We start from the raw sequence: 1153433 nt of genomic DNA, 5'->3' as shown, positions 1-1153433 counted from the left end.
TTTCCATCTTAATAAATCTTCTAAAAATCTGTTTACTTTTTTTTGTTAAATATGGCATTAGTGGTGGCTCATTTGAATTATCAATTCCATTTTCATTTAACGGGGAATTTATTCCTATATTTTCTAAGCCATTTTTCGATAAATTAATATTTTCGAGTTCATTGTTTTTTATTTCTTTTTCTAGCATATTATTCAATTTTGAAAAAAACTTTTGAATTGTATATATATATGTTTTTTTGTTCGAAATGAGATTTAACAAATTTGTTAAATTTTTTATATTAGACAGTATAATATCTTTACTGAATGTAAAAGTGCTAGATAATAAAAATTTTAGGAGTACCTTCAACAAACTTTTATCGCTATCATATGCGCATGCTAAGCAAAGATTAAATAATTGTTTTTGATCTTCATATTCAATTCTACAATTTTTTATTAACAAGTACAATATGTGTACTGCAATTTTTTTGCAATTAATATCTTCTACTAATAATCCTGGTGTTATATGTAAAAACAAATTTTTTATATTCGCTTTTCCTATATGTATTATATTTTCAAATAAAGCTTTTCTACTTGTTTTGCCAGTGAATGTTTTATTAATAAAAAATAACCATTTCATTATAATTGGTAAGATTGAAAAAAATATGTCATAACTATAACTACTATCAATTTCTTTGCATTCTTTTAAATACATAGTTAAATTGTTTATATATGTATATATTTTTTTAATATATTTATTAGTATTATAATTAGAAATATTGTCAAAGAATATTAATATATTTTCTTTTTTCATCATCTCTGGTAAATTTTCTTCATGTAGTATTTGCCCAACAAAGATATTATTAAATATATTCATTTCATTATTATTTATCATAGATCCTGTATTATTTTCATTAATTGCATTTCCATCGTTCCAGTTTTCTCTTGTATCATTTTGATCTCTGTTTTGCATTAACTCTTCTTGTTCCTTTCTTTTATTTAAAATTATATTTCCAAAATAACGAAATAATTCTGAAACTCCTTCAAATATTAAAAATTTAGCGAATTTGAATTTCTCAATTTTTAATTTCATATCTTTAGTGATTTTTTTTTTTCTTAAATTTTTTATTTTTTTATCCCGTTTCGTTTTTGTTTTTCTTTCTGCTTTCTTAATTCCACTTTTTACTTTATTTCCCTTCGATTTTGTTGTTTTTAGTTCGTTATTTATTTTGTCATCTTTGTTGATTTTCCCTTGTGTTAAGAAGCTTTGATTATTTTCTCCGTGTAGCATAAAAGTATTACTTTGTATGTTTGGATAAATGCTGTTGCTATTGCTAGTAGAATTTTCATCTTCTGCATTGTACCCAGTTAAAGAAGAGCTATTATGAAGCCCACTTTGAAACTCATTTTGATTAATTTCAGAACACAATGTGTTATCAAAATAATTGACGTTGTTACTGTTATTCGTTTGGGGAAACCCGTGTATAGAGGCACTATTATCAACATTTCCCAAAGTATGCCCATCATTTTCTAATACAGTAAAGCCAGATAACTGATTACTTAATATATCATTAATTGCACACATAGCTTTTTTGTAATAAATAGAACATATTTTCAATTGGTCAAAGGTAAAAAATGGAATAACTATTTTTATAACATTTAATATACTTATTAATGAAAAAATATCTTTTTCAATACCATTTTGCAATATTTGTTCTAATACTACTAATATATCATTAAAATTAAAACTTGAAGAAAAATGTAAACATAAATATATAAGGCTTGAAAATGATTCTAATACATTTTGAGTATTTTCTTGAGCAACGAAATTATTTGATGGTGTGAATTTTTCCTGATAAGTTGATGTTAAGAATGTTATAAATCTTGGTATGAAAATTTTTAATAAATTATCTGATATATGATTTAAAAAATAATTATTTTTTTGTAAATTTATATTTGTATATTTATATTTCACATTACTAATATTTTTGCTTATATTTTTCATATTTAACAAAATATTTTGTCCTTCTCCATTTTTTTGTTTCTGATTTGATTTTATAGTAGAGGTATAAAAATTTGTTAAAAAATTTATAAACAATGATAATAATGTATAGTCATTGCAATTTGTAAATTTTGTAGCTAATATATATATATCTTCAATTTGAGTAGATATAAAATAATATAAATTTATACAATCATTTAATGTCCTAGAAAAATGTATTAATACATTTTTAATATAACTTAAAAATAGCTCTTTCTTTATACTATGATTTGGTTCTTTTTCATATAAATTAATATAACACATTAATAGGGGATAAAAAAAATTCATTAAAAATTTAAAATTGCCTCCATAATACAACTTGTTTGAATCTTTTAACATTCTATTTAAAATAAATATATCTCTATATATTAGCTCATTATATGTAAAAAAATAACTTTCTTCTAAATAAAAACCCAATCCAATAACACGATATGATGTTGATAAGCAGCTTACTAAAGAATTTATATAACCTTTGTTTGTGTTACTTAAAATCAAATCTTTATATTCATTTGAGAAATGTAAATCATTAATTTTTAATATTGAAATATAATTATTTATATAATTTGTTATATGCATCTCTTTTTGGTTAGCATTGATGCCTAGATTATCATCTTTACTTGCATTCAAATTAATGAAGGTACTACTTTTTTCGTTTAATTTATCACCATCATCTTTTTTTGTATATTCATCTGATATTATTAACATATATAAACTCCACATTCTTGTAAAAATATTTTCATATATATTTTTGTGTTTTGTATTAAAATTTTCACAAAATTTATAAAATTCTTCATTCATATCATTTTTTTTTTTATACAAATAGATTATAACATTTTCATAATATACCATAACTTGTTCAAGCGATAAAAAAATTAATGGATGTATCACAAAATTTTCAATGGTTAATAATTTATTTAATAATTGAAAACTGTTGAAAATAATATAATAGGAATATTCATATTCTGAAATTTTTATAAAATCTTGAGAAAAATATAACAAAACTATATGCTTATGGATGTCGTTTATTTTGCTAAACAGATTATAAAATGTAATAAATATATCATGTGTTGACACATTTATATTATCCTTTATTTCTTTCATATTCTTTTCAATATTTAAATCAACTTTATCATAAAATGTTTTAATAATATTATTTATTTCATCTTTGTTATTTTTTATTTTTTCATGTATAGAACTTCCGATCATTATACCATCCTTATTCCCTTTCTCATTGCATAGAAAATCCAAAACACTAGGTTCATTCAAATTTATAGCCGATTCGTTATTAAAATTTTCATATTCTCTTTCTCCCATCTGATTTACAAATTCTTCATTATTCATGTTTTGGTCTCCTATGAAATTTCCTATATAATTACCGTTAGCGTCGTAATGATATTGTTGGTCAATAGCATGAGCATTTTCTTCATTTATGTGGGTTCCATTATTATTTAATAAATTTTTTGTGTCATTTTGGGTGTTTGATAAAACAGAATCTACATTAAAATTACAACTTTCATGTAAATTTTTTAATATACTAAATAAAAGTATCATATATTTTGCTTTTATCAAAGAATGTATTTTTTTTTTTGAAAAAAAAGTATACTTATTTTTAAAAAATACTAATATCCAACGTAAAACAAAATAGTTAAATATTAAATAATTATCATCATAATTATTATAATTAAGTTTTAAATTTATTAATCCTGTTATTAATTCAAAAAGTATATTTAAAAAATTTTCATGATCTATATTTGTAAAAATTGTCGATTCATTTTTATTTCCTTCCTTTGAATTTCCATCGATTTCTTCGTTATCATATGGGTTGCTTGCTCTTTCATATTCCTTTTGATATATATTAAAAAGAGAACAAAAATAAAATAAATATTTTATTTTATACTTATATGGAATAATGTGCATTATTGATTTTATAATTTTCATTAATTTATATAAAACATCAAAATTTTTATTCATTTTAGTAACAGCTTTTAAATTTTGATATATATAATTTAAAAAATTCTTAGACTGATATTTTGAACATATATGTACATCTTCATCATTTTGACTTTTTATATTTTCAGCAGAAAATCCTAATTCTTCTACTTTCATTAATATATTTTCATGATCTATACATTTTTTTAAAACATCATAAAGTATTTTATAATTAATTTTTTGTAATGTCTCATCATTATCAAAATATAAGCAACTTTTTATTATATCTATTTCCAATATTTCGCTTTTATTAAAAAATAATTTATCTTTCAAATCTTGGGATTCTTTTTCATACATATCATAATCATGTTTATTCACCTTACTTTTGTTATCGTTTAAGTATTTTACAATTATACTTGTAATATAGTTACTTGGAAAAACAGTACTCTTACTTTCTTCACTAATCCCAGCCTGCTTCTTAATAAGAAGCTTTGCTCTACGGGTTCTCCTAAATCTTTTCTTGGGGCATTTTTTGAATTTTTCCATTTAATAAAACTGTTTTATATAAAAAATCAATATATTTGTTTGCCGTTGTATTTCTACTTTAAGCGTATTTTATGCTATAATTTTTGACTTAAGTTTTAATGGCTTCAAGTCTCATAATTTATTTTATCCTGTTCTTTTTTTTTCTTTCGTTTGATACTAATATTTTATTAGGCGCAATCACAGGGACATGCCTTTGAATTAACCACCTTTAAAGGGGTAAATAAATGGATATAGAACATATATTTATTTATGAATTTAATTATGCATTTCACTATAAGTTATATACTTATAAATACTTTATTATAGTTTGAAAAATATTTTAATTATTCTCATGTTAGCTGAATATAGTAAACTGAAAAAAAAATGCAATCAGTTATTATATTCATAATATGTATCACAAAATCTCCAATTTTTAATAGGCAAGCCACAAATTATTTCAAATATATATATACATAAATGCATTATTGAATCATATAATTATGCATTATAGATGTATAAAATTTCCAATGAAAAAATTGAATAAAATTAAATAAAAATATAATAATCAAATAATAATAATTATAAATAAAATAAAAATTATATAGCAGGGAAAAATATAGAATAGTGTATTATTGCTTTGGTATCTATTTTTTGTCGTTGTAAATTTATACGTAATGCATATTTACAAAAATATATTGCAATAAATATATTTATATTTTGCGGCCATTTATTTGTTTGTTCAATTGTATATTTCCATTATTTTATTTATATTAAAAATTCATTTTTATTTTATTATAATTTTATGTTCAACTATTTGGGTTTATTTTATTATTATTAACTATATATACTTAAAAATATAAAAAAATATAAAATGGCCCATTTAAAAAGCCATTATATATAAAACCAGAACGAACAAGAAACGTAAAAAAATATATACATATTATTTTACATACAAATATTGTAACAGTAATGCAGAATATTGATAAGTGGTATATAATATAATATTTCACCATGATATGAACAAAAAGCATATGCAACTTTTTAATATAATAAATATACCATTATATAGTACCTATAATTTGGTGTATGCATATGAAAAAATGATGTTATTATTGGGTATATGAGAATTTTATAGTTTTATTTATATTTATGACCATTTAAAAATCTTATTGTGATATTTCTAATTGTTTGTAAATGCAGGTTATATGACAAGTTTTCTTTAATTGTTTGTGTCACCTTTTAAACGAAAAAAATGTTACCTCAACATAACCGCTATTTATTTTACCAACATAATTCTCATTACATATAAATACTTAGGCAGAATTTATACCATTTCAATTTTTATAAAAGTACCTTAAATATGTCTTTACAATGGTGTAAAAATTTATTAACATTTTCGTGTATCCCGAGGTCGATCAAAAGATTTAGACCCAATTTTTTTTTGATGTGTTTACTATATTTTAAAAGGAAACACTATATATTATTAATAAAAAATAGGTAAAATTCTCTCTATATATATTTAAAAAAAATTAGTAAAACAACCTTATATCAAGCGAGAAATGCCATAGGTTCACTCACTCTCACATGATAAATCCGCTATATAATTTATAATTATTTATTTTCCCACTATATAAACGCCTAATTAGTATTTTCCTTTTTATATTTTCATGTGTGAATTATGAATAGACATAAAAATTGAGGATATTAAACGAATGTCGGTATACATGTTTTTTTTTAGTTAAACCATTGGATTTTTAAAATTTATAAATTGTGCCTTTAAAAATGGGGTATTAAAACAATTTATTTTTTTTCTTATTTATACTTTTCCTTAAGGCAGTTATTTGCTTGCTTTGATTATTTGCGCTTTAAAGATACAAGTATTTTGTGGTTATTTCTTAGCAGCACTATTTGCATATTCATATTGACTAAAGTGTCAAAATATATCTTATAATATAAGAATGAATAAATAAACGTTTTTTCCATTTTTTCATATTTTGTGTAATATAATTTTTTTTATACAAAATAAGTTCATAAAGATATAGTAAAAAGGCATTAGTACCCTATTTTTATATTTAGGTATAAGGGTTTTATAAAATATGGGCAAATTTTTTATGATTGCTTAGTCTTTTTTAAAGCACAATAATTATATAGTTAATTGCTTATTGTGTGATATATACTATAATTACTATATAAAAATTCTTAAAAAATTGCAATTTTTCTTTTTTTTATACTTCATGGTATCATCAAAAAAATAAAATTATATATATTTCGTTATTCTCATACACATAAAAAATTAAATTTTTTAATTTATTCCATTTTTTTAATTTTTTGTTACCCTTACATGGGCCATTATTTGCTAGTTCAGCATTTCATTCCCTAGTTTTCTAGTTACACCTTTTTTACTTTTATATTCACAAAAAGTATCAATAATTTAAAACATAAATATATACATATACATGGTTAATTTCTCCATTTCATACCTCCAAAAAATCAAATAAATATATATGCATAATATAGCTATAACTTTTCATATACATTCCTACACATATTTTATTATAAAAAAACGATGAAACTATATGGAAAAATACAGTTCCTACTGCCTGTACTTTACCTTTTTGCAAAATATGCAAGTGGCTTATATGCAAATGTGAAAGAAATTAAAACAGTAGATTCCCTTAACGAATTTGATGAATTACTAAATTCTCAAAAAAAATGCCTCGTTCAATTTTATGCTACATGGTGTCGAGTTTCCAGAGGATTCTCTAACGATTTCATAAATATAGCAAAAACAGTTAAAGATGATATATTAGTTGTAGCTGTAAAAAACGAAGATATAATAAATAAATATAAAATTCAGACATACCCAAATATACAACTATTTTTTACCAATGATAAAAAAGAAAAGCATATTGAACAATTTGATGGAAATTATAAAATAAAAGATGTTGTTTCATTTATATATGACAATATTAAAAATTATCGTTTAAAAGAATTAAATATTGATGTTGGTAAAAAGGATAATTCAAATAAAAAAAATAAAAAAAGTAAAAATAGTGGTAAAGTAATTACATTAAATGATTCTAATTTTGATCAAAATGTTTTAAAAGATGATGATAATGTATGGTTCGTTTTTTTCTATGCCCCATGGTGTGGACATAGTAAACCTATACATCCAATGTTTGATGAGCTAGCTAAAAAAACATCACATTTAAAAAATGCAAGAATAGCTAAAATTGATGCAACTGTTGAACATAGAACAGCACAAACTTACGAAATAAAGCATTACCCTTCTTTCCGTTTATTCCCATCAGGAAATAAAAAACCACAAACTGCTATAGATTATAATGAGTCTAGAACTGTTAATGATCTTTATCAATTTTTTTTAAAATATTATAAAGAAAAAAAAGAAATACTACAATTAACATCTCAAAGTGTTTTTGATGAACATTGTGAAAATGATGTTTGCCTTTTAGCTATATTACCAAGTAAAGAAGATCTTGAACCAAGTTCTTTAAAATCTTATATTCAAATATTAACCAGTGTAATAAAAGATGTTAACCATCTTCCTGTTACCCTAATGTGGACACACGCAGGAGACCAATTAGATATAGTTCAAAAATTAAATCTAACATTCGGATTTCCAACTGTTATTGCTATTAGTTTTTCAAAAAATGTTTATTCAATTTTAAAAGGAAATTATTCTGAACAATCAATCAAAAATTTCGTTATACAAATGATGACAGGAAAATCATCAGTCGACAATTTGGTTCCATTTAAAGTTAATAATGTACCAAAGGTTGATCTCAATAATATGAATGAGCATAATTCAGAATTATAAAAAATGTTTCGAAATTATTATGCAATATGCATAAAAAAGCATATTCTAAATTTTTTTATTCGATCAGAAAAATATTTACAATTATACACTCCGTACATTATAAATATAAAGACAGGCATATAACCCAATCATCAATTTCATTCAAAAATGTTTACAATTGTTTTTTTTTATGTATATATATACCCAATCGTTTTTTATAGTCATTACGTAATTTATTACATTTCCTACTAGATACGCATATACAAATTTATATATTTTTTATGCGTCCAGTTTTTTTAATAATTATTTGCAAACAAAACGAACAAATTTTCAACTTAATATGTGCAAAAAAACCCTTATACTATAAAGCATAAAGTTTGTTAAAACCTTCCTTTTATAAAACATTTTTTGAATATATATATATTTTAATTTAATTATTAATTTTATAATTTAATATTAGTTTGGTTAAAAAATACATACAGATAAATATTTTTAAATCTTTATATATATTTTTAAAATTAAATATATAAATATTATTTTAAAATATGCAAAAAAAAAAAAAAATTGGGATTGAAACTAATTATACATATGTGGGATACATATTATATATATGCACTCATCACCATTTAGGCGATATGCCTATATACCCAAAAAACTACCCATAACAATGGTGTATCTTCATAAATTTTATAATCTATAGCAAATTTTGTATATGCATATCTTTTCTTCAGCTTATTTTATTGTTTGTAATATGGGAAATACAGCGCAGCGTTGTATTTTCCAATGTTGCGACATCGCAAACCTTTAGATATGTCTCTTTATATATACTGTTTTTTTTCTTATCTTTTTATGCATTATCTTTGTTTTCCTCAGCTTTATTTTCTGTTGTGTTTTGTTCTTGTGAACCTTGTTGAGCATTATTTTTGTACATTTCTTGTGAAATTGCCCATGATTTTTCTTGTAATTGTTTAGTTGCATCTTTAATTGAATCTAAATCATCTGAAGTTAATTTTTCTCTTAATGCTGAAATTTTTTGTTTTAGTTCTTCTTTGTCAGAGTCTGATATTTTATCTTTAAAATCATCAAGTTGTTTTTCTGAGCTATAAATTAATGTTTCTGCTTCATTTTTTGAATCAGTTAAATTTTTTTTATGTTGATCTTTTTCTCTATTTAATTCGGCTTCTTGAACCATTTTTTCGATTTCTTCTTTACTCAAACCACCACTACTTTGGATAGTTATTTGTTGTTTTTTATTTGTCATTTTATCGATAGCTGAAATATTAATAATTGCATTTGCATCTACATCAAATGTGACTTCAATTTGTGGAACACCTCTTGGGGCTGGTGGTATACCAACCAAATCAAATGAACCTAGCATTTTATTGTCACAGGCCATTTCTCTTTCTCCTTGAAATACTTTGATACTGACTTGAGTTTGATTATCTGCTGCAGTTGAAAATACTTGAGATTTTTTGGTTGGGATAGTTGTATTTCTATTAATTAATTTTGTAAAAACACCACCTAATGTTTCAATACCTAAAGATAAAGGTATAACATCTAATAATAATAAATCTTTTATTTCTCCTTTCAATACACCACCCTGTATAGCAGCACCTAATGCTACTGCTTCATCGGGATTAACACTTTTTGATGGACTATTTTGGAAAATTTCTTTTACTGTATCTGATACTTTTGGCATTCTTGTCATACCTCCAACTAATATAATTTCATTTATTTCATCTTTTTTAATATTTGCATCTTTTATACATTTTTCACATGGTTCAATAGTTCCCTTTAATAAATCGTGGCATAATTCTTCTAATTTAGCTCTTGTTAATTTTATTTGTAAATGTTTGGGTCCTGTTTGATTAGCAGTAATAAAAGGTAAATTAATTTCTGTTTGTGTTTTACTTGATAGTTCAATTTTAGCAGTTTCAGCTGCTTCTCTTAATCTTTGTAAAGCTAATTTATCACTTTTTAAATCTATATTTTCTTTTTTTTTAAATTCATCAATAAAATATTCTAATATTCTTTGATCAAAATCTTCTCCTCCTAAAGAGGTATTTCCATTTGTGGCTTTTACCTCAAAAACACCTCCTAATATTTCTAAAATTGAAACATCAAATGTACCTCCTCCTAAGTCATAAACAGCTATGACTTTACCATCACTTTTTTCTAAACCAAAAGCTAAAGCAGCTGCAGTTGGTTCATTAATAATTCTTAAAACATCTAGACCTGCAATTTTACCAGCATCTTTTGTGGCTTGCCTTTGTGAATCATTAAAATATGCAGGTACAGTAATAACTGCTTGATGTACTTTTCTTCCTAAGTAATTTTCAGCAGTTTCTTTCATTTTTTCTAAAACACATGCACCAATTTGACTAGGTGAATATTTTTTCCCTTGTGCTTCTATCCATGCATCACCATTTGGAGCTCTAACTATTTTATAAGGTAAATTTTTTTGTTCCTTTTTTGTGGCATCTTCATCAAATTTTCTACCGATAAATCTTTTTGTTGCATAAACTGTATTTTCTGGATTTGTAATTGCTTGTCTTTTTGCAACTATACCAACTAATCTTTGATTATCATTAGTAAATGCTACAACGGATGGTGTTGTTCGAAAACCTTCTGCATTTTCAATAACCTTTCCTTGCTTTCCTTCCATAATAGCGACACAACTATTTGTTGTACCGAGATCGATACCAATAATGTCGCCAGATGCTCTATTATGGTTCACTTTGCTTGTACATAATTCACGTATTCTATTTTTTAATGGATTTCTTTTTAGGCATGTTTCAACGATTTTTGAGAGACCATTTTTATGAAAGGCAGCCATTTTTACGATAATCTACTACAAAAAAAAAAAAAATTATATATTAAATAATTTTCATATATAAAGTATGAGCATATATTTCATATCACTATCATTTACACAAACATAATTATATATATGCTCATTCGTGTCTCTAAGCACATATATCACATTCATAGAAAGTTTGTGATAAATTCAGTGACCAAAACAATATCCCACACAAATATATAACAAAGGAATATACTTGGACATAAAAAAAATGAAATAAAAAAATATAAGTACAATCTTTATATAATAGGATATAATTTAACACATAAAATTTCCACTTAAAATTTTATATAACCAAGATTAACAATACATAGGCAATTTTCATTTGTGTAAAAAATAATATAATATATATATGTATAAATTTGGAGGGAATCATATATAATGCTTTATATATAATAAATCTATAAATTTATGTAAGCTTACACTTAAAGGTTTTTCTGCAGTTTTACAATAATCACTATTCCAATTTTATTTTAATTTGACAATTGTTAACTCTTTAAGTTTAATTTTATTGCATAATATATAATGCAAATAACATATAATAATTATACAATAACTATTTTTAATTAATTATTTTTTTTTTTGTTTTTTTAATTTTATTTGTTATTTATATATTTTTTTTTTATCTTCTTATCTTATTCATTTATATTCGAATTTATAATATCCTGGTGTTTCCTTTCAATATATATATCGCATATGTAGAAAAAATACCATCGGATTATATAGGAAAAAAATTAATATTTAAAAGTGGTATTAATTAAAAAAAATACGTAAAAAGGTATACATATATACCCAAGCATATAATAAATTGCTTTAAAAAAAAAAAAAAAATAACACATATATGCAAATTATTTCCATATATATATTTTCCAAAATATATACCGTCATTGCAAATTTCGTATTATATATATAATAACATAAAAGTTAAAAAATTACAAAAACATATAAAATATTTTCTACATAAATATGTAAATTAAAACATATTCATATTTTTATTCCAAATTATATATTAAATATAATTTATATATAATATTGAGGATGTATGGTAAAATTGGCCGCATGCTAACCCATTACTAATATGTGGATAATACATATTTTTTTTGATATATAAAAATAAAAAGGTATGCATAAAAAAATTAGCACCAGCAAATAATGCATATATGTATTTATAATGTAAGTGTATTCAAATGAATTAGAATATTCGACATCAAATATGTAGATATATTTTGTTGGTGTATGCAAATTTGTAATTCGTTCATATTAAATAAACAATATACCGGTCGAATATATAAAAATACAAAGTTTATTCAATTACTATATTTCCAAAAAAAAATTCTATTTACTTTATAAAACATCAAATTTATAAATTTTATTCATTTATTATTTTTGGGTCTTAACAATTTTAATCCTTTCACTTTGTATTTTAAAAAATAAAAACAAAAAAGGAAATCATTTTCAAAATAAACAATTGCACATTATGTAATTGTGTTTGTTTGATAGCCCAACAACAACCCCCATATAAATTCTTCCAACTAATGCTATTGCATATATATGAATAAAAGAAAAGATGGAGTGCAAATAAAAAAATAATTAAAATATAATATATATATCATTACATATGAATGAAAAAAATATAGATAAAATATGAAATATATAGCCTACAAGTATGCTTACACATATATTACATGTGTTAAAAGGATAAGGTTATAAATACATATATTGCAATTGTTAACAAGTTCCGTGTTTACTTTGTTTTATTCAACTTGAAATCGAAAAAAGCATTATAACTATCTCTATATGTTTAATTCTTATGTAGCAAATGGAAATATATCCTGACTAGCGAAATATAGCATATATTCATTTTTAGCGTCTTTTTTTGGGTATCCCAAACTTAAAAAAATATACATAAAAATAGAAAAATTCTTATTGTTTATAAAAATTTATAATTACCCATTAAATAAAGCACTATTCCATAAATATATTAGTTTATTCTATATTTGAATATAAATTAGTATAGAAATTGCTAATAAAAAAAATAATAAAGCGTAACATCGCAATTTTCGCTAAATATATGACACAAACCAATATATTTTTTTCGTCGAAATAATTGTCTTTACAATTAAAAAACGTTTTTAAAGTAATCCGTGTTTTTATAAAATAATAACATACTTTAACACATGCTATTGTGCACGGAAAAATAAACATAAAAATGACATGAACAAATAAATTGGAAAATTATGATATAAAAAATTTGTAGAAATTGTGAAAGTAGCACATATATAATATACACACAAACAACGTGTTAAAGTTAATTATCTAAAAAAAAAATAAGTAATAATAAATTAAATGCGAATTAAAGCTGCCCAATGTTTTGGTGCTTAAAAATCGCAAAAATTTTGTGAAATCTACGAAATAAAATTTCTTTGTAGGAATTATTTGATATAATATATAGAGCATCATTTTGACACTGCAACTAAAAAAAATAATAATAATACATGGTAATAACATATTTATAAATTATTATCACAAAATATGTAAGAAATGGACAGATACATTATCTAACCAATTTTAACCCCTGAATCAGTTTTCATTTCTTTTCTAAATGTAAAAAGAATGTTTTTCCAAGTAATTCCAAATTCATGTTGTTTTTCATAATCTCGCTCATTTTATCATAAAAAGTGTCGATATAATAAAGTGTCCTTTTATCATTATTACTATTAAAAGTTATTTCTTTTTGTAAAATAATTTTCATATTTTTTGTAACATGCATTTTGTATTTATCCTTTGAAGACATAATTTTCATATTTTCATAAGATATTCTATAAAGTTTTACAATACCTTTTTTGTTTTTAAACATATCATATTCTGTATCTTCTATCACTTTCGATTTTATTAAATAATGCACATTTTTGTCTTTATTATCTAATGAAAGCATTAATCCTAAATTTATTATATCATCATCAATTGGAACAATTTCTTGATCCCCATATTTTGAATATGCTAAAATTACTTTAAAATAAATTATTGAATCATAATAATATGACAAAGGTAAATGTTGTATATCTCCCTTTGAAAAATACGAAACATAAAAATTAAAATCAATACCATACATAAGCGTATCTTTACGCTGTGAATGATATACAGTATAAAATTTTAATCGTCGAAAAAATATAGATTCTTCTTTATGTTTTTGCACTAAAAAATTATTAAAAAATTGATATTCTATATCATTATTTAAAAATTGTTGTAAATGAAATTTTTTTAAATCATCAACAAGTTTGGAATTTGGCAATTTAAACACTTCGTCTTTAAATACACCCAAATATATAAATACTGTTTTTTTATTTAATTTTTCTTTATCGATATTATTATTAATATAGTTTTTCATACATGAATAATAATTACCCGCTGAACATATATTTGCTTCATTTAACTGCAAATTTAATGTTTCAAAATATGGATAAATAAAGGTTTCTATATTAACACCTTTTGATTTTATTATCAGATAATCATTTCCATAAAAATTATTATAAAAAAAATTATTGCTTGAACCATTATTTTTATTTTTTTGATATATATCTAAAATATCATAAATATAATACATATCTGGTATTGCATAAAATATATTGTCTTTAATATTTTTTAATTCTTCTTTAAAATTTAAAATATTTACATCATTGTTTTGGATTTCTAATTCATTTTTATCTATTTCATATATATCGATATTCTCATCATTTTTATTATGTGTATATCCTTTTTTATGCTCAGTATACATATTGTATAATTGTTTAATAATAGGGGTTCTCCACAAATATTTTAAATTTGAACTATGTAACATTGAAAAATTTAATTTGTTCTTTTCAATGGTTTCATTTTCATCCATCTCATCCTCTACATTGTCACCATCATCCTGCCCCTCTACCGTATCACTACTTTCTCCACTCACATATAAGTTCTCATCAGTTTCATCTAATTTGTCTTCGGCTCCATCTGATTGGTCTCCGGTTTCATCTGATTGTTCTTTAGCCTCTTCTAAATTCTCGCTAGTTTCTTCTAATTGCTTGTCAGCCTCCTCTAAATTTTCGCTAGTTTCTTCTAATTTCTTGTCAACCTCCTCTAAATTTTCGCTATTTTCTTCTAATTTCTTGTCAACCTCCTCTAAATTTTCGCTATTTTCTTCTAATTTCTTGTCAGCCTCCTCTAAATTTTCACCACTTTTTTCTAATTGTTTATTAGCCTCTTCCGAATGCTCACTACTTTCTTTTAGTTGTTCACCACTTTTTTCTAATTGCTCACCACTTTCATCGGCCAAATTGTTTTTTTTCGCCATATCAGCAGAAAATATATTCTTTTTATCGGTGTCTAATTCAACATTGGATACAGGTTTTGTTTGATTTGCTTGCAATTGTTCAGTACTATTTGAATTGCTTCCACCCTCATGTTTTGGGGCATCAATCATTTTTGTGTTAATTTTATTCGATTCATCCGATTTTTCGTAATTTTCTAATTCATCTGAAAATTCATCATCTGGAAAATCATCATCTAGTATATCTGAAACTTCATTCTGGACTATTTCTTTAATTGCACTTTCAAGTTCATACATAATTTTATTTTTTAGTGCCATTTTCAAATCAGTTAATGAGACTTCTGTAGGTTCGTTTTTTTGATCATTCGTGGGTTTTACTGAAGGGGTATTCATTTTTATTTCCAACTCATTTGGCTCATTTTGTAAGCTAGCTTTTATTTCTTTTTCTGAATCTATGATTCGATTCTCTTGTTTCGCATCTAATACATTTTCAGATTTTTCATTTTTTTCAATTGGAATAAGTTTATTGGTACGATCCTCTATAGTATCTACATAATTGTGAGTATTCACATTTTGTGAATCAAAGTTTTTTTCAAAAGAACATAAATAATTGTCGAAGTTAAAAATAAAATTATTAAAAAGGTTTTTAATACTATGTATAAAGTTAATAATATTTGATTTAAAACTAAAATCCTTATCAATAGTATTAATACGATTTTCTACATGACTTGAATCTTTTTGTATTTCATTATATATATCATTATATGAAATATTATTATGATTTTGAAATGTTTTTTCTTTTATCCAAGTACCATTTCCCAACATTTCATTATTAAGAATTATATCGTCTATTATTTTTTCAAAATTGTTTTTATTGATATGTTTAAAATTAGAATTTTTATCGATTTTAGAAGATTTTAATACCTCTTCATATTTTGATGTCTCAATAATATCTAAATCAGTAAAATTAAAATTCGTTCCAAATTTAATATGCTCTTGAAACATTTCCAATTGGTCATTATGTCCTTTCGTATTATTTTCATAAGTAATATCATTTAAATTAAATTCGAGATATTCTTCATTATATAAAAAAACTATATCTACATCATCGGAATATTTACTATTAAGAAAATGGATGATAGACAAAATAGTTTTATTTGGATTTTGAAAGGCTAGATATTTACTTATATCAATAAAAGATATATAATCATTCTTTAATTCTTCTTTTGATTTATCAAAAACTTCATTAATATTATCTAAATTAAAATCAATATTTGATTTTATTTTTTTTAAATTATGTATGCATTTCTTATTTTCATATATGATCCATTCTTTGAATGCATTCAAATTTTTATTTATTAAAAAGTCGATTTTCTCATTTGTTTTATTTATATCTGAAGCAACATATAAAATACTTAAAACTATTTTTTTATGCATTTTTGTTAATATTTTAACGTTTTTTTCCATATATTTTTCTAATTTTTTCATATGTTCCTTTGTCTGTTTATGTAAATAGACATACTCAATCAATGCGTCTTTTATTATTATATTTAATTCATCACCATATTGCATAAGCAAATTATGAAAGCTATATGAATTATTAGAATTTTTTAAATTATTAAGAAGTTCTTCAAAATGTTTAACAAATGGTAAAGCTCTTCTCGATTTGCTTGTCATCGTACTATTAATCATATTTTTTGAATCTATAACATTCTCAAAAAAATAAAATATTTCATTATTTAATTCATTCAATCCTTTTAACAAATTAGCTAGCTCATTTAAATTATGTTTTAACACATTTATTTCTTTGAAATGCGTAGAATAAAATGTACTATCAATTTTGTTAGCAATTTGGGTTATATCATTTTCCATATAATCTATGCAGTCTTTCCCATTTTCAACTTCACTTGAGCCTGAACAGAGGGGAAACGATTAAAACGGTTGGGAAATGAATGAAAATAATTGGAAAATGAAAAATAAAAGAATACGAGACGAGCGAATGGGTAAAACAGAATGCTTACACAAACACCACTTAAGCATATGCAGAATAAAGCATTCACACATGATTTGTAAAAATAAATGAACTATATATAGTCTTACAATATTCCGTAAAAGAATGATATGTTAATTTGTATTTATTACTATCAATGTTATACTCTTTAATTTTCATATTTTGTATTTCACTATCATCTTCCATTTCAATATCATCCATACTATTCTTAAACATCTTTTCAATTATTTTCATAATTCCATTTACATTAAAATTATTATGTATTACATCCATCAAGCTTTTATTTAACAAGTTGTTTGAATTCTGAAATGGTATATCATCATTTTTACAAAAAAAAAATAATTGGGTATATAATACCACCAAACTAGTTATCCTCATTTTGCCCAACATATAAAAAACCTAAGAATTTCTCAATATACATAGTGCAATGTTTGCACACAAATATGTATACTAGATCTATACATATATATTAATAATCACCATGGATAAGTTAAATACATTTTTCGAAAAGTTCTTGTTATATATTCTTTAAGAAATCAGGGATTTGAGATTAAGGCCTTAAGCTTCATTTTTTCACAAAAACAATATTAAACTTTTTAAAAATCCACAAAAAAATTAAAAAAATTAACACACATGTAAAAAAAGAAAAATTAAGTGTAAATATCCATATATTGTATAAAAGTTAATAACTTCATAATTTTTTTATATTTCTAATTGTTATAAACATTCTGATGAATAATTTTTTCACTTTCTTAAAGAGTTACTATGGCATGGCTTGCAAATTTTATTACACATGTCCATATATGCATTCTAATATGCTTATGTTGGTATATATAAATACATATATCGAGAAAATATCTTAAAAATAGAAAAGTAAAAAAAAATGTTGATATTGATAATATTGTTATAAATTTATGCGGAATCTTCTCTTCGCGTGAATTACAAATTTTTATGATTCCAGCATATTTATCCCTTCAAAAAATTGGAATAAAAGCATAGTATATAAATTAATTAATAAATAATATTTTTTACACAATATATATATTTTTTTTCAAAATAAAAATACAGTTTTTTCGTTTTTTCCACTTCGTACCTTTTAAAAACAAATAATGGATATTATGTGTAATATGGGAAATTTATAAAAGAAAGACGACAGGAAATGAATAATATAAGAGACTAGAATAATGCAAATACATTATTAAAATGAAAAAAGATAAAAATAATACATCATATTAATAAGGCTGGCATATTAATATAAATGACTTTTTCATAAAAATTATGGCGCATTAAGGAAATCCATTTTTCATCGCTAATTTTAAGGGATGCCTTAAATTTGGTCAAATCCCAATAATCGATTTATTTTCAATATTTATTTAACAAAAAAGTTGATAAAGCGAAAGACATCTTTAAAAAGTTGCCATATAGTAGCATATGCAATATTCAAGATATGAATTGCATAACTCATATGTTCATATCAACACAAACAATTGAATATAAATATAACTAAATTGAAAACGTAAAATATGTAGACTGTTACCAAAATTTACATACACATGTATATATGCATAAAAACGAATAAACAATATTTTCTTAAATTATTTTGTCCTCTCTATGTTTGTTATACATTCAAGGTGATATGTGTGTGGAAACATATCAACAAATACTAAGTTTTTTATTTTAAAACATTCATTCATAAATAAAAGATTTGTTACATTATTTATCAATGTTGAAGGATTACAAGAAACATAAATAATTTGATTAATAGGATGTATTGAGCTTAATGTGTTGAGGACACTTTGAGCTAATCCACTTCTTGGTGGATCAACGATAACTATTATATTACAATTTTGTTGAGATATATTTTTAATTTCACCAGCAAATAATTCTTCTACTCTACCTTTTATAAATTTATAATTTTTTATTTTATTTATTTGAGCGTTTTTATTAGCACTGATAATACTTTCTTCACATATATCAATACCAACAATATGTGTATCTTCATGTTTCAATGCATTTGCAATACAAATACTTATTGTTCCTGTTCCACAACATAAATCAAAAATATAGTTTTTCATATTTTTATTTATATTTACATAATCTATAACTTTTTTATATAATATTTCACAACTTGTATGATTAACTTGAAAAAAACATGATGGTGTTATTAAAAATTTATTTCCTAAAATCGTTTCTTCTAAATGTTCTACACCCCATAAATGTTCATTTTGTGACTGATCTGTTGAATCATTTGAATTACCATGTTCTTGTAAATAAAGAGATACTACTTTAAACCCACTAAATTCCATAAATGATTCATCCTTTTTTTTTGTTAATCTATTTATAAGTAATCTTTTTATGTCTCTTTTTTTTTTCTGATCTAAGGAATAAGTTTGGACCGTGATCATCAATTCCTTCTTGCTGTTCAGGCGAATTACCAACAATCTCCAAATGCCTGAAAAAGTAAAGTAAACAATAATAAGCAATAAAAGAAAAGAAAAGAAAACATATATTAACACACATGCTCAATTATTTGCATGACCACTCATGTATTATTTCCAACAGAATTGGACTTACCTGTTTTATAAACCCTATCGAATACTGGATAATTCGAATCTTTAATTATACTTTTCATTTCTTTAACAACTTCTTTCATGCATGAATGAATATGAATACAATCATCAATACTTTTAACTATAGGATTTAAAAAATAGCATTGTTTTTGTTTCTTATTTCGAAGCTTAGTTTGATGAGATTCATTAACTGGTGAAGGATTATTACTTATATTGTTCTCACTAAAATTACAATTATTTTCATCATTAGTTTCATTCATATTTGTTTTAACTTTTCCTACTACAAAACCTATTTCGACATTATTATTCTCGTCATATGATATTGTAAATTCACATTTATTTCGATACCCATTAATATTTTTTTCAGGTGGATATAATGGATTATCAATTTGAAAATTATATTTGTTAACCCTTTCTTCTAAAGAATAATCATTAAATGTTTGCATATCATTATATTCGTCATTTTCTTGGGTCCCATTATTTGTTTTATTCATATCAGATTCATTTTCGGTTGGTATATTTAAATCTAATTCTCCAAAAATCAAATTTTGTCTCATCCATTTATTTCTTAAATTATTTAATATTTGATCTTTGCACTTTTTTAAAAATGTGTTTTTTATTTTAATTTGGTCTTCATATTTATATTTATATAAAGGTGTAACATAGTTTTCTATACTTTTCACTTTTTCTTTTTTGTTTAATTTCATAATAGTTTGTAAATCTAATAAGGCAGTTGACTTATCTTCCTTCTCCTTTTCAGTCTTATCACAATTTAGTTGGCTCTCTATTATTTTTTGTCTCTTTTGGTTAGTATCATTATTATTTTTCATATTTTCATGATTTTTTTTTATCAATTCTAAACTGTCTTCCTTTTTTCCCTCCTTATTGGCATCATTATTTGTAGCTTCATTTGAGTTATCCTTGTCTGTTTGATCAAATTTTCTTTTTTGACAAAATTTTGAATTTTTATTAATTTTAATAATCGAGAGGTTATCATTAGGATAGATTCTTTTATTTTCTATCAATTTTTCAAATGTTTTTAATTCAGTTGGAGTTTTAAATCGTATATAAGCTAACGGTTTATTACGTGGAATATATGTATCATAAAAAGGGGCTTTAATATTACTTTTAAGCCATTTATCGAAACTTTTTTTATTCATATATTTTAATGCATAACTAAAAATACTTAAAACATTACTATTTATTAATTTCGTATGATTTCTATTATCTTTAGGTTTGTAAAAATAATTATCTAATGATAGATATGCATTATTATTACTAGTCCGTACAATATTTCGGGTACCCATATTTAAAAGTGCTTCTTTAATATCTTCTATTTTCTCTGCCATCTTGTCTATCCCTTTTACTTTTCTTAATATATATACTGATTTGAAACTTTTTGGAAAATTATAATATATACAATTACACTCTTTTTCAAAATATAAAGAAATTAAAACTGCTAGCACCAGTGAAAATATTCTCATTCATAAGGATCATAAAAAAACATGAAAATATATGTATTATTTATATAATATACAATAACATGTATGTGTATTTATAGCTAAGTAAATATTAATTATTTCAACAAGTATATCTTATTTTACAACATGTAAATATTTGGTCATGTCTTATGAAATACAAGCTAATACTACTTTTCAAACCTAACAAATAAAATACGTAAACATTGAAATTAAAAATTTTAAATAGTCACATAATCCAAGCTATTTAAACAAAAAATATATTTTTCAATATAATAATGAATAAACAAAATCGTGATAAGAGATTAAGTATGTGTATACATACGTATGTATATATCCTTATAACTTTATTGGCATTGTAAACAAGCCATATGTTAAAGAAATTAATATGTATATAATAAAAAAGGGTTAAACAATGTAACATATATTAAATAAAATGAATATATTGATAAAGGAAAATAACAAGCCAAAATATTAATAAAATAAAACAATATGACAAAAATTATGTACTTAATAAAAAAAAAAAAAAAACAAAAAATAAAAATATGTATTATATTTATTCTTTATAATTATATATATTTACACGCTGTTCTGAGCATATAATAAAATGATGAAAGAAAATACATTTTATACATTCTTAAATAAATTAAAAAATATATAAACCCTCATATAATAACATACAACATGACAATAAATGATATTTTTCACAAATATTTATTATACATAAATATATCCATTTTTTATCATTAATATGTTGGAATTATCACATTCATATTATTATTTTTTTTAATAATATATACTAGCAGTTTTAGTTTTTTTTTTGGGGGTATGTGGAAAATTGGGCTAGCGTTTTTATTCAGATTATGCCTTTTAATAGTATTAATAAAAAATGTGATTTTATTGGGATATCTATAAATATGTTTATTTTTTTATATCATTTTTTATGTTATGTATTATAACAAATTTTTATTTTTCCATATCAACAGATATTTCTCACTTGTGTTACATAACATTTAGATTATATATACTCTCTTTTATCAGTATATTAAAAATTTTGAATATTTAATAGTTCGAAAAAGTTATTTTTTTTTATTAAAACATAGTTATTACTAATAAAATCAAACATATATATTTAAAATGAAAAAAAAACAAGTACAACATAATACTAAATGTATAGAATATAAACATTTGTGTGTATTTTTTTGATGTTGCAACTTTTTATATGTTAGAGCATAATTTTTTTAGCCTTATCTTTTTTTTGGGTATCGTTTATGGGAGTCTTGACTTTCAATGCTATAACGCCTACTATATTTATTGGGCCGTTTTTTACCATCCTTTGATCTACCACCTCTTTCGCTCCTACTACTGCTGCTTCGTTCGCTGCTACTACTTTCACCACGTTTGCTTTTACTACTATCACTCTGTTCGCTCCGGCTACTTTCGCCTCGTTCGCTACTACTACTACTGCTTCGATCAATCCGGCCCCTTCTGTTTCGTTCGCTTCTACTACTACTACTGCTACTTCGATCAATTCGTCCCCTTCTATTTCGCTCTCTTATACTACTGTCACTTCGTTCACTGCTACTACTTCCACTTCGGCCGCCTCTCCTCTGATTTCTCTTGCTCCTGCTTATTTCCCTTTCTTCACTTCGTCTATTCACATGCCCCCTTCTTTCCATTCTCCTTTCCTCACCCCTCTGATATTCCCCAGGTTCATTTCTCTTAAATTTTTTATATCTGGAATGTTCGCCCTTTATGATAATTTTCTCCCCATCATATTTACTATTTTTACACGTAACTTGAATATCGAAATTTTCAAATTTTTTTTTTGTATTAAAATTGTTATCTCTATATTTATGCTGATGCAATGGTTGATATTCTATATGAATTTTTCTTCCATATAAAAAAGAATCATTTTTTTTGATAATGTTAGCAGATGTATTTTTATCATATACTTCTATTATGGCTTGTTTCAAGAATTTTTTTTTTTTCGATTTATTAAGATCATCTTTATTATTTTCATCTTCAACACCCTCTTCTTTATTTATAATCGGAACATTGTACATGTGCATATTTTTAATTTCCCCACAATCTTTAAAGAAGTCTAAAATATCATTTTCATTGCATTTATAATAAATATTTGAAACTTTTAACTTTAATAAATTTTTATTTTTCAAAGGGTGTTCTATTTCTTCATTGATTACTTTTAATTTTTTTTGAGCTTCATTTTTTTTATTATCAAGATATGATAAAACTTTATCAATATGTATATTAATTTTATATGTCCTTTTAGACACACCTAAAATAATAACATCATTATTTTCAATTTTATATTTTTCATTTATTTTTATAACATTATTATTTAATTTTGTTCTAGACTTAGATCCAACATCTATTAAATAAAGATGAAAATCTTTTGAAAAATATAAAATACAATGAAATCTTGAAATAGATGGGTTCAAACAAATAATATCATTATTAGAATTCTTTCCAAATGATATAAATTCTTTTGATGTAAAAGTATAATTTTGTATTTTCTCTTCCGTTTTTATATAATCATTTATATTTTCCATTTTTTTTGTGTATATTTCATCAGTTTGAATATTATCAATTACAGTTCTTTCAAGATATTTTTCTTCGATAACAATATCAGCAATTAAATTTTTGTCTGTTTGTAAATTACAATTAGTTAATACCCATGAATATATTTCATTATTATTTATTATGTCATTTCTTATATTCATATATATTCTACCTAAATTATTTTGTCCTTTTCTTTCAAAAACTCCAAAATAATATATATCTTTAATCATATTTTTATTTTCTATCTTATCAAATTCTTCACTCTTTACCTTATATATTATTTCTCTTTTTTCTGTGCTTCCTAAATTTTCTCGAATTTTTTGATACCTACGGAATTTGTCTCTTTGTATCATCTCCATCCACATTAATTTGTGTTTATTCCATTCAGGGTTCTGTAAAAAAGTAAAAATAAATAAGATAATAAACAAATTTAGAAACAAAAAAAGAGAAAGTAGTATAGTCCTATCGAACCATAATACATATTTATATTTCCATTATATGTACACGTGCATACCTCTCCTAAATAGACCGAAATAGCTATCAAATCTTCAATCGCTAATCCATTTATAACATCAGTTATTGCATTCAAAGCCTTTCGATTCGAACTTGATAATTCATTTTGGTTGTAATAAAGTGCTCGTTTATTTTCAAACAGTTCTATAGATTTTTTTGCATGAATCACTTTTAAATAATCATGATTGGATATGCTATTTCCTGTATTTTGTAAATAATTATTTTTTATATTTTCTAAAGGTTCATACTGATTTCGTAAGAAAAAGTAACAATGATATGGAGATATAAAACTAAAATCATCAAATATTATTTCGCATATATAATGGAAATTTAAATAGTTATAGTCTCCATTAAAAATATCAATTGATGTGAATATACACTCTTCTTTATATTCACTTTCTTCAGGCATATTATATTCAACCATATTTTTTTTCATTTTGTTTTATAAATCATATATATATTATGGTTCTCTTCTTTCTGCCCGTCCTTTCTTTTTTTGTACTATTGTCATTCTTGGCTAAATTCTAAATCATTATTTTGTATTTATATCTTTCCGCTTGTGAATAATATTATTTTTTCTCCCTTTATGTTTATTTTTTTATTTCTACTATCATACCTCACTACTATAATTATTATCATACATACATATATATATTGTGATGTATTAATTTTATTTTTCTTTCCCCAATAGAATTACGTAACACATTTTATATGATGCCCATCTATATGCTATACATATCTTTCTCTTTTTTATTTTTTTCAATTTGAAACTGTTTACTTTTTTTTTTAAATAAATTTTCTTAGACATATAACAATATTTTATTCGGGATATATGCAAAAAAAAAAAAAAATTCCTTCAATTTTTGCAATATTTTTTGTAATGCATTAATCAATGGAACCAATTAAAGTTTGAAAAAAAAAAATAAAATTAATTTGCATTTTCATCATTATTATATGTATATGGAAACATTTAATTAACTTCCCATTTTCATATTTAAATGTATATAACAAAGAATGAAAAGTATAAAAAAGGGGGACGCTATCATATAGTTAGCTAAGATTGTTGGTACTAGTTGTAAGTTCTTATATATTACAAAAAAAAAATATATATACGATTGTTTTTGTATATATTATGTATTGAAATGAGTTAAAAAATAATATTTAAATATATTAGAAGGTATTATAAAGGTGATAATATATAGTATCACACATATTTTTCTCATTTTCTATAGCCTATATATATGCCCGTTATACGTTTCATGAATGTTAAGGCTAACCAAGTTGGGATTGTCCCTATCTAATAATGATAGTATAATAAAAGGGTATCGTATGAAAATTCCAGATATAATAAAGCTATTAAAAAAAAATAGAGACATAAATAAGGAAGAAATAGATAATATAAATGTGCAAATAATTAATACCATAAACAATATTAACCCACAAAAAATTATTAATAATATAATATTTTACAATAAAAGGGAAAAACAAGATTTGAATTTTTTAAAAAAAAAAATATTATTCAATCATTTATTACTTCGCGAAATAGTAAACCATAATAACAATATTACAACGGATAATAATAATGCTAATTTTCAATTATATGAATCTAAAGATGATGTAGAAAATGGAATAAGCATCAATGAGGATGAGACAAATGAAAAACAGCCTAACCTTATTAATGCGACAAAAAATATATATGGCCGATATAAAAGAAAAACCATTTTAAAGCAACGAGGGGGAAACAATATTATTGAAAAAGGAGAAAACATCTCTTTTAATAATCTTACTAGCCATTTGAATGGAGAACAAAAACAAGAAGATGAAATGCATGGGTCATATAAATTACTTATTCATAATGATGAAGGAAAAAGGCTGAACTTTTCATTATTTGAATTAACAAATAACTATAAAAGTTTTATATTAGATAATATTTTAATAAACATTTGTTCTTATATATATAATTATAAAATATTAAACGAAATAAATACAAACGAAAATAATAGGCATGAGTTAGTTTCGGTTTTATTAATATCAAATGTGTTTCGTCATTTTTTTGAATTAAGATTTGGATATACATATATTACACATTTTTTAAGTGGCCTAAGTCTATATAGAATTAAAAAAGACATAAGTAATGATAATATAAACTTTAAAACAATCGATGAATATATAACAAATCCAAAAGAGGGTACTGAACAAGTTTTCGAAAAGGAGTATGATATTCCTTATATTCTTGATTATCTTGGAAAATATGGAAAAACCATCGAACAAAATTGCACAAATGGCGACCAAACCAATTTAGTTAATCAAAATTTTTTAGAAAATAATCACAACTCGTATATATACAAATTTGAGGATGATAATTATAAAAAAAAAAAATATATAATTAACACAAAAGACAACATTTTAATACAATATAATATAGATGAATCATATTTACATCATTTTTTAAATATATTAGCAAATAAATATAATATAAATAAAATGAGTTTTAGTGACCTTTGTCAGCTAATGCATATGTATACAATGTCCAACTATTTTGTAATTAATTTTTTTTCTTCTTTTCCAATCTTATTTTTAAAAAATAAAGCAGACAAAAATATTAATACACTTATCATGTCTCTTAATTCTTGTATTTTTTTCTTAAAAGGGAAATCATATATAAATGCCAATAACCCATTCCATATTTATATAAAAACAGAAAATGATTGCGAACAAATAAATAACCAAAATTTACACATAGATCAATTAAAGGAAAAAATATATTCTTTAGTAGAACAAATAATAAATTATTTATATATTAATAAAGAAATTATGAATAATAATCATCTTTTACAAATTTTAGAAATACTTTCATATATTAATTATAATAAAACACTTTTTTCTTATATCTTTAAAAAAATAAATAATAGTCTTTGCCTTTTAGACAAATATCAAATTTTTTTTTTTCTCAATTCCCTTTCCAATTACGATATAGTATATAACCAAACAAAAAATAAAATTTACAAGGAGACGATAAGAAATATAGATCACTATTCAAGCAAAGAAATTAGGCAGTTGGAAAAGTACCTACAAGTAAAATATTAATTCAGTTTGACATCCACATGAGCACAGTAGCTACTAAATATTCGTATATGCTATTGTTTATTTTATATTTTATTTGTTTTTTTATATTTTTTTGTGAGAGGTACAGCCTGTACCACTTATATAATTTGAATTAAGTTGGGTGTCTTTATTTGTATAATTCGAATTAAAAATTTATATGCACACACAAATATATAAAATATAATATATGAACATTTTCACATAAAAATAATTGCGAATGATACGCGATCATTTTTTTGCGGTGAAGCGATAATTTGGCTTCATGTCAAATATTTTTATAAACTTAAAAAAATAAATTTTTGAATTTTTAGGATTTGAAACGTCTTTACTATTTTCACTTTCAATTTTAAAGTTTTCAATATGGTCCACATTTTTACGTCGATTATTATTAGTTGAACTAAAAGTATTGTCACTATTATTCTTGTCGGTATTACACGTTTCTGAATGAACTTCTTTTATATTTAAATCCTTTTCTTTATCTCCAAAAGGACTTTTCAAATTTTCTTTAAATATATATTCTTTTAAGTAAGCATTAAAATTTTGTATATTGTAGATATTTACATTTTCATCTACTATTATATAATAAGGATATGGTAAGGCACTTTCAAACATGCTTCTCATTTCGTCCTAAAAAAAACACACACAATGATACGCTGTTTATATAAGTATCCATTAAATATGGAAAATTCACTCGATTGTCAGATTAGGTTGCACATTTTTGGAATTTCTTTATTTTTTATTTGCACTTACCTTATTTATAAAATTAAGAATTATCCTAAATTGTGAAAAATCATCAACAAATAAATATAGAGGAGAATTATGAAGCATAATGGAGTATATATTTTTAAAAATATTATGAAGGTATTCTTCATTGAATATTTTTTTTTGTTTAATTAAATAAAAAAAAGAACTTTTAATTAGCTCATCATTTATAATATTACTTAAATTTTTAATATGACTTATCAATATTTTTAAGTTTGGAAACATTTTCATATTATTTAAGTCCATTTTATAGGATACTAAACTGTAATAAAATTGCATGAACGCGTCATAATAATTAGTTGAATACAATATATGATAATCATTTAAATCATATAAACATATTTTAGACAAATAAACAGGGTTCATATTATAATATAAATTGCTTGTTCTATATGTATTGTCTAAGTTTGATTCTGAATCGTCTATATATATATCCCCAGTTTCAACACCATGCCCTTTCTTTTCTATGTTTTTGTTTATTTTGTATGAGTAAATATTTTTTATATTATAATAATTTTCATAATGCAATACATCCTTATTTTTTTTTAAATTATTTAAATTGCCAAAATACCAATCATATATATTTGGAAAAATTGTTTTTTTTTTTTTATAAAATTTTAATGAGGTAAATAATATTCCCGGATTTTTTATATGAACAAAATATGTACCTTTTGATTTTTGATAATAATATTCTCTAATGTAATAATTAAACAATTTTCTTATTTCACTATAATTTGTATTCATTTTTTATGGTTAAAGACTAACATATATAATAGGCCATGCTTAGTATATACTCTCTAATTTGGAAAACTTGTATTTATTTTCATTTATATGCGCCATCCAAGCAATTAAATATGTCAGTTCTGTCCTTTCTATAACACATCTCTATAGTTGATGTCACTTTCTCTTTTTAGTTTTTCAAAAATGTGAATGGACGTATTGGAGCAATACCAAAAGAATTGTCAATTTAAATAGCTTCTTGTACTTTTCATAAAAATATAATCATTTTTCCAGTATATATATCATTATCTTACAATAATTTTATTATAAGTATAAACTATATGTCAATATTTCATGTACTTGTAAATAGCCATTTTTCATATTCGATATCATTAATTATTAAACACATTAGCGTCTTTGTAATGTGTGTAAAAGAATAACACTTTTATTTTTTGAAAACAAGTCGCTAGCTATATAAGCCCCATATTATAGAAATGCCTTTCTATTTGATGTATTATAATGTATTAGATATGTTCTAGCATGCAATGCTGTATTATTAATATTCTATATCTCCTTTTTAACAATTTTTTGGATTTGAATTTAATACCATTGCATAATGCATACTTTTATATAATAACCATCTTACAAAATTAGTATATATGATTAATATTTACATATATAAAAGTAGCAATTTATAGTATAAAGTAATATAACATATCGATTAATAGAAATGCTTGCCAACTTTAAAAAACTGGTGAAATAGCAAACATGGCATTTTAAATAATGCGTAAAGCTTAAAAAAATATTATTGAAAAAATGCCCAAAACAACATGGGTAATTATATAAAAAAAGTACTACTATTATAATTAAAAAAAGTGTTAAAGTTTTTTTTTTTTTTTTTTTTTTAAATAATAATTTCTCTCTATATGCATATAATGATAATGTAACACTACAAAAACATTCCTAAAAAATATATACATACAAATTGAATTATCTTATATTATCTTCTAATTAAAACAAATATCACATAAGAGATATCGAATATCAGTTCAACCAAAAAAAAAAAAAAAAAAAAATATTTATGTGTATATTGCTTATTAATAGAGCAAAATATAACACACTATAATTAATTCAAATTAATTAAAATATATTATATAATAAGACATAAACAAAAAAAACAATAATAATGATATATACTATTTTGTAGTTAAAATATTATAAATATACTTTAAGCACACAGGTAAAAACAATACAATTTGATATAAGCTGTTTTTGTATATATAGTAATAATGCATGCTAGTTTAACAATGCTATTACATATCTAAATTAATCATTTTTAATTCTCATTTTAATTATTTTGACATTATTGTCAATATGTTTATGTTTAATTTATTTGAATTTTTAGATCTTCAAAAATGTTAATTAATTCGTTTAAGTAAAAAAATATTCTGTCTGTTAATATATATACTCAATATTACCTGACTATTTAATATTTTATTTAATTATTAATAATTAATTATTTAGCTATTAAAACGGTTCATTATTTAATTATAATTACTTAATTATTTAATGGCTATATTTTTTAATAGTATGGTTTTTCCATCAAAACTGGTGTTGTGTGTGATGCTCTTTTATCTTCACCCCAAAATGACACTTCTGGGTCTAGCATTTCATCTTTTCTGCTTTGGGCTTTACCATAGGTATCTGCTTGTCCCATTTTATCATAATCGTCACCTGGTTTGTTACTCTTAAAGAAATAAAATATTAATAGAGAGGCTAATATAGCTCCAGTAGCAATCAAAATTATAATAATTAACATTCTCTGATTTATTGGACTTTCATATTCACTTTTAAACTCTTCTTTTATTTCAACCTCATTATTCTCAGATATAAATTGTCTTTTCTCTACACAATTACATACAAAAAAATTACAACTGCTTTGAGTCAATTGTGTAGGTTCACATGGACACTTTAAACTCTCTTTGTCATCTGAAATAAATATCCTAGGAAATTGAATGGTACCATTTCCATTATTGTTTCGGTTCACGTTCATGACTTTAATTTCTTCGGCGATTTTCTTTTTATATATATCACAAGGGAAACTTTCTTGGGAAGCTTCTTCTAAACTTGATAAAGCCGTTGTTGCGACAAAATTCTTATCATTAATTAAACATGTTGGTTTTTTATTGAAAATGTAACATTTTTTTTCTTTTTTATCATAATTTGCCCAGTTATATCCCTTTCCTTTACTTTTAACTTGATCTGCTCTATATGACCCTATTGGTAATAAAGCTTCACCTATAAGTTTACCATTCCTATCTACAATTCCTCGTCGAATTTTGGCAGTATCCTCTAGATGTTTTTCATATTGTTTAGGTTGATCAGAAGCACTTTCGTCAAAAACAATTTTACTACAGTCTGATAAGGAATTGCTGTCACGAACTTCTTTCTTTTGATATTCTGAGCAATAACCATCAACCCAAACTCCAAATTTAGCATTTTGTATACTTTTATTAGGGCAACTGGTTTCCCAATCTTCACGCAAATTTTTAGTTAAATAGGATAAATTTTTATATTCGTCTTTTTTTTCTGGTGTAAAACAAAATGGTTGATTCTCATTGTCTTCCTCATTGCTACAATATCTTGGACCCATATTTTCTTGTGCTGCTACATACAAAATGTAACAAGTTTGATTACTTTTGTCATAAACAGCGGGATGCCTATATGCTGTATTGACATTTGTACCTGGAACATAAAATGAGGCATGTTTTGCACACAATGACATATCATTTAATGCTAATATTTCTTTATGGTCTTTATACATTAGTTTGAGATTGGCAATTGTTATAGGAGAAATGTTTACATCTGTTTGAGGAAATGCTAATCCTCCTTCTCTTACTTTCTGATTACCAGTAGCTACTCGTGTTAAAAATGAAACCTTAGAATTTTGAATAGTTATACCTTTTCCCATAACTGGACATTTACCTGAAGGTATTCTATAATCTTGATTTTCCACACGTGCATCTTCACCTAAGTCGACTCTTATACCAGAACCATGCACCTTTTCTATATCATATTTTTCCATGAACTTTTCCCATGGATTAATTAGTTTATGACTTCTTTCAGTATTTTCCTTTGGAATTAAATCAAATTTAACGTCACCATTTTCTGAAATAATATTATCTGTACCTTCGGAACAATTACCCAAGTTTATTAGATAAAGAGAGCACAAAATTACAATATAATATATTTCTTTCATTTTTATAGCTATTATTTTATTAATATTTTTAATTTACAAATTATAAAATAGAATAATGTTTTTTAAAAATTTAATTTATAAAACAATTACCATACAATACTTATATACACACACTTATATAATTATATAACCTTCGTCTATGAGTAAAATGTGTAAAATCACTTTTAATTATTTCCAATTAAAAAAACAATAAAAAATAAAAATGAAAATTATTATAAAATTACAATAAAATTATAATTTAAATTAATTTTTTGTTGTACACACATTATATTATACTCATAAAAATTATATATTTATAGATTTGTTCTCCGTTTTATTGCTAAATAACAATGTGTAGAAGTACGTTTTTTCCCCTTTTTTTCCCTTATTTTTCCTTTTTTTTTTCATGTGCACTAAAAAAAAAGCACAATTTTGAGTAAAAAAAAAACAAAATATATGTAAAAAATAAAAATTATATTATTTTTATTTTACAACTGTTGCATGCATAATCAAATATAAAAATAGCTATTTTATAAAAAAAAAAAAAAATAAGTTCCACACACCATTGAAATTAAGCTATTTGGATCCACAAGCACATATATATTATTATATGGCTAGCTGTGAAATAAAAAAAAAAAAATCAAGTGTGTCAAATCCGATTTATGAATTTTATTTTCCATATTTTCTCTTTTTATATATATAAAATTATTTTTAAAACCGGAAAAAAATAAATTTATATTAAGAATAAATTCATAGCAATATAAATAAACCCAAGATAATGCTCACACAAACACCGCTTGCCTTTTTTGTGTAAAGAAAATCAGTACTTAAATATTATTTAAGGGCAAGCATGCAATATATATACACATATTGCCCCAATTTTTAGTCTTATTTAATTATACTACGGTTTTAGCTCTTTTACATATATTAAATATTTATAGTATATAATTATTAAAATTTTCCCTCTATTTTAAATGTGCTGATGTTATTTTTTTTAGTGTGTGTTACAAAAAAGTGCCTAAATATATTGGTGTTCCCTTAACTCTCTTTTTTAATTTCAAAACACAAAAGAGAAAAAATAGTACTAATAAAATGAAAAAATGAAACAAACAATTATAATTAAAATAATTTACCATTTCATTTATTTTAATTTTGTTATTAAAAAATATAAAAAAATCATGGAAATGTTTTACAAAACATAATGAAAAATTAAGTTAATGTTTTCTGTCTACATTACAACCACAATTTTGGCAAATGATTAAGCATTTTGTGAATATTATAAATTAAATAATTTTCAAACACTTTAAACTCGCTATATAAATTGTACACTTAAATAAAAAAAAATATATATAGTATAATTTATTCAAAAAATATAAGAAATGCCATTATAGTTATACAAATACGCTATTTAGCGCAATTAAATTGTCTTTAATTTTTTAAAACAAATAAGGAAATGCATTAATATGTTATTTTGGTTCAATGGGGGTATGTAATTATGCAAATAGCGTATTTATGGAAAATATGTACCATACAACCATATATATACATATGTGTGTGTATGCATTTTATCATATTTCCCTTAAAAAAATTGTAAAATATATAGCTAGCTATATAATAGTTGAAAATGATATATTTTGGGGTTTGCATTTGTTTATAGAATTGCTCATAGAGGTATATACAGTTAAAGTGTGAATGGGTAAAAAACATACTTCACCATGAAATGTATGTTAACACCTTTGTGAATGAAATAGTGCATAAATTATTTGCCATACCAATTTAGTCTTCAATTCGTCGCATAAATTTATGTTTTTTCATTCTCATATAATAAAGTATAGACAAAATTAAAGAAAAAATAGATATTATAATAAAAATAATTCCGATTAGATTATTATTAATGTAAAAATTTGCTTCTGTAATAATAATTGCCTTAGCTTCAGCAGTTCTAAAATTGTTTTCAATATAAATATAAAATGGAAATGAAATAGGACCATCTAATTTTCCATATAATCTTTTAATATAACGAAATGGAGATGGTATCATCCAATTAATAAAATGACTATTTTCCATAGCATTTCCTGCTATATTATATTTTAATGCCTGAGGTAAAATAAGTAACTTTTCATTTGCTACAATATTTTCATGTAATGCCTCTGATTGAGTTGTTCTATCCATCCAAAAATATACTTTGTCTTTATATAAGTCAATGGTTTCAGGATGAGGGTTTTTAAAAAATTTTCTAAAATATTTTATAGTAATATCTTCTACTCTCTCCTTTAATGGTAATGGATCTGGAAATGGTGCATCCTCAGGTTCTTTATCATAAAATATATAATTATCTGTAAAAACATGCCAAGGTAATACTCCACATGGATGTAATATTTTATTTATTCGATCTTTAAAGTAAGTAATTAAAGGATAACAATGATTTAGATAATCTTTAGATACAAATATTTTTCCTCCTAATTGTTTTGTATTAAAACTTTTCATAAAACTATAATGGTTTTGTTGTACCCCATATATTTCATAATGCACATTTATCTCTCCTTTTAATTCTTTTAAATTTTCGTGCCCTTTACAATGTTCTGGTGTTACTTTAATAATCGAATATTTTGTATATGGCTGAGTTTTATATTCATATGGAATTTTGCATTCTATATATTGTGAGCTTAAATATAATATTGCTATACCAACTGATAAATTTAAAATAAATAAAAATATAAAAAATACTATTGACGTTGAGTATTTATACACAAATACAGGGCCAAATACTTTTTCCATTCGATACCATTGTACAAATTTATTTATTTTTTTTAAAAAATTTGATGATTTCTTATAAAATAGTTCATTATTATTGAATTTTTTATCCATTATTTTTGTTCCCATTCTACTGCTTTTCATTTTTTCTATATATTTTTTTCAACAAGTATTACCATTTATCAGATCACTCATAAGCATTTGTGCAATTATACAAATATTTACACAGGAATAAATACATGTATATATAAAATTAACAAATTGCTATTTGTGCGATTGATATGACAATGTGTTTTTATCAAAATTGGATCCTATATTAGTAGGATAGTTTAAAAACAAATTTTAGTTGTCAAAAAAAGGGAATTCCAACATTTTGATTAATGAGTGTGCATTTTTATGTTCTCTACGTAATTTCTCTCTTTATTTGAATAAGATATTCACAATTTTATGTTTATCATATTTTATTTATGTTACATAAAAAATGATTGCTAACATAACTATATATTATTTGCATGGCTATACATTTGGTTGTCTTTTTTAATTTTTGTTTATCACCCCACTCTTAGAATAATATATTTTTTTAATTTGTTTATTTACACGTTAGTAATGTAATAATATATTTTTTTTACAAAAATATACTTATAATTAGAAATTTTAAATACACACAAATGAAAAAACACATGAATAAAATAAAAAAAAAAATTGTTAAAGTTGTTTGCAGCAATGTTCAACTTGTTCGATCTAACAAAAAATGGCATATTTCACATATGCATTTCATTCTGTATAATTACTATAGTTGTATTTAAAATTATTTCTCCATTTCTTAACAATTTCGTATAATGTAAAACCACAAAGGAAAATTTACATATATGTAAAAAAAATATGGCGCATACATATTATTTATTCGCCAACTTTAATGATTTATTTTTATTATATATTTTGGTATCCTTATAATATTTTGAAAATATTATATATCCTTTAAAGTATTCATTAAAATTGTATTTTTTTTTCTATAAAAATAATTTACGATTGTTTTATTAATGCAGATATGTATATGGACAAAATAGCTATGCATAAAACATATTTTATTTTATAATTTTTTTTATCATACAACATTTTGTTCTTTGGTAAAATAAAAAAGATATAACATGCAGCTATATAAATTAGGAGAAAATATTTTATAAAAAATAATTTATATTGTATATTTTCCCATAATTTTATGAGGCTAAGAAAATGGAATATATCTCAAAATTGAGATAAACTTTAGCTTTAACCATTTTTCTCACAATAAGACAAAATATAGCCCATCATATTAATTCATACATGTAACTATATTGAAAAATAAAAACAAATCGTAATAAATTTAAAAGTATATATACAAATGGTAATGCTGAATACCCTATTTTAACACCCCAAAAGAGAAAAATTTTCAAATGATTTTAAATTATTAGTATTTATATTTATACATAAGCATGGCAATGTCTTGGTTGGATAGTACTCATCCAATACAATAGCTCGTATCATTTCATAGAATTGCTTAATCACATTTCTTTTCCATTTTTTATAACATAAAGCGGGTATGTAAATGATAGGGGAGTATTATATCTTATACTGTATAGATAATATTTCAAAAATATATAACATTAATGTCTTTTAACTTTTAAGTAATTATTTATGTATGCAATAGGTGAACATGCCTTTTGTTCGATAAGTTAAATTTATTTGATATAAGAGCCTAGCATAATAAATTAAAATATGCATATTTGGGATCTTTGGATACACATCATTTTTAGCTTAATGATATGCCAATAATCTTATTGTTTCAATTTTTATTATATTAATAATAATGATATAATGTGTAAATAATTTATTCATATTTCATTGAAAATTTTGTTAATATTTATTTGATGCTCTTTATTGGTTATAAATAATTTCCTTAAAATAGGTGCACTCACTAAACATGTGTGTAACCTTACTTTTTTGTAAAATATGTAAATATTTATTTCCAATTTTATTCATTTATTTCCTAACCGGGTATTGTATAATTGGATATTAAAAAGATCAGTCAATAACTTTTACACAATTGGCATTAGTATTATTAATTAAAGGTTTATTTCCATGAAATAAAGTATTTTGTATGCTTAGCTATTTTTATATAGGGTTACATATATATATTTAAGGAGATACCCAAAAATAAAAAAAAATAATTTGACAACCATAAACAAATTTTTGTTTACAATTATGAATTTTCAGTTATTATAATTATTATTTATTCATATATTTGATTTAATGAATTTTTTTATTTTTTATTTTTTCTCCACACCTTAAGTGGGATACTTGTAATTTATCAGGTTTATTTATCTTTTTTTCTTTTTTTATTAAATAAACCCTAAAGCATGCATTTGTATTTATTTATCTCACAGACTTATCCTTTTATTTATAATTTCTCTATTGTTACATTTACATATTTTGTCAATTTTTCAAGCATACATGGATATTCACACACATATAACCATCACACCAACTAATACCTCTAATGAGTATTTACATAATGTATATGTATATATTTTTATTTTGTTTTATTTAACAAATGTACAACTAATAAAATATGATAATATTTTCAAAGCATTCTTGGAGATATAATCAAATCTTCAATAACCATTTTTTTGTTCTAACATATTCGCCGCTATATATTTAATACAAACATATGCAATACATAATTGTATATTTTTAAAAAGGCGTCCATATATTTTACATTTTCACTGCTATTTTGTTTGCTTTCATTTGTTTATTTTTTTTTTTTTTTTGGTGTACCCACTTTTATTTGGTGATATTTTTTTACAACCTCATCCTTGTTCTTGCATAAAAGAACAAAGGAGAGGCAACAAAATTAGAGAAGAAACAAATCAGCACTATTCAGGCCATATTATTACTGATATATCAGAATGGAAAACTTTTTTACAAAAAAAGTTAAAGATGTATTTTCATTGATTAAGTCAGGAGATAATAAAGAAAAAATTTTAAGCACAACCGAAAATACTATTAATGACAAAAGTAAGGATACAAATTTAACTGAAATTTCAACATGTGAAACAAAAGTAGAACCTAATAATAATAATAATAACAATACAATTATTAGCTCCAAAAATGAATTTGAAAATCCAAAGAAAAAAGATCACGTTTTAGAAGAAAATAAAGAAGATCAAAATTTACATAAAAAACGAAAATTAACAAAGTTACATCATAAAGAAAATACAAATCGTATTGATAATTATATCGATATAAAAAGGGCTAACGATGATGTTACAAGTTCCACTATTTTAAAAAGTTCTTCAAAAAATGAATCCACATCTATAGACAACAATACAACAACTCAGGCACCTGCAATTGCCTCACCTACTATGGGCACACCAAGTATATGTAAATTTTTAGTAATAAAAAAAAATAATACTGAAAATGTTGATAACAAAAAAGAGGGTACAAAAAATGACAAACTTAATAATTCAGAAGAAACGGATGATGTAGAAATAATAAGTATTACACCTAATACATCTAGAATTGGAAATGAAAAAAAAAAAAAAAATAAAATAAATTCTATTGATAAAAGTTTAGACGAAAAAGAAATTACATCAAAAAAACGAAAATCTAACAGCATAACAAATAATGAAAAAGACAATAATAATATAATAAAAAATCATATAAATAATAAAAAAGTAAATAGAATTGATGAAATGTTTAAAAATCTAATTATGGAACAAAATGAAAAAAAAGAAAAATTAGCTCAAGCACAAAAAGATCATCAAACAGTATCACAAAATGATGATACAATTGTTAATACTGTTGAAGAAAAACAACAAAATAATGACAATACAAATAGCACTGCTTTAGATGACGGAAACAATTCCCATGCTACTAAAATTGAAACTAATCAAACAGTTGAGCATGCTGAAAAGCGAGTAAATGAACAAATTGATGAACAAATTAATGAACACAAAATTGTAGACATTTTAGAAAATAGTCAGATGGATGCTGACAATTGTATAAATAGTTTGTCATCTATTAAGGAAGACAATGGTACTATATCATTTTCAACGGTGCACAATGAAAAAGGTGACGAAAATAAAAGGGAAGCTATAAATATGTATGATGATATAAAAGAAGGCGAAGATAATAATATTGATATTTTAAGTTTTCCCAAAGAAATAAATAAAGAATGTTTTGAAAATAATGTTGAAGAAAGTGGCATAAAAGAAGTTGAAAATATGATAAATACCGAAAGTTTAAAATTCCCTGATTTTGCAATAGATCAAAGTATGAAACTAATTGATGAAACAAACAAATTTTTTAGCATGTACAACTTGAGCCTTAAAATTGAACGTCTACCAATAAATCTATCTAGTGATATGAAAATATTAATTGAAAAAAAAAAATGTATATCCAATTTAATTAAAGAGTATAAAGAGGAATTAAAGCAGAGACAAATTTATGAAAGCCAACAAAATCTTGAAGAAATTGAAACAAATAAAGAGAAAAATGAAAATACCAATTCAAATGACATAACAAATGAACAAAAGTTATCTTCAGAATTGTGCAATGAAAATAATAAAATAAATGAAAACCACTTAGACACAAAAGAAGGTGAGACTATTGCTGACAACAATGAAGCACATAATGTAGAGGATGGAGAAAATAATAATTCAACTGTCAATAAACCGAATAAAGCGAAAGCAAATAACAATAATAATGATGGGAAGAAAAAAAAACTACCAAAAAAAATATCAAGCAAAGCAGAACATATATATGGTTATGATGACTTGTCATATTTAAATGATACAGACAAGGAACATGTTGAAAAGGAACATCAAAACTTTTTAAATATATTAAACCAAATTAGCAAAAACAAATTAGATGATAAAAATGAAGATAGTAACAAACCAGAAGTGGAAAACACTTCCAACAATATTAACGAAAATAATAATATAACTTTCGAAAATAAAGACGAATATTTAAAAAGTTTAATCAAAGAACTAGCCAGTAACAATGATGAGAAGGAAAATTATATGAAATGCAAACAAATAGAAAATGAAGAATCACGATTTGAAAAATTAAAAGAATTAATTATAGATATGAAAATAAAAGAAAAAAAAATAGATGTAATTTTATCAAGTAATGAAAATGTTTTTAAATATTTTAATCTATATAGACAACGCTTTTTTTTACATGAAAAAATGTTAACTAATTGGAGTTATGTTGAAAATTCGATAAATAAAAAAAATGATGTTAGAAATAGAAACTTACCATTTCAATTATTAGAATTAGATAATACCTTATTAGAAAATGTACAAAATTGCTATGATGATATTTTGTCAGATAATTTCTCCGGTATTATGTTAACATTAAATACTAAATCATTTGAAACAAATGCTGATAATAATTCTATTTATTTATCTAAAATTATTTGTGGATGTTTAATTGAATATATAGATCAATCTGAGTTAAATATAAAATGTATATGGTCCCATCCCTTGCTTAATGCTAAATCTACATACTCCATTTTATCTGCATTTTTACCTCGAGTCATTTTAGAAGCATTCCTTAATAACCCTACATCTGTCACTACTTTGGGTAAGACTACTAGCATATTAGATGCTGAAAATCATAAAATTGAAAAAACAGAAATGATAAACGATAAAAATAATATTGAAGACAATATGATAGAAGAAAGAAAAGAAAAGAGAAAAAATAGCTTTTACAACAGATTGAACAAACTCAAAGACTCCAAAAATAATCCCAACGAAACAAATGATTCTATAAATAATGAACAAACACAATATTTGAAAAAATTTGCTTTATATGAATATCCAGCAATGTATTATTTAAACTTTAACAAGGAATGCGCATTAGTGATGAATAACATTTCAGATAATAATAAAACCCTTAATGATCAAACTGAAAAAGAATGCACACAAAATCAACAAAATAACAATTATTCTTATCCAACATATGATGAAAACAACGAAATAATTGATACAAAAAATTCAGATAAATTTTTATATATAATATTTAGTGATATAGATATATTCCCAAGACAATGTTATTTATTATTTTGTTCATACAAATATATGTGCCTAAATATGCATTATGAGACTGATACATGTTATATGCACTCTGATTTAGATTTAAAAAATATACAAAAAGAAAATATAGGCAAAAATACTTATCTTTCAAATATTTGCCCTTGTGCCGAAACCAAAGAGGACCCATCAAATGGCGAAGACGCATGTGAGCGCATCATAGGTAAGTAAATACATACACGTACATGCATATATATAGACATACATAACAATTCTTGAACACACACTAATTTCTTTACATTTTATTCCTTTACTTACTTTTTCATTTCGTTTGTCCCTGTTTTTGTAGGATGCACCGAACTGTACATGTATTTTATGCTTCCAAAAAAAGAAGAGAGAGAGAAACTTGGTTTACTAAAAAGAAATGGATGGAGAGATTTAATTCCAAATACCTTTGAAGAAGATATTAATGAAAATATTTCCAATCTTTTAAAAATAAGAACAAATGTAATAAACCTACCTAACCATATTAATATACAAAATAAAATGTATGAAAAAGGTTATACATCAACTTATATAAACAAATACGAATGGTGTGGACTCAAAATAAAAGATATACGAAATGCAATGAACGAAGACTTTAATTATGAATCTCCAAAGAAGAAATAACCCACCATATAAATATATACAAATGGAGCTAGCTTATTTATATGAATTACTATTTACACATTACATAGTCATATGCCTAATGAAAACTTAAAAAATTATTCTATATTTTATATGACCATATTCAATTTGGGTATGGGAAAGGCGTGCAGGTCCTTCTTTATGCCTTGCTTCCTTTATTTTTTCACATTTTTATTTTGTTTATTTACCTCTTTAATAACTCTAAAATAGTATAAACTTTTTAAGTTAACAAAAATAAGTTAATGTTATGATTTATGCAATTTGCTAATTGCCATAAAAGGATAAGAAACAAATTCATACTAATTGACAAACATTTCATAAATACACAAAAAAATGATAAAAAAATAGGGAGGAAAATAGTATACAAAATACTGAGAAAAAATGTGCTTTGTCGTTCAGAACGACACAGACACGTATGCATGATGTAGACATCGATTTAAAAAAAAAGTTCGATTTGGTCAATGAGTATAAGTCTTCATTCTGTTATACTCTTCAACATCATTAACAGCCATTTGTTTTATTTTTTTGTATTTTTCTTGATTTCTTCTAATTCGCTCTTGTTCTTCTCTGGCCTTCAATCCAATGATATAGCTATTCTCCTTTCTCAACTGAAAAAAATAAAAATAAAATGATAAATTATATGATAAAAAAAGTAAAAAATATAAAAATTTATTAACACATTTATAACTTACCTCATTGTAGTCAAGCTTTCGTTGTTGTCTCATTTTTTTTCTCATCGATTTCATTTCTGCAAGTTTAGTTTGGTAGTTTTGCATAAAAAGGAAATCCTTTGGATTTTTGTTGTTAGCATATTTGGGTGTAAATTGTGGTATACCATTTTTATAAGTATTTTTATATATAATTGGTTTAATATCAAATGTTTTTGAATATTCAATTATTTTATATATATATAATAAATAGGCAAAATATTTCTCTGAATTTTTATTAAAATTATTTAATATATTATTTGGTATAATATCTTCAGGTACACACATTTTATTAAATTGCACATTTTGTAATTCCTCCAAAATATTTAAATAATTAATTTGGGTGTTAGTAAATAGAAAACTTAAATAATTAATATATAAATAAAACAAATTAGGAATAACAATATGCTCCATTAATATATATATATTAATATCATTCTCTATATTTTTTTTTAAAAAATAAATTAAACTATTAAACGTGCTAAATGATAAGCTATAATACAAATTAATATGATCACCGTCTTTTTCACCACCTTCTTCCTCCGATCTGTTTGACACTATGTTAAATAACAGAGTATTCAAAATTCGAAAACACAAGTATAAATAGGTATGACTGTGTTTTTTACTATTTTCTATAATTATATTATATATGTTTAATAAAATTATTGCATTTTTCAATTTTTTTTTTTTATCATATATACCAAGGTTATTTATTATAGCTCCAGTTTCTTTTTTTTTTTTTTTTTTTTCTTTCTTTACTATCTCATTTTCTTGTTCATTCGTTTCGTTGTCATATTCGACTTTTTCCTCCTCTTCTACAAAAGAAAATGGCTGGTAGGAAAATATTTTGCCCAATTTTTTTACGCATTCTTCAATTTTAATGTTACTAGCATAAGTAATATCACTAAGTATGTAGTCATAATTATTTGATGCCTTATCATGATTTATATTATTATTTTTATCATATAAATAATTATAAAATATAAATTCAACTAATTCTATTACATAGGAAATAATAGGAATAGTCTCATTGTTTTCTTCTAATGTGTTATCCTTATTTATGTAAGACAATTTTTTCAAAAGTTCATCATCCTCTATATAATTTACATTCGTTTGAGAAATCGTATTTTCTTCGTCCTCCTTTTGAGTATCTTCATTTTTATTTTCACAATTTCCACCATTTTCTATATCCAACTTATTGGGCCCTTCCTTTTCATCTTGCAAGTCATAATTTTGTTGGCTTCCCCTATGAAGTGAACTATCTGATGTTTCAGTTCGAGCTATAGGGTAAATTATGAGAGCAAGTAAAATTACAGAAAAATGAATATCATATATTTCGCTACACCTTTCATACTGATCAAATATTGAATTAAATAATTCAACACTTTCTAATATTCTTGAGTATACATAAACATCATATTCTTTCTCTTTATTGTCTTTGTTTAATTCTACATATTCTTGTAACACATATAATTTTTTTTTATAAAATTTCGTTGTTTTTATTTTTCTCTGAATTTTACAAAATAAAATTAATAATAAAAAAGACATATATAAATATAATTCTGTTTTCATTGAACGAGAATAATCTAAAATTACTTCCTTATAATTTTGTATAAAATAATGGAACTTTAAATTAAAATTTAAACATTTCCATATATTTAATATACAATAATCCATTAAAGAGAAAAAAAAAGAAACATGATGTATGTTCATATTTTTTTTCCCTACATGTTTCCAATTATATTTATTACTATTTTTACATATGTTAATAAAATATATCCTATATAATAATTTTTTTTGGATACTAAAATCATGTGGCTCAAGCAATGATATAATATCCTTTAATTCATATTTTTTCTTTTCTATAGAAATAAATAATGGTATCTTTTTTTCTTCTTCTTCAGTATTATTTATAAAATAATTATACAATTCATTATTTCCATTTGTCATAAAATTTTCTAAAATACTATTTACTTTATCTTTTTCATCAGTTATTATAATTTCTTCACTATTTAATTTGTTTGAATTATCATATTCCATAAATATTTCTTCAATTACTTCATTATCACTTTCGTCTGAATTCCACCACATTTTTGAACTATTATCACATCGTAGTTTTTCAAAGTATTCGCATTTTGCTCTCTCTTTGAAACGACTCCTCTTCCCCCCTTCCGATTCGTCACTACCATCACTACTACCACTATAATCACTGTCATCACTACCGTCAATATCATCCATGTCATCGCTAACATCAATGCCATCACTACCATCGCCGATATCGCTATTATCAGTAGAATCTACATCGCTTGCACTATTTGCTCGTTTTATAGCATCACGTTTTTTATTTCTCTGATTCGCATTTTCCCACGCGTCAAAGTCGTTACTTTTACTATCACGAGAACCTAATTTGATTTTATTAGCATTTTCTGTGTTTTTTTTAAACTTCCCTTCATTATTATTTATTTTATTTTTTTTTTTTTTGGAAATTCCATCACCCATTAAAGGGTCGTCTTTATTATTTAATGATAACACATTTCTTTTTATATAATCAAAATGTTCATCAAATTCTTTTAGTTTTTCTTTTATTTCATATTTTTTAATTTGCATTAATTTACGTGCTTCGATTTTTTCTTGAATTGTATTACTCATAGAATTGTTATATTTCCTTTTTCCTTTTGAATTAGATTTTGAATTAAAATTGTCCATATAGGAATCATCATCAGTATCTCCAACATCATTTATACTTATATGTTTATCCTTAATATATGGATCATCATTTAAATTAAACATATTTTTTTTTGCATGTTTTTTATTTTTTCTTTTATCAATAAATTTATTCGTTTTTTTTTCATTTTTATAATAACTTAAAATATCTCTATATCGTTCACTTTGGTCTTTTCGTTCATAAACTTTCCCTTTATGATTCTTAACTTTTATAACATTCCTCTTCCGATTAGTCTGTGTTTTTTTTGCATCAAATATATTATGACCCATCTTGATATATCGCTTATACCTTTATATCTTTTCCTTTTCCCCTTCTTATTTACTATAAAATGATATAATTTCTTATACTCTTTTAGTTGTATAAATTAATTATACAAAATTTCATTGCCATTTTATTTTCACAATATAACAAAATAAACCTTCAAAAAAATGTTTCCAAAAAAAAAAGAACAAAATTAATTAGTATTAAAAATTATTACTTTTTTTTTATGAACATATAATACTTTTTTTAATTAAAATTAAAGAGAAAAAAAAAATATATTTCATCATTTTGTATCATATAAATATAACATACAAATTTTCTACAGAAATATGCGCAGTAAATAGCCTTATATCATCATCATTATTTTTTTTTATTTTTACACGATAATTAATTATATATTATGCATATACAATATAAAAAGAATTACATATAAATTGTTAATAAATTTTACGCTGTTTTATTATGATTTTTGTAATTTCATTTATAATATCCAAAAAATAAAAGTTACATATTTTACATGATCTATTGTATTTATTATCATTTTTAAGTATCAAAAATAGCTAAGAGTAGTATTGTTCTGTTTTATTTACTGCAATCAGGTCCCCCTTTCGGTTTAAATATTTATAATTAAAACATACATTTGGAGGTTAAAAAAGAAAATACCATTTATTTTGTAGATATAATTAACAAAATAATAGTAACAACAGTGATAGAAATATCAATAATTTTTTTTTTTATTCTCAAAGGTTTTATAGTTTTCTTAACAAATATATATTCGTTTTAAAATTGTATGCATTACAAAAAAAATATTTGGGCACAATGTAAACTCAAAAAATATGATTGGTGTATATCTTTTTAATAAAGTATATATATATGCAATAAAAAAACATAAAATAAACTATATATGAACAAATTTACATAATGCCCCAATGAACTATTTTAATCAAGAAAAAATTTTAATTGTTTCATATGTTGTCGGCAGTTCATATATAAATCATTATCAGTGTCTGTATATATCTCCTTGTATATATAAAGGATGGGGGGGGTGAGTGGGAAAAATTTTCATATGCGTTCCTACATTTGTATTGATTCCCTTAATAATCTCACTTACCATAGGTTGGGACATATTTGGTATTTATATTTATTATTTTATTTAATGTTTAGCATCATTTGTTTATTTGGCTTTGTCTCAACATGTCTGGCCTTCGATTTGCTTGAAAAGGAAAAATATATATATACTCTTCAGCATTTCCTTGCCATGTATTATATAATAAGCAGAAATTAGTAATTGCAAATATACTGATATATATAACAGTAATGTTGTTAATTTCTATATTATTATATTTTATGTTCTTTCCCAATTAAAAAATGATGGCCTTATCTCAATCTTATGATCCCATTGAGTATTAATAGCATAATTAAAGCAAATAAGGTTAAAAATAACAACCCGCACACGCAACAACACATTTTGTTTAAAAAAATATTATAACTGTGAATAATAATCTTTGGACTATATTTTAACAATCCTTTTAAACTTAAATATTTTCAAGTAGCCTCTTAGTACTTTTTTGTCTTTATGCTAACTCAAAAATGTAATATATATATATATTTACAAAAATTGTATTATATTTTGTTTTTTGTAAATCTGGTCTTTAACATTTCATATAAACAAATTTTCAATATATTTTTTTTGTTTTTTTAAGGCTATAAAAATATTGTATATTAATTTGCATAAATTTTATTTTTGTGGTGTTACATATTTTAAATTATTATAATTTTCGAAGGACATGCATATTTATATAGTATACAGTTTTTTAATAGTTTTTTTCAGTGTATAAATATTACAATATGTGCAACGCGTATTTTTTTTTTTCTTGCCTTGCTAGCAATTATTGTATATTTGTTCTGAATTGTTCATACATATAACATATAAAAAAAAAAAAGTATTTTTTATAATATTTATTATTAATCCATATATTCAATACAAATGTGTATATATACATTATGTTTATAATAACAAATGAATTGTGTATTTTGTAAAATAAGAAATAATTTATAAGCTTATTTAAAATTTCGAAATGTTTTGTTACTGAATAATATAACAAAAAAACAAAAAAAATTAAAATAACTATAAAAAATAAAATATGTTTATAAATCGATATAATAAAGCATTCAAGTCTGAACATTGCAGCTGTATATGAAATTATTTATAACAATTGATTGGTGCTCGATTTTTATTAAAAACACCAAAAATGTAAAAACATATGACATAAAAAAATTAATAAACATTTTAAAGGTTAATCTTAAGGGAATATAAATATATCATTATAACCATTTGAAAATATTAATATATATGTTTTTTTTTTTATTAACACTATTAAAAAAAAAATAGCTATTTTATATATTTTTACTAGCTATTAATACAAAATTATTTTAACAAATAAATAGCTGTCTATAGTTGTGGATATATATTCCCCTCTTATAATTTATTACACATGTATACAAACATTTGTTATGACCTCAAATAATGAAATAATATAAAGAGATAAAATTTAGCATACAACATATACCAATATTACTTATTTTCACCATTTTTAATGCCGTCTAAATCTTTCATTTTATTTTTTTCTTCTATACAATTAATTTCATTTTGTTGTCTCTCTTTTTCTTCTTTTGCTTCTTCTTCTTCGCACATTTTTTTATATTCAGACATGCTTAATATTTCATTTTCGTTTATATCATTTGTTAATAATTCCATAATCCATCCATCCGTTTCAGAGCTTTCATTCATCAAATTAATGTTATCTACTATTTTTTTATTTATATCGATAATTTTACCGCTAACAGGAGTATATACATCACCCACACTTTTAACACTTTCAATTGTTGCTATGCAATCTCCTTTTTTTACATAATCATTTATGCTATTTATTATATCTATATAAACTATTTCTCCTAGCTTTTCAGTCCCATAATTACTTATTCCTATCTTACATTTTATATTTTTATTTTTTAATTCTTTTAAGTTTTCGCCTTCATTTATATTTATGTATTCATGAGTTTTTGTATAATATGTTGTGAAATGTTTATGCCCGATTTTCGAATAGAACAAATTATTATATCGCTTACAGGATACTTGTTTTCTTAGAGTTCTTAAATTTTGTAATAGCATTGTTTAAAAAGGTTATGATATGTAAAATGAAATAAGAAATGAAATAAAAAAAAACGGAATAAAAACGAAATAATTTAAATAAAATATATAGGTAAATATTTAAAAAAACTATCAACAAAAAAAATATTATTTAAATGCATTTACTAAAAATTTAATGCGTATAATAGAAAAGGTGTATAAGCATATATTTAAATGAGTATAAACATAAAATTTTATGTTTAGCTTTTTTCTTGTATTCCCATTGAAAATTCCCAACACTATAACCATGAATATAATTTTTTAAAAAAACGTCATATATTACTATTATTACTATTTCTACAGTCATTTTATTTATTTTTTTAATTTCCACGCTTATATTAGTAAACTTTATATTTTTGGTTTGTTCGGTTCGTGCTCATATCATAAATGTATTCACATGTATGCTATACATAATGATATAAAGATGAGGTGAAAAAAAGGTTGTTCATGCGAAGAATATACAAAATCAATGTCTTTGGTTGAAACGTTTTAAAAATATCTCATTGTTAATGATAGTATGGATTAAAAAATTATATATAATTATAAGTTTTTAAAGATTGGGTTTATACATATAAAAAAAATAGGATATTAAAGTGTAAAGCTAAAAAAATAATAAATAATAACATGGGAAATAACATGGTACGTAGTCGCATAAAGATCTTTTCTAATATGCAAAAAATCTATATCATAGATATTTTTAATAAAAAAAAATTATATTTCTAAAGCACCATTATCATGTGCTGTTATTACAATTAATGGAGAAATTACTTTATCATATAATTGGCAGAAAATTATACTACCAACAATTGGTGCTACTAATGGGACCCAAAAATAGCAACTGTCTCGAGTAAAGGCTTCAAATCCATATGCTATAGCAGAAAGAAATCTTGCACCTAAATCTCTTGAAGGGTTTAAAGCAAATCCAGTGTTACCACCAAAACTTATACCAATACATATTATAGCTAATCCAACAACTGAACTAACTTTTAAAACATGAAATTTTCCACACACATTTTCATCTGTAACAGCTAATATTACAAGAAGTAATATGCCTGTTAATATTAATTCATGCATAAAAGCACTTGCTATGTTAACATTTGCATTTTTTCCAGTTTCCCATACAAATTGAGGGATAGTTCCATTCGAAACAAATCCATAGTATAGCCCATATACAGAGGAAGTTGCTGCGAAAGCTCCAAGTAGTTGCCCTGCAAAATATAGTGGTATTTGCTTGTAGTTAAATTTTTTGATAGTTGATAAACCGACGGTAACAGCTAGATTTAAATGGGCACCACTTAATTTTGCTGATACTAAAATTCCAAAAAATACTCCTAATCCCCATCCAATACATAATCTTAACCAATCGTTTTGAATTGGGACAGCAAAATGATTAGCTGTTGTACCTTCTCCGAGAAACATTAAAACAAATGTTCCTATAAATTCCCCAAGGAAATTTTTAACATATTCATTACCAAATGTTACTTTCATTTTTTGATTAATATTTTATTTAAAAAAAAAAAAAATATATAAATAATAATTCTTTAAAAATGTATGAAAAATGTGCACTTAAATATAAGTAGTGTCTGTGAAAAACATAATAATTATGCAAAATGTGCCAAAAAAATTAAATTAATATAAAAATAGTGTTTTTAAAATTTTATATGAAAAAAATAAAAAAAATAAATATAAAGATATGCATCCTTATTTATATCGTTTTAAAAGTTGGGGGAAACATAAAATATTTCCTTTCCTTTTTTTATACTTTCAGCGGTGTACATATACTAATGCTTAGAAAATAATATTTAAAAGAAGTTTCATTATATAAAAATTGTGTGTTTTCTTATTATTGTCTATACAATATTTAGGCCAGTCGAAAAATCATTAAAAAAAAATGCATACATTGCACCATACATTGATCTTTACAGTTTTATCGTCTTTCCTTTTAATATGCAAATTTCAAATAGAATAAAATTATCCCGAATAGGGAAACTAAAAAATGAAAATAAAAAGTAATAAGCAATAAAAAGCAATAAATAAGCAAAAATAAATAATGTAATAAATAAAATAATTCCCCCTTTGAGTCATTTAAAATTTTAAGTAATCAATTCAAATGAAATTTTCTACGAAAATGTGCATATATGGAATACATAAAAAAATATTGTAAAAAATTATTATCATCATTTGAATGGGTACGAACTTATTTGTGATAACTAATGAATATTTCATTTTGTATTCCGTATAAAAGATATGCCCAATTCAAAAGTTCACTTATAATTTTATTTTCATTATTTTTTGGGGGGCCTATTAAAGGGTTATGTAAATAGGTAACATTTACCAACTTGGCATGTATTAAATTGTGGGTAAAGGAAAATAAAAAAATGAAATACTATAATTTTGAATTATTTCACATATATATACAATTTTTTGCAACGGATTTAGAATTGAAATTGGGTTATGCGTTAGGGTATATATTATGCAATTTTTGTGCTTCCTACTTTTTATTGTATATTTTTTTTATGCGGTAACTCCATATTTCTTCTGTAAACGACCACATATATTTCTTCTAATAATTAATCCAAGTGGTTTTTTCTTGCTTCGAGTTTTAAAACCATCTCTGCATTTACCCCAAAGAGAGCATTTTGGTCGCTTAGTATGTTTTTTACTAGTTCCACCACCATGTGGATGTTTAGATGGATTCATAGCGACACCCCTAACTACAGGTCTTTTGCCTAACCATCTATTAACTCCTGCTTTTCCTAAAATTCTCATATGCCTTTCTAAATTTGCTACTTGACCAATAGTAGCCCAACATTCTAAAGGGAATTTTCGAATTTCTGTTGATTTTAATTTAATTGTTGCATATAAAGAATCTTTACTTAAAACAGTGGCATATGTACCTGCTGCTCTAATTAATTGTCCCCCCGCACCTGGTCGCATTTCAATATTATGTATTAAACTTCCTACGGGTATATTTTTTAAAGGTAATGCATTTCCAGGATGAATATTTGCATATCTACTTGCAATTACTTTATCTCCTGGTCTTAATAACAAAGGAGCTAATATATATGATAATACACCATCTTCATATTGAATTAATGCTATATGTGCACTTCTTGTTGGATCATATTCTATTCTTAAAACTGTACTATATATATCTTTTCTTGATCTTTTAAAATCTATAAATCTTAATCTTTGTACATGCCCACCACCTCGATGACGTGTTGTAATTTTTCCTACATCATTTCTTCCAGAGTGTTTTATTTTTGGGCATGATAATTTTTTTATTACTCTTCCTTTATATAATACCAATGGATTATCCTCTAATAATTTTTCAAGTCTTTGTTGTTTTGACATAGTGAATGGGGATAGTACATCCGGTTTTATTTCCCTTTTCGGGAAAAAAGTTTCAAAATCAATATATTCTGGCACATTCTTTTTAATATTATAAGAATATAAATTTGAAAAATATCTTCTAAACAATGAACTATTTTTTAATCCATCAACTAGTCTCTTATTCATTGTAGCAGTATAGGCATATTATTTATATATATATCCATATATGGGCTTAGCAAACTTTTCAAACACATTCACAATATTTATCCTTCGCCATTATTTCATATATAGGGACTTCAAAATAAAGAAAAATCAATTAAATTTGAAAAAAAAATAAAAAAATATATAAAAAAATTAAAAAAAATATAAAAAAAAACATAACTGATTTAGTGTTATTTTATTTTCTCACACTCGGTGATAGTATATTTGCATATGTATACAATTTTTTTTTTAAAATAGGAGAACAAAAAAAAATAAAAAAATATAAAAAAATGGATAACCAATCGAAGGAGAAAAAATAAAATTATGAACATATCATATAAAATAAAAGAATAGTATTTTCCTAATTTTTTATAAATACAATTTATGGAGGCTAGTCATATTTGTTTTTTCCATATTCCATTTACTGTATAAGAAAAAACATATATGATTATTACCTATTTTAAGGTTGAATGCCATATAAGATTTTCGAGATATGGCAAATCGTACTGATATTAATGTTATTAAAACATTTGGATCTAATCCACAATACTTAATTTCTAATATTATAAGAAACAAAATATATGACAGTCCATACTGGAAGGAAAAATGCTTTGCTTTAACCTGTACGTTCATAAATATGCATTATTATTGCACAGATTAATTATGTTGAAACTATGTGTTTGTTCATTCTCATTGAAAATTTTGGATAATCTTTCTTAAAATTTTGTAAATATGATATATACATATATTTTATTTTTTTTATTTTCTTTCCTTTCTTTTGTACAGCCGAATCAATAATTGACCAAGCAGTGAGTCTAAAATATGTTGGAGGAACATATGGAGGGAATCGAAAACCAACCCGTTTTCTATGTTTAGTTTTAAAATTATTACAACTACAACCTGATAAAGATATTATATATGAATTTATAAAGAATGAAGAATTCATTTATTTGAGAGCTTTAGGTATATTTTATTTACGATTAGTTGGTAAAGGTATAGAAATTTATAAAAATATAGAACCAATATTATTTGACTATAGAAAAATTAGATTAAGGTTACAAGATGGATCATTTCAAAAAATATATATGGATGTATTTGCTGATAATTGTTTAGTTTTTAATAATTTTTTGGATGTTGATTTCCCAGCCTTAACTAAAAGAATTGTATTAGAAGAAAATAATTTATTAGAAAAAATCAATTTAGATTATTATAAAGAATTATTAGATATATCATCAGGAAATGAACTCTTTATGAATGACAAAAAAAATAAAATAAGTCTTTACAATAAAAAATCAAAAAGAGAGAAAAGTTATGATAGCAATAGTTCTACTAGCCAAAGTTCAGAACTACGTTATTCTAAACGAAAAAAAAAACATAGAGACGATAAAAAATGGTATGAAAAAAAAAAGAAAAGACGAACAGATTATACTGACAAAGATTATCATAAAAAAAAATCACACTCCTCTAGTGATGACCACTCTAGAAGTGATAGCTCAAAATCGTATGAACATGAGAAACGTCGAAAAAAAAGTAAAAAACATAAAAAATATGAAAAAAAATATAGCGACGATACCGATTATGAAGATAAAAAACGCGGTAAAAGAAAGAGCGAAAAAAAGAGCAAAAAAGAGAAAAAACATAAACATGAAAAAAGCAAAAATAATTTATCTGATGCTCCGGAGAAGAATAGCGAAGAAATGTCTATCGAGCGATGGAATAAAATACGAGAAGAACTTGGATTGAAGCCCCTTAAATAAGCCTCTCCAAGCTTTACAAACATCCGAAAAAACACAAGCAATGTCCATGCACATGCTCACTTATTTATCTAACTATTTATCTATCTATTTATTTATCTATTATTTTGTTTTGCCCCCATTTCACCCTTGTTTTATTATTTTTTAGTAAACTCTTTATAATTAAATAAAAATCATTTTTTGTATTCATATGAAAATTGATGATAAAGTATAACGAGTTACCTTTTATAAAATTTGTCTATACTTATGTTGGTAAGGTCGTGTCTACATTTTCAAAATATGAATGTGGGTAGTAGGGTTCTCTTTTGTTTTTTCCCCAAATGGAGCTAGCTAATTGTGAAAAAGTTGACAAATGGCTAGCTCATAATGCCTTGAAGGTCGTTCCGATTAAGTCTAATATATATTTTTCATAATCGTCTTTATTCATGTTAGTAAAACTTTTATCATTAATATTAGGATTATTTTCATTTTCTCGTTTTAATGATGTTATAAAACTATCATTTTTGATATGTTTTTTTATATGTTTCCAAACATAAAACGGCATAATCTTTTCACAAGGCAAAATTTCTTCGAAAAAAAATATATATCTTGTATATAAATAATTTATAGGTTTTTTTTTTTTTATTTGAATATCATTAATATTCCATATGTGTGTTAAGGGAAAAACAAATGTCGACAAATTTTTAGGGTTTATAAAAGGGACTACTGAAAATAAGCATATAATTATTATCAATATTATTGATACTATATATTGTATAAGCATCCCGAAGTTGTATTTATATTTTTTGTTTGTCTTATCCATTAAGTTTTGGTTAGCATATTTATCTTCCTTATTTATAAGATCATTTAAATTGGTATTCTCTCCAGTTTTTAAATTATTATTTATTCGTAAATGGTTTGATGATGTGTTTGAATATTTTTTTCCAGATTTTAGAAAAGGTTGGATTTTGCTCTTTTCATGATGTTGATTAGAAATAAAAATATCATGAATATTACATATCGAATTTGATGAAAAAATAAAAATTAAAAAAAACGGAATTAAATATTTAACTATTAAACACCATGTAATATTAAGTTTTTGAAAAGGATGGTATAAAAACATTGTCTTTTTTTCTCCCAAATTATAAGTACGTTTTTTTCCATATAATATATTATTTAATTTTTTTCTAAATATGTCAATATTAAATAAGTATAAAAAATATAGTCTTGTCTTGAATTTTGTATTCCCCTTATTTCTCCACACAACAATAAAAAGGCTAAGAAATAAAAATGATATAATTAAAAAGGAAAAAAACAAAAGTGAAAAATAAAAAAACTTATAATTAACAATCTTATTTGGATTACTATGCAAATATATAATAACAGGAATAAACAAAGATATAGAACAAAACAAAAAAAAAAGACAAGCATATTCTAATATGTTTATCCTTATCAAACTTTTTATGCTATCAAAATTGTATATCCATGTTACACATATTAGTTGTAAAAAAACTACAAAAAAATAAATATAATTTGATATAACGCTGTCTATTAATAAATTAATATTATGGCAAATTGGAAATAAAATAATAAACAAAATAATAAAAAAATATATAATAATTATAAATATACTAAGAATTTTTTTTTTATAATTTATAAATTGCTTACTCTCTTTTAAAATTAATACAATTCCTTTTAAATGTATAGAACAAGATATAAGTAATAATAATAAAGACGACAAAAAATATGTAAAGGTCATAATATTTGGTAACGCCATTTTTGATAAAGCTGTAAAATATATTATTTTATTTTTTATAACTCTTTTGTCTTTTTTAAACATATCTTCAAACGAATTATAATTAATTGGTAGCATCTTTAAGCCCATAAGTAAATTATTTAATTCTATACTATCATATTTATTTCCATATTTTAATATAACAGATATACATAAATAATAATATCCAAAATGTATTATTACACCAATAAAAGACCCGAATATAACATAAGGAGAAAATAATAATATATTATCTCCTATGTTTGTATAGGATGAAAATGTATAATTTATTCCTGTAGAGCAATTAATAGAAATTAATACAATGCTTATTATTTTACCAATAAAATTTATATTTATATAAAGTAAATTTTCTTCTCCCCAAAATATACTCCTATCACTATCACCAGTGTTCATACTATTTTGTATGTTACTCCTCCCATTTGGATGTAGACAAATTTTGCTATACATTTGTATCATTTGAAAAATACAATTTGTTATAAAAAATAAAAAGGAATATTGTAAAAATTTGTTACATATCATTTCTTCGATTCTCAATAAAATATATAATACTAACATAATTGATAATAAATATATGGTTTTCCAACAAAAGCATATATCTTTAGAAAAAAAATAAATGCCTTCTAATATTCCTATTGATTTACATTCCATTTGTTGTGCATTAAAAAGTACAGGATTATTCTGTGCATATAAATATGGAAATATATAATATTCTTTCTTTATTTTATTTTGAGCATTTAAATTTATTATTCCTTTATAAACTTTTTTTTTAACAGCAGACTTTGAAGATATTGCTACCCATCTACATCTTTCATCTTGAATACACACATGCTCCGTTTGTATTTTTTCACAATGATTCATTTGCCAAGGGAAAGGATTCTTTAATGAATTTCTAATTACTGTAACGGTATCTACACTTCTATATATATTTTTTGATAATACATTAAATGTTATTATTAAAGTAATTATACCAATGCCTGTATATTTTTTTTTTAAAAAACTAAAAGCATTTACTACAGAGGATTGTGATATTTGCCCAAGTGAAAATTCGATTTGTAATAATGGCAATCCAATAAGTATATAACAAATTATAATAAGTAAAATAAGTAGAAAAAAATCAAAATTTGTTTTTATCTCAGATAAATCTAAATAACAATGGCTACTTAATGAGGCACCAATACATGAAAACATAAATGAAAATAAGGTATTCCATTTATCTTTATTATCAATTCGTTTCTGATTAAAATTTATTATTTCATTTTTTATTACTTTTTTAAAATATATTTCTATTTCTTCAGAGCATAACCTTTTTATGCTTCTCCGTCTGTAACTTAGATGCTCTGCCTTTGTCAAACTGGGCTCGTTTATACCATTACTTTCATTTTGCACACCGATTTCATCCTTCGCTTCATAAGGCATTACGGAATAATACTCTGCATTTGAAGGCCCATTCGCACTCCTGATATTTATCTCCGTATGCTTTGATGATATACCATTGTCTTTCATCAATTTCTCGGGTTTAGTCGCTCCGTAAATATGTTCATCATATTTTATTCTGTCTAATCGCACTTCCCCTGTCATTTCTTCATCTTCCATTTTTGAGGACCCTTCAGTTTGATCACTTCCATCTTTATCTCTCACCAAGTTGTTATAAAAATTGTAATACATTTCAACAGAGGGATCATTTTGTGACTCAGCCAAATTATTTAACATATAAAAATAATGATTATTATGTACGTTCTTTATTTCATTTTTTGAAACATTTTCATAATTTAAAAAGTAAATATTTAAATTAGACATAAAAGAAATTTCATTTTTATCAGTAAAAAAGTCACGAAGTAAAAAAAAGGATTTTTTAATTCCCTTGGGAAAGTATTTTTTCTCATTATTTTCTTCATTTCTTATCAGTTCATAATTATTATAAAATTTATTATGCGTATTTAGCTTTCCCAAATTATAATCGTTTGTAATGCTCTTTTGCTTTTTACCTGTTTGGTCATTTGAATTTTTTTTTTTTTTTAATCTGTCTGCTATATCACTATTATCATCTGTACTCATTGTTAATAACATATTTTTATTTCTATATTTATTTAATATTAATTTTTTTATTTTATGGTAAGCCCTTTCTTTATATTTCTCTTTATCCTCTTTTATATCGCCATCACATTGTGCTATCAAATAAGTTGCTACTTCTTCAATATCATTCGAATCATTTGGTTTTTTTAAAACAAAAGGAAATTCATCTACATCATTATTGTCTTCTTCTAATTCAAAATTGTTATCATATAATAGAAAATTATAATATTTTAAAAAATCATTTTTAGATATATAACTACTTCTTCTTATTTGGTCATAATCACAATTATTATAAGAATTCAAACTTAATCTACTTATATATTCTTGATAAATATCACTATAAGAAAAGTTTATACACATGTTATATAAATAGCTTTTTAAATCATTGGATCCTTTTATATATGGTGAATTCCATTTATTCATTTTTTTTTTTTTTTTTTCATGGGAAAATTCATTTGTACCATTTTCATTCTCTTTTTGGGATATTTTTTTATGCATGTTCAGAATTTTTCTTTAATTAATTATTATATAAATATGTGTGCATATCACAAATTTCATTTTTTGTAAAAAGTTGACACACCATTCCTAGTTATATATTATACCATGTCTTTAATATATCTTACAAAATGGTTGCAATGACCAATAGCTTCTTCTTCTTATGTTTGGTTAAATATATGTATACACAACTCTGCTATTTATTTTCCCAATTTATACGAAATTATGAAAAATAGTCTAAATTTAATGTCTGACAATTATTTTATAATATGTCTTATGAAGAAAATTTTTGACCAATTCAGACATGATTATACTTTATTCATTTTTGTGTCTCATTTTTTACTTTACGATTTTTATTTATTTTTTTCACAAACAATATTTTTAATTTCTATATATTTATAGGTAAAAGATTGGCGAAAAAAATATAAAATATTAGAGCATGCATCAATGGAATTAATTTATTACACACCTTTCATAATAATAGCCCATAAAAAAGTATGCATATAATTATGCCGCTTTACTGACTCTACAAATTATTTTGGTTACCGTTTTAAGAGTTTTAATTATGTTAGCTTATTTATTCTAATTATATATAAAAACACGAACAGAATTAAATCTAAATTTTATCACGTTTAAATTTATAGGAATAATAATTTATATGATATGTGCACAAAAAGAACAAAAAATATGTATAGTATATTTCTTGTGAGCATTAGACAGGTAGAACTAATTTGTATATGATTGAGCAAAGAAATATTTATTTATATGTTCCCATTTTTATATTTAAAAAGTTATAAAATTTTTATAGTAGTTCTTATATTACTATTGAATTTTGGTACTTTTACACCCCAATCAATTTTTTCTTATTTTTCTTTTTTTGTTACTTATACAAAAAAGAACAAATTTCGTGTGTTGCTAATTAGTATGCACATTTTTTTGTTCTTATATGGGGTTGTTTTTTATGTCATTTTGTATATCAGGTTTTATATGCCTTTATTTTTAAATACATTTTTATGTTTTCAATAATGAATTTTTTAGTGTAACTTTATTTGCTATTATGAGAGGAAAGAAGAAAAAATGGAATATATGGAAAACATTCATATTTTCAATATGGATAACCATTTTACAGAAACATATTTTATGAAAGCAAAAAATTATAGTCTATATAGTTGGGAAAATATGATAAATAAATATATAAACACATAAATTATGATTATAATAAAATTTTCCTTTATCCTACTCAACTTCATTGATATTTTACATGAACCTTATTACAGAAAATAGATATATCATATTTTGGCTTGCTGTTTTTTTTTCTCTCATATTTTCTAGCCATTATTTTATATTTCATATTTTGTATAAAATTGCTTAAAAATTTTATGTCCATATGCTTTGGTTACATGACCATGACATAATAAATAGGAATTTTTCAAACTTTTGGCTAGCACAAAAAAAAAATTTTACTACTAATAACCAATTAAACAAATCCAATGGCTAGCTCAAGAATTGCTTAATTAGTCATGGTACATTTCAATATATTCACATATATATACATGTGTATGCCCTTTTACAACATATATAGCCATATTTAATACTTATGCATACGCATATTTTTATGTAAGTTTTGTTCTTTTGTATTGGCAACTTCACACCACAGTGTTCTATAATATAATATTTACTTTGTTATTATTTTATTTATTTTTTTTTTATTTGTTTTATTTTTTTTATCATATTCATGTATCATAATTCTTTTTAAATTGTGTTTAATATTTTCCATGATTTACATTGAAACAAAGATTATATACTTTACAGTTTTATCAATGATAAAGGATTTTTATTTTGAATTTTTTTTTTGAAAACCCACAAATAAATTCACAAATAGAACATTTAAAAAATATGGAAGAAATTAAAACTACGCCCTATTCAAAAGTTAATAAAAATAATATAAAGTGTAACAAAACAAAAGGAATGTTATATTATGTGCCAATACGCGGCAAAATCAAAAAATGCCCCGAAAGAAGGATGGAAAATAATCCCATATTAAGTACTGAACATGATAAAACGGAACAAATAAATGATATTTCATTAAAAGAAGGTGTAGATAAATATATATTAATAATTCATGAAAAAGACATAAAAATAAAAAATAATTTAGTTAAAAAAAAACAATATGCATATTATCCACCTAAAAAGGAATCCTTAACATTTAAGCGTATAGGCATTGGGCAAAATATAAAAAAACACACATACCCGAAAAATGGTGAAAAAAAATGCTTTCCATATTTCAAACAAAAAATAGAGAAGGAACAAAATAATTTTATTCCATCTTTTGACAAAAAAAAAAAAAAAAAAGAAAAGAAAAATAGCGAAAAATATAGCGAAAAAAATAACGAAAAAAATAACGAAAAAAATAGTGAAAAAAATAGCGAAGATAATAATGATAGCAGTTTGAAATCTATTAATTATAGATATGACTTATTTGATAATATTCTTAGAAAAATAAAAAGAAAAAAAATTAAATTAAAAGAAAAAGCAATAAATGAAAAGTACACTCTTAAAGAAAATAGAAAGATTCTCAAAAAAAACGAATCACAAGAAATTCAAACAGACGAAGCAATAAGTGTGAATGATAATAGAAACCACATTATTTGTAAATGCGATTTGGTAGATATATGTAATGAAAATATTTCATACTATGGAGAAAATGAATGCATGAGTAATAGATGGTTATTGGAAAGAGACTATACAAATGAAATATATAGACCTAGTAAAAAAAATTATGAATTAAATATCGATAATAAACATTATAGGGAATTAAAACAAGCGCATTGTGCACACTGTGAAAACTGCAAAAACTGTGAAAGCAATGCACTAAAGTATAGTAAACAAAAAGAAGGCATAATGTATATTAAAATTGATAATAACTTTTTCAATAGTAACAAGAGCAGTGAATTGGAGGGGTCCCCATATGTCAAATTCGATAGATATAATAAAAATGGGAAAAACGCCTCTACCTCCAGATTAAATAAATTTTTTTTTATTTTTTGTAATGGCTGTTTGGTTGTATTCTTAGGAGTAAGCAATAATATTTGTGGACGAATGAGAAATAGAATACTAAAAAATTTTGATAGTCTAACAGCATCCTATAATGCCATCGCATATGTAATAATATATTCATTTTTGTGTATTTTATGTATTAAATCGAAACATATTCGAAAAGAACATTGGCTATATATATACCCATGTTTAAAAAATTATTTCTTTAAAGAAATTCCGTCAAACAAAAAAAAACAAAATGAAAGTATCGAATTTTTAAAAAATGATGAAATAGGACATGAAAGAAATTATTTAGTTGAAATAAAAAGTAATGAAAAAATAAAAAAAACAAAAAAAATTATGAATTTTTTTCACAATAATAAAAAAAATACAATACATGATGATTTCTCTATGGAAAATATGAACGATTATAATTCGGAAAGTTCAAATCCTAATTTATCACAAAAACATCAAAATGTGTTTCTAAGACTTGTACCTAAAAATGGGTATAACCAAATGCATGATGATTTCATAAGTGATAATAATAATAGTAGTAGTAGTGATGATGAACCAAATAAATATGTTGAAAAAAAATATGCTGAAAAAAAATATGAAAACATTATAAATAAAGATACTAATTGTGAAATGTGTCCTACCTGTAATTCTGTCATCAAAATGAAAGAGAAAACATATAAAGACAATAAAAAAGATAAGATATACAACAAAACTAAGCAATGCACATTTTCCAAAGATGAAATGAAGTATCTTTTACAAAACGAGGAATATAGAAAGGATGGAAACAATATATACAAAATTGATAATGAGAAATATTTAAAGAAAGATGAAAATAATAATTGGTATAATATAATAAAATATCAATGGGCAAATATGGGAGCATATAAATATGTTGTTATTGTATCAATCCTTGATATAATCTCTAATACACTTTATTTTGTATCTCAGCTAGCTATTCCGTTAACTATATTATTATTATTAAATCAATTAAATTTTATATTTTCTATTATTTTATCTTATTTAATTTTAAAAAGAAAATATAATAGACATCATGGAATATCAGTCATAATTGTTTTAACTGGATTCCTTTTTTTTTATGTACCATATATATATAATGATAATACAAATTTTCTTCAAAAAAAAATATTAACAAATTATTATATAAATTCAAATTCTTTTATAAATCCAAATCATTTTAATATATTTGGTTCTAGAAAATTCGACATAAATAATGAATCTGATGATTCCTTGAATTTCCCTCCATTTGGTTTGATAAGCTCAATCATGCTTTGTATATTTTCTATTGTATTAACATCTTATGGAGGAATATTAAGAGAAATTTTTTTTTGTGAATATGTAAAACAAAGAAAAGAACGAACCAAATTAATGGATAATCAAACGAATTTAGAGGAAAACGATTTATATGTTCATGGCATAAAAGAATTGGATCATGATGGAAAAAGAAAAAAATGCAAATATTGCAATAATACGAAAAGAGACGAACTAATCGAATATGAACTACCACAAAATAATGCACAGGACATAAATAGGATGATTGGCAATAGAGAGAATGCTAAATATGAATATGCTGCAAAAAATGTACGTGAATCACGAACATTAAAAAAGATGAGTGTTATATTATTATCATTTAATATTGCTCTTATACAGATATTATTATTACCTATAATTTCTTATTTTCAATTTTTATTTAACCCAAGTAATAATATATCCTACTTATTATATATTAAGGATAGTCTTCAATGCTTTGCTGGGAATACAACAGAAAATAATGAGAATTGCAAATTTTCACTTTTAATTTATTTTATATATATAATTGTAAATGTTTTATTTAATTTAAGTGTTTCGTATTTTTATAGTAACTATTCATCAGCAGAATGTTTTTTAATTTTAAAATCTTCAACACCTCTTACCTTAGTAGTTCTTTATTTTTACGATTTCCCATTTATATCAGATAGTGACAAATATTTTTCAGTTTATTTCCTTATTAGCATATTTATTGTTTTTACTGGAGTCAGCTATTTTTTTTATCAAAACATTGCAACAGAAAAGGAAGAAATCAAACCAGAAAAAAAATAATAATTCATTTTTAATTTCTTATAATATAAAATCAAAGAAACAGACTTAATAAACATTCCATTTGAATTGCAATCTATTTTGTATATTCAACTTTTTTAATACTGCTTTTTTTTTGTTTTAATTATATAAAATTTATACAACCATTAGGCATGTATTACTTCCTTATGCTTATCACAATTTTTCAAGGATGTGTAAATATGCATCTACATATAATGTAACATATACTTATGTACATTTTCTATAATGCCATGATAATTCCTTGTGAATGCCTTGGGGTACTTTCCCAATGGCATTCACTTAATTAGTGTGCATGCTTATGTCATTTTAATTTTTATTTATTTTTTTGTTTCAATTCGATTTAGTGGTATACAAAAGTTTATACTTGTGAACCTTATGAAGGCATGAAAGCTTGAAAAAGTTGAAAAAGTTGAAAAAGTTGAAAAAGTTGAAAAGGTTGAAAAGGTTGAAAACGTTGAAAACGTTTGAAAAATTGGAAAAAGCGTGAACAGTTTGAAAAGTAAAATTTACACTTAAAAAAATTCAAACTGTGTAGAAAAATGAAATGATAAAACATATTTAAAATAGCTTATGCTGAGGAAGTAGAGTAGTCTAATTTGTTTGAAACTATGATAGGTAACCAAATGGTTCTGTACATATAAGAACATAATTTTATGGCTTACTAACCTTATGGAATACTTATGATATCTTCATATTGCGCTAAATCATATTGTTCAATAAGTTTGGTAAGGGATTTTTTAATATTAATTTCTGAATGATATTTTCTAAGGTTATTAAAAATATCTTCTTGATTTGCATACTTTTCATTCGTTGTATGTAAATATTTTATAATATCTGAATCTACTTCATCCATTTGATTATAATAGGAATCTAAATTAATGTGTGACCATGGTTTTTCTTGGTTATTTATACCATTTGATAAATTCATATTTTTTAATTTTAATAATTTTAAATAACAATATATAATATCTGATGTAAAATATGAAAAATAAGAGACCCAATCATCAACTTTATTTATATATGATATACTAATTTGGACTTGTTCCGTTTTACTTTCAGGAGAATAAACACCCCCTACTATTTTAACATGATCATTAACTTTTAAATTTTCTATATGATTTTTAATTTTATCATTTTTTGCATCTTTATTATATTTAGCTTCTATAGTACCAGTATAATCACATATTTCAAAAATAATTGCACTAGCTAATTCTTTAACATTAGTTATTTTACCGAATACAATAATCCCACTTATTTGAAAATCATGAATTTCAAAATTTTCACTATGCATCATTTTATTTAATAATAATTTAATTGTTATAGGTGCACAAAGTTCTTTAGGCAGTTCTTTTTCTTCATCGATTTTACCACTCCCTCTTCCGATTTCATTGGACCCAGTTTTACTTACCTCTTCTACTTCTTCCTTGTCTGTCGATCTATTCCCTTGCTCAAAGAATGAATCGTTTCCAAACCCAAAGTTCATATCCATTTTGCTTACTCCTTTGTTTGTTTGAAAAGTTGAAATATACGCACACTCAGTATGTTTCGTTAGCTCGTGTATGCATATGTATGTATACGTATGTATATGTATATGTATATATTATGCCCAGCTTGTGATAGCCTTTGCAATATGATTAATGCTATACTGACTTTCTCTTTATCAAAGAGAGCTTTGCATTATTAAGCTTGGTATTGTCCTTATATTTTATTTCATCAAATATATAAATGCCAAAATGTATTATTATTATGTGTGTGTTTTATTTTTGGAAGATCCCTAAAATCGTATACCTTTTACTGATTAATTAATTTTAGCCTCGTTTTTTATTTACTTCGTTACTACAAATAATTTTGTTTCTATTTTTTTTTTTAATATCAAATGTGTTAAGTACTGTTGCGAATAATTTACAAATATTTTTTATATGCATGTATAAAATGAATGTGCATATAATAATGAAAACAAAAATTATAAATTATTACATTATTATATGCATACCTAAAAAATATGAGAAAACAAAACAGCTCGTAATGCGTATGCACAATTGCCCTTATTTATTCATTCCTTAAATCCCTATTTAAAAAAATTTTTTTTTTTTTACAAAATTTGGAACTTATTTATTCCCCTTCATCAATTATATATTTTTTTTTTTTTGAAAAGACGATATATGAGAAAAAGCAATTCGGTAATATTATATTATTACACTTGTTGAAAATTTTAAATATTATTATTGGCTTATTACATAATCCTTTATATGATGTGTATATTATTCCTTTGTAATAAATCGGCTTTATTTTTTTTTTTTTTTTTTTTTTTTTTTTTGTAAATATGTCTCAGTTTCACAAGGTACTAAATTTAATACACACAATTGGCCAAGGCCAAATAAATATGCGAAATGTAGGAAAAAAAGACATTATTTTTTTATTTTTTTATTTTTTTATTTTTTAGCTATCAACTATTTTATTCTCTTTCAAAAGGAAGTATAGAACATCAAATTATCCTTGTTAATATTTCTATTCATAGAGATATGTTTTTTTTTTTTTTTTCTCTTGTTTTCATTATAAGCCAGTTTGACATAAAGGGGGGACCCTATTCAAGCCATTTTAAGTTGGCTTTTAAAATAAATACACATGATTAAATAATGTGATATATTGTTAAAACGAAACAATAGGTTTATTGTCTTTCATTTGTTTTCTCTTTTTAAAATTGTTAATAAGGTTAATCCAAATAATGGAAAAACGAATAAAAACGTATGCCCACAAAATATATAACTGTTAATAGGAAAAAGGATTTATAACAATTGTTTTATTGTATCGCTTTCGGAAAATTATCAATTATATAAAATGTTCTACCTCTGTTTATGTGCAATACTACTATATTGCAATTAATAAATATATTTATTTATGTATTTATTTTGTACTATGTAAAGATAAAATGTGTAATGATATAGCAAAAGTTATAGGATGGGATATACTCCTGTTTTGTAGTACACATGAGAAAATAACAAAATATATAAACCCTTTTAAAATATTGTGTAACCATATTTTTATTATATTATATTATTTTTTATTTTCCAAAAATTTTAAGTAACATAAATGCATAGTAAAAATAATGAACCACCAGTTTGATAAATAGAAAGTTATGCATACCCCTATATAGCATGTACATATATATAGGTTTACTTTTTATATAAAAAATAATAATGTGCCAGTTCTGTTTTATATGCTATTTCATTGAGTATGGAGAAGGTACGAAATAAATAAATGAAAAAACTTATGTACATAAAAAATATATTACAAATAAAACTATTTTATATGAATTAAGAATATTTATATATATAATAACATTATATTATGCATATACAAATTCCACCGTTTTTTTTTGAATTGGGTACACGAGGAATATATAAATATATATGTACATGTACAGTAAGCATATTTTTCAAATCTAAAAATAAATTCCTAACTGTATACTTCAAAAATATAATAACCACGTATACTTCAAATTAATATAAATTAACATATATAGAATATAGGTGTTAAAATTAATATATGTAAAAAATTAAAAAAATTAAAATATATATAATATTATATTGATAATCATATAGGAATATTTATTGTGTTAATAGTTATACATTATTTTTGTACTGTGTTTAAATTATAAAAATTTATAAGAAAAAAAAAAATTCAAATTCTTATGTATTTGCTATTCAGTATAAAAAACATAAAACATTGTATGCCTTAAAACTGTAAATATAACATACATAGATATAGCATACATTTTTTAAAAATAATAAACAAACATAAATATATTCTCTCATTATTTGTATGTATTTAATACAAGTGACTAAAACAAAAACAAATAAATCGATCCTCATCAAAAGAAATTAATATTTTACGTACTAAGGTATATACCTTTTTAAATAACCAGATAATCATTTGGTATTGTAAATAAGAGGAAAAATGTCTTTAAGTATTTATGGAAATCGTGAAAATGGCCAAGATGTAAGAACAGCAAATGGTAAGTACCTCCCAAAAAGCGAATCATTTTTGCATTCATAGTGTGCATGTGCATTTTTTCCATCCTTCGTGCTAAGCATGTTTTCAATTTTCACTTCTCACTTCCCCTACACATGTCAATCAATTCCTCCCCCTTTAGTGACTGCGGTTCAAGCTCTTTCAAATATTTTAAAGTCAAGTCTAGGACCCCAAGGGTTAGATAAAATGCTAGTAGATAATATCGGTGATGTTACTATAACAAATGATGGAGCAACCATTTTAAAACAATTAGAGATTCAACATCCAGCCGCCAAAATATTAGTCAATTTATCTGAATTACAAGATCAAGAAGTAGGAGATGGTACAACATCAGTAGTATTATTAGCATCTGAATTATTAAGAAGAGGAAATGAACTTATAAAAATGGATATACATCCAACTACTGTTATTTGTGGTTATAAACTAGCCATGAAAGAATCTGTAAAATATATAAAAGAAAAATTAAGTGAAAGAGTCACAAATTTAGGAAAAGATGTTATAATAAATATAGCAAAAACAACTTTATCATCTAAATTTATTAGTTATGAATCAGAATATTTTGCTAAAATGGTTGCTAACGCTATTCAATCAGTAAAAATTATTAACGATGCAGGTAAAACAAAATATCCTGTCTCATCAGTTAATATAATAAAAGTCCATGGTTTAAGTTCTTTAGATTCAAAATTAATAGATGGTTATGCAATTATGAGTGGAAGAGCTTCTCAAGCAATGCCCTCAGCTATAAAAAATGCAAAAATTGCTTTCTTAGATTTTCCATTAAAACAATATAGATTGCATCTAGGTGTTCAGGTAAATATAAATGATCCAAATGAATTAGAAAAAATCAGACAAAGAGAAAAAGATATAACAAAAGAAAGAGTTAATAAAATTTTAGAGTCAGGTGCAAATGTTATATTAACAACACAAGGAATAGATGATATGCCATTAAAATATTTTGTCGAAGCTGGAGCAATAGCAGTAAGAAGAGTAAAGAAAGATGATTTAAAAAGAATAGCCAAATTAACAAATGGGCAAATACGTTTAACATTATCATCTATTGATGGAACAGAAAAATTTGAACCCGCATCTTTAGGATATTGTGATGAAGTATATGAAGAAAAAGTTGGTGATTGGGATGTTATGTTTTTTAAAGGATGTAGAAATTCTAAATCGAATACTATATTATTAAGAGGTGCAAATGATTTTGTTTTAGATGAAATGGAAAGATCTATACATGATGCATTATGTTCAGTTAGTAGAGCATTAGAAAGTAATTATGTAGTTGTAGGAGGTGGATGTGTCGAAGTTGCATTATCTGTATATTTAGAAGATTTTGCAAAAACATTAGGTTCTAGAGAACAGCTAGCTATTGCAGAATTTGCAGAATCATTGCTAGTGATCCCTAAAATATTAGCATTAAATGCTTCTTACGATTCAATTGATTTAGTTTGTAAATTAAGAGCCTATCATACTAAATCTCAAGTTATGAATACTGATGATCCTAAAGATTATAGATGGTATGGTTTAGATTTAGTAAATGGAAAAGTTGTAAATAATTTAAAAAATGGAGTTTTAGAAGCTATGATTAGCAAAATAAAATCAATTAGATTTGCTACAGAGGCAACAATTACAATATTAAGAATTGATGATTTGATTAAGTTGGTTCCTGAAGAACCTAAACAAGAAGAACCTTAAACAAGGCTAAGTAAACTGCCAAAATATGTTCTCATATAATGTGTGTGTGGATTTATTTACATTTAAATATGGATAGGCTTATTATTATTCACTATTTTATTTCCCTTTAACTGCATTGATAGCAAAATAATAGTAGACAATGTTGGGAGCTGTTGTGCCCATTCCTTTCCTATTCGTATGCACAGTGCATATATATTATGTATATTGTATGAACGGTACATATAATTTTATGCACATTGCATGAACGTACATATAATTTAGCAGACAATAATATTCACACACATTTCACAATGCCTGATGCACCCATTATTGCAAAAAATACTTATGCACATGCATACATATTTATGTACACATATTTATACAGTTTATTTTCCTTTTAAAATTAAAAGATATCTTAATTCTAATTAAATCTTTTATTTTTTATATCATTTTTTTTATTTTTTTAACTAGTACACAATAAACTCATATAATTAATTAATCTCATAATTTCTACTATAAAATTATAAATTAAGAGGTACCAAAAAATTAAAAACACATTAAAATGTTTCACTACATATGAAAATATAAATATAGATTTATATGCACATGCATATATATTTGTATTTCTTTCTTAAATAGCTAGCTATTTTTTTAATAATTTTTACAAAAAAAAAAAAAATAGAAATAAATATGGGTGTGTACAAATATTTATAAGGACACAATTAATTAGCTTTTTATTATTATATCGTTTGATGAAATTTAAACGTTATTTTGCAATTTGTATCCAAAATTAAAATAAAAAATAAAAACAACATTCTAATTTTCTACTTAATTGATGAAGCTATCACATAACAGTTTTGTTAATAATTTAACGGGTTGTGAATATTATTAAAAAAAATATAATTAAAATTTTATTGTTCTAGTAGTGATAAATTGCAGACAAGAACGAAAATATGTAACAACTGTGTTTACAAAAATTATAACATTAGACAACTAAAAAATGGTTTAATATAAAATAGCTAAATATGTCACAAAATGAAAAATATGTATTAGCTTTATAATGATTAATTTTGGGAAATAAGCCCAAGCATGTATATATATAATATGCATGATTTAAGTGTGTGGATTTCGAATTTTATTTCTTTCTGGCGAATTTTAACTTTTTTTTTTTTAAGTTAATTATTCGGTTCACTATCTACTCTAACAAATTTCTCAATAGTTTTATTTTAATCCCTATTTTTTATATGTTGAAGTTTTAAGAACATACAAAATAAAGATAATAATTATATTTAAGAGTCGTTATTATATTTTTTTTACAATATGGTTGAAAATTTTACTGGTTTAAGCTTATGTCTTTCAAATTGTAGAACATTTTTTTTAAACTCGCCAAATAAACATTATGATAAATAAGTTTTTGATCTAAAAAGAAAAAAAAATATGACCATCTATATTTGTCTATATATTTGTCTATATATTTTTATTTTACAATAATATTTTGTACATAATTTATGCACATTTTTAATCTTGTCTATAAAATGGTATAGATATATACTATTTTTTTGTTTATAATTTTATTTATATATTTGTTTAATTTCTCTTACTCATAATTCGGAAAATATTTATTTTTCTTTTCCAACTTAATTTATGCTTTCAAATTTTATACTAATTTGTTTATATTACGATCTTATTTTTAATGGAGTTTTCAAAAGTAGAACCAAATGATAATGATGAACTGAAAAAAGAAGAACTTATAAATAATATAAATAGTTTTTTTGAAAAAGTTCATTTTGATAATAATATAAATAAATTAGATCGATTAAAAATATATAGTCTATCAACAGAGACAGATTCACGTAAATACTCTAGACAATTACAATGTGATAATACTTTGGGACAACAAAATGAAAATATTTTAGAACAACAGAGTGAGGATAGGCATGTGAAATTGGCATCTCCATTGCCATATATAAATGCCGATGAAACAATAAACAATTGTAAATTTAAAAATGTATTAATCAATAAACAAACAAGCAATACAGATAATAATATAACTAATTCAGCAATGTATATAAACAATAATTGGGTTAAAACAAATGAATCTAAAAATGGCTATATCAATCATGATAGTGTATTTGCAAAAAATGTACCAGACACATCTAATGAAATAGAAAAAAAATTAAAAAGTATTGCATTTATTAAAAATTTAAATAAATATAATTACGAATTTAATGAAAATAATATTCTTAATAAATCAGGTAATACATTTAAAATGGGTTCTGAATCAAAATATAATAATATCAATTATGATCATGAAAATGTTTCAAAAAGTGTAGATGCAATATCATTCTATAATAATTCACAAGAAATAGCCAAAGCATTTCAACCTACTAATTTGTCATATACAATAAATGAGGATGCTCAAAAAAAATCTGAAAAATGTCTAAATCAATCTAATACCTTATTAAATAATTTAAATGAAAAAAATGAAATATGTGATAATAATTTTGGCGAGTTTTTTACCCGAAATATGAATCAAAGCTTCAATCAAAAACATGAATATATTTTTAATAATAATTATGACAATGTTTTATATGGCAATGATGAGGTAAATAAAGAATTAGAAACAGGTAGCCAATTCAATTGGAAAAAAGACGAGGCATCGATAAAAGAGAATAACAGAAACGAACTAAATGAAGACCTAAATGAATATTTAGAAAATGTGGTAGGACAAAGTTATTTTTATAATTTAAAAAAAAATAAAATTGTATGTATTGATGAACAAGAGCATGATGCTATTATTAGTTTTGAAAATGATAAAAATGAATCTAGTTTGTCATATAATTTTAGTAACAATCCTATGAGTCAAAGTTTTACGAGTAACACTATTCATAATAATAAACAGGTTCAAGATATAGATGTAAAGGATATAAACATAAATATGGATCTTTTGAAAACGATTTTGTCATCAGAATATAAAAACATGGACAACTTGTTTGGCCAGTGTAATTATGATTCACACAATTCTGAAAATAATACGAATTCAGAAATGTTTGCATCTAAACAAGATGTAAACAACAAAATATATGATGAACAAGCATTTCCAAAGTCAAAAAAAAGTCTTATAGAACAACAATATCTAGAAAATTTGATTTTCAATGAACTAATGAAATATGCAGAAATAGAAAAAGACGAAATAACGGAAAGTGAAATTTCCAAGATGAATAATGAACATAATCAATTCACATCTTTAAATATAAGACCTAGTGAACCTAAAAATGATTCTATTATTACATTGTCAAACGAAAGAGATAACAAAAATGGGTTAGATAGTGAATCAGAAAATTGTAACCTTTTTTTGGAATATAATGAAAGAAATGTTAGGCAAACCCGATTTGAAAGTAGCTTAAGAAATGACAGTGAAAAAGTAGAGTGGCAAAACAATGAGCGATTTAACATATTTTGTAATATTAATGAAACAGACGAACAAAATTTTATAAGTGGTAAAAAACAAAATGAATCCAATTATTATGATATGATGAAAGATAAAAATTATTCTTATAATATGGATAATCCAGAAATGTACGAAAGTATGCAAAAAGCATGGACAAAAAATATAGAAAACCAAGTTGGAGATAAATCATTTATATGTAATAATTATATAAATGATATAAATACAGAAATAGGTAATGATAATATATATATCCCTGAAAATAAAGTAGCCAAATTTACTTTAATAGTAAATGTTCCACCAAATACTACTCGAAAAGATTTAATGGCTGTTTTCAGTAAATATGGAAATGTTAACTTAACTATGGTTGTTTGTGATAAACAATCAAGACATCCTAATAAAGAATGGACTGCAACTTCCGGATATGCATTTGTGCGTTTTTCAACAAACATTGAAGCACAAAGAACATTAAATGCTGCAATTTCAGGACATATACGTATTAAAGGAAGTAGAGTTAGAGCTACTTGGGCAAAAAAAGATTCCTATTCAAAAAAAAAAAAAGAATTTAATTTAAAAATTCCATGTTCAGTAGTTATTACTAATGCAGAAGGATTTATATGTTGTATTTGTAGAAATTATTTATCTTATGATCCTATATTATTTCCATGTTGTTATATATCTTCATGTACAGATTGTTTTCAAAATTACATTATAAAAGAAATGAATCAGCAAAATATTAGATGCCCTAATTGTTCATTATTCATTATAGATCCTATTATTAAACTTGATCAAAATTCAAAAGGCATTTTAACTTTGCTATATAAAATATATTATAATATTAAAGTAAAATGTGTATATGATCATTGTAAATGGATTGGTTTTCACCACCAATACTTTTCTCATATATTTACTTGTAACTTTAGCGCAATTCAGTAATTTTTAAATTAAACCATTATTAATGAAGATAGGCTAACTCATATTCCCCTACATTTCTGTGCATAAGCAAAAAAAGGAAAGAACACCAATTAGATAGCCATAAAAAGAGATATATTAAAATCAAATTATTATAATGTTACATACATTTTATTTACACATATCAATATGTAGACAATTGATGAGAATGGTATCCACTTTATTTTTTATATTAACAGAAGGCTTAAAAATTTAACAACTATTTTTTTCTATGCTCAAAATATTTTTTTAATTAAAAGCTAGCTATTTGTTATGCTAGCCAATTTTTTTTTTTTTTTGACTAGCCATAAAATGGAATAATATAATAAAAATTTTATTTGTCTACCTATTTGGCACACACATATGTTTTTTTTCATGCCATTTTTTATGGTACTTTTTATTTGATACATAATTTGCATACTAGTATATATAAACATACTTACATATTTTAGTGTATAGAACAAAGTTATAAAATAAAAAGCTTTAAATGTAAAATGGATCTTTATTATAATAGAAAAATAAAATATTAAATTTTAACACATATTTTGATGCTTTATATATTTTTGGACAAACTAGAATAAAAAAAAAAAAATTAAAAATATAAACAGCTTTTTTATTGTTAAGAAAAAAAATAAAATTTATTAAAATTTAATAAGCATATATTTTTTGGGGGGGAAGAATATTAAAATTGATTTGTCACATCAATTACGAGAACATACGATCTTACAAAAAAAAATAAACCACATTTTTACGTTTTTTATCTCAAAACTACTTATCAAAAATTGTTTGAGTGTATTATCCTTCAAAATAGCCGCAATCAAGAGGTAAAGGAAAGGAAATAAAAAGAAATAAAAGAAAATATAGCGAAACGCAGCAAATATAACCAAATAATAATGTATAATAACTGGCAAATAACGGCTTAGTTTCTATTTGAATTTATATCACTTAAGAGCAAATCGATAGCTCTTTCGATATTTCCTTTTGCTGCAACCAGTGATTTTATGCATTTGTTTGTGTCTGTAAATCCCATTAATTCTAATGAAGTTAATTGTTCTTGATATAATGCAATAAGACGTTCTTGTTCATCTTGTTTATTCAAATTATTGGAAGCAGTAGCTTTATCCTTTGCTTCATTATTTAAATCGGTGTTACCATCTTCCTGCTGTTTTGTATTCACTTCACTATTTTGATCGGCATGTTGAGGTTCTGCATGATTTTGTATATCAGCAGATGATTTTTCTTCCTTCTTTCCCTCATTTATATTAACATTTTTTATGACTGAGTCAGGAGAATTATTGTCATTATTACTAACATGTTTATTCGGCACATTTACACCATGATTAAATAATGAATTCAATCTATTATTTTGGAAATTCAACATATTCAAACTATTTAACATATCATTTCCTAAATTAACATTATTTCCATTATTATTCATGTTCATATTTTTATTTAAATTTGACATCATTTGGCTAAACATGTTTAATACATTTGCGTTTGCATTTGTATTTCCATTATTCGAGTTTTGACCCATCAAACTGTTAAATAAGTTGGCATTAAAAAGGGGGTTACTCATTTGAGGATTACTCAGTTGAGAATTATTCAGTTGAGAATTATTCAGTTGAGAATTATTTCCCAGCAAGCTATTCATAGAATTTGGATTGAAGAAATTTCCATTATTTCCAAAAATGTTCATAGCATTATTATCGGAGTTTTTATTCGTTTCATTATTTTTTTTATTATTTGTTGGTAATGAACTTTTGGGGGCGGTACCATTTGGATTATTTCCAATTCCATTTACAGGATTTTTATATTTTAATAGCATATCAAAAAGATTGTTTCGAAAAAGATCACTACTTGGGATTTTCCCATTAGCAATTCCATTTTTTTCATTCGTATTATTAACTGGAAGTACCTTACCCTTGGCTCCCTTATATTTATTTCCCATTTTAGTAATTGGAATAATTTCATCATTGTCATTAAACATATTACTATCAGGGAGTAAATATTTATTTAAACTATTTTCCATATTTATATTTTTTTGAGAGTTATTTTCTTTAGAAGCCCATGGATTTGGAAATGCTTCTGTAGTAGGAGGAGAAGAAGAATTTAAATCATATTCTTTAATTGTGTTTTGATTTTTTTCATTAGGCATTTCTACAGATGCATACATAGGCTCTTGTATATTATGATACATTCTTCTTAATGTATTAAAACCACCTGGTATAGCTTCAATATTACTTATAGCTCGATCCGTATTTCTCATAAGTTCTTTCATAAGGGATGGATTTTTAATCATTTCAAAAGATTGTTTTAAAGTTTGTGAATCATTTAACATATGATTTAGTTCTGAATTTTTTTCTCTTAATTTTTGAAGTTGCTTATTTGAATTCATTATTGATTTAAGAAAATCACTATTATCAAACATTGATGAAATTAATTTTGATATATTATCATTTTGTCCCATCTTTCCTAAATCATTATATTCATCTCCTATAGTACTTAATTGTGAACTTGTTATACCAGAATCTAATGCAATATCATTTTCATTTCTTTTTTTATTTAATTTTATTGCATATAATATATCATTAAACTTTATATTATATTTTGACAATACTTCCATATCTTTAAGCAATCTTCCTCTATATATAATTCGATAATCATTATTATCATTTATTATCTCTTTTAAACTATTTTTTAATTTTTTTATAGTTATGTTTTTTTCGATTTTACATTTATAAACATTATTATTAGAGTTATTTGTTTTTATTCGAACATAAATATAGGATCCCGAATCAGGTTCTCCTCTATTACATCCTTGAGAATTCCCAGCCTTTTCATCCTTTACAATATGACTATTCATTAAATTATTTTTATTATTATGGGTAGATGTGGTAGACTCCCTTCTCAAGCTCTCATCAATGTCTTTAGCATCGCTTTGTTTACTTTCTTCGCATTTTGCAGATTCATTTTCAGTTTGCTTATTTACATGATCCGTAGTACTGTCCTTTCCATTGGTATCTGGAAAAGGCTCTTTTGAATTCATATAAGATTTATTTTTTGCATTATTATTTTGGTTGTTATTATCTGTTTTTATATCATTTTTATAATTACTGTCAGATATATAATAATCCTCCTCTTCCTCCTCTTCATCTGAATGATCAGAATTATTTATAACATAGTTGTATTCACTAAGATTAATTTTTTCATAATCAATAATCTTCTCTTGCGATTCCTTACCGCTCGATGGTCCTAACATATTGCAGTGAATTTTATTATTCCTCTCTGCTTTTTCTCGCTTTATAATATTTTACTTTTTATTTCGCTTTTTCTATGCTATCTCTCGCAATATAGCTATTTATCAATTAGTATGCTATTTTATATTTTTTCCCACGATTTCGTATTTTTTCTTACGATTTTTCTGCTATATTCTCCCTATTTTAAGCTAGCACTATTTCTAATTATTTTTTTTTTTTTTTTTCGTATATTCATCTACTTAATTTTTTTTGTTTAATTTTTTCGCTGAATTAATATGCTTATTAAACGCCTTCTCGACTTTTTTCTTTTCCTACTGTTAATTCTAATTGTTTCATATTAAAAGAAATTTTCACAAATTTATATACATACATTAATATTATATGCATATCCATATATATACTACTTATTAATATATTTATGCCGTGTATATATTGTACATGCGTATATTACACATACCATTGTACATATGAATTTAAACAAACATGAGCATAATAACAATTTTGGAAATTACAAAAAAAATTATTTGAAAAAAATATTTATAAAAAAAAACGAAATAAGCATATTTTTTCTCATAATTTTTTATGATTTATAAAATAATCATGTCAGTTTGTAAATAACTAAAAAATATAATATACTATATATATAATAAATAATTAATTAAAATGAATATATAATGCATTATGTATATACCTACAATTCCGCATTATTATATAGCGTTATAATACAAACGCGCATACGCACATATTAATACGTAAGTAATGACGAATATTAATAAATGTTATTACCTCATTCTATGAGTTTCTTTTTTTATTTCATGAGTTTGATGTCCTGAATGGTACATAAGTTTCATTTATTCGTATGGAATACTATATACATGTATTATTTATATACAATATATTTTCTCTCCCCTTCTTAATTATATATAGCATATGTGAAAGGGACTTAAAATGGGAATACAAAAATTGTATAAGCTTGTGTGTTGTTAAAAGGCTTTTAAAAGTATTATGCTTTTTTTAATAGCAAATATAGCAATCTTTTTCATTTTCAAGCAAAATCATATTTAAAATTGTGTAATGTATAATTCAATGGTATATTATATAAAATTTTTTTGTGTGTGAATTTGTATGAAATATATATTTAAGGATAATATATAAATACATTACATATGTATGTATATATTTTTTCTTTACTATCATTAAATACGATGTTTTTAATTTCTACAAACGGGAAAAATAAATCATCATAAACATGTTATAAAGGTAAATTTTGTGCCTTAAAAAAATTGGATGAAATATATAATTATTCATTATATTATTTTTTTTTATAATAAAACTTAATATGAAACAAATAATAAAAGGAAACCACATGTATATATACATTACACGCCAAATGAAAATAAATGGTTACTTACTCATTGATACTAAAAATGTAAATATATGCACATATGCAATGTTTAATGATATTTATGTAGTGTATTATATAAGTATGTTTACGTAAGAATATATAATATATATATTTGTTGAATATTTCACATTTATCAATTACAATAAGGGACATAGTATGCCTAAGAAAGCCATGTTTTTTATAAAAAGTTCATAAAAAGAAAACAAATATAAACAATAAGTGAAAATCAGGAAATATAAAATACATATATAAGTTAATGCAGAAAATATTATTCTTATCCAATTTGTCCTAACCTTTATTTCCACACACATTGCTAGCTATTATTATTTTTTTTTTATTAAAAAGATGAAAGCTAATTGCATAATAAAATTATTAACATGTAAGGTAAAAATATAGATATATTTTTAACAAGCCAAAATTGACACTCCTTTTGATTATTTTTTATTTATATTTATGGCTTTTTGTTCATGTAAAAAAGGAAATAAAAATAATATTTTAAAAGGTTTATATAATACATAAAATTTTTTAATCTTCAATTTTTTGTTTCGTCTTTCCAAATGTGTGCATTCCCTGTCTTTACAACTTTTCCTTGAAATTTTATCATGGTACTTGTGCTGTGAATTATATATATTTATTTGTTTAGGGCATTCTTTTATAATTAAAATGGGTAGCATATGTGTACCATGGTCTATGCTATTGATAGCAATCTCTCAATTTATTGTCATGCTAATATTAATGAATAATAAAATTTCCTATATAATGTACCAATTTTGAAGGGAATATATATATGTCTTTTTTTTTTAATTTCTACGTCCTTAGTGTTACAATAATGGATTGTTCTTGATCGACCATGAGGGAATTAAGTTTTTTTAATTGTGCAAGTGGGTACAATTTTGAAAGATAAAACTGTAAAAAAATGCATATAAAATAAATAAAACTCATTCTCATTATTTTTTCATAATAGCTATTTCTTATAAAGTTTTATTTTAAAAAAAAACTTTTTTAAGGTCTTTGCTCAATTTTCAATTTTAAGTAAAAATTTCATTCCACTTGTATATTACTAGTATAGGGTAGCAGAACTGTTCTTCAATAATTTGAAACACTAAAATTGTTTTAATACAAGTTCTAAAATATCACATATTTGCATATATATAATCACTAATATATTTATATTACACTACCATGGAAAAATAAGACGTTCATAAATATTAATAGACAAAGAACACACATATGTAAGCATGTCTTACCGTATATATATTTATTTACTATACTGTAACTATAAAACAATATAATAAAATGAGTATTTATTATGCCATTCATATTATTATGATCCTTTTGATGGAAGGGTATATATGCTCGATGAAAAATTATAGCAACGAAAGGAATTTTTTTACACCTAATTTTTATAAAAATATATTTACAAAAATATTTCATAAGGATGATTACCATTTTTTTCGTTTAGTTTTTATGAAGATTTTGGTCTCTTCACATTTTTTAAATAAAAATGTAACGATAGATGTTGCCGTAAAAAAACTAGAAAATATGATTTTCGGAATAAACCAAAAAAATAATGAAACCTATTCAAGCATATATGAGGAAATAAAAAAAATATCATTGATAGAATATAAACAAATATATGAAAAAAATGAGATAGATATAAAAATTGCGAATGAAATTGAAAAAGAGGTAGCCAAAGAAGTTGCATACAATATTGAATTACAAAATAAAAAAAATCAAGATAAAAAAAACGAGCCAAATCTTCAAATAAATAATACTTACCGAAAAAAAAGAGATATGCTATCATTTATTCCTTTTAGCAAAATAAAACATTTTTATTATAATTATCATCAATACGCCATTCACATATTTCTAGAAGTATTGTACATATCAATAATAGCTAGCTATCAGCCTTTAGATAATGCCACCAAAAAACAAATGATCTTAATGATATATGAAAATACAGTAATCCAATGGCTAATTATAAATAATATCCGAAAAATAATGAAACATAAATTATCCATAAATACAGGCAGTATATTATTATATATAACATTAGATAGAAAAAATGATGCAAAAGTTAGTCAAGAAGACATTTATAATATTTATATAGACTTAATGAATATTTTAAAAAGATTTTTTTATGGGATGCTTCCACAAGAAATAGGCCATAAAGATTTATCTTATATTTTTAATGAATCTACAAAATTGTATATTCCTGAATTAAAGATTTTAGGGTATAGAACTATAGATGAAAATAAATTGGATATATCAATGGATAAAGTATTAATTGGTGCGTCAACTAATAATGAAGAAGATGATAAAGTTAGAATAAATTATGGAAAAAGACAGGACAATAAGAAGATTGATGGTGATTTCCATGCGAAATTTTTTGAAAAAAAAGAAAATCAAAATAAAATAATGATTCAAATTTTTATAAGTACTCCACATAAAAAAGATGGCGTAATAGAAGATCAATTATATGATTGCTATTTTACAATTGAAGATGTGTATTATATTATAATGGATAATATAATTAATAAACTTCAATTTTCATTAACATATAAACTAGCCACTTTTTATATGGCTAGATATATATTTGGTGATTCAGAAAACCCAATATTAAATAACGAGGAAACAAAATATGAAGAAGTATCTATGCATATTTTTTTAAAACTTAAATTTCCAATAAATTTTACATTTAAAAACATTAAAAAATATGTATTAAAAAATATAAAAAACATTAGCAAATTATATTCTATACTTATTTATGGTGCATGTGTTAAAAATCCAATTACAGAAATCATAGATATCGTTGGCCAATTCGGAGAAGGAATTGATAATAACTTGATACATAATGTTATAATTAATATGGGTACAGGCGAAATTGTTGTACATATAAAAGTATATTCAGAAAGTAATAGTACTATCGATGATGTCAATCATAATGACTTTCCTCCAAAAAGTCACAACAAAGATGATAAAAAGAAACTCACTTTTGCAAATGCACAAGAAGTACATGATTTACTAAATAAATCAAATTATTTTGATATTATATATCATATAATTGATAGAACTAAAGGAAAACAAAAATTAATCGACTGTGCAACTTGTAGACATTACAAATATCATTACACCGTTTTATTCATTGCAGGTATTATACCATCTTTAATAATTTTATTGACATTTTATATAATATGCTATTGTAAAATAAAAAAATGTAAAAATTCAAAACATATTTGTTCAAACAAACTTGCATATATATACCCTAAATTATTTTATGTCAAAACTGCTTCAAATAAATACAAAAGATTAAGTAAAAAACATATTGAAATTATGCTCTTAAGACAAAAAAAAAATAATAATATGCACACAACAACTAGCCATAAACAAATTTTAAAAAAAAAAAAAAATAGTAAAAGCCCTTAACGAATTCTCAACATTATATAGATATTAACTTATTTGCATGAACAAGGGATAAATACGTTAATATATATTGAGCCCTAATTTGAAAACAACAAAAAATACAAAATAAAAATTTTTAGAAGATAAATATAAAGTGATAAATATGAATATATTTATACATATCTAGCATAATGGATTGGTTGTAATGGGAAAATTTTGTATTTTTCTCTTGTGTATTTTTTTTCTATTTTCCTTTACCCCATTTCATTACACACACAAAATGTTTTAAAAGATAAAAGAGGGATATCCACATTGTTATATGTATTTATAGGACGAATGATGTTAATAAATTTAAATATATTATTGTATTGATACATATGTATAATATATATTTTCCTTTCTATGGAAATGTGTGGATAAATAGTGAATGTTGTGTTTTATACATAGCAATATTTTTATTATTGTCATATAAAATAACATTTTTTTTTAATATTAGCATGAACAGGTCATAATTTTTCACATATTAAATATTCTGTTCATAATTTTTATTCGTTCGAATAGCTACTATTCATATGATGATAAATAAAATACACACTCATGTATATGACAATTTTAGTAATATCTCCTTATAATTTTATTTGTTATCATTTAAAAAATTTACCTTCTTTTTTGTTGTCATTTTATTTTTTTATTTCCTTTTCTTGTTCTTTACCATAAGATTAATTTTTGCATATGTAAAAGTTGAATTGTGGCCATTAGTATTTTTTATTTTCCCATTTATATATGTACATTTGTAGTATTTTTTTTTTCTTTTGTATATATTATATATTTTCATTTATGCATATTACTTTTTTCCATAATTATTATTTATTTTATGTTATTTATTATTTTTTTTACGAAAATGTCTTGTTTTCCGTAAAAACATATTGAAAATAATTCTACATAAAAAAGTTATTTTATTGCATTCCTTTTTGTGAAGCAATTAATAAAAAGGGTAATTATATTTGATCAAATCCAGGGGTGAGAAATAGGCGAATATGAGCATTACAGAAAAGTTACACACTCAGACATAGGCTAATAAATTAATAGATGAATATGCATATATATAATATAAGTGCGTGTGCATATGCCTATTATTGTATTCGTAACAATAAATATATATATCTTCATGTGAAGTATTTTCTCACAATTGGAAGTAGATTGATAAACAAAATATACATGTACATCCCCATGCGCATATACATTTGAATTAAAACGTATAATGAGCAGGGGGTGACGAAAAAACAGGTAAAATATGTTGGGCAGCAAATATTTAAACTTAAAGCTTTTCAGCGAAAAAAAGGATTCCTTAACAAGTATATCCTCTGAAAATACTACACAAAAAAACAATAAAACACAATTTGAGAACATGCAAACTAATGATAATATAAATCAAGATCAAAGAAAACTATATAGTAGAGATAAAAGAATTATACATGAAGGATGGCTAAATAAATGGACTAATATAATAGGGAATTATAGACCTAGGTATTTTGTTTTAGAAAATGGAATTTTAAGATATTCAATTGATAAATATTTACCAACAAAAGAAACTTTTGTTCTATCTCATTGTAAAATAAGAGTATGTCCTGGTGACCCTTTACATTTTGAGATCGATACAATTGAGCAAGGGATATTATATTTAAAAGCAAATTTTCCAGAAGATAAACACAAATGGTATATCTCTTTTAAAAGGGCTCAACTCAATTATGCACAAGGAAGTTATGCCCACAATAAAAAACAAAGTTATATTCATCTTAATAATTTAAATACTTCAACAAATTCTGAATTTTTAAAAAATATAATTAAAAATACTAATGAATATAGGAAAAGACAGTCAATAAGTTATGTTTTGAAAAGCAATGAATATGCAGATTCCCCCAATTTAGCATTACGCAATGAAAAGGTAAAGGAAATAAACCCTACACTAACAAATTTAGGAACAATGAATGAAGAAGGTATCGATGATGCTATTAGTGGTAATAGCCATAGGAGTGATACTAATGTGGGGGGAGATCAAAGTGAAATAAAGGGGCAATCAATTCAAGGAAACGATTCTGAGTTTTGCATACCTAATTGTGAAACACAAGAAATAAAAATAGATAAAGTAAAGGAAAATGGTGGGGGGGAAATAAAAAATAAAATGAAGGATAGAATAAAAAATATTGAAGATGTATTTATAAATTCAACTGATTTTGAAGATAAAAATCCAACACTTTGTCTCATGGAAAATATTGTTACTTTAAGAGAAATAATTAGAGATTTAATAGAATATTCAGAATATGATAAAGCTAAATTAATTTTAAAAAAAATAAAATCAAAAAATAATTTAAAAGGGAATGATAATGGCATATCTATTTTATTATATAAATTATATTCTTCAATTGAATATATAGATATTGTTGTTGAAAAATATATTAACTGTTCAGAAATTTTATTAAAAGAAGAAAATATGCAATCAAAAGTTATGAACAAGTCATTAAAAATACTGGCTAAAGAAAATTATTTTCTTGAAAAGTCAAAAGATATTCAAAAAAATATTAACAATTCAAAAGAAAAAGGAGAGAAAAAAAAAATTCAAACATTATTTTTTGAAAATAATCAAGAAACTGAAGATGAAATAAACCAAAATGACGACAACGATTTATTCTTTGATTGTGATGATGACGATTCTTGCAACGATGAACATAATGACATTATAAACACATATACGCAAAAAAATAGTTGTAAATATGATAATGGCATAGTTGATAATAGCGCTAGTTTAGAAAGCACAAATATGGAAGACATAACTATCGAAGATAACCAAATTGATGAAAACGAAGATAACGAAGAACAGAATGAGAATGACAAAGCAATATGCTATGATAGCGAAAAATCGATTAATAGGGGGGAAGATGAAAAGGGCATACCACTTCAAGATGATAACGACAAAAATGAACAATTTGAAGTAAACAGGAAAGATAATTTGATATCGAAAATTGAAGAATGCTATTTAATCGATAAATGCGAATCGACCAAAATGGAAAATAATATGAGTAGTAGTGATGATGAGAGTAACGATACAAATATGTTAGTAAATATGTGTAATAGAAAAAATAAGAAATCATTAGATTTTAGGAATATAGATATATATACAGATAAAAGTATTAAGAGACGAACAAAACTGCCTAGCCCAAGAACAGATATAAAAATAAGTATGTGGGCTTTATTAAAAGATTGTATTGGAAAAGATTTATCACGTATTGGTATGCCGATCTATTTAAATGAACCTTCATCATTTCTTCAAAGGTTAGCTGAAGATTTTCAATATATATATTTATTAAAACATGCATCAAATCAAATTGAAAGTACTAGTAGATTAGCATTTGTAACTGCATTTACAATATCACCATATGCTTCAGTAATAGGTCGAACCTTTAAACCGTTTAATCCACTATTAGGGGAAACATATGAATTAACACACAGAAATTTTTATTTTATTTCTGAACAAGTTGTTCATCATCCTCCTATTACTGCATATCATTGTCATAATGAATATATGGAAAATTTTGCTAGTATTATAGTCAATGTACAAATATTGGGAAAATCAGTTGAAGTTGTTACACCAGGATATAGCCACCTTTTACTAAAATACAAAAAAAAAAATTCAGTTCCAACTCCCGATATAGCTACTACTAGATCGTCTAGTCTAGCTGATAATAAAGTTTTAGAAAAAAATGGTGGAGAAAAGCTAAGCCAGAATATTAACATTGATGAAAATAAAGAAGTAGACTCGAAAGCAGTTAGGGAAAAGGCAATGCCAGACAGTTTATTTCCTGTAGGCATTGAGGAAAATCAAAATGAAAACACATTCAATTTTAACATCTCTAAGAATAGTAAAGAGATGAATGATAAAAAGGAAGAAAGTAGTGGCATTGAAGAATATGGGACAGAGCATTATACTTATCAACGAGCTAATATGATTATTCATAATATAATATTCGGGAAGATATGGGTAGAATTGTATGGAAATATATTAATAAGAAATCATAATAATGGTGATTTTTCAATTGTTAGTTATTTAAAAAAAGGATGGTTTGATAATGAAATACATAAAATAAGAGGAATAGTATGTGATAGATTTAAAAATGTAATATTTTTTATTTATGGAAAATGGTCACAAGAAATATATATTGCTTATGTAAAAAATTTAAAAAAACAAAACTATGATACATATTTTTTTAATGAAGATGGAACAGAAAATTCACAGCATTTTAATAGAAATAATTTAAATGAATTTATTAATAATTTTGATTGGAAATTTTATGAAGATAATATAAATAATTTAAATAGCATATGTGTTTGGAAAGTACAACCAAAACCAAAAAACAATGAACTTTATTATGGTTTTAATAATATGACTATGGAATTAAATGAAATTTCACCTGAATATGACAGGTCAAAAGGGGCTTCAATAGCTTGTACTGATAGCCGATTTAGACCTGACCAAAGAAATTATGAAAATGGAAATATTGAAACTGCTATGAATGAAAAACATCGATTGGAAAATAAACAACGAATGAATGCAAAAAAATTTACAAAAAATAATCCATATAAACCTAAATGGTTTAACAAAAATAAAGACCCTATTTATAAGGACAAGGAAATGTACCTATTTAATAACACATATTGGGAAACCAAGAAAAATAACAGCTTTCCCGATACCCCCGATATATTTTAGAGATCACCATTGGCACATATATTTGTTCATAAATTTATATGCACATATTATTACATGAGTGTGCAAGAAAGAAGTTATGCCTATGTAGGCATCGAACTGTTTTTGTATTCTTGCACTTGTCATATTGCATGCACATTTGCTATATGCTTGATATAAGTTCCTCATATTTATTATTTTACCAAGATATCCAAAAGTGTTAAAAATAGACAAACTTATTATGTGAGCTAGCTTCAACTTTTATGGCTAGCTAAAATGTGTTAAAAAAAAAAAAAAAAATAAATGAATAAGCTAGTGAACAAATAATGATACCAAATCGGCAAGACCCTTGAATTAAGCAACAATAAACATGCAACGGCATATTTATCCTCATGTAAATTTGTTATAAACACATATTTGATTAACGCATTATTTTAATATATTTATATATATTAATTTTTTTTTTAAAATGCTTTATAATAATTTTTTAAGTATATCATTTTTATTATTGGCATTTTTACGACCATAATAATGGGGGTATTTGTGATATTTTTACATGCATATGTATGTTTCAAAAAAATATATATATGTATATAACAAAATAATATAATTTATAATTTTTTTATATAATTTAATTTCCTTGTGAATAATTAAGACTTCATTTTTTATTCAGCATTATGTTTATTCTTTTTTTTTGTCTACTTAATGAAATTTTTTTGTAAGCCATAAAAATATATATATTGTTATACGATGTTGTATTTAAGGAAAATACACAAAAACAATATATATGGCATTTAATTTGTATTATATAATTTTTTTAACAAATGAAATATATATTAAAAAAAAATAAACAACATGCCCTCACATTTGGATCTTCATATTATTAAATAAGATATAAATTAAAAATTTTTTCAATTTAAACAAAAATGGAAACAGACAATAGTGAAAGCTATATTTTATTTGAAGGAGAACATGAGTATAAATTATATAAAAAAAAAAAGACATAATTTGTAATGTATATCTTATATATGTATTTATGTCCCATTTTATTTTTTTCTCCATAATTTATATTATAGTATTTTCTTAAATTTTTCAATGTAGTATAAAGTATGATCAATTTGGATACGATGGGTTTGACGAAAGAGCATCAGACACAAACTCGCCATATATTCAAGCACATAACAATTTAAATGAAAAGGGCCATATGAAGAAACTGGCTCTAGGCAATAATATAGGCTTTAATCAAGATACATTGGTAATGAAAAAATGTATTTATATACTGTTTCATAAAAAAAAATTGGCATTCGTTGTCTATATGTTTGTTTCCATTTTTATCCCCTCTTATATTGTCATTTTCATTTTTTAAAATACAGAAAAAAATACAAAAATATGGTCACCATTATCTTGACTCAGTAAGCACATTTTATAATCATTTTTGTTTTCATTATTAGCATCAATTATACTTTTTTAATTTTACTATTTTTATATTCTTTGTACAGAAATATAACGATCTGAATTTGGCTAGCTCCATTCACCAACTACATAGCGACTTAAATATTATTAGACACGTTCGAAAAAAAAAAATTATAAGCATGCTTGTATATGTATATACTTATTTTTAAGCATATAAAGCCACAAACAATATTCTCAATATTAATAAAGTATATATCTTTTAATATTACTAAACCTTTTTAATTTTATTAAAATTTTTATAGCACAAGGGGAAATATAATTCAAACAACGAAGAAGATGAAAGACGTAATAAAATTCCTATGCTTTGGATTCACAATTACAAAACAATTTATTCCATACAAGAATACTAATAGAATAACATAAAGAAAAATATAAGCATCATGCAAATCTTATCGTATAGTTTCCATTTTTTTCATATTATTTATAGAGATTACTCAAATAGCATATGGGTCAATGTAAATAAGAACCTTATAAATAATATGATATAAAAAAAGTTGAAGACATTATCAAATGACCTTCTTAAAATTATTTATCATTGTGAAAAGTAGATTACACTACTTTTACTGTTTTGTTTTATATAATTTTTTAATTGTAGTTCAATTTTTTTATTGTAATTTAATTTTTTGTTACTATACAATTTTACATATTCTTGATAATTTTTTGTTGACGCTTTCAAAATATAAAACTAATTTTTTAATTTTTACGCATTCTTTTTGCTTTTAATTATATATTATAATTTTATAAAAAAGGGAATAATTCTTAAAATAGCATATGCAGTGTTACCCTTTTGTTAAGCCAGTGTAGCAAGCTATATTTAACTATAATATTTAGGAAACCATATAAAAGGCTTTTTTATTGTATTTTTGTCATTCTTTACTTTCTCTTTTTCTCTTTTATAAATAATGTACCACGCACACATATGCACATTTTCCAATAACAATTTAAATTGCCAACACATAAATTAATAATCAAATAAATTGTAAAAAGACAAAGTGCTAGACTAATACAACTGTGTAACTTATACATATATTTGGTGACTAATAAAAAGCTTTCTCTTTTAACACTATATTTCTACATTAACAATAATAAAATAAAAATAAAATTTTAAGCTATATAGCTAATAATGGTGAGTTTTTTTTTTAGTCTATCTCATGTTAATAATATTATTTCTTGTTCATAAAATATTTATACATATTCCATACATGCAAAGTATGTAGGATATTTTTTAGCCTAAAGTGTGTGCAATATAGAGAAAATAATACATTAAATGAAAATATATTTTATATCAGAAATACTTAAAAAAATGAATTCCTAAAAATAGTTCTATATAAAAGAAAAAAAATAGTTTATATTTATTATTTAATAATTATTCATTTTTCCTTGAATATTATAATTTTTACTGTCTTATATAAAAACCTATGATATGCTTATTATTATATGAAAGAATATATCTACATACGTATATTTTATATGTGCATATATTGTTATAAACCTGTCTGTTAATATTTTTAAAACCAAAACCTGTCTTATTCATTTTTTTTTTACCCTTATAAAAGCTACCTACTATATAAAGATAAATATTTTTTTCATTTTTTTTGTAACAAGCTAAAATGTGTGTGTGTTTTTTTTCTTTTTTCTTCCAAATTGTTCAATTATTTTAATATATATCAATTGTTAATCATTAATAAATATTTATTTATGAATTTATATTTTGCTTAGGATTTATTTTGTTGCAATTTTTTTTCCTACATTAAAATTGTATTTTGCAAAGCTTGTAGTTGAATTTGTTACTAATATAAATTATTTATTTAAATAAGAAAAAAATATATATATTTGTATATATACACATGGCAATTGTTGATATATCATTTTATTCTTAGCTTTGTTTATCACAAGTATTTTCATACACTTGTATGTAAATAAAGATATAATAATAAATTATATTGCTGTTTTTCAAATTGCTGAGTTAATTTTTTGCGTTTTTTCATTCTTACGCAATTGCTATTTTTGTGATTTCTTTTTGATTTATTTCTATACAAATATATAATCAATATGGACGGTTCATATAATATGGGAAGTGCTCTAAATTCGTCTAGGCTTGTGGAAGATCCTCAATACAATATAAGTGCAAACAATTTTGGATACAGTAGCATGAATAACAATTATTTAATGAATGGAACAGGATTGGCAAATGGCTATAATAATAATGAGTATGGTATGGACGGAGAAAAATATAAAGCAGATATAATGGAACAATACAAATTAGAGCAATCCTTAAACCGTTATAATAATACAATACCAATACATAGTGTTATGCAAACACGTCCAACTGATGGTATGAATATGCAAGGAATGCAAACCCATTTAGATACTGCTGGGCTTGAAAATTATCGAAATTTAATTAATTATAATAATACTCAGCATAATATTCAAGCTAATCAAATCCCATATGATATAGAAGGCTACAATAACAACAGTATTAGCATTAATAATGGTGAGGGTATGTATATGAATCCAAATACTTCTGATATGTTTCCTACCGATTATATTAACAATTTACCTGGCCCAGATACAGAAACAATGTTATATTCAAATAGTTTTAATTTTCCAAACACAGATTATAACACAAGTATGCTTAATAATAACAATTATTATGGAAATTCACAATATCCTATGCCTATATTTGAAAATATGAATAACCCAAAAATGTATATGCAACATATGGATCAAAACCAAAACATTGATTCTGCAATGCCTAAAATGGGCCATGCATGTAGCATTAGAAAAATGCCTATAGTAAATAAAAGAAGAAGTAAACAAAAAAAATTCTTTCCTTGTTGTTAAAAATAAAATTCCTTTTGGATATTTTATTTTTTGCATAACCATAAAAGGAATAGCAAACAATAGTTTATCATTCATGAGAATTTTGTATCTATGTTTGTATTACTCATATTGAGAAATATTCTTTTCTTTTCATTGTTAAAAAATTTTAATTCCAATATGTATTTATCTTAGTATTGTTTTATTTTTTATTTCATTCTGCCCCGTTTGCCCATATTTTGTCTATTATAGTTCATACCCCATATTACACACCATATTATGGCTGGTACTATTTATATAAATATATATATACCCATTTTGTATTCCCTTTTTAACATAAAAAAAAGGTGTTAATAAATTAAGCGTAAAAAAATTGTGCACATTTTATATTTTTTAAAACTCGCAATTAATTGTTTGGTCGGATTATTCTCCTACATTTATTTCGCTACCTATGTGTTATATGGCTAGCTACATGTAGGAAATGTCTATCTCATTCATTCATAGAATAGAGCTAGTCATATATTATAATGTAATATCTAGTTATATATGTGTATATATGTATTAGTAGCTTTTATATACGCATTTTATTATGAAGAAAATGGGAAAGGCATAAGTTTCGAGTGGTAAAATTAGTAACTATAGGGAATGCCACTATTTTATCATAATATATTATAAATCTTTATATTGAGCAAATAGCATGATCTCTTTTTTATGCTTTAGCCGTTGTAGAAAACGAGTTTCATATTTAAATAAAATGAAAATGCTGAATTATAAAAAGGGAAAATAAAAAATAAAATAAATATGTTAGTAATAAATGAATAAATAACCGAATGTATAATAAAATAAGGGCAAGAAAATTTAGTCACCCATCAATGCTGTAAAAAAAATTCCAACATCATATTTATAAAATAATAGGTGATCAATTTATGCCTTTCAAATTTTCTTATTTCTTCATAATTTTTTTTAATAATTTATTTTTTTGGATTATTTCAATTTTTTGTGATTATATATTTTTATTTTTTAATATTTTAAAAATTGTAAGTTTTTTTTAAACTCTATCCTTTGGTTTTATAAAAAGGAGTACAAAAAATTTTCAGATTTATATATGCATAATGCAAGCATGTATTTTTATCTATATGAATAGTGCTAGTACAAACGAGTAAGTAAGCTATAATGGTATTTCTCATTGTGGGAGGCCTACTTAAGTAGTATATACTATACATATATACTATATGTATGCATGTATATGGATATAGTACTAGCCACTCTTTTGCAATTCCCTCCATGTGTGGAATCGAATCTAGCCTGCTTTAAGAATGAGCAAAATGGTGATACGCAAATAAAATTTATAAAGTGTGAAGAAAATATGCACACATATTTATGAATAATATAATAACGAAAACTATTAGACCTAGACGAAATGAATTATGAAATATTTAATAGTAGGAAAAGAAGTTGTTGCAAAAAATGTCCGAGCGAAAAAAAGAAATTTTATATATTTTAATAGGATAAACAGTTTTAGTAATACGGGGGATATCAAAAATGATAGTATATTTGATTTGATTGCAAAAAAAAAAAAAATAAATAATATACCATGGGACCAGAATACATTTATAAAAAACGAAGAAAGAAATGGGGTTTGTAAAAATGAAAAAAGAAAATATATAGAGTGTGATATAAAAAATATTGACGAGATAAGACAAGAAACAGATAATATGATTAAGAAAGGAGTAGATAGTTGTTTAGAATATTCAGAAGACGATATTTATAATAATAAGGTGTATATTTTAAGATATGCAAAACATTTAAATGAAAATGATGATATATATAAATATCGATTTATTACAAAATATATAATTAAAAATATAACAAGATATTATGATAATGAAATATTATTTATATTAAAAATATTTGCAAAAAAAAAATATAAAAATCTAATTTTTTTACAATGTACAAGTGAATATTTTTATTGGTTATGTAAATTAAATAAAGGCAATAAAAAAAATATATCCTATTACTTATATTATTGTTCCCTTTTAAATTATATACCAACTTTAAAATATGTAGAAGAATATATAAAAATATTTGACAATTTCATATCTCTAATTAATTTAAATAAGCAAGCTGAAGAAATAACATCCAACAGTTCACACATTTCTCTTAATCCATATTTCAAAAAATTTTCAACTACTACTACACAATTTGTATATGAACGAATGGTTGAAGATGAAACAGACACTTATCATAAAGACGTAAAATATATTATATATGTTGTATATTTTTTAAATAAAGCAAATATAAAAAATGAAATATACAATAGGTTGTTAGACATGTGTTGTTATTATGCTGCCCATTTGACATTACATAAAAGTTTTTTATTATTAAATATGGTTATTGTAAATATAGAGAATAATATTTATAACTTTTCAAATATAATTAAAAATATTCATAAAAATATAGAAAGACATATAAATGTAATGGATCAATCTTATTTTATAAAATATATAAATATATTATTATATAATAATATAAAAATTGAAACTACTTTTTTTTTATTTATTAAAAAATATATGGAAATATATCAAGCCGATTTATCAGCTAAATCTGTACTAGCTATTTTAAAAATAAAAAAAAAAAAAAATTTTAAAGACACAAATATTTTAAAAAGTATTTTAAATATTGTTATTAAATCTTTTTATCAATATACTTATGATAATATATTATACATTATAAAAGTATTAACATTTTTCAAACATTTTGATGAAATATTTTTTAATTTTATTTTTGATAAATATATTCAAATAAATTATTTAAGTCCCTACCCAAAACAAAATGTGTGTGCAACTCCCTATCAGTCACAACCAAGTACATATCCTAGTTCGGAAAAAGCATACTCACAAATAGGTGGCAAAATTAATTCAACTTTTGATCATAAAAATGAAAACTATTCCAAATCAAATACTTCAAATAAAATTGTAAATCCTCAAAAGGTGTCGTATGACCAGTCAGGAGATACCTACACAGCACTTCAAAACAAAAATGGAAAAAAAATAAACAGCTTGTCACATTTACCACTACATTTAGATATCCAAGAAACGAGACTAAAAATAAATCCTTTAGATATTGTTAATAATGAAATAGTGAGTCACAATAAAATGAAAAATAATATATTATTCAATTTTGAATATATAGACATGTATATAACCCTATTTATATATATGGGTAAGTGTTATTATCGTGATATTATTAAATTAAATGAATTGTCTAGAAGAATTAAATTTTATTTGCTTTATTCAAAAAGGTCTAAGCATAATAATCAGTTGGAAAAAAATGATGTACCAATTTTTAAAAAAAAAGAAAATCAATATATTGGGTTTTTTCAAATCATCGACAAAATTAAAGAGCATACAAATTCAAATTTAAAACTTGTAGACGAAACAAAAGGATCGATTTCATTGCCTATCATACGTAAGGAAAAAACTATTAAATTGTCTCGTCAATCTTCTAAAACAGTCACCAAACATTTGGCACAATGTAATGAACTAACAAAAGAAAAAACTAAAGGATGCCTCCATTTTAGTTATAGCGAAATAGAAAAAAATCGTTTGGAAAATTTAAAAAAAAAAAAAAATAATAATAATGAGATCACCAATAAACCAATGTCTAATACGAAATATATGAACGTACAATGCTTTAAAGAAAGTAAAATTAGTAAACAAAATGAAGTTAATCATGACTTAACGAACGAATTATATAATAATAAGAAGAAAAAGAAAAATATGTGGAACGATTTTATATTAAAATATTTTTATGGTTTTCATCCTGCCTTTATCCGTCTTCACAATAGAAAGATGTTCAACAAGCACTTCAATGGTAATCATTATTTTGTTTTATATCGTATTTTGTTGTATATCATATTTTGTTTTTACTTCCCACTATTTATGCTTCCTTATTATTCGTTTCCTAATCATGCTTATTTTTCTTTTCCATTTTATAGAACTGTATAAAAGTGAAAAATATACAGACAAATCGGTTTGTCCTGGTGTCGCTAAAAATGATAGTAAAAAAAATATGCGAAATAAAAGAGGTGTAACTATGAAGAAATATAAAAAAATAAAAATTTTTAAAGGTGTATGCATGTTAAAATATAAAAATATATTTAAAAATAAATCAAATATTATATCGAATTATATAAATAAAATGTATGAATGCAAACCTGAAGATTCACAAAAATATACAGGGATACTTGATATGATTTCAAAGCCTGATCAAATTCATGTCGATGATTTTATGTTTATGAATAATCAAAATGAACATAATGAATTTAATAATATGTCCATATATAAAAGAAAAATAATAAACAAGTACAACAGTCTTATTTATAATAGTGTTAAAAATGTACGTAAAGAATATTTAGAAAATAAAGTTGAAAATGGCATAGCATATGATAGTGAATACATAAATTATAGTAAAAATTATATAATTAAATGGATCTACAGATATATCAACAATTCAATAATTTTTAATGAGCATAAACAAATTGAAATAAAAGATAAAGATATTCAAAACGTGGCTACCTATTTGTCTAAGCATTACACTGAAAAGTTTCTACATACCAATACGAATGCTAATGAAAAAATAAAAATAAGTTTAAAAAATATTTCTTTATTTTCATCTTCTTTAACAAGTCTATATTTTTATGATAAAGACTTTCTTGATGTAATAATAAACGAAGTTTTATTTTTGATTGACACATTTTGTAGTTTACAAAAAGAGGAATGCCAAATAAAAAAGTCAGAGCGAATTATCAATGATGCGAATGCTATTAATGAGGCAAACGGATATGTAAGCCATTTTGTGGATACTTATAAATTTTTAATAATATGTTTGCAAACAAATAATTTTATAAAAAACATTTTAGAGGCAGATCAACGATATCAAACATTGGAAAAGTTGATAAAAATTTATATACATACTTATTATACTTACAATTTAAACGATGTTGTGAATATTTGTAGGTATAATATAGATACCATTTATATAAGTGACAATACTAAAAATGATGAGCATTGTATTAATAATATGAACAGCAATAATTATAAATATAAAGATGGATTATCAGATTTAGTTCATTTTTATACAACGTATTTTGATGTGTCCATATTTGCTAGCTCTTTTTATCTCTTTAGTAAGCTATTATTTATAAGTATTCATAATAATTATTATAAACAATTTAGTAAAATATATGGTAATTGTTTAAATAATTTTGCGTATAAAATATCGGAAGCATATTTGAGCCATCTACACATTACACAAGTTAACAATTTAAAGGATACATCATCAAGCCAATTGCCACTACAATCTTATTCGTATAATAATAAATTGGATGCTTATTTTACATGCATTAATTTTTATATTACTTTTGTGGCGCACCAATTTTGGAATTTAAAGGGGCACAGAAAAGAGGAGTTAAGGAGTTCCACTTCACAAATAGGGCACAGTCATTATAACCAAATAAACGAGTCTAGTTTTGGCAGACAAAATATGAATGATCATATAATTACTAATGCCACAACATTTGACAACAATCCTAATGACCTAGAACATGATAAAAGCAAAAACGAAGAAAAAAAATGGTTAAATTTGGCTGAACGAAAGAACAGACATGAGACCCGTGAATTTTTCGAAATTAAGAATGCTCCTCATACATATAAAACATTAAATATTTTTTTTAAATATATAAAATTTGTAAGGAATAATAATTTTTTAAGCGACCCCAATACTTGCAACAAATATTTTTATCACGTTATTCAATTTTATTATCTTTTTAAAACCAAATTTAGAAAAATGAAAATAGATTATATAAATGAACAAAATTATTATGAAATATTTCCTTTATTTTTTATAAAAATTTTGAATAAAAAAAATATCAAAGATATATCAATTAGTCAATTATTTTTTTTGGAGAATGATCCAAAAAAATGTTTACCAAATCAAGATAACTATTTTAAAAATGAATTTATTTACAATTATTTCTATACCTTTTTTTTCAGAGAAAAAGAATAATTACACTATTATAGAGAGGATATATTGTCACTTTGTGGGATATACATATTACATTTTAATAAGCCAATAATTGGGAATACAAAATGGGTTACACCTTTTTATTGAGCTACTCTTTAACTCTTAAAAATGGATTTATTTAAAATTATTTTCAATCTCAAAATCTATATTTTTGTTATCCACATTTTTTACACACATAATTATTTTTATACAAATTTTACATTTCTTTTTTTTTTTATTATGAAAAAAAAGTAAAACAAAATAGCTAGATTTTTTTTTTATTTTGGCTAGTTTTTTTTTTGCTATTTTTTTTGGCTGTTTTTTTGGCTTTTTTTTGTTTTAAAAAATTAACGCTTTTAACCTGATTGCTGATTGCTTATTATTCGTTTTTTCGATTTTTTGTTTTTACAGTTTTATTTGTATGTACACATAAAAATGAAGTATAAGGAATGTGTACAGAATACGCAATTTATATATCTGCTAACTTGTTCGAACTATTGAAATCAAACTAAAATTTAGTAAAATATTTTGTGGAAGAAAAGGATGAAAGGAAAAGTACATATAGTATATCCCAATTGATAAAAAAAAGATGGAATGTTTTTTATTTGACAGTTTTACTTTACCTACAATAAATACATTTATAATTTTAGACATTATAATTAAAGTTTTAAAAAAAAAGGAAAAAGGAAAATGGAGAGAGGGGAAAAAAATACTTTACTTGGGAAATAAAATATTAATAGACACATTTCCACCAAACTATAATTTTATTTTAAACTTTTTAAATGTTTTAATAGAAGACCAAAACAAAACAAGTGATTATATAAATAATAATGTGTGTAAAAATGATGATAGTTGTGAAAATAAATCTATTTGGGATGTTAAAAAAGTAAAAGATTACAAAAGGGGGGATATAAAAGAGACTAATTATTTTAATGTAAAAGGAAATTTGCATATAACTATGAAGGAATTAAAAAACATCCTAAAAAATATACATATAAAATATGTTGATAATGAAATACATTTATCCAATTTGTTATATAAATTAAATAAAGATAAAAAATATAATTTAATAATTATTAATTTAGCTTTTTTTTATTTTAAAGATAAGGTTAAGCTTAATTCCTTTATACAAGGGATGTCCCATTTTACAACAAATTTTACACCTACCAATAAAAACAATATAACTAATTTAGGAAATACAAATAGTTTTAATTTTTCTCTTACATCCAAACAAACTCATATAGACTCTTTCCTTCAAAAGGAAATATGTGATGATCAATTTTTAAAAAACATTATGAACATACATTTTCAATATTCTTTTTTTGTTAATTTTTTTGAGCATTTAAATTCTGTTGATAATTTTTTCGTTCTTTCAAAAAAAAAAAAATCTAAAAACGAGTGGCTAGCACCCCAAATGAATGACACGAATATAAAGAATGACAAAAATGAAATAAACAACAATATTACTTTCTCTTGTAGTAGCAGCAGTAGCAATAATGAACAAAGGGAAGACAGGATAAAGGAGGTTGATCCACTTTACTATGAAAGCAATTTGATTAATCATAATAAACTAGTATCATGCAGAAAACGAAGCTATACAGAAAATATATCAATAAATATGGAAAAAAAAAAAATGAAAAAAAATTTATATATATTTGATATGTTTCCAAAATCGGAATCCTATAAAAAAATGTATATGAATATGATTTCTCTTTACTTTAATTATATCTATTTAATATCTTGATGTTGATCTTATCGAATGTTGGAATGTGGACAAGTTTGTGTTTGCTACCCTTTTAGAATAATTTATTTGGTGCAATCATAATAAGGGATTAGTATGTGTGCAAATGTAGTACATGTTATTGCATCACATTCTGTAACTGATTGTATTTTTTTTTTTTTGTTGCATTTTTTTCATAAGTTTTTTTCTTCTTTCTTCATGAGCCCTTATTTTATTTCGTCCTATATCTTGTAAAAACAAAACACATTCATTATAAGTTTTTAAATATTCTTTCTTGGCAATTTCATTTCTTAACTTAACCTTTTCTTCCTCTATCTGTGCTTTGTTTGATTGCTCGTATTTAATCTGAAGTTAAAAAATGATGAGCCATATTTTCAATGCACACACATATATAAATAATGCTTAGTATATTTTTTTTCTTACTATTATTTCTTTTTTTTGTTGAATAATCACAATGGAAATATCCACCTTTTTTTTTATTTCTTCTAACTCTTTTATTTTTTTTATTTTCTCTTTTTCATAATATTCTACCAAGCTATCATGAATATTTTGCAACTTAAAAAAATGATAAAATATGATGTGTATTTTTTGAAAATTTTGCAACTTGAAAAATGTTAATAATAAGCATTTTTATTATCCACTTACATTATCATTCCTTTTGTTGAGAAACATTTTAATGTATTCGTTAATATCATAATATGTCTTTAGTTCATTTTCCATATTATCTTTTGAGGTTTGAGTTGAGCCATGTTTAAATTTTATGTCCATATTGAAATTTGAAACATTTGCCTGAACATACTCTTTTTTATATATATAATAAAGCATAGACTTTACAAAAAATATTTTTTTCTTTTTTTCAACTTGTTCTATTTTCTCATGAATTTTTATTTTTTTATTGTTTGTATTCTCTATTAGTTCTTCTATTTGTTTTTTTAAAATATTAATGATTTGCTTTTTGTGGTACACATTTTGATTTAGCTGCATAGAGAGTAAAGCAATGTTGTTATATCACAATTATCATTTTTTTTTTTTTTTTTTTTTTTTTGTATTACATTCAAAAGAAGGTTTTCATCATTCTTAAATATGCTTAGTTCGTTCAAAACAGATATAAAATCTAGTTTTTTAATTTTCTTAAAAATTTTTAAAAGTAGATGACCATCTTCTATTATTTTGTCTCTATTATCCTGCACAAAAATATAGCAAAAATGGAATATATATACATATGATAAAAATGTTGCGAATATTTTGGGGGCATAGTTATGTGGTTAAAATGGTGTAACAGTTCAAACAAAAATTTTAGACAAAGTAAATGGGTTTAAATTATTGAGGCGGCATGAAATAGAGGAACAATATTTTCTTATATACATTTTAAATACATATAAATATGTCATGCGTGTGTATGCTCATATATATATTTCTCTTTTTATATGCATAACCTTTATGTTTCTATCGACAGGGGAATTTTGACATAATATCTCGTTTGTTTCGCTTATAGAATTAATGTATTCTTGAATTTTGTCTTTTATATGATTATAGTCATTTTCATTTTCGCATAACTCAATTTGATCTTGCAACGAGTTAAATCTAAAAGCAGTTTTTTATTTGTGTTTTAAAAATATTAATAAGGTAAAAATGTATGAGCATATATTTTTAATATTTATGTTTTTTAAGCATCACTATATTTTAGGTATATACACAACCATACTACATATATAAAAATGATTAAAGTTCGAATTTACATTTCCTTTCTTTTTTTTTCAGTAGACAAATGATCAATATTATTGGTTAAATACACATGTAAGATATTTGTTTTTTTTTTTAGTATTTCTTTTAATATATGAAGAATAAATTTAATTTTTCTTATTGCTTCTGTGCATAATATATCTAAAATTATTCTATTTATATTGTTTATTTCAAAATTAGTTTCCTTTTCTAAATTATTATTATTCCCTTTTATTTCCATTTTCCATAAAAATGTGTATAATAGCTATAAACCCATACATAAGCTAAACAAGGACATGTACATAAATATGTTAATACAATACTACCAGTTATTGACAATACTTATAATAATCGTTGAAATAATACATAAAAACAATTTTTTATGAATGTAAAGCATTATTAATGCTTATTTATTTGTCTCTATATATAGATATGTTTTTTTTTTTTTTAATTCAAAGTGTGATATATAATGGATGGAAAAAAGACAAGAGTAAAGGCTATTTTAAAATTGAAGCTGATTAAATAAATAGACTAAGGAAAAGACAAAAAATCAAAATAACCCCATAGGAATGAAGAAAAAAAAATAACAATAAATAAAATATCAAAAAAGTATTAACAGCAATAATTATAATGAATAATTTATGAGCATGCAATATATTTTAATAACAAAAATATATAGCTAGCTATTATATATATTGTACATATTTAAAACACGCGAAAAGTGTGTTTATTTCGTGTGAAAAAAGGGGAACATTACATTTCGCCTTTGCTTATTTTAATCAACCAAACCGGAAAATATTGAGAGTAAAGAAAATAAAAATGTATAAAGCCATTTTGGTTTATTATGACAATGTCCATTGTGAATTGGAATAATATAAATATTATTTTATTAAGTCAAAGAGGTTAAGCATAGGAATGCAAAGAAACACATTTATCTTATACTAATTAAAATCGAGAAAACGAAAAGTAAATTACAAAGAAACAAAATAGTAGTAATGAACAGAAAGGGGATAAAATGAAAATACATGTGAATATATATTAATAAAATTATTAATTAGGGCCAATATAAAAAAATTCATATTATTGTATTTTTTTCATATAATAAAAATAACAGTTATAGTTACATTGTTATATTTCCCCTTTATATTATAAAATGTGTTGTATTTTATTTGGGCATTTGGCGTTTATTTTTTTATTAATTTTTTTTTAATTATATTCAGCGTGCTTTTTTTATTATATTTTTTTTTTTGTGAATATTTTTTATGAACAAGTCAGAATTTTTCATTTTATACTCCATTTTTTGTAATTATGAAAAATTTGTAATTTTAATATATGTATGTATATAAACTGAGAAAACACACAAATGTATATCATCATCCCTATGTAATATTTTTATATTGTTATACATATTTTAGAATGCAGGAAAAAATATATAATAACCCCAAAAGGGATAATAAATAAAATATATCGAGTAAAAAAGATATAAGGGAAAAATACGTATAAGAAATAGCTTTAAAAGAATGATTAAAATTATAATAGGAATAATATTTTATTATTTATTGTATTGTTTTTATGGGATTTATGAACACATAAAAACACCAATATATAATTATTCAGAAATTAAAAATAAATATATAAGTAATAAAAATGGGGATATACCAAGTCAATATTATATGTACAAGCCATTTAAAAATGAAATAAAAAAAAATGATAAGCTCGATTACCATTTTTATTTATCATTGATAGAACATATCGACTTAAATAAGTATATAAATGGAAAACATATTAAAAAGGATAAACGCTACATCAATGTATATAACCTTACCGACGTTAAATACAACTGGGATGATCTGCAAGTGCAAAAAAATGATATAAATAGAAACAAGCAAACCATAAAAAAAAATACAGCTCCAAATGATAGTAGCTATATTAGTGGTATATGGCCATTTTCTTCAGACACAAAATATCCATCAGTCGATATTGTATTACCTAAAATACTAATTAATAAAAATAAAAATATTTATTTACACATTATAACATATTTAAATGGGGAATTGTATAGACACGGATGCATTACCAAATTGATAGCAAAAATTGAGAAGCCCCAATATGATTACACCACCAAAATAAAAAAAAAAAAAAATTTGTGGAAATGGCTAGTTGATAAGGGTGAAGTATCCGAGGAATTAAATCAAAAGGAAGACGAAGACAAAATTGATGATAACCAAAAATATAATAAAGCATTATTACATATTCCTAACAAAATTAAGTTTGGACCAATAATAGAATATAATGATATAAATATTAATAAAATTAGTGTTTTCTCAAATATTTTTTTAGATAGATCAACACAGAAATATTTTCTTCCAACCCATTTTAACGATGATATAGAATTTAGTAATGAATATATAATCATAAATAATTCTAAAATTAATCAAGAAAAAAATAATAATTTATCAGCTTATATTATTAGAATAGAATTTGAGCCAATAAGTTATAGTCATTCTAACTTATTGAACATAATATTATTTAATATAAAATATTTAAAAAAAAAATACAACATAATTTCTTATGATATTGATAGTTTGGCTATCTATTTATTTGAAAATATTTCCATATATATTTATATAATTTTAATTATTATTATTATAACAATAAGCATAATAAATATAATAATTTTTTTATATGATATAAAAAGTTGGAATATTTTAAATTCATTATATTTATTTTACCCTGATACAATATTATTAAAAATAATCTGTTCTATCTTTATTTTATTATATTTAAATAATAATTATGAAAATAATAATAGCAAAATAATTATGATATTTTATTTAATAGACATTGTAATGTGTGTGTGGAAATTTATTATAAAATATGAAGTCAAATTTTTACAAGATTATCCATATATAATTATGAACAAGGCTAATGTAAAGAAAAAAGATAATGCATTAAAACATATTGAAATTGTTATAAAAAGAAAAATTCAAACTATTATAATTTTAATTAGTCTTTTATTCTTTATATATAATATATTTTATAAAAAATACGATTCCTTTTATTCATTTTTTATATTAACAATTGGAGAATGCTCATATATTTTTAACTTTATGTTTATGTGTCAAAATATTATAGCAAATTATTTAACAAGAACAGTCCCACATCTATCACTTATCTATATTTTTCCATTATTTTTAAATGTAATAACAGATGACATATTTGCACTTTTACTTCGTATGCCAACGATACACAAGCTTAATGCCTTTGCAGACGATTTTGTTTTTTTTGTTTTTTGTCTGCAATTATGTTTATATAAAAAAGTTACAAAGAGCAATATGGTTATAGAAAAAGTGGAAAGTACTTCGAACGAATCCAAAAAGGTCAAGTGAATACCCTCCAAAAATGCAAGAAAATGCAAGAAAATGCAAACAGATACACAACCAATCGATAGTGGCAAGCTGCTAACATAGTCTACAATACAAGCCCATGGATGTAGACCTTTATAGTCATTTGTCAACTTAAATATTTCAATGCATATTTTTATTATATATTTTTTTTTGTTTTTTATAAATGTTGGTGCATTGAAATAATTTATTTGCCTTCCTATACATGAATACATATTTATGGAACTCTCTACATATAGGAGAGTTTTTTTGTCAAATAAATTAGTTGTAAAACGGTATGATTATAAAGTTTATTGAAAATGCACATTTTTTTTTTGTATAAATTTTAGTATGCATAAAACATTGCATATGCACTAGTTTTTTCCTCTTATGGCATTTTTTCGCCAACTCTATTTAATTTTAAAATTTTTTTTTAATTTAATTCTCTAATAAGTTAAAATTCTTTTTTGTGTAAGCTTGGCTTACTTCCTCTGAGCATTTTCACCTTCCCTTTTGAAAGCCAGAAAGGGGTACAAAAAATGTATCACCAAAATAATAAGACTATATATTTGTCATAATAAAACAATATTTAATATAAGCCTATAAGATATAATTTCATTTTTTGCATTACTCAATGAAATCTTCATATATTTTCTCTTTACCATATATACGTGTAAATTTATAAAAAAAATTGTAACAATAATAATGATGGTAACGACTACCGTATTATTTTATTATAAAAATTAAAAAATAAATTTAAATAATTATATATAGAACTGTTATTTGTTGTATAAAATAAACACATATATATCTCGTATAAAATAAACACATATATATCTCGTATAAAATAAACAAAAATATATACCATGCATACCAATTTTGAAAACATACCTAAAGGGCCAAAAATAATTTAAAATTATAATTATGTAGAAAAAACGAAAGAGAAAATTTACATATTCCTACGTTTGAGAAACTTTGCAAAGGTATTATTATTTTTTCATTATTTTTTCATTATTTTTATTATTTTATAGAGAGCTTTTATTTGCTTAATCTTTCTAGTGCCATTTTAGTTTTACAATTCTTCATTCAAAAAAAAAGGAATATGGTTGACAACTGTTTATATGTTTATAACTTAACGAAGAATACAAGTGTAGAACATTTAAAAGAAATATTTATGAATTTTGGAAAATTAGTTGATGTAAACTATGTATCAAATGATGATAATTTAGATAAAGAAGAAAATGATAATTTAGTTTATGCTAAAATTGAGTTTGAAAATCCCGATGATGCAAAAACTGCAATAGAATATATGGACGGGGGTCAAATCGATGGAAAAACTATATCAGTAAAACATGAACATGAAAAAACTCAAAAAAAAAATAATATTAATAAAAAAGTTAGTAGTGATGACAATGATATAAAAAGTAAAGAAAGAAATGATGAAGACAGTTATAAATCTAGCGGCTCACGCTCTATTTCATCCAATAATTCAGAAACCAAATCAAATACGTCACAAATGAAAAAAAAAAAATAAAAGCAATAAAAAACAAAAAAAATAAAAATTATCTCGATTTTGTATTTATAATTAAAATAAGAATGGTAATGTCAAAAAAATGAAAACAAGATGGTACAAGAGGTTATCCTTCAAAAGGGTAAATAAATATAACTAATGGAACAATAAAAATATAGCAGCCACTAAAATTTGTATAAAACATTTTTCATGCTATGTCATAAGATCATTACTTCTTTCGAAGCAACAACGATTATTTCATTTTATAAATAATACATCCCCACATTCCTCAAGCATTGATGTTGTTTTATCATATTCTCTTCCTTTTTTGTGTAAACCCTACTTTTGATTATTTAATAAGTATATCAACTGTATATGGGGTGTTATAAATTTTGTGCTCGTTCATAATTTTTTTCTCAAATTTTTTAGTAATACCTTGAAGAACTTTTAAAATTTGTAACTGAAAAAATAGCAGAATAATATTGCATCATTATTTCATATATAATAATTTAAAAAAAACAACAAATATAATGCACAATACGCATATGAGAATATCCATTTTTGATATATAATCAATAGTTATTCCATAATGTGTGTGCATTTTTCTCTCTTTTTTGCATGAACATGTAAGGTAATTTTTAAGTTTTTTTTTTTACCTGAAAGGTGCATGATTGGCTATATTTGTCCAAATCCATAAGGGACAGATTAATAAAATAATTTATCTTTTGCAATTGATTCAAATATAGAGAATTAAAAATGTATTCCGGATTTTTAATAAAATAAGTTATGTACATAATAGAAATTTGCAACATTCCTATATAATTATTTTCTGAATTGTTCAGAATATTTTTCAAAATAGCTTTAAATATAATGATGAGATGGTTAGCTATTAAATGATTATATTTTTGAAAAAAATCATTTTTATACAATTCTAAATGATATAAAAATTTGATATATTCAATTAGTAATTCCGAGATTGTAGATATTTTTATTTGTTCACTCAGTTTAATTTTTAATAATTTTCCCAATGTGGTTATTGTATCCTTATGATTTATTTCTGGTGTTAAAAATTTTAAAGATTTAATTATATGTATAATATCATTTATAGTTAAATTGTTGTAATATAAATTTATATAGTTCATAAAGTTGTAAAGAAGTCTTGTCTTTTCGCCCTTAATTATTTTCAGTATATTTGTTACGTCTTTTATGTGTGATGAAATATTTTTATTTATTATAGCATGCTCATAATTTTGTAAAAAGTTAACCATAAGATAAGTATTAAATGGGGTATAAAAACTCTGAGCAAATCCTGTATACCAACAGTGTATGTTTTTTTTTAGTATATGATTAAGATCTAGATAATAATTAAAAAATGAAAGACAATAATTATATTTTACAAAATTTATAAAATAGTCATAATTTACTTTCATTGATTTGGGGTTACTCTGAAAATTGGAATATAATTTGTTATGCAATTTGTCAAATATATTATTTAAATTAAAATTCGAAAAAAATACTAACGAATTTGAATTATTTCTCTTTTCTTTTACAAATTTTGTTAAAACATAAACAGAATTAAGTATATAATATATTTTGCATTGATCAAAATGCTTGTTAATTAGCTTGTATAAAATATGTATCCTACCGATATCGTTATTTGAATAGTTATGTTTATAATAGGTATTATTATTTCCATTTTCAACATACTTTATATTGTCTATTCTACTTTGTATATACTCCTCTGGCTTGCTGTTTTTTTGTTTATTTTCTTTCCATTTTATGTATTCTTCCTGCTCCATTGTTGGGTGCACCTTTAAAGACTTTGCTTCTAATTTGTGATAATTAAACTTGCTTATAATAATATAAGGGATATTTTTTCTAAAAATATTTGTTCGAGCATTTTTCATAATATAATTATTTAACAACATATACGTATTTGCATTAAAATTCATGAACGATAAGTAGTAAAAGCACATGATATATTCTTCCATAGCTTGTTCATTTTGTTTTTGTTTTATTCGGTCTTCATATATTCCTTTTTCATTTAATTTTAAAGCATATTTAATTAACATATTTTGTATTGTATTTAAAAATTTACTTTTAGGTGTATTGCATAAATTTTCAAACAAATCCGAATTTCTGTTCTCAAAAAGTAACTTAAGTATAGACTTTATTTCATTAATAGTAAATTTATTTTGATTTATATTTAAACAATTTTCAAAAAATGTTAATATATTTTTGTCTAATAATGTGTTAGCATATATTTTACAAAATCCTTTAAATATTGTACAAAAATCAAGGGCATTCATTTTTTTTATTTCATCATTATTATATAATGAATAAAAATATAAACATTTTTTTAGATTATTTATACATGGCTTCAAATTGTTTAAAATATGAAAATACTTTTCATCGTTCATAATATCGTTTTTTATTTCATAAGTATCTATTTTCTTAGTTGTATTTGTATGTTCATTAGTATAAATACATTGTGGGTAAATATTTCCTAAACTTTTTATTTTTTTAATATTAACAAAGCAATCATAAAATTGAAAAATCATTCCTATTTCTTGAATGGTAAAATATGTTCTTACATTGTTTGTGTAATTAAATTTGTTATTTTTCATTTCATTTTTTCGAACTAGTTCCTTTAGATTAACCTGTTCTATATTTTCCGATTGTTTGGTGCAATTATTTTTGTCTTGATACTTTATTTCCTTTCTACCTTTCTCATTTATTAATAATTGTGCATGATCTTTTGTTTTTATAGTAAGCAGTTGAAAATGGCTATAACATTGTATTAATGTTTCATACACAATTTCTATTGATACATCACCGGATATGATAATTCTTTGTAAAGTAAACAATAATAATGCTATTAATTTTGCTTCAATATTCTCATTAAAATTAATTTTTTTTAAATATTTTTCATATATATTTGCTTTTTCTTGTTTGCTCAAGTTCATTTTATGAAAAAAACAGCTCGATCTTATGGTAGACAGCTGGCTTATTATTAAAATGATTTCACTAGTCTTTACATTTTCAAGGTTTATATAATAATATAATAAATTATAAATATTATCTTCCATTAATTTTGGTACTTCATTAAAATTGGGGCTTAAATTATTAACATTATTTATAGGAAATTTGTCTTGAAGATTTTTTTCTTCACCCTTATATGGCATAGTAGTTACATTTGCCTTCCCATTGTTGTATGTTTGTTCGGGATTATTATTTTTATGACTAGTTTGTGTAAAATCATTATAAAGGGGATAATTTTTTATAACCCCTTCATTTTGTATAACTAAAAACGACAATATTAAATTATACACATCATATGAGTTACAATTAGCTTTTATTTTCGATTTTGTTAATTCGCATAACATATATATAAGTTCTTGATTTTCGATTTTTTTATGTATTACATATTTTAGTATAAGACATATTCCATATAAATCTATATGTTCATCATTTTTTAATTTTTTAATAAATGAATTAATTATTACATAATCAAAAGTTTTATTATTTTTTACCTTCAAATTTATTAAATAATTTATGCACACACATAATTTTATAAGTGATATATTCTCAACATTATGTTTAATATATTTAATTATCAAATCGGAAATTATATCATTTTTATATTTATTTTTACTATATGCTTGAAGTAATTTTATCACATTTTGAATATTTATTTCATTTTTTATTCTTCTTGAATCTTTTAAAACATTTATTATATCATTTTCATGTTCTATAAGCAAATTTTTTGTTATTACTTTTTTCCCTTCCAAAATTTTCCCTATTTTTTGTTTTTCGCTAGCACAATAAAAACGACATGACTTGTACAGGTGATTATATAATTCGTAATTCCTCCTTTGGCTATTCAATAGGCATTTCATCAATAAAGTGTTAGTTACATACATACATATCTATATAAATATACTGCTTCCTCTCATTTATTTATTTTGTTTATTTTTCCTGGTTATCATGAAAACGAAAAACAACGCCTTTTTCGAAAATTTTATTAACTTATTTTATTTTATATATATTTTTTTAAGCGAATAGTACCTATGATATATTTTTACATTTTTTTTTTTGAATAATAAATTAGCTAGCTATTATTTTTTTGAAAATATATAAACAATTTTTTGTATCATTATCAAGTTTATTCCCGATACATGTTATGCATAGTGTATATGCTTTCTCTTGTAGTAAGAAATAGCAGACATTTTTTTTTAATTGTTAAATTGAGAGTTTATTTAATTAAATTAAAAGGCAACGAAAAAAAATATGCATATATAGAAAAACACTAAATAAAATATAAAGCGTTATGAAACAAAAATAAAGCACAATAATGTATTGGAAATAGGTTTTATAGTATTGGAAAATATATAAATAATTTGCCTTTTAATTTTTTGCTAGCTTATTATTGCTTTGCTGCTTTAACATTCGCTTTCTTCAACCTCGTCGATCTTTTTAATCAATGTTTCAGAATATCCAGGTGTGTAATAATTTATTATATCTTCAGGAAAAGAATCGTTAATACTATTTATTTCTAATTCGAATTCCTTGGAATCTTCACAATTTTTTATTTCCTAAATAAGAGGGAAAATTCATTGTTTAATATTCTCGCATAAGATGCATATTTAAAATAAAAATTAAAAGTATAGTGATCATAAAGATTAGCCTACGATTTGGTTGCATACAATAAATTTGCATTCCGTAAATAATGCATATAAACTAAGATATAGAGATGCATTTTTGTTAGAAAAATTGTTTCAATATTCTATTTTTATTTAAAAATTACAACTAGCGATTTGTTTTATTTTACTTGCAAATATTTTAAGCATCCTGACTTAATAAATGATTTTTTATAGGATGGATTTTTTGGTAATATTTTTGAAAATTGGAAAATAGAATATTTAGCGATTTTTAAGGGTGATTTTAGAAATACAGGATGTAAAGCTTCAAGATCCGTAACTTTTTGTATTACACCTTTTAATGCGATTTTCACTTTTTTTTTTAAATCATCGGATGAATCATTTGAATTGTATAAATTAACTAAAATAATTAATATATTTTCGTCTGCAAGTTTTTTGGCATGTTCAGTGGAATGCTTTCCGATATTTCCAACAGTCCACACACATGCACTTTTTATAAAATCTTCTGTTTCTTCAATCATCGATTTTTTTAAAATAGGTATAGTATTAGATAGAATAATATTTAAACTTAGTGACTCTGAAAATGATGATATAAAACCAAGACATAATATTGCTGGTAATTTTATATTATCTTTAGATGATTGTTCTATACATTCACATAAAAGAGGTAAAGCGCCTGCACGTACAATAATTTTACATATATCTTCATTATGTTTACTCATTTCTTTTAAGCAATTTGCACAATTTTTTCTAACTATATCATCATTATCTTTTAATAAATAAAGGATTTTAGGAAATATATCATTTTCAATCATTAATTCGGTTAGCTCTTCTTTATGTTTAGCTATTTGTGATAAACAGTTACATGCATTTTTTTTTATATAGATATCATTATTATCCAAAAATTTGATTAAGTTTGGTAATACATTATTATCGACAACATTTTTTGCAATTTCATCAGATTGTTTACATAACTCAGATAACATATTTAAAGAGCTCTTTATTAAATTATTATCCTTTTCTTGTAAACATAATATTAACAAAGGTATAATACCTTTATTAACAACATTATTAGACAATTCCAAATCATTTTTTATGATTGCACATAATGCATTAATACATGATTGTTTTACTCTTAAGTCATATTCATCTAAACAGTCCATTAAATAATCGATACAATTTTCTTCAGCAACCATATTAGCTAGCTTTGAATTATGATTAGCCAAACATTTTAATGTATATGCACAATTTTTTCTATAATTTTTATTTTCATGTTTTAAACAATATATTAAATGTGGTAATACATCATTTTGTAAAATTGTTAAAGCTACTTCTTCAGAATAGCTAGCTAGTTTCGCTAGTATTACTGTTGCATTTTGTTGAACTATAGGAACTTTATCTAATATTAATGGACGAAGTAAATTTATTATATCTGTATTTACTAATAATTCAATATTATGTGGTTTTAAGCATAAATCAGAGACGCTTTGCGTAAACTGTATTCTTGACTTATTATAATCGTCAAATATTTGATGTATAATTTTACTCATTTTTTTTTTTTTTTTTATTAACAGTCATAAATTTTTTTCCTTTTTTATGGAATATTTCTATTTTATTTCTTAACGTTCATAAATATTTTTGTTCTACAAAATGTGTGTTATTAATTAAAATATATATAAATATATTTTTTTCATTACTTTTCCAATTTTTCATTTAAACGACATTTTTATACCCATTGATTATTTTCCGCATATATGTGTGTTTTTACGAAATAGTGAGAAAATTAATAATAAAAATATTTAAAAAAATGGAATATTAAGAGTGTGAAAGAAAAATAAAAAGATATCATATAATATATTTTACAAAATATATTTATTTTGTTTTAGTTTATAAAAACGTTTTTAATAAGAATTCCTATTATATTATAACCCTTTTAATTTTCATTTTTCCAAAAATAATAGTTTATATGTGTAATATTATTATTTGAAAATCCGTTTGAGACGTTATTACACACTTTCTCTTTTAATTATGGGCTATTGTCTACTTTACAATTTTGCAAAAAGGTGAAGGAAAAAAGAAAAAATAATGATAATATAGAAATAATACCAGATTAATAATATATCATAAGAGTAGTAATAATGGAAAATGAGAGATAAAATAATCCTAACAAAGGAAAGACAGTAAAAATGAGAATAATAATGATAATCCCTTTTTAAGAATAATAAAAAATATGTCTACTGTTAAAATGATGCTTTATTTTTTTCCTATCTCAAAGGATTACCGTTTATAGCTTTATAAAAAAAACATATATATTTTTATATACACATAAGTAATAAATAGGTATATTTATTTACTAGGGTTTGAAATATTTTTCCTTCGTTCCTTTGTACATACAATAAATATTCCTCCTTACTATTGCATAAATTATATTACTTCCCGTTAAAATAATTTACACTATTTTAAAGGTACACACTAAACCTGCGTGTAATATGTAAATATACATGCATTACAAATGGATTACGAAATTTTTCTTTAATATTTTAATAAGGAAAATAAAGAATACTTATGAATATAACTACATTTTCTCTAGCATTTGAATTTTTGTTTTAAAACAAATTAAATTTTTTTCAAAATGTGTAGCATATAAGTATATTGCATATTATTTATATATCACTGAACAATCACATTTGTATTCAAAAATAATTTTTATTTTCTTGCATTTGTAAAATTATGCAACATAAAAATATTTTTACACTCCTATTTTAAGTATCCTTTTTAAAGCATCAGAATATGCCCAAATAAAAGCAGAGTATACATTACATATTTATTGTATGCATTTTCCTTTTTTTCTTTTATTTTTTTTTATAATTTTATCATTAAAAATATGAAATTTGAAAAATATTATTCTTAGGAAAGCAATTACAATTATTACAAATCGAATCATTTGTATTGCTTATTCATTTTTCATTTTAAACTTACGTAAATATCAAATTTATGTAAAAAAAATTATAATTAAAAAATATTTTTTAAAATGTAAATAATTTATTTCAAATATGAATGTAATAGCACATGCTATATAAATCAGGTGTGTATTATGCATGTACATAAATAGTATGCATATCAGAATGTAAGTATATCCACATGTGTATCCTTTAAATATATTTAAGTCTGCTTTAATACTTTATATATATTTTATGTTTTCAAAAATAGGTGAAATTCTCAATTATTATCATAAATATATGATTGCATTTGCATGTACGTACATATATATATTTTTTACGAAATTATTTAAGCATAACATTTTCATTTCTTAATTCATTTTTTTACTATTCATATAATTTAGCACACGCATGTGCATTCAACAGTTACTCATGAACTATTCATAATTTGAATCTTCATCAAATCAGATAATCCATGATTTATTTAATTCCATTTTTATAATCGATTTTGCATATTAATAGAGGCTAACAAAAATATAGTACCCATTACACATAATTATTTTAGCTTGCTGAAAAAGAATGGAAGAGCTAGCTAAATGATAAGCAGAGAAAAAAATCGTTTTATACACACATCGCTACTTTGATTTACTTTTTATTTGTTACGCCTACTTGTGTAATGCTCGAGCCTAAGCAAAAAACATACAAAAATCGAAAGGATGGCAAAAACGGATAAGAAACAGTTTGATGACTCCTCACGGAGTGATGAAGACTATAAATATGAAGGGAGTGTAGATACAGAAGAAAATAATAAAATAAATAGATTAAAGATAAATTCTGAAAAGGTGTTAGATCAAGATTTCAACAATTTTATTAATAATGAATTTTTAGATATTTCAGTATCACCTTCATTAGATTTATCACACAGTCATCTTATGAGTATTAAGCATGGAAAGGATAGCAACAATTTAAACGATCTTAATTTAACTGATAAAAAATATGAAAGTGTAAAAGGAAATGATCAAAGTGAAAACAGTGAAGGATACAGTACGGATGCTTCAAATAATGAAGTCACAAAAAAAAAACATTTAAATAGTGCGTATCAAAAAGAGATATCAAAAACGGGTGTGGAAAAAAGTTGTAACGAAACAAGTGTAATAGAAACGGGTGAAGAAAATCAATCAGCAATTGTGGCTGCACCAAATAGTATAAGCTATGATAAAAAATATAATAATGATTATACAAATATATCTAAAGTAAATGATTTATCATTAGGAAATAATTATTTAAGTAATAGTATGGCATCAAGTATGATGACATCAAAAGAAACAGAATTATGTTTTATAAAATATTTAACCGTTTGTAATTTTAAAAGTTATGAAGGTGAAAATATTATCGGACCCTTTTCAAAATTCACAGCAATAATTGGACCTAATGGATCAGGGAAATCAAATATTATGGATTGTATCTGTTTTGTTTTAGGTATAGATAATAAATATTTAAGAATAAAGAATTTAAGAAAACTTATATATCATAAAGAAAATGAAAAAATAGAAAATATAGCAAAAAGAATATGTTATGTTAAACTAATTATTGAAAGTAATAGTAAAGAAACTGTAGAATTAAAAAGAACTTTAAATTATAGAGGTGTTACAAATTTTTATATTAACGACAGATTAGTAAATAAAGATGAATACACACAATTTTTAAGAAGAAATAGGATTGAAACGAAAACAAAAACGTGTCTAATATTTCAAGGAGATATTGAAGAAATTATAAATAAAAAACCAACAGAATTATCTAAACTTTTTGAATACATAAGTGGATCAAATGAATATGAACAAATCTATGAAGACATTAAAGAAAGACTTAAAGAAAAACAAATTGCTTGTAAAAATTATTTAAATGAAAAAAAAAAAATCGAACAAGAAATAAAAATACATAAAATGCAAATGAATGAAAATATAGAACATAATAAACTTAAAGAAAGTTATGATAATGATATAAAAAATTTATATCTATTTAGATTATATCATTTTTTAAAAAAAAAAGATTTTTTTAAAGAACAGCTAGCTATTTTTAAAGATCAAAAAATGGAATTCGAACAAGAGGTCTTAAGTAAAAATAAAGATACAGCAAATGATTTAGAACGAAAAAAAATTGAAAAAAAAAAAGAATTTTTAAAAATTGATGAACAGATAAAAAATAAAAAAATAATTTTAAATGATTTGAAAATAGAAATAAATGAAATACATGAAAAAAGAAAATTTTGTCAAGACAATTTAAATAAAATTATAGCAAATGAAAAATTAAAACAAGCTATGCAAACTCATTGTACTAAATTTATAGATGATCTCAATGAAAGATTAGAAGAACAAAATAAAAAATTAGAAAACGAATATAAAAATAAATTAAAGATATTCCTTAAACTGTTTAACAAAACCGATCAAATAAAAAAATTTGTAAAAGAAAAAAATAAAAAAATTTATGACAACCTAATTAAGGAAGAACAATGTGTAAAGGGAAATAAAAAATTCGATTTTGAAAAATATAACAATGATGAAGAGTACATAACTAATCTAAATATAATTAGATATATAGAAAACTTAGATGAATATAAAAAGAATAAAGAAGATTATTTATATCTATGTGCTAACAGTAACATCAATATTAATAATTATACAAACCTGTGTTCTAACTTAAAGAAAGACATAAAGGAATTACAAGAAGAGTGTGACAATATTAATAGAAAAAAACAAAAGGAACTTATCGATTTAGAAGCAGAAAAATTTGCATATGATGAAATATCGGAACGAATAAAAAAGCTAACTAGCTTAATTGAACAAGATAAAAATAAGATTGAAGAAAATAAAATAAAGTTAAAAGAATGGAACTTAAATATTTTAGGAAAAGAAAAACAAATTGAAAATTTAGAAGAAGAAATTAATGTATTAAATATACATAAAAAAGAATTATTATTTGTTGATAAAAAAAAAGAACTTATAAAAAATTTAAAAAATATATTTGGACAAGATGAAATATATGATGAAATATCAAACTTATATGAAGTAACAAATCCAACATATTATACTGCTATAAATAATATAATACATAAATATAATAATTTTTTATTAGTTAAAAATTTAGAAACATGTACAAAATGTATACAATATCTTAAAAATAATAAAATGCATAAAATGGATTTTATACCTTTTGAAAATTTTATAAAAATTATTGAAAAAAATAAAAAAAGACATGGTATAAATGGAAATGTAGAAGAAAATGAATATCTATATGAAGACAATCAAAATAGATATTCAGGAGATAAACAATATTCTGATTTAAGTAAGATAGAAAAAATAATAAATAGTTTTAAAAAAAAAAATATTGTTCTTGCAAATAATTGCTTAGTATGTGATGAAAATTATAAGTTACTATTTGATTACCTTATTGGTGAAGACACATTAATTATTGAAAATTTTGAAGACGCTGAACAAATTAAAAGAAAGTTTCCACAAATAAATGTAAATATGGTTACACTAAATGGGCATATAATATCTAAACATAATAATTTAATTATAGATATATGTTCGAAATATTCAGATCATGAAAAGTATAATAATAACAAGTTAAGTATCAGTATATATAATAAACTCTTAAATCAAAAAGAGGAATGTAGAAATGCAATTAACGATTTAAATAAAAATATCATTGAAACTAATGAATTAATCAATAAACACACTAATGAATATGAACTAAATAAAAAAAAATATTCAAGCATAATTGTAAAAAAAAATATTTTTGAAAAAGAAATAGAAGCAAAAAATATGCTGATATGTACATATGAAAATAAAATTGATAAAATACAAAATGGTGAACTAAAAAATAAAAGAAATTTACTAAGCACCTATGATGATGAACTAATTCAAGAACGAAGTAGTTTATCTTCTTATCAACAAAAATCATTTGAATCTTTAAACACAAAATTAAATGTATCAAATGTCTATGAACTTGTTGAACATAGTAATAATGAATTGGAAAAGGTAGATGAACATATAATGCGAATTAAAAATAATATAAAAAAATTAAATGATGATATAAACGAATTGATGGACAAAAAAAATGAAATGAATTTATTTAATAAAAAAGAAAATAAGCAAAATGAAGATGTCACACAAGAATTAGAAACATTACAAAAGGAAGAAGAAACAAATAATAAAAAGATGGAAGAAATTCAAGTCCATATTGAAGAATTAGAAAATATTAAAAAATATATACATAAAAATATTAATACTATAAATCAAGAATTAAATGAGTTACGAGATAATATTAATTCAAGTTTTGAAAAACATGAATATATTGAAAATAAAATACAAAATTCTAAAAAAAAAATGCAAATATATAGGCAATTCATTAGAGATTTACTAAATGAATGTGACATAAATAATATAAATATTTTCGAAACGAATGTTATGCTAAAAAATAAGGAAAGCGATTATGATGGTCAATCGGAAGGACATTCAAATAAACAAAAAAAGCGAGCAGACAAAAGAAAAAGACATAACAAGTCGAGACGAAAAAGTAAACTCTTAGAGGATGCTGAGTATAGTGATGACCATAACAAATCAGACAGCGAAAGCGAACGCATGAGTAGTAGTGATGATACAGATGAATCCGATGATGCATCTAATTTTGATAACATTTCTTTTGATTTGATCCCAGAGGAATTAAAACGATTAGAAAATGAAAATGATATAAATAATGAAAGCGAAAGGTTAGAAAATGAAATTGAAAAAAAAAAAAGATTTTTAAAAATAAGAAATGTAAATAATAATGCTGAAAAGGAATATGATAAATTATTAACAAAATTAAAAATAGTTGATACAAATTTAAATGAAGGAAGAAAAGAATGTAATTTATTTGAACGAAATTTTAGAATACTACAAAAAAAAAGGTCATATAAATTTTTACATTGTTTTAATTATATTAAAAATATTATAGATAATGTATATAATAATTTAACATATAATACAAAACATCATGTAGGAGGTCAAGCATTTTTAGATTTATGTAATTACAATGAATTTAATAAAGATGATGAACCTTTTTATTGTGGAATTAAATATAATAATATGCCACCTATGAAACGATATTTTGAAATATCGGAACTTAGTGGTGGTGAAAAAAGTATTAGTGCATTAGCATTAATATTCTCGATCCAAAAATATATCAATAATTCTTTTATTATTCTTGATGAAGTAGATGCAAATATGGATCCCATAAAAATTAACTCCCTAACTAGATACCTTAACTCTATCAATAGTCAGGTTATTGTTATCTCATTGAAAGATAAATTCTTCAGTAAAAGTCAAACCCTTGTTGGTGTTTACAAAAATAAAAATAAAAAATGTTCAAAGACCATCACTCTTGACATTAGCAAGTACCGCCAAGATGCCCCCTCGACCAACTAGGCCCCTCTCATTCCATTTGCATTTTTTTCAAATTTTTTTTTCAAATTTTTTTTCAAATTTTTTTCCAAATTTTTCCACCTTCACAACTAGTACGACTTAAACCCCCTGAGATTCAACGGGCTGTTGTTAAAAAATAGGATGGCATGTTTTTCTATGGTTATGGACTGATTTACATATTTGACTAAATAAGTATTCTTCATTCCTTCCCCCATAAGATATCGTATTCTGTAGAAAAACAAGTATATATTAGGAATATGTAAATAAAAATGCAAGTTCAAATTTGGGTATATATAAGTATTGGTTCTGTTTATAATTACCGGACTAAGTCAATTAATAATTTTATTTTTTTTCCAACTCGTTTTTTCTCTTTATTTGCACAAGAGGCATATCTGTAATTTGTGAAAAAGGTTGAAAATGATGATAATTAGTAATGTGTCTGTTAATAAAAAATGAAAAACTTTTATTTTTATCTTACCCTGATATATGATGAATAATATGCTGAAAATATTTTATGTCCATTTTGAGGTCCTTTAAATATTGTATTCCTAAAATTTGATCAACATCACATCTGCATTATAAGAAAAATATAAAGTAAGTTAAGAAATGCTTTTAAAAACAAAAAATGATCATCTACTTCTTTTGATTTTACACTTACCTGTGATGGCAACATGTGGATATGATAAAGTAATTCTCTGTACAATCACTTTTTATATTATTTATTAGCATCCTGGAAAATGTGCAGAAGTAATGAAATATGGAAGTGTAGCAAAATTTTATTTATTTTTTTTTTTTTTTTTTTTTTTTTTTGTCAAACCTTAGAGCTAAATCAGTTCCATTCCCACACAAATGCTTTGTTAAAAATGAAACTTTTTGACATTCAAAATTTTTTAAAAAAAATTTCATATTATCATATACTCTGAAAATAGAAGAGAGAAAACGATTTTACATTCATGTCGATGCATATATTGTATCATACATGGCTATTCACACCGATCTAATTATGTATATTTTTTGGTTTTTTTTCAAACCTGAAAATGTTGTTATTGCCTTGCGAAAGAAATGAAAACAATTTTCGAACATGAACATCAAAGTATTGTTCTACAAAATGAAGGTTTTTTATTAAAATGTTGTCTGAAGGTATGAAATCAGTTTTAGTAGCAGATCCTGTTCTTTCTTCATTTCTTATGTCATCAATTTTTGTCTGATCATTTTCCACAAATCCCAAACTAGCACTCTTTTTATAGACACCATTGTAATAGTAGTATTGAATGATATCTGGAACTATGTATCGATTTTCTTGTTTTTGTTTTTGGTTTTTATTTTTTAAAAAATTTAAAAGTTGAAATAAATTAAAATCACCAACATCTGATTTTACTCTTAAAATATTTTGAATACTATTTTCCATTTCCATAAAAATTCCTTTCTTTTCTTTTTTGTTTCTATATGATTCCCTTTCTATGATCAAAATTTTGCATCTACTTCGTTTGGGGTCTTGAGAATGGGGCCCACCAGGCGTGTCGCAATTAGCTTCGCAGCTACCTGGTTGACCAGTTTCGTTATCCATTTTTGAAGTAGAATCAAGAAGGCTTTGACAGTCTTTCTTAAAATATAATTCTAAAATATCGACTAAGTTGTTCATAATAAAATGGACCCATCGTGTTGTACTGCCTTTGCCTGCCCCTAACTCGATAAACAAATTTGTTTGAATATTTTCCTGATTATATAATATGTTTTTTTTATTAATTAGAGATTCAAAATGGTTGTAAAATGATTTATTAAAATAAAGAAAGATAAATACCATGTTTATATTTTGTATATCATGTTTATTTATATTCTTCAAAAGGAAATGAATAGATTTATGTAAAGATGAGTCTTCTTCTTTTGTTCGTCCAAATAAATTATCATTTTTAACTCTCTTTTGGATACATGTTTTACAACATAAATATATGGTTAAATAAATAATTAAACTAAATATTTCATCTTTGTTGTAGACCCTATTATGATCTGTTACATTGTCAGATGCAAATGTATCTTCTTTTTCGCCTGAACAGAATATAGTTGTGTCTATGAAATCTACAATACTTTTACATATTTCATAATTATGAATGTTTTCTATGCATTTTAAACTTAATATGGGTTGTAAATAGGACTTTGGAACGTCGCATTGTTTGCCGCATTTTGTGTCTGACTCATCATTGTGACTTAAAGTTGGGCCTCGTGTTTGTTCGATTTGGCTATTCACATTTTCAATATAATCGTTTACAAACTTTTCTATATATTCTAAACTTAAATTATAGGAATTATTTAAATTTTCCGGATTTAATTTTTTTTTAATTTTTTTTAAAGATTCATTATCTTCTAATTTTGCCACTAATGTTTTATTACCATATTTTAAAAACCATTTTAATAATATTTTATATTTTAATTTTATAAATAATTCATAAGTATTTATATTTATATCTTTCTTTATAAGTATGTCTAATATCGTATCATTGAAAAGTTTGTAATATTCATATAGTATATTTTCTATTTCTGTATATAATATAAAGTTTTTTTCTTCATTTTCATTAATCTTTTTTGTTAAGGCATATATACTATCATTTATATGAGGAAAATAGAATGGGTTATAGTGATAATATAAATTTTTTAAGAACAGTGGGCATTTTTTAAGGTGTTTAACTATCTCCTTGTTATTCCTTATTTCCTTTGTAAAAGAATTATTTTCAAGAGGGCATATGCATTGCATTCTCTTTTCTGATCTATCTTGCAACACTGAAAGTAGAATGAGTGTATATGAAAATATGTAGATCTATATCCATATGCTATAGGCCTTTACTTTTTTTTTTCATCCCCAATTCATTTGAAAATACACTATCCAATATGCTAAATTGAGAGGAGAAAAAAAATAAAAATAGCACTATGATAAGATAGTAATAAATTTGGGAAAATTGAAATATTTTGTGATTATATTTTTAAAAAAGGTTTATTCAAAAATGATAGAAATAGAGTTGTAAAAAATAAAAAATACTGATGTTTAAACAATTATATTAAAAAAAATATAGCTAGCTAAAATAGCGAAAAAAAAAAAAAAAAAAAAAAAAATTAAGCAATATATGCAAAACAAATATATTTGTTGTGGATATTTTCCACGTCATATTTATTTTTTATTTTCTTGAGTTAGTGACATTTTAATTTCCTTATTCAGTGTTTCAAAGTAATTTACCAACTTATTCATACTCTCACTTGTGTTTTTGTTTATTTTAAAATTGTTATTACAAATTTCTTCATAATGGCGCACATCCTGTTCAACAAAAAATAATTATAAAATGAAAATTTTCCTTTATAGGCATATACATATAACAAAAGAATTATTTTGCCATAATTAAGTACAAATTATCACTATACAAGCACAACCATATGCTGCTACATGCTTTCTCTTTTTATTATTTGTGTAACATAGAAAAATAAAATGCATTATGAGCATGCTTACCAAAAATAACTGTCTCTGTATTTTTTCCTCATACGGTATGTCACCACTCTGCATGTTAAAAACAAAAAAAAAAATATGACATGTAAATATATTAAAATAATGGATAGTTATAGGGCACACAAAAAATGGCATTTATTGGTATTACATTTATGGCATCATATAAGTTCAACTTTAGGATTTTTTTATTTTCCTCACAAATTTTGACATCAATTATTGTCTTAATCTGAAAAAAAAAAATATTATATTATGAACGTATTCATTTTATGTAATAATTTTCAAACAAACGAACGATAGACTGATAGTAAAAAATGAAAAACAATCGAATACTTTTTTATTATACCTTTTCAAGATAATCTATATTTATTTTGTCAACGATTTTTGATATAATATCTTCAATTATGACCTTTAAATGGATTAAAAAAATATATATATCAAATTAAGTACAATATCAGTATTTTGAACCGACACAACATGTTTGAAAATGTAGAATGGCAAATGCGATTTCGTAAAACATATACACACACAGTTATGTACAATTTTAATATTACATTCTCAATTGTGTCGTTGTAAAAACTTTTGAAGGATACTAAGGGAAGAACAATCTTGTCAATATTATCGCTTGCCTTTTCAGGGGCCTATAAACAAGAAAAAATCAAAAAAATTATAAAAAATTAGGCATAAATACTGGTTAGCTTATCATATGTAATATGCTATATGAGATATGCTGTAAAGAAATTGATTTTTTTATGATACCCGCTTATTTGTCATTTTGTAAATAGGTAAGAGTGAATGTAAGTAAACTAAAAAGCTTGAACAGATTTCAAACATTTTATTAATAAAGAATTCTTGAAAATATTCTTGTGTATTTTCAATAATTTTTGATAATGTTAATAAAAATCCATTTATACAATTTATATCATTACTAATTTTTTTACTATTATTTTTTTTATATATATATAAATCTTGTTTAATTTTTTTTTTTCTTTTTTTTAAAATATTTTTATTATCATAACCCAATTTATGCAAAATATCTATATTATTCAAATGTTCTTTGTCTAGCTCTGAACAATCAATACCTCCATCACTTTCACTACTACTATCGTTACATTCATTCATTATGATGCTCAATTGTTTGTCTTTTAATTTATTTTCATCGAATGAGCTTATCAGTTTATGTCCTTTATTTAATTTGTTTTCTTTGTTACCATTTTCAACTTTATTCAATGAATCTACATTTTTGATATTCTCATTTTTATTATCTAAGGGGGGGGATAAGTCTTCAAAATTGTCATCCTCATAATACGCATTTGAATAGTCAGATAAAATTTTTGTGAATATCCAAATAGATATATCCCCAATATTAGACGGTACATAAAATTTATTGCTTTCATCAATAAAGCTACTTATTTCACAATCTGTTTTGAGCATATTTCTGAGAGATAAAAAATCGGATAAAAAAAAACCTATACTATTATATGTTAATGTTGGACTCCAATTTGGTCTATTAAACTTATCAGATCCTAATAAAATTTCAGTGGTATTGCTCCCAATTTTACAATTTGAATTGTTTAAAAATGATATGAAGGTTTTCACATTGTTAATATACGATTTAAAGTGATTAAGAATAAAATGTAAATAACTTTTTAAAGAAAATGATATATAATATTTATCTGTAAATAATATTTTAAAAATTTTAATCAAATTAATAGTTTCTTTTAGCCAATAAAACTTATTATCAAATTTATACTTTTTATCAAATAAAATAATATTTTTAAAGCTTCCATTGATTTTATTTTCTAATATATTTAATATATATTTTTCATATGTTTCTCTTTCAAAATTTGTTAAAAAATCATTTATCACCTTTTCAAGCATGAACTGTTCATATTTATTTCTCTCATTTTTTATATTGTTTAAAAAATTTAATGTTTTTATATAATTTTCAATAAACAAATCACAATATCTTAATAAAAATATATCATTGAAATGGATTTTTATAATGTCTAGTATTTTTTCTACAATTCCTTTTCTGAAAAAGTTTATACTTTGATCTATTTCATCAATTCGATTTCCTATTTCATTAACAAACTTGTTATCAATAATATTACTTTTTACGTATGCCAAAAATTCATCATATGTAGAAAAATCCTGAAAATTGAAAGTGAATATGCCGATGTTAAATATGATATGTGTGTGTGTAAAAATTTTATTATTTTTGCCAACTAGCCATTATTGTTAGTAAAAAAAAAAAAATAGCTATAAAAAACGAAACAAATAAAAAAAAATTATTAACATGCAAGGAAAAAAGAAATTCTATAAACTTACTGGGCGAACAAAAAATATATCCTGGAATTGGCGAATAAAAATATCAAAAGAATTCAGCAAATAGTATGAACTTAATATGTGATTAATGGATTGATTAAAAAAAAAGTCCTCTTGAAAATTTTGAATTATTCCATTTTTTGCGATTTTAAAAAAGACAAAAGAAAGTTGTTCTAACAACTTCACAATTTGATTATTAGCATTTATCAAATAATTGTTTAAATATTGAAAAGAATAATTTTGAGTTATATTTACTATTTTATCTGGGCAATTGGATAAGGTTCCATATTTTTGAATTAGTATATTCATATCATCTAGTGTGTTAGCTATTTTTATTATTCGTTTATAATTATTGTATAGCATTGCTTTAATTTTCCAAATCCCTTTTGCTAAATTTATTATTTTTTCGCTAAGGTAATAAATCATATAAGAATGATTATTTTTTTCATTTTTTAATAAATTATTATTAATTTCATCTTTACTCTGTTCTATACCCCTTTTTAAGTTAAGAAGTTGTGTATATAAGTCTAGCTTTTCAAAAGTATATATACATGCTTGTAGCTTATTTAATAATTGTTCGATTTCTATATTGTATTTTAATATGTGTCTAATATAAAATATATTTATTTTATTCATAAATATATTATTCCTATTTTTATTTATTTTATTTATTTCGTTTAATAATTTTTTTACATACATATTTGATATATTTATTTCTTTTTTTAAAACAGGAATAATACTTTCAATATTATGTAAATGTGAAGGTAATAACATAAATTCTTGGCTATTATTATTTAAAATTTTTATTACATCATTGTTAATAGTTTTTTTCATTATTTCTAAATCATTTTTTATTTCTTCTATAGGTTTATATTTACAACATTGTATTACATAACTCATTGAATTACTCATAATCTTTACAATATTTTCACTTTTACTCAATTCATTTTTTGTGTAAATTCGATATTCTGGAACCAATTCATTTTCTTCATTTTCATTCTTCACCTTTATATCTTCTTTTTCCGTAGCCATGGTGGTAAATACTTGTACAGACATTATAAATATTTACATAATTTTTTATCACAAAAAGAGCTTCTTAGGTTTTTTACTTCCCTAATTATGCTTGTGCAGGAATATTCTTCTTTTCTTCTTTCCCTTCTTCTTTATGGGCACTGTTTTATGCACATGTAGTTACCTTTCCCTATCTTTAGCCGATGCTTGAATTTTTGGAAAAATAGGGAAAGTTTTTTATTTTAATCAAAAAAAGTACGGAAAAAAAAAAATAACTTATGTGAGGGAACAAAAAAAAAATATATCGAAAACGATATGAACGGTCAGGTATTTTTCATTCTAGTCGTTCGTATATTACATCATATATATTTGACAAAATTGACTTATAAATATATCAAAATATGATGATTGGTGTTTTAATTTTTCCTATAACTATGTAGTATATATGCATAAATATGTGAATATATTTTTTTTCTTTTATCCGTTACTTTTTATCAAAACATACGTGTGCTTTTTTAAAAATACAATACCTTTGGCTTTTTTGAAAAAAAAAATATAAAATAAAAATATGAATTGTACATATACAAACATTTGCAAAATCGCTATTTCATATATTGTAATTATGCCAATAAAATGTTTAAAAATAAAAAATTAAAATTAATTTAATTTGTTAAGGATGTTTTTAAGGAATAAAGTAAGGATAAATAAACATAAGAAATAGTGTATATGTGTACTTAATAATAAAGTGAGAGAAAAAAAATGAAAAAAATATAAGAATATAAAATAATAATTAATAAGAAAAAAAAAATTTATAAAATGCGCAATGCATATTTGTGAAAAAATTGTTTCAACAAAAGATCTTTTTCATAACAAATGCATATGCACAATTTAAAGAATAAACTAGTGGAAAAAAAAATAGAGTATTTACATCCAAACAGTTGTTAGTGAAAATCTACATTGTCCTTTTACAGTTCCACAAACATAGTTTTACATTGTTGTATATATTTATACATACTACCCTATTGTCACGGATTGTATATTTTTCAATATACGTATAAGTTTGATATAGGTTTTTTTTGGTGGTTAGGTAAAATAGTTAAGTGTGCTTTTCTTTTTTGATAAAACTGAAGTAATACCTTCAATAAAGTCTTCATGATCTATTTCAGTTGCACCTCTTCTTAAAGCTATCATTCCTGCTTCAACACAAACGGCTTTTAATTGTGCACCATTAAAATCGTCAGTAGATCTAGCCAATTCTTCAAAATTAACATCTTTATGTACATTCATTTTTCTTGAATGTATTTGTAAAATTCTAGCTCTTGATTCTTCATTTGGGTGTGGTAATTCTATTTTTCTATCTAATCTTCCTGATCTTAATAAAGCAGGATCTAATGTATCTGGCCTATTAGTAGCTGCAATAACTTTAACTGTTTCATCAGTACTAAAACCATCTAATTGATTTAGAAGTTCAAGCATAGTTCTTTGTACTTCTCTATCACCTGATAATTCACTATCAAATCTTTTTGTTCCAATAGCATCTAATTCATCGATAAAAATAATAGCTGGTGCTTTTTCTTTAGCTAGATTAAAAGCATCTCTTACCATTTTTGCGCCATCACCAATAAACATTTGAACTAATTGTGGGCCAGCTAATTTTAAAAAAGTTGCATTTGTTTGTGATGCACAAGCTCTTGCTAATAAAGTTTTTCCTGTACCTGGTGGTCCATGCATTAATACTCCCTTAGGAGGTTTTATTCCGATTTTTTCAAATTTTTCTTTATGTAACATAGGTAAAACAATGGCTTCTACTAAGTCTTCAATTTGTTTATCTAACCCACCAATATCTGAATAATCTTCGGTAGGTTTTTCTATAACTTCCATAGCTTTAACTCTATTATCATACTCAGGAGGTAATTTATCAATAATTAAATAACTATCTTTATTTACTCCAACTAAATCTCCAGGCTTTAATTCAGATGCTTCAATAAGACCAGGTACAGGTAAAAATATAGTTTGCCTTGTTGAAGTTTTAATTACCATACACTTCCCTCTTTTCTCATCATCAATGTCACGAAAACCCTCTTCAGGTGTACTTTTTGATTTATTTCCATATATAGTATTATTTGTACTATTAGGATTATCATATAAATCATATTCATCTTTGGGTTCTTGTTCATCTTCATCATCTTGTAAGTCTAAAGATTCAACCACATTAGCAACTAGATATGGAAGCATTTTATTTAAATGTATTTTTTCAACATTATCTTTTATTTTTTCTTGTATATTTTTATATTCATTTTTTAATCTTGTATGTTCATTTTTTAATATTTTTATTTCAGTATCTATTAAACTAATTCGGGTTCTTATTTCGGGATTTGATAATACTTCTATTTCTTCTACATTTACCTGCTCATTTTCAAAAATATTTTCTACGTTCATTTTTTGTGATCAAAATTTTGTTGATTTTAAAAAAGAGAATTGGAAGTTAAAGGGTGAGAAATGTTTTCTCTAAAACATCAATATTTTTTATAAAAAAAAAATTTAACTTTATCATAGAAAATGAAGTAAGTCCCCTTATAATATATCGTACATTGAACGTGTGTAATATTATTTATGTCAATGATTGAAAATTAATTGGAAAAGTAAATGAGAAAAGGTAAAACTTGGGTTTGGAAATAAACTTAAATAATCGCCACGTATTTTTGCTTGTTTGTAAAGATTGTATATTAGAGAAATAAATGCATATACTAGAAAAAATAGCTAATTAGGAATGACTTGGAAAATCATAGTAGCCAAATTTTCTTCACATTATGACTTGTTCATATAATTTTTATTTTAAAATATTCTCATCAATTATGTGAACAAATGGCTAGCTGAAAAAAAAAAAGTTTGAAAATGTGGAATGAGAAAAATGAAACAAGTGAAGAAATACTATTCTTAAATTTGTATAAAATAATTTATACAAATAATAATTATAATAATGGAAATAAAAATAATAGAAAATATATGATATACAAAAAAAAAATAAAAGGAAATTATTTCACAAAAAATAATGATAATTTAAAATAATTATTTTTTGAAATCCTTACCAGTTTTGTAAATATGTGTATATATTTATGTTGTAACAAATATATAATCACTTGGCTCTTTCTACTTTATACAAAATATATCATAAAAAAATGAAATGATTGTATAATCTTATATATATTTATATCAAAATGTTACTACACAAATGCTATTAAGCTTGTATTACAATATATAAATATATATTATATATTATGGCGCATGAACATATGCGGAATATTGTGTATGTATAATAATATTGTAGATATATACACATGTAAATGGTAATATATTGTTTTAATGAATAGTTCCAAAACTATAAAATATTTGCATATATTTTTTTATTCCTTCTAATTTTTTATTTTAATTGTTCTGCTATATTTCAATGGTAAGCAATTAAAAAAAAAAAAAAAATATAAGATAGTAAAATAGTAAGCATATATACGTAAATAAATATATGACATAAACCCTTTTATTAATGACGCATATTTAAATAAAAAAATTTTGGGGAGACTTTTTTCGATTTTTCTTTTATAATTTCCGAATATTTATATATTTTTTTCAAAATAAAAATGCACACAGGAAATAAAGTACTTGTATACAAACGTGCATAAATTTATCTCTAAAACCAGTTTAATTATTGTCAAACATTTTAACCGAACACAAAAATATAAAAAGTACAATACTATTTCTATAATAGTTAAAACGTTCTATATATACCTTCTCATAACTCATATGAATATACTTATTTTTTATACCTTAGGACAAAATTTATACCATTAAAAATTATGTATTAAAAAATGGGATACCTCAAACGGTATTAAATATTTATATGCTTTCCCTTTTTTTAGTATATACATATAATGTTGTATTTTTTTATTAATAATGGTAAAAGGAATTTATAATCAGTTATCAGTTTAATTGCATGTTTTTTTTTTTTTTTTAATTATAGAAAAGAAAACATAGTTAACATACATATGCATAAAAAATGTGTACATACGTACATATATGTCAACGTATTACACATGTATAAATATGCATTATAAGTATAACTAAAGTTAAACTAAACTTTTATCACAACATATATATTACAATGTAATTAATTCTTTTCCTTTAGCAACATAGAAACTCAAAAACTTTATATCTACACAATATATAATACATAAATCCGGTATGCTTGTAATTGTCCCTATTCATGTGTTTTTACCAATTCATAACCATCTCTATAATAAATAAAATTACTTCCTATACCTAAAAATTTTTAAATTAAAAAATATAAAATATGGCATAAGCATTGATAAATTATTATAAAATTATATAAATATATAAAAAACATTTTTGTGATATGACAAAATTTTTTGTGTCAGACATCTAAGTGAAGGCTACGTGAAAAAACTTCATAGAGTTGTTTAACTCTCAACTGCGAACATTGAGAAATTTTATCATCATTCACAAAAAATTTATTAGCTTTGCAAAAGGGAAGCGCAATGGGTCGACCCAATATGAATATGTATACATATGGATGTCCATTGTGCTTCTCTTTTACAAGCGTATTAATTTGGTTTAAGAAATAGTGTACATAAATAGGTGCATATGCATGTATGCTTTGTCTGTCAGACATCTAAGTGAAGGCTACGTGAAAAAAACTTCATAGAGTTGTTTAACTCTCAACTGCGAACATTGAGAAATTTTATCATCATTCAGAGGTAGCATAATTCTCAGCATATGCATATATATACAGATTGGGGGAGATATAAAAATGTACTTACATTTGTTGAGATGATCCAATAGGGTATGTATTATATGCATTTTTTGTCTATCTAACTAATCAGTAATATTTTAATCAAACATTCCAAATCCCATGAAGCCATCTTCCTCGTCTTCTTCCTCTTCTTCCTTTTTAGCTTCTTCTTTTTTGGGTTCATCTTTTGGAGCACTTGAAGCGGCAGCTGGTGCAGCAGCATAAGCTTGTGGGTTTTCAACCATATCTTTTATTTTTTGCATCATTGGGAATGTGTAATCTGTATCTATGACCAAAGCTACGATATTCTTAAAGGCTTCAACAAATACATGAGGATAGGAAGCTTCTGTGATTATACCAACAGATCTAGATAATGCAGCTACATTAGCTACACCTTTTGAAAATTTTGCTAAAATATCTTCTTCGGTTATATCTAAAACTTTTGCATCATAAATGACACCATCATCATATACTGTTCTAACATCAACACCATATGAAAATGGTTTCATATTAAATTTTTGTAAAAGTGTAGCGGAAGATGCTGTTACTTTTTCCCCTTGTTTAATCAAATGTACATTTTCTTGTATTTCAATTTGTCCTTTAACAATTTTTGTTGATATACCAAGAGACTGAAAAAAGGAGGTATGTGATGGATCCATACCTGTTGGTCCAGGGGGAATAAAAACATCAATTGGGGCGATAACACCTAATCTAGCTGGTGCAGGTGATTTGTTTTGAAGAATTATACTTCTAACTTCAGATAAATCATCTTTACAAAAAACAAAACCCATATTTAATTTTACTAATGGTAATAATTTTTCTATTTGAGGTACTGCTTGTAAGTTCTTTTTGAGTGCTGTTCTTATTCTTGTGTTTTTTCCCATTAAAATTGTTGCCTTTCCTCTCAAACTTTGGCGAACACTAGCCATCTGATCTGATCCGACATTGTCTACATGAACAATTAATATTTTATTGTATTGTTGGATCAAGGAACTCAATTTGTCCATATAAATTTGTTTCTTTTGTGCCTTCGATAACTTTGCCATTTTGCTATATTATTTGGTGTATAAGATTCAAGGAGGTATGAGATAAATTCTTGTTTTATATATTATAAAAATTAAATATTTTACAATTGTAAATGTAAAAATTCTATTTCTGATTTTATGGAGACTGGCAGTACAACTAATGTCTGACAATCAATTTAACCTGCGAAAAAAAATAGCAAAATAGGTTATATTAAAAGTATCTATAATTTATGAACAGTCATGTAAATATGCGAAATACAAGCCAAAATATGCATCCATATATATTCTCTCAATTTGTACTAATATGCATTGCACACAAATGTAGGAAGGCCCCATTAAATTGGCACATATCAGTGCATGCTATAATCCATATAAGTATTATGAAAATGTAACATAACTCAATACTACTCAACTATTTTTATTAGTAAATGTAGTATGTAATATTATGTACAATTCAGAAAATTATAGCAAATTATAGAATAAAAAATGGAAGCTTATTTAATATTATTGCTTGTTCAGGCAAAATCGGCATAAAAAACATAAAGATAAGAACGGCTTATAAAATAAAAATTGTTAATAATGTATTAAAAATAAAATAAATTTCTTATTAAGTATTTTTTTCGCCAAAAAAATATATAAATATGTAAACATAAATTTAAAATAATTAGTATGCTTGTTAAACAAATATGAGCAGGTGGGAAATAAATTTTATTAACTTTTTGTATGAACAGAGAGGATAAATGTTGTGTCACAACACTTAACAATTCTGATACAAACATTATATAAATAAATATTATTATGAAGAATAAATATTGGCAAAAAAATATATGTAATAAAGGAAGTATGCAAGTGTATATGTCTACAGAGTTGCTTATATGGATATATGTATGGGGATATATATGTTGGTATGACTTGTATATGTATATATGCTTGCGTAATATATACTATATACAATCTATACACAACAAAGAACAAATATATTACATAAAATATAATGTAACATGGTTTATTCAAAAAACAGATATAACATGAAAGTTGATAAATTCAAATTTTTTATTTTTTATTCTCTTACCATAAATTAAATGCTTGAATTTAAAAAGGATAAAATTTCCAAAAATGGAAAAAAAAATAAAATAAATTATGTTTATAAAAAATAAATAAAAATAAAAATTAAATATAAATTTAAATTAAAATTAAATATATTTATTTGAAAAAAAGAAAGAAAAATACGATACACTTTAAAATTCACTTTATTTGTTTTTCTTTTTAATTTATAGATTGGTCATATATTTTTTTTTACGCTATATAGCTTGTAGTGGAAAAAGGGGACCCCCCTTATATATAATTCTTAACGTAGCTTTTATATTTTAAGGGACTATATTATAATAATTAATACATATTCATTATTATATATTTTTTTTATATATATTATGTTACATACAGCTTATAAAGAATTACGAAAAAAAAAAGAAAGCGGATCGCTCATTATTATATATATTACTCACCACAAATAGTAGTATTCCTTTTGCATATATTATTATTTATATTGTACATATGCCTATTCGCTAGCACAATTTTTTCTTATAATATATCAAGCATACCCAAAAAAATATAAATAATATATTATAGCGGCGGCCCCAAATTAGTATACTTACTTAAGCATGCACAGGTTTATTTTTCCATATCAATTTTCAAATATATACGCCCACCAGTTATATATATTAACATTGTAATATACTATGCATATTTTACATATCATAATATAACATATTATTATTATTATATAATATAATATCGGCTTGACTTATAAGTATATTATATGGAACGATATGAGCTGCAGATAGGTGAAAAAAAAAATTCTCAATTTTATGCTTTAATATTTATTAGTATAAATAAATAACAATAATACATTTTCCAATAATATTTTAAATATATTTTTTCTTAAAAAATTTATAAATATAAATTGCAAATTTTATTATTTTATATAATAATAAAAATATATATAGTAATCCTTATTTAGGTTAAATTAATCCAAATTAAATTTAATTATATTTCCAAATTAAGATTAATTATATTTCCAAATAAATTTGTACAAAATGCCAAAACAAATTCACGATATTCGTAAATTTTTGAAGATAAGCAAAAAACCTGATACCACTGCTGTTATTATTGTAAAGAAGAAAAATAAAACAAAGAAAAATAAAATAATAACAAAATTAAAGTTAAGAACAAAAAAATGTTTATATACTATGGTTTTTAATGATCGTACTAAAGCCGAAAGAATTGAGAGCTCTTTATTACCAACTCTTAAAAGAATTTACTACCCACAAAAAAAAAAGTAAAGCCAGTTAAAAAATAAAAAAGGATATACCAATCCATAGGAAATAGAATTAAATCATGTACAAGCTCACTTGGCATGCATTATATAGTTATAACAACAGTATGCCATTTTGATAATGGTACTAGGAAAGCAAGCCATAAAATATGATAAGAAAAATACGAAGATAAATCAGGACAAAACTGGCTTGCTCAATACAAATTACAATCCGGAAAATACAAGGAACATAAAATTATATAATAAAACAATGGCTATATTATTTTCATTGTTTATGTATATATAATTAGTACTACAATTTTAGTGTTAACAATTTTTCCTTTCTCAAATTGAGAATTGAAAACTATTACATCAAATATATACGAATATAAAAGCTGTATGCACACTTAATGAAATTTTATTTTTAACTGATTTTTTTTTTCTTTACATTTTGAACAATGGGAAACGTTTTTGAAATATCATGTTGCATAATAATTAATAAAAACTGATAACATAATTATTATAATTTATTTTTTTTAATAAAAAGGTGTATATAAAGAAAAGGGGGCCTATTAGCTGCGTTATGCGTATCCTTTTTTATAGGCACGACCCTAAAAATAATGTTAATATGTTTATATATATGCTTATGCATATTCCCTTTTCTAAGCAACGGTGCCCTCCCTCCTAAATGAAAATTACTAGGATTGAAAATGGTATACAATTTTCTTTAACCCAATTTAAATCATATACATGTTTTGTTCTGGTAAAAGGTTATATCATTCCCTCATACAGTGGGCGCACGTAACCATATAATGTGCATATGCATGTGTGTAGTTCGAAATAGGTGTATAGAGTCAGGGTGTTATTAGCTAGTCATGCTCACTAGTTCGCTACTTTTTTAAAGGGTAATAAAAATTAACAAAATACACATAACTTACATTTTTAGAAATGTAAAAATATATTTTGTAATTCCAAAATGGATAACAAACTTTGCATACTCCATTTAATATAATTGTTCAAAAAAAAAATAAATAATATATTCTATGTATATAAGTTAAAGATATAATCTAAAATATTTTTTTCTTTATTTGCATTTTTGTTTTTTATTTATACCATTGAAAGGGATAAAATTTTTGTGAATCGAACTGAGCATAGATAGCACATACAGGTAATATATTATACACACGTGTATAGGGTATATAATAAAAATATCAGTGATGCTCGAAAGTAAGAGAATAGTGATGCTTGAATGTAAGAGAATAGTGATACTAAGCAAGAGAATTTTATTTTAACTTTGCAAATAGAGGGTCTGAAAATAATAAAATGGAAATGCATAACAAGAGCGAATTTTATAAAAAAATATATACATGTATTGAAGAATGCATTCCAAATTATGTAGTAGAGAACAGTGTCCAATTTGAATCAACTGTTGAAGTGTTTTATGGTAATAGTGGGTTTAGAGGTAAATATAAAAATAAGAGATGCGATTTAATTAATGTTTTAAATAAAAGTGGAATCATATTAGGACTACTATTTATTAAGTATAATTATGAGTTAGCAAAAAAATACAACCTTCTTGAATCAGAATCTGGAATAGATAACATTATTGATATTGTAAATAAAAATAAAATTAAATGGATGAACGTAGGAATTATTATCACTGCATCTCATAACCCAGCTGATGAAAATGGTATAAAAATTGTTGATAAAAACGGAAGACAAATAAATGAAATATATGAAAATTATTTAACTGAACTTTCTAATAAACATTTGAAATATATAAAAGAGAATAAACATAATAATTGTAAAATTGAAGATGTTATTAATAATATAATTGATATGATTGTTCATATATTTTTAAAAGAAATTCAAATTAATCTTTACGATGATAAAATATATAATCAAATAAAAAAGCTAGATCATATTATATATTACTCGAATATATATAATCAATTGTTTAAAGCAAATATATGCATAGGTTTTGACACACGTAATAGTGGACCGCACCTAAACAATATAATTATAAATTCATTGAACTCTTTAAATATTTCAAGATGTATAAATAATATGTGTTATATAACAACACCATCTATGCATTCCCTTGTCTATATTTTTAATTCCGAATTTGAAAATGATTTGATTCATAATATTTTTTCTCAACTAACGAAAAATAAAGTTTGTAAAATGAAAACAGATCTAGATTACCTTACTTCATACAATTTAAAAGAGCTGAAAAATGTTAAGGATCTTTATTTCAATTTATCTGAACGATACAACATCGAAATTGATGATACAAATGGTAGAAGTGATTCAAACATTTTAGCTTATAATAGTGATCAGTTTTATTTTGATTATTTTATTTATTTATTTAATAATTTGTATAATTATATAAACAATATTTATGATAACATTTTAATAAAAAATTGTAAAGAAGAAATTATATTTACAGATTGTTCAAATGGTATTACAAGTTTAAAAATCGACCTGTTTAATGATGTATTTACAATTTTAAAAAAAAAAATATGGAAATTTAATTCGTTACAAAATGATAATGATGTCCTAAATTTTGAATGTGGTGCAGAATATGTTTATAATAAAAGAAAAGTTCCATCAAATATGCCAATCAATTATTGTAGTAATTCAAAATGCTGTGCATTTGATGGTGATGCAGATAGAATAATTTATTTTTTTTCTAAATATGATAATTTCGAAAATGAAATTGAAATTTTAGATGGACCGAAAATAGTTTGCTTATTGTTTAAATGTATAATAAAAATATTATCTAACATATGTATAAAAACAGAAAAACAAAATGAAGAAATGAAAAAAATTGATATAAATATTATACACACTGCATATGTAAATTTTGCCTTTATACATTATATAAATAATGTAATAAAAAATATAAGTACAGAGATCCCTATTTTTAATTATATTAATATTAATATAATATGCACAAAAACTGGTATGAAAAATCTTGATTATATAGCTCGAAAATCTTCCATAGGTATATTATTTGAATCGAATGGACATGGTTCTATATATGCGGATTCATCGAATTTAGATGCATGGGCAAAACAATGGGATATTCAAAAAGATCCATATTTTATTGCATTAAAAAAATATTTACTTTTTTTTAATCAAACAACGGGAGATGCTATAGTTGATTTTATAGCTATTGAATTATCTTTAACTTTTCTAAATTTAAGCATAAACGAATGGAATCTATTTTATACTCCTATTCCTTCATTATATATAAATATAGAATGTCCTAGATGCATATTAAACAAGATTATACCACATCCACAACATGAATTATACTTGATAGAACCCAAAGGTTTACAAAATAAAATTGATGAAATTGTAAAAGAAATAGATATAAAATATGGAAGATGTTTTATTAGACCCTCAGGAACTGAAAATTTAATTCGAATATATGCAGAAGCAGAAACGATAAAACAAATGAACGAAATTCTTCATAAAGTTCGAGAAGCAGTAATTGACTATATTAATCATAGTTGAACCTTAACTTCTGCAAATGCAATAAACTTAAATAGGATAAAAAATATTCCTATTAAATGGTAGCATAAAAGAATATGCTTTCCATTTCCCTACCATTTTCAACGTTGCATATTTTCATTTTTTATTTATTTCAAAACAGTTTACATCCTTTATGATTGTATAGTAATTCCCTTGTGAGGATAAAACCATATGGCGAATTTTCCAATAGCCAACGTTATGCAAATTTAATGAATTCGTTAGCTATTTATTTTTTCGGTTGCAATAAATAGATGTAATAAAAAAAAATTAAAAGAATCTGCACATTGTATAATATTAATAAAAATATTAAACAGCACTACATAAACATAAACATATCAACCTATAAAAAAATTAATATGTAAATAGAGATAAATATATGCATATAAACATAAACATATCTAAAAATAAATACGTGCACACGGAATTAAATATGCACACGTAAAATATTCATAACAAATCGCGCTGTAACATACACGTAATATTTTAGTCAAATTCAAAAATTAATATTTAACTTCGAATATATTTTATTATAACATATAAATCAAAATCACGTCACATAATATCACGTGTTTAATTATACAAATGTGAGAATAAAAGCAAAGATCTAATAAATAAAATAGCATATTCATTTTCTGGTTGCTATTTTTATGAATCCAAATCTTCATCTCCATACTTGACTTTGTCGCCTTTATATTTTATGATAAGACCAAGGATAATTGCTATTATCGCATTAATAATAATAAATCCAATAATAAGTAAATTAATATAAGTAAAATCATAATTTACACTTTTGGCCCAGTCAAGTAATAAGATACGAGCAAATGATACAACACCACAAACAAAATTTAATAATCCAATTAATGTTGATTGATATTTTGAACTAAATGTATATGATATAAATGTCCATATCTGTCCGTTTGCACAAGCTGAATATAAAACATTTGAAATAACTGAGATCCAGTGTGCAACATTTGATTTAAAAAAACTAAATCCATACATAAATAAAGCAAATGTTAATTCATAAATTATGATAATCATTACACCAAATTTATCTGATAAATTTCCTAATATAATACAAGGAATTACAGAAAATGGTAAGATATATCCAAGCAAATCATTCTTCTCTTTTGATAATATATTTTCAACAACACTATAATAAAATGTATTATATATTGCATTTAAAGGTCCATATATCCATAAACATAAGAAATGGCTACACGTAAGTATATTTAATAAATCTCTGAAATATTTTGACTTTAAAAATCCACAATTTTTATTACTTTTAATATTCATTAATTCACTTTTTTTTGGTGTATTTTTATAACTGATTATTTGTTTGTTGCTATGGGAATCGGAATTTCCATTTTCAAGACGATCTCTTAAAACAAATTCTTTTGCATTATAATAATTATCAAACTCATATTGCCTATAATATCTAGATTTTGGGAAAAAGAATATTGATAAAATAAAGAAAAAGCCAACACTTATACCCATATAACATAACATAAAGGTTTTGAAATTAAAATTATATCGTGTTATAATTATATCTAAAATTGTCATTACTCCTGGTGATAACGATCCAGCACCTGATATTATATTAACTATTAAATTCTCATTTCCTGGAAATAAACCCGATGCATTTAATGTTGCAAATGATCCTAAATCAATACTTGCGGCCATTAGTACTCCACCTACAACATATGCATCAAATTTTTCTCCTGACATAACTAATAGTATCCATCCAATCAAATTTAATATATGACCTAATAGCATACTAAGTCGAGAACCTAAGTAATCAACTATTAATCCATTGAAAAATGAAAATGCAAAATATCCAGATGATCCAAATATAAAAATTGTTTGAACTGCTTTATCTTGATCTTCACATACATATCTTTTACCAGGAATTCTATCATATCCCCCACTTGAATTTTTAGGGCATTTCCATATATATGCATCATCTCTAAATAATAAGTTTGATAAATTTGGCCATCCAAAAAACAAACGATTTGTTAATACAAGTAACAAGACATATAAAAATAACACAATATTTCTGCTTATATTATATGGAGTAGTTTGTTTTGATGATTCCCTTATTTCATCTTTTCTTAAAAGTTCGTCTAATGACGATGGCATGTCATATCCTGTCATTTTCGATACGCTTAATATTCGATAATAATATTATTATAAATTATATTATTGCTATTATTATTAACACATCCTCTGTGATATTCAAATTTTATAATAAAATATGCACAGTTTATCTTACCAATACAGTTTTGTATGATAAGCCATGTATTTTTTTCAACAAATATTTTTCCTTTTGTCTCTTATTTAAAATGTTACTATTATTATGTGTGTATCAAAATATATGTATCAAATGTTTTTTTTTTTTTTTTTTTTTTTTATTTTTTTGTATTTTTTGTGTTTTTTATTTTATTATTTTTTTTTTTTTTTTTTAATTGCTTACATATATACATGCATCATATATATGTTAATACAACGAAATATAAAATGCAATTATGCGTTTATATACGGACATAAATCATAACGAATTATTTTTTATTATTTTTAATTTGCCATGTTTATATGTAACAATATTTCCCATTTAATCATTTATTTATAATATATATATATATTTAATAATTTTTATCAAATTTTAATATTTTGCTTTTTTACATTTTATGTATTTAATTCTAGTTATACATTTTGGTGTTGCTTTACAGATATTTTTTTTTACTTAATATTTATTATCTCGCCCTATTTTAATACGAATAATAAATAACGGTATATTTTTATATACTATGTTTTACAATATGCACTTTATTATGTAGTAGTACAGTAAAATGTCCTTTTAATTAAAGAGGGGCAAACAAATAAATTTTTAATATTTTCCACAAAATAAAAATTGTAAAAATATTATAAATGCAAATATTGCTAATAATAATAATTATAAATAACTTTTAAGCCATTTAAATTTGTTAAATTTAAGTAATTATTTAATGGAGGTTATAGAAAAAGCATTTATTGGTGTGTTATTCAAAATGGCAATAAATTTCACTTATTTTTTAACGCTTTATACTATTCAATATTAATGTTGTTACAAAATATTATATATAATAATATATTATAATATCTTTTAATATACAATGGTAATAAAACTCATAAGTGTTATTATATTTGCCTAGAAATTGGCATTATAAATCAATAGTTGCTTTTTCTCAATAATGATTATATATAAGAATAGCAATAAAAATGTACTTATATAGATATAAAAAAATAGGTTAAGGTAAAATGAATGTTCAAGCTATGCAATTATCCAATAGTAAATAAGTACACAATATTTATATTATCAACATATAATAAAATATATAAGTGACTTTATATAATATAATCACAAAACATGTTTTAAACTACTTATTTAATTATATGTATAAATTATATATCACTTTTTAAGAATATACAAATATACACAACACTGTTATTATACTTGTTTTCCAACTTTGGCACAAATTATTATAAAAAGTATTTATAATATAAAAATATAGAGAGATTGTAATTGTTCATTATATATATTATTTATATGTTTATTCTCCAAATATTATTTATATTAAATTATTTGTATAAAATGGTAATTAAAAAATATTTACATACATATTAATATTTAAAAAAATTATGTACAGCAATAATTTATGTATAGCTATATATTATTATGTTGCCAAATGTGTAGCAATGTTAATAATGTTAATAGCTATAATGAATAAAATACCTTAACAAGGAATGAATATGTTCATAAAAAAAAAAAAATTTATAAAATTATTGAATATTTAAATATAAAAAAAAAAAATTAGCTATTTGTGTGTGCAATTTATATAAATAATGAAATATAGTCATCACCAAAATGAGCTAGCCATATTTAGTAGGCATGCAAATATATGTTCTATACTTTTTTATTAATAGCTTGTTATTCTTTCTTAAGATTAAAAATGTGAGGCTTGTATTTTTTTAATTTGATTGAAAGGTATATCATAATAAATATACACCTTCAAATGGTAGTTATAAGAGATACACAAAAAAAAGGAAAGCAAACAAATTATTATGCCACTCTACAAAAAAAATATTTAAAAATATAAATTTATAAAATCATTGTAACAAATATTATAAACATACTAATATTTGAAAGAAATATTAAAAATAAATATAATTTGGAAGGAAGAAAAGGAGCGAACATGCTATTCATCCTTATTATGTTTTTCAAAAAAAAATTGTTAATTTTATGCATTAGTATTAAGACAATGTCTATATCTAATAATTAAGCACACTGGGGTGAGCTGCTCGTTTTTATTAGAAACTATATTTTATTTTATCCGACGGTAATAATGCATTGCTTAAATATGTGTATATGTATTTACAGACATCATTTTCAATATTCTATGAACTATTTTAATGAATTCATTTTTGGCTTAATATTTCGGTAACTAGCAAATAAATAATAAAGAAAACACTGTGAGTGCAATTATATGAATCCTTATGATTTTCCTCATTTGATTTACAAGTAAAATTTGTAAAGAAATTTAAAAGATTCGATTTATCGCTTTCACATGTTATAGCTAAATCTGTATTTTCGATTTTGTTTAAACAAAATCTTTTAATTACTTGGAGGTTTGAAGCTACATCCATATCTAATGCTTGTAATGAATCTAACAAAATAAGTAAATAAGCTAGCCATAGGAATAAGCATAAATTTCCTTCATTTTCTAAATTTATATATTGAGTAATTAAGTCAATATAATAAATTATTTGCAAATAATTAATACCGTATATATATAAATGAATACATAACGGTTTTGATAAAAAAATGGAAATTAAGTTTTCATTTTTTTGCAAACATTCCAATATAGGGCAATTTGATGTTAAATATTTTGATGAGTTAATTATTCTTCTATTATATTTTTTATGAATATAATTTCTTAAGTCATATAAGTATTGTACAACTGCATTTTTCCATTTTATATTATATCCCTTAATAAAATGAGTTTCTTTTAATTCGCCATTTTCTGTATACATGTCTATAATATTATATATGTTATGAGGCTTATTGTTATTTTTATTTTCATCTGTTTTTATGTTCTTTGCAACAACTGTGCTTGGTAATAAGCTCCGTTCTTTTTCCATATTTTTCATAAACTCAATTATCAATCTATTTTGTTCATCATTTACATCACTTCCATAAATTTCCTCAAGGTTAAATGCTTCGCTTTGCAGTGAGGAATCGTGATTATTCATTTTGGCTTATTTTTTTTTAGCTGACATTAAATGCATGTTCGAATGTTTAGTATTGCTATATCCTTTATATATACCAATTTCTAGATATGTATTTTCGTTGTAATTTTTGAATATTTAAGTGGAATTTTAATAAAAGTCATATAACTTATGCCCCAATTTTTTTTATTATTTATATAATTTTTATAAAAATATAAAAAATTAGTAAATCGATAAGCAACTCTTTTTTTATATTCACATATCTTATCCTCTTAAAATTGCATATAATATTTTATACCGTAAATATATTATGTACACATATCTACAAATTTAAATATGCATATACTGCAAAATTTATAATAGTGTGTTTTTTAGTATAACTTAAATTGGGGATACACATATATGCAATAAAAATTATTTTATAACTTTTGATATTTGAAAAATGTTTATATATAATTTTTAAAGAAATGATATACATTCTTGTGTAAGAAAATTAATTTATTAAATTTTACTTATAGCCTTTACTTGGTTAAACCAAAGGAAAATATGTATATACGTTAATTTACTATGTGTCATTTTTAATTATATATAACCTATTAAATATAGAATAATTGGAAAAAAAAATATTTATTGATATATGATATTCAAAATATGTGCTTAGTTTGATATCTTAATATGTAATAACCCTATAATTTATAATTATGGGTTTTTGTTATAACAATTATAAGGCTATAAATTTATATATAATTTTACACAACCTACATGTATGCATGAATATGTGTGTACTATATATGATCTGTTGTTAATACGTTTTTTTTGTTTTTTTTCCAGAAAATGGCTTTAAAAAATTTTAAGATATGCATTTCGTTATGCCGTTAGCACCGTATATGTTAATCCATTACTTTGACCTGTATTTGTTTTGTTTTTATTTTTTTATTAGTGTAAAAGTTAAAATGTAATGTGTAATACACATTTATAGGTACCCATTGAATGGGCATATTTTATAAAAATGATATTTGGTGTAAGATTAATATAGTAAAATATAGCATTCCGTAAGATTTATTTATTTTTCTACATGATTTTCGGATATGAATTTATTTCACCACCATAAAATGTGTAAGCAATACGGTATTTCTCCATTCTATTTACTATTATTATTATTGTTTTATTTATTTTAACGCTTGGGTGACAATGTATATGTGCATTATAATGGTTGTTACACATGTTGTGGCACATACATAAATATGTGTGTGTGCAATATATTCATTTTTTTAGTAGGTTAAAAATAATATTAAATATTCTATTTGATAATAATGTAAATACAACACGATACTTATGTTCTTAGGCACTCTTTATAGTATATCCATTTTATTGTCATATATTTTTGTTTTTCCAATTACACAAATAAATTTTATATTATATAGTTGCATATAATTGTATGCATTTAAGTTTATAATAAGTGTGTATAAATATACATGCGCAATATTACATATATTGTAAATTTTTCGCTTGTATCATACTTATTTATATAAATTATAGATTTTATTATTTTTTGCAATCTAATAAATGAATATATAACCATTTTTCTCACTGGCTTGTGGAAATTTATTTTTCTTTAATGATAAAAAATGAATGATAACTCAAACAATTGTATATATTGCTATATTAACAAAAAAAAAAAATGGAATTTTTATATAAATTTAAGAGACGTTACTGATCTGAAGGAGCTTGATGAATTATTAAATGAAGAAGAAAATTGTTATAACAATAATGAAAAAAATAATAATAATAAAAACAATATAAATATTATAAACGAACAAAATTTATTAGGGGAAGTAATAAAAGCATATATATTTTGTAACCATCCAAAAATAAAACGAACTTGTAATTTATGTTTAATGTCATGGATATCGACGAGACAATGTTGGTTTGATTGTGATGAACTTTTATTAAATAAATATTTTGAAGAATTATTAGAGCCTTTAATATTTATATGTAAAGTATTAAAAGAAAAAGTTATATATCATTTTTATCAAATACCAAAAAAACTATATATAGTATTTACAAATAAATTTAAGATATATCTAAAATTATACAAGAATAAAGAAATTATTATGAGTCTTATATCATCAGCATCAGATATATTTCATTCAAAAATGAATTATTCTCAATGGTAGTTATTCATTTAGTCTTTTGTACTCCCACCAGAAACAACCAAATACTCATACTTGTATAATATACTTCGTATATTTGAAAGATGGCAATATATATTGAGCTAGCGTTTTTTTTGTTTACCACGTTGGGGCGAAGTTAATTTCCTGACCTATCATTCGTTGATTCAATGATTTACTGATTATTAAAATTTAAGACACACCCCATTTTTATTTTTCAGATTTTTTTGTTTACATTATTTTTTATATAATAATAAGCTAATTCAATGTATATTTTCCTTAACTATAGATATACTAGCCATTTACATGTGCGCGAATATGTATTTGTGGTTAGTCTAGTCTGGCTCTATCTTTTGCATAGCTGTATTGTTTTATTCAATTGCTCACGCTTTTTATCGTGTAATATTATTTGTTGATTTTCATATCTGTTCGCTTTAAATATTCAGAATTGTATGCCCCTATTCCCAATAAAAATAATAAAGATAAGAGTAAACGAATTTTATTTATTTTTTTAATTTTTATGCATACTTATATAATTTCTGTCTTTGCATATATGCCTCTATATATATTTGTACTATACAGACATCCACTTTTCTATTGATATTGTCATTTATCATTTATATTACATATATAGAGAGATATTTATATATGCACAATATCATATCTACATGTGTGCATGTTTTTATAGGGATTTTCGTTTTCCTTTCTTTTTTTTTATGGGCATATTTATAATGATTATTCTTCAAATTTTATAATTATTTTTTCTAAGAATTTTAAAAGTTTGTTTTATATAAACCTTGAAAATATTCAATTCAAATGATATTCCTTTTGTTTACCTTTTTAATAAAATGCTGATCTATATGTATGCAGTAAGCATCCCGTATGCATAAATATTTTCAAACTATATACAATAATAAATTTGAAAGTTTTTACGCGCCTTTATTTGTTTTTTCTTATTTTATTTTGTTTTTATAACTTTTAATTTCGCATTCTTTTTAATACCCTAAATAGTTTACACACATGTCTACAACGTTGTTATAATGCATCCTGATCACATGAAATATTTAATCAATTTATCCTTATGTTTCGTAGGAATGTTTTTTTTTAATTATAAATATGATGTAAAAAAAATATTTCATAATATAGGAAGCATACAAAACGGTATAAAGTTAAATGCGCAAAAGATGGGAAGAAATTGGGAATTTTTTTTTCACGACTAAATGAAAAAAAAAAAAAAAAAAAAAAAAATTATGCACATTTCATTTAGCTAGTAGTAGCATTGGGAAATATTTCTCCATTTTTATTTAAACTCAGGATATAATTTATTTGCTTTTTTAGAAATGCTATAATTTTCCAACATAATAATATTTATTCATTTATTTTTTTGATTAACTTTACTAACTCCTAAAAATTTTTTAAAAAAAGACTGTTTTGGTTTTTTAATGTCGTCTTTATCATGATCCATTTCATTATAATTATTTTTTTCGGGTGCTTCAAATGCTATATCCTCTTTAGCAGATTGGTGTGAATTTTTCATTTTTTTAAGACTCCATATTAGTGAAAACCCTTTTTTGGGTAGATCATAATTTTGAGAAATAGAAGTCTTTTTATATTTTTCATTTCCCTTTGTTCGATTTTTTCCATTTTTTTTCCTTTCAATTTTATCATAACTATTGATACTTTTTCGACTACTACAACTGTTACTTATAGGTCCATGTTTTATTATATTTTTTTTTTTTTTAATTTGTTTTGAAATTTTAGTCTTATTATTATCTTTTGAAGGGGATATATTTTCTTCATAATAATTGCTATTTTTTTTATCTTCAAATATGTCTCTATTTTTTTTTATAAATTCTAAATTTATATTTGTTCTTAAATTTTTTTCCTTTTTAAAATTTTGGTCTTTATCATTATTACTTTTTTCATTACTTTCTGACTTATGATATTTTGAAAAATTTACTAAATTAGATTTATCATCCATTTTGTTTTTATTTAAAATATTATTATAAAATTCCTTTTCCTTATTCATGTTTATATTTGGTCCTTTCTCGTTCTCTTGTCTTTTTTCCATTTCAATTGAACTAGTCGATTTGCTAGTATTACTATCTGTACTTTGACTATGGTTTTTATTGTTCCTCGCTTTTCTATCTTCCTTATCAAACGAATTTAGTGAATCGCTTTTTGTAGACATATCAACACTTGTACTATAGGAGGATGTGTGTGATAAATTATTATTTTTTTTTTCCATCCCATCTTTTTCTTTCTTTTGATCCTTATCAAGATCTTTTTTGTTACTCTTTATATTGGCTCCTGCATTGGTATTATCTTTATTTCGTTTTCTTTTCTTCAGTTCGTCTGCCCAAATGTTTTCCTTTTCGTTAGACGATTCTTCAGATTGCTTTTCTACTACCTTATTTTTGTCCGTTGTTTTTTTTTTCATCCTTTTTTTCATCAATGTTTGGCTTCGTTTTTTTTTGTGTGCATTTTTTTTATTATTATAGATATTACTTAAGGCAGAAGAAGACAAGTTGTTTAGAAAATTATCAATAATGTTATAATTGTTATGGAAAAGCATGTTTGATTTTTTTTTTTTTTTTTTTTTTTTAGCCTTTTCTTTTAGATTATTGTCTATCATTTCATCGCTATATTCCATAATTTTATCCGCATCCATTTGAGCATTTTCATTAGTCATACCATTTTCAGTAGAATAGATCCAGTTTTGTAATTCACCATTTTTCCATTTTCCTAATTTAACAATAATATTATTTGATGCATAAGAAAATAATGGATGTTGCACATTTATATCACTTTCGTTTATATAGCTTAAATTTATCGAATTTAAATAATTTTTTAAATTTTCAATATCTTCAAAATCATTTTCATTTTGTTCATAATGTAAAGGAACCGTTGTTTGGCTTTCATCATCATGTGTGTATTTAGTATTTTCTAAATTGGAAACAACTCGAACTTGCTTCATAGTCTCACCATTTTTTATGTTTTTTTTTTGTTTATTTATTAACTCGTCTTTGTTTAATTTATCTTCAGGGCTTAACCAAAAGAAAGAATTAGAAATCTGTATATTATCTCCAGACAGATTTTCAATTATATATTCATTGGTTGCAGAAGATATATGTGTATTTATTTTTCGATAAAATTCAAAATTGTACTTAAAATTATTTAATTTTTTTATCCTAAGAAATTCAAAATATGATGAGCATAGCTCATAATAATTAATATGTAATAATGTAAGTAAAAAATAATAAAAATTATAATTATGGCAATTATTTTCAATTTTTTGAAGTAGTTGATTAATTTGTCCAGTATGTAAAAATTCTTCTTTTTTAATATTTAATAAAAAATATTTTTTAATTTTTTGTGTACATTTAAAAAAAAGGAAAAAAGGATTATTTATATAATTTTCATAATTTTTAAAATGTTTTATTATAATAAATATACCATGTCCATGTTGTTTATTATTATCCCAGTTTCCAAAATAAATTCGCCCATCATTCCATTTGTATATTCCTATCCCTTGTTTATTGTTGTTGTTGTGGTTACCTAAATATTGTCTTTTGTCTAACCAAAATATTTCACATTTTCCATGTAAACAATTATATTTCCATTTACTTATATATATTTTATTTTTATTTAAAAAATATATACCTCTTTTATTAAAAAAATTATTTTTTATATGTCCTATATAAATAGATTCATTTTTCCATATAAAAGCTCCAAACCCATTTTTTTCGCCTTTAATATAATTTCCTAAAAATATATAATTATTATTAACATATTCTATACCTTTTTTATTTTGCTTATCATTTAACCAAAGACCTTTATAAAATGTTCCATCAGGATGTATAAATATTCCATATCTATTTGCTTTCCCATACTTCCAATATCCTATATATTTACTTTTAGAATAATGTATATATAAACCAAATCCTGTTATTTTGTCATCATCAAATTCACCTATATATATACACTGATCAGGTGTTATAATAATACCTAAGCCATTCTTTTCGTTGTTTTCATTTATTTCACCGATATAGATTACACCTGTATCTATATACATAATATATGTACTATAATTCATAATTATATATTTTAAAAAAATTAAACTTGTTGAATTTTTTTCATTAAAAAATAATAAAAAATCAGACTCATATTCTTTTATATAATTTAATATTCTTTTTACATTAACTATGCAATCTGTTGATTCATTTTCCTTTACTTCTTCTCCCTGATCAGTTCTACTTTTTTTATTTTCATAACGATAGAAATAATTATCTTCTTCGTTTTCTTCTGTTATATTTGTTTCTATTCCTTCTAAACCCATCGATTGAAATCCATGAGTTTTCAAATATTCTTCATCTTGTAGACATTTATATTTTTCATTACTAATTTCTATACAGCTACATTTGTTTCCCATTTTTTTTTTTTAAACTTTATGAAAATATGATCATATATTTTGTATTGAAAAATATGTTAATATATTGACTTCCTATTATGAAGCTAAAAATAGGGGGGATACCATATATCCTTAAAATTTTTTTTTTTATTTATTCACGTTGACACATTTAATAAAATAATTATAGAGTATACATGTTGACAAAAAAAAATGGAAAAATATATATATTTTATCATTTGTATACAATTTTGATAAAATTCATAAATCTTAGAAAATTTTATAAAATAGTTGAGACCTAAACGATTTGTCTTATCATCAATTGGCTCGATTTGGTCAGAACTTTATATCACTGTCTTACTACAAATATGTTAATGGGAAAATATGATAAATGAATAAATTAATATATATATATGGCTTGCTCCACAAAAAATGGTGAGAAATTTGTTGTGTTTGCATATGTTATTGCAAACAAAGCAACAGAGGGAAAATACTGAAGGAAGGATAAAAAAAAAATGAAAAAAAACGAAAAAACAGAAAAAACATTTTTCTCAGTGTCAATAAAGTTTTTATAATATTTTATTTTTAAATATTAAAAAAATAAACATAGGAAAGGGAAAACAAAATTTTTAATAATTTTCAATGTTTCCACTTTCTTTGAATAGTTCACACGTCTACTTAAAAAATTGTGCATTAAAAAAAATGGATAACAAATTTTTACACACATATGTAAATATATGTATATATAAAAAAGGAGTGTGTATGCTTAACTAAAAATATAGATTTATATTTAATTTCGGGTAAAACAAAATTGTATACCTATAATACAAAAAAAATACATGTATATATATAGATCAGTTTTTTTGTATATCTCATACTAATTTTTTAAAGCATAATAAGGTAACCCTAAATTTTATTTTCTTCCTTTTCCACACTTTGCTTACATTATTCGAAAAATTCAGAAATAATTGTTTTTTTTTCATTCACACTTTTCTTATAATGCTCAACTATGTTTTCACAAAACGAGTTGTGCATGAAGTCCTATAAAAATCGAGCAAATGGCAACAAAAATGTGATAAGTAAATGTGACAAGTAAATGTGACAAGTAAATGTGATAAGTAAATGCGAAAAATAAAAAAGGGATGGCATACCTTGATATCCTTTAATTTTATCCACACATGCTCATGTCCTATATTTTCATTTTCCTACGAATAAAAAATAAACATGTTTATACAAATTTGCAACATAAATTGGAAAATTAAAAAGGGAGCAAAATAAATAGGTGTATTATGTTTTATATTTACCGAATTGTGAACAACACAAGTATAAATATACGTATCATATATCAAATGGGAAAATACGTGTTTAAAATTTCCAACCTATAAAAAGTTAAAAAAAAAATAAAACGATAAAGTTGAAAAATTTGCATAGAGTTTTAAACTGGTACCCTGTAAGATAGTATAAAAATGGAAGATAAAAAAAATAGATTTAACAAAATATTACGTATATAAAGGAATCCGATTTAGTATTATTTAAGCTAAGCTTCGTTAGTAAACTATTTAAGTGCTGAAAAATAAAAAAGATGGAAATATTCATAAAGTGCTTCTAATTCGAAATAGACATGAATATTGATGCATATATAGTATAACAATAATAGGTATGCATTTCTTTTCTTCAAACTTATGTAAAAAAAATTCTAAAAAAATGGCTTATTAAATGTATAAGATTTGTATATGTATTACCATGTTGTATGTTTCTGGTGTGCAATCCTCTATAAGTATAAATGGAAACAAATAATGCATCAAAAATAGATTTGAATCTGTATTTTTAACCATCAAATAATTATAGTTATCTAATTGTTCTTTATTTTGATTTTCTTTAATAGTAGCATTATAGGTGTCACTTTTTTTTATTATCAAAACGAGGCAAATTTTATTTTTTTTTGTTTTTAATCGAGCTAAAGGAACAAGCTTAATATCTACATTTCTGTCCTTAACACATAATGTGCAATTATTTGGATGTTCCAAATTGGATTCCTGATCTATTTCAAATGTGAGCTTAATTTTTTCATTAATTTTTCCGTTAATTTTTCCGTTAATTTTTTCGTTAATTTTTCTACGTTTATTTTTGATGTTTTTATTATTTTCTTTTGAATAAATAAGGCAATACTTATTCAATGGGCATATTGAGCATTGAGGAGATGAATTACATATACTTGATCCTAAATCCATTAAAGCTTGATTGAAATCTGAATAATTACATGTATCTGTACATAATATATTACTTACCTCTTCACAATGTTGAGATAAAATAGTAGAACCATAATAATTTATAGTATCTGTAATTCGAGAAAATATTCTAATAATATTAGTATCAACACATATATCTTTTGAATTATATAAATGTATAGAAATTGCTTTAGCTGTATAATTTCCAATCCCTGGCAATTCTTTTAATAATTTTAAATCATTAGGAAAAATTCCATCATATTTATTTACAACTACTTTACAACAATCTAATAAATTTTTAGCTCGATTGTAATATCCTAAGCCTTTCCATTCTGTTAATATATCATCTAAATTACTTTTTACCAAATCAAATATCGTTGGCCATTTATTCATCCATTTTAAATAAAAGTTTAATACTGTAGCTACTTTTGTTTGTTGTAACATTACTTCACTAATGTATATTTGATATCCTCTCAATTTGAGTTTTTCTACTTCGTCATTTGGGTCTACCAATTTAGGAGCATTTTCAAACTTTAAAATATTAGTGTCCAAACAGTTTGCAGTTTGCATCTGTTCATTTTTTACAGACTCCTCTACTTCTTCAATGGTATTCGTAATTTTCGTAGTTAAAATGGTGTGACCATTTTTGTTGGCTACAACATTTTCATTTTTTGTATCCGTTTTATCATCTAATTTAGTATTGTCTCGTGCTTTGAGAAAAAAGTTTCGAATATCACCATCTTTATTTATTTGACTTTTTATATTTATATTTGTTGTATATGGTGGTTGATCATTTCTCCATGGCAATCTTCTTCGATGCTTATAATACCATTCTAATAAATTTTTTTTTAAAATAAAACTATTTTTTTTAATCAGTTTATAATGATATTCATATGCTTCATCTTGTGTAATATCTTTATCTTCTGTTTTTATTTTTTGTTCGATTTGTTTATTTTTTTCTCCGTTTTTCTTTCTCTTTTTATCATTTGCCTCCTTACCATTTTGATCAACACTCTTCTTCAGTTTCGAATTGCTTTCGAGGTGACCCATTATAGCAGAAAAGATAGTTGGAAAAAAATGGGTTTTAATTTTTACACTTATTTATATCATGCGCCCATATGTGTATGCGTATGTTTATGCATATGTTTATGCATTATTTGGTTGATCGTTTGTTTCGTTCCTATTTAGTAATTGCTTACTATTTAGCTATCATTGTGTTTCCTATGATTTATTTAATGACCTACTGGCTTATTGCCATTCAAAAAAATGGAATCTCTAAAAGAGCTTATTTAAATTCCCGATAATTTAAACATATTTTTAAAGCATTTCATAGAAGCATAATACACAAGGAAAACATTTTAAATGCCATTTTTTTTTTTTTTTTTTTTTCGAACAAGTTATGAATTTATACCTTTTTGTGCACATTTAATTTTAGAATAATATGAGAAAAGAATGGATACCAAATTGGGATATTTTTCTTTTTTTTTGAATAAAATAAAAAAGTGTTTTATAGTTTTATTTTATTTTTCGATTATAATAAAATACAAAAATGTGAAATAATTGAAAAAAAAACAAAAGCCTTTCAAATGTCTTTTTTCTAACAAGCTTATTTTATATGCTATTTTTCAACAACTTTTTTTACTGTGTATTTTATAGGCACTTATGCAGAATAAATGGATGTATAACCAAATGTGAAGATTGAAAATGGGAGGAAATATTTTTGCATATTTCTGCATATTTCTGCATAGTTCTGCATATTTTTGTATATTAATATTTTTTGGTCTGTCCTCTATAAAAATATGATCCTTATAAATATGCAATAAAACGATGGAAATTATAATATTGTTAAGAGTCAAAATTTATTTCCAATTTTTAATTCAAAGAATATGAAAAATATATATTTATCATTTTATATTTATAAATGGTTTGGTTGTATTTTGTATTTTTTTTTTTTTTTCGTATATTGCCTATTTGATGGGGTTTCGATTTTTCGCCTTTTCCATATGAAAAAAAAATATTGTAGGCATATAATATGTATGTAATTATATATATATTAGAATTTTTATATAAAAAAAATAAAATATATTAACAAGGTTATATACAATTTCTGTATATATAAATTATTTTGGTATAATATAAATATAACCCATTTGAATATATTTCTACAATTATAGTATTGGCATAATATTATTTTTGAAGTTTTTTTTTTCTCTTTATATATTACGAAAAAATATCTTCAACAAATATTTGACATTTTATCAATTTTTATGCATACCATATTTGGCATATTTAAAATAAAATAAAAAATAAAAAATAAGCAAATAAGAAATATATATTGTTGTGACCTGAAGTGATAGTGTTGCTACAAATATTTTAATTGCGTAGTAGTTGTTATCAATGCCTTTGTTGTGGCATCTTTTCGATTAACATGCTACATTTTTTTTTCTTGTTTTTGATAATAAGTCTACCGTTGTATGATATGTAGAGAAAAACATTCATTGTCAATTTTTCAATTATAGACTTATAACAAAAAGGGATATAATATTTTAACAATATAGTGTATATATCCATACTGAAACACGCATATGTTTATACTCATGCATTTTAGAAACTTCAACTTTATTTAAAATATATCAATTATAAATGGATAACGAAGATAACAAATCGAACGAATCGGGTGACATCGAGATTGTGGAAAACGAACATAAAGAGAAATCATTTCCACTTTTTGAAAACGACAATTTTGAAATAAATAAAAGTGATGAAGAGTATGAGCTTGAAGAGGACAGTGAGGTAGATGAAGAAGATGAAGAAGAAGAGGAAGATGACGAAGACGTAGCCAATGATGAGGCTGAGTTATCCAGCAATATGTCCTATGATGATATGAACAGTAATGATGAAGAAGAAGAAGAAGAGGACGACGAAGAAGGGGAAGGGGAAGAAAACGAAGAAGAAGGCAATGCAGAAAATGATGATGCAGCAACGGAAAACCAATTAATAGATGTGGGAAAAAAAACGAAAAATATTGTTGGTACAAAAAAGAAATATTTAAATAAAAAAGAAAATATATCTTATGATGGTTTAGGTATATATAAAAATGGTGAAATGATGAATAATGATGATATTGAAGATCGAATAAAATATTTATTATTATTATTGAGTGATCCAGAAAAAATGAATAATCAAAATTTAATAAAATTAGAAAAACGAGAAATAATTAAAGAAATACTTTATTATTATTCTTACTATTATGAATATACAAAAGAAATGATAAAATATTTATACTACATATTTGATATAAAAGAATTATACTTATTTTTAGAAATTAATAATATGCCTAAAGAAATACATTTAAGAACTAATACATTAAAAATAACTAGAACAAATTTATTAAAAATATTAAAAAATAAAAATATAGCAATACAAGATGGATCTACTTGGAATAATGTCGATATAACATTAACGGATACAAGTTCAAATGTCGGATCCTTAAATGAATATCTATATGGATATTATATTATACAATCTTCTTCATCTTTAATTCCCGTCTTAGAATTAAATATAAAAGAAAATGAATTGGTATTAGACATGTGTGCAGCACCTGGAGGGAAATGCACATATATATGTACAATCAAAAAAAATAAAGGAATAGTATATGCCAATGATATTAATAAAATGAGATGTAAGGCTATTGAAGCACATGCTGCAAGAATGGGAATAAATAATTTAATTATTACATCTTTTGATTCTTTAAAAATTAACAAATATTTTAAATTTAAATTTGATAAAATATTATTAGATGCGCCTTGTAGTGGTACTGGTGTTGTAAATAAAAATAAAACTGCAAGACGAAAAACAATTAAAGAAATAAGAGATCTAGCTCAAAAACAAAGAAAATTATTAAATAATGCCATTGATATTGTTAAAAATGGAGGTATTGTTATATATTCAACTTGTAGTATAACTGTTGAAGAGAATGAACAAGTTATTAATTATATTTTAAAAAAAAGAGATGTGAATTTGTTACCAACTGATATAAATATAGGAGACCCAGGAATTATTCATTATAGAAAAAAACAATTTTCATCAAAAATTGCTCTATGTAAAAGAATATATTTACATAAACATAATCATGACAATTTCTTTGTCGCAAAACTTGTGAAACGCTCAGATGCTAAGTTAGGGCAAAAAGGGGACGAAAAAAATATAAAATCTGCAAAAGCAAAGAAAAATAATAACAAAAATTCCAACGAACAAAATAAGGATGATAATAATGAAGGAAAGAAAAACCTACATAATAACAAAATGGGAAAAAAAAATAAACACCAGAACAAAAAAAAAAATAAAGCCTTTCAAAATAAGGGAAAAGGAGAAGGAAATATGAGCAATGATCAGAAAAAAGTTCTCAAAAAAGGCTTTAAACAAAATAATGAAAAAAAAAATTTTAAAAAAAATAAAAATAAATTTAACGGGAATAATAAGGGGGGTGGTAAAAATTTCAAAAAAGGGTTTAAGCAACGTTAAAAAAAAAAAGCTGGAAAAAAATTCACTAATGGAAAATCCACAAAATACGCTGAAAAAAAATTAACACCCATATAAAGAAAGATAAAATGAAATAGAAAAAATATACTCGGTTAAAAAATAGTGTGGCTTCAAGGAAGTATAGGGAAAACAGAACAATAATATACCAAAACACACACCAATTTGACACACAAAATAATACACATTTACACAATTATCAAACATAAAAAATGATATATATAATTATATATATTAAATATGTTTAAAAATACCAATTTTTAGCTTTAATTTTCTCCTTAAAAAAATTTGCTTCATTAATTTTTAAGTCTTAGCATATTGCAACTTAAAATAGTAATTAACTGTTTAAAATATTGTATATGCATATATTATATATAATATTTTCCTTTTTATTTTATTATTTTTTAAAACCCAATAAATTTTTAACAAACAAATTAAATATAATTTGCGCTTATTCGTCAAAAAATGTTAATAAAATATTAACAAAAATTTGCATGTAAATTTTTATATAAATAAAATAATTTTTAGTAATATTTTTGAGCATATACTTTTTTTTCCTTTGTATATATGCTTACAAAATTTGCATGTTATTTGTGTATACAAGTCTTAATCAAAATTAAAATATATTTGTATCGATAAAAATATTATACTTATGTGTATATAATGAAATAACACAAATGGGGTTATAGGGAAAATATAAACAAGTTTGACAACTTATATAAATAAATTAACCTTTTTAATTATTAAAACTATTAAATATGTATTTGCATCTCATAAATGATTTCTATAGACTTAAAAGAACGATAAGCAATTCTCTATCTGTACATGTATAAGCATACTTATTTGTGTATATTCATTTTCTTTCATTTATGATTTAACTTAAACAATATAAAGAGAAACAATACGTAACTTCTTTTTTTCATATATTAATAATTAATTTGAAAATATATAAAAAAATATAAAAAAAAACATACCAATGTTATGCTAACATATTTGTTATACAAGTAGGCATAATTATATAATTATCTTTATAAACACAAAATAGACAACGTAAAATATATTTCATATTTCTGTAAGACTATTATTCAAATATTTTTCTTTGCCCATTTCCCATTCGTAATTTAATTGCTTTAGTTTGTCATCATATTTGCACTTGTTTGGTATTAAAAAATAGAAGAACATCCGTTAGACTCGTTGCTAAATTATATTTTTATTTATATCAACTATTGGGAACAATATAAAATGATGTGAAAAAAAAATTATAAAATTTTTAAACATCAACAACTCAAATAAATGAACTAAAATTCCAAGCATTTCGTCGATCATTTTTATATCGAATATTAGTAGAACCATCAGAAATATGGATAGACAGAAAAATATAAAAAGGGATCAAGAACAAGTAAATTTCAACAAAAATGACGAAACTATTGATCAAAGCGGGAAGCCAAAATTTATCAATATAAAAAACAAAAGACAAACCGTACAAATTTTTAATAGGTATAATTTGAATTATAAAAGTAAAGAAGAATCTGGCGATGTAAAGAAATACAGTATATTAAACAATTGTAAAAAGAAAGGTGAAGAAGATGCTAATAATAAAAATATGTTTGAAAATATTTTGAAAGTTCCTATTAGAAATGTTGATGGTTCTTCATGTGATGAAATAAAACCGAATGTAAATTTTCCAAAAGAAATTCCATACCCTCAAAATGACGCATATTCTAAAAAATGCTATGATACTTATTTAATGAATAAACAAAAATGTGCTACAAATTTTTTAAAGAAAAACAGTTTTCATACTATTTCAGGTGAAAATATTTTACACAATTTTAAAAATAAACCCCTCGACTTTTTAGTCTCTAAAGAAAATCAAAGGAAACAAAAAAAAGACCAAGTAAATAACCAAATTGAAGAAAAAATGGATAATAAAAAACAAAATAATACTGTTTCAAGAATTAAAAAAATAACACCACATCATTATTATAATTATGTAAGCAAACTTTGTAAATATAATACCATAAATGGTAAAAATAAATTAAAAAGAAGACCAACTAAATTAAAATTAACACATTCGAAGGGTGCTAGAATGAGGCTAGCAAAGACAGAATTAGCTAAAGCTATGTTAGCAAAAAAAAAAGCTGAAAAAAAGAAACTTGCAAAAATGTATGTAAATAATAATAATGTTTTTATAAAATATTTAAAAATATACAAAAATAGATATAATAAAAATATAGTCTCAAATATAAGCAATTTAGATATAATATCAAAAAGGGATATATTAAGTTTACCTGATAAACCAGTATATTTATACGAGTTAGATAATTATCGATTTAAATTAAATAAAAATATAGACACACCAGCATTAAAAGTAGAAAATGAGGATATTAATTTTCTTTTTAAATATAAAAATACATGGCTTGAATTATTTTTTTATAATAATTACACTAGTAAAGAAATATTATATAATTATATTATAATTCGATTAAACTTTGAGTTAATGATTCAAGAAATAAAAGACATTGTAATTATGGATATAAATACTAAACACTTTAACTACCCCTATATATATAATGCATATTTAATACCTCCTATAAATGTGCATGACATTGATAATTCTTTGAGAATCCAAAAAGTTACAAGTGACTATTCTTTTATCAACAATGGTTCTTGGGCATTTTTACGAAAAAAAAAAAAAAAAAAACATATAAATAAAAAAAATCATGTTGAAAATAGTAGCGGTGAAAAAAATGTTCCTCATCTTTTACATATGACAAGAAATAAATATTATATTAATCACAATTTTTGGTCACGCTTAAAAAATAATATAAATCCATCTAGAAACGATAATATTCGAAGTAACAACAATTTTGATAGTTTATCGACTATGCATAGTTTCAATATGAATTTTTCAAATAATACACACAATTTTATAAAAGAAGATGAAAAAGCAAAAAATGAGAATAAGGAAATTTTCCAATGCACAGAAAATCAAGCTACATTTCTTAGTAATTTCCAATCAGACACAGGTAAAGAGAAAAATACAGTTTCCGATGCTGATAATAAATCCTTGTCAAATTATAACACATTCGTTTTTAGAAATGATAATAAAACTAAATTATACAATGACAATAGTTTGATTGATCCTTCCAATATATACATAACTTTTACTAATAGTAAAATAGAACCGTTTTTCCCTTATATGTGTGATAATATATTTTTTCTTTTTTATTACTACAATAATTATCTGAAAATGTTTATAAAAACGATGCTCGAAAATGATAAAAAGAAAAAACTTCTCATGGCACATCAACATATTCAAAACATAAGAGAAAAAAATAAACAAAATAATGGAAACAAAAAAGAAAGCAATCAGCAAAATTCTAACAAGACAGAGTTAAACACAATAATAGAAAAAACAAATGATCAAGAAAATAAATATCATTTAAAATTGCCAATAGTTCTAAATAAAAATAATGAATTGCCAACTAAAAATATATCAACAGTAAAAGGAGAAATAACAACTACTCCTATAAAAATAACAAATTATACATTTATGAATAATTTAAAAATAAAAAATTCTATTAATGATAAAATGTATAATTCAATATTTAATAAAATAGTAAAAAAAAATTCAGAAAAAATTAAAAAAGAACTATCGAAAGAAAATGTTGAAATTCCTATATATCTATGGGTAATATTTGGGGGGAAAGATATGAAATCGATGGATTCATTAAATATGGTTTATAAAATGCTACGATATGCTACTGAAATACCTCCAGGAGAATATGAAAAATATATAAGAAAATTGAAAAAAAAAAAAATTAAAATTAATTGTAATACTAATACAGATTATAATCATTTATATTCTGGACATAATTATTATTATAACGAAAAAAATAAAAAAAAAGTTAATTTGAAAGAATACAATTTTAATAGTAATAAAACTTCAAATTCGAATAAAATAAAATCAGAAAGTAACAATTTTTTATTTCTTGAAAAGCTCAACTGTTGTAGTTGTAATGATAGACAGGCAAAAATTTATGGAAACCACGCCAGGACCACGATATGGAAAAATGATAAACAGAGTGGTGAGCAAAATAAGAAAGAAAGTACACAAAAAAATAATGAAAATTGTGCATATGGATTATCTAATGCACGGATCCAAAAGAAACAAAAAAAACGCACTCTCCCTGAATTGAGTAAAGACCTTTTTCCTGATAATTATTTGTATAATACATCTTCAGAAATATATAAACGAATTGTTGACTATTATAATAATTATAATAAAAAGTATAGTAAATATGGGCCTAATAATTATAAAGAATTTTTAGAATTTTATAATAAAGAAAATATTGAAAGCAACTGCATAAGAGTTGAAGAAAAAAAAACATATTCTAAAGGAGCTATTCCAACAAAAGGTAATACTATCAATACATATAATAAAGAAAATGAACAACATTTAAAAAGCAATACACAAAATGAAACATTATATAGTAACTTAAGTGAAAATATTTATTCTAAAAATATAAGAACGAATGATGATAAATTACCTAAATATTTTGTATCAAATATGTATGATGAAATGCAAAATGAAGATAAATATTATTGCACAAATTTATGGGATCCCCAAAAAGGGGAAACAAACAATACATCCGATAAACATAGCGGCAATATAAATACTGTATCTGACCCCACAAATATTAATAATATAATAGATAGTGAGAACAAAGAACAGATTATGCATGAGGGGAAAGACAAGAAGGAAAATAATTATAACCATCCAGATTCCAAAACATACGATTTATTTTTAGAAGCAAATGATAGCGAATCTAGTGATCAAGAGTCAGATAATAATTTATACAATTTTATATCTTACCATATGCAAGGACGAAATCCATCTTTTGAAATAAAAGACGAAAAAATTAAAAGTAATAAATTAAATTATACAGATATTTATGGCCCAGTTATTTATCGTAGCATTTCCAGAGATTGTCAAGATGAAAAAAAACAAAAGACCTATCATAATGATAATAATAGAAATCAAAAAAATAAATTGAATCATAATAATAAAAAAGAAAAGAGAAAAGCAAGATATTCATTTTTACTATTAGATTATCCAAGTTACTATAATAGTACAGGTCATCCATCTCCACTAACATTTAAGACATCTGCTTTTTGTGCTTTAAAAGAAGCAATCAAAGAAATAAGAAAGGAAAACAAAAATGCAAGTATATCAATAAATACTCTTGGATATTCCTTAGGATGTTGTGTCAGTCTGCAATTAATACTTGATATAGCTAAAAGCTTATACAATGATTTTTATCAAGATATTTATAAAATTCCGTATAATAAAAAAGAAAAAGAACCAATTAAAGAAATAAAAGAACATAGTAAATTATCTATCAAATTAAATAATAATACAAATAAAATAAATGAATATATATATGATTCGAAGAAAATTCTTACATTTGAAAATGTTTTATTTTTGCAAAAAGAAGAAAAATATTACTCAAGCAATGATATATTTCAACAAGACAATAAAGAAAAAATTAAAAATATAAAAATAGACGGTGAAAAAAAAGAAAACCGTAATAAATTACACTTATTAGAATCATTTTTAACTGACAAAAATGAACAGACTCACATTAATGATAATGCATCGACAACTTTTGAAACTACCAATTGCTATGATAGCAAACCAAAAGTAAAAACCTGCTTTTACAAGCATATTATAAATAACCCAAATCAAGCCAATAAAATGAATGCATTAAAATTAGAGAAAAATAAAACGGATATAGAAAGGCTTAATAAGAATGGAAAGGTTTACTTAGATGTGACAAAAAAAAATGAAAACAAAAATAATGGTGTCCAAAATTATGAAATACAAACAAAATCTTCTCTTAGATTAAATGTAAAGGAAATGAATATGCGTGAAGAAATTGTAAAAGAAAAAAAACAAATTGATAATCTCAAAATAACAGTAGATAAAGTTATTTTAGTTGCACCATTTACAAATACTCAAAAATTAGTAAAAGGTATATTAAACAATAGTATGCTATTTTTATTAAGTTCATTTATTATGAACAAAAAATGTCAGTATGTTCATTGGGATAATATAATGGTTTTAAAAGAATTATTTAAAATAATAAATGATTTTAAAAAAAATAAATATTTATATGATATATTTTATAATTTTCAAATAGATTATATACATGGTGAGAAGGACACATTAGTTCCTTATAACATGAGTTTAATTTTATATAAATTAACAAATGATTTAATTATAAAATATTCAATGTTTAATATAAAAACATTTTTGTATCTATTTAAAGAGGATTGCCATTCATCAATTTTAAATTCTCAAACAGAAAATAACATTTTGCAAATCATTTTTAAACCTTTTAGACTTCACCCATTTAGCACTACATCTATACATAAATTTCATTTTGATCTTTATAAAGATTTATATTTATTGAAGACTGTCTATCTTCAATACATATCCCGTGTTACCTCTAATTTGAGATCCATATAGTGTTTTTTATTTCTCTATAATGTTATTTTTCCGATATTTTTATTGACATATTTCATATTTTTCCTTTTTCAAAATATATTTATTATTATTATTTTTTTTTTTCGTAAAATTTGTTATAAAAAGAATGGGCTAAAATTTAGCACCATTTAAATCATGTACACATATGTGCATTATGAATTGAAGATTTGTATACCTTCATAGGATTTATGTTAATATATAAACATTGCTTTATCAAAAAAAAAAAATGAAACAATGAAAAAATAAAGAATGAAAAGAGACGAAACGAGGAAATGCGTAATAGCAAAAAAGCGTTTCCCTATATATGTAAAGTCATTTAAAAAAAATTACATGTCAATTACTCTTGATAACTTTTGTATTCTGTTTAGTAAAATGTCACCCTATAAAAAAAAATATAAAATTAATTTGGTAGCAATAAGTAAATAACTTTAAAATCGGTTTTGTAAACACTGCATATGAGCACAAGATAAAAAAGTTTAGAAACATATTAGCACAAAGTAAAAATGTACACACATACATATATATATATATATATATATATATATATAATATATGCATAGCACTATGGCGTGTGGAATAACCTTTTTTATGGTGTCTTGGTAGACCGTATTTCTTTCATTTGGTTGGTTGCTCTCAATGGAATCATTAACTTTGTCGATTTTACAATTTAATTTTCCATTTGCAATAAAAGATGAGATTTCCTTTTCGATAAAATCTTCACTTACTCCAAAAGCATATGCCATATTTTTAAGGGTAACACTTTTAAAGGGTTCTAAAAATTGTTTATATGCTCTAACTCTTGTATTTCTAATAAAATATCTATAGTGTCTTCCTAAATATCTATCTTTCTTAACTCTTAATGCTATTTTTATTGTTTTTTCCATAAATGTACGATAATCGCAATGATAAAATGAATAAATATAATTGTATAAATCTTCATCGGAACTTGTAACTTGTAAAATAACAGAACTGTTTAATATATTTTTATCTAATACAGTCCTTTCCTCGGTCATCTACGTAAAAGTATATGAAAAAAATTAAAAAAAAATTATATATTTTAATAATTTTACAACAATTTGAATCACAACATATATGTAGCTTATAAACTGGGGGCATAATTCAGTTAAAAATAGTGGATCCACGTAAACATCCTCAGGATGAAGCGTTATGCGTGTTATTTATGCATTTGTTCGTTTTATTTTTTATGAATATTACTATTCCCAAAATAATCACATAGAATATAATTGATTCGTAGGATATTATTTCAGTAGCTGTAAATGTAGATGCTGCATCTATTAATATTTTGGAAGCTTCTGGGAATTTTCGAATCATAATATAATTTAGTGCTTCATAAATTTTAAGTTTATTTTTTCTTTCCCAGTCTCCTCCCTTTTCCATTTGGGCTCGTGCCTTCTCCAAATATTTCTTTGTACTATTTATATCATTAAAAAAAATGCTTATTCTTATAATTGTAAGTAAAATATCCAGCTTGACACCAATACCAATCCCTTTTTCGTATACCGCTTCATATTCCTTAAAAGAGTTTTCCTTGAAAATATAGTAACAAAGCAATATATGTATGTTAGTAATAAATATGAAATTACTATGTGTGCCATATTTATAAAAGCTAAGGGAATATATACGTATATATTTAACACTAAACTGTGCACACATAATATGCACATTAGATGTATATAGAGCAAATGTTGAAAAATGGATTCATGCATTTATTTGATTTTTAAATGTAATTTCTCTTACCTTATCTCCTATTTTGCAATAAAAATTTGCTTTAAGCAATATATCATTTTTTGTATCAACATAATCGAAATTTTCAGATGCCTCTTGAATTTTGTTTTCTATTTCTTTTATTTCTTCATCTGCTTTTTGTTTTAAAGTGTTATAAAGTTCCTGATCCATATCTAAATTTAATTCTCCACATACATAGCTATAATATGGATACATGTTATTTTTCTTTATTTCTTCAAGTAATTTATTTAATGCTTCATTTCTTTCATCTATTGATAAATGTGATAATTGTAAAGTATAAAACAAATCTGCCAAATAAAAATTTGGATATTTTTGTTTACATTCTTCGCTGCTATCTTCTTTAAATTCTTCCATCTTGTATTATCTTTGTGTGATAGTGTGTTTATTTTATAACCTCAGTTTAGTATTACTATGTAATAAGATATTTAAAAAATTTATATAATATATATAAGGTAAGCAAAGATTAGGCTTATTAATTTTCTGTTTGCTTTTAGTTGGCTTTTCCTTTTTTCATCATACTTATATAATTTTATTATTATTTATATTTTTCCATATTTTTTTTTAACTTTTTTTTTTTTTTATAAAAAATCCCAGTGCTTATATAAAATCCTGGCTTCATTATTTGTGCTGCATACTATGGATAAACTTTACGCCAACTCTCATAAAGGGTAAATAAAATATATTAGCAGATATTTTATACACTACATATGTAAATATATAAACTTATAAATACACATAAAGAAACATATACATATCTCAATTTTTTATATTTATTAAAAAGAGGATATATAAATTTTAATTTTTTTTTTACAAAATATTTATATATATGATTTTTTATAGTTTATAAATTTTAGGGCGAATTATAACTTCGAAAATATGTGTTATGATCTACATGCATGCTTATATTTTTTTTATTGTAGCTTTCTTAATTTTATAAAGTTTTCTATTTATCCATTTTTTAAGGGCATAAACCTGAAGATGGTTATTTAAACAACCTCATGCATATAATACACATTTTCATATGCTTATCCATTCATTCTATTTCTAACATTTTCAATCTGGATCGTGTTTCAAAGCTATATCTTATTTCTTCACTATTTAAAATATATGAATTCGTTCGTCTTTTATAATGAGCGGGTTTTAACCTTAATATAAGTACATGAAGTTTTAGAGGAAGGCCATTTCTTAAATCAAAGCCCCTACAATGTTCAATAGGTGTGTATATATAACACCTAAAGGAAACACTAATCTATTTTAAAAGTTCTGTAATCCTAACCATAGGTTTTCAGTTATAACTATATAAGCACTTGCTTAGCATTTATAAGTGCAATACCACATTAATATATATGCTAATACTATTTTTATGTGTAATGGAAGTTTACAAAGTCTATATATTTAGGATGTATAATGAAAAAAAAAAATTAAAATACTCTAATAGGTTATGAAAAAATGCATTGTATGCAAATATATGAAACACTATAACAAATTGATGGGCATAAAAAACTTTTTAACTTCATTAAAGTTGCTATCTAAGTTATATCAAACTTTGGTATAGTAAAATTAAAATTATCTTTTGTGAATGCATAATTTGTTGAAGTTGTCCTGCATGTTCCATTTGTATAGGTTTATAAAGAATGGTTAAGTATGAAACGTCGTCAGCATTTAGATGTTGTAATTTTGCAGTTGGTTTTATATGATGAACCATATTTTGAGAAATTCCTTGCACTACCAAATCTAGTAGAGATGGGCAATAAAGAAATAATGCAACCTCTTAATCATTTTGAAAACAAATAGCGAACTAAACAAACTAAATTCACCTATGTGTGATATACAAATTTAGTATTAGTAAATGTATTATATATTAAATTTTCAGAATGATTATTGTTATGATAATTTGGTGTTTTGCTACCCTCAATCATCACATAAAGAAACAAAATTGTATTTTATTATTATATGTATTTTGTACATAATTTATAAACCCTTTAAGAATATTTAAATATGAAACCAAATTTACAGTCACATTTTTTGGGGGGAATATGCCGATTCGACCCCCAAAAAATATATACGAGCAACGACTGTTAAAACTGATATTTATATTTAGCACATATTCTGTGCTGGTGATTATTAGAAAAAAATCACGGTGATTAATTTCGTTAAGCATATTATATGCATATACAGATCAGTTATTACAATAAAAAAAATTAAAATAGTATTTTAAGAAATATGGACGTATATTTATATAATATATACGATATGTAATCGAGCTAAAAATGTATGCAATATATATTTTTACATTCATGTATAAAAATTTCACAAAATCATTAAAATAAAAACCTATTATTACTTATTCATAAGCATGTATATATTATGTAATTACTTCCTTCTATGAAATACTATTAAAAAAATGAATCATATTAAAAAAAAAATACGATACATGTATTATCAACTACGTATTATATGTATACAAGAAACATGTAAAAATGCAACGCATATAATTTGCTCACGATGAATGAATTAGTACTAATACAAAAGTGCGGAATATGTTAATTTATTATTGAATTATCTTAATTAGTTTTATCTTGATCGATGTCATCGATGGATTTATTTGGGATGACGTTATTATCTAAATCGAATAATTCTTCTGGGGTCATAGCTTTATGAGATTGATCAGAATTAAGATGAGAAACGATATCTAAAGAATTTATCGATCCCATTAATCCTGGTTTACTTAAAGCAGATAATAACATACCAGTAGCTTCCTCTGGGTTTTCAAAAAATTTAGCCATCTCAGACATTCTACTATTTAATTTTTCATGGATCATTTCTGGAGATAATTCATTATTTTTTTGATCATGTCTTAAAAAATTGCTTTTATGGGAATTGCAAGCAATTGAACTATAATGTTTATTCATTTTAGCTACGCATTGACCCATATATTCATTTTCATTATCTTTTAATGTAGTACATATTCCAACCATATTTAAATTTGTATTTTTCATAAATATTTCTAAAGCTTTTTCTTTATTCATATTCTTATAATATTCTTCATTTGCTGCTTCTCCGACTTCATCATTTCCATTTTTATTATGTATTATAATTTGTTGTGATGATATAATCATATTTTTTCTTAATTTGTCATTATTAGGTTCGTTATTGTTAGCTTTAGATAAATCGGAATTTTGATTTCTTCCATTTCTTAATAGGTTAAGTTCATTTTTATCATAATCGATTTCTACTCCATTATTCGTTGGAATTTTATTTCCATTACAGGAATTTTTATGGAAAAATGAAGGCCTTATTGAACCAAAATATTTTACTCCCATATCTTGAAAATGTTCTGGTAATTTTGTCATATCTATTTCCTTTTTAGCATTCTCATCTAAATTAAGCATTAACAATGATTTGTAGTCCTTTATAGCATCTTCTATTATTGTTTTATTTTCGTCACGGAATAATTTGCGAATTGCGCTATGCTCGTCATTAATTTCAATATCAAATTTACTAAAATAGCATTTATGTACATCATTTGAAATTGAAAATTTAAAATTTTCTTCGGGTTTTTGTAAAACTGCATTAATTGTATCTATATAGCTATCATTGTTTGCTCCTGAATAATATACAGCATTCATATGACTTATTTCATCAGGAATGTCAATAACTTCATTTCCTGCTTTAGCTTTAATAGCGTATGCAGGGATAAGGGATAAGAAAATTGCTAATGCTACCTTAATCATCATTTTTAAATAATATGCATATAAAAAATTTTAAATTATATTAATTTATGTTAAATTTGTTTATATATATATATGTAATATATATTCTTATAAAAACTTAAAACTTAAATTTATCTAAAATTGTAGTTATTAAATAAAGAAAATATTTTTTTTAATTTATATATATTTTTTTTAATTTTTTTTATTTTATTTATTTTTAATTATTAAATTATATTCATTTTTTAATTTTTGCAAGTGCGAATTGCTATAAATTATTTAATTTAATATAAATGCAAATTATAAAAATAAATATATGGCTTATATTTTTTAATTATATTTGTATAAATATTATTATAGTATAGATAATAATTGGCATTTATAAATAATCGATATTATTTGAGTGCACCTAAAATTAGTACATACAATAATATTCACTTATAACATTTTTAAAAATTATAAGTACAGTCCTAGCAATATAACATTATAAGTAGTATATATAATATAATATAACATGTCGTCAATGTTCATAATTATTTATATTAATTAGTAATATGGTCGTTATATGATAAATAAGGGTATATACATATAGATTATTGGGCATATTTGCCTTTAATGGTGTTTTACAATTAATTTATGAAAAATAAAAATCCATTTGTCATGGCGAATGCCATATAACACATAATTAGTTATGTTCAATCGAATTAACGTAAAAAAAATAAAAAAAAAAGGGTGATAACTTTGCATGCAAATACACTGTTCATCTATGTATTAATAATACTATAAATATATAGAGAATCTTAGCATGCTATATTTTTTTAATATTTAGAAATATAAATAAAATTATTCATATATATATCTTAATATACCTTCACATAAAAAAAATATATAATTGAAATATAAATTATTAATACTTTATACTTTTTCTAAAATCGAAATTTATATACATACACACATGTTAGTATTTATTGTAGTTTAATTTTAAAATGATTATACTGTGTCATTACTATTTTGATTGGCAGTCTTTAAAAATATTAAGTACAGTACAGTGACTTCAAATAAGAAATTATATTAAACACACTGAAAATGTTATAAAATAAAATAAATACACATACAATACTTAGTCATTATTGCTAACTATAAAAATGAATAAACTTTTATATGAAAATGGTATTTATTATTTTATTATATAAAACTTTGATACAGACATAAATGATGTGTCTGAAAATGTTATGTTAATTAAAGAGATTGGTAAAGATGTGTTGGGGAAAGGAAGGTAATTATATATATTATGAATAAAAAAATAATAAGTAAAAAAAATTAACGAAGCATATATTTATATAATATGAAAATAAATCATATTTTTCGAGCATGATAAATTGTTATCTCAAACTGAAGCATATGAAATAGGAACTAAATAAAAACAAAAACATAAATATAAGTAAAAAATAATGAAAAAAAACTTACATATCTCTGTTTTTAATATTGAAACGTATTGTATTAAAGAAATGATGGAATAAAAACTTATCAAAAGATTTTATTTAGTGCCTCTTTCAATTACGATAAATGTGTAAAATCAATAAAATTTGAAATTTCATCTAGTTAATCAAACCAACTAAATAATTGTCAAGATTTTGATTTTTAGTCATAAATGCATAATCTTTATGCCCATACTTAATATTTTTCATTTTTTTATTTTTGTATCATCTTATTCTCAAAATAGTAAAAAGATATTTCTTGGAAATAAAAAAAAAACTTTAATTTTAATGTAAACAAAAAAGGAAAATAAAGAAGTGCTCTTTTTTTATTTTTTGGGCTTTAATTATTTTTTTAGTGATATATTAATAAGACCATAAGCACGAACAGTTGGGCTTATCCTTTTTAATGCTACTTTATATTTAATCTCATAAAAAATATATGTGGCAAATTATGTTCCCCGAATTGATATATAATAGTTGATTCTGTTCTAAAAAATTGACAAAAAAAATAAAAAAATACGATAACCTTGCATATACACTGTATTTTTATCTTTGATTAATGAGTAAAAATATGAGAGTACATTTACACACTTCGGTGCTAGGAAATATAATAATACAACTACTAAGTTCCTAAATAAAATAATTAATTTTTTATTGGAATTAAAATAAAAAAATTATTATTATTATTATTATTATTTTATTATTCTAGTTGAATATGTTCATATAAATATAATTCATTTTTCTTAAAAAAAAGTGAAATATTATTAGAGATATAACAAATACACACATATTAAATATATTCGTCTTATATAAAAATTAATGCATTAAGTCTTTTTTCTAATATTATAAAATAATTGTAAATAATAATTACTGTTTTTTTAGCATAAACCTTTAGATTGGTATATATATTAAACTTAGTATTTTTAGGACTGGTTATTTAGAAAAATGATGAAAATTATATTCTCACTTTTCATATTATCAATTTCTGCAAATGTTAAGGCTGCAAGTTATCAAAGTGGAAATCCTAATAAACCACAATTGATTTCATATGATTCGGTAGCTCACCCAACTGCATTATTTGAATACCCGGAGACAAAACATTATAAATATTTAGATTTAATTAATGATGTTTTAAGCAAACAATCAGAAAATACAAGATATGCATTTGAAGGTGGTAATTATCATATGGTTTTAACAGACTTTGATATATCCATAGATAATGAGCCTCATTATGTGAACGAACATTTTTCTAAAAAAGGAACTGAAATAATAAAAGAAGGAACAGCATTTTTTATAGCTTATTTAAAGGAGAAACTTAAATATATATCTTCACACTATATGTATAAATATGATTTTGAAAACAACTATGCTTCCGATTTAATGGAGTTTGCTCATGATCTAAAAGCTATAGTATATGATAGATTTGCATACGAGTATAAACACAACTTTGTAAAATTCAGACATGAGCCTGAAGATAAAAAGCTCAGAGAGAAGGCAAGGGATTTTTTTGTAGCGCTTATGAAAAATTCAGCTGTGAGAATTCAAGGTTATTTCATCAAAACACGAACGGATGAAAGTTTTATGTACTTAAGCCAAGATGCTAGTCTTTATTTCACTGTCGCTATAGCTCCATTTCGTGTAAATGCTACTTATGATTTTGGATTTCCAGAATTTGAAGTTGTTCACGATGGCTCACCACCTTTAAAAAAATTACGATCTTATAACTACAAATAGATTAATGATTTATCCTATAATTAATATTTTTATTTACTTTTTAATATTTAACATTTCCAAATTGCAATGGAACTCTACTGATAAAAAAAAATTTTAATTAAAATTCGTTTTATACTTTTTATTATAAAATTTTTTAAAATTCATATAAATAAGTACATATATTATGACTGTACAAATTGGGTATATATTGTTGTACATAACATAACATATATACTTATCTTGGTGTGTAGAGTTTGTGCTTTTAAAACGTTTTTGCTTTGCATTGATAATATAAACAAACAATATTAATATATATTACTGTCTTGGATTGTATTATACATAAAAAATATATAATAATAAATAGACATCATCTTATGAATTTCCAATTTTCTTTAAAACATAAGAGGCATGATGATTTTCATAACTGTAATATTTCAAATTACCAAATTCTTTGAACCATAATTTTGGGGTTTATTTTGATATGTCTGTATTAGTTTTAGAGCAGCACAATAATCATAAGGAAATAAAAAAAAATGCACAAATAGGCATCAATATAACATAATTATTTATATAATATTAATGTATGACCGTTAGGTGATAATAGGCATATAGCGTATAAATTATTGGGTATATTGTCTTTTGGTGCTGCTTTCCAATTAATTTATGAAAAATAAAAATTAAATTTCACGTTGATGCAATTAATGCGTAATTAGTTATGCCCAGTCAAATTACTGTAAAAATAAATGACCAAAAAAAATAAAAATAATAAAATAATAATAAAAATAAAAAAAATAAAAACGGGCAAAATGCGACAATTTTGCATGAAAGTTAATTTTTTCATATATATTAATAATAACTATAAGTATGTGTGTATATATATAATAGAATATTTTTATGCATATGTTAACAATTATAGTAATACAACTATAGTGTTGTTAAATAAAATAATAGATTTTTATTAATATTAAAACAGGAATAATTATTTTAATTGTATGTTTATTTTATTATTCAAATTGAAATATGTTTATATAAATTCTAATACATTTTTCTTTAAAAAAAAAATAAATGTATTAAGCTTTTTTTTAACATTATAAAATAAAATGATTAACTCTAATAAATCTTATTATTTTTTTTTGGGTATAAACCTATAAATATGTGTATATATTAAAGTTTGTATTTTTAGGAGTTCTTATTTATGAAAATGATGAATATTATATTATCATTTTTCTTATTAGTAATTTTTTCAAATGTTAAGGCTGCGACTTTTCAAAATGCAAATAATAACAATACAAAATTGATTGGATATAATCCAATATCTCAACCAACTGTAACATTCACAATTTATAAAGAAAAGCATATTCCATATTTAGATGCAATTAATGATGTTTTTCGTAATGAATCGGAAAATACAAAATATGCATTTCAAGGTGGCAATTATCATTGGATTATAACAGACTTTGATATATCTATAGATAATTCGTCTCGGCATTTGAAAAAACATTTTTCTAGTAATAGAATTGAAGCAATACAAGCAGGCACAACATTTTTTATAGCTTATATAAAGAAGAAGTTTAAAGATGTAATTTCACGATGCATGTATAAATATGATTTTGAAAGCAACTGTCCTGACGATTTAAAGGATTTTGCTAATAATCTAAAGGCTTCGATATATGATAGATTTGAGTACGAGTTTACACACGGCTTAATAAAATATGAAAGCGAACCAAAGGATGTAAAGGTCAAAAAGAGTGCAAAGAAAATTTTTAAAGCGCTTGTACCAAATTCAGATATGGCGATGAACGGCCATTTTATTAAAATAATATGGGATAGTGAGAATAATCGTTTAACCCATAATATTAGCATTTATTTCAGTATGAATATAAATAAAAATAATGCAAATGCTACTTGTTATTATAAATCTCCTAAATCTGAAATTGCTGAATCATTTGTTAAATCTTTAAGAAAACACGATTTATTATCACAAATGTATTAATTCTTACCATAATTTAAAATTTTATTAAAATATATTTTTAAAGTAAATGAAAAATCAGTATATGTTTGTTATGTTTGCTTTAAAAAATTGCTTATAAACAGCTATATTTCATAATAACATTTTTTTTTAAACCTTAAATAATATAGTTTTACTATTTAATCTGTTTGATTATTTTTGCGAATTATTTGTTATTATCTGCATAGCAGGGTGAGAAAACCCTATTTGTGTAGCATGAAAATTTTTTGCATAGACATATAAAAAAAAACTTTAATTAAAATTTGTTTAAGATTTTTTTTAGAAACATTTTTAAATTTGCACAAATATTTATATAAATAAGTAATATATTATAACTGTATAAAATAGTATATAGGGTTGTACATAGCACATATATTTATCTTTGTGGGGAGAAGGTTATGATTTCAAAATGTTTTTACTTTATATTGACAACGCACGACGAAAAATATTAATATATATTACTGTCTTGAATAGTATTATATATAAAAAAATATAATAATAAAATAAACATAAATTTATGAATTTTCAATATTCTTAAAACAATTGCTGCCAATTTAAATACGACAAAATGATTTCCATAACTGTAATATTTCAAATTACCAAACTCTTTGAATTATAATTTTTTTGTTAGTTTTGGCATGTTTGTATCAGTTTTAGAGTAGAATAATAGTAGGAAAAGAAAAAGTGAAAAGAAAAAAATGCATAAATATCAATGTGCATAATTATTTATATTATATTAATGCATAGCCGTTAGATTATAATAGGTATATAACATATAAATTATTGGCCGTTTTGGCTTTTGGTGTTGCTTTAAAATTAATTTATGAAAAATAAAAATTCATTTTTCACGATGATGTCATATAATACATATTTAGCTGTGCTCGATCAAATTAGCGTAAAAAAAACGAATAAAATGTGATAGCTTTGCATGCAGGTTCATTTTTTCACCTATGTATTAATACACACCTACGAATCTGCTAAATAAACCAATTGATTTTTATTAATATTAAAATAGGAAAAATCATTCTGATTATATGTTTCTTTTATTACTCAAATTGAAACATTATTATATAAATTATAATATATTTACCTTATATAAAAATAAATCCATTAAGCCTTTTTTTTTAATATTATAAAATCAAATCAAATAATTAATTGTAAGAATAAATCTTATTATTTTTTTTTTAATATAAACCTTTAGATAGGTATATATATATTAAACTTAGCATTTTTAGGGGTGCTTATTTTTTTTATTTATGAAAATGATGAATATTATATTATCACTTTTCATATTAGTGGTTTCTGCAAATGTTAAGGGTGCATCCTTTCAAAGTGCAAATAATAGCAGCCCAAAATTGGTTATACGCAATCCAGTAACGCAGCCAACTGTAACATTCACAAATGGTAAGCAAAAGTACTTTCCATATTTAGATACCATTAATGATGTTTTTCGTGATGAATCAGAAAATATAAAATATGCATTTGAAAGTGGCGATTATCGTTGGGTTATTACAGACTTTGATATATCCATAAATAATCGTTCTCCATATTTGAAAAAAAAATTTTCTACTACTAAAATTGAAGGGTTATTAAAAGGTACAACATACTTTCTATCTTATATAAATGAAAAAATTAAATGTTTAGTTACACAACACATGAAGAAATATGATTTTGAAAACAACTATGATGGGAGTTCAAAGAAATTAGCTAATGATTTAAAAGCTTTGATATATGATCAATTCGACAACAATTTTAAAAATAACTTAATAAAATACGAAAGAGAACCAAAAAATGAAAAACTCAAAAAGAAGGCAAAGAAATTTTTTAAAGCGCTTGTACAAAATTCAGATATGAAGATTAAAGGTTATTTTGTTAAAATAAGAAAGGATCAAAAGGGTACCCGTTTAACCCCAAATGTTAGTCGTTATTTCAATGTAAATATAAATATAAATAAAGGAAATGCTACTCATGATTTTTTACACCCTAAATCTAATGTTGGTAAACCAGTTGCTAAACCTTTAAGAAAACCATAATTTTGTTGTCTCAAATATATTAATTCTTACCCAATTTGTAACATTTTTTTATGTAAAATTTAAAGTTTTATTAAAATATATTTTTAGAAGTAAATAAAAAATAAATGCGAGGTTGTTGTATTTGCTTTAGAAATTGCATAACAACAGCTATATTTCATAACCTTTTGTAAAAAACTTTTAACAATATATATAGTTTACTATTTAATTTGTTTGATTATTTTTACGGGTTATATGTTATTATCTACACAACGGGGTGAGAAAACCCAATTTTTTAAAATGCATTTTTTTTGCATAGACATATAAAAAAAACTTTAATTCAAATTTGTTTTATATTTTTTTGGGAAACGTTTTTAAAATTGTATAAATGTTTATATAAATAAGACATTATTATAACTGTGCAAATCTAGTATATATGGTTGTACATAGCATAGCATATATACTTATCTTGGTGTGCAAATTTGTATGCTTTCAAAAGGGTTTTATTTTATATTGGCAATATAAAAGAAAAATATTAATATATATTACTGTCTGACATAGTATTATATATATATAATATAATAATAAATAACAATATCTTATGAATTTCTAATTTTCTTTAAAGCAAAGGCAACATAATGTTTTTAGAACTATAATACTTCATTATTACCAAATTCTTTGAATTCCAATTTTTTGTTTTATTTTAACCTGTTTGTATCACCTTAAAGTGCCATAATAATAGGGAAATAAAAAAATAAAATAATGCATAAATGGATATAAATGTGACATAATTATTTATATTATATTAATATATTGTCGTTATATGATAATAGGCATATAACATATAAATTATTGGGTACATTCCCCTTTTGATGTTGTTTTACAATTAATTTATAAAAAAATAATAATTCATTTTTCACTCTGGTGTTATATAATACATATTTAGTTATGCCCAATAAAATTATCGTAATAAAAAAAAGCGAACAAAATGTGATAACTTTGCATGCGGGTTCATTTTTTCATCTGTGTATTAATAATACGACTACGAAGTTTCCAAATTAAATAATCAATTTTTATTAATATTAAAGTAGGATAAATTATTCTAATTATATTTTTATTTTATTATTAAACTGAAGTATGCTCATATAAATTCAAATACATTTTTCTTAAAAAATAAATGTATTAATACTTTTTTTAATATTATAAAATAAAATAAAATAATTGTAAATAATATTACCAATTTTTTTAATACAACCTTTAGATAGGTATATATATTAAATTCGTATTTTAAGATTGCATATTTTATTATTTATGAAAATGATGAATATTATATTATCATTTTTCATACTAGCAATTTTTTCAAATGTTAGAGCTGCAACTTTTCAAGATGCAAATAATAGCAGATCACAATCAATTGGATATATTTCGCTAGCTGGTCCATTTGTAACATTATCAAAATTTGATGAAAGCTTTATTCAATTTTTAGATGAAATTAATAAATTTATACCTGAACAACCGGAAGATATAAAATATGCATATGAAGGTGGCAAATATCATTGGGTTATTACAGACTTTGATATATACATAGATAACTCTTCTCCATATTTGAGCAGATCCATTTCTAAAAATAGAATTGAAGTATTAAGAATAGGCACAATTTATTTTATAAATTATATAAAGGCGAATATTAAACATTTATTTTCACGAAACATGCATAAATATGATTTTGAAAACAACTATGATGACAATTTAAATATATTATCTAATGATTTAAAAAATTTTATATATGATAAATTCGATACGAAATTTGAACAAGACCTAATAAAATACGAAAACGAACCCGAAAAGAAAAGGCTCCGTGATAGTGCAAAGCAAATTTTTTACACGCTTGTACATAATTCAGAAATAAAGATTCAAGGTTATTTTATTAAAATAAGTGAGGATGGAAACTATGCGCATTTAAGTCAAAATAAAAGCCTTTACTTCCGTATCATCATAAATGAAAAGAATGTAAGTGTTACTCATGATTTAAAAATTCCTATCCCTAACTTTGTTAAATTAGTTGCTAATATTTCAGGAAAACCATAATTTGATTTCCACAAACTTATTAATGCTTATCTAATTTATAATATTTTTTAAGTAAAATTTAATGTTTTAATAAAATATATTTTTACGAATAAATGAAAAATCAGTATATGCCTCTTGTGTTTGCTTTAAAAAATTGCTTATAGACACCTATATTTAATAATATATTTTTTTAAAAAGCTTAAACAATATATATAGTTTTACTATTTATTTGCTTTATATATTTTTTTATAAACATTTTTAAATTCGAATAAATGCTTATATAAATATGTACATTTATTATAACTGTGCAAATCTAGTATATATGGTTATACATAACATAGCATGTATACATATTTCTATATGTAGAAATGCATGCTTTCAAAAAGTTTTTATTTGATATTGATAATATCCAACGAAAAATATTAATATATATTACTGTCTTAGATAGTATTATATATAAAAAAATATAATAATAAATAACAAAATCTTATGAATTTCTAATTTTCTTTAAAACGCAGGCAACGTAATGTTTTTAATAACTATAATACTTCATTATTACAAAATTCTTTGAATTACAATTTTTTGTTTTATTTTAACCTGTCTGCATCACCTTAAAGTACCATAATAATAGGGAAATAAAAAAATAAATAAATGCATAATGGATATCGATGTAACATTTATTTATATTAATTTATTGTCGTTAGATGATAATAGCCATATAACATATAGATTATTGTGTGCATTCCCCTTTTGATGTTGTTTTACAATCAATTTATAAAAAATATAAATTCATTTTTCATTCTGGTGTTATATAATACATATTTAGTTATACCCAATAAAATTATCGTAAAAAAAGCGATAACTTTGCATATATACAGTATTTATCTATATATTAATAATACTTATAAATATATATAGAATGTATTATGCATATGTTAGCAATATATAATAATACAACTACAAAGTTGCTAAATAAAATATAAATTTTTATTAATATTAAAATAGGAGAAATTATTCTAATTATATGTTTATTTGATTATGCAAATTGAAGTATGTTTATATAAATTCTAATACATTTTTCTAATAAAAATAAAGACATTAGGCTTTTTTCAATATTATAAAATACAATAATTGTAAATAATTATTATTAATTTTTTAATATAACCTTTAGATATGTATATATATTAAAATTATTACTTTTAGGAGTGCTTATTTTATTATTTATGAAAACGATGAATATTATATTATCATTTTTCATGCTAGTAATTTTTTCAAATGTTAAGGCTGCAACTCTTCAAGATGCAAATAATAACAGTACAAAATTGATTGGATATAATCCAGTAGATCACCCAACTGTAACATTCACAAATTGTAAATAAAAGTATATTCCATATTTAGATGCAATTAATGATATTTTTCGTAATGAATCGGAAAAAACAAAATATGCATTTCAAGGCGGCAATTATCATTGGGTTATAACAGACTTTGATATATCTATAGATAATTCTTCTCGGCATTTGAAAAAATATTTTTCTAGTAATAGAATTGAAGCAATACAAGCAGGCACAACATTTTTTATAGCTTATATAAAGAAGAAGTTTAAAGATGTAATTTCACGATGCATGTATAAATATGATTTTGAAAGCAACTGTCCTGACGATTTAAAGGATTTTGCTAATAATCTAAAGGCTTCGATATATGATAGATTTGAGTACGAGTTTACACACGGCTTAATAAAATATGAAAGCGAACCAAAGGATGCAAAGGTCAAAAAGAGGGCAAAGAAACATTTTGAAGCTATTGTACAAAATTCAGATATGAAGATGAAAGGGCATTTTATTAAAGTCATATGGGATAATGAGAATAAGTGTTTAACCCACAATGTTAGTTTTTATTTCAATATAAATATAAATAAAAATAATGCAAATGCTACTTATGATTTTGAATTTCCTAAATCTGAAATTGTTGAACAAGTTGTTAAGACTTTAAGAAAACGTAATTTTGTTGCCATTGATTTATTAATGGTTCCCGAATTTTAAAATTTTATTAAAATAAATTTTTAGCAGTAAATAAAAAATCGATACGAATTTGTTGTATATGCATTAAAAAATGGTTATAGACAGATATATTTCTTAACAATATTGTAAAAAAGTTTTTTACGATATATATAGTTTTGTCATTTAATTTATTTGCCAATTTTTAAGACCAATATGCTATTGTCTATACAACAGAATGATAAAACCCTATTTGTGTAACATGAAAATTTTTTACGTAGACATAAAAAAACTTTAGTTAAAATTTGTTTTGTATTTTTTTAGAAGACATTTTAAAATTGATATAATTGTTTATATAAATAAGTTCATATATAATAACTGCCTAAACCTAGTATATATGGTTGGATATACTATATATACTTATTTTGGGGTTTTCAAAATGCTTTTACTTTATATTGGCAATATACGACGAAAAATATGAATATATAATATTATCCCAAGACAGTAACATATATTAAAATATATAAAAATAAAATAAACATAATTTTATCATTTAAATTTCCTTTAAAACAAAAACGGCATAATAATTTTAATAACTGTAATATTTCAAATTACCAAATTCTTTGAATTATAAATTTTTGTTAGCTTTGATATGCCTGCATCAGTCTCAGAACAGAATAATAATATCAGAAACAGAAAAAAAAGTCACAAATAGATGCCAATGTATATAATTATTTATATTAAATTAATGTATTGCCGTTAGATAATAATAGGTATATAACATATAGATTATTTGGCGTTTTTCCGTTTGGTGTTGTTTTAAAATTAATTTACGAAAAATAAAAATTCATTTTTCATGCTGATGTCATATAATAAATATTTAGTTATGCTTAATCAAATTATCGTAATAAAAAAAAGCGAACAAAAAATGATAACTTTGCATGCAGGTTCATTTTTTCATCTATGTATTAATATCACAACCACGAATCTGCTAAATAAAATAATCAATTTTTATTAATATTAAAGTAGGATAAATTATTCTAATTATATTTTTATTTTATTATGCAAATTGAAGTATGTTTATATAAATTCTAATACATTTTTCTAATAAAAATAAAGACATTAGGCTTTTTTCAATATTATAAAATACAATAATTGTAAATAATTATTATTAATTTTTTAATATAACCTTTAATATGTATATATATTAAAATTGTATTTTTAGGAGTGCTTATTTTATTATTTATGAAAATGATAAATATTATATTATCATTTTTCATATTAGTGATTTTTTCAAATGTTAAGGCTGCAACTTTTCAAGATGCAAATAATAACAACCCACAGCCGATTGCATATGCTTCGGTAGCTCACCCAAATATAAAATTATACAAGTTTGAGAAGGAATATCGTGAATATTTAGATACAATTGATTATATTTTAAATTATGAATCAGAAAATACAAATTATGCTTATCAAGGCGATAATTATCATTGGGTTATTACAGACTTTGATATGCTCATAAATAATAATACTCGGAATTTTTATGATATATTTATTTCTAATAAAGCTAGAGTGATAATAAACAGTACAATTCATTTTATATCTTATATAAAGGAGAGTATTAAATGTTTAGTTACACAACACATGAAGAAATATGATTTTGAAAACAACTATGATGATAATTTAAAGAAATTAGCTAATGATTTAAAAGGTTTGATATATGATAAATTCGATAATGATTCAAAAGGTTTGATATATGATAAATTAATGACTGATTTAAAAGGTTTGATATATGATAAATTTGGTAATGATTTAAGAGGCTTGGTACATGAGAACCCACGCAATCATTTTAAATGTATCTTAGTATATCTCTTAAAATGTTTCAAACGAAAAACCTCAAATGAAGAGTCCCCGGATAAGGAAAAAGAAAAGTTCCGGAATAAGACAAAAGAATTTTTTAAAGTGCTTCTGGATAATTCAAATATTATGATTAGAGGCTATTTTATTAAAATAAGAAAGGATGGAAACTATACGGATTTATGTCAAAATGAAAGTCTTTATTTCAAGATTAGTATAGGTAGAGATGATACAACTGCTACTCATGATTTAAAAGTTCCTACCCCTAATGTTGCTAAATTAATGGCGCAAATTTCAAGAAAATCATAATTTTATTGCCACAAATTTATTAATGATTATCCAATTTGTAATATTTTTTCAAGTAAAATTTAATGTTTTATTAAAAAATGTTTTTAGTGTAAATGAAAAATCAGTACAAGTTTGTTGTGCTTGCTTTAAAAAGCTGTTTGTCAATAGCTATATTTCTTAACAATATTGTAAAAAACTTTTTTACAATATATATAGTTTTACTATTTATTTTTTTGGCTTATTTTTACGAATTTTATGTTATTATCTATATAACAGGGCGAGACACCCCTATTTGTGTAATATGCAGATTTTTTTGCATAGACATAAAAAGAAATTTTAATTCAAATTTGTTTTATATTTTTTTTATAAACGTTTTTAAATTCGAATAAATGTTTGTATAAATAAGGCATATATTATAACTGTACAAATTTAGTATATATGGTTGCACATAGCACATATACTTGGTGTGGAAAAGTTTATGATTTCAAAATGTTTTTACTTATATTGACAGTATAAACGAAAAATATTAATACATATTACTGTCTTGGAATATTATTACATAAAAAAATATAAGAAAAAAATAAATATAATTTTATAAATTTTTAATTTTCTTTAAAAAATATCAGCAAAATGTTTTCCATAACTTTAATATTTCATATTACCAAATTCTTTGAATTATAATTTTTTGTTTGATTTTCGCATGTCTGTATCAGTTTTAGAGTAGGATAATAATATGAAAAGAAAAAAGGAAAAAATAAATAAGACAAAAAATCCATAAATATTGATGTAGCATAATTTTTATATTATATTAATGTATGGCCGTTAAATTATAATAGATATATAACATATATATTGTTGGGTGTGTTTCCTTTTGTTGTTTTAAAATTAATTTATGAAAAATATATTTATATTTTTCATTCTGATGCCATATAATAATAGATGTTTAGTTATCTTACCCAAATTATTGTAAAAAAAAAACGATAAAGTTGTATACATCTGTATTTATCTATATATTAATAATACCTATAAATATATTTATACATATGCTAGCAATGTATAATAATAAAACTATGACGTTGCTAAATAAAGTGATTGATTTTTATTGATATTAAAATAGGAAAAATTATTCTAATTATATGTTTATTTTATTATTAAAATTGAAATATTTTATATAAATTTTAATACATTTTTCTTAAAAAAAAATAAATGCATTAATACTTTTTTTAATATAGCCTTTAAATAAGTGTAATATTAAAATTCATATTTTTAGGGCTGTTTATTTTATTATTTATAAAAATGCTGAATATTATATTATCATTTTTCATACTAGTAATTTTTTCAAATGTTAAGTCGGCAACTCTTCAAGATGCAAACAATAACAGCCCCAAGCCGATTGGATATGTTTCGGTAACACACCCAACTGCGAAATTCACACATCGTGAAACAATATATACTGAATATTTAGATATAATTAATAACATTTTTCGTGATGAATCAAAAAATTTAAAATATGAATATCAAGGTGGAAATTGCCATTGGGTTATTACAGACTTTGATGTGTCCCTAAATAATTCTTCTCAAAGTTTGAAAGCAAAATTTTATAAAAAAGGTAAGGCAGGATTAATCAAAGGTTCAGCATATTTTATAGCATATATAAAGGATAATATTAAATCTTTAATTTCACAGCACTTGCATAAATATGACTTCCATAGCAACTATCATGAGGTAAAAACATTAGCTAAAGATTTAAAAGGTTTGATATATGATGAATTTGACCAAAATTTAAAACAAGACTTAATAAAATACGAAACAGGATTAACCAATGAAAAGTACCATAAGAAGGCAAAAAATGTTCTTAAAGCGCTTGTAAATAATTCATCGATGAATATTAAAGGTTATTTTGTTAAAATAAGAGAGGATGGTAACTATATGAATTTAAACCAAGATATGAACATTTATTTCGATGTAAATATAAGTAAAAATGATGTACGTGCTATTTATAAATTTGAATTTCTTAAGAAAGGTGTTGATAGAGTAGTCGCTAATCTTATAAGTAGCACATAATTTGATTGTCTCAAATATATTATTGCTTACCCTAATTTAAGTTTTATTAAAATATTTTTTTAGTGTAAATGAAAAATCAATGCGAGTTTGCTGTGTTTGCTCTAAAAATTGCTTATCAGCAGACATATTTCATAACAATTTTGTCAAAACCTTTTAACAATATATATAGCTTTACTATTTAATTTTTTGGCTTATTTTTACGAATTTTATGTTATTATTTACACAAAACAATGTGAAAAACCCTATTTTTTAATATGCATTTTTTTGCATAGGCATATAAAACAAAACTTTAATTAAAATTAGCTTTATATTTTTAAAAAAATTTGTTTAAATTTGCATAAATGTTTATATAAATAAGCACATATATTATAACTGTACAAATCTCTATATATGATTGGACACCACATATACTTATTTTTGCTTGTATAAATTTATGCTTTCAAAATGTTTCTACTTTATATTGACAACATACGACGAAATTTATTAATATAAATTACTGTCTGACATGGTATTATATATAAAAAAAATATAATAATAAATACACAGTCTTATGCATTTCTAATTTTCTTTAAAACAAGAATGGCAGAATTATTTTCATAACAGTAATATTTCAAATTACCAAATTCTTTGTATTATAATTTTTTCTTTGGTTTTGGCATGTCTTGATCAGTTTTAGAGAATCATAATAATCATAGGGGAAGAAAAAAGGAAATAAAAAAAAATAAAAAAATACATAAATACCAATGTAGATATTTATTAATATTATATTAATATATGGTCGTTAAATAATAAATGTATATAACATATATATTATTGGGCATATTCCCCTTTTGATGTTATTTTCCAATTTATTTATGAAAAATAAAAATTAATTTTTCATGCTGGTGTCATATAATACATGCTTAGCTAGGTTCAACCAAATTAATGTAAAAAAATGATATCATTCCATATATACTGTATTTATCTACGTATTAATAATACCTACAAATATTTTTAGAATATGTTTATATACCTGTTAGCAATGTCTAATAATAAAACTACGACGTTGCTAAATGTAGTGATTGTTTTTTATTGGTATTAAAATAGGAAAAATTATTATTCTCATATTTTATTATTCAAACTGAAACATATTCATATAAATTCTAATTATTTCCCTTATATTAAAATAAATGCATTAAGACTTTTTTCAATATTATAAAATAAAATATTGTAAATTATTACTAATTTTTATAATATAAATCTTTAGATATGTATATATATTAAACCTTGTATTTTTAGAATTCCTTATTTTACTATTTATGAAAATGATGAATATTATATTATCATTTTTCATACTAGTAGTTTTTTCAAATGTTAAGGCTGCAAGTTTTCAAGGTACAAATAATAGCAGTCCCAAACCGATTGCATATTATTCGATAGCTCAAGCAACTATACTATTTGCAAATAATACAAACAGCCATATCCTCCATTTAAAATCAGTTAATGATATTTTAGGTGATGAATCGAAAAATATAAAATATACGTTTGAAGGTAACAATTATCATTTATTATAACAGATTTTGATATATTCATAGATAATGATAACCGATATTTTAAAAAAATGATTTCTAAAAATAGAACTAGCGAATTATAAATAGGTACAAGTTATTTTGTAACTTATATAAATGCAAACATTAACCATTTATTTTCAAAATACATCGATAAATATGATTTTGAAAACAAATATGATGACAATTTAAGGAAATTAGCTAAAGATTTAAAAACTTTGATATATGATCCATTCAAAAAAAGATTTGGACAAGGCTTAATAAAATACGAAAACGAACCATAAGATGATCAGCTCAATAAGAGGGCAAAGAAACTTTTTAATGTGCTTATGCAAATTTTAGATATGAAGATTAAAGGGTATTTTATTAAAATGAGAAAGGATGGAACAGATATAGATTTATGTAAAAATAAAAGTTTTTATTTCAATATAAATATAAATAAAAATGATGCAGATGTTACTCATGAGTTTACATTTCCTACCCCATATATTGCTAAATTAGTTTCTAAACCTATAGGAAAATCATAATTTTATTTTCACAAATATATTAATGCTTACCCTAATTTAAGTTTTATTAAAACACGTTTTTAGAGTATATGAGAAATCAGTGAGATTTTGTTGTATTTGTTTTAAAAATTGCTTATCAATAACTATATTTCATAACAAGTTTGTATACAACTTTTAACAATATATATAGTTTTACTATTTAATTTGTTTGATTATTTTTAAGAATTATATGTTATTATCTACACAGAAGGATGAGGAAACCATATTTGTGTATTATGTAATTTTTTTGCATAGACATATAAAAAAAAATTTAATTAAAATCAGCTTTATATTTTTTTTTAGAAAAGTTTTTAAAATTCACATAGATAAGTGTATATATTATAACTGTACAAACCTAATATATATATTGCTGTACATAACATAGAATATATACTTATCTTGGTGTGTAGAAGCATATTCTTTCAAAAAGTTTTTACTTTATATTGACAATATACAACGAAAAATATTAATATATATTACTGTCTTGAATAGTATTATATATATAAAAAATATAATAATATAATAAACATAATCTTATGTATTCCCAATGTTCTTTAAAACATATGCTACCAATTTAAATGCGTCAAAATTATTTTCTTAACAGTAACGCATCAAATTATTAAATTCTTTGAATATAATTTTTTCTTTGGTTTTGGCATGTCTTGATCAGTTTTAGAGAATCATAATAATCATAGGAAAATAAAAAAATAAAATAAAAAAAAAATAAAAAAATACATAAATGTCAATGTAGATATTTATTAATATTTATTATATTAATATATGTTCATTAAATGATAATATGCATATAACATATATTATTGGAAGAGTATGACTTTTGATGTTGTTTTAAAATTAACTTATGAAAAATTAAAATATATTTTTCATTCTAATGCTATTAATACAAATTTAGTTATACTCAATAAAACTAGCGTAAAAAAACGATAATATTGCAATACACTGCATTTATCTATGTATTAATAATATAATAAAAAATATATATATAATATATTTATGAACATGTTAACAATGCATAATAATAAAACTAAGACGTTTCTAAAAAAAGTGATTAATTTTTATTGATATTAAAATAGAAAAAATATTATAATTATATTTTTATTTTATTATTCAAGCTGAAATATGTTTATATATATTATAATTATTTGACTTATATTAAAATAAATGTATTAAAACTTTTTTCAATATTATAAAATAAAATATTGTGAATTATTATTACCTTTTTTATATAAACCTTTAATATTATGTATATATATTAAAATTCGCATTTTTAGGATTTCTTATTTTATTACATATGAAAATGATGAATATTATACTGTCATTTTTTATATTAGTAGTTTTTTCAAATGTTAAGGGCGCAACTTTTCAAGATGAAAATAATAACAGCCCACAGCCGATTGCATATGCTTCGGTAGCTCAACCAATTGTAACATTCAAGCATAATGATAAAAATCATACTGAATATTTAGATATAATTAATAATATTTTTCGGGATGAATCAAAAAATATAAAATATGCTTATCAATTTAACAATCATCACTGGATTATTACAGACTTTGATATATCCATAGATAATTCTGATCGAAATTTGAAAAGAAAATTATCTAATAAAAAAATTGAAGGATTCATAAAAGGTTCAGCATATTTTATAGCTTATATAAAGGATAATATTATATATTTAATTTCACAGCATATGCATAAATATGACTTTGAAAAAAAGTTTTATGAGGATTCAAAGAAATTAGCTAAAAAATTAAAAGTTTTGATATATGATGAATTTGACTATGATTTAAAACAAGACTTAATAAAATACGAAAGAGGACCAGAAAATGAAAAGTACCATAAGATGGCAAAAGAATTTCTTGAAGTGCTTGTAAATAATTCATCTATGAGGATTAAAGGTTATTTTATTAAAATAAGAGAGGATGGGAACTATATGGATTTATGTGAAAAGTGTCATATTTATTTCGATATACATATAAATAAAAAATCTGAAATTTCTGATTGTTATTATAAATCTCTTAAACCTGAAGTTGCTGAATTAGTTGTTAATCTTACAAGAAAACCATAATTTTATTGTCGCAAATATATTAATGCTTAACTAATTTAAAGTTTTATTAAAATGCGTTTTTAGAGTAAAAGAAAAATCAATGAGAGTTTGGTCTATTCGCTTTAAAAAATAGCTTATCAACAGATATATTTCATAACCATTTTGTAAAAAATTTTTAACATATATAGTTTTACTATTTATTTTGTTTTATTATTTTTAAGAATTTTATGTTGTCTATATAACAGGATGAGAAACATCTATTTTTTAATATCCAAAATTTTTGGTATAGACATATAAAAAAAACTTTAATTATAGTTTGTTTTATATTTGTTTATAGGAAAGTTTTAAAAATTTATATAAATGTTTATTTAAATAAGACATATATTATAACTGTGCAAATCTAGTATATATGATCACATATAATAGCATATATACTTATCTTGCTGTGTAGAAGTTTGTGTTTTCAAAAGGCTTTTACTTTATGCTGACAATATAAACGAAAAATATTAATATATATTACTGTCTTGGAATAGTATTACATATAAAAAAATATAATAATAAAATAAACATAGTTTTATACATTTCTAATTTTCTTTAAAAATATCAGCAAAATGATTTTCATAACAATAATACTTCATATTACCAAATTCTTTGAATTATATTTTTTTGTTTGATTTTCATATGTCTGTACCAGTTTTAGAGCAACGTAATAATTATAGTGAAAGGAAGAATGGAAAAAAAAGTAAAATGAAGAAATACATATATATCAATGTATATATATATATATATATTATATTAATATATGGCCGTTAAATGATAATATGCATGCAACATAGATTATTGGGCAGGCATGACTTTTGATGTTTTACAATTAATTTATAAAAAATAAAAATTTATTTTTCATTCTGATGCCATATAATACATTATTTAGTTATGCTCAGTAAAAATAACGTAAAAAAACGATAAATTTGCATATATGCTATATTATCTATGTATTAATAATACCTATAAATATATTTATAATATATTTATGCATATGCTAGCAATATATACTAATAAAATAACGGCGTTTCAAAGAAAAATAATATTTTTTTATTAATATTAAAATAGGAAAATTATTCTAATTATATTTTTATTTCATTATTCAAAATGAAGTATGTTTATATAAATTTTAATACATTTTTCTTAAAAAAATAAATGCATTAAGACTTTTTTTCAATATTATAAAATAAAATAATTGTAAATAACAATTATTAATTTTTATAATATAAATCTTTAGATAGGTATATATATTAAACTTAGTGCTTTTAGAAATGGTTATTTATGAAAATGATGAATATTATAGTATCATTTTTCATACTAGCAATTTTTTCAAATGTTAAGGCTTCAATTTTTCACGATGAAAATGATAGCAGGCCACAATCAATTGCATATGCTTCGGTAGCTCAACCAATTGTAACATTCTCACATGATGATAAAAATCATACTGAATATTTAGATATAATTAATAATATTTTTCGGGATGAATCAAAAAATATAAAATATGCTTATCAATTTAGCAATCATCACTGGGTTATTACAGACTTTGATATATCTATAGATAATTCTGATCGAAATTTGAAAAGAAAATTTTCTAATAAAAAAATTGAAGGATTCATAAAAGGTTCAGCATATTTTATAGCTTATATAAAGGATAATATTAAATATTTAATTTCACAGCACATGCATAAATATGACTTTGAAAGAAACTATTATGATGATTCAAGGAAATTAGCTAAAAAATTAAAAGTTTTGATATATGATGAATTTGACCATGATTTAAAAAATGACATAATAAAATACGAAACAGGACCAGAAAATGAAAAGTACCATAAGATGGCAAAAGAAATTCTTGAAGTACTTGTAAATAATTCGTCTATGAATATTAAAGGTTATTTTATTAAAATAAGAGAAGATGAAAGCTATATGGATTTATGTGAAAATGATCATGTTTATTTCGATATATATATAAATAAAAATTATGAAAATTATGATTGTTATTATAAATCTCTTAAACCTGAAGTTGCTGAATTAGTTGTTAATCTTACAAGAAAACCATAATTTTATTGTCACAAATATATTAATAATTGCTCCTATAAATAATATTTTCAATTTGCATTTTAAATTGAATATTTTCAAAATGCAATGGAGATTTACTGATAATTTTTTTTTTAATTAAGTTGAGAATTAATAAGAATGGATAAAGAATGCAAATGTTCTTTATGGATTTTGTATTTTATACATATTAAGTGCTTACTATAATTTGAAATTTTTTTTATGTAAAATTTAAAGTTTTATTAAAATATTTTTATAGTAAATGAAAAATCAGTACATGTTTATCGTATTTGTTTTAAAAAATTGCTTATCAGCAGATATATTTCATAAGATTTTGCAAACAACTTTCAACAATATATATATAGTTTACTATTTAATTTGTTTGATTATTTTTACAGGTTATATGTTATTATCTATATAATAGGGCGAGAAAGCCTATTTTGGTAATATGGAAAATTTATTGCATAGACATATAAAAAAAACTTTAGTTAAAATTCGTTTTATATTTTTTTATAGAAACGTTTTTAAAATTCATATAAATGCTTATGTAAAAATGGCATATATTATAACTGTGCAAATTTAGTATATATGGTTGCACATAACATATATACTTATTTTTATTTTTAAAACTTTGTGCTTTCAAAAGGTTTTTACTTTTTATATTCATAATATACATCGAAAAATATAATATATATTATTATATTGAATAGTATTATATATAAAAAATATAATAATATAATAAACACAAATTTATCATTTCAATTTTCTTTAAGACAAAAACGACAAAATGATTTACATATTGTAATACTTTAAATTACCCAACTCTTTGGATTATAATTTTTTGTTTGATTTTCACATGTCTGTACCAGTTTTATAGCAGCGTAATAATCATAGGGAAATGAAAAAGGACAATAAAAAATACATAAATAAATACCCACATTGATATATATTTATATTATATTATATTATATTATATTAATATATTGTCATTATATGATAATAGGCTTATAACATATATATTATTGACCATATTTGCCTTTTAATGTTGTTTTACAATTAATTTATGAAAAATAAAAATTAATTTTTCACGCTGATACCATATTATAATAATACATATTTAGCTATGCTTAATAAATTAGCGTAAAAAAAAAACGAATAAAATATGATAGCTTTGCATGCAGGCTCATTTTTCATCATATATTAATAATGCCTATAAATATATATAGAATATATTTATACATATGTTAGCAATATATAATAATAAAATGATGGCGTTTCAAAGAAAAGTAATATTTTTTTATTGATATTAAAATAGGAGAAATTATTCTAATTATATGGTTATTTTATTATTCAAATTGAAATATGGTTATATAAATTTTAATTCATTTTTCTTAAAAAAAAAAATAAATGTATTAAGACTTTTTTTTAATATTATAAAATAAAATAATTTTAAATGATTATTATTACTTTTTTTAATATAAACCGTTAATATGTATACATATTAAACTTGGTATTTTTAGAATTCCTTATTTTATTGCATATGAAAATGATGAATATTATATTATCATTTTTCATATTAGTGATTTTTTCAAATGTTAAGGCGGCAAGTTTTCAAAGGGCAAGTAGTAGCAACCCCAAATCGATTGGACTTATTTCGGTAAACCAACCAATAGTAACAGTAACAAAATATAGTCCAAACTATCATCAAATTTTAGATGAAATTAATGGATTTTTAGGTAAACAATCGGAAGACATAAAATGTGCATATGAAGGTACCAATTACCATTGGGTTATATCAAACTTTGTTATAACCATAAATAACTCTTCTCCATATTTAAGTAAATCTATTCCTAAAAATAAAACTGAAGAATTACAAATAGGCTCAAGTTATTTTATAACATATATAAATGCAAACATTAACCATTTATTTTCAAAATACATGCATAAATATGATTTTGAAAGCAACTATGATGAAAATTTAAATGTATTAGCTAATGATTTAAAAACTTTGATATATGATCCCTTCGACAAGAATTTTAAAGGAGGCTTAATCAAATACACGAATGAACCAGAAAATAAAAAGCTCCGTGATAGTGCAAAGAAAACTTTTTATGAGCTTGTACATAATTCAGAAATAGAGATTGAAGGCTATTTTATTAAAGTAACTAAAGATGGAAACTATGAGCACTTAAAACAAAATAAAAGTCTTTATTTCAATATTAGACTAAGTGAAAAGAATGCAAATTTTAAGTATGAATTAAAAATTCCTATCCCTAGCGTTGTTAAATTAGTTAATAGCATTTCAGGAAAATCATAAGTTTATTGCCACAAGCTTATTAATGCTTATCCAATTTGTAATATTTTTTTAAGTAAAATTTAATGTTTTAATAAAATATATTTTTACGAATAAATGAAAAATCGGTGCAAGCTTACCGTATTTGCTTTAAAAAATTGATTATAAACACTTATATTTAATAATCATTTTTTTAAAAAGCCTTAAATAGCATATATAGTTTTACTATTTATTTGTTTTATATTTTTTTTTATAAACGTTTTTAAATTCGAATAAATGTTTATATAAATATGTAGATAATTATAGCTACGCATTCCTAGTATATATGGTGTACATAGCGTAGAATAAATACTTTTTTTGGTGTACATAGCGTAGAATAAATACTTTTTTTGGTGTACATAGCGTAGAATAAATACTTTTTTTGGTGTATGGAAGCGCTTGTTTCAAAATGTTTTTATTTTGTATTAACAATATAAACAAAACATGTTAATATATGTTATTGTCTGACATAGTAATATATATATACAGCAATATAATAAACATCATTTTATGAATTTCTAATTTTCTTTAAAACAAAATCGGCAGAATAATTTCCATAGCTATATTACTTCAAATTATCAAATTTTGGGAGTTCTAATTTTTTGGTTAATATGAGCATGTCTATATCAGTTTTAGAGCAGCATAATAATAGGGAAATAAAAAAAGCATAAATACACATCAATGTAACATAATTATTTATATTATATTATATTAATATATGGTCATTAAATGATAATAGGTATACAACATGTAGATTATTGTGTGTATTCCCCTTTTGATGCTGTTTTCCAATTTACTTATGAAAAATAAAAATGAATTTTTCATGATGGTGTCATATAATACATGTTTAGCTAGGTTCAACCAAATTAATGTAAAAAACGATATTATTCCATATATACTGTATTTATCTATGTATTAATAATACCTACAAATATTTTTAGAATATGTTTATACATCTGTTAGCAATGTCTAATAATAAAACTACGAAGTTTCTAAATAAGATAATTGATTTTTATTAATATTAAAATAGAAAAAATTATTCTAATTATATGTTTATTTTATTATGCAAATGGAAGCATGTTTATATATATTCTAATACATTTTTCGTAAAAAAAATAAATGCATTAAGACTTTTTTTTCAATATTATAAAATACGATAATTGTAAATAATTACTATTAATTATTTTAATATAAATCTTTAGATAGGTATATATATTAAACTTAGTGCTTTTAGAAATGCTTATTTATGAAAATGATGAATATTATAGTATCATATTTCATGTTGGTGATTTCTGCAAATGTTAGGGCTGCAACTTTTCAAGATGCAAATAATAAAAGTCCCAAAACGATTGAATATGATTCAGTATCTCAAGCAACTGTAACATTCACAAATCATAAAGAAAAGTATTTTCCATATTTAGATGCAATTAATGATATTTTATGTGAACAATCGAAAAATATAAGTTATGGATTTGAAGGCAACAATTATCATTTATTATAACAGATTTTGATATATTCATAGATAATGATCATCGATATTTTAAAAAACTATTTCTAAAAATAGAATTAGAGAATTGCATACAGACACAACATATTTAATATCTTATATAAAGGATGATATTAAATATTTAGACACACGATAATTGGATAAATATGATTTGAATATAGTTTTGATGCCGATTTAAAGGAATTCGCTAATGATTTAAAAGCTGCCATGTGTAATCAATTTGAACAAGAATTTTAAAACGGCTTAATGAAATATGAAAATAGCCCAGAAAATGATAACTCAATAAGAGGCCAAAGAAACTTTTTAAAGTGCTTGTAGAAAATTCAAATATAAAAATTCAAAGTTATTGTATTAAAATAAGAAATGGTAAAGATTATATGCATTTAAGACAAAAAAAAGTCTTTATTTCAATATAGATATAAATAAACAGAATGCAAATGTTACTCATGACTTTCCATTTCCTAAACCTGAAACGGTTCAATTAATTTCTAAACCTCTAAGAAAACTGTAGATTTATTCACAAATATATTAATATTTACCTAAGTTTAAAATATTTTCAATTTATTTTTTAACACTAAGTATTTCCAAAATACAGAGGAACTTTACTGATAATAAAATTTTTAATTAATATTTGTTTTATATTTTTTTTTTAGAAACATTTTTAAATTCGAATAAATCTTTATATAAATAAGACATATATTATAATGGTGCAAATCTAGTATATATGGTTGTACATAACATATATACTTATTTTTATTTTTAGAACTTTGTGCTTTCAAAAGGTTTTTACTTTATATTCACAATATACAGCGAAAAATATAATATATATTATTATCTTGAATAGTATTATATATTAAAAAAAATGTAAAAATATAATAAGCATAATTTTATGCATTTCTAATTTTCTTTAAAAAAAATAGGTAGAGTGATTTTCATAACTATAATACTTCATATTACCAAAATTTTTGAATTATAATTTTTTGTTTGATTTTCACATGTCTGAATCAGTTTTAGAGCAGTATAATAATATGTAAATAAAAAAATAAATAAAATAATGCATAAATGGATATAAATGTGACATAATTATTTATATTATATTAATATATAGCCGTTAAATGATAATAGGTATATAACATGTGGATTATTGGGCATAATTCCCTTTTGATGTTGTTTTACAATTAATTTATAAAAAATAAAAATTTATTTTTCATTCTGATATCATATAATACATATTTAGTTATGTTCTACCAAATTATTGTAAAAAAAATGTTAACTTTGCATGCAGGTTCATTTTTTCATCTGTGTATTAATAATACGACTACGAAGTTGCCAAATTAAATAATCAATTTTTATTAATATTAAAGTAGGAGAAAATATTCTAATTATATTTTTATTTTATTATTCAAAATGAAGTATGCTTATATAAATTCAAATACATTTTTCTTAAAAAATAAATGTATTAATACTTTTTTTAATATTATAAAATAAAATAAAATAATTGTAAATAATATTACCAATTTTTTTAATACAACCTTTAGATAGGTATATATATTAAATTCGTATTTTAAGATTGCATATTTTATTATTTATGAAAATGATGAATATTATATTATCATTTTTCATACTAGCAATTTTTTCAAATGTTAGAGCTGCAACTTTTCAAGATGCAAATAATAGCAGATCACAATCAATTGGATATATTTCGCTAGCTGGTCCATTTGTAACATTATCAAAATTTGATGAAAGCTTTATTCAATTTTTAGATGGAATTAATAAATTTATACGTGAACAACCGGAAGATATAAAATATGCATATGAAGGTGGCAAATATCATTGGGTTATTACAGACTTTGATATATACATAGATAACTCTTCTCCATATTTGAACAGAACTATTTCTAAAAATAGAATTGAAGTATTAAAAATAGGCACAATTTATTTTATAAATTATATAAAGGCGAATATTAAACATTTATTTTCACGAAACATGCATAAATATGATTTTGAAAACAATTATGATGACAATTTAAATATATTATCTAATGATTTAAAAAATTTTATATATGATAAATTCGATACGAAATTTGAACAAGACCTAATAAAATACGAAAACGAACCCGAAAAGGAAAGGCTCCGTGATAGTGCAAAGCAAATTTTTTATACGCTTGTACATAATTCAAAAATAGAGATCGAAGGCTATTTTATTAAAATAAGTGAGGATGGAAACTATGCGCATTTAAGTCAAAATAAAAGCCTTTACTTCCGTATCATCATAAATGAAAAGAATGTAAATGTTACTCATGATTTAAAAATTCCTATCCCTAACGTTGTTAAATTAGTTGCTAATATTTCAGGAAAACCATAATTTGATTTCCACAAACTTATTAATGCTTATCTAATTTATAATATTTTTTAAGTAAAATTTAATGTTTTAATAAAATATATTTTTACGAATAAATGAAAAATCAGTATATGCCTCTTGTGTTTGCTTTAAAAAATTGCTTATAGACAGGTACATTTCTCACCAATTTTGTAAAAAACTTTTAACAACATATATAGTTTTACCATTTATTTGTTTTACATTTTTTCTTATAAACGCTTTTAAATTCGAATAAATGTTTATATAAATAAGTGTATATATTATAGATACACATGCCTAGTATATATGGTATACATAACATAGTATATATACTTATTTCGATGTGTAGAAGTGTATGCTTTCAAAAGGTTTTTACTTTATATTGACAATATAAAAGAAAATTATTAATATATATTACTGTCTGACATAGTATTATATATTAAATAAATATAATAATATAATAAGCATAATTTTATGCATTTCCTATTTTCTATAAAACGAAAACGGTAGAATGATTTTCATAGGTATAATCTTCAATTTTTCAAATTTTTGGGGTTCTAATTCTTTGGTTTATTTGGGCATACCCGTATCAGTTTTAGAGTAGAATAATAGGGAAATAAAAAAAGCATAATACCCATCAATGTAACATAATTTTTTATATTATATTAATCTATGATTGTTAGATTATAATAGGTATATAACATATAGATTATTGGATGGGTATGCCTTTTGATGTTGTTTTACAATTATTAACTATGGCACCATATAATAGATATTTAGTTATTCTAAACCAAATTATTGTAAAAAAACGACAGCATTGCATGTACACTATTTATATATATATTAATAATACCTATAAATATATTTAGAATATATTTATACATATGCTAGCAATATATAATAATATAACTACGAAACTGCTAAATAAAATAATCAATTTTTATTAACATTAAAATAGAAATAATTGTTCTAATTATATGTTTATTTTATTATTCAAATTAAACATGTTTATATAAATTCTAATATATTTGTCTTACATAAAAATAAATGTATTAGGCCTTTTTCTTAATATTATTAAATAAACGATTAATTCTAACAATAAATCCATCTTATTAATTTTTTTAATATAAATCTTTAGGTAGGTATATATATTAAACTTAGTATTTTTAGGATTGTTTGCTTATGAAATGATGAACATTATATTATCATTTTTCATACTAGTAATATTTGCAAATGTTAAAGCTGCAACATTCCAGAGTGCTAATAATAGCAATCCCAAATCGATTGGATTTATTTCGGTACCGCAACCAATTCCAAAATTTATACATACTAAAGAAAAGCATAATCAACATTTAAATTAATTAATGATACTTTATGTGAACAATCGGCAAATACAAAATATATATATAAAGATGACAATTATAATTTCGCTATAAAAGATTTTTATATATCCATAGATAATGATTGTCGATATTTGAAAAAAAAAATTTCTAAAAATTGAACTAAATCATTATAAACAGGCATAAGACATTTTATAGCTTATATAAAGGAGAAGTTTAAAGATGTAGTTTTGTGACACATGTTTAAATATGATTTTGAAAACAACCATCCTGTAGATTTAATGGATTTTGCTCATAATATAAAAGCTTCAGTATATGATAGATTTTAGTACGAGTTTACACATTGCTTAATAAAATATGAAAGCGAATCAAAGGATGCAAAGGTCAAAAAGAGGGCAAAGAAAAAATTTGAAACGCTTGTACAAAATTCAGATATGAAGATGAAAGGGTATTTTATTAAAATAATATGGGATAGTGAGAATAGATGTTTAATCCACAATGTTAGTCTTTATTTCAATATAAATAATGCAAATGCTGATTATACTTTTGAACTTCCTAAATCTGAAGTTGGTGAATTTTTTGCTAAACTTTTAAGAAAACCATAAGTTTATGCCACATATATATTAATGCTTACCCTAATTTATTTTTTTATTAAAATATGTTTTTACGAGGAAATGAAAAATCTTTGCAAGTTTATTGTATTTGCTTTAAAAAATAGCTAATCGACAGCTATATTTCATAACACCATTTTTTTTAAACCTTAAATAATATATATAGTTTTACTATTTATTTGTTTTATATTTTTTTTAGAAATGTTTTTAAAATACATATAAATAAGTTCATATATTATAACTGCCTAAACCTAATATATATGGCTGGACATAGTATATATACTTATTTGGGGGTTTTCAAAATGCTTTTACTTTATATTGGAAACATACGACGAAAAATATTAATATATATTACTGTGTTTGGATAGTATTATATGCTAAAAAAAATATAATAATAAAATAAACATAATTTTATGCATTTTCAATTTTCTTAAAAACAAATGTTGGCAATCTAAATGCAGCAAAGTGTTTTTGATAACTGTAATACTTCAAATTACCAAAATCTTTGGATTATAATTTTTTTGTTAGTTTTAACTTGTCTGTATCAATTTTAGAGTAGCATAATAATAGGTAAATAAAAAAAGAAAATAAAAAAAATACATTAATAGGCACCAATGCAACATAATTATTTATATTATATTAATGTATGGTTGTTAAAATATAATAGGTATATAACATATAAATTATTTGGCGTTTTTCCATTTGTTGTTTTAAAATTAATTTATGAAAATAAATTTTTATTTTTCATTTTTATTCCATATAATAATAGATGTTTAGTTATCTTAGCCAAATTATTGTAAAAAAAAACGATAACATTGCATGTACAATGTATTTATCTATGTATTAATAATATAATCAAAATGTATTAGAATATGTTTATACATATGTTAGAAATATCTAATAATACAACTGCGACGTTTCTACGAAAAATAATAGATTTTTATTAATATTAAAATAGGAAAAAATTTTCTAATTATATATTTATTTTATTATTCAAATTGAAATATGTTTATATATATTCTAATTATTTGCCTTATATTAAAATCAATGCATTAAAACTTTTTTCAATATTATAAAATAAAATATTGTAAATTATTATTAATTTTTTTAATATAAACCTTTAGATATATATATATATATATTAAAATTTGCATTTTTAGGATTGCTTATTTTATTATTTATAAATATGCGGAATATTATATTATCATTTTTCATGCTAGTAATTTTTTCAAATGTTAAGGCTGCAACTCTTCAAGATGCAAATAATAACAGTACAAAATTGATTGCGTATAATCCAGTAGACCACCCAACTGTAACATTCGAACATGATGAAAAGGAGCATATTCAACATTTAGATATAATTAATTGTATTTTAAATTATGAATCAGAAAATACAAAATATGCCTATCAATGCAATAATTATCATTGGGTTATTACCGACTTTGATATATCCATAAATAATTCTACTCGATGTTTTAAAAAAAAAATTTTTTATAATAAAAAGGAAGGGTTAATAAAAGGTACATCACATTTTATATCTTATATAAAGGAGAAGATTAAATGTTTAGTTACACAACACATACATAAATATGATTTTGAAAATAACTATGATGACAATTTAAAGAAATTAGCTAATGATTTAAAAGCTTTGATATATGATAAATTCGACTATGATTTAAGACAAGGCTTAATATGCTCCGAAGGCGAAACTGCAAATAAAAAATTCCACAATCAGGCGAAAGAATTTTTTAAAGCGCTTGTACATAATTCAAATATGATGATTAAAGGGTATTTTATTAAAATAGGAAAGGATGGAAACTATACTGATTCATGCCAAAATAAAAGTCTTTATTTCAATATCAGTATATGTAGAAATAATGCAAATGCTAATTATGATTTTAAACCCCCTAAGGCTTAAGTTGCTGAATTAGTTTCTAAACCTTTAAAAAAATCAAAAGTTTATGACCACAAATTTATTAATGCTTATCCAATTTGTAATCTTTTTTTAAGTAAAATTTAATGTTTTATTAAAATATGTTTTTAGAGTATATGAAAAATCAGTAGATGTTTATCATATTTGCTTTAAAAAGCTGTTTATCAATAGCTATATTTCTTAACAATATTGTAAAAAACTTTTTTACAACATATATAGTTTTACTATTTAATTTTTTTGATTATTTTTACGAATTTTATGTTATTATCTGCATAACAGGGCGAGGAAGCCCTAATTGTGTAATATGTGAAATTTCTTGGATAGACATAAAAAAAATTTTAATTCAAATTTGTTTTATGTTTTTTTTTATAAACGTTTTTAAATTCGAATAAATGCTTATGTAAATAAGACATATATTATAACTGCATATATCTAGTATACATAATGTACATAGCATATATACTTATTTCGATGTGTAGAAATGTATGTTTTTAAAAGGCTTTTATTTGATATTGATAATATACACCGAAAAACCTCAACACGCATTAGCGTCTTTGCATAGTATTATATATAAAAAATATATAATAAGAAATAAAAATAATTTTATGCATTTTCAATTTTCTTTAAAACAAAAGTATCAGAATATTTTCATAACTGTAATATTTCATATTACCAAATTCTTTGAATCATAATTTTTTGTTTGGTTTTAACATATCTGTATCAGTTTTAGAGCATCATAATAGTCATAGGGAAAGAAAAAAGGAAAATAAAAAATACATAAATATCTACATTGATATTTATATATATTATATTAATATATGGCTGTTATGTTATAATAGGTATATAGCATATAAAATATTGGGGATACTTCCCTTTTGATGTTGTTTTACAATTAATTTATAAAAAATAAAAATATTTTTTCACTCTTATGCATATAATACATAATTAAATGTACCCAATCAAATTAACGTAAAAATAAATAAACAAAAAAAAAAAATAAAACGAACAAAATGTGATAAATTTGTATGCAAATTCATTTTTACATCATATATTAATAATACTTATAAATATATATAGAATATATTTATGCATATGTTAGCAATATATAATAATAAAACTACGACATTGCTAAGTATAATAATAAATTTTATTTTAATATTAAAATAGGAGAAATTATTCTAATTATATTTTTATTTTATTATTAAACTGAAGTATGCTTATATAAATTTTAATACATTTTTCTTAAAAAAAAATAAATGTATTAAGACTTTTTTTTTTAATATTATAAAATAAAATAATTGTAAATAATTATTACAAATTTTTATAATATAAACCTTTAGATAGGTATATATATTAAACTTAGTGCTTTTAGAAATGCTTATTTATGAAAATTATGAATATTATATTTTCATTTTTCATACTAGCAATTTTTTCAAATGTTAAGGCTGCAAGCTTTCAAGACGCAAACAATAACACTCCCAAACCGGTTGGATATATTTCAGTAGTTCAACCAACTGTAACATTTGAACATGATGAAAAAAATCACACTGAATATTTAGATATAATTAATAATATTGTTCGCGAGGAATCACAAAATATAAAATATGGATATAAAAATGGCAATTATCATTGGGTTATTACAGACTTTGATATATCCATAAATAATTCTGATCGAAATTTGAAAAGAAAATTATCTAATAAAAAAATTGAAGGATTAATAAAAGGCTCCGCATATTTTATAGCTTATATAAAGGATAATATTATATATTTAATTTCACAATATATACATAAATATAATTTTGAAACCCGCTTTCTTGAAGGTTTAAATGAATTAAGTAAAGATTTAAAAACTTTGATATATGATGAATTTGACCGAGATTTAAAACAAGACTTAATAAAATACGAAATAGGACCAGAAAATGAAAAGTACCATAAGATGGCAAAAGAATTTCTTGAAGTACTTGTAAATAATTCATCTATGAAGATTAAAGGTTATTTTATTAAAATAAAAGAAGATGGAAACTATACGGATTTATGCGATTATAATAATCTTTATTTCGATATATATATAAATAAAAATAAATCGTGTTATACTTATGATTTAAAATATCCTAATCCGGAAGTTGCTGAATTAGTTACTAACCTTACAAGAAAACAATAATTTTTTGTCCCAAACATATTAATGGTTGCCTCTATAATTAATATTTTTAAAATGCAATGGAGTCTACTGATAGAATTTTTTGTTAATTAAGTTGAGAATTAATAAGAACGGATAAAAAATAGAAATGCTCTATATGCATTTTGTATTGTATACATATTAGATATTTACCCTAATTTGTAATCTTTTTTTAAGTAAAATTTAAAGTTTTATTAAAAAATATTTTTAAAGTAAATGAAAAATCAGTACAAGTTTATCGTATTTGCTTTAAAAAAATGCTTATAGACACTATATTTCATAATACCATTTTTTTTAAACCTTAAATAATATATATAGTTTTACTATTTAATTTTTTGGCTTATTTTTACGAATTTTATGTTATTATCTATATAACAGGGTGAGAAAACCTTACTTGTGTAATATGTGAAATTTCTTGGATAGACATAAAAAAAACTTTAATTCAAATTTGTTTTATGTTTTTTTATAGGAAAGTTTTTAAAACTCATAAATGTTTATGTAAATAAGACATACATTATAACTGCCTAAACCTAGTATATATGATTGGACATAGTATATATACTTATTTTTGTGTTTTCAAAAGGTTTTTACTTTATTTAACAATATATAACGAAAAATATTAATATATATTACTGTCTTGGAACAGTATTATATATATCTATAAATACAACAACATAATAAACATAATTTTATGCATTTTCAATTTTCTTTAAAACAAAAGTATCATAATGATTTTCATAGCTTTAATACTCCCAATTATCAACTTCATTAAATTATAATTTTTTCTTTGGTTTTGGTATATCTTTATCAGCTTTAGAGCATCATAATAATCATAGGGAAACAAAAAATATCAGTAAAAAATGCATAAATATCAATGTAGATATTTATTTATATTATATCATATTATATTAATATATGATCGTTATATTATAATAGGAGTATTTGCTTTTTGATGTTGTTTCACAATTAACTTATGAAATATAAAAATATTTTTTTAATTCTGATGCCATATAATACATATTTAGTTTTGTTCAACCAAATTATTGTAAAAGAATGATAACATTAGATATATATTATATTTATCTATATATCAACAATATAGTAAAATATATAGAATGTACTTATGCATATGTTAGCAATTTATAATAATAAAACCACGACGCTTCTAAGTAAAATAATAAATTTTATTAATATTAAAATTGAAAAAATTGTTCTAATTATATTTTTATTTTATTATTCAAATTGAAATATGTTTATATAAATTTTAATTCATTTTTCTTAAAAAAAAAAAAATAAATATATTAAGACTTTTTTTAATATTATAAAATAAAATGTTGTAAATTATTATTAATTTTTTTAATATAAATCTTTAGATAGGTATATATATTAAACTTAGTACTTTTAGGATTGTTTATTTTATTATTTATGAAAATGCGGAATATTATATTTTCATTTTTCATACTAGCAATTTTTTCAAATGTTAAGGCTGCAACTTTTCAAGATGCAAATGATAACAACCCACAGTCGATTGCGTACGCTTCGGTAGCTCAACCAATTGTAACATTCGAACATGATGAACAAAATCATACTGAATATTTAGATATAATTAATAATATTTTTCATGATAAATCAGAAAATATAAAATACGCTTATCAATGTAACGATCATCACTGGGTTATTACAGACTTTGATATATCCATAGATAATTCTTCTCGAAATTTGAAAAGAAAATTATCTGAAAAAGGTAAAGAAGGATTAATAAACGGTTCAACATATTTTATAGCTTATATAAAGGATATTATTAAATATTTAATTTCACAGCACATGCATAAATATGACTTTGAAAACTACTATCATGAGGATTTAAAGATATTATCTAAAGATTTAAAAGTTTTAATATATGATGAATTTGATCAAGTTTTAAAAAATGACTTAATAAAATACGAAACAGGATCAGAAAATGAAAAGTACCATCAGATGGCAAAAGAATTTCTTGAAGTGCTTGTAAATAATTCATCTATGAGGATTAAAGGTTGTTTTATTAAAATAAGAAAAGATGGAAACTATATGGATTTAAATAAAAATGATAATCTTTATTTCGATATATATATAGATAAAATTTATGCAAAATTTGATTATATTTTTAAATCCCTTAAACCTGAAGTTGCTGAATTACTTACTAATCTTACAACAAATGCATAATTTTATTGTCACAAATATGTTAATTATTACACCCTAATTTGAAAAATTTTTTTAAGTAAAATTTAAAGTTTTATTAAAATATGTTTTTAGAATAAATAAAAAATCATTACAAATTTATCGCGTTTGTTTTAAAAAATTGCTTATTAACAGTTATATTTCATAACAATTTTGTAAAAAACTTTTAACAATATATATAGTTTTACTATTTAATTTGTTTTATATTTAAAAATTTTTTTTTTTTAAAATTCATATAAATGTTTATATAAATAAGTAATATATTGTAACTGTACAAATATAATATATAGGGCTCTATATAGCATATATACTTATTTTGGTGTTTATAATTTTTTGGTCTCAAAAGGTTTTTACTTTATATTGGCAATACACAACGAAAAATATTAATATATATTACTGTCTTGCATAGTATTATAGATTAAAAAAATATAATAATAAATAAACATAATTTTATACATTTCCAATTCCCTTTAAAAGAAAAATGGCCAAATGGTTTACTTAACTGTAATATTTTAAATTATCAAATTATTTGGTTTCAAATTTTTTGTTTGGTTTTCACATGGTTGTATCAGTTTTAGAACAGCATAATAATAGAGAAATAAAAAAGGAAAAGAAAAAAATGCATAAATATAAATGTAGATATTTATTTATGCTATATCATGTTATATTAATATATGGTCGTTATATGATAATAAGGGTACAACATATAGATTAATCGGAATACTTGCTTTTTGATGTTGCTTTACAATTAACATATGAAAAATAAAAATTCAATTTTCACACTGATACCATATAATACATATTTAGTTATGCCCAATAAAATTATCGTAAAAAAAAAGTGATAACTTGCATATGCACTGTATTTATCTATATATTAATAATATCTATAAATATATGTATGCATATGCTAGTAATATATAATAATAAAACTACTAAGTTGCTAAATAAAATAATCAATTTTTATTAATATTAAAATAGGAAAAAATTATTATTCTTATATGATTATTTTATTATTCAAACTGAAATATGCTCATATAAATTCTAATACATTTTTCTTAAAAAAAAATCAATGCATTAAGACATTTTTTAGTATTATAAAATAAAATAATTGTATATAATGATTAATAATTTTTTTAATATAAACCTTTAATATGTATATATATTAAAATTCGCATTTTTAGGATTGTTTATTTATGAAAATGTGGAACATTATATTATCATTTTTCATACTAGCAATTTTTTCAAATGTTAAAGCCGCAACCTTTCAAGATGCAAATGATAACAACCCACATTCGATTGCATATGCTTCGGTAGCTCAACCAATTGTAATATTCGAACGTCGTGATAAAAATCATACTGAATATTTAGATATAATTAATAATATTTTTCGGGATGAATCAGAAAATATAAAATACGCTTATCAATGTAACAATCACCATTGGGTTATTACAGACTTTGATATATACATAGATAATTCTTCTCGAAGTTTGAAAAAAAAATTAACTGAAAAAGGTAAAGAAGGATTCATAAAAGGTTCAGCATATTTTATAGCTTATATAAAGGATAATATTATATATTTAATTTCACAGCATATGCATAAATATGACTTTGAAAGAAACTATTATAACGATTTAAAGTTATTAGGTAAAGATTTAAAAACTTTGATATATGATGAATTTGACAATGATTTAAAACAAGACTTAATAAAATACGAAATAGGACCCGAAAATGAAAAGTACCATAAGATGGCAAAAGAATTTCTTGAAGTACTTGTAAATAATTCGTCTATGAGGTTTAAAGGTTATTTTATTAAAATAAGAGAAGATGGAAACTATATGGATGCATGTAAAACGGATCATATTTATTTCGATATAAATATAAATAAAAATTATGCAAAATTTGATTATAGATATAAATATCTTAAACCTGAGGTTACTGAATTCCTTACTAATCTTACACCAAATGCATAATTTTTTGTCACAAATATATGAATGCTTAACCCATTTAAAGCTTTATTAAAATACGTTTTTAGAGTAAATGAAAAATCAGTACATGCTTATCGTATTTGTTTTAAAAAATTTCTTATAAACAGCTATATTTCATAGCATTTTGTAAAAAACTTTTAACAATATGTATGGTTTATTATTTAATTTGTTTTATGATTTTTGCGAATTTTATGTTATTATCTACACAAAGCAGGGCGAGAAAACCCTATTTGTGTAATATGCAAATTTTTTGCATAGACATATAAAAGAAAACTTTAATTAAAATTTGTTTTATATTTTTTAAAAAATTTTTAATTCATATAAATATTTATATAAACAAGTGCATGTGTTACAAATGCCTAAACCTAGTATATATGGTTGTATATGGCGCATATACTTATTTTTGTGTAGAGAAGGTTATGATTCAAAATGTTTTTACTTTATATTGACAATATAAACGAAAAATATTAATATATATTACTGTCTTAAATAGTATCATATATTAAAAAAATAAAATAAGCATAACATTATCATTTCAATTTTCTTTAAAACAAAAGTAGCAGAATGATTTTCATAGCTGTAATATTTAAAATTACTAAATTCTTTGAATTATGATTTTTGATTTGGTTATCACATGTTCGTATCAGTTTTAGAGTAGCATAATAATAGGGAAATAAAAAAAATAAAAATATGCATAAATGAATATAAATGTAATATAATTATTTATATTATATTAATACGTGGCCGTTATATGATAATAGCCATATAACATATAAATTATTGGGCATATTTGCCTTTTAATGTTGTTTTACAATAAATTTAAAAAAAAATAAAAATTCATTTTTCACATTGATACAATATAATATATATTTAGTTATGCCCAATAAAATTATCATAAAAAAAGGCGATAACATGCATATATTATACTGTATCTATCTATATATTAATAATACCTATAAATATATTTATATATATTTATGCATATGCTAGAAATATATAATAATAAAACTACGACGCTGCTAAGTAAAATAAAAAATTTTTTATTATATTAAAATTGGAAAAATCGTTCTAATTATATACTTATTTTATTATTCAAATTGAAATATGTTCATATAAATTTTAATTCATTTTTCTTAAAAAAAAATAAATGCATTAAGACTTTTTTTGGTATTATAAAATAAGATAATTGTAGATAATTATTATTACCTTTTTTATATAAACCTTTAATATTATGTATATATATTAAAATTATTATTTTTAGGATTGCTTATTATATTATTTATGAAAATGATAAATATTATATTGCCATTTTTCATATTAGTAATTTTTTCAAATGTTAAGGCCGCAAGTTTCCAAAGTGCAAGTAGTAGTAGCAACCCCAAATCGATTGGACTTGTTTCAGTATATCCACCATTTGCAAAATTCTCAAAATTTAATCAAAAATATATTCCATGTCTAGACGAAATTAATAAATTTTTACGTGACCCGGAAATTACAAAATATAGATATGAAGGTAGCAATTATCATTGGATTATTACTGACTATAGGATATCCATAGATAACGCTTCTCCATATTTAAGTAAATCTATTTCTAAAAATAAAACTGAAGAATTAAAAATAGGCGCAAGTTATTTTATGACTTATATAAATGCAAACATTAACCATTTATTTTCAAAATACATGCATAAATATGATTTTGAAAGCAGCTATGATGACAATTTAAATATATTTGCTAAAGATTTAAAAACTTTGATATATGATTCATTCGAAAAAAATTTTAAAGAGGACTTAATAAGATACGAAAACGAACCAAAAAAGAAAAAGCTCCGTGATAGTGCAAAGCAAACTTTTTATGAACTTATGCATAATTCAGAAATAGAGATTCAAGGTTATTTTATTAAAATAAGTAAGGATGGAAACTATGAACATTTAAGTCAAAATAAAAGTCTTTATTTCGATATCAGTATAAATAAAAATGGTACAGATGCTAAGTATGAATTAAAAATTCCTATCAGATATGCTGTTGATTTAGTTTCTAAACATTAAAAAAATAATAATTTTATTGTCACAAATATATTAATGCTTAACCAATTTAAAGTTTTATTAAAGTGTATTTTTAGGAGTAAATAAAAAGTCAATGATAGTTTTTTGTATTTGCTTTAAAAGATTGCTTATTAATAGTTATATTTCATAACATTTTGTAAAAAACTTTTAACAATATATATAGTTTTGCTATTTAATTTGTTTGATTATTTTTAAGAATTACATGTTCTTATCTACACAAAACAGTGTGAGAAACCCTATTTTTTAATATGCATTTTTTTTTGTGTAGACATATAAAAAAAACTTTAATTAAAATTAGCTTTATATTTTTTTATAGAAAAGTTTTTAAAATTGCATAAATGTTTATATAAATAAGACATTATTATAGCGCACAAATCTAGTATATATGACTGTACATAGCGTAGAATATATACTTATTTTGGTGGTGGAAGTGTATGCTTTCAAAAGGTTTTTACTTTATATTGACAATATATAACGAAAAATATTAATATATATTAGTGTCTTGGCATAATAGTATTATATATAAAAAAATATAATAATAAATAAACATAATTTTATCATTCTAATTCCCTTTAAAAGAAAAATGGCATAATGGTTTACTTAACTGTAATATTTTAAATTATCAAATTATTTGGTTTCAAATTTTTTGTTTGGTTTTCACATGGTTGTATCAGTTTTAGAACAGCATAATAATAAAGGAAGAAAGCAGAACAATAAAAAATATATAAGTACCAATGTAGATATTTATTTGCATTTATTACATTAATATATGTTCATTAAATAATAATATGTATATAACATATATTAATGGAAGAGTATGACTTTTGACGTTGTTTTACAATTAATTTATAAAAAATAAAAATTTATTTTTCATTCTAATGCTATTAATACATATTTAGTTATTCTCAGTAAAAATAGCGTAAAAAAACGATAATATTGCGATACACTGCATTTATCTATGTATTAATAATATAATAAAAAAATATACATAATGTATTTATGAGCATGCTAGCAATGCATAATAATACAACTACAGTGTTGCTAAATATAGTGATTAATTTTTATTAATATTAAAATAGGAAAATTTATTATTATTATTACTATTATTACTATTATTATTATATGCTTATTTTATTATTCAAATTGAAGTATGCTTATGTAAATTTTACTTATTTGCCTTATATTAAAATAAATGCATTAAGACTTTTTTTAATATTATAAAATAAATTAATTTTAAATAATTATTACCTTTTTAATATAAACCTTTAGATATATATATATATTAAAATTAGCATTTTTAGAATTTCTTATTTTATTATTTATAAAAATGTGGAGTATTATATTATCATTTTTTATACTAGTAACTTTTTCAAATGTTAAGGCTGCAACCTTTCAAGATGAAAACAATAACAATCACAAACCGATTGCATATGCTTCGGTAGCTCAGCCAACTATAGCATTCGAACATGTCGAAAAAAACCATGTTCCATATCTTCAAATAGTTCATGATACTGTTCGTGATGGATCAAAAAATATAAAATATACATATGAAGGTGGCAATTATCATTGTATTATTACAGACTTCGATATATACATAGATAATTCTTCTCAAAGTTTGAAAATAAAATTAACTGAAAATGGTAAAGAAGGATTAATAAAAGGTTCATCATATTTTATAGCTTATATAAAGGATATTATTAAATATCTAATTTCACAGCACATGCATAAATATGACTTTGAAGAAAAATTTTGTGCCAATATATGGAAATTAACTAAAGATTTAAAAGATTTGATTTATGATAAATTTAACCAAAAATTAGAACAAGACTTAATAAAATACGAAACAGGACCAGAAAATGAAAAGTTCCATAAGATGGCAAAAGAATATCTTGAATTGCTTGTAAATAATTCAGCTTTGAATTTTAAAGGTTATTTTATTAAAACAAAAAATGATGGAAACTATACGGATTTATGTAAAAATAAAAGTTTTTATTTTAATATACTTATAAGTAAAGATGTTTCAAAATATGATAATGGTTTAAAATTTCTTGAGCCTGACGTTGCTGAATCAGTTGCTAATCTTATGAGTAACCCATAACTTTATTGTCACAAATATATTAATGCTTAACCAATTTAAAGTTTTATTAAAGTGTATTTTTAGGAATAAATAAAAAGTCAATGAGAGTTTGTTGTATTTGCTTTAAAAATTGCATATAAACATCCATACTTCATAACAATTATGTAAAAAACTTTTAACAATATATATAGTTTTACTATTTAATTTGTTTGATTATTTTTACGATTTTATCTTATTTTTTACACAAAACGGTGTGAGAAAACCCTATTTTTTAATATGCAAATTTTTTTGCATAGACATATAAAAAAAAACTTTAATTAAAATTTGTTTTATATTTTAAAAAAATTTTTTTTTTAAAATTCATATAAATGTTTATATAAATAAGTAATATATTGTAACTGTACAAATATAGTATATAGGGCTCTATATAGCATATATACTTGTCGTGGTGTGTAGAGTTTGTGCTTTCAAAATGTTTTTACTTTATATTGACAATATACAACGAAAAATATTAGTATATATTACTGTCTTGAATCGTATTATATATTAAAAAAATATAATAAAATAAACATAAATTTATGAATTTTCAATATTCTTAAAACAATTGCTGCCAATTTAAATACGACAAAATGATTTCCATAACTGTAATATTTCAAATTATCAAACTCTTTGAATTATAATTTTTTGTTTGGTTATGACATGCCTATATTAGTTTTAGGCCAGCATAATAATAGGGAAAGAAAAAAGAACAATAAAAAATATATAAGTACCAATGTAGATATTTATTTGCATTTATTACATTAATATATGTTCATTAAATGATAATATGCATATAACATATATTATTGGAAGAGTATGACTTTTGATGTTGTTTTAAAATTAACTTATGAAAAATTAAAATATATTTTTCATTCTGATGCCACATAATATATATTTAGTTATCCTCAGTAAAACTAGCGTAAAAAAACGATAATATTGCAATACATTGTATTTATCTATATATTAATAATATCTATAAATATATTTAGAATATATTTACATATATGTTAGCAATATATAATAATGCAACTACGATGTTGCTAAATATAGTGATTAATTTTTATTGATATTAAAATAGGAAAAATTATTCTAATTATATGTTTATTTTATTATTCAAATTGAAGTATGCTTATGCATATTTTAATTATTTCCTTACATAAAAATAAACACAAGCCTTTTTTTAATATTATAAAATAATTGTAAATAAAAATAATTATTTTTTTAATATAAGCCTTTAAATATGTATATATACTAAACTCGTATTTTAAGATTGCATATTTTATTATTTATGAAAATGATGAATATTATATTATCATTTTTCATACTAGTAATTTTTTCAAATGTTAAGGCTGCAACTTTTCAAGGTGCAAATAATAGAAGACCACAGTTGATTAGATATATTTCAGTAGCTCAACCAACTGCAACATTCTCACATTGTGAAAAAAGGGATAATAAATATTTATATATAATTAATAATATTGTTCATGATGAATCAGAAAACATAAAATATGCATATGAAGGTAGTAAGTACCACTGGATTATTACAGACTTTGATATATCCATAGATAATTCTTCTCGACTCTTGAAAAAAAAATTATCTAAAAAAGGTCACGAAGGATTAATAAAAGGTTCAGAATATTTTATAGCTTATATAAAGGATAATATTAAATATTTAGTTTCACAATATATGCATAAATATAATTTTAAAAAAAGGCCTTATGCCACTATAAGGAAATTAACTAAAGATTTAAAAGCCATGATATATGATGAATTTGACAAAAAATTAAAACTAGACTTAATAAAATACGAACTAAGACCAGAAGATAGAGAGTTTCATGAGAAGGCAAAAAAGACTTTTAAAGCGCTTGTAAATAATTCAGCTATAAATTTTAAAGGTTATTTTATTAAAACAAGAGATGAAGACTATACGGATTTATGTAAACATAAATGTCTTTATTTCGATATAAATATAAGTAAAAATGATGGAAGTTGTGATCACGATTTAAAATTTCTTGAGCCTGACGTTGCTGAATCAATTGCTAATCGTATACAAAATCCATAATTTTACTGTCACAAATATGTTAATTTGTACCCTAACTTTTAATTTTATTAAAATTTGTTTTTAGTTTAAATGAAAACTCAATGCGAGTTTTCTGTGTTTGTTTTAAAAATTGCTTACCAGCAGACATATTTCATAACAATTTTGTCAAAAACTTTTAACAATATGTATAGTTTATTATTTAATTTGTTTTATTATTTTTACGAATTACATGTTATTATCTACACAAAATTGTGTGAGAAACCCTATTTTTTAATATGCATTTTTTTTTGCGTAGGCATATAAAAAAACTTTAATTAAAATTAGCTTTATATTTTTTTATAGAAAAGTTTTTAAAATTCACATAAATGTTTACATAAATAAGTGCATATATTATAACTGTACAAATCTAGTATATATGGTGTACATAACATAGCATATATACTTATCTTGGTGTGTAGAAATGTAGGCTTTCAAAAGGTTTTTACTTTATATTGACAATATATAACGAAAAATATTAATATATATTAGTGTCTTGGCATAATAGTATTATATATAAAAAAATATAATAATAAATAAACATATTTTTATGCATTTTCAATTTCCTTTAAAACAAATGCGGGCAATTTAAATGCGGCAGAATGATTTTCATAACTGTAATACTTCAAAGTACCAAAATCTTTGGATTCTATTTTTTTGGTTGGTTTTGACATATCCGTATCAGTTTTAGAGCAGCATAATAATCCTAGGGAAAGAAAAAAGGATAATAAAAAATATGTAAATATATATCAATTCACAAAACACTTAGTATAATTAATTATGCTGTTTTAATTTATTAAAAGGAATCAAACAAAAGAAATGCATATAATCGAATAAAATTATTGTGTTTTTTTTTTGTAAAACATAGTTTACCTATGCATCCACATGGATACGTGGGAATACTAATATTTGCATATTCAACTTTTTTAAACAATTTTTTTGCATATCCAATCATGCTTTTTATTGTTCCAACGTGTATCCACATAGACTCGCACTATTATTCGGGGAAGGGGGAATTATTAAAAAAAGAAAAGAAAAGAAAAAAACGAATTAGTAATAGAAAATTTAAAATGTATTATACATTACGTAGAAATAAAAATCGACGCGAAATATGTATAATGCACAACTAAGAAACAATAGGAATAAATTTGAATACCTGAGATACGCAAAATCCATTTGGTTTTAAAGCATTATATAACTTTTCATAAAAGTTTTGATTAAATAAACTTTCAGCTGGTCCGATAGGGTCTGAACTATCTACAATTATAACATCATAAGTATTAGTTACATTTTCCAAAAATTTACTAGCATCCTCAATAAATACATTTACTCTTTTATCATCATAGCCACTACTTATATCTTTAAAATATTTTTTTGAAACATCAATAACCATTTCATCAATCTCACAAATATCTATATTTTCGATATGTTTATATTTACATAGTTCTCTGATTACACCACCATCTCCTCCTCCAACGACCAGAACATTCTTTGCATCCTTTCCTACATTCATAGGAATATGTGCCATCATTTCATGGTATGCAAATTCATCTTTTTCAGTGAGTTGTATAACACCATCTAAAATTAGTACTCTTCCATATGTTGTACTGTCGAACACGATAACATTCTATAAAAATAGCAATGGGCAATAAAAATAAGTGATAAGGCAAAATACATCATTTCGTAAAGTATGCATTAACCAAATTAACTACACTTTCAATGCGTAAACAAGTATGCAATACATATATGCATATAGTCATAAAACATAAAAAATGCGAAATAAATCATACCTGAAACTTTGACTTTCCTTGGTATAAAATTTTTTTAATCTCCAAACTAAATGATTGGCCGGGCCACATTAAAGAAAATTCACTAAACCATTTTTTTGAAAATAAAAAATGCCTAAGGCTTAAACCTTTTTTCATCTGATATAATGCTAAAGAGCATAGACCTCCAACCAAAACAATTGACAATGCAACTTTATTATTTGTCATGAGCTTATCCATTTTGTTTGTTTTTGTTTTTTTTTTTAATACTATTTGTATATTTTCTTTTTTTAATATTTTTAATATTCCTTACGCTATAATATTTGAATAAAAAACAAATTAATAAAAAAAATCAAATAAATAAAAAATATAATATATATTATTGTATGCAAATACTTATGTTTCCATTATATTGATTTATTCCACTATTACAGTAATATCACCAATCTAAAAAAATAATTACTTCTATATATATGGATGTTATATTTTAATTACATAACTTTATATCTAAAAATATATATAAAATTAGTATGGTTCTTTTAAAAAAAATATCTTTTATTTATTTAATTATAACATAATATTTTATGCCTTAATATTTTATAACATAAATATTATTATATGCATATTTAATATTTTTTTTTATTGTTTTTCCCCCATGCATATAGCATTAAAATTTGCCTGCATACGAATGAAAAATATGGCACTGTTATTTTTATAGCGATTTTTTTTCTATAATATATTTTTTTTTTCGTAATTTTTGCTTGCATATATATATCCCTTACCATAATATTATATATGTATTAATTTTCATATAATACATTTCCAAAAATTATTTTTATTTATTTGTTTTTTAATAAAAGTAATAAAGAAAAAAAATAAAACAGTGGCATTCTTATATTTAGTAGCACCATTTACTATTATATATTTTTTTTCTTTTGTTCAGAAATATTTATGTATTTATTTTGAAATGACCACAATTTATGTCGTTATATTTTTATGATTTGTTAAACATATGATGGCACAATATTATATAAATGAAAAAGATGAGACTTTTATCCTTTTTTATAACTTCATATATTTATGTTATTGTTTTTTTTTTATATATAAAATGGAAAATTTAGCATCCTTAAAAATAATAACAAATCGATACTATGGTGATTTTCTTATATCATTCGAAAAAAACATATATATGAATTATGTAAAAAATAATGTTTATAATTTAGGGATAACACAAAATTATATGCAGACATGTATGCATATATGGATAGAACAAATATTAAAATACAGTACTTAAAAAAAGTGTGAAAAAAATAAATACAACTATGTTGTGCATATACGTATAATATAGTACATAATTTATTATTTTACAAAAATCATATTTATAATATGAATTAGTCTGGAATATATAATTTACTCTTAACTTTATACATATATTAAACGGTATACTATTATAAAGAATTATGGAGCATGCCATATTTTTTACTTATCCTTTAATTCGCTTTTATATTATTTTGTTTGTCTCAACGGGAAGCTTAATTTCTAACCCTTTGTTGCGATTCCCCCATAACACTGAAAAAAAAGAAACAGATATTAGATATGCATGTATACATAATTAAATATATACACGATGACATCATATACAAAGGAAAAAAAACAACTTTTTGTGATGCCAAAATTTATGATGCAATGGAGTAAATGTATTTTTCAAAATAATAATTTTATGTTCCCATAAATTATTAACATGAAATTATTTATTTGATTTGTTCTAACCAGCTTTTATATGATCTTTGCTATTCTTTCCTTTTATTTCCTTTTTTGGGATTTCTATAACATATTTTGATTTATCATCATCTTTTGAATCTTTAATATATTTTATTTTAACGGGAATTTTATTATTTTCGTTTTTTGAAACACTTTTGTTATTTTCTTGGCTATACTTTAAATGGTCTAAATGCCCAGTGCTAATAATGTTCGTTGGAACTTCATTAAAAGTCACTTCTGTCTTAAAATTACTAAATTGCATACCTGTGTTTATAAAGATGTATGGATATATATGTATTTTTTTTATAGTAAAGGATATTTTTGTGTAAAAATTGTTTCATTATTTTTTCTTTTTATTTGTATTTTTTTACCTGGAAAATTAGTTGCTTGATTTGGAGTCAGAGATTTTTTTACTATTGTTGTTTGGAAATGTTTTGGGGTTCTAGATTTAAAACTTTTTTGTATATTATTTGTAATATTACTTAAAACATCATAAAGTTTGCATCCATTTGGATGTTCTTGCTCGATTTGACCAGTGCCTTGTTTAAATCGATTTTTATATTTATCGGATAATGTTGTATAATATGGGATTTGTTTAATATTTGTCTCTTTAGGAGGTAAATAAATATTTAGATTTTGTAATTGGAAGGGAGATAATATATTTCCATTTATGTTATTAAAATTGTAAATATCTTTTACAAAATTATTTATGTTCATATCATTATATTTTTTTATACTATAAGACCATTGTTCTATTGTAGTTATTTGAGTTAACAATTGAACTTGTCTTAATCTTTGTATTAATGCACTTACCCATATTTTATTTCTTTTTTCATTTCCTAAAACCCAACATGATGATACTATCATCTCAAAAATATCTCTTATTTTAGATATCTTCACATTTTTTTCATTTAAATATTTATTTAACGATACCATGCACCCACTAAATATTTCTATGCACATGGAATTTAAAAATGCATCGGTTTCTTCTCGCACCCATATAGATTTTTCCTTTCCTTCAATGTTTACGTCCTAAAAAACGTAAAAAAAAATGTTAATAAATTATATGCATATATGCATGTGCAATTCTATGAATTCGTAGTAATGCATTATAAATTTGTTTGTGCAACTAAGAAGGAAAAAAATACTAGGTCATAAAAATTAGCACGCGAATGCATATTTATCGATTTTGCTTACATCAGCTAAAAGGGAAAAATAGTCATTGGCAAAGATACGAATAATATGTAATCCTGTTAGATGTGAATTTTTAATATACAGATTGTGATGACTAAAACATTCAGCTATTCTAGGTAATATATAATCAAACTGATAACCAAAATATTCTTGCAAGTCTTGTAATAATTCATTTTCTTCTTCTATGTCTGAAATTTTTAATTTTTGAGAATAATATATATGCTCTATTAAAACTGGCATCCATGAAAAAATATTTCCTCCACTAAATTTAACTGAATATGCTATACATGCTTTAACATATTTTATAATAGAATTTTTATTATTAAAAAATAGAGGTGTATATAAATAAGAATATCCAAATAAATATAAACTATTTTTATATATTATACGATTTTTTCTTTTTTGAACATATAAATAATGATAAACGACATCTTTGATTGGTGTAAGACTTTTATGTAAATCTTGAACAATTTCTTTATCTTTTTCATAATTGTATTTATTAAAAAAATGTAATTCACTATATAATTCTAAAATTCTACTTCCTAATACAATCAACTTTTCATAATATCCTACACCCCCATTTGTTATATCCGTAAAACATGTATTTAAAGATTCTGTATCTATCTTTTTACAATTTTTAAATCCAAACCAATTATATAAATCTGTATATATATTACAAAAAATATTAGGACATGCAGATATCGGTGTATTATTACAATAATTATCTTGCTCTTGGAAATGTTTTTTCCTTTCGTTTATTAAATTTTCCGTAACCCTTTTAATTTCATCTTTATATTCTTTATCATTTTCTTTTTCGTTATATTCACAGCCGTCTACGTGTCTTATATTCATTTTCCTGTTCTGACGATTTCAATATGCATAAGATAAGTAACAAATATAATAGTCAAATTATTTAGTTATATTAAAATGTGTATATTTCAAGCTGATGCTTCAAACAAAAACAAACAACAAACGTATATCATACGAAATCAGACGGAAAAATTCGTGCACTTATAAATACTGTTATACAAACTGTAGGAATGAAATCCAATATATATATATAACGTATAAATTATGAATTATATATATCCAAATACATATATGTATGCATTTACACATTGACAAATAAAAACTAAAAATTATGTTGATGCATTTCGGAATTAATTAATTTTTATAGACGGGGGTTTTTGTGTATTTTATTAAAAATACCACCAAACAAAAAAAAAAAAATAATAAAACGGTATAATATATATCAAATAAAATATAAAATCTGCAATTATTTGTTGCATATATTAAATTTTTCTAAATGTGTAATTTTAAAACATTTGTTATTATTTGTATTCCATTTAAACATATAATATTTTGAGTGTAGTATTTTTCATTAACTTTACATGATACTATATATAAATAATATCGTGATTATTTAATTTTTCCAACTTTTAAAGAACAAAATAAATATAAAAAAATTAAGGAATGTGTATATTTATAACATTGCTATTTAAATATATGTATGCAGATAAATATATTATGATGCCCATTTAATTGTTTTTTGTAACTATGCAATATATTTGATTTATACTAAAAAATATTATATTATATGCATAAAAAAAATACCCGCATTTTAATACTAATTTAGAATAGTGCATGAATAGCACAACTAATTATTATACAAATGTGGATTAAAATATATATTTAAATTTGTATTTCCTGAAAAATATAATATTAAAATGGGCATATATATGCAGTTTTTGTTTTCTATTTTTGTATGTCTATAAATATAAACATATATATATAGTTATTTTTTTTATACCTTTAAAAAAATATTTATCATATAAATTATGCTCAAAGAATGCGTCTTTCTACTCTTTAATGAAAATTACGAAAAAAGAAGAAACTAAACAAATCAACATATCAAAAAAATGATAACAAAAAGGCAATTATGCTATTCGTTGATAATAATGAAGTATATGCTATAAATTTGATAAAATGTAAAGTATAAAACAGGTTAATGCATATATTCCAATGTGCACACACAAATTAGTTTAATACAAATAGTGTAAGAAAAAGTAAAATAAAAAATAACAAAATCAAAAATGTTATCATATAATATATATCAAAATATTTAAAATTAAAGCCTATATCAGTGAAATAAATTTCATAACTATTATGCACATCGTCGTTGTTGTAATAACTTCGATCATGATATAAACTTTCCATATTTAAATATATTTGACTTTTTATATGACCACATATACCTAAATAACCAAAGCATGCATGCTCGGAATGAACACTATCATGATTGTTGTTGGAATCATTTGTATTATTAAGCTTGCTAATAAAAAATTTTGGAAACAACATACTTGAATCGTAAAAAATAATATTTTGATCATGTAAAAATGATGATACATTAAATTTTGAATTATTTATTGAGGGGTGTGACATTAAATTTTTTGTTTTTAAATAATTCAATATATTTTGTAATGAAAATAATTTCAAATTTTTATATATTTCTTTTGATTGCATTTGATGGATGTTTTCCATATAATCAAAAAAATTATAAGTAAATCTGTCTACCGTTGAAACACTTAAATATTTACTTGAGAAAAAGCTATAGCTGTTTTCATTTCTATCCGATGATGACAATAAAAAAACATTCTTTATTTTATTTTGGTTTATAAATGCTAGTATGTCATCATAAAAACTATAACCTTGACATGTGTCGATTACTACAAAAATGTTTTTATATATATTTTTTATAAGTAATTCTTGAATATATAAATTAAATTCAGAAGAACTTAAAATGTTAAATTCTTGAATTTTTAAAAAATTTATTCCACCATGCCCTGTAATATAAATAAATAAATTCTTTTCATTATATTCGTTAGTATATAATCTATTTTTAGAAGGTGTAAAACTGTTGTACCTATGTCTTATAATTTTTCTTAATTGTTCATCATTTATATTATCATTTTTATAATCGATATTTAATTTATTATATAAATTTTCTTCCATATTTTTATTAAGATATTCATTTGGAAATTTTTCATATTTTTTAAAAATTGTACCTTCTATAATATTTCTACAATTGCAAGCTTGATCAAATGGTACCATAAGTAAAATATTTTTATCTATAATATCTCCATTATTTTTTAAATATTTATATGCAATTAATAAATTAGCTGTATGTCTGTAATTAAAATAATGTCTTGATGTACTTAATGCTATAACATTACTATTAATATAATTATTTTTTTTTAATTCTTTTAATAATATTTCGTTTACATATTTTTTATTATTACTATTTTTTATTTCATCATATTTACTTTTCATATTTTTTATGTCTACACCCGAAAAATAAATTGATCCAATTACACATTTTATTGCTACCAATAAATATATAACTATCCCTATTTTTAGTTCCATTTTAGAAAGTATAATAATGTATTACCTTTTTTTCCGTCTTGTTTTTTTTCTCATATTATTGTATATGTAACTCCTTTCTTATCGTCTTTTTTTTACATGTGTTTTGTCAATTTGTATTTCTTCCAATTTCTTTTTATGGCCTTTTAGAAAATTGTCCTTAAGTTATTAATTTGAATACCTTATAAGGAATAAATAAATGCTTATTAAAATTTTTTACATAAATGCATGAACCATAATTAGATATGTCACACTCGTATATTTTATTTTTTGCATTATTTTGTCAACACAAATAATAGATAAAAAAAGCAAACATAAAAAATAAAACAAGAATTAATAACGATATAATATTAATTTTCAATTAAAGGGCGTCATTGTAATTTACTTTAACGTGTGGGAAATAAAAAGTGTAATAAAATTTTTAGTATGCTCAAAATTATATATTTACGAATATTCAAAAATTTTCATAACATGTTCCAAGCCACATTTTTTTTTTTCGTTCACATAAAAGATTGATAAAAATATATTAGCTGCATTTTTTTTATTAATTTAAGGTTTGTAAAATATAAAAATATATTGAATATATTCCAATTATTATAAAGTTTTAGCTATGTAAAGAATAAAATAATCATATATTCTATATATCTTTAACCGAAAATTGTAATTATAATAAAGGCTTTATTAATAATACAATGTTTAATTCGTAAATGCTTGACCAAACTAAGTTCGTTTTTTGTCCTTCTTATTTTTAACTTTTTCTACGAAACATTGAAATGGGAAATAATGTACGAGCCCACATTATAAATGTTACAAAATAAATGAAATAAAATTCAAAAGTTATATTATCAAATAGTAAAAGAAAATAACAATTTTTTAATTGAATAATTAAGTATTTACTACACCCATTAATGGGTTGCCTTTTAATTATTCTTCATATATTTACATACACATTTTCACTTGCACACACATATGTATATAATATATAGCATATACCCCAGCTGCTAATCAAATATAGAAACACCTCTGTTTTATATAGCAACAAAGGAAAAAACAATTTATAAGAAAGAATGGAAATAAATATATATATATTGTTAAATGATCATGAATAGTACTAGAATTTCTTTTTTTTTCTTTTTTAAACATTAACAATATTCCAAATACAACTGTATTATTATGAATTGGAATAAAACAAATTTTAGGTTATTTAAAAAATACCTATAGCAGACATATATATCTTTATATTTTTTTATGATAAGGCTAAAAATACACATATAATGTGATATCACTATTTTCGTTATTTTTTGAAAAATGTTTACATATTCAAAATAGCTAATGTGTAATATATGTAAGCAATTTAATAAAGTCAAACTCATTGCTTTTTCAATATAAACTACAAGAAACATTTTATAATTTATTTTATTTAAATTTTTTTTTTCATTTTTTTCCCTTATACCCTAAATATAGTTATATCATGATGGCAACTAGCGAATAGAAAAGCTAAAAAACCTTAATGCTCAATCTATTGTTTACTTTGTATTTACTATAAGATTATTTTTCTTTTATATATATATACCCTTGTTTATCAAGCATATTAAAGGAATAAAATATTTCTATTATGTTTTTGAATTCGCTATTTCCAAGTACTTTGAAACAAGCAATTATACACATCTATTTATTCCTATATATGTATGGCATAATAATTCTCTCGTTTATGTACTTTTTTTATTTATTATATTTTTTTTCATGAACCATAATTTAACAAATTACACTATCTACGATTTTGCAATCTTAATGTATATACCTATAATAACGTAGGCGTACAGTTATTTAATTATATAATGCATGAATATAAAAAGGTCATTGCTTTATCGCGTATTTTTACAAAATTTATAAATTATAAATAATTTATAAATAAAAAAAACTAAATATAATACACTTTAAAACGAAGAAACAAAATATGCATATCTTAAAAAAATTGGCTATCATATATGTGTAATATTTGACGTTCCAATAAATGCAAAGAAAAAAATAATATATAATATTGTACACATATGCATAAATAAAATAAATACAATGATTCCGATAAAACAAATAACGAGCTATACATTATAAATAGAAAATAAATGATATACATATAAAAAAAAAAGTAAAAAAAAAAATATATATACACGTGTATAAGTATACAAGAATTATGCATCTACATATATGCATGGATCTTTGATTTATTTATACATTTTTTAGGTAAACAAATAATGTAAGATATATGCAGATAATATACTAAAATTAATATTTGATCATTTGTTTTGTGTACATAATAATTAACATACTTTATATTAATACGTATACATAAGGTATGAAAGCATAGTATACACACAATACATATAGGGGTATACATAGATGCACATACATATGCGTATAGGGTAAATAAAAAGTAAAAAAAAAGCATGGATAAAGAAAATAACGAAAATTCAAAGGAAAAAACCAAAACATTCTTAAATTTATTTAAAAAGAAGAAAAAAAAAAACGTAGCTGAAAATGAGAAAAATGAAAATAAAGAAAACCTTAACAATGAAACGAGTGAAAATGTGACAGACAGTTTGAATACAAATTCTAAAGAACTTGGAAAAAATCATAATGAAAATAAAGAAAATAATACGAACGTTGTAAATAAAAATTCTGGATCTGGTGTAGAACATTCTAATAATATGAATGAAAGTTGGAATACCGATAAAAACAGTGAAATTCCCTCTTCACCAACTTGTGCAAAATCAAACTTAACTCATAATAAATCTATCGAACAAAAGGAAACAAAAAAAAATGCAAACAATGATAAAAAGAAAAAGAATGCAAAAAATGATAAAAATAAAATCAATGAAAAAATAGGTAATTCTTCTGATCCAAGTAATATTGCTCCAGGGGAAAGTGAAGAACAATCGTCATGTATCGAATATAATAATATTGAAAAAAATCAAAATAAAAAAAAAACAAAAGGAAAAGGAAAAAATGATAAGAATGAACAAAATTCAAATTCAGAAACCAATACAATAAAAGATAACAATATCAAACATATGAAAAATAATCCAAATCAGACACATTCGGAAAATAGAAATAATAAGAATAAACAAAAAAATGAAAATGAAAATAATCAAAATAATAATGATGATCATAAAAATAAGCAAGATAAAATTGCAGACAAACCTGAAAATTCTAATACTATAAGCAATGAAAATACAAAGGGAAAAAAAAATAAAAAATCTGCAAAAACAAACGAACATAATTTAAACTCATCATTAAGTGCGAGCCCTACGAGTAATAACGATTATAATTATACGAAAAATAAAAATGAAATAGTAAATACAAACGTGAATAAAAAAGTCGAAAATACAAAAGGGAATAATGATAAAAATATAAAGAAAAAAGAATCAAATAAAACAAATATCGAAAAAAATAATAACAAAGAAAATGGCATAAAAATTGCAAATGTGCAGAAAGAAGCAGGTGGTAGACAAACCTCAGAAAAAGAAACACATACAGAAAAGAAAACGAAAAAAAAAAATAATAATGAAAATAAAATAAATATTTCTTCAAATAGTGTAGAAACAAACGGAAAAAAAGAAAATACCTCTGATATAGAAAATAATGACGATCTACCATTGGAAGAAATATTGTACGAAACAACAGAAAGATCAAAAATATATAATAGAAATAATTATGGTATTTTAGGTATACTAAAATCAATAAAAGCAAATGATTCTCATTTAAATAAACTATCTTTAGGAACCGATTTAACAACACTAGGATTAAATTTAAATTCTCCAGATTTTATCTTCCCTTCATTTACATCCCCTATATCAGATAATCCAACTATGAAAGATGATTATTTTGTAAGACCTGAATCATATATGAATACTCAATTTCAAGTCCGTTTATCTTTATTATTAAAATTACAAACAGAAACATTATTCTATATTTTTTATAATTTACCAAGAGATATTTTACAAGTTTATGCAGCTTCTGAATTATACATAAGAAAATGGTTATATCATATTAGATATAAAAAATGGTTTACTCCTAATACTACTAATAATTTAACACAAATAGAAAAATGTTCATCTTGGATTTATTTCGATCCAAGTACATGGTCAAAAAAGAATTATAATAATTTTTTAAATCCAAAAGATATAATGAATGTTGATGAAATAACAAAATCTATTGAAGAAATAATTAAAATACAATCTTACTATAATAATATTCAGCAAAATAATTCAACTAATATTCCACCTGCTTATGAACCACAACCCAACAATATAAATATTCCTAATTCACCTTAATAAAAAAATATAAAAAAAAATCTCCAATAGAGAGTCCTAATATCCAAAGGACATGCTACTATAGCCTAATCATATTTTGTCTTTAAATCGGATTATATATTATGCATACCTATGCATGTGCATATATCAAAAATACATTGTTATATGTATGTTATAGATGATCAAAATAGCTAGTCCTTAAAATAAAAATTATTGTGGAAAACCACATTCGTTTTGTTGCCATTTTTATAGTTATTTTTTATTATGAAAATCCGTTTTGATAATTTTTAATTGTCTTATGGAATATGCACATGTGTGTGCATTTTATTTCATGTTTGATTTTCCCCTCTTTCATTATGTAGAAGTTTATCTTTTGTTCGTTATTTTTTTCTTTTTTCTTTTATCAAGTGTTCATTTATATTATGACTTGGAAGAAGAATAAGCGCATATACATGTACAATAGTATACGTGTAAGAATTGTGTATATGGGTTATTATACCTGAAATAAATACGTCAATTTTTCATTATATTATATATATTTTTTGCGCCTTTCTTTCCATAAAAAATGAAAAAAATAAACATCCCGTTTTTATGTAAAAAAATATTTATATCCTATACAAAATTAACGTATTTTATCATACAACCCATTTTTGCTTATTGCGTAAAATAAAATGGGTGGTGAATCTATAAAATATACTGACATAGAGTATAACCAACCGAATTTAATTTCATTTTTTATATGCCCATTTTGAATTTCCACTGCTATTAATATAGAAAAATGAACCTATTCATACTTTTGAGAACGAAGTGACAATCGATTATCAAACAAATTCACATGGGTGTTCATGTGATAATAACATCATGCTATCTCAAGTATGTATATGACAAATATTAATGTGTTTAAATAAATGCAAATATGGGTTTAACAAATTGTTAAAATATCAAGAAAAAATTAATAATAGTAATAATAATAATGATGATGGTGGGAAAATGCAAATAATGTGAAAACGAAAAATATGATGAACAAACAAGTGGATTATCAAACTTATAAAAATTACAGAGAGATAGAAATCCCATCTTTCCATATTAAAATGTGTAGACACACAATTTTAAGAATAATTAGACTTTTTTAAGAAGCACAAAAAAACGATAATTCATTACTTACCAATCATATTTGGATATATTGTTAGAGCTGCAATATGGGATTGGGCCCGTTATTTTTTTTTTTTGGAATATGTGTTTTAGATATGAATATGAATAAATAGAAACATGATCATCAGACCAAATAAATTTAACATTGTATGCGCCTAATTTGATTATTTCTTTTACATATATATTATGATTAAAAATATATTTTTTTAGATTTTTTTTTTTTTGTGTATTATTTTTTTTTAAATTTGTGCATATATCACAAGCACATTTTAAACGTATATCCTTACAATTACAAGTTAATACATCATCTGAAAAAACATATTTATTTTGAATTGAATCAAAACTTAATTGAATATAATATTTATTATAAAGTTGTATAGATGGTAAATTTAAGGTATGATTATATTTTATAATTGAAATTTCTCTTGTAGCATTTTCAAATATCTCTTCGAGTTTTTCAATTAAATAATGTTTCTCAAAGGAAAGTATAAATGGAAATTTACGATCATTTTCTTTATCTTTATTTTCTATATTATCACAATCAGTATTGAAATATACATTTTTTGGAACAAGGGGATGAAATGGGAATTCATATATTTTACTTATTTTTTTTTGTAAAGATTTAATATCACAATTGTTGAAAATATAATGTTTTTTATCACAATTATCACAAATAAAATAATTCATGTTTATAATTAAACAGATAATAGGAATATTAAAGTAGTTAGACATATTTATTCCTTTCTCGGCATCATTAATAGATAAATCATTTGGGGTAGTAACCATAATAATACCATCAATGCGTTCAGATTCAAATAAATTTAAATGTATATCACTAGTACCTGGAGGCATATCAATAATTAGATAATCTAATACTCCCCAATTTACATTATGAACAAATTCATTAATTAATTCATTTAATATTGGTCCTCTAAAAGAAGCGAAACCCAACTTTTGTTTATCTTTTATATATGCATATGACATCAATTTTACATCTTTATATATCAATGGTTCGATTAATGGTATTGCAAATTCTTCTTCATCATCTTCTCTATAATCATCTCTCTCTTCTTTTTGACTATCGGCAATACCATTTTTTTTGCCTTCACTTTCAATTTCTTCATTTGTATAGGATTCAAATAAACCGCTATATATTTTATTATTATTTTTTTTTTCACCATTATGATTACAATTACTATTCGTTGAAATTAAATCTTCATCGTGGTTGTCTTCTACTAGCTTGGCATTGCTCATATTTTTCATCCCATTCTTTGTTGTATCAAAAAAATAATTTTCCTGATAACTTTCTTTTTTTAAAAAAGTATGATTTTTATCTTCGTTTATTATATCGTTTACTTTTTCCTGTTCATAAAATATTTTACTATTCACACCATTTTTTTTTTTTTTATGAATTTTAAATTTAGCATATGTATGATCAAAGGGTAGCAGTGTTGGTAAACTTGGGCCATTAATATCAGCATCTAAAAGTCCAACCGTTGCTCCTTGTTTTTTTAAATAATAAGCAAAATTAACAGAAAAAAATGATTTCCCTACTCCCCCTTTACAACTATATATCAATATAATATTTTCAATTTTCTTTATATTTTTCTTTCGATCATTTTCGGTAAAACTAAAAAATGTAATGTTAATATTTATATCTTCGATCCAATCATATGCATTAAGTTTTTGTTTACACTCTGATACTAATTCATCTTTGACAGGACAAGCAGGGGTTGTCAAATTTAAATCAAATTCGACATTATATTTTCCATTTTTATTTTCTTTTATTTTTAAATTACGAACAAAATTTAGTTCTACTATATTCCTTTTTAGGTCTGGATCATTTATTTCTTTTAAGCAATCTAAAATTAATTCCTTTTTTTTTTTTATTTTTTCTATATCTTTTCCATATACAAATTCTTCATCAATTATGTCGCTATCCATTTTAATCAAATACACTACAAACAAATAAAGATGCCTAAATATTTACCCCTAATATTGAACACGTATATATATATTATTTTCTTCTAGCATATTGTTAGCTATATTATATAACGAAAGGATTTGAATCAATCATAAAAAAAAAACGAGATATGCTTATTCTTTTTTTCTCAAATTAACATTGCAGAAATTTCGTGTTCTTCTCCAGAACATAATATATAAGTGTATTTACCCCATGCTATTTATTCAGTTGTATAAAATTTGAGGGTTTATATATATTCGTTTGCATATTCAAATATGTATATATAATTTTATTATTTGTTATGCTATTATGTTTTTTTTTTTTTTTTTTTTTTTGAAATGATATGCAATATGAATAAATTTTTCGTAACAAACATGGAATTAATTCATTACTAATTGGGTAATATTTTTACCACGACTCTAAAAAATAATATTGAATTAAATAGCTATTACTATAAAGAACAGGATACACAAAACAACATATGGCATATTTATGATATACATAGCCATTTCTCTAAAATTAATTATATAAACAAAAGAAAAGTTAAAAAATTCACAATATTATCATATTCCCATACAAAATGTAATTATTTATATATATAAAGGGTCACACTTTAAATATTTTTTCGAACTTTTTTGAAATGATAACTATAATTCGATTGATATTTTAAACTATGTGTGCTTGCTCAATTGAAGTGTAAATCGAAATTCAAAATAAAATTGCATATTTATATTTCACTATATAATAAAAAAAAATTATATATATAAAAGGAAAGTATGGAAAAAGAAACAGTAGCAGATGAAGCCGATAGCGGCTTAGAGTTTTTTAGAAGTGTAAGAATAAGCATGTATAATATGATAAAGTGAAAAATTATAAAGTACATTATTTTTGTTTTATAACAAACTGTTCATATTTCCAACCCATCCAGTGTCTCTAAATTATGCATATATACATATAACACACCCACATAATTATTTACCTCCCCCAAACAGATGTATGATAAGTATAGAGATGCATTCCTTGAACATATAGGCGAACTTGTATTAGAGGATCACATAAAACAACACATTTTAAAATATTACAAAGTGTTATTTGATTATAATTGTTTAGGTATGATTCGCTTTGAATGTGTGTATATGACCGTATGATTATATATCTGTAGAGAGGCATGATAAATATAGTTACAAAAATGCTTCCCGTTTTTATTTTATCAGGGGGCAAAAATAATAGAGGCATTTTAGTTATATTAATTTATGAGTATGTGAAAAATAGAGACATTAATAATTCAGAGTGGGAAAAAGCAGCATGTTTAGGTTAATACTTATAATTTTTAAATACAGCAAATTAACTATTTTAGAAACTTTTCAATATTTTCTTTTTCTTATTTGTTTTTTATTCAGCTTGGTGTATAGAAATATTACAAGCATCTTTCTTAGTTGCTGATGATATTATGGATAAAGGAGAAACCAGGAGAAATAAACATTGCTGGTATGGAAAATTATTACATATTTTACAGCATAAGTTTATTTTTTCATTTTATATATTCGTTCCTATTTTTGTTTGGGTTATAGGTACCTTTTAAAAGATGTTGAGACAAAAAACGCAGTAAATGATTGCCTTCTTTTGTCGAATGCCATCTACAAGTAAGCATAGATCGAATTCGAGTATATACAAAGTGGTTGCACAATATCAATTGGAAATACTAACCCACCCTTTGATAAATAATATTTTTATTTTTGATTGTTTACAGAATTATTGAAATATACTTAGGAAATGATGCATGCTATAATAATATAATTGCAGCATTTAGAGATACAGTTTTAAAAACAATAATTGGCCAACACCTTGATACGAATATATTTTCTAATAAATATGCAGACCCAAACAATGGGGTTGACATAAATAATATTACCGTTCCAGAGCAAGCTGCGATAAATACCAAGATGATCAATTTTGACGTTTACAAAAATGTCGTTGTTCATAAAACTGCATATTATTCTTTTTTTTTGCCAATTTCCTGTGGTTAGATAAGCAATGGCTTTAAATATTCATAAAAAATAGTTAGAAAACAATATAACTACATAACATATACTCCTGAATTTTATAATTATTATCTACAATAGGTATGCACTTATCTGGAATTGCGATGGATAACTTACTATACAAAAAGATTGAAGACATTTCTATTATGATGGGGGAATATTTCCAAGTTTGTTTTTATTCTTATAATTTTTTTTTATATTAATTTGTTCATATTTTTTTTACACTTTTAATAAAATTTCCCCTTATTTTATAGGCACATGATGACTACTTGGATGTTTATGAAGATTTCACCCAAACGGGAAAAATAGGATCGGACATTCAAAACAATAAATTAACTTGGCTATTAGTAAAGGTGTGCATGCAAATGTATACATATATAATTACATGAATTTGATTTTTCTATTAAACGAGCAATTCTTATTTCTTTTTTTTTGCAAAACATATTTTCCCCTTTCCAGGCCTTCGAATTATGTTCCGAATCGGATAAGGAAAAAATAATAAAAAATTATGGAAAAAATAATGTAGCAAGTGTTAAAATTATTGATAGTATATATGAGAAATATAATATTAAAGAGCACTACAATAAATATGAACAAGCCCAAAAGGAAAAAATAATAAAGTAAAAAAATGAAAGAAAAAAAAAAAATAGCTTACAAAATGTTTATATTAACTCATTTGTATTTATATATAATATTTATGTGTATATACATTTGGTCATAAATTGCGTAAATCTGTATATATATACCCTCTTGTGGCGTGTGCAATTATTTTTTCAATAAACACATTTACTTGTTTATTTTTTTGCCTATTTACTTATTTATCATTTTCTATTTCCATTTTTAGCGCTATAAGCAAGCTACAGCATGAAGGTATATATGATATAAAGCTAGCCAAATCAATTTTCTACACACCCCGACTGTTGTTTTGTATCTTTATATATGTATATATTTTTTTTGTTTTTTTTATACAGGCATAGAGTATGTACTAAAGTACATAATGGATATATTATTTACAGGTGCATAATTTTTTTATTTTTTTTTTAATCCTATATTATCCATCATTTTATATTTCAATAGATTGTGATGGGAAAAATGGAAATTTAGTGTATTTACATTAAATTGTGTGTATGATACATAAATGTAAGACTTGTATGCACACATATATAATTGGCACTATACATATAATTTTTTTTACATAAAAAATTTATTATATAAAAATACTAATCTATAAATTTGTGTAATTTCTATATTTTACCTTTATTTTTTTTATTACATTTATAAGCATACACCTTATATTATTATACATGTGTTTTATATTTTTTTCACAATCTATTCATTTATACAATAAAAAACATTATATTTTTGTATGCTACAAAATATAAAATAAAACATTTTTTTAATTAGTTTAACATTATGCAAAATAAGACATACAAATGAAAAATTTAAAAATTCAATCGGCATAGTGTATGTGTATGCTTATGCATTGATCTATCCCAGTTTTAGTTTGAAATACATGTTTAATTTGTTTCTGTCTTGTTTAGATATGTTTTTACATATCAATTAGGCATGAACCCCTTTTAAGGTAGTTACTTCTCAATTATTATGTATTAATAATTATTCAGGAAGATAAAGTTGCCGACTTGTTTTTATGCCTGTTTTTTCTTCCCTGTTCTTAAGTGGTATATTTATTCCGTATAAAATATAGCATTTCCAGATTCAGCTAAAGAAATAATGGACATAGAAAATGCGCAGATACATTTAAGTGAACTACAAGAAGAAAGACGAAGACATAAAATAGCATTACCAAGTATTCTAAAAAATAAAATAATAATAAAAGAAAATGATATAATCTTAAATAATAATGAAAAGGGGTTAGAAAAGTATTTTCCTAATATAATTAAAAACCCTTTAATAACATTGGAAATTGATAATACAAGTTTGGAAAATCATAATGAACTACGTTGGTATCAAACAATGTCAACAAATATATCGGATCCGATTTCTAAAGGCAATAGTACATCAAACTCATTTATTAAAGAAATGATAAATATATATAATGATGATGATATAATAAAACTAGGAATTTTATTTGTTGGTTTACAAGCCCCAGGGGGGCATAATGTTATATGTGGGACTTTAGATTGTTTAAAAAAAAAAAATAAAAAAAATATATTATATGGTTTTATAAATGGGTTTGAAGGAATTAATGAATATAATTTTATGGAATTAAAAAACGAATACATAAGTATGTTTAGAAATAGTGGTGGTTTTGATATGATAAATAAAGGTGTTAATAATATGGAAGAAAATCATGTAAATATAAAAAGATGTTTTAAAATATGTAGACATTTAGATCTAAACGGTTTAATAATAGTTGGGGGTACAAACACTAATAAAGAAGTAGCTATATTATCTGAATATTTTGAGTTTGTTCATAATTCTGTAAAAACAAATAATAACAATTTAGACACCTTTACAAAGAATGAAGTAGATATATCATCTATAACTAACCCATGTAATATTCCAAATGACAATACAAATAAATTATCTTCATCCATATTTATAGAAAATCAAAATAATGAATATATAGATCATCAAGATAGTACATATACTATTGTAAGTGATATAAGTGATGAAGAAGTTAAAAAAAAACATCCTAAAAAAATTAGACGAACTAAAAAAAAAACACAAATAATTAGTATACCGAAAAGTATACATAATGAAATAGAAAACGAACTAATTGAATGTTCCTTAGGTTTTGATACAACCATTTTTACTACATGTCAATATATAAGTTATTTAATGTCATATATACAAACATATAAAAAAGGATATCATTTTGTTAAAGTCGTTGGTAATAAATCAAGTCATATAGCTTTAGAATGTTTTCTTCAAACAAAAGCTAATATTGTTTTAATATCAGAAGAAATAAAAAAAAAAAAAATGACATTAAATGATTTGGTAAATTTTATTACTGATTCTATAAAAATAAGATATAAAAATGGAGAGAAGAAATATGGTATTATAATAATTCCTGAAGGTATTTTAAAAAATATTCAAGACATTAAAAAATTAGTAAATTTGTTTTTACATTTTAAAACAGAATTCATTAAAAATGAAAATAACAAAGATTGCAATTCTAATTTAGAATATATTTATTCCCCTTCTTCCAAAATTATAAACACATTTAAAACTTATATTCATACTAATATGGATAAAGAAAATTTAAATCTTTTTCAATCTTTTCCTTTATTTTTTCAAAACCAATTTTTAGTAGAAATTCTTTCAAACAATTTTCAAGTAAGTCTTTACAAAAAAATGAAAATTAAGTTCTGTCTTTATTTCGTTTGTTTTATGCATGTGTTGTTCATTTGTGGGAGCCACTTGTGTTTTGTTTTGCTTGTGAGGGGTTCACCAAGTTAGTTCACCATCCGTGGAAAGTGAACTCATTTTTAAAAATTTATAAATTCAAATAATTTTATGTTTTTTTTTTTTTTTTTTTTTTTCTTTTTCCCTTTTCGACCTGCTTAGTACACCAACCTGGGGGTTGAAGAGCTATTGGCCTTTTTAGTTAAAAACCAAATTGATGACAAAATTGAAGAGGTTGAATTTGTGACTCATTGCTATGGAAATGAAGTTACAAGTGCATTACCAACAAATTTTGACTGTGCTTATAGTTATATACTAGGATTCGGATGTGTCGAAATGGTGATAAATAAATATAATGGATATATGTGTGCTGTGACAAATTTGAAACATATACTTTCTAATGTAAACAAGATTAAAATTGTTGGAATTCCAATTTACAAGTTTGTTAAAGTTGTAAAGGAAGGAAAAAAAGAAAAGACAAGTTGTTGTGAACATTATGAATATAATAAATTTTTTATGGAAAAACAAAATATAGAAATAAAAACAAAAACAAAAAAAGTAAACCTCAATGATGAATACTTCTTAAAGTATAAAGATTTGAGACAAAGATATTTGGAAAATGATGACTATCGAATATTAAGTGGGATACAATATAATTATTACGCAAAAGATGAACATGAAAAGTTATTTTCTTATTACAAGTCAGGAAATAAAATATCCACTAATGATAATATATTAATCTATAAATCTAAAATGGAAAATGAAATATGCAACAAAATAAATTTTACAATAACTGGTATACATAATGATATAGAAAATTATGATAAAACAGATGAAATAAATATTCATAATTTTAATAAAAACAATGAACAAACATTTAATTGTAATTATTATAAACATTTAAATAGTTTATCAAAAATTGAAAATATATTAACAAAAGGTGTCATAAAATTTAATACAAATTTAATAAGACATAATACAACTATTGATGTTATAGAGAACAATTTTGGAAATAAAATAAATTGTGATACCTTTAATTATATTAACAAAATAACTGATTTTTATATCATAGCTGAAAATTCAATAAACACAAAAATGATATCAAAAGGGATGCCAAAAAATATAACAAACAAATATCCTAATAATTATAGTTACACAAATCGAAATGATAATATTTATCAACCTTTTTGTAAAAGTGTTGGCGTTGTTATGCTATCTCATGTAGTTCCAGGAGTGAATAATATTTTAGTTGGATTACATCAACGACTATCTATTAATAATTTAAAATTAATTGGTTTTATAAAAGGAATAAAAGGATTGTTAAATAATGAAATATGCATAATAAATGATAATAATATAAAGAGTTCAATAAATTTAGGTGGGTTCCCATTATTAGGAAGTCAACCATCTTACAATACAACTGAGAATGAAGTTGCACATATTTATAATCTCTTTAAATCAGATAATATAGATAAAATTATAAAGACATGTGAAAATAATAAAATAATTAATTTAGTTTTTATTGGTGATGAAAAAGTTATATCAACTATGAATATACTTAATGAAATATTTATAAAAAAAAATATTAATATAAAAATAATAACAGTTCCTATATCTATTTATAACAGTTATGATAAAAATTTAATTGAATGTAGTATAGGATATCATACAACAGTTCATATCATTAGCAACATAGTTAGTAACATACAACGCTGTTCTATTAATTTAAATAAATATTATTATATTGTTAAAATACCAGCCAATATATCCTCTTCCTTATTATTATCTATTCAATTGGAAACTCATTGTAATATATGTTGTATTGGTGAACCAGTAGTAGTAGGTCATCTTATAAATTTATTTACCATAATTGAATACATGTCTTTAGTTATTATCGAGCGAATAAATAGGAAGAAAAATTATGGAGTTATTTTGTTAACGTCAAATTTGTTATTTTGTATTAAAGAATTTGATGACTTATGCAAAGATGTTGATAATAATGTGAAAACGGAAATGGAAGTCGCACAGATTGTGAACCAGGAGCTTGTTTCTGATCAGTAATCCGAAAAATAAAATGCAATTATATTCTCTTTGACTAGTTCTGCATGAACTGTGTGCATGTTTATTTTTCACTTCTTACACCTTTCACTTCTTACATTTTTCACTTACACTTTTCACTTCCCCCAATTTGCAGACTCGAAAAGCTGCTGACCAAAGAGAGCATCGAGGTGCTTAAGATCTGCACCAAATCAGTTAAAGAAAAATTGTTGATAAAAGAGAAACGGTTAAATGAAGATATAGATTCAGATTTTGAAATATTACTAATAAATGAAATTAAAAAATATATAAAAAATATAATGGATAAAAATAAAAATAATAATTTAATATATTCCTATAAAAATCATATGAATAATTTAACAAATACAATAACAGAAAAGAATATTAAAATATATAGTGATATTAATTATTTATTTTATTTTAATACAATAGTTAAAAATATTGACAAAGAAATTAATTGTTCTATACCTACACATTTTGATAATTCATTGGCTTTTTCACATGGCTTGTTAGCAGGAATAGCTGTCGAAAATAATTTGGTTAATTATGTAACATCCGTTAGGCAGTTAAGCTTGAGCAAACAAAATTGGAGCAGCTCATTGTACCCCGGGTTTTACTTTATAAACAATCAAAACGACTTGGAGAAGTTCAAAAAGGTAGCAAAAGCTGGCCCACAAAAAAATATACATATGTATATATATTGTGTATGTACGTGTAAATATATATGCACCTGCACATGCACGCGTTTGCTTATTCCCCTTTAGTACCACTACGTTTCCCCTGTCCCCATATCAATGAAGTCATGCCAAATGGTAACGATCAAGTACAATGCAAATATGGTAAAGCCAAAAATTGACAAAAATGAAAATGTAGATAAAAAATTATGATCATAGCATGTCTAGTTAATCCATATAAAATGGGCATGTACATATATATGTATATATTTTTGTTTTTTTTTGTTGCAGTGGGCTTACAACGATAGTTACATATATGTAGGTCCAGTTCAGTATGACACAAACTTGGATACCCCTGGATACACATACATGTTTTGAGAGACACTAGTGTGTGTACATATATAAATAATGATTGGATATATTTTATTATTATTTTATTTTTTTCGAAAATTCATTTTACAATTAAAATTACAAAACATTGAAAAACTTAACATTTAATACGACCATCATATTTTATGTATTTACATCATCATATATATATTTTTTTTAATTTAAATAAAAAATAATAAAATATTCCAAAATATTATAAATTAAAAAAATAAAAATACAAAAAATTAAAAGTAAATATTTATTAACATAATAATGATAAGACATAAATATGATTGCTAAAAATTAAGGAATGAAAAAAAAAATCCTGATTTTATAAATTATATATAATAATTTAAAATAATCAAAATCAGTTTTTTTATATAATAATACATAATCTTTGTATTATGCATTATATATAGCTATTTTAAAATATATGTTTATGTCTGAATTATATAAATAAGCAAAATCGTTGTTGTGTTTGTTTACAAGTTGTATATACACGACATTTTTTATATGATGATGTTTGGCTAGCTTGTGGAATAGGTCATACTCCATATCCATTCGGCATGTTCAATAGGTTCCAAAATTATATGCACAATTAATTATGCCCTATTCATTTCTTCCTAATACTTTTTGGTCATATTATTTTTTTTTTGGAGAAGGTAAATTAACACCTAGTACTCTATTTAGTTTTTGAATAATCATATTATTTGGTATTGCCTTACCATTTTCATATTCTTTAATAACACTTTCAGGTTCATTGACAAGTCTTGCTAATTGGACTTGTGTTAATTTTTTAGCCATTCTAGCTTGTTGTAAAGCTCTTGAAAAAGCAGGTGTAACTCTATCGATTTTAAAATTTTCCGTCTCTTGTTCAATTTTCGCTTTATTTTCTATTATTAAATTTCCTTTACATGATTTATTTTTACCTCCTAAGAATTTTTTTTCCACTTCAACATCCATACCTAATTTACGAGCCTCGTCAATATTCTTTGGTTTCGTTTTTTTGTCATTTTTGGTCCATATAACTGGCTTAAGATCTTGGTGTTGCATTTTGATGTGTTACTTATAATATGACTTATAGTATATATGAAATAATAAATGTGAATGAGATATGAGTATATCAAATTATATCAGTAATGTTTATAAGTAGGAATTTTATAACTTTAATTTTTGATGGTACTTATTTATATTTTGTCACTTTTTATATTTACATATGTTTATAAATTAATATGACAGTTTTATAAAATATTTATTGAAAATAAGAAATCTGAAAATGTGAAAAAAAAATTTTAAAAGAAAATATTTTATATGCATATTATTAATTCGTGGTTATTTTATTTTTTTAAAATTATATTATTCCTTATCACAACATGGTGAAATTATATGCAAAACGAAAATTGCCAGTATATTATATACAATATATTTTTTATTACACTTTATGTTTTTTTTTTTCAATTTTTCCCGTATTTAGTTTGATTTATTTTGTGAAATTTTATTTCATATATAATTGTAGTACCTTTGTGAATATAAAAATGAATAACCATCGTTTTATTCATATAATTTTCCACAGTACTTGAAAGAACTTTAACTTAATTTTTTATAGCACATGCATTCTTTTATATAATAATATTAATAATTCATAAGTATATTTATATATCTCCTACATTTTGATTTCCTATTAAGCATGCCAATTGTGTTATATATATAATATAGAAGGTTTATCACGTTTATTTCGTATTATTTCGTTTATTTCGTACTATTTCATATTATGCTGCTACAAGCACAGTAACGTATGTACTATCGCAGGTGGCTAACATATGTATGCAAACGTGTAGAAAATATTTCTTTACTAATTTAATATATAACATTAATTTTCATTCTATTACTTAACATTTTGTTTATTTAAAAAATAAACGTAAAACTAAAAAAAAAATTATATAGACAAAAAATTATTTTTTGTTTGCTGTTACTTTGATTTTTGTATTATATTTTATATGGCATAATGGCATGTGATATAGAAAAAATTGAAGATAACGAAAAGGAAAAACCCAATATAGTTATCCAACTAAATACCTTAGGACTTGACGAGCTAGTCTCATTAACTTTAAAATTGGAAGAGGTTTGTTAATTAAATAACAATAAAGTATATCTACATTGTCATACTGTTTTAGTTTCTAATATTGCTAACTAGCATTTTATATATTAGGTCTCATAATTTCATTGCTACTCCTAACTTATTACACATAAGTGTGTGCATACGTTTTTCTTAAAAATTGATATATCAACTTATTAGAATGAATGCGTATTTCCCCATCTTTTAGGAATGGAAATTGATAAAAAAAAATTATACCATCTTAGAAGGTGCTATAGTAACTTATGATAAATGCAAAAATTCAGTAAAACAATTAAACCCTTCAAAATATAAAAGCAAAAATTATAATCCATTTATGAATGAATTAGAAAAATCAGATTTAATAAAATTGACTAATGAAAATACAACCACTGATAATAAAACTGAACAGGCGGAAAAAACTGAACAAGCTGATACAGAAAAAAAAAACGAACCTCTGGATATTCATATCCCATTGACATCTCTAGTATACATACCAGGTAAAACAAAATAGCCATAAAAAATTGGGAAAAAACTATATAAAAAAAATGTGACTAGCCATTTTGTGAAATATTCCATTTTTATATCTGTCTACAACATGCACTATTAATAGTATCATGTAGATTAGCCATTTTTGAGAAATTGATTTCATTTATTCTTCTGTTTTTGTGCCTTAATTTTTGAAGGAAAAATTGTTGATACGGAAAACTTTCTAGTACACATGGGTACAAATTATTATGTTCAAAGAAATTCTGATCAAACAATAGAATATTTTGATAATAAAATAAAAAAATTAAATGAAAAAATAAAAAAAATTAAAGTTACATTGATAGAAAAAAGAAATGAAATAGAATTATGTAAGCACTATATTCAGATTAAAAGAGGACAACAAATGAATGAAGCAAATCAAAATTCCCAAACTGCATCCGTACGAAGTACAGCTTAGCTTCGCCATAAAAAATGCAGACATATATAGCATATATTTTATCAACCCAATAAATAATCAGCTTGCAAATATGTTAATGCATTTGAAGAAAATTTTCATAAATGCCGTTACTATCATTTTATATTTTTTGCAATTTTAGTAAAATTTTATTTTATTATAATTTTTTTTACACGTTTCTATATATACAATATGGTTACTTTATTTTTTTAATTAAAAATTAAAAAGGTTTATATATTTTTGTATATACGCATTACACCTCCTATGTGTATGCCCACATATACAATTTTAAAAAAAACTCTCATCAAAATTTATTTTTATACAATTTTTATGAGTTAAAAGTTTAACAGATTTATGATAATCATATTGTTTGTAGTTATTATTAAAGAAAAAAACATGGACATACAAGTCACAAACAAACAGATAAAATAAATTTACAAGCATGACAATTTTTCACATAAGTGAATTATTTATTATGCACATATTCTTTTATAAGTTGATATTTTAAAAATGTATTACAAAAAAAAAGTATTACCTATTTCCGAAAAAGTGAAATTATTGATCTGGCTTTAGTGTAGCCATATGAACCTATTATGTGTCTATACCATATTTTTAGTGTAAGATATATTTTTTATAAGATTTATATTTTCAATTATTATGGATTTTAATATAAGGGGATATTTATTTTGGATAATCAAATTTTCATAAGTAGCTAATATACGATTAGACAAATCATGACAATATAATGCTATACTAGTAAATGCATGAATTAATGACATCCAAAATTTTAATTCAGTAAAATTATTTTTTGAAAAAAATGAATTTAATGTTATATAATAATCTTCAATTTTGTCATATGTAATTTTCATACGTTCTAAATTATGGGCTATAATATCTAATATATATCTACTTATTAAATAATAATAATTCGATTTACTTTTTAATAAATTTATAAATTCATTTTTTAAAATTAATAATAATCTGTAGTTATTTTGTATTATATTATTTAAACCTTTTAACAACTCTTTTATACAATCCTTACTTAACATGTCAAGAACTTCTGAACAGCTTAATTTATATAAAACTAGTTTTGCAATCTGGTATATCCATTCGTTTTTTTTGCTCCATAAAATTGTTTCAAAATAGACCCTAAAATATATGTTCATATTTTTTACGATTTCTTTAACCTTTATTTTGTTTTTTACGTCTCTGAAAAGGGAAAGAAAAAATATAAATAAAGGACAGATAAATATAGTAACAATTGCAGCCAAATATGCATTTCATAGTTTAAATGTAAATTCAACATATAAAGAGAAAATATTTTTTACTTGGAAATATTAGCATGGTCTAACTCTTGAATAGCCGTTTTCTCACCCCCTATAATGTAGCAAGCATTTACAAACATGATTAAGATTTATACTTTGAACATGATGCATACACACATTTTTAATTTATTATATCATCTTGAAATAATTTATTTACCTTCTTCCTTCCCTTTGAGGTGGTTATAAATTGTGTCCTTTTTGTGCCCATGCTTGAGGGATATAATATTGTAAGCATTTTCCTATAATATTTCACAAAAAAATATATAAGAAACAATATGTATATCCTATTTCCCCATCGTTATATGATGGAAAATTGTTATACTAATTCACATACTGATGTAGTTTCACACATCCATGCATTTTTTTTTGCTTTTCATTTTTTTACCATATTTTCAGTATTGATCAATAAGGGGATATATAGGAGAAAAGAAAAAACATCTTTATAATTATTATCATATATTAAATGTGGTAATATATAAACTAAATCATTTTTAAATATTCTATAGTGATAAAAATATATTTTCAAAATTATAGAGCAATATTTGTCAAAAAAAAATGTCTTGGACTTAAGTATATTAATATTTTTCATTATAAAATCAAAAAATGAGATTGCTATTAAATAATTTTTATATTCTTTAGATAATAGTATATATAAATAATTAGACGCTTTAAAAAATTGGTCTTCCGTTGAAAATAATAAAACAAATTCTACCATTGGAATCACTATACTTGTATTCATATGCTTGAGTAATTTTTTTTTGATATTGATTATTAAATTAAAAGAATCATTTATAAATATTTTATTAAAGCAACATATATTAATTAAAATTGATATACAGTTAATTAAGAAACAAGAAATATAACTTTTATTTATACTGTTTGGAATAATTTTTTTTTTTTTTTGGGGTGATGTTACTAATATATCTTCCTCAAAATATTCCACCATATATTTTATATAAAAAAAAATACCTTTTAAAAAATTTTCATTATAATGATCTTTTATTTCATATATTACAATTTTCCCTTTTTCCATATCATAATAAATATTTTCATTTTTTAAAATATCCATTTGATTATTTTTTTGTTCATCTTCATCTTCTTCACTTTTGGCTATGTCTAAAATATTATTTTTATTTATATTTTTTTCATTTAATTTTATATCTTCGTTAATTATATTGTTTTCAAGATCATTAAAATATGTATGAAAAATATTTTTACATAATGAATAATGAATTAATGTACTAATGTAATCATTTTTTTCGGTGTCCATTTTATTCTTTACACGTATCAAAGTTGTTTCATTATTTTTTGTATTCCTAAAAAAGTTATGAAATAAAGTTTATTGTTATGCGCTTAGACTAATATAAATAGTATCTTTATGCATTGTAGAAAAATATCATGTTTTGAGCGGCATTTCATTAAAGCTTTTAAGGGGTTAGAACGATGAACATATAGACATATATGATTTATATATGTGTAGAATATGGAGCAATGCATTTACAGCAACTTATTTCATCTCTATATTATTTTTGTTCCTTTATTTATTGGTTTTATTTTTTACAACTTTTATTTTTACCTTTCCCTGATTAATGTGATGTAATCCTGTTTTATCAAATCGGATATGATAGAAAAAAAGAGGGCACTCATATGTTTTTCAACATTTATGGAATTATTTTCGTTGGCTAAAAATATTGTGAAATTATCCTTCACAAGAGCAACAATTTTGTTTTTTGCCCCATTTCTATTAATTAAAATATAGTGATAAAAAATATGCTTTAAAGTTTCTATTTTTGTTGTAAAATTGTTTGAATTAAGTAACAATAATGATATATAAACATTTTTATGCGGATTTTTTGAATTTTTCAAGATGGATAAGAATGTGTTAGTTAAGCTTTTTTCTTCATAATGTAATGGTAATATATAAAAAAACATAGATGAATTATATCCTTTCCATATGTCGGGGTAGCATGAAAACAACTTATTCGTTTTGCTATCAATCAGTTTGATTAAATTAATCATTAATATTTTTTCTCCATTATGAGTGTGGTTTTCGCTATCTACATGAACCAGCAATAGTCGTAAAAGGGAGTTAATTTGGTCTTTTATACTCTACAAAATGTGTGCAAAAAATAATACAAATAAAAAAATAATATATATATGCTTCGTTAGTTTCGCTTTCTTATATAAAACATTCCACCATCAAGTATGAAATTCAATATAATAATGGGCATTGAAATAATGCTTCATTATTATTATCTTATCCATGCTAAAAATACGAATATGCGAACAAATATACACAGAATGAGCATACATGTGCTCATATAAAAGTATAAATAAAAAATTAGGTACAAATTACATGATTGTTCATGTAAAAAAAGATACATTTAGCTAGCTATTTTTTTAATACCCCATTTTATAATTTCATAAAATGGAACCTACGTATGTGCACACATTAGGCAACATTAAAATATTTTTTTTTTTAACTTAGTAGCTAGCTAATTTAAAAAATACGAAATAAATTATGACATGGTCATATAATATACATTATATGTGAATTTAATTTTTTCCTTTTTCTTATAGTATACTTTTAAAAAGTTCCCAACATCATCAGTCATATGGAACATGAAAACTAAATAAAGTTCTCTTAATAACTTCAAAAGATTTTCTCTCGATTCATCTTTTCCAAAAGTTTGTAATTCTAACAATTTTCTTAATTCATATATTTTTTCTTTTATATCCATTAAAAAAAACACAAGGATAAAAAACAAAAACAAACACAAAAACAAAAGTTATTAAATTAAAATGCAGTGAAGTAAAACAGGGAAGTAATGATAAAATTAAAGCTGTTCATATAGTCGTATATACACACATTATATATAAACATTTTATTTCATTAATATAAATAATCCTTTATTTTTGCTTAATTGAATTTATTTTACAAATATTATGCAGTAATACATATATTTTTTTTTTTGCAATGCATTCATTATTATAGGGTATAAACAATGCTGCAAATAAAGGGGCTATTTTTTCCCTCCCTTTGTACGCATTATTTTTTTTGCTATATATAATGCATCAAAATGTATGCATAACATAATTTATCCTATATGCTTATTTTTTTAAGCAACAAAATGTATAATATTTTATATTCAACAAAAAGGATTTCCTTTTTTTTTTTTTTTTTTTATCATGTGCACAATCCCAATTATGTACTATACTTTTTTTTTCATTACACAAATAATACAGCATATGTAGTTACAAATTTTTGTAAATCTTCTTTAGTAATAATTTTTTGAAGAAATTGGTATTTATTTGTTCGTTCCCTTGTTTTCATTTTATTTTATATTTATTTGTTTATTGTAGTTTATTTGTTATACATTATTATGCTGCCAAACTTTCATTGCCTTGTGCTTGTTCTTCCTCCTGATTACCATTTTCCCTCTCTATATATAAGCATGTTTTTTTGTCTGCATCCTTTTTCTCATCACATGAAAAGGATTTATCTTCTTTTTGGCCATCCTCTGTGGACATGCATATTTTTTTTCTTTCAATAAAAAGCTTATCGAATTCCTTTTCATCAAATAATTGAGAGGAAAGTCTAATTCGGAAGTTTTTCTTCTCAAGGGTATTCATATCTGATTTCATTTTATTTATATTAGCATTTGACATATTATCTGTCATTTCATTTGGATCTTTATTTACATTATTAAAAATATTGTTTATGTTAGTATTGTTTGGATCATCTTTATTTGCAATATTTTTTTCATTTAACTCCCATAATTCTTTCCATTTTTCTTTCCTTTTTTTTTCTTCATCGAGCCAAAAGTTTTCGAAATTTTTAAAATGAATATTGTATGACTTGTTAAATGTTACAAATAATTTTTCTTTGCATTTCATTAGTATTTGTCCATAGCCTTTGCATCCCTACAATAAGATCGTAGAAAATAAACAAAAATATGAAAACGATAAAAATGGAAATATCATCATGAATAGGCTAATACAAATATGCAGACAGACGAATGGGCATTTCCCAAACTACCCAATGACAGTTTGGAAAGTATATATTCAAAAAGTCAAACAAATGGAATAAGTAATAATTTACAAAGACGATTAAAAAATGTATTTTATTGCGTACCTTCAAAAATTCCTCAAAGGATTTCTTCTTATTTTCATTTAAAAATTCAGATAATATTTTTTCTACTTTTCTCATAGATGAAAAGTATTTTTTATTTGTTTTTTCTTTAATACTTATTAAGGTATTTTTTTTTAATTCATCAAATTCGATGAGTTCTCTTCTTCTGTTAAGTTCTTCAATCATTTCATCTAATGCCAATGATAGGCAATTGTTGAATGTGTTCTTTTCATTCATCGGGTTATTTAGATAGTAATAAATCTGAATAAAGATAAAAAAAAGATTATCATGAAATGTGTGACACAAAAAATTCATATATGCATGCATACGTGACAAGATTATATCGTGCGTGACAAACCTGTGGAGGGGCTATGGTATTCTCAGAAATGCTGTAAACTTCATTTTTGTACTTATTGTATAATGTATTTTTTTTTTCTAAATAAAAAGCTATTTTTTCTTTATTAAAATTGTTGAAATTCCAAAAGCTGTGAGCATTTTTTATATCTTGCCAATATTCTGTAAAATAAAAAAAAAAAACATAAAAATATGTATACACACATATGGGTAATATTTCCCACAATTTATAATAAATCAAAACGTGGTGAGCATATTGATGTAAAGGACTACCTGAATGGTGGGAGTTTGTTTCCGAATTGATAAGGTTAGCCACAAAGCAAGTGGGAACTACCATTTCATTGTAACTACTATTACAATAAATTTGTTCCTTTTGATCAATAATATTAAATAATAAAAATTGTTCGTCCGTTTCAGATATCATATTATTAATATAATATTTATACATTAAGTCTGCATCATTTTCTTCAAAGTCCATTAGTTTTATTTTATTTTTATGAAAAAAGAAAAGTTCTTTATCATTTATACATTGACTTTCTGTAGTAAGATCTTGTTCTTCTTTTGTAAAAGCAGATATTAAAAAATATAAAGTAACTTTTCTTTTTTCAAAATTTTCCATTATTTGAGAATTATTTAAAATTTGAGTATGCTCATTAATAATAATAACTACATCAAAATTGTTTGCATCATTATTTACAGTCTCAATAATCATATCTATATTTTTTGCAAAAACAATGGAAATATCAGTTAAGGAATGAAGATATAATAACATTTTTATTAACTTTTCTAATTTATCTTCCCCAAAATAACAAATAAGTATTTTCTTTTTTAAAAATGAAATTTTTTTAATAATATTTTTAAGTAAATCAAATTTTTCTGATATATTAAAATCTTTTAAATTAAAGCATTCTTCGTCTAGCAAAAGTAAAGGATGAATACATGTGCTATCTTTATTAGCTTCTTCAACGTTGTCATAAATTATTTTTTGAATTCCGCTCATGTAGGTGATGAGGAAGCATCGCCTAAACTCCCCCCGCTTTTCGCCATCCACAGCACTTGCACCATTTGCAACATTTGCAGCATTTGCGACTTTGGTTTTTTCTCGGTGAAATATGAAAAACTTGGTTATAAAATTTTTCATGATGGCGCTCAAAACCCTTTTGTCTTCTTCATCAACATAGGCTGTCTCAAATTTGTTTGCAATCGAACTGTCGATTGGAATAACACTTAATAAGAATAATGCCAAGATAAAATTCCAATTATCGGGAACATCATTTAGTATAATAATTTTTTTTTGAAAATTTAAAAATCGAAGATCATTTAAAACATTTATTTGATTTAATATATTAAAATGACAAATATCTAATATTATATTTTCACAAGGTATATGTAAAGTTTTAGGAACAAAATCTATACATATAATAAGATTACTATCTAAGCTAGTTACTTTATTTTCAATCATATTTTCTTCATTATTATAAATAGAAATATGCTTGAAAGAATAAAATAAATCTTTCCATTTATTTATATTTAATATAGATGTTATTATTACTAAATTATCATTTTCTTTTAATTTATCTTTAATTATATATGCTACTTTTAATTTACGAGAATTATTTTTTTCACTATTTATAATAAGTAAATAATTCTTTTCATATAAAAATTGGATATATTTTATTGACACATCAAATTGAAATTTTTTCATCTCATGCTCATTTTCTGGTAACTCCTCGTTATACATTTTTATGTAGTCACCAGATTTGTTATCTAAATTGTTAGAGACTTGAGAAGTGGTTTCATCATTTTCGTCAGTTTCAATTTGCTTGTATTCCAAATAGTTAAGATATATATCCATTTTCTTTCTGATATCTGCAAATTTATCTTCAGTAACATTGAAAACCCTTTTTCGGGTTTCATGAGTTTGTTTGATTTGCCTCATGTAGGCATTATAATGATCATTGTATAAATTAAAAAGCTGATTAAACAATGACTTTTTTGCATCGATGAAACTAATTTTACCTTGATGTTTTTCTTCGATACAATTATTATTTATAACATTATAATTATTTTCAAAAAATCGAGTTATAAATATATTATATCTTAATTTTATTTGAGCTTTATATAATAAAACTTTTTTAATTTCCATCAATAATGTCTTATTAATAGTTTCTAATAAATTATTATTTTCAATATTTTTGTAAATGTAATAAAATATATATCTAATATATTTATTTCGATATATTAAATCTCGAACATTTAATATTTCCTTTGATAATATATCTATAAATTGAAAATATTGATATGGTAAATTCTTAATTAAATTAAAACCATAATTTAAATGATCATTATTATTTAATCTATTATTATTTCTCATTGCTTCTAAATAATTAAATATTTCATTATATACTTGATCATAAAAGAAAAAATCAAAAGGCTCAATAATATATTCATAATAATTTATATCAATCATATTTTCTATATTCAGAAAATTCGGATTTAATTTTTCTACAACTTTTTCATTCATTTCAAAATTTATAATATTTTCATTTATGCTATTATTAAGATTTCCTTGATTCAAATTGTTTTCCAACTCTTCATTTTTGACATCGCCATTTTCTTCTTTAACTTCATCACCTTCCGTTTTTATTTCAGTAGGAACTTCATTTGCTTTATCGTCATCACAAACTGTGCTTTCTCTTTGGCCATCCACACTAGCGCATTTTTCACTACTATCCTGTTTGATCTCTTCATTGTCGTCGTTACACATTTTCATTGCAACTTCGCCAGGACAGTCTGCACTCGAAACTTGGGCATGCTCATTCACATTAACTGATTCGTCTTCAGGATGACAATTTTGGAAATTATAATTTGCAATGTCTTGGAAAAGAAAAGCATTCCATTCCATTGGTGAAAAAATACAAATATATTTTAAAATTATAAAATTTATATATACTAATAAATTATGTAAATAATCAACTTTTTTTATTGAATGATTAAAATAAAAATTGTTGATATGTGTTTGTGTTTTTTTTAAAGGTTTATAATATAAATTGGATTTATTTTTTAATAAATTTTCTATATATTTTTTTTTTTCAAAATGGGATGCAATATTTTTTGTAGTTGTATAATTTTCCATTTCGTCTTTTGAACTATCAAAATTTGTTTCATCATATTTATAATCTTTACTTTCTTTTTTATCAAAATTATTATTAAATTGTGTGAACAAATCATTTTTGTATTCCCTATTTTTAACAAAATCCATATATAAATCAACTTGTTTATTAAGTTTTTTTAATTCTGTATCATCAAATAAATATGCTTGTTTATTTTTTATTTTTCCTTTTGCTTTTACTTTTTTCCTTTGTGTATTTTTCATATATTTAAATATATATAACAATGCCCTAACTCGTTTGTCATCCATATTTTTTTTTTTTTTACTAGAATTGTAAAGTAGTTCTAATATATTATAATAATTATTAACATAATTATCAGATTCATCAAAAGGCGCTTGAATATATGCATGAATACTATCATTCATTTCATTCTCTTTAATTGTTGTTATGTTATCTTCATATTTTTCATTTCTTTCTCTTGTTTCATATATTTCATCTATATTTTTAAGATATCTAAAAACAAAATGATTTTTTAAATCTTCTTCACTAATATTTTCTAAAGGGTTTTTCCTAAACCCTTTTCCACCCCCTTTGTTATTTGGATTGGTTATACCCATCCCTCTGTTTAATTGACCTTGCCCTATATTTTCAGCTTTATTAAAAGAATTATGACTGGTCATATTGCTGATATTCGAATTTTGTGTATTATTAAATTGGGGTGACATATAATTATTTCCATTATAATTTTCGTTTTTCCCAATTTTATTTGCATATGTTTGCATATTATTATATAAATTATTTGAATTTTCATTTTTTAAATTTGATATATCATTCGGGTTTTCATTTTTGGTAGTGCCACACCCATCTGCATTATTGCCTGCCGGGGTGATCCCATTTTCTGTATTGTTTATATCATATTCAATATAATTATTATGCATATTATTCATATTATAATTATTATTATTCTTTTTTAAAGTCATTAAATTGTATGTCCCCTTATTATTATCGTTACTACCTCCATTTAGTGTTTCATTTTGATCATATTCCATTTTTCTTTGATTATAATTCAGTGCATCATTAGTAAATGTGTTATTTCCATTTTCATACGAAGCATTACTTTGATTTCCTTCTCTGTTTGGTATATTATATACATCATTTTCATTATTGAAGGTTACATTTTTTTTTTTTTTCAAATTTATATTATAATTAAAATTGTTGTTTTCTTTATACCCATTTTTATCATCATTTATTAAATTATTTCGAAAATTAAGATAATTTTTTGGATCAGAATTTTCATTACCATTTGGTATGCCCCCATGCTGTAAATTCATATCTGATCCTGCATTATTATTCCCTTGGAATTTTACAAAATCTGTTTTTCCATCATGTAATGAAGGATTATAAAAATTGATGCCTTCATTAAAATCGTTTCGATTGTTATTGCCATTTGCTGTAACGTTGTCTATAGAATTATTTTCATTATTCATTTTTCTCATACTTGGATTATTCATATTTTCGTAACCCATATATGCATTATTATTTTGATCAGTATTATTATTTATATATCCTTTATTATTATCAAAATTGTTTCCATACAAATTTGTTTTATCTCTTGAAATGTTACTTTTATTGTCATTATGAATATTATTTATTTGAGAATAGTAAAAGGAGTTATTCGTCCCATTTGGATTATTGTTTGTTTCATTTTCATGACCCATATAGATACCATTTTTACTTCCAAAATTGTTAAAGTTGATTAACGATTCTTTATATTCAGTGTTTGGATTCATTTCTGCATTATAACTATTGCTATTTATTAAATAATTTTGGTTATTTAAATTGTGACCGTCTTGACTTGTGCATTCGTCTTTGCTATCATTCATATTGTGCACATATATACTTATACTTTATTATTTATGCCCACCTTCCAAAGGATTTTTCACAATTTGCCACAATCGGCACACCTTTGCTATATAGTTTGCCTTTGGTTTTGTTGATCTGTTTCACTAAATTGTGTCTGTTCCGCTTTTGTATTATGATCACGACATATATTCGTCAGCAATTCTCATAATTTGCTTTTCTTTTTGTCGTTGGTATACAAAAGGAAACGTTAAAAATACAAGAGCACACAATTAAACTACTTGAGATACAAAGGCTGGCCATAAATCTATTTGTATAGAAAAAAGAAACATGTATTATACCAATAAAATGTTAACTAAATCATAAGGTTGTTTAAAAAAAAATGGAAATTAAAAAGGAATATATATATATATGTATACACCTTGTATGTAGCTATGGTTAAACATAATTCATATCTACATTTCTAAAAGGTTTCTTAAAAAAAGTAACCAATATTTATCATCATTAAATATGTTATTAACAAATGTATTAATGTAAAATGCCATACATATATGTGTATTTTTAAACTTATTCAAAATATTTCCTTTGAATAATCATTGGTTTTTTTAAAAAAAAAAAAATAATAATAAAAAATAATAAAATCAAAATTCAATAGGAAACATAAAAGCATAAAATATACTTTTACATATTTAACAAAATTTTCCCATTTAAATCCGAATTTTATTTTACTATTATTATTAATATTATATGTGGTATTTTTTTATTTTTTCACATTTTTCATATTTTACATGTAAAATGTTATAACCTTACCATCATTGAATATACAGAAAATAAAGGTATGAAAACAATCTAGTTTTTTTTACAATATATAAGGAATAATATTCGTATGTATATATATATAATATATATAATGCATATTATGTATAATAATATATATGGGAACAAAATTTTGAAACTTGAAAATTTTCATTATTGCCTACTGGTTAATATATAGTGGAAAAAATGTAGGGACGTCAATTGGAATTTTTTACTGCAATACATGGTGGATACATTTCTTAAAAAAAATAAATATACTGCATAAATCTTACTAAAATTTTGAATTTAACTAAAAACTAATTACACAACTTTTATAAAGAATTTGTAATTTATCATTTATATATATATCTTTAAAATTTATTTTTTCTTTTATATTATTATTTATATTATTCCTGTTTTTTTTAATACCCAAACCAGGATGGTATATATATAACCTTAATTATTTTGCATAATAATAATATGCACACAATAGAGAAAAATATATAAATATTCTTTTTGTAACTATTTTTTTTTGTCTCATATATTTTTCTTTTACAACTCGGTTTTCCATTTATTTTTCCAAGATTTTAAATTCAAAAAAAAAAAAAAAAAAACATTATATATTATTTGTTTAAACACATTTGTTTAGTAAAGATTTTAAATTAAAAAAAAAAACTACAAAGTTTTATGTGCAATTTTTTTCTAAATTTTGTTTTAAAAAAATGATATTTGAATGTCTATGTTTTTGTTAATTTTTTTGGGGAATTACAACAAATTTCTATAATTATAACTGTCTTTATAATGTCTGTTAATTCGAAAATTTTATATAAAGAAAAAATATTAACCTAATTAACTGATGAAATATTTATTTTTTTTTTTGAAATTTTTTGTTTAATTTGTAACAATTTTCATAATGTGGGACTTAATAAATTATAACGTCAATACAAATAATGAAAATGCTGAAAATGGCGAAAAAAAAAATGATGATGAAAATGTAAAACAAAATGAAACTCTGAATATCAATTTAGTTGAGAATGCAGTTGACATAACGAATACATTGTATGAACAGGTACCCTTTATTTTATGAAAATACACAATTCAAAACTGTCATGTTTTATTTATAAATCATCACCTTTATCGCTATGCGTAGACATGTTATGCTGCTTATTTTTTTGCCATTGTTAGGTGCGCAACAATAATACTGCCTTTTGGAGCATGTTAGGATATGAAGTAAAAAAAAAAAAAAAATTATCAAATAATTTATGCACACTTTGGCTAGCCAAATTGTTAAATATATAAAATGATGTTGTCTCAATGTGGTTACTTTTTTTGAAAAAATATACGACATGGATTGTTCCTTTTTGAATGTGGATAGACAAAAATGTTTTCACCGATATGAATGAAATAATCAAACATAATTTCATTTATTTTTTTAGGAGAATCCAAATCAGATAGAACCCAGTATACAAAATCAAGAGGACGAGCCATACACAGAAACAATACAAGATGAAGGAGACAATAAAAAGGAAAGTAATCACGAACCGATTGATGATACACAAAATGATTCTATAGAAGAAATGGAAAGATTATTAGAAGAAAATGCAAAAGCAAAAATAGAAAAAAAAAAAAAAAAACGTGATAAAAAAACAGAAAAATCGTCAAAAAATAAGTTAGATACAAACAATATATTTGAATCAGATAATGGAATTAACAAATCTCCGTTTTTTAGTGACATCAGTTCGTATGCCAACTACTACACAAGTGGTGATGAGCATGGTGACAATAAAGCAAAACATAATAATGATGGGATTGTCGATAAAGAAAACTCAAATGAATCAAACGAATCAAACAACTCAGAGGATGATGAAAATGATGCAACACCTACTCCTGATGCAGTGTCAAATGATTGGTTTTTTTCAAAAATAAAAGAAATAATAGAACCCAATATAAACCAAGAAACGATAAATCAATTATTAACTAATAATTATAATAGCTTTAGCGAAGCAAATACAGGAATATATGGATTGATAGATAAAGTAATACGCACAAATAATAGTAATACAAATTATGAAAATATGAACTTAATAAATAAACAATCACATCATGGAAATATTTATGATCATTACAATTCTATGGATGTATCACCAAATGATAATTATAATTTTATTAATTATTCTATATACTGTATTAATAAAGAACTATCAGCAAATGTTGAAATGGAGGCTATTAAGATGATGAAAATATATGCACACACATTTAATAAATTTAAAAAAGATATAAATTATAAAGATGATCTATATAAAGACTTATTAAATGAAGCAGAAGAACAATCCACTATTATTTTAAAAAATAATAGAAAAAAAAGAATTTTAAAAATCGATTTTCTTAACTTAGCAAATATGAATAGTGAAAATTATAATAATATAATAGAGTCTCAAAATGTACAGACACCTAAAATCAAGCTAGAAGACATTTTTAAAATCAGCGTAAATTAAGTCATCACGCTTTTTTCCAGCAATGCCAAAACCGCATTCAACATATTCATGAACCCTCCTTACTTTCCAACTGCTCAGCATAAGTAAGCAGTACAAGCATTCGCATTCATGTCTGCCCCTCTCTGTGTTATTATTTTTTCGTAAGTTTTTGTTTTTTTGTATATAACACCAAATAATTTTAATTGAAAATTGTATAAATTAAAAAATATATCATTCCTTTTTACTTTTCTCAAATTTGTGACTACGGAATAGAAAAATGACACAGGATTATATGAACTTGCTTATACGTTGTTACATTAAAAAAAAACTTAAAACATTTGTATTTGTTTATTCTTATAAATATAAACATAATTTGAAATTTTAAAATTGTAATAAAATTATGAAAAAAAAAAAATATATTTTTCTTTCATGATTAATAGGAATAACACTCCTATACTATTTTTATATTTATACAAATTTTTAAATTAAAAAAAAAAAATACATAATATATGCATAACGAAATATTATGCGGACGGGTTTAAAAAATTTGCATTCATTCTTATTTTTATTATATAGGCGTATATTTTTTGTTTAGTAAAATTATACTATATTTAAAATATAAAATAAGTTTGAATTAAAATAAATTTAATAACATATATTTTTATAGTTCTACAATTTAAGCGCATATTTCCTGTAAGTATTTATAATACAATTTGAAAAAAAAAGCAAAATAAAAATATGTAATAAACAAAATAAAGCAAAGCATTTTTACCTTTGCGAAATAATTCGTACGTAAAGTACGTATGGAGAAAGTTGATATAAATCATATGATTAATATATGTATAAAATGGTATTATTATGCTGCTTATTTAAAAACAATAAAATAAATAATGCTTGAAAATATTTCCAACATATTTTTATAATTATCCAAAGGACGCCCCATTGTTTGATTATTTTAAACATTGGTATTTGTTTGATACTTCAAAATATATATATGCATATACTATGCTTATATAGGCGTACATACATATGTACTATGGATTTATGCATATTTCTCAAATGGCCGTTCTAACGAAAAAGGAAAATATTCCCGAATGGGAATCGAATAATTTTAATAAAACGGTTGACTGTGGGATAAATAACTGGTATAGTAATAAGTCAGTACGATTTATGAAAGCCAACTCACATGATGTTTTTATATATTATATAAAAGCTGTAAATATTAACTACATAATTAATTATGTAATTTTGAAAACCATATGGAATATAACCCAAATAAATTTCTCAATAAAATTAAACAATACTAACATTCACACATGCTTACAAAAAGATAAGCAAACAAATATATGTCTTGTATGCCATAATTATATACAAAATAATATAAACAATTTACATTATTATAATCTATTTTTTTCGGAATTTTACAACATTACTAATATATATAATCATAATTTTCATATACATAATGAGTGTTTAAAAAATTTACTTCATTTATATATCTCATTTGTATATTTATACAATATAGCGAAAAACGGTAATTTATTAAATGGGGTTATAGCTAATTCGCTAGATCATGTGAAAATAAAAAAAGCAGAAATATTACCTGCACAGGCAAGGAAAAAAAAAGACATTATTGCCTTCGCTATAATCGGATTTTTAAGTGGTAATAAAAGTAGCCATAAAAGTGAAGAAAATAAGGAAAACAACAACGACAAAAATGATGGCAAAAATGAAACTTGCTCTAACAACGGTAGAGAAAGTAAGAGATCCGGAACCGGGGATGGAAATGGGGGCGAAGGAAATGGAGAAGGAAGTGAAAACGATGAAAATGATGACAACGCGAATGATGATGACAATTCGAGTGATACGGATGAAGAGGAAGATGAACAAAAGAAGGGAAAGAAAGTGGAAAGTCCCAATGCCAATCATAATGCAAAGGATGCAATTTCCAAAAACAAAACAAGAGGAGTACGAAATAAAAAAAAAAAAAAAAAAAGCGAAGACGAAGAAGAATATATTTCTAATTATCAAAATGAAGGTGATGTTCGAAGTATGAAAAGAAAAAGAAAAAAAAAACAACTGGGAGATGGTGAATATATTATTGATGATATGCTTGAATCAAATTATGAAAGTGATGGAGATGAACTTGTTAATGAAAATAATTTGCCAAAAGAAAGTGATGATGAATATTTATATGATCAAGAATTAAAAATATATACAGATGAAGATATTGTAGAAGAAGATCAAATTTTAAAGGATGAGGTTTATAGTGGTGATTCAGAATTTCTGGAAGATGATTATACATCTGGACGTAAAAGAAAAAAAAGAAAAACAAAAAAAACTTTAAAAAAAGAAAAAAAAATTATTATTAAAAATGGAAAAAATATTTCTGATGAAAATAAAACAGCCATTACAACGAATCAAAATATTTCAAATGATAAAAAAATAGCTAGTCAGGTTGAAGAAAAAGGTAATGTACCTTCAACAGTTGAAATGTCAAACATAGTAAGCGAAGAAAATGAAATGATAAGAATTGAACCAGGTGATAAAACAATATATTTAAGCAATGAAGATATGAAAAAGTATGCCAAAGTAATTAACAAAATTAAACAAAGCTTAGATAAAGAAAATATAAAAGTAGATACATATTCTATTAGTAAAAATATTGTAGAAAATGTTATAAGGAAATATAAAAATAAATTAGATATAAAAATGAAATTATTTTCTATTTGTAGTAACTTATTAAGAAATGATAATTCAGAATTGAGAAAAAAAATATTAAATGGAGTTATACATTCTAGTGATTTAGCAAATATGGATGCATCTGATTTAGCTCCTATAAGTTTACAAAATAAAAGAAAAGAACATGAAAAAAAATATTTTTATGAAAGCATTTATTTACGTGAAAATTATATAAATATTAAAAACACTAAAAATAATGAAGAGGAATATTATCAACCTAATATATTATATGATGACAAACTTAAACAAAATGATGAGCACTCTAATAAAAGAAATAATAGCACAAGTAGAAGTCGAAGTAATTCTAGTAATAGAAGCAGTAATGCATCTAATTTTGATAAAATCGATAAAACAAATGAACCTTATAATGATAAAAAAAATGTCTTAATAGAAACTGCTGATAAAAATAATAGTGGCGAAAACAATGAAGCATTTTCTCAACAAATTATTAATAATTTATCAAATGTTAAGGAGAAAAAAAAAAAAAAATCAAAAGATGAAGAAGATGATAATAATACTTATATAATACCCTCAATAGAAAAATATGCCCTTGAAAATACTTATGAAAATTTGAAAGCTGCTTATAAAAATATGCCAAAATATGCTTCTTCCCCTATTTTAACATTTTTAGATAATTCATATAATAGGGTCATTTCAATAATAGAAGCAAGTAAAAATGAAGAATTATAAAATATTATTTAATTCGCGAATTCGTTTTTAATTTTTGCTCATCGTATTCTCATGTTTTTGTCTTTCTTTACATATTCACACGATGTTTATTTTTTCGGAAATTTTCGACAATTTTCGCCCTTTTTTATGTACATGCGCACATCCATGTTTATTACATGAGCCATTTATCAGGGAATCATTTTTCCACTTCTAGATATCCCACATATTTATGATGAAATTCGTAAATATATATGTGGCCTGTACATTTTTTACTATTTGTATATACATTTTTTATACGTCATTGTTAATTTAGGTAACCAATAATTTCTATTTTTTTTTGTCTTATTTATGCACCCCTACACACATAAAATAATTTAACAATATTTTTTTTATAATAATAACTATATTCTTAAAAGCTATACTAAATATATTTTTTATATATTCAATATATATATGCAATATCACATCTACGTATATACAGACATGTATGTAGACATGGATTATTGTGTGAGCAACTAAAATTTGATTTATTATTAAGTTATTGTTGTATTTACCATTATATGTATATTTGGTGAAATAGAAAAAGGGGAGCATTAATTTTTCTTCCTTTTCCTTTTCTTTTTCTTCGTTTTTTTGTCATCCCATTTAGTGTCTATATTTTTGTAAAAGACATTTTTAAGAGTATACGGAATATTTCGTTCTTGATGGACTATGAAAATCAAATTATTTTAAATTCTCAAATTCAAATAAAAAATAAACAGGAAGAAAATGGGATAGAATATGAAGAGATTGGTAAAGTAGGGGGTGAAGAAAATTGTGATCCTCCAATAAATTGGCCTCCCAAAAAATTCGGAAAAATTGTAAATACAACTGCACATCAAGAATCAATAAATGGAAATAAAAATTGTTTAGAAATTGAAAAAAAATTAATAAATAACGAATTTGCAAGTACTGATATATCCAAAGAAAATAACATAACGAATAATGATGCAAAAAAGGAATACATAAATGATTATAGTAATAATGATAATATAGTAAATGATCCCTCCTTTGATATAAGTATCCATGCTATAAATAAAAGCCTAAGCAATGTTAAGAAATACATAAGCAATCTTAAAAAAATTATTAATAATTATTATGAATCAGATTGTGAAAACTTATCTAATGATTTAAAAAGTGAATGCAGTAGCATTGTTAAAACGGTGAGTAATTTTGGAGGAGAATTTTCCGACGAAAAAAATTGCTCCGAGAATATAGACAGAACAAATATTGAATTATTAATTCAAGCTGCAATTAATAAAAAAAAAGACAACAAAAAATTTACAACATTAGATATTATTGATGAATGCTTATCTATAGGAGAAATTTATAATAAAAAAAATAAACAAAAAATTAGCGATATTATTCGTAATATAAATATTGCACCAGATAAACAAAATTTATTATATTCCCAACATTCTGGAGATATAAATTCTAAATTTTGCAGTGTAAGAAACGTGTCACTTTTAAATAACAAAACGAATATTAAAAATTCGCTACATATAAATGAATTAGATTTTCAAAAATGTGCTGAAGATATTTCAAGGTCGTCAAATATTATGTCGACTTTGCATACAGACAAAAGTAATAACAATTCTCTGAATAAACATGGGGAAAAAAATATTGATATGATCCCCGATTCGTTTAACCCTATAAATTATAATTTATCAAAAAATAAAAACGATTTAATTATTGAAAAAAATACAACATCAATTTTACCTGAATATTTATGTACAGGCAAGCTAAAAAAAAATGCACACATTTTTTACAAAATATATACATGCACAAGTCATATAAATTTGCACATTTTCTCTTTTTTAGGCACAAATGAAAAGGATGAAAATTGTAGTGAGTCAACAAAAAAACATTTGAGTTGTCAGCAGTCAGAAATATGTGAAAATTATAAAATTACGGGTAATTATTTAGCGAATTGCTACTACTATAGTTATTCAATTTTTAAAAATGTATTATGCAATTAGACAAAATTTACACTTTTAACAAATAAAGGTAAATAACTTAGGTGGTACTACAAGTTTGATGTTGTTTAATTTAGGCATATTTTTTTTTTTTGAATATTATGCAAATTTTTACCTGACCGTTCAGAATAAAAATTCAAAAAACAACAATAAAATAAAAAAAATACACACATATATAAATCCTATATTTCAGATTATCTGCAAAAAATTAAGAGATTTATGCAAATTGGAAAAGGAGACTTATCATATGATAATACAGGAATGTCTTTAAAAAGAAAAAAAAAAATGGAAACCTTGTTAAAAACTAAAAAAAGAATTAATTATTTTGTATTACATATATTATTATTTTTTTCTTATGTCATATTTGGGTTTTCATTTATATTTATGAAACGAATTATTTATAAAATATTTTTCGATCAAGATTTGTAATACTAATTTTTTTTTTTCGTTCTATTTATTTAACATATTATTTGTGGAATTGTAAGAAATTTTTATAATCAAATTATTCTTAAATAACTTATATCAAACTTATTTACCTAAAATAAACATTTTCAATCTATCATTATTTTATTACACCATTTCTCTCTTATATATATACATACATACTTATGTGTGTATATTTCATATTCTCACTTTTTGTGTAAAAGACATTGAGTTAGCTATTCAGATCAAATAGCTGTATAAAGATTGAGAATGTATACTTATCCATTTTAAAAAAAGAGTTTCATAAAATAGTAGGATATAATGTTTTTAATATAAATTATCGTTTATATTATTAATTTATAATAAAAATATAAATAATATATAAATGAAATTGCGGATCCAAAATATATACCGCATGTCTATAAATATAACGCTATATAAGTATTTATCATATTGTTTAAAAAATAGTAAAATAAAAAATTCATAACGAATGTGACATGAGAATATAATCATTATAAAAGTGATACATGTAAACTATGCAAAAGTAAAAAAAAAATAACTAATATAAATTAAAAACTAAATATAAAAATAAATATCTCTTTATAAAAAATAAATCATCAAAATATTTGAGTTCGATTTATGGAAGAATTGGGTCTGCAAAAGATGTGGCATTCTCGCATGTTCCTCCATATTTTTCTGTAATCAAATAAAAAGAAAAATATGAAATGTATAAAAATTAAAAAAATTAAAAATAAAACGTTTTAAATATACGATTTATGTGATCAGCTAATTTTTTTTATTTTTGTCTTACTCTCTAACTGGTCTGCGTCAACTTGGTTAAGCAATTTTTTCTAAAAAAAAAATAAAAATATGTATAACAACATTGGAAATATATTATTTATTTCGTATTAAAAATGATTTGTTAACTTCTCATGTATTTTAGTAATATAAATTTTCTTACATCAATTTCTGCAGAGGTGATGGAAATTTTTTGTTGGGTGTTATACTGAAAAAGGGAAAAAATTACGAAAAAGTAAATACATATGCATGTACATATTTATAATAAATGGTCATAGATTTTTCTGTAGCATTCTTAATATATATATTACTGGTATAATAGATTTAAGCATATGCCACATTCCGGATATAAAGAAAGGTGCGCTTAAAACAAGCATTTTTGACAATCTCGATCTATAGTTGCACTAAAATAAAAGGAAAAAAAAATGTTTTATATACATATTGTACATACATATATCTAACTATTTATAATTATCATATTTGTGGATTACGCTTAAGCTTTGGGATATCTCCTTTAATGTTGATACAGGGATATTTAAAACACTGCATGAAGATAAATCTATGATGACTCGCCATTGTTCGATCTTTCCCTCAACAAATAAATTTGCTATAGCAAATTCTATATAAAAATAATAAGCAATAACGGTATGTTATATATGAACGTGTCAAATTTTAAAAAATATATTTATGTGTGTGTCCATGTGTTGATAATTGAAGTATTACCCATCCAGTAATAGGCCACCTTTAAAACGTCCTTCTGAAAAGTTGAAAATGGGATAGAATTAAAAAGCAGCATATAATCATTTTTTACGCAGCCATTTTTTACGCAGCAATTTTTTACGCAGCAATTTTTTACGCAGCAATTTTGTATGCAGCAATTTTTTACGCAGCAATTTTTGGCGTTACCGTATTGACAGTGATGAAGCGTTTGCAGTTGATGACAATGATTGGGTGCATGCTTTTGTCTCGTCCGTGAATGTAAATATATCCATTGTTCTGTGAGAAATGACAAAAGGATAAATATGTATATACATGCAAACTGTTAAATATGGGCAAGCTTGCAAAATTATTATTATTACTATAATATCCTTAATATCTTCGCGCTTTATTGGAAGATTCTCCTCCCTCCACTTCAAATGTCTAAGGATGTCAACGTAGCATTTGTCATAAACAAACTCGTTTCTGCAATCGAAAAGGTAGAGAAATGATTAATCGGTAGAAATTGTCAGAAAATTTAGAAATGTTTTTATCACTTTGTTTGCATTTTCCACTGTTTTCCACTTGTTATGATTAACTAACCCTTGGAGAAATCGTAGCACATAATTGTCGTCATTGAAAAGTGTTTTTTGAAATATGTCATCATATGATCGTTGAGGATATGGGCCTTTGGATTGTTTAGCTAACTCAATTTCTTTATCAATTGCACTACGCACATAATCTTTAAGCCCTTGAACTTTTTCGATTTCAAATGGATCTAGCTTTTGCTTACAAAATATATATCTTACGGACTTTTCGCCAGTTTTGTGATACTAAAAATTTGTGTTAAAAATTGGATTAAATCATGTATAACATTTTAGAAATATAAACAAAGAAAGTAAATGATTGGGAACTACATAAGAATTATCATCTTTCTAAAATGGTAACAAAAGACTTATAAACATATTGATATATTATGAATTTGGGAAATCCTTACATATTTTATTTCATCTGGAGTAGGGTTATATGCTAAGACTTTTTCAGTTAAGTATTTATTGGTATCTTCGTCAGACATTTTCTCAATTTTAGGTGAAAAAATAACAGAGTTATGTATACAAAAGCTTAACTTTTTATTCTTAAAAATCTATAAAAATATAAGTTTGCTTAAATAAAAGCATGGACAGATATATTACCTTCCTTAATATCTATTATAAAATATAGATGCAAATATATGTAGATATAGCCATGATATTTTTACTATTTATTGCATATGCATGTGTAATAGTATTATATAATATTTGAAGCGATATAATAATTATTATTATATTCAAAACAATTATAACCCAATATTTTTATTCCTTCAAATTATTCATAAAAATTTATTTTCTCTCAAATAAAAAACATATATTAAAAATGCATATTATAAATGTTTTTCTATTATACTTTTTTTTTTCTTTTTTCAGATTTTTTTATTAATATGAATTTTTTTTAGAATTGCATTTTTGCGATTCTCGGGCTTAAAATATATAAGATATTATGCTATAACACCGTGTTTTTTTTTATGCATATATAATATGCATATGTAATGTATATGTATATGCTTATTATACGTATATTATTATATATTATATTAACAGTTCTGGTACAAATTAAATATTTTAGTGAAAGCTAAATGCTTACTTACATGCATTTTTTTTTTTTTAATTATAAAATATCATCACTAGTTTAGAAAAAAAATAAGAGACTTCAATTTTGTCATAAATAAATATTTTATTTTACGATTTTAAGAAAATATTTATTTATGTAAACAATAAAAAATTATTTTAAAATATCTCACTAATTATTATCTTTATTTGTAATATATGCAATAATTAAGAAATGGAAAATTATATATATATGGGGAAAATCCATTTTTATCTTTATCATTTTGCAATTAACTACATCATACTACATCATATTTTATGAAAATTTTTCAAGTAAATTGACGTTCTTATCAACATTCGAATGCTGATAATGTAGAGAGACAAACAGGAATTTGTATTTTATACCATCGTCGAAAAAACAACAATTCCTTTATATTAGGAAGTGTAAGAAAAAAAATAATATTTTTAGGAAGCTACAAAACAACGTAACATAATTAGTTGATCATGTGAAAATTGAAGGTTATGAAATTTGTAAAAAAAAACGCATAATTAATAATCAGCCAAAAAATAAAAGGGCATAGAAGTTATGCCATTTAATACACTTTATAAAATGACGTGAAGTTTTATTTATCTTATAAAAAACAATTCTTTATAGCATTTGCTAAGTTTCAAATTTTTCTATTTATTTTTTCTTTTTTGTTTCCATCTCATATTCTGGCTCTGGCTTATTCACAAAAGAATAAGCTGTATGAAACACAAGAACTACTGTAAATACGATCTACAAAAAAAGTAGTAGTAGTAGTATTAAATTAGTAAGCATATATAAATAATAAAAACTTTTAAAAAAAAATTATTCAAAATTTTTACCATAATAATTCCACATATAAATCCTATGAATGATTTAATATCTGTTCGAAATGATTTGTCTATAATATATTTTATTTGTTTCTTGATTTTTATCAAAAGTCTGTATAAGAAATGAAAAGTTGTGTGCATGTAGGGAATATGAAAATGTACCGTAAATATAGGGAGCAGTATTAAATTATTAAAATGTGTATAAATAATACATATCCATTTTAGTGAACTCCTCCATTTTAGGTTTAATTCGTTTGTTCTCTATATCCTCTGCAAAAAAATAAAAAATAAATAATATAGTCTTATATCTTTTAATCCTTACATTTTATTAGCTGTACATTATTTTTATATTACTTACCTATTATGTTTTGCACATGATCAATGTTGAAATAGTCTTCGAAGTAATACTCCTATTAAAAAATATGTAAACATATAAAAACCCGTAACATAAAAAGGGTGCTATCAATATAAAGACAAAACTTACACGAGGGTTCTTGCTAAATACAAGTATTTGAGGATATCTTTTTGAGTCTACACCATACAATTCTAAATTCTTTTTTAGGAATGAAAAAATAAAAAAAATAATTTACAACTAATATGCATGTACAGGCATGCTACCAAATGGCTGTACATATTTCTACATGACATTTTTACAGGCACATTTTGTGTAATATTTTATTTTATCGATATTTTTTTCCTTTTTTGTGATTACTTCTTCGTAATATTTTCCATCTATATAGGCAAATATATATTCCTTCAAATTTATGTTCCTTAAAAAAAAATAACAATTTATTCATTTATGGAAAAATATAAGAAATGTGGAAAAGCGCCGACTTTCGAAATTGTGAAATCTTTAAATTGGCATACCTTTTAGCATGTTGAGTAAATTGATAAATATATTTATCAGGTTCATTTTGAAAGTCAATTAAAAGTAATATCAAATTATTTCCTGGAATAATAATATAAATTAGTGAGCATCCAATTTTAGAGAATAATAAAAAATATGCACACACATACATATTAGGAACTTGCATTACCACTACTCCTTATGCTAAAAAAAGTATGGTGATCTATTTTGCTTACTATGGGAAACCTATTTTTATTAACAAAATGTTTTAACTCTTCAAAATTCTGAACAAAATTATATATTATAACAATCATTATTAATTATATACAATATATTAAACTAAATTAATTATATACTTTTTTCTCACCATTTGATTTATGTTCGAAACAAAATTATCATGCGCACCCTGGACATGCAAACTGTTATTTTTGATACCTAACTTGGTGCATAATTCCTAAATATAGAAAATACAACAAAATATGCACACACACATTTTTTTACATATCTATATATATTAGATAGTAGAGATATTCGACTTTATTAAATTCTTTATTTTCTATATAACTTGATTCTTAATGTTGAGAAAATAGTTTTCTTCGAAATACAGTTTAGCAACCTTGATTAAATTTTCCTAATATATTTTTTAATGTAATTAAAAATAAAACAATATTTTTATATGCTTAAAAATTATTGCTTGTTAATATAATTATTTATATTTTTTTTTTATTTTTTTTTTTACATTTAAATTTTCTGAACATGTCAGAAATAAAATGTCTTTTGTTTTGTAGTTGGCTAGTTCCTCTTCAGAATATATGCCATGAAATATTGGGCTATTTTAAAAGAGAGTATAAAAAAATGGGGAAAATGTATATATGGAAAGAAAGCGAATTATATGTTTAAATGGGTAAGTATGGAAATATATATTTTTTTTTTAATTATGTTTACGTGGTTGTGTAATATAGCCATTTTTTTAAAATCGGCTCGTTATTTATATCATTTGAAAAGGTTGAAATTAGTTCGTTTCCTTTAAATCTGGAGTAATAAAATGAGAAAACAAATAAAGGGGAAAAAATAGACAATACAATTATAAGCATATTCAATTAGTTGTTTATTTATTTACAGTTTTAATTGAGGGACGCTTGAAACTTTGTATTTATCGCATATAGCTCGTCCATTTGTGTCTTCACAATTTACCTAAAAAATGTTACAATTTTCAATAATATCATGATTAAGTATAATGCCACATAAAGGGGATGCTATTTATATAAAGGGGATGCTATTTATATAAAGGGGATGCTATTTATATAAAGGGGATGCTATTTATATAAAGGGGATGCTATTTATATAAAGGGGAAGTAATGGCGAATTCCTCATGTTTTAAACTTACTTCTCCAAAGTATACTTTTCTTTTATTATCATTTTGAATATCATATCTTAAATTTATGATTTTATTCCAAATACGTTTGCAATGTGTACATTGAGGTGCATAGCTTCATTAAGAGTAGGCAAAATAAGAATGTGGAAAAATGAAAGCAATACATTTTATAGAACATGACAACGCCTCTTAGCACGAAGGTTAATGTATATGCAAACATATTTATCACAAACAAATAAATAGCTTGAAATATAAAGACAAACAAGCATGATTGTACAAATAGATTATGTTTCATGTTTTATTTAGGATTACAATTTGATAAGCCAATATTCGTTTAATTCAAACACACTTTGAATATTATCGGAGGTAACTTTTAGTATGTCATTTTGGGGATAAGAATATTTTGCATTAATGTTACACACAAAAAAATATAAAAATATATAAACAAAAAAAATATATATCATTTTATAGGTAATATCATTATATAATAGATTTTTCTATTTTGTTTTTATTATTTTAACAGCTAATTTTAAAAAAGGGAAATATAAGAACAAAAAAATTATGGATAATATAAAGGCTTATTTTGCCATAAAATAATTCCCTTAAATTGTGATGAAAATAGGTAAATAAGAAAGTAGTATAACAAAAAATTTTTGTATTTTTTTCCTTTTTCATTAACAATATTGGTGTGTTTATTTAGTGTATTAATTTAAAAAAATATATACATAGTATTATATATATAATCTAGTTATAGATTGCATAATAACACAAATAAAGATTAGAAAATACAAAAAAAACTTAAAAAGTAAATAAATAAACAAATGATAATTAACTAAAAAATAATTACACAAATATAAAAGGATAATAAATATTAAAAAAAATTATAAAATTAAATTAATGAAAAATTTAATTTAGTAATGTGTTGCAATTTGGGTTTTTCATTTTTTTTTATAGTTGTTTATGTTCAGACTTATACCGCTGACTTATCTACGTGTTTATCTACTGATTTATCTACTGACTTATCTACTGACTTATCTACTGATGTATCTCTTGCTTACTTCCATTTTAAGGCAAGCCTTTTCTAAATATTAACATTATTCAAAAACCTATATAATTTGCTCCTTTCTTTTAGGCATAAAATATTTTGATCATTATTGGGGCCTTTCTTTATGGTACCACTTACGATTTTATATTTTAACATATATTTTATAGTATTCTATAAAAAGGAAAAATAATTAAACTCACTATTTGAATGCTAACATGTTATATGAAATATGTTTATTTATAAAATGTGTATTCTTTTATTCTATACATTACTTTTTTAAAGACATACCTTTAAATTTATGTGAAAAATACGAAAAATAAATTGATCTTCATTTGGGAAATTAACATAATCATTAATATTGCAACAAAAACTATCATATAATTTTTTAAATATATTTAAATTAAATTTTTTGTTTCTTTTCTTTCTCATCCATAATACGTTATTTTTGTCAAAAGGGTCTATAACACCAACCACCTAAAAAACCGAACAAAATCGAGAATGATAAATATGGAAAACATTCTTACTGTTACACAGAATGAACACGCCACTTATGTTGCTTTCCAATTTTGTGCATACCTTATGTTTATACATTTTGTTACTATCCTTGTTTGTCAACAATGTATGATACCCAAACTGTACAACACTACAAACTTTTCGAGATAATCCAAATTGAATATTAAATAAAAACATGAACACGGCAAAAAATATAAATATCCGTTTCACCATTTTGCCTACATTGGTACTATGAGAAATGCTATGTAATAAGTAGGTACATAAATGGAATTGCTAATAATAATGCATATTCATGTTATTTTATTTGGCCGACTGTAAAACATCATCGATTTACTTTTTGGCTTGATTAAATAGTTATGTAATATGCTCTCCAATCTAGCTATGCATATGCTTATATAAATCCATTTATTTATCACAATTAAGCAACACATTCGAGTGATACTTATTAGGTATAAATATAAAACAAATGGATAAGTATATTTTTCTTCATACTTTAATATCTGATATAAAAATATGTAACCTTCAAGCTGTTTGCTTTTCGTCTTTTTTTCTCTCCCAATTTATTATTCCCTATAATAATATACTATCCTAAATTGATAAACTTACACAAAATTAGTGGCATCTAATTTGGTATAATAAATTATTGTTCATATATTGTAAAGGATTATTTTGTATAACCATAATATTTATAATATAAATTTTATTATAATTATCATCATATTATTTTTATATGTTTATGTTTTCATTTATATTTTTTAAATATACCTTTCGGAAAATCTTTTTTTTTTCAATTATTTATAATATACCAAGTTAATATGTTATACAATAATATATGACTATCCTTTGTCATTTTATTTTCCATTTATTTGCAATTAAAGGAAACAAAATTGTTACCATTTGGGTATGTATACATATGCAATAATATTTATACGCCCACAATCCATGCCCGTAGAAGGCACAATTTTTTTTTGATACACGCATATACGGAAATAATTTTTTCGAATTATAAGCATGCTTATGTTTTATTTAATTTATTTTATATATTTATTGTTTTTACAAAATAGCCAAATTTTTAACTTATCCACAAAAAATTAACTTAAAACATTTTCTATGCATATGTTATTAACATATTTATGTGAATATTTTTTATGAACAAATAGATGGTTTATAAATGTTACTCTCTACTGTTGTTTAATCTGATTAGTCATAATTCAACATCTCAATATATACAATAACCATATATATATATGTATATATTTTGGGGGTTACCTTGTTGATTGTATCGATTTTAAGTGTTATATTATTAAAATTTTTCTTTATATATTTTGCATGATTGCTTTAAAAAGTTGAAAATTCCAATTTGCCAACATATTTATTTGTTTTAACTCATGAATCTTTTCCTAATATATGCTGGAATAAAGTATGTTCATATAAAATTTGTTTAACTATTATTTACTTTTATATATAAAAATTTACTGAAGGGGAAAAATAATAAGTGCCAAAACAAATGCAGCTGCAACATTCACTATAGCAAGACATACATAAAGGGGATAAGCACGTATTAAAAATAAAGCATCAGAAAAACATCAGGAAAGCAACAGGAAAACAACAGGAAGAACAAAGCTTGTATTTATTCACCTTGTTAATGATTCCTTTAAGTGATACCTAACTTTGACATACTCTCTTTTTTCGATCAGTGCATGTAAATAAAATTAAACAGAATATATAGCAAATATGCATGTTTATTTATTCTAATCAAAAAATGAAAAAACATAAAACCCCATGTAAAAAATTCTATCGCCAAAGAGCACATTGCAATCCACTTTCAGACAGTTATATAAAATATCCACTAAACGATAAGTATGTGGATTGGGGAATTCACTACCCATCCTATTTCGGGGGCGTAGAAAATGCAGAAAAGAGTGCAGAAACGAGTGCAGAAAAGAATGCAGAAAAGAATGCAGAAAAGAATGCAGACAAAGATTCCAAGGCAGAAAACAAAGACAACGCACAAAGTAACGAAACTAATGCTGAACAGGATACACTATATCTAAACACAAATAAATATCCAATATGCTATGAAAATAAAATACAAGTTAAGCCAAATAATTTTGAAGTAAACTTTTTAGATATAGGGTGTGGTTATGGCGGATTACTTTTTGAGTTAAGTAAAGTTTTTGATAATAAACTAATATTAGGTTTAGAAATACGAGATAAAATAACTAATTATGTTGGAGAAAAAATTAATACTTATAGAAAAAATGATTTTCCAAATTATAATAATATAGCAGTTATAAGAACAAATGCAATGAAATTTTTACCTAATTATATTAAAAAAAATCAAATTGAAAAAATGTTTTTTTGTTTTCCTGATCCACATTTTAAAAAACCAAATTGGAGAAGAAGAATAATAACTATAGAAAGTTTATCATTATATTATCATTTGTTACAAAAAAACGGTTTAATATATTTTATAACAGATGTTTTTACTTTATATTTATGGGTTAAATTTTGTTTTAACAGATATCAAAAATTTAAAATCCTTTCTGAAGAAGAATATAAAAATGATATCTGTATAAAATTGATACATGAAAAATCCGAAGAATCAAAGCGGGTTAAATCACAAAATAAAAATATGTATTTTTGTGTTGCACAAAAAATTTAAATTCCATTATAAATAATACAATATCCATATTACTAATTAAAAAATATTAAGATATTTTTACTTTATTTGCCGCTACTTTATTTGTATTCTTATTTAGACTTTTTATGTGTCCACCTTTTTTAATATACCTACATTTTTTCTTTCATTTTAACTCAATAATAAATTCATAAGTTTTGAAAAAATAAGCTTATAAAGAAATAAAATATTTTTTGTACGAAAAAAATACATGAAAATATGTGAAAATATAGAAAAAACTATTTGCAGCCCCACGAAGGAATGCTGAGGGTATATGTGCATGCATATATAAATATGGGCATATATTTATCTACAAAATATAATCTTTAACATGATGGAGTATCCGGCTTAAACGATTCCAAATGGTTCTCTACTTTGTGTACTAGCTACTTTATACCCTCCAATAAGTTATATTTGCTCGCACAAACTTAAAAAAACAATCATTTTGATCATAAAATGAATATGAAATAAGATAGTTGCAAAAAATTAAAACTTCGAGTTATCTCTATGTTGATCTTTTCGTAAAGGGTATAATTTTTGGTTGTGTGGGTCCTTATGAATTATTCCACACAAACTACAATCGGTGTATACTCCGTTGTTTATTGATTGAACATCTTCTTGTCCTATAAAATGAAAAAGACAAATATATGTGCATCAATTAGTAATAACCATGGACAAAAAATAAATAACTATATATGTACATTTGTGTATTTATTCACATTTTTGTATGTATACACAAATTAAGGAATTACCTATTTTATCACATTTTATAGATCGAAGGGGGTGTTTTCCAGGGCTAACTCCTTTATGAGAATAACAGGATCTCATTTTAAAAATAATAAAATATAAGAAAATTAACAAAAAATGCTTTTAAAAAATTTTAAAAAAAATTATAAACAGTTTAAAATAAAAGTTTTATTGTTACAGAAAAAGAGAAATATAAACAATTTTAAAATTATAAAGAATTGTACTTAAGAAGAATTAACAAATTTTACTTATTGTTACAAAATATAAACTTGTATTAATATTAAAAAATAAAATATATATTTAAATGGTATATAATTTTATTTTTTTATTTGTGTCTTTTTTTATATATATATTCGTAAAAAACTCTCAAAATAGCTAACAACAAGCTTAAATGGAAAGCAGACACTACATTTTGCCTGATTTGTTCATACGATAAAATAAAGTTTTCCGGCTAGCAGTCATGTAAAAATATTCGAAAAAAATATAGTACATATTATAATTTAAATATTTTGTGTTTGGATAGTTCCCATAATTTAACACCACAACAGTTGCTATTACACAAGTTTACACATATTATTTTGATTTCTCCCTTTTTTTATATTTTCGAAATTTTTATTTTTTCCAAAAAATGGTAATAGGCACATGCAACTATGCTGTTGTTACATTTTTAAATATAACTAAAATGAATTTTTTTTTTTTAATATAAAAAATAAATATTGCTTGTTCAGGCATTTTAATTCGTTGTTTATTTAACATACTTATTGATAATAATTTTTCGTTAAAAATGGTCATTGCTAAAAGGGGGTTATAATACAACGAAAGACAGATTATGTGTATATATAAATTCGTGTAACATGCTAAAATGTTCTTTTCATAATCCATTTTGGTGACTCAAATTTTAGTTAAATAATGTATAACCATATTGATTTTTTGTGAAATTAGCTAATATATATATAGACATTGGTGTAAGCCCATTTTAAATTTACAATGGTTTATCGATATTTTAGTTCATATTGAAAAATATATTTTTATATGGAAAACACAAAGCAGTTATAGAGATTCCTATATGCAATTTAGCCAATTTTACAGCATAGGAAAAAAAATAAAACTATTACACAAATAAATAACTTGAGATATTTCAATATAAATAACATTATCATTTATTTTGTTTGCCTTATTTTTAATGAGAATCATTACAAGGGGGCTGGAAAATGTTTACCATTGATTTTGATATAATACATATATTGATATATCTCAAAAGATTTTAACCAGGCTTTTCAATTTACCTCAAATTATTATATACATATGTATATATATCATTTTTATTTAATAGATAGCCCTTACGTTATTTACCCCTTCACTAAGGGATATTTACACTTTTTATAGAAAAGAAGTACCAATTAGTATGACAAAATAAAATGATATAAAGAGAATGTGATATTTCTTAAATTGAAAACTTTAAGAATAATATTTTTACATTACACATAGACATTAAAATGCGCAGATAATTTTTCATAACTTCGTTATATCATAACATCGATTTTGCCAAAACAATTTTGGCAATAAAAAAAATGTCATGTATATGAAGATGAAAATTATTGCTTTATTTGGCTAGTTCATAAATTTTTTTTAATATATGTGTAAATAGTTCCAATGCAATTAAATAAATACACATCTGAAATAATTTTAATATTTCCTTAATGTATAAAAGAGAGAAAACGAGAAAAAAGTATTATGCATACTCTCTTGCATTAAAAAAAAAAAAAAAAAATATAAACATAAGATACTCGTGCAATAGTATAAATATTTGCATTTAATACTAGGAAGGGGACTAGTAAAAGCTTAAATAATGTGATATTAAGTGTACAGAGTTTTATTTTATTATTATTTTTTGAGCTTCATTAAATATAATTTTTTTACGCAAAATAGCACAAGTATGATTTACTAAATAATTGAAAACAAAAAATATTTTCAAACTATTGATATATTAAAATTATATAGGTGTAAGAATTTATATATATACACATATAGATGTTCAAAAATAGTGTAAAAACGTATCAGTAAAAAATTAGCTAGCCAAAGAAATTTATTTCCAATAGATACAGAAACAGCTTTCCACATTAGTGTGTGCCCTTAATTTATTTACATATATAAAGACGAACAAAATGCATTTAAAAATTATGTGCTTGAGTGATGAGGTCCGGGAAATGTACAAGAACCATAAAACTCACCATGAAGGAGATAGTGGATTAGATGTTTTCATTATCAAGGATGAAGTATTAAAACCTAAAACAACTACATTTGTTAAACTTGGTATAAAAGCAACAGCATTACAATATAAATGTAATTATTACTATAAATCAGATAAAAATGATTCGAATAATAATAATAAAGAACCCGAAATTGTAAATACAAGTTTTTTATTATTTCCACGAAGTAGTATATCAAAAACACCTTTACGACTAGCCAATTCTATAGGATTAATAGATGCTGGATATAGAGGTGAAATTATATTAGCTCTTGATAATACAAGTGATCAGGAATATACAATTAAAAAAAACGATAAGTTAGCTCAAATCGTATCATTTTCTGGTGAACCATTATCCTTTGAGTTAGTTACAGAATTAGATGAAACCTCAAGAGGTGAAGGTGGATTTGGTTCCACATCCAATAAATAATTTACCCCCACCATATGCATATGTATAAATATATGAGAGGACAATACCCTATTTCATCCCTATATAAACTTACATACAAAATATTCTACGAATATATGGATATATACTTACATGGATATTTATATATATGTGTAATGACCCCCTTTTTATGCTACTTTCTTTTTTAAAGCGTGTATGTAATAATTTTCCAAAATAAATAGAATGAATAAACTTATAATTAAATATATAAAACTTAAAAATACGAAAAAAAAAATTACTTTAAAAATAAATATATAAATAGTTGTACATTTTGGAAATCGCACAAAGCAAATATTATTTTTTCCGCATATATATTGAATGCCGGAATTGTATAAACCAATTTGTTTAGCTATATATATAACGCATTAATTTTTGTACCCCTCCCATATTATAGTATAATATTTATATATGGACAGGTTAAAAATTGATTGTAAATATTTATATGCATAAAAAAGTAATTTTTTTACATTTATATAAAAATATAAATGTATATAGTTGTTAAGTTATCAAATTTGGGAAGATGGTTATTACTGTTATTTTTTTGTTGTAATTTATTTTAATCAGGTGTTTTACATTCTTTGGTGTGGTTATATATATGTTAATTTTTTTTTTTTCTCCGTTTTCCCCTAATTTTTTAGACTCTATTTAATTTTTCTAAATTTTGGGAAAACATTAAATTCGTATATATATAGATGGGGTTCCATTACCTAAATTAATTTACGAAAATTTTTAATATCAATTAAAAATTGTTTTATTATAAACACTGGTTATGCACATATTAAGTACAAATGAAAGAACAAATCGGGAAATGGGAGCGGATATATTTAATATTATATATATGCAATTGCCGTAAAAAAAAAAAAAATATATATATATATATAATATTTATTGAGCAAAATTTTTATACTATATAATATTGTAATAAATGTTATTATTAATTTGGTAGGTAAATGGTATAATAAAGGTGTAAAAAAATCTATTAATAAAATAAAAAAAAAAAATATATATAAATCATATACTTTGTTTATAGTAATATATCTAATTATTTTAAGAAAATGTATTTTGAAATTTAGCATGTACCCATTGGGAAAAAACACCAATTCTATTTAACTATGAATAGAATGTTTTTTCGTTTTTTTTAATAATGTAAAAAATGCATATTCGAATAGATAGTACTATATATTGTATACACAACTAGTATATGCATGCACATCGTTGAAGTGTTATAAACATTTAAAAGTATATGAAATTTTATTTGTTTTTTATTTGTTTTTACCATTGCCTATAACCTGTTCATCCATTTTGTATTTAAAAATAAATTATAATAAAATAAAAAGGCAACCCATACATTATTTATAGAATTGTAATTATATATAACTGTTGTTTTATTTAATATATGCAATAACAATAGTAACCATAGAAATAGTAATAATAATATCCACACCCAGTAAACACGTCTAATAACAATATTTATTTTGGAATTCTTACCAATTGTAAGAATCAAAATAAATATAAGGAGACACTAAATAATGTGGGATCAGTTACGAGATTTAGAAAATTCACAAATGGAAAACACTAATAGTAATAATAAAAAAAATTATAAACAGCTTAGAATTATGCATAGTTTAATGCATTAGTATTTATATATTACACTGCTATTTGCTTGATTAATTTTGTTATATTGTTTTATTATTTATTTTCCTTTTTTAATAACCTTACTTGTGCAGGACAAGCAACTCCAAGCAGCCATGGAAGGTACCGAAGTTTTATTTACATATTTCTAGCAATGATACTATCCTTCGGTTTGATCATTTCGTATTATGCCTTATCTGAAGAGCGTAAGCAAACGCACTATATATATTACACATACTTTTTTGAGACATTTATATATGAATTTACTATTTTCCATTCAAACGAACATAGTATGAATGCTAGTTCATGCAAATTGGTAAATATATTAACAAACTCACTATTGTTCATATTTTTTTTAGCGGAAGATTTCGAGCTAAATTGTGACGATTTAAATACTAAATGTGTAGACTATAAATATCCCCATTTTAAGCGTAAGTTTTATTATGAAAATTTTATAATAGACAGTTTCATCATTTTTATGAACTGCCTTTCTTTATATATCATATATTCATGCAATTATGCCCATTATGTTACAACTATTTTATAATTTTTTTTTTTTTTTTTTTTTTTTTTTTTTTTTTTTTTGATCGTTATACAGCTAGCCGATTAGCAATTGTTGATGTTCATCCTGAAAATAATAATGTTATCTTGAGAAGTAATATGCCCTTATTTAATGGTAAATAAAAAAATAACACTAAATAAATATGTCTTAATTTTAATAAGATAATTTTTATGTATATCCATTTAACTATTTGTAATAATTTAATATATTTACTTATTTTTTTAGGTGCATTCTCGGAGGAAATGCTTAGAAAAGAAATTAAACGTCTTATGGAAAGCTCAGGATTAGCATATGATGATAAAATGAGTCTTAATATCATATCCTTTTTAAGAAACACTTCATATGTAATTAATAAAAATTAAGACACAATAATTTACCTATATAATTTAGTCTACTTTCATTTTAATAAATATAAAATATATTTCTTTCATATGATCATAATTTTTTAAAAATTTTTAGGAGGGTTGTTGTTATACTATTGAAAGATGCAGTGTAAAAAGTGACATGATCACGAATTATCCTATATTAGGAACTAGTATAAACCCATATGACGTTGATCCTAAAGTAAGAATTTCAAAATTTATATAGATTGTTATAATTATGAGCTAGCTATGTTTGCTATATTAACATTGTTTATTTGTGCTGTAGCACGCTATGAAAATTTTGGTGGTGATGTTGTTCCTTCATTTTTTTGCTTCTTCATTTGTCACTTATTACTTCTTTCAATTTTAGATCCGAAATAAAGAGCTAGCTACATTAAACTGGGACAGTGATAACTTAATAGAAAGAGTAACCGAGTTAAACAATAAATTTAATGCTGTGAAAAATACAATTTTTCTCGTTCATTGTAGACACGGTAGAGATAGAACTGGTGAATTTGTTGCAGCATATAGAATGCTTATAAAAAGAGATAAATTTATTGATGTTATAAAAGCAAATGAACAAATGGGTATAGGTAATACCAATGTTTATATTGAAATGGAAAAATGGTTATGTTTGTATTTGGAAAAAGTTATGGGATTTCCCGACGTAGGGTGCTTTGATCTTAAATATGATAAACAACAACATCCAAAAAAATGAAAAAATGCACACCCCGTATATAAGCATATATGGTAGTGCACTACAGTCGTATCAATATTGAGCATGAACAGATTTATTACATAATATAACACCCTAAGATGTTATTTATTTAATCATAGCAACAGAATTCATCATATTTTTAATAGTATTTTATAAATAATATATTTTGGGAATATAAATATATATTAATATCATAATGATAAATATATATTTATATATGATCCGACTTTTATTGTTGCTCCCTTTTGAAGTCTATTTTAAAATAACAAAGAACAGTGGCTGTTTTGATAACCATCTTTTTGTGGATTTCCCTTTTTTAAATTGCCATAAATAAATATATATACATTTGAAATGATAAAATATGCATAAAATTATAATGGATATGCACAGGTCATGTTTTTATATATCATCTTATTATGTATTGTTTTAATATATTCTTTTTATTGTTTTTATAAACACTAGCTTAATTTAATATGAGCATAGTCATTTCCCTTTTCCTATTATTTGATAATTATGTATGTACGGTTTTATAATTTGTATTTATAACCTACCATATACTAACCTCATTTACTATGTATTATTCTTTATTACATTTTGTTCTTTCCTTTATTATATTTGACAAATCGACAAATAATTGTATATAACTATTTGAAGTACAATTATTAATACTTAACTGAAATATATTTCAATTTTTTATTTACTATTATATGGATAACCCATTTTACTATCCTTATTGTAACTATTTGGTTTAGCTGTCGTTATTTTATTTTTTTTTTTTTTTATGGTATCCCTTTTAATATTGGATATATCAAATCACATATTTAATAACAAAAATATGAATGAAAATTGTATTTTTTCTATTTAATTAATTTTTATACCATTATATGGTATATATGATTATCTATTTGTTTAGTGTAGCATATTAATAATTTTTTTTTTTTTTTTTTTGCATACCTCTAAGGGGTAATTTAACAAATACATACAAATAACGGGAATAAAAAAAATATTAATTATATATACATGTAGCAAATAATATTTTACTAAACTTACACAAATGATAATATATATAGATAGGAAAAAAAAATAATTTAAAAGAATATTTTACATATTAATGATCTTGTGATATCTCCAATTTTGTTACTATATATACAAAATAGAAAAGATTATTTAAGTTAAGAAATAAATATATAAACCCTTTTATAGGCAACTATTTCTTTTCCTTTTCTTTCTTTTTTCCTTTCTTTCTTTCTCTTTCTTTTTCTTTTTTATTCTCCGTAAGCTATGTCATCGGTAAGAGGAAAAAAAAAGAAATGATATGCCATTTTAAATAGCTGTATATATATAAATAATTTTACATATTGTTATTCTATAGAGAATTACACCTCTTAACCCTAAACCATTTCTAAATAGTTTGGTTGGCAATCGAGTTATCATAAAATTAAAATGGGGAATGGAATATAAAGGTATAATTAAAAAAAGTGCATATTACGCCGTTTGTATATATCATCCAAAATTCTCAATACATATTGTAGTTTATTGTGAATGCTTAAAAAAGTCTTTTTATTATTTATGTTTCATAACAAAAAGAAATGCACACATATGTATACATTTTCAATTGTTTGTAAATGCTACTTTAGGAAATCTTAAATCATTTGATGCTTATATGAATATAAGACTAACAAGTGCCGAAGAATGGATACGAGGGGAATATAAGGGAACATTGGGAGAGATATTTTTAAGGTAATGCCTAGTAAAAACAAAAGAGAAAATCATACCTATCCCGTTTTTTACTTTAACCAATTTGCTTTCCACCTTTTTAACTGATTTATTTTTTTCTCCCTTGGCAGGTGCAACAACGTTTTGTATATTAGGGAAGATAACGAAACGGAGCAATCCGAAGATTGAAAACCATTTCATTTACAAAATGAATGTTTTTAATAATGTAGATATGCATTCTCATTTTTTTTGTTTTAATTAATTTTTAATGGTGTGCAATAAAGTTATATTTATTTTTTCAAAACATCCCTACTTAAAACTTTAAATTTTGAAAATGTTTAATTTTTTTTAAAACTATAAAACTTTGAAAATATTCTATTTTTCTTCAACATTCTTACATTCAATTAAGGGCATATTACAGAAATATGCATTGCTTATATTTAACGTAAATTAATTTTTTTATGAAAGACTTTATGCGTTAAGGTCTTAATAAATGTGCCACCCTTTTAAATGTGGTGTTGCACACACATACATATATATATAGATAGATAGGTACACAATACAGATATATTATTGTCTTTTTACAAATAGTTGTAAATTTTTAATTAAACATAAAAATAGGATAAAGTTGATGATATTCCATTTGGTTGTTTATCATTAGTAGCATACAAACAAAATATATTTTCATATAAAATAAAAGCAAAAAAGATACGTAACAAAGAAGGGAAACGGCAACTAACGAGCTAATCAAGTTGATAAATATGTGATAAATTTTATGGAAGTAAATAAATAACATTGTAGACATAACCAAATAAATCAAAATGAATAAAAATTAATAACAAAAAAATATTGAATAATATCACAATAAATATATCTCAATTTGTTTTCTTTCGCATTTAATTTATCCCTCCTTTCTTACATGCACATATTAAATTTATTATGAACAAGTCAGAAAAAAATGTTGATAAATGATCTTAAAATATTTATCATTATTTTTTTTTTTGTCTTTGTGTGTGCATATATTAGGTAAGCATATTTCGTATTAAGGACGTCAAATTTGCTTAAAAAATGTATGCAAACAACTGAGGAAAATATAATTATATTTATTAATATACTTTAAAAAATATATACGAATTTAACAAAATTTTTTAAAGGATATATATTAATATATTTTTTTAAAAAAGGGTTATTAATTATTGCATTTAATTTTTTTTTTATTGTCTTATTTTTTTTCATTTTAGCTACCACTTTTGGTCATCGTTGAACTTGAAAAACTTGACGAACGTGATGAACTATCAGTTTGTCTTCTTCTTTTTTCTGTTCTATATTTGAATTTATTTTTGTCTGTTTCTTTTTTATATTGCTTATTATTTTTTTTTTTTCGAGTCGAACTATTATATCCCCTTGATGACTCTGAAGAAATACTACGTGATAAGCTATCTAGCGAATTATTTGATATGGTTTTATTATTTTTTTTTTTTTTACAATTTGATGATTTACCAATTTTATTTTTATTACTATGACGGTGATTTTGTTCATAATTTTTTTTTGAAAAATTTGAATCACTGTCTGATGAAAAATCTTTTTTTTGTTGTTTCTTTTTATGTTTATTCCCACTTTTTTTTATCTTGTTTTCTCCTTTTTCTTGGCTCATTTTCGATTTATAATTGTCTTCATTTTCACTTCCAATTTTACTAAGGTTACTTAAATTGGATTGGTCTCGGTCGTTAGGAGGTGCATTATTATTACTGTTATTTTTTGATAGATCAACTTTTTCTTCGTTATTTTCGTCTTTTAAATTGGGATTATTAAGACTATCCTTTTCGCTCTCCTCCTTTAAATCATTTTTATTATCTTCACATGGTTCACTACTCGATGATGAGTAATCTTTAATTCTTCGTTTTTTATTTAAATTTCTATCTTTATATGTATTTTTACACTTTCTTGTGTCTATATGTGTATCTGTAGAGGAACAATTACTATTACCACTTTGTTTGGAGAGTGACTTACTATTTTTACTCGAGCAATTTTTATATTTTGTTTTCCGTTTATTTTGTTTATCATCGTGTTCTAAATACTTTTCAATAGGTTCATATTCATTATCACCATTATTATTGCTACTATTTTTTGATATTATATTGTTTGAGCAACTACTTTTAAAAGTGCTATTGAATAATGTATCTCCACAAGTTTCTTCATTTCCTTTTACTTTTTTTGATGTCTCATCTTTTTCTTTGGAATTATTCTCATATAATTCGTGACTATTTGACGAATCGGAATTTTCACATTTTTTTTTATTGACTAAATTATGCCGCTCTGTTGAAACGTTGCTACTTTTTGAGGTATCACTTGAATTTTTTTTTTTTTTTTTCATGCCTTTTTCATTTTTCTCGATTTCTTTATCAGATTTATCACTGAAACAACTTTTGAATGAATGCTTTTTTGCATATTTTTTTGTCTTATTATAATTATGTTTATTTTTGTTCATAAAATTTACATTTTTATCTTTACCTCGAGATTTTTTAATATCGCTATTATTAGTGCCTCTCGAATTTTCAGAACTTAGTGTGTTATAATTACTTGATGTATCCCTATCTGCTCCTTTCTTTACCTTTCCCTTTTTAGTATACATATATTTATTTTTCTTTTTCTCATAACTATCACTAGTACTATATGACTTGCTTATGCTTTGACTAGATGTTTCATAAGAGGAATATGTAGAGGAATAGGAGCCACTATGACTAGATAAGCTTCTAGAACTTCTTTTATAATATTTTAATTTCTTTCCCTTTCGATTATATCTGTCTCGGCTTCTGTCCCTGCTTCGATCTCTGCTTCTACCTATTGATGGATACCTTGAAACGCGCCGCCGTTTTTCTCGGATATTATTTTCATACTTATGGCTTCTATATTTAGACTCGTTTAAATTATTATGGTATTTTTTCATAGTGTCCGGTGATTTTCTTCTGTTTTGAGCTACAATTATTCTTATTTCTTTTCCATCAATTTTTGAATTATTTAAAATATTTAATGCTTCTTTTGCATGTTTTGGATCATAATATTCAACGAACCCAAACCCTCGAGGTCTTCTCGTATAATGATCAAGAGGTAAATAAACATCTCGTATTTTTCCAAAATGCTCAAATATTTTTCTAACTTTATCTGGGCTTGTTTCAAAACTTAAATTCCTTATCAATAAACTGCAACCATTTTCAACCATTTTTTTCTTCTTATTGTTTAAGAGGGTATTCAAAAATCGGCGTTAAAACAAGACTTTTATTTTCACTAAAAAAGGAAATGAATATTTGAAAATATGTGTCTTTATTCTAATTAGTTGCTTTTATTTTGGGCCACCGTTACTCTACGGTCATCAACAATGTTTGTATTTTTTGGGAAGGCAAAGGGAAAGCTTACTAACCACTTCCACATGCACACATAACATGTATATATAATATATTTATTTATAAATGTATAAACTTAGTACGCCTTAATAAAAAGGAAAAAAATACTCGCTTCAAAAGTGGAACGCTATTTTTAAAAAAGACACCAATAATAATTTGTCAAGTCTATGCTTGTTCATATTTTTATATTGAAACAAAAAAATTGCTAGAATATTATGACGTGTTAATAAAAAAAACTGCAAAATATTATGACGTGTTAATAAAAAACTGCAAAATATTATGACGTGTTAATAAAGAAATTGCAAAATATTATGACTTGCTAATGCGAAAAGGGGTCCTTATAAAATGTAATGACAACTTTGTATTCTCTCTTTCTCTTGTTTTACACTTTTTCCCATATATCTCCTTTTTCATTTTGCTTGTATTAGCAAAAAAGGAGGTAAAAAAGATACAACACAACAAGGAAAAAATTGTATTTTATTTTAATGTGTATTCTAAATTCATTTTACATAAATAGCTAAAAAAATTAATATAAAGAAAAATATTTTATATGCATATTATTAAATGTAAATAGCTATTTGAATTAGCTTGAATAAAAAGTGTGCAAATAACTTAGCATACACAAATAAATAGGTATGTACGTGTAAAAAATTATTATTTTATAGGATTCTATAAATTGGATGTTTCAACCTGATGTATTTTTTCCTCATAAAATGTACACAAAAATATGTAGCATTTTTTTGTGTAAAATATAAATATACAAAATAAAATTTAATTGGATTCATCTAAGTTGGGTAAATATAAATAATACCACTTTAATTTGACATTTTTTTTTTTCATTATATATATATTATTCGGAATGCTTAAAAAAAATATTAGTCTTTTTTATGTATACCCGGTGACTGTATTACTATATATGCGGGAATATTTATTATAGTACCAAAAAAACAGTGTATATATTCATATAGCATATATATAATACACTTGCATTATCAAAAAATTTATAAATTTTTTGTTACTTGTGTTAAAACATGATTTATATCGGATTAAATAATTTGTACGAAATAAAAAACGCTTTTAATCACACATAAGAGACTTAAAACTGTCCTTTTACTTTTTTACTTCACAATATGTATATAATATATATAATATATATATATTGGTTTTTTTTTTCCATAGCCTATGCTTGTGTATTACCTACACTTTTCAGTTAAATTTTTATTTTATTTTAATATTCCCATTTTAAGAAAAAATAAAAAAGTACAGATATGTATGCATATATACAATAATGGCATATATGTCTAGATAGGTATATCACAATTACAATTAAACAATATGTAAATATGATAAATTAAAATAGTTTCGCTAAATTATTTATATGCTTATTTATGACTGTCCCTATAATGCAAAAATTTAGTTCTACCAATTTTAAGTTTTCTTTTTATGCCTTTTTGTGTTTTTTTTTGAATAAATGATATTACAAAATAATAAGGAAACATAAAAAAATACAATTGACAATGCTCATTTTGAGAATATAATTGGTGAGTCTTTTTATTTTTGCCTATTATCATTATATTGATATATTATTTTATTTACAATACGATAAAATAATCTCAAAATTGTAAATATAATTTTTATAAAGAAATAATATACTTTTTTATGAACAAACTTTTATCATATTTCTCTTTTTTATATAAAATTGTTGGTAAATATTGGAAAGAATATTTCACAAAACGGTTAAATTTTGTTACACCATTTTTAGGAAAACAAAAATATAAGGAACATATAAACTATACATTTTTGCATTCCCTTTATTCATTATAAATTTTTAAAGACATTTTTATTTATAAAAAAAAAGTTAATTAAAATGGACAGCTTACATACGTGTGTGGGTATGTATATATTAAAAAATTTATTTTCATAATGTGCCAAATTTTATTCTTTTATTCATTACTACCTGTTTACAACGCTATTGTAATTTTCCACAAAACGTCCCACAATTTATGTCATTTTTTATCCTCCTCCATTAAATATCCGAGAAAAAAAACAGCGTACTAATAATGTGACTTAATTGGTATATAGACAATTTAATTTTTATTGTATAACCAATTATTAGCAAACAGGCGTATACATATTTTACTATTTTACATATTTTCAGACATTTTTGAGAATATTCATTTTTATTAATCTATATATGTGTTTACTGTTGTTTGGTATAAATTATTATTTATATGTAAAACAAATTAGGTAGCAAAATTAAAAAAAAAAAAAAAGACAGACAAATAAAAAATTATGCAAGGGGTGCATATTTATTTAAATTAAAATATATACATTTTGAATAATAGAGATTTAAGTATGTGTATATATAAACGTTGTTAATGTCTACATAAAAAAAGACGTTGTTGAAAAAAAGAAAACACACACACATGTATGGATGTATATATTATTACATGTCCAATTAACATGTAGAATAAAAATAATTAAAATTTATATAAAAATATATTTATGTTGGATATAATTTATTTTTTCTTTTTCATTTTCATTTTTTGTATACCGTTGAAGAAAACATAGAACATGTTCTTTAACAACACTTTTACAATATATAGACAATATATTAAAATTCAAATCAAAATAATATGTTTTTTAATTAAGTTGTCATATTAAATAAATATCAAATATGATATATTTTTATATGTAGATAATATATTATAATTATTTGTTAGTTTTTTATATGCTTTCATTTTAATTTAAAGATTTGTTAGTTAATAACTTAATGCCCTCAAAAATCAAAAAAACACAAAAAAATAAAAAATAAAAAAAAAATAATAAAAAAATAAACCCAATTAGCATTATATATAAAATATGTTTAAACAATTTTCTTGTAATTTATGAACACATACACGTTTGTATATATAACATATATACTTACATACACAATTGTATGCGTATTTATTTACATAGACATATAGAAACGTGTTTGTGAATATAGTTCGACAATCTAAGAACTTGATAAACTTTTTATATCTAATAATAAAAATTAAAAAACTATTTCTTAATTTTTTTTATATTGATAATTACGCTCTATGCTTTATATGCATTAGCAAAAAATTGTACGAAAGATAATTTTATATTTTTTTATATACACTAAGTAAATATTTTAAATATTTAAGTAAGGATATGCACATTCTCATATTATGTATGTATATGTGCATGTTAAACAGCTTTGCTCGTAGTTACACACACACATATTACGACTACATGTTGCTATTCAATTTTTATGCAAATTTTTATTCTATTTTTTAGATTAATACGAAATGATAAGGGGCACACAAAATATACAAATTAAAAAACCTATTGGCAACGAGTTGCTTGTACATATTTGAAAAAAAAAAAAAATATAAATATATATTTAGATGAAATATAGAAACTTGTATTTACAAATGTAATAAATTTTAATTCATTTTTTTTAGATGGGAATTAAAAAAATGGAGAATGAATTAAAAAAGAGAAATGAGGAATTTGAAGAATTGAGCAATAATTATAGAGAAATATATGTAAAAAAAAATATGCATAAAAAATAGCCAATACATTTTTGCACACACATATAAGCATTACATAAATACGTTTGAATAAATACGATTGATTAAACGTGTTTGGTTTATAGGGCCTATATGTTATGACAAAGAAAAACTTAGATGAATCGTCAAATGTAACCTTAAAAAATGATAATACAATTATATTAAACAGATACAACATTATGCTTGTGCATACTTATTTTTTAAAAGCAAACATAAAATATGCCGTTTTTCCGTTTTTTTAGAACTTTCAAGGAGAGGTTTGCAAACTGGAATCTGTGATAAAAGGAAAAGATAATGAATACATGAACCTAAAGGTGAGCCCCAATTTGTTACACTCTGTCTCATTTCGGCACTCCCTATTGTTCCTCATTTCATATGCATTCAACCCTTACAACGACATATTTACTTTCTCATTTTATCGACCATTTTGGTGTTTAGGCAAATTTCCAAGAAGTGTTGGAGGAAAAAAATAAACTTGAAGAAGACATCGATGAATATGAAAAGGCCATTTATGAGATTAACGAAAATTTGGCATCTCTAAAGGAAGCACATATGGTAAATAAAATTGCTCAAGCTATTCGATACATACTTGTAGTTATTTTTTTATAGTGTACAATTTATTTTTCAATCCTTTTGTGCTGTATTTATTATAGGAAGAATTAAAAGAAATCCAAGAAGAAATCTCCAATCTTTATTTAGAAATTGAAAAGTCAAAGGTAAAAAAAGAAAACGTATTCTCAAAACATGCTATATCTATGTAATATATTTGAATAATTTCACATGCATATACTCTGACCCTTTTCAGGACCAATTAGACACCATGCAAGAGGAATGTGAAGACCTAAGAAAGCTTAATCATGTAATATTATAAAAAATACTTATATTCTTAAATAATATATTACAGTGAATACTATTAAATCCGTTCTGCATATATAATTGTATTTTTTTGTAGGACAAAAGTAACACAATCGATTCACTAAGTAAAGAAATTGAAGCCCTTAAGGTAAAATAATTTTAAAAATAACCTCTAATTATATTTTTGTGTGCCTTTTACAATGTTTTGGATTTGCAAAATATATATATATGCATGACCATATTTCATAATTAAATTTTCTACATTATAGGAAGAGAAAAAACAACGTGAGGATGAAATGGAATTAATCATATCTTATCAAAACAAAGTAAAAATGGAAATGGAATATATGAATAACGAAAAAGATAAATTAAAGGAAGATGAAAACAAATTTTTAATGGAAAAAAAACATTTTGAAATATATAAACAACAATTAGAAGATGAGAAAAAAAAGATCGAACAAAAAAATGAAGAATTAGGAAAAGAAAAAGATAGACAAGAAAACAACATGAAAAATATTATAATCAAGTATACCAACTTACAAAAAAAAGTAGACGATCTCTCAGAGGACAATTCGGTATTTAAATTTATGAACAGCAATAAAAATGTTGAAAAAATTATGAACGTACATATTTTTTTTCATAACTAGCTAAAGTATATTTAATTAAAAATGCACACACAATAACTACTATCCTAATTTTACAAAATTTTGCAGAATAAGGATACATGTATAAAGGAAAACCAAAATAAAATAAACTTGTTGAATGATGAAAACAATGTGCTTAAGGTTAAATAAATTTAAAAAAATTGTAAAGCAACAATCATATGAATTATAATTTTATAAAATAAATATAATTAAATTACATTTTTTTAACAGAATGAAGTCACAACTCTAAACTCTAAAATGCAAGAATTAAAAGTATGACAATAAATGAGTTAATTTAAAAAATCTATCATTCTTATATATACATAATAATATAGACATATTTTTTTTTTTAACTTTTTTTATGAACAGAATGAGCTAGATAGCGAACAAAAAAAAAATACAGAATTGATGGTAATACATATTATTTATATCATTTGAAATGTGTAAAATTGGGTTAAGCAAATAAATAAGTGTAATTATTACTACTTCATTTTACACCTTTTTTAATGTTAGGAAAATGTTGATAACAAAACCAATGAAGTGTCTCAAAGGGATTCTATTATACAAGTCTGCAATTTAAAAAAATATTCCTCATATAAGTTTCATAATTGTATTTTTTTTATTTTTAAAAATGTTGTTCATATTTTTTTTTCAGATTTTATATAGTAAATTGAAAGAACAGGAAAACGAAAACCTTATGTTTCAGGTAAAATCAATAAATATTTTATACAAATGCACATTCATTTTATTGTCTTATTTATTCTGTACAACTCAGTAGGATATATGAAGTTTCAACATCATTCTATGGCTATATACCTACCTTTTGTCATTTTTATTTTTCCTTTTTTTTCACAGAATGAAAATATATCTTTGAAAAATCATAGTAAAAAATTGAATACAATTATAGAAAATAGGAAAAAGGAAATGGATCAGATTGAAAATGGCTTATGCGATGTGAGAAATAAAAAAGTGTCAAACGATTGTATGTGCATATATTTATAGAGTTTGTATTTATATTATATATTTTTTTATTTTTTTTTTCAGAAACTAACCAAATCAATAATTAAAAGAAAAATAAGGGACAAAGATGACTTATGCTTTGAAGGACATCCCCAATCAATGCTCTTGAAAATTGTAAAAAAAATGCAGATAATGCTACTCATATGCATTCATGATCTTGTTCATGCATTTGCTATTCATATATTTTTTATCTTTTCATTAGTTATGGGATGGCTATGTAGACATATGCAAAAATGTATTACGATCGAGGGACACCTATTTATTTACTCAAAACAGAAATCACAAATTTATTTGCGTTTATGACACAGATTTGGTAAGACTTAAAAGGGAGAGAAACCAACCAAGCATTTTTTATTACCTGCATAAAGCATAACATAATGTACATGCTTATATTCTGTTCAATTTTTTTTTATTTTTTCTCGATTTTCAGTTTTTGGACATTACCCAAGAAAGCAAGAACAAATGGTATGCATTTTAAAAAGGGTTAAAATTAGGCGCACTGATTTGTGGGCATTATATGTTTTAATTTTTTTTCATTTTTCCAACTTTTTTCATCTTTCCACCTTTTTTCATTTTGGTCGTTTTTTCTTTACTTCCCCAGCTCGATCTCATACAAAAGCGAAACGCGAGGTATTTTTTTTGTAAATGATGATGAAAACAAAAACATGATTTATGTCGGTCCATTTAGTAAGTATAGTGGATATAATGTATCAGCATGTAAAAAAGGTAACAATTTAGAATTAACAAGTAAGGCTAAAAATAGTTACATATTTGAAGAGATGTGCACAACAAAGAAGGGAACCAAATTAATTTTGATAAAAGAAAAAGAGAGTGGCAAATATTTTGGTGGATTACATAATAATTTTTATTTTGAAAAACAAAAACAAAAACAAAATGGTGTCGATAAGTCATATTATAATGATGCAGTAAATAAACTAATTGGCTACATGTCTAACGATAAGGAAGAGAATGCAAGTATGGTGCTAAAGAAATGCAATAGTGAAGTTAAAATTGAAGAAGGCAGTGAGCACGCTGAGCAGGTTGAAAATACTGAGAAGGTTGAAACGGTTGAGAAGGCTGACGAGGGTGAGAAGGTTGACGAAGGTGAGAAGGCTGACGAGGGTGAGAAGGCTGACGGGACCAACGAAGTGAATGACGAAAGCAAAGAATCAGATAACAAAATAGAAGATGAAAATGTTCATAAATACAATATAGCTAAAGATATGTTACTATTATCAAATAGTAATTGTAATAGTACAACCGACAATGATAGTAATGGATATTTTGAAATAAATAATAAATTTGGTTGTCAAGAGGGATGTAAAAATGATGAAGAGTTTGATGAAAATAATTCAAGTTTAAAAAAATATATAGGAAATAATAATTTATATAATTATACAAATATATCAATGCATAAATGTTATATTGCTGATACTCCATGTTTTAATAATACAATTTTAACATTAACTGAAAATAAAGATGAAGCAATATTATTCGAAGTTTTTAATTACGAACAAATTGTTGAGCATGATTCAATTAAATATGCATCAGAATGTATTTTACAATTTCTTTTAAATTTTAAAAAAACAAGTTCCCAAGATTTATCAACAGTATGTAGTAACAAAAATTCAAACTTCATATCATTGAATGATGAAGACTGGAACATTCTTCCAGCATATATGTAACTATGCAACTTATTACATAATGACATATTTTTTAATCTGAAAATAAAATGTGAAACTGTTTAGACTGATTTAGTAAGTAGTGATATTTATCACATTCCCAATTATGTCAGTAATTTCAGATTTTTAAAAAAATAAAAAAATTGTAACAAAATAGAAGACTAAATGAACTTGGCATTTTATTGATATCTTTGATTTTGTTGGATTTGCCATTTAATTTTTTTAAAAATTCTTAACATGTTTTTTACAACTTTTTTTATATTTTTTCGCCGTTTTTTACATTTGTTCATTTGTTCATTTGTTCTTTTATTTTTACATTTTTATTTTGCATTTTTTACATTTTTATTTTTACATTTGTTCATTTTATTTTTACATTTTTAATGCGCTTGGCTTGCCTTTTTAATATGATATGTTTTGTTAGATCGGTTAGAATTTCTTTTTAATTTATTGTTGCATTGTTTATTGTGTTTTATGTAGTCTTAAAATTATTTTGTAATTTTCTTAAATAAATTTTATTATAATTATTTATATATATTTTCGTAATTGTATTTTATAAAAATATAGCAAACTTTAAAATTTAATTTATTTTGTATTATTAAGGGGTATGCATAGATATATGCTAGTTTAATTTTTTAGCTTATTAAAATTTGGATAATTTTTAATAAATTTTAAAATATTGAGCTTTTTACAGCTTTTGTTTTGATACATTTCTGATTTTACGAAAGACCATGCTATGAAAAATTAAATATTTTTACATTTCTTCTTAACATTATTAGGTATGATGATATATTCAAATTTTAGACTTTTTTTATGGGACTAAGGATTGATAAGATTCAATTCTAATAATAATAATAATAATAATAATAATTTAATTTTTATTTGAAAATAAAATATGCATTATCAAAATTAGCTATTAAATAATGTAAAGAAAATATTGTTTACATATTTCATATTATCAAACAATATTATATAATATATATAAATCAATGTTTTACAATAATGGCATTAAATACTTTGAATGATGGATTGCCAATAGCGAATGCAAATATAACTCCTATGTTTAATGAAGTACAAAATGATTCATATGATTTGGATTTTATAAATGAAGATAGTTACAATGATGATTGGAGAAAACCACTACCCTATGATTTATTTAACAAATTGGGAGATCTTGATGATATGGAACGAGCAGTTCTTGAAGTAACTGATGGAGACTATAAAGTAGAAAAACATCATGTTTATACTGTCGATGGTTATAAATTAAATTTATATCATATTGTAGAATCAGATAAAAATTATACACCATTAAAAAAAAAAATTCCTAAGAAAGGGGTATTTTGTATAGGCCATGGTTTGATGGAATCCTCTATAAATGCAATATCAGGGGGATATAATTCGCTGCCTTTTAAATTATTTTTTAAAAATTATGATATTTGGTTATGTAATAATAGGGGAAATTATTTAACAGAATATGTTGGAAAAAAATATGCCATGAAAAAAAATTTAGAACAATATACAATTCAGGACTTGCGCGATATTGGGTTTGATGAAAATGCATATTCTGAAAGCTCGGAATATGAGGTGGGTCGTTTAAAAAAAAAAAAAAAAAAAAAATTAAAAAAAAATGATGGCAAATCAAAGAAAAATAATCAAGACCAACCTAACCTAACGGAAAATAAATCTCATAAGAATAAAAAAGAAACTAGCAATACTAATTTGCAACAAAAAACAACACAAAATTGTCAAAGTAATGAGAATGACAAAGAACCCATAATTGGTGAGACTTCTAAAAGTGGAATCAAAAAACAGGACAACTTAGCTAGTAGTGCAGAAGAAAATGTTGAAAATGCTGAAAATGTTGAAAATGTTGAAAATGACGAAGTGACAAATTTAGAGAGTATGTTAGAAAATAATAATTTATTTGACTCATGCGATATAGATATTAAAAAAATTTATGAGCTAGCTGGTATAACAGAAGAAGATTTAAAATATCTTGATGATATGAAAAAAAAAGATATTGAAGAAAATATTAATGAAACAGATGAATGGACATTTGAAGATATGGGTAAAAAGGATATACCTGCAATAATTAAATATATAAAAACAAAAACAAAACAAGATAAAATAAAATATATTGGATTATCACAAGGATCTATGTCATTTTTGGTTGGAGCTTGTGTAAACCCTTATGTTAATAATAGTATAGACCGTTGCTATTTAATGTCATTACCTATTATTTTATGGAAAAAATCAGATATATTTTTTGCCTTAAAAGTATTTATAAACCTATCAAAACATTTTAAAACGATAGTAAAATTAAGAAAGTATGCTATGGATCATATTCCAAAAAAATTACATAAACGTTGCATAATTGATTTATCTCATTATATAACTTCAAATGTTTTAAAATTTGTTCGAAATGATCCATATAATAAAGATGTATATTATTTAAATACTCCAAGCGGGTCAAATTCTGATGCTAATATGCAAAAATGGTTATCATCCTTCAATAAAGACGAACCAGTAACAGACATTTTTGAAAAAAATAATAAACAATGTACAATTCCTATATGTCTTATATATGGTGATAAAGATTGTATTGTTGATGCAAGTTCCTCTATCGAATATATGCAACAGATTTTTCAAAATAACGAATTGAAAATTATTAAAAATTCCGAATGGTCTCATTTAGATCCAATGGCTGCAGATACTGATGATATCATTTTTTCTCATATTATGAAAGATATGAAAAATGACAACTCTCAAAAAAAAAAAAAATTTTAAAAATGACCTTATTCAGGTGTATGCACAGGTTTATTTATTGTTATATATCTAGCCAATTGCTATATATACATGTTTAGTTAATCTATGTTTCAGTATTTAAAATTTGTTTATAATTGTTTTCAAAGTTTTCAATGTTTCTAAAGTTTGTTTACCTGCATTTCTACACATTTTGGTCAATGCTCCAATGTTTATTCGCATCATTTGCTTATTGAAATGAAAGACAGGAAACAAACAAAGGAATAATAATAAATTTTGTTATAACATTTTAACTATTTTTAATTTTGTGTCTATTTCCATTTATGCATATAATATTTGTTCTACATTTTTTTTCGTTTGAATTTTTATATATAAATTTTTTTTGATATTTCATGCCATTTGCATGATCAATATAAAAACTTAATATTTTCATTTAATTTAAATAATTTAATTTATATTTTATGTTAAAAAGTTATAAAACAAATAACGAAGTTTTAATATATAACACATGCGTATGCATAAAAGCAAACTTTTCGTTGCTTCTTATGAAACATATTTGCACAAGCACGTTAAAAATTTGGGTAAATAAATGAATTAGGGATAGTTGGATATGCTTTTCGTTTGTTAGAGCATCCAATCCCATTTCAAAATAAATTTTCAAAAAAAAAAAAAAAAAAAATGAAAAATTATGACCATTATGGTGAGTTGGTTCAATTTTTACCTTAACTGTGCATGTTTAGGATAATTATTAAAATAAAAGGTACATATTTGAAACTTTGAATTTAGTGCTATAATTATTGCATCATCTTGATAATTGCTTAATGTTATATTATGATCCTTATTTATGGGAGCAAAGTCTATAGCTACAATTGGTTTATCGTGTGACAAATAAAATTTTTTTTTTTTTTGTAAATAATTTTGGCTAAATTTATATAAATAATTTTTCTGAACAAGACAGGTATTATCACAATTATGGTCACTATTTTTTTGATCGCTAGAATTTTTAATTCTTTTAGTTATACCTACTGCTAACATTTTTGAGGAATGCTTATCAAATTTTACATATTCAATTATTCCATTAAATTTTTTTTCATGTACTAAATGAAATTGACTTAAAGAATAAATAAAAAGTGTATCAAAAGAATAGTAACACATATATATATTATTTTCAACATCAAATATTTCTATCCCTTTATATAAATTAAATACATAATCGTTTAATAATGTATACATAGGATGATTAATTACTGCTAGTGTTTTTAAATTTATGCTATCCCATATAGATATCAAAGTATCATGGCATATACATAAAATGCTTCCATCGTTACTTATATCTCCGTCCAGAATTGGAGTATTTTTATAATTTATATTTTTCACAACTGTTAAAGTATCGTATTTTTCTTCGTCTTCTTCATTATCTAGTTTATCCTTTGATATATCATTTTTATTTTCAACAGCTTTACTATTAATAGTGCTATTTTCACCCATATCTGTTTTATTTTCTGTACATTTCATAAAGTATGCTAAATTAACGCTATCTATTTCATGTGTTTCAACTTCAAAATTTTTATATACATCATCTCCTAAAATTTTTTCGGATTTTTCTAAACACCAATATGATATATTTCCATCGGAGCCTAATAATATAAATATACTTAAAGCTGGATGGGCAATTATTTTTTTATATTTTTCAGCATTATTTTGGTTGACACTTGGTTGTGTTTTCTCTTTTTCATCATTTTCTGCTTCCTTTCCATCTTTACTGCCTTCCTCACCTTTTTGTTCGCCAATAAAATTTGAAATGTTATCAGCTTCTTTGTTAATCGTATATTGATACATGTCGAAATAGTCGAAGTTTTTTACATGGATCCAAAATCGAATAGTGTAGGCAGTATGAATTAGATTCTGATCAATTGCATCTAGAACCCCATAAATATAATGATTCCTTTTTTCAATAGTCATAATAATATCTCTTGTATGATTAATGGCATATAAATTTAATTCTATGTCATTTACTTTTTCTGCATCTGTTCTACTCTTATATATTATATTTAATGGACATAAATTTTTGAAATGTTTATTTTTTTCTACATTATATAATTGTAAATGTGTGAAGGAAGTTAAGAAACAAAAGATTAGCCCATCATTGGATCCACAAAAATAAGATAATTGAAAATTATGATATAAATTATTTTCTATATTTGCATTATTATATATACTTTTTTCTAATTCCTTTTGTACTAACTCAAATGTTATTACATCCTTTTTTATCATATCATTATTTACATCTTCTGGATTGTTGCACAAAGTATCAGCTTCTTTCTTATCGATACTGTTACTTCGTTGATTATCATTTTCTTCAATTTCACCGATCATATTATAATCTGTTGTTTCATTATTTAGCATATCTAAATTGCCATTTTGTATTGGACTATTTTTATTTTTAACATTGCCATGATAATTAAATTGATCAAATAGTTGAGCTCCGAAAATAGAGAAGGATCTTTTTATATTTATAACTATATCTAGATTATTATAAAATAGACGTGCTAATTTTAATGGCATAGATAAACCATTATATTTATAAAAAAATAAACGTTTATTATAATTAATAAAATATATTGAATTGTTTAAAGAATTACAAATAAGTATATTTTTTTTTCTATTTAAATATATATAATAACAAGGAGAACCTAAATGTGAAATAAATTCTAAGCTCCCATTACTTTTGTGATATATCAATATAACTCCTTCTTCACCTGTTGATATAATTCTACTGTTGTCTGTTGTTATATTATAAACAGAATGGCTATGCCATTTATATTTTACACATTGAATTTCTTGTTTATTAATCATTTTGTGCATACACGTTCCTAAATTAATATAAGGAATGTTTTTTATAAAATTGTTGTTATTTTCTAAGTTTTTAAATTCGTTATCATATTCTTGATCATTTTCTTGCATCTTTAAAGTTTCGCTACTTATATAATCTGCTTCAAATACAGGAAAATAAGGTGACATATTTGAAAATGTTTTTATATGTTTTAATAAATTTTTTGGATTCATTTGTTGAAACGTGTTTGTAGATGATTCGTTTTGTTTGTGCTGATTTTTTGGATGGTCTTCAGAATTTATCGAAATAATTTCACCAAAATTTAGGATGTATATATACCCATTGACAAAACCAACACATAGAGAGTTGTCGTCATCACATATTTTAATAGCGGATATATAATTATTATAATACATAATATTGTACCAACTTTTTGTTATATCATATATTATTATTAAATTATTATTTGCTAAGACTAATTTAGTTAATCCTTTATTCATATCTATCATTGAAAAATATAAATATTTTATTTTTAAAATCGGTTTTAATTTTAATTGCATTGTGGTTGCTTTTTTATTTATTCTTTTTCGTTTTTTATTTTTTTGACTATAATTTGAAACTTCTTTATTTTCTTCTGTTTCTTTATTATCATATTGATTTTCCAAAATTTTAGATAACTCATTAGGGTATGTACTAGCATCATATTCATTTTCAAAGTCGGATTCATAATTATATATGATATGACTAGGTACCGAGTCATCTCTTTGTTCGTCTGGTTGTTGTGTATTTTCACTTTGGTGGCTATTCTTATTTTGTTGATTAAAATTGTAAAGATCATCTTCATATTCAAAGGCAAATCTTAGTAGGAAAAAATTTGCATATAATTTTTTTTCTACATATTCCCAGGTAGCTAAACAGAGCTCACCATTTTTTCCAAAACTATTAATATAAAATAAATTATTTATAATAAACTTTTTAACAAAATGAAAAGTTTCATTTGTAATTTGATATACATATATATAATTATCAAAACCTTTTAATACTAAATATTCTTCATGTGATCTTCTATCATAAAAATAAAACATTCGATCTATAGAAAATGATGTTACAATTATTTTTTTTTTTTTTTTTTTTAAATCTATACATATTATACTTTTTTCTGTACAAAAATATGTTACATTATATTTACTTAATATTGGTATATTTTTTATCATATTTCCTCCAAAATTTAATTCTAATAATTCTAAATCTTTTACAAAACTATTATTTTTTAATATCAATTCCTTTTGTATATTACTTATATTTTCATCTTGTAATAATTTAATCTCTTCTTTGTTTAAGTCTTCCATGTATATTTTCCCCTGGTCATTTCTTTCCCCCACTGATACCCATTTTGAAATGTTTTCATTTGTTTCACACATTATTTTTTTGTATTTTCCGGAACAGATATTCCGTTAGTAGTGAAGACAAAGAGTATGTACCTGTATAGATATCTATATATATCTATGGGCTCATTTACTTTTATTCCTATCTAGAAATAACGTGTTATAACCAATTGTATATATACGACCAGGATATCTTAGCCCGTATCGTGCTTACTTCTTAAACTTAATAATGAAAAAAATTATGTAGATAAATATGTAAAAAAAAATAATGATGTAGTATATAATAAAAAAATAAATATAGGAGCCTATATATTGTTATCCAGGCTAAATATTCATTTTCCTATCTACTATGGATAAGTTATAAAAAAAACAAATTTTATTGTTATACTATTGTAGTTATAAAAATTAAAAGTTATATGCCTTTTGCATCAGCAGGACAAAGTAACTTTTTCCAAACAATTAAAAATGGTTCTATACAAATCCATCATATGCTATATCATGATTTTGTATTTTCTTTTTCCCATTTTTTTTTTTTTTTTATATTTTATTTATGTATGATTATTTTATCATTTTCTATATTTCAGTTAATAATTCATGTAATATATTAATTTTTTTTTAAAGGATATATAAATTTATCTACATAAATAATGGTTGAAAAAAAATAATATATAATTTACAGTTGTTTTGATATATTATATGTTCCGTTGAAGCATATAGTATTATTATATAGGATATTTTACTCGGGTTGAGGAATGTAATATATTTTATATGCATATATGTATAATATGACAAAAAGGAAAAAAAATAATAAAAAAAAATATATTTAATATAATAGTAACTACTAAATATATTACTTTTGTTCTAAATTAATTGTATAAATTTATGTTACATTTTCAAAAGTTTTTTTTTTTTTTTTTTATTTCCATATGGAATTTTTTAAAATAGCTAGCTACTTTGTTAAAATAAAATTAGGTAACTTATTTATTTGAAAACTTGTTAATTGTTTATGATGTTTTTATAAACACAAAAAAAAAATAATAATATTATAAGAAATACATATATATATATGGGCATTTCTTTTAATACATTTGTTACGACAATACTCGAAAAAATTAAAAATAAAATGGATACATAAAAAAATAAAATAAAAAACAAAACCAACTATTTACATATCATTCGATCAACAGTCGTTATACAATCGGATGAAATTTGTTTTGTTCAAAAAGGAATATATAGGAAGTTAAAATAATTATATAGATATAATGTTGGTCTATATAGATTTTGGAATGTGTATATAGAGAGAGAAATTTAGTATGCCCCTCTAGTTTTACTTCCTAAATGAAAAAATCGGCGGGTAAATATTTTTAATTATATTGAAATATATTGTTATAAAACAAAATCACCTAATATATTCAATATTATTTTTTTTTCTAAAAATAAAATAATCTAGGATATGTCAATAAAATTTTCTGTTTTTAATTTATATATCAAACTTATTATATAGACATAATTGTCTTCATGGAATTTGTTAAAATGTTCATTGCCAATGGTGCCTATAAATATGTAGGAAAATTGTAAATTAAATAAATTATGCATACATATATGCATTACAGCTAGCCATATGCCTTATTATTTAATATTCTAATTTGTTTACACAAAAGGGAATAAGCATATGCATATAGAACTATATTAAATCTTACATTATTATTTTTATTTTTGTCTGGATGAACTTTCAAAGCTAAACTATAATAATTTTTTTTTGCTATTTTTTTAATCTCTTCTTTTGTGGATGTAGAATTTTGGAAATACTTGCTTATCTGGTCATAATTATAAGAAAAAAAATGAAATGTATTAATCATATGTGCGTTATAGTCAATATATTATATATACCGATAGTAACAATATAGAAATTTGTTAATATGCATAAAAGTACTTGCAAAACTTCCCAGGGGTTGTTGGCATTCCTTATAATTCTGTCAACTGAAATAGAATGAAACAAACATATACATGTATTGTTATTATTCCTAGAATTGATTAAACAGGTGCACACAAAATTTTAATTCACGAATTCAATTTTGGGCATATATTTACCGTCACCAGAATAGCTAGATTGTTCATTTTTTTTTGTGTCTGGAATAGCTAAATGAAAAAAAAAAAAAATATAGCCAAAAGTCAAAAAAAAAAAAAATACAGCCAAAAATAAAAAAAAAACATAATTTTTTAATAATCTTATAATTATCATGAGCACACATGTAGATATATTTTGTATGTTTTTAATTACCCCCATGAGAATTAAATAAGCAATATATCTTGGCTTGTAAGAATATATTTTTTTGTTTTTCCATAGTATCCAATTCTTTTAAACGAAAAAACTCTGTTGAATAATTTTTAACACTTTTATTTCGACACTCAAATAAACAATAATCGTTGGGACACCATAAATTATGGGCAATATGAAATAAGGATATATGAAACATATGGTGTTTACTGCATTTATATGTAAATGTAATATTTTGTATTTCAGGATTGATAAAATTTATATTAATTAATTTTCCTTTATATTTCATTCCATGGGATATGATTAATTTTAAAAATTTTTTACAAGGTTTACAATAGTTATTTAACAAATCATTATCAAATTTTTTAAAACAAAAATTTTCAATATCTTTTTCATCTACACAAAATAAACATTTATAATATTTAAAATATAACATTTTCGTTTTTTCATTTTCTTTTTTTTGTATATTAGATAGACTAGTATCATAATCTAAATTCATTTTATATACTTCTTCTGCATTATATATTTTATTAAAAAATTTTGTTTTAAATCCATTATTTTTTAATATGTTTTGATGATTGTTTGAGACATTTTTTATTCGATTTATTGTCCTTCTCATAACGTAACTAACATTGGAAGTGTGACAAGTACCATCACATGTATTTCTAACATTGTTGTTAGTTTGATTTGTTGTGTTTGTTAATCCTGTTTGGCTTTTTTTTGATATTGGTATGTTCTTAATTTTTACTGAACTTTCATTATCTGGTTTTATGAAGTCTTTTTTTTTTTTTCCATTCATATTTTTTTCATTGGAACTATCAACCTTTGTTAAGTCAATTATAGTATCATATAAATTTATTTTACATGAACGTATTTCATTATTATTTTTTTTATTGTTAGTTAGTATTTCATTGTTTTGGCATTTTGTAGGTCCCTGATTTATAACCATTTTATTAGCAATCAATCTTTACTATGCTTTATGAGAATAAAAAATGATAATATGATTAGACATATTTTTTATATTCCATAAATTTGTATAAACATTTTCTTCATTTTGTTTATTATTTTTTGTAATATTATAATTTTGTTATTTATAGGATTATTTGGAAAAAAAAATTATATATTATCATTCTTTTTTTTGGAAAATTTAAAAATATTTTTTAGGTAAAGGCAAATATTTTGAGCTTGCTATGTTTATACGAGTTTGACTCAGTTATTCTCTATACTAATACTGTAATTGTAATTAAATTATTTTATCATTTAAAATTTAGGTATCATAAAATAATAAAAAAAATAATTTTCTTAATAAATATATTGCATATAATGCTTAGGTCATTTTTATTTTTTTTTTTTGCAATCAAATTATTTTTTTAAAGCTAAGCTTAATAATTTTTTTTTGCATCCACTGTGCATATATCTACCCACTAGGGTTTAATGATCATTAAATCGAATAAGTATATATACATAATAATTATATATGTATATTATATTTTATTTTTTCTAACTTTTTAGTTATATACCGATTTTAATAAAACATGTGTTGTTCAAATTTTAATATTTTTCCTTTTTCATTTTATTTCTACTCCCAATGTATGCACATTTATCATTCCTATACTTGCATTTGTTAGTTTACTTTTCGAATGCTTATCACAAAATGCAGTTTTACTTATTTACAAAATTATAGCTTTATAGAATGACCAGCTGATAAAAATATGTAAATTTTTATCACTAGAAATGAATGCTTCAAAAGTAAAATTCGCAAAGCAACTTTGAAAAGAATGAAAAAATATATTCCCACATATATATTTAAAAGCCAGTTACCAACTTATAAGCAACAAAATTTTAAATAGTTTGCCTTTTTAACCTATGCAATGTTCATATATTATGTTGTTCCTTTTTTTAAACAAGCTTGTATGATAAACATGTAAAATAGTGGAGGTCTAAAGAATGGTTACCATATAAAATGCTACTAAATATGTAAATATTTTTTCTTATTAAGCATTTCCAAGCTTGTTTATGTTTGATATTTTATTATTATTAAAATATAAATTTATGAAAAAAATTGAAAATTATAGACCTATATGAGTATAATAAATAAAGAATAAAAGGACAATAGTTTTTTTTTTTTTTAATTTATATAAAATATTTTCCTTTGGTTAGTTGCTTGTGTGTATTTATATATAGGGACCCGTAAATATATACATAATATATGAAAAACTTTTAAGGTATAATTTCATATATTTATATTAAGTTAGTAAATTGTATATTTGGTAAGTAGACAACAAAGGGGTTGTTACCTCAAACTATTTTTTATTTTTATTTTTTTGTAAAAATTTAAGGAGGGAAAAAATGCATATAAAAAATTTATTTTAAAAATATAATTATTATTTGTAATAATTAAAAAAGGTGATTTATAAAAATTAATATTACTAAGAAATTTTATTAAAAAAATATATAAATTAAAAAAGTATTATATAAAATATATATATTAAAAATAATAGGGGCCTATAAGGTATTATATTAAATTTATTATATCCCCCTAGTACACTTAAAAGTAGTGATGTTATTATATATATGGAATATTTTTTATTTGGCTATTTTTTAGTATACTAAAAATTTATATATGCATTTATGTATGACGAAAAATGATAAAATAAGGCAATATCAATAATATATTATTTTTCTTATCACATATATATATAACAAACAATTCCAACGTTATATTTGCTAAGCCCTGGGGGGAAAAAAATAAAAATGCCTTCTTAAGAAAAAGGTGCTAAGGCAAGAACGAAGTGGAAATGTAACACGCATATAAAAATAATGGATATGCATGAAAATGTTAATAATAATATATAAATATTATTAATAAATTATAGGGTATAATATTTTGATATAAGTGCCACCTACTTATTAAACTTAAAAATTATGCATACATTATTATCCATAAAAAATTGAAATATGCCTATATATTTTTTAATATATACATGTATGTATATCATTTTTTTTGAGTAAATTATATTAAGAATAATTAATATATACTATATAGTATATTTTAAAAAAATCCATAATTCGGGTTTTAAATATAAAAGAAAAAATATGCATATTATTATAAAAACAAAAACACATAATTTATGGAGTTGGTAATTGGAATATTTAAAAATAATATTTTTTTAAATACAAAAAAAAAATAAGAAAATATAAGAAATATATATATTTATAAAATATTAATAGAATAAAATTCTATAAGCATTAATACTTAAAATAAATAATTTTGTAATATTATTTTATAAAATAAAATTTTCAAAATGTCATTACAAGTAATTGATCAAAACGATTTTCACCATATATTAAGAGTTTTAAATACAAATGTTGATGGAAAAGAAAAAGTAACAATAGCATTAACTGCTATTAAAGGTATTGGAAAAAGAATTGCCAATGTCATTTGCAAACAAGCCAATGTTGACCCAACAAAAAGAGCTGGAGAATTAACAACTGAGGAAATCAATAATGTAAGTTTAACCAAGCTAATAATTGATAATATCCTTTGTATTGAAATATTATGTGCTTATTTTATTGTACATATACATTATATGCTTAAATATATTTTTTTATGACATGTAGCTATGTTCATGCTTAAAAAGCCATTATTTGCTAATTTACCTAACTTGTTCATATTTGTTTTTACCATTTGTAGATTGTTCATATAATGAGCTCCCCATCTCAATTTAAAATCCCAGATTGGTTTTTAAACAGGAGAAGAGATATTAAGGATGGAAAGAATTTACATGTCATAGCTAACCAACTTGATTCTTACTTACGTGAGGATTTAGAAAGAATGAAAAAAATTCGATTACATAGAGGTTTACGTCACCATTGGGGATTAAGAGTTCGTGGTCAACACACCAAAACTACAGGAAGAAGAGGAAGAACTGTTGGTGTTGCTAAGAAGAAAGGAGCATAAATATAATAGACATATTTATACTTTTTCTTATATAGTTTATTTTAATATTATATCTTTTTTTTACTCGCATTTTTTCCATTTTCCGAGAATATCATGTATAGTTATGCACAATAAATATATTTTGTTTATTTTCATTATTTTTATGAACAATTCATGCAAATGTTAATAATAGAATAAGCTATCTAAGGATAAAGAAATAACTGAAAAGAATAACTTTAAAAAAAATTACATTTTTAATTAAAATTATGAGTATATACTAAAACTAATTATTACATTTTTTATTTTTCTACTTGAAAATGTATATTATATAATTTCTTTCAAATTTATATTCTAAAATAATTTTCTCTACAAAAAAATGTATTCTCCAAATCGGTAAAGTTCTTTCTTCATAAACCTATTTAGTATCATCTTATGTTTTTTTCCCCTTTTAATATTTACAATAATTTCTAAATTTTAAAAACTTTATTGTTCTGACTTGTTCATAATTATTATTAAATATTATGAACAAAAAGTAAAATAAGCTAATTTACTGAAAATAGGAGTTATGTTTTATTACTTGTACAGGCATTTATTGTACCTTAGCTTACATGCATGAAAAAAATTGCCAAATGAAGTATGGCACTAATTTTTTTTATAAAAGCAATAAACTGATGAGATCGAAACAGGGATAAGAATAAATCATAGAAAGTTTTCATTAAAAGGGCAAAGAGAGATAAATAAAAATAAATAAAGCAATAACAGTGTCAACTATTTGAATAAAATATGAGTAACACTTTTATAATATTAATAATAAAACTATGATAATATATTCGATTTTCGTCTTACTATTAAATTTTTGTTTTTTATTTTCTTTACTTTTTTACAGTTTTGTTTTATTTTAATACAATTATAAGTGGGTATATGTATGAAATAATTTTTTTGTAGAAATATATCCTTTTTCATATTTTCATGCACACACATATTTTTTTAGCATGGTCTATTTTGATATTTCATTATGATATATTTATTTTTTGTCCTATTGTACCTCAAACCATATATTGAAGAATAATCTATTTGTCATTATAAATATAGTTGCAATATATTGAATAAATACAAAGCAGTGTGTAATTTGTTTTGTTTTATGGAGACACAATTTTAAGCAAACAAAAATTATATAAAAAATAATATTAATAGTTCTACAACAATGTTGATCGTTGTATTATTAGTCTGCTTTGCAAAATAAACGCCAAAAATCGGTGCATAGACTTTTTCTCTTTTCGTTAAGCTACTACTATATTTGCATAATATATGTATACTCCTTACTAGCTTTATGTCACTAAGATGGATATAAATAAACGTGAAGAATGTTCTGACGAATTGGAAAAAATGCAAAAATGCAATGAAGAAAATGGGGAAATACTAAAACACTGTTACAACGAATTTAAGATAGATATATCTTTTTTTTTAAAACTACATGAACAGAAAATAAATATTTATAAATTAAAAAGTGATTATGTTAATTTAATTTCGGAAACGTATGTAAAAAAAATAAAAGTAGAATATAAATACAAAGACATAAATAATTTGGATATAATTGAATTTTACTATCCATATAGGAATACTAGTTTTATAGAAATTAATAAAAGTTCATTTGATATTGACAAAATGTGTGTAATGCCCCGAGAAAAGGAACAAGAGGAAACTATCAAAAAAACAAATAGCTATAATAAAAAATATCAAGGAGTACTTTTAAACTTTAATACATTAGAAGAATTCTTAAATGCAAATAAAATAAAACATGTTGAGAACTCAATGAATGATATAAAAATGTATGCAGTATATGAAAATAATGAAAATAATAAAAAAGCGTGTATATATGATAATTCTTTTTGGGAATATAAAGAAGGTGAATTAAACTTTTTTGAAAAAATAAACAAGTATCTAATATTAAGTTATTTTGATTTAAAAAAATGTATATGTTATTATAGTATAGCAAATCCAGTGATCAAGCCAGTAGAAAACTTTAAAGAAATAGCACCATCAAAAAGGTTGCATATATATATAGACACAGAAAATGCATATTTAAATAATGATACAAACGAAATTAACGTTATAGACACAATATATTTATCTCAAAAATTTGATAACTGTTTTAATAATCATAAACTGTTTGTAAAGTCAAGAGTATTCTTGTTACTCCGATGTAAAATTCCCAAAAATGGTGATTCAAAAAATGAAAATTATTATGACAAGTTCATGCAAAATGCTCATGAAGTTTTGTCAAATAGCCAAAGTGAAGAAGACAACGAATTTTATAAAATAAACAGTTTTAAAAATTTATATGAATATATTTTTTATGACAATACAGGCAAAGAAAATAGTTTAAATAATGACCAAAAAAATAAACGTATTTCACATTATAATATATTAAGGGAAAATTTGAATTTAGTAGTGTTGCCAATTAGCTGTTTAACTGAATTAAAAAAAGAAATAAATATATCAGAAAATAAGATTTTAAAAAGTGTAAAGAAAGAACTTTTTGATATATATATATGTATGATTGATCCTAATTATGTATGTAATTCATTAAATTGGGATGCTCGAAATTTATTATATTTTTTAACAATCAAATATGAATTATACAATTTTAATATTAACTTATTAGCATTTAGAGATATAGGAATGTTAGGTGATAATATAATATATTCATTTAACGACAATAAAAAATTCATTTTTAAATGTCCTATATTTTCAAAAGAATTTCAAACTAATAGTAATAATACTCAAACTTTATTCACAGACATTTCAAACATTTTAGGAATAAATTATGATTTAGTGGACACACTTAATTGTTCAGAAAAAAGTAAAATATTTAATTCCGGGTTAATAAAAAAGTGTAATTATTCCAATAACAACCTTAACAAGTCAGGCGATACAAATTTTGGTGAAGGGCAAAATAAGCTGATCAAATTCTTTTTAAACTCATCAATGTTTAATATAAAAATTGTGGGATCTTCCGATTTTTTTAAGACCAATAAAAATGTTGAAAATAGCAAACACAGCAATTTTCAAGATTGTGAAAATAGGAGGCATGGCAATTTTCAAAATTGTGAACTAATAGGAGGGTGGAAAAAATATGTCGAGAAAAGAAATAACAAAACAAAAGAAAGTACAATATATATTATAAATTTAAATAATTTTTTAAATAAAAATACAATACAAAGAATATCACTTGAATTAAATATAAAATTAATAAGATGGAGGATTTTAAAAAATTTTAAATTTGAAAAGATTCATAATTTAAAGATATTAATAATTGGGTTAGGTACATTAGGTTGTTCTGTTGCTAGAACATGTGTAGCATGGGGAATAAAAAATTTTACTTTTATTGATAATTCACGTGTTTCTTATTCAAATGTTAGTAGGCAATGTTTATTTACTTTAGATGATGCTGAGTCTTGTAGTAATACAGGAGAATATAAAAGTGTGGCTGCTAAAAATAACTTATTAAAAATATCACCAGATTTAAATATTACTAGCAAAATAATGGATATACCTATGCCAGGTCATTTAAATTATTTAAAAAATGAAAACCTTTATAAAACAGTAGAAGAATTGGACAATTTGATTGACAATCATGATGTTGTGTTTTTACTAACAGATTCAAAAGAATCGAGATACTTCCCATCTCTACTAATAGCTGAAAAGAATTACAATTGCTTGAAAAAGTATGCGAAATTAACGACTCCTTGCAATAGTAACATTAATGATGCATGCAAACTGGATGAAGATAACACAATGCAGTTCCCAGATAACATAACATATAGCAATTATATGTGTATACTGAATGAGAGTATAGAAAATAAAAATGGGAATGATAAACAAATTTTTAATAAAAAAAACGAATTCATTGATCAAAGAAACATATTTTATAGTAATATATTATCAAAAATAAATCAGATAGATAAAATGCCACCTTTAGGTATATCAGTAGCATTAGGGTTTGATTCTTTTCAAGTTATAAGACATCCATATTTATATTTTAAATCCGCTTGCTACTTTTGTAATGATATGAATTCACCAACTGATTCAGTAAGTTATAGAACATTAGATGAAAAATGTACTGTCACTAGACCTGGGATTAGTTCAATAAGTAGTAGTATAGCAACAGAATTATTAATATCTTTAACACAACATCCATTACAATTCTCTGCTCCACATATTGAAAGTGATCAATACATTTGTTTTGATTCAAAAGGTGATAATTTAAAACATAAGAATGTAGAAACATCAAATTCATTTGTTTCATGTTTAGGAGCTACACCACATATTATCACTTTTAATTTATCAAACTTATCAATGCGAAAGCTTTATTCCGACGCTTTCGATAAATGTGTTTGTTGCTCAGAACATGTTATTTTAAAGTATCAGGAAAACAAACCCGAGTTTATCAAAAAGGTGAGTATTCCCTAGGCGGAATGCCAATCTGCTTATTCATTTTTACACTATTATATTTTTTTACTTTTTCATTTTTCCATTTCCTTCCCCCTTTAGGTGATTAGCGAAAGTCTCGTGCTCGAGCAGATAACCAACATGGGGATGCTCAAGCAAGCCGATGAAGGGGACGTGATCATTTTGGATTAACCTCCTATAGGAAGTTCAAATTTTGTGTCCCCAAGAAATTGGATGAGGCATACTGTCAAACCGATTCTCATGCAATAAGCAAGATTCTTTGTTTTTTCGTTTTTTTCAAAATTTTTCAAAATTTTTCAATTTTTTTCAACTTTTTCAACTTTTTCAACTTTTTCAACTTTTTCAACGTTTTCAACGTTTTCAACTTTTTCAACCTTTTCAACTTTTTTCAACCTTTTCAACTTTTTTCAACCTTTTCAACTTTTTTCTATAAGTATTAGCATAGGGGTGGGAATATATTCCTACCGCTGTAAACAAGATAGATTGTGATTTTTCGTAAAATAAAAAAATGGGTACAACAGTAAAAAAAAAACAAATGTGTTAAAACATGGCACATTTGATAATTTTATAAAATTTTATTTATTTTTATTTTATTATTTTTACTAACATTCGGAGTAATATTATGTGCATATGGGTATTTAAAAAAAAAAAAAAATATAATTTATATATGGCTAAAAGGGAAAAACCTCTTATTATATTATGTTTAAAAAAAAAAATGCAAATATTTTTGTAGTTAAATGGTAATATATTTTGTTAAGTCTACCTACGCAACAGTTGAAATGTGAGAAAATAGCTTTTGCTTCGTTTTATTCGTTTTATTTGCTATATGTTCTTTATTTATTTAGTACTACGTACTGTTTCCATTTTGTTGGATTGTAAATGAAAGTGGCTGGATGAGGCTGATAATTATGTCCCTTTGCATTTGCATATCGAACATACTTTTTTCTAACTTAAATAATTTGCTGTTCGTAAAATCTATAAAAAAAAATAAAAATATATATTCAAACGGTTTAAGAAGAAAAAGTATAAAATTTTATAATTTTAATAACTTATCACCGAACATACGTCCCTACAATTATATAGGCGAAGTACGTTTCCCTACTTCATATAAAAACAGAAAAAGTTCAACAAAGAAATATCACACATCTTCAAGTTTAAACTTGGAAAAAAAACAAGATCCTAACAAATCGTGTAATCAAAAAAAAACTTATATATTTTCTGTTGATAATCAAAAGATGAGCACACTAACCTTTGATGACAGTAACTTGGAAACTCTAAAAAAAAATTTTGTAATTAAAGAGAGTCCGGATTTTATTAAATATAGGTTAGATAAATTTAACGAGTTAAAAGAAAAGAAAAAAAAGGAATTAGAAAAAATTATAGAGAATGATCCAAATTATTATAAAGAAATAAATATTGAATTATTAGATGGATCTATTAAAATTGGGCAAAAAAATGTAACAACACCATATCAAATTGCATCTCAAATTTCAAAAAAATTATCTGAAAATTCGATAGTTGCTAAGGTCATTTATTTAGATGATGTTAATTTAAATTTGTGTGATATTGAAGATGAAGAATCAGAAGAAAAACATGAAGAAACATCACAAGAAGGTATTTTATGGGATTTAAATGTTCCCTTAATAGGAAATTGTAAAATAAATTTTCTTGGAATTGATACCCCTGAAGGGAAAAAAGTATTTTGGCATTCGTCAGCACATATATTAGGTAGTAGTTTAGAAAAAATATATGGAGGTTATTTAACTATTGGGCCTGCTTTAAATGAAGGATTCTATTATGATATCTATTTAGGAAATAATTCAATTGTTAGTGATGATTATACAAAAATTGAAAATGAATATAACAAATTAGTTAAAGAAAATGTTGAATTTGAAAAAATGGTATGTACTAAAGAAGAAGTACTAGAACTATTTAAATATAATCCATTTAAAATTGAATTAATTAAATCTAAGATTCGAAATGATAATGAAAAAACTTCTGTTTATAAATGTGGAAATTTTATTGATTTATGCTTAGGACCTCATATAAAAAATACGGGTAAATCGAAAGCATTTCAAGTTTTAAAAAATTCATCAGCTTATTGGTTAGGAGATAAAAACAATGATAGTTTACAAAGAGTTTATGGTATTTCATTTCAAAAAAAAACAGAATTAACTGATTATATAAAATTTATTGAAGAAGCTAAAAAAAGAGATCATAGAAATGTTGGAAAAAATTTAAATTTATTTTTTTTTGAAAAAGAAACATCACCAGGTTCAGGATTTTGGTTTACACATGGAGCTAAAATATATAACAAGTTAATTGAATTTATGAGAAAGGAATATAGAATAAGAAAATATGAAGAAGTTATAACTCCAAATATATTTAGTTGTGATTTATGGAAAACATCAGGACATTATCAAAACTATAAAAATTGTATGTTTATATTTAATATTGAAAATAAAGAATGGGGAATGAAACCAATGAATTGTCCAGGACATTGTCTCATATTTAAACAATTGAATGCATCTTATAAATCTTTACCAATTAGATTAGCTGACTTTGGAGTTTTACATCGAAATGAAATAACTGGATCGTTGAGTGGCTTGACTAGAGTTAGAAGATTTCAACAAGATGATGCCCATATTTTTTGCTCTCTTGATCATATAAAAACAGAAGTAATAAATGTTTTACAATTTATTTTTTATGTTTATAATTTATTTGGTTTTAAATATGATTTATATTTATCAACACGACCTCCTAAATATATCGGAGATATTAATACATGGAATTTTGCGGAACAATCATTAAAAGAAGCATTAGAATTGGCAAATGTAAAATGGAAGTTAAATGAAGGGGATGGAGCTTTTTATGGCCCTAAAATTGATATTGTTCTTAGAGACAGCTTAAATAGAACCCATCAATGTGGAACAGTTCAATTAGATTTTCAATTACCAATACGATTTAATTTGCAATATAAAAATAAAGAATATGGAGTAGGTCAAGAAACGGATTCGAATCTAGTTAATCAGTCTAACAAAGATGCAAATGAAAAAAAAGAAGATTCAACAATGGGAAATGCTGGTAATAATGATGAGCAAAATAAATTAGATGGTGAAAATGCAGGAAATAACCAACCAGGTGGAGAATTGAAAAAAGGATTTGATCGACCAATAATAATACATCGAGCTATTTTAGGATCTGTTGAAAGATTTGTAGCTATATTAGTAGAACATACATCTGGAAAATTTCCATTTTGGTTAAGTCCAAGACAAGCTATTGTTTTACCAATAAGTGACAAATTCAATGAATATGCAAAATATATACATGATGTATTAACAAATAATTTATTTGATGTTGATGTTGATATATCAGTAAATACTTTAAACAAAAAAATAAGAGAAGCACAACTAAAACAATATAATTTTATTTTAGTTGTTGGAGAAAAAGAATTATCTACAAATACAGTTACAGTTAGAGATCGTGATAATCCAAATGATCAAAAAGTTTATACTATACAAGAATTAGTAAACAATTTTAAAAAAATGCTTGATATTAATTCAGTTAAACTTAATGAAATACCTCCATTTATTCAAAAATAAAATTATTTTTTACACTACCCAATTGTGTTATTAAGTCTTATTACTAATTTCGTGTATTCTTACTTTTTCCTATATTTATTTTAAATACGTTTTCTTTGAACTCCCATTTTGTTTTGACACAATTTGGAAAATGTTCTTATTCCTTTTCATTAACTTTAAAATATTTTTAAATGAGTCTGAATGCTCATCGCTTTTAGGGCGGCTGCCCGATACTAGTTAATCGTGAATAATGAAAAAAACAAAAAAATGATAAAAAATTCAAGGTAAAAAATGGGAAGCAAAAAAAAAAAGGTGACAAATTGGAAGCAAAAAATACAAGGTGGCAAATTGCTAGCTATTCTACACCATCCATTTCATATATTTTTATTTCTTGTTCTATTTGGTCACTATATGTACAACTAAGATATTTCATGTTATAATACATATGACCCATTTTAGAAAATTTATCAACATTTAATTTAATATTATTTTTTTTATGATAATTTAACATTTTTAAAAGAAAATCTTTTCTTTTTAACCACTGGCCATGGGATTCCCATTCTCGTCTTGTGTTGGCTTCAACAAGTATTGCCTGTTCATCCTCGCTAATATTTTCGTTAGTTGTATTTATTTCGTGTTCTGTCTTCATGAAATAGAATATGATGTGAATATATATATCTTTTATTATTTGTGTATGGAATATAGCTAAGCTGATTTTGCTATTTGTAAATATATGACCATATATTATATTAGGCTATATTTATTCTGACTTGTGCATATTAAATATGGTTTTTTTTAATTACAATTTAAAAGGTTTATTTTTTGGCTAGTCATTAAGCAGCACAAAAATATGTACTATAACAATATAAACGTATTTTTCTATATATTATAATTGAGCTATATGCAATTTCTTTTTCTTTTTTGTTATTTTTATTATTTAACAATGATTGTTACGATGATATAAATTTCGTTATGTTGCAAAATTATACGTTTTTTTCCATATAATTTGGCATTAAATATGTTAACTATTTTATTTATTATAACAAAAATATTTCCTAAAAATATATGACCATATGATAGCTAGCTAAATTAATTTATTAATTGTTCATACATTTTTAATCCGTTTTTTTTTCTCTTTTTTTAATAGGGGAATATGTAGTGCCCAGATTGGAGAAAAAAATAAAAATAACACAAACCTTTATACAATTATATAGAACCAGAAATTTAAATAAAATAAAATAAAATAAAAGTAATTTCCCCTATTCAAATGGTGAACTAACATTAAAAGTAAATAAAAAAAAAATAAAGGTGTTTAGCTCTCTTTAAGGCATAAAGCTTGGAAAATATTGACCATCTTATATTTTTTTTACAATCTTTTGGATATAACTAAATATATATTTATGCCGATAGGTACATATTTATTATATAAAAAGTGTGGTACAAATTTAGCATTTTTTAAGAATATTATATATGAAGTTTTCAATTTTTAAATACCTAAAGGAAGTTTTTTTTTACCATGTGAATAACTTCTTACTCTTTTCCCCAGTGAGCTTATTTAAGCCCATGCTCCTTTATGGTGATAACAATATTAAAGAATAAAAGAAAAGTGTAATAAGAATAAAAACAATGATGAATTTCCTTTTAGTCTATGGTATATATAATAAGCATGGATATATACTTATATTAAATGTGCGTGAAATATATATGTAAAATAGTTACAGATTCTATTAATACATACCAAAGAAAGAAAAATGGCACATTAAGGGTGCACACTAATTTCTTTTTTCTTTTCTTGATAATAAAAAATGATTAACCTAATTATGCTTATACAACGAAAAAAATAAATAATAAAATAAATAATGTTAAGCACAATATATAATTTATGAAATTTAGTTAATCATATCTTTTGGTGATTATTTTTTTTTTTTGCCACTAATTATTGCCATTGAAAATGCTTATGCCCAATATTTCATATAAAGGAGAGTCGTTCAATACATATGTGTGTGCTATTCATTTTTATTAGATAATGTATTAAAACTTCTTTTTTCATTTTAATATGTGTAAAAAAAAATATAAGGAAAAGCTTAATAAAAATAAAATAAGTTAACCTAGAATTACACCTAATTTTAAATAGTAAGAACAATTTGTATATGTTTTTATAACTTGAATATACGAATTCTTATCTCTTTATTCCAAATGGGGATACTACGAAATGTGTTAATATAATTTTTGTATAAAAGTTAATAGATTGTTTATATCTTAATTTTTTTATTTATACATTTTTTAATTATTGTTTTTTTATCTCTCGAAGGCTTTAGCATAATATATCAAAATTTGATATATGAAAAAAGTCAACCAGCTTTCGTATCATTTTTTAGTTTTATAAAGTTTTATATTTAATTAGGGTACATGATAAATCGTTGAATGTATGAACAAAAAAAACACTAAATACATAAATAAAATATAAAACGAATTGACAATAAATTTATACCTGATTTGTATAGAGAATACCATATTGTTACTATTGTTTAGACAAATAAGATCTAATGAAATAATAAAAAATATTTTTGCACACATAATATTTTTTGAATAAAAAAAAAAAATGATACATAGTAAAATTTTCACTATACTTTAGAAATAATGTATAAATTATAATAAATTTGTTCATAATATATATTAAAGTAATAAAAAATAGCTATTTGTGAACAAATTTATGAACAGCAAGGTAAAATTGTATATTTTTTAATCTGCCTAGCTAATTTTATAGCTTGTTATAAAAAAAAAAAATACGTGTATTAATTTACACACAATTGGCTACCCTCTAAAAGTTAAAATAGTAATCAAAAAATAATATAAGCAAAATGGACATGTTTAGTACAGCACCTGATGATCTAAACCATGATGAAATAAGAAACGAAACTTTGAAAGATGACTTAAAAGAAAACGAATTTAAAAGTGAAGACATAAACAATGAAATAAATATAAAAAAGGATGTAACTGATTTGGAAAAGGAAAATAACATTACCCCATCAGTAATTGAGCAAGTTAAAAATGATTTAAAAATGAATATTGTTGAAAATGAAAAAAATATAGGACTACCAAATGGGGAAAATCATGAAAATCATGAAAATAGTCAAAATTTGCAAAATCCACAAAATCCTGAAAATTTAAATGAGCAAATGAAAAGCCCAAGAATAGCATTAAACATGGATGTAAATAACCAAAATACTATTTCATCAAAAGGGTTTTTATCTCCCCCTGCTTTTCATATAACTGAAATTATGCATAATGAAAAATGTTTAAAAAAAACAAAAGGACATATAACAGTCGAAATAAATGGGGATATATGTGTATATGGTGGTATGGAACAAAATGTCTGTATTGACAATTTTGTTAGATATGTACCAGGAATTAATTTATTTGAAAAAATGAGATTAAATTCAGAGGATATACCTTATAGGGCTTTTCATTCTGGTAATGTTATAACTGAAGATAATAAAAAATATATTGTTGTATTTGGTGGTATAAATGTTCAAAATAGTATTACTGATGAAACATATAAATTTGATTTTCAAGCAAGGAAATGGGAAAATATTAAAAATGAATATAGGCCATCTCCAAGATATAAGCATTCTTCTTTTAGTTTCGATGATGTATTATATATTCATGGTGGTTTAGACGTAGAAAATCAATTGCTATCCGATTTATGGTGTCTCTCAAAAAATACATGGACTCAAGTTAAACAAGTTGGTCCCAAACCAGAGGCAAGATATGGACATAGTTTAATGCTCGCTCCATATGAAAAAACAAAAATTGCTTTCTTATTTGGTGGAAACAAACAAGGTTTCAATAGTGCCTTATCCGATGTTTGGATGTTTAATATTAATACTAATATGTGGAAGGAGTTACGACAGTTTTCTGGTTCAAAGCCTTGCGCACGATGGGGGTAATAATAAGCATCCCATGAATGGGCCAATCATATATATTTACACATATGAATGTACATATACACTCATTTATGTATTTTATTATTTTTTCTATTTACAGTCATTCCGCAGCTTTGATTGACAACGAATGGATGGTAATATATGGTGGTTTCACCAATGGATGGATCGAAAATTATGCCTTATCAGGTAAAATAAATGCACACATAAATGGTGAAAGCTAATGTTTTAATTGTCTTAGTACATAAAATATAATTTTTTCTTATTTTCTCTATATATATTTTACTTTATTTTATTTCCCCCCTTTTTTAAGATATGTATGCAATGAATATATACAATTTCTCATGGTACGAAATTGATATAAGTTCTTCAAAAGTATTTAATCGAGGATATTTTGGATCACTTTGTTTATTACCCTATAAAAAATCTTTACACGTTTTTGGAGGAACTGATGGTTCAAATGAATGTTCTGATGTATTCAGTATGTCACCTCTTGCCACGTATGCTTCATATAAAGCATTAACCGGAAGAATTGAACAATTACACACTAAGATTAAACACATTGATGAAAATGGAAATGAAAATGGTAATGAAAATGATAATGCAAATATTAATTTAGCAGAATTTGAATCAAAATTTTCCGAACTAAAAAATGAGGTTAATAATATAAACAATATGATGAGGGCCTTTGAATCGAAATTTGCAGGTAATTTTTAAAGCTATTTTTTTCAAAAAAATTGCTATATGTATGCATTCACATGTACACGTTCATAAAAAAAAGTACAATAACTATTTTGGCTAGTTGAGTATGCAAATATGTTGCGAATTTGTATACTCTCACTTTAGTGTGATTTAAAAGTTTCAAGAGATTATTCTGTGTATGGTCTTATGAAATATTTACTTAATGTTTATTATTTTTTCTCTTTTGCAGCTCTTGAAAAGTTAAACGAGCAATGTGGAAAACTCCTTTCAAAAAATATAAGTTCGGAAGCTTTGGAAAAATTAGAAAAGCGTATAATGAAATTGGAGTCTTCCAATGCCCTAATGAAACATGATAGTATATAAACCCATACGTGTGCAATGACCTCATAATTCATTTCAAGAATATATATACATATATATTAGCTTGACTAGCTATTTTGAGGTTTTATTTTTATTTTATTTTTTTTTGGGGGTTATTCTTAATATTTTTACTTTTAAAACTAATATAATGTATATCTTTAATTTTTTTTTTGTTGGATATTAATTTAATCCGTTGTAAAATGAAACATACAAATAATTCCCATGTAACAAAAACTGTTGTAAAATACTACTAAGAATGTATTTACCTATTTAATCGTTTATTTACGAATATTATTATTGATTATTTTAGCTACCCAAATTTTTATTATAATATATTTTTATTATATACAATTTATTTTATTCTTTACACACACACATAATATTTTCCCCTCTTAAGAATAGTCCCAAGCTAACGATCTATTCTGTTATTGTGTTACTATGATATGCACTTGTTCGCTTTTTTAAATTATTAAATATAAATAAATTATTTTTATCATATATATAAGCTATATATTTTTAATGGTAGTGTTAATTTTAAATATATTTCTTTTTTTTTGTATTTGAAGTGTAGAATAAATTTATAGTAAATTATAAATAATATATATCATATGTATATAATGCGAATATTTCGTATTGTATGTTCTCCTAAATAATGGTACAGGGTGCATACACTATTCTATTTCCCCTTTACAATAATAATATAAAAATAAAAAAAATTAATAAAAAATAAAATAGTACTTAATTTATGTATTATACATATAATATGTATATGCATACATTTTTATGTTTCCCCATAAAATTTACTTTTTCTCGTTATTTGTATCGCCGTCTTTTAGATATATATATAATCCCCCCATGTTTATTATACAATGCTTTCATAAGACAATTGTAATTTAAAAAGAATGCTGAAGAAAAATGACAACTAATAAATTTTTAACCACAAAAACTGAAAATTCGTATATTTCGAAATTTACACACAATGCCATAATATTCGGAGAAAATTTATTGAATACAATTTCTAATGGTTTTATAAACAATTATGAACCGTTATATAACAATCAAGATAATCATATAGAAAATATATCCTTTTGTTCTGAAGTTTTACCTTTTTATTGTAAATCTGAAATAATTCATAACGAAAACATTTTTAATTCTCGATTTGGGCATTCATGTATATTACATAAAAATAATGTTTACATATATGGGGGCAATCAGTATGCTAGCAATTGTAACCAAAATTTAATTCGATTCAGCATTGGTACGTTTCTTAAAAAATGGAAAATACTTCTTCTTCTTCTTCTTCTTCTTATTATTATTATTATTATTTGTTTTTCAATTTATGATAACCCTTTGAGCAATCGTGAAATAGTTATTGCTATATTTGTGAGTACAGTTATTATCACAATTGTGAATATATACATGTGTCTATATTATTTTTTTGAATTTTTGCAGACACTCATATTTTTAAAGTATTAGAAGAACATAATAAACCTAAATTAAGATATTATGCCACATTAGATTTAATATATTCATCTGAAGACAAAGAGGAATGTTTATTTCTCTTTGGGGGGAAAGCAGGAAAATATATTACAAACACTACATTTATGTATAATATAAATAATAAAACATGGAATAAAATAGATACCAAATATTCTCCTCCCCCTGTTTTTGGTCATGTGTCATTCAAATATAAGAACATCATATTTATACATGGGGGTAAGAAACAAATTCAAAAAACGACCAAAACTTAAAATATAATAATTTCATTTATTTTTTAACAAATATTGTCTTTGTGAAATATTTAACTATTACATATTTTTTTTTTTTCAGGGAATATGGGAAATCTACAAATAAATAGTGATATTTGGAATTATTTCGATCAAGAGAAAAGATGGGTAAAAATTATAAGTAAAGATGAATATTATAATCAAAAAGTTTGTAAACCAAGTGCTCGATTTTTTCATTCATGTGCTCTTTGTGTATCCAATCAAGGGAATGATATAAATTTATATATTTTTGGGGGGTTAAATAATAAAAATAAATGTGTGGATGATATATTTTGGTCTTATTCCCTTAATAATGGAAAATGGCGTGAGATAAAAAATTCATTTGGAAAAATTCCTGCACAAAGATTTGGGTATATAAACAAAAATTGTCTATTTTAATATGCAGCTTATTTACTTCATTTATTTTTGTATATGCATACCCAGTTACTTACTATAGAAATATTTTTTTTTTTTTAGTCATAGCTCGATTTTGTTAAACTCTAGATGGTTTTTGCTTTTTGGGGGATACAACTATTCTTGGCATTCCAGATTGGATCTATTGGGTATGAAAAAAAAAATTTAACTTATACAACCATCTTATTTGTTTTAATACTTTCACATTTTATTAAACACGTTTTCTTTTTATTTTTCAAGATATATGTGCGTATGATATAAACTTAAATGTATGGTCAACTTTAAATGTGTATGGGTTGCCTTTAGTTTCCCATCACTTTTATGGGCATATAACACAAGTTGATGATAGTGGATATTTTTTTATTTTTGGAGGGTTACGAGATAATAAGCCATCATGCAAAGTATATAAATATACACCCCTAATAATCACTCCAGATTTCAAGTAAAAAAAAACATGCATTGTTCATAACTATTCATAACATGAATAATATATATATGTCATGGACATACAATGATATGCTTTTTTCCCTGAATTGTTAATATTATTTTTATTTATTTTTTTTTGTAGAAACCTTATCAACAAAATTGACGAAATAAACAAGAAAGTTAACTATTTAGAAAATAATCCAATTTGCTCAATAAACAAAACATATGTGAAAGAAATAAATGAAATGCAAAATTATTTAAAAGGGATAAGTTTTACAATTGCAAGATATATACAACTTATAGACGACTTAAATGATAAAATAAAAATTTCCAACAAGCTATCCCAAAATAGTTATTCTTATTTGTCAGAAAAATTTGAAAATAATATTAAATATTATGATTATTTGGACAGAAGAATTCACGAATTAGAAAAATTATCATCCTACTCTTTATCAGATCATGATGAAAATGTTGTTAAAGAGCTGTGGTGAAACAATTTAAAAAATGTTACTACCAAATTTTTAATTCCTGGTCAGAAAATTATGAAATAAATTATGAACAAGTCAGGAAAATTATTGGATAATATTTAAAAAATCGCTATGTGTGTGTAGATTTTTTAAAGCATAAAAACGATCATATAGAATAATAAATAATATGTCTTGGTGCTCTAATTAAACCTGTTGACGATAACGTACCAATGAAATGTTATTAACTTGATATTAGTAGAAGCAAAAATTAAATGCTTGTTAATACAAAAAAAGTCTAACACATATAGCTTTAGATATTCTCTACTAATTTTGTTTAAACTTAAATTATTATTATGTTAATATTAATTTTAGTAAATTTCCTACTTTTCATTTTTCCATTATATATGTTGATACTAAATGACGGCAATTAAAACATGCCTATTATTATACACACAATTTTATAAATATTTTTATATGTCCTTATCATATATAAAGGTATATATAATAATTTTTTATTAAATTTATTCATAATTAGCATTAAAACGATAAAGTATGGTATCGTAATTTTTTTTTGTTATCCTTTATAAAATATGATATAAAGTTTTTATAATTTTTTATTTGTATTTACCACATATATGTCATTCTATATATGCTTATGGGACTATACCTTTGTTTTATTTTCATTCTGTGATTTTCCATTTTTTATGTTCACACTTTGTATATTATATTTATTTAACTTGTTTATTTGGCCATGCGGCACAATATATTTTTTATAAACTTTTATAATTAAAACTTTAAATAGTTTATTTTTTTCTTTTTTTTAAAAAATATTTAATATTTCCTAAAATTTTTTTTATTTATTTTGTTATATTATTCCCTTGGCATGCACACCCAAAGAATAAATTAATTGGGGGGTATTTTTTCATTATATATGCATAGTTAAATAATTTATTACATATTTTTTTTTACTTTTATTTTTTTTTTTTTTTAATAAATAAAATTTAAAGTGATGGAATAATTCATTATTTAGCAAATATTTACATGAAAAAATATATATGCTTATTTTACTGTAAAAATTTTAGGAATTATTTGCATAATAATAAATAATTTTGTATATTATTGTATAATCATTACCCCTTTTTTTTGTTGTGAATTTTGGCAAAATGGTTTTCATTCCTGTTGAGGAAATTTTTCGAGTGTTTCCAAAGTTTTCTAAAGATAGAGTGACCTTTTTAAGGCGTTATAGGTAAGTATAATAAGAAGGAAAAATGTGGATGTATATATATATGTGATCCCCATTTTGACAATCTAAAATGCGTGTGAAATGCTCAACCCATTCAATAGTGTATATTTTAGCTGTGATTATTTTATTTACACATATTTTATGAAATAGTCATAATATGCGTTTCTTTTTCCAAAATTGTATTAAAAATTAAGCATATGATTCGGCTGCATATGTTTTATACATATATTTTGTATTATTTTTTGTAGCTTTTTTAGCATATTTTTAGGCATAGCTGCTGTATGTAAGGCACACACACCCGACTTTAATCAAATTCAGTTCACGCCGTCTTTCTTTTACAAAAACCATTTGAATAAGCTTAAAAAAAACGGAACAATTGATGAAGAGAAGTACAATAAATACTTGAACACTCAATAGGTGAATATATATCTATTTTTTAATAATTTAAAATAATATTTTTCATTCCTATAAATAAATAAATTAGCTAGTCGAGCGAACAAAATATATTATACACGCTAATGAGGTTGCTAATTTAGTTATATGAAGTTACAGTATTGGGCATTTTATATGAAAACAATTTATACATTAAGTTTGTAAACAAAATTAAAAATATGAGAAAGGGAAAATAAATTGAAAGAATATATACTTTTCATATTTTACCCAAAAAAGTACAATTTGTATATTGTATATAGACGACTTGAAAATTGTATATTATCATTATATTTTTTCCGAAGTATAAATTATCTTTCAAGTCTTTATATTTTTTAATTTTTTTGTTTTATTTTTTTCTTTTTCATCACACATTTTATGTTATATATTCCAACTATTTATTATTGTTATCATTATCATAATTAACATTTGATGAATATTTAATATTCGTAAAGAGTATACGCTATGCAATTTTGCCACTACACATGAATAAAACAACAAATATATTTATAATAATATATATGTTGTAAAAATAAAGAGAAGCGCATGTCTATAAAATGGGAAGGTATAGTGACTTCATACAATGACAACAAGATTACTATTGTTTTGTTCTTAACATTATGAGGGTTGAATATTTTAGCCCTATACACTATTCGCTAATATATTATCAATTTCTTACGTTATTTTTTTATAAAATTTGTATAAAGCATCACTAATATAAACCCTTTTCTATAATGAGTAAAAACAAAAGTATGGGGAGTATGCTATGTTCTACATAACAAAATGGGGGTAAACAAATTATAAGTTTTACCTCTAAATCGAAAGTGATAGTGTTATATAAATCGATATAATATACATTATATATGCATGGCTACGTCATCCAACCATTTTGGCACTTACTAGCCTTTAAAACTTAATACAAAATTATGAAACATTTTAAGGCATCCCATTTTCATATATAATATATACAATTTTAGCAATTCATGATTTTATTATATTTTTATAATTCAGTGATAATTTTATTTTATAAATATTCACAATGCCTACTTGTATTAGCAGTATATATATAAACAATACTGATATTAGTAACAAATTTTTTTTTTTTTCTTTAGCTATATAAAGCACAATACCGTATTCAAATATATTAACATTAAATATGATATAATATGCAATTTTTGTGTATTTAAAAATTGTTATGTTTTTTTTTGTAATTTAATTTAGTCCTTATTAATATTCCCCACAATTGTTATTGCTACTATTGTTCTTTTATTTCGAATTATTGACTTTGGATTTTGTTTCCTACTTTTTGGGGTATTAAAAAAATATGAACACTTGCTATAAAATATATGACAATGTCAGGTAAATTATGAACAATTTATTAGTAAAAAAAAAAATAGCGAAAATATAGATCTATTACCAGTATAAAAAGTATGACCAGCAAGGTAAAATTAATGTTGAAGAAAGTCAGGAAACGTATAAGTTAATAATTTTTAACCAAATTCAAAATATTAGCAAACCGTATACAAGTTTAAGTACTTATGTAAACGCATATTTATATTTACAGATATTACAATATAAACTAACTTGCAAAAAATAGAATATTATAAAAATTGAAAAACATATGAACAAGTGAATTTTCCAATATATTTAAAGAAAGAGAGATAAAAATGAAGTTAGTAACATTTTTGATGAAACTAACCAATGAAAATGTCACGATCGAATTAAAAAATGGAACGCTTATAAGTGGGGTTATAACAGGAGTTGATATAAAAATGAATACACATATGAAAAATGTTAAAGTAGTAATTAAAAATAAAAATGTTGGTGAATATAATGCCAATACAAAACAATTTTTATCGTTAGATCATGTAACTATAAGAGGGAATAATATAAGGTATTATATTTTATCAGATAGTTTACCTCTTGATACATTATTAGTAGATGATACTCCTAAAAATAAAGCATCAAAGGATAAATCATTTGGAAGTAAAGATAAAGGAAGAGGAAGAGGTCGTGGAAGAAAGGTCCCAAGAAGATAAAAATAATAAGTTGTGTAATATATATGTGTGCATATAAATATATAATAATATTACATGCACAAATTATTGCAACTTCATTCATTTTTAATAAAAAAAATAAGGATATATATGTTAAGTACAATATTGCTACTAAATATATCGTCTTATGTCTTTTCAATTAGATTAATATTTTCTCTTAATCCTTAATAACTGATTTTTTTAAATTTATTTTTGTGTTACCCTTTTTTCATGCATAATAATATATATAAATATATTTATCCACTCCTTACGCATTTTCATTTATCTTTAGTTATAACACAAAATGAATGTTGATAGCTTTTGCTTTTCGACAATTTGGTGATATATATATATTTTTTTTAAAACTTTTTTACTTTATAATTGTTAACCTTTAATTAAACAAAATAGTATACTATATAAATACACTTTATAGAAAAAGACTGCTTTATTTATATATGTTAAATATGAGAAATAAAAAAAAGTTATGGGAATATTTTTTTGGTATATATAAAGAGGGTATAAAAAATCTACAACGGCATACTCGATTTTTTGCCCTTCAAAATAAATCTATATAATATCAAGTAGTTGAAATTTTTTTTCATTTTTTTTATATATAATATGATTAACTTATAACATTTTTTAAGAGATAAATTAATTTTTTTAAATATATATAAAACATCATTTTTGGGGGCATTAAAAAGAGAAAAGTAATATAATATTATACGCATAAAACGTAGTATTATATATTAGCTTTATAAAGCATATATATATTTTATATATCGCTGTTGTTAATATATTATATGAAAAAAAATTTTAATAAATATGGTTGAAAATATTTTTAAATTCCATTTTGAGTGTGAAAATATTATATATATGTATATATAATTTCTTTGTGTTATTATGATGAATATATCAGTTTATGGAATGTTTTATTTTTCTAAAATAAAAAAACACAAAAATAGTGAGATAACGATAGAATATATTGCTTAGCTTAAATATGCATTTTTAAATTCGTATATTTAGCTAATTCAATGATGAGAATGGTTAATATTTTATTCTGTGAATATGGAATAAAAGAATTGTAAAAGCAAATATGCTTTCATCATTTTTAAACATATGTATGTTTAAACATTTGGGATGATATATATAAAGAGATAAATATGTATAGGCTTGATGTTATATATGTACTATATATGTACGTCTTGCCTTAATATAATTTTTTTTGTATATATATAATATTTCTTTATTTCAATTTTATATATGTGTTTTGTTTTCAAATTAATTTTAATTTAAATTATCACATATACTTATGCATAGGCACACATATTTATGTACATATGCCATGTAGTATGTGAATACAAATAGCTTTGAAATAACCTGAACTAAAATAAAAAAAAAAAAAAAAATAGAATGACGAATATATTAAATAATGTACTTGCAGCTAATATAAAGTTTTGTAAGCATATAAAAAATAAACGAATATTATCAGGGGAATGTGAAAAGAGATATATATATAGTAGTACCAAAAATATACCCCCGAATATAATTACTGCTGCTAAATTTGGCATACCTAATGATAAGACAGTTTTGGATGGCTTTCCCACAAGGCAGACAGCACGAAATTTCTCGAGTTTTATGAAAAATGTCATAGAGCAGGTAGGTCTATTCATCCACATGCATGTGCATGTTCATACATATGTGTGCATATAAAGATAAGAACTGCTTACTGATTCCTAATTTTCCAACCCATTTTACAGGTTAAAAAAGATATGAAAGAAAACAAGCAATACCAAGAGGCATTAAAAGAGCTGAAAGAAAAAACGGAAATTGATGATAAAGCTATTAAACTTAAAAAAAAAATTGAAGAAAATATAAATTTTTTAAAAAATATAAAAGAAAAAAATGAACAAGCAATAAAAATAATATATAATGATATTAACAAGTTTGTAACACATTGTTTTGAAAACTATTTTATATTTCGATTAAGTAAAAATATAACTGTTAAATTCTTTTCAGGATTAACAAAAGTATTATTAATAACAACAGATAAAATAACTGAGTTAGGAGACAAATGGAATGACAATAATGCATTTATACAGCTAGACAAATGGAGGCAAGAAATGGCAATTAAAAGATATAAAAAAAAAACAGGCATGGATGAGAAAGCTATAAATAATAGCGAAACAGATAGCGAAAATGGAAATTTAAAAAATGTTGAAGGAGATGTAGAAAATGATAAAGAAAATGATACGAATGCTAGTACCGGTGGTGAATTAATTTTAGCATACGAATCAGCATGGGATAAATTTGGAAGTAAATTAAAAGATATGCCTTTTTTGAATAGCTTTTTTGAAAATCCATTATTAGGAAAATTATTTGGTGAAACGGAATTAGCTGCTGCATTAAGAGTAATGAAAATGGAAGATAAGAATTTCAAATTATCAGAACTTATGTATTTATTTGAATTTGTTATATCTAAACATATCGTTGAATCTTATTTAATTGGGGATGAAGAAACACTTAGATTGCATTGTGGACAAGCAGCTTTTAATTCTTTAAATTCAAGTATCAATGAAAGAAAAAAAAAAAAATTATTTTTAGATACAAATGTTTTAATATATAAAGATCATGAGCTTAAAGGGGCACAAAGAATGGAAGAAAGTTCCCCTTGGTTTATTTTTACATTTCATACACAACAAATTAATTGTTTAAAAAATAAGAATGATGAAATTGTTGAAGGAAAGATTGATGACATTAGAGAAGTTGTTTATACGATGGCATTATCTAAACATCCAGAACCCGAAACAGAAGGTTTACTCTACCCATACATCGTTAGAGAATTTGCAATTATAGGTAACACTCCTTCATGGTGAAACACATATTTAACATTACATAGGGAGAAGCATTAATCCTATTTGCTAATTTATATACGGTTATCAAACTTATTTTTAATTTGTCATTATTTATTTTTTTTTTCACGTTTTCAATGTTTTAATTAAATTTATACTAAATGGGAAGTTATGCCTTATAGACGGAATAAAATTTATTTGTTATATCTACATATTTATAAGATAATAATTAAAAAATAATTTTAATTTATCATTGATATCTTTGTTTTTTTTAAAAGTTTGTGCATCTTTTTATTTTATCCGTTTGGCATATCACTACCATATATTTTAAATTAAAATTTTTTTTTTTTTTAACAAAACATTTTAAGTATAGAATTGCCATTTTGGCAAACTTCTTTAAATATATTTTTTTTGAGTAATACATCCCAATTTGGGAATAGTATATTCGTTTTTTTGTTCCCCCATCGAAGGAGAAAAGGCTTGCCTGCTTTTCTACCCGAACGAGGGTGGTGATAAATTCGACAAATGAATAGGGTTAAAAAAAACGAAGCAAACAAAGTGTAAGAAGTTGTATGTATATGTGTATGCACACCGGTTTGGGACCTAGCCCAGGTGCGCTAACTAAAAAAGTATTGGCTGTCTCGAACGAGCGATATATCTAGATGGCCCTGCTCAGGAGGTGGTGGGATTTTTTCTGCATATTTTCCTAATCGTATTTGAAAATTTTGATAAATGTTTTCTAAAATAGGTTCATTATATAAAGTAATAAAGGATTCTCTAATATACTTATTCATAATATCAACATTACAAGCATGGGCCCAATATGAATCATGGACAGCAGCAAAACTAAAATTATTTTGTATTAGCATTTTTTCAGCAGTCATAATTAAATGGGAGGCATCTAATGAATGAACAAAGTTTGGAGGGAAACCTAATCTTTGTTTATTTTTATGAAGTAAACAATTTTTATATGATGTTACACTAACTGATTGTAGTGGTGTATTTACTAAAATTCTAGTTCCTAATCTATAAGGTTGTTCACAAGGTAAACCAATTGGAGATATCCATGTTATAGGTATATTTAAATCGTTTGTTACTTTGGATAAATGATTAAACCATTTCTTTATAATCATTGCTCTTTTAAATATTTCACTTATAGATTCAAATATATAATTAGCTATATATTTAGATAATTCATTAATCGTATTTTTATCCGTATCTTTAGCAATCATACTTTGAATTTTTCCTTTAACTTGATTTTTTGCACCAATAGATGTAACTCCATAACATATTGTCATAATTGTTTGCTTTACAACTTTTCTTTTTAATAAATTATATTTAAAACAGTAATTTGCTAACTGGGGCTTACTGAGAAAGGTGCTACTTTCATTTTTACTTCCACCATTATCCATGTCATTTTTTATTTTATTTATAACTATATCTAATACTACTGTGTAAATATCTTGAGGTTCATCCGATGGAAGAATATTCACAGCACGACCACCATCTTTATCTTTCCCTAATGCAGCATAATGTTGTAGACCATTACATGTTCCATCTTGTTGTATAGGTATATTACTTTTATATTTTGAAGGATCAGAACAATTTATAGCATTTATTAAATCTATAGAAACAGATAAAGCTTGCCATGGATTATCTGCTAACCCCCAAAATTCTAAATTATCAAATGGATTATCACGTAATTTTTTAATATTATCAATATTGTTATCAACCCATTCAATTCTTTTTTTAAAATTTAACTTATCCTTACCAAAGTTATTTGCTAAATGGATTTTTAGCCAATATAATCCATTGGGACCTATCTCTTTATCATCTGAAAAAACTATTAAGCTTCTACAAATGTCATCACCCATATGATGTAAATGGGGAGACAATGGATACATCCTTCCACGAAAATCGATATTATGAGGAAAATATATTTTTTCATTTTCTTTGAATGTTTTTGCTACTGCTAATTTTTGTAAAAATGTTGGTCTTTCACTTATTAGGCATTTATTTAATCTAGCGATTTCTTCTTTTAGTAAATAATATTTTTTAATTTCTTCATTATTGTTATTATTGTTTTTAAAATCGATATTATAAGGTAAATTATAATTTTTATTTAAGGGTATTTTTCCTATTGTTTTCCCATTCATATATGCATATTCAATATAATGTAATATTTCTTTATTTACTTTCCAACCAACGTTACCAATTTCGGATACTATATTTTTAATCCTGGTCATATTGCACACATTTAAATTAAATAACGGTTTAATATTATATCTAATAAAATTATTTTTTAATAATAACATACCACCTTGATCATCTTCCCATTTTTTTGGTTTACATATCATAGGCAAATAATTTAATGGTACATGCGAATTTATTGCATTACTCAATAAAAAATTTGCACAGCTTTCTCTCATATGTATAACACCATACCAATTATTATTTTTCCATATATATGAATGTACAAATACAGGAATTTCTATTTTATTTTTATCTCTCCTAGATCTATACAATATTATTTCTTTGTTTTTCAATTTTTCTTTTTGATTTTTACAAAAGTTGTTTTGTTTCACTTTTTTCTCTGTTTCGCACGTTTGCTTATCATTACATTCGTTTATGCTTATTTCTTTTGAGTCAATTTCACCTGAACAAGTCATATTTTTTTTTTCCATCATCTCACCATTACTGACATTTGGTGTAGCTACTTGTTCGTGTGTGTTTTTTTTTTTTTTTTTTTTTTTTTTTTCTTCATTTTCATTTTGGCTAGTACCGTCAAGAAAATTAGCTAGCTCATTTCCTTTTTTCCATTTATCACGAATAATAAAATTTAAAGAATTAGATTCATGTTCATAATATTCCTGATAATTTAATTCTTTTTTATATTTACAATCTGAGTAAAGATCGTCGCCCATAGTTTTAGCTGTCTTATGTAAAAATAAATAATATTTATATTCATTTTTATATTCATTTTTGGCTGTATTTATATCGACGTCTATTTTAGCATTATCAATTAACATTTTTAATAAAAGACCCCCGATTGAGGCTTTTTTCATTGAATTCCATTGAACTAATTCAAAGGGTTTATTTGAAGGGTTATTACTATCGTCGCTTGTTTTGGAGGTATTTTGGCTGTTTTTGGAATTTTCTTTTTTTTCAACAGTTTTTGTATCGTTTGCACACATTTCTATGTTGGGTTGAATGGTTTGGGTTTTATTTTCGACATGTAATTTTTCTTTTATCTCATTTAGCATTTTATATTTTTGAAAATGAGAAAAAGAGACATTCGATTTGTTTTTTTTAATAAAATTATATAAAAGATTATTTTTTTCAAGCAATTGGAAATTTAGTTCATTATTAATTTCTTCACCAATTTTAATAGCAACATGTGTAAATAAAGATTGATATGGATATTCTTGTTCGAAGTGTTTAGATTGAGTTGTTACTTCATTTGAATATTTTTTTTTTAATGGATTAAATGTATATTGAATTGTCCATTTGACTGTTATAATAGCTAGTAACTTTTCTTCGATCACGTCTGGGAATATATTTTTTTTATGATGATTTTTTTTTATATTTTCTTTATAATTAATTATTTTTTTTTCTAATTCATTAACCCAATTTAAATATATTTTGCATAAACCTTGGATTTCTGTTACTTTTTTTAAATCATGTAAATTTGAAACAAATTCTTCAGCTTCTTCAATCGCCTTTTTATAAGATGACCTTTCTATTAATATTTGTCTTCTCATATTTATTATATTATTGCAACTGTTCGAATTGTTTTGCGAATTTTCTTGCATATTTTGAATGATTGGATAAATGTTATCACCATATATTAGTCTCTTTCTTTCTTTAATCCATTTGATGTCAAATAAATTGTTTATATTCATATGGTCTGTTGTATCATTTTTGTCTATCCCCATTTGAATATTAACATTTTTTATATAGTTAAATATTTCCTCCCCTCCAACATCACATATTAATAAGCCATTTGCTGATAAATAATCATCAAGGTTTTCAAAAAATAAAATAATATTTTTTTCAATCCCATTAGTATGTTCTTTATCTAATGTGTTAATATAATTTATTATTTTATTTTTCGATTTTTCATCTAGATTTTTTATTTTTTCAACTAAAATTTCTAACTCCGTTTTAATTTCATTTTGTAGACAATTTTTGGAGATATCATTTTGTTCGCTTAATAGTTCTGCTTTTAATTTTGTTAGGTCCGCTTTTTCGTCGTTTTTTAGTTCCTCTTCATTTTCATAACTATTCCATTTTTCTGATGAACGTAATGAGAGTATATCTTCATGCTTATCCAATTGATCATCGATTGTGGATTCCTTTTTTTTGTTATCACATTTTATAGACTGTTCATTATTATATAGTACATGTACATTGGCTTTTTTTTTTTTTGTAAGACTAATATTTGAAAAAGAGTTCGACTTAATATGTATTAAATGGTTAGCAGTTCTTTCTTTTTTTTTTAATAAAAATATAAACCCATTGTTATTATGCAAATGTGTGAATTTGTTAATTAGACTTCTGGAAATAATGTTTGTTTTCATTGATAATAAAAATAGTGTATGACAAATTTTGTAAGGACATATAAAAAAAAATAAGACACTAATTTATGCCTGAACAAAAAAAAATGGCTAGCCACTTTTTTTTTTTTTTTTTTTTTTTTACAACTTCCTAAATGGTTGAAAGTTTTTGCACTAAACAATATTATGTGTAGCCTTCGATCGGATGTTTTTCTTTTTCATTATTTTCAAACACATTTGATAATCATTTTGTTACGTAAAAAATGGATTATATAGTATGTACACAAATTATATTTTCCAATTTCATACTTTTTATTTGTTTTATTTTTTTAATTTAATATAGCAAATGCAATGAGCATTCTACTTTTGTAAATCTGGAAATGCTCATTTTGGCATATTCACATGTTTAATTAATTTTTATATCCTTCAAAAGAAAGTAAAAAACTTTTAAATATTCATAAAAATTGAAAAAAATAAGTTACATCCCATTTTATTTACATATAAAGGATGTCGTTTGTATTTCTCAGTATTAATGTAGTATTACAAAAGTGAAATAAAATAATCAAATTTTCAAAAAAAATAATATTTGTTTTTTTTTATGGAAAAAATTGTTTATACAAACTTAAAATGATATATATAGTCATTATACTTTCAAACAAATTAGTGTTAAAATTGAAGTATATGTGAAAAAAAAAAAAAAAAAAAAAAAACATCCAAAGTATAGCATACGCAAAATAAAATACTGGGAAACGAAATTTAAAATTGTTATAAAAAATTATATACGTACATTTTTGTAAAAAATTTCAAATAATTTTAAAGTAAATCAAATTAAGGTTATCATATTTTTATTTGCATATTATTTATAAAATATATAAAAGATAATATTCACAAAAAACGAAGAAAATATGTTATGACTCTATTTTTCAATTCATAGTATTTCTCCATGTTTCCCACGAACGTATAGTCTTTCCATAATTTGAATGCATACATATGTACGTATTATTTTTTAGATATATTACTAACATTACGAATAGCTATGTAAAATGTTGATATAATTTTAGTTGGCTGTATGGGAGATAAAACCATGAAGTGTTATTTTTCGTATTAAACACAATTTTCACAAAATTGGGTATACACATATTTATACATGAATAAATATTTTTGTTTTTATTTCATTTATCGCATCCATTTTTTATTCGAATTTTTCTTAATTTGTTCTATAGAAGGTATACATACATATCCATCCCGATTTATTATGATATCCAACCATTATATTTCATTATTCACTTATTTTTATAATTTTATTTTTGACAATTATATATTTCAAAAAATACAGAAAAAAAAAGTTTCATATTTTATAATTTTTAATACTGTTTGAAGAAAATGTGTAATTAAAAGATAAAATAAAAATATTTGTAAAACAAAAGAAATTATATTTTTTTAGCAACAGTTTTTAAAAAACTAAATACGAAGTAAAGTTTATGTATTATATAAAAAATAAAAACAGATAGAATGAAAATTAAAAAAATTAAATTTATTGTTTTAAGACCGAAAGAAATTCCGCAAAATTTAGGTAAGCGAAAATGTGTGAAATCAAATAGGTGATATGCAATTGTATTGGCTTGCCATTTTCCGACTTCTCCTCCTACCCCTTACGTGTGCATACATGTGAAATAGTAGCTTTATAAAGCATACTTAAAATGTTACACAAAAGTTACTAAGCATGTGAATGTCTTAGTACACACTCGAAAGGAAAACAAGTTTGCTTTACATTGTTCACGAGTTGGATCATAGTGCAATAAATGGTTATGCCTTACTAAGTTGTTGATTATTTTTTCATTTTGTACAGAAATAGATATCAACTGCAACGATCAAATTAAAAATATAAAGAACAAACATTTTGAAGAGCCCATAAAGAATGGTAACTATCTTTTACTTTATTATTAACATAGTTGTGATTTATTTATATATTGCCTTTTTTTTATTTTTTCTTAACCCCATTTTTCAGGCTTAAACGTTCGATTTATTTATATGGGGAAGATATTGGAAGACAATCGAAAATTAGAGGACTACATAAATTATTATCATAAAGATTTATTTTCAAATAATTCAAATTTAATAAATAAAGATAATAAAAATGCGTCTAACAAATCCAAGGAGAACAGTATACCCATCATTATTCATGTCAAAATTACAGAAAAGTCTCTAATGTCAAAAAATGGTAACTTAAAAAGTGGGCATAATTAAAAGTTTTAGTTCAATTTACAGATTTTTCAACATGTTCCGCTCTTTATTATGTGCATATTTTTCTTTTTCCTTTTAGACAACTTTGACAACGCGCAAATAAACGGGGTACTCGCCAAACTAATGCTACTAACATTCGTGTCGCTACTTTGGGTGTACAGATTTAATTATGTGGATGCATTCCCCATATTTTGTTTGGTAGTTTTAATTATATTTACAATTTTTATAACAGCAGCTTTACTATATGGATATATAATTTTACTTTTTCAAATAATATTCAAAATATTTATTATCCTATTTTATAAAATAAAAGAATATACAATACGTTTATATACCTATATTAGTGAGAAGACAAAAAGGTTTTTATTAATGAGAGGAGTTACAAATAATAATCCAAATTAAAAAAAAAAAAAAAAAAAAAAAAAATTGTCTCTCTCAACCTTTTCACTATTTCATTGTATAATTAGCATATTGTTTTTTAAGCAAATATACGTTTTATTTATTCGTATATTAAGTGGTTAATTTTTATGTAAAATTTAAATTTTGTTCCGTTTGCACTGTTACATATTATTTCAAAGTGTGCAAATATAAAATGTATAATAAAAACAAATTATTTTAAAAACTTTTATGCATACGCGTATATTTATATGTGTGTGAATTTGCATATGATTTATTTTATGTTTGGAGTTTTCCATAATTTTTACATTTTTTTGTTCCTTTTTATTTTGTTATATTAAAGAAAAAAACAACAACCATTGAGATCTCTATACAAATTTGAACTGTTGACTTTTTTATTTTTTTACTCGCTTACTTTGGGTAAGCCTATTTAGTTACGCATTTATGCGTCCCGACTTTTATTTACCTTATCACCCTTGCCTACTTTCAATAAGTTACTAACCAAGGTAAAGTGATAATTTTATTGTATTGTATCCAAATTGGGTGCTTACACACACAAAAATAAAAGGAAGTTAAAAAGATTGGCCATGGACAAGCCCTTTTTAATAATTTTTCATTTTTTTTAATTTAAAATAAAGCGACTAAGAGTTTGTATAATAATGCAAGTAATTGCTTGCAATATGTCAATTTATAAAAAAATCAAAAAATTGCGTGAAAATTGCGTGAAAATTTTGTAAATATTGTGAAAATTGTGATGAATAAAACAATAGGGGATAGCAGTGGGTGGGCATTTCGTAGCGCGGTCAAAATATGGATCGACAAAATTCGAAAAGCACATGAAATAAGCCAAGCTGCTGGATTTCCAATTTTGTGTGTGCATAATTTGGGTCACACTATGAATAGGATATTGTCTATAGGGAAATAATTACGTAAACATTTTTTACAGGCGTACATACACACGCATATATAAGTTACTATTCGGCGTTTTATTGGGGTAGGCACAATTATTGGCTATATAACATGTGTGTGTGCAAATAATTAATAAATCATTGGAAAGACTTCAAGAATGAGACAAGTTTTTTTTCATGGAATAATTTATTCGATTGTTGTATAATAAAATTAATATTTTCAGCCAAATTTTTTGCTTCATCATCTTTAGGATTTATTAATGGTATATCATTATCATTTACATAAAAACCAAATCTGTTATTTATGGTAGTATATAATTTAATAAGATTATCATAATCGTCTTTATTTAATTTAGTAATATCAAGATTGCATTTTGTAATAATATTTTTAATAGCATTAAGCTCGTCTTTATGTACTACAAATTGATTTAAATATTCTTTTTTTTTGAGTTCATATTGATTAAGTATATTTTTAACAATAGGATTATTGTTATTTTCATTTTTAACATAATTTATTTGTGTTTTAACATAGTTTACTAATGTATCATTATTTGTATTATTTTGAATATTATTTATACTATCATTTAATATAGCATTATAAAAATTCTGATCATTCTGAACATGTTCATAAGTTTTTTTAATAATTTCTGTAATTAGTATATTTTTTAGTGAATTTTTATATTGCTGTTCAGAATTATATATTTCATTTAATTTTTTTTCCAAATGTTCATGTATATTTTTTTTATTTTCATTAATAAAAGCTTTTCTATAATATTTAATTAGCATATTACAATATTCTTTAAAATGTTTTAAATGGGAACTACATTCTGTGTCTTTTGAAAATAATTTTAACTGATTATAAATTATATCTTCTGCTAGTAACTTATTTTGCATATTCTGTTCGATCATTAAATTTTTTTCTTTATTTATAAAATTCCATATATCTTTATAAAAATAGGAAGCTAGCATATAAAATACAGAAAAGAATGGAATAGTTTTTGAAAGGAACCAAGCATTGCTTAATACTACATTGTTCAGACCAAAATATAAAAATACAAATATTAAACCATAGGATGATAACATATTTTTTTCTTTAAAATATTTTAAATGAAATAAAGTTTCAGGATTCTCACTTCTTTTTTTTAAACAAAATTTATATACATCTTCTTCATTTAAATCAAATAATACTGCTATTTCAGGATAATGAAATTGATAATTATTATTAAATGCTAAGTCGAGAGCATTTGTTTCTTTTTGTGTATATCCATTTATGAACATTAAATGTATTAACTCTTCTTTTGTTAAATATACATCCTTTTCTATTGTTAATCCATTTTCACACCTTCTTGCAAATTCAACAAAATCGTTATTACGATTTTCTAGTGATGTTATTAATTTTAGATATCTTAAAAATATTGGAATTTTTTTTGTAAATACATATAAGTCTTCTTTATTTGGGCTTGATAAATATAAGTCATCATATTTCACATTATCTATATGTGGTAAGCTTATTCGATATTTTGTATATACATATTCCTTTAGCATTCCTCTCCCATTATTTGTGTAATACCTTTTGGTCATTCCTAGAGCGACCTTTATTCCATTTTTTATATTAATCATATTTTATCACTTTAATTGGTATGGAAGAGGAAGGAGAATTATATATATGCACATTCAGTATGCATGCATAACTTGTGTGTGCAACTTTGGTTTTGGCTAGTGGCCAGCATACATCCATATATACTCATGTGCCAGTTCCCCCGTTCAGTGTATATATTATCAATGAATAAAATTTTAGCTGTTTAAACAGTATTATGCAGTTTTAATAGTGTGCTTGGAAAAAATGTATATCCTCGATATGCACATTTGCAATACAACTATGCGAATGTACACTTATGGTGATATAAATAAGTTAAAAGCTTATCCTTAATTTTTCTTATACCTAGTTTGGAAAAAAATTATATTATTTTTTAAATTGTTATATTTTCATTTTTAAAGCGTTTTCCAAATGTACGTATTAAAACATGGGACTATTCTTTTATGTATTTAATTTCATAGGCCTTGTTTTTTTTTTTGTTTTTTTATTTTTTTCTGGAAAAATCGCAATATATATTTTTTCTTATTTTGTAATGATTAAATATGTTCCATAGTATACAAAATAATATTATTTTTCTATAAGCATATTGAAATATCCAATATATGTATATGTAAATTATATTATATATGCATACCAATTTTATAATAATATTTTTTTACTTTTTTTATGGCCATTTGTTTGCACTATATTTTTGTGCATTTTACAATGGGTTTAAGCAAGCTTATTTTTGTTAATCTATTTTTTTTTTTTTTTTAAATTTTTTTACAATTTATATTTTCTTCCTTTTGATAGTGTGTATATATTAGGAACAATTTCGATATGTATTTAATTAGTAAAATTTGGATACATATTTTATGTAAAATATATAAAGAAATTGTGTAATAATTATATTAAAAATATAGGGGGGACACAAAAAAAAGAAAAATATGAAAATCGTTGTATTTGATTTTCTGGTTATTATTATATTCCATCTTCAATCAAAAGTTCAATCAATACATAATAAGAAAAATAGTGGTTTACCTTTATTTATAATTAACGAAAGAAATAATAAAACAATCCAAAGAAAAAAACAAAATAAAAATTTTAAAACATATATATGGGGTTATCCTATATACGATGATTCCCCTTTTAAATTAAGAAGGCCCAAGGTATATCCTAATTTTGAATATGGAGAATTAAGAAAATCCCAAGACTTTGATTATGTTATAAGTACCAATATAAGTCAAAACAAGTAAGCCTACATGAGTCTACTTTTACAAGCAAGTTTAACAAAATAAAGATCACCCGTGCGAACGTACACGCAAGCTTTATCCATATTTAGGCACATGTCGTAATTTTTTTTTCTTCTTATACAACAGCTACCAAATTCCAGACGTTGGCTATTTGTATAATGTGGATGAAATGGGCACAGGAAAAACCGATGATGTGTAAGCACAAAAAAGGCTATGCATACTTATGCTCATAATAATATGCATAAGCACTTTCGTAGATATATGGCTTTCCTTTTTATTAAATAATCATGATTGTGCCATTTATAATCCTTGTTTTTTTTTTTTAAAGCCATACACCTATCGAAATGGTTTTTGGTGGGGACATTGATATGAAGGAAGTCGAAAAAATTAAAACCGTCTTGAATGTTTTTGACCAAGGAAATGTAAAACATCAAAAATGGATATAAAATAATTTGGAATAAATAAAAAAGTATATATTTTATATATTTTTATCTTTGATATTGTATTTTACTTTCTTTATTATTTCATTCTTTTTCAAGGGAATGGGTATTTGCACATTAATGGGAGCCAAAAGGGGGCACTTCGCTTTTAAGTACAATGGCTATTTATCTCATTTTCATGGAATAAAAAGTTATTTAAGGTAGCGAATCAAAATTAAAACTTGATTCTTTCCAACACCTTTTTAATACCTCGTTATTTATTTACATATTATTTATTTATCAGATTCTTAATTAATAGACACTACCCTGGGGCCAAAGTAACTATGATTAGTGAAGTACGTTTAAGAGAAATTTCCCTTCACCATATTATTATATTTTTACAAAGTTCATATTGACACATTTATATGTTTTATTTTTTTTTATTTTTGTTCAGCATTGGATAGACCCAATAGATGAGGCCGTTTGTGTTAGGCATAGTAATATTCCCTTTTCAAAAATAGGACATGTAAGTTTAACTTTTTTTTTTTTTGCAATTTTTTCCCTTTTTCGCATATCTAATCATCAAGACTTATATTACTAATTAATAAACTACATATATACATATTTTTTATTTTTCCTATTTACAGCAAAGAAAATTACTATATAATAAATACGATTACATATATGAAAATGATAAAAATAAAAGGATATATAAGGCAGAAAATAAAAGTAATATGTGGGCATTTTATAACGATCCTCAAATGTTAACATAAAGACAGTATTCTTATATTTAGTAAAATGATTTTTTTTGTTTTTTTATGTTTTATTAATCATATATCTATAAGTTTAAAAATATGATTTTCATATTATGAATGCCGTATAATAAAATATTTAAATATTTGCCTTGCCAGTATGTACATTGGCATATATAATGGGATATATTTTTGTCATTTTGCTACTTGCCACTTTGCTATTTTTGTGTGCATATTTTATTTTTTTGTTTTTAGCTAGATTAACTAGCCACTACAACTTTTTTAATCGACTAGCCATAAAGGCATATTTTTTTTTTGATAAAACTTAAAAAGTTTGAGAAATTTAAACTTATCATTGTTATGTTTCTACTATTCTCAAGGAGTGTAGTCGTAATAAAAAAGACTTCCCTTTAAGACTTAAGCAAAACTAATTGTCGTTATTTTTATTATTAGATCATTTTAGCATAATTTATTATATTATTTTTCACCTTTTGGCTGTTTAAAAAGTTTTTGTTTTTTTATGCATTGTTAATAAAAAAATATGTATAAATTATAAAAAAAAATAATAAAATAAATTACTATATGAAGTATTATATAGTACACCGTGTATCGTTATAAGCACAACATGTAGTGATATAGTCAATTTCTGTTATTTAATCTGCTTAGTTTTTCTTTACTAAAAGGTATTTTCTTTTTGGGAAATTGGTGAGTCGCTTTTTGGTTCTAAAAAAATGAAAAAATATATATAATATATGTATGCCCAAATAAATTATGAACAAGGGGAAAATTTTCTGTACACGTTCATAAATAAAAATGCATATAGTTACATATGCATCCATATTATAATTTTCGTATAAAATGAAGAATATAATTTAAATAAATCAAGATAATTATTTATATTTCCCATATTTCATCAGCTTATTTTTCTATTTATGTATTAATGTGTTTATTTTTTTACCTTAAGCTCATAGCGGATTTTTGTTTCTTAGTTAATTCTAATCTCTTTTTTTTTGTTAGTTTATTTTTTAAGTTATATGGTTTGAATTTTTTGTTCTTATACAATTTCCTCAACTCCATTTTTCTTTTTTGGTTGTATACGGTTAAAACTCTTGCGACATCTTTAGGAAAAGAGAAAAAAAATGCAAACATATATATAGATATATGAAGATGAAAAACATAGAAAAAATAAAGGCTCATTAAAAACAATAAATTAATGACACAACATTTTTATTGTATAAGTTGATGTATTACTTTTTCGAACGCTGTGGATTTTAGAGTTTTTTGCTGAGTTTCCTATTGCTTTGCTTATTCTCAATCCACTTAATTCCTTTTTATATTCTTCGAGTTTGTCCAATAATTCCTTTTTTTTAAGGGACCTTAATTGAAAAGCTTTAATGTTACTCTATAAAATAATAAAATAATATAAATATTTAAATATATAATAGTTCATAAAAATGTAGTTTATTTGGTTGTTTTTCGTTCAGTTTTTGTTCGTTTTTTTGTTTTTATTTTCCAAAATGGGAGTATATTTTTTTCAGTTTTTTTCTATTTACCATTTTCGATAATTATAGGATATTATGATAATTTTTTATTTTGTTCTTTTTACAATTTTGTTAAATATTTAATTTAAAAAAATTAAATCAAATAATTATTTAAATTTTAAAATGCTTAAAATATGTCATAAAAAAATTATTCCTATTTTTAGTTTAAATATTTTTTTAATTAAAAAAAATCAGAAATAGCAAACTGCATATATATATAATATTATTATATAATATTGTGTATGTAATTGTTAAATATATTTACCTTGATTATTTATATTTACATTTTCGGCTTTTTCCCCTATAGCCTTCTATGCATATGTACTTGTTTATTATTCTGAGGATTATTATATGCATAAAATATATGGGATAAAACGGTATTTTTATATATTACTTATGTATATAATATTTTATAGGTAGGCTTAATTTTTATTTTATATATAATACCCCCTTTATCCCTTGAATTTTTTCCTATACCCAAGGCACTTCATTAATTGCGCCAAATTATTAAGAAGTATATAACATAATAATTAATATATATAATTATGCATAAATATTTTGTTAGTAGGAAACATACACAAATTTTAAAAAAAAATAAACATTTTTAGATTTTGTAGTTGGATATTTGAAAATAATGATTTATTTTAACTATTTATTAAGTTATTATTTTTATAAAAAAAAAATAAAATAAAAATAAAACAGGTTTATAATACATACGATTTGTTACTTTTCCCGTTCTACAAAATTTATGCTTATTACTATTGGTCAATAAAAATGTTTTAAAATATGTACCTTCATTTTTCAAAAGCCTTAAAACGTATATATACTGATAAGTCTTTACATGTATTATACATAAAAACAAAATTATAAACGTTTTAGTGGTAGCATATAGGAATATTTTACTTATTGTTCGAAAGGTCAGCATAAAACATATTGCTTTACGTCTATTCTGATCATTTCTCTCTTTCTCTTTATATGCATATGTATGTATTTTTTACTATTACATGGTTTATGCTGAATGTAAAGCATAATACCGAGTTGGAAGAAGGATATGTGTTTTTACTGTTAGTTTAAAAATTGACTGAACAGACGGAGAAAATATAAAAAGAAAACCTTTTAAAAGTTTTATGAATAAAAAATTGACATAACTATATGAATATTAGACTTGTTTATTTACAACATATTCATTAAGTCCTTTCCTTCATGTAAATATCAACAAAAAAACACACATTACGAAGTAAAGAAATTATCAGGCTTAGTAATGTTTCGCTTTATCATTTATTCTGTTCAATTTTTATATTATTTTTATTGTTAATGTATTATATTAATGTAGAATAAAAAAATAGAATAACAGTTGGAACAGACCCAAAGAAATATATGCCTTTTTTGCCGATTATGCAATAATATTAATAAATAAGTAAAAAAAATATTTTATTATCATCACTTTTTAATTGATATTTTGAATTTGTTTTAAAATATAAATTTAAAAAAATTAAAAAAATATGTATAGAACAATATTTTTAAAATATTATTTACAAAATAAAAATATTATTTGGTAATGCCACCATTTGAAAAATCTACAATACAAGTGCGTATAACTATATTTTCAATACCTATGTAGCTAAATTTTTTTTTTTTTTTTTTTTTTAATTCCCAACATGTTTTTCTAAAAAATAATACATCAATTTAATATTATATTTATATATTATATACCTAAGTAGGAATATATAAATATATTGCATATTGATGGCTAAGCATTTTTTTCTTTTGTTTTAATTTGCGAAAAATATTATAATTTAAAATTAAAAAAAAATGAGTTTGGATTTCTGTTCTCAGCATCTTCTTGCTTATGACAATTCCCTGATTGTATCTGAAAATGAGTAATAACAAAAATAAAAAAAATAAAAAAAATAAAAAAAAGTTAAAATAATTGAAAAATAGTATCTTGTCCTATGTTATATATAGTATCGTTAAGCATTCGTCCCAAAGCGTTGCATGTCCATGCGATGTAAACATATGCATTATCATACGCGTTTGTAATGCTTGTGCATGTTTGTATATGCTTATAATTTTTGTAAATGTTTTCTTTTATAATTTCCTCCCATTTTATAACCCATTCAGGATAAAGGCCAAGGCCGAAGAGAACTTTGCCATCGTTTTGAAAAAAATCAATGAACTAAAAAACGAGAGAAATGATGATGGTGAATTATTTTATAATCTAACACAAGATAATGTATTTAATTTGCCACGATATTCGAAAATACCTCAAGCTAAAAAACCAACAAGATGGGAATTATTTGCACAAACAAAATTAAAAAAGAAACGAAATAAGCATGGGTTAATTTATGATGAAAATAGTAAAGGTTGGGTTAGAAGATTTCAAAAAAAACAAATAAAAATAAATAAAGAAAAAGCGGATTTTGTTCATGAATATAAACCAAGTGATAATATTTATGAAGATCCATTTGAAAGAATGGAAGAAGAAAAGGATATTAAAAAAATGAAACAAAAAATGCGAGAAATGAAAAATAAATTCGAACAACAAGGGGTTTCATCACAAGATATAAAATATATACAGAAACAAAAAAGGAAACGAGAAAACCTGATTGACGATCTTAAAATGTAAGGCATCCCATTTGTATAAATTTATTCCTTTCCATTGTATGTTCTATCTATTTTTTGCATCTATTTTTGCTTCTACCTTTTGCTTCGACTTCTCATTTTACTTTGCATTTTTCCATCCGATTCAGGGCGCAAATCTCCTCCTCTACATTCGGACGATATGACAAAAAGTTGAAAAAAGAAAAGAAACTTAAAGTAAAAAACAATAAAATAATAAACCAAAAACCTGAAAAACGTTTACTAAAAGATGAAATAAATCAAAATAACAAATTAGCAGAAATAGTTTTAAAGTCTCTTTAGAATATGATATAGTTAGTCAGATAAACAAAATATAGTGTAACATAATAGGGGGATAAATATATATTTCTTTTTATGTTTTTGTTTTATTTATTTATCCCATAATATATATACCCATTATGTGTCATTTTTTGTTTTTTCGTTTTTATTTGTTTTTATAATAAAGAAAATATATATATATATGTTTGCATAGACAAATGCTTAAAGTAAAATCAACCATCATTTTAAACTTGATTATAATTTAAACTTTTTTTAATTATAATTTGCTTATGTAAATATAAAAAATGAAATATTGAATAGTGGTTATTATTTTGCAAGGGGAAATTACTTTTGTGAGAATATTCATATCTATTATTAGTTCGTAAGCCTTTTATTTAAATTTATTAGTCTACTGACTTTTTTTTGGTTATCTACTTTTTAAGCAATCTCATTGTTTTATAGTTACACTTGGGTTCGTTCTAATTTGGGAGCAATTTTAGACCACCATAGAACTTATTATTAATATCAAGAAGTCATAAGAAATTTACAAACATGTTATGGCATATTTAGTAATATAATTTATGTATCCACATATATATGTAGGTCTTATTTGGGAATATACATTTTCTTGCCCATCATTATTTTGATGGGACAAAAATAAAAAGATATTAATATATTTCTTTTTTTTTTTCCTACTATAAATTAGCTATAACCTATTTTTATATTTTCCTTTTTAACACCACATTTCACTTTTATTTGGCTATTCATTTTTATTCAGTTCTTTTATATCTCAAAACGTGGGCAGGCTATATAAAATGTTACTATGCATATAATATACATATGTATGGTTATTACTTGATTTATTTTATTTTTTGTGTAAAAGAAAATATTTTAAGGAACATTGAGGAGTGCATTTCACACGTTACTAATGTATGAATAAATATTTTTATAATTTTTATGTTATTTTTTTTATATTTTATAAAATATTTTTCTATTTTTTACATTTTAATATGTATTGGATGGTGTAACCATATTGCTGTATGTTGTAGGATATGACATGGGTACTTAAAAAAAAATTCCTTATAATGCATATCAAATTAAAAAAGAAAGGCTATAAATTTATTTTATTATTTTTTTTATATAATTTTACATTGCTTATTCAGAAAAATATTTCCACATGTGCTTATAAATTATTTACTGTTAATATATTTTTTTACGCTAGTTTATAATATTACTGTTGTTACTGCTATTTAATTATTTTTATTATGATCACTTTTGCAATTGTGATTGTTTTGTAGCTATAGATTAACTTACTATTTTCCATTTCTTTTTTTTCGAAATATTTTTTATAATATGAAATATGCTAATATGCTGAAAACGAGCCTAATTTGTAATAAGGTATTAAACATGCATGGAGGGAAAATACCATCAATAGCATTTCGTAAATGTTACACAAATTTTTTGGATGGAAATAAATCATTTCTCAATGTGACAAAACGCCGTTTATTTAGTAGCCAATCGGCACAAGATAAAGCATACAGCGAAAATAGTGGGGATGGAAATACTAGTAATGAGCAACATAAGGAAAATATGGAAATGGATAGTAAAAATTCAGAGTGTAATGATAATAAAAAAAATATGAACAAGTCAGAAAATTCTGAACAGTCAGAAGAAAAAAATACTAAAGAAATAAATTATGAAAGTTATAACAAAATAGATCTTATTAATGAGATTAAAAAAACAAAAAAAGATATGGATGAAAAATTAGTAGATAATCAAGTTTTAAAAGAAAAATATTTATCTGTATTAGCAGAAAAAGAAAATTTAAGAACTAGATATATGAAAGAGATTGAGAACAGTAAATTATATTGTATAAGTAACTTTGCAAAATCATTACTTGATGTTGCTGATAATTTATCATTAGCAATTAAAAACATAAGTGAAGAATCTTTAAAATCAAATGAAGAAATTAATAACATATATAAAGGAATAGAAATGACAGAAACTATCCTTCATAATATTTTTAGTAAATATGGGATAGACAAATATAACCCGATTAATGAAAAATTTAATCCTATGCTTCATGAAGCAATTTTTGAAGTTAATGATACGACAAAAGAAAAAGGAACAGTAGCAACAGTTATACAACCAGGATATAAAATAAACGATAGAATATTAAGGTAATATTTTCTTTATTTGTAATTATATATTATTATTTTATCTTTTTGCATTCATCCCATTTATAGCCATTTATTTTGACTTTTCCAATACACACACAATAATACAATTTTTTTTTTTCAGAGCTGCAAAAGTTGGAGTTGTAAAGAACTAAGTCTTTAACATAAGATGGAATTTCCTTTTTTCATTTTCTGCACAAAACAAACTGTTTGAAAACTTTAGTTATACCCACACATGAAAATTCTGTGTGCTTAATATATTTTAATACAAACAAATGCAAATTATACATTTATTTATTTTATTATTAAAATTTATGTAGATTAAAAATGGTTATCACTATTTATAGGAATATTTTTTTTTACAAATTTATTTTATTTTTTTTTTTCAAAACATTCTTAAAATTCTATATTAATTTTTAAGTAAATATGATTAATAATATGAATTATATTTATTTCAAAAAATGATGATAAAAATATTTTTCATTCCTTGTTTAAAATAAAATAACTTTTGTAATTGAATAATTTTTAAGTATTTACAAATAATAGTTTGTTATTATTTTTTTCACTTACATAATTATTACTATATTGCTTTTATTATTTTAATCCCCTTCCCCATTTTTTAATATACATTAGGTAGGGGGAAATTATTTAAAAGGATATATATTATAAATATATTGTAAAAGATTTTTCAATTTTTTTTTGAAATAAAATCTTAAATAATTTTTCAAAAGTTAAGAAATAGGAATTAATTTTTAAAAAAAAATAAGCATAGAGAATAAAACTAATTATAATTATTGATATGTTTATAAATTTTTAATTCCGAATAATAAGAGGGAGGAGAGTATATTAAAAAAAACAAAATTTTAAGAGATTTGTTTATACTTACTTATGTAACGTTTTATTTAAATTTTTAAAAATTTTTTTAAGTTTGTATTATTTACCTTACCCGTTTTTCATTGTTTATTAATATTTTCTTACTACAATAATAAAGAATTATTATAAATCATTTGTGAGCTTGAAAAAATAAATGCAAAAGTATAATATTTATTAATGTATTGCTATTTTTCGTAAGGTATTATAACTTAACAAATTTTACCTTATATATAAATAAGCACACATTAAACATTTACACAAATTAATAAAAAAAAATAAATATAAATATAATTTGTATTTGAAAAAGCAAATAAAAATATAGTTTGTATTATTAAAATTTTTTATTATTTATTTTGATTAAACAAAATATAATATGCATATTTAGGCATATATATATAAACAACTTTTTTCCATTTAAGGTGTATATATTATGTTACTTTTTTTTTTTTTTGAAAATTGTTAATAAGAAAATTTCAATTTCTATACTCCGATATGCGTCGATTTATACATGTGTGTGTATGACCAGTTCATGGTAATTCCACTCGTTTGATCACGTTGTATGTTTAGATAAGTCGTTCATCCATACTTCGTCGCTTCGTCGTTTTGTTTTACCTCTCTAAAATCGCCATACTGCGTTGACAAAATATATCAAGCTTTATTAACTTGGCTATTCCAAAATAAGTAGTAGCTAAACATAAACGTGCCGAACATATAAATAAATAGTGTAAGATGGAAGAAATGAAACACAGTAGCGACACTGAAATTCCTGAAAAGCGAAGTAGCAATTGTACAGTGAAACATTTTACTAATACACCTTCCCCAAATCCACAAATTGTTGAAAAAACGAAAAGTGTAAAAGCTATTTCTATTGAGGATTTAAAAATATTGGAAGGTGAGAATGAAGATGAAAAGATCGAAGAATATTTAAATAAATATAAAAGTAATGTATTTTCAAATAAGCATTCCTTATATTTATATTGCCGATATGTTATTTTATATTATGGAAATGAGTTAATAAATAAAAAAGATATAGATCAGTTAAAGTTTGAAATAATAAATGGTGGTATAACAAATATATTAGTAAAAGTTGAACATAGCTTAGAAAAAAAAACATATTTAATACGATTATATGGCCCTAAGACTAGTGAAATTATTAATCGTGCTAGAGAAAAAATAATAGCTCATATATTAAATGATAAGAATATTTCAAAAAAAATTTATGTCTTTTTTCCAAATGGTCGAATTGAAGAATTTATGGAAGGGTATGCATTATCAAAGGAAGAAATAAAAAATCCAATTTTTCAAAAAGAAATTGCAAAAAATTTAAGAATATTACATGATATTGAACTTAATGATGACATGTATGAAACTATAAAGAGATTGCAAACAGGTGATAGTGCATATTATAACGATTTAAAAAATAATGAGAATGGATCGGATCAAATAAATAATAGACCATCCTTTTTATGGGGAACTATATGGAAATATTTTAACCTATTATACGAAGAAAAAAATAAACCTTGTGATTTTAATGCAAAAGGAAATATACTAAAGCTGATTGATTTTGAATCGTTAAGAAAAACAATTGAAGAAGTAGAAGCATTATGTAAAGCGAAAAGATCACCAGTTGTTTTATGTCACTGTGATTTATTATCATCAAATTTTATTAACAAAACAGATAATACAATTTGTTTAATTGATTTTGAATATTCATGTCCTATGGAAAGAGCTTATGATATAGCTAACCATTTTAATGAATATGCAGGTTTTAATTGTGAATGGAATCTAATACCAAACAAAGATGAAGAATATAATTTTATTAAACATTATTTAAATACAGATGATAATCAAATCATTAATCAACTAATTGATGAAGTACAACCATTTTATCTTAGCTCTCATATCTATTGGGCCTTATGGTCATTGTTACAAGGTATGAGATCATCAATTGATTTTGATTTTATAAATTATGGAATGACAAAACTAACTGCTTCTACACTTTCTATATTTAGATCTAAAATTGCATCTAATCAATGAAGTTCAATTTGATGAACCAGATCATTAACCATCAAAATTTTTAACTTACTAAAATTAAGTGTTAAATTTTTTGTCAACCAAATACATGGCTTTTCATATTATACATGAAAAAAAGCTTTTATTTTTTCAACCATTTTTTATTTTTTTTTTTTTTTTTCAACATTTCTATTATCAAGAAATTTTTAACATTATGATACTTATTATTAATTCGTTTTGTTTTGTTTTTTTTTTAACACTCTTTCTTGTGAAAAAAAACATTATGAATAAGTTTTATAAAAACATAATTTGTCTTCCTATTTTAAAGGAAACAAAAAAACTGCCGATAAATTTAATCAAGTTTAGTTTATGCATTTCAAAGGGATTGCGAATTTGTTTTTGCACATGCATGTCATTGCTACAAAATAAAAGATTTTGCAACACGCTTTGGTTCCGCGTGACGTGTGCATATCCTAATTTATGATTAGGGGTAACTCCTTTTTGTCAAAAATTTGGGAATAATAATATTTTTCATTTTTTATAGAATTTCCATTTATTTCATTCATATAGGATTGGTAATATTGGGCTAGTTCATTGTCTGATAGTTGATCATATTTTTTGTAGTTTGAATAGGATGTTTGATATTTTGTAATTTCAGATGGTGCAAAAATATTGTCATTATATAATTTGCATACATCTATATTTTTACTTTTTTCAAAATTTGAATCTGCATCATTTTGTGCATCTAAAAGTGTTTTTTGGATATCCTTTTTAACATTTTCAAAATATGTCGAATCCACAATATTATTATTTTTCATATAATTTGATAATTGAATAATGGGATCGATTTTTTTCCATGAGTTTTTTTCATCTAATCGTCTTAATAAATCTGGATCCGCAAGTGAATGTCCTCTTGTTCTGTATGTTATAGCTTCTATTAAAACGGGTCCTGATTTTTTTTTTCGAATTTCATAAATTTTTTTTTTTACAATTTTGTATATACTTAATACATCATTACCATCTACTTTATAAGTAGTTACATTAAATGCTTCCCCTTTCTTATAATTATTTGTTAAGTCTCCTAAAGAGCTTCTTGAGCCTTCCATTCCAATTGCCCAGTTGTTATTTTCAATAACAAATATGATAGGTAAATTATAAGTAGATGCTAAATTTAGAGATTCGTAAAATTGCCCAATATTACTTGTCCCATCACCTAAAAAACATACCACTACATCTAGATCGTTTTCATCCGTTCGTTCAGTTTGGTCATCATTTTTTTCAGGATCATCTTTATCATTGCTAGCGGTGTTTACAATTGTATTTTTATTTTCCAAAATGGCTTGATATGCTGAGGTGGGGGTGTCTGAAAAGTTTTCAGTAAATTCTTTTTTATATAAAATGCTGTATGCTAATCCAACAGCAATTGGTATTTGTTCCCCTATAAATCCAAAACCTCCGATAAAATTATTTTTTTTACTATATATATGCATAGAACCTCCTTTCCCTTGATTCGTACTACCATAATAGTTTCCATATAATTCATTTAATATTTCTTTTGCGGAAACATTTTTACTGAGTGCATGTACATGATCTCTATATGTACTAACAACAAAGTCGGAATTTCTTAAATTTTTTATAACACCAGTACTTATAGCTTCTTGACCATTATATAGATGCACGAACCCATTTATTTTTTTATTATAATATAATTTTGCTACCAAATTTTCAAATAAACGGCCTAAATTCATATCTTCATATAATGTGCATATTTCATTTTTACTTACTGAAACATCAGAAATATATTCTTCCAACTTATTATTTTCTATATATACATTATAATTGGTAGGATTACATATTTCATTTTCATATAATTTATTTATATAATCATTTTTATCATAATTGCCATGCTTATTGTCTGTATAGACTTGATTAATTATGGGTTCTTTATTATTTTGTTTCATCCTATTTTCATTATCAGCTTGTTCAAATGGTTTATCATTTTGTGAATTATTTATTTCAGTATGCTTAACAGAATTTCGAATTTTTTTATTTTCAAATTTATATGAAATATTATGGGTTCTTCCATTCCGTTCGCTAAGCATACTATTGCAACCATGGCGAGAAATGAAATTAAGAACCATCGGTTTGTTTTTATTTGTTCCTATGTTTAGACCCATACATCTTTTTATTAACAAGCATGTGAAAAATAAAAAGTGTAATATGTTAAAGAGCATGGTGAATATTTTTGTCGAACTTAAAAATTGTGTGGTTGTAAAAAAAAAAAAAAAATACAAAGATATTATTTTTATTGCCCTTGTGAAAGTATGCAAATTGAAAAAAACAGAAAATGGGTAGGCAATTTTCAAAACAATTTTGGAATGGCTTACAAATATTTTCGTAATTTTTTTGTTTGACATAGGAAAGGTGTGTAGAACAAAATCCGTTACATTTTGTTATACGAGATATGAAAAATATTTTATAAAATATAGGAACAAGCAAAAAATAGGAGAAGGTTTAAAAAAATATATTTTGCATGTGTAATAAAAATTATAAAAATAGTTTAACACCGTTAGCGTCTTAGAAAAAAGTTAAAAAAAAAATTTAATAAATCAAAATGAGAGCAGAAAAAAACAACGATTTATTTTCATCAGTCATGTGCTTATATTATTAATATTTTGCTTTTTTCCGAATGTTTATCCTTTTATTTTTATGACCAATTAAGAGAATAAAGAATGACATAAAGAATGAAATGAAAAAAAAATAAAAATGATTATATGGTTACCCATTTTGTTTTCAGTTTTGTGTACCCAAAGTTGTGCAGGTACTACTGTACTGACTGATTTAGGAAATTTTCATATCTATCGAGAATTTTTAATAAAATATAATTTTATTCATTATTTGATGTTTATTTGGTTTTACATTATTTTTAACTATTTCATTTATTCGATTTATTTTATTTAGTTGTTTTTATTTATTACATTTTAATTAATAAATATCTTTCGCTGCAATTATTTTCGGTCAGTAGTGATTGTATTATTTTATTTTTTTTTTTTTTTTTTTTTAATTTTTAAAAATTTTTTAAATACATTTTTTTAAATAAAAAAGAAATATTTAACTGTTTTAACATTGTTTGATTAGGTAGTATGATATAACATAATTAATATATTGTGCGACGTATTCCTTATGAAAAAAATATAATTTTTTTACATCATTTTATGAACGCGTTTTAATAAAATAAATCGAATAAAATTGACATAATAGAACGTGATGTAAAATCGTGTAACAAAGAAAGTAAGTACTACTCTATAGTCGACTTTTATCACAAAAAAATATAATAAAACAATCGAAAATAAGAGAGAGAGGGAGAGAGAGAAAAAAACAAACCCTTGAATGAATACTTGCAATGAATTGGAACCTATTAATCGGCATAAAATATAAAAATTTATAACCATAATATAGAAGAAGTTATAATAAATTAATTAAAAAGAAAGAATATAAATAAAAATTGAAAAGATATTTTTTTTCTTCCTCTCCAGAAAGATGGAACAAATATTCAACCCACTATGGCTAAGTAGCTTTGAAGAAGATATAGATACATACATTTTTATTTCTTCGAGAGATAACAAATTATATTTAGGTATGTAAATGAAAAATGAAAAAGTACATATCTATCAATACGTGTTATATGTACACCTCATATAATAGCTACATTCCCAAATGCAAGGTCTAAATAATTATGTATTTATTTATTTTCCAATTTTAAGGTATACTAAGAACATATGACCAACATGGAAATATATTTTTAACTCACTGTGTTGAAAAAATTATAATACCTGAACAGAATTATTTTTCTGACGTTTATGTTGGTAAGTAAAATAATATGACAATAGTAGGTATTACATTTTGGGTTGAAAAAAATGATGAGAACATATTAAGAATAGAAATTTGAATGGACATAGGCATAGTTACAAAAGTCGCTTGTCCATAATGTTAAATACGTATTTTACATTGTGTTGCAAATTGAGAGTTTATATATGGTCATAATGCTTGTTTCGTTTTTTTTATTATTTTATGGTGTACTTTTTTTTACACATTTTTAGGAAACTTAATAATTCGAGGAGATAATATTGCATATTTTGGATCGATTGATGAAAGTAAATATGAAAAAATGTTTAATTATTCCCAAAAAGATATAAATGAAAATTCTCAAGGAGAAAATTTATATGAAGAAAATAAAAAGGAAGACATCATTCTTAATTATAAGCCAATAAATCAAATTTTAAAATATATTGATAAAGCAAACAATGATAGTACAATTTTTGAAAACTAGTTTAAGTCTAAAATTATATAAACATAAAGACAATTTTTTATCACCTAATTATGATATATATATACTTATATTATAAATATATAACCTTTTTAAGGAACAAAAATATTTATTCTTTTTGTAGCAAAATTAAAAAAAAAAAAAAAAAAAAAAAAAAAGTGCTAGCCTTTTTATAATATTTCAACATTTTTTTTTTTTATAATTATTATTTGATTATTATTTGTTTTAGATTTTTTTTTTGTCTTGTAATAAATAATATATGTATGGCGAACAATTTATTTCACATTATGAGAAAGGGAAATTAAAAATTCTGAAAATATGTGAATGATGTCGTTATTTATATTCCATTCACTCGCTATGCTTATTTCCGTAATGTTTCGTTATATAACCGATTTTCTATATTTTTTTTGATTTTTGCTATAAAATTTTAACTTTACTTATTCATTTAATTTATTAAAAAAAATACAATTATAATAATTTTTTTATACTGAATTATTTTCAATAGACACATTCGTATATACATGTGTGCATATTTGCATATGCATATTGGGGTAAACCTTGAAAAGCTTTAAAATTAAAAATAAATAAAATGTTAAAACAAAATAAAGTTAATTCAGATATATAATAACAACAACAATAATAATAATAATAAAAAAAGTCATCTTAACATAAATGCAAAATTAAAATACTAAAATGGGGTATACGAACTTGAAACTGAAACAGACATAGAAAAAATAAAATGCATATTATCACATAATCTTAAAAAGGTGTATACATGTAAGTATATATGCATACATATGCATTTTAATAGCCCAAACATAGGTTCAGAATAACTCGAAACATTGGATATGCACTTTTAAGATAGTATAGTGCATAAGTATATTCTTGCATCATTAATATGCACAAAAAAAAAAAAAATAATAATAAGGTACAGAAAAAGGGGGGGTAAAATGAGCGAAATATATTACTAGCCTTAGCTACCTATCGCTATATATTATTATTTTTGTAAAAGAATAACAAAAGTATAAAATTCTCAAATAATAAAAAAAAATAGTGAACTTGCTAATATGAATCTTTTGAAGAGTCACTCTCAGATTCGGATATTTCACTTCGTTTGTCCTTCAAATCGAGCTGTAATTTACACCAGTTATACATTTCTCTGTAAAAAAAAAATATGAACAAATGAATGAATGAAAATAAAGTTAAATTTTTGTTTATTTTTACACCAATGTCTATACTCATGCAATAGTTTATAACATTGTGGAGGGCTAGCTTTACCTAAAGACATCGGCCTTTGTTAATTTGTCATCCAATTCTATTTCACCGCCTTCCAGCGTTTTCCAGACAGCTTTGCTTTTGAATTTTCGAAATAGCTAAAAAAAAAAAAAAAATAGTAAAAAATATTAACAAGTCAGGAAATGTTGGGAAAGCATGTAATTTTTTGGCCTGATTTTTTTGGCCTGATTTTTTTGGCCTGATATAGTACCTCGAAATGGATGTCCTGGTGTAACTTTCCGAGAAGCAGCTGGAAGGACAATTTTTCCTCCTCATTGATAGACTGCTCTATTGTTTGACTTCCTGCAGTACTTCCATTTTTATTGTCATCATCCTGATAATCATAATCGATTTCATTAAATGCCTCTCTTTTCATTTGATGTATATTTAATAATGTATTTGCTACTTGGTTGAGCAATTCGTGTAATCTCATCCATATATAGCTTGAAGGTTTTGATAAATATAATAAATTATTAAGATACATATGTATATCATCGAAAATTAATAAAATATTATCATATTTTTTATTTCTTAATTTTTCCATTATACAATTAAAATGGAAAAAATTATTATCTTCGATTTTATTTTCTAAATTTTTAAAATTATTTTCAATATTTAAAATTTGTTCATAATATTTACTTTGTAAATGACCTAATATTTCATTACATATATCAATTTGTTGTTTTCTTTTTAAGCTAAGTTCATGTTCAGAGTATTTATTACTCCATGATGTACTATCATTATCATGTATTCCTCCGCTTCCTGTTATATCGTCTTCCTTTTCATGCATACTATTATTTTCTTGTGATGATTTTAATAAATCGATTTCACTTTTATCATCTATTTTATAATAGTCAATTATATTATCATTTTTTTTTCTTTTTGAATCAATTATTAATTCTTCAGGATTAATCACATCCCTTTTTTTTTTTTTTTTTTGATCTTCAATAAGGGAAAATCGAAAATGATTATTCATAAGAAGGTAGGATATACAAAATAGTTCATTACTTGTTAAGTATATTTCACCTCTACACAAATTCAAATTTACATTTTGTTTATTAAAATTAATAATACTTTGTAAGCTCTCATTGAACTTATCTTTCGAAATATTTTTTTCATCAAGGTTTATATCTTTACCAATATATTCATTTTCATTATTTTCATTATTAACGGAATTATCTTTATTAAAAGTATGATCAGTATTCTCTTTGTTTTCATGATTAGACGTTGTATCATTATCTTTTGTGTTATCATTTGTATTCTGTTCATTCTTATTTGTACTTACAAATTTATTATAATATTTTGAGAAAAACCCTGAACTTTCCTTCTTTTCTTCGACATTTTTTTCTTCTATATTATTTTTATTTTCATCAAAATCTATTTCTCTTTCCTTTGTCTCATTATCATTACTATTCGTTTCTAATTCATTATGATTTTTATTATTCATTTTTTCATTCTTTTAATTATGTTTATAAATATATATTTATCTCCTACTAATTTCGACATAAAATTATTCGCAGTTGTTATATTTTTTTTCCCTTTTTTTGTATAATTTGGTTACTATTTACTATTATTATGCTGAGGTTATTATTCTATATGTACATACACTTTTGTGTGTACACTTTTTATTTTACCTGCACTGTTCATAAATAATTGTACATGCATAATTGTGTATACATGTATTTAAGCCACCTTACTGTATAATCAATATTTTATGTATTATAAAAAAATATATATATTCTTCAACTTTTACCCGTTCTTTCTCTTTCTAAATATGAAAAATATTTATAAAAAAAACAATTCATGTTATTTAAAAATAAAATAATTTCAAAATAAACATTAACAATTTATACAATATGGATAAAAAAAAAAATCAATAAAGGTATAGATAAGATAGAACAAAAACAATAATACTGAATTTGAAATTACAAACTTGATTCTTCATTTGTTTGTTTATTTTTTGATAACATGTTTATTTTTATTTTTTTTTATTTTGCTTGTATTCCCACTCGTTACATTTTTTTTTACTGTCATTGCCCATAACCACAATATTATTATAAAAATATATCTTTCATATTAACAATGAAATAAAAAAAATTGTTGATTTTGAATAATATATTTACACAATGTATTTTTTATATAATATTTGTACATATATCATATCTATAAGACGCATTTTATTTATTATTTTAAAGTAACATTACTATTTCTTAGTTCGTATGTGTCTATTACATGAAATTTGCCGTAAAAATTCATGTCAATAATGTATTCTCTATATATTAGTTTTTATAAAATTTATATTGATGAAGGGTTGCCCAAATTTGGGTTAATTATTTTCTTATAATGTGTTATAAATATCTTTTTCTGTATTTTTTGTTACTATTTTGATGGCTTGGGTTTCATAAAAAACGGTGTTTCCCTTTTTATTTTAATTTTATTGATATATATTCTCAATAAAAAAATAAAAATAAATATGTAATATATATTCTATAATTATTCAAAAATATTTTCACTTTTATTGTTCTGTATGAATTATATTTATGGGATATATATAAATTTTTTAATTGGTGAATAAAAAAAATAATATTCTTCTACATGTTTTCATTATACTGAAAAATGTAGAGAAACAAAATAATTTTTAATTTATAAAATATTGCATACATATAAAGATGACATATTGTTTTATCGTTAATTGGTAAAACAAAAAATGTTATTAATTTTAGAATCAACTGTTAAAAAAGAGAAAGCCAATATGAAAAAGCGATTATTAAAAAAAATTATTAATTACATAATTTTATATTTTTAAATATATGTTAAAAATTGATGGGGAATACAAATAAATATTATTTATTAATTTTTAGTAAATAAAATTATAACTTATCAAAAAAAAAATATTATATATACGCTTAATTAATTTTTAAATTAATTCATAGGCATATATTATAATATAGCATTAATTATGGTTACTATATTTTTATGTACCTTTACAATATTATAAAAATATTTATGGGTTGTATACAAATTTTTATATAATTAAAATTTTAGAATCATTATTTTATTTATTGTTAATGTAATAATTTTCGTTGGTAAGAAATAATTTTTTTTAAATAACATCAAAGTATAAAACAGTATTTATTTATTTTACAATACTTTGGTAGAGTAGACTAAAATGGTAACTATATACAAATAAAAGAATATTTCAACTTATGGGCTTATGGAAATGTTGATGGTTAGGTATATGTTATAAATGTTTTGCTTTGTTCGGTGATAAATTTTTGAAAAATTTCAAGCTATTTAATATATATGAAAATAAAAATTTCATTATAATAAGCGAAAAATAGCGTAAAGAAAAGGACATGGTCTATAATGCCATACAACGTTATAATTTTTCCATTTGTTATTCATATTTTTGATAAATAAATAATTTTTTTATGAATTTTATTGCGGAACAGCCATATTTAATACATATTTATGCATATATACATGCATAACATAGGGCATGTGGTTGTTACATATATTTTGTATACTATGTTTCCTTAAAAAATGTCATTTTCTCTTTATATTTATTCAATATTGTATATCAAAAATGCAACAAAATTGATATATCCATGTCCCTTTTTATAGCAATAAGTTTGTATTGGTTAAAATATATAAAGCGTGGTTATAAAGTTACATGGCAAATGAATATATACATACATTAAATATGCTTATAATTAATAAACATGTAAATGTTTAAATATTTTCCATTTTTTTTAACATACTTAAAATACAATTCTTTAATTTTGTAAAACTTTGTTAAGGTATTGGCTGTCATAAGTCCTACGTTACACAACTAGCGAACTTTTAAATAGTGAAAAAAAAAAAAAAAAAAAATATATAAATAAATAAAATAATAAAAATGAGAAAAAGAAAACAAATATATTTAGAAATATAGAAAATTCAATGAATATAAATATGCCATATATAATAAGATAATATTTCGTTTTCTAAAATAACTACTTTATATTTTAAACCATGAAACAGTATATTTTTTTTCCCTTATTTTTTAGTGTGCAAATAAAATTTTAAATACTAAGTGTGTGAAGGGAAAATAAAAAAGATATGATACTTTTACATTACTAAAAAAAACAAAAATAAATCGCTTTAATTAATTTTTAAAAATTTTTTCAATTATTTATGTTTTCTTTTTAAAAATATGACGATTATTATTTTAATTTTATTTTTTTTGTAGTACATTTTTACTTGTGTAATTATAACACAGTATCCATACATATATATTCCATAAAAGCATTTGCCTATGTATGCATATATATATGTATATAATAAATACTTCAAAGTGAATTCGAAGAAAAAATGTGAATAGTGTGTTTATTTATAAGAATTATATTTTAACCGTAACTATATTGTCATATTATTTGTGTCTAATTTGTGTTAATCAAATATTTTATACTTAAAAAAAATCAAATCGCCAATATGTGCTTTATCACATACATGGGATAGCAGCATTTACAATATTTATTAATAAGGAAGAAAAACAAATAAGTAAACAAAGGAAGCACAATTATTATATGCTACTTAGCTTATATTAACCTTAAGAGGCACCTCATAGGATTAACTTTTTTTGACACGAACACAAAAATGATTTCTAAAAGTGAAATTGATAAATTCTTGTTAGCTATTGGTAAAGCATATATGCATATACTTTTATGTACATACGTGTTGTATACTTAAATGAGCGTACACAAAACGAACATGCTTTTAAATCCTTTTCATTTTTACGATCAGAACAGTAGGTGCAACGGAAGAAACAGCTTTGTACTATTTAGAGGTACACATTTATTAAAAAAGAAAAAAAAATATAGTGAATAGATAGTTAAATAGGAGGCATTTATGTTTTATGTCTATTTAGCTATTTTTCAATTTTTGTCATTTCATATGCTCAATTTTATTCTGCTACCTTTGGGTTTTCTTTTCAGATGTGCAATGGGGATAGCGATAGTGCAATCAAATTGTATTATGAAATAAATGGTGATGTGGCTTTACAGAATGAAAGTAGCCAAGTAGCTAGCGAAACAAATTGTGGAGGACAAACAAGTATCGAAGGAACAGTAGACGATGCAATAGGGGATGAAAGTAGAGAGAGAGAAAAAATAAAAGAACCGAATAATGGTAATAATACAGAATATGAAGAATATGTTAGAGAACCAGATAAACATTTTAGTCAAGCTTTAATTAATGATATGGATAATATAAACTTCATACATTTTAATGATAAAAATAAAAATATAAAAAAAACAAAAATAGAATTAGGAGATACAATTGGGAAACTTTTTTCTCCTCCTGAGTTTTTAATTTGTCCTTTATCATTAGAAGAAGTTAGAAAAAAATCAAAAATCGAAAATAAATATATTATAGTAAATATCCAAAATTCGGAGTTTGAATCTTTAAAATTAAATAGAGATATATGGAATAATGAAACGATTCAAGAAATAATAAAAGACTCATTCATTTTTTGGCAAAGAGATGAGCATGACCAAGATGCAATAATATTTATGAACACGTATAAGGTAAATAAGAAACAAAAAAAAAAAAAAAAAAATTATACGAAACATTTTTAATTTTAGCATTGCATGTGTAGGTAGTGGTATGCATGGCTATATGACTACATACTCATTTGTGGTGTCACTTTTTTTTTTTTTCCTAATGTAGATAACGAACCTCCCATGTATATGTGTTTTATGCAAAAGGACGGGAAGAAAGTTAAAAGTGTGGAGCACTAAAACGTTTGATGATCCTATATGTGCACAATCCCAATTATATGAACTGATTGAAAATGTTGAAACAAAGCCAAATAATAATTATAGTAATGTAAATAGTAACAATAAAGGTGTAGAATTAAAAAATAAGGTGGTTAAAACCGATTGTGAAAAAGTTGATAATTCTCTTTCAAATAATGTAAATATAACTTATAAAAATGAAAAGGATATTACTAATTGTGTGGGTTATTCTCAAAACAATACAGACATTTCTAATAAAATAAATATGACTGATCAATTAAAAGAATATAGTACAATAAATAATGAACTATTAGAATTGCATAAAATTAGGATGCAGCGAACTCAAAAAAAATAGTCACCCCATTTTCGGCTGCAAATTATTGTATATCCATATGGTACATTACATATGCTATACATATATACATATTTTTTTGTGTCATATTTTTTTTTTACTCGAATTAATATTTTCACCACAAAGGTATATGCATGTACATTTGAATAAAGGTTTATCCATTAAAAGGAAAAATCTTTGTTTTTGGATTTTTTTAAAACTTTTATTGATAAATATTAATATTATTTGAAATAAAAAAAAAAAAAAAAAAAAAAAAAAACGCTTGATTATTTTCAAGTTATATGTTTACGCTCCCTATATGAGGTTATAACAAAATTCATGCGTATGGATAGGGGGAAAATAATATTTGTTTGTTTATTTTTTTAATTAAATTTTTTTTTTTTGTTGGTATATTTTTTGCATGAAGGGAAATGTAAGTGAATTACAGAACATCCCTACAAAAATAAAAATCAAATATAATAATATAATTAGATATTTGATTTTATAAAATAGAGATAAAAAAATAAACAAGTAGGAAAAGCTGAATAAGAGTGATACATGGAAAAATGGATAAAGGAAAGAGTAGGTGTTTTAATTTACTTTTTTTAGAGGAAGATGAAGAATACATTGATGATATGCTAGTAATAATGAAAAAGGTGGAAGGGAATAATAGTACGATTGAAAGTAGAGGTAGATTAAGATTATGTTCGAGGTCGTTGATTTTTGAACCATATAATAATAATGACGATGTATTAAAATTTTCATTTAAAAAATTAGAAAATATAAAATTATATGAAATACAAAATGAGATAGTAATAAGAACATCTGAAATTGTAAAAATAAAAACAGCTATACATGGAAAAAAAACTAGATGTACATCCCAATTTACTTATGATAGGAAAAGTAGAAGAACAATTGGAATTATGAATAATTACTACAATGATTATACGAATGAAATAAAGAATATTGATAATCATAATATAGATGAACATATAAATATATTTGAAAAAATTTTAAATAATTTTGGTGAATCGGAAGCAGGCGATGTTAGTAATACTGCTTTGTCAAATAGCCAAGACATAAAATCGGCAATTGGTAATAACACGAGTGTAGATAAAAAGGGAAGTAACACATCTTTAAATAAGTATGGTGATGTGTCTGAGAATAGCTTATCAAATGCTTTTCTATGTTCTTTTAAATGTGATGGTGCAAGCTTGATGAATAAAAAAATAAAATTGATTTATAACATTGTTGTAAAAATAAAGAGTGCAATAATTATACATGAGAAACAAATGGAAATATTAATTAAAGAAAAAAAAAATCGACAAAAAAATTTAATGGGAATGGGAATGGGAAATGAAAATGATATAGGTGGTAGTTCAGAAATATCTCAAGGTCTAATTGTGAATAATAATTGTAATGAAGAAGCCGAAAGAAAAGAAATAAATTTAGAATTATATGTACAAAATATAATAGATAAATTATCTGATAATATAAAATTTGATATTAGTAGTATAGGACTACATGAAACAATCATTTCTAATAAGATCGAAGGATTTTGGGTTTTTAAAATTTCACCTCTTGTTAAAATGAAAGGCATATTAAATATAACAAATAAATATATTTATTTTCAACCTAATCCTAATTTTACAAATAAGAAAGAAAAGAAATGGGGAATAGAAAAAATATTACATGTGTTTAAAAGAATTATAACAATGAAACCAAATTCATTAGAAATAATATTTGATCATCCAAGTAAAAAATATAAATCTTTATATGTCGAATTTGTAAGTTATAATGAAAGACAGATAATGTTAAATGTGTTAAAAAATATAAAACCTGAATGTTTATTTATTGATGATAATCCACAATTTTTACATCTAGTTATGGATAAATGGGCAAATGGATTCATTACAAATTATGAATATATTGATTTTTTAAATTGTATATCTGGTAGAAGTAGAAAAGATTTTTCTCAATATCCAGTTTTTCCATGGATTTTATCTGACTATTCAAGTAAAAAAATAGATTTAAATAATGAAAAGGTTTATAGAGATTTAACAAAACCAGTTGGATGTTTAAATGAGAGTCGATTAAATTCGTTAATTGAAAAAATGCATGACCATGAATATTTTTTTGGATCTCATTATTCTACTTTGGCATATGTTGTATATTTTTTAATAAGAATATATCCCGAATGTCAATTAAAATTACAAAGTGGAAAATTTGATACTCTATCACGAATGTTTGTATCTGTTGAAACGACATTTAATACAGCATTAAATGCGAATTCATCTTTTATAGAATTAATACCTGAGTTATATGAAAATAATGAAAATTTTTTAAAAAACTATTTAAGTATTCAAACCAATGAAGGGAATTTAGAGGATGTTATATTACCTAATTGGTGTAAGAATGCAAATGATTTTTTAACAATTATGAAGAATGCAATGGAAAGTAATTATGTTAATAAGAATCTACATGAATGGATTAACCTAATATTTGGATATAAACAAAAAGGTCAAGTTGCTAGAGATAACATAAATTTATTTCATCCGCTAACATATATGCATGCCATTTTGTATGAAAAATTATCTACGAATTATAAAAATTATAAAGAAGTAAATCAAAATAATACAAGTGGATTTGAAAAAATAAAATCAAATATAACAGGTTTACAAAAACAGTTACTATCATTACATCCTCATGCAGAACAATATGAAGAAGATAATAATGTTGAAAATAATTTTAAACATCAAATAAAATCATTAATCACTTCGATGTCTTCAAAAGCTTTGAAAACTCAATTGCATGAGTTTGGTCAATGCCCTTATCAACTATTTAAAGAAAGCCATATACAAAAAAAATCCAATATATCCTTTGATATAAATAAAAATATAAATAATTTTCCATGGTATTATTCACCAGTTATTATAGAACTCTTAGAGGATGTTTATTATCAAAAGAAAAAATCGAAAAAAAGACGATCATCAAATTGTGATAGTGTAGATAATTCCAATCAAGATTATAGTGTCGAAAATAGTGAGATATACAATTCAGATAATGATGAAAATTCAGATAAGAGTGAAGAGAGTGATGATAATCTACATATACAAAATCGTGATGGTGTTACAACTATTGATGAATATTCGATTGATAATAAATTTGATGAAAAGAAAAAAACAAATAATTATTCAAATTATTTTAAAACATATTTATGGAAGTTAGAAAAAGTAGATAATATACCATGTAATATAAAAGGTGTATGTTCTAATGATAATAATAATATTTGTTTTATTTGTGATAATGGGTTTGTTAAAATTATTGATTGGTATGATTTATTAAATTCTAAAAATAAAAATAATAAAAATTTAATATCTTTAAAATTGTGTGATGAAACATTTTCTTGTCTAACGAATATAAATACAAATTTTATTATGGGGACAATAAATGGAAATCTAATTTTTATGAATACGCAAAGTGTTATAAAAAAGGTGGATAGTAATAAACAGGACACTATGAAAGGGAAAAATAAAAATTCAAGTAAAAATGCAGATTCCGATTTAGGTAGTCTCTCTAAGGATGACAACGATGAGGATAGTTGTGATGGAAGTTCAGTCTGTTCATCGTTTGATGACGTTTTTAATTATAAATATTGTATAGGTGAAAATGAAGAAGGGGATAGTAAAAATATTACACAAATTGGAAATAATGAAAATGTTTATAATAAATTAATTAAAAAAAAAATACATAATGATACTATTAGCTGTATGAGTTATAATAATAATTATTTGGCAACTGGATCTTATGATGAAACAATACAATTAATAGATGTAGAAAATAATTTTGAAGTAATACAAACTTATGATAATTTTAATACTTCAATAAAAAATATCGAATTAAAAAATAAATTATTATTTACAAGATCGGATGAAATAAATTTATTTGATATTAGAATGCCTCCTAAAAATGTTCTAAGCAATGTTAATAATTCTAGCCAATTTTTTAAAAAATTTATAACTCCAACTAGCCGTAATAAAAAAAATTATATAAATAATATAATAAATGGAATCAGTTTTGGAAACATTTTATCTATGCCATTTTCAAATAATTTTTTACATGACTACAACAAATTTGATCCTCTTGTTAATGAATATGAAGATAAAAATTATGATATTAATTTAAAAAAAAAGGTGAAAAAAAATATGAAAAATTTGATATTTGATAATAGTCACACTAATGGAGATAGCCATTTAGATTATATAAATAAAAGCTATACACATTCTCAACATTTATTTGAAAAAAAAATAAAAAAAAATATGAATTATGTATTTTCAAATAGATCATGTAATATTGTATATTCTTCTTTAGTTAATGATAACAATATTTTATGTCTTGATGAAAATAAAAGTTTATATTTTTATGATATAAGAGCAGAGAAGTGGGTAAACAAATTTTCAGATGCAATAAATAATAATTTGAAACAAGATTATAATGATAAAATTGTGATAGCATCATCATATAAACAACATCTATGTACAGTTAATTCTGTAGGAAAAATTCTTTTTGAACCTATTAGATTTTCTATAAATTTTTTAGATAATGATGTAGCATCTAGATTAAATGTTTTAAATAATACTTGTTCGATTTCTAATCCGACTTATATAAATTTTTTTAATTCGAATTTCAATTCTCTTGGAGATTCCGAAAATACAAATCCATTGGATGAGCAATCAGTTTGTAGTCACATCATGTTTACGAACTTAAACGGGGACATTGAAATTCACAAAAAGTGCTAGCCAAAAGAGTGTGGGGCATACATTTGCTTATTTACACCTGCATATGTTCGTTTATTTTATTTTTTTTTTTTACACCTTTTGTGTTTACTACAATTAGAATGATTTTGTCACCGCCTATTCATTTTTTATATGAATCACGTGATGCCCCAAATTTGTATTTTCTCATTTTTCAAAATTTTTTCAAACTTGTTGTACATAATTAATTTATGTTATACCATTTTTATGGTTTAAAAATTTTTAGTTCGAAAAAAAGCAAATTATATAATTATGAAAAAATGTTTCAAAAAAAGTAAAATATTAATAACTAAACAGGAAATTGCCCACACCTATTTCTTAAAATTTTATTTTTTTAACGAGTCATGCAATGCAGTATGAAATAAAACAAAGAAATATCAAGGGTAGAATGGGTAACGAAGTAAGTAAATAGATAGGTAGGTAATAGGTAGGTAATAGGTAGGTAATAGATATGCAGATAGATAGGCAGATAAATAGGCAGATAAATAAACATGTGTATGCATAACATATAGTAGCACATGTAGACAACGCGAATTAGCCCTCCATACGCGTAGGAAAATTTATGGGTTTATGCATTTTTTTTTGCAGCTTTAATTTTTTTTTTGTGGCGAGTTCGTATGGTTATGTAAATAACCGAGACCACCACTAAAAGTATGAACAACGTAACGGATACTACATAAAACATAAATAGCGTTTTCTTCAATTTCAGTCGCTCTTCAAACCTGCACCAAAAGAGTGAAAATATGGCATGTGAAAATGTGACATGTGCGGAAAATATGCAAAAATGGGCGACTTATGCAATCCGTATCATCCGTTTTAGAACTTACTTTTTGATAATTAAGATTGCATCAGCAAAATGGTAGATAGCATTTATTAAAGCAGTTGCTTCATTTCTTTCAAGGGAGCCAATATGCTCATGCCCTACTCCTTCCTATAAAATGGGAAAAAAGAAAGTGAAAATTTTGAAACGTATTGAAATTTGCTAGCATTATAATGTGTAGAAAAATGGATTTATGATTGTGCTTTGTTTTGTGTTCATACCACTAAAGCTATTTGCAAAGCTGTTGTTTTTAATTTTCCATGTAGTTTGCATTTAATGCATGGAACACAATCTAAGATGCTTGTTATGTTCATAAACTTTGATAAGATTTCTTTTCCATGATTTGGAAATATAGGCTCAAGAAATTCCTCTGAAGAGCATGAGTGATACTGTTTTTCGAGAAATTCATTTAAAAGTTTGAATGCATCTTTGTCGTTTTCTTTAATGCCTAAAATGGGAAATGAAAAATGGAAATGTGTGGAAAGTGTCTTGTCTTGTATTGTATAATTATGGGAACATTTTCAAATAATTTTCAGAATTTTGAGCCCTACCTGAATTGCATTTGCACTGACTAAAAAGAGGTTTCAATCGACATAAGGCTCGTAATAATATTGCAAAAGTAAAATATAAGTTTTCAATTCGATCAGGATATAAAGCTAATTTATCTTTAAAAAACGATATATTATAATCATAATCTATTTTTTTAATATAATGGTTTTTAATTGTATTATCTGTATACATATCACCAAAAACAAAATCATTTTTTAAATAATAATATTCCGAAGATAAAGCTGCAATACATGATTGCATTCCTGATATTATTTTATAAAAATTATTCATTTCTGTGCATGTGTTTTCTCCGTTCTGAAAGCAGTTCTCTAAATATATTCGATTCCTATAAAGAAAGGAAATAAAACAATGTAACATATATATGCATGGGTACATAAAATAATAGTTTGTTATTGTAAAAAGGGTGAGTGGGTAAGTACCATATGCTTTTCCCTTCGTAGGCGGTATAGGAAGGAGAGTTATAAATTAAATCAACGTAAGATAAAAAGCCTTCATCGGAAGGATCATATGTTCCTAATATATCTTTATATAATTTACTAGCTATAAATGTTTGTTTTAAATCTTCCTGAGCATATTGATCATGTATAATTTCAACTTCATTGGTTCGAAAATTGTAAGGTATTTCATCTTCGGTACATTCACAAACACTACATTTTGTTTTCTCATTACATTTTTCGCTAATCTTTTGAAGTTTACAAGGAATATGTAAATTAACTTTAAATATTCGAAAATAATTTTTTTGTGTTAGTTCTTTTAATATTTCGTATGCTACACGAGAATCTTCTTCAATGTCTCGAATATGTAGTCCCAGAATTTTTTCATTATTTGTATAGCTACTTGGAAATTTTATTTCATATATATTAAAATATAATAATGCATCGTTTATTTTTGAAATTAAGTAGTCGTTATATTGTGAAAACCCACTTTGATCCTTTAACAAGGTATATAATAAATATACCATGAGAGGGAAGACATACGAAATTAAATAAATCTTCATATTCGATATATCTAGCGTAATTTGTTTAATCCTACATTTCTAAATGCGTGTCATTTATATATATACATTCACACACCTTTCTGTATGAATGTTTTTATTTTGTTAATGCAAATAAAAATGTTTCGATTCGTTCGAAACAAAATAAGACATATATTCGAATTGCAAAAAATAAATAGGAATTGCAAAGGATGTATAATTTGACATATATATATGAAGGAATATATGGATAGGTGTTTGTTGAATTCGGTTTGCAACTTATTAGTGTTTTAAAATTTTAAGGGATGAATATCCCATTTTGTAGACTTATTGTAACATAAAAATGGATATGTGTTAAAGAAAAATCATATTCAATGAACGATTTAAAAAAAAAAAATTCAAATAAAATATAAAGATAAGAAATAATATATAGATATATAAAATTATCAAACAGACCTTTATGATCAAAAACGAAGGGAATGAAAATAATATTCACGAATTTAAAATGCCCATATATGCATAATATATAATATTATTCATATAATACTAAAAATTAATAAAAGATGGGATTATAAAATATAGTAGGCATTCTATATTTATTTTATATATAATTAAAATCAATAAAGTTTATAAGCCTATTCTTATATATAACTAATATATTATTTTTATAATGAAAATAACACAAATATACAAATATATAAAAATACAAAAACATATAAATAAACGAATAAAAAAGGAAAAACAGAAAAATCATTTCTTTTAACTATTTTTTATTCTTTCAATTGGAAATATTTATTTTTATTGTTGTTATAAGTATGCTTTAAATTTTTTATCATTGCTATATTTTAATTTATTTTTGCAATATTTTTATATTATTTTAAAAAAAAAAAAAAAAAAAAATTATATGAAAAAAAAGGAAATGGGATAATTTATAATTCATATATACGTCAAAATATTTTCTTAATAAAATTAATTATATTTTTTTTATTTAACAAATATTTAATATTCTTAAATGTTTATATAATCATTTTTTTATATAAGTTTGTATCATACTTAATTATATCATAAGGGAAAAATGTATACCCCCATCAAAATGAATATATTATGTATTTATGAAAACGGTATAAAGAAGACAAGCCATAGTATGATATGATAACATAAGTGTTTGCAACTTTAGTTCAATTTTGTTTGTATTGTTTTCATATTTTTTTAAAATTTGAGGGTCTTACTTATTTGATAATAAGTATGTATATATCCGCTGCTTATCATTTTCAACTTTTTTAATAGTAAATATGTCAACTATTTTTTTTTTTTTTTGGCTGGTTAGAAATATATAAATAATTATAAACGAATATTATTTTATTCCCAACAATATTTGTGTTTCGATTAAAAAAAAAGTTAAACCTTTGTATGTATCGCTAGGACTTATGTTTATTATTCTATATATGCAAAATATTAACTAGACATTTTGGTATTTCATTGTTCATATTAAAGTATAAATATCACAATCAGTGATGACGCATATTATTAGTTAGCGAAATGTATGATGATAAACATTTTTGCGAATATAAATATGTCTACCCTTTCATCCTTTGTGTGTTCCAAATTGTATAAACTTAAATTTGTGTGAGAAGGCAAACAAAATTGTATATTAAAAGTTTGTTAGTATTTACTCTTGTATATATTACATATGAATAATGTGTGTGTTTAAAGTTAAATGCATTTAAGCATGTAAGAATATAAGGATATATTATAGACTTGAACATATTAGTAAATGAATAAAAAAAAATGATTCTGTATGCAATTCAATGAAAATAAAAACGAATAAAAATTATATGTTTAGATAAAAAAAACAAAATTTTTAAAAATGTATAAATTATATTAACATTTGTTCTATCAAATCTTTTAATTCTGTTATTTGCGTTTCTAATGGTGATCCATCTTTTGTAATTATTGAAGTTGCTATCACGGATCTCGATATTCCGCAAGCACGTCCTAACGCCATTTTGCTTCGAACATACACATACGGGGTGTTCTAAAAAGTATAAAAATGTGAATATATAAATGAATATACAAAATAATGCGCATGATGTCGTAACATTTTTCATAGCAAATCTGATTGTAATATAGTGCGCATTTTTTTTTTTAAATTGCATACCTTATCTTCACAAACTAAGGGGATGTGAGAAATGATTTCTAATGGCTTAGCATCTGCTGCTAAAACGACTAATTCCGATATTCCCTTATGCAAACTTTTAACAGCTGAAAAAAAATACATGCATGTGAATTGTGATCATGTCCCATTTGGAAAAGCATAACATAGTTTTAACGCATATAGTGACGTTTTATATGATATTTTTATTTTATATTTTTTTTCTTACCCTCATTCGCGCCTCTTCTAAGTTGTCTGTACACAGTTGCCCTTTGTATGACGTCTAATATTTGATTGGTCAATTCTGGAGATGCTAATGGAAATATTTTTGCATTAACTTCTGTTGTATTTTCCTGAGCATCGGAGTTATTTGCAGCATCTGATGAATCCATGATATATTTTTTCTAAATATATGTATACTTGTCAAATTATAAAAAAAGTTAAATCGTAGTTTTGTTGAAAATATTATTGTTTGTATATTTTTATTTTATGTACTCATTGAGATAAAATTTATAAATATTTTTCTCTCATACAATTTGTATAGCCATATGAATATTGTTCATAATTTATATGATTGATTTTTTTTTGTAATTATCAAACTCGTGAATTTATAATTATTATATCTGCATAGGCATCCTCAACAACCTTGTTAATTATCTATGCATATTTGTATTTACTCTTGAATAATAATTTAAAAAAAACAACCAAGTTTTTATTTTTCATTAATTTTTTTGAAACCTAAATTATTTTAAAACATATATATATATTCACTTATTCACTTATTTATTTATTTAATTTTTTTATTTAAATTGTAAAAAAAATAATTCGTATTTCTCATATGAATACGCATACTCCTATGGGTAAATATTTATAGAGAAAAAAAAAAACGTTACAAAAATTGCGTATAAAAATGTTTATAAATATAGGGCAATATATTTGACGGCTTAAAATTGTTTGGTGATATAGTTGTGTTTTTTTTTTGTTTTATATATATTCTTTACCCACATATTTTATGTGAAATATTGTCGTTTTTTTATTTTCATATTTAGAATGCAAATGTTATTAAATTTTTTGTTTTTTAAAAAATTTGCAAGCACGAATAGTGGGGAAGTGGGGAAACGAAAAAATGAAAAAGAACAAAAATAAGAATAAAAAAAAGGGTGAAAAAAGGATGGAAAAAGGATGAAAAAAGGATGAAAAAATTAAAAATGGCGAGATGACGAAATGACGAAATGAAAAGGGGAAATATACGGCGGAAGGGCACCTATTGGGGTTAGTAACATTAACATACTTCTTAATTTCCAATTTTTTGCTTTCTCGGTTTATTAAAGTAAATCATCAAACTGATTTTCAATCACACCAAAGCCATTGAATAGGTAGTGAACCGTTATGTCCTTGAATGGTATATTCCGAATAATTTGTGGTGTTAATATAAAATATTGTGGTTTTGATTTATAGTCGATATTTATATATTTGTAATTGTATTGATGTAAAAAATGTTGTTCATATATTGTTGGATTGGATAAACAGGAAAGTAATTCAAATATTTTTTTTTCATTAACTTGATCTAAACCTTGATTTAACTCATCAAGAACATAAAATCCATTTTTTGTCAATTTTTGAATCGATAATATGTATATCATAGTACTTAATGATCTTTCCCCTCCAGATTGATGAGACACAGACAATGATAAAAAGGGTGATGTTTTTTTAAATTTAACTTTAACAAATAATTGGCATTTTTCATATTTATTACTTTTTTTAACTAACTCAATTTTGCCATCATAATCTGGGTTTATAAAATTCATAAATTTTTGAAAATTATGATTTAAAAAAATAATATATTCATTTACTTCATTTGACCAATTAGGTATCATAGTTTCAATTTGTTTATCATAATTTTGTAAATCTATTTTTAAATTTTCAATGTCTTTTTTTTTATTTTCTATATTATCTTTATGTTTTTGTATTTGAAGAGCTATAAGGTTATATTTTTCTTCTTCCTTTTCAATATCTGGAAATAATCTTTGTTGAATAAAACATTCATGTAGCTTTTTGTTAATTTCTTCTAAAGGTAAATTAATTTCATCAACAAGTTGGATTTCGCTATCTGTTAATGCACTTTTTTTAGTCTTTATAATTTCTTCTAATTCCTTTATATCATTTAAACATGTTGTATAGTTGGTAATTTCAGCATCAATCAGATTTTTGGTTGCATTGAGTTTTTCTTCGTTCTCTGCATTTATATTTTTGATAACAGACATATATCTTTTCCATTTATTAAGATAACGAGATTCTGAAAATAATTCTTGATCCCATTTTACATGTTCTTTTAAAAGTAGAAAATATTCCTCACACACTTTTATTTTTTCACCATTTATTGAAGTTATATTTTTCATTATACTTTTTTTTTTTTGGTCTATTATATCTTCTCCTTTTAAATAAACATTTAAATCGTTTTGTAATTTTATTAAATCATTATTTAGTATAACTAGCCTTTCCTTTTTTATCTTCATTTCCGTTCTTTCTAAAATTATTTTATTATGTTCATCATTTTTTGCTTTTTTTGATTTATCAAGTTCGTGTAGGCTTTCTTCTACCTCTGTTAACTCTTCAATATATTTTTGTTTTTTTTCAAATAGAAGGTCTAAATCACGTTCTATATCGCTTGTTATACTGTATAATATATTACACGATTTTTTTATATACGAAAAAGTATGCATATAGACATTTTTATTATAGGAACTTATTTTATATCTATGCACATTATTACTACAAAAATAGAATAAGCTATTAATTTCTTCGTTTAACTGTTTTGATAATTCTTTTATCATAAAATTGTTAAACTCGTTTATTTCATCTGTGCTTTTATTTTTGATTACATCATCATTTATTACAAACGCTATAGTTAGTGGTAAAAAATTGGATAATCCATGTTTTATTACTTCGGGGCTTTCAAATAATTCATATAAAAAACATATGACTCCTCTTTTTTTCATTTCGCTAGTTACATGACAAAATTCATGAGTTTCTTTTGACATAGTGATAACTGAAAGTTTGTGATTTTTATATAATGCTTCAAGAAGTTCTTGGTTTTCTTTTTTAATTAGTAAAAAACTATTAAAATATTTTTTTAAAAAAAATTCTAATATATAATCAAATTCAGGGTTTTTGCATTTAATATATTTACAAATAGGTCCATAAAGAATATCTCTTTTAGCCAATTCGTCAGCAATAGCATTATTAAGTTCATTTTGACTTGATATTTTGGTTACATCATATTTGGTTGTTAAATCGTCTACAAAATCATTACTTATTAAGTTGTGTGTTCGTACAATATTTTTAAGGTTTCTCTTATAATTAACTATTCTTTCTCTGAAAACAAAATCGATATTATTTAACATTCTTTCTTCTTGAATATGTTCATAATTTCGTGCTTTTTTTATTTTGTTTGTAATTACGTCTATATCTGATTGTAAAGTATATTTTTTCATCATAATTTTTTTACTTTCATTTAACAATTCTTTTAATTCTGTTTGTAATTCAGTTTCTCGTATAATAGTTCTTTTGTTATTTTTTTCTTTTTCACTGAAAAACGCTTCGATTTCTTTTATTTCTCTCTTTGTTTTTTTAATTTGGTAATCTATATCTTTAGCATAATGTGAATTATTATATAAATTTTTGACAGTGTCTTCCATAATTTTTTCTTCTTTTACAATACCTTGTTCGAGTTCATCTAATTTTATATTCCATATCACATATTTAGAAACGGCTTCCTTTATTTGATTTTTTTTTTGGTTAACTTTCAGTGATACTTTGTTTATAATTTTATGGCATTTTTCTATTTCCCTTAAATATTTTTTTACAACTTTAAATTGTTTATCCTTATCTTTAGTTAATTCATCTATTTTTACTTTATATTGTTTTAAGTCTTCTCGTCTTTTTTCTAAAATTATCATATGCTTTTTAACTTTATATAACTTGACAGTATAAATAAGATTTTTTAATTCATCAAATCGGCCTTTTTTTTCTTCTAAGCTAGTCATTAATTTTTCTTCTTCAACAATTTCATGCTCATATATAACCAACTTCTTTTCTCCAACTTGTTTATTATTTATAATGTCATTTATATCTTTATAAGTTTTTAAAAGATTACCATCAATTGCTAAAAGTGTGTATTCAAATAACTCTTCCGGATTTAGTCTTGAAAATTTACTAACATTTTCTTGAGGCATAAATGTGATCAAATTATCTAAATTTAAATAATATTCTTTTTGAATATCTAAAATATTTGAGAAATTTGTTTTTATATTATTTACTAGCCAAATAGATTCTACTTTATTATCATTTATATTCATGATTCTTTTGACACACACATTTCTTGTCTCATCATATTTTAAAATTATTTCTATAAAGCTTTTTTTCTCTCCTTTTTTTATAAAATTTATCAATTCTTTATTTCTAGATAAAACGCTTGAATTATATCCTAACCCGAAAACTAATGCACAAACAATAGAAGACTTACCACTCGCATTGGCTGCGGCAATTAAGTTAATTCCTTCACTGGCTTTTAATTTTATAGGACCACTAAACACCATCCAGTTAAATAATGTTATTTCAATTATTGCCCCTTTTTTGAGTTTTCTCAAACGATCACTACTTTCTGGTTCAACATTGCCGCTTGTTGATTGCAAAAGAGTTGATTCTAACCAATTTGATTGACTTTTACTATTATCAGTTATGTTATCATTTTTCTTCGATTTTTTCGTCTTTTTGCTTGATTCATGTTTATTTGCCCCTTTCTTACTATTGTTATGGCTTTCATTTTTTTTGTCCGACTGTATTTTTTGGGGGGATTTTCCTTTTGATTTCCCACTTTTGTTATTTTGTATTATCGGATCTCCTTCTATCAAGTCAATAACTTCACAATTATCATTTGAAAGATCTTTATTTTTGTCAGTTATCTTATTTTTCTTTGCATGACGCTTATTTTCTGGTTTATTTTTTTTTCTTTTGTTAGTTGGTTTCATTTCCTATCTGGTATTTTTTGTAACAACTTTAAAAAAAAATTATCAAAAATTGTCGACCCTTCCCACTTGTGCAATTTTAGGGAAACCTCGAAAATCGTATGGTTATTGGCATGTACATATGCACATATATTCTCATTACGTATATATGTGTAGGTGAAATGCCTTCCTTTTTTTAGTTTTTACTTTAAACATTTCGGTATGCCATTAGTATATACCTATGTCTTAAGTCCCCTGATTACCCCTGTTAATTTGACACAAAGGACACTTATTACATTAAATTTTTAATTATTCTCCCAAAAATTATATATGCTTATGCTTATGCATATTTTCCTAGGGCGTTACTAAATAAATTTAAGGGGGTTCTTATTTCCTTTAAATTTATATGTTTTTTTTTCGTTTTTTTAATAACAATAATTCATTATAAAGTTTATTAAAAAATGTAAAAGATTTTTTGTTAAATTTTAAAACGGAGATAATATGCACTTGCCAAAGTTGTCATTATAATTTTAACTTTCATACACTAATATGAATACATAAGATTTGGTACCATATTTATAATAATAAAAAAAATGTATGCAAATATATATTATCCATTGAATTAATTGCTAATTTCAAATGCTTATAAATGTTAAAAACAGCCAAAATATAAAGTGTTTTTGGCTATATAATAAAAAAAATTCTGAACGGCAAGGAGGAAACTGCCCTTTTAACTAGTACACACATAAAAATACGCATATTAAATGTGTGTATATATCATTGCTTAATAGTAATACATATAAAATACATCATAAAGGGGGAACACAAATATGTGCAAATTAAAAAGAATGCATGGGTTGGAAATTTTGAAAAAATTATTTTATAATCGTTTAAATAAAAAAAAACTTTTCAACTTTTGCCGTGTGTTATTAATACATTGATATATATGAGTATGTATGCTTGCTTGTATGCTTCTCAAATTCAAAGATCCCAAAAAATAGGTTTAACAGTTGATCTCTTGGATTTTTTCAATCTCATGTTATTCAATTTGATTATATTTTTGTTATGTAATCTACGAAAGCGGTGGTAGTCTTGTGCCGTAGCATTTTCAACGTTCTAAAAATCGATAAAAAAGAAAATGTAAATAAAAATATATGAATTATGTCCATATGTAATACGATAGTTTGGTATACTATATGATATGCTGCCCGTATTATGCATATATAAATGTGATAGCCAAAATGAGCATAATCATTAGTAATGGGGTTATATCACTTTTTTACTTATCTTTGATATCGTTTTTTTAATAACTTTATAATATTTCATAATTACCTTTCCATATAAAAACATCAATGCGAGTTCACCATAACTTTTCAATGGTTTTTCAAGACTCCATAACCATTTGGGATATGCATCATCTGGTAATATGTCATGGTCTTTATCAACAGTATTATAAATATTAAAAATATGTACTTTCTCTGTACTTTCAGTCGAATCTGTTTCAGTGGCCTTTTTATCTTGCCCTTTTTTTCCAGGCTTTACTTTTGGGGCTAAGTTCCATTTACTTACAAAAATTGATCTTTTAAATAATGAAAATATGGATGCATTTGAGTATAAAATATCATTTTTGTAAATTTGTAACATTGTAACTAATGCTATATCGCTTTCATTTTTTATAATCAACTTTTTATTTTATTTTCAAGCATATCTTAATATATTTAAACTTTATTATATTATTTTTTTATTGGTTTATTTACATACAAATAATGATATTTTTAAAATGTTGCGGTACAAATATGCACATTTCAAAAATATAAGTAATACTCCTTATTCCATATATATACTATTTATTTATACAATTTATATTTCTATATAAAAATTTGTTATTGTTTATTTATGTAAATGTACACAATTAGTTTTGATATTATCTGTATGATAGCTACATTTTTTCTATAATTAAAAGATATTATGTTCCGCTATTCCACTATCTATACCTGTTATGGAGTGAAAACAATATATAAGCCCCCTATTATGTAGGAATAATAGTTTACACTATTCTTATATATTTATAATACATATGAACAAAAAAAAAAGGCTATAAAGTTGTCAATAAAATTTTTATTTAAATGTGTTAATGCGAAATTAGAATCCGCTTTTAAATAATTCCTTTTTGATGGTAGAAAATTATTTGCAATGGATGCATGTGCATATTAATTGTTTATGCTTTAAAAGATACGTGGAAGAAAGTTACTCTCCAATTTATGCGTAATTAAAGTTGGGAAATAAATCAAATAATATATTGTAAAAACATAATAAAAATAATAATAATTTAATTAATTAGTTAATTTAATTAAAAATGGATGAACAAACAAGAAAATTAGACGTATGTATATGTTAAGAAAAGCTCGCTCTCATTAAGCTAGCTAATTGAAGGAGATAAAAATCAGCCATATGATTTTTTATCCCATTAACCAAAAAAATAAAAACAAAATAACAAATAGTGTACTATGCTATAGTGTAACAAATTAATTTTGTATCTGTGCAAATATATGTAGGGTATTTATTAATTCTGAATAAAAAGAGACGAATTTTTCAATATAATATTAGGTAGAGTATTAGATATGTAATCAATTTTTTGTTTATCCGTAGGCAAATTGCTCCATATTCTATGTGATATATAAATTATATTATATCCCATCTGTGATAAAAACTTATGTCGCCATTTTGACAATGTTGTTAAACCTTCAGAATTTATATAATATTGAAAATGTGCATTTAATTCAATAATATAATTGGATTCAGGATGATAAATATCAACTATAAAAGGTCCACATTTAATTGAATTTAAATGATCAATTTTTAGCATATTTAGCAAATCACTAATTTCTTTATGTAATGTACTTGTATATCCACCACATATTTTGTCTCCTATTTTAACTGTGGGTTTTTCTTTACTTTCTAAATTATAGCTACTAATATGATTTGTCGCATTTTCCGTATTTAATAATTTTTCATTGTGTTGTGTATTTATATTATTATTATTCTCTTCCAATAAAGAAGGTTCTTCATTATGTTCAGCATTGTCTGAATATTCTTCATCGCTTTCAGACCATTCGTCATCACTTTCTGACCAGTCATCATCATTTTCGGAGAACTCGTCACTTTCTGAATATTCGTCGTCACTGTTTAATATAGCTTTCTTTGGATTTTCATTTTTAGCTAACGTTTTTAATCGATTTATATGATCCAATTTCTTAATTTTTTTTAAATTCCCCTCTCGTGAATATTGCTGCAAAAAATATCGTTGTTCATCAGTAAGCTTGTAATATATTGACTCGTGAAACAACACAATATATAAATAAAGTATTTGCAAATGTCTCGTGTAATAATTAAAATGCTCTTTATAAAAAGTTGCAAGACTAACAAATTTTATTATCATTTCTTCATTAAAAAACTCTAAAAAGGTTATAGCCTTAATTGCTTTTAAATCTTTCCCTGTGAAATTATTTAATCGTTCTTCTAGAGTTATTTGTAAAGCTTTGCTATACACATTATTTGCTAAGCCTAATTTTGAAATGGAATTTGCGGATTTTATCAAAAAGTTATTTCTCAAAATAGGCCAGCACAATGTCATGTTTTTTAATGCATAAATTAATTTGAAATCATTCCATTTTAATCTTGAACAACTTTGGAATAAATATACATAATGTTTTGGTTTCATACTATTTTCTCTTTTAAAAATTTCACACATTAAATTATTTATTAACTTTTTATTAGTAACTTTAACAGATGCAATAGTTTGTAAATATCTTAACAAACTACGTACATGAACTTTGGTTGACAAATTGATTACTCTATTCATAAAAGCTAGCCAAATCTCTACATCGACATTTTTTCCCTTTCTAACTAATTTTGCCTCATTCATCATTAAAAATCTTAATTCTCTAGCTCTTACTGTATTTATTGTTGATATATCAGGAGTAGAATAATTTTCAGAAAACCAATATTTATTCGGATTTATTCTGATTTTTTTCTCCTTTTTTTCTTCCAGTATTTCCGATGATATATTTTTATCTAATAATTCATTATTTATATTGTTATGTTTATTATTAGAAATATTACTATTAGTTATTTTATTTAATAATTTTCTTTCGTTTTCATTTAACTTTTTCATATCGACTTTATCAAATTGTCTTTCTCTATCCTTTATAAAGGATTTATAAAAAGTGTTTTCCTTCATTCCATATACTCCTTTTTTTTCAAATGGATTAGGCATATACCAAAATGTATTTAATTCTTTTTTCTTGTTTTCTTTATCTTCGTCCTTAATATCATTAATACCTAAATTCATATTTTCTTTTCCTTTCATCAATAATCGTTTTAAATTTACTTTATCATCATTTGGAGGTGTGCTTTTAGCATCCCTTTTAAGCATCTTCTTATATTCGTGAGGTTTCAATCTTTTTTTTTCACTTTTTTTTAGCTCATCTAATATTTTATCATAGTTTTTTTCTTGAAAGAAATTGCCTTCTTTATTAAATTCATCAGGGCTCAATGTATTTTTTATTGGGTAATTGTTTATATTCTCATTCAATGGTATTGTTTTATGTGGAACCGCAAAATCCTGTTCCTGTTTTAAATATGATTTCTCAACCTTAGGTAACATCCATTTTTTATTTCTTTTTACCCAGCTTTTTCTTTTCAAAATTTTTTCTTTTGCTAATTTGCTTATAAATTTCACATTTGTAAAAAACATTCTAAAGAAGGCTTATAATTTTCCAACACACATTTTTCAATGGGCATTTTCAAGGACTACCTTTATAAAAAAATCCCTAATTATATGAACTGTGCATAATATAGTACCCACAAAATTAAATCTATGTATTACATAAATATGTTATTTAAGAACGTTAAAAAGTTTAAATGTGTAATAGTTTATAAACCATATTTTTCCTATTAAAGTTGAAAATTATTTCATTCCTATAAAATATAGTATTATATACACAATATATACATTATATAATGTATATATGCGTGCCTATATATGGCATTAAAATATGTATAATAAAATATTAATTCTCATTAAATTAAAAGCTATTTACTTTGAAAAAAAAACAAAAAAAGAAAAATGTAATAATTATTTATTGCCGTACAGGCGATTTTGCAATAATTTCCTAAACATAATAGCTTTTTTTTTTTTTTTTAATAATATATATTATATATGTATACAGGTTTATGTATTATTAATCTACCTATTTATTATATTATTATAACGCCTGTTTTATTTCGCATATATATAAATATTATGGGATTTTGCGCTTCCGTTTTGCTCCCTTTTTTGTTATATATATATGCATATTAATCCCTTTCTGTAATTATAAAAAAATTTATATAAGTATATTTTTTTTCAAAATTTCATGCTTTATATTTAAATTATTTTATCATATTATAAATTTATGATATGCAGTAAAGCATTTCTTTTATTAAAAATAGAATGCAAAAATAGATATTTCAATTCAGCTTGTATTATTTATATATAGTAATATTATTGTTATATTTTTTATTCATAATATTTATATATAGGTACTTAAATGAGATGCTATTTTTTTATTGTATGTGTTTGTAGATATATGCTTAACAAAAAATAAATGAAATGATGATTAACGAAATGAAAGAATAATTAAAGTGATAAAAACACGAGTTTAACTATGATAATATATTATACATATTACATATAAATGATTATATACGTTCATTATATAGCAAAATATATCCATATGATTTTGATAGTATTATTAAATTTGCATTAACAAAACTATATTTTAAATATATATATATATTTATTTTCATTTTTTGGAAATGTTTCATCTTCAAATTGGCACAACAATACAACGCGCAATTAGAGATATACACACATCATACGTCATGTATATATAATATGCATATCTGAGTATTGAAATATAGAGGGATGTAAAAATTATATTTTATACATCCATGTTCATTATAATACATTTATATATGCCTAGTTATATAAAGTAGCATATGCATACATATATGTGTATATTAATATGTGCATTTTTGACATATTAAAGTATGATTTAGTGTTATGTAAATATCCATAATTTTCCCTCTATTTCACATAGCCATAGAGAATAAAAAATGCCTAGTTATATTATTTTTTTTAAGAATTTTTATATTTTTTAATTTTAAGTATGAACTGTTTACGCATAAAACAAAAAAAGAAAAAGGGAAATAAATCAAAGTAAAATTATAGCTTGCTAATCTACGAAGTAAGCATTAATTTTACTCTACAATGAAATACCTTGCATTTTTATAGTTGTTAATAATATATACATGTATATATATGAGATTATTCCTACATTTATAAAAATAATGTGAATTATTAGAAGCATTTTTTGCAAATTTATTTCCGTATTAATAATATTATTAATTTTAATTTAAAACTGTTATTTTATATTTTATGTTTATTATGTCTAAAAAAAAGTAAATTTTTGTAAATACTTGAAATTCATTATTTATTTTTACATTTACCCCTTTTTGTAATCTCTTTCCATGTTTCAAGCTTAATGCTATCATATTGTTATTACGCTGATATTATTTTTTCGTAGAAATGACTTTATTGATTAGATGTGTGCTTTTATATTTGCTTGTTTTAGTATGCATAAATTGTTTAAATGAAAATAATCAATCAAATAACAATGATGCTAAAAATAATGGTGTAGGAGGAAACCAACATGGACTAGATTTAAGTCAGATTCAAAGCATTGTGGATTCTATAAAAGCTAACAGTAAGGATAGCTCGCATCAAAATAGTGGGAATCAGCCAAGTAATAGTAATAATAATATTAATGTAATGGACTTAATAAATAAGCTTAGTCATTCTAATAACGATAATAATGCAAAATCAGGAAATGCGCTCGAAAATTTAACTAAATTGCTTGGGAATGTGGGTAAAAAGGATGGAGACCAAAATGCAAATCACGGACTTGAAAGTTTAACTAAATTACTTGGAAATGTGGGTAAACAGGATGGAAATCAACAAGCAGGAAATGGACTTGAGAATATAACAAAATTGCTTGGAAATCTAGGAAAAACGGATGGAAATCAACAAGCGGGAAACGGGCTTGAGAATATAACAAAATTGCTTGGAAGTCTAGGAAAAACGGATGGAAATCAACAAGCGGGAAACGGGCTTGAGAATTTAACAAAATTGCTTGGAAGTCTAGGAAAAACGGATGGAAATCAACAAGCAGGAAACGGGCTTGAGAATATAACAAAATTGCTTGGAAGTTTAGGTAAACAGGATGGAAATCAACAAGCAGGAAACGGGCTTGAGAATTTAACAAAATTGCTTGGAAGTTTAGGAAAAACGGATGGAAATTCAAACGAGAAAAATCCACTCGAAAGTTTAGCAAAGCTGTTTGGAAATACGGGTAAAAATGGAGGAAATGAAAAAGCAGGAAACCTACTTGATGGTTTAGCGAGCTTGCTTGGGAATTATGGTAAAAAGGATGGAAATGAAAATAACAAGAATCCACTTCATGATCTTCATTCATTATTTGGAAATTGGTTAAACGATGATAGTCATAAAGATGCACCATTTTCATTAGATAATAGTGTTGATCATTTTTCCGAAAAATCAAAACAGGCAATTTTATCACAATATAATCATGATGAAAGAGAATTATTAAATCAATTAGAATCTTTAGTAAATAAAAATAAAGCACTTACTAATATTAAAGAAATCAGTGAAAAAAATGCAAAACTGAGAACTCATATTTCGACATTAAAAGAGAAATATAATTCATATTCATACGAAGGGCAATTATTAAATGATATGATAACTGAAGATGATATAAAAAATAAATATAATATAGATGATAATTTTGAGAATAAGATATATGAGATAGCAAAAAAAGGTATAGTATATGAAGAAATGAGTGATTCAGAAAAAGATAAAAAAAATGAAATGTTTGAAGATATTAATGAATTAGATAATAAGGATGCAAAGGATAGTGGTACAATTAATATCCATACAATAAAACATGATCAAATTGAAAACGATTCACTATTAAGAGGTATATTACATGGGGGTAAAGACAATTTACATGAGTGCAATTGTTTTTCAAATAAAGTAAAAAAATGTATTTATTCATATATTAATTATAGCAATTTAGAATATATGTTAGGAAGTTTAAATATTAATGTAGATTCGATGGTGACTAAATATATAAATGATCACACAAAAGATGATCACTTTAAAAAGTCGAAATCGTTTCTTGTTCCTTTACCACCATTAAATGCTAAATCCAATATAAAGAATGTCAATGAATATGTATTAAGAGTTCCACGTGTTTTATTTTTGGCAACAAAGAAATCATTTTCATCATCAACAGATCGATATTTTTTTAATTTATATGATATAATGGAGAGTCAATTAAAATGGAATGTGTATATATGGGGATATGGATTTAAATATTATCCTTTATTTTTTACAAAAAATTTACATACATTATTACATAAATATGATCATCAAATAGGTCGTGAACCATTTGATATCATATTTGTTCATAGTAGCTTTATATCTAATTATTATAATCATTATTTCTTTTTGAAAAATATGCCTAAGATGACAACCTTGATATTTATAAATGATGGATGGGATAGCAATGTGAAAAAATCGTATATGAATTTAATTCCGCACATATTTTTTCAAAACCAAGTAAACATATTTGAATATAATCCATTGAATAGTATAGATATAGAAACAGAGAAACATAAGTTAAACAACAATATATGGAATAAAGTATCTAATAATAGTACCCACAATGTTATCACAAATAAGCACAAAAAGAAAAAGGATATAAAGAAGAATAGTAATAATTATTCTGATGACAGTACTGATTCAGATAATAATGAATTATGGAATACAGATGATGATAATATAAATGAACATACGTTGTGGGCATTTTTACCTCATGGTATAAATCCATGTTGTTCTAAACAGGTGGATATGTGCTTTGAGTTAAGATCACATGAAAATGGTCATAATACGAATTCTCGATTTTATTATGATATTGCACAAAAAGTTGAAAATAAATATCGAAGAAGTTTAAAATTAAGTTATTCATTACTTGATTTATTTGTACCTGAGTGTAATTTTAAAAATCCACCTGTTGGTATGTTTGACATAAATAATAGAGATATCGATATTTTATATTTATATAATACAACATCGAGTAACTATAATGATTTTCTTATACAGAAAATTATGGATCATATATATAATAAGAATATAAATAATTTAAAAGACCGAATACATAAATATGAAGTTGATACCTATTATTGGAAAGTTTGGGGATTACAAACAACACATAAACTTATAAAAAATAAAATGAAAGAATATTCAGATATGTTACATAGAAGTAAAATTTGTATAATTAGCTCAAAATTTGCAGGTATGTTAAATAAAATGGTTATAGATGCCATGTTTAGTGGCTGTGTTGTTATAACAGATAAAAGTCATAATAAGGATATTAACAAATATATAGTATTAACACAAATACCATATGAATATTATGAAATTCCTGATTTAGTATATCATAGTGAAAATATAAATTCTTTATCAATTGATTTAATTAAGAAAATTACTACAACTCTTAATGAAGTATATAGTGGTGCAAGAGACCAAATGAGAATAGATGCTTTTAAAGCGGTTTTAAATACATATACATATCCCGGTATAATTTTAAATTGGATTTTACCTACATTATATTTCCATCATAATAAAGAAAAATATGAAATTACCAATAACTATTTTGTTTTACCACAATATTTTAAAAGTATTATATCAAAGAGTTTAAAAACAAGTAGTGCTAAAAGAGAAAAAATTATAGCAAATATTGATTTGTCTTTACAAGAAGATTTAATAATGAATAATAATGAAGTCTTAATTTGGTTTATAATATGGATCATAATTTTTTCGGTTATATTTTGTTATATATTAAAAAATAACAGTCTAGTTACCTATCTTTTTAAGCAGAGAAAATTACACCTATGAGAAGAATACAGCTTGACAAATAAGAAAAGTATATATGAAAATGTCGAATTACGAAAAAGGACATAAATATATACCATTTTTGCATATATATATATATATATATGGTGGTATAAAGATCCTAGTATAATATTTACATTTTTGAAGCAGACATGCTTTTATGTCATATAATTGAAAATAAAAATAGCTCCTTTAGATATTAAATAATTGATTATATAATAGCACTTAGTCCATATTATTATTCAATATATTGCATATGCCCTATTCCATTTTTTTATAGTATTGCAAAACCTACTGTTTACATATCTATATAATTTGTTTTTTTTTCAAAATAGTATAGAATGCTATTTTTGATCTGTTTAATGTCATATATATTTTTATTGTACATGTGTGTATATATTTTCCATTTAAATTTGTTATTGTTTAATTTTATACCTTGTAAAATTTTCACATATATATAATATACCTATATATGAAATTTTTATTTCCTTTATGGAAAACTTTCTTTTTAAATTTATAAATATAATTCACACTTTGCATACATGAGTGTATGGTAAAAATATACTTGCTCTATATGGGTTTGAATATGTTAAGGAAATAAATGTTTATGCGAATATGTTTGATCCAGTAGTAGCTAATTTCATATTCGCAAATATAAAATAAGATAGTATATGTAATGATGTTCATATTTTCTATTACAAATATAATTAATATTACATATGCCGATTATGTTTTGGGCAAAAGGTTCCAATTTCGTGGTGTGGTAAATACATCAGATGAAAAAGATAAGAATATATCGTACAAACATGTACGTGATATATGCATAAAATGTTGGATGTGCATATATATGTACATACTCAATACAATATTTTCGAAAGTGTATGTGCACATATGTAATAAACTTTTTCTTGAAATTTTCAAAAAAAAGAAAAAAATGAAAAAAAAAAAAGGTGGCACATAGAGCATATATCATATTATTCAGATACAAAATTGAGTGTAAGATATATGCATTATAAAATATGTATTATTTTTCTCTTGTTTCCATCTTATATTGGTGCATTTAAAATTGTGCATTCATTTAGGAACGAAAAAAAGCAGAATATTTTACATGTGTGTATACTATTTCCTAGCTTTGTAATAATTTTCAGCAGAAAGTTTGATGTTTTAATTTTTTAGTTCTAGAATTTTTCCTATGGCTATAGTTCTTCCTTGATCTCTCAAAGTAAATCTTCCCAATTGTGGCAACTTATCATAAACCTCTATACAAACTGGATTTGATAATAAAAAGTGTGCAGTAACAATACAATCGTTTTTAATAAATTTGGGTTTAATTTTTTTTTTTTTTGATTTTTTATCGATAACTTCTAACATATCAATGAATTGTATTTCTTCACATGTTGTATGAGCATGGAATATACAAAAATATCCTGCTGTTATAATTGGTTTATGTTCTAATAATTCAACAATTGCTACCCTACCTATAAATTCACTAACAACAGAGCATAAGCTCAATGAATCGCATAATACAAAACCTTTACTAATCTGATCTTCTTCTACTCCTAATAATTTGACACGAACATTTTCTCCAGGCTTAGCATAAGGAACTTCATCATCTTCTACATATACGTTAGTAACTTTGACTTTAACTTTATTTGGCATTAAAATGCAATTCATATTATTTCCATATAATGTTCCAGATTCAATTTTACCAACAGCAACTATACCGTTGTCTTTATACCCTTCTAATAATGGAATTCTTAATGGACCATTTTCATCCCAAGGGGGTGGAGATAAAGAATTTAAAATTTGAAATAAAGTTGGCTTTGATATATCATACCAGCTACCTCGTGGATCATGTAATTTTGAATTTTTATCGGATATATGTTCAGATAAATTTTGTCCTGATAATCCAGATATTGGAACAAAAAACACATCTTTATTTATATTATATCCACATGATTTTATAAAGGGAGTTATTTTTTTTTGAATTTCATCATATCTGCTTTCACTCCAATTACATGTTGGGTCATCCATTTTGTTTATCGCAACTATTAGTTGATTTATTCCTATAAAAAAAAATATGTATACATGAAAGATGAATGAATTATTTCTAAATATATGTAGATGTAAATTTGTGGATTTGCAAAGAGGCAATTGCCAAAAATTGTCCAATTATTATGGCAATATTAGGTGATAATTGCATATATTGATTAAATAAAACGGGATAATAATATATTTTTCTGCGCTATTTACCTAATGTTTTTGCCAGCAAGGTATGTTCTCTTGTTTGTCCTCCCCTTTCAAAACCAGTTTCAAATTCACCTTTTCTTGCAGATATAATTAATACACCGATATCTGCTTGAGCTGCACCACTAATCATATTTGGTATAAAGTTTTTATGTCCTGGTGCATCTAAAATAGTAAACCTCCTATCTTTTGTTTCGAAATGTGCTCGACCTACTTCTACAGTTTTTCCCTTTTGTCTTTCTTCTTCATTTATATCCATAATAAATGCTAAAAACCAGCTTTCTCTGTTTTTTTCTTTTGCTTCTCTTTCATATTTTTCAATTGTTCTATCATCAACATATCCTAAAATATATAAAATATTTCCACATGCTGTTGATTTTCCAGCATCTACATGACCAATAAATATAATATTTAAATGGGGTCTAGAATCAACTTGTACTAAATTAACTTTTTTATCTACTCCCTTATCTTCTTGTGTTTCTTTTTCTGCTTTTTCAACTTCTATATCTTCATTCTTTTCAGGGGTTAAACTCATTTTGCTAAATTTATTTTCAACTTCAGCTATTGAACCCCCATCGTTCATATTTTCAGAACTTACATTATTTGAATCTATATTTCCTTCATTTTGCTCGTTTGTTTTATTCTTATCCTCTACATTATATGGTGTACCGGGATAATACACAGGAGCATTTGCATTGAAAGTAAAAGGCTCATTATTCATCTGCCCAGGGAGGTGAAAAAAGTATATGCAATGAGAAAATAAACGATGCAAATATGGAAGCCTCAAAAACGAATGGCAAAAATATGCAGATATTTACATATCATATAAATACTTTTAGCGCAATAAAAAGTAAAATATGCACAACTATATACACCCTAAATAAATATATATGTATGTAAAAAAAAGGATATGAAAATTTTCTAAAAAATATATTTAAAATTAAATCTTACATTTAAATATGAGGAAATTTATAAACAATTATAATATAATTTTTATTAATTAATTTAAAAAGAAAAAAAAATAATTATATTTTTTCTTTGTTTTATATTATTCCTCTTAATACTTTATTACAAGTAGGGAAAATAAGTCTCTCTCTTTTGTGTATTATTCCTTAAGGTTTTTTTCTCGTTTCTTTTATTTGTCCATAATTTTATAGAATTGTTTTAAAATACATGATAAAATAATAATATATTTTCTTATTAATTTTAATGCAAAGTAATAAACCTGATCATACTCTATTAATTATAAATGGCAACGTTTTTTTCCAACATCATATTCTTAATATATATGCATATATATATAATATGGATATGCGTATATAATATTATTTAAAGGAAAGCGGTATTATATATATACATACATTAAAGTAAATAGCGTGGCGAGCCCAAATGTATATACTATATATGCATGCATTATGTATAGTTACTTGATATATTTTTATTTTTTATTCCATACAAATTAGAAAAAAGGAAAAAATATGCTTACCATAAACTAAAATAGTATTAATAAAGGTTATTATATAAATTATTTAAGGTCATTGAATTTTTTTTTAATTAAAAAAAAGTATTTAAAAAAATTGATTAAAAAAAAATAAATTTTTCCAACTTTTTGGGGGGTATAAAAAATTAGCTATAAAACTATAGAATAAATAAAACTTGTGCATTATATACATATTTTATATCCAAATGAAATATGAAAAAAATAATAAAATAATCTTATTATTGTTGTAAAATAAAGTTTGTTCACCATGGTATTATATTTATACACATAAATATGTAGGCATACGCAATCCCCAATTTAACTTCCCTATCAATTCTCCTTCGCATCATTTTCGGTATCATGGGTGTTGTATTTTAAAGGAAGCATAAGCAGGTATTATGATATTCACATTAATAATATGATAGTTGAAAAATGGTCATTTCAAAGGATATGCATTATAAATATGTAATAAGACTATAATGTCATACTTACGACCGATATTTTCCACGCCTTGCTTCGTCTTTTTTGTATTTTACCAATTTTATATGAAAAAATAGAAAGAGTGTAGTAATTATATACTATAAAAATAAAACCTTAACGAGAAATGATAAGAGTTCTGTTCATTTTCGTGCCTAATAATACTTTGCCAATGTACAAACGTATGTGAGAGCAATTTGTTTCATTTTTGACGTATTTTCTTTTTCTTTAAAATATTAGTAAAACGGGTTTACAAATATCTTATTAGGCCTTTGCTTATTACGATTTAAAATGTTTGCTGATTATGCAAGGGCCATAAAATGCTGGCGTTATAATAAAATTTTGATGATAAATTAAAAAAAATAACAGAGTGTTTAGTTTGATTGAAAAAGGTTAATACAAGTTATTAAAAAATTCGAAAAAATCGACTAAAAAATAATGAAGTAGTGTAGGGGCAAAAATGACAGAATCATATTGCACATTGAAATAATTTATGCTATAAAAAAAAAACAATGAAAAACAAAGCAATAACTGAGAAATGGACTATATATGGAATATTGTATATATTTTCTTATGTATTATAGTAAAAAACATATTTTACAAAAACAACAAAAGAAATAAATACAAGAATTAATAAAGAAGAGGTAATGGAATCTAGCATAAAGAGTCTATGAATAATAGGAGATCGTGAATTATCAAGAGCAAGAATACTTTTATTTTTTTTTTTTAAAAAATATTGTGTTATGCTTTCTAATCTTTCAGTAGTATTTGTTGTTTTAAACCATGTCCATTTTTGTATAGATCTAGATATAATAGCACTACTTAACGAAAAAGAAAAATTTTCTAATTCTTCATTTGATGGTTCAGATGATGTTAATTTTATATTTCTAAATTTTGAATTAAATAATCGGAATCCTGCATTTCCAAAACGGTTTAATTGATATTTTATACATAATAAACATATTCTTGAAAAAATAATACAAGAATAATATTTTTGTGCAGCATATATAGGATTATTACTATCTGCATGGCTTGTAGTAGCAGTTTTATCTTTTTCATTATAAACAATATCTTTATATTGTTCATAATAAAATGAAATGGATTTTATATCATCTTCAACTTCAATTTTATTTAATAATTTTTTTAATGCATCTAATTTTATTATTTCTTCGTCAATAAAGCTATATTTTGATTCTTTTCGGCATCTAATATTGCCATTATTTGTAGAAGAAATAGTAGATGAATTATTGTTAGATGTATTTATCTGAGATGTAATTGTTTTAGATTCAGAATCAGTTACATCTGAGCGGACATTTAAATTATAATCAAAAAAATTCACAGGGATCGATTCATCGAATAAAGGTGAATGGCTAGCTATATCATAATCATATTGACTAAAATATATTATATTATATAAAATAACTCTATAGTTAGCAACGCATTTAACTATAAATGCTTGAGTCGTGATACATCTCTCTAAAATTTTAACATGAATGCCATACATTTTGTCATTATGTTTGTTATTATTAGAGGTAATAGCAAATGTACCTTCGTTAGATACTAATTCAACAAGATCTAAAAATTTTTTATTATAAATATTTATATGAAAAATCTCTCCAGGAAAATATGGACCAAATGATAATGGTGCTTTAAAGATGGGTATCATAGAAGAATTTTTAATAGCATCAAATCTTTCTTGTAATACTTTTTTTTCTTTTTCAATTCTTAGAATTTCAATTTCTTTTAATCTTTTTGCATATGCTTTTGGATATTTTTCTTTTATTAATTCTGCCAATAATATATTAACATTTTGTTTATCACCCATAGATGATCTACATAATGGGCATGTGTCATTATATTCTTTTGCTTTCTCTAAGCAATCTCTACAAAAATTATGACCACAAGGTATTGTCACAGGCATTATTAAAAGTTTCATACATATTACGCATTCAAGATCTGATGATATTTGTTTTTCATTATCTTTGTTATTATGATCAGAATGTTTATTTGAATTATTATTGTTATTATTTGTATTTTGTTTTTTTACAAGTTCCTCTTCATTGTTTTCATCATATTCTTTTGCATCCTCGAATATATTTGCTTCAGCATTTGAACATTCATTTATGTTCGATTCGGTAGTATTATCTTCCATCTTAATATCATCTGTGTTGTTTGGTTCGGTACTTTTAAGTGTGACACTACCTACCTCGTTCGTTTTGTTAGCTTCTGCTATTTCTTTTACTTCCTTCCCTTCATTCTTTTCATTTCCTTCATGCATAGAAGAATTTACAGCTGGTTGAAAATTATCCTTTAATTTTCTCTGCTCAGTCATTTCGATATAATTAATTAATACTTTTTGTATTAATTTTTTTCATTATATATTTGATGATTATATTTTGTGTTTTTAATTACTTTTTAGGAATTTAATATTATTGCATATTATTTTTTATTTACTATTCGGTTATATTATTTGAAAATTTTTTTTTTAATTATTTTATGGAAAAATTATATATTCTTTTTTTTTATTATTGATTAAAAATATAAAAAGAAATTATATATTATTAAAAATTATGTTATCATTCATGATATTATATTTTTATGTAATTATATATTAAATTAATAAACTTGCATATAATATTATTATGCGCATTTTTGAAGGTCTATTTATTTTATGCACTACGAAAAAAAAGGATATATTTAAAAAAAAAAAAAAACGTGGAAAATAAAAAAATATGCAATTTGCGCAAAGTTAATAAAATATGAAAATACTTAAAAAAAATTATAAATCGAATTTTAACTTAAAAAAAAATAAATGATATTAACAAATTTAATTATTTTAAAGGAATTTCCAAAATATGGGTATTATACCGTGCCCATATATTTTTTAATCCTGCTCAAGGGATTCAATGTCGGTATAAATTGATGTCTCAAACATTTTCAACTCCTGTAAATGAATGAATAATAAAAGTATAGTAATTTATTTGTATGAAAGTGCAAAATATCCTTATATATATATAGCTAGTACATTGAATTCGTAAATAATAATGTGAAAAAGGATGGAACAAAGATTGGGTATACAATACTATGTCGTAGTTTTAATGTATTTTTACGTTATAAATATGAACACGGATGGATGTGCACCCCATTCTTAATAAAGCTTCTTCGCACACTGATCTATCAATTGAGCATTGATATGCTCCAACATCTTTTAATTTATTTCCTATAAGTAAAATTGCATTCAATTTGTAAATAAAAGAACTTTCGCTTGTTTTTTAATAATACGTAAAAAAGCTATGTTAGTATACTTACCTGATGCTATTTCTAGCCCATTCACATTGCAAAAACTGTTATTGACTTTCCAGCAGTTTGAAAAATCGATTGATGTTAAATTTTTGCAATACTTAAAAATTTCTCTTATGCAAAAATTGTCTACATTTCTGTAAAAAAAAAATTATTTGGGTTTAGTATATGTAAATAGATTAATGGCTATATACAATAAAAGATAATACATATTTATGTATGCATTAATTTATTTAACTTACGAGAGAGAGGCAATTTTTATTTTTTTTAGCCCTGTTAAATATCTGGGTATTTTAAAAATGGTGCTATTACGTATTTCAAATGTTTTTGATATATCAAGTGTTTTCAAGCCTTTTGAGGTATTACATACAGTTTCAATGACATCATTTGATATTTTAGTATCAGCCAAATTTAAAGCTAAAAGGTTTGGAAAATTTTTAAAAATAATGGATGAAGAATTATCAATATTACATCCTTTTAAATTAAGTATTTTTAAATTTTTTCCGATCATATATAAATTTGAAATGTCTGTAAGATTTTTTGTATATGTTATTTCAAGGCATATTAGATTGGTCAATGGTGTATCTAGTTGTATATTTTCTTCTACCATACTAGTAGAGTTTGGCTCATTCATATTTGTGTTGTAATTGTTATCGACACTAGGTGCATTACATTTTTTGGAAGCGCTGAACAATATTTTGAGAGTGTCGTCAGAATGATAATTAGATACATTAATGGTAGATATAAGATTTCCCATATATAATTTTTTTAATGACGTTTTAAATTTTAATGGGTATATACCTTCATGACTTATTTTATAGCAGTTCCTTATATCGACTGTTTGCAAATTTTTAAATCTGTGTAGTAAATATTTTAAGTTTGAATCTGTTATTTTACTACAATTTTTTAAACATAACACTTTTAAAGTTTTATTAAATTGGACATGATTAGAATTAGCTAGTAGATTAAAATGATGGGAGCTTATATGTGAACATCCTGATAAATCTAATATCTCAATGTTTGCAGAAAAATATATTGTTTTTAATATACTTTCTGGAGAAATTGAATTTTTTAATGATTCATTATATATTAATTTTGTTCTTAATAAACGACTAAGTTTACAAAACCTTTTATTTAATAACATCAAATTTTTATTTTCAATACATGAAAATATATATCTAAATACATCATCACCTATATTATTAAAAATATCATACTTATCATGTTTACTAAAATGATGTGTTCTTTTTATAAGATTGTCTGATTTTTTTTTTATTTCCATTTTATTATGATTATTTACAGGGACACATATATTTTTCTTTTTGATTATCGAAGTAAATGAAATTTTATTATCTCCTTCCTTTACAGAAGTAACTAATTCTGTCTTATATGGTGCATAACTTCCTGTCTGATTCGATGTTATAATTTTATGGCATTTATTAAGTTGATTATTTTTTTCATTTAATTTGATTATTCTACTGTTTACGTCATCACCTTCTATTTTACTACAAACTTTAATATTCATAATATTTGTGTGCATTGTTTTTTTTTCTTTATCTTCTATTTCGCCATTCTCCGTATTTCTATCGTTTATTTCTGCATTTTTGTTTTGATCTCTAATTCGCATAAAAAACTCTTTATATGCATTATATGTGGGTGTTGTTGGGGTATCGTTTTTTTCAGAGTTAAGTTTGATTTTTTTGGTTGATAGGATACTACTTAATATTGTGTTATCTGATTTATCAGTTAATAAAATATTATTTTTACGTTTAAAGCTGTTTGCTATGTTTTCTATTTCTTTTTTAATTTCAGGATTTTCATGAGTCTTTTTAAATAAGGTTTTATTTGTATTTTTCTCAATATTTTGTGTTATATTTCTAGGAGTAAAAAATATATCTGTATCCAGTTCACTACTATCATTATCACCTTCTTCATTGGTCTTGTCTTTGAGAGTTTCAGTTACATTTGAAAACAGAGACCATATATTTTTTTTTTTTATACTTACTTCATTTTCAATACTTTTTTTATGTATTCCATCCTTACGATTTACATTATTATTTTTAAAAAAATCTCTTATATTTATATTTTTCTTATCATTCATTTTTTTTTTTGAAAATATTTTTAACAAATTTTTTGCATTTTATTCTTATGTTTAGTTATTAGGGGGATTGAAAAAAAAGAAACTGAAGCCAGAATGTAGCAAAATTCGGAACAAATACAAAAGTAAAATAAAAATATTAAAGATTATAAAGAGAGACAGATTACAGACATAATATGTATATATAAATGGAGAGTCGATTTATATGACTGTTTATAAACCACGTTTTTGTGTGTGTGTATGGCTTATGTGTTTTATTACAAATCGCTATTTATCATTTTTCTCTTGGAAAATATCAAGCTAAAGATATGAGAATAATTAAAAAGAAATGTATTTTTTATTGCATATACATATGATTATTAAAAAGGTTATATATATTTTTAAAGTAGCCAATTAAAAAATGATTAATTGATAAAATATGCAAATAAATGATTAAAAATTTGTATATATATATATATGATTATATTGGCTGTCAATTATGCATAAGCTTGTCACATAAAGAATATTTTATTTGCCATATCCCTGGCATATGCATTTTAAGTTTTACATAAAAACACGAATACAATATATACACAATATGCAAATATTACATTACACTATCTTATGTATTAAATATATTTTTATTATATTTGCAATGTGTAAAACATATACTCATCATTTTTTATCAAATGAAATGGAAGGAGAAATAATTAAATGAACATATTATGCATTTTTTTAAATAGAAAATGAAAGAATTTCATCTTATTATTTTTTTTACACTTCAATATATTATAAGGGAAATTCAAAATTTGAAGAGGAAAATAAGTAGGAAGAAAAATAAAGCAAAAGCTTTGAATGTAAAAGAGGCTTTATTTGTTTTTATTACATTCTTCAGCAAAAGTTAATATTAAAAATGTCTCCTTAAAAGGAATGTGTGTATATTTATTTTTTTTTAACCTTCATTTTAGCTTTATTTTTATTCTAAATTTTGATTATTATTGTGCTTATTGTTTAAATCCTGTCTTAAAGTTCATTATAGCTATTATCCTTACCCCTTTTGAAATACGAAAAAAGAAAAAATGTCGTTATGCTTCGTATAATAAACATAAAAACAAAGCTTGGCAAATCACCAAAAAGGAATAAAAAATATTATAAAATTTTATGGTGAAATTCCTTATATTGTAGTGAAAAAAGTTAATATAATCAAATTAAAATATCTTTTAAAATTTAGTTTAACTTTTCTTATATTCAAATTATTAAAAAATAGATATATGCATATATGCTCTTCTGTATATTGTGATATACAGTAGCATATATGAAATTGAATATATAACATAAATAACAAAATATTCTCAAAAAATAATAATAAATAAAATATAGAAAAATATATGCAATATAGCTAGCTAATATAAAACTCCACATACCCCCAAAATAATGAAAAAAAAAATTCAATATAAAGGGATTACGTTAGGCAAATAAATAATTATGCTTATAATTTTTAATGCATTCATAGGAGTATACATATACACATGGAAGTGCACAAAAAACATAAAATAAATAAAAAAAATAGTTTATTCACTTCCACCCATAAACATAAAGCATACAATATAAAGGTACTATGTGTGTGAGATCAAAATTGTGCAGGTAGAAATATTTTTTTCTACCCATACATTTGCTTCTTTTTAATGAAATTCTCACTGAATATTGTGCATGGTTTCTTATACATTTGTTGAATCATCTTTCGATTGCTCATTATCACGTGTGTTGGTATTCGTCTTGTTTTCACCTGTATTGCAATTTTCTGAATTATCCATATTTTCTATGTTTACACCTTGCTTATTATCTGAATTGGGATCGTTTGAACTTAATGCAGGATTTTTATCTACAGTAGTTTCTTTTATCATAGATCCACTATATGGCAATGGTATGATTGGATCATCATTGGAATAATTATTTTCACATATCATATTATTCTCTTGATGAAAACTATAGGCATTTTCATTTTTGGGTTCTTCTTCAACTTTTTTTTGTTCTGCATGATATGGTGCATATTTTGGTATATTAAATGTACTTACACTAACATCTTGTAAATTTAAAATATTAATTTCTTCGTTTTTATAAATAACTGAGTTTTCATTAATAACAGCAGTTGGATTTTTTATCCATATGTGTTCTAAAGCTTCGCTAGCTGAAATTCGTTTTTCTGCATTTAATTCCAATAATTTTGATATAAGATCTTTAGCTGAAGATGAGATAGTTTTCCATATATTATCTCTAAAACTTAGTACATACGTTTTTTGAATATTCATTTCTGTATTTTTATTAATTGGGAAAGGTAGTTTTCCACTTAATAATAAATATAATATAACTCCAATTGACCATGCATCTACTTTATGGTTATATCCTTGTAATGTTATAACTTCAGGAGCAACATATGCTAATGTACCACATGGTTCTTTTAGTAATTCATTAGGAGCACATAATGTAGATAATCCAAAATCTGTTAATTTAATTTGTGCATCTTTTGATTTATCAGTTAGTAAAATATTTTCAGGTTTTATATCTCGATGTATAATACCACACTTATGTAAATATGCAACTGTTTTTATTAATTGTGAAATAATTTTATTAGCATGTATTTCACTTAATCTTGTTTCAGATAATAGAAAATCATATAATTCACCACCCTTTACTAATTCCATAGATATATATAAAGTTTCTTTTGTATTTATGATTTCTTTTAAAAATATAACATTTGGATGTCTCAACAATCTTAAAATGGATATTTCACTACGTAATAATTCTTTTTCATAAATTGAAACAGATCTATTATTAATAACTTTGATAGCAAATTCAGAATTTGTTTGCTTATTGATTCCTCTGTAGACTGTTGAAAATTTTCCTTGTCCTAATTGTTCATGTATTTCATATAAATTATATAAAGTATTTTGTTTTGTTGTTGAATATAATGCTTGTAACCATTCTTCTCTTTCTTCATGTGTATTAACATATAAGTTTCTTTTTTGTATTTGATTTGTACCTTTATGACATATAGAAAAACCATATTTATTTATACTATCATTTTTAGGTATAACTTCAACATAACATCCTTCTAAAAACATAAACCCTCGAGGTTTTAAATTATTTTTTTTATCATAATAATATAATAAACTATCAAACAATATATAATATCTTGCTTTAAATTGATGAAGATGTTTTCCTATTTTATATAATATACCTTCTTTTAATGAATTTTTTTTCACCATATTTAAACATTTTTGAAAATCAAAATTACAATATATACACTTATAAAAATAACAATGTTCGCAATCACAATATTCACATTCCATTGCTATTTTATCTTCTTTAACACAAAATCTTGGATATCTACTATGACAATTTGGGCACATTAAAAATGGTCCTTTACAATTAGGGCATGAATATAAATTACTATCTTTTACATGTTTTTTTGCTACATCATTTTTTTTTTTTTTTTTTTTACCTTCAAAAAAACAACTTTCATCTTCGTTACTTGAGCTTTCTTCTTTTTTGACTTTCATTCCATTTTTATCATCGATTTCGTTTGCTAATTCACTACTTTTTTGCTCTTCCACTGGTTTTTCTACTGCATTTTCTTTCGCTACTTTTGGTTCTGTAGATATGTCACTTGAAACTACTACAGGAGCAGCCAAAGGGGCGTCTGAAGATGTACCAGGAATTTCTTCTTGTTTATTATCATTTTCCACTTTTGCAGGTATGCTTAATTCTGTATTTGCATTCGTAGAATCATGTTGAGTTGGTTGGTCAGTTGAAATATTCGCATCTTTTAGTTCGACAGTTTTGTTATGTTCGCTATTTTTTACAAAACTTTCCATTTTTATTGCCACAATACTTTTCTTGATTTCTTTGCTTATATCATCAGAATCAACATCTAGATGAGCTTGATTTGTGTCATTATCATTAATATTTTGATTCTCCAAAATGTTTTTCTCTTCTATTTCTTTCTTACTAATTATTTCATTAACTATCTCTGTATCATTATTGGTTGTTTTTTTTAGATTTTCTTTTTCAGTATCTGAAAATGTAGGGTTATTATTAATAGGGTCATCTCCTTGTTTCTTTTTAATAGTTAAAGAAGCACTAGAATCATTTTTCACTTTATCTACATTTCTCTTTGTTTTTTTATGTTTATCTTTATGTTGTGGATTTCTTTCTTTACGTACATCACTAATGTTGAAACTAATTTTCGATGCTTGAATAAATTCTACAATTTCTTTAGAAAATATATCATTCATTGAATTTGTTAATAAATTAAAATCACATTCGTATCCTGGTGTTTGTGTTATATTATCTGGAATTACTAATTTTGTATTACTTCCTATTTTAGGCAAAATATTCATATCATTTTTATTTTCATTAAGGCTTCCTTCTTTTTCTGCATAATTTTCCTTATCATTTGGATTAAGTGAATTGGCATTATTTACATTGATAATGCTATCAGAATTATTTTGAGAAATATCTTCACGTTTTATTGGTTCTTCTGTATTTATATTATTTGGCTCTGTTATTTCTTTTGCTATTATTTCATGGGTATCCTTGTTTTCATTATCTTGTATTTTTATTTCCAATTGGCCTTCTTTTACTAGTTCATCTTCCCTCTTTTCTTTTTCATTTTCTTTTTCAATGATAGTTTGATTATTATTCGTAGCATCTTTATCTTCTAGAGCGTATATTTTACATTCCTTGTCAGTAGTTATAGCATTTATATCGGCTTGTGTTACTTTGGCATTATTTGCATTATTATTATTTTCTTTAGCTTGTCCTGGCTGGTCATTTTTTCCCCCCTTTTCGGCATCTTTTGAGGTTTCTTCTTTTGTTTTATTATTATTTTCCGGTTCGTTAGTAACTTTCTTTTTCTTATCCGTATGATCATCACTAGGATAGTCAATTCCATTATTTGTTAAGCTTTTCTCCTTCAAAAAATTAACACATAAATTATCATTTACACAATCATAATCTGGAGCTTGTACAATAAATAGTTGGCGTATTTTAAAATAAAGGTCTTCAGTAATAATTTCATCATTTTCATCAATCTGTTTATTTTTAAAATTTTCAGGTTTTATTACAAAATTGCTAATATAATCTCTACCATATAATACATTACCTTGTAACCCCCATATATCTTCATGAAGGCAACTAAAAAATACATACAAAAAAAAATCATATTTATGTATAACACTTTTAAATTGTATTTGTGTTATTTTATCATTATCCATAAATTCACATTCTTCTAGCATTATATCAACAATTTCTTCAACATCAACATTTTTATCAGAATATTCTTCGTTTTCTTCATCGTTTAATATATTTCTTGCTGTTTTTGATGGTAAGCAATATTCATTTGAAAATAATTTTCTTTTTTTTTCAATTTTTTTTTCTTTTTTATAAATATTTACATCACTTCTGTTATAAGAACTTCTAATGGTTTCTTTTTTTTCCCAATTAGATTCCCTTTTTTCTACCCCATTATCCTTATTTTCTACTGCATCATTATTTTTATTATTACTTGCATCTTGGTCTTTCTTTTCTTCTCCGCTTTCTTTTTTTTCTACTCCATTCTCTTTATTTTCTACTGCATCATTATTTTTATTATTACTTGTATCTTGATCTTTTTTTTCGTCTCCGCTTTCTTTACGCTCGATTGAATTATTGTTACTATTATTATCTATCGCTTGTGATTTTTTTTTTTTTTCAACTTCTTCAGATTCTTTTCCTTCCATATCTTTATCTTTTTCATCCTGAGTATATTTCGACCGTATACTTCCATGCCAACTGTTTTTTCTTTTTTCTATTAGTAAACGATGATCTAGCTCATGTTTGCCCTTACGCTTTTTATTTGGTATATCTGTTCTATTCCTACTTTTAATTAAATAGCCATATATGCTAATAAAAGAATCGGAGGTTCCACTACCGGATCCATTCCTTTGTTCTTTATTTGAACTAAAGCTATCAATCTCATCACTATCTATACGTGAAATAGTTTCATAACTATAAGAACTATCACTTGTTGATGACATAAATGCACTGTTGGTATTTTTTAAATATTGCATACTGTTTGATCCTTTTTTACGATTTCTATTTTTGACTATTCTTTTTTTACATAAATTATGAAAATCACAATCTTCATTTGTAAAAACATTAGAAACACTGCTCGAAGAAGAATTACTATTATTATCATCACTTTCTGCTTTATTGATTAAGTTTTTTTTATCTTTTTTACAATTACTAATGGAATTATTTGTAATGATGCTACTATTTTTTCGTATAGTATTACTGCTTCTTTGATTTCCAAGATCATTACCATATCGTTCTCTTCGAATATCTTTTATGCATTTTTCAAGATGATGTTTTTTTTCTTTTCGTATTTTTTTAGCTATTTCTTTCATACTTAATAATTTATCATTATACATCATTCTATTTTTTTGTTTTAAGCATTTACTACAATTCCCTTGAGGCATATCTTTTAAATTTGCACTATCATTAGAAATTTTTTTTTCAGAAGGCATTTTATCAAAATAATAATTTTCATCGTTATTTTCATTTTTATCATCATTATATTCATCCTCATGTTCACTATCACAATATTCATTATAACTGTCTGAATAATTTGCATTATTATTAGTAATTTGTTGATTATTATTATTTACAGCTATATTATTGTTATTATTATTTTGATTATAGTCATAATAATCTACATAATTATAATCATCGTTATATCCATCATTATAACTTTCATTATGATCTCCATTTGAATTTCCTTCGTATTTATCATCATAATAATTTGATGAATTTGATTTTTTAAAAAATATATTTTTTAATTTATGAATATATGGTATATTTGAGAGCATAGCAACCATCTCCGATTTTTGAATATATCCATCTGAATTTAAATCAAATATATCAAACAGGACATTTATTTTATCACTTTTTGTTCCTCTACAGCATATAGCTATTCCTATTATAAATTCCTCAAAATCTATATACCCGGTATTTTTAAAATTGAACTTTAAAAATAATCGCTCCCCCCACAAGCCAGGCAAGGGGAAAAATTGGAGGAATGTCTCCTTGTCAATGTGGTTTGAGATTGACCTACTTCCAAGCTCCTTGTAAATCTACATATGCCATAAAAAAAGAAAAATTATGAAATCGAGAAGGTGATACATGGTTATAAAGCCTCCATGTGATTTACTATGTTATGCTAAATGGAGCCCATTAAAGCATGTAAATAGATACGTACTAGGCATATTTCATTAAAATTTGTATATGCACAAAGTTATATAGAGATATATTTTTTCCTTCATACCTTTTTGAGGACCTCTAATTCATCTGTTTCAAATTTTTTGCTACATAATTTATAATTTTTCTTGGGGTCATCCTTTTCTTTATCTTTCTCTGTTTGTAGACCCATTTAAAAAGGAAAATTAACTCAAAGCTTAATTAAAAATTTTAAGTATTTTATTAAAAAGGTAAGACAATTACATATGTATATATACATATATTTTGCACGAAAACAAACTAATTAGTAATCAATTGTAGTAAATAATAGGTTGGAAATATTTATTTCGTAATAAATTTAATTCAGCATTCTATAGTATGTATATATGCACGTGTACTTATGTATGGATATATATATTTACGTTAGTTGTAAAAAAATAAACAAAATTATTTATTCTTTGATTCACGTTTTCTAGGAATAAAAATTTAGCATAATACACAAACACAAGAAATATAGATATCCATATAAGTCTATGTCTATATATGTCCTTGCAATTTAATGATCTACGTGTATATCACAAATCAGTATGTGAATTTCAAATATGTTACAAGGAAAACCAAGCAATAAAATAATTTACCTATTGTCACAAAAAAAAACACATTTTATTTTTAAAAATACGAAAATAAACCACAGAAAAATTATTCGAAACGAAATGTAACTATGAAATAATAGGAGATATAATATGCAAAATTGGCACAATTAATAATATTTAAAAAAAATTAATTAATATGGGGAAGCCATGATAAATTATTTCGTTAATTACTATGTAGGGTATATATTATGTTTTTTAAACAATTTTTGATTTATTCCTTTTTATTTTTTACACACTATATTAATATGTAACAGACAATAAACAGTTTTTCTATTTATAAATTAATTCCTTTTTGTTTTTCAAAAAAGTATCAAAATTACAAAAATTGTATACTTATAATTTTAATGTAAAAAGAAAAAAAAATGCTAGTATATTTCTATATATAACCACATATAGGAGGATAAAAACATAATATAAAAAAAATGTTTTAAGACACTATATAATATGTATACAAAATTTAATATAAGACTACTATCTTTTATATAAGCTCTATGTTCGCAATTTTAATAAACATAATCTATAAGAGTTGTTTATTTTATATAGTTATGTGTGTATTTATTTCATGCATATATAGTATATAATAATTTATATAAATAATGTAAATTGTTAACAACTCTAATCGATATATATTCAATGAAAATTTTAAAAATGTCTTAATGCAAGTATCATCAAAAAAATAAATATAAAAATGTGTGTTAATCTAAAACATGTATAATTATAAAATTGTACTGTAACATTCAAATAATACAACATATAAATAAAATTTATGAAGTAATTCCCTTTCTACAATTATAAGTTTTAATATGTTTTATTTGGTTATTTATCATTGTTTCATACATACTTTTATTGATTTTTAATCTAAGCTTACAAGTACTTATAAATATATTTTTTTTATGGTTTGTTACAATATATAAATTTTATTATATACTACTAAATTGGTTATAAAACGACAAAAAAAATGGATAGCGAGTTTTAAAAATGTACATTGTATATAACTCGTTTACTATAAATACTTAGGATACTATTATTATATATATAGCGATGGCATAAATGTATTCATATAAAATAATATACATGTATATCCAATGTTAACACTGTGATATTTTGTAGTATACTATATTTATGCTATACTCAATGCATAGATAATACTGTACTTCTTTTGATTTATATGTAAAAAAAAATCCTATATATATATCTGATGTAATTGCAATACTATTACATTATTACTGCCACAAAAGTTATGCATTTATCTTGGCTTAATGCTAAATAATATCAGTCCATTAATATTTATAAAATTATCTTTTTTTTTGTAATTTTTTTAAAAGTAAAAATATAGCTTATATTTTTTTCATTAAAAAAAATAAAAAGAAAAAAGTATGCAAAATCAATGAAAAGGGAATGCATCAAATAGTAAAAAAGATTTTTGAAAAACATAAAAGATATGCAGTAATTGCTATATAAATTTTGTTACGCTTTAATAAATCTATTATATATAATATATATATATATACGCTTATGTTGCATAAAAAATACAGGTGTTTTTCCCATAAGTATATATGTATAGTGCGATGAATTTATACGTCGTTCGGATAATTATATATGTACGAAATGGCCCAATGCATATATATAATTTACATAGAAAATTTGTACGTAAAAAAATATATACATAATATAGGCACGCGCTTTAAAAATATAGTGTACCACATTTTTTGAAACAATTGGTAAATAAACTCTTAAAAAATTATATATAATAACATTATAAGAAACATTCATGTATTTCAATAATATACTAGAAGATAATTAAAATAAAATTTAAAAAATGTATATAGATCTCGATATATTATTCGCCAATTTTTTTAAAAGAAAAAAATAAAAAAAAATTATTACAAATTTTTATAAGAAAAAACACATATAGAGGATATACATATTATTCTAAAAAATAAAATACAGAAGAAATACTTTAACTTAGAAGACAAAGAAGTAAAATAAATGAATAATTTTTTTTTTCCATTATTTCCTATCTAATGAAAATATTATTATGCTGAATAGCAGTAAAAACGTATACATATAACATATAGTATTGTATAAATTCCGTTCTTTATATATAGTATTAAAAAGTTACTATTAAAACACTATTGTTAATCTTGTTATTATATTTCATCTTTATATTTTTTTTTATTATTTTTGATTGTAAACTTTAAAGGGAAATTGTAACAGTAGTAAAACTTGGAATTATTTAAATATTAGACACACACATATAGTACATATACATATAACAAGTATTTTTTTTTTATTTGAATTACATAATACAATTTGTTTATAAATAATATGTACAATCCTTGTGCTAAAGGAATATGAACATATGTATGCATACATATATATGTTGTATTTTGTACTGTATGTCTTTAGGATAATTTTTTTTTTGTATACATTATAATTTTAAAATTTTTCACTATTTTTACGAAAAATTAATGATGTTACAATTTTAAAATGTATTTATAATAATCGGAAAAGACCATATATATATAAGTCGTATAATACTTCGCTTAATTATGATTGAATGTGATAAATATCACTGATTGTATTTTTGTGCGACTTTTCATATAATACAGCATATGACTAATAACAAAATTTGAGAACTCGTATCGTATCGATTTAAAAAGTTGATGTTTTTTATTAGCAAAAATATAGCTTTCTGGTATTTTTATTTGGGTAAAATATATAACGTAATAAGGGATAAAGTCAAACTAAAGGAACGATTTTGTTTTTTTTGGGGGGATGATATTATGTTTAACTGGTACTATTAAATATATAGTTGTGCCTCTTTACTGCTGTAAAGATATATGCACATTGTATTCTTTATAATAATGGCGACTTTCATATAAAAAAGAAAAGAAATAAGTTAGAGGGAAAAATAATCAAAATTATGAAAAGTGCGAAAAATATACATTAATTATGAAAATTTTGAAAAATATTGAAAAGGTAGAGAGTTTATAATTCTACAAAATTTTAATGACCATTTTGATAAATTTGGGGGACTAACAAAAAAGAAGATTTTGAAATGTTTTATAAATTTTAAAAAAAGAAAAAAAAGGAATATATATCAAACTAAAAAAAGTATCATTAAAACTTTCAACCAAATAATTGAAAAATATAAATAATTAATCTTTTAAAAATATATAAAGGGAAAGATCATTTTCAATAATTCCTATATATAAAATTGTATCATGTTTTTTTTTTTTTTTTTTTTTTTTTTTTAAAGAAAAATCCAATGATTTAATAGAGCATCGTATTTTGTAAGCCGCTTAAATCATAAAAAAAAATATAAATAAATTTGTATGATATATTTACATACATATTATATTAATGAAAATACGATTTTGTTAATATTATTGAAATATAATGGCCCAAATTCCTCTATTTCTTTTTTTATATATATAATATAAAATTTACTTAATATATCTAATTTTTATAATATTTTCATAAAGTTATTATGCATAAAAGATGATTTTTCTACATTTTTGTGGATATTTCATATATATTTGAATTCATAAATTCGTAGATTATTTTAATAATACTTATACATTTATGACAATTGTTTTTTTTAAATTAATAGAGTAATATAAACATATTTATAATTACATCAATTGGAACTTCTTATAGCAAATATATTATCTATATGTATATTTGTATTTTTTAGTTATATATATGTATATGTTTGGGCATATATATTAAAACCCTTATATGTTTCCGTTTATCTGTTTATATTTTTGAGTAAATGAAAGACTCCGTGAACAGCTCTTTCATAGTATTGTCTTCAGATTTTTGTTTGAATTGAGAAATAAACGCTTGCGTGGGGGGATACCCATTTATATGTATACATAATGCCAGAATAAAATGAATGAACCCCATCCCCCCCAAAAAAATGAATATGGAGAGCCACACTCCGCTAAGATGAAGAAAAAGAAAATTATAAAAAAAATAATTTTAAAAAAGCTGGAACGACGAATGAAAACGAGATTACATAAATTAGATAGTCAATACAATGATTTAGTTAATATTAGTAAATATTTAAATACTGTAGATGTTGGAAATAACATAGAAGTATTTAAAAAGTTGATAAATAAAATTTCTAAAAAAATACGAATTACTAATGAAGAAAATAATGATGATATAGCTATATTAAAAATAGAAAGGGATTTAATAAAATCCAATATTGTAAATAATAAAAAGGGATTAAAAACATACAATAAAGACGAACAAGTTGAAGAGGATGAATGTATAGAGCATGAAACAGAAAGAACTACAAGATATGAAAAAAGGAAAAAGAAAAAAAAAAAAACATCACATTCACATTCATCACATAGTTATGTTAATTCAGTTACCCCTTTACAAATGTTTCATGATAATAATTTATGTATGAATAATAAATGCTATCATAATGATTTTTTAATTGATAATTTAAAAATTAAAAATTCAATAATTATGGATTTATTTAATGCTTTATCAAAAAATAAATATTTTAAAGAAACAAATTGTTGTGATCAAATGTTTGATCACAGCAATAATAGTATAATATATAAAAAGGAAAAAAAAAAATTAAAAAAAAAAAGAAAGTTACTTCGTTCTATTTTTTTTAATAATGATAAGAATAAAAAAAAGAAGAGAAAGTTAATAAATGAAAAAGATAAATTAAATAACGAAATAGAAGGAATACACGAAGATGGAAAGGTTGGAGAAAATATAAATCCAAATAATTCCACAGAATATACGTCTGAGCAAAATGCAAGCGCGTCCTTAGGCGTAGATGGATGTATTCCCAATTCAAGTGAAGCAGAAAAAGAAGTATTCAAAAATATAAACAGTAATAAAATCAATATAAAAAGTAATAATCATAATTATCATGCATACAATGATAGTAACTTTTACAATTCGTCAAACTTTGGAGTTGACAATAACAAAAATAAAGCTTATTGGATTTCTATGAAAAAAGAAATAAATAAAAACGTCGGTGAAACTAATACCAAAACGATTACATCAAATATATTAACGTTTTTATCTAGTATAAGTAGAATATTTTATTGTGAAGTTATTGATAAAAAAAAAGATAAATTATATATAAATGATGATATTAAAAACCAGAAAAGAAACCGGTTTTATGAATATGCAATATCTGATGGATGCTATTTATCAAACCCTAAAAAATTCATGTATGAAAAAAATTATGAAAATAATGAAGAAGAATATTATAACAATCATAATGATAATAATGGTTTTGAAAAAAATAATTATATTTATATATATGTTAAAAGAGAATATATTCCTGAAAAATTATTAAATTTAAAAAAGAATCATAAAATAAAACTGATTTTAAATTTCCCGTTAAATGATTTGGACACTTTCTATAATGGACGGGTTGAACAAAATGAACAAAATTGGAATATGAGTTTTGCATCTAATAGTAAAAAACATGATGATGATATAGCTAAAATGGATGCAAAAAATTGTGTAAAAAAAGAAGAAACATGTAATGAAAAAGGTAACGAAAACGGAGAAGATGAAGATTACGATGAAGATGATTATGAAGAGAGACAAGGACATGGATGCGTATCTACTGATGATAACCATTCAGAAAAAAAACAAGAAAAAAAAAATATAAAAAATGAAAATGAAATAAATTTTGATAAGTATAATATACAAGTAGGATCATGTATATATAAATATAAAAATATCTTTAATAGAAGTAAATATAAAAAAAAAAAAAAAAGCAAAAACAACATCAATACAATAAAAGCAGTGGATGATTGTTATCTTTTTAATAACATTTATTTAAATTATTTAAATAGAAAAGATTCACATGATAAAAGAAAATATAATTATTGTGAGGTTGATATTTTGGAGTATGATCCTGCTAATTATGATGTAGAAGATATTATGATTCATTTAGAAAAAATTATAAAAAAAAAAACAAAATATACTGTCCCAGCATCACCTTTTACTCCATCTTTTTTATTAAATTATATAAATAAAAAATATGCATTATATTATATTAAAGGAAATAAAAAAACGAAAATTATTTATAATAAAAAAGAGCGAATGAGAGATTATGAAATGAAAAAGATGAAAAAAATTGAACATAATAAAATTAAAAAAGAAAAAGAAGCTGAAATGAATAATAATAATAATGAATATAATGAATCAAATTATTGTCAAGCATCTCAAAATAATGATGATGCATTAAATAAAAAATATATATCTAAAAACCAAATTAAAAACATGAGTAGTAATAAGAGTGAATTATACAATAAGAAGAAATATGTATCTAAGAAAGGGAATCAAGTTGATGGTTATAATAGTAAGAAGAAGAAGGAAAGGGAAAGGAAGAAGAAAAACTTTTTTTGTGTATTTGACAATGAAATGCTGATGCAAACTGGCATGGCAAATAAAAATTGGAATGATAATGGTAATAATTTGGATAGTGAAAATAATAATTTACAAAATGATAACCAATTAAAAAGAGAAACGATAGAAACAGAATATTTAATGATTTATAATCATATGCTAAGTTATAATAATTGTTCCGATGAAATAATATTAAAATACTATATTTGTCAAATAGAAAATCGTGATTTTAATTTTGAAATTCGAAATAAATATATTCCTATTGGTGTTGTGCACTTTTATGATTATTATTTAGATAGAAAAACTCGACTTGAAAAAACATTAAAAGAGCATTCAAAAGTTTATAAAGAAATATATAAATTATGGAAAGAAGATATTGATATACATGAAAAAGAAAGAGAGAAAAAAAATATATTTGCATGGGGAATTTTACCAGTACGAGCATATGATCATCCTAATATTTTTGTTCCTTTACCATGTGGGTTTAAACATAATAATAAAAATTTAGCATATAATATTTTGACAGTATGTGATAAGAGTAGTAATTATGATGATAAATTATTAGAAAAAAAAGAAAAGAAAAAAGAATATATGAATATTAAATATGCTAATTTAACGGGGCCATGTGTAAATTGGAGAAAACATTGCATATTTTTTAGTGATATAAAAACAAGCAGGCTTTTTCATTTTTCATCTATATATCCATATTATTATTGTATGCAAAATATTATGTTATCAATATTTGCTCTAGAAAGAAATGTTATATACAACAACACTAATAATGCATTGCAAATAAAACCTGATGATCAAAATTGCATCAATGATAGTATGTGTAAACATGAAAATCAAGATAAATTGTATGTAGAAAATAATTTGAACAATACATTAAATAAAAAGATAGGAGGAAACAATCGACATAATAATAGTGTACAGGTTGATGAACCGTCACAATATTTTAGTAATGAAGATATTTTATATGAAAAAAATAACATTTGGAATAAACAAGAAATTAGAACATTTTTAGATAAATATTTTACATACCCTAAGAATTTTGAAAAGATAAGTCAATACTTAGAATTTAAAAATACAAAACAATGTGTTGATTTTTATTATACAACAAAAAATTTTTTTAATTTAAAAAAAATATTATTAACATTAACAGAAAGTAAAATGAAAAGGCCCAAAAAATGCTTAACATCAGTTAATGATGTAAGTAAAAAAAATTTGAAAGAAGAAATTGTGAATAAATTATTAAAAAAATTAGAAAATAATAATATGAAAACTGAATTTGAAGAATCAAATTATGTTAATGGTAATTATATAAGTATGAGAATTTTCTTTAAAAAGCTTTTTGAAAAAACATATAAAAATATGTCTGGTAAAAATTTACCAAATAAAGCCCCTATTAATAAACATAATTATTATAATAATAGTTTAACCAAAGGAATATTGCTTGAAAATATGTCTGATGGATATATAGTTCCACAAAATTATAGCTTTATTTTAAGTTCAAATAGGAAATTATGTTTTTTAATTAAAAATGATGACGACATTTATCAGGGAGTTAATTCGGATATTATTGAAATAAAGTATAATGAAAATCTTGAAGATGATAAAAAAAAAGATGAAAAAAAAAAAAAAAATAATGCAGCAAATTATAATGTTAAGAAAATACCAGATGGCATATCAGATGGACCCCTTAATAATACTTCGCCTCAAAAAAACAAAACAAATAACGAAGATTCTTGTTTTAATTACCTTCAAAATGAAAAAAATTATTTATTAAAAAGTGAAAGCAATCAAGAAAATCTAGAGTTGGAAAGAAGGGAAACAAATTTATATACAGAAGATTTAGAGTCACATAATAATATAGACCAATATAATAAAACTTACCAAGATGGTAAAGGAAATAATCATAGTTACATAAATGGGCATCAAAATAATATTGAAAATAATATGGAGGATATAAGAGAAGAATTTGATTATAATAATAACGAGCAAATTCCCAATGCTAATAAAAACTTATGTGGCAAAAATACTCAGATTGAAGGATGTGAAGAAAGTTTATACAAATGTTTTGAATTTTTAAAAAATATGAACCAAAGAAATAATGAAAATTTGAATAAAAATTATACAGCTAGCCAAAAGTCCGCTTCTCTATATTTTGATTGTAAATTAAAAAAAGGAATAAAAAAAAAGATTTTAAAAAAAAAGAAATTATTAGCACAACAAAAAGAAAAAATAGTAAGCAAAAATGGTACAGTATCAAAAGTTAATGTAGCAAATAGTGTGCCTGAAAAAAAGGGAAAAAATAATAGAACAAGCAAAAGACCAATACAAGATTTATCTGAATATAATATGTCGAAAAAAAAATTATTAAACGGAGTAAAAGGCTATAATGGAAATGTTTATGAAAAAACAAATGATGAGCATCCAACGGAAAATATATATTATAATGAAGAAAATACTAAGCCAAAAAAGAATAATAAGTATGCTTCTCAGGCAGAGGGAAATTATAAGGAAATAGATTATCGTGAATATGCACAAAAATTAAAAGATGAAATTCGAATGAAATACGCCAAAAAAAATAATGCTAATATAAATAAAAATAAAGATATATATAATGGTAATTATGATGAAAATTATTATTATGATAAAGTAGAAAGAAAAGATGATATTAACTCTGGGGGAATTGCTCCTATTGGCAATTATTCAGAAATGGATTATAAAAATGGAAATATTATAGGAGATAATTATATGCCTTTAGATATTAATAACACTAACCCAGATTATAATATGGGTTTAGGAAATAATAACAATATAAATGATAATAGTAAATATTCTATGGTTAATCCTTTGAATCACCAGCAAATGGAAAATTATGATGACGATTATTTGGATCCATTAAAAAGTAACGCCCAACGGAAAACAGCAACAAAATGGACTGATAGAGAAAAAGAAATTTATTTTGACACATTTTCAAAAGATGGAAAAAATTGGGACTCTTTATTTTTAGCACTAAAATCGTTTGGAAAAACAAAAGATCAAATTAAAAATTTCTATCAAAATTCAATTGTGCGAAGAAGAAAAGGTGATATGCTATAAATTGGTGGCATATATAAAAAAATTTTAAACATCCTTTTTAGAAAACAAAAACTTTAAAGCGAATATAGAGATATTGTTTTATTGTTCTCTATCTTTGTGTTTACATACCTTCAGAAGTGTGTTATTAAGACATGTGTATATGTGCATATATACATATATATTATTGTTGAATAACATGATAATTTTCTATAGAAGGATAATATAATTGTATATTTTCAGAGAAAATTATTATATATAATATATTTCATATGTATATGTATTTATTAGAATTCTTAATTTATTTGTCTTATATTTTTTCGTATAATTTTTCACCTTTCTCGGCTTATCCGACACACTCTATATATAGTATAAAAAGATATACATTTTTTTTGTATTTATGCATACAACACTATATATGGAGACGATTGAGCATAGGTATAGTTTTATTTTTTTCAACATTAATTGTATTAATTTCTTTTATTTTTTATTATTTTTTTTTAAATTTAATACCACAAACACTATAATTTGTTAATAAATAAGTTTTGTGATAAAATAAAATGAAATTGCTATAATTGAATAACGTACTAATTTCAGTTAATATAGTTCTTATTTTTATAAAAATCGGGAAAAAATGGGTGTAGCATTTTACCCTTTGGGGAATTCCCTTTAAGGTTACAATAAAGAACAAAAATATGAATGCTCAATTTTGTCATATATAACAAGGGGAATGCATGTAAATTCAGTGAATGCAGTGAATGTCTTCCTATGATTAGTCATCGGAAAGAACGAGGGCAACTCCGGCTAAAATCCATTTGTCTTCAGTATCATCAATATCAAGGCTGCAAAATTAAGTAGGCATAATATTATTCGTACATATATATATTGCTTTATATACAATTTTGGGCACACGAATGAATGTAACAAAAGTTTTGAGGATATGCTTGCGCATTATTGATAAAGATGCATAGAAAAGAAAGCTGGTATAAGGATATCCACAGAAAGTAAATATATAGGTAATGCATGTAGTCAATATTTTCATGTCTTACTTCAAATCAACCGAACAAACAAATGTATTTCCTCTGTCAGATGTTATGTATAAAGGTGTATTGAGATATCTTGATTCCGTATTTTGGTTTAGGGTTTCATCCTGTTCATTTGTTATACAATAAACATAAAGTACTGGCATGGAAAAGTATGCATTTTTAGGAACTGATTCAATTATATTCCCATATGATGCATTTCCACTTAAATTTGAAATATCAAATGTAAACACATCATTTTTTGAATTAATAAGCCAAGAGGCACCTTGTAAGAATAGTCCATGTATATATAAAGAATTATTTTTATTATTTATATCTTCTACTTTAGTTATATTTGTTACATGCCATTTTAATTTTAATTTATCAATAGGCACATTATTTTTATGTGCAAACATTTGTTTAATTGCAGTTAAAAATGAAATAGGATTAAATAAAGCAGATAGCCATACAGAATTAGGCAAATAAATATTATTTCGTATTTTTGCTATCCATTCTTTTATAAATATAATTCTTAATTTGAAATTTTCAAACCATGGCATTAATTTTTTTTTTGAAGGATAAGAGTATTTTTTCCATATTTCTGGTATATTATGTAATAATAATGATCTAATAGTATTTTGTATTTTATCATTAACATTTAATATACCGTCTAAAACCAGTTTTATTTCTATTAATGTATCATGCACGCATTCAATTAGTTTGTTAAAATTTTCTGCTTCTTTTATTGCTATAACCACAAATGTATTATTTTCAATTTCGTCTATTTTTAAATCATCTATATTTATTTTTTCAGGCAGTTCATTTAATAATGTATTTATTATATCATATATGATTATTATTCCGTCATTATTTCCAGTATCTTTTTTGTTGCATTTATTTTCTTCTTTACCTTCGTTGTTTCGTTCATTTTCGCTAGCTATATTTTTTTTATTTTCATCCTTATAATTTGAAGAAGATGCAATATCTTTATTTCCTAATTCTTGTAAATTTTGTAATATTCTATAACATTCATTTTTCATATATTCTATTTCTGCATTTATGTGTAAACCTAATAAATATGTTTGTTCTTTATTTAACTTTTCATCAATATATTTTTTCAGTTGGTTAATATTATATTTACTACAATCAGGGAATCTAAAGAATTCAAACAAAATATTTTTTTTATTATTTTTTAGCATATTTTTTTCTTCTATATCCGAATTTGTTATATCACCCATTTCATTATTATTTGTTTCATCTCTTTCATCATCACTATCTATGTTGTTGTTATCATTTCTGTGGCCATTGGTAAGTCTACCCATATTGTTATTGCTAGTATTGTTTTTATTACTGCCTTGTTCATTGTCATTTCTTTCCTTTTCATTTATATTAATTATATTTTTGTATATCTCTTTTAATATATTTCTTATATATGTTTTGTTTATTCGTCTATCCCATATATCAGTAATATGTCCTCCATAAATTATTTCACCGATTAAAAATAGAACATCAGCTAATGGGAAATTTTCATTATTACTTAGATACCTTTTTATAATATTAAAAGATATTTCTAAATCGTTATCATTAAATGAATAAACTTGACTAAAACCAATTTTTCCATATAAAAATCTTCCCAACAATAAACTATGATAATATGACAAACCAAATATAACTGTTTTTATTTTTGTGTCATATTCTTTATTTTCGAATTTATCAAGACAGCATTTTATATTTTCTTTTAAACTATAAGACTTTTCATTATTTACTCTGAAACATTTTTTTAATAATTTTTCAGGCAATAATTGTGTATTATTTTCAAATGGAATAGTTGATGATAAGAATAATCGAAAATCTTTATGAGCATTTGAAAGTATTTTATCAAGAATTTCTTCAAATTCTTTTAACCATTTTGTCATTAAGTGAATATTTTGTAAATATATATAACCTCCGACTTTTGATATTTCTTCTAAATATTTTAATGCTACACTTTCTTGTCCTTGACCCATGGAAATGTTAATATAAGATATATTTGTGCTGGACTCTTCATTAGTTGTGTCATCGTTTTCATTATCATTATTAGCATTTTCGGTGTTAATTCCTTTTTTGTTAATATTTTTTTTGATATCATCTTCATTTTTTTGTCTTCTCAACTTTTCAATATAATTTTCTATGTCCTTAGATGGATCATTACCAGGAGTTAACAAGAATAAAACGGGTGTCTTGTTATCGATATATTCCTCTAATATATTTTCCAAAGAATATTTATTTTGCTCTTCATTAGTCATTTTAATATGTTTTTCAATATAGCTCTTTAAGGCAATTAAAAACCTATCTTTACGTAATATTCTGATTAATAATAATTTTGAAAAATCTTTTAATTTATTAAATTTTCTAGGTAACTCTTCGTTTTCAACCTTTTCGCATAAGATCCATTGTTTCCATGACATATTTTCATTTTCAAAACTATCAATTAAATTTTCAAACTCTTTTAAGTTTTCTAGATTTTTACAATCTTCATATAATTCTTCGTTAATAAATGATTTGTTTATTATTTTCTTTTCTATATTCTCATTTTTCTTTTTATTATATATTATTTCATTTGTTTTATTATATAATTTATGTTTTGGATTTATAAATATTGCTTCTTCTTCTTGGGTTATTTTACCATTTAACTTTTCTAAATTTAACATAATTAAGCATTTCACAATTAATTTATCCTTTTCTAATAATCCCTTATCGATATACATCCACATTTTTACAATCAACATATTTATTAGCATGCTCACTCTTTTTTCGACCTCATTTTTATCTATTTTTATTTCCTCGTTTTTGATATCATCATTTTCAAAGTCTTCACTTTCTAGACTTTCGTCTATTGTCTCTTCCTCATCGGTTTCTTCTTCATATTCATCAGTTTCAATTTCATCTATTTGAACAGCATCTATTTCGTTAGCTTCTTTGTCTTCTATTTCTTGTGATTCGTCTTCTTCTATTTTTTTAGTTTCTACTGCTTCTGTTTCATTCGCTTCATCGACATTCACATTTTCCGACACACCTTCAACATCTCCAGCGTCTTCAGCTTCTTCATCATGTGCTTCTTCCACTTCTCTTAAGTTAGCTGACGATTCGAGAGGTTCTAAGTTATTTTCTTGTTCTTTGTCACTGTAAATATTTATTGTTGGAGCTTCGACATGTATGCTATTTTCAGCGTCATTTTCAAGACTTTCCTTTGGATTTTTTTTATATTTTTTTTTCTTCTTTTTTTTCACATCTGGTTTTTCGCTATATGAAAAATTATTCTTTGAGCAATCATGTAAACATTTTATAAAAATTTTTAAGAATATTTCTAAAGAATAAAAATAAAAGTGATGAAGATTTTTGAGTTTTTGTAAAATGAAAAAATACATGACTCCTCTTTTTGATAAAGGCCTATATAAATTAATAATCGTATTAATATGTACTTCTGTACTTTTGACAATTTCACTTTTTTTAACAATATTTTCACTTAATAATTTGGTTTTTTCGAGATTTTCAATAAGTGAAACATCTTCTAAAATATCCCCTTTAGCATCAGTTAATTTTTGTAGAATCGAAGATTGTAAAAATGATAATTGACACATATAATCATATTTTAATAAAGATAGTTTTTTTTTCTTTTTATATAATTGATTAAATTCATTTTGCAAAGTAATGGATAATAAATGTTCTTCTAAATCATCAGGGGTAACAGTGAAATTAATTAAAGAACATGCTGATTGAATTTCAGGTTGATAATGAGGATTAGACAATTGTGTATGTAAAATTATATAGAAATCTGGATGGAATATAAGTTCTTTATCATTTATATTTATGTAATAATTATTTTTTCTTTTTATAATATTTTTTGATATAACATTATATAATGTATTATCAATATATTCATCAGCATTTTCTATAATAATAGAATATCCATATGATATACATTCTTCTATTTGTTGATCTAGCATTTTATCATTAATATCTGTTATTATTAATTTTGCGCTTTTTTCTTTTTGGTTATTAATTAGCCATTTTAAACTTTCCATTTGAGGATCTATAATAATAGGAAACTTTTCGCTATTTTCTAAAATTATATTATTTTCAATACAGACAGAATTTAATGTTAGTCCTTGTTTACTTAGTTTTGATAATATTTCTTCATTTATTAATAAATCTAAATTAAAGTTACTTGCTGCAAATATATCATATATTGATTTATCGTCATTTTCATTTTCTTTATCACTATATGTCTCATCTTTATCTTTTCCTTTTGGGTTCATAGAAGATACACTGTTATTCATTCTGGAATCTTCACCATTATTTTTAATATTATTGTTATCGTTTTTATTATTTCCATACTTATTTATATCTTCATTTACAGATGCATAACTAAATTTATTTGGGGTGTTAATTGGTCCATGTTCTGTAGTCGCACCATTTGGATTATTTTTGAAAAGATTTACAAAAGTTTTATTTTGAACTTCATTTTTTTTATTCAATGTATCTATACATTTTGCCATTATTTTATTTCTATATTTTTTTGTAAATCCTCCACAAAATGTTACAAATGTAGAAGATAATAATATATCAGTTAAAATAGTTTTTTTCTTTTTTTTTAAACTTTCATATTGATTAGACCATGATATTTGTTCGCTACTCAAAGCATCTATTAATCTAATAGATAATTCTAATTTAGTTTTTAATTTCTTTTCTTCTAAAATAACTAAATCTCTTTCACAAATAGCATGTTCATATCGATTTATTAAATCGCTTAATTTTTCTTTAAGTGATTGTACTTGTTCTCTAACAGTTTGTAATTTCTCATTTGCTTCTTCAAGGCTCTTTTTCGTATTATCTAATAATATTCTTTTTGGTAATATATTTTGTATAATCTTATAAAAGGATGTAATGTTTAATACCCATTCAGCTAGACCGGCTGCTGCTTTTGATTTTTTTTGAATTGCATTTTTGTTAAAGTGCGGTAATTTAATTAAATTTTCTACATATTTAAAATTACAATCTGGAACTAAATTTTCATCAATCTTATTTTTATAATCTTTTAATATAGATATAAATTTTTCAGGGTTAATCATCATTTTTTGTGCTGATTTCCAACTTGGGTCTTTTATTTTTCCAAATTTATCAACAGATATAGTTGTATCAATTGTAGCTAATAATTGCATAACAGCTGCAGTGATATCTTCAACACCTGGTGGTGGTTTATTTAATGTTTTTAATTCTTGTATATTTTTTTTATTTAATGTATTCAGTGCTTCTTCGGCTTGTTCTATTAGTGGTATACCTAATACTATATCGTTTTCACATTCTTCTTGTTGTTTTAATACAATTGTTTGAATTTCTATACAATTTTTTTCTTCTATATCTGCTAATTCACTTTCTTGCTTAACGATCATTTTTTCATTTCCAATATCAATAGCATATTTTTCAGCGGCTTCTTTTTTTTCTTCTGATACTTTTTTTTTCTCTTTTAAACAATTTTTTATTATTTCTACATTTGAACGTGTTTCATTCATTTTTGTAATTCCATTTTTTAGCATATTCATTTTGTTGTTTATATTTGTAACATTTTTTAATAACATAATATGATATGTCTTTATACTTTCTAGGTATAATTTAGGTGTTACATATATATGGGCCCTTTCATGGGAATAATAATCAGATGATATATCTAGTATATCTTCATAGCATTCTTTTAGATATTCTGTTATTATATCTTTTAGGTTTACATATTCGTCTTTGTTAAATAATGGTAAATTTTTCGATGCATCTGTGTTTTCTATTCCTTTTGTTATGTCTTTATTAGTTTGAAAATCAGTACCACGAGGAGATGGTTCTTCTACTGTTTGATAATTTTTAGTGCTACTATTTATATCTACATTTTCTAGGGAGTTCACTTTTTTGTTTAAATCATTTACTTCCACATCTATTTTCTCATATTGTTGGTCATTTTGGTTTTCTACATGATTTTCCACAATTGTGTCTGCATTTAGTTTCGCTATGTCCTGATTCTTTAGATTGATATAATCCTGGTTAAGTACAATGTCTCCTGTATTGATATTCATATATATATTATTTACATAATTGTTTCCAACACACATTAATGAATCAGCTTCCCAATTGTCATAAATATCAATCATAGTATTATTTAATATACATTGGAAATTATTTGCTTTATCTCTAAAATTGTTACTAGTAGGTGAAAAACATAAAATAAAGTGCAAATTTTCATTTACTTTCTTGATATAATAATCAAATATATCATTATCTGTTTCTTTGACATTTTCTGATTTAGCTATGCTTCTTATATTATTTATTACATAATCTTTTTCTTCTTTTGTATATAAATTGATTATATTATTTGTGCACATATATTCGTTAATATATATAAAAAAGTTGTCATGTATTTTGCTTTCTTTTAAGAAAAGGATAATATCTTCATTTTTCATAACACATCTATGAAATATATTTTGTAAATATTTTTTAATATCATTATCTGTACAATGACGTGAGAAATCTATTTCTATGAAAGTTTTAGATGCAACATATGAGGAAAATTTTGAAATAGTTGTCTTTCCACACCCTCCTATACCTAATAATAATGCATCTGATTTTAAATTATCTATAATTCTAATTAATTTACAAATATGTTTTATAGCATCATTAAATAGGACAATATTTAAATTATAAAAATTGTTATATTCATTTAATTCTTCTGATAAATACAATGTTAATTCTTCAATATTTTTACATTGATCATAGCACTTATCATGATTCCCTTTGTGAAAATTAGAAAATAATAATAGATTATTATCATATTTGTTAACAAACTTATTGATTTCATATTTATTATACATTTTTCTTATTATATCAATTATAATATTTTTATATATTTTTTTATCTTCTCTATTTAGTTTGTCAGAATAAACTCTTTCACATTCGTGCAACCACAAAAATAGTAATTTATCACAATCTTGAAAAGTATTCGGGGTTGTAGTTAATAAACCTTTGATAATACTATGAATATCTCTTAAGTTAAATTCGTAATAAAAGTGTGTTGCTGTTCTTTTAAATGTTTTTTCTATATTATAATATAAAGATATGGTAGACTTTAATATAGATGGGACAATATCTGCTACATCTTGTTTGAAGTTGGTAAAATGTCCTTTTAATAATACACTAAAAATATTATTAACAGTATTGTTTTCAGGGAAATTAATATTTAATATGAAAAAATGGCGTAAAAGTCTTGGATTTATTGTAAAATTTCCTCTATTATAATTCATACATGATACAAGTTTTGTATTTAATATGTTTATTAAATTTAATTTTTCTAAATCAAACCATGAATTAGTATCTATGTACTGACACAATAATTCGATAGCACTTTGTGTATTATAATCATCACATTTAGGCATATTAATATCATCAATAAAATATATTAGTTTTTGTTGATATGGAGGACTAAATTGTTTTCCTGATTTTTTTTCTAAACAACTTTGCATTAAAGCTTGTACATTTTTTGATGTAGTGTAATAGTTAAATATCATATAAAATGTTTTAAAATTGTCTTTTTCTTCACTTAATATTTTTTTGCACAATTGTGTTTTACCTACACCTGTTTTTCCAATAAATAAAATGGGCATATCTGATTTCAAGAATAATTTACTAATATATTTATAAGCACAACTTTCTACTGTTTCAACAAATATGTCATTGTTCAACAAATAATTATCATCTATTTCATTACATATTTCTGATTCATCCCATTCTTTAAATTTATTATTTTCAACATAAAAATCAAATACGCTAATTTTTCTATTTACCTTTATACTTTTAAAATTATTTTTCCAGTATTTATCAAAACATTTTTTATAGTTAATATTGTCTTTTTCTCCCAGAAAACTACCAAAACACCATATAACTGAATATATAAAATAATGTTCTACACTTTCAAAATTATTATCCTTTAATAATGTGTCTAATAAAGAGGATAACGATTGTATATGAGACATGGGTGATACCTTGATAGATGTTTGTAATGTATTTAAATAAGAAAAAGTAGGTTCTACATATTTATACATTAATTTTTCAAATAATTTTTTAATGTTTTTATTAAAATTATCATGCTTATCTATCCATGATAAAAAATAATTTTTCCATAAAGAATTGGGATCAACAGAAAAATAAACTAAACCAGCCCGGGATATTGTAGCAGGAGTAGTAAACATTAAATCACTAAATTCAAAAATTAAATTCATGTGATTTTTCAACAATATTCTTTCGTTAGATGAGAGAGTTAATACTTTATTGTCATCCATAACTGAGTTCATATTTTCTATCCAATGTGAATCTAGATTACCATCAAAAATTATATAAGCTTTATCATAATCGTCTTTTTTTGAATAACTTCTCATATATTTTGAAAAAACACCATCTTTCCATTCTCTTGTTTTCATATGAACACTTCCATATAAATCGTCAATATTTATAGCTTTCGGGTTTATTTTAATACTTACTGTTTTTAAGTTTAATTTTGTTTTTTGATATTCCAATAGCATATTAAACAAAGTTGTTTTACCACATCCTGCCTCTCCCATAATAAATACACAATGTCTTATATTGATTATATCATGTAATTGTATAATTTTTTTTACGAAATAATCTAAGCCAAATAAGTGATTATTTTTACAAATTTCCATGAGATCTTTTTCCATATTGTTTGCTTTGAAAAAGTCATTGTTTGAATTGGTCACTTTGGTATTATCTTCCTTAGTAATATTTTTCATATTGTTTTTTCTTACTACTGTATTTTCTTTGTTAGCTTTATGATTGCTTAATTCTGAATTTAATGCGGGATTACTTTCATTTTCTTTCTTATCCAATACAGATTGTTCAGCATCCCCATTTGCCATTTCATCATTTTCTACCTCGTGATTTGAAAAAAATATATCATTCAATAATCCTGAAAAAATAGGACAGTTAGAAGAAGATATTTTTGCTATGTTAATATCATGTATAGCTGAATATAATAATTTGTTTTCATCAGCTTCTGGATATGCCCTTTTAAGAATTCCAGCTTTTGTCAAAACACTTTTGATACTTCTCAACCCCCAATCACAATGTTTATCTTTCAATAAATTTTGAATCAATTCAAAAAATGTTATAAATTTAATTGATAAATATTTAGCATCAACATATCCTTCCGCCATTAGCATGTTTTCACAAATTTTATTAAAATCTGGAATAATAACTGTAATAGGTCTAAATAATATTTTTAAACTTTCAGGTAATTTCGATCGCCCTAAATAATCTGGATTCATAGTAATAAAAACTGCACAATTTTTTTTAACTACTATTTCGTTAGAACCTATTATACACACCTTCTTATTATTACGTTTGCAATCTAATATCGATTTAAATTGAATAGAACAAACAGATAATACTTCAGGAATTAATCTATTGAATTCATCAAAACAACACCAACAGCCTGTACTTCCAATTCCTTTAAATATGTTACCCATACTTTTGTAATCTAATTGATCTGAGCAATTAAATACGTAACAATTTTTTCCAAAAAAACTCGATAAATCTTTTGTCGTTTCTGTTTTCCCTGTACCAGCAGGACCAGCAGGTGCACAACCCATATATAAGCTTAACGCTTGTGTTGCAGTTATATATATACGACTTGTAAGAGGCGTGATTACTAATCTTTGATAGTTTCCTATATAATCATAGGAATAATCGAATGAACAATCCATAATCTTTATCTTTATATATAATTCGTTAAAATCAAGATTATTATTTTTTTTGTAAATATCAACATTTTCTCTGTAAATTCCATCACTCATTGCGTCACTATTATTGCTATTATCATCTTTTATGATACTATTACTCTCTTTATGAATCAGATTATCATTGTCATCACCTTTGGGAATTTCTCCTGATTGATCATCTCCTTCATTTTCATTTTGTTCATTAGCATTTATGTTATCTTCATCATGTTGATAACTTTTTATACTTATTTTTTTGTGAACCGTTTCCTGATAATGTTTTTTTTTTTTAAACATTGGATACATTCTTATTTGTGATTGCCAATAAAACATATTTGCTGAAATTGTATTTTTATTTTTTAATATAACTTCTAGTACATCTCTATAAAATGTGTCTAAAGTAATTATACACATAATTTTTATTCGGTTTTTAACAGTTAATGGCTTTTGAACTTTTTTGATAACCTTTTCTAATTGTAGAATATGATTTTTATAATATTTGGTTATCTCTTCTAATACATTTCCATCTTCCTTACTTAAAATAGTTTCTACATCATTAACGAAAAATATAGTATTGCATAATATAAATACTTGGGCTAAATTATTTTCATCAATCCATTTGTCTTTTTCATTATTATATATATTTTTCATTTTAAACAAGTTTGTAATATAATATTTAATAGTATGTTTAATGTGAGAAATTATATCATTTAGGTAGTATTCCACTTTTCCTTTTAAGTTAAGAGGTTCATAAAAATTACAAATTTCTTCTCCATAAGAAGAAATGAATTTTGTAATAATTGTTTCAACATCATCATTGGGGTTTTCTATATTTTTTGATGCTTTTTCTTTTGCACCTTTAAGCTTGGAATTATTTATTGCATTGGCTATTAATTTTATTTCATTTTCTTTTTCATAATCAGTTAATTCTTCATAATTTTCTACAAAACTTCTTATGGATAAAAATATTTTTTGAATATGAGTATTAACAAGTTTAAAATTGTTTCCGTTGGATAATATATCTATTAAATCTGTTGATGATATAAAAAAGAATCTAGGAAATGATTTTCTTTTGGAATCTAAATATTCATTTAATGGTTTTTCACTTTTACACAATTTTACTTTTAAATCTTCTAATTTATCTATAACACCTGGTTCATTTGAAAAATCGACAATTTTTGTATTATTATCATTTATTTGTTTTAACATTTCAAGATATTCATCATTTATTGTTAGAAAGAATTTTGAATATAATGGTAATTCTTTTTTGACTTCTTCTGAATTTATATACATATTTTGTAAATAGGCCCATAACTTTTCTATATCTTTAAATAATTGTATGACTTCATATATATTTGATATTTTTTTTTGCCATAAATTTAGTTCTGTTGAAAAGAAAAGAAAATATTTTGAAGAAAAACAGTTTTGCAAAATAATTTGATGTTCTTCTATTGTGTCTATACAAGTATCATCTATATATGCTAATATAATATCATTTTTATAATTTTTAGTTTTAAAATATATATTTTCCCAATGTTTTTGAAATTTATCTATTGTTTCTTCTATCAATTTTTCATTATATGCTTTTATTATTACTTCTGAAATAGTATCCTGATATTTCACTACATTTAATTTATAAAAATATATGGTTAGTGTATTATCATCAATTTGAATCGTTATTTTCTCTTCGTTGTTACTTTCTTTTTCTTCATTAATATTATGTTCGATTTCTTTTATATGTCTTTCTTTTATAAATTCTTTTTTCAATTCACTTAAAACTGAAATGAATTTTATTGTTTCTTTTAATTTTAATGTTTCTTCTTTTGATATATTATGTTTTTTGTCTACTTTTATTTTTCTAAAATCGTTTTGCAATTTTTTCACTTGAATATCAAATTCTTCTACATTTAGATCTTTAAAACTTGAAAAGAAAAAATTATTTAATATTTCTTCTTTTTTTTTGATAAAAAGCCATAATTTCTCTATCTCGTTTATTTCGCTATCTAAGTTTTCGATGTCTTTATTTAGTTCTTCTACATTATCAATCTTTATTATATGATCTGAGATATGTTTTATCTCTTTGACTTCATCCTTTATTTCTATTAAATATTTTTTTGTATTTTCAAGTTCTTTTAATGATTCTTCATAACCATTATTATGGCTATAGACATTTGATATATCTAAATTCTTTTTTATATTTGCAAATTTTCTATAATTTAATTTTAATTTCTTTATGCTTTCCTTTTCTTCTTTTATAAATTCATCTTTTAACTCTTTTTCTTTTTTACATATACAAACATATCTTAATTTGTAGTAAAAAATTAATAAATTCCTTATCGCTTCACATTTGTTTTCATTATTTTGTGATAAGTATTCTTCATGTAAATTACCATATTTCCCCCCTTTGTTAGTCATTTTGTTTGTGTCCGTTAATTGATTCATTTCATTTCTTTTATTAGTATCACTCCTTTTTGTGAATTTTTTATTTCTTAAATTTGTTTCTTCATTATTCAAAAGAGTAATATAATTTTTGATCTTCTTCATCGAATTTAAGTCAACATAATCCATAAACTCGAGTTTATTTTCATCCATAAATCTGACCATATCTTCGTTATTTTTTAATTTTAAAAACTCGCTTTCTATATTATTTAGGTTAAAACTATTTGCCCTGTCTTGGTTTTTATTTATTTCAACATTTTCATACTCTAACCCAATCTCTGTTTCATCACTATTTATTTTTGCTTCTTTATTTGATTCATTTGTTTCTGAGGTATTATAATTGTTTTTAGAATTGGTGCTACTGCTTTGACCCAAATCGATAAGTTTACTTTTCTGATTTATGTCTTTTTCTTTTTCTATCAAATCGTTAATTTTCTTGTCAATGAAAACGTCATCTTCTAAATATGCATCTATTATATTATTTTGTTCATACTGTTTTTCTATAATTTGTTCAATACTGTTAATGTTTATATTCCCGTATAACATATATTGCTCAATTATATTTATATCATATATCGATTTGGAAAATTTGTTTAGGAATTGTTCGATATTGATATTTAGCTTAATTAAATTATTTGTATTCATATTTTTGTTTTTAATTAACTCTAACACCTGTTCTGCTTTGGTTATTAAATCATTTAATCTATTGTTAATAAACTTTTTTACGTGTGATTCTTTTTCTTGTTTTTTATTATACACATTTATGGTAAATGGACTATTGCGTATATTTTCGTCGTTAACCTTTACGGTTATTTTTAATGCTCCGATTTGCTCTAAAGTCTCTGTATGTTTTGGACTCGCATTCTGATAAATTTGGGTATCTTCATGAATATCTGCTTTCATACGTTTTATCTCTTTATTCATACTAGGATGACCATTGATGTTACTACTTGAATTTCCCGATTTGTTTCTATTTATATTTTCTCCAGTATTTTTGTCCTCTATGTTTTCCATATTCTGTGTTTCATTTGTTTCGTTTTTAATGTCAGATTGAATCGACATAATTTTTTCTTCGTCCTCGTAAAATGGTAAATATTTTACTATATATATTCCATTGTTTATATCATAGACTTTGTATTGCAACTGATGTTCTTCATTTTCATGTTCATATATAATACTTATTTTAAATTTATCCCCTCCAATTTGTTTATTTTCATTTAAAGAATTTCTTGCTATTAAAAAAAATATATTAGGTTCACTTAAGCATACGGGTTCTAATAATCCACTACCAAAAATTAAAGTGTTTTTTGGATCGATATTATAATAGTATTCTAAGATGCAACTATTTGTTGTATAGCATTTATCGTTTATAGATAATTGTACATGGAAAATATTATTATTTATTATATCTTGTGCATTAGGAGATATTGTATATATATGATTTTCATTAATATAAATTCCTTCACTATATAATGTAATATTTTCTGATTGGTATTTCACAACAATTTTACCCTCATTAGTGAAACCTTTTCCTTTTAATAGTATTTTTTTATTTCCATTTATATCACACGAATTTGGACAAATGTTAAAAATCGCATATTTAGGGCCTATTATTTTATTTATGTTCATTATATAAATTTTTTGTTTTGAATCAGAAACAATCAAGTTAGAATCGACAAAATCATATGCGATTGAACAGAATGCTATATTAGACGAAGTATCATCATTTCCCAAATTGCTTATATCGTCTACTTTGTTATTATTATTTGTCCTACCATCAGTGCCATTTAAAACACTAGTTATTGGCAATACATCTTTGATATAATTAGAATTTTTATTTCTAATGATATTATATTTTAATTCCTCTAATTTAAATGTGTCATATAATTTCAACATGTTTAATTCGCCATTCCCATATTCAACTTTTCTATTTCCTTTCTCATCACTTATAATATTATAGCCTCCAAATATGAAAATTATATTTCTATCTATGGATTCAACTAGGACATTTCTACAAAAAACTTTAGATGCATTAAAAGAATACGAGAAATCAACTTCTGTCCACTCATTTTTCTTTAAATCACATGAATACATGTCAGTAAAACTTACTTCAGCATTTGTACCTCCTAATATAAATAAATTATTTCCATTTATAAATGAGATATGCCCATACCTATTTGAAGGAATATTACCCTTGCACGATCTTAAAATCCATTCATTATTTAATATGTTGTATTCGTATAAATCATTAAAGCTCGTTCTATCATAACCTCCATATCCACCAAAAATTATCAAACTAAAATATTCATAATTTTTTGCATTATTTATGAATATTTTATTACCTTTAGTAACAATTTCATCTTTTTCTTCTTTTTGCATTTCCATATCTTTTTTTTTTACTATATATATGTCTAAGCTGGAATAATATCGAGGCAACGGCACATTATTTGTAAGCAAATTTCCATCGTTGTTATTCTTGGTATTATTTTTATTTATGTTATATTGTATATATTTATTTAAACTTCTAACATATTCATCATCCAAAAATGAATCATCATTACTACCCTCTTCATCGATCTCAGAGATTTCGAGTTCATTTAATTTGGGGTCCATCGATGTTTCTAAATCATCTTTGGAATTTCCAGCATTTTCACTATTCGATTCCTCTTCTAAGCCATTTCTTAATTTCAAAAACGTTTTATTAGTACTGTTAAATATCCACAAATCATTTAAAGCTATAAAAGGGCATTCTGAATTCAAACCTCCAAAAATAACTACATGATTATCTAATAAAGTACATGAGTTATGATAGCATCTTGGAGGCGGCTTTATTTTACTTAACAAACTTTCATATTTTGCTTTCTCATTATTTATATTAACTAAATAAGAGTCATTGCATATAACACCTGTGGGATTTTCATCATCTATTTTAAACCCTCCAAAAAATAATAGCCCATTTACTGTATAGTTAATAGTATAACCTAATATGTTTTTCTCCTCTATGTTACTTTTAAGTTCTGTTAAATTTAAACATTCATAATGATCTTCGGGGAATTTTGTCATATTTTTATACAAGCCTATATATACACATATTTAAAAAATGACAGTGGGTACCCGATTTTGCTACTATTACTACTTCTATTGCTATTACTTTCTTTTTATGTATTCTAGTGGTATTAGTAATTCTGCAATTATGATACTATACTGCTAGACATTTATTATTACTAGTAGCATCACTTCATTTATTATTTATTTTTTTTTATCTTATCTTTATGAAATTATTTAAAGATTAAAAAAAAGAAAAAAACACTTAGACATGCGTTTACGAAATATTTTGTATTAAGGAAAAAAGGGCATATAATATATTTTTATTTTGTTTTTTTCGCACTAATTTTAAATGTGCAAGGTGTACGTAAATTGAAGTACATATTATACTTACTAATTAATTGCGTGGATTTTAAGCATGCATAGATACCTAGTATATATTTTGTCTATTTTTACGCGTGTTAAAATTTAATGATATTATAAAGCATTAGTAAAATTATAGCAATATAGCGATGTGCTTTATAGTTTTATTATTGGGGGTGAATTTTAATAGTTTCAATGCAAAATATAAACTATGTACAAAAAAATAAAAGGATGCATATATTAAAACATCATATAGAAAATGTTTTACAAGAGAATGCATATATGTATGCATCTACACATTAAAATTGTATTATTTCCATTTTAACATGAATTCATCATAATAAATTTATATAAAAAAATATAATGAAAAAAAGACTTGAAAAAAATATATTAATGTATTAATAAGAATAAAATATACATTAATCTGAAGTATTTTTATGCATTTTCAAAAATTAATGCAATAAATAAATATAAATATTATAGGAAAATAATAGTATATGTGTAGGAGAGAGGATGATGCCATAAATGATAAGGCATTAATATAAACGAATTATAAAATGCTAAGTAAAATAGATACAAATATTTTGTTAATTAAAATTTAAACTATAAATTTTTTTCATTTTAAAGTAATATACAATAAAAAAAGAATATAAAAAAAGAATTATTTACTTTTACCCCTTAATTCATAAGAAAACATATTAATATACTTTTTCTTTTTAATTATTAATTCTGTTGGTATTTATCTATATTATTATTTAGAAATGTAATTTTTATATGGGCTCAAAATGTGCTCAGCATGTAATCCTTAAAATCTTCAAAACTTATCTACATAAAATAAAAAATATATTATATAAAATATAGAATTCGAACTCAAATAATTTTATTAAAAATAAGGAATAAATTATTACTTTATTTATCTTCTTGTCCTTAGTTATGCTTTTTTTAATACTGCACACAGAAATGAAAAAATTATCTATATCATTATTATTAACATCATTGTCATGAACTAATGTGACAAGGTCACTTTTACTAATATAGCCATCTTCGTCCTACAAGGATAAAAAATAATATTTTAGAGCATCATTTTTTACTGTCCAAAATTAGTTAAATAAATAGAAAAACAAAATAGAAATTCCAGCGAATCGCTCTTTCTGAGCATATATATTCACACATATCTGTGTGCATTAAACATATACGTATATATGTACATATCTGCTTCCATATTTACCTTGTCTATCTTATTGAATGCTGCCTTTAGAAATGTGGATTCTATGTTTTTCCATCGATAGCAGCCGGCAATAAATTCTATAACAAGCAAAAACATGTGTATGTAATAAAAGACATTATTATGGAGAGGATACATTTACCATTGAACATTAGTATACTGCAAATATATTCATATATATATATGCAACCATATTTTATGCATAATTGAGATACCTGTATATGTTATGCATCCTTTGTCATTTACATCCAAGGCTTGAATAATTCTGTTAATATCCCATTTTTTTACTCCAGCATTTGACAAAACATTATATATTTCTCTATGACTTAGTGAGCCATTATGATTCGCATCTATTTTTAAAAAAATGTCATTTATATATTTTATATGATTATTTATTACACATAATTCATGAGCCATTATATTAACTATGACATTTCTTATATTCGAGTGCTTCATATACGATTTTATATTATTGAGGGTGCTTGGTAAAATATCTATAGGATCAAAATAACCTTGAAACCATGGATGGTGTAAGAGCTAAAATTAAATAATAATAGGGAATAAATGAATATGTATATATGTGTACTACTTAGGACAATATATGTCAAGTGAAACAAAAATTTGAATGTATTACCACTGCAGCCATGGGCCTTTTGTTATAATCCTTCTCGAGCATGAGTTTCAATAAATGTAATGCTGGCTTTGACATTTTAAGCTTTAAAGATTGGTAATCGGGTTCATTGTTAAATATATTTTGTTTTACTTCTTCATATGTACTTCCGGTAAAAGGTAAATTTTTTGTAAATAAAAAATACATAATTACTCCTGCAGACCATATATCACATTTAATTGTAAATTTTTTTTTAAATACTTCTGGAGCCATATATAAAACAGTTCCTGCAGCGGTTTTACTTATACCTTCAGATTTATTAATCAATTCTGCTAAACCAAAATCGATTATTTTTAAACTATCATAACCGTCTGTTTTAAATAAAATATTTTCTGGTTTTAAATCTTTATGGGCTATATTATTACTATGCATATATGCTATTGCACATAAGATTTGAAACATTATATTTTTTATATAATTTTCACTAAAATTTTCAGGTTTTTTAATTTTGTTCATCAATTCTCCACCTTCACATAATTCCATAACAATATATGTGCAATTGACACTCTCATACACATCAAAAATTTTAATTATATTTGGATGATCTAAATATATTAATACGTTAATTTCTTCATTTACTTTAATATTTTTCATCTTTTTTTTTTTTAATATTTTAACAACTTTATAAAGCTTACAAATGTTGTCTTCAACTAAATGCACTTCACCAAAAGCACCGCATCCAAGAATTTTCTTAAAACTTAAATAATTATATATAGACGAATAATCATATCCCTGTAGTTTTTTTCTGCTTATAATACAATTTCTTTTTATTTTAAAATTCTTAGTTGGGTAATATTTCTTTTTTATTTGTTTTAATAAATCCCAATACATTTGGCGGAAATCCATGTAATTCATACAATTATTTTTGCTACTGTCATAATCTTTGTAAACAATAGATAGTATTTTTTCTTTGAAAAAAGGAGAAAAAAGAAAATATATATGTATATATAAGCAAACAATTTTATTATATTGCTTAAATACAAAAGTATTTAAGAGGCCATGTAATTATACGAGGATATTTATCTATGTTATCAGAAAATACCCTCCAAAAATAAAAATACATAAGCATGCATATGCAACCTTTATGCAATATACAACTATATTTATGTTCGTCGTTTATGCTTACTATCAACGGGAGGTAGCTCCAAATTATAACACAACTTTTGTATCAATGATTCTATCTCAGAAAAATGCAAAAAGTTTTTATTTTTAACGTCAAATTGTTTAAATGTTGCTCTTGCTGATCTCTCGAAAATTTCTGAGTTTTTTAACACTTTATCAATTTTGCTTTTGATATAAAATGGCGTAACTATAAGTTCATCATTACTTTCATTTTGTTCCTTTAATTTATTATTTTCAATCATCTTTCGGATTAATCTTTTGTCTATATTTGTATCTGTTTCATCTTCTTCGTCTCGCCTTTCTTGTTTCATTTTTAGCTTATATTTTATTCTGTTATAGTTTTCATATTGGGAGTCTTTTATTTCATCGGTTACTTTCATAGGGGAATCCTTTTTGCTATAAAGTGCTTGTCTGGTATCAGGAAGCTTGTTTTCTTTTATATAAATACCTTTATCGTTTTTATATAAATTGTGTTCGTATTTTTTTGTATAATAATCCATTTTATCTATAAATTTCCTCATATTATTAGAATTACTTTCTAATATATCAAATATTTTTCCGGTAGACTCCTTTTTTATATAACTGTTTCTCAGCGCGTTTGATGAATTAGCTTGGCAATAAAGTTTATTTGTATCTCGGATTGTGTTACTATCGCCATTTTTTATACCTTTTTGTTTATTATCGTTGAAATTATTTGAAAATTGTTTAGAATCTATCTTATCTGGTTTATTTAGCAATTCATTATATTTTATATCTTCTCTTAGGTTAATTGTTCTTTCAATATTAATTGAATTATAGTCGATATTATTTTCAGGATATCTTCGAATATTATTCTCTATATAATTGTCTTCATCACAATTATAATCTAATCTCTTTCGGGATTCTTTATTTTCATAATATTTTGTTTCTTCCCTTACTGACGGATGAAAAGATGTATTTTCATGATCATATGGGCAGCACTTTATATCATATTGTTTATAACCCAAATTCTTATCCTTTTTTTCTAAAATGTTTAAGTTAAAAGCTTCATTATTGAAACTAATATTCCTTTTATTAGTATTATTAGGTGATAAAGATTTTGCAATACTATTTTTTCCTCGATGAAAAAAATTACTCAAATTTTTTGTATGTAAAATATCTGCAAATTTCATTTTGACCTTGTCTTTTTTATTTGTTTCTTGTATTTCTGCATATTTATCACGCTCATTTTTTAAAAATGCTTCACTATTCTTTCGATATTTTATTTTATCTAAGAAAGTTTTAATATGTTTTTTTTTCTTATCGTCGGGATTAATATTTAAAATGGCATTGTCAGCAACTTTTAACTCATTACGTCCTAGTTCTTTCCTTTTCAATATGTAGCTATCGTCTTTTTCATATATATTACCTGCCAAGTATTTATTTGTATATTCGCTATAGTTTTTTATTTCATCTTTACTCCTTATTTTGTTGCATTCAGTTGTATCATTTCCAATCATGTTGTACTTATTCGGTTTATTGCTTATATCTTGTGTATTGCTGCGTTCGTATTTATCTAATCTGAAAAGTTTATTATCAACATTAATATCATGATGTAATATATTTTTTTCATCATCTAATCTATTGAACTGTAAATCTTTGCTCGAGTATGTTTTCTTTAAAGCATTTTCATACATATATTTTTTTAAAAATTCATCATTTCTCTCCTTTTTTATATTCTTTAAGCATTTTTCATCTTCCTTTTCAGCATCTTGTTTATAATTCATAAATTTGGTTTCATAATTATTATGTTCATTACTATTTTTCGAGTTATTATATAAGGAAAATGTGTTACTGCTATGTTCTTTTTTGTATGGTGTAATGTCCTTTTTAATATAAAATATATTATCTTTTTTAGTATAGGTTTCCCTTTTTAGTAACGGCTCCTTATTTAGTTTTAAATTACTCTCATTGATATGTTTAATACTTTCGTTGTACCTTTTTTCATTTGACCGTATTTGATTGGTATCAGATTCCACTTCACAGCGATTATATTGGCAATAATCATCATTGTCATCTCTGCTATCATCATCTTCTTCATTATCATCATAGGTATCATCTGTATCATCATCTTCCTCGTTATTATCTTTTGTTTCATTTCCATCTGCATAATAGTTACTGTTGCTATCTCGATTATTGTCACGTGCATAATTATTTGTATATTTGTTATCATAATTATAATTTTTAAAAAATTCATTTTTGTATTTATTACTATCAGAATAATTGTGCGAATCATTTTTTTTGGAATTAATGTCTTTCATTTTACCATAATCCACGCTTTTTTTATTATTATTCAAAAATTGGATTATGTTTGTATCATGTTCATTTGCTTGCTTCGAATATTCATTGTTGTTTTTATATTTTTTATAAAAATCTTCTATTTTACCATGTTTTTTATTACTCATAATATTTTTTTTTATATTTTCACTTGAGTATCGACCAAATAAATTAAACTCTGGTTTTGTATACGAATTGTATGTCTTATAATCCATAGTATCATCTTCAACAAAACTATCATCATCAAAATTATCATTTTCAAACATGTCCTCTGTAAATATATCGTTTTCATTTGTTCCATATTGAATAATTTCTTTTGAATTCCTATATGATTCTCTCATATTGATTTTTTCTCGAAGACCTTTTTTATCTAAATTTTGAAACGAAAAATCATTCTTTTCTTCATATATATTATTTGGCTTAGTTTTTATTCGTTCATATGTATTATGCGCTTCCTCATTATTTTCACTATCTAAATTTTTATAATCCTTTTCACTTTCCTCTACTAATATGGGTTTCTTCTTTTTATTTTTCTTGTTCTTACTAGTATTATTTTCAACTTTTTCATTATAGTAGTGCGCATCGTTTCTTTCATAATTATTTTTCAATAACTCTAACACCATATCGTTACAAAAAAAAATCAAAAGTTAACAAAGTTTTCAAAAATTAAAATTTGATAAAAATAAAATAGAGGTGAATGCAATATGGATCGTCATATTGATCTATATATATGTGTGTGTATGTATATGCATGTTTCAAAAACGTTCTTACTACTGTTCCCACTATATGTTAAGTATATACATAAAAACAATAAAATATAAAAATACAATATATGGAAAATAGAAATAATAACTTTCTAGTACATTAATCAAAATTATAGCTTCATAAAATAAAAAATAAAGATTTTCTTTTAGTTAAAGATCAAGCATTTTGAGTTATTAGGAACTACATAATGCGAAAACACAAAATACAGTTTATGTGGAAAATTGTATGCATCTTCATCTTGTTTTCATTTTATTATATGCAATTCAAATAAATTACATAAGGATAATGCATGGCTTATAATATAAATAAACATGAAAAAACGATCATCTATAACCTACGGAACGGGGTGTAAAGAATTAAAAATTTTTGTTCATTAAATTTTTTTTTTAGTGTAATAGTGTTTTTGCATTATAAAAATCATAATCCAAAAAATTGCACATTAACTTCAAAAATGTATTGTTAAAACTCTACGTTTTTTATATGTGGAAAATCAATAAAGAAGGTTTAACATGCAATGAATTATATTTACCACATATAGCATTTATAATTTCTAATTATATGTAAAATCAAATGAATTATTAAAAAAAACATTAAAAAAATTTTTGTACATAAATCGGTAAATATTATGGAAAAAATACAATTTCAAATAAACCCATATGCAATTGATGAGTTCCTTGAAATTATTAAAAAAATATAGAGAGAAATACCAAAAATCAAGTTTTACGAAAATAAATATTAATTTAAAATAATAACGAAAAAATTATGTTAAATGTGTTATTAATGCTAAGATCTTTGTAATATTACATCAATATATAAATACATAAAAGAATTATATTAATTTGGATGAATATAATTATGCGCATTTAAAGGCTTATTATATTTTATACAGGTGTTATGCAAAAACGGTGTTGTAATAACCAGTTATGTTATTGTAATGAAAAAATAGTACTTAATTTCGTTATATGCTTTATAATATGTATGTGAACAACATTCCATTTTAAGGAACATTATATATATTTATTTATTTTGTTATTATTTGTTCATATTCTAACATTAAAAATGACATAATTTACCCCTCAAAAACGTTAATTTTCCTTGCAAGTACATGTATAATAAAAACAAATTAATTAAATTTTAAGCTATAATTATGTAATACACAACATATTTCATTTTTAACTTTAAGCTTTTGGCTATTGTTTTTTTTTTTTTATCAAAATTTTTCTGAACGTTCATACATTTTTATATATAAATGCATGTATTTGCGAATTGGCTATTAAGTTGTATATATTACCAAAAAAAAATATTTCCATACTTTTGACAACCATTTGTACATTTTTAATTGTTATTATGTATACTCATAAAGCGTATATAATTTTATGTACACCTTTAATCTCCCCATTTTTTTAAGTTTGTGTGCATGCTTAATTACTTATTTTGTAATATATTGTTTGACTAAGACTTCAGAATAAGAACATAATGTTCCTTTTGCGATGCTTTACAAAATATATTGTAATTGTTAAATTTCTCTCTTTTGGCAAATAACACCAAAATGGCGGTCTTGGTTAATTATCGATCAAAAAAACTAAATATATGAATTGCACTGTGTAATAAAATTTGTATTTCTTATAAGGTAATTTTTTAAAAAAATGCAACTTAAAAAAAAACTTAGTATTGGTAATATATATGTAAAATTATAATTTGGCGTATTTGGAAAATAAAAAAAACAAATAAATTTTTTCTTCGCATACGAATAATTTTTTTTGTATTTTGTGTGTAGTACACTTTTTAAGAAATACAATAGTATTTTAAACTGAATATTTATGTAACTTACAAAATATGCAATTTTTTGGATAAAAAATGAATAATACAACATTTTACAACTATATTAAATAAAATAATATATATATAATAAGCATATTATTGAAAAGGCATTCATAAAACCATATTATTTAAAATGAGACCATGTAAAGTTTTCCCAATTTTTATAATTTTTCTTTTAAAAATTTTAAATATAATATGCATTAAGTATAATGCCCCCAAAATATATGTGAACTATCAATATAACAATCCTTATCAGAATGGGAAATACAATAAAAATGATAAGTATGGATTCATTGGATTCACGAAAAAGAGTTACCATTTGTTGAATTTAAATAAGAATACAATAAATAAATATAAAGAACAAGTAAAAAAGAGCAGCAATTTCAATACTTTATATTTACAAGATCAAGAAAATGGAAGAACAGAATTTAACTATAATTCCTTGAATGCAAACAATGAAAAATTGGAGAATAAGTTAACTCCTAAAGTTTATACGATATTTAGTAAAAAAGCTATAACCAAATTTTTTTGTCTAAGCTCTTTGTGTTTGGGATTATATCCAGCATACAAATATATAATCAATAATAATTATGATTTGTGGATTTCAGAATATTTTAAAGAAAAAATAGCGCAATTAAATCTTCCACCCAAATTACAACGCTATTTCTTTACTATTTCAATTGATAAATTAAAGTCGTCGCCTTTTTTTCTTTCATCAATTTTGATAGGATCATATTCATTATATATCATTTTAAAGGTTTATATAGAAAAATATAGAGAAGCAAAAAGGATTAAAACATCAATTGATGCTTATAATAAAAATAAAAATGAATACATAAACACAGGCAGGGAATATTCCAATGAAAATTATGATCAAGACGATTTTGGAAACATGGATGAAGATGATGACTATAATAATAATTTTTATTGAACACATTTAATAATATATGTATGTGAATGCTTATTTTTTTGTAAATACTATAAATTATTAAAGTTACCAATATAATTTTTTAGTAAACTTAACTTCTTCGTTTATAAAATTATTAATAACATCAGAAAACATGTGAGAAAAAAAATGAGACAAAATTGTTGGCTTCAAAAATGAATAATCCTGCTCTATTCGAGAATTTAAATCCGTCTTTTTGTTATCTTAAAAATAAATAATAGTGATAATAATCAATTATGCATATTCATATTTTATTATGTATGAGCATTATATATATATATGTGTGCATATATGTTAAAACATTTTTTTGCATATTAAACAAACCTTTTATTATATCAATTAAATTTTCACTTAATATTTCATCCATTGTCTGTATTGAACATGCACTTATATTTAAAAGTTGCTTAGTGCATTTACTAATATGATTTTCAATTATACTTTTAAACATTTCCGAAAACATATTACAGCAAATATCCTCTACAAACATTCAATAAAAATATAAATATTTCATTAAATCATTTATTCATGGTTAAAAACCATAAAAAATATAAGTAAATGATACAAATAAACGAATAATATTATATTCTAACTTTTGTCATAGATAATTTTGTCCTTGTATTGAATTCTCTTCTCTTTTCGATTTTGAAAATTTAAATCTTCTAATTTATCAAAATCGAGATATTTTCTTTTAAAATAACCTTAATTTAAATATAAGTGTGAAAAAAAAAATGTATTGAGTCAAATGATGTAGCAATGCATATATGAAAAGGTAGTTACTTTTTGATGTATCCTCCAATGTGATGGGTAAGTTAATGTATTTTTTAAAATACAAGATCTGTGGGTAAATGTTGGTTTTAATTAAGTTCTCAAAGATATTATCTTCTTTAGTTATATCTTCAAAATTGCATGTAAATATCTTAATATGAATATAAAAATAAAATTTGGGAAATTGCTTGGCTCCCTTGTTAATTATTTCGGTCATATTTTCTTTTCCATCATTGTCTTCTATTAATTAATTAAAAGGTGTTTTTTAATTAGTGTAAATACTATTATAAATGATTTGTGAATTAAAGAATATATTTGTTCTACACTAAATACCAATGTCTACTCCGTACAAGGCCCTTATTGCATTTTGAAGCATGCTGCTATTAATGTTATCCTAATAAAATTAAATAAGTGTATTCATATATAAATGCATTAAAAGAATTATATTCACTTGTCCACATTTACAAAGATACTGCATTATGAATACATATATATTTTTTTCCATTAGCAATAATTACATATGCGTGTTTTAGGGTTTGAATATTTTCAATTATTTTTTGGGCATATGAAAAAGTTATATCATCAAATTTTTTGTGCTTATTCCTTTTTGATACTGAACAAATTTTATCATTCACATTTTTTGATTTTAGAGTTTCTCGTGTATCTTCATATACTTCTTCTATTTAATAAGGAAAATCCAAATAATGAAGAACATGTAAGAATATATTTTATCAAAATTTAAATATCTTTGCCTAAAATAAATTCCATTTTGTTTATATACCAATTTCTGCTTCCACTGTATCATCTATAATTGGTTTTATAGAACTATTTTCATTGTTCACAGTAGGACAACTTTCTATATATTTTAATTCGATTTGAATATTGCCTTCTATGTCTAGCAATACATCACCAAGAATGAAAGTAAACCTTACAATAATCGTTTCTCTTTTTTTGATATACCCTGAATTTATGCAACAATATATACATAATAAATAAAATGTAATAATTAGGAGAAAACATTATTATAGGTATTATTTTCATAGATGTAGTTTGAACCTTTTTGAGGATGTATTTTTAAAATGCCCCTTGGAAATGTATTTTTATTGATTATTTTAAATTTTAAGTCTTCAGTGTATGAATAATTCTTTATTATAACAATTCTTTCTATTAAGGATCTAATATTTACATCAAAAAATATGTACATGTGTATATATGTAGGTACCGTTTTCTCGGAGTGGCAAAGAATAGTATAATTTATTTTATTGTTTTATTGTTTCCCATTATTTTTATTTACTTTTGCGGGGCACATAAAATGGTTATTGAACTTGGTGCAACATAAAATAAATTATTTTTCATATATATATATGAATATGGGGGTATAAAATTTGAACAGAAGGTCTTGATATTTTGGTCAGCAATATTATTAATACATTTATTATTAAATATATTAATATTTTTATACTCATATTTGTATATGTTTTGTGATGTATTATTTATTTTAAGTTCCATTTGTATTTTATCCATCTCCTATATGATAAAAAAATAGGGTATTAATTGGAAGTGTGAATAATATAAGTACTGGGGTACATAAAAGGCAATGTGCAGTTTTTATTTATATTACAATTTCTTTTTGTAAATGCTTAAAATGAGATTTTATTATTAAATTTTCTTTAATTATTGATGGAGATAATTCTGAAATCAATATGAAAAGAGAGGTGGATTTTTTTCTTTTAATAACTCCCTTTGGATTTAAAACTGTAAAATTTTTAGTTGGCTCTATGTCATAAAAGATGTCTAATTCACTATCATTGAATAGGTCTACATTTGTAATGCATTCATTATTTAAAGGGAATGTACACTCCTTCAAATCCTTAATAGGGTAAAATAAAGGGTGGAAATAAAGTATTTGCTAGTGTTATAGAAATGGGCATAGACAATGAATGCATGGAAAAATATATAAGAATATTACAAATGAGAGAAGAATAAACAAACATTGTAATAGTGAATAAAATTACAAATATAATAATTTTGTTTTTTACTTTAAAATTCATAAAATATATTGGAGGGATATGCGGATGATATGTTAAAGAACACAAATTCAATGGAACAATCTTTCCATTTTCTACTTCAATTATTAATGGCATATTATGAAAACCAATATATTTATGCTTATATAATAAGTTAATTGTTTGAATTCCTTTTTCTTTTATTGTAAATTGTATAGGATTTATCTTAAGACTATCCAAACATCTCATAGAATTTCGAAACATATTGTCTATGTATAAGATTTTCCCTAGCTGCATATATAATAAATGTTTATAAAAAAATTATTACTTCGTTAAATAAATAATTATATTTAAATGGCATGAATGTAAATGTACATATATATACATTTATGATTTTATTATAATTTAACCTGATCTTCTTGGCCTTTGACATACGGGGGTAAAATTGGAAGAATATAATGTTTAATAGTATTTATTTGGATGTTTAGAGGAATGTCTAAAGGGTTATATAAAATTAAATCTACAGATGTTATTTCATCTAATAAATTATTTCCAATATTAAACTGTATATAATTAAAGTGATTAAATAGTTTTTTCATATTTTCTATTTTCGGGTCTTTTCTGTATTCCATTTCTATTTGTGAAACTGGATCTTTTAGGTGCCTAGAGAATGTTTAAATTGGATATAATATTGAGAACATATCCACATATTATGAATATATGTGTAACCGAATGTATGTTTCACTAAATCAAGGAAAATAAATGCAAGCTTTTAATATAATTTTGAAAAAATACGTGTTAATTTTATCTATAGAGGCCATGTTCCAGAAAACAGATGTTGGTGTTTTAAGATCACTTATATCAATAATTTGAAAATATGGCATAACCACATTTATAATTATATCAACGCTAGATCTGAAATTGATAATATATATATTACATAATTATTATTATTGTGTGAATGTATATACTTTTTGTTTTGAATGCATATATTCATCGATGTACACATTTTGTTTTTATTTTTTTATCTTTTCTTTATACTTATATTCTGAAAAAAAAATATTGATGCATTTAAGAATTTATATATCTTTATGAAAATTATATATATATCATCTTTATTAGTTTATATATTCAATTGCATATATATGTGAATTTGGTTATTTGCTTACCTCCTACGATGGCAAAAAATCGATAGACAAATATCCCCTTCCGGCTACTATTAAAACTAACATAAACATATTTATCGGAACACGCGTTTATTACATTTTCATTCGTTTTTGTCATTATGTTTTTTTCCGCATCTTTAATTTCTTCCTCATCTTCAAAAAAAAAATAATTTAACAATTAAATATTAAAAGAATAAAATAATAATTACTAACTAAATTTTGTATTTTAATAGCAAACCAAAAACGTGTTTGTTGTCTATTTGGAAAATCTCAGTTTTCGTTTTGAAATGGATTTTAACAGGATGTTCATTTTTTATTCTGATCTGTAAAAAATAAATGAAGTTAAATAGAAATGTAGGTATCATAAAAACGAAAGTAAAAAAGAAAATACATAAGAATTAATTTTTAACTTTTTTGAGCCACATACTTTGGCAGTAAACTGCTTTCCAGGTATTATTGGTTTGCTTTCAATTATTTTTGGATACAACAAGAGAGATGATTTTATTATGGTAGCATTGATTGTAAACTTTTTACAATTTTTGTTTATATAATCTTTCATGTTTTTTTTTAAATATGTAAATTTGTTTTTCATGTCTGCATCATTTATATACAATAAATAAGTGAATAGTAGGGATATAGATTCGGTTATACTATATTTACAAAAAGCCGAAACCTGGATATTTTTCTTTTCAAATGGTGCCAAGGAAAAAAAGTAAAACTTATATTTATTTTCTTCATTGATAAATGAACTTACTTCATTATTTTTATCTGTGTCTTCATTTTGGAAATCATTCTCATTTTCTAAAAATTTGGAATATTCTTTTTTTTCATCTATATGAATATCAATACTTTTAGAGTCTTCTTTAATTAGTAGGCATAAAGCATTTCTCTCAGTCATATTTTCGACTGAAACGTTTCTAGAGCTTTCCGTTTCGGTGCTCACACAAGGTAAATTCTTTGAGGAAAAAAATGAAAAAATATGTTTATATATATTAGTTATAATATTGTGAATAAATAAATTATACTATGATAGCGATTTATGATGTTTTTTTTACTATATCCGAATTTCCCTTGTTTAATATCACATTATTTATCTCGTGAGACACAAAAATTGATATATATTTTTTTTTAATCCCATTTACTAAATAATGAATTTTTATTTCTGATTGATTCATTTCCATTTTTTTTGGAGAAAAAAAAATAATAACATTTAAAAAGTTTTTTTTAGGGACATAGTTGATCTGCGGGTATACTCTAAAATGGACAAAAATGAAAAGGATATATATATTCGTGCTTTATGTATGTATATATTTATTTATATTTGTTATTTTATCAGCTTCAACCTTATCCCGTCAACGTCATTTTTAAACGGAGTGAAATCAATTATTTGTACGGTGTCAGTATTATTTTCAAATTTAGCAACTGCATAAGAATTTTCTTCCGCGATTATATTTAAAAAGGGTATATTTTTTGGAGATACAGATAAATTATCTATTATATTTTCTGTTTCGCATAAATATTTTGTCTTGAATTGGAAAAATGTAACATACAAAAATAAGGGGGCTAATAATGTTCTGCTGTTACATTTTGTATAATCTTTGTTATTGGATGGAAAGACACAGCATTCATATATTTCTCTAATATACTTTTCTTTTGAAGCTTTTACATTTTTAACCCTTAAAAAAAGTATGAAAAATGAAATGACTAAAATGGGATCGATAAATTAAAAAGGAGCGACACACATATATGTATATATTTGTTTATGCAAATGTATTAGTGCAAAAAATTAAATTTAGTATTCAATTTATTTGAATTTTCAGATGATACTTAAACGTTTGACAACCAAAAGGGGGGAGTTGTGCTTCTATAGGTGTTATTGAAAAAATACTCTGTGCACTTTTGTTGGAATCCAGCGAATTTAGCCACACACATGTATATTCGATTGGTGTTTTGTTTATAATTGTTAAACATTTTTCCTCGAATTTTGAAATTTCGAGTTCATTTGGAACTGCAAATACATCTCTTAATGAAAAAATAAGATAATATATGTTCATACACAATAAATGGAAATATATTAGCAATGGAAAATGTACATAAGTTTGTGAAATAATTTTACTTTTCATTTATTCCAATGATTTCATCCAATATTTCATATGGTGTATCTTGGTATGAATCAAATTCAACTGGGAAATCCCAAATGTCTATATATTCATTTTGTTCATAATATGAATCGTATGTTCCCTTTTTATCATATATTAAACTTTTATATCTATATATATGATGCATGGAAAGGGGACACATTTTGTAATTTACAGAAAAGTTGCAAATAACATCTATATAAAAAATTTGCTTATTTAGATGAACTAAAAAATATATTCTTTTGTGTATATTTATAGGATATATACAATTACATTCTAAATTTAATGAATAAAAACTGTTTTTTTTTACAATAATTTTTGTATTTTTTATATGTATAAAATTTCCTGAATTTAAAACTTCGACGTTAAGATCTGTATTTTCATCATTTCTTATAGTTATTTTTTCATGAATATTATCACCTAATTTTACATTTTCAAAAATATAAAGTATTTTGCTAAATTTTAATTGTATATTTATAATTTCGCATATTAAAAAAAGTTCAATACAATAATCGTTACATGCTTTAAACTGAATTATTTCACTGTACTGGTTAACTGGGTTATACCCATCTACAATTAATACAACATTTTCCTGTTCCTTCAATATAAACTTTTCGTTTAAGAAAGTAAAAATTTTATTTTCTTTTTGCTTTTTAGCCTTTTAAAAGTATAAAAAATCGAAATATGGAAAATGTGAACAAAATATGGCCATATAAAATGATAAAAAGACAATGTGCATAAATTAGTGTAAAGTGTATTTTTTATAGTTATGTATTAATATTTATAGAAATATATATGATGTGAAATAATTTACGGTAATCTTAATCGGGGCATTTGTGAGATTTTTCAAAAGTATGGTTTTAGTAACTTTTTGTCCTAAGGTTACTTTTCCAAAGTTAATTATACTTTTATTAAAAATTTCTTTATTTTGATCACATAAAATAAGTATTTGTGGTAATACAGAAACCCAGTTGATTTTTGTTTTTTTTTTTATTAAAGCGACTTGGAAATTTTCTTGGTTTAATGATTGAATAATGTCATTTATGCATTTTTCTTCATTTTCATCTGGGTTAATAGTTGCATTTGTTTTATCAATATCTTGAAAGTATTTATATTTTTTCTCAAATTGTTTCGGAATTTCAATAATAGAGCATGATATAGTTTCTTTATATGTCTGAGGAACCTCCGAATATATGGTTAAATGTACTGATTTTTTTTCATTAGGCTTTAAAATAAAATATGAGGGTTCTAGTTTAATTTTAAGTTTCTTATCTTTTGATGCATTTTTATGAAACAATTTAACTATTGCATATAATGAACCATCATTTTTTGTTATTAGTTCTTCATTAGTCTTTTGTTTTATAACCATTTCATTAAAATTTAAAATAGATGGTAGAATTACATCACATTTTAATGGTGTCGCTGTTAATTTTATAGATATTTTTTTATCTTTATCTTTATCGTCTATTAATATATTTAATGTTTCAGATATTATTTTAAAATCGTTTAAAGGATTTAAAAAACTTATTGGATACCATTTGTTTAGACCTGGACTAATGTTTTCTACTTCTTGTAATGGGTAAATAAAATATTCACTACTTTGAAAAAAAAATCGAAATCGTATTATATTTTTAGTTGTATTTTTTATATTTATTTTTTTTGTCATTTTTACACCTCCTTCATAGTTATCAAATTCAAGCGCAGGAGTTAATTCGAGCCCATATATCCTGCAACTATCGATTTTTTCATTATTTTCCATTTTAATATAGATAATGTTAATATATATTGTTAAATGGTATGTCTACTATTGAGATATAGATGCAATGAATATGTATATTCTTATATGGTTTAAGATGTATTTTGATAAACTACATAAAAAATAAATCGTTCACATCTTAATTCATCTTTTTTATTATATATTTTTTTGGGAAATATATTCGTAGACACATATGCAAAATATAATTAAAAAAAACGACTAAAAAATATGGTTATTCTGAATTTTCTATTTTCATTTTTTATATCCCACATTGTGACGCTGTTTTATAAGGGATTCGCAAAATTGCAATACTATATTTTAGAATTTTTTTTATAAGTAATATTAATGTTCATGTTTATTTTTTCCATTTTAAAAAATTTATATGCGTAAATAATATGCACAGTAGAAAAAATAAAAAAATTAATGCATATATAAATAAACTAATGAGTGAATTGATAGTTTTATTAAAAAAAAAATTTTATTGCTTAGTGATGCATAAAACTATAAAATTCATAAAATAGTTAACTAAAACAATACATATGTAATTATTTATAATGCTTAATATTAGTATTCACTTTGTTATTATCTCAAAAAATTCACAAGGATAATATATATGAATATGTATGCACATTAAGACAAAGTACGAAAGGATTGATAAAAAAAAGAAAATAATAAAAGCTTAAAATGTGCATACATTTATACACGATTTTGGATATTATATATGCATATTTAAATTATCAGATGAACAAATTCAAATTAAAATTATAAAAATTTTAACAAAAAAAAAGTAAAAATATAAAAGTAATTTGGATACTATATTTTTGCTCCTTTCATTCATCAACAAATATCGGAAATATAGAAAAATATACATTCCTTTTATGGTATTCTGGATTCCCTGATGTATTAGACAAGGTCTTTTTTAGTTTCAAAGCATATTCTGCATTCCCCTTAGATAGTAATCCTAAGCAATGTGAATAAGCCTGTAAAGTGTTACACCAATTTTGAATAATTATATCAATAGATATACCTGCCCTTTTTAATAGTACTTGTAAATTCATCATAATAGTTTTTACATGTTCATTTTGTCCTTCTTTTCCTGTAGGATTTATGTTACTTTGTGATATATTTGGCTGGTGTATATTTCCATTTTTATTATTCATCATGTTTTTTGTAAAGTGAGTTGTTACTTCATTTAGATCATCAATATGTAGATTTATTGTATTATTATCTTTTAAAATAAATGATACATAGTTATTTTTTATTTCAATTTTATCAATAAACATATTACTTTTCAAAGTTGCAATGAAATCGGGCGTATTTCCGTTGCTCATCAAGTTATATATACCAAGCCATTTTTTTGTTAAAGATATTTTTGGTGTGTGTTTTTTGAAAGCTTCAACTACATCATAAGCATATGTATATCTTACTTTATGTGTTTTGGGTAATTCTTCTTCAAATATATTATAAAAATCTAAAATTACATCTAATAAAATATCTTTTATTTTGATATTTACTCCATCGACATCAATTATAAACAATAATTTTCTTGGTTTAGATATATCTATATTTACATATTTTTTATTTTTTACATTTTTATATTTCATAATTTCTGATCTTCCTAAAAATGTAAACATAACTTCCCCATTCGGTGTTATTTCAAATACTCCTTGTTTTGTTTGTGTCTTCATCTCTTTAATTTCTAAAGTATTTACAATTTTCCGAATTATATGCTTATTTTTTTCGCCTAATTCATTACTATAGCTACTATTATCATTACTATACCAGTTGCTATTATTGCCTAACCCATCAGCCATCAAATTGCTCATATAACTCGTATTACTTACTATTTCGGATGAATTATTCATTTCTGGGAACATATTTTTTTGTTGTTGAAATAATTCTTTATATACTTCATCCACAATTAGATTTGTATGTTTATCAATGAACTTTCTATCCACATTATTTATATTATTAGTTGCATTGCTATTACTTATATTTTGTTTAGTATTTAAACTGAATTCACTATATGTATACTTTCCGAGGATATCTCTTTTATTTACATAAATATTATTTGGATTGTCACCATTATAGCTACTATTATTATCATTCAATAAATCCTTTCTATGGTGTCTCATATCCATTTTACATTTTGTGATAAAAGAATTTTCTTTTTCGCTAAGCAAACTATGATCAATTTGTTCTCTATTAACAGATTGAGAATCTACACAATCGATATTGTTTTTTTTCAATTTACTTTCATTATGTGATGAACATAAACTCGATTTTGATAAAATTGATTCAGCTGGTGTTGGAATTGTAACTGAGTTATAAAATTCATCATTAAAGCTATCTAGTGAGCATTGTCCAATGTTCCTATTTTCCGTTTCATCATTATATGAATTAATAGAATATGAATTTTCGTTATCTACATTAGATGTGTTGTTAAATTTATTTAAAGACACATCATTTTTTTTTTCTTCCATACGATATTTTAATTCATTTATATTTTTATTTATACATAAATCGTCTTGACTAGATTCATTAGCATACAAATTTTCTACTCTTGTTTTATTATTTTTAATAAGGTCTCTAATATTTTCCATGGCATTTGGGTTTATATCTATAGGGTGTTTATAATTGTAATTGTAATCTTGAGTGCTGTTTGAAATATTCATTTCGTTTTTTAAATGGTTTTTGTTACCTTTTGAGTTTGCTTGATAATTTAAAACATCATCATTCGAACTGGAAATATGTTCTCGATCTTCATTTAAAATACCATCGAAATTATAATTGCTTTCTCTTTTTAAACTGCTATTAATATTATTTTCATTTGGATTTTTTATTCCATTTAATTTATCTTTGCTACCTATATTTTCAAAACAATTTAAAGAATTGTTTATATTATAATTTATATATTTATTATGTATGATATTCTCAGTTTTAGTATCTATATTGGGATCTCTTTGAATGCCAAATATTTGCTCTGAATTACTTCGTTTCATTAAACGGACATTACTTATTTGTTTATTAGAAACTTGCCTAGTATGGCTATGCATATGTAACTGTTTAGGCTCTTTATTCACGTCATATTTATATTTACCTTTATGATTGTATTCTTTATAGTATTTATCATTTTTGTTTTTCTTTATATCTTCATTATTTCTATATGCATCTATATCAGAATAATTCTTCGAGATATATTCCTTTTTATTTTCATCCTCATGAGTGTCATTACTTTTACAAGCATTTTTATCGCTAGAAGTGGTTGGAGTTTCTTTGGTATTTAATTCTTCATAATTGTTTTTATCTGAATCATTTTGTGATATATACATAGATTCATTATTGTCATTATCATTGTAATCTTCTGAATCTGTATTAAAAGAAAAATTATATTTTTGAGAGTTTTTAGAATTATGCAAAATACATTTTTTATTACTATTACAACTATTTTTTTTATCTTTTTGTGCAGAAAAATTAATAACTTGTGCTTTTTTAAAACAATTTTTACAATTATTTGCATAATCAGAATTATGACAGTTGTTTCCAACTTTATTTTTTTGCTTATTTAATGACATATTATACGATTTTTTTTTTTTTCGTCCCTCTTCTTTAATTTCATTTAAATTGCCTACTATTTCTAAGTTGTGGGGTGTATTCGGTTTTATGTTTTTGCTATTAGTATCGTTACAATGATTATCTTTACTAAGAGCATTTTTACTGGGTTTATTTGTTTTACTTCTATCAACTAAACTCAAGTTTAGTCTATTTTTTAACTTTCGACATTTTCTAGATTTATTTGTAGAAACATATGCCAATTCATTTGCATATTTTACATTTTTTTTACTACAGTATTTTGAATTATGCTTGCAATCATCTGCACTACTATGTGCATCATCGCAAGAAATGTGAATACAATTATTCTGATTTTGTCGGCTTTCTGTTAAGTTAATTAAATCAGAATTACTACTATTATTATCATCATGTGTAGTTGTGCTTAATTCATCACTTTCATTCGTAGATTTGTGAGGAGAAGAAAATGTATCTGAATTATTCAGAATAGATTCTTTGATATTTTTTACAGGATTAGATACCTTAAAAGCTTCATTTATAAAATGACTAATATTATAATTGTTTACTTGCATAATATCATCTTTATATTGATTTAGATTTTGTTTATTAATATTTTGCAAGCATTGTATATATTCCTTTAAATTCTCTTTTACTATATTTATTAGTAACTCTTTAAATTTTTCTATATTTTTAATATAAGAAAAATTTACATAATTTTCATTTTCATGCATAAAATTGGCTTTATCATATGCATATTTATTGTCTATAGTTCTATAATTAAAATTGTTATGTCTATTATATTTGCCTACATTATTGCATATACCATCATATGTGTTATTGCTTCTAAAATCAAGGGGGTATACACTATCAGGATTACTAATTTTGTTTAAGATATTTATATTTTCATTATTATTAAAAATGTTATTGTTGTTATATACTAATCTATTATGTACAAGATTATCTATTATATTTGTACTTCTTCTAATATTCTGCATTGTGTTATAATGCTTATTATAAGGATGATCGAAAGCATTTCTATGCATATCTACATCATTTAAATTGTTCTTTCCATGTACATATATTTTTCTATTTTCGTCTATATCTATACGATTATTAAAAATGTTATTAGTTACATTATCTTCATTTCTTACCTTATTAATTTTTATATAATTTTTAACTATGTCATTTTTTTTCTCTCGCCTTAAATCAAAATGACTCATACTTCTATCTAAAGCACTTTTATCTACAATATTATTATTGTTATAGTTGAATATACCTGTTAACTTTTGGAGGGTATTACTTTGATAATTTTGCCTTGATGGAAAAATTATTTTATTATCACTGTCACCACAATAAAAGGATAGTCCATCTAATTTTTCATAAAGGATTTTATTTCTTGTAAAATTATAATTATTATCATTGTTACTATTATTATCTGTGTTATGTTCTATTTGTCTTTCGTTTTCATATGGATTATTAAAATTATTTCCACTATAGCTTTTACTAGTACTGTGTAAAAAAGAAATATCTGGAACTTTAAGGGGCTTTACTTTAAAAATTGTTTGATTACTATCCAGAGTTAGAAATGTTTTGTAATCCTCAATATCGTTTTCATTTACATTATCACTTGAAATTAATTTATGTAAAGGCATTCCACTATTTCCTGTATTTATATTAATATTATTATTATGCAAGTTACTATAATAATTATTATTATTTTCTCGATATGTATTATTTTGATTATTGATGGTGCAATCATTTTTTCCATTATAATCACATCGTACCCCCTTTTCATCATTCCTACTATTGTTATCCTTACTTGTGCTATTGTATTGATCGAGCATTTGTTTAGGGATGTTTGTAAAATTTTGATCGGGCATATGTTCTTTTATATCAATTTGTTCAAAATTATGACTTGATAAACTTAAATTTAAAGAATTATTTGATAATATCATTTCTCTAATTTGCTTTCTTCTGTTTACAGCATCTTGCAAATTTTTGTTTGTATTGAATTCGTTATCATTATTTGTAAAATATTTAGACAAGTTTTCCTTACTTAAGAAACAATCAGTAGTATATGGTGGATATATATTATCACTTGTATCTTTTGTTATAACTTCTTTTTGTATATCTTGATTAGCTTCTGGAATTTTTTCTTTACTTATGTAAGGTATACTTTTTACTGTATTTTGTTTTATCAAATATTCATTTTCAGTGGGGGTAGTGTATGTACAGTTTTCATTATATTGAATATTTTCATTTTTGTTATTATTTTGATTTCCTTCTTCAATATTTTGTCTTATTATATTATGGCTCTGTGAAGATACATCACCAATGTTTATATTGCTAGGGTTAACAAAATTTTGCATTTTTGCATTCTTTACTTATGTAATATATTTTTATCATGTATTTGTGTATGTGCGTATATACATATATATACAAATTGAATTCATTAACAAAATTTACATATCTTTTACTTAATTATACATTTGTTTATTTCCTTTTTACACTTAAATTTTTTATTTTACTATGGGCATAAATACAAAGTTCGAGAAATTTCATAAATTGTAAAAACGGGGAATTATAAAAATCCTTTTCACCTCGATAAATTATTATTCGCAACTTTTTACAATTTTCATATAATTCTCTTAATATTTATAACTTAAAAAAATATATATATTATGATAAAATAAATTATAAAAGTTTTTTTTGCGATTTCCTTAATTTTTTTTACTTTATTTTATTATTTCACAAAAATGTATTATACATAATTTTGATGCAAATGACAAATACATGAAAAAAATTATAATAATCAAATATATGAGATTAACGAAAAAAGAAGAAAAGGCAATTAAAGACAAAGATACAAACATTAAGTATATATTCACTTTGTGCTTTTAAGCATATTATACTAATGTTTTCGAAATGTATTTTCCAGGTATAATTTAATTTACTTCTTCATCAAATGTCGATGTTGAATTTTTGCTAAATGATTTATGATATTTATGGGCACCCTCCTAAAAAAGAAAATGAGCAAATTTATTATTTGGGGGCTATTTTGTTAAGACGTTTTTATCTTTTGCTATAATCTTATTTATTTTTTTAACTTCGTATATATGAAAATACACACTTTTAAAAAGTATATATATGGATACAGTAACACAAGTAAAACAAAAACATACCCTTAATTTTGCCAGTTGCAATGTAAAAATGATTTGTCTTTGTGTATCCTCAATTTTGGAATGTTTATTTACAACAGTCGTGTTCAAATAATCTTGTAATTTCTGTATTAAAAAATTTTAAATAACATAATGCATGAGCATATATATAATATATACATTGAATGAAATATATTTTTTTATCTTGTTTCAAAGTATTACATTGAGCCTTTTGGAATTATTTTTTTTTGTTAAGAATACACTAAAATTCGGTTCCCTAAAAGGTATAAAAATATAAATATGTCTGATTAATATGTCTATGAATCGAATTAGCTTTTAATGCATTAATTCGTTTAAAAATGATATGCTATATATTTATTTTATAAAATCTGATATTACTTTCCATTAAAGGGAACACATATATACGATTTAATCGTATAAGAGTCGCATAACTCAATAAAACAGTAGGCGTATATATTATCTTTCCCACACATCTGCGAATAAAATAATATATAATGTAGAATAAATGTTATGTCAATAATTTAACAAAATATAATATGATTTTATATATCCACATAACCATAAAATATGTATAATAATAATGAAAAGAAGCGATAGATAATATTTTCATGAAAATAAATAAAATATTGAATTTATGTAGTAATCAAAGCAAATTAAAATAATAATCTTACACTTTTATTTTCCTTTTCATTTTTCAAATACGATTCTTCAGTTATGATTTCAAAAGATGATATCTGTTGCAGCGAAACTGATTGAATTTTTTTTAAGGCTTCCAAATGTCTTTCAACAGAAAATGAGGGGAATGTATTGGGGTGAGATCTGTATTGATAGAATAAATAAGAAAACAAATAAATAGATGAATGAAGGAATATATTTGTTCAAATCTGTATATATAAAAAAATAAATATGAGTTAAGGAAATATATTAATGCAAAATTTATATTGTATATTACTTGTAATGGTTCAGTTGCCATATATCCCACATCCTAAATAAAACTGAAAATTAAAAAAAAATAAAATAAAATGGTATACACGCAGTATATTTATATGATGTATATATATAGTAGCGCATTTGATGAAATGGGAATAAATAATTTCTGAAATATATTTTGTTTTTAATTTTACTTCGTGTAAATAATTTCGAAAATAGAATAGATAAGTCTAAGCTTTTATCCAAATGCCAGTTATATATTTCTGACAATTTGCTTTTATTATTTTTATCATTTTTTGACTTCTCATGGTTATTAGTATTTTTATTGGAAGAACTAGAGGATTCTCCTTTTTTCTCTAATCCTGTATTTTTCGTTTTTTCATTGGAGGTATTTATATTATGATGTTTTCTTTCACCCAAAGCATTCACCCAAAAAAAAGGAAATCCATATTTAAAGTTATGAAAATCGTTTATATTGTTAGAAAATAAAATTAAATGATCGTGATCGTTATATATATCTGATAAATATTTATGTCCATTCATTAATCCTATAAATTCAATAGGATCAATTTTTGCTACCAAACAATCTGCATCATATAAGTGGAATATATTTATTTGCACATTAAAATAATTAAGATATGTTGAATCGGGTAAAATTGAAACATCAAAATTATCTTTGGCATGAAAATTTATTGTTATATATTTCATATGAACATGTTCTTTCTTAGCCAATGTATTTTCATTGGTATCATCTGGCATTTTTCTAAGATTTTGTACAACATTATATTTCATATATGTAAAAATTTCATTGTAATTTTTGGATTCTTTAAAGTCAAACATAAAATTAAGTGTATTTTTATTATTTGAAATTGGTATATCATTGGTATTTAATTCATTTTGTGCATTAATAAGTTTGGAATATATAGTTAACAAATATTCTGATCCACCTTTATCTAAAAAGTTATATTTGTCTAATAAGCATTTAATATCCTCTTTAAATAATGATAATTTATTAGAAGATGCAACTTTTCTTTTATTTTGTTTGTTAAATTCATTAGTATATTCTTTACTTGTTGTTATTAAGCCTTTTAATTCTTCTTTAGCTTTAACACGTTCACTAATCTCTTCCTCTATGCATTTCAAAGTATAAAGATATGAAACTTTTTGTTTTGAAAGTGTTTTGTTTTTATTTTTTGGATCTTTTAAAAAATCATTAATATGTGACAATTTTTTTTTTAAAAAAAACTCTTTTAAATCCTCATAATTTTTAGTTTGGAAATTAAGTAAATTTCCAATTATTTGTTCATAGTTAGATTTTTCGACAGCTTCTTCATCTAATATTAGAGAAATGAAGTTGCTGTTTTCTTTTAATAAATTACAAAATTGTCTCATAGCAAATAAATACATTTCAATAAATCTATATGTCATTTTTATATTCATTATATTATTTAAAATTTTTCTCTTTTTCTCCATTTTTATTTCATCATGTGTTTTATCATCTATTTTTGAGTCTTCATTATTCGTAATACTTGTAATCATATTATTATTTTCATCGACGATTTCTTTGATCAAATTTTCATTCTCTATATAATATGTTTTTAACATTTTTAATTGATATTCACATTCTTTCCAGTAAGAATTAAAATTATTCCTTATTTTTTTAATATATAACTTTAGGTTATTTTGATTATCTTTTAAAATCACATTATTGAATTCATTGTATATGTTTAATTCAAACGCATTTGTATAACAATTTTCGTCAGTTTTTTGTTTTTTATGACATAGTTTTCCTTCATCATCGTCTTCATTATTCTCATTATCGAGTATCCTTTTATTATTCGTTTTTATTTTATCATTTTCATTAGATCCCTCGATACCACCTTTTTTTGAATTTATGGCATTATCACCATTTGTGGTTTTATTTGTTCCTTCATTAGACGGTACTTTTTCTTCCCCTTTTTGATTGGATTTGATATACTTAGATTCAAAGGATTTCTTTAAATTTCTGATACTTTCCATTTTTTACAAAACAATTTATCAAAACATGTATATAAATGTGTGAGTAAATAAATGCAGGTATATAATTATTTATAAACCTATTTATTTGTATACATTATTTACCATACCATACTATTATATGTAATAAATTTATTTATATATATACTATAGTTAAATATTTAATGATTTTTAGGGTCTAGCATGTATGGATGTATTACTACATTTGCATAAGTTATTATTGCTCTATATATTTCCTTTTATTTTATAAGAAATGTCGTTAAATAGTAAATTATGAAAAGAATGAAGCATACGGATTCTGTTAGCATTCACCATTGTATTTTGTGTATATGTAAATGTATATGTATACACATAATTATTATATATTAGCTGTATTTTCTCTCTTTTGTTTCATTTTTTCTGGAAAATATTTTTTTTATGTGAACATTTAAATAGCAAAACCATGAAAAAGAAATGTTATGTTAAAATCATCGAAATATTGTTTACTGTGGTTTTAATATTTCATTGTAAATAATATATTTACATAATTACGTATATTATTTTTATATTGCGTTTCAAACAAATATATATGAATTTATCTTGTATAAATGTATTTTGAAAAATACGCTATCGAAATGGTAATATATAATATATTCATAACGTACATAATATATAATTTTAAAAATCGCTGGAAAAAAATAACTTACAAAAATAATAATTCCCACATTTATATAAAATAATTCATTTATGTACAATGAAGCATAAAATAAATGATATATTTCATTGTATTGATTTATTCCTAAAGTATATTTGAAGTATGTAACCATTTATGCATATTAAACCTTTTTAATATTACTAGCGATAATACTTTATAAATGAAAAATTTTATTCATAAAAAATATAATAATAATAAACCATTAGCTATAATTTTCAGTATAGTGTTTTTATTTATTTTGGCAAACAATTGGTTATTAAAAATTTATATAGTATGTACATATTTTTTTAATCTAATGATGATTGTATACAATGTTAAGTTAAAGAAGTGAATTTAGGTATTACATATATGGATGAAAACAAAATATGGAAACACTCAAATTGTATACTTAACGGGTGTTACACACTAATAAAAATAATAATAAATATAACAACGCGAATAGAAATATACTATAAAAATATTTTTTTATATCTACAACATATGCAATTAAATGTGTGATGATGAACTAATCAAACTTAAATAACGAATAACGAAAACATAGATAAAGAAAATGAATCTTGTGCTCGTTTATTGTGTTTTGTTACAGTTGTAACAACATATGTAGTATATCCTTTTACATATTTCTCGACAAAAAAAATAAAATTATGAGTAAATTATTGATCACTCAGTGAAAAAAACGTGGTTATTTGATAATATAAATATAAATAACTTTTATAAAAATAAAACAACATATTGTTTTCTAATTTCATATAGGCATATTTTGTCATTTGATTATAATTATAACTTTGGAAATAGAGTGGATAAAATTTTTTCATCATAATATTTTTCTCATTCTTTTTTATAGCTTCAGAAATTAAGGCATGGTACATATATACTATTGAATTATATATTTTTGCATTCGTATGATTATCATGCATATATACATTTAAAACGGTTTCTGGATACGCATTATTTCCAAGAAGTTTGTAAAAATATATATAATTTTTAATATTTATATGCATAAGTGAATAAAAATCATTTAGACAATCCTTATTAACGTTAAAAAAATTTAAAAAGGACGATAAATCCGATATATCATTGCATTCCTGAGTTGAAGGGATTTTTTCTAACAATTCTATATGTTTTAAATTTTCATTTTGCATGTTAGCATTATTATTAATGAATAGGTTGTTTATAACTACATAGCTTTCTTTTTCTTTATCCCTTAAAAAAAAGTCAAGTTTATCAATTCCCTTTTCATAATTAATACCACACACAACAATAGATACTTTGCCATTACTAATAATACATGATGCTAATAAAATTTCATCATCTTCATCGTTTATTTCTAATGTATTTTGAATGAAATTCAATACACAGTTATCTTCACTTGCTAATATAACTTTTCCATTTCGTAAATTTAAAAAATTAAAAAAACGTGCTATAAATGCGTTAAAATTTGAAACATCTTCATATTCTTTATTATAAGATTTATATATTGGAATTATCCCAATGATATATTTTTGAGTGGCAAAGTTCGTAACATAGTATTTCCCAAAATTATTTGTTATATCGCATATTATATGAATTGTGGATTTAGATACTAAATTGGTAGAGCCATCATATTTTTTTGATGTTATATTGCTTCTGTCATTTTGGTTTTTATAAAATGAAACACATATTTTTAATAACAATACAGAAAGTATGCCTATACAAACGTATCCAACTGGTCCAGGCATTATTTCTTGTATATATGTTTTCCCCTTTTATTAAATGAGTTTTTATGTTTATTGGTTATTTCGTGTATATAATATTAATATCATATGTGGACGGGCATATATGCGAAAAATAATAAATAGAACAATATACCTATTTTTAATTATAATATTATTAAAAAAACAAAAAAAAGTAGCAATATATAAGGTTGTTATAAATTCTTCATAAAAACGGAAAAAAAAAATTAATTCTCCATATAAAATAATTTCCACATATGTATATATTTGTATGTTTTATTCATGTATATTTTGTTTATCATCAAAATGAAGTATAAATGGTGAATAAAAATTATTTTTTGTTATAAGTAAAAAATACTTTTCCTGAAATAGTGCTTTACCCTATAAAAAATGTTTGTTCGGAATGCAGTTATTACCCTTCATATATTATTAAACCATAGCTATTGAAATAACTTGTATTTTTTTTATTATTGTAACCTAAATAAAATAACTTTTATTTACCCTCACAAATTACATAATAAACGAAATAAAACAAAAATATATACGAGATATAGTAATTATATGATTTTCCACAATATTTTTGTTGCATATTTTTATAATTTTGGTGTTATATAACAACCACTTTTGTATATAAAAGAATGATTGATTGTCAAGTTTATTATACAAAAAAATACTAATTTATAGTATATGTTAAATTTGCAAAATTATTTGTATGTTCATATAATGCATTAAACAATTGTTATTTACTATAAAAGAATAATGAAATATTTTGTGATGCCTTTTTAAAAATATAAAATTTTAATTTTAAGTAATTCTACAAAATGGCGACAAAAGACCAATACGTCGGGTATGAAATTATGTTACAACACCAGAATTTTGGAAAAATTGGGATGTCCATATCTATATATTGTATCCATATAAATTGTTTGCCTTTATCACTTAACATAAAATAAAATCATCGATGTTTTTACAATATGCAGGTTTTGTTTCCATAAAAGTAAAACAAATCACATTGATAAAATTGACCAAAATATAACAGCAGAGCAATTTTATTTGAATTATATATTGAAAAGAAAACCATGCATACTAAAAAGGTGTGTATAATTCATTTGTTGTTTATTTATATTATTACAGTTTCTATTAATATATGATGATTGTGCTGTTAAGATATCTGTTTTAAATAAGTTATTCTTTGATTTAAGTATGTTTTTTCCTTAATACTTTTTTAGTGAGCATGTAATTAAAAATAAATTGAACATAGATATTAACTTCATGAAGAATAATATGGAAAATGTAAATGTTCAGTTAGAACAAAAAATATCAAACTCTTTTGGAACAGGGGAAAAAATCGAAATGAAATTTCATGATTTCTTATCATTATTAGAAGAAGGGAATACTAATTATTATTTAAATACCCAATATATAAAAGAAAATGCATATCATCCATCTGATTTATGTAACTCGATTACTCAACAAATGATAAATTATCTCCCAAAGGAATTAGACATTATGGGGTAATTAAATTTTAATTCATCCAAATTTCTCATATTTTTCTTTATATTTCGGTCATCTTTGTCTTTTTCCTTTTTTTTTATATTAATTTTTTAGTAACTTGGAGATATATCAGTATAATATTTGGCTAGGAAATAATGATGATAAAAATTTAAAAACATTTTTGCATCATGATTATCATGATAATATATATGTTTTACTAGAAGGTTATACATTTTTTCAATATACCCAAATTTTTACTCATTAGTATCTACAAAAATTTATTTTATTTTGTAAATTTTCTATGTATAATTATTTTAGGAAAAAAAATCTTTAGGATATATAGCCCACATTTTGCTCATTTATTAAAAACAAATGGTATTATTATTTTTTTATTTTTATGTACAATAAAAATATATATTCCATGCTATTTCGTAGGAAGCTCTACAATATAAATTATTCAATTATTATATTGAATTTTTTTGTCTATAGGAAATATTTCCCGTATTCATAATAATGGTTTAATTGCATACTCGCCATTTATTAGAAGTGATGGTAAACATCAAAAATATATAAATTCAAACTAAATATAAAGTAAATATGAAAATGTATATAATATGAAGATATTCCCATTTCACATATTATTTCAGGATCAAATTATTTAGATGTATACAAAAAAAAAGTGGATAATATATATTACGATATTAATTTAATGGAAATGTATTTAAATAGAAAGGGTAATAAATAATAATATTTTATACAACTCTTCGCCATCATATACCATTTATATTTCTATAAGTTAATCATATATATTTTTTTTGTATAACACCTTTAGACAAGCTTCTGGACGATGAAATAATTGAAAATTCTATAGATAAAGCGGAGCATAAGTAATTCAGATAAATATATACATATATATATATATATTTAAGAAGATGAATTAACAACATTATATGTATAATGCTTTTTAATTTATGTAGATTAAGTGCTTTAGAGGATAATATTTTAAGCTACAGAATTCGTAAATCAAAATTCCGACACAAAGAAAACGCGAGAAACGATATACCAAATCATTTTTGCCTTATTAATACATCGGACAGAACATCTGGTTATTATATATTGTATTTTTCTTATTCATATTTAATTTTATATTAAGCCAAAAAACAATAATACACATTTTTTCAATGCTTTTGCTTTCTTAAATTTTTAGATGATTGTATCTTTGATGATAACACCGAAATAGAAAACAAATATATTGAGATATGCATAAATAAAGGAGACATATGTAAGATAAAATATGAGTATATATTATTCATAATATGATATTTCATATAATAATACATAATGAATCATATTTTTTAAATTTTTTAACAGTGTATTTGCCATGTGGATGGTTTCACGAAGTTAAATCCTTTTCAAATGAGAAATGTAACAAAATTTTCAATCCTACAAAAAAATATTATATATTAATACACATATTTTTATATATTCTATAAATGTGTACACCTTTAATTTCTAGTGAAATATACAGTAATAAATTTTGTTCATATTTATTTAGACCATTTAGCATTTAATTATTGGTATTACCCACCTTACATAAAAATGACGAATTCGCTAGAAATGCAAAACAGGTTTCTCCATCCTTATGTAGATAGGCATTTAACTGAACGAAATAAAATTCTATATAAAAAGGTATAAATATTACAAGTATAAAATTATGTTTTAATCTGCTTTCATTATTTATTGAGATATAGAAATTATAATTTTTTTTCAATATCAGATTGGGATCATTAAAAAAGAAAAAAAACAGGATATCATAAATATTTTATCATATTATAGTAATATGACTATAAAAAAAAAGAAACGGCCCAAAAGGGCAAATATAAACAGATTTACACATCGAAGAAGGCCAAGGGTCCTTAATTCTCTTTTTTAAAACACAAATATGCATAATTTTTATCTGTTTTTTTCATATTGTAAAAAATTATATTAAAAATAAATATAAAAACATGTTTCTCATATGGATCAACGATATTTTTAATTTTTGTTCCACCTTTCAATTTTTTAATATTTTTATTATAAATCATTTGTAATAATGTAAAGGTGTGTTATATATTACGAAATAATTATATAGCCTTAAAAAAACTTATATTTTGCATATTATATTTTTATTTATTTTATTTTTTTGTATTTATTATAACTTTTAACTGATGAAACATATAATTCAAAGTACTAAGAAACCACACTATTTTTAAGTGAAACATCGATAATAATAATATATATAAAGCCGCAATTAGGCTAATGTCACATAATATAAATAACAAAATAGATATGCAATAATAACTATAATTAGATAGTATACAGGGGGAATTTTTTGGGGACAATTTAGAATTCAAATGAAAGGTGTAAAATATTTTTTTTTATCAATAATATGTGTGATATATTTAGCAAAAGCATATGTCATAGATGAAAGTGCCAATGTATTACCTCTCGATAATAATTTAGTACATGTTAAACTAAAATTGGATGTTAATGGAAAAGATTATAAAGATAATTTTCTTCCAATAAATTTATTAAAAGTATTGAACTATGTGAAGTCTCTTAAAATAAATATAAAAAGAGGGGTTTACAGAAATTATTACAACAACAGATATTTGGACAAATATCCATATGGTTTTACTCTTGAAGTTGAACTAAAAAAGGGAAACAATGATAATAATAAGGAAACGGAAAATAGCGAATTTTCAAAGCATGAAATATTTATTTTACACCAATTATTAAACGAAATATGGTCTATTACTGGTGTATCGACTAATCTTTTGAAAATAAAGGATCTGATAAAAGTTCATAATAAAATTTTTGCATTTCTACCTGATGAAAGTATATGTACTGAATATTTTTCATTTATTAAGAAGTTATACCCATGTAAAGATTTTGGAGGGTTATTCAATGCAATAAATTCAACATATTTAATTTCTAAGCTTTCTACCAATATTGGATTTGAATTAAATGATAATGATGAAAATTTTTTATTATTATACATTGATTATATTACACACCATGATCAAAAAAAAGATGTTAGAATTATAGATTTAATAGATTCGAAATATAGTTTAAACGATTGCCCTTTGATAAATAGGAATACACTTATTGTCCAAAATAAGAATGAAGGTTTTATTTCAACGATTTTCAAAAAACATGGTACAACAAATATGTTTTATGAAAATATAAATTTATATAATATTTTGCAAAATCCACAACAAAACATATTAGAAGAATATATAAATGTTAATATAGTTAGAGAAGAAGCTAATAGTATGATAACTGCTGATATAAAAAAAAAACAAAGCTCATTATTATATATATTTCAAAATTTGAATGCAAATCAAAATAGTGATTTTCTATTCGTTGATAAATTACCTTATCATTTGACACCCTTACTACACACCATAATGATTCAAGGGAATGCCCCTAATGATTATGACAAGTCAAATGAAAAATGTAATTTTATTTATTTTGGTGAAACCGCACTTAAAAAATTCAACTTTAAATTTAGCAACTTTGATAATATTGAAAATATACCAAAAAGTGGAAGCTTTTATTACATTCATTTTGAACACAATTTACCACCATTGTGTAAAATAACAATAAGGTAATTATTTCCTCTCCGTTTTTATATTTTTTAATATATTTTTATTACAGAACTTATATGAGCATACAATGAATTATTTTGTCTCCTTAACGATAAAAATGGGTTCTTAGATTATGTCCATATACGTTTCTTACAAAATAAATTTGTATATATCATAAATGATATTGTGGAAACTTTATAATAAAATTGTTTCCTCGAAAATTTTTTACATGCTCATTATGTACATAAAACATATATAATTTTTTAAAATAAAATACGTATATATTTGTTTTTCTCTATACAATTGTTTACACAGATTTGAAGTAGTCAAAATCCGTATTAGGTCATTCGAATTCGAGTTTGACATAGATAGAGGTATTCTATTAGGTAGTGGAATATTTATGCAAAAACGAAACCATAGTTTACCTGAAAATAATGATTTCATGTATAAATATACTCCATCAATTCTTATAGATATAATTTTGCCAGATACAAGTAAGTTTAATTAAGGAAATAAAAAAACACACATAAAACGACATTGTAGTTCTATAAATATAGGCATGTTTGCTATTTTTAAGCATAATCACATAATTTATTTATATTTATTCCCATTTAGGTATGCCCTTTAATGTTATGGCAATCGCAACATGTGTTATTATGTTATTTTTTGGATTCATATTTAAGCTTACTGCAAAAGAAGAAACAAGATATATTTGATTTATTTTTTTCTTACAATATGCTCGACATTTTAATAATTAAAAATAATAAGTAAATTAAAAAAATATTGCATATCATTATATTTTTATCTTAATATGTTTTACATTTATTTTTACGTTATTTTTTGATGTAACTCTATTTATACTTTTATATGTATAATTATATAATTGTATTATGCAATATTTTATTTTTATTCTTAAAATGTTTTACAATTTGTTCCTTTTTTTTTAATTTAATATTTAAGGAATTGCATTTTTTTTGTATTTTTACATGAGTAAAGTTTTTTTATAAGCTAAAATTGAAAAAATATATAATTTCACCCTTAATCATTTTATTAAAATATATATATACACACTCTCCTACTATTTTAAAAATGTTTCAATATGAGTTTTTAAGTGATTATAGATTTTGAGACAATAAGATATTTACTTGGAATATGCACATGCTAACACATTTTGTTTTCGTATTAAAATGGGAAAATAACATGTATAACATATTGTTAGGACAATGATGTTCCCATTAATTATAAAACGATATTCTAAAATTTTAAATTGGAAGCATGATACATATTATGCAAGTTTGATGACCAAATATGTATATTTTGATGACTTTATGAGATTTTGTAATGACAATAAAGGTATTAATAAATATGCTCAAATTTATATAATTTGTTGTTCTATATAAATTAATCATAACAATAAGAAGAAGATTTTAGTATATCATTCATCTATTTTGTGATACAAATGTTTTAATAATTTATTTTCCTTTTTTAAATAATTCAGAAAATTTCAGTAAAAGGGACATTATAGCATCATTAACATATGTTCACCATATGAAAAAGGTGGATCTACTTTCTCCTTCTTTTAATGCTTACAATGATTTCATATTCAGCAACATAAACATATTTCGATCAAACATAAGCACATTAATTCATAGGTGAGTTCTCAAAAACTGTATTGAAAATAATATATATGTACCGTGTTTACAAACTTTAGTTCATATCTAATAATTGTCTTTTTTATTTCATTTTCCCTCTTATATATAGATATGCTATTTTGGGACATACAAAATCACTTTTATTTATTTATGAAAATGTATTAAAAAACAACATTTTAAATTATGATAATAAATCAATTAGCTTAATTGCTTGGAGTTATGCAAAAAATAATTTTTATTTATCGGAACTTTTTATAGAGATAAATAAAATGTTGCGAGGGTGTATCAAAACAATGACACTCCATGAGTTATCATTAATAGCGTGGGCTTATTCTAAGATAAACAGGCTGCCACCTTTAGAAATGATATGCTTAAAAAATAGAATATATCAATTAGTAAATTCTTTAGATGAAGAATTAGATAATTCTGAAAAAAAATGTGAAATAAAAAACAATAATATATATGATATAACAATGAATATAAAGGAAAGGGCTAATGAATATGACACCAAAAATCTTCTTAATGAATTACAAAATACAGAAAATAGTACTTATAATACGAGTGAAGAACTTAACGAAAGTAAAGAATCGAATTCACAAAATCACATTTTAGAAAATACCGATGAAAATACAAATGATAATAAAATAGATATATATGGTTGCAGACAAAATTTAACTCAAGACATTTGCATGATTATGAAATCGTATGCAATTTTAAATAAGTCAGATTCCTTTTTCTTTTTATTCTTGTTCAATTTTATTATAAAAAATATAAAAAATAACAAAATGACAATGACAGCTCAAGGAATAATAAGTATTTGGGTATGCTTAAGAGAATATGAAATAAAAAATAAAAAAATAATAGATTGTGCATTAGAACTATCACGATTTTTAAGACTTGACCACACTGTAAATAGTTCTATGATGCATGAAATTGTTACTAGTATACATAAATTAAAAATAAAAGATAGGAGAATTTTATACCATTTGTTTGTTCATTTAAAAAAAAAATGTATAAATATGCATACTCAGCATTTATATGATGTTATAATATGCTTACATGACATGAAAATTAATGACGATGATTTATGGAAGCAATTTGGGGTAGCAATACAAAAAAAGGCAATTGACTTAGAACTAGCACAAATAAAAAAATTACAAAATATTTTTACTACCAATGGAAAAAAAAACGATAGAATTTTAGGAGTTCTTGATGCATTTATCCAAATAAAAGAAGACATTAATTCATATGGCCCAATTTAATAAAAGTAATAACATAAATGCGCCCCATGTACATTTAGAGAAAATGTGCCATACAGGCTTTTAGGTTATTTAAATTCCTTTAAAATAACACAATATAATATCCATCTTAAGTTTGTTTATATTAAACATGTTTAAATGCAAAATTTTTATATGTGATTCCAAAATAAATCACAATGTGTATAATTTATTTATCTCTTATATTTTTTTAAATGTTATTATTTTCATCTCTCATAAATTATGTTCTTTATGTTATATTTGTTTATTATTATCATAGTTGATATTTTAATTTTTTTTAATTATTATTTTTGTATTTTAATTTGTTTAAATTAATTTGACAAGTGTAAATCCGTTTTATAATATAAACCTTTTTTAATAATAAAATAAAATACGGAACATTTTTTTACAAGTTTTAGTATATAAAAATAATATTTTAAGTTTTTTAAGCCAAAATTTAAAAATACCTAAGTGTATCAAATTTTTTGTATTTATATTATTTAACACATAATTTTATGTATATCTGTTGCATTTTCATTAAAGTTCTATTTATAACACCTCAATAAATATTAAAAGTACTGTGTGTTTTTTTTAATAAGACAAATATTGATCAATTTAAAAATAATAATTAGGTTATTAAGTGTATAGGTAAAAAATAACAATTCAGATTATATGCAATAGCAGTGGGAATATGAAAAAATGAAGAAGGGCTTTTTACTGAATAAAAATCTGTATGATATTGATGAAAAAGTAATAAAGTGTAAAGAGATTAATGGCGATGGAAAATACTGTAAAGATGATTTTGAAATATATATGCACATTGGAAGTGGAAACTTTAGTGATGTTTTCATGGTGAAATTGAAAAGTGACCCATCAAAGATATATTCTCTTAAAATATTCAGCAAAGAAAAGGTTAATAGAATGAATAAGGTAAATTCTGTATTAACGGAAAAACAGGTCATAACGAAATTAAATTCTCCAGGGCATTCAAATGTTATTAAGTTAATTAGTACATTTAAAGATAAAAAAAATGTATATTTATTATATGAATATGCTGATTATGAATTATGGGAGTTTTTAAAAACTCGAAGTATTGGTGTTTCTGAAAACATAACATTTAATATAATACTTCAAATGGTTCATGCATTAGCATATGTACACGACAAAAATGTAATTCATAGAGATGTAAAATGTGAAAATTTTCTTATAAACAAGGATGGAACAATAAAATTAATTGATTTCGGTACATCTAAAGATTTAGATCACATTCCCATGGAAAATAATATTAATGAATGCACAACAAAAGGTGATGAGCTAAGTCAATTTTCATTAAAAAAAGACAATAACATAAATAAAAACTTGAAAAATGAGTCAGAGGAAAACACTGGTATACTAAAGGATGATGAATCTAATAATAATGTATTAGATAATGATAATAATGAAGAGCTAGATAAAATATCAAATGATGATATTTCAAAAAAATGTAGGAATAAAGAACCTCAATATAATGAAAGCTTTAAATGTGATAATAAAAGTACTACAAAGTGTAATAACGATAATTCAAATAATTTATACGATACCATGGATTCAATAAACATAAATAAACCCAATTATAGAAGAAAAAAAACATTTGATAACTATGTTGGAACTGCAAACTTTATGCCACCAGAAGCCTTAATCAATAAATGCAGCGGCAAAGTTCGTGATTTTTGGAGCCTTGGATGTACCATCTATCAATTAGTAACATGCACAATTCCATTTGATGGGTCAACAGAATGGTTCATATATAATAAAATAAAAAAAAGAGAAATAAATTATCCACCTATAATACCATTGGACCTAGTTGATTTAATAGAAAAATTAATAACTATTAATCCTGAATGCAGATTAGGATTTAAAAATGGCTGTGAAGATGTTTTACAGCATCCATATTTCCAAAAGCGCATCAATAATTCGCTTAATTTTAAGTTACCCGAAATTTCAGAGGCAGAAAAAATGTATACATATGTAATAAATAAGTATCATAAATATATATGTGAAAAAAGGGAATTAAGACAAAATGATAATTCAGACAAAGAAAATAATAAGCAAATTGCAAAAATGCAAGAAAATTTATTAAATCAAGTTAAAATATATACAATACCTGATAACGAAGAAAATGAATCATTAATTTTAAAGAATAAAATACACAAAACAATTCATTTCTTTCTTGACGAATTTCATAAACAGGAAAAAGACGAAATAGAAGAAGCAGATAAATGGCTAAAGAGATATGCCAATTCATAGTATGTATTTCCAAGATTTATATATTTTTGTTTTATTTTTTACATTGACATTTTTAGGTTTTAATTTTTTACTTTATTTTTTTTTAAACAATAAAATTTTTAAATACATGTATTTTTTTATATTATAGTTTTAAGGTTTCATTTAAATATAAGGCATTTGATAGCAATCAAATACCTTAATATTTTAATTCTATAATAATATTTTTTTTCAAAAGTTATAATCCCACAAAATATAAAGTGCATATATTGAGTAAACTTTTTATGATAACATATTTTTTTGTAGAATAAACTAATTCTATTATGTTAAACAGTTTAACGATGAAAAAAGTGTTTAAAATGCATTTTAAACATAATATTTCCATATTTTTTTAGCTTTATAATTTATATAAAAAAATATATTTGTTGCTAAAGACAAAGGACATTAACATAATATGCCATATTTGGGGACTTCGATTGGAATATATGATAATGGAAATATAGAAACTGCATCAACTATATAAATTTACAAATGAAAATAATAATTGTAAGTAATTATAATAGATATATTGAATGTCTAAACTTGTGCAAGAATATACTTTTGTTTGTTTATAAAGTAAATGCAGTTCTTTTATCTTTAACATATGTAATGTAAAATAAATTAAAAAATTATTATGAAATTTTAACAGTTTTGTTAAGTACTACAAAAAATATAAAAAATTGTTATGTAATTTATGTTTACGTTTTATCTTATGTGTTAAGTTTTTTCTATGTTAATAATCATAGTATTGAAAAAATATATCATCTGACAATAAAAATATTTAATAAGATTGAATATTTACATAATATTGGGATCATCACAAAATATTATTCTATGGCGTGTCTTATAATGTAACAATAAACGTGTAAGAAAAATGTTATAATGATGACAATAAATATATTTTAATAATTTTTCTACAATACTTCAGTAAAAGATGCATTTGATGGCTTAATGTGGCTAAACATATTTTAATACATGTACAATGAAAAGTAAACAATTCATAGTTTCTAGTAAATTGCTAGTTCAGGTATGGACTATGAAATAATTTAACGTTTCCAAAGATTATTTTAAAGGGTAATATATTAGTCAATTATTATATATAAGGGATTGTGGAAATAGATGTAACTATTATGCATATAAACTAAATTTTTATGGTTCAATATTTGGGGATTTTTTGAATGCAGATAATCATAGCATATGCTAATAATTATGTGCATTTTGCTTATGTTAAAACTGTATCATATATTAATTATGAAAAATCAAAAAGTAAAATGCTCGCACATAGACAGTTTCATATAATTTATAGGACAACTTTATATTTATATTTTATGATATTTTATGTTAAAATATATGAATTTTTTGCTTCAAAAATAACAAAATATAAAAGACATTGAAATTTATTTTATAAAATGAAATAATATAATTATAATAATTATATGTAACTTTTATAGCCAAAAAGACAATAAATAAATAAAGGTTATAAAAATTAAAGAATATATATTAATAATTAAAAAATATATAAAATAATACATTTTATATTATATTATTATTAAAAATATTAATAATTATAATTTATAGTTTATTAATTTAATTAAATATAATATATAAATATTTAATTATTGTATTTATAATTTATTAATTTAATTAATTAAATATATTATATATTAAAAATATAAATATATTATTATATATTTATTAATTTAATTAAATAAATATTATTTATATTAAAAATATATTAATTTATATTTATTAAAATTATTTAAATATATAAATTTTATAATTTAATAATATAATTACTAAATATTATAAATATATTATTATAAAAATGATTTAAATAATAAATATATAATTAAATCTTATAAATATAAAGTATTATAATTAATAAAAATATAAAACATTAAAAATATTATATATTTAATTTATTAATAAATATATTTTTAATTAAATATTAATTATATTACCAATTAATTATTTATTATATTAATTTATTATTTAAAATAAATTAATTTTAATTAATTATTTATAATAATATTTAATTTTTATATTAATTATTTTATATTTTATTTAATTAATATACTAAATTACTAATTATTTTAATTATAATTATAATAATATTTAATTTAACAATATATATAATTAATTATATAATAAAAATTAATTAATATATAATTATTTATTATTTTAATTATAATATATATAATATTATTTAATTATATTTATTTAATTAATTAATATTTTAATAAAATAAATAAATTAATATATTCAATGTTATATTATTTTAATTATTTTACACATATTATTTAAATAATGTGTATTATAATATTTATTAAATATAATAAATAATATTAATTATATATAATAACATTTTAAATCATTTATAAATATATAATTTAACAATTTTATTTTTATAAGTATATTAATTAATTAATTAAAATAATTTATTTATAATGATTATAAAATTAAATTTTAATTAAATATTTATAATATTGTTTTTAATTATAAATATTTTATATAATATTAATATAATAAATTAATAATTAAATTTATTATATATTAAATATTTATTATAATTTATTTAATAAATTAATTAATTAATTAGACATATATTAAATAACATAATTATTTTATTAATTATAATATTGATAATTTAAATATATTTAATATTACAATATTATTATAATTTTTTAATTTAATTATTTATATTTAAGAAATATAATAGTTTTGTAGTATTGCTTTATTGTATTATTTTTTAAATATTAACAAATATCAGTATAATATTCGTAGAATATAAATCATATTGTATCTAAATTTTTTTCAATTTTCATTATGAATTATTTTTATTTGAAATTTTAAATAGTTCCTATTGTCTTAAACTTAGTAACGTTAATTTTTTGGAGAACTTTGTTTCAATTATTTATATTAATGTTTTTCAGCGACTCATATTTTCATTCGCATTACACTGTATAATATATACATCTATTTATTAATCATGATACTTGACACTTCCGAATACATTTACGATAAATTTTACCATAAAAAAATTAGTATTATTCTTTCGGTATTACATATGTATACATAAACTTAACATTTCAATAAAACAAGACATTGTTTATTCGTTCAATCAATTACTTTCAGAGAATGTAGCACACCATTGCCTTTTGTTCATTGAAAACATTTTATAATTTGATTAATACAAAAAATATATTCTATTTGAACTTAAAATATGACTATATAATATAGGGAAAAATACGTAAACCGAAGCTAAAAAAATACATATAGCATATTTTTAGTTTAATCCCCATTTATGAATCGTAAAAAAAGTTCATCACTTTATGAATTCTATAAAGTTTACTTTATAATAAAAGCTAATGACATTAAATGCGATTCCTAAAATACACATTATGCAAAGAATTATAAAAAGTAAAACAACTTGTAATCCCATTTTTTAAAAAAACAATAAACCATCTTCTTTATTTATTCTATAAAATACCACCCTATTCCAATTTTATGTTTTAAGTTTCAAATTATCATAAAGGTTCATTAAAATGCTATGAATAAAGCACCTCCCCCTTTATATTTTAATAAATTACATTATCATGAAACAAAAATACGATAATTTTACTAAATCATACATTTTGTTATTTTCAAATGAATTGTGTAATCCTTAGTTCCTGGAATACACAAATGTAATTTGTGAAGTTTACAATATCCGAAGGTATTTTAATGAGAAATATTTATGTTCTAAATTGCAATGTTGTAATGCACATTAGACAATATTAATAATACCATATATAAACAAAAAACGAGATATATAAAAAAATAAAGAATAATAGCAAGGATATCAATTCCGTTTAATAATTTCTTAGTTTAAAAATTCATCTTTTGTTATTTTTTCGGAATAATCAATATATTGATTATGCTTTTGAATGCCTATATGTATAATTATTCCTTGAAACGAACTATTATGTTTTTACTCATTCTTTGAAAAAAATGGATTATATAATTATGTTGCAATACTTTTTAACATTATTATATACAAATATCTTAATATTATGGATGTTTTTTTATCAATATGAATTTGTTCAATTATTGCTCTCCGGAATAACGCATATGAACTTTATATTATTTTGACACTATTTTCTTAAATTGTTGTAAGCGTCTCAATTTTCCATCCGACATTGAATTAATTATTTATAAAGCATACATATATGCCTTTTAGTTTATGTGATTTTAACATGTTTTAACACATAGTAGTATATACTGTTTGAGAAATTATAACATAAAAAATATGATTTCAAGGAAAAAGACAATCCAGGCAATTAAGTACCAAATAATGGAGATTGAAGAATATATAAGTTATATAGAAAAATAAAATAATTTTAGTTAATTTTATATTTAGCTTTTTTATGTATAATTTTTAATATTGCCAATAATTATTAATTATTATAGTTACACACATTTTTTAAATATATTAAATTTATGCTTATTATTTTTATAGACATTTACAATATGCATGAACGGTTCATAATAAATTTATATTTTTTTATTAAAACAACCTAATAACAACGGTATGCCACCATGTGTGTAGTATAAAATATAATTTATTGTGGAAATACTCATAAAGAAATAGCTTTTTTTTTTTAATTTAGTTATATTATGTATCAAAAATGTAAAATTATGGCTATTTTTTTTTTTAATATTAATTATTCATTAAAAACATTAAAAAAACATTAACGTTCATGTATTTTTTTTTGTCTATTACAATTTTAATAAAAATATATATTTTTCAATTTTTGTTTTTGTCATTTTAATTTTCTGATTTTTGTGGATTTTATTACCTGTATAAGCCCTTTTGAAACTATTTCAATAAGTAGTAGGTACTTATTTTTTTACTTTTATATACAACATATTTTAATTATGTCAATATTAATGTTGTTTTCTGGATGTATAATATGAATTTTGTTTATATCGTAAAAACTAGCAATATAGACTTCATATCGTTTTTTTAAGACAAGTTGACAAATTTTCATGAGTGCAAATAAACAAATAGAAGAGTTAAAATGTATTTTAACATTTTTATTTTTCTCATAATTTTAGTTTATGAAAATCAATCAAGTTGTCAGAATCCAATATATAACAGTAAAAATAATTATGGATTAAGTAATGAACAATTTAGAGCAATACTATTTGGTCTTAACTATGATTTGCCAAATAAAAATAACATAGACAGAGAAAATGTGGAAAATCATTCTTTATTTTTCCGTAACTTTGTCGATGATGATATCCAAATAAACAAACAAGATGAAAAAACACAATCACAAATTGAAATTATGAATAATGAAAAAATAAACAACTCTGGTACTATACACGATAATAAAAATGCCAATAACTATTCTGTAACCAATGGGAATGAAAAACCAAACGATGAGCTATTACAAAAGACATTGAGAAAAAATAAATTAAGCGAAAAGGATAATTCATATAATAATATTCAAGACCAGGAAAATATAACTTTTAATAATTCTAATACTTTTCATAATAAAAATAATGTAGTAGATCGTCAAGGCAGTGATAGTGGAATAAATGAAAATGTATCTTATAATAATAGCAGTACAGTAAACATGAATCGACCGTCTCACAACATTTCGTATAACAATAATGATAAAGAATATCATACAAATGAAAACTTAATTAAGAGTAATCTTGATAAACAGTACAGTAGAAATACAAATAGTGAAAACATTTTTAATAATAATAGTTCAACTAATATCAATAAAAATGACAATTCAGTATTTAATGAACCTACGAGTGCAGGTGATTATATGCGAACAAAAAAGGGCACTAATGATTTTAAACAACCGGGAACATTACAAAAAAATACTAATATTAAAAATATTAAAGGAGATGGAAACCCATTAAAAGACAAAAAAATAAATATAAATGAAAATAAAGGACAAGAAAATGTTAACCAAAATACCCCATTAAATAACCCCATAAATTATATGATAAATGGAGTGAATAACCATACTGAAGGATTTGTTAAAGAGAGTAATGAAATGAATAACCCTAATGTTCAAGAGCAACGTCAAGATAGAGGCTTATTACATAATAATGGAAGCAATAAAAATATGCAAATGGGCCATAATGATGAACCGCAAATATTGTTAAATGGGGAAAAAGAACAAAATACAAAATATATAAGTACAAATCCTAGAACAATAAAACATAAGGAAGAAAATGTAAATTATTCCGCAAAAAAAATTATATCAGATAGCCCGAATTCAAGAAATGGCGTTTTGAAAGAGATACAACCAGTGAAATATAATGGAAATATAAATGAAAAATTAAATGATGTATCTAAAGGAAATGAAAATTTACAAAAGACAAACAAAACTGATGAAAACATATTTTCTGAGAATATCACTTTAAAAAATAAAACTAATGATACAAATTATTATAAATATTTTAAATTAAAAGAAAATGGGTTTAGAGGATTAGGAATAATAAATAAATATTCATCGAAAGGGGGATTTTCAATATCAGTTGATTGCGGAGGATATAATGATTTAGATGACATTCCAGGAATTTCTAATTTATTACACCGAGTTATTTTTTATAAATCTAAAAAAAGAGATACGACGTTATTAAGTGAATTAGGAGTAAATTCACCAAAATATAATAGTCATATTAATGAATCTTTTACTAACTTTTATGCAAGCGGTAATTCTGAAGACATTTATTATTTATTAAATTTATTTGTCCAAAATTTATTTTATCCAATATTTGATGAAAAATTCATAGAAAACGAAGTTAATGAAATTAGTAATCAATATATTTCTATGGAAAATAATCCTGAAACTTGCTTAAAAATTACTAGCCAATATCTTACACATTTTAAATATTCAAATTTTTTCATTTATGGGAATTACATTACCTTATGTGAAAATATTTTAAAAAAAAGAATAGATATAAAGGAAAAATTGTATGCATTTCACCGAAAATGTTATCAACCTAAAAATATGTCAATTAGTATACTATTAGGGAAAAAATCAAACTCATCAGATCATTACAACATTAATGATATTATACATATGGTTGATCAACTTTTTGGAAAAATAACAAATTATGACGAAAAGGAAATCATTAAAAAACAAAATAACATGGAATTGAAAGAAAATTCACCTAATAGACAAGTGAACAATCATAGTGATAGAAATTTCACATATAATGATGCGCAAATTAATTTAAATAACGAAATAAATACTAAGAATGATATGTCTATTCCGTTTACAAATAAATTAAATTATTCTCTCGATTTAAACCAAAAAAGTCAGTATATTGAAATTTTAAAAAAAGAGGGATGGGAAGATCAGATTTTTTTATATTGGAGCTCTAAAATTAATATTTATATATATAAAAAAATTGAAGAATTTAAAGTCATGCGTTTTTTTCATGAACTTTTTTCGAACTTCGGAAAGGATGGATTATATTATAAAATATCTGTGGAAAACAAATATGCATACGATTTTCAAATCATAAATATATGCAATAAATATTATTTGAATTATGGGATATTAATAAAATTAACAACGAAAGGGAAGAGCAATTTAGCTCATTTAATATATATATTCCAAACATTTATCAATGAAATAAGTAAATTATTTGACCATGATAGTTTAAATAAAGGTGTAAACAAATATATGTTGGACTATTATAGAGAAAATACATTACCAGCTAATATTAATTTTAGAAAAGATGATATAAATATATGTCTAAATGATTTAATAAATTATTCTAACAGATTACTTATTTACTTAGAAAATCCACTTGAATTTTTAAAAATTAACAATTTAGTAGAAAATATGGATAAAAATGACTTTCGAAATGAGATAAAAATTACCAGCTTAATAGGTTCTCTTATCAGAAATGAAAGTATGCATATTATAAATGTTGTAGATATATTCACTATAACACATCAAATAAAAATCCCCAATACTTCTATCGAGTATTCTATAGGGGATAACCCATATATTATTGATGAAGAAAAAATTGCAAATAATATAAATTTTACACTTCCAGAATTTAAAATTTGTCCTTTTCCTAATTTTAAGAAAGATGAGATTTTAAATGAAAATTCATTCTTCTGTGTTTCCTATAATAGTGAAGAAAATTTTAGTTATTCAAAATATAATAAACAATCATTTGTATCAGATGACAGTGAATATGTCAGATCAAATATATTATATAACACACCATGCTTGATTAAATCTTCTTATGGATATAATATATTTTTTAAAAAAGGTTTAACCGACACTTCAAGAGTAAATGCGGATTTCATTTTTTTTTTTCCTTCCCAAAATTTTACCTTTTATGAAGCAATTTTTACTCGTATACACATCATAATATTGAAAAAAAAAATAAAGCAACTTTTGTCTGATTATACTAATTGCTCAGTAAATGTGAATATTAAGGACAATGTTGAATCGTATATATTACACGTAGATAGCAATAGCTATTATTTCGTGAATATGTTAAATAAAATAGAGGATCTTTTATCAATAAAAGAAGTTCCTACCAGTGATGAATTTAGTGATGCTTATGACGAATTAAATTTATATGTAAAAAGAAAAGACAATGTTGTTGTAGGAGATTCATTAAATATTATATATTCCTTATTTAATAAATATATTCCAACAAATAAAGAAATTTATGATATTTTAAATGCATATTTTTTTTACCCTTTATATAATTCGTATATAAAATATATAAATAATTTTTTTCACAAAAATTATATTAATATATTTATATATGGGAATTTGTCGATATCAAATGCAATAAATATTAAAAATGAATCTAACTACGGCACTAATACAGAATATAATAATAACCGGATAAATGATAATAGTTATGCAAACAATACACATACAATGTATAATAAGCACACTTTAGGAAAAAATAACAACGTGTTAGAAGACAAAGAAGATTCTATTGAAATCCCCCAAAATGGAATAGGAATCAATTATATTATTGATTTATGTGAATCATTTATAAGAAACGTAACAAATAATGTTATAAAAAAAAGTGAATCTACATACTATGCAACCAAATTAACTAATAATGAAGACATAGAAATAGATATACAAATTCCAGATAAAAACATTGGTAACAGTTCAATAACAGTATCATATATTATTGAATCTGAAACAATATTAAGCGATACGTTAATTAATATTATTGTTGATTTAATTTCATCAGATTTTATTAAATTTGCTAAAATAAAGTATAACGATGGTTATACCGTTGATGTAAAACCATTTTCCACAAAATATGGATTTGGAGGAATAATTTTTGTTATTCAAAGTTTTGATAATGATGTTGAAAGACTAGAAGAAGATATATGTGGATTTGTTAAACACTTAACTTTTCAATTGATGAATATTGATATATACGATTTAATAAAAAAGCTGGAATATATGAAAAAGCAATACATATTAAATAATACTATAGTTACCTTTAATCAAGAATATTCAACTATACTTGATGAGATAATTAATGGAAATGAATGTTTTGATAAAAAATACAAAATTGTAAAAATATTTGATGAATTAATTAACTGTCCAAAAATAATTTTAAATAAAGCAAATTACATTTTACAAAATGCCAAGAAATTGATTTTTAAGGAATATAAAACAACTAGCACACCAAATAACGTAAATGAGCAAGTGAATTATATTCATTCCAATAAAAAATGTAATTATTCTCATAATAAAAATGATATAATGTCTAATATAGAATTGTCAAATACCTCGAATTTTACTAAAACAACCAAACTAAATAACACTGGTCCCGATTATAATGTATTTAGAATGAATAATGTACATAAAAAGGGAAATTATATCATAGATGTATCAAATTTTCTTGAAATAAAAAAGAAAGGATTTGTTCAATATGTTATTGATTATTTTAAGAATCCTTATACATTGGGTTTGAATCATAATAATTATTTAGATTATAAAAGTTGTGATGATGAAATGTATAAAGACAATTTTCAAGTATTTTATAATTTTACAAATGATATAGATAAAATAAGAGAATATTTTCTTGCAAAATTTTCGAATGATCAAGAAACTAAAGAAAAGTGTTCGATAAATTATGAAGACATAAAGAAACATTGCTATGATGTAAATACTGAGATAGATGATTAAGAAAAGTATTTAAAAAAATTATATAGTGTTTTTTTAGTTTGTATTAGTATATACAAAAAAAATTACAAAATTGAAATAAAATAAGTTTAATATAAAAATAAAAAATTAAAATATATTTAATTGGGGAAAATATTTAACTATTTTTGTGCGTTTTTTTTAATTATGCCCACGTTTTCATGTATATTTACACACACACATATATATATTAAAAATAAATTCATGACTATGCATTTATATAGGAAAGTTGTATATAATTAAATTTTATTTTCAAGTAACAATTTAGTATATTTTTCAAATTCATAATCAATTTTAACAACCTCCTTTGTAATATTGTTTATATGGTATATTTCATCAGCTACATGCTTGATCAAGTATGTATCGTGACTTATAAGAACAATACCACCTTTATACAAACTTAATGCTACAATTAAGGCTTGTACGGATTCAATATCAAGATGATTTGATGGTTCATCTAAAATCAATACATTTGGATTTTTATAAGCTAAAATAGCTAATGCTAATTTACTTTTTTGTCCCCCAGACAAAACATAAATGGGTTCATATAATATATTTGTTGGTATATTAAATTTATTAAAATATTTGATAGCTTCATCTTCTTTTATATTTTTATGGGAATAATTATATTGTAATTGTTGAATAGAATTAAAAACAGGATTTAAACTATCAACATGATATTGAGAATAGTATCCTATATTCGCTTTATTACTAACATATAATTCTCCTTCATAAACATCTATCAAATTTAAGATAATTTTAATTAATGTTGTTTTACCACTACCATTAACACCACATATTGCAATTCTAGAGTCCATATCTACTTCAAAATTTGCATTTTTAAATAAAAATTCATGTTTAAATTGATAATCTCCAGCTATATTATTATTAGTTAAAGTATCCTTTTTAGTTTCTTCAGCATTTTCCAATTCTATTGGTTTTGCATTTGAATCTTCAAAATCGTCGGCTATTATAATATTTGCATTTTTTTTTATTTGTAAATTTTTAAACATTTCGTTTTTAAAAGAAACATCTCTTAATCTAATAAGCACACTAGATACATAAAATGGTTCTAAAAAAGAAAACTTAAATGGTGTTTCATCTTTTTCTAAATTTATAACTGGCAGTTTATTTAAAAGTTTTATTCTACTTTGAACCAATGTTGCTCTTTTAGAATTATATCTAAATCGATCTATAAATTTTTGGACATGCTTTTTCTTTAGTTCAATTGAATCATGCTCTCTTTGTTGTTGTAACAAATGCTCTATTCTTGTTTTTTCAAATTGATCATAATTTCCTGAGTAATATGTTAGTTGCTTTTGATGAAAATGAATAATATCTGTACAAACTTCGTTTAAAAAGTTTCTATCATGTGAAACTATAATACATGTTTTATTTAGTTTTTGAATATAATCTATCAAGAATTGTATGGTATATATATCTAAATGGTTTGTTGGCTCATCTAATAATATTATATCATTATTACTAAATAAAATACGACTTAAACATAATCTCATTCTCATTCCTCCACTTAGAGAGTTTACTTTTTTTTTTTGAAGATTGGAATCAAAGCCAAGACCACATAAAATTTTACTAGCCTCCTTTTCTGCTTCTAAATAATTAATACTATTTAATTTTTCATAAATATTTATTATTTTTTCATCTGTATTATCCTTTAAATTATCAGGTTTTGCATCATTTTGTTTTTTTGCTAATTCAAGTTCCTCAAGTTCTTTTAATAAATTATGTCGTACTTTATCAACCATTAAAACACATTCTAAAACCGTTACATCTTCAAGAAATAAATCTTGTTCAATACATGCTATACTAATATCTTCTTTGATATTTTCAATTTCATGTCTTGCTAATCTTGCTAATAATGTACTTTTTCCAATTCCATTTTTACCTATAAGTCCATATTTATTCATTACATTTATTTTTAATGTAGTATCATTTAATAAGTTCCTTTGTCCGATACTTAAATTAAAGTTTTCAATTCTGATATCATTCATTTTTTCAATTTTCGTTTTACCTTTGTTAGAGTCACTACAATGTAATAAATTGTGAACTCTTACAGGCGATGGGATTTTTATTTTATTTTTTACCCATTCTTTAAATAAACTTAACTGCTTTTCTTTTTGTTTTTGTTTCTCTTTATTAATTTTTATACTTTCACTTATTGGTATGCTAGTATTATAATTAATTTGTTTTTCTTGGATTCCTAAAAATGGATCATAATAACCTATGGCATCATTCTTTTCCCAATATTCTTTTAGATTAAGAGATTTTGTTAATTTTTCATTATTGCTATCATTTTTATTTTCATTAATCGCATTAGTCACATTAATTGCATCACTTACATGTTTTTTATAAACCTCTGCAATCACATTTTTTTTTAATTTTTTATCAGAAAATGGACAAATTAAGTCATAAAAATAATCTACACCATTTTTCATAATTTTTTTTTTTTCATCATTTATTCTTTCCTTTAAATAGTTTTCCGTTTCTTCATCAGGTTTAATAATTTTAAACAAGTCTTCTAAAAGTTCTTTCATATTTCCCCATATATCTATGTGTGATTATCAATCTTTATATATATCGATTTTTGTAAAAATGTTATTTCAACGATTATATTGTGTTACATATATGATATATATAACACAGAGATAAATCCTGATACAAAAGTGTGTTTGCTAACTGTATTGTTAATTTTCGTTTTCATGATAAAAATAGATAAGCTTATATATTACCATTATTATATTATGCTTCCTCTTTTATTTGAGTATTGTAAAAAAAAGAGGATAATAAAATATTAAATGTTTTAAGCTATGTGAAAAGCCAAAATATTTTCATTTAAAGGCTATACATAAAAAAATATTTAATAACTTATGCAATAATAGAAATGCATTATCCGTTATAATTTTTAAATTATGTTATTTTACGAAACCACGTTACGTTAAAAAAAATTATTAGCTATATATTATTATATCTACAATTTTTACTTATATTTTCAAAATTTTAGAACGGTTTTCCAATAAAATTATTTTTATGTGTTACGATTTTTGAATATTTCCCATTGCCCATACTTCAAAAATGTAGCACAAAACATTAAAACATTTTATATAAAATAAAACAATTTGTTTAATTTAAAAACATACATTTTCTCATAATTTATATGTTATATACAGCAGCCAGTTGAGCACTATATGTTTATAGCTAGTTCAAATATAGTTATGCATAGGTTAACATATATTTTTTGTTTGACTTTTATTATATTTAGTATGCTATTACACATTTGAATATACACTATACAACATGAATATATTCATTTTTCTATGAGTTAATTTCTTATTTGGGTTTCTCTGAAAATGGATGTATTTTTTCTTACTATATTTTCATATTAATTTTTTTTAGCATAATTGAAAAATATAAAAGACATGATTTAGTTCGAAAATCTTGCAACACATTATTAAAAAATAATACCTTATAATATTTTATGTGTTTACATTTCATGCCCCATATATATGAATTATATATCATAAAATTTAATGGACATATAATGCTTACTTATTAATAATGTAATTGGAATAGTAGAGATATAAAGTTGTATTGCATATGTTTACAAATCCAAATAATAAATTTCAATTATTTATAATTGTAATGCAAACAGTAATAAAAGTTTTAAACTTCATTTTGAATGACAATGTTGTCAATAATATCCATTGGTAACAAAATTTTTAGACTATTTTATGAACAGCTTAATACAAAACAGATTTAAAGGTTAGGTATATATACATTTTTCTAATAATGATTATTTTATTTTCAAAACTTTTTTTTTATAAAAAAGTAAATATAATTTTTGCCTACTATGCTTCATGAATATTATCATTCTCTACAACCATGTTTATAGTATACATTGAAAAGGAAGAAATGATTAACAAATTAAAACTTAATAAAAGGTGTTTATATGTGTAAATAATTACATTTTTTATTTAAAGAAAAAAGTCATTTTTAATTTCATTATTAAAATGAAATGATCCACATAAAATTAAAAATCGTGAATTGTTTTTATGTTGCTCTTTCGTTCATGGCCTAGCATAATAATATTATTTGCTCTTTAGAATTTCACATATATAACGAATAGAAAAAAATATATATATATGGTTACGAAGCCATATACGATTATATTGTCAATAGTTATATATATATATTAGTACAATTTGAATGAAATATATATTATGATTCGAACATGAAGTAACAGCTAATATATTGCCACTCCTTATTTGTACACCTATGCATGCATCTTATTGTTTTTTAATATATAAAAAAATGATTGTTACGCCAATAAACAAATAATTCATAAAAATAATACACCAAAATAATAGCCAACTTTATTTTTTCGCGTGAAAAATGGCTAAATAACTTGAAAAAAAAATTTTGTTGTATCTCAAAATTTTTATCCGTAGTTAGTATAATATTAGCAAGCACGTTTTTTATGTATATAAACCATGGGCTGTTATAATAAATTCGAAAAAAAAATTTATAAAAATTTAACCGTTAAGCTATTAATTTATAACCTAAAACCACAAGTACAAAGCTAATATAAGGTATAATTATATAGGCGAATTTTATTTATGAATGCATAATAACAAATGGTATATATATAATGCACATATAAATAGCGCTAATATTTTCTAAATTTTTATAACTTAATATAGTTAGCGATATTTAAAATATATACATTTATTTTATTGGATAAATATTTATAGCATAGATTATTATTTTCTATATAGAAAAAAATATAATAATTTTATTTTTCATCTTTTATAAATTTTAATTTTTATTATATTTATTACCCACTTTTGTATGAAAATAATATTTATATTTTTTTAGGATTTAAAATTTTATTTAAATATTATTAATTCAATAATAATTATAAAATAATTTTAATTCAATATAAACATATAATTTAAGAGTTTTCTCAAAGTACATTTTTATCTTAATTGAAAAGTTTTCGTGAAAATGAAGATCAACGTAGTTTCAGTTATTTTTATTATTTTCTCTCTTTGCCTTTTTAACAATGCTTACGGAAAGGTCACTAGCAATAAAGATAGCTCCAAAAATGTTATTAAAAGTAAGTTGATTTAAAATAATATATGCATCATGCTTACACTTTTGAGTTACACATAATGCATAATAGTAAACTTGTATAAAATATTTCAAAAAACAAAGAGAGATTATTATTGCACACTCCTATTAGCCTCTTCGTTTAGCCATTACACACATATAACTCATTAAATATATATATGTATTTACTTTTTAATAATTTTTTAGAATCATCAGAACCATTAATTGACGTACAAGAATTAATTAGTGACATGGTTAAGAAAGAAGAAGAAATTGTTCAATTGACAAAAAATAAAAAAAAATTAGGAAGACTAAATTTAGCTCTTGCTACAGCATTAAGTGTTGTATCAGCATTATTAATTGGAGGTACTGGATTAGTTATGTACAATTCTAATAAGGGAAGACGCCCATTCCAACTTGGAAAATCCAAAGATGCTTCACCTGAGGCTGATGATCCATCCGTAGCTGGTCCATCCGTAGCTGGCCCATCTCTCGCAGGGCTAGCTGCAGCTCTTCCACAAAACATAGACTATGAAGCTGCAGGCAAGAATATCCAAGAGGCCTTAAAAAAGACTGCACCCAATTTGGACATGTCTGCACTAACTGGAGCACTAACTGGAGTAGCAACTGGAGCACCAGCTAGTCCTAAACAATGAAGTGATTATATTTTAGTGCCATCCAATTTAGACTCTAAATAGATTGAATTTCCGAATAATAAATATGTCAGTTTAAAAAATAATAATAATATAAATTTAAAAAACTTGATTATAATTATAAACATAACATAAAATGGTCTGAGGCATTATATATTATGTTTTATTTTTTAAATATATTATGAAAATAATTGAATTTATATTGTAAGTTTTTTATACTGTCCATGGCATAACACACATGCCTTTATTCTACTTATTAATTTTTTTTTTCTGGTTCATAGCTATTGTATTATATGCTACATATTTTTATTGTACATTGCATAAGCACGATGTAAGTATTAAACTTTTACTAAGGTTATGTAATGATTTAAACTCTTTATTATCAATGGAGTAAAAATATTATTTTTATAAATTAAAAATTAAAAATAATTTTTTTAAAAATATTATATATCCTAGCTTAATAAAAATAAAAACGGTTGTATCAATTCGAAAAAAGTAACATAAATACATATACTGTGTACATACATAATATATGCATAAATTTATGTTGCTTTTATAAATTTCGTATTTCGAATAAAAAACATATGAACAATATAATGCTTGAGGATTGAATACATTTTTTTAAAAAACCGTGAAATTCAAAAAAATAAAAACCATAATTTAGGGACGTTAAAAAAATTATACACAATTATATTATGACCACAAATAATAAAAATAAACGAAATAAATAAATTAACATGCACATAAATACATTAGCAAGCAAATAAATGTGGATTCATATGTTAGGGTATTTACCCTTTTATTTTTTTGTAGAAAATATGAAATAATAATTCCTTTTTTTTGTATCGAAAAAATAAATGTATGAATATGTCGAATAACTCCTTATTATTGAAGGCCTTTATATTTGGGTCCCCAATAGGCATTTTATTATTCAACGAACTAAATAGAATTAAACATATTAAAGAAGATGAAAAATTAAACAAAAGTATATTTTTAAAAACATTTCATAAGAGCAACATAATAAAAAATAATGAATCAACTACCACAAATCAATATAAACAGGATACAAATTTTAAGGAAAATGATGATGAAGCACTGAACTATTTTTATGGAAAATCATGGGGGTATACAACAGATTATGAAATAGATATAAGTTTAAATAGTGGTGATTTAATTTTTATAAAACATGATTTAGATAGTGTAAACTTTTTTAAAAAAATGTTACTAAAAGTGAATAGATATTTTCAAAATAATTATGATTATGATGAGATAGGAATCGTTTTGAAAAAGCATAACATTAGCTATGTGTATATACAAAATTTTTTAAACAAAAAAGAAAACTTTTTGAGATATTCCCATTTTTTACAAAAATATAAACCTTTTGTTGTTTCTTTAAGAAGGTTTATAAGTACTGATGAACAAATAAAAAAAAAATTACATGAAAATATATTAGAAAGCATAGAAAACGACCAAGCAAACAGCTATAATCATTCTATATTTTTAAATATATTATATAACATTTTTAAAAGGAAGTCATATAATAAAAAACATATCCCCGAAAATTCGTGTCTTTGTAATGATTATATCACTTGCAAACAAATTAATTCAAACATAGATACAAACAATTTGATTAATTTACTTCTTTTTAGATCGTTTAATTTGTTTTTTTATTTTACAATGTTCATAAAGGATGAAAGTTTAAGGAAAGGTCAAACAAATAGTTTTTATTCTCACCGAATTTACAATAAAAAAAACGACAATAACAATACGAATATAAACGTATTTTTAAATGAGACGCTACCAAATAATAATACAAATGAAATAAATTCCGATTTAATAAAAAGTCAGAAAGAAGCCTTATCATTATATCAATTCCCATTAAACTCCTTGACACTGTTTCAATTTATTGAAAAGGATTATGAACTAATGAATAAGGAGAAAAGTTTTATTTATGAACAACCCAAAGAACAAACATTAAAAGAAATAAAACAATACCTTTCCTTATTAATAGAAAATGAATATACCTTGATGGATTCCAATGAATATATGGAAAATGTGATAAAAAAAGGCGAAAGAAAAGTAAAGGCAAAAAATGGATATATAAATTATGGAAAAGATATAAACTATCCTTATTCACATAATTTCTTTGTGAACAAAATAAGTTCATTTTTTGAAAAAATATATTTAAAATTAAAAAGGCGAGTTACTACAAGTTATCATGTTTATGAAATATACAAGAAAACACATTTATTACCTTCAGTGAATTATTATAATTTTCCTACATCCTCTTTTTTATGTTTAAAAGATTTTTATAAACCTTTAAATACACAATGCTTAGTTAGCGATCAATTTAATATATCAAAATTATCAAATTTATTTCACGTAAGACAAGAGGAAACTGAAAAATTGCAAAAGAAATTTTATCAGTTTAATAAAATTCCTAAATAATAAAAATATTTTTTATTCACAAAAACATTAAGTACCGATGTTTATTTGAATTTGTTTAAATTGCATTTTTATATTTACACACATTTCATACTTTATGCAAAAATTTATAATGTTTCGTTAATATCATGCTATTGGTTATTTTTCAAAATTTTATATAATATATCCAAATGTTCATAAAAAAAATAAGAAGATATGAAATGGAGCCCATCACTTGTTTATATGCGTATGCACATTTGACATAGATATGTGTTATTACATGGCTATGAATCAGATAAATGAATTCGGGATAGACAGTAAACAAGGAATACCATCATCACCCCCTATCACAATATTACAAAGTTCTACTTCATTTGGATTTATATTTGTAGAATTGTATATATAAATACATTCTATACAATTAATTCCTCCTTTTTGACAACCTCCAAAAGCCCATAATATATCATCATTTGTTTTGTTATATTGATTATTGTTTTTTTCAATTGCATGAAAATTATTATCTGTATTTAATTCATTACTTGCATTTAAAATTTGTTTTGCTTGTTTTGTTAGTTTATTTTTTGAACAGTCAGAAAAATTTAATAGAAATAAATTTCCAAAAGCTGTTCCAACTAAAATTAAATGATTTCCAACATATTTTGCTGATAATATAGGCTCATTGACACACACTTTTTTTAAATAATTATTTAAACTAGAGCATATTCCTTGAATTTCAAATTGATAACAATAACCATCAGCTGAACATGAAATAATGTAAGTTCTATTTTTTAAATTATATGTTATAATACAATTAATACTAGCTGTGTGTATTTTTTTACAACCAACATATTTATGGAAAATTCGAAAATCTCTAATTTTAAGTACACCATCTCGTTGTCCTCCTGTTATTATTAAAGGAATTTTATCATCGTTTAAATTTAAATGATTATTATTATAAAATAAATTATCTGAATTTATAATATTGACATTTTTTTCTTTCCATACCCTTTCTCTTTTTCGTTCGGTTTTATTCAAATTATTTCTACTATTTTTATGTTCGCTTTCTAGTGGATATGATTCATTTTGATTTTCATAAGACGCCACGCGATCATTAAGATCTTCACATCCGTTCTTGTATAAATAAAAATAGTTTAGAGCACCTACATTACCAGTATGTGTATTGGGGGCGGTTAAAATTTCTTGTGAAGTTTCTACATCAAAAACACATATAGTGCCATTTTTGTCAGCAGATATAATTTTATTTTGCAACCATAAAAAGCTAGTTATTGGATATGAATGGCTACCTTTATATGTGGATAGTTCACGAAATTTTTTTATATCAAAAATTTTTAATGTTTTATCATAACTACTAGTAATACATTTTTCATCTTGTTTATTAAATTTCATATCACTAATTGTTGAATGGTGTGCACATATTTCTTTACATGTAATTGTATTAGTAGATGCTTTAAAATTTACTTCTTTAACTTTTTTTTCTTGTTCTATATATTCTGAACAATTCATCATTTTATTTATTCTTGGAATTTTGCATGCATATGTGGTATTCCATAAACATATTTTCCCATCTAATCCCCCTGAAAGAATTTCATTCCTTTTTGTAAAAAATACTTTATTTACCCAATCAGAATGTCCGCATTTTTTATGATAAAGTTCTTTTTCAGTTGATAATTTTTTTAGGTTATGTATCCGTATGGAATGATCAGCACTTCCTGTGGCCATATAAGTTCCTATAACAAAAATTTAAAAAAATATAAGCCTTAACAATTAAAAAAATAAGAAATAAAGAAATGACATTGAAAAATATTAAACAATGAACTTTTCATTTCTTACCACTTTCATCTATGGAAAGAGACAGAATTGTCTTATCATGTGCATATTCATAAAAAAAGGAAAAATCAGGTCCACTTTTTAAATTTTTGTTTTTTAAATTCGCTAAATTCAAATTTATGTTATCAAAACATGTATTGAATGTTTTTATATTAATATCCATCGAGGAAAAAGTTTAATGCGTGCATATAACTTAGTAAAAAATGAGTATTACCCTAGGCATGTAATGCTCTTGATTTATAGTTTATTTTTTATATGCTAAGATATGCCCATATGCCATGCACATATATATACATACGATGTACTTAGAATAGATTGTTAAAAATGTTTATTTAAGGACTACAATTCATGTTGTTTCTTATAATGGCAAATGAATATTCTTCACTAATTATTAGTGTTTTCTACTTGTTTATGTTGCATTATCATTATACCTAATTTAAGACAAAATCAAACTATTTTAAAAATAATTATTTACCGTTATTTTTAAACAAATTATAATTAGAATTAATTCTTATCAGTTAAAGAGTAACTTGAAAATTTTAAGGATTGTGTGCATGGATATTAGTTAACATAAGCATTAAGCTGAACATGTATATATATAAAATAACGTCTTTAAAAATATGATTAATTATATTTATTTGAATTTTAATTTGTACATAAAAGACATAAGTTAAAGTTAATATAGGGAAGACATTATTTTCCATACCCTTTTTGTAAAAAAAAAAAAAAAAGAATAGCAAATTAGTTATATTGCACTATTTCCTTAACTCCAAACATTAAACTTTCATAATATATAACATTGGGAATTTTACAATTTTTGTTGTATAAGAATACTTAAATTAGTTCTATATAGAGAAAGAATTTTTCAATATAGTAAGAATACAAATATACCTAAATTTATATACTACATAATTAGCCATTTATTAGTATATATTTTTATTTATATACACACACACACACATATTTTTATTAAAACTCATATTTTTTACACTTATACATAAATATTGTATATTTCAATTAAATTCGTTTAATTAATATTTAATGTAATATATTCAAAAAATATAATTTCCAAAATTTATAAAACACATTTTTATCATTATTTTTTTTTTAAATACATAATAGTACGATGCTTTTATGTATTTATACGCTCTTACGTATGGATAATATATTCTTTATATATTTTGTAATTGTAGTAGGGTATTTCTTTTAGTTGCATATATAAATATTTTCTTTTAGATAAAATGTGTGTATAGATTTTTTCTTGTATTTTTTAAATAAGAACAAAAAGATCCTTTAATATTTACCATATAAATGAGACTCGAATAATATTTAAACATTCTCTTGTCTAGAGATATAAAAGATAGGAAATAATAAAAAAAAAAAATTTATAAGGTTTTTTTTTCATATATACATATATAAAAAAACCTAATTTTTTAAAAGGATACATTAAATGTTCTTAATTAATTATTATAAAAAAAATACACAATATATGCACATATTATTAGTATATTTATTCTTATGAATATATCATACCAGTTTAATATTGTGTAAAAAAATGTATATAAGTATAAAAAAGTTATATTTTAGTTATATAATCATTCTTGATTAATATATCATTGGCTTTTTTTTTTCACCTTATAAATCGTATTAATATACCTTCGATACTTTGATTTTGATTATAATACATTATATATATGCCCTTTGCGAGAAGTTTGTTCGATATTATTTCTTTAATATTTTTGAATTATTTGAACATAATTTTTCATTCAAAATTTTTAAGAGTATAAAGCTATTCGTATTTTTTTTTTTGATGTACACATGTATGCATAATATGCAAATGCGCTTTGAGTATTCAGACTTGTGTATTAATAAGCATACACTCCCCATAAATGTGCAGTATGCCTTTTTGATTTAAAAAAAAAAAAACTCGTATTTTAATATTCATTATTATATTTTTTTAAGGTGATTAAAATACATATCAAGCATCAGCTTATTGGGCAGAAAAATGCATAACACATTTCTTTTTTAGGGTAATAAGTCAAAGTAAAAAAAAAAAAAATACAAAAATAAATCTCCTCAAAAAAAAAGTTTAAAAGAACAATTGCTTGAGGGAATGGAGTAATACAAATGAGAAAAAATCTTATAAAAAAAAATACATAAAATAATAAATAATTATTAGTTAAAAAAAACAATGAATGAAAATTGTTAAATTAGGAAAATGAACTTGGTTACTAACATATATGAAAGTAATTGGCTTTTTAGAATTGGTGTTAAACAAAAAAAAAAAATAAAAGAAATATATATAAATAAAATAACATAAAATTAAATGTAATATTGTATATTAATAATATTTTCCCCCCCTAAAAAGGAGGACATTTTCCTAATTCATATATACATACATGTATTCATAAATTGTTTTTTTTTACACATACTTTAAAAAATATGTATTTGTGTTGATAACATATAGATATTTAGGATTATTATACATTTATAAAATGCTAATTAATGGGCTTTTTTTAATTTATAATGAGAGAAATATATATATGACATGATAATTAATAGACGTTCTTAAATTATGATGAGAACGAACCAAATACATTTTTTAAGATATTACTTGTCTTGCTTACTAAATTTGAAATTTTATATATTTTTCGTGCGCATTTACATACATTGTATATATTTCCTTATGTATGTATATATTATTCAATTATATTTCTAGTATTAATTGTGTCCATAAGTTGTTACACTTTTATTCGTGTTAATCTTTGTAATTTTTACACACTCCTAACCCCCCTCATTATTTTTATTATCACTATTTTGTTTTTGTTTTTTGCTACGATTATATTTTATTTCATTTTAAAGAGATTATATATGATTTTTGGTAATGCTTCACCTTATTTCTAAATAAATAGCATGCATTGCTATACTATCATTAGTAATGCCCTTGTATTTCGTTATATTTTATTTGTATTTTATATTATATTTTTTTGTTTAGAAGTAATTATCTCACTGTATTTTTGACAGTATTTTTTTTTTTATCTTTCCAATTTTATTCTCTTATCCGATTTTCCTAAAATGAACAATAAGTATTATCCCATAAATGACACTAATGTTGAAAAGGGGGTAATAAATGTATTTAAAAAAAAACTTGAACAAAAAAAACAAGAATATTTGAGGTTTAATTTACCAAAAGGTTATCAAAACAAAAAGCTCGAAAATGTGAATAATGGAACAAAAAATATTACCATGGCTAGCCATGATAATAATAAAATTGGCAACATAAATGGTAATATAATTGATAATATAAATGGAAGTAATAATAATAAAAAAATGATATATATAGAAACATGTGATACACACGATAAATATGTATTAAATATAGAAGACGAAGAAAATAAATTAAATAATATGGATTTACACACAGAATATAAATCTGATAGTCCTTACAGAAAAAGTATAACTCATATTGAAGAAAGTTGTGACGAACAAATTCATATACCTTTACAAATATTATCAAATAGATACGATTATAATGATATAGTTCAGGCAACGAATAATTTTTCTGAAGAAAATAAAATAGCTAAAGGAGGAAATGGAATAGTATATAGAGGAATACTAAAAAGCTGCATTAATGTAGCTATTAAAGTTTTAAAAAAAAATGAAAATAATGGATTTGAAAATGAACTAATAATTATGAGCAGATATAGACATAACAATATTTTATCATTACTAGGCTATGCTATGAATGCACATTATTTTTATTTAATTTATGAATATGTAAATTTAGGAGATTTAAGAACACTTTTATTTAATCATTATTATTTTTATAATTCAAAAAATAAAGAAAACGGAGACTTTAATAATTTCTCAAATATGAAATTAAATAATCATACAAATCTTAATTATTCAAGACCCTCTAATTTATATATGCAACAAAATTCAACTGAAACTAAACCACCACTGTTTTTATCTTTTAGTACTAGAGTAAATATATTAGTTCAAGTTATAAATGTACTTTGCTATTTACACACCTCCTCTCCAATAGTATATCATAGGGACTTAAAATCAGCCAACATTTTGATTGACGAAAAATTTAATGCCAAATTAGGTGATTTTGGTCTCTCTTTTATTTACATAAATAATAATAACATTTTCAGCTTAACTGGTGGTAAGTAGAAATCGAAAAAGTTTGAAAAAGTGCTTTATACTTTCTAATACATGCAAATATTTTTTCCCTTCAAAATGGTATACCAATATATGCACACATTTTGTTTATCTATTTCTTCGTTTTCTTGTATAGGCACACCTGGATATGCTGACCCATATTATATATCAACGCATGAAATAAACGAACAAACAGAAATATATTCCTTTGGTGCATTAATATTAGAAATGTTAGTGTCTAAATCGCCAGCTATACATGTAGGAAAAAATTATAACTGTATTTATACCCAAAACGATAAATGCCCAATACATTGCCACAGAGATAAAAATGATAATGACGATAACGTATTTGACTATTTAATTAATCATATAAATACAAATGATTATAAATCTATTTATTCAATTTTAGATTATAGTGTTAATTTTCCAGAATTTTTAGTCGAAAAATTAACAAAGCTATCTTTTTTGTGTTTAAATCCAAATATAAAAAGTAGACCTTCATCAAAATTAGTAAATTTAATATTATTAGAAATCCAAAAAGAATGTGATTTTTTTGTAAAAAAACAAGAATGTTATATGAAAAAAATTAATAATGTAAATATATATTTTGATGAATGTGAAAGAGAGTCATATAATAATCCTATGATTAATGATTGGGATGAAAAAGACATAGAAAAAAAACAACAGAAAAAAAAAAATACACACCTTATTGATACTACAATATATAAAAATGAAAGTAGAGCAAGTTTAGATTATCAAAGAAAAGTTAGAAATTATAATAATTATATTAAACAAATTAAAGAAATAAATTATAATAGCATAAATCAACTTTTTCATAATTTTGTTAATTCATTATTTGGAAATACCAGGATTTATAATTTAAATAAAAATATGTATAAACTATTTTTTTCTGAAAATATTCAAAAAATTAAAGGCGTACAAAAAAACACTATTAATTATAATGATATAGATGGAGCACCTGCATTTAATAACTCAAATCCATGTAATTATTTATACTTTAAATATAATACTGTTAGTAATTTAACAAATATAAGGGATACCTATTTTGATAAATTATATGGGGACATGTTTAATAAAAATTATGTTTTTAATTCCTTTTCATTTAATTTAATGAATTGCTATTTTCTTAAATTTGTTAATGATAGTCTAAGACATAATATTCTGAGTGACTCAAATAATAGCCTAATGATAAAAAACGATTTTAATAAAAATTCTGTTGCAAAAATCGGAAGAAGTTATGTTAGTGGAAATTTACGTAATCATAATAAACAAGATGGAAAATTTTATAACCTTAATTTGTTTGACAATTATGAGGGAAAAGATAAGCAATATGTAAACAATAATATATTCTTAGAAAAAAAAAATACACCCATAAAAAGTATTAGTAATGATATTGTAAATATAAAGGGAGAAATCAATATAACACAAAATAAATATAACAACAATATGCCTAATCGTTTTATAACACAAGATCAAAATTATATTTTTAAAACACCCCCAAAAAATAATGAAAATATATATATACATAATAATGGTCATGAAGATATGACACCTAATATATTATTCAATTTATCTCCTGTAAAAAATGAAACAAATAATGACATCTCGAGTTGTGATCATAATTATCAAAGACGAAACTTTATTCTTTCGAGAAAATGTAGTAATCCATCAAATGTAAAAAATGCCCGTCTATGTATTGATGCTTGTACCAATGATGGACAAGTAAATAAAACACCAATTATTAATAAATATGAAACAAACTATGAAGATAGAAATAAGTTTATATATGCTGATAATAAAAGTAATAATTCAAACTTATTTTTTAATAATAATTTAGATCTTGTAGAAAAGGGAATTAAAAAAGAAAAGAATGACAGTAACAATGCTAGCAATATCGTCAACAACATTGGGTGCAGTAACAATTATGAACATTCAGCATGCTTATATAATATTCGTCAAAGCCAAGAAGAAAGAAATACACCAAAAAAACTAGCCTCAAATAAATGGCCTTTGAAAAGAAATTGCAGGGATAATACTCCTAAAATGATTTTTAATATACAAGGGAATAATGAAAACCTAAAAGATGCATGTATAAGTAATAAGAAAAAAATAATGAGAATAGATTTATCCTCTAATGATGAAAAAATAACAATAACAAACAAATATAACACACCAATAAAGAAAGAAGAAAATAATAATACAAAATATACCAATCTTATAAAATTCGGAAATGAAAATAATAATATTCTTAATGAAAATAGTGGATATAATAGTTGTAATTATAATCCAGAAAGGGAAAGCTTTTTCCCTTCAAAAAATCATAGTATTTTTAAAAAAGAGAGTGGTAATGGCTTACCTGAAAAAACACCATCACCATTAATGATGGATATAAGACATAATAATATTGTATATGTATCAAATTATTTAAATTATATTAACTTTGAAAAAAATCAATATACATTTGATTCTAACATATTTTCATGGTTTAATAGTCATATATTTGAGATGGTAATTGATGAAAATAAAATAATTTCTGATGTAACTTTTTTAGATATTTTATACGAATTTAATGTTTTTGATTTTAAAAAATTTGATATACCTATTTATGAAGATGAAAATAAATATTTGTTAAGAGGAAAATGGGTTACCCCTGATAATAGTTTAGAAAATAATTTGACTTCCGTTAATTTACAAAAAAACTTTTTTTTTGAAATAGCAGTACATCATGATAATCCAAAAAACGCACACACCATATTTTTATTAAATTCTAATCAATCAAAAGAATGTATAAATAATGAACCAGGAGTTGTTAAAAGAAAAATATGGATTTCAGATTATATAGGTCGAAGAAATGATTTCGTTGAAAAAATTCTTAAAAAATCGATCTCAAATATTTTATATGAATGTATAAGTAGAAAACATTGTCTTTTCATATTAGAAGTCCAAATGAAAACTTTAAATAAACCAACATGTTATGATAATAAAGTTACAGGAAATTTCTCTTATTATTACTTTGAATATAATATAAAAGTTGTGTGCAATAGTGAAAATTGTATATTCTCAAATAATTATATACTTTATAAAAATAATACATATTCTTATAGCTTACCTAATAATATATTATCATTACTTGTATTTTCGGAAGACAAAGTTATGAAAAAAATGTGTCATTACAAAAATTCGTTAACCACAACACAAAGGATTCATTTCCCTTTGTATCCATTTTTTGTAAATATTAATTTTTACGACGAAAAGTAAATATCCTTAAATAGGCTTTACTTTATTTCGTTTATTTTTGGCTTAACGAATTTACTTGAAAAAACGTATATGAATTAATCCGCGAATTTCGTATTTTCCAAAATCAACAACACATATATATTCCTATATGTATACAATAATATCGAGCAAAAATTACTATATAACAAGTGTAAGCAAAATATATGAAATGTGATGACCACATACCCTATTTTGAATAATTAATATATTTATTAATATATGTGTGCGTTGAAAAATAACGGCAAACATACTATTATATATATATATACATATATATATACATACGTATAGTATTTTCCCGTATTTTCGTTGTTATAATATAGAAAGTTCTATTTTTTCTTTTTTGTTAGTGATTTATTCATTTATTTTCTTTGAAATTTTTTTTATAAATTTTTTTTTTTTCACTTTTTTTCGTAACCTAATATTTACAATTCATTTGATTAATAAACTTATTTAAATAATGAGTTATAAAAATTATTTTTTTTTTTATTATTTTCCTAATACCATTTAATAATATACAAATATGTATAAATTCCCATGTTTTAGAGATAAAACTTGGATGAAAGAAAATGGGGTAAATATGAATTACCCAGAGGAATTTTTTAATGTGGATTTTTGTCCTGACTTTTTAAAAAACTATGAGCATGTAGTTAATTTCCAAGAAAAAATTGAACAAATCATAAAACAAATTAAATCAGCACTATTTCGACAAGCCATATATAAGGTAAAATAAGAAAAAAAAAAACTGAAAAATGTTATTATGCAGTTCTTCTTTTTACTCTACTGCTTATACTCGATTGTGACCATATGCCTATAACGTTTCATTTTTGTTTTGAAAAATTTCTATCTATTTTTATTTGTGTATATATTACGTGCGTCTGCATGGGGTATACTTATTGCTAAGCTTAATTGCATGTGAAATGAAATACTTAGAAAAGCACAGTAAATGTGTATATAAAGAGTATTGCTATTTATGACAAAAGTTTATAATGGCCGTGCTTGCGAATTTGTTATTTTTCTACCGATTGATATGCGTGTTCATGCACCAAATAAAAATCCGTTACTCACATACTATTTACTTACATTTTTCACATTAACCGAAGATACAAAACATTGAAGTGCTGGCGATGAACGAGTGTAAAGAAGACAGAATTTTGGAAAACATCAAACCAATGACTGGATATGAAAAATTCAAAATAACGAGTAGTACAATTTTACGTGATGAATTATGGACAATAAAAAGGTGTAACCAAAAATTTTTATATTGGGTTCGTTATTATGAACAAGATAAAAATGGATATTCCCTATCAATTATACCTATGCATATAAAAAATATTTTTTATTTTTTTAAGTATTACTATTTTTAAAAGGGGGTAGGAAAAAAGGAAAAGAGAAATCAGCCATTCTCCTATTTACCATTGTTTACTATTTTGTTTTATTTCGTCTTATTTCGTTTTTATTACTTTTACAATTTTGATTTCCCTGCATTTGTTACAGTAAACAACTTCCCCCTTTACAACAATTATGTACTATGCATTGTTTTATTTATTATTATAACATTTTAAGGTGAACTTTTCACAAAAATATTGTTCAAACGTTTGTCACTAGTATAGTATAATTTACAATTTGTATTTTATATTATATGAAGGTATATGAAGTATGATAGCAATGATAATTTATTAAATTTTTTGTATTACATGCATAGCTATATATTTTTTCCCAGATTAATATGCCAATTTTTTGAAAATTAAAATGTAATGATATATAAATAATTAAACTAAATTAAATAAAAAATATAATATATACTGTTTTAACCATTTTATAATAATAATTTAATTTTTTTTTTCCCCATACCTTTGTTTTTGATAACATATTTATATTTTTACTTTTTTTCCATGGCGGGTTTGCAAAAAAAATGCACGTATAAAAATATATACATAGAAAAATATAATATACTATATAGTCTTTGTATTTTTCCGTTTCATATGTTTACTTATATATATTTTTAAAATTATAGAATACTGGTAAGAATATTTTATTTGTATGAGACGATTTTTTTTTTGTTTTTTTCATTTTCCTATCCGCATAATTATAAAATAATTGTGTTTTATCTTTTTTTTCGAATAAAAAAGGATTAATACAAATAGAAATAAATACATTTATATAAACTGATATTTAATTTGACAATAGTTTTGAATATTATTACTTATTTTGATAGATTTTAAGATATTCTTTTAGCGAATTTTTTTTAAATATTTTTTCTTGGAATATTATTTTTTAATATACAAAAGGGAAAAAATATTTTGAACATGTTTTATAATACATGTTTACATTGATTTTACTTTGTTTTGCCCTTTGTTGCTTTTTTTGATTAACCTTTAAATTTTAATATCATTAGAAAGGGCTACACTCTATGTTGTGGGCAATTGGAGAGACACCAAAATGAGTAAGAAGCAAAAAACGAAAAGAATACATAAAAAATTGTACATACATAATATATATAGTTCTAGCCATGATATTGGGACTTTAGAAAAGTCGAAATAACTTTAGAAAAAGTAGATTTCCATGAAACTATCATCCATTTATTCTTTATACATATGAAAATATGAATAATATACATGTTATATTAATTTATTACCTGTTTAGGCTCGTTTTGGAACTTCATAAAATCGAAGAAAAATGATGATGGTGAGTCAAAACCCACCGTTGCCCATTTAGGGGAGGAAAACAAATTTTATTATAATAAGGAATTAAAAAGATGGGTAGTAAAAGGGGAAGAAGATAAAATTGAAGTCGAAGAAAAAATTGCACCTCCTCCACAAATGAGTGCTCTACAAAATGCTAGCAGTGGATACCGTTCGCTAATTCAACAAAAGTATATAAAAAATTTTGTACTTTTTGCTTTCTCTTTATATATACCCACATGATGTTCACTATCCATAGTAGTTTCATTTTTTCAAGTTTATTTTCATGACTTTTTTTTATTTTTCATTTTTAGCAAAACTAGGAGCGCCAGAACGATGTATGCTGAAATCCCCGGACTTAAAACAATAAATAAAAAAAACACAATTGTTCAAGGTGGAATTGTATCTCCATATATGGGCTCATCAAGTACCGATTTTAATAAAAATACACCGAATGACAATAAAAAGGAATTATTCCCACTAACTACATTCACTCCTAAAAGTGTAGCTAGTGATAATAAAGAAAGTAAGGAAACCGAAACAAATAAAACAGAACAAAATGAAAAAAGACTCGATGAGGATATATTTACGGGAGGAGAATTCAATAACAATATGAATAACATCCCTGATAGTGTTTTTCGTGATCCTGAAAATACAACCCTCGAACCGAATCACATTAATAATGAAAAACCCAAAGGTTTATCTAAAGATAATTTATATAATTTTAATGAAATTAATAAAAATAAATCTGATTTAAAGAATGAGGATAGTAATAATTTATTATTTTCTGAAAAACAAACAGTGACACCACCAAAATTAAATGAAGTAACTGAAATGCAAATAAACAAAATGAATGAAACAAAACCTTATGAAATAGATAAACTAAAAAAAAGCTATTCCAATATATCCAATTTAAGTAGATCTGTAAAACCACCTACAGAAATGAATATCAATAATAATATAAAATATGATACCACTCCTCCTAAAAAGAATATTCATGCTGTAAGTAATCCATTCGAAATTAATTCTAAAGGGGTAATGGAAAATTTAGAAAATAAAAATAAAGAAGTTAAAGGAATTTCTATGAACAATCCCGAATTCAATAATACAATCCCTAATAATATAATTAAAAGAAATAGCACAAATGTTGTTAGACCAGTTTTTAATCCTCAAATAAAATCAAATAATATTAACAATATTGAAAATCACGAAATTCGAAAATATAATACTATTGATAATAATTATATGAATGATAGTAGAGAAAAAGGTATATTCAATGGCCCTCCAAAAGTTGATCAAAAAGTTATAGAAAAAATAAATCGTAGGAATACACATCAATTATTTAACGAACCAAGTAATGCATTCAATGATAAAGTAACAGTACATAAAGTTACTAGTCCCTTTTTATTGGATAATATAAATGATACTAAGGTTGAGTTAAATAATAATACTAACGTTACTAACACAAGTGTTAATAATAAATCACCAGAAAAAATGGAAGAATTTGAAGAAGCTAGTGGAGAAAATGTGAAAAATTTATCTATGTTTAGTTTAGATAAAGGAATGTCTGTAGAGAGTACACCAAATATTATAGCTATGAATGAAAGTCCTATCGTTTTAAATGATTCAAATACAATAAATAAAAACAATAACATAGATGCAGAGAGTGATAAATTAGTTCAAAATATTTTAGATATGATAAAAATTAAGTTACAAGATGATGACAAAGATAATATAGATACTATTATAAAAAATGAATCAGAACGAGTTACTTCTTTATTGGCAGAAAAAACGGGTTCTATGGAAATTTTGCACAATAAAATATGTCAACTAAAAAAGAAAGATGAAGATGCAGAAGATAATAATGATCCTATTTCTGAAGAAACACAACAAACGAATATTGATAAAGACAAAGAAAATGAAATGAATAATTTATTATATGTCATAAATATAAAAAATAAAAAAATTAAAGAAGAATTAGAAGCATTTACAAATTCTTTTAATATTTTAAAAAAATTAAAAATGAAAAACGATGAAATTATTAATATATATAAAAACAGAGAAAGCGTATTTTTAAGTACTATCAATAAATTAGAAGAAAAAAGAAAACAAAAATATGCTGAGTTTAAAGAAAAGGAAAAACAATACAAAGAATTGATAATGAAAAAAGAAGAACTACTAAAAATTGAACAAATGAATAATAAAACCAATTTAGAAAGTTTTAAAAATCAAGAACAAATACTAAAAGGTGAGATACAAAAAATCGAATTAAAAACAAAAAAACAAATAGAGCAATTAAAGGAAAATTATGAAAAAGCACAAAAAACAAATATGGAAAATATGGAAATTGAAAAAGAATCTTTCATAAATAATAATATAGAACATCAGATAAACAAAATGAGAGAAGAATTAGAAGAAAAATATGCAACACAAATTAAAGAAACCGAAATGAAATATGAAGATCAAATTAAAGAAGAAATTGCAAAGGCCAAACAAAATGCAGAATATAATTTTAATTCAAAATTCGAAAAATATAAAGAAAGTCTTGAAAAAAATAAAAATGATTTTATAAATAATCTAATTATTGAAAAAAATAATGAAATTGAAAATTTCAAAAATGATATAGAACAAAAAAAATGTATAGAAATGGAAAAATTTAAGGAAGAAAATGAAAAAATAATGCAAGATAATTTTGAAAATATGAAAAATCATTTTATAGAAGAACAAAATAAACAAATTGAACATATCAAAAAAGAATATGAATTAATGAAAAATAATGAAATTAATTATTTGAAAGAAGAAATGAAAAAAAATCAATCTCAAGAAATCGAAAATGTTGAATTAAAGCTAGCTAGCGAAAAAAATAAATATATTGATGATATGAAAAAAGAAGTTGAAAATATATATCAAGCTGAAATAAATCATTTGAAAGAAAAAATAAGTGCAGAACAAACTTTGGCTCAAGAAACGCTAGCAGCACAACGTAGTGAATACGAAAGACAATTGGAAACTCAACGTGCTGAAATGGAAAATAAACTTATCGAACAAAGACGAGAATCATATAATATTGGATCAGAAAAAGAAAGTGAAATACAAATATTAACGGATAAAATTGAAAAATTAAATATGGAAATACAAATGATAAATAAAGAAAAAATCGATTTAGAACATAATATATCTATACTAAATGGTGAAAGAGAAAATATTTTAAATCAAAATAAAAACTTAGAAGATAATTTAAAAAATAATGAAGATATATATAATAAAAAAATAAATATATTAAATGATGAAAAAATGAAATTAGAAAAAGAAATCGAACATATTAAAGAAAATGATGCAAAAGAATCAGATAAAATTCGTGAACAATTTGCAGATTTATTACAAGCAGAAATTGATAGAATTAAAAAAGAATCTAAAGAAAAAGTAAATAACTATATACAACAATATAATGAAATAAGTAAAGAATATGAAGAAAAAAAAAAAGAATATAATGATCTATTAGAAAAAGCTAATACATCAAATAAACAACTAACTGAAAAATATGAAGAAAATATCCAAAAAATAAATGAATATGAAGATACTATTAAAATGCTTGAAAATCAAACTGAAGCTTTAGTTACTAAAAAAATTCAAGAATTAAATGAAGATTTTTTGAAAAAAAAAGAAACTTTTGATAATGAAAAAAATGAACTATTAAAAAATTATGAACATGCAATGATCGAAAATAAACATATTAAAGAACAGCTAACCAATTTTGCTAATTCAAATGTTAAGGAAAATGAAGAAAAAATATCACAAATAAGAAATCAATATGAAACACAAATTAAAGAAATGCAAATCCGTTTTGATGAATTATTAAACGAATCAAATGAAACCAAAAATAAAAATAATGAAATTTTAGAAAATATTGTAAAAGAACAAAATGATAGAGAGCAATCAATTAAACGTCTGAATAGTGTCAATACTGAATTACTTACCAAAAATGAACAACTTAATCTTAATATTACTGAAATGAAAAACGAATTATCTAATTATCAAGAAAAATGTGATAAATTGACTGATGAAAATAATCATCTAAAAAATGAAGAACAAAAAAAACTTTTAGATAAAATAGTTAACCTAGAAAATGTTAATAAACATTTAATGGAAGTAACAGAAAAAGAAAGAGAAATTAATATAAAAAATGTTAGTATTATTAAGTCTTTACAAAATCAAATTAATGAACAAACAAAATTATATAAAGAATATACAGATGACTTAAAAGATGAAATTTCTAAATTAAAAAAACAAAACAAAAACTCAATCGATAGTAATGTTTCAATGGATATAAATTCTTCTGCTAATAATGCTCTTATAGAAGAAAATAAAAAATTGAAGCTACAAAATGAAGTTATAAATACAAAAAATGATACAATGGCAACTGTACTAGATAATCTAACAAAACGATTGAGTTTTATTGAATCAAAAATAAAAGAAGAAAAATATGGAAATGATATAATAAAACAAGCAAATAATTTACAGTTACAAGGGTTTAATTAGTTTTTGTTTACACATTTATATAATTTTAATTATCTTTGAATTTTATGTAAAATTTACAAAAAAAAATAATTTTCAAGGGAATAACAGAAGAGCAAAATGTAATGGCACATATCCCACAACTGCGTAATGAGGTTGCGCATTAAACTTATATGATAAATGCGTGTAAATAAAGTCTATTTATTAAATCTTGCATTCTATACACGATTATATAGTTATTCGTTTTTTAATTTTTTGTGTTTACATAAATTATGATGGAATATTTAAAATTGTTATTATATATATATATCCCATTTTCGCACAACTTGTGTATGCATTTATAAAAATATTTTTGGTGGATGCTCCATATATATTGTTGATCATATTTCGTTTTTATTTGTTTAATAACTTTTTTTTATTAATATTTTATAGACATTTAAGCTTCAACTTTGGGGTTTTCTATATCCTGCTAAAATTTTATTTTAAATTAGTACCATGTATATATTGTATGCACACAAAAGAGTGGTGTATATATAGCTATATCGTTTTTTTTTTATTTAAAAATTTTTTTTTATTTTTTTTTTATACTTCGCTTTGGCTAGCTGTCTTTTTCAATCTCCTAAAAAAAGTAAAAAATAAATGAGTAAATGGAGTATGAAACAAATATTGGGAAAGAATAATACGTTTAATTTCGCTACATATTTAGCGTACTTTTTATCTATAATAATCCATTCGAAAAATGTTTTAATTCCCATCTTTTCCTTGTCTTCTGACTGAAAAATAAAATAAAAAGTAATAAATAGCTAGCCATTTAAATGGTGAGCTTATATGCTGGAAAGATAGCCACTTAAATGATAGTTCACACACACACAAATTAATATTCAGTTTTATTCGTACATTAGATCGGTTAACTATATATTCATATGTTGTCATTTTTTTTGAAATCAAATAAATATGCAACCCAAAGAGCTGTATGACTAGAACAAAAAATATTCCGTTTAACACAAAGAGTGCACATATCAGTGTGTAGAATAGTGCATCGTTGTAAGATCCGTAAAGCTAAAAAAGCAAATCAAATATAAAAATAACATGTGGGGGTCATAAACATTAAAAATGCAAGCTATCACAGAAAATTTAAAAACGGCGTGAACAGCTATTTTCATCTATGCACACATATATATATTTCCCCATATTGATTTACCTTATTCCATTGATCCTTTATAGTATCATGCTTCAAAGACACGAAAAAGGTAACCGCACAGAAGAGAAATACGAAACAATGAAAAATTGTTAAGGCTAGTAGTAGGGATACAAAATACCTGAACGTTAATAAATTTTATGTATATTAAAATTGATACAAAAAATCGAATTAAACGTAATTTATATATTTTTTAATGAATCTAAATAATGTGCAGTATATTTGTTAAAATATTTTTATTTTTACTTGTAATTTTTTTTCCCTATGCAATTATTAACCCACATACAATGATGGTCAAAAACGGAAACACATTTATTGCAAACTTTACAATGTTTACTTTGAGGCTCTACAAATCCACAAATATCACATTCATATAATCCTTTAATATCTTCTTCATTTGCTATTCTATTAATGTACTTAAAAGACAGAGGATCTATAGGATTGATTGATGTCACAATATAAGATAATACAAGAATAGCAATAGCTAAAATCCCAAAGAATATATAAAATGTTATAAATATAGGATTGGTATTCAATGCAGAAATACAAATAATAAATGCAATTATAACTATAAATATCAGAAAAGACAAGATTTGAAATATTTGAAAGGGTAATGTAAACCCATTTTTTCGTATAAATTCGTCCGCTTCTTTTGATTTTGTATCATCTCTAAATGCAAATATTTTCTTATTCATAATTACAACGAAAAAAATAATAATAATTATAGTATGTGATATGCTTAATTGTTTGACAGAATAAAAGAAAATTTATTTTTTATGACTTGAAAATAATTCATGAATTTTACAAAATGCAAATCTCTAAATTACATACTAAATATGGGTTGAGAAAAAATATATAATAATAATCATAATGAAATAATTATTGAATATATATTGTCTTTTTTTCGTTTTTATTTTTTCTGTCCAAATATTATGCTTTCCATTTCTTCTTTATATTTTGATTTGTTGTCATTTTCATTTTTATTTTTTGTAGCAGCAAGAAGTTGCATAAAAAGGCAAATATTTATTAAAAATTTGAAAATAACATTTATAAGGTATATATATTATTTGTAGATATTAATAAATAAAACGATTTATAATAGCAATGTATTTTAAATACATTTAGTTTGCATTTTTATTGTTTAAAATTGAAAGAAAAGAATAACATTATAATTACATTCATTTTAATTAAAAAAAAAAATAAATACAAATCAAAAATGTAAACTGTTGGGGAATTGTAAAAATATTAAATTAAAAAAAACGCACACACACACCGAAATTAATTAAACTGGAATTTTTCACAAAAAAGGGGGGGAAATATAAGGAAAAAGGGATAAATAGAAAAAAGAAAAGTGAAAAAAATGAAAAAAATGAAAAATAAAAAAATAAAAAATTACACTTTGGTATTCAACGATTTCCAATTCATAAAATAAAAATATATGCCTTTTTTAATGTCACTATAAAGTGCTACTTTTTTATTCATACTATTTTGCACATAAAAAATTTACTAACCAAAGAAGAAAATTAAAATTAAGGGAAACAACATAAGCATTTCACTTATTTTTTTATGTTAAAAAATCAAAAAAAATATAAAATATGCATTTAATTTAATGTCATAAATAATGATTATCAGTATAATTAGACCTATTTTAAAAGGTAGAGGGGGTAACAAAATATATATACTTAGATAAGGGATATACTATATATATAAATATAGTTTTATACTTGAATATAATAATTATAATTCGCTTTTATTTGAAAAAGTAGACATGATATTTTCTAGGCTTTCTAACGACTTTTCCATATTATCAACTTTATTTAATAAATTATTTGATAAGTTTTGCATTTTATTTTTTAATTCGCTAAGCATATTTTCAACATATATTTCTACATTATCTTTTCTTGAACCAGAGTTCATATTGACATTATTGTTTAGTCCTTGATTATATAATTCAGTATTACCTTTACATATATTTACAGAATTTTGATTAATATTAAATGAATTGCAATAATTATTCATATTATCATTCATTATGTTTGTATTTATTTGATTTTCCCTACTGTTTATAATATCCTTGAAACTCATATTTTCATTATTATTCGCCATTATTCTAATTCTCTTGTTTTGTTGTTTTTTGTGTAATACTTCTTGCTGGTGTACTTGCTCTATATATCGATAAAATTCCGAAACAGGCAAACATAAATCCAAAAAAAACTCGATCTCCTGTTTTTTTTTTTGCTTGTAAAAATTTCAAAAATGAATAAAATGATACACCTCCAAATAGTACTGTTCCAGTCACACGGCAAAAAATGCAATCATCCGTGTTTTTCGTTGATGATATAGTCATAACTTAGTTTTTCAAAATTTTCAAAATTTTCAAAATTTTCAAACGCTTTCAAAATTTTTACAATTTTCTATTCATCGTACTATTTCCTATTAACACTTTTATTTCTTCGCATTTTTCATGACTTTTGCAACAATATGCGATAAATACTTATATTTGAAAATAAAAAACTCAGGGATGAAAATAAAAAAACTTAAACGTGTAAAAATGCTTAAAAATAAAATATGTCTCCTTTATAATTGCGTAAAAAATTAATAAATATTTATATTTTCATCATTAACAATTATTGATAAGAAAAAAAAAAAATAATTTTCCCTTTATGGTTTTATCACGAAATAAGAGAAATGTAAAAATAAATACTGAAAAAAAAATAAGATAAGAGAAAAAAATTAAGTCAATAAAGAGTTTATGAAAATGGAAAGGAATTATTTTCATATCATGTTTACATTAAAAAGTGTTATATATTCCGAAAAGACGATCAAGTGACAATGTTCATTTTTAAAATAATAATAAAGGGATTGTGAAAATGAAATTGTGAGTTTATTCTTTTTTTTATGACGATTTCTAAAAATAAGTTTGGATCAATATATGCACTCTTTTTGTTGTAAATTTTTATTCTATTTATTTCTTAATATAGTATGGTAATTATTTAAATAATTAAGACACATATAATATCTTATCTATATGCACTCGTAAAAAATATATGAACCATATTTATAATAGAAAGTACAAAAGGCACATATTAATATGTTAATATGTTAATATATGAAATAGGAAAATGTATATACACAGTTTTTTTTCTTTTTTCCAAACTAATATGCTATATTATTTATGGGCTCTTCATGAAAAGAGAATTCAAACCCCCATGAAAAATTAATCACCATAAAAGACTGCAACATTTTTGGAAATAATTAATACAAAAAAGTATTCTATCTGTTTGATTATTAGTTTTCTATTATTGTTGTTCTATTTAATTACAAATAACTGTTTTATTATTACGTATAGTATTTTAAAAAAGCCATAAAAAATGTATAATTTTTTTTATCAATTTTTATTTGTCATTTAATTATTTCCAATTCTGTCTATACATATTTGTCAATAAGAATTAGCTAGCTATTTCTTTTGTTCATTTTAAAAATATTTTTTTTTTATAAAAAGTGTAATCACATAATTTTATCGATTACATTTTTTATATTAACTTTTTTTTGTCCATTTCTTTATTCTATACAATTCGAATACAACTTTTGTTGTTTTTTTCGAACTGGTATATCCTTACATAAATATATTTGTATGTTTCGAAACTTTTTTTTAATTAATTTTTTTTGTATAAAAAATTTGACAATATATATTATACACCTTTTTAGGAACTTAAGTTTGACAATCGATTTATTTAATGTATTTGTTTTTTTGTAACTTTTTTAACTAAACATTTTACTATTTTTGTATTATTTTATCAACTCTCTATAAGCTTAAACTTAGCGGTTGTTTGTTTGAAATGTCTAGCATAGACAATTTATTTTTATAGAAAAAGTATAGCACACACTCTGAATTTTATTTTAATACATTGATAACGTAGTAAGTAGAACAAACCGTTTTATGCATGCACCCACATTTATCTGATCATACAAGTAGGTAAAGCAAAAGAGAAAACAAAAGTATATACCTGAACATATACCTATACATGCACATATAATGTGGATCGAAAAGGAAATAAAAGAAAATCACACACATGGAGGAGCATTAAGTAAACAAGTAAATGACGACATTGAACTATTAAAAAAGAGTAATAAATTTTTATATGAAAATGGAAATAGAAATTTATTTTGTGAATCTATGAAAAGGGATTGTAATGAAAGTTTGAGAGCATGTAGTACAATTGATTTTGATAAAAGCTTCGATGAAAGTAAAAAGATGAATACAAGCTTGTTAGTATCAGGGTATTTTAGAGATAAAGTATCAAAAAAGCATACAAATAAATTAATAAATTCTGGGAGACAAAATGTGCATAATGAAGAATATCGAACTGATGATAAGTACAAAGTAGAGCAGTTAAAAAAAAAAAAAAAAAATAATAATGAAACAGTGTATGGCAACATGCAAACAAATCGTAACACCAATTATAAAAACAGCCAAATTAGTGATGAAAATAAAACAATTTCCTACCAATCGAATGTAAAAATAAACAGAGAAGATCTAGACGAATTTTTTAACACAGCTGGTGTTAATAATGTGAGAAAAAGAAATGAGTTTAGTTTTGGAAAAACAGATCATAGAATGTTTGGAGAGAAACATTCAAATAGTTTAGAAAATAAAAATAAAAAAATATATAATTTAAATGGAAGTACATATAAAAATACACAGTACTTAAATAATAGCCATATATATAATGATAGTATTGTAAATAATAACACAGTATTATATAAAGAATATAATAGTATAAAAAATGCTAGAGCTTTTGAAAAAGAATTAGATATAAATGAATCAAATATTGAAGAAAACAATTTGACTATTCACAAGACTAATAAATATCCAACACTAACGAATTCCAAAAAGGCATATACTGAAATATGTGATATGTCCCCCCAAAAGTGTGTAGACAAATTCAATAAGGAAATAACAGAAATGGTGAGTCAAAGGAAAGAAAATAATAATAGCCAAAATGAACTTTTAAAGGTAAAAAATTTTATTTGTAAAGGTGTTCCTAATATTATACGAAATAGCGCAAATAACTGCTTCCCAACTAATGTAGATATAAATGTACAAAATAAAATTGAGAAGCATATTATGGATTTCCTTGAAAATAATTTAGTTAACATTTTAGAAAAAAAAAATTTATCTTGCTTTGAAGGGGATAATAATATTTCCGACAAAATAAGTGAAAGTATAAATCTTGAAATAAAAAAAAATATTGATAAAGCATATAAAAATATTAATGAAAATATGAACATAAATATGAATGATGAAATAAAAAAAAATGTAGACATACTAAATACTAGTTTAAGTGAAAATATAAATAGCAAAATAAAAAATAATATAGAAGAATTATATGATAAATTAAATGAAAATGTATTAGAAAGTATAAGTAATAATATGGAAAATAATTTATATAAAAATGTGAATAATGAATTAAAAAGAAAAATAGATATAGTTGAAAAAAGAATAGACATTAATGTTAATGATAATATAAATAAAGAGTTAGAAAAAAAAATAATATTTTTAAACGATCAAATAAATGAAAATATAAGTAAAGAATTAAAAAAATATATATCTATTTTAAGTAGAAATATAGATGAATATTTAAGTGACCATATGGAAAAAAATACAAAAATTATGTCGAAAAATTTAGGTGTCAATTTAGGAGAAGAAATAAAAAATAATATTACAATCATGGAAAAAAATATTGATTACAATCTTAATGAAGAAAATATACAAAGAAATTTTAAAAAAATTTATGAAATGTATAATATGAGCACTATAGAGGATATCAAAAGGGTAATAGCCAATTCCAAGGACTATCAAAATCAAAACGATTTAGGAGACATAAAAAATAGTCTGAACATTATGATGGACAAAATGAATACAGAAAATATAACTGAAGAATTAAAAATGAATCTACAAATGTTTGGAAATAAAATTGATGAAAAATTTTCAATCCTAAATGAAAATCAATTAAACCATCATAATCATAACAGTAAGGAAGTGATCGAATCAGTTGAAACAAGGTTAACACATTTTGCAAAAGAGATAGAAAAAAATAATTTTCAACTGTTTGATACGTCTGTGAAAGACACTTTACAAAATTATGCAAAAACGGATAATGAAAAAATAGAAAAGAATATAATTAATTGTGTTAAGAATACTCTAGATGAGCAAACTCAAAAATTGTCAAGCGAACTGAAATGCTTTAATAAATTACAAATAAATAAAAAAGACATAATTGATAATATAAAAAATAGCTTACTACCATTTCAACAAAATGTGACCAATTCTTTGGAAGGCAACACTATTGAGCTAAACAACATCAATGATACGGTTCTAAAAATGATAACAGAAAATAAATTGGAATTAAATAAAATAATTAACAACGTTTTAGATAAAATTGAAATGAATTTTTCAAATAAACTTAATGAGAAAGCAAAAGAAATTTCAACTAAAATAGATGAAGTTGTATTAGAAAAAGTTTCAAATATAGAAGAAAATTTAAATATAATAAAAAAAAAAATGAATGATACTATTTCTCAAATGAATGAAATAAATTTACAAATGTTATCTATTCCCAATGAAGACAAAATAAATAAAATCATCATCGATTTTAACAAAAAGGAAGATAAAAAATTTGGTGAAACTAAAGAAATAATAAAAGAAAATCGAATACAAATAACTAGTACATTAGTGGAACAATTGAAAAGAAGCAAAACGGATTCAAAAATCGAATTTAAAAAAGTTTTACAAAATATTTTTGATATAAATACAAGAAATTTTGAACAAAACAGAAAAATAATTCACAATTTGAATTTGATTCCGCAAAGTAGTTCCTTACTAAATGGCCAATCACACAAAGAGACAAAAACGAATGTAGATGTTAAGGACAAAAATAAAATTAACTTGTATAAACAATATAAAAAACATTTCAATTCAGAAAAAATTACACCAAATAAGCTAAACAAAATTAACAGAGAAAAAAGGAAACCAATATATATAGTCAACTATATGAAAAATGATAATAATGATTTGATAGAGGTTTCTAATTATCTTAAGAAAAGGACAATAAGAAAAGTATATCTATAAAGCTTCCACGCATCTTTCACTATATTTCACTGCTTTATTCATTTTTATTTATTGTTTTGAACCTCCTTCCCTCCTTGCATGGCATAAACAATGCATGATCTACTTCTACACATTTCAAGTATACCCCTTAAAAAAATATACTCTCATATTTTTTGTTTATACCTAATACAGTGTAATTATATTTAAAGTGTTTTTTACCTTTATAATGAATGGCTATATTTATGTGTGTGCGTATTATGAATATGCATATAACTACACATATAGCAGAGGCTATAATTAAAATAGGCCCAAACGAACTATAACTTGAAAAAATAAAGAAATGAAAATATGTTCAATTGTTTATAAAAGTTATTAAAAATGCTTGTGAATTTATATATGTATATGAATTTTATTTCTCTATACTAAATAAGGAAGAAAAAAAAAGACATGCACAATATATACATTAGAATATAGTTCCCTGTACATATAAAATAAGACATAAAAAAAATAGCTATTTTAGTATTTATTATATTAAACATATTTAGAATAACTATTTATTCGTTTATAATTTTGTTTATGAATTCATATATTTTTTAGTTTTTTATTTTATTAATTATTACATATAATAACCTTGTTAAGACCTAGAATAATAATTTTTTCGTAAAAAAAAATATAACATGTTAGGTCAAATATAAATGAGAAATGGTCTTACATTTTTTAAATTATAAGTGAATATAACTTGAGTATGTACATCCATGCGAATGGACATGCATATTGGATAATACAATTTAAGGCCGAACCTTAAAATGGAGAATCCTTTTAAATATTTTTATTTTTTAAATACAAACTTTGAAAGTTTGGATTCTTTTTTTATATTTTTTAACATATTTGTGATTATTATCTCGATATATTTTATAAGGTAATTCATTGTTGTTATTTATTTCGTAGAATCAAAGACTGCATCTACATCTACATAAACACATTCATTCATTTCAATCTATATTAGATATATAAAAAACTCGTCAAAGAAAAATTTTACAAGCACAGAAAATTCCATAAATGACGATGAACATTTTCTGTATGAAAACGAAGTAGGATCTTTAGAAAAATTCGATTTAAAAGAAATTTCTAAAAACATTTGGGATTCAACTTCTAAAGATAGTTATGAAGGAGATTCTATAGATGACTTGAGTGAAATAACTGGATATACAGAAGCAAGTAATTGTGATACATGTTATAATAGAGAAAATATAAGAATAAAAAAATATCTTAAAATAAATGAAGAATTATATTATATCAAAGATGATTTAGGTATTATAGATATAGAACTAAAAAAGCTTTTAGAAAAAGAAAAAAATATTAACATTAAAGATATAAATAATATTTTAAACTCACCAAATTATGAATCTAAACATATTGATGAATCAAATAAAGTTTTTAATAGATTAAAAAATATTACCAATACGGAACATACTAAAAATGATATAAATAAAAATTCAATAAATAGTATAGATACATTGAATGATTATTCAACTATAAAAAATAATTCGATCATAGAGGAAACTGATAGAAGAAAAGAATCTATAGACAATGTAAAATATAATGATACTTGCCATGATTTAAAAGCAGCTAACTCGACTGAAACATCGAGTATTACGCTTCAGAGTTACGAGGAAAAATTAAATGAGCACACAACACAAGATGGTGCGCAAGAAGATGCTAACGAGTGCTTGAATGAGTTGGAAAAATTAGAAAACCCAGATAAATCATCAAAACATACTGAGACCATCCATGCAGACAAATCATCAAAACATACCGAGACTAGGAATGCAGACAAATCATCAAAACATACCGAGACTAGGAATGCAGACAAAATTGAAAAACATGGTGAGACTAGGGATGCAGACAAAATTGAAAAACATGCCGAGACTAGCAATGCAGACAAAACTGAAAAACATGGTGAGATTAGGGATGCAGACAAAACTGCAAAAACAGGTGATCCAGAAAAACATACCGATGATAGGGATGCAGACACTATGAATGATGACAAAATAGACCATTTAGAAAAGTGTGAGCAAAGCGAAAAAATAAAAAATGATGAGAATCAGAGTGACGAAAAAACAAAAACAAAACAAAAGTTGGGGGGAAAACTTAGTAAATTTAAAAAGACAAGCAAAGAAAGTTCATTTGTTGGTTTAATATATGGATTGTTCAATAGTAATAAAAAAGATAGTAAGGTAGGAGAAAAACAAAATGAGGAAATAAAAAATACAGAAAATTTTAAACATTCAATTCACAATTTAAAAGATAGTAATAATACTATCGATGTTGATAACACCAAAGATAATCAAGCAATTTCCTTAAAGATAAATGGCAATGACACTGACAAAATATATCATGAAAAGTTGAACAACTCCACAAGAAAATCTGACTTAATAAATGAACGTAGTGAAGGGGCAGACCAAAAGAAGCGAAGTGAAGTAGTGGGCCAATTCAAGGACATAAAGGAAGTAGAAAATCCAGAAGCAGAAAATATAGACGTAGAAAATGTAAACGTAAAAAATAGAGAAGTAAAAAGTGTAGACATAAAGAATAAGGAAGCAGAAAATGACGAAGCAAAAAATGTAGACGGAAAAAATACCGAAGCAGAAAATGACGAAGCAAAAAGTATAGACATGGGAAATATAGAAGTAGAGAATGCAGAAGCAGAAAATATAAAAGTAAAAAATGCCGACGTAGAAAGTAAAGACATATATAGATTAAGTAATGGAAAAGTTGAATATTCAATAAACAGGAAAACAAATAGCCCCCATATTAAGGATACTGAAAATATACCCCAAAATGAAGTTCGAAAAATAAGCGAAAATAATATTACCAATTGTATAAATGCAAAAGAAGACATAAGTATATCAAATAATAGTAATTATAAACAAACATACTTAATAAATGAAGATATTTCTAGTCAAATGGAAAATACAATAAACCCTGAAAATTTATCTAATACAATCAGCGAACAAAGTAATATTGATAATGCAACAAATGATTTAATCTTAAAAGCCTCAAAAAAATCTTTATCAGAAAATGCTCAAAACAAACAAAATCCAACCATTATAACAAAATCAAAGGATTTAAATCAAAATGATTCTACTGTAAACACTTATTGTGATTATGATCATGAAAATAGAAGTGATTCAGCAAATGATACAGTAAATAATACAGTAAACGATACAGCAAATGATACAGCAAATGATACAACAAATGATACAGTAAATAATTCATTTGAAAAGGACGAAAAAACACATTTCTACATTAACGGTTCAGAAAAATTGTCACTTGAAAGGGACGCAAAGTTACATTCCCACACTGATGGTTCAAATAAAAAAAATTCAAAGACAAGTATTTGCATAACAAACTCCGGTGACCATTCAAACAATATGGAATCAAATAATGATGCTTACATTGATGATCCAAAAAATAGTTCAAGTATGGAAGCATCAAAATTTGATTCATATTTTAAAAGTACTGAATATTCAATGAAAGAAGGGGAATCAAAGACAAATTTACACGCTAACGATTCAGAATGTACTTCAATTAAAAAAATGTCACGAGTTGCTTCTTATATTAACGGATTAGAAAAAACATTAAGCAAAAATGACTTGAAATCTGATTCTCATATTAACAAGTCAGAAAAAATGCAAAGTGAAAGGGGCTTAAAAATCGGTTCTCATATTAACAAATCAGAAAAAATACAAAGTGAAATAGACTTAAAAATTGATTCTCATATTAACAATTCAGAAAAAATACTAAGCGAAAGGGACTTAGAAATAGATTCCCATATTAATGGTTCAGAAAAAAGATTAAGTGAAAAGGATTTGAAAATTGATTCTCATATTAACAAGTCAGAAAAAATACAAAATGAAAGTGATGGAAAAAGGGACTCTTATGTTAGCAAGTCAGGAAAAATACTATGTGAAAGTAATACAAAAAGGGATTCTCACATTAACGGTTCAGAAAAAACATTAAACGAAAGGGACTTAGAAATAGATTCGCATATTAACGGTTCAGAAAAAAGATTAAGTGAAAAAGACTTAAAAATAGGTTCTTATATTAACAAGTCCGAAAAAAGATTAAGCGAAAGTGATGCAAAAAGGGATTCTCATGTTGACAATTCAGAAAAAGCATTAAGCGAAAGGGACATGAAGAGAGATTCGTATATTAGTGAATTGGACGCGAATTTGATTCATGAAGACTTAAAAATAGATTCTCATATTAAAAAGTCAGCAAAAATACCAGGCGAAAATGATGCCAAAAGGGATTCTCACATTAACAAGTCAGGAAAACTACAAAGTGAAAACGACTTAAAAATCGATTTTCATATTAACAGTTCAGAAAAAAGATTAAGCGAAAAAGACTTAAAAATAGATTCTTATATTAACAAGTCCGAAAAAAGATTAAGCGAAAGTGATGCAAAAAGGGATTCTCATGTTAGCAGTTCAGAAGAAATACTAAGCGAAAAAGACTTGAAAATTGATTATCACATTAACAATCCAGAAAAAAGATTAAGCGAAAGTGATGCAAAAAGGGATTCTCATATTAACGGTTCGGAAAAAAGATTAAGTGAAAAAGACTTAAAAATAGATTCTCATATTAACAATTCAGAAAAAATACCAGGTGAAAGTGATGCAAAAAGGGATTCTCATATTAACAATTCAGAAAAAATACCAGGTGAAAGTGATGCAAAAAGGGATTCTCATATTAACAATTCAGAAAAAATACCAGGTGAAAGTGATACAAAAAGGGATTCTCATGTTAGCAGTTCAGAACAAATACTAAGTGCAAAGGGTTTGAAAATCGATTCCCATATTAACAATTCAGAAAAAAGATTAAGCGAAAAAGACTTGAAAATTGGCTCTTATATTAACATGTCAGGAAAAGCACAAAATGAAATGGACTTGAAAGTTGATTATTACATTAACAATCCAGAAAAAAGATTAAGCGAAAGTGAGGCAAAAAGGGATTCTCATATTAATGGTTCAGGAAAAACATTAAGGGAAAAAAACTTGAAAATTGATTCTCATATTAACTCAGAAAAAGTACAAAATGAAATGGGCTTAGAAATTGATTCTCATGTTAACGGTTCAGAAGAAATACTAAGCGAAAAAGACTTGAAAGCCGATTCTCACATTAACAAGTCAGAAAATACATTAAGCGAAAAAGACTTAAAAATTGATTCTCATATTAACACGTCAGGAAAAATAGAAACTGAAAGTGACGCAAAAAGGAATTGCTACATAAAAGGGTCGAAAAAAACATTAAACGAGAGAGAATTGCAGAGAGGTTCGTATATTAGTGATTTGGACACTAATTTGATTCATGAAGAGGTGGGAATGAATCTTAATATTAACGGTTCAGAAAAAATGTCAAGTGATAACAATGCAAAACAAGATTCTCACATTAGCGACCCAAAAAAAGTTGTGAGCGAACAAATCAGAAATGAAAATTCTTTTTTCACAAGTTCTTATAAATGTGACAACGAAAAAAGTCCCAATGAAAATAATAATGAACTTACAATAAACGATTTAAATGATACACAGTCAGAACATGGTACATGCGAAAACAGCTCAAGAAATGCTAATATTATGAACAATTCAGACAATATTTTAAGTGAAACAAAAAAATTAGAGTTAGAAGACATGAACAGTTTAAATGATTCAAACATAATAGAATCATCTGGAAAAAGTTCAAAACAGATAAAAAAACTAAAAGAATATTTTGTAGATGAAAATAAAAATGTAAGCACATTAAATGATTCTAAAAATAATATAAGTGAGAAAACAGATAAAAATATAAGAGAAAATTCACAACAGTTCAAAATATATGATTTTAAACATCTTAAAGAAAAATATAAATTACAAAAAGAAAAGAAAGAACAGGAATTAATTCAATTTCAACATAATTTAAAGAATGAATTTATAGAATTAAATGAAATAAGAAAAAACAAAAAGAAAAGTCTAGAGAATAGTCCAGAAAATTCAACAAATAATATACAAGGAATTACAAACAATGGAAATAAAAATAATAATGGCACATTAGAAGATTGTGCTCAATTAGATGCATCATCAGAAAGTTCGAGAATAATATATGATCAAGGAAATGCAGATATAGGGACAAAAACCAAACCATATGAATATACAAGGCATAGTACCAATACAGATGTTCTAAATGTAATATGAATGATTCCATACAACTTATTGTGTCTCTATATGTTTGCAGATATATCATACATTTTATAAGAAAAAAATTTCATGTATATTTTTTTTATACCAGTTTGAGAAGAAAAAAGTTAATGAATCTGAAAATCTTAAAAAATGGAAGGTTAATGGATATTTTATATAAACTCTTTAAATATATTTTTATATGCATAATATTGTAACCTTTTTTACTTTCACTTATTCTATTTTATTTTTATTTAGTCTCATGTAATATCAAAGAAGTATGAAGAGGATTGGCTATCATCAGATGTTCTTTTATCATGTTTTTTGAATTTTATTAAATTGAAAAAGTATGTAAATATAGCTGAGTTATCCGTTAAGTTTCAGACGACAACCGAGGTACATTTCAAATGAAGACATGCTCATAAAAATTAAAAAAAAAAACTATTCCGAAAATTTGTAGATTAATTAACATTGTTGTTACGTATCTTTTATTCTTTGACTTTCTACTTTCACCTTTGCAGGATATAAGAGAAAAACTCGAGGAGTTAGAGACGCTAGACATGATAAACGGTGTTCTAGATGAAAAAGGGAATTACATTTATTTATCACAAGAAGAAATTAATAAATTATGTTTGGAAATTCAAACAAATGGGGAAGTTGATACCCATGAAGATTTCGTGAACATTTGCAACAAAATTATATCACTAAGTATTAATGAAGCGGTTAGATAAGTTTTTTTCAACTTTTTTCACATGATAAAATTGCCCATTTTGGCTAGTCATATTTATATGCACATAATATATGTTATTCTTTCAGGACATGAAGAAATTAAAAGAAGAAGAGGAAAAAATTATTAATGCCAAAACGGAGATGCTTTGATTGGGGAATAAAAAATGAAAAAAAAATAAGTGAAATATGTGGAGCGCGTCTACACCCGAATTCCGAATGGTAAAGGAATAGGGCAGGTGATAAATTACTCTGGCTCGTTAAAATGCTTCTTTAAAAACTCAATGCACTCTTCCTCCTTTTCTCCATGGATACAAGTAAAATGAATCTAAAAAAATAAAAACATAAAATAAATGAGAACAACTAGATGTATATACATTTAGATGTAAGTAATTATATTATTTAATTTTAATTTTTACAATTTGTTCGTAGACTTCATTAATTCGATTTGAAGCGATGTTGGGGAAATGATGTTTAATGTTTGGCCATTTTAAAAAGGGTTTAATATTATAAGATTTTTGAATACCATTTTTTAAAATATATTGATATAATTTGATAGCAAAATCAGATAAATAAATATCGTTTGTTATAATATTAATAAAATTTTTATTTAATTCATTATACTTATGAAATATATAAAATATTAAAATTAATAAATCCCATTTGTCTCCAACATTTTTTAAAAATATTACAACATCCCCTTTTATATTTAAATTCGTTTTTTTATCATTATTATCTTTTAAAAATTCTAAAACATTTATATTTTTGTATAACTTGTATAAATGTGTAAAACCTTCATATATGTTTACACAAAATTTTGAATATTTTAAAGGGAATTTTAAAGATTCTCTAATTATATATTCAATTACATATTCTGTTTTTACACCTTTCTTTATATATATATAATAATTTTTTAGTGGCAATAAAAATAAACACATATGTATATAATTTATATTTTCTTTATAATCTAAATCACATAATATTTGTTTTAATAATTCACTTTTTTCAATATCTTTAAAAAATTTTACATAATTTAATCCTTCAAAAAGCCAATCATTTTCTATATTTCGGTCATCCTTTAAATTTTCCAAACTCTCAATTTTATTATCGTCTTTACTACTGTCTTTATGACCTACATATTCATCGATCGACTTATCCAAATTTTTATCAATTTCTTTTGAATCCTCAAAAAGGTGAACTCTTTTATTTACTACCCCATTAGTTTCATACCAATGATCTTCTATTTTATGATTTTTTTTTTTTTTCATTTTTTCAAACACTTCTTCATTTTGTATAAAATAATCAGATGGGAGTTTAAAAATTTCTTCGGAATAATTACTATAATTTAATAGTGTTAAAGAAAGGACTATATTTTTACATTTATGAGAAAATATTTTAATTATTTCTGATGCTAATCTACTTTTTGATATTTTTTTGTTGAAAGACTTTTTTATATCTTCATTTTTTAAAACATCAAAAATAGATTGATCTAAATTAAAATCAAAATAACCACAGAATCTTATGCATCTAATTATTCTTAAAGGATCATCAAGAAATGTAGTTAACGGATTCAATGGGGTAGATATTATTTGATTTTTTAAATGATGTATACCATTTTTTGTATAATCTTCAACTTTTTTATTTTTTAAATTATAAAATAAAGAATTAATAGTAAAGTCTCTTCTTAATGCATCTTCTTCAGGAGTTCCAATTGCAATTTCTGGTATTCGACTTTCTTCTGTGTATGTTTCATTTCTTAAATTTACAATATCAACTTGAAAATTAAATAGATTAAAACTTGATGTTTCTAAATGTTTTGATTGATCACAATTTATTTTTATTATACCAAAATTGAAGTTTTTATTTTCTTTATCTTTAATATATTCTTTTATATAATTACAAAAATCAGAACCTTTCATATTATCAACAGTTATATCTATATCATCATTGGAAATGTTTAAAAATTTATCTCTTACCCATCCACCAACAACTCTAAGTGTAGTATCTAATTTATATTGCTCATTTACTTTCATCAAAAATTCAAACAGTTCTAATTCTCTCTGTGTCACTGCTTTATCGATCACAGTTTCGATATCCCAAATGGGTTCACCATCTTTCTTATTATTCTCTGCTTGACAAATCGAGCTTCCATTTTCCGACAAATCAAGATCCTTTCCATTAATGATATAACCTTTTAAGTAAGACAAGTATTCTTTATCATATGTCATTTTTTCGTTATTCATTAGATTATTTGTTGTAAATATTTTGAACTGTTTATTATACTTCTCTTCACAACTATGCCACCTTTTAAATTTAATTACATTGAAGTTTTGATGTTTATTATTACTTATATTTTTAGGGCTTATATAAAATGCTTTCTTTGTATAGTATAAAAAGTTTTTTTTTTTTAAAATGTTGTAATTCCTTTTGGCCCCAACAAACATTTGTAATCTATCGAAAACTTTCTTAAATGTTGATAAAGCATTTCCTTTATTTTTATGGCATACTATAATAATTATTAAGATTGTATAAAAATTAAAAACAGAAAAAAAGTTCATTCATAGAAAGGGTTGCAAAAAGAGTAGTATCATAACTCATAAAATGTTTCTACAATATGTACAGCTGCATAAGTAGATATATTTGTAATACCTTCTTTACACTATGCATATAATAACTTAGGAATGATAAAAAAGGGTATACATAAATTATACATATCTTGGTGTTTTGATGATATTTTTCTTTTCCATTTGAAGCGCTACATATGGATAGATGACTCTTTCTTAAACTCACTAAAATTGGGATAAATAAAATACGCTAAAAAATGATAGAACAAAATTTTTTTTTTTTTTTTTCCTTCGTTTTAAATCTTTTTGCTTTTAAAACATATGGTAAATGAACTATTTCTCTGACTTATGTTCCATAGTACATTTTGCCACTTATTAAATAAATATACAATAAAAAAATATATATACTTATGTATGATAAAATAAGTTAAAAAAATAAAAATCAATTACTATATGAGCATATCCTATGTTATGCATATCACTCTACAATTTTTTTTTTTTTTTTTTTTTTCACAAAGTCAGATTAATATGAAATAAACCATTTTAGGCATATATTCAAATAGCTAAATTTTCAGCCTGTTTTATTTAAAAGTAAATACAAAACCATGGCAAGTATTCGAAAAAGGTTTGCTATACATGTATCAGGATTATTTTGAAACTTCGTAAAAAAATAGAATAAAATGTATCTTTGTTTTTGCAAAAAAAAAATACACCAACTAGGTCTCTTTGCAATTTTCCTATTTAGTTTAGCTCGTTTATTTTTCCTAAGCATGTTGTGATATCATCTTTTTATATAAATGCACATTCACAGTTTTATGTGAACATGCCTTGTTCTAACTGTTTGAATTAGTAGTAATGACCAACTCATGAATATGAAAAATGCTAGTAAAAAGTTTTCTAAATTTTATTATGACCTCTACTTATTTTCTTGATCACTATTTCAGAATTATTAAGACGGTTTTATAAATCTTTATTTACTTTGCTAAATAGATGCACATATATAAAAAAATACATTTTTGAGAACCCCCCCAATTTGTGATATTCACATGGTTGGAGATACATTTTTTGTTTTTCTAACATTTAAGTAATTCGTTTTTTTTTTTTCGAGTTTGTTTAAAAATTTTTAATGATTACAACATAGTTTGACGTAAAAATTATGGAAAGTTGATGAAAGTTTCAAAAAATGTTCAAAATTGTGTAAAGAATAATATACGCATATGCAGATGCATAGACCGATGCATAGACAGATGCAGGTTCAGGATCATAGATGAACCCATTTAAATGTGCTACCTAAAATTGTAGCGATCAAAAAATTTCAAAAGAGTATTTATATTTTTGGTGGCATAAATTCCAATTATGGACCATACAGAAACAAAAATAGAAACAAGAGTAAAAGCATAATTACTGTCTTCAACAAAATTTTTTAAATTCATCCCAAATAAACTTGTAACAACTGAAGATATAGAAAATAACAGAGTAGAAAAAGATATTTTTGCATTTAATAAAATAAATTTATTTCTATTATAATCTAAATTTAATCTCATTAATTCTTCATAATGTGTAATTTTTTCTTCTACATTTTCTAACTGTCCATATAATTCATCTGTTAATTGTAAATGGGTTTCTAATAAAATTTCCAAATCACTGCAATCTTTTAAATCATTATATGTATTTTTTTTTAAATAAGTTAAATACATATTTTTCAAATCATGTTCATTATCTAAAATCTTTTCAATATTAGTACGTAATGCATTTAATAAATTCGACAACTTCTGTAAATTATTTTTAATTTTCATCATATCTCTTAACAGCTTATTTGTTAGCATATTCAATTCATTATTTTCTTCCTTCCTTTGTAATAATATAATATCCCGAATTTTATAATTTATTCCTTCTAAATCATTTTCATATTCTTTAATAGATAATTGCATACATATATCTAAGCATAGAAATTCAAAATATGCTTTCCCTTTATTATATCTATAAAAATTATTTATTATATTTAAATAATTTAGTTCTTCTTTTTCATCATTACAAAAGTCGTTAGTCTGCTTCGTATTATGTTTTTCATTATCTATGCAGCTATTTTTGTCACATACTTTTTCAACTACCCCTTCATCATTACTATCCTTAGATTTATTGTTTTTTTTTTTTAAGTTCCTACTAATTAAGTCCTTCGCATTTATTACTACAGAATTGCTACCTTCAAACAGCCATGCTTCATTATATCGAATAATGCAACTAATAAATCCGGTCCTAAGTAATATCACATCTTTCCGTATTAAAATTGTGGGGTTGTGGTTACTGTTCCCCGTGTCAATTAGCCGAAGGTCGCTCACCGGGATTTCTACAAAAGGATCAGGAAAAAAAAGATAACACATGTATATGCATATATATACTACTTGGAAATGAACAAACATTCATTGGGTTGCCCATTTTTATACATTTGGCTTACTCAAAACATAGGGTAGGTCGTACTTAGAAAAAAGTAATTGTTCGCAAATAGCATTTCCATCATCGGAAACTTTTATATTTTGCATTAATATATTATTATTCAAATTTTTTTTTGGAAATATTTTACTTTCATCTTTTAAAGTACTAAATTTAAATACCCAATTTGGGTGTATGTAATTCTTCGGTCTTAAAACATATGGATGAATAATTCTACTCATACATTTATTTATATTTAGCCATCTGTTCATTATTATTTTTATTATATATAACACAATAATATAGCTTACAACATAAATTTATCAAATTCATGTTAACATTTTTTACATACTCTATATGCTTACTTATTATATGACTACTTTGTTTTAAATATAAATATCAAGATCAACAAGTACAAGAAAATTTATTTCCCCCTAATTGCATCCTTACCATGAACAAATAAAATTTAAAAAAAAAAACTATTTTTATAATTATGTACTAAATAAACAAATAATTTCATAATAATATTATATAATTACAATTTTAATAATAAACATGTTTTATGCATATTAATTCGTTTTTTTTAGCTGAAATATATATGCATCCTTGATATAGTAATAGTAATAAATTATTGCAACTCTATATTTTTACTTATCTCAAATTGCTTGTATTTTTTTTAAATAAAAACATTCTCAATGGTTTGGAGAATTATATCCTCCATTTTTTAACAACTAATGAAAAGGCATTCGTTAATGCTCGATAAAATATTATTCAATTATTATATCATTACATTAGTATAGTCAAAAATTTATCTAATTTATATATGAATTCATCATATATATTATATGCATATGACGGTATGAGTTTGTAAATCCATATGTTAAAAAAATATAAATAAGGAAAACAACAAATTGGAAAAATTAAAAAATTTACTACAAAAAAAACGAACACGCATTGATAACTTTAAATTATCAAAATAATCAAATAAATATATAAAATAAGTATTTCATTTTAGTAATATGGATGTAGAAAAAGGCCAGACATATTTACTTAAGGGGAACAATATTCTTCTATTTTCATTTTTATTTCATTTAATTTAAAAAATGGTGCAAACGAATAAATTAGTAAATACACATATATTATTATTGTTGAATTTATTCACACTGTAATGAATTGTTAATGGGGCGCTTCAGACAAAAACAATCAAATTCTATTTATTTTATAAGTATGTATATACATCTTTCCATGTGTGCATGCACCAAATATATCATGAGGTTTCATCATTTCAAACTAAAATATATTAAAAGCTATGTTTAAGAATGATAATGATTAGAAAAGTGAATTAATGACATTCTTAAATCCCCATAAGAAATACATGCATACATACATACGTATATGCAAATTAGTTCTTCATATAAAAGTCTGTGTATAAAAATACTAAAAAAACTTGTTCATAAATGCAAATAGATTCCGAAATATAAGATTAAATGCTTTATTTTGAAGCTGCTGGTTTTTTATTGCTTCTAAATAGCATGATACTACTGATGATTGTTATGAAAAAGTATATCTACAAAGTTGTAAAGAAAAAAAAAGAAAAATGGTATTCTTCATCATATATACATAAATATAGATGTACATGACCGAAAGGCAACTTTATAGAATATGAACAATAGATGAAATCTCTGCTCCCCCAAAACTGGCATGAGGAATGCTATTTTATAAAATATTTATCTCTTACCCCAGCACAAATAAAAGATGGCAAAACCTTTTCACTCTTATGTCCATGTAGCTCTAATGAATCGGAATCATATAATAACATCAAGCCAACAATTCCCAAAAAAGTTGCAGGAAATAGTGATACTATGACGAAATAGTACGTGATAGCCCTTTTAATTGTAGACATTATTTTAACAACTTTGGATAGAATTATATTACTTTGGCTTTTGTTTTATATGGTTCCTTCTTCAAGTTAAAATATATGCTGTATGCGTTAAAAAATGCTGCAGTTTTTTTTTTGATATTTATAGTATCATTCTGCTTAAAATTTGAACAAACAAATATGCTGAAAATATTTCGACTCTTGTAATTATTATTGTGAAAAATTGTTCCGCTATTATAATTTTTCACTTATATCTACATTTCAAACTGATGAAGTTAACACGCGGGAAAATATGCATTAGTGTATAGAAATATGAACATATATAAAACATGTATATAATATATATAGTATATATAATATTATATGCATATTTTATCAATAATAAGTTATGCGTATTAACAATTTTTTTAATTAATAAATCTATCAAATAATTTACTTGTTCATAGGAATAATACTGACATGTAAAAAAATATATAAAAATATATAGTACTTATACCATAAAATTACGCATAATTTTTATAGTTCCCTTTTCATTTTTTTTTTTCATTGTTTTTCCCATTAATTTTATTAAAAATCATATTTACTTTTTTTCTGAATTGTTCATATAAATTTGCATTAATTTATTGCAATACATGCATAATAATAAATATAATATTTACTATATAATAATTATATATTTATACGCAAAATGAATAAAGGATAAAATGATATATATATATTATAATATTTTTTCCATATTATATTTATATTAATTTTATGGCCCATTTATATATATTTTTGCACACATGAAGACAAACCCATATTTATAAAAAAAAAATAAGTTTGTGATAAGTTGCAAGGAAAATTATTTATATAAATAATTTGAATTACTAAAATGACGTTGTAAAAGCTTAAAAAAAATATAATATATATAAATATGTAGTACATAACATGCATATTTATATAATTTAAGATGATGATGTCGCATAAGTTATTGTTATACTGTTCCTTAATGATATAATAAAACACTATTACTATTGTATATCCCAATTTAATAAATTCATATAATACCATCTTTATTTTTATTTTTTTTTATTTATTTTTTTTTTTTTACCATTTTTGGCTTTTTATATGAACAAATAGCTATTATATAGCTATATTTAAATAACGGAGAATTATTTTTATTTTATTTTTGCTATATGGAAATTAAAAATGTTAATAGACCAGTGTTAAATAATACAACATAAATATGTGTATGTGTTACGTATGAATATCTATACCCAGCATGCATATTTTGCTATTTTCAAATTTATTTTTTGTTATATGCATACTTGAAGCTTATAACTCGTATGCAAACTACAGAAAACAACATGATTAATTGTCCACACTCGTCTTTAATAACTTAAAAGTATTTAGTTTAATATGCTACAAATATTCATGCATGTTTTTTTTCACAAACTTAAATGGGTAAAATATTAATTTTACATATGTAACATTTCACAATATATTTAATTTACACTGTATATAAATTGTCACATATACATATTTTAATAAAAATAAATATTATTTTTAGTACGCATGAAAAGCCATATCCATATTAGAAAACATCAGCATATTAATTAAAATGTATATTTCTTAATTTTCTTGTTATTTGGGTTTAAAATGCATAATTTTGTTTTTATCAGCTTGCTGATGCTACAAAAAATACCATGTGCATTCAGTGCGCATATGTATATATGGAAAACATACTTTCCCTTTGAAATATTAATTCTCTCTTATTTATTTTGCCTTTCCTTGGTTAGCTACTTCGTCCATTTTCTTCTTTAATTCTTCACTATCTAATAAATAGTAGTGTTTAATTGGTTTTAAGTTTTCATCTAATTCATATACTAATGGTACACCTGTTGGAATGTTAAGTTCCAATACATCAGCTTCACTTAAGCCATCTAAGTGTTTAACTAATCCTCTTAAACTGTTTCCATGTGCAGTGACAAGGACCTTTTTGTTTGCTAATATAGCTGGTGCAATATTATCAAACCAAAAGGGTAAAACTCTTTCTACTGTATCTTTTAAACATTCAGTAAATGGCAATACTCCTTTGGGGACATTTTTATAAACTACATGGTGTCCTGGCCATCTATTATCTTCTTTATCTAATTTTGGAGGGGGGATATCATAAGATCTTCTCCATATTTTAACTTGTTCTTCTCCATATTTTTTAGCAGTTTCGGATTTATTTAAACCTTGTAATGAACCATAATGTCTCTCATTTAATCTCCATGTTTTTATGACTGGTACATGTAAAAGATCACCAGCTTTCAAAACATGCCATGCTGTTGTAATAGCTCTTTTTAATACAGATGTATAAACGATATCAAATTTAAAATCTTTTTCCTTTAAATAATTTCCAGCAGACCTACAAAACATTTAAAATAACACCAACGAATAAATACACACATATACAAAAGCGATAAATAAAGAGGGATAAAACATATCTCCCTTGTATTAAAAAAGGGAGTCCATCATCTAAAAGGTGCATAATATATATATTTTTTTTTTACATGGCTTCTTGCTCTCCCTTTTCGCTTAAGGGAACATCAGTCCAACCTGTGAACTTGTTTTCTTGGTTCCATGTGCTTTCACCTTAAAAAAAGAAAAATGAAAAATCGATAGAATAAATTGAACTTAATAATAATTTCCTTTTTTATAGTATGAACACATTTTTTTCACTATTTTAATTCGTACCGTGCCTTAGAAGAACTAAAGTATATGTCGTCATTTTCTTTATAAATTATTATATTAAATATATTTTGTAAATATATATATTTTTTATAATTTTATATATTTAAAAAATTTTGATTGTTTATAAAAAATTATTTATAAGAATACAATTCAAATGCCAAAGAAATACACTTTAAAATGTATGTTAAAATTTAAGGTTATAAGTAATTTTAATAAATTAGTATAACTATTATAATTGTGATAAATAAATATGTATTTATATTTTTATATAAATGTGACGGTTTTTAATAATTTTATAAGTAAATATACATGACTACTACTGCTATTATCATTATATTCTGCATATATGGATGTTATAAAAATTCTCTTTATAATATGCATATGGGCTTTAATTAGTGCTATGAAAAATAGTATAGATATATTTATGTGCATAAATATAGTCTTAATGCCATAATAGTATTTGTATATATTTGGATTGGAATATCAATAATATGGGCTACTAATATACCTTTATATTTTTTAATGGGTGCTTAAATAATTTTTCTCCATATATACATATGAAAGGAAAAAAACACCAACCACTGTATATTTTTCGAATAATATAGGGTTAATGTTATATATATATAATAAATAATTGCATGCTGCAAGTATATAATATATTATCAAGTACATTTTTCAGGGTTTGTAAATTAGGGGTTTAGAAAAAAAAAATTATATATAATTATACAATTTATTATTATAAAAATAATTAATTTCAAAATGACTAATTAAAGTTTTTTAAAAAGTTAAAAAAAAAAGTGGGAACAAAATTATCGAAATTGGAAAAATAATTTGAAAAAAATAATACATACACATAATATATATTTTAAAATTTATAGAAATTTCTTTTTAATTTTTCTAAAAATAAAGTTCTTGGGTACATTTTTTTCAATATCATCTTCTTCAACAACCTTTTCTTCGATCTGTTCTTCTGGCTCGTCTTCTACATATTCTACATCGTTTACTTCATCCTTTAGCCAGTTATTCCAGTATATTAGCTGTGACAATGGAACATTAATAATAAAATGGAGAATGTGTATAGGTATTACATAAGTATATAATAAATAGGTTATGAATATATATGCATACACATATGCAATGTATTATTTATGTAAATTTATTTTGTCAGCATATGCCTTTCTTTTTTAATCATTTAAACATGTTTAACTTTTTACTGATAAAAATCTATTTATATGCCAATTTTTTATTTATTATTATTTTATCTTCCCTTAAATACATTTTACTTTTTTTTAAAGTAAAATACCAATTTAAAGGAAGCAATTTTTATTATAAAACATTATATCTGCTATTTCATTATTTTTTTCACATAACAACAACACATATATTAAGCATATATCTACATATATATATTTTACCTGTAACATGGCTCTGCTTTTTAATTCGGAGTCTAAATCGTCATCCGCAAACCACTAAAAAAAAAGAGAATATTATAAATGTCCATATTGTATGCATTTACAACATCATTCATTTTGTAGATATAACACAATTTGTCTGTTTTTTTTTACTTTTATAAATGCATCCTTTGAAATTATTCCACAAAATAGTAAGCAATCAAAAACTGCTTCCAATAATGTTGTTTCTTCTGATAAGTGTGGGTATTTTAATTCTAAAAAAAAGTAGCGAAATTAAAAAAAAAATGTGAAATTAAAAAAAAAAAATAGCGAAATTAAAAAAAAAATGTGAAATAGCTACATAAACAAATAGCTAGCTTGGTATACGGAAAAGATATTTCCATACGCCCATACAGGCATGTAATATGTACACATATGCACACATTTTCTTCTCTTACCATCACATAATTTAATGATATCATTTAATATATAATCGTCTTGATTTTCGATTTTGCTATTCTGTAGTAAAGAATAAAAGAAAGATAAAAATTATGAACATGGAATAAAAAAAATGTCAATAAAAAAAAAAAATTAAATAATATGACAAAAAATAGATAGCCTAAAATGTGTGTGCATTTTTTTGGGCAAAGGGTATATTTATGCATTTATTACTTGTTTTAGATAAAAAAGTAAATTTTTCAATTGACTAGCTCTTTTTATATACATATCATCTTCCAATTTTTGTGGAAGGCTTAAAATGAAAACAGATATAGTCACGTAAAAAGGAACATGGCTCTCCAAATAGTTACCTAAAAATGAAAAGTTTAAAAAATATATGTTTTTAAAGCTTTACAATAGGTTGGAATTTAGTAGTAAAATAATTTTAATAGGAACAAAAATTAAGATTGCATATATGCATAGAATATTACATTCATCTGTTTTCAGAGAAGCACATATATTAGCAGAATCGTCTTCAGTAAATAAATGATTTTGTAAAATTTTATCTTTAATTTGATTATAAAAAGATTTAATATTGTTTATATCATGCTTATATATATTATTATATTTAGTATTTTCTTCATTGATTTTAGTAATTTTTTCTAATTGTTTTTTATATAATTCTTCTCTCTTTTTTTTTGCAATTTCTTCTATATCCATTTTTTCTACAATTTTAGCATTTTCCGTTTTTTCAGCTATTTCTAAAAATATATTTTTTACATTTTTTTCAGCGCTTTTTTGTTTGCTTAAGATGGTTGTATCTTTTTTACTTATAGGAGGAGTAATAACACTTTTAGAATCTCTCTTTATTTCTATTTTTGTTTCTTTTTTTTCTTCTTTTAAACTTTCTAAGTGTAATAATTTAGCAGAAGGTATGAACACATTCGATCCATCACTTGCTTGACTTTTAAGTTTAGATAATTCTCTTTGTTTTTTTTGTTCTTCCAATTTTTTCTTTCTTTCTTCCTCTTTTTTTTTCAATTCTTCTTCTTTTTTTTTCAACTCTTCTTGATACATAATTACTCTTTTAGGTACAAACTTTTTTTTTGCACCTTCTTCCACTTTTGTTTCATTATTACCATCGATTTCATTTTTCTCAGCTACACCCGCTGGTTTTACATCATCCGCTTTAACTTCTTCTTTTTTATCTTTTACTTCGTCTTCTTTTACTTCGTCTTCTTTTGCTTCGTCTTCTTTTGCTTCGTCTTCTTTTGCTTCGTCTTCTTTTGCTTCGTCTTCTTTTACTTCTTCTTCTTTTTTATCTTTTACTTCGTCTTCTTTTACTTCTTCTTTTTTATCCGCTTTTATTTCCTCCGCCTTTTTATCTGCTTTTACTTCCTCCTCCTTTTTGTCCGTCTTGGTCTTTTCTTCTAGTTTCTCATTTTGAGACGTCTCAGTTTCTTGCCTTTTCAATTGTTTTTGTTTTCTTAATTCTTCTAATTTTCTTAGGTGATATGGTTTTTCAGTTTTTGTTTCAGTATCAGTTTTTTTGCTTCTTAAGTTAGAAAAATCGACATCCTCTTCCTTTTTCTTACTTCTTAAGTTGGCAAAGTCAACATCTTCCTCTTTCTTCTTATTTCGTAAAACTCCAAAATCTACATCCTCTTCCTTTTTCTTATTTCTAAGGTTGGCAAAGTCGGCGTCGTCCTCCTTCTTCTTGTTTCTAAGGTTTGCAAAGTCGACATCCTCTTCCTTTTTCTTACTTCTTAAGTTGGCAAAGTCAACATCTTCCTCTTTCTTCTTATTTCGTAAAACTCCAAAATCTACATCCTCTTCCTTTTTCTTGTTTCTAAGGTTTGCAAAGTCGACATCCTCTTCTTTCTTTTTATTTCTTAAGTTTGCAAAATCTGCATCGTCATCTTTTTTTTTATTTCTAAGGTTGCCAAAATCCACGTCGTCTTCCTTCTTTTTGTTTCTTAAGTTACCAAAATCTGCATCGTCATCTTTTTTTTTATTTCTTAAGTTTGCAAAATCTGCATCTTCCTCTTTCTTTTTATTTCGTAAAACTCCGAAATCCACATCCTCTTCCTTCTTTTTGTTTCTTAAGTTTGCAAAATCGGCATCGTCCTCCTTCTTCTTGTTTCTTAAGTTTGCAAAATCTGCATCATCATCTTTTTTTTTATTTCGAAGGTTGGCAAAGTCGACATCGTCTTCCTTCTTCTTATTTCGAAGGTTGGAAAAATCTGCGTCGTCTTCCTTCTTCTTATTTCTAAGGTTCCCAAAATCTGCATCGTCTTCCTTCTTCTTATTTCTTAAGTTTGCAAAATCCACGTCGTCTTCCTTCTTCTTACTTCTTAAGTTTGCAAAATCGACGTCTTCATCTTTCATTTCATTCAGCTTGTTTTTCCCCCTAGATCCTAATGTTATAGTACTATCACTTTTTTTAAATTTATTATTATCATCATTTACTTTGTTGTTTATTTTTTTATCTGTACTTTCTGTAGTTCGCCATTCAATATTTTGAACATATTCATTTTTGTCAAAAATTTTTTTTTTTTTTTCTTCGATGGTATTTTCAACAGCTGGTGTTGGCTGTATGATTAGATCATCTTTTTGATAGTATTTTTGAAAATCTATTATATTCAAATGTATTTGTTTCTTTTTCTTCGCCATAGTCCCGTTCTGCTACCTCTACTCTTATTCCAATTTTTTCCTTTTATGGATTGTAAAAACAAAAGATAAATTGTGTGTGCTTTTTTTTTTTTTTTTTTTTTTAATTATTTTAACTTTTACAAAAAGTTCTAAAAAAACCCTTATTATAATACATTTCCAAATGTTTCATTATAAAAGTAAAATACCTTAGTAGATATTTATGCAATTTTTCTTTTCTTATATTTTTAATACTTTATATATTCTGCAAAGTATATATCTTATTTTATTTATTTTTATTATTTATTTATTCCCCCCTAAGTGTGATAATTGCTTTTAAAAATGTTTTTTTTTTTTTTTTTTTATTCATTCTAATTTTGTTATATAAAAATTTATATTTAAGAGTTAACAAAGATTTAAGAAAAAAAAAAAAACTATATATTATACATGCATACTACAAACATATGTAGATAATCAAATTAGCCTACGTTTTTTTTTAAGGGCTATACATACATTACTTTAAATAATTGTATAAGCTTATTATATAATAATAATAATGTATATCCCCAAATTATTTGTATAATAAAACAACATTTTTTTTTTTCAAAATATTTTATTGTTATATATATATATTTTTTATAACTCTTTCTTTTTTATTTTTTTAAAACCCATTGGAAAATTTCATATATTCCCCTATTTATTATATATGATCATATTATTTCCAACATTTTTTTTTTATTACTTATAAAAATTGAAGTATAATATTATATGCATACATAATACATGTATACATTGAATATAAAGAAAATAAGTTGAAAAAAAAAAAAAAAAAACGAAACAAATAAAAAACATTAAAAAAGAAGTTAATATTGTATAGGGACAAAATTCCGAATAAAATTGTCAACGTTCAAATCAAGTAACTTCTTAACAAGTATGCAACTTTATTTTAAAAGGAAAATTAAAAAAAAAAAAAACGATTATATGCATGTTTAAAATGTATAATTTAAAAAAATATGAATTTTTGCAAACTTTGTAAAGACACGCAAGAAGGGTTTTAATATACTTCGGACAAATATTAAAAATTGTTTATTATAACAGTGTGTTGGTATAAAAATAAATAATTATATATGCATACACACTAGTATGTATGTATATAAGCTTCTCTATATTTATGATGAATAAGAATAGGTTAATTAAAGTAGTCTACATACCTACTTCTCACGTCCTTCATATCTAAAGGCTTTTTAGGGTTTGTATTATTATATGTATCTGATGCAAGAGGCGGAGCAATTTTCGACATTTCCATTTGTTTTTTTATTTTTTGTTCTTCACGTTCTTTCTCTTCATCGGATGTAACACCTTTTTCCCTCCATCGTTTTTTTTCATAATCATAATAAAATATATTTTCTTCTTCTGGTTCGTCTTCCTCTTTTATTGCATCAACTATTTTAATTTTTTCTTTAATATTTGAAAAAAATCCAGATATAAAACTTTTACCCATATTTATCAAATCAACATTGCTCTGACTGGAATCATTACTATCTGCTACATTATTTGATGTGCTAGATGTTGTATAATCATTTTTATTTTTTTCATTAACTTTATTTACGTTTTGATCTATATGCATTTGTGCAGAGTTATTATTTATTTCCATTTTTTGACGAGCTTCATTATAATAATTGTTACTATTATTATTGTTATAGTAGTTAGCATTTTGTGGGTTTGTGGAGGAAGTATTGTTATAATTGTAGAACCCATGCATCTGGTTCATATTATAATTAGGTGCCATATTATTGTTTGCATTAGTTTGATAAGAATTGTATTGCATCATATTATTATATTCTCCATAAGTAGTAGGTGGTAATGCATTACCTTGAATGTTATATGAATGGGGTGACATGTTATTGATTCCACTTTCGTGAGTAGGCATTGCTGCATTAGGGTTTGGATACATGCTGGGATTTCCGGTTGGCTGGTTAAACATATAATTTTCACTATACTCATATTTATTATTATTATTGTAGTTATAATTGTAGTTATAATTATAATTATAACCTTGGGTATTCATTGTTTGACTTTGAACCGTTTCAACATTTTGATATTCCACATAATTTTTTACGGGCTCATTTGTATGTAAATTATAATATCCGTTTTCTGTATTTGATGAATTATCTATAGAATTTTGTTTATTATCTGTTTGTTTTTTTAGTGAATAACTCATGTTATAATTATCATAATGATCTGAATTATTTGCATAATTTTGTATACTATGTTTATCTATATCTTTTTGTGATGGTATAGATGTATTATCTTTATTATTTCTTTCATAATAATTTGTTACTTCGTTATTTGCTTGAGTGTTTTCAATGGTGTAGGACATATTTTGTGCGTTTTGGAAAGGAGTTTTTTCTTTAGAAATGTAATCATTAACATTTGTTTCCACTTGTTCAGCATGTGTAGTGCTGGTATATTGCTTTGTGGTGAGCTCTTCTTTTGTTAATATTGTAGAACTGTTTATATTATCATTTATCGAAACTGTTTTATAATTATAAGTATTGTAACTATTTTGTGCTGAATATAAATTTAGATATTCTTCATTTTGTGGATTTTGATTGGTAGGCAATTTATGAGGAGAAATATAATTCAATTGACTTACTAACATTTCATATAAATATAATATATAATTAATGTTTTCATTTTTTTTATTACTTTTTATTACATCTATGTAATAATATAAAATATTTATGTATTGTTTGGCTTGTTCTAGTAACCCAAATTCCAACAATATAGATGCATAATATATTTTGTAAATAATTAAATCATCATAAAAAAAACTTTCTTCTTTCAATCTGTATAAGTATTCAAAAATATCGCATACTTGAAAAGTAAATATATCAAATGAAATTTTTGGTAGATGTCGGGTTGGCGATTCTATTTTGGGTTCATAAGCAGGCTCATTTTGTATTCTTTCCATTCCATTTTTAGCGCTGTGAGCGTAATTCTTCGAAGCATCAGCAATGTCTTTATATGAATTGGTGGACTGAGCCTCTTCAGTGTCTAGAACCGATGACGTTTTAATTTGATAAATACAAGGGCTTCCCGAAAGAATTAAATAAAGAAATTGTGATTCAATATGCTTATTATTATGTATTAATAAATCAATTAGATAATGAAAAAAATTTACAATTCCATCTTTATAGCTTGAATAATCTATTTCATTTTCCGAAAACTGGAATATAAAATTGTGAAGTATTAATGTGTAGAAAGCATACCAATGGTTAGTAATAATATTTTTATTTTTAAAAAAAATGTATTTTTTATTTAGAATACAAATAAAGAAAATAAATGATTCAACTAGAACATCATCATATATATTATAATTATATATTTTATAAATATTCTGCATACAATTTTTTACATCTAATTCATTATTAAATGATATACTTATATGTTTTATATATTTATCTAGCATTTTATTGTATTTTTTTTTATTATACTTTTTTAAAATCAAAAAAAAATATTTATATAGATCCTTTTTAAAACATAAATTTGCTGCCTTCTTACTATTATATATACATAAATTAAAATATTCTAAATATATATCTTCAGTTGTTATTCGTTCATTATTTTGCAATCTATATAAATCATAAATAAATTTTTTATTTATTAAATCGGAGAAGTAATACTTTTTACTATCTATTAATCCATATTTTAAATCATGCCCATAAATCTTTTGAAAAAAACTCTCTTCATTATCTTTCCTCATTTCTTTGAAACCGTTTGTTGCACCTTTAGAGTTACTATCATTTTCGAATTTATTTTTTTCGTTAGTTTTATGACTATAGTCTCTACTTGATATTTTAAATTCGCTCATCTCTTTAGTATTCTTTTCATTGGATTTTGTTTCTGAACCATCAGAAGAATCATCATCTTCTTCCCATTCAGAATATTCACCTTTCGTATTTTTATTATTATTTGAATTATTTTGATAATTTTGTAAGAACTTCATTACAATACTATTTTGATCGTTTTTTTTTTTTTCATTTTTATTATGTTCATAATTTGTATCTACATCTAATAGTTTCAAATTAAAATCTAATAAATCATCATTTTCAATTATATTTAATAAATGATTGTATATACTATTTTTTTGTGTACCTTCAAAAATATTATCTTTATATTTTTCTTTATTTATATCTATAAATTCGTTTAAATATTTCTTTATCTTTTCATCTATTTTGACATTCCTTCGAGAAAACGGACCTGGAAAGGACTTCAATGCATATGTATATGCATTCATTTCGGATCCGTCACACTTTTTTACACCCCCGTCTTGCTTCTTATCTTTCTCCATCTTCTTTGTTAGTCCATCATCTATTACACTTATGAGTGGACCATACACTATGGAATTCCCTTTTGTATAAAAAAATGTTCCACTCCTTCCGAAGCAGAAACACATGAATTTGTTGGATTCGATTCCTTCTTCTTGGTTATCATTTTGTTTTTTTACATCTAATTGTGAGCTATCTAAATTATTTTCAGGGCATACTACATTTTTAGTAGTAGATGCATCTTGAACCGTTTCTTCTTTAACATCTACTTGTTCACTATCTTTTACTGCATGGCTTGGGGGGTTTACTATATTTGGCTCGCTCTCACTAAAAGGGGGCGGACCATTTTTAGAAGATTCAGCATCAGGCAAAAATGTGTGATCCTTATTTTCACTTGTAAAGGTAGGACCCTTATTTTCATTCGTAGAGGTGGCATCTTTTTCGCCAACTACTCCCTCCTTTTTTGGGTCCCCGTTATAGGTCGGAAAATACTGATTAATGTTTGTATCATCATTGGGATAGTAAAAATTAAACGGATTGTCGTCTTTATTATTTATTTCATTTTTATCATTAAAAAGGCTAAATATATCTTTTTTAATTTTTTGTTTTGAATCTATTGGATTATTATTTATTTGTATTTTATTTTCATTTTCTTCAGATAGTTCATTATTAATATTGCTTGTAGGTTTTGGTTGGTTCTCTACCTTTTCTGTTTCCTCTTTATTATCTGTTTCATTTTGAGATTTTTCTCTTTGCTCTTGTATTTTATTTATGTCTGCGCTTTTAAAAATATTTTCATAACTAAAAATGTCCTTGCTCATTTTTTGGCTTATACTTTTTATTTATTATCATTAACCGTGTAAGTAATGTGTCGTTATAGATAAATTATTTAGTATGTGAAAAGGTTTCAAATCGGTAACCCAATTTGTGTTAAAATTTGTATAACCTTGTATTTTGTTTGAACTTTTTTCTTCCCATTCGAGAGATGGCTGTACTTGTTGTGAATCTATCAATTGTGATCTGATTTTTTTTTTTTTTTTTTTAATTTTAATAAATAAATATTTTATACTATATCCTTTTTTATGTTATATAAAATGTTTCCATCATTTTCAACTTATCGTTAAAAGTTTTTGTCGAACTTTCTAAATTGTGATTTAGTTGTATGGTGAAAAGAAACAAACTGTATATAAAGAATGCTTGAAGATATAAATAGATAAACGGATGTATATGCAATACTAAAAAGCATAGTAATACTGAATTACCTAGCATGTTCATAATATTTAAACATACTAACATACAATGATGTATGGCCATGGGCCAAAATAAATTAATAAGTTACGAATTCAGTATGCATATATTTTAAATCAGTGTTTTGAGAGAAAAAAATAGTTTTGAAAAAATGGATATTATATATGGTAATAATTTTTTTATATATACTAAATTATTGTACCCATAAAAATTTTGAAAAAAGAATTGGATTTTACTTAACATGCCGATAAAGAATAAACAAATAAATAAATGAATATGTACAATTTCTATTTATTTGTAGAGTATAATTTATGAATATAATTTACAGACCTTTGGGGGACCATTTAAAAATTTTTTTTTTTTTTTTAATCCTCGTTGCAATGCCGGGATAGAGTAAGTATATGCCATATATGGGAATATGCTTATAGAGATATACTAAAAATGTGCCCAAAAAAAAAAAAAAAAAAAAAATAATAATAAATAAATAAAACAAATAAAAAAGAATAACCATAGTTATAGTAACAAAATCATGCGATTTTTTTAAATTCTAAAAATGTTTTTATCTATTATAAGTATCTTTTGTTAGGCATGATAAATTAATAAATTATTATATTCGTATTATTAGGCATCTCTGACATATCAACAAAATAAGCATTCAAAAAATGTTTTTCACATGCTTAGATTTGCTATTATTATATCGAACTTTGCAATCCTCTATGTTAGTAAACATGTAGTTTATCCCATCGAAAAAGAGGGGAATACAATCGTGAAAATTGTGAGCATTGTGAACATTGTGAAAATTGCGAAATTACAAAAAAGGGTTCAAATCGATAGAGAACGTTTTAAATAACCATATGGATATATTGATGTGAATTTCTTATAAAGCATATATTGCTACTTTAAAAAAAATAAAAAATTTGAAAATATTTTAAATAATAGTGACAATTTAAATAATGTTTTAAAATGCTGATTGTAAAAAAAAAAAAAACAAAATAAAAGACAGAAAGAAAATAACACATAAGATAAAAAGGCAACAAATTTACAAATGATTTTTAAAGCCTTTGGCTGTGTTTCAAATTTTATTCTATCTTATTAAATTCGAATAAAAATTAAATTTATGTGTTCCTTCACTGTATATGTACATGTTTGTGCATAGGAGCACTTGCATGTTCTCCTTATCTATTCCCTGTATCGTTTCTTCATAAATAAACATTTGAAAAATTATATACTTCTTTGTGCCCCCATTTTATGTATAGCAATAGAAATGCTACACAGCTGGTTTGTCTCTGTTTATTAATATAGTGCGGATTATAATAACAAAGAAAAATTCCTAATCATAATTAGGAATGAGAAACAAAAGAGGAATCATATAAAAATGTATTTGAATATTGGCAAACGATTATTTACTATGGTCTCCCATTTTATATAATAAAATTAAACTGCGGTATGATAAAGAGTAAGCATAGAAAGTTGCTTGTAATATATATACAAACTCGTAAAGGAATTAAGAAAAGGCTTGCAAATGTTACTTTGTCACAACGATTGTCGTAACTGCTTGCCATTATTAAATGAAATGAAAAACATTTCATTCATCATAGGAGGCATATGGATAATTTCTATTCATAGAGCCAGAAAAATTATTAAAATGATTTATATTATCTGTATGCATAATATTTTGGTTGTTCGCCATAATTATTAGTTTATCTAATTTATTTGAATTTTCTACATTATTTAATGTAGCCATATTTGATCCATTATTATATTTGTTTGCATTATTTATTTCATGATACGTTTCGTTATAGTTATTAACAATTTGTCCATTGTTTAGTTCGATATTATTTACATTGTTTCCATTGTTGATATCATACATATTCATATATTTCTTATAATCATCTGAAGAATTTACATTCGAATTATACATCCCATTATAATTATTTAAATACGCATTATCTGTATCGTTATATCCATTATTATCATTCATATTATTATGTCCATTATTTGTTTTTTCACCGTTTTTTGAATTTTTCATATATGAACCATATTTTATATTTTCATACATTTGTGCATAATTATTATTATCATTATTTTTATTATATTGCGTTGAGTTATATTTTGAGTCATCGTGATTTCCATCAAATGGATATAAGGCACTATTACCATTGTTATAATGTTCGGTGTTATTTACAAATCTGTTTATATTATTATGTCCATTCGTGTTTACTATTTTAGAAGTGTTAGCATGATTTATATTGTTAATTTGGTTTGCTTTATTTATATTTTCGATAGGTCCACCATTTCGGGTATTACTAATAATTGTATTATTTGGGGATGTAACTTTTTTTTGAATATTAATGTAGGAACTAATTTTTTTATTTTTTTCCATTTCCTGCTTTATTTTATTCATTCGTCTTTTTAAAATTCGATCATACTGTTTTTCATTAACATATATTACACCATCCCATCCACCATAATTATTTGTTTCATTTTGAAAGTTTGAAAAAATATAATTTTTATTTATAACATTGTTAATGCTGTTAATTTCAAGGGTGTTATTCATTTCAAGGTTGGTGTTCATGTTTGTTAAGAGCCAGGGGTGTGTAACAAAAATGGTAATACACCTTTTTTATCTTCCCGTTTTATGTTTCTTTTTACTGTCCTTTCTTTATTTTCCTTTTTTGCGAGTCAGTCTGTTCTTAAAATGAGCCCTTACTATATAGCCGGAGACAATATATTGAAGTATAGCATTTATATTAAAAAATTAAAAAGGGTTAGTAAAACAAAAAAGAATTCATATTTATTATTTTTTGAAATATGTGTGTATAAATATATGCACATGCGTGTTTGTGCATATGCGTATTTTTATAGGGGTAAGCATATATAAACAAAATTGAGAAGGAAGATTTGAATTATTTTTTTCCTGCCACCCTAAAAGCCAATTATGAGGGTATATACAATATTGGCAAAAATGAAAAGGAGAAAAAGATATTAAAATAATTTTCTTTTTATTTTTATTATATATTAAATTTACGAGCATTTAATTTGTATATTTCCCAATACAAATAATATCGTAGTATTTAACAAAATATTAATTACTTTTAGCTTTTTTCTTTCTTTTTTTTTTAAACTTCGATCTTAAAATTGCACATTTAAAAATTAATCTAAGAAAATTATAACAAACACACAAAAATAAAAAAAATGATAAAATACGAAAAAAAAAAAAAAACTTATAAATGAACAGAAAATTAAAGTAAAACGTTTTGGCAAATGATAATAAGAAGAAAAAAATATCATGAGATGCTTAAAAAGTTTTATTTTATTCTGCTATTCGCTATTCTGCTATTTTGTTATTCTGCTATTATTTTATTATTTACATTTTACACTTTCGTTTATTATTAAATAAAAACGTAAAATAAATATTTTTCGCATTTGATATTTATTTCTCCTCGTTCTGCCCAATTAGTAATATATTAAAAACAAAGTGAAAAACAAAGTGAAAAATATAACAAAATTTTTCTGCATTTGGCTTGAAACTGCTTCCAGTATTTTTAGAATTTCGGAAAATAACACAGTTAAATAATAAAAATAATTTTATTTTTTTAATTTATAAAAAAATTATGTAAATAGATTAGTTCTTATATTTTGTCAGTTGCATATATACGAAATACACATGCAAATAAATATATGACTGTGTTGCATATTTTCCCTTAATGCCATATAATAATTTAGTAAAAGAAAGTGCATATAAGTTGAAATAACATCGTTTTTGCAGAATTAACACGATAATTTAAAGTGATGAAAAAAAAATATAACAAAAATATTTGTCTGCACCAAAGTTATTAATTTGGGTAATTGTCTTTTTGATATTATCTTAGTAACAATTTTAAATATAATTATGCATTATTTCATTTTTTTTAAATGGTTATTTAAAAATATGCAGTTAAATATTTAAATAAAAGAAATTAGCTGTACAAAATAATTGCATATTATTTTGTTAATACATTTGTATACATAAATATTGTTCGAAAATAAGCGAAAGAGTTATATATTTTTATAAAAATAACATCATTTTGTTTGCTTATATATCCTCTTTTCAATTATATGCATATATCTATTTACTTTCCATGTTTGGAAATAGTTCATATTTTAATACTTCATTGGCAAACCTTTTTAAATACAAAGAAAAAAGTATATAACTTCTCTCAAAATGGCAAAGCAAATTTATCTTTTAAAAACTGTATCACACATATTAACATTAGATTGGGGAAAACAAAGTTAAAACTATGGATAGAACATAAAGCCAAGTAACCTAGCAAACCCCAAATAGAGGCTAGTTTAAAATATCCACATGATTATATACATGTGTGTTCCTATCTTTTTAATTTGGTGTAAGAAATTTGTTATTGATAAGGCTGATAATATGTGTATGGGAATATATACGTTCATGGTAAATTTATTAATGCTTTAAAAAAAAACGTATATCAAAATAAGCTGAATAAATAGTACAATAAATTTTAAGTGATGATTTTTTTCGCTTTATGCTTGAAAAAAAAAATATTCCCAAAATTAAATACTAATTAAAAATTAAGGAATAAAAAAAAGAAACAAATAATAGAATAATTAAAACCGAAATAATAATGTTAAAAAGATATTATATATATTTACAATTTATGTTTTACGTAAAATGTAGATATAGCGCATACACGCAGTCATTTTAATTTCTACATAAATCGGCTCGTTTATTGTAAAAAACATCCTTTGAATTATTAGCTGTTTTCACAACATAAAATTTATAATTTTATTTTTATATACATATATTTTTTTAATTAATTTTGTATTTATTTATATTTTTATATTATTTTTATATTTTATATTTTTTTTATAAATATTATGAATATATATATTTTTAATTTCATATTCATAGTATTTTTTTTTAATTAACAAGGGTTAAACCCTATTTATGTATTTGTAGGTATACTATAAATGCGTAAGCATATACTTATATATTTCATTCTTCCTTTTTTGAAAAATATATAATCGTTTGCTTACTTAGCATTTTAATATATATATTCATATTTTCAAGTCTCAAGAAAAACGAAAAACAAAAGTAAATATTACAGAAATGATTCATATTTATGATGACTTTGTTATGATGCATTCCATATATTTATTATAATTCGATGTGCCTATATTTTCATTTTTACAAATTTATGTTAATTTTTTTACTTTCCCTTTATATTCAGTATTCACCATTTTGTTCTTTCATATATTTATGGTAAAACTTTTGTATTTATATTATTTTTGTTTATTTTTTTAATATTTTTATGCAAGTTACCATTTTCATATGACCTGTATAGAACAAAAAAAAAAAATACATGACTTGTGCATGCAAATATGCGTATGTATAAAGATATACACAAATGCATTAATATGCGAAAAAGACGTGTTTCTTCAACATGATATGCAAACATTTGCTAAAAATCGAACATCGATTCTTTACATATATTAGTCCTTTTTTATGTCTTCTTTTTTACATTATATATGGACATATAGATAGAGAAACATGCAGTAATATACCCTCTCTGTTCAATACCATGCATAATAGCTAGCTACAAAAAAAAAAAAAAAAATAGCTGCATTGAATATAATTTGAACAAATATTATTATCAAACTCGAGAGTGGGGGTTTGTATATAATTCAGTAGTAAGAAATAATAGAAGGGTATTGATAAAGTGGGATAATACACTAGTAAAAAAAGTTATTATTTATAATAGTAGACTAAAGTGTGCATGTAAAAATGTATAGATCTCATATGCTTGAAAAGAATGGACGACTCCTATTGAAGGAAAGAAAATATCTTAAAAATATATTAGAAAGTTACAGATTTGAAGGGGTTAGAGAGAAAAAAAATGATTTGTTTACTATTAATAATGATGGGAAAAGATGTATAAACTCATTAGTATATACACCTAATTTTAATAAAATAAGCCAAAATAAAAAGGATGGAATAGTTATAACATGTGATAAAAAAAAATATGAACAAGACATATTTTCTTTGAATTATTTTATAGATTTCATTCAAACCAAATTTAATAATAAAAATTTAAAAAATAATAGTAAATTTGTGAAAAATGTTTCTAATCTATTTAATAAATATGCAAAATTATGTTACACAAGCAATGTAGATTATATGCAACAAAATAATGAAGACACAAAACATTTAAAAATAAGCGAAGAAAAAATAAATAATTTTTTAAAGAAGTCTTTTAAATCATATAACAAAATAAATAAAATTTCTAGTAATATTATAAACAGTGATGCACATCATCCAAATGGTCTTGTAGATAATAAAACAGAGATTGATGGAAAAAAGAAAGAACCAAATTTTGTAGAAACATTATTTAATGATATTGTAAAAATATATTTATCTAAAATTCCTAAAGGATTTGAAAGATTTGAAAAAAGCGATTCAAACAAAAATTGTAATGGGAATATAAATAATGCTCAACAAGAAGAAGAAAAACCCAAAAAATTTGATAATAACTTTTTTTATTTATTTATTTTATTATTATTATGTTTTCTACTATTTGTCGATTCAAATAGTTTATATAATGAAATAACACAAAATGATTTTTTTTACAATTATTTATCTAAAGGATATGTAGATAAAATCAAATTAATAAATAAAGATTATGTAAAAGCATATTTAAATTCACATGGTATTAATAAATATCATTTAAAATATGTTAGTTTTAGAGTAGGAAATAGTGATTCCTTTGAAAGAAAAGTTGAACTAATACAAAAAGAAATGAATATAAAACTTGATGAAATTATAGAAGTACAATATGTAAATGAAGGAAATCTTGTAGGGGAAATCAAATCTTATATTCCTAGTATACTTTTTTTTCTGTTTTTAGTTTTCATATTCCAAAAAATAACTTTAAAAAATGTAGCAAACAGTGGAATGGATAAGCTATTTAAATTTAATAAAATAAATCCGATTAATAAAAATAATTATAAAACAGATATAAAATTTTCAAGTGTTGCTGGAATGAAACAAGCAAAAGAAGAAATTATGGAGTTTGTTGATTTTTTGAAAAATCCAGCAAAATATCAAGTATTAGGTGCAAAAATACCAAAAGGTGCATTATTATGTGGTGCACCGGGAACCGGAAAAACTTTATTAGCAAAAGCTGTTGCTGGTGAAGCTAATGTTCCTTTTTTTAATATCAGTGGAAGTGATTTTATTGAAGTATTTGTGGGAATCGGACCATCAAGAGTTAGAGAACTATTTGCACAAGCAAGAAAACATGCACCATCTATTATTTTTATAGATGAAATTGATGCTGTTGGACGAAAAAGATCAAAAGGAGGTTTTGCAGGTGGAGGAAATGATGAAAGAGAAAATACTTTAAATCAGATGCTTGTTGAAATGGATGGGTTCCATACATCTAATGATCAAGTAGTTGTTTTAGCAGGAACAAATAGAGTCGATATTTTAGATCCCGCTATTACAAGACCAGGAAGATTTGATAGAATTGTTAATATTAACAAACCAGATATTAATGAAAGATCAGAAATATTTCAAGTTCATTTAAAAAATCTAAAATTACATGATTCTTTAGATATTAAAAATATAAGTTATATATTAGCATCGTTAACACCTGGATTTGTTGGTGCAGATATCGCCAACGTTGTAAATGAAGGTGCAATACAATGTGCAAGACGATCACATATACAAGGTGTACAAATGCATGATTTTGAGTTAGCTATCGAAAGAGTATTAGGTGGATTAGCCAAATCAACTTCACTTATATCTCCGTTAGAAAAAAAAACAATATCATATCATGAAACGGGTCATGCCCTTATTGGATGGTTTTTAGAATTTGCTGACCCCGTTTTAAAGGTGTCGATAATACCTAGAAGCAATGGTGCACTAGGATATTCTCAGCATCTAAGTGAAGAAATTATGTTATTTTCTAAAGAAGCTATACATGATAAAATTGCAGTTATATTAGGTGGTCGTGCAGCAGAAGAATTATTTATTGGAAAAATAACAACCGGAGCAATTGATGATTTAAATAAAGTTACACAACTAGCTTATTCATATGTATCTCAATATGGAATGAACAAAGAAATAGGGTTAGTTTCATTTCAACAAAATGGTGGAAATAATGGTGGTAGCGAATATTCTTTTTATCGACCTCATTCAGAATGCTTAGCACATCTAATTGATAATGAAGCTAGAAATTTAATAGAATCACAATATAATCGAGTTAAAGCTATTTTAAAAAAAAATGAAAAACATGTACATAATCTTGCTAATTTGCTATATGAAAAAGAAACAATATCATATCACGATATTGTTAAATGCGTTGGAGAAAGACCATATCCCATCAAATCAAACTATGAAAAGTTTGTCAAAGCAAATCCCTATAAAATGAATCTATCTGCATCTATAGAAGAAAAAACTGGAGAAAAAGCTGAAGAAGCTGATTCAGAACATGCTCAAAAAAATGAATCCCATAAAGATGCTACCAATAATGAGCATGACAAAAATAGTAACAATTTAAAAAAAAAAAATTCTAAAAATGATAGTGGGGACGTAAATGGAGTTTCTCATGCTACCCCCAATAATAACGATAGAAACAAAAAGGATGAACAGATTTCTAATTTTAACATAAGATAATTGATATTATATCTACATATGTATGCCACTGTTTAAGTAGGATGTTTGGTGATTCATTGTTTTATTTTAATTTATTTTGATTGGAAGAACAGATTCTATCCTATGGGTTCTAAAGTGTGTAACTTAAACAAAATGTGATTTATAGATAACCAATTTCTATGATATTATATTTCCAAACAGAATAATAAATTATATGAATCACCAATTTTAAAACAACCCCTCTTATTATATTTGTTCAAAACAGATAAATTAAAAATCCATACTTATATATACATTACATAAAAGAATTTTTTATAAGTCCCCTTGAGGAGAATTTTTTTTTTAAAAATCAAGCTGATATAGAAGCAAACCTATATTTATACATACGTGTGTTTGTATATCTACATCTAATACACATACGTAAGAAATATGTGTAAACAAATTTAAACATATTTTATAATATGGATAATAGTTTTGTTATATTTTTATTTTTTTATGTATTATTTTGTTTTTTTTTTTTTATTTTTTTGGAGTAGTTCCATATTTAACTGCATTTTTATGCGAACTTGTGAAATCTAAGTTGGCTACAAAAAATATATCTATGCACATCTATTATGTAGATAGTATCACAAATATGTGTTAATATTTATTTCGGTATATATTTTAGATTATGCGTAGGCAATAGTTTTTTTGTTAGTCTATTTATTTTAGAAAAAAAAAAAAAAACTAAAAAATTCTATAGAAAGAATCATAATAATTGATGAAAAGTAAATCCATGCGATATACTTGCAAAAGGAATTTCACTTTTGTTTTATTCTTTGTAATGTTTAAATATGCATAAATTGGATAATGATAAAATTTGTTTACTATGCTTATGTAAATCGATAAACATAAGATGACGATTGAGTTATGTATCTAACCCATCGGTGGGTATTACTTGATTTATAATTTTCGATTATTTTTAAATATTTTATTCTAAGTTTTGATAAATTAAACATCGGAATTTCAAACATTATATGTATAGGCCCAAAGTCCCGTCTCGAATACTCGTAGTTCTGGTTTAGAGTTATTTTAGATCGTATAGTGTACTCCGTCTCGCCCTGAAGTGCGTCGAAAATGTAGGGAAGCATGCAGCGGAAATGTGCAGTGAAACACGTAGCGAAAATGTAGGGGAAAATGCAGCGAAACATGTAGCGAAAAATGAGATATGTACGAATGATAACAACGTGGTTACCTTAAACTTTTTGATCGTCCATAGGAGCTTGTGCTCGTTGGCTATGTACTGGGCAGAAAAGAGGTCCGAGTTTGTGTTCGCATCTAAGTGGACGCTCGATATATGTTTGCACAAATTGCAATTTACGAGAACGTTAGTGCAGGAATATCGGGACGGTATGTCCAATTTGATACGTATAAATAGTTCGACCTACAAACAAAATGGAAATATATAGCGTGTCGAAAAAGAAAAGGTATAAGAAATAAGAAGCATGACGACATGAACGGATGACGTACCGTGTGGTTTGTGTTGTATAAAAGGTTTGCATATAAATGAAATGGTGCTTTAAAATTGTTATTTATTCTGTAATTCATAAGAACACATTCCCCATCAGGTTGATATAAAGATAAAATTCGATCGCTTTCAAAATTTGAAGTATTAACAAGATGATTAAAATTACAATCATCAATAATTATATTATTTGTATTATCTTTATGAATATTTTTAATATATAAGTCATCATTTAATGCTATTTTAATATATGGATTTCCTAATAAATAGGATTTAATTTGTATAACACCATCTATATAAGAATATATAATTTCTCCTTTCTTATTCATAATTAAATTAATCTTTTCTACAATATCTATAAATATTTCATTTTTTTTATTATCAACTTGTATAGGCTTTTGTGAAGCATTAGATGGTAATGTATTCGAATGCTTGATTGTAAATTTTGTTAAATTTGAGAATTTGGTACTAGGAGTATTAATATTACTAATTTCATTATGAATTAAGTATCTTATATATTCTGTATTACTATTTTGTAAATAACCATAATCAATTACTTCATCCACTATTTCATAAATTAAAATAAAATTCGTTCTTATAATCTCTTCGGTTAATTGTCCACAAAAGTCTTTAAAGATTTTTAATAATCTATATAATAATTCTATTAAATAACTCGGAGAAATATTAAATAATGATGTTAATACATAATATAAATTATTGTTTTTCAAAAAGCAGAAATTGATTCCATTTAAATAAAATAATGGTGGTGGATCACCTTTATGTAGTTTAACTTTTCTAAAAAATATTTCAGCACTTCCTTTTAAAACATCCCCTCGAAAATCTCTGTTTATTATTGTATCCCCTCTTGGTGAGAGAATATAAAATTGTGATATTACCATCTTCTCATTCGGAATATTTCATAATGTAATACACACAATTACATTATATCTTTCTTAATTCATCTCCTTTTTTTACTATCATTTCTTTGTTCCCTTTGTTTGCTTTATCTGATTTACAAACCTATTTGATAAAACTCTCTGCCGAATAAACTCCAAAAATTGGCGAAATACCTTTGACTATGTTTCCGTTTTTACGAAATTTAATTAAAAATGTAAACAAATAAAATTTTAAAAAATAAATAAAATAAAAAATTTTAAAAATAAAAATAAAAATTTTTTTTAAAATAACAGGTCGGCAAATGTGAAAAATAGAAAGCGCTGCGACGTATGCAATTGGCTGAAAAAATATTTCAGATCGGCTCGTTGATTTCTTTAATTTTTTATAAAAATTTTAATAAATAAAATAAAGTTATAAATAATAGAAAATAAAAATAATGAACAGTTGTGGACTCATCAAAAATTATAAAAACAATTTTATATCTCAGTAGGTAATACATTTCCATTTTTCCCACCACATATAAACAAATTTTATATGATGTATTTTTGCTACTTGTATGGAAGCCTAAATTTGGTTCGTCTTTTTTTTCATTAAAATAAACATAGTAATATATTCATTTTATTGTGCAAAAGAATGACCTACTTAGTGAGATGACCAAATTTCTCACACTCCTTTCGGCTGAATGAGAACTGGCGTATCTTTGCAAACAGGGGGGTCGGACTCTACACCTCCATGTAGTTCACCCCTTACAGTTTTCGAAAAAAACAATTCAGTAAAATGTTTTGAAAAGGTTAAAACAAGTTGTAAAAAAAGTCGAAAAATGAAAAAATGAAAAAAACGCAAAAAAAAGTTACATATAAAATACATGGACCGAACGCGGGTAGTGAATACGCTTGGACATACATAATTCGAATTTAACAAAAAAAAAAAAAAAATATATCAACTTAAATCAAATCCTTGGGTTCCATTAATTGCTGTTATTAAATTTTTATAAAGGATTTCCTTTGTTTCATAATCAGGCAATTTCAGCAAATTAACACAAGTCGATGCAGTAGGTAATCTTGTACGATCTACTACTCTCGATATACAAAACTTAGGATACAATTCTTGAAATCCTAATAATGGTGATCTTGAACAGCTTGTTACAAACATAAGAAATAAACTTTTTTCTTTGGAAGTAAAATTATTTAATATTTCAAATAAGTTTATAATCGTTTTACTATTTTCATTATATCCTCCACTATATACAACATTCTTATATAAATCATTAACGTCAAAACATTTATCATTTCCGGATATTAATATTTTTAATTCATGGGCACTAAAAAGTTTAAACCATTTTATAGGTATTAATTGTGATAGTCCTTTTAAAAAATGCTGAGTTTTTTTCTGGATCAATTTATTATATTTATAATCTATATATAACTTTATATATAATTTTTTATTTTCATTTGTTACACTAATGTTTCTTCCATCTGTTATTAAATCGATACAATCAACTTCGTTTTTATTAAAATTGTTTGTGTCATCATTCTTACTATTGTCAAACAATTCTGCTTTATCAGCTTTGCCATGCTCGTCATTAATTTCTATCATTTCGCTAGATTGATCAGATAATGCATTTATATATCCACCAGAAATCGATGGAATGGTTGTGTTATGTCTGTTTGTGTTGTCGCCCATTCTAGAGGTACGAGACGAAATCGAATTTAAATAAACTTCGTTTCGTGAAATAGTTGATATATTTCTATCTAACGTATTTATTAACACATCTAAATTATCAATTATATTAAAAAATGTGTTAATGTTATTATTGTACATATTTTGATTGCTTTGGAAAAATAAAAGGGAATTATTAGATCCAGTTTGATTATTTATATTTTCATAATTTTTAAGATTTTTATTTAAATTAATAAAATAATTTTTAATTTCATTATATTGTTCTAAATTTAAGAAATCTGGATTTTTATTTTCATACGTACAAAAAGTTAAACCTAAATTTTCAACATCTTCTGCATTTTGAATATATAATAAACTATTAAAAACTTCTTTATCGAGAAAGTATAAATCATTTATATTTATTTCATTATATAATAATAAATTTAAAAATAGATTATTAAAAACGGATTCAATTAATATCCTTTCATATATAGCTTTTCCAACTACCTTCCCTGAAAATTCATATAAAATCAAATTATCATTTTGTTTATATTGCTTAGGGAATAGTGTATTATTTTGTGCATGTTGAAATAAAATAAATTTATTATGAAAAATTTCTCGACACAAAAGTAACATAAATTCTTTGAATAATCCACCACCATCTATTCCTGTTTCATCATTTCCATTTTGATCTCTAAAAGCGATTCTTATATTTTGTTTTATATTTATTGAATCTAATTTATTTAAAGTTATAAATGCATCTTCGAATATATTTGTTCGTCTTATATAATTATATTTACGTTCCAAAATATTATATCTTGTATCATCACGTATTGATTCTTTACTTTTATTTCGAAGGTTATAAAAAATTAATAGTCGATCATCAAATGGAAGAGTAAATGGACAACGTCTTAATAAATAGTTAGCTAATATCGTTACATATTTTATATTCTTATTTATATATATATCATTTTTTTCTAAAAATAAAGAGGAATCTTCATCATAATTATTGTTACTATAATTTATATTATTGCTTTCTCCAATTATATTAAATCGATTTTTTAATAAATTATATGTATCCTTAATAACAAAAAATTCATCATCAAATATTTCTAAATACTTATTTATTTCATATACTTTTTTAATCATTTTCGGTAATATAAAACTCAGCCCTCTTTTTTCACTGTTATATAGATAGTAGTTTATCATTGCATGTGTATATGCTGATTCTTTTTGATGTCTATTGTAATTCAAATTAGATAGCTTACTTATTTTGTTATTTTCATTATCTTCTGCACACTCCTTATACCTCTTAACATTTTGACTTAAGTTCGGTTCACCACTATGTATAATATCACTTGAATTTCCCACCGTTTTGTCATTAAATTTTTTTTCATAAAATGTGTCTACGTTGTTATTTTTATAATTACGACAATTGTTGCAATATGTTATTTTTTCATCAAACATAATACCGTTTACTTCTAAACCGGTGAGCCATTCTAAAATATGTTCGACATTACAATTTAGACATTTAAAAGAATCCATTTGTTTATTATTTATATTGTCACACTCTTTTATTGTTTCATTTTCTACTTCAGTATATTCTATTTTTATTACTTTATTTGTTGAACTATTTAATGCACTAAAATCGGATATATTTGTTATAAAATCTCGGTGCAACAAATCGGATCCACTAATATCTGTCCTATCAACATAATCTATATCATTCTGTTCCTTTTTCTCACATTCTTTTTCCTGCTGTTCATCTTCATCATTATATATGACGTCATCTGATATATCATCAACTAATTCTTCTATTTGTTTCCAATCCTGATTGATATACATATTTGCTAATTCGAAACTTATCGTATTTATCGATTTTTTTAAAACAATCCAAAGAGACAAAACTAATAATTTACATATCTTTTTAAATGACGGACTTAACATAAATGATTTACTAAATTTAAAATTATTTATATCAATCAATTTATTATACATATTTGTAATAATATAATAATGAAATAGAAAACAAAAAGAAGTAAGATATATCACCATCTCATTATTATCAAAATATGGAAAATCATATAAATCTTTCAAAAAATCATTATCCGTTTTTCCATTTTTTTTATTTTCAATCCATGATAAATATATCTTTTTTATTAAATATATATGTATATTATTTTGTATTAATATTTTTTTAATTCTTATTATTATTTGATTATTTATTATATCCTTTTTATCTCGTAGTTCTATTAAATTGTTTAAAGAAAAAAAATATTCTTTATCATAGTAGTGAAAGGTGTTACATTGTGGACTCGAACTTACACCCAAGTTATGACCATTGTACATGTCCTTTTTACTACTACTACTACTTATGCTAGTTCGCATATTTCCAAAATTATTGTTAAACATGCTAGATGTATTACTTTTATCTTTCCTTACATGGTCTTCAGCATATTGGCCGAAATTTATACTACCACCTGATTTGATATTCTTTTTATTATTATATATATCACCAAATGTTTTAATAGTATGCTCTCTATTTTTATCATTTTTTATATTTTTAATATAATCATAATAGTTTCTATACATCTTAAATACATCTATATGTATACTTCTAAATGGGATCAACAAAAATAATAAGCTGTCTAATTTCATAAAGCAATATTTTTTACAAATATCTATTAATGATTCAATTATATTTTTATTATAAAAATATCCTAAACCTACATTATCTATTTTTCTTCCTTTATTTTGTAAGAAAAATAATATTGTTTCATTTTCGTTGTTTGTTTTTACATCTAAAAATGGTATATCCTTTTTTGAGGGGCTCTGGATATAACTACTCGGGTCGGTACTGTCTGCCTTTTCTTGTTTTAATGCACCATCATCTGAAACAGTATATATATAGGGATGATGAACAAAAGGCATAAACATATATACTTCTAATAATAGATCTATTATATTATCATTCATTATTTCTTTATTTATATAAATAAATACAAGAACATTTTTAAATATATTAATTCCTGATACATGTTTTTTATCATATGTTTCTTGACTATATATTATACTTTTTTTTGAATAGATCCATATATTATGACTTTCAAAATTGTATACAATATTCTTCATTATATTTGTGTCTATTATTATATTTTTCTTCATTACTAATATTAAGAGTTGTTTCAATTTTACTAATTCATTTTTCACATCTATTTTAGATGCAAATAATTCAAAAATGTTATACTTAAACAGTGATACAAAAATATAGTAATAATTGTAACACGTATTTGTTCGAGCTATATATAACAATAAAAAATCTAACAATATATTTATTTTATTTTTCAAATCATTTACATAATTATTATTTAATTTACTTCCTTGTACTTTTAAAATATAAAAATAAATATACACTATGTCACATACATATACTAGTAGTTTCGTTTTTGATTCACAAAACAAGGGAAGCTCTGAATTGATATTCCAAAATAGTAGAACCTGCTTGATAACTGTGATTAGTCCATCTATTGTTAAAATTATATAGTCAGATATTTTTTTAATAGATTCTACTAACTTTTCTTTACCTACATTTCTAAAATGGTTAGAAGTATTTATCATTCTATTTCCTAATTCTTCAATAAATTGGCTATTTAAAATAAAATTATATAAATAATATATATGTATCATATTACTTTCATATACATCTATATGGCAATGTATATACTCTTGTAGTATTACAAAATGGTCACTATTTTGGCTAGCTAAATTATTTAAATGATTTTGATTGACTTGTTCAGAATTTGAAACATGCCGAATAGTTCCTTTCACACCATTTTTTGATTTTTTATTTATTTTTCCATTTTTATAATATTCACGATATATATTCAAATTGTATACATAATAATTTCCAATCAGAATATCTAAATGATTCACCAAAATATCTATTTCTTTATTGTGTCTATAATACATTTTGTTTTTTTCAACATTTTCATTTTTCACATCATTATTATTTTCATCGGGCCCTTTTAATGAGTCTTTGTTAGATTCGTCAGGCTTCAAATTTGGTTCATAAGTTTCTGAACTTAATGAATCGCTACTTTTATAGTTAACATTTTTCAGTAAGCCTAACTTATTATGTAGTTTTATTATATCTAACAAAATTTTGATCGGCCCATATATTCCTTCAAAATTCATATATTTATAATAATTATAGCAGTTCCATTTTGAATATATAAAACAAGATTGAAGTGAAAATTCATATAAACAAATTTCTAAAGCTTGGGTATATACAGTTGGTGAAACTATTTTTTCTAACAGTATAACATCATTAACTCTTTTTAATAAATTGTTATGGATTTCATTTTTGCGTCTTGATATATTTGCTTTATATTGGACATAATTACTTATAACTTTAAAAGAATTTTTTCTTTTATTATATGCTAAGTTGATTTCTTTTTCCTTTCGTGCCTTTTCAATAAATGTGTTTTTATTAAGTATGACATTTTTTTTCCCACTTAAATTAATCCTTCTATTTTTACTTTCCCCATCAAACATATTTTATTTTTGGGAACCCAAGTTAAGTAAATGGTATGCATACAATGGATACATATATAAATAAAGAAATGTATTATATATGTATGTGTAAATAATTATTACATATAATTTTATTTATGTGAAAATACGCTTCTTTTTGACTAACTTAAAATAACAAATCCAATTATGTGGATTTATTTAAAACACAGCATCGCCTATACAATATCAAAGTGTGCGTGGATATTCAATATGTATACTTTTATATGGTGAAAAAATTAATTTGTTTATATCTATTAATTTTTATAATTTTCCTATTATATTCTTTAAATAATGTTACTTAAAATGATTTTTTTTTAATTTAAAAAAATCCAATTGTATTTATTATTACATGCACAAAATATATGTGATTGAATAAAAAGGCATAAACTAACAAAGATAATATATTACACAATATATTTTACTGTTATGCTAAAAACATAATATGATCAATGAATTTATTATATAGGAGTATTATTTTGTTTAATATAATTTTCAATATATTATAAAAACTTTTCTTATTTTTTTTGCATATTATTCTATAAAAATTGAAAAATTTAAATAAAATCGTTAGCAAAAAATATATAAAGCATATAAATATTTATATATGCAATTGTATACTCACTACAAAATGATACTTAGTGGTATAATAAATTGAAAAAATGAAAAAGGGGAATAGAACTAGATTTTAATCTAGGGTTTGCAATCATATTAACTTTTTATAATTTTTTTTACGTTTTTTCCAACTTTTTTCCAACTTTTTATAAATTTTATTTTTAAATATTATTCCTTAAAGAAAAAATATGAAAATTTTGTTTCCTCTTTTTTTTTAAAGGGAAATTTTTTACGTTATATTAATTTTTTCTTAAATAATTAAAAAGTACATTATTTCTTATTTTATGAAAATCATTGTAAGCTTATGACAATATGAAGAATCAAATATAAGAATATCATAGCAAAGAAAACTTCAAAATTGATATATTTTGTAGTCATAATAATTTCCATTTATGATACATCAATTGACTTGGCTACGATTGTGATATTGTACAGTTCCATATTTTATTTCCATATATTTCTAATTTTTATGTCATTGATTTAGGGATACTTTTCAAGTTCTACTTTTTTTATTTCCCAAACCATATGCAAGCTTTTGTTATGTAGAATATTATTCCATATGCCTACGTATATACATATTTTGCATATGTAACATTGCATACGTATTTTTTTACATGCTTATTTTTGTCACATAAAACATGTAATTTTAAGAATAAAATAAAGATTTGAAAACTGCATATTATTTGCATATTTTATATATAGTTTATATTCCTACATTTATTAGGGAATATATGAATACAAAAAATTCATAATAATTAAATTTGCATAAACTTTTATATACCCATTAATATATTTTGTCTATTTTATTCTTTTTTAACCTGCACATGTTAATAACTAGCTAAAATACGAATACAACAAAAAAAAATATTACATAATATAATTTATTTTTATAATTACGCTATTACAATATTTACAAATATACATATATTCAATCACTTTAATGCATATATATGTATATACACACAAATTTTTGTAACATTTTGCATGAACATGCAATAATTTACATTCGCGTTCAGAATAAATTAGTGATAAACTAGCCATTTTTTAAAATTTTTCGATAAAAAAAAAAAAAAAAAATGGCAGAGCATTTAGCTCGTATAATTGGAACTGAAGAGGACAGAGTAAATTGCCCATTTTTTTGGAAAATTGGGGCTTGCCGTCATGGAGATCAATGCAGTAGAAGCCATTATAAACCAAACAGTGCTCAAACATTAGTAATAAGACATATGTATGATAATCCACCAATGGCTGTTGCAATTGCTGAAGGGCAAATGGTTGATGATGAGGTGTTAGATCAAGCAGCTGACCATTTTGAAGAATTTTATGAAGAAGTTTTTGATGAATTAATGAAATATGGGGAAATTGAAGATATGGTTGTTTGTGATAATATTGGAGATCATATTATTGGAAATGTTTATATTAAATATACACATGAGGATTATGCAGAAAAAGCTATTAAAGAATTAAACGGACGATTTTATGCTGGAAAACCATTACAAATCGAATATACACCCGTTACTGATTTTAGAGAAGCACGATGCAGACAATTTGTTGATGGGCAATGTAGACGTGGAGGATACTGTAATTTTATGCATATCAAACATGTACCAAGAACTGTTAAAAGAAGGTTACATAAACGTATGTATAAAAAGTTTCCTATGTATAAAAAAAATAGAAAATCAAGAGACGATTCAGATGGTGAGCGTCGACATGATCGATATAGAGACCGAAGTAGAAGAGATAAATATGGAAGTAGTTATAATTCATCAAGACGTAGGCATAGAAGCCAAAGTAGTAATGGCAATGATGATGATAATGAGAGAAGCCACAAACATCCAAGGAGAGAAAATAGTTCAGAAAGAAGAGAAAAAATCGAACGATGGAATAAAGAAAGAGAAATGAAAAATAATCAAAAAAATAATGACGAAAATGAAGATACAACTAAAGTAGAAAATGATGATAATACTAAAGAATAAAAATATATTCCACAAATTATAAATATTTATTTTATATTAAAACTAAAGAGTATTATTAATACAGTATTTACATGTACATATACCTATTTTGGATTTAGTAACATATAAAATTCCTAAAATGAAATTTACATATATATCGAATCTTTAACATCCTTATCATTCTTTTTTTTTGTATATATTTGTCTTATTTATAAAATTATTATTATAAACGGGGCCCGCATAAGTAGTGATAATTTTTTACATTGAAAAGGAATAAATTAATAATAAAAAAGGTGTGAGTATGAAATGGGAAAATATCAGCATGCCAAGAGATGAAGAAAAGTGAATATAGTTCATTCGTTTTTTTGTAGACCAACTGTTAGGGGTCTGTAAAATTTAAATCCACAAAATATGATCAAACATGAGGTACAAAAATTTATGCTCATTCGAATGCTTGACAGAAGACATAACATGCTGGGGCCCAGACGCTTTACAACTGCCATTTTACTAGCTATCACTTTCTAGCCACAATTTATTGCACTTTAAAATGGCTAGAAATAATATATACAACCTATTCGATACCCCGACACGCATACAATGTGAAGTACATATTAAACAACACAGGCATACCAAAATTGGTGGGCAAATTTGTTTGCGTAACATATATGGACATACTAAAATAATAGCGATACTTATTTATTTGCGAATTATTTAAATTTACTTATTTTCTATTTATTTTAATTTTTATGTTTATTTGTGTTTCATTTTTGCATATACAATACCAATGCTCAAATTGGGGAAATAAAATTTAATAAAATAAAAACATCAAGAACCAAATGTTCAGTTTCAAGTTTACAATAGCTATACTTTCAATTCAACTATGCGACTGTAGTTAAGTTGGATAAAGTTATACATATACATATGCTTACTACATATATAACTATTTTAATAATTGTTTTTTTTTATTTTATAATTTCCCCATTTGGCTATAATAATGTTTTTTTTTTCATTTATTTTCATTCCCTATTTTTTATATCTTAACAAAGAACAAAATGGTTATAAAAAAATAGAAAAATTTTATTTTTTAAAAATTATAAAAAGATAATAAAATAGCGAACAAATTGAATGATCGAACATCTTAAAGAATGAATGAAACATTTTTTAGTTTCAAATTGTAAAAAGAAAATCGTAAAATATCAAACTCTTTAAGTGCATAATTGTGTTTTAATATATAGTATAATAATGACGTATCCATACATAGATTATGTTTTTCCCTACAATATTAAAAACATCAGCAACAAAAGAAAAAATAAAAAAATAATGACAGAGAAAAAAATTAAAACAAATTGTTTATATAAGTTGTTTTATATATGTATATAATTTTATTTTTTCATAAAATAAATATAAAGATATTAATTAAAAATGAATAATGAGGATGACAATAATTCCAAACCTTTGCCCGATTGCGAAGGGGGGAAGAAAAAAAATAAAAATAAAATAAAAAAAAAAAATGAAAAAATACAAAAAGAAATATCAGAAGCAAAGTCAAACATTGACGATATTTTTAATAACATAAAAGCTAAAGATAAAAATATAAAAGTTAATGAAACTGGAAAAATTAAAAAAAATAATTCAGAAAAAAAAGGATCATACCCTAATAAAATTAAAAAGAAAAAAGAAACAGATGGATCTCAAAAAAATGCCAACCGATTGTATACACCAGATGGTCTTCCCATATATTCAATGGAGGAACTTAATATGGGTATGCTTTTTTTTTTTACATACATATGTTTCTTCCATATGCCCATCGTGTACTATATATATACTTATGATATGTCTTAAATATAATAATGCGACAATTCCTTTTTTCTGTTATCTATATAGGACGTGGAGGATATACAAAAGACTGTCCCTTTGAGTGTAGCTGCTGCTTTTAATTAATTTTTTCTGTATATAAAATTGTTGATATTATAGGGGGAGAAGAAGATAATATTATTTTACTTTTATATATGATGACATGGCTCGATTAATTGACAAATGGTTGGTTGTAAACCAAATTTTGTCTTCCATACGAGCTAATATAAAGACTGCAAAATTTTTTTATCAGTTTAAACTGATTGAGAAAAATACAATTTCATCATTGAATTGTTTTATGCATATTTGCTTTTTGTTTTTTATACTCCCATAAATTAATTATTTTTTTTCTTCATATTTTTAACTATTCGTCAAAAAAACATAAAACTTTTTTTTGTGGCAAACATTTTTCAAAAACTTTTTTCCAATCTTTGATTTGTAAATAAGCTATTAAAATTTCAACCACTGTATTGACATTGAGAACGTTGCTTTTTTTCTTCTTAATATATTTCTGCATACAACAAAGTAATAAAAATAAACAAGTGTAATCATATAAATTATGGAACTATATATGCTATCAAATCATTGCGTAAATAGGTGTGCAGATTTTTCCCCTACCTCTAAAGGCAACTTTTTTGTCACTACATTTTGTAAAGAGGCTTGATAAAAAGATAAATTCTAAGATAAAAAATAAAGGAAAGGAAAATTATGAGATACGATAAATGCGTTGGCCATAAACATGATGTATACAAAATGGTGTATATGCAAATGCATGACTAACCTTCGAAATGCTTCTATCGACAAGTGCAGATATTATATACACCTCGTCTTGATGTAATTCTGTTAATTCCTGTGAGAAAAGAATGGTACGATTTGTCAAGCCAACAATATAGACATTATACAAGCATGCGCATAAATTATCAAACTGTGCATGCATAATGGATAGAGTCCTATCTTACCTCTGTTGCATCAGGAGACAGAACTACAATTTTGTTTTTTTCAAAAAATTCCCAATAATTTTTTGTATTTATATGAACTTTCCATGTGTTTAAAGAATATTTTTGTTGGAGTTGTAAAAATAATAGATCATCATTTTTTAAATGAGAAAAATGAAATTGTATAGGAACTTTATTTTTAATCATGTAATGATAAGAAAGAAAAATTTGTTTAGCTAAACTTGATATTTCTTTTTCTCCCATAAAATTTAAGAAGCTACAATTAAAACATATTTTATATCCTTCATTATAACACTTCTCTAAAAAATTTTTTTTTTCTTGTTTTTTTTTTATTTGTAATAATTTTCTTTCCTTTAAAAATGCTATTTGTTCTTCTTCATTTAACTCTTCTAATATTTTTAACAATTCAATTCTCTTTTTATATTTTTTTTTTTTTTTTTCTTCGGGTCTATTTTTTTTACGTTTTTCTTTTAATCTTTCTCGTTTTTCTTTCTTCTTTTCCATTTTTGTTTTCTTCTTTTTCAAAATTTTGTTAGCATCCTTTTCGTCTATTACATTCGAAAGGCTGCAAAAAAAATCGTTTGCCTCGTTGTCACCAGGTTCCATTTTTACCTTATTTCGCTGTATGTAATATATGGATTTGCCTTATTTCGTTATGTATAGTAGCTGGTTTTTCTCTATTGCGTCATGTATGATAGTGGTTATATATATATGTATGCCATTCGTGAAACCCCCAATGGTATTGCTCCCGTGGTTTCCTTCGACACTCTTTTTTCCTTTTTGCTTTTTTTGTTATGCTTTAAATTTGCGTATAATATATTAAAAATTATGAAAAAATTGACATATTTAATTAAAAAGAACAGAATGTAACATTAATTATAAAAGTAAATAAATTTAAAAAAAAAAAAAAACAGCGTACATATAAATGCAGAAAGCAGGAGAATCAAATAAACGAATGAATTTTCATAATATATTCATTTGCTTATTTTGTTGATACATATTATTATATGCACATTTTATGTAAATATTTTTTTATATCTCTTAATTATGATAGTGGAAAATGTTATATAATATAAAACCATGCTATCATTTTGATTTTATATATAAAAAGAAAAAGAGGAAGTTGGTGCATATGTTGGGAAATAGTAACAATGAATTCTGAATGTCTTAATTAATATTATTTATTATTTTATTATTATTTTACTATTTATTATTTTTTTTTATTTTTTTGCTAATCACATATCTATAATAAAACAGGTCTAAACGGCAATTCCTTTTCCCGGTTTCCCGCAATAAAAATAAAAAAAAAAAAAAAAAAAAAAAAACATATATCATAAAAATATAACTACAATAATAATAATAAAAAAATATAAAACAAATAAATATCATCACGATGAAGGTGATTAATCGATTTAATTTTTAGAAAAACGTAAAAATAATAAAAGGCGTTTTTTTTATATATATTTTAATTTTTTTTTACCACATAGCATATGTATTTATTATAATTTGAGTATTGAATATTTATAAAAAATACAATTTTTTTCTTTCGTTTCTTTCGTTTGTTTGGTTTTGTTTTATTTGTTTTGTTTTTATTTATACTTTTTTGGTTTCATTTTCTGTTTTTCCCTTTGTTATATCTTCTTCATCCATTTGAACGCAATTATGATAAAACTGTTTATGTATTTTTCCAATTCATCATGTAACCCTTGAATGCACACATATATTTCAAATAAAAACTTGTAGTATATTTCAGAACTTACAAATATATACTATACTTTAACTGAATACATAAAGAAGTGTTACATATGCAGGAATATCTCAAATCACCAGACAATTCATTTGCATATTTTCCTTTCCCCCCAAAATAAAACACTACCACGATATTAAATTGGCATTTGCCTTTTTTTTTTTTTTTTTATTTATAGCTAGCCAGCTAGCTAAAGACATTCAACCTATTTGATCGGCTTTTCTTCATATATATAAAAAAGAAAATGTTTCTTACACCGCGTAAATCATTTTGCTTTTTCAATATCGCATCAATAATAGCTATAGCATATGCATTGAATAAATATAATCGAGAAAATGATGGAGAACTTGTAAAAAAATTCAATAATATAAAAGAATGGCTAATTAAGGAAGGCATCATATTATATAGAAAATACAGACTATTAAAAATGCCAAAAATTGATAAAAATGTAGTAATAGATATGAATGATAAAGAATTAGAAGAAAAATTTACTCAAGCATCTAATGCTGTTAAAACGATTCAAGGAAAATTACAATTTGAACAATGGATTTATTTATATGGATTATATAAACAGATAACATCAGGAGATATAAAAAATGACAGCAAATCTTCATCGCTTTTTAATGATGAAATGATTAAGGCTGAGCAATTGAATGCTTGGAGAAATTGTCAAGGAGTAAGTAAAAAGACTTGTAAATATTTATATGTAAAATATTTTAACGAACTATTTCCTAATGGTGTCGAAACTTCAAATTCTAATCTTCAAGTCGATTTAAAAAAAAGTATAAGTAAAATGAAACCATTGGCAGATCGATTTTTTGGAAGTAATAATTCAATTACAAAAGATTCGGAAGAAAGTTTATCTGATATATTATGTAATTATATTGTTTCACAAAATATGTCACTAATTAAAAAAACAATCAAAGCTCATCCAGATTTAATAAATGCAAAAAACAGAGATGGATTAACACCATTACATTATGCATGTGATAGAGGATTTTTAGAAATTGTCAAATTTTTGATAAAAGCTGGTGCAAATATAAACGAAGAAGATTCCTTTGGAGATTCAGTATTGCATATAGCTGCTTATTCTGGAAAAATGGAAATAATTAAATTTTTAATAAATGCTGGAGTAAATATCCATAAAAAAAATGCTGAAGGTTTAACTTATGAGGCTATTCTCAGCCAGTTATAATTTCTGTAAATACGATTGCCACTACATAAGAAATTAACCAAAAATGCATATTTGTCTGGGCACCCTTTAAAGGGAAATGAAAAACCATTTGTGACGCGTTTCGTAGTTTGTATAATTCGTTCATCATATTATTCGGCTATTGATTTGTATCTTTTATTTCGCATATTTTTTTTCCATCTTTTTCGCATATTTTTTTTCCATCTTTTTCGCATATTTTTTTTCCATCTTTTTCGCATATTTTTTTTCCCACCTTTTTCGCAAATTTTTTTCCATTCTTTAATTTTTCATTTACTTACTTTTTCAAACTAATCACAACTAAAAAAGGAACCCCTTAACATCATTTATAATAGATAATCAAATCGTCTATTCCCCATGACGTTACACATGAGTCGGTTGTTTTTTTTAAAGTGCTTCCTAATAATATGCTCATCGAATCTGTAAAGTTATGGAAGTAAACAATTTGTATCATAGTATATGTACGGAATTTTTACTAGTCTATTTTTTATACCTGCGGAATGCTCAAATTCGGCATCAATAGGGACCTAAAAAAATGGGTGAACAAAACGGATAAGAAAAATGAAGGTATATGCATATATATATTTTTGTCTATACATTATGAGAAATTAAAATTTTTTTTTTTTTTTTGAGCACTGATAATCGGTCTGGGGTATTTTTCCCACACACATCGATTCCCAAAAGGGTTGACTACAAATAAAATGTTTTATTTAAATGGGGTTCTATATTTCTGAATTTTTGAAAGGTTGGTTTCGAAATAAGCTAGTTAAGACAGTACCGTTGTATCATTAGATTTGTGAGACTCTGTTGAAAGGGAAAAAGAAAAAAAGCATTGAATGGAGAGATATTCACAATCTTGCACAATTTTGGAATACTTGTGCATATATACTTTTTTTGTAGACCTGTCCAAATAATTTGATCATCAACTTGTAAAAATAAAGAGTCACCATCCCAGGTATCAAAGAAATGAATTCTCATTTTAATTTTTAATTCATCATGTTTTGGTATGTTCGTAATTTTGGTGTAAGCTTCAATTGCTCCAAATTTACTTCATAAAATAAAATATAGATTATATATAATTTTGTTTACATTTTTTTATGAATATTATTTTGGATTTTTCAAGTACCATGGTCCTCCAAGAAATGTATCGGGGGAATTTCCACAAGTACTTATGTCCTTTCAAAGATAAGCAAAAAACAGTTATGAGACATATATGGATGTATAATGTAGTGCACCTTTTGTCTTTATGGCTTGGCATGTTCATGTAAATTTATTGTGGTTATAATTTTTCATAATTGTAGAAAGTAAGGTAAGTACCGAAGGAACCCATTTGTTATCCTTTTTATCAAAGGTATCAATATGATATAATTTCCATTGACTTTTTTGAGAAAATAAATAATCATTAGTATGTATAGTTCCATAAACATTTAAATTACTTATAACTGTATTATTATCTTGAATTTGCAAATAAATATTGCTATTATTTTTAATTAAGAACATATCATTTTCTCCAAATAATTCGACTTCCTTTTTACATTCTTCTGTTTTCGATTCAAATGTTAATTTTTGAATTTTTATGTTATAGTTACAGTGTGCATAATAGGAAAATAAAACAAGTGCTTTAAGAAGGCATATATATAAAAAAAGGACACCCATTTTTTTAAAATACAATTTGAAACAAAAAAATATATAATTAATATTTTTGACTGATATCCACGGTATTTAACCAAATGCTTGTAAATCAATATGTATATTTATTATTTATTTATTAGTTATTAGTTATTATTTATTATTCGTTTAAATTTTGTCATTATCCTATCATTGTGTCTTTCTCACTTTTATGTTTTTTTTTGAAATAATTAAATTTTTTTCTGTTTTTTATACTTATTTTATTTCTAATAGTCTTATTGTATAGTACCCCTTTTTCCGTGTCCGTGTAGCTATTCAAATTGGCATACTTCATAAGCAATGAGTGTAAATATCAAATGAATAGCCAAGGAAATGTCCATATATATATGTTATATACCTTCAGCATTTTTATTATATGTATATACACTGGGTACATAATTACACATTTTTTAAATTAGTATAATAAAAAAGTATGCATAATATATTTACATAAAACATTGAGATATATTCATTACCTACTTATTCATACACACACATATGCACAATTTCATATTAAGAACAAAAAAAGATAAGACAATCTTATAAAATAATGATTGACTATTTAAAATGCAATTGTGTAAAATATTCCATTCCTGATGAAGAATATAATATACCAATAAAATTGTCACCCAATAAAAAGGATATGCTAATAGCTGTTGTTAATACAAAAAACAACATAGTTCTATATAAAATAGTTAATACTGAAATTATTTATTTTGATATTCTATACACCGGTGTAAGTTTAATAAATTATATAAAAATTGTGAAAAAAACATATTTAAAACATTGATATTCTTTTTTCTTTAAACAAGTATGCACTCATTAATATTTTTGTATTACAGTGTCTTACATATATGTACATTTGTGAATTATTTAAAATAAATATAAATTTACCCAATCACAATACAGAGTAGAAATAAAATTATAGGACTAGAATGGTCAGCAAAAAATGAATTGCTTATAGTTACTATTGATATGAAATGTGTTATATTTAAAAAAAATCAAAAAGAAAAATGGGAATGCACTAATGTTAATATACCAACAGAGGAATTACCAACATGTGTTTGTTGGCATCCACATGCTAACACATTTGCAATTGGCTTTTCATCTGGGGTTATATTTATTTGTTCATTAAAAGACAAGCAAAAATGGGTTATAAAAAAAATTGAGAATCATACCGGGAGTATTCTATTTTTAGATTGGAGCTCATCCGGTATTCCTTTTTTTCATTTTCACATTTTTCATCATTTCTCTTTCTTTCATTGTGACTTACTAAATTATGAACAAGTTGAAGTACAAAATAAGATAACCGTAAAACTTTTTCCCATTTTCAAAGGTTACATATTGTCTACTAGCTCTTTGGATTCAACATCATTATTAATATACACACCAAATGTTGTGGATGAAGAAGCTAATAATAAGGACAATTTAAAGTAAGTTTAATATTTAATTCATTTTTTAATAATTTGTTTTACGAGATGGAATAAGTACGTATACATATTTGTGTGCGTCCCTTTTTCAGGTTGTACAAAAAATTTGAGGAATGTATCGCAGAAAGAAACTTTAAAAATAATGACATAATAAATAAGGTTAAATATATATTTTTTTTTTCGTCTTTTTTATTAATTTATATTTAAAATATGTATTTATTACAATTCACTTAGAGCAGATTGAATTCGTAGGATATGTTTTATGCCACAGTTCGTTTTCTCTATCAAACGAAAAAGTAGCCATAATCGGTATCAAATAATTTTTAACAAAAAAAAAAAAAAATAAAATAAAATAAAATTTATAGCTATATATTTTTTTTTTAGCTAGCAGTTTTGATAATAGCTGTAAAAAGCAAAAAATAATAATTTCGGATTTTTTAAAATCCCCAATGAATACTCAGTCCGTTACATGGGTTGGCCAGACACTACAAAAATGTTTGTTCCTAGATAACGAAAGATTATTAGTCGTATGAAACCAGAAATAAAAAATATAAAATAAAATTATATATATATATATATATATTTTACTCTTATAAATTTATGGAATGCACACATTTGTTCTATATATCTTTATAAATAAGAACATTATAAAATAGCTCCAACTGTGGTATTATTTATGTCTTAAATAAATGTTATAAATATAGTTATTTGGTATATATTTTTTTTTCAGTATGGCTATGAGGTGTTTCCAATTATTATAGAATGTATAAATGACGAATGGGTTATTTCTCGAGTTGTACTCCCAGAGTTTATTATTAAAAATTTGAGTGTAGACTTTTTTTATGATAAAAAAAGCATTAAGGATATAGAACAAGGATGCGATGAACTGAATGGTAATGAAATTATTGGAGAAATTGTTGCACATTCTAATAGCATTTTGCAACTGTCTATGTTGGAGACATGTGAAGATATGAAGAATGGAAAGTTTGCAACAGTGTCAAGCGATTTTAATGTTGTTATTTGGAGTTATAATTTATAATAGCTAGCTAAAATTTATTTACATGAACAAGTAAGAATTAAGAACATTGTTAAAATTTCTAGAATTCTTAAAATTAGATGAAAATCGCCCTTTGTTATTCTCTTTTTTTGTTTCATATAAACCTACGCCTAAATAGAGAAAAGGAGGTATTAAATTCGGGAATATTTTTGTATTTATGAAGCGCAATATAATTGTGTAGAATTATAAATAACAACCTTACATGGTCATATTTTTTTATCATAAAAAATAAAATTAAAAAATATTACAAAATCGTTGATAAAGCATAAACGGTTGCTTAATTTAAGAAATGAGAAATATGCATTCTTCAGACATATGTATAATGCATATATATTACATACATGTGAAGTATCAACTTTGTTACACAGAATAATTCAAAAAAAAAATAATGGAACATTTTAACTTTAACCTGACTATGAAATAAAAAAAATATTACTAATACATATAGCTGTAAATTATACTACAAAAAAATATTATATGTGCATTTAAATTGGTAAAATATTTGGGAAAAAAATTTATAACAACAGACAAAATGTAACATAATTCATTCAAAAAAATAGTGAAATAATGAAATAGTAAAATAATAGTAATGTGACTAATATATAAAAGTTCTTAGAACAATTAATGTAAATATTTTAAATGGAAAATAAAAATTAATATTTTTACATAAAAAAAATGTTATTCCTAAGATTGTGCGCATATTTTTGGAAAACAAATGTGTGCAGGTATAGCATTCTAAAAAAAACAAAATATAATTTAAATATTGCCGCTGTGTAATTTCCATACAAATAAATAACTACATATTTTATATTAATCACATATATATTATATTTATAATATTACTACATTTATTTTATATTTTTTTAAACAGTTTTTATTTACTATTATGCATGAATTTTTAAATGCAACAATATAATACCCATGTTATTAATTTTTCAAAATATATTTCTCCATGTCCACTATATTCCATATTAATTTTAACTGTCAACAAAATAATTATTATGTCTACACCGAATAAATATTAAGTATTATGTAGATTACACTACATAGAATTTTAATATATACTCCGGTATTTTTTGTATATATATTTTAAATATGTACAAATAATGGTATTATATTTATATACAAATCATAAAACCCCAAATAAATGAAATAGTAATATTATCGAACAGATCATATACATATATATATGACAAAACAAAATCTATAAATATGGAAACATTAAAGGGGAATATGATACAAAATTTATATACCCCAAAAAACAATAAAATTAAAAATGTTAACGAAAGGAAAAATACGTCCCTTTTCCGAAATAACTCAGTGTCTTTTTACAATGATGTCAATACCGAAGCAATCTCTTTATTAGTAGGAAAGAAAACAATAATAAAACATCCATTTGTATATACATATTTTTGTGTATGCCCACCTACTACGTTTTTTACTTTCTTCTATATATTAATGTAAAATTGGTGCCCATTTTATGATAAACTTTTGCATATATGTCTTCCCGTTTTATTCACCTACAATCAGGATCGAGCAACCCAACAAATAGACTATAATATGTAATAATAATCATATAGATATGCATATATGTGCGTCATTTTTAATTTGGTTTCTTTTTGATGTATACATACAAGAAATTAAAATATTTTTATAATATTTCGTAAATTATTAACCTATAGGATAAAAAATGACTGTATTTTATACAAAGACGGGAACAAAAATCAACATACAAAAAAAGAAAAGGTCTTATATAAAAAAATATAGAATAATATATGCTTCAGCAATATTTTTTTGGTGTTGTTTTTAGTTAGTGTATGCATATATACTCATGTAATGACGTTATAATATTATGGCTATTGAAAAGATAAAATTACATATAAAAATAAAAAAATGTGTGATAGTAAAAATGATAACACAAATTAATAAAATTATATGCTTTCTTCTTAAATGATAGGAATTTGAAAAAATAACCAAAATTGTAAATGATGCCGATTATTTAAATTCCTTAAAAAGTAAAATACACACAACAGATATTGAAAAAATTACACAACCATTAGGAATATATTCCTCAAAAGAAAAATCTAATAGTCATAGGTAATTTTTTATTTTAATTTATGAAAATGTTATAATTTTAAATACATGAATTAGTTGTATAGCTAAAAATAATGAATAAAACATGTTATATATACTAAAATAGATAGTTATAATATGCTTTAAAACTTTCACATTTTCAGAGCAAAATATAATGATATAATTTATAAAAATAAATATAAATCCCTTAAAAAGGAGTATGACGATCTTAAGGAAAGAATAGACATCAAGATTGATCTTGAACTTATTAAGGTATTATTTATGTTCACATTTTTCATGACTATCATATGCAAATATTTTTTTATCATGTATGGCTATTTTTTCTGACTTGTTCATGTAAAAATTGTAAAAAAAAAAAATTATTTATTTACAGTCAGGAGCTTTTTACAACAAAGAAGACATCCATGATATTCTTCATCTGATAAAAAAATATCAATCTAAAATTAAAGAAAAGAAAGATATTATAGACACACAAAATAATGTTATAGAAAACATAATGGAGCAAACGTAAAAAATATATGCATAAAACTGGAATATTTATTTTATTCGTTTATTCGTTGTACCTTCGTATGTTTATTCTTTTATTTTGCACTATGAGTCCTCGCTTTGTTATAGTATTATTGACAAAATTTTATCTTTTTTTAATTTCTTTCCGTTTAGCAAACTAAATCGAAACAAATTTATCGTTGAAAAAAAAAAAAATGAAGATATGGCCAAGATATGCAATTCCTATTACCACCAAAGGTTGTCACACAATAGTTATATATACATATGAAATAAATGCAACATTTCTGGAGATATATAATTAGTTATTCCTTATATGTGATTATATTTTTGTCTGTTTTTTTTTCTTTATTTATAGTAAAAAAACACAAATGAAGATGAAAATGTTGAAATATTCATTTCTCGAATATAAAATGGCCTTGGAAAATATCGTCTCATGTTGTGAACAAATTGGGGTAATGCACACACATATATAAAAAATAAAATAATTTAATATTTTCTAACTTTTTTTACAAATACTAATTATTTATATATACACTTTTAAGGGGGACAAAATAATCTTAATGGATGCAATAAAATCTGCCAAAACACAAACGGATCTATCCATTGCAACTGAAATGCTGAACATGTAAATTTTGATACATGCATATTTTTATGAAAAATGAAAAGTAGCCATTTATTTTAGATTCCATTTGAATGGTTTCAAAATGGGTTGGCGAGTTTGTATACAATTTGGAAATGCTATGTAGTTTGCTTTTTCTTTATTGTCTATATTTTTTATAATTTTAATTTTGCAGAAAAAAAATTAAGGAGCTTGAAATGAGTATATGCTATTGTGAGCACCACATAAATGTAAGTGCATAGACCCGTCATATCAATAAAAAGTTGAAAAATAAAAATCGTTACATTTTTCTTGCAACTGTTTTATATATGTATATGCATAAACTTATACCTTTTTAACAGTACCTAAATGAAGAATTAAATCTAAAACTACAAGAGTTGAAAAATGCGGCAAAAGAAAAAAAAGAAACTCAAAATGAAATATATTCATATAAAAAGGAACTAGCAAAGAATAATAATATGATAATCAAGGTATTACATATTTTTTTATCACCTTTTAAATATCTGAAGTTTTTACATTATATGTGTATGCAAAATAATATATATATTTTTTTCTATTTTATTATTCAATTAGATTTTGGAAGACTATCATCAAACTATGGCAACCATGGAAAAGATTATATACGAAAATGACAATGCCAATGCCAATAAGCATAAAACAGATTTTATCAAAGACAAGAAAAAGGTAAGCATTTGTTTCATTTTTCAGATATACTTCGCTTGTTTTATGCTTCCTTATCTTGTGCACGTTTTATTTTGATTGCTTCCATTCCTGCCTTTACAGTACAACGACCTGGTTAAAAAGGTCCTCGAAAGTAACAACGAGTTGAAGAACAATAATGATAAATTGTTTTTACACGATAATGTACTTAAAGGAAAACTAAAGGCACATCAAGAGCTTTTAACAAAACATATGAATGAACATAAACCCAAGGAAGCTGTTAATAAAGCTCCAAGCTTGGCAGATCAAAAAAATGAGACAGAGAATGCAGATAAACCTGAAACAGGAGTAATGGGAAACGAAAATAATTCTACTAATGAAGTAGAGCCAAAAGATAATCAAGATATACCTGTAGATTTGGAGAAAATAGAAAAAATCCAAGAATTTATAAAAAATAAAAATGTAAGAAACAATGAAATGAATAAAATATAGTTCCACAATCGCCTTTGTAAAAACGTGAAATATTTTATTTTTCTTTTTATTAGGTTGATAAGTTAAAGTTTGAGGATTGTCTCGATATTATGTACAAATCGGTAACATCAGAAAAAGACAATATGCCTGCACATGTTTATGTATATAAATGCAAATTATTAAAAGTATAACCTTAATTTTTATTTTTTTGTGCAGAATGTGGTACTAACACGTAGCAAAATGGAGGAACTAAAACAAATGGATCCAATAACCACCGATGAATTTGTAACTTTCATTAAGCCATTTATTATAAATGAAGAAGAAGCTTTAAAAAATATGATAACCTTTTTTGAAATTTGGGATGTTAAGGTATGATTAGTTATGCAACAAATGGTACAAAGCGTAGAAAAAATAATGTGTGTGGGAGTTGTAAATATATTTTTTTTTTTTTTTTTTTTTAAATTAATAGAAAACCGGATACATGCATAAGGATTTGTTTATGCCCATACTAAAATATTTTGGTGACCATTTGAGTGACCAAGAAATGGATTATTTACAAAAGTAAACGAAAAAAATAGCATGCATGATAAAAAGGGATAGTAAATTATATGCATACAAAGTTGTGTGTGATTTACTAATAAAACTTTGCATATTTTATTCCATTTTTAGAGAGCTAAGCTTATCGAACGAGCCCAATATATCCTATGTTGACATCCTGAAAAAGTAATAATAAAAAGAGAGAGATTGCATATGTGTGATTAACTTGGATCTCTCATAAAATAGCTTTATTTTGAATGAGCAGATTGTAGTTACATTCTTTTCGCTACTTTCTTTCTTTTAGGTGGATATATGGAAAAGACCAACAGACTTAGAGCGAAGTTATGAACATAAAATGGTGGACTATTTATTTGCAAAAGATGAGAAGTATATATTATGAGGATTACAAAAATGGATAAGCAGTTATAAATGTTGTTATTGTTTTTATTTGAGTTTTATGTCTAGCATTTTTTATTTTTTTTAAAAAGGTGAAGACTGTTTATGTGGCTTTACCATATACACAATGGTTATTTGTAAAATTTGTTTTTTTTGTTTTAAAAATATTTTATAAATACTACACAATGGATACATTATAGCAGTTGTAATGACAATTTTATTTTACTGATTTATGTTTTATTCGTTTTTTTTTTGTTAAACAAAAATAATATAACTTATAAATGTTTGCAAAATAAAAAATACGATCATATATTTTATTTACTTATAGAATATTAAAAAGGATGTAACATTGGATATTTATATTTGCACACAAATTGTATATGCCCTTGTGATAAATATGAGGTTGTAAAAGATGATTAACATATGATTATATACTATATCAAAATGAAAAGGAAATAAATTTTTATACATAATTAGGGTTATAATTAATTGTGAATATAATTAAAGAATATATATATTATAGAAAATGTATCATAAAAATATATTAAAATTTTATGCATATCTTTAAAAGGGAAAATGAAAAAAAAAAAAATTTGTGATAAATTATTCCCAAATTCCCCGAAATTGCATATATTATTATATGGGAAAAAGGGTTTTCATTAATCCAAATATTTGTGGATAAAAATTGAGAGAATTCGCGTGTTTCTTCCTTTGGCATTAAAATAAAAATAATAAAAAATAACAAAATAAAATAATTAAAATAAAAAACAAAATAAGTGTTAAGCTATATTTATTTTGTTTACTTTTATTGTTTATTTTTTTATTTTTTTTTTTTATTATTTTTTTCTTCCATAGCTTTTAATTATACTTTTGCCATTGGATTATGAAATAAATGAATGGCTTGTAACAATATTTTTTTAGTTAGCTGTTTAAAATTTTGTTCATACATTATACCAGAAAAATAGCCACAAATTGTTACATATAAATACGAATACAAATACATGCGCATGCTAGCTGGTTCGTCATGAGAATGGGCTCACGATGGGGGGGAGCAAACATGAGAATTTGCATGTTAACAAAAGTGCTGGAATAAATAAGGGAGCCAAATCTGCAAGTCATACGACTAAAGGGAAAGGTGTAGCTAGTAACACAAATGCAAGCGGTAATAATAAAAATACAAAAGGAAGTAATACCAAACATAGGACTACAGGGAAATCAATAGCATCATCATCAAAGTTTAATGATACGTATGCTTTATTATTTCCAAATGCTTTGCCAGTGAAACAAGTATTATGGGGTCTTGATCCCTTAAATAAAGTATGGCGACAATGCTCTATTGTTTATGCAAGACCTAAAAATAAAACTCTGAATGATACCAATTTAATCTTCCCATTAAATGTAAATAAAAATGATATATTAAATAAAATAAGTAACGAAAATACAAGCAGTACTGTAATGAAAGAGAGTGATTATGATTATTATGTACATTGGGAAAAGTTTGATAGAAGATTAGACTGTTGGATCTCTCATGAAAATTTACGATTATTAACTAATGAACCAAATGATGAATATCCAGTAATAAAAAATACAGATGATAATTGTGATTCAGATCATGAGCATGCTGGTATAGATAAAGAATATTTAAGAGAGCATGAAGAAAATACAAAACTTAAAACTATAAATCAAATAAAATTTGGAAAATATTTAATTGATACATGGTATTTTTCTCCTTACCCAAAAGAATATCAAAATATTGATATTTTATATATATGTGAATTCTGTTTATCATTCTTTAAAGAAAATGTTGAATTAATTAGGCATACAGAAATATGTGAAATACGACACCCTCCTGGAAATGAAATTTATAGAAATGATAAAATATCGATTTTTGAAATTGATGGAAATTATTTTCGGATTTATTGTGAAAATTTATGTTTTTTATCAAAACTTTTTCTTGATCATAAAACATTAAAACATAGAGTTAATTTATTTCTATTTTATGTTATAACAGAATTTGATGAATATGGATATCATATAACTGGTTATTTTTCAAAAGAAAAATATTCAAAAAATAATGTTTCATGTATATTAACATTACCGCAACATCAAAAAAAAGGATATGGAAAATTTCTTATTAATTTTAGCTATTTTTTATCACAAACTGAAAAAAGAACAGGGACACCAGAAAGGCCTCTTTCAGATTTAGGCGCAGCATCCTATATGGCTTATTGGTATGAAACATTGTTAAAAGTTTTGATAAATTATGAACAACTATCTATTCAAGAATTATCTGAAATTACAAGTATCGAAACTTATGATATTGTCGCATGTTTAGAAGAAAAAGAAATTATTAAAAGTGTGTCCAATGGAGAAAATGTTTATTATATAAATCCAAAACATATGAAATTCATTCTCGAAAAATTGAAACATAAAAATTCTGACTTGTGCAGAAATAAATTGCATTGGGTATCCTATGATTACTATTTGGCTTTATATGAGTAGAAAAAACGGTGAAAAAAAAAAAAAAAAAAAAAATTGTTAAGAAAAAATGAAGAACATTATTTAAAATATTAGCTATATTATGCACAGTTCATATTTTTTTTAGTGAAAATATAGCTAAAACACCGTTGCACACATATACTGATCACATAGCATACTCAATGTTGACAATTCACAGGAATTTCATAATATAGTACACAATGTGTGTGCATATTTGATAAATGTGGCTAATTATCTTTTTATTTTTTTGTAAATTATTTATAGCTTTTAATGTTATACATATAAAATACATGCATGTTCATATTTATTTGTGGATTTCTACATGTATATTTGTTTGTTTTTTTTAATGCGCGCCTACGTGTATCCACGCATATATACCGCATACATTTGCTATCAGAAACAATTCACTTTTTTTTCTTTTTTCTTTTTTTGTGTATTTGAAAAATTATGGCAAATCATTTAATTTATGGATATCATGCATTGCTCCATTTCTATGCCATTATTTCCATTTATTTTATCATTTTATTCACATTTTTATTTATAAGACTTAAAACTAACACCAAAGATTAATAAAAAGGGATAAACCCGAATCGTATCCCCCAATAAACATCGAAATATGTCATTAACAGGAATTGTATTAAACTTTTGGAAAACCATTTAATACGTATTGGTTTCTAATTAGTTTGAAAATAGTGTAGCATATCGAAATTACATGATCATTTTTTAATTTATAACATTGTCACCAATTTAAATGTGCAAATATAATTAAAATTTTAGGAAATTAAAATGTTTTTTCAGAGTTGTAAAAAAGTAAAGCAACAAATATGTATATACCTTTAAAGAAGATACAATATAAAAAATTATAACATTGAATTAAAAAATAAAGAATATACAAAATAGGAATACATAAAATTTAAATGTTTGAAATAGTTACTTAAAAAAAGTTATACCGTTAAAACATGTACTAAAATAAATATTAAATTTTAAAAAATATAGCGAATTTGATATTTTCAGAAAGTTTTATTTTAATTAGCCAATTGTATATGTATCCACAAATATTTATCTACTAGATCAATCACTAGCATCTTGATCTTCTTCATCCTGGTTCCCTCCATTCTCCTGTTCAGCTTTTTCTTTTTCCTTTCTCATTTTTTTTTCTAGCTTTCTTCGTTTTTTTTCCTCTTTCCTGGCCTTCTTCAACCTTTTCCTTTCTTCTTCATCAACATCCTCAATATTACCATCTCCATTTTGTTTTTTATAAATTTTTTCTGCTTCATTAATATAATCTATATTTTTCGAAAGTTTAACTCCCTTGATCATATGCAATATTTTATGTTCTAGTTGTTTTTTAAATGCAATACCATAGGAATTAGTAGGTTCGTCCGAAAATGAATCGATTCTTGCAGCCATAGCACTTTTGCATGATAAGTATCGAGACATTCGACCTTTTAATGCTGTAGGTGTTTTAGATATATAAGAAGAATTATATAATATTCCAAACTTTGGTGTTTTTTTATTTCCCTTTAATGAATTAAATAATGCTTTTTCTGAACCAAAAATTTGAATACTACTTGATGGGCATTTAGCTAGATTTACTAATGACCCAGCATGACTAATTAATCTTGCACTTAATGTATTACCTAATAGTTCTTTAAGATTTGGTGAAACAATATCAAGTTTTTTATCTAAATAATTCCATAATACATTTCTAGTATTTGATAAATTAATAACCTCATTTGCAAAATTTACAATATTATTTAAATCTTCTTCTGTTAATTCTTGACCTATTGATAAATTAGCTACCTTTTCTATACTTTCTGTCATTTCTTCATTTTGTGTTATCTCATTAATTTTTTCTTTATTATTTTCAAAATCAAAATTTTCTTTTATTTGTATTAATATAACTAATTTACAATACATACAAACATCTGTTACAATTTTTCTTAACTCAGGAAAATGCCAACTATACCATTCAATAACTCTCATACTAAAAACATTTATATTTTTATCTAGCGATTCAATAGTTCCTATACTGTTAATAATTGATTTATCTTGTTTTCTTGGGTCTAATTTGAGTTTAGATCTTGAATAGCTATGACCTAAACCTATGTTAAAATTTTTAATATCTATATCAGCATTATTAATATAACTTTTTATTTTTTTTAAATAAAATAATCTACAAGCTCGAAATAATTCTAATATATTATTATTATGTACAATATTAAAACCGATGCTCGATAAAGATTTTCCTAAATTCAGATCAGCTACTCCTAATTCATATTGACTTTTATTGCTTGGTAAATTCTGTTCTAAAAAATTTAATAAAAATGATGTTGCTTTCCCTTCATTAATATTAAGTAAATTATCTAATGCTGTTTCGGCTGTTTCAAAAGGTATGAATGAGCAAAATTGAACTATCTGATGAAATGTATCAGCATCCAATATTTTTTTTTCAAGGTTCTCATTATTTCCTATTTGTTCCCACTCCTCTACTTTAAGTAAGAAATACCCAGCTGAGCATTCAAACAAAATATACAAACTTTTCATCTTGCATACAAACTATTATGGGGGCACATGAAAAAGGCAAAGAAAATATGCTGACAAACATACAAAAGAGTATTCCCGAATTATGTATTATATATATATAACACTAAATTGCGAGAAAAAAAAATTAAAATAAATAATAATGTATACTATATATTATGAGAAATATGCATATTTATGCTTCAAACCCAAATTCATGTAATAAACCCTTTATTAAATTAAGGATATTTAATAATGTTAATAAAACATTGCATTTTTCCCTTCATACTTTCAAATATAAAATATATAAAATAAATATAGGGGAAAAAAAAATTATTAATTGTTCAGAATATTTATATAAACAAATTTAAATACAACATTAACAATATTTATTTTTACTATACCCAAAAAATTAAAAAAAAAAAAATTTACAGTAAGATCCTATATTTTACGTATTTATTACAAAACCCACTGCATTAATTAGGATTAATATACGTCGTTTATATTATGCATAATTATGCTTTACGATAGTATACATGCTATATTTTTTTAAGGCAAGGTTATTTTTATTACCCGTGTTTTGGGTATATTTAAGTATGCCCATCCCACAAGTTCGCATTATGACAAATATGTAAATATAGAATTATATTTATTGTAAAATAGTATATATATATAGTCTTTCATTTTTTAGTTTTTTTCACTTTTTTTCAAGCATACGCATTAACAAATTGCGGTAATTTTTATTGGAAACTTTTGAAAAAAATAAAAAATACCCAAAACAGCTTTGGCTATTTTGGTCATATATTTGTATGTAAATAATTTTTTTCAGTGTTGTAATTTTTATTTTATTTATTTTTTTAGAACATGATTGGCTAGTTATTATGTGAATAAATTATAGAATTGAAAAAGTAGGTATATTTTTAGCTATTTGTCAAAAATGAATTTATATTTTTTTGTGTTTTATATATAATGGGGATAGATATACCTGTCCATAGGTTTACGTAAAATACAATTTATAAAAAAACAAAAGTTGGTGTTTATTTATGTCCATTCATTAAGTACAAATGTGAGGTTGTTTAAGCAAAATGACTCACTAAAATGTATTTCGAATAAATGCATGAACAGTGCATGTTATTTTCGTCAAATAAAAATAGTGAGTACAACTAAGAAAGAATTAACAATGGTTTATATAGGAATACTAGTCGAAATAAAAATACGGATGGACAATAATATTTAAGTTTTATGAGTATATATGTAAAAAGACTTATTTTCAATATACCTTTTTTGTGTTAAAAGTGTATGATTACGCATTTATTATTTATTTTAAATAGTCTTACTTTATATTAATTAAGCTGTATATATACATGAGCTAAATTTTGTAAAAAAAATAATTATTATAAGTTTGAATTTTTATAAAGTGCAATAATATAAATAATATATAATTATATCATCGGGAAATATATACATTTTTTAGCCTTTAAAATATTCACTTTTAGTATCCATATTTTTTGTGGGAATTTGTGTGTGCACAACATACCTACGTATATATTTGAAATGTATGAAGTATAATATATTATTTAATATTTCTCAGTAAATTACAAAAAATATATACATGCATATATATATATTATTATGCGTAGGTATGTTGTGCATGTATGTAGCATTTAATTTTTCCGGCTGAATTCAGATATATAAATATTTATATAGTTGCTTTGTTTTTATTTAGGATTATATAAATATATATATCCACATATATTAAATAATAGTATACTTCGCTATATATGGCATTATTATATATATTTTTCTCATTTATGTACTTTTTTTTTTTATTTATTTTTCGTCATTTTTCTTCATTTGATAAATAATATTTAATATTTTGGTTTATCATTTTATTTGCATTTAAAAATATTTACATTTTTTAAATAAAAAGATAATATCTTTTCTTTAATATTTTTCATTTCTTTAAGGCGTGTACCATTTATTTACCCAACAAAATTATAAAATAAACACATTTTTTTTTTTTAAATATAATTTTTATATTTTTAATCAAATACAGCAAGAGGGAATACTACATTTCCTCTTACATTCGTACTTTAGAAATAAAGAAATGCAAACATATATATTATGTATGTATGCATGCATAACATATAAAGGAATAATTAATGTCTTTGCCATTGCTGTGTAAATTGAGATATATTATACACACAATCACATATGTACAGTTTAACAGCTAGCTTAAATTTTTTTTTCCTAAATTAAGTTTTTATTTAAGTTTGCTTTTTAAAGTTAAGACATTAAAATAGGGACTGAGAAATATGCAAATTCATTCTGATGATTTGGTAAATTGTATATAAACAATCATACATAATCGGAATATACTACGATTATATAATATAAATAATTCATAAGTATATTAGGGTTACTAGCCTTAATATAGCTTCCTTATTTTGTGTCTTTCTTTTTTTTTGGTGTCTTACAATTCAACATGGATAATAACAACGCCCCATGCTATCACATAAGTGATAAAGGGAAAAATAAAAATTTTAAAAATATAAAGTTGATAACTTTTGACCTTGATGATACTTTATGGAATGTAAATGCATTACTTGATTATGCAGATAAAGAGTGTAATGAATATATGAAAAAAAATTATAAAAAATCATATGATTATTTTTTAAAGACATATGAATTATCTATGACAAAAATATTAATAGAATTGTTAGAAAAAAAAGTATATATGGATAATACGAGTATTCAAATATTAGCACAAATCAGAACTGATGCTTTAAAACATATAGCTAGCCAATCAAATTGTAATGAAGAAGAATTTACAAATGCAATGCAAGAAGTATGGCAGAGAAAAAAAAATGATGTACATTTATTTATTAGTTCAGGAACTTTAGAATATTTAAGAGAATTAAAAAAAAGAGGATATATTTTAGGAGCCATAACTAATGGTGATTCAGATGTCAATCAGATTAAATTTTTAAATGAAATTTTTTCATTTGTTATAAGATCTATGGATTATAATTGTGAAAAACCTAAAGCAGATATATTTAATATTGCACGTAATATATTAAAAAAAAAACAAAATATAAATATAAGACCCGAAGAATGGTTACATGTAGGAGATGATATATATACAGATGTAATGGGATCAAAAAATGCTCGCATTAATTGTGCATGGATAACTATGTATAGAGGTGGTAACGAAGTTAATACAAATGAATGGTATTCATATTTAAAATTAAAACTTGGTAATAATAAAAATTCAACACTTGCACAATATGATCCTTATGCAGATTCTATATTTTCAAAACTTAGAAAAAGAAATGTACATCTACCATACGAATATGTAGATATAGAAATACGTCATTGCCGAGACCTTGATGCAATACTAGCATAGCATGAAGGACTGAATAGGTTTTCCATCTTGAGAATCACATATTTCTTCACTATTCTTTTCACAATTTTTTCGACTATTTTTATTTGAACATTTACTGCTTACCCAAGTTAATAAATTAGAAAATGTCTCTATCCCAATGTTTATCATTTTACTTTGTTATTGTTTCTTTTATCTATACATATAGATATCGTTGTGTATGGCCAATTTTATTTATTTCGTTTATTTTTCACATCATTTGCATTTTGTTCTTTTTTTGCGCCTTTATATGACCAAGGCATTTCAACTTAAACATACTAACATTTGACGAGCTAAAAAATTTGTAAAAATTGGTTTGCCATTTTGGGGCGGAATTAAAAATTATGTGATTTTTTTTATTTTTAATTTTTTATATTTTGTTTTCATGTTTATTGGCTAGGTTCGTTCACAGTTACACACAAGCATGCAGCAAATTGTGGTTTCTACCAAAATGGAAGCCAAAAAAAAAAAAAAAAAAAATACCACCATAAATAATAGGATAATAGCCGAGAGGTGAAATGGCCGAATAAGACAGAGGGCATGAAATCGAATTAAATGGGTTCCAATCCCAAATAAGAAGTGTCGAAATTTCCAAATAAATAAATAAATAATGCACTATTTAAATTGAAGGAGAGAAGACAGTTTATCCATCGGATTGGCCAGGGTAAGAATCATCGTCGGAACAGAATGAAAAGTCTGATGGGGAGGAAGAAGAACAACATGATTGACTTCCTTGGGAAGAACTTCCTTGCGAAGAACTTCCTTGACTTACTTGCGATGAACTTTCCGAACTTGAATAATCTTCATCTGTTTTATTTTCATCATCCTGAGTATTTTCAGTAAGTTCATTATCTATAGAATTATTTGTAGTTGGTAAAAAATGAACAGCTGAATTTATATCATAAGTCTGTAATAAATGAAAGAGTTGAGAAATTGATAAATTATTAATAACACCAATTTTTATTTGTTCTTTTAAACTCGATTTGATTTGTTCGACTTTTTCTGTTGATGTAATAATTGATAAAGTTGATCCATCGATTGCATTATTTTTATCTATTTTAAAGTTCACAATTTTACTAATATATTTTTTACAAACTTTTAAAAGTTGGCTAGATGTAACAGATTCAATATCTACCAACAAATTCTGATAAAAATTTAAATCTAAATTTTTTAAACTTAAATAAACAGTTTGTGAAGCTCTATCTGCTGCAACTTCTTGATTACTAAATATTGTATAGTAAGCACTATTTTTAGCTAGATGTAATTCATCATCTTTCATTTCATTCTCACAATAGTATTCTAAAATTTTTAAAGCCTCTATCAAAGCGTTTATAATATCACTAGATCTATAAATACGTAATGTTATTTCACCTAATATAGGATTATAATTTAAAGCACACTCATAAGCATATCCACCTCCTCGAATTGTATTATATAATGGACCTTCTGTCATTGAAAAAAATTCTCTTAAAATTAATAAGCATGGATATTCGTTGGATTTATATCCTGCATCTGTTTTTACTGTTAAATTTAAGTACGACACATCTGTACTTTTGATCCCACAAACGACTGCATTGTATACTTTATCATTTACGACATTTTTTTTAAAATCTTTATTTTCTTTCTCAAATACGATATTTAAATATTCAAACAAATTTTTATGAACAGACGTACCGATAGAAATGTATTGCTGACTCTTTGCAGATGTGGTAGATGTGCCAGATGCGGCAGCGTAGCCACAATTTGGTTGATGATCGCCATCTGGTTGATGACTACAACTTTTATTTGCAGACGAATGAGCACCTTGCCCTTTGCTACACAAATATTTAGAACTTGAACTTTTTGCAAAGCTTTCTTGATTTTTTTCAGCATCAAAAATGTCGATATATGGCGATTTTACATGACAATTCGTTTTGTCTGAATTGGTGAACCACTTGTTATACCATGAAAAAATTTGATTAATTTTAAAAAAATTTGCATCTATAGTTAATACAAAATTAGATAATTTAAATAATTGATTTTTCAACGTATTCAATTTTGATAATAGATCTTGTAAATTAGTTTTATCTTTAATTTTTTGTAAAATCAATTCTTGTTGTCCTATCGAAACAATACCAGCATTACTATTTTGCACATATCTTAAAACATATTCTAAATTTAAAATTAAAGTTTTAGGTTGTGTTTTTTTTTGTAATAAATTTTGATACTCTGATTTTAGTATAACCTCTAGTCTTTCCAATGTTAAGTTTATTTTAAATACTGATAAAAATAGAAGATCAAATAATTTTTCATAATTTTCTACTAACCCAACAATTTGAATACCTAATAAATTTCCTAGACATCCCGATCGAAACGTTTTAGCGTTCCCTCCTAAGCTATAATTACAATCATAACTAATACTATATTTTATTAGTTCCTCTAGAAAATTTTCACATTTTACATTTGTATTATTTATTTCTACATCTGTTTCAAAAATTAAATAGCTAAACAAAGGTAAATATCTTTTTAATTCATCATCAATATTGTTACAATTGATTAACAAATTTAAAGAAACAAAATTGGATTCTATTTGACTTAACTGTACAGGAAATATAACTTTTTTCATGTCTTCATCGATTTTATTTAAAAGTTCACCTTTTAAAGTTTCAAAATTTTTTACATCTTGGTTTTTTTCATTTTTTTCAACGGATTCAAAATTTCGGAACACAGTGATTCCATCTATTACTACATTTTTTGCCTTTGAAAAATCGACAATATTTAAAGCATCTTGAGGTGGCTTTTTTTTTATTCCATCTTTGATTTCGTTAATTTGTTTTACCATTTCATTTAATTTATCAATTCCATATTTTTCATGTTCTTTCTTTATTAAGTCTCTTTCGAAACGTTCGATTTCTTTTGCTCTTTTGTAACTAGGGTAGCATCTTACTTCTACGTATGGATTATTTAAAAAATAAACTTCAATCAAATTTTTCCAATACATTTCCTTTTCTTCCAACAATGTTAAATATATATTTTTCAAATTTAATGAGTTCTCTAAATCAGTTACACTTTTGCCATAAATAAAATATTTTATAATTAATTCTATTAATAAATATTGTGGAATCGTTTCTAAATCTTTTAAATGTTGTAAATATGATCGAACTATTATATTTTTCAATCTTTCCATATTCAATGGATTATCAAATACTTCTCGAATACACTCTCTGGTTATTTCTCCTACTACTTCCATTTTCGAACTACTTTCATTACATTCTTTTTTTTCTTCTACCTCATTACTTTCTCTTTTTTGATCAATCTTGGGTTCTTTAAACTTATGAACAACATCATAAATATCAATTACAAAATAATTTTCTTTTAAATCTTCAACTGAAAAATCAATACTACTACAAAAGGTATTTTCTTTATCCTCTAGTAACTTTTTACTAATAGGGGAAGTAGTTAATTCTGTTAAATAATTACCAATCAATGTAAGAGCTAGCTTCGTTTTAAAATCATTCCATACACATCCTCTCCAGGCTAAACTGATTTGACCATTGTTTAGATTATTACATGGATAATACTTTTTTACAACATGTGATTCATTTCGTTTTTCTATATTTTCTTTTTTGTTCCATGGTCTATTTATATTTTGAATATCTTGAAGAAACATATCTATATCATTTATTTTAGTAACATTCATTTCGTCAGATATTCTTTTTTCTCGACTTAACGAATCATCATTTTGCCTTGCTTGTTCAGGATGTAAATTTAAATGATATGTTTCAAATTCATAAATTATATTTAAAATTTGATCATTATCAAAATTTCCAAAAATAATAGCTCCAAAATTATTAAATTTATAAAATTTTTTAAAATATTCTTTAACTCGATTATTATTAGTTTTTCTCAATCCTTCTAAAGTCCCACCAGTTTCAAATCTATATCCACTTTTTTTATTTGGATATAAATTATTTAATAATGCTCTTTCAGCAATATTGTCACAATCGTTTTCGATAGATTTCATTTCTGAATATACAACACCATTATGCCCTCCTTCCGAAAAATGATGAACCTCTGATAAAAACATATTATCTTCTAATGTTGGGTTTAAAATAAAATCTAAATATATTGGTAAAATATTACTGAACCCTTCAATTCCTACCGTTTCAATTGTATAACATGTATGATCAATACTAGTCCATGCATTTGTTCCTTCGGATAAACACTTATATGCTAAAGCATCCAACAAACCTTTATATGGATATTTGTTACTTCCTAAAAAAATTAAATGCTCTAAAGTATGTGGTAATCCTTCATCATTTTCTGCTTCCGTTAATAAAGTAAAATATCCATATATTTTGGGGCTATTAATCTTGTTTAATATTATTCTTAATCCTGATCTTTTTGAATAGTATTCTTCAACACATAACCCATGTTCCAACTCAATTTTATTTATTCTTACATAATCATGTACCATCTTTATTTCTCTACAAATTGATGTTTACTAGTCATATATTTCACTTGTTTTACTTTAGTCTTGCAAGTATGGTATTTACTTTTTTTTTTTTTTTTTTTTTTATTTTATTGGCTAGCTATGCATACTTTTGTGCAGGCGTATATATACAAAATGGAAAACGAACATGAATACTATCTTATAATTCCCTTCAAAAAAATTAAAATTTCGATTTGCTAATAAAAATTTCATTTAATACAAATATTTTCTACTTATTTGTATTTAAAAATGTTTTTATTTATTTATTTTATTTTTTTTTTTTTCCCTACACGCAGTAATAATGCTAGCATACCGTTGGATAATTTAGTGAACCGGGCATATACTTGTGCGTACAAAAAAAAATAATGAAATGTAAAAGAGGGCAAAATAAAATGGGAATAAAAAAGTAAAAGAAATGCACAAAATTAGCAAAATAATTGTGAAAATCAAATAAATAAGATATCATTTTTAAATTCTCTTAATTTTTTAGTTTCATTTTATATTAGTTTTATTTTTTTTTTGAAAATATCTATGTGCCTGTTGTTTTTTAATTCTATGCTTGCACACATATATACCCAGTATATAACTTAAGGACAATAAAAAAAAATATTTTTTTTTAACAATTTTTAAAATAGCTATTTTTTTTTTTTAATTTTATTGAGAATGTGAGGAAGTCAATATGACACACCATAGTAAGTGATCGTATGTTTTATACATGTATAAGGATAGGTATACATTGCTTTTAGTCAAACAATAAGAAACATACAATAGTACATTAGGCATATATATACCTTTTTAAAGGGAAAATATTTAATTATTACATTTTATTATTATACCCTTTTAAGGTACCAAAACTGTATGAACATGGTCATGCAAATATGGTCTCATTAAAATATAACCTATACAACTTTTAAAGAACATTTTTTTGGTTTGAAAAAAAGGAATAAATGAGAAGGGTGTGAGACTATATACATATTTCACCTAAATTTTATTCCCCATTCTGCCAGTTTGCCAGTTTGCAATTTTTATTTTCATTCCATTTTTATTTTCATTCCATTTTTATTGCCATCCCATTTTTATTGTCACCCCATTTTTTAAGCAGAACTTGAACAATGCAAGAATAAAAATGGTGGCATTAAATAGGTTGATAAAAAATAAGATATCCATTTTTTTTATGATTAAAATGCACAATTTATAAATGTGCTAAAATAAACACATACAAATAAGTATGACAATTCTAATGTTATTTATTTTTTTATTTTTCGAAAATACAACATAATAATATGAACAATTTATTTTATGATCATATAATATACAATACAAAAAAAAAAAAAAAAAAAAAATCGACATCATTTATTTTTGCCTACAATTAAGGGACTGTATCCATACTAATAACACCCATATACATTCTTAAAAAAAAAAAAAAAAAAAAAAAAATACAAAAATGTTTTACAAATAAGGAATGAAAATGTTATACTTGATATAAAGAGAAAAGCATTGATATTTTTTTTTTATTTTTGTTAATAAATATAAAAACCAAATTGTTTTATATAGCTTTTTGAAAGTTGGGAATTTAAACATTTTTGGGGATTAACATTCGAAAATAGTTGCCTTAAAAAATGTATAAAATATAATATATAATTATTTGTAATTTATTTATACATAAATTTATTTTTTTATTTTTTGATTATTTATGATATTTCTCTTTTTTAAAAAAGTAGCACAAATTGAGAAAAATTTTTATGTATATATTGTGGGAGATATTTTCCAAAACTGATATAAAAGTTTGTATATAGAATATTTGAAAATAGTTTGAGTTCACTATATTTATAAGACTGTGTAAATCTGAACGAATTATTATTTAACTTTTTTTTTTTTTTTGAAAATAAAATGAGTTTGTCAAAATTGTCAAGGGCATCTTTACAATTAATTAAAGGGTCATCAGTTTTAGAAAATCATGGAAGAAATAAATTTAGAACATCTCAATTGGCTAGATGTATAAATACAAAATGTGTTCTTAATAAGAATTCATGGGATGTAAAAAAAAAGAATCAATATAATTTGGAAACAAATCGATTATTTAGTACATCTGAAAATTATGAATTTAAAGCAGAGACAAAAAAATTGCTACAAATTGTTGCTCATTCTTTATATACAGATAAAGAAGTTTTTATAAGAGAACTTATAAGTAATTCTTCTGATGCTATTGAAAAACTTCGATTCACACAAACTGCATCTATAAAAGATGTAGATTCAAATAATAAAACAGAAGGTGATACCATAGAAGATAAAGAACAACCATTTTATATTAAAGTTTCTACAAATGATAAAGATAAATTATTTATAATTGAAGATAATGGAATAGGTATGAATAAAACAGAAGTCATAGAAAATTTAGGAACTATTGCAAAAAGTGGGTCTCAACATTTTATTAATGCTTTAAAAGAAAAAGGGGAATTAAATAAAAATTCACAAGCATCTGATATTATTGGACAATTTGGTGTTGGGTTCTATTCTACATTTGTTGTCTCTGATTTTGTAGAAGTATTTACTAAATCACATGAAGATGGTTCGGTAGGATATCATTGGAAATCCGATGGTAATGGTACATTCACTTTAACGGAAGATAATAGTATAGAGAGGGGGACAAAAATTGTTTGCCATCTCAAAGAAGCTTGTTCCGATTTTTCGAATATAAATAAGGTTCAAACTATTGTAGAAAAATTCTCTTCCTTCATTAACTTCCCTGTGTACATCTTGAATAAGAAGCAGGTGTCCAGCGAGCCCAAGCAAGCTAGCGACGCTAACGAGGCTGGTGAAGTTAATAAAACTAGCGAACCAGAAAAGAGTGAAGAGGTAGAGGAAATCCTGATAAATAGCCAGAAACCACTTTGGTGCAAAGATGAAGTATCAGAAGAAGAACACAAGAAGTTTTTTAATTTTTTAAATAAAAATAAAAGCTACAATGATGATAATAAAAGTTATTTATATAAACTATTATACAAAACAGATGCACCAATGTCAATAAAGAGTGTTTTTTATATTCCTGAAGAAGCACCATCACGACTTTTTCAACAAAATTATGATATAGATGTATCACTATACTGTAAAAAGGTGTTAGTAAAAAAATGCGCTGATAATATTATCCCAAAATGGCTACATTTTGTAAAGGGAGTAATAGATTGTGAAGACATGCCACTGAATATAAGTCGAGAGTCAATGCAAGATAGTACATTGATGAGTAAGCTATCACGTATTGTTGTTACAAAAATTTTAAAAACATTAGAAAAGGAAGCTAGTATTGATGAAGATAAGTATTTAAAGTTTTATAAAAATTTTAGTTATAATTTAAAAGAAGGAGTATTAGAAGATTCAACAAAAAATATGTATAAAAATGTTATGATGAATTTATTAAGATTTTATTCTGTAAATCAAAAAAAATATATTTCTCTTAATGAATATGTAAAGAATTTTAAAGATACCCAAAAGAATATCTATTACTTTTCTGCTAATGATATAAATATAGCTTTATCATCACCATATATGGAATCATTTAAAAATAAACAAGTAGATGTATTATTATTGTTTGAAGAAATTGATGAATTCGTTCTTATGAATTTACAATCCTACAACGATTCAAAATTTGTTTCTATCGATTCTTCTCAAAAGGAAGACCTTGATGAAATCATTTTGAATAACGAAAATGGAAATATGACTAATGATAATAATAGTGGTGAAAATAATAACACCTCTGGTGGTAGTAATAAAATTGTGTTTACTCAAGATCAGAAAATTGAATTAGAAAAATATATTAAACAAATTTTAGGTCCCAAGTGTTCAGATGTAAAATTTTCAGAACGTTTATGTTCCTCTCCTGCTGTCGTTACAGGTTTTCTTTCCCCGACATTACGTAAGGTTATGAAAGCTACTATGAAAAATTCAGATATGCATGAAAATATGTTGCAAAATTTACCAGCTACATTAGAAATAAATCCTACCCATACTATTATTACATCTATATATCATTTAAAAAATACAAATAATCAAGTTGCAAAATTATTAGTTGAACAGCTTTATGATAATGCATGTATAGCTGCTGGAATTTTAGAAGACCCTCGTTCGCTTTTAACAAAATTGAATGAGTTGCTCTTATTGACAGCTAGATATGCATATCATTATGAAAAAAAAACTGATGAATCCTCAAATTCGGCAGATCAATCAGACAGAACCAATATGGATAATACAATAAATTCTAATGAAATGGGAACCAATCCCAATGGTGAACAAGTTGAAGAACATGATGATAGTACACTAAAGGAGGCACATAAAATATAATTTCTCCCCGATTTTTTTTTGAGCTATTTCTTTCTATTTGATGAAAGAAGCCCTTTTTCATGTCCCCTCCCCTACTTTGTTTTATTCGGTACCCCAATGCGTAAGCATGTGTAGGGTTGCCATTCATATGTTTCGCTACGTTGTTTATTTTTCTGCTGCATTTGCTACTGCATTTTGCTACTGCATTTTGGTACTACATTTTGCTACTGCATTTTACTGATTTATTTTTTCGATTTATATTTTACAAATTTATATGTTGGTGGCACATTTTGAATGCAGCCAAATTATAAAGTTTTAAAAAAAAAAAACTTTTAACGAATTAGTATATCTTTTTATTAAAAAAAAAATAAAGTAAATGGAAGAGAAGCATGAATGTGGAGAGATGGACTAAGGTCGGTTCATCCAATGGGTGTAATTATACTTGACTAAATGTATGCTCTGGTTTATTTTTTCGAAACGTGTTGAAAAAATTCGAATTTTTTATTAGTTTTCCTACATGTAGGGTTTATACACAAAAAAAATAAATAATTAATTAAAACAGGGTAAGATAAACTATCGAGGATGCCATTATTACATACTTATGTAATAAAAAACAAAGAAGATATTGCGCACGCATATGATGAGGTAGACAAAAGAAGAAAGTTATAAGGAGTAGGTAGAAAGAAAATCTGATATGTTTAAACTAACCCCGTAAAGGCATTTTTAGTAAATAAGTATAAAGATTACATTTTTTGTAAGAACAGGAAACATAAATAGACGAAATAAATGAACTTATACATGCATACGTAGTTTGAAATTATATTAGTGAGCCCAATTTTCTATTACTTTTATTATCTTCCATCAATGAATCTTGTGCTGCTACAACACGTAATATAATTTTTTTGCTACTTTCTTGTAATTCTCCAGATACTAATATTTCATCAAGTAAATAATAAGCTTTATGGAAATTAAAAATTAGATCTAACTCACAAACGTTTCCAAAATATTTATCTAACACTTCAACATAGTGGTGTATGATTTCGAGGGTAATTAACTCGTTGTCGCCTTTGTCAATGCAAAGAATGAAAAAGAGACTAGCATATCTGCACAGGAGGGAAAATAAGTATTCATTCTTAGTTCGTACGAGCATATATATAAATGTATGTAAATCAGATAAATGTGCATAAATGCATGTACAAGTGTAAGCATGATTGCAAACCTTTTGAATACGAGCTTGTATTCCTTCCATTCCACAAAATTACATAACTTTGGGGTTCTGTTTAATGTAATTTGAGAAGTTTCTCGGATTATTTTCGCCTTTTCTTTTTGAGATAAGGGCATGTACCATTTTGCAAGTCTCGTTTTGCCTTGACGGCTTATAAGTAAAACAAAATGTATCATACTTTTGTAAACAAAAAAAAAAAAAAAAAACATAAAAATCGAGAAAATAAATATGCATAAAATAAATATGTACCCGCTAATTTATTTTCCCTTTTTTATTCGCAAAAGGTACATTAAAAAATTAGAAATAAAAAAATAATAAAAGTAAAAAAACAAATTGTATTTACCATCCTTAATAAATTTTATAAAAAATATTTTATTTTTTCATTTTTTTTTCATATTATTTTTATTTTATTTTTTGTGCGTATACTAAAATGTAAAAAAATATACCCTTATGTTTTATTCAAAACTTTATGCCCATTTATACTAGGCTCGTTAAATACGTATATTATATAGCACCAATTTTATGTTTATTTTGTTTACGTATTTTTTTATTTTGCATTTTTATTATTTGAAAAATTTTGTGTAGGCCTACTATCATTTTCTCCAATATGAACAATAATCGAAAAAATGCTTATCACACATATTTATAAACATTTTAAAAAACAATTTTCTCTTTGTTATAAATTATGACCTTTACATATAGTACTCTCTATGGCTTGCTTATTTAAATTTTTCAAATTTGGTATAGACAAAATAGGTTAGGTAAAAATGTTGAGAAAAAATATTATGAAAAAAAAAAAAAAAAAAAATATACAATTTCAAAGTAGCAAACTCACTAGAAAGATTATTTTTTATCAATTATGTTGAAACAAAAATAATGAATTAAATAATATGAAAAAATTGTTTAAAGAAAAATATACGGCATTATATATGTACACTATATCAATGTTTTAAACACAAGTGTAGTTCCCTTTTGTTATTCTCTTTTTGGAGTACCATCTTTCATCTTAAACAAAAATATCAACATTTCTTTGGGAAATAATATATTCTTTTTTAAATCATGCACAATCAGATTAATTGGATAAAATAAAAATCAGGTATCTCCGAAAATCCTTTGAACCCACTTATTCGGGTCAATCCGTTCTAGGCTCGCAAGTTGGCAAATGTTCTCACGCTTGCTATCTTCATCTACACCGCTTGGCTCCCTTTTTGCTTCCACCTTTGCACTGGTTAAACTTGCTGATTTGACTTTTAAATAATTTCCGCCCCCTGATCCAGCCTTCTTTTTGAGGTATGCCCCTGGAAAGGTATGAAAACGGTGAAACAAATGAAAACGCACAAAATAGAAATTCTCAACTTGATGAAAGCAAACAAAATTTACCATTATACGTCTTGAGAGATAATTCCCTCGAGGGTTTCTTCTTCATTTCCATTTCTGTATCAGTATAATTAATTGTATTTACCTTTTCTTTTTCAACCGAATTTTGTATTTTCTCCTTTTCATGGGATGCACTTCTCAAATATGGCTCCGTTTTCTTTTCCTTTCCCTTTTCCTTTTCCTTTCCCTTTTCCTTTTCCTTTCCCTTTTCCTTTTCCTTTTCCTTTTCATCTTTATTTATTATTGACTTTAAATTAGCTTTTACTCTAAGTTTGTCTTTATCACTGTTTTTCATTAACTCGGTCTGTTCGTCTTCTGTAGTTTCTTTTAATTTGTTGGATTCATCATTAGGCGAATCAGTTAATATGCTTTTCTCTTTTTCATTTGTTTTATGGTTTGACAAAGGTCGAATTTTAGATGATGTTTCTTTTTTTTCTGATATACCCCCATTTTTAGCATTCTCTTTAAACTGTTGAATATTTTTTTTTAATATACTTAATTTGTTTAATCTATTTTTATAAGAAATTGATCTAAGTCTTTCCATTCTTTGTTTCTCATTTTTTAAAGCTGAAAGTGATTCATCCGAAGTACCATCTTCTGTATGTACAAAAGAAAAAGTATAATCCGATTGTTCAATTAGTTTTTTTTTTAATTTATTTTTATTTATATTATTCAATGATAGGAGTTCACTAAAAGTTGATTTTTTATTTTTTATAGAATCAGAAAAGTTGTTTTCTTTTTGTGAACTATTTATAGGTAAGTTAAAATCGGAAGAAGTACTACCATTGTTTCTACTTTTTTTATTAACAAAATTATTTATTCTAAACAAACTACTAATATCACTATCACTACTTTCGTTACTGGTATATCCACCATATTGTATGTCTTTCATTTCGTGTAAACTATTTTGTATTTTATGTTTTATAAAATTTTTATTTTTTAATAAGCTTGTGAAAGTATTCTTAAAATTTCTTTCGTTCTCCAGTTTAATTTGCTTATTTATATATAACTTATTTAACAACAGGTTGTTAATAATTTTAGATTTGTCATCTTTTTCGTCCTTTTCTATCGTTTCACTTTTGTTGGGACTATTAATATGGTTAGCCAGCTCATTGTTCATGTTTTTTTTTTCTAAAATGTTGTTATCACTATTTGGTGAGTTAAAAATGTTTTTTTTCAAAATATCAGACTTATTTATAGGCTTAAAAAATATGGGAATTTTTTTTGTCATAGTAGATAAAGCATATGGTTGTTTGACCTTTTCATTTTTTAATAAATAATTAACAAGGGTTGCTGCATTTTGCTTGTAATGATCTTTTCCTATATCTTTATTTTCCATATAATCCTTATATTTAAGTAAAACATTTTTTTGCAAATATGGTGATGTGTTGATTATTTTAAATAAATTATTATTAACATTGTTCGTTGCTCTTTTATTTGCACACTTTGGAATTTCATTTATTGCATTATATGGTATTCCCAATTTTAGAGACTTATTATAATTAATTATATTTTGAACCATGTCAATTTTTTTTTCTTCTACTTTTTTCGGAACTGTTTCATTTGAAAAATTAACAGAATCATTTTCACTATATGCTTGACTATTTTTACCACTATCATCTGTACTTGTATTACTATTGCTTGATTCATTAGGATTTTTATAAGAAATATTATATATTATTTTTTGATTGCTTTTAATTTTATCGTTAGATGCAGAACCGTCTTTAGACGCCTGCCCTTTTTCCAAATTATTCATAATTCCCTTTTTTACAACAGATTTCAGTTTGTTCGTATTGCTATTTTCGTTCTTTTTAAGTAAACCCTTTTTATTAAAAATATCAATAATACGTTCTACATCTGAATCATCATTGTCTGAATCGTTTTTTTTATTTTGTTTTTCAAAATCATCTTTGTTGGTTTGTACTTGCACATCTTTAACCGTTTTTTTTTTTTTTACAAATTTTAAAATATTTTTTTTTTTTTTTTCGTCTTCATCATTTATTTCCTTATTATTTTTAATTTTAAAAGTTTTTAATACCGCTTTTTTGTTTGAAGTATCGATAACAGATATTTGAGCCACACCTCTATCACTATTTATTATTCTACTTTTATTTTCATCGTTTGACAAACCATTTATAGTAATGCCATTGAGCAGGTTAACTCGTCTTCGTTGTAATTTATCACGTATATCCTCTTGGTTGATAATAACATTTTCGCCTTTTTCATTTTTATTTATAATAAGCATTTTTTGCTCTTTTAATATTTTTAAAGTCTTTAATTCATTTTCAGTTTTATTATTCATATTATTTGAAACATGAATATTTTTATACGAATTTAAAATTGCATTTTCAAAATTATTATTTTTTCCATGCACATTTATTAGGTTAACTTGATTTGGATTTGCAATTTCTATCATGTTCCCATTTTTTTCTCCTTCAAAATAATCTAGCATTTTATTTCGAATAATATTATTATTACTTAAGTTTGTTTTCAAATAATTATGTATACTTTTTCGTTCCTCAACATCAAAAAGTAATTTTTCTTTTATTCCAATCACAGGGTCTTTAGAAAAAGAAGTTGTATCTCCCCCAGTTTTTTCGCTCTGGTTATTTTTGTCTCCCAGTTCTTTTTCCTTTTCCTCTGATTTGTCTTTTACAATATTATCACTGGAAGCACGATGCTGCAATTCGGGGTATAAAATATACAAAGGTGATTTTTTTATATATGGGGGTATAGTAATATTAGCACTATCTTCAAACTTAATAGAATTTAAAACTGTTTTTAATTTATTAGTTTGAAAATTATTTTGAATATTATGAATAGCTGTATTATAAGACTTATGATTTCTCATAATCTTATCATAAAACATGGTATTTGAAAATTCCTCTTGTACAGCATTTTCTTGAACTTTATTTATTGGAATTTTTTCATTATTCCTTGTAATGCCATATATGTCTGTTTCATTGTAATTGTTTAATTTTATTCGACTAATATAATCATCAGGGGTATAGGGGTTATAATATTTTCCAAAACTAATTGCATTTTCTCTTTTCTCAACGTCACTATGATAATTTCTTTGGTTTGTATTTACTTTAGTTTCACTTGCTAACAAATTCTTGTAATTCTTTAAAATATTTGAAGAGCATGCTAAATTCTCCTTTATGTTATTACATGATCTGTTCCTAGTAATTTCGAATTTGCTTTTTGCACTTGTCATTATGCAATGGCGTTTTTTTTTTTTCTTCAAATTATTATTAACAAGTCATGCTATAGTTAGTTTTTTTATGAACAATATAGCCAAATGTTAAAAAAAAATAAAATTCAAATTGTAAAATATATGACTCGCATATATTTAAATTAGTTTTACCTGTACAGACAGGCTAATTATTATGTCATTAAATTTTAATAAATTTATTATTGGTAAAAAAATTATAAAAAAAATACAACCTTGAAGAGAGCCGATTGGCCTATCTTGTTTTTATTTTGTTCAAACGTGTAATTAAAAATAGTAATATAAATTATTGCATGAATAAAAGACGAAAAAAAACATTATGATAAAATAAATACCATACCAAATATATGTATGCCTGTTTTGCTTTCTTAAATTATATATTTCCTACACATTTTATTATAACAAAGGACAGACAACACACACAGGTATTGTATCCATATATATATCTATCTATACAAAAAATTGAATCATATCAATCTTTTGCATACACAAAAAAATAAGCGTAGAAGAAAGTTTTATAAAAATCGAATTGGGTATAAAGTAACAAAAAAAATCAAATGTTTTCAAAATTTATACTACATTACATAGTTAACTTTTAATGTGTTTATACGCTCAGCGTATTATTCATCATTACACATTAATAATGCATAAATTAGTATATGTATACATACAAATAATAAAATCAAACGAATTGAATATATTTAACTAAGAAAATTTCCATACTAAAAAAAATATAATAATAACCTCTTATGCAAATTTTTGCATACTAAAAAAAATGCATACTAACATGATATATGGATATTATGTATGCCCATTTTTTTTGATGTGTATATAAAAATAAAAAAAAAATAACATTTTTGAATGTTTATATTTTTTTTATTTATAACCAAATTTATCGCTTTTTCCATTTTTTTTCACTTTTTAAATTTTAATATATTTTTTAAGTGCATGTATTTATAGGGAGCGAGAGAAAAAGCGATATGATACACATTAATGCGCAGGTGTGGAATAAAAAAGAATGATATTATTCGTTGAAAATGTGATGAAAAATAATTATTTTTTCGAACATGATGAGTGTAAATTTGCGAAGCATATGATAAGTTGGAAATAAACAAGCGAAATAAGCAAAATAATGAATATGTAAATAAAAAATCTTTTCGTTTTCTCATTTAAACAAGTATACATATTACACAAGCATAAATATATTATATAAAAATAGGAGGTTCATGTCTAAGCACACCTTCTGATTTTGCATCGGATGAAAGGAAATATGAATATTCAAAAAAAGGAATAATATATATTCTCTACACCTTTTATCATATAATTATTGCAAACAATTACATCAATTTCCAATGCCGTTTTTTTTTCATCTTTCACATAGTTTACATCTTCTTAACTAGTTCATATGCATCATAAGGCTGGGTGCGTAGAAAAGTAGCGAGCCATCTGGTATAACTAGCTGAATTATTATTCTCCGATGCTGTGTTTCACAAAATGGGCGACGTAAAAGATAACAAAATAAATAGTGAAGAAAATGAAGGACGAATAATAAAACTTTGTAAAGAAGATATTAATCGGATAGCAGCAGGAGAAGTTATCATTAGGCCATGTAATGCATTAAAAGAATTAGTTGAAAATAGTCTAGATGCCAACTCAACGAATATAAGCGTACAACTAAATAAAGGTGGGTTAAAGTCAGTTCAAATAATAGATGATGGAGATGGTATACATAAAGATGATTTATATATAGTTTGTGAAAGATTTACAACAAGTAAAATTAGTAGCCATAAAGATATAAGAAGTATAAAAACTTTTGGATTTAGAGGAGAAGCATTAGCTTCAATTTCGCATGTTTCTTATTTAACAATTACAACAAAAAAAAGAAAATCATTATCTTGTTATACATGTTCATATAAAGATGGTAAACCAACACAAAAAGAACCAACTGCTTGTTCAGGAAAAGATGGCACAATAATTCGATTTGATGATTTGTTTTATAATATGAAAACGCGATTAAAAACGTTAAATCACAATGATGAATATAATAAATGCTTAGATGTTTTACAAAAATATTCAATACATTATCCACATGTTACTTTTACATGTAAAAAATGGCTTAGCAATGTCGTTGATTTAAGTACGTATAATGCAGGTAAAGGAATTGGAGGAATGGGAGGAATATATGTCATAAAAAATAAAAACAAAGAAAATTTTAGTGACGTTATTTCGGAGGTAGACAATGAAGAAGAGAATCCAAAATTTTGTGAAAAAATTAATGAAAAAGGATATACAGAATATGAACAAAAAATATTAGATGAAGAAAAAGAGCTAGATAAAAATTATGAAAAATATCTTAGTAATACAAAAACAATTATACAAAAAATATATGGTAGAAATGTTTCAAAAGAATTAATTCCAATATTTGTAAATGAAAAGATTCCGACTTTTTTTAAATGTTATGGTTTAATAAGTGCACCTTCTTATATTGCAAAAAAAAGTTCATATATATTTTTTATAAATGATCGATTAGTAGAATCAAATATATTAAAAAGAGCATGTGAGAATCAGTATAATAATTTTTTAGGGAAAGGAAATTACCCATGGGTTTATTTAGCACTTCGATTAAAATATGACATCGTTGATATTAATGTACATCCAACTAAGAAAGAGGTTAATTTTTTATATCAAGATGAAATTGCTACATTGATATCTAAAAAAATCGAAGACGTTTTAAAAAATATAAATAATATGAGAAGTTATAATGCCCCTACTGTTAATTTAATGCAAACTAAGTTCGATTTAAGTACTGGAAAAATAGACATCAAAAAAGAAAACACAAATAATATCAATTGTATAGATGAAAAAAGCGGAATAAAAAAAACAATAGACACCAAACGAGTAAGAACAGATTATAAACAAATAACATTAACCAATTATTTTGTTAAAAAAAATGATAAAGATAAAAAAGAAATAGAATTATATGAAGATAATGAATATGAAGTATTTCAATTGGAAGCACCAAAACCAGCTTTATATAACGTCAGTCAAGACAAACATATTAGTAACATATGTTATGATAGAAAATATCCTTGTGAATGTGATGAAATTAGTAGCATTAAAAAGTTGAGAAAGATATGTGAAGAAAAAGAAAAAAAAGAATTAACCGATTGTTTAAAAAATTCGATATATGTTGGACCAGTTGATAATATCCATAGTTTAATCCAATATAAAGAAAAATTATTAATGATAAAAATGCCATTAATTATAAAAGAAATTATATATCAATCTATACTTAATAGGATAGGAAAAATACCTCCATTCAAATTTGATCCACCTATTCCTTTATATGATCTTTTATTAGTTGGGTTAAATAATTCCTATTCTGGTTTTTTTGAAAATCCTAAATATGCAAATAAAAATGTCGAACGAGTTTGTAATGAGTTAGAGCAAATATTTTATTCCTATGAAGAAATGTATGCTGATTATTTTTCTCTTGTAATTGAAGATGGTCATATTGTTACTTTCCCATCATGTTGTGGTGAATATTTTCCAGGACAAGAATTTTTGCCATTATTATTTTTACGGCTAGCTAGTCAAATAGATTATGAAAATGAAATTAATTGCATAAATGGAATATGCTACTTACTAGCCAACTTTTATTCAAAAATTACTTTAACTTCTGATACGGAATGGACATATCAAGATGAGCTGAAAATGATAAAAGAACGTGAAATAGGGATGTTACAAAATTTAAAAAAAGGAAATAACTCTAAAAATGATGGACAAACAGAAGGAAATGCACAAAATGATAACATCAATTTTGATAGTATACTTGGTGATGAAACTGTTATAGATGTTAATAAACATTTACCAGTCTCAAAAAATATTAACTTAGTTTTTGAAAAATATTTTTTTCCTATGATTCAGTTAAATAACTCTATGAAAATACCAAACATATTTTCAACCAATGGATATATAATCGAATTAACTTCCCTCAACCAGCTGTACAAAATTTTCGAAAGATGCTAGCCATCTCGATCGTTTCGCTTGCACACGCAGTAAAGAAAACCGTTTACTGTTTCACACCTTTTATGATCACATTTTTTATTTTTTTGTCAATATTCATTTTATTATTAAAAAGTATATACTTATGCCTATGCATAGTTATACTGTCGAACCTTTAACAATATGAAAACCTTTTGAAATAAAATCACACAATTTTGTGTTACATGCTTAGTTATGTTTTAAATTGGAAAAGAAGAAGGAATGGGGAATTCCATTTCGATATAAGAAAACATGCATTTTGATCATAAATAAAAAAATTTTAAGAATAGTATAGTGTACACAAATAATAATAGATAACACCTTAGATTTTGTATACTCTGCTTTAACACATTATATTATGTTTTTGGAAAAGGTAGATAGATTCTTTATAAAGATTGTTTTATTGGATTATTTTGTATGTGTATACAATTCCCACTTTTAGATAACATAATTAATTTTTCTACAATATGTTTGTACTTATATATGATAAATAATACGCATATCAACATACTTAGTCTCACCCTTATAGTAAAAAGAAATATATTTTTTATAAACCAAGTAGTATATAGTTTAAATTAAACAAGCTTACGGACAAAAGTAGGCGAATTTAGATAATGAAAGGATGAGATAATATAATTTGATGAACAATCAAAAGAATCATCGGTCTATGATTTTATATTTAATATTATATCTTATGAGTGTAGTGAAATAGAAAAAAATAGTAATACCCCAAAATTTTATGAAAAATTATCATAATATAAAATAAAATTAAAAAAAAAAAAAAAAAAAGGAAAAATATTAACAATGTTGATAATATGAATATATGGTGTGGTAAAATGGGTTCGCATTTTTTTTTTTTTTTTTCATAAATATTCATTTTAAAATTTATTAACTTAACATAAGTATAGGATGCATACACTTAAAAATTGTTATATATTATTATGTATGTATTTATATTCATTTTGTGCTTTGATTATTTCACGCTACTATATATTTATTTTCCCTCGTTTGCATATATATGTATAAAAAATAAATGGGTACAACCTATTGTTATTATATATACACGTGTATAATATATATAAGCAATATATTTTTATTGGGCTTTTTAAAGAAGAGAGGGGGCATATATAATATTTGGGTATAAGTATTGCCTATATAATGAGGAGTAGTACCCCATTATAAATTATTATTTACAAACTTTTGATCCTACATTATTATATTATTATTAATATATATATGCATAGAGGGTTTAAATAATATATATACGCATAATAAATTAATATTATAAGAAACCTTTTATAAATATACATAAAATTTGCAATAAAAAAAATAATACGAAAAATATATATATACTACACAATTTACAAATAATATATTATATTGCTTACATATTTATTACATAATATTTTTTTTAAATAAATGCAGTCATATTTCTTCTTAATTTCTAACATACATATATGTATAATTATATAATATATATGTTTTTTAGTGTATATTATACATTGCTCCAATATTTTATTCTTATCCCACTCGTATTATTTAATCCTTAATTTACTGTTATATATATTTATTATATTATATAATTTTTTACAAATATTATTATATTTCCATATATATATTTTTTTATTTACTTTTTTTTTTATTTTCATTTTCTCTCTTTTTTTTATTCTTATCTAAGATAAAATAAAAATAAACTTTGAAAATAAAATAAATTTGTTAAGTATTTAAACATATATCCTTAAGATATTATACAATATAACAAAGTAAGCCAACAAAAAACAAAAAAAGAATCATATGTTTTACATATACATATATATATTTTTACTATTTATTTATATATATTACCATTCTTTTCACTATACAGCTTATTCAATATATTACTCGAATATTTGTGTGATTAGTTATATATCGTGTACATATATTTTTTGTGAATTCTTAAAAATATTTAAAATGTACCATATCATACATATATATATATTTATTATATGCTATGCCATGGTTGTATATAATAGTGTAGTATCCCTGTATAAAATTTTCACCTGATTTATAAATATTTATTTACGTATAACAACATTTTTAACCTGATTATTTACACTCCTAGTTCATGCCGCACTTTAATTTCTTTGAAATTTACACATTCTGTTAAAGCTAAAAATAAAATATAATACATTTTGTGCATTAATTTGGAAATCCTTTGTGGAACTTCTTAACTATTCTATACATATCTACATTGTTTAAATAAAAAATATTCACACTTTTATTTAATACGTGCAAGGGTATGCGTATTCAAATAAGCAAATCCTAAAGCCCATATTTTACCTGCATAATCATATTTATTGTTGTTTTAATTTTTTTTTTTTTTTTTTTAATGCATAAAATAGCTATATGGCCCCAAAATTACATGCACGTACATGTAAAACATACTCATGTACATAATTTTTTTTTTAACGTACTTATTTAGGTATTATCAAAATGGATAATCAAGAATTTATTCCACAATATAAACTTATTTTAGTTGGTGATGGTGGTGTTGGAAAAACTACTTTTGTCAAGAGGCATTTGACAGGAGAATTCGAGAAGAAATATATTCGTAAGTCAAGAAAAAAAAAACATAAACCGCCATAATATGCGTGTGCAACCTTCATGAGGACGTTGGCATATCAGTTACATATTATTTTTTCTGCATACCATTTCATTTATTTTTTTTTTTTTTCTTCTATAGCAACTCTTGGTGTGGAAGTACATCCTTTAAAATTTCAAACAAACTTTGGAAAAACTCAATTTAACGTTTGGGATACAGCAGGTCAAGAAAAATTTGGAGGATTAAGAGATGGATATTATATAAAAAGTGATTGTGCAATAATTATGTTTGATGTATCATCACGTATTACTTACAAAAATGTTCCCAACTGGTATAGAGATATAACAAGGGTTTGTGAAACAATCCCTATGGTTTTGGTTGGAAATAAAGTTGATGTTAAAGATAGGCAAGTAAAATCAAGACAAATTCAATTCCATAGAAAAAGAAATTTACAATATTATGATTTATCAGCTAGATCAAACTATAATTTTGAAAAACCATTTTTATGGTTAGCTAGAAGATTATCAAATCAACCAAACCTTGTTTTTGTCGGGGAACATGCTAAAGCACCTGAATTCCAAATTGATCTTAATATTGTACGAGAAGCTGAAAAAGAATTAGAACAAGCTGCAGCAGTAGCTATTGATGAAGAAGATATTGAAAATTGAGGAAGTTACTAAAATGACAAGACAAAAAAATTATGTACTGATAAATGGGTAAAAAATATATATAAGGAAAATAAATAAACAAACAAGCAAAATGAATAGGAAAAATAATATACAAGGCATAAAATACTAACCAGGTTACACGCCTTACAACATTGTACATATATTACATTATATTTAACTATATAAAAACAGTGAAATGATATATTTATGTTTATTTATTTATTTCCTAATTTATATATATAAACACCAATATGAGCTTATAATAAATAAAAGCAATAAAGAAAATTCATAATTATATAATACACCTTGTCAAGATAATTTAAATATATAAGCATACATATTATATTTTTTTATTTATATATACAAACTTTTATATTACAATTCTACTATACATCCATTGCTCAATTATGTAGTTTTTCATGCACCTCTTTTCAAAGTTTCAGTATATATGCGCGCGTGTATATTTTAAATAATTTTTATTTTAAATAGTTTTTATTTTAAATAATTTTTAACTAATTATTTAAGTTATTTTTATAGATTAAAAAAAAAAATTAAACAATTTGTTAAAGTAAATCAAAAAAAGTCACAAATATGTGTGTAAATATGTCCATATCCATAAAATGGAAAATTATTATACAATTAAACACATATTTTTAAAACTGAAAAAATAACCTTATATTCTTTTTGCAACCTGTCATTAAAGGGCTGTAAAAAGTACCCTCAATCATAATCCCGTTTATTAAATTTTTTCTCTCGTCTTTTTTTTTTCTGATTAATTAGATTGTCCTTGTATTTTTTTATCTGTAGTAGCCCATTCACAATTTGAAAGTGGCATTCGAAAAAGTACATGGATTATATTTGTTAATGAAAAATACAACACATAAATGATATACAAATAAAGCCGGTTGAATAAAATAACGGACTAGCCATACATATGTAGAAATATATGTGTGTGCATTTTTCAAAAATAACTATGTTTATTTTTTATTTAATTACCTGATCGTCTGTTTTAACCAAATGAATAAACTCTTTAACGCTGGTATATTTTACTTTCTCTTTATAATTCTAAAATGTGGTTAAAAAAAATGTATTATATATCACGTAAGGAATGTACATATATGGAGAAAGACTGTTTAAAAAAGTATATTCTCTTTCCGTTTTAATAAAATGTTTAATTGTCTACCTCAGCTTCTTCAAGAATTTTTGTTAATTTATCAAAACATATTTTATAGTTAGACGTTTGTGAAGAAGTTTCTAATTTAAAAAAAAAGTCGTAAGCATATGAGGTGGCATATATTATCAGTACGAAATCATTTTATCGTATTTTTTATTTGGCTATTTAAAATGGCATAATTCAAACCTTCACATTCTATAATAAGATCATTCGTTTTGCTCAGTTTATTTTTAAAGATTTTCCTAAAGTAATAAATAGTCGAAAATATGTCGGTTTCAAAAGGGATGGATAAAAAACAAAAATTGTAAAACATGAGCATGTTGATAACTTGAAGTGATGTAGCTCCTTCTACATATACATGCATGTGAATATATAAATTATTTTTTACTTTAAATTATTTTTAACATTAGGAGGAATCCATTCTGCTGTATCAACATTAAAACGGAGTTGCACTTTTGTCTCAGCCTTTAAACCAAAAAAAAAATGAAAAAAACATATTGAAATGCATATTTAATTGTCCTTATTTTTATGAACTTTGAAATTATTTGTGTGTATAACCTTGTTGACACTTTGACCTCCTGGGCCTGATGAGCGGGTTGTAGTTTTTTGTATTTGGCTTATGGGAATTTGAAAAGATAACAATTTTTTTATGCTAAATCGAAGCATTATTTATAAAAATTTATCCCATTTGTGTTTTATGTTTTTACAATCACATATCCTTAAAATTTTTATGCAATTTTTGAAGTTTAAAACGAAAAAGCATCACATAATTCTATAATAAAATTTACTTCAAAATATAGAAAATAAAATATATAATAGTAAAAAAAGTAAAGCATAATATATATGATAAAAAATAGGGGGGCCGAAAAGGTAACGGATAAAAAATGGGGGGCCAAAAAAAGCACAAAAAAAAATTCAAAAATATTGAAAAAAAAAATTCAAAAAAGAGAACAAAATAAAGATAAAGAAATAACGAATGTAGCATGTACAACATTAAATAATTAAAAAGTATGATGGGAAAAATGTATGATGAAAATAACCAAATTGTTATTATTAGGGTTGGGAATATTACTATTTGACAATAATGTGGAAGTACGATGTTACAAAAGAAGTTTTATACTTCAATGTAACAATGGGAATAATCAACATATAAACAAAAATATTATAAAAGATAATACATGTGAATATAAAATAAAATCGAATGCTTTAAAAAAGTTATATGAACGAAAATTAATTAACTATACGAGTGATATAAAAGGTATAGATAAAATATTATATGAAAATGAACAGGAGAATGAAAATAAAAAATCAGTATATGTTGGTATAGATTTAAATTGTAAATATTTACACATAGGAAGTTTAATACCATTAACAGTTTTAGAAATATTAAGAAATTACAAAACAGATGTTATAATATTACTTGGGAATAGTACAACCAAAATTGGGGATCCATCTTTTCAAACAAACGAAAGAAAACAAACATTAAACGAAGAAATATATCAAAATGAAAAAAGTATAAAAGAAACTATAATTGATTATATTCTTAATAATGATAACTCAAATTTTAATGCAACCGATTTTCCTATGAGACAGTTGTGTGGAATGAACTTAAACCAAATGTCATTCCAAGATATTTGTAAAAAAACGGATTTACTTTCAAAAGATGAAATAATATATGAATGTAATGGGAAAGGAAGTTTACGAATTTTAAAAAATAATGGATGGTACGACAAAATGAGCGTAATTGATTTTTTAAAATATGGCGAACATTTTGGAATTCATAAATTATTAAGAAAAGATAGTGTAATAAAGAAGTATCAAAATAAAAATTTAACATTAAAGGATTTAAATTATATATCTTTACAATCATATGACTTTTTATATTTATATAAGAAATATAAAACTTATATACAAATAGGTGGATCGGATCAATGGGGTAATATACAATCAGGTATTGAATTTTGTCAAAATATTTATAATCAACAATTATATGGATTAACAACAAATCTATTGCTATATAAAAATAATATGAAATTTAGCAAATCACTATTTTATGAAAATAAAAAATTACCTATATGGATTAACAAAGAATATACACCTCCATACCTTTTTTGGAATTTTTTACGAAATGTAGAAGATCAAAAAGTTCAATCATATATAGATATGTTAACTAATTTAAATATAAATTTAGATGAAGAATTAAAAAAATCAGATCATGAAAGTTCGAAAAATAGGAATATTTCTTCATATGATAATATAATAAATTCTGCTAAAAAACAAATGGCAGATCATATCACAAATACCATTTATGGAAAAAGTGTTATTAATAAAATTCATAAAATAAATAATATAATTAAAAATAATCAGTTCAATGAAATTGAAAATTTACAAGAGTTAAAAATATTACCATATAATCAAATTAATATAAATTCAATAAAACAAAATGAAATTAACATTACAGATGTCTTGAAATTTTTTCAAATTGCTATGACAAATAAAGAAGCCAAAGAAAAGATAAATCAAAATTGTATATACATCAATACAAAACTAATAACAGATCCTAAATATGTGCTAACCATTACCGATTTCTTAAAAACTAAGGATCATAATTATTATTATGCACTCCTTAGACTTGGAAAAAAATCAGCCTACTCTATAATAGCTAAACCTGATGAAGAAAACTCTAACCAATGACGAGTTCAATAAAATTGTGGAATACATTGATACCGTTTCTGTATATATCCATTCTTTCCATGTCTTAGTTTTCATTTTTTTGTAATTCGTTTCTCTCATTAAATGGGTATACATGTACAAACCCTAAAGCTGTATCATTTTTGAATATTTAAAAGTGTCAAATTTAGTGGCATTGGGTTATCTTCTTCTTTTGGCTGGCTTACACATTTTAGCCAAACATCCAAAAATAAAACAGAAGAGAAAAAGACAAATAACTATTCCAATGGTTATTGTTACTACTTCGTTATAATTTACATTCCCAGGATTATCACGAAGATTAGTTGCAGTGGGATGAATATTAAAAGCAGGATTTTGAGCTATTTGATTTGCAGCCATAAGATTTGGAAGATTATCTGATTGTTGATAAGGTAATTGAGTAACAGGCATTGGCATGGTAGGGGGAGGATTTACTTGTCCTGGTACCGCTGCTACATTACTTGGAGGAGTATTAGGAACTGGCTGTGGTTGATTTGGTATAGCTTGTGGTGGTGGAGATTGAGGTGATGGAGCGGGCATAGGCATTGGAGGGGCAGTAGGTTGCGGCATGCCATTATTTAAATTAAAAGGGTTAGGCATGTTTGGATATAAATTTGGTGTAAAAATTTGTGGCGCTAAAGGAGAATTTCCATTAGGATTTGAACTCAAAGCAAAAGGACCTTGCATATGTTTATGAACACCATCTAATAAACCATTAACAGCTTTAGATGCTACTAATGTTAATGCTGGATTTAATTTATTATTTAATTCTATATGTGAATTTTTTATTATATTATTATTTAAAGTATTGGTTTTATTTTTCCCTTTAATCACGTATGACTCTAAGTATGTATTTTTTCCTGTATTAGTTTTATCCATATAATTAGGGCTTAGTGATTTATGTTTTTTATTTTTATATTTTTTCATTTTATTGAAACTGTTTGGATGATGAGACAAGTCTAAATTGACACCATTTTTATCATTCCCCCAATCGGGATCGTTACTATTAGCGGCTGTGGCAGTGGGCGTGCCATTGTGACTGCCCTTTTTATTAAAAACGTGTTTATTATTATTATGTGAATTATGTCCATACATATTTATATCGTTATTTTCCTCATGCCTATAATTAATGTCTGACGCTTTGTCCTTTGAATCATTACTTCTTCTCTTTATTTTATACATATTTTTTACTATTATGATTGTCTATATTTAAATAAAAATTATTATATATATCATGTTTTGTAACTTTTGTTTATATACTATATAAATGGGTTGTATTGGAATTGCTTTCCTCCTGTTTTGATGTACTTTCGATGAATGTCAAGATAGTTTGATATATTTTATCGTTATACAAATGGAGATACCATAAATAGAAAAGTAAAAAAAAACATATAAGCGTTATTATATATTTCTTTCCCTTAATTATTTCTTTATATACATACACTATGCAGACATTTAGAGAGTTGTTTTTTTCTGATAAAATATAATCTTCATATTGCCTAAAAATTGTTAACGTTTAAAATGGCGAGAAAAGCGAAAGAAAAAAAAATAAAAAAATGAAAAAGTGAAAAAAAAAATGAAAAAAAATAGTATAATGAAAATTCCAACACCCAAATGTAACAACATAAATAACTTCTTTTTATAAATGATATTTTTTTATAAAAATACGTAATGAGTGTATATATTTTTTCCTACATAAATGTAAAAAATAATAATACATACTTGTAGCTAGTTCAGATAGAGGATTTATTTTTTTTTTTTTGCATCCATTGAATAGACACATATATATCTGAAAACATTTTATAGTTCACGTTAGAAGAGAAAAAATAATATATACGCACATATATATTATATATAGGTAAAATATTATTATATTTCCAATCCTCTTTATTTTGCATAACAATTTTCTATATATAATATCATATGCATATAAATGTTTATGCACCATCCTGCATGTATATGTATGTTTATAAATTATAAACTTTATACAACTTATTCCCATTACCAAATATGGGTATATACCTACACCGTTTCTCTACTACTTTTCACTATGCCATAAAGTATAGCTCACAAATGGGTATATACTTTTTACAATGAACATAAACATTTATGAATAGGGTTGTTGTTTAAATTTTTTAAGTGAAAAATTGTAAGAGTGAAAAAGGTGGCAGCAACACTTTTGCTAAGAGTTTGCAAACGGTTTGAGAATTTCAATTTGTATGGGTACTGCGATGTAGGCAGCACTTAATCGATGATGCCTTTTCGCGTTTTTCGACTTTTTCCTTTTCCCCCTGTAATTATTGACCCTCAGCCATGTATGTGCATAGTATTCTCCGCTTGAAGAGTCGGTAAATTATAAACATAAATTACAATCTTAATTTGTTTACTAGAGTTAGAAATTGTTCTCATAAAAGTAAAAAAACATGTATATGTACGGTAGTATTTTGAAAAATGAAGGTAAAATAAAAATATGGGCATATAAATAATATTTTTTTATTTTTTTTTAAAAAAGAAATTACAATAAATATATACATATAATAAATCAAAATGCAGATAAATATGTATGGAATGGCATATGACAATATATAAATTACATTGCATTATTCTACTAATATATATATACATTGTTTTTTTTTTTGATAGCTCATGTAGTTTATTATATAGATATATATATTCTGTAAGGTAAAATACTTTTTTTGTAAATAACAAATATATGTATTAATCAGTATATATACATATTCCTACTAAGGTGTATTGACAATATCTTTGTTCATATTAGTAATTAATTAATTTTTTTTTCCATTTTATATTCTTCATATCTGATATGTTGGCGCGTCCTGGAAAATTACCACTCCTTCTGTTTTCTACAAAGTTATATCAATTTTTATTCGTTTGAATATTTCCATTTATTTAGGCATTATCGAATTAGATTTTGAAAAAAACATTCTGGAAACCTTTATATGGTCCTTCCTTTTATTTATTTATAAGTAAAAGTTAAACCAACCAAAAAATAAACATACAAAAACAGAGATATACATATGGTATATAATATAATGGCTTATTTGTATATCTACAGATCATAATATATTTATATATATATGTTTATTTTTATAGTGTCTTCAATTTTTTTATAATTGCAGTAGCTTTTGAATTTAAGGGGGATATAATGTAGTTGTTGTAATAAAAGCTAATATTATTATCACCATTGATTTTGGCTACTTTTTCATATATATTATGTAAATAATTAAATTTTGGAAAAATTAAAACAACGTAAAGTGATAAATGTATTATTCCCCATATAAAGCAATTTATTCCTGATATAAATCTTCCGAATGTTGGTGTTATTAAATGTTCAAATACAACAAAAAAATAAATATATTTTAAATAATATTCTACTATATCATATCTTTTATTCTTCATTCCATGGAAGGCCATTCCACTAGGGACTATATAAGCCACGAAAAATATTAATAACTTAACGATAAGGCAAATCATTTTTTATATAATAAAATTTTAAAAAATTATTATTTAGTTAATTCAAATTATAATTCAATTATAAATAGTATAAAAATACAATCTATAATAATCAAATAATAACTGTGGATAATTGTAAATTTATATATTTATTAACTATATAGCTTATTTATATAAATATGCTTGTTTATTTTTTATTTGATAATTAATTTGTTTTTATTTATTCGAAAATTTTTAACAATAAGAATAAAGAAAATAATTTAAATAATATTACCATAATTTTTTATTACTAATTTATTATGTAAAAAACGAGTTTTATTTATTTTGCATATTTTTTTCGAAAAATATTATAGTGTATTAAATAAGGTACATATATATTATATGCATAAAATATCCTCTATAAAAAATATATTTTTACTTATACAGTTAGTTGCGAAAAGTTTAAAAAATTAGGGGCTTAATCCTGTGCTAATAATATATTATAACAATTTATTTGAAAATATTCATTATAGTATCGATAATATATATTTTACTTTTACTTGTAAAAAAAATATACGTATTTTACCCTTATTACCCATATGCAGACTTTTTATTAATTATATATGGCCCTTAATTTAGTTACAAAAAATTGAAAAAATAAAATAAAAATATAACAATAATAAAATAGAATAAATAAAGGAAAAATAATCCAATTTTATTTCGTTTTTCCTACCGTTTTTTGGCTAACAAAATGGGCATATTTTATGATAAATTTTTATGCCCGCATTTAATACAACTATAATATTTTATAAAATAAAAATTCAAGTTCCTACCTATTAAACATTTTAATTATTATTTGTTATGAAAATGGGATATACAAAAAATAGAGAAGGCACCCCTTTTAACCTCCACAAAGGAGTTTTGTATTTAAAAATGTATATTATATATACTATATTATACATATAATTTTTTATGGTTGAATATTTAGGTTTCAAAACGAATGTAAGCATTGCTATCTTTATAAGACTGCATGCTCTGCATATGTATTGGCTTATTACCAACACTTGTATGCATATACAAAAATTATGCACAAGGTAGAGTTCGGTCACATGATAAATTAAAAAAAATATGTCACTACTTAATGCATGCATATCTAACGGGTGATGGAACCACCCCCTAGTTGTTGTTATAATTGGGTGCATGTAGAAAGGATCTTGTTTTAATATAATTTTTAAAAATTTTATAAAATCGTTTAACATTTTTTAATATTTTATAGTAAGTTATGAAACAATGGATATCTTGCATTTGCTTGAGGGTGTTAAAAAATGTATTACACATATATGATTTATAAGAAATTATTTTTTTTGAATATAAAATATTTTCTAAATACATTGAATAATCAAAGAAGTGTATCCAATACATGTCTTTTTTTGTAAACAAAATATGTGTTAGCAAATTTAATGCTCTTATATCAAATGGATTGGTATTTAAGATCTTTATTAAATATTTTTCTGATATAGCTATTTTTTTTGCACATATATAATTGTAAATACTTGAATTATATAAAATAAACGATGCCGAAAATGTAACTTTTAATGATTTATAATACAAATTTTCAGGATGAAAATATTTGTTTATAATAGTTTCACATTGAGAAAAATCTTTTTTTAAAAAAGAATAAACAAATAATTCATTATATAAAAAAATATTGTCATTGTCTAAATTTATTGCTTTAGAAAAATTCTCTTCTAAATGGCGAGTAGCCAAATGCAATTTTATTTCATTATTGTTATCGTTGCCAATACTTATATTTTGGTTATTACCTTTTTTATTACTGTATAAATCTTGGTGTATTTTTTTTATAGTATGAGAAAAATATATTAAATAAGGCTGAACATTATAAGCCCTTAATTTAAAACATGTAAAAAAAATCAACTTTTTATCCTGTCCAATTAATGTATTATTTGTTAAAGCTATTTTAAGCAAATAAACATAGCATAAATAAAATTCCTTTTTTATTTTTATACATTTATTAAAATGTTTAGAAGATCTTCTGAAATCATTTTTTAAAAAATAAATTATTCCATATATAAAATAATCTAAGTAGTCACGCACATATACATAATTAGATGGCTTATAATAATATGATTTATTTGTCTTTTTAATATAATTAATTTTTTTGTGAAATAAAAGTAATAATTCTTTAATCTTATTTTTCGTACTTATAATTATGTCTGGTATATTTATAAGAGAAGTTATATATAATATAATAGCTTCTTCATTATCATATGCCTTTTCCCTTTTTAATATATACTTACTAATATAGTATGAGTTAACAAAATCATGTTTTTTCAAACAGAACATATTTATACATATGAGTTCTTCCAATGTTATTGTATCTATATGCAAAATATTTCTATATTTATATAAATTATATTTATTCTGATTTGTATAAAATATACAAGTCTGGTTAATTATTTTATCATTGTTTGTTATAGGTGAACTTTCAATATACACATTAACTAGCTTAAGTTGTAGACCTAGCTTTCTTATAAAATTATAAATATTTTGATTTAAAAAATTTGTGTGCGCAAAATTTTCAAGTGAGTTTAATATATTTTTACAATATATTTGAAAAAATCCATATAGGATATAAAAAAACAGATCATCATAATTTATGCCCAAATGGTGGTATGCATACTTTTTTGATATAATTTTATCGAAAACTAAAATAAGTTTTTTTATAAGATTTTTGCTTTTATTCTTTTCACCATATAAACAACTATATTCGTTATTATCTATTATTTCTTTATAATTAAAATAATCACTGTCATTTTTAGCAACATACAAAATGTTACTCAAATTAACATATATATTTTTAGCTAGCTCATTTTTTTTTTTTTTTTTTTTTTGCTTAATCGTTCTGACTTGTTCATGCAAAACATTGAAAGTGTTATTATTATTATGTGGAAGCTTGCTTTTTTGTTTCTTTTTTTCTTCCCATATCTGTTCGTTGTAATTATGTGCAATATCATTATTTTTTTCCCAGTAGCTCCTTTTTTCTCGCACACTACTATGAGTGCTACTATTAGTGCGTGTCCTGCTATTTGTAACATTTTTCATATTAAAAAAGTGAAAATAATTTTTATCTCCTATATTATTACCATTATCGCTATTTTTATTCTCTTGGTTAGCTGCTCGGTTTGGCACCATATTAATTCGATAGGAATTTTTAAAGTTACATGGGTTTGGATTTTTCATATTTATATGTCTCATTTTTGTAGACATATCTCCATACGGCATAATATATTCATCAAAATTTATTTCATTGTGTGTATTCACACAGCTATTTATTTCGTCATATTTTATGTTAATTTTATTTTTCATTTTGGTTGTATAAAAATTTATAAGATTGTAAATAATGTAATTATTTTTAAAATATTTTAACAAATTATTTTCTTCATAAGTATTTAATTGATATGTACCTATTAGCTTATCTAGACAAATAAGTAAAAATGGATAAATTTCAAAACTATATTTTTTATATTCTTTTTTTTCTTCGATTAAAATGTTTGGAGGTATATTATGTTTATTTTTATTTATACTAACTCCATGAATAACTAATTTTGAATATTCGGATGTACTTAACTTATATTTATACAACTTTTCATAACATGCACCCAAAAAAAAATAAAGAATACATTTATTTAATGGATCTAGTTGTTGACGATTAATATCAAAAATGCATTTTAAGCAATCATTGTATTTCTTTAACTTTATCAATGCTTTTAAATATATATAGGTTAAATAAAAATCTATATATATATAATGATATTTATAATGCTCTATGATTGTTTCATATTTTTCGCATATGTATAAAGAACAAAATTTATGAGAAAGCATAGTAGACAATTTTAATGAGATTACATTATGTTGTTTCACTTGATTATGCATACTGTCTACACCGTTTAAGTTACATTGGCATTGTTTTATTTGATCACTATTGTATAAATCTAAATTAGGTACATATTCCTTTCTATTTAATTCGACAGTTCCCATAGGACCCAATTTTTTGTTAGTAATATCTTCTAAATGAGATGGATCATATTTAGTTTGATTTTTTAAACCTTTTAAAATTTGTTTTTTGAGCTTATTTTGTTCATTTTTTTGTTTCATTTTCAAAAAATGTTCATAATAATATATATCCATTTCTTGGTTTTCTTTTATTTTTGTTTTTGTAATATTCCGTTGCATATTTAATTCAATATTATTTTTATGGATTACATTTTTATACATTTTATTTTTGGGAGATATTTTTACGTTATCTTTATAAGTATCTAAAGAATACGTACTGAAGCTTCTCTTTTTATGATAATATGATAATATATGTAGGTTTGTATTTTCAAATTCATTTTTTTTTATTGTTTTGTCTATATTTTTTGTAAGCCTATATAAATTGTCTTCACATTTAGAAGATGATATATTTTTTTTGTATGGTTGCTCATTGATATGTTCAGAAGCGATTTCATAAAAATTGCAGGAATCAGCATTTGATAGATTATTTCTTTTTTTTTTGTTTTTTTTTTGTCTATGCTCATTTTTCCAACTTTCTGGGTATTTATTTTTTTTAAAAGAAAAAATTTTATTTTGCTTGCATAAGTTTATTATATGAGAAAAAATGAGCATCCCATCATTTTCGTGTAACAAACAATTATCTTTTAAATTTGTGCCCTTGAGTTTGTTCTTATTTTTCACAACATATTTATTATTATTGGGTAAAAAATTTGAAAAAGAAATGGAACTATCATCACTCGATGTGTATTTGTCGAAGAAGAAAGAAGAAGGGTATGGTATATTCATTGTGTCGTTTGTTTTTCCTGCTTTGCTTGACTTTTTATTTTTTCGTTTTTTTGATCGAATTTGTTTGTTCCCATTTGGTGTGTAAAAGTTGATCTGATCTTTCGAGAAATTTCCCATTTCATAATAATTTTTTTTCTCATCTTTGTCTTCACTATTTAACAAAATATCACATATATTAAAATCTTCGCAAATATTTATGTTCCTTCCATTTTCATTATTTAACTTATTTTGTTTTAAAAAATTAACATTATATATTTTTTTGTGAGGCATATAATATTCGAGTACAGAATTTTCTAATGGTGTATATGCAATGTAAGGAGACAATATAAAATCGTTATTTATTTTATTTAATTTATTTTTGCTACTTATATTTTTGTTTCCGTTTTTCAGACAATGTAAACATTCATTTTTATCGTACCAATTGTTACTATTACCACTTCTACATTTTTGTACTTTGTTTTTTTTCTTAGTTCTAAGCTTTATTCGCTTTTTGCTAGTCCTAGTAAAAAAATATATTTCCCTTCCCAGCTTATTTTTTAAATTAGAATTTTCTTTACTTTCATAATAACAATTATATAAGACCTTACAATATTTCAAAAAAAATTTACTATATATATAAGAACAAAAAGATTGAGAATTTGGATCCTCTTTAATGTTTTCATTTTCTATAAGATTGTCTAAGTATGATTTTTGAAAATAAATTTTATTAAAAACGTCAAATTTAAATGGATTATTTTTTCTATCGATACTACAACTTATTTCATCACTTGAGTTACTATTATTTTTATTTTTTTTTAAATTATCAGTGGGTCCTATTCCTAAATCATCATGTTCATATTTCTCAGCAAAGCTACAAAAAAAATTTATATCATCTTCTTCACAAATAAAATTAATATAATATAATTTTTTCTTATCTATATCATTATCAATATATTTTTTTTTTTTTTTGTTTTTTTTTATATCTATAATAATATTTTCATCCATTTTTGTTTTATTTCCCTCTCCTATGATTTGTTATCTGTCTATGTGAAAGTCGGCTTAATATTTATCATGGCTTCATGAATATTATTTAAGATTACTTGTTAATATAATCTACATATGTAGTGTTAATTCGCTTTCTCCTTAAGCTATGCATGCTCAAAGAAGGATAAACAATGGACATCTAAAATTTATAATTCCTTTTTTTCTCTTAAAAAAAATATATGTTCAAAGAGAATACGAATTAAAATGAAGTAATTAAATATGCGGAGCCAATATTTTTCTTCCCATATTGACACGATTTAACCTTGATGAAGTTATGTATAGACAAGGGAATTGAAAGAGTGTTTTATTACCAAGTGTGAATTTCTCTTTTCAATTTTTACACCTTTTCATTAACTTATATTTCGTACCGATTTAATATCCACTACGTATCCTTTATCGAGTTTGTGAAATAGTAGTCCATCTTTGATATATACATAAATTTTCACGAATATATATGCAATATAATTAAATTATTATCGCATACCTTTTATATACGTATTAAAAAAAGTACATATATGTAGACACAAAAATGGAAGAAAATTTTTGTTAATTATCACAAAATGAATGCTTATGAAATCCGATTTGTATATAATTAATAAAGAAAAGAGACCAAAAAAATGTGAAAAAATGTGAAAAAATGTGAAAAAATGTGAAAAAATATGAAAAAATATGAAAATATATGAAAAAATAGGGAAAAAACAGAAAAATATGTACGACTTACATTCCTCTCGCTTTCTAAATAGTATGCCATAGATGTTGTTAGATTATAAATTTCGATGTAGCCATATATGGAATATGGTATAGTTAATAATTTGAAAAGGGATGACCTTCATGTGCTTCGTTTTTGTTTTTCTTTTTCGTAGGATGGCTTTAAAATTTTATGTTTTGCCATTAAATTTATTGAAGATATTATGAAGGGATAGAAATTAAAAAATTTGAAAGTTCGTTCTTTATCCCAAGAAGCTTTAAGTTCTATTTCTTTGGTCAGTAGTTTTTCTAAATAATTAATTTCGATTGATGATTTGTTTGAAATGTTATGTAATTTCTCAATATCCGATGGAAGTTGATCAATACTAGGAATTTTATTTGAAAAAGAATAATCATCTTCATTGATTTCATCATGTAATTCTATATCTTCTCCTAAACTTACTAGTTTAATATTTGCTCTTTGTTTTAGGATTCTATGTATATTTATATATTCCTCTATTATAGACTGTTTATCCTTTACTATTGTTAAAATATTAAATCTGTTTTCTGTATCTTCGTTAGAGGTACTCATAATATTTATGTCTTTTTTTATATGGTTCCTTGCTATGGTTATCCAATCATTGGCTAGTCCTGTCTGTTCATCAGAATTTTCATCCGTAATTAAAATTGGGCCTTCTTGCAAACCATCTAATAGATATACACTTTTTTCAAATTCAATATAAGATACAAAATGGAATGAATTCGATTCTTTTTTTTTGTCATGATATAAATCATCATTTTCTATATATATTGGAGTTTTAAAAGAATTATGAATATTTCGTAAAAAGTTACAATTAGATAATGTTAATCCTTTCATAGTACTATCAAAATTTATACTAAATGTTTTTATATTTTCTATATTTTCATTTAATTGTATATTTTTGTTAAATATGATGGATAATATAGCTTGTGTTGCACATGCATTCGGAATAACCTGTCTAGCAAAAAATAAATTTTCAGGTACATTATGTTCTTTATATCTTTTTCGATCATATGTTTTGCCAATGTTAAATAAAAATATTATTCCATATACATGAGAAAAATTATTTAAAAGTTTATTATATTTATCTTCTAGATCTGTATTATTTATATATGGTTCTGTCCCCATTTCTGCTTCCAAACCTGCTTCTTTTTCTTTTTCATTTCTGTACTCTTGTATACTTAATATATTTTCAATTGTTATTTCATCTTTGTTATTTATATAATTATCAAAATATTCTAAATCATACACATCCTCTGCTGATATATCTTTTGCGCCCATCTGCTTCAGCATTTCATAAAATATGCAGGGGTTACTTTCGATCAAGCACCACTCCCCGATGCTATCATTTTCACTTTGCATTTTTCGTCAATAAGTGGAAAAATATATAATTTGTTAGTATTATATAAATAAGGGTAGTATATACTTGGCTTTTCTCTTCAAAGAAAAATACAGGAGATTATTAAAATGGAGTTGAAAAAAAAAATACTGTGTCAAATTGATATAATTGTACTAGGACAATATGAGAAATATTTTAGTTACGAATTTTTGAAATCATAAAATTGAAATGAGGATGTACATAAAATATTTTATACATGTTTTACATTTACTAAAATTAATATATTCTTAAAAGGATAAATGATAACAAAGAATAATTAATGGTGTTTAAAATATGTACTGAATAATGAAACCCCTATTAAACAATAAGTGAAAAATATATATAACCCAATGAAATAAAAATCTGAAATGATCGAAAAGATACGAAAAGGAAAATGTGATGGATATATATTTTTTTTTATTTAAATAAATGAAAATAAAAATGAATAAATACTAGGCACAAAATCAAATGAGCATAAAAATCGGATGAAATTTTACCTTATCATTACCCATTTTTTTAAATTTTAAAAAAATAAAAATAAATAAATGATAATTATGATACTAATAAAAATATAAAATTAATAAAATTTATGTATTATATTTGTAAGGGTGTAAGGAAAATATACCAATAAGTGTGCTACATTTTTTCCAGCCATTTATCTGTTCTTTTATCGTTCCTCAAAAATGGTTTTTAATCATTATGCATATCAATTTTATATGGTTAAATGGGGTAGTACTTTTAAATAAATACTGAGAAATATTTTAGCTAGCCAAAAGAAATATGACATTCTTTTTACACATAAATAGGGCTGCATATAAATACACATATGATGACATGGGATAAGAAATAAATCGAGTCCTTGCATGTCAAACTCTTATTGGAATGGGGCAACCGGGTATATACTAAAGTGGTGCCACTTAAGAACGTACAGTATATAGAGAGATGAATAAAAAAAAATGAAATCCGCTTTAATAAATTTCCTTTATTTTCATGGCTTTTCCACTGTGAAACTGGTCCCTATATATATGTACACACTTGGTTGTAAACATAAAGGTGACAAATTTTACACTTTTAATTAATTTTTTTCAAAGAAAATATAATTTTGATTCACAATGTGATCTGTTTGTCTATGCTATGTTCGATATATCATTGTGTATGCATTTGCATTTCTAGGATAAGGAAAGGTTAAAACAACTGTAACATATAAATAAGCAAAATAGTTAAAAACAAATAAGGGGACCTGCTTATGATACGCCCATATGACAGTGTCAAAAAGGGGAAGTAAATTAAGTAGAAATATGGTTATTCGGAAATTACAGTTTATTTTTAATAGTGCAAAACTATGTTCGAGCATTAGTAGGTTTTCCTTTTCCTTTTTCTTTTGTTGACTCTTCAACTAAGCCGCTTTAGATATAAACGAAAAAAAAGCACTTACGAAATAAATTTTAAATAGCAAATTAAAAAAAATGATAAGCCCAATGTCTATAGTAAACATGTTTAAACTTTTGTAAAAAAATATATTTTTTATATTTACTATGTGCATATGATATATTTATATTTTATTCTTAGCAAATTTTTTTTATAATATGTGTAATTATAACAGTATGACACATAAATAGTTGGTTTTTATTTACACTTTTTTTCTCATTATTATTTTTTCACCTTTTTTAATATTTCTATTTTATTTTTTCTCTATATAATGTATTCTACTGTGGCTTTTACCTGAATTTTTATGTTTAAATTTTGTGTTATAAAAAAAAAAAAATAAAAAAAAAATAAATAAATCTTTAGATTTGAATAAAATGTCCGAGTATAAAATTAAAAGTTCCTATTTTTCAGCAAAAAACAAAGTCATATTATTAATATGTGTATTTTTTTTTTCGTGTTCAACACATATATTTAAAAATGTGTTTCCCTTCTTATTTATGCTTACAAGTTCACACGAAAACAATAGTAACAACAGTAACGAGTATAATGTAAGAGCCAATATAAATAGCAATCAAACTAGTAAAATTTATAAACAACAAAATAACGACAATGCTCCGAATTACACACATAGAAATTACAATTATGATGATAAATATCCAGAAATATTACAAGACCGATCCCATATAGATAGCAGTGATATGTTGAGACAAAATTCGGATGATCAAAATAGTTATGAAAAATTTTATAAAATTAATATGTCAAATACATATAATAATGATAGTAGTAGATTCAATAACCATTCGATATATTTATATAGTAATGCATTGTCATTAATATATATTAGTTCTTTAGTAACATATATATTTATTTTATTCTTTGATTTGAGTAAAAAGAAATATATATTAAGTAGCTTATATATTATTAATCTAATATCCCATTGTATAATTTTTTTAATCTTAAACAGTATACAAATTAACAACACAAATTTACCAAATAATAGTCATACTTATAAACATATGAACATAATAAATGGTGGACATGCTTTACAAGAAAAGGATTACTATGAGCTTAAGAGAGAAGAAATAAATTTATTTTTCCATAATAATTTAAAGAATAATTTTGGACACACATATGTTGACAATTCTGTTAGTCTATCATATTATAGTGACATAATGGACAGAAGTTGTCTTTATAGCAACATGGATGAAACAAAAATAAAAAATGATATAAATAATGGTATAAAAAATGATATAAATAATGATATAAAAAATGCAAATCATTTTAGTTTACTTTATTTATTTATCATAATTAGTTCTGTGTGTAGTGCATATATAAAGATATATCAAAAAAATATATTATATTGTATATTTTATTTAAATCTTGGTTTTATAACATCACTACTAATATTGATGAATAGTATATTTAAAATAATGGCTCATTCATTGAACTATATTATGTCAAATAATAATACGAACATAAATATTAGTGATTACATTCTTATGTTTTCATTTATTGATACGTTTGGATTATTTACAATTTTTCTATTCTCTTATAAATGGTCTAATCAGAATAAATTATGGATTAATTTAAGTACAATATTTTATAATTATAAATATACATGTTTTTACATTAATGAAACATATTATTTATATTCAACAGATAAAGATATTGATAATATAATTGCACAGATAGATATGTGTAAAGATCCAAATGTGGATATCACATTTTCTGCATATACTAATATAGAAAAATCTATATTTTATGATTTTTTTCTTAAAAATAAAAATAATGAAAATAAATTAAATATTATAGAAATTAAAGACAAAAATTTTAAAATCACAACAACTTATAATACAAAAAATGTTCGCCATAATGAAAATGATAAGCCTATATTTGAAGATGTGGAAAATGCTGAAAACGCTGATGTTACACCAAGCTATAATAGAAAAAATAAGCACAGCCATACTATTAAGCCTTATAAAATTCACGTAGAAACAATCAATAAAAATTTGCTTGAAGATATGGAAAATTTAACAAATAGAGAAAAGGAAGAGGATACCCAAATTGTAATAAACAAATCTGACAGCAATAATAATGTTATTCCATACGTTGAGAATAATAATATTTCAATTCCTTCGATAAATAATTCTCTTATCAAAGATAATACTCATCCAAATTATGAGAGTATAAATAACAAAAATGATATTTTTGATTTACCTTGTGAAAAAAGTATCATAACTGATCAGAAAATAAATGATGTTTACTTATTTAATGATAGTAATATAAAAGATAAAATTGGGGGCGTTAAAAATGGGAACAAAATAAATAAAAACAGTTTGAATATACATAGAGAGACACATATAAATTTTGAAATAAATCCAAGCATTAATAATAATTCAAATAAAAATTCCAGTGATCTCATTACAAATATAAAATGTAAACAACCAATGATAGAAGACGAATTTGAAAAACCAATAAATATACCAGAGGAAGAAATAGACGAAAAAAAAAACAGTCTTTTAGTTCCTGACCATAATGAAGATAATAAATATATAGATTATGAAAACTATGAATTATCTTATAAAAATTATAATTCACCATTATTTATAAAAAGAGATAAAGAAATAGATAATATTCAAAATGATTTTATAATTTTTCAATATATTAAAACAATTTTTTCATCATTTACTTATTATTTCTATTTCTTTATATTTATATATGCATTTTTATTATCAATTATGCATATATTTGTTAATTACTTTTTTTATATATACTTGTTTGTGTTTAATATTAATATATATATATCAAATATATATACAATCATTATGACATTTGTATCACTAATAGCTATACCATTCTCTGGATATATAATTGACAACATAGGATCATTTTTATTCCTTCTCCTATGTTCCTCCTTTTTTATTTTAATAGCAATATCTGGGACTATATATTGTTGTATCTTTAATTTACGTAAGTATCACAAAATCACCATATTTACTACCCTCGAATAGATGACAATAAATATATGCTTTCCATACTATACCAGTTTGTTCATCATCTGATCAAAAGAAATCAAATTTATACATAACATAATTATACATTTCATCCTGTGCATTTTTCACATTTTACAGGTTCAGAAGCGATAGCATTTATCTCCTTTAACCTAATAGGTAAGTAAAAATATTGAAAATGATTATAACTGGTGTAAGAAAGAAAAAGACAGGTTGTCTTATCACACAGTACATTTTCGAAATATTTGAAATGGCAGTTTAATTATAAATTTTGCATAGAAAAACATTTTTTATGCTTTATATTATTCTTGGTTACTTTAACAGGTATAAGTGAGTCTATCATTCCTACTGTTATTATTTCACAAATACCAACCCATTTATGGTATGGAGCATAAAACATTTTATTGATTATCCATATGTACCTGCACACTGTAAGATCATATAATAAAAATATGGATATGCATTTCCTTTTTTTATATTCAGCGTAAAAAAAAATGAGGATATCACCGCAGCTTTTGCAATATTTGAATTAGTTTCAATGCTTATTGTTAGTATAAATAATTATATTTTTGGCTATTTCTTGATTAATAAAGGTTACAAAAAAGCGTAAATATACATAAAGAAATATTACAACTATTTTTATTCTATAATATCCATTTTTTATCTCATTTTTTAACAGAGTATTTGAACGGATTATACATATTATTTGTTTTTGTCGTATTAGTGATTTCCCTTATATTTCTACTAATATTTACCATGTATTTGAAAGCAAAACCAAATTCTAAATACATAAGTACAAACAATACCGACATAACACAACCGCTTCTTTAAAATAAGTTACCTCCCATATTTTGTAGTTGTTATTTCATTTTTTTTATTATTTTGTTGTTTCAATATTTTTCAATTCAGTACATTTTTTCATTTGGTTTTTATTAATTTTTTATATTAAATATTAAAAATAATGTTGTAACATTTTTAATCCTATTTTTTTATTATTTATTTGAAGAAACTAAATATATTATGCATGTATATGTGCAAATAAATGAACTTACATATTTAATGAATAACCCCAAACAATCTTATATGCATATAATAATAATATTAAAATAAATTTTTATATGCCTAAAAAAGTTTTTAAAAAATATTTTTGTTTTAGTATTTCTTTTGAGAAATATTTTTAAATTTATTAACAACGAACTAGCGTAAAATGAAAAAAAAAAAAAATAATGAAGATAAAAAAATATAGCTTTTCTGTCTTTTTTTTACAACAATTATACCAATAAATAGAATAAAAAAAAAAAATAATATAGTAACTAGCTAATATTCTAATAATATATTAAAAAAAAAAGTGAGCAAAATAAACAAATACATGTCAGTGTCAGGAAAACTAGGGTATATATATTCCATTTTAATATGCACATTATAAATATATAAAATGTGTGAATAAAATATATTTTATGAACATGAATAATATTCAATTTTATATACTAAAAAAATATATATGAAAAATTAAAAGACCAAAATAGTTTCGATATATACTAATAAAAATTTTATTGTGTGTGTTTTGTTTTACACTTTATGCTTGGTATATTTTTTACTCATATTGGGACAATAAAATATATTTTATATCATTAAAATATATATATTAATTTTTGCAAAGCTTCCCCTAATATATACATATATAACATAACACATTTAAAACATGTCGTATAATAAAAATTATGGAGGCCAGTTCATGGGACTTCGCCAAGGAACGGGTAAGGAAAATAATTAAACAATGAAAATGTGACATATACATGCGTATGTGTTCTTACAACTCCCTGGAATTGTGTGCTTATATTTTTATTTGGAACAATATAATGAATGATATATATACAAATAATGCACAACATAAAACAATATTTTGTAAAATATATTCTATGCAAATTGCATCATTTGTTTTGAATTAGTTCCTCACTATACATTATAATAAGTTAAAAATGTAGCTTTGTTTTATGTGCTTTTCCATTTCATTAGTTTAATTACAATGTATGTGATTTTTTATATTGTTCTAAATGACATACAACCATGATGCATTATATGTCTATAATATACAAAATAAATACATTTTTCATATGCATAAATTATTATTTGGATATGCTCACGCAATAATCTGCTTTTCTTTTCAAACTAATTTTTAGCTAATAAGGATTCTCAAAATAAAAATAATGAATGTAAATATAAAAATAGTATGAACTTCAATGTATATGATATATAATATTATTTCATTATTTTAATTTATTAAAAACTTTTCTTCTATTTAGCTACGTTTAATAAAATAAAATTAAATGAGCTCAAATCTACTAATAAAAAAGAAAATATTATTGCGACGAAAGTCATATTATCTCTGTCTGAATTAAGGTAATGATTAGCTCATTTAATATGTCTATTTCCTTTTACATATATATATTATGCATATAAGCATATTTAATTATTTTTATCATTTTTAATATATTCAAACAAATCACGTATTTTTGGAAATTTATAGAGGAATTAATTTACCTGAAGTAGAAAATGGAGAAGTATATTTTTTCTGTACAGCAATATTTGATAATCAGGATGTAAAATCGGTATGAAAAAATCATAATACAATATTATATCATTACTTGACCTTAAAGGTGACCATTTCAACATACATATGAACATATATATATTTAAACATAACATCTTCCCTATGTTTGCACATTTTTATAGTCAATGGAAAAATCAAGCTATAACTCTCCTTTGGTCAAAGGGCAATATTTATCTAATTCTTATGCTCTTGATTTTGAAAGCGAAGTAAGCACTTAAATATTAAATAAGCATATGTGTATAATATAATATGCACATATATATGTGTCTCTATTTCATTTTTAACAGGTTGTTCTGAAGATCCCTGAGGATGCAGTATTCGTTCGATGTTATGTATCGTACGTATCATCTGTAGAAAGTGACGGAAAGAGAAACATCAAATTAGAAGGAATAGGTTATACTGATCCATTTGTTGTTCAAGAATGTCGTGTAAGAAAAAATAAAAAAATTAAAGTATTTTGGCTATTTTTCAGCAATTTTATATATTCATAAATTCGCATTGAAATATAAGTGAGAAGATAGAAATATATAATACATGTTTTTATATTTCTTTAAATTAGGTATATCCTTATTCAAGGTGCAAGCTTACTGCTGCTGCGGGCGGACAAGACCTAGGAGGTTATATATATTTATTTTATTTATTACATAGTGTAAAAATATAAAATTGCAAAATGACTGACTGTGTATGTACATTTTTTCTTTTAATTATTATATAAATGCAAGATATCGATATACATTTTATAATATTCATTCAGGCACCTTAAAAATTTGTGTAAAATGTGTCGATAATACACATCCATCAGCGGCAATAGAACCAGAACCGTGTAATATTATAGAAGAGTTTAAAAAACGTTATGAAAATTAAAAAAGTTATCTTATAACAAATGAAAAGAATTTCTAGGTTTTATTGTGTAAAAATAGTATTATAAGGAACCCCAAAGAATAAATCATTTAATAGTTAAATGATAATTTTATACAGTGGGAAATGATATATATATGCACATGATTTATACTAGTGCTATATTATATCATTTCGTTCCGTCTATTATATATATATTTTTATTACATTTAATTAAATTAGTTTTTATGAATAAATTAGTAAAACTCATTTTTGAGTGTTAAATAACTAAATGTGTAACTTCATATTATCATTTTTTGAAAGCACAAGACAAAGTAATTACAATAGATTTTTTCGCCTATTATAATAATTTAGCGAAATATATGTGTGTGTATATTACGGGGGAAATTAAACTGTGATAGCACATGCATATGACCTCTTTTTATTTTCACCAAATGGATATTTTAAAAGGGAAAATTATAATGTTGTATAATTCTAAAAGGTTTCATTTTTTTTTGCATTTTAGCTAGATGGCTAGCTATTAATATAATAAACTTGAGAAAGAATGATTTATTTTACTATTTCAAAGTATTATATAAATAGGTAGAATTATAACAGTTTTATATTCCCTTTATTATTTGCATTACTCTAAAAGTATGATGAGGAATGGCTACACCATTTGAGCTAGAAAGAATAGAGATCGCTTAAAATGGGAAGGCGAATGAATAAATAAGGTGAATATAACTAACGAAAAATACAATAATTGATATGATGCCACCACCACAAATAAGATAGGTAGGGTGACCTAATTTTGTGAATATGTTTTAGTTTTTTTTAATTATAAATAGCTAAATTTTAAAAGTATAATAAAAAAGTTAACACATCGATTATTTAAATGACCATTTTCATGGTGTTACGCTCAAATTGAATTTTGTTTATTATTACATTATTTGTGTACCCCTCTAAGCAAAAAATGCAAATTTAATATGGGTATATAAAATAAAACGTTGTAATTCTTTATCTAATATATTTTTTATTAAATATAAAATTATAAAAGAATATAATGATAAAGGTTATTTAATTTTTTAAAGTATATATTTATTATATACACCATACAACAAATTTTAATAAAAAGTTCTAGCGAAATATATATATTATTAAATAGATGATGATGTGCTTTAAAAATTATAAAATAATTTGTACTATTGTATATATACAACAATAGTTTGAAATAATACTTTTAAACCAGTTGACAAAAATAGAATAATAATGTGATAGTAAAAGTTGGAGTTTATGTTTTAATGAGAAACAAAGAATTAATATATTTTTTATTTGGTTGCATTTATTGTTGGTTCTTTAAAATATTTAATATTTGAATTATATCAAAAAGGTTTAGCTTTATATTAGTTTCATTTATTTATGTGCTTGCTACTTTTAGATTAATTTTCATCAAATAATATAACAATCGATGGGATTATTATAAACAAATTTATCCTTTATATATTTTTTTTTTTTTTTTAAAATAAGTTATTTCATATTTGCTTATAATTTATATATTAACATTATTTGATGCTATATAACCTAACATATTTATATGTGTTAAAATAAATATGATTTTTTTATTTATAAATATTTGTAATTCACATTTATTTTTTATATCGATTATAATTAAAAATTATATAATTTAGCGCGTGCTTTTGTGTACTACATTAAATAGAATAGATGCTTGCTTTCAAAAAAAAATACTAACAAAAAAAAAAAAAAGGCTTTTTTTTATAAAAATAGAGCTTAGTTTTTTTTTTTTTTCGCTATTTATTTGAAGGCTCCCCAAAAAGTATACCAATGTGCGTGGTAATTTTATTTAAACATCATCAAAAAAAAATAAAAAATAAATAAAATTCTAATTTAATGATTTTTGATATATACATAAATTCATTGATTCATTTTAACAATTTATAATCAAATTTTGTTTTAATTTATATACAAGATTTATTAACATTGTTTTTCTATATATATTTAATTTAAATTATTATTACGTTTTTTTTTTTTTTTTTTAAAACGTTATAATTATATCTTATTAAAACTAATTTTTCCTAATAATTATTAAAAAAAATTCGTTTTATAGATATATATAATCAGAAAGATTTGTTGTTTAATATGTATGATATATTATATATATTTACATGTCAATTTTTTTTTAAACAATGATATATATATACACATAAGTCATATTATTACAATATAAACTCGCTATTCATAATTTATATTATTTATTACGATTATTTCATTTTTCATATAATTTTTATTATCTCTTTATATATGTAAAACTTAAATGCTTGAGGTTGTGTGATTATGTACGATAAGTAAACAGCTATATGATAATCAAACTAAGTTTATGTACTCTTTCATATTAATATATTATTTCGTAAGTATAAATGTTTGTAACTCTTCCATAGTTTAGAACGTTAAGAACTTATATGCGTAAATATTTTTAAGTGTAACCCTTTTACTATATAAGCATGCAATTGCTCTTAATGCATTTGCCTTATATTATTTTTTTCGCACAATAAGTTATGCATATATACAAACACATTGCTTATTTAAGGTTACATAATTTTTTTTTGTGATTTCATATATACATATTTTCATTTTATATTCTACTTTCTTCGATTTTGCAAGGAGAGTAATGCATATATATTTATATACATGTACATATATATCGATATACACCGTAATTTTAATTTACAATTTTGAAAAAAATATATTATAGATATTTAAATAAAAGAACCCGACTTATTTAATTGATCAGACCATTCTTTATATAATCTAATTTATGCATAGAAATTAAGACAATACTATTTCATGCACTCAGACATACAAGCGCATGTAAATATACAATATTTTAATAAATTTATTTAACAAATTAAATTCAATTATATACCCTTATGCATAGAACGCAAGATGATATAAATAATATATTTATTTTCAAGCTACTCTAGGGTTATTTTACATAATATAAGAAAGACAGGAAGTATGCTTATATGCATGCTTATGTAATTAACATTAATTAAATATATATATATAATATTTTTATTTACTGCGAATTTATTTATATCAAATTATTTTTATATTTATTACAATTTTGCAACTATATATTATTCCGTATTTTTAAAGAAATTTATAAATTCATTTTATATATACCTAAATATAATACATGTGCACACAGTATGTGTATTTAATTTAATGTTTTGGTGTAGCTAAGTATATTTTTATATATTTTTATTTTTGAATGAAGATTAAATTATAAATTTACTATAAATTTAGTGGAAATGTTACGGAATATTATTAAAAATTACTTGCTTGCCATCGTTTTGGTACTATCTGTACTCAAGGTCGATATAGCAGTGTTAGCCTCCAACAATAACAATACCAACAACAATCAGGTAAGATAAGCAACTCTACTTATGCCATTGTGAAGGGAATTTTCAAGTTTATCAAACCCCCCTTTTATTATATTACTAGCCATTTCTCACATTGTCAAACTTATTAACTTTTTTTAGGAAAACTTTTTGAACCGAACTATCAATGCTTTAAATTCGGGACGAAACATTGCAAAACGATATGGCCACAACCAATTAAAACCTGTGCACATTTTGAGTGCTTTAATAAAGAGCGAATATGGTAATTCATTTTGCTAACTTCGTTTTCGTCTACTCTTTTTCTTCTACTTATATGTTAATGACCATTTTGATGCATAGCTAGCCAATTATGCCATTGATTTGCCTAATATACCTATTTTTTTTTCTCTCTTTATAGGATTCAATTTATTTAAGTCGAATAATATTGACTTGGAGAACTTGAAGACATTTACCGATGCTGCCTTAGAACAAACTAGAGCCGGAGCGGTATTCATTAAATCTTTTAAAACTATATATGCAATTAAATAAAGTAGTATATGGCCTTACTTTATGTTTTATTTCATCTTTGCTTGACTTCATTTTTGTTTTTATTACCATTTTCTATATGATAATATTTTATTTTTTTTTTCCATTTATAGCCCCTTGACAACAAAACAATTGTTATAAACTCTGATGGAGCAAATGAAGTTATAGCAGAAGCTAAAGCTATTGCAAAAAAATATAAAAGTCCAAAAGTTGACATAGAACATATATTACATGGTTTATTGACTGATGAACTTGTAAGTGAGATATTTGGTGAAATATATTTGACCGAAGATTCGATTAAAGATATTTTAAAAGCTAAATTTGAAAAGGCAACAAAAAATAAAGAAAAGAAAACAACTGGATTAACCATTGAACAATTTGGTTCTAATTTAAATGAGAAAGTTAGAAATGGTAAATTACAAGGAATATATGGAAGAGATGAAGAAATTCGAGCAATTATTGAATCATTGTTACGATATAATAAGAACAGTCCTGTATTAGTTGGACAACCTGGTACTGGTAAAACTACTATTGTTGAAGGTCTTGCTTACAGAATTGAAAAAGGTGATGTTCCTAAAGAGTTACAAGGATATACAATTATAAGTTTAAATTTTCGTAAATTTACAGCCGGAACATCATATAGAGGAGAATTTGAAAATAGAATGAAAAATATAATTAAAGAATTAAAAAATAAAAAGAATAAAATCATATTATTTGTTGATGAAATTCACTTATTATTAGGTGCTGGTAAAGCTGAAGGTGGTGTAGATGCAGCCAATTTATTAAAACCTGTTTTATCAAAAGGTGAAATCAAATTAATTGGTGCAACCACTGTTGCTGAATATAGAAAATTTATTGAAAGCTGTTCAGCTTTTGAAAGACGTTTTGAAAAAATTATTGTTGAACCCCCATCTGTTGAAACAGCAATCAAAATTTTAAGATCATTGAAAAGTAAATATGAAAAGTTTTATGGTATTAACATTACTGATAAAGCTTTAGTTGCTGCTGTAAAGGTTTCTGATAAATTTATAAAAGATAGATTTTTACCCGATAAAGCTATTGATTTATTAAATAAAGCATGTTCCTTTTTACAAGTCCAATTATCTGGAAAACCAAGAATTATAGATTTAACAGAAAGATATATAGAAAGATTAGCATATGAAATAAGTACATTAGAAATGGATGTTGATAAAGTTTCCAAAAAAAAATATAGTTCTTTAGTTGAAGAGTTTGAATTAAAAAAAGTCGAGTTAAAGAAATATTATGAAGAATATGTTACATCAGGAGAAAGATTAAAAAGAAAAAAAGAAGTTGAAAAAAAATTAAATGAATTAAAAGATTTAGTACAAAATTATGTTAATTCAGGTCAAGAACCTCCTGCTGAATTACAAAAAAATTTAGAAGAAGCTCAAAAACAATTCGTAGAAATATATAAAAATACTGTAGCATATGTTGAAGAAAAAACTCATAATGCTATGAATGTAGATGCACTTTATCAAGAACATGTATCATATATTTATTTAAGAGATTCTGGTATGCCTTTAGGTTCATTATCATTTGAATCATCAAAAGGTGCATTAAAATTATATAACAGTTTATCAAAATCAATTATTGGTAATGAAGACATTATTAAATCTTTAAGTGATGCTGTTGTTAAAGCTGCAACTGGTATGAAAGATCCCGAAAAACCTATTGGTACTTTTCTATTTTTGGGTCCTACTGGTGTTGGTAAAACAGAGTTAGCTAAAACATTAGCTATTGAATTATTTAATTCAAAAAATAACTTAATTCGTGTTAATATGTCAGAATTTACTGAAGCACATTCAGTATCTAAAATCACTGGTAGTCCACCAGGTTATGTTGGATTTAGTGACTCTGGTCAGTTAACAGAAGCTGTAAGAGAAAGACCCCACTCTGTTGTTTTATTTGATGAATTAGAAAAAGCACATCCAGATGTATTTAAAGTTTTATTACAAATTTTAGGTGATGGTTATATTAATGATAATCATAGAAGAAATATCGATTTTTCAAATACTATTATTATTATGACATCTAACTTAGGTGCTGAATTATTTAAAAAACAATTTTTCTTTGATGCTGATAATTCAAATACACAAGAATATAAAAGATTATTTGAAGATCTTAGAATTCAATTAATTAAAAAATGTAAAAAAGTTTTCAAACCTGAATTTGTTAACAGAATTGATAAAATCGGTATTTTCGAACCATTAAGCAAAAAAAATCTACATCAAATTGTTAAATTACGATTCCAAAAATTAGAAAAACGTTTAGAAGAAAAAAATATTAGCATTGGCGTGTCAGATAGAGCTATAGACTATATTATTGATCAATCATATGATCCAGAATTAGGAGCTAGACCCACACTTATCTTTATTGAAAGTGTTATTATGACTAAATTTGCTGTTATGTATTTAGAAAAAGAATTAGTTGATGATATGGATGTATATGTTGACTACAACAAATCAATTAATAATATTGTTATTAACCTTTCATTGTCATAAGAAAAGAATCTTTCCGTATAGGGCATTCCTATAATTAAATAAAACAAACACGCTATATTACATGTATATATAATTATCTCTTATTACATATTGTGGTGTATTTTATATTTCTATTTTTAATTATATTTATACATATATATATATATATATATTTGCACGGGTATGCAATTTTTTGTTTCAATCAATATTTTTAAATATTATATATATATATATGTTTATATGCATAATAAATTTTTAGTATACATACTATATAATTCACCTTGTCAAACTTTTTATAATTAAATGTTTTACTTCATTTTAACCCTTTGAAAAAATATTTTATGAATGCAATTAGTGATTGCATGGAGGTTAGCAAATGGTACCATCATAAAATAGCGCTATATATATTTTTCTTTAAATGATTATACATATAATTTACAAAACAATTATACGATAGCGAGGTAGCGCCATATGTAAAAAGCTATTAATGCTTGATACTGTTGAGGTGTATGCAGTAGTTCGGTTCGTTTGAGCCTTTAAATTGTTTGCTACTAAAGTTTTATTTGTAGAGAGTTTATGAAAATTATTTAGACTTGTGAATGGGAAAGAAATTAGAAAGTAATTCCAATCACGAATGTGCTATGTTAAATAGGTAAATACATATACTTAATTTATTATTTAGTATTATTCACCATAACGCATCTCTTATTTTGAATGTAGAAGCAATATGGCTTCGTTTTTACAATTTTTCTATAACGGTATAATAAGAACAACATCTTAAAAAATAACAATAACAAAGTGTATATCATTAAACACAAAATTTATAGCAATATCTATAAAAAGTGTGTGATAATGTATATTAACATAAAATATGTAGAATAATGAAAAGCTAAATAGGTTTATTAATTTATTGCAACTTTTTTTGCATATAGGTCATGTTTCACTGATTTATGCCCAAATGAAAAAGCAAAAAATTTGCTCAATAAATAAAAATCATATAAAATTAAAGCATTAGGATTATGTGTGTGCGGTTTGGTACAACATTATTAGTAATGAATATAAAGTAGGAATAAAAAAATATAAAATATTTAGTTGAAACATGTATATCATTCCAAATTAAATATCTTATTAATTGATTCTGTTATATGATATTGATTATGATATAACTCGTAATGAGCATCGAACAAATTGGAGAGACTTAGCAATATATATGAAAACAAAAGAAAAAAATTGGTATATGGACAATCATATTTAACCAAGGGTTTTGAAGTAAGAATAGGCAATGAAACACATACCGCATTTATGAATTATGCACCACCTGGAAATATACATGCCTCATGTAACCCGAATGAAAAATACGAATAAAAGAAGTGACACAGATAAGCCCATTTTTCAAAATATAATAAAATAAAATGATTTTAATGATGACAAAAATTAATTATATAGGAATATATGTTGTTTATTTTTTTTTATTGCGAGACGAAAAAATTTTGATATTAAACTTGCACATGCATTAACACAATCATGGCCTCTCTCTTTTTATTTTTTTGGTTATTTTATATTTTCAAAAAGTATAAAAATATATAACATCATATAAAGAACTTAAAATAAATTAAATGCATTTATTTTAATATTGGTATTTTAAAACCTTTATACACACAAAATAAAATTTAAAATTATTTTATAAATAAATACTTATTGTGTAAAAAAAATATAAAAAAAGCTTTAAAAAAAAACGAGCTAAATTAATAAAAAAAAAAAAATATTTTCTATATGTAGCTAGCCAAATGTGTTAATAAAATTTTCCTTATTTTATTTGTTCATTTTATTTCTTTGTTACAATTTTTTCCCATAAATTTAAATATAATAGCTATTTTTAAGCGTAATATATAAAATTAAAATGTGTTCAAATTGTGTTTTCGTAATTTAAATTGGTATATTATAAGACCCGCGTCAATTTATGTTTGTGTAATATCGTTATGTATAATATATATATAATATTATATCGTATTTTTAATAATTACATATAATCATAGTAAAATCATCGAGCAAAAATATTTAACTATTTGTTTTATATATATATTTTTACCTATACATAATTCCTATGTTTGTTTTATTTTCCTTTATTTTACATGCTATAATATGTATATAATTTTTGCATGTGTCCTTTTATTCGCTTTTTAACAAATTTATCAATTTGTTATTTGCTTTTAATAGTATAGGGACCAAAGTATCACCTATAAATTTTTCAGTAGTATTAAAAAATAATGTAATAAAATTGATATTAAAACGATGAGAATATAAAGTAAATAATAGCATATGAATATTTAAAATGATCTGAGTGAACAATACCTTAATCATTAGGGAAACTATAATTCTCTTATTTACCTGCTTTATTTTATATAATAATGACCTTTTTATATACTCTTGCTTATTTATTTGATATGCACCTTTTTTTATGAGTTCCGTGTACTGAAATTGTAAATTAAAAATATATTAATATGTATAATTGTAAAATAGTTTTTGATAATTTATTAAATTTTATGACCTTGCATAGTACTATATAGAAATTAAGGGCAATTAGATATATATTAATTTATTGTTGCTTTTTTTATTATTTGCCGTAATATATTTTAGATATTTTTTATAGAAGAAAAACAGCTTTATTTATTAGTTTTGATCATATTATTTTTTTTTTACAATATAAATAATTAAAAAAAGTAATTAATTGTATATATTTAATTAAAAAATTCAAAAAAAAATATCCATAAAAAATTTTGTAATCCATAGTACGACTAGAATAAAAGAACAACAATAAAAATGAAAAAATTAAATAAGTTTATTAATTTATTATTAATTTCTTTACATATTTTATATGTAAGTTATGTTTCCGCTGATTTACCAGTACATGTAGAAATTAAGGATTTGCTTGGTAAATGGAAGATATATAGAACCAAAACATCACCTGAATTGCTTACTTGTGGTTCGACACAACCTAATAGCAATGTAGCTACTGTAAAAATACAAGATTACAAAAAATACCTAACTGACAATCATTATATATTTAGTTCAGAATTAGATGTGATTTTATCAAGTGATTTTGTTAAATATGGTGAGGTTCATGATATAACTGGTAATGAACACAGAAAAAATTGGAATGTATTAGCTGTATATGATGAAAAGAAAAGAAAAAAGATTGGTACATGGACCACTATATTTGACCAAGGTTTTGAAATCAGAATAGCTAATGAAACATATACCGGATATATGCATTATGAGCCAACTGGAAGATGTCGTGCACCTAGCGATGAAGATATCACAGATTCTAATGGAGAAACAGTATGCTACACTACTAGTCATGATAAAACAAGATTAGGATGGGTAGATATAATGTATAAAAATAACGAACAATCACATGGTTGTTTTTATGCTGAAAAATACGATACTGTTCATGAACCTAATAATTATAGAAGCGCATTAAATAGCTCTACTAGTGGTAGACCAGAGCCAGTAATCAATGATAATAAAACACCCGCATCAAATCAAATAACTAATTTTGATGCATATGAACCAAAAACATATATTAAAGCTGATAAAGTTGACTATAATAAGAATTCTGAAATGTATTGGCATAAAATGAAACATTCTGGAAATAAAAAGCCATTACCAGAATATATGCTTAAGGCCCAAAAACAAAAATATGCATGCCCATGTAACCCCAATGAAGATATAGATAATGAAAGAAGTGACGAAGATCCAGATAGCCCAGTTTCTCCAAATATGATAGAATTGGGTAATTCTAATGTAGAAACAAATGAATTAGATTTAAATGCATATGATGAAATAAAAAAAGCAAAACATACTGAATTAGAATTAAATGAAATGCCCAAAAATTTTACATGGGGTGATCCATTTAACGATAATGTAAGAGAATATGAAGTAATAGATCAATTATCATGTGGTTCATGTTATATTGCATCTCAAATGTATGTATTTAAAAGAAGAATTGAAATCGGTTTAACAAAACTTCTTGATACCAAATACAATAACGATTTTGATGATGCTTTATCATTACAAACAGTTTTATCATGTTCATTTTATGACCAAGGTTGCCATGGTGGTTATCCATTCTTAGTTTCAAAAATGGCTAAATTACAAGGTATACCTCTTAATTCCGAATTTCCATATACTGCTAGAGAAACTAAATGCCCATACCCTGTAAACAAAGGCATACCTTTGTCAATGATGGAAGCTGATTTAATACATAAATCTGAAAGTGTTACTAAAGATATTAAACCCTCATTTAGAGAAATCAGTGGTTCACCATCAATACAAAATGTTGCAGCTGAAGAGAATAGTAATGAAAATGATTTAGGTGATCCAAATAGATGGTATGCCAAAGAATATAACTATGTTGGTGGATGCTATGGATGTAACCAATGTGATGGAGAAAAAATAATAATGAATGAAATATATAGAAATGGTCCAGTTGTAGGATCTATTGAAGTAACTCCCAACTTTTATGAATATGTTGATGGTATTTACTATGATCCAGGTTTTCCACATGCCAAAAAATGTACTATAGATGTTCATAAAGATAGCAGTTATGTTTATAATATAACTGGATGGGAAAAAGTAAACCATGCTATTGTTATTTTAGGATGGGGAGAACAAACTATCGATGGAAAACTTTATAAATACTGGATTTGCAGAAACAGCTGGGGAAAGACATGGGGTAAAGAAGGATACTTTAAATTGATCAGAGGAATCAATTATATTGCTATCGAAAACCATGCTATTTATATTGACCCAGATTTCACACGTGGTGCTGGTAAAATCCTTTTAGACAAAATGAAAAAAAAATAAATATATTTATATAAATTTGCCCGCTTATTTTTTTATAATTAAAAAGAGTGTATGTTTGCATGGACATGCAGAACACTGCATGCATGTATATTGCTGTTAATCTTTTTAATATTTTGCTTTAATTAATTTTTTTAAATACGTGCATAGTAACTTACTTGCAAACCGTATTTACAAACTTTATTTTGCTTTTTGAATAATAAGGAAGTATGAATAAATAAAATAAAAAAAAATTTTCTATTAGATAATATAAATTTATAGGCACATAAATGCCATAACAAGTATTATGTGTATATAGAATTCTAAATAATTTTAACGAAATTTATATAAATGAAAAAATGTTGAATATATAGGATGATTATCTATGTGTTATTCTCTATAAGGGTTATAAAAAATATATGTAAAATGGTATATATGCTCTCTATATTTTTTAATATAATTTTAATGAATTATGAAAAAATATAGTTTTTAAAGAAAAATTAAAATATGAAAAAAAATATATGTACACATAGATAGGAAAATATTTACAGCGATAATTTTTTTCTTCCACTATGGGAAAATCATTATTATATGCATTATTATATTTCAAATAAATTAAGTAAGAATTCATAAAATATAATGTGTGAAAGAAACGCTACATTTTTCATTTGTGTTTTTTTTTAATTAATAGTATGATGGTATATTTACACCATCATATTTAATACTCTTGTTCGCATAGTCAAAATTATTAGAGTTGAAAAGTTCGGTTAACAATATTTGTGCTATATTCCCATCAAATATAACACAAATTTATTCTTAATTAAATGTTTTTTATGTGAAATATATATATTTGTTTTTATAAAAATATTCATATATATATGCATTTCCTAAAGTTCTATAAAATGGCTAGTAATGAAATATTAGGATCAACGAAAATGATGATTCAAACAATAGTTCATCTGTTTTTTTAACTTGCATATTTTTTCCTTTGCTTTATTTCTACGCTAAAAGGTAATTATATAATAATTGCATGGAATTATTTTATTGAATATCATATCCTCTATTGTGTGATATAGCCTGAGCATAAGCCCATATATATAACTTCACAAGTTCATGCAAAATGATCTATGCTATTCATTTTTTCAGCTTTTTTTTATTTCTTACAGATGGTGAAAGGCAATAAGCGAATGAGCCACACATTTGAAGTATTAATTTTGGTATTGATTGCGGTTTTAAGTTTTATAATTCGTTTATTTTCAGTCATAAGAAATGAATCAATAATACATGAATATGATCCTTATTTTAATTATAAATTATCAAATTTATTAAAAGAGAATGGGCTTTATAGTTTTTGGAATTATTTTGATGATATGTCTTGGTTTCCTTTAGGAAGAGCTACAGGACAAACATTATTCCCAGGGTTAATGATAACAACATATTTCATACATCAAATATGTCATTCGATGGGATTTTTGATAGATATGAAAATTATATGTATATATATAGGACCAGTATTTAGCGTTTTTACTTGTATATTAACATATTATTTAACTAAAGAGGTATATAATAAGAAAGGACGTAGTAGTGGCGGTGCTGCATTGATAGCAGCATTATTTGTATCAATATCACCAGCACACATATCTCGAACAGTTGCTGGATCATATGATAATGAATCAATATCTATATTTTTATTAATATTATGTGTATATAATTGGATTAAATGCTTAAAAGAAGGAACCCTTTTTTCAGTTGTTTTATGCAGTTTATCGACATATTTTATGGGGTTATCATGGGGAGCATATATATTTATTATAAATTCAATTAGTTTATTTATGTTAGCTATAATTATTTTAAAAAAATATAATATAAAATATTGTATTATTTATAATGTATATTATATACTGACCACAATTTTATGTCTAAATGTGCCATGCATTAATAAATCAATTTTTACAAGTATCGAGCATTTAGCTATGCATGGGATATATTTGATTTCAAATTTATTACTTTTTTGTAATTTCATAACCAATATTTTTAATTTGAATGAAGAGAAGGTTAAAAATATATTTATAAAAATTTGTTTTATTATATCTTTTTTAATATTTAAGTTTCTAATTTTTGCCGATAAGTTATCATGGAGCCATCGATCAAGAACCTTATTAGATCCAACATATGCATCGAAACATAATCCTATTGTTGCATCTATATCTGAACATCAGCCAACTACTTGGGGATCATATTATTTTGATATACATCTAGTTTTATTTTTCCTACCTATTGGATTATATGAATGCTTTAAAAAAAATGCAAATATAGAATTATTTTTTTTAGGAATATTTACTACTTTATGTATGTATTTTTCCTCTCTCATGGTTAGACTTCTTTTAATATTTTCTCCGTTTGTTTCAATACTAAGTTCAATCGGTTTATCATCTATTTTAGGCACTCTCATTGAGTTTGCTAATAAACCAAGAGAAGTTAAATTGGATGACTTAGATGAAAATAATAAAAAAATCGAAGATAAATACAATACTAATAATAACTCAATTAAACAGAATATAAATAATGCAGAGTTAGAGACAAAACAAGAACAGTGGAATGAAAATGAAAATAAAGATATAGCAGAAAACAATGTTATCAAAAATAAAGTAAAGGAAAAAAGAATACCCAATGAGATTTTGGAAAATAAATCCAAATTAATAATAATATGCATTTTGTGTATAATTGCTTTGTTATTTTTTTTGGGAGTATTAATAATTTTACATTCTACATGGTGTGCATCAATAGCTTATTCAGAATCCAATATAACATTTTATAGTCGAAATAATGAAGGTGGTAGATATATAAATGATGATATAAGACAGATGTATAAATGGATTAAAGAAAATACAGAAAGCGATTCAAAAATAATAGCATGGTGGGATTATGGATATCAATTAAATGCTATGAGTAATAGAATTACATATGTTGATAATAATACATGGAATAATGATCAAATTGCAAATATAGGTTTAATATTAAGTAGTAATGAAAAAAATGGATATGAAGAATTAAAAAAATTTGATCCAGATTATTTATTAATATCTTATGGAGGTTATTCTAAAAATTCATCTGATGATTTAAATAAATTTTTATGGATAATCAAAATTGTTAATAAAAAATATAATTTTATTTCACCTTTATTATATTATTATCATGAGAATGCTCATCCATTAGGTTCTAATGCAACAGCATTTATGGCAAACAGCATATTATACAGATTATCTTATTACAACATAACAAATGAAAAAGTAAAGGGATTTGATTATGCCCGAAAAATTGAAGTACCCAAAATACAAAATTTGAAATATTTCGAAGAAGTATTTACATCAGATATATGGGGTTTTCGCCTCTACAAAATTAAGCAGTTTGTATGAATGATATACATATGTCTATACTTACAAATTTTTCATTTGTATTATGTTTTTCTTTAATTTGTTTTTTTTTTTCTATTTTTATAAATTTTTTAAGTAAACATTTAAAATTCAAGTAAAAAAAATAAAGAAAAAAAATAAGAAAAAAAAAAAAATAGCCAAATTATGAATTGGCAAAATGATGATAACAATGGGTGTGGAGAAATTCGACTCATAAAGCACCGTCTCTGAAATATGTCAATACAAATTAATTTAAAACTTAAATTACAATAAATTATATATTAAAGAAAAATATAGTAAAGAATAAAGAGTATAAGAATATAAAAGAAACAATTAAACAATAAAAATACATGGAAACCAACTAAAATTTATAATCTGTGGTAACCCTGTAATATATACATACACAAAAAATGTACATGTGCACTTTACAACATGCAGCTGTACAAACATATTTGTCTGCATGCCTGTGTTCCTATCCTTTTCACGCGCCTTAGTGCGTGTTTACCAATATTGTAGCTAATATTGAAATAGTTGTAAAAAATAGGAACAATTTTGGGTGCACATTTCAGTTCATGATTCTTTGTCATCATTATTATAACTCCTAATATTTTCATTTATTTTTTCCATATTCAATGATCGATATTTTTGGTTTGCCACTTATTTCTTCGCTTTTTTATTTTTTAAACTTTCAATTTGGTCCTCAGTTGGTAGCAAAGGAATCAACGAAAGAGAGAGTAAAAGAAACAATCCACATGTCAATATATACATACTTAGATTATCAAAATTATAAGTATCTATTTTCATTAAATAAGTGAGAAGAGAAGATGTTCCCTTTTTTGTTAGGGAGCCTAAATTTTTAACACTTAATATAGTAGCAAAAACACTAGCTTCTAATCCTTCTTGACATATATTAGCTGTTAAAATAAATAGAGGTAATAACTGTATTTCTGTAATGGCTTCAATTAAAAATCCACCACTTAATACAAACAATTCATTAGAAATACCAAAATATTTATTAATTTTTTCTGTTAATATTATTGGTGATATATATATAGGAAAAGATACTAAGGTTGTGAAAATAAGTGTATTTCTTAAACTTGAATTTTTTAAAAATACTCTATAAACTATTATACCAATTAATGATGCTATACCATATGTCAATCTTAATGTGCCCATAAAAGAAGGTCGGAAACCTAACTTGTTTGTACAAAAGAAAAAAAATGCATCATCATAATCTGGACCAGACATATATACAAATATATATAAAAATGGGCCTATAAAAACTGGTGTATTAATAAACTTAATTAATTCTGTCATTTGCTTGAATATATTTTTACGTGTTGCATACTCTTTTTCTTTTAAAAATAAACATGATATAGATATAATTAAAGGAAATATAGAGGTAGCCATAAATATATATTCACGTGATACTTTTTCTAAAAAATATCCTGAAAAATATGCAACAGATAAACTACCAACAGCTTTTGATGCTATAAATTCTGTTACTTTATTTGTCCCTTGTGAATATGTCTTTCCTATAGAACTTTCAACAACTAAAGCTTCTGCAACGGTTGTACAAAAGGATGCACATAAAGATATAAAAAATAATACCAATGTTGCTTGTATTAATGATAAATCAACAAGTGCTAATGATAAAAAATTTAATGATTGGAATAAACTAAACAAAAATAAATACGGTTTTCTTCGCATTCCAAATATAGATATCGAATCAGTTATTAATGCAATAATAGGTTTTAATATAAAAGGTAAATACGGATACATTAATATTAATGATACTTGATATGGTGTTAATCTATAATGGTCTTTAAATAAATAATATATAGCCAATGATGCTAAATGTGTTAATCCATCTGATAATCCAACTAAATATACAACTATCTGGGTATAATCTATACCCTTCTTTTCAGAATTTAACAAAGGTAATTCTTCTCCATTTTTTTTAATTCGTTCGACAATCGGATCGATACTGAGATATATGTTATTCGATTTTTCAATCATTATATTATAAAGTTGAAATTATCTAAGTATGTAACTGTTCGTCTATTTTTGTTCTTCTTTCTCTGTAAAAGGAAATTTGAAAAATATTTAATACATGAGGTAGGGTGCAAACTTATGAATGCACACAAATTTGGGTATCGTATTGCATATATATTTTTTTTATGCCTGTATGGAAACAGTTATTCTTTTCCGAATCGGATATATATATCTTTATTACTAACTATATAAAAGTTTACCTTCTTCCCTTTTCAGCGCGATTTTCAGGTTAGTGATGTTTCAATATTCGTATCTATGTTTGAGTGCACATAAGTTTTATTACAATATATTTTTTGTAATATTGTCACTAATAATAACAAAGTTCACTATTACGTTTTAATATATTGTATCTAAAAATGTATACTTTTTATGTTCATAAAATAATGTCTATTTTTTTCTTTTTTTTTGTGGACAACCAATGAAGTGTTATATAAATATGCACATGCACGTACAGGGTGGCAAAAAAAAAAACAATTATATAAACAATATGATAAATAAAAATAATATATGTTGCAGTGGCAATATGGCAAAACACTATATGACAACAATCGTATTTTACTTTATTATTGTTATATATGTGTTCGTGCATATATATAGCGAAACACATAAAGACATCAATTATATAAATTACAAAGTTTAATTCGTATACAAAATATATGGACTTAATGTTAAATCATTGATATATTAAATTTGATGAATTACAAAAAAAAGGAAATAAAATAATTAATTTCCATATATATATAATATATATATTAAAAAAAATTGTAACAAAACAATTTAAAATTTTCCTTTTTTTTTTTATTTTTCTACTATTGTCATTTTTTGAATTCAAAAAAAAAACAATGTGTTATAAAATATATACAAAATTTATTCTAATAAATGTGTAGAAAAATAATGAAAACAAACGTGTATATGTCAGAGTAATGTATAAAATGTAATACTATGCTGGCATTGGGGTATGTATAAATGTATATATATGTTGTAGTTATTTATAACGAAAAACAGAAGATGGAAATGTTGTAATCCATCGTTCCATTTGTGAACATATGTGGTCTTTGATTTATAGTAGGTTCATGTATGCACATAGGAGGAAGAATATTGTATTTATTTTATTACTAATATTTTTTAACATTTTAAAAAAATTATCCTATTTAGATAATATCTTTTTAATTTCCCATTATTATGTTAAAAAGTAAAGAGCAAAAGAAAAAAAGTAAAAGAACTAATTTAACAAAAAAAAATGCAAAAAGAGCATGCATAAACACACTCTTTATGTATTTATATGTGATTATTCACATTAAAATAAGTTTGTTATAAAATATAAATGCATATATTTGTTATACTTCCATTTAAGAAAAAAAAAACGATTTTAAAACATAAATGAAATGTATTTATTTTTCAAACATTATATGATCAGCATACGATATTTTATTTATATATACATACAAGCAAGGAATATATACACAGGTCTTATATTATGTATGACGCCTTTAATCCGTATACATTTTTTTTTTTTTTTTCAAATATATTTAGATATATTCACAATATTATGGCAAAAAAATATATATAAATATAATAATAAAATAAATAATTTAAGAATAAAAATTTTAAGAATAAAAAATAAATAAAAAATAAGAAAATAGTAGCAAAATGATAAAAATAAAATAAAAGCGCAAATAAACAAAAAGATAAATTAATATAAGAGATAAAACAAGTATATACGCCTAATTTCAGGAAAATTTATAAACATAAAAAGGTTAATTTTACATATTTTTTCCTATTTTTGTTTGTTTCTTTGTTTGATTTTGTATAAATTAATTTGTTGTTAACCTTTACAATTTCATTATTCCATTATATATTACGCCTTTTTCCTTTTTTTATATTCACAAAATTTATGGCACACAACTATATACATTAGTATATGTTATACTTTTTTTGTTTTTTATGTTCATTAACATTTATACATATAATCTTCTAAACATTTGAATTTTTCTAGTATAATATATACAGTTTGTCAATACTGTATATATGTTTACTTTTTTATTTCATTATCTTTATCTATATTTCTATTTATATACACCATTGCACAAATGTGCTAGCTTTATATTTTCGATAAAATAGAAATATAGTTCTTATACTATATAGGGCGGTTAATTGTGTTGAGTATTTTTTATGAAAAAATAAAGCCATTAATGAATATGCATTTTTTTCATATTATACTAAGTGTATATATAAGGTAATATTCATAAAAGCTCAAGTTCATGTTCGAGAGGAATTATATATGCATATGTACACACAGAAGGGCGTATATTATCTAGCGAAGGCATATAGCAGTACTAAATAATAAAAGGAATAAACGCAAAACAAGGAAAGATAATTATCACAAAACAGAGTGTATAGAGAGATAGTTATATATAAATAGCTTGTGAAAAAAAAAAAGTTTATTTTACAAAATAGCGAATAACTTACAACATAAAGTATAAAATCTGATGGATGAAGTAAAGGTGTCATATTTGAACTATCCAATTTATGGGATCGGCTCAAATGAAAAATATGTTGTAACCTCTGGAGGAGGAGGAGGTAAAAATTATGGGATTGAAGATATATTAGATATTAATACATTTGATGAAAAAGAAAAAAAATTACAACAAATATGGTCCACAACTGAACAAAATGGAGTTGTTGATGGAATCATATTTGTAGATAAATATAATTTATGGCTAGGATCTGTGCGAAATGAATGTATAATATTTCAAATAAATGAAGAAAACGGTCCTAATATTTTATTAAACTTTGTTACGGATAATTGTAAAAAAAATGCAAGGCAAACAGTTGTTAGATTTTCATCGAATAGTAATTTAATATTAACAGGGGGTGAAGACAAAATTGTAAAATTATGGAAACTTACATTCAGTAATAAAAATAAACATAAATTCGTAATTAACGATTTATATATCGATCCAAAAAAAGCTATAGAGCATATAGGTGATTTTAAAGGACATGAAGATTGTATTAAAGATTGTGATATATCAAAAGATGAAAAAATCGTATGTACATGTTCATCTGATAATTCATTAAAAATTTGGGACACCAATAGTTTTGTTAATTTGCATACAGAGCAAATGAAAAATCCAAAAAACAATAATGAAAAACTAAATTTTAGATGTTGTAAATTTTTAAAAAACGTAAATAATTCAGATGAATTTACATATAAATTATTAACAACAGCATATACATCTAGAGGGAATAGTTATCTAATTATATGGAATATATATTACAATGATAAAAAAGAAAAATTTACATGTGAAAAATATAAATTTATATGGTTAGATGACAGACCTTGTTGTAATATAGCCATAAGTAAAGATGAAAAATATATTGCTTTAGGTTTTAGTACTGGAGCATTAAAAATATATAATTATAAATATTCACTTTTAGCACATTATAAAAAACATGAATTACCAATAACAGCCATGTGTTTTATTAAAAATGATGATTATTTATTATCAGCGGGTGCAGATTATAGTATTAGTTGTACCCACATAAATTCATTTAGTTTTAGATACTTAAGAAAAATATGGAAAGTATCAATAACCATGATAATATTACTTATATTAACTCTTATTTTGTTGGATTGTTTTAATGCTGGATATGATATACGAATGAACAATTTAATCAGAGACTTTTCAAACTTTGGGACAAAAAAAAAAAATAATACAACTATCAAGTCAAAGAATCATACTACTGATGAACTATAACATTACAGATATTTAAAAATAGTACGGGAATATGTTTTTTATAGAAGACATATATAATGATAATTTGTCGCTATTCTAAATTCTATATCCTAGAGGATTACCCCGATATTATTTTATTGATTTATTCGAAATGCATTTTTTTTCACAAGTTTGAAGTTTTTACAAAAAAAAAAAATTAAAACTCATGTGAAAATTTTTAAGCATTTACAAGGAAAGAAATTCATCTTCTGCAATCGGATTTGCATGTATTGTCACAGATTCAATTATGATATCCTTTATGGGCCTGTTTTTTTCTTCTACTGGTTCTGAACAGATATTGAAAAGGAATATAAAAAGGATGAGCAAAAAGATGAATTAAACGAATACATAATAATTTTATTATTTATGTATCAGATAAAGAAATAACAATAATAATAAAAATAAATTTGTTTTGTTTTTTTAGTATTCTTAATAATTAGCATGTGTGTATATATATTTGCATATACTCTTATATTTTTCATTTAATAAATTATACCATTTTCAAGGGTAGATAATACATCCATACCGTCTATTACTCTAAAAAATAAAGTATTGTTTTTATTTTTTTAATAAAAAATGTTTATTATATAGCCATATTATTTTTCAAAAAATGTGCACACATATATGTATACATACATATGCATATATCATTCAAATTATTTATTTCATCTATTTTTGTCACATTTCATCGTTTATCTTGATTATTCTTTTATTTATTTATTATGTTACTTTGCAAAAACTGGATAAACACCATTCAGATGTGGTTGTCTCGAATAAGTTATAAAAAATTGAGATCCATTTGTATTGGGTTTACCCTTATTTGCCATAGACACAATTCCTCTTTTATCATGCTATAAAAACATTTTATTAAATATTATAATATTTCATCTGTATTTTCGATATACACGAAAGGAGGGTAAAATAAAATTCCCATAATTATTTAGCATATGAAAAAAGTTAATCATAAAGCTAAGCAATGGATAACGAATCAATTGATTTTAGTAGGCAATAATTTATTTATGATTACATAGAAAATTATGTTTAGTTATTCTTTTTCCTACCTTTAATGTTGAATCAAACTCATCATCAAAATATTTTCCATAAATGCTTTCTCCACCTTTTCCCGTATTAGTTGGGTCCCCTCCTTGTATGGCAAACCCCTTTATGTTTCTATATAAAAAAAATATGTAAATAATTGGCTAATCTTCTATATTCATCCTTATCACATATATATGTCAAAATATTTTTTTCGTAATATGTATACCTGTGAAATTTTGTATTATCATAATATCCAGAGGCACATAGAGCTAAAAAATTCTAAAAAAAATGGATTTATTATTTGGTGGTACACATAATAAATAAAGATAGAATGAAACATTATGTGTGTATTGTTTTTTTTACTTTGCAAGTTTTGGGGACTTCGTGACAAAAAAGTTCAATTTTTATATCGCCATAATTGGTATGCAAACTTATAGACATTTTTCACAAATTGTAATTTATTATGTAAAGATGGTTATAGGTTTTTCCATATAAATATGAATTTGTGGGCTTTATTATTTTTTTTCATTATTAACCCTTTTGATATTTCATTCATTTATCTTTGATCAATTCTTATTTTAAATTAATATACTTTTTTAGCTTAATTTTTAGGAGAAAATTTCATTATATATTTTTTTTTTTGCAAACATAAAATACTATTCGTTTTTTTTGTTTTTACATTTCTATTTTCAAAGTATGGAGAGTGAAAAAAAATAATATATGTATGTGGGTGTATACTTGTTTTATATTTTATTTAATGACATTCTAAGGAAAAATTAATTGTATATAAACAATTTTTTTCTTCATATTACCTATAGCATTATTTTTCAACCGAATTTTTATATCAATACATTTTTTTAACAAATTATTACAAGAAAGTTTAATCTATAATTTTTCACATATACAATCATATTCAAACGATTAGAATAATACATATTCTCACCAAACTAGAAAAAGGAGAATACAAAACAATTACATTATATTTTTCATATATATATAGAAGAGGAATTAGAAATGGAAAATATAACTATAGGTGTTTTAGCTTTACAAGGAAATTTCCAATCACATATAAATCATTTCCTTCAGTTGCAAAATCCATCCCTCAAAGTTATAGAGGTACCACCTATGCTTTCATATTACGTGAACGTATATTAACACATTTTTATTGCTATATATAAATATGTAATATTTTTTATATATTAATTTTTTTAATAACTATAAAGGTTAGGAATAAAACAGATTTAAGGGAATGCGATGGAATTGTTATACCTGGAGGAGAATCAACAACATCGAGAAAATGCATGTCATATGATAATGACTCCTTATATAACGTATATACAAAATAAATACAAATATATAAACTTAAAATGAAAAATATTTATATATACATCCATTTATTATATTTAAAAATCATTTTATAGGCCTTGAAAAATTATATTCATGTTAAAAAAAAACCTGTGTGGGGTACTTGTGCTGGTAAGTAAATACAATCAAATGATAAATGAAAATTATAAATATTGGATAATACATTTTAATAATTTTTTCACGTATTATTTTGTATATTAGTGCAATTGTTGTTAATATAATGCTATATCTATTTTTTTATTTCTGTGTAGGATGTATTTTACTATCAGAAAAAGTTGAAAAAATCAAGGATGATGATGTTGAAGATGAATATGGAAATGACTTTTCCTTGGGAGGGTTGGATATAGAAATTACACGAAATTATTATGGATCACAGGTTAGATTTTAAATATTATCAAAAGTTTGCTTATTACTTATTTAAGACAATCACATACCTATATCCATAATATTATGGTCCCCTTTTGTTATCTTTACAGAATGATAGCTTTATTTGCTCATTAAATATAAAATCTCAAAATCCGATTTTTAAAAAAAACATTAGAGCACCATGTATAAGAGCACCATTTATAAAAAATATATTATCAGACAAGGTAATTTTGAATAAAAATATGTCACATAAATCAACAAATTGATAATTAAATGTGTGGATATAAATTGTCACTTCTTATTTTCAAAAATATTATTTTGCAGGTTGTAACAATTGCAACATTTTCGCATGAATCATATGGAAAGAGTATTATAGGAGGTAATGGATTATACATGCTTATCTACTCATAGAATCACTCTCTTTTTTTATGTGATTTAAAATGTGTCGAAATACATATGTATATACATTTTTTATTTTTCACGCAGCGGTTGAACAAGACAATTGTATGGGAACCGTTTTTCACCCCGAATTAATGCCATATACAAGTTTTCATGAGTATTTTCTTGAAAAGGTTAAAAAACATATAAAGGATTCAGGGGAAGCATAAATTTTGTTTGAAGAGAGAATCAATATGTTTGTATATTCATATACTTAATTTAAACTGTTTACCCTTTAAAAATTGTTGGAATAATACTAATATTTCAACATTTTTACATTTATTTAAACAAAAAAATTATTATCGTTTGAATATTTGCTCAATTAATAATCATTTTAATATATATATTAACAAAACATTTTAGTAAACATCTTTTCCGTGATTTTTTATATTCTACATTTATGCATCTATGTGCGGTGTGTTAAAAAAATAACAATAATTATATAGAATTATGGTGTTAGTATTAGTTTTATAATATTTATATTTAATATTAGATATAGCCTATATTTTATATTTGATTTTTCTTATTCCATCAATCTATATTTTGAAATTGCCGTTTACAAATTTGCATCTATTTTTATTGCGTATGTTATTTTGATGTAGCATTTTTACATCTATATTATTGTATTTTTTAACTTAATTTAAGCATAAATTTAATTGAAAACTTTTAAAATGGAAAACTATAAAAATTATTATATATGCAAAATTGAAAAAATGATGTTTATTTTCCATTTTTAAATAACGTGCATAATGGATTTATATAAATATAAGCAAGTAAATAAACAAATATATATATAACTATATAATACATTTAATAATAACACAGTTTTTAGAAGACAGTATAATTTTATTGAAATTATTTTTTAATTTTTTGGTTATAATAATAAAGCAATAATTACCTATAAAATACATAAATATATTATATATAAATATTTATACACATTTTTTCTAACAACAAAAAATAGAAAGGAGTGAATGAAATATATAAATAAAAACACTTATCATTTTATATATATATGTTTAAAACCGCAAAAATTTGTTATGTCATTTTCCTATAATACGAAGTGGAATTGTATAACAAATATTATATATTTTTTAAAAACAGACATTAAAATGCCATAATTTTTTTATAAATAACTTTGCTTTTATCTTTCTTTAAATTTATTTATTTTGTTATTTTTAATATGCCCTTAAAATAAATGGGTTATATTTTTATATATGTTTATATGTTACATTTAATTTACAAAATATACACATGCTTAGCATAAATATATTTAGTTTTAAATAATTACATAGTATAAACATTTTTTTTTTTTAAATTATATTTTCTATACAAGTATATACATATAACAATAGTTAAAATACAAGCTTATAAAGACAATTCTGAATTTTTAAACGAATTAGAATTGGAAACTCCAAATCTGCTTTTATTCCTTTTCGTTTTTTTTTTTGTGATATTCCGTTTTAATTTCAAAAATTTGAGATTAATATAAATAAATATATGGTTGGTGTGTATAAAATACAAGAAATATCCACTCGTAAAGTTGAGTATTTTTTGGTATATTATGTATAGATATTTTAATTAATGCATATGTGTTATATTTTTTTCTTAATATAAAATTTCATTTAAAAAATATTCCTTGAAGATTAACAAGTAACAAGTTTGTATTTATTAAATGTAGATATTGGGCTTCATAAAACAAATCATATAAAATAAAAATATCATGATGAAATGAAAGAAAAATATAAAAATTATAGAAGTGGATCTGCTTTTTTGAGAGATAGAAATGTGTTTGAGATACATGATACCATAAATGATGAACAGGAGGCTGAAAAATGTGCAGCTTTTTTTAACACTAATAAAAATATGTTTACAAATTTGTTTGCAAATTATAATGTTAATACTAGTGTAAGTGATTTATTGAATAGGGAAATAAAAAATGATAATCGTATGCTAAATTTGATCAAATCAAAAGAATATAAAAATAAAAAAAATACACCAAATAAAAATATAGAAGGTAATATAAATTCATTAAAAAATGATGACCAGCTTGTAAAAAAAGAATGGATAAAGAATTTTTGTTGGGCTTGCACTTTAAATTTGTTAGACGAACTATTAGAAGAGGATATATATAAAGAAAAAAAAATTAGCTATGTATATGATATAATTCGTGATGAAAGTTCCTACTTCGATACAAGTTCCTTTATTAGGGTTCCATATGAATTTGCACGGTTTATGTTATCACAAATGGAAAGTAATGAATTAAAGAATATTAAAATAAGTAATATGATCAAAGAAGAAAAATACTTATCTAAAAAGTATTATAAAAATCGTAAAAATAACAATAAAATTAATATAAATAAATGCAAAGCATGTGACAATGTATCAAATTCCGATTCGTCAAGTGTAAGCGATAACAGTAGTACAGACAAAAGTAACAATGACATAAATGATGATAACTTGAGTAAGAATTATGAAAATTATTCTCATATCAGGGAAAAACTATTTAATTATCATAATTCGAATAATAAAAAAAATATATATAATGATTATGATTTATTATACAATAAAGATATTTCATTAGAAAAAAATTTAAACGATTTAAAAAAATCTAGTGATAAAAGTTTGCTGAATAAAGAACGAAAAAAAAATAAAACACATAAAACAGCGAAAAATAAAGAGCTATATAAAAAAAATAAACAAGAAAAAGGAAAACATAATATCTTATATAAAGAAATGAGCATTAGTGATGACAACAGTTATGAGTATAGACAAATTTATAAACGTAATCAAAATAATAAAAAGGTATGTGAACATAAAAATTGTGCAAAATCGATATCATCACATAATAGAAATGCCAAATCGGGCATGCTAAAAATGGGTAGAAAAAACTTACATAAGAAAAAAAACATCAACTGTAATAGTAGTACATTTTTTAATACAATAAATATAAATCAGTTAAATAAAAAAAGACACACAAATGGTATGCAGTATTATTTAAACGATATAGAAGAAAATAATAGTTATAAATATCTACAGCGCGATAGGCGAATAATAAAAAGGAATAAATCTATTTGCTCTATATTAAGAACAAATGATGATAAAAATAATAACACACAAAATGCCAAAGAAGATTTAGAAGAAAATAAAAAAACGATTGATACTGATATATTTGATTCTGGAAACAATTTTAATAATCCTATTGATCAAAATACACACTCTGAGGAGATGCCTGAACATATGATAGACAAAGAAAAAGATGATATAAAAAATAGCTATAATAAAAGCATATATTATAAATATATAAATAATTTAAAGTATATTAAAGAATTTTATTATATTGCAGAAACTAAGAAAAAAAAAACGTTTCCTTTATTCCTATATAATAATATTAAATTGATTGATATTGTGAAACAATGCTCTAGATGTTATTGTTTTTTTAACAAACTGGCTTGTCATTGTATAGAATGTAAAAAGAAATATAATATGAAATTTATGAAGCCGCATTATTTTATATTTCAACATGGTTTAACTGCAAGTGTATGGGATTTCCAAAATATAATTAATCCTTTATTAAGAAAATATCCACCTATTTATATATATGTAACATATAGTTACCAAGGGCACACATTTGAAGGGATTGATGTTGGTACTGAAAGAATATCTGCCGAATTAAAGTATTTATTTAGAAACATAAACAATGATGATATAAATATATCTATGATAGGGCATTCATTAGGAGGAGTATTAAATAGATATAATTTAGTTAATTTGTATAGAAATAAAATCCTTAGAAATAAAAAATTTATTAATTTCATAACTTTTGCATCCCCACATATTGGCGTTCATGAAAATACTCCATTCATTAGAGCTTTATCAAAATATTTAGGGGCACATACCGTTGATGATTTAAATAATAAAACTAACATTATGTTAAAGATAGGAAATGTTGAAGGTATAAATATGTTAAAAAAATTTGAAAATATAATATTTTATGGAAATACACATTCAGATTGGCTAGTAGGTATTAGAACATCTTTAGTTTTGCCTTATACATTATTTAGTAGTGAACTTTTATCATATATAATGAATAAAGCCCAGAATTTGCCAGATGTTCCGATAAATATATTTTCAATTGTTCATTTATATATGCGCGAAAAAAAATTATTATTTTTTCATTTTTATCAAAATGTAAATAATCCAAATTATTTATTAAATAAAAGAAAAAACCAGAGTAGATTTTTATATAAAATGCTACACACAATTTTGTCATCGACTAAATTATTACCATTCCCACAAAAAAAAAGAATGAATATTTATATAGAGGATTATGAAAGCTATGAAAATAGTGATGATAAAACAGCCAAAAATATAGAGGCTATCTACTCAAGTTCACCATGCAAAGAAAGTATATATGGAAACAAAATAGCATCTTCTACAAACGAAAAAAATAATTATAAAGTTAGTTTAAATAAAGATAATATGTTATTCAATGATGACTTAAAATTACTATCAGAAAGTATGAGTACCCAGCCACTACCAGACAGCTTAAAAAATGATGATAATAATAAAGATAGCTATAATTTAGAAAATAGTGTCGAATTTATTCAATTTAATTATAATAAAAAAAACGATAAAAACATAAATTCTTCAATTGGAGAAGATGAAAAATTATCCTCTATTAAATCAATTTCATTGGAAGATGTTTTTCCATATAATAATAATGAGGAAAACAATTTTATTAATATGAAAATACCAAAAATTAATATTGATAATTCTTATCCACATAGTGAAAATGAAGAAAATTATATAAAAAATGGCATTTGTGAAAATAATATAAATATATTTAATAATAGTGAATATATGGAAAGTGTTGAATTAACAAATGAACAAGCCAAAGAAGCTGAATTGAATTCATATAAAAACATTTACAAAATTACTACTAGTAATTATATGGAGGAATCCGAAAAAAGGGAGCTTTTGAGTATTGATTTGAATAAATATATGGATTGTAGAAATACAGAAAGTGAAAATATAAGGTACTCTAATAATATTAATGATAAAATTGGTAGTAAAAAGAATGAAGAATTACACGATAATAGTGAGCCTAAAAATAGTGACATAATCAGTGACACCATTGATGATAATAATATCAATTCTGAACCTGATAATAAAAAGAAAGAAAAAATGAAAAATTATAAATATTTTGAAAAATTATTTTTCCAATGCTTGAAAGAAAGAATACTATATGATATAAAAACATTAGACGATAATTTTAAAAAAGAAAATAAACTCCCAAAAAATAAAAGTGAAATGGGTAAAATGTTTCTTCAAAATACTATTAATATAATAAAAAAATATAGTTTTTTAAATTATTCAAAAAATAATGACTACGCTAGTATCAGCAATATTAATAATAATACATTAGACATGTGTGATGAAATAATATCATTTAAAAGCGGTACCAATTTTGAAGACAATAATATATCTATTAACGAGAGCCCAAATGATAAAATGAGTTCGGATGATAAAACAAATTTTGAAAAAAATAACAATAGCATAGACCCAACATCCCTTAGTAATAATAATCATAGCGAAGAATATAATTATATAAGTGAATTTTTTAATACATCTTCTGATGATGATTATGAGGGAAACGAAAATAACTCTAACACAACATCGAACAAATATATATCACCGAATATAGTTGAAAATAATAAAGTTCATAAAACTGAATTAAATGATACGGAAAATAATGAATGCCTCCATAGGAATACTGATTGTATTAATAATAGCGACAGTAACGAAAATATAAATAATATAATAAAAAAGAAGACCAAAAAAAATAATTTACTTAAAGGTATTACAAAAGATGATAAAATAAAATATAAGAAAATATTACGTCATATTTATTCAATATCAAATGATGAACTAATTGAAAAATTTTTTAAAAATCCTGATTTAATTTATTATGAAGTCGCGTTTTATTGCTTATATGAGTTACCAATACAACGATATTGTATTTCTATGCCACCATATCCAAACGCCCATGTCCAAATTATTGCACACCCAAGAATATGCCCAGAAGAATCCACTATCATAAATCACCTTATTGAACGTTTGATTCTTTAATAATTTTCATTTCTTAATATGCATATTTTTTCATACCCCTTTCCTATTTCTCAACAACTATGGATACACGGGTATGCATGCATATGAATATATATATTGTAACGTTATTTTTGTATTATTATATTTTTTTGTATAAATTAATATGTACTTGCTCATGTAGATAAAATGAGCACTTAATAATTACATATTATTATAATAATTTGATTGGATTTATTCTTTATACATCTTGTTATTAATAAAAAATTATATGCGTTTAATTTTAGTATGCATATGCAAAATTTCTTTTTTTTTTGTCTTTTTTGATTTCATTTGGATAATTGCTAATAAAATTTTTATTAAATTTTCATTACTTTTTTTAAAATTAGCTTATTTTTTAATGCATATATGATGATAAAATTTAAATATTTAATAACACTATTATTTTTAAATGATTTCTTTGATTTTTTTCATATGGGCATTTTTTTTTTTGTTGCCCTTATAGGCATTCGCATATCATTGGTAGTAAATATTATTTCGTAAGTTTATAATATGGTATAATATTCTTACATAAAATATTTCCCAAATTTTTATACTAAATATAGTATATATTATAATATTATATGTATGTCATTTTTTGTGCCCCATTTATTTGTCGCCCATTGGCAATGTATTGATATACTGCTACCAAAAAATGCTTTAAGTATTAAAGTTTGTGAATTAATGTTAAATTTACCGCTATAATATAATAGGTATACAATTTTTAGTTTTCGCAATTTGGTGTACATGCTATAGTATATTATGCGATGGTATGGAAATGCACTTTGATGCACCATGAAACACATTTAACTAGTAATAATACATACACCCAAAAAAATATGTTATAAATAAAAATTTTTATAGCATTACATATAATTTTGTCTTTCTAGAAGTGCGTAAGTTTTTTTTTCGTTTTCTTTGGTTATCAGTATTCTTTGTTTTTATTTTTTTTTTGTTTTTAGTTATTTTAGTTTTTACAACCACTTTTTAATTTATTTTATGTATTATCATTAGTATTTAGAAATATAAACCAATTTGTTTTATCAGTTATATATGAATATATATTTTTGAAACAAAAAAAAATAAAATGCTTTCATTCTAAAACATATAATAAAATGTCTGGCATAAGGTTATTTTATGTATGCATTTTCATAGTGCTCTCTACATTTATTCATACCGCAAAATCATTTCAAGGTAAATAAAATTTCATTTCAAATGATATGTTTTAAATATTTCTAATATATACAATAATAGATAGACGAATGTACATGTGTGTGCACGTCCTAGTATGTTTGTAAAAATAAGATGCATATTCTATTAACTTCATTTATTCATATTTTTAAAAAATGCGCATTTTTCTTTTTAGATAATGATGATTTTTGGGGATTTTCCTTTTTTGACAAAAATGGCGATAATAACGCGGAAAATGAAAAAGTAGAAGAGGGCTCTCATCAAAATATGCAGCACACTGATGATGCTGCCAATACAGGAAATGAACAACAAAATGTAGTAAATGGTTCTGAGCATCATGCAAATAATACTGAAGAATTAAAAAACCATGAAGAACATGGTGAAGATCAATATGAACATACTTCTCAACAAATAAATAACGAAATCGAGGATAGCAATAATAACAATAACAATAATAACAGTGACAATACTCCAGAGCATAATCCTTCGAACCAAACAAATAATTCAGATATTCAAGAATCAAATCATAATGACATGAGCCATCAAAATGCTACAACCGAGAATGAACACAACACTGAACATGTACCAACTGAAGATACACCAGCTGACCAAGCACCAACTGAGCAAGCACCAACTGAACATGTACCAACTGAAGATACACCAGCTGACCAAGCACCAACTGAACAAGCACCAACTGATCAAGCACCAACTGATCAAGCACCAACTGATCAAGCACCAACTGATCAAGCACCAGCTGATCAAGCACCAGCTGAACAAGCACCAACTGAACAAGCACCAGCTGAACAAGCACCAACTGAACAAGCACCAACTGAACAAGCACCAGCTGATCAAGCACCAACTGAACATGGACATAATGGTGAAGATGAAGGTGAACACAGTGCGGAAGGAGACCAAATCAACAAAAACAATAATAGCAAGGATCACAGTGATACAACTTCAAGCAGCAGTTCTAGTTTAGATAGTGCTCAATTTAGCGATACCACAAGTTCAAGCTCATCTAGTTCAGGGTACTCGAATTTAAGAAAACCGGTTTTTGGAAGTCCTTCAAATCCTCTTAAAGGATTTTCACATAATGTTACGTCACAAAGCTCCTCAAGCATGCCATTATTTAATTATGGGCAAAATATTAAAAAACATGCTACTGAAATGTTTACTGATATTACGGATAAAGGATTGGACAGTATTTCCGATCCTCATAAATATCATTTATTAAAAAAAAAATATATATATTTATCAGTAGCAGAAAGAGCAATACTCGAAATTATAGATGCTTCTAAAAAAGGATTAGATGCAATTCGTGGTTTGAAAGATCATGAATTGTTTCATAAAATATATAAGGACGCTGTAATAAGATCAAATTTGAATACCCATTCTATTGCCAGAGGATTCGACGTGATCACACTTGAAGAATGTGATAAAATATTATCAGAAATGTTTAAAATATTAACTCAATTGTCCTATGATAATTATCCGAAATTTTATAAATCTATGAATATTAATAAATCAGCATTAAACGCATCGTTTCCAGAAATAAAAATGAAAATATTAAAAAAAATTGGTGTTACATATTCAAAATTACCACCAATTTTTAAAGATACAAATGGAAATAAATGCCCAGTTAGTGATTTTATTATAAGTATAACACCAAGAGAATTAACACAACGACTTGCTATTATGTTTAGTAATTGGCTATCTGCTAATGAATATGGTTCTATAGAAAATTTTGAAAATAATGTCGAACTAAATGTTTTATGTTCAGGTGCATCCATATTAGTGCAACAATGGAAATATTATCAAAATATTTTAGGGTTTGAAGATAATAATGATCATGCCTTTTTAGGTTTAATCGATGAATTGTTAACAATAGACAAAAAATATAGTAAAAATGAAGAACATACTGAATCTTTAGAAAAAATGAAAAAATCAAAAGTATTTAATTATTGTACTAAACTTATGAGAACAAGTGGAAACATTTCGACAATACCATTTAATCATGAAAACAATAAAACTCCAAGTTCATCTATTATTGGTTCATTAGGAAATTTAGTTAAGGCACACATAAGTGGATATTATGCAGCAACTGCTCAAAGAATTAACTCTTATTTTAATTATTCGGACAAGAAAAATAAAAAGAAAACACTGCCTAAAGTCATTTCAATTTGTACTCTCTTAAATTTAACAGATATATTATTTAATTGTACAGATCCACATTCAACTCATACCCCAAATTGGAACCTCTTGAAGCTAAATGTATTAAATACTAAAGGAAAAGATATTCTAAATCATCTTAATAACCTAAACTACCTATTAAATAGCGAAAACGAAGCAATTAAAGAAGTGTGTAATCCTAAAAATGACACAGTTGGTAATGATAAAATACGCTGAATTATTTATTTGTGTATTTTTTTGTAGGTATTATATGGCATTTCAAATATTGCGAAATATGCATATACTGCATATGCAATATTTTCGAATTTCATTTTACCATTATATATGAACTTATGTACATATTTGTGTTTGTTCGATTTTCATAATGTTACTTTTATTTAACTACTTTTTACAGATAAAACCTTGCAAAATTTGTTAGTTTTAATTTCATCACAATCACACGATGTATTAGCACAAGAAGTAGAAAAGAAAGGTCTCGGTACTGGTTATATTAAGGATGAAATAAAAAATATAAATGAATATTACTACAATAAGATTGCCGAAGGAGAAGATGATGTTGAGAAAGCCATTTTTGATGATTTATGAAGTTAATTTATTAAAAAAAAATAAATATTAAAGTACATATAAAATGGTACTTTTGGATAAGTTATGTTTTGTATATATACTAAAAAATACATTTATGTATGAACTTGTCTGCATATATAATATATTGGGTTTTTAAGCGTTTATAAATAATATTTAATATTTTTATTGATTTATTTGTATAATTTTGATGGGGTCATTGTCTATTTGTTCCATTTGAAGTATACATTAAATTAATGTTCGTTTTTTTTAACATGTTTTTAATAATTTGTTTACATTATTTTTATGTTTATTAGTATCTTTTTTATTTTTTTGTTTTTTGAGAGATTTAGTTTTTAAAATTTACTCTAAAATTATGTTGTAAATGGTAAAAATTTTAACTTTGTTTTTAATAAATTAGTTATAAATGTATACAATAAAAAAAATAACTTTTCATAAATATGTATATCCATGTAGGAGATTTATCACGTTACAGTGATTTCGAGATAATACCTATATAGTATTATATGCACAATTTTTATGCCAAATTTTGTTAATGATTTATTAAATGAGGTACGTAAAGGTTAAAATGAAATTTGTTTAGCTACAGTTTGGTAAAAAAAAGTAAAATAGTTGTGCAACCATATAATAAATATATTAAGCACACCATGATAAATAAATACAAAAAAAGTATGTATAGATATATATACAGATTTATAAATGTTGATAAAATTATAACTATTTCTATAACTCAAATAAAATGGCATTAATATACATTCTTTGAATTCATATAATTCAAAAACTTTAATAAAATTGCACACAAAGAAAGCAAAACAAATTGGCAATCATCAAAATATCCACACAAATATATATATGCATCCCCTCGATCTATATTTCAAAAATGTAAATCACTCTTCGTCTTTCGAATTAAAATTGTGGCTAGATAAAAGTGTGTCATTGATATCAATATTATTAATGTTCATATATATGTCGTTTAGGGGGTACAAATAATCTTAATGTTAATAAAAAAGTATATATTAATGTGTGTGAGTGAAGAAAATATATAGGAAAAGGATACAAGAAAAGCGAATTATATAGCACTTTATTTATTATGTGTAAACCATAATTTTTCTTATAAATGGATTTTATATAAATTACTTGTTATGTAAAAATTGTCTGGATTGAACGGGAAAAACCATTTCCATTGAAAACTTCCAAATACCTTTTATGAAAAAAAATATGTATATCTTTATAAAATGATTTTTATATATTAAAATTTGTGTTTTTATTGTATTTGGTGTAGTACTTCTTTCCAGTTGCTATAAGTGCCAATATCATAAGGATTCTGAAAAAATATATATATATTATTAATATTTCATTATTGGATAATTCATATTATTTTATTTATTCTGCTATCTATTTCATCTTTCTGCATACCTTATCAGCATAAGAAGACTCAATGGTTGTGATGTTATGCGATATAAAATATATGTACCGAAAAACCATCTATAAAGCATAAAAATAAATATAGATTAATAATAATATAATTAAAAATATAAATAATGCATGCTGATAAAATATTGCATCATAAGACGCGAATTGACAAATAAACATTAAATGACTAATTATGATTATATTTTTGTGGTTAAATTTGTTTTAGTATTACAAAAATTAGAGCTAACGATAGCGTTGTGGTAGCGGATATACCTAAAAAATGTTTATTAATAGGAATTATATGTATATAATCGTATAACTACTAAGCATGCACGTATATACATATATAGAAGAAAGTCGTATATTTACTAATAAAAATTGCTGCATGATGCATCTGGTGGGATTCCTGATGAAAAAAAAGTATGAATATAATAATATAAGCAGTATTTAATATTGAACATAAAAATTTTTACATAAAAAACAGTAAAATAATATAATAAAAAGTTCTAATTGATAATATAAAAAATTCATCGCTCGATTTCATAATGCTCATAAGATCCCTACCTTAGATTCATCAGACTCATAAATAGATTTTACAAATTGTGGCATGATGGTTATATTAACATATAATGATATAAATAATCCATATAATAAGAAAAGAAAAAAAAACTTTAGGTTTTTTTCTCCAACACACGTTCCTATCCATGGGCAATGATGATCCATCTTTAATACGCATCGTTGACATGTCTACAAATAAATATAGATAATAATATGTTAGCATATTTTGATACATAGTTTCGTTCGAAACTAAGCAATGCAAATATATATCCGCACATAAAGATATAATAAATTCAGTGTGTATATATCTAGATATACTAACCCTGCAATGATGGGCTCTCTCGGGTCTAACTAAATAATTACATTTATCGCATATTGTATATTTATTGGGTGTGTAATTTCTTATTTTCCGATTTTCTATTTGTATATTATTTTCTTCCGCATTTACTGTTTATGTAACAAAATATGAATATTAAATATGAGTGTCATAAAAAAAATATGCATCTCAGCTATATATTTATGTAAAAATATATTTGAGATAAGTTTACTTTCCCATGTGTCATCAACATATCCTGGATCGCACAAAGAACATTTTATGAACGCCCAATAATAGAGAACAAAAAACGGAGCACTTATTAGTGCTAAGAGTATTCTTAGAGATTTACTGTAGTTATTTAAATGATCATTTTGCAAACAATCTAGGAAAAAGTTAAGAATAAAATACAATATTAGCAATATTTCCTTATATTCATATATGTAATTTTTTTTAATATTGTTAATTTATTTGTCTTTTATAAATACAACCACACGTATTTTCATTTAACGAGACATATCAAGTATATGAAATAATATAGACAGGAAAACGGTATAACAAAACGGATAAGCAACAATTATATAGAAATATATAATATAACGATTACTTACATAGATAGCATATATAAAGAAAAACACTTAGAGATGTTACAGTAATAAAAGAGAAATAATTATTCATGTGGAATATTTTAAAGTGAAAAAATGAATATCTAAAAAAAATGATAGCAAAAAAAACAATGGCAATAATGTAGTAGTAGTAAACTATAGGACAATATTTGATATAAATGTTTAAAGGGCCATTGCACCAAGGAAATTATATTGGATTAAACACTTTATTATGTTTACAACAATATATACGTTACTTTTTTTTAATTATTTACATTGTATTTAGGTATGCATTAGATATTTTGTTATTCACAATAAGTTATGTGCATACAAAATTTAATATATAGCATAAAAAAATACTTCTATATAAATAAGGTAGAATGACTTTAAAGAGATTGTTTAATTTAGCATATTACATATTTCAAAAAAATATAAAATAAAACAAAAACACTAATACAAATAATAATGATAACAATAGCAATAATTTGAATAAATATTTAGGTGTAAAAATCATAAAATATATTAATTATATATATACACTTAAAATAAAAAAAATATATATAATATTTAATTTTCCAAAATGCCATTCATTTTTTATACATAATGCAATACTATATTATTTTTTAACATTTTAGAAAGTTATTCAATATTTATATCAAATAAATGTAACTATTTAATATAAGAAAAAATTAATGTGTTTATTTATTATCACCTTTTTATTTAGTACAAAATTATAAACACTCTCAAAATGTGCATGGAAAAAATTTTTAATCTTACATTATACGTACATTTCAATTTTTGTTTTATTTAATAAAAATACACATTAAATTTTCTTAATTATTACATGTATAATTAATACAAATATTTTTGTTAATCTGTATATATTTCAAAAATTGTGATTTAAAATATTATTAAGACACATTTAGGTATTTCATGTTAATGGGGTTATGTTTTTCCGGTTTATAGCTACGTAGTTTTTTAACTAATGCTTATGCGACTATGGAAATTATAAGAAATTAGCATCATTCCCATAAAAGGTGTTTTTATATATAAAAACGCATTTAAACACATAAGGATGTTTAATTTTTTATCTATTAAGGTGTTGTATTTTATTTCATTTTATGTGTGATGTATTTTAATTCAAAACAGGTTACATAATTTTATAGAATTAATAAATTCAAAAGCATTATATTCATGGGTTTATTCTTTTTATGTAAATTTTTTTTATGGGATGCTTTTATAAGAAGTTTCATTTGTCGCGGTCTTATTACAATCTTTATTTAACAACTTCACTTGTCTTTAATTGTTTACCACGTTTTTCAGTGGATTTTACTTTATTAAAAATCATTGTAAACATATAAGCCAATAATCGAATCAAATATATTAAAATTATTGCATAAGTGAAAATTTTTATGTCATTATTTATGCATATTTTGATAGCTTAACAAAAGTGTAAAGTTAAAGAATTATGAAAAATCGTTTACACATAGGCAAATATATCCTCTTTTATATTTTTAATGCTTGTAATAAGTTCTATATTTTAACAACTAAAACAAATATATATGTATCCCCTTAAATTAAATAAAAAATTAACATATATATGAAGGCATGGGTAATATTGTTATTTTATTTATGGGGTTATATAGCTATCATCCATATTCATATTTTTTATTTTATGAAGTTTATATGAATTTTTTCAATTAAAACAGGCATTTTAAAAAGGCTTAAACACATCTTTGGCATTTAATATTTAGCATATCGAATTATGAAACATATTTAGAGTTTCTTTTATTAAAGTCCACATAACTTAACACAGCAACTTTTATATAATATAATTGTAATTCCGAATTTCTCTTGTTTTATCGTATTTTGCTTTATGTTTTAAAATATAGTTTTCCCAACGAATGTGGGTGTAATATTTGTATTACATCATTAAACAACTTGGGAAAATAATTATAGTGCTAAATTATTTCAAAAATAAGTAAATAGCTCCTTTATGTAATGAATGAACTATTGTGTACTCTTAAAGGCAGCATATATCATCCAATTATTTAATATAATTCTAAAATATTTTGGTACGTGAAATTTACAAATGGTTAAAAGTTGAGTAAACACATATAAACATAAAATTAATTAATTATTCCTAATGTGATTATAGAATATACAAATATATATCCTTAAGCTTATTTATAGTGCAAGTATGTAATTTATTGAGCCGTAGAAATATTAAAAAAAAAAAAATTATTTTTAGTGTCATTTCGGTACTACAGTTTTATTTCGTTATAGTAGAAAAATAAATTAAAACGAAAAAATATATTATATATTTAACCTCAACAAAAGTAATAACTTGTGTTATATTTTTTTAAATCTTGGATTTTTCCACAAATTAAATAAAACATTTAATATATATAATAATAGTAACATTTCAAGATGAATAAACTAGTAAGAAATAATGAGCTACATAATAATATAGATATATTTAGGTTTATATTTATCTATTTTGATGTATGCTAATATCTACAAAACATACATATATATGCATACTTATTTCTTAGATTGCAGCAGTTTTTTTTATATTGACTTTGTTCCAAACTTATATCAATGCAGAGACACCCGAAGTAACACACAAGGTATGAATGTAAAAAAAATATATAAGCCAATTTCATGCAACCCTTCCTGAAATTATATATGTTTATACTTTTTTTACTCCTTATTTTTATTATTTGAAAAATGAATAGGCATATTTTGATATAAGCATAAATGACAAGCCAATAGGAAGAATCGTTTTTGGATTATATGGAAAGGTTGCTCCAAAGACTGTCGAAAATTTTGTAAGTATTTGCAAAGGAACAGTTGTTAATGATAAAATGCTAAACTATACAAACTCAATTTTCCATCGTATTATACCAAATTTTATGGCACAAGGTGGTGATATAACAAATTTTAATGGAACTGGTGGTTTAAGCATTTATGGAAATAGATTTGATGATGAAAACTTTACATTAAAACATACAAAAAGAGGAATGTTATCAATGGCAAATGCAGGAAGAAATACTAATGGAAGTCAATTTTTTATTTTATTTGTACCCACACCATGGCTTGATGGAAGACATGTTGTTTTTGGAGAAGTAATTGAAGGTATTGAAAAGTTAGTTCAAATCGAAGCAGTTGGTACCGAATCAGGTAAACCATTAAGTAGAGTCCTAGTAACACAATCGGGTGTATTATAATTTTCTTTTATAACAGCAAATAAGAATTCCATTTATGTGTAATATTGTGTTTTATTTAAATATATTGTTTTTTATCAAATAAGTTTTATGTGTGTGAAAACAAAAAAATGATATAAAATAAAGGAATATCCCTTATTTTAGATTGTGAATATTGTGAAACTTAATTAAAAAACATAAAAAATGCAAAGGAAATAAGAAAATGATAACCCTTTTATAGGACTTTTAATTATTAAAAATAATAAACGAAAAAATTCTTAACCATAAATAGTTAGGAATGTTCATATATTTATACACATTAGAATACACTATGTGTTTATTTTGGTCTTGCTCTTAGCCTTAGTTTATTTATTAATTTCTCGCTAGTTCGACAAAAAAATAAAATAAGAATTTTTTTATTAACCATTGCAACTATTTCCATAAGTAGCTACATATAATTATGACGAATTGAATATTTTATAACAATAATAGTAATAATAATTATTATTCTTAAATTATTTTTCCCGGTATTATCTTTTATATTTATTAACACGATCTATTGCCATTTGCTTGGCCATTTCAAATCCGTGATATTCAGCTGAAAAGGATTTACACACAGGGAAATTATTTGATCGATATAGGGCAATCCAACAATTCGTTACAACGTCGTAGTAAACTCCTGAGTGTTTTAAAAAATATAAATATGAACGTATATGTGCATGCATATATATAGTTGCGGTGTGTGGATACTTTGTTTTTTTTAATAGCTATATTTGACTACCTTCTACCCCTGATTCATGCTTCGGCTTGGGGTTTATACGATTTTGTGACTAAAATTAAAAAAGAGGAATATATTTCGTTATTATATTTAATTTTCCAAAAAAATAATAAGACATCAAAATTGTAATTCAAGATGAAAAATAGAACAAATATATTATTCTGTTTATAAGCAAAAAAATAAAATAAGCCTTTACTTGTAGTGTTTCATAAAATTTAAATGCTTCCTTTTTGGCTGCTTCTATTCCATATTTTTTAATTGGAAATGGTTTTGCATTTAATTTGTTGTTTTCAAACCAAAATACTTCCCATTGCTCATTTAAATCTTCATACTTTATGTTTTCATTAGTTGAATCAAAATAGCTCTTTTTAATTGTCACTTCTTTCGGACGAAGATGATGAACAGGATGAAACCTGGTTTGAAATTGCAGAGTTACAAAAAATAAAAAAATAAATATATATATTTTAAATGCATAATAGGTATATTTTGGTTACACTCTATAAATTGTATATATAAAAATGCTTATAACATTGAGCGACGATAAATTAAGCATGGCTATATAGAATAGTATAATATTTTCTTAAATTATTTTTCTATGTTTATTAGCAATGATTAAAATTGTCTATTGTCACGCTTAGCTTTCATTTGCTTATATGCATACGCAAGTATATGCACATATTCAACATAAAATAATTAATCGTATTAAATAATAACCTATTTTCTGGGTCCGAGCGAAATTTATTTCCTATTCCCCATTTAAAAACATGTTGAATGGAATTTGTTTCCCTTTTTATTTCTTCGCTTAATGTGTTGTTTTCAGCATCATCATTATTCTTTTCATTTTGCTCACACACCGCTATATTTTTTTTATTCAAATTTATTAAAAATGCTGAACTTTTTCGATTTTTACATGATGAACTGATATGAAAATTATTCTTCCATAATAAATTAAAAAATTGTTTATCAAGGAATTCGCTTTTTAGAGAAAATATTGAATTACATTTATTCATAATTTTAACAAATGTTTATAATAATAAATATATTCACATAAAAAATATACGAAGAATAAAAAAAAATAAATAAGTTATGCCTTATAGGCAATATAATATAGTAGTGGAGTCAATAGGTATCTGCATACTACATATTCTCATATGAATAGTTCTTTGCATTTTTGAGTAAACTTTTTGCCTTTATAAAAATAACACCCCCCCCCATTATAATATTTATGCTAGATTATTATACATAAGCCGTTAAAATACCAAAAAATTACACATATATATATTTATTACTTTTATAAGATTATATTAGTTTAATCTTTAAAATATAATTTTCATTTATATATTCCTTTATTTTCTCGTAATATATAAAAGTAATTGCTTTCAATGTGTTAAATTACTTATGATGTTAGGAAGTAATTATATGTTTTTAAGCGAATATTAATATCCTTTATTAAAATTTATTATAATGAGAAAATTATATGTAAAATATACGCTGAAATGTTTGAATATTAAAAATTTCCAACATATATAAATAGATTATATATTATGTACGCATACCCTAATTGTATTCCCTACATATATCCTTTTTTAATATAGTACATAGACCTTTTCTACTAATAAGAAAGAAACCCTTCGATTTGGGTCCCCCCCTTTAAATATAAAAATTTTATACAATTAATGGAAGATAATTGAAATATATTTATTTTTAATAATATGGTTATTATATTGAAATCATTTCTTTTTACATGAATAAAACAGGCATCCTTTTTTCAATATATTATCCTATATATCAAATTTATAAAAATGATACATATTATATTAAGCTCATAATTTTTTGGGTATTGCTATAAAAATAAAAAATAAAATATCTAAAGCACTATAATATGGGAATTTGCTATTTTTGGGGGTTTTCTATATTTCTTGCAAATTTTATATGGTCACTTCTTATATGTACATAAATAATAATTAATAGAAGTATATGCCCATTAAGGCATAAAAACATTTATCGAAATCTTGTAAATCCGTTTATCACTTTTTGGTATATATATAACCCGAACAAGTAATGTATTTATTAAGATAATAATAGCAAATAGATAGGAATTTTTTTTAACTACGATATGCATAAATAATATTCTAGCACCATGCATTAAAAAATATATATATTTTTTATATTTTACCCTTTTACCACTCACTGAATAATTTAAAAGTGAAAATTAAAGATATAATATTTTTTTATAGGAACAATTATTAATATATATTACACCATATAGTAGTACGATTTTTAAAATATTTTTTATTAAAAAATACCAATGGTAAATATATTATCCTTATCACCTTAATAATTAATTTATATTATATATTTTTTTTCATGTGAATTAATTAAGAATCTTTAATTGTAACCATAATATGGTTATATATATTGAAAATTCATTAATGCTTTTTTAATTAATGTGAAGTTTTGTAATTTTATATATATATACCATTTACATGTATTTGTATAATTATTCAGTTTTCTTGAATATTTGATAATTAGTGTATAGGTATAGATAAGTATACATGAAATATATTTATGTAATACTTTTGTTATAAATGTTTATATAATAAATTAAATTTATCATAATATATTTCACAAAAAAAAAAATTAACATAGAAACACATTACATCATGAATTATCATTCTAGTCACATTAGACCCGAGGAGGAAATGTTTGTTGACAAGGGTATACAAAATGCAAGGTTACGAAAAAAAAACCAAATGCTTATAGTTACCCTAGCCATAGTTTTAAGTATGTTTGGTTTTACTGTCATATATTTTAATAAAACCAATAAATCATCATTTAATAATTTAAATGTTCAAAATTATTCGAATGATGACTATTTAATTAATTACTTATTAAAAAGCAAAGTAGTAAAGAAATTTATGGGATCTAAAATTGAAGAACTTATAGTAGAAAGTGAAAAAAATGCAAAAAATGCCAATATAGTTAAAAATGCTAATGATGAACATAATAAGAACTATAACAAAAAAACTCCATTATTTAAGAAAAATAATGACGGCAAAAAATTCTCAGCAAATTTATATGATATGAAATTTATTATGAGCAATTTAGAATCTGTAAACATTTTTTACAACTTCATGAAAAAATTTAACAAGCAATATAACTCAGCTGAAGAAATGCAAGAAAGATTTTATATCTTTACTGAAAATTTAAAAAAAGTTGAAAAACATAATAAAGAAAAAAAATATATGTATAAAAAAGGTATTAATCCATTTAGTGACATGCGCCCAGAAGAATTTAAAATGAGATATTTAAATAGTAAACTAAGCGAAAGCACCATTATTGATCTTCGCCATTTAATTCCTTATTCTGCTGCAATTAGCAAGTATAAGTCTCCAACCGATAAAGTTAACTATAAAAGTTTTGATTGGAGAGAACATAATGCCATCATAGCTGTTAAAGATCAAAAAAGATGCGCTTCATGTTGGGCGTTTGCTACTGCTGGTGTTATCGAAGCCCAATACGCTATTAGACAAAATAAAAAGATTTCTTTAAGTGAACAACAATTAGTTGATTGTTCACAAAATAATGATGGATGTGAAGGAGGAATCCTTCCATATGCTTTTGAAGATCTTATAGATATGGGAGGCTTATGTGAAGATAAATATTATCCATATGTAGCTGATGTTCCTGAATTATGCGAAATTAACAAATGCAAAGAAAAATACACAGCTATAGAATATGCATTAGTACCATATGATAATTATAAAGAAGCTATTCAATATTTAGGTCCACTCACAATAGCTGTAGGTGCAAGTGAAGATTTCCAAGATTACGATGGCGGTATATTCGATGGAGAATGCACAGGTTTTGCAAACCACGCAGTTATACTTGTTGGATATGGTGTTGAAAGCGTATTTGATGAATCTCTTAAAAAAAATGTTGATCAATATTATTATATAATTAGAAACTCATGGAGTGATGCATGGGGAGAAGAAGGTTACATGAGACTAAAGACCGACGAATCAGGAGCACTCAGAAATTGTGTATTAGTACAAGCTTATGTTCCTATAATTGAATAAATATAATATTATATACCGATAGGGAAAAAAATAAGACCCGCTGTGTGCATTCAAATATATGTGTTTGTGTTTTACGAACGATTAGCAAGCCAAATTTTAGTGTGCATATAGCACTTCATTTGTATTGATTTTCGTAATAAGTAAAACATATAATGTATTACATATAAATATATTATTGATATGCATCACATTATATATGATATTAAAATATAAGATAAACTAATTTTAGTAATGTATATATTTTTTTTTTGCTGTATTTTGATGATTTGTAATTAATAATTTAAATCATTTATGTTATAATAAACCATAACATATAGAAAAAAACTATGTGAATATAAGATAAGCACATAATAGCTTTAGAATACTTAAAGTTTAACCATATTAATATAATATGGTATATATAGTGTCTACATGAACAAATCATAATTATATTGATTATGATAGAAATACGAATAACTTGTATTATTTTAATTAACAAATTTCTAAAAAATTCAAAGTTATAGATAATTCATCAATATATAAGAAGTTTTTTCTTTTATATTCGAAAAAAAATATAAAAATAAAACAAATTTGGCATTATAAAAGGGTGATTTCAATAATATATATAAATGCATATGTTTTTATATATTATAAGAAAGTTTTAGAAAAATACATATTAATATATTTATGCAATTATTCATCTGTTTGCAATGCATCCGTAGCAGTTAGTCCGTCAATTCTGTAGTATTTGTTCTAAGAGGGAAACAACCAAAAAATAATGAAAATATAAAAGAATATATTATATCTAGCATGGTGTTTATATAAATGTAATAAAAGCTTTTAAAAAAAAACATACAGACTATATGAGAATATTTTATTTTTATGAAGGCTTGTTTTTGCCTCTTACCAATGAATCCTTTAGGTAATCGTGGGAATATCCACATAATATTTCTAATAAATGTATTGATCTTAAAAAAAATGAGCAAATCCTTTTTCTAAAAAGAAAATAATATATATTCGTGATATTATTTTTAAAAATTATTATTATAAATATTAGACATAAAAACAATGAATATAACCATGCATATGACAGTTCATAAATGCAATATATAGAAAATCATTATAATTGTATAGTATATTACTTTTCTTCATAGGTAATTTTATAATCATCCTCTGTTGTTAATATATCAGTATTTATTGAATTAGCATGAATTTCGCCTAATTCTTCATATAACCAAGCTAGTACATAATTAGCTCTAGGTATTACTTCCATGGCATATCGAATTCTCAGCATTTGATAATATATAGCTTTTCCCCATTCACAAGCATCTCGATATCCTTCAAATAGTATTGTATATAATTGATACATTACCCAATGTTGAGTAAATATTTTGTCAGCTTGTATATATACAGATAGTGCATCCGCTAAATCATTTTTATTTGTTTCTTCAAGTCTTTCGATATAACTATTTTCATATTCGATATATTCTAAAGCTGTACTTTCAGATATTTCTGATAAACAAATGTTACATTTTGTTATTATTGGCGTCTCGCTGTCATATTCACTTTTTATAAAAAATGTTCCTAAAAACAAATTATTAAACAATTTTTTTGTATAATGATACTTAATATAAATGTTTAGCTATATGACTATTTGTACATAAGAAATATGAACAAAATTCACTTTACTATGCTTTTTTTACCTATTCCACAAGTTGCGCATTTAAATCCTCTTGAATAATCCACAGGGTTGGAACATCGATTGCACATGCAAACAAATAACCAGTTGGTGAGTTTTTCTCTTCTGACTATAAAAATATGAACAGTGTTGTCATTTTGTAAAATTAGAATTACAAAGATAAAATCGAATACATTATACATTTTTTATTTTCCTATTTCACATATTTTTTAGTCTTACTGTTAGATGATTTATATAAATCGTCATCCCCGAGATATGATATTGTAAGTTCATCACCTACATTTAATTTTACTCTTGCACGTAAAACAAAACTATCATTTTCTCCATAATGCCAGCAAGCAGTTGAATTACAACTATGAGCAAGCATGGAAATACCTTCAAAAAAAAATTGAAATTATATATTGTATTATCGAATATAGAGATATATTATATCGGTATGTATATATCCACTACATTAGTGGGTAATAAATTGTTGCCATTTTTTAATCATTTCCCACTACATATATGTTTGCAAATATTTTTCCTTTTCTCCTTACGGTTATAGAGAACGAGACCCTCGGAATCAGTGTGATGGCCAAAGGCATTATAATGCCATACTTGTATTATTCGGTCGTAAATATTGGGGTCTATTAATTTATTTTTATAATAATAATATTTCCCCCCACTTTTCGTAGTTTTAATTTCACAGACTTTATCTAAAACATTGTAAACATCATCATCCGGATCTTTATCAGGTTCCGGTATCCATTTATCAATACATGCATTAAAATCATCATCATTAAGCATTGTCATGGTGCACAATGCAGCATAATGCCATCTAAGTGGCAACTCAAAAGGTTGTTCATTATTTAAATTATTTAAAATTTCCCATAATGTTTCATTTAAACTTGGAATTATAATTAATAAAGGTTTTTCAATAAATATTATATTACCAGGATTTAATTCTTTTCTTGTAAACATACATCTGCCTTTTCCTTTGATTTGGGCAATTTCTACTTCATTATCAATTTGTTCTTTAGTATATATTTCTAATTTTTCTTCAACATATGTTTCATCTTCTTCTACCTCATTTACTGTTTCCTCTTTATTTTCTAATAACTTTTCATTATTGTTATTATCTGCTTGAGTTTGCTCATATTCTTCATTATTTTCTTTATCATATAATTCTATTGTATCTCCTATGTATTTATATTCAGCATTTTCTACTTCTTCCTCTTCTTCGATTTCATAGTCTTCAATTTCGTAGTCTTCGCCCTCATTAATATCATCATCCTCTTCTAAAGCATCCTCTTCTAAAACCTCATCTTCTAACACTTCTTCAACTTGTTGATGCTTTTTATTTAATTTGTTTATTTTTATCCTTTCAATGGCTGCTTTTTTAAGCGCATTCATTTCATTGTCTTCTTCATAATATTCTTTCGTTTCACATGCATATTTATTGAAAGCTTTTTGATCATATTCTGTCCTTTTTATATTATCATTATGAGATTTATTATAGTATTTCTTTCCCTTTTTTGTATAATTTTCCCTAGCTACATCTTTACTAGCATTATGTAAATAATCGTTCAATAATGAAATGGAATTTATATAATATTTTTCGTTTATTTTATTATTTGAGTTTTCTAATTCGTCACTCTCTATTTCATCATTTTCTAAATATATGTCTTCTGATATATCTTCACGTTTTTCGATTTTATTATTATTATTTTTTTTATATTTTATATTAGATTTGTAATTATACGGATCGTCTAAAAATTAAGAAAATTAGGAAAATCAAAAAATTGTTATTTTTATGATATGAAAACAAGAATGCAAAAAGGGTGCATGATGGATAATACGATAAATGAATAAGCAGATTGATTAATTAAATGCATATGTAAAGAAATAAAAAAATTACCATCGAAATCTAGGGTTTTAGCTTGGGCCCAGATGTCTTCATCAATTGCATCTATTTCTTCGACATGCTCATCTTTTTTATTAGATCTTCTAAGTTTTCTGAGAATCGTTTCCATATTTATTTATTGTATTATGCGTATTCTTTCGTGTGCTGTTATTATTTGCCACTCATATATACATATATACATACATATATAATATGTATATGCATGTGGTTGAATAGACTAGCTTATTGTTTATGAAAAATGAAATTCATTGAAGCGTCATTTCGTGAGTGTGTACATTTGATCACAAATATATGGAGAAATGGACACATCGGAAAAAGAAATATATATTATCCAAAAAAAATTGCACATATAAAAACGTATTTAATCTTACGAAATAGTTAGAAACTTGCTACACGATTTTAAAATGTTCATAATTCCATATCCCTATATAAAAACCATAATAATAAAATAAAAGAAATACAAAGCAACAATTACAAATATATTGTACATATTATGTTATTCATATTATTGCAATGCATATATAAATGTTTACACATAAAACTGTCCTCTAATTATTGTAATTAAATTTTTATGTGTAAATTTGGAAAACCATGAATATAAATTATCTATAACAATTTGATTAATGCATTCAACAACCCTTTAGAAAAAATAAATGAATTTATAATAATAATCTAAAACATTTAAGATATTATTAATAGTATAATCAGGTATGTATATATGCAGCTATCTATGAATATGCGCATGTATATATACAATTATTAGTTAATACTTTCTTTGAGTATAAAATTAGGACAAATATGGAGATAAGGCGACAAAAAAATAATAAAAAATATATAAAATAAATCTTAAATAAATATATCAAGGACAATTAAACAAACAAATTATTAATAGGAATAATATAATTATTACATGTATAATAATAAATAAACATTGTCCATATGCAGGCAAACGAAAAAATACACAAAAAAAATTACATGAATAAATTTATTTCATACTTAACAAATTGTATTTTTCATTAAATTTATATATGCATACACATTTGTATAACTTTATATATAAATATGTTATCTACGCTAACATAGTATTATATATGTATTCGCAAAAGCATAATATATGCAGATATTATTTTTTTATGCAATTTATCTATATTTTTAATATAAAAAATTTTACAAATATTATAAAAACTTGTGCACATTAATGATAAATAAAAATACTTTACACACAACTATATAATCCTAACATTTTATTACTAATATTTTTTATTGTCAAAAAAATACTAAATTTAATAATATAGCTAAAAATATATATAATAAAAAAATATACATAATAATACTCTCAATGAAGTCACATTATATTTACATATACGCATTTATATGATATAGGAAACATTGAATGAATAAATTATATATAATCCTCGATTCCTACAAATATTGCCATTCCTTAATTTTATAATTTTTTTATTTCTCAAATACTTTGGTGCAGCATATAAAACTGCATGATTGCTTATTTTATTTCATATTTTGACATTATATAATGATGTGTAATATACTTAGATATGAGAGGAATACAATTAAAAAGCATAATACATATTTACTATAAATGTTTTAAAATAACAAAACAATTTCCTTTTTTTTTTAATTCTAATCATTTTTACTCCTAGTTATGCAACTCTTATTGTATTACACATTTTTCGTGGGGACAGTGTAAGCAAATTGTAAAAATTCGGCATATTAGGATTGTTAATACATTCCCAAAATACAAAAAATAAATACACATTTTAAATGTTCGCATATAAGTTGAATATATTTTCTGGAGAAATTTGCACATTGAATATCACTAAATGTGTAAATGTGCAGACACCGATTTTATAAAAAATATGCATATTTCTTAGCATGTTAAGTAAATCTTTGTTTCTTAAAAACTATTTTTTTAATTCTTGTGATATTAAATATGTGACAATTTTGGCAATACAACATCCTTGGCTTTTTATTATTCTTTGAATGATGGTTTTTAATCATAGTAATCAATATTATTCTCATGCCAGAAAAGGAAAGAATTAATATATCCACCCATGTACACGCCTTTTGAAAGTCTTATAAATTATTTTGCATTTAAGAAATTTTTCATTAAATAAAATTATAGACACAAAATATTTAGCGCACGCTTTATATTAAAAGACTTAATTTGTTGGTATCGTTGCAATTGTATAGAATTTTCCATTTTATTTTTTAATAGTCATAAGATAGTTTTCTTTTCATATGATATAATAAATAAAGGTTTAAAGGAATTTGTATTTATATATAATGTATTATATATACCAAAGGGCTATTTACACATAAGTGCCATTTTCATTTCTTAATTACCTTTTTAATTTTTTTTTCTCCGTTTTTTTAATGTCGGGAATGTATACAAATGTAACACCGTAAAAAATATAGTATATGCTGTGATTTTTTTTAAATAAATAAAAAAAATATTAACATATTTTTAAAGAGGAACTAGCTTTATAATACTTTGTATATATATTATATTTAATAAATCCACCGCTTGGTATGTACACATTTTTTATATATTAAAAAATATATTAATAAATAAAATAAAGCACATGCATATATTTATACAACGATAATTGTTTGACCAAATCAATTTTATTAAATAAATAAAAATTCTAATAGATTATGCTTATAAAATAATTTTGCATATATGTAATCGATACACATACATGTAGACACAATAAATAATCAATATTAAGGAAGAGTGATATTTTTTCAATTATTTAAAAAAGAAAATGAATCTTAATATAAAAATTATTAATTTTTTTGTCTACTATTTAATAATAGAGCCATGTTTATTTAGTGAATATTTGAGCGTAATCAAAAGGCCTGTTGTTTTTGCAACATTAGCCACAGAAGATATACCTAATGGTATGAAAAAAAGTAGAAATTCTTATATTGGAGTAAAATCGTATTTATTATTCTATTTAAGGATAAGTATACAATGTATTATGGGGTGTGTCTTTTATAGGCCCAGTAGGTTTACCATTCGAAAAAAAACTAAATTTAGGATTGAGGAAATATAGATATCATATTCCTGATGAAAATTTAGATAATGCTATGCAATCTGAAATGAACGAAGATGCTAAAGAGCTAACGGATGACATAGTATACGATTAATTAATTATTTAAATAGTTATAAAAAATTAAATCATAATAACACATATAGCAACAATTAAACACTGGCACAAATAAGTTTATTTGAATTAAACTGTATTGTTTATAGAATAAAATGAAATACCCTGATCAAGGATCTGATAATTATTATATGGAAACAGAAATGGATTATGTAATATATCTATTTAAATAAATATATATAAAATATATGCATATAACTTATACAATCTTATCATTAGCTATATTATGGGAGTTATTTAATTTGTTTAGTTAAAGTGCTTCAAAAATTATTTTAAAATTTTATTTATATTTTTGTTATATTATCATTTATTTTATTTCGCATTTCCTTTATAAATGTTTAGGAAATGCCTCCATGGCTTCAAGACATTATTACTCTATCTAATAAAAGCAAACAAACCTTAGAAACATTAGGTTAATTCTTCTTAAATATATAGTACACATATATATATATACTATTCAAAACACATATATATAGTTTTGGGGGGTTAAAATAAAATATATTATAGGTATAGAAAATTTACCTGATGTAAATGCATGTAAATCAATTAAAAATTTGCAAGAACAAATGCTATGCACATTTGATGGTAAGTGAAATATATTTATTTCATTATAAATATATTATCTTCAACTTATTTTCCGATTTTTAAATGTGCACAATTAATTTTTTTTCTGTATTTTAAAATCATATATATAGCCCTTGAAGATATAAAAGAAGTTTATCACAATGGTTAAAGAACAAATTCGTAAATATAACCGTGCCTAATAATAAATATTTGCCCACATATATATACGCATATTCATTTTCGTGCTCGACAAATTACAACCATAGCGAAGGAAATAACTAGCTTAACGGCAAGGGTATTGGCAGGAGGACGGTAATAAACATATGCATCCACATATTTATTAATTCAAATGTTTATTGTTTATTTATATGGTTTGTGTTTATTTTATTTGTCTATGACACCTCAGATTAGCGATAAAGTCTTTGGGAAGACTAAAATCACTTGCCTCAAGGATTGAAAACAAGCAGCTAATGTAATATAAATAAATATGTGAATTTATGTGAATATATATTTGCAGAATATACATATGTATATCTTTTGTTACAGGAAAAAAATTGGAACACCAATGGTATGATTACTCTTAGCTGGATAAAAACTTGAATTTTTTATTTTGCATGTACATGTGATTTATTTTATTTTTTCTCACATACACACATTATAGGCTACCTTAATATTGTTACAAAGGGAAACTACATCGGATAGGTTTATTTATAAATAAATAGATAAATAAATGTATATATTAATACAAAATTGAACTGATAAATGATGAACAGAAAAAATTATAATGTAATTTTTCATAATTTTAAAACAGAAACCGGTGGATGTGTGGATCAATATTAACTTTGCTCACGGACTTACCTGTGGTGTCCGATTTGGCAGATGTAAAAACTGGGTCATATGGCCATGTAAATGGTACAATATAAATTAACAAAATTAGGAATACCAAAATGCGAAAAAGTTAAATGATATTGCTATACTTATTACTATAGATAATATGCTTTAATTATTTATATGATTTTTTTTTAAAGTTGTTATTCCTAGACAATCGAGAGTTAAAAACCCTGATAGAGTTATTTTAAATTTGAGAGAAGGGACGTCTCCATCTAATTTAATAAATGGATTTGCAGCAAACTAATAAAAAAAATAATAGATGAAAAAAAGGAAAAGAAAAACTTATTATGTCAATTTAAGCACACATCAATATATGTTTATATGTTTATTTTTAGCTCAAGAAGTATATACAATATGAAAATATATAACCAGTCTTTTATTTTTTTTTAATTGTTTATAATTTTCGAAAAAGGGGAAAATACTTCTTTGCTTGTGATTTTAAAATAAAAATTATAATTTTTTTTTTTCAACTGATAAAAATGGGTTGATTTTTTTTAATTATACAAAAAATGATGCTATAAAATATTTATATATGCATGTATGTATAAAAGAAATTGATAATAATACACACACAAGCGGTGTATACAAATTGTAAAGTTAAAAAAATGGTCATTGTTAAAATATTATGAAAAACAATTTAAATAATATATAAGTCTATTTAATATAGCCATAATATGGTTCACCAAAACTTTGTTGTTTGCTTTAAAGGTCTATAATACGAAAAATCTTGCCAGTCTTTTAGTTTTGGTTTTCCGTACCCCTTAACTTCATGATATCTACAAAATAAGAAATTTATAATATCAAAAAAGGTTTGCAAATACTAACATTTTTTGTTTACACACTAGTTTATAATTAGTTACATGATTATTTTATGGTTTGAATTAAATTATTTTTATATTATTTTCTACTATTTTTACTATGGTTGTGTTTTTATGATTACCGGTATGGCCTATATTTGTCAAAAGAAAGAAGTTTTTTCCGTGTTGCCCAGTATCCATGCCGATGATACCACTTCCATTTACTTGGCCAATATGTACCTAAAAATTATTTATTAAAAATATGCCAATTGTTTGTACAATATGTGTATTTCGATTTCTATGAAATGATATTAGGTCTACATTGAGAAAGCATGAATTCATTGTGATGATCCTTTGAATGGTTAAAGCTTTTCTTATATAGATTAGCTGAATTTGACTCATCTAGTTTTATTTTATTTTTTAAAATTTTCCAATACCTTTCCATTTTCTTCCTTTCCAATATAGCGTAGAAAGTGATTCGAATAACTTTTTTAAATATTCATTAGTTCGGTTTACGAAAATATTATCAGCATTTTTTTTTAGGGTATCATTATTTATTTGGAAATTTGGTAAGCTATACTTAAAACTAGTAAGCTTGTATAATGACAATAAAAAGTCAAGCACACTATTATACTGGTTTAAATGCTTTACATTATTCTGTTCAATTATAAGTTTCACAACACCCATTATTTTTTAAGTATTACTATTTTATATTATTATTATTTCAATTAATTACTACTAGTACTATTATTACCCATGAGTATTATTTTTTTTATTTTATTCCATGTAACATCTTTGCTTTGTTTTTAAGCAAATAGTTAACGTTTTAGAGGAATATTTTCGCAGTCAGCATGGATAAAGGATAGCAATTATAAATCTGTAATGCCTTCATAAATATATTATATATATTAATTTAAAAAAAATTTATGTTCATGTGATGGGCATGTTAATATATGTTGTGTGAAAAATATTTTGGCAAAATGGAAATAATTTTTTTCAAAAAATGAAATATAAAAAAAAAGTACTACACATAGAATTTCATTCAAACGAAGAAAAAATAAATTTCGCTGTGTAGCACATATTCATATAAAAAAATGTTGTATTGGGGAAAGGATAAAAAAAAAATACGGAAAAAAAATGGTACTTATATACAGGCAAAAAAGTCTATAATGTATGATTAAATAGATATGAAATATATGTGTAAATTTCTTCAAGAATTTATTTTCGATTTTACAATGCGAAGATCGGATAGTCCAAAAAGATAAACCAACTCCTTTGTTTCATAGGAAATATAATTTTGATTAAAAATTTTTTCAGTTTCAATTTTTGAGTCAAGCTGTTTATTCATTTTCAGCATGTTATATTGAGCAAGGATATTTTTTTTAACACATTCACAAATAGATAAAATGATAGCATGAGAAAAATCATTATAATTTAATTTTTTTTTGTCTTTCATAAAAGAGTTTAAAATTTTTATTGCAACATTGTTACTAAAAAAATGGGGAATTATACCAAATTCTCGTAAAAATCGTATAAACATAGCAACGGAGACAAATTTATTATTATTTTCTGAATTATCTTTTGTTTGTTTGTTGATTTGGTCATTGGTATTGATACTATTATCGTTATTATTTTTATTATGATTAGTAGACGTGTTTCTTGACGAATGAACTTCACTTTGAGAAGAAGTTGATTCTTTTTTCGAATCTCTAGAAACCGAAAATTTTGCATAATATTCAAAAAGTAATGGGAATGTTTTTTCAAAATTTTTATGCTTAACAATTAATGGTAATTCATTATTAAAATATGTTTCAAATTCGTGAAGATTTATATGTATTTGCGAAGGATTATCTTTTTCATTTTGATTTTTTACATCTTGTTGATCATATGGTTCTATAAGGTCTTCTTTAAAGTTTTGGAAATTTTGTTGAGAACTTAATTTTTCATAAAAATCGATAAATGAATGTTTAATAAAATGATAAAATGATGATAATCTAGACGGATGATTAATTTTTAAATATATATTTGAATCCTCTTCATTTATTATAACAAATTCAGAAATAATATATAACAGATTTAAATAAGCCAATTCTCTAATTAATGGAATAAATAAATATTTTGGGATAACTCGCATTAATTTGTATGGATTATTTAAATTTTTATAACTATTATGTTGCACTGAAAACTTTTCAAATAACCATAAAACATTGTCTACGTCTTTTATAAAATATTTACTGCAATTAAGATCAGCTATTAATAATATGTATGCATTATATGTTAAGTATGGAGTATTCATTAGTTCATTTTGTACAAGTACATTATCTTCATTTAATTCGATTTTTTTTAAATTGTCTAAGTTTTCTATAATTTTTATTTCTTGGATTTTTTTAATTTGAAAATCTTTCATTTTATTATTTTTTTTATTATTACTACAGCTATAATAGTTAAATGTTTCCTCCAGGGTTGTTTTTAGTCTTGGACAGCTTTTCAATACATTTTTAATAGAAGTGAATTTGTCATAAGGGGATGAATTTTTCCAATGTTCTCTCACCATAATTGAAATATTTTTTTCCAAGCTTTTCGAATAATCCTGTTTATAATTAGTGTTGTCATTTTTATTATTTTCATTTTCTTCTCTGGATTTTATTAGACCATTTAAAAATCCATTTTTGTAAGACAAATAATCGTAGGTTTGAATTGCTTTATTAACTTTTACATTGCATATATTTAATACTTTTTCAACATCGGTACCATTATTATTTATTTCTTTATATTTCTCTAGCTCTGTTTTGATTTTATTTATTTTTCCTAGTTTTTCATCGATTATATCTTCATATTTATTTAACATTATTTCTTTTCTTTTTAAATTTGCTTCGATATTTTTTAAATACAACTCTTCACACATATTCTCACAGCATTTATCAAAATCATTTGCTAAATCAATTTTATTTAATTTTTTTAATTCATATGATATATTTTTATATACTTTTATTAATTCTTCAAGACTTTTAAATTTCACATTCCCTATTTGTTTGCAATAGTTTATAATATTACTAGTTTGATAAGCAAACATTTTATTGTATTCTTCTTCTAGCAATTTTTTAAATTGATCTAATATATTATTTTGGATTAAATCATGTTCATATAATTTGCAATTTATAAAATATTTATATTTTTTCATATAAATTAAATGATGCAATATAATATTGCTTAATGAATATGCCAAGTTCAGACTGACGTTTTTTTTTTTATCTATTTTGTCCATTTCCATTTTGCGCAAATACATATATAGCCACTCATTTATGAAATACGACTCTGTTTCGATGTTAATATTGTCATTATATTTATTTCCCCATATATTTTCATTTTTCATATTATATATATTCTTGTCTACTTTTTTGGATTCTTCTATATTATCATATATACCTTCTTTACAATTATTTGTATTCCAATTCCATATCGGTTTTCCTATTAATACACCATCATTTATTAATCCTTTTTTTTTAAAATCTAAAATATTCAATGGTATTTTAAAAAAGAATGATTCATTTCCTGGGTTTTCATAGGAAAGCATTGCATTATGATTTTGTTGATATATTAGAGGGAACAAATTATTCATGTGCTCATCGCAATTTCTATTGTTTGAGCCCAATTGGTATTCGTCCAAAAAGTTTCCATAAAATTTAGATATCATGCTTATACATTTTTTATAATTATTTGTTCGTAATAAATATTCGAAATTTTTGAGTAATAAACCAGAGTAAGTAAATTGATCATATAAATTATAAAACTGGATTATGTTATGAATATTCATAAATATGGGTTTAATTGGTGAACCAAATATTTCTATCTCATTGACATATATATGTATTTGACAATATATGGGAATATTGTTAAATCGGTTTTCAAACTCTTTTATTATGATATTATCATAATATTTTTTTTCTTGAAATAAATATTCATTATAAAATTCTATAACATTTTCTGGGTTTATATTTTGTATTTTTCTATATTTATTTTCAAATGAAGAACTATCATTAATATCTTCAGTTGTTTTTACATTGTTATTTATGTTTATATATGTTTCTTCATCTTCTCCCTTAAAATAACTTACATATTCTATTTTATAACTTCCGTCATTATTGTCAATAACATTTTTAATATGAGCCCCTTTTTTACCAACTACTTTAACATTATCGTTACCAATTCGTATTCTTTGTCCATGTATGTCACTTAAGATTACAGTAAAAGAATTCACAATTTCCATTTTTTTCATCAAATTTTTATATTTTTCTTTATTTGCTGTATTTATAATATTATTATTCATCATTATGTTTTCATTATTTTTCACCATATTATCATATTCAGAAAAATAAGACAATTTGTTTCCATCTTTTTCTTTATTTTCTTTACTAATATCAGTCTTTGAAATTGTCTCTTTATTAATAACAGTAATTTCGTAAAATTTTTCATCATTATGTTCATCGTTTGTTTGTTCAGCTTGTATACCATTAGATTTGTTTTCATTCTGTTCACTAGCTTTTTCTTTTTTCTTTTCCTCATTTTCTTTATCATTTTCGATTGTCTTGTTGTGTTGCCTTTTTTCTTTTTCATCATTAACAATGGTTTCTTTTAACTTTAGGGAATCCTGTTGGTTTTTTGTAGATTTGTCATTTTTTGCTTCCATTTCTGATATTTTTTGATCAAATAATTTTAGCTGTAATGTGTTATGGTCAACCTTTACGTTTTCTTTATCACAAAAATTAATATCTTTCTCATTTAATTCATTATATGTCAAATTATCGTTATTCATAAAATGCGTTTCCAAATTGATTAATGGAGTAGCTAAGCATCGTGTAGCTCCTATTCCTAATATTTTAGTAAATTTTGAATGAGATTTCGAATGAAATATTTTAATATCATATGGAGATCCGATAATATTTATTCCATCACAATATATGTGTAACTTCTTTGTCCCAGTTTTACTTATTTTATATAAAATTTTATAAATACCATTTTTTAAATCTTCAACATTATACTCAATAGTTTCGTTTATCTCATTAAATGATTTATAGCAATAATGATCAACTCCATCTAATTTATTTTTGCATTTATAACAATTTTTATTCTCTGAACTATTCTGATTATCAGTATATTCCTCAAATTCGGTATTTTTATATTTATCTATTTCATATTCTGATCTTAGATGTCCAACAGGTTCTACTTGTAATCGGATTTTAAGATTTTCTCCACTATAAACATTATTCTTTTTATGATTTTTTGTATATACATAGAATGAAAGCCATTGATTTATTTCTCCACCTTGTAATCCCTCGCCTTCTGCTATTACGAAATCTATAATATTATTTTTTACCGAATGTATGTATTTGTTATAGTTGTCTTGACCATACATATGTATGTCTCCATTATGGTCATAAAAATTATATAAATCATCTCGTTTTATTATATTTAAATAATCTTTATCATTAGTTTTGTCACTATCTTCTTTTGTTTTTAGTTTCGAAAATTGAACTATTTGTTTTTTTTTTTCTATCGGATTTTGATTTTGGTGGCACAAAATGGTCCCCTTTTCGGTCTCATGAATAATAGGCACAAAGAAACTATCTTTCCCAGTTTTCAATATAGAATCATTTTTAAAAATATAATCAGTGGAATATTTATCAATCATATCATCAATAAAAAGATAAATTTGTCCATTTTTATTAAACTTAGGAGCAGAATAAGAAGCATATGTGCTATCGTTTATGTTACAATTCATTATTTTTTTATATAACGATTTGTATTTCGATAAACTACATAAATTGCTATTATTTGGATGGGTATAAAAAGACAAATTAATTTGTGGGCAAAAATTATCCATAGCAAAATATTTTTTATTCTTTTCATTATAAGGTGTATATATTTTAAGAGACCTATTTATTTGGTTTCCATTATTTAAAAATAAATTATTAAGTTTAATATTTTCGGGTAAATCTAATATTGGTGTGTCATTGTGAAATAGTATAATATTTATTTCAGGATATTTCAAATTGTGATTATATGGCAATATTACATAGCCATTAAAAGCCAAATTTATATTTACTATGCTACTATTTATGTATATATCAGAATAATTTCGATTTTTCTGTCTGTCAAAACCTTTGTATTCCTGATTTAGACAAACTGAATCCACTCCAATTTGATCTTCGGAATTTAATTTTAAAATTCTTGAATTTCTAAGTTTTAATTTGTCAATATTTGTTTCTTCTGTTCTTTCTTCGTTCCAAAATATTAATAAACAAAAATTGTTCCCAGAAATGAAATCCTTCAACGTGTTCAATTTTATCGTTATCTTTGACAAAGAATGGACATAAATTAATATATGAGAGCAAATGATTTCATTTGGACGAGGATATTTTCGACTTGTTCCATCGCGATGATTACATTCGTTATACTTTCCTTTTTTTTGAGGCACTTCCAACATTGATAATATGTAACGAAGCAATTTTTTTTCCATCATAGTGTATTTTTTATCATCGTAAAGTCTATAAAGATTTTCTTTAATGTATGAAATAGATTGATTAAAGAGATTTTTTTCTGTTTTTATATCTGATTCTAACGCGCAGCAAAGATTATTTATATTTTGATACATACTATCCTTATTTTCTTGGGTATCTTCACTTATTTTATATATTTTTACGTATTTTAATATTTTATCTATTAATTTACGCCCATTTATATCTCTATTGTTATTCAAATTAGTTGTATCAGACATATCACAATAATCAGGTGTATAGTATTCATTCCTAGTATTAACAATGAGCTTAATTCTACCAATTGGAGTAAACTCATTTTTATATTTACTGATAAGATGAAACAAATTTACTTTTTCATTTTTTTTAAATGAGTCTAAATAGTTGTTTAATATAGTTCTAATAACATAATGAGGATACATATTATAATTGTCATATATTTTATTTTTTTTATTTATAAATTTTTTATCTAGTAAGTTTATTGGAATGATAGTAGAGCATAAAATTTGTAGATAATTCTCATACTTTTTTTCTATAATTATTTTGCTATTTTCCAATAAGTCTACATCTTTTCTAATTTCATTTTGACATTCATTCATGATTTCTGAGTTAAATATCGGAATATCATTTTGACCCCATTTTTCTTTTACCTCATCTAGCTTATTTGAATCGTTATTTATTCCAAATTCAACATTTTTTACCAAGCTAGTCCCCCTCTTAAAATTATCAAATTGGCTAGTAATATTATTATTTTTTTCATTTTTCATAATATTTTGTTGGTGTGTAATTATATCAGGATACAACATATTTTGATTATCTCCTTTTAAAGGAATATTCTTAGTAGAGATATTATTATAATGTAACTTTTCAAAATTGTCTAAATTTGCCCCAACTAATGAAATAAAGACATAACAAATATTATCATCTTCTATATTTAAATATTCATTTTTTCTATTTATTAAGTTTATAGATTGACAAAAATTAGCATAAGCAGATGAATGATTTTTTTTAACATTTTTTGATGATATATGTTCTATCTGACTTAATGAAGTGCACCTGTTTTTTAATTCTGGTAACCAATTGATACCCTGATATAAACTGAATATTTCCATAGGATCTTCATATACAAAATAAGATACACAAAATACATTTTTATATTTATTAAAAGTATTTAAAACACTATTTAGTTGTATTTTCTCTATAAATAAGTTTACTAAACTTCCTTCTTTATTAATATTAGAAGTATTTGATATTGAAGAATTTATTGAATAATTTGATGATGATTCATTATCACTTTGAGTATTTTCATATAAATTATTTATTAATTTGAATAGTTTTTCTGTATTTTCACTTTTAAAAGAGGTATTAAAACTATCACTTAAATTATATTCACTGTTTTTATCCATTGCTTCTGTTTCATGTATTATACAGTTTTCTTTTTGAACCCAATTTTCGTCATCTTTTAATATCTCAGTGAGATTTGAATTTCTTATGTTGGATTCATTTACACTTGATTCAGATGGCGTTGATTTAACATCCTCTAACCTAAATGATGGTGCACTTTTTGATTCAATAGATTTTTTCAGTTCATTCACATTTGAGGAAGATGATTTAACTTTACTTATATTTGAAGAATCAGATTTCTCACCACTTAAATTTGAAATATTAGATTTGTCTTCATTTGATTCGAGAGTCTCTTTGCTTATACTTTTCTTTATATATTCATATTCTGTTTTATCAATTTCATTAGATGCATTTTCTTTACTTGAATTTGAAGAATCCTGAGAAGAATCTGAAAATGATTCACTTTCCTCTGATTCTGATATGGAACTTGTAGGAGAACTTACAATAGAACTATCTGATAATGTTATATTATTTTCTATTTTTTCTTCACTACTATTTAAATCATCAGAACTAGTAATACTTTTTTTATTTTCTAAATTTGAAATACTATCATCCTTAACTTGTGGTTTTTCTAGTTCCTCCTGTATAATTTCATAGCTGCTATTTTCACAGCTTTCAGGGTGCTGACTACTTTCTGATTCATTATCATTTTTTTCTTGCATCCTGTTTGTACACTTTGCAATATTTCTTTTCGTATGTCCGTTTTTTCCCCCTTTATTTTATTACTTTTATATTTTATTTTATTTCCCCGTTCCAAAAAAATTAAAAGACAAAAACATTTTTTACAAAATAAGGTTAGTTGATTGTTTTTTTTTAACATGCATATTCATTTGAATTATTCAAACTTTGATAAAATTATCATGAAAATTTAGAAACGAAAAACGGAATAAAATGCTATTATATAAATATGTATTAAAAAATTAAAGACAAACGATTAACAATATAATTAAAACGAAAACAAAAAAATATATTTGCAATGTTCTGTGAATTTATATTAATTCATGTGAATTTGCTGTATTTCATTTTTTGTTTCACTTTTGTATTCGTTTTTATTTATTGTCTTCTTTTTTTACATCCCAAAGAAATAAAACTTTGAAATACCACACACTTGTATTAATATAAAAAAATATACGAAAAAAATATTTTCCAATATCATTAAAAAAATAATAATAAATCATAAATAAAAAGGAAAAAAAAATATATATCAAGAGTCCAATGCGAAGCGATTAAAAACATGCATGTATTTTTTACATAATATAATGTAAACGATGGTAATAAAAATATATACATTAATTAGTACAAATCTGTACACTATAAAAAATTAGGTATACTTAAAGATAAATTATTAAAAGCGCACATAATGAAAAACAAGGATAATTTTCCCAAAAATAGAAGCTGCAAAAGGAAAATATGACACAAAAAATAAAATAACAATAAATTAAAGTATTTATAATAAATACGAAAAAATTGTCACACCTTTCAGCTATCTGTTCATATTCTCTATATTTTTTGAAATCGATAATTGTACATAATTTTTTCTCTTTAATGTAACAACAATTTAACGGGATAAATATATTATAAAATTTAATATAACGAATTATTCTAATTAATTATAGGGTTATGTCTCTTATAAATACTGGTATATCAAATAAACAAATTTAATATGTTGCACATTTTTTTTAATTTATTTGTTTCATCGTAGCGCTTATAATATCTTTTTGCATACGCAATAATATTATTGATCTTTGTAAAAATATACAATTTATAAAATAAAAAAAGTAAAAAACGTCCCACAAAAATTATACATTATGCTAACGCGTTGTAATTAGTGTAAAATATATAAATATACTGATAGCTAATGTATAAAGCAAATAAAATAAGAGGAATACATAATTATTATATATGTATCAACTTCATATAGTTATGCTTTATAAGAAAATGGTTATAAGATATATTCTTTACCCAATTATTTTTATTAATGTAGTTCTATGCTATTCTGGTGGTTCAGCAAATGCTATAAACAAAAATGTTATATCCCCAACTGTTAAACACAATGGGCCATTGAAAGTAAATTATTATATTTGTTTCATTCATTATATGTAGCAAATTTTATGCGTTTTAATTTCATATGTTAAAAAATCCATGTATTCACAATAGAATTTCTTATATATGAATAAATCATGTTTAAATATGTTTGCAAGTATGTATATATATGCATTTATCTGCTTTCCCCTTTTAACAATTCCTTTTTCTTATGCATACTTAAGGTATCTATTATAGGTAGCGGAAGTTGGGGTACAGTCATTTCGAAAATTATATCTGAAAATACTCAAAGATCTAAAATTTTCCACCCAATTGTAAAAATGGGGAAAAAAAACATATATATGTGTATATATTCTTAGTTTCAACTAAATACTATTACATAAATATAGACACTATAAATATTGGGTTTATTTTAATATTTTTTTATCCATTACTATGCATTGTGCTTAGGTAAGAATGTATGTCAATGAAGAAATTGTAGACAACGAAAAATTAAGTGATATAATAAATAAGACAAAAGAAAATGTAAAATATATGAAAGGGATGAAACTACCAAATAATATTGTGGCTATTCCTGATATAAATAAAGTTATTGAAGATGCAGATTTGCTTATCTTTGTTGTTCCCCACCAATATTTAGAAGTAATTTACGTTTAAAAAAAATGTATATTATTTTACAACAAATAATTTTTATAATTTCTACATTTTCATATTTTTCTGTCATACTATGTTGTAATATTTTCCATTATATTGAAATGTGTTACATTTTTAAATATTATTTTACTTTTTTGTAATCCTCCTATTTTTAGACCACCTTAAGCGAAATTATGAAAAATAAAAATCTTAAAAGCACAGCAAAGGCAATAAGTTTAATGAAAGGAATAAAAATATGTGATTATAAACCCATGCTATTATCAAACATAATAGAAAAGATGTTAAATATTGAATGCTCGGTTTTATCTGGTTCAAACATTGCTTCGGTAAGCTATAGCATTAAAAAAAGTTTTTTAATATAAATAAAAACACTATAAATATACAATTATATCTCTTTCCAAATCGGGATATATGGTATTATAAAGTTTGCACTAAAAGAATGATTGAATTATGTTTTTATCCTCACTAGGAATTGTCTACAGAAAGTTTTAGCGAAGCTACAATAGGTTTCGAGAATTTAGGAACTGCAGAGATATGGCGAGAATTATTTGACCGAAATTATTTTAAAATAAATTGCATACAGGACAAAGCCGGTGTCGAGGTAAATATTATGTTCCATATATAAATGTAATATGCATGAAGATGCACCCCCTAACATGCAATTGTTGTTATAATAAATATATAATTTATTTTACAATTTTATACAAATTTTTATGTCAAGATGTGCGGAGCATTAAAAAATGTTGTTGCTTTAGGAATAGGATTTTCAGAAGCATTCAAAAAAAGTTATAATACCAAATCTGCTATTATTAGAATTGGCTTGGAGGAAATGAAAAAGTTTGCAAAATTATTTTTCCCAAGCGTTCTAGATGTAAGCAATTGATGAAAGATTGAAAAAAGAAAAAGAAAATATAAATAAAATGCCAACTTTAATATAAGCAAAAATGAACCCGCAATATATATCATAAATTATCCAATGGGGTAACTTATATAATGTTTTTTCATTTATTTTTTTATTTACCATTTTAAGGAAACCTTTTTAGACAGCTGTGGAGTAGCCGATATTATAGCGACCTGTTTAGGAGGTCGAAACGTAAAATGTGCAACAGAATTTGCCATTAGAAATGGCCAAGACTCATGGGATAAAATTGAATCAGAGCTGTTAAATGGGCAAAAACTTCAGGTATTTTGGGGGAAAAAAAATGAATATGATATATATAGGAATCCCATAAATGTGAAATAATATGTTACATAAATATTTATAATGTTTGTGACTTTTATTATTTTCCTTATTTTATATAATAAAATATTTATTACGATAGGGAATACACACGTCAAAAGAGATATATAAAATTTTGGAGAATCGCGAGTTAAAAAACGAATTTCCATTATTCAGTATAATTTATGAAATAGCATTTGGATATAAAAATCCGTCTAGTATTACTAATGTTCTTTCAACGAAAAAATTAAGACATATTAAATATAGAAAGTAAATGTTAAAAAAAGTAGAATAAATAATAGTATAAATTGTTAATTCATTTTATTAAAAAAAAAAGAAAATTTGCATAAACAAAAGTGAAGTGAGTGTGAATATATATATGCAATGGACATCAATATATATATGATTATAAAGGGTACAATAAAAAAGTTTTTTTATTATTTTTTTGGAGAATTCATATCATTCATTTTGCATTTTTGAGTAATGTATTGACTCTCTTAAATATGGATGTTGTAATGCTTGATCTGGTGTATATCTTTTGGAAGGATCGAGCATCAAACATTTTTCTAATAAGTCTCCTAATTGCTTTATTTTTTTTTTTAAAAATTGCATTTTAGGACTATTTCCTGAAAAAAAAATAAAAAATAAAGTATTGAGCATATGCACACTTTTCACCATAAATGCAATATTATATTATCACCATTTTATAACTATAAATGAATAATTCATATGTATTTTATTTTCCATATATAACAATTGTAATACCTTTTAACCAATATTGGTGCTCCAAAAGATCGCAAGTTATATTTTTGGTAGGCCTCAAATCAGATATAATTCTTACTACTTCTTTTTTAGTATAGTGATCTCTATCAACATAAATAAAATCTAAATTATCATTAAAATGTTGTGAATAAAATTGGCCACCTTTAATCATTTTGTGGGAAAACTTTCCTTTATATTCCATCATCAATTTTATCATATGGTTATTTGATTTACCCTAAAAAAAAATAAAAACAAATACTGTTTGCGAAACTGTGAAAAAATGCATACATTTTTTGCATTCATCATGTTATTGTTTTTTTTTATTATTTTGTAATGTGTGCCTTACAGGAAATAATATTTTTCCAGTAGCTAATTCAAAAACAGTAGCTGCTGCAGACCAAACATCAATTTGGCTATCATATCGAAAGCCTAATATAATTTCGGGAGCTCTATAAAATCTACTAACTAAGTATGAGGTTATTTCATTTTCTGATATATCACTTGCACTTCCGAGATCACATACTTTTAAAGCATTAAATTTTTCATTGATAAGTATATTATCTGGTTTTACTGCAAAAATTGGTTAGTGGGAAGAAAATAAAATAAATATGCATAATAAGTACACTTATAATCATAAAAATGAATTAATCGTATAATATAAACATTATAACTATTTTATATTGAAAACTTTATATTTTGTATTTTTAACTTACAATCTGCGTGCATTATTCTGCATTTACGCATGTGCCTTAGGGCTATGAACAATTGTTTGGTGTAACAATGTACAGCGGCTGCATTCAGCCCATGTCCATTACCATATCTAAAAAAAAGATAAAAATATATATAATTAGAGAGATTGATATGTAAAATGTGGTGATATAAAATATTTTTAAATATTTTCTTATACGTACTTTTTAAGGGCTATTCGTAAATTTCCCCACATCCATTCAAAAATTAAACACAAATGATTTTTATATTTTACACTTCTTAACAAGCGAATAATATGTTTTTTATTATCTTTATCATAATCATTTAATTTTTTCAAAATGGATATTTCCTTTTCTGCAGCTTTATGCATCATATCATTGTCTCGGATGACTTTAATAGCTACGTGCATTTTATTTGTCATGTCATAGCATTTTAAAACATTTGAAAAGACTCCTTTCCCGACTAATTCGCATACAACACTATATCTATTATCGATAACTTCTCCGACAATGGCCTAAAAAAGAAATAATTCAAATGTATATATAATGAAGCTTGGTTATTCATACATGTGCAATAAATATATACTTTCATGCATATACACACATATAGAGAGGAGAAAGTTCAATGCATACCTTGTAATAGCCTTCGGAATCATTCCAATTATCGGATAAATTTGCAGTGTTTGCAGGATAATAATCGGTTATTCTGATATTTTCGATTGCTCTCTTTTTAGTTGTTTGTTCACTGGAAAACATATCGACATCGTCGTTGTCAATGTCATCTTCTTGTTCTTGAAAGTCTATACTTTCAGTGTTTTCGTTTTTCTTATTAACATATGCAGCATCATCACCATTCTGTGAAAATTACGACAAAATTCGAAAATAAATGAATTCACATAATATGCAAAATCGTGTAATATGTAGAATAAATAGAAAGACTACCACAAATACATAAATATTTTTTATAATAAAATAATAAAAATTGATTTACCATTTTATTTCTTTCATGTAATTCCTTTTGCTTAATTATAAAATTTCGAATTTTTATTTTTTCTTCATTAATTTTCCTTTTTAAATCACTATATAAATCATTAGATTCTTTTATTGTTTCATTTTTTTCATTAGGGGCTTTGTCATCTATTATTTCATGATCAGAAGATAAAGAAGAGCATGTCTCTTCAATAACTTCATTGTTGGGAGCAAAAATGCAGGCTGCTTCACTAAAATACGAAAAAAAATATATATAACCATTTATAATATCCATAAATGTATATGCATATTCATAATAAGTTTGTGTTCATTAAATTTAAAGTAAAACATACTTTTGCTCCATATCATCTAGCATAGATGGCATTCCACTTAAACTTTCTGACATATCATTTTTTTTACAAGGTGTGAAAGTATTCTCACATTTGTCATCTATTTTTGCATTTGAATCAATACTAACTTCATTTTCTTTATCATGATTATTTGAAGAATCATGTTGTTTATTGTTATCATTATTTTCGTCCATCATATTTTTCAGTCTTTCTTTTATAGCTTCTCTTTTCCTGCGTCTTTCTTCTAAAAACTTTTCTTCATTTTCTTTTTCCTTAAGAATTTTAAATTCATTTTCACTATTCGAAGCTGTAAAAAAAATTCATATATATATTAGACGTATTAAGTGTAGAAATAAATTGTTTATAACAAAATGGCAACATAAAAAGAAGGGGAGCGAGCACGACATATTTTGTGTGTATCTCTCTCAAAGTTGAAAAAAATGTATATTATTAATATTAAAGAAAACGTAAATATAATATTGATAAAATGGATGAAGTATAGAAATCGATTGAATAGAATAAACTTACATGATCCATTGGATAAATCGAAATCAAGGTTGTTCAAATCCGAAATGCTACTAGTAGAATTAGGAAAACTAAATGAGTTTATATTTTCTTTACAAGTTTTCGTATTATCATTTTTTTCTTTTTCATAATTTTTTTTTTTATTTGAACCATTATGGGGACTTATCTCTGAATATTTAGACTTGTGGTCAGTTTTTGAGCGCTTCGAATTATCCCTTTCATTATCTGATCCGTGTGAATTAAAAAATATTCTTCCGCGTTTATCTTTAGACATTTTTTTTATTTACTAACTTATATTATTATTTAATTTGTTTTGTAATATATAGTCGTCAATTTTGTCATCTAGCTTATATTCAATATGAATTAAGGAAAGAAAAAAACATTTATAATTGCATATGTAGGGTATATTTTGTTGGATACATGAATAAATGAGGATGCTAATGTATGATTGTTTATATAATGGTGTATTACGTACAAATAATATATAAACTTTTCTGGGGCATACAAATATGTAAACTCATTCATACATGCAATATGCCTAATTTCTGAAAAATGTTGATGAATATATTTGTAGCTACCTGAGTAAGTACACGGAATGGGCAATCGTTTTCGTTTTTATCTGTTCATATGTTTCACAAATATTTGCATATTTTCAAATGTATCTTAAGGTATAATAAAAACCAAATGCCTTACTTTAATGATAATTCTCTTCAATATAAAAATAATATATACATAAGTATGAATACACCTATGTATTTTATAATTTTATCCCCAATAATTTATCTACAATTTTGTAATAACTTAGGTAATAAAGACAACGATAATGACCTTATGTTTATAAAAAAAATATATCAAATGGGCTTCATAAATATGTAAAATATATGAAAAGTGTATAGAATATGGATGTATTCTCAATACATATATATACATATAATTATATTCCTAGCGGTTTTAGAATTACTCGTTCAAAAAAAAAGAAAGGAGTGGCTTTAGTTTATCATCTTTTATCCTTAATATATAAATTTTTAATGTAACTAAATCTGGGATATTCCAATGGAAAGTATTACATGCATATGTATGGGCGTTCGCAGACTTGCATACATATGTATATTATACAAAATTAAAAAGAAAATACAATATATTATATCTATCTACGATCCTTTTAAATCGATTATTATTATTTTATGTTTAATATATAATTAATTAGTATTCTTGGTCTTTAATTATATCATAATGAATAAAATATTTCACTTTCTGTTTTTTAATGAGTGTCTTAAAAAATATGGCATCAGTGTTCGCTATAAACCCATATATTTTGACAATTTCTTCGTTTCTCTGTTTTTTATATCCTATTTTATGTCCTGCTGTAATTCTATTTTATTATAATATGTTATTTTTAAAAAAACACACTTCTTGTTTTTAATAAATATAAAATTAAAAAGATAAAAATAAAATTTTGCGAGCTTATAGCGTAATTTGGATGTATTATATGTAAATATATATTCGTTTGGATAATTTATAATTCCCACATATTTTTGAAATATGATTTGTATATATATTTATATTTTTGATAATTGTATCACCCAATCGTATATTTAATAAATTTATTAATATTACTTTTTTATTTAGCAAATAAGTTAAACTTTGTATACATGAAAAAAAGTAAATTGCGTATGCATATAACCTCTAATATGCATATATATGGGATCCATTTTTCAGATTTTCATAAAAATGTTTTATTTTATATATACATTTTTATTAGTTTGAAAATAATATTAAAAAAATTGAAAAATTAATTGACAAAATATGTATTAAAAAAATAACTAAAATAAGATATCTGTTTGGTTCTTATAAGTAAAAAAGTTTTGAGTAAATAAGAAAAAAACGAAGAAAAATAAACAAAAAAAACAACTATTTATTCGTCTACTTATTTTTTTATCAATACAAGTATATTAGCAAAATTAGTATATGCTACTATTGTAATTGTTTTTTATATGAACACAATTTAAGAGTAAAATGTATATATTTTCATAGAAACATAAAATAAAATAATAAAGAAATGCATATTAATAAACCTTTTAGGTATGATAAACAAATTTCCTATATATTGTCAAAATAAAAGACCTTGTGTTCTCCCTACACACGCATATTTATGACCATACAGCATAGTGTATCCCTTATACTTGCACTTTTATAGCATCTCTTCATAATAAGTATAATGAGTGTATACATACAAATCGAAACTTTTTAAAATGTTAACTTCCCAACCATTTATAAAATGCAAATTACAACAAAAATCTACGCATATCATCATTTTGCTTAAAAATTCTTCTCTGCATAATGATTAGCTACTTTTACATGACGTATAAATCGAATATTCGAATTTTAGTCATATTAACAACATTAAAATAATATGATAATAAAATCAAAATAGTTAAAACTGTAGGTATCATTTTTGTAGTAATCCTCATATGAGAGCTATTATTTTCCCCATATTATGTTTTCTTTTCATATGATATGCACTTATTTATTCCTTATTGGTCATTCCTTTTCTCATTCTTCTTTTGTGTGCATTGCTTTTGTACTATGTAGTAGTAAATTTACTGATATATTATTTCTAGTGTTCCTTTGGGGGTATCCCTTTTCTACGAGGTTTTCTCATTGTTTTTTTGTTTAGCTTTTAAAGTGATATCAAGTTCTTTATTAGTGAGATATATTAATTTTTCATGTATATCATTTTCTTCTTCAATAATTTTTTCTAATTCTTTATTTATTTCATCAAGTTCAAAATTCCCATATTTTATGATTTCACTATTAGTATCATTATTTGAATCATTTTTAAATACGCAATTTTTGTTTATACTATAAATGTAATTATTATCATTTGGTTGATGAACCATGTTATAACTTTTTATGGAATAATAGCAATTGTTATTATTTTGTGTTAAATTACTGTAAGAATAATTTTCTGTAAAGTTTTCATCAAATCCATTGCTGTATTCATTTATTTTAGGTTGGCTTATTGAGTTATCAAGTTTGTGGTGGGCATTATTTCCACTATGATTTAACTCTACACTATTTTTATGTCTATATGTTTTGTTTTTTATCCCAATAGACTTTGTCTCATAAAGACTGCATTTTTCTTTTAAGCAATTACCATCCTCTTTTTTTATAGTATCCAATATTTCAGATTCATTAATAATAGTATTATTTTTAGATATAAAAGGCTTTTCATTTTTTTTTGGCAAATCAAGAGAAGATGTTAATTCATTTGATGATGGCAATGCCTTATTATTTTTTGTGAATTCTGCTTCATCAAATTTTTTTGCCTTTTGTGTACTTCCTTGTACTAATTTGGGGAAATTATTTCCATATTTATTTTTACTTGTGTTATTTTTGCTATTATTTTTAATATCTTTATCTAGTGATAAAAATATTTTAGATTTTATCGTTCTATTAACAACCAATATCTCTTTATCTGAATCACTACTTTTCTCAAGTTCACTTGGATCATTTTGAAAATCTAAAACTTTTTGTCTTTCATTAGTTTTCGTATTTTTATTACACCTCGAATTTTTCATATTCTTTGGAAAAGCATGCATAGAAACAACTTAATAGGAAGTGGGGTTAGAAAAACACAATACACAAGTATATATATATGCAAAAAGACAAATAAAAAAGTAAGGGCACTTGATTACACCGATAATTATTAAAATTATTCAAATTTTGAATAATATATTTACATTCTTTGTCTTTCTATTTATATTTTTGCATATTATTATCCTATGGGACATGAAAAAAATATATAATAGTTTTTGCGAATATGCTTATGTGCATGGAGAAAGTAAAGATAAATTTATAAAGAGATATACCTAAAAAGAGCTTTCAAAACAAAAAATTCATAAAAGGAAATAAAGAAACAAGCCCATAAAATATTAGCAAAAACAATAATAGTTATAGTAAGAAAAAACTAAATAACAATAATAAGAATAATAATTCGAAAAAAATTCAAAATATTTGAAATTTTATAAGTGGGTTAAGTGTGTATGAATTTTGTCTAATGTATTACCACTGCGAAGTAGGAATGTAAATAAAACAAAATAAAATAAAAATAAAACACAATAAAAAAATAGTAACAAAATAATATGTTAATAAGTAATAAAATTAACAAATTAGGCACTCTTAAGTATATATGGAAAACTAATACTTAACAGTTAAACTAAAAATAATGGATAATAGCAAGAGTGAATAAGTACACAAAGCTAAAACAAAAAAAAACGAACTCATAGTGAGTAAAGAATGATAAACATTCGTGGTCGTTCTATATCGTCCCATTCAAATGGGGAATAGGCATATGTGTGCGTATTAATTCGGAATAAGTGTTTCTCAATAGGTAATGGAGTATAAGTTGGCAATTTCCTTGACCAGAGAAATAACATTTTTCATTTCTGATGCATAGCTAGTTGGATTTAAAAGCATAAAAATATTAATAATTTTTTCTACTTGAGACATATACATTTTTTTGATTAACTTAAAATATGGCGAAGTCATTTTATGGTGATGATTAAGATGATAAAAGAAATGGTTAACAAATAAAATACATGATATAACAATAACAATATCATTATATTTATTGTTTATATTTGGTATACATATCATGTCATTGAAAACTGAATATATAAATTTGTTTATAATAAATGGTGACCTAGTTATAAGCATTAATTCAAGCAATAAAGAGTATTTAAATATATTATTTGATATATTAAAAGATGATGCACATAAACTAGCTTTTTCCATTTTTAAGCTTTCTTCTTTCTCATTATAAATATTTTCCTTAGCAATAGGTTGATATTGATTAATAATAAAAGCTAGTGTTTTTAAATTACTATTTGCTGTTAATCTATTTTCTGCATCCATGCAATTGTTTAATATATAGAGATTAAAATCAAGGCTATTTAATATATGTCTTAATGAGATTTTTCGGGCTGATATTTTTCCATGTAAATATATACAGCCTGTTATTGCATATTTAATATAATTTAAACTATTTATTCGCATTAAACGCATAATGTTGTTATTGTTACTTTTACAATTTGTTTTTTTGTCAGGTGAGCCATAAAACATTTTAGAAAATTTTAATTTTATTTCTTTTGCTAATTCATTGTCTCTATATATATCATTAACTTCATTATTTTTAGATGTGTTTACATTTTCAATTTTTTTTTTTTTACATGAATCATTACATTGTGATAAATCTCTTTCATCCCCTTTGGGGGCTTCGTTCCTGATTGTTTCCTCGTCATATTTTTCTTCGTTTTTCACGGTGTTTTTTTGTAGGCCATTTAATATGTCCTCGTATCGAGCTCTAAATATACAAAGCAATATTTTATATATTTCATTGATATTTACATATTCTAAGAGGTGGTTATCTGAAAGTATAATTTCTGTGACCATTCCAAACACAACTAGGATATTATGTATCTCCTTCTCCAAATTGAAGTTACTCTTATTCTCATTATTATCAATATAATCCGCACTATTGATTTTCTCGGAAGACTGCTGAATTTGTGTTTGGTCAAATTCCATGGAAGTTATGCTCATATATATTAATATATATATATTTATGTATTATAATGTGTATGCAAATATACATCCGTAATTTTACGAACTACAATGGAGATTCGTGTAATTGTTTCAAATTATAAAAAAAGTAATAAATTCTCTAAAAAAATGTACTAGAGCATATGCGGTTTATATATATATGCATAGTAAAGGTTAAAAACCTAGTTTATGGAAAAAAAAATTTTATATTGTTTAAAAAATTTACGGCCAAAAAAAATTCATACATAGAAAGAATATAAGCAAAAATTATAAAATGAAATAAAAAAAAACATGTAGAAAAAGATGAACAATTTTGAAAAATAAAATATGTAACATTAAATTAAAACAAAGTAAAAATAAACTTATATACGAACAATAATGAATTATAGGAAGTGCTTAAAACAAATGAGGCTAATGTACAGTAAAAAATGATATAAATATATAAAAATTAAAAAAATAAATAACGATATTAGAAAAAGATATAACATATAAAACAAGTATATAGATACTATCTGCTTCATGAAAAATAATTTATAATATAAAAAATGGCATTATGAATGTCAAATATAGTCACACATTTGAATTGATAATGAGATGCCCTGTTTTAAGTATTGTAGGTTACAATGATAATATCATACACAAGTGTGATATTTAAAAGATGGCATCCAAAAAATGATAAAATAATTTTAAAAAAATTCATAAACAATGGGAGAATATTTCATCAGTATGTTTTCAAAAGAGGGTTTAGTAACGTAAGGAATCATGGTGATATTGACGAACAGAAAAAATGTATGATGAAAATAAACGATAATGGAAAGATAACAGAATACATTCAAAAAGAATATGGCATTAGTTCAAATTTAATTGATTTAAATATAACAAGATGTAGTGATAAAAACAACATATATGAGTTAAGTAATATATGGAATAAGGTTTTTAAATGTGAAAAAAGTTTATACGATATAATAAACAAATATATAAAAACAAACAAAATGGATTATTACTTGCACATTTTTTTGGAATCAGAAAAAGAAAATGATATATATGAAGAATCAGTTAGTAAAGTTGATAATACAGATAATACCATAAAAAATATCAAAGAGAATAATTGCAACATAAGTAGAATTGATAGACCAATACATGATATTGAAAATGAAATAAAAAATGTATTAGTGTATATCATGGCAATGTTTTATAAAAAAATAGTTGACTTTCATATTATATCTTTATTAAGTGAAAAGTTAATTATGTTATTGAAAAAATTAAAAAAGAATTATGACAATAAAAACTTAATTTTTACAATTTTTGAAGTATATAATCATGTAAAGGTTATGAATGACGAACTATTTTTGATTTTATTTGATATATTAAATAATTGCTATGAAATAAATCCTGAGGGAAATAAGCTTATAGATGATAACAAAGAAATATTGCTTATTTTAAAAACTTTATATAATCAAAAATATAAAAACCATATTATAGTTGATAAAATTATAGAATCTGTTAAAAAAAAAAGTAATTTAGATAAAGACCTTTTGGTTAATTCATTGTTTTATCTTGCCCTGTTGTCTAAAATGGATAATTTGTTATTGAACAAGATGAATGATGAGTTATATGATGTGCTAAATATGGAAAAAAATGATGAAAGTAATATGGACAGCGATCAAACAGTAGAAAAAATACCACAGGAAGTAAAATTAAAACTGGATTTAACTAGTGCAGATTGCACGAAACTTATATATTCTTATTTCATTCTTGGGGAAGATTATATAAACTGGTTTGTTATTTATAAACTGCTTTTAAAGCTTTGTGACGATTTAAAAAATGAAGCTGACATAAATTTAATACTAAACAAAACAAAAGAAAATAAAAATATGCACGCAAATATTTGTATAATAAGGAGCTATTTAAGATATAAAAAAAGAAATTTTTATGATAGTTTACCGAAATATGTCAAAAAAATATTAAAAAATATATATATTTTAGATGTTGGAGAAAAAAAAATAAAGGAAAGAAAATTTAATGAAAAAGTATCATGGCATTTAAAAAAACTTCGAATTCCACATATTAAAAATGTATATAAAAGCGGAATAATATTCGACATATTAGAAAAAGATAAAAGACTTGTATGGTTATGTTTTTCTTATCATCATTATTATGTTAAAACAATTGATTTAACTTCAGAAAAGTTATTACAGTTAGATATTATTAAATCTATGAATTATAAAATAGCTAAAATACATTATTATCAATTTTCAAGAATGAAAGCAAGAAGAACACGATTTGAATATATACGTATGAATAGGTATTATTCTCTAAGAGATCGAAGAAATTTTGATGATCAATTTGAAGGGTGGAGTCTCCCTTATATTAATTGGTATCATAAAAAAAACAAAAATGTACATATATCAAACTATTTTTATAACTACACACCTGTATCAGAGATGGAATATTAAAAATAAGAAACATATTAATGGAAAACAAGGAGACTGTTTTTGTGTATATACAACTGAGGGGGCGGTGTTAGTTTCCGTCCAAAGCCGTATCAACTAATCAGTTGCTATTCTCAATTTGAAAGTGCGTATATAATGCACCTATTTTTCAATATTTGTGTTTTATTTTAGTGGCATATTCCATGCTTACACCCACATGTACCCTTTATTTTTTTCAATTTATAAGTTCATTTTATTGTTATTACGAATTCAAAATGTCTTTACTTTTGTATAATTTATTATTTGATTTTTTGTTCACATAGAACATTTATAAATATTATCTTAAAACATATATCATCGAAAAATGCCCTAATGCTTATTTGCTAATAAGTATAAGTAGCTAAATCTATTGAATTGTTCTAAAATAATACAGATATTATTGGAATAGATATAAATGGATATAGCAATAGGTCTATCTTATATAGATATATCATATATGCATGCGTATTATCCATTCCACCTTGCATTTGTATCATATACTTATAGCATACACGTATATGCTTAAAGGAAAAAAAGAATAATACTTTTCTTTATAGCATTATACCATATTTTTGTGTTTTTTTCTTTGTATACCATTACTAATAGAAAATAACGAATTAATTGTTTTTTTGTTTTTAGCCTTTTTAATGCTTAAATACATACTTATTAATTTTATAATACATAAAAAACATTATATTAATATCTTTCATAATTATTCAAGGTATTTAACGAATGCAGAAATATGCTTTATATAGATATTCAATTAATATCAAGCGAGGGGGTAAACTATATGCAGTAAAAATCGAAGGGAAAATATTCTCTGAAATTTACATTAATATATATAAATATTATATATATTTATTAATTGTATAAAAATGGGTAAGAATGTAGATGATAATAAATGGTATATTTAGTTTATTTCAACTTTTTTGTAATAGTAAAATTATTAAAATTTTTTAATTTTTAGAATATATTTTATAAGAATTTTTTAAACGATACGTTTCAAATGGGTATATTATTATTGCTATAGAAAAATTCCGAAAAAAACAGTAGTGTTAATTTTAAAAGTCAATTTCCTTGGTGGGCTATTAATTAAATATATAATAATAAAAATATAGCATTGTAATCAGGTGTATAAATTTTTATAGATATTTTCATAGATATAACATATTTTATATGAAGTTTTCTTATAACATATAAATATGTAAGAAAGTATATATATTATTAAAAAATATATATATATAACGATATAAAACATAATAACTTGTATAAAGGTTTTTATATGTTGAAAATGATTTTTAAAGGAGTGTAATTTTTAAAAAATGAGAATAAATTTCTTCAAAGAAAAAAACACGATTATATTAAATAAGAGCCTTAACTTTGATTCAGATAACACTTTTTCGAATGAAAATCCTGAATCAAATAAATGTTTAGCTTCCATTAGTGGTATGATATTAAACAAAAAAAAATTTTTTAATGCATTATATTATAGTTGCATACAACGGCATAACTTGGTGGGAAGGATTTAATCACAGCTTTTACATTTTTGTATATACTTAGCTGAAGTAGAAAATTATATTATATTATCATTCATAATTATAATTGTTTTTCAGATGATGAATATGATCATTATGGATTTGAGAAAAGTAGAGAACCCAATTCTGCGAAGAATATTGATATGGAAGCATTAGAAAAGAGGAGGAGGAAAATTGAAAAAAAGTATTACATTTTTTTATATATAATACGTCAAAAAATATACTACATACCTATAATACATATTTCTGTATATGCAAGCGTATGAGGATTTATTTTAGAGAATATATACTATTTACAAAAATTTTAATTATTCATTTCTTGTGCAGATGGGAACAATACTTTGCAGTTAAGAGAGATATAAAAAAAAATAACTATTTAAAAAAAATAATTCGAAAAGGGATCCCCGATAAGTTTAGGTACTTAATCAACTGAATTTAGAAAACAGTGACAATATTAAACAAAGTGGATTATACAGATATAAATATTGAGCATATTACATATCGATGGATATTGAATTACATGTTATGCATTCTTTTATGATTATCACCAATATATTTTATACCATATTTTTGTTGCGCATGTAGAATGAATATATGGCCTTATCTTTTGGGTAGTGTGGTTCTATATACAAAGTACCCAACAATATACGAAAGGTAATATGAAAAAAAATAATGAAAATATGTTTTATTTGGATATATGAATGACTATACTATATACCACCATTCCTGGGGATAGCTATGTGCAGGCAATTATATAAATTTTCATAATTTTTTATCCTTTCTATAGATGCTTAAATAGTGAAATCGAACCGAAAGTTCTTAGTCAGATTGAATTGGATATGCTTCGGACTTTTCCGCATAATAAAAACGTATGGATATTTTTGAATTTGCTTTATAAAAATATATTTTTTTTAATTATTTATAATATACCCATTTTCATGAAATATATATATATTTTATTCGTAGTATCAATTAAATGCGCATGGGCTAACTAAACTGAGAAATGTGTTACGCGCATTTGCCATATATAAGCCAAAAATAAATTATTGCCAGGTTATTATAATTGAGAATCTGCATAATTGATTGTTTTTATATGATTTGTAGTTATATATAATTGAAATATGGAATCTATGTATACGCATGTGGTTATGATAATCTTTTCACTTTTTTACTTATTTTCTGGATTTTATAAAACTATAATTTTTTCTTATCAATTTCAGAGTATGAATTTTATCGCGGCTATTACTTTATTATTTTTAAAAGAAGAACTAGCATTTTGGTCTATAGTCCAATTAATTGATTCAGATTATTCGCACAAAAAAATAAACATTAGTGGTTAGTATATAAGATGCATATAGAGAGATATATCGGCACATATATATTCATGCAATTATTATATATATGTATATATATTTTTTGTTTCCGATTAGATTATTATAATCACGAAATGAGAGGGCTACGAAGAGATATTATTGTTATAGAAGAATTAATTAAAATAAAATTTCCGAATGTCTATGCGCATATGAAGTATGTCATATATTCACATATTAGTATTATTTTAACTGGTTTTCTACATAGAGAAAAATATAATTAATTAGATATATATCAATATTACTTCATTTTTATAATTGTATTTTTTATCACAGAGAATATGATGTTGAAGTATCTTGGATATGCTCAGAGTGGCTCTTGTGTTTATTTTGCACAGCCTTTCCGGTTAGTATTTGAAAATAAAAATTAAAAATTACAATATAACAATAGTATCAATAATATTAAGCATATGCGTACATATATATACATATGTAATATCATTATTTTTGTTATAAATAATCAAATGTGAATCTCTTTTTTAGATTAAAACGACCCTACGAATTTGGGATTGCCTATTCTATGAGGGCGATAAAATTATTTTCCGAATTGTTCTAGCTCTATTTAAAATTAACCAAGAACAATTAATTAAATCACATTCATTAGAATCCATCTTATATTTATTCAAAGAATCTACTAAAAATATGGTAAGAATATGCAAATAATGCAAAACCATGCATAGCATATATAAATATTGTGCCCAGTTATACTAACTGGTTAACTAGTTGTAAAGATGTAAAACATTTTTTTTTTTTTGAAATATTTTGTACAGGTGGAGCCTGATAAATTAATGCATGTTGCTTTCAAGGAAATAGGCTCACTAAAAAAAAAAAAAATAATAAAATTAAGGATGAAAGCTGATGATATTATTAAGAAAGCTGTCCCTTAAAATTCATATCCATTTCTATGCATATATGTTTGTACCGATTTTTATTTGCTTTTTTTTGTCGTTTTATTTTTTTATATTATAATTTTTTAAGTTATAAATATTTTCATTTGTTTAATGAAAAAACATCCCGATATAACAATGGAACAAACAAATATTCGATGGTTATTTAATTTTTAAATAGCATTCTTAATAAATCAACTTATATTGTAAAAATAAAATGATTTTAAAATATTAAATGATTTTTAGCTTTAACATTTTTTTAAATATATCTTGGAGTCTAGTTGAATAAACTGGCTTGTCTATTATTGATTTTGATATATATATGTATATTTTTAAAACACAAACACAAAAGAAAACATAATTCATAGAAAGCGTGTTAAAAATGTAAAGACATATGTACTTAGTGTTTAAATAAATATTGTTTTAAGTTTTCAAATTCATTAATTAAATTATATGGACTCACAAATAGATTTATAGTTATGCATATATTCAAATTAAAAAAAAAGTTGTTTTTTTCTGTATATTTAAAATTTAACAAAAAAGGGTAATTACAAAAATACAAGAAAAAGGGAATGAATGAAAAAACTATGGTAAATAAATATAATAACTTAAAAAATTGTTACTATTGTTATTATTATTAGAAATTAAAAAATGGTTATAAAAAATTAAAGGAGCAAATTAAAGATTATGTATATGATTTTAATATTATTGTACTTCATTAAATTTTTATTGTATTAATTTTGGATCTAATAATCACATAGGTGTGTAAATGGTCGCTACTATATGCGGAATAAATATGTTCTCTCTCTATATATATATGCCAAAATGGGCATATATACATATTTGGAGCAAAGTATATTTACTATAACTTTCTAGCATACACGAGGAACAGCAAACAAAACAACAGTTGGAATTATAGCTAGCAGTGCTAAACATACATAAGAGGCAATTCTTGCATTATTATACCATGTTGGCTTGTTTTCCATCTTCTCATTATAAAGCATTCCAATAGATATACCTGATAATGGACAAAAAAAAGTAAAATTGATGACAATATAAAGCATAATAAAGTAGCAATGGCATTATCACATATATGTATATATGGACAGAAGCATGGCCGGTGAAAATATGTTCATGCTCTTTTTGGTTTCAAAATTTACCAGATAAAAGACCTCCTAAATGACCAACATGATCTATATTTGATCCATTAAATGTAAAATAATATAAAATGGAAATTGACGTAAAAAATAAAATATTAAATACTACTCTTTCTCTATGTCTAATAATATGCCATAATAAAATTAATTCGGATGTTACGATTCCTAATAACCCCATGCCTGATGTACTTGCGCCCACTTTTGTTGTACAATATGTAACCGATGATGATAATATATTTCCATATATCCCCGTTAAAAAATATAAAATCGCAACTTTTAATATTCCATAATTTTTTTCAAGAGTAAATCCCATTCTTAATTGAAAAAACACATTAAAAAATGCGTGAAATATATTTGCATGCAAAAATATAGGCAATATTAATCTGTGTATTTCTCCGCTTTTTATTTTTGATCCAACATTTGCTCCTAGTGTTACTAATATGCTGCCTATAAGGGAAGTAAAAATGATAAATATATCATATTGGCACAAAGCAATGGGGTTTATTGTGTGAAAAAACATAAAATACAATTATACATATACAGGCATGCATTCGAACGCAATTAATACCAGAAGGAGTTAGAAATTCGCCAGGCCTTATACTAAGAGACACTATAAAAACGATAATCTGTATTATGGAAATAACCATAACAAAACTTTTCCATGTGAAATGGGGGAAAATTAAGTTAACTACATCAATAGGTTTTGACCTTTGAATAAAACTACTCTGTGACGCATAATATCCTGGTGCTTACAAAATAAAAATAAAAGATTAACATAAATAAATCGGTATCAATACATAAGCATGTACTTATATATATGGGTGTGTATATTCGAATAAAAAAGCATGAGACAGAAATGTTCAGCTTTATGGACAAAATTAATTAAATTGGAAAACAATAAAGAAATGTATATTATATGCTTTTTTATGTATTTTATTATTTTTATAATTCTTTTTTATACTTCTATTGAATGGAAGATTCTCGCCATATCCATCCCTATAATCTGCTAATGTATGGATGTTACTCATTTTCTGGTATTAATTTTTTTTTATCGATAATTGCTTCTTTTTTATTTAAATAACAATGAAAAATGATGAAACACTCCGTAATATTATAAATTAAAATCAAAAATATATAAATTAAGAATTAACAAATTTATCATATATAATATACACACAAAAAAATATATTATGAAAAAATAATTATGAAATGAATTAACATATATATAAAATACCCTTGAAATGTATAAAATTTAAAAAATAAGTCCAAACCCAAAGCGTGTATATGGCAAATATATCATTATATGTGTAATAATTGTGTGTATATATTATTTTCCTATTTATTCACAACGAATATATATATATTAATATAAAATGTGTAAATAAAAAACCAAAGGTGACATACAATATATAATTAATATAATCAAACTCCCATACCAATAATATTAATTAAAAAAATGAATAAAGAATGAAATTGGCACAAAGTGATAATATTATTAGCACATATAATATAATTAAGTACAAATGTAAACATAAATCAGGACACAAAAAGAAAAAGAAAGAAAAAAGAACCTTGATTTAAGTAATCTACAAAATTATGTGCATATATCAAAATATACTATTATGTGTGTGAAATGGCTAATCGTATAAAATTTTCGGAAGCTTACTTAATTAATTCCTATCTCATTTAAATTTATAATATACATATGTATATAATATAAAATAAAATTTTTATGAAGATTTATTATTTTGTGGTTAATTGGACAAAAGACATTAAATAAATTAAAAAAATTAAAATAAAAAAATAATAATAAGCAAATAACTGACGCATGTAAATTTTTTTTCACCCTTGTCAGACATTGTTGCTCGATATTATTAATGATGAATTAATCTTTTATTTTTAATGCTGTAATTGTTTATGTTTTAATAACAAGCATTAACTAAATATATTTTGTTTAAGGATGAAATATGGTGATAAGGCTGTTTATATAATAAATAAATATATTTTAACAGTATTAATAAAGAATAAAATTGTTGTTTTTTTTATGATCACCACGTACAAAAAATAATGGTTACATGGCTTCATTATATACAATTTTTTTTATAATATATATTATAAAAAAAAGTAAAAGAAAAGAAAAAAATCATAAAAAAAAATATAAAATGATCGAACAAAGATTATATTCCTATATGGGAAGAAAAATTTAAGTTAATTATAATACATATATATATGTATATGGTTATTTGCCCATTTATTCTTCAATTTACTCGTTATACAAAAGGAAAACCATAACAGTAACAAAAATAAAATCATTAACATATTTTGCAGAAATATAATTATCCGTTTCAACATTCCAAAGCGATTTGGATGCTATATGTATCTATAAGATTAAAAAAAACAAAAAAGAAAATTAATGTTAAAACTCTGTACAATAACAGAAATAAGACAATTTGTTTTATATCTTTTTGCATTTTTCTTACCCCTTGTTTTTTATTTTCACCGATAATAGCGTGGACAACAATTTTGTATCTCTCATTTACGTAAGGTTCCATGAATTGCTCCACTGTATCAACCAAATTTATGGCAATCCTGTCATAATTACTTTTGATAGTTTTTTTTTCATAATAATTTTTTTCATTTTCATTTGAAGAATCATTATCACTATTGTCTTCATTGTTAGCAGTGTTACTATTGGTATTATGACTTGAAATATAATTATCATCATTTTCGGCATTAGTATTATCATTTTTTTCATTATAGTTATTAATACAATTGTTAGCTCCTTGATTTTCTTCAGTATATTTTAATTCTTCATCTGTTTTATTACAGAAATAATTTTCCAAAAACTCGTTTAATTTTTCTTCACAGGTGTTTACAAAAAAACAAAAACCATTCATATCTACTTTGTTTTCATCTTTACTATTTTGTTCATTTTCACTAATATCCAAATTTTGTGGGGTACTTTTTTTGATCCCTTCCATCATATTATGAGTTGTTATTATATAAAAATCTCATACACGGAATTTTTCTTTGTCTATTCGCTAATTTATCGGTGTGCTAGCCAGGGACTCTGCTTATTTTGTTTACTTTCTTAATTTATGGATAATTCTTTATTTTTCCCCTTTAAAATTATACTTCTTTTATGTCTAAGCCAAAGGGGAAGCATACACCGTACGTGTCAGTAGATATTATATTCGTGTACGTATATGTAAGATTGATAGATAGTAAGTACACTGCTTGGATATATATACATGCGTATGAATATATATGTGATGTTTAATCGCACTATGTCTAACTAAAACATCTGAATAATTAATTTATAAAAGAAATATTTATTTATTAACTACATTTTTTTTGCGCATATATAAACTTACTACTGCTAAAATATATTTATATAATGATTTAGATATTCTCCTTATAAAAAATGCTATGATTTTTAAAGAAAATATTTATTTTTTCCTTTTATGAAAAATTTATATAATTTTTCCATTATCCTTATGAGCTTGTGAGAGGGGAAAATGTATGTATATGTGTATATATAAATATGAAATGAAGGAAAAGATGGACCTTGTTATTGTCTTATAATGAACAATCATATAAAGACGAAATAATTCATCTTTATCCTTTTTTTTCGAATTAAAAATTTTACATAATTGTGAATAAATTAAAATTTTCACATTGTATAAAAGTAAAAAATAAATAATGAAGAAATGTTATTGTGGAAAAACGTTTTATACCATGAGTGCATATATAGGAATGTATTTTTTCTGAACCCATAAAAAAAGTAACAAATACTAGGAATGAATATATTTTTTATGTTGAATAAACAGAATCGGCATAGAAAATATAGTTTTATGACAATAAATAAATGCGAATATTATATATCTCTCTACATATGCATATATATATGTATGACAGCTTTTTTAATTATATATTTCTTGATGCATTTAAAGTGAAATAAGATTTGAATGAAATTTTTTAAATTATAAAAATCGAAATTTAAAATATATAGAAATGAGTAATAAAAGAGTATTTAAAAACTCTTAAGCCAATTAATTATGATAGTTATGTTTACATAAAAATTATAATTATAATTGTCTCTTTGTTCCGAGCATTGGCATTTTCTCGTTTCTCAGGAGTACAAATTACGGTGTAATAAATATACCGTATCTTTAACATTATAGGAAATGTTATCATTATAATTATTACTGTATTTTCGTATGGTATACTACTGTTTTATTTCTATCTCTATAGTATTATTATACTATTCTGTTACTTCTATTTTTTAATTTGATTTTTCACGCAATAATGTTACCGTAAAGATAACAAAAAAAAACAGGGATCCAAAAAATATTTCATAAAAGATAAATAAAAAAAATAAATAATTTACTTGGTCTAGTATTAGAAAGTTAAATTAAACTAAACAATATAAAAGCATGTACTTGGCTTAATATTCATTATAATAATTAATATATAAATCAAATAAACCTAAACCATTATGAAAAGCAAATAATCTATAGCTACGAATGGTATTATATTTCACGAAAACCAAAAGTTCGGACCAATATTATACAAATGTATATTTTGTTCATTCTTTTTTTCGTCTAAACCTGGTGAACTTCTAATTTGTGTATACCACACAACATGCTGTATGAATACTGCCAAAATGTTTATATTCCCTTCTATATATTTTACTAATGTAATTTAAAATAAGGAATATGAAGGAAACTAACATATTGTATTTTCATTGCGCACAAAATTCTGCATTTTGATACTATTTGTTTAATTAAATTTTCTTATTTGGTTCCCTTTTTTGTAATAACAAAAACTAGACATATTATTTAATGGGAAAATAACGATAATAGTGACCAAAGAAGGGATAGAAAATTTATAGAACTTAAGAATTTAGCACACAAATAAAGAAAAAGTTATGTGTGTATATCACAAGAGAATATAGATATATCTACAGCATGCTATAAAAATAGGTATATAGATATGCATACAAAGCTATTATGAAAAAGGACCTAACATTTTGAAGGATTTATGAAGAATAACTATATCATAAGCTTGTAGTAAATACATTTTTAGTCTCCCAAATTTTCTGTGTTTCGATTGTGTGAACTTTGTTTTCTTATTTATTTTAATTTTTTAATAATATATACATTGCTTCCTTTTCATATAAAAATGCATCATATTCAATTATCTATACTTATATATCATTATTATCCTCTTTATAGTCTCAAATATACTTGTCTTATGTATAAACATATGGATAGTATATTAAGCAATTTCACTTTGTTAGTAAACATATTGTGCGTAATACATTTAATTTCTTTTTTTTTTTATGGAATATTTGAAAAATAAAAAATTCTCTATTTTTATCTATATATTTATTAATTACACACAATAATTTCATAAATATGTATATTATGACTGTATGCATTTTTGCGGTATAAAATGCATGAAAAAAAATGCATATATGGAAATGATAAATCGATCCATAAATAATAGTACTAATATGTATTCAAAAAGAGAGGACATAATTTTAATAGTTAAAATAACGATTTTGTCAGTCCATATATTTATTACCCGTTTATTATTTTCAGCGTTTTCGCATACGGCCATATAATATATATTTACCTGAATAATATTATATGCATTGATGAAATAAATAGATATGTATATTCCCCTTTTTTACGTATAAATGTAAAAATTTTCTTCAAAATGTTGAAAAAAAAAAAAGAGTGCTCTGGAATTGAAAGGGAAGAAAAGAATACAAAAAAAAAAAACAATGCTTCAGAATGTTTAAGCATGCAAAATGATGATAGCACATATATAGATAGCAATGAAGAAGAGAAAAATGGGGAATACATAAATGATAACACAAATGAAAATATAAAAAATAACGACAATATTAACAAAAAATACGGCGAAAAGGAATACAATGCATCCGAGACAAAAAAAAACGATAATAACGAGAGAACCAAAAATAATAGTAACAATAAAACTGGCAAAATAAAGGATGGAAATAAAAAGAATGAGAAAGGAAAAGATGAAAAAATAAATATAAAAGAAGCTATTATAAAAAATGTGCGTGTGCCAGCTAATTACGTAATCAAACACTTAATAGGAAGAGGGTCGTATGGGTATGTATATTTAGCTTATGATAAAAATACAGAAAGAAATGTTGCAATAAAAAAGGTCAATCGAATGTTTGAAGATTTAATTGATTGTAAAAGAATATTAAGAGAAATAACAATTTTGAATAGACTAAAAAGTGATTATATTATAAGATTATATGATTTAATAATACCTGAAGATTTATTAAAATTCGATGAATTGTATATAGTATTAGAAATAGCCGATTCAGATTTAAAAAAATTATTTAAAACACCAATATTTTTGACAGAAGAGCATATAAAAACAATATTATATAATTTATTATTAGGTGAAAAATTTATTCATGAATCAGGTATTATCCATAGAGATTTAAAACCGGCTAATTGTTTATTAAATCAAGATTGTTCTGTTAAGGTATGTGATTTTGGTTTAGCTAGAACGATAAATAATGAAAAAGATGTTAATATAGTAAACGATTTAGAAGAAAATGAAGAACCAGGGCCACATAATAAAAATTTAAAAAAACAATTAACTAGCCATGTAGTTACTAGATGGTATAGAGCCCCTGAATTAATTTTGTTACAAGAAAATTATACTAAATCTATAGACATATGGTCTACTGGTTGTATTTTTGCAGAACTATTAAATATGTTACAAAGCCATATTAGTGATCCCACTAATAGATTTCCTTTATTTCCGGGGTCTTCTTGTTTCCCCCTATCTCCAGACCGTAATTCAAAAAAAGTACATGAGAAAAGTAATAGAGATCAATTAAATATTATTTTTAATATCATAGGTACACCTACAGAAGATGATCTTAAAAATATTAGCAAACCTGAAGTTATAAAATATATTAAATTATTCCCGCATAGAAAACCTACAAATTTAAAGCAAAAATACTCATCTATTTCAGAAGATGGAATAAATTTATTAGAATCAATGTTAAAATTTAATCCAAATAAAAGAATCACAATTGACCAAGCTTTAGATCATCCTTATCTAAAAGATGTTAGAAAAAAAGATATAGAAAACTTCTCAACAAAAAAAATTATTCTTCCTTTTGATGATTGGATGGTTTTATCAGAAACACAATTGAGATATATATTTTTAAAAGAAGTACAATCCTTTCATCCCGAATTAGTTATACCTCCTGCATTTACTATCCACGAAAATATTTTCTATAACAATGAGGAGCCTAGCAGTTAATATATATATGTTTCGTCAAAAAGGGTGCCCATAAACTGAGCTCAATGCTAATAAAGCATCGAACTAACCCTTTATACAACTGTATGCAAATGGCTGTAAACCAATTCTAACTGTAATACCACATTAGTATGTATCACCAAATCGTATACTTTTTTTGCGCATTTTTTTAATTTCAACATTGTGTTTCTGTAATTTATGGCTTTCTATGTGTAATTCGATTTATATATGTGCTAAAAGAATGAACATTTTTGAAATTTTTTCCCATTTTCTAGACCAACTTATGCTGCATTAAGTTATTCTTAATTTTTAATTAGCTTTTCTTTTATAATGTTAAATCTGTACAAAACCTCAAACAAATGATAAGGTCTATTCTTACGCTTCATTAGCTGTCCAAGTACGCATTTTATGGAATGGGAGAAACACTGTTTTTTCCACGCTTTTCTTTCATTAAAAATTTTTTTTAATTATTGAGAAATGCTTTTTCATTTATATAATTTTTTAATACTCTACAGATTCTCAATTCCTAATTCATTATGAACTCACTCAATTTTATTATTAATACATTTTATTTTACACATTATATTTAAGTATTTCCGATGATTCGGTCAATGCATAAATACATAATATATATTTGTGGCGATGCAATCATAATGTGAGGGTGTCTCACTAAAGGTTCAATTTCAATAATTCTATTTTCGCCTAATGAAATTGGTGTATATAACAGAATAGAGTAGTTCCATTATGGGACAAAAAGCATACAGTGGTTTGTGTGCCCAACAGAAGAGTAAATATGCACCCATAATAATATTAATATTTTTTTGTTTTATTATTCTTGTGATGATAATATTTTATCTTATTCTATAAAGTTATTCAAGTATCATAAATAATAGTGTGCACTATAAAATTGTGTATAAGCAATAAAAAAGCTTATCGCCAGGAAAGAAAAAAAATCATAATAGAAAATTATATCTTATTAAATTAATATATTACAAAAATTAATCCTATAAATGATGGAGTTGAAGGAATGAAACAATGTATAGCTTTTTACCCATATCGGGCAAATTATTGCTTCTTTGGCCATACACATATTTTTACTATATATATTTTTTTGACTATTTTCATTTTTTTTTTCATTTTTCTCAAATTTATAATATTTTATTCCCAATTATAAAATACTTGGGATACTTATAAAAGTGTATTAGTGTACAAATTAAGGGTATTAAGGAAATATATGTTTCTTATATTTATTTAACGCCATCATCCATATATATCTATATGCAAAACGAGTAATATATATATGTGCACATTTATGTGCATTGTATAAGTACTTATATTCACACCAATAAAAGTCGTTGAGCTTTTTTTTCTTCAATTTTTTTGCTTTCATTTTTCGTTTTTGTGATTTTCTCTTTATGAGGAAAAAAGGAAAAAAAAGAAAAAATGGTAGTGTATTGAAAGGAGATAATATCAAATGGATGATACAAAAGTTATATTGAATTTGTAACTTAGTATTTAAGGCCATTAATTGAATTAATAAAAATAAAAAATAGAATATCAATTTAGCGTTATTATTGTTTAAAAAAAAATTTCCACAGCATTTAAGTAAATAAATAAGTATATATATTATATCATATTACCATTATGGATATTAATGAAAAATCCATTAATAGTAAAAACATTGTTCATAGAAATTCCACAAATAAAGAAAATAATAAATGTGATAGAAACATGAATGGAGAAAATGAAAAAGGGGAAAAGAAAGGGGATGATGAAGATAGTAATAATGGAAAGAGCGCAGATGGAATAGTTATCAGTACTAAGAATATATTTTTGTTTCAATTATTTTTGTTTGTATTATATTTTTTTGTATTGTTAATTGGCTCTTTTAATTTTTCGTTCAAATTAGCTCAAGTTAAGGAAAAACATTTATATGAACTTATGCAGGACATCCCAAATGTGTCATCATGTGTATATAGCACTAATTATACAAGTTACACCGATGTAAATAAAAAAAATATTTCTTACGAAAATACGAATAAATTAATAGATAACAATGATGATAATTATCTTTTAGATATAAATTTTAAATATTATTTTACTAGAGGAAAAAGTAATAAAAGTGAAATAAAAAAGACAAAACAACTAGAAAATAATCAAAATATTAAGTTATTTATATGTTTAAATAAAGAAAGATACACATTTTCTCAAATCGATAACCCTTATGACATAATTTTAAGCTGTAAAACTTATATATATAAAATCTATACATTTATTTATGACGAAATAAAAAATGCTTTTATGTATAATGAAAAGCATGATGATGTAGGCATTGCACATAATCAACTAACAAAACAAAACATTTTTAATTATTACAAAAATGAAGAAGTTGCTAAATATTCTTACTATAATTATTTGTTGCAAAATGGAAATGATTCATATAAAAAATCCTATATTAATGCAGAATCATTGTTTTATATTTATCTTAATGATATTTGTCGAAATCATAATTTTAGAGTTATAACGTGGGAAGGTAATAATAATAAGCATGATAATAAGGTGGATCATGATGAAAAGAAAAAAAACGGGATAAAAAATAGTAACAAACAAAATGAAGATAGTTTTAAGAATATAAAAAATGGTAATATAACTGATATAACACTATTAATTAATCATATACATAAATATTTTAATGAAAAGGAACTAGTAAATATATTACACGAAATGTATCTTGGTATCTGCAAAGACAAAAATATTATAACTAATTATTCCCGGAATACAACCAAATTAAAAGTAGATAAAAATCCAAAAGATTACATAAGCGATAATCTAACTTATGAAGAATATTATGATATATATCTTAAAATGGAAAATATGAGAAATTTTAGTAAATATAATATTTTTATGAATAATTTGAGAAAAAAAATGAAAATTATAGAAAATTTAAAAGGGTTAAATATGTGTAAAAAAAAATATGTAAGCAATTTAAAAAATATCCCTTTATATTTTTTTCTTGACGATTTTCTACACACACCATGCTATACTTACAACAAAATAATAAGTAACATATTGAGATATTATTATAATGGAATATTTTTGTATTTAATAATATTTATTGGTTGTATCCATGTCTTTTTTTCCCCATTCCCCATAACTCTTGTTCATTGTCGAAGATTTTGTATATATTTTTTTATAATAATGTATCGTTTATTTATTTTATATTTCATTCCATCGATAATTCAATATATAATTTATGAGTTTCATTATTTTAAAGAAGAAAATTATATGCACATATTTGACTATTCAGATCACGTCATATTATTTACAACGTTATTATTTATCATATCCCTTGAAATTAAAGCAATTCAATACACTATCAAGCATCAAAAAATTAATTCCGAATATTTTCATTATAGATATAATAGAAAATTGTGTATATTATTATTAAAATGCATTATGTATTATTATTATATACTTATTTGCTTTTTCTTATATACAAGCTACTACACAGCTAAATATTTTCATACAACAAATGAAATATTTGTTGCATATTTTTTTTCAGCATTTTCGATATTCTTTTTCTTTTATTTATTTTTATATAAAAATTATTTCAATTTTTACAGTATAGGGATGACATCTTATCCTGATGCAAGTACACAAATTAAGTTACCCTCTTTCCATTCTCCTTTACAATCCCATGATATATACAATATTTTACGTAATAAAATATCAATAAATTAATATGTATATATGCAACCCCATATGAATATATGTTAATATATGACTATACATGAATAGTTCAAATTAATTACATGTATTCCCCCTATATTATTCCATATGCAATTTTATGTTTTTCATATATTATAGTATTATAATCAATTATTTTATGTTGCATGTAAAAATGTGTGTATAATGGATAGATATACATGCATGTCTTATATATTTACATATACGAAAAAAAGTAAATAGGTAAATATGCATTGAATACTATAATTTAATTTAAATATTGTGTAATTTTATTTTCAATTCTTAGTGTATTTTTTAAACATCACCTTAATTAGGTAATGCATGTAAATAATGTTGTTTCGTGTTTTTCATATTTTTCCAATACATTTCATTGCCTACTTTTTTATATCAATTTAATTTTTTTTATGTTTGTCTTTTTTTTCAGTATACTTAACGATATTATAATCGTGTTATGAAAATATATACATTGTGAGCATATCGTTAAGCATGCATAATAGTATTTTATTATTATATATTTGTTTTTATTAATTTCATTTGTTTGTTTTTAAATAGGATGAAAATTTTCATGTTCTTCATCGTGATTCAACTTTTTATATTTTTAAAAAAATAAAAAAAATAAACGAAATAAATGAAAATATAATTTATTCGTATACCTCATAATATGAATTTGTTTAAATTTGTCCAGGATGCATGCAAGAATATATACAGTGTCTATATACAAATGTATAATATTTTTCCTGCTTTATCATTGTGCTATTCCTGGAGCAATGTTAATAGAAAATAAGACGGTGATAAATATCAATCACTTTGGCATAAATGGCCTACACCGATATGTTCTATCCATCAGATGGTGATAGCACCAAAGTAAAATACATAAATGGTTTTATATATTCTTTTAAATTATTCCTAATACGCTTTTTTCAAACTCTCTCTTATTCACAATTACTTTGGATCAAATGATGTGCCTCTTTGTACAAGTTCAATTAAATAGTTATCAGGATCATAAATAAAAGCAATATTGTTCATCAAACCTTCGTTTATTTTTTTTTTAAAAGGAATATTTAGACTCTCTAATTCTTTGCAGTAACTTTGTAAATCGTCTACTAAAAAGCCTATATGGCCAAACCCTCTTGGTTCTGTATTCCCATTATGATAAGCAAAATTTTCATCATTTTCTGTTCCATGATTATGAGTTAATTCTAAAACTGGCTCCCATGAACTTTTAAAATTCTCATAATTTTCAGCTGATTGAAATGAAGTCTTCAACAAATCAAAATTGTAGTCACTGTTTTCTGAATTATGGCCATTTAATGAGTTATTATCCTTATTATTGTAACGTGATTTTAAGAAATATAATGAATAATCTGTGTGTTTTGTATATATTAATTCCATACCTAATATATGTATATAAAAATACAGACTCTTTTTTGGATCTTTAACTCTTATCATAGTTTGAGAAAAATTGGTAATATTTTTATTATTTTTCCATTTGACTTCACTTGAGCGTTTTACTATTTCTATCCAGTAATTATTTGGATCTAATGCAAATCCGATAGTTTTCATTTTTGTCTCATGTGGTAATTTATGAAATTTTACATTTTGTTTTTTAAAAAGGTAATCACAAAATTCAGTTACATTTTCACAATTAAATGCAATATGACCAAACCCTTTATCATTTTCATTATTCCCATTACTTAAGATTTCATTACTATTATGATTATGTGTTAGTTCTAAACATACAGTATTTAAGTTCCATAAATATTCTTCTGATTCTTTTGTGTTAGGCTTTGGTAATTTTTTTCTTTCTTCTTCATCATATGGAGGTGTTATCATAAAATATAAAGAAAAGTTATATTCATTAAAATGATATGTATGAATATTTATCATTCCAAAATTCTTTTCATAAAACTCTACAGTTTCTTTGGGGTTATTAATACGTAGCATAGTTTGTTGCCATGCCACGTTATACTTTTTTCCTAGCACTAATCCTTTTTTGTCTTCCATTTTGATACTAATTTTTATATTTATTCCTATGGGATAAGCTAATATTATTTTTAAATATGTTGAAAAAAAAACTATAAAATAAAGTATAAACTACTATTGGCTATATTATTTATACAATGGGGGAATTATTTAATTTTTCTACATTTAAAACGGGAAAAATAAATATGGTTTCTTTATTGTTATATTTATTTGCATAAACAATTTTAAGAAAATGAGCATATTCATAAAAAATGAGAATAAAAATAAGAAAAGGGGAATTTATGAGCACATAATACACATATTATATATAATTAAAAAAAAAAATTTCAAATTTAAGTATTACAACGCCTATAACATCATTAATGCGAAGTGGCGCAAGCAAATCTAAATATTTTTACGTCCTCCTGAAAGAAGTTAGTATATACTATATTACTTCATTTTCATTTTTTTAAATATACTATAATATTATTTTTTTATATTTTCTTAAAATCAAAAAAATTATTAAGGATTTAAATTTTACACATGATAAAACCTCTTAATGTAAGCCAAAGTAAATAGAATAAACGAAATAAATAATCGTTATAAATTATATTTTAAAGATTATACTTAAAGCATGTTATTTTATTATAAAAGTGTAAATTAAAAATGATATTTTAAAAAAAAAAGCATAAGAAATTCAATAGATTGAACTATTTAATTTATAAGCTTTATTATACTATACTTTGGGGACATGGATAATAACGAAAAAAATATTTAAAAATTATAGCAAATAGAATAAAAGATATAAAATATAATACAAAATGAATATACACATCTACAAAAAAAAGACTAAAAAAAAGAAAGGCTAAACTTAGGATATTTCAATTGCATGCTTCTTTTAATGAGAACAGCTGAATTGAATATAATCAATTTATAGTATGTCTAAAATTGATTTCCTTTTTTTTTTGGGCTTATTAAAATTTAATGGGTTATCATTTATAGCATTATTAGGAGTGTTTGGGTTTTTATTAGGATTATTTGGACTATTAAAATTCTTCGAATTATTTTTTTTTTTAATGTTATATAGTTCATTAGGTTTGCTAATATTATGATTGTTATTATTACTAGCATGTTGTATATTTGTTTGCATTTTATTTGTAGAATTATTATTTCTCTCTATTTCATTCATATTATTAAGGGCATTACTAATGTGGGTATTGTTCGACACCTTTTCACTGCTTTTACATTTCTTTGGGACAAATGTGTTGCCTTTTTTGCGTGAGACATTATTTCCTCCATAGTCAATTGTAAATAAATTGCTAATGTCATCATAAGCAATATCTTGGTTATTTAAGTTTTCATTTTCAGTACCATTAGGTTTGCAATCATTTGAAATAATAATATTAGTATTGTCATCTTTAGTTATTTCTGTATGATTATGTTCTATAATTTTGTTATCAATTTTTTCATTATTTAAATGTTTATCGTCTTCATTTACGGTTAAATTTACGATAGGATTATCTTCACTTTCTTGATCTTCAGCATTCGAAATAATTGAATTTGTTTTGGGTTTTATTGCATTTTCGTCAATTTCATTGATTAAGAAAAATCCGATTTTGTCCTGGGGAGCTAGGTGTTTTTGCGATTGTGCTGCAAACCCGCTTAAATTATTTTTATCATTTTTAGGAAAATTTAATATATTTATTTTTTTTTTTCTGTTACAAAATCGGCATTGATATAGGATTACGTTTTTATTCTCCTTTTGTTTCATTTCACAATTGTAAAATGGGATATATATTAAATTGCAGTGATGACAACATATATTATCGAAGTCCAATGTGTTTTTTGCAATTTTTTTAATTAAACTAACATATTTCATTGATAATTTTGCATTTTCATAAACACTTGACAATGCCAAATTCCACAAGTATTCAATTCTTTTATCCAATAGTTCATCCCCAGTTAAATTGGAGAAATTAACTCGATTTTCGGGAGAATATGCGACATTTTTCTCTTTAACAACATTTTCATTGTACATATTTTTTTTTTATAAATATATTACAACCATTAAATTTGGAAAATAGTATATAACAAACTAAAATTGTATGCGCATAATAAGTATTTTATGTGCTATTTTTACATAGATGAAAGGAAAATAAAATACTGAACAATTTTTTTTTTCTTCTTTCAATTAGATAAAAATAGTGGTATAATTTTTTGAATTGAATTGAAAAATTCATCATAGTAAAGGTTCACTATTTCTCGATTATTTTAACTTTTTATTTTTATTTTTTTGTAATTTTTTTATAACAACGCATATATTTATATGTTGCGTATTATTCATTTATTCTTATGTAGAACAATGGAATATTTAAAGAAAAAAAAATTAAAGGTGCAAATAAGAGTTATTCCTTCAAAAAAATGTTATATTTTTTTGGTAGTTAATATAAAAACACAATTATAAAATATTATTACACAAAAAATAAAATATTAATAATACGAAGAGTTAAGGTGATTTTCTTTTCACATTATTTCTTCGTTTTATATGGAATATTTTTTATTTAATAAAAAAAACAAATATAATGTACAATCAAAAATAAAACCATAAATTAAGATGGTGAAGTTTTATGGAATAGGGTATACTGTCATTAAGTTGAACAAGTTTTTATTTGGGAAATTTCCACATGATAATATATATGTATATGTAGTATATGGCTGCATTTTGTGCAATTAAAGAATGGAAAATTTTGAGGCATCCCCAATTTGCAAGAATATTATTATATATGTAGTAGGAGTATTGTAATATCATTGGCTAAATTTCTCGTAATATTTCTTCAAGTTGTTTGGGTTTTCAACTAACTTAATATAAGTAGTATTTCCATCAGAAGAATACGAAATCGAACCCGGAACAACCTTAAATTTTTTCATGAGAAAATCAATTCTTTCCTTTGCCTGACTAGTTGGAAAGGAAAGGGTTAATACTTGGACATTTTTTATTTTGTTAGCTAAATTTTGTATTATGTTTATAAGGACATCACAATTTGTTCCATGCTTCGAAGAAATGGGTAAAACATTTACTGGTTTAGTTTTATATAAATTATATAATTGTTCTTGTGATAACTTGTCTATTTTATTCCACACCTCTACAATATTATTTTTTATAAACTCATTTGGTATTCCTATTTTTACTAAAGTGTCTAATACACATTTTTTTTGCTCGTCTTTATATGGATGAGTAACATCAATTACATGAATAATAATATCAGCATTTTTTATGGCTTCTAATGATATCATAAATGATTCATATAAAGAATATGGGACATTTTGGATAAAACCAACTGAGTCAATAAATATAGTAGAATGACTATTAGCTATATTTAAACTTTTATATGAATTATCTAAAGTTTGAAAGAGTAAATTTTTAGCTTTTAAATTTGAATTTGTTAAGCAATTTATTAATTTGGTTTTTCCAACATTTGTATAGCCTACAATTGCAATTAAAGCTTTATGTTTTCTGGAATTATTTTGTAAATTATTATTATTTTTACATTTTATTAATTCTTTTTTTAATTTGTTATAAATGTTATTAATTATTCTTTTTTCATATTCTTTATATGTTTCTGTACTTTTTATAAAATTGCAATTATAGCCTAAATATTCATAATCCATTTTAAAATTTTTTTTTTTATTATCTATATCAAATATATTTTGTTTATCATATTTATCTTCCTGATCAATAAACGATTTACCTAAAACATTGTTCTCAATATACTTTATATATTTAATTCTGGATCTATTGTTATCAGAATATGTGTTAAAAATAAAATTGGCTCGAGCTAGTTCCAGTTGTAATTTACTTAAGTTACTTTTTGCTCTACTTTTTAAAATGTATAATATGATACTATATCGGTCAAATATTTCTACATATAGTGGTATATGTTTTTTTTTTTTTTTTTTATCAATTTCAATACTCGATTCATATGAGTAAGTCTCTTCTATATCTTCTGGATCCTCTACTTCTTCGTCCTCAGGAAATTCCATTTTTTCTGAATCCTCTTCGGCATCTTCCACATCTACATAATTATTATACATGTCAAAATAAGCGGAACGATTAATAGTGATGTCATTGTTATCATTCATATCATCAGAAAGTTCATTATCAAAATGGGATTCTAACAATCTTGAAGATGACAAATAATTTGTTTCCATATGTTTCTTATTATTTAATTTTAATTCATCATGATAACTTTTTAATATGCTATTAAATAGAAAGTCTAAATTTTGAAATTGTTCAGGTGATAATATTGTATTGATAAATATGTAAGGTGTTGGATTTTTAAGATAATATTTAGAGATTTCATTTATCTTTCCTTGATTGAAATAAAATTTGTTGTCTATTCGATTGACTTTAATTAAAATCGATTCAGCAATTTTACGTTCGACGTCTTCATATTTTGGATTTATCATATGCCCATAGCTATGATCATTTGGTTTGTTTTGATCATAATTTGTATTCATGTTATTATAGGTATCCTTGGATCCCCCATTATTATTAATTGATTTATCGTTTTTTAGATCATCCTCCTTTGTATTATCACAGTTTTCAAATTGTTTATAGCTAGCATCAGTTGTTGCATCCTGTTCTGTCATATCAACTTGTTCCTTTCCATTTTTATTTTCATCGAAAGAATTATTTACTTTGTTGAGATCGTTATCATCTGTTTTATATGCATGTATGATTTTGTGATCAGATAGATTGTTTTCATCTTCTACTTGATCATTATCGCATATATTAGAGGGTGATGATAGATAATCCCACCCCCCTGATGGCATAGAAATTCCATGGGATATTTTGAACCCCGCTGATCGAGCTAATCCCAAAGCTTCCTGAGCATCATAAATTATTTCATTGAATGTTTTAGAACTGCTTTTTTTGTCTTTAAAAATTGGGTGTAAAACTATAATTTCCGTATTTTTTTTGTTAATTAATTTGACCTTTGTTATATATGTAAAATGCCGTTTTTCTCCTATATGTGTAACTTTTAATATTTTTAGGATACTATTCATCTCGAAGCTCGTGTTGGATTTAGGATGATATACATGAATAATATAACTAAGGAGAATATACAAAAAACAATAAACAAGTAAATTAGGACAAATCCATATAATGATATTATTGCAGAGAAGAAGATAAAATAAAAGTTGCAAATATGTGGAATATCCCCTCTTCTAACCCTTTTTTCTTTTTGAGATTTTCTTTATTTTTTCAAAATACAATAAAGGAACTATTTTATTTTTTTATCAAAAAGTGAACTTAAAATTAATTTCTTATATTTATTTACAAAATTTCAGTTTTGTGCAGTATAGACATATCATTTTTGTTATATTAATTTAACGATTTGAAATTGTTTGCTAATTTCATATTTATTATATATCTTTTTTAATGGATCTACATATTGAAATGCACTATCTAATATGCTGCATTGGCTCGATTGAAATTATTTTTATTAAATCATCATTCATAATAGTATCATGAAATATAATAATAATAGAACGTCAGGTTAAGTGATTGCTATTTTCCCCTTTTTTAAAAGAAGTGTTTTTTTCAATCCACAGATTCAATTAGTAGAATAATTTATTCTGGTTAAATAGCATATTTTTAATATAAAAAGAAGGGAAAGTATATTGCTTATATTTATCTACAATCATAAATTATGAAATCATATTCATTTTATTTTGTTTGATATGATATATTGTGGGTTGGGATACTACATACTAATTCTACACTATCAATGTGTATCAAAAAATAAAAGTTTCATCCCAATTAATTATAATAAGTGAAAATACCTAATTATCCATGTTTCTTAATTTTTTGAATAAATCAAACAAATTAATGAATTTTGTTGGCTTTTTAATGCTTCTAGATGTATGCCATTATTATTATATATATATCCACATATAATACATTAATTTCTTTTGATTTCCTATTTAAAAAGAACACAAAAATATATATAATAGTTAAAGGAATGTGTTATAATTATGTCCCGTTTTAGTTATAATATTATTTAAAATCCATTTATAAAATTCCGAAATAATTTACTATTATACTTTACATCCGTTTTCGAAAAAAAAAATAATAACATGTTAAAAGCATGTTAGGTAATTAAAAAGATCTATTAAAATAGAATGACACATATATATATAATAATACTGGCAATACTAAGAATAGTACATATCTAAGTATATATTAATTTACTTGCCAATGCAAAGTAAAACGGTTATTGTAATTATAGCGTATACTTGTATTTCCATATATAGATACGATTCGTTCGTATATATTATATTGCTTAAAATATATACATTACAGTATGTATATATATAATATATTTCGTATATTGCATTTTTCCCGTCATACAAATATATATATTTCCATTTTGTACGTATAAAAAAATAAATAATAATATTTAATACGAATCTTTACTACATAATAGCACACCAGAAAAAAACGCATTTAATGATAATTATAATACTCTATATTTTGACAATTACGAAAAATATTATAAAAAGATAAAAATAATATAATTTTTTTTATAAAATATTTTTAAACTCAAAGTAATATAAAATAGTAAAAATATTTTGAGGGAAATAGCTTATTTATTTTAACAAATAAATGCTTATATTCAAAAATAAATTGTAAATATTCGCATGTATATATGTATAAAATTGTACAAAATTTGTAACTGAAAAATTAAATAAACTTCAAAATAATTTCAATTAAGAGCAACAAAAATGACTATTAATGTTTCATTTAAAGTTACTGGAGGTAAAGAGTTTACAATATCAATTGAACCGACAATAACGGTCATTGAATTAAAACAAAAATGTGCTGAGCATGTAGATATACCTGTTGAATCACAGAGAATTATATTTAAAGGTTTGTATTAAATAAAATAGCAATCATATTGAAAACATTAATATAATGTGTGGTGCTAATAATCCTCATTCATCTAGTCAACGTGTTGGAGTGATATTAAATACAGAATGCTTACAATAATGAGCTTCATATATATTTATTTGTATTTTTTTTTCCTTTTCAGGGAAAATATTAAAAGACAAAGAACCATTAACTTTATATAATGTAGCTGATGGAAACGTAATGCACCTAGTTCGTAGTTCTGTTCCAGCAAAGGATTGTAAGCAGAAAAATGAAAAAACGCAACCCTAGCAAAAAATAACTTTTAAGATATACTACATGAAACGAAAACCATGAAAATGGTTTATATGTGCATTAATATTTATACATACATAATTTTATAACTTTTTTAGCTGAAGCCGAAAAAGAAAATAATAAGGAAAGCAACTCAGCACCAGATCAAAGCCAAGGCATAAATGAAAACTTAAACAATTTTAATGACAACCCCTTAATACAAATGTTGATGCAAAGAGGAGCAGGAGGTATATATTATACACACTTTTTATGCGCTTATGAATAGTACCAATCATATTTATATACATTAGCACATCGAGGCTGTATATAAAATATGCTTGTAAGGTGTCTGGAAAATTGTTATCCTTTTTCTCATTTAATTTTTAAATATGTAAATCATTTGTATACGTGCAAACATTCCTATAAGTTTACGTGGTTCTGTTTCTACAATTGATAAATTTTTTTTCTCGAATCGCAGTTGATATGAATAGCTTTGGGCAAGGACTTGGAGGCGGAGATTTCAATTATGGAAATTTAGCAAGCATGCTAAATCCAAATGGAAATGGTGAATTTAATAGAGAAAGTATAAGTTCTTTATTAAATAACCCATTAGCTAGATCATTAATGAATGAACTTAGTAACAATCCGGAAATGCTAACAAACTTAATATCCAATAACCCATTATTAAGAAATACATTTTCTCAAAGTCCTCTTATGCAACCTATGTTGGATAATCCAAACTTGTTGAGAGAATTTATGAGACCTGAAGTATTACAAGCAGGTTTACAAATAGAAAGTGCATTAAATAATAATCAAAATAATAATAGCAATAATAATCAAGGAGGTTTAAGAATGGAAGATTTATTAAGTAATTTAAGTAATTTTGCCAATCCAAATGCTGGCTTAAATAGTTCTAATGGCAATAATGCCAATAACCTTAATTCCCTTTTTCAATCTCCTGAATTATTACAAACTTTTCAACAAGTTATGAGAGGAAACCCTAATTTAGGAAATCTTGACTTTGCAAGTTTAGCTCAAAATTTAAATTTGAATACACCAAATGTAACTGATAATAGACCACCTGAAGAAAGATATGCCTCTCAATTGGTAAGTCTTCAAGAAATGGGATTTATAGATAATGATGCAAATATTCAAGCTTTGCAAGAAACAGGAGGAGATGTCAATTCTGCAGTTACACGCCTATTAGAAAGAGGATTTAATTGATTTGCATATGAATCACATGAAAATTCATTATTTTATATCGTCTAAAGAAAGTTGATACCCATTTCATGCGGAAAGGAAAGGAAAAAAATTTGATTATTGATATTATATGTATTATGTTTGGGGGGGCTATATAGGCACATTATAACTTATATACAAATTTATATATACATGCTTTATATGAGGCCATTTTTAAATTTGTTCAAACAATTAGAAAATACATCAATCATTTCATCTGTTTTTCCTATTTTAACGTATATATTTTTTCATCATCTTTTATAGAGATGAAAAATTTCGATTTCCATTTAATATTGCATTGTATCATGTATAATAGTGTAAATTTTTATTTGCACCACACTTTTACCTAATTTTTTTTTCATTTTTGTATATATAAACTTTAAAAAATATATATTAATTTTACCTAAATTTTCATATATGAGCACAACAGCATAATGACTTACTATTTATGCGATGTGCTTTCGTTGGCATGTTTCATCATTGAAACTAGAAAATGTTTTATGAAGTTAAGCATAAACATATAAAATGTAATATAATAAAAAAGTACGAAACGAAATGGAAAAAAAAACGAGAAATATGAGTTGTAAAAAAAAAACTTGCACTATGAAGTTGGTAAGAGAGAAAAAACTTAAAGAATATGAATACAAAAGAATTCCCTCCTTTTTATGCGGTGCTGCTAAACATTTTTTCGGAACTTATATAAGTTTTTTATGATGTTTTTTGTCATTTTTCTTCAAATAGTTTTGTATAATAAGTGTTGAGAATATAACAATAATGCAAATCCATTGCAAAGGTTTCAAAACGTGGCCAAACATGTATACTGAAACAACTGTACTTAGAGCTTTTCTAAGTGTTGTAAATAAACTAGTATATAAACTACCATATACTTTAAGAGAATAAAATATAAAGAATTGGCCTAATGTTCCACTTATTGAAAATCCTAATATATAATAATAAGAGCTTGGATATTTAGCTAAAAATGCATATGGCTTTGCACCTTCAATTAATAATGAAGCAACTAAGTTAAAAAAAAATGCAAAAATATTAACATAAAACATTAAATTAAATGAGTTAACATTATATTTACTCAATAATTTATCTTGTCTTGGTCCTGTTAATCCATCACATACTAATGATACGCATAAAAGTAAAATTCCAAAGGTTGTTTGATGCATTTCTTTTGCGGTTTTTGCCTTTAATAGGTTAAATATTATTAATGAAGTTGTAATTAAAAAAACAGATACATAATCATAATATGGATACTTTTTTCCAAAAAAGAAATAACCTCCAACTATGATTGGTATCATTTTTCCCGATTTTACAAGAACTTGAGTTGGGAAATTTACATGACGTAATGAATAATTTGTGGCTATCATTGCTATAGAATAAGTAATAGATATTAACATTATTTGTGTTAAGAAATATTTATCAATATTCTTTTTCATATTTCGTAAAAATTTCTCATTATTTAGCGTGCTTTTAGTAAATATAGATAATAAGCTACCCAAGCTATTTGATAAGCATAAAATGCATATTAAAAATATATTATAATAAAATTTATCCCTTCCACTTCCTAAAGTTGGAATCTTTTCTTGATAATATCCAAAAATTAAAAAAAATATATATATTCCACTAACACAAAATAACCCATTTAAAAAGTTGTAAAGACTTGAGCCTTCCTTGAGGCCTTTCTTCAAAAACGCAAATTTTCCCTTTTGGGATTTCCCTACACCCATCATTTTGATCTCACTAAATATGTAAATAATAGGTAGTATATGTTTGTGTTCTGTGCTTCGATTTTCAAAAATAATGAATATATGTAAAGTTGCACATTAAATCAACTATATCTATTTCTTTCTTCTCTCTATATATTTTTTCCTTATTTCCTCACATAGTTATCAAATTATATTTGCTTGCTTTACTAAACTTGCTGAATAATATTTTGTACACGCAATAATTTTTCTAAAAAACACAATAAAGCTTAAATAACTAAACTGCTACATATATGTATTGACTGATCATTAATGCATCTTTTTTTTTTTTTTACTTTTGTATATATAATTTTTTTTAAAGGAAAAAAATATTATTATTTTAATAAAGTGTATTACACAATTGTGCATGTTAAAAAATCTAATATATATGTGCAAAAGTGTGAATAATTGTGAGGGTGAATTTTTTTAATGTTAAAATATTTTAAAAAATAATGCGTCATACTAAATAATATGTACCGATAAAATACAGTGGAGAAAATGATACAAAAAAGAATAATTACTTTTAATAAGCATATTCTTATTATGTGAATTACTAAGCATATATCCATACACCACTCAGGAACCTCCTTTCCATTATTAGGTAACCAATGAAAGGATCTCATTTATCCGTATTTTGTATTTATAGATAATTCAAATGTTTTTTCTTTTATCAAGCAAAGAAAGTAATACAATATTGTATAGTAATAGGGGTAATTATTTCATGATAGAAATTTAAGTATATTCATTTTTTTTAATGGGGTTTAAGGAATTATTTTTTACATAATTAAATAATGTAGTTGTATTAAAAAATAAAAAGAAAAACGAATATATTGAATCTATTAATTGTAGCATATCCTTGTATGCTTTAAGCATTTGATGATTCTTTATGAGAATTAAAAAAATAGTAATAATGATATGGGAAGTTAACAAAAATGCAACCTAAACATGGATATGCAATGCGCATATGTGTGTATATGACTGTATATATCTTAATATAACAAATCTTCATACGATTGTAGACATGCACATAATGCATATACTATACATATGTATACACAACATTTAATTAAAAAAAATTAAGCATAATAATATATTTGAATATTAAAAACGAAACAATTGAATTAAAAATATAACTAAAAAAAAGCAAATAGCAATTGTAATAATATGTTTTAATTAAAAAATATTTAAATAAAATATGGCATTATTTAATTAGGTAATTATGTCATCGATATCTCAAACTAACACGTTCACCCATCCTTTTTCTTTTTCTTCTCAAAGCTAGCTTTGTTTTTTTATTTTTAAATTTCAATATATCCTGTGACATAAAAGAAAAAGGAAGTAACGATTTTATACAATTCATTTCAAATCACATAATATATATACAGTATAACCATTGTCCACATTTTCAGAAATTGAATAATAATATGTTTATTATATGCTTTGCATCATTACATACTATACACAAACACATATATAAATGATGCATATATGCAATTATAATTGTATATTATTAAACCTGGTATTTTTGTTTGACAATTGAATTCTGTTCGCTTTCATTTAAGGTGGATAAAAAAAAATTGTTATTCAGGAAATTTAAATATTTGAAAGCTTCATTGTCTCTAGTTATGGCTACCTTATCATTGTAATCATATTTTAATTGCCCATATTTTACAAAATTATCTTTTTTATTATAAATGTAAGACCATTTTAAGGAGCATATTGTACTCTTTGATAAAAGAAACGTATTTTTAATGGGGATATTAAGTTTGAAAATGCTCATTTTTTTTTTTTTTTTAATTTTTTCATTAAATTCACTATTTATTCAAATGCTTTACTTTATTGTTTTCTTTTGTCTACAGTTATAAAGGAAAGTAAATTACTTTTAGTTAGCTAATTAAGTGCAATTAAATTGTGTTTATATATAACAATTGTTGAGATATGGAAAACAAGGATATCCCAGATAATTAAATAAAATATGGAGAATTATATATAATTTGTTCCACTATATACTCGAATGTTCGCAAAAATAATAAGCAATATATAAGAGAAATAAGTTAATTTTATTATGCTTATAAATTATTAATAATTATTCTATTTTGTTCATTTTCAAAAGTTTAATTTTAATGCATTATGTTCATTTGAGTTGACCATGCATATTTGCTTAAAATTTTCATTTTTATATAATATTAATTGTGCAGCATATAAATTATGATGTATATATATTTTTTTTATATATGTTTATTTAATTTGGAATTCCACCGCCTTTATTATATTCGATAGCGCATAAAAGATTAATTTTTATCAATATTATATATATTTTCTTAAATATATTATATAAACTTAATTTAAAAAATATCCTTATACCTTGTAGATAGCACATAAATTGTTCAATATTATCAAAAAAAATTTTTTATATATACATATATTTTTTTATTTAAATTCTGGGTCACCATAAAAAAATAAGTTCACTATAATAAAAAAAATTATTATTGCGCAGTAATGTATATATATTAAAAAAATATATATATTAATTATTTTTATATTTTTTTCTTTAATATAATAAATTTTTTTAAATACATTATATAAAAAAAACAATAATTATTTGCTAATTTAAAACAAACTCTATCTATTTTTGCATTCAAAAATAAAAATAATCAATTATACAATTCAAACAATATATATAGCATAGATAATAATATACTAATATTATAATTGCAAATAATATGCAAACAATACATATAAAAATTATCTTATATAAATAATATAACATATCAGATATATATATTTAAGTATATACATATCAAACTTTAAAATTATATAAAATAAGAAATCAAAATATTACAAATTTGAAGTTAAATATACAAATAAATATATTCTTGAAAGGAAAAATATAAATCATCGATATTTATGCGTAATTTTCGATTTTTTTCAATACAAACGAATAGGCATATAATATAAGCAACATTTATATTTATTAACATATATTTAGATAACAATATATCATAATTTATTTAAATGAAAAAATATTAAAATCAGAAAAAGTAATATAGCATTGTTTTGAATACAAATTATGAAAAAAAACAAAAAGAAAAGGAAGAAAGTCATGTATCATCATTCTTTCGATAGTAAATTGCCCAAAAATAAAAAGTTTCAAAAAACATAAAACAGTAATATAGTCAACATAAAATATATATATTACTACAAAATTTATTATATAACAATTTATATTTATTCAAGTTTAATATAATATATATTTTTTTTATTGGATATCCATATTAATAAACATATATAAAAATAAATACATAGGCCCCCTTCCCGCATATTCCTCAATAAATATTCAAGAAAACTTCTATTCAATCCACCATAATATATATAATACTCATACTACCTAATATGCATAAAATCATATTTAGATTTTCCGAAGACTTAAATTTCAGCTGCTTCAGATCCGTTTCTAAATAAATTAAATGGAAACAAGGAATACATAAAAACATTTTTATGTACAAAGAAAATTCAAATTCTGTTTTCTAAAATCGGAAAAAAATATATTTAAAAGAAAGTATGTTAAGAGATATGCCATAGCATCAAAAAGGATAAAAAAATAAAAGGATTTTTTTTTCGTGAAAATATAAAATATGATAAAGGACAAGAAATAACAAAGTATATGAATAACAATAAAAAGCATGTTAAACTCTGAATCCATTAAACTTTTACTATAGAAGATATGAAGTTAGAATAATATTTTTTATCATGTTATGATCCCCATACCGTTAGTTGCGTCACTATCTGAAAACAAATTATTACTTAAATTTATATAATACATAATATATCTATATACATATTTATTAACTCATTGAAGTGTGATAATGAGAAAATTATAAAAATTATTTACATAAGCACAAATTGAATAAGTAATAAACACAGCATCCCTAAAAAACAAAGGGAAACATTAATATAATTTTGTAAATAATAAATAAGAGAATGAATAATTATATAAAAATATAGATTAATTTGATACGTCCTATACATATACATTATATTGAGGTAATTGCAAGGCAGATTACAAAAAACAAACTTATATACATACTATTTAATAAAAGTTATTGAAGCATATATTTTTCCTATTCATAAATAATACCACAAATGTTATTATAAAAATCAAGATTTAAACATATTATATCTATTACATTATTATCATAATTTTTTAAAATAAAAAGATTTTTAAATTATCAAAAAAATATTAATATATATATGTAGATTAGAAATAATTTGAAGTCATATAAATATCATTTGCAGAATAAACAATATATATATTCATTCATTTATAAACAAGCGAATTACATTTTATATGTATCATATGAAAAAATAAATTTAGAAGAAGTATAAAACCATTTTATTATTTGCGGAAATGTGAACTATTTATATTTACAGTGCGTGTGCCAAACCGCACTGCTTCTAGGAGTAGTAAAATTATAATTACATATTTAAAACACATATATATATACATATCTAATTATTTATATACAAATTATCGAATATTTATTTGAATTACTTATATATAAGTAAATATTTTAATATTTATATATTCATTTATAATTCTACCTTAAAATTCATTTAATATATTAAGTACATATTTATGCCCCCACGAATCTACATAATTTTAAGCATCCCCTTCTACGTATTTGCATGAAACAATATATAGATAAATGCATAATAAATTATACATAATATTCAGATATGCATAATAATACTGTATATATGCATATATGTGTAGTTGTTAATTTGATGGTAGTATTTATATTTTTACAATGATTTAGTGTATTCTTCATAGTATTGTAAAATATCTGTAATTGTTAATCTATTATAAAAAAATATTTTGAAAAGGGGAATGTAGTTAAAAAGTGATATATAATAATTATAAGATTGTTATGCATTGCATTTATATATATATTTTTAGTATATAAAAAATTTGAATAAATTTTACATTATTAATATTTTGGCCTGCTTATATATATATAATTACACGCCTGTATTTTTATTAAGCATATTTAAATACATATTATTTATATTAATACATTCGTATATACGCGTGCTTGTATTTTATTTGTTTTTTCGATAATATTAATCATCATATTATTTCGAAATACACATATGTGTGTTAAATACATAAAAATATAACTTTGTATATACATATATCCATACACTATTTTCAAAAGTATATATAAGCAGGCAACTAATTAAGATCATCGCACACGTATATATACTTATGTAAATATTTGATATACTTTAATTAGTAGTAATAACTATTTCATATTATATGGTCATCGATTTGTGTATATTTGTTTATATGATTGTTTATGTCATTTCAAGGATCCATAAAAAAATATAACATGTTTTTTTTTCTAAAAATCGCTTTGACTTTTATTTAATATATACACCCCCCGTTTTATTATAATTTATATTGGATTCATTTTTTAGAATATTTATGTCCAATTATTTTGACTACCTCTTTATTTTTATCAATGCTTCCCAATTATTTTATATTTTTTTATATTAGCCCACTATCTAGCTATATATATTTATATTAGTCTTGCTTGGTGAATATATGGAGGAATATAATTTGAATTGATTTGTATTTAAGAAATTTCTCTAGTGATACAGATTATTTGGATTCCATAAGTGGATCATTGTCATATGCGTATAGGCTTCTAGATTTATATGTATACTTATTTCATTGGAATGCATACACTAGTTCCAAAGTCTGCATATTTTGCACTATAAACAGAAATACAAGAAGACAAAAAAATAATATATAAGCAATCTTAATTTTTTTTTATTTTTTTTTAATTTTCGCAAAATGGCTGCCCGTTTTAATAATGGATTATTACACAACCCTCAATGCAGAGTCAACCAGGAATATTCCGGAAGCAACGTGTGTAATTGTGATATGCATGTTAACTATGTAAACAAAAAATATTTTGAAATAGAACAATATTATGGAAATATGAATTTTAATATGGATTATTTGAATCCGGTTTTAAATCACCCCACTAGGATTGAACATGGGAAAATAAAAATTTTAATTTTAGATGCCCCTACTAATGATTTATTGCCATTATATATCAAAGAGATGAGAAATTATAATGTAACAGATTTAGTACGAACATGCGAAAGAACATATGATGATGAAGAAATAAAACAAGCCGGTATAAATGTGCATGAATTAATATTTCCAGATGGAGATGCCCCGACTGCTGATATAGTTAATAGTTGGCTTGATATAGTAAATAATGTAATTAAAAACAATTGTTCAGTCGCAGTGCATTGTGTTGCAGGATTAGGTAGAGCTCCAGTATTAGCTTCTGTTGTTCTTATTGAATTTGGTATGGATCCTATTGATGCTATTGTTTTTATACGTGATAGAAGAAAAGGTGCAATTAATAAAAGACAATTGCAATTTTTAAAAACGTATAAAAAAAAAAAAAAAAAAAAAAACTGTTTGAGAAAATGTCACTTCATGTGAGTTTTTTTTTTTTTTCTCGAATAAATTTATTAAAATTATAGCGTTTCGTAATTACATATAAGTGTGGGAGCGTATTGCTGCATGTCATGTGTTTAATTATTATATAATTAAATGCATTTATGTAATTTTTGTAAACTAGCCATTATATCTGTATATTTATATTCACACATATATTATAAATTCCATATGTGTGAATACATGTATATAGTATATTGTAACTAATTTAAAATTAAATTAATACGAAAAAAAAATTATAATATAAAAATGCAAACAAATAATGCATAAATAAGTTATCAAAACTCGTTATAAAAATGGGGATATATGATCTATTCAAGCTCTTCAAAGAGAAGTACATTTATCCCACAAAAAAATAGTTAAGAAAGAAAACTTTTATGTTTTTTTTTTCGAAAATATTAGTCTTGCATAAAGTCATTTACAATTTTTGGAAAATATTTATATGCATAAGAAATAATAATATCCATAAAATTAATGTCTCCAATATCCATTAAAAATCGATAGACAGTATTTTCTTCATTAAATTCACTTATAAATGATTCCCCTAACCTAATTATATTTGTGCAAATATAAGACTGGAAAAAAGATTCTTCTAATATATTTGATATTGTTTTTGATATTTTATTAAGGAATGTAATAATAATACTAATTAATTTTTGTTTATATTCTGAATGAAAAAACAATTCAAATGTTTGTATAGACGAAATGGAAAGATATGATATAAAATCTCCAAACATTTTTTTTAATGCTATGTTTTTTGATAAAGCTAGATTAATATTTTTAATTAAATTTTCAATAAATCTTGAATTTCCTGTATAATTTATATGTATAATTGTAAATAAATCGGATAGAATATGTTCTATTTCCTTTTCACTTATAACATTTAATATATTTTTTGATAGAACCGATAAACTTTGGATATTAAATAAGCACATGTCGAATATACTATTCTTAATTGAATCTGCATTTGTTAAGGGAACATTAAGTTCTGAATCACGTACAACTAAAAATATCATATCTAAAGTTTGAATAACATACATTTTAACATAATAAATTATATATTTATATACAAGACTTTTTTTTTGGTCATAAAGATATATACTATTTTTTACGAGCAAATCAAATCCGTAAGTAAATGTATAAGAAATAGCTTTATCCATTAAACCTGAGTATACATTTTGAATTTTTCGATATAAATAATTTACCAATACGAAACATTTGAGATTTCTACCTTTACTATTGGTGTTACTTTCTTCTACACTACTATTTAGGTCTGCTTTGCTTACAATTTTTTTTTTAATTTTTCTTGGATCTTCAGAAAAACTATATATTTTATCTTTTACTACTTTTAATGAATTAATTTCATTTTTGGATAAAATATTATTTTGTGAATAACTTTTGTCAATATCTTCTTCATGCATTTCCTCCAAAAAGCTGTATTGCTGTCCGTTAACATTTTTTATATGCCTAAAATTTGCATTGCTAGTAGTTGCAGTGTCTATATTTGAAGGTGGGTTAATAGTAGAGGATTGAGGCAAATGGGGACTAATATTAGAGCTAATATCTGAAATAACATTAGAAATATTAATAGCATTTCTTTTCCCTATAGACAATTTTTCATTTAAGCATGTATCATTCTTAATATTAGTATTGGTATCATATGGTCTTGCAGATGCTAATAATACAAAATCTAAAAGTCGCTTAATAATATTAGTAATATCTTCTTTATATTTTATATTTTTAATTACTTGTTTATTATAATAAATATCTCTTTGTGTAATAATATGTATTATATTGTTTTGCTGGTTAAATGAAAAAAAGAACTTTTTAATATTTTTGACAAAATTGTCGTATAAGGAGGAATGCTTACTAAGACCAAAATTAGATGGATAATTATTTAAAACTAAAATATAATTTTCAACAAATATTTTAATAACATTTGTAATTTCTTTTATATTATTTTTGGTGTACATATTTATATCATCTCTTTTGCTGATACTAGTATTTATAATATCTTTTAATTGCTCACTTTGAGTTTTATTAAATTCAAATAAAATTTGTCTATTATTATTATTATATATATGTTGTAAAGCCGATTTATAAGTAAACCTTGCAATTTGTTCATATATTTTAATTAGTAAATCTCTTTTTTCTTGCTCTAAATTAAAATTAATATAATTTTTAGTTCTATATGAATATATATATTTGTTTTTATCAATTGTTCTGCTTATACTATACTCTAAATTTATATATGGACTCCTTGTTCTTATAATATCAGAAAATCCATAATAAAATGCAAACAATAATAAATGAGGAACATGATAATTATTGAAACTAAATGATGGAGTTGTCTTAATAAAATGGTGACAAAAATCTTTTTTTTTTAATTCATTTTCTAAAGAATTTTTAAATGCTTCCAAATAATTATCATTTTGTAAAAAACTTTTAAAATTTATTAAATTTTTTCCTTTTATAAATATATCTACTAATTTATGTTCTACTATTAATTTTTTAATGTTGTCTATTTGATCTTTCTCCATCCAAATAAAATCTTCTATTTTAGGCTTTTCCTTTTTGTTTCCTTCTCCACTTGTTTTATCATTCTCTTTCCCTTGATCATTTCCTTCGGGGAATAAATAATTATACGCAGCTGCATACGGGTTTGAAAAAAAACTCTTTTCCCCACTACTTGTTTGTTTCTGTAGTTTTTCTTTTGATTCACTTTGATCATCCGAATAAATATTTTGCTCTGATTGCGCATTTCTCAAATGATCATATTTAGGATTTTTTTTTTGGCTTCCTATATTTTTATTTTTTTGTATATCATCAAGATTTATGTCTAACAAGTTGTAAATCATGTCCACATTTTCAGAAGCCTGTAAAATATATTTTTGTATTTCTGGATAATGGCCTAATAAAGAAAGAACAAAAAAAAAGTATAATTTTGTATTTTCTTCACCTTCATTAAGTGCTTTATTAGGATTTTCTGATAATCCATATCCATACGCATCTTCACTAAATGGCTTGTGGTTATGCATAAGTATATCTACTGACTCGCTAGGAAAATGGACATTTCTTAAAAAATCATGTTCATTATATATTAATTCTATTTCTAAATATAAGGTACTTGTTTTTTCAAAAATTTGTTTTGCAAAATTAGACGATTTATTTTTTTTATATAATAATTTAGTATAGTTATTCCCTACTGGATTTAATCTCTGTTGTATACGCATGGGATTAAATGATCGTACTTCATACATTAATTTGTATAACATAACAATATATATATTTTTATATAATACATATACACTATATGCATTTCCATTATGTATACCGTCTTTTTTTATTGTATAATATTTATCAATAAGATTTTGTAAAACATTAACAGTTTTATTTAAAATGTCGATTTGGCATTTTGCTCCTTTTTTTTTCTCATATTTTTTTAGCTCATCTTTGTCTGCAAATCCAAAGCATTTTATTTCATTGTAATTATAACCTGCATTACTATTATTTTTTTTTGAAGAAAATACATTAAATAGCATATCTCCCCAATCGGTGTTAATATTACCAAATTGCTTATCATCGTTTTTTAGTTCATTTTGAATAGTATTTATACAAAAATTTTTATGATAACTATCTAATTCGCTTAAATTTTTTCCATTAAAAACAGATTTTTCACATTCATAAGAAAACATTGCAATATTTTGAATACGATGTTTTCCTATAAAGTCATCTAAGGGCTTACCGAAAAAAGAAATATTACTACCAAAAAAACCAACATTTTTTTCACATTCAATTAATTGATTTTTCTTTTCATTCTCAGTTAATTTTATTGAACTATCAATATTAGAAGTATTTTTCAAATCAATTATTTCCTTGTTTTTTAACTCGTATAAAATCGGACATAAAAATTTGATATTTTCTAACTGATCTAAATAAAAACTAGAAGAATGAATATTCGAATTACTTGTATAATTATGCTTATAAAAATATTTGTTTATTTCTGAAACTTCAACAGTTAAATCATTAAGAAATTGTTGTAAAATATTATTTTTTTCTAAGGATATTTTTAAAATTTTATAAAATTCTAACTCCATTAAACATTCCAACTTTTTTTTTGTTATATAATGCTTATTTTCAATATAGACATATTTTTTACTGAATAAATGCTTTTGGTTATATTCAATATTTTTATACATTTGATATTTATCCCTTAAATATTCATTACTAATACTATTCATTTTTTTAATTGTATACAAATTATTGCTTTTAATTATTATTATAGATAATAATATAAGTCTATATTTTATCATTGCTGTTTGTTTGTCCATTCTTCTTTTTATAAAAAAATTTTCTTCCTCACTTAATGTGTATATTTTATTAAAATATTCTTCATAGTTTGAAAAATAGTTTTCTTCCTGATAGTTTTTTTTAATTTTTTGTACTTTTGGTTTCTTATGTCGTTTATATTTTATGTCTATTTTCGGCTTCATTTGGGGCACACCATCATTCTCTGTTTCGCTGTCGACATCACTTTCATTTCCGCTATCATATTCACTTTTTTCACTATCACTGCCACTCTCGCTTTCACTTTTTTCGCTGTCGCTATCACTTTCGTTTTCACTTGTTTCGCTGTCACTATCGCTCGTGTTTTCACTTTTTCCGCTGTCACTATCACTCTTCTTTTCACTTTCTTCGTTTCTGTCCTTGCTTTGAATGTTTAGTCCATCATCATCGGCATTGTGAAACTCCTGACCATAATTACGTTCGGCTTTGATTTCTGTCTTTTCAATAAATTTCATCACGTTTTCAATATTTTCATTTGTATTACAAGTGTCATGGTTATAATCTCCTTTTAATATAAGGGGTGTAATTGACTTGACTACTAATAACGTACATGTGTTTCTTTCGTATTTGTTTTTATACCATGCAAATCTTAGTATCTCTAAAACTTGAGTATCTGTTTCAATTTTTTCTTTTCCTTTGCTGTGTTTGTTTGCTTGTTCTCTTATATTTCTTTGATATATTTGACTATATTTTGGATATAAATTTTTAATTATATTTTTTCTCTCTAAACTGGTAATACCCGATTTAAAATGTGTATTTATTTTTTCGTAGGATACATTTCTAATATTTTTATTATGAATAAATATGTTTTTAATAATATAATTTAATTTGGAATATTTCTTTAACTTTTTTGTTATGGCACTTCTTATGATATTTTTATTAATAAAACTAGTTAATTCATGAAAAGACTCTTTATTATTATAACTATTAAAATATACTTGGTATGAAATTTTAATATTATAATTTCCAACCTCTAAAATAAGTTTAATATTTTCGTTATCCCCATTCATTGTATCAATAGTTAAATTAAATATATTTGATGACCATTTATTAGAATGAAAATATTCAAATTCTAGCAGTTGGTTAATAATTTTTTTATCATTGAAATGTTTTAGGGCATTGTTAATTTTTTCTATATTGCCGTATTCGGTGTTTAAATCTTTGTCTTTTTCAATTTTTTTAAATTTTCTATTACCTCGTTTTGTAGCTGTATATTTTAAAGGTTTTTTAACACCTTTAAAAGTAGTATTTAGTATCTTTTTTTCAGCTTTATTGTTAACATTCTCTCTCCATCTTTTAATTTTATTTACAATTATTTTCTTCGGCTTAGTTCCACGAGGATGGAAACCTTTTCGTGAAATATTTTTATCTTCTTCATAACCATTTTCTCTTTTAGGGTAATTATACTCCTGATTATTTATTTGTGAAATATGCTCATTCTTATTTTTATCGCTTTTTTGTTGATCCATTTCTGAATGCGTATTTTCTTGTACTAGGTCATCGCTTTTATGTTTTGGGGATGTATTGTTTTTATTAATCAAGTTGAATGGATATTTATAGTTTTCATTTTTATTAGTTCCTGCAGCTTCATGTCTTTCCCCTTTTCTCTGTAGTTTATTTATATTTGTAAAAGAATCATTAAAATATTTGGAAACATTATTAATTTTGTAAAAGGGTATAATTTCTGCATCATAGCATATATGGATATTTTTATCATTCTCGGTTCTATGTTCAATAAGTAGAAAACATAATTGATTATTTCTTCTAAATACATTATAACTTACTATTGAATTTTTATATTTTTTTTTAGTTAAAAAATATATATATTTGCTTTTTTCTACATTTCCATGCATGTTAATTTTAAAATTTACTTCACATATGAGCCCATTAATTTTTGTAAACAATTGGAGATAGTGAGTATATCCATATACACTATGTTCAATGTTATTTGTTTTTTGTATTATAACTCTATATATTTCTTTTATCCAATCATAGGTGTGCAAAGAACTACATATTTTTATCTTATTTTTTGATGAATTATCATTATTATAAATATCAAAGGCATATATAAACATTTTTTCTAAGCAACTCAATGTTCTATATGCATCTGTTTGGACAATATTATATATTTCTATTCCTTTGGGATTTGTATTTCTATTGGAAGGTAGTGAATTTTCCAATTTCGGCTGTTTCACAGATTTATCGTGTTTATCATTTTGATCACTTTTAGTAGTAGTAAGTGAACCATTTTGAGTATCAGTCGATATTCTATCTTTATTTTGATTGTGATTATTCTTAATATGTCTTTTTAAAAAAAATATTTTTTTAGAATTAGCAATTTCATTTGCTTTTTTATACATAATATCAATAAGAGAATCTTTCGATACTTCTATTTGTTTAGATTTCGAAAAAAACTCTTTATGCTTATTAATTGCCTTTGTTCTAAATTTTTGAATAAAAGGCTCATATTTTACAAGGGTAATAATGTTTGTATAAATAAGTAGAAGATTTTCTTCATCATGAAATGAAACAAATTCTAGTAAATTAATATTTTCTTTTTCAGTATGAAAAAATTTTTCAATCGTATTAATGTTAATTGGCAATAAATCATTTAGAATTTTGGTAACATAATATTTTATGTATGTTATAAATTTCGCCTCAATATTATCATATAAGTGTTGAAAAAAATTTATATATATTCCAAAGTTAAGTAAAAAAATTCTTTTAAATTTTAAAATAATGTCTTTTACTTTTATATCATGCTTATTTACAAATGTTAAAAGATTTGAATTATCGAAGATTAAGTTTAATAATATTTTAATATAACATTCTTCTATTGAGTTATGCAATAAAAAAAATATATTTGAGAACATGCGTCTATAATCTATATTTTCAATAATATCTTGTATATAACAATTTTCAACAATATAATACATATTTATAAAAACTGAAGAATACATAGTAATAAGTCCATCAAGCCCTACATTTGATTTTAATAGAACCTGTCTTATAATATCAAATCCACCTCTTAATATTCCTTCAGATGAAATTGTATTAATTATATATTTTTTAGTAGTATCTAATCCGAAAATATTATATATAATATGAGATAACATATTTATTAATTTAATTTTAAATTTGGGTTTTGAATAAACAAATCGAAGTGTTTTAAATATTATAGACGACGAATAATAATTTGCATATTTCACAGGAATTGGTGATTTAATTAATACATTACTAACCTTAACATATTTTATATTTTGTTTCCATAAATTATAAACAAATATGGATTCGACATATTCTCTTGATATTAATGAATCACCAGCTATATATATGCCTCTATCTATTAATTCATTAAATATCATATTACTAATTCTATAACCTTTATATTTATTAAAAATTTTTTCATCTATTGATTCAATAAGTCTATGAAATGTTATTATTGCAATGAATAACTTATATATTTCTTCTTCGGTTAATATTTTCATATATTTTAAAAAATTATTATTATTTTTTAATTTATATTTTATATCTTCAAAATTGCTATTACTTCCATTAATGCAAATCTCAATATTTATAAATTCCCATAAATGGGAAATGGCGTGTTGCTTATTGTTTATCATTTTCAAACTAAAAGAATTGCTATTTTCATCTGTTGTATTATTCAGTGAATTAGAATTTCTTCCCTTTCTGACAATTTTAGACTTGTAAATAGTATCTTTATATTCAGAAAAGACTATTTTAGGGCTTTTCAGAAGTTTCACAGTTTTGGGATCTATGTATAATTCCTTTGCTTTCAACCTCTTTAGATATCCTGAGGTACATTTTTTAGCTCCATCCTTCCAAAAAATATCTTGATTCAAAATTTTTAAATATATTAATTCATTATTTTTAAATTTTTCTAATTGTAACTTAGATGCAATAGAATACCATTCTTCGTAATCCAATTCTTCATTCGATAATTTTTGCAAATTTTCTGAATAGTTCAGAATTTTTATGAGTCTTCTTTCCAATTCAAAAAAATACTTTTTTGTTAATTCTGTGGCTCCTAATTCATTGTAATCATATTTTAAGCAACATTCTCGTAATATTTTTTTTTTATTTAATGAGGGTTTTTCATTATTTTCTTTTTCTGTCTTATGTATAACATTATTAATTATATTGTCTATATAAATTTCTACATATTTCATAATATTATATACAACTTTTATATGCTCACAAATAATTAAATCTTCAAAATTTTTGAGCATCTGGATTTTTCTTTGCTTAGTATTTTGTTCATGTTTATTATTCGGATCAATAATAACAAAATCTGGATTCATTTCTAAATCCTTTTTAATATTATTCAAAATAAAATCAAGTAGTTTTAAATACACTCCGGTTTTATAATAATAATTATTATAATAATCTAATAATATATCATAATATTTTTTTTTCTGATCTCTGTTGAAAATGTCAAACTTTTCTTTTTCTAAAAACGTTATTATATTACTAATAGAACTTTCTATTAAACTGCTAGGTGTATTTAATATGTCTTGAAAATATATAAAGTCAGAATATATTTGCATATTTGAACTTAGTACTTCTAGGAGTATATCCATCAATCTTAAAAATCGTATTAAATTTTTATAAAACAAAAAATATTTAAAATTTAATATATCTTCTCTTATAGATATTAAGAAGTTGTATAATCCAATTTTGTTAGAAACAAGTGCATTTAATTTGTATTCGATAATATCAAAGTAAGTATTATAGTAATGATTTGCTTTTTGTGTGTTTATTATAGATTCATCACTTATTAATTTGCACCTTTGAACTGTTCTGTACAACGGCTCCATGTTGCTATTAATTATATCAGTGGAGTCATTATTATTAGTGTTAATATTTGAAACACTTCTAATATGTCTTTCATTTTCTACAAATATTTTAGTAGTCATATATAGTATATTTGTGTATATAAAATAGGTAGGAAGTATTAAAGACATTTTACCATTGTGAACTAATATTTGTATGCTAAACTCTGTAGATGTATTATCTTGATATTTATATAAAGTAATTGTATCATTCGGTTCTATGTATAATATAACTAATGAACTTTTAAAATGATTTGATAAAAATGGCATCAGCCATATCATGTTTTTTTGGAATCCCGTTTTTTTGAGGTATGTATTTATAATATTTTTAGCATATTTTTCATTTTTTGAAAAACAAGCATTATCATGAAAACAATTAAAAACAGAATAGAAAAAATCACATACATTTTTTATTATATAATTTAAATAATATTCATTATTAGACAATGAATAATTTGTATCATCAGAATTGTCATGAGTAAAAAACTTATGCCCTTTGCGATTATGTAGGCATTCGATATTTATACTCTCTTCTAATAATATAAATTTAGCTAATTCTTCTTTTTTTTCTTTACTTAATTTTATTTGGCCATCGACAATTATATATTTACTATTGTTATAAAATATGTTTTTATAAATATTTACAATCACATTTACAAATGTATTCACATTTTCTATTAATTCAGTAATATAAAATAGATTATACAACTTTTTTAATGTAATATTAACAGGTTTATATAAACCCAATTTTAATTCACTAAATTTGTTAATATATGAATAACCTAAACCTACTAAAGATAAAAAATAATAATCTTGCTTATAATGATCTAATGATATAGAAAATTTATATTTGTCCAATTCTTCTAAAATTTTATCTCGAAGATTGGAATTAATTCTATATTCTTTGACACGATTTAAAAACATTTTACCCATATCAATATTATAATTGTCTTTTTTGTAATTAATTTTGTTTTTTAAAGTTGAATTTGGTTTAACTTCTTCAGAGTTTAAATCTATATATTTTGACTCCTCTTTTTTGTCATGTAATTTAGGTATATACCTGAAGTGCTTTTTTGCTAACGTTTTTTTATTATCGTTCACACTCAATAATTTTATCATATATCTTAGAGAAGATATAAATAACAATTGATTGAAATTATCATGATCATCATAATTTATATTCTTATTTAGCATTATCCATTTTTTGAACCAGTTTAATAATTTATTATCATATAAAAATAATTCGTCCAATAAATTATATATATTATGATATGGTCCAAAAGAAAATAAAGAAAATATTTCTAAATGCAATATATTCAAATAATTATTTCGAACTCTATCATTTCTATTATCTAATATATTTAAATCAATCAAATTTTCTAATATACTAGTTTTTAATGACCCAACGTCTTTATGTTTTATTAAATCTTCAATCATTTTATGAATACTATTAACATCCATTGGATCTTTTATGTTATTTGTTATAACTAAATGTATATCTTCGATAGCTGAGATTTGTGTTTCTGAATATTGTATTTCTAAAGACTCAAGATAATCCATTATATGCATTACCTTTTCGCGGTTCATCAGAAAGTAAGCTAAATAAAAAAAATGTGATATGCATATGTATAAGAATTATGATGGTATGTATATTTTATTTTATCACATATGCAAACAATATGTTCCCATTTTTTGTGTCTTACCCTCGTTCTGCAAACTATATACACCATTTTGGAAAATAGGGTTTTGTTCATAGACTCTAAATCTATGCCCCTTCTTAAGTATTACAATTTGTTTATTCCTATTTTCTTTTTTTTTTTGAGATTTAAAAGAATGCATATCATAGCCATTTTGGGAATTTTCTGAGTATAATGTTATATTTTCTTTATAATGATAACTTAATATTTCAGTAAAATGCATTAAAGCGTTTTGTGAATAATAAAAAAGGGATATTTTTTGTTTAATATTTAATATATTATTTATTTTAAATAACAATTTACTACTAATATCCTCCATTTCTATATCCATAGTCGAAAATAATAAATTCATTTTTTTTTGCGCATTAAAAATATTATGTAATTCATAAACTAATATATTTAACATAATATCAGTTAGTTTGCCTAAATGAGAATAACTAGAATTTTTATTAACACAATCTTTTATATCTTGTGTGTCCAAATTTATTCTTAATTTAATATTTGGTAGATATATTTTCATATCTTTTAAATTGTATTTATATAGCCATTGTTCTTTTATGCAACTATATAAATCATTTTTTTTATTTTTCTTTATTTTTTCATCCTCCTCTCGAAAATGTTCTATCTTTATGTCAGATTCGTTAAAGATTAGCATGGAATTTATTAGCTTGTCTATTTTGTTACTTTCTATATAGTATCTAATTAATTTTTGAAAATTTGCAAAATAAAGTTTAAAATGCGTTTCTATAGGGACTTCAAAGGGGGTTTAAAAAGTGGAGAAGGAAAGTTAAGAATGTATATATATAGGAAACATGTAGTATATATGTAAAATGTGTGTATGGTATTATTTCGTAAAACATGGTTTACACACATATCTTACCATTGTGCCCCCATAATCGACTTTTCTGAACAAATGTATTATAGACAGAAGATTGTTTGACAATATCAAAGATTGTATCAAAAAGATTATCATTATATTTTTTAGGAATGTTAAATACATGATATAATAAAGATATACTTTTAGTAGTTTTAATTAATTTTAACAAAATTTGTTTAGGTTCTTTTTTTTTGCTTTCTATAGAATATTTATCATGAAAAGTCTTATTATTAGAATAATTATATTCAACTAAATCTAAAAAAAATATTTGTTCAAAATCTTTTATTTTGCCATAAGAAATTTCAATTGGATAATAATAATTATTTGGTTCATAAAACATAATAAATGATTTCTTTTGTTTTAAATTATTAATAAATTTTAATGATAGTTCTTCAATATTATTATCAAAAAAATATTTATAATAAATAAATGTAAGTTTCATTTTTTTTAATAAGATATTTATTATTGTATTTCTTATAGTGTTGTCTATTATATCATAAAAGTAATTTTCACATTTATTGAATATTTTCTCAACTATTATTATTATTTCATCTATATTAATTTTTATTATATATTCTTTATCTACTAATTTTTCCAATTCATCAGTTTTTATAATTTTATTTAATACCTTATTAAAAAATACAACTATATTTATTATATCCATTAAATCGAGGATTAATATTTCATTTTGAAACACAGGATACTCATTATTAGAAACATGAGATGAAAGTTCCTCTATATTTATTCTATACAATATTAGAGAAATTGTGTTTATGGTCTTTATAAATTTCTGATTGCCTAAGGAGAGAAATGTGTGTAAAAAATTTAAGTTAACATCACCGCAGTCAATTTTGTTGAAAATTATACCAATAAAGTATGATATAAATAATATATACTTGGAAAATATGATAATTATATTACAGATAAAACACTATTTCATGCACATCTATGCAACTAAAAAAAATGTTTTATCATTTTTATATACCTGGGTATTTTCTACTTAATTTAACAATAGAAGTAGCTATTTTTTGACTGTATATTTTGTATTTAAAAATAGTTTCTTCTAACGAGAATAAATAAGCCTTTGTTTCATTATCAGGGGTCGTTTCACTTAGTATATGTACCTTTATCAAATTGTAAGCAAAGGAAAAATAATATCTTATTTGGTTTTCGTTAGACAGTCTTTTTATATCTTGTGCCATTCCTTTTAGATGCTGAATCAAGGTATCCATAACTTTTGCCATGAAAAAAGATGAAATAATGAATAATAAAATAAAGTGATAAAATAATAATAGAATGAAGAGAATACAGTAGAACAATAAAGTCGTAAGAAAATTGAACATTTACAAAAGACTAAATTGGTAACCCATCATAAATATAAATCGAATAATTCTACAGCTTATTCAACTTTTATTTTTAAAATTTATTTATTACGTATTTTTGGATTATTATAAAAATTGCTGAAAATATTATAGGATTCTTTGTTTGAAACAAAAGCAGTGTTTTTGAAACTAATGCTATTGTTATAAAAATTATCAATAATCGAATTAATTTTTTTACTAAGGAGTGGGAAAACATTTTTTGTTTCTATACATGCTTTGATCGCGCTCAATTTATATAATTTTCCACATATAATAGCAGTAATTAAAGAAGATATATCATTAATAGTATCTCCAATATGCTTTCTATATGTTACAAGGGATGGATATTTTTCAATTATATTACTGTCTCTTTTGTTATATGTGAATTCTTCATATTTTATGGGATCGAGTATTGCATATAAAATTTTTTTCGATACGGATATTTTTCTATCTTTGCTTAATTCAAATTTGATTTTTATCATGCTCTCGGAATTATATTTATCTGCAAGGAAAGATGAAAGAAACAAAATGACAAATGAGAATTATGTGTCAATAAGTATATATATATATATATGTGTGTACGTGCTTTCATAATATACAATACTGAAGATGTATTAGAAGCTTATTTTATATGGACGGAAGGATTACCTATATTTTTGACAGTATAAAAATTCAGAGTGAATCCAGCATTGATCTTATACTTAATCCCTTGGCTTGAGTCTAAAATCTTAGTAGCAATCGCATTTTTAAATATATAATAATATCCATCATACCCACGTGATATTTGTATAGGATCTATATTTCTAAGTTGTTTATTTTGAATTGTATAAGACTTATTTTGATTTATATAGTGAATATTTTTTTTTAATCCTACAAATAATATATACATAATAAAAACATCTGTAAACCCGAAATAATTCAAAAGACTTAGATGGTGATTATCTTCATTAGTTACCATAAGTGTATAATACATATTTGATAGCACATTTAATTCATTTTGTGAAAATATATCTAATATTTTTCTTAAATAATTTGTATAATGTAACCATACTATTGTAAATACAGAATATAATTTTGTCTCTATTTTATTTATAACATTTTGGCTAGTATTTAAACTAAAAAATGATAATATTTTTTTTTTATTTTTAAATATATTTTTTGATTGATAAAAATATTCATTTAAATCATTCATATTAACTTTTAAAATATTTTTTAAATTTCCTATTTCATATACAGACATAATTCTAATAATAGTATCTTTCATTTGATCAGAATCAAAAAAGGTGGATTCAAATATTTTTTTTAAATTTTTGTCGTTTAAAAATAATAAATTCTTATATAATATACTATACTTTGTTCTTAATAAATCATATTTTAATTCCTTAATACTTCTTAATTTTTCTATATTTAAAATCTTTTTCTTTTTTTTACATATATCTTTTAGAAACACTGCACTGTTTAGCATTTCCTTCGCATTTTTTTCAAAATATGTATCATCATTAGTACTATTAGTAGTAGAATTAGAATTTAAGCTAGTATCTTTGTTGTCTATACTATCCATATTTCCATTATCCCCCTTACTAATATTTTGAAATGGGCTTACCGGAAATTCATATAACCCTTTTAATTTATTTTCTACATCGCTATCTGTATCCATGACTACATATGGGTCATTAAATGACATACTTTGCTCAGTTGTCATACTATGGTCTTGATTTTGATCTGCATTTTGTTCTTTTTCAATTTCTGGAATTTTCTTTATATGTGCTTTTTCACTAAAACTCATTTCTGTTGGAGGTGTGTAATGATCAGTTACATTTTCGGAATAATCTGATGGTTTATCAACCTTAAACTTACACTGATTAATTGAGCAAGGTTTTTCATCATTTCTGTTTATTATATTTGAAAAGTAATTTGGTATTTCATTTTGATTCACGATCATATGTTTATAGGTGCTCGTGTTATTTAAGAAAGATAATTTAGAAGGGGATGACGAATTATCATTATTCTCACTAGATGATTTCTCTTTGTTTTTTGGTTCTAAATTAGTGTAATTACTCGTATTTTGAGAACTATTTGCTGTTATTAATTTGAATTTCCCTTTAGGGGTTCGTTTGGTTATTATTACTATAGGCTCAACATATTCACCAATACTCCAACTAGCATTTCTATTACCATTTCCATTATCATTTCCGTTACTATTTCCGTTACTATTTCCATTATGAGCCCCATCTCCATTATAAGTTCCATTTCCATTATCAGTTCCATTTTCATTTATTTCAATTTGTTTACTAAAACTATCAGATCTACGATTTTCATTCCTTGATAGAGATTGGTATAACATTTTTAATTCCTCACTATCGTTTAGATAGCTATTTGAAGTGTTTTCTATGGATTTATCATACAACTCATCTTTATGTTCATCTTTTTTTTTTTTTAAATTATGAAATTGAAAATCTGTATCATTATAATATGATATATCATTTTCCAATATATGCTCCATATTTTTTGTTATATTTTTTTTTTCTTCTGCTTCTTCTTCTTTGTTTTTATCCCTGGAATAATCGCTTCCTTCATTATCATTTGATGAATAATTATTTGACTCATCGTCTTCCATATATACATCTTCACAATGATCATCGATATAATTTATGATTTCTATAGAAAATAATAAACTTAGATTTTTCAAATTCCCTTTAGCTATATCTAGCATTAATCTATATATATGATATTCAGTTACTAAATTAGATCCATCATATGCTTTAATAATATCGTTAATAGTTTTATAACGATTTAAACTAGGATTGTCTTTATCACTATTTGTTTTTTTGGCATCATTTAATATTTCTTCCTTTATAGATTTTTTAATTGTTGCACTTTCCTTTGAAGTTACGGAAGTTATTGTGATTTCTGAAGGAGTGGATAGGCCAGTGGCTAATGAAAAGATGAATAGTGAATATATCAAAAAAGAAATTTAGTATATATACAAATAAAAAGATGAAACTAAATATATAATAAAAAATATTAATGAGACTTACTTTCACTAGATAAGGTGTATTTAGTATCAAAGGGAAGAAATAAAGTACTGTTCATACTTATAGATGTGATTCCAAAATTTTTTAACGAATTTAAAATAGAGAATTTACTATGAACTGAAAGATAAGCAAAATCTAAAAATAATCTATGAGGAATTAAAGTATCAGAATAATATTTATTTGATACTAATTGAATTAATCTGTCTGGCAAGGTATTCATAAGTATAGATATAAGAATGCCATTTTCATTTAAAATAATAACTTTCGAATTATAAACTTTTGATATAATAAGAGATGAAAATGCATCAAAAAAATTATACATATTAAGAAAATAATTTGATTTATCATTATTTATAATTCTACTTTCTTTCTTGCATATAACATTATCTAAATATTTAAAAATTCGATTTTTAAACTCGTCTCCTAATATTTGTAAAATATGAGAATTGTATGATATAAAATATAAATATAAATTTTTTAGACATATCCAATATGTTCTTAAAGACATATTTATAATATTTTCATCTCCAATAAAATAATCCTTTAGTAATATATATGGATCGCTTGATTTTAATATATGTTCGAAATTATTTAAAATTGCAATATAGTTTATAGTGATTTTAGATGGATCTATTTGTATTAAACTTAATATTATTTCATGAGCTTCTGGTGTGTAAGCAGAATATAAATCTATAAAGGTTCTTAATTTATATGCCATATTAATTTTATTAAAATAAAGTAATATATTTTGATCTTTTTCCGATTTTTCTTGTTGTAAAAATTCATCATATAACTTATCAACTAAGTCTCTTTTAAAATTTTCCTCATCTATTTGATTTTTTTCTGATATTAATTCATTTTTATTTAATAATAAATATTTTACTTCTTTTATTAATAGTTCATTAAGTAACACCAGTGACTTATTTATTCCTAAAAAGTTTTCTGTATATATTTTTTCTACAAAAGATGAACACGAGTTTGTAAATACCTCGTATATATTATCATTGTGAGCACGATATTCATCAAGATGCTCAATAACATCCAGCATTTTATTTGTTTGTATTTCTTGGGTTATACTCACATTTGAGTTTAGTAGTTCATTATGCAAATTCAAGAAACCATCGTACGAATATTTTTGTATTGTCATACTTTCTTGTTGATCGTCTGGAAAATAATTAGAATATGAAAGTAGTGATAGAAAAGCAAGGTGTCAATTGAAATATTAGCAGCTTTAATAAATGAGAAAAATGGATGAACAAAACGATGAGATTTCACGTGATAGATATAAGATATGAGAATAAGGTTGGATTTAAAAAATAATAATATACATATATATATTGAATTCCCCTCACCATTGGCGTCTTTAAAAATATGCACTAGATTAGAAGGGTGGTTCTATAGGAGAGCAAAAATTGTTGTTTTATTTATGGGCTCATAATATAATGACATTATAGTGTAATAATAATGTCTTTTTCTTTTCGTTATTACCCTTTTTAAATACATACTCCTTGGAAATATATCGCTACATTGAGCTCCTGATAAATAAGGCGCAGAATAAAACGGAATGAGTTAATCGTTACATGTATATGATTTTACATGTACATTTTGTTATGAATTATTGCACTAGGTAGGTTGTGCAGACCCATATTTTTGCAAAATCTTAGAATATTCCCATAATTTAGCAACCGAATATTATTAAGACAGCAAGTATTTATTACCATTTTTTAGAAAATAAGTGAAAAAAAATAGTAGCTCCCAAATGATTATTCTTCTATTATTTGAGAACATTTTTTATAAAATAATTTTAGATTTTTTTAATTAAATAATTATATTTCTAATGGTCATTTAAATTTATGTAGTAAATATGAGGATAGAAAAAAATTATAACTATATATGAGTTAACAAAAATAAATAATGAAACAAAATTATATCACCATTCAAAAAAAAGGGAAAAATACTGTTTTACAAATAATTACTCAGCATTGATCCTTTACATATTTTGTGTCAATACTATGACTAAGCCATGTATGCATATATATGGAAATAAACATATTCATGCGAATAGGTCTAAAACAAACAAAAGCTAATAAACATGCAATTATATAATCTAAAAAAATTACGATAAAATCACATTAAAAAAGTTAGTATAAATAGTTTGTATTCCAATTAATAATGTATTGTCTTTATGTAGTTTATATTATAAAATAAAAAAAAAATATATAAGCATATAAAAAATTACAAATATTTCTTATGATAATCAAAATAATATCATTGCAATGATATAGTTACATAAATATTACATATCAAACAAGACATATGGCAGCAACAAAGTAGACCTACAGAAATACCTATACAAGCATTTTAATATGCTAACATCAATAATTTTTTATAATAGCAAACTGTTATTGATTGATATTTTTAACAGTATTAAATATAGACCTTCATTATAATTTTCGACTGAATATAATTACATGCATTTTATTATATTTTCTCTACCATGTTTTTTCTCCCCAGTTCTATACACACATCCTTACAAAAAAAAATAAATTTTATATGCACCATTTTGCATAGGCCCAATAAATGGGCTTACCGTTGGTCTTAAAGATATATTTTTATTTTAAGAGAATTTTATTTGCCTTGATCTATATTCTTTATTTCATATTCTCTTATTTTATACTATTTTATTTATTTTGTAGTTTTAAAATTATTTCAAATTCTGAAGTATTGCAACTAATATGAGAATGCGCAAAAATATTTCATGCACACATAAAAAAAATAAGGTCTCCACGAGAGTTGGAAACTCAAGATATGTATGAAATATAGAATTATAAGAAATGTAGGAAATTCTTTTCTTTATTTTTCTTTCCTCATTTTTATAGTGAAAAATATGGCTTATTAATTAATTGTGTATGGAAAAAATAATAATACTTTGGTATAAAAAAAATACACATATTTTTATTTCAGTTATGTATTTATATAAATTTTCTTATTCTTAATTTGTTATATATTCCTTAAAAATATTGTGAATATAAGGAAGAAAAAATAGAATGGAAAATATTAAGGGGCAATATAATGATAATGCTGAAATGTCAGCATCTATCAATAAAAATCTTGATATACCCTTAATAACAAAAAAGAAATTGAATTTAAGGGTAAACAATCTTATATATAAATATATCTATATATAATTTCTTGTGCATAATGTTTATAGTTTATGCCACAAACTTACTTTTATTAGGATTTAAAATGTCAAAATAAAGATCTAAGTAGAAAATGTGCGGAAATTAAACAAATATTCAACGACAAGGAAAATTATTTTAGGTTAAAAAATTTATATTTACATATGGTGTCTATAAATATAGAAGTCATATAATTGGTCCTATAATACTAAAATAAATGTCTACTTAGCTTTTATGAGCAATATGATACTGTATTTTTTGTATTCATATATATGTGCATTATAGATATCCATAAATATATATACACATAGATAAAATAAAAATTTTTGGCAATAATTTTTATTTCGCTATTATTTATATCACTTGATCCAAGGGAATGTATTGCTAGATACAACATTCTCTTAACAAATATGTCTTTAACTTTATATAATAATATTTCATATGCTATACACATTTAAAAAACAGTTTTAAGGAAAAGGGATACAACGCTAATAAAGAAAAATTAATAAAAGAATATAAACAAGCAATGAAAGTAATAAAAACACATTATTCCCAAAAAATTATTACTTTAAAAAAACTTCTTAAAATGAAACTGATAAAAATGCAGACATACACAACCATAATTGAAATTTAGGATAATTATGACAGGCAAATTATTTTAGAAGAAAAAATAAAAAACAAGGAAAATAAAATCAAGCTATATGATTTACAAATTAAAAAATTTAAATTGAATATTGGAAGCATGCATGAGCGAATTAAAAAAGCCAGATACGAAACCTTAGAAAGTAAAAAAATTAGAAGAGAGTACAACATATTACTATAAAATTCCATTGCTTTTTTTTAATAACATTTATAAATATATGTAAAAAATTTATAGGGGAAAAAAGTCTTAGCTTTTTAGACCAATTCAAAGATAACCCAACTGAGCTTGTTCAACTAGATATGTTTGACAGATTGGAGACTATATTCAGTTCTAGGAAATTCATAAAAAAGAAAAAGGAAAAATTAAACGCCAAAATAAATATAATAAAGGAAAAGATTAAGGAACTGGAGGAAAAAAATAATTTAATTTTAATGGTAAATAATTTTTGATATTTTTATTGCTACAGACATCAAATGTTTATATTCGTGTGCATATTTCCATGCATATATATGCATTCATTAATTTTGGGGGAATATATAAAATTAACAACCTTTATGCATATTTCCTTTTACACATTCATGCATACAGGATAAGGAAACGCAATATAAAAAACTCCAAGAAGAATCTGAAAGAATTGTAAATAATGAAAAGGAAATAAAAGAAGAATTAAAAGAAAACATAAATGAACATAATAAAGATGCCTTATTACTTTACAAAATAATTTCGTGTATCGACAATTTTTTATGTCGATTTTCTTCATTTTTACCCGAATTACGACATTATAATATTAAAAAGGATGATGTGTATGAAATAAAGCAAAATAACTTAATTTATTTTTACTAAAAATATGTATTCATACATAAGTAAATACACTTTGCTTATATAAATTAATAATCATATGAAATTTATTGTCTTTTCCTATTATTTTGAAGTAATTCTGAAAAGAAAAATAAAGCCCAAGATATAATCGAAGATCCATACTTCATAGATACTGTCGATTTTAACAACCTAGAGGATGTTAGAAAAAAATATATATAATACATAAATAACAAAAAATAAGGCATGATAATAGAAGTTTCGAGGATGTAGTAAATAAATATTATAACTATATGGGGGATTAAACATAATAATATATATATTTGTTCTATTTTAGGAAATACTTAAAAAATTAGATTTGATCTATAAATATATAAAAGATACAATATACATAATTAATAAAGCAAAAAAAGAAATACCACTAAAAGATGGAAATCAAATAAAGGCTGTGGAACATAATCTAAGTAAAAATATATTATATATACCCTGTGTTAATATAAGCATACATTTCTGCATTTTCAAAAATGTATATTCCTTTATAAACTAATGGATTCCTTTTCTTGCTCTTACAAATTATCATATATTTTCAGATGAAAGCATTGAATTTTTTACATACAATGGAAATGGGAAAGGAAAAAACAATTAACATTAGAATATAAATAATTAAAAAAATGAAAAAAATATGTGAATAGCTTTTCAATATTGTTTTATTTCCCTTGTATGATAATTTTTGTGAAATAAATGTCAGCATCATTCGATGCACTGGATGTTAATATTTTTTTAGCTAGTTTGTATATAAATATCATTTCAATATGCAAAAGACAACAAATGATGAGCAAACCTTTTTTACTATTAATTATCACCCATTAAAATATTTATAATATATATGTCATTATTTATAAATGCTTGTGGCTAGGCACATATACCTTTCGATAATTTATGATAATATCAAAATTTCGAATAAAATATGGTTAAAATTTTATTGAAATATCCAATAGATATATATATTTTGTTGTGTGTAACAAAATGGAATGAAAAAATATGAACTGATTATGAATTATCCTTTTCAATCGTGATAAAATTACATGTTTCAGGTGTTATCCCATTTATGTAAGATAAATGTTCCAAAAATTCTAAATAAGCATTTAATTCTGTTGGGTTTGATAAAAATGTGGGTAGCATATTATTTTTTACATTAACATATTTTGAAATATTGCTTAAGGATTTTAGTCCAATATTTCCAGAATATAATAATTGGAAATCTATATTTTTATACCACTTTAATATACTATAAGATCCAATAAAATATAATTGATCATGATATACACTACCAGGAAAAGAAGTATCTCTTAATCCTCTCTTAGCACGGGCACATAATTTAAAACATTTATCTGTGTCTTTTATAATATTATTTAAAAACATATAAAGTTTCGAAAAGTTATAAAATTTTCCTAAACAGACAGCTAAATATTTTAAAGCAGGATATATTAAAAAATTATTTTTTTGCTTTAATGAATACATAGAATTAATAACAGCTAAGCCTTCTTCAGTAACATGACATGGATTTACATTCCATTGGATTAGATTATTATTGTCGTGATTTATCATTCTTAATAAATGTGTAGCTATTTCATGGTTACACAAAAAATGCATCATTTTTTTCTTAATATTTTGAGATTGCAATTGTAAAAAGTATTGATTGTCTTTTTTAAAAATTTTTATTGCTGATATTAAATTTTCTTTGAACTCAACTTTAACTTTATTCTTAACATTATTATCTTGTAAATATTTAAATATATAATTTTTAAATTCGTCTTTTGTGACTAAATCATTACCAAAAATGTAATCTTCATAATTGTCATAAGTTGTGTATTTCTCTTGGACTATTTGTATTATTCTTCTTGATTCATGAAATAAATTAAAATCGATTTTGTCTCCACTACACATATTATATATATTATCTACTTTCTCATCAGATATGCTGTAATTAAAAATAGGGTTTTCAGTCATATTAGACTCATAAAACTTTTTTTGAGCTTCTAATATATTTATAATAATACATTTTTTTGTAGTTTTCATTTTTTTAATTGTATTCATATAGGCATATTCATTAAATGTTAATTCAATAAAATTTTCTACAAAACTTAATAAAATTTCATCAGGAATGATTAGTAGTTTTACATAGTTAGGTTGGACAAGCTTCTTTCGATAAAGTTGAGATGTGTCAGTTATTTCATTTTGATTATTTTCATATTTTGTTATTTCTTTTTTGCATTTATTTTTGAAGTTCACCATCGTTATTTATTTTTTTACACAGCATTTCACCTATGTTGTTTTCATTTGTTTTGCTGAATATTTTATATTCCTTATAGTGGCATTTATAATGAAGTACTTCCTTATTATGCCCATGCCACATATTATATAGTCAAATATTCATTATTATATATTCATTTTATTATTTTTTTCCTTTTTCGATTTCTCCTTTTTGGAAAAATTTGGCATTACCAATGCTACTATTTTTTTATATTATTATTTTGCATTTAATCCTTGTATTTTTAGGATTTAAGCCCTTTAATTTTTTGATTGTTTATTTTTATCAATTTTGTATTTCATTCCATTTTAATTTATATAATATGTTTCTGCATATTTGTTTACCGGAAAAAGCATAAATAAGTTATATAATAATGTATGCTCATAATTTTTGCATATAGGAAATGGCCGTATTATTTTTTCTATAACATTTTTTTATTAAGTTGAGAAACGATAAAATTTGCAAGAATACTAATATATTTTGTTAAATTGTTTTGCAATATTAATTGGAGAAAGTAACATCAAGTTTTTTATCATTAAAGATTGAAAAAAACGATGTACAAAGGTTCAGTCATTACATATAGAAAAGTATAAACACGTTATTCAATGCATTTTATGAATTATGGATATTGCCTACGCAATGATAAAATACAAAATGAAAGGAAAAATATGAAAAATTGTGTCTGAATTTCTCATTCGTGTATTATAAAAAATATATATATAGAGAGAGAGAGATAGAGAGAAAAAGACACATAATTAAATTTGATTACATTTTGAAATAATTTTTCACTTCATCAATTGTTGTTTGAATTTTTTGGCATGAGATGTACTCTCCTGTGTATGCTCTAGTTCCTGCCAAATTTAAAAATGTCATTATATTATGTAGTTTTAATTATGGGAATATAAATAGGGATATAGTAATTTTTTAATTAACTGGATCGAAGTGTGTAGATATATAATGAAAAATGCAGTAAGACGAAAAAAAAATACCGTTAACAAAGCTTGGGAGTTAATTTTTTTTCCAATAGAAAGAATGAGATATATTATTTCGCTAATACTTGAACAATCGTCATCCATATGTAATAACAAAGTAGGAAAAATATTTTTACATATATCATCAGATAATATTAAAAACTTATTTTGAATAAGTGTATATATAGCTAAAGCAGAAGACTTGCGAATAAGTTTATTTGAGTCATCTAATAATTTGATTAAACTATTTAACAAATCAAGTAAGATATTATTGTTATCAATATTTTCAGAAAATTGGGAAAATATCGATATACATATTTCTCTATTTTCATTATTCCATGTATCATCGATATTGGATTTTAGTACCCTTATTAAAGATTCAATTAAAATTGTGTTTTTAAAAATATCAGTTTGGTGTAATTTTTTATTCTTATTAAGTAATGCTCTAATACAATAGAATGCACCTTTTCTTATACAAGCTTCGTTCAATCCACTTTTCCATTTACATAATGGCAGTAATATATTTTTAATTATATATTCTGAATTATTTGAAAAGAAATTAGGAAATATATCTTTAGAACAAAATAGATTTAAAAATAATAAAAATTCGGATTTCATCAAGGGTACTAATAATTCATGATTAATTATTAAGGTAAAAAAATCAATTAAATGAGATGAATATTCTATAATAACATTTTCAGTAATATTACAAATTAATGTGTTTAAATAATCTATAACATATTTGAAATTATTAAAATTATTAAAGTCTATTATATTTTTTATATTTTGTACAAAAAATATATATTCTTCATTATAATAATGTATTTTATTTGTCTCACTATAGTGTTCAACCTTTTCAATTATCTTATTTATTTCTTTATGTGAAATATTTTGGTCATTTGATTGTAAAATTATTAAAAAATGAAATATTATTTTACTATATTTTTTACACTCCTTTTTAATAATATGCAATAATAGTTTTAGTGTTATTAAAATATATGGGAATGTGTCTGAATTCTCATAATTTATATTTTCATTAATTAAAAATAAAATTAAATTTATGCATTCATCATCTAATTTGTTTGAGGTGGTATATGATTTTATATAATATCCACATAAAAATTGTGACAACATCATCAATATAATTTTTTTATTTCCATATACCATTGTTGCTTCAGTTTCGTAATAATCATTAAGCCAAATATCTGACGTGTCTACTTTTATCACCTCTTTTTCTTCTTCATATTTATTATTTTCGTTTTCTCTTTTTTCATCATGTAGTTTATTTCCTACCTTTCCAGCATCACTACTATGATTGGTATATCCTTGAATGGGTGTATGTGTATTATCTCGATCTATTTCATTTTCAGTATCAACTTCCTTTTTCTCCTCAAGCAATTGATCAGCCTGATTGGAATGAAAATTTTTTGTAAAATAAGTAGAAGACTCTTCATCATTTCTTTCCTCTATTATAATTTCTCTCTTTTCTTCAAATTGCATATGATATACTTTTTGTAGATATTTGTGAAATTTTTCATTTTGAAATATGAATTCATTTTGTGTAAATATTTTATTGTTGTATGGGGCCTCCAAATGTTTATCTTCGCATATTGGTTCGTCATTAAATTTTTTGAAAATTTTTAAAACTGCATTTTTGTTATTTTCTCCTAATAATATCTTTGCCATTTCAAAGACAAGATCATGCACAGGCATTAAATATCCACATGTTATGATGAGATAGATAAATTTTGCTATATATAAAAAAGAATCAAATTCATAATAATATTTTTCTAAATTTTTTTTTTTATCTTGAGCTAATAACATTAATATATCATTTATTAGTAATGGTGTTGTAGGGTAATCTATGCATTTAAAACACACTAATGATTTGTAAATAAATAATATAATATTTTTAATAAAATATGAAATATCATAATATGTGTATAATAAGAATGTATTTATTATATTAGCAAATAAATCTTCTTTATCTGTCCACGAGTTTTTTGCATTATTCATAATTTCGTAAAAAAGTTCTTTTTTAATATTAATAAAAAAATTATTTAAAGTCGTATTTAATAGGTTTGATCTGAATAATATATGACTAAATTTATTTATACTCTGAAAATAATATTCATATATGTCTACATTTGTGTTGTCATAATATAAATAATCGATTTTTACTTTTGCATTATCATAATCATTCGTGCTATTGTTAATATGTTCACATGTTTCATCTTTTTCATTTTTTAAATTATATTCTAAATTATTTAAATAATTGTCTATATCTTCTTTTGCATCATTTTCTAAATTTACCAATTTGCTTTCTTTAGAAATCGAGACTAAAACTTCATAGCACCTTTCATTTAAGGATAAAGATATATTTGAATTCATACATAATAAAATGATAAATATCAATTTTGCTACTTCAATTTTATTTAAATTTTTTATTTTTAAATTCCATACTCCAATACAATCTGCAACCTCAAATAGAACATTCACATATTTTTTTATGAAAACTTTTTTTAAACATTTTGTTGCTTCATTAAGAATATCCCTATTACACTCAAACAACATGAATCTTTTTATACATTTTAAAGCTAGCTAAAATAAGGTAAAGAAAAATGAAGAAAATAAATAAATGTCTATGCCTATATATCCCAAATGATGTTATCTAAATTATAATTTTACGATATCACTATTCTATAATTTCTTTTTGTGAATTATTACCTCCTGAATTTCATGATTTCTAACTGATAAGCTGTCTAGCGATTTTTTTAGAATACTTCTATACAACTATAAAAATGTAGTAAAGCAAATATTTTTATTTTCATGAAGAATGAAGTAATAAATATGCACATGTGGATGAACGATGATGGGTTAAGTAAATTACTGGAGCAAGCTCTTTTTGAGGTTCTTCAAAATTAAGCTCCGATAAAATTTCAAAGGAAGTTTTTTTTATAAGAGGAAAAGGATCATTAATTAAAAGACATAGTGCAATTAAAATATCCTGAATGTAGATATAAATATTAAGTATATCTTTATTTGTTTGGTAATTTTTATGTCTGTTAATAATGAGTTTTAAAAACTGTAAAATTTTTAATCGTATTTCTTCTTTCTCTTCAACAATTTTGTTGTTTTCATCTTCTTTTAGTCTATTTACACAAATTAGAAGAAAATTATTTTTGTCATTTTCAATATTTTTAAATAAAATATCATTTAACAAAATATCATTCAAATTAGTCTCAATTAAAAAATATATGGTAAGAGCAAATATTCTACATTCATCAAATTCATCATTAATCCATATATTTAATGAATGAAATAAATAATGATGAAAAAAATCACAAAACCGTTTTTTTTCATCCTCATTACATTTTTTAAAAAAACCTATTAATTTTTCATGAATGAAATTTAACGAATTTAGCTTTTCGTCATTGTCTGAAGTTTCTCTATTATTCAACAACTCCAAATGATTTTCCATACATTTTGGAAAAAGGACATGACATATATTTTCCTCATGAATAGTGTTGCTCATTTTAGTATCAGTAAGTAATAGAGAGAAAATTGAATGTACAAAAATGTATGCACATAGGTGTACGTAAGTGCACATACATATAATGTGAAAATAACTACAGACACAATAAATATTACAAATATATGACTATATATTCATTAAAAAGCTTCTTATTGTAGCTTTATGAATAAACAACAATTATGATTAAGAAAAGATTTAAATAGGAGGAGAGAAAAAAAGGGTTTGAAAAGAGAATACGGAAAGGTAGAAGAAAATATAGTAATAATAAAGACAATTTAATTATATAAAAAATAAAATGACAATGACAAAAATAAAGTACAAAGAGGATTAATTAATTTACCATTTTATCCTATTTATTTATTTAACAACGGAAAGAGAGAGAAAAAAATATAAATATTCCTATACTACATATTTTATGGATATTTTATAATATGCTATTCTTATTTTATATTAAAAAGAGAAAAAAACGGGACGCTTTAATTGAGACAAGATATATGAGCATTTACTATATATATACATAAATAATTCTTTTTTTTTTCTTTTCTTTTATGTTTTTTTTATTTTGTTTATTTTTTAATTTTTTAATTATTTTTCGTTTTTCCACTTTTTAATTTTTTTTGTTCTTCACTTTATTTTATTAGTATTATTTTTTTTCTCTTAATTTCCATATAAGTTTATGAGAAAAAAAAAATTATAAAACAGTAGCAGTGTAGTAATTGTACTAAAAAGAAATAATGTTTAATTACGTACAATACAAGGTGTAATAATAAAAGGTGCAAGGTATATATTTTATCATTTTTGTATTTTATTATTTTGTTTACTTTGTTTTTTTATATGTATATGAAAATAATAGTTACACCACAATAGAATTGATAAAAATATATATATATAATAATAGTGACAATAATAATTTTATAATATAGTCATATATATGTAGATAAAAATACATTTAATTGTTTAAATCATATTTTAAACCCATCATTAGAATTATATCTCTCCACAATTGCTATTTCTATTTTTTCAGTTCTTATTACTATTATGCTACTATTTTAACACTTATTAGTGGAATTTTTGCCTCCATTTTTTTTTATATACATATACTTGAACATACGCATATACACATGCAATTTACTTCATTCCTTCATCCTTGTAATGAGCTAACTTCAAAGCTTATACACTCCCATTTCCCAAATAATGGTGTTTAGCTAGCCAAACATTCCGGATATATGAACAAAGTTTTTTTTTTTTTAAACAATGAAGAGAAAATCGCCTTTTGTGAAAAAAAATCCTATAAAGGCTCAAAATACTTTGGATAAATTTGGTATTTTTAAAAAGGCAATTGGTATAAAAAAAGAAGATGAGAAAGAACATGATATAAATAAAAATAATATGAACATTTTTCAAAAAAAAGAAGATGGAAATGTGTTGAAAATAAAAAAAGAAAAGTATGATGGATATGAAGACAATTTAAATGATATAGAGGATGGAGATACCCATGATGGAAGTAAAACAGATTATAATAATACAAATGAAGGTAAGGAATTCAATAGAGATAGTCCCAAAAATGAAAAAGATAAAGGAAATGACGTGTTTAAATTAAAGATGAAATTAAAAGGAGGATCAGATTTAAATAATTCAAATAGTAATGCAATAAATGAAAAAGAGCAAGAAGAAAGCCCAAATAATACAAACCCCAATAGTTTACCATTACATAAACTATATCAACCAATATATAAAGAAGATTATATACATGAGATGAGAAGTAAAAGAAATCCATTATTAACAAAAATATTAGATGAAGATTTAAATTTTAATTTAATTTTATGTGGTCCACCAGGTTCTGGTAAATCATCTCTTATAAATGTAATAAAGAATAAAACCCATAATTTATTCATAACTTTATTTCATTTAAATAATTTCAATACTGAAATACGAAGAATATATGATCAGTCTATAATCAATTATAAATTGTCTAAAAGACGAATGATATTATGCATAAAAGATATAAATAGATTAAATAAACCACAACAAGAACATTTGCTATTAGTTTTAAAAAAAGGGTATTTTTATCTTTTAGCTACTTGTTTATATAATCCTATGAATATATTAAATGCTTCATTAAGTTCGAGATGTTTATATTTATATTTGAGTCCATATGATAAAATAGAATTAGCTTTAATCATTAAAAGAATAATAAATAAATTAAATATCGAGATTGAAGATAATGCATTAAATGTTATAATCAGTCATTCGTCTGGGGATGCAAGAGTGGCTATAAATATTATTGACTTCGCTATACAACATATGAGATTAGAAGAAACGAAAGAAAAGGAAAGACTAGAAAAAGAAAAACAGGAAAATAAAGATGGGATAGAAAAAAAAAATGATACAATGATAAAACAAGTGAAAGTCAAAAGATATAATGAATATTTCAATGAACCATCTAATACTGAACCAAACAAAAAAATTATACAAATAAATAATATTAAAAACTTTTTACAAAATTTTCCATGTAATGATAATAAATTAGATCATTATAATTTTATATCAGGCTTACATAAAAGTATAAGAGCAGGAAATGTTAAGGCAGCAATATTATATTTGACAAAATCATTAAAAAATGGAGAAGACCCATTATATATATGTAGAAGATTAATAAGAATAGCATCTGAAGATATTGGAATTGCAAATCATAAAGTATTATCAGTTTGTGTTAATACACATTATGCATGTAAAGCTATAGGAATGCCTGAATGTCAGACAGCTCTAATATATGCTGTTATTGTTTTATGTAAATCCTCAAAAAGTAACTATATATATGTTGTTGAAAAAAATGCAAAAAAAATATGTAACGAATACAGCTTTGATGTACCTTTCCATTTAAGAAATACTTCAAATAGATATATATACACCAACCAACCAGAAATTCTTACCTTTGAAGAACACACAAAGAAATATAAAGCTGTTCAAAAATATCTACCCGATTATATAGAAAATGTTGAAGTACTCCCAGAAATATGAAGTATTTCATAATATTGGCATTATGTGCAATTAAGTGTAATGAAAAAAACACGTCTGATTATAAACACCTTAAAATATTCTTTTAAATTTTCACCTTTTTAATAATACACCATTTATGGATAAAACCGTTTAAATGTTTTTATCGTGTGTAGCTATGTGTATAAATGATTTTGTCGATTGATTTTGAATTGTTTTATGTGTCATTTTAACGTTTTAAATTTTTTTTTTTCTTTTTAAATTTTTTAATTGATCCATTTTTTGCAGTTTCACTTTTTTTAATTCTTAATTTTTACGTGAAATATGCACAATATTGGCACTATTATTTTTTTTTATGATTATTCCTAACTAATTTATACACTATTTTTTTAATTTTATTGTTATTTTTTTCAAACGAAACAAATATGTTGATGATACAAAAATAAAGCAATTTAAAAAAACGAAAAATACGCTTTAAAAAATTTAGTTATGAAATATGCTGGCATGGTTAGAGAATATGCATTGGTATATAAATCGAGATAAAGCTGTGTGTGTGTGTGGGGGGAACTACTCCGACTTGAATATGCACAAGCATAAGCTCGAATATGCATTGACCATGTTTCGATTTTCGTATTCTAGACATGGCTAGTTCTATAATTTAATTACTGAAGCTTATCTTCCAACTCTTCCCTGTTTTATATCTATTATAGGGTTATAGGTCAGCATTTGTGTTTCATTAAGAATATTTTTGATATGTACCTTTCGATCTCTTAATTTTTCATTAAATATATATCTTAGAATATAAACAAAATCAGCCATATCTTTGTTATTAACATTAATGTTAAAATTGAATAGATTTTCATAATTTTCATTTTGAATTTTTTCTTTCGTTTTTAATTTTTCCTTTAATAAGTGTAGAGCAGAAACAACATTAGATATTTCGTTATTTTTAATAATCTCTTCCTTTTTTAATAATGGTATATCATACTTTTTAAATATGTCATTAATTGTATCGATCAATGTTATTAGTTTGTCTTTATTTTTTTCACATTCTTCTTTTTCACAATTGTTCATATAATTTAATTCAAAAAAATTAGTCACAGTTTGATCACAAATATTTCCTTCTATACATTTAGTCTGCTCATCGTTCGACTGAGTATCTTGACATTCATCATTTTCGGCATCGTCGTCAAAGCATATCAAATCTTTATATTCATCAAGTAATGCTAACGTAGTTAAATTATTTAAAATGTATTTTTTTATTTCTATTTCATTAATATTTGTTTTGTTAATATTTGCTACATTTATATTTAATTTTTTTAAATATTTTAAGATATGTTCAATATAATTTTTTTCTTTTGTGTAATTAAGTTTTTCTCTTTCTTTTGGCTTATATAATCTAATTTTTTCTTCTTCGATTTTTAAAATCATACGATAAAAATCGTCTTTTTCGATATCATACGATTCATATCCAAGTAACACGAGCTTTCTTTTCAATGAACTCATTTTATTTAAAACAAAAAGTCTATGAAATGTTAAACAGAGCTAACACGTAAACGGATAAACTGGTTAAGACTGATAGTCAAAGAAGCTCTTTATTTAACGAATATGCTTTTAATGTATTTTTATATGGATTGAAATAGTTATAAGTATACAACTTGCATTCGGACTAAGGCATAGTACATACGGAAAATATGTACAATCGAGTTGTAGAAAAATATATTGGCGAGTTATATATACACAATGGTTATATATGTATGCATATATCCCTTTGCTTATATATAATCCTTCGAGTTTATTTCCACTAAAAAAATATTTTTTATTATAGCAGTATTAAGATATGCATTTTTTCTCTTAAGTAGCTCAAAATATAATATCTATAATGGTGAATTTTCTTTATTCTCGATAAAGTTGTGTATACTTTTTTAAAAACATAAATTTTTTCAAAAAAAAAAAAAAAAAAATAAAGTGGTAAATGGCGTATCGCTAGCTATAAAATTTTAAAATTATTATATGAAATAAATTCATAGAATTTTAAGAGAATAATATGACACCCCTATGTATAGGTATTAACATGCAATATGCATATAATATATTATATATTATATATACAATAGCTTTGTGATGATATATTTTGCATAAATGAAAGTATATCTCCGTAAATGGTTAATACTTAATTATGAAATAAATAAAAATTTGAATTATAAAAGAAATTCTGCAAGAACTGCCAGCTGTAACAACAGCATTATAAATATAAGAAATATTTATGTGTTTAAATAAGGCAATTATAAGTTTGTGGATAAAAATAAAAATTTATTAAAATGGTGTGTTATTTTTTTTTATGAAAATAATATAATATTTTATGAATATTTTAATTAAAAAAAACATAAACATAAAATAATTTATATTTGGTGAACACAAAATGAGGCAATAAGATAGGTAGAGAAATTAAAAGAAAGGGGTAGAATAAAACAGTGTATCAAAAAAAGTATATATAAATATATAGGCAATGTAGTAAGGGAAACAATAAAAAAATTAGTTTATAAATATCGCCATGATAATATATATAAATAAGAGAACGACTACAAAAATGTGTACTCCCTATTTTATATGCCTATAAGGTTAAAACATATAATGGGCATAATGAACGAAAATTCTATATAATTTACAAAAATGTTGTTGCATATAATTACTATCATTTGAAATCAATCAAAAGGTAAAAAAAGCGAAAAAAAAAAATAATGAAAAAAAGATGGTGTATTATTTTTACTTATTTAATAGAAAAACGAGTTAAAGAACGGGTTGTCATTATTTTGTGTGTTGCCATTTTCTTCTTCGTCAGCTTGTACTTTTTCTTCTTCTTTTGTATTTTTTTTATCTTCTAAATATTTTAAATAATTATGAAATACTAACAAATGATGGTGACATAAATAATTGAATGAATTCAATTTATTAATAGAACTTATGGATATGCTTAAATCCTCATTTATACTAATAGTGTTGCAAACTCCAAATATTTGTATTATATCATTTATTTTTATGTCATGTTTTTTTTCACTTGCGGAATTAAAAGAATAAGTTAAAAGATATTTTGCTTTTATATATCCTGTAGTATCATCAATTGTGTATATTATAAATTCTTTTTTTTCTTCAATACCTAATACAAATCCAACTATTTTAATAAGGTTTAATTTTTTATTCCAAATGGCTAGCTTATTTCTATCTCTTTTATAGGCTCTTATTAGCATACTAATATTTGTATGCATAAAATTGGACTCATTATTTTCTTCTTTTAGTTCATCATTGAAATAGCCACTTTCAATATTTAAGTTTGTGAATGTGCCAGACATTTTTTTTATACCTTTATGGATATATTACTTATGCTTTATATAATTTTTAAGTGTGTGTGTATATATGTATAAATATGCGAATATATTTGTATCCTTAATCGAACATATATCACCTTCAGTCCAATGGAATATTCATTCCATATATTTGTTTCGAGTAATCTTTTCAGCTACAATAGTATATCTATATCTATACTGATTTTCTTGGTTTATCTTTGAAAATGTTTAAAAAAAAATTTTTAGCTTTTAAAAAATTGGAAAATAGTTATGTGCTGAATTATATTAAAACTACAATCATTTTTATTTATTGGCGTAAAGATCAAAATGATGGATGCACATTCATACAAGATATATATATTCCGCATATACTAATAATAAACATCCAATTCTTAAATAATTTTTTTTATATAAATATTATACTATCATGTTACATAATTAAATTCTCTTTTGAAATCCCATAAAAAAAATAAATCCCTTAATAAACAATTTTTTATACGCTAAAACGGTGAATTTTTTAATATATGGCGTTGCACAAGAATTTTAATGCATACATAAATATATTAATACAAAAACAAATGGAATAAATGATAAATAAAAAATATATATGTAATCCACAAATTGGGAAACTCCTTATAGATATATATTTTTTAATATAAATTATATAGTTCATTGCAATCATAGAATATGCAAGGATTATATAGCTTTTATTTGTTTTAAATTTATTTGTTGTTATTTTATTATTCTTACACATACTTTGTTTTATTTAAAATTTGTTTTTTTTTGATTTGCTATCCTTTATATGCTCAATTTTTGAAATAAATAAAAAAGCGAAAAATATATTTTAGAGGATGTTATTTAAAAAGATAGGGAGTCCCATTTTTAGGTTCCCACATATATATCACATTTGATAAAAAGAGTATGACAAATCATTAGAACATTCATACTATGATAGTTTGATATATGTTACTTATTTTTTTGTGTATTCCTTTTTTATATATAATAAAGTTAAATCGAAAACATGTAGAACAACCAGCACATGCTTATGCATGATCTATCTATCCAGTACACACTATTGTAATTTATAATAAGAAGCAAACATAGAAATATAATTCAGAACTGTAAAATACAATGTAGTAACATAATATGCTTATAGAGATGGTCAACAAAACAAAACACACACACATGTATATATCCAGTGCACCTATTGATGGCTATTTAAAAATATAAAACTATCTTAAAGATATATAATACATATTATTTATATTTTTTCACTTTCATTTGAATTTATATAATATGCTAAGTAGAAGAATATGGAATCTAGGGAATGATAAATTAAAGAGATTCGTTCAAAATGGTCAGAGAATTGAAAATACAATTTTTGGAATACGATGGTGTAACTTTAGTGAACTGATTGGAAAGTATAATAAACGAGATAAAAAAAAATTTATTATATCATTAAATAAAAAAAAAAATTCGAATAATTTTGTAGGGAAAAAATATCAAGAACATAATATAAAAAAAAGGAATCAAAGTTTTGAAAAAAATATATATTTAAATAAAATAAATTTTAAGGATAAAGAAAAAGTAAAATCTTATGATAAGACAGAAATTATTGAAACAAATAATATAAAAAATGATTATATAAAAGAAATATTAAATAAAAATAATATATTCTATATATATACATATCAATACTTATTAATTGAATTTTTAAAGTATAATAATATCTTTGTTGATATATTATACCCCGATTCAATGCTATCCTATATTCTATATTCTTTTTATAAAATATGTGTTGATAAATCTGCTACACCAAATTCGATCGACCTAAATATGAGTGCAAGTGTTAAAGGGAAAGTTGATATCATAGACAAAGAGCAAAGTAATAATAAATCGTCAAGCAATGTAGAGACTAAAAACAGTTGTTTAAATGAAAATATGGATAACAAAATCAAACACATTAGTAAAGTTGATAACAGATGGGACAAAATAGATAAGGAGAACAGAGTTCTTTTGGTTGGCTGTTCAGAAGATAAAATATCTGAAATGTATGAAACAATAATGAATTTAAAAAATGTAAATATATTAACATACATAATTTCAAATGAAGAAAGTATTAATAATATGTCAAATAATATTTTTTTATATAATATGTTTTTAATTAATTTAGAAAATTTTAAAGATGATTATGATTTTAGCATATTAATAGATTATGTTAATTTTATAGTTATAGATGATATATATGAAATTTATAAAAATAAAAAATCAAATTTATTAAAAAATATTTTAAAAATTTCCAAAAAAAACCATGATAATAACAATTATTTTAAAAGCTTTCAAATCCTGTTGTTAAACAAAGCCCATGATGAATGGATAATAAAAGAAATAAAGCAATATTTAAAAAGTATAAAATATGTAATAAATTATCAAACTCAATCATCGATTGAATATTCATTTAATAATAATATAAGCCACGATCAAACAAGTTGCAAAAAACAAGACATACCAATTAATGAAATAAATAAATTCCATTATTTTGATTTAAGTAATTATAAAAAAAATAATTGCACACACATTAGTGTAAATATACCTTTTAATGATGACAAAAAATTTTTAGTTTTATTTTATTTGTTAAATATAAATAAAGACAAAAAAATTGTAATATATTACAACAAAAACGACATATATTCATTTTATAGTTATATTAATTCTTATATGCCTTGTATATTTATATCCAATACATATAAAAATAGTTTTAAAAATAATATTATTATCAATTTTAATAAAAATAATAATTATATTTTAATTACTGATGATAAAAACATTAAAAAAATTAATCAGATTAATGCTAATCTGTTTATACATTATAACTTCCCCGAAAATGTTAGTTCCTATACAGGCTTATTACTGGACGGGGTTGTAAAAAAAGAAAATGCAGACGGCGCAACTAACGGCAAAGCAACTAACGGCGAAGCAACTAGACACGGAACTATCCATAGTAGTGATACTGGCGAACTGTGTAGAAACAAACATATTTATGAAAATCATGACAAAAGAAATGACCACTGCACCATTTTAGAAAAAGGTACATCATCTTTTGCCACTGAAAAGGTATACTCCATTTTATTTTATAACAAAAAAAAAGCTTATAAAGAATATAAAATATTAGATAATGTTTTTAATTTTATAAATTATGAATTACCACCTATGAGAGATATAAAAAATAATTTCTTAAATTTTTTGATTCATGAGATTGCTAGTGCTAATATAGAAAATGATAAGCATTTAGAGGAAGCAAAACATATTTATGAAAAATATGGACATAATTTTATATCAGCTTCGTTACATTATATTATGGAAAAAAAATTATATAAAAAAAGTTTTAGAAATAAAGAATATACAAATATAACATTTATTGTTGAAAGAAATATCCTTTTAAATACAAAAAATAAAGTAATCGACTTTTTAAATCGTTTATTAAATTTTAATAAAAATATTGGTGATATTAAATTTTTTATTCAAAATTATTTGTATAGTAAGAGGGGATATATTATGTCCCTTCCTGAGAGCATATATAATATAATACATAAAAATAAAAACGACATTAAAAATATAGACAAGTATAATAATATACACATGTATATTTTATATAATAATTATCAAAAGCATTTGAGAACTGGATCTTTAGTAAGAGGAAAATATCAATCGAAAAAATCAATCAGGTAATACATTTTAAAATAGTTCCCTTTTCTGTATGCCCTTATTTTTTATTTCACTTTATATTTGCACACATTTTAATTTGCTTAATTTTTAGGCGACTAAAAAAACGAATGAATATAAAACAGGAGCAAGCTGAAATTAACAAAATGAAAAACAAACTATCTTCAACAATTAAGTTGAATAAAAGAAATGTTAATCCTTCTTAAGTTTGACAACACATTTGAGAATTAATTATTAAACAGTCTTACATTTTTAAGTTATAAAAAAAGATGATAATATTTTTTCAAATTTTTTTGTGTTTGCATTTTAATTAATGTCTTTATTTACAAATAAAATATTATAATTAAAACAAAACATAAAACTATTATGCATGTGTGTATGCACACAATGCGTATACGAAATTAGAGAGGGACCCCCTGGTATTTATGAAATAACAGGATAACCCCAAAATTAAATATATTTATATAATTTCCCTTAAGGGAATAAAAACAAAAAAATATATAAATGACTTTCCAAGATTCCCAGCCAATTCTATGCATTACGAATTTCAATTTTTTGGATTATTTCCAAAGATTCTTAACCTTTTCTGCCTTTTGTGGGCTTAGTTAATACCTGACATTAAATTCAAGTGATCAGGAAGGGGAATGATGTTGTATGTTTTTCTGAATAGGTCAATATCTTTGTCTAGCCAATTTTCAATATGAATCGAATGAAGAGGCTTTGTTGCTGCCATACCAGCCATATATGCCCAAGGATATAATTGTTTCAATAATGTTTGTCTTGGTTTATATTTAAAAAGAAAATAATTTTTTTCAGGGTTTTTTAAAAAAATATATTCATTATTTATATCATCAAAAATTATATCATTATTATCTTCATTATTATATCCATAAATAATAGTACCTCGAATATTGTTGGAATTATTTAAATTGTCAAAATAATATTTATATAATTTTTGAAAAAATATATTATTATCTATTTTATCAATATGAAAATATTCTGTTAAATTATATACATATTGTTTTAATGATAACTCATCTATATAATTATAATCATCTTTATATGTATAATCAAAATTTGGATTAAGAAAATTTGGAGGTATTTTATCTTTAAATATATATTGAAATCGATATAGAGGTGTCATAAATGGTGCTACTAAAATAGCTAGTAATGTTATAGGTAATTTGGTATGTATTAATTCAATCATTTTTAATGCAGCCTCCGATTCAATTGATATATTTAAATTATAAACAACATGACCTATATCATGTATTTGTCTATATCTTGTTAATATATATGAATAATTAATATCATCAAAAAAATGTGCTGCTTCTCTATCATGAGCATGAAGCTTATATGCTTCTAAAAATTCCATATATTTATATCCCAATGTATTTTTAGGCAATTTTTTTAATTCATTAAATTGGATATCTTGTCTTATTAGTAATGGTTTATTTTTTAATATAACTTTTCCTTCATCATCATTTTTCATATATTCATAAATATTTTTAACTGCATAAAAAGATGATATATCTGCTGCATGTGCTAATAAATGTGTCCTATTGGGCGCTTTATAAATTCCTGATATGGTTTTTAAAAATATTTCAAGCTTCCCCAATTTATTTAGATCTATCCAATTTGATTGAAATATTTTTGCAAAGTTATTCATTTTACTCTTTGAATAAATGACATAAAACTAGAACGATTTTTTATACAAAAAGAAACAAAAATATAGTATGCATATTTGCATATTTGATAAAATAAGCAAAAGGAATGTGGGGGATGCAATACAATTTTGTTGTGAGCTTTGTAAGGGAAGAGGCAAACATATGTACACAAATGTATGTGATGAATATATCCTCCAAAGGCGCTAGATATAATCATACCATGCGTGTATAAATACATGCATATGCTAGCACATTTATGGAAGCAAATTATTTTACATACAATTTTTATCCAGTAAAAGAGCCGAGTAAATAGTATTTCCGGCGTTCATACATATGGGTAGTCCCTTTGTGTACTGCTTTTATTTTTAAATTAAATTTGTAGCATTTTCCCAAAATACCCCACCAAAAAAAGTCCGTTATAAATATTATTAACTATTTTAATATACTTAAATATGATAATAATTAATTTTAAATAAAAATAAAGTTTAATTATATATCTATGATTTTTTTTGCTTTTTTTTTTCACTACAGTGCTATATATACATATATATAGCTAAAAAAAAAAAAAAAAACAAAAAATACAAAACGAACAACCGCATACATGTACTAAGTATAACTGCTGGATTTTGTAGATTTACATCATAAGGTATATTCGAATAAATTTAACAAAAAATAAAAGTAAAAAAAATAAACACAATCACCATATTCAGAACGAGAAAATACTGCATAAGAATACACAAAGCGTAATTATATTAAATTGAAAAAAAGAAAATATATAAATATTCTATGCACATAATACAAGAGAGAAAGCAAAAAAAATCATATTATAATAAATGTTGTGCATGCGAAAATGGAAAAATATAATGTACGAATTAAAAATGTCGGAAGAAAAAGTAAACATAAAAAAAAAAGGAAAATGTGCATATAACTTCAATTGTAGATAATTGCTTTCTCTCTCTAAAATTAAGAAGTCTTATAGAAAAATGATATTGGGTATTTGGTTCCCCTTCAAAATAGCTTTAATTTTAACAATTTTCAATGTTATAATTTATTTATCGCCTTTCTTTTAAAAGTCTAGTTTAGAGAATAGTGGATATGAAATCAAGCTCCTTATGTAAGGTGTCTTGAGTTTCTGTATTTTCAAATATGTTTTCAATAGCTTTTTTTATGCTTATAAGCGTAATTATAGTTTTTTTTTTCAAAAGTTTGTTGATATATCTTGTCGATCTTTTAGTATCATTATTATTGTAATGTTTCTTATTATTTAATTTTCTACATTTCCTTTTATTTTGTTCATTTTCAAAAAAATAGAATTTCCTTTTATTATTTACTGCATCTTTACCAATATAATTGTATATTTTAGTTTGAGGTTTACTTATTGCAGCATTCTTTTCAACATCCTTTTCAACAGTATTTTTATTATTATGGGCAGTTTTTTTTATCACTTTAAGATTTGAAAGGGAATTTTTTATAAAAAAATACTTATTATTATTAGTAGTAGCAGTAGTAGTAGGATTATTTTTATTTTCGTTCTTTAAATCGGCTACATTATTATAATCTCTTTTGTTTTTATCGTTTAAATTTATATCTCGTTCATTCATTGGGTTATTATTCGAAGTGTTCGACATCTTATCACTATATATGTTATCCTTTGTATTATCGCAATAGTTATTATTCTTAAGTTTATTTTTTTTTCCTGTATTATTTATATCATAAAAAGACGATTTCTCTTCGCTATCTCCATTATTTGAAACGGTGTCTTTAGAGCATATATCAATTACAGTGCTAATTTTTTTTGCATTTAAGTTAACTAATTTTGTATTTTTATTGAATTTATTTTTGAAACCTTCATTATTATGAGAAATCATAATAGCATCGCTAGTTGAATTTTCATATTTTTTATTTTTGTCATGCTTAAACGTGTCAACTGATTTGTCCTTTTTATGATCAATTTCATTCCAGTTTTTTTTTTCAAAATCAAAATAATAATTATTTTCTTTGTTAATAATTTTATTGTTGGAAAAGGTGTTCATTTCGTCATTTATCAAATTAATGTCATTAGAATTATATTTTATATTATCCAATTCATATACATTACAAAAATTTAATAATACATGAAAAAATATTTCCCAAAAATGTGCATATTTTTTTTTACTTAATAATAATTTTACATAAAAACTTTTTATTTTTTTTTCAGCTTTTTCTACAAAATAGTTATCTCCAGTTTTTTTAATTTGATTAAAATAGTTACTAATTTTTTTATTTATTTTTTTATCTATTGGGAATATTCGAAAATAATCCATAAAATAAATATCATCTAAATTTTCACCATTACTTTGATCTGATTTTTTTAAATCGTTGTCTTTATAATTTTGATTTTTATATTTCTCATTTTCACAATTTATTTTTTTATTAGCAATATTTTCATCCTCATTTGGACTTCTTTTTCTTTTAATAGCACTACTAGGAATATCATTTTTTTCTCGAAGTATTGTTCCTGTAGTATCCTGTCTAAAACTATTATTCAATAATGAAATAGATTTATTTTTATCGTTTAGTTGATCATTTTCTCTATACAATTTTTCTTTTATTTTTATAAAATTTTCTAATTCTTTATATCTGCTTTTACTAACTTTTGTCGCATGATCATTATTTCTATTAATGTTGGCTTTGAGAAAATGGGAATTATGTGTCATATAGGTTATGTCAAAATTGTTAACAGATATGGTTGTTTTGTCTTCTATTCTACTTTCATACTTATATTTTGTATTCCCTATATGTTTATAAAATAATAAACAGCTAGCTACTTGTGCTATTCCTATCAAATCGATGTGATAAGTAAATATTGAATCGGTTAAAAAATTATAACAATCACAATATTTATCACCATAAAACATATATTTTTTAAAATTTTTCATATCAATGCCTCGTCCAATATCTACCAAAAACAAATTTACAGGAAAATTCTTTTTTAAAAACGATTTATCACTATCTTTATTTAATTCGGAATTTAAAAAATAATCAATTACTTTTCCTGCACTTATTTGCGAAACTTCGGTAGATTTTGTTTTTTTCTTTTTATTTTTTCCTTCATTAGTGGACCTATTTTTAGAATCAGATTTGCTTGAATGAGTTGTTTCTTTTTTAGATGCAGTTTTATTTCTCGTAGAATTCGTCTCCTTAGATTTGCTATCACTTGAGTCATTTGCTTCTTTGTCTTTTCCTTCACCTTTTTGATTATCATCCTTTGATACTAATATGTTGTCAATTTTAATGTCCCCATGCACAACATCTAATATGTGTAATTGCAACACAGCGACTACCATTTGATATACAATAAATAGAATAAATTCTTCATTTATAGCATTATAATTTTTTTTTATAAAATAATTTATAATATCATTTACTGTTTTCACATTTTTGAACGTATTCATAAGTAAAAGAGAATTTCCAACTTCAATATCATTATTTTCATTATTATTCGTTTTATAATAAGATTGTAAAAGTTTTGCAGATTTACTATTCCCTTTTTGAATATCAATTACTTTGTAGTGCAGTTCATCAGGAAATATATATCTACTTTCATGTTCTTTAAGAATTTCATAAAAAATATGTTTATTGCCATCGTTATTATTGTATCGACTTAAAGTATTTCGCTTTTCATATTTTGTTAATTTATTAGACCGCCTTGTTTTTAATATATACGAAAAATATATTTCTTTTTTTGCTAGATATAATTTTTTTTGAATTTTACAAGCCATTAATTTTCCATTTACTAAGCATTTATATATACAACCATTTATACCTTTACCATGCTTTGTTAAAATAGTTAGCACCCGTTTTTCATTTTTTATACTTAATAAATGTATTTTTGTATTTTTTTTTAAAGCCCCTTGAACTTCAAAATTAGTAAAAATGGTATTACTACTATGATCGCCATTACTATTGTATTTATATATTTGTGTATGATTTGTATCATTAATATTTGATTGAACTTGTGTAAAATAATTATATCTTTCCTTTTCAACAATATTATATGGATTAATTAAATTAATAGCTCCTACAACAAAATGATCAAATAAATATATAACAATCAATTTTACACTAGTTTGTACCTCTATTTTTTCATTATCTTCTGCCTTTTCATTATCATCTACTTTTTCATTTATATATGCTTCACATGTATCTAAAAATGGTTTTTCGCGTTCTTTACTTTCTCTATATAGTTTTCTATTTTTTTCATTTATTATATCATAGTCATCTTGTAATTGTATATATTCTGTTTTTCGTCTTTTCATATCATCATCAGCATCAAAATTTTTAATATTATTTTTATTAGCAATTAAAGAATTGTTTACTATTATTGGTAGGTTTTTAAGTTTATTAATATTTCCATCATCTGATATAGAAACATTAGTTTCTTCTATTTCATAAAAATTTTGTTCCTTCTTTTTAATGCTTCTTGTATCTACTAATAAAATATCATTTTCGCTATCACTAAATGACAAATCAAATATTAAGTTTTTGCTATCTCTTTTTTTAAAGGAATTTTTATTTTTTTCATCCCCATCAACATTTTCTTTCGTGATTTGTTCAATGTCTTTTGCTTCGCCTTTCTCATCATTATCTTCATCTAAATTTGTACTGCCTACAACATTTTTACTACTGCTTTCTATATCATTATTATCATGGCTAAAAATACTGTCCGATTCCATTACATTTTTTATTTTATCATCTTTATTATTTTCTTCATCATTTATATCATTGTCTTTATTGCTAATTTCGATTTTGTTTTGAGCAATATTTTCATTTCCATTTTCATTGTCATATATTTTTTCTTTTTCTTTTAATTCCTGATCGTTTTCATTTGATTCTTTTACTTCGATTGTTTTTTTCGCGTGCTTATCTGTTTCTTTAATATCCTTCTCTTTTTTATCATGTACTTTTATTGGAGATTTGTCGATTTTTGAAATTCTATTAGAGTTAATTAGCTTTGGTTCTTTTGAAGTATCAGAAATATAATAGACATATTTGGGGTTGTTCATTAATCTTTTGCTTCTTCTATAGCTTGTTTCATTTTCCTTTTGATTTTCTAATTCAAATGATTTTCTTTCTCTCTTTCGCGGCGATCTAGATTCTTTTTTTTTACCTTTCTTTTTGCGCTTTCGTTTTTTTTTGGTTGATCTTTTATTTCCAATAACAAAATCTTCATCATCTGTTGAATCATCAGAACTACTGGATCCACTAATGTAATATAGGCTTTTCTTTGAAGTAGCTTTAAAATGTTTTCCTTTATTATTTGCATTTACAATATGGTCACTGCTTTCCTTTTGTATTTTTTTTTCAGTCTCTTTTTTGCAATAATCATCATTTATAATAATTTCATTGTTATTGAAACAGGATGTATTTACTTGTGTCTTTGTCGGACCTTCTTTCATAATATCATCAATTATAATCACATCATTTGCATCGTCGTCGTTTGTTATCTCATCTTTTATTGTATCACATTTTGTAGGAGCATCAATTGGAAGATCTTCATTTTCCATCTCATCCTTCACAATGCCGTCTTTTCCCATTTCATCCTTCGCAATGTCTTCTTTTATTGCTTGGTCTTCCAACTCATTTTCGTTTTCCTCATTATGGCTCTCATTTATTACAACATTATCAATTTGCTCTTTTAGTTGGTTTTCGTCTAATTTATCATCAGATTGGACTATATCATTTGGAATAGAAATGTCTATGCTTTCTTTTTCATTTAAAACTATTTCGAAATCGTTTAAATCGGTATTAACAGGACCATCAACTGGTTTTTGTAATTTTTGTCCATATTCATTATTATTATTTTTTTGATTTTCATCTGCACAAGCATCGGCTTTATCTTGATCTTCTTCATAGAATATGTTACCTATAAGATGTTCATTTTGCTTAAAAATATTTTCAAATATCGATTTAAAAACAGTATTTGCTACTTTTGGGCTACGGATATTTTTCTTGTTAGAAAATATATTACTTTTCTTTTTGTTTGCAGCGCCTTTATTGCTTGCTGAATCATTTTTGTTTTTGCTCTTATTTTCAGTTTTGTTTTTTGTACTTTTATTTTTCTTTTTCTTTCCTTTGTGTATAGCATTTACATTTAAAAAAATATTTTGTAACGAATTATCAATTGATCCATAATTTTTTTTGGTGTAATACATATTATATAATAATGAATATCTTTTTATAATTTCAAACTTATTTGGATATATCGATCCATTTATTTGATTTTTTGTCTTTGCGTCTAATTTGTCGATCTCTGTAGTAATTTTATTTTCTTCTTGTTCATTTTTTTTGGTCATATATTTTTTCTTCTCTTTTTCTTTTTTTCTAAGCTGTTCTTCATTATTATATTTCAGTTGTATAATAGATCCATGTGAATGAAAGTTTAAGAATTTATTTAATTGATATCCCTCTATTTTGTCTTTTCTTTTATCATAATTATTTATATCAAAATATGTAAGACTTAATGTTTTTTTAATTTTTTTACTTTCAGAACTTTTGAGTTTAGTCTTGATAATTTCCAATTTGTTCATGTCCTTATTTTCGGTTACCCCCTTTTTTACTACCTCGTCTTCATTATTATTTCCACTATCGTTACTGCTAACATTGGTGATAATATTATCGCTACTAGTTCGATTCTTTATGATTGAATTACATAGTTTTGCTCTGATATATGATTTCTTTTGCTTATTAACATGAACCATAACATTTCTGTAATTTTTCTTCAATTTTTTCATTATATATGGTACATTTTCTCTTTTTTTTTTAAAAAACATTATATAGATATTCAAAAAATAATGACACATATATTCTGGCAAATTAAAATATAAATACGTAATAATCATTTTTATAGATTTATATAGAATATAGAGAGATAGCTGATAGACAAAATTAATATTCTCATTTAAATGATATAAGCATTTTTTTGAAAAATATAAAAATAAAATTAATTCGTATATATATGAAAACTTTCTATTTGACATATTAATATTTTTAAAACCACTACTAACTTCTGTAAATATTTTATACTTCTTAATATATTCATTTAAATTATTTGCATATGCATTAAAAACATATTTATTAATATCATTATTCATTTGAGTATTTGAAAAATAATGTGAACATAATTTACCTATTATATAATTTTCAATATAATTTTTTGTCCATTTATATATTTTTAATTTTCCCCTTACATTTTTATGATTATTATATATTTCACTGTAGCAACTTATTATTGTGCGTTTTATAATATATTCTCCATATGAGCACATGTAGGAAAATAACTCGTTACAAAAAAACTCACTATCTTTGATATAATTGTTCATTCTGTTTAAATTATTATTTATTGAATGTGTATCCTTTTTTTCAACTAATGAATCGTTCCCATTTGTATTATTCTCTTGAATTGTGATTGTGTCATTATGTTGTTTTCCACTGTCTTCTGAAAATTCCTTACTATTTTTAGCTCCATTTTTATAAATCTTTAAATATACAAAAATAAGCAAGTTCAATGGATTTAGTGAAACATATAAATATTTGCTTAATAATTTCATAAAATGGGGGTTAACATTTTCGAATGATAGCGTATGTTTTTTTATATAATACAATAAATATTTGATGCCATCATATTTATACAACACTCTAGAATACGAATTGTTCACAATTTGTTCAATGTCATTTTTAGATAATTTACTTATAGCATAACAATTATTTATGTCATCATTTGAAGAATCGTTTTTATATTCTATAATAAAGGAATGGAATTTATAACCGAAGTTGCTGACATAAAAATCTAGATAATCCAATAATATTTTAGAAGAGTCCGAATCATTTATATTGGCTTTTAATTTTTTTAAAAGATTGTCATGCTTTCTTATGTTTACTAGGATAGATATAAAATCTTCAAAATTTTTGTAAAGAATACTGCTCTTCTTTTCTTCGGTATTGATATTTTCATTATGTCTTTTTACAATATATATTTTCTTGATGTGATTTTTTATATAAATATTTTTTATATCGTCGTTGAACATTATTTATAAGAAAAATATGCATGAGTATAAAAAGAATAACAAATAAATGGAATAGTGTAAGAAATCGAACACAAAATAAAAGTAAACGAAAATCTAATGAAAGTATAAAAATTCAAATAAGTAAAACGAACACTGTATACAAAATTTTTAAATTATGCAATTGTTATAGAAATTTACACACCCGTTTTATGGACTACTAAAAGATATATAAATATTAAAAAATAAAAAATACAAAATATATCACTATGTATTCAACATGAATACATTGTATTAATGTACTACATATATTAAAAAGAAACACTAATCAAATGATGTACAAATATGTATGAAAATATGCAAATAAATATAATATGCGTATATGTAAAATTATTGAATGAACTACATGACATTTACCATCTCTATATATACGTTGCTTTATACTTCAAAGTATAGCAATATATGCATAGCTTAATAACAATACGGTAAGAATACTCAAGTCAATACATAATAATGATTTACATACTTTATTTTATGATTTTTTTTAATAATGTATTTGTGGTATTTCACCATGTAAGTGTGGAATGTATGCATATAATATTTTTATAGCATGCATGTATTCCTTTTTTGGGCAATTGAAATTAACTTTAAAAACTCTTAATATTTCCCTTTGATGCCATTAAAAAGTGAGATACATGATAAAATCAAAACAAAATATATTAAATAAAAAATAAGGAAAAATACATATAATAAAATGGAAAAGGAGAAAATGTATGGATATTTTTTTATTTAAATACATTAGCATACACACGTTTGTATATTATTTTTTAAAATTATTAATTGTTCATATTTTTTTTATATTTTTTTACTTAATTTATAACATAGTCATAATAAATATTAGTTTATCATTAAAATATTATGAATTTAATACTAAATTATTATTAAAAAAAAAAAAGTAAAAAAAAGTACTAGCTTTGTATGCGTATTTTTTGTACAATTTTTTTCACTTAAAGCTATTTTTTTATTTATCTTATTACATGTTCATAATGTTTTAAAAATTGCATAATAAAATAAATAATTAAAAAATAGTTAATTTTATTAATTAATTTTATATGCATGGTTTCAATTTGGTATGTCCTATTTAATTTTCCAAGTTGATTAAAAATTTTACACAATGTATTTTGTGTACCCCCTTATCTCAATGTAATATTGCATACTTTAATTTATTTTATATTATATTTTATCTTATTTATTATATTTGTTAACAAACGTGTTTGCAACTATATATTAAAATTATAACATAAAAAAAATAAAAATAATAATGAATATATAACAAAAAAATTAATGTATAAATATAAGTCGGAAAAAATTCTTGAAAAGAAACACTATAAACAAAATAGCAATATATATTCTTTAAAAATAAAAAATGGGGCACACCAATAATTTATATATACAATAATGTAAAAATGATTATTCTTTATTTATAAGTCTTTTATATGCGTCTTCTCCCAATTCCTTCAAAAAAAAAAAAAAAAAAAAAGGGTATGAGATTACAAATAGGATGAATTGGATATATTAAGTACATAAATAATAGCTTGAGACACAAATATATCTACATAGGAACTTTTCTATATAAATTATATATGTTTTAATAAATATTCTCTAAAAAATATAAAGCCTTTTTCCAAGCACATAATCCATGCATAATGGTGTAACATATGTATATATGCGTATGCAAAACTATATTGTTGTATAATTTATTTTAAAGTATTTAATTACGAGTAAAAGGGATCGTATATAAATTTATCAGGCCCAAAAAACATCATATCAATTATTAGTAGCACGGATACGCATATACTTAGAAATACCCTGAAATAAAATAAATATATAAATTTTTTGGAAATATCGTGCTTAATCATAAAAATGTATGTATAATGCTGTATCTTTGTAAATGAATGTTTTTTTGGTTAATATTTGAAAGTACTGTTTCTTACCACATGTATCTATAAGGCTCGAATGTTGCAAATGAGAATAATATTAGTATTATAATAATTCCTAAGAGAAAGCCTATAAATTTTAAAAAGCATAAGAATATAGCATTTAATGTCCCTTGTAAAAATAAATTATATACGTATATAATGCTTAAATCTCCAAAATGCATATATGTAGCATGTATTTTTACTTCGCCTGGATTTGTCACTCATTTTTGTTGTTTCTTCAAATTTCGATAAGCATTACTAATTTTATAACTCTTTTTTATTTTCTCTCTATATATTATTATTAATTTGAGATATTAATATTTTATAGCTAAAAATATATTGTATTGAATATATAATAATTATTATGTTTTATAAAAAACATTAAGAAAATAGTTAAAAGGAAAATTTATAAATCAATAACTCCAAAAAAAAAAACAAAAAAAAAGATGAAAATATAATATGCATATATTTATATTATGTATTATTATAAGCTTTTCAAAGCGCTAGCAATAAATTTTTTTTTTTTTTTATTAAAAAAAAGTTTTGCGCATGCATAATTTTTTAAAATAATGTTTTTGGTGTTATTTCTCATAATTTTTAAAAACTTGTATAATATAATTATCACGATTAGTGAAATTATTATCTTTTACTATATTAATTAAATGTTTGTTTATCTGAAAAATATTTAAGGAAAAAAGGAAAATAAAAAATTCGAATGTGTAAGGATGTATATATAATTTATACGTCCAAATTTAATTAACATATATATATATACATGATTATGGAAAATTTATAATTAAGAGACAAAATTTAAGAATATAAAAGCGTGGTAGAAAATATATTATTGTAAATAAAGTTGTATATAAACTCTTCTTAATTATATAAATGTATTTTTTTAATTTAAAACATTGATATTAAAAGGGGGGGAATTATGTATATATATTTTTTTAATACGTATTTTGGGATGTAAAAAGAAAGAACAGGAATAAGAAGTGTGTGTTAAGATTAAAAATTATATACATATTTTTATGTTGGCAATATTATTGTAGTAAAAATGGTGTATGCTAGAATTTGAGATGATAAGAAGTATTATATTGGCAGTTTATTTGTGTGCAAATTGAAATATTATGTCACATTAGTATATATATTATGCATTTTTTTTATTTTATTATTTTTTTCGATATTTACTTCTTGGCTAGTAGGTAACAAAACAGGCTTGCTGTGTGAGGAATCCAGCACGAACCACATGCCTACAAGATAAGAAAGTAAATAGTTTGCCAATTTTAAGTATTATGAAAAATTATATATTAACAAGCAAAATAATAAATAATTATATACCTGAAATTTTTCTTATTGTATAAAAATGTCTATGCTTGTAAATATTTATAAAATTTATTTTAACCAAGTTTATTACAAAAGCAATTAGCTTTGGGTCATTTAAAACGCTATCACTAAATAGAGAAAGACAATCACTATTTTGATTTACCTTTTTAAATATTTCTTTATTGTCAACCCAATTCAATTCAATATTATGTTTGCTCACAAAAAAATATAAAACATCAATATTAAAATTTCCAAAATAATTAATTCCTCTTTTAATATAGGAAAAAATGTTTTCAAAGTTCAGTGTGTCTTTTATATTTAGGTCAGCAGATTTATTATTGTTTTCATTTATGGTATTATTATCGTCTGATGTGTTATTATTTAGGTTTGTATAATCAAAGTTGTTTTCAAATTCTCTAAAATCTTGGGGAGAATATACATGCGCCTGCAATATATTATTTATAGTATGAACTAAGCAATATAATTTACTTTGTTTTTCAAAGTATACATTTATTGGTCCCTTTTCCGTTTCAATTTTATGTATTCCATAGCGACACATTTTGAGGATTAAAAAGAAATGCAAATTTCATAAATTTTTTAGGATAAATATGATAATATTTAAATATGGATTTCCTACTTTTTTGAATGCTAAAGTGTGAGCATGCTGTTTCTTTTATTTAATAGATTGGAACAGCATAAATATGTTATACTTTTCATTCCTTTCGCATTTTCAAAAATTAAAAACGTTGCACATGTTTAGTTACATGTGCATTTTTTTTTATATTTTTTCCTTCCAAATTTATTCCCTTCTTTGATTATCAAATTGTGTTAATATAAAAAAGAACATAATTTTGCAAAATAAGAAAAATAATTTTACGTATATAATAAATAATCGTCAGCAATTTGTAAACATATTAATATTTTTTATTAGTCTGACAAGGTTTATGAATTTCCTTTTTTATTTTGCAATTTTTTAAAAACGTATCGAACTAATATACATTCATTGCCCATATATTAATATGGATATATTTATATATAGCTAAAAATGTGAAAATACAAATTATGTTTTCTTATCTGTTATATTAATATATACATTTTTATTGTAGATATATATACATATACAAATAAAACATAACATTGACAATGATGATAATAATATAACCATTGAGGCATGCTTATAAAAAATAACAATAAAAATTAATATATACAATAATAATAATAATATAAAACAAATAAAAAGATATATAAATATATTGTTTATTAAAAAAAATTCAGAGTTTTTTCCAAACAATTTGGAATTATTTAACATAAATAAATAGTCTTGATACTTATGTTTATATGAATTATTATCTTTGCCTTCATTTGGTACACCTTTTATATTTAAATTGCTGTCTTTATGTACTTGTTTGAGGTTATTATTTCGGTTCACTATTAGTGTATCCTTAGGAGTATCACTAAGACTGTTGCAATTGGGAATACTTTTAGTTTGCTCCCCACTGTCATCTTTTTTTTCAAAATTGTTTTTTGTTTTATCAACTTGTGTATCACAATTATTTGAAGAAACTTCTTTTTCATTCGACGAAAACATTTTAGAGCATAATAATTTTTTTTTTTTATCATAAATTAATATTTTCCTTTCTAGTTCTAATAAGGATTTCTTTATATTTTTATCATGGGGATCGATTTTTTCCACCTTTTGAAACTCTTCCTTTGCTTTACTATACAAATCCAAGCTCATATAAGCTTGTCCTCTTCTGTAAAATGCTTTTACATTATTTTTGTCAAGATTAAGCACCTGTAAGAGTGGGAAAAAGGCATAGGCAAAATGAGGCACACTGTGAAAACATCAATTTTGAGAGAGTAGCAATAGAACATACACAATGGTGTGACATATTTTTTCATTTTTAGTCTTACCGTGGAACATTCACTAATACAATTATAATAATCAGCCATATGCAAATTTGTTAGGGCCATGTTAAGATGGAGTTTAATTTCTAATTCGTTCTGTTCATCTTGTTCTTTTTTATCTTCAGGAAAACTATAATCTAATTGTATTAATCCTTTTCTAAAATAAAGACAAGCAAGCTTATAATTTTTTTCATGGAATGCTTTTTTCCCTTGCTCATTAAAAGCATTTGATGCTTTAATTTTTTCGGTTGAATTTTTTTCATATAATTGTCTTTCTTTTGAATGATCATGAGAACATGGATTTCGATTATTTAAAAAACGGTTTTTCTTTTCTTCAATACTTTTTTTTTCTTCTTCCTCAGCCTCAATTTCTTTAATGCAATTCTCAAATTTTGAATAGTCTACATTATACTTTGATAATTTATTTGAATTTTGATTTCGTATCTCTTTTACTATCTCATTTTGTTTATCTTTTTTGGTTTCGTCTTTGTTAATTTTATTTATACATTCGATTTTTTCTTTTATTTGTATACAGTCTTTTACAAATTTGTAAACATTTTCTGATGTGCTTACAGTCATTTCAAGATTAAGATAGCTATTCAAATGTAATGTATTTTCGCCTTAGCTAGAAATAGCGAAAAAATTTTATAATAAAAAATTGGAAAACGAAAGTGAAAAAAAATCAAAAAAATCGAACTAACGTTTTTATTATATATATCTTTCTATGTTAACATTTTAATGAATGAAAATTAGGAAAATTATGTAAATCAAAAAAGGTGTGAAAAAGGTAAAAAAAAAAAAAAAAAAAAATAAACATAATATATAAAAACAAAATGGCATGGAAATGTGTAAAGCGTGTCAAAAAATATGAAAATATAATGGGTAAGAGTAGGGGGAATGCACGGGAGGGTATGCAAATTATTGTGAGGCCTTCACGACCCAGTATGGGTATAAAGGCTACCCAATTTTGTTGCAAAAAGCGTGGGAAAATAATAAGAAAAAGCAAATTAACAATAACAAGCAAATAATAATGACCAATAACAAAATAAGTAATAGGATAAAAAAATATCTGAAAAATTAATAAGCATGTCAATGATTATCCCATAGTAATATACCTACCCATTATATCATTAAAAAATAAAACTATAATTTTGTGTTGTTTTTTTTTATTTTTTCAAACTTAATGTTTGTAAAGCATATTTTGGGAAATAATAAGCCATGCATTTCGCTGGGAATGAAAAAAATGTGAATAACACGGGGCTGATATATACAACACTTGAAGTGATAAATCTTGATGATCTTAAAAAATTTGCCAAATCAGAAGAAAAAAATGAAAATGATGAAATCTGTTACTTAAAGTATTTTAGAAAAAACACAAAATTGAATAACCTTGAAAAAGTTTTAAATGATAATATAATTAATAATCAAATTATTTTAACAAATTTTACTGAAAATGATAAGGACATTATAAATGCCAAACATATATATACGAATGTTGTAAAAAATAAAACATCCTATCTTATGAAAAACATCTATTTATCTACATTCTTTACTAGTGATTATATAAATAATATATGTAAGGAATATAAACAAGTTCTTATTAATTGTGATTCAAAGTATCATAACAAACTATATATCGACAATAATTATATATACCTTTGTGTCAATGATTTAACAAAATTAAGTTTGATAACACACAAAAATTTGTATAAAGATAAGCATGGACTTTCAAATGTAGTTATAATAGATTTAAACACTTCTGTAGAAGATGATGATAAAAATAAATCCATAGATGGACAAAGCGATGGAACTACTATAGATTATGAAAAAAATAAAAAACAAATTAGTCCTACCTTTGAAAAGGTGAACAAGACAAACGAAAATAATAATGAAGATTTAGAAAGCTACAAAGTATATAATATAAAATATAAAATGAGAAACATATATAAAAACTTTTTTTCTGAACTTAACACATATCCAATGAATTTAGTAGGTACATATGATAATTGCAATAATACCCCAAATTTTATAAATAAATTAAGTAGCATTTTTATAAAAAATAAAAGTAAAGATGCAAAAATATATCCAATACATCTTGAATATCATGAAACAGTATACCAAGGAAATAGTAATGACACACAATTAAATAATAATATTTATCAACAAATGAATTTAAACAATTCAACAATTAATAATGATGCAAATGCTAATATACTAAATCAATTAAATGCAGTTACAGATATATATAAAGACATTTTCAGCACATCTAATTTATCTAACAGTTTAACTACATCTTTTGAATATAACATGGGAAGTGAAATTGATAAAAATGCAAACTTAAGTTTTTCTAAAATTAAAAAATCAAATAATTTTTATTACGAACTAGATGTAGAATACATACAAAATAATATATTTTCTCAATGGGAAAAAGATAAAATTATAAATACCAAATATAATGAAACAGATGAGTCAAGTAATTCCCCATCAATCAGAGATGATATATATTATGCACAGAAACAATTAAACCATAACACAAAAATGGATATAAACCTAAGCAATGATACTAATTCGAATGATGATCAAGCAAAAGATTGTGCAGGAAAAAAGGAAAGTATAAATAATAAGATGTTTTGTATAAATGATAAAACATTTTATATAAATAGAAATTTGTCTGATAGCAGTGATGGTAGTCTACTCGAATTTTGCAACATAAAGAGAGAGGAAGGGAATAGTAACGAACAAAATAAAAACCATATACAAAAAGATGGAGAAAATAATGGCATCCTATTAAATGAAGAAAGGTGTCAAAAGTCTGAAAATGCAAAATATTCAGACAGTAGAAAATTATCGATTAATTCACAAAAAAAACAATGCTCTGAATTGATTGAAGAATATAAAAATAAAAAAGTTAATAAAATTTTGAATTTTTTGCGAACACATCGAGAGAACCATTTTGTAGATTATGAAATATTTTTAAAAAAAAAGTCTTTACTAGAAATTATGAATTACAATGCAAAAAAAGCGGATCTAAAAAATGTAACTAACTTAAAAATGGATGAACATAATTTTGATGAATTTATTAACTATTTAGCTGAATATATAGGAAAAATACACTTGGATATACAAATAAAATTTAAAAATAAATCGAAAATATTTCTTAAAGAAAAACAAAATAAAAATCAAATACAAAAAATTATTTTAAATAATGGATTAATAAATAGTTCAAACATTTTCAGCATTTTTAATTTCTTATTAAATCAGATTCTAAAAAAAGATAACATTCAAAATGTGAATAAATTACATTATGTTATGTCTATGCATGGATATGAATATAATTTTGTCAATTATGAGAAAAATTTTAAAGAGATGTCTACACAATCATCTCTTCATTTGTTTATGTTTTCATCGAATGGTTTTCTTTACTTAATTCTGCTGGACACACGCAACCGCATTGGTTAACCAGTGAGGAAATGAGAAAGGAAACCGAAAAAAACTAAAATTTTTCAATTGTGCATTGAATATTTTATTTTATTTCGCATCTTTTAATAACACATTTGTGACAACTTAGAAAATATAAAGATTATAAAAGCAGAAGCCTATTGCTCTCATTCGAGCTATATAATTAAAGGAATGACTAAGAGAAAGCCGCCACATTTCGGCCTTTTTATTAAGTACAGCAATTTTATAGAATTTCGTTTACACATAATATGCTTCCCATTATTGACATGGCTATTTTTTGTGTATTTTTTTTTTTTTTCATTTATCACCCCCTCCCGTATATGCATTAACACATGGTTTAATGTTGATCTAGTGGTTTGGGAAAAATAATCAGTTTTTTTTCGGATTTATTTTTGCATGCATATAAATAAATGGATGCATGAAAATAGAAAAATTAATAATATAAACAAAAATTCCTAAAAAAAATAATAATAATAAAAGTAGGAAAATCCAAAAGGGGAATGAAATATGGAACTCCTTGATGTTGAAATGTCAGAAGACATGAAATGGGAATTATCAAAATTTCCAAATGCTCTGAAAAAGGTAGAAAAGACGAGGATTGTGCATGTATATAATTGGAAAGCTCAATTTTTTTCGCTTCTTTTAGACTAATCATTACTTTTGTCGAAGGGATGTCCTCTTCGTTTGTCATTTTGTACATTTGAAAGCAACAGGAAACGGGACTATGGTCGCTGCACATGAGTATGCCTTTGATCAGGGTTTAAAAAGGATGGAAAATGTATGTTCACTGTAATATTGTGTGTAGTAGTACCATTTTGAGCAAGCAAAGAGTTGAAATTATGATACGTATGAAAATTTTGTTCGTTACATTTTTCTTTGGGTATCGGCGAAATGTAAGTGTTCGGAACGAAGGTCAAACAGTTTTGAGTCTTATCGCAGGACCATTTAAATACTCGATCGGTCCACTAAAAATAATGTATATATGTAAAAAAAACAAAATGAATAGTAAATTTTATAAAATATGATGAAAATTATTTGAAAATTTTAATACATACTGAAGGAATACGAGGTTCCTGTTTTCCTCCCTTATACCATTTTATATTATGAATAAGTTTGTATTCCTTTTCAACCCATTTTGTATCACTCTTATCAATAATAGGCCTGTTTCCATTTTTTTTATACGTTGGTAAAAAATTAATTGGTTGTTCTTGAAAGCTTATAGATAAATCATAGGAGTATGGAGAATTTGCTTCATCATATTTTAGTAATTCTTTTAAATTATTTGTTTTTAAATAATGAACAACCTTTTCTACTTGTATTCCATGTACTCTAAAATTAAAATCACCCATCCATATAACATGATGAAAAACATCTTTAAAATTTGATGTTGCTTTATTACTAAAATATTCACTTAATTTTGTTAAAATGAATTCTCTTGATTTCTGTCTTAATTCTTGATCCTTAGCAGGCATATGACATCCAATAAATAAAACAAACTGATTAAATATATTTAATAATATAGATACACAACCTTTGCTATTATTTAATTTATTAAAAGCTATTGTTTTAGATGCACATAATTTAACTGGACCTTTAGGATGAAGTTTCGATTTTCTTACCCAAGCAGCTATTGTTGTAGATTTCATTTGTAAAAATGCACCATCACCATAACCTGATAATTTATAATCTGCCAAAGGTAAAAATTCATATGTCTCTTGATTTATTTCTTTTAAATACATAGATAAACATTCTATTATACTATCTGAAATTGATTCTTGTAAACATATAACATATATATCATAATATGGAGATATCCAATGGGAAAATATTTCCGTTTCTTGTGATTTATAATTTTGTAAATTATTTATTTTTTTTTCAGATATTTTATTATAATTATTAATACTTGTTTCTGGTCCTATTGTTTTCCTTTTAATAGAATTTTCAGAAAATATATTTGATGTATTTAAAATTTTTTGATCGTACTGTGGATTATTTTTAGGGCATATTTGTTTGTTTGGCGTACGTATGCAATAATCTATATTATTTTCGAAACGTTTTACACCTCCTTCAGCGCTTGTTATAATATTGCCACCTTTTGAAATACATCCATTTTGGTTGGGACCTTTGACTTCACATTTCCCTTTATCAACCTCAGGAATGTTACTAAAACGGTTTGAAATGTCCCCATGTTTACTTAAACCTTTTTGATCTGTAACATTTTTATTAGCTAGCTTGAAATTGATAAGGTCATCATAATTTTCGTTAGTTCCATTTTTATTTTCTTTTATAGTTGGATCAATATAAATTAATGGAGTTACAGATCTGATCATATATCTATCATCAAGTTTTATAGAATATAAATCATCTTTTGTACTTTCACTTAAATAGTTTGTTGTATATCTTTTTTTTTCATATTCATATCCTTTTGTAAAATCAGAATATTCACAATTCCATGTACCAACATAAATACTTATTGGCACATTTTTTATAATATTCTCACTATTTACCATTTGTTGTCTATTAGTAAAATAGTTATATCCTACTACATTTTTTTTATCGTTTTTTTTTTTAGCTTTTTCATAATTTCTAATATATCCCTTTTCTTTATTATTATATTTACTACCCCCTTTAGTACCAAGTATAGACAGATTTTCCATTTCATTTTTTTGATTCTCTTTATTTGCTGAAGATATATTTTTTTCATTTCTGCTCCTCAAATTTTCCATAAAATTTATACGGCTTCTTACATTTCCATGTGATTCACTCCTACTTCTATATTTATGTAGCGGGTAATTTTTCATGTCATTATTTTGTTGTCTCATGGTGAAAACTGTTTTCCTTTCGCCATTCCCACCTTTTTCAGCCTGATCATTATTTTTGTTTTGGCCTCTATTGCCTGTTTTTTCGATGTCTTTCATATTTTTCAATCATTCAATAATCATACAGTTTGCGTTTGTCTGTCTTTTTTTTTGGGCTTGTTTTTCCAATGAGTATTTGGGTGGTCATATTAAAAATGGAATTTTATTTCACTTATATTTTTTTACTACAAGCCGATGCAAATATCGAGCTTAAGCATTATTTAAGAATAATAAAACAAAAAAAATTATACTTACAAAATTGTAATCACAATTTAAAGCGTTTAAAGGGGAATTCAGATTAAATCTGTTTTACTATTTACAAAAAATTATAAATAAAATTGCATCATACATGCATATGCATATATATACTTATATTTACGTAAGAACAAGAGAAAAAGTATATAAAATAAAATTGTAAACAAAATGATAAAATCACTTTAAAACATAAGTAATGAAAATAAATAAATTATACTAAATATAAAAATATACAAAATACAATGTTCCAAACATGTTATAAAAAAATGAATAAGGAATTTAAAAAAAGAAGTATATGATATTGAGAACCACATGGTATGAAAATATTAATTTGAGTTTATTTCAAAATAAAAAACACCGATATTTAAAATAGTGTAAAAAAATTATTTTTTCACTTATACGTTCACTACACCACCTTAATTTCTTTCCCTTTTTTTTCGTCTTTGTCTATGTCTTTATAATGTAAAGCATAAAAAGAGAAATGGTGAGTACGGTCTAATTATGTTCAATTATCTTTTAATTGCAACACGCACATGTAGAAATGCATATTTATTTATATATGTTGTAATTCATAATGAAAAAATAAAAATAATTTTTTTTTTCCATATTTTTACTTATATTTATTTCATTTTTCATCTCATTTTTTACCAAATAATACACATTAAAAAAGGCTAAATTAACAAAAGAGAATATGTTTGTCTGGCTTGAAGGCTATCGAATTTTTTTATACTATTTTAAATGCTATTAAAAGGGATTTACATGTACATAATATTATTTTTTTTGTTTTTAATTATTTTTAGAAGGCGTGGCATTTCGTTATGAGTATTTACGTTTTATGTGTAGTACTAAAGAAAGCATGGGCAGAATTTTCAGCAAATTTAATCGTCACCATATATTTAATACTTTGCAAAGGTGAATATTATGCATGTATTTATGTGTGTGTATACTAGTATGTATATACATGTCGATTTAGGAAAATTATACCCACGCATGGCACAAAATGCATATATACAATATATCACTTGTTGGTAATTCCAGGGCATTCTTCTTTGCCCTATCAATAAGATAAACAACTTAAATCTAAATTTTCAATCCTCCTTTTTTAACATAAATAAGAACAAAAACGAGGGGAAAAAAAGTTAAGGTTAAGCCAACATACTTTCTATACATATTTTATTTCTGTTTTCAAAAAAAATAATACCATCATGAGTATTCCAATTTTTAAGCCTAATTATTTATACTTAAAAAAATGCAGTTTATTATTCGAACTATTATTTTTTCCGTCTTAGTATACTACATAAATATGAACAAATGGAATGTATAGTTGTATGTTGGCTGAGTAAACGAAAAGAGTGTGCTTATTAAGTTATTTCATATTATAAAAAGAAAAAAAAACACACTATACATTATAGTATGCCTATTTTATATGTATTAAAAATGAAGTGACATAGTCTACATCCTATTTTAAACCTACACATAAGTATACCCATTATTTGTATATGAAAAATAAGTAAATATATAGCACTGTGTATAACTTTGTAAAATAACAAATAAACATATAAAATTTAAAACATCATGTGTTAAAAAAAATAAACATATTTAACTGTCATTAATTATCATAAAACATATTTTTTATTTAATTATGTAATGCAAATTATTTATATTTTTTTCCACAATGGTATATTCAAAGGTATACACAAAAAAATAAATATATTTAATATTTATATAATTAAAAAAATTTTCATAATTTATCGGTATAAGCTTTAATGACACACCAAATTTATAATTTAATCATACAATATATGAATGAAAAGTATGAAAATATATGAAAAAATATGAAAAATTTTTAAAATAAAAAATAATGGAACAGTAGGATACCAAATTAACAATGGTTATGAAAGCTGTGTAAATATAGAGAGACCCAAAATACATTGGAAAATAAAATATATTTTTTTACATATTTTATGGGCAATAAATTAATCCGCTTAATCATATATATACTTATTTATTTATGCAGCTTTGAGCTTGTTTGTTTTTCATTTTATCCAATTGTTTATTTCTCACTTTGTATACAATCCTTAAGTCAAACTAATCATCACACAAGTAGTGGATATGCGAATATCTATATTATCTAGTTTTTTATTTTTACTTCCAAAGACAAAATATTTAGGAAACAAAAATTATACAAGAAGACAATTTACTAATTATAGTAAAATGATATATAAATTTGATTTTGAAGTTTTCGGAAAGGTTCAAGGTTTGAAAAAAAAAAAAATATAGAAATGTAAAAAAAGGAATAAACCATCTTCATATTATATCAACATTTTATTCTTTTTTTTAAATAAAAAATATATTAGTTATAAAAATTATATGAGAAAAAGCTTTAAAATTTCTTTATATAATTTATTTCTAGCTATTCATCACTTTAAACATGTATATTCCTCTTTAATATATATACACACATAAAAGTAGTACCAAAATAATTATATTATTTTTTAGGTGTTTTTTTTCGAAAATATACAAAGCTGGAAGCTGATATGTTAAATATAAAAGGATATGTACAAAATACAGATAAAAATACAGTAATAGGTACTGCTGAAAGTGAAAATAAAGAATCATTAGATAAGTTCAGAAATTTTTTGACAAATAAAGGTAGTCCTTCATCACGAATTGATAAATGTTTGATAACAAATGAAAAAACTACTGATGTATATTCAACTAATAGTTTTCACATAAAGCGATAATTTTATCTTTCGATTTTGTGCCACCATCATTTTATTGTAGATACAATAACAGTGGCTAGACACAACAACCTTTTTGTTAAACTTGCACAATCGATATTTATTTGACAAAAAAATGAAGAAGCAAAAAAAAAATGCTAACGTCCAAAACTTGGAAAAAACGTTAAGAAAACGTGGTGGTAAAATTAAGACAATTTATGAAAAATGTGATGATACCGAACTTAAAAATATTATAGATAATAAAATAGAATATATATGGAATTATATTCTTAATATTGATAACAAAATAAGTGATGATGAAATATTAAAAGAAGAAATGAAACATAAAATAAAAAAAAAAATAAGTTTTAAAAAAATGGATAATTATGATGAAATGATATATTATAATAAAAATTTGGAAAATCTAATAAACATTCAAAAAATTCAAAAAGCTTTACACCATTTTAATATTAACATAAATATTGAAGATGTTGTAAATATGATTTTATATTTTACTAACAATAAATCTTTTAAAGAAAATTTAGAAAAAAATATTTATTTTGAGGATTATGTTGATAAAAAAAAAAAAGAAAACAATTATTCTTCAATTGATATTAATAATTTATATATAAACTATGATATGTTTAAACAAATATTTTTAAATATAGATCTTAATATAGCAAGCAACGGGAACATTTGGTGAAATAAAAAAATAAATTATTTTATATTACCATTTTTATTCATAAAAAAGGGACATATATATATGCATTCTTTCACATTATTAAATTTTACTTTTTTTTGTTTCGTAACGTAACAAGGAATATATATCATTAATTAAAAAATAAAGAACAAATTATCATATACCACTCTTATTTTTAATAGTATAATGACCATGTTATATATTTATTTGTCTGTCTATAATATATTTCAAATTTTTTTTGTGTGTAATTTATGGAGTTTACATTAGAGAAGCTAATAAGTGTGCTTCCCTTTTTTTTTTTTTTTTTTTTTTTACCGAATAACATGTTCATACAAAATATGTACCACTGTTAAAACTGTATATGAAAAAAAGCCTTATGGTAGGTTGAAGCATTAATGTAGATTTTTGCAAAAAATAAGCAAAAACTGTATTAATACCAAGGAAGAGATATTATATAAAATGTTTAAATCTATGTTTAATGGCTTACAACTTTATTAACAGTTTATTTTTTAAACGATATGTTTATTTTTTATTTTGTTTTGGTATGCCTTATCCCGTTTAAGACATATGTATCAACTATTATATGAATTTTCATATGGGCTTATATATATAATATATATATTTGTTCAGTTTATTTTTACCCCTACTATATTGCACATATGGGATATAAAATATATTTTCCTTCCTCATTTTTTAAGCTATTTTATGTAGCATTTTGAAAGTACTTAAGCCCAGCATATTTATTCAGTATGCAATTATTACATGTACAAGTCATAATATTTTGGATAATATATAATATTTTTATATTTCAATATTTTATATATATTTTTATGCATATAATTTTTATAAATACATATTTTGAGTCATATTTAAAAAATATGCTTATGGATATTTTGAGAGTATTTGGGGTTATTCTTTTTTAATATATCTCTGCCATATTTTATTTCAAATGCTCTTTTTATTTTAACCAATTGTTATGCATACATAATATATTTTTTTTTTTTTTCATTCAATAGTAACGCTAGTTAATGCAATTATTTCGTTTCTCCTTTGTTATATATTTTATTAATATTTTAAAATATGTTTAGCATTATACTTTATTTAGTACAATATTTTGTTTAAATTTATTCTGGGGTTTTGTTGTATTTAATTTTATTTATTATTTTATTTTTTTTTGAATTGCAAATTTGGCAAATACAAAAAGATATTACTTAAGCATATTTTGGAAATGTTCCAAACTGCTAGTAGATTATATAAAAAAAAAAAAAAAAAAAGCTAGCTTATTATGACCATTTAAAATTTTGTTCATAAAAATTATGCTAAAACATAGAGCAAGGATAAGACGGTTATATGGGTATAAATTGGTAAATACAAACAGTGGAAGAATATAAATGAAATAAATATATTTCCCTGAGCATATACAAAGATATATAAAAAACAAAAAGCAAATGATTAAATTTGCATTGAAAGAAAGTATGAAGTAGCTATAAATGCACACAGATGATGGAAAAAATGGGATATAAATATGAAGCATTTTTAGGGGATGGTGTAGGACAGACAGACTCGATAAATAACCAAATTGAGAATGATCGAGAAAATGATGATAAAGAGATGAAAGAGATGAGTTTAAATAATATATATAGTAAAATAATAAAAATTAGAAAAGAATTAGAAAAAAATTATAATTTATTTTATTCATATAATTTAATTATTAGTAGTAATGATAAACAAGAAAATATGAACAGTTCATATAATAATTACACTAATATGTATAATAAAAATAGTAATATTATACCTAGTAATAATACAACAGCAAATAATATAACATTAAATAAAATAAATGCATTAACAAATTCTTTTTATGTAAATGTAGAGACCTTAAAAAATACTTTTGAATTTATGAATACTAATAACAGAGATATTTTAAATAGCAAAAATATCATATGGGAAAAAAGAATTGAAACATTAACTAGCGAAGCAAATGCTTATATAAAAACTTTGGACAATATTTATAAAACCAATTTAAGAAAACAAGAACAAGTAAGAAATAATAACAATGAAGGTTTAGGATATTCACATAATAAAAAAAATAAATTTGGGAATGATGATAATGCAATTAGCTATTTAAATAAAGAAAGAGAAATTTTAAAAGATGTTGAAAATAATTTAAATATATTTCATGTCCAAGGTCTTAATACCTTAGATATGTTAAGAAAACAAAATAAATTTTTAAAAGGAGTTCGTAAAAAAGTTATTGATATGTATAATTATATTGGATTATCTTCCTCTTTAATTAGTACTATAAAAAAAACAGACAAGCAAAACTTAATTATTGTAATAGTTGGAATTATTTTATCTTCTATTTTTTTTTATGTTTTGTATTCCTATTTCAAGCGATAATGCACACATATATTTTATCAAACTTTTATATTTATACTACATTTTCCAGTGTTACATTATAATTAATATAGTTTTCTTAAATGGGAGAATATTTCCGTTTGTTTGTCAGTTGTGATTATTTTGCAATTGTAAAGCATTTTTCATATTGTTGTCCTATTTTGCAACTTTATTTAGTTTTATATTATTTTATTATTTTTTTTTTTTTTTTTTGTTTTTATACTATAGTGGCATAGCTTGCCAAACTTTCCACCTTTTTTCAGTAATTTATTTTTTCATATATAAAATTTATAATCAAACTTTAATTTATGATATTAAAATAAAATTTATCAACTTAGTCTTTTGGTTTTGTATACTAGGCCCGAAATATCTACCCATTATGCTTTGGCTGTTTTTTTTTCATATCAAACGGTACAAAATTACACAAAAAAATGTTTAAATAAACATACAAAAAAAGGAATACATAGCAGAAAAATATAAAATTATTTCAATTTAAGTATTACAATTTTTTCAACCTTCGAAAAAAAAAACGAATAAACAGTTTTATATGCAAACTGAAAGATATTTTGGGAAAATGTAAAGTAAAAAAAAAAAAAAAAAAAAAAAATTTAATATAAGGAAAGGGCTTAGTATGTTTGGAAATGGAAACTGGGGTCAATGCAAATAATGATGATACAAAAATAACAGAAGAAGAAAAAAAAAATATTAACAATAATGCTGATAATGCAATAAGTAATGAAGGTGATATAAAAATCTCAGATAGTTCAGTGATAGAGGAGCCTAAAAAAATATCCAAGGAAGTTCAAGAATATTTTGTAGGTGTTCCTGAAAGTTGGGAATATGTAGAAAAAAGTAAAGGATGGTTTATTATCGAAACAAGTAAGAATTATAAATTTTATTTTAATAAAAGAACTCAAGAAAAAACATGGAAGTGTCCCAAAGAGGTAGAAGAATTGTTAAACAAAGAGAATCTAAATGATGATATAGAAAATGGTAATAATTATGAACAAGGTGAAAATAATGAGTTTCAAAATGAAATATCAAGAGACAATGAAAGTAAAAATAAAGTAGATGAAGAAATGGAAAAAATAATAAATGGATATAAATCTTTACTAATTGAAAAAGAAATAAATGAATTTAGTAAATATGAAAATGTTTTAGGAAACATATTATATGATAATAGGTTTATGAAAGTACCCAAAGATTTAAGAAAAGATTATTTTTATAAATTAATAAAAGAAATAAAGGAAGACAAAAAGAATGAGCTTAAAATGTTAATTGAAAATTTTCAAAGTTTATTAAAAAAATTTGAAAATAAATTAGAAAATTTATATGATCATAAAGAGGATATAATAAAACTGTTGAAGGGGAAAAAAGAATATGAAGGTAATCATACTAAGCAATGGAAAAATACAAGAAGTAAATTATTAGATAACTATTTAGAAAAATTAATAAAAGAAAAGGAATCAAGATTAGAACAAGAATTTGAACAAGACTTATGGGATTTTTTACAAACCGAAAGTGCAGGTGTATGGTTTAAAATAAAAAATACATTAATGAAAAATAAAAAATATGAATTAATATCTTATGAAAAAAAAAATAAACTCTTTGATACAATAAGTAAAAAAATATTAGAAAATCGAAAACATAATAAAAGTCAAACAAACAGAAAACATAGTAATAACCAATTTGAAAGACATGATAAAAATCAAAAAAATTTATTCACTGTTTTTTTACATGAACGATTAAAATATCCAGATGTTGAAAAAAGTTTAGAATATTTTTTGAAACATAAATATTTGGAAGATAAAAAATTTGATGAAATTGGCTTAATCTCAAATGATATATTAAATAATGAAAATTATAAACAAATATTTTTATCAGATAAAGACAAATATATGATATATAAAGATTTTATAAATAATTATATAAATTTAAAAATAGAACGTTTTGATAAATTAATTTCACAACTTTCAATAAATTTAATAAATAAATCTTTAGAACAAATTATACAAATTGTAGATGAAAATAATAAAATATTTAAAGCTATAAAACCAAAACATTTAGAACCTATTTTTATAAATTGGAAAAAAAAAAATATACATGAAGCAAAAAAAATATTTAAAAATTTTATCATCAAATCCAATTATATTAAGCATGACTCAGACCAATCTGATAAATATACTAAGCTACTTATACAGCTTTCAGAAGATGTTAGGTAAGTACACATTTTCATTAGCCACTCTAGTGGACATATTAAGTGAACCAATATACGTTTTATTTTTTTTATTTTGTTGTCTACATATTTTTACTTTCTCGTCACCTTTTGCAGCTACCGTCGGTTGGATTGCGTGCCCGATGAAAGGGAACAAATTATAAAAGACAGAATAAAGGAAATGAAAAAAGAACATGAAAAAAATAAGAACATAGCGGAGAAGTTAAATTTTTAAGGGCATCATTTGCACATGCACAAGCGCAAGTACTAGTCCATGACTGTCACATTCCATTTATGTACAGGCATGAACAATGGTTGTGTTTTAAGTGGAGTTTTCTTTTTTACTTTTTTTCGTCAAGAGTTTATTTCCACATATGACGAATTTCCCAAGCAAATATTTTTTTTGTAATTTTATTTATACATAAAAAGTAGTTATATTTTATGCTACCTTTTTAATCATTTATCATATTTTTTTTCCACAAAATTTAATCACGTCTTTGCTATTGTACATATTAATAAAATATGCAATGACTTATCTTTTACTAATTACATTCCATTTTAGCTATCAATGTGTAAAAAAAAAATATTATTATATATACATAAAATAATTTATTTTTTTACACACATTTTAAAGAATTAATAAAAAAAATGTACATTTAATTTTTTTCAAAATATTTATTACTTCCTTGTTTAAACTCTTTAAAAAAGCATGAATTATTTATTTCAATCATGTAGCGAATTTATTAATTCATGTGAAATAAGCCCATACTAAGCATTTGCACATATGTAATATAAATACATGGATATTTTTTTTTATCGTCCATTCCTTATATTATTACACAATCCTTAATCGGTTTGCAATTAAAAAAATTAAATTATTTTCAAATAATAGTAAACATAAGATATGCCTAGTCATATATGGAGAAATAAGCATATTGTCCCACCTTATGCCTATGCAAAAATGACGAATATAAAGAGGTTTTTTTTGAACGAATTTAATTATTCACATATTTTTATATGATAAAAAATATATATATTTAATATATGCATACACAATCATAAATATGTAAGCGCTTATTTATTTTTTACAAAATTTATCATATGCATCCTTTTATTTACGATAGGGAGAAAAAATTTTATTTTTATTGTAATTATTAAAACGTAAAAAAGAGGAAGGGAAAATAATAAAAATAAATAAACTAATTATTTGACTTCAAAAGGTGTGCATTTAATTATTTTATCTCTCGTTTTGTTCAATCACAATAAAAAATATATATTTTTTTAAATTTAAGATATATTGGTTGGATATAACAAAACGTAGGGCTATTTGGCTATAATACCTTGTATGCTGGAGTCCTTTATTTATAGTTATACTTATGCTTATACTGGGCTTGCATACTCTTTTTAGTTTCCCATTTTAAGCTAGCACTTTTGCCATTATACTAATTTAGTCTTGTGTAAGCATCCATTAAATGGGAACTAGCACACACACATGTGCATCCATATGTATGTATATTTTTGTCCCTAACCATATTTAAGTATTTTCCCTTATCTGTATTACCAATCTCTGCAGTTTGATATTTGAAAAATGTGGCTTGAAAAATACGCGCCAAGAAGCCTCGATGAATTAAATATTCACAAGGATATAACTGCGCGTCTGAAAAAGTTAAGTGCCCACAATGACTTGCCTCATATAATATTTTATGGGGCTCCTGGTGGGGGTAAAAGCACAAGAATTGATTGCTTAATAAAAGAGATTTTTAAAGACGAGAAAATAATTCGACGTCCCGAAAATATAACGAATGCAGAAAGTAAAATAAATATAAATGTAATACAAAGTAATTATCATTTAGAATTACAATGTTTTGAATTAGGAACAAAAGATAAAATTATAGTACAAAGTATAATAAAAGAATTATGTAGCTATAAATCTAGTGCATCCTTTTTTTCAAAAAAGCCAATGTATAGGATATTTGTTTTTAAGGATGCTGAATTTTTAAGTGAAGGAGCACAAGCAGGATTAAGACGAACTTTAGAAACCTATATACGAAATGCTAGAGTTATTTTACATTTAGAGCATTTATCAAAAATTATCGAACCATTAAAAAGTCGATGTATATGTATAAGAGTTCCATTACCTACTGAAGAAGAAATATTTACAGTATTAAAAAATATATGCGATAATGAAAATGTATCATCAAGTTATAATTCGACAAATTTTTTTAAAACATTAATTAATACACATGGAAGAAATTTAAGAAAATGTATTATGGCATTAGAAATGACAGTGTATTCAAATTCAGATAAACCTCATCATTCTATATCAGTGGCTCATACTTATATAAATGAATTATGTAATTTTGTTTTTATAAATCCAACACAAATTAAAATCAAAGAGTGTGTAACAAAAATACAAAGTTTAATAACTTGCCAAATACCCGTTAATTTTATTTTTGAAACTACTATTAAATATTTATTAAACAGTAAATATGATAATAAACTTAAATATTACTTTTTACGATTATCATCTCATTTTTCATATCTTTCAGAATGTTCATATGACAAAAGTATTTCACTTATCGCATTTATTATAAATGCAAATACAGCCATATTAAAATATTCTTCATCCAAAAAATGATTAACTATTTTATAAATGTTGTAAATTATATATTAACATAAATAATGGATTTATTAAACTTTTTTTTCTGATTTATATAGTTTATTTTTTTTAAATTATGCACATTTATAAATTGGCTTCATTTCCCAGACTCAAAATTATGACTATACTATGACGTCACAATTTGCTTGTATATGCACACACACAAATTTTCATTTAAACGTCATAAAAAATATATATTATATATAATTAAAATGTTAGATTGACTTCCGTATGCGATTCGAGGGGAAACCCTTATTCATATACGTAGTTGTGTGCAATTTATTATTTCTTTATCTTATTCAATTTTTATTCTACATATTTACATTCCTTTTTACTTTATTTCTTTTAATATTTTATTATACATTTTTTTCTGTACGTACTTATATACAAACAATTACAAGCTCGCCTTAAGCGACATTTAAAAATTTATAGATTAAAATTAGCTAGTTCGAAAAAAAAAAAAAAAAAAAAAAATTTTATTAAAGAAATGGCTACATGAAAAAAAAAATATGTACACCCACACATTTATTAGAGAAACGAAATGGGGAATAGTTATATTTTTTTAATTTTGCAAATGTATAAAATCCCAAAAGGGGATTTGTCTGGAAGGGAAATATAACCATATTTTGTTTTTTCGAAAAATTTTAAGAAGTTTGTATTCTTTTTAAACTCAGAAAAGTTCTTTGTATTTGTACAGGAAGCGTTGTGATTATCATGATTTGTGGACTTATCGGGTGCTTCCATTTTGCAATGACAAGGAATATGACTACCATTTTCTATGGTGTGGTTATTCATGATTTTCTCTTTGTAAACTCGTTCGTATTCATCCTCTAAAAAGTCTAAAATTTTAACTTCCTTTTTAAATTTTTTAATAAATCTTTCAATATTATAATCATTTTCATGGTGCGATAATGCACATGTCGAATAAATTATAACTCCATTTTTATGAAGTAAATGAAATGAATTGACAAGTAAATCATATTGAATATTAGAATTATTTTTAATAGAATTAAAAGTCCATTTATTTATATCGTTTGTTCCCTTTTTTATTAAATGCTCATCAGTAGAGCATGGAACATCCAATAATATTTTATGAAATTTTTGAAATCTGATAAATGAATTTAATTGAAGTCCATTATAGTTAGTTATATGTAAATTACCTGATTTTATTAAATCATTTGGTAAATGCTTATGCAATACTTGTTTTAATCTATCATACCTTGCTTTATTAAATTCGTTAACAACTAAACATCCTTCCCTATTTACTTTGTAATAATTTAAAACATTCAGACAACAATTTATTTCAATATGTTTATCGTCTAAAATATCGATGTTATTAATTCGATCTAATGGTGAAACATCAAAACCAAATAATTTATTTGCAATAATAAGAGATTTTCCTCCTGGGGCTGCACACATATCTAATACATGTTCATTTTTTTTTACGTCTAAAAAATAAGCAGACAAGAATGAGCACGGATTTAAATAATAAGCTAATTTCTCTACATTTTCAATCATTCCATCATATTTTATAACACCATCTATATTTAGTAGCTCTGATTTACTTATTGTTATTTTTCTATAATCGCCATTTGATTCAGTTTTTTCATATAAGCCGGTTTTTGCATTCTCATCGCTGGTGTTATATTGCACAGTGGTGCCATCGTCCAATTGCGAAGCAGAATTTACAGAGTCACAATTTTCATTATGTTTGCAGTTATTTTGAGTTATTATTTCATACGATAGATTATTATTATTTTCTGAAGTAGCAGAATAGGTTAATAAATTAGCATATTTTTCATCGACAAATAAACCACCAAAACTCGTTTTCACTTTTTTATCTTTTATCATATACAATAAAACTTTGAATATATTAATATAATCTATTTTTATGAAATCATTTATAAATGCAGCTTGGACAGTCTTCCCTTCCTCTAATTTTTTCATCAGCACTTCAGCCCTGTCTCCATATTCTTTTTTCAAATTCAAAAAGTAACCCACTTTTCCGCTACATTTCATTATTTTATTTAAAATATATGTGAAAATAGTATAAAAGTTATTTAATTAAATAAATGATTATTACTTCTGGAGATTTAAATATTTATACTGGTAATTAATTATTTACTTATTACATCATTCTCCTTTTTTTCTTGGCTATATAACTAGTGATTTGTATGAATAGTAGAAAAAATGATGTACATTTTGCGTAATTATAAACTTGTATATTTTATCAATTATACATGTTATATGTTCCTTTCCCCCATTTTTTCATAATTTGTTTTAATTTAAAAAAAATTGTATCAAGTCTCAAAAATTATGTAATCGAGTTATTTTATTATACGACAAATCCGTTGTTTTATATTATGTACACGTAAGGACGAAATTTTTAATATGCATATAATTTTTTTTTTTTTTTTTTTTTTATGCCTAAATTATGAACATGAAATATTTTTTTCATTATTATTTCTTGCTGTTAATAAAAAAAATATATCATAAATAAAATAAGGAGAAAATATAAATAATTATGTAGCATTATATTTTGTTATCCTTTATGTTTTTTGATTAAAAAATGGGATAATTTGATTTTGTATATATATATTTATATAATCATAGTAAATGAAAACAGTGTTACAAAAAATTGTAGTGAGAAAGTAATTAGCTTTATCAAATAATTTATGATTTCCTTTTTAAGTTTGTGTTAAATTATTATTCGCTAGTTTGTCCTACTTTATATGAAATGTAATTGGCGATATAAATATAGCTAGTAAATATACCCTCAAAAAATACATACATGTATATGCATATGTAGAATAATACTTAAAATATAAAGTCATCCTTGAATGTTCTAAACAATCTTGTGCATAATTTTTGTGAAAAACTTGTACATGTTTCAAGGAATAGTATATTTCAAACCAACTGAAATGTGAATAGACGAATTACAAAATAAAATGCATTTTTATGAAAATTTGGATGAAATAAACAAAATTGCATACTATGGAGAGTGCGTATGTAAATTTTTTAGAGGATAATAAAAGCCCAAGCGATAAAGAAAATAATGCAGAAAAACATAATACAAATGAAAATAGGATTTTATTGAAAGATGACCAAAATTTAAAAATAATACGTTCCAAAAAAAAAGAGAAAAAAGAAGATGATGAAAAGGGAAAGGAAAATGAAAAAATTGTTTTATTTGAAAATAATGAAATAGTAGAATATGATGCTAGCTATTTTAAAAACCAAAATAATAATATCGTATTAATGGAAGAAGATTATTTAGAAGTTTTAGAATATTTGATAGAAAAGACATTTTTTCCAGATTTACACAAATTGAAAAATGAACAGGGAATGTTAAGTAATTACGAATTTAATAATAAAGAATATAGTGACATGAGTTATAAGAGTAATAGTTTATGTCCTCCTTCTCCAAACACATTTATTGATGAAGATAATAACAGTGTTTATGGACTTATGAATAAATATCAAACAGATTTATCAAGTGATATACAAAGTTGTAGTAGTAAAAATAATATATTAAGTTGTGTTGAAGAAAAAAAGAAAAAAAAAACTGATAAGAACTCAAAATATAAATTAGTTGTCCTTCCAAATGGCAAAAAACATAAAATAAATTTAAACATAAAATTAAGAGATTTTCAAAAATTATATACATCAGAAGATAATAAATCTTTTGAATACTTATTAAGGAATATGAAAAATAAAAATATAGAAAAAAATATGTATTCTATAATTAAAAAAAATGAATATAATAGGAAAATGGATTATATTGAAGAATGTACAAAAAATGGAATAAAATGTGATATGCTTCATTTGAATAAATCAGAAAATGCGTTATCCCTTATGAATATTTCGGATAGCTATAAATCTAGTGAAAATATTCTGAACAGGCAAGGTAAAAATAAAAATATAATAGCTTATAAAAATACCAGATTTTCTGACGAATATAATGAAGATATTAAAAATCAAGTAAATCAATGTGAAGAAAATAAACAAATGAAATTATTAGCTAGAGATCGTGAAAATAAAGAAGACGAAATGGTTAATAAGGGTGTTTTTAATTTGTTACAAGAAAAAAATGGATATCAATATGTCAAAACTCCAATGATAGAGGCAGGGAAAGGAGTAGATAAAAGCCCAATTATTACATGGGGAAAAATTATGAATACTCCAATGCTGTTACGAGATAATGACGAAGAAAATAGTGAAGAAAAAAATAAATCTGATTATCTCAATTTAAGTAAAGACTCATCAAATGGTGAGATAGACAATTATTTAAAAAATGAGTTTACTTTACAAAAGGTAAATAATAGAGAAATAGTTGCTGAGAAATTACAGAATAGTATAAGGGATGTAAAATATAATAATAAAGAGATTTTAAAAAAAAAAAGATTTAATATGTTAGTTAAAAAAGCATGTAGTACAAGTTCTCGTATGTCAACAACTTCATTTCGAAGTTATGTTCTTTCGAGAAAAAGCCAAAAGCGATTAAATGAGTTAAGCCAAAAATCATCTTTAGCATCACAAATTTTAAGAAAAAAATAAAGTTATATTTATAGAAGGTATACAAAAAATATGAACAGACATGTACTAAATGATTGGCTATATTCCAAATTATGCTTTGCTCCATATATATAAGACTATATTTTGTTATCTATTGTGGAAGTTTGAAATATGGTGAGGATGTTGGAGAAATTATTCAAAGATAGTTACATAGGTATATTATTATGTGTATATTAATTTTATAAATAATTTGATGTTATTTTTATTATTAAAATGTTGGAGTCCTTTTTTTATTTTTTTTGTTTATGATTTCAAAAATTTTATTCATTTTTGCAAAACTATTTGCTTTACAAAATGAGACAAGCAATTTTTTTTCACGCATTGTTATTTTTTGATTTTTTTTTTTGTTTTTAATAAATTAAAAATTAAATTTTTATGAAACTATTAATTGCCTTCATTAAATAATATTGATGGGCACTTTTTAATTATTTAATTTGTATCCTATACTTATGCATATATTTTTCCCATACCCACTGGGATATGTACTTCATTTTTTTTAAGTCTTAAACGATGATTTCAAAGAGGTAGTACTCATTTTAGTTACCTGCATTGTATAGAAGATAATTTTCTCAAATAAATATTTCTTACACTAAAGGAATAAAAAACGCACACACATATATATACATGCTTCAATATATAAGTGCTTAAAACCATGGATTTAATAAAATTAACGGAATATGCAAGTATATCACATGAGTATAAGGCACTCCTAAGGTTACAACTCTGAGAATTGTATCGTGTTTTCCCCCGTTAAAAATGTTGAAAAATGTTGGAAAAGTTGAAAAATGTTGAAAAAGTTGAAAAAAATGAAAAAATATATTAACTTTTGATAGAGATAAGAAGAAAAATTCGGAAAAGGAGCGACTAGCTGCACTTGTGATACAAAAGCATTTTAGAGGATTCTTAGTTAGAAAAGCAAACATAATATATAGGTAAACTTTTTTTACCATCATGTTCCCTCGAAAGGGTAATGCACATATGTATATGGTTGTAACGACACTTCATTATTCCTTTTATAATGTTTAGACACCTTTTAAAGAATATAAGAAATAATCTCGAAAATTTGAGATGCAAATATGTACTAAAAAAATTAAAACGAGAAAAGTTGGAGGCCCAACGTGATATGTATTTATCAGACAACGCCACGAAGATACAAAAGATGTAACAAAAATAGAAAAAATATGAAAAAAAAAATATTTTTCCTTTTAAAGTGTATAATATAGTATTGCCATTTTTCTCCCTTATTTATATGACCCCAAATAGGTTTCGTGGATTTTACTCGAGAAAATATATTCACAATTTTTTTAAATGGAAACAAGATATCATTGAGATTGATAATTATGTGAGAAAAAAAACTAATGCATATGGATACGAACATTTTCATTTTAAATTGACGATTATTGATGTATGTGTAATTGTTTTATTCCCCCCCTCTTTTTAAATACAGGTCAAAGATCAACAAAATAAAATGCTACACGAAATCGAAGAGAAAAGGATAAAGCAGTTGGTATGATAAAAAAAAATTTGAGATTAATTTATGATAAGTTAGAAATGCATATGTGTAAAAAAATTGTAATACATGTAATTATTATGTTTACATGAATAAAAAAAAAACAAAATAAAAATAGTAAACCTATAGCATTATAGGAATAATATATAATGAACTAATAAATATTGTTTTTCTCATTTTTTAGGTGTATGATAAAAAAATACAAGATATTAAAATTCATAATGTCGCAAAAAATTTGCATCATTTAATATCAACAAAGGCACAAAAGGGAGTCTATAATTATAAAATAGAAAATATAATCAAAGATCAAGTAAAAACAATTAAAATAAAATACATATATAATCATATGCATATTTAAATTGATGGATTTACATTCCTTGCTTGCTTTGGGTTTCATCATTACGGCAAGTTTTCGGTTTTCCGTTTTTATAGCAAGAAAGAATAATAAACAAAATTAAGCGAGACGATAAAAAGTAAAAGTCCTCACGGGAAGTATAATGAAATGACAAACAATGGGAGAAAAAATTGAACTACGTCAGCTTTAGAGTTGCCTATAAAAAAGAAGGAAGATACAATGAAATTTTACAAAGGACATTACTCAATCTGAGATACAATTCTAAGCTAGTAAATGTGATCGTACATGATGTACTTGCTTTATTTCTTTTTTTGAAGATCTTACTTTGATCAAAAATATGTTGTCCCCCGTTTCGTCGTATTCTTCCTTTGATATCCACACTCCCCTTTGGGCCTCCCGCAACTCGGGTTGGGAAAATATTTGGCCACCACACCAAGCCATGATAGCCCTATTTTCGTGTACATGAACCTAAATGTTAAAAAATAGATGTATCATAAGTATGTAGTCACGATTTAGTTTTACAAATAAAATAAGGATAGACAGTTCTTTCTCATTTAAAAATTACCTTTACTGCGGATCTGGCATTTTCAGGTGAATTATTTTTTATTTCACGTTCTAATCGTTCAGCCAAATTTGGAAAAAGAGAACAACCACCCGATAAAATAATGTTGCTACTTAATATTTTTCGATTTTCAATAGGGCAAGATAAAATAGATTTACATACAATATCAGGAATACTTAAATTATCTCTATGACATAAAAGCGGATTAAATAGAGCTTCAGGAACATAAAATCGTTCATGAGAAATTTCTATAGTATTATATCCATCTCTTAAAACATCACCATCTGGTAATGTATAAGTAGCTGTTAAATCTTCTCTTAATTGATCTTTTGGAGGATTTAACGAACAAAAACATAAAGTTTCTTTCATAATTTTTACATATTCATAACATTTTCTTGTTGTCATATTATATCCTATATCACATATTAATTTTTGCATAAACATAGTTAATTCTTCTCCACCAAAATCGGAACGAATAACTGAATTTTTTTCTATATATCCATCAAAAACTGGTATGCATTGTGTAACTCCTTCTCCTATATCTAAAACTAAACCTGTGGTTAAACCTGCTGCATATATAGACATCAGGCCAGACACAGAAATGTTTATATTTTCAAACCCAAAATTTTCAAAAAATATTTCTCCCATATTTTTTCTATGAGATATAGAGCATAATGGGGGCTCAGTTAATAATATATTTTTTACACTTCTATTTGGATCAACACAATTTATTGCATAATCCCATATGCTATTTACTAAATCCCAATCAGATATATGCCCATGATCGAATGGCCTATATATTGATAATTCAGACTCATGATAAAATGCTTCATCTCCCACATATGTTTGATTTACATCTTTATCTCTCGAATTTCCAACTACTGTGGGGAATACTATTGTCGGTAAAGTATTTGTGTTTAATCCTACTTTCATATAGCCTATATATTAAGAAATTAAAAAAAATAGCGAAAATGAGGATAATCAAGCTTTGTGTGTAACTTTTTTTTTCTGAACAGCAAGGTATTTTTTTTTATAAATGAATAAATTAGCTTATTTGCCTGCACATGCAATAATTTTTTTTTTTTACCTGAGCCATTGTCAATTATAATAGTGTTATTATCCATTCGTATAAGGTTATGTATGTTTAGTTATTGAATATTATATTTGTCTGTGTAAGACTATTTTGTAATTTTGGTGTGTATATATATATTTTATTATTTCACAAATTTCATTTTTTTGTTTTGCATTTTTTGGTTTTGCATTTTGTTCTTTTTTTTAAATTGCTAACTAATAAAAAATTCAAAATTAGGTAAAGGTAAATGGTATGAAAAATTAAAACACACAAATGGCCAATAACTTTAAACCCAAAGAAAGGAAAATAATAAAGAGAATGATTATAAATAAATCAATAAACATATAAATAAATGCATAAAAAAATAATGACAATTTATCAAAATTAATATTATTAGCAATACATGTTTTGTATATGCATTTGAAAAGCTATGGAGAAATTTTCCCCGTGAAAATTAAGTGAGGATACATACACATATATTTGGTTGTCCTTTGGATTTTATTAGTTTTACCAAGTGTTAAGTAAATTTTATTTATTTTTCTATTTATCCTAAATAATGTGAGAAAAAATCATTGCCCATTTTTCACATAACCCCAATAAACCGTACTATTCGAAAGTTAGAAAGTTCTTTACAATTGTTTTGCATTTCCATGTATAAAAATGAAAAATAATATAAATTATAAAATAGAATAAAATATAAAAATAGAATAAATGGTCTGGAAAAAAAAAAATCTATAATAATTAAATGGTGATTTTGAAAATGCACACATTAATGTATGAAATAGGGCATATTAAAAGTTACCAAACTTTTATTAAAATCGGCGTGATTATAAAAAATAGGATTAAAAGTTACATCAAATTATGTTCGTAAAAAATAGTTTTTAATGCATATTATTTTTGATAAAACGAATTAAAATATGTATTATAAAACGTACATTCATAAATATGGCAACAAAATAAATAATACTTATAAACTTTTATAGTACTATATAAAGAGTTTGATTGAAGTATAAAAAATATATATGTTGTTTCATTTTTGTGATAAATATTTTCTTATAATATAGCTTACCATTTTGACTATATAGGAATATGTCATTTTTAAAAAATGCATAACATATAAATAGAAATCTTTCGAACATTCACAATGAAAAAAAAATGTTTAATCCAAAAAAGTTTTAAAATTGTAAGTTTTTTTAAAAAAAAATGAGTTTGCTACTTTTGACGTTTCTTCTTTTTTATATATTTATATGAAGTTAATAAAAATATACTATTCTTAATCTCATTCCTTTTTATGTTCCTTGGATGTAGTAACTCTAAAATGTCAAGGATAGGACGTTTTAATTTAATTGTCTTGGCTGGTTCTCCCAAACCTAGTGCAAGTATCGGGCAAACCCTCGGTCCTTTAGGTATAGCTACACACATCAGCAAATAAACAACCGATTCATAATGTGCATATTAAAACAGCTGAGCTGTCGTTTACTTTTATTTTGTATGCTCAAAAATATATAGAGATATACACCCATTTATGCAATATTTATAGGCATAAATATGATGACATTTTTCAAAGAATTCAATGAACGAACAAAAAGCATATCAAAAAATGTTCCCATTCAAGTTACTCTAGAGCCACTCAATGATAGGTATAAGCATCCTAAAATTGTTGAGAAAAAGAAAATACATTTAACTTTGTTAATAAATAAGAACCTATTTTACCATTCTATGCTAATATTGCATAATGAGAAAGATAGATTTATTGCTACCGCTTTGTACGAAGCAATACACATACATGCTATGCACAACCCTTTGCAAATGCTTATTACATTTTCTACATAATCATAGGACGTATCGATTTTATTTGAGAACCCCAACAGTTGTTTGGTTCATCAGAAAGTGCGCAAGAGTTCCCATGTTTAGTTATGCCCCGAAACACAAAATCGTTGGTGCTATAACTTTGTCGGAAGTATGTTTATTAAGCATAAGTCATTTTTTTACTTTTTTATTTATTTACTTCCTTGGTTATCCACTTATTTGCCTACTTCATGACAATGCGCAGGTTTTCCACATCGCGAAGTGCAAACGCATGGATCCCCCCCTGATCAATATGTCAATTAAAAGTATATGCAAGTACATCATCGGTAAAGATGACATATTTATTCATACTGCATGCATGTTCACATATGAGATGAGATGGCACACGCTTGCTACTTTACAAAGTGCCTCCTATAGATTCGTTTGAAGCTTGCATTGTTAGTGTTTATACATATTGACATGCCATTTTTCAACATTTTCTACAACTTTCATTAGGCACATGCCAAAGCATGGGAATAAAAGTGTGTCGAGAACTGACTGACGAAGAAAAGAAAAAATATTTTGTTGATGTTAATCAGTTAGATAATATTAAGAAAGAAATTCGAACAAAAAATAAATTTCAGAAAAGATCAAAGAAATAAATATCTAAACAAATTTCGAACTATTTATTGTAACTTTGATATTATTCATATTTTTTCGAACTTTTAATGGTTAGTCATACTAGCACATTACACTAATTATTTATGTGCAAGTATGAATGTTGGTTTGTTGTTAATAAAACAAAATGGATGAACTACATAAAATATTAGGGTACACATACTAACTTATCAGTATGCACAAATCAAGTAAAAAAATATGACAAGACAATCGGCACACTGACATCTCTATGCATTACATATTTAGGAAAAACATTTATTATTTATTTGAAAAAACGAGAGCTCATTGGGATTGATACAAAAAATGTGAAAGTTCAAAATGGTAGAATAAATAATTTGATGCATTGGTTTGGTTATTTCCAGATAATCTAATTTAAAAAAAAAAATCAATCGCATAATAAGCGTGATAATGCTGCATTTTGTGAACCTTTTTAGCTAGGCAAATAAGCATTTATATTTTCAAACAGATTTGGATTGGCTTGTTTCTTAGCTTGTATGTCCTTAATAATTTGTAAATATTCTTGATTCGCTGAATTGTCTTTAGATAAGTCTGAATAATATTCTTGACATATATCTATGAGGTAGTTAATATTTTTTTCAGTAACTTCAATATTTAATGATTCATAATAATATAAATATTTTTTTAAAGTATGAACAAATAAAAATATATTATCACTATTTGATTGCATAGCTATTTCAGCATTTTTTAAAGCCTTTTGTAGGCATTCATAAGTTTTCGTACTGTTTCTATATTTTTTATTTTCCCAATATAAATGTGAACACATTAAAAGTCCAACACACTGATCTTTTTTTTTTAATAACTTATTAGCATGTTGACATAATTTTAAAGCTACATTATTATAATTTTCATTATCTAATATATTAATATGGGACGATAAAATACCAACAGCCCATATAATGCATTCAAATTGTTGTGCTGAAATGTTTATATCTTCTTCATATATAATTAATGGTTGTGTAATAAATTCTAAACATATAGCTTCTATATTATCAAAGGAAATAAAAGAATAATCATTTACAAATTTTTCATATTTATCTACTACTATAGCACTATATAAAAATATTTTAAATGCCAGTATAGGGATTTCACTTGATATAGCTAGTAAATTTGTATGTATAAATTTGAAAATATTTTTTGCATATTTATTATATTGATTAACTGTGTTTTCACTTAATATTGTTGTTTCTTTATTTGAAAAGTTATTAAAATTTGAATCATAATAATTATCTTCACGTTTACTTTGTTCATTATCAAATTCAGAGTTTGATAAATGTGTCGTTTCATTATTATCTGGAATAGATGTACCAACAACTATTATTTTGGTGACGATATTTAATAAAGTAAAAATAATGGTGGGAAGTAATTGACTGAAGTATATACTATCATATATATAATTATAAAATAACATGGTTGTATTATATTTTTGTTCGATATTATTTGTGTTAGTAATTATATGAAAAAATTTAGATATTTTTTCTGATGTATAAACAATAGAATTATTTTCAAAATTAAACGGATCCTTTTTATTAATATTCTTTTTTTGATTTGGTGTATCTTCATAAAAAATACATGAAATAAATTTTAAAATTTCTTCGACATTTTCATATACCATCTCTTTATGTTTACATTCTATAATAGCATCAATAATATTTAAACTTAATTTTTTTTTATATTTATCATTGATACTATTTAATAAATTTTGAATATTTTTCGCTTTTAATGCGTCTAACCCTAAATGATTAAATGGTAATACAATAATACTTATGACTTGTTCATATATTTCACCATCATTTATATTTATATTGGATACTATTTTATATGCCAATTCAAATAATGCATTAATTGTTGTACTATCATACATACATATACATAAAAATATAAATTCATATAAAACTTGTAGCATTTTTATTATATTTTGAATTATTTCTTGTTTATCTTTTTTAACTACTTTATTATTATCATTATTTCCGATCGAATTTTTATGAATACTATTGTGATCAGTAAGTATGGGTATAACCTTAGATGCATCTGCATCTTCTTTCGTATTGTTTAACGTGGATGGTTCATCATTAATGTTTATCGAATCAGGATGAACGGCACTCTTATCGACATTTTGAAATGACATATCCTGTGCATCGTTATAGTTAATCTCATTTTGACACTGCTCTATTGTCCTATTAACATAAATAACAAGATGGTTATAAAATAAATTAAATATATCAATTTCTTTTGGAAACTCTGATTTATCATGTTCAACAAATGATCTTAATCTTTTTAGTAACGTTATAAGAATATTTTTGAAATCGACAGAATTATTTAATTTTAAAATGGAGTTTAATAAAATTTCTAAACTATATAAATGACATTCATCACTAAATACTTGGACAATAGATTCAAATATATATTGTTGTATCAATGAATCATTAATATTAGATAAGTATAATAATAATTTTGGTAAACATTTTTCAATGTAGTATTGTTTTGTCATTCCTTCTAATTGTGACATACGAACTAATATAGACCCAACTAACATTTTAACATCCATTTTTTCTTTTAATATTTTTATTCTATTATTTTTTAAAATAGTATCATCTATATTATTAGGTATTGGTACAACTTTATCATTCATTCTATTCCATAATTTTAAGCTTTCATAAAAGTTTGTTAATAAAAATTCAAATGCATCATCAATATTCCCACCACCTGCTTCTTCATATTCACTACCAGTATCTGGTATCCTATCTTTACACATCTGTATCAAAAAATATCGTAAAAATAAACCCTTTAAAGGATGTTGTATACCTTTACATAATTCAGTCATATCTTTTAAAATATACTTTGCTTTAATATCTTTATTTTTTATATAATTTCTTCCAACGATTATTAACAAATATAAACGCGGTATTATATTTCCTGCATGTTGTACACTTTCATATATATCAATAAATTTTTTTTTATGTTTTTTTTTATCATTTATGAAGCTATCCAAATGCTGCATCTCATTAAATATTAGCATGTACAATTCGTAGTAATACTTAGGGGAAAGCTCGGTCGTTTTTAATTCGCACAGCATGTTGGACGCGTGCTTGAGCGTGTCCCTCAACGACCCATTGTCCTGCAAAGTAAGTTGGAAAAGTTGGAAAGGTTATAAAAGCTAGAAAAGTAAGAAAAGCTAGAAGAGCTAGAAGAGCTAGAAAAGCTAGAAAAGCATAACGAAGTATTGCAAACGGTGAAACATGGTATGAACCGTTTTAAGCTGGTGTGTGTATCACTTCATTGCACACCACAAGTACAAATTCACCATGCAATACGAATGAATTCACATAAGTAGTGAAGTAGTGTTTCCCCTTACCAGTGCCTGCTTCATAAAAAAGCTTTGCTCCTTGACAACAAAAATGCATTCATCCAATAATCGCTTTTGGTCTACTACATGATTAGATTCTTTGTAAGAATTCATATTTACTTATTCTTATTTGTTACTCTTAAATGTTTTTACATGTATATGCTGGCAAATAAGTAAAGGCCTGCTAGTATTCAACTCTTCTATACAATATGTAGGCCCTATTTTAAAGGCGTACAATAGTTGAATAATTTAGTTAGTACGAAAATATTATCCTTCGATATACAATTCGTAACACTCTTTAAAGTAATATAAGTAGTGTCATATATAAGTAAGCATTTGATGCAAATACTTAACATGCATGCTAAAGAATAGACGATTCTCTAACTATATTTATGATAAACACAAAATGGCAAATCATCTAAATTTTCTTGAGCATACAAAAATGAATTTATAATAAAAAAAAAACAATTTCTAACTCTCAATATTTCTTGGAAAAAAGGGGTAAGCCATCTCGTTTTTTTTTTCCGATTTTTTTTTTTTTTTTTTTTTTTTTTTTTTATTTGCAATTTTTTAACAATAATAATATATGGATTTTATAATATTTCCATTTTTTTTATAAAAATAGGAATGATCGTAAATATATTTTACTACCTAATTATAATTTTTTAGTTTAACTGTACAAATGTGTAATACTGAAGAGAATAAACATATTTACATTATTCACAAAAAAATATTTAATATTGAAAGTCCGAAAAAAAATGTATGTACATATGATAAGGTATATATAATGAATTTATATAAAATGGAAAAAGAAAAAATAAAAATAAACAATTACACATGCTAATTTGGTATACATATTTTATCTAAATATTTTTAAAAAAAAATGAAAACAAAAAATAGGTATGTGATTAGCATTATTTTTAAATTTTGTATATTTATTTTATACTTTTTTGAAAATCATAAAAAGTATGGTTATTTTCCAACCCATTTTTGAACTATGAAAATATTAAATATATGCCCTCGCATTTGTTAAGTTACATTTTTATTCCCCATATAATTATTTGCTAGCACCATTTTTAATACCTATTGTTATTAATTACTTATTGGGATAGTATAACATATACTGCATAGTTTTGTTTACTATTTATATTATACTTAAACAAGGGAACATAAAAAATGTAATGTATACTGGTACTAATTTAAACTATTCAAGTAACTATGCTTTAGTGTGATTATTGAAACTGTCATGCTCATGCTCACGGCAGTTTGCAAAAAAGTATAAAATGGATAATGCAAAATATATATGATACAAAGTCGAATTCGTAAACTTCCACGATGTAAGGGGGAAAGAAAAAGGTGTCACACACACTATTTTTTCCTAGCTTATTTTTTATTTTTACATGCTATGCATATGTCAACGGGTAGGTTATGCCGCTCTCTATCGAATTGTGCCCTATTTCTACAAAGTTAACACGCAAAATGGCTATAAGCAAAGTTTTGCACATTATTGGGTGTTGGTAAAGTAAAAAATAGACGACCGAAAAAGATGAAAAAATTTCATGTGCTATAATGCTACTGTGCTACAGTGCTACAGTGCTACAATGGTTGTTGAATCTATTTTGGATAAAATAATGAATGATAATTTTATAAACATAAAATAAAGTTAGTTTAAGTTTTTTTTCGTTATTTTGAATATTCTGACTAACATAAAAATATGTACAATAATAATACATTAAAAAAATATAATAAAATAATGAATAGATAAACGAAAGAACGAAGAGATAATAATCTGGTACATGGGTAGCGAATATGCTCGCGCCATGCTGTGTTAATTATTATATGCAACATATATTAGTGTAAAAAGGAAAATGCCATAATTATTCATATTATATCAAAACAGCGTATACACACACACAAATAATGTTAACACATGCACATATAGGTATGTATAAGTATGTATAAGTACGTATAAGTACGTATAAGCACGTATAAGCATGTATAGGCACGTATATATATACATATGGATAGCATGGATAAGCGTGTTAATACAGATTGGTATACAATTATTCATAAGATATTTTCATGGTAAAAATAGGATAAATAAATATACAAGGACTCTCATAAAAGTTTGAAATAAAAAATATTCAAATTTTTTTAAAGCTAGCTAAAATGTTATTACATTTGCACACGCATATATATGCTATATATTATATATGTGCAAGGTTAGTGATAAATATAGGCATATTTGTGGGAGTGTAAACAAGCGTTACACACGCATTTTTAAAATTTATTTATCACTTTCATCACCATCATCTAAACATTCGTATCGATTTTTTTTAATCGAAACGTTATTTGTTTTGACAGTTGAAACAATAGCTTTTTTAGGAATAGTTTGGACTTCTGATTTGGATTCTGATTTTTCTTTTTCACTTGTTTTTAATTGGGTTTTTGGACTTTTATAATATGAACCATTTTTTGATGGATACTTATAATAACTTGATGATTTATAATTATTTGAATAATTATAATTACTCATCTTTGAATGATAATTATGATGTTTACTTCCGTTACTACCATAATTTTTATGTCTTATGGAACTATAATTATTTGAAAAATATTTATTATCCATTTTATCATATTCCATATAATTACTATTTCTATGGTAGCTATCTCTTCCATTTTTTTCATAACCATCTTTATAACTTAATCTATCATGAGAATTTCTATATGCTCTATCATAGGATTCTTTATAATTTATTTTATCATAGGAATCTCTATGTTTTTTTCTATCATCAGATGAATTATATCCTTTACTATCATACGTTTTTTTATCTGATGAATCATATTTACTGCTTCTTCTTCTTTCATAATTATTACTTCTACTACTTCTTTTATCATAATTTCTACTATGTTTTCTATGATCATATGAATCATCTCTATCTTGTCTTTTCGATTCATCTCTTTTTTTACTATCCTCTTTTCTATCTTCCCTTCTACTTTCATCTCTTCGACTTCTATCTCTACGACTTCCATCTCTCCTACTACCATCTCTTCTACTTTCACTTCTTCTACTATGTCTTCTTTCATCTCGTCTATCTGATTTTCGATCATCCCTTCTACTTTCTCGTCTATCATATCGTCGGCTATATCGGTCTCTTCGTCTACTATCATCTCTTCTTCGAGCACTTGAATCTCGTCTTTTGCTACTTGCTCTGCTAACCTTATTGGAATGGGAACGGCTTTTTCGAGAATTTGAAGAAGATTCTTTATCATTTGATAAGGCATTACTATTTTCTTTCTGTTCTCCTAATAAATTTGTTCTTGCTTCCCATATATTTTCTCCTTTTTTCAAATTAGGTTTAACTAAAATATCGATTTTTTGACTTTTTCCAGTTCTTTGTGTATTATTACTAGGTGCATTATTTTCATCACCTATATTATTATTTTCTTCATTATCATTACTCATTTTTTTTTTCGGTTTTTTTTTTGTTTTACTTTGTAATAAAGTTGATTTTAGATTTTTGCTAGTAATATCTTTACCATTTTCAGAACTATCACTTTCATAGGTATAATTATCATTATTACTTCGATGGGAGTCATCATAATTATTATCTATTTTTTTATTATCATGGTCATAATATTTATTAGAATGAGATTCATTATTGTTACTATAGCTAGCTCCATCTCCTGCATCATTATTTATATCATCTTTATTTTTATCTTTTGAATCGGGATGTCTGTTATTTTCATCATCATTTTTTTTTTCGGTAGTTATAACTTTAACTGTTTTAATTGAGGTAACCTTTTTTGCCTTACTTGAATTGTTGGAATTTTTTACATATTTTAAAGAACTGTCATATAAATTTTCGATATTATAATTATAAGAATTTGAATTTTTATTATAATTATCTCCATCACCTGATCCTTTTATATTTCTGTTCATATTTTCAAATGGTTCTTCATTTTTTTTAGAACTACTTTCATTACCCTTTCTTATGTTATGATTATCTTTATTTATTCCTTCATTGTCTGAACCAAATTTACCATAATTTTTGGAACCTCTCATATTTTGACCATCATCATTATTATATGAACTATTATTATTTTTATATCCACCACTAATTGCTGAATTATTTCTCACGTTGGAACTACTTCTATTGTTACCATCTTCACGTTTAATGTTTTTCATAATGATATTTTTTATATTTGCTTTTTCATCTTTTTTAATAACATTTAAATCTTTGGATTTACCTCCATACATTCCATCGTCATTTTTTTTATCTGATTTTAAATTATTTCTCAACGTAGAAAATGCATTTTTATTATTATTGTCATAATTATTCATGTAATTTGAATTTTTGTTATACCCCGATTTTGTATTTCCTTCTCCATCAGCATTCGAGTTATATCCATGATTATTCATACCGCTTCCACTATTATTGTTGTAAGGCATATTATTTCCATCTGAATTTTTAAACCCTTTGTTCATATTCATTCGTTTCATATTGCCATCGGATCCGATACCGTTCATATTTCCACTACCAGCATTATCTAAATTATTCATATTATTTTTCATATTATTATTGTTGTTATTACCCGAATTATTTTTATTCATCGTAAATACATTTTTTTTTGCTCCACTGCTACTCTTTCCAGTATTATTATTATTTGCATTATTTTTATTAAAGTTATTATAATTTGAATTCCTATTTAAATTGTTATTTTTTTTATAATTAAATACATTTTTATTCGAACTTGATCCTGCCATTCCTTTTCTATTTTCATTATTTCCTTTCCCTCCTGATTCATCTTCTTCTTGATTTTCTAATTTTTGATCAGTAGTATTATTTTCGTCTCCACTATTATTATCTTTGTCTTTTGAAATACTCTCATTTAAAATTTTATCTGGGTTTGTATCAACGGGTTTAGCTTCACCAAAAATATTTGGATTGGCAACATAACTGTTTTGATCTAATGGTACTGTTCTTTTTTTTAAAACTAATTTTTTTCGTTGCTCTGATGTAGCAGGTGCTTGCTCAGTAGTTGTATTATCAGCATTTGCATTTTTATTCGAATTATTATTACCACTGTTATTGTTTTGATAATTCATATTTTTAAAAGCAAAATGAGAATTCGCGTTTTTGTTATCACCTTGGTTATGCATATTGTTATTTGACTGATTTGCATTCATGTTGTTCATTCCTTGTTGGTTATTCATGTAATTTCCTTTCATATTATTGTAATTAAAACTTGAATTCATATTATCATTTCCTCCTTTCATTCCCATTCTCATATTATTATTGTTATCGTTAAAATAGGAATTGTTATTTCCTGAAAACATATTATTGCCGTTCATATTATTATTGCCACTATTATTTGCATTGTTATTATTATAATTATTCATAGCATTGTTACCTTGTCTTATATTACCAAAATTATTATTTCTATTTACTGTTTTCTTAAATTTATTTTGTTTTTGATTTAAATTAAAAGCTTTTGTTTTATCCTTATTAATTATAACTGAAATAGTACCATGTTCAAATGTGTTATTTCCTGAATAAAGCATTTTTCCATTTAATTCTAATGACCTGTTCATATCTTCTGCGTTATCAAATTCGATATAAGCTGCTGCTGTTTTTCCCTTTTTGTTCAAAATGTTGATTCTCTTTATTCGGTATCCTTCAAACATAGTATAGATCTCTTCTTTTGTAATATCCAAGTGAAGATTTCGGACGTATATTTCGTAAATATTTGAATAATTATTCATATCTGCAAAGGATAAAGAAAAAAAAATATGTATAAATGCGCACAAAATAGTATGAACAAGTCATAAAAAATGTAGAAATTATGAAAAAAAAAAAAAAAATAGCTATATTACAGCTGAAATTATTGGAATAAAAATTATCAGCATGCACAAAATAGCTACATAAAATAGCATGTTAATAAAAAATATCAAGCATTTAAATCCACACATGAAATAAAAATTGGCGATTTTTCTTCGTATATTAACTATTTTTAAGTTTAAAAATAACAGTAATAATTAAAAAATTACCATTTTTCGAAGGAACAAAATAATTTTGCTTGGGATTATTAACGTCACCATTGCTATAATTATTATCCACCGTTTTATTTTTCATGGCATTATCATCATTATAGGTGTCAACTATAAAGGATAAACAATTTTTCACAAAATGTAACATAAATATATTTATGCATGTGTAGAAATACGGGTTTATGTACATTATATTATGCATATAGCAATATTTTCAAATTGATATACACATTTTTATACTACAAAAAAATTAGTAATAAAAGTTATACCTAATGGAGAATCAAAATCTTCACACATATCAGCCCATCGATTACTACTTTTATTTTCCTCTTTTTCTTTCTGTTCACTATCATTATTGTCATTATTTGTATTGGCTTTATTTTTATCATCATCATGGTTTGCATTTGTGCCGTTTTCATTTACATTAACTTCATTTTGGGCATTTTCTTTACTTAAATCATTATTATTTTCATTATTACATTGGTTATCGTTTTCTCCTTGTACCTCCATTTTGTTTTCAACAGCGGCGCTCATTTTTTATATTTTTCTTTTACTAAATTTTGCTTAAGGTTGTTTAGAATGATTTTTTTTAATTAAAATGTATTATTAATTATATATCTTTAATTAGCTTTATTATAAAATAATGCATGAATGTTAAAAATTAATTATAAAATGAATTTACGAATTAGTATATTTTATGGTTTTGACTTGTTAGTCCTCTTTCATAAATTGCATATATTTTAATTTAGATAAATATGTTATTTTTTAAAAAAATATATAATTTCTTAATTTTGTGTTTAAATAATGTGTTAATATATGTTCCCTATTATATAAAAACATTCTTTTTATCTTCTACAAAATTATACACACATGAGTAACGGTTATTGTAATTCCCAATGAGATTGTTATATTATCCTTGTGGTTTTATTTATTATATAAATCTTTACTTTAATTATTTTCCACTACAATATAAACTTGGTTCATTTCATTTGTTTTTTTATAAAATCCATGACATTGAGAAAGGGAATAATTTATGTTGAGAATGGCTAGTTGTTAATATTTATTGTATAGGCGCATATATATACATATAGGAGAGTTAGATATTATCCGCTAATTGTATTTCAAGGTTGTTAAAATTTGGGGTATTCCTTTTTGTTTCTATTTAAATATCTCCAGCTCCAATTCTTTTACATATATTAAAATAAATGTAATATAAGGAAAATAGAAAATAATAAAAAGAAATTTGAAAATCTCTCCGCATCTAATATTTCGTAAGAATTAATTCCTTTTTATAACATCCATTTTTTAGTAATAAATAAATATTTTATAAACCTAGGCTTTTTTTTATATGATTGGTAAAATTGGAAATGATTCGCTAACAAATTTAGCTCTTCTTTTGTAGGTATTTTACAATAATTTTTTATATGTTATATTTTTTTCAGTTGAAAAAACCTTAATAGAAATAGTAAAAAAGGAAAGGTATTTCTTGATGTATAAAATTAATTGGAAACAAACAGTTTATATGTATTTAAAATTATTGTATTCTTCTTTATTATTTTTTATAATTTATTATTATTTATATTTTTTTTGTATTTCTTTCCTCAGCTCTGATATATTCTTGTTGTTTTTTTATTTATTTTTAATTTACATATATTTTATATGTTAATTTTCTTTTTTCTCAACTTTCTTTTTATTTTTAATATGAAAGATTAAAAGGGAGTATAAGTTATAAAATGGAAATATATAAATAAAGGGTTCACAATATTATGTGGTACAAAAATGTTATATAAATATATATTTTATCTTTTTTAAATAACGTTTTTATATATCCATAAATGGTATTTATATTTTATTATATAATATTTTTTTTGATGATAAATATTTGTTATATATATTTTTTTTTCTACCTATTTATTTTAATTTCAATGTGATGTTACTAAATGCATTTGATATTCTTAATTACATAATATCACCGTTATATAAATTTATTATTCCGTACATGCTATTATATATATATATTTTTTATATGTATAGGAAAATCTTTCAACAATTATTCATGCGTGCTTTTAAATTCCCTTAATAATATATATGCATATAAAAAGGAAGGCATAAAATATATCAGAGTATTTTAAAATAAATAACAATACGTACTTATACACATATCAGTAAATATGTTATGACCATATTAGCCTTTTTTATGATAATAGAATAAAAAAAAGTATGTGATATTTTTTATAGGAAAATTAAAAGTAATATATACTTTGCATATTTTTTTAAACTCAAACTTGTTATATAATTACTATGTTTATAATAAAGAAATAAAAAAAAAAATATTTTTTATAGCATAAATAGGTATTTACATATAAAGGTATTTCAAGGGACAGTTATATATTATACCTACATTTTTATATAGTGTAAAATGATTAATATTTTAAAGTCACATAAAACGTAAAACTATATTGAGAATGATATTCGTACGATTACCCTTTTTTGTCGTTTTATTTATTTTGTATATTTATTGAACTAACAAATTATCATTAGCATAATTTTATTGCAAACACAGACATACAAAAGGAATTAAAGTACAGGGCAATGGCATATTATTATATTGTATTTTTTTTAATTATGCACTTGTATTTATTTATATAGAAAAAGATCAAATAAATAGGGCTATAAAAAAAGTTGTTTTTTTGTTTATTCTGTTATCAAAACGTATATATTATCAACTTTTTTTTTTTTTTTTTAAATATGATAATATAAAATAAATTAGTATTTATAAATAATATTAAAAATAGGAAGAAGTTGTATTTTTTGTTAATATAGAGCTTGACCATTTTATATATTAGCTGAATAGAATAAAGTATAATAATTGTTGGAAATTTCAGTATTTATTTAAAGCTTTAAATTGTTGTATATGCGATTTAGTTGGTATTATACAACCATTTTCGCAGTTCGCTTTATTCGCATTATTCTATTTGTATAGACTGATAAAGTAAAATAAAAATTCAAAAATTATTTAAAAAAATCATGGTTAAACCATCTCATAATTCAATCAACGATTTTCAGCACTTTCGTAAAGTCTAAGTTAAAAATATATATGTCACCATAAACTACTTTTGGTAATTTTTTGGAAGACGTAAAAAAGAAATAATAACGGATATATTTGATATACCATTTTTATATTTTTGTTTATTATAAATATGAATATTATCACAAAGAGACGAACAAATAAAACAAAAAAAAAACAGAAAGAGGCATAGTTGTATATGCTGTATATTTTGTTGAAATGGGATGCATAACCAGAAAGCTGATAAAATTATTTGCAATTGCTAATCAATTTTTTTGTAACCAATTTTTATAAAAATAAAACGAAAGGAATTTTATTTAACACAAGATTACGATAGATAGATAGATAAATAAATATATATACATATAGTGCCAAGATTTAGGACAGTACTTATTTTATGTTTATGTTGAAAATAATTTCAACGAAAAATGTCGAAAAAATATTATGAAAAATTATTATGCGATATTCGTAAGTATAAAAAGAATAGCTAACCTATTTGTGTGCAAAATATATATAATTATTTTCACATTTTTAATAACTTATATATGGATATTTTTGTCTTTCTATTTATTTTTAAAAAGTAGAAACAAAAAATGTAAGTCACATATTTATTATGCCATTCTTTTGTTTTATAGAAAATCAATCTAAGCCCGTGGAGTCAAAATTCGGGTCGTATATTCTTCAAAAATTTGGATGGGAAAAGTAAGAAAAAGCTAATTATTATAAAGTTTGGTCAGGCAAAAGGTTGTCTTCTTATTTTGCAAAATTATCAAACTGACAAACGGAACACCATTCCATATTGACATATTTTTTTCCTTTTTGCAGAGGTAAAGGGTTAGGGAAAAACGAGAATGGGGACGTTAATATTATGAAAATAAAGAAGTACGGAGAACATGGGGTAATTAAAAAAATAAAAAATATTTACATAAGCATTTGCATAATCATTTGCATATCTAATTGAATGTCATGCAGCTCATAATGCTGTTCACTACTCTCCCGATTGAACCGTATCTTTATTTATATTTTTTTATATGTTTTTACTTTTTTACCTTTTTCAAAGCTGGGATATAAAGAACAGAATGACGAGCAAAGCACCGACGGTATGTGGTGGGAAAATATGTACAACAACTGTGCAAAAAAAATGGGCACTAGCAATAGTAACAATAATGAAAAACAAAATTTTACGGATAATCAAAAAATAAAGAATAACAAAGAAGATGATAATGTTAAATATTCCATTTTTGTAAAAAAAAATAAATGTATAATAAGTGCATTTTGTGATGGTCATTCACAAGAACATTCAAATGAAAAGGAAGACAATCAAAATAGCTATTCAAATAATAATATGAAAAAAAATAATAACGATTTTAAAATAAAAGATAAAGAAATAAATAAAGAGAAACACAAAATGAATAACCACTTTGGTAATAACAATTTTCATCATAAAAATAGAGTACCCAATAATAACAACTTCAATATGAATAAATCAAAAAATGAAAAATATGGAAAAATTGGAAAATTTGGAAAATTTGGAAAAAAATGGAATAAGATATAAAATAAAAATTTAAGCATTCATGTAGGCATGCCTATTTTTTTGTATATAATTAAGTTGAAATGTCATTTTTTACAACCAAATTTTGGTAAAAAAAGATCAATGCCCTTTATCAATCTTTGATGTTTTTTCCACAGACAAAAAATTTTATATGAAAAGCTTGAATATGCTTTACATAGAATATGTTATTAATTAATTGTTTTTATACAAAATTAGTTATATACTTTTATTTATTTATTTATTTATTTTTTATCAGCTTTTTTTTTAATATATGATTATTTGTTTTAAAAAAGGTTAGCCATTTTAGTGGAATTGACTTTTTCGTAATAGTTGCATATTTATTACATTTGTGGTCATACATAAATATGCGCATATTTTTTTAAATTTTTTGTTTTATATATATTTTATTTGAATATTTTAAAAACTAATTAAAAAAACAATAGTAACAAGTTATTACACTTTGTAGCCATTTAAAAAATTAAGCATACAAAAATATGCAAAATGAAGTAGCAAACATATGTGTAGGGGTATAATATATACTATATAGGTATATGTACATAATTTAATTTTTATATTCAAAGTGCTTTTTGACTTTGCTTAATAAAACAAAAAAATTTTAATAAATGGATATGCCAACAAACTGGTAATGCGCTTGACATATCATAAGTTATGCAGTAAAAAAGGCGTGAATTGATTACTTCTTTTTTCGACTTTTTTTCGTTGCTTCGTTATTTTTTGAGCTTGTTTCTTTTCTTTTATTATTTTTTGTTTTATCTAATGTGGTATCCTCTTTATCTTCGTCCGACTTTTGAGTTGATTCTTCATTTTCATCCGCTTGTGAAGTTGGCAAAACAACATTTTCATCACTGATAATTTTCAATATGTTTTCAGAAATTGGTTTATTTAAAACTTGAGGAAAGCGTTCCTTAATATATTTATACATCTTTTGTGGGTAGCTCAGTCTCCAGTTTTCTCTCCGCTTTGCGATTTTGTTCCACATGTAGCCTGCAAAGAAGTGAAAAACGTTGAAATTGGTGAAAATGTTGAAAATGGTGGAAAAGAGTATATGAACAGAATTAAGTGAAAAAAGTTCACGAGCAAGCTCTGTGCCATTACCTCGGTTGGGCTCCGCCTTTATGCATTTGTTGATTATGTCCTTTTGGTTAATCTCATTTTCCTGATCAATTTCGAAGGCTAAGAATGTAGCCCAGCCATCACCAAAAGAAGGGTTTAAAGTGATGGCTCTGTGAAACCACTTCCTTGCTTTAACTATTTTATAGTTATTCCAAAATATAATAGCGACAATTAAAATAACATAAGAATTATTTCCACAATTATTAAAAGCAGTAACAGATTTACTATTTTGTAAATTTTTATTTTCTAATTCTATAGCTTTTGACCATAATATACCAGAAGTTGGGCATTCTTTTAAAGCTTCTGAAATAATAGGATTTATATTTTTATTATTACATAATAATTCAATTTCAATAAGTTTTAACCAAAGTAGATCATAATTTTCAATAACTTTTACAGATGCATTAATATTTTTATTTTCTAATTCGTTTTTACTATTTGATATATTATCATTATTACTATCACCATTTTTTGAATGATTTAAATTACTAGCTATTTCTTCATCATGTATATATTGTTCATTACTTTCAATGATTTCTTTATTTTTTAATATTTTTGTATTTATACTTAATGAGTGTATATTTTTTATTTTTATTTTTGCTTTTTCTACTAATGCTCTAGCAGATGTATAGCTTTTTTTTGTAATTTGTAAATCGATAGCACATAACCACAAATTAATAGAATCGGGGCAAAACTTTAAACCTTGTTGATATATTTGTTGTGCTTTATCATAGGCACTAGTAAGATTTTCTTCTTCATCTTGTTCAACATTATTTTCTTTTAATTCGACCATTTCCAATTCTATTTGTCCTGCTATCATATATAGTTTGTCAAATTTTTTATGTATCTTTAAAGCTTCATGAACTAGCTCTTTTGCATCATTGTAATTTCCTAATAGTCTTTCTAATTGTACAGATTGCATCCATATTTTTGGAGTATTACATTGAACTCTTGATTTTTTTAAAAGAACTCGAGCTCTTTCAAATTCATTATTTTCTCTTTCTAATTTGACAGCGGCTAATGATATTACTTCTGTATTTTGGTTATGCATAAATGATTCTGCTAATATTTTTCTAGCTGCATCTATTTCGTTATTTAACCATTTTTGTTTTGCATACATTAACCATAGGACACTAGAATGTGGGCAATTTTTAACAGCTCGTTGTAAAACGTCATCTACATTTGCTTGATTACCATGTGTTAATTCTAAATTAGCTAAATCTAACCATAAAGATTTTTTTGTTTTAAAAATTTTTAAAGCTTCATTATATATACATCTAGCTGTATGTAATGATTTATTATTTATACAATTTTGTGCATCTTGTTTATAAATTCTTTTTTTATTTAAATTTTCAACACCAATATTCATAGTATTTTTAATAATACTTTGACATGTATGTAAAAAATCGGACTGTTCACATTCTTCAGCAAACTTAATCCATTTATCTCTTTCATGTACTACATTTTTTTGAGATAAGTTTTCTATACATCTCTTTATAATAACATCAACCATGTTAATATTACCTTGCTTTTCTTCTAATTTAGATGCATTGATCCATATTTCTGCACTTGTTGGAATTTGTTTTCTAGCTTCATTTAAAACCTTTTGGGCTTCACTATATTTACATAATCGTGCCAATGCAATCCACATCTCTATACATTGGGGTATACATTCAACAGCTCGTTTTAACAATATATATGCATTATTTTCATTTTCAAGCGAAATAGCTTCTTTCCATAGGACTACTGAATTAGGAATACATTCAATGGCTTTTCGTAATACCTTTCTTTTATCTTGAACGTTCTTTTCTTTTTTATATGCCTCTAACCATAATTTAACAGATGTAGGAATATTTTTAATTGCTTTTGCTAAAATAATTTTAGCTTCACTCAATTTATCTTCTAACCTTACAGCTTCTAACCATACATCTTCATTTTTAGAACATTCAATACAACCTTTCATAATAATTTCTTTTGCTTTATCTTTTCTTTGAGCTAGTTCTTCAACTCGTGCAGCTGCAATCCATCCAGGTCCATGTTTTCTATTTGTATTTATAACTGATTTCAATAATGATCTTGCTTTATTTATATCTGCTATATCAGAATCACTTGTTAAATTTTTTGCATTTAAATTTGTTAAATATCCTTTAGGATCAATAACAGTTTGTCCTTCTACATTATCAATGAGTTCATCTAACTTTACAGAAAGTACTGTACCTCTAGCTTCTCCCAAATCATTTAGAGATAGCATACTTGCATTGTTTGCATTATTAGTTCCTCCGCTAATTAGTGGTGTATTATATCCACTTATATTTGAAGAATTCAAAGGAGTTGCATATCCAGAAATGGCAAAAGGGGTTGCATACCCAGAGAGGGTAAAAGGTGTACTTAACCCACTATTAATTGCTCCGCTTCTATTATTTTTTCCAAATAATGGTGTATCAATACCTGAGCTTGTTGAACCTTTTAATAAAGGTGTTTGAAATCCTAGACCTATAGGAGTGTATAAACCTAAAGGGGTTTTCATTCCAAGAGGTGTTTTAAGACCACTAGTATTTCCTGAAGAAGCTGAATAATTTAAATGTGAATTTGATTCATTTAATTTACTCATAATAAGACTATCTGGTGCTGGTAAATAACTTTTTGGCATTTTTTTTTGTTTTTGTCGAGAATAATTTAAAACATTGGGTATTGATTCCCATTCTTCTAATGTAACATTAGCTAGATTTTTTTTTAAGTCACTAAATTGTTCTTGTATTGTTGGTTTTTGAGCTCTCATTTTTAAAATTTCTTCTTTCAATTTATTTTCTCTTCTACTTTTTCTTCGAACATCCATACGAGAATCAATAGCTTCATAAATATCATCTGCTTCTTTATCTTCTTCATCATATTCTGTATCTTTAAATAATGATTCTGAATATCCATGAAATTCATCGTAATTAAAATCTGAATAATCATTTTTATCTTTATCTTCTGTAATGTCATCTCTACTAACACCCCCAGAGAATCCCGTTACTCCTCTTCCCTTCCCAGCTACATATCCAGCTGGCGCTTTTCCAAATGGGTCCTCCTTTGAGGGGTTAAAATTATACATCCCGTTTTTTATGCTTTTCATATTTTCGAGCTATTTATGCTAGTAAAAAAATACGTGGCTATTGCTCGGAAGGGGGGATAGAGTGTGGTTCATTTTGTGAGAACAACTCGCCGTTTGGCAAATGAAAAAGCAAACAAATATGCGAAACAAATATGCGAAAAAAATATGAAAACATATATATGCTTAAGGTTGCATAGAAAATTTATCTGATTAACTTTTCCTTTTTACTTTTGCCAATTATGTATAGTCACTTCTGTCTTTGTAATTATTTTTTGATGGAATAATTCATATTAAACAATAACGTCCTTTTTAATCTAACCTTTTCTTTTACTATAAGATTTGTTGTAACTTAATTATACTAATTTAAAAGACTTTTATTTTTTCTATAATTCTATTTCTTCCTTTTCTTATAATCTAAATGAATAATTGGTTCCAGCTTATTTAATAGTTATACTATTGAACATATTTATTAATTTGTATTGTTGAAAAAAAAATTCCTTTAATTTTAATCTTCTTATACTATGCTTCTAACTATTAAAATTACCACATATATAATTATGTTTTTTATAAAATGTTATAACATAAAAAAAAAACTTCTTATATATATCGTACTAAAATTAATCAATTTTTTTGTTAGCAAAACATGAAGCTTTTATTTATAAAATATTCATCAAAAAAAAATATTTTTTTTTTTTTACGTATATAATTTTTTGGGATATAAAAATTGGGATTTTTTTTTTTACAAAATTTATGCATTCATCAATGACTGCATGAATATTTAATTGGCTACATAAATATATATTTTTTTTAATTTTATATATTTTTATATTTAAATATTATTATATAAATATAAATTATACTAATTTTATCTATCCAAAAATGACTATTTTATGTATTGCAAATTTATTAACAACGTAGTATTGTCTTTATATATGTGTATCTAATTTATTTTCTTTTTCCATCTAGCTATATTATATGAAACACTTATTTGTATTACTATAATGTAAGCTCTTGTTCATAATGTAAAACAGTTTTCTACATAAATAAGAAGACTTATAAAAATAAAATCAAAGGAACTGAAAACACATTATGAATTATATAATATATGAAAAGGTTTATAACTATCCTCTAGCATTTGTTCGTTCTAAATATATTGAAAAAGATTGTACATTAAAATGGTTGAGATAAATATTCGATGAACGAAGATAATTCGGTTTACAAAAATTCTGTTTAAAATTGTCATATATGATTTAGCTATATAATTTATGCATCGGCATTTGTTAGGCAATTTTTTTGCCACCCTATGATTAGTTAAAGAAAGATTTTCAAATAAAATATGCAAAATAGTTTGTATTGGAAAAATAAATAAAAAAAAAGTTTTCAGTGACATATTTAAATGGTAAATATGTCGACATTTCTTCGACGTATTCTCAATAGATAGTACTCATAGATGCATATAAAAAATTTATATACAACATGGGTTGGTTTAAAATTATACGTCAATAATACAAAACCAACAAAACAACCTATAGATCTTAAACATCTTGAAACAAATGAATAAAAATATATATTAAGACAAGCAAATAATAATGTAATAATAATAAGGAAGTAACCAAATTTTCTTAAAATATAATAAAATGTATTTGACCATATAGAAAAACGATGAACCATATAATGAAAATATTTTATATTATTTATAATATCTTCATCAATTAGATTAGAAATAAATGTTTTAATAATTTGTAAATTATTTTCTGAATGTTTATTTGGATTATTATTATTATCACTATTATCATTACATTCTTTTTTCGTATCATCATCATTGTCATCATCTGTATAGGTAGATGCACTACTTGTAGAATCATATGTATCATTGCTACTTTGATCACTACTGAGTTGGCTATTATTATTTTTGCTTGCTTCTAATTTATCTTTTTCTTTCCCCTTTTTACCTACATTATTAATTTTCATGTTTTTGTTTAACTCACTTGATTCAATACCGTTTTTCGAATCTAAACCTTCACCAGAATCTTCAGTGTTTCGATTTTCTGCAAAAAAACTTTTAACACTTCCATTTTCTTCATTACTGTCAATACTATTATTGCTTGAGCTGGTGCAACTATCATTACTACAACTTTCACTATCACTAACCGAACTATCACAACTATAACTTTTAGTATCACTGTCTATGCTTCCACTTGATATACTATCACAAGTACTTAAATTTCCATTTTTTGTATGTTTTTCATTTGATAATTTAAGATGGCCAATTTGTTTTTGTTTTAAAATACGCATAAAAGAATATTTGTTTCTTTTTTGAGCATAGTCTTTTATACCCTTATAATTTTGTTCCCTTCTTAACTTATAACTTTCTCTAACAATTGATACTAAAATAAAAAGTATTAAACTTAAAACCAATAAAAAGAATGAAATAAATAGTTTGGAAAATATAAATGATAGTAAAAAGAATATAACAAAAAATACTGAATATACGGGTGTTTTCCATGAAGTAAAATTGCATATTATAGAATAAAAAGGTATCCAAATTGTATCTGCATTGAATTTAATAACTTTTAATTCTTCATACAATTTATTTACATTTAATTCGACGTCTAATATTCCTCGTGTTTTACTTATGCATCGATAATTTAATGATGACATTGAATTTAATATATAACTAAAAATATTGTATTTTTTTTTATTTACTAATTTGGCAATTACACGAACATTATATTCATTGGGTTCTTTGGATGTTTTTTTCAAATTATTAATATTATTAAAACCATTTTTTTCGAGTATATTATAAGTTTGTTCATCATTTTTTGGGGGGTTAACTTTTTCATTTCCTTTACTCATATTAGTATTATTTGATATGTCTTTTTTATAAACATGGGTATTTATTATTTTTGCAGTTTTATTTATATATTTTATGGTCATATCATATTCTTTTGATACTTTTAAATATGTTAAATCAATTAATGCACTACCAACATATTCGTCTTCAACGATTTCGTCTGTCTCATCCATATCATATAATTGTATTTCGACTTTACTTTTAATATAATGAATTTCCAAATATAATTTTTCATCCCATGTCTTTAAATTATTATCCAAAATTCGTGACCTATAAACTTCCACATTGTTTAATAATATTTTTAAATAAGGATACATTAACTCATCGTTGTTGTTAGATCGAGAAGAGGATATTTTATTTAAATATTCATGTAAATGTAATTTTAAAATTAAAAATCCTTTTGTTTTTTGAGGATTAAAGGCATCTTTGGGTTTTGTAAATCCTTCCCACCATTTATATTTTCTTAAATATTTGTTACTATCTACATTTACTATATTTTTTCCTTCTTCTAATATCACACCCTGTGAAAACCGTAAAATTTTTTCATTGCCCTTGGTTGTTGTATTGGTTTCCATTTGGCTCGCTATATTTTATATGATTATTTTTTTCCTCTATTTTTCTCCACTATATTTTGGTATTTTACAATTTTTTGTTTTTTTATTTTTATTTTCCAAATACATGTTTTTTTCCGTAGAGGAGACCATTATACGGAAATAACAAAATGTGTGTTAAATAGAAATAGGTTAACACTTAAGAAAATAAAGACAATAAAATTGTTAATCACACAAATATTTACATAACAATTTGAATATTAATAATAAATAATAAAAAAAATGATAAAAATATTATTAACGTTAATAATTTTTTTGACAAAATTACAAAAAAAATATGTACATGCATACACCAACAATATTTTTTATGCACACACAATATAAAATGATTTATAAAAAATAGTAATATTATGTTATTTCATTTTGAATTGTATTTTGTCACTTATTTATTTTGGTGTTTGATTGTTTGTTTATTTATCCTTTGGTATTCCTTTCTCTTTTCATCCATTTCGTATTATTTTGCAACACATATTAAGCTAGCATATGTGTAGTATTTTTTACTATATAAAAAAATGCAAAATGTATAAAAGACGCATACAATTTTTTATTTTGTCAAACTTAGCAGTTATATAATGGTGTGGCAATAAAAAGTGGTATATCAAAAGACAAAAAAATAATAACAAAAAAAAACACATAAAATTCTTATATTATTATATTAATATATGCGCATAAATACGCAACCAAAATGGAAGCCACAAAAAAATTATATCCTATTTACATATACATATTATACGTATGACTGTTAAAAATATTTCGTTGTATGTTTTTTATTTGGCCTTCGTGTAACATTGCCTTTATATCAACAATTGTCTAACGATTGTTATTAACGCCATCAAAATAATGAATAAATAGGGGAATAACTGAGCATAGTAATTAGACATACCATGACAAAGTAATGCAATTTAAATAAATAGTATTTATCAAAATGTAAATCCTTATATTTTAATAATAAAATTGATAACCCCAAAGCATGCTACTTTTAAAAGACATAAATGATAATTTCCTTAAATAAAATCTTTAAAATAAATATATTCCATTTTTCAACATGCACAATTAATATTATTTAAATTTTTTTTATTTCGTTTTTTTTGGGGTGTATGTTGGTTAAAAAAGTTGTACTAAATAAATTGTAACTTTAAAATAAAGTTATTTCCAGTACACACAAAAAACGGTGGAAAAAAAAAACAAAAACAGATTAAAGCATTTTATATTCGTGAAAAATAATGTAAATACTTATATATAGAGGGCCTTTTTACATATATTAATGTATGTAAAAAAAAATGTCCTATTTGTATAATTATTGTATTTTGATTATTACTAAATTTCAGTATAGATAGTGAAGAAAATATGTTCCATTCATACTTTTTAAACAAATATATTAACAAGTGGAAAAGATATAATACCTTTAAAAAAATATAAAATGTATACTTATACTCCTATTCATTCCCTTTTATTGTAATCGATTTTCCTTCTGTATGTCTTATTCTTTTCTTCGTCCAATATGGGTTTGATATTTTCATTGTCTTCAGAAAATCGAACTTTATTTATATTAATATCTCTCTCCCTTTTTTTTGTTTGATAAATATCCCATTCTTGAATCAAATGCCGTTTTAAGTAAAGAAAATAAATTATTCCTAATGCACCAAAGGATATTTTCTAAATGTAATGAAAACAAAAAAGATATATAATATATACTCCCAATTTTAAAATGTAAAATGATGTACTTTAAGAAGAAATATACATTTATTCACATATACATATGCATGTTGTTTTTAAAATATATATTGCTTATAGCTCGATATACAGAGAAGATAAGCTTTTTATTGATTATTGAGGATGATAAAAAATAGGTGAAAGTATAATATAAACTTTAAGAATAATAAGAATGCAATTTCGTTGTAGGCTTTATAAGGCATTACTACACCATTTTCCCAAAGAGCTTTTTTCATTTTTATCACAAAACCTTGAAAAGTTATTTTTTTATAGTTTTTCAAACAACGCTAATAATAATAACATGCTTGTTATGGAAATAATTTATGTAAATATAAAAAAATATACAAATGATGAAATAATTATATATTATTTTATTATTCTATATATAATTTGTTTGATTTTAGTTCGTTTTATTTTTATTATTATTGTCATTACTAGAATTAAATTTACATTTAATATTTTCTTTTAAATTATGTTATTTCTTATATAATTTATATATTTGAAAAAATATGTGTGTGATAATTATAATTAACGTGAAATAGTTTTTAAGTTTATAAAAAGGAAAAAAAATAAAAGTTAAGAAAAATATTATGAATTGTTTTTATAGTACAAAAATGTACATATCAATGTAATAAGATTAACGAATTTAATAATGTTGAAAAAAATTAGTATATATAATAGGATAGATCCATTTTACAGCTAAATTATGATATATATACGATTTAAAAATATGAAAGAAAATAATTCGTAGTAGTAATATATTTTTTCTTCCTTTTCTAATTTTAGTGCTTATCGGTTGCGGCTTTTCTTCTTTGCATCATAACAATTTTTTGAATTTCTTCTCTCTTTGCTTTTCCTCTTTTATGAGTACCTAATTTTTTTTTAGCATATTTCAAGCTTCTTTTAGTTGCAGCTGATGTTCCTACTTTTATCAATTCAATTAATCTTTTTTCATATGGACTAAATCCCGTTATTTCTCTAACAACATCATTTATTAATTCTTTGTTTTTTGGTGGTGCTCTTTTCTTTATACTTTTCTTGACACTCCTTTTAGTAACTATATGTCCGCTATTAAAACCAACTGAATTAAGAAAAAAATAAATATATGCATAATGAATATGTGTATATATAGGGATACTGTCATAAATATGTCTTGAACAATACTCAAACAATAGCAGCAATAGCAGCAATAGCATGCTTGTGGTATTAATTCATATGTATATATATATACATCCATGCAAAATAATTATAAACTATATTTAGCATTATCTTGCTATACAAATGGGATGCTGTATATATGGCAATGTCACCATTTACTATGTACATAAATATGTATAGGTTTATATACCAAACAAGCAGTATGTAAATGCATATATATTTATGTATATAAGGGAAAATTACATTGTCACATAAAATATGTATATGTATAAAATACAACTGTTTTCCCTTTTTAAGCATAATATCCCAAAATAATAATCTTAAATTTTTTATGTAAGTAAAACTAACCTGCTATTCCAGTTGAAGGTTTTATTGTTGATTTTCTTCCCATTTTAATAAAGATCAAAAAAAACAGTTAAGAATTTTACTTTTAAATTCAATAATTTTACAATTGACTCTCTCACAAAGAGTATATATTAAATATTATTATTTATACATATAAATATGTATATTTGTAAATTTGTTAAATTATAATTTTTTATAATATTATCAAAATTTTTTATTTATAATTTTTTATTTTTTTTTAAACGGCAATAGTAAAAAAAATACATATACAAATGAGTATATTATATTTAGCCCTTTTTTCCCCTCTTATAAAATAAAATAATCTTATTATATATTTTACATAATAATGGCAAAATGCAGTGGGGAAAAATTGAAGTTTTACGACCTTAGGGATTTCTAATAATAAGGAATATGCATAATATATGCATAATATATGCATAATATATTATGGGCTTATTTATATACATACATTTTTAGTATATGCTTTTATCTTAACTTTTTGTTAGCGCTACCTACACTTTTGCGTTCCTCAAAAATAATAAATTTTAACTCGCTATGAAGAATACCATAATAAACTATATATTATATATATAACATAATTAACTACAAGCGAATATATTATTATTTTTTATTATGTTGCATATTAGTGCTATCAGTGGTTATTTAATATGTATGCCCCTTTTTTACTTAATGGCTATAACATTATTTATTATTTATATAAGTTTTTTTTTGTAAAATAATATTTGTAATTTTAATAATTAAATATTTATAATATAATTTTTTTATACATAATTATATATTATTTTTTTTTATTTTTTATAAAATATTTAAATGAAAAATTATTAAATAAATTTTGTGAATAATAAAAAAATTTATAATGTAGAAAGCAATTTCCATATTTCAAATATATCTATATTGGGGTTTTTCCCTAAATTTGTTTTTGCTATGTTTAACAAATTTTAAAATTAATACTGCCTTATGATATAAAAGAACAAAATGTAAATATGTATGTATATTAACATATGCATAGCTGCTTAAGTATAAAATTGTATGTATTGTAGCTCTATATTTTAAAAGTATATGAAATTTATTGATATCATTAAAATATGTTATATGAATTTGAAAAAATACTCAATTAGTTGTACAATGTAAACTTATAAATTTATAGTTGTATTATAAGTTATATATGTTGTGTAACATTGCTTATGCATTATTCGTATATAAAAAACGTACATATAACTAATTTTATATCGAATATTTGGTGAATTATTCTTTAAGTACTCCTATAATATAGCATTCAATTTCATAAATGTCAACTCACACACATCACTATTATGTATCCTTAACTTTTTTAAACGAAATATAAAAAAAAATTAAATGCCTTTTTAATTTTTTTTTAATTTATTATTAATTTTATTTTCTATGATGAACCTTAAAATTATTGACAAGCATATGTCTGATATAAAAATATAGCTGACGATACTTTATATATAATCTGAGAAAATAATATTAATAAAAAATAAGTAACTCTATATTTAAACAAAAATACAAATCATAAAAATTTAAACACCCGTGTGTGATATAACTGAATATCTATTTATATAGCATTTATGCTAATCTAATAAAAGGTCTTAATTTGTTATATTTCAATTTGGTGGTTTTCTTTAAGAAAGGGAAAACCATATAGCGACTAAAACGATGATAAGCTTTTCTTTTTTATATAATTAATAACATAAAATTGGGAATAACCAAACTGTTATTCAATTTATGGTGGTTATAATCTTTTTGGTGGTAGCATGTGTGAAAGCATTTTTCAGAACAAATGAAAACCATATTATTTGCACAAAGTAGCAATTATTAATTTCATTCTTTCGACTTTTTTAAATACATAAAAAACATTTTACTTATTTATATGCCAATTTTAATAATAAGAAAGAAAACAAAAAATTGTAGCAATTTCCGTTTGATATCCTTGTACAATTTTTCTTATATGGATAATTATTTCCCATTTGTTTTTTACTTATAAACATAAGTAAATACGTCTATATATTTTTCCAAATTTATGCATTAAATTGCAAAGATAAATATTTTATTAAAAATGGCAATTATAATTTATATATATAGGAAGCCAAATAGGGAAAATAAATTGTGGAAAAATAGCTTAAGGAATAAATATTATTAACAGTCATATTTATAAGAATACACCAAGGTTTAATCACAAATATTTCATAACCACCTATTTTTTTATTACACAGTTATTTTTAACCTTTATGGAATTAATAGATTTTGTCAAATAAATGGTTTAATTTTATTTACAAATAATTGTATGCGTCGATCAGTTATACAACTACGACACTCTTGTTTTATGGACTAGCCAAAATGGAAATAAAAAAAAAAAAAAAAAAAAAAAAAAATACATAATTATATGTGAATATAATTAGCTAGCGAATTAGTGTATGCTACTTAAAATGGAATTAACAAAAAACCATAAAAAATAACCAGAGTATTTCTTAAATAATTTAAGTATGCTTAAAATAAATGTTATATTTTTCAAAACAAATAATCCATTTTCAAAATAAATAATATATTTTTCAAAATAAATAAATATATTTTTTTAATAATTGTTTCTACAAAATTAATGTTTTTATAATTATTTTTTTAATGTAACATCATTATGTTTATAAGGTTGATATAATCCTTTTAAATATGTCGCACATTATAGTAGGCATTTATTTTTTCCATACTTTATGCAATAATATATTATTTATATTATAATTTTTTTGTGGTATACCCTCTATAAATATATACTTAAAAAAAACATTTTTATTATATAATATAAGCGTTTACTTATAGTTAAATTAATTTTTTTATATATGTAGTTGTAAATTTAAATGCAAATTTTATGTAGGCCCTAATAATATGCTGTTTTTTAAATTGATTTATTTGAAAAAGGGAAAAGATAATAACTATTATTGCGCATTGCAATATTTTATTTAAAAAAAATATATATTTATGTAATTTTTTTTGTATTTACCTTGTGATAATTATATTTCCCTTTATGTATATAAATAATAATTTTTTAAGAATAATAAGAATATATAAAATTTATGTAAAAAAAAATCTATATTTATTTTGTATGTTGTTGGAATAGGGGAAAATATATTTATTTGTTTATGTATAGTACATAATATATAGTTTAAGTTTATTTAATTTTTCTGTGAAAACATTAAAACATAAATTATGTTTTTTCGTTATATATGATCCAATATATGTAAATAATATTTTCGAGCTGCCGCAAACAATTATAGCAATAGCAGCTTTTAATTTTGTTAATAATTTCAAAACATATCCCGCAATTTTACTACTATTTATATTTTATTTATTTTATGTATTAATATATTTAAAAAAATAATAAGTAAAAATGGCGAAGATTAAAGTAAGAAAAAAACAAAAGCATGCTGGGACATTTGAAGAAAATTTAAAAAATGTTGTAGTCTCAAAAAATGGGATATTAAAAAAACACAAAAAAAAGAAAAATAAATTAACAGAAAAACATAAAAAAAAAAATACATTAAATAAAATAATTAAACTAGCAAATATAACAAATGAAAACGATTATTCAGATTATGATGATGATGATCTAATCGATTTCAACAATTCTCAAGAAGATAAATTTTTAGAATTTAATGACGACATAGAAGATGAAGTTATAGATGATACAAATTTTTATGATGACAATGAAATAAGTTCAAATCGAAATTATATGACTAATGCATATGAAGAACCAAATGATATATTAGAAGATCTAAATATAAAAATCAATAAAAATGGTTATAAAGGTCAAGGACAATTTGGAGATGCTTCAAATAATAAAATAACTGACTTTGATAAGGTCCCTGAACAGGTAATAACATAAATTGAATAAATAAGTTGTAAAATATATTTCCTCTTCGAGCAATTTTATTTTCAACATATATTATTTTGTGTGCATACGGGGATGCAACATTTTCCTATATGTACAACATTGTTTCGCTTATTTATTATTGTTTCTTTTGTTTAGCATCACTATTTGTTTGCATGCTTAAAAGCTGCATAAATAAATAGCGGGTTAAATAAAATACATCAAAATAAATAAAAATAAAATTGCTTAAAATAACATTGAGGCAAAAATCAGGGCTTAAAATGTTTTAAATTTGTAAACAATTTAGGCAGTACAAATTTGTGCACAATGGCAATAAAAGAGAAACACACATAAGTGCCTTTTGGCATATATTATTTTATATGATGAAAAATAAATTATGTTACATTAATTTTTTTTATTGTAGAAAACGAAGATAGATTCAATGGTTGAAAAATGTTATAGGGTTGTAGGAGAAAATTTATCAATTTACAAAAAAGGGCGATTACATCAAGCCCTTACAATATTAGTAAAATCACCAAAATGGTATGAATTACTTTTATTAACATCTCCCAAAAAATGGACAACCCAAGCAGTTTTTGAAGTAACCAAATTATTTTCATCGGGTTTAAAAGAAAAAGATGTATGCATATATTATAAGCATATTTTACTACCCATCATATTAGAAAATATTGAACTAAACAAAAAGCTTGATGGCTTTTTATATAAAACACTAATAAAATCTTTATATAAATCAAAAGCATGGTTTAAAGGCCTTTTATACCCTGTTTTGTTACAAGTAAGAAAAATAGCTCAATCAAACTGCTTGTGCGTATATTAAAAGAGATGTATTGTCGCCTCTACATTTTGTTTATGAATAAAATAGCATCGCGGGAAAAATTTTATATGATGATTAGTCTTGTCTGAATAATAAAAAAAATGAAGACAATTGTACTGCCCCAAACTGATTAAAATTATCAATTACCGCAAATATTAGCTACATATGTAGAGATAAATTTTGTGAATATATGATCTGATCGGATTTTGTCTATATACTATAACTTTGCCATATTTTTGTTATTTTCATTTATAGGATTCCACCAAGAAACAAATTGTAATATTTGGAAGTGTCATTCAAAAAATGAGTATATCAATAAATATTGTGACTTGCTGTCTTAACGATATTTTTAAGTTTCCATGGAATTCTCATATTTCACATATTTTAACGATTTTTTTTAATAAAAAATATGCATTTTCCAAAGAAGTAAGAAAAAAAAGATGTAATAAAATATAAGAAAATACATTTCTACCTTTAAGCTATCTCAAAATTTTGTGCGTATCTCTTATTTTTTTATAGTTTATTGAAAAATCGGTTGATTATTTTTTAACGTTTGAAAATTACCCTAGCACATTAACAATAAATTGGCACAAGTCGCTGCTAACCCTAGTCCAGAATTATAGAGGTACGATATATTTATAGAAAACGGTTTGATGCGTTGTTGCACGATAAGAACTAGAAAGAAGCCATAAAGTGTGTGCACATGCACATGTGCATGCAAAATGGCTGTAGATGTTTATTTATTTTAAATGATGAGAATGTACGCTTGGCATCTGAAAAATAGCAAATTTTGAAGATAACCTTTTTAACCAGTTATCCCTATCTGATATAAAATAAATAACATTCTACAATAAATTTACAAGAAGTTTTTTTGTAAATTTCAATCGGCATGCCAATTGCTATTATCACCGGGCATATTATGTCATTTCATCTGTTTTGTCACATTTACATTATATATACCATTTTTTGTTTTCAACAGGTTTAATAAATGATGATCAAGTAGCTAAATTGAAAATATTGTTAAAAAAGAAAAACCACCACCAAATAACAAGCGAAATATTAAAGCATATATATTCACCCGCATTCTTCATTAACCGTAATAAATTCATATACCCATGCTTTTGAATAAATAAACAACATTGCATAATGAAAAATTGCCACTAATTATGATCTTTTTTCTTTACAGAAATTAGCAACTTAAATATGGAGACTGGAATAAATGCGTAGGCATATTATAATAGGGGATTCAAACGATACTAAAAAAAGGAAGACTTCCTAAAATGAATTCAAGTTATTATTTTTTTGTTTTAAATAATATAAGCCCATAAGGCTGATGCAAAAATATAGATATATTGTATTTTCTTCAGTTTTATATGAAGGTAAAATATTTTGAAAATTATTATGAATCTTTAATTTTATAATAAATTTATTATAATAAAATATTGTTAATATTTAAAAATTATGAGAATTGGATTGTATATACCTCCTACATATATAATGAAAATATTAAAATGATGAAACAAAATCAGTTCTGCTTCTGACGTTAATGAAGACAAATTGGATAACTGACTTAATATTTTTAATTATATATTTACAATATGTATATATATAAAATATGTAGGAGGTTTAGCTACATATATTGTATCCCTATCTAAGCAAATCCAAAAGTTCATACTATTTTTTTGATAAATAAATATATAATTATAAAATATGCTCTTTCTTTTACTTTTTAGGAGAAAACACATTTTTAATATAATTAAAATTTGTAAAATATTATTTTTTTATATTTATTTCAAGAAAAAGAAGACCGGTGTTGGTGTTCAATAATTTTTTAAATAATAATGAATTATTTAAAAATAAATATTTTTTTTTGATATATATTTTTATTATTATTTTATGTATATTTATATATTTTTACTATACTTTTTTTAAAATGTTTTTGTTATCAACTTTAACTGTCTGATTTAATATAAAAAATCGAAAAATAAAATATTTATCATTATGAAAATAAGGTGCAATATATGCCTTTGAAAAATTAAGCTGAAATATATGGATAGCCATATGGGACGCTTGGCATTATCTATATAGAGAGAATACTAATTTTTAGTAATCTACATTTTAGGATTTAAAAAAAATAATATATTTAAGGCTCATAATATATTTGGTGTTATGTGTGCACGCATGTGTATATATCGGTTAATATTTGTATTTTCATTTTTTCTCACATATTCTTTGGGAAAGACTAAGCAATATTTTTATAAAAAGTTATTATATTAATATTAAATTATTTTGTAAATATTATAAGAACAATGATATATATTTTTTATTTTTAAATAAAAATTAAATTGAAAAATATAGTGAAAAAAGTTGAAAATAAAAGACAGTATATAAAAGGTAGAGAAAAAATGTTAGACCCCGATAAATTCATTGGTACTGAAGCACGTAATTTATACAATGTTATCGAAATTTTTGAAAAAAAAATAAAAAATTTATCTCTTGTAAATGAAGAGGTAAGCATAAATTAGGCACAAATATGAGTATGCACACAGAATTTTACCTATTGAAAGAGCCAACAAAATTAACAAAATTTTTTGATGATATTTTAGGTTTTGGAAAAAGTAAATGAAGTCGATTTGAGCGAAACACCTGAAGAATTTTTGCAATACTTTAAAAATATCATACAACTAAATAAATTATATGAGCATAGTGATTTATCAAAAAATGATGAGGACCTTGACAATGAAAATGATAAAGCAAACGACATCAACAGTAGTGACTATGAAGATATTTCTAATTATAAAGAAAATAAAGAATTGATTGAAAAAATAAAAAAATATTCATCTACCTTATGTAAAATATTTAAAGAAAATAATAATTTAGTAAAAGCTTTGAAACCATTAAATGATGCAGAGAATCATGATTTTTTCAAATTTCTTCATATTATCAAAGATTTAAAGGTGAGGCAAATTAAGGGGGACCAACGAAAGTAGAGAAGCAATGCTCTTAGGAAAAATAAAATAAAAAACATGTACATACATGCATAGGTAGGCAGATATATGACTTCGGTTCTCACACTTTTGTAGGGCACATTTTTGCTGAAGTTCCAAACAACTGCTAAAGAAAAATATGATCGATTAAAAGTTTTGGAGGAGTTAAAAAATGAAGAAGACAATATGAGAGAGGAAGAAAAACGATTAAACCATGAATTAGAAACAATTCGAAACCAAAGTTATAATGATGTAAAAAAGTTAGAATCCATTTTAATAAATAAAGAGGATGAAATAAAAAAATTAAAAGAAATATCTGAAGACAAAATAAAAGAACTATTAAACAGTTTACCTATAAATAGTATACCAGAAGAATTAGAAACAATTAATACGATATTTGAAAAAACAAAAAATTTATATGAAAATCAAATTAAAACATATCAAGATTTAGAAGTTAGCTTAGTTAAAAAAAATAATCTATTAGAATTGGATATACAAAATTATATTGATTCATTAGACTCTGAGATTCGGGAAATAGATACAGGTATTCTACATGATATAATCATCAAAATTATATTTCAACTTTTTGTTGTGTTATATATACAATTTATAATTTGATAAACTGGCTTTATTAAGCCTTGTCAATGCTATGTATTCATGTATGCATGTCTTGAATTGGTTTATTTCGTTAGAAATTGCATACTATCAGACTGAGTTACAAAAGAATAAAGTTCAGGAAGACGATTTAGATGGCATTATAAAAAGGAAAGAATTGGAAGAAGGTGAAAGGAAGTATTTAAAAGATTTAGCAGACAAAAGAAATACAATAATTCAAAAAAAAGAAGATAAACATAATTATGCAGCAATTATTATTCAGTCATATATCAGAGCTGTAAAGGAAAGAAATCTATTTGGGAAACATGAAAAAAAAAAAAAAAAAAAAATTAAAAAAAAAAAAAAGTGAAATATCAGTTATAAATAAATATAAGAAGATCATAATTATATTAACCAATTTTGTATCTTTTTCTCATTAAGTTTTTAAAAATTATGAAATTATTTCCAAAAAAAAGTGTGTGTGTAAAAAGGGTACTACTTACTATATGCCACATATATAGTACAAAATATACATATTTATTTTGCTATTATTTTTTGTGTGTTTAAAAAGAGGTTACTAAAAAAGGATGGTAAATAATGAAACAGTTAACAATTTGCTTCATATTTTATTAACATAAAATTATGTAGAAGACTTTCTATATATTGAAAATACAGCTAGGCTCTATGGAGCTAAAAAATAAAAACGCCGTCTATATACACAGTTTGTAAATATGTCTATTCCCTTTTTTTATCGAAATTTAGTATATTTAAAAATTCACAAAAATTTGAATGATAAATTTATTTTTTATTTTAAATATTCTTTTTCCATGTTATAGTTATTGCATAAAATATGTAGATATAGCTTAATTACGTAATGTACTTTTGTATTTATGAATAAAAAAAAAAAAAAAAAAAACGACTATACTGTTATTCTCACAATTAGTATTACCATTGTTGGTAACAGTGCGCATATTTTATGGAACGTTGAAAAACTAATGACTTGTCTAAAAGTTGTGAAAAAAAATTAAGTCCAAATAAATCGCAAAGCGAATAGAAAAAATAAGAAAATTACTAAAAGTAAAAATTTGCGGAAAAAAAAAAATAATAGAATGACGACGAAATGAAGTCGCTTTTTTTTTCATTTTTTTGTAACGATAATTCATAATGAATTTTTTTTAATTTGTATTTTGTTTCGTTATATATGCAGATATATATGCAGATATATAGAAATGGCTTGGCACATTTTGTTATACATAATTTGACTTTATATCATTGTATTTTGTAATTATTCCGACTATATTTATTATCATATTATTTTTTTAACATAAATAGTTTACTAAACAGTAACTCAATTGAGTTGCCAGGCATGCCATATAGAAAGTTCTAGATTGTGTGCACGTTTTTGATATTCGACAGGTTTTAAAAAGGGAAAGATATACAACACAAGCTGATATTTAAAAGTAGAAGACAAAGGAATTGTATGCATGTATGTATATATATGCCAATATTCGTAATGCTACAAAATGAACGACATAGATATTGAAGAATATAACAAAAACATAATCCAGGAACTCAATGAAGCGGAAGAAGAAGGTGAACTATCGTTGTCTATGTTTTTGCATGACTTAATAGAGATAGATATAGAATCCAATTTTACTTATAATTATAAAGTAATAGATAGAATAATAAATATATGTATAAAATCTTTGAATAATCATTTAATAATACTATCTGATGAATGTATGTATTTTGTTCGATATTGTATAAACAAATGTATTAACATTAAAGAAGAAATCGATGAACAGTTTTTCAAAAATTTAAATATTATTTTAAATGTATTTTTAAATGAAAAATACTTTTTAAAGGATACATTTTTGTTATTTGAAAGGACTTTCTTTTTTTTTATTTTGGATTTAAATAATAATATAAATATAATGGATATATGGAAAAATTATGACAAAGAGCTAGCTAATTTTTACACATCATTGTTACATATATTATCTTACCATTTATCATTAATGAATCAAAGTATTAACAATTTGAAAAATCAAAATTTAAGTTCGAGTTCTATACAAATAGGATGCTCAAGAATAAAAGTAATCGAAATCGGATTTGATGTTTTACTTTTCATTTTTAAGTCTATAGATCAGATAAATTTAGTTGAACAGATTGGAAAAGAAACTTCTTTGAATTTATCAAATACAATTATAATACCAGATCATATTGAAAATATTATAAATCAGTTTGAATTCATTCCAGATATAGAAATTAAAAAAAAAATATTATCATTGTTTAAGATTATGCAAAAACGAATTTTAGATAACACAAATATATCTCTTCAAGACAATATAAACAATTTAATAAATAAAAAAATAACTTACTATTTAACATTGACAAAAGAAAAAAATATAAATATAGATACTCTAAAAGAATCATCATATATTTATGTTAGTAATAATAATCTTCTTCTTTCCACTTTTAATACAATATCTGATATAGAGACTGATCAAAATGATAAGACAATTTTATCAGCAAAAGGGTATAAAGGAAATTTATTATTAAATTTTTTTTATGTCTATTTTTATAATACACAAAATCAGTTACTTATAGTACTATCATATGATAGGATAAAAATAAAAACAGATCAGAATTCGAAGACCATCATTTTTCAGTTTAAGAAAGCGGATGCTCTAGGTAAGAACATGCTTCTTGCAGGTTCCCACTTTAAATCGTTTTAACTTTTTTCAAAACGTCTTTTAATTTTATATTTTTATTTCTCCTTACTTTTAAACAGGCGTAATTTCAAACAGGATACGAAAACAGTTTGAGGATAGGCTACTCGAAAATGTAGAAATTTCCATAAAATTTAATACAGAATCTGTTAAAGATAAAATTTATGACATCATAAACGATTTATCTGCTATTGAAAATGTTGTATATGACGATAAGAAGAGTGATAGACATCCATCAGAAGATGTAAATGCAGAAAAAACTATTGCAGACAAAATGAATGACGAAAACAATAACATTCTTGGAGAACCACAAAACCAAATATTAGCAGATGACATATATTTTAATTGTATAGAAAAACTTGAACGAAGAAAGGTAAGTTTTGCAACAACAAAAGAAATATGCTTATTAAAAGGTAACATGTCTATGGGTAAAAAAACTATGCCATTAAATATGTCGATAAATTATATGGATTGTAAAAACGAAGAAAATATTAGAGACAGCGATGCAAGTAGTAGTAGTAGCCAAAGTTGTGATCATTATAGTGATGGATATGTTGAAGAGGATGGAAAAGAGAATATACAAAAAGAATCAGAAGAAAATATCGATGAAACTAATATTAGTGATCATATAGAACAACCAAATATCTTCGAAAACAATGAAGAAACGGATACAGAAATGCTCAAGGTTAGTTTTGCAACAACCAAAGATTTTGCTACAAGACAAGGAGAAAATGAAAATCATGAAGAAATATGTATATATGAACATAACAGAGAAAATTTAGATAATTATAATAGTGAATATAATTTAAGGGATAGTAAGGAACAAGTTCAAAATGAATGTAAAGTAGAAAATGATAATTATATTAAAAGCCCTAATCAAATAAAAGATGGTTCTATAGAAAAGTTACTGCTCAAAAATGATTCAAACGAGGAAGTACATAACAATAATAATAATGATGGTTTTAATTTGTTTAGTGCAAATAATGTAAAAAAGTGTGATAGCATTATTTATGATACAAATTGTGAAAAAATAAACCTTGCCGATAAAGAAGGAAATGATATATATGAAAATATAGAAAGGTGCGAAAACTTTAAAGAAGAAATAACTGAATGTGAAAATAAAATAGGGTTAAATAAAAACAAAAGAAAAAATAATTTTAATAACACACAATGTAATCCAATAAAATCACCTGCTGAAATAATAAAGACATTATTAAATTATGATGAAAAACAAGAAAAGCTTACTGAGTGTATACAAAGCTTAAGAAAGTATAAGAGACGAAATAGAGGATACCCACAAAATATAAAAACGAAAGATGAAGTATTAGATGAAGAAATCAAATCGGATCGTAAAGAAAATGAAAAGAGTAATGTAATAAATTTACAAGAATTGTGTAAAAATGGTGAATTCACAAGTACTAATGAAAATAAAAAAATATATTTAAATACGAACATTTCAGAGACAAAGGATTGTTCAGAAATTGTAAACATAATAGGAAAGGATGAACCGAGTAATGAAACACTTTCAAATAATGATGGTGAGGATATAAATAAAAATCGATTAAGCCCAAATCATTACATAGATAAACCTTGTTCAAGCAGTAAAAGCAAAAAGAGGATAACTACCAATACATCTTATGATATAAAAAGTAATAGTTTTTTAAAAAATAATATAGATTCGCCATATCCAATAAAAAAAGTAAAATATAATTATTATGATCCTGAATTTTTAGATATATTAAAAAAGGGAGATAACTTGGAAAATTTATCAGCTAAGTATTTAATAAAAGCTTATACATTAATGCAGTATAATAAAAGATATATACATATACAAATAATAGATTATTTTAGATACATAAGACAAAAAATATTATTATCTTATGAAAATATAAATTTAAAATATAAAAATTTATTAAAAGAAATCCAATCCGAATATGATATACGATTTCAATCAATTATATCTAAGCACTCTAAACAGTTGTCAGAGCATAATAAAAAAAAAACTATTAACGTTACCAATATGCCAAATCCTATTGATGCAAATATAATTAAAGAAAAACTCAAGGGGTTGTATGATACGTTTAATGTAGTTCAAAGAACTATAAAGGACAAAGTCTTAAATTCAAAAATTTTATTGAAATATAAGCAGAGCGATATATACACACCTTCTTTTTCATTGGGTACTATTGTATCGAAATGTTCCTCATGAGCAAATCATTAGCCATGTATATGTGGCTATTTTTTTTCATAATGGAAAATATAAATTATAGTGTTGTTTCTCTATTGTTGTACTGGTATGCCATTATTGTTTTGCTTTGTTTTTCTTTTGATCTAAAATTATTTTTATTATAATTGTGTGCATATTAGCATAGACTTACATATCTATGCGCATGATAGAATAGCTTCTTAAGCATTCTACATTTATGGGATGTGTCTAAAGTATATATTTTTTGTTTCATTTCAAAAAAAAACAATATAGAACTTGATCAAGTATTTAATAAAACGAAAAATAAGTGCAAATGTATCACCCGATTGGCATTTAATAATTTTTTAATTTATTTATCTTATGTAATATACATATGGAAATAAAAAAATATTTGTGAATAGTAAATACATTCTTTTTGTGTACTGACTCCTAATTTGTGCGCATATTTATGGATATCCTAATATAGGCTTGTATCCACAGCCATGTAACAATGCATACGAAATTTGAAATTAGTTATTCAAGAATATGATATATATAAATAATTTGTATTCCTTTAGCATAAATATGTATGAAAAATTGAAAATTAAAATATGTATAATATATATATATTTTTTTTTTTGGGGGAGTAGAACAAAAGTTGGCCCCTTTATTCTCTATTATAGTTCTACAGTATTACGCTTTTTTTTTTTTTTTTTTTTTTTTTTTTTTGGCTAGCTAAAAAATAAAAAAATCCTCTTGTTCATAAAATAAATATATTAAGATAAAAAAAATAATTAATAATGTATTTTATTTATATTTTTATTTTTAATTATTTTGATGCTTAAAAATAATATATATACATTCTATAAATATAAAAATGGATATAATATATTAATATTTATGCATTTTTTAACTGTTTTTATTTATTTCAAAAGAAATAATTGTATTATCTTATTAACTTGTTTGCTATTTTTCTTACATTAATTCAATTTTTTTATAAATAAATAAAAACAACATGATAAATACATTAATTTGCATCCCTTTTAAATGTTAAAAACATTTGAGGAGATATAAAAGCATAAGATGGGGGAATAAAGATTTTTCGTTTTTTTTTTTAAACCAAAATAATACTTTTTTATGAAAATAATTCTTAAAATGATGAATAACTTTTGAGCGATGGGCGGACTGAATAAAAGTCGAAACTTTAATGTAGAAAATCGCTGAAACTGATAAGAATTATATTTTCTTAAAAAATTTAATATTTTGGACTTTTGGATAGACGAAAAGGGGATTATATAGGAAAGATATATGCATATTCACATGGATATCCACCAGTTGTCGTTTTATTTTTTTTAAAACAGCTTTTAAAATAAGGGTATTTCCTAAGAGTTGTGTCATATGTTATGGGCATATATATTTCCCAACAAAAAAAATATAAATATATACGAATTTAATAAATAATAATGCATTATAATATATTCAAATGAATTGACAAAAAAATAGTATATCATTTGCAAAGCACAAAAATGTATGTACTTATGCTTTGACAAATTTAACAAATATAAAAGTCTAATTATTTTCTACAATCAAATTGTGAAATGTGTAAAAAACAAATGTGTTCGTTTTCTTTCCCTTTTAACAATTTTATGGTGTTGTCAAAAAAACAACATTTCTATTGGATTTGAAAAAGCGATTTGCTTCTTCATTTTCAATAATGTGGATTGCCATAATTCTCGAAAATAATTTAATATTATTAATTATATCACATATATATGCATCATTACTTATCATATAATATTTATCATCTGGGAATTCAATATAACAATAAAGTATATCTGTATTTTGATTTTTTTTAATAAAATTATAATAATCCATTATACATTGATTTTCTGCAAAATCTAAAATAGTTTCAATAATATTATTTTCTATATATATTAAAAAGACTGTAAAATGTATATACATATTTTCATCTAAATAAAACATAGGCACAATATTATTATTATCATTATATAAATTTTCAACAAGTTGTATATTTCTTTTTTTTAATATGTCTTGAATAGCATTAATTTTATTTTTTTCATTTTTAGCCATAATTTTTCTTTCTTGTTCATTTTTTTTTTTTCGTTCTAAAAATTGTTCATATTTTTGTGTGACTTCCTTTTTTATATTTAAATAATCTTTTAAATTTACAGTATTTTTTATATCTTCATCTTGTAATAGCTCATCAAAAACTTTTACATATTCATAGGCATCATTATATATGCCTATATAGTAGGAGCATAAAATATTGTAATATATACTTTTGTATTTTTTATTATTAAATGAAAATGCCTTTTTACAATCGTCTAAGCATTTTATGTAATTCTTTTTTTTATAATGAATAATACCCCTATTACAGTATAAGTCAGAAAGTAAATTGTTTATATCTTTTATGCATATAATGTCTTCTTCTTTCGGGCTATTTAGATTTAGAGAAGCTTCATGAGGGGCTTTATTTTTTTCATTTTTATTTTCATTTTTATTGTCACTAATTTCGTGGTTTTGCTTATAGCTAGTTGAGGTGTTTGTTTCGCTCGAACCATTTTGGGAACTGTTCTTAGTTGTATTCATCATTTTCTTTTTTTTTAATTGATCTGCTTCCCTTTTTTTAAGATAAATTTCCAATACATCAATACCTTTGGTATAACTTATTATGGCATCTTCAAAATATTTAGCTCCATCTTTAAAATAATCATTACCTACTTCTTTATAATTTTTAGCTAAGCTTAATTCATTTTCATCAGATATTATTAAATTATATAGTGCTAACAGATCTTCATTTTCTTCTATATTTGTTGGAAGCTCATCCATAAATAAAGGATGTTCAACATTTTTATACTTCTCTGATAATTGCTTAATATAATTTTCATCAACGTTGAAATCTTCTTCCATTCTTTCTTAAAATATGGAATGACTAGTATACTGCATGGGTATGTATGTATATAAATGTAACTACAATATATAGATATAACTATAAATTAAAGGGGGAAATAAAAAAATGGATATAAGCTATATAAATTAGATAGCCAATATTGCGTAAGTTTTATTTTATTTAAATTTTGTGAGATTTATTTTTTTAGAAAGTTTCGAATTGCTTAGCTATGAGCACAAAGGATAATAAAACGTTTTATGTTTGGGCCTATTATGCATATGCATAAATAATACACAAAAAATGCCATTATTTAATTAGTTGTAATAACATGATATAATATTTAAAAACAAAAAAATGTAATTAAAAAATATGTTATAAATAGTTAAAAAATTTATTTAAATTTTTATTTTTTGAACACAACTCTCGTAGTTTCTTAAATATCTACAACATCGGGTATACAAATTAACAAAGTTGGATGTAGATTGATTCATATTTTTAAGGCAGTTAAATATTTTATTTTCATCATAAAAACATTCATTATTGGTTTGTGTAATTTTTAAATTTGGATCTTTAAATTTGTATATTGTTTCCTTTTGGCTATTTATGTATATTTCATTTTCTTTAATCAAATCGTCAATCACTTTTTTACGTAACTTATTATATTCATTTTCTACAAAAAGAGAGTAAGAAAAAAAAAGTTATATTATTTTTAGAAAACTTATGGGACCCTTTAAATAGGTAGGGGTATGTTTGGATATGTATATGGGGGCATATATAATAGTAGCAAATAAAAAATTACGATAATATAACACACTATTTAGTGCTGTTCAAAATAATAAACATAATGTTGTAATTATATACTTTTTAGTAGTATATATTTGATTTTTTTATATATACCTGTATTTTCTATTATGTTATCTTCTTTAATATTGCCAATATCATTTATGGTTACAACTTGTGTGTCTACAACATTTTTTGTGTAGTTACTTTCACCTGTTTTGGAAAATTTAGGAGGACAATCGTCATTGAGTAATGTTAAAGTTTTGTTATTATGCTCGTTTTGAGAATTAGCATTTCCCATTGTTATTTTTTACTTTTTTAAGCATATGTGTGTGTATATTTACTTAGGCATATTCATATAATAATGCATATGGCATGTTAAGAAAGTCAATTCATATAAATAAAAATGCCAATAAATTGTGTTAGTATAAATGTGTTAGCATAAATAAGTAAATGCGTTTTCATAACCCATTTTTGATCATGTAAATGTTACATATTAACTAAAAAAATTACAATAAATAAGAAAATAAATTATTTAAAATGTTCTACGTCCTGTTTATAAGTATTTGAGAAATTTGATTTAAAAAAATATAATTAATTATACACTAGTATTTATGTTTATAAGCATGTGTTGGTATACCCCTGTATGCATATATATATGTAACATTTTTTAGGGAATGATCAGGAATAAAATTGAAAAAAAAATATATATAAGAAATTATTTTTATTTTTTTATAAATATAAGCATTGCTTATTTCGTAGACAATTATACATTATAATTTTATCAAGCTTATATAGCACAAACTTTTTAGTAAAACATTTGTTGTGACTTATTTTATATAACTTTTTTTGCTCTCCTCAGCCTTACATTATATATATATCAATGCTATCAAAATGGTCCCCTTATTATAATCCCGTTTTATATAATATCTCATAATAATATGAAGAATATTTTGTGTGTTCATACAAAAAGGGTATTAAAATTTGTTATATTTTCCATATATTAATAAAACGATAAAAACTTTTGAAAAATCAATAAGATAGTTTTATTTAATAAAAGAGAAAAACAGTTTGAATATTTCATACTATTAAGACAAGTCCCATGTATAGATTTATTCATTTGTTAATTTATAAATAATTGAGATAATATAATAAAATTTATAAGAATGGAAGATAAACATATTTGATAATTTATTTATGTAAACCTAACAACCATAATGTATCTTTTTTTACATCGTTTTATGTTTATTTCTATATGTAAAATAATTATAATACATTTATATTGTATAAAATATAGTATATAAGGAAATGATAATATGAAAGAAAAGGTCAACAAAATAAAACTAAAAGTATTTTTTCATATTTTTTCATATATTTCCGATCTTTTTAACTATTAGGTATATAAATAAAGTATTTATTGTTTAAAGGTTTTTCTATATGCAAAAAGATATAAATATGTAATTTAAAAAATAAGAAAAAAAAATAAGAAAACAAATTAGTTCCTATTAAACTGAAAAATTTCATATTTGGCTCCCAAAAATAAATTGTAATATCATTTTAAAAGTAAATTATAAAAATTCAGTTTAATATTTCATTTATTCATATATAAACTTATACATATTGGGGCTCTTATATTTTTATTATATGTGTGCAAGGCAAAATGATAATGTTTATATTAAAAAAAAAAAAAAAAATTTATTCTATTAGGTATAAAAAGAATAATATATATATGCTATGCTTTGATATTTTAGTAAGTCATATTACTAATTTTACTATATGCATTGTGAAAAATAATAAATATAAATAAAATATAAATAAAAAAAAAAAATAATATAATATATCATAACATTTAAATGTATAAATTCAAAAAAATTAACAAAAGAAAACGAAGAAAAGCCGATATTGAATTTTTACAGTTTATCAAATTAATCGAGATTGTAAACAAGGGTACAGAAAAAGCTAAAAAAAAAAATAAAAATAAAAATAAAATAATTAAGTAATATATTTTATATAAATATAATGTCCATGTAAAGTATATTTTATTCCGAAAGATTGATGGAAGTAAAAGGGATAAGAAAAGGTCTCTTAACTAGATTAGCAAAAAAAAAAAATATATATACGTAAGAATACTTACGAATATATTCCTAGTACATACATATATAAACGAAGAATAATATATATGTGCATACATGCGCGCGCAAGTTTGCTTATATATGTTTTCGCATACATCACGAAAAACATTTATTCACTTTAAAGGACAATATAATGAATGCCACAAATGAAAAGAAAAGGAAAAGAATAACAAATTTCAATTCTATCATTTGGTTATTATTGTCGTTTTTTTTGACATGTAGTGAGGGGATGGATTATTATAAAAGGCTAGGATTAAAACGAAATGCAACAAAAGATGATATTTCAAAAGCTTATAGAAAACTAGCTAAGGAATACCATCCTGATATAGCCCCAGATAAGGAAAAGGATTTTATAGAAATTGCAAATGCATATGAAACATTATCTGATCCTGAGAAAAGGAAAATGTATGACATGTATGGAGAAAATTATGCCGAAGCATCCCAAGGATTTGGTGGAGGACCAGGTGGACCCGGCGGAGCTGGAGCAGGAGGATTTGGAAATGGATTTCCTTTTGATCAGGATGTTGTAAATGAGATATTTAGACAATTTGCTGGGGGAGGTAGAGGTGGAAATCAAGGAGGCAATTTTCATTTCAAATTTAGTTCAGGAGGGAATAAGGGATATAACTCAGGACCAAGATATGGTGGTCATCATCCATTTGAAGAAGAATATTATGAAGATATATATAAAAATGAAGTATTAAAATTAAATAGTAAAAATTCAAGTTCAATAATTGATGACATAAGTTATTCATTACTTATAAATTTTTATTCCTCTTCTAGTTCAGAATGTATATCATTTAAAAAAACATATTTAAAGTTATCAAAAAAATATGATGGATATATAAATTTTGCAGTTGTAAATTGTGATCAAGAAAAAGCATTATGCAAAAAATATAAAGTAAGATCATTACCACATATGATATTAATGAAAAAAAATAAAACATATGAAACATTATATGGTAGTAAAACTGAAGATAATGTTAAAAGCTTTATAAATAATAATATTCCATATTCACTTACCGAAATTAATAATAAAAAAAATCTTGATAAATTTTTAACAAAAAGTGCAGATATACCTAAAGTTTTATTTTTTATATCACATAAAGATAATATTATTATGCTTAAAGTTTTATCCATGGAATTTGAAAAAAGATTAAATATAGGAATTGTATATGATAGTAATTATACTATTATGAAAATATTTAAAAAAAAAAATATAAAAGCACCATCTCTATTACTTATTGAAGATATAGATACTTTAGAAGGAGATTTAACACATTTAAAAACTGTTGATTTTAATATTTTATCATTAAAATTAAGTCATATTGTTGCACAACATAGATTAAAAAATAATTTATATGGTCATGTTACCTCATATCAAGAATTAACCAAAAAAAAATATGACGCAGGTCACTGTAATGAAAAAGATTCACAAATTTGTTTTTTTATATTAAAACTATTGAATCAAAATTATAAAAGTCTTGATGAAGACATCAAAAAAGTAGCAACAAAATTCTCAAATGATCCTTTGAAAATTTTGTATATTAATGTTTTTAACCAACCTTATATTCTTGATTCTTTTGGATTAACAAATGAATGCAAACATTCAAATTGCTTAATTTTAGTTGCATTCAGACCCAAAAGACAAAGATATAGAGTATTTGATGGAGAAGTTAATTACAATAATGTTCTCAATTTTGTTGATAATGTAGTTAGTGGAGGTTTGTCAATTAATCAAAACATCAAACAGGGGTTGAATTTTGTAAACAATTCATACTATGATGAGTTGTAAAGAAACAATCACATGTATGTTTTATATGTTTATACACATATGCATTGTTTGACTTTATCGTGTTTATTTTTATATATACTTAATATTTTTTTTTAATCATTTTAAATGTTTGGTGATTTTATATCCCAATATTTTACACATTTGTTTACGAACATTCACACGCTTTTACAAGCACTCATTTTTAGTTAAAACATATACAAAAACTTTTCCCTTCGATACAATTGTATGTGAAGATTTTTTTATATATTTTATATTATAGTACCCTTATTATTTGGCCATTGCCATATGCATATTCATACATCCATGCATGCACATATACAAATGGAAACCCTTTCGATTTTAACCAATATAGAGCACCATTGTTTGTTACAATAGTTTATTTTGTTTACTTATTTTTTTTTATATGACTTATGTGTGTATGGTTATGGGATACACACACTCGTCATATTTTCCATACAATAGTAGTATTAACTGCCATGGTAATGGCAATCTATATTGATATATGTAATGATTATATGCATTACTGATGGTATGCTATTTTTTTTGTTCTATTAAGTCTTTAAAATTGTGTAACAAGCTTTTATTTGTTAAATTTATTGTTATCGTTGCATAAGTTAAAATATGTAATACGAGTGAGCAGACAATTTGAAATAAAAAAATACAAAGCTAGCTGTATATACACATTGCAACTAGCTATATATGTATAAAGTAGCTATTTTACATGCACAATGCAGCTATTTATGAGGACAATATAGCTAGTTTTTTTTTGTTCATATTTTTTATTTATTTCCTATACTTATGTGTGCTCACACACATATGAGACCAAATTAGCATTTGTAATATTTATGGTATGCATAAATAGTAATTATAAAATAACATATACATCCCTTAAAATATAGTAAAAAAAATAGGACTAATTAAGAATATATATTTAATATTCCCCATTCTATAAGCAATATCAATTTATTCTATTTTTAAATAATTTTTTAAGCTTATTCTTATATTTTATTCATTTATTATGCATGACAAATAAAAAGTATTTGAAATACTATATATGCTTAATTAAGATAAACAATAATATTTTTTTTGAAGTAATATAATAACATGCTAACGTGTGTCAAATTTTATGTTTTATTGGGAGAATGATAATAAATTCTATACATACATTAGTATGTAAATGTGTTTATAAGCTATACCCAGATTTATAAATTTTGTTTGAGTCGTGTTATAATAGCATACTATTTCATGCAAGTAAGCATTGCATAAAGTAAAAACACCTAAACAAACAACAAACATTAAACACATATGTTAAACATTATAGAGTATTTTTCACTGTAAAAACTAATATATTAAGTGTATGATATTTATTTAAATGTGTTTGTATAGTTTGTTGGATATAAAGAAAATAAAAACAAAATACTGCTTATTTTCATACACAAATCCTAAATACTTTGAAATTTAATAGGGAAGAGGGAATACCCAAAAGAAAAAAAATATATAATTATTCCTTATTTGTTATAATTTGTTTATTTATTTAGGTAATGCACTAGGTATTTTCTTATTCATATATGGGCTGGTATTCATTAGTAATAATATAATACCATTTTATATTATATAGGGTGTAATTAAGATTTGCATATACTGTAAAATTTATAATTTTTATAAAATTGGATGCACATAAACAAATAAATCGTAAAATTAAGCATGCACAATAGGCTAAGAAAAATACAGTTGAAAATGAGCTTTTTAATTTTTTTTATTAATTAATTTTTATAGAGGTTTGCCTTTATTTCACGTTCATATTAATTTTTACCGTAGCGTTCTCTACTACATATAAATAAAAAAAACTGCATATGATAATGTGCTTATGTTCTCGTATTATTCGTTTTGCCGTTTATACATTTACACAATTATTTTACCATACAAAGAATAATAAATTTATGTTTTGACAAAATTAAAAAAAAAAAATTAAGAATACATATATAAGCACACAATCGCAATAGGGATATTAAATAAATGTAACAATATTATTACTACTTATTAAAAATAAACGAAAAAAATAAATTTTATGTAATTTCACGATTATCTTATTTTTTCACCTATTTTGCTTGGCCGTAATTAAAAAACGCAACAAAATTAAAGTAAATAAGAAAAAAATTAGTACTTACATAATTTAAAACTATTTACATACTATATATGTAATTACAAGCTATTGCTAATAATAAGAAAAAACATTTTGCTTAATCTCATTTCTGTATTAATTATACATTTTTCTTTGTTATTTTTTTTTGAAAGGTAACATAATTCAGCTAAATTGAAATTTCTAAAAAAGGATATAGTTATAATTAATTTTTTTCAAATAAAAAAAAAAAATTGTTATAAAAATGAAGGGATACAAGTATAGTTTATCATTATTGTCGTTGCTTTACCTATTAGCTAACTATGGAAAGGGAATGGAAAATGCAATGAAATTTCCAGATATGAAGGGGCTTGATGATTTAAGCGCTCTAAATGATGTTCAAATCAAGGATATTTTTGGATTAACTGGTGATGAAGTAAAAGAAAGGTTAACAAAACTATTTGGTGTGATTGACAAAAATCAAGATAAAGTACTTAGTGATGAAGAAATATCTGCATGGTTTGAATATGTTAAAAACGAAGTATTTTTAAAACAAGTACAAATTGAAATGAAACAAATCGATGCAGATAAAGATGGGTTTATTTCATTACCTGAATTAAATGATGCCTTTTCACAAAATTTAGATCCAAAAGAAGTTGAAAAACATGCAGATGGTTTATTAAAAAGATTTCAAATTGTTGATAAAGATAAAGATAATAAATTAAATCTAAATGAAGTTGGATTATTAATAGATCCAATGAAAGATAACGATTTAAAAGAATTAGAAATCAATGAAATTTTAGAACACCATGATACAAATAAAGATGGAAAAATATCAGTTGACGAATTTAAAGAAACAAGATCAGATGATCCAAATATGAAAAAAGATGATGAACTAGCATTAGATGATTTTAACTTCTTTGATGTAAATAAAGATGGATTTATAGATAGAGAAGAAATTGTTAAAGTATATTTCGATCCATCTAATGATGCTGCTACTTTAAATTTAAATGATGTCAAAAATAATATATTTGAAGGAAAACCAATTACCTTCGATTTATGGAATGAAAAATCATTAAAATTTGCAGTAACCTCTTTAACTGATTATGGTGATGTTATTAGATATCCTCAAGATTTTAAATTAGATATCGGTAAAAATGTTGTATTACCATCATCAAAACATAGAATGGGTGATGATATCTTAAACCTTGATACCGATTTATCTGATGGCAAAGATAAAGACGATGAATCTGGCGATGCATCAGACAAACAAAACATTACCGATGAATTATAAAAGTGTATGCTTTGTAAATTTACACGTAAAATTTTATATACATACACGCTCATATATATATGCAAATATATATGTTTAAAATTTTTTTTATTTTGCGATCAGTTGTTTTTAAATCAACCTTGTTGATCAATTTAGAACATATATCTAAAAAAATTAATTATTTTTTTTAAAAGGTGATAACTATCGATTTACAGAAAAGAAGCAAAAATCAAATATTTGTATAACAAGATCAAGCTTCTATTCTTGTTTAGTTGCAAACTATTGATATTTATATTATCCATATACGCATATATGTATATGTGCATTTACAAATCGTGTTATTTTCCTTTATCTTTACTCATATTTACATATACATATATAGATGGGTAGATATATTTTTTTTTTCTTTCATCACTGTCCTTTCGAATTTTCATGTATAAAAATTATAAACTTCACTTCAACGTCAATAATACACAAAAGTTATATGCATATATAACTATAAAGACGTAATATATATTATATTAATATTATTTCTTTTCTAATCATATTACAACTTTCACTGTTCCTTATGCACAAGAATCAACGAATTATAAGTAGATTCCAAACTAGTTAGAAAAGTTTTAATGCGTAGGCATACAAAATGCTAATCTTTTATGAAAAAATTTTATTTCAAATATTTTACACAAATTAAAATTGGGTTTGTTACTAGGTATACATAAGGAAAATAAGAATATTGTACATTTGAAACTTAAAAAGAAAAAGATAAAATAAACAATAAAAAAATAAAAACTAATAAAAAAAACAGCACATTGTTTATGTTCACTAACTTTTATGTGCTTATACATTAATGCAAGGACTAATCCTAACATAACTATTTAGGTCAAATAAAAATAAACTATTTCATTTTTATATGGAATAGTCATTCATGAACTTTGCTTATATGTAGGGTGTAATAGAAAATATTACAATAATTTTAAAAAGCAAATCGAATGTTACTACATCTTTGGAAATGCACAAATGAGCGAGGGAACCATTATGAATATGCAAAGGTATATCGCGATTTTTATTTTATTTTTTGATTTTGCATGATTTATATTATATCTTTCATGACACTATATATTTCTTCACCGATTTTAGTAGGATTAATAACAACATGAACACCTGCATTTCTTAAAGCTTCAATTTTTCCATCAGCTGTTCCTTTACCTCCACTAATCAATGCACCAGCATGACCCATGCGCTTTCCTGGAGGGGCACATCTACCAGCTATAAATGCAAATATGTTTTTTTTTTTTTTTTTTTTTTCTGGATCATCAACATTATTTTCTATTAGCCATTCCGCTACTTGTTCTTCTGCATTACCTCCAATTTCACCAATTAGTAATATGCATTTTGTTTCATCATCTTCTAAAAACAATTTAAGACAGTCAATAAAATTTGTACCATGAAATGGGTCCCCTCCTATACCTATGCAAGTAGATTGACCTAAGCCAACTTTTGTTGTTTGATTTACTCCTTCATATGTTAATGTACCACTTCTACTTACAATACCTACACAACCCTTTTTATGAATATGTGATGGTAAAATTCCAATTTTTGATTCACCGGGTTTTATAATACCTGGGCAATTAGGGCCTATTAATCTACTTTTATTTGACATATTTAAACATGCTTTTACTTCTAGCATATCATGTTGACATATACCTTCTGTTATACAAACAATTAATGGTATTTCAGCTTCAATAGATTCAATAATTGCATTTTTCGCATGTTGATGTGGTACATAAATAACGGATGCATAACAGTTCGTTTTTTCTTTAGCTTCAAGAACAGATCCAAAAACAGGCAGTGTATATTTGTTATCAATGCTTGTCCATGTACTTCCCTTCTTTGATGGATTGACACCACCAACCATCTTCGTTCCATATTTTAGGGCCTCTGTAGTGTGAAAACTACCCTGAAAAAGTGAAAAATATTGTTTACTAACTATAGTCATAATAAAGCTAAAGAATAATACAACTATATGGCATCAATTGTACAAATCAGAATCTTACTTGTTTCCCTGTAAGGCCTTGGCATATTACTGTTGTGTTTTTATCAATAAACACTTTGCTGGTAGCAGAATAATTTCGTCCCTATAAAATGTTTACAAACAAAATGGAAATATTATCATATATATATTCCATTATTTGTGATAACTGAAAATGTTATGCATAAGGATACATTGTGTGTGCATACAACATTACGTTGGTCAAATATCATTTCATAATATAACTATTATAGTGTAAAACTTTTCTTAATTTTCATTTAAAATATTTATAAAATAGTGTATACATATTTTTATTACCTTTAAAGGGAAACACAAATTTTTGATATTAGAATATTTCATTTATTTAACTTTATGAGAAGAAAGGATAGGAGCATTTTTAATTACTGTGTGTTTTTCACTTTACATATAAAAAAATATAAAATAATATGGGAAACAATAAATAACTTATAAATAAAAAAAAAATCAAATAAAGATTTGACTAAGTATCAAAACATGGAAATGAAAAATATTGCAAATGATCTAGGCATATTTTTTTTTATTTTGATGCTTAACAAAAGCGAACATATATATTATTGTACGCATATATGGATTTCCCTGCACATATAAATTTTAAAATAAATATTCCTATGATTTATTAAAGTTGGAAAATAAGTACCTGGCAAAGCTACAATGTCATATTATACATAGCCATACGATGAATGCATATTTTTTATTCATTCAAGTATATATATTTGAAAAAATAAAAAGCTTTTAAACCTTTTATCAATTTTCTTATTATTCAAGTCTTCATAAAATTAATCTTTTTACATATAAAGAAGTGAAAGTAAATATAAATACACATGTATAAATCACACTATTACATACAAACGCTTTAATTTGGCATCCTTAATAATTTTTTTAAACATCTTTCGAATACTCTTAAAAAGTGTTAATCCTCCAATTTGATAACAAAATAATTATTCGAGAATTATGCTCTACCGCTTTGTTACATTTTAATGGATACCCTATCTATGATTATAAAAATAATTTTTTTTAATAAAATTTCTTATTTTTATAAATTTAAGCAAATGATAGACAAATCAGAATTTATATATTACAAGTGTGTGTATATATGTAACTATTACTACTAGAGGAACGACAATTCGGTATGCCTGATTATTTCTTGATATAATTATAAGAAATGTGTGTATACATATTGATATGCATTATTTGCATGAGCTCGCACCAACTTAACAATAAGTAAAATAAAAAAGAAGGGTTGCTTAGAAAAAACAAGCATACATACAGACTTGTTGTGTACCCATACTATATGCTATATATGTGTAATCTTGTTTAATTAATTAAGTTTATGGATAAAAGGGACGAGTAAAAAAAAAAAATAAATAAAATCATAATGGGTATATATTCCCAAAGGGAATAATAATTACAGTGCGTATATTTTAATATACCAAAACATACGCATAAAAATAACTGTGTGGATAGGAATATAAATAAACAATATTTTTAATTTACTTTATGTAAACTAATTTACACAAATGTGGATAAACATATTGGTAAAATGGAATATATATCCTTAGATCGTTCTATGTAAAAAATGTATTGCATCCATAAACATAAGGAATCCAAGTAAGAGACAATGGATATATATATAGCATGTAGTAGCACACTTGTGTGAGATATAAATAGTTTTAAATTAATTAATATTCGAATTTATGATTCTTCACGTACATCCTTAAAGTATGGATGTTCCATAGCCTCTTTAGGAGCTATTCTTTTTGCGTGATCATAAATAAGCATTTTATCTATAAGATCTATAACTTCATCTTTGGCTATATCCATATTTGATTGGTTTAAAAAATGTGACCATGGTTTTCTTTCATATTCTCCTAATATATTTAAATAATGTGGTTTTAATTTAATATTGTATTTTTTTAAATATGCATGTAAATCTTCTGTACCTAAAACTTTGGCTATTTTAACTAATTGATCATAATTATCATGTCCACAAAAAAAGGGTTCTTTTTTAAAAATCATACCAGCTAACATACAACCAAGACTCCATATATCTAAAGAATAATCATATAATTGTAAATCTATTAAAAGTTCTGGTCCTTTATAATATCTACTAGCTACTCTAACATTATATTCTTGTCCTGGATGATAAAATTCAGCAAGTCCCCAATCTATTAATCTGATTTGTTTATTTTCATGATCAATCATAATATTATGAGGTTTAACATCTCTATGCATTATACCTTGACTATGACAATAATCAAGAGCCTTTAGAATTTGATATATATAATAACGTATATCTTTATCAGTAAATTTAGGATATAATGTTTTAAAATCTATATTATTGATATATTCAAAAATTAAAGATGGGGTTTTTGTTACTGGATCTTTTACAATATCTAATAGTTTTATAATATTAGGTCCACCATGTAAATTTTGTAATATTTTTATTTCTCTTTTGATTTTTTTTTTTTTCACAGGTTTTAATACTTTGATTGCACATAGCCTATTATATTCAGTATCATATCCATTAAACACTTCACTATATTTTCCTCGTCCAACTTTTTTTAAAATTTCATATCTATTAGGTTTATTCCATTGTAGTTCTAAGTTGTCATAATCATAATATTCTTTAGGTTTATGAATATTGGCATCCGCATAAAATTTAGGTATGTATATTCGTTTGTTTATTGGGTTTGTAGTCATTATTCCTCTATTTCGTATTAAAATATGTTTAATTAAAATGGTGTAAGCAAAGGAAAAACAATAACACAGTTGGAAAACTTAGGTTGTTTACTCAATTGTGTTCCAGTTGTTAAAATTTACATACACATATATATATGGTATTTGGGTCATAAGCCTGTTATTTTTTTTCAATATATTTGACTTCGCTAGATTGTACATATACATATATATCTAATTACTTTCAAAGCACTAATTAAACGAGCTTAAATTTGTGCTTATATCAAATAGTTAAAAATTGTGTACTATATCAAATATTAAAAATTATGTGCCTTTTTAATTCAATCCATGTAAACATATTCAAATATGTATATTGTAAAGGTAATGGAAACAGATTGTAAAAAAAAAATTTAGAAATTTTTGTTTAATTAAAAAACATGCATAGGATATAATTTATTTCTAAGCATAAATATTAACACAATAAAATATGTATAATCTTCTTAATGATATATTTTTTCTTGAATTTTAAAAACTATATAGAGAAAATGAAAAAATAAGTTTTTAATAAATATAAATTAACTGGTTCTTATGAAAAATCCATAATGCATACATATTTATATGGATGTATGCTTTTTGTTTTATCTTATATTTACGTAATATATGATAATAAAACAATTATAAAAATATATTAAGATATATGCTTATTAAAAAAGAAAAAAAAAAAACACTATCACAATTTGATATATATTATGGATCCACATGAAAATTATCTTAAGTATTCTTATCATATATAATTTATAATATATATAATGTAAGTATATACAAATTAAATTTACTGCCTATACCAAAATATATATACGGGTGTTTTATTTTTTTACGTATATTATTTCAAAAAAGGTATATATATAATATGCAGTAGGTATAATTTTTTTAAATATAAATAAAATAATAGCACAGTAAGACTAATATATTACCATGGCTTAGTATAAAATTTTTTTTTTTTTTGCCGTAAAGCACAGTTAAGAATAATATAATATTTTATACCATTGTAGCTTTATCGGCACCCGCTACTTTACCTTCTATATTTGTAAATTTCGTTTGTACATGTTTAGTAAAAACTTACAAATTTATCAATTTAATAAAAAACAAATAATTTGAAAAGTCAAGCAAGACTAAGCTCTTTTGAAAATTGTGGAAAAAATATGAACATGTCATGAAAAAAAATCATTTTATATGTCCTAGGTTTGCAGTCATTTGGCTATTTGTGACATACCAATTTTCCTTTTTATTATTTTTATTTACAATTTAAATTATTACTAATTTTATAAATTTGTATAAAATATTTGAACAAAACGAAGGATAAGAAAATGGTAAAATTATCTTACGTGTTAAAGAAAGGAAAATATAGATTTTTTTAAAATTAATGTGTATATAGAGAATTAAAGGTAATTTAAAGTTCATCAAAAATTATATATAATGGGCAACTTACATTTATTTAGCCTCATATAAATAGTACATATATATATTCAGTAGTGATAAAGGAAAATATATTATTTATATTTTATTAATTTCCCTTTGGTTACTTTTTAAAATGTTTTACAAATAAAAATTTCCATGTTTTTTAAATAAGGTTATGTATATGTCCATACGCAAGCATAAATGAAATAAAATATTCAATGATAAAAAAATTATAAATAAGTATGCAGTTTTTTATATAAATTTAATAAAAAATACATGATGGTATTGAACAAATAATATTTATGTTACAAAAAAATATGCACACACTTGTGCAGGTATATTATGCATAAGTATGTATGTAACTTGACAGTTAGTAAAACACATTTGCTTGGGCATACGGATATAACACACGCACATATATATATGCCCCTTCTACATATTAATGATGCTTTGTTTTCCCATTTTGGGTGACCTAGTTACGATCCAAATTAACATCATGGCTGTCAACAATAATTGAAACAGGACCATCATTAATCGTTTCAATATGCATGTAACATCCAAATTTCCCTGTTTGAATTTTATCTTTTTTATATTCTTTTATAAATTCATTAACAATTTTATTAAACATAATTAGAGCATCATTTGGTTCTTTAGCCAAATGAAAGTCTGGTTTGTTACCTTTTTTTGTATTAGCAAAGAGAGTAAATTGTGAAACAAGCATTAATTCATAATCCATATCTTTTACACTTTTATCCCATGTTTTATTATCATTTGACCATAATCGTAATCCTAAACATTTTCTAATTATATACAATGCATCATTCCATGTATCATTTTTATGAATTCCAATAAAACAAATTAACCCTTGTTTTATTTTACTAAAAACTTCTAATTCGTTTTCGCTTCCTTTGGCTTGTTCTTTATTCACACTTAACACCACACCCTTTACTCGTTGAATAATGACTCTCATTTTGTTTATACATATCCACTTGTAGTATATATGGTATGAGCTTACTGGTTTTATTTTGTGCAGCTTGCACTTAGTAATTTCCCTTTGTGGGCTTATGCTTTAAACAATATTAACCACAATATATTATATAGAAATGTATACTCTAAAAGTATAGTTTATAATTTTCATTTGTGGGAAAATTTGATAATTGTGTTATAATAAATTATATTTTTTTAAAAATTTAGAAAAAATTAAAGCAATAAAATTCTATAAAAACAGTGGCACAAAATTATATAAAAGAAAAAACCAAAAAGAGAAATCTATAAACACAAAAAAAATTATCCTGACATTGCTAATGGGTTGAATAAAAAAAATTTTTTAATATGAAAAAAAAAATGCAACTTTTTTTGATTTTCATAAAAAAACACAACATATATTACAAAATGAATAAGAAACATGATAAAATATAGACCAATAAAATAATCCGAAAATTTGGAAATATATTAGAAATTATATACATATTTTGTACATATAATTTAAGCATAAAAAATTTATTTTATAATAATGTGTAGTTAGATAATTCATTTTTTTTTGTATGTTAAATTGTGTTCATTTTCATTTTATTTTGTTTCCTTTTTCTTATTCTTTTTCCCCTTGTTTCGCTTGTTTCCAGTATTTTGTCCTTTATTCTCCTACAATAAAAAAAGAAAAATAAAGAAATATTATGAACATTTTTGTGTCTTAAATTGAGAAAGATTCATACAATAGAGACAAACAAAAGAAACTTCTGAATGTGTTTTCAAAAAGTTAGTGCTCCTACATTTTCGGTCTTTAAGGCAATGTTTGTTCTGCAAAAAAAAAATATGAATATGTGATTATATGGAATATGACTGTATTTTGCATTAAGGTATGATAAACAAAATGCACTTATAAATAGGCATACATATTTACAGACATATATATGTACTATACTTTTTTAGTCTGATTTTTTTTGTGGGAATGTTATATATTTGTATATCCCTTAAGAATTGTGGAAATGGGGATCGAGTTATTTGTATATTTGCTTTTTTCAATATCTTAGTATAACAATATGGATTTAAATTATTTTCATAAGTATTTACATATTTAAAATAATAATAATCATCATGTAAGTTATTATTTTTTGTATATACTTTCTGTTCTTTATATATTTGGTCTTTTTTATTTATTAACATCTTATTTAATTTTTCATAATATTCATTGTGCTTAATTATTAGTTGTTTGTTTTCAAAAGAGTGAATATCATAATTGATAATTATGTTTTCCTTTTCTCCACAATTTATGCCCACATTATCAATTTGGGTGTCATCATACTTTGTACTTTTGGTGAGTTGATTCGAATTTATTTTAGCTAGTTCAGCATCTGTCATAATATTATTATCTTCACACAAAATACCATTTTCATCAGTCCCTAAAATATTTTGAGTTTCAATAGGGCTTATATTACTGGGTATGTTTTCAACTCTCTTTATTTCTTCACATGCTATCGAATTATTGTCATCACCTTGGTTTATATAGGGAGTGCCCATTTTTTCTTGACACCAATCTTTGTCTTCCTCTTTAATGCTACAATTGGATGTATTTATGTCTTTATGTTCATATTCTTGGTATTCATAAGGTGTAATAATATTTTCTGACAATTCAGGTTCATTACTTTTGTGCATACTATGATTTACACTTATATTATCGAGCTCCTGTTCATGCTCACCCATTTTAGAGACACAATTTTCTTCATTTCTCTCTTTTACCTGATCTTTATTATTATAAGTATTCATAGAATATATTTCATTGTGATTTTCTCCATCCTTAAATCCATTTGAATGCATACCATTTTCATCTTTTAAAGTATGATCATTTGTATTTTCTTGAGGGCATGCAATTGTATTGCTTGTTCTGCTATTGTTATCATTGCTACAGATTAAATCATGTTTTATATTTTCATCAATGTTACAACTCTTTGATAATAAACTATTAGAATCGTAGCCTTTTAATGAGTAGCAGTTACTTAAATTATCGACATGTTTACTATTCATTTCACTTTCGTTTATTTCTTTATATAAAATGTTTTCACCCATGGAATTGTTGGAAATTATTTTATTTTCATTGAACTCATTCGGTATGCTTGATCCATTTTGTCTAGGTCCTTCATTGCAGATTTGTTCACTAATTGTTTCTAAGCTATTTGCTCTTTCGGAAACGAATTCATCTTGACTACTACTATTATATCCATCACTATCATGTGTATAATCAGAACTTTCATTTGTTTCCTTATATGGGTACTCAAAGATAGAGTCATCAAACTTATGATCACTAATGATTGCTTCGTTTTCTACAGAACAATCTGATGTTTCATTTTGGCTACTATTTGAAAGGGGTTTATCATTTACTTTACTAAGATGTACATACGTACTATTTTTCTTTTTTTTATTAGTTTTATTTTCAATCTCATTTTGTATTTCATCTTCTTTACCCTTTAATGGTTGTTCATTATTTAATATGCTATTTAATATATTACATTTTTTATCATAATTATTATTTTTTATGAATGTATGCACATCATCTCTTTCTTTGCATACATCATTTTTATTCAAATTTGAATTTAATTTATAAATATGTGAAACAATATATTCCATTGGTGGTATAAAAAAAAAAGAGGGCTCATTAAAACTGAGATTTTTGTTTATTTCTTCATCCAAGCATTTATCATTCGTACCAGTATAAGCATTGCTTTGGTCTTCTTCATCATTTTGTGATTTTATAAATATATTTTTTATGTTATTATAACTTTTGTGGCATATATTTCCACATATGTCTATAATTAAATCTTCAATATCTGAAAACTCTGAATTTTCAAGATGATATTCTTTATCATTTTCTATAAAGGATATTAAATCATTATATACATAACTTAAAAATAACAAATATTCTTCATTATCATTTATTTCTTTTTTATAATTTTTTATTTCCTCTTTTCTTTTCTCAATATCTATAATATTTATGTCTTTTTTTGTTATGGTTTTGTTTTTTCCTATGTCATTATAATTGTTTCTTTTAAAAATGTTAAAAAATCCATTTTTGTTGAATATATTTTTATATACATAGTCTATAACTACTTGGTCCTTACTTTTTTTTTTTGTATCACACATCTCTTTATTTTCTACATTATCTTTTATTAGCTGATTTTTCATTTTTGCTCTCATTGGTATTTTTATAGGTATCACCGTTTTGTTTGGGCTTTTTAATTCGTATATTTTTATTTTTGTATATAAAAAAAATTATTTTTGTGGTAAAAATTTGTACATTTGTGTATAATACATATGCATACTTATATATAGTTATAAAAAAATTATAAGGTTCTTTAATTTTTAGTTTACATTAATCATAGTTTACTTTTTTGCGAAATTGCAATATCTAATTATTTGTTTTGTTTTTATTTTTATTTTATTTTTTTTTTTTTTTGATAGCTAGCTTTTTTCCTCTTTTTTAATTATTCGCATAGCTATGTGTGTAGAAATATATGCAACTATCTGTAAACGCATATATGTCTACTTTATTCTAATATTAAGATACGAAATGATGTTGTAAATAATTTAAAAACAAATAAACGAGTATTAATCTGTTTTACTATTTTGTTTTCCTGTGTGTAGACACTTGGGAATGATGTATTATTTAGACAAAAACAGTAAGCATATAAATATTCAATAAAATTAATTAATTAAAAAATGTATAAATATATATTCAAATTATGATTGAATTCAAATAGGTACATATGCATCACTATATGCAGAAATGTATGAGCTTAGAAAGAGTTGAACTTTCAACAGAATGAAAATATTATATTGTTTAAGTATTTATCCAATTGCTCTTAAACAACAACACCACAAAAAATATAATAAATATAGATATACAGTTATATATAGACTTTCATATATATATGTGTCTTTACACATAATATTTAAAAAAATAATATATAATAACTGATTTTAAAAACAAATCTTAAAGATTGTTTTTAAAAAAGAAGTTAATTTGGCAACATTTTTATAGAAGTCCTTATATTATTATGCTTTCCGATTTGGCTGGCACATATTTATATAATGCACAATAGGTGCACATAAAATTGTAACCATATAATTATTTTGAATGCATGTTTATAAATTTCTAAACATCACAAAAATATGTTGGATGTAGAAAAATATGAAGACATGTGTGCAAATTCCACGAAAATGTAGACATGTTGTAAATAGTGTATATATGTGTCTTTCGTTGTATAAAATTTTAACTAATATAATTTGTTTGCCACATATTTTGGTTTTCATTTATTTTATATTTAATGAATTATTTTTAACTTTGAATTTTTTACTTTTCTACAAAGTATTGAACGTATTATGAGATCCTCATACATAGGATACATGAAAGAATTTATTAAATGTGAAACAATTATTTTAAAAAAGAATGCGAAATTACGCTATTTTGTTATAATATTTTATATAGTAACGGATAAACGGCATTACGGTAAAAATATGTATGTATATACACACTTGCACACATGTCCACACAAAAAATAACAGAGGGCAAAAAGTCGAAAAACTACGCCAATAAACCATTTCTATATTCTTTCTATAAAATGTAAATTAATTCTACATGTTTATTAAAAAAATATATTACACAGGAATATGGTTATTAGGTAGTTTATCATATAAATATTTTCAAAGGATAAATTAAAAAAAAATACAAATAATAAATATACTATAATGAATAAAAATTGTTACAAAACTAAGAATTATAAAAATAATAATATTTTGTGATAAAATACTTATTTATATAATCTTTATTTTTTAAAAATCCATAAAAGAATTTTATTGCTCCATTATAGAATACACACCATTTTGAAGATATGCACTATATATCTAATGATGTGTTTAAACAAAAAAAAATTTTAAATTAAAAAAATAAAAATAAAATACCATAATGTAGTAATAAAAAAGCAATATAATAAGTAGTGATATAATAAAGATATTAAATTATTATTTTGATTGATCATGTGTATGTTAGCATAACCATTGGTACTTCATCACCATTAACTATTAAATTATCAAATTGGAGTATTATTATTTAACTAATTTTCAGCCCATTTTGAAGCTAAAAATGTTATGGGGCAGCTGCTACTCCCTTTCCTTCTATTGAGACTTTTTGTGATTTTGTTACTCGTTTTAGTAGTCTCATATTATCAGCTAGTTTTTTAATTCTGCTTTTTGGCAAAACCTTTTTATTAATATCGGGTATGGAAGATGGGACATTAATTAAAAATGAACATTCACTGTTATAAGGTATAGAAGCATGTCTTTTCATTTCATTTTGTTCTTCCTCTTTTTCTATAGATATAGAATCAGGTATTAATGTTTTCGCTTTTTCAAGTATTTTTTTATGATATTCAGGATTTTCAATTATTCGTTTTTGTCTTTCTTTTGCGAATTGTTTATAATTTGAATTTATTCCTATAATTGGTCCCATCCAATTTTGTAGAATATTTCTAATCATATTTTTATTTTCACTTGTTTCATCTTTATGGGTATGTAAAAATGTCATTATCTTTCCCAGTTGGCTACCTCTTAATGATTTAATTGTTATTGGTAATTGTTGTATAACTTTTAATAAATTCGTTCTTATAGTAAAATTTGGAAGAGTATTGTTTGGTAATGGCATTAACCATAAAGCCAAAACATGATATATATTTAATTTCATAAAAAATGGTTTCCATTTAGGTTTTGTTAATATTTTACAAACTTCATCAATTATTTGAAGTTTAGCTGTTGCAGGTTTTTTTTCTTTCACATTTTGTATATCTTGTTCATGCATTAAAATCATTTGATTTAAAACATTTTCACAATATTGTAATCCATCATCTTCCGATATTTTTTGAACTTTTTTTCTTTTGGATTTTAAACTTTCTAATATTTCATCAAAATGTGTTCTTTTCTTTTTTTCGGATTTACTCATATCTATAGTATCATCACCATTCTCTGCATCATATTCGACAATACCAAGCTCATTACGCATTCTTTTATTTGATTTATTTTTTGTTACATTATCATTAATTAAATCTTCATCTTCAAAATCGTCAAAGTTATCAGAATCTTCTTCACTCTCTTCTCCTTCTTCAGCTTCATTATATATTAATTCGCTTTTTTTTGATTTTGATAATTTTTTTTTTTTTTTTTTCAATTTGTCATTTTTCTGTAACTTGATATGCTCGTTATTTTCTTCGTCAGCACTCTCATCGTCATCTCCAAAAATGTTATCCTTATCCTGAACGTCACTTTTATTCTGTTCCTCCGGTTTATTTTGTTCGGTATTTTCACCATTATTTTCATCATTATTTTCATCATTACTTTCATCGTTACTTAACTTTTTCAGCTTGTTACTCTTTTTTCGTTTTTTTCTGATTTTGTTGCTGTCATTCAAATTTTCTTGATCCTCCTCACCATCATTTTCTTTCCTCGAATTTGAGCTCTCATTGGTTTTCCTTTTTTTCTTCGAAGGCGATTTCATCATAGCCTTCATTTTTTTTTTAAAGCTCTCGACATTATTTTCTTCTGATGGATTTTTTTCATCAAACAGACTTTCGTTATTTAATGGTTCCTCTATATCTTTGTTATCGTTTGCCTCCATTATGTTTTATATAGTTTTATCTCTTATTAAATGGGATATGTAAAATGTATGCCCGTATATATAGATAAATTAATCTACTTACTATCTATGTATTTATCTATATTTTATTAAAAATAATTCATAAATCTGTTCATAATAATACATTTCATTATTTTGTACAATTTTGTGGATGCTGGAAATTGGACTTTTCCGGCTATGAAATTCGGACTTCTATATTTATTTGCTTATTTGTATATACCCTTTTTATGGAATTATGAATTCCTAAAAATACTTTTTTTCCAATTTATTTATTCCTTTAAAAATGGATTATTTAACAGTGCATATGATCTTGTGTTTTGAAAATTTTTTATATGAATTATTATTATTGCTATTATATACAATTATTATTACTATATTATAATTTTGTTATCTTAAAGCTAAACATGAAGTTGTATATTAAATATATGCAAAAAAACAAATATTATGTTAAATATTTTTTTTTAATTATAATAACATTATTGATAAAAAAAAAAATAAATTTTCACATATATATATGTGCTAATTATAAGTTAAAAAAATAAACATATACTAAAAAAATATCATTCCTATTTAAAAAATATTTTTTTTTTTTTTCTTAATCTGGTAATAAAATTTAGTGTATATTGCAGGTGGTAAAAAAAAATGGATTAGCATAATATTATGCATAATTTTACGAAACAAAACAATTTGATTTATATGTTTTTAATTTTTTTTTGTTCTTTTTCTACAATTTAAATATCATTTAATCCTTTATGATAAACTAGACAAGCATATAAGGTTATGTAAATATGTGCGGCATATAATATGTAGGTTTCTTAAAATACATTTTACAAGAGTATAAAAATTATAATGGTTCATACAAAAGAAAAAAATATATTATGAATATTATGGTATTTATAAGGAATGCTATTCGAGAATTTAAGTTTTATTCAATTTTTGTTTTGTAGGGAGAAAATAAAAAAAATTATTTAACTGTAAGTTTTTTAAAATAATTAAGAGAATTTATAAGCAAATATGGCTGTTGTACACGCTTTAATTTTTTTTTTTTTTTTTTTTTTTTTTTGTAACAGTTAAATATATGACGAGCTTATAAAAATATGTGTAATAGTGTCTTACAGTTTTATGCAATATTTTTTTGTATTTTTTGTTTTTATTTTACATTTCTACACTTTAAAAGTGGTGATATATTTTTTTTAAGGAACAATTTCTTATAATTTGAATATTTTAAAATGAAAATAAATATATGCAGCACAAGCATTTAATTGTTTTTTTTGTTTGTGTGTTTGCCTGCTTGTTTGCCTGCTTGTTTGCTTGCTTGTTTGTTTGCTTGTTTTTTTTGTTGGTGAGGAGTACCAATATGAAATGAATATATTTTTGCGAAAATCATATGTTGTTAAACCGTTTGTTTAGACATTTTTTTTAATTAATTATTTACTGTGTTGGCTATTTCTCTATAGCTATATATATATTTTTATTAAAAAAAATAATTATATTTTTGCTTTTGTGGTATTAATTTTGAAAATTAATACGTAATATTTGATGAAATGTTACATTTTTTATATTATACATGTATAATAGAAATTTAATTTTCTATATATTTATAATATATATTATATGCATATTTATGGGGAATATGAAGACATAAGGGGGGTAAAATATGGCAGCCGCATTATGTTACTTTTCTCCTAAGGGTGAAGCATAATTGTGGCTAATATACATATATATATGTGTGTGTGTATATATATGCTTATATAAGCTTATTCTTAAGTTCGTTTATATTTAATATATTTCCGTATTTTGCATTATGTGCGCCTGAATTGTGAAGATATGGAATATTAGTAATGCATATAATTTTAGCTTAATGTCAAACTTTAAATAGGTATACTATTAAAATATTGTCATTATGTTTTTATTACTTATAAGAGAGAAAAATATCTCTTATGATAGAGAAATTAATTGTCTAATTTTTTTTGAGTGAGAGAAAGGGGGGATATTTTAATTTTTGTTAACGTTTTAAAAAGGGATTATACTAATTAAAGACGCATATATTCAAAAAGTGGAAAACTTATATATTAGGAAAGACGGTGGGAAAATAGGCATATATGCTTGTACATGCTCATACATGATTATAACTCAGAAAAGTGAATATATAGAATATAAATATATAGAATAAAATATATAGAATAAAATATATAGAATAAAATATATAGAATAAAATACATAGAATAAATATATATGAATAAGCGTATGCCCTCACAGTGCCTAATTGGTGAAGGATAATCAATTTAAAGTCCTTCCCACAGAAAAGGGAAAACATGCTCGAATAATATACACGGAAAAGGCGAATAAACGGATTATGTGCATATATTCTTTTCTGTTATGATAAAAAAAATACAATTTTGATGAAAAAGGTAAAACAAAATGAACGAACTGAAAGATGAAAACTTTAAGAGTGCTTCGAAGACAAAGTATCCGCAATCGATAATGATGGATTTGTCAAGATCGTACATGAATAGACAAGATAGGATAAATGCGCTAAATTTATATATTCAAAAATCATCGTATAATCCTCAATTTATTCAAGAGGAAGAGGAAGAAGATGATGAAACAGAAAGTGAAACATTTGGAGATATATTATTTAAAATATTTACAATTATATTTCCTAATTTGTCACCATGGATATGGTTTCTTATGCATTTTATAATGAATTTGATTATAGTGTGTATAAGTTTAAGCTCTTTATCTGAACCTAATATAGCTGATCAGATATTAGACCCAAAATATAATAGAGATTTTATATTTGGTAGTATATATTCTTGTTTTATTATATTATTTGTTAATATAGCATCTTTTTCAATAATTATGATAATTCATGCTATTATTCAAAAAGTAATTTTAGAAAAGTTATTACAACCTAGTGCATTATGTTCAGCTTTTTATAATACAGTTGATCCCGAAATCGTTTATTTATTTTGGTCAGCTGTTCAAATAATATACTGGCGTAGTAATATGATATTAAAAAATGGGCCCAATGAAAATGGAAGCTATTATATATTACGAATTTTTGGGTATAAAGATGCTGATAACCCTTTTATGTTTTCAAATGCAATACATTGGTATATAACATTCCCATTATTATTATATATAGTATTTGCTGCACGTTCATTATTTTTATCTATAATATCCTTTACATTTGAACTTGGGTTTTTGATGAATGCTCATGATTTATTAGAGAGATATTTAAGAAAATATGGTATTTTGCGTCGATTTAATATTGAATGGTTTATGTTTATTGCTGACAAACAAGAAAATATTCGAGCCCTTTTTGGTCATGAATTATATCAAGATGAAAAAGTAATAAGACAGTTAGAAACAAATGATATAAGTAAACAATTTATTCAAGATAAAGCAGAATTATTATTATTTAAAAATTTACCTCGAAATTGTACATGTTGTAAAATATCATTCAATAAAAATAAACAGAATGCTATGAAATTGTTGTTACCATCTATTTTTGAACCTAAAAATATTGCAAAATCAGAATTTTCATCTATCAAAAATTGGCTAGCTTGTCATTATGTTGTTAATACACATCCCATCCTTTTCTTATTAAATAATAGTATATCCTTAACGAATAAAGAATCAATCAAAAATGGATCTGATATATTATTTAGGCAAATTATTATGTCTTTAAAAATGTATTATCAAGAAAAAAATGACACCTATGCATTTACAGAATCCCCAATGAATATTGTATCTTTTGAAGCTATGTCATCAAATAAGAACATTCAAAGTGTAAAACTAAATAAGGAACATACTCGAGTAAAATTACCGAGTTCATTTCCTTATCAAAATAGGGACATTTTAAATAATCATAAGGTTGATTCTGATAATAGAACTCAAAAAAAAATTAACTTGGAAAATATTTTTAATGACATTGATCAAGATGCACCATTAGGGAATACATACAACAAAGAACATTCCGAAATAAGAGAAAAAAAAAGAGTTGAAAACCGAAGAACTGATAAAAGTATTAAGAGTAGTAAATTGAGAGATGAAGAAGATGATGATGATACATATGGCAGAAATGAAAGTGGTAGAAGATCTAGTGGAAGAAATAAATCAAAAGGAAAACAAAAAAGAAATAAAAGTATTAACACAAATAAAAATGCTGATATTGAAAAGGGAAATGAAAATTTTGAAGAAAACAGAAATTTTGTTGATGGTGATAAAATAGCTTCATCGCCATTATTAGAAAAAGATTCAAGGGGAAAGAAAAATAAATTAAGGGAAAATTCAATAAAATATGAACATTTACGTAAGCATTCAAAAGACGATGATCCTGAAATAAATAATAGAAATGGTACATCAAAAACATTTGGAAAGATGGAAAAATATAAAGACAGAACAATAAATTCAAGAGAATCAGCTTATGCTGATAAAATGCAACTTAATGTAGAAGAAGATGTAGAAAAACCTAAAGAAAGCATAACTGTTGAAGGAACAAAATTTAATATTTGTATTACCCCTTCATTGTCATACATACAAAATATGGAAGCAAATCAAAAAGGAAATATATCTAATGAAGCATCTATAAATGAAGATTATAATCATAGCAATAATGGAAAGAATATTTCAGGAGATGAAAGTTTAAAAGCAAATGATAAATTTGACGCAAATGTAATAACAAAAGATGAAGAGGGTTATTATCCAAATATAGAAAATTATAAAAGCATGACTGTTCAGATTAAAGATTATACTATTGATGATGTTTTAAAAAAAAAATGTACATCCGATTCGTTACACAAATGTGAAATAGGAATAAATGAAACTGATGAAGATAGAAAATATTATTCTCAATCAAAAGATAACTTTTTAAATATTGATACATTGAAAAATGATAAAGAAACTGAACGAAATGAATTAATGTTTAGTAAAGAAAAGAAATTTGGTTCGTCCTTATTTCTAAAGGAAAATAATAATTCCCAAGATAAAAACACAATGGAAAATAATTTATATAATTTAGAAAAAGAAAATAATAGTTTTGCAGCTGGTCCTAACAACAATAATGGAATGTCTCAAAAGATGCTTATTTTAAAAAAAAATATGAATGGAAATGATTTGGGAAAAAGTAGTAGACAATTAAGAAGCTCAATAAATAAAAATACATACATATATAACTCTCGTTTTTTAAATGATGATTTGAATATATTAGAAAGAAGTGATATGGGAAATGCAAAAAGATTAAAGGAAAATAAAAAGACACGTTTTTCAAGTTGTTTATGTTTAAGAAAAAATAAAAAAGAAAAATTTAGTAAAATAAAAAAGGATATATCATTAGAAATAGATGATCCATTTGTTTCGAATTTTAAAAGTCCTATGCAATTAAATATAAATGGAAATGAATTCATAACAAAAGAAATGATTGAAGTGTTTTTAAAGCCAGATGAGACAGATGAATTTATGAAAGAATTTGATTTATCTGGTCATGGAAAAATTGATATAATTATGTTTAGAACTGCAATCAAAAGAGCAATAGCATGTAGAAAAAAATTTATAAAAAGTTTAAAAGGAAAAGAAAGTATATTAAAATTAGTAAGAAGATTAATGTCAATATTAATGTCTTTTTTAGCATCTGTTGTGTTGTTATTTATATTTGGAGTTTCAGCAGATACGATTATTGTTACTGGTGCTGCTTTTATAACAGCTGTAACAGTTATACTAAGTTATATGTATACAAGTTTTATAACATCCGTTATATTTATAGCTTTTTCTAATCCATATAATATAGGAGATAGGATAAGATTAGATGGGGGTGAAGCAATGTATATTAAAAAAATAAAAACATATACTACTGAATTTGAAACAACAACAGGAAAAATTGTTATATATGAAAATTCTAAATTAAGTAATGCAAAAATATATAATGAAAGTAGATCAAAAAATGCATATATAGATATATCATTTAAAGTAGATATTAATACACCATTATTAGCATTAAAAGAATTAAGAAAAAGTTTGCAATTTTTAGTTGATAGTAGACCTAGTGATTTTTGTAAAACAAAAAATTTATATTTTGGATATTCATTACAACCTGGTCATTTCTATGAAATAAGTTTTTGGATTAAATGTGTAGAAGGATGGGGGAATTGGAGAAAAGTATTTGAATTAAGAACAGATATATATGATTTTATAATATTACAACTGAGACTATTAAGTATATCCTATAGATTACCAACACAAAAAGTTGGCTTTACTGCTCCTTTAAATGTTATAACTAATAATACAAATAATAACAATAATAATAATAGTAGTATAAATAACTCTCGAAATAAACACGGTAATTATTATTCTTCCCCTCCAAAAGACCACAAACAAGCAGTATTTGCTTCAGAAGTCAAGCATAGTCGAATATTTTATCCACCTTCCTTTGATAAGGACAATGGTAATGATCTATATGATAATAATTTATTTAGAGAAGAAAAATATCAAAACATGAACAATAATAATGATACCTTTTTATATAACAATAATAACAATGCACTTCCTCTTTGTGATGATAATATGCCCAAATATATGAACGGGGGAAATAGAAATGATTATACAACCTTAAATGAAAATAACAACAAGGATATATCGTTCATGAAGAATAATGAAAACGGGTTAGTACGTAGAAATACAATTCATAATGTTGGAAACGTTAATGAATATTTTGTAAATTCTAATAAATTTGTTAAAGCTGCAATGAATAGTTTTCCTAATAATTTCTCAACATATCAAGGCAATTTTAATATGTATACAGAAAAATATAAAAACTCAAATTTAACTGATAATACGAAAAAAAATTGTAACACAGATACGGAACTTAATATGCATGCAAGCTGCATAAATCAGGAACCTCAGGAAATGAGATTAAAAACTGGAGAGTATAGCAATACGGAAGAACACAATAAAACTCCATTTGGTGGACTAAACTCAAATGAATACCCACAAAAAACGTCTACTACATGTAACCAATTTAGTGGCATTACACAAGGATGTTATATAAATGAATTTGACAAATTTAATAATGCTTATATAGGAAATAATGGAAACAATAGGGGCAATAATTGTTTTGAAGGGATGAGTTCAAAGGGGAAATATACCGAAGAATATACAGAACAAATAAATTTTAATGAGAATGGTTACATGTCTTATGATAGTTCTTCTGGTTATGACAGTTTTGAATGTGTTAAGCATTTTTCTAATCTTCATTATAGAAATAGCGAAGAAAACAATGATAAAAAATTTAAAAAATATACAACAAAATATAGTCTTAATAAAAAAAATAAATAAGATAATGTCAAAAATGTATAGGCATGTATATATGTGAATGAACTTAAATTTTTAATTTTCAAAATACAAGATTTTCAATGGCGTAAAAAAAAAAAAGTTATTTAAATAATGTTTAACTTTCCGCCTTTGTTTGAATTAAATAATATGTCCACATGTGTCTAATTTTTGAATTCGTTTGTAATTTCATTTTTTATTTATTTTATTTGAAAATTTTATGAAAATTGTGTTTATTTTTAAATTATTTTCACTCCTATTTTAATCACAAATATGCATGCTTACACATAATTTTTCTCATTTTATCAATGACTTCAAATTATTATTCCCATATTCTTACCACAATAAATTATAGATATGTACATTTTATTTATGATTAACCCATTTGTTAATTGTCTAGCTATTTTTACTTTACACGCCTAAAGTGAAATCCTTTTTTATTATTTTATAATTTTATTTTTTTCATAATTCCCTTAATTTATGGAGCAATTTTTTTTTTAATTTTGATTTTATAAACTTTTAAAAAATGGTGAACTACCACATTGCTATGGCTATTTTAGTGTGGAGTATGCATCCCCTTAAAAACGTATTTTTCGTTTTTTACTTTTTCTTTAATGTTTTATAAAATATGAAATAGGATAATATTATTAGATTATTTTTTCGATTGGCAGTTATAAATTTCGTGGCCTAGTTATGAGTAACGCCGACAAAAAAATATATTTTCCTTTTTTTGTTTTTTGATAACTAAACGGTGTACTGTAAAAAAGTATATATATTGGTGTATTAGCTTTTTTTCATAAATTTACCAATGTAGGCAAATTACGTAAATTAACTTTGTTAGAAAGTATACGAACATGATTAGCGATTTTGAATAATTAGACATAGGGTGTAAATAAAAATAGAAAAATAATAATATATATTGCACCCTAATAATATATAGATAGTTGTAAATTTGAAATAATGGGTCCCCCAAAAATGACGTTATAAAAATAAAATTCTCCTATCGTATAAATAAACATATATAATGTTTAATAGTCTAAAAAAAATAACAAATGTTTATTAAAATATTTTTAATACATATCTTATATTGATATTATAATGTGTTTTTCGTTTTTATTAATTTTTATATTTATAGCATTTTTATAATCTCATATGCATATTTCAGCATGCGTGCCTATGTGACTATTTTTTTACACACAGGGCAAATCTGATGTTGTTGAAAAATATATGCACACACTTAAGAAGAAAAAAAAAAATGTCGAAAATAATATATTATAATAAAAAGAAAATAAGCAAATATAAATAAAAAAATATATAATTTTTATACAGTTTCATTATCCAAATTGTTATAGTTATTTTTTTTAATTTTATTTATAGAATATTTAGTCTATTTGAAAAAATGTTATTTCCTATTTTTATTTTCAACCTTTTAGATTTACATCTTTAATTATAAGAAAATAAAATTTGTTTTACATATATTTTGAACTATATTTATATTTTATATAATATTCTTTAAACTCTATAAATTTATTTATTATTTTTTTATATATATCAAAATTATTGTGATTAAAAAGTATGTCTAAAACCAATGCAAAGCATATAATGTTTTATTTGCTATAACACATTATCAATGATAACAATATAAATACTTAATATTTTTTATTGCTTTAAACCATTATTAGTACGCTTTTATTTGTTTCTTTTTTTGTATATAATGCCTACATTTTTGTAGTTACATATAATAAAATTACATCCCATTTACAATAAAACAGCTGTGATATTAGTTAATTTTTTTCATTTTAAATATTATAACATAAATTTTGTTGAATTTTTAATATAATTTGTACGAAAGCTATTTCAACTATATTTGCATAGCACTTTATATGTACCTTAGTAGTTGCACATACTAAAATATATGCGTGCTTGTAATATAACTATATGTATTATACACATTTATGCACATTGTGATTTAGCCTTATGCTATGCCTATTTTTGAAGGAAATACAAATAAATCGTGTGATAGAAACATGTGCCAAAGTTTTGTTTTACATATGTTGTAATTTATTATGCATGCTTAGCATTTTGTTTTGTATATAAAAAAGAACTTTTGAAAATACGATGAAAATTTCATTATTTTATGCTTTTATTAGTTTTAATATTTATAACCTATAATGTTTTTACATTTTTAATATTCGATTTAACTAGTTGCAGTTACTTATTATTGTTATGTAGTTGCAGTTTATTATATTTGTCTAATCAGATTTGTATGCATTTATGTGAATATATATTTATTTTAGCTTTTAATATTTTTCCTATTTATATATTTTTTTTTTGTGCATGAAATATAAAGATAAAAGGATAATTAAAAGAGAGTAGAACTGCATAAAAAAGTATTTCTTAAAATACATAAATGCATACATATGAATATATATGCATATGCCTGTAGAAGCATTAATTTTATGCAGTAACTAAAATGCATATTATATGATAACATTAAATTTTAGTATGCAGCATATGAAATACTGATGATGCTATTTTATTAATATAAATATGCATAATATATGTATACTATATTGTATTTTTTTTTATGATATATAATTCTATAATTTTTAAAATATTTTTATAAATAGCAGTATATTAATGTGGTATTTAAATAATAAATTTGCAGATTATATGCATTTATATATGCTTTAAAAAATAATTTTTGCAGTTTTGTTTTTTTGCATGTTTCCTACAAAAAATGTGTAAATACATAGTGATATATGTGTATTCAAAAAAAACTATATTATTTTAAATGTTGTTTTTCTTTTTTCATAAAATATTTTTCAAATTAAAAAAATAACGTGCACCTATTATTTCACAAGAAATTTTATATGTTGATATACAAAGCACATATGGTGTTGTGTATGTGTATATTATTAAAAACATAAAGAATATAAATTTCCCACATGCTACATATTTATGCCATGATATAGCATAAAGCTATTTATTTTTTTAGTAAATGCATTTGACTTTAATGAATACTTTTTTTTATGCTTTTAATATAATTTTTTTCAACATAACTGCATAAAAACATGTGTTTTTTTTTGGTGCATGAAAACACACATTGATAATTTTTATAACATCCTGCTGCATGCAAAATTTACATAATTTTTCTTTATTCATACATTTATAATATTTTTATAAAATATATATTTTTGCAATATTCATATTTGTATGTGAATAATATTACATGCACACGGAATAAGGAATCTTTTTAATATTTTGTTTACGAAAAAAAATAGAACAAAAAAAAAATATAGAATGCGTAATTTTTTTTTTACATAACATTCGGTTGTAGAAAAATTAAATGAATATATTTTTTTCGATTGTTGTAAATTTAAATGATAGCATTTAATATTTTTTTTTTTTATGTTATTTTTTTTGTGTTGATAATATAACATTCATATTATAAAATACGTATTATGTTGTTTACAACATTATATATATGCATTTAATGTTTACATACAGACTAATATATATAAATATACAATCATTTATTTGCATATATTAACACTATAAATGTACATTTCTCCACATGTGGAAAAGGAACATGCATATGATTGAACAATTGTTTCCTTTTTATGATAAAAAATAAACATGTATACAAATACCCAACCCACCGAAAAACGGAAAAATATAATAAATATTATTTGACCCAATATTTATATTACTTTCTATATATTTTTATGTTACTTTTTGATTAAAATTTGATGTTATTTTATATTCCTTATTTTTTACAATTTATATCAGTTATTTTATATGTATGTTTTTGTTCTTTCAACCACATTTTGTAAACATATATATAGTATTTTGTTTGTTGTAGCATATATATTTATTTATTATACGTAAATAAATGCATGTGTAATCGATTTTATATGGAATATAAACAGCGGTAATTTTTCATGAATACATATTATATAACATTTTACAATAATATAAAAAACACATAAAAATATAATTATTTAATATTTTATATATTTCCCAAAAGTATTGAATATTATTATTGTTATATTTTTTAATAATAAAGAATGATGTTATATTTTTGCCCTTATATTATATTATTTTTTTTATGGTGACTGTATTTTTTATCTTCATATTGAGCGTTATATAAAAAAAAAAAAATAACAATATATATAGTGCAGTAAATACATATTATATATATATTACTTCTCTACATACTGTTATGTATGCATATGCCACGATATAAATAAGGTATCCCTAAAACATATTTATTAAAGTGATATGGCATATTATATATATATGTAAAAAATATGCTTATGGATACATATTTTATCTTATGTATAGCATAAATAATTTATGTAGTATAGAAACATACATATGTATAAAATTGTTATTTTATTTACAATTTTAATGTGAAAAAATTTATTTATCTACATGTATATAATTTATAATTTTTTGTTTTTATGAAATTGCATACCGATGAAATAACAATTTTGATGTTATTATATATGTACAACAATACGCTTTTTTATTTTTATAACTGTGCATTTCGTAATAGATGCATAAAAAAGTCGGTAAAAAATAAAAGTTTGCATATTTTTTATGGCATGTAAAATAATTAACTGCATTATCTATATCCCCTTCTATTGTCATTCAATGCATGGCGACATGTATATTTTTTTTATTTTTTTTATTTCCATTTTTTAAAATAAGTATTTCGCTATATGCGTATCTATATATATATATATTATATAAATAAAATATTTTCCATTTTTTTTTTTCAATTATGATTTTATTTTTTTAGTATCAAAAAGTAGTTATACATAAATAATATACTTTTTTTTTCTATAAAAATATTTTTGTTGTGAAGATGTGTTTAATATAGTATTTGTATGCACATATTTTATGAATATAAAAAAAGCTGTAAATTGTAGTAAAAAAAAATATTTATTAAAATATACAAAATAATATTTATTTATGCGATATTCATAAATAAATACATGGAAAATTGATATTAATATAATGTAAAGTTATTTTTTATTTTTATGTTGGCATATGAATACAGTTTACTAATATATTCTCCTAATTTTTATGGCATTTATGTTTTATTATTTATTGTTTGCATTTTGTCATATTTTTTAAGTCATATTATATATATATTCTATTGTTCTTTTGGTAATATATATAATAATAGTAATAGATTTCTTGCTCTACATATCTATTTAATATTATTATTTATATCTACAAAAAAATACATATTATATATATGCTATTTATTATACTATCTATATGCATTCATAATGATGTAATATTGTAAACCGAAATATACATTTTTTTAAGATATATTATTAAAGATTAGTAAAATATTAGATATATATACTTTGTATATATGTATTTTTTTGTATTCAATTAAAAATCAATTGGAAAATAAGTGGAAAATATATGGAAAATTTGAATAACGTGCTTATAAGTATACTGAGTATAAATGTAATTTAAATATATACATATAAATGTGTATAAACTATAATGAAGTTAAACCTATCATTGTTAGTTTGACTTTATATAATTTACTTGTATATATATTGATACATATTATAATACTTTATTCCGCAATTATTAAAATACAAAATTTGTATGCATATTTAATGAAATGTATGCTAATATATAAATATATGCAAATCTATTTATATGTACATGCTTATGTAAATAAAATATTTTTATATAAATACATGGCATAATTTTAATTGTTATCGTTGCTCAACTGATAATTTTTTAAGATCGCTGTAGGACAAACCAAATCGTTGCATATAAATATATGCATACACAGTTGGGAATTTATATAATAAATATATACATACAAATTTATTTTTGTTTTTTATTTAATTGTCATAATTTTTATACATATTTTTATTGTATTTTTAATTCTAGGTATTTTCATATATTCATATATATGTATGCCAATTTTATTATATGACCTTCATAATAGTTGTCGTATTATTTTATGTTAATATTATTTATTATTTTTTTTTTTTTTTTGTTTTATATTTCTAGCTATTTAAGAAAAAAAAATATGTATTTTTTTTTCAAGCTATAATATTTTTAAATTGGTTATATGTATTTTTATTTATTTTATAATATACAAATTAAGAATATATATATATATATATTTATATATACATACATACATATATATTTTTTAAATATATTTTTATATGCATATATATACATGTCATTTTTTTTAATGCTTGGAAATAATTAATATAAGCATGTGCATGCATAATACATATACATATATATATATTTATATTTATTTATTTATTTAATTTTTAAAACATAGACTTTGTAAAAAATATATTATTGTATACATTGTGTATGCATACATATACTTTTATAAAGATAGTTATTAACAATATATATATTTGCTTATGTAGAAAAAAATAGACGTTATAATATGCATATATATGTATAAATATTTATATTTATATATTTTTAATGGATATTATTTTTTAAGTTTATACCTAGAGTTGCATAATATTATAAGTTCCTATTTGTGCTCAGGTTTTTTTTAATAAGCACTTTATTGTGTATTTTCATACATGTTCTTATATTGCATATTTTGTATGTGAATAAGAAATATATTGTGTGTGTGCGCAATATTTATGGCATATATATATATAGAGACTTATTATATGAATTTATTTATTTATATTTATCTCCGAATATAAATTAACAAAAATGTTTTCATTAAGGTCTAGTTCGAATACCAGTAAAAAAATAATCCAAGCGGATGAGAAGGAAAAAAGCGAAAATACAAATTATGAGAAAACCGCATATACTGAGGAGTCTTTAAGTAAAATTGATAATTATGCAAAATATTCTGACCAACAGAATAATAACTATCCAATTAGTAGAACAACAACTCCGCACCTCATTAATATTGAGAGCATAGAAACAGTTAATGGTAGATCATTTAATAATATTGCAAAGGCAGTTACACTTTCAAATGATGATGAAAATTTTAAACAAATAACTGAAAGCGATGAATGTAATACTGAAGAATATACAAATAAAGACATCACAAAAGTGTTAAATAAAAAATATGATAACATCAATGATAGTGATAGTTTTGAATCAATAAAAATGGAAGCAGATGAAAAAAGGCAAATCAATGAAAGAAAAGAAAATTTCAATGATAATGATGATAAATATTATTTAAATATTAAAAAAAAACATGAAAACGACCAATTAAAAGAAGGAACAGAAGAGGATGACGAAAACGGGTCTATATACTCCCATGACGAAAAAAATATATATATGAAATCAAGAATTAATAAGAAATCACATTTTAATGAAAATGTGAATAATAATAAAAACATTAACAATCCATTGGGAAGTGGAAAAATCATTAATGGTATGATTAAAAACAATGGAAATAGTGTTAACACTAGCGAAAACAGTGACAATAGTGATATTCACAATAACGAAAGTATTAATAATAATAGTAACGATAATATTTGTGAGCATGACGATAGGATGGTTTATTTAAAAAAATTACGTTATGAAGAAAATTCTAAAGACAATTTTGACGAAAATTATGCAAATACTAATGAAGAATATGGATATGACAAAAAAAAAGATAAATATGAAAAATTTATATTTCAAGAAAAGGAATCTGGAAATAATATGGGTAATGATGATATAGACAATATAAATAATGATGACCATGAAAATAATATAAAATTAAAGGAATATTTAATAAAAGGAATAATGTCAAAAAAAATAAATGCAGAAAACGGATCAATAAATCAAAATAAAGCAATTGCATTAATGGATAACATATTGAATATAAAAAATAATGATAATAATGATAGTGGATTAAATTTTCCATTAAGAAAATGCTATAATGATGATCGAAAGGATTTAATAGATAAATATGCATATTCAATGATGGGATATAATAATATACCATGTAATGATATCAATAATTACAATGGAAATGTGAATAATAGAATTCATTGCAATAGCAACCATCGAGATCATATTAATTGCGATCATCATCGATGCGTCATTAATAATATTAGTATGAAAGAATCGATAAATAAAAATGAATACATAAAAAAAGTTAAAGTAATATGCTTAAGCTACTTGAGAATTTTAAAAAGATTAGTTACAGCCTGGAGTGAAACTAATAAATCATTTGAATATCATTTTATTAATATATTAAACAATGTTGAGCCTAATAACTTAGAAATCTATTTATGCTGTTTTTCTAACATTAAAATATGTTCTATAAAAAGTATATTTATGTATTCTCTAATAGAATGTATTGAAGAATTAGAAATAATAAAGCATTTTAAAATGTTACAAAATAAGGAAGATGCATCATCAGATAAAAATCATACCAGTAGTAATGCTAGTAATACTACAAATACAGTGCTTGATAAGAGTGAATTACATAAACGAATCATGGAAGAAGTTGAAAAAAATTTAACAAAAGAAATTGTTGATGAAATGCATGAATTAGCATTAAGGAACCCATATTTTAGTACATCCTACTATTTGAATAGTCAAAATAATGCAGATGAAAAAGCATCCACTATTTTATCTCTATACAACAGTGGATATAAAAATAATATACATGCTTGTAATGATATTGCTCACGGGTTTGATGATTTTAAAAGAGGAAAAGACTTATTACATTGCAATCATAGTAGTGATAATAATTATGGTGCTGTTCGAAACAGTTGTGGATGTAATCATGAGAATTTAAATAACTATGGTTGTGCTGATTCTTTACCAATAAATTATGCTAGCAATATTTTATATAATTATTTAAACAATAATAATGCAAATAATAAAAATGGATTATCAAATAATCATCAGCATAACAGAAATGGACATTCTAGCTTAAGCAATGCGAATTATAATTCACCCTCTAATATTTCAAATTGTAAAACAAAAAAAAATAGTTATTCAAATCAAAATATTTTAAACAAATTAAATGTTAGTATTGATTATAATTCTTTTAATGATTATAATAATAACTATATACAAGAAGCTGAAAAAGTCGTTGAAAAATATAAAAATTTCAACAAGATGAATTCAAAAGATAGTGATAATATGTATAATGCATGCAATTATTCAACTGGTGCGGCTGATCTAAATAATCATGGTAACAATAATGCAAATGCCATTAAGCATTTTAAAATGCTTTTATCTGAGTATGCAAATGCGTGCAAAAATGAGAAGACACGTCAAAAAAGCATGGATATAAACCCAGTTGACTTAAATCTTTTAAAATCTTTCTACTCTCGATTAAATCCGTCTGGTAGTTTAGAGGTATGTTCCATCATATGATTACATGCATAAGTGTCTATAATGTTTATATATATTGAGATCGTGAGCATAGAAAAGTTTCAATAGTTCTTGTTCTTCTTTTTCGAAGTGCATACATGAGATGCTATATATGTATTTATTTTTTTCATTTTTTTTATAGGAAAAGGATCATCATCATGATAAATCAACCGAAGATATCGATCTAAAGGACATAAAAGGATATTTTGAAAATAAACATAAAATGGAGCATGATAGAAACATTGATTTAAACAAATATACGGACGATTATCGATTTGCTGAAGATGGTAATTATAACGAAAGAGATAATTATGGAAAGCCTGATAAAGATCAAGGTGATGCAAATGGAAATGAAAATAATTATAGCTTTTTATCAAACATTATTCAAAATATGTTTTTTAAAAAAAGAAAACAAGATGTTCTATATCCTTCATCTAAGGGAAACAATGTTAACAATGATAATAATTCTTACAATGACTTGAACTACTTATTACGTAATAGTAACGTTTTAAAAAAATTTAAATTAAACATGATGGATAATAAAAAAGATAATGGACATAATAACAAAAATGGAAATAACAGTATGAATCCTGATAATAATGGCAAAGACTATTTAAGGAAAAAAGATATGAATGATATAGGAATGAATGATAATAATAATGGTGGGCACGGTTATAATTCTCGAAAAAATAGTGCATACAAAAATAATGCAAAAAGCTTTAAAGATTTATTAAATTTATCCCACGAAAGTTTAAATAAAAAAGGAAATAATGATTTATCAGGTTTTAAAAATGGTTCAGAATATATAAGCTCAAATGCTTTATATGATTTTATTATGAGTACAAATAATTCGAGTAATCTTCTTGAGAATTCATTACAACATGGTAATATTATAAATAATATTAACAATAGTAATGGAAATAACTCGAACAATTTAAATGGTATGGGATATAGATATCATTATAATTCTAAAAAAAATAATAGCTATGATTATAATACTGATTATCATTCGAAAATAAGTGGCGATGGATCAGATTTATCTTTAAGTAATAACGATAATAATGATCTTATTATGAGTATAGGTGGAGGTAGATCAGAAAATATTAATGAAGGGGAAAATGTAAGTGGTTATAAAACTAGAAGGTTAGATATGAATAAAAATGCATCTTCAGGTAATAATAGTTATGGCAATAATAATGGAAGTTATAATAATAAAGGTGGAAAAAATTTAAAACAATCATCAACTATGGTTTCTTCTGTAAATAATGCAAATTATGCAAACGGAAAATTGAAATATGAAATGCCAGCAGGTGTAAATCCAAATGATGATAAAGTCAAAGGAGTGTATTTTTCAAAATCTCCAAGAGGTGTAGGTAAATGGAATGCTTACTTTCAAATAGCTAACAATAAAAGATTATTTACAAGTTTTAGTGTAAGCAAATATGGTTATAATGAGGCAAGAAAATTATCTATATTAAAAAGAACTGAGTGGGAAAACGAATATAAGCATCATACTGATTTAAAAAATGCAGATGCTAAAAAAGGAAAAAAAAAAAGTAGTATCGTTTCAAATAATTTATCAAAAAATAATGGAAAAAATATGAATAGTAAAGGAGGAAATAATTCAAATAGTGATGATTCTATTTGTTATACTAAAGATGGAAAAATAAAAGATGATAGTTTATTATATTCAAATGATGAAGATGATGACAATGGATGTTTAATGAATAGCAAATTATCTAATGCTATAGGAAAAGGATTAATAGGTGATAGTGAAAAAAAGATGAGTAAATTAAGTCATATGGATATGAATGGAAAAGGAAATAATGGAGCTGACATGTTAGATAGAGATAATTATTTAAGAGTAGATAATGATAATATAAATTTTTATATTGACAATGATAAAAATGATGATGCTTTTAATACAATTGATTTAATACGATCAAGTTTAAGTGTAGAAAATAATGGAAATAATCATAATAGTCCATCAAAGAATTCGATAAATTATCCATCTAATTCGTTAATTATGAATTCGTATAATAATAATATTATGGATGGCAAGCAATCATTAAATGCTTCTAGGATTTTATCAAACTCATTAGGGTTCTCAAATAAGTATGCTAGAAATTAATAATTTGCATTCATTAATCTTCATACAATGAACAATTTTTTAGAGGCGCTGTCAATGCTCAAAAATATATTCATAAGTTAAATGAATAAATGTATGCATGACTTATAATATAAATTAATTTTTTTATAGGGTTTATGATGAATAATAATAAAGAAAAGTATTTTTTGTAAATTGTTTTTTGTATGTGCTATATTGCACTATTATCATATTAAAGAATTGTCAGTAAAAAAACAAGAACACAGAAATAATTGTTTAAGATATTTTGAATCAAGTAATAAAAGTTTATTTTATTAAATACTAGTTAATTTGATAAATTAACATTCTATATGCAATTAAAAACGAAGATTATAAAAATTGTATTCTTTTTTGTTTTTAATCATGTCTTAAGTTTAAAAAATAACATAATGCATGTATATATATATATATTTATTTATCCGTTAAGTAAAATTATTGTTACAAATTTGTTCGATTAAGAAAATTATTGTGTGTACTGAATATTTATGAATATATTTATAAATAAAGAGGATATGCGCACTTATATTTGTGCATACCCATTTGGCGTTGTATTTTGTCTTTTACATTTTTTTATTTATTTTATTGCCTGCGATTGTTCTGTCATTGTTCTCTATTTCTACATATATATTTATATTTATTTTTCTATATGTTTGTTTGCGTATTTTGTCTTAATTTTACTTATCGCTTTAATGCATTCGTATTTATTTGCAATACTTATGCACCATTAATAAATAAACTAATATATTTGTAATTATATTTTAAAAAATTATCAAAATAGTCTATAGTCTAATAATGTACTGCTCTAGAGAGCAAATTACAATTTAACTTAAATTGGGCTTCCCTTATTTAAGCTTAAAAGGTTGCCAACGTATTTACTATTATGCGTGAATAGGTTTATTCATTTGAAGAAATAATTGTATATATGATTTTGTTTTTTTTATTTTGTCATTTTAGCACATCGGTGTGCTTAAGTTAATTACAAAGGGTGAAAATTTTATAGAATAAATGAAAAAATAAAAAAATAATTAATAAATGAATATAGGGTAATGAAAATATAAAACAAAGGATTTCAAGTGAAAATGCTACTGCGTTTTGTCGCTGTAGAATATGTGAAAGGATTACATGTAAATAAACAAATATATATATGCGTGCTTATTGGAAATATATTGAAAAATTGGCAAACATATTTTCCGCGTGGTGTTCTGACTATATCACAAATCATACAATTTTTAATTAAAAAATAGCGTATTTTATTACATTTTTAGAAATATCAACAAATGACCCTAAGCCTACACAATAGTGGGTTGCACACAATGAAAAAAAAATTTGAAAGTTTTTTTTTTTTAATTGGCTAGTTGAGTAGCTAGCTATTTTTAATTACTTTGATTTCTTATTTTTGTTTTTTTTAATAAATTTTTCTATGGTTAATTTTTGTCTGTTTTCTGCTTGTTCAATTCTGTTGTACAATTTTCTCTTCTTTTTGCTCAAAGCAAGTTTATTTCGTTTGATATTTTCTTGATTATTTATTTTTTTTACATTTAATAAATCATTTTCTTGTTTTATACTATTTTGAGGATTATAATTATTTTCGTTTTCCGCCTCCATTTGATTATTTAATGCATCATTTCTCAATTTTTGTCGAATAGCATTATTATATTCATCTTCTGACATATCATTTTCATTATCATTGTAATTATTGTATTGATTTTGTGAGTTTGTTTTATTTTTTGGAATACTCTTGTTATATTGTGGGTCTTCACTTAGCATTTTGTTTATAGTATATTCATCTTTTTTTACTAAATCTTTATAATTATCATCATCAATAAAAGGTGATAAATGTACAGGTAATGTTTTGTTAATATTATAATCTTCACAAGATAATATTTTGTTTGAGTTTAAACAATCAAATATATATTGTGGTTGTATAAAACTTCGTTTATATGCAAATTCATTTATATTATTTATTTTATTAGAATTTTGTGTTTCCATATTTTCTCCACTAACTTCTAATATTTCATGTGTTATATTTTTATCTTCATATTTATATGGGGAATATAAAGAATTCCAACATATAGTACCACCACATGACAAGATAATAATTGACAAAACATCAAAAGGCATATTACTATGTATATAAAAAATATGATTTTTAAAAAGATTTTTTACACTTTTAGTATTATCATTATTAATGATATCATGTTCTATTGGTTTTGTTTCTATTTTTTTTTTTTTTTCATCATTTTTAGAAGGTTCATTTATTTCATTTTCTTGGTTAGTTTCTTCAAACTCTGGTATCTCACTTTCGTCGAGGGTGTTTTGTTCTGTAGATTCTTTAGCTTCTAGTTCGTTGGCAATTTCTTTTGTGATAAAATTTTTATCAAAAGCCAAGTGATTTAGTTTTTCATTTTTAAGGTCTGTATATTCTTTGGGGGGATAAGACAAACCATCTAACCTGTACAATTTGTAAAGAACAAATCGAAGGAGAGTAACATAATATTCTATAAAATTTGTTATAACTTTAAAATCAATAGATTTATCAAAATATGGAGTAAATATATGAGGTATGAGCCAAGTAATTTTTTTTTGTAAAATTTCTGCTTGTAAATAATATCCTTTTACACTTATAAAACCTTTTTTAATTTTATTTGTTTTATAAGTATAATAATGAAAATGATTTCTTAATATTATACTTTGATTAATTAAATTATTTTTAATACCTATATTTTCATTTGATGGTAAAAATGAATAAGCAATTATTGCAGTTAATGCATCGTTTAATTGTTCAACTGCATATACTAATATAGGAAATCGTTCTTTAATTATATGATCTAATTTATATTTTGGAAAATTTCTAATAATACTTTTACATTTTTCATTATCTTCCAATGATAGTTTATATTTTTTATATCTTTTTAAACCTGTTTTTATTTTTCGAAAATCTTGTATAATTTTTTCATTACTTAATTTTTTAAAATCACTTCTTGTATAATATACTTTATTTTTATAAAATTTCTTTCTTAATTTTAATGGTATATCTTTATAATCTTTTGGATATATGCCTTTAAATATACAAAGTCTTCGAAATTCCGATTCGCTTAAAAATAGTTTTTTTTGTATTTTTCTTTTTGTCAGATATTTTTCTTGATTTTTCTTTTTTGCCTTAGCTTTCAATTTATGAATATGCATTTTGGGATATCTTCAAAAGCTAGCTTTTTAATAAATGATGTTTGAAAATGATTTCATTAGTTGGGTATGATTCTTACCCTAAATATGTCGAGCTTGATATAGTTTTAGAAATAATCGAATAAGTATGTATACTATATATGCACAACTGATTGTCAAATTTGTATTTATAATTAATATATCAACTAGTTAACTGCATAATTTTGTATAGGTTGTTGTTGCTATATTTAGGGCCCATATACAGGTGTATAAATGTTATAAATATATTTTTTCAAATTTAATATTATTATTATATGTGGTATTCCAATTGATAGGCTATGCCATCAGCCTAGCATTTATCATAAGCCCATACATATAAACTATATATATATATTTAATTATATCAAAACAAATAATATATTATATTTGATCACTTAATTATTCTTTTCCTGTATTTTAAATTATTTAATATGTAAAATAAATTTATTAAATAATTTATTTTTTAATTTATTTCCTTTCAAAATTAATAATATTTAAAAAAATAAAAAATATAAGAGTGGGAATAAAAAAGTAGTAACATGGGTAAAAAAATATAAAAAAAAAAAAAAAAAAAAAAATATCCCAAATTAATGCTTGCCGATATTTTTGTGGCTACGTTGAAAAAATTTTTTAAAATTTGAAAACTACATGAATATTTACGAAATAAACAAATATAACAAAAAATGTTAAATAAAAAATATTAAATAAATAAATTAACACAGCCAGTAAGCTATATTTGTATTTTAAAAATTTGCCCTTTTCATTAAGCCCCATTTAATGACGTTGTTGCACAAAAATGAGAGTATACAAAGTTTGTTATATTGAAATGGTTATTATTGTTACTATTTTGGCATAATTAATTTTTTGGAAAATTTTTTCAAATTGTATGCTGCCGCCTTACACAAGCTTTAGCTTTTAGGATAAATAATGTATTATAAAAATAAGGTGAGAACTAAGTATGTTTGTATTTATCAAAGATTTGTTCAGCATGTTTCTTTTTATATATAGCATTATTACTGACATATTTTTTTATCCCCTAAATTTATGAGATATATATCATAGTATAATAATATGTAAATTTCAGTTGGCAAACAGGTGTAGTAATATATTTATGCATATCCTTGTATTTGCATGGTATAGTATAGTATACTAATTGGGTTTTCTACTTTTTCGAAATTTTCACTTTGCACACATAAATATGCATACTTGGTTACAAAAAATGTGGGACCAATGAAAGCATAAGCTTGTTTGGTCATGCTTTATTTTTTCATTCTCAAACAAAAAAAATAATATTAATATGGTACTTATGGAGAGTATTTTTCCTTATTCCAGCATAGAATGATGGCTAATTTTTGTATAATTAATCATATATGTTTTAAAATTGTAGTTTTAAAATTGTAGTTTGAAAAATATGCTTATTATTTAGAGAAAGGCAACATTTATAAAAAAAATTAACTACATTATCTATACCATCAGTTTTCTCTTACGTAAGCAAAAGTGAAAATAATAAAAATAAGCCATGTATACGTTGAAAATAAAAATAAAAATTGTATGTTTGATATATTTTTAACTTATTATGATTAAGTGAAAAGGATTATGAGATGGACACGAGGATGTATATATTTTGCATGTCTAATAAAAATAATCAATAAAATGAAATGTGGATTTTAATTATTTATATTGTATACTAATGTATATATTTATATAATATACTTATGATAAATCTTCTAATTTATAAAGTACTTTATTTTTAAAATGAAACTAAGCATTTTCTCCAAATGTGATGCTATTTATATTTCTCGTATATCATTCCCTTCTCTCTCTATTTCTTTTTTTGTCTAAATTATTTTCAAGGGAAAATGTATATGTAAAAATATTTACTATGCATTATAATTTTTATGCATATATTTTATTATTATATTCTTAAAATATAAGAAAAAAAAATAAATTGAAATATTTCTCATTTCGTGTGTTATTATAACCATATGATTATGTAGGTAGGTATCCGTGTTTTTATAAAAATTATTAAAAATTTTATATATATAAAAATTGATTAATTTATTTATTTAATTTTTACTCGATTTAAATTGTATGTCTTTTTTATGCATTTTATTTTTGTGTAAAAAAAGTTATTTAAATGTGATAGTAAAAATAGAGAAATTCATATTTTTTGTCTATATATTAAATTTTCAAAATAAAATTTGTTGATATGAAAAAATATGAAAAAATATAAAAAACATATTTGATATAAAGACAGATAAAAAAAGCGAAAAATTATATGTAGACACTTATAATATGAAAGAAAATAACAAAGAAAAATATGTAACTGTCGAGGACAACCAAAATGAAGAGTATAACTATGAAGAAACACAATATGTAAATATAAACTCATTGAAGGATGAGAAATATGAAAAGATAAGTAAAAGAGAAAGCCCAGATGAAATGGAAGCTGCTATAAATAGTAGCTTATCTAAGACTGGGACGATTGAAAATGCTGAAAATGCTGAAAATGCTGAAAATGATAATACAAACAAATCAGAAACATACACCAATTTAATGGGAGGAGATAAAAACATTTTAAATAATAATAGACTTAGCAAACTAAAAGATATACTATATAATCAGCTAGTTAAAAAGAGAAAATTGGTAGATGAAAAATTAAGGGTAAAAATTTATGAAAAAAATAAGCTTGAAGAAAGTGTGAATAATTTAGGATTGGAATTATTTCGAATAAATAAAGAAAATGATGATTTAGAAAAAAGAGAAAAGGAATTAATAAATTCTATAAAAAATATAAAATCAGAAAAAACTAAACAAATAAGTGAAAATAAAAAAGTGAAAAGGGAATATAGCAATGAGTTGGTTTCTTTGAAAAAAGAAATAAATTATTATGCTGAAATATATAACAAATATAATAATAATCTTTTGGAATTGAATAATTTAAAGAAGTATTATGAAAGTATGCAAAACAAAACTAAAGTAAATGAAAATGTGATATTGTCTCAAGAAGGTCGAGATAAAATAAAAGAAATCAAAATAAATAAACGAGAAAATATAATTAACAAAATGAATCATGAAATAAATGAAATACAAACATCTATTAATATTAAAAAGGATCTTCAAAAGAATAGTGAAATAGAATTAAAAAATTTACAAGTTCTAATTAATGATGAAAAAAAGGAACGTGAAATTTTACAAAAAAATAAAAATAATATTATAAAAATGTTGAATGACTCAATTAATAATATGAAAAAAAGAGATGAAGTAATTGACGAAATTCATAAAAAGTTAACCACATTAAAAATAAATGTATTAGAATTAGAAAAAAGTAATGAGCAAGTAAAAAAGGAGAACAGTGTAGAAAGGGAGAAAAGAGATAACTTACTTATAGAGCTAAAAATATTAAAAAAAAAAATTCATAAAATCGAAAAAAATAAAAACGAATTAAACAAGTGTGTAGATGATATTTCCAATTTTAATGATCAAATAAAAATTGATATACGAAATGAACAAAATAAATGTGAAAATATAAATGAAAAAATAAAAAATATAAATAAAAATATCCAAAATAATGAAAATAAAATAAAAGAAATGAAAAACAACATCAATAAAGAAGTAGACAACATTATTTCTGTCTATACAGAAAAAATAAAAACTAGCCATTTTTGTTCTAAAACAAAAAATGATATAAAAAATGTTAAGGAAGATATTATTAAAAAAGAAAATGAAATTGAAAATTATAAAAATTTAATTATTCGAATAAAAATACAACAAATTTTAGAAAATACAAAAATTGAAAATATGCAAAATAAAAGAAATAAACTAAATAAAGAATTTAATGAAAAAAATAATTTACTAACACATTATGATTATATTGTTAAAAAAAATCATTACATAATTGAAAATAAACAAACAGAAGTAGACCGACTAAATGAAGAGTTAGATAAAAAGATAAGTAAAAAAAATTTAGATGTGAATAACAATCAGGGAAGTGGGTTCACTAGTACAGTACCAATTACTCTCGAAATTAAAATACAAAAACTAAATAAAGAAATTAATGAGATACTAAAAAAAAGTCGAATGTTAGAAAAAGATTGGTTTTTAAAACAATCAGAAATGATTAAAATACAAAATGAAAATAACCAAATTAATGAAGAAATTCTAAAAGGAAATGATTTGCATCTAATTTTAGGACAGAAAAAATGTGAGCTTGAAGAAAATTTTAATAACTTACAAAATTCTGTTAAAAAAATAAATAAAAATATTTTACATATTCGATTACAACTAGAACGATTTGAATGCAAAAATAATGATATGCTCGAAAAGGTAGACAAAATAAATAATGATATATTAAAATGGAATGAGAATGCAAATATTAAAAAAGAAAAATATAAACATATCCAAAATAAATTAAAAAATGATATATTTAAATTAAAAAATGACAAAGACAAATATCAACAAAATTTATTAGATTATGAAAATCAAATCCTTATTTTTGAAAATAAAATTCGTGAAAAAAAAAAACTACAAGAAATAATAAAGCAATATGAAGAAAATAAAGATATCATATATTTGAAAAAACAAATACAACACAAAAATGAGGTTATAGAAAATATTAAAAAAAAACAAAATAGTATTTTGGCAAATATAAAATTAGCATTAAATAAAAGAAATGATCTTGATGATAAAAAAGAACTTTTTCAAAAAAATTTTGAAAATGGTGTTAATGTTTCTTTTAAAATACAACATGAAATTTCAATGATAAAAAAAAATATTAAAGCAAAGAAAAAAAAAAGACAAAATTTATATATTCATTTTGATCAAATTACACAATCCTATGAAAATTTAATCAGCCAAATACAAGAACACCAATCTTATATACAACATCTAAACCAACAATATAACATACTTGATGTTGTATTAAAGGTTTTAACTTTTGAGAAAAAACACAGATTTCAAGAATTGTTAAAATTTCAAAATGCTGTTAAAAATGTTCATACTCTACAAGATACAAAAAATAATTATGATATGATAAAGAAAAATTGTTCTATATATAAGAACAAAATTATAGCTATTAAAAATAACTTGAAAATTTTTGGTGCGAAAAATGAAGTATATGAGAAGTTACTTTTCGTGCTATTCGAATGGTTGGAAAATTAGTTTTCCTCATCCAAAAAAAAAATATTTATATTTTGTGGAAATTGTAAAGGAGGGTAAACTTATTTTTATAATTCAAATTTTATTAATATTTATTTTATTTTTTTCGTGGCAAAAATGCCTCTTTTCATAATTAAAAAATATATATTCATATTTATTTTCCCATCCTTAATTTTCTATACTCACTGTTCTTGGCACCTTTATTGATATATCCATTGTTTATTTTCATGCGATGCATTTTATATGGTCTTTTTTCATTTTTTCGTAATTTTTTTTATGTAATAAATATTTCGAGATATAACTATAATACCAAACTTAGCTGATTTTTTTAATGTGTATTTTTTCAAAATAAGGGGCTATAATAAAATAATGAATAAAGCAGTTCAATTGTAAAGGGGAAATATAATTAAATTAGTCATAGCCTTATTTAACGATATCACTCTATCGAAATAATTAATAAATATATAGAAGTTTATTGTAGCGTTCACACCTAACTAAATATAGCAAAATCGATTATCTACAAAAAAGTTTATAATTTTTATAGCTTAGGCAAATACTATCTTTTTTGTGGTTTCAAAAATATGATTTTTAATAGTTATAATTTGAAGTAAAAATAATAAAAAATGAATTTATATGACGCTTTAGGAAATGCAGCTATAAATGAGGAAACCAAAGAAGATTTTCAAAAAATTATTCTGAAAAGTGAAAGTTTTATTGATGATGTTTTACATGAACACCTTAAAGAACGACAGAAAAAGAGGGATGAAATATTACAAGACATTTTTGATATGTTAGTAAAAAATATACATAATAATGTATAGGAAATAATTCTTCTATATACTATTTTTTTCATATCTTCATTTTTCAATTTGTATGCATTTATAAAAAGAAAAACACTTTAAGAGAGTTTGAAATGCCATCTTTTTGAATAATGAATGGAATTGCCCTTAAATTATACAATCATACTAATTTTATTAAATGAATTATAGTATTTTATAAAAATTGTTCTATATTTTTAAAATAACTGATTTATAGGGAAATTTTAGTGGCGAATCTGAAATTACTCATTGACATGAAAGACCAAAAAGAGGTCGAGACACTCACACAGCTAGGATGTGACAGTTATGTATATGCAGACATGTAAGCACTAACCAAAATGAGACCTTTGTGCTATTTTTGTTCTTGTGTATTTAAGGATGCACACACATATATGCATGCATTATATATAACCGATATATAATTATTCTAGCGTAAATAATACAAATATATATTTTTTTTCAACAGACTCGATAAAAATAAGATTTTTATCCAGATAGGCTACGAATTTTACTTAGAAATGACTCTTGAAAATGCCATATCTTTCTTAAAAAAGAAAATAAGTCTTTATGAAGAGTAATAATAAAAAGGATGCATACATGCTATTGGTGCATATTTGCCCATCTATGTTATATTAAAATATGTTATAGCTATCTCAAGATATGTGTGTAATCGTTTTTATAAAACAAGTGCATTATATAAGTTATATATGCTTGATATTTATACTATAATTCTTTTTCTTGTGTAGAAAATTAACGTATTGGAATAAGGAAATAGCTAAGATTAAGGCCCACATACAAATAGTAATTCATTTTAAGAATAAAATTATATTTATTTTTTCACAAACTCGTATATGCTCGATTAAATCTGTTAAGAGCATACACCAATATTTGATACAACAAGTTGGTTGTTTTTATTTCATATATAATCCTAACATTATTTTTATTTTTTTTATGTTACTTTTTTACAGTTAATGAGGGCAATTTCAAATTTGGCGTAAGTGGTTGTTAAAAAGACATTATTGAAAATAAATTTTGATGACAATAAATTTTATGTTTTATGGATTTATCCGCCGCCTTTCCTTAATATATATATTATTTATTATACCAAAGTATGGTTATTTTTTTAATCTAGTTGGTTAAATATGTCTGTAAATTTGTGAATGTTCAGGCTTATATTAAAAAGAAAAATATTGTAAAGTATATAAACAATGTATTATTGATATATTTCAGAATACTGTATTTTTACTTTGCATACTTTTTTTCATTTTTTTAAATATCTTTTTAAAGTTATAACAAATAAACTAAAATATGTTTTGTTAAATTATTATTATTATTTTTTTACTCACTAAAATAGTTTAAAATGTATGAACAAGTCATATTTTTTTAATAAAAAGTGTAAATGTATAGCTATTTTATTTCACATAATAAAAAAAAAATACAAAATAATAAAAATTTGTTTATTTTTTTATTTCATGGGCAATAAAAAAGTATATTGAAAATAAAGGAAAATATATTTTTTTCCAATATAAAATATTATTTACAATTTTAATTATTTGGCCATAAGCTTTGAATTTATATAAGTGTGTTAATGGTTTTTTTATCTTTTAATTATTTTTATTTATTTAAAAATATATATTTGGATAAGAATTAAAAATAAATATTTTTTATTATAAAGGTGGGCATACAATTTTATGAATATAAATATCATACACATAATAATTAAATTGTTCGATTTTTAAAGATAATATAAAAATGCAGAGAATACCATAAAACAACAAAAATAAAGACCCAAATATCTACAAAAATACATTCATTTTTTAACTTTATATAAGTATTTTTTGGTATCCAAGCATACAAATTGAAAAAATTGTTATTATATTATTTTATTTTTAAATATGCCTGCGATGAAATCAGCTAATGCAAAAGAAGATACAGTTTCACAAACATGTGATAATAGTACTATAGAAGACGCCGATGAGCATTTATATGCAGGACCATTGAAAATAGAACAATTACTTGCAAAAGGATTTGTTAAAAGAGATTTAGAATTACTTAAAGAAGGTGGTTTGCAAACAGTCGAATGTGTAGCATACGCCCCTATGCGTACATTATGTTCCATTAAAGGCATAAGTGAACAAAAGGCAGAAAAATTAAAAAAGGCATGCAAAGAATTATGTAATTCTGGTTTTTGTAATGCAATTGACTACCATGATGCTCGACAAAATTTAATAAAGTTTACAACTGGATCAAAACAGTTAGATGCTTTATTAAAAGGAGGGATTGAAACCGGTGGAATTACTGAATTATTTGGAGAATTTCGTACTGGAAAAAGTCAGCTTTGCCATACATTGGCTATAACATGCCAATTACCTATTGAGCAGTCTGGAGGCGAGGGTAAATGTTTATGGATTGATACAGAAGGAACATTTAGACCTGAACGTATTGTCGCTATAGCTAAAAGATATGGTTTGCACCCAACAGATTGTTTAAATAATATAGCATATGCTAAAGCATATAATTGTGATCACCAAACAGAATTATTAATAGACGCAAGTGCAATGATGGCAGATACAAGATTTGCTTTATTAATAGTGGATTCAGCAACTGCTTTATACAGATCAGAATATACAGGAAGAGGAGAACTTGCTAATAGGCAATCACATTTATGCCGATTTTTAAGAGGGTTACAAAGAATAGCTGATATATATGGGGTTGCAGTAATTATAACTAATCAAGTTGTTGCAAAGGTTGATGCCATGAGTATGTTTGGAGGTCACGAAAAACTTCCAATTGGTGGAAATATAATTGCACACGCAAGTCAGACAAGATTATATTTAAGAAAAGGTCGAGGTGAAAGTCGAATTTGCAAAATTTATGATTCTCCAGTGTTACCTGAAGGCGAAGCTGTATTTGCTATAACCGAAGGTGGAATAGCAGATTATGAAGAAAAATAAAAATATTTTATTACATAATTTTTAATAAAAAATAATTTTGTTTAATTGTGTGACTTTCGATGATTTAATTTTTAAAGTTTATAAAAGAATGCATTATTTGCAGAGATATGTACATTTAATATATTAATATGTATTTTTGTCGTTGTCTTACATGCTGATAGGCATTTTTAATAGTATATTTGAATTCGTGTGAATTCTTATGTTATCTGTTTCATTGTTTTTTTTTGTAATAACAATAATATAAACAAACCATCAATAAATTAATTTATGTGTATATACACAATATAAAATAAATATATTGCATCGTTTTGTAATAATATTAAGATATAACTTTTTGTTTACAATTCTTAAGAAATTATTTTTATATTCCTATGATAAACTGTGCATATTTATTTATACAAATCAAGAAAATTGTATAATTATTTTTATTGCCTATATATATGCATTATATATATAGTTTAAATATACTTTATAGGAAAAATAAATGAATTTGTATATTGTTAAAAGATATTTCTTTTTTTTAATATAACACTAGCTTAATTATATCAAATAATGAAAATATATAGAACGTGGTACGCGAACTGTTGTAATTCATGGATACTCTATAAGTGTTATTACCATATCATTGAGCATTTTACTATACATATTTAATTTTGTGTTTAGATGGTATTGTATATTAAGAAAACCTATCTGGATATGGTTTTTAATCGCATTAAAATGACATAATAAGAAATATATTAAGATTAAAAAGTAAATAATCATAAACTATGCAATTATGTAAAAGTATATTTATGCATAGCCTTTTTAATGTAAAGGAAATGTTTTAAAATAACATACACAAAAAGTTAGTGTTATATTTTAAAAACTATTTTTTAATAAAAACGTGACAAAATCGTTATATATAAAAGAGTACATAAAAAAAAAATAGAAATATTGAAATATTTACGTATAGAGATATATCTCACGTAATAAATATATTTTTTGTGTATACAAAGTATTCCATACAAATTTTTAATATTATATATGTAACTTTTTTGAGAACTTAGTAAATATACATATATATATTATATAATAGTATGCATGTATATATTATCACTGTAGCTTTTTTGTGTATGGAATTTATTAAAGCATATATGAATTTGTATATATATATATAATATATTATGTAATATTAAAAATATACGTACATTTATGCTTATAAAAAGAGTAAAGGGTAAAGAAGAAATATTTTTTACTTAAAAATTTTGTGCACAAAAAATTTAATATAATAAAATATATAATATTATATACTTTCCTTACATGCATTTTTTCTTATATTTAATTTATTGTACTTATTTACGTGTATATATATACCTGTAACATTTATACACGCGTTTGTATATTACAAAATTACGTAAAAGTATATAAATATATTTTTATATATAATAAATAAAAACATAAAGAAAAAATATATTTTTTATAATAATTTACTTTTATATATTTAATAAAATATGTAAAATGGTTAATAATCAAATATTCATATATACATTTATATGTTTTTTTTATTCATATATATATGCTTATATATAATATTATATATACATACATATATATGCTCATTGATTTAACTCTCTATATATAACATACTTCAAAAAAAAAAGCAAAATCGAAAATATAAAGATGAATACAATTTATTATAAAAAGGAGGAAGAATTTTCCAATTTTTTATAGAGAATTTTGAAATATACCAAGGAGCCAAATAAACGGAAGATGACGAAAAAAGAATATGTATTTTATAAAACTTTATACATATATTTTTTGCATTTCTAATATATATATATAATATATTATACATGTATAGACTGTAACAAATTATATGTATTTTTATAAAATAGTATCACAATATTTCGAGCATAAAAATTATTAATACATAAACAGCTACATAAAGTATATACTTGTGTATATTTATATACATATATATGTATATATATATATGTAATATAGATTATGCGTGTATATGAATTATATTGATTTATACATAAAAGATAAACAGAATAAACATACATGCTTTATTGTTACATTAATGCAATTTCGATCTTATATATATGTTTGTGCGTATTACTAAGTTTATATGTAACATTAAAAAAAAAAACACATATACTTAGGTTACTACATGCTTATATATTTTAATTTTAACGAGATAAATATTATAGCAAAAACCAATTAGTGAAAAAAGTAGACTCTTTACAATTTTTCATTTCATTTATTTCATTATATTTTAATTACTACATATTTCTGTAGATCTAAATTAATTTGTGTGCGAATTAATAAATAGCGTATTTATTATTTTTAATTATTAACTTTATTATATTTGTATATAGGCAAGTATGCTACTATTTATAGCATTACAACACAATTATATGCGTGTATATTAGTAAGTGTATATATATATATGCATACTTATAATATCGCGTTTTAGGATTCCTATTCATAACCGTACATGAAGAAAAATATAAATACTTGTATATAAGTTTATTATTATATTTGATGATTATATAAAAATGTATATCATTTTATGAAATATTATACATGTCAAATCATGTTCTTCCACTTAATATTTATTTATCTATATCTATAAATATTTATATATGCACATATTATATTTGTAACATTTTATTATACCTATATATGTTTATATTACATATCGTAAATAAATTTTGGAAACGTATACAAAAAGAAGAGTATATATATATTTACACATATTATTCATTACAATTAAATATACATTAACAAGCCTACATTAGATTAAAAAGGTATATATATAAAGTATAAGCCTATATAAGATTGTATACATTATGCATATGTATATTAATGTATAGCAACTAATGCTAAGTATATATAAACAAGCAGTTTTTATTTAATAATTTATTATTTTTAGTTTTTTTTTTATTGGAAATCGTGATTTTATATGTATGCAAATTCCATATATTAAATGTGTATTAACTTTTTATATTTATACAATTATATATGCATTGTATTTTTATATGTGCGATCTCATTATTTTAAATATATTTATACTACCAAATTTTAAAGTGTTAAATTATAATCCTATACTAAATATACAATAGTTTTATGGTTGTATTAAATTATGAAACATTATTTTCAATCATAATATATTTTATTTCTGCATTATTACATGTATATATATAACGCGGGCTTAACAAGCTTTATGCATACATGTTATTATATTCATAGGCTTACATATTTATATAACCATACATTCACCTTTTTTTTAATATTTCACGAGTAATAATTTATATTATACGTTTTTATTATATCAATATCACTTGAAAATTTAATAATAAGCTTTGAGACTAAAAGGAATACAAAATAGTAGTAGCAAATATAAAGTTACATGCACATACATTGCCTCTTCATTTTATATTATAATCATTACGACATTTTTTCCATGTATAAATATATACGATTTATCCCTGCATACATACAAAATTTTTTTCTTATTTATTTTTTAATTATTGTGAATAATTTTAAATTTAAAAATATAAAGCCCATCTTATGAATATTTTTGTGCAAATTTATACATTCAACCTATTTATTTGTATTATCATAATATTTAGATTAATAATTTGTATTTTTTGCATGTTATGAGTAATTAAAAAGTTTTGATTTTTCTGCATTTTATCCCATTATTAAGAATTAATAAATAAATATATATACGTATATGTAAACGTATATAAATAAGAATATGTATTATATATATGCATATGAATATATGTGCAAATTTATATATCCATGCATATATATATAATATTATATATTATATGCATGCAACATTTTTTATCTGTTATTTGTAGAAAATAAAATAATTGAATAAATATATAATTATATGTGAAATACAATTTTATAGAAGAATATTTATTTCAAGAAAATAAATAAAAACAGAAAAAGAAAAAAAAAAGAAATCGAAAGCAATGATAAAAACACGATTGTGAATAAATTAAGCTTAACAACATCAATTGACAAAATTAAAAGAAATAAATATATAATTCTCATGTAATTTTATTTATTACATTTTGCTTCAATTTCATTTTTTTTTTTTTTTGTTATTTTCACACACACATATATATATGTGTTTATATTCATTTTTAATTTTTGTTACTTTATAAAAAAGGAAAGAATAATTATAATACGCTTAGAGTAGATATATATACGTATTCACATTTATTTGACTCCCACATATATATATACGTATATTATAAATAAATAATTGTAAAGGATATTATAGTTATAGTAATCTGTGGAGCAAAATGTTAAACACACTTTTAAATATCACAACATCCTATAAGTCTTCGGAATGTAAAGAGAAAAATATTTTAAATAATAAGGTTTGTTTTAAAGATAAATATAATAAAGAAGAAGAAGATAATCGAAAAAAAAGTGCAAATAATTTTAATAATAATATTACGGATAATAATAATGAAAAAAATAATAATAGTTCATCAACTATTCCAAATTCAATAAAAAGTAATTTAGTTAACAGTGCTAATTATAGTAACATGCAAAATGGACACTCCGAAAAATCGAGTAGTAGTACCAAATGCATGGCTTATAATTTGCAAGCTAAAGAGGTTAATAACTGTGATGATAATACAAATAAAAACGAGGAGTTAAATAAGTTTGAAAAGAAGGAAAATGATACTACAATGAATATGACTTTGTCAGGTAAAAATGATGCAGTGGACTTTGAAAAGAGTAGTAATAATAATAGCAATAACGATAATGCTATTATTAATAGTAATAGAAATAATAACATTGGTGATTTGAAAAATTCTGAACATGTTAATAATTCACAAGATAATCATAATAATTTGATTAAAAATCATGAACTTGTTAATAATTCAAATTTTACAATTCAAGGTACATCGAGTACTTGTAATGTAAATGAAAGTTTTGCAGTTGCTACTGGCAATAATACATTTTCATCTCTCCATAAGGAAGGTAATAATAACAATTGTAGTAGCAATAGTGAGGTGATATCAGAGGTGGATTACAGTCAAGGGACTGTAAAAAACGCGTCTAGCGTTGCCAATTCCTCCCATATATTGCCTAAGCCTAGTAATGATTATAATAAAATTGAAAACAGTGATGAAAAATGTGATAATGCAAATAATAATAGTCATAATAATCAAGAATCGAAAATAAATCAATTTAGTGAAAGTCAAAAAAATAGCGAGTCCACTGTTAATGACAAAATAAACAATTGCACTAGTAGTAATAATAATGGCACAGAAAATAATGATAATAAAAATAGTCATGGAAATAATTCAGGAAGTCATAATAACAATAGCAATAACAATAATAAAGGAGGGTCTGGGAATAGATCAGGAAATAATAGTAACACAGGTAACAGTAATGGTGGTGGAAGTGGTACTGATCCAGATGGAAATGATAATAAGGATGATAATAATGAAAAAGATAAGGACAAAAATAATAATAACAATATAAATGATAATAATAGTAATAATAATGATAAAATAAAAAAAAAAGAAAATAATAACAAGAATGGAGATCCAAATGCAAAAAAAACGAATAAAAATGTAAACAGTAATGATAATAATGAAACTAAAAAATCGAATACAAAATCTTTGTTAAGTAACACAAATAGTAGTAGTACAATTTCTGGAAGCTCACTAAATGCTGATGCACCTGAATTTGTACCATCTACTAAATCTGGACAAGGTAATTTACAATTTAATAATTTAATGTGGGGTAATTATTATCATGATATTCCAAATAATTCTTTTGCTAATATGCAAAATGTTAATTTAATGAATATGAATGGATTAGGAAATAATAATAACATTATGATTCAAAATCCATTAATAGATAATATGGGGAATATAAACAATGATGCAACAGGTAATAATTTATTAGGAATTCAAAATTCTAGTAATAATAATAATGCTGGGGGTATTGCAGGTTCGAATTCTGTTAATAAAAATAATACTAGTGGAAATGCTAATACACCTCTTGGTGGTCAATTTAATGGTGTAGATGGGAATGAAAAATTTACTGATAAAAATAGTAATACAACTCCTATATCTGGAAATAATTCCAAAGTAAATAATAATAATATTCATAGTATGAATACAGAAGATGGTAATAAAAGTTTAGGAGGAACAGGACCTATAGATTCAACATATTTAAATCATAATATGTTAGAGGGAGGAAAAAATATAAGGCCTAATAATTTTATGAACAGTTCAGAAAATGCTAACGGATTTGATAATGCAGATATGCATAACACAAATAACAATAATAGTAATAATAATAATGCACATCAAAATTTTCCTGGTAATAATTCAATGATGCATCACCATCCACATCATCATAATTTTTATTTAAATCCTCCATATTTAATTAATAACCACCCAAATGGTTTATCGGGCCATCAAACTATTTTTACTTCAATGCCTTATGGAGGTGGAGGAGTTGCTGGCGCAAATAATGGTGACATACATCATGAACTACCTTTTCCGCAACCTCCAGTTTATAATCACTTTGGTAATAATTCAATGAATGTTCAAAAAAATGCAAATTTAAATATGAATCCATATAATTTTATATCTTGTGGTATACCCGGTGCAGGACCCTTAGGCACAGGGGGACCAATAAACATGGCTAGTCATCATCATATGGATCCTCATTTTTTAAACAGTACTGATAATGTTCCAATGAAATTACCTTATAATCATATGGGTCAAACAAACAGAAGAAATAGTATGTTTTCCCACTTTGGTAATAATGTTAATTTACATGGTCCTAATAATATGAATGAGAATAATTATGATATAAATTCAAATAATAATAATATGAATCCGTTACTTTCTGCTAATATGGGAGGAGCAGGATATGTTTTCAATTCTTCTTATAATTCTATGCAGCCTGGCGTTATGCGATTAAACACAGATGGTAATAGCTCAACAACTACTAATAATACATCTAGTAATGCAAATAATAATGCAACCACGAATAGTGCAAATAATAATTCGGCTGCTAGTGGTAGTAATAATAATGGTAGTTTAAATACTAGCGGAACTGTTATGGGTTTAAACAGTCCCATCATTAATCCAGGAGTAAATGTTCCTATTCCTCATCACCATATAGATAATATAAATAACCCAATGCATATGAATGGCATGCATATGAATCACGGACTATTGTTGAACAATGCAAATATAAATAATATGCATAACATGGGTAATCATGTTCCTATGGGTAATGTAGGGACTATGGGTGCTGGTATTGTAGGACTTGTTGGAGTTGGTGGTATGGGAGGAATGAATGCTACTGGAAATATGACCAAACAACAGAAACGACAAAGTGTATACAATGATAGAAATGCAGGAATGAATAATAATAGTAATAATAATGCTGAAAATGTCGGGGCAAATAATAATACGACTGGTAGCGGTGCAAACAATAAGCAATATAATAATAATTACAAAGAAAATAAAAATGCAATGAAAAATAATATGGGAAATGAAGCATTAAATAATTATAATTATGGAATGAAACATGAAAATAATAAAAAAAATAATAGTAGATATAATATGATGAATAATACAGGTGATAATTTTAATACTAATTATAATTACAATGGAAGTAATACAATGAAAAATAATCCAGCTAATACAAAAGGTTCATATAATAATAAAGGAGGAAAAGAAGAATCAAATAATTTAGCAGGAGGTAATAATTTTTATAATAGGAATGGCACAAATACTTCTACTACTGGAGGAGGTTCTATAACAACTACAACTGGCAGTACTACTAACAATGCTAATACATCTAATGATACTAATAAAGAATCAGGAGGATCTGGTGATGCACCAAAGGATGCCCCATCTGATTTAAACGAAAGTAATAACACAAAATCGAGTAATAACAAAGATAATTTCCAATATGGAAATTATAAGGGAAAAAATAATTATTATTTAAATAGTTCAAACGATAAAAATAGTAAAGGACATAGTAATACTGCATCAAATCAAAATAGTGCTACCACTAGTAACAATAAAGAGGATTATAAAAGTGGTAGAAATTATGGAAGCAACAAAATTGGTGACGATAAGAGTGGAGGCAGTGTATCTAAAAAAGATGCAGGAAAGGATAACACAAATAGCAACAATAACAGTGGTAGATATGGAAAGCAAGGTGATAATTGGGCTAAAAAAGGATATGGTGCAAATAGTAGCAACACATCTAATAATGTCAATTCAAGAACCAATAATAGTACAACCAAACATGGAAGTTATTCGAATAGTAAATATAATACGGGTTCTGATCGACGAGGTAGTAATGCTAGGTATGATGAAAGTAGTAAAACAGAGAAATTAGGTTATAAAACAAATGATAAAAAGGGAAAACCTGAAGAAGATAAGCATACAAAAGAAAACAGAAGCAATAGTAATAGCAATGCAGGATTAAATAATAACCAAGTTAATGAAACTGGAAATAAAAATTCGAATACGAACCCAACTAATGAAGAAAATAATAAAGCAGGATATAATAATTTAAAGAATGTAAAGAATGGTGATAAAAAGAATATGGAATTTTCATCTTGGGTAAAAATAGCTAAAATGAATCCAAATACTAAAAAGAAAAACGAAAAAGTAAATGCATCAAGTTCACAAGTAGATAATACTAATGCAGGAGGTTCTGCAAAAAATGGAAATACAGACGAAACAAATCATAATTATAGTAATAGCCGAAATTACAATAAAGGAGCTGGATATGGAAAAGGATCACACGGAGAAGCATCACAAGTAAATGAAGAAAATGAAACATCATTAGGATCTACAAATAAAGAATCTAAAAAAAATGCTGAAATGAAAGAAGATACTAAAAAAGAATCACATTTATTAAATGGCACAAGTAGCACAAACCAACGATATGATAGTAATAGTAAAGGAATGAAAAAGAGTGGTGGTGTTGATGATAAACTAAATGGAAATATAAAAGGAAAATCAATTGGAAACTATTCGGGAAATAGTAAAAATTATATGAACGAAGAAAATCGTAATAAAGATTCGAATAGATCAAAGGGTATTGATAATAAACATAAAACTAGTAATAGTAATAATATGAATGCAAACAATAGTAGTAATAAAAAAATAGATTATAATGATAAAAAAAATATTTCAAGTAATTTAAATGCAAATAATAATAGCTATTCACATAGACAAAGAGAAAAATTAAAAATAAAAAATGTTGAGATAAAACAGATAGGAGAAAAAATCGTTCCAAATGTCTCATCCTCTTCTGTTAGAAATAGTAGTACTGGTCATAATGAAAATGAAGATAAAAAAGATGCTGAAAAAAATAAAAATAATAATACCCATACTAGTGACAATGTAAACCAAAAAAAAGAAACTGACGAAGTTACAAAAGATGAAATAAAACAAGCTGTTAATCTAAATGAAAAAAATTATACCGATGAAGAAAATGCTGATAATAAAGATTTAACAAAAAAAAATGAAATTAATAATGCTAGTAGTAATGTAAATAAAAATAAAGAAATTGGAAAAGATGAATCAATGAATGGTCAAACAAATAATTTAGATGATAATGCAAAGGGGAAAAAAAGCAGTATATTTAGTCAAAGTAAAAATAATTATAAATATGGAGCAGAAGGAGAATATAATCCTAATACAAATACATCTAACGAAAATAATAATAAAACGGGATCTAGTAATAATAAAGGAAGTTTATGGAATGGAAAAATATCTTTTGCTGAAATGGCAAAACGACGACCTAAAAAAGATTCAAAAGATATTTCAAAAGAATGGGCTGGTAATAATAGATCAGGTCAAACTGACAAAAAGGGAAGTAGTCTCAACAAAAATGGAAAGGGATTAAGAAGAACTGATGATGGTTATACAAAACAGGAACAAAATGGTAATATTGCTTATGATGAAAAAAGTGAAATGAATGACGAAGAATTAACAAAAGAAGATGATAAAGATGAAATTAAAAGAGAAGATGAAATTGAGAATGTAGAAAAAGAAGAAAAAATCGATAACAATAAAAATGTTGATGATATAGAAACTTCTAATGAGCTAGCGAATGAAGGAAAAGAAATAGTAAGCACATCTAATAAAGATGCAGAAAATAAAGCCACTGAAGAGCTTGGTGGTGAAGAAACGAAACAAAACAAAGACAACACTGCTGATGATAAAATAGCTATGAATGCTAATGAAGATGGAAAGGATGGAATTAGCGCTAAGACTAATGATGAGGAAAAGGATGCAGAAAATAAGTTGGATAATAAAGAAAACGAAAAAACAGAAGAATTAAATTCTGAAAAATCTAAAAAAAATGATGATGAAAGTGAAAATAAAAATGCAGTATCAGATGAAAAAAATGATACAAAGGTTTCAGATATGGATAATGACAAATTAAATAATGAAAATGTGTTAGATCCAAAACAAAAAGAAAAACAAAAAAAAATCGAAAGATGGCAAGCAGAAAAACGATTTACTAAAATCGATTTATTAGAAATATACTTAGGCCATAATTGGAGTTTAAGAGGTGAAAATTTTAATTTCGTTTTATCCCAAGATAATACAACAGATACACATTATAAAGGAAATAATTACATGCACAATAATATGAATTCAAATGATGATAATAATAACAATTCAGGTATGAATAATATGTATATGAACGATACAAAGAATGTAAATACATACAATAATAAGAGATATAGTAATTCAGGATATAACCATGGAAATAATATGAATAATGCCCAAATGAATCAATACAATATGCATAATTCGGGAAATAATATGGGTAATAATGCTAATAATATGGGAGGTAATAATAATTATGATAAGAATATGCAAGGCAATCAAAATTCCAATAGTGGTAAAGGCGGAGATGATGGTTGGAGACATGCCTTTTCTAAAAATATGCAAAATAATATGCATATGAATAGTGGAAATAATAATATGAATTATATGGATGGAAATCATAATGATCCTAATAATATGAATGCAAATAATAATAGTGGAAATCAAGGAGGCAAAGGTAACAATTTTGAATGGAGGAAAGGCGATGGTGATAAATTAAAAGGATTCTTTGATTCAACAAGAGCAGTTGAATCACCAGATGCATGGAGAAATAATAATGCAGGACAACAAAATGGTAGTGGTAATAATTCTAAACCTACTATGTCTGAAAATAGTTGGCTAGTAAAACAGAGTCAACTAAAAGCTGATAAATATACATGCTTAATGAGAAAATTAAGAGGTATCTTAAATAAATTAACATTTGAAAAATTTGATTTATTGTATGAACAAATAATATTAGTAGATATATCAAAACTTGAAGAAATAATAGGATTAATGAAATTAGTTTTTGAAAAAGCTGTAACTCAACATCATTTCGTACAAATGTATGTACAATTATGTAAAAAATTAAATATACATTTTCATAGTATGAAATTAGAAGATGGATCCGTTGTTCAATTTAAAAAGATTTTAATAAATCAATGTCAAGATAGTTTTGAAAATAATTTAAAACCTATAGAATTCCCAAGTCATTTAAATGAAGATGAGAAATTTGAATTTGAGCAAATGCATAAAAATAAAGTAAGAGGAAATATGTTATTTGTTGGTGAATTAGTTAAATCTGGAATTATTTCTATACCTATTGTTTTTGTATGTATTAATCAATTATTAGAAAAAAGAGATAGCTATATATCTCAAAAGAATGACACTAACGAAGGAAATCTTCATTTAGAAGCATTATGTATGTTTTTAAATACAGTTGGTGAAATATTAGATACTCATGAAAAATCAAATCAAGAAGAGGTTAAAAATTTATATAATAAATTAAATGAAATTGTAAATGATGAAAGTATATTATTCCGTGTTAGATGTTTAATTAAAGATGTTATTGATAATAGAAATGAAAAATGGAATAAAAAATTTGCACATAAATTAGAAGGTCCAACAACTTTAAGTGTATTACATGATAAAATATTAAAAGAAACGATCGATCAAAATAATCGAATATTTTCTGGTAACAACTCAGGTAATTATCATGACAATAAAATGAATAGTAGCTTAAATAATATGCGAAATAATTTGCTTAGAAATTCTAACTATGGTATGAATAATAATAGTGGAAGTGGAGGTATGGGCAATAATAATATGCCTTATGGAATGAACAATCAAATGAATATGAGAGGTATGGGAAATACTGGAATGAAAAATATGGATCCAAATAAAAATATGAAAAAAATGTCATTAAATATGATGAAAAATAAAAATGCATCTTCAAAAATGATGAATGATGATATGAAATTTGGGCAAAATGCTGGAACTCATTTTGGTGAGGGAACTGGAGCATTTGGTACTGATAATAATGCTGGTGGTAATTATTATGATAATAATTCAAAAAATAATATGCCATATAAAAATCAAGCATTTATGGGAAATGACAATAATAATTCAGGTGCTGGTGGTAGTTCATCAAACGCTCCTAATAATAATGCAAATTCCAATAATGGAATTTTTGGAAATATAAGTTCTATGTTTGCAAACAAAGAAACTAAAAACGAGGGTAATTTCTTTTCAAGAGTTTTTAACTTGAAAAAGAATCAAAATAATAATGCGGCCAGTGGTGCAACACAAGATCCATCATTTAGAGGAGGTGCAGATGCAAATACAAATAAAGACAACGAAAATAACATTAACGGAGCTGAAAATCAAACTAACAAAGATACGAATAAAGCAAATGAAAACGAACAAAATGATTATTCCTATGTTGAAGATTATCTTCCTAAAATTAATGAACTAATGGAATTATCGACAAATGTAAATGAATGGGATGAATTAACAAAAAAATTGGAGGAATTAAATATCCCATCGAAATATAATGAAAAATTACAAAATACCATTTTAAAATTAACTTTAAAAAAATATGCATGTAATAAATATTTAGAAAGAAGTGAAAGTTACTTTAATTGGCTAGTTGCAACAGTTTTGGCAAATAAAATAGATTTAGTATCATTTAAATCATGTTGGAAATCTTTCTTTTTAGAAGCTGATGAAAATAGCTATGAATATACAAAAGAAGATTATCCATTGTTGCCATTCTTAGCTAAAAATTTTATAAAAGCAGTTGAACTTCATGACACTAATCATATTCTTTATGATGTAGATGCATTGAATGAAATAAAAAATGTTGTATAAGAAATAGTTAATAAGTATTCCTCTTTTTTATGGATCCTATACAATTTGCTCACTCCAATTTTGTCTTACCCATTTTTTTATTTTCTTTTATTATTTAAATAAATGTGTATTCCCCAACATTTTATTTACATCGCTATATTTGCATAGCTTCCTATTTTTATATGCATACCATTTGCACATATATGGGCATACACATATTTGTATATTTAAAAAACTTAAAAAGTTATCTTCAAATTTATTTTTTTCCTCCATCATTAAACATTGATTTTTATTCAATAAAAGAAATTTATACATATTATATCTATGCCTTTTATTCCTTGCAAGGAATTATTATAAAATATTTTAATAAATTATTTTAAAACAAATAAAGCGCACGAAATGGTATGCCATGTGCTGCTCTAGTGAGTTGGTATACATTTATGTACGAATGGTGAAAAGGTGCGAAAAAAAGAAAAATATAATAAACAATAATAAAGGGTGACTTACATGCACAGCTATGTGATGTGTAAAAAAGAAACAAGCAAAAAATTGTGAAACAATAAGAGCATGCGACTTATGTAATCATTTTTTGTTGTTTATTATGATTAAGGATGAGTTATTAATCAGATTGGGTGCTAAATATGTAGAATCATAGTTCAAATATATATGTTAGAAAAATTATTATTTATTATTTGATCGGCGGAATTTTGTGCTTTTGTAAGAGACATTTTATTATCATCAAGAAACATAAAAATCTCTCTTTTCATTTCTCTTTTTCCAAATAGCCATGGAGAATTTGCTTCCTTAAAAAAATATTTTTTAATTTTTAGATCATAATTAACATCATCAAATATTTTTTTATTTAATTCAGGATTAAAAACAAGTTTTACTTTTTTTTTTTCCGGTTTTTTATTTTGAGAATATTCAGTTATTGGTTCATTAGTTTTGGTATTATCCTTTGCTTCTTCTTTTTCTATAATAGATGTAGAATTATTTGTAACTGGTTGAGCATTTGATTCTGCTTCTGTGGTTATAATATTAGAACCATTTTTTTCAAGCAAATTTGTTGCTTTGTTCGAATTGCTTTCATATTTTTCTGGTTGTTTATTTTTATCTTGTTCCATTGGTTCACCTTTTTCTTTGGCTGGATCCTTTGGCTTTGTTCCCGTTTCTGATTTTTGATCTGCTTCGGTTGTTTTCTCATTTTCACCAAGGCCGTTATCAATTTTGTCATCACTACTTTGAGCAACGAACAATTCAGTTTCTGACTCCTTTTCTATTTCCTCAGTTTTTGATTTTTTAATTTTATTTGGTTTGATTTGATTTTGTTTTGTTTCAAATGTGTCAAACAGATGATGAACATGGGATACTAAAAGTAATTCTTCTGGGGTGATTTTTTTATTATTATTTGATGCTTTTACAGAATTGTTAATTTTATTGTAGTAAAAATATTTAATAGCATCATCTCTATTCATATATTTTTTAAATTGTAATTGTAAATGATCATTTAATCTGTTTAAATTAAATATATTACTTTTACTTTCATTTTTCCATTTATTTTGTATATCTATTACGATATCAAAATCTTCATCCTTTATTGCACTACCTTTGATTAATAAAATTATTAATATCCCCTTGAATATAAATGCAACTAGTTTGTATTTTTTTTTTCCTGTTAATGTTATAACTGGCATAAATACAGATGATCTGCGTTCGTATTGATTAGTATAAGAAGAATACATATATGTGTATGTTAACTATTTCAAGCATTTTGCAGAATAAATATGCAAATTCACTTTCATATATAAAATGGTAATAGTTATTAGAAACAAATTTTATAAAAATCAGCACTCTTTTCTTACTTTTTAATTCCTAGGAGGAATCCATTTTGATCTTCTACCGAGTTGCATCGACCAAAGCTTGATAAGCCACCGTTTGTCTAGTACAAGCCCAAGAAAAAAAAATAAATAAAATGTAATAAGAAATGTAGAGCATTCAGTTAATTTGGGTATATCGAGCTAAAAAATAAAAAAATAATAAGGATAAATAATAACATGTAAGACTGCAAATTACGTTGGTAGCGGCTGATGATGCAATTTTTTTAAAAGGATGCTGATCTAACTTTAAATTGTTAACCTTAAATAAATAAAAAAAAAATTAAAATGAATAAAGAGAAAAACATAATTAATGCATATAAGATATATGCTAATTTTTAATGCTTTTATGGCAAACTATATTTGATAGTTGCACAGATAGAAAAATATTTATATATGCCTAACTATTCCATTGTAGGAAACCAAATAGTTGTAAATAACTTTTATTTCTTCCAACGGTAAACTTGAATAAATAAAATATCCTTCGTAAAACAATGCTCCATGCTTTATTCGCTTATGTGTAAGTGATAGTGATGAAATTAAATTCTACAATAAGGAGTGATTGAAGAAAAAATATGTGCATATATATGTATTTGTGTGTGTGTGCATTTTTTTTATTGAATAGCTAGCTAAAAACAAAATTTACCTGAACAGTAATGTAAATATGATTTTCAACAGGGAACATATAAAAACTTTGAATTTCTAAAAATATGGGTTTAAATAAGCATATATAAAGTGTTATTACAACTTTGGTTATATATATGATCGAATTGAAACCTGTAGATTTTTCTTACCATTATATATGCTCAATGTTTCATTGTTAATAGCGTTTATGTATGTGAAAACATAGTCGTCTAAAATGTTTTGCAATAATTTTTTTTTATTTATATTTTCTGACAAGCAAGGCAAGAAAAAAAAAAATATATTAGCTTATATATGCTTTGTTTGTATGAGTAATAAATTGGAAATGTTTATATTGTTATTGGGGGAATGACATAGAAATATGTCTTTCATTTCATTCATTAAATAATTTAAACCATTTGCAGTATTTTGATATATATAATATATTTTTTACCCGAAGTTCTATATTTCTTGTATTTGAGAAAGGTACGTATATGACCATGTAGCAAAGTAAATATAGAAATGAAGTTTTTTAAAATATGATGTAATAATTTACATACTAAATTTTCCATATTATTATTTTTACATGTATTTTTTGCAACTATGGTAATAAATACACGCTTATACCATCTTTCTATAACCATTAAATTTGTGGTAGTTATTATATGATCTAAATGCGATTTGCTGAACTGTTTTATAAATGCTGATATTCCTTCCATTGCACTAGCATGTGCTACTTTTGACATATCATGTGTTTCATTAGGATAGTAATATAGTACCTTTTCCGCCTATCATATGTAATAAGTAAAAAAGAGGATCCATAGGTGGATGCATATACAATTGCTTCTCATTTTGTAAATGAGTATGCACATTTATAAACTATCTTTATATATATTGGATAATTATTCCGCTATATTTTTTTAATAAATGAATAAAATATCCTTAAAGTAGGATATATACATGAATGTGCATATTTATTGACAAGCATTTTATGTGTGTTCTGTACCTGTAGTTCCTCATCAGTGACTGATTTATCAATCTTCTCTATATCTTCATCATATATAAAGAGGGCTTCAATTTTAGTTTTATCCATTTGGAAGTTTTTATGGAAGAAAACAATATTCGATGATATAATACTATTATATTATTACACAGCTCTACTCCTATTTTGCATCAAAATCACAAGTTTGTATATTCATTACTTATAAGATATATTATATATACCACCTTAAATTTAATATTTATTTTGTGACTAATTTTATTGTATTACCCATTGAATAGTAGTATATATATTATTAAGAAATGACATATTTATTGGGTTTAAAGTAAAAATAAAACCCTATTTCTATTTTATACATACATATATATAGTTTAATAACCTAAAAATATCATCATATTTTGATATTTAATATAAGGGTGTAAAGACTCAAAGGTATACATTTTTTTTTTTTTTATAAATTATTTTAATTTCGAAAAATGTTGGTTTGCGGGCGGTAGTTCTATGATGATAAAATTTATTTTTGTGCAAAGATTGTGGAAACGTATACACAAAAATATGTACATAAAATATTTTCATATTGGGAAACAATGTGAAATTACAATAAATAAAAAACAAGAAATGAGTTAAAATAAAAAAAATAATTAAACACAAAAAATATTTTATATTATCATAAGGTAAATACAAAATTTTGTATAGAGCAAATGTAAAAAAACGGAAAATATGAAAAATATATGTAGCTAAAGTAAATGTAAAATAGTTTGGGGCATATAATAAATGCATGTGCATAGAGATACTTCTCTATATATCACCAGCACATATAAAAGATATATATGTTATGAATTATAGAACACACAAATGTGTTAAAATAAATAGTAACAAATTCTACTATATTAATTATAGATTTATGAAATAAAATAAAAACAAAAAAGAATAAAAACGGTAGGAAAATGGTTAAACAAAAACTATATCTTTCCTTCAAATAGTTGAAAACAGTTTTAATTATAAACTTCAAGAGTAACATAAATTTTTTTTGCTTTTTGTTTCGGGATCTGCTAGATCGACAACTACCTATTATAATTAAAAAAAAGTAGATAGCGGTAGTATATTGATATTATGTGAAATAGAAAAAATCGTTGGCAATACAAAAATCGTAAATTATATTTACTTCTTTCCCGTCAATTATATGTTTATAATTTTTATTTGACAATATCTTCTTAACACATTCACTGTCTAGGAATGTAACGAAAGCTATTCCCCTTGGCTTGTTCGTACATACGTCTAAAAAATAATATATCAATAAGTGAAACATTAATGTACATACAAAATAGGATTGTCTTATATTTTGCTTGTTTTCAAATAACCATTTGGCATATATATATCTATGATCTCTCCGTAACTTCCAAAATAATTTCGAAGGGTCTCTGTAGTAGTTACACTATCTAAAGGTGATGCAAAACAAATGGGGGCATAAAAGGAAAGAAAATGATATATATGTGTATGTATATATAATTCTCCTATTTGCTTACTTAATTTTGTGACAAATAATTTGTATGTCCGCTTGTTCCATTCATCACCAGGGAGTTTACGAATAACTAGAGATAGTTGCAAAAAAATATGAACAAATTAAAAAATAGCCATAATAATAAGAAGAAGAATGAGGAAAATGGTAATTTATTGTTTACTTACATGATGAATAATTATTTTTGTAACCTTTACATGTGCCTATATTAGTAGGATATTCTAATTTACTTTCATCAAACATTGTATTTTGGTGAGTCATTTTGTTTTTCAAAATAGTGGAACCTATAAAAAATAAACGTAATTATCAAAGCCAATCAAAAATATATGTACTACAACTGTCTAGTATTATTACACTTGTTTTATCTTTACCTTGATTTATATATTGAGGATTACAATAATAGTAGGGATATTCCGCATTTTTAGAATTATAAATATTTTCATTATGTAAATAGGAATTATTCCAATTATAGTTTTGTGTAAGGTTCCAAAAATAATCATGAGTAGCATAATCTGTGAAATTTGAATATCCCATTTGATTGAAATATTTCGGATCAGCATTATATCCAAATGGTGGGAAATATGGAACTGGGATGTTATTTTTAAAAATTGATTTATGATTTAATGAATCGACTGATGTATTATCTTTATTGATAGAATGCATATTATAATAATTGTTCATGAGAAAATCATTTCGCATATTTTGTGAAATATCTCTTGTGTTAATATTATTTTGTATGTTACTGTTTTGAATTTTTGTCGCATATTTGTTTTCATTTTTTGGACTCTTTGGCAAGTAATGATAAGGTGGAAGATCTAAGAGCATATATTATGAAAGAATATAAAAAAAATAAAATGAATAATAATTTATAACTTAGAAATAAGAGGGTGTAAAAATGAGAGGAAAGGAAGTGTGTATATATGAATTGCATGCACATATTCACGTCTTACAAAAAAAATGCTTAGACTTAGGATCCCTCATCGATGCCACATCAACAACTATTTCTTTCCCACAAATGATATGCAACTTTTCACTGAGTGCCTAAGAAATGTACATATATAGTATATATATTCCTGCTTTTATGAAAAATATCATGGAAGCAAATAAAATAATATAAAAAAATATGAATAGTGAAGAGTCCAACTTACTTTGTCCATAGAGGTTTGGTTCTCAAATGAAACAAATCCGAATCCCTTATTTTTATTGTTTGATAAGTTTTTTGAAACATATATATCTATGATTTTACCATACTTTGAAAAATAATTTTCAAGATCATTCCTGTTTACCTCAAATGGTAATCTCGTTACGAATATTCTTGGGTATTCTTTCAAGACCTTCATAAAAAAAAAAAATTATTATAAAATATAGTGATAGACAAATATGCAACCTTAATATTAATTTGGGGAATACATAAATTGGATAAGACACGGGATTATTATATACCTCATCTACTAAAATTGTTTTATTTTCTATAATTCCTTTTTTTATATTTTCATTGAAATTATCAAATTTTTTATCTGATTTAATGGTATTATTAGTTTTATTTGTATCGTATCCAAAATAAAAATGATTTTGAATGCCTGAATTGTTTAATATAGGTCCTATTTCATTATTGAAATTTTTTTTAATTTTTTTCTTTTCACTACTTTGTTTTAGAGGATTATTTTTTCTTTTAATCCTGTTATCTAATTCATTTTTATATTTATTTAAATTGTTTATGTTATTAATATTGTTTTTTTCCATTTCTAAATGTGTATTTTCTCTTTCTTGGTTATTACTTAAAATTGTATTTTTTTCAGAAGTCTTATAGCATGCCGCTAATTCATTTGTGTATTCAGGTTTATAACTATTAATAGGTAGGTCTGTGCTAGAATTTAATCCTGAACAATAAGCTTTATTATCTTCCTCACCAACAAATGAATTGATATTTTTATTCTTATTGTCAAACTTTGGATTTTCGCTTTTATTTCTTTTTTTTATAAAATCACTATGCATTTCATCTTCGTTACCCTTATTAAAACTGATACTGCTTTCTTTGATATTTTTACAATTTGGAATAGCCATATTTGCCATTCGGTTGGTAAAGGATATATATATATAAGTGTCTATGTTTAGTGTATATATTTCTAGGAAATGGCTACAAATGTTTTTTATTTTCTATACTGTTAATATATATATTTTTTTGTAAATAAGAATACACCATAAAACCAGGATATTCGTATTCCCGTCGTTTTTATTAAATTATCATTTTTATTTTACTATTTCAATGTTGATAATTTTATTAAAAATAATCATTATTTCTTTATTTTTGTTTTACTACATTTTTTTTACAATGATAGCTACTATTTTATTAATTTTTTTCCAATCCTTAAGTACACCTTTTATGTAAATAAGTACTTGGGTATTTAATTTTTCACATAAATGGGAAAAACAAATAAACAAAAAATATGTAAAAATTAATACAATGAATAAAAATAAATAAGTATGATTTTATTATTTTGTTTATTTTTTTGTTACAAATATTGATTTGGGAAAAGAAGGAAAAAAAAATATGCATTTAGCTATATGCATTTAAGACACAAAAAATATATATGTTCATTTAACAAAGGTTATGTTATTTTTTGTTTATCACTTTTTGGCTGTATTAATTATTATAATTTATTATTTTTATTCTTAAATTTTTTGAAATAAATTAAAAATTATGATAATATATTCAGTTTAATTATTATATATTTGGGAATGCTTAACAAAGTTTGTATTCCCCTCAAGGAATATCATATTCTATAAAAAATTATACAATATCCAAAAATAACCACCCTGTTTATACACATGAATGGCATTAATGAAACATTTTAAGAATAAAAAATAGCTGACTTCATATTGAACTTAATAAGAGCTTGCAACAGAGATGGATCTCATCTGTCTACACCATCATTATGTATACATTCCTTTGTATTTTACACATGGATATATATTATATATTTGCATAATACAAGGGAAGAGAGAACATATTATAAGCCTTGAATTGTGTATGTGCCTATAGGTATACTCTTGTTTTTTTTATTGTGAGCGATCAATTTTTTGGTTACAATATAATGTAAGATTTATTTATTCGAATTAAAGTGTGTATTTTTAATAATATTTATTAAATATGATATAATAGTTTTTATTATGTAAAAATAAATAGAATATTAAAGAAAATTATATATAGGGATAATCACAATGTAGTGCCAAATTAACCAATATATATACAAATAAATATGTATATAATATATATAGATATTTTTATACATTATTTTGCATTACTATACAACAATAATAATAGCAAATGCAGTTAAATAAATAACCATGTATTTTAATAAATATATATGATGCTATAGGAAACAAAAAATATAAAAATTAAAAAAAAATTTAAGTTTATCGCTACATGCATTTACAATTTAATATATACTACTACTACTAATAATAATAATATATATTGAAGATTGCACATATATATACATGAAAAAAGCTTTATTTTAATATCCTCCTCGTCCAGCTGTTCTTATATTTCCAGCTCTTCCACCTCTTTTGTCTGTTCCCCTACCAAATCCTCGGCCTCTATTGCGTCCACTTCCTCTTACGCCACCGCGGCCTCGTCCGGCATTCCGTGATTTTTCTATAAATACAAAAAGTATACAATATAAAACATGAATATAAATAATAAAATTATCATGCCTTAAAAAGATTTTATTTTGTTAAGTATTAATTATTTGTTGTTACGTTCAGCTGTTTCCTCAATGGCATTCTCTATAGCTTGGTCTTGCACTCGAATATATTTCACACTACTTCCTCTAACATAGCACTCGGATATTTTCCAAAATTTATCTCCATCTTTTGATGTGCATATTATATTTTTCATATGTAAATTCATAAATCGATCACAAAATACTAAAAATCCACTATATGTTTCTCCATTCTTTAGCTCAACCATCTGAACAAGTCATAAAATTTATAACAAAAAAAAAAAATTTTATTTAAAAAAAATAATAAAATGGCTAGTTAGCTATTAAGATAATAGCATATTTAAAGGAATATAAAAAATGTTAGACAATTAAAAAGTTAGCATTGCAATAATTTGTTTTATTCTTATATATTACCACTGGTTGATTTTGAGAACATTTTAACAAAGTTAAAGGAAACTAAAGGGAAAAAAAAAAGAAATTAAATTATTGGGAAATATCCATATAATGAAACATTATTAATCAGGTAAATAATGTTAATCTATTTGGGCTTTTTCTTTTCCAATTTTTTATATAGAACAAATATATGATTATCTTAAAAAATGCAACACTATTTCGTAATATTTTCATTATTTTTATTAAAAAACTCCCATTTAATATGTGTAGATTATGTTCTTGGCATTAGTATATTCAAATACTTTCATAAAGTATGAAATTCTTACCACCATAGTCCTTATTTTTTATATTAATTGTTTGGGATTACTTTCTGTAATAAAAAAGAAAACAATGAAAAATGATTATTAAATAATGAAATATCAACATATATTTATATTATTTTGGTGGTAAAATATGTAATAAAACATGAATATATTTTGGGTGTCAATAAGGATTATTATATTAACATAAGTATATAAAACATGGAATAGTAAAAAAAATAAAGCAAATATAATCTTACATGTTTTCAATATATTTTTTCTTCTTGGCAATGTCTAATATTTGAGTAGTTGCATATAGATATACTAACTAAAATTCATATATTATAATATGTCTATAATAATAAGTATAAATTACTTTCTTGCTTTTTTAACAATATGTAGCTACAAACAGTTATCAATGTGCAAAAATTTCCATTTAAAAGCTTTTAATAATTAATGTAGTATATATACAAAACATAAATAAAATATGAATATATAAAAATGTGTATTACAAATTTTAACTATCCTTTTTATTTTTAATTAAGCTGCTTTTTTACGCTCTTAACACCAAAAAATGTTGAATATAAAATAATACAATTCAATTTGTAAATGAACTAACCCTATTTATGCTTTCATTACATTTTGTATATGCATATTTTGTTGTTAGCTATTAAAATTGTATATAATAAATAAAAAAGGGATAAAGGAAGCATAGAAATGGTATTAAAAGAGAAAAACGATGCATATATATATGTATATGTATATATAAAGATAAAAAAAAACGAAAAGATATTAAAAAATGGTTTGAAATTAAAATACATAGAAGCATTTAGCTACAATTTATAGACCATGAAAAGAAAGAAATATGACATCCTTTTTTACAATATATAATTAAATATATTAAGGTGACATAATAAATAATATATTATATTGCGTGTATAATTTAAATGCCTTCTTTTCATATAACTTTTATTTTCCATAATAAAAAAAAATAAATGAAAAAAAAAATAAATTCAGAATAAAATAAATTAAATATTATTTTATTTGTTTGGAGAACCAATTCATTGTTTACCTTATGTTAAATAATATTTAATCATGTGCATATATTGTATATTTTTTTTACTATATTTTTTGATTTATTGTAACAATTTTACAAATTTAGGAATATAAAATAATAATTGGAAAAAAGTAAAATAAAGATATGATTGATAAGTTGGTTTCTCTTAACAATATCCTTCATATATTTTGGGATATACATTGAAATGTGTCAACAAGTATAGTACTACTAAATCATTTAAGCATATATACATTTTATATTAAAGAACTCATAATTTAAAAGAGCATATCACAATTAACCAAAATTATTAACATAAAAAATGTGGTATAATATATAAAATAAATAAGTAAACAGATAGACGAAGAACAAATAAAATTAAATAATCCAAATAAAAATAGGGGCAATTATTCTTTAAAGGATAATTTAAACTATATAAAGATTAAAAAAAATAAAACAATAATGTTAAAGTATTGATTTTAAAACTTTTCTAAGTTTTTCGTTCGTTTCTTCTTTATTGGCATATATTTTAGATTTGGTTTTGTTTAGAATTTCAATTGATTGAGCATTTAATTCTTTCCACTCCCTATCTTCTAATGTCTCTAGTTCTTTTTTTTCAGACTCATAAACATTTATGATGTCTTCCGTTTCTTTATAGAAGTCCTTTAAAGGTAAGAAAGTAAACAAAGCGAAGAATTGAAAGGGTTTATCTTAAAATGTAAATATATAAACATGTTTGTGTGTGAATTATATATAAAAGAATGCACGATATGGATAAGCGGACATTTGATATAGTTGAACAAACATATTTTAAATTGCACAAAATAAATAACCTTAATTTTATTTTTGTAATTGTTTGCTACTTCAGCTAATTCCGTTTTCAATTTTTGATATATTCTATGCTTTTCTTTAATGTTTTTTTCCTGTTTTAAAATATTTTCACGATATCTATTTAACTTTTCTTCTGCTGTATTTTTTATAGCATTTTTTTCTTGATTAACGGTACTAATTAAAGACTTTTTTGTGTCTTCAACTAAATAATCTATTTCATGTTCGAATTTTCTTTTTGATTCATTAGTTATTTTTTTTATTTGTTGGATCATTTGTAGAACATCATCATCATTTTCATAAAAGTTAGACATTGTTTCTTAAAAATAGCTAGTCAATATAATATTTTTATAAATATATAATTATGTCTTTCTTCTTTTAAAATATTTTATATATAAAAAAAAAGGGAAAGCATACATACAATATATATGGATATTTTGCTTATGTTGTATATTCGTTATGCTTGGAGAAAAAATTATTTAAAAAGAAAAATCAAAGCTTAACCTTGTTAAGTTTTTATATATTTTTCGTATAGAGTTATATTAAATATAAGTATACTAATTAAGAGCTACACATAAAACAAAAATATATGTGTGCTTGTAGTTAAGTGTATTTACACAGAAATTGAGAAAAATGGAAAATATGGCTATATAATAAAAGATGAAATAATTTCATAACGCCAAAAAAAAGAAAATAATAATAAACACACAAAAAAAAAGTGTCTGTATAACACATAAAATACAAATATGATGAATAAAAACAAATTATAATATAGTATTTGTGCATCAATTGATAATTTAGCTTGCTTAGTAATATTTATTTAACTCTCTTTATAGCATATTTACTATCCATCCATAAAAGACATTAAAGCGTCCTCTTCCTTAGAGTTAATCTGAAAAGGGAGAAAATAATGGGTTAACCAAATGAAAAACAAGTGGGAAAAACACGTGGGAAAATAAATAAATTAGACTGTTTATAAATTTTACTTTTTCGTATATCATTGAAAGCTCAATTAAAATTTTGTCAAATGTAGGTCTCTTATATTTGTCCCTATTAATACAACTCTTTATTAAATTCTAAAAAAGAAAAAAAAATGCAACATTTTTGAGGATAGATAAATGTGATTTAATTTGTATAGACATTTTTTTATAATACTTTTATATAAGGGGGAATATTTTGAAAGGATAATTTTTCTTTGGCATATCCAACTGAAGACTATAATAAAATAATAACAAATCGATGTTATGCACACATATGAAATGTGTATATATTTATATTTTTCATAAAGATAGGCACATATATGAATAGACATATTTTTATACCACAAGATGAGATTTAAAACGATAATTAAAAGGGATACTACTTGTCATCTGAAAAAAAAACAATAAAAACATTTTTGGGGTATCACATTTTTGATGTTTTTTATTTTGCTTGTATTAATTTATATCCGATTTGCCTTACCAGTTCCCACAATATAATACCATAAGCATATACGTCTGAATATAGACTTGGATTTTTTCCTCCCTTTAATATCTACGAGTTAAATAAATATGTTATGGATAAGTTGTATAGTAAATAAATAAGAGGTAATATATACACTACATGTTTAGTAATACATCCAAGATATTTATGTAATATTTTTTTTATTTACTTCGGGTGCTGTCCAAAAAAAAACAGAGTTATGGCTGTTTGAAGATACGTCAATTTCTCTTGTATTATATTTATAAACATTATTTTGGGTACTAAATACATGAAGCATATCCTCTGAATCCTTATTCACAATTTTTATTTTTTTAATTTTATTTTTGAAATGGTTATTATTAAATTTTATTACATTATTTGGAAACACTATATAAGAATAATCAATATTTGTGTCGAGGCATTGCTCTATTTCTTTTATTCCAAAATCTGATATTTTTGCATTTAGAGATTCATCAAGTAAAATATTAGTCGGTTTGAGGTTTATCCATTGTACCTAAATAATAATAGGGTTACATACACATGTGCAAATGGTATGAAAAAAAAAATGTATAAAGAATTTTATATAATTTTAAGAAGTATGCATTCCCATTTAATACAAATATAGTAAAGAAACGAAATAATTAGACACAAAAATGTAATACCTTTTGTTTTTCCAAGTAGGAACAACCTAAGGTGATGCCTCTGATGAAAAGAAAAGAATGTAATGGTGAATGTGCATGGTATAGGATATGATAATTTATCATTATTATTTTTGCTATTATTTTTGCTTACATTATGATTTTCATTATTTGCTGATCAGATAATTTGCTTTTCCTGTCGTCACATTTTTTCGATTTAAAATAGGAATGCGTTTTTAGATAGCTAAATAGAATTTTATTTTTTTGTTTTTTTTTTTCAAAGTAAAAGTTTAAATCTTCTTGAAGTGGTGGGAAAGCATATGGTCTATTTATTTTGATTTTCTCTTTAAAACCTAATTTTTTATTTATTTTTTTTTTGTATTTTTTATTCGTTAATAAATTTTGTGACTCATTTGTGAAACTTATTCGATCGCTGTTTTTATGTTCCTGTGATATAGACATATTGCCACTCTTCTTTCGGAATAAATAATGATAATTACCACACAATATATTATTTTTATTTCTGAACATGGAATTAATTTTGTTTATATATCGGTATTTGCTATTATTTCTATTTTTTAGTTCTGTATTATTCATATTAGATGAGTTAGTGTCTAAAGATTTGGCTGACGCTGATGAAGAGTAGGCTAGTTCATTGTTTGTGTCATGTTTTTGTTGACCATTTTGATTGGGAAATTTTTTTTGATAATATTTTAAAAGCTTGCTGAAGTAAATATGTTTATATTTTACACAATGCAAGTAAGAAAATAGACATAAATTTTTTACATATTCATATATTATAAAAACAAAAGGATAGCTTATTGAAACACCCATTATTAATGCTATATTTGTATGTCTTAAAATATATAACTTATATAAGACTTTATGAAATTTTGTAAAATTTTTAATATTCCCTACTAATACTTTTATAGCTACATCTTTACCCATATATCTACCTCTAAATACTCTGCTTTTCATTTTTTGAGGTTTTATATTATCTCTTTCATTTTTAGCTATTTCACGATTTGTGTAAAAGTTGAATTTGTCAACAAAATCTACTTCATTGGTTGGACTTAAATCGTTTTCTACATCTCTAATATAATAATTTTTTATTTGATATAAAAATGTTAAATTTTCTGGAGGTATTATAAAGCTATATATGTATGAAAATGCTAAACTACTATTGATGTATATATTGTTACTATATTTTACAATTTTATTGCTGTTATGAAAATTGTCCATCTCACTATGTTCAGAACAAAAAGAAGATGACGAAAAAGTTTCTGACGATTTTTCCGATGAAGATGATGAAAAGGAAGTTTCCAAACCTGACGAATGGGATAGTTTTGGTAGTTCATTTTGTAATTTTGTTGGACTTGAATTGTTTAATAAGTTGGTTTCACTTTTAGAATTGATACTAGAAGAAAGGTTTAACTCGTTTACTTCCTTTTCTTCGTTTGATGCAATAGATGTGTGTTCCCGTTTTTCGTGAAATATTTTCGAGGACTCATCAGAATGTATATTTGTAAAGGTTGAATCTGAAGAGGTTGATAATGTTTGTGTGATAGATGTTGTGCTTGATTCAGATTCATTAGATTCGGTATGCATATTTTTTAGCATGGATATATTTTGTTGAACATGATTAGTGTGTTTATCTTTTTTTAGTTCTGTTACTTCTTTTTCTGCACTATCTTCATTAGTATTTAATTCCTTTTCTTTTTCAACATGGATAGGAATATTATTTTCTTCAATTGGCTTTTCAAATTCATCTTTATTTTTATCCCATATTGTATTTATTACAAAATTTTGTAAATTTTTGATATTTGTATTTCCTTGAAGAAACCCATTTTTGATTTTATCTGAAAACGATTTATCATTAACATTTTTTTGATTTATCATTGATTTAATTTGCTTGTTCATTATTATTTTTTGATCATCTTTCTGAAAAATGTCTATTTGGCTACTTGACGTTTCTATATCTGCATCGCCTTTTTTTTCTCTCGTTTTTTTTTCCCTTGTTTTTTTATCCTTTATTTTTTTTTTCTTGATTTTTTTTTCGAGGTAATTTTCATACTCTTCTAAGTTTAGCGTATTAGCAAGGCGAGTATTATATGCAGTAACACGTAAATTTTTTATAAGTTGCAAAAGTTTGATAGCTTGTCCATATGGTAAAATTCCAAGCTTATTTCTTATATAGTGCAAGTTTATATTATTTAATTTATGCCCAGTAATATTATTTTTATAAACACTTACAACCCATTTCATAGGTACACTACATAAGCTAAGCCAATGTGCTACTTGTTCTTTATTCCATAGTTCATAATTTTCTATTTTCAAATCTGTATTATTGTTTATTATATCCTTCAACCTTAGCATAATCATTTCTTCAGACATATCAGTCCGCACTTTTTTATTATCCATTATGTTATCATTTTCAAAAATTGTAGATGGTTTACTGCCCTCGATATGATCCATACGATTTTCCTTCACCTTTTCAAACCCTTTTTCTTCTTGCTCATTTGTTTGTTTTTCTTTTTTTTCAAAATCGGAAATATAATCTGATCCAATTGATTTAGATGTAGACTCACATGATGAGTAAAATATGGAATCATTTAAAGGGTTTATTTTGTCAGATGTTTTTTTTGTTTTCTTATATTTTAGTATGTCATTTTTTACTTTGTGTTTATCATTAGGTATGTCAATGGTTTCATCTTTTTGGTTATCGACACTTTTCTCTTGACAATTTTGTATTTCACTGTCTACTAGTACTTGTTCATGCTTTATTGTTTTTTTTTTATGACTTGATATATAGCCATAAACTTTGCAATGATCGATTATATCATTTTTATAATAAAATAAATAAACAGCATCATTGTCAAATCTTTTAACTTTAACTTTATTTAAAATATTTCCATATGCCCAATTTGAAATATATTTTGTTAAATTCTTATCGATATATATTCCTTGTCCATGTTTTTTACCTTTTATAAAATTGCCATAAAAAGAGTTTCCATTTTCATATAATATTAATCCCCTACCATGTGGTAAATTATCTACATTCAAATCGCCAATATAATAATATTTATCAAATTTAATATAATTGTTTGTTTCAGTAGAGTTTGTATTTCCCATTCTATTCTCTCTACAAATGTTATTTAGTATATAGCATGCTTTTAAATAGTGTATGAGAAAAGCTAGCTAGCCAAAATATTCACTTTTCCCAAGATCAGATAAAAACATGATAATTAAAAAAGTTGAAAATAAAAAATAAAACAAAACATGCTTGTTAATATATGCAACATATTTTTGATGGCTATCTATAAAGTAAATACCTTTTTTATAGTTTATATATTTTGCACATTCACTATTTCTACTATTATGTAATTACTTATATTTTTGAATATTAGGCATGAGAATGATGGAGCATTCTTTGCCTTCTCGTCTTTGTTTCCGATGTAACTATTTTAATCTTCCCCTTTTTTTGTATATTTTCAAATATTTTAAAGTTCTCTTTAATATCTTTTGTGTTATTCTGAGTAGCAAGTTACATCAATTTTGTCAACAAAACGAGCAAACACCTTTGTGTATGTAATAATTGTTTTTGTTTTATATTTTATTCAATTTCCTTTTAATTATTTTTATTTTTTTTGTTACTCTATTTTGCTATTTTATTTTTTCTCTTTCTATTTCTCTGCTTGAGTTGAGCGTTACCGCCGTTTTAAAATTGAATAGCGAAATCGTTGACGGAAAATGCGTGAAAAACGCTGAAAAAAAAGCTGAAAAAAAAACTGAAAAAAAAACTGCAAAAAATATAAAGGGTAAGATATATTTCCCTTTTGAAACATCCGCTTCCGCCAATCTTTTGACAGACCTCAAAATGGAAAAAGTTTGCAGCTGTGAATGGATATAGTAATTTTTTTGACTTTTTTTTCTACATCAATTTTGGCTTATCAAAGGAGTTTATATCTTTCATTCTGTAGAATAATTTCACAATTTTTATTTGTGTGTTTTTATATAAAGTCAATTTTATGAGTTAAAAAAATATATAGTAATAGACTTACAATGGGAGAATTGAATAAAACAAAGATTTTGGATTATTTTGAAAAGCTAATTAAATTGGAAAATATTTATGAAAATAAAGAAATCGAATTATGTTATGAACATTTAAATAAAGAAGAATTAGTTGAAAAAGGAATTTTATTAAATAGTTTGACAATTAAAAATGTTACAAAGCATTATGGAGGGAATAATAATTCTTATGTTTTAAAATTAGTAAAGAAAAAAAAAAGTGTGGACACAAATGATTTAAGTGATGATGAGAATTTAGAAAATTTTAATCATAATTTATTTAGTAAGGGAAGTATAATACATTTTTCAAAAAAAAGAAAAAAATATAAAATTGAGAATGACAAGAATGTAAGTAATAGTGTAACAGTGAGTGATAATGTAGGCATTTATACATGCACAGTTAATAAAATAAAAAAAAATAAAATAAGTATTTTAATAAATAATATAGATATGTTATGTAAAGAACTTAATATTTCAAATCCATATATGTTATCTGAAAAATCCTATTTTGATATCTGCTTAGTTAATAGTGAAATATCGGTAAATAGACAAATCCAAGCTATTCAGTTGATAAAAAAAACCTTGGAAAATCCAACAGACATATTAAAGATTCTATTTTTGGATCGAACCCCTACTCAAAACCCTTTCCTAAAAAAAATATTGTCACTTTTTTCTGAGCAAAACCAGGAAGCGGTTGAGAAGGAAGCGGTTGGGAAGGACGAGGTTGGGAATGACGAGGCTGAGAAGGGAGCGGATTCCAATTCACTAACCAACCAAGGGTCAGATATAAATTCATCAAACTATATTTACAGGTGTAATAAAATAGAATGGGGAAATAAAAACTTAAATTGGAGTCAAAAAAAAGCAGTATATCATTGTCTCTACTCTGATAATATTTTTTGTATACATGGACCACCAGGAACAGGAAAGACAACTGTTTTATGTGAAGTTATATTTCAATTAATAAGAAATAAGAATTGTAAAATTTTAGTAACCGGACCAAGCAATGTGTCAGTAGATAATATACTAGACAAGTGTGTAAGTATGAATATTAAAAATGTTTTTCGTATAGGGTTAAAAAGTAAAATTAAAAAAACATTATGGAATTATAGTTATGATGAAAAAATAAAAGAATGTGATAGTTATAAATTATGTGCAGATATAGATGATGATATTGAGAAGTTAAAATCAGAAATTTTAAAATTAAAAAAAAAAAAAAAAACTGAAAAAGGATATTTTGATAGAAGAAGTATAATGAATTTAAAATATGAAATTAAAGTATTAAATAAAAGTAAAAAAAACAAAAGGAATATATTTTTTAAAGAACTAATGGAAAAAAATAATGTTGTATTTTCAACATGTTCTAGTAGTTCTAATTATGAATTAAATAAGTTTGTTAAATCATCAAATTTTTTATTTGATGTTGTATGTATAGATGAATGTTGTCAATGCACTGAGCCATTATGTTATATACCAATTTCTTTGGCAAAAAAAAATGTCTTTTTATTTGGTGATCATAAACAGTTGTCACCATTAATTAAATATAATAAAAATACTAATAAATTAAATATTACTATGTTCGAACGTTTGATAAGTAAATATAAAGAAAGCGTGTCCTTTCTGTTAAATATACAATATAGAATGAATCATAATATTTTAATATGGTCAAACAAAATATTTTATGAAAATAAATTAAATTCACATGAGTCTTGTAAAGATATAAAGGTTGATGATATTGTAGGAGATAGGAAAGGTCTATTGAAAAATGGAAAATATGAACAAGGGGAGAAAAAAAAAAAAACTCAAAAAAATAAAAAGAAAGGAAAAAATTCGAGCCATACTGATAATAAAAAGGAAGATGATTCATCTAATGAACAGAATGAAATAAATTCAGAAGAAGTGGAAATAAAAAAATATAAATATCATCCTATCACTTGGGTAGAGACAGATGGTTTTGATGAATTTTTAGATGACACAAAAGATGAAGATATGATAAATTTTGAGATCAAAGAAAAGAAAAGTAACCAAACAAAAAGTGCCGATAATAATGAGGTTACTAAAAAAGGTGTGAAGAAAGGGGATACAAAAAAGGAAGTAAACAATACGAGCGAATCAATAAAGAGAGAAGACAATTTAGAGGTGTCACAAACAAAAGCAAAGACTAAAAATGGTGACAAATCAAATGCTGATGATAAAGATGGTGAGGATAGCGAGGAAGATAGGATATGCAAGTTGAACGATGAAGAATTAAATGATATTGTACAAATAAATGTTGATGAGATCATAAATTTAAGTAATAAATCTAGAGGTAATATGGGAGAAGCTTATTTTATTTATAAGTTAATTGAATATATGATTAAAAAGGATAAGATATGTCCAAATGATATATGTGTTATAACTCCATATTCTAAGCAGATGAATATATTAAGAAACATATTTTATGACAACATTTTTAATAATAAAAATTATATAAATGAATATAAAAAAATTGAAATATCGACAGTTGATTCATTTCAAGGAAGAGAAAAAGAAATTGTTATTTTTTCATTAGTATGTTCAAATTATTTTAAAAATATCGGATTTCTTAAAGACTATAGAAGATTAAATGTAGCAATCACTCGAGCTAAAAGACATATAGTTATTGTTGGTAATTCAAACACAATTTCCAATGATGATGTTTTAAATGAATTATATGAAACTGTTTTAGATCATGGAAAAGTATATCTTGTCAACGAACTAATAGATGTAGAGTCGATGATTGATTTTTGTGCATTCTAATGTGGATCATTAAAATGGTTTTTTAACTAGCCAAAATTGGTACCATTACAAATGTTTTTTTTTAAGTAGCCAAAATGGGCATGTTTTTGAACACAAAAAAATTTAAAACAAGGATTATATGATAAAGCAAAATGGAAAAAATAGAAAATTGTAAAAATGAAATAGGATAACAGTGGTCCCCCACTTGCTTCATAACTTATGAACACCAAATTTAAAACAACAAGTCATCGTCATTGTTGTTGCTTTCGAAGTTATTCAAAATAAGTTTTCCTCTTTTTACCTGTCCAACCAAATGACATTCTTTATTTTTAAATCGCTCAATTACATATTTTTGATGATCAAATTGGACATTATCCCATGAAGGAAGTTTACTATTTTTTCCTTCAAAATGATTGTTACTAATGTTATGGGTTTCTTTATATGGCTGTTTAGCATCACGTAATATATTTTGATAAATATTATACTTTGATTTAGTTTCATTTTGTTCGAAATTTTCATCATCACTTTCGTCTTCATCTTGATTTATGGAAAACATTGTGAAAGGGGCTTGAAGATGTGCATTTTTCGAATCATCAGCATATGCTGCAGTATTTGTAGTGAACCTATTTGAAGAACTTTCAGTTTGGTGACAAGAATCGTTTTTTCCATATTTTGAAATATGATCTTGTTGATTTTGCAATGATTGGATAGTTGAATTTTTATTTTCTTTATCTTTTTCGTTAGGACCAATTTGAAGCATTTGGTTAAGTTTTGTATCATTTATATCTAATTCAATATTTGGAATTGAATCTATATCTATGTATTTTTTGTTTACATTAGTTTCAGGATCTTTTCTTTTATTTTTCATTTTAAAAGATTTTTTTCTAGAAAATAACGATAATAAACTTATATTATTATTGTCAAAATTTTTAATTGAATTAGCTAGCTGTGTATTTGCAGCAGAAATAAAATTAGTCACAAGAAAATGTCTGTCTTTATATGATGTAATGTTCATTTTTTTTGATTCTAAATTATTAGTATCACTGCTTAAACGATTTATTTTGCTAAGTCTATGAAGATATGTAATGGCATCACCTGGAAAATGAAAATTAATTACATGATCAACATTTTTTGTATCAATACCTCTACTTAACAAATCTGTAGTTATTAAAATTCCAACATTTGCATTTGAAAAGTTGTGTAAACTTTGTATTCTAGAATTTAAGGATAAATTTTTATGAAAATTATATACAGGCCAATTATGTTTTTTTAAAAAGTTATAAATTTTAAAACATTCTTTTACACTATTTACAAATACAATTGTTTTATAAATTGGAAACTTATTTATTAATTCAAGTTTATTATTTAATGTTTTTGATTTCTTATTCCATTGTTCATAAAACTTTTTAAGATTATCATCATTTTCACTCGAAGATTTTACATTATCAAATAGTTCTACATATTTCATTGTGAACTCATGATACTTTTTTAAAACATAAATTAGAATATCAAGTCTATGTTCAAATGATGATATTTCTAGTTGATTTATTTTATTTGATAATGAAAAATCTTGTAAGGTTTCTTCGATTTTATTAGGTTCACTATTTTTATATTGTGTATTGAATAAATATAAATTAATTATTTTTTCTTTATTTAATTCTATCCATTGTGTTTGCACATTTTTGGGAATTTTATAATTAAAATTACTTACTATATCAACTAAGTTGCTAAACCTTTCATTGAGCATACTTCCTACTGTAGTATGTCCAACAGATGGTAAGGTTGAAGATATAAAAATTAGTTGAATAACAGATTTTTCGTCACTCTTAGGTACTTTTTCTAATACTGTTTTCTCATTAATGTTTGAAGAAAAACTTTGACTTAGCTTATTGTCTGCATCCGTGTTTAATTCATTTTTGTTGTCTTTAGTATTACTTAATAAAATGCTATCTATTTCTTTGTTTATATTTTCAATATTTCTTTCGCTTATGTTTATATGGGGGTTATATATTTCAGGTCGTTTTTTTATAATTTGAAATATATTCATCATTGTATTCCTATAAGCATTATTTTGGAAAAGCATATCTACTTCATCAAAAATTATGATTGATGGGATTATGGGTTTATTTGAATTTTTTTCAAATCCAATATTTTTATATGAGTTAAGAAATATATCTGGTGTTGTTACTAAAATATCTGCAACTACCCACATTATTTCTTTATTACATAAAACTGGATTATTCAAATAATTTATGTTATCAACTTGTAAATTAGCAACATCAAATTGGGTATAAAAACTGGTACTTTTATCTTCTGATGTGTCGTTATTTCTTTTTTCATTTTCGCTAGCTTGTTCGCTATTTACAAATGGAACATCATTCAATGTTTGAATATTAATTCTATTTAGTATATCAATTTTTTTTATAAAATTAATAATTTGACTAATATTATCTTTATTTATTGTTATTATGACTACCGTTTTATTTATTTGTAACGGATTTCGAATTAAATATCTATAAGTTTGCTCATATACATTTAAATTATTTGGGAAACTTGTTTTTTTATTTTTTTCGATTTTTCCATTTTTTAGAATATTATTTAATATTTGTAACTCATTTTGATTCTGTTCAGAACTATTTAAATTGCTTAAATTGATATTATTAATTTTTATTATTTCAATTAGTTTATTCATAATGCTAATATTGTTTAGGTTTCCATTTTGACAATCTATTTGATTTGAAGTAGATTCAATTTTTTTTAAGTTTATTTTTTTGGATTGTCTACCACGTAGTTGAGAATGCTTATAAGTATTGTTATTTTTATTTTGTAGATCCTTTTCAAATTTTGTTGGAAGTAAATTAAAATTATCATCCTCTTTATTATTCATTTTTTTATGTACTTCAATAGTGTTGTCTTCAAAGATGGCATTATTTTTATAATAAGAATATTTAAGCAAATACTTCCCCATTTCTTGATATATGTTGAATTTATTATTTGACTTGTAATTTTGATTTACTGAACTGTTTTCAACATCTTCATGACTGTCTAAAATGATTTTTTCTAAATAATCATGAATAAAATAAATATTGTTTATAATTGGTAATATATAAGCTAATGTTTTACCTGACCCGTCAGGATAATTTAAAAGAACATCTTTCCCTTGTTGGATAGTAAGGAATGTATTAATTTGCATATTATTAAGTTCAGTAATATTTAATTTTTTTAAACCTAACAATAACATTTTATGGATATTTAATTCGTTTATATATGCATAATTTTGCTTACAATCGTGATGAATATTATTTGGATTACTTCCAATTTCATAATAATTATATTTTTTATATAACTTTTTTGTCATTTCTTTGTAAATGTTTTTTTCCTCTTCGTTTGGTTCGTATTGAGCATTTTGCTTAGGACCCCCCTTATTTAATTGCTCACCATTTTGCATAGAATTTTGCTTGCTTACGTTTTCACCATATTTGTTGTCTTTGTTTAAAGCCATGTGTGCTTGTCCATGGGTTCGAACATATCTACTCTGGTTCGGATACAAAATAAGTTTGGCTTGGCGCTTCAATAAAACTTTCTGTCTCCATAGTGCTACCAGTTTTTCTTTCATTTTCCAACTTATTCACACTCACAGATTTCAACTTTTTATTCGTTTCCTATTTGGAACATTCGGAAGTAGACTTTGCTACATATTCAAAAATTTACATCAAATAAATGGGCTATACATACGTACATGTGCATGCTTAATTGGGTTACTCAATGGTGGTATATATTACAGATAGAGTAACACAAATATTTTATTTTGTGCATTTTTTTTAAAAAAAAATGAAATAGAAACTCGATAAAATTATCTACTATTTTCACATTCCACAAATATACATTTTTTAAAAACGAGAATTTATATTTTATACAATCGCATACATATATATGTCATTTTTTCTCCTTTCTATAAATGTATCTATATTTTAAAAAATTAATTTTTTTTCATCTTTATATTAATTATTTTTATTAATTTCTTTACCTTAATAATTTTGAGCAATTATTTTTTCTTAGCATATTTTGATAATATATACATTTCCGATAATACTATATAACATCATGTGCCCATGTAGATACGAGTATATAATTACATACAGTAACATTATGCATATATGTATTACATTTTTGATATATTTATTTTTATTTTTAAATTAAGAATTAATTTATAAAAATATTTCATTTTTTTCGTCAGTTTAGTGATATCAAATTGCTTTGTGCTTAACTTATGGCCTATTCTCATTCTGTTCAGATTTTCCATTTCATTCGTTTGTTCGTTTGGTAGTTTTTCCACCTTTTCCAACTTTGCTAACGCTGTTCAATTTATTTGCTTTTTAATTGTTTGATGTATTTGAATTTTGTAGCTATAGCTAGAAACGATTTAGTGAGATAAAAAAATAAAATAATATAAAACAGCAAAAGTAGATTAGTATAACAATGCAAGGAAGAAATAAAATGTCTGTGTAGAGCATACATCGAGCTGTGTATAGCTTTGTTCATACTTCCTAACTTGTGTACATAATATTGTACATAATAAGATGATAAATTTGCAGCTTTTTTTTATTCTTTTTATATTTGTACTAAGTAATATAAAATGCATTTGTTCGTTAAAATTTGATAAATTTAAAAATAAACTATATTTACAAGGGAATAAAAATGGTGTCAATCAAAATTACTTTACGAGAAAGCTAAGTCCGTTTTTTATTAATAATAGTTATAAGGATAGTGCAAATTTCAGGAATAGCCACATATTTGACAGACTTAAGAACAACTATACCCATTTCATAACCTATAAAAGACAAAAAAATAAAAAATCAATACACAATGGTATGCTCCCCTTCTCACTCTTTAACAAATCGGAAGCAAAAGAAATGACATCTATTGAAGATGCTGAGAAAGAGTCCCATTTAAGAAATTCTCAAAAAAATGATTCCGAAAATGTGAATGATGATAAAAATGGTAAAGATGGATTTTCCGGAAAGAAGTATATCAATTTGAACAAAAAAAATAAAATTTACAAATTGAGTGAAACAAAATATAATAAAGAGAAAACAGATAATCTAAATATTGTTGATATACAAAATATAAATGTGAAAAATTTTTTAGTAAACAAGCATGAGCATAGGTAATGTTTGCATATCTTTGTGTACATAATTTGCATATTATATGTGTTACCTCGAAGCATTATTAACACATCATGCATTTTTTTTTTCTTCTTAACAGATCCCTAGCTTTGCAAGACTATATTTATAAATCATGGAAAGAAAAAAATTTCTCCAACTTTTTCAATGCTATAAATAATAGTGCGTTTAATTATATGTGTATAGAACAATGGCTACATAAGTTGTCAATAAGCTTAAACAAAAACCATTTAAAAATAAAACTAATAGATGATAACATATTAATAAGAAGTAGCCATATTTCAAATAAATCCGAAACAGCAAATGAAATGAAAATTGGACATGATGTAATAAATAAATATTTAAAAATATTAATAGATAATGTAGATAAATTTTGTTCATATGAAATAACATCTATTTTATGGGCTATGACAATAATTTTATTAAAAGTAATTAAGACTTCAAATAATTCAGAAAATGCTATTCATATTGTTAAGCATACAGATTTAGTCATATCTATACTTAATAATTTTAAATTGTTTTTTTCAAAAATGATTAAGAATTTAAATAAAGTAAAAAATAATGTCTCAATAGATGAATCATTATGGGCTATATGGAGTATTACTAAATTATTATATTTTAATTTGACAATTGAAAATTACTTGAATGTTTACACAAAAGAAAATGATAACAAATCTATTGTAAGTCATGATTCCAACGTGAGCATACACAATAGGGATGGTGTTGACCAGATCAATAGAATAAATAATGTAGATCCATTTTTAAAGTCTGATAATAAACAAAATGAAATAACTAAGATGAAAGAAAATATAGAAAAAAGTAACAAATCAAATGAAAAAATACAAGTATTTATGGAAAAATTTAAGTTAAATAAAAAGGATGTAATAAATATATTTGAGATATATAATTATATTTATATAAAGTTAAGTTCAAATTTAAAATATTTAAAAGAAAAATATTATGTATATATACCATTCATAATATTTGAATCACAAACATTAATGTTAAATAATGGCATATTATTATTAAATAAAATTGTTCATATAATTTTAGAAAATAATATATTAATCAAATTATTTAATTTTGACTATTTAAAAAATATGCATTCCAAAAAAATATATACTAACCCTTATAACCAAAATAAAGACATTTTTCAAGTTAAAACTTTAAGTAAAATGTATAAATTAATTAAATGTATATCTAAAATATTTTATCCATTGAAAAATCAAAATATTATGAACATGAGTTTGCATAATAATTATAACATGTTAGACACTAAAATTTTAGGAAAATTTATTACAGTATGTAATGATGTATTAATGAAATATGTAGACTATTTTGTTTTCATAATAAATAATCAAAACATGTCTATAAATATAAAAAATGACGACAGTACAAATGTGCCTTATACTAATAATGATCAAATTGATAAAATACAAATAAGAGACGAAATAATGATGAAATATAAAAATGAACTTATATTTATTTACAACTGTTTGAAAAGCTCATTAGTTTCTTTAATTAAGTTAGACCTAAAAAATAAATACTTATATGAATGGTTAAATAAAAACATTAGCATTTTTCAATTTAGAAAATTTGGTTCTGAAAAAAAAAATGGAAATATGGAAACATATTTAGGGGACGAATATCCCATAGTTGGTATTTCAGATAAAAATGATGATAACTATGAAGAGGACAATAATTTTGAGGAAAGAAATATCAGTACTGAATATAAAAATGTGAATGATCTGAATAACGAACAAGAAGCACACACATTTGATTCTCTTAAAACAGGCAAAGAGTCTAGCAAATCAGATGTGTGTCTAGATGTGTTGGCATTAAGTAAGTTCACAAAATTATACAATTCAAATATGAAGAGAAAATTAATAGAAAATGTTAAAGATAGTATCGAAAAATCGATAGAACGATTTGAAAGCATTTATGGAAATGAATCAAACACAGATAATACAAAATATCCGAGCTATATAGCAACTAATGATATATATATAATAAATGCAAAAGGTATAGAAGAATTATATGATAAAGAAACAAGAACTTTTTTAAAAAATAATAAAAATATAGAATTTCATAATGTAATTATGCCAAAACAATTATCAATATTTATAAATTATTTAGGAAGAAATTATTATTTAATTGATAAAAATAAATTAGATAGAATATTTTTTATATCATTAAAATATATTAATATAACACGATTTAACTATTTTACTTCTAATGATATTATACATTTTTTACAAGGGCTATTAAATTATATTAGTTTACATAATAATTTAGAGTTTATTTCTGAACATGTTAATAAAATGTTGGAAACATTATGCTATATTATTGAAGACTCATTCTTAAAATGGAAGTCTTCAAATATTTGTCAATTAATTTATTTACTGGCACGATTTAAGTATATACATAAAAATATATTTAATAAATTTGATGCTTTTCTAAATATTGTTAAATTTCCAAGTTATATATACAAAAAAGCAAATATAGAGGCCCCAGTGGATAAAACAGATGGTCTCTCTACCATTGAAAATAACGATGGTAACACCGAGGGAGAATATAATAGCATATCCAATGAAAACGAACAAAATAGTAATGACATTTTTGTGGAATCTGATGAATATCATGAATTATTGAAAAATATTAATATCTCAATAAATGAAATTAAGTATGAGAATTTAGGATCCGCAATGTGGGCTATGACTGCACTTAATAAAAATGTAGTTAAAAAAAAATATTATTTAAAATTTTTTTATTTATTTTCTATATATTTTTCTTTACACACTAAATTGTACTTGCAAAATGGGCATATAAAATGTGAAAATACTACAGATAATATGAAAAAAGTAAAGAGTGGCATAGATAATAGTGCTAGCGAACATGATGAACATATGCAAGATTTAAAATTTTTGCAACAAAATTCTTCCTATTTTAAAACTCCATTGGATACTATGACAATAAGTATATATGTAAACACCTTTATAAAGAAGATAAAAATCGGGTTTCAATTTTTATATGAAGCTATTCATAATTGTGTAGGTATTATCGACATATTTACATTAAAGGAGATTTCCTATTTATTACATTCCTTAGCACATGTAAATAAAAAATCGATACAAGACACTATTTTTTTGCATGACAAAAATGAAAAATATTCTGAACATACAGGTGATTTGGAGAAAAATAAAAAATTTAATGAATTTTTAAATTTAGCTAGCTCATTATATATTTTGGAAACTGACAATTTGTTTGAAATAAAAGAAAAAAATTCATCTGAGTTGAGTAATTATGAAGGAGGTGATATGTCTACAATAGAAGAAAATGATGTTCATGCAAATTTAGAAAATTCTAACTCTAACAATAATAATATGATTAAAGTAGTGGAAAATAATAGCGATTTATATCCAAAGAATAATGTAGAACATATTTTAAGAAAAGATGTTTCTTTAAATTTAAAAAATGAGAGAATAAATTTGTCAAACGAGTTTTTAAATAAATTAATGGAAAAAATCATTTATTATACTTCCTATATTCTTGATAAAAAAAAAAACTATTTTGATGAAACGAATGAAAATAATAAAATATATATAAGTAATGCTAATAAAAAACATAAAATTGAAATTATTGATATAATAAAATTAATATATAGCTTTTTTATTTTCTTAAATCAAAAAATACAAATAAATGAAACTCAAGATATTAATTTTGTTCAAGTGGAAAATATAATACATCAATATAATTTAATTGTTCAAAAAATACTTACTTCATTTAATTATATTTATTTAATAATTGATACATATTCGCTGATAAGCAATATATATGTTCTTGATGATTTTACCCGAGGAATAATAAAGGTAAGTTCTTCACAAAAAAAAAATAAAAAAAAAAAGCTTTATTCTGAAATTTTCAAGAGGTGTAAAAGATATTTTTATATAAGGCGGACAATTTTAGACTGTCAAGCCGAATTACAATCATGCTTACACATTTTTATTTCCCTTCATTTCTTTATATTTTCATTTTTATTTTTCTCAATTTTTTGCAGGAGTTTGTCCAAATATGTATAAAAAAAATTGAGGAAGAAAAAATGTTTGATGTTGAGAAAAAAAAAATACTTTTAAGCATACAGAATTTAAAGGAAACGAATAATTAAACTGGGAAATCTGTTATTATTACATTTCTTTATATTCTTTAGCATTTTTTCTTTTCAATTTTAAGGAGACATTATTTATTACTTGGCAAGGATAATTGATATCATGTACATGTAGACAATTGTATGTGTATATGAGAATATTTTAAAGAATATGCTTTTATCCGCATTTATTATGTCGTTATTTTTCTTGGTCTTATCCCAATTTATTACTTAACATTTTTGGTCACATTATATTATTATTTATTTTATGTTATTTTTTTTGTTCGGTATTTTTCCCTAATGGGGCATGTTTTTGTTGTCTTTCTTTTCCATTTTTATTAACAACTAATAATTATAATAAATAATATTCGTTTGAAATCTACAAAATTTTTTGAGATTATTTTATAGGATAAAAAGGAAAGAAATATAGCTATATTATGATTATGCTTTCTATAAGCTAGTTTGCACACATATATATTCATATAAAAAAAAAAAAAAAAAAATTTTTTTTATTATTTTGGCTTATTTATGAACGTTCATATAATATTGAACATGTGTCAGCTGTTTGATATTCATTTCATATACCACATATTATCTTTGTTACATTTTGTACATTTAATTCCTCCATTATTAAGAAAATTAAGCATATTATAAACATTATCTTTTTTTAAAAAATCATTTCTTTGTTTATTTACTCCACATAATCCATTACTATAAATTTGTCGATATAAATTATCATAGACTTTTAAGCTTTCTGTCTGAATTGTGTCATTATTTCCTTCATTATTATTACTCTGTTTGTTTAACGCATTTTTATTATAATATATTTTATCATATTGTGGGTATATTTTTTTAAATATTAATTCACATGCTTCATTATAAAAAATATAGTTATTACATTTTCTGCAGAAATATTTACATAAATTTTTTCCCGCTGATTTCATTTGATGGTATGATACAAAAAGAGAGTTGTTTTATTCGTTGGGAAAAAGGAAAAAAGTTATTTTTTTTAGTATAACTTAATTATTCTACATTATTAAGTGTGAAACAAATCTGATGACAAGTTCACAGAAAAGGTATATTTACAATACTTTCATTGATAATTACTCTAAAAAAAATACACAACATAAGATTATTTAATACGTTTTCTATATTATCTCATTAAATCTTTTATATTAATATATTTTTTTTCATATATAAATAATTTGTTTTATGCATTATATTTTTCATTTTGAATATATTTTTATTTATTTGTTATATCATATTTTTTCAACTTTTTGAATATAGTGTGCGTTTTTTTTTTTGAAAAATAATGTGAATTAGTTACTTATTTTAATATGCCGTTTAAACATGTATAGTAAAAAAATACATGTAATAGCTTGACATAATTTATAGCCTCTTTTTTCCAATTATAAAGTATATATAATAAATTATGTTTAATATTATTTTTTTTAATATTTTCCCATATTTTGAGAATTGTACGTGAATAAGAAGCAACTCAAATAGAAATTCTTCTTCGAACAGATAAACGAGTTTGACGTTATTTCAAGCATGTTTATAAGTTGGTTTTAAAGAAGTGACCTTTTATGCTAAAAAAGAATCAAATGGAAGAAGAGGTTGAGAAGTTTGCTTGGATGGTTTAATTTTGTACATATTATTTTTAATTTTTATTTTATTTTATAATTTTTTGGAATGCTCGTTTAAAAATGTGTGAATTAAAAAAGATAAGTGAGAACAGGTTAAAGTATGAAACGAAAGAATGATCTTACTTATTGGACTTATAATATGGCTAATCAATGGAATGGTATATTCGGTATATGGGATAAAACATATGTACTATGTAAAGCCAATAGATGGGAATATACATATGTTAAATAGAAAAAATAACAGATTTCCAAATAGAAAACATAAAAGTAAAGAATATAATAAATTATATGGAATACCAAGAATGTATAAATGGCTAACCTCTTATTATCCAACAGTTAGAGAAGAATTAATTAATGATGGAGAAAAAAAAAAAGTTGATATTTTTTATATAGATATGAATGGTGTTATTCATCATTGTACTCATGCTAATAAAGACGCATTACCTATATATGATGAGCATGAATTATTTTCTAATATTTTACATTATTTAAAAAATTTATTTTATTTGATAAAGCCACAAAAATTAGTATATATTGGTGTTGATGGTGTTTCACCAAAAGCTAAAATGAATCAACAACGGAAAAGAAGATTTTTAAGTTTATTTAAAATTCATGATAATTCAAATACTCCAAATTTATTTAATCCTAACTGTATAACAACAGGAACAGATTTTATGTACAAGATAAATTTAACTCTAAATAAATGGTTCAAAATTTTAAAAAAGAAAAAAGTCTTTAACTTTGATATTATATATTCTGGTTCGGATGTGGCAGGCGAAGGGGAACACAAAATTTTGAAGTTCATTAGGGAGGTACTCTATAACTATTTTCCAAATTTTGTATGTTCATGTGCGTGCACTTCACTCTTTGTTCTTTTTCAACATGTGTTTTATTTAACATATTTTTACTTTTCTTTTTCATCATGATATTGCAGAATTGCAAGAACGATAGCAACTTCAAAAATTGGAACCATTGCATCTATGGATTGGACGCCGATTTAATTATGTTATCTCTGGTTACACATCTAAATAACATTTTTATTTTGCGAGATAAATTTAAGCTAACTAATGATTCGTCGCATAACAATATAGTGGATACTATTGAAAAGGTGCAATATGAATTTAATGTCAATAGTAATTCAGATTCAACTGAGGCTGATAATAATGAAAAAGAAATATCAACAAATAGCGAATTAAAAGAAACAGATCAATCTGAGGAAAATAAAAATATATCAAATGAAGAACCACTTAATAATTATTTTAATAAAATACATAAATATACACATGATTATTATTTACACTATGATGAATTAAATAGTTATGACTTTGAAATATTAGATATATATAAACTTAGAAGTTCAATTAAAACACAAATAGCTACATATATAAATAAATTAAAAAAAGAAAAAAATATTATTTTTAGTATAAATAGAGTAATAGATGATATTGTATTTTTATCATTTCTTGTTGGTAATGATTTTTTACCACATATACCAAATATAGATATTAATGAAGGTTCAATGAATGAAATATTAAATTCTTATATTTTTTATATTTATAAATATTCTAATTATATAACATACAAAGATAAAGTACATATAGAGCGTCTAAAAATTATTTTAAAAATTTTAAGTGGTCAAGAATTTCAGTATTTCAAAAAACGAGGAGTTAATGAAAATATTCCTGAATTTACTGATGAACAAAAATATAAGTCATATTATTATTTTCACAAATTTGGTGTCAGTGATCCTAAGCAAATACAGCAAATTGTAAAAAAATACATCGAGGGTTTATTTTGGAATTTGCACTATTATCACTTTGGATGTGCAAGTTGGCATTGGTAAGTGGGAAAAATAACAGAAGCAAAGTATATGTTAATAAGTAGACACGTGATATATGTCGTCATTGTTCTGATATTTCACACTGTGCATATGTTATTTATCTTGACTTATATTTTTACTTTTGTTTTTATTTTGCTTGTAAAGGGAATATCCATACCACTATGCCCCCCTATGTAGCGACTTGCTAAGTTTTGAAAAGTCTGACTTTTTTTTTGAAAAGGTAAGAATGGTTCATGCCATAATATTGTTAAACCAGTATATTACATATATTTTTCTCATATTTATAATGCACTTATTTTCATTTTTTTTATTTTATAGGGAAAACCATATTCAGCCTATACCCACTTAATTAGTGTGCTTCCACAGAAGGACAAAAACCTCCTTCCAGATGCATATAAGTAGGCCAAAAAATTACGAAAAAATGTAATAGTCATTAGTACAAGGGAAATGGATGTGAATATTTTCATTTTATATATTTTTTTCGACCTTTTCAGAAATGTTTATGCAGAAGATGAAGTAAAATCCTTTTTTCCTGATAACGTTAAAATCGACCCCAATGGAAAGAAGTAATTAATTGAAAATGGCGAAATGGCTATCTATGAATGCAAAAATGACAATCATAATATTTGTGATAGATATAATAAGATTCATTTTTTATTTTTTTTTACTTTTGTTAATTTTAATGTTTGCAGAGAGACTTGGGAATACATAGTCCATTTGCCATTCATAAATTGTAATATGATAAATAAAATTGTTAATGAAAAGAGCAAAAAAATATCGAGACTCAAATATAAGTTAAGGTATGCCAATATATAATATGCATTTACTTAAATAGGTAAATGAAAAAAGGAATTCCTTTTTATATAGTAATTATGTTATTTTTATTTTGTAGAGAACTAAATGGGCGAGAGCACCGATACTAGGAGTATAAAAAATATGACAGATATTTTATTAAAATTAAAATGTGTTTGATTTTATTTAAAAAATTAAAAAAAATATAAATGTTGCAAATAAAAAAATGGATTATAATGTTTATATAATTAAAATAGTATAACATAAAAATTGTTCAATCAAATAAAGAAAAAGAGAGTATATAAAGAAAATACAAATCATTTGTCGAGCTATTTTTTTTCCAACGACAATAACATTTTGGAGTAAGGGCTCGCAGGAATATTTCTATATAAAAAGATAAGAAAAAATAATAAACAAGCATGAGTAATTGTTAGTAGACAAATAAAGCAGTGTATATATTGTGCATGAAAATAAGCATGCCTTTTTTTTTAGCTTACATTTTTTCCACTTGATTTATTTCGCTTGAAGTAATCATAACATCCTTTTTTGGTGATATTGATATATCGTCCCTAAAAAAAATACATGTTGTATGTGTATGTGTATGTATATGTATATGTATATTTCGATTATGCATGCACATATGTATGTTGTATGCATTTTTCCTATTCTTGGTTTTGTGTTTATTTTTCTTTCTTTTTTTTTATGTCAAATTTGTGTTTAATTGTTGCTATTATTAAATATAACAAACAAAGAGCACATACATAATTATATGTGCATATTCGCATGCAAACTCTTTAAGCATTTGTCACTATTTTGAAATATCATTTTTAACGTGGTAAAACATTTCTTTGGAAATGTAAAAATAGGATAGGAGGCCATAGATCGTTTGGTTCAATAGTAGATAATTAAATTCCCAAATGAGAATATTATTTTTTTTTATAGAAAGGCCTTAGAAAGAATAGCTAGCCAGCTAGCCAATTATACCACGTGTACATATATTTTTTAATAGCTTGAATATGCATACACCTTTAATAATGGGGTATACATATTGGATAGACAAATGAAGGAATATATATTATGGATATGTATAGAGAGGATATGAAAAGTTGTCTTACTTGTATGATGAAAATCCAAAAGCATTTGGGGAAAGATAATTAAAATTAATGTTAATTTTATTTTTGAAATGTCTAGTAATATATTCAAGTAAATAATTAAGGAACGTAAATTTCTTTGAAAATATTAAGGAGTTAAAATAATAATCACGAACATATAAACCCTTGGAAATATAATAATTAATAATATCAGTTGTTGTTTCATTTAAGATTTGTAAAAGTTTAAGTTTATTGTATTTGTATATACAATTAGCTTTATTTTCAAAATTATTTCCTTTAATTTTAAAATAGTGTAAAAATGATATTTTAGAATTATAATATTCAAATAAATTATCGATTGAATTCATTTCTCTTTTTAAATCATATATTATATTGGATGTTATTTTAATTTTTTTAATATTTTCTTTATAAACTTGATATAAGTAGCTCCTAATTTGTTCGAGATTATATTCATACCTTTCTAATAAATCAGTTAAAATGATTCCAAGTAAATAAGAATATTGTTTTTTTTTAAGTTGTGTAAAATTATTTGAATTATTTATAATATTTTGATTTATTTGAAATGTTTCAAACATTTTTAGTAGCTCTTCAATTTTATTAACTGTTTTTTTAATGTCTATCTTTCCAATGTTTTTAAATAAGGACATATCTAATTTAAGATCATTTGATATTTTTAAATATTCTTGTAATATATCATGTTTTAAATTTGAAAAAAAATTATATAAAAAATAGTTTTTTTTTGATATATTTTTAAGAACATTAGGATTATAAGTTTTAAAAAAATGGTTTTCTTCCTTTATATTTTTAATATCAGTAAGGCTATTTTTTTTATCATGTTTTATGATATGTAAACTTTCTGGGGTTATACTTTTTCCTATCTTGTCTATATCAATAATATTATCATTTTGAAAAAAGAAAAAATCTTTAATGCATATATCATATTTTTCTTTCCAATGATTTTTTAAAAACATTCTGAAAATTTTCATAATTTCCATTTTTTCTTCAATAGGATTTTTATCATTATAATTGTGTATTAAAAATATGACGTTATATCGATTATTTTTTGGCTGTTCATTTAAAACAAATATTGTATCTAGTGAATTGACAAAATTATTAAATGGTTTAATATCAAATATGTGTTCATTTAATATGTCGTTATAATTTATTGGGACAATTAAAAAGTCTGAATCGTTTATATAGGATGTCATTTTTTTTATTTCTTTTTTTACATTTATCAAGTTATTTTCCAAATATTCGAATGCGGTTTGTTTGGTGGGGTTGTCAGCATGCCTAGTATCTTCATCATTTTTCGTCTGATTTTTGTCATTTGCATTTTCTTTTTTACTATCAATAGGGTTATTACTTTGTTGGATTGGAGTAGTTGCTTGATCTTTGGTTTGAGCATTGGGTTCCTTTTCATATTTTTCCAAAACTAAAGGCAAAAAATGTACCTTTGACTTTTTATTAGCTATTTCGTATGTGTTTATTCCATCCTTGGTTGTTTGGGTATATCTATTTTTATTTTTTAAATCAACATCTTTGCTTATTACACTATATATATTAAAAAGGTTTCTGGAATTATAGTTAGGCTTGAATAGGCCTCCCACCCTCTTACAGTTTATTTTTTCACTACTTAAAAAAATATATAAAATAATTATTATTATCTTTGAAATGGTTGCTTCTACATTTTTAATACTAAGCCATTTCATTTTGCTACAATATCAAACACTAAAGCGAGAAAAGAAGGAAAATATAACTGAGAGGAGACCCCCAAAATTTTACATATTTATAAAATTCAAATTAAATAAAAAAAAAAAAATACATAAATATTATGCCATCTTGGAATATTATAAAACAGGTTAAATAAGATGAAGTTTCATACGAAAATTTTAGAAAAATAATAAAAGGATATCATTTAAGAAGAAAAAAATAAAATTGAAAATAAAACAATAAGCCAATTATAACTATATATATAAAGTATGCAAAGTATTTATCAGGCATAAATATTAATCATGTTCATGTTCATATTTATGATATGCTTATACATTTTTTATCAAAATTTAAAGAAGTTGAAAATGTATTTTTTCTGACATCTTAAGCGCGCTAAATATTTTGAACCCAGCTAGCTTTTGCAACGGTGGCAATAAATAAAAAAAAAAATAAAAGTGAAATAAAGCGATAGTTAAATAATTTTCGAAGTTGGAAACAAATTAACAACGAAAGAAGTTGGATAATCAAAATTATCAAAGTAAATACGGTGTGAAAAATGGCGAGAAAAAAAATATATATTCCCTATGCATAATATGCATTTTTTTAATTTAAAAATATAATAAAAAATGGATGGAGAGCATATAAAAACATAATAAAAACAAAAAAATGATGAAGCTTTAAAACATTTGTTTTAAGTTTGTGTTGGTTTAAAGGCTTATGTAGCAAAAATTGATACGTTTTTTGTAAACATAAATAATTAGACGAATACTACGACTATTTCAGCATTATGAATATTAATTAATTTCCAAATATGATTTTATCAGTTTGAACTTTTTTGTTTTTCGTTTTATCTTTTTTCTTTTTTTCACTATTATTTTTAAATCTTTTTGTGTTATTAAAATGGATATATTTCAAATCCTTAGAATAATATTCTGCTGTTCCAGGTAATAAAGGTTTTTTGATTTTAAAATAGTCTGTAATTTTATTAAACATTTCTCGATCTTTCCTTCCTAAATATACAAGTAGCTTTCTTCGTTTACTAACACATTTGAACAGTCCTCGTAAACATGCAAAATCCTGAAAAAAAAAAAAAATATTATATACCATTGTATTCATTTTATAAAAAAAGAACTCTACTTTGAGATATGTATAAGATAAACGGTTGTAAGTAAAAGAAATATTTTGGATATTTACTTTTTTATTTTTCTTCATATGTTCCGTTAAAAAATAAATTTTAAATGTTAAAATAATTATTTGTATTTCACTACTTCCACAATCCTTATCATGTCTCTCAAACATTTTCCTGTACTTTTGGGTAATTAGTTCTTTTAGTAGTTCCTAAGAAAAGTAAGAAAATATGGATAATTATATTTTCTTTCCTTCTAAAAAGTTAAAAGATAAGTATCCAAGTAGTGGCAATTTGAAAAGTTGTATATATTTACAAGAACAATGTAGCATTCTTTTTTTTACCGGCTTGATAGATAAAAGATCTGAGCTAAAGGAAAAGGAACGTCCCATAGTTATATTTTCACTTTCTTTTAAAATATTATCAATTTCTGATTTTTGTTTTTCTTTTTTTCCAATAGTATTGGTACTAGTTGTACTATCCTTAACAGGGGGTGGTAATGCATTTTCAGTGGCTCTCAATCTTTCTAATCGTTTTCCATGATATATATATTTCCCTTTGTGTATATTTTTATTTTGGATTATAAAATTTGGTGAGTTTGCAACTGGGCCATAATCATAATAAAAATATACTTTCCCACTCCCTATCAAATGTGTGTATAAATGTTTATATGCATAAGTGTGAAATGGAAAATGGAATGAAAACAAAGTAAAGCTTCCTATAAGGCTTAGGACAACACACATGCATATTCTCAACAAAACGAGTATATGTCAACTATATTATCTGTTTAACTTTGAACTAATATATATAAGAATGAAAAAAGGAAAACATAAATGTGAACTTATTTGGATAGTTCTTTAATTTTTACCAGTATGAAATCCATTTAAGGGCTTGATTTTAAAAAATAATAATTGGCATAGTAATAATAGAAAGTTTAAACATAGTTTTATTGTTCTCATTTAATTTTTTTTATATTCATAATAATAGTTAATCAATGGATAAAATAATGAATAAGCTAAAATAAACACAAAGTTATATCAATAGCTATAACAGTTTACTATACAATATTATTCTCTCATTCTAACACACACTTGATTATCCATTTTTTATTTTTTTTTTTTTTTGGAGAAGGGTTAAGTAAATAGCTTGATTTGTATATACCTTTATAATGCATATATTTATTTACAACTTACTTTGTGTTAAAGAATATTGCTTTAAAGGATAGACCAAACTATGCTCATTAATATAAGTACATAAAATATTTTTGCATATTTAATACAATATCATAAAAAGTAGAAAAAAAGGAATGATCTTAAACTGAAAAAAATATAATTGAAAGTATTATGTGTGGGCATATGTCAAAAAAAATATTGTATATATTGTATATATATTTTTTTTTTTTTTTTTTTTTTTTTTTTTTCCACTACGTTTTACATATAGCTGCTTAGCAAAACAAATATAAAATGAAATAATTATTTTATATTTACCATCCGTCATTTTTTTCTTTTCTTTTTATATTTGATAATTATAAATACAAGCAATAAGTCAGTTTGGTATTATTCTACTGTTTCATGGAAAACAAAAAAGTAATGCCATTATGCTGCGGGCAGTTACACTAATTATTTTTATATTCCTCATGCTTTTCTATTTTTCATATTAAATTTTCTTTGGAAAAAGTTTTACAGTAGCAAGATAAAATTTTATTCATACCTATTTGTTAGTAATATATATTTATCAATCTATAAGTCAGCTTTAAACAATTTTTTTTGAATTAGTTATATATCACTATTATGTAGCCAAATGAAATCGAAATAATATAATGCATAGGTTTTTAAATATTCAAAAAAATTATAAAATTAAAACACTAATTAACAAGGAATACATTTTTAAATAGCACGTTATAACACAAATTAAACAGATACCAAATAAATGAACACCATTTGGTATATAAATAATAACTTATTATATTTAAGTAGACCTTTTTCATACTTTAAATAGATAATTCAAGGGGGGTAATTAACTATTTTCATTCCTACAAAGAAGAGTGATGAAAAAACAAAAGGATGAGCACACATTTTTTATAATTAACAATTTGGATTTGTAAAAATAAAAGAAATAGTATCTAAAGAAGATATGTATAAATTATGTTTAAAGAAAAATACAACACCTTATGGTAAATATGCATAAATATCATTTATAAAATAAATATTTTTATAATTCGGAAAGAAAGAGTTAAATTAATTTATTACCTAAATATATATTAACCAAATTCAAGTAATATTTTAAAACATTTAAACACAAATTGAAGAAAAATATATTTCTTACAGCAATTATATATTTTTCTATCCATGTCTAATAATATAAACATATTTATTTAATTCATTTCTGTGTATATACAACTCGTTTTGATATTTGTTTCTTTCCGTATTTGTAACAATTTTTTAAAAAAATTGAAAATATATTGGGGTCAAAAAGATGCAGATTAATTTGTCTAACATAAATGTTTCAAGCGATGGGAAAAAAGAGAGGGTAAATATTCATAGCCACATAAAAGGACTTGGAGTAAATACAAATATTTATATGCATGAAGAGGAAGTAAATTTAAGTGATGAAAAATATTCAATGTTTTTTGATAATACATGTGGTTTGGTTGGGCAATTTAAAGCTAGAGAAGCAGCATTATTTCTTGTCGATCTAATAAAAAATAAAAAGCTAGCTGGTAAGTGTATATTATTAGCGGGCCCAAGTGGAAGCGGTAAAAGTGCATTAGCAATAGGTATAAGTAGGGAAATAAATAAAAAAATGCCATTTGTTTTTTTATCGGGTTCTGAAGTTTATAGTAATGAAATAAAAAAAACAGAAGTTATTTTAGAAGCATTTAGAAAAAGTATACATATAAAAATCAAGGAAGAAAAATTAGTATATGAAGGAGAAGTTGTGGATATGGTTGTTGAAGAAAATGAATGTTTATATTCCCAAAATAAAGCAAAACAAATTAATGCTATTATAATAACATTAAAAACTGTTAAGGGTACCAAATCATTAAGATTGGCACCTAAAATACATGAACAAATCGTTAGAGAAAAAATAAAAATCGGTGATGTTATATATATTGAAGTAAATACAGGACATGTAAAAAGATTAGGTAGATGTAATACATACTCTAAAGAATATGACATCGAATTTGATGAATACGTTTCATTACCTAAAGGGGATGTTCATAAAAAAAAGGAAGTAGTTCAACAAATTTCTTTACATGATATAGATTTGGCTAATGCTAATCCAACCGTTGGTGAAGATTTAGCATCTGTATTAAATTCGTATTTGCGACCTAAAAAAACTGAAATAACTGAAAAATTAAGAGTCGAAATAAATAAAACAGTAAATAAATTTCTTGAAATGGGAATGGCAGAAATTATACCAGGAGTCTTATATATAGATGAAGCTCATATGCTAGACATTGAATGTTTTTCTTACTTAAATAGAGCTATCGAATCTCCATTAGCTCCTATAGTCATTATGGCAACAAATAGAGGTATATGTACTGTCAAAGGGACAGATAATATTGAGCCCCATGGTATACCAGTAGATTTATTAGACCGACTAATTATTATAAAAACATTTCCATATACATTAAAAGAGATAGTGCAAATATTAGCATTACGAGCACATACAGAAAAAATTAATATTAGTGAAGATGGGATGAATTATCTAGCAAAAATTGGTATTCAATCATCTTTACGATTTGCTATGCTATTGCTAGAACCATCTAGAATTATAGCTAGTTTAGAAGGGCAATCCATTATTGATATTAAACATATTGAACAGGCAGATGAATTGTTTATGGATGCTAAAACATCGGCTCATAGAGTAGCTGATCAATCTAACAAATTTGTTAATTAAAATATGAATTGAAAATAAAATATTATTTAATTCATACAACCTTTCCCTTTACATGCATGTTGCAAAACTTTGGAAAGAAATATATAATAATCATTTTTTTTAAAGGTGCTTAATATTATGCATATATGTATATGTTCTAATTTCTCCACCATTTTGTTTCTTATTTTTTTAAAGTTTTATCATTTATACTTTCCAAAGTATGAAATATTCATATTTTTTTTTTCCCATTTTGTTTTGCACATAATCAACTTTGTAAAATGCAAGTCTTAAAAAAAACTTAAAATTAATAGTCTTATTAAATTTTCGTAAATTGCAATTTTATAATGAACAAGTCATAAGTTTGTTAATAAAGAATGTTAAACAAATAAAAAAGCGTTAAAAAAAAAATCGATATGGATGTGTATACATTTTGTATAAAATAATGAATAATATTCATCTCAAATAAATATAAACAAATCTTCTTTACCTTCAAAATTATTACAAGACATGAGCTATTTTAAATGATAGATATGAGGCAATTAAGAAACATAACGATGACATAAATCCAAATACAGAACAAAAAATATATTTAGCGCAGCTATTCATATGGCTCTTGCAATTAGGGCTTGTATATATGTCTGTTACTACAATATGGGTCATTAAAGATATTAAAAACATCCATCCTGTAGTTACTGCATATGATAACATAAAATCTCTTGAGTTCTTATTGTATGTATAAACAAGTATTGTATAGAATAATAAAGCAATGCTTATGAATATATAACAACCCATAATATAATTAATTGAATTAAATAAAACTCCAACTACAAATCCCAAAATTGTTCCCACCAGTCCAAATATCAATACGAGTGCTCGTTTATCTACTTCCATATTATATAATTTTTTAAGTACAAAGAGAATACAATTTTTATGTGTTTATTTGAATTTTTATGCTTCAGATTATGTCTGTGTAAGCTTGTTAATTGTTTTGTGAATTTGAGAAAATATAAAAATAAATGTCTTCGTGTTCTCTATATATTTATATCATTGAAGGTGTACCAATCTGTCAATATATTCATAAATCAGTATATTTTCACATATATATTTATTTATTAAATGACAAAATTGGGCATGCAAATGCATAAATATAATAATAAAAAACATTAAGTGAATTAAACAACATTTAACTATTTTCCTTTCAACAAATAATTGAAACAATTTATTTTAATATTAATAGACATGTGTATAATATATTAAATAGTTTATTATGTTTGCTCACTTTTATATTATTTTTTAATGTTTTTTATGTCAATTGTTTTTTTTCTTTAGCTGTTTATTCATTTTTTTTATGACTGTTCATATTATTTTATGATTATTGACGTTTTTATATGACTGTTAATGTTTTTTATGCACACTCATATATTACCGAATTTTCATCAAAAAAAAGACATAATTAAATTGCAGAACAATGATTATTTGCTCTATATTTAAATAAATTTGTACAAGTAAATCCTTTACACATGAAAATTATATTATTATATTTCTTATAAATTACATGGATGTTTAAGAGCATGCAAATGAAAAATATTAAAAAAATACACATAATAACCTATATATCAATACAAGCTTTTACAACAATAGAGCTGTTCTTGATTAGCATTTTCGTTATGGCTTATTTAAAAAATATATAAGGAATTATTATACGTATAAAAATATTTTTTTTATTCTAATTAAAATTTTGTTAAGTTTTTTTTAAAAAAAATAAAAAAAAAAACACACAATAAGAGAAGGTAATAGTTCCGTTGTTTTAAATTTAAATATTGTATATATATGCATATACATATTGAAACATAATAAAAATGAAATAATAAATAAAAATTACAATGAAAACTTGAAATTTAGTAAACAGCCATTTAAAAGGAATACATGATAATACATATAAATACAAAAAGTATTAAAAACACACACATAGATATATGTGTATGCAGGTAATTCATCCATATGTATTTGCGCATCTTTATACATTAAGTCCGTGTATATAAACAAGATAATACATATTATATATTTCTTTGCATTCAAATATAAAAACCATGAAGACCTTTCTCTTTTAAAATGGGAACAAATGAAAAAAATAATAAGGTATTATATTTTATTTCTGCTAGGTATAAGTAGAAATAAATAACTACACATAATATACCAATATTATATAGATATATCCACATATTTATATTTCGAATTTAGTTAAAACAAAAATAAAAGGATGTCGTGCTTCTGTTGTTATTAATAACCTCCTTCCCTATCACACATAAATTTAAAATGGTCACTAAATAAAAGAAAAAAAGTGAAATTATATAAAAGTTGTTGATTATACACAAAAATGTCATAAAATTATTTATCATATTTATTTCAAATATACTTACCCCATAAACTTGTTCATAACGGTTTGCATCTGTATATTGATTCTTGCAAATTCCATATTCTATAAAGTTGTGAAAAGAAAAAAATATGTATAACGATGCAATATTTAGAAGAATATATAGCATATTAAATTGGTGTGGATAACACAAATTAATATATATATGTGTGTTTGTTTTGACTAACGGATGTTAATGCATATTGTTGATTTGCAATAGAAGCCTCTACGTCTTCTGATGTTAAATTGAATTCATCCTCTACTCTTGCACTAATTATAGACTGAATAACTGTAATAGGAAAGCAAACGAAAGATAAAAGGAAATGATTATAATATAGGATATATATGATATATATGATATATGCATTTGATAAAAAATTGCATAATAATCGTTGATGCAAATAAATATTACAAAGAGAAAAAAAATGTTAACTTACCTAATGCTATAAGTTTTGGATCTAATTCGTTTGTATTGGGAATTTTTTTAAATTCTGGATCGATCTTATATAACTCATTTAACATAAAATGGTGTATTTCAATAATTTTGTCGACGCTTAATATTGCTGAGTCGCTGATGTTTGAATAGTAACTAAAAGATAATAATAAATGAAATAAAATAAATATGTTTATAATAGTTAGAATAGCCATAAAATATTATGATGACACAATGGAATTATTGCAAATAATGTATATGCCCATATATGTATTGCTTATTACTTTTCTTGGGATGTCATAAGTTTAGAAACTGCCTCTTTAACTTCTATAAAATGGAAAATAAATGGTTACGATAAAGAATGAGAATATGCATTCAATTGTTAGGCATATTTATACAAATAAATTGATTAAATTAATATATTCGACTAGCCAATATTTTTACCTGGGTCACTGTGATAGCTTTCGACAACCTTGTCAAACTCAGGCATTTCAATTTGATACTTTCCTAATGGGTCTATTGTATTATGTTTTTTTGCTTCATTATAAACCGTCATAAAGCTACGAAATGGAATGAAAAGATAAAAATGTAAAAAATCCAAAAATAATAATGACCGCGCGAAGGTATATGCACAAGGGTTCTTACTCATAGTTGTTATCCTTTGCAACTTGAATTAAAATTTTTACGATATTTTTCATATCTGTTTGCAATTTAAGCATTTCGTTTAATAACTGAAGTAAATCTTCTCTTGTCATCTAAAAATGGAAGAAGGGGGAAAAAATTATTTATGCATGTAAATATGCGCATATACATAATTTATTCGCTATTCAAAAAATAAACAAATCGATGAAATGATGTGTACTCATGAACCAATGCACCTACCGAATCTCCTTTCATTATTCTATTGGAATTTTTTCCTGATCTATTTCTTTTTGGGTTGTCATCATTTTCATCATCATTCTCATCGTCTTTCATTAACATATATGTCAAGGCAACAACTGCTGCTGCTCCACCTGTATAAATTGATATAATAAAAGGATTGAAAAAAAGTAAAATAAATTATCAAATAATGAGCCAGTAAAAAACAAGTTAATAAAAAAATATGCGCATTTATCACACTCATAAAAATTGCAGTACATACAAAAAATTAAATACAAACAATTTAAAATGTTATAACAAAGAACTTATGTTTCATAATTTCATTGTTTATCTTTGCTAATCACACTTCATCTTGTTTACACTTTATATATTACAGGCATGTACACTGCACGATTCTATATAGTGAACCGTCATATTGATGAGTTAAGCAAAATACAATATGCATATTATTGTATAAGGGGAATGGATATTATTGTTTAACGCGTAAAATGAAATAAAATCAAGCATTCGATATATAATATAAATATATATACAATTTTCTATATAAAAATGTTATTTTTACCTGCTAAGCTTAAAGCCTTTTTCCAGTTCATTTTTGATTTATATTAAATGTTTGGAGATTCAATTTCCTTTTCTTTTTTTTAGCTAATATATTGATATTCACATGTATATAAAGCAAATAAATTCAACAAATATTCAAATATATAATAAAATGTATATTATAATGTATTATTATTATTATGATACATAAAACAATTCACCATGCATACGGTCATATGTATATAATACGATTGTATGCATTATGGCTAATCAACTATTTTTTTCCTGCTTGCGACAAATAGAAATTTATACATTATGCTTTAATTTATTTTTTCTTTGTGATTATATTGTTATATAAAATTTACTTCTTAGTTACATATATATTATTTTTTGTTTTTTATTAATTTTACATTTTTTATTTTTCCATTCTTTGAATAAATGTATGTATAGTATGCAATATAAATATATAATATTGATTGTGACTCAATTATTTTTTTTTAATTTTTTTTTTTTTAATATGCATACACGTATGCATAATAATACATGGATAAATATTATTTAAATTTACATATATTTTTTTTTCATTCTTGAATTTTGTTAATTTGTATTTTATTATTAAGAATAATAAATTTCAAATAACATTGGATTATTTTATTATATTTTTTCACAAATTTATATTACAATATATTGAAGTATATACGCCGCTTGTGGAAAAGTATTCGTTTATTATTTAGTTTATTAATATGAATAATACGTGTATTGTATATATACTTATATTCACACTTAAATTTATGTATGCAATTTTAAGTTTTCTCTATAGGATAAAATCTGGAAAATAATATTACATTATATTTATTATTGTATTTTTTAAAATTCAATATACATTGCTTTTATAGCTTTTATTATTGCTGTTAATAAAAAAGTTAGTCAGACACTAACCAAAAAAAAAAATATTTATTTATGCGTATATGTATAATCGCTATTTGTAAGTTAGTTATAAGCATGTGTATAACGAATAGAACGTTTATATGACTTGATAAAAAAAACAAAAATGACACAATATTATATCAATTGGTAAATATACCTAGAGAATATTTGTAGTTTATCCTTAAATATTGATAAATAGACAGAGTGAAAAAAATATTGTTTCCTATTTGTGAAAAACAAAAAAAAAAAAAAAAACAAAAAAAACACACATTTTTTTGGCTACCTATAACTTATTTTATATATAAAAGCTAGTTTTTATTTTTTTAATAAAATACTATAAATTCTTTATTTCTTATATAAGAGCATATTATTTTTTTTGAAAGAAAAAAGAATAAAATTTTAATTAAAAAATAAGTATGTTTTATATTGTTGATAAATTTTACGTATTTATGTGTATAATTGACGTGATATATCTGTGAAAGGCTTTGAAAAAATACACTAACAAAATATAAACATTATGTTCACAAAAAAAAATAACAAAAATATATGTATACATACCTTTAAATGAACGTAAATAATTTCATTAAACATGGAAAAAGGTTTAAAGTATATAATACGATTTTTGATAAATATGCAAATGTATAATCATATATGATAATTTAATTAAAGACACTCCATATTACATATATGTGTGTGCTTATTTGTATATTCGCAAAGAATACACATTTTTGCGTATGTATGGGCGATAATACTATACTTAATTTTTCTTCTTTAATTATGAAAATTAAACAAATCTCAAACATTGAAATGCATGGCCAAATATATGGGTGTGACGTGTGTGTACCCTTCTTATGGTTATGTACATATGAATCATGGTAAAAAAAAAATTGAAGTTGTAGTTCCAATTAAAAATAAAAAACGGATTAATTATATACTTTGTAAGTGGATGCTTATAAAATTTATGTCATCCCTTTATGACTGCAACGGGTCTTAGACGAAAGCACTTATTAGATATTCCTGAGTCATGGCATGTTTGAACTACCTCTGAAACATTTTTATAAGATTCTGGTGCCTCTTCCATAATTAGTTTTGGTGAGGCAACTCGTATTGATATATTTTTTTCCTTTAATTTAGTTAATACATCAGAATATGATAATGCATTTCTACTTTTATTTCTACTTAAAGCTCGTCCTGCCCCATGGCAAGTCGATCCAAATGTGCTTTCCATTGCTTTTTCAGTTCCTGTTAATACATATGAATATGTTCCCATTGTACCACCTATTAATATTGGTTGACCACAGTATTGATAATCTAAGGGTACTAATGGATGAAATGGTGGGAATGCTCTAGTTGATCCTTTTCTATGTACAAGTAAATTTTGTACCTTACCATTAATAAAATGTTCTTCAATTTTTGCTATATTATGTGAAACATCATATATTACATGCATATCTAAATCATCCGGTGATTGATTAAATACTTTTGAAAAAGCTTGTCTAGCTAAAAATGTCATAGAAGATCTATTAATCCATGCAAAATTACAAGCAGCGCCCATTGCTTTTAAATAGTTTTGTCCTTCAGGTGAATGAATAGGTGTACAAGCTAATTGTTTATCTATTACATTTATTTTATATTTGCTCATAATTTTTTCCATTTCTATTAAGGCATCAGTAGCAATTTGATGTCCCAATCCTCTACTACCTGAATGGATCATAATACATACTTGATTTTTTTTTTCAATCCCCATTAATTTAGCACTCCTTTTATCATAAATTTCATCAACAATTTGTATTTCTGCATAATGATTTCCAGCACCTAATGTGCCCATTTGTGTGATTCCTCTTTTTTTCGCTCGAACGGAAACATAATCACTATTAGCATATAAGCTTCTACCGTTATCTTCACAATTTAGTTTATCTTCAATCCATGAATATCCTTCTTTAACTGACCAATCCATACCTAAATTTAATGCATCATCTAAATTATTTTGATTACATAAAATAAATCCTTGAGATCCAACTCCTACTGGTATATGATTAAAAAGTAGTTGAGCTAACTCTTCTTGTTTATCTTTAATATCATTGTAAAATAAATTGGTTCGAATTAATCTTACTCCACAATTTATATCAAACCCTACTCCACCTGGGGATATAACAGCCTTTTCATTGTTCATATCAAATGCTGCAACATTGCCTATTGAAAATCCATAACCCGCATGTACATCAGGTAGTGCAATAGAAGCTTTAACAATTCCGGGAAGAGTCGAGACATTAGCTATTTGTATTACAGCAGGAAGAAATGTAGAGCGTTGATTTAGTTGATACATGTTTATTTCTTCATCTATTAATAATTTTAATCTCTCATTTACATACATGTTCCCTTCTACATTCATACCAGGAACAAGTCCTTTATTTATTCGGTACAGGTTCGTTTCATTTGTTTTTTCAATGTATTTGAAAACATTTTCGCTTTTTCCATGTTTCATCATTGGTCCGATCTACCAAAAAGCAGATAAAAGGAAATAACAACAATAATGTATATGTGCATGCGTAGGGTTGTCTATATGTATAAAAAGATGTAGCATAAAAATGGTGTTAAGATATTTGATTTATTAAAATTTTGTTAGTTCAACTTATGTGTGCATGATTGTTATTATGCATAAATTATTTATGGGCATATTTTTGTACACCCTTAAATTTTCTATAGTCCCAAAATATAAGCATATGCATTTATTTTTTAAACTTATTTTTCTTATAATTAATATAAATAGTATAGCATTTTTTTTTACCTTATATTTTTAAGTACAAAGAACATAATAATTATTATTTAATTATTTTAATAAAAGTATAACTAAAAAAAAAAATAGCTTTTACTTTAGCAGTCCATTAAATTGTTCTTTTTCCTTTTAAAATATGTGTGACATATATTTCTTATCTTGATTAGTTTGTTTTCTACTTTTTTAAACTTTATCAATAAAAAAAATTTAGATTATATAGTCAAAAAATATGCTATTATTATTTGAAGATCCCAGTAAAATTAATTTTTTTTCTCCACTCCTTTTCCAATATTTATTTTGCTGTTACATTTGGTATACGTATTTTTTCAACGGTGTTATTTTTAATTTAAACCAACTTTAATAATATGTAATTTTTAAAAAATATTTTTATTTAAATAAGTTATAATTTGATAAATCAATATTTCCAATAATGTGACAATCATTTATATTTTTAAACCATATAATATTATTTACGACACAAATATGTAATTATTTTCATTTTATTTATTAAATTATGTGAAAGAATATAACAAATAAAGAATTATATTTGTTTATAATAAAAGTATAATATTGAAGTTTTATTTGTTGTCATAAATTTTGAGAAAAATAAAATATTTTATTTTTTACACAACTTTTTGGGGTAGTGTATATTTTCATAGGCCTATATTTAAAGAGTTAAGAATGTGTTATATATCCATTTTCATAGAAATCCCATTTGATATGTCTATCATATATGTATATACAAAATGGGTTGCATAGTCAAACAATGTGCTATCACTAATACGTAAGGAGTTACTATTTTCTTTTTGTGAAATAGGGTTTGGTGTTAAAGAGGCGAAGAGAAATTAACGTATAAAAATTGGGGTGTAAATACGCGTTTGAAATAGTAAGCGTTTTTTATTTTTTTTCAACCAAAAATGGGGAGTAAAAAATAGTGTAGTTAATTTGTGGGTAAAGAGTGGTATGGGTATAGAAAAGGTTTTTCTCCTTTTTTAAGATTATAAAAAAATGTTAATAATGATTTACATTTATTAAGGTTGCATAGGGCTTAATAAATAGTTTATATAAACTTATTTATTGGTTGTGTTTTTTTTTTTAATTTTTTTCACCTAATATAATAATAAATAGGTTTCTTAAAAAAAGTGAAAAAAATGATAAGGCAATAATTTAGGCTTTAGGCAAAAGGGTGAATAAAAAAATTTCCATTTTGCAAAGTAACAACAATATACTTATTTTGTACCTATTTTTTGCTTATTATTTTTTGCCTATTTTTTGCTTATTATTTTGTACCTATTTTTGCTTAATTTATGGCACTATACAACCTAAACAAAATGATAATAAAATTAATTTTAAGTTCTTAAAATGGGAAGTTGCATGTTTTGAAACGTCATTAAAAAATAATTGCGCAAAAAAATATGTATAGAGAAAAAAATAAAAATGTACATATATGCTTTTATTATAATTTAAATAAAAATAGATAGCCTTAATATAAAAAATAGTTCTTTTCTATTTTTTTTATTTTTCATTGTTTTTTTTATATTTTTACTTTTTTATCACATTTTTCCGATTTTTATATATCTACAATTTTTTTTTTTTTTCTCCCAATTAATATCAATTTGACTTTTTCTCATTTATTAAAAAAAAAAAAATAAAATTTACGTAAATACGTACATATAAATCAATGAAGAAATAGCATGGGATTTTTTTTATTAGGGTAGAAAAATAAAAAGTCATTTTTAATGTTTTGAAGAAATTGCAAAAAAGTAAAATTATATAAATATACAAAGCATAACAAAAAGTGAAAAAAAAAAAAAGAGTGTGCATTTTCACGCTGTGTTTTATATATTTTTTATTGATGAAATAATTTTGATTTTTATGACAAGAACTTGTTTAGCTTTTACCTTAAAAAAGCTATAACGAATAAATAAATATGTACATACTATATACACATTTTTTTTATATTATTTTTTAAGTAACGAACTTGATTATATTTGTACAAAGTAACATATATACATAGTTTATTTTGTTTTACATTGCTTTCTTTTATATATTATTTAATTAGTTCAATACACACTTTGCGTTGATATAATATTGCGGAAAGCGGGTTTAAAAAAAAGTTGATCTCGTCGAGTGTATATAGAAAGGAATAGAAGTCAAGGCATTTTTTGGAATATCCTATACATTTTAAAACGTACAAATATTTATATTAAAAACTGATTTAAGATGATGCTATATTTGTTTGCGTTGGCAGTGGCTTACATTGCCAGTGTTGGAAATTGTAAATATAATATAAAGCATGCTGGGAAATTAATATTAACAGAGCAACTAAACAGTATATCGAAACTTCGTGTAATAAGTGAAGGAGACTCAATCAAATTAGAAACAGAGTACTTAATGAATTTTCCAATATATTGTATACCTCATATGGCAATTGATAGTAATAGTAAAAAAAATAAAAAACCGATATACTATATAAAACAAGAATTTCAAGATTCTTTGAATTTATATAAAAATAATATAAATATTATGCCCATAACATTTAATGATAAAAATTATATAGCTGGTATGGCAGCTAATGATGGATTAGTCTTAATGGTCGTTGATATTGATATATACAAAGTTGATGAAGAAAGACAAAGAGTTTCAATGCTTAGCATCAATGATGTAAAGTATGATAAACTATTTAATAATGATGACATGTTTTATACAGGAATAGTATCCGATGTTGTTGAAAATCAATTTTTTTTGATATGTGCAATAAAAAGTAAATATTTCATTGCTCATATAAAATATGATGAAAATAAAGGATATATCACCATATTAAGTGTTATTGAAAAGTTAAATGGAAAAAATTTATCTGTTGTTAATTCAGTCAGTGTTGTAGAGGACAGATTATATGTCGTTGAGAATGCAGAAAATATTTATCAAGCTGTAATTGATAGAAGCAATATGAAAAATAACGCTAATTTAAAAGCTAAACACATATATTCCTTTGCAAATAAGAATGAAAAAATATTAGGGTTAAGTTCTAAAATGACCACAAATCCAATGACAAACAATCTTACTGATTATATAATTATTAATACAAAAAAAATCTCCCAAGATAAACCCTCTTCTGAAAATTGTATATACTTAGCAAGTGTAAATATAAATAATGATAAAGAAATTGAAATTTTTAATATTATAGATATGTACAGTTCAGATATTAATCCTATGTACTTCAGTGTTTATGATATATATTTATCTATGGATAGCCGTAAAGATCCAGCAGAACAAAAATTATGGATGAAACAATTAAAAAATGATAAACCTAAATATTTTAATATTCCTAATAAGAATGTTAATGAAAATAAAGAAAATGGTGAAGATGAAAAATATATGTTAGATATATTATGGACAAATCAATTTAATTGTACAATCAATAAAGGAAGTGTAGATCTTCGAAATGCTAAATCGGTTTCAAATAATGATATTAAAAAATTGCCAATGAAAAAAATAAATAATCATTTATCAACATCCCCTAATGCAATATGTTCAAGTACTTGCTCAAGAGAAAATAAAGTTTTTGATGAAATTTGTTACTATGATGCCCAAAATAATTTTGTTAGTAGTTTAAACACATCAGAAAATTATAGTGATGGTTATACTGGTCATATTATATTCGATGGATTAAAGAATTATATTGCATTTGATTATAAATCTGCAAAAGGCGCACATTTATTATCATACCCATTAGATAATATGATATATATATATTTAAAAAATGGAGATGTAAAAATTAATTTACCACAGCCATATGGATTATCAGTAGATAAATATAATAGCACAGACAGTGAACTAATTGTATATATAGCATGTAATGATGATGGAAAAAATTATATTAATAAATGTGTTGTAGATCAAAAAGATAAATCATATCAATGTTTTAATGTTTATAAAAAGAAAAAAGAGGATACTGAACTATTTCAATATATTTCCTATATTACCTACACAAGTAATAATGAAGAACATAATTATATTTATGTTACGAATAATAAAAAATCTATATATAAGTTAGAGAAAAATGGAAAGAAATGGTCCTTCAATGAATGGCTAACATTAGAAAAACCAAATCACCGTGTAGGTCCAGTTGTTGCATTATTAAACTATTTTTATGTACATAAAAATACATTAAGCATGATGAAAACAAAATTCCCACAAAATGAAATAATACAAAAACTAGCTACATCAAACGAAGAAGATTTACATATAACAGATGATGAATATATATTTTTACAAAATTCTCATACAGTTGTTTTTGCTGCTAATTTAGATTCATATGGAAAAGAAACAGGATCTCAAATTAATTTTTATGCGAAATTATTTGATGAAAATTATCATCAATCTTTTGAAGTAGATAGTATAGTTACAAGTATTGAAAACGCATCAACAATGAGCTACTACTTGCACGAATAAGTAGAGGCGGCTTCCGTATCTTTCCACAAATTTTCTACAAATTTTTATGTCATTTTTGATGCCATTTTTATGTCTATTTTTCTGTTTTGCCGATTCATAATAGCGGCATTCCCCCTTTTTTGTCACCCTATTGTTGCATAATGTGATTTTTTTTTTTTTTACATTTATTTTTACATTTTTAATTTATCAACAATTAATGCATGTGCATATGTTTCGTTTTTTCAATTTTTTAAATTTTCATTCATATTCTGAATCCAAATCACTTAAAAGTGCATTTTTCCAAATAGACAAAACCAAATTTTTAAATTCACTTTTATCAATAGATTTATCATTATTTTTGTCAGCGTAATCGATCATGCGTTTTAGTTCCGACTCCTCAATGGGTTCCCCTAAAAAAAGATGTGCATACATACATGCATTATGTTAGTTTCAGATAAACATATATGGATGGATAGCACATGGGTTATCCATTCGTCATTCCTACCTATGTCATCGCAAGCTGCTTTTAGAGAGCTCAAAGTAATTTTTCCTAAATTGTAAAAAAAGTATGGAAATGTAAAGCGTAGGGAGTGTAAGCATGGAAATGTAAAGCGGTAGGGAGTGTAAGCATTAACAGTATTTAGGTACCGGTATCATTGGGATCGAAGAGTGAAAACATGTTATCTATTTCTTCTTCGTTATATCTGGTATTTATATGCTTTGATGCGATATCAAAAAATTCATCAAAATTTAGTTTATCATCAATATTATTTTTTATTTCTAAAAATAATTTTTTTACTTGTTCTTTTTTAAAATTTAAACCAAGAGATCTTAAAGCAAAATAAAATTCTCTAATATCAATATACCCACTTTTACTGGTATCAAATAATGAGAAGCATTCATATATTTCTTTCTCTATGTCTTCGTTAATTTCTGTTTCTATTTTCCCTTCGACTATCATTGTGGCGTTTCAGTTTTGTCTGCTTTTCCCCTTTGGTTGATTTACAATAGCATTATTTATAACAAAGTATGCTAAGAAGAATAATAATTAAATATATTGAGCAATTGTCTCGTTTTTTTTCTTTAAATAATTTTTATTTTAAAAGGGTTTCCAGAATAGGAAAATATTCGGTATGCATATGTATAATTAATTATATACACCTTTTTTATGTTTAAAAATGGCAAAAAAAAATACAATATATGTGTGTGTGACCTTTGTATATAATTTTTAAGGAAGTAAACAAGCTTAGGACATTTTAAAAAAAGATAAAAATATTTAGTATAATTAATATTGATAAACAATATTTGCACAGTTTATTATAAAAATATGTAAAAAATTTAGAAAATTTTCCACTTTTTAAATATAATATAATATTATATTATGCATATCTATACAAAATTTGTAATAAGTTAGACTTAAAAATTGTAAATTTATGACCTCATAAAAAAAAAAAAAAATACAGCTTTTTTTTATGGCTAGCCAAGAAAAATATTTTATTTTAGCATAAAATAAATAAGTTTGACAAAAATTTATTCATCCCAATTTTGTTATTATTTTAATACATATTGTGAAAAAGACTTTATTTCTTTTTATTTTACACCCAATTTTCCAAAAGGAGAAAAAATATACATTATATAGTCTTAGAAATGGAATTTTTATTTTTCTTATTCGAATAGTTTTAGCAAAACTTTAGTTGTCAACATTTGAAAGTATAATTAATATGCAGCATATTGTGATATAGCTGTTTTTATTTTTTTTTTTTGGCTAGATTAGTAAGGTAGTATATGCAATGAAAAAGGAAAAGAATATATACCCGAATTTAAACGATATTTTTATATTAAGGACTAAACAAAAGGTTGTAGTATCATCTGATTGTTATCATTTATTTTGTGTTATTACTTTATATTTTTGTTGACATTTTTGTCCATTGTTTTTTTATAGACTCTCTTTCCCCCTTTATAAGGGGAATAAATAAAGAACTTATTTTAATTCGCTTAACATAATTAAAATTTTAAGCTTTTAAAATTGTAAAATATTTAAAATAAAAAAAAATAAAATTGTGATAAATTATTCTTTTTAATTTAAAAAAAATATCATTAATATAGTAAATAAGTAAAATAGATTTGAATTTTTTTTGTTTATGGGATTGTAAATAATATGATAATTTTTATTGGCAATGGAGGTGGTGTAGGTGTATAGCCTTATTCCGCTATATACTTAACCTTCTTATTTTTTTTTTTTTTTTAAGGGTATATATTTTATGCCCATATATATATATATATAATTATTATATATATGCATTTCTATATATTCCGATAAAGCATGAAAAATAAAAATATTGCTATTGTATAATGCGTATATTATACATATATTATATTAATAGGGCGGTAATAAAAATAATTAAGATATATAGGGTGGGTATGCATTAAAATTTGTTTTGTCATGGGGAAATATATACAAAATAACAATAAATTTATAAGCATATTTAGTGCGAAAAAAATAAGAATATATACGCATAAAAAATTATTATATAATGTATAGTGCCAAGAAAGGATAATTATATATATATATGAATAATAAAAAGTTTTGTATTTGGATTATATAAATAATAATATATAGAATGAGAATACTCTGAAATTTAAATTAAAAAGAGTTATATAGTTTTAATTTTTTTTAACGTTTCCAAATAAATAATTTTTTTTTTAAATTTATTATTTATTTTTATTATATAAAACACAAATTGTTAAGAAGTTTTAACAACTTTTTATTATTTTAAAATTTTATATACATTTAAAGAAATTTCCCAAAACACTGACTTATTTAAAATCTTTTGTGAAAAATGGTAATACAAAATAAAAAAAAACGGAAAAAAATTATATGTAGAAATATAATGTATTGTGGGATTATTTGAGTTGAAAAAATATATAAGATTCTTAAATTTATAATATGGCTAGCATATATGAAAAAATTTTCATATATTCTTGAAAGGCTCTGTTCATACTATATGCTTACTTGTACATAATGTTATTCCATTTATTACGTTCCCATTTATTACGCCCCCATTTATCACTTCCTCACCTTTTACTTCTTCTTTGCAGGGTAAAGGAATAAAGAAACACATGAAGAGGGTCAATGCCCCATCGCATTGGATGTTGAACAAAATGGATGGCCAATATGCCCCCAAAACCAGCAGTGGACCCCATAAGTTACTTGAAAGTATACCCTTGGTTATTCTTTTAAGAAATAGGCTAAAATATGCTTTAACTTTCGATGAAGTAAAAATGATTTTAATTCAAAAGATCGTAAAAGTTGATAATAAAACAAGAACAGATTGTACATTCCCAGTAGGATTAATGGATGTTATACATATCACTAAATCCAATGAATATTTTCGATTATTATATGATGTCAAAGGTCGATTTGTTCCCCACAGAATTACAAACGAAGAAAGCAAATATAAATTATGCAAAGTAAAAAAAATAATATTAAGAAAAGGAAAATTATCTATTGCTATTACTCATGATGGTCGAAGTATACCATATATCCATCCTGAAGTAAAAGTTAATGATACTATAAGATTAGATTTAGAATCAGGAAAAGTTTTAGAGCATTTAAAATTTCAAGTTGGTAATATGGTTATGGTAACAGCTGGACACAGTGTTGGTAGAGTAGGAACTATTTTATCTATTGATAAAAATATCGGAACATATGATATTATTCATGTTAAAGATAGTCGAGGAAAAGTATTTGCTACAAGATTAAGTAACATATTTGTTATTGGCGATGCTACAAAACCATATATCAGTTTACCAAGAGAAAAGGGTATCAAATTAGATATCATCGAAGAAAGAAGAAACAGATTAAAGGCTCAAAATAATTAAGGCATCAAATATGTGATAAAATGTGATAATCATTTTTAATTTGACATTCACAAATGGGGGGAGCCTTTATACTAGCTTAAATTATTATGCCATTGTTTGGCTCATTCATAATCAGAAAAACGGTTGGAAAAGTTGAAAAAGTTGAAAAAGTTGAAAAAGTTGGAAAAGTTGGAAAAGTTGAAAAAAGTTGAAAAAAGTTGGAAAAAAGTCGAACAAAATTGATTAAAAAAAAATTTTGGAAAATTATTGAGATATTATAAAATATCCACCTTTTGATATGATCAGTAAAAATTTCCATTTTTCCAAAAAGAGATGAACTTTTTTGACCCCCTTAAAACTTTGAAGATTTAATGAGATTAAAATGTGAATATTTTTTTTCATTTTTCATTTCGCTTGCATTATATTTTATTATGTTTTCCTTTTTCATATGCCTTATCCGTATATCTTGTAAAAGAGCGAATAGGCATGGATTAAAAAAAATATACATAAACATATATATGTAAAAAAAACTTAATGCGCTGTAACTATTATAAATTTTATATTTATATCGTATTATAAATTATTTTCCATTTCCAATATTTTAAAATATAGTATTTCCTTAAATAGGGTAAAAAAAAAAAGGATTAAGGGCAAAAATATATTTATTATGTGTGTGCATATTTGAGATAAATAAAATAAGCATATTAAATTTGTCATATATTTTATTGAGTGATAAAAAATAATTTATGGTCTCATAAGTAATATAATAAAGTATGTCTCTTATTTCCCAATTTTCTTTTTATTTCAAAATGGAAATTTTGTTTATCATCCCACTTATTATGTTAGCATAAATAGTTTGACAAATGATTGGCATAAACTAATCAACAAATTGTTACTTACATTATCATATTTCATATATTTGTGTACAATAGTCGATTTTAAATTATATGCATAAAGTTATAATACTTATATTTATGCAATGTAATAATAAAATTACGGTAAAAATATAAGTAAAAATACAATGCTTGATTTTACAAAATATAATAATTAAAAAAGTAAATTATTTTATTTTATGTATTTACGCATTTTCATTGGCTAGCCATATACGCATAAAATTTTTAAGGCTTATATGGGAAGCCATAAAAAAAAAAAAAAAAAATAATAAATTAAAAAATCGGAATACGTAAAGTATAAAATAGATATTATAAAAATATAATAATGCTTTATTTTTAATCTTAATAATTAATTATATATATAGTAAATACTTGATTTTTTCCTATTATTATTTATATAAAATTGGGAAAATATAATATATATATTTTTTTTGATTTCATAACTTTTTAATTTATCAAGCATTTAGTATTTACATAATTTAATATGATTATTGAGAATATATACATAAGTAATATATTTTAACGAACGAAGTGACGAAGCCAAGAAAATACATACTTACATTTCTGATTATAGCGATATTTTTCGTTTTCCATTTTAGGGACATATGATTATATATATATGGCTACATTAGCTTTTAATTAAACGGCCCTAAAATTTTGATATTGATGGCGTAAAAAAACAAAAAAGTAAGCATTTGCAAGCTGAAGCCAAGAGGATACATATATGTGTATGTATAAAAGCATTTTCCGTTTCTTTAATTTTTTAAAAATATATAATAAAAATTTTCAGACAATTTAAAAAAAAAAAAAAATTAATATGAGCAATTATTTTGAATGATTTGCACACACATTTTGATTAAAAATCTATGGAATTAAATAAATTATTTTATAATTTAAAAATAAATAAAAGTTAATGATGAAAAAATTAATAAATATAAGTGCATTTATTGTAACATTTTTACCTAATGTTATATATTCACTTGGGGAAAGTAATAAAATAGCTACTGTTGTCTTTGATACTAATACAATAAACAAAAAGGATGCATTTCAATATGTATATATAGATAAAAATTATCATGCCCCTGAAATATTATCATCAGAAATAGGGAATATAGACATTGATAATGAAATACATTTTTACAAAAGTTATACAAGCATTATAAGTTTTTTTAAATTCCGTCCTCCTACTAATATAAAATTTAGTTTTAAATATGATGGTGGTGATCTAGTTATTTTAAAAAACAATAAAAAAGGAATAGTATGTAAAATCCCTGATATATTTCATAATGAAACAGGTCTTAATTTTTTTATGCGAAATAAAAGTAGTGACTCCAAAAAAGGTATTAAATATGAACCCTTTACTGTAAAAATATTACCTAATTGGGAAGAAAGAAATTCATTTGAAGATGATGATAGTAAAAATTCTGATCCCGTTGATGATGAATATCAAGATGATGATGATTCAGAAGATGAAGACAATGATCATACTAATGGTCCTGTTGATAGAAGTGCTATATGTGAAATTGAAAGTGATAAATTTTTATCTCATAAATTATTATGCTACCCATCAATGCATGCAAATAATCAAATTAAAATGAGTTTTATAAAAAATACAGAATTTAATAATTTATTAGAATTGGGAACTAAATATATAACTAAAAGTAATTATCCTTTGATTGAAAGTATTATAACACATTTAAAAAATAGTTCACGTATTAATGTAGATATAAAAAATATTTCATATTACATTTTTATGAAAACGATGAGTTGTAATTTAAAACAATCACTTATGTTAAGTATGGGTATTGAAAAAAATAAAGATGAAAATGACATAAAAAATAAATTTGGTATACCTAATATATCAGATATATTTGGTATGGGTAATATAGGAGATAATAATAAAATGAGCCCGGCCATGACAGGAAAAAATATCAATGATTTTACTGATGAAGACATAAATAAGCAAAATAAATTTTTAACTGAGAGTGCACCATTTAAAGAACAAGAAAATAATAATTTTGTAATTTGGAAGCATACTAATGAATATTTATTAAAAGAAAATTGTGCAGAATGTAATCGTATATTAATTAGTGAAGGTGAACTTTATAATTGTTATGGTAACTTAGAAAATGTTTATGAAATAAAAATATCTAAAGACAATATTATAGATAAATTAAAAAAAAAAAAAATAAAATATATAAGTTCGGTAAATAATTATACAGCTTATTATTATGACAATATTAACTACTTAGTTATATTAAAAAATTATAAATTAGATACATTTTTTAAATTAAATAATGTATTAGATTTTGTAATTTTTACTAGTCTTGTTAATAATTTAAGTTTTTATTATATATCAAATAATGATAGTGATAAAATATTAAATGTATATCGTTGTTCAGGGCTTAGTATTGTCAGTTGTGCTCTCATTTCTACTATACCTAATGAAGATAAAGATGACGATTATGGAAGTAATATATATTTGTCGACAGCACAAACTAGAGATGCTAGAGCTGTATATGTTAGTACTCGAAATAAAGTATGGGCAATAAAAGTTGAAGAAGGGGCACCTTATGGTGATATTATAAATCAAGTATATGTAAGAAAAGTTATAGATTCAATAGATAATCCAAATGAAGGCTATTTTGGAAATATAAATTGTTATAATATTAAAATTAAGCAATATGAAAGCTTGTTTACACAATTTTATAATGTAAAAATACACGACACTGAAGGTGTAGGATGTTCATACTTAAAACATTTTAACGATCATGAAAATATTCTTTTAGTATCGTTTGCTGAAAATAGAAATTTTATTCAACGTAATTATCATATCGTAAGAAATAAAAATTATATCCTCTCTACTGGTGAAATTATTTTAGATCTAAAAATAAGCGGCATGAACGATATATTTATTATGATTGGAATTCTTATATGTATAATTTGTCTGCTATCTTACGTATACAGATACTTTTTCCCCAAGTAAGATCTTTAAAAGATGAAAATGTTTATATCCATTTTTAGGAAATCCTTTAATCCGTTTGGTTCTCTATTTAATATGTTTTTTTTCTAATTAATTCGTTTTTTTTTTTCCTTTTAGACTACCTAAAATATACACTAGGGATCATGAGTTTTTTGCCAATTCGAAAAATAGTTGCCCATCTACAGTAGGTGAATAAATGTTTTCACCCTATCCTCTTTTTTTAGTATTTTGTCAAGGAAGACCATAATTCAAAAATATTTTTTTTACATTCTTTGGAGAGAACAATCCAAGTCTACCCTTTTAATATATAAATAAGATGGATGCTATCCAAATTGCACACATGTATGTAATATCAATAAAATTTTTTTCTTTTGAACCTTATAAGTATAAATATACATATACTTGAATATGTAAAGACATAGAATAGCAAGTATATGTAATGCTCGTGTCTTGCATATTTATGATTTGTGCAATTTCATTATTTTATAAGAAAGAAAATAAATAAAGGCAATGAAATATTATTTTTTAGTATTAATATTTATACATGAAAATGGGGAAATTTTATAATTTTTTTTCTTTTATTTAAATATTTATATTATGTCATTGTTTATTTATTTTATGGATATATATTCCGTCTTTGATTTTTTGCATTTTTCTGTCATTTATCCACAACAATATCTTCACATTATGTGCATAATATATATATGTATATATTTGTGTATATATGTTCTAATATATAAGCATTATTATTTTTTTTTTTCTTTGAGATACTTTTATTAGAAATATGTTTTTAAATTATACTTTATTACATTAATAATGAATATTTAAAGTTTGATAAAATCGAAAAAAAAATTATGTGCCTTTTTTGTGCTATTTTTCACATGTCTTGTTATATGGAAAAAATTGGCACAAATAAAATTATATATTAAACAAGGTATTGTATAAAACAGCCTGAACATGTTAATATAAAAAAGGGACAAAAAAAAAATATTTATATTATCAAAACAGCTATAATATTTTTTATTGTAATTAACATAATGTTTAGTGTTATTTGTTCAATTCTATAATGATGAAATTAGCTAAAGTTGAATATTGTAATTGGTGTTTGTTTTCAAAAAATGGGCTTTTCTTATTATATGTTGTTGATAATAAAATATTTTTAATGGAAATTGAAAATTTGAGAATAAACAAAATTTATGTAACTAGTTACAAAATCGATTATATAGAGTTCTCAAGTGATAATGTTCATTTTTTAGTTTTAATAAAAGATAAAGGATGTGTTCTTGTCTACTCATTTTATGATGATGATGTTATTTATAAAATTGAAGATCATTTCCAAAAGTACACACATTCTTTTTTTATTAACAAATATAGCTATATATGTGTTTTAAAATATGAACAAGTAATAAAAAAAAAAAAATATATGCATGTTCATATAATACTATGTATGTGTGTGATTTTTCGAAAATAATTTCTTCACATTTTTAAAAGATCTGATAATTATGGTTTAATAGTTTTGCATGTCTCGTACAGTGGTGCTTGGTTGGTCTTATTTGTGCTAAACCATTTTTCTGTTATACATAAATAAATCTATGTCTATACTAATATGAATGGTAAAATTTTTTATGTACAGAAATGCATAAGCATATATGACAGAAATAAGGAAGAAATGTGCTTACTAAATATTAAAAATGCAAAATTGAAAAAAAAAAAATATTGTTTAGATGAGGATGAAACTATATTTGCTTGTATAACTGAAAATAATAAGAAGAATAAAATTTGTTTGATATCATTTCCCAATTGTGCATTTATAAACACTATACAATGTATCAATTACGAGCCTAATTGTGTTTTTTTTACAAAAACAAATAATATTATAACTCATAGTAAAAAATCTAAATCGATCCATATGTATAAAATAGATGGAGAATTATTATATGTCTATAGTTATTTATCCCAATTACCATGTAAAAAAATGTGAACCATATGCATGTACATATATTTATTTATTTTTGGTGTATGGATTGTAAATGACTATGGCTTTATTATGAGGATCATCCATACTTATTTTACTGCACTGTTTTTACGAAATAAAAATAATCTCATCCTATTTTGTTTGTTTTAAAAATAGGCGTAAATGTGTTATCGGAAAATAGCCATAGAAATGTTCTGTTGCTTGGAATGGAAAATGATGAAGTAAGACAAAAGGTGGAAAAGGTGTAAACCAGCAAAATGTAAAGCAGGAAAATGTAAGATTATCTCACTTTTTAGGTCAAAATCTTAAGTTCTGAAAATTTAAAAGAAATAAAAATTTTATTATTAGAGGAGACAATTACCATGGATGAAAAGCTGGTATGACAATTTGTTTGTGAGCTAGCCAAAGTAATATACATTCCTATAATATCTATTGAAATGGTTAAACTAAAAATAAATACAAAACATTATTTTCCTATTTTACACACATTTACAGAAAATATATAAAGAAAATATTTCTAAAAAAAATATACCAAATTTTATATTATCAAGGTAATTAAATTTGTAGATTTTTAAAAAAATAAAAATATATTCCATGTCAAATTGCATATAGAAATATTTATCGATCTAAAATTATGTAATTATATTTTAGTAGCTAAACTGATCATATGGTTTGTATAAATATAATTTTTTTGTATGAGTAGCACAAATTATGATAAGGAAGGGGAAGACACTTTTTCTTTTTACACCAACAGTATGCCCAATAAAGAGTGAACAGAATAGAGGAAGCATTAGGCAAAAATAAAAATAAAATATATTTATATACTTGATAAATATACCTTTTTTTTAATCCTAATGTAACCATAAAAAATAGTATCCGAAGGAGTACATGGAAAATATAAATTGAAGAGTGAAATCGTAAGATGAAAAAGTTGGTTTATTTTATTGGATTTATCTTATTAGCATAAAATAAGTATATGCTAGTTTTGTTAGTATACATAAGATTACGGTTGAACTAATTTTATTTATATTTTTTCATAGACAAAAATGAATGATAGTATAAAAAATATAAAGACTGATATGACAACAAAAATAGGGATAACCTTTTTGTGTGTCAGCATATGTGGAAATTATATAGCCATTGTAAATGGTAATGACTAAACTAGCTAAACATAAATATGATCATATAATTGTAACTTATAATTATGGGCTTGCTTTTGTTATAATAAAATTATAAATATAACAATAAAGAGATATAAATTAAAGTGTGAAAAAAAAATTATATGCCTTTTCAGAAAGTTACAATAATGTTGTAAGGGTTTATTATGCTGAAAACTTTTCCTGCATAGTTGTATTACAACAACAAAAAAAAATAACGAACATACGGTGGGACAGTATATTATACAAACCAAGGTTAAAACAAATTATTTATTTATTTGGTGAAATTGGATAGTATATATATGTGTAGCTTTTATTTTTTTTATTTACAAATAATGCTGTTAATAATTTTGTAGGCTTTTAATTACAACAAATACGCCTTACTTATTTGTGTGGATGCCTAATGAAAGTACAGTTATACAAATGCCGAATGGTACACAAAAAAAATATAGTGTTTTAAAAATAAAATATGATTTCGTTATTTTCAAATTTGTTTATGTGTACTATTGATAGGGTTTATATGTAAGGATGCCCAAATGAGCTTTCATGGTACTGCCCTCTTAGCAAAAAGCCAGGTACTTATAAAAAGTGAAAAATAAAGAGGGTATAAGCATGTGTGTGTGCATATAAAATAATGGCATCCGTCATATTACTCCTCAGCATTAATACTTATTAATTGTTGATACAAGGGGTTTTGATCATAATTTTCCGGTCTTTCTCTCAGACTAAATTGGCTTTATTTCAGAACAAAAGAAAGTCACCATGAAGATAAAAATGTTACCATTACCAAGATGGACATAAATCGAAAAACCCCAAAATGCTCAAATATAATATGCTAATTTTTAATTACTTTAATGAATTAGTCATAAAAAATGGATATACTTACAATGTTTAGATCAAAATATAATTACATTTTTTACGATAATAAAACGATTTTCAATTTGAACTTTTTACATGATGGAACAATCGAATTTGTTAACCCGATTTTGTAAAAACTTTTTAATTTTGGTAAAAAAATAAACCAAGTGTAACATGACAAATGAGAACAGAATGGTAAAACAATATCCTGTCCTGTTAATAATAAAATGAATATTGGCATTGTAAATAGCCAAAAAGGTTTATTGATTTTTCAAATGATGATTGCAAAATGAGAGAACTTTATATTCTTATACATTATTTATAAAAAATTGAATATATAGTATGATAAAGTTTAATATTATAAAAAAAAATTGTACACACTGAAGGGGAAAATATATAATGGCTTCTAGTGAAGCCTTCAAAAAAACACTATTAAAATATCATTATAGCTATATATACAAATATGAATATATAAGCAATATAAATGAACATGTAATAGTTAAATGTATATAAAAATACATTTAATTTTCTTTAACATATATTTTTTTTTTAATGTTTTAAAATATATAAAACAAAACATTTGAATTTTTTTATTAAACACTAAAATAATTGTATATTTTTGTAATTCTTGTCATATAAACATTGGCGCATAATATAGATATTATATTATAAATATATTTATTGCTGCTCTATATGTGTGGTTGGTTTTTTCTTTTTATATATATTTTATAGCATTTATAATTCTTTATTAAATAACAATTCGCAATACATATATATGATATGCTGATATAAAGTGATTTACCTTATATGTATAAAAAAATGAAAGAAAATAAGATTATAAAAATAAAAAAAATATATACTATTTCTTTTAAATTTATTATTATTTTCTTATTTTTTTAAACATTTCTTCAGTGTGGAAAAATATTACTAATCTTTCATTTCTTTGTTAATGTAATTTCACTTTTTTCTCTCTTTTAATATAATTCTTTTTATTATACATGTACATGTTAATGTAAAACATGAACACGTTCATGTATTTTCCTCGTCATTTTGTGTGTGTGTTTTTTTCCTACATATTATGGTTATGTAAATCTGTTTTACAAAATTTATTTGGAGGTAAATTTTGTAACAGCTTTTGTTCCTTCAGATACGGCGTGTTTTGCTAATTCTCCTGGTAATACTAATCTTATAGCAGTTTGGATTTCACGGGATGATAAGGTATCTCTTTTGGTGTATTTACATAATCTTGATGCTTCAGTTGCGATTTTTTCGAAGGTATCAACAAGGAAGGAGTTCATGATGTTCATGGATTTTCTTGAAATACCAGTGTCTGGGTGGACTTGTTTCAAAACTTTAAATATGTAAAGTCCATAGCTGTCATATCTTGACTTTTTTCTTTTTTTTTTTCCATCAGCAGCACCATTGGTTGCTTTTTTTTCTTTAGCTGGCTTTTTGGATACCATTTTGATATAATTTAATGAGATAAAGAGTTATTTGTAAAAAAAGAAAAATATGTGATAAAAGAAATAAAAAAAGTGAATAAAAATTTTACGTAAAGAAATTACTTATTAAAAAAAAAAATATAATATATTTATGTAATATAAAAATCCTTAAAATATTATATTTTATTTTTAAAATATATTTTGTTTATTTATTTTATATATTTTTTGTTTTTTTTTTTTTACAATGCATTAAATATTATGATATGTGCATAATGTTTGCAAAAAAAAAAAAAAAAAATACGGATTTTTAATTAATTTTATATGTACACATAGAAAATACGTGAATATTATTATGCTCTTTTTTTTTTTTTTTTTTTTTTAACGATATTTTTGTATGCACATGCAGAAAAAAAAATTGGTCGCTGCATATTTTCGCTATATATATTTTTTTTTTTTGATAATACAATTAAAAACTGTGAATGCATATTGCCAAATAAATATTTCTGAATTATTTTATGCAATATCCATTTTTTGTGTGCATGTAATTATATGCTGAAATTTATTATGGACGAGAAAAATATCAATGATAATATTGCGTGTATATACGTATGCGTTATATTTTTCATTATTTATTTCAGCAATGAGTTTTTTGTTCAAATGAAATAGCGTAACAAAAAAAAATTACATTGTATATTGCAAACACCCCTTCAAATTCAAACTCAGATACGTATTTATTTTATTTTTTATATCATTTTTTTGTTTTTATACGAAGCAATAAATTCATATATACATTTTACACACTAATAAATAATTTCTGTTGCATATTGAAAAATATCAATGACTTTTTTACGTATTTTTCGGAAATTTCGGTATTATTATTTTTAAAAATAAGTAAAAGATGGATGCATTAAACTTTTACAATGTGTGTGATCGTTAAAAAGGGTTGATTTGACAGTGAACAACTAATATGTGATAAAAAAAACGTGTATACCAATATTATCCGTAGTATGTATAGTTAAAAGCGAATATAGCCATTAAAAAATCTTTGGAAATTATGACATTATTAATTATTACGTACTATTTTAGTGAATATTTAATTATGAGAGTTTTAAAACGGTGAAAAGCGTATATTTATACATTGGTTCAATTTTTTTTACATACTAATTTCCGCAATTATGATTATTTTTGGATAATTGGTAAATATGCATATTCATTTTGTATTTTTAAAAAGTACACACACACATTTGTAAATTTGACAATTAGACTTAGGTTTATTAATGTAAATGGTAGTAAGATGGTGTAATATAAATTTTTCGTGTTCGTTTTGTCAAAAAACACATAGACATTGATTTGTATAAAAAAATCGTTTTAAATATTTTCAAAGTTGAATGGAAATACTTTAGTTTCAAATATAACGTATTATTCCTATGGTCTTTAAAAAAGCGAAGTAATTGAATTCAAAGTATATGCATTATTTTCCATTTATTTGCTTCACTATTATGAATTCTACAAAATAGTAAGCAAAAACAAAATGTCTAAGGGTGTAGAATTTATAAAAGGTTATTATAATTTTCGAAAGGGGAGCACATTGTATGTGTGCATATTAGTTAGTTATTTTTTGATAGATAGTGAATTTATTTTGTAGAAAAATAAGATATAATATTAAATATAGCCATAATGGCATATTGAATGTTTTTTTTTAAGAACTAGCCAATGTTAATAAAAAAATGGGAACAGCCATAATTTGTACATATTATTATGGAAAACTTATAAAACCATGCCCATACACACACATATATGATAACAATTTTATTATACTAGGAAAATGAATTGGTTGATTATTGTTTCGCAATTTTATTTTCGAATAGTTTAGAAGTTTTGTGTGTGTGTGTAAATGTTTTACAGGAGGGTTTATTATGTTATTTCCTTTGAGTATGACCTTTGCATATTTTTGTTTAAGGGAAAAATGCGGTTAATAAAATTGATAATATTACAATAAACTATGCAATAAAACCTACGTTAAAAGACATGTGGGTATATATAGATGAATAATTTTTTGGGGAATAAAGTTATTGAAAAAGGGGAACAGTGCATATTATTAAATTAATTATAAAGTAAAAATTGATATATATATTGCATTCATTTTATGATTGTAAAATGTGCAATTTATTATACTGATAGTGATTATGAATAGTATAATAATATATTGGTATGAATAGTATATAATATATTGTATGAATAGGAAATATGATTTGGATAGTTATATAATATTTGCATTATGCACATAGCATTATATGATTAGTAAATAAACGTGTGATGTATTAACGAATGTGTAAGTTGGTATGATCAATTTTTTTAGTTTTTATTCTTTACAAAAAAAACGGATATTCATACTATTAATATATATATGACATTATTTTTTTTAATTATTTCGGAATTTTGAAAAAAGTGATGATAATGCATAAATTCGCATAATCGCATACGGGTTAAAAAAAAACACACCATATATGTACATATATAAATAATTTTTTTTTTGGCAATATACATTATTATTCAGGGGGTTCCTTGGATTTGCAATGTTTATAATAAAAATCGTAAATTGCATTTTGAATGGATATGCTCCCTTCAAATAGGAAAAAAAATTATATTTTTTTTTAAAGGCACGGAAAAAAATATGTAAACGCAACAAATATATAATATTAGACTCACGATATTACGTACATATATAAATACACGAAGATACACGTAATAATAAATTGCTACATGTATATATAAAGCCATTTAAAATAAAATCGACTCAAAACTCAATCAAAAAAAAAAAAAAAAAAGGATAACCCACTAAAAAAATATTTATTTGCACTCTGATGAAAAAAAAAAAAAAAAAAAAATGAAATGAAATAAAAATTAAAAAGAAAAAATTAAATTAAAATAATAAATTTATTTTTTCCAAAAAAAATAATTTGTCGAAAAAATTGAAAAAAAAAATATATATATGTATACAAAATTAAAATAAAATACCAAAATAAAAAATATAACAATAATTTTCGTGTTATTATTCAATATTATTATATTTTTTTTAAATTAAAAAATTCCTTTTATTTTAACTTTTAATTATATTATATATTAAGCGAAAATGTCAGGACGTGGAAAAGGAGGAAAAGGTTTGGGAAAGGGAGGAGCAAAGAGACACAGAAAAATCTTAAGAGATAACATTCAAGGTATCACAAAACCAGCCATAAGACGTTTAGCAAGAAGAGGTGGTGTTAAACGTATCTCTGGTTTAATATATGAAGAAATTAGAGGAGTATTGAAAGTTTTCTTAGAAAATGTTATTAAAGATTCTATTATGTATACCGAACACGCAAAAAGAAAAACTGTCACTGCTATGGACATTGTTTATTCCTTAAAAAGACAAGGAAGAACTTTATATGGTTTCGGTGGTTAAATGCAGTAAAAAATATTATCCCCAATATCCCATTCGTATTGAAAAAATTGAAAAAAAAATATATGTATTATGTATATATAGCATTATTTTAATGTTTATATATGCCTAATAGTATTGAATAAGACATGTTATATTGGTATTACTAATTGATATAATAAAACAATTTTATATCATTAAATACTTAAATTTAAATAAAGCGAATATAATGAAAAGGAATAAAAGAAAAAAAAGCAAAAAAAAAAGAAAAAATATCATTTTTCTTTTTTTGTTTTAGTTTTTTATCCACATTATATTATAAAGTTATATTCTATATTTTCTATAAAATAATATAATTTTTTTTTAGGCTTCACTAGAAGCCATTACCTTTATGTGATGCTATATTTTATTATATGTGATAGTTATATTTTTTTTTTTTTATACAAACTTTTGACATAAAAATAGTAAAATTTTTAGCTTTGAAATGTAGTTTACATTTGGAATTTATATAGCCATTCGAAAGGATGTCATCTTATTCGAATAAAGAATATAAAACGGTTAATATGAATACTTTTCTATTCCATTAATGAATGGGTTTGTCTTTATATATGTGGCGGTAAATAGGAGTTTGCATATTGTCACCCCTTTTAGTGAAGCGGCGAAATTTTGCTTACTTGTGTGTGTGTGCACGGCATATTATGTTATTTTTAAAAAAGTATGTTATTCATAAAAAGTATGTTATTTATAAAAAGTATACTATTTTTTAAACATTGTTTATGTGCCAATTTTTGAGGTAATGAAAAGTATGCGTATTGAATTTTTTTCGTTTTTTTCGTTTTTTTCATATTAAGTGTGTATTATGGAGGGTACATATAAAATTGTAAAATGATGAATGCATGTTAGTGCTCTTTAAAAATGTGTGAAAATGTAGAAAAGGGGAAGAACTATTTTTATTTGAAATATAGTTAATGTTTAAACAAGAGAGGGAATGTAAGAGTATTTCCCAAATGTGCCTAATTATAGGGGCGTGTATATACATAATGAAAAAACAAAATATTCAAAAAATGAATGCATAAAAGTTTTTAAATAAAAAAAAAACGGAGAAAATTGTAACTTCTCTCTATATTATAAAAATAAAATTATGAAATGTGATAAAACAAATTATTAAAAGGAAAATATAATGCAAACAACAAAAAAGTGTAAAATAAAAATAACAGTTTTAAATGGCATACCTTTTGTTAGTATGTAAAACTGGATATTTAATGACCAACAGATATGTACATAAATTAGTTGGAAAATTTTATTACACTCATATTTTATGAATGTGTGTAAAAATAAAGTAATACACTGATTACGGTTGGTTAGGGCGGATTAAAATAAGTTCCTTTTCATATATCAGTAGTATAGAAAAGAAAAAAAAAATATTTTATAAGACTGGTTTAACATTCCTTGTAAGAAAAAACAATAATGATATGTTTAAAACTATAAGGATGTATGTGTGGATTTTTTTCCGTTTGATATTTTGTTTTTATTTTCTTAAGGGGTATCATTTTTCGACCTATTCAATGAGTTGAATTCTTTTGATTGAGCTTGATTAGGATTTACTGTGTTAATGATATAGGAGGGATAGGTATTATTATTTTTTTTTAATTTGTTATGTGCATATATACAACAATAATTATTATTTGGATAGTCTTGGTCTGGATATATGTTGTTGTTTTTTTGAAAAACAATATAATCATATGATTCATTATTTGTTGAGTTGTCAAAAATGAAATTATTTTTATGTATGATCGAATTGTTATAAGTATTTATCTGGTTAGAGCAATTTAAATTATTTTCTAAATATATAGGGTCATGGTTTATTATATTTTTATAAAAATTATTATATTTATTAATAAGAAAATGTTTATTGTTGATATAAAATAAATTATTTATATTATATTTATATGGATGGTTACAAAAAATAGGAGAATAATTAAATTTATTTATAATTGTATTGTCTAAATGGTAATATTTATTAGTGTTACAATTATGTATTGGACAATCAGATATATCACTATTATTTTGATGACCTGTAGAATAAAATATATGACAAGAATTTTTATCTGAAACTTTATAAGGTACTATAGTAGGAATTGAACTATTGTTATTTTGAATATTTATGTTTGTACATGCATTTTGCATATGTTGTTGGGTTGATCTACTTGTTTCCACATTTTCGTGTATATACAAAATGTTAGATTGATTTTGTGAATTTTGAATTATATCATTATATTTGTTAATTACTTGACAGTCGGTCAATGTATTCACAGTATGTTCAGATATATTTATTTTGCTTTTTTTTTGTTTTATTTCATTTTTGTTTTCAATGGATGGTAGAGATGTGCTTAGGTTTGAGACTTTAAAATTTGATGATCCATTTTGAGCTTGACATATTTTTAAATTACATACATTCATATATGTATGATAATTATTATTATTAGATGCTTGGCATTCACATTTTATTTCATTATTATTTATATGGGGTCTAGGAAGTGGGTGTATGGATATATTGTTTGGATAGTCTGTGTAGGTAAACGGTATTGAACTATTATTTATCGAAGAAAAGTTATATAAATTATTTTTTTTATTTTCTATTATATTTTCAAATAAATGCATAAAATGTTTATATCCATTTGTATTATGTTCAAAATTGAATTTATTTATATAAGTATTGTCCTTTTCCATTTTAAGAGGCATATCATGTAATGTCACACTGTTTTCATTTTCCCAAACCGTAGGTAAATGATAATTTTTGGCTGTTTTTGGAACATGCGTGGTATTATTTAAGTTGTAGTGAATGCTATCTGGTTCGGTTGTGTCACTTTTACAGATTAATAGGTTAGTATATTTTGGGGATACGTTTTGAAGAACAGTTTCATCGCTTTTGTCATTATATAATATTTGGCTTGGAGATTTTTGTACTTGCATTTGTAATTGAGATTGCTCTGCGATTTCTTTTGCATCTCTTAACGAATTGAGCATATCTAAATTATGGTGAATAATAAAATGTTTTGGTCCGTCAAACTGTTTTGGGTCTTCAAACTGCTTTGGTTCTTCAAACGGATTTGGGTCTTCAAACCGGTTTTGAGGATGTAAATTAAAATTGTTATGAAAAACAATTGGATATATAGTATTATTTGTTTCGTACTGAATTGGTATTGCATATTTAAGTGGGATAGCATATTGATTTTCTTTTGTAAAAATCGATTCAGGAATAATTTCAGATATAGAGTATGTAATTTTATTGAAGGGAAAAGAGGGTTTTAAAATTATATTATAATTATTTTGATTATCATTTATTGGATATTTATTATATTTATAAATTTTGTTTGAGTAAAATGATAATGTATTATATAAATTACTATGTCTATATGTGTTAGTTATATAAATTTTGTTTGAAACATTAAAGAATCTTAACCATGGATGGTAAGAAGCAATGATAGTATTTTTAATTCGTTTTGTGGGATCAAATTGTAAAAATTGTTGACATAAATCTTTAGCTAATGGATAATTATTAAAAGATAATAGATTAAAATTGATTCCTTTCTTTTCTTTTTTCATTAATATTTCTTTTGTATTCCTATAATTAATCATAAGACACATAGGAAGTGGTGTAACTCCTGTGATTAGTATATACAATATAATTCCGATTGACCAAATATCTGAAGATATAGAATAATTTAATCCTTTGATAATTTCAGGGGCTATATATCCATATGTGCCAACCAGTTTGACATGCTTCGATTTGCTTGGAGATATATCATTTGTACTTCCATTATTTTGTACTGTCTTTATTTCAGTTTCTTTTTTTTTCTCACCAATTTCTAAATTCCGTTTTTTGTACATTTCCCATTCGAAAGATTTTCTATTATGTTTGTCAATCTGTTCGACCTGATTTTCATGTCTATCAATTTTTGGTGACTTATGAATGGTACCTTTGGTTTCGCAAAAGTGGGAAATTTGATTGATGGGACTTGTCTTTGGTTCCCCTTTTATGGGGACATATTGTGTGTGGCAATTTGTTCTATAGTCACTTTTGGGGGTATCATTCTTATAATGCTGACTATTGTTGGGGAAGAGATTCAAATAAGTTTGTGGTTTGATGAACTGGCAAGTGTCATAATCTATTAATACTAGTTCATAATTATATTCATAATTTTTATCTTTTCTTTTTTTATTTCGAAACATAAGATTTTCTGGTTTAATATCTCGATGGATGATATTGTGATAGTGTAAATAATTAACAGCTTGTAATATTTGTAGCATTATATATTTACATACATTTTCTTTGACTTGTTTTTTATATACTAAAAATGTGAATAATTCTTTTCCTCTCAGCTTTTCCATAATTAAATAAAAATTTTTACCATCATCATATATATCATATATTTTCATCAAATTTTTATGTTGGTTTATTGATAGAATATACTCTATCATATTTTCCCATGCTTCACCAAAAGCACTTAATGCTTTTTTTTTATTTATAATTTTTATAATTTTTTTAATATTATTTTGTTTATCGATAGCATTTAGTAAAACAGCTCGATCAAATGGTAATTCGATTTCTTTTAAACTTTTTTTACTTATTTGTGCATAATATTGATATAGATTAAATTTATTTGAATAATATTTCTCTCGTTTTCTTTTATATTTATTTTTTTTTGGATTATTTGTAGTACTATCTTGTGTGTCTGTTTCGTAAGACTTTTTTCTTTTCTTTGATGGTGTAGCAGTGTTTATATTTGCATATTGTTTGACTTGAATTTGGTTGTCATTGTGTCTAAAATTTTGATGCGTATTCTCTTTCTTTACTTCGGTTGTGCTATTATTATCGTATTTGTTTCCATCTCGTTTATTTATAAAATCTTCGAACAAGTGCTTGTAATTTTTCAATAAGAATTCTTCGCATATTGGTAAGAAATTTTTAATAACAAAATAGTCTTCTATTTTTTCATTAACTAGCCTTTTAATTTTTTTATTTATGTTTCCAATATTTTCATTCTTATTAATATTGCTCAGCATTTTGTATATCCAAATTTATATCCCATACACTAATATAGTGTATGTTACAAAACAGTCTGGGAAATATATATTTTTCTTTTTCCTTTTCTTTTTCTTTCTCTTTATTTGTTTATTACAAAATGACTGCAGTATTTTGTTATTAGTTTGGGCAAGAATAATAGAAAAGCAGATTGTTAGACGATTATGCCAATTACGAGATCATACTACCTTGAGCGGATAAGTATATATTTCAAATTGTCAAACATTGAAAAGTTTCGTCTTGATACGTTTGATGATGGCATTATAAATTAGATCATACTTATTACTTTACTAAAAAATTAAAGATGTAGAGAATTAACAAAACGGATATGCGTGTAGATATTAATATGGCTTTTTTTTGATAAGCTTCTTTTGGGGGGTCTATTATTTTCCTACTTGTCTTTTGTATAGGATATAAGTTGAAAGCCTATGCATGAATGATAATAAAACAAGTGACAAATTTTTAAGTTAAAAAATAAGAATTAAGATTATATATATGTGTACAAATGTGTAAATATATACAAAAATTAAAGGAAAGTTATTTAAAAGGGAAAGTAAAATTGATCAAACGAATCATATGAAAATGATATTATACTTAGTAAGTACGATTTAAAGCCTGTCTATTTTTTACACGCATATATGTGTCTACAATTTTTAGTAAAGCTTTCACAAACATATTTTAAAAACATGGATATATATTAAAATAGAAATGAAGAAGCATGGCAATGTATGTGCTCAGGAATATATTGGGGTGTAAAAAAAATATTTATTCGACTAAGAATGTAATAAAATTTAAAAATTAATTATTTATGCATATCTTAAAATGTTATATATAATGTATTAAAATAATATTTTAAAAAAACGACTATCAAAACATATTTAAATTTATTATATATTAAAAAAAAAAAATTATTCTAGCGAATCCTATATTTTATGCTTTACCCAAGTATATAATTAAATAGTGTTATGAATATGCATATGTATTTATGAAAAAAAACGAACAAAATAATGTTATGTATAAGTTATATTATTATAGTATAAAAAAATGAAAGATGGACAAAGGGGTAGAATAAACTTTAGAAAGGATAGACATAACATGGTAGCACTTAAAGAGTATAATTTTGTCGATTAAAAAATTTATAAAAATAAATGTATGTATTCATGAACTGTCTTAAGATTCAAAAAGTGGTGAAATATGTAATAAAACATAGTTATGCAAAAAACCGAATAATGTAGGAATGGAATGAAGTGCATAGATAGTGACAATACGAGGATATGCAATTTATATTTGATAAATAATGTTTGCTAACAAAATAAATGAAATAATGGAAAATGTTTCTAAATTTCGTATATTTGTATGAGAGATAAAGATGGGAAGGAAACAACAAAAGGTTTATGCAAGGTTGTTACGAGTATACATAAGTTTATTTTCTGTCTGCATATTTATTTATAAATTTTTTATACAATAGTGAGTATACTTAATAAATAATATAAAATATAGAAATGAATGGTAGACAAAAATGTATAAACTAAAGCTCAAATAGTATGGAACAAATATATACTTTCAAAAAAATATATAAGGTATTTAGAAAAAAAAATAGACATGAATATATGATATAAATAATAGTAATAAAATGAATATAAATGATATATCTTTATGTGCATGCTACATATATTATCAGTATTCATAAATATAGTATGATGAATGTGGCAATGATATTGTAAATATGCATAGTTTTGAAATAGTCGTATGAAAGTATTTGGAGGGGGAGATATTTATGAATTACAAAAAAATTAAAGATTATAATGGGAAATATAAATTTAAAAATATATAAAGCAAACTATAAATAGAATATTTATCACTGCACACATGGAAGAATTATGTATATTATGTGCTAAAGAGTCATATGCATATAATTGGGTAGATAGCATGTACATATAAAATACTTATAATTAGAAAAAAAAAACAAATGAACATATTGTTTTGTATTAATTTTTGATGCATTATTTATATTTTTTTAATTGGCATCTATTCTGTAGACACGACTAAATTATGTGGTGGCAATAAATAATAGGAAATAAAAATATGTGTATATAGACATGTAAAACAAAATTAGCTGCACCTATTTTCACAAATTATTTTATTACTATTATTTATATATATTTTTTTAAATTCTGAGAATTATTTATTTTGAATTTAAAAGAAACAAAAATTCCAAAAGTATGTTTTGAAAATGTTACTTTGATCCTATTTTTTTTTCGAAAGTTATTTGTGCAAGGGGTATGGTAGCATTCCCCCATTTTGCACTTAAAAAAAATGCTACCATAATGTATTAAAAATATATGACCAGTCAGGTACTTTATAATCTGGCATATATAAGTTTGAGGATAAGAATGATTTATTTCACATTTAACGAAAAATAGAATTAAAAAAAAACGAAAAGATAGGAAAAATTAATAAAAATATATGATTATATATACCACAAATTGTATTTCCATATATGGAATAAAATAAAAACGCACGAAAATGGAATGAAAAAATGATGATCACCAAAATGTTGCATAGAAAAAAAAAGAAACAGCGATAAATTAATATTTTTCGATTTTGGTCAAAAAAATATGAACATATCTATATTATTGGCTATAGACACCCAAAAAATATTGCTTGTTCATAACTTTTATAAGGATTAAATTTAAAAGAGAAATAAACAGGGAAATATTTAAAAAATCATTCTTATAACATTATTATTTATGCAGTTATCGTTGTGTTAAACATAAATAAAATATATATTCACAGATATATGATTGTAATTATCATGGTGATATAATAAGACTGCAATCAAATGAATATATTTTATGTGTGTATGGTATCCATACCATATTGTTGTAAAAAATAATTTTAAATGGGAAAATTCTATTAAATGAAAATATATTTAGCTTATTCTTTATATCTTTTGTTCCTTTATTTTATGAATATAACTATTTTTCGAATAAAACAATTCATACAACCCACAAAAGGTGTGGTGTTGTATACTCTTATTGAGGTTAATTATTTTTTATTAAAGGTTACGGATATAGAGATAGTGGTATTGTAAGATAGAAAGGTGTAGAAATAGGGGCATATTGTTTGAAGAAAATATACAATTTTCTTTTTTTTTGATAAATTTTGATATTTCATTTTTTATATCATCATTTTTGTTTTTAAAAAACAAAACAATTAAACTTGTTCAGATATAAAAATGTATGTTTTTTATAAAAATAATGCAATAAATAAAGTAAAAAAAATTAAAAATAATTAGCCATTAAAAAATTTTAATAATAATTATGACAAAAGGATTAACAAGGAATAAAATTATGAAAGAGCTAGTAGACATAATAAGAAATAAAAAAAGGTAAAAAAAAATGTAACGCTTTAAAATTAAAAATACGAAATGTATAGTATTAAATATTATGAACTTTGTTAATTATATGTGAATATAGAGAAATTAAAAAAAGACAACATTTAAATATATGAATACTTTAGCTATTAGCATATATATTCATTATGACAATAAAACTATTCACACATGTATATGCATATATATATGTGTGTGTGTATATTTAAAAGATATATTTGTGTTAGTATATTGTAGAAAACAAATTAAAGTGTATAACAAGCTTCATATTAGCAAACAAATTTTATGAATAAATAATATCACATTTTTTGAAGGAATAAGTTTTAGCTTAATTTTGTGGTTGTAGTGTATTTAAATTTGGCTATTTACTTATTTCAAATAAGAGAGCAATGTCTTTGTTTCATTTTTGCTCAACTATTTTATGCTGTTTCTTTAACTGGGACAAGCCACAATAGTGGGGAATATATTATTAGTGATAACAAATAGAAATATGCTGAAATGTAAAAAAAAAATTATATATATATAATGTGTTGAAATAAGCAATTAGGGTAGCATAAAATTGAGATTAAAATTATTACTCGTTATTTTAAATGTGTTTCTGTATGAGGATATATCGGATAGCCAACCTCCTGAAAGTTGAAATAATGTGATTGATAAAATATTTAATCAAAATAAAAATAGTAAACTAGCAAACTGGCAAATATGTAATATGTTTTAAGTTATATATTTTTTTACCGAAATATGCGCTAATTGACCATACTAAATAATATAAACTTTGTATACCCATCCATCGCCCTAAAAAAAGTTGAAAAGTAAAAGTAAAAATATGCATGCGTATGCTATAGAATAAAAATAATGGAAAGCAGAATGGTCTATTGTTTATTAAACAAACCTGTATGCCTATTAGTATCGATGAAATCGTAGAGAATACTTTTATCGATTGAATTCGTACAATTTTGAAACACACTCCTATAAAAACAAAAAAAGCATATTAATAATAATCGTGAATAAGATTTTATTATATAGATCCCATTATTTGGTTGAAAACATAAATAAAATAGCATGTGTAATTACCTAAAAACATGAACTTTGAGAACATCTTGATAATTTTTGATATAGAGAAGAGAACAAAGCAGCCTGATTGAAATAAAAGTTTATGGATGTATATAATATATTTGATACATAATAAAATATTATAATTTGCAGATACTGAATTGTTTTATTTAATTTTTTGAAATAATTACATAAAACCAATAGTTGTGAAAAATAGCGAAACTTGTGCTCTTCCTAACGATTTTGACAATTTTTGGGCGACTAAAAATGGGAGAAAAAATAATATAGGAATGTGGCAAATAAAAATATGTTTTGTAGTGTATATAAAAATTGTGAATTTGTTTAAACTTACGATAAGTAAAAAATGTTAAGAGAATGGGGATGACAATATTGAGAACACACATTAAAATGGGGGATACTTTATACTCGGAATTTAAAAATAATGAAAAGTACTTAAATGTCATTCCTGTAATGAAGAAAAAGAAATTGAAAGGGGATGTAAAATAATATTCATGCACACACATATATGGATATATTTTTAGGGCAAAATAGTACCTGCCCCTGCCAAAGTAATAATATGTGATACAAAAACAATATAAGGGACATGGTTTGATTTCAACCACAATAAATTTGGTTTTTCCGTTTTCTTGGTTAGTAAACTTATTTCTTCTGGTTTTGGTGATGTGGTAACAGTATTATTCGTCCAAAGAAAACTTATAATTGTTTGAGGAAGGATTGTTAATATCGAAAATTGGAATATGATAAAAATATTTGTAATATTCCACTTATCGCTATACCAATAAAATAAAATCAGACAAAAAAATGGTCCTAGCGTTGTTGCAACTGTGCTAATGAGTTTTTGGTAAGTAAAAATTATACTCTTTTTGCCTGTACGGGGAATAAAATATGGAATGAATATTTACATTTTTGCATGATTTGTTAATGTAAACTTAAAAATTTATGAACAAGTTAATATAAAACGCCAGATAATGGGTAGATTGACCAAAATTTGTGTAAAAAATATGACTGTACATGCGATTTTGGAAAAAATAAATAAAAATATACAAAAATAATATCTTATAAAGTAGTGTAATTGTTTTTACCCTTTTCTATGCTTTCTATAAAAATGGACTCGGTTATTACATGAGAAGATTCTTGCAACGTTTTTGAAATCGCAGTTACAAGAATTATTAAATTTAAGTTATTTGTTCTGATAAACATGTAGTGAATAATATTAACAAGTAGGTATGATACAGATATAAATTGCAAAACCCTAATTCTGTTTTTTTTATGCTTATCACAATAATATCCAAGTAAAGGGGATATAACTAAACATACCGATGAATTAATTATTGATAGCAAACCAATTATTTTATTTTTTTTAAATTTTAAAAATATATAGTGGTCATGCAAAAAGGTATTCCTCATTGAATAATTAATCCGGTCAAAAAAGTGATGAATAAACATCAATATAATATTTATGTGCCATTTTTGGTTCTCGATCCATTTTTTCATTTTTATCTCATTATTTATATTTATTTTTTTTTTTTTATTAAAAAATTTGGTAAAATAAAGCTAGGCTATTCTATTTAAAAAAAAATCAAAAATAGTAATAGCGTGAGCAAATGATAATAATTTAAAAATACCGTTGCTTATTTTGTATGTTGCACATGTATGTTTAAATACGTCTTCAAAAAATTAACAAATTTATAAAAAAGAAAGAAAATTTTCTTCAGCTGTTCAAAAATTATGGCAAATCGTTCACTTCCGTTGGTCTAAAAATAATGGAAAATAGAATTTAAGACAATAATAAGGGAATATATATACGTGTGTATGGATATAGTATGAATGCATGTGTGTAATACTAAAGAGATATTCGAAGGGGAGCACAAATAGAACTATACTAATTACAACATCGATAGCAATAAAAATGATGTTGCATGGATATATTAAAGTATGTAGATACATGTGTAAGGGTAAATACACAATATTTATAATAAATATGACATAAGCATAAGTATGATATATTTTCATATTGTTAATAAAATATGAATAGGTATGTAAAATGATAAAAAATTGGCATATTTTCTCTTGTTTATGCACTATAGTATAATTACCGTATCATTTTTTGGAGGTAGGATTAATCAAATATGTCGTTGTTACTTTTTATAAGTAAAAATTAGTAAAAAAAATTTTGATAAAATATGTATAAGGCATTGAAATTGGGAAAAAATGAATTTTTATGATAATGAATAAAATAAGAAGAATGTAAGGAAAATAGTAGCAGTAGCAAATATCAGTTATGATAAATACGTTCGCTATATTTTATATATGACTTTGTTTGAGGGAATGGAATTTATTATATTTTCTAAAAATTGAAAACAAGCTTTTATTAAAAGTATACAAAATAATTTTAAAAGAAAAAAAATTTTAAGTATAAAAATCATGAAAAAATATATAAAAATAATAGCAAATTTAAATAGAAAGGATTGATAAAATAATTACTTTCTTTATATATAAATATGCACAAAAGAGAAACAAACACAGTGAATCGTTAACAGTCGCTGTAGGTATAAAATTATACGTCGCTCTCTATATATTTTTATATGCAATACGAATAATTAGGGGGGGAAAAACATATAAGAACAAATAAAAAAAATTTCTAAAGATATAATATAAACATTCTTAATTTGTGAACGTGTATTATTATTTTTAAAATAAATGTAAAAAAAAAGAAATTTAAAAAAAATGAAATATGTATAGCAAAATAGATATTTAAAGAGTGAAAATCCAAATAATGTGATAATAATCGAAAGGATAAAATTTTAAAATGTTTAGATTAATCTTATTTTTGTAGAATAGTTGTTTTTTTTTCTTCTTCACAGTCCTTTTCCTTTTATGTAAGAACTCGATTATATATATGTGTTAGGGATATTACATACATAACCATTTATAAATAGGATATAAATTTAAAAAAATGAAAATATATTCGTCTTTGCACATGTATATATTTGCATATATTTTTTTTTTCTGACCGTACAGAATGTTTTCTCTCTTTCGTATGGAAGACGTTATAAGTATTGAAGCCCATTTTAATAATGATGAGATAAAAAATATTATTGAATTTTTATTAAGAACAAAATATGTAGATAAGGTATAGCATGTTGTTTGCATACTGCAGAAACGATAAAAAATATATACACACGGATATGTGTTATATAGGTGAGTATGCCGTTTTTTAATTTATTATTTTTGATTTATTTTTTTTTTAACAGGTGGTGCAAAATGCTGGATTGTGTGTTGGGTTATATGATATATTGGAAATAAAAAATAAAGAAATATTAAAAGGATGTGGAACAATTAGACTAAATGTTATTTTTCGTTTAGTTTTTTTCCATCCATATGAAAATGAAATTATAGAAGGTTATGTAAAATCTTCAGACCACAAGGGTATTATAGGTTACAATTTTTTTTGATTTTTTTGAAAAATAAGACAAATATAAATATGTAGTTTATTTATTTATTACTATATTGAAACGGTTGTTGTTTATATTTTTATTTATACAGTTAGTTTGGGTTTTTTTGAAAATATAAGAGTTAATCGAGCATATTTAAAGGAACCAAAGGCATTGTAAGCTAGCTAGCTATTTTTTTTTTAATAATTTTTTTTTTTTTTTTAATTATAAAGGAATTACAATTTGGCTTTAAATTTCTCATATTTCAGCTACATTAAATTATTTTATTATTTTTATTTATCTTATTTTTTTAAAAAATATTTTCAGTGATGATGAGAAAAATGAATGGTATTGGACATACGAGGGTATTAAATGTTTTTATACAAAAAATGAACCGATAAGAATAAGAATTTTAGAGACATATTTTAGTGGTATATATGAAAAATCATTACAAAGCATACATGTTTTCTTTGCTTTATTTGTGTGCGTTTTCCAAATATTATTTATTTTTTAATTTATAATAGACCCTAACGAGCTTAATGAGGATGAGTCAATACCGTCCATGTCAATAACAGTAAGTTTAAAGGGATTCATTTATGTGTGCAAAGGCAGTATTTTATTGCTATAATTTATTGTAACAATTTATTTTTATTGTTTTTTTTTATTTTTTTAAGGGGAGTGTGCAGCAAGATGGGCTAGGGCTTGTAAAGTGGTGGAATTAGTCCCATATTTTTAAGAGCCAAACTTTATGGGCATTTAATTTTTTGTTTACATTTAATCCTATATACTTTTTTCTTATTTTAAATATCATTAATTTGATGACAAGTTTTTCCGTGAATTTCGTTTATATATGACAACATTTAAACTTAGCAAAATAAAAAATAAAAAATATTTTGTATATTGGTGTGTAAAATAAGGATAAATGAAATGGAAAATTATAAAGGGAGATAATATAATGATAAGACAAATGGTAGAACTGAATTATGATAACATTTCTAACAAGTTGTAAAAAAAAAATAAATAAATTTAATAATAATTTTATTCTATTTGGTCTTGTTCGGATAATTCACTATTATCTGAATATATTTTATCTGGTTGATAAGTATGAATAAAAGCATGTTTCGATTTAATACCAGTTCCTATATAAAAATTAAAATATTGTTTATTATAGTATATTGTAAAAGCACCATAAAATATAAAATTGTAGATTATAATTATATCATAGTGGTTATTATTTGTTCCATATGAATATCCATGATTGAGATGTTTAATTTTCCATGTATATATATTTGATTGATTATTTTTTTGTGGTTTAATTTTTCTAAGTATTTTTAAAGGAGGTGATTGTTTAATTAGATCTAAAATTTGTTTATAATTTTTATCATGTTTTTCTTTTTTTGATTTATTTTTTGGATATGTTATATGACCATTTGGTAGAAAATAATGTCTGGAATATACCCAATTCGTAATATTTGAAAGTAGATTTATATCAAATTCAAATTTATTATTTATTGCGGGTTCGGAATTATTATCATTTTCACTTCCTTCTGATTCATCAGTGACATCACTAGATTGTGTATTTTCTTGTTGACTTTCATTTTCTTCATCGTCTGTTTGTTCATTTTGTTCTGACTCTTCTTGGGCTTTAATAGTAAAATAATTTTTTGGTGATATATGTGTGTAAGATGAAATTATTGAAATAAGGGCTCTTAAATAATGTTTTTCTTTTATTTGAATATTTGGAAAGGAGGTAATAATATGATTAATATTTCCAGTTAGTAGCTTGTTAACTTTGCTCGTTTTTTCTATATACTCTGGAGTAGTTGGTTTTAGCAAAATCCATTTGCCAGTACCATTAATTGAGACCCAATAAACATATTTATTGATTTTTTTATTAAAGTTTTGATATTCGTCTTTTGTATATAAATAGTTTACATCATTTGTTTCTGATTTATCTTGGCTTTTTTGATCTTCACTATTATAACTGTCTGATGTGTTGGGTGTAGTTGATGTAGTCGAAGCATTTGAGTTTGAAATTGTTGATTCATTTGAGCTGACTGAGTCAGGTGATTTTTGAGAACTTGTGGAACTTTGGCTGTTTTTTTTTTTTTTTTTATTACAAGTAGATAAAGGTTTTTTATAATTTTTAAGTTGGCCTTCTAAAATATAGTAATCATTATTTATTCCTTTTAATATTCCCCAAAAGTTTAAAGATATTAATGAATTTTTATTTTTTTTTAAAATATTTTTTATAGAATTTTCAATATAGAATATTAGACTAGTATTTATTTGATAACCAGCCCATTTTATTAATTCTAATTGATGAAATAAATTTATTGAAAATGGCAAATTAGTTGGTCTAATATTTATGTCTTGTTCATTATATTTTTCTGTATATTTTATTTCGTTAATTATTTTCTTTATCTTTTGCATCCATTCATTTTTTTGTTTTATATAATCGGTTAGTATATAATTATCAAGTGTAGAATTGGTTTGATCAATTTCTTTTAATATGCTTTTTGAGGTATTATTATTATTTTTATAAATACATTTTTTATTTTCTTTTACTTGTGTTGATATTAATTCAAAATTGTCATAGCATTTATCTGGTTTTTCTAAAATTATATAATTAATTATATCACAAATATGTTCATACACAGATTGCCCATTTTCGTTTTTCTTTTTTAGATAATCCTTAGCATTGTTCAAAGATATCGCTAGATTATTTTCCATTTCGCTTGGTCATAATTTTTATTTGCGAAAAAGGGTAGCTTTGAATTGGGTCTACTTTAGCTATATAACTATCTACTTGTCTATCGACTGCTTATAATAAGTTTTGTTATTTTTCAGCTCAATTGGAAATGCGAAATATATCCAAAATATGATCCATACAAAGTTATTTTAAAAATGTGAAATAAGAATGAAGCTTCGAAAGCTAGCTATATGAAAATAATGATTATCTAAACTTTGAAGCGAGAAAAATAAAAAATGCGAAAAAAAATATTATTAAAATAGTGGAAAAAAAACTAAGACAAAAAGGTGCATCATAAAAAAGAGATAAAATAAAATTCATATTATTTTCAATTTACTATTTTTATAATGAAAAAATGCAAACATTAAGCTTAAATAATGAATATTATGGATAATGAATTATGCACCTTTTTTACGATATGTCGGAGCAATTATAGGCTGAATAAAATTTAATGAATCATAGATGTAATAAAATATACGAAATAAAAGTCTTTGATATATTGGAGAAAAATTATTCTACATACATACACACAAGTATGTTATTTAATTATGAATAAGAAAAATTATAATAGTATCACATTGCGAGGAAAAAATATGTGTATATGACTTTTTGTGTGTCTTACTCATGAAAATAATAAGAGTATAGTATACATTTTCGTAAATTATATAAAAATATATATTTTTATATACTTTAAATAATATATTAAATAAGCTTACAATGAAAAGTAACAATATGAATAAAATGAATTAGGCATTGTATAAAAATGGGATTATAAATTTTTACATATTCATAAAGAAAAAAGAAATATATGTTTTTGATATTTTTGTGTCCTTAAAGTATAGGGATGTATATATATATATATATATATATATAATTTAGTGTTTTCAAAATTATAATTCAACATATTTCTTCCTTTAAGTTTGGGTTGAATAATAATAGATAGACTCATTTTGTCTGGCAAATATTTGTAGACAAAAAAGTGCATGTCTACTGATATTTTTCTTGGCTTTTCTTGGCTTTTCTTGGCTTTTCTTGGCTTTTCTTGGCTTTTCTTGGCTTTTATTGATTTTTTTGTTTTTTACTTGCCGTTTCCATCGTATTTAGAGAGAAATGGGGATCCGGAACTGGGTATCCAGCGATGACTATATGTTCGAAATAAAAAATAATGAGAGTCTGTTTGAGAATAAAAAGTTGGAATATAATGTAAAACCTGTATGGAGTTTTAAAGGGCATACAAATTCAGTTGAAGGGATTCATATAATTGATAAAAATAGGTTTGTAACAACTTCCCATGATAATACTATTTCTATATGGAGTTTAGAATATAAAAATAATATTAAAAATATAAATTTGTATAACCCAATATTATGTTCTAGCTACAATTCCAAAGAAAAAAATCTATGTGTAGGAACTACTAACAATAATGAAAATATATACTTAATAAATATTAAACAGATAGAAGAAGAGAAAATTGAAAAAAAAGTTTCTAAAAAAAGTATTGAAGAAAAAAAAAATATAGAAATGTATTCATCAAATTGTGGATCTATATTTTGTATTAACTATTTTGAGGATGATAAAATAAGTTATGGAAGTAAAGATGGATGTATATGTTTATTAGATTTAAATAATAAAAAAAATATTTATAAATATAATGAGATAGAAGAAGATTGTCAAAATTTTTGTACGTATAGTGAAAATTTTAAATTTCATATTTTTAGTACATATAAAGGAAAAATAATATTTATAGATTCAAGACAACAAAATAATCCTATATATATAAATGATAATTTACATTCAAACTATTCTATTAATACAATATTTAATTGTAATAATTATATATATACAGGAGGATCAGATTGCTTGATAAAAAAATTTGATATTCGATGTCTTGAAAAAAGTCAACCTGTTGAAATATATGTTGGGCATACATCACCAATACGTTCTTTAGCATTTTCTAAAAAATATAGTAACTTCTTTTGTTCTTCTTCTGATAGTGGAAGTATAAAATTATGGAAATGTGATAAAAGTTTTTCAAACACTAATAAATTTGCTGCTTCATTAAGTTGTGCTGCATCTGTTTTTGATAATACTAATCAAGTGTTAAGTATAAAAAGAGATGGATCTAAAATACGAAAAGCTAGTAAAAACTTTTTAGAATTAAATAAAATAAAAGTATCTAATAGTCGTTCAAACTCTATTATATCCGAAGAAGATAATAAGAAAGTTGCAGAGTCAACAAAATTGCTAAATAAAAGTAGTAGCTATAATATAAATAGTAATAAAATTATAGGAAGTGAAAAATTTAGTAAAAAGGGAACAGGATCAGATATAAAAATAAATAATGATCATTATGTTCAAGTTATTTCAAAACAAGAACTATTTAATTCTGCAAAAAATAAACCAGATGGCGTTAACAAATTATCAAGAAATAGAAATTTAAAAAGTGAAAATAAGTTAAGTAGTGCCTCATCTATTAATCCAAATATTATTTACAAAAGTAACAATTTTAACACAAATAGTAAAATATCAGAAAAAAATTATTTAAATACGTTAAGCGATAATAATAGAAATGGTATTACTTCATCTACAAAGACAAATAATAATATTTTTAATTTGGATTTTTTTTCAAATGAAACTTGTGCATTGAATAATACTCAAAAAACTATAAGAATAACATACCCTAATTTATCTATGTTAAATCATAAAAGTCGAGTTTCATCGATGGAATGGACTAACAATTTTATTTTATCAACCTCTTGGGATCAGACTGTTAAGTGTTGGGATGTTCGAGATTATGTAATGAAGCAATAAGCAAATCTTAGGAACAATATACACCATTTACTACATGTAAATATCAATTTATTTTACATACTTATACTTTTGACACAACAAATGACATTTGTTTTTCATAATTGAATTATTTTTTTTTGTTTTTGTGTGTTAATTGTTTTAAGACCATTTTATATATGCTAAATGTTTGTGGCTTTCGATTTTTTTGCCATTTCTTTGAACTTATGCAAAAAGACTTTACTAATTTCATTAGTATCGTTAATAAAATAAAAAAATAAAAAGATAGCTAATGTAGAAAAACTTTAGAGCTAGAATGAGCAAGTTTTATTATTTAATTAAATTGGTATATTAATAAATTTTTTTAATTTGTTGGTTAATTGAAGTAGTATAATGTTTTATCTTTCGTAAAAATACCCAACGTAATTTTTTTTTTAAATATATAACATAAAAATATGAACAAGTCATTAAAAATAAGAATATATATATGAAAAAAAAAATATTGAGAAAAGACATAAAGGTGGTTAAATTCATAATTTACGGTGAGAAGTTTAATGGAGCAATAATATATACATAAATATACATATAAAATTGCAAATTTATAAATGAAATATTTATATATATATAGATCTTTCTATATATGTAATCTGCATTTTATGTACACACACATGTGTGTGTTGTAAAAAAAAAAAAAAAAAAAAATATGGCTAGCTAGCTAGCTATTTTATAATTCGTCTTTTCCGGGTGAAGCATCCTCACTTTCATCGAGAATAAATTCGGGTAATGTTTGTCCTTTTAGCATTGTAAATTTAGCATCTCCTCCTGATATTTTTTCTAATAATTTTTCAATATGTTCTTTTGTAGCTATCAAATCTTCATTGATTGTTGCATATCTAATTCTTTTGTGTGGGTTGAAAACAACAACGGATGGATATTTTTTTAATTCGAATAGTGCTCGGAAGTTTGTTTCAGTAGCTATATCAATCCACATGTATCGGAAGTTTACACCACTGCAAAGAAGAGAAAAAAATGGAAATATATTATAATGGATCAAGGTGGGAAAGGAAAGAGTAAGTAGTTTTAGTTAGAATTTTTCAAATGCATGTAAGTATGAATTATATGTATAAAGCTTGTTTGGTAGTACCGTCCACTCATTTGTGGTTTGAATTTTTCTTTTAAGGTTATGAGCATTTCTTCTTCAGATTTATCTAATTTTTCTCCTTCTTTTAAGTATATAACACATAATCCTTTGTCTGTTTGTTTAAAACATATATCACCATGTGATAGTTTTGTAAATTTGGGTACAGCTTCGAATTTCCATGGTTTATAGTTAGTTTTTCCTGGTGAAATATCAAAACCTCCTCCCATAACAAAAGTTTCTGAATGTATATTTAACCAATCAAACATATTTATAAAATTATTTTTTCCTTTATATGTATCAACAACTTGATTTTTCTTTAACATAATAATAGATGGAAAATTTTTAATGTTATATTTTTTTACTAACTCATCAAGTTCATTATTAATATAGCAAAATAATAATTTTTTATTAAAGCTATTACTCAAAGCGTTAAGAACATAATTAGGTTTTTTTTTGTTACTAAAAATTAAAACTTTGGGCATATTTTCATGTTTTGAAAGGAAAATATTAAAGTCTTTCGTTTCTTTAATTACATCAATTTTTGATGGTATAAGGTAAGTGTATTTTTTTATATTAGGTTCATTGATTTCATCTTTAAATTCAAATTTCGGCATTGGGCTTATTGGATATACTAAGAGGTGATGAGTATTACTAGTCTTGTGATCTGGTACATATAATGATAATTCATCATCACATAATCGAGAATTTGCATCACAATCTATTGCACATAATGTCATTATTCCTTTAAATTTTTCTGCAACTGCATCATAATTTTTGATAACATTTTTTATATCTTTATTTGAATCTTTAAAAAATAGTATGAAAAAAACTTTTTCATTCCTGAATTTATTAATTACAGTATTAAAATTATGATTGTTAACTATTTGAAGGTTATGCTTGATTGACTCTAGTATTGATGAGTTAACAAAAGAGCTACAGAACTGGATAGCAAATAAAAAAAGGAAGTATAGCTTAGTCATTTTTTCAAAAATTTTGGCTAGCTTTTTCGTCAGTTTTATGTTTGGCCTATATTTTGTTCTTTAATAAGCTATTTGTTTAATAACTATTTTTTTTTTTTTCCATTCATATAATAAAATCTGTTTAAGGGTTGAAAAAAATGAAGGATTAAAAATCGATAGGAATTGTAATAACTGAAATTAAAAAAAATAACATCAGTGTGAATATATGCTTATTCAATGATACATGAAAAAATGTCATAGGGTATGAAAAGCAAACTTTATATATCACTATTTTAAAATAAATAAAATTAGCTATGACAAATAATTGCATAAAAATATGTTCTTTAAAATTTTTATGTTATAGTCATTCGGTATTTTATTATTACTATTATTTATGTATGGGAAAAAAATAATATAATAAAAAAAGGTCAATAAAAGTTATGTAATAAAATAAAAAAAAAATTTGCATTAATAAAAAAATGGAATAGGCACATGTATATATAGTGTATATATGAAATAGTTCTATGTGCTGCTTGATTTTAAGCAGAGCTAATATGCACATAAATAATTATATATTATTAAATAAATGTATTATGTATGTATGAAAAGAGTTTCCATAAATATAAGCCAAATTATGTTTTGATATTTTATAAAAATTGTATTTATTTTTTTGAAATATGGAAAAATTGATAGAAAGGATTTGTTTAGGTCTGCACAAGAACGAGGGTTTTATTTGGCAATTCTACACCTTGGGTTTTTAAAATAGGTTATACATATTTTATAAATTTTACACATATTTTATTCATATATCGGAAAAAAAATATATAGCATAAATAGGAGATTATATATAAGACTAAAAATGAAAGCTAAATAAAACACATTCAAGTTATATGATTTATAATATAAAATATGAATAATAAAATTATATGTAAATTATGAAAAAAATAAGTTTAAAAAAAGGAAAATAATTTAGCTATAGTGGTAAAATAGCTGTTAGGTATTTTATATATTAGATATAGCACTATGCTAGGAAATGCAATAATAAATCAGTATCAATTTATTTCCACTTATTTTGTATTTTTCTATTTTGTAATTGTTATTACTCTAGGTAATATTAAGAGGCTTGATTTATTTATAAAATAATTTTTTTTTACAACCCCATATGAGTGACCATATTTTATAAAAACATTTTTCATATCTGTTCAGTTTATTTGAAAATATTAAGAATATATAAAACTAAATTTTTTTGTGAAAAATCGAAAACTGTTAATTTAGTAATCATGTACTCCTTGAAGTTAGCAAGGAGTGAGTGTTAAGAAATATGTAAAATATAAAAAAGTAAGAATATTTCCAAATATATATATATTACTAATTGTATAATTGGGCTATACATTGGGTAGAGAAAAAGATAAGGGCATATCACTATGTTCAGTATGTACATTTTTAAACTGTTTAATGGTATGCGAATTTAGAGCTATATCAGCTAAATATTTGTAATGCATTTTATGCGATAATTGTTTGTGTAAATCATTTTTTATTGAAAAATACGTTGATTTGAAGACAAGATATAATTTATAGATTTGCAACTATTTTGTTTTCTTTGGCTGCGCTATATGAATATTGCTTATTATTATTTTGTCGAACTATAGAAATGCAGAAAGATGGAAGTTAAAGAGGAATTCCAAGAACCCAAGCTAAACAATTTTGAAAAAACATTGTAGGTTTTCAATTTGTGTTTGTGCATCTTCTGTTTTTGTTTGCATTGTAGTGTGTTGTTCCTATTATGTTCATTATTGTAGATATGCCACCTTTATTTTCAACCTGTTTTGCAGCATGGACGATTGGGTAAAGGCATTGCATCGAGTAGATGAAGGACGAAGGTGCTTTGAAAACTTAAAAAGAATGTTTCAAGAAATGGTGCGAATTGAAAAGGAGTATGAACGTAATTTAAGTAGCTTATGTAATATATTTAATGTGTTTGAAAATGAATCTAGTGGTATAAAGAATGGAATTATCGGAATAAAAAAAAATATCGAGAGACGATGTGATCAGATAAAAGATTTTGTTAATTATGTGGAAGTAGAAATATTAAATAATACATTATATTCGACGTTGCAAAATCATCAAAATGTATTTAATTATATAAAGTTAGATGGTATTGAAAATAGTAAAATGGAAGAACAAGCAAAAAATGAAAGTTTAAAATATATAGAAAGATGTGCATATTCTTATGAATCGCTAGTTGATTCAATAAATGTTTTTCATAACAGTTTTTATTATGATCCAATAAAAAGAATTGAATTATCAAATAATTGTATTAAACAATATTTAATAGCTAAAAAAAGGGAAGAGGAATATAAAAATTCGATTAATAATATTAATTATGTAGAAGAGAAAAAAGAAAAGCGATTAAAAAATATTTTACATTCATTAGAATCGATGGATTATAAACGTATTGCATGTTTAAAAGATAATGTTATGAAATATTTAATTTTTTTTATGTCCTATATTCGGAATGTACAATATGATGTTAATATGTGTATTGACATTTTTAAAGATATAGATCCATATAAAGAAATTGAAGAATACTGTTTAAAAAATAATGAAATAAATAAAAAACATAATGAACAACTCATATTTTATAATAATATTGTCTCTTGGCCAATGCTAATAGATTTTGTAGATGAAATAAATACATTTTCCAGAAAGAATTATAAAAATGGATTATCTGATCAATATATAGATGATAATACATCTGAATCATCTTCTAAAAATAAATACAGTAACATGTTATTATCTTTTTTTAATATGAATACATATAAAAAATGGGTTCAAGCAGATAGATGTACGCCCATCGAAAATGAAAAGGACTATAACTCAGAGAATGAGCAATCTGATAAATCTAAGGAAGAGTATGGAGGCAATGCAAACATCATTTCAACGGGCATATTTAATGATATCGTCTTTTTTAAGAGCAGGAGGAAAAGCAATGATGGTGGGAAGGAAGAAGCGGGGGACGAAGCGAAGGAAGAAGCGGAGGAAAACGTTGAAAAAAACGTTGAAAAACAAAATAATGACGAAAATGATGACGAAAATGATGGCGAAAAGGTTGAAGGGGAAGGTCAAAATGAGAGCAGTGAAAATAGTCAGGTAAAGGACGAACTGAAAGATGGTGAAAAATGTGATGAAAACTTGGAGGCGCAAGATAGCAAAGTGGATCCTATAACGAGTAGTGACAAGAATATGGAGAAAGAATACAGCTATTCAAATATAAAAAGATTATTTCAATTTAATAATAATAATAATAAAGATGGTGATGAATATTTATGTAGTAGTAATTATGATTTGCCAAATAGCACTAGTTCATTAAAAAATATAAGATTGTTTTTTATTTTTTATTTGAAAAATATTTTTGCATATAATTTGGATGTATTGTCTGAGTTTAATATAGCTCCGTTTTTTAATTCGTATAACAATCGGCTAATATTTTGTGAGTGTCTGATGCGTTGCATTAAAGAAGGGGATGTCATAAAGGAAGAAAAAGAAAAAGATGTGAAAGAGGTTGAGAATAAACAGAAGATGGTTAGTGATATTAGATCAATGGTTATATTTACAAAAGTTATTTTATTATTTTTGGATGCATGTAATGAATATTATGATTATTGGTCAGCCATGTATATTTTAATAGCATCTGAAAATTTATATCTTGAAGTAGATGCAAATGAAGATATAAATATAAACATGTTACTTCAAAAATATCCATTCTTTTCATTTGAAAATAGTAATGAAATAAATTATACAATTGCAAATAAAGGGAATGATAATAGTGATTCTACATTTGAAAATGTTAAAACGAATTTGAATAATGATATAGATGAAAATGATGTTAAGAAAGAAGATGATGTGACTAATGAGGAAGGTAAAAATATGATAAATATCTTTGAAGATAATAAGGGTGAGGCAGGGATTGAGATGCAAGGGAGAGCGAAAAAGGATTCTGGAAATGATGAAGTTACAAAAAAAGAAACAGGGGAAGAGGATGGGACAAAGGTGGACGAAAAGAAGAAAGTGTATTTGTATCGATTTTTATATGAACATGGTTTATGGAATAATATAAAATTTTGGGAGACATGCCTTTTAATAATAATATCAGAAATAATTCAAGAGTCTATTTTATTAGAAAAATTAAGATATGAAAATAAAGAATGCTTAATAAAAAATTATTTTTTTTTTTTTAAATATTTTCAAGTGTACAATAGTATGATTAATTATGGGTTATCTGTTAATCAGATCGGTTTACTGTTAAACAAAATATTTCGTTTTTTTAATTTGAAAACAGATCCTATATCTAGAAAACATTTTTTTCAAATAATAGATATAGCAACAAATAAAAATATTACTTTAAATTATATTAAAATGGGACCAGAAAATATGAACAATGAATATAAAAAATATTATATGCAATATTATAATAACTTTTTAAATGATGACTCACGAAATGCTGAAGAAAAAAATTGATAACATGGTGAAAAAATACATGTATATGCATGTACATATATGTGTGTGAAGCTGATTCAATTTTTTGACAGTCATTTTGATTCGTATTTTCTATTTACCATACTTGGAATCTGTTTTGTGTATTTTTCTGCATTTTTCACATTTTCTACATTTCAATATGTTTGTAAAATTCATTCGTAAAATTTTAGTAACACGATTGAACAAATGAATATTTAAATTAAAATATGTTTATAAGTAATTTTTCAAAAAAAATAAAAAAAGCTTGGAACCGGCATATACGTATTAAAGGAATGACACTGCAATTGTGTTTATTGGTTAGTAAGAATATAGAAATGAAATAAAATATGGTTATGTAATTTATTTGTAGAGAAAATTGGGGGCGAGTTTAATTGTATATGTCTTTATGTTTAGGTGAATTAGGAAATAGTAGGGGTTCAGCATATTTATCAATAAATGAGAAGCCGGTTATTTTATATGACCATTTTAAAGCAGGTTCGTTTGCAACGTTTTGGGTGTGTAAAGGTGAAGTAAATTATTGCATTTGTGAGACGAGTTTCGCTATTTTTAATATATATAATATATGTATTTTTTTATTATTTTTTATTTTTTAAACATAACAAACTTTGTACAATATATTGCACAAAATTTTGAAGGGAACAGAACGAAGCGAAAAATGGGAGTATGCAACATTCGCAAAAATATTGGGGTGTAATAAAAGAAATGAACAGTTGGATAGGCATATAAATATGTTAACTATGGGTAAGTATATTTTTATATTGTTTGATTATGTGTGGATAAATCGATACCTTATACAAATGTTAGATATATAATATGTGCATGTACATATGTATATATAATTATATTAACACAACTTTTATAAGCTGTCATAATTTGACTTGAAAGAATATGATATTGTTGTATATAAAAAGGGATATATAATAGTTAATATTTGATTTTATATAAACGATTTTTTAATAAATAAAATTTTTGTTTTTTTCTTTTTGACTCTTAAATATTTTGTAAAATGAATAATGGTTAATATATGGCAAAAATGAAAAAACAAAACACAAAAAAAAGTGGGGGTATGGATGTTTTTTTATTTTCTATATAAATAAAGTAAATCTGTTTTATGGCTTTTTGAAAGTGCGTATATATATTTTATGAATAATAATAATTAAGTATGTAAAAATATATGTATATATGATTTTTCCATTTTTGGAGTATCATAGTTTATCCTATATGTTCTTAAAAAATGCGAAAAAAAATATAAAAAATATATATATATATATATATATATATATATATATATTATAATACATTTTATATGGCTTATTTTATGTGTATATATTGGTATACATATTTATGCATAGCATTTTCGTATTCCTTTTGTTTTTTTTTAAATTAATTTTTAGAAAAACCTTCAAGCATATGTTAAAATTTTATGTATATGAATTGTATAAAATACATATTCGTATGCATATTTGTTATTTTGCCAAATTAAGGGAAAATATAATAATAGTAAAAAAAAATACGCGGATATTCCAAATTACATACATTTTAATAACAGTATATTGAATGAATAAAAATTTATATTTTAATTTTTAGCAGTGAAAAATATATAAATATATTTATAAATATAAAAATATATGCGAATATGATTGTTAATTTATATATAAGAAATATATTTATTACATTAAATATGCATATATTGTAATTACATTTTTTTGTATTATTATATGCACATTATGTTTTCATATTTATGTATATATATATTTATTGTAGGAGTATGAAAAATATAAAAAAAAAATATTATATATACGTACTCGAATTATTTAGCTTGTTATTTCACAATTTTACAAGATTCCAATTAAATCGAATAAGTACATATATAAATGTGTGTTTCTGTTGTAAAAAATTTTAGAATTCTAAACTAAATTTGTTTTTATGTTTTATGTTTTAAGATTGATATTAAACATTTTTCGTTTTTAATTTATATAAAATAAAAAAAAAAAAAAACGGACAAAAAGAGAAAAAAAATAAATGTATTTTGGCTATTTTATAAAATATGTATAAAATCGATAAAGCCATGTGGTTGTAGTAATAACATTTTTTATATAAAATATGAATTATTAAAAATGTGAAAAAAAAAAAACTATTCACATGTATGAATAATATATATTTATATATACAAATTTGTGTATGTATATTTTTTGAATTGAAAAATAATTTAAATAATTTGGAAAATTAGGAAAATTTGTATATATAGCAACACCAAAATAAATCGATGAAATAATAATAAAAAACATATATATTATGCTGATGCTCATATATTTAAAAATAAAAAAAAATATATGAATGCGTGTGCATGTGGATAGATACAAACTTTGTTTATGAACATACATGCTTATGCTAATTTATGTAAACGTGCTTGTGTGCATATTCCAAAATGTTTAGGAATGTAAGGGATTATTTCAAAAATAATAATAATGAAGGGGAAGAAAATGATGATAATAATGTTACCAAATCAGGTGATCAGCAATGTGAAAACGGTATGCATAATATGTCATATAAAGATATGAGTGGACAAAACGAAAGTGAAAGTGGCTTAGATAATTCTAAAGGCCCATTATCATCGGAGGCTAACCTAAATGTGCAAAAACGTGATGACGGGAATGCGAGTAATGATATAAATTTGTCGGGTTCAAATAGTTGGAATAATAAAGAAACATCTGAGTTAGAGAAAACGAATCAAAGCTATAATGAAATGGATTCTCGAGCTTATGGTGAAGATAACGGAATAGATGGTAGCGAATTAAAACGACGCAAAATAGATGATACTGATGAATTGGAAAATGAAAATAATAAAGAAGGAGAACAGGATAATAATGAAACAGTAAATGAAGAAATAAGCGAAGAAAAAGTAAATTATTTACAACAAAAGCTAGAACAATTATTAGCAGAAACAAAAAGATATACAGAAAAATTATCGGGACAAAGAATACAAATGAATACACAAGCAAAAAGAGATAAAAGTAGAAGATGTGCAATGACTGAAAAGGAAGAAGATTATGTATTATTAAAGGAAGCAGATGATGATGATGATACATTGATTATTAAGCAGCCTCGAAATATTAGTGGATGTATGAAACCATATCAAATAGAAGGTTTAAATTGGTTATATCAATTATATAGACATAAAATAAATGGTATTTTAGCAGATGAAATGGGTTTAGGAAAAACATTACAAACAATAAGTTTATTATGCTACTTACGATTTAATAAAAATATAAAAAGAAAAAGTATTATAATTTGTCCTAGATCTACTTTAGATAACTGGTATGAAGAAATAAAAAAATGGTGTACTGAAATGAAACCATTTAAATATTATGGAAGTAAAGATCAAAGAAAAGAATTAAATAGAACGGTTTTACATTCAGATTATGATGTATTATTAACAACTTATGAAATAGTTATAAAAGATAAAAGTGCTTTATATGATATAGATTGGTTTTTTTTAGTTATTGATGAAGCACATAGAATAAAAAACGATAAGAGTGTTTTAAGTTCATCTGTTCGTTTTTTAAAATCAGAAAACAGATTATTAATTACTGGTACGCCTTTACATAATAATTTAAAAGAATTATGGTCTTTATTAAATTTTTTAATGCCAAAAATATTTGACAATTCAGAAGAATTCGATAATTTATTTAATATATCGAAAATAAGCACTAATGATAATAAACAAAGTGAAATAATAACACAATTGCATACAATATTGAAACCATTTATGCTTAGACGATTAAAAGTAGAAGTAGAACAGTCTTTACCTCCTAAAAGAGAGATATATATATTTGTTGGTATGTCAAAATTACAGAAAAAATTATATTCAGATATATTAAGTAAAAATATTGATGTTATTAATGCTATGACAGGTAGTAAAAATCAAATGCTAAATATTTTAATGCAATTAAGAAAATGTTGTAACCATCCATATTTATTTGATGGAATAGAAGAACCTCCATATATTGAAGGAAATCATCTTATCGAAACATCTGGAAAAATGTCATTATTAGATAAATTATTACCTAGATTAAAAAAAGAGAATTCTAGGGTTTTATTATTTTCTCAAATGACGAGATTATTAGATATTATTGATGACTATTGTCGATGGAAAAAATATGAGTATTTAAGAATTGATGGTTCAACGGTTGGAGATGAAAGACAGATAAGAATTAATAAATTTAATGAACCTAATAGTAAATATTTTATTTTTTTATTATCAACTAGAGCAGGAGGTATTGGAATAAATCTAACCACTGCCGATATTGTTATATTGTTTGATTCAGATTATAATCCACAAATGGATATTCAAGCAATGGATAGAGCACATCGAATAGGTCAAAAAAAGCGAGTTATTGTTTATAGATTTGTTACACAGAATTCTGTGGAAGAAAAGATTGTTGAAAGAGCAGCAAAAAAATTAAAATTAGATTCTTTAATTATACAAAAAGGTAAATTAAATTTAAATAATAAAGAAAATAATAAACAAGAATTACATGATATATTAAATTTTGGTGCTCCTGAAGTATACAAAACACAAGATGTATCCTCAATTTCTGATGAAGATATTGATATAATTTTGGCTGATGCTGAAAAGAGAACTATTGAAATTGAAAAAAAATTAAAAAACCTTGAAAATATTTTTGATTTAACTAATATATCTTTAGATGGTGGATTGAATATGTATAATAATTTGGAAAAAGAAGAATCGGATGATTCGAGTGATGAAGATGGAAGTGATGAGGATGACGAAGAAGATGATGAAGACGATGAAAATGAATCGGAAGGTGGTGATGGAAATAATTTAGATAATCAGGTTGGGGAAGATGGAATAGTAGATGAAACCTTAAAGAAGAAGAAAAAAAAAAAAAAAAAAAAAAAATTAAATAAATCAAGTATTAAGAAATTTTTAAAAAATAATAAAAAACATATGATATTTTTAGATTTAGGAGAACGAAAAAGTAAATGGAAAGTTATGAACACAGCATGTACAAAAACTAATAAAAAAAAAATAATACTTTGTGGATGGAAAGCAGAAGCAAGAGGGGGTCATGATTTTCAATTCTTTAATAATGAAAAATTAGATGAATTAGAAAAAATTGAAGAAAAATGGAATATTTATCATATAAATCAACAAAAAATTAAAGAAATTGTTGAAGCACAAACTGAGAAAGAAGATTTTGAAAAAATAGTTAATATACATGAATTTTTAACACACCATGCAAAAGATATATATAATCTGATTAATCTTATAAATCCAAACATTTTGAATGAGGCTAATACTGGTGATAGCACTGAAGAGAAGGATGGAGCTAAGAATCTCGAAGAAGATGGAAATGAAGGAGGTAAAAAATCAATCGATTTGAATGGTGCAGTAAATATATATAGTAAAAATAATGGAATGAATAATGAAAACAGAAACAACGATGTTAAAAATGGTGAAAATAAAGATATGGACAACGAGTTTTATAAGAGCAAAATTATTAAATTGCTAGAGACAAAAAAAAAAATGAATATGATACGATTTAGAGAAAAAAATGTGAAAAGCTGTTATGAATATATGATAAATTTTATTAAAAAAAATTTGGTTCCTAGTTCTAATGGGGATACAGGAACTGCTAGTAATAATAAAAAAAATAAAAATAATAATAAAAAAGTGAAGAAAGAAGTAAACGATGATATGTCAACTATTGATATTGAAGAAATAAAAATGGAAAAACAAAAATTATTAAAGCAAGGATTTGCGAAATGGAACAAAGCTGAATTTAATAAATTGATGAGTGCCTTGATAATTCATGGGTGTGATAATATCGATTATATATATGAGAAATATTTTCTTAATTCAAAGAAATCTATGGAGGATATAAAAAGCTATTTGAAGGTTTTCTTCAGGAAATATGATCAAGTAAAAGGGGTAAGTTTGCTTTTATTTTTTCATTTTCACATTTTATACATGCATGTTTGTATTTATGAGTGCACCATTTTTTAATTTTTACTATACATTTGAATGGTTGATTTGTTTCTTAGGGTATACGATTGTTTGAGAAAATTCGAAACTCAGATTTGCAAAGGCAGATTATACAGGAAGAAAATGATATGATAGCGAATTATGTAAGATATCATTTTTTCTTATGTCTATATTTCATTATGCATATAACATAATTCATTCGTTTTGTTATTCTTAATTCATATTGGATGGTTTTATATTTATTTTTATTTCTTTCATGTGCATCACTTTCAGGTTGAAAAACAACTTGCTAATGGCGTTGATACAATTGACAAATTGCAACTGCCTCCAAATTTTCGATACGAAAATGTGTATATTCAACCAGAAGCAACCAATACAACTGGGGGAGCAAATGATGCACTCGAGAAAGTATCTGAAGAAGAAATTCTTTATTTCGAAAGAGAAAACAAAATATTGCTATGGTTGTTGTATCAAGAGGGTGTAGTTCAAACAAAAAGCATTCATATTTTGGTTAGTTAAGAAAAAACAATACGAAAAAAAAAAATGTAATATTTTATGGCTGTCTTTTTTATGTGTAAGGCATATATTGAAACATATTTGTTTGTATTTTTTTTATGTAGACACCATATTATTGGGCTGAGACCTACAATTTTTTCAAGTATGCAACAACTCCATTGGAGAATATTGAATACAGGTGTCGACTGATTGTCGATGCTATCATGCAATTAAATAGAAAGGTAAGAAACGAATAAAAAATATATATGTATATCCTTTATTGTACATATTTTATATAAGGAAAATACATATGTGTGTGTATTTTATTTTCTACAGAATATAAAATCTTCCAATAATAAGGAAAGAAGAAGAGGTTAATTTGGAAAATAATAGCTATTTTTTTTTTTTTTATGACCATGCAATAATAATTTTTCACATTATAAATTTACAGTATAAATAAAGCTAATGTATTATGTACATTTTTTTTTTTTAATTTTTGTTTTATTAATATGCAAGAAAAAAATACATTGTCTTTAGCTTATTGTATCATTAATTTGTGACATGTTAATATATTTTATTGTTGCTAATATTTTACTAGTATATATTTTTTACTACATTTTAGCTAGCTATATTTATTATATAATAATAATTATATATATATGTGTGTTTTTTTTTTGTTCGATATTCTAAGTTGTGATAAATATGTGAAATTTTAAGTATTATTTTGCATGTGATTGTATGGATATTCTCTGATTATGTGGATAGGCATGTTTATGTACATATTTATACATAATCATGTAGATATTTGATATATACAAATCTCTGTATATATTGAATATATTTAAACGATTTTTCAAATTTTTGCCTATGTTTTTTAAATTGTCAAATTAGCTTAAAATTTTATAAACATTATTTTTTTATAATTTATTTTTTTCTTTTGCCTTCACATATGCCAAAATTTTGTCGTTAAAATTTATACTATATTATTGATAACTAAGAATATTGAAAATAATAATAAAAAAATGAAATAAATTGAATTATAGGCCATAAATAGGCTAAATTTGTATAATATTACGAACCAGCGGAATTATGACAACTACAAAAGAAAAAATAAATTATAAATCTTTTCTCCTTCAAAAAATAAATGTACTAATAAATCCTTTTTATTTTTTTTTTTACTATATGTATAAAAATTTTTAAATGGAAAATTAAAATTTTTTTATATAATTTGCATCCTGAAAAGTGCCTCTACTTTATAGCAATATATTATATGCATATATCTATAAATATATATATTATGGTGTATGGTACTATCTACAAATTATTGCCATATAAGAATTTTTTTATTGTTATTTTATATTTTATTTTTAAATGTTCTTTTTTATCATAATTTTGTGAACAATTTTTATTTATTATTATTTCGCTTGACCATAGTTTGGCTTATTTTTCTTCTAATAATTTCCTTTTTCCGATTTAAAATTTCTAACATTTTTTAAAACATGTCATATTCCAATACGCGGAAGAAAACTGGTAGCCAAATTCCCCAGAGAAGTGGTTATAACAATTATGAATTTAATGATGAAATTCAAAATGCAATAGGAGTTATACAATCTTATACATCCAAAATTTCAAAAATAGTAAGAAATATAATAGTTTGCTTATAATTTTGATTATTTTTTTTATGATAATTTTTATAAATGTTAAAAGTTACATTTTATATTAAAATGGTTGAAAGATTGCATTTGAAAAAATAAATATATATATCTATGTTTTTGTGGAAAAATATATTTTATAATTTTTTTTAATCAATAATTTTAGAATAATGATGAAGAATGTTCTATAGAAAACTCGGAGAAAGTGTAAGCATATAAAAAGGGAAAAAATATATAAACAATTAGTACACATATATTTATATGGTTATATGGTTATATGGCTATATGGTTATATGGCTATATACTAGCATAGATAGGTTGCATTATGTCACTCCTATATGAGAAGGAATGGCATTAGCAATATAAGGTGTTATGGAATATTTAAATAATACGATATATTTATATATGCTTAAAAAGTACAATGAGTATATGCATTTTGTATTTATTAACATTTCTAATAGCAACTAATGATATATGATTTTTTTTGATTTAGGCAAGAATTGGTACAAAATGGGAAATTAAAAATAGAGGAAATACAACAGAAATTGAAGAAGTACTCTAGAAATATCGAAAGTCTTCCGCAAAATGAGAAGGTACAGTTTGCTATGATATATTTTATGTTTATGCAGTTTGTATGCAAAGCTTGATAAGCATACTTTAGAGTGTTCATTTTGATTGGTATCTTATTCGTTTTTAAACATGCTGTTATTTTATAAAATTTGTAACAGATTCGTATGAAGCTAGTTATGCAGAAGCTGTCCACCTCATACATGAAAGCAGTTGACAATTTTCAAAAGGCATCAAAAAATTATATAAATAAAACAACAATGAATGAAATGTCTAATCAAAATAATAGAAGATATGGGAATGAAGAATATGAGTCATATAATAATTTTTCACGAAAATCGAATTCTAATTATGATTCAAATAGGGATAAATTAGATGTCAATATTTATGATTACAATTTTTATGAAAATGAAGATAGTGATACATTTTATAAAAACGGAGCAAATTTGGGACATGAAAATTTAGAGGCTGGTTATGGTAAAAAAAAAAATAATAATAGAAAATATAAAAATAATATGTTTTCAGGGGATAACAGAAATGATGTAAATGAACATTTATTACAAAATAATGATGAATATTTAGAAAACGAAAAAAATGAATATTATAATGATAGACAATTTGTATCTATAAATACTACAGATATTGAACATGAGATATTAAACCAAAAAAATAAAGAAATAAAAAAATTACATGGTGATATAGTAAATATTCAAGAATTATATAAAGAGTTATTTGATCAAGTAAATATTCAAGGTGAAACTATTGATAATATAGATTCACATATGGCTAGTACTCATGATCACATTATGATGTCTGGTCGTGAAGTTGAAATTACTAGAAATAGATATTCTACAAGTATTCGATGTATCAGTTACCTTTTTATTATTTTAATAATTTTAGTAATAATAATTTTGGTGACTTTTAAGATTATATAAAGTAAGCAAAATGAATAATCGAGCTTTTACAGAATCATCCGAGTGTATATAGTGCATATGCACGCTAACATATTTGGGTTGCATTTTGGCTGCAATTTTGGCTACGTTTTTGCTTTGGGTCATCCTTAAAATTGGTATTACATATTTATGTTAACGAGGAATAGGCATATTGCCATGTAGCAAAATAGGGAACAAACAGAATGTTGATGATTCAAAGTCATTCGATTTTATTTATTTATTTTTTTATCATTTGAAGATGAAATATATATTTGTATAGAGTGATAGTTTACAAAGTAGTTATAATTCGTACGAAAGTTTGTTAGTAAATACGATAGTTTCTACTAGGCGTTATTTTTTTTTTATAAAATTTTTTTGAATTGAAGATTTTAATTTTGAGCAGTCGTATATATACGTACACTGAGAAAACCATTTTCATATTTTTTTTTTTTAGAAAATATTTTTATATATTTTATAATAATATTTATGTTTAGGATGGTGGTGGATTGATGTGTCTGGGAAACCAGTTAGGATATTCCCTTTACTTTGTTGATCCACACATAATTAATTTCTTCATTTCATAATTTATGTAGTATATATTTACATTTTGTAAATATTTTTTTTATTCATTATAATGTATTGCATTATTTTACCCTAATTATTATGTTATTATTATTTTGTAATATTTCATTATAATAATTTTCCTTTTAACATTTTACTATTCGAAATGCCATATATTAATCACTTTAAGTATTTTTTTTTTATTTCGTTTCCGTCTTTTAACAATCCGTGTTTTCATATATACAATATGTTATTCTATTTTAAACAAATTTACTTTTTATTATGTAATAGACTAATATTTTAATTTTTTTTTTGACTTCCACTTTTTTTATATTTAAGCCTTTAAAGGTGAAGAGGTAATACGTGTACATATATAATAGCCTACTTATTAATACAATAAAAATGTTACTAATATTTACATTTTAGTGATATGTAATGAAAAATTAAAAGAATAAACTGTTGTAAGAAACGGGTTGGTAAATAGGAGAGTTTACACCCCCAAAGAAAGGGTTCATCATTTTTCTATTTTTGCACTTTCACTTGGTTATTCCTTCTAATATACGCAATTATAGCTACATAAGAATAACAAAATTTATAGGCAAAACCTAAGGAATGCACAAAATAAATCGTGAAAATTGCATATGATTTATGCTAGCATTAAAGTTATGGGCATATTTTGCTATGAATGAGGAAATACTATATTATTATAATTTTTTGAAAATTAAGAAATTATTTAAAAAAAAAAAGAATTACATTATAATAATAGAAATTAATTTAAGAGAAATAGATTGAAACTTACAATGTAGGCTCTGAATATTTGCAGTTAATTTTTGAGAGGTTTCTACAGAATTGTTACTGCATAAAAATTAATACGGGTAATTGAAAAATTGTATACAAGATTTGTGCATATTTATAAATATAAACGAATTTGATAGTATGAGATATATTTTATTTTTATTGAAAAAAAGAAAAGAAGTTATTATTAATTTATGGATGGTAAAAAAACAATTATATTTAATCGATAAGGATGTAAAATAAAATTTTTGATGATGGTTATATATTTTTTTTGGCTTATTGGAGAGAGATATTGTAAATTATTGTTTTCCTACTTATAAAAAGTTATTATTATAATATATTTATATTAAATACTTATTATGAGTATTATTAATTTGAACAATTGCATATTTTAACAAGTTAATGAATGCTTTATGATTCTTTTTTTGTATGTAGTTATCATATCTACATTATATAGATAAAAAAAAAACGAAGTGTGAAAAAAAGTTAATACCAAGTTAGTGTATGCAAAATGCCAACAATTTCTGTACATGAAGAAGATTTAGTGGAGAAGTTAGGAAAGAAATATAATGATGAAGAATTGATAAATATATGTTTTGATTTTGGGTTAGAAATTGATGATGTTGAAATAAAAAATGGAAAAAAAATATATAAAATCGAAGTACCTGCAAATAGGTATGATTTAGTATGTGCTGAAGGGTTATGTAGGTCTTTAAAGAGTTTCATAGGAATACATGAAGATATAAAATATAATATAATTAAAGATATTGGAGATAATAATTGTAGCAATAACAAACTTAATGAGAAACATCTGTTGGAAGTTGATTCATCAGTGGACAAGAAACGAGGATATGTTGTATCATGTGTTTTGAAAAATATAAAAATGAATGATCAAATTTATAATAATATTATAGAATTACAAGAAAAGCTACATCACAATATTGGAAAAAAGAGAACAGTGTTAGCTATTGGTATACATGATTATGATAAAATAAAATTTCCAGTTAAATATAAATTTGAAGAAAAAAATAAAATAAATTTTATTCCATTAAATGAAAATAAGAATTTAAATGGGTGTGATTTATTTAAATTTTATGATGATAATATAAATTTAAAACCTTATTTAAAAATTTTAAAAGATTTTGATAAATATCCATTAATAGTAGATTCAGAAAATAATATTCTTTCATTACCTCCAATAATAAATGGTGATCATACTAAAATTACAATAAATACAAAAAATTTATTTGTTGAATGTACAGGTATAGATTTAAATAAGTTGGAAATATGCTTAAACATAATTAGTTCTATGTTATCCGAATATTGTCAACCTAAATATACAATTCATTCCGTTTTAGTATCCTATAATGAAAATCATGAGCTTGAAAAAGGAAATAAACATTTATATCCAAATTTTAAAAATAAAAAATTAACATGTGATATAGAATATGTTCGTAAGTTATCTGGAATAACGGATATAACTATAGAGGATATAAAAAAATTATTAAAAAAAATGATGATCCCAGTAACTAATGTAATAAATAATACTACATTTGAAGTAGACGTTCCATTTTATAGATCAGATATTATGCATGCATGTGATATCGTTGAAGATATAGCAATAGCTTATGGGTATGGTAACATTAAACATGAACCTATAGAAATATCTAAAAAACATTTATTAAATACGGTTTCCGATATGTTTAGAAATTCAATGACAGAATGTGGTTATATTGAGGTGCTAACAAATGCTTTATTATCTATGAAAGAGAATTATGATTGTATGTTTAGAAAGCATATAGATTATGATACAACAATTGATAATAAACTTGTAGATAGTTATAATCCTTTATATCCTCCTGTACAAATTATGAACTCTAAAACGTCTGAATATGAAATTGTTCGAACTTCTTTAATTGTAAACTTATTAAAATTTGTAGCAGCAAATAAACATAGAGAATTACCTTTACGTTTTTTTGAAATTGGGGATATATCTTATACTATATATAATAAAACAGATACAAATGCATTTAATAAAAGAAATTTATCCATAATTTTTGCTGATAAAGTAACAGCTGGGTTAGAAGAAATTCATGGTGTTTTAGAATCAATTTTAAAAGATTTTCAGTTATTTAGTCACTATAAAATTGATGAAAAACGAAAAGAAAATATTCATATTCGATCGGATGTATACTATGAGCTAGTTCCAATAAATGGTAAAATTGCATAAGCTGTGCAAAAAATGTACATATGAATAGGATTATTTGTAAATTTTTCTTCAATTATTTTGTAATATGATATTATATGATGAATTAGCTAGTTGTGTTACTATTTTCCGTTTTTTAAAACATTAATTTTATAATTTTATTTTTTTTAGATCCTTCATTCCTTGACGAGCGTGTTGTTAACATCGTTTTGCGACCTCATAATTTGACCTTCGGAATTATGGGGATAATACATCCTAATGTTTTGGAAAATTTTTCGATAAACATTCCAGGTTAGCGATTAAAACGAGTACTATGTTTTTGCGTAAGAAATATTTATGTCATTAAACTGGATAACCTTGCACATGCTACACATTTGATTTCTTTTTTTTAGTATCCGTAATTGAGATAAACTTGGATGCACTTCTTAACGTTTTGTTTGTTTAATTCGATGCCAAGAATATGTAAAACATGAGTCAAACGGTAGACTATTTCAATTAACATAACGAATATATTATATTGTGAAAAAATATCATTATAGGATTATATTAGTCTCCCTTTTATGGAGTCTTAGACTTTTCTTCAAAATAATTAAAAGCAAACTTGTATACATTATCTGGATGGGATTGTAATAATTTAGCTATGAATTCTGATAAGATTTCTTCAAAATATTTTGGAATTTCATAGGAATCTAAATTAATTTTTTCTACCTTTTTAAATTCGAAATTATTTTCTTCCATTTGAAAATAAGAATTGAAGAAATAACGAAATGATGATACTGGGAATAATATTTATACAAGTTATATGAGCATATACCTTTAAGGCAACAAAAAGGTAAAATAAAAAATTTAATAATAAAAATCCAAATTAATGTTTCGAAAAGGGATAAATAACTATGCGTATTTATTGGCAATTTTGAGATTAGGCATAGATTGTATAAGCAAGCTTGCATAGTTTGAATATGCTGTAATTGTTTATTCGATTTTACATGTTTATTATTTTATTTAATTTTATTTCGATGGCCTAGCGAAAGACATCAAGTAGCAATACGGCATGTATGTGGATAGGCAAAAAAGCGGAATGTGATATTCCTTATATTTTAATGCTATACTTATTTTTGTATATTTTTTTTCTTAATAATAAACTATAAACTTTAAATATTTTTGCACACATAAAAATTATATTTCATATATATTATTAAAGATATAGAATAATGAAAATATTAAATTGATGGGAAAATTGGAGGGGTATTTTTATTTTCTCTATCACGTTATTTCGGATAAATATATTTTTTTTATAAAAACAACGAAAGTATGTGCATTCCCCTTTATATGTAATATTTTGAAAAGTGAGAAAAATTACGAACGAGCAAAATGGCAAGCGCATTTGTGGTTAGATACTACTAGTACTATTGATACTATTATTGCGTTTTAAAAGTTTAACAAAAAAATAGAAATAAAAAAAATATGAGTTTGAAAAAAATTACAAAATTGCTATTTTAAAAATGCAATTATAAATTGTAAAAAAATAGTAAAATAAATAAATGGACGTATGTATGCAAAGGATAATAGAATTATCTTCAATTTTGGATAAGGATAATTTTAGTATGGTATAAAATTTCAATATATGTATGTGCATACATACATGTGTAAATATAAAAAAATATATACAACGTGTACATATATATATTACATCCTGAGACGAATCAATATGGGTTTGTTAGCTGGTTTAGTTATAGTAATCAGGTTTTGAATCATAAAAATTATTTGAATTAATAAAGTCTGGTCTATTTTGATCTGTTAATTTACCATTTGTTTCGAAATTAAAATGTTTTTGAATATTATTTGCATTTTCATTATCTTCATGCAATTGCGAAGTATTAAATCGTGGAGTTCTTTTAATTTGGTTAAAGCTATTTTGTAAATGTGAATCGATCATTATATTTTTATCCTGAATATAGTAGGGGTTATTAATGAATTGATTATCTTGTAGTGATTCGAAACTGTTGTGCGAATTGGTGTTCGTTTTTATTCCACTTAAATTTGTAGCATCTCTATAAAATGGTATATTGAGCATGTTGTTATTGCTAGAGTTGATATTATATGTATTCATGTTGCTAGCATTGGTAATATGTGACTTTGTATTTATGGTATTCGTTATGTCATATTGATGAGTCATAGTAGGTCCGGTAGCTGTGATATAATTTTTTAAATTTACATTTCCTGAGCTTAAAATTTGCCTAATTAAATCAGTATTGTTAATATTAATTTTTTCATTAGCATTTTGCATTAAGTGATGTATATTCATATTATTAGAAAATTCTTTTATTTTGTCTTGAATTCTGTATTTACTTTCGTCAAAATTTGGTTGTTTATTATTTTGCATAGAGTTAGTAATATTTGATAGAAATTTAAATTCATTGTTTGAAATTTTTTCATTCTTAAGATTATATTGATATGTAGATGTGTAGGAATCATTTGATTGGGTAGTTGGTTTGTTGATATTGCCACTACTATTGATGTTGTTGTTAGTAGTGGGATTGGGAATTTTATTTAACATAGATGAGTTGGCTATTGTATGAAAAAGGGTTTCTATTTCTGGTGATACACGAACAAATGTGCAGTTCCAAAAATTATAGATTGGATTTTTGATGAGTTGCATAAATGTTATTAATAATCCCCAAGGGTGTGGTTTATTAACTATTAGGCGTTCTAGTAATATTCCTGTTACTTGTTCTTTAATAATTTCATTTTTTGATACATTAAATATCCATAATAATAGAGAAGAAAAGAAATGTGTATGAGCATTGGGATATCTTAAATGATTAGTGATTGATGCTAATAAATAATATCTTCCTTCCATATCTAATTTATAAATTAAAAATAAAATAATTTCTAAGGCTGGATGACGATTAGCTTCAGGAATTTTTTGAATAGTTAATATTTCTGGTGGTAATGACATACCAATATATAAAACGAGAGCATTTAGTAGAGGTATATTATATTTAGCTTTTAAATAAAACGATTTAACTTTATTTTTTATTAAAATTTTTTTATGTATTTTTTTTAAATGGGTTATATTTTTGGTTACAAAATATTCATCAACATTTTTTTTAATTTTATAATCAATAAGTATAAAAGTGAAATTGTTTAATATTACTGGTGCAACTTTCATTTCAGGTAATAAATTTAATTTTAAATTTGGATTAAATGGGTTTGGTAATTTTGTATTTCTTGGTAAGGCAGATAAAATAATATTTCGTAATTGCATACAATTTAAAGGTATTGAATTACAAAATGAAAAACTATATACACACAAAAATTCTGGAAAATCATGAAGTAATAATAATAATATTCTTAATGTTGCTCTATATAATAATTTGATTGGTTGTGTTAAATGTGAATTTTTTAGAAATCCATATAAAAATTCAAAGAGATATATTATTAATTTATTATATATATACCAACCTTTTGATGTCTGTAATATTTTCGGTAAAAAAAATTTATGGCTTATTAATTCAACCCAAGCAAAAACAAACATTGGGACTCTTAATGGATTTAATATACGTAAATAATAACCTAATGCTAATATACATTTATTATATGATTGTTCAAGATTTTTTTCATTTTTATTTATTTCTGTTAATATTGATAAAAATAAACGAAAATATGGTCTTTGATTAAATTGATTTTGTTTTTTTCGACATTCATATACTACTATTCTACAAAACATATTCATTACTTTTTGTAATAATAAATATGGTGTAATTTTTTGTGAGTCTACTAATTTCATCATTGATACTACCATTTTAGCTAGTGCATCGATTGGTGAAGTATCTAGTGTGTTTGTAATTTGTGTATGTTTTTCTAAATCCTTTTTTGTATCTTCATCGATTTGGGTCTCTATTTTGTCATTTTGGCTGTTTTGATTATTTTGGCTATTTGATTCTGATTTGGGGTTCTTTTCTTTCTCTAAATTGGTATCATTTGATTCATTCTTTGCTATTTTCGTCGTATTTTTTCCATCTGTTTTGTCTTTATTTGGGTCGGTGATGATACAATTTTCTTTAAGCACTTCGGAATATAATCTATTTCTTTCAATATCTTTATCCGAATTTAGAATCGAATCATTATTCATGGATTTGTTTATAGAGGAGTATACAAAATTAAGAGTATCTTTTTTTTTATTTTTCATTTTATTTGTATTACTATTATTTCTATCACTAGTATTTACGAAATAGTGTGGATTATCTTCATCAGAAAATGAATATTCATAATTTGAGATATTCGAATTAAAAGTTAAATTAGTAGATACTGCATCTGTAAAATTATCTTCTGAATCTTCGCAGTATTTATTAGTTTCATTATTTTCTTTTTCGTTATATTGATCTTTATTTTTTTCCATTTCAGTTTGTTCGGTTGGTTTAGATTTTGCATCTGTATGTTCATTTTTTTTTTTTTTTTTTTTTTTATCTTTTTCTTTAGAATGGCTAGCATTTTCTGTTTCTTCTTCAATAAGATCTGTTTTTTTTTTATTTTTTTTATCAATATTTGAATCGCTTTCTTCATATTCTCGTTTTAAATTTTCATTTTGATTGTCTTGTTTTGACAACATATCTGAGGTTAATTCAATTTCAGATTCGATTCCTTTTGTCTCATTATTCTCATTCGTTTTCAGATAATTTGTATAGATGGATGTAAGTAGTTCTTTTGAATCTCCAATTTGAAAGCTTTCAAAATCTTCAGAATATGGATCAAGAAATAATTCTGCTTGTTCTATAGCCTTATAAATACATGTCGTAAAAAAATTATCGGAATTATTTATTTGCAATAATCCTTGACTTGATATTTTTTGAAAAAATTTGACATAAATTTGATTTGGATTATCAACACTTTTGATATTACTTAATTTAACCCATTCCATAAAAATCGAACTAACAATATGTTGTTGTTGTTTTGGTACTTTTTGTGGTTTAGGAACAATTCTAACTCCCCCTACTCCTTTATCTCTAATTCCATCATTAAATTTTTTGGCTTGTATTATATTCCAATCTTTATTTAAGCAGAAATCGATAATTTGTGTTAGTGTTGTTAAGTTTTGTGGGTTCATTAAAATTTGTAGATATTTTTTATAATTTGTTTTTTCATCCCCATTTTTATCATTGATATGTTTTTTTTTATTTCTTTCAGTTTCACTATCCCCGATTTTTTCAGCATTTGAATCATTTTTTTCTGTTTCATTTTCAGTAATATTGTCAGTGTTTTTTTTGGTTGTTGGTTCTGAGTTTTTATTTGCAATGTCTTTCGATTTTGAGGAAGGTGAAGAGGTTTCATTTATTTCGGCTTTTGCATTAGTTATGTTATCATCCTTCTTTTCGTCTTTATTTTTTTTGTTTTTTTTATTTTTAGTTTCTAATTTTGTTTCTTCATTTTTAGGGGAAGTTTCGGTGGTTAGTTGTGATTCTGTTTCGGGATCAATTGGATTTGTTTCAGCTTTTTCGTCCTGTTCGTTTTTTTCTTCTTTTAATTTGGTAAGATCTTTATTAGTGTCTTCATTGGGGTTATCAGGGTCGTCATCCTCTTTTTCACTTTCAACGTCACTTTTTGAAAATTCATCACATACCTCAAAATAATCCGAAAATATTACAGAGTTTGTTTTTTCTTGAATATTTTTAGCCTCTTTAGTTAATTCATCAATTGCTGAACTTAAAGTAATTGGTTTATCATTGTTGTTATAAAATATGTTTGCATCCATATCAGTAGTGTTATCTATTTTTGAGTCTTTGTTCGTTTGTTCGTTAGTATTATTTTCTTTAGGGTTAGTATTTATTATATTATTAAGATGGTCAAAAATGTTTTTAAAATAGTTATATCTATATATGTGAAAATCAATTAAGATATTTTTTAACAGAAAAATAATAAATTTGATTGCATTATTGTTACTAATTTTATTGGCTAGTTGAGTTTCTAAAAATTGTTTATATTGATCCATATCAATTAGGTTATATCTAATTAGGCCAGCTATAATATTTGCATTGGATTTATAAAACTGTTCATAGTTGTTGCTCGTTTTATTATTATCTTTGTTTGATTCATTCTCTTTTTGGCTAGCTATATTTTCAGAATTTAGAGAATCATTTTTTTCTGAATCACTAGCATTTTCAGCATTGCTTTCCTCAGTTTTATTATTAGTATTATTAGATGTGGTAGCATTATTAAGTGGTGTATTTAGTAGGTTCATAGTAGTTTTCATTACAGATGTAGATATATGTTCTTTTGCAATAGGGCATTTTTTTTTTAATTTTTCTAATATACATAAAAATACTTCCATATAAATTCCAGTCATATCATTTAATTTTGATTCTTGTTGAGATTTATTATAATTATGTAATGCAATTTCAAAAAGGAATTTACATATTCTATTTGTATAAGAAATAATAGTTTCATTTTTATGATGAGTTAATGAAGCAATTTCTGGTATAGACTTAATTAAATTAAATAGATTATCATCAACTGATAGACTATATAAAATATATAAGCTTATTTTATTAATATTACCAATAAATTTTTTTTTATTAATATTAAATAATATTGGTGGTAACATAAGTATATCTTTAATTGTTTCTTTTAATTGATTAGTTGCAAGTTCTAATTTTTTTAAAACTTTGTTCAAATTAGGATTTGGTGGTATGGTTGATGTAGCATGTGGCATTTTTATGTTACTTCCATTTTGGTTTAACTCAATATTATTATTGTAATCTATATTTATGTTTGTTCCTAAATTAGGGATTAGATCGTTTTTCGTATTTTCATTAGTAGTGATAGATGGTTGTTGATCATTTTGTTGTGTATTTATGGGATTTGTTTCGTCGATATTTTTATAAATTAATGTTAATCCTTTAGGAGAAGAATGTAATTTTTTTAATGGATTCATATTTAGAAAATCTTTATAAATTTGTAATTGATTATTTGTTATAGGGGTTCCTAAGTTTAAAATTTCTGCAAATTCGATTTGCATTTTTTTATTGTTCATAATGTTGACGGAATCATTTAATTTAACATTCTCTTCATTTGCTACATGTTTGGCTAAAAGAGTTGGAGCTAAAGCTTCATTAATATCTATTATTGCTTTTTCAATAACTGCTTGTTCAATTAAATTACAACCTAATTCTAAATTATCTGCACTAAGTACTTGAACAACTTGTTCTATCAAGACTTGATCATTACAATCTTTTGTACTAGTGGGTTGTAATAATTCTCTTAAATTTTGAGTTAATGAAATTCTTAATGGTTCTTTGCATGTAGCTAATGCTAGTGATGCAGCTAATGATGCTGTCATAATATGTGCTGCTTTTCGAATTATATTTTGATCTTTTTCTAAACAGAAATCTTTTGATATAATTTCTCTAGTAGTAATACATGATATAGCTACTGATCTTTCTAAAACTGCGGATATGATTTCTTTAATTGATCTATCAACTGCTATAGGAACAACTTTTTTTAAATTTGGTTGAATTTGAAACAGAGCTATAGATGGAGATATAATTGTAGCATTACATAAATTTTGAAAAAATTTACTATTATTCATTTTACTATGATCGTTAGATGCATTTGCATTTATAGATGAATTTAGAATATTATAGTTATTAATAATATTGGGATCAATTTTATTTAATGTTTGATCGCTCATTGAACTATGTGCTTTAGAGATACTAGCGAATACCTTATTGAAAGTGTTGGAATTATTTGATTTAATATCTGGAGGAGCAAATGAGGAAACTAGAATATTATCATTTTGTAAGGGATTACTTTTATTTGCATTATATTCATTCCAATGAGATATTATATTTTTTAAATTTAGTAATTGTTGATTATTGTTTTTATTTATATAATCAGCTTTGTCGTGATTTATTATCCTATTATTTTGATTATTTTTTTTAGTAAGATTTTCAAATTCTTCTAATAGTGCATTTTCAGAAATATTGTTAGGCTCCCCAGAATTGGCATTATTCCAATTTGTGATATTGTTATAAGGATAGTAATTATTATTCACGTTGTTGATATTGATGTCGTTGGGTGAAGTAAAATTTGCGATATTGGGTTTTAAAGAATGCGATTTGATATCTATATTCGATGGTAAAATAGAAGAGTTTGTATTAGCTGGATCTGCAATATTTAAATCATTTTTTTGAGCATATTGTTGGGTTCTTTTACTTAATAGAACCGTTTTATTTTGATAATCTTGTATATCTAATGATAAGTTTTTAAATAAAACTTCAACTTCAAATATAATATATGTTTTAGCATTTGGCAATTCATGTATTTCTGTTAATAAGCATAACATAGTTGTAGTCCATGGATTTGGTGGTTTAAAATTTTTAGATAATTTGATAGATTCTAATATTTTACATACCATTGGTAATATACATACTAAACAATCTTTATCATAAGCTTCAAATAAAACTAATTTTAAATCTAATATTTTTGATTTTAATGGTTTATTTCTACCTAATGTTATAAATCCTAACCATGAGCCTAAATTTTTGAGTACCGTTCTGAATGCACTAACTTCTTTCAATTCATTTATATATTTAAATAAGATAAGTATATAGTCATACGTCATATTAATAATAGTATCTATAAGCATAGGATAGCTTAGTTTATCAATGAATTCTAAAAATACATTATGTAAGTTAACTTCTTTTGAAACTCTCGATTTTACAATATAAAAGGCTAGCCAACTATAATATTCGGGTTGCATAACATCTTTTAATATTTTTATTTTTTCATCGATATTAAGCAAACATAGAGTATTGAATATACTAAATACTTCTCCTACAACTACAGAGGAAGGAATAATAATACTTTTTGATATATGTGTATTATCCATTAAGCATTCTATTTGTCCTAACCCAAATCCGCTAATGTTTTTTGAATTTAAATTTGAAGGTAATTTTAATTGAACTTGATTATAAAATATTTCTATACATCCGTTTGTTTGTTCATCAGTTTCTTTATTATTAGATTGAGGAATGCCACTTGTATAATTATTTTCATTTTTATTATTATCTGTTCGTATGATATTTGGATTGATAGGAATATTTTGGGAGCTATCTCCACCATTGGGTATATTTATATCCATTCTAATTTGATTAGTATTATTTGGCAAATTTGGAGAAGTCATATTTTTGGTTACTAAATTGATGTTTCTATTCATGTGTGTTGCTTCATTTGTATTAATAAGACCTTTATTTTGAAATGCCCGATTTGAGTTTGCCGATGCATTAGTATCTAACAGGTTTATATTATATGCATTGTTAAGATTGTTAATACCTGGTATAGTATTTAAATTGACACTGGCGTTTTTATTTTTATATAATGGATTATTTCTATTCATGGTTTGTAAATTATTTATATTTGATGGTATAGTATTTTTATCTGATATATTTGAGAGGTTTGGTAAAATATTATTAATATATAATAACATATTATCGTTATTTATATTATTAAAGTTATTACTATTATTATTTTGGTTCAGAATATTATTCATAAGATTGGCGAATTGAGTTTGATTATTATTACTTATGTAGCTATCTGTTCGGTTTGAGTTATTGATAGTGTTGGCAGTATTGTTATCATTGTGGTTTTCAGAAATTATATTATTACCTGCACTATTTTCTATATTATTATCACTAAGATTATTATGAGTAATGAAATTAGTAGTAGTTTGGTTTGCACCATCTATGGTGGCTAAATGTGGAACTAAGTTGTTGATATTCTTTAAATTACTTGCATTTGTTACGGATATTTTTTTAATGTCATTGTTAGGTATATGAGATATATTTGCATTAGAGATATTATTGTAGGAACTAATTTCAGAGATGTGTTTTATCTTAAGTATTGTAGAGGCATCTATATATGGAAGAGTTCTGAACTGTTCTGGAAGTGTATTTAATAAATCGTTGCAATGAATTACATATTGCGGATTATATTGCCTTAAAGTAGGTAATGGAATTAAGGAGGATAAAAAGGCAGGATAACATATTAAAGAGTCTTCAAATTGTTCTAATGCTGTTATTCCAAAATTAAAAACCTTAGAATCACATCCTTTTTTTAAAGCTTCTAAAATACATTTTAATACAACTGATAAAGTATTACCATATGATATCAATAAATTGTGCTTAATTAATTTTCCAAACAATTGTGCAGTTATTTCTAATTCTTCTACTGGATATTTAGGAAAGAATTTGCACTCATTAAATAAGATTAATAGCATCGATTTATAAATATCATTATTTTTTGATCCTTTAGGGGAGCATGATAGATTTTTCATGATATCTATCATTGTGTTAACTGTTATTTCCCCTGTGTACAACTTAGCAAAATATCCATTTACTTCGGCTTCATATTTATTAGTGTTTCCATCCTCGATCTGAAGATTTATGTTAAAATTGTTATTCATTTTCTAGCACATGTTTTATTGTAATTACCTCAATATGGCATGAACAATATTATATATGGCTATTTGACTGTGTTTTGTTATGTGATATTTTTTGGGTTTACACGATTTGATGTGGTCACTATTTTTTTAATTTCAGCTGTGATTGTTAAGTTTGGTATGCTTGGCTTGCTTTCTATTTTTGTGGGTTTATTTATTTTATTTTTTATTATTTTTTTTGAGTATTTTTTTGCTTTATTTTGTTTATGATTATAAATATATATATACAATATATATGCACACACATATAGAAAAATATATTTTTTTTCTTTTCATTTTCCCTTTTTAAGTTATTATGACTGCGTGTGCTTTATGATTTTATGAAAAGTTTACATATAAAGTAAACGCAGGATTATAAATTGGTGTTATGTTATATTCATTAACTATATATGAATATCACCAAAAAGGAAAATAATATTAAAAAAATTGAGAATTTTTTTTTAATTTTATTGGGAATGTTTTTTTCCTATAAAATTAATTATATATATTATAATATATTTTTTTGACCACATTTTTTTTTTTTGTGATATACAGAAAAAATATACTTAAGTTATATTTTTTTAATGCATGTGAATAAAACCGTAGAGGGGAATTATACCCTTGGTATACGCATACAAATATTGGGGTTTACTTCAATTAGCAATATTTTTAGTGCATATAAATGTACGTATTTAATACATAAACATATATATTAATAAATATAAATTGTATACAGATATTATACATATAATAACACAGTGTATAGTTGAAATTGTGGGCATACGCTTGTAGATAAATAAGCTAGGTAATAAATTTGTTCATAATTGCGCATACATTGTTCTTACATTTTATGAATTACTCATATTTATATACCTTTTTTTTAAGGCTTAATATTTTTCAATTGTATTTTCCTTTTTTTATACATAATTTCTCATAACAATTTTCACGTTATGTTAGGTATGACAATAGCGTTTTTATATTATTTTATTTTTATTTGCAAAATAAATAATATATATAAAAACATTAAAAGTGTAAATCTCTGCAATATTTTTTATGATTATTTTCTTTTTTTATCATGCTTATTTTAATGTTAACAAAAAAAGAGGGAATAAAAAAGTAGTACAATTTCGTAACTCGCTTCATACGTTTTTATATTGTATATATAGGAACATATATGACCCCTTTTTTATTCTAATTTATTTAACAATATATATTTTTTTAACTAATCTTATTAATGTGTGTATTTTTTATTTATTTTTGGATGATTTTTATACCCCAATTTAAATAATTAATAGTATTTGATATAACACATACACAATATTCATATAACATGAATTTTCCACTTAAGCTCATTCATATTGTGTACATATATATATTTATATATGTGTGTAGATATATTTTTTATATTTGTATTTGTTCTATATTTACATTTTTTGTTGGCATAAAAGAGTGAGCGAATACTCTATCCTATATTCAGCTACGGCGCTTTTATTTGCTTAATAGGGGAGTTAAAATTTATCACAATTATAATTACATATATAGCTATATTCACCGCTTAAAATAAATATAGGTCTTATTATTTTTTTAATATATATGCTAAAGATTATTTCTTTTCGTTGGTCTATATATACAATTTTTCTGAACTTTAACAATAAGACATTTTATGAAAAGGAACAAAAGGGGTATATTATTCTAAATACAATAACGAGAAACCGCAATTTATATATTACATATATAAAAGAATATGTAGACATAATAACTAAATTAGTATGTTTCTTATTATTTTTATAAAAATAATCAATGTTTTTTGCTACGTTTTATATTTTGAGGGCCTATCACTTAAGGATTATGCAAATCCACTTTGATTTCTTTACTAAATTTTATTTTTTTTAATTCTTTATACGGTTTAATTAAAAAATATATGCATTAGAACTAAGGATAATAATGATAGCATATTTTATAAAGGCAATCATGTTGATGAAAAATTTTAATAAGAAAAATTGAATGCTATGATAAGATAAATTGCATAAATCTAAATATGTGTAAAATGTTTTAATTATAGGGACATATGCGTGTATTATTTTGGTTTTTTTTCCTTTTTTTATCTTAATTGTATTACAAAATATAAAGTTTGAAAATTTGTGTGTTTTTATGTAACCATATAAGTATGCAAACATATAGGTATAATAAATATAATGCCATTAAAACATCATACAGACTTTAAACAACATAAAAAGTAATTATTTACAAATAGATGGATGACCTCATTCAACTATTTATACAATATATCCAAAAAATATATAATTACATAATAAAATAAACAATAAATTTATTTATGTATATTGTAGAAAAAAATGATATATGCACATTAGGCATGTTTAGACATTATTTATTTCAAAGTGTAATCAAATAATATATTGGGAATGCTATATGCATATATATTTTTTATGTAAATAATATTAGAAAAAAATACTAATTATTGTGTGCAGAATATGATATATGAAATAGCTTAAAATTTTCTAAGCATCTTTAATTTGAAGTTCTTCCTTTTTTAATTTTTTTAAATATTTTGGATTTTTTTTAAGAAAGTTATCTTTTGATATTTTTCCAAATTCCCCTTTGGCAATTTTATATTCTGTTCTTGTATAATTGTGATAAACACTAAATCCGAATATTTTTGATGTGCAATATGAAGGTGTTTTTAATGTAGAATAATATGGATATGTTTGTAAAAAGATATGAGGAAATGATGTTCCAAAAAATGCACCATCTAAGTATATTTTATCATCATGTATTTTATATATTTCTTGACATAAAGGACAATAAACATGAACTTTGGCGATTTTAACTTGATCAAATAAACCAATTGGAAGTACATTATGTTGAGAACAACTAACTCTTGAGCAATGTCCAAAGTCCCCTTTAATATATTTGTCCTTCATTAAAGATAGCCCTTTTGGGGTTGTAATAAATCTTGCATGTATTAAAGAATATAAGCATATTGCATCTTTTTCTAAAGAGCTTTTTGCATGTTCATCATCAGGAGCATCTCCTGTAATGATAGATAATAAATGATTAAAATTGGGTATTTCATTTTTCAGTCCATATAAATTAAAAGAATCTTCTATATATTCATTATCTACTATAACCAAAAAATTACTTATAACTCTACTATTAAACCATTTTACCCATGTTGTACTTTTATCAGATTTTGAATCCTTCCCATCTTTGTTTGAGTCACTAATATTCATTTTGTTTTTTGTTTTTTTTCGGTTTTGAAGTTTTTATATATTATTATCTTTATCTATAAGTGTATAAAAGTCTAAATAAATAAATATGTGTAAAATCTAGCGTATATTTCTACAAAAAAACTGGAAATGTCCAACTGTTTTGGCTTTTGAATTAATCACTTGATATGTTTTGTTCCTTTATATTTTTGTACGCTTCGATAAATATGATTTTTTATTTTAAAGATGTTTTACAATGTTTTAATAGTTAGCTTAATTTATGTATGTTTTTTATAATTTAAAAAAAGTGTAAATATTATCGAATATATATTTATCAGGTCATATACAATAATAAATTGTCACTGTTATTTATTTTTCTTATTATCCTTTAAAATATAAAAGGTAGAAAATACATTTTGCAATACATTATAAAAAAAAATTATAATAAGAATAATGCAAAATATATGAATATAGATAAGCAAAATAATTGTATATCTATGAGACTAGTACATTTATAAGTATATTATATAAATGTAAATTAATGATCTTTGTGGGGTGAAGCGGAAATGCTTACATATTTTTTTGACATATCTATCATATTATATTAAAGATTAAGTAATGATAATGAATTCCATTTTATTAACCCCTTTTTTTTTAATAATGATATTAGAAAAATAAAAAATAGATGAATAAATAAATGAATTAATAATATAAATAAGGGTATAAATTTTTATTATTTTAATGAGGAAAATATATATAGTAAAAATCCCTTTGTAGTGATTACTGAAGAACGTAATTTTTTTTAATCGTCCTGCAGTATAACGTTAAAAATAATTTTTATATGCATATATTTTTTTAAGTATAATAATATTGTAAAATATATAACGGTTTTTATAAAAATTATGGATATGTTAAAAAAAATTAAAGCATAATATTTATTTTAATTATTCATTTATTTTTGCTTGGTATTATGGCTATTAATAAAAATTTCATAATAAAGGAGTTTGGGGTTAGTGAAAACGAAAATATGCAAATTTATTTATAGGGATAGGTATGTGTATATTGTATAAGCATTTCATATTTGGGTAGTCTATATTGGTACTGATTTTTATAAAAGTATATAGATTGATGTTTTGCATTTTAGTGTGCTCTTATCTTTATTTGTTTGGTAAAAGGAAATACCTATTATTGTAAAATGTGTACATTATATTAAATAAATAGAAATATTTTATAAATTATGATATAATATAACATGATAAAGAATAATAATAGTAATAAAACATAATCTGATTTAGCCTTTTATATTTTAATTGCATTCATATTTTTTTCTGTCTTTCATTTTTACTAAGCATGGTATAATATTATTATTAGCATGCCATTATTAAGGTAAATATATCTAAGTATTTATTTTAATATTATAATGATAGCGATAAAAGGTGATGGCAGTAATCATTTTATGAAGCTTGATTAATGCGATGTTGTAAATTTTGTGTGGTTTTTTTCTTTTTATAAAATAAGTTAAGATAGTATGGCGTAAAGTATTAATTTGTTTTAATAAATTGAATAAAAACAAAAAATATTAAAAAAGTAAATTAAAAAAAAGTAGAATAGTGTGAATGTAAAATTCGAATACATGCATATATAGAAAGAGAAAAAAGATTTGAATTAAAAAGAAATGAAACATAAAAAATATTTGATGTATGAGAATCAGTCTAGAAATGTTGACTTGTTTTGTGTGCATGTGTGTTTGCACAAATTTTAGGGGGAATACAATTAATTTCTTAAATTTATTTTTTAAAATATTTCTTAATGGTTAAACACATTTTTTTTCGATAATATTTTTGGCTCCATGTTCCTCGTATTCACTTTTGGTCATACAAAATTGTGGGAAAGATCCTAAAGATGATAAAATAGATGCCCCTATAAAAGTATTGTATTTTCTATCTGCACCTTTGCTATAAATAATTTTTGTCGGTTTCCCTTTTATTGTATCTATATATGAAATATAGGATTTTAACAATCCAACAAAATTATGGAACATTGTAGATTCTCCAGTTACAATCAAAAAATTAAGAACTTCATCAAGTGTTATATTTGAAGACATAAATGATAAAATTCCTTTTTTAATAAAATCTTGTAACCCATCAAAAATTTCAAAATAGTTTTCTATTGAATCAGAATAACATAAATTTGATGTTTTATCCATTGTATTATCAGGTATTTTTTCGATTATAGAATTATTATTATTTATTTTATAATTATATTTATATATAATTGGAAGTTTTAAAGATTTTAAAGAATCATAAAATGCGTTAAAATCCATATTATTTAATGAGGAATCCCCATTTATTTTCGTTATAGTATGTTGATTATATTTTTTTCTGAAAAAAATATATGGGAATATAAGTTTCATTTCATCGCTAGTTCTTTTATCTATTATGTTTCCATCTGGGAGTGTATACACATCGTCACTATTACTATTATCGTGGTCGATACTATTAGTGGCACTAGCATTGGTTTGGTCATTTGTTTTTATTTTTTTATCATTAGGATTTTGATTGTCGTTGAATAGTGCTTCCTTTATTTTGCTAACTACATGAAGAGAACCCCACAAATAATAAGGTTTAGTAACTAATGGGCACTTCAAAATTTTAATTTCATTGACTTTTTTTTCAGTATTAGAACTTTTATCAATACAAAATGAAGGGTATATTTGAATATTTTTAATATTTTCTAAATATGCATAATATATTCTATCAAGCAATTCACCTCCTATTGGTACTTCTTCTATATGTTTTTGAAATATATATCCCTCTTGCATTCCACATAAATTCGTACAATTTTTTTCAACACTTAAAACAAGTCCCGATGTTCGTGCACACCCATAGCAAGATAGAACACTTCTTTTAGATAAAAACATTTGATATACATTATATGATTCAAACATTAATTCTGTAAATTTTTCTCTATATTTCGAATCTATTTTATTAGGTTCTGTTAATAAAATAGGATGATCTTGAAAATTTACATCTAATGCTTTACTTCCTGATATATCTTCAAATAACTTTTCCATAGCTTCAAAATTTATATCATATTTACTATTATTATTATCACTATATATATATTTCATTCCATATAATAAGTCGACATTATCTCTTTTTATATCTGGAAGTAATGGAAATATAGTATGTTTTAATGTTGCATTATGGCCTATAGGTAATCCTAAAATTAGATTCGAATGATATCTGGGGGAGCATTCCCCAGAATATCCTGCCCTCATTTCTCCATCATTTATATCCAGAATTATTGTTTGTATGTTTTGGTACATTTTTCATGAAGTTTTTCTTATTATAAAATTAGGATGGCACATATAAATTTCTTTTTTTTCTCTCACTAAATATATATGCTTTATTTATTTCTTCTTAAAATAATTCCATTAAAAATATGCATTACCAAGATATACAGCACATTTTTTTCATATATGTTTTTACCATTTTATAAATAAAAACATATGCATCATTGTGTGTTACCATGTACATATATATATGGCATGCTACAATTTATATAGAGACTTGTATATTTATACTATTGTAATCGTTTTTCATTATGATTTATATTATAAACTAAGGAAATAACTTATAAAAATTTACTACAAAATTTTATGTATGTAATTGATACGGCTGCAGACAATATAATAAGTTTAAGAACTTATTAGCTTGGTATTATTTGTTTATACATATAGATAAATAATGTAGCAGTACAAAATAAAAATTATATGCTTGTATGTGTCTGAATTAGTATAATTTTATAGGATGGTGATAATACTGTTACTGTATTGCTTATATTGCTCAATCTTCATACATATATGAATTTAACTATTTATGATTAGTACTTGACAAAAAAATTTAAGATAAAGTATTTATACCAATCATATTCGCTTTTGTTCCTCCTTTTGGTAATTAAAAAAATTTGTTTAGATGAGGTGATGGGAAAGCATGGATTTCTTTATAAAAAGGAGTTCAAAATAAACCATCATCAGTGTTACAAATCTTATTTAGCTACTCATTAATTTTATTATATGCAATTAAGCATACTTATATGTAAAAAGGAAAAAGAATATATTTATATATATTAATAAAAATGTAAAGGAAAAAATATATACTAAAAGTAAATGATAATGCTATTTTTATTAAGCTATAAATTTTTTCAATTTTCAGTGAGGCACATAAGTATGTATACTTCATAATATATTATTTTTATATACACCTATTTATTAGAAGATTAATATATATTTTTTATTTATAATGCATTTTGAAATTATTTTCATAAGGTTAATCATCGAAAGATATAGTCATATTTTTTTCATTAAAAAATTTTTATTTTCTTATTTTTTTGTATAGAAATAAATTAAAGGGATATATGCTTTTTTTAGTTCAACAACATGCTTTGCATATATGTGTAAAAGTATATAAATTTATATAAGGTAGTAAGAATTGTAAGGATACTAATAATGGTATACTAAGTTGAAATGTTGTTATATCAAAAAAAAGGACAATAATCTATAATTTTAAAATATTATATTAATACATAAACTATAAAAGAGTTATGCATACCTTTTATTTTTCATTGTATATCCGATTCTATAGGGAATGCTAAATTCTTTTTCGTTTTTGCTGTACACTTTAAAGTATAGAAAATGGAGGTGAAAACACCCGATGGGATCATTAATAAATTTTAAATGAGTGTGTATTGAAGATCGGCTTGATGTATTTGCATTGCAGGTACATAAGAGAATGAGAGCTTGTTTTATTTTCCCTTTCTGTTCATTGTAATCGTTGTAATTTAACAATAAATGATTTGGCTACATTGGTTTTGCTTATTTGTTTTTCATTTTGGGCGTTGTTAAAGCATGAAAGAAATTTTAATGAACTATAAAAGGTTGTTATTAAAAATGTAGTGCGTCTAAGAATTAACAACATAAATGTAGCATATTAATAGGCTTAGTATATTGTAAAATTATTTAAAAATTTATGGAAAAAAAAATCGAAAAAAAATGATGTGAAATAAAATAAAAGGGCAATTGTAATAGTATAAAAAAATGCACAAATAAATATACTTATGTATGGGGGTGTGTACATACATATATAATAAGAGACAATAGGATTATACTATATAAAAAATATACTTAAATATATATACTATCTGTTAAAAAATAAAGAAAACTGAAAAAATATAATAAGACACAATTCGTATGTTTAAAGATAAAAGAATTTTCTATCTTTTTTGTATTTTTTATATGAAAATTGTTACTTATAATAAATCATAAATATAATTTTTTAATTGTATCTTCATATTTTTTCCGATATATTCAAGATATATAAAATAAGTTTGTTGTTGAGACATATATTTTTCTCCATGCAAATTTCTTATACTTGTTTTGTGCGTAGAAATTTGTATCGAAACATTTTTGTTTATGTTTAGACAACAATTTTGAAAAGTTTATAAATTTTAAATGAAATGTATTTATAATTCCTTGGAAAGGGTTCGAACTTTTATATATATTTGCACAATTTCTCGATTAGCTAGTCAGCAATTTTTCTAATTACATGTATGTCTCCTTGTTATTGCAAGTGACACAACAAAAAAATTGTAACAATAATGAAAAAATTTGTGGTTATATTTTTAGCCTTATGTATTTTTAAAAAAATTATAGGGTTAAAGATTTCTATAAAAAAAAAATATCCAAATGTTGAAAGTGGAGTTTATCAATTAGATATCAAAGGAAGACCAATCAAACTTGTGGATGTGAATTATAATCATATATGGGAATTACCTAAAAATGGGACAGTGAATTCTTACACTGTTGTTAAAAAAAATGGAAAAACAAAAAAATTTAGTGAAGGAACAAATATAATATATGGAACTACCAAAAGGGTGAATTTACCCGACGTTGATGAAATAGATGAAAATACAATAAAAGAAAAAATTGAGAACGAAAAAAAAATTGGTAACATTAAAAATGTAGCTAGTATTTCAAAAAAAACAAAGGATATCGAAGATGAAAAAAAGAGAAAACGACAAAAAAAAACATTACCACAAGCTATGCATATAATTGCAGAAGATGTTCCTGAAAAAACTAAAGAAGAAGATTCAAGGTAATTTAACCTAAAAATATATTTAATTTTAGTCGTGATTCATAGGTTTACACAACTATGTATCCATTTAATAATTCATCTATAATGTATTTATTTTGGTGTTACTCCTTTAAAGAGAGATAGACATGGGATATGAATTGGGAGGTACTTTTAAATATATATAAAAAATACAACAATAAAAATTATATAGATATAAATTTGTATGTTCGTTTTCAAAGAATACATTTATTCGGGCTATTTTTATTTTATTATATTTTCCCACGCCTATATATTGTCATTGCTATTTAATTAACTATTAGATATGATAAAAGACAATTTGGAAAGGTTATTCAGAAAAAAATGAAATAAAAATAAACAAAAAATTAATATATGTATCATATATGTGATTATAAGCTACTGAAACATGTATATATACGTATGAATTTATTTTTTTTGAAAATGCTTTTAGCCATTATGAGGAAACAAAGGCGCCTTCAAATTTAAGCAACGATTTGATAGATATAAAAATTCCAGTTACGCTGGAAAAATTGTTACTTGATGATTTGGAAGAAAGAAAGTGGATATCTAAAAAAATAATGCATGATAAAATATGTTTACGGGATTATTCAAAAATGTGTCCTTCTGTTTGGGAACAAATATCAGAAACACAATGCATGTCACCCAAGTATATGAAATAGTAGAGAAAATGCATGAATCATATTACATCAAATAATTTAATAGTTACTAGGAATATATATATTTTTTCTCTTTAATAATTGTATTTTCAAAAGGGATTATTCGGGGCCATGCTCCCATATTATGACTTTCGAGCCAAAAACGGCAAAGGAAAAAAGTGTAATAGCAAGAGATTGTAATGGTGAGATTGATTTATATGTTTTGTTAAAAAATAACAATATAAATTACATAAAAATTAAGGATTAAAAAAATATTCGAATAATTAAGATGATAAAAAAATGGATATGCATGTGTAAATGTATAATTTTTTATAGTTTCTTGGTCATGTCTTAATGAAGAATGTGGTAACGATGAAAGAGATTACTCAAAAAAATGCCCCGAAAATTGGATATATTCTGGAAAATGCGAAGCACCAGAGTATGCACATATATATATAATATTTATTAATACAAATATAGTAGCATCGATGTAGGGAATAATTTCCGTTGTTATGTTTTTTTCCATGTTTGAATTGATATTTTTTATTATATAATATACATATATTTTTTTTGAAGGAATTATGATGGAGGATGCAGTAAAAGTGTGGTAAGGCAACGATGGCTAATTCTTACATTTTTGTGATATAGACATATTATGACAAGTATGAGCATATATTTCGAACGATTAAAATGTAATTTATATTTTTAGGATTTTGATGCTTTCACACAAAATGAAAAGGAGGAATTTTCTTCTGGTATTGTTGATATATTGCAAATACACGAAAATAGAAATGAAATAAAAATAAAATATATTTTGTTTTATTCTATTTAATTAATTTTTGCCTTATTTTTTTATTAGCATGTAAAGTGGTACTATAAGAAAAACAATATGTAACTAATAATGAGTATTAAAAGCATATTAAATAAGACAACAAAATTATCAAGTATACTAATGATTATAACAATGTATTTTTTATTCTTGTATTAATTATTAAATGAATAAACTAGGTGTGGCCATGTAAAGAACAATCCTGTGGTAAGCTTATTATAAAAAAGAAAATGTACATATTATATGCTTCCTTGATAAAAAAAATATGTGCAATAGTTAGTAGTATAATTAATTTCACAATATTTAAAGAACATAAATTTGAAATCGACATAATATAAAAATTAGTAAAAATCGAAAAACGAGCCGATAGGGTATAGTAATATTTTTCAATATGTATTTATGGGTATTTTAAAATTTATTTGCAGAAAAGGATTACTCGATAGTTTGTCCAAAAGGTTAAAGTTTTATACTATTGGAAGAATACTTAAATAGCATAAATTTTTTATTTTTATTATGTGTTATTTTTCAATTTGATTTATGGCTAATAATATGTATACATGTTTTATGAATTTTTACATATTTAACTACAAACTTTAACGACAGGATGGGCCTATGATGCTAACAAAGATATTTGCGATGTTGCCGAAGAATTTAAAGGATTGATTTCAGAAGAAGATGCAGAAATAATTAGTCACATGACTTATCAAGTAAATAATACAAAAAAGAGAAAGAACAAATATTTTTTTCATAGCATTATTATAATAATTTGTGTGTCTTTCTAGTGTTTATCTTTAAATTATAGTCAGTATATATATTCCATTTTTGTATACAAAGCTGAATTAATTTATTTCACCTTATTTTTTTTTCATTTTTTACGAAAAAAAATTATAGCAAAGAGCAGAATTTTCGTCGAAATATGGAATTGGATGGCCATGCAAAAAAGAATGCACATCCGGATATGATATATATGCATGTCCAAGGGGATGGGTAAATTTAATGAACTCTGGTATGTGTAAAGCACCAGAGGAATATACCCCACTTATAAACTGCCCAAGAATAACTCATTTTGATTATATGAATGCTAAAGAAAAAGAAATGTTTAGTAAAAAATGTAATGTAAAATGGTTATGCGCTGAAAATTCAGAAAGAGATTATTTTAAATGCCCTATAAACTTTGAATACATAAATGAAGGGGAGTATAAAGGAGGGTGCAATCCAAATGAGAAATATAAAGGACCATGCAAAGGACCACAAAAAATATTATCATTAACTCTTGAACAAAAGTATAGTTTTGAAGAAGCATGTGAAGCTCAATTTCGAAATTTAAAAAAAGAGGATATCCCACAGACAGAGCACGATCTTTCTATTGATCCAAGTACAATAGAAAAAATGCTCAAGGGAGCTGATATATCAAACAAAAAAGAGGTTACCTTAGAATAGTTCTTTTTTAATTGGTATTCATATAAGTGCATATGTAGATGAAATTTGAAAATACTTTCTACATTTTTTGGAAGTGATTAATTTTTTTTTAATTAATATTATGAGAGTTAAAAACATTTAACGCTAATAAATTTATAAACATAAAAAAATAATCAAATGTAACAAGCAAATAAAATATATTATTAAAAAAGAAAAACAAAAATATTGCAAATGAAATAAAATACATTAAAAAAATAAGAAAAAATATATGCTAGGAGGAAAAAGGAATGCACATTTACGTATGTGTATGCCGATAGTATATATTTATACAAATATTTTGGGCTCAGCCTTTTTAAAGGTATATAGGCATCAATCTGTTGTATGGAATATGTAATATTATCATAGATAATTATGACTTAGTCATATGTAGTATTTTTTTTGATTCGTCTTTGTACTTTTGAGAAAATTTGAAAATTTTCTGATAAACTTTATTTTTAAGATTTTCATCAGGTATATGTTCAAGAATCTCATTTACAAAAGCTTTCATCATAATTTGTCTTGCAATCTTTGTATCTATGCCTCTTGACATTAATGAGAAAATTGGTTCCTGCTCTAAATCACTAATAGTTGCTCCATGATTAGCTTCTTCTATGTCGCTAGGTATAATTTCTAATGTTGGTATAGCTACAGCACTAGCGCCAAGGTTTAATAAAACCGATCTACATAATGTGTTTAGTTTAGCTTTGATTGCATTCCTTTCAATTCGTCCTCTACTCCTCCAAACTGAATGTGCTGTATCCGAAACTAGCGATTTAAATAATTGATCTGTTTGCATAGAAGGATGCTCATGATGAAACATTTCATATTGGCTTATATTTTGTTTACCTTCTAGCAAAGATAAGCCATAGCTTTGCTGTTTGCATCCCTGGTTTCCTTCAATTTGTAAATTAACACGTGATGATAAACTGCCCAATAGTATATCAACAAATTTATAATTTGCATTTATTCCATTTTGTACAGAAACATTATGAAAATACCATACATTTTTCCCTAATTCTTGCGATAAAATATGATTAACTTTCGAATTTTGTTCTAAATAAATTCTTGAAAAGGCATTAACCATACCTCCGTTATTATCATTTAATGATATATGTGATTCGTGAATATTTATTTTGCTATTTTCTTTAATATATAGGACTAGTCGCGGGTTTGTTATTGGGTTATGTTTAGAATTTGGTATTTCGTTTTTTTTGTAGGGATTGTTCTTTTGAGTATCATCTGTGATAGGATTTGATCCACTTTCTTTATCGGCCTGATGATTTATGTTCACATTTGAATTGTTGGTTTGATCATTTGGAAGTAGGTCATCACCAGTTTCGTGATCCTCATCTTCATTGTATGCTTCATCGGATGCTTGTTTTTTTTCCGTATCTGATGATTGTTTGTCAGTTGGGACATTTTCATAGACTACATAAGATTGACCGTTTTGCAAATTTTCATCTTCACTTTTTGAAGTGGATATAAATATAATATGAAAATATTTATCACTCAAATCTATATCTTTATCTAGATAAAGAACTGCACAATCTTTAATTGAGGCTAAGTTTAATGCAGAAAATTTCGCCATACCAAAATCACTTTTTCTATAATCATAAATTGGGTAATCATTATCAAATTTTCTTGACTGCTTCCCGATTTGGCCTCGAACAAATGGCTGAGTATTTGTTTTATACCAGTTTGTGTGTTCTGGTATGAAATACAATTCTTTATTTATCAAATATTCAACTTCTGGATCTTTTATATTAAAAAAACTACCTACGAATATTTTTGATGTTGTTCTTTTTTCACCATTTGGACCAACTTGCTCATTTCCACGTTGTTCTGTGGCATTTGAATCGTCACTTTTCCCTTCATTCGATTCGTTTTTTTCTTTAAGATCTTGATTTAATTTTTTTAAAATACTTATGTCATCGGATAATATTTCGTCAATTATTCCATCCCTTACAACAAGAGTATAAAATGCCTTCTTGTGTTCTTCTTTCAATTTATTTACTTTTGATTGTTCATTATTGCTTTCGGTATCTGAACTATTTCCATCAACATCATATTGGGTATCTCCTTTTTCATAAGTTGATACATTAGATGTTTTATCTGTTTGCAAAATGTTGGATTCAACATTCTTTTGGTGCACTTTTTTATCGTTAAGAGCATTGTTCAAGTTGGGATTATTCTTGTCATCTTCGTGATGATTGTCTTTTCCATGATCCTGATAGTTTATTTGAGTGGATTGATCAGAATGCTGTTTTTCGCTCTGATTTTCTGGCTCTACTATTTTCATTTTAAAATTAGATAACTCTTCTTTTGAGATATTTCTTAAACTTATACTTGTATCAAAGTTTTGTTTATAAAAAGATTTTAAATTTACTTGTTGCCTCCATGCTTCTAATTTTCTGTTAGGTGTTGGAATTTCACTATATGCGCTTTTTCCAGAATTTTGTAAAATTTTCCATAAACAATATTTGGGGGCATCAATATTTAGATAGATTTTTGGTACAGGGACTTGATTAAGTGCTTCAATTATTTCACCATTTTGATCATATTTCCATAATTTAATAAAATCAGTATCTTCTAAGATATTTTCATTATATTTATTTTTAAAAATTTGAATTTTATCGTCAAATAAGTTTTTTTTATGAGTAAGATGACGTGATATTTCTTTATCCAGTTCATTGTCACAGTTGTCACTAGCCTCGCTCTTCATATTTTCTTTTTTTTCATAATTTTCATCAGAGGAAATTTCCCCATTAGATTTAATATTATCTCCAAAGCTGGCGCGAGATTGGGGGGAGTTTACATCCTCATAATGGCCGTCAGAATTTTGAGGAGTAATTTGGTCTGTTTTAGAATGAGGATTTATAAATGATTCACTAACATTAGAATTTCTTTCTTCATATTTTTGTAAAGGTAATTCGATATTATTATTATGTTTGATAGAATTGGGAGTATTTAATTGTATTAGTTTATCTTTTAGCTGATCAAATTTGTCAATTATATAATCTGTTTCTATAGCAGTTTTGTCCCTTATAAGTATTTGCAATGTGTACAAATTTAATAAAAAATTAAGATTGTGAAAAAAGTGTTGATTGTAAGAAGAGGATATTTTGATCAAATCATTAAAGTAAATATTTCTTTTAACATCTGTTGGAGTATTAAATGAATATATTTTATTTCGTTCTTTACCAAATGTATCAATATTACGACTACTAAAACCACTAGTTGTTATAAAATTTATAGGTGAATTGTTATAACATTTTGTAGATTTAAGATCAGGTGATACAAATTTGGGTTCAGTAGATATATCTTCTTCATATGTTATTAATTTAGGAATATAATATTCATATTCATAAAATTGAATTTGTTTATTTATTGGATTTTTATATTTGTATTTATATTTATATATTAAATATGGTTTGTTGTTTTTTTTCCATTCATTTATATCAAATACTTCATTATTTTTTATAAAATTGTTTACACTTTCAACATTTTGATATTCATTGTTATGTAAGTTTGATATATAATCATAGACTAATGTTGCTTTATAATCTTTGTTTTTATTTTGTATTAAAAAATCATCAATGGAATAATTTGGCATGGGTTCTCGGTTATTTTGTGATAATATATCGGTATCATTTTGTTCATCTAATTCAGGTGTATATTTTTCATATAATTCTTCATATTTTCTAAGATACTTTTTCACATATTTATTTTTCCCATTATTTTTATATTTTGTTGATAAGTAATTAATAAAAAGTAATTTTGGTTTTGTAAGGCCATAATTGTTATATATGTTCATATAATGAGGTGATTGCCTACCTAATTTGGAATTTTTGAATTGTATATGTGTGTGTAACTTTTTTGAGTTTATCCATTTATATAAACTTGTTAAAATTTTAAAATTTATCGGATTTCCATTAATATGGCGTCTTTTGTTTATTTGGTTTGTATATAGACCTTTCTCAGCATTTTCCTTATTCTTTGTATTATATTTAGAAATAATTATTTCATTATAATTATTATTTGCTATTGGTAAGTTTTCATATCTTTCATGAAGGCCATTGCCAAAATGAATTATCTGAGCCTCGCTTTTGTTTTTATTAAGATAATATTTATCTTCTGATCGATCAGATGAATATATGTTTTGTTGGGGATTATATTGTACATTTACTTTATCTGATTTATTTAGTTCTGCTTTTTTTATTTGATTTTTCTTTGCTTCTTTTCTTTTCGCTTCTACCGTTTTTCTAAGACTCGTATTTTGTATGCATAAAGTATTCAAGTTTTTGCACTTGGCACAGTTAAAATGGTTTATGAAATAATTATTTAATAGCAAGAAAACAAGCATACATTTTAGTAGAGTTATATTAGGCATATTTTCTTTTTATTATAAAAAAATTTAAATAAAGGTAGCATTAAAGCTATCCAAAAGAAAGTGTATAATGTTTTTGGTGGAAACGGGGATAAATACACATATGTGTGCTTACTGAAGTAATTTATTATATTGTATCATTTTTACGCATTACTTTGATAGTCAAATATAGTTGAAATATTGGTTAATATAAAATGAAAAGGGATACATTCCCATGTATATATATGAATCAGTAATTTATTGTATTCCTACGTATACGTATCTTAAAATTAAACCTCAAAATATAGCTAAATTTACAAAATTAAATAATTTAAAAAATATCTTTCACTTTGAAAAAAACAAAAAATAATAAAAAATGAAAACACTAAAAATAAAGATGGGTTATACTGAAAAATGGTATGCATTACAGAGTTACAAATTATTATAGAAAAATAACAAAAAAAACTAACAAAAATAATTTAAAATGAGTTTATTTAATGATGAATGGGAAAGGGAACAAAAAATATATATATAATGGGGAAATATAATAAAAATTAAATTGTATTATTTTAAAAAATAATGTATTTATAATATTATATATGTATGGAAATATCTTAATTATATAAATTAAAATATTTTTCTTAATAATTTTAAAGCATGTAATACTAAACTAAGCACGGATGGCTGAGTGGTCTAAAGCGTCAGACTCAAGATCTGATGAACGTAAGTTCGCATGGGTTCGAACCCCATTTCGTGCATTTTAAATAAAATAAAAAACTTTTAATTCTCTATATAATAATTATATAGGATCAAAACATATTATAAATTTAATAGTTCTGAACAATGAGTATATTATTTTATGTATAAAAGTATAATAATAATATAGACTATAGACTATTTTATTTATAAAGTAAAAAAAGCAAATGGGAAGATAATAAAATTCATTTTGATATGCATATTTATTAACACATAATAGAGATATGTTTATTACATTTTTTATCATTCAATAATATGTGAATAATACTATTTAAGGGCAATATATATTCCATGCCAAATAACATGTGAAATATTTTCCCATGAAACAGGCAATAATACATACAAGGGAAATGTTATGCCGATAAGCATAGGTATAATAGCTAAACTAAACATTTTGTGAGGGTCTATGATTGGTTTATAAAATGTTTTTAGTGATACGTAGAAAATATTGTAGGCTTTAAAATAAATATTTTTTTGAATGTTTTCTTGATTTTATTATTTTGTATAAAATAAAAAAAATTAATATGAATTATGGAATGGAAAAAAACATTAGGAAATTATTCCTTGTTTTTTTATTTGCGTCAACCGGGAGTCGAACCCGGGTCACCTGCTTGGAAGGCAGGTATCATGGCCGTTAGACTATTGACGCTACAATTATTAATTATTAGTGATCTTATCATAAATATATATATAAATATAGCGGAGTTATTTTTTATTATATAGGTACAATATATTTAATATTTAGCATCATAATATAGCATTTCTAATCTCATAAGCATGCATATTTGCAAGCAACCTAATTAATGATAATAATATCATCCTATATTTATGTTTAATAATATTCCATGTATTTAGAAAAATTGTATATTTAAAGAAGAATATTTCTTTGCTATTATACTCATAAAATATATATATTTCTATTATTTAGGGATATATTAAATATTAAAACAAGAACAAATTGTTTCATTGGAGTATTTCTTGTTAATTTTTTAGTCATAATATTTTTGATATAACTTTAATTATATACATTGTATTTACATAAATGATTTGCATATTAATTATAAAATTAAAAGATATTATTTGAAGCTAATCATAAGTACATATTAAATATATATACATAAGTGGTATATCTCCTTTAATAAGTGATGGGTAGTTTTTAATAAAGCTAAAAAATATAAGGTATATTAAAAAGTCAGTATTACAATTATTTATATTTGAATGATATGTAATAAAAATATTAAAGAAACCTTATATTATGAATTAATTTTTCTTAGAAATAAAAATGCATTTCTGTATTGTTGCACATATCCATATATAAACAAAGGTGTGAATTTTTTGAGCAAATTAATAAAATCATTAAAATAGATAATTTGAAAAGGATTATATGAATAAGGAGTTGGGAAGGATATATAAACATTGTTATATATATTTTTTTTATATCATCTTTTCATTAATTCAAATCACATGCAAATCAAAGGTAAAATGCCATGTGTATAAATATATGAATAGTATGATGTATCGATTATAATAATTAAAGGATAGAAACTTATGGCATTAAAATTTTATAATATAGGCATTATGAAATACTTATTTTTAAAAAATGGGAAGATACGCAATTAGTATTTTACACATTTCGTATTAATTTTGTGTTCCCAAAAAACGCATTAATTATTAATGTTGTATTATACATACGATATATTACGAAAAAAAAATTATAAATTACATTTATCCTTCCTATGTAGAATATCAAAAAATTAAGTAATAATAACTTAATATTGCTATATATTTTTTTTAAGTTAGACTAGTGAAAATGATTTTAATAGACAATAATGTATTATAATCATTTGGTTATATTTTTATTTGATTTCAATTTATTATAAAACTCGAATAGTTGCTATATAATGGATAATTGTGGTTTTATTTTTAGCTTTATGTGTAAGCTTAATAATCGATATAAGAAAATATAACTAATTAGCACGCTGCATTTTCCTTGTAAAGGTTTAAATATGTTTGCATGTGTCTGCTATTTTGTTGTAATAAATATAATATATGCAAACATATAGGATAAATAGTTATATTAAATTTATTTATCAATAAATATACAAAAAGAAGATGTGATTTAAGCTGATATGCGATACATATATGAATACCGGCATTATTTTAATTGCCCAACATGTTTAAAATAGCCTTAAAGTTTACAAGACACTTTGCGGGTTGTGTTATATTTGAATTTTAATAAACAGGTTTATGGATACTAAAAGCTTTATAATTATTTATATCGAGTTTATAGCACTTTATAATTAATCTATAATATAATGTTAAATACAATATTCAAAATATAAAATTTGTGAACAAAAAATGTATATATGCTCGTAAATATTTTATTCGTTTTTATGGTGAATTATTAGTGACACTTTTTAATAAAACCATAAATAATTCATTTACAGCAAAATAAAAAAATATCAAATAAAATTATTCAATATATTTTGCATATCCTTTTTTAATTTCGTATTATAAGGTTTTTATATTATTTATTTTATTCGTAAAAGTAAATAAAAATGCAAAAAAAAAAAAATAGGAAATTAGGCTATATATATAATAAAAAAATTATGGCATATTTTTTGATATAAACCTGAAGTATATTATAAGGCTTTGATAATAAGCAGCATATTAATTATTAATATATATGCGTGGTACTATCTATAATTACTTTAAATGGCTTAATATAATATGCATTAATGCTTAACTAAAACTCCAAAAATATTTCCAAGCATTTTGAGTAATATATTGCTTGGGCCAATCGGCGATGTATCTATATTTATATAAATGCTTACATAATAACACAGTATAGCACTTGAAAAATATATAACCTCTTTGATATACTAATAATAATATTTATGCAACGCGTACTTTTTATTTTATTTATTTTTTATATATAGCGTATTAATTTAATATGTATATGTACATTAAAATGCATTATTTTTATTTCTTCATAAAGTTGGCATTATATTTGTAAGGGAATTATTATATATAATAATAATAATCATTATATGCATATATAAAAAATAAGTTTTCAATTTTTTTATATAATGTAAATTTTTTTTAAAATAAAAAATAATAAAAATTTGCAATTATAGAGCATATGCAATTGTTACAACATTAATTTTTTTTAATTAAATATATTTCATTGAATTTCAAAATATTATTATTTTCCAAAAATTTAATTATATAAACAGCAAAAATGGCAGCCGTCCCAGTAGCAGAATTACCTGAATGCGAAAAACAGGAACTTTTATGTACCTACGCAGCTTTAATATTACATGAAGAAAAAATGAGTATAACTAATGATAATATTGTAAAGCTTATTAAAAAATCAAACAATACAGTTTTACCATACTTACCAATGCTTTTTGAAAAGGCATTAAAAGGAAAAGATATTGAGTAAGTAGAAGAATATAAAGGAAAAAAAAATTATATATATAGTGATTATATATTTATGAATATATATTTATATGACGAAGGTTTCATTGCTCTTGAAGCATTATGGAATATATGCATTTGCATGTGTATTATATTGAAAAGGAATATAGTATTATTTCCGTTTGGCATATTACATAATTTTGTATACATATGTATTCAGTTTAATATAAATTTACATATGATATGCTTATTTTTTGCAGGGGATTATTAAGCAACTTAAGTGTTGGTGGAGGTGCTCCAGCAGCTGCTGCACAAGTTGCCACTGAAAAAGCTGATGATGGCAAAAAGGAATCTAAAAAAGAAGAGAAAGTAGAAGAGGAAGAAGAAGAAGATGATTTAGGCTTTTCATTATTCGGTTAGACTTATTACAAAATATAATAAGAAGCAATTTAGGAAAATAGGACTCTAAGTTTGTAGAAGAAAGGCTCTTAATGTATTTATTATGTAACAATAGTAATAATAACAGTATGTATTTTTTCTTCCACATTTTTATAAATAGAAAAGAAAGTATGTTCATTTACATATTTTATGTAAATGTAATTACATATATATTTATATAACTTTTTTTATTATATTAATTTTTTAAAACTTTGAGGAAGTAAAAAAAATATATTATCATTATTATAAAGTACAACAAAGCTTTTACATTATGCATATTATTTTTATGTATAATTAAAATATTGAAAAAAACGAAAAGATTATATGTGTTATAAGCATATATTGAAATTTTTAATAATAAATAAGCAATCGTAACTCTTTATTGCATTTGGTATTTTTATATATTCAAATGTAATAGTGAGTTATAAGAAAATAAAAAATTATCTTATTATAAGAAGTTAATATATCGAAAACAGGGCGTAACATATGAGGATGGAAAAATGGTTGCATATGGCCGTCCCATTTTTTTTAGAACAATAATGCGCTCCGCATTAAATTGGCAAGCATATAAAAATATATATCATATTTATTATAGTAAAATATTAAGTTGCCATCAAAAAAATAACATATCGTTAGAATACATATACCTTTTATTCCTAATTAAGTATTTACAAAAAATTGAATAATAAATAGCAACAAACTGTTTATATATTACTGAAAGTTGACACCACACAATTTTTATCTTATATAATTCCTTATAAATATTAAAACGTGTACTTATATGTAGTTGTATATATTTAATTTTAAGGAAAGATATATGATATGCAGATAGCATATGCATATATATAGCACGCGATGTGTTCGTTTTAGTATAACTTTTTATGTGGTGAATTCAAATGATGATTAAAATATAAATTGTAATATTGTTGTATTTTGAATGAATATAGAAGTTCTATATGTATGTTAATATATTCATAAATTTTTGAATATACAAAGTAATAAATATAATTATTTTGAGACTGAATATCAATGCATATTTGCATACTATATACAATAGATTTATTTAATAAATAAATCACGTCAAAAATTAATATACTCGGTATTTAAAAAAATATTGTGAATCTTTGAATTATTATCGGTTCTTTGGGATATACCAAAAATGTAAATTTATTTGTTTCGTATGGTTATTGGAAATGTGCTTATTTTCTTCATTTGTATGTTAAATTTGCATAGCCTTTATATTATTATCTATATTTATAAAAAAATTACGTTCAATTTAAGAAGCAATAAGCTTAATGTTATGCAAATATATTAATATATGTTAATATGATTTTTATTTCTTTGAAGTATTAATAGGATATAAGAAAAGAGAAAAATGCATATTCTCAAAAAAATTCAATAAGTTTTAGAAATAATAGGTTATTAACATATGCAAGCAAACAGTTTCGACTTAAATGATTTTTACGAATCGAGTTTGAATCGTTTAGATAAATGTAATGGGGGAAATTATGATGAAGGAGAAAAAATATATACTAAAGAAATTATATATTTGCGCGAAAAGAAATATAAATATAGTAAAATATTATCCAAATTAAAAGATATAGAGCGTGATGTGGGAGGGATAATTCATGATATTACGAACCAATTAGAAACATTGAAAAAAGAAAACGATAATAATAGGGAATATGAATTAGCAGTGGTACCAAATATAGAAAAAAGGCTAATAAAAAAGGATGCATCTCTACTTGCATCAAATTATGAAAATTTAACAGAATGGGAACATCGTGAAAATATCTTGAATATAAATGACAAATACTTTGAAAATAAATATGATGAGATTGTTTCAGGAGATGGTTATGATATCATCAAGGGTGATTCAGAATTTGATGAAACGTACAAAGATCTCATGAAGAATAATGTATTACTCGGCGCAGTTGCATTATTATGTTTATTGACAGGAGGTTTTGCAATACCATTGGTTTTATTATTACTGCCGAAAGCGAGATACAGCATTAAGAAATTGTGGAAACTCAGGAAATTATCCAAAAAAAAATTACTTGCGGTAAAGTAGTCATTATTTATTATTTTTTATTCTATTTGTTTAAGTAATTAAAAATAATATTTTGTGAAATTTGATAGTAATTCTTCCAGATAATACAAAAGTAAAATATTTGAATATTTGTGATATCGAAACGACATTTGTTTATATTTTATAGAACAAAAAAGTATGCTTTAGATAATTTGTTTTGTTACTATTATTTGTTTTTAAATCAATTTAATGTATCAATAGATTAAATATATAGTGAATTTGTCTTTGTATTTTTTACGATATGATCTTCATGCCTCTTGGTGTATATGCAATTATATATTTAATGTAAATTTTAATTTAACAATTTTTGGGTGATTTTCTAACTTTGTCTAATTATACTTTATGTTTCTTTAAAAAAAATAATTTTAAATATATTTATCAATAGGTTTATAAGCATATGTAACATCGATATATATATGAATATAGACTTGGCTTCATGTTTTGAGTTCATGGTTTTGTTTTGATTGTGTTTTTTAGAATTTGGTAATGCTTACTGGAGTAGTATTTTTTTAAATATATATAAGTAATAATTTGGTAGAAAAAATATATGCTACGCCATATTTTTTATCCTAGAAACTAAGTTTAAATTGTAACAAAAGAGTGATAAACATTAATATGAAATAAATCGTGTATAAAAGCGATTTTTCATAAATTATAATACGTACATCTGGTGTGTTAGTATATCATATCGATGCTTTATGTTTTAATATGAAATTGTAGTTACCCATATATAAGCACTATTGTTATGCAGAATCACAAATATCTATTATATAAGAAATGTTTATCATATCATTTGTGAGTATATTATTATGCACATTACAATATGCTTACTTTGCTTGAAGAATATTTTTATTTAATAAAGCATATAGTACATATGAGTTAATATGCATATTTTTAAGATTCGTTAAATAAATAATATATATTACAACATATAATCATAAAATATAGCTGAATAAAATATCGGATATGATTCAGCAAAACAACGATGTCTATAACGAAATAAAGTTTTGTGGTTTAAGCATTTTATGCTAGTCTTATTATTTAAATTCTGCAAACTATTTCAAAGACAAAGTTAAGAAAAAAACACAAATAATATATAGGAAATCAAATATTAATAGATGATTATGAGAATAGCAATTGATATCCTTTAAGACACTAGACTTTGGAAATAACAAAATTTTAACCATAATTTTGAGTTTTATAATGATAATTAAAATAATAGAAATAAAAAAAGAAAAACATAAGCTTAAAAATTTTTAGTATAAAAAAATTATAAAAGATAAATAAGGGATATTTCATAAATAATAGTCCTTATTTTTCTAGTATTGATAAAATAAAATAATTTTAAATGTATATTTATATTAAAAAGAAAAGATACATTACATATGAAAAAACAATTTTAAAAGGAAAAAAAATACTTTATAATATTAATTAAAATAGACGTTATGAAAATAAATTAATTTTATTAACATATGTATATATTAAAGTATTAAAGGCTATTATTAGGTATATATATCTACTTCTTTAACAAAAGTTGTTTTAATTTTATAAAAGTCGCCAATCCTTCTAGCATAACATTCTTAGACACATGACTTAGCCCATCTGGTGCACGATAATCCATCTACAAAAAAAAACAATAAGTGCATAAAATATATGTTTGATTTTTTGAATAAATGAATATTATATATTATAAATATGTATGTCTATACAGAGTATGTATATGTTTGATCAGTAATAAAATGGATATAACAATAATAAAATAAATTATGGAATAAAATTATCATGTTATTAATATTTTTATATTTCTTACAGAGCTAATACATATGATATCAATGTGTTTATCTTTTTTTTCAATGATAAATCCGGCTAAGTTAACAAAAGTTTTTCTTAATTTTCCACATCGAATATAGTTATCAGAATTAATGTAGGTTTTAAATGTGTTTATTTCCTTTAAAAGAGGGTTTGTATATTTTTCTTTATCTTTCGAGTTATGATCATCTAAATTTGCTGAAGAAAAGGTTATTATAGTTACGTTTTCTGATACCTACAAAATTAATAAAAAAAATATTTCACAAATTATTATGTAATAATGTGAACAATATAATTTTTAGAAAGATAAAAGGAAAGAAATGTTTTCTTACCTTGACTTTTTTAGCTAAAGCGTAAAAATATCCGTGAAATTCTAGCGACGGAGAATCGTAGCGTTTTTGGATCATTGCTAAATTTGGATTGTATACACGTATAACTTTTCCTAAAAAAATTATAATTATACGTACATATAAATTAAAATATTATGAGAATTAACAAATTGAGGAATATAACGCTAACAATAATAAATCAATAAACATCGAATAAAGAATGATAATCATATGTTATATTGAATAATCAGTTGCTTGTTTATATACCTTCAATAAAATTCTCATCGTAAACTTTGGCGCCATTGGGATCCCATAGTATGTTTATTATTTCATTATACTAATAACAGAATAATATATATATATATATAATAACAATCATTTTTATTTTAACTTAACAATTTTATTTTTGTTAATTCATACCCTATTGGGATCAGGGAATTTAAGAACAAGCTTTCCAATGTCGGTATTTTCAACTTGTTTATAATATGAGGTTGCATCATTATCATGTCTACAATATGTGGTGTAACCATATACACTTCTAGCATGTACCTGTAAAGCCTCTATAGCTTCATCCATAACCTTTGTTACTTTTTCTGTTTCTTCAGGATATTTACATAATAAGTTCTTATTCTGTTCATATAATTCATCCAACCTATTATTGGCAAAAGTGGAATTATTTTTTGATTTTATTTAAATTTTTAATTTTCAAAAAAAAAATATGTATAAAGTGACATTTTATTGTCGCATAATTATGAATGTATATATTTGCATGAACATGTATATAATATTTTCATATATGGTAGATGCATATGTATTGTTGTACTAGATATGTATATATATGTATTGATATATTTTCTTACTCATCATTTTCTAAAGTAACACTGTCTGAACTAACTTTGTCTGTAGAACTTGGGGATGGTGTAGCTTGAGTTGGATTAACTTGAGATGGCTTAGCTTGAGTTTCTTTAACTTGAGATGGCTTAGCTTGAGTTTCTTTAACTTGAGATGGCTTAGCTTGAGTTTCCTTAACTTGAGGTGGCTTAGCTTGAGTTTCCTTAACTTGGGGTGGCTTAGCTTGAGTTTCCTTAACTTGAGGTGGCTTAGCTTGAGTTGCCTTATTTTGGGGTGCACCTTTTTTTGAAGCGGGCTCGGCTGCATAGACTTTATTGTTCACATATACGAACAAACTTAAAACAAAAAAAACGACTTTAATGTATCCTTTATTCATTCTTGGATTTTATAAATACGACACTAAAAAATATGTTGGATTTTTTAAAAACTATATAAATTGTATAAGTGTAATTATAATTGAAACCAACGATTTTCATAAAATTCAAAACTAATATTTATTAAAAAAACAAGTTATTTTTAATTAAATAATTAATTGCATTCTTCGAACGGATATAAAATTCAATCACTTTTTTATTTAAATCGTTTTTTTACAAGACAACGGCAATAATTGTAGTTCTCATAAATAATGAGCATCTAAAAATAGCATGATCCTTAACTTCTCTAATATTATAAAATCGGAAAATATATAATTTTAATTATACTATATATATAATTTTTAATATATTGCATTATGGATATACAAGCTTTATGTGTTTATTATTATTAAACAGTGACTAAAATTTATAAAACATTTCATGTATGGTATATATATACTCTTATATTTATGCAAAAATAGAAAAAACATATATATATTTTTAGCTAATAAATGTTTGGTAATTAATATATAAAGCTAATAAAATGCTATAAAGATATAAGCCATTAGTATAATAGTTGGCATATATAATTTAATATAATTATATAAAAATGATAGTTGTTATTTCTTTCTATTTTATTTTTACACTTTTTAAATAATTCTTTATTTTTATTATAAAATATGTTTTATATTTTTTTAAACATTATAATAAGTTAATTTAAATCAAAATTATGTTATTTTTACAAATGATTGTCGTTATTGCTGCTTATGCAATAATAATATTTTATAATTCATTATAACAATAGCATGATAAAATTTATATAAAATGTAACTTTTTATTATGATATATTATATTTTATTTTCTTTATTAATTTTAATATCAATTTTACTAAATATCAATTTTACTAAATACCAATTTTCGAATATAATTTTTGAGGTGATAAAAATAATGTATTTGCTAAAAATACGGACACATATGTCTTTTTGTAAATTATTGTGAATTATAAAATATATTTTTTATGCCACAAAAAAATTGGATATGTTACAAATTAAAATAAAAAATGTATAACTATATAGAAAAAATAAAGTTGTAAAATAAACAAAGAAGAATCTATATAGGAATTTTTTTTAATTATAGTGTCCTCGATATCATAGCGCTGAGGGGGTGGAATATTTAACGATCACGATTTCGTGTTATGTAGTATAACTCTGTGTTGATGCTGATAACTATGTGCTATATTCTTATTTAATTTTTAATAAATTTATCATATTTATTGGGTTGTGCAAGTTTATTTAATATATATAAGTGTAACTTTTTAAAAGAAAAAACAATTTTACCATAACCGCCAATTTTTGGCCTATAATTGAAGTCTAAATATGTAGCCCAAAAGGAGGGAATAAACATTGATTTGAAAAGAATCTTATAATAAACACATCATTCGCAATTTATAATTTTTCTACCTAATATGTTATATAACTTATATATTAAATATGTTTAAAATAAAATATGGTCATTTTATATTTTAATATTATATATTGGCTATCCATATATAATAATATTTAATATGTTATATTACAAATGCCTATTATATAAGATGCGTTAATCATAATTTAGGATAATATTGAATTATATATATCATAATACATAATGCTTTTACTTTATTTTATGAACATGCTTATTTAATGAAACCTCTTATTTTTATATTCTACATATATGTCTAAATTTAATACTATAATTTCCAATGCCATTATGCAATGGTAGCAAAACAAAATAAATAAACTGTTATCTTATATTGTTTATATTTATGTTATATTTTATTTAACCTTTTCTATTAATGCATATGAAATTTTTTTAAGTTGTTACAGTTTTAGGTAGCTTATTATAATGTTACATATATATACATATAATATATGAATAAAATATATTGGCATTATATGATTTAAATAACAATATAAAAAAAATTATTGCATGTAATGTAACATTTGTATTGAATCATTCTAATCATATCATTAATTGCATCACTATAAATGGTATTACGATCAAATATCACTTACAGATAAAAATATATATCACGGTACTATTGCAATAAATAATAAATCACGGTTTATTCTACAATAAAGGACGCAAGTTAGATCATATATATGTATTATATGCAAATATATTTTTTAATATTAATAATATGAAATTATTTTTAAATAAAAAATATATTTTTTTATGTTAATAAAAGGAAAAAACGGGAAAACGCAATGTTTTTTCAAAGTGCTTTGGCGTTAAGTAATTTTATTTTGAAAAGGTAAATACATAAGTTCTGGAATTGCATTATTAATTATTGGCACTTTTTAATAAATCCAATATATTATTTTATATATATGGCATATAAAAATTTTTAAAATGTTATAACAAGGCAGATTGATAGCATAAAAATATTTAGATGCCTCGAATTAATGCCATCTTATTGATTTTCTTAATTATATCAATTAATTTTTACAGTGTATATGATATACTTGAAAATGTTTGGCCTACTGTATAATATGATATGAAAATAGATAATATCAATCAGATACTACAATTAGTATGTTGGTGGTGGGTATGATTTTGTTGGGGGAGGGGTATTAGAAGTTGGTTTTGCGGGAGTTTCTGCTTTGGGTGCAGGTTTATTATCTGCTACGGGGGCTGGCTTACCACTACTTGGTACTGGTGATTTTTTACCCTTTCCTTTCTTTTTAATATGCATTACACCAAAAGTGGTACCGGCTACTGCTAATGCTAATGTTGTCATTAATGTAGCTAAAAATGCAACTTTGTTATTTTTAATTTTGTTAGCAAGAGAATTGCCATTGCCTTTTGCGGGTTTAGCTTCAACATAATTATTAGATCCTGGGACGAAAACGTTTATGGCCAATAAAAAGGCAATAAAATATAATGCTTTTGTTAATTTCATTTTCGTAAATTAAGTAAAAAAATTATAATATAATAATTTTAATAATAGCAAAAAAATATAATAAATATATTAAGAAATTAATATAATTACAAGAGTTTATTACAACAATAGGATAAAAAATAAAATTTAATAAATAATATTAAGATAGCAATATTTAAGGTTTTTAGTAATTAAAAAATATTTTTAAAGATAAAAAAATATTATGGTATTTACAATATATTTTTTTTTAATTATATATTAAATAAAAAAAATTTAATATATTTTTTTAGTGAAACCGTGATGTAGAAATATATCTATAATATAGAATTTGTTAATTTTATTAGTTTTTTGGGTTATTTGTTTCTTAATTACTTTATATTTTGTTATGTTGATTGAATTTAATTGCATGCTATTTTAATAATATTTTCATGTATTCTCTTGTTTATATGCTAAATAATATTATAGTGCATTATTAATTTCTAAATTTTATGGGTTTTTTATAATTATTTATCGGGGACAATTTTACAATTTTAAAGATAATAAATGTTAAAGTTAATAGTCGGTGAATATTGGGTATTTGTTTGGTAGCATTATCAAATTTTAATGGAATAATTAAGAAAAATAGCACTGCATATAAAATAAAGCAAGATACATATCTATTTTTTTAATATATATGCAATATTTTTGGATATTCTATATAAATTTATTGTTATAGGTATTTTCTGGTATTAAATAAAAAAATATATCACTTAATAGGGTATTTTTTAAAATACTACATTCATGCTTGTTATTAGAAAAATAAATTATACTAGCTAATGAAATATTATATTATATATATGCATATAATATACATAATATTAAAGTTTTGGGAAATATTATAATTTATTATCATTTCTTTTGAAAGCACGTAATTCATAAATATCTTTCATGGAATTTATAGTGATAATAAATGATTAATATAATAGCATGCCGTTATTATAATGTTGTGTTGTGTATATCACATTAAACAAATGAGACAAATAAATGAATTATAATAGTTAAAAGTTTGCGGTTTTTTTTAAATAATACTAATTATTATTATCGTTTATTTGTATATATATATATATTATGGTATGCTTAATCGTTTTGTAGGATTAATATGAGAATATATTTTATAATAATATGTAAAAATATGTAAATAATATAAAGAAAAAATACTAGTAAACGAACAAATAAGTAAATATATACACAATTAATATATAAATAAATACAACACTTTTAGCAAACTGTTGTCATTACAGATTAAATAAATATGAATGCATTATAAGCTATGTGTATATTTGTAACTTCGGATTTATGATTCATGGCTTTTTGTTCGAGTATGTACCCTGATTTTGTTTTGGCTAATTGTTTAGTATTTAATAATATTGGTTGTATATGCAATATTATTATGTACATATATAATAAAATAATGGTCGTATTGATTCTTTGAATTGTATTAAAATAATTATAAATATTTGTTTTTTTTTCACAAATTCATTTAACATCAATAAATATTTATCACTTACACCAAAAATATAATATGCTGGCAATATAATTATTATTTTCACCACGCACCCATAAGTTTTTTTATTTTTATAAATATGATATTATATAAGTTTTCACATTAAATAATGAATATTTGAAAACGCCGAATAATTGTTTGTAATTTATTAGGCAACAAAAATATTTTTAATGATATATTGTTTTGCATGCACCTTATTTGGCTTGCAAAAAACTGTAATGTTGATTGGTGCGAAGCGAAAAACAATGAGAATATATGGGCTTCGGGTTTAGAGTTGCGTTTTGGGGAACCCATATTTTGGGTCAAGGTTCTGTATTGTGCGTTATAGTTTTGTTCTATGGAATCCATGTTTTGAGTTATGGCTATATTTTTATTAATTTGTTTATAATTTGATCATATTGGTTTGTCTGTAAATTGTGATTAAATATGTATACTATCTTTGTATGTTTAATCTCGAAATGAAGTCTAAATATGCAACCAAAAAGAGGCATAGTCATTAATATGAAAGGGTTCGCATAACATATATTCCCATAAAGTACAATATATATTGAGCGTTAATATTGATTTAATATGATTAAAATAAATATCCATGCCACATATATTAATATAGATATTGGCTATATAATAATTCTCTATCATATAAAACTTGTTAATCAGGGGCTATATGAATTATGTATAACATAATATGTTTCTTCATTTGATGAAAAATTTATTCCGCAAAAATTATTATTTGTATCATATTTATTTTTAAATTGTATTTTGACAACCGGTCTGTATAGTATTATTATATATGAGGATATGCATTATAATAAATTCCATTTTGAATATTCATCTACATTTTACAACACATATTCATATTAATATGTGTGCTTTAAGATTAATTAAATATATTACCAATATATAATAGATAGTCATAAAATATAGATGCATGGAGTACCGGTCGAGAATCGGCAATATAACATTGTCTATATATTATTATTATTAAACTTTATTTTAATAAAATTTTCGTTAATACACATTTTTATTAAATTTTATAAAAATTTTCTTAGTGTATGAAATTTCAAAATGTTGATCATGTTTTTAATAAAGAAAAACTTGATTTGAATAAAATAAATAATATAAATGGACCTTACATTCGATATTGCCCTAATGATAAAGCATCAAAAAAACATAAATGCAACAGCGATCTTGATGGAATTAATGCTTTGTGTATGTATTTATTTACTGAATTATTCAAACGATCCAAGGGCATACAGAAACGTAAAAATAATGATTACCAGTATGTTGAATGCAATATGATGTGACTAGGTTATAGATTATTTCAGATGAAAAGTTATAATTCATCAACTTTAGTTGATTTTTATAATAATTATTTAATGAAGCATAATCGAAATTATGGGAATGGTGATAATATATAGAAAAAAAAATTTTGAAGGATCCCAAACTTGTGTATATGAGTCGATTTTATCTATTATTTAATGAGATATGTAAAATCACTTGGGATTATTCACAAAATAATCTTAATATTAATCAAATTATTGTAGGTTTTACAAGAATTTATATTAAGTATAAAAGTCTTTATGATGATATTAACGAATGTGATTCATATCTTAATTTATTAAATAATTTAAAAACAAAATATGACAATTTAAAAAAATATATTACTAAGAATAAACGGCGTATTCGTCTTAATGGTGCACTATGTGTTAATTCTAAAGATCGTACTCCTACAAAGAAAGCAAATATAAAATTTATACATGAATTTGATACCCCAAAATGCAAAAAAGCACATTCAAAGGTTACGAAAAACTCCCCAAGCCTCTTCCAAAAGCTTCAAAAAATCCAAAACCTGTAAAACCTAAGCCCGTGCCATCGCCATCCCCATCACACCCAGAACCACAACAATCATAATTACACTCAGAACCTTCAGAACAACCAAAAGATAATCAACTCGAAACACCACCAGCACCAAAAACTCCACCATCTTTACAAAACGATGTTGAAATACAAAAAACTCAAACAGAAAGATCAAATCATAAAAATAGATTAGAAGCTCCTAAAATTGAACCAAAGGCTTCAGGAAATAGTAAAGGAAATATAGAGTGTACAAGTGGTGATTCAGGATGTTCAAGTAGTGGAAACAGAAATCCTGGTGGCGAATTAAATGCACAAGTAGGTTCAGGGGATGAACCAGGAGCTTCATCAAGCACATCTGATAATGGAACTGATACATCAGGAAGTAAAGATATTGTAGTAGATGAAGCTAAAAGCGAAGCAAACCCTAAAGGTAGTGAACAAAAAGATTCATTGAATGTCGCAGGAAATAAAATGAGTCTCTCAAGCGATCGTCTCTTAACTTCAGATACCAATCAAGAAAATTCAGATGATGGGTCGGTCGGTGGATCATTAAATATTGATAATGAAAAAGATGATCAAAGAGGCTTAGGCGGTTCATGAAGTGAATCAGGTAGTGGGCAAGATGCCATAGATAGTGCTTCAGGACCCAAAGGACCTCAAAGTACGCCAGAGGCGCCTTTTGATACTGGGTCATCCATTTTTAAGATCGCATTAAAAGGCGCTTTTAAGTTTTTTGGAACATATAAGAAAAAAATTATAGAGGTCACGGACAGTATTAATAATTTATATAATACATGTGTCTAATGTAAAAACTGCTTACAAAATATCTAATACAATTTTTAATAATTTTATTAGCAATTTAAGTATTGATTTTAAAAAAGTAGAAATCTTGGATAATTCAGGCGATAAAAAACTTGGAACAAAAGGTCCAGGGAGCAGATTATCCAAATCTAGTGACTCATCATCATCTCAAAAAAATTCACCTCAAACTTCGCTACTCCCAAATTCTAAGGAACAAACTAACACACCGCAATTGTCTCAGGGTTCATCGGAAAAAGGAAATTATAATCAAAAAAACGATCAAGGAGAGTCTCGAAAAACAATGTCAGCTCCAGTGATTAAACCAGAAAATTATGTAACCAAAGTAAAAGGAAATGAAACAATAGGAATAGGTGATATATATATATATTCAAAGGATATAAACAATTTGTAATTTCAACTATAGTTCGTTTAATTCCCATTACTTTAGCTATTATATACAAGGTAAATAAAAAGGCAATATGAAGTATACAATTTTTAAAATATTTCCTCATAAAATATTATATATTTTTCATAATTTTATGTTAGAATTTGTCATATGGATCAAGAAAGGAATTAAAGAGAAGAAAAAACATGAAAAAGGTTATAAATTTGTTTGGTGTAAATAAAATGTCAAAGACAGTTATAAACTCAACTGATAGGAAAAAAAGGATGCAAATAATTATAAATTCATCTAGTCAAAAAAAACAGGCTAAAAAATTTATAAAACCCGTTTATAGGGAAAAATCTCCATTATTAAATATATACAAACTTATGCAAACCGATCCTGTGCCATTTATTAATTTATTTTTTTTATTGATTTTTTTTTGTTTATAAAAGACATCGTGATTCCATAGAATAATAAATTTAACTTTTATTTTAACTTGAATTAAAAAGTGTATAAATTTAAAAAATACTAAATTGTAAATTTTTCTATTAATATAATTAATTTTTATAAATGTGAACCATGCTAAGGATCGATTTCATATTTTATAACAAAACATAAAATAATTTTTTTATTATAACTGAATTATAATATTTCTTTATATTTAATTAATATTTATAAAAATCAAAATATTATGCTGTTTAAATACAAAAATTGTCTTAACCCCTGTTAAATATATTTCATTTTTCGATTTGGGATAAAAATAATTTTATATCTCTTTCAATATATCGATTATATATGTATAATTTTTCTTATTTAATGTGTAATTTTATAATTTTTTGGGATTACGTTTGAAAATATGAATATTTTACACAGTTTTAACAGAAATTATATATTTGATGTTGTACGTTCTGAGATATATTTATAAATAAAATGATTACATACCAATCTATAAAAAAAATTATTTTTACAAAAAAGTGGTAAATGAAATATAGAATATTAAGTAGTATTTAAAATTGGATAAATAGAACAAATAAGAAACCATTTAAATGTAAATAACAACGATATTTTGTTTATGTATTCATTATATGCTTGTATTTAGTCACACATAAAAATATATATATCTAATATTTTATCATTTTAATTGATATTTTATATTATTCGTATGTAAACAATAATAGGAAAATATAAGTTTATAAATATTAAAACCACACCACTAAATATATCAATGCATTATAAATTATATTAAAAGACTATTTGCATAACAATTTTCTAAAAAATATTTTTTATTGCAAAATTATTATATACATATATTTTTTTATAACTAAAATATAAAAAGTTTGTATTCTTTAGAGGAGAATTAATATTTATTTGAACAAAATATAATATTTATATCCATACACATTTTTAATGGATATAACGAAGTTTATTGCAACAGTTACATTAATTAATTCTATATAGAATGGAAAAAATTAGTAAATGAAATAAAAATCATAGTTTTTTATAAATACATTCATTTATTCATAAATTTTAGAACAACAAACTGATAAATATTCCTAATATGAGAATAAAAATGAAGTTATCATCGTTATTTCAAAACACATATAGTATTTCATTTATTCAATGAATACGATTAAAATGAGAGTCAGAATTTTAAAATCTGTTTTTTTTTCAATTATTATTTGCTCTTATGAATATGTCAAAAATGTAAGTTACATAGCATTTTATTATAGTTTTCGTATCTATTTGTTTTATATTAGTTTTACATTATTGTTTCATGTGTTGGTCAGGCATTTATGTTGAGTTAAAGAAACAATTAAAATTAATTACATATATGTTATAAATATTTCATTTATTTTCAGGAATTATACTTTATAAACGAAAGAAACATATACCTTGAAAGGAATATAATAAATTTTATAAATAATAGGATATTAGCAAATGCAGACAATCAATTCGATTTATATGATTTTTATCAATCAACTTCGAATATTGCAAGTCAATTTAGTGACTGTGATGACGATGATGAAGAAATGATACGTCTTCGAAATGATATTGCTTCACGTATAAAGAGTCATAAAAAAAATAATACATTACACAATTTAAATAATGTAGATGAAACAACGAGAAACTTAATTTATAAGCTTCAAAAAGAATTAGAAGAAACAAAAAGGGAGCTCGATAATATAAGAAATGATAAATTATCGACACAGCCGATGCAAGATAAAAGAGTAATAAAAAGGGATGAAAATATTTCTGTATCAGGACATGAAGATTTTAAACAATTGGAAAATGAAGGAACTACTTTGGAGACTGAATATTATAATTTTGAAGATGAATATAATAAAATTACATCAAGCGAACGTTATGATAGAATAAAAATGGATGAAAATTATAAAAAATCATGTAGAGATTTCTTTAAGAAGACTTTTGTGGCTTTCGCAACTTATGCGGCGATATTGCCAACAGGATCATGTACCTTAGCAATAATATTTACACCGTATCTTTTTTCTGTACTTAAGAGCTTTTATAAAAACATGAAACTTTTCAATAAAGCACAAAAATTGCGAAAATGACCACTCTTTATTATTATGTTTTATTATACTTGTTTATATAATTAAAAATAATATATTTAATATTTTATGACATAAAAGTTACACTTTTTACATTCAATAGAATAACGAAATTTTATTGATTGCTTGTTTCCGTATTATATAGTTTTTGATTTAGTATATAATTAAGTTATATACTTAATTTATCTTTGTTTAATATTCGTCAAAAACTCATTATCCTTGTTTTCATGCATATATATTAATGGGTTTTGGATTTATAATTATTTTAAATAAACTTAATTTAAATACATTTATTAATAAAATTAAAGCTATATTGAGGGCTTAGAGTTGCATTTTGGTGAACCCATATTTTGGGTCAGGGTTATGGGTATATTGTAATTTAATTTTTCATAATTTGATAATATTTATTGGTCTTTGGATACTAATTAAATATGCGGCCTGCAAAGGGTTACAACCATTAATATGGAAAGAGCCGCATAATATTTTTTCCACAAAGTATAATATATATATATTGAGCGTTAATATCGATTTAATGTGATCGAAATAAAATGTCTATATTGCATATATTAATATATACATTTGCTATATAATAATTGCCTATTATGTAAGACTTGTTATCCCATAGCTATATTGAATCATGAATAACACAATATGTTTCTTTATTTGATGGAAAATTTATTTAGTAAAACTTATAATTTGTGCCACTATTACTTTAATTTAAATTATATTATACCAACTAAAATGCAATAAGAATACTGTATATGTAGCTATAAATTATAATTATGCTCATTTGGAATAATTGTCTGCAATATAATATATATTCAGGTTAATATGTATATGGTTAATATTAATTAAACATAACACTAGTATATAATAGGTAATCATAAAATATAGATGTATAAAATATGATCGAGATTCGGCAATACAGCATTATCTATAAAAGGTGTTTTATGCATCTAAAATTTTTTATAGCACAATAAAAATCGCACTACATATACAATATTTTTTAAGTTTTAATCGTATTTACTAGTATCTTTTTCTATTTCCTTTATATTCGTATTAAAACTAATTATTATTAGTAGATATTGTTTTATAAGCTTTTATTTATTATCCATAAAGGTATAACATTAGATTAATCGATATTAATTTTTATATTTTATAGTTTTGGGGTATAAATATATTATATTTAAAGTAGTTAAAAAATAAAATATAAGAATATCAATAAAATTTAATGTTATAGTTTGCTATAATACTTATAAGCAATTTGGTATATAAAATTAATGTTATTATTCTAATATTTATATATATAATATTGTATAAATGGCCAAGCACTGAAATATGTTAAATTTGGGAAATATATATAATTATATATTAATGTAAAATATAAAGGTATGTAATAATTAAGTTTCTTTGAGCTAATAATATTTACATCAGGTTACATATATATATAAACTCTAAATATGTATTATAAATATATTGTGGTTACGAAATAATATATTTGTTTTAAAATGATATACTTTAAAACAATGAAACAAGGAAAATTACTAATTGGTTTAAAGTATTTTTATTAAATGCATTAACTATTTCGTTGTATTATACAGTGATATAGCATGAAGCAACAATGATAACAATAGATAAAGTATTAAATACGAACAAACCATTAAATTAATTTGATTTGAATACGTTTATATATATTAATTATATATTATTAAAAGTAAAAAGATTCAGAAGATAAATAATTATTATAATTTATACTTAAGTGCAATTTTAATGTAGTAATATTAACACTACAAAGCCATATATTATTAATTCTGTTAATAATTTTATAATTTGCATAAAAATATAATTTTCCATATTGAACTAAATGCTTTATTATAAAATATGTAGCATATAATATATTTAGGACCTAAATAGAAATGTGCACTAGAATGGTATAGGCACTTATATTTTTTCTAAAAGTTGATTATTACCACTAAATAAAGAGAAAATTTTAAATTATAAGACTATAGAATTTAAGTAAATAATAGAAAAATAATTGTATTGAATTAGTTTTTGTAGCTTAAATTGGAGTTCGTACTTATTTATATATTAAATAGTTAATAAGAATGATAATATATATACACTAATTTTAAAACCCACTTAGGTATCATATTATTTTAATTTAATTAGTTATATTAACTTTAATTGCACATTTTGAGCTTTAATTTTAGAAAGATGCATAGAACATGAAGTGTAATATTATTTATTATAATTTATTGTATATAGAGAAAAAAGCACATATAAACAAAGTTATTGCACATTTATATGAGGTATTCATTTATATTATTAATTAAAATATGAATACAAACGATATATCATATATTTAGAAAAAGTAACAATGTTGAATTATTTTTAAGTGTTATAATTTTAATAAATAACTTGTTTTTTATTTAATAGAAATAATAATAAAATATGCAACATGTGATGCAGAATAATAGCGTATATCAATATATGATATCAATAATGAGATACAAATATATTTTTAACAATTATAGTGATAACATATTTCTAATTCTTTATATATTTATAGTAATATATTCTCCAAAATTGCTTTATTAAAAAAAGCAAGAGAGCATATCGTTTTTTTCTATGTTTAAACTTATAACTGCAAGGAAATGTGTTTGTTTAAACCCATTCCAAGGTTGCACAAAATTATATAATTGGATAATTCTAAACTCATTAAAAATAATGGCCTTAAAAATATATATTTAATTTATATATATGATGAAACATGTTTAAATAAATTGAAACGTAAGGCGGTTTAGATAAATTGCCATAAAAAGTAAAAGTAATGTTCCTTTAGTAATTATGCTATATTATTATTACATATTAATTTAAATGTTCAAAGTAATCAGAATGTTCATAACTGAAACTTTTGTTTGGTTCGATATATATATTTTATATAAAAATATTATGATGCCAAATATCGAAAGATTAAAGATAAAATATCATTACAATGTCTAGTAAATTAGTAAGTATATATTTTTTAAATAAAACACGTATATTTCCATTTTTTGAATGTTGCACTACCTATAAATTACTATTAAATTGTATTTAAATACAATTTTTATTATCATTTATTTTATATTTGTTTTAAAAAATGTTTTCTTAGTGTAAACTCCTTCTCGATGTTGATGATTTGTTTACCGATGGGACCGTCGATGTGAACAAATTTAATAAGCTAGATTCATACAAAAAGTATTGTCCATATGAAAATGGAAAACTTCGCGATTGTAAAAATAATTATGAAAGAATTAACGCTTTGGGAGAATATTTATACCAAAAATTGCCTAAAAATTCTGATGAATTTAAAGGGGAAGGAATTAATAATAACCTGTATATTGAGTTTTTTATGATGTGGCTAGGCGATAAAATATTTAAGGTAGGCAAAGACTATAAATCAACTCTGGAAGAATCTTATGAAAAAAATCTAAAGAATATTACAGGAAAATTTGAATACTGGGATGCTTTAAGTAGCAAAGAAGTTTATAAGGATGCTACTATTGTGAGAATGTACATATTTTATAACTTACTTAATAGTATATGTAAAACAATTAATGAATTGAACAAAAACCTAAATAATACTGATGCCGAGAGTCTTAAAAATTATGCCACCAAATGTCTTTACTTATATAGAAATATTTATGAGTCTGTTAAAGAATGTAAATCATATACGCATTTATTGGATAGTTTAAAAACAATATATGAATATATAAAATCGTATAAAATTAGTAATAATATTAGTATTGAAGGTCATAAAAAAGTTGTATTATTTGATGCTACTCCATCTCTTACAACGTCTGATTATCAAAACAAATATTTTATACCTAATTATGAAACACTTAGCTTTAGTGATGAAGGGTGTGGAAGAGTGAAATCAAAGGATGAGAAAGATGGGAAAAAAGGTTCATTACCAGATTTACAGAATACACTACAAGGCCCTGGGAAAGCTAAAAAAACCAATACAGGAAATCAAAAAAAGCCTCCCCTAAATGCAGCATTGCTACGACAACTGGAAGCAAATAAACAAAAAATGAAAGCACAAAGAAAACCACGACCACAACCACGACCACCATCGGCACCAGCACACACAGCAGCGGGAAAATCGCCACATGTACTACCACAATCTCCTATGCTACCGCAAGCACCTGCAAACCCAGCACATCAATCACAACAAGGACAACAACAATCTGCATCATCTGGAGCAAGTACTCCATCACCAGGCACACCAAAATTAGGTACACCATCATCAGGTACAACACTACAATCAGGTACATCATCATTATCAGGTGCAACAAAATCGAGTACACAAGTATCATCAGCTGCATCAACACCAACAACAACAACTACTACAGCCTCTATAACACCTGGAACAAGTACAATAACGTCAGCATGTACAACAGGATCAACAAATGCAGTAACATCAACATGTACAACGGCATCAACGGGTATGCAAAATGGAGTAGTAACCACTCATAGTAATCCAATAAATCCAAAAGGTAACACAAGTAGTCAACATACAAAACAGGACGCTAAACAAGGGGATCAAAATGGTGATCCAGGAGTCAAAACTGGTGTAAAAGGTGATCAAGGAAGTTCAGGTAGTCAAGGAGGAGGCACAGGTGGGAGTCCAGTAGCTACAGATACCAACAAAGGAGGTACAAGTGGTGTAGCAGGTGGTGGGAAAGGTAGTCAATTAGGAGATCCAAGTGGTGGAACAAGAGATCCAGTTAGTGGAGCGGGAAGTTCAAGTAGTGGTGGATTAGGTATTGGACAAGGAGATGCGGCTACCACTAAAGGAGATCCAGGTGTTGGAGGAGGTAGTGGATTAGGTAGTACAGTTAATGGAACAGGAACTCCAAGTGGTGGAGCAAGTGGCGATAAAGGAAAACCATCTGGTGTAGCAGGTGGTGGAGGGAATGGTGATCAAAGAAAACCATCTGATATGTCAGGAAGTCCAGTTAATGTACAAGGAAGTTCAAATGATAGAACAGGCGACTCAGGAGGTGGACCAGGTAGTGGAGCAGGAGGCACGGGTGGTATAGCAGGTGATGGAAAAGTCGATTCAAGTGGTGGAATAGGTGACCAAAAAAATACAGGTAGCCAATTAGGTGCAGGCGGGAATTCAGGAGGTGGAGCAGTTGATGGATCAGGGGGTGGTCAAGGATCCAAAGATCCTGCTTCAGTAGATCCAAATCATGTGGCTGGGAGTTCAGGTGGTGGGTCAAAGGCATCAGGGAATCCGGATCCAACACATTCACCAGGAGCATCTAATGGATATTGGCTAAGCAATTGGGGAACATATTTAAATCCTATGAGTTATATACCTAGTATTTCCGATATGTATCAAGCTCAAAAGAATATTATAACAAATGCCACTAATCAAGTCAGTAGTGTATATAATAGAACTATGACAATTGCGCAAGATGCTTATGATAAAACTGTGAACGTTGCAAAAGATGCTTATGATAAAACTGTGAGCATTGCAAAAAATGCTTATGGCAGCGCTGTGACCACTGTAAAAAATACTTATAACAGCGCTGTGACCAATATAAATTATGCTTATGATACATCTACTAATTATATTGGCGGTGTCGTTAATAGTGTGGCTAGCCAGTTGAATCCATTTGGTACTTCGGCATCAAGTGATAATCAATCTGGGTCAGGTGGTACAGGGAGTGGCTCATCCACAGGAAGTAGCCCATCAAACCCGCCACAAATTCCAAATTCAGATCCAAATCCGTCACCACTACCATCATCGTCATCATCATCATCATCCACGCCACCAGTAACTACACAGCCTCAACCCCCATTGACACCAGATACACCACCAAACACACAATCGACAATTTCACAGCCACAGTCTGTCCCGACACAAGATCCATTACAAAGCACAGTTCAAAAAGGTGGATCTAGCCCTGCACAAAGCCATGGTACAGATTCTAGTACAGATCCATCAACCCAAGGGAATGTAAGTACAACTGGAATTGTTGTTAAAATAAACGAGAAACCATCAATATGGTGTATAGCACCAAATAAGAAATGTGACTTAGTGGGTATTAGTGTTATAGGAGTTTCAATATCCATTTTTTTAGCAATTATGTATAAGGTAAATAATGTGGAACTATTAAATATATCATTTAAATATATCCTTTAAATATATTTTTGTCACTGCATAATTACAAATATAAAAAATATGTTATATTTTTACTGTTTTATTTTAGTATTTATCATTTGGATCGGCAAAAAATTCGAAGAAAGCAAAAAATATGAAAAGAGTTATAAATTCAACTAGTGGAAAAAAGCAAATCCAAATAATTATAAAATCATCTACTAAAAAAAAACAGACTAAAAAATCTATAAAACCCGTTTATAGGGAAAAATCTCCATTGTTAAATATATACAAACTTATGCAGGCCGATCCTATGCCATTTATTAATTTATTTTTTTTGTTGATTTTTTTTGTCTATAAAAGAAAACGAGATATTATAGAATCATAATTTTAATTAATGCCTTATATTTTTTGTGAAATAACCAAAATCCATATATTTATTGTTCTGTATTTAAAAGTATATATAAATATATAACAATAATAAGTAAGTAAATTCATTTATTGTTATAAATGATTATGTTCAATGAGATAAATAAAATATGTATTTTTATGTAATAGTTGAATATAACATTATAATTTGTTATTTTCGTAATTTATATAAAGATGCCATTTTCAAGATTATTAATGCATAATTATTATTTTTTTCCAAAACTCTATTAATAACAGTAGTTAATAATATATAGAGTCTTCTTAAAAAAATAACTTTATTATAAATGAATTATTTATTATTGAAAAAATGCTACAATTTTGTTAAAACGTAAAATACGCGCTTTAACACCCTATTATATGCTACATACAATTGTTTTCTATAAATATTCTGTAAAAAATTATATAAAGATATAATGGCATTCTCTAATAGATATACATAAATATATGCTTATATGAATTTTTGCGTTATTTTACTTATTTATAAAATAGAATTTTGAAAGAATATTCCTAAAACAATTCATAATTGAAATAAGGGTGGCCAGTTTGCTATAATCATAGTATTTATTATTTGTCTATGTATAATTTTATATTATATACATATGTTTATATTTTATATAATGAAAGTATAATTAGACAATTTTTCATCTTTTGAAGTTTATTAATAGAAAAATGCTATAAACAGTTTCATATATACATTATATACGTGTCTTTTATTCATAGTTTTCTTCTACCACTGTCTGTTGTATGCATAACCTAAATAATACATTTTTTTCGTAACGTTAGAACAAAATGTAATATATATAACATCCCTATATTTATAATTGCATTTTTCACAGTTAAATGGGAATAGTAATTCTATCAAATTATATGACAAAACATAATTACTAAATTAAATTGCTACTATTATATGTTTTATTGTTTACTAATTTAAAAAAACAACAAGCTTGCAATAAAATTAATTGCACTATTTTACATGATAATCAAACTAAACATTTATAGCATTCAAATGCAATTAAAAATGATGACAAAATCTAAACATATTAAAAAAATGGTATGCACCAAAACAAATAATACTAAACAAATATATATGAATATGTTTAGCATGAATATAAAAAAACACCCTTTAAAAATTAAAAAAGACAAAAAAAAAATATATAATTTTAATTAATTAATTAATTAAAAAAGTATATAACTTGAAACATTTGCAATCATTTAATTGTTTTATTATTACTATTATTATTTAATAAAAAAATATATTATACATAATAGCTTCTTTTTTTGCTCATTATGATTTTTCAATAGTTCTTTTATGGCTATATTGCTTCATATTTCCTTTATGCATTATTTATATATTCCATTGTTTTATTTTATTCTTCACCTTCACTTTCGCATTCACTTTCTCCGACAAATGATTCTGCATCTTCACTTTCGCATTCACTTTCTCCGACAAATGATTCTGCATCTTCACTTTCGCATTCACTGTCTCCGACAAATGATTCTGGATCGTCACTTTCGCATTCACTGTCTCCGACAAATGATTCTGGATCGTCACTTTCGCATTCACTGTCTCCGACAAATGATTCTGGATCGTCACTGTCGCCTTCGATTTCATTTTTTTCGACTTCGTCATTATTTTCATTTTTAGCTTCATCTTTATTTTCACTTTCTTCACATTTGGCTTTATTTTCATTTTTAGCTTCATCTTTATTTTCACTTTCTTCACATTTGGCTTTATTTTCATTTTCAGCTTCGTCCTTATTTTCACTTTCTTCACATTTAGCTTTATTTTCATTTTCAGCTTCGTCCTTATTTTCACTTTCTTCACATTTAGCTTTATTTTCATTTTCAGCTTCGTCCTTATTTTCACTTTCAATTTTATCTTGATTTTCAATCTGTTCACATTCAATCTTATTTTCAATTTCAACCTCATCTCCATTTACATTGTTTTCAAGTTCATCTCGATTTTTATTTTCTTCAACTCCGTCTTGATTTTCATTGTCCTTCATTTCATCTTTATTTTCATTTTGTTCATATTCACCATCATGTTCATTGCTTTCAACTTTGTCTTCGCTTTCAATTTGTTCGTATTCAACTTTATTTTCATTTTGTTCATATTCACCATCATGTTCATTGCTTTCAACTTTGTCTTCGCTTTCAATTTGTTCGTATTCAACTTTATTTTCATTTTGTTCATATTCACCATCATGTTCATTGCTTTCAACTTTGTCTTCGCTTTCAATTTGTTCGTATTCAACTTTATTTTCATTTTCTTCATATTCGATTTTATTTTCAATTTCTTCAATCGTGTCTTTATTTTCACTTTCAACTTTATCTTGATTTTCAATTTGTTCAACTTCATCTTTATTTTCATTTTCAACTTCGCCTTCGTTTTCAATTTCTTCAACATCATCTCCATTTACATTGTTTTCAACTTCGTCTTTATTTTCATTTTTAATTTCATCTTGATTTTCAATTTGTTCATATTCGGCTTTATTTTCATTTTCTTCAATCGCGTCTTTGTTTTCACTTTCTTCACATTCGATCTTATTTTCAATTTCTTCAACTTCATCTTTATTTTCATTGTTTTCAATTTCGTCTTGATTTTCAATTTGTTCAACTTCATCTTTATTTTCATTTTCAATTTCATCTTGATTTTCAATTTGTTCAACTTCATCGTTATTTTCATTTTCAACTTCGTCTTGATTTTCAATTTCTTCAACCTCATCTCCATTTACATTGTTTTCAACTTCGTCGTTATTTTCATTTTCAACTTCGTCTTGATTTTCAATTTCTTCAACCTCATCGTGATTTTCAATTTCTTCAACCTCATCTCCATTTACATTGTTTTCAACTTCGTCGTTATTTTCATTTTCAACTTCACCTTCATTTACATTGTTTTCAACTTCATATTTATTTTCATTTTCAATTTCGTCTTGATTTTCAATTTGTTCAACTTCATCGTTATTTTCATTTTCAACTTCGTCTTGATTTTCAATTTGTTCATACTCACCATCATGTTCATTGTTTTCAACTTCGTCTTCGTTTTCAATTTCTTCAACCTCATCTCCATTTACATTATTTTCAACTTCATATTTATTTTCATTTTCAATTTCGTCTTGATTTTCAATTTGTTCAACTTCATCGTTATTTTCATTTTCAACGTCGTCTTTATTTTCAATTTCTTCAATCTCATCTCCATTTACATTGTTTTCAACTTCGTCTTGATTTTCAATTTCTTCAACCTCATCGTGATTTTCAATTTCTTCAACCTCATCGTGATTTTCAATTTCTTCAACCTCATCGTGATTTTCAATTTCTTCAACCTCATCGTGATTTTCAATTTCTTCAACCTCACCTTCATTTACATTGTTTTCAACTTCATCGTTATTTTCAATTTGTTCATACTCACTATCATGTTCATTGTTTTCAACTTCGTCTTCGTTTTCAATTTCTTCAACCTCATCTCCATTTGCATTGTTTTCAACTTCATCTCCATTTACATTGTTTTCAAGTTCATCTTGATTTTCATTTTCTTCAACTTCATCTTGATTTTCAATTTGCTCATATTCTATATCACTTTCAATTTGTTCATATTCTCTATCATTTTCAATTTGTGCATATTCTCTATCATTTTCAATTTGTTCATATTCTATATCATTTTCAATTTGTGCATATTCTCTATCATTTTCAATTTCTTCAATCTCATCTCCATTTACATTGTTTTCAACTTCGCCTTCATTTTCATTTTCTTTATATTCGACTATATTATCACCTTCATTTTCGTTTTCTTCATATTCGATTTTACTTTCATTTTCAATTTCATCTTGACTTTCAATTTGCTCATATTCTATATCACTTTCAATTTGTTCATATTCTCTATCATTTTCAATTTGTGCATATTCTCTATCATTTTCAATTTGTGCATATTCTATATCATTTTCAATTTGTTCATATTCTATATCATTTTCAATTTGTGCATATTCTCTATCATTTTCGTTTTCTTCATATTCGATTTTACTTTCATTTTCAATTTCATCGTGACTTTCAATTTGTTCATATTCTATATCACTTTCAATTTGTGCATATTCTCTATCATTTTCAATTTGTTCATATTCGATTTTACTTTCATTTTCAATTTCATCGTGACTTTCAATTTGTGCATATTCTATATCACTTTCAATTTGTTCATATTCTCTATCATTTTCAATTTGTTCATATTCTCTATCACTTTCAATTTGTGCATATTCTCTATCATTTTCAATTTGTTCATATTCGATTTTACTTTCATTTTCAATTTCATCTTGACTTTCAATTTGTGCATATTCTATATCATTTTCAATTTCTGCATATTCTCTATCATTTTCAATTTTCTCATCTCCTTTTTCATTTTCTCCATCTCCAAGATATGATGTAACTTCATTTAATTCTTCTGTATCTTCATATAGCGTACTTGACTCTTCTTCATATATTGTACTTAATTCTTGTTCTGGCAACTCTTGTTTTTCAGGTAATTCATGCTTTTTAGGCAATTCATGCTTTTTAGGCATCTTAGGTACTGGAGGGGGGACATCACTTTGTTTATATTCATTCTTTTGGTTGGATTGATAATTGTTCTTAAGAGGTATAAAACTAACCTTAGTCATATGTTCATAGTCTTCTTCATATGGTCTAAAATAACATCCTTTCCTCTTGGGGTCATTTTCTCTTCTTAAAAATCCTGTCACTTTATCAACGGTAGTACCATCGGTTTCTGAGGTAAAGGGCTCACTTAATCTAATTTGAGGTACTTTATAAATTTCTATTAACGTTGGATTGTATTCATCTACATGTTTGATATCTGGGATATTAGGGTCATACTCCTCCTTGTCTTTAACTTCAACTGGTTCATCTATCGTCTTATGGCTTCTCTTTATTATTTTTTTTAAGAACGAAAACTAAAAAAAAACAAAATTAAAAATATATCAGATATTCCTATGTTAATTTATTATTATATTTATATACACAATTAATTAAATTAATTAGTATAGACATATTTATATATATACAATATGATGTGTTTTTGTGTTTTTTTTTTATATTACGCAACCCGTGGTAGACTTTGAACACGAACTGGCGCTTGCTAAAGCTATACTAAATATTATTGAAGAAATTAGGCCTAATGACATTCTCTTCATCTTCAGCAATGCTTACTTTGCATTATTGCCAACTTAAACATAAGATTGCGATATTACATTATATAGATACTCAATTCAAATGCAATGACATATATATATACTAGCAAGGAAATAAAAAACAATATATATTTTTTAGTAACTTTAAGTTAATATTAATATTACAATATACTATATATAGAAATTTAAACAAATATTTTAAGGAAATTAAAACATGGTAAAAGTTTAAAAATTTATATTATAAAACACTAAAAAAAGTAAAAAACAAATACAATTATTACATAAAAATAATACTTAATTATTATGTTTTAATATTTGAACAAGATTAATTCTATTAAATCTTAATTATAGTTTTATAAAATGGTTTTTATAATTAAAAAAAAATATTATATTTTTATTACTTTATATAAATTAATTTAATTGTTTAAAAATTAAATGGAAATGTAAAAAACAGTTTTTATTATATTTTAAGAAAAAAATACAGTTATATAAAATTTGTATGCCTTTTTTACGGGGGGCTTAGGGTTATATTGAATTATATATACATAATATGTTCATTTTAACCGTTTTAAAATAAATATGTATCATCAACCATAAATCTTATAAATTGATGAAAATAATTTAATATTATATATTTATGAAAATAAATAAAAATATGCAAAATTATTCCTATCAATATAAATTAAAATTTTAACAACATATAATAATGAAATAAAAAAAAAAAGTGAATTTTTTATGGAAATGAAATAATTTCTTATAATATACTTTTTTATTAATATATTCTTTTTTAGACATTATAAAAAATGCTTTCATAAATCTTTATTGCGTTATAAATAGTTGATTTGTCGAATATTGATTTATAGTTTGTGTATCTTCAATTTATAATTGTATATTAAAATATATACAAATTTATTTCATTAAATTATAAAATATGCATATTAATTCGCCCATATTATAGAGTATACAAATTATTAAAAATGAATCTGATTATAACTTCATATATAAAATGTTTGTTACGATTTTATCGAGGAAACTATAATTTAAATTAAAAAATGGGGCATACAAATAAGAGGTTTTGTTAAATGAAAATATTATGATAAATATAATTTAATATAACCCTGAACTCTGGAGCATTAATATCCAATTTCATGAATTTATTTATTATAAATAGCACTGATTGTACATATTTTATATGGATATTTACAAAATACATAATTTTGCATTTTAATGTATGTTCTGTCTTATAACCGATTTTTATGTTTCTACATTATTGATAATTTTACAAAATATATTTGTATCAACCACAGTGAATGAAATAACATCTACACGACGAAATTAATATAAATACATTATAAACGAACCTATATTACATATACGAAGTATTAATATTATTAATTTAAGAAATCGGTTGTCTATTTTCCTTATGAAATCATATATTCACTAAGAAGGCTATTATATAAAAAAACATATATATACATTTAAATAATGTTTTTCCAAAAATTTACGTAATAATATATATCCGATTTAAATTTCTTCACCAACATTTTATTTTTAAAATGATATTCTAATACTAAATTTCATTCTTCAATTTTTTATCCTTAAAATCGCCTTACATATAAAAAACAGAAAATAATAAATGTAAATGATTATTATTTTTATTATCCTTTTATAAATTATAAGAGCATAAAAGCTAATTAAAAGTTATTACATAATTAATTTTAATTTGTATGAATTCATAAATTAGCATTATATATACACCTTCAAATTGCAAATAAAATCATTTATACAAATTAAATTTAAAAAAACAAATTGAAATAACAAAAAACATATATATAATGTAAAAAGATATAATATATTTATTATGATCTTTTCTTATTTTAATTTAAAAAATTCATCGAAAAAGTTACATTTATGTTTATAAAAATACAAAATAATAATTAATATAAGCATTATTAGCGCACATTTTCTCATTCATCTTCTATTTCATCTTCACAATTGCTTCTTACATCCGAAATCCAATCAATAATTGCTTTTAAAATTTCTTCATTTCCTGGGTTTGTCGTTGTATCATGATTCATACCATCAACAGGATGCAAATCTTTTTTATTAACTTCCACTTTATTATAAAACGAAACTGTCCACTCATAAGAACAAATATTATCATCTTTTGAATGCACAAATAATAAAGGAATGTCTTTTGGCATATAATTGATATTACAATCCAATGCAACCGTTGTTTTTATAAATTCTGATATATTTTTATATCTTTTTCCATTAATATTTCGAAATATATAACGTTTACATATATTAGAAAAATATCCGGACTTTTTATAACGTGGTTCTGATGAAATAACTATATGAGGTAAGACAAAAGACAGGAATTTTGCTAGAGGTAAATAAAAATACTTAAATGATTTGTTTCCAGGATCAAATTTTAATTTTATTCTTATCATGCCAGATAAAGATACGCAACCTTTAATATTGAATTTATCTAGACAATTATAGAAGCCTTCATCTTTATCACTAGCAATAACATTTTTCGTAGTAGAGGTACTAGCACAGGAATTATCGGAATCATAATCATTAGCATTATTCATATCATTTTCATTTTCATTAATATTAGTAGAATTGTTTAGCATGGTGTTATCATTTTTATAGTTATTTGAATTCCACGCCTTAATTCTATCTTCTTTTTCTTTCCTTAATATTTGTAACATTCTTAAAGCAATATTTCCTCCCATCGAATACCCAATAATATATACAGGAAGCTTTTTTTTTTTAGTTGTTACTATATCATGAGATTCGTCATCCGTTTGATTTTCATTCGAGATTTCATCTTGAATATGATTCATATATTGTATTACATCATCAACTAGATCATCAAAAGAACTAAAATCACCTCTTACATTTTTCCATCCTTGTGATTCTCCATGTCCTTGCAAATCTACTGCATATACTGAATAACCATTTTGATTAAATTTTTCAATCCAACTATCTTTATAAATATAGCAATTATTACTGTCTATTGCTAAGTCTTCATTGTTATCTGGCATTTTTAAATTTGTTCTCATAAAAGTTAATCGTGTATGAACTCTGTATCCATGTATTAACAATATAATTCCTGCAGCATTATTAGCTAGCCATCTATACGTTTTTAAAAGTAAACCATTTTTATTACATAACCAACCTACCTTAGGATCACCATCTAATTTCCTTAGTGTAGTACTTCTTAACTCATCATTATTCAATTCAATTTCTTCCATCATCAATATTATGGAATATAACATCCATATTACAACTAAAAAAATATATTTTTTTATCGCCAAAATATATGTATATATATATATATTACTTTTAATGAGGTATTTTAAATAATGAATCCCTTTGTTTTTTGCATAAATGTATATATATATATAATTAAAATTTTACTTTTCAAAGATATGCATATAGATTATTAACACAAACAAATATATCATATTAAATCATATTATGGCTTTATACAAATTTATATATGCAAACTTGGCATACATATTACATTAGAATCAAATAATATTAATAGAAGCGATGTATATTATAATAATACAACAAATCATAAACAAATTATAAGTGACAGAAACAATGTATAATATAGTTCTTTATTTTATTTTCGAAGTTTTTTCTACATTTCATGCAATCGGATAAAATTGAAATTGATATAATAATATTAATACAAATTATTATATATTGTTTGTTTTCGGTAATATATTTTTTGTTTTATTTAATTTTCTTAATTTCGATAGTTCAAATTTGGTCTAAGAACAAATATATATTTAAAATATATAATTACTATATATTATTTTTTATTAATAAATAATGATTTATATAATTCTTTTACTTAAAAAATAATAACGATCAAATACAATATGCATAGCATATTTATAAAAGCACCGAAAAAAAACGACAACCAAAAAATGTTTTTTTATTTTGAATTCGATATAATAACAAATATATTTAGATTAGTATAAATAAAAAAAATATATATATATATTATTAATATAATTTTTTAATTATAATAAGTATAATAATTTCCTAGAAAGAAATATTATTAACAGATATAATACTTTACAATGTTAATAATTTATGGCATTAATTATACATTATAAGGAAATCTATAAAAATATTTACATCTTTTTTTCATTTAAGGCAATAAACATTTTATTTACCTCAAAATTATTGTCTACAATTAATAACATATTGCTAATGTTTATTATATAATTCTAATCATAAACTTTACAAATATATCTAAAAAGTGAATTTGTTCATTTTATGTGTTTATAATTTATATTATTATAGCAATTGAATCAATGCTTACTATTATATTTAGCATAATTTAACAAAATAAAAACTATACAAATAGCAGAAAAAAAAATTGAATCGATATTTTTAAATATGATAAAAATGTATATAATATTGTGTTTTTAAGTGTTATTGTTCGTAATATTTTAAATTATCAAGACATAAAAAAACGAATGTGTTTATTACATTTTATTATTTACCATTTGTCTATATATTATAATCCCTAAAAAGCAGGATTCAGGTTTAGAGTTGCGTTTTGGGAAACTCGGATTTTGGGTCAGGGTTTTGTACTATGGGTTATAGTTTTGTTCTATGAAGCCTATGTTTTGGGATATGGTTATATTTATATTAATTTGTTTATAGTTTGATAGTATTTATTGGTTTGTAAATGTCGATTAAACATATGTTCCATTGCAGTATGTGTTAATCTCGAGATGATATTCAAATATGCATCTCTCGAAGGGGCATAGCCATTAATATGAAAGAGGCTACATAACATTTTTTCATATGTAATAATATATATAATTGAGTGTTAATATCGATTTAATATGATTAAAATAAAATGTCTATGTTGCATATATCAATATTGGCTATATATGAAGGCGCATTATGCTATGTTATAATTGCCTATTATATAAAACTTGTTAATCAGGGACTATATTAAATTATGAATAACGCAATATGTTTCTTTATTTGATGAACATTTTATTTAGTAAAACATATAATGTGTGTTACAATTACTTTAATTTAAATTGTATATTGTTAAACGAATTGTATAATATTATTATATATGAGGGTATAAATTACAATAAAATTTATTATGAATATTCATCTACATTACAATATATATTCATATTAACATATTACCAATATATAATAGATAATCATAAAATATAGATGCTAGGAATATCGATCGAAAATCGACAATATAGCATTGTCTATAAAATAGTATTATACTTCTAGAATTTTTAATAATACAATAAAAATTGAACTATATATACAATTTTTTTAAGTTTTGATTGCATTTACTATTTTCTTTTTGTATTAAAATTAATTAGTATTAATAGAATTTGCTTTATACACTTTAATTTATTTATCATGGGGTATAATAATTGATTGGTCACTATTCATTTTTAAATTTTATAGTTTTGAAGTATATATAAATTGAAAATATATTATATTTGAAATAGTTAATATAATTGCATATTATTTATTTTTTTTAAATTGTGTAAAGATACATAAAATATTCACTCGAAGTTATTCATTAAATATATTTGTTTATAAAATAACATCAGAGTAAAAACAAAGTTATTGCCTATTCTAAAATATGTTTTTGATTAACACAAATAAATTAAAAAGATATACAAATTGTGTATAATATATTTAAAAAAATAAATAACACTAAGCCAATATTTAAGTATTATAATTTAAATAAAAATGTGTTTTATATTTACTAGAGCTAATACTAAAAGATATAGTATTCCTTACAAAATAATAACGAATATCAGTAAATATATTAAATAATGATATATAAACACATTTTTATTAATTTATTTATAATTTATAATATTTATTTGTCTTTGAATATTAATTAAATATATGTATCATCTCGTATGTTTAATCTCGAAACGATGCTTATGCTTGTAAACAATAAATGGGCGATAATCATTAAATGAAAGGAATACATAAATAAAAGTTTTTCATAAAAAATAATAGTTATATTTGTAGTATTCACAAAATAAAATATACGCGTCATTATATTAAAAATGCATGAACAAACTATATACAAATCAAACTTTCATAAAGGGAAAATACACTTAATGATGATAATTAAAAATATACATATGTATTAAATAAGTTGATTTATTAATATATGCATCAAAACATTAAATTGTTAAAAGATTAATATACAAAATATTTGGTTATTTCCTAGAAAATTTGAGTTTTACGTCAACCATAATCACTATTCTGTCTGACGTAAATGCTTTATCAGTGTTTTCTGGAGCATTGTGAGTATCCATTTCCATCTACGAAAAAAATAAAATGAATAAATGTATAAAACATTCAAAATATTGGGGAAATGAATTTCACATACTATAAATATGGAATTTATATAGAAATGGTATATTTTTGATAAATGGGCAGATGAGCAAAAGGCAACAACAAAATAAATGGTGGAATAAAAGTATTATGTTATTAAAATTTTTATATTGCTTACAGAGTGAATACTGGTAACCTGAATATATTGGCTTTTTTTTTTTATGATATATCCGGATAAGTTAATATACATTTTGTTTAAGAGTCCTTTTCTAATACATTTGTCAGAATTTACCTCGGTTTCGAATGAGTTTGCACTTTCTACGATATGGTTTCTATAAAAATTTTGATCGTGCTCGTTGTGATCATTTATATTTGCCGATGTTATAGCAATTACAGTAGTGTCTTCTGATATCTACAAAATGGATAAAAAATTATATACATTTAGATAAATTATGGAGTAACAATATGAAAAATACGATTTTTAGATAAATAGAGAAAAAATGTTTCCTTACTTGATATTTTCCAGCTATGGCATAAAAATATCCTTTAAATCCATTAAGAAGATCTATATAGCGGTGATGTATCATTACTAAATTTGGATTGTATTCACGGGCAATTTGTCCTAAAAAAATTATAATTTTGCATAAATATAAATTAAAATGTTATGAAAATTAACACAATTATATATAAAAATAGTAGAATAGGACAATAATAACAAAGCAATAAACATGGATAAAGGTTGATAACCATATATTAAATTGATTAATTAAATATTTTTATATACCTTTAACATCGAGATAACCATAATGCTTGACATTATCCAAGGTGAATAGATAGTCTACTACATCATCATACTAATATAACAAAAAATATATATAAGAAGGATTAATACATATTAATTTTTATTTGGGATTAATTTTATGGCTTAAAAAATTTGATTTGCTAATACATACCTTATCGATATTATGGGCTTTAGTATCAACTTTTTGAACGGTTAGATGCTTATGCTTCTTACAATATACATTTGTATCTTCATCATAAGGATGATATAATTCGTAATCATTGGAATGTATTGCATGTTCTTGCAATTTTTCTATAGCTTCAGCCATAAGTTTTTCTACTTGTTCAATTTCATCAGGATTGGTGCACACTAAGGGGTCGGATGGTTCATCAATTTGATTCGATATATTATTGGGCGAAGTGGCATCACTAAATTATATTTATGTTTTTAAGTGTAAAAAAATGTATTTATATAACGGTATTTTTATTATCACATTGTTATAAATATGTATATTGCATGAGTATGTATATATATGTTTTACTAATTTCTTACATATTCTTGTTTGAAGCCTTTTTGAATAAAGAACAAATACCTTTTTTTTTTGGAGAACGCTCGCTTGCAAGAGCATTATTGTTCATATATGCGAACAAGTTTAAAAGAAAAAGGACGGCCTTAATGTAGAATTTATCCATTTTGGAGTGATAAATAAAATATGTAGTATTATTTTAAAAATTAATAATCAAATCCTGTAAAGGTTGTATAAGAATAATATAATCAAAGGAAAATAATTTTAGGAAACTTATAAAACTAGTATATATTTAAATAAATATAAAATAATATTTAAACGATAAATTTGTATATTTTTATCAGGTTTATAAATTCAATATATTTTTTATTTAAATAATTTGAATACAAAGAAACACCAATAATAACATCTTTTATAAATAATGAATATATAAAAATATAATAATTTACAAACTCTCGAAATTATAGCATCTAAAAATATATAACTTTAATTATATGTTCTATTATGGATATACAAGTCTATATTTTTATAGTTATTAAATTAAAAATAAAATTTATAAAATATATCATGTATGGAATTAAATATATATATCTTATATTTGAATAACCGTGGAAAAAAAATTATATTATTTATCATAGTATGCCAATAATTTAAAGTGGAAAATATAAAGTTAGAGAAATATTATAAAAAATACAACATTTTTTAAAATGATACAAGTTGTAATATATAATTTTAATATAATTATAGATAAAAATATATTAATTAATTAATTAATAACAGTTATGGCAGCATGGATAGTATATTAATAATTATATAAAAATAATAGTTTTTCTACTTCTTTCCATTTATTTTTGGTGTTTTATAGATTTTCCTTTACTTTGAGTATAAAGCATGCTCTTATATTTTTTAATATTAAAAAAATTTAATTTAAGCTAAGAATTATATTATGCTTACATGTGGTTAGATCTACAACTAAATACTTCTATTCATAATAACAGTAGCATGATCAAATTTATATAAAATACCAATTTCCGATTATGGTGAATTTCTTGTTTGATTTTTTTTATTACTTTTAATCGAAATTTTTATAATATAATCCTAAGATGATAGAAACCGTATATCGTTAGTAATATTGATAAACATCTTTTTGCATATTAATGCAAGTTATAAATTTGTTTTTTATATATAGCAACAAAAGTTATATATAAAATTATAATAATAACAAAAAAAAAACGAAAAAATATAAAAGTTAAAAAAAATAAAAAAATTGCAAATATTTTAATAAATATGAGATATTTTTTTAATGATTTAATTTTGTGTGTAATATGACCATTAAAGTGTTAATTTATCATTATATAATTAAAATTATAAATGCATGCCACACATGTAAAATTCGGCAATTAGCATTTATATATGTAAACAAAAAAATTATTTTGAATATATAAATTATTGTATTATATATGTAAAATATTTATAAAGGAACTTTTTATTATTTGTGGGTGTAAATTCCTTATAATTTTAACTTGAGAATGCATATTTTTTAATTAATCAAAGTAATTAAATTAAAAATTAATATTAAACTTTGTCTATTTCGAAAATATAAAATGATGATATTTTATTACTTTAATTTTTAATTAAATCATAAACCTTCATTCATATTTATTTCTATAACTTCGTCGTCTCTTTCAAAATACTTAGCTTCCGCTTCATTATAAAAGTCATTATTATCTAAATCCGCTTCATTTGCATCATCTGTTTTTTTGAAGTTTGTAATTGCATAGCACGCTACTAAACCAAATGCAATTGCTCCTGCATATCTAACAGAATCTCCTGAACTTTTTGTTTTGGAGGAACCTTTTTTATCTGAATTTGAGTGATTATAATTTTTATATTTCGGATTATCATTATTATTATGGTATGTATTCTTAGGATATTTTATTTGCGATATTTCTTGGTGCTTATTAATGGTATGTAAATTGTTGTTATTGTGAATACCATGTCTTCTATATCCTAAATCTTCTATACTCTTTTTATTTTGATTTATTGACTGGCTCAGGATACTTTGACTTTTATTTAAATCATTAAGTATGTTTTGGGCATTTTCTTCATGCTTAATGGCAACTGTATATGAGATATTATTATTATTGCCATACTTAGATTTAATTAAAGCAACAAGGTTAGTAATCTCTGGGATTATTAATGCTAACTCGTTTTTATAATTTGAAATTTGTTGTAATTTTACTTCGGATTTTTTATTATAATTTCGTATATTTTCCATTGTATTCCTTATTTCGTCTTTATTTGGATTATTCCTAATTTTTTTAAATTGGTGTTCAGCATAATTGCGTATAGTATTGACATATTTGGCTATTTGTTCGCTTCTGTTTTCATGAACAGCATTTTTAATATTTTCTAAGCGATTTTGTATTTGAATGAGCCCATTCCTTATAGCTAAATCCTTAGAAAATAGGGTTTTTACATCATTTGCATTTTGTGATATGGTAATTATAATACTATTTATATTGCTATTACCATAAAATTGAGTTTTGATTTCATTTATTTTATTTTGATTTTGCTGAAATGATTGTATTGTGCTTTTTAAAATTTCTTTAATTTTTGATACATCATTTTCATCATTGTCTTGAATATGTTGCTTGATTATATTATTATCATTTTCATAAGTTGTAACAAAATTTAAGATATTTTCTATTTTTTCTGTTAATTTGGTAATTGTATCTGTGTATAGCATTATATTTTCATTTTCTTTATTATTAGCATCTTCAATATCATGGGCTTTGTTTTCACGACTAATGATATTATCATATATTTCTTTAAGCGCATTGAAATTGTAATTTGTATTTTCATTTACTGTATGAAGGAAATTTCTTTTTTTATCAGAAACATATTGTTCAATTTCCTTTAAATTATTTAAATTTTCTGTTAATTTATTTTTCTGTAACTGTAAAATATTATCAAATTGTTTGGATATATCGGAATATTTTTCATTAATAAGATATATATTTGATAGTTTAAAGGCGTGTATTTTTCTATACAATTGCTTTATGGATTCAATTGACTTTTGAAGTTGGGAATAGAAATAAGTCATTTGTAGCTTATTATTGTATAACATATTGGCATCAGCATTTTGGAAATCTATTGTAAATAACTTGGTCAAATTATTAATTGTCTGAGTAGCTTCTTTTTCTTTTTCTATTAAGTTATTTTTATCATTCGTAATATTGGTAACATTACTTACCATATGTTTCTTTGTTTGATTCAAATTATATTTTGTTTGTAATGCATCGATGTCATCATTTAAAGAATCGGTACTATTATTAATATATTCTAAATATTCTTTTGAAAATTTAGTTGCAGATGTTATAAATTCCGAGTAATTACTTAATTTACTTTTAAAAGTCTCGACCAATGTTGTATATGAAAAAAGTAGGCATTCCTTTCTCATTTTTGTTAGTTTATCAATTAAACTATTTTTTTCGATTATTTTGTTCTCAATGATTTTTATCTCCGTATTAAATAATTCAGTCATTTCGTTTAATTGGCCATTAGATTGTATATTAGGGTCTTTTTTTTCTGAAGAATCATGGTTATTTTCGAATTTTTCTATAGATTTAATGATGTTATCCAATTTTTCTTCCATAATCGTTACATTAAAATCCATTGTAAATTTTCTTTTTTCTTGCTCATAATTGTCAATTTTGGTTTTTATTTGATTCTGATTTGATAATTCTAAAATAGTATCATAATTTTGAGAATCACATGTTAATTGATTTAATTCATCAAATTTATGTAAAACTAGTTTAACATCGTTTAATATTTTTTCTTTTTTATATTTTTTATCACTTAATGCACCTTTTAATTCATTGGATGCATGTATTCTTTCATATAGATGTTGGTTTTTGGTCATTATATTTAAAGTATCTTGCTCCTTTTTATGTGTATCTTGACTTTTTTTAAATATATCGAGAAGAGTATCATAAGAATTGCGTATTTTCGTATATATTTCCGGTTCATTTTGTGGAGATGGAATAAATTTTAATGTGTCTTTTGTTCCCGAATTTAAGTTAGATAATATAGCTATATTAACATTGTCAAATAAATTTATGCCTGAATTATTTTGTATTTGAATATTTAAAAAATATGCTAATTTGACCATATTTTTAAATATACTTTCTGCTTCATATTTATAGTTATAATATGTTTTGCCAATCATGCCCATATACGCATCTTTGGTTTGCTTTAGTATATCAAATAATGAATTTTCATCGGTTGAGTTTTTGACATTTTCAATAGATTTTGAAATATCTTCGAAACCTTTGTTAATATTTGAATATTCTTTTGTAAATTTATCATTCACATTATCTAATTTGCTTTTAAAATGAGTAATTATTCTATCAACTTCTTTTACTTTTATTTCATCGAAGTAGGACTTAGCTTTCTTTTTGCTTTCTATATTTTTTACGATTTCAATTTGCGCATTGGCTCTTGTACTTTTAATTTGATCATATCTTATGGGTTCTTTTGAAACAGTTTCTGAATATTTTATTATTAGATTGTATGAGTTAATAAATTCGTTATATATATTATTCATTTCAGTATTATATTTTTCCAAGTTTTCATTAGCGTTAATACCTTCTAAATCATTTGTATTAAAAGACGATATTATATTTTTTATTGTTGCTTCTATTGAGGTTTTTGATGATTCGAATTCCCCTTTATTTGTAATGGCAGTTTCTTTTATTTTTTCGAGAATTCCAATTTCGTAGTTTTTCTTATGTTGATCAACATCATTTTCTATACTTTTAATTTCAGAATCAAGATTATCTAATTCTTTTTTTTGACCGTCAATATTTTTTTTTTGGTCTTTGAGAGATTCCAAAATTGTCTGAAGGCTACTTAATTCTGTATCTTGACTATTTATGGAAAAACTTGATATCTTTTTCTCTATGCTTTCTGTTTCTGTTAAACAATTGTTTATTTTTTTTTTTATATTGGTTATTTTTAATAATTTATTTTCAAGATTTTCCAAAGAAGTTTGAATACCTATAGCTGCTTTATTGGATTTGTTATTATTAGCAATGTCGTCTTCAATACTAAATTTTTCTTTTTTTATTGTGTTAATTTTTTGCTCCGATGCTTCTGCTTGAAGGCTAATTTGTTTTTGTAACGCTTTTATTTCATTAATTATAATATTCGAGTCTTTCTTTGTTTGTGTAACATTATTTTTTGTTGCTAATTCAGAATATTTATTTAAAAGTTCAGTAACATCTTTTTTATATTGTTCAAACTGATTCTTATTCTCTTCCGCTTGCTTTGCATTTTTATCAGACTCGTCTTTATAATTTTTAGATTTATCCATGTTTGCCGTCAATTCATTTATATTATCATCCTTATCACTAGTGCCACTTTCTTTTTTAGTTTTCAATATATGTTGAGCTTTGTTGTTTGCCATTTCTATATTTTTAAAAAGTAGTGATACATTTTCATTATACTCTTTAGCATTTTTAAAATAGGTGTTGCTGTTAGATTCTTCACTTAAAATATAATTTTTTGATTCTGTAATTTTCTTTAAGCATTCATCAACATCTTTATCATCTATAGTTGACCCTGTTTTCGGTTTACATTTTTCTAAATGCGACTTTTCTTTGACGGTTTCAATTAATTTTTTTGATTTATCTAATTCCGATTTTACATTTTTATTATATTCTTCAATTTTTTTAGTAAATTCTTTTACTTCATCAATAATATTTTGAATATTATTTAACTTAAAAATATTATATAGATTGGTAATTTCATTTAAATAAAGATTTATGTCACTATTATGTTTTTGGGCTTCTAAAAGATATATCTGCAGCGTTTTTTTAATCTCATTTATATTTGATGCCTCAAAATTTACTTTTATTAGTTTTAAAGCTTTTTCACGAATACCGGAAAAGTATTTTTCATTATCCTGAATAGTAGTGCGGAATTCTTTGAGTTTGGAATATTGATTATTAAGCGTTAGTGCTTCCGGTGGTATTTGCTTATCTTTTATATCATCAAAATCTTTTTTGTATTTTTCTATTGATTTTATCATATTTTCAGACTTTTCCTTTTCTTTATCAATTTGATCCAAAAATAATTTATTTATACTTTTTTCGTATGACAAATTTATATTTTGTATGTTTTCCAATGAAGATGTATTGCTTTTTATTCCCACTACTTCATTTAATAATTTTCTCATATTATTGTATATATTTTTTTTTTTATCTATTTTTGTTACTAGATTTTCTAATTTGTTTTCAATTTTCTTAACATCATCGTTAAATAGGATGTTATTTATTACATCTTCTAAATCGCCTATTTGTGATTTTGTTTCATCAGCATGCTTTTCTGATTGTTTTTTTATATCCTCTAATTTATCTATGTTTTGATTTATATTTTTGTCTAAGGTCATCATGTCATTTTGAAAATTGGTAATTTCATTGTTATCCTTTATATTGATATCTTTCCACAAATCATCAAAATTATAACGTTTTAATTTTTCCTTTATTTCATTCAAATTGGTTATACTGATTTGTGCCTCCTTAAGTATTTCTTTATTTAGAAGTTCGATATTTTTTCCAATTAATTTTTCTATCGCATCATTAATATTATAAATTGATGTATGAATTACTATTTCGATGTTTGAAACATTTTTATTTGCATTAACATTTTTTTGCTCGATATCATTAGTAGCCTTTTCTTTTTCAGCGAGTTGTTGATATAGGATGTTTCCTTTAGAGGTTCCTAAATTTTCTTTTAAATCATTAAAATATTTTATCAATTCATTGTTACTCGTTTCGTAATTACTTAAAGACAAATCTGTGAATGTTTTTTCTAATTCTCTCTTTTTATCTGTTAGTGTATTATCAAATTTGTCTGTATACGATTTTTCTATTAAATTACTATTTTTTATGACATCAATATTTTTATTTAATATTTCATTTAATTTATTTTGCTTATTACGGAATTTTTTTATTGATTCTTCCGTGTTTTTACATATTTTTAAATACCCATTTACCTTCTTAAGAGTATTAATGTTTTGGTATTCCTCTTCAATGGATTTGCTTGTTTCATTAATTAAAGATTTACTATCATTAAATTTTTTTTCATAATCATTCAACTGGCCATCTGAAATTTCATTTTTTATTTTATTTACCAATTTATCAAATGATTCGTGCTCTGAGTTAATCTTTTCTTTATGATTACTTTCTAAATTCACAAATACATTCACTTTATTTAAGATGTCATCTTTCATATGTTTCATTTCATTTATGGTTTTGAATATTTCGTCTTCTTTGACAGATATTGTCTTGATGTATTCTTTGGATTTTTCATAGTTTTGTTTTGCTTCTCCTTCCTTTATATTGTCTATATTACTTTGATCGTTATAGTGATTTTTGATTTCTGAAATTTTAGATTTATATTTATTTAATTCGTCTTTGTAATTAGAATAATCATTTATATTACTTGACAATTGCTTTTCTTTATTTTTAAAATTTTCTAATTTTTTATTTAGCTCATTGTTAAGTTCCTCATATATATGTTTTTTCATTTCCACAATAGTACTCAAAAGTTCATTTTTGTTATTTTCGATGGTACTTAAATTTAATTTAACTGCTTCAGTTTTCATGTTTTCAATTTTATTATACTCTTTATGTATTTTTGATTTTAAATCTTCAAGTTTCGCTTTGTCTTCTGTATTATCAATGGCATTTTCTTTAACTATAGAAGATAATGCATTGTAAAGTGCATCGAGATCTCCTTGATAAATTTTAGATAATTCTGATTTTATTGTATTATATATCTTATCTTTATTCTTTACATATTCCGTAACTTGATATGGTGATATTTTAGCTAATTCATCAATGTATGCATTGTTATTTTCTACCACCTTCTTTAAGTCAATTGCTTTTTTAACATATTCATTTTTGTCATATATATTTTTAATTTTTTCTTTTAATTCGAATTTTAACGTGTTTAGATATACGGTTTCACCATTTTGTTCCAAATATTTGTTAAATAAATCGTTAATTTCTTTTTCCAATTTAATACCTTTTTCGTTGTATTCCTCTAATTTTGTTTTTATTTCGTGTTTTAATTTTTTCCAATCTTTTGCTAATTTATAAGACGCCTTCAATCCATTTTCTATTTCTTTATAACCTTTTTTATCTAAATTTTTATTTAAATTTTTATCAATTTCAGAAAGAATTTGCTCTTTTGGCGCAACGTCCTTTGTTTTGTAAACTTCCATAGAATCAATTAAGTCTTTGAATTCTTTCATGCGCTGTAAAATTAAGCTTACATTGTTATCTTGGCTACCATTTTTGTCAAGGGCTTTTTTATTATCGTAAGAATCCCATTTCTGTTTAAATATTTCAAAAAATTTTGTTTCTAATGTTGTTAAATTCAATGTGGGTTTTGAATTATCAAATTCATCAAAATCATCTTTAAATATTTGATTGTTATTTGGATCAGGTTTCTCTATTAATAGCTTTCCTAACGTTTTAATAAAACGTTTTAATACTTCTTTTTGATAATTATATACTACATCCAAGGACTTCATGTTCTTTAAATTATAAACGAAAGAGCCTCGAGCTGTTATTATCAGTTTAATCTTGTCTAATAATTCATAGTAATAAGGTGAAATTTCACTATCTTTTAGATAATCTTTCATCAATAAACTAGACGACATACACTTTTCCCGGTACATACTCGATTTGTATATAACATCTTCAAACTGCTTTTCTAAAAAAAATAGTTTACTTTTAAGACGTTCATTTTCCCCCTCAGACTCTAAAATTTTAATTAATGATTTTATATGTGGAACAGTTTCTTTATCATTGTGCATCTTATATTTTTTTAAAGTATTCATTTGAGCGTCTATAAGTTGTTTTGTATCAATAGCATGTTTTTTATAAGCGGCATCTATATCCCAATAACTATAATAAAATACATAATCAAATTCGGGTTTCAACGATGAAAGAATGCCATCTAATCTGGTTTCTAGATTTTTAAATCGTGGAAGCATGCAATTCACATAGTCTCTTTTGGCAAATTCATATGAATTATAATAGGCATGTATGGATTCCTTATAAAATTCATAAATAGGATTTTGAAAATTGACCATTTCATCTATTACATTGGCTCTTCGAGACTCACAATCTTTTTTTACTGTTATTACATCATCTTCTATTTTTATGAGTTTATTCAATGCGATATTTAATGCATCTTGTGAACTATAATAACCAGCATTGTCTATGGCTCGAAGCTCGTAACACATTTGTAATTTCACATAAAAAAATTCTAAATTTTCGTTGGTATATGATGTACCATATATAATATCTATTATGTCATATAGAGAATGATCGAATGATGGCGCAATGAATTTTTGGATAAAAGAACTTTTAACTATAGTTTCTTTTCTATTTTCTTTTTCGTTGTCATTATTAAAACTTTTAAAAGTATCAAAGTCGTTTTTATTTGTGTGGTCATTGTATATTGTGATTTCATCATTTATTGTGTCTTTTTGATTTCCAAAGTAGGTAATGGAATGGGGTTGTATAAATTTTTTATCATTAATGGCATTATTTTTATTATTATATTGTTTTTCATTTGAATATTTTGAATCATTAAGATTCACTCCTTCTAAATTATGATATAAATAAAAATTGTTTAACTGTGTATCATGGTTCTTTTTTTCCGTCTCAATTCTTTTCCCATAAGTTACCTCTGCATATAAAAATTTAAAAAGATTAATATGTTAATATATAAGTGCATAATTTTATATGAATATATGTTAAATAAATTTGTGTATATAAGAATTGTAAATATTAGTTAAATGTTTCTATTATTACCTAATGAAGTAAACAGAACAATATAAGTAGTTGTAATATAAATAAATTTTTTCATCGTGAAAATATAATATATATTTTAGAACGAAAAATAATCTGTTTTACATATGCTTATTTCTCTATTTCATGACTGGGTTTTTTATTTTTATTTTTTTATTTTAATTTTCCACTTTTAATGTTCTTTCTTATATATAGTTACATCGTTTTGTTTTGTAAAACTAAAAAAATGTGTGTATAGAGAACAAATTATTATTAAGTATAAAATTATAGTTATAATATATAATTACTAATTAACAAATGAATAATTGATGGTATGGAAATAAAAAAAATAAAATAATTATTATCTCATATATCTTTAAAAAATTTCTACAAATAAACAAATTGGTAACTACAACACATTTTTTTAAAATTAAATTTTGCTGCAAGAAATTTAAATAAAAAAAAATTATAAGAATTAATTAACAAAAAGGGAAATAAATAATAAGATAATCATCTCTTTAGTGAGCACATAATTAATTTACACAAAAAAATATAATGATAGGTAAATAAAGGAAAATAGAAAATTTAAATATAGACCTTTTTGTTTTTTTTATGCATGAATAAACGTTATATCGCCTTTAATTTAAAACAAAATGCATATTTAAATAAAATAAACCCGTGGTTCGTTTTTATAATAAATAATTAGTGTTATAACATATAAAATATGGCTTAAGATAATGTGCCGGTACCGTGTGTAGAGTTTTGTTTTAATTTAATTTTTAATTTTGATAATATTCATCGAATCAAGTTTATTAAGAATTACACAGAAATAAAGAATTGATTAAATATATAAGTAAAAATTATAAAAAAAAAATGCGCAATATCCCCAATTTGTGAACAACTAGATTAAATCTAAGTTTGTAACACACAAAAAAATTATATACGTTAATATTAAAAGAAAATTGTAAATAAAAAAAATTATGAGCGTTAATATTAAAAGAAAATCGTAAATAAAAAAAAATTATAAATTTAAACTTATATTTAACGATTAATATAATTAAACATCATTATTGTATAATATTGATATGTTATATATTAATGTTAAGTTCTGATTCACCATATATAATACCCTTATAAATTATATTATAAATGCTAATCATTATTTTTGAAATTACATTTAATTAATATATTAATAAAAAATTACAATATAAATATCTGCATAATAAATAATGTAAATGCCAATTATATTTATGCAATTTTTGAACTTCATTATTTTAAATTCCTGTTAAATTTAAAATTCATGAAATAGAAATACTTTACACGATTTAATTAACTTCCATAAGGTACAACATTATATTATCAACATTATTTTATTAATAGTTTTTATATGTGTAAATTGGGAAATTTTAATATATATAAAATAAATGCATTTTAAAATAGCTAAAATGAGAAAAAATATTTTTTTCATAATATATTTTGGTCGCAACTATTTTATAATAATTAATAAAAAACAGGGATATAAAATTGGTGTCCTTTACTCGACTATATATATTTTTTTTAAGTCATATTAATGGTTAAATACTGAAACATGTTTAATTCATGTAATGTCATATTTATGTGTGATGAAATCTTGTAGGGAAATTATATAACAATTAATTTTTTTTTAATTATAATTTACTGTTATTATAAATATGCAAACTCATATATATATATATATATTAACACATGGCATTTTTATGAGAAAAAATACATATTACTCTAAACAATACATTTTAAACACTTGAAAAAGTAAATGTTATAGATAATTTAAAAAATTTATATCGGGTGCATTATTTATGCCACTGAGGTATGTAAAGGTGAGCATCAACAATAACAATAATAAGGAAAGCAATAGTAATAATAATAAATAAGTATAATTTTCATGTAAGGAAAACCTATCATAAACCAATATATACTCGCTGTGCATAATATTTTGTATGTGTATTTATTTGTGTTAAAGACATTTGAATGCACATGAATTTAAAAGTGGATAATGCTTAAAAAAATGCATACCTTCGTTTGATATTATTTCATTAGGAATGTGTGCTTATTTGTGATTATTTATACTCGAGATTTTATTTGTTTTTTATTATGAAAATATTTAAAAAGTCATATTGTAAAAAAGATGCAGGATGTAACTAATAAAGATAAAATATAATTCAAAATTAAGTTATCAAATTTCTTATACACATTTATACACATTAATAAATGTATCTTGGTTGTCTTCGGCATTACTAGTATATTACCTCTTTCTTTATTTTGCTGCCCATTTAAAGTATCAGAGTAAATAATGAAGTTATATTTTAAAACATGTTTTATGACTAAAATACTATTTCAGCATATTCCAAAAATATACAAATACCATAAATATATTTTCTATATTATTTTAATTTTTTAATTTGATTTCCCAAATAGCATTGTTGAACCGTTTTAAATTGATTAAATTAACACAAATTCTATATGACCATTCATTTTTTGAATTCTTCAAATAAAGGTTAAATATGAAAAATATTTTGTAGGATGTTTTCTTTTGGTTCTTTATAGCTGCTATTATTGGAAAATCGTGATTTGTGAAACTGAAAGATAAAAACAGCTGTATAGTAAGCATGAAAAATAATAACATCGAAACGAGCGACGATGAAACTTTTTGAATAGATAAAGATACACTAATTAAAAGTTTTAATCCCAATAAAAAATAAGAATAAAAAGGAAAAAAGATAAAAAGATATAAAATTGACACGCAATAAAAGTATTAGAACTAGTAATTAAAGAATACAAAAATTGAATAATTCGAATAAGAATGCATTAAATTGGTATAAACAGCATTTTATATGATTAATTGGAATGCAATGCTAACAATGTAGAACAATTTTATAAGCTGGTGTAGCTATATTTTTTTAACTCCCTAGAGAAATAAAAATTTGCAATTGATGCAACATTTTATATGAAAATATGTACATGTCTATTCCCCATTATTTAGATTTATTTTACTTGTTAAAAAGGCTTTAACATGAATAATGTTAAGAATTTAAACAAATTAATAAGTTACATATCCCTTTAGAAAATTTTTTATACTCGTCAATAGAAAAAAGACGGTAATAAAGTAATAGTAAAGGGAAACCAAGTAAATAAAAAAGTTAATATTTTAGGGATAACCTTTTTTAATATCATTTTCATAATTATATAATATGAAATAATAACTTAAATTTTTATTATAAAAATGTGATGCTAATATTTTTGTGACCATTTTCCTAAAATTATAAACTCAATTAAATGGCTAATTAAATTTGGCATTATATTTTTTATGGTATTTTTAAACACGGGTTTTATTATTATATATAGGGGGTCATGATTTTGTACCATGAATTATAGTTTTGTTCTATGGAGTTTATGTTTTGGGGTATGATTATCAATTGTATCTTTATTTTATCTTTTATAAAAAATATACTGTTATATATCACATTGCACTTTTCTGTTAAAATATTAATTCATATTAACAGAAGCAGTCTATACGTTGTTATGATTTACTTTCCATAAAGGTATAAGATATATTATCAATATTAATTTTGATAGATTATATATATTACGAAATGATAAAATACATTATATTATAAAATAATTAAAATGTATATATATGAGTATATTAATAAAATTTCAAATATATTTTGTTCTTAGTATATTTTCTAACAATTGAAAAATTTTATATTTAAATTAGAATTAGTATTATATATAAAAATAAATGGATAAACTATTGTATCAATAACAAAGCACTGGAATATGTTAAATTGGGGAAACATATATAATTATATATTAATATAAATTATATAGAAAAAAATATATAGTAATTAATTTATTTTGAACTAATAATATTTATATTAGGCTATTATATATACACAAACTTATAAATATATAATTTAAATATATTGACATTACGAAATAATATATATATTCTAAAATTTTATACTTTAAAACGATGAAACAAGGAAAATTACTAATTGGTTTAAAGTATTTTTATTAAGCGCATTAATTATTCCGTTGTACTATACAGTGGTATAATAGGAACCAACAATGGTAACAATAGATAAAGCATTAATACGGAAAACTCATTAAAATCATTTGATTCGAATCCTTTGATATATATTAATTATATGTATTATTTAAAACTTTGACAAAACTGAGCAGATGCAGAAAATAAAAAATAATTATTTTAATTTATACTTGGGTATAATTTTAATGTAGTACTATTAGCACTAAAAAGCCGTATATTAATAATTCTATTAATAATTTGAATAAAAATATAGTTTTCTATATTGAGCTAAATGCTTTATTATAAAACATGGAGTATATAATGTGCTTATGTTATAAGTAGGAATATGCACTAGAATGGTAAATCAGCTTATATTGTTTCTAAAAGTTTATTATTATCACTAAATAAAGAGAAATTTTAAAATTATAAACCTGTAAAATTTAAGTAAATCAGATGGAAATAATTTTATTGAATTAGTTTTTATATCTTAAGATTGGACTTCGTATTTATTTATATATTAAATAGTTAATAAGAATGATAATATATTTACTAATTTTAAAGCCCATTTAGGTGCCATGGCGATTTTAATTTGTAATTACTTTGATTAATTTAAATTGCACATTTTTCATTTTATTTTTAGGAAGATAAATAGAGCATGAAATAGAATATTATTTATTAAAATACAATTGTATGTTGAGGATATGCGCATAGAACAAAGTTATTGCACATTCTAAATTGGGTACTCATTTATATTATTAATTAAAATATAAATATAAACGATAAATCATATATTTAGAAAAAGTAGCGATTCTGAGTTATTTTTAAACACTATAATTTTAATAATAGCTTGTTTTATATTTATTATAAATAATATTAAAATATGCAGCACGCGAAGCAGAATGATAGCACATATCAATAATGAAATACAAATATATTTTTAACAATTATAGTGATAATATATTTCTTATTCTTTATATATTTAAAGTAAAATAAGTTTTGAAACACATTTATTAAAAAAATAGTGAATATAATTTTATTTTCATCTGTAAACCTATAATATGCATATATTATTATATAAAACAAATTTCATCTATTTTAGTTATAACATCCCACAATTTTGTGTAATATAGTTATTCAGGCTATTAATTAAAAAGTGAAATTATATATAAAATGCATTATATATAGATATGATAAAAATATTAAACGGATAATAATTTAAGGCAATTTCGTGATTATCACAAACAAAAATAGAATAATTCTTCAGTAATGTTATTATATTATTATTCCATGTTAATCAAAGTATTAAATCTAATATGAATGTCTTTAACTACAGATATTAATTATATAGAAATATCAATTAATTAATAGCTTATTTGGGTTTAATACATATATTACATAAAAATTGTATATGGCAAATTATCTCCAGATTTAAAATAAAATCCAACATAATGATTTCTGAAGTGGTATATCCAATTTTTAATAAAATTAATTTTCTTTTATTTTATTGTTTTTACACTTTTTAAAATTAAATTAAATTTCAACAATATTTAATTAATATATTTTTATTTAATTCGTAAAATATTTTCACAGTGTGGCGTAATTAAGGAGGTTGATAAATGTTTATCCAAGACCATATTATCTACAGGAGATGAATGCCTAGATGAATTAGGATACACTGCTTATTGTCCTAACGCGAAAAATGGAAAATTAGGAGAATGTAGAACTAATGGTGGAAAGCTTAGTGCTTGGTTCATATGGTTGTTAGAGATGTTCAAGACTCTTACCAATGTAGACGATTTTAAAGATATAAATGGCCAATATGTTGAATATGCTATTTTATGGTTGAATTCTAAAAATAATTTAATTAATTCTGATACATATATTAGTACAACTACTATTTATGATATTCTTGAAATAAATAGTAGCTATTGGTATAATGAATTTCGTGATAAAATAGAAAAAAAAAGAAATGCAATGAATTTTGGTGATTACTATATGCATAAGCTATATAATTTACTTAAAGAAATATGTAGTACAATTAATAAATATAACGAAGATAAATCATACCCAACTGAATATTTAAAACATGCTAATAAATGTGTTAATACATACAAAGACCTTGTTACGAATGTCCCTAAGGGTAAAATGTGCACTTCATATTGCGATGTGTTGTCTACTTTAAAAAATTCATATGATAAATTTAGAGAAGAAATTGATGATGATCCAGAACATAAACTTCCGGAATTTATTGAGGAAGGAATACAAAATTGTAAGAATTTATGTAAAAGTAACGAACAAAAATTGGAAAATGAGAAAGCGAGAAGTGACATTTTAGAAACTGTTATGGACATCCCAGTTAGTTTATCAGATGAACCACCAACCGAAGTTAGTTTATCAGGTGAATCATCAGGCGATATAAGTGACAATCAAGAAGAACTTGAGCCTGTAATAGGTCATATGGATATATCAAAATCTATAATTCTTCCATCAGAAGCCACCACAAGTATAAATAATGGAAATAAAGTAACCTACATTGTAGTTCCATTTACTTTAATTTTGATTATTTTAGGAATTTTATATAAGGTAAATAATAAGACAATTCAAAAATATTTTTTAAGTGCATAAAAAACAAATAATTAAATATTTTTACTATTTTTATGTTAGTATTTAATACATGGGCAAAGAAAAAAGTTGAAGAGAAAAAAAAACGCGAACAAAATTATAAATTTACGTGACAAAAAATAAACCAAAAGGGACGTCACAAATACATCTATCGAAAATAACCAATGGATATAATTATAAATTGAGTTTTTGAGAAAATGGAATTATTAAGTATATATAAACACATAGAGGAAGACTACATGACATTTATTATTTTTTATTGATTTTTTTTGCTTATAAAAGAAAAGACAATTCCATAGAATGATAAATTTAATTATTAACTTATATTTTGGGGTTCAGATTCCATGAACCTGATTTTAAAACTCAATATAAGTATTAAAAATGATAAATAAGTAAATTTGTTTATACTATTATTATAGGTAAATAAATTCATAAGTATAATTAAAAAATATATTTATATAATTATAATACGAAAATATATATTATTATAATCTGTACAAATATGATGTTGTTAGAGTGGTTCATTTAACTTTAAATTTGTTTATACAATTCTCGGAATAAAAACATCACTAATATAATGAATGACTAAAAAATAAAATTTTATTATAAAATTATTATTTATTATTGAAAAAATTCATAATAAATTTATAAAAAAATATAAACATGGCCCCACTAAATCTCTATCATAGATTTCAATATAAAATATTTTTTTATAAGTATTCAGTAAAAAATTATATAAAAATATAATGGTATTTTCTAACATAGATGTATAAATATCTGTTTTATTGAATGAATAATAAATCAATGGAATATAATGATGCACCATAAAGTCATCATTATTATATATTTTGTTGAAGATACAATTTGGAATACGGGGTTTTATATTCTAAACAATCGGATAAATGGGGGGAGGATTAAAGATTCAATTCATGTTAAATTTCTATTTATTATTCCATATTAGCATGTATTATGTTATTAATGCTTACGAATCATCATTTTATAAATTCAAATAGTATTCTTTATCATAGATTTAATAAATTATTTGAATGTAATGCATTGATAAAAATAACAATGGAATGTACTATATAAAATGAAATATTTAAATCATTTAACGAATATTTATCTAAATATATATATTAAAAGAGAAAATATATTTTATTTTCCCCTTCTTAAAGTGCAATATAGCAATATAATTATACATAGATTTTCTATTATGCTTTAAAAATTGCATCAATACTTATTTATGTGTTATATGTTTAATATTTACTAACTGTTATTTTAAAAATAATATGCATTTAAAAACTTATTTAAGCTTATAAATAGCTTAATAACAACAGATTCTGTGATAATTGTTGTTTTAAACTATAGAAAAGATGCTCAAAATATATTATAAATAACCCAATAAAATATATTTCTAAATTGATGTACATAAAAATAAGAATAAAGTTATCGCACTCATTAAGATGGATTATGAATTTATCTGTATTAAATAAAAATAATATAAATTTATGTAATCTTCATAGAAAATGGGGCACGTAACTTAATTTGAAAATACTATAATTTTAGAAAGAACTATATTATATATTATAAGAAACATGTATATAAGTATTTAATATATTTTAAAATATTACTATTTATATACTTTTAAGGACTATAGTAATAATGGATTCCTGTGTTGTTTCGATTTTTGCAGTATTTAAGTTTTAGAAAAGGTTCTACTAAAAAAGGAGATGTTATAGGTTTTTTTTGTTCAAAAATAAAGGAAACACTAAATTCTTTACAAAGTATATAAATTTTTATAATAAAGTTATATCATGTGTTTGTAAGAATAGTATTTTTTGTGTAAAATGAATTATACATATATTTAATCAAAAGTGTATTAAGTACCCCTATATTTAAGGTAATTTAGTTATTTATCATAAACAGAAATGTAAAGTTTATTTAGCAATCATATTATTTTGGTATTCTATATTAATTTAATTATTGAACACCTTATAATATATTTAACTACAGACAGTTGTTATATATAGGGTTAAAGTATTAATGTCACATATTTGGGCAGTGTACATAAAATTAGCATTATTCTACGCAATTTACAAATCAAAAATAAAATTATATCACAATGAATGAAGATATGGTATATGAATTTTTTAATAATAATAATAATTTCCACTACATTTTTTGATATTATATATAATTATCATTAAACTTTATTTTAATAATATACATTTCTAATAGTTGGTTTTAATTGTTTTTTTAGTGTAAAATTTTCGAGATGATGTGGGAGGATTTCCCCGATACATTGGGAAATGATGGAAACTATCAATTTAAAAATGAAGATATATATAGTAAATATTGTGACAGTAATTGTGATAATTGTAGGACTGATCTCGATAAAATTAATGCTGCATGTTTCGTTTTGTTTAAAATATTTTTTGAGGATTCTGAATCGTTTATGAAAAATGCAAAATGTAATATGAATATTGCCCAATACATTATCATATGGTTAAGTTATATACTAAGCCTAAAGGAAAATAACAACATCAGCAATCTGAAAGATTTTTATGATCTATATATAAATAGTAATGATAAGTATAATGATAAAATAACCGGTGTTAAAGATTATACAAGTTATAAGGATCTTATAGATAAAAATAATTATTTTTTAAGTATGAATATGAAAATAGTATCTAAATTTTATACTTCATTTAAATCATTATGCAGCATGTATAATGAAATTGAAGGAAACAAATCAAATTCCACAAAATGTTTGGAAGAAGCCAAAAATTTTGTTGATGAATATGAAAAACATAATGAAAATTATGATATTAATAAAGACAGTTTATATAGTCAAATATTGTCTACTTTATTAACTGATTATAATAATTTTAAAAGTTATTTTGTTGAAAAATGCAGTCATTGTAGAGACATTTCAGCGTTTCCAGTGATAAAAACAACATCAAGTTTGTCGATAGCAAGCAAATTAATTCCAGTTTTATTAATGTTTGCAATACCGATTTTCTTGGGAATTGCTTATAAGGTAAATAATAAGGAATTTAAAAATTATGTTCGTGATTGCTTATATGTGATCATCAAAAAATGTATATACGATTACCATTTTTATATTAGTATTCATTATTCGGATTTGATAAACGAGTTCAGAGACAAACTTTAAGGAAAAAATATAAATAATGAAGATAAAAATAATTGATAAGTGTATTAATTGAGGATGGTGATCGATATATTTTATGATATTTTTTTATTACATACAATTAATTATTAACAAGTTTTAAGTTTTATGATAATATAAGAATACGAAACATAAATTTTGAACTGTAAAAAAAAGTGATCAGACTAATATAAAGGGTAATAATACAGAAAAAAATAATTAAATTATAGCATTGATTATTTGATTTATAACAAATTTAATACATACTATATATTTAATTAAAAAGGAACAAAAAATTATATACTAAATAACCATTTAAAAACAGTCAAAATGCCGTGATGGCAATTTAAAAAGGTACTAGGTATAAAGATATATTAATTACATTAATATATGTATCCCAATATTCAAGTGTTGAAACATCTTTACTTGGGGGATAGTGTTATTCATCAGATAAAATGTGTTGTGCTAAGTTTAGGATATTTGTATATGCAAGATCTCTCTCTCTTTTATTGTGGGCAAACTCGGTAGAATTGCCAGTATCATAGATCTACAAAAAACAATGAATAAATATATAAAATATCTCAGCAGTTTGTATGTAAACATCATATAATATATGATTTATAGGGAAACTAAATTTTGATAAATGCTAAAATGAGAAAAAATGATTATGTTATTATTTTTTGAGATTGCTTACAGCGTTGATATAAGTAACATGAACTTGATCATCATCGCCTTTTCTAATTACAAATCCGGATAAATTATCACCCAATTTGTTTAATGCCTCCTCAGGATCAATACCAGTTTCGATTGATTTTTGATTTTCGTAAACTTCTTTCAATTCAATTTTTTGATTGATTTCACCATCATAATTTAGAGTTCTTGAAGGACATACGATTACAGTCATTTCTCGTAGCTACAAAATTAATGAATAAAAAATATATGTATTGCGTAAGTTAATGTATAATAATATGAATAATAGAATTTTTAGAAAAATAATGGAAAAAAAATGTGCTTACATAAATTCTTGAGCCTAAAGTATATACTTTTGTGAGGGGTTTATAATTAGGATCTGGGTTATGTTTTTCAAATAAGGCCGTATTTTTGCAGTATAAACGAACAACTTTTCCTAAAAAATGATCATTTTGCAGATATAAATGAAATATTATGAATATAACAAAATATTAATGAAAATAATGGACAAAGAGTAGTAAAATTGAAAGATGTGTAAATAGTGATAAGGACATATAAAATTTATTGATTATTTTTTATGTACCATTAATAATTTTTTCATCTGTATTTTTGTCATATTTGAAATCCCAGTATTGCCTAAATACAGTAGGGTACTAATGAAAAAAAATATATGGATAAATATAATAATTATTATTTAATTTTAAGTTATTTTTATATGTTAAAAATTGGTTGTTATTTTATACTTTAGAGGAAGATGGAATGGTAAAATCAAGTCTTCCAATATCCACATTTCCAATTTTCTTAGTATATATTTTGTTTCCATTTTCTGTAGAATAGGTTGAGTAATCCTGTACATCAGCCTCAGAAAGTTTTAGTAAAAGATTTTTAGCATCGTGTGCATAATATACTGCTGCTAAACCTTCATCAACGTCGTCATATACCTCATCTTTGTATTGCTCATATCTTTCATTGGAAATATTATTGGTGAAAGTGAGATAATTTTTAATGGGTAAAAAAAAAAAGAAAGAAATGAATTTATAAAATGGTAATATGAATATTAATAATTATAAAGTCATGGCTTTCACGAGGGTGCATATTTATATTATATGTATATATGTTTTCATTTTTTCATACAATGATAATGGCATATGGCAGATTGGGGAGGTGTTCGTACAATCATTTGCAACAGCTTCGCTTGCAAATATTACATTTTGCATATATCCTGCTAGACTTAAAAGTGCCAAAGCAACCTTAATATATGTTTTATTCATTTTTGTATTTGATAAGTAAAATATTAATTTAAAAAATGTAAAAAGACGTTATATAAGTATATTTAAAATAGAAGGAAAAGAATATGCGAAAAATTTATAAAAAATTAATAAATATTTAAAAATAAAAAATAAATTTATTATAATTATTTAAACGAAAATTATTTAAATGAACTCATTGCAATGGAGGAAAAATAACATCACAAAATATAGAGCATCCCAAATATTATTATTTTAATTTTTATAGATTATAATAATATTTAAAAAATGAGCTTTAATTATATATAATATATTTTGTATGTTAGGCCTTATGGGCATATCCATTTTTTTTTTATAGTTGGCTAGTCAAAAATATATATAATATATATATAGGACTTTACATGCGGTTACTATATGCATCTTGAAAAAAAAAACATATGCTTACATACGTGAATTATTTAATGAAAACGACAATTTAAAATATAAAGAAAACAACAATATAAAAAGTAAATATTCGTTTTAATATAATTTTTCTAATATATTATTTGGGATAGTTATGATTATATATGCGTAATGAATAATAAACGATTATAGCGGAATAGATATAATAGTAATTATATAAAATATATAGTTATTGTTTTGTTATTTTTCACCTATATTTTAGTATAAATATTTTTTATATTTTTATGTATTGATGAATTTAATTTATTTAAAAAAAATATATATTATTTATATATGGTTGCAACAATTACAACTACAATAACAATATTCCAATTCGTCATAATAACAGTATGGTAAATTTTCTGTTATGGTTAATCATAGATTTTGCAATTTTATTTTTTATTTTTAATCTTAATACAACTGCCCCAATATTAATAAAATATAAAACAATACAAATTGTAAAAAAATATATAAAATAAAATTAAATAAAAATACAGTAAACATTAAATAAAATTGTAAAATAAAATATAGAGTATTTATATACGAAAAAAAATTTTTTTTTAATTATATATTTTTTAATGTTAAGGTGTTCAAAATAAGGATTTTTTGTATTATGCAGGTCGGGTTTAAGGTTCAGAAATATATTGGCATTTTATTTTTTATAATATTTATTCGTCTATTTAATTTATTTAATATATATAATAAATTATTAAACGAAAAAACACATATATTACAACTCCTGTATTTTGTTCATTAAATGCGACATACGCCTGTAATACATAAAGGGGCATAATCATTTATATGAAAAGGAACCAACCCAAAATACATCTTCATAAATGATAACAGTTACATTTGCGTGGTATATATTAAATATTAAGTATGCTGATGTATATATCGGTATTTTGTATTTGTTGTTAATTTTGAGTTTGCCATATATATTGAGTCATGATATTATATATTATAACTGTCTATTATATAATAAATGTGAATCACCACATTTGAAATTATATTAACACATATATATAACATAAATTATGCTTATTTGACGAATATTTTTATTTAACATAATGCCTTATTTGCATGATACAACATTTGTGATTTAATATTGTTTATGAACTTACAAAATTATAATAAGATTCGTTTAAAATAGTTGTTTATAATATAGCCAATATGCATTAATATTGAAATTTTTATGATTAATTAACCATATTACTAATATGTAATAGATAATCATAAAGTATAGATCGATATTCGATAATGCATCTATAAAAAATATTTTTTGTATCAAACATTTTTAATCAGTTTAAAAGATGTGTTAATAAAAAGTATATTATGGTATATTTACAAGAAGTATTTTACTTTTAATTCACATAATCCTAATTTTTTACATTATTTTTGTGTTTCTGTTATAATTTAAATTCATACTAATAGAAATGATTTTATATTTTTTTATTTATTTTCCATAAAAGTTTAAAATTGTATTCGTGGTTTAAAGTTCAGATTTTGAGATGGATTTTGGGAAACCCGTATTTTGGGTCAGGGTTCTGTATTATGGGTTGTAGTTTTGTTCCATGGAATCTATGTTTTGAGTTAAGATTATATTTTTATTAATTTGTTTATAATTTGATAATATTTATTGGCTTGTAAATGTTTATTAAATATATACACCATCTCGTATGTGTTAATCTCGAGATGATGCCCCAATATATGCCCCCTCGAAGGAACATAGCCATTAATATGAAAGGGGTCGCATAACATATTTTACATAAGTTACAATACCTTCATCGAATTCGATCGTATATATTGCATGTGGCAATATTATAACTTCACATTTTATAATTTATTTCTAATTTTGTCTAACTATATATAAAAACCCTTATTATATATTATATAGACGTATTAACCCATAGCTATGTTGAACCATGAGTAACACAATATTTTCTTTATTTGATGAAACATTTTATTTAGTAAAGCTTATAATTCGTGTCATTATTATTTTGATTTAATTATAACTTTCCAACCAAACAATATTGTAATCACATATATGAGGCTATAACATATAATTATATTCATTTGGAGCAAATGCCTACATGATAATATACTTTCAGGTTAATTGGTATATGTTTAATATTATTTAAACATAATACTAATATATAATAGGTAATCATAAAATATGGATTCATTAAATATCGATCGAGATTCGATAATACAACATTATCTATAAAAGGCTTTTTATGCATCTAACATTTTTAATAATACAATAAAAAATACATTATAGATATATGTATAATACCATTTATTTTTTGATTGTATATAGCATCATTTTATGCTAAATCATTAAATTCAAATAATAGAAATAGTTCTATATACTTTAATTTATTTACTATAAAGGTATAACATTAGATTAATCACTATTAATTTTAAAATTTTATAGTTTTAAGGAATAAATAAATTATATTTAAAAATAGTTAAAAAATAAAATATAAAATATTAATAAAATTTCATATAATATTTTGTTCTAATAATTTTTATGATAATTAAAAAAATTAGGTATATAGAAATAAGGTTATTATTATATGCTTATACATATAAGATAGTAAATATTCTACAAATAATATTGAAATATTATTTTATTGTAAAAACTTCATATAATTAAATATTAATTTTGTTGAGAAAGCACATAATAATTAATTTTATTTGAACAATAATATTTATACTAGGCTATTATATATGCACAAACTTATAAATTTATATTTTAAATATAGTGCTATTACGAAATAATATATGCTATAAAATGTTGCACTTTAAAACAATGGAGCAAGGAAAATTACTAATTGGTTTAAAGTATTTCTCTTGAGTGCATTAATTATCTCATTGTAGTGTACAGTGGTATATTAGTTGCAATAATAGTAATAATAATGGATTAGTATGGCGCTATGACATTAAAGTTATCAATCAATATAATAATAATTTCATAATGTTCGTTAAAAATACAGCTATTTCATTATACAAATAAATAACGTTTTATTATAAAATATATAACACATAATATATGTTTAGATTATAAGTATAAATGTGTATTTAAAATGGTAGCTCATATTATATTGATTCTCAAATTAATTCATTATTCTAACAAAAGTATTAATATAATTTTAAAATTAAAAAAATATATTTAAATTATATTTATATTCTTTATTGATTAAATATATGTATTAATCATTTATATATTAAATAGATAATAGGAATAAAAAGAATAATATACATTTTATATATAATAACTATTACTCAAAAACTAATTTATATTCATGATTCATTTTAATTGCAATAGCTCAATCAATATATTTGTATATTATGCTTTTTTAATTTAAAAACATACATAAGTTATCTACTCAAAACTATCCATTAATTAAATTTATATATAAAGAAATGTTATTACATATTCTAAAGTGAATTATTAATTAAGATAATTAAACGTATTATATTCATTTATTTAGAAAAAAGAATAATATTAAATTTAAACACAAATAGTGTTTTATATTTGTTATAAATTATATAAAAAAGTGTAATATTTCACGTTGAACAATAGCATATATCAATATATGGCATTCAAATAATGAGATACAAATACATTTTTAACAATTATACTAATAACACATTTTTAATTCTTTATATATTTATAATAATATAGAATTGATGAAAATTTTACTGTAAATCATGAAAGTGCATAGTTCTCTAATGTAAGAACGTATAATAATTAGAAAATGTGTTTTATTTAAACTTATTGAAAAGTCACACAAAATAATACAATGAAGCTATTCCGAATATTATTAAGGATAGCGATATTTCGCATATTATAAAAATGTTTCGAACAAACCACAAAATAAGGATACTTATCAAAATTGTATTAAAAGTGAATATATGTTTTATTTTATTATATTGTTGTATATTAATTTAAAATTAATATTATTATTGAGAAAAATGCTAAAGTGCGTTTAACTATTTAAAATTTCACATATAAAGACAAATAATTGCAAAAAATTTTTGATGTAGTATATAAGTTTTATGTAAAAACAATATGATGTCAATCTACAGTTTAAAAACAAAATTCCATTACAATGAACATGCGCAAACGAGTGGTAAATAACCTTATTTTAAAATAAAACATATTTATCTTTAATTTTATTATGTTTAAATTATATTCAAATCATATTAAATTTTATTTGAATAAATTTTGAATTAATTTATATTTTTATAAATATTTTCTTAGTGTAAGTTACTTCTCGAAGGTGATAGTTATTTTAATGGTAAAGATGTCAATACGAATGAATTTAACAAACACTCAACCATCAAAGCATATTGCCGTAATGATGATTGTAAAACAAATGAAGAGCGTATTAATGCGTTGACTGCATATATATTTAAGGAATACAAAGGAAAAACAAGTAGACGAACTAAGTATAATGATTATGATGAATGCTTTTTGATGTGGCTAAGTGATAAATTATATAAGATGCACATCGAAAGCATAGGCCAAAAGTATGAAAACAACTATATGGATGGTACTACTTTAAATGAGGCTTATGAGAAATATTTAAAGAATTATAAAGTAAAATTGGATTATTGGATTCTTTTTGATATGATAAAGGATTTGAAAGAAGCTAATCTTAAGTACATGAGCGAATTTTATAAATTACTTAATAAAATATGTAAAATAATTACAGATTATAATAACAGTGCCCAAACTAAGCAACTTTCTAAATATTCCGTCGATAGCCGTCGTCAATATCGAACCCTTCATATGAACATTTATGAATGCAAGTCATATCTTAATTTATTGAATAAATTAAAAGGTATATATGATGATTTTAGTTCTGCTATTAAGAAAACCGGTTCAAACAATGAATTAGCAACTAAGCTTAAAAAATTTACACTAGAAGATGGAACCGAAATGGCCGCGGTGAGAGGTTTTAAAACATATAACATCAGTAATACAAAATGTAAATCCCTGCATAAAAAAATGCCAAAGCCAAAAAAAGCGGTCAAATCATCATTACAATCTTCTTCAAAAAAAGAATCACTGCCACTAAAACAAGATACATCAGAACCAGCACTACCATCACCACAACCAGAAACACAACAATCATCATCAACAACACCACCTGAAGATCCACCTAAAAAACCGGAATTGCCTTCATCTTCACTACAAGAATCTCAAAAACCAGGAAAAAATGATCAAAATAAACCAAAGGATTCAGGCAAAGAAACAGGGGGCTCTAAAAGTGAGATAAAGGATCCCGAAGTTGGAAAAGGAAATCTGAATGGTGGAGACAAAGAACTCGGAACTCCAAGTGGTGAGGAAGGTAGTCAAGTAAAAGGAGGTGATAGAGCAAATAGTGGATCAGGTGGCGCAGATACTGAAAAAGGTGGACCAGAAGGTGGATCCACTGATAAAGTTAGTGAAACAGTAGATACCGGTAATGGGAAAGGTGCTTCAAAAGGTGGAACAGGTGATGGAACAGGTGGTGAAAAAATTGATAAAGGAAGTCCAGGTAGTGGAACAAGAGACACAAATAATGTACAAGGTGGTGTACCAGGTGGTCAAATATCTAATGGTAACCAAGGAAGTGCAAATACCAGTCAACAAGGATCAGAAGGTTCGGATGGTAAAGGTGGCAAAAATAGTCAACCAGGGGGTTCAAGTAGTAGAACCGGAAATCCTGGCGCTGAATCAACTGATAAGGATTCAGGGGATAACACAGAAGGTAAAGAAAATCTACAAATCGATAAAGGTATTACAAAAGATAATTCAATGAAGCAACCCGAAGATTTAAATACACCAGGCGGTCCAGTAGATAATTCACCAAAAGATAAAGGATCCACAGATAATACAATGGAACATCAACAAAATGACTCTCTAGGATCAAATCCGAAAGAAAAACCACAAGATAGCCCGAAAGAGACGCCACCAATACAAGAGCCAGAAACAAAAGAAATAGAACGGCAACCATCAGAACCAGAACCACCAAAGCTAGCAATATCGCAATCAGAACATCCAAAAGAAAGCCAACGTGAAGCATCACAGCCATCTGCATCAAAAACAGAGTTAAAAAATGCCCAAAGAGCCTCAGATATACAACCAAAAGGCCCATCGATTGAACAAAAAGATTCAGATGGTGATACAGAACATCAAAAGTGTCCCCAAAGTGATTCAAAGGGTCATGACCAAACTTCAGTTACCAATAAAAGAGGTTCCGATGATGGGCCGGCCAGTGAATCAGGAGGTTCAAATTATGGGGCAAAAGGTATAGATTGTGATCCACCAAATACAGGTGGCGTACAAGGTGACAAAAGAGGATCAGTAGGTGGATCAGAAGATACAGGTAAGAGCCCATTAAATACAGGTGATGGACACGATGATAATGGAAGATCAGGAGGTGGATCAGGTAGCGAACAAGGAAGCCAAGAAGGATCAGGAGGTTCAGATAATGGGCAAGGTGTCAAATATAGTGAAGGAGGAGGTATTGGTGGTGGAGGAGGAGGTACTGGTGGTGGAGGAGGAGGTGCAGGTAGTAAAGGAGGTGGCGCAGGTAGTGAAGGAAGAGGCACAGGTAGTGAAGGAGGAGGTACTGATGGCGATCAAGGAGGTAATGATGGTGGGCAAGGAGGTAATGGTGGTGGACAAGGAGGTAATCCTGGATCAGGTGAACAAGGAAGTAACAGTGATGGATCAAATGATTCGTGGCCATCCCTTTTTAAATTCGTATTTAATGGAATAGACAAATTTAATAAAGCTTCAAATTTTGTTAATGAACATCAACAAAAGTTCAAAGATGCTAAGGATAAAATTAATAATGCATTTAATGAGGTTAAGGATAATTTTAAAATTTTTTACGATCAATCCATAAATCATTTTAGTGAATTTATTAATAATATAACTGACCAATTTAACCAAGATAATAATCCTTCTAAATCAGACAACTCAGATAATAACGGACCACAAAATAGTGATAAATCGCAACAAAGTGGAGATTCGCCGCAACCTCAACCAAAAGATACATCACAAGATTCACCTAGTCAGTTATCATCAAATTCACCATCAACTTCACTATCACCTCCATCATCACCTCCATCATCACCCCCACCACCAACTCCACCATCAGGTCCGCCAAAAGGTCCATCACCAAATACACCACAACCAAAACAACCAGCTTCCCAATCACAACCTACCACGCAGCAAAACCCACAAGATGATCCATCTAATCAAAAAAAAACTGACACACCAAATCTTCAATTGGTAAAATCATCAAGTTCTGACCCCAATTTGAAAAAAACATGGAGTATAATTCCAACTACATGGAATGGATCAGAGGATTGTAAACCTGAAATAACTTTTATGAATACCACATTAGTGTGTTGCACATCTAAACAGTGTAGTATAACTGGTATTCCAATTATACTTGTTTTAATACCCATTATTTTATTAATTGTTTGTAAGGTAAATAATAATATAATCACTAAATACAATGCATTTAAAGAATTTTCATTATTGTAAAAATTTATATATTTTTCCACATTTTTATGTTAGTATTTGTCATCTGAATGGCGAAAGGAAATGACGAGAAAAAAAAACATGACAAAGGTTATAAATGTGGTTGGTGTAAATAAAACGACAAAAATGGTTATAAACTCAAGTGATGGAAAAAAACAAGTGCAAATAATTATAAAATCATCTAGTAAAAAAAAAAAGACTAAAAAATCTATAAATTCTGTTTATGGGGAAAAATCTCCATCATTAAATATATACCAACTTATGCAGGCTGATCCTGTACCATTTATTAATTTAATTTTTTTGTTGATTTTTTTTGTTTATAAAAGAAAGCGCGATTTCATAGAATTATAAATTTAATTAACTTATATTTTAAATCGAATTAAAAAATGTATAAAATTAAAGAATGATAAATAGTAAATTTGTCCATTAATATATTTAATTTTTATAAATGGGAACCAAGTTAAGGCCCCCTTTACATTTTACAATAAAACATAAAATAAACTTTCTATATGATGAAATTCTCTATTATAACTGAATTATAATATTTCATTGTCGTTAATTATTATTTATAAAAATCAAAATGTTGTATTATTTAAATAAAAAAAATGTCTTAGCATTTGTTAAATGAATATGATGAAAATAAAAGATAATGGCATTATGTTTCTTTTTTCGATTTGAAATAAAAATAAAGTTATATCCCTTTCAATATATTGGTTCTATGTGTATTATTTTTTCTCATTTAATATGTAATTTGATTATTTTTTTAAATTGCATTTGAAAATACGTATATTTAATATAATTTTAATAAAAATAATAAAATTGATGTTGCGGATTCTTAGATGGATTTACAAATAAAATTGTTGCATATTAATTTATAAAAAAAGCATTTTTACAAAAAAATGGTAAATAAAATATAGAAAATAATAAGTGGTATTTAAAATTGGAAAAATGTAACAAATAAGAAACCATTTAAATGAAAATAATAACGATGATTTGTTAATTTTTTCATTATATGCTCGTATTTATTCATATAAAAAATATATGTATTTAATATTTTATCATCTTAATTGGTATTTATTAATTTTTTCGTATGTAAAAAATAATATAAAATATAAGTTTACAAAATATTATAACCGTATCATTAAATATACCAATATATTATAAATTATATTAAAAGTCTGTTTGTATAACAAAATTGCAAAAATATTTTTTATGGAAAAATTATTATATAAATATATTTTTTATAATTAAAATATCATTAAAAATGTTGTATTTTTTAGAGAAGAATTAATATTTATATCCACAAATACTTTTAATGAATATAGCGAAATTTATTACAACGGTTGCATTAATTAATTCTATAGAAAATGAAAAAAATTAATAAATGAAATAAATGTCATAGTTTTTTTATAATGTATTCATTTATTCATATATTTTAGAGAAAAGAATTAATAAATATGAAACTATCGTCATTATTTCACTTATTTAATGAATACAGTTAAAAATGCAAGTCAATATTTTAATTTTAGTTTTTTTTTCAATTATTATTTGTTCTTTTGAATATGCGGAAAATGTAAGTTACACATTATTTTCTTTTATTATTAATAATATTTATTATAGTTTTCGTATTTATTTGTTTTATAATAGTTTTACATTATCGTTTCATGTATTTGTAAGACATTTATGTTAAGTCAAAGAAACAATTAAAATTAATTACATATATGTTATAAATATTTCATTTGTTTGCAGGAATTATACTTTATGAACGAGAGAAACATATATCTTGAAAGGAATATAATAAATTTGATAAATAATAGGATATTAGCAGATGCAGACAATCAATTCGATTTATATGATTTTTATGAATCAACTTTGAGTTTAGCAAATCAATTTAGTGACTTTGATCATGATGAAGAAATGATACGTCTTCGAAACATTATAGATTCACATATAAAGAAACATAAAGAAAATAATACATTACCCAATTTAAATAATGCAGATAAAAAAACGAAAAAGTTAATCTATGAACTTCAAAAAGAATTAGAAGAAACGAAAAAGGAGATTGATAATATAAGGATTAATGAATTAGAAATACAACCGATGCAAGATAAAAGAATAATAATAAATAATAATAATTTTTTGGAGGCTGATGATGATAAATTTCGCATTGAATATCTTAAAAATGAATCGAGGGATTATTATAGTAAATTAAAAGAAGCCTCAAAGTATAAAACATCAAAATCAAAAAGAAATTTAATTATAAAGGCGATGCTGTGGACTATAGCCTTTTTTGTGATAGTAGCATCAGGAGCGTTGGATTTTCTAGTACTAATTGTACCTTTTGTGCCATTCATATTTTGTAATTGGCGGAAAATCAATAAATATCGCTCTAAATTATAAAAAATATCAAAATAACCACTCTTTATTATTATGTTTTATTATACTTATTTAAATGATTAAAAATGATATATTTTATGTTTTATGGCATGAAATCACACTTTTTATGTTCTATAGAATAATTAAATTTGATTTATTTGTTTGCTTTATTATTATATATTTTTTAATTTAACATATAATCACATTATATAATTAATTTGTCTTTGTTTAGTGTTTGCCAAAACCCATTTGCCCTTATTTCCATGCATATATATTACATATTAATGGATTTTGAATTTACAAATTTTGAGTTAATACTTATAATTATTTTAAACAAACCTGATTTAAACACATTAATTAATAAATTTATAAGCTATATTGAGGGTTTATGTTCAGGTATAGAGTTGTATTTTGGGGAACCCATATTTTGGGCCAGGGTTCTGTACTATGGGTTATTGTTATGTTTTATGAATCTATGTTTTGTGTTAGGGCTATATTTTTACTAATTTATTCATAATTTTATAATATTTATTTGTCTTTGAATACTAATTAAATATGTATACCATCTCCGTATGTTTAATCTCTAGATGGTGTCTAAATATGCACCCTCCAAAGGGGAATATTCATTATTATAAAAGGGTCGGATAAGATATTTTCCATAGTTATAATACTTCTATATAATTCGCTCATATATATTAAATGTGGGAATATTATAACTTCATATTTGTATTTTATTGCTAATTTTTGGTTAACAATATATAAGAACCCTTATTATTTATTATATAAAACATATTAATCTGTGGTTATATTGGATTATGCATGACGAAATATCTTTCTTTATTCGATGAAACATTTTATTTGCGCCACTATTATTTTGTGTTACAATTATTTTTATTTAAATAATAACATTCTTCAACTGAGCTATAATAATAATTTTATATATGAAGCTATAATATACAATTTGATTCATTTGGAACATCTATCTACATTATAGCATACCTTCAGGTTAATGATTACATTTTTAATGTCAATTAAACACATTATAAATTCATTATAGATAATAATAAAATATAGGTTAATAAAATATCGATCGAGATTCGATAATACAGCATCATTTATAAAGTCTTTTTATGCATCTACCATTTTTGATAATACAATAAAAATATGCATATTAATAAAAAATTACATTATATATGTATACTATCCTTTTAATTTTCGATTATATATAATATCAATTTATGCAAAAGTTATAATTTATATTGATAGAAATAATTATATATACTTTAATTTATTTACTATAAAGGTATAATATTAGATTAATCACTATTAATTTTTGAATTTTATAGCTTTGAGGTAAAAGATCGTTATTATACGCCTATACATATAAACTAGTAAAATATTTTACCAATAACAAATAAAGAAATGGCGTTTTATTGTGAAAACTTCATATAATTAAATTAATATTAATTTTGTTGAGAAAGCAAATAATAATAAATTTTGTTTGAACCAATAATATTTATATTAGGTTATTATATATACAAACTTATATATTTATATTTTAAATATAGTTCTATTATGAAATAATATATATTCTAAAATGTCATACTTTAAAACAATGAATCAAAGGAAATTACTATTGGTTTAAAATATTCTTCGTGAGTGCATTAATTATCTCATTGCAGTATAAAGTGATACGCCATTAGTAACAACAATAATAATATTAGATTAATATATTATTAAATAAATAAACATGCTATATGCCATTTATTTAGAAAAAGAAAAATATTAAATTTAAACATAAATACTTATTTATTAGAAATAATAAAAAAGGTGTAATATTTCACGGTGAACAATAACATATATCAATACATGACATTCAAATAATGAGATACAAATACATTTTTAACAATTATAGTAATAACACATTTATAATTCTTTATATATTTATAATAACATAAAATTGGTAATTTCTTTACTATAAATCTAGAGAATGCATGGTTATCTACATACAAGCTTATAATAACTAGGGGATATGTTTTATTTAAACTCATTGAAAGGTTAAACAAAATTATACAAGGAAGATGGTCCGAATATTATTAAGAATAGAGACATTTCGCATATGATAGAAATACTTCAAATAAACCACAAAATAAGGATATTTATCTAAATTGCAATAAAATCGAATATATGTTTTATTTATTATATTATTGTATATTGTTTTAAAATTATTATTATTGAGAATAATATTAATATTTCGTTTAATTAATGACAATTTCATATAGAAAGACTACGTAATTGAATAAATTATTTTGGTATTGTATATAATTTTTATATAAAAATGATATTATGTCCATCTACAGATTAAAAACAAAATCTCATTACAATGGACCCCAATGGAATGGTAAATAACTTTATTTTAAAATAAAACATGTCTACCCTTATTTTATTGTTTTTGATTTGCCTACAAATCATATTAAATTTTATTTCAATAAACTTTTCATTAATACATATTTTTATTCATTTTTATAAATATTTTCTTAGTGTGAGACATTTCTTGAAGCTGATAAGATTATTAATGGTGAAAATGGTGCCAGGATGAAGATGGAGGAAATTGACAAAAAATCATCATATTATGAATTTTGTCCTAATAAAAAATGTCTAACAGATGTGCAGCGTATTGGTGTTATGACCACGCATGTATTTTTGAAAGGAAAAGCAGATAAAAATAACGAATATGGTGAATATTTTTTGATGTGGCTAAGTGATAAATTATTTAATATGTACCAAAAAGACAAAAGAAAAGGGGAAAATAATAGAATTACTTTAGATGAGGCTTATAAAAAGTATTTAGACAAAGATATAGGAGATTATAAATATTGGAATCTTTTAGGTAATATAAATGGTTTGAAAGAAGCTAATCTTAGTCACATGAACGAATTTTATAAGTTACTTAAGCATATATGTAAAACAATTATGCATCATAAAATTAAACCTACCGAATCTGCGAGCCTTATCCAGAATTCTACCAATAGTTCTAATCAATATATGCTGCTTTATCAAAATGTTTCTGAATGTGATTCATATCTTCATTTATTGGATAATTTGAAAAAAACATATGAGAAATTTAGAAGTACTATTAAGAATGGTGATCCAAATTTAGCAAGTTCTCTTCAAACACTTACAACGATAGAAAATACCGATTCATATTTTGTGAAAGGTTTTAGCACATTTGATTTCAGTAATTCAAAGTGCCAATCAGAATATGATGATGAAATACTCGAAAAATGGAGGAAAGACCAAGCTCGAACGAAGCAAAAAGATAATGGAGCCAATGAGGATAATAATCCACAAAACCCAAAAGTACAAAGTTCAGTGGCCCAAACACCAAGTCCCCTGGCGGAAACAGGAGCATCACCAAGCATACCTGATAATGGAGCTGATACATTAGAAAGTCAAAATAAAGTAGTAGGCGATACTCAAAGCAAAGAAAACAGTAAAGGGAGTGAAACAACAGGAATATGTGATATATATGTACCCAAAGAATACAAGCAAACTAGAATATTAATTATAGTTATTTTAATACCCATTACTTTAGCTATTATGTACAAGGTAAATAAAAGAAAATTATGATGTGTACTATTTTTAAAATATTTCCTGATAAAACACATATATTTTTCATAATTTTATGTTAGTATTTATCATTTGGACGAAGAAATGAATTGAAGAGAAAAAAAAACATGAAAAAGGTTATAAATTTAATGGAAGGGAAAAGACATATGCAAATAATTATAAAATCATCTAGTCAAAAAAAACAAACTAAAAAATCTATAAATCCTGTTTATGGGGAAAAATCTCCATCAATAAATATATACAAACTTATCCAGGCTGATCCTGTACCATTTATTAATTTAATTTTTTTGGTGATTTTTTTGTTTATAAAAGAAAAGACAATTCTTTGGAAGGATATATTTAATTAACTTAGATTTTAAGTTGAATTAAAAAAATGCATAAATGGATGAATATGTAAAACGTTAAAATTTTTCAAAATATAGCATATATTATAAATATGTACATTTATTTAAAACTGTATTTTTTTTAACAATTGTGAAATAAATTATTATATTATTAAAATGTGTATATTGCTCACAGATTCGATATAGGTGATTTCAAGATCATCACCTTTTTTTTCAATGAGGTATCCAGCTAAGTTCACATATATTCTTTCAAATTTTTTATTCATAATACAATCTTTATATTCTATGGAAGCATGTAATGAATCTGTTTTTTTAATATTGGGTTTTTATGTTCTTTCCTGGAAGGGTTTTGATCATCTACATCTACTGAAGTCATGGCAATTATAGTTTTGTCTTTTGATATCTGCAAAATTAATGAAAATACAATGCATAATTATTGTGAATAATATGAGAAATACGATTTACAACGAAACAGAAAAGAAACGGTTTCCATACTTGAGCTTTTTTGACTAAAGCATAAAAATATTTCCAAGGATCGCCACGATTTTTTTCGCAAAGTTGGAATATGGTTAATAAATTTGGGTTGTACGCATGGACAACTGTTCAAAAAAAAAATAATTTTGCATTATGTAAAATAATATATTATGAATTGGAGGACATGAGAAGCAATAAATAGTATCATATAACATTGTCAACAATAAATCTTATATATTGATGGCAAATAAGTAAAAGTATACAAAACAATTTCTATTAATACAAATTAAAATTTTAACAACAGCATAAAATAATGAAATAAAAATAAAAGTGAATTTTTTTTGGAAAAGAAATAATTTTTTATAGTATAATTTTTTATTAATATATGTTTTTTTAGACATTATAAAAAATTCTTTCACAAATCTGTATTTTGTTATAAATAACATCGATTTGTCGAATTTTGATTATATTTTTTTAACTCCCTAGAGAAATAAAAATTTGCAATTGATGCAACATTTTATATGAAAATATGCGCATCCCTATTCCCCATTATTTAAACATATTTTACTTGTTAAAAAGGTTTTAACACGAATAATGTTAAGAATCTAAACAAATTAATAAGTTACATATCCTTTTTAAAATTTTTCATATTCATCAACAGAAAAAGGGGGTCAAAGTTATGTACCATGAGTTATAGTTTTGTTCTATGGAGTTGATGTTTTGTGTTTGGTCTGCAATTTGATTATTTTATTTATAATTTGACAATATATATTGGTCTGTACATTTTTATCAGACATATTTACCATTTCCGGATGCTTAATCACGAAATGGCGGTTGAATATGTAGCTAAAAAAGGGGACAATCATTAATATGAAAGGGTTTGTATAATATGGTTAAAAAATATATATAACTTTCCAGCAAATTGCTATATTGAATCATGAATAACACTATATTTTTCTTTATTTGATGAAATATTTTATTTAGCAAAACTTCTAATTTGTGTTACAATCATTTTAATTTAAATTGTATTATACCAACGGAACAGTATGATAATATTATATATGTAGGTATAAACTATAATAAATTGATTTTGAATATCCCTCTACATTACAATATATATTCAGATTAATATATTACCAATATATAATAGATGCATGGAATGCTGATCGATAATCGACAATACAACGTTATCTATAAATGATGTTTTATGCATCTAACATTTTTAATAACACGATAAAAATTGAACTATATATACAATATTTTAAGTTTTACAATTCTGAGGTATAAATAAATTATATTTTAAAATAGTTGAAAATAAAATATAAGTATGTTAATAAAATTTAATGTCATATTATGTTCTAATAATTATAAATAGTATGATAAATAGAACTATAATTATTATATGCTTATACATATAAAATAAAATACTATACTAATAGCCAATATTGAAAAATTTTTTTATTGTAAAAATTTCATATAATTAAATACTAATATTAATTTTATCGAAAAAGCACATAATAATAAAATTTTTTTAACTAATAATATATATTAGGATATTACATATGCAAATTCTCAATTTTGGAATTTAAATATATTGTTATTACGAAATAATATATTTGTAATTTATAATATTGTTGGTCTATAAATGGTGATTAAATATATGCTCCATCTCGTATGTTTAATCTTGAGATTATTCCTAAATATGCACCCCCCAAAGGGGAATGGCCATTAATATGAAAGGGTGTACTGAACATATTTTCATAAGCCATAATACTATATCTAATTCGTTCGTATATATTAAATTTGGCAATACTATAACTTCACATGTTACATTTTATTGGTAATTTTTGGATAACGATATATAAGAATCCTTATTATTTATTATATAAGTCTTGTTAATCAGGGGCGATATTGAATCATGAATAGCACATTATGTTTCTTTATTTGATGAAACATATTAGCAAAATTTATTATTTGTATCATATTTATTTTAATTTCAATTATAAAGTTCCCAAGCAAAACTGTAACAACAAAACTGAACAGGCATCTATAAATTATAATAAAAAACATTTTGAATATTACTCTATATTACAATATATATTCAGATTAATATGTGTGTTTGTAACATTAATTAAACAAACTACTATATAATAATAAAATATAGATTCATAAACAATCGATCGGGGTTCGACAATACAGCGTTATCTATAAAAGGCATATTATGCATCTAACATTTTTAATAACACAATAAAAATTGAACTATATATACAATATTTTAAGTTTATAATTTTGAGGTATAAATAAATTATATTTTAAAATGGTTAAAAGATAAAATATAAATATATTAATAAATTTTCATATCATATTTTGTTCTAATAATTTTCTAGTAATTAAAAATAATATTATAGATAGAATAGCATTATTATTACATGTTTATACATATAAGCTAGTAATATATTCTATCAATAATATTGAAATATTTCATAATAAAGTTTTTAAAAAAATATAAAAAGTGCCCCTTTATATCTCTTCATGCATTTCGATATAGAATGTTTTTTATGCATATTCAGTAAAAAATCATATAAAAATATAATGTATTTTTTAACAGAGATATATAAATATATTTTTTATTGAATGAATGATAAATCAATGGGATATAACAGTGCATTATAAAGGCATCAGCGTTACATATTTTGTTAAATATACAATTGGGGATATATGGTTTTATATTATAAAAAACTTGATTGATGGGAAACAGTTAAAGATTCAATTTTATCAATTCATTTTTATTATTACACATTAGAGGGCATTATATTATTAGTGTTTGTAATTCATCCTTTTTTAATCTAAAATAGCAATATTTTATCATATAATTAATAAAATATAAATTTTTTAATAAATTATCTGAATGTATACACATTGACAATTAGAAAATTAGAATACATAAGATAAAAATGAAAATTCAAATCATTTAGCTAATATTTATATATTAAAAGAGCAAATATATCTTTTATCTCTCCCCTAACAAAGGGTAACATAACAGCCTAATTACACTTAGTTTTCAATTATACTTTAAACTTGCATCAATAGTTATTTATGTGTTATAAACTAATATTTGCTAATTATTATTTAAAAAAAATATGCGTTTAAAGATTTATTTGACCTTATAAATAGCTCAACAAATACGGGTTTAGTGCTAATTTTCGTTTTAAATAGTATAAAAGGTGCGTAAAATATATTATAAAATTACCAAATAAGATATATTTTTAAATTGAGTATATAGGAATAAAAATAAAGTTATTGGATTTATTAAAATTGGTTATGAGTTTATCTATATTAAATAAAAATAATATTAATTTATGTAATTTGAATAGAAAATTGAGTATGTAACTTAATTTAAAAATACTATAATCTTAGAAAAATCTATACTATATATAAGAAACAAGTATATAAAAATGTAATATATCTTATTAAATAACTATTTATGTATTTTTAAGGATTATAGTAATAATAGCATTTTTTGTATAAATGTATCATATATACATATGGTAAAAGTATATTAAGCAACTATCCATTTAAGGTTATTTAGATAATTGCCATAAATAAGTATAACATGTTTAACGAAATATAATTACTATGTAAAGAGCTTAAATAGATACAACAAATATTTACGTAATATATATAAATATTATTATCCCTCATAATCTCCAAATTATGAGAAACCCAAGTTATAAGATTGAGGATGTGGTATACAATTTTTAAATAAAATATTATCTTCGCATGTGTTTTATATGTTGTATCGTCCATAAATTATATTGATTTTCATTTGATTAATATTTATATTAATACGTTTTTTTGTTTAATTCATAAAATATATTTGTAGTATAAAGAATTTGTTACGATCAGTAACTATTTTGATGAGGATAAAAATGATGGAACAAAAACTAAAGTAACTAATGAAGCAATCCACAATTATTGTCATTACAAGGATAGATCAGATAGTAATAAATGTTTTGATTATTATGAAATGACTAGTTCTGGTGTTATTTATTTGCTAGAAAATTTAAAGAAGAAGTGTAATTTAGACGATGATAAACTTGCCGAATACGCTATTTTATGGTTAAGTTATAAACTAAAAATAAAGGAAAATACTATAATCAAAAAATTAAGTGATTTTTATGATAGTTATATAGAAACAAATGAGTATTATAAAGATAAAATAAATGGTGATGATGGTCTGACTTATAAGGAAATTATAGATAAAAAAAAAGATTTGATGGATATGAATATTAGTGAAATATTTAAACTTGACGCCCCATTTAATATATTATATTTTTTGTATTATGCATATAATTATGATTATTGGGATTGCGCTAAAAATTCGAATTATGCTAATAGTTTTGTTAATCAATTTAATGATCTCAATAATGATCCTAATAATAAAGAAAACAGTTCATATAATAAATTGTTATCTATATTATCAGATGATTATAACAATTTACAAAAAAAATGTACCAATTTTCCATTCCTCCCAGTTTATCCACGAAGTTTTTCAATAAAAGTTACGTTAATTCCAATTACATTTATATTTGTTGCAATACCTATTTTCTTGGAACTTGCTTATAAGGTAAATAAAAAGGAATTTAAAAATATAATCTTTAAAATTTATTTTTGTAATTCTTTATATGGGATTATCAAAAAATGTATATACGATTACAATTTTTATATTAGTATTCATTATTTGGATTTGGTAAACGATCTCAAAAACAATATTTAAGAGAAAAACGAAAAAAAGCAAAGAGGAAAGTGTATAATTATTTATTACTCGAAGAGAGGGATTATTCCAGGAATAGTAATAATTATTGATATATGTTAAGGCTGACTATTTGGAAATAATCAATTTTTGACCATAATTTGGAACATAATCTTGGGATTTATAAGAATATTTAAATAATGCAATCAATAAAACATAAAGTTATATATGTATATTTATTATATATTTTTTGTATGTTTTTATGTTGTGAATCAGGGTTAAAGTTGTGTTCATGGAACCCATACTCGGGTTATAGTTAAGTGTTAAATTGTGTTTAATTCTGTATAATTTGATAATATATTAGTTTAAATAATTGTTTTAAATATATATAGGAAATAAATTATTAAAAAAAGTATAGGAAAACTTATAATAATTGAATTTCGTGTTAATATAACTTAATGATAATGGCTTATGGGACAATCGATCAAATATTGGAATTGACATCGAAAGATGAATCCAAAGTGCCGATTTGGTTCTATAAGACAACATCGATTTGAATAATTGCAACGTTTAATATGGGAATATGGGTGAACATATTTATTATGATTTCATCTCTCAGTACCACATGGGCTGTACGATAAATGAAAAAAGAAGTTGTTGAGTTGATGAGAAAATGTGATTATTAAATATATACAAACTTATGTAAGCCTACCATATGTCATTTATTAATTTATTTTTTTGTTAATTTTTTTTGTTTTAAAAGAAAAAACGATTATTTATATGATAAATTTATTAACTTTATTTGGGGGATCAGATTCTATGAACCTGATTTTAAAACTCTATATAAGTATTAAAATGATAAATAAGTAAATTCATTTATTATTATAGGTAACTAAACTCATAAGTACAATTAAAAAATATATTTATATTATTATGATCTGCATAAATATGATGTTGTTGGAATGGTTCACTTATATTTCAATTATAAATTTATTTATATAATTCTAAGAATAAAACATTATTAATATAATGAATGGTTAAAAAAAATATATTTTATAAAATCATTTATTATTGAAAAAATTAATAATAAAAATTTAAAAAATGGCCCTATAAACCCCTGCCATATGTTGCATACAATTGCTTTCTATAAATATTCAGTAGAAAATTATATAAAAATATAATGGTATTTTCTAACAAAGGCACATAAATATATGTTTTATTGAATAAATAATAAGTCAATGATATACAATAGTGCATTATAAATGTATCAACGTTACATATTTTGTTAAAGATACAGTTGGGGATATGTATTTTTATATTATAAAAACCTGGATAAATGAAGAACGGGTTAAAGTCTCAATTAATGTTAAATGTCTTTTTATTATTCCATATTATCAGCGTTTGTAAATAATCATTTTTTTTAATTTAAAATGGCATTATTTATCATATAATTTTAATAAAATATTTGAATGTATATACATTGATAACTATAACAATAGAATATATGAGATATAATGAGCAATAAAGATCATTTAGCAAATATTTATATATTAAAAGAGAAAATATATCATATATTTCTCCTCTTAAAGTACAATATAGCAACCTACTTGCACATAACTTTCTATTATACTTTAAAATTTGCATCAACACTTATTTGTGTTATATGTTTAATATTTACTAAGTATTATTTTAAAAATAATCTGATTTAAAAACATATTTAAGCTTATAAATAGATCAATAAGCACAGGTACAGTATTAATTGCTGTTTTAAACCGTATAAAAGATGCTCAAAATAAATTATAAAATAACCCAATAAGGTATATTTCTAAATTGATGTACGTAGGAATAATAATAAAGTTATTGAACATATTAAAATGGATTATCAATTTATCTATATTAAATAAAAATAATATAATTTTACGTAATTTTCAAATAGATGTAAATAACACAACTTAATTTGAAAATACTATAATTTTAGAAAAAACTATATTGTATATTATATATTATAAGAAACAAGTATATAAAAATGCAACCAATCTTATTAAATAACTATTTATATACTTTTAAGAATTATCGTAATAATAGCATTTTTGTATAAAATTCATCATATATACATATGGTAAAAGTGTATTAAGTAACCTTCTATTTAAGGTAATTAAATAATTACCATAAAATAAGTAAATATGTTTAGCGAAAGATAATTTCTATGTAAAGAAATAACTAAATACAAAATATATTTTATGCAATATATATAAATAATACTATCCAAAATAATCTCCAAATAATAACAGAATTTCATTATAATGTCTAAGGGAGTGGTATATATCATTTTTCTTATATTATTCGAATGTTTCATTGCCTAAAATTATATTAATCTTCACTTTAGTAGCATTTATATTAATACATTTTTTGTTTAATTCGTAAAATATACTCGCAGTGTGAAGAAATTAATAATATGGGTAAATATATTGTTGTGAAGCAGAAAGATTCAGGAGTAGATATTGAATTTGATAATATATTGAACGATTACTGCCCTAACAAGAACAATGGGAGAAATGGACAATGTGAAACAAATGATGAAAAAATAAGTGCTGGGTTTATATGGTTGCTAGTGATGTTCGAGCATTGGTGTGACGAGGAATGCCCTCAAAATGAAAAAGACCGATATGTTGAATATGCTATTTTATGGTTAAGTTATATGCTAAATCAAATATCAAATGAAGGAATCTCTACATTAAAAAATTTCTATACTAATCATATAGAAACAAATACGAACTATACTAATAATGTAACTAGTGCCAGTGATAGTAACTATAAGGAAATCATAGATAAAAAAATTAATTTGATGAATGCGAATAAGAACATTATACCTAAATTTTATGATGTATTTAAATCATTATGTAGCATGTATAGTGAACTTGATGACGATGAGCCGGATTACACAAACTGTTTGAAAAATGCCCAAAATTTTGTTGATGAATATCAAACATTCCTTAATAATAATGATGTTGATATTGATGATAGTTCATATAAGCAAATATTGCCTATATTATCAAATTGTTACGATAATTTTAAAAAGAAGTGTAATAATACTCAATCTAGCAACTTTCCACTCCTTCCAACGACAAAAACAACACAAAATGTTGTAGAAATTTCTGAAGCTACATCATCAAGTTCGTCGGTAGCAAGCAAATTAATTCCAGTTTTATCAATATTTGCAATATCACTTTTCTTGGGAATTGCTTATAAGGTAAATAATAAGGAATTAAAACTATAATATTTAAATTATATTTTTGTGATTCATTATATGTGATTATCAAAAAATGTATATACAATTACCATTTTTATATTAGTATTCATTATTTGGATTTGATAAACAGCGTCATAGACAATATTTAAGAGAAAAACTAAAAAAAATAAAGAAGAAAATGAATGATTATATATGATTCGAAGAGTAATGATTATTTTAGAAGTAGTAATAATGATTGGTATATGCTAAGAAACAGTCTATTTGGAAATAAGTAATTTTTGACCATAAATATTGATCATATTTTTTCTGCCTATAAGAAAATTTAAATAATATAATCAGCAATATATGAAGTAAAATATGCATATTTATTGCATTTTTACATAATTTTATATAGTTTTTATGTTGTGAATCTGGGCTGAGGTTGTGTTCATGGAACCCATAATCGGGTTAGGGCTAAGCATTATATTGTATTTAATTTTGTATAATTTTATAACATTTATTAGTTTAAGGAATTGTTTTAAATATGTATAGGACAAATTATAATAATTGCATTTCGTGTTAATATAGCTTAATGGGAATGTGCTGAACTATATTATCTATTTTTTGTATTTTATTGTTAGTTTGAGGTTAATAGCTTATGGGATAATCGAACAAATATCGAAATAGATATAGACAGATGATTCCAAAGTATCGATTTGGTTCTACAAGACAACGCCGATTTAAATAAATGCAACGTTTAATATGAGAAACTGAGGTAGAATGGAATTACAAGTAATTAATTTATTATAATTTCAACTGAAAGGGCATTTAAAATGGTTTCCTTCCTCAGTACATCCTGAACCCGATGATTAATGAATAAAATGATGGAGATAAGAAAGAAGTTGTTGAGTTTATGAGAAAATGGAATTATTAAATATATACAACCATTTGCAGGATAATCCTGTATCATTTATTAATTTATTTTTTATTTTTTTGTTTATAAAAGAAAAGACGATTATTTATATGATAAATCGAATTAATAACTGTATTGTGGGGTTCAAATTCCATATATTTGAATTTAAAGCTCAATATAAGTATTAAAAATGATAAATATGTAAATTCGTTTATTACTATTATTATAGGTAAACAAACTCATATGTATAACTAAAAAATATGTTTATATAATTATAATATTAAATGATCAAGTATTACTGTATATGTAATGAGGATACTGTTGGAATGGTTCACTTAATTTTCAATTACAAATTTATTTATATAATTCTAAGAATAAAACATTATTAACATAATGAATGATTAAAAAATATTTTTTATAAAATCATATATTATTGTAAAAATTAATAAAAATTTTTTTAAAAATTCCCCTATAAACCCTGTCATATGTTGCATACAATTGTTTTCTATAAATATTCAGTAAAAATTCATATAAAAATATAATGGTATTTTCTAACAAAGATATATAAATATTTGTTTTATTGAATGAATGATAAATCAATGATATACAATAGTGCATTATAAAGGTACCAATGCTTATATTTTATTAAAGATACAATTTGGGATATGGGATTTTATATTATAAAAACCTGGGTAAATAGAAAAAATTGTAAAGACCCAATTAATGTTAAATGTCTTATTATTATTCCACATTAGTATGCATATATGATTAGTGTTTAATGAATCATCATTTTTTAATCTGAAATAGCATTACGTTATCACATAATTTTAATAAATTATTTGAATCCATATTCATTGATAGGTATAGTAATATATTATATAAAATAAAAATGAACAATATAGAATATTTATATTAATTTATATATTAAAAGAGCAAGATATTTTATTTTTCTCCTCTTAAAGTGCAATATAACAACCTAATTGCACATAATTTTATATTATATTTTAAAATTTGCATCAACACTTATTTGTGTTATATGTTTAATATTTACTATGTATCATTTTAAAAATAATATGCATTTAAAAACTTATTTAAGCTTATAAATAGATCAATAAGCACAGGTATAGTGCTAATTATTGTTTTAAACCGTATAAAAGATGCTCAAAATAAATTATAAAATAACCCAATAAGGTATATTTCTAAATTGATGTACGTAGGAATAATAATAAAGTTATTGAACACATTAAAATGGATTATCAATTTATCTATATTAAATAAAAATAATATAAATATATGCAATTTTCAAATATATGTAAGTAACACAAGTTAATTTAAAAATACTATAACTTTAGAAAAACCTATATTATAAGAAACAACTATATAAAACTGTAATATATCGTATTAAATAACTATTTTTATATTATTAAGGATTATAATAATAATAGCATTTTTTGTATAAATGTATCATATATACATATTGCAAAAGTATATTAAGCAACTCTCCATTTAAGGTAATTTAGATAATTGTCATAAAATAAGTATAGCATGTTTAACGAAATATAATTGGTATGCAATGAGCTTAAATAGATACAACAAATATTTACATAATATATATAAATATTATTATCCCTAATAATCTCCAAATTATGGCAGAATCAAGTTATAAGATTGAGGATGTGGTATACAATTTTTTAAATAAAATATTCTCTTCGCATGTGTTTTATATGTTGTATCGTCCATAAATTATATTAATTTTCATTTTATTAGCATTTATGTTAATACGTTTTATTTTTAATTCATAAAATATATTTGTAGTATTATGAAATATATACGATCAATAACTATTTTTGGGAGGATAATGATGGTAAATTAAAAGTTAATCCAAAATGGACATCAATCCACAATTATTGTTATTACGGTGATACCCCAGGAAAAGTTAAATGTAATAATTATCTTGAAATGACTATTTGTAGTGTTATTTATTTGCTAAAAACGTTAAAGGAAACGTATAAATTAAAAGATGATAAAATTGCTGAATACGCTATTTTATGGTTAAATTATAATTTAAACATAAATTCAAATAATAATTTTACCAATTTAAACGAATTTTATACTAAATATATAGAAACAAATAATAATTGTTATAATGATAAAACAAAAGGTGATGATACTACGACTTATAAGGAAATTATAGATGCAAATAAAGATTTGACGAATATGAATATTAACGAAATATCTAAATTTAATCGTCCATTTAGTATATTATTTTATTTGTATTATGCATATCATCATGATTCTTCGGATTGCAATAAAAATTTTGGATATGCTAAACAATTTGCTGATCAATTTAACAATCTCAATAATGATCCTAATAATATAGAAAACAGTTTATATAATAAATTGTTATCTACATTATCAAATGATTATAACAATTTAAAAAATATATTTTATGATATAAATGATTCTTGCGAGTTTCCATCTCTTCCACAAATAAAACCTAAAAAAAATTCTGCACAAAATATTGCATTAAATCCTGGACATATTATGGGACAGTCATCTTATAGTATTGAGGAAGTGGTATGCAATTTTTTTAATAAAATATGTTCTTCACATATGATTCATATGTTGGACCGCCTATAAATTATATTATTTTTCATTTTAGTAACACTTACATTGATACATTTTTTCTCTTTATTTTGTAAAATATATTCGCAGTGTGAAGCATTTAAAAAGGTTGACGATTGTTTACAAATAGGTATGAAATCCACAGGAGGTAGTTGTTCTATTGACTATGCATTCACTGATTATTGCCCTACAAAGATAGAGGGGCAAAATGTAAATTGTGAGGCAAATAACGAAAAAATGAGTGCTGGGTTTATATGGTTGTTAATAACGTTCGAGAATCTTTGTGTAGGTCAATGTTCTGATAATGAAAATGAAAAATATGCTGAATATGCTATTTTATGGTTAAATTATAAACTAAATCAAATTTCAAATGAAGAAACCACCACATTAAAAGATTTTTATACAAAATATATTAAAGACAACAAGGAACATGTAGATTATAAGGATCATTTAGATAATAAGATATATTCGATGAATATTGATAGTGAAAAAATATATAATATTTATGAAGCATTTGGAATTTTATGTAAAATTTATACTGCGCATAATGAAAACGATAAAAAATGCACAAACTGTTCGCAAAATGCTGAAGAATTTGTTCAAAAAATTGAAAAACTTAATAAAGATCCTAGTATTACTAAAAATGAGTCATATAGTAAAATATTATCTACATTGTCAGATGATTATAATTGTTTAAAAGATCATTATGATAATAATTGCAATGGATGTACCAATATTCCAAATTTTCCAGAGATAAAAACATCACAAATTTCTGTAGAAGGTTCTACGCCAAGTCATGTACAAGATAATCCAGATAGTTCTTTACAAGGTTCTGAGGTTACATCATCAAGTTCGTCGGTAGCAAGCAAATTAATTCCAGTTTTATCAATATTTGCAATATCACTTTTCGTGGGGATTGCTTATAAGGTAAATAATAAGGAATTTATAAATATAATATTTAAAATTTATTTTCATGATTCCTTATATGTGATCATCAAAAAATGTATATACGATTACCATTTTTATATTAGTATTCATTATTTGGAATTGATAAACTATTCCAAAGACAATATATAAGAAAAAAATTAAAAAAAATAAAGAAAAAAATGGAACTTAATATATGATTCGAAGATTAACGATTATTCCAGGAAGAATAATATTGATTGATATATGTTAAGAATATGCCTATTGGAAATATATAATTTTTGTGTCTATAAGAGTAATTGAATAATAAAATCAATAAAATATAAAATTAATATGCATATTATTGCATGTTTGTATTGTTTTTACATATTTTTATATAATTTTTATGTTATGGGTTAGGGTTATGTACTACATTACATTTAATTTGTATAATTTTTAATAATATTTATTGTTTATATAAAAATGATTTAAAAAAATACAAATAAAATAATGAAACATAAAGTTGCAAAATCAAAAAATATATATAATTAAATTTTTTTCGATTCTAATATTCTTGATACCGAGGTGTTTATGTTTTATGGGTCAAGGTTATGCATTATGGTTTATTGTTTCGTTTACTGAGTCTTCGTTTTGAGGTAGGACTCGGGGCATATTGTAATTTATTTTTTTATAATTTGATAATATTTGGGATTGTAAATGTTGATTAAATATATACACCACCCCCGCATGTTTAATCTTGAAATGATGTCTAAATATGCACCCTCCAAAGGAACATACCCATTAATATGAAAAGGGTTGCATGTTATATATTTCCATAAAGTATAATATTATAATTGAGTGTTAATATTGATTTAATATGATTAAAATAAAATGTCTATATTGCATATATTAATATAGATACTGGATTTATATGAAGCCGTATTATGTTATATAATATTTTTTTATTATATAAAACGTGTTGACCTGCGGCTATATTGAATTATGTATAACGTAGTATGCTTCTTTATTTGATGGAAATGCTATTTAGTGAAACTTATAATTTGTGTCACCATTACTTTAATTTAAATTATATTAAGCCAACTGAGATGCAATCATAGCATTATATATGAGGTTGGATATTAATTATAATAAAATTCATTTTGAATATTCCTCTGCATTAAAATATATATTCAGATTAACACATGTGTCTTTAACATTAATTAAACAAACTACTATTATATAATAATAAAATATAGATGCATGGGATATCGATCGAGAATCGACAATATAACATTGTCTATAAAATATTATTGTACTTCTAATGTTTTTAGTATACATAAAAGTTGCACTATATATAAATATTTTTTGAGGTTTTAATTGTAGTTATTATTCTCTGTTTGTATTTTTTTTTACATTTGTATTAAAATTAATTAGTATTAATAGATGTTGTTTTATACGCTTTAATTTATTTATTATAAGGTATAATAATAGATTAATCACTATTCATTTTTTAATTTATAGTTTTGGGGTATAAATATATTATATTTAAAGTAGTTAATACAATTTCGTATTATATTTTGTTATAATAATTATAAATAATATGATAGATAGATTATCTTTATTATATGCCTATACATATAATAGAATACTCTACTAATGTTAATATTGAAATATTGTTTTATTGTGAAAACATCATATAATTAAATATTAATTTTATCGAAAAGGTACATAATAATTAATTTTGTTTGAACTAATAACATTTTTATTAATTTATTATATATATACAAACTTGTAAATTTATATTTAAAATATATTGCTATTACGAAATATTATATATGCTATAAAATGTTATACTTTAAAACAATAAAACAAGGAAAATTACTAATTGATTTAAAGTATTCCTCTTGAGTGCATTACTTACCTCATAGTAATATGCATTGGTGCGCCATTAGTGATAACAACCACAATATTGATTAATACATGATTAAATACGAATGAACATATTATGTTTATTTGGTACGCTATATGGGTATAAATTCATTATATATATTCTTAAATATATGATAAGATTATAATTGTACGTACAAAAGATCGTATGAAATATTATAAGTTTTAGCTAAGTATACTTTTAATGTACTAATATAAGAATTAACGATACCAAGCAAACTAATAATAATTCCATATTATTCATTAAAAATAATATTTTTACATTATAAACGAACTAATATGATATTAAAAAATATTCAATACGTAATATATTTTGAGTTATAAATATAAATGTATACTTAAAATGGTAACTCATATTACTTCTCAAATTAATTCATTATTCTAAAAAAAGTACGAATACAATTCTAAAATTAAAAATTAATATATTTAAATTACATTTATTTGATTTAATATTTAAAATATATTTCTTGATCATTTATATGTTAAATAGATCATAAGGATGAAAATATAATATACACTTTATATATACTAACTATTACCCAAAACGAATCAATTTCCATGATATATTTTAATTGTAATAGGTCGATTAATCTAATTTGCATATTGTGTTTTTTAAATTTTAAAAATTAAATAATATATGCACCCAAAACTATTGATTAATTCTATTTATATATAAGGAAATACTAGGAAATAAGTAAGGTTATTGTACATTTAAAAATGAGCTTATAATATATATATTGATTAAATATAAATGCACCCAATATATCATTTAATTAGAAAAATTATTATCAAAGTGTTTATTAAATATTACAATTAAACATAAAATTGTCTTTTCATTTATTGGAAATCATATTAAAGATCAATATGTCATGAGGAATAATAACTTATATAAGTGCATTAAGGGTGTCTAATGATGAGACATAAATATGTTTTGAACAATTCGGGTATCAATTTATTTTGGGTTCTTTAAATATTTATACTAATACATTTTTTTAAATTAATTTATTATAAAAACGAAAAAACACATTTTTATTTTCTATGTGAAAACGTATAATAATTAGGAGATATACTTTATTTAAACAATTACAAGGTTATAAAAATTGTGTAATAGACTAATCTGAATATTAACAAAAATATTATATATTTGTTTATTTTTTCTATTATATGATTAAGCATGCTTGAACATATTACATATTAAGGGAATTTAGCTAAATAGACATAAAGAAATTTAATAGTCCCTTTTAATCACATATATATTTACAAGTAACACATATTTGTTTAGGTGTAATATTTATAATTAAATTCCATTATAATGTCTGAGGAATTGGTATATAAATTTGTTAAATATAATATGTCTTCACATGTGATTAATATGCTGAATCGCCTATAAATTATATTAATTTTCATTTTAATAACATTTATATTAATACATTCTTTTCTTTAATTCGTAAATATATTCGTAGTGTAAAGCAATTGATGAGATCGATAAAAATGTTGTCTTTAATACAGTATCTCAAACGTATACGCTTGAGGATAAAATATATGGAGCATATTGTCCTGGCAGTGGAAATGGAGAAAAAGGACAATGTGATAGTGATGATTTAAAACTTGGCTCTGCTTTTATGGCATTGCTAAACAATTTTAAGAGCATTGATGAGAAAAAATTAGAGAGTGATAAACTTTCTCAATACGCTATTTTATGGTTTAATTCGAAAGTTAAGGTAAATGAGGGTTTCGAACCTGAAACAGACAATATTTATAACATCCTTAATGAACATAACTTGCTTAGTGAATACCGTGAGTATACAGATAAAAACGAAGATGTAATGAAAATTTATTATGCATTTTTGAAGAATCTTTATACATTACTTAAAGAAATATGTAATACAATTAATAAATGTAAAGGCTCTTCAACCTCCACTGAATGTCAAAATAGTGGTGAAAAATGTGTTGAGTTGTATAATATATGTCATGTTACATTTCCCTGGAAAGAGTTTTGTAATCCATATTGTCGTGTATTGTCAAATTTAAAAAATGATTATGATAACCTTAGAAAAAATAATGATCACCTTCCAGAATTGAAGCCACCACCTGGAGTAAAGAGCTGTGAAGAAACATGTGCACAAAAATGTAAAGAACCAGAGGCTAAGGAACCGGCAACTGAAGTTTCAAAAATTGTTACGCCCGCCGTAGTTAGTTTACCAGATTCATCAGTAACCACCACAAGTATAAATAATGGAAATAAACTACCCTACATCGCAGTTCCATTAATTTTAATACCCATTATTTTAGGAATTTCATATAAGGTAAGTGTTACAATTCAAAAATATAAATTTAAAAAATATACATTACAAAATATTTTTTGAGTGCATAAAAATACAAATAATTATATATTTTTATTTTTATGTTAGTATTTAACACCCGTATGGCGAAAAAAGATGAAAAGAAAAACCATGAAAAAGATTATAAATTTGAGTGATCAAAAGAAAGCCTAAAATGGCGTTAAAAATGCATTCATCGAAAAGAACCAATCGGAATAATTATAAATTGGGTTGATGAAAAATGGGGTTATTAAATATATACAAACACATACAGGATAATCCTATACCATTTATTTTTTTATTTTTTGTGTTTATAAAAGAAAAAACGATTATTTATATGACAAATTTAATTAACGACTTTTATTTTGGGGTTCAGATTCTATGAACCTGATTTAAAAACTCTATATAAGTATTAAAATTATAAATATGTAAATTTTATTATTAATATTATTATTAATATAGGAAATAATCTCATATGTATAATTAAAAAAATATTTATATAATTATAATACTAAATGATCAACTATTATTATATATATAATGATGATGTTGTTGGAATGGTTTAGGGTTTCAGGGTTTAGGTTTAGGGTTTAGGGTTTAGGGTTTAGGGTTTAGGGTTTAGGGTTTAGGGTTCAGGGTTCAGGGTTTAGGGTTTAGGGTTCAGGGTTTAGGGTTTAGGGTTTAGGGTTTAGGGTTTAGGGTTTAGGTTTAGGGTTTAGGGTTTAGGGTTTAGGTTTTAGGGTTAGGGTTTAGGGTTTAGGTTTAGGGTTTAGGGTTTAGGGTTCAGGGTTTAGGGTTTAGGGTTTAGGGTTTAGGGTTTAGGGTTTAGGGTTTAGGGTTTAGGGTTCAGGGTTTAGGGTTCAGGGTTTAGGGTTCAGGGTTTAGGGTTCAGGGTTTAGGGTTCAGGGTTTCAGGGTTTAGGGTTCAGGGTTTAGGGTTTAGGGTTCAGGGTTTAGGGTTTAGGGTTCAGGGTTTAGGTTTTAGGGTTTCAGGTTTAGGGTTTAGGGTTCAGGTTTTAGGGTTCAGGGTTTAGGGTTCAGGGTTTTAGGGTTTAGGTTTAGGGTTTAGGGTTCAGGGTTTAGGGTTTAGGGTTTAGGGTTTAGGGTTCAGGGTTTAGGGTTTAGGGTTCAGGGTTTAGGGTTCAGGGTTTAGGGTTCAGGGTTTAGGGTTTCAGGTTTAGG

The 1153433-nt window shown here is 23.6% G+C and overlaps 329 protein-coding genes, 9 non-coding genes and 5 pseudogenes across 338 annotated transcripts in view, besides 5 other annotated features; 177 read left to right on the top strand and 166 right to left on the bottom strand.

Annotated features, from left to right (window-relative positions):
- The window catches only part of PCHAS_0931800 (conserved Plasmodium protein, unknown function), a gene marked incomplete at both ends in the record, with an annotated part of 5535 nt that extends 1043 nt beyond the window's left edge, over positions 1–4492 (bottom strand). Inside the window, one exon of the mRNA XM_735895.2 lies at positions 1–4492. This exon is cut by the window's left edge and continues 1043 nt beyond it. Within this exon, the coding sequence (XP_740988.2) occupies positions 1–4492 (4492 nt within the window).
- Positions 4493–7037: 2545 nt separating this feature from the next.
- Positions 7038–8309, top strand: PCHAS_0931700 (protein disulfide isomerase related protein, putative; the record flags this gene model as incomplete). The annotated part of the gene is made up of 1 exon (XM_735804.2): positions 7038–8309. The coding sequence occupies one exon, from the start codon at positions 7038–7040 to the stop codon at positions 8307–8309; it is 1272 nt and encodes a 423-aa protein (XP_740897.2).
- An 826-nt stretch (positions 8310–9135) lies between these two features.
- Positions 9136–11124, bottom strand: PCHAS_0931600 (heat shock protein 70, putative; the record flags this gene model as incomplete). The annotated part of the gene is made up of 1 exon (XM_727307.2): positions 9136–11124. The coding sequence occupies one exon, from the start codon at positions 11122–11124 to the stop codon at positions 9136–9138; it is 1989 nt and encodes a 662-aa protein (XP_732400.2).
- Positions 11125–13735: 2611 nt separating this feature from the next.
- PCHAS_0931500 (conserved Plasmodium protein, unknown function) lies at positions 13736–17855 on the bottom strand (the record flags this gene model as incomplete). Its single annotated transcript, XM_016798191.1, has 2 exons — positions 13736–17367; positions 17555–17855. 2 exons carry the CDS (start codon positions 17853–17855, stop codon positions 13736–13738), a joined length of 3933 nt encoding a protein of 1310 aa, XP_016655431.1.
- A 1205-nt stretch (positions 17856–19060) lies between these two features.
- On the bottom strand, positions 19061–21519 carry PCHAS_0931400 (RNA (uracil-5-)methyltransferase, putative; the record flags this gene model as incomplete). The annotated part of the gene is made up of 2 exons (XM_741073.2): positions 19061–19917; positions 20040–21519. 2 exons carry the CDS (start codon positions 21517–21519, stop codon positions 19061–19063), a joined length of 2337 nt encoding a protein of 778 aa, XP_746166.2.
- A 1241-nt stretch (positions 21520–22760) lies between these two features.
- On the bottom strand, positions 22761–25045 carry PCHAS_0931300 (FHA domain-containing protein, putative; the record flags this gene model as incomplete). Its single annotated transcript, XM_741074.2, has 2 exons — positions 22761–24488; positions 24611–25045. 2 exons carry the CDS (start codon positions 25043–25045, stop codon positions 22761–22763), a joined length of 2163 nt encoding a protein of 720 aa, XP_746167.2.
- Positions 25046–25872: 827 nt separating this feature from the next.
- On the top strand, positions 25873–27696 carry PCHAS_0931200 (conserved Plasmodium protein, unknown function; the record flags this gene model as incomplete). The annotated part of the gene is made up of 1 exon (XM_728500.2): positions 25873–27696. One exon carries the CDS (start codon positions 25873–25875, stop codon positions 27694–27696), a length of 1824 nt encoding a protein of 607 aa, XP_733593.2.
- Positions 27697–27942: 246 nt separating this feature from the next.
- PCHAS_0931100 (conserved Plasmodium protein, unknown function) lies at positions 27943–29220 on the bottom strand (the record flags this gene model as incomplete). Its single annotated transcript, XM_016798188.1, has 2 exons — positions 27943–28341; positions 28465–29220. 2 exons carry the CDS (start codon positions 29218–29220, stop codon positions 27943–27945), a joined length of 1155 nt encoding a protein of 384 aa, XP_016655430.1.
- A 1558-nt stretch (positions 29221–30778) lies between these two features.
- Positions 30779–32455, bottom strand: PCHAS_0931000 (apical membrane antigen 1, putative; the record flags this gene model as incomplete). The annotated part of the gene is made up of 1 exon (XM_730794.2): positions 30779–32455. The coding sequence occupies one exon, from the start codon at positions 32453–32455 to the stop codon at positions 30779–30781; it is 1677 nt and encodes a 558-aa protein (XP_735887.2).
- Positions 32456–34210: 1755 nt separating this feature from the next.
- Positions 34211–35332, bottom strand: PCHAS_0930900 (LEM3/CDC50 family protein, putative; the record flags this gene model as incomplete). Its single annotated transcript, XM_016798187.1, has 1 exon — positions 34211–35332. The coding sequence occupies one exon, from the start codon at positions 35330–35332 to the stop codon at positions 34211–34213; it is 1122 nt and encodes a 373-aa protein (XP_016655429.1).
- A 2801-nt stretch (positions 35333–38133) lies between these two features.
- Positions 38134–41931, top strand: PCHAS_0930800 (conserved Plasmodium protein, unknown function; the record flags this gene model as incomplete). The annotated part of the gene is made up of 2 exons (XM_016798186.1): positions 38134–41485; positions 41612–41931. The coding sequence occupies 2 exons, from the start codon at positions 38134–38136 to the stop codon at positions 41929–41931; spliced, it is 3672 nt and encodes a 1223-aa protein (XP_016655428.1).
- Positions 41932–42407: 476 nt separating this feature from the next.
- Positions 42408–45650, bottom strand: PCHAS_0930700 (conserved Plasmodium protein, unknown function; the record flags this gene model as incomplete). Its single annotated transcript, XM_737847.2, has 2 exons — positions 42408–42557; positions 42642–45650. The coding sequence occupies 2 exons, from the start codon at positions 45648–45650 to the stop codon at positions 42408–42410; spliced, it is 3159 nt and encodes a 1052-aa protein (XP_742940.2).
- A 1369-nt stretch (positions 45651–47019) lies between these two features.
- Positions 47020–47109, bottom strand: PCHAS_0930600 (conserved Plasmodium protein, unknown function; the record flags this gene model as incomplete). Its single annotated transcript, XM_016798185.1, has 1 exon — positions 47020–47109. One exon carries the CDS (start codon positions 47107–47109, stop codon positions 47020–47022), a length of 90 nt encoding a protein of 29 aa, XP_016655427.1.
- A 1108-nt stretch (positions 47110–48217) lies between these two features.
- PCHAS_0930500 (glycine cleavage system H protein, putative) lies at positions 48218–48814 on the bottom strand (the record flags this gene model as incomplete). The annotated part of the gene is made up of 1 exon (XM_734011.1): positions 48218–48814. One exon carries the CDS (start codon positions 48812–48814, stop codon positions 48218–48220), a length of 597 nt encoding a protein of 198 aa, XP_739104.1.
- Positions 48815–49543: 729 nt separating this feature from the next.
- PCHAS_0930400 (aquaglyceroporin, putative) lies at positions 49544–50320 on the bottom strand (the record flags this gene model as incomplete). The annotated part of the gene is made up of 1 exon (XM_016798184.1): positions 49544–50320. One exon carries the CDS (start codon positions 50318–50320, stop codon positions 49544–49546), a length of 777 nt encoding a protein of 258 aa, XP_016655426.1.
- A 1026-nt stretch (positions 50321–51346) lies between these two features.
- Positions 51347–52351, bottom strand: PCHAS_0930300 (50S ribosomal protein L2, putative; the record flags this gene model as incomplete). Its single annotated transcript, XM_016798183.1, has 1 exon — positions 51347–52351. The coding sequence occupies one exon, from the start codon at positions 52349–52351 to the stop codon at positions 51347–51349; it is 1005 nt and encodes a 334-aa protein (XP_016655425.1).
- A 508-nt stretch (positions 52352–52859) lies between these two features.
- Positions 52860–54123, top strand: PCHAS_0930200 (pre-mRNA-splicing factor 38A, putative; the record flags this gene model as incomplete). Its single annotated transcript, XM_733334.2, has 2 exons — positions 52860–52989; positions 53153–54123. The coding sequence occupies 2 exons, from the start codon at positions 52860–52862 to the stop codon at positions 54121–54123; spliced, it is 1101 nt and encodes a 366-aa protein (XP_738427.2).
- A 358-nt stretch (positions 54124–54481) lies between these two features.
- PCHAS_0930100 (amino acid transporter, putative) lies at positions 54482–58465 on the bottom strand (the record flags this gene model as incomplete). The annotated part of the gene is made up of 1 exon (XM_736364.2): positions 54482–58465. One exon carries the CDS (start codon positions 58463–58465, stop codon positions 54482–54484), a length of 3984 nt encoding a protein of 1327 aa, XP_741457.2.
- Positions 58466–60358: 1893 nt separating this feature from the next.
- Positions 60359–63610, top strand: PCHAS_0930000 (conserved Plasmodium protein, unknown function; the record flags this gene model as incomplete). Its single annotated transcript, XM_735205.2, has 1 exon — positions 60359–63610. The coding sequence occupies one exon, from the start codon at positions 60359–60361 to the stop codon at positions 63608–63610; it is 3252 nt and encodes a 1083-aa protein (XP_740298.2).
- Positions 63611–64295: 685 nt separating this feature from the next.
- PCHAS_0929900 (nucleic acid binding protein, putative) lies at positions 64296–65117 on the bottom strand (the record flags this gene model as incomplete). Its single annotated transcript, XM_738851.2, has 1 exon — positions 64296–65117. One exon carries the CDS (start codon positions 65115–65117, stop codon positions 64296–64298), a length of 822 nt encoding a protein of 273 aa, XP_743944.2.
- Positions 65118–67585: 2468 nt separating this feature from the next.
- PCHAS_0929800 (T-complex protein 1 subunit alpha, putative) lies at positions 67586–69355 on the top strand (the record flags this gene model as incomplete). The annotated part of the gene is made up of 2 exons (XM_738850.2): positions 67586–67643; positions 67782–69355. 2 exons carry the CDS (start codon positions 67586–67588, stop codon positions 69353–69355), a joined length of 1632 nt encoding a protein of 543 aa, XP_743943.2.
- A 1672-nt stretch (positions 69356–71027) lies between these two features.
- PCHAS_0929700 (RNA-binding protein, putative) lies at positions 71028–73718 on the top strand (the record flags this gene model as incomplete). The annotated part of the gene is made up of 1 exon (XM_016798182.1): positions 71028–73718. One exon carries the CDS (start codon positions 71028–71030, stop codon positions 73716–73718), a length of 2691 nt encoding a protein of 896 aa, XP_016655424.1.
- Positions 73719–74652: 934 nt separating this feature from the next.
- PCHAS_0929600 (ubiquitin-like protein, putative) lies at positions 74653–76992 on the bottom strand (the record flags this gene model as incomplete). The annotated part of the gene is made up of 1 exon (XM_729940.2): positions 74653–76992. One exon carries the CDS (start codon positions 76990–76992, stop codon positions 74653–74655), a length of 2340 nt encoding a protein of 779 aa, XP_735033.2.
- Positions 76993–79691: 2699 nt separating this feature from the next.
- Positions 79692–81821, top strand: PCHAS_0929500 (conserved Plasmodium protein, unknown function; the record flags this gene model as incomplete). Its single annotated transcript, XM_733531.2, has 1 exon — positions 79692–81821. One exon carries the CDS (start codon positions 79692–79694, stop codon positions 81819–81821), a length of 2130 nt encoding a protein of 709 aa, XP_738624.2.
- Positions 81822–83091: 1270 nt separating this feature from the next.
- PCHAS_0929400 (oxysterol-binding protein, putative) lies at positions 83092–86559 on the top strand (the record flags this gene model as incomplete). The annotated part of the gene is made up of 1 exon (XM_016798181.1): positions 83092–86559. The coding sequence occupies one exon, from the start codon at positions 83092–83094 to the stop codon at positions 86557–86559; it is 3468 nt and encodes a 1155-aa protein (XP_016655423.1).
- A 902-nt stretch (positions 86560–87461) lies between these two features.
- PCHAS_0929350 (conserved Plasmodium protein, unknown function) lies at positions 87462–88358 on the top strand (the record flags this gene model as incomplete). Its single annotated transcript, XM_016798179.1, has 5 exons — positions 87462–87511; positions 87637–87790; positions 87909–87947; positions 88035–88103; positions 88251–88358. The coding sequence occupies 5 exons, from the start codon at positions 87462–87464 to the stop codon at positions 88356–88358; spliced, it is 420 nt and encodes a 139-aa protein (XP_016655422.1).
- Positions 88359–90060: 1702 nt separating this feature from the next.
- On the top strand, positions 90061–90852 carry PCHAS_0929300 (conserved Plasmodium protein, unknown function; the record flags this gene model as incomplete). The annotated part of the gene is made up of 1 exon (XM_730657.2): positions 90061–90852. One exon carries the CDS (start codon positions 90061–90063, stop codon positions 90850–90852), a length of 792 nt encoding a protein of 263 aa, XP_735750.2.
- A 1403-nt stretch (positions 90853–92255) lies between these two features.
- PCHAS_0929200 (conserved Plasmodium protein, unknown function) lies at positions 92256–96894 on the top strand (the record flags this gene model as incomplete). Its single annotated transcript, XM_731970.2, has 2 exons — positions 92256–94701; positions 94826–96894. The coding sequence occupies 2 exons, from the start codon at positions 92256–92258 to the stop codon at positions 96892–96894; spliced, it is 4515 nt and encodes a 1504-aa protein (XP_737063.2).
- Positions 96895–97480: 586 nt separating this feature from the next.
- Positions 97481–98635, top strand: PCHAS_0929100 (conserved Plasmodium protein, unknown function; the record flags this gene model as incomplete). Its single annotated transcript, XM_727821.2, has 1 exon — positions 97481–98635. The coding sequence occupies one exon, from the start codon at positions 97481–97483 to the stop codon at positions 98633–98635; it is 1155 nt and encodes a 384-aa protein (XP_732914.2).
- A 123-nt stretch (positions 98636–98758) lies between these two features.
- Positions 98759–100595, bottom strand: PCHAS_0929000 (conserved Plasmodium protein, unknown function; the record flags this gene model as incomplete). Its single annotated transcript, XM_016798178.1, has 6 exons — positions 98759–98977; positions 99056–99187; positions 99278–99610; positions 99685–99816; positions 100069–100216; positions 100372–100595. The coding sequence occupies 6 exons, from the start codon at positions 100593–100595 to the stop codon at positions 98759–98761; spliced, it is 1188 nt and encodes a 395-aa protein (XP_016655421.1).
- A 1279-nt stretch (positions 100596–101874) lies between these two features.
- On the top strand, positions 101875–103743 carry PCHAS_0928900 (serpentine receptor, putative; the record flags this gene model as incomplete). Its single annotated transcript, XM_730290.2, has 1 exon — positions 101875–103743. The coding sequence occupies one exon, from the start codon at positions 101875–101877 to the stop codon at positions 103741–103743; it is 1869 nt and encodes a 622-aa protein (XP_735383.2).
- Positions 103744–104839: 1096 nt separating this feature from the next.
- On the top strand, positions 104840–105271 carry PCHAS_0928800 (RNA-binding protein s1, putative; the record flags this gene model as incomplete). The annotated part of the gene is made up of 1 exon (XM_736537.2): positions 104840–105271. The coding sequence occupies one exon, from the start codon at positions 104840–104842 to the stop codon at positions 105269–105271; it is 432 nt and encodes a 143-aa protein (XP_741630.2).
- A 325-nt stretch (positions 105272–105596) lies between these two features.
- On the bottom strand, positions 105597–109170 carry PCHAS_0928700 (conserved Plasmodium protein, unknown function; the record flags this gene model as incomplete). Its single annotated transcript, XM_016798177.1, has 2 exons — positions 105597–105707; positions 105904–109170. 2 exons carry the CDS (start codon positions 109168–109170, stop codon positions 105597–105599), a joined length of 3378 nt encoding a protein of 1125 aa, XP_016655420.1.
- Positions 109171–109689: 519 nt separating this feature from the next.
- Positions 109690–111458, bottom strand: PCHAS_0928600 (armadillo repeat protein PF16, putative; the record flags this gene model as incomplete). The annotated part of the gene is made up of 2 exons (XM_016798176.1): positions 109690–109842; positions 110079–111458. The coding sequence occupies 2 exons, from the start codon at positions 111456–111458 to the stop codon at positions 109690–109692; spliced, it is 1533 nt and encodes a 510-aa protein (XP_016655419.1).
- Positions 111459–113563: 2105 nt separating this feature from the next.
- On the top strand, positions 113564–118315 carry PCHAS_0928500 (structural maintenance of chromosomes protein 1, putative; the record flags this gene model as incomplete). Its single annotated transcript, XM_740501.2, has 1 exon — positions 113564–118315. The coding sequence occupies one exon, from the start codon at positions 113564–113566 to the stop codon at positions 118313–118315; it is 4752 nt and encodes a 1583-aa protein (XP_745594.2).
- Positions 118316–118401: 86 nt separating this feature from the next.
- Positions 118402–121061, bottom strand: PCHAS_0928400 (methyltransferase, putative; the record flags this gene model as incomplete). Its single annotated transcript, XM_016798174.1, has 6 exons — positions 118402–118540; positions 118633–118704; positions 118791–118883; positions 118971–119042; positions 119130–119231; positions 119344–121061. The coding sequence occupies 6 exons, from the start codon at positions 121059–121061 to the stop codon at positions 118402–118404; spliced, it is 2196 nt and encodes a 731-aa protein (XP_016655418.1).
- A 411-nt stretch (positions 121062–121472) lies between these two features.
- On the bottom strand, positions 121473–125159 carry PCHAS_0928300 (conserved oligomeric Golgi complex subunit 2, putative; the record flags this gene model as incomplete). Its single annotated transcript, XM_016798173.1, has 7 exons — positions 121473–121616; positions 121806–121853; positions 121951–122028; positions 122146–122208; positions 122354–122440; positions 122559–123953; positions 124131–125159. The coding sequence occupies 7 exons, from the start codon at positions 125157–125159 to the stop codon at positions 121473–121475; spliced, it is 2844 nt and encodes a 947-aa protein (XP_016655417.1).
- A 1062-nt stretch (positions 125160–126221) lies between these two features.
- PCHAS_0928200 (26S protease regulatory subunit 6A, putative) lies at positions 126222–127577 on the bottom strand (the record flags this gene model as incomplete). The annotated part of the gene is made up of 1 exon (XM_739971.1): positions 126222–127577. One exon carries the CDS (start codon positions 127575–127577, stop codon positions 126222–126224), a length of 1356 nt encoding a protein of 451 aa, XP_745064.1.
- Positions 127578–129551: 1974 nt separating this feature from the next.
- Positions 129552–129657, bottom strand: PCHAS_0928120. The gene has a single exon (XR_001678631.1). It is a non-coding gene; the product is annotated as a small nucleolar RNA snoR14a (small nucleolar RNA).
- A 153-nt stretch (positions 129658–129810) lies between these two features.
- PCHAS_0928110 lies at positions 129811–129906 on the bottom strand. Its single transcript, XR_001678630.1, has one exon. It is a non-coding gene; the product is annotated as a small nucleolar RNA snoR13 (small nucleolar RNA).
- A 134-nt stretch (positions 129907–130040) lies between these two features.
- Positions 130041–130988, bottom strand: PCHAS_0928100 (60S acidic ribosomal protein P0, putative; the record flags this gene model as incomplete). Its single annotated transcript, XM_736891.2, has 1 exon — positions 130041–130988. The coding sequence occupies one exon, from the start codon at positions 130986–130988 to the stop codon at positions 130041–130043; it is 948 nt and encodes a 315-aa protein (XP_741984.2).
- A 2075-nt stretch (positions 130989–133063) lies between these two features.
- On the top strand, positions 133064–133309 carry PCHAS_0928000 (60S ribosomal protein L38, putative; the record flags this gene model as incomplete). The annotated part of the gene is made up of 1 exon (XM_736569.2): positions 133064–133309. The coding sequence occupies one exon, from the start codon at positions 133064–133066 to the stop codon at positions 133307–133309; it is 246 nt and encodes an 81-aa protein (XP_741662.2).
- Positions 133310–134604: 1295 nt separating this feature from the next.
- PCHAS_0927900 (phosphoacetylglucosamine mutase, putative) lies at positions 134605–136803 on the top strand (the record flags this gene model as incomplete). The annotated part of the gene is made up of 1 exon (XM_727822.2): positions 134605–136803. One exon carries the CDS (start codon positions 134605–134607, stop codon positions 136801–136803), a length of 2199 nt encoding a protein of 732 aa, XP_732915.2.
- Positions 136804–137466: 663 nt separating this feature from the next.
- PCHAS_0927800 (apicomplexan amino acid transporter ApiAT4, putative) lies at positions 137467–138972 on the bottom strand (the record flags this gene model as incomplete). The annotated part of the gene is made up of 1 exon (XM_729704.2): positions 137467–138972. The coding sequence occupies one exon, from the start codon at positions 138970–138972 to the stop codon at positions 137467–137469; it is 1506 nt and encodes a 501-aa protein (XP_734797.2).
- A 2301-nt stretch (positions 138973–141273) lies between these two features.
- PCHAS_0927700 (conserved Plasmodium protein, unknown function) lies at positions 141274–142107 on the bottom strand (the record flags this gene model as incomplete). Its single annotated transcript, XM_016798172.1, has 1 exon — positions 141274–142107. The coding sequence occupies one exon, from the start codon at positions 142105–142107 to the stop codon at positions 141274–141276; it is 834 nt and encodes a 277-aa protein (XP_016655416.1).
- Positions 142108–143711: 1604 nt separating this feature from the next.
- On the top strand, positions 143712–144260 carry PCHAS_0927600 (conserved Plasmodium protein, unknown function; the record flags this gene model as incomplete). Its single annotated transcript, XM_735467.2, has 1 exon — positions 143712–144260. The coding sequence occupies one exon, from the start codon at positions 143712–143714 to the stop codon at positions 144258–144260; it is 549 nt and encodes a 182-aa protein (XP_740560.2).
- A 1366-nt stretch (positions 144261–145626) lies between these two features.
- Positions 145627–148686, bottom strand: PCHAS_0927500 (phosphatidylinositol-4-phosphate 5-kinase, putative; the record flags this gene model as incomplete). Its single annotated transcript, XM_727841.2, has 1 exon — positions 145627–148686. One exon carries the CDS (start codon positions 148684–148686, stop codon positions 145627–145629), a length of 3060 nt encoding a protein of 1019 aa, XP_732934.2.
- A 921-nt stretch (positions 148687–149607) lies between these two features.
- On the bottom strand, positions 149608–151940 carry PCHAS_0927400 (A/G-specific adenine glycosylase, putative; the record flags this gene model as incomplete). Its single annotated transcript, XM_016798171.1, has 5 exons — positions 149608–149703; positions 149814–149867; positions 149967–150041; positions 150166–150228; positions 150405–151940. 5 exons carry the CDS (start codon positions 151938–151940, stop codon positions 149608–149610), a joined length of 1824 nt encoding a protein of 607 aa, XP_016655415.1.
- A 1593-nt stretch (positions 151941–153533) lies between these two features.
- PCHAS_0927300 (rRNA (cytosine-C(5))-methyltransferase, putative) lies at positions 153534–155414 on the top strand (the record flags this gene model as incomplete). Its single annotated transcript, XM_737432.2, has 1 exon — positions 153534–155414. The coding sequence occupies one exon, from the start codon at positions 153534–153536 to the stop codon at positions 155412–155414; it is 1881 nt and encodes a 626-aa protein (XP_742525.2).
- Positions 155415–156789: 1375 nt separating this feature from the next.
- PCHAS_0927200 (conserved Plasmodium protein, unknown function) lies at positions 156790–161961 on the top strand (the record flags this gene model as incomplete). Its single annotated transcript, XM_016798170.1, has 1 exon — positions 156790–161961. One exon carries the CDS (start codon positions 156790–156792, stop codon positions 161959–161961), a length of 5172 nt encoding a protein of 1723 aa, XP_016655414.1.
- Positions 161962–162305: 344 nt separating this feature from the next.
- On the bottom strand, positions 162306–164100 carry PCHAS_0927100 (26S proteasome regulatory subunit RPN7, putative; the record flags this gene model as incomplete). Its single annotated transcript, XM_016798169.1, has 4 exons — positions 162306–162359; positions 162561–162992; positions 163195–163527; positions 163738–164100. The coding sequence occupies 4 exons, from the start codon at positions 164098–164100 to the stop codon at positions 162306–162308; spliced, it is 1182 nt and encodes a 393-aa protein (XP_016655413.1).
- A 2210-nt stretch (positions 164101–166310) lies between these two features.
- On the bottom strand, positions 166311–167483 carry PCHAS_0927000 (parasitophorous vacuolar protein 1, putative; the record flags this gene model as incomplete). Its single annotated transcript, XM_736356.2, has 1 exon — positions 166311–167483. One exon carries the CDS (start codon positions 167481–167483, stop codon positions 166311–166313), a length of 1173 nt encoding a protein of 390 aa, XP_741449.2.
- Positions 167484–169879: 2396 nt separating this feature from the next.
- Positions 169880–170668, top strand: PCHAS_0926900 (fam-d protein; the record flags this gene model as incomplete). Its single annotated transcript, XM_734077.2, has 1 exon — positions 169880–170668. One exon carries the CDS (start codon positions 169880–169882, stop codon positions 170666–170668), a length of 789 nt encoding a protein of 262 aa, XP_739170.2.
- A 1174-nt stretch (positions 170669–171842) lies between these two features.
- On the top strand, positions 171843–172640 carry PCHAS_0926800 (fam-d protein; the record flags this gene model as incomplete). The annotated part of the gene is made up of 1 exon (XM_735498.2): positions 171843–172640. The coding sequence occupies one exon, from the start codon at positions 171843–171845 to the stop codon at positions 172638–172640; it is 798 nt and encodes a 265-aa protein (XP_740591.2).
- Positions 172641–173911: 1271 nt separating this feature from the next.
- Positions 173912–174688, top strand: PCHAS_0926700 (fam-d protein; the record flags this gene model as incomplete). Its single annotated transcript, XM_734505.2, has 1 exon — positions 173912–174688. One exon carries the CDS (start codon positions 173912–173914, stop codon positions 174686–174688), a length of 777 nt encoding a protein of 258 aa, XP_739598.2.
- Positions 174689–175975: 1287 nt separating this feature from the next.
- Positions 175976–176752, top strand: PCHAS_0926600 (fam-d protein; the record flags this gene model as incomplete). Its single annotated transcript, XM_016798168.1, has 1 exon — positions 175976–176752. One exon carries the CDS (start codon positions 175976–175978, stop codon positions 176750–176752), a length of 777 nt encoding a protein of 258 aa, XP_016655412.1.
- Positions 176753–177954: 1202 nt separating this feature from the next.
- On the top strand, positions 177955–178770 carry PCHAS_0926500 (annotated as a pseudogene).
- Positions 177955–178770: a sequence feature (fam-d protein, pseudogene).
- A 1200-nt stretch (positions 178771–179970) lies between these two features.
- Positions 179971–180891, top strand: PCHAS_0926400 (fam-d protein; the record flags this gene model as incomplete). Its single annotated transcript, XM_737551.2, has 1 exon — positions 179971–180891. One exon carries the CDS (start codon positions 179971–179973, stop codon positions 180889–180891), a length of 921 nt encoding a protein of 306 aa, XP_742644.2.
- A 1275-nt stretch (positions 180892–182166) lies between these two features.
- Positions 182167–182934, top strand: PCHAS_0926300 (fam-d protein; the record flags this gene model as incomplete). The annotated part of the gene is made up of 1 exon (XM_738470.1): positions 182167–182934. The coding sequence occupies one exon, from the start codon at positions 182167–182169 to the stop codon at positions 182932–182934; it is 768 nt and encodes a 255-aa protein (XP_743563.1).
- Positions 182935–184232: 1298 nt separating this feature from the next.
- On the top strand, positions 184233–185008 carry PCHAS_0926250 (annotated as a pseudogene).
- Positions 184233–185008: a sequence feature (fam-d protein, pseudogene).
- A 1327-nt stretch (positions 185009–186335) lies between these two features.
- Positions 186336–187112, top strand: PCHAS_0926200 (fam-d protein; the record flags this gene model as incomplete). Its single annotated transcript, XM_734421.2, has 1 exon — positions 186336–187112. The coding sequence occupies one exon, from the start codon at positions 186336–186338 to the stop codon at positions 187110–187112; it is 777 nt and encodes a 258-aa protein (XP_739514.2).
- Positions 187113–188414: 1302 nt separating this feature from the next.
- On the top strand, positions 188415–189191 carry PCHAS_0926100 (fam-d protein; the record flags this gene model as incomplete). The annotated part of the gene is made up of 1 exon (XM_734962.1): positions 188415–189191. The coding sequence occupies one exon, from the start codon at positions 188415–188417 to the stop codon at positions 189189–189191; it is 777 nt and encodes a 258-aa protein (XP_740055.1).
- Positions 189192–190725: 1534 nt separating this feature from the next.
- Positions 190726–191502, top strand: PCHAS_0926000 (fam-d protein; the record flags this gene model as incomplete). Its single annotated transcript, XM_736639.1, has 1 exon — positions 190726–191502. The coding sequence occupies one exon, from the start codon at positions 190726–190728 to the stop codon at positions 191500–191502; it is 777 nt and encodes a 258-aa protein (XP_741732.1).
- A 1261-nt stretch (positions 191503–192763) lies between these two features.
- On the top strand, positions 192764–193116 carry PCHAS_0925950 (annotated as a pseudogene).
- Positions 192764–193116: a sequence feature (fam-d protein, pseudogene).
- Positions 193117–194612: 1496 nt separating this feature from the next.
- PCHAS_0925900 (fam-d protein) lies at positions 194613–195389 on the top strand (the record flags this gene model as incomplete). Its single annotated transcript, XM_736664.2, has 1 exon — positions 194613–195389. One exon carries the CDS (start codon positions 194613–194615, stop codon positions 195387–195389), a length of 777 nt encoding a protein of 258 aa, XP_741757.2.
- A 1176-nt stretch (positions 195390–196565) lies between these two features.
- On the top strand, positions 196566–197328 carry PCHAS_0925850 (annotated as a pseudogene).
- Positions 196566–197328: a sequence feature (fam-d protein, pseudogene).
- A 1192-nt stretch (positions 197329–198520) lies between these two features.
- On the top strand, positions 198521–199252 carry PCHAS_0925800 (fam-d protein; the record flags this gene model as incomplete). The annotated part of the gene is made up of 1 exon (XM_016798167.1): positions 198521–199252. The coding sequence occupies one exon, from the start codon at positions 198521–198523 to the stop codon at positions 199250–199252; it is 732 nt and encodes a 243-aa protein (XP_016655411.1).
- Positions 199253–200651: 1399 nt separating this feature from the next.
- Positions 200652–201428, top strand: PCHAS_0925700 (fam-d protein; the record flags this gene model as incomplete). The annotated part of the gene is made up of 1 exon (XM_739504.2): positions 200652–201428. The coding sequence occupies one exon, from the start codon at positions 200652–200654 to the stop codon at positions 201426–201428; it is 777 nt and encodes a 258-aa protein (XP_744597.2).
- A 1440-nt stretch (positions 201429–202868) lies between these two features.
- PCHAS_0925600 (fam-d protein) lies at positions 202869–203645 on the top strand (the record flags this gene model as incomplete). Its single annotated transcript, XM_738272.2, has 1 exon — positions 202869–203645. The coding sequence occupies one exon, from the start codon at positions 202869–202871 to the stop codon at positions 203643–203645; it is 777 nt and encodes a 258-aa protein (XP_743365.2).
- A 1208-nt stretch (positions 203646–204853) lies between these two features.
- On the top strand, positions 204854–205630 carry PCHAS_0925500 (fam-d protein; the record flags this gene model as incomplete). The annotated part of the gene is made up of 1 exon (XM_738273.2): positions 204854–205630. The coding sequence occupies one exon, from the start codon at positions 204854–204856 to the stop codon at positions 205628–205630; it is 777 nt and encodes a 258-aa protein (XP_743366.2).
- A 1296-nt stretch (positions 205631–206926) lies between these two features.
- On the top strand, positions 206927–207691 carry PCHAS_0925400 (fam-d protein; the record flags this gene model as incomplete). Its single annotated transcript, XM_016798166.1, has 1 exon — positions 206927–207691. The coding sequence occupies one exon, from the start codon at positions 206927–206929 to the stop codon at positions 207689–207691; it is 765 nt and encodes a 254-aa protein (XP_016655410.1).
- A 1345-nt stretch (positions 207692–209036) lies between these two features.
- On the top strand, positions 209037–209807 carry PCHAS_0925300 (fam-d protein; the record flags this gene model as incomplete). The annotated part of the gene is made up of 1 exon (XM_739331.1): positions 209037–209807. One exon carries the CDS (start codon positions 209037–209039, stop codon positions 209805–209807), a length of 771 nt encoding a protein of 256 aa, XP_744424.1.
- A 1306-nt stretch (positions 209808–211113) lies between these two features.
- PCHAS_0925200 (fam-d protein) lies at positions 211114–211887 on the top strand (the record flags this gene model as incomplete). Its single annotated transcript, XM_738512.2, has 1 exon — positions 211114–211887. One exon carries the CDS (start codon positions 211114–211116, stop codon positions 211885–211887), a length of 774 nt encoding a protein of 257 aa, XP_743605.2.
- Positions 211888–212450: 563 nt separating this feature from the next.
- On the bottom strand, positions 212451–213908 carry PCHAS_0925100 (spermidine synthase, putative; the record flags this gene model as incomplete). The annotated part of the gene is made up of 4 exons (XM_738510.1): positions 212451–212608; positions 212776–212896; positions 213059–213529; positions 213693–213908. The coding sequence occupies 4 exons, from the start codon at positions 213906–213908 to the stop codon at positions 212451–212453; spliced, it is 966 nt and encodes a 321-aa protein (XP_743603.1).
- A 1261-nt stretch (positions 213909–215169) lies between these two features.
- PCHAS_0925000 (conserved protein, unknown function) lies at positions 215170–217475 on the bottom strand (the record flags this gene model as incomplete). Its single annotated transcript, XM_016798165.1, has 4 exons — positions 215170–215237; positions 215439–215693; positions 215801–216461; positions 216627–217475. The coding sequence occupies 4 exons, from the start codon at positions 217473–217475 to the stop codon at positions 215170–215172; spliced, it is 1833 nt and encodes a 610-aa protein (XP_016655409.1).
- Positions 217476–218660: 1185 nt separating this feature from the next.
- PCHAS_0924900 (GPI-anchor transamidase, putative) lies at positions 218661–220046 on the bottom strand (the record flags this gene model as incomplete). The annotated part of the gene is made up of 1 exon (XM_016798164.1): positions 218661–220046. One exon carries the CDS (start codon positions 220044–220046, stop codon positions 218661–218663), a length of 1386 nt encoding a protein of 461 aa, XP_016655408.1.
- A 2441-nt stretch (positions 220047–222487) lies between these two features.
- On the top strand, positions 222488–224374 carry PCHAS_0924800 (CCR4-NOT transcription complex subunit 2, putative; the record flags this gene model as incomplete). The annotated part of the gene is made up of 1 exon (XM_016798163.1): positions 222488–224374. One exon carries the CDS (start codon positions 222488–222490, stop codon positions 224372–224374), a length of 1887 nt encoding a protein of 628 aa, XP_016655407.1.
- Positions 224375–225514: 1140 nt separating this feature from the next.
- On the bottom strand, positions 225515–227449 carry PCHAS_0924700 (Fe-S cluster assembly protein, putative; the record flags this gene model as incomplete). Its single annotated transcript, XM_731906.2, has 1 exon — positions 225515–227449. The coding sequence occupies one exon, from the start codon at positions 227447–227449 to the stop codon at positions 225515–225517; it is 1935 nt and encodes a 644-aa protein (XP_736999.2).
- Positions 227450–228244: 795 nt separating this feature from the next.
- On the top strand, positions 228245–230534 carry PCHAS_0924600 (bifunctional farnesyl/geranylgeranyl diphosphate synthase, putative; the record flags this gene model as incomplete). The annotated part of the gene is made up of 11 exons (XM_016798162.1): positions 228245–228301; positions 228461–228578; positions 228683–228781; positions 228869–228956; positions 229040–229111; positions 229219–229490; positions 229592–229677; positions 229765–229863; positions 229970–230130; positions 230355–230380; positions 230482–230534. 11 exons carry the CDS (start codon positions 228245–228247, stop codon positions 230532–230534), a joined length of 1131 nt encoding a protein of 376 aa, XP_016655406.1.
- Positions 230535–231241: 707 nt separating this feature from the next.
- PCHAS_0924500 (ATP-dependent 6-phosphofructokinase, putative) lies at positions 231242–235989 on the top strand (the record flags this gene model as incomplete). The annotated part of the gene is made up of 5 exons (XM_016798161.1): positions 231242–232810; positions 233042–234936; positions 235074–235593; positions 235702–235776; positions 235903–235989. 5 exons carry the CDS (start codon positions 231242–231244, stop codon positions 235987–235989), a joined length of 4146 nt encoding a protein of 1381 aa, XP_016655405.1.
- A 633-nt stretch (positions 235990–236622) lies between these two features.
- PCHAS_0924400 (multiprotein-bridging factor 1, putative) lies at positions 236623–237033 on the bottom strand (the record flags this gene model as incomplete). The annotated part of the gene is made up of 1 exon (XM_740857.1): positions 236623–237033. The coding sequence occupies one exon, from the start codon at positions 237031–237033 to the stop codon at positions 236623–236625; it is 411 nt and encodes a 136-aa protein (XP_745950.1).
- Positions 237034–237985: 952 nt separating this feature from the next.
- PCHAS_0924300 (prefoldin subunit 5, putative) lies at positions 237986–239039 on the top strand (the record flags this gene model as incomplete). The annotated part of the gene is made up of 3 exons (XM_740858.1): positions 237986–238102; positions 238305–238593; positions 238780–239039. 3 exons carry the CDS (start codon positions 237986–237988, stop codon positions 239037–239039), a joined length of 666 nt encoding a protein of 221 aa, XP_745951.1.
- A 596-nt stretch (positions 239040–239635) lies between these two features.
- On the bottom strand, positions 239636–242380 carry PCHAS_0924200 (conserved Plasmodium protein, unknown function; the record flags this gene model as incomplete). Its single annotated transcript, XM_016798160.1, has 5 exons — positions 239636–240245; positions 240365–240413; positions 240519–240600; positions 240747–241677; positions 241938–242380. The coding sequence occupies 5 exons, from the start codon at positions 242378–242380 to the stop codon at positions 239636–239638; spliced, it is 2115 nt and encodes a 704-aa protein (XP_016655404.1).
- A 1362-nt stretch (positions 242381–243742) lies between these two features.
- PCHAS_0924000 (conserved Plasmodium protein, unknown function) lies at positions 243743–249843 on the bottom strand (the record flags this gene model as incomplete). Its single annotated transcript, XM_738405.2, has 4 exons — positions 243743–244285; positions 244497–244754; positions 244852–245009; positions 245121–249843. The coding sequence occupies 4 exons, from the start codon at positions 249841–249843 to the stop codon at positions 243743–243745; spliced, it is 5682 nt and encodes a 1893-aa protein (XP_743498.2).
- Positions 249844–251528: 1685 nt separating this feature from the next.
- On the top strand, positions 251529–253110 carry PCHAS_0923900 (conserved Plasmodium protein, unknown function; the record flags this gene model as incomplete). The annotated part of the gene is made up of 3 exons (XM_016798159.1): positions 251529–251684; positions 251801–251845; positions 252052–253110. The coding sequence occupies 3 exons, from the start codon at positions 251529–251531 to the stop codon at positions 253108–253110; spliced, it is 1260 nt and encodes a 419-aa protein (XP_016655403.1).
- Positions 253111–254118: 1008 nt separating this feature from the next.
- Positions 254119–256521, top strand: PCHAS_0923800 (TFIIS central domain-containing protein, putative; the record flags this gene model as incomplete). Its single annotated transcript, XM_016798158.1, has 1 exon — positions 254119–256521. The coding sequence occupies one exon, from the start codon at positions 254119–254121 to the stop codon at positions 256519–256521; it is 2403 nt and encodes an 800-aa protein (XP_016655402.1).
- Positions 256522–257204: 683 nt separating this feature from the next.
- Positions 257205–258944, top strand: PCHAS_0923700 (conserved Plasmodium protein, unknown function; the record flags this gene model as incomplete). The annotated part of the gene is made up of 3 exons (XM_016798157.1): positions 257205–258270; positions 258361–258453; positions 258709–258944. The coding sequence occupies 3 exons, from the start codon at positions 257205–257207 to the stop codon at positions 258942–258944; spliced, it is 1395 nt and encodes a 464-aa protein (XP_016655401.1).
- Positions 258945–259575: 631 nt separating this feature from the next.
- PCHAS_0923600 (CRAL/TRIO domain-containing protein, putative) lies at positions 259576–261507 on the bottom strand (the record flags this gene model as incomplete). The annotated part of the gene is made up of 10 exons (XM_016798156.1): positions 259576–259634; positions 259750–259789; positions 259900–259944; positions 260048–260140; positions 260228–260355; positions 260460–260493; positions 260643–260732; positions 260816–260918; positions 261036–261265; positions 261430–261507. 10 exons carry the CDS (start codon positions 261505–261507, stop codon positions 259576–259578), a joined length of 900 nt encoding a protein of 299 aa, XP_016655400.1.
- Positions 261508–262757: 1250 nt separating this feature from the next.
- PCHAS_0923500 (protein disulfide-isomerase, putative) lies at positions 262758–265616 on the bottom strand (the record flags this gene model as incomplete). The annotated part of the gene is made up of 15 exons (XM_016798155.1): positions 262758–262853; positions 262943–263042; positions 263143–263200; positions 263289–263340; positions 263415–263483; positions 263643–263700; positions 263798–263879; positions 263968–264061; positions 264145–264231; positions 264343–264408; positions 264517–264607; positions 264723–264809; positions 264898–264971; positions 265165–265267; positions 265465–265616. 15 exons carry the CDS (start codon positions 265614–265616, stop codon positions 262758–262760), a joined length of 1269 nt encoding a protein of 422 aa, XP_016655399.1.
- Positions 265617–266233: 617 nt separating this feature from the next.
- On the bottom strand, positions 266234–266923 carry PCHAS_0923400 (conserved Plasmodium protein, unknown function; the record flags this gene model as incomplete). The annotated part of the gene is made up of 3 exons (XM_016798154.1): positions 266234–266368; positions 266486–266671; positions 266774–266923. The coding sequence occupies 3 exons, from the start codon at positions 266921–266923 to the stop codon at positions 266234–266236; spliced, it is 471 nt and encodes a 156-aa protein (XP_016655398.1).
- Positions 266924–268448: 1525 nt separating this feature from the next.
- PCHAS_0923300 (tRNA (guanine-N(7)-)-methyltransferase, putative) lies at positions 268449–269375 on the top strand (the record flags this gene model as incomplete). Its single annotated transcript, XM_016798153.1, has 1 exon — positions 268449–269375. One exon carries the CDS (start codon positions 268449–268451, stop codon positions 269373–269375), a length of 927 nt encoding a protein of 308 aa, XP_016655397.1.
- Positions 269376–269876: 501 nt separating this feature from the next.
- On the bottom strand, positions 269877–270218 carry PCHAS_0923200 (conserved Plasmodium protein, unknown function; the record flags this gene model as incomplete). The annotated part of the gene is made up of 2 exons (XM_016798151.1): positions 269877–270013; positions 270143–270218. The coding sequence occupies 2 exons, from the start codon at positions 270216–270218 to the stop codon at positions 269877–269879; spliced, it is 213 nt and encodes a 70-aa protein (XP_016655396.1).
- Positions 270219–272302: 2084 nt separating this feature from the next.
- Positions 272303–272815, top strand: PCHAS_0923100 (deoxyuridine 5'-triphosphate nucleotidohydrolase, putative; the record flags this gene model as incomplete). Its single annotated transcript, XM_740071.1, has 1 exon — positions 272303–272815. The coding sequence occupies one exon, from the start codon at positions 272303–272305 to the stop codon at positions 272813–272815; it is 513 nt and encodes a 170-aa protein (XP_745164.1).
- Positions 272816–274362: 1547 nt separating this feature from the next.
- Positions 274363–276107, top strand: PCHAS_0923000 (protein phosphatase, putative; the record flags this gene model as incomplete). The annotated part of the gene is made up of 7 exons (XM_016798150.1): positions 274363–274414; positions 274561–274671; positions 274825–274896; positions 275064–275141; positions 275253–275371; positions 275487–275591; positions 275760–276107. The coding sequence occupies 7 exons, from the start codon at positions 274363–274365 to the stop codon at positions 276105–276107; spliced, it is 885 nt and encodes a 294-aa protein (XP_016655395.1).
- A 1281-nt stretch (positions 276108–277388) lies between these two features.
- PCHAS_0922900 (small nuclear ribonucleoprotein F, putative) lies at positions 277389–278012 on the top strand (the record flags this gene model as incomplete). Its single annotated transcript, XM_016798149.1, has 4 exons — positions 277389–277397; positions 277480–277570; positions 277745–277847; positions 277955–278012. 4 exons carry the CDS (start codon positions 277389–277391, stop codon positions 278010–278012), a joined length of 261 nt encoding a protein of 86 aa, XP_016655394.1.
- A 1048-nt stretch (positions 278013–279060) lies between these two features.
- Positions 279061–281043, bottom strand: PCHAS_0922800 (RNA-binding protein, putative; the record flags this gene model as incomplete). The annotated part of the gene is made up of 1 exon (XM_736370.2): positions 279061–281043. The coding sequence occupies one exon, from the start codon at positions 281041–281043 to the stop codon at positions 279061–279063; it is 1983 nt and encodes a 660-aa protein (XP_741463.2).
- A 3495-nt stretch (positions 281044–284538) lies between these two features.
- On the top strand, positions 284539–289006 carry PCHAS_0922700 (autophagy-related protein 23, putative; the record flags this gene model as incomplete). Its single annotated transcript, XM_016798148.1, has 19 exons — positions 284539–284595; positions 284695–284778; positions 284889–284933; positions 285045–285116; positions 285241–285357; positions 285456–285518; positions 285608–285661; positions 285755–285805; positions 285927–286232; positions 286371–286442; positions 286533–286574; positions 286671–286712; positions 286815–286868; positions 286957–287007; positions 287157–287255; positions 287346–287435; positions 287524–287634; positions 287752–287786; positions 287923–289006. The coding sequence occupies 19 exons, from the start codon at positions 284539–284541 to the stop codon at positions 289004–289006; spliced, it is 2529 nt and encodes an 842-aa protein (XP_016655393.1).
- A 996-nt stretch (positions 289007–290002) lies between these two features.
- PCHAS_0922600 (steryl ester hydrolase, putative) lies at positions 290003–291787 on the top strand (the record flags this gene model as incomplete). The annotated part of the gene is made up of 1 exon (XM_733681.2): positions 290003–291787. One exon carries the CDS (start codon positions 290003–290005, stop codon positions 291785–291787), a length of 1785 nt encoding a protein of 594 aa, XP_738774.2.
- A 693-nt stretch (positions 291788–292480) lies between these two features.
- Positions 292481–296017, bottom strand: PCHAS_0922500 (WD repeat-containing protein, putative; the record flags this gene model as incomplete). The annotated part of the gene is made up of 1 exon (XM_734473.2): positions 292481–296017. One exon carries the CDS (start codon positions 296015–296017, stop codon positions 292481–292483), a length of 3537 nt encoding a protein of 1178 aa, XP_739566.2.
- A 1460-nt stretch (positions 296018–297477) lies between these two features.
- PCHAS_0922400 (DnaJ protein, putative) lies at positions 297478–299208 on the bottom strand (the record flags this gene model as incomplete). The annotated part of the gene is made up of 5 exons (XM_016798147.1): positions 297478–297534; positions 297682–297798; positions 297915–297961; positions 298073–298120; positions 298263–299208. 5 exons carry the CDS (start codon positions 299206–299208, stop codon positions 297478–297480), a joined length of 1215 nt encoding a protein of 404 aa, XP_016655392.1.
- Positions 299209–301564: 2356 nt separating this feature from the next.
- PCHAS_0922300 (40S ribosomal protein S18, putative) lies at positions 301565–302220 on the top strand (the record flags this gene model as incomplete). The annotated part of the gene is made up of 2 exons (XM_736816.1): positions 301565–301768; positions 301954–302220. 2 exons carry the CDS (start codon positions 301565–301567, stop codon positions 302218–302220), a joined length of 471 nt encoding a protein of 156 aa, XP_741909.1.
- Positions 302221–303540: 1320 nt separating this feature from the next.
- PCHAS_0922200 (autophagy-related protein 7, putative) lies at positions 303541–306843 on the top strand (the record flags this gene model as incomplete). Its single annotated transcript, XM_736606.2, has 2 exons — positions 303541–306657; positions 306754–306843. 2 exons carry the CDS (start codon positions 303541–303543, stop codon positions 306841–306843), a joined length of 3207 nt encoding a protein of 1068 aa, XP_741699.2.
- A 722-nt stretch (positions 306844–307565) lies between these two features.
- PCHAS_0922100 (threonine--tRNA ligase, putative) lies at positions 307566–310274 on the top strand (the record flags this gene model as incomplete). The annotated part of the gene is made up of 1 exon (XM_016798145.1): positions 307566–310274. One exon carries the CDS (start codon positions 307566–307568, stop codon positions 310272–310274), a length of 2709 nt encoding a protein of 902 aa, XP_016655391.1.
- A 334-nt stretch (positions 310275–310608) lies between these two features.
- Positions 310609–310902, bottom strand: PCHAS_0922000 (XTBD domain-containing protein, putative; the record flags this gene model as incomplete). Its single annotated transcript, XM_740263.1, has 1 exon — positions 310609–310902. The coding sequence occupies one exon, from the start codon at positions 310900–310902 to the stop codon at positions 310609–310611; it is 294 nt and encodes a 97-aa protein (XP_745356.1).
- Positions 310903–313114: 2212 nt separating this feature from the next.
- On the top strand, positions 313115–315262 carry PCHAS_0921900 (kelch domain-containing protein, putative; the record flags this gene model as incomplete). Its single annotated transcript, XM_016798144.1, has 4 exons — positions 313115–314199; positions 314301–314386; positions 314511–314903; positions 315129–315262. The coding sequence occupies 4 exons, from the start codon at positions 313115–313117 to the stop codon at positions 315260–315262; spliced, it is 1698 nt and encodes a 565-aa protein (XP_016655390.1).
- Positions 315263–316174: 912 nt separating this feature from the next.
- On the top strand, positions 316175–318356 carry PCHAS_0921800 (kelch domain-containing protein, putative; the record flags this gene model as incomplete). Its single annotated transcript, XM_016798143.1, has 6 exons — positions 316175–316517; positions 316712–316975; positions 317090–317396; positions 317503–317588; positions 317680–317881; positions 318008–318356. The coding sequence occupies 6 exons, from the start codon at positions 316175–316177 to the stop codon at positions 318354–318356; spliced, it is 1551 nt and encodes a 516-aa protein (XP_016655389.1).
- Positions 318357–319495: 1139 nt separating this feature from the next.
- On the top strand, positions 319496–319992 carry PCHAS_0921700 (conserved protein, unknown function; the record flags this gene model as incomplete). Its single annotated transcript, XM_016798142.1, has 2 exons — positions 319496–319578; positions 319824–319992. The coding sequence occupies 2 exons, from the start codon at positions 319496–319498 to the stop codon at positions 319990–319992; spliced, it is 252 nt and encodes an 83-aa protein (XP_016655388.1).
- Positions 319993–321671: 1679 nt separating this feature from the next.
- On the top strand, positions 321672–322043 carry PCHAS_0921600 (small nuclear ribonucleoprotein Sm D1, putative; the record flags this gene model as incomplete). The annotated part of the gene is made up of 1 exon (XM_739075.1): positions 321672–322043. One exon carries the CDS (start codon positions 321672–321674, stop codon positions 322041–322043), a length of 372 nt encoding a protein of 123 aa, XP_744168.1.
- A 1407-nt stretch (positions 322044–323450) lies between these two features.
- Positions 323451–324913, top strand: PCHAS_0921500 (mitochondrial import inner membrane translocase subunit TIM44, putative; the record flags this gene model as incomplete). Its single annotated transcript, XM_016798141.1, has 2 exons — positions 323451–323696; positions 323798–324913. 2 exons carry the CDS (start codon positions 323451–323453, stop codon positions 324911–324913), a joined length of 1362 nt encoding a protein of 453 aa, XP_016655387.1.
- Positions 324914–325506: 593 nt separating this feature from the next.
- Positions 325507–329469, bottom strand: PCHAS_0921400 (DNA-directed RNA polymerase, putative; the record flags this gene model as incomplete). The annotated part of the gene is made up of 1 exon (XM_734557.2): positions 325507–329469. The coding sequence occupies one exon, from the start codon at positions 329467–329469 to the stop codon at positions 325507–325509; it is 3963 nt and encodes a 1320-aa protein (XP_739650.2).
- A 1488-nt stretch (positions 329470–330957) lies between these two features.
- Positions 330958–332091, top strand: PCHAS_0921300 (conserved Plasmodium protein, unknown function; the record flags this gene model as incomplete). Its single annotated transcript, XM_016798140.1, has 4 exons — positions 330958–331018; positions 331295–331366; positions 331454–331666; positions 331769–332091. 4 exons carry the CDS (start codon positions 330958–330960, stop codon positions 332089–332091), a joined length of 669 nt encoding a protein of 222 aa, XP_016655386.1.
- A 1040-nt stretch (positions 332092–333131) lies between these two features.
- PCHAS_0921200 (ATP synthase F0 subunit b-like protein, putative) lies at positions 333132–334613 on the bottom strand (the record flags this gene model as incomplete). The annotated part of the gene is made up of 1 exon (XM_016798137.1): positions 333132–334613. The coding sequence occupies one exon, from the start codon at positions 334611–334613 to the stop codon at positions 333132–333134; it is 1482 nt and encodes a 493-aa protein (XP_016655385.1).
- A 903-nt stretch (positions 334614–335516) lies between these two features.
- On the top strand, positions 335517–337014 carry PCHAS_0921100 (conserved protein, unknown function; the record flags this gene model as incomplete). Its single annotated transcript, XM_016798136.1, has 7 exons — positions 335517–335821; positions 335949–336017; positions 336151–336244; positions 336362–336462; positions 336546–336597; positions 336696–336767; positions 336889–337014. 7 exons carry the CDS (start codon positions 335517–335519, stop codon positions 337012–337014), a joined length of 819 nt encoding a protein of 272 aa, XP_016655384.1.
- A 641-nt stretch (positions 337015–337655) lies between these two features.
- Positions 337656–338549, bottom strand: PCHAS_0921000 (60S ribosomal protein L35, putative; the record flags this gene model as incomplete). The annotated part of the gene is made up of 4 exons (XM_016798135.1): positions 337656–337716; positions 337952–338111; positions 338245–338395; positions 338547–338549. The coding sequence occupies 4 exons, from the start codon at positions 338547–338549 to the stop codon at positions 337656–337658; spliced, it is 375 nt and encodes a 124-aa protein (XP_016655383.1).
- Positions 338550–340346: 1797 nt separating this feature from the next.
- On the top strand, positions 340347–341456 carry PCHAS_0920900 (ribosome biogenesis regulatory protein, putative; the record flags this gene model as incomplete). Its single annotated transcript, XM_739869.1, has 3 exons — positions 340347–340414; positions 340656–341156; positions 341285–341456. The coding sequence occupies 3 exons, from the start codon at positions 340347–340349 to the stop codon at positions 341454–341456; spliced, it is 741 nt and encodes a 246-aa protein (XP_744962.1).
- A 1329-nt stretch (positions 341457–342785) lies between these two features.
- PCHAS_0920800 (GrpE protein homolog, mitochondrial, putative) lies at positions 342786–343764 on the top strand (the record flags this gene model as incomplete). The annotated part of the gene is made up of 2 exons (XM_016798134.1): positions 342786–343612; positions 343734–343764. 2 exons carry the CDS (start codon positions 342786–342788, stop codon positions 343762–343764), a joined length of 858 nt encoding a protein of 285 aa, XP_016655382.1.
- Positions 343765–345211: 1447 nt separating this feature from the next.
- Positions 345212–346519, top strand: PCHAS_0920700 (ethanolamine kinase, putative; the record flags this gene model as incomplete). Its single annotated transcript, XM_739471.2, has 1 exon — positions 345212–346519. The coding sequence occupies one exon, from the start codon at positions 345212–345214 to the stop codon at positions 346517–346519; it is 1308 nt and encodes a 435-aa protein (XP_744564.2).
- Positions 346520–346968: 449 nt separating this feature from the next.
- On the bottom strand, positions 346969–348729 carry PCHAS_0920600 (pyruvate dehydrogenase E1 component subunit alpha, putative; the record flags this gene model as incomplete). Its single annotated transcript, XM_739472.2, has 1 exon — positions 346969–348729. One exon carries the CDS (start codon positions 348727–348729, stop codon positions 346969–346971), a length of 1761 nt encoding a protein of 586 aa, XP_744565.2.
- Positions 348730–350035: 1306 nt separating this feature from the next.
- On the top strand, positions 350036–350825 carry PCHAS_0920500 (U6 snRNA-associated Sm-like protein LSm1, putative; the record flags this gene model as incomplete). The annotated part of the gene is made up of 3 exons (XM_738230.2): positions 350036–350132; positions 350260–350361; positions 350596–350825. The coding sequence occupies 3 exons, from the start codon at positions 350036–350038 to the stop codon at positions 350823–350825; spliced, it is 429 nt and encodes a 142-aa protein (XP_743323.2).
- A 1059-nt stretch (positions 350826–351884) lies between these two features.
- Positions 351885–353544, bottom strand: PCHAS_0920400 (conserved protein, unknown function; the record flags this gene model as incomplete). Its single annotated transcript, XM_738229.1, has 3 exons — positions 351885–351981; positions 352101–352195; positions 352309–353544. 3 exons carry the CDS (start codon positions 353542–353544, stop codon positions 351885–351887), a joined length of 1428 nt encoding a protein of 475 aa, XP_743322.1.
- Positions 353545–356735: 3191 nt separating this feature from the next.
- PCHAS_0920300 (thioredoxin-like protein, putative) lies at positions 356736–358229 on the top strand (the record flags this gene model as incomplete). The annotated part of the gene is made up of 4 exons (XM_016798133.1): positions 356736–356778; positions 356888–356925; positions 357074–357664; positions 357807–358229. The coding sequence occupies 4 exons, from the start codon at positions 356736–356738 to the stop codon at positions 358227–358229; spliced, it is 1095 nt and encodes a 364-aa protein (XP_016655381.1).
- Positions 358230–358771: 542 nt separating this feature from the next.
- Positions 358772–363004, top strand: PCHAS_0920200 (BEACH domain-containing protein, putative; the record flags this gene model as incomplete). The annotated part of the gene is made up of 1 exon (XM_736125.2): positions 358772–363004. The coding sequence occupies one exon, from the start codon at positions 358772–358774 to the stop codon at positions 363002–363004; it is 4233 nt and encodes a 1410-aa protein (XP_741218.2).
- Positions 363005–363587: 583 nt separating this feature from the next.
- Positions 363588–365406, bottom strand: PCHAS_0920100 (endoplasmic reticulum oxidoreductin, putative; the record flags this gene model as incomplete). Its single annotated transcript, XM_016798131.1, has 5 exons — positions 363588–363741; positions 363847–363950; positions 364061–364287; positions 364391–364734; positions 364829–365406. The coding sequence occupies 5 exons, from the start codon at positions 365404–365406 to the stop codon at positions 363588–363590; spliced, it is 1407 nt and encodes a 468-aa protein (XP_016655380.1).
- Positions 365407–367258: 1852 nt separating this feature from the next.
- Positions 367259–367926, bottom strand: PCHAS_0920000 (13 kDa ribonucleoprotein-associated protein, putative; the record flags this gene model as incomplete). Its single annotated transcript, XM_738223.1, has 3 exons — positions 367259–367417; positions 367541–367644; positions 367764–367926. The coding sequence occupies 3 exons, from the start codon at positions 367924–367926 to the stop codon at positions 367259–367261; spliced, it is 426 nt and encodes a 141-aa protein (XP_743316.1).
- A 933-nt stretch (positions 367927–368859) lies between these two features.
- PCHAS_0919900 (structural maintenance of chromosomes protein 5, putative) lies at positions 368860–372564 on the bottom strand (the record flags this gene model as incomplete). Its single annotated transcript, XM_738222.2, has 1 exon — positions 368860–372564. The coding sequence occupies one exon, from the start codon at positions 372562–372564 to the stop codon at positions 368860–368862; it is 3705 nt and encodes a 1234-aa protein (XP_743315.2).
- Positions 372565–373521: 957 nt separating this feature from the next.
- PCHAS_0919800 (mitochondrial ribosomal protein L37, putative) lies at positions 373522–374184 on the bottom strand (the record flags this gene model as incomplete). The annotated part of the gene is made up of 2 exons (XM_738166.1): positions 373522–373656; positions 373873–374184. 2 exons carry the CDS (start codon positions 374182–374184, stop codon positions 373522–373524), a joined length of 447 nt encoding a protein of 148 aa, XP_743259.1.
- A 919-nt stretch (positions 374185–375103) lies between these two features.
- Positions 375104–377296, bottom strand: PCHAS_0919700 (RAP protein, putative; the record flags this gene model as incomplete). The annotated part of the gene is made up of 1 exon (XM_735674.2): positions 375104–377296. The coding sequence occupies one exon, from the start codon at positions 377294–377296 to the stop codon at positions 375104–375106; it is 2193 nt and encodes a 730-aa protein (XP_740767.2).
- A 1875-nt stretch (positions 377297–379171) lies between these two features.
- PCHAS_0919600 (golgi protein 2, putative) lies at positions 379172–382621 on the top strand (the record flags this gene model as incomplete). The annotated part of the gene is made up of 1 exon (XM_731709.2): positions 379172–382621. One exon carries the CDS (start codon positions 379172–379174, stop codon positions 382619–382621), a length of 3450 nt encoding a protein of 1149 aa, XP_736802.2.
- Positions 382622–383782: 1161 nt separating this feature from the next.
- Positions 383783–385586, bottom strand: PCHAS_0919500 (translation elongation factor EF-1, subunit alpha, putative; the record flags this gene model as incomplete). Its single annotated transcript, XM_730873.2, has 2 exons — positions 383783–384684; positions 384872–385586. The coding sequence occupies 2 exons, from the start codon at positions 385584–385586 to the stop codon at positions 383783–383785; spliced, it is 1617 nt and encodes a 538-aa protein (XP_735966.2).
- A 1807-nt stretch (positions 385587–387393) lies between these two features.
- PCHAS_0919400 (RING zinc finger protein, putative) lies at positions 387394–389154 on the bottom strand (the record flags this gene model as incomplete). The annotated part of the gene is made up of 1 exon (XM_737428.2): positions 387394–389154. The coding sequence occupies one exon, from the start codon at positions 389152–389154 to the stop codon at positions 387394–387396; it is 1761 nt and encodes a 586-aa protein (XP_742521.2).
- A 552-nt stretch (positions 389155–389706) lies between these two features.
- Positions 389707–392223, bottom strand: PCHAS_0919300 (leucine-rich repeat protein; the record flags this gene model as incomplete). Its single annotated transcript, XM_016798130.1, has 4 exons — positions 389707–389766; positions 389933–390042; positions 390132–390259; positions 390365–392223. 4 exons carry the CDS (start codon positions 392221–392223, stop codon positions 389707–389709), a joined length of 2157 nt encoding a protein of 718 aa, XP_016655379.1.
- A 1694-nt stretch (positions 392224–393917) lies between these two features.
- Positions 393918–399667, bottom strand: PCHAS_0919200 (calcium-dependent protein kinase 7, putative; the record flags this gene model as incomplete). Its single annotated transcript, XM_016798129.1, has 2 exons — positions 393918–399371; positions 399563–399667. 2 exons carry the CDS (start codon positions 399665–399667, stop codon positions 393918–393920), a joined length of 5559 nt encoding a protein of 1852 aa, XP_016655378.1.
- A 4357-nt stretch (positions 399668–404024) lies between these two features.
- Positions 404025–409634, top strand: PCHAS_0919100 (conserved Plasmodium protein, unknown function; the record flags this gene model as incomplete). The annotated part of the gene is made up of 1 exon (XM_737837.2): positions 404025–409634. One exon carries the CDS (start codon positions 404025–404027, stop codon positions 409632–409634), a length of 5610 nt encoding a protein of 1869 aa, XP_742930.2.
- A 748-nt stretch (positions 409635–410382) lies between these two features.
- Positions 410383–425943, bottom strand: PCHAS_0919000 (dynein heavy chain, putative; the record flags this gene model as incomplete). The annotated part of the gene is made up of 2 exons (XM_737836.2): positions 410383–410452; positions 410660–425943. 2 exons carry the CDS (start codon positions 425941–425943, stop codon positions 410383–410385), a joined length of 15354 nt encoding a protein of 5117 aa, XP_742929.2.
- Positions 425944–427068: 1125 nt separating this feature from the next.
- PCHAS_0918900 (calcium-dependent protein kinase 6, putative) lies at positions 427069–432223 on the bottom strand (the record flags this gene model as incomplete). Its single annotated transcript, XM_016798128.1, has 6 exons — positions 427069–427113; positions 427197–427337; positions 427517–427593; positions 427729–428050; positions 428148–429091; positions 429310–432223. The coding sequence occupies 6 exons, from the start codon at positions 432221–432223 to the stop codon at positions 427069–427071; spliced, it is 4443 nt and encodes a 1480-aa protein (XP_016655377.1).
- A 2096-nt stretch (positions 432224–434319) lies between these two features.
- On the top strand, positions 434320–435117 carry PCHAS_0918800 (conserved Plasmodium protein, unknown function; the record flags this gene model as incomplete). The annotated part of the gene is made up of 1 exon (XM_016798127.1): positions 434320–435117. The coding sequence occupies one exon, from the start codon at positions 434320–434322 to the stop codon at positions 435115–435117; it is 798 nt and encodes a 265-aa protein (XP_016655376.1).
- A 63-nt stretch (positions 435118–435180) lies between these two features.
- PCHAS_0918700 (conserved Plasmodium protein, unknown function) lies at positions 435181–442966 on the bottom strand (the record flags this gene model as incomplete). The annotated part of the gene is made up of 22 exons (XM_016798126.1): positions 435181–435335; positions 435457–435609; positions 435723–435830; positions 435910–436137; positions 436231–436291; positions 436416–436576; positions 436679–436858; positions 436954–437072; positions 437192–437424; positions 437519–437767; positions 437913–438194; positions 438314–438566; positions 438699–438818; positions 438945–438951; positions 439073–439222; positions 439308–439392; positions 439497–440024; positions 440125–440323; positions 440413–440745; positions 440897–441091; positions 441186–441865; positions 442022–442966. 22 exons carry the CDS (start codon positions 442964–442966, stop codon positions 435181–435183), a joined length of 5424 nt encoding a protein of 1807 aa, XP_016655375.1.
- Positions 442967–443793: 827 nt separating this feature from the next.
- PCHAS_0918500 (conserved Plasmodium protein, unknown function) lies at positions 443794–448902 on the bottom strand (the record flags this gene model as incomplete). Its single annotated transcript, XM_732575.2, has 1 exon — positions 443794–448902. One exon carries the CDS (start codon positions 448900–448902, stop codon positions 443794–443796), a length of 5109 nt encoding a protein of 1702 aa, XP_737668.2.
- Positions 448903–449478: 576 nt separating this feature from the next.
- On the bottom strand, positions 449479–452661 carry PCHAS_0918400 (conserved Plasmodium protein, unknown function; the record flags this gene model as incomplete). Its single annotated transcript, XM_016798125.1, has 7 exons — positions 449479–449550; positions 449716–449817; positions 449914–449968; positions 450091–450185; positions 450384–450531; positions 450665–450707; positions 450837–452661. 7 exons carry the CDS (start codon positions 452659–452661, stop codon positions 449479–449481), a joined length of 2340 nt encoding a protein of 779 aa, XP_016655374.1.
- Positions 452662–454005: 1344 nt separating this feature from the next.
- PCHAS_0918300 (conserved Plasmodium protein, unknown function) lies at positions 454006–455070 on the bottom strand (the record flags this gene model as incomplete). The annotated part of the gene is made up of 1 exon (XM_016798124.1): positions 454006–455070. The coding sequence occupies one exon, from the start codon at positions 455068–455070 to the stop codon at positions 454006–454008; it is 1065 nt and encodes a 354-aa protein (XP_016655373.1).
- An 815-nt stretch (positions 455071–455885) lies between these two features.
- PCHAS_0918200 (JmjC domain-containing protein, putative) lies at positions 455886–458491 on the top strand (the record flags this gene model as incomplete). The annotated part of the gene is made up of 13 exons (XM_016798123.1): positions 455886–455911; positions 456045–456158; positions 456294–456578; positions 456673–456782; positions 456877–456933; positions 457048–457110; positions 457206–457292; positions 457391–457445; positions 457536–457663; positions 457766–457840; positions 457930–457983; positions 458114–458247; positions 458336–458491. The coding sequence occupies 13 exons, from the start codon at positions 455886–455888 to the stop codon at positions 458489–458491; spliced, it is 1344 nt and encodes a 447-aa protein (XP_016655372.1).
- Positions 458492–458951: 460 nt separating this feature from the next.
- Positions 458952–460903, top strand: PCHAS_0918100 (GPI transamidase component GPI16, putative; the record flags this gene model as incomplete). Its single annotated transcript, XM_016798121.1, has 3 exons — positions 458952–460207; positions 460503–460681; positions 460803–460903. The coding sequence occupies 3 exons, from the start codon at positions 458952–458954 to the stop codon at positions 460901–460903; spliced, it is 1536 nt and encodes a 511-aa protein (XP_016655371.1).
- A 507-nt stretch (positions 460904–461410) lies between these two features.
- Positions 461411–463101, top strand: PCHAS_0918000 (conserved protein, unknown function; the record flags this gene model as incomplete). The annotated part of the gene is made up of 3 exons (XM_016798120.1): positions 461411–461540; positions 461686–461839; positions 461949–463101. The coding sequence occupies 3 exons, from the start codon at positions 461411–461413 to the stop codon at positions 463099–463101; spliced, it is 1437 nt and encodes a 478-aa protein (XP_016655370.1).
- A 693-nt stretch (positions 463102–463794) lies between these two features.
- Positions 463795–465381, top strand: PCHAS_0917900 (serine/threonine protein kinase, putative; the record flags this gene model as incomplete). The annotated part of the gene is made up of 1 exon (XM_737579.1): positions 463795–465381. One exon carries the CDS (start codon positions 463795–463797, stop codon positions 465379–465381), a length of 1587 nt encoding a protein of 528 aa, XP_742672.1.
- A 5075-nt stretch (positions 465382–470456) lies between these two features.
- Positions 470457–475601, top strand: PCHAS_0917800 (peptidase M16, putative; the record flags this gene model as incomplete). Its single annotated transcript, XM_728268.2, has 1 exon — positions 470457–475601. One exon carries the CDS (start codon positions 470457–470459, stop codon positions 475599–475601), a length of 5145 nt encoding a protein of 1714 aa, XP_733361.2.
- A 254-nt stretch (positions 475602–475855) lies between these two features.
- On the bottom strand, positions 475856–478171 carry PCHAS_0917700 (ABC transporter F family member 2, putative; the record flags this gene model as incomplete). Its single annotated transcript, XM_016798119.1, has 1 exon — positions 475856–478171. The coding sequence occupies one exon, from the start codon at positions 478169–478171 to the stop codon at positions 475856–475858; it is 2316 nt and encodes a 771-aa protein (XP_016655369.1).
- A 2467-nt stretch (positions 478172–480638) lies between these two features.
- PCHAS_0917600 (circumsporozoite-related antigen) lies at positions 480639–481399 on the top strand (the record flags this gene model as incomplete). Its single annotated transcript, XM_016798118.1, has 2 exons — positions 480639–480750; positions 480951–481399. The coding sequence occupies 2 exons, from the start codon at positions 480639–480641 to the stop codon at positions 481397–481399; spliced, it is 561 nt and encodes a 186-aa protein (XP_016655368.1).
- An 858-nt stretch (positions 481400–482257) lies between these two features.
- PCHAS_0917500 (conserved protein, unknown function) lies at positions 482258–483844 on the top strand (the record flags this gene model as incomplete). The annotated part of the gene is made up of 1 exon (XM_734992.2): positions 482258–483844. The coding sequence occupies one exon, from the start codon at positions 482258–482260 to the stop codon at positions 483842–483844; it is 1587 nt and encodes a 528-aa protein (XP_740085.2).
- Positions 483845–484111: 267 nt separating this feature from the next.
- On the bottom strand, positions 484112–485831 carry PCHAS_0917400 (WD repeat-containing protein, putative; the record flags this gene model as incomplete). The annotated part of the gene is made up of 2 exons (XM_016798117.1): positions 484112–485568; positions 485672–485831. The coding sequence occupies 2 exons, from the start codon at positions 485829–485831 to the stop codon at positions 484112–484114; spliced, it is 1617 nt and encodes a 538-aa protein (XP_016655367.1).
- A 2912-nt stretch (positions 485832–488743) lies between these two features.
- On the top strand, positions 488744–493111 carry PCHAS_0917300 (tyrosine kinase-like protein, putative; the record flags this gene model as incomplete). Its single annotated transcript, XM_732734.2, has 2 exons — positions 488744–489836; positions 489969–493111. The coding sequence occupies 2 exons, from the start codon at positions 488744–488746 to the stop codon at positions 493109–493111; spliced, it is 4236 nt and encodes a 1411-aa protein (XP_737827.2).
- A 541-nt stretch (positions 493112–493652) lies between these two features.
- On the top strand, positions 493653–494496 carry PCHAS_0917200 (conserved protein, unknown function; the record flags this gene model as incomplete). The annotated part of the gene is made up of 2 exons (XM_016798116.1): positions 493653–493853; positions 494233–494496. The coding sequence occupies 2 exons, from the start codon at positions 493653–493655 to the stop codon at positions 494494–494496; spliced, it is 465 nt and encodes a 154-aa protein (XP_016655366.1).
- Positions 494497–495571: 1075 nt separating this feature from the next.
- Positions 495572–500352, top strand: PCHAS_0917100 (conserved protein, unknown function; the record flags this gene model as incomplete). Its single annotated transcript, XM_016798114.1, has 3 exons — positions 495572–495575; positions 495776–496004; positions 496128–500352. 3 exons carry the CDS (start codon positions 495572–495574, stop codon positions 500350–500352), a joined length of 4458 nt encoding a protein of 1485 aa, XP_016655365.1.
- Positions 500353–500764: 412 nt separating this feature from the next.
- On the bottom strand, positions 500765–502221 carry PCHAS_0917000 (palmitoyltransferase DHHC3, putative; the record flags this gene model as incomplete). Its single annotated transcript, XM_016798113.1, has 6 exons — positions 500765–500797; positions 500917–500947; positions 501040–501101; positions 501226–501387; positions 501530–501647; positions 501773–502221. The coding sequence occupies 6 exons, from the start codon at positions 502219–502221 to the stop codon at positions 500765–500767; spliced, it is 855 nt and encodes a 284-aa protein (XP_016655364.1).
- Positions 502222–503263: 1042 nt separating this feature from the next.
- Positions 503264–503632, bottom strand: PCHAS_0916900 (heat shock factor-binding protein 1, putative; the record flags this gene model as incomplete). Its single annotated transcript, XM_734104.2, has 1 exon — positions 503264–503632. One exon carries the CDS (start codon positions 503630–503632, stop codon positions 503264–503266), a length of 369 nt encoding a protein of 122 aa, XP_739197.2.
- A 4-nt stretch (positions 503633–503636) lies between these two features.
- Positions 503637–503873, bottom strand: PCHAS_0916800 (conserved Plasmodium protein, unknown function; the record flags this gene model as incomplete). Its single annotated transcript, XM_734103.1, has 1 exon — positions 503637–503873. The coding sequence occupies one exon, from the start codon at positions 503871–503873 to the stop codon at positions 503637–503639; it is 237 nt and encodes a 78-aa protein (XP_739196.1).
- A 1689-nt stretch (positions 503874–505562) lies between these two features.
- PCHAS_0916700 (conserved Plasmodium protein, unknown function) lies at positions 505563–508658 on the top strand (the record flags this gene model as incomplete). The annotated part of the gene is made up of 1 exon (XM_016798112.1): positions 505563–508658. One exon carries the CDS (start codon positions 505563–505565, stop codon positions 508656–508658), a length of 3096 nt encoding a protein of 1031 aa, XP_016655363.1.
- A 785-nt stretch (positions 508659–509443) lies between these two features.
- On the top strand, positions 509444–515731 carry PCHAS_0916600 (DDRGK domain-containing protein, putative; the record flags this gene model as incomplete). Its single annotated transcript, XM_016798111.1, has 6 exons — positions 509444–509556; positions 509644–514861; positions 514965–515012; positions 515111–515248; positions 515374–515574; positions 515669–515731. The coding sequence occupies 6 exons, from the start codon at positions 509444–509446 to the stop codon at positions 515729–515731; spliced, it is 5781 nt and encodes a 1926-aa protein (XP_016655362.1).
- A 94-nt stretch (positions 515732–515825) lies between these two features.
- On the bottom strand, positions 515826–518136 carry PCHAS_0916500 (tRNA nucleotidyltransferase, putative; the record flags this gene model as incomplete). Its single annotated transcript, XM_740727.2, has 2 exons — positions 515826–515906; positions 515998–518136. 2 exons carry the CDS (start codon positions 518134–518136, stop codon positions 515826–515828), a joined length of 2220 nt encoding a protein of 739 aa, XP_745820.2.
- Positions 518137–519428: 1292 nt separating this feature from the next.
- On the bottom strand, positions 519429–520844 carry PCHAS_0916400 (CorA-like Mg2+ transporter protein, putative; the record flags this gene model as incomplete). The annotated part of the gene is made up of 2 exons (XM_016798110.1): positions 519429–520489; positions 520598–520844. 2 exons carry the CDS (start codon positions 520842–520844, stop codon positions 519429–519431), a joined length of 1308 nt encoding a protein of 435 aa, XP_016655361.1.
- A 1220-nt stretch (positions 520845–522064) lies between these two features.
- Positions 522065–522475, bottom strand: PCHAS_0916300 (conserved Plasmodium protein, unknown function; the record flags this gene model as incomplete). Its single annotated transcript, XM_016798109.1, has 2 exons — positions 522065–522139; positions 522311–522475. 2 exons carry the CDS (start codon positions 522473–522475, stop codon positions 522065–522067), a joined length of 240 nt encoding a protein of 79 aa, XP_016655360.1.
- A 1734-nt stretch (positions 522476–524209) lies between these two features.
- PCHAS_0916200 (phosphoglycerate mutase, putative) lies at positions 524210–525209 on the bottom strand (the record flags this gene model as incomplete). Its single annotated transcript, XM_016798108.1, has 3 exons — positions 524210–524846; positions 524992–525073; positions 525176–525209. 3 exons carry the CDS (start codon positions 525207–525209, stop codon positions 524210–524212), a joined length of 753 nt encoding a protein of 250 aa, XP_016655359.1.
- Positions 525210–526044: 835 nt separating this feature from the next.
- On the bottom strand, positions 526045–529674 carry PCHAS_0916100 (conserved protein, unknown function; the record flags this gene model as incomplete). The annotated part of the gene is made up of 6 exons (XM_016798106.1): positions 526045–526209; positions 526588–526641; positions 526738–526838; positions 527022–527082; positions 527236–527372; positions 527493–529674. The coding sequence occupies 6 exons, from the start codon at positions 529672–529674 to the stop codon at positions 526045–526047; spliced, it is 2700 nt and encodes an 899-aa protein (XP_016655358.1).
- Positions 529675–530839: 1165 nt separating this feature from the next.
- On the bottom strand, positions 530840–534802 carry PCHAS_0916000 (protein transport protein SEC16, putative; the record flags this gene model as incomplete). The annotated part of the gene is made up of 1 exon (XM_740411.2): positions 530840–534802. The coding sequence occupies one exon, from the start codon at positions 534800–534802 to the stop codon at positions 530840–530842; it is 3963 nt and encodes a 1320-aa protein (XP_745504.2).
- A 2012-nt stretch (positions 534803–536814) lies between these two features.
- On the bottom strand, positions 536815–537804 carry PCHAS_0915900 (conserved Plasmodium protein, unknown function; the record flags this gene model as incomplete). Its single annotated transcript, XM_740412.2, has 1 exon — positions 536815–537804. One exon carries the CDS (start codon positions 537802–537804, stop codon positions 536815–536817), a length of 990 nt encoding a protein of 329 aa, XP_745505.2.
- A 3219-nt stretch (positions 537805–541023) lies between these two features.
- On the top strand, positions 541024–543915 carry PCHAS_0915800 (ATP-dependent zinc metalloprotease FTSH, putative; the record flags this gene model as incomplete). The annotated part of the gene is made up of 1 exon (XM_736612.2): positions 541024–543915. The coding sequence occupies one exon, from the start codon at positions 541024–541026 to the stop codon at positions 543913–543915; it is 2892 nt and encodes a 963-aa protein (XP_741705.2).
- Positions 543916–544766: 851 nt separating this feature from the next.
- PCHAS_0915700 (AP-4 complex subunit mu, putative) lies at positions 544767–546297 on the bottom strand (the record flags this gene model as incomplete). Its single annotated transcript, XM_016798105.1, has 3 exons — positions 544767–544994; positions 545129–545317; positions 545404–546297. The coding sequence occupies 3 exons, from the start codon at positions 546295–546297 to the stop codon at positions 544767–544769; spliced, it is 1311 nt and encodes a 436-aa protein (XP_016655357.1).
- A 937-nt stretch (positions 546298–547234) lies between these two features.
- On the bottom strand, positions 547235–552508 carry PCHAS_0915600 (ubiquitin-protein ligase, putative; the record flags this gene model as incomplete). The annotated part of the gene is made up of 1 exon (XM_735436.2): positions 547235–552508. The coding sequence occupies one exon, from the start codon at positions 552506–552508 to the stop codon at positions 547235–547237; it is 5274 nt and encodes a 1757-aa protein (XP_740529.2).
- Positions 552509–554214: 1706 nt separating this feature from the next.
- PCHAS_0915500 (splicing factor U2AF small subunit, putative) lies at positions 554215–555114 on the top strand (the record flags this gene model as incomplete). Its single annotated transcript, XM_016798104.1, has 1 exon — positions 554215–555114. One exon carries the CDS (start codon positions 554215–554217, stop codon positions 555112–555114), a length of 900 nt encoding a protein of 299 aa, XP_016655356.1.
- Positions 555115–556515: 1401 nt separating this feature from the next.
- On the top strand, positions 556516–557030 carry PCHAS_0915400 (conserved protein, unknown function; the record flags this gene model as incomplete). The annotated part of the gene is made up of 2 exons (XM_016798103.1): positions 556516–556855; positions 556978–557030. The coding sequence occupies 2 exons, from the start codon at positions 556516–556518 to the stop codon at positions 557028–557030; spliced, it is 393 nt and encodes a 130-aa protein (XP_016655355.1).
- Positions 557031–557311: 281 nt separating this feature from the next.
- Positions 557312–558509, bottom strand: PCHAS_0915300 (tRNA m(1)G methyltransferase, putative; the record flags this gene model as incomplete). The annotated part of the gene is made up of 4 exons (XM_740188.1): positions 557312–557458; positions 557566–557625; positions 557729–557797; positions 557907–558509. 4 exons carry the CDS (start codon positions 558507–558509, stop codon positions 557312–557314), a joined length of 879 nt encoding a protein of 292 aa, XP_745281.1.
- Positions 558510–559894: 1385 nt separating this feature from the next.
- PCHAS_0915200 (acyl-CoA-binding protein, putative) lies at positions 559895–560845 on the top strand (the record flags this gene model as incomplete). Its single annotated transcript, XM_733240.2, has 1 exon — positions 559895–560845. The coding sequence occupies one exon, from the start codon at positions 559895–559897 to the stop codon at positions 560843–560845; it is 951 nt and encodes a 316-aa protein (XP_738333.2).
- Positions 560846–561182: 337 nt separating this feature from the next.
- Positions 561183–562516, bottom strand: PCHAS_0915100 (conserved protein, unknown function; the record flags this gene model as incomplete). Its single annotated transcript, XM_016798101.1, has 7 exons — positions 561183–561280; positions 561354–561387; positions 561497–561550; positions 561639–561664; positions 561763–561908; positions 561987–562036; positions 562178–562516. 7 exons carry the CDS (start codon positions 562514–562516, stop codon positions 561183–561185), a joined length of 747 nt encoding a protein of 248 aa, XP_016655354.1.
- Positions 562517–563078: 562 nt separating this feature from the next.
- Positions 563079–564997, top strand: PCHAS_0915000 (actin-related protein 2/3 complex subunit 1, putative; the record flags this gene model as incomplete). The annotated part of the gene is made up of 7 exons (XM_737530.1): positions 563079–563264; positions 563438–563741; positions 563865–563961; positions 564051–564117; positions 564198–564267; positions 564343–564485; positions 564689–564997. The coding sequence occupies 7 exons, from the start codon at positions 563079–563081 to the stop codon at positions 564995–564997; spliced, it is 1176 nt and encodes a 391-aa protein (XP_742623.1).
- A 1251-nt stretch (positions 564998–566248) lies between these two features.
- On the top strand, positions 566249–570238 carry PCHAS_0914900 (myosin light chain B, putative; the record flags this gene model as incomplete). The annotated part of the gene is made up of 18 exons (XM_016798100.1): positions 566249–566380; positions 566546–566577; positions 566698–566761; positions 566973–567112; positions 567253–567361; positions 567483–567616; positions 567770–567853; positions 567972–568068; positions 568159–568241; positions 568411–568465; positions 568577–568705; positions 568809–568919; positions 569019–569357; positions 569441–569488; positions 569583–569735; positions 569836–569927; positions 570036–570089; positions 570208–570238. The coding sequence occupies 18 exons, from the start codon at positions 566249–566251 to the stop codon at positions 570236–570238; spliced, it is 1887 nt and encodes a 628-aa protein (XP_016655353.1).
- Positions 570239–571340: 1102 nt separating this feature from the next.
- PCHAS_0914800 (histone acetyltransferase MYST, putative) lies at positions 571341–572801 on the top strand (the record flags this gene model as incomplete). The annotated part of the gene is made up of 1 exon (XM_735179.2): positions 571341–572801. The coding sequence occupies one exon, from the start codon at positions 571341–571343 to the stop codon at positions 572799–572801; it is 1461 nt and encodes a 486-aa protein (XP_740272.2).
- Positions 572802–573869: 1068 nt separating this feature from the next.
- PCHAS_0914700 (nucleolar protein 56, putative) lies at positions 573870–575345 on the bottom strand (the record flags this gene model as incomplete). Its single annotated transcript, XM_732531.2, has 1 exon — positions 573870–575345. The coding sequence occupies one exon, from the start codon at positions 575343–575345 to the stop codon at positions 573870–573872; it is 1476 nt and encodes a 491-aa protein (XP_737624.2).
- Positions 575346–577806: 2461 nt separating this feature from the next.
- On the top strand, positions 577807–578727 carry PCHAS_0914600 (haloacid dehalogenase-like hydrolase, putative; the record flags this gene model as incomplete). Its single annotated transcript, XM_732952.2, has 1 exon — positions 577807–578727. One exon carries the CDS (start codon positions 577807–577809, stop codon positions 578725–578727), a length of 921 nt encoding a protein of 306 aa, XP_738045.2.
- A 658-nt stretch (positions 578728–579385) lies between these two features.
- PCHAS_0914500 (insulinase, putative) lies at positions 579386–583198 on the bottom strand (the record flags this gene model as incomplete). The annotated part of the gene is made up of 1 exon (XM_016798099.1): positions 579386–583198. The coding sequence occupies one exon, from the start codon at positions 583196–583198 to the stop codon at positions 579386–579388; it is 3813 nt and encodes a 1270-aa protein (XP_016655352.1).
- Positions 583199–585103: 1905 nt separating this feature from the next.
- On the top strand, positions 585104–587548 carry PCHAS_0914400 (heat shock protein 90, putative; the record flags this gene model as incomplete). The annotated part of the gene is made up of 1 exon (XM_738730.1): positions 585104–587548. One exon carries the CDS (start codon positions 585104–585106, stop codon positions 587546–587548), a length of 2445 nt encoding a protein of 814 aa, XP_743823.1.
- A 415-nt stretch (positions 587549–587963) lies between these two features.
- Positions 587964–588928, bottom strand: PCHAS_0914300 (AP-1 complex subunit sigma, putative; the record flags this gene model as incomplete). Its single annotated transcript, XM_016798098.1, has 3 exons — positions 587964–588040; positions 588374–588630; positions 588747–588928. The coding sequence occupies 3 exons, from the start codon at positions 588926–588928 to the stop codon at positions 587964–587966; spliced, it is 516 nt and encodes a 171-aa protein (XP_016655351.1).
- Positions 588929–589844: 916 nt separating this feature from the next.
- Positions 589845–593346, bottom strand: PCHAS_0914200 (conserved Plasmodium protein, unknown function; the record flags this gene model as incomplete). The annotated part of the gene is made up of 2 exons (XM_016798097.1): positions 589845–590050; positions 590133–593346. The coding sequence occupies 2 exons, from the start codon at positions 593344–593346 to the stop codon at positions 589845–589847; spliced, it is 3420 nt and encodes a 1139-aa protein (XP_016655350.1).
- Positions 593347–594855: 1509 nt separating this feature from the next.
- PCHAS_0914100 (DNA mismatch repair protein MLH, putative) lies at positions 594856–597390 on the top strand (the record flags this gene model as incomplete). Its single annotated transcript, XM_740546.2, has 1 exon — positions 594856–597390. One exon carries the CDS (start codon positions 594856–594858, stop codon positions 597388–597390), a length of 2535 nt encoding a protein of 844 aa, XP_745639.2.
- A 2487-nt stretch (positions 597391–599877) lies between these two features.
- PCHAS_0914000 (GTP-binding nuclear protein RAN/TC4, putative) lies at positions 599878–600654 on the top strand (the record flags this gene model as incomplete). The annotated part of the gene is made up of 2 exons (XM_740547.1): positions 599878–599995; positions 600128–600654. The coding sequence occupies 2 exons, from the start codon at positions 599878–599880 to the stop codon at positions 600652–600654; spliced, it is 645 nt and encodes a 214-aa protein (XP_745640.1).
- A 720-nt stretch (positions 600655–601374) lies between these two features.
- On the bottom strand, positions 601375–602494 carry PCHAS_0913900 (peptidyl-tRNA hydrolase ICT1, putative; the record flags this gene model as incomplete). Its single annotated transcript, XM_016798095.1, has 6 exons — positions 601375–601455; positions 601651–601719; positions 601838–601908; positions 602015–602070; positions 602217–602293; positions 602387–602494. 6 exons carry the CDS (start codon positions 602492–602494, stop codon positions 601375–601377), a joined length of 462 nt encoding a protein of 153 aa, XP_016655349.1.
- A 360-nt stretch (positions 602495–602854) lies between these two features.
- Positions 602855–604522, top strand: PCHAS_0913800 (tyrosine--tRNA ligase, putative; the record flags this gene model as incomplete). Its single annotated transcript, XM_734899.2, has 1 exon — positions 602855–604522. One exon carries the CDS (start codon positions 602855–602857, stop codon positions 604520–604522), a length of 1668 nt encoding a protein of 555 aa, XP_739992.2.
- A 177-nt stretch (positions 604523–604699) lies between these two features.
- Positions 604700–605719, bottom strand: PCHAS_0913700 (conserved Plasmodium protein, unknown function; the record flags this gene model as incomplete). The annotated part of the gene is made up of 1 exon (XM_734900.2): positions 604700–605719. One exon carries the CDS (start codon positions 605717–605719, stop codon positions 604700–604702), a length of 1020 nt encoding a protein of 339 aa, XP_739993.2.
- Positions 605720–607645: 1926 nt separating this feature from the next.
- PCHAS_0913600 (conserved protein, unknown function) lies at positions 607646–608032 on the bottom strand (the record flags this gene model as incomplete). Its single annotated transcript, XM_739461.1, has 1 exon — positions 607646–608032. The coding sequence occupies one exon, from the start codon at positions 608030–608032 to the stop codon at positions 607646–607648; it is 387 nt and encodes a 128-aa protein (XP_744554.1).
- A 1134-nt stretch (positions 608033–609166) lies between these two features.
- On the bottom strand, positions 609167–613834 carry PCHAS_0913500 (conserved Plasmodium protein, unknown function; the record flags this gene model as incomplete). Its single annotated transcript, XM_739460.2, has 1 exon — positions 609167–613834. One exon carries the CDS (start codon positions 613832–613834, stop codon positions 609167–609169), a length of 4668 nt encoding a protein of 1555 aa, XP_744553.2.
- An 868-nt stretch (positions 613835–614702) lies between these two features.
- On the bottom strand, positions 614703–615962 carry PCHAS_0913400 (ubiquitin carboxyl-terminal hydrolase UCH54, putative; the record flags this gene model as incomplete). The annotated part of the gene is made up of 1 exon (XM_735855.2): positions 614703–615962. The coding sequence occupies one exon, from the start codon at positions 615960–615962 to the stop codon at positions 614703–614705; it is 1260 nt and encodes a 419-aa protein (XP_740948.2).
- A 1818-nt stretch (positions 615963–617780) lies between these two features.
- PCHAS_0913300 (conserved Plasmodium membrane protein, unknown function) lies at positions 617781–621248 on the top strand (the record flags this gene model as incomplete). Its single annotated transcript, XM_016798094.1, has 5 exons — positions 617781–620376; positions 620538–620576; positions 620742–620799; positions 620901–621010; positions 621097–621248. 5 exons carry the CDS (start codon positions 617781–617783, stop codon positions 621246–621248), a joined length of 2955 nt encoding a protein of 984 aa, XP_016655348.1.
- Positions 621249–622119: 871 nt separating this feature from the next.
- On the top strand, positions 622120–623892 carry PCHAS_0913200 (conserved protein, unknown function; the record flags this gene model as incomplete). The annotated part of the gene is made up of 8 exons (XM_016798093.1): positions 622120–622174; positions 622598–622630; positions 622721–622817; positions 622945–623026; positions 623151–623234; positions 623316–623456; positions 623588–623645; positions 623783–623892. 8 exons carry the CDS (start codon positions 622120–622122, stop codon positions 623890–623892), a joined length of 660 nt encoding a protein of 219 aa, XP_016655347.1.
- Positions 623893–627194: 3302 nt separating this feature from the next.
- On the top strand, positions 627195–630331 carry PCHAS_0913100 (heat shock protein 101, putative; the record flags this gene model as incomplete). The annotated part of the gene is made up of 4 exons (XM_016798091.1): positions 627195–627308; positions 627426–627546; positions 627682–627770; positions 627923–630331. 4 exons carry the CDS (start codon positions 627195–627197, stop codon positions 630329–630331), a joined length of 2733 nt encoding a protein of 910 aa, XP_016655346.1.
- A 2799-nt stretch (positions 630332–633130) lies between these two features.
- On the top strand, positions 633131–635176 carry PCHAS_0913000 (dipeptidyl aminopeptidase 1, putative; the record flags this gene model as incomplete). The annotated part of the gene is made up of 1 exon (XM_738553.2): positions 633131–635176. One exon carries the CDS (start codon positions 633131–633133, stop codon positions 635174–635176), a length of 2046 nt encoding a protein of 681 aa, XP_743646.2.
- A 1142-nt stretch (positions 635177–636318) lies between these two features.
- Positions 636319–638568, top strand: PCHAS_0912900 (dolichyl-diphosphooligosaccharide--protein glycosyltransferase subunit STT3, putative; the record flags this gene model as incomplete). Its single annotated transcript, XM_731343.2, has 1 exon — positions 636319–638568. The coding sequence occupies one exon, from the start codon at positions 636319–636321 to the stop codon at positions 638566–638568; it is 2250 nt and encodes a 749-aa protein (XP_736436.2).
- Positions 638569–639222: 654 nt separating this feature from the next.
- On the bottom strand, positions 639223–640584 carry PCHAS_0912800 (folate transporter 2, putative; the record flags this gene model as incomplete). The annotated part of the gene is made up of 1 exon (XM_016798090.1): positions 639223–640584. One exon carries the CDS (start codon positions 640582–640584, stop codon positions 639223–639225), a length of 1362 nt encoding a protein of 453 aa, XP_016655345.1.
- A 2525-nt stretch (positions 640585–643109) lies between these two features.
- PCHAS_0912700 (guanine nucleotide-exchange factor SEC12, putative) lies at positions 643110–644378 on the top strand (the record flags this gene model as incomplete). The annotated part of the gene is made up of 1 exon (XM_016798089.1): positions 643110–644378. The coding sequence occupies one exon, from the start codon at positions 643110–643112 to the stop codon at positions 644376–644378; it is 1269 nt and encodes a 422-aa protein (XP_016655344.1).
- A 204-nt stretch (positions 644379–644582) lies between these two features.
- Positions 644583–645875, bottom strand: PCHAS_0912600 (peptidyl-prolyl cis-trans isomerase, putative; the record flags this gene model as incomplete). Its single annotated transcript, XM_738425.1, has 6 exons — positions 644583–644683; positions 644893–644933; positions 645126–645247; positions 645458–645566; positions 645661–645713; positions 645798–645875. The coding sequence occupies 6 exons, from the start codon at positions 645873–645875 to the stop codon at positions 644583–644585; spliced, it is 504 nt and encodes a 167-aa protein (XP_743518.1).
- A 573-nt stretch (positions 645876–646448) lies between these two features.
- PCHAS_0912500 (pyridoxine biosynthesis protein PDX2, putative) lies at positions 646449–647773 on the top strand (the record flags this gene model as incomplete). The annotated part of the gene is made up of 7 exons (XM_016798088.1): positions 646449–646550; positions 646658–646765; positions 646856–646910; positions 647051–647175; positions 647276–647389; positions 647490–647544; positions 647652–647773. 7 exons carry the CDS (start codon positions 646449–646451, stop codon positions 647771–647773), a joined length of 681 nt encoding a protein of 226 aa, XP_016655343.1.
- Positions 647774–649334: 1561 nt separating this feature from the next.
- PCHAS_0912400 (serine esterase, putative) lies at positions 649335–653735 on the top strand (the record flags this gene model as incomplete). Its single annotated transcript, XM_737347.2, has 1 exon — positions 649335–653735. One exon carries the CDS (start codon positions 649335–649337, stop codon positions 653733–653735), a length of 4401 nt encoding a protein of 1466 aa, XP_742440.2.
- A 1130-nt stretch (positions 653736–654865) lies between these two features.
- On the top strand, positions 654866–657716 carry PCHAS_0912300 (rhoptry neck protein 4, putative; the record flags this gene model as incomplete). Its single annotated transcript, XM_016798087.1, has 3 exons — positions 654866–654944; positions 655117–657327; positions 657526–657716. 3 exons carry the CDS (start codon positions 654866–654868, stop codon positions 657714–657716), a joined length of 2481 nt encoding a protein of 826 aa, XP_016655342.1.
- An 884-nt stretch (positions 657717–658600) lies between these two features.
- PCHAS_0912200 (palmitoyltransferase DHHC9, putative) lies at positions 658601–660675 on the bottom strand (the record flags this gene model as incomplete). Its single annotated transcript, XM_016798086.1, has 10 exons — positions 658601–658704; positions 658851–658914; positions 658999–659037; positions 659130–659198; positions 659359–659399; positions 659496–659532; positions 659691–659873; positions 660007–660131; positions 660233–660382; positions 660609–660675. The coding sequence occupies 10 exons, from the start codon at positions 660673–660675 to the stop codon at positions 658601–658603; spliced, it is 879 nt and encodes a 292-aa protein (XP_016655341.1).
- Positions 660676–663032: 2357 nt separating this feature from the next.
- Positions 663033–663832, top strand: PCHAS_0912100 (peptidyl-prolyl cis-trans isomerase, putative; the record flags this gene model as incomplete). The annotated part of the gene is made up of 3 exons (XM_016798085.1): positions 663033–663044; positions 663158–663232; positions 663341–663832. The coding sequence occupies 3 exons, from the start codon at positions 663033–663035 to the stop codon at positions 663830–663832; spliced, it is 579 nt and encodes a 192-aa protein (XP_016655340.1).
- A 506-nt stretch (positions 663833–664338) lies between these two features.
- On the bottom strand, positions 664339–665596 carry PCHAS_0912000 (AP2 domain transcription factor, putative; the record flags this gene model as incomplete). The annotated part of the gene is made up of 4 exons (XM_016798084.1): positions 664339–664487; positions 664590–664638; positions 664783–664999; positions 665301–665596. 4 exons carry the CDS (start codon positions 665594–665596, stop codon positions 664339–664341), a joined length of 711 nt encoding a protein of 236 aa, XP_016655339.1.
- A 1653-nt stretch (positions 665597–667249) lies between these two features.
- On the top strand, positions 667250–668665 carry PCHAS_0911900 (chabaupain 2; the record flags this gene model as incomplete). The annotated part of the gene is made up of 1 exon (XM_732102.2): positions 667250–668665. The coding sequence occupies one exon, from the start codon at positions 667250–667252 to the stop codon at positions 668663–668665; it is 1416 nt and encodes a 471-aa protein (XP_737195.2).
- Positions 668666–669337: 672 nt separating this feature from the next.
- On the bottom strand, positions 669338–672355 carry PCHAS_0911800 (SET domain-containing protein 7, putative; the record flags this gene model as incomplete). The annotated part of the gene is made up of 7 exons (XM_016798083.1): positions 669338–669397; positions 669552–669639; positions 669787–670228; positions 670348–670452; positions 670563–670718; positions 670880–672091; positions 672241–672355. 7 exons carry the CDS (start codon positions 672353–672355, stop codon positions 669338–669340), a joined length of 2178 nt encoding a protein of 725 aa, XP_016655338.1.
- A 2677-nt stretch (positions 672356–675032) lies between these two features.
- On the top strand, positions 675033–677133 carry PCHAS_0911700 (conserved protein, unknown function; the record flags this gene model as incomplete). The annotated part of the gene is made up of 12 exons (XM_016798082.1): positions 675033–675168; positions 675269–675405; positions 675524–675586; positions 675777–675846; positions 675942–676019; positions 676130–676162; positions 676265–676310; positions 676405–676470; positions 676545–676566; positions 676660–676700; positions 676810–676910; positions 677027–677133. 12 exons carry the CDS (start codon positions 675033–675035, stop codon positions 677131–677133), a joined length of 900 nt encoding a protein of 299 aa, XP_016655337.1.
- A 435-nt stretch (positions 677134–677568) lies between these two features.
- Positions 677569–678373, bottom strand: PCHAS_0911600 (conserved protein, unknown function; the record flags this gene model as incomplete). Its single annotated transcript, XM_016798081.1, has 3 exons — positions 677569–677665; positions 677830–677926; positions 678124–678373. The coding sequence occupies 3 exons, from the start codon at positions 678371–678373 to the stop codon at positions 677569–677571; spliced, it is 444 nt and encodes a 147-aa protein (XP_016655336.1).
- A 523-nt stretch (positions 678374–678896) lies between these two features.
- Positions 678897–686285, bottom strand: PCHAS_0911500 (conserved protein, unknown function; the record flags this gene model as incomplete). Its single annotated transcript, XM_730232.2, has 1 exon — positions 678897–686285. The coding sequence occupies one exon, from the start codon at positions 686283–686285 to the stop codon at positions 678897–678899; it is 7389 nt and encodes a 2462-aa protein (XP_735325.2).
- Positions 686286–687525: 1240 nt separating this feature from the next.
- On the top strand, positions 687526–689813 carry PCHAS_0911400 (glycerol-3-phosphate dehydrogenase, putative; the record flags this gene model as incomplete). Its single annotated transcript, XM_016798080.1, has 8 exons — positions 687526–687690; positions 687891–687980; positions 688117–688308; positions 688476–688646; positions 688790–688921; positions 689042–689191; positions 689351–689503; positions 689643–689813. The coding sequence occupies 8 exons, from the start codon at positions 687526–687528 to the stop codon at positions 689811–689813; spliced, it is 1224 nt and encodes a 407-aa protein (XP_016655335.1).
- Positions 689814–689998: 185 nt separating this feature from the next.
- Positions 689999–693126, bottom strand: PCHAS_0911300 (serine/threonine protein kinase, putative; the record flags this gene model as incomplete). The annotated part of the gene is made up of 9 exons (XM_016798079.1): positions 689999–690165; positions 690305–690536; positions 690648–690871; positions 691015–691121; positions 691213–691523; positions 691642–691863; positions 692000–692228; positions 692331–692634; positions 692856–693126. The coding sequence occupies 9 exons, from the start codon at positions 693124–693126 to the stop codon at positions 689999–690001; spliced, it is 2067 nt and encodes a 688-aa protein (XP_016655334.1).
- A 2371-nt stretch (positions 693127–695497) lies between these two features.
- PCHAS_0911200 (conserved Plasmodium protein, unknown function) lies at positions 695498–696454 on the bottom strand (the record flags this gene model as incomplete). The annotated part of the gene is made up of 1 exon (XM_731207.2): positions 695498–696454. The coding sequence occupies one exon, from the start codon at positions 696452–696454 to the stop codon at positions 695498–695500; it is 957 nt and encodes a 318-aa protein (XP_736300.2).
- Positions 696455–697238: 784 nt separating this feature from the next.
- On the bottom strand, positions 697239–698453 carry PCHAS_0911100 (conserved Plasmodium protein, unknown function; the record flags this gene model as incomplete). Its single annotated transcript, XM_739552.2, has 1 exon — positions 697239–698453. The coding sequence occupies one exon, from the start codon at positions 698451–698453 to the stop codon at positions 697239–697241; it is 1215 nt and encodes a 404-aa protein (XP_744645.2).
- Positions 698454–699076: 623 nt separating this feature from the next.
- PCHAS_0911000 (RAP protein, putative) lies at positions 699077–700909 on the top strand (the record flags this gene model as incomplete). Its single annotated transcript, XM_739551.2, has 1 exon — positions 699077–700909. The coding sequence occupies one exon, from the start codon at positions 699077–699079 to the stop codon at positions 700907–700909; it is 1833 nt and encodes a 610-aa protein (XP_744644.2).
- A 1337-nt stretch (positions 700910–702246) lies between these two features.
- On the top strand, positions 702247–704716 carry PCHAS_0910900 (GTPase-activating protein, putative; the record flags this gene model as incomplete). Its single annotated transcript, XM_016798076.1, has 11 exons — positions 702247–702370; positions 702538–702643; positions 702787–702876; positions 703045–703113; positions 703247–703328; positions 703426–703512; positions 703680–703794; positions 703890–703986; positions 704106–704175; positions 704313–704474; positions 704600–704716. 11 exons carry the CDS (start codon positions 702247–702249, stop codon positions 704714–704716), a joined length of 1119 nt encoding a protein of 372 aa, XP_016655333.1.
- Positions 704717–705588: 872 nt separating this feature from the next.
- On the bottom strand, positions 705589–706901 carry PCHAS_0910800 (rhomboid protease ROM1, putative; the record flags this gene model as incomplete). Its single annotated transcript, XM_016798075.1, has 4 exons — positions 705589–705734; positions 705877–706320; positions 706442–706621; positions 706835–706901. 4 exons carry the CDS (start codon positions 706899–706901, stop codon positions 705589–705591), a joined length of 837 nt encoding a protein of 278 aa, XP_016655332.1.
- Positions 706902–708136: 1235 nt separating this feature from the next.
- Positions 708137–708857, bottom strand: PCHAS_0910700 (dynein light chain Tctex-type, putative; the record flags this gene model as incomplete). The annotated part of the gene is made up of 2 exons (XM_016798074.1): positions 708137–708253; positions 708354–708857. 2 exons carry the CDS (start codon positions 708855–708857, stop codon positions 708137–708139), a joined length of 621 nt encoding a protein of 206 aa, XP_016655331.1.
- Positions 708858–711597: 2740 nt separating this feature from the next.
- On the top strand, positions 711598–713199 carry PCHAS_0910600 (mitogen-activated protein kinase 2, putative; the record flags this gene model as incomplete). The annotated part of the gene is made up of 1 exon (XM_737815.2): positions 711598–713199. The coding sequence occupies one exon, from the start codon at positions 711598–711600 to the stop codon at positions 713197–713199; it is 1602 nt and encodes a 533-aa protein (XP_742908.2).
- Positions 713200–714840: 1641 nt separating this feature from the next.
- PCHAS_0910500 (conserved Plasmodium protein, unknown function) lies at positions 714841–716937 on the top strand (the record flags this gene model as incomplete). The annotated part of the gene is made up of 1 exon (XM_733140.2): positions 714841–716937. One exon carries the CDS (start codon positions 714841–714843, stop codon positions 716935–716937), a length of 2097 nt encoding a protein of 698 aa, XP_738233.2.
- Positions 716938–717885: 948 nt separating this feature from the next.
- PCHAS_0910400 (glyoxalase I, putative) lies at positions 717886–718947 on the bottom strand (the record flags this gene model as incomplete). The annotated part of the gene is made up of 1 exon (XM_016798073.1): positions 717886–718947. The coding sequence occupies one exon, from the start codon at positions 718945–718947 to the stop codon at positions 717886–717888; it is 1062 nt and encodes a 353-aa protein (XP_016655330.1).
- Positions 718948–719836: 889 nt separating this feature from the next.
- Positions 719837–720943, bottom strand: PCHAS_0910300 (conserved Plasmodium protein, unknown function; the record flags this gene model as incomplete). Its single annotated transcript, XM_016798072.1, has 1 exon — positions 719837–720943. One exon carries the CDS (start codon positions 720941–720943, stop codon positions 719837–719839), a length of 1107 nt encoding a protein of 368 aa, XP_016655329.1.
- Positions 720944–721710: 767 nt separating this feature from the next.
- On the bottom strand, positions 721711–723972 carry PCHAS_0910200 (GTP-binding protein, putative; the record flags this gene model as incomplete). The annotated part of the gene is made up of 1 exon (XM_739386.2): positions 721711–723972. One exon carries the CDS (start codon positions 723970–723972, stop codon positions 721711–721713), a length of 2262 nt encoding a protein of 753 aa, XP_744479.2.
- Positions 723973–725694: 1722 nt separating this feature from the next.
- On the top strand, positions 725695–727336 carry PCHAS_0910100 (ubiquitin domain-containing protein DSK2, putative; the record flags this gene model as incomplete). Its single annotated transcript, XM_016798070.1, has 4 exons — positions 725695–725839; positions 726003–726098; positions 726232–726360; positions 726591–727336. 4 exons carry the CDS (start codon positions 725695–725697, stop codon positions 727334–727336), a joined length of 1116 nt encoding a protein of 371 aa, XP_016655328.1.
- A 710-nt stretch (positions 727337–728046) lies between these two features.
- PCHAS_0910000 (UDP-galactose transporter, putative) lies at positions 728047–729090 on the bottom strand (the record flags this gene model as incomplete). The annotated part of the gene is made up of 1 exon (XM_736944.2): positions 728047–729090. One exon carries the CDS (start codon positions 729088–729090, stop codon positions 728047–728049), a length of 1044 nt encoding a protein of 347 aa, XP_742037.2.
- Positions 729091–730324: 1234 nt separating this feature from the next.
- PCHAS_0909900 (conserved Plasmodium protein, unknown function) lies at positions 730325–730882 on the bottom strand (the record flags this gene model as incomplete). Its single annotated transcript, XM_016798069.1, has 2 exons — positions 730325–730417; positions 730619–730882. The coding sequence occupies 2 exons, from the start codon at positions 730880–730882 to the stop codon at positions 730325–730327; spliced, it is 357 nt and encodes a 118-aa protein (XP_016655327.1).
- Positions 730883–734959: 4077 nt separating this feature from the next.
- On the top strand, positions 734960–735625 carry PCHAS_0909800 (protein tyrosine phosphatase, putative; the record flags this gene model as incomplete). Its single annotated transcript, XM_739643.1, has 1 exon — positions 734960–735625. The coding sequence occupies one exon, from the start codon at positions 734960–734962 to the stop codon at positions 735623–735625; it is 666 nt and encodes a 221-aa protein (XP_744736.1).
- Positions 735626–736038: 413 nt separating this feature from the next.
- On the bottom strand, positions 736039–752957 carry PCHAS_0909700 (conserved Plasmodium protein, unknown function; the record flags this gene model as incomplete). The annotated part of the gene is made up of 7 exons (XM_016798068.1): positions 736039–746438; positions 746544–747290; positions 747418–748212; positions 748400–748648; positions 748849–749277; positions 749424–751709; positions 751814–752957. 7 exons carry the CDS (start codon positions 752955–752957, stop codon positions 736039–736041), a joined length of 16050 nt encoding a protein of 5349 aa, XP_016655326.1.
- Positions 752958–754857: 1900 nt separating this feature from the next.
- On the top strand, positions 754858–757094 carry PCHAS_0909600 (conserved Plasmodium protein, unknown function; the record flags this gene model as incomplete). The annotated part of the gene is made up of 9 exons (XM_016798067.1): positions 754858–754962; positions 755049–755131; positions 755455–755521; positions 755624–755774; positions 755867–756066; positions 756221–756435; positions 756565–756649; positions 756786–756912; positions 757039–757094. The coding sequence occupies 9 exons, from the start codon at positions 754858–754860 to the stop codon at positions 757092–757094; spliced, it is 1089 nt and encodes a 362-aa protein (XP_016655325.1).
- A 404-nt stretch (positions 757095–757498) lies between these two features.
- PCHAS_0909500 (conserved protein, unknown function) lies at positions 757499–758743 on the bottom strand (the record flags this gene model as incomplete). The annotated part of the gene is made up of 1 exon (XM_016798066.1): positions 757499–758743. The coding sequence occupies one exon, from the start codon at positions 758741–758743 to the stop codon at positions 757499–757501; it is 1245 nt and encodes a 414-aa protein (XP_016655324.1).
- An 801-nt stretch (positions 758744–759544) lies between these two features.
- Positions 759545–763340, bottom strand: PCHAS_0909400 (conserved Plasmodium protein, unknown function; the record flags this gene model as incomplete). The annotated part of the gene is made up of 4 exons (XM_016798065.1): positions 759545–759610; positions 759749–762331; positions 762458–762523; positions 762621–763340. The coding sequence occupies 4 exons, from the start codon at positions 763338–763340 to the stop codon at positions 759545–759547; spliced, it is 3435 nt and encodes a 1144-aa protein (XP_016655323.1).
- Positions 763341–764519: 1179 nt separating this feature from the next.
- On the top strand, positions 764520–766286 carry PCHAS_0909300 (ATPase, putative; the record flags this gene model as incomplete). Its single annotated transcript, XM_737235.2, has 1 exon — positions 764520–766286. One exon carries the CDS (start codon positions 764520–764522, stop codon positions 766284–766286), a length of 1767 nt encoding a protein of 588 aa, XP_742328.2.
- Positions 766287–766934: 648 nt separating this feature from the next.
- On the bottom strand, positions 766935–767768 carry PCHAS_0909200 (RNA transcription, translation and transport factor protein, putative; the record flags this gene model as incomplete). The annotated part of the gene is made up of 1 exon (XM_737236.2): positions 766935–767768. One exon carries the CDS (start codon positions 767766–767768, stop codon positions 766935–766937), a length of 834 nt encoding a protein of 277 aa, XP_742329.2.
- A 1268-nt stretch (positions 767769–769036) lies between these two features.
- On the bottom strand, positions 769037–769612 carry PCHAS_0909100 (nucleic acid binding protein, putative; the record flags this gene model as incomplete). Its single annotated transcript, XM_016798064.1, has 1 exon — positions 769037–769612. The coding sequence occupies one exon, from the start codon at positions 769610–769612 to the stop codon at positions 769037–769039; it is 576 nt and encodes a 191-aa protein (XP_016655322.1).
- Positions 769613–770902: 1290 nt separating this feature from the next.
- Positions 770903–773535, top strand: PCHAS_0909000 (conserved Plasmodium protein, unknown function; the record flags this gene model as incomplete). Its single annotated transcript, XM_016798063.1, has 2 exons — positions 770903–773331; positions 773424–773535. The coding sequence occupies 2 exons, from the start codon at positions 770903–770905 to the stop codon at positions 773533–773535; spliced, it is 2541 nt and encodes an 846-aa protein (XP_016655321.1).
- Positions 773536–773930: 395 nt separating this feature from the next.
- PCHAS_0908900 (ubiquinone biosynthesis protein COQ4, putative) lies at positions 773931–774998 on the bottom strand (the record flags this gene model as incomplete). The annotated part of the gene is made up of 1 exon (XM_016798062.1): positions 773931–774998. The coding sequence occupies one exon, from the start codon at positions 774996–774998 to the stop codon at positions 773931–773933; it is 1068 nt and encodes a 355-aa protein (XP_016655320.1).
- Positions 774999–776075: 1077 nt separating this feature from the next.
- On the bottom strand, positions 776076–783062 carry PCHAS_0908800 (conserved Plasmodium protein, unknown function; the record flags this gene model as incomplete). The annotated part of the gene is made up of 1 exon (XM_016798061.1): positions 776076–783062. The coding sequence occupies one exon, from the start codon at positions 783060–783062 to the stop codon at positions 776076–776078; it is 6987 nt and encodes a 2328-aa protein (XP_016655319.1).
- Positions 783063–784519: 1457 nt separating this feature from the next.
- PCHAS_0908700 (conserved protein, unknown function) lies at positions 784520–785242 on the bottom strand (the record flags this gene model as incomplete). The annotated part of the gene is made up of 4 exons (XM_016798060.1): positions 784520–784553; positions 784818–784907; positions 785033–785105; positions 785221–785242. 4 exons carry the CDS (start codon positions 785240–785242, stop codon positions 784520–784522), a joined length of 219 nt encoding a protein of 72 aa, XP_016655318.1.
- A 356-nt stretch (positions 785243–785598) lies between these two features.
- On the bottom strand, positions 785599–786899 carry PCHAS_0908600 (Josephin domain-containing protein, putative; the record flags this gene model as incomplete). The annotated part of the gene is made up of 3 exons (XM_016798059.1): positions 785599–785691; positions 786206–786267; positions 786356–786899. 3 exons carry the CDS (start codon positions 786897–786899, stop codon positions 785599–785601), a joined length of 699 nt encoding a protein of 232 aa, XP_016655317.1.
- A 501-nt stretch (positions 786900–787400) lies between these two features.
- On the bottom strand, positions 787401–788827 carry PCHAS_0908500 (peptidyl-prolyl cis-trans isomerase, putative; the record flags this gene model as incomplete). The annotated part of the gene is made up of 2 exons (XM_016798058.1): positions 787401–788135; positions 788255–788827. The coding sequence occupies 2 exons, from the start codon at positions 788825–788827 to the stop codon at positions 787401–787403; spliced, it is 1308 nt and encodes a 435-aa protein (XP_016655316.1).
- Positions 788828–789466: 639 nt separating this feature from the next.
- On the top strand, positions 789467–791707 carry PCHAS_0908400 (conserved Plasmodium protein, unknown function; the record flags this gene model as incomplete). The annotated part of the gene is made up of 1 exon (XM_737238.2): positions 789467–791707. One exon carries the CDS (start codon positions 789467–789469, stop codon positions 791705–791707), a length of 2241 nt encoding a protein of 746 aa, XP_742331.2.
- Positions 791708–792262: 555 nt separating this feature from the next.
- PCHAS_0908300 (endonuclease/exonuclease/phosphatase family protein, putative) lies at positions 792263–794625 on the bottom strand (the record flags this gene model as incomplete). The annotated part of the gene is made up of 4 exons (XM_016798057.1): positions 792263–792280; positions 792366–792454; positions 792576–792672; positions 792763–794625. 4 exons carry the CDS (start codon positions 794623–794625, stop codon positions 792263–792265), a joined length of 2067 nt encoding a protein of 688 aa, XP_016655315.1.
- A 2307-nt stretch (positions 794626–796932) lies between these two features.
- Positions 796933–797564, top strand: PCHAS_0908200 (acylphosphatase, putative; the record flags this gene model as incomplete). The annotated part of the gene is made up of 2 exons (XM_016798056.1): positions 796933–797077; positions 797320–797564. 2 exons carry the CDS (start codon positions 796933–796935, stop codon positions 797562–797564), a joined length of 390 nt encoding a protein of 129 aa, XP_016655314.1.
- A 112-nt stretch (positions 797565–797676) lies between these two features.
- On the top strand, positions 797677–798243 carry PCHAS_0908100 (conserved Plasmodium protein, unknown function; the record flags this gene model as incomplete). Its single annotated transcript, XM_732987.2, has 1 exon — positions 797677–798243. The coding sequence occupies one exon, from the start codon at positions 797677–797679 to the stop codon at positions 798241–798243; it is 567 nt and encodes a 188-aa protein (XP_738080.2).
- Positions 798244–799740: 1497 nt separating this feature from the next.
- Positions 799741–800640, top strand: PCHAS_0908000 (protein transport protein BOS1, putative; the record flags this gene model as incomplete). Its single annotated transcript, XM_016798054.1, has 1 exon — positions 799741–800640. One exon carries the CDS (start codon positions 799741–799743, stop codon positions 800638–800640), a length of 900 nt encoding a protein of 299 aa, XP_016655313.1.
- Positions 800641–801278: 638 nt separating this feature from the next.
- On the top strand, positions 801279–803087 carry PCHAS_0907900 (conserved protein, unknown function; the record flags this gene model as incomplete). Its single annotated transcript, XM_740306.2, has 2 exons — positions 801279–802855; positions 802970–803087. 2 exons carry the CDS (start codon positions 801279–801281, stop codon positions 803085–803087), a joined length of 1695 nt encoding a protein of 564 aa, XP_745399.2.
- A 1353-nt stretch (positions 803088–804440) lies between these two features.
- On the top strand, positions 804441–805490 carry PCHAS_0907800 (replication factor C subunit 5, putative; the record flags this gene model as incomplete). The annotated part of the gene is made up of 1 exon (XM_016798053.1): positions 804441–805490. The coding sequence occupies one exon, from the start codon at positions 804441–804443 to the stop codon at positions 805488–805490; it is 1050 nt and encodes a 349-aa protein (XP_016655312.1).
- Positions 805491–806063: 573 nt separating this feature from the next.
- PCHAS_0907700 (conserved Plasmodium protein, unknown function) lies at positions 806064–807530 on the bottom strand (the record flags this gene model as incomplete). The annotated part of the gene is made up of 1 exon (XM_016798052.1): positions 806064–807530. The coding sequence occupies one exon, from the start codon at positions 807528–807530 to the stop codon at positions 806064–806066; it is 1467 nt and encodes a 488-aa protein (XP_016655311.1).
- Positions 807531–808505: 975 nt separating this feature from the next.
- Positions 808506–810068, top strand: PCHAS_0907600 (ES2 protein, putative; the record flags this gene model as incomplete). The annotated part of the gene is made up of 1 exon (XM_733541.2): positions 808506–810068. One exon carries the CDS (start codon positions 808506–808508, stop codon positions 810066–810068), a length of 1563 nt encoding a protein of 520 aa, XP_738634.2.
- Positions 810069–810738: 670 nt separating this feature from the next.
- Positions 810739–812073, top strand: PCHAS_0907500 (conserved Plasmodium protein, unknown function; the record flags this gene model as incomplete). Its single annotated transcript, XM_016798051.1, has 7 exons — positions 810739–810800; positions 810920–811018; positions 811113–811247; positions 811350–811428; positions 811534–811593; positions 811781–811906; positions 812029–812073. The coding sequence occupies 7 exons, from the start codon at positions 810739–810741 to the stop codon at positions 812071–812073; spliced, it is 606 nt and encodes a 201-aa protein (XP_016655310.1).
- A 53-nt stretch (positions 812074–812126) lies between these two features.
- On the bottom strand, positions 812127–813637 carry PCHAS_0907400 (actin-like protein, putative; the record flags this gene model as incomplete). The annotated part of the gene is made up of 4 exons (XM_016798050.1): positions 812127–812147; positions 812276–812419; positions 812517–813451; positions 813601–813637. 4 exons carry the CDS (start codon positions 813635–813637, stop codon positions 812127–812129), a joined length of 1137 nt encoding a protein of 378 aa, XP_016655309.1.
- Positions 813638–814903: 1266 nt separating this feature from the next.
- On the top strand, positions 814904–816035 carry PCHAS_0907300 (mitochondrial ribosomal protein L11 precursor, putative; the record flags this gene model as incomplete). The annotated part of the gene is made up of 5 exons (XM_739202.1): positions 814904–814991; positions 815126–815225; positions 815425–815545; positions 815639–815720; positions 815890–816035. The coding sequence occupies 5 exons, from the start codon at positions 814904–814906 to the stop codon at positions 816033–816035; spliced, it is 537 nt and encodes a 178-aa protein (XP_744295.1).
- Positions 816036–816481: 446 nt separating this feature from the next.
- On the bottom strand, positions 816482–819529 carry PCHAS_0907200 (vacuolar protein sorting-associated protein 35, putative; the record flags this gene model as incomplete). The annotated part of the gene is made up of 2 exons (XM_016798049.1): positions 816482–819187; positions 819425–819529. 2 exons carry the CDS (start codon positions 819527–819529, stop codon positions 816482–816484), a joined length of 2811 nt encoding a protein of 936 aa, XP_016655308.1.
- Positions 819530–821702: 2173 nt separating this feature from the next.
- Positions 821703–826001, bottom strand: PCHAS_0907100 (RNA-binding protein, putative; the record flags this gene model as incomplete). The annotated part of the gene is made up of 3 exons (XM_016798048.1): positions 821703–825184; positions 825468–825578; positions 825737–826001. The coding sequence occupies 3 exons, from the start codon at positions 825999–826001 to the stop codon at positions 821703–821705; spliced, it is 3858 nt and encodes a 1285-aa protein (XP_016655307.1).
- A 2961-nt stretch (positions 826002–828962) lies between these two features.
- On the top strand, positions 828963–830089 carry PCHAS_0907000 (conserved Plasmodium protein, unknown function; the record flags this gene model as incomplete). Its single annotated transcript, XM_016798047.1, has 4 exons — positions 828963–829002; positions 829170–829236; positions 829360–829432; positions 829595–830089. The coding sequence occupies 4 exons, from the start codon at positions 828963–828965 to the stop codon at positions 830087–830089; spliced, it is 675 nt and encodes a 224-aa protein (XP_016655306.1).
- Positions 830090–830780: 691 nt separating this feature from the next.
- On the bottom strand, positions 830781–834335 carry PCHAS_0906900 (pre-mRNA-processing factor 6, putative; the record flags this gene model as incomplete). Its single annotated transcript, XM_739507.2, has 2 exons — positions 830781–831091; positions 831203–834335. 2 exons carry the CDS (start codon positions 834333–834335, stop codon positions 830781–830783), a joined length of 3444 nt encoding a protein of 1147 aa, XP_744600.2.
- Positions 834336–835706: 1371 nt separating this feature from the next.
- Positions 835707–837743, bottom strand: PCHAS_0906800 (conserved Plasmodium protein, unknown function; the record flags this gene model as incomplete). Its single annotated transcript, XM_735883.2, has 1 exon — positions 835707–837743. The coding sequence occupies one exon, from the start codon at positions 837741–837743 to the stop codon at positions 835707–835709; it is 2037 nt and encodes a 678-aa protein (XP_740976.2).
- Positions 837744–839219: 1476 nt separating this feature from the next.
- Positions 839220–839728, bottom strand: PCHAS_0906700 (conserved Plasmodium protein, unknown function; the record flags this gene model as incomplete). The annotated part of the gene is made up of 2 exons (XM_016798046.1): positions 839220–839435; positions 839699–839728. The coding sequence occupies 2 exons, from the start codon at positions 839726–839728 to the stop codon at positions 839220–839222; spliced, it is 246 nt and encodes an 81-aa protein (XP_016655305.1).
- Positions 839729–840274: 546 nt separating this feature from the next.
- On the bottom strand, positions 840275–841041 carry PCHAS_0906600 (60S ribosomal protein L36, putative; the record flags this gene model as incomplete). Its single annotated transcript, XM_016798045.1, has 2 exons — positions 840275–840573; positions 840999–841041. 2 exons carry the CDS (start codon positions 841039–841041, stop codon positions 840275–840277), a joined length of 342 nt encoding a protein of 113 aa, XP_016655304.1.
- Positions 841042–842412: 1371 nt separating this feature from the next.
- PCHAS_0906550 lies at positions 842413–842498 on the top strand. Its single transcript, XR_001678629.1, has one exon. It is a non-coding gene; the product is annotated as a small nucleolar RNA snoR12 (small nucleolar RNA).
- Positions 842499–844416: 1918 nt separating this feature from the next.
- On the top strand, positions 844417–846958 carry PCHAS_0906500 (essential nuclear protein 1, putative; the record flags this gene model as incomplete). The annotated part of the gene is made up of 6 exons (XM_016798044.1): positions 844417–844899; positions 845321–845692; positions 845987–846157; positions 846251–846356; positions 846711–846827; positions 846918–846958. The coding sequence occupies 6 exons, from the start codon at positions 844417–844419 to the stop codon at positions 846956–846958; spliced, it is 1290 nt and encodes a 429-aa protein (XP_016655303.1).
- Positions 845795–845874, top strand: PCHAS_0906540. The gene has a single exon (XR_001678627.1). It is a non-coding gene; the product is annotated as a small nucleolar RNA SNORD127 (small nucleolar RNA).
- PCHAS_0906530 lies at positions 846476–846570 on the top strand. The gene has a single exon (XR_001678628.1). It is a non-coding gene; the product is annotated as a small nucleolar RNA snoR09 (small nucleolar RNA).
- Positions 846959–847237: 279 nt separating the features above from the next.
- Positions 847238–847303, top strand: PCHAS_0906450. The gene has a single exon (XR_001678626.1). It is a non-coding gene; the product is annotated as a small nucleolar RNA snR61/Z1/Z11 (small nucleolar RNA).
- Positions 847304–848136: 833 nt separating this feature from the next.
- Positions 848137–849682, top strand: PCHAS_0906400 (conserved Plasmodium protein, unknown function; the record flags this gene model as incomplete). The annotated part of the gene is made up of 4 exons (XM_016798043.1): positions 848137–848241; positions 848338–848688; positions 848815–849262; positions 849411–849682. The coding sequence occupies 4 exons, from the start codon at positions 848137–848139 to the stop codon at positions 849680–849682; spliced, it is 1176 nt and encodes a 391-aa protein (XP_016655302.1).
- A 1153-nt stretch (positions 849683–850835) lies between these two features.
- On the top strand, positions 850836–854253 carry PCHAS_0906300 (conserved Plasmodium protein, unknown function; the record flags this gene model as incomplete). The annotated part of the gene is made up of 2 exons (XM_016798042.1): positions 850836–852006; positions 852107–854253. The coding sequence occupies 2 exons, from the start codon at positions 850836–850838 to the stop codon at positions 854251–854253; spliced, it is 3318 nt and encodes a 1105-aa protein (XP_016655301.1).
- A 1125-nt stretch (positions 854254–855378) lies between these two features.
- On the top strand, positions 855379–855471 carry PCHAS_0906250. Its single transcript, XR_001678625.1, has one exon. It is a non-coding gene; the product is annotated as a small nucleolar RNA snoR07 (small nucleolar RNA).
- Positions 855472–855873: 402 nt separating this feature from the next.
- PCHAS_0906200 (tetratricopeptide repeat protein, putative) lies at positions 855874–857160 on the bottom strand (the record flags this gene model as incomplete). The annotated part of the gene is made up of 1 exon (XM_016798041.1): positions 855874–857160. The coding sequence occupies one exon, from the start codon at positions 857158–857160 to the stop codon at positions 855874–855876; it is 1287 nt and encodes a 428-aa protein (XP_016655300.1).
- A 375-nt stretch (positions 857161–857535) lies between these two features.
- On the bottom strand, positions 857536–858221 carry PCHAS_0906100 (conserved Plasmodium protein, unknown function; the record flags this gene model as incomplete). The annotated part of the gene is made up of 2 exons (XM_016798039.1): positions 857536–857810; positions 858038–858221. 2 exons carry the CDS (start codon positions 858219–858221, stop codon positions 857536–857538), a joined length of 459 nt encoding a protein of 152 aa, XP_016655299.1.
- A 1964-nt stretch (positions 858222–860185) lies between these two features.
- Positions 860186–861847, top strand: PCHAS_0906000 (heat shock protein J2, putative; the record flags this gene model as incomplete). Its single annotated transcript, XM_735394.2, has 1 exon — positions 860186–861847. One exon carries the CDS (start codon positions 860186–860188, stop codon positions 861845–861847), a length of 1662 nt encoding a protein of 553 aa, XP_740487.2.
- A 2384-nt stretch (positions 861848–864231) lies between these two features.
- On the top strand, positions 864232–865260 carry PCHAS_0905900 (endoplasmic reticulum-resident calcium binding protein, putative; the record flags this gene model as incomplete). The annotated part of the gene is made up of 1 exon (XM_730902.2): positions 864232–865260. One exon carries the CDS (start codon positions 864232–864234, stop codon positions 865258–865260), a length of 1029 nt encoding a protein of 342 aa, XP_735995.2.
- A 1069-nt stretch (positions 865261–866329) lies between these two features.
- Positions 866330–867628, bottom strand: PCHAS_0905800 (succinyl-CoA synthetase alpha subunit, putative; the record flags this gene model as incomplete). Its single annotated transcript, XM_016798038.1, has 3 exons — positions 866330–867196; positions 867294–867374; positions 867587–867628. The coding sequence occupies 3 exons, from the start codon at positions 867626–867628 to the stop codon at positions 866330–866332; spliced, it is 990 nt and encodes a 329-aa protein (XP_016655298.1).
- Positions 867629–868999: 1371 nt separating this feature from the next.
- On the bottom strand, positions 869000–870007 carry PCHAS_0905700 (casein kinase 2, alpha subunit, putative; the record flags this gene model as incomplete). Its single annotated transcript, XM_016798037.1, has 1 exon — positions 869000–870007. One exon carries the CDS (start codon positions 870005–870007, stop codon positions 869000–869002), a length of 1008 nt encoding a protein of 335 aa, XP_016655297.1.
- A 1906-nt stretch (positions 870008–871913) lies between these two features.
- On the bottom strand, positions 871914–872411 carry PCHAS_0905600 (D-tyrosyl-tRNA(Tyr) deacylase, putative; the record flags this gene model as incomplete). The annotated part of the gene is made up of 1 exon (XM_739002.1): positions 871914–872411. The coding sequence occupies one exon, from the start codon at positions 872409–872411 to the stop codon at positions 871914–871916; it is 498 nt and encodes a 165-aa protein (XP_744095.1).
- A 599-nt stretch (positions 872412–873010) lies between these two features.
- Positions 873011–875629, bottom strand: PCHAS_0905500 (conserved Plasmodium protein, unknown function; the record flags this gene model as incomplete). The annotated part of the gene is made up of 3 exons (XM_016798036.1): positions 873011–873082; positions 873211–873238; positions 873363–875629. 3 exons carry the CDS (start codon positions 875627–875629, stop codon positions 873011–873013), a joined length of 2367 nt encoding a protein of 788 aa, XP_016655296.1.
- Positions 875630–877577: 1948 nt separating this feature from the next.
- Positions 877578–879098, bottom strand: PCHAS_0905400 (IWS1-like protein, putative; the record flags this gene model as incomplete). Its single annotated transcript, XM_735055.2, has 1 exon — positions 877578–879098. One exon carries the CDS (start codon positions 879096–879098, stop codon positions 877578–877580), a length of 1521 nt encoding a protein of 506 aa, XP_740148.2.
- A 2439-nt stretch (positions 879099–881537) lies between these two features.
- On the top strand, positions 881538–886451 carry PCHAS_0905300 (mechanosensitive ion channel protein, putative; the record flags this gene model as incomplete). Its single annotated transcript, XM_736086.2, has 1 exon — positions 881538–886451. One exon carries the CDS (start codon positions 881538–881540, stop codon positions 886449–886451), a length of 4914 nt encoding a protein of 1637 aa, XP_741179.2.
- Positions 886452–893183: 6732 nt separating this feature from the next.
- Positions 893184–898078, top strand: PCHAS_0905200 (AP2 domain transcription factor, putative; the record flags this gene model as incomplete). Its single annotated transcript, XM_016798035.1, has 3 exons — positions 893184–895787; positions 895945–897917; positions 898063–898078. The coding sequence occupies 3 exons, from the start codon at positions 893184–893186 to the stop codon at positions 898076–898078; spliced, it is 4593 nt and encodes a 1530-aa protein (XP_016655295.1).
- Positions 898079–899325: 1247 nt separating this feature from the next.
- On the bottom strand, positions 899326–901134 carry PCHAS_0905100 (pescadillo homolog, putative; the record flags this gene model as incomplete). The annotated part of the gene is made up of 1 exon (XM_731972.2): positions 899326–901134. One exon carries the CDS (start codon positions 901132–901134, stop codon positions 899326–899328), a length of 1809 nt encoding a protein of 602 aa, XP_737065.2.
- A 2310-nt stretch (positions 901135–903444) lies between these two features.
- Positions 903445–906309, top strand: PCHAS_0905000 (conserved Plasmodium protein, unknown function; the record flags this gene model as incomplete). Its single annotated transcript, XM_728631.2, has 1 exon — positions 903445–906309. One exon carries the CDS (start codon positions 903445–903447, stop codon positions 906307–906309), a length of 2865 nt encoding a protein of 954 aa, XP_733724.2.
- A 620-nt stretch (positions 906310–906929) lies between these two features.
- PCHAS_0904900 (prefoldin, putative) lies at positions 906930–908122 on the top strand (the record flags this gene model as incomplete). The annotated part of the gene is made up of 5 exons (XM_016798033.1): positions 906930–907096; positions 907342–907446; positions 907591–907698; positions 907871–907925; positions 908093–908122. 5 exons carry the CDS (start codon positions 906930–906932, stop codon positions 908120–908122), a joined length of 465 nt encoding a protein of 154 aa, XP_016655294.1.
- Positions 908123–909019: 897 nt separating this feature from the next.
- On the top strand, positions 909020–910078 carry PCHAS_0904800 (DNA repair protein RAD51, putative; the record flags this gene model as incomplete). Its single annotated transcript, XM_735047.2, has 1 exon — positions 909020–910078. The coding sequence occupies one exon, from the start codon at positions 909020–909022 to the stop codon at positions 910076–910078; it is 1059 nt and encodes a 352-aa protein (XP_740140.2).
- Positions 910079–914385: 4307 nt separating this feature from the next.
- On the top strand, positions 914386–923340 carry PCHAS_0904700 (polyadenylate-binding protein-interacting protein 1, putative; the record flags this gene model as incomplete). The annotated part of the gene is made up of 1 exon (XM_016798032.1): positions 914386–923340. One exon carries the CDS (start codon positions 914386–914388, stop codon positions 923338–923340), a length of 8955 nt encoding a protein of 2984 aa, XP_016655293.1.
- Positions 923341–923975: 635 nt separating this feature from the next.
- Positions 923976–926907, bottom strand: PCHAS_0904600 (conserved protein, unknown function; the record flags this gene model as incomplete). Its single annotated transcript, XM_016798031.1, has 8 exons — positions 923976–925026; positions 925182–925258; positions 925393–925455; positions 925599–925739; positions 925840–925895; positions 925988–926086; positions 926269–926602; positions 926821–926907. 8 exons carry the CDS (start codon positions 926905–926907, stop codon positions 923976–923978), a joined length of 1908 nt encoding a protein of 635 aa, XP_016655292.1.
- A 915-nt stretch (positions 926908–927822) lies between these two features.
- PCHAS_0904500 (nucleic acid binding protein, putative) lies at positions 927823–930406 on the bottom strand (the record flags this gene model as incomplete). Its single annotated transcript, XM_016798030.1, has 9 exons — positions 927823–927882; positions 927980–928092; positions 928176–928253; positions 928341–928406; positions 928501–928617; positions 928705–929148; positions 929284–929374; positions 929482–929667; positions 929777–930406. 9 exons carry the CDS (start codon positions 930404–930406, stop codon positions 927823–927825), a joined length of 1785 nt encoding a protein of 594 aa, XP_016655291.1.
- A 1445-nt stretch (positions 930407–931851) lies between these two features.
- Positions 931852–932783, bottom strand: PCHAS_0904400 (U6 snRNA-associated Sm-like protein LSm4, putative; the record flags this gene model as incomplete). Its single annotated transcript, XM_016798029.1, has 4 exons — positions 931852–931991; positions 932096–932306; positions 932473–932514; positions 932778–932783. The coding sequence occupies 4 exons, from the start codon at positions 932781–932783 to the stop codon at positions 931852–931854; spliced, it is 399 nt and encodes a 132-aa protein (XP_016655290.1).
- Positions 932784–934269: 1486 nt separating this feature from the next.
- PCHAS_0904300 (conserved Plasmodium protein, unknown function) lies at positions 934270–934946 on the bottom strand (the record flags this gene model as incomplete). Its single annotated transcript, XM_016798028.1, has 2 exons — positions 934270–934467; positions 934638–934946. 2 exons carry the CDS (start codon positions 934944–934946, stop codon positions 934270–934272), a joined length of 507 nt encoding a protein of 168 aa, XP_016655289.1.
- A 530-nt stretch (positions 934947–935476) lies between these two features.
- PCHAS_0904200 (protein kinase, putative) lies at positions 935477–939863 on the bottom strand (the record flags this gene model as incomplete). Its single annotated transcript, XM_016798027.1, has 8 exons — positions 935477–935524; positions 935619–935708; positions 935788–935847; positions 935955–936002; positions 936094–936165; positions 936284–936607; positions 936756–936795; positions 936886–939863. 8 exons carry the CDS (start codon positions 939861–939863, stop codon positions 935477–935479), a joined length of 3660 nt encoding a protein of 1219 aa, XP_016655288.1.
- A 930-nt stretch (positions 939864–940793) lies between these two features.
- PCHAS_0904100 (DNA replication ATP-dependent helicase/nuclease DNA2, putative) lies at positions 940794–943577 on the top strand (the record flags this gene model as incomplete). Its single annotated transcript, XM_740297.2, has 1 exon — positions 940794–943577. The coding sequence occupies one exon, from the start codon at positions 940794–940796 to the stop codon at positions 943575–943577; it is 2784 nt and encodes a 927-aa protein (XP_745390.2).
- A 211-nt stretch (positions 943578–943788) lies between these two features.
- PCHAS_0904000 (DEAD/DEAH box helicase, putative) lies at positions 943789–947172 on the bottom strand (the record flags this gene model as incomplete). The annotated part of the gene is made up of 1 exon (XM_016798025.1): positions 943789–947172. The coding sequence occupies one exon, from the start codon at positions 947170–947172 to the stop codon at positions 943789–943791; it is 3384 nt and encodes a 1127-aa protein (XP_016655287.1).
- A 964-nt stretch (positions 947173–948136) lies between these two features.
- Positions 948137–952904, top strand: PCHAS_0903900 (conserved Plasmodium protein, unknown function; the record flags this gene model as incomplete). The annotated part of the gene is made up of 3 exons (XM_016798024.1): positions 948137–948723; positions 948822–952608; positions 952797–952904. The coding sequence occupies 3 exons, from the start codon at positions 948137–948139 to the stop codon at positions 952902–952904; spliced, it is 4482 nt and encodes a 1493-aa protein (XP_016655286.1).
- A 551-nt stretch (positions 952905–953455) lies between these two features.
- Positions 953456–953827, bottom strand: PCHAS_0903800 (conserved Plasmodium protein, unknown function; the record flags this gene model as incomplete). The annotated part of the gene is made up of 1 exon (XM_729306.2): positions 953456–953827. The coding sequence occupies one exon, from the start codon at positions 953825–953827 to the stop codon at positions 953456–953458; it is 372 nt and encodes a 123-aa protein (XP_734399.2).
- Positions 953828–954642: 815 nt separating this feature from the next.
- PCHAS_0903700 (exonuclease, putative) lies at positions 954643–957292 on the top strand (the record flags this gene model as incomplete). The annotated part of the gene is made up of 7 exons (XM_016798023.1): positions 954643–955341; positions 955464–956368; positions 956514–956589; positions 956688–956767; positions 956864–956935; positions 957062–957169; positions 957262–957292. The coding sequence occupies 7 exons, from the start codon at positions 954643–954645 to the stop codon at positions 957290–957292; spliced, it is 1971 nt and encodes a 656-aa protein (XP_016655285.1).
- Positions 957293–957490: 198 nt separating this feature from the next.
- Positions 957491–959982, bottom strand: PCHAS_0903600 (conserved Plasmodium protein, unknown function; the record flags this gene model as incomplete). The annotated part of the gene is made up of 3 exons (XM_016798022.1): positions 957491–957545; positions 957659–957730; positions 958277–959982. 3 exons carry the CDS (start codon positions 959980–959982, stop codon positions 957491–957493), a joined length of 1833 nt encoding a protein of 610 aa, XP_016655284.1.
- A 799-nt stretch (positions 959983–960781) lies between these two features.
- PCHAS_0903500 (apicoplast ribosomal protein S15 precursor, putative) lies at positions 960782–962068 on the bottom strand (the record flags this gene model as incomplete). Its single annotated transcript, XM_016798021.1, has 4 exons — positions 960782–961060; positions 961178–961321; positions 961454–961752; positions 961978–962068. 4 exons carry the CDS (start codon positions 962066–962068, stop codon positions 960782–960784), a joined length of 813 nt encoding a protein of 270 aa, XP_016655283.1.
- Positions 962069–963584: 1516 nt separating this feature from the next.
- PCHAS_0903400 (RuvB-like helicase 2, putative) lies at positions 963585–965012 on the top strand (the record flags this gene model as incomplete). Its single annotated transcript, XM_731876.2, has 1 exon — positions 963585–965012. The coding sequence occupies one exon, from the start codon at positions 963585–963587 to the stop codon at positions 965010–965012; it is 1428 nt and encodes a 475-aa protein (XP_736969.2).
- A 477-nt stretch (positions 965013–965489) lies between these two features.
- Positions 965490–965882, bottom strand: PCHAS_0903300 (conserved Plasmodium protein, unknown function; the record flags this gene model as incomplete). The annotated part of the gene is made up of 1 exon (XM_016798020.1): positions 965490–965882. The coding sequence occupies one exon, from the start codon at positions 965880–965882 to the stop codon at positions 965490–965492; it is 393 nt and encodes a 130-aa protein (XP_016655282.1).
- A 1389-nt stretch (positions 965883–967271) lies between these two features.
- PCHAS_0903200 (conserved Apicomplexan protein, unknown function) lies at positions 967272–969309 on the bottom strand (the record flags this gene model as incomplete). Its single annotated transcript, XM_016798019.1, has 9 exons — positions 967272–967314; positions 967412–967470; positions 967593–967693; positions 967842–967993; positions 968122–968164; positions 968282–968397; positions 968483–968592; positions 968720–968850; positions 969279–969309. 9 exons carry the CDS (start codon positions 969307–969309, stop codon positions 967272–967274), a joined length of 786 nt encoding a protein of 261 aa, XP_016655281.1.
- A 1838-nt stretch (positions 969310–971147) lies between these two features.
- On the bottom strand, positions 971148–972671 carry PCHAS_0903100 (tRNA-splicing ligase RtcB, putative; the record flags this gene model as incomplete). The annotated part of the gene is made up of 1 exon (XM_736462.2): positions 971148–972671. One exon carries the CDS (start codon positions 972669–972671, stop codon positions 971148–971150), a length of 1524 nt encoding a protein of 507 aa, XP_741555.2.
- A 2511-nt stretch (positions 972672–975182) lies between these two features.
- Positions 975183–977414, top strand: PCHAS_0903000 (translocon component PTEX88, putative; the record flags this gene model as incomplete). The annotated part of the gene is made up of 1 exon (XM_735060.2): positions 975183–977414. One exon carries the CDS (start codon positions 975183–975185, stop codon positions 977412–977414), a length of 2232 nt encoding a protein of 743 aa, XP_740153.2.
- A 237-nt stretch (positions 977415–977651) lies between these two features.
- Positions 977652–978354, bottom strand: PCHAS_0902900 (centrin-4, putative; the record flags this gene model as incomplete). Its single annotated transcript, XM_016798017.1, has 3 exons — positions 977652–977803; positions 977899–977943; positions 978042–978354. The coding sequence occupies 3 exons, from the start codon at positions 978352–978354 to the stop codon at positions 977652–977654; spliced, it is 510 nt and encodes a 169-aa protein (XP_016655280.1).
- Positions 978355–980233: 1879 nt separating this feature from the next.
- Positions 980234–981275, top strand: PCHAS_0902800 (40S ribosomal protein S4, putative; the record flags this gene model as incomplete). Its single annotated transcript, XM_016798016.1, has 2 exons — positions 980234–980236; positions 980493–981275. 2 exons carry the CDS (start codon positions 980234–980236, stop codon positions 981273–981275), a joined length of 786 nt encoding a protein of 261 aa, XP_016655279.1.
- A 1785-nt stretch (positions 981276–983060) lies between these two features.
- PCHAS_0902700 (conserved Plasmodium protein, unknown function) lies at positions 983061–985326 on the top strand (the record flags this gene model as incomplete). Its single annotated transcript, XM_730900.2, has 2 exons — positions 983061–985129; positions 985248–985326. The coding sequence occupies 2 exons, from the start codon at positions 983061–983063 to the stop codon at positions 985324–985326; spliced, it is 2148 nt and encodes a 715-aa protein (XP_735993.2).
- An 870-nt stretch (positions 985327–986196) lies between these two features.
- Positions 986197–989028, top strand: PCHAS_0902600 (WD repeat-containing protein WRAP73, putative; the record flags this gene model as incomplete). Its single annotated transcript, XM_016798015.1, has 12 exons — positions 986197–986532; positions 986764–987097; positions 987262–987326; positions 987402–987482; positions 987601–987656; positions 987809–987858; positions 987979–988022; positions 988146–988254; positions 988400–988517; positions 988619–988695; positions 988776–988837; positions 988987–989028. The coding sequence occupies 12 exons, from the start codon at positions 986197–986199 to the stop codon at positions 989026–989028; spliced, it is 1374 nt and encodes a 457-aa protein (XP_016655278.1).
- Positions 989029–990226: 1198 nt separating this feature from the next.
- Positions 990227–990583, bottom strand: PCHAS_0902500 (histone H2B, putative; the record flags this gene model as incomplete). Its single annotated transcript, XM_738255.1, has 1 exon — positions 990227–990583. One exon carries the CDS (start codon positions 990581–990583, stop codon positions 990227–990229), a length of 357 nt encoding a protein of 118 aa, XP_743348.1.
- Positions 990584–993695: 3112 nt separating this feature from the next.
- Positions 993696–994007, top strand: PCHAS_0902400 (histone H4, putative; the record flags this gene model as incomplete). Its single annotated transcript, XM_016798014.1, has 1 exon — positions 993696–994007. The coding sequence occupies one exon, from the start codon at positions 993696–993698 to the stop codon at positions 994005–994007; it is 312 nt and encodes a 103-aa protein (XP_016655277.1).
- A 1512-nt stretch (positions 994008–995519) lies between these two features.
- Positions 995520–999050, bottom strand: PCHAS_0902300 (calcium/calmodulin-dependent protein kinase, putative; the record flags this gene model as incomplete). Its single annotated transcript, XM_730196.2, has 1 exon — positions 995520–999050. The coding sequence occupies one exon, from the start codon at positions 999048–999050 to the stop codon at positions 995520–995522; it is 3531 nt and encodes a 1176-aa protein (XP_735289.2).
- Positions 999051–1002882: 3832 nt separating this feature from the next.
- PCHAS_0902200 (metabolite/drug transporter, putative) lies at positions 1002883–1005031 on the bottom strand (the record flags this gene model as incomplete). The annotated part of the gene is made up of 9 exons (XM_016798013.1): positions 1002883–1002956; positions 1003042–1003092; positions 1003199–1003258; positions 1003356–1003432; positions 1003538–1003600; positions 1003708–1003777; positions 1003869–1003982; positions 1004072–1004404; positions 1004620–1005031. The coding sequence occupies 9 exons, from the start codon at positions 1005029–1005031 to the stop codon at positions 1002883–1002885; spliced, it is 1254 nt and encodes a 417-aa protein (XP_016655276.1).
- A 1528-nt stretch (positions 1005032–1006559) lies between these two features.
- PCHAS_0902100 (DNA-directed RNA polymerase III subunit RPC8, putative) lies at positions 1006560–1007693 on the top strand (the record flags this gene model as incomplete). The annotated part of the gene is made up of 6 exons (XM_016798012.1): positions 1006560–1006670; positions 1006792–1006975; positions 1007084–1007147; positions 1007299–1007402; positions 1007496–1007545; positions 1007646–1007693. 6 exons carry the CDS (start codon positions 1006560–1006562, stop codon positions 1007691–1007693), a joined length of 561 nt encoding a protein of 186 aa, XP_016655275.1.
- A 316-nt stretch (positions 1007694–1008009) lies between these two features.
- Positions 1008010–1009704, bottom strand: PCHAS_0902000 (radial spoke head protein, putative; the record flags this gene model as incomplete). Its single annotated transcript, XM_016798011.1, has 1 exon — positions 1008010–1009704. The coding sequence occupies one exon, from the start codon at positions 1009702–1009704 to the stop codon at positions 1008010–1008012; it is 1695 nt and encodes a 564-aa protein (XP_016655274.1).
- A 1129-nt stretch (positions 1009705–1010833) lies between these two features.
- Positions 1010834–1012534, top strand: PCHAS_0901900 (WD repeat-containing protein, putative; the record flags this gene model as incomplete). The annotated part of the gene is made up of 1 exon (XM_016798010.1): positions 1010834–1012534. The coding sequence occupies one exon, from the start codon at positions 1010834–1010836 to the stop codon at positions 1012532–1012534; it is 1701 nt and encodes a 566-aa protein (XP_016655273.1).
- A 700-nt stretch (positions 1012535–1013234) lies between these two features.
- Positions 1013235–1014631, bottom strand: PCHAS_0901800 (thioredoxin-like mero protein, putative; the record flags this gene model as incomplete). Its single annotated transcript, XM_740604.1, has 2 exons — positions 1013235–1013520; positions 1013655–1014631. The coding sequence occupies 2 exons, from the start codon at positions 1014629–1014631 to the stop codon at positions 1013235–1013237; spliced, it is 1263 nt and encodes a 420-aa protein (XP_745697.1).
- Positions 1014632–1016271: 1640 nt separating this feature from the next.
- PCHAS_0901700 (conserved Plasmodium protein, unknown function) lies at positions 1016272–1019128 on the top strand (the record flags this gene model as incomplete). The annotated part of the gene is made up of 2 exons (XM_016798009.1): positions 1016272–1016327; positions 1016443–1019128. The coding sequence occupies 2 exons, from the start codon at positions 1016272–1016274 to the stop codon at positions 1019126–1019128; spliced, it is 2742 nt and encodes a 913-aa protein (XP_016655272.1).
- Positions 1019129–1021574: 2446 nt separating this feature from the next.
- On the top strand, positions 1021575–1026029 carry PCHAS_0901600 (chromatin remodeling protein, putative; the record flags this gene model as incomplete). The annotated part of the gene is made up of 5 exons (XM_016798008.1): positions 1021575–1025102; positions 1025216–1025299; positions 1025430–1025666; positions 1025777–1025893; positions 1025988–1026029. The coding sequence occupies 5 exons, from the start codon at positions 1021575–1021577 to the stop codon at positions 1026027–1026029; spliced, it is 4008 nt and encodes a 1335-aa protein (XP_016655271.1).
- Positions 1026030–1027150: 1121 nt separating this feature from the next.
- On the top strand, positions 1027151–1028805 carry PCHAS_0901500 (syntaxin, putative; the record flags this gene model as incomplete). Its single annotated transcript, XM_016798007.1, has 4 exons — positions 1027151–1027288; positions 1027470–1027510; positions 1027797–1027896; positions 1028032–1028805. The coding sequence occupies 4 exons, from the start codon at positions 1027151–1027153 to the stop codon at positions 1028803–1028805; spliced, it is 1053 nt and encodes a 350-aa protein (XP_016655270.1).
- Positions 1028806–1030669: 1864 nt separating this feature from the next.
- Positions 1030670–1032809, top strand: PCHAS_0901400 (phenylalanine--tRNA ligase beta subunit, putative; the record flags this gene model as incomplete). Its single annotated transcript, XM_735501.2, has 3 exons — positions 1030670–1032374; positions 1032536–1032655; positions 1032757–1032809. 3 exons carry the CDS (start codon positions 1030670–1030672, stop codon positions 1032807–1032809), a joined length of 1878 nt encoding a protein of 625 aa, XP_740594.2.
- Positions 1032810–1032922: 113 nt separating this feature from the next.
- On the bottom strand, positions 1032923–1033102 carry PCHAS_0901300 (conserved Plasmodium protein, unknown function; the record flags this gene model as incomplete). Its single annotated transcript, XM_735500.1, has 1 exon — positions 1032923–1033102. The coding sequence occupies one exon, from the start codon at positions 1033100–1033102 to the stop codon at positions 1032923–1032925; it is 180 nt and encodes a 59-aa protein (XP_740593.1).
- A 988-nt stretch (positions 1033103–1034090) lies between these two features.
- PCHAS_0901200 (CCR4-NOT transcription complex subunit 1, putative) lies at positions 1034091–1042823 on the bottom strand (the record flags this gene model as incomplete). The annotated part of the gene is made up of 1 exon (XM_732798.2): positions 1034091–1042823. The coding sequence occupies one exon, from the start codon at positions 1042821–1042823 to the stop codon at positions 1034091–1034093; it is 8733 nt and encodes a 2910-aa protein (XP_737891.2).
- A 2534-nt stretch (positions 1042824–1045357) lies between these two features.
- Positions 1045358–1046089, bottom strand: PCHAS_0901100 (casein kinase II beta chain, putative; the record flags this gene model as incomplete). Its single annotated transcript, XM_733401.2, has 1 exon — positions 1045358–1046089. One exon carries the CDS (start codon positions 1046087–1046089, stop codon positions 1045358–1045360), a length of 732 nt encoding a protein of 243 aa, XP_738494.2.
- Positions 1046090–1047878: 1789 nt separating this feature from the next.
- Positions 1047879–1049393, bottom strand: PCHAS_0901000 (actin-like protein, putative; the record flags this gene model as incomplete). Its single annotated transcript, XM_734166.2, has 1 exon — positions 1047879–1049393. One exon carries the CDS (start codon positions 1049391–1049393, stop codon positions 1047879–1047881), a length of 1515 nt encoding a protein of 504 aa, XP_739259.2.
- Positions 1049394–1051723: 2330 nt separating this feature from the next.
- PCHAS_0900900 (CPW-WPC family protein) lies at positions 1051724–1055142 on the top strand (the record flags this gene model as incomplete). The annotated part of the gene is made up of 13 exons (XM_016798003.1): positions 1051724–1052220; positions 1052336–1052364; positions 1052520–1052544; positions 1052669–1052884; positions 1052991–1053076; positions 1053210–1053312; positions 1053450–1053480; positions 1053583–1053628; positions 1053733–1053743; positions 1053882–1053909; positions 1054128–1054157; positions 1054306–1054409; positions 1054594–1055142. The coding sequence occupies 13 exons, from the start codon at positions 1051724–1051726 to the stop codon at positions 1055140–1055142; spliced, it is 1755 nt and encodes a 584-aa protein (XP_016655269.1).
- A 388-nt stretch (positions 1055143–1055530) lies between these two features.
- Positions 1055531–1059550, bottom strand: PCHAS_0900800 (FeS cluster assembly protein SufD, putative; the record flags this gene model as incomplete). The annotated part of the gene is made up of 1 exon (XM_740889.1): positions 1055531–1059550. The coding sequence occupies one exon, from the start codon at positions 1059548–1059550 to the stop codon at positions 1055531–1055533; it is 4020 nt and encodes a 1339-aa protein (XP_745982.1).
- Positions 1059551–1060200: 650 nt separating this feature from the next.
- PCHAS_0900760 lies at positions 1060201–1060284 on the top strand. The gene has a single exon. It is a non-coding gene; the product is annotated as a tRNA-Leu (tRNA).
- Positions 1060285–1060859: 575 nt separating this feature from the next.
- On the bottom strand, positions 1060860–1060931 carry PCHAS_0900740. Its single transcript has one exon. It is a non-coding gene; the product is annotated as a tRNA-Gly (tRNA).
- A 2592-nt stretch (positions 1060932–1063523) lies between these two features.
- On the top strand, positions 1063524–1064122 carry PCHAS_0900700 (60S acidic ribosomal protein P1, putative; the record flags this gene model as incomplete). Its single annotated transcript, XM_016798002.1, has 2 exons — positions 1063524–1063723; positions 1063963–1064122. The coding sequence occupies 2 exons, from the start codon at positions 1063524–1063526 to the stop codon at positions 1064120–1064122; spliced, it is 360 nt and encodes a 119-aa protein (XP_016655268.1).
- A 1447-nt stretch (positions 1064123–1065569) lies between these two features.
- PCHAS_0900600 (fam-b protein) lies at positions 1065570–1066211 on the top strand (the record flags this gene model as incomplete). The annotated part of the gene is made up of 1 exon (XM_016798001.1): positions 1065570–1066211. One exon carries the CDS (start codon positions 1065570–1065572, stop codon positions 1066209–1066211), a length of 642 nt encoding a protein of 213 aa, XP_016655267.1.
- A 1534-nt stretch (positions 1066212–1067745) lies between these two features.
- PCHAS_0900500 (fam-a protein) lies at positions 1067746–1069595 on the bottom strand (the record flags this gene model as incomplete). Its single annotated transcript, XM_016798000.1, has 6 exons — positions 1067746–1067850; positions 1068040–1068273; positions 1068371–1068480; positions 1068635–1068704; positions 1068788–1069019; positions 1069228–1069595. The coding sequence occupies 6 exons, from the start codon at positions 1069593–1069595 to the stop codon at positions 1067746–1067748; spliced, it is 1119 nt and encodes a 372-aa protein (XP_016655266.1).
- Positions 1069596–1072141: 2546 nt separating this feature from the next.
- Positions 1072142–1072513, bottom strand: PCHAS_0900400 (early transcribed membrane protein; the record flags this gene model as incomplete). Its single annotated transcript, XM_739746.2, has 1 exon — positions 1072142–1072513. One exon carries the CDS (start codon positions 1072511–1072513, stop codon positions 1072142–1072144), a length of 372 nt encoding a protein of 123 aa, XP_744839.2.
- A 2446-nt stretch (positions 1072514–1074959) lies between these two features.
- Positions 1074960–1077527, top strand: PCHAS_0900300 (annotated as a pseudogene).
- Positions 1074960–1077527: a sequence feature (CIR protein, pseudogene;~PIR protein, pseudogene).
- A 1186-nt stretch (positions 1077528–1078713) lies between these two features.
- Positions 1078714–1079651, top strand: PCHAS_0900200 (fam-b protein; the record flags this gene model as incomplete). Its single annotated transcript, XM_016797998.1, has 2 exons — positions 1078714–1078782; positions 1078938–1079651. 2 exons carry the CDS (start codon positions 1078714–1078716, stop codon positions 1079649–1079651), a joined length of 783 nt encoding a protein of 260 aa, XP_016655264.1.
- Positions 1079652–1082643: 2992 nt separating this feature from the next.
- PCHAS_0900100 (CIR protein) lies at positions 1082644–1086187 on the top strand (the record flags this gene model as incomplete). The annotated part of the gene is made up of 3 exons (XM_016797996.1): positions 1082644–1082658; positions 1082800–1085796; positions 1085912–1086187. The coding sequence occupies 3 exons, from the start codon at positions 1082644–1082646 to the stop codon at positions 1086185–1086187; spliced, it is 3288 nt and encodes a 1095-aa protein (XP_016655263.1).
- A 1408-nt stretch (positions 1086188–1087595) lies between these two features.
- Positions 1087596–1091402, bottom strand: PCHAS_0900065 (erythrocyte membrane antigen 1; the record flags this gene model as incomplete). The annotated part of the gene is made up of 2 exons (XM_016798600.2): positions 1087596–1091162; positions 1091310–1091402. The coding sequence occupies 2 exons, from the start codon at positions 1091400–1091402 to the stop codon at positions 1087596–1087598; spliced, it is 3660 nt and encodes a 1219-aa protein (XP_016652884.2).
- Positions 1091403–1093366: 1964 nt separating this feature from the next.
- On the bottom strand, positions 1093367–1094686 carry PCHAS_0900061 (lysophospholipase, putative; the record flags this gene model as incomplete). The annotated part of the gene is made up of 1 exon (XM_727757.2): positions 1093367–1094686. One exon carries the CDS (start codon positions 1094684–1094686, stop codon positions 1093367–1093369), a length of 1320 nt encoding a protein of 439 aa, XP_732850.2.
- Positions 1094687–1097656: 2970 nt separating this feature from the next.
- On the bottom strand, positions 1097657–1099247 carry PCHAS_0900055 (fam-a protein; the record flags this gene model as incomplete). The annotated part of the gene is made up of 6 exons (XM_016798500.1): positions 1097657–1097761; positions 1097953–1098186; positions 1098287–1098396; positions 1098559–1098628; positions 1098728–1098983; positions 1099108–1099247. The coding sequence occupies 6 exons, from the start codon at positions 1099245–1099247 to the stop codon at positions 1097657–1097659; spliced, it is 915 nt and encodes a 304-aa protein (XP_016652883.1).
- Positions 1099248–1100720: 1473 nt separating this feature from the next.
- PCHAS_0900051 (reticulocyte binding protein, putative) lies at positions 1100721–1109032 on the bottom strand (the record flags this gene model as incomplete). Its single annotated transcript, XM_016798444.1, has 2 exons — positions 1100721–1108852; positions 1108978–1109032. 2 exons carry the CDS (start codon positions 1109030–1109032, stop codon positions 1100721–1100723), a joined length of 8187 nt encoding a protein of 2728 aa, XP_016652882.1.
- A 5435-nt stretch (positions 1109033–1114467) lies between these two features.
- Positions 1114468–1115764, top strand: PCHAS_0900045 (CIR protein; the record flags this gene model as incomplete). Its single annotated transcript, XM_016798379.1, has 3 exons — positions 1114468–1114482; positions 1114610–1115602; positions 1115684–1115764. 3 exons carry the CDS (start codon positions 1114468–1114470, stop codon positions 1115762–1115764), a joined length of 1089 nt encoding a protein of 362 aa, XP_016652881.1.
- A 1999-nt stretch (positions 1115765–1117763) lies between these two features.
- Positions 1117764–1118833, top strand: PCHAS_0900041 (CIR protein; the record flags this gene model as incomplete). Its single annotated transcript, XM_016798313.1, has 3 exons — positions 1117764–1117778; positions 1117902–1118681; positions 1118771–1118833. The coding sequence occupies 3 exons, from the start codon at positions 1117764–1117766 to the stop codon at positions 1118831–1118833; spliced, it is 858 nt and encodes a 285-aa protein (XP_016652880.1).
- A 416-nt stretch (positions 1118834–1119249) lies between these two features.
- PCHAS_0900035 (fam-a protein) lies at positions 1119250–1120771 on the bottom strand (the record flags this gene model as incomplete). Its single annotated transcript, XM_016798246.1, has 6 exons — positions 1119250–1119357; positions 1119505–1119723; positions 1119827–1119936; positions 1120084–1120153; positions 1120244–1120463; positions 1120635–1120771. 6 exons carry the CDS (start codon positions 1120769–1120771, stop codon positions 1119250–1119252), a joined length of 864 nt encoding a protein of 287 aa, XP_016652879.1.
- A 4532-nt stretch (positions 1120772–1125303) lies between these two features.
- Positions 1125304–1129088, top strand: PCHAS_0900031 (CIR protein; the record flags this gene model as incomplete). Its single annotated transcript, XM_016798189.1, has 3 exons — positions 1125304–1125321; positions 1125456–1128683; positions 1128774–1129088. The coding sequence occupies 3 exons, from the start codon at positions 1125304–1125306 to the stop codon at positions 1129086–1129088; spliced, it is 3561 nt and encodes a 1186-aa protein (XP_016652878.1).
- Positions 1129089–1130241: 1153 nt separating this feature from the next.
- On the top strand, positions 1130242–1131137 carry PCHAS_0900025 (fam-b protein; the record flags this gene model as incomplete). Its single annotated transcript, XM_016798138.1, has 2 exons — positions 1130242–1130310; positions 1130487–1131137. 2 exons carry the CDS (start codon positions 1130242–1130244, stop codon positions 1131135–1131137), a joined length of 720 nt encoding a protein of 239 aa, XP_016652877.1.
- Positions 1131138–1133496: 2359 nt separating this feature from the next.
- PCHAS_0900021 (CIR protein) lies at positions 1133497–1135090 on the top strand (the record flags this gene model as incomplete). The annotated part of the gene is made up of 3 exons (XM_051320992.1): positions 1133497–1133514; positions 1133655–1134722; positions 1134806–1135090. The coding sequence occupies 3 exons, from the start codon at positions 1133497–1133499 to the stop codon at positions 1135088–1135090; spliced, it is 1371 nt and encodes a 456-aa protein (XP_051176951.1).
- A 4185-nt stretch (positions 1135091–1139275) lies between these two features.
- PCHAS_0900015 (CIR protein) lies at positions 1139276–1140427 on the top strand (the record flags this gene model as incomplete). Its single annotated transcript, XM_016798005.1, has 3 exons — positions 1139276–1139308; positions 1139445–1140188; positions 1140293–1140427. The coding sequence occupies 3 exons, from the start codon at positions 1139276–1139278 to the stop codon at positions 1140425–1140427; spliced, it is 912 nt and encodes a 303-aa protein (XP_016652875.1).
- A 2190-nt stretch (positions 1140428–1142617) lies between these two features.
- On the top strand, positions 1142618–1143760 carry PCHAS_0900011 (CIR protein; the record flags this gene model as incomplete). Its single annotated transcript, XM_016797939.1, has 3 exons — positions 1142618–1142632; positions 1142752–1143564; positions 1143668–1143760. 3 exons carry the CDS (start codon positions 1142618–1142620, stop codon positions 1143758–1143760), a joined length of 921 nt encoding a protein of 306 aa, XP_016652874.1.
- Positions 1143761–1146102: 2342 nt separating this feature from the next.
- Positions 1146103–1148205, top strand: PCHAS_0900005 (CIR protein; the record flags this gene model as incomplete). Its single annotated transcript, XM_051320991.1, has 4 exons — positions 1146103–1146135; positions 1146272–1147033; positions 1147172–1148008; positions 1148113–1148205. The coding sequence occupies 4 exons, from the start codon at positions 1146103–1146105 to the stop codon at positions 1148203–1148205; spliced, it is 1725 nt and encodes a 574-aa protein (XP_051176950.1).
- A 3038-nt stretch (positions 1148206–1151243) lies between these two features.
- Positions 1151244–1152426, top strand: PCHAS_0900001 (CIR protein; the record flags this gene model as incomplete). Its single annotated transcript, XM_016800062.1, has 3 exons — positions 1151244–1151258; positions 1151395–1152237; positions 1152343–1152426. The coding sequence occupies 3 exons, from the start codon at positions 1151244–1151246 to the stop codon at positions 1152424–1152426; spliced, it is 942 nt and encodes a 313-aa protein (XP_016652925.1).
- Between the last annotated feature and the right edge of the window lie 1007 nt (positions 1152427–1153433).

Source organism: Plasmodium chabaudi (genome assembly GCF_900002335.3).
Source record: "Plasmodium chabaudi chabaudi strain AS genome assembly, chromosome: 9".
Classification (NCBI taxonomy): domain Eukaryota; phylum Apicomplexa; class Aconoidasida; order Haemosporida; family Plasmodiidae; genus Plasmodium; species Plasmodium chabaudi.
The sequence above is the reverse complement of the archived record's forward strand: the minus strand, read 5'-3'. Positions and strand labels throughout refer to the sequence as shown.